This window comes from Scyliorhinus canicula, chromosome 3 (genome assembly GCF_902713615.1).
Source record: "Scyliorhinus canicula chromosome 3, sScyCan1.1, whole genome shotgun sequence".
Classification (NCBI taxonomy): Eukaryota; Metazoa; Chordata; class Chondrichthyes; order Carcharhiniformes; family Scyliorhinidae; genus Scyliorhinus; species Scyliorhinus canicula.
Genome location: NC_052148.1, coordinates 172,554,264 through 173,707,696, shown reverse-complemented (window position 1 = coordinate 173,707,696; position 1,153,433 = coordinate 172,554,264). Strand labels below are relative to the sequence as shown.

General features: G+C 45.8%; 4 protein-coding genes across 8 annotated transcripts in view; 3 read left to right on the top strand and 1 right to left on the bottom strand.

Moving 5' to 3' along the window:
* Positions 1–219,799: 219,799 nt before the first annotated feature.
* tmem175 (transmembrane protein 175) lies at positions 219,800–252,125 on the top strand. Of its 2 annotated transcripts, XM_038791777.1 has the most exons (10): positions 219,800–220,056; positions 225,554–225,592; positions 227,121–227,218; positions 227,488–227,539; positions 229,988–230,023; positions 234,993–235,076; positions 239,444–239,608; positions 244,011–244,089; positions 244,765–244,894; positions 250,244–252,125. In XM_038791777.1, exons 1-10 carry the CDS (start codon positions 219,835–219,837, stop codon positions 250,908–250,910), a joined length of 1,572 nt encoding a protein of 523 aa, XP_038647705.1. In that variant the 5' UTR covers positions 219,800–219,834; the 3' UTR covers positions 250,911–252,125. The 2 variants fall into 2 exon arrangements, with proteins under 2 accessions (XP_038647705.1, XP_038647706.1); XM_038791778.1 differs by lacking the exon at positions 239,444–239,608.
* Positions 252,126–322,693: 70,568 nt separating this feature from the next.
* On the top strand, positions 322,694–453,683 carry cds1 (CDP-diacylglycerol synthase (phosphatidate cytidylyltransferase) 1). 3 transcript variants are annotated; one of them, XM_038791774.1, is made up of 13 exons: positions 322,694–323,108; positions 367,487–367,629; positions 383,803–383,899; positions 385,774–385,871; positions 389,991–390,130; positions 400,848–400,906; positions 419,322–419,404; positions 426,330–426,417; positions 430,057–430,125; positions 433,097–433,249; positions 439,492–439,611; positions 440,808–440,911; positions 450,474–453,683. In XM_038791774.1, the coding sequence occupies exons 1-13, from the start codon at positions 323,052–323,054 to the stop codon at positions 450,604–450,606; spliced, it is 1,344 nt and encodes a 447-aa protein (XP_038647702.1). In that variant the 5' UTR covers positions 322,694–323,051; the 3' UTR covers positions 450,607–453,683. The 3 variants fall into 3 exon arrangements, with proteins under 3 accessions (XP_038647702.1, XP_038647704.1, XP_038647703.1); XM_038791775.1 differs by lacking the exon at positions 322,694–323,108 and adding an exon at positions 375,178–375,314 and having other exon boundaries at positions 367,493–367,629; XM_038791776.1 differs by lacking the exon at positions 367,487–367,629 and having other exon boundaries at positions 322,697–323,108.
* A 31,584-nt stretch (positions 453,684–485,267) lies between these two features.
* On the bottom strand, positions 485,268–976,141 carry wdfy3 (WD repeat and FYVE domain containing 3). 2 transcript variants are annotated; one of them, XM_038791772.1, is made up of 65 exons: positions 975,971–976,141; positions 866,210–866,420; positions 835,886–836,009; positions 826,320–826,429; positions 817,130–817,291; positions 814,007–814,199; positions 800,631–800,817; positions 797,346–797,512; positions 795,873–796,340; positions 784,876–784,977; positions 770,362–770,555; positions 769,521–769,975; positions 760,851–760,934; positions 738,652–738,829; positions 732,488–732,702; positions 728,066–728,178; positions 725,206–725,440; positions 722,889–722,992; positions 718,622–718,840; positions 697,455–697,636; positions 690,821–691,052; positions 683,612–683,775; positions 681,034–681,145; positions 679,215–679,405; positions 677,924–678,076; positions 675,861–675,934; positions 675,612–675,773; positions 673,490–673,581; positions 668,010–668,130; positions 666,842–667,059; positions 664,470–664,660; positions 655,484–655,618; positions 653,504–653,683; positions 649,850–650,083; positions 647,930–648,029; positions 643,162–643,322; positions 627,642–627,871; positions 620,677–620,786; positions 616,976–617,158; positions 604,429–604,589; positions 602,291–602,368; positions 596,391–596,621; positions 588,737–588,905; positions 587,173–587,336; positions 573,228–573,376; positions 562,677–562,797; positions 562,503–562,588; positions 545,990–546,070; positions 541,766–541,820; positions 533,857–533,976; positions 532,366–532,483; positions 531,956–532,062; positions 531,663–531,816; positions 528,987–529,078; positions 528,432–528,644; positions 522,564–522,711; positions 521,870–522,024; positions 519,912–520,070; positions 517,961–518,140; positions 514,251–514,433; positions 510,184–510,286; positions 505,737–506,084; positions 498,429–498,540; positions 491,891–492,088; positions 485,268–488,153 (listed from the first exon to the last, which is right to left on the bottom strand). In XM_038791772.1, exons 2-65 carry the CDS (start codon positions 866,387–866,389, stop codon positions 488,033–488,035), a joined length of 10,521 nt encoding a protein of 3,506 aa, XP_038647700.1. In that variant the 5' UTR covers positions 866,390–866,420; positions 975,971–976,141; the 3' UTR covers positions 485,268–488,032. The 2 variants fall into 2 exon arrangements, with proteins under 2 accessions (XP_038647700.1, XP_038647701.1); XM_038791773.1 differs by lacking the exon at positions 760,851–760,934.
* A 169,062-nt stretch (positions 976,142–1,145,203) lies between these two features.
* arhgap24 (Rho GTPase activating protein 24) overlaps positions 1,145,204–1,153,433 on the top strand; it is a 1,044,996-nt gene continuing 1,036,766 nt past the window's right edge. Inside the window, exon 1 of the mRNA XM_038791764.1 lies at positions 1,145,204–1,145,381. Coding sequence (XP_038647692.1) covers positions 1,145,297–1,145,381 — 85 coding nt within the window. The 5' untranslated portion in view covers positions 1,145,204–1,145,296. The remainder of the gene's footprint in view (positions 1,145,382–1,153,433) is intronic.

Here is a 1,153,433-nt window from a genome sequence, read left to right as displayed (position 1 = left end):
CCAGGGACTCCATCAGGACCCGTTGCTTTCCGAGAGTTCACTTTCAAGAAGGACGATCTGACTTCAGAGGCTGTGACGGTTGGTTTGGGTGTGTCCGAGGCTGCTGGAGCAGTTGACAATGATTTGATGGTTTGCTTCTCGAACCACGCATAGAATGCATTGAGCCCGTTATGTTTTGTAAGTCTTGCCACAACCAACAGCGTCCATTTTGTTTATCTGGGACTCTAGCTTAGTCTGGTATTGTCTATTAGCGCCCCTGATGGCTTTACGGAGGTCGTACCTGGATTTCATGTATAGGTCAGGGTCACCTGTCTTGAACGCCTCAGACCTGGCCTTCAGTAGTGTCCAGTGTTGTATATGTCACTCTGTGGGACATGGCTGAACCTGCAGGCTCAGCTGGCCATCCTTCCTGTGCATTGTAAAGGAAATGGGGTGGAAATTTAGGACCCGGCCAGCAAGCCACTCAAAAGTCCACTGACTTTGATGGAACTGGAAAATTCCACTGGCGGGAGGGGCGGTAAAATTCTGCCCATTGCCATTCTCAGTGGGAATAATTGGAATGTTGCAGGTAAACTCAAAGCCCTGTAAGGACTCTGCCAGCCACCACCCTTGAGATTAACCCACGTTTGGGTAATACTCACATTGCCCTTATGAAATGAAATGAAATGAAAATCGCTTATTGTCACGAGTAGGCTTCAATGAAGTTACTGTGAAAAGCCCCTAGTAGCCACATTCCGGCGCCTGTTCGGGGAGGCTGGTACGGGAATCGAACTGTGCTGCTGGCCTGCCTTGGTCTGCTTTAAAAGCCAGCGATTTAGCCCAGTGTGCTAAACCAGCCCCTTAGACTCCTCGCTTTCTTAACTTTACTGACCGTTCCCACCATTCCCACCCCAACCATGACCAGCATGTTAGGTTCTTCCCACTTCACCTTCCATGCCACAAACCTCACTCCACAGCCCCCCTCCAACCCACCATACCCCGATGACTAACTCACCCATGCCAGTGCTGAGATACCATTCAAGCTGCCATTCTCCTGCTTCCCTTGTGCCGTAGAGTTGAACAAGGAAAATCGCTGAGCTTTATACACAGCTACACGGAGCATGCCTCCTCTTTTGAACAAATGTGAACCGGACGCCACAAGATACTTGGTTTTTTTTTCTGTTCAAGGGCTGTGGGCTTAACTGGCTAGGCCAGCATTCATTGCCCACCCCTAATTGCCATGAGCAGGTGGTGATGAGCTGCCTTTTTGAACAGCTGCAGTCCATGTGGTGTAGGTATATCCACAGTGCTGTTAGGGAGGGTATTCCAGGATATTGACCCGGTGACAGTGCAGGAACGAAGATATATTTCCAAGTCAGGATGGCGATTAACTTGGTGGGGAACTTCCAGGTTGCGGTGTTCCCATATATCTGCGGCCTTTGTCCTTCTAAATAGTAGCGGTCAAGGGTTGGAAGATGCTGTATAAGAAGTGAGTTCTTCTAGATGGTACACCTGGCTGCCACTGTTCGCCAGTGGTGGGGGAGTGAATGTTTGTGAAAGGGGTGCCAATCAAGCGGGCTGATTTGTCCTGGATGATGTCAAGTTTCTTGAGAGTTGTAGGAGATGCACTCATCCAGGCAAGTGGAGAAACTCTATCATACTTCTGCGTTGTGCCTTGTAGGTGGATGGACAGGTTTTGGGGAGTCAGGAGATGAGTTACTCGCCGCAGGATTCCTAGTCACTTTGTTCTATGGCATCACGGACAATTACAGTTAATCTCTTATGGAATTTAGTCCAACATAATCCATTATAATACAGTATGAACAGACCGCGGGTCGGCGCGAGGCTCAACACGCAGCAAACATGCCACTGGCTTTATCTCTATTTCAATCCAGTCAGGAAATTGAGATTTTTGCATCCTGCCAATTTATCCCTGTTTCCCATTCTTGAAAGCTCCGTAAAATTCCCCCTTACAGGTTTCTATCCCAATTTCTGGTTTCACCTTGCCCAATGCAGGTCAAAAATAATCAAAGAAATAAGGGAACCTCTAACTTGATGGGTCCAGCCTGTTTTAAGTGAATTCAGTACTGCATGAGCAGTTACCATCCACCCGCAGCAGTAGTTGATTGTGTTTGTCCTATTGTTCAATGCAAGAGGTGACCATAATTCTACATCTGTGCATCTTTGTTGAGCACATATATGTGTGATGCAAAGGTAGTGAGCTTTATACATAAATGTTTTAATGGGCATTCCTAAATGAAAATAACAAGAACAGTAAAATGTTATTTATGTCATTGATGAGGTAAGAGTGTTCATATTCATCTTAACCATGTGTTCTTAATCTTGTTGCAATGTGATTCAGTGCATTCCCATGGTTTGCTCTGAAGTAAAATGTAGTTTTGCTATCGGCATCCGCAAATCAATGGAATACGTTTCTTTTTATTTAATTAACAGCCATATGGTGATGCATGTAGGATACTTATGCATTTTAATCTGTGATTGACCTGCCTGTTTCTGCTCTTTGCAGAGGAGCAAACATCAGCTTGCAGATGTGTGATAAACACTGGGCATCTGCCATACATTCCAACAAAGCATCATCAGCTCCAGCAGCATTTGAACAATAAGATGAAAATAATCATGGATCAATAGGCTTGACATGAGCTGTCCCAACAATCCTACCCCCTGAGGTCTACTTTGCATCATGGGCCCAGATGGCCTTCTGGTTCTATGACCTTCTTGCGTAACAGCTGCTCACTATGAAACTAAGAGAAACAAAAGTTCAACGACAGGGGATTCAATGTTTATAAGGTAAATGCAACAGTATTTGTGGAAGTCATGTGATCAAATGTCACATGACCAGATGATCAAAATTCCAGGATTACCTCCAACCATTGTTCCCTGTATCTCATGTGTGCTCTGTGTGGTGGGTTTGCTGCATGGCAAGGTTCCTTTAAGATTAGTATGTGTTTCTGCATCTTTGCATATGATAAAGAACACTGCATGCGTGCAACCAGTTTATTTCCTGCACAGAACAGTCCCAATTGCTGAGCGGTTGTGCACCTGCACAGCTTAGAGGGAACATTGGAAATTTCAAAGGAAACAACAATTTATACTACATGAGAAGTCGACTCTGATTACTTGTGTCATTGCCATGGAGGATGCACCAGGGAACTATTGTCTCCCCCAATTTGTTTAATTCAAAAATGCACAATGCCTGAATGTGTTTATTTTGCCTGCAGAGGACAGGTCTCTGGGTATGAATATATGTAGCATCTGGCAAACGTAAATGAGCCCTATTGTGAGTCCAGCTGGTAATCGTAAATTGGATTTTAGTGTCATTCGTAGCACATTCAGGATTGTTCAGGAAATGCTGTCCAATTATTTAAAATTTTTCATTCTTGCCTATGCCTTGATGGATACAAGACAAAAAACTTCAACAGCATGTTTCCTTTTTCAGTGATATTTATTTAACTAGAGGGACATGCATGTGCAGCGCCAGAGGAAATGTTGTTACTGTTGCATTGCCAACTAAATTAAGGCCCTCACTTCACTGTGGCTCATTTGGTTGCACTCTTGCCTCTGAGTCAGCAATCCTGGAATTTTGATCATCTGGTCATGTGACATTTGATCACATGACTTCCACAAATACTGTTGCATTTACCTTATAAACATTGAATCTCCTGTCGTTGAATTTTTGATTCTCTTAGTTTCATAGTGAGCAGTTGTTACACAAGAAGGTCAAAGAACCAGAAGGCCATGTGGGTTCCAGTTGCACTCCAGAATTGTATTGTTACTCTAGTCGAGGTGCTGTCTTTCAGGTGAAACTTTGAACTGAGGCCTTGTGTGCTCTCTCAGTTAAACAAAGGCGGCAATTTTGAGCTTGCATTAGCCGTCAGCGAGAATGATGACATGGTTGGAAAATTCGGCGAGAATCGGAACATGCGATACTCTCCGGCGAGATTTTCAATTTTCAAACCCCCCTCGCCAGTGGAGTAATGCACATCATGCCATGGGTGGCCGGGAATCTCATTTTAATTCGCATGTCAATAGTGTGCCTTCACTCCGGATATTTTCCCTTTCCCACTGAATATGCAGCAAGCATCAGAGTGGGGCAGCACGGTAGCATGGTGGTTAGCATAAATGCTTCACAGCTCCAGGGTCCCAGGTTCGGTTCCCGGCTGGGTCACTGTCTGTGCGGCGTCTGCACGTCCTCCCCGTGTGTGCGTGGGTTTCCTCCGGGTGCCCCGGTTTCCTCCCACAGTCCAAAGATGTGCGGGTTAGGTGGATTGGCCATGCTAAATTGCCCGTAGTGTCCTAGGAAGTAAGGTTGGGGGGGGGGTTATTGAGTTACGGGTATAGGGTGGCTACGTGGGTTTGAGTAGGGTGATCATGGCTCGGCACAACATTGAGGGCCGAAGGGCCTGTTCTGTGCTGTACTGTTCCATGTTCTATGTCACGCCAGCACCATTTACAATAGGTTTATAGAAACGTGAAAGTGGCGGCCACACTTCCGAGGGAGGTTTTGGAAGTGAGCTGTCAGTCAGCCATGAATTTCCAGTGTCTTCAATTCCCAGGGGGCACTGAAGAGTATGCCGGGGACACTGAGTCTCTCTATCGCACTCGCAAGCCTCCTCTTTCCATTCATTTCAGGGTGTCCCTTGTTTTAAGGGGGTTTAAAGGCTGGTATGCTGGCATCGCTTCCCGTCTGCTCCTTGCTGGACTTGTGCCCAAATCGCCGCTGAATGAGTGCCCATCCTTAATGGGAGTTGGAAAATGGGAGGCAGGAGGTGAATACAGAGAGTCAGCACTGGGGGCGACTGTGAGGTACCAGGGCGAGGTTCCATGAGAGGCTTGGCTGTAAGAGCAGTGTGGGGGACTCGGGAAAGGGTTGCATTCCTGCTTCTTGAGGCATGAAGACACACTCACAGGGTGAAGGACGACTGCAGTGTGAGTTGAATCCCACACTCAGGCAGCACTGTGAGGATAAAGGTGTTCAGCTGCATGGAAGTTTAAACCCACTTGCTAGGGAATTTTGACTGTCAGGAGTTAGTGTTGGGGTAGATTGCTGGGGTTATGGAAGGCTTGGCGACTCTGCATTCCTTGTGATCTGGAGAATGAGGGTACCCTCTAGGGATGTGCTTCTCATGCTAATTGCATTAGAACATAGAACATAGAACATAGAACACTACAGCGCAGTACGGGCCCTTCGGCCCTCAATGTTGCGCCGACCTGTGAAACCATCTGAAGCCTATCTGACCTACACTATTCCATTTTCATCCATATGTCTATCCAGTGACCACTTAAATGCCCTTAAAGTTGGCGAGTCTACTACTGTTGCAGGCAGGGCGTTCCACACCCCTACTACTCTCTGAGTAAAGAAACTGCCTCTGACATCTGTCCTATATCTCTCTCCCCTCAATTTAAAGCTATGTCCCCTCGTGTTGGTCATCACCATCCGAGGAAAAAGACTCTCACTGTCCACCCTATCTAACCCTCTGACTATCTTATATGTCTCTATTAAGTCACCTCTCAGCCTTCTCCTCTCTAACGAAAACAACCTCAATTCCCTGAGCCTTTCCTCGTAAGACCTTCCCTCCATACCAGGCAACATCCTAGTAAATCTCCTCTGAACCCTTTCCAAAGCTTCCACATCCTTCCTATAATGTGGTGACCAGAACTGCACGCAGTACTCCAGGTGTGGCCGCACCAGAGTTATGTACAGCTGCAGCATGACCCTGTGGTTCCGAAACTCAATCCCCCTGCTTATAAAGGCTAGCACACCATATGCCTTCTTAACAGCCCTATTAACCTGGGTGGCAACTTTCAAGGATTTATGTACCTGGATGCCGAGATCTCTCTGTTCATCTACACTACCAAGAATCTTGCCATTAGCCCAGTACTCTGCATTCCTGTTACTCCTTCCAAAGTGAACCACCTCACACTTTTCCGCATTAAACTCCATCTGCCACCTCTCAGCCCAGCTCTGCAGCTTATCTATGTCCCTCTGTATCCTATAACATCCTTCAGCACTATCCACAACTCCACCGACCTTCGTGTCATCTGCAAATTTACTAACCCATCCTTCTACACCCTCTTCCAGGTCATTTATAAAAATGACAAACAGCAGTGGCCCCAAAACAGATCCTTGCGGTACACCACTAGTAACTGAACTCCAGGATGAACATTTGCCATCAACCACCACCCTCTGTCTTCTTTCAGCTAGCCAATTACTGATCCAAACCGCTAAATCACCTTCAATTCCATACTTCCTTATTTTCTGCAATAGCCTACCGTGGGGAACCTTATCAAACGCCTTACTGAAATCCATATACACCACATCAACAGCTTTACCCTGATCCACCTGTTTGGTCACCTTCTCAAAAAACTCAATAAGGTTTGTGAGACATGACCTACCCTTCACAAAACCGTGTTGAGTATCGCTAATCAACTTGTTCTTTTCAAGATGATTATAAACCCTATCTCTTATAACCTTTTCCAACATTTTACCCACAACCGAAGTAAGGCTCACAGGTCTATAATTACCAGGGTTGTCTCTACTTCCCTTCTTGAACAAGGGGACAACATTCTTCACTTGAACCGCCTGCCACAAGAAACAGTCAGTTGCCTGAAATGATACTTCACCCTATCGTGAGAGGTCTATTGAGCCAATGAATTCTGCAGCATTAAACATCTGTGCCACTGTGCCACTGATTACAGCCCAGCTCTTAACCCTTTGGAAATGTTGGACCCAAGCACTGAATTCTCACGCAAGCACTAACATTACTCAGATGACACTGATGTGTACCCCTGTGCAAGACACGCTGATGATGATGGAGGTCATGAGCTGAGCCATGTGGCGGATATCCCCCATTATGGATTGCACCTCCTGCACCAAGGTCTCCACTGCGGATGGCTCCCTCGCAGTGTTGTCCTCATTGCATAGGAGTGACAACATAATCTCATTGGACAGAAGGCGATGGGACTCCTTGCACTCCGAGGAGAGACACTTTCATTCCTTCCTGATGCTCACGATGCTGCCTTTGCAGTTCCAGCAGCTCTGGGATGACTGGATTCATCGGCATGTCATTGGCCAAGGGCTGGGCAGAGTCCTGGGCTCCAGATCACTGGGACATCTCTGCCTCCGCCTGCTGTGCATCTTCAATTGTGAGGTGCTCACCAGTGAGTCTGCCTACTGGGTAATCCCACAGGGGTGTGAGTATCTGCGCAGATCGAGGCTGCAGGTGACAGCTGTGATGCCTCTTCAATGGTGGTGTCTGAGAAGTCTTCCTCAGAGCTGCTCATATATGTGGTGTCCTGAGGGTGCGAGGATGGTCCGGGCTGGTCAACTGATTATGGGAGATAAGTGATATGACAATGTTTACTCATGTCAGGCTTGAGGAATGACTGTATCCTGAGGTTTCTCAGTTTTATTTGTGGACGCCACTTCGCCCTCTGCACAGGTTCATGGAGAGTACCGTGCCAATTTGCTGCAGGTGGGAAACCCGTGAGGTAGCTAGGTGAGAGATCCCCTTGGAGCTGAAAAGGGTGTGTGAGGGAATGCAGAGAGAGACTGAAGGTGGCAGACCTATCCTGGCCATTCATCTTCTTGAGGCACTGCTGCCCTGTCTGCCTCTGCAGTGAGCTGGCACTGACTAAGTCAGCTATTGTCTCCCAGGCCGGGTGGTGACCTTGCTGGAAGCATGTCTGCAGAACCATGGATAGAGGACATCCCGCCTCTGCTGCACACCATCCGAGAGTTTAGTCAGAGCTCCCTCTGAGAATCCTGGGATTCCTGGCAGCCAACCATCCCCCCACTGGATCTGGAACAAATTCCAGGGAGTGCTGTGGAGGCATTTATTTGGAGCTCCCTGCTGATTGCAGAATTAATTTGCCCTGGGGAGAGCGAATCAATGGCCCTGGGACGACCAAATCACCAGAACCAAATCTTTTGGTAAGATTTTGCCTATAAACTATCCCAAGGCACCATGTGCAGGAGCAGGAGAGTTAACCCGTGTTCTGGCAAATATTGATCCCTCAATCAACACCTCAAAAATAGGTTCTCTATTCAATATCACTTCGTATGCAGAAGTACGCTCAGTGAAAATTGGCTGACGCATTCCCGACAATACAGTGATCATATGTGACTATAGTTCAAAAGTACTGTTCTTGAAAATACAGAAAAATGTGTCATTTGAAACATGGAAGTCTGGCAATATCTGGTCTGAGAGAAACATGAGAAGATACAAGGAAAGATCCCACAAAAGGTTAATAGCAGCTGCAAAGAGCAGGATTATAAAATGCAGATTCTTTCTCACAAGCAGGCTTAGCAAACACACAGGATCCATGTATTAAGCTAAAACAATGGCTCACACCTTTATTGAAAGTAAATATCTTAGGAAGCATCTGGAAAAGCATGGATGAGAGTTTCAATTGAATTAAGTGACAAATGCTTAAAACAGACAGGTCTTTCAAGTCATAACCAAGTTAAATTTTAGCATACAGCTAAAAGCAAAGTTACACACCTTAATTGAAATGAACTCTCTTAGTAAACAGCTGGAAAGGATGGATGATGCTCAGTCGAATTTGGTGTCAATTCTAAGTGTGAAATTCTACTAACATCAAGTCAATTAAAAGAAAATTGGAGACGACCTGTCCACAAGAAACATAATTTAAAGTCAAAATCAAAGGCAAAGTTATGAGCTGGGGACAATTGGAAAATTAAATGATTAAAAATCACAGAAATAAAAGTAACACCTATTGAAACCAAAGCATTTTTTAATCAGATCTGAGAGGTGACGTTATGCCCAAAATGAATAATTAGTTGTATTAACATGTTTACATCAAAGATACTTTTTAACAATCAAAGTGAAACAAGCTCATTTACAATAAAGTCGTTAAAACTTAATAATTCTTCGAAAGAGAATATAAACCCGAAGAAAGGGGACAGCCAGCAGAGCCAGAGCCAGCTCTCACAGCTCGGTACATGGAAAGGGTAGGACACAGCAACCGAGTTCACCAGCGAATACATCTCAAGAAGACCAGACTTTAAAGAAGATTGATTGTCAAGGTGGGCCTGAAGGTCCCTTCAACCAACAGGAAGGATCCAGAAGCAAGATCTTTTTACCTTTCTGTAAAGAAAGTGTTTGCAGCTTTTTAAAAAAATTATAATAATAAACTAACTTAAAAGTTTTAACCTGAAACAGTAGTTATTAGCTTACTTTACTTACTTAACAATGCAGAACCCAGGACATCGATGCTACTAAGGGGTAAGTAGGTAAAATTCTTCGGTGAAGGTATGGGTTATACCGGGGGATAACTTGAAAATATAGTTTGACCTGAATAGCACCCACCGAAGCCTGCATCGGAGTCAGGGAGTGAGAATCCCTGTTCACCATTTAGAATATCGACCCTTTTTGGTATAGGGGGAATTCTAAGAATAGTGGTGAGTTTTAACTTCAGTACTTAATGACTTTGGGACATCATGGGCTGGATTCTCTGATTCTGGGGCTATGTCGCCATGCCGGCGTGGGAACGGTGGCTTTTTACGCCAGAAAAAATGGCTCAAAATGGCCACCGATACCCCATTTTGCTGGGGGCTAGCAGGACGGCAGCATAGAGCACCCAGCTGCTGCCAAAACGCCCGGAGAATTGCCGGGTCCATGGTCGCGCATGCGCCTGGTGGCGGTTCGCCATGCTACATGCCGCCAACCGCTCGTGGACCCGGCTCGCAAAATAGTCCCCCCATCGACTCGCGTACCCCGGACCACCGACCCCACAGTGCCCCCAGCCCCAAATAATGTCCCCCCTGCCTATGGATCAGCCCTCCCTGACTGTGGTGGCGCTGGACTGAGCCCACAGCCGCCACACTGAGTTCCCGACGGGTGAGACCACACGTGCCCCACGGCGTTGGGAACTTGGCCGGTCATGGGCAGGGCATCGGGAGGCGAGCCTCAGGCAAAGTCCTGAGGCCGTCAATAAACGGTGTGGCACATTCCTAGAGTACACCGCTTTGGAGGGGCGGAGCATCGTGAAAGCGACACCACCCCCGATTTGGTCGGGAACTCAGATTCTTCGGCCGGGCGCCAAACTCAATTTCGGAGTCAGCGACCGGAGAATCCAGCCCCATGTGTTTATGAAAGGCACTATATAAATGCAGGTCTATCTTTCTGCTGAAATTAAGGAGCAACATGTTCTTATGATGACGATTTCCTCTGTACATGAGAAGTAGCAAAGTCATATATTTATTATTATGTATGTTTATAATTCTTCTTGAGCTAGCACATAAACCAAATCTTTTTAATGAGTCTTAACATGCTTTTTCCCTCTTCTCTATCACAACATTCAAAGCTTTTGTTGGCTGAAAAGAAGCGATTAACAAAGTTACTCATTACCCTCAATTTTAGCGTCATACATGAAGTGAGCTGCAGCAGACTATCATTCTTTTTCAATCCTCATATAAAGAAATCAGTGTGTATCAGTGCCATAATAATAATTAAAGCACAGTAGGTTCAAGGCAACAAAATGAATTCAGCTGCTGGTATTTAAGGCAAAGACCACATTACATTAGGTTTTCCAACCCTAGTTTCAACCTAGTTGCTATATTTATACCTTTCCCTTTTGTAGTGTTTGCCATGACTAACTGAGAGCATCAAGCTGAGCAAAAGGGTTAACAGATCAATAGCTTTATCATCCATACTACTGGATAATTAACAGGTAGATGGCACTGTACTTGCTTGCAATAGGTAGGGCAGCATGGTGGCACTGTGGTTAGCACTGCTGCCTCACAGCGCTAGAGACCCGGGTTCAATTCTGGCCTTGGGTGACTGTGTGGAGTTTGCATTTTCTCCCTATGTCTGCATGGGTTTCCTCTGGGTGCTCCGGTTTCCTCCCACAGTTACAAAGATGTGCAGGTTAGGTTAATTGGCCATGATAAGTTACTCTTAGTGTCCAAAGATGTGTAGGTTAGGTTGTGGGGTTACCGGGATAGAATCATAGAATTTACAATGCAGAAGGAGGCCATTCGGCCCATCGAGTCTGCACCAGCTCTTGGAACGAGCACCCTACCCAAGCCCCAAGCCCACACCCCCACTCTATCCCCATAACCCAGTAACCCCACCCAACACTAAGGGCAATTTTGGACACTAAGGGCAATTTATCATGGCCAATCCACCTAACCTGCACATCATTGGACTGTGGGAGGAAACCAGAGCACCCGGAGGAAACCCACACACACACGGGGAGAACGTGCAGACTCCGCACAGACAGTGGCCCAAGCAATTGTGCTAACCACTATGCTACTGTGCTGCCCTGGCGGGGTGGGCAGGGAAGGGGACATGGGTAGAGTGCTCATTCGAAGGGCTGGTGCAGACCCGATAGGCCGAATGACCTTCTTGCGCACTGCAGGGATTCTATGAATATAATTCCTGAAGTTCCCTGAGCTAACAGCAGTTAATGATACACCTAGAACAATTGATTTTGAAATGTATCGTCATGTATCCCCTCAGTTTTTAGTTAGATCTTCAGTATATCTTCAATGCTGTCAACGTTTCCTTAAAGTACACTCTTTCCCCAAATGTGCACTGTTAGAATACTGATTATTGATTGCCCTGTAATAAGTGTTTATAATGTAATAGTCTCAGTTAGTGATTTACTTTCTGCGTTATTCCTTAATTTTCTGATTTCAATACCTAAGCTAATTCACACCATCACACACTTGGTGAGCAACAATGATCACCATGATTCTTGAACCTACAGACGTGCAGTTTATTTATGATCAATCATCAACTGGGAAAAATGAAAGTGCTTGCTTGTTTACACAATGAGAAAATAAATTAGATACTCTTTTCAAATATACTTGTTGTTTGGATCATACATAGGGTGCTAACTCTCTATTAGCATATTCTTTACATGCTGCGATAATTAGGATAAGAGTGAGCACTTACACCAACTTAGCCCAGACAACCTGGTGGCGTTTATGCAACCCAGTACCATCGGTTTATACTTAGCTCCAGTCGTCGAAGGAAAAGTCATCTCTATGTAAGGCTATCCATGTATTTAAAGGCACATTGATTTTTAGAAATGCACACTTTATCCAACCTGCCAGTTACATCCTCAAATGACTCGAATAAATATGTCAAACCTGATTTCCCTTCCATAAAATCATGTCGACTCTGCTTGATTGTATTGTGATTTTCTATAGGGTATCACATTTGCAGTTTTTCAACCTGTTTCACCGTTTCCAGGATCTAGAGAGTTTTGGGTGATTATAATTATTATATCCACTATCTCTGGAGCCATAATGGTAACAGAAACTGTCGGTAATAGTCAGCCGAACTGGCACCATCCGTGGAGAGAGAAACAAAGTTAACATTTCAGGTCTGTGATCTTTCATCAGAAGGGGGAAAAGTAGAGATGTATTGGTTTTGAGCAAGAAGGAATATGTGAAGAATGAAAGAAAAGGTCTACGGTAGGGGTGGGGGGTAGGACAGGTTAAATAGCAAAAGGATTCAAGGCCAAATAAAGTGTAGGACAAAGAAAGAAACAAAAGATGTGTCTAGAGGAGGTGTAAATGGCAGAAAAGCTGTCGTCTAAATGTAAAGTAATGGAAGTAAGAGAAATGAAATGAAATTCACTTATTGTCACAAGTAGGTTTCAAATGAAGTTACTGTGAAAAGCCCCTAGTCGCTACATTCCGGCGCCTGTTCAGGGAGGCTGGTACGGGAATTGAACCTGGCACATCTCATTGGCAGCGGTCAGAACAGGCTGACACGTTGTCACCTGTGACACCCAAAAGTTGGCCAAGCCTATCCAGACCCAGGCCCTCAAGAGGATCCCCAGCAAGGGCATTACAGGGCAGAGGGCGAGACAAGCAGCAGGCCAGCACTTGCGATGAGCTATTCGGGGTAACACCTAGAAGGGATAGGCCACGAAAGAGTAGAAAGCTCGATGACACTTAAGTCGAAACGGGTGTGGTATAGAGTAGATAGTAAGAGCGAAGGGAACATGCATTGTAAATACTCACCATTGAACTCTTTTGCACTACCAGTTCGATCTGCCTCTAACCTCTGTCTCATGGTTGTGAAGGATCGGCGGGGGAGGGTTGCGAGGCGGGCACCCATAACACGTGAACATCCCACATGGTTACACGCTCACCAAGAAGAGGCAGTATTGTCAGTGCGCCATGAATGATAGCACCACCAGTGAGTGAGCCCTAACCATTCACCATCTCCCACAATCCTGCCCCCATCTCACAGCGAGTTGTCATTATCCTCCGTCCCATGGACAAAGTCCACTGATACTACCAACCCTGGGCCAATACCCTGTGGTGATGCTGGTATGACCTTTGGAGGTGGGGGGAGAGCTGTGGTTGTGGGAAAGGGTGGAAGGGCTAAAGGAGAAGGAAGGAATGAGAGGACTAAGGGACAGGGGATGTCTGAGAGATGAAGGGGAAGGTGGAATCTGTTTGGGGTAGGGGGAGTGTTGCAGTAGGTGGGGGGGGAGGGAAGAAGTGGGACAGGGCGGTGAGGCTGCTAATTGCCTTCCCTCCTATCTTGGGATGCCCCACCAGAGCTGTCCAGGCATCGGAAGGGCATCTTGAGCGCAGATCGATGACGCTCCTGGTTGCTGCTTGAGCATCGTTATAATGATCCTCTTCCTCGGTCTAGGACCTCTGCATTGGCGTCATTAGCCAGAATCAGCAGGGTAGCCCTTGTCACCCACTCTTACTGCCTGCCATGGGTGTGTTGGAAGGATTTGAAGGTTGACTGTTGGCCGCATTTTGAACACACCTTCCTTGGTTACCAAGTCCTGGGGTGGGACTTGAATCTGGAGTTTTTCGCTCAGAGGCAGGAATGCTATCTACTACACCACGACATCCATTCTCGTAAATGTTGCAAGGATCTAAACTGTTTCCAATCTTTTGGCCTATAATAGAATCCCTACAGTGCAGAAGGAGCCATTCAGCGCATTGTGTCTGCACCTAACCTCCAAAAGAGCATCCTACCTGGGCCCACTCCCCAACCCTATCCCCATGATACCCCACCCCCCTAACCTTTTGAACACTGAGGGGCAATTTAGCATGGCCAATTCACCTAACCTGCACATTTTTGGACTGTGTGAGGAAAGTGGAGCACCAAAAGGAAACCCAAGCAGACACGGGGAGAACGTGCAGACTCCTACCACTAATATTCGCAAAATTGTTTGACTTTTCATTCAATTTATTACTAACCTTAATACCCTTCATTTGCCACAGATTCTTTATCCGTCTCAGAGAGTTTTATTTCTGAATAAAATAGATTTGGCATTGCTATGTAATAGGGAAGTTTAGAAAGAGTGTGGGCATGAATTCAGATCAGGTCGATTCAAATATCTTCTTTCCATTTAACTTTTGATGGTGCTGGAAAGAAGGACAGAGTTGTGAAGCATTAAAACATGAATTTCAATGTGGTCATTAAACTGTAAATCCTTTGAGATTAATCTGCTTTACACCTTTCAAAATGTATACATTTTACGGGGTTTGTAACATCTATGGAAATGAATTTTTCTGCCTGGTAACGTACATCATAAAAATCAGATTTGGCAAAATGTGGAGAATCCTAGAACATTTTATTTGGAGCGTCCCATGAATAATTTAAAAACAAACACTAACCTTGTTTTATTTTGTGCCCCAGTGCTGTGAATTTCCATTAATGGATCGGAGCCTTTCATGCACAAAATTGCTGTAAACTCTTAAGGGTGAAGCAATTTACTCAGAGGAATGAGCAATACTTAAAACACAATAAGCAGTATTACACTGACACAATCTTTGTCCTTATGCTTTTTCTGTAATTTTATATTATCATGAAGTATGTGGTGGAACAAACAAATTACCTTCTAATTCGAGGTGACATGTAATATACTGACAGCACCAAAAAGCCAATGCTAACGCTTTTAAGATTGTGTTTTCCATCAACTCCTTCAAAGGAGATCAGTTCAATGTAAGTGTGTGGAAATCGATGGAATCAGACACAGTGCCAGTTTTTGCACCATACCCAATATTACCTTCCGCAGATTCACTTGAGAGTAAAATTGGATCGGGCGTAAAACCAAATTTTTCGGTGATCCATTCGTTTCCTCACAGGTCAGAGGGGTTCAAATTTGCCTAGGTGTCAATATTTACTATGTATCATCACAGAATAAGTTAGCCGATGTAAATTGATTCCAAGGAGATGCACGCTAATGCCCCTCTCTATTTGTGGTCGGCCTCTTAATGTCCACTATTGAATCGACATCTACCACCCTGTCATTCAATGCACTCCAAATTCTAACAACTTTATCTAAAAAAAAAAAATCCTCATTGTCACCTCTGATTCTTTTGCCAGGTACCTTCATTTGACTCTTCAACCACTGGAAACCGTTCCACTTTATTAATCTGTATAAACCTTTCATGATTTTAAATAGCTCCATCAAATTTCCTCTTCATAATCTTTATAATCTTTATTGTCACAAGTAGGCTTACATTAACACTGCAATGAAGTTACTGTGAAAAGTTACTGTGTTTGTTATTTTTACAATGAAAAGCAAATAATATAGTTTTCATATTGCTGAAAATAGAGACATGTTGCCAAAGCTTTTCATCTTTCACTCATTGGGACAAAAAGCTAGCCTGCACTTGCAAAGCCATAAACAGAATATCTATTGTCAGTTGTGATTCCACAAATGGGCAGCACTTGCTGAACAATCCTGAGTGCACTAATAGCTACACTAACAACCAATTTTTAAATGATCAGTCGCGCTTGTAACATGGCTTATTAATGCTTGGTAGAAGTATGACATGAAAATTGCTTATTGTCACAAGTAGGCTTCAAATGAAGTTACTGTGAAAAGGCCCTAGTCACCACATTCCGGCGCCTGTTTGGGAAGACTGGTGCGGGAATTGAACCGTGCTGCTGGCTTGCCTTTGTCTGCTTTCAAAGCCAGCAATTTAGCCATGTGCTAAACCAGTCCCCCCTTCCTTTGTAAATAAAAGGAATATGCTCAAGCCTTGAACCTTTTTTGAACTATCTGTAAGCTTGAGAAGCCCATGGTTCCCCTTTGTTTTCTCATGGCAATGCCTTGGCTGGAGTCAACTTTCCAACCAGCACCTGTGGTATAAATTGCTGTGATCATTAAAACTTGGAATTCTTGCATTTGTCCTGATGTATACAAGATGAAAAGCTTCAGCAGCATGTCTCTCTTTTCAGCAATATAGGTTTTATCCAGATATGCATCACTGTGCCGGTGAGATTGGTACCTCTGGAGGGCATTGCTCAGCTGAATGAACCATATGCAATAAAACAACAGCAATAAAGACTTGCATGACATTGGTTAATGAGGCCATAAATATAGCAAACAAAATCAATGGAGGGATAGAATTGAAAAGCAGACAAGTTATGTTAAAACAGTGTAGGATCTTGGTTTTACCATCCTTGCAGTGCTGTCAATAGTCTGGTCTCTGTATTATAAAAAGATATGGAGGCACTGGAAGCATGCAAAAAAGATTTGCTTAGAATGATACTAAAACTGAGAGATTGAACAAGCTAAAGCATTTCTCTCTCTGAGCAGTTTGAATGGTGACATCAAGAAGTCTTGAAGATTATGAAAGATTTTGATAGGGTAGCCCATAACTATGAGGCATACATATGAGACCGCCGCTGCTAAATCCTTTAGGAAATTCAGGGGAAGCATTTTTAACCAGCGTGTCGTTAAAATATGGAATTCGCAACCGTAAGGAGTATAAATACTCACTGAGCTAAATCGCTGGCTTTTAAAGCAGACCAAGCAGGCCAGCAGCACGGTTCGATTCCCGTACCAGCCTCCCCGGACAGGCGCCGGAATGTGGCGACTAGGGGCTTTTCACAGTAACTTCATTGAAGCCTACTCGTGCCAATAAGCGATTTTCATTTTTTCATTTTCAAATACATTTAAAGATAAGCCAGATAATCACATGCGGGATGAAGGAATAGAAGGATGTGTTGATTGGATAAGATGACAAAGAGGGATATAGACACCAGCAGGGTCCTATTGGGCTGCTTGGCCTGTTTCGCTGCTGTGCACAGTGGCTGCCATCTAATACTATGTAATATAAGACCTTTAAAGTACCCAAGGTGCTTCACAGGAACGATGATCAATTTGACACCAAGCTGCATAAGAGTCTATTTGGACAAGGTTATAAAAGATCTGGTTCAGTCCCAGTCCATGGTCTAAGAGAGGGATGGAGTCGGTGACTCGGGGCTGCAGTTATTGGCGGGAACTGAAGACAATGGCTTCCGTCCTCCATATATTTTCCTGGCGGAAATGTCATCTCTTCCAATCCTGCATGTTGGACAAGCAGCAAGACAAATCAAAGATGCGGCTGACTGAATTATACCTGGGTATCCTGAATGTCATGGAGTCATACAAAAAGAGGCCATTCAGCCCATCATGCTTCTGTTGGCCATCAAGCACCTATTGATTCAAATCCCACATTCAATGTGGTATCTAATGGACCCTACTAGCAAGAGAACTGTATGCATGAGTGGCTGTGTACAAGTGCAGCTCTCTGCTCTCCAGCGACTAACCTTTGGTTATGACATGGCAGGAAGGCACAGGTCTTCTGTCAAAACATTCAAACAATTTCATGAAAATCGCTGACTTTTTGAGCACTTTTAAAATTTGGCTTCTTGTCGGGCAGGAGTTACTTTGCATCCATTATGGGATTTTAAATGGTCCAAATTAAAGTACTACAGGTGGTCTTGCAAGAGCTGCCGTGCACTCGGAAATCAGACACACACTTAACTCTCAGGTTTCTGTTGGGAAGTTGTTGGTTACAGATCGGTATGTCTTAAAGAAGAGTCTGCAGTCTTCTTGAGGTTGACAGTAAATCTTTATGAATGGCTAGAACTATTTGCACATGTACAGTGAAGGGTACAGGCTAGGAGCTGCCTCCATGCTTAGGTACATGGTGCACGCGTTTCTTGCAATGGATGAAGATTTGGGTACATTTTCCAGTCCCGCCCAGTGCAGGACTCGTCACAGGCGGGACCGTCAATTTGACAGACCATTTAAATGTCCATTAACCTGTGGCAGGAATTTCCAGTCTCAGCAGGTGGGGGGCAGTCAGCATCAGTGGAAGATCCTTCCCATTGTGTTTGTTTCCTTGTCAACATTGGTGCCCAACGTAGGGCATCAACTGAAGACACATACAAATTGAATACTCATTGCCAGCTGAATTAATACAACTTTATTATTCAACTCAAACTTTAGCAATGTGTTTATTTAAATAGTTACATAAGTTTCAAGACACACAACTTGAACAAAAAAATTACCCACTGGAGAAAACATGGCCAGGCTCGCTGTGGACGGCGTGCGCTGTGAGCTTCCAAACTCAGGTCTGTCTTGTGAATGTTGATCCTGGAGTTATCTCCCACTGAAATCTTAAAGTTACTGCTTTTTATAAAGTTTAAGTTAAACAACCCTGTCATTCGACCTTGAGAGCACCTTGTTCTCGATGTTCCAAAACAAAGTGTTATCAGTGAAATGTCCAGTTGCAAGCTGCCATTCTGTCTGTTCCCATGATGTACTTTCTGCAGAGGAGCAGTTTTCCACACAGACAAATCTGTTGTCCTCTTTTACCATCATGCCTCACAGCACAATGTTAGCCATCTTTCCTACTCAGCATCCCTTTTTTCATTTTTTCCATTGTCGTATGGGTCCTCTTGATGTCCCCTGTGGTTGAGGAGGGGTGATCCTGCAGTGAGAAGAATGTTTAGTGGTACGCTTACCTCAGCTTTTCATTGTCAGCTGTTGACTCCTGCTACTAGGGTCCAGCATCTTTTGTGACATTGGCATGCTGTTTATGAGTTGCAGAATAAGCACAGCGGTTACAGTCTTGATCTGCAGGACCATCGACAGGTTGAAGGTAGAGGCTTCTCAAACTGGTCATCACATTCTTTCACCACTTCCACTGGAGGCATCCTGGTTGCCCTACTGGGTGGTTGGCTACTCTAAGAGTTTTTTGGGACCTGTAACGAGAATGGACAAAGTTGCTCTGCAAAGAGACATGATGTGGAGATGCCGGTGTTGGACTGGGGTGAGCACAGTAAGAAGTCCTGAAACACCAGGTTAAAGCCCAACTTTAAGACTTCTTACTGTGCAAAGAGACAGAAGACAGTTCAGAACTGAACTCCCAGTGCTTGGAAATGTTCTCTTCTGTTTGGTTAGTGTCAGTGTTTATCTTGATAAAATCTGCCACCTTGAGGAGATCCAAGGCTACGCAGGCATCCCTGCTCAGGAGGCAGAAATACTGGTTATGGCTGACATACATTATAAAATCTGGAATTAAAAGTCTAACAATGACCAGGTACCATTGCCAATTGTTGTTAAAAACCCATCTGGTTCACCAATGTCTTTTAGAGAAGAATATCTGTCATCCTTACCTGGTCTGAGCTATATGCGACTCCAGATCTGTGGCAACATAGTTGACTCTTAAGTATTCTAAGGGATGGGGCAATAAATGCTGGCCTAGCCAGTGAAGCCCACATTCCATGAATGAATAAATAAAACATTAACTTGAAGATCTATTTCCACCTTCCCTCAATGGTTCCAAGATCATATCAATGACTGAAAGTTGGATTCCTCCAGTCCTATAAAGAGGTATATCCATTGTTCAATGCCAGGCATCTTTTAGCCATGGTTCTTTGTCCAACAGTAGTGTCACGCCGGCTCCTTTATCTCATTCAAAATGTGTTAGATGGCCACTGACAGAAATATCTGCATTCCAAAATGAGAAGCCAAGGTTTTTGATCTCACCCAAGAAGCATGGCTGTGTCTCATCTGGGTTTGCAGTCTTGATCTTGTGGATCACCTTTGGGTCAGAGTTTTTATCTTGCACAGTTTACCATGGTGTTCAATCCTGCTACATTGGAACCATTGGGCTGCACTTGCATGTTTCATGTGAGGGCACTTTGCTTCACAGCATTGGGGTGGCTACTCCACTGGCCTGTTCCGTTATTTCTTTTCATGACTTGGAGGGTCCTCCTGTGTCTTTGTTGCTGAACTTTCTAGACTGAGGGTTTGCCTCCACATCATGTTTTATTCTTTCCTCTTAAGATTGTCCTGTGCTGCTCACGGAGTTCTGACTATCTGGATGGCCTTTTCCAGGTTAGATCTTCCTTCGCTTTTAGCAGGTCAGAGAGGGCTTTGCCCGTTACTCCCACCACTATTCTGTCTTTGATAAGTTGAGGCTTTCAATCTCCATATTCACAACCTTCTGTTATTCTGTCCAGATAATCGATGAACGAATTGACAGGCTCCCCTGGCAGTTGGACTCTCTTTCCCTGCTATCTGGAAGGTATTTGTCTTTCTTTCTGTACTGGTGTTACTGTTGCCAATACTTAATTCGATACTTTGACATTCTTTCCCTGCATGCTGACGTCTCTTTTCAGGGTTGGGTGATGGAGCAGATGACAGTTATTCTGCAAACTCTGAATTTATGCAACACTTGATGAACCCATTCATGTGAAATGCTGCTTCAAGATATTAATAATATGTTTAATAATTCTGATTAGAGCGCTAACTTATTGTACTTGGCGTTCCACTCATGGGTGCCATGGGCCATAACGTCCGAACAGTCTTGGTTTCCCTGGAGACATCCCTCTAATTTAAATTATCCTTCAAATAAGGGTGACACATTTGATCACTTTCTAATGAAGGCATTGACGCCGTTTCCCTGGGAGCAAGCATGTCTTTGCATCATTCAATGTCGGTGGTCATGAGATTATCTGGAGCCCAAATTGTAACATGGGTGTTGTTGATAACTTTTGGGACTCTGGGAAAGCTAGCTGACTTCTGTTGCCTCCTCATGGTGTTACTGTAAAATTATTAAGTTGTAGGTCTTGGTAAATAATACCTCTGCAACTTTCTTGGGACAATTTGACTGATGCCGCAGCTGTCCTCAGTGTTAACCTGGAAGCAGTCCAGTGCATGAAAATGAGTACTTCATTAACCAAACTGTCATTATATGCAAACATGCAGCTAATGAACACATAGAATAGGACACGACCAATGAGCAGTCAGGACACTCAGGGGTGGTATCTCACTATAAAAGGGATGAGGCACTCACACCCCACCTCTTTCCACAGACCAACATCTACAGAGTGAGGCAGTGTGTATCCTCAGCATCACACCCCAGCACGTGGCTTAGAGCAATACTGGTTCAGTTAGACTGAGTTACAACATTTAGATTAGCAGAGAGTCGAACTCATTGAGAACTGTGCTAATAGTTCAATAAAACACGTTGAACTCACTTCAAAGTCTGGAGCATCTTTTACTCAAAACTGCATCAAGTGGCAGCTTGTGTTATTCCAAATTACATAACACAACACAAACACTGTAAAATGTAATATGCTGTGCAGAGGTCTTTCTGAAAGATACAGCACAACTCTGCCAATGTTTCACTGCTAAACCCCAGTCTGCTTTGCCATATTTCGACTTTCAGTTATTTATTATCTAGGTAACTGTGTCTTCTACCTATCACCTGTTGTATAGCTCAACAACAGGGGGGTGGATAATAGCATTGCGATCTGAACGATGCAGGTAGCTCTTTCCCGCGCTGTTGGGTTTACTTTTCCAAATCCAACATTAGTGCAGCATTGAGGAAAATTTGAGATGTGCTGTAAATGTAGAATTCTCTTGTCAGGACCACAGAGAGGGGTAACTTCCCGATTCGATGAACCTGATCTTTAGAAATATCGTGTCCCGTTCCCCCCCCCCCCCCCCCCCCCCTCCCGAAAATGGGGGGGGGGGGCTGGTTGCGGGCTCAAGCTGGAATCGATTGGGGCGAGCAAGCCCAGAACAAATCTGCAAGCTGCCAGCTGCGGAGGTGGGCTAGGTGCTAAGTCTGACTCTGTACACCAGCGCTGTGTTTAAATAAAGAGCAGTAAAGCAAAAAACATCCCTCCAGACCTTACCAGTCATCTCCCTTACCCCCAACATACTCCCTATTCCTAATCCATGGCAACATATGGCAACCTATGCTACCACACAGCCTCTCCCATGGTTCCCAAATCCCTATGCCAATGCAATACCCCTATGCCCATCCTCATTGCGCCTAAATCCCCAATGCCAACTTGGTGCAAACTGTTAACCCATCACGCTTTGCCCTTAACCCTTCCATCCAAACTCACCCAGTATCCTTGGGCAGTTCCTTGCCAGTTTTGACATTTCCTGGATAACAGATTTGCATACCTCCTTAACATTTCCTTTGCAGCTCGACATCTCCTTGACAGCAGTGCAGTTCCTGGGAAGCTGGACCTCTCCTGGACTGCTGGACATCTCCTGGAAGCTGGCCAACTCTTTTACAGCTTGACACTTCCAGAACATGCTGAGGTCATGAAAGATACTACAGTACATGAGTGCAATCTCTTTTCTTTTAAATTAAAAAAACACAGAATTGCTGGAATTGCCTCACCAGGCTAGACAGCACCTGTGGAAATGACCAAACTAAAATGTTAACACTGATCCTCTCTCCATCAATATTGCCTGTGTGAAACCAGCATTTTCTGCTTTTATTTCAAATAACCTCGGATTTATTTTGAGCAACAAATTGAAGCGAATGTAAATTGTAAGTTGACAGTGTGGAGGGGGTGGAGGTGGGTACTGGATTGATGTGCAGTCGCTGACTTGGGGGCGCTGGCCTATGCCCAGTTCGAACATGTGCCCATCAATGCCCCCCCCCCAGTGATTCCTCTGCAGCCCAGCACAGCCCATCCCATCGCTCACTCCCTCTGACTGAGCACTTTTGTGAACAAGTGTTTATTGTGGGTTTCTACAGGTCTGGGCCCTAGAACCTATGGCTATTGTGTGCTGCACCCGTGCCAACTTTAAAAACAATAAATTTAGAGGACCCAATTATTTTTTCCAATTAATGGACAATTTAGCGTGGCCAATCCACCTACCCTGCACGTCTTTGGGTTGTGGGTGTGAAACCCACGCAGTCACGAGGAGAATGTTCAAACTCCACAGAGACAGTGACCCCGGGCCGGGATTCGAACTCGGGTCATCAGCGCCGTAGGCAGCAATGCTAACCTCTGTGCCACTGTGCTGCCCGCACCCATGCCAACTTAATTGGCGTCTAACCTTCTGGCCTTACTGGCCCAAATGCTGTCATTGGTTTCCTCAGTTGGTACATCAGTAGTGGAAGCTGCCTGTTGCGATTCCCATCCTGCGGCCTGGGTCCCCTTTGGCGACCGTCCTCTGGAGTGACCGGATCTGGATGGGCCTGGTGGTCTCTCGGGTGTCCCAGGAGGCATGGTGCCACTCTGCTCTGCCCGCTACCCATCGGGTGAGCCAGGGGGGAGTCTGAGGCTCTGTGGTGTTCTGGCATCTTCCCTGCTGGGATAAATATGGCAAATTTTGCAGTCCTTGGACAAATGAGGGATATTGTAGGCCTTGTCAAAAAGAAAAAGGAGGTATTTGTCAGGGCTAGAAGGCTGGGGACAGACGAAGCCTCTGTGGAATATAAGCAAAGTAGGAAGGAATTTAAGCAAGGAGTCAGGAGACCTAAAAGGGGTCACGAAAAGTCATTGGCAAATAGAGTTAAGGAAAATCCCAAGGCTTTTTACACATACATAAAAAGCAAGAGGGTAGCCAGGGAAAGGGTTGGCCCATTGAAGGACAGGGGAGGGAATCTATGTGTGGAGCCAGAGGAAATGGGCAGGTGCTAAATGAATACTTTGCATCAGTATTCACCAAAGAGAAGGAATTGGTGGATGTTGAGTCTGGCGAAGGGTGTGTAGATAGCCTGGGTCACATTGAGATTGAAAAAGATGAGGGACGGGATTCTCCGACCCCCCTGGTCCTTACCAGCGGGACCTGGCTCCACAGGCAGCCTGCAGAGTCCTCGGGGGGGGGGGGGGGCGCGGGGAATCTGGCCCCAAGGGGTGGCCCCCCACGGTGGCCTGGCCTGCGACCGGGGCCCACCAATCCGCGGGCTGGGCCGTGCCATAGGGGCACTCTTTCCCCTCCGCACCGGCTGCTGTCAACCTCCACAATGGCCGGTGCGGAGAAGAATCCCCCAGCGCATGCGCTGGGATGACTCCAGCACATGCTGGCCCTCCCGCGCATGCGCCAACACACGCCAGCCGGAAGAGGCCCTTCGGCACCGGTTGGCGTGGCACCAAGCCCTTCCATGCCGGCTGGCATGGCGCCAAACACTCCGGCGCCGGCCTACTCCCTAAAGGTGCGGAGGATTCTGCACCTTTGGGGCAGCCCGACGCCGGAGTGGTTCACGCCACTCCTCGGCTCCGGAGTGACCCGCCCCGCTGGTCCACGGAGAATCCCGCCCGAGGAGTTGGGCGTCTTGAAAAATATTAAGGTGGATAAGTCCCCAGGGCCTGATGGGATCTACCCCAGAACACTGAAGAAGGCAAGAGAGGAAATTGCTGAGGCCTTGACAAAAATCTTTGGATCCTCACTGTCTTCAGATGATGTCCAGAAGGACTGGAAAATAGCCAATGTTGTTCCTTTGTTTAGGAAGAGTAGCAAGGATAATCCAGGGAACTACAGGCCGGTGAACCTTTCGTCAGTGGTAGGGAAATTACTGGAGTGAATTCTTCGAGACAGGATCTACTCCCATTTGGAAGCAAATGGACGAATTAGTGAGAGGCAGCAAGGTTTTGTGAAGGGGAGGTCGTGTCTCACTAACTTGATAGAGTTTTTCGAGGAGGTTACAAAGATGATTGATGCAGGTAGGGCAGTGGATGCTGGCTTTATGGACTTCAGTAAGGCCTTTGATAAGGTCCCTCATGGCAGACTGGTACAAAAGGTGAAGTCACATGGGATCAGAGGTGAGCTGGCAAGATGGATACAGAACTGGCTAGGTCATAGAAGGCAGAGAGTAGCAATGGAAGGGTGCTTTTCTGATTGGTGGGCTGCGACTAGTGGTATTCCGCAGGGATCAGTGCTGGGACCTTTGCTGTTCATAGTATACATAAATGATTTGGAGGAAAATGTAACTGGTCTGATTAGTAAGTTTGCAGACGACACAAGGGTTGGTGGAATTGCGGATAGCGACGAGAACTGTCAGAGGATACAGCAGGATTTAGATTGTTTGGAGACTTGGGTGGAGAGATGGCCGGTGGATTTTAATTCAGACAAATGTGAAGTGATGCATTTTGGAAGGTCTAATACAGGTAGGGAATATACAGTGAATGGTAGAACCCGCAAGAGTATTGACAGTCAGAGAGATCTTGTTGTACAGGTCCACAGGTTACTGAAAGGGGAAACACAGGTGGAGAAGGTAGTCAAGAAGGCATATGTCATGCTTCCCTTCATTGGCCGGGGCATTGAGTATAAAAATTGGCAAGTCATGTTGCAGCTGTATAGAACCTTAGTTCGGCCACACTTGGAGTATGGTGGCTCGTCCCTGGGGTTGGGCCGCCCTCCAACCGTCCGCACCCTTGGGGGTTCCTACCTCTACCTGGTATACCACTGTTCATGTGTGGTGCGCACCAGATAGTGCCCCTGGAACCTCTTCATTATAATGCCAGCCAAGGTGAGCGTCTCTGGGATGGTGAAGGGTGTTGGAGCCAGTTGTGATGGAAAGTCAGTGTCACCCCCAGGCTGGTGCTCTCAGGTGTCACGGGCTAGCATTTGGGGGCTCGCATTTCTGTCAGGTCCTGCCTCTTCGCTCAATGTGTCCTGGGGTTGAGGCCGGGGTCAGGGGGCACCAGAAGTGCCCGCCTTGTCGCCAGGTGATACTGCAAGATATGATGCATGGTTGGAACGCAGGGGGTGCTGTTGGACAGATGGTGTGGATGTGGTGGGGTGCTGGGGTGGGGTGGAGAAGGTTGAGGTGGTGGGGTGCTGAAGTGACGAGGTGGTAGGGTGGTATGGGATTTTCGGGTGGGGGATGTTGTGAGGGTGGTGTGATGGTGTGGGGTGGTGCCACGCAACTCAGCGGGGGCTCACTTTGTTCCCCGCTGCCGAACTCAACCTCGCCAACTGCCCTCTTCCCGGGCCCACCGACCGGGTCCAGTGCCCGATGCTCTGCGACAGTGAGGGTCCGCAAGTCTGGCGGTCCCCCTCCAGTCTGCTCTCTCACTCTGTGGTTGTGTGCCGCCTTCTCCTGGGGTTGGACAGAAAATGCACAGTGTGAGGCAGTCGGATGCGGTCAGGACAGTGAGCGGGCAGCTAGTGGCCTGCGTATGAAGGGCACCCGACCATGGCGAACGGTATGGGTGATGGCATGTGGTGTAGGGTGGGATACAAGCAGACTGCCGGCACACGGGGTTCGGTCGTCCTGTGGGTGGAGGGGCGCGGGGAGGGTTGCGGTACGGGTGTGTGAGATGGGGTTTGGTGGCAAGGGCACGGTGCTGGTTACTCACCTTGGCCACCCTGATCGCCACGCAGCTATTCCCGATACTACTGGCTGTTCCTGGCGGTGGGGTCCTTGGCACTCACGGGCCTCTGCCACCTGTGCCCGGGCCCGGTGTACGGCGGTGGGTGGCAGCCTCCTTCTCACCCCGAGAAAGAGGATATCCCTCCTCTCCTCCACGGTATCCAGCAGGGTCTCGTACTCAGTATCGGCGAAATGGGGTCACGTGCTTACATGTGGCTGCAGTTTGTCAGCTTCTCAAGTGCTAATCGGAACCCTGGTGAATCATGCATTGGAATTACATTATTTCCACGTGGTGCCGGTGCTAGTCCATTAGCGGATTCTAAATTGCTCCGGGACTGGGGCCGCTTTCAGGCTCGCAGAGCACCACCAATTCAGTCACACCGTCACCATGTAGTCTCTGAAACAGAGAATTCCGCCTCTCATATTTATAAGTTTGCAAGAGAAGATGTTTAAAGCCTTGTTCAAATGTATTTCCATTCATGTGTATTTAGGGTTCAGAGGAGCAAATCTGTAAAGTCATTGCTGACTTATTTTTGACACTTCTTTATTGGTTTAATTAGTGATGTTCTGCTTGAGTATTGATGCACAACACCTGTAATTAATTACATGTAAAATTCAGCTCAACTGACCACCAATTATTGCAGATGTGCCAATTCCACATTTTGGAAATGTAACCATAATATAGACGGACTGGATTACAGTGAAATAATTAGTAGAGATTATAGTTCAAAAAATTTTCATTGATTAGATTGCAGTTGGGAATCCTTCAACATAGGTATCATCAAACATCGATGCCAAATCGGGCCCAGGCCTAGTTGCGTATTGTGATTAGCACTGCTGGGTCACAGTGCCAGGGAACCAGGGGCTGAATTCTCCGATCGGTAACGGCAAAATCGCGTACAGCCAGAGAATCCCCGTTTACTCTGGAATCGGGGGCAACGCCGCTTTGGCTATGCTCCGCCCCTCAAAAATGGCATACTCGGGGAGTAAGTCGCACGCTGTATGGACAGCCTCAGGACATTACCTGAGGTCCTCCCCCGATGCTCCGCCCCCAATGGGCCGACTTCCCGACGGCGTGAGACACGTGTGCTCATACTGTTCGGGGACCTTGAGTGGCGGCTGCGGACTGAGTCCATGGCGGGGGGCGGAGAGTTCCGCTGGTAGGGGGGGCTTCGACGGGGGCTGGGGGGAACTGGTGGGGGTGGTCCGGGGATGGCGAGTCTGGTTACAGGGGATCGGACTTTGGCAGGCTGGGTCCGCGGCAGCCAGCGCCATGGTGCACGGCGCAGCTGCCGCAAGCCGCCACCGTGCACATGTGCGGCCACGAACCCGGCCATTCTCCGGCCATATTCGCGGGTAAAGCCGGGGGGAGGGGGGGGGGCTTTACGCTGCGCGACTGTTAGACAGAAGATCGGTGCGGGGGGGGCGCCGACTTTCTGGTCGTAAAACCAAACGGATCCTGTAGACATAGCCGCAGGATCGGAGAATCCAGCCCCAGGTGTCTGTGTCCGTGTCTATGTGGGCGGGTAGAATTCTCTGGTGGGTAAGCGGGGGAATTCTGTGGTGGGGGGGAATTCTGTGGTTGGGGGGGGGGGGGTCCCTCATTCTATTTTTATCTTTCTCACATCTGGGGGCAGCAGGGTAGCATGGTGGTTAGCATAAATGCTTCACAGCTCCAGGGTCCCAGGTTCGATTCCCGGCTGGGTCACTGTCTGTGTGGAGTCTGCACGTCCTCCCCCTGTGTGCGTGGGTTTCCTCCAGTTGCTCCGGTTTCCTCCCACAGTCCAAAGATGTGCGGGTTAGGTGGATTGGCCATGCTAAATTGCCCGTAGTGTAAAGTAAGGTTAAGGGGGGGGGGGTTGTTGGGTTACGGGTATAGGGTAGATACGTGGGTTTGAGTAGGGTGATCATGGCTCGGCACAACATTGAGGGCCGAAGGGCCGGTTCTGTGCTGTACTGTTCTATGGACGCCCTTTAGTCAAGAGTCGAGGTTGCTGGGGGAACCGGTTCATTCAGGACCCGCCCTGCCAGTGTGACATCATGGGACCCACCTCCTTGAATTTTTTTGCACGAGTGCCAGCCAGCTGGCTTTTCCTGCCTGAGTTGACACTTAGTCAAAAAAAAGGAAACTTTGCTGGATATATTCTGAACAGAATGTGGGAGAAAGATACAGCATATATAATGCCATTCAAATAGGTTAGATGGTGTGTGGGGTGAAAGAGGAGGGAGAGAGTGTGGATACCACAGATAGCATATCAGAAGTTTGGAGTTAAGAAATGTTTAACTCTAATTTGATGCTTTAGCATGTAAGAAAGCCAGACTTACTATGCAGAATTATTTGGAGAGAGATTTAGAAGGAATAAATTCAGAAAATGTTGCTTACAGTTTTCTGACTATTGAAATGACAACTATGTTAATCAGATCTCAACAATACAGTTGAAATTAAAATACACTAAATCTTGCAGTCTTTTTATAGATATTCCTCCAATTAGAATTTCTGAAAAGTATAATTACAAATGTATAGTCAAATAGCCAGGATTATTACCCGAATAATTGCTATACTGATAATTAAACATTGGCCTAACCTTACAGTCAGTAGCTATCAAATGGATTGAAGAATATTGCACTGTCAAGCAATACTGCAAATCTTAATTCATTATACTAGACAGATTGGATAAGTGTTTATCAATTTTATTCAGTAATGTATGAACTGTTCAGAATTGCTTAGCACCAATGAATACTAGAGGAAACTATTAATCTCAGGCAGATTAAGGTAGCATTTGAGGTTAAGAAAAAATCCAGTAGTAATTTACTCTGGTAACACAATTTATTGACAAGTGGCGAAAAAGTTTAAAAGAATATTTTTGCATATGCATTCAGGTAATAAAAGGGAAAGAGCAGAGAATTTCAGATTTGCAACCAAAGATGTACATGTTAGGTGGATTGGCCATGCTAAAATTGCCCTTTAGTGTCCAAAGATGTGTGGGCTGGGTAGGGTTGGGGATAAGGCGGGGAAGTGGGTAGGGTGCTCTTTCAGAGGGTCAGTGCAGACTCGGTGGGCTGAATGGCTTCCTTCTGCTCAAAGAGGTTCTATGGGAGGAATTCTCCATTTTGAGGTGGAGTGTTGCAGCAGGCAGGAAAAGTGACGCAGAAGACATTGGTCCCAACAGCAGCTTTCTCCACTATATTGGCAGCAACCTAGAACAATAAAATCCATTGGATGGGTCCCACAATGCCATACAGGCATGACAGATTCTGATTGAGATGGGGACAATTGCAACGGAACTTCCCACAATGTATAACACGATTTGGGCCTTGGATTGTGATGCACGATCAATTGCACAAAGACTCAGATTGGGTATAACTGTAGCTTTATTGCAGTCAGATGTGTGGCCTCCTACTGCAGCTGGCGAAATGGCAGATCAATGGAGGACACGCATATTTATACAGCTCCTAGTGGGCGGAGCCAGCCGGCAGGGGCTACCGGCGAACCTGTAGTATAGGTCCTACCTTACATCCCCTAATACAGGTGTACACAGTGGTTCACCACAGATTGCATTCATCCTCTGACCCCAACCACTCTCCTATTGCACTTGCTGTTGCCTGCAGCCAGCCATTCAAGACTGCTGCTTAGACCGAGGTGGTGCAGTCCAAAGCGGGGTCTTCTTTGTGGTCAACCCGCAAGACGGTGTGCAGTCTCCTCCATTGAAAGTCAGCAGACTTACACCAGCTATGCTCCAGTCACTGGGGCAGTACTGTGTAGGAGCATTAGGACAGGCAACGATACAAGGAATATGGATGCTGAGGGAATGCACAAGGGTTATTGTTTGCGGGTTGTAGGCAATATGGCACGGTATGATTTATAAATTTGGTTTAGCATCTTTAATTTGTCAAAGCTTTTATTTTAGCACTGTGACCAAGCCAGTAAAAGCGGGAGGGGAAAGCATAGGACTGTTGCTGAATGGATAATTGGAGCTTTGTTCACTGGACTGACAGTAAAGGCTGACCTGTGGAATGATGCTGTCTGCCTAAATTCTGTCAACTCCATTGATGTGTCCCCCAGCGCAGTATATATTCACAGAAAGCAGATGCAATTGCTTGCCAGGATCTGGCCATTGTGAAAGTGGGGTCACCAATAATTTAAAACGGTGGTTTGCTAACATGTAAATAGCAGATGCCATTCCACATCAGAACCAACAATCGGGACAAACATAACTCGGAGGAATCTTAATTTGAGTCCATGAGGAGCGACATAATGTAAAAAAAAAAGCTGCAAGCATGCCATAGTTACACCCAGGACGTCTGCCATACTGAAATGGATATAGTGGCCCTGATGATAGGGAACTGTGTGAAATAAAGAAAGAAAACGTGCCTAATCCCTTAGAGAGGTAGCGAGTGGAAACAATTCAGCAGTCAGATGTTTTGTCGTGCTCTAGGTATAGATTCTCTTGCATTCCACATTGTAGCAGATAGTCAGCGGTGCATTAGCACGTCAATCAGTCATCTTTGTAGTTTGTGTTGGTTTATAATTTGTAAAAAGATTATTTTTAATTAGAGTAACGCTCATTCAGCTGCATCTGTTTCAAATGTTCCGTTATTCATGGCCTGCCACACAGATGGGGCATCTGATTGATCGCATACTCAATTCAACCAGAAGTTCAAACTTAACCATAAATTAATTTCAAAACCTGGGGAATTCTTAAAATTTATTGGGGGGGGTGGGGGGGGGGGCGCGGTTGATGCTCAAATCCACAAATTACTTCCATTTCTTTGTGGCACAGCGCAGTTTTTCTCTTCAAATAAAATGCGTAAAATTGTGTTCAATTTTTGAAACTGATAATCATAGAATCATAGAATTTTCAGTGCAGAAGGAGGCCATTCGGCCCATCGAGTTTGCACTGGCTTTTGGAAAGAGCACCCTACTCAAGCCCACGCCTCCACCCTATCCCCACAACCCAGTAACCCCACCTCACCATTTTCTTTTGGACACTAAGGGCCATTTAGCATGGCCAATCCACCTAACCCACACATCTTTGGACTGTGGGAGGAAACCGGAGCACCCGGAGAAAACCCACACAGACACGGGGAGAACGTGCAGACTCCGCACGCGCAGACAGTGATACAAGCCAGGAATCGAACCTGGGACCCTGGAGCTGTGAAGAAACTGTGCTAACCAGTTTGCTACCGTGCTGCCCATAATGATGTGATTTGCTGACTAAATTTCTTCCAGTGGGTTTAGTGTAGGTTGGTAGACAGCAGGGAGTGCACTCGCAACTCAGTATTTAATTATTGATAAAAGAGAGCAGAAGAATGACACCATAACTAAGAACTAAATTGCTGTGTCAAACGTTGCTTATTCCAAAGGTGCAGTTCAGATACTGACTCTACTTGGATGAGCTATCCTATGAGGCTGCTATATTTTTCTTGCAAGCCTTAAAACAACCTGAAATTCTGACATCAGGGTTGGGTATTACTGTCATATTAAAATTCCCACCTCCCCCCCCCCCCCCCCACCCCCCCCCCCCACCCCACCCCCACTTGAGTATTGCCTTCCATTCCAACATACTTCCCTGTGCTCTTATAGAATGGTATGCCACACAGGTATGTCTCAAAGGCAATTAGGGATAGGCACTAGATGCTAGCCTTGCCAGCAACATCAACATCTCATGAAATTATTTTTAAAAAGGAAATCGGACTGAGATGGAAAGCTAACCACACTTATAATTACGTTCCAGAACTTGTGTCGCAGCTTATTTTGTACAGTGCCATCAGCCAGTCTCAGAGTTTTCATTTAAATCCATTGGCCTATTATCATGTGTCTAACTTACAAATGTTTTCATTCATTTTCGATTGTTGCTGAATGTTGAAATGATAGACAAAAAATTATAGATGCTTTCATATTCTTAAAGAAAGCGCAACTAGTTCCCTGAATGTCAACAGGGGGGCTGTTTTCCTACCGCATTGCACATGCCGCTGATCAGGCCATGCCAGGAGCATTGTGGGGGAGGCTGAAACCTCACACAGGTCACCTGACTCATGGCACCCACCACAATCTGGATCATGACCTCACTCGGCGTGATACAGATAATCATATATAATAGCACATTTAAATATGCACGGTCTATTTGAGGCCACATTCTCCCGGCATCTGGGAGCCACCAGCTGCACCAGGGAGGCCTCACCCTGGCACCGATTAGTACTGGTCAACACAGCCAGAGACCAGATGTGATGGCCGCTCCAGAATCTCATAGGCCATTAGAACCCCCCAGGTGGTTGGGGACAGGGGGCAGTACCTTGGCACTTCCCCGGCACCCGGGAAATCCGGCAGTGCCAAACTGGCATTGCCAGAGTGGGTGGTTGGCACTATAAGGATGCAAAGTACATTGCCCAGGTGCCATTATGTCAGTGTCAAGGTGTCCATTTGCTAGATTGGCACTGCCAATGGTCAGGGCCTGAGAGGGGCCATGCCCATAAAGGGGAGATGAGGGAGATATGAAGGTTGGGGGGCTAATGGAGGGGTATGAGGGGGCTTCACAAATGTTGGGGTGTGAAGTGGGGGGGCCTGAAAGTGAGGAGGCCCAGAAAGGGGGGGGGGGGGTTGGGTGGCTTGAAAGGCAGTGGCGCGGGGCGTCCGTGACCCCAAAGCGGAGTGTCCTCACTTCGGGGTGGGGGGGAGGGGGGAGTGATGCCATGTCTGCGGGGTGTGGCATGGTCCATGCATGAGGGGTGCGTGGGTCCCTCAAGCTCACTTAGGAGTGGGTCTCGCCAGCAAGTTCTGTTCCCCACTGCTAAAACATTTTGAATTGTGGGCTGGACCAGAAAGAAACTCTCCAAGTCCCAAACAATTGATGAAGTGTGGGTGAAAGCAGGTCTGGATCGAACGCAAAAGCCAGCGGAAAACACCCCCCATACCCGCCCTAAATTACACATAGAAATGTTTGGGGAGAATTGCACCGAAGATTTTAATCAAAATTATTTTAATAGTGCCTTTGTTGGCTCAGAATTCCATAAAATCTGAAGTAACTGCAATAAGCAATACTTCTTTAACAAAAAACTGCAGAGTTAATTATATCCTTATCAAATCTGTTGCAATCATAGCCTAATGGACCAATTCAAGATTCATTGTATATTCTCACTGACATGATATGGAATATTATTATTATTTTAAATAAATTTAGAGTACCCAATTGTTTTTTTTTCCAATTAAGGGGCAATTCAGCGTGGCCAATCCACCTACCCGGCACATCTTAGGGTTGTGGGGGTGAAACCCACGCAAACAAGGGGAGAATGTGCAAACTCCACACTGATAGTGACCCAGGGTCAGGAGTCGAGCCCAGGTCCTCAGCCAAGTTGGCAGAAATGCTAACCACTGTGCCACATGCTGCCCTTTATACGGAATATTATGATAATGGTGGATATGTCCAATGGTTAAATTCATCTGAGTAATACTACATAAAATATAATTTCAACAATAACACACGCAACAGCAATGATTTCCCAAATGTTCCTCTTTTTAAAAACGTTATTATAGGCAAACATCGACTGAGATCAATCAGATCAAATAAACATCATCAGGAGTGCTTCTGCAACACCCTTCCCCCATTAACTGCTAAGCTGAAACATATTTTAATTTTATGTATTCCTCCACACACAATGGCCATCAGCTGGAATACCCCAGTGTGTCAGGAATCTCCAGCATTATTGTGGTAATTTAATGACTGCATTTTCCTCAGCTCTTTTGGAACTAGACCTTTGGCCTCCCCATATGGCGGTGATGGCTTAACATAAATTACGAAGCACATATCATCAGAGTATTGACAGTAGCTGCCGGCTCCTGAAAAACAGCATTTAAGAAGATCCTTTACTTGCCACTGCACTGTGTAGCAATCAGTAAAAGGCAATATGGATTAATTAGAGGTTATTTACAATAGATACTTAATTTGATCTTTGATTACTTTTTGAATATTTACCAAACCTTCTACATTATTAGATGAGATTTAGATTTATTGTCATGTATACCGAGGTACAGTGCAATGCCTTGTTCTGGTAACATTCCAAGCAGGTCATCCCATACATTAAAACATAGAACATATGATAAATACTTGAGGATAAATAATGAAATACATAAGCAAGAGGATGAAGTATACGATATAGTATTACAAGTGTAGAGAAGATGCGTAAGAAGGTCAATTCAGTCCATAAGATCAGTTTAGACCCTAAGAGGGCCATTCAGGAGTCTGGTAACAATGGGGAAGAAGCTGTTTTTGAATCTATTAGTGTGTGTTCTCAAACTTTTGTAACTCCTGTCCGATGGAAGAGAGAATAGCCCGGGTGGGAGGGGTCTTTGCTTATGCTGCCCACTTTCCCACGGCAGCGGGATGTGTACACAGAGTCAATGGATGGGAGGTAGGCTCATGTGATAAGACTGGGTGGTGTTCACAACTCTGTATTTTCTTGCTCAGTTTTGGACCGAGCAGTGACAAACCAGGTTGTGATGCAGCCAGATTGGATGCTTTCTATGATACATCTATAGAAATTGGTAAAAGTTGCTGTGGATATGCCAGATTCCCTTAGTTTCCTGAGGAAGTATTGGCGCTGTTGTTCTTTCTTAGTCATAGCATCGACGTGGGTGGATCAGGATAGATTTTTGGTGATGTGCACACCTAGGAATTTGAAGCTGTCAACCATCTCCACCTCGGCACTATTAATATAGGCAGAGGCTTATAATAAATCTAAATGTACGACACTTCGCTTCCTGAAGTCAATGACCAGCTCCTTAGTTTTGCTGACATTGAGGGAGAGATTGTTGTCAGTACACCACTCCACTAGGTTCTCTATCTCCCTCCTGTACTCTGACTTGTGGTGTTTGAGATATGACCCACTACAGTTGTGTCATCAGCAAACTTGTAGGTGGAGTTGGAGCCAAATTTTGCCACACATGGTGCTATATTTATCTGGTTCTAAACATAGCGGTCAATATGGTAGCCTTCGTTAATCCTAATTAATTTTGCACTAGAGTCGCCAGGTATTTCTCGATACCGCCACAAGGTTCAATCCCGAATACTGATCAAAGAACCAATGCACCAGTTAGTTAGTTCAAAGTCAATACTATTTATTCACACACACAGTAATATCTACTCATGCACAAAATACTACAAACTAAACTATCTCTAACGCTAACGCCTATACTTAACTTCGGGTGCCCACTCAGTCAGAGGAACAATGGCCGTTGTTCGGATCTGAGGCTGTTGGGTTCGAAGATGTAACAGGAGAACAGCTAAGGTAGTCCGTCTGACGGCGAGCGTTGACCTTAGACTTACTTGCTTCTGGTGCAGCTGGTGGACGGGTCTCTCCGCTTCGAGAGCCGAGTCCAAGAGAGCGATTCTCTCTCGGGGGCTTCTTCCTATACCTGAAGGGGCTTCGCGCGCTTTTGGGCGGGCCTTGAACTTGGCCCCGCTTAATTGGGCCGCATCTTGATCACTGGTATTGATCTTGACCAATAAAGGGGTGGGTGCCTTGATGGCTGGGCGTGTCCTAGGTGACCGTTGGCCTTGCTTTCTTTATGCTTTTGGTTTGGAGAGCTGGCACCGGGGTGTCTGGAGCTAGATCGGTTGCTTGAGTGTCTTTCCTTTGTTCCCGGAGATGGGCCATCAATATGCCAATTGACCTACAGTTTTAGTCTTGTCTGGGAGCTGCCTTCTCAATACGCATACAGGCTCTGTGCCTGCTTGTTTTCTTAGCATTGTCCATATTTCCCTACAGTCATTGCGATCATCCATTTTGTATTCTGGAAGTGGCCTTCCCAGATGGCTACACACAGTAATAGGGAATATAGTTGTGGGCTGAGTGCGCAGCCTTGCAGGACTCCCGTTTTGAGACTATCATGGAGGAGATGTTTTTATCCTTACTGATTGCAGTCTGTGGTTCAGGAAATCGAGGAGCCGAGGGAGGAGCCGAGAATTAGGTTTTGGAGTTTGGATATGGGCTTGGCTGGGATCATGGTGTTGAAGGCGGAGCTGTAGTCAATGAATAGGAGTCTGACATAGGAGTCCTTGTTGTTGAGGTGCTCCAGGGATGTGTGGACCGATTGCGGCGGTATACAAATTGCAGCTGATCAAGTTAACCTTAAAGGTTGGAGTTGATGTGTCTCATGACATCTCTCGAAGGACTTCATAATGATAGGTGTCAAGACCACCAGTCGCTAGTCATTGAGGCACATTGTCAAGGTATCGGTATGATATTATGGTCCAAATATTTTCATTTCAAAGGTTTGCTTAAAGCGCAGCTATGAATATTTTGTGATTATTTAAATCTCAAATATTTAATCTGAGTTTATTACTTTATGCCTCAATTTAGATGTGATTCAATGATAGTATTGTGCCATATAAATCAGAATGTGATGGATTCTGCATCAAGCGATGTCGGAATCGTGAAGCACGATCAGGCAGAGAATCACGCGTCAGCCGAAAATCGAGGCCGACGCCGGGCGCCCAATGAAATTACATGCTCCGGTGTGAATGCATTCTACGCCACATGTACAGTAAACACCATTGGCAAATTATTAACGGGTCCATCCCGATATTCTACAGGCCTCCCTTTACCAGGAGGAATTACCAATGGCAAAGTTCACTTGTAGTATTTGAAATCAGGAACCAAGCGCCATGGCTGCTGAGGGAGAGAAGGGAAGTAGGACAAGTCCCCAAAGGTGCAGCCATGGGCTGCTGGTCCTGCCACTGGCAGGGTTGGCTGGCAGGGTGGTGGGAAGGAGGTGTCGCATTAGGCCTCGTGGCAAGGTCTGTACTTCGAGGACCTGCCAGATGAGCATGTCATCAAAGAGCATCTCATCCGGCTGAGCAGAGACCGTATGCCATATCTTTTTTTTATAAATGTTTTTTATTCAGTTTTCATGTTTTATATTGAACAAATTACAAATTGTTAGAGAGTGAAAAAAAAACACGCAAAAATTAACATATATATTTACAGGTGAGCATCTTCGTAGTAATAACTGTGGCCTCCCCCTCTTTGCCGGCATACATATTTTACATTCCTCAACATGTTTATTGGCATTTATTTAGTTTGGTTTTGGGCCTTAGCTAGCCATCAAACCCCCGTATCGAGCCCGTAGCCCCCCCCCTCCCCGCCGGCTACCTTCCCCCGACTATTCTTCCTCTTGTACGTTGGCCACAAACAGGTCCCGGAACAATTGCATGAATGGCTCCCACGTTCTGTGGAAGCCGTCGTCCGACCCTCGGATGGCGAATTTGATTTTCTCCATTTGGAGAGAATCCGAGAGGTCGGACAGCCAGTCTGCAGCTCTGGGCGGTGCTGCTGACCGCCAGCCAAACAGGATTCTGCGGCGGGCGATCAGGGAGGCAAAGGCAAGGGCGTCCGCCCTCCTCCCCAGGAATAGATCTGGCTGGTCTGAAACCACGAAGACCGTCACTATCGGGCATGGCTCCACCCTCACCCCCACCACTTTGGACATAGCCTCGAAGAAGGCTGTCCAGTACTCCACAAGTCTGGGGCAAGACCAGAACATGTGGGCGTGGTTGGCCGGGCCTCTTTGGCACCGCTCACATCTGTCCTCCACCTCCGGGAAGAACCTACTCATACGGTTTCTCGTTAAGTGGGCTCTATGTACCACTTTTAGTTGCGTCAGGCTGAGCCTTGCGCACGTGGAGGTGGAGTTGACCCTATGCAGTGCTTCGCTCCAGAGTCCCCACCCTATCTCCATCCCCAGGTCGTCCTCCCATTTCCTTCTTGTTGCGTCCAGTACGGTGTCGTCCCTATCTAACAGTCGGCCATACATGTCACTACAGTTCCCTTTCTCTAGGATACTTGCGTCCAGTAGGTCTTCCAGTAGTGTCTGTCGTGGCGGTTGTGGGTACGTCCTTGTCTCCTTTCGTAGGAAGTTTTTGAGCTGCAGGTACCGGAGCTCGTTCCCCCCAGCTAGCTGAAATTTCTCTGTCAGTTCGTCCAGTGTTGCGATCCTGTCGTCCGTGTATAGGTCCCTGACTGTCAGTGTCCCCCCGTCCTGTCTCCACCTTTTGAAGGTGGCGTCAGTCAGTGCTGGTTTGAACCTATGGTTGTTGCAGATGGGAGCCTTGTCCGACATTTTGTTCAGGCCAAATTGCTGCCGCAGTTGGTTCCAGGATTGGAGGGTGGCTGTCACCACTGGGCTGCTGGAGTGTTTTTTGGGTGGGGATGGGAGTGCTGCCGTGGCGAGGGCCCGGAGGGAGGTCCCCATGCAGGAGGCCTCCTCCGCACGCACCCACTCGGCTTATGGCTCCTGGATCCATCCCCTTACTCGCTCGGCTGTTGCCGCCCAGTGGTAGAATTGTAGATTCGGGAGGGCTAGCCCCCCCCTGGATTTTGTTTTCTGTAGGACCTTCTTTGGGATCCTAGCATTTTTACCCCCCCATACGAACGCCATGATAAGTTTGTCCAGCGCTATGAAGAAGGCCTTGGGGATGTAGATCGGAGTGGATCTAAACAGGAAGAGGAACCTGGGCAATACGTTCATTTTGATCGTCTGGACTCTTCCTGCGAGGGAGAGTGGGAGTGTGTTCCATCTTTGCAGGTCCTTTTTTACTTCCTCCGCCAGGCTGGTGAGGTTCCATTTGTGGATCCCTTTCCAGTCATGGGCTATTTGGATCCCCAGGTAGCGGAATTTATGTCGGGCTTGTTTGAACGGCAGCCCCTTTAGTGCTCCCCCCCCCCCCCCCCCCCCCCCCCCCCCTTGCTGGTGTACTGGGAAGATCTCGCTTTTGCTCATGTTGAGTTTGTAGCCCGAGAAGGCTCCAAACTCTTTCAGGAGCGCGATGATTCCGTCCATGCTGCTTTGTGGGTCCGAGATGTAGAGGAGCAGATCGTCTGCATAGAGTGAGACTCTGTGCTCTCTGCCTCCCCTTCGGATCCCCCTCCAATTTTTTGCTGCCCTGAGCGCAATTGCTAGCGGTTCGATTGCTAGTGCGAACAGCAGTGGGGACAGTGGGCATCCTTGTCTGGTGCCCCTGTGCAGCTGCAAGTATTGGGAGTTGGTATTGTTGGTCCGTACACTCGCCATGGGGGCGTTGTATAGGAGTTTTACCCACGCGGTGAACCCTGTTCCAAGCCCGAACCGCTCCAGTACCTCTATGAGGTATTTCCATTCGACTCTGTCGAAGGCCTTTTCTGCGTCCAGGGAGACGATCACCTCTTGTGTTCTCTCCCCGGAGGGGGTCATTATCACGTTCAACAGGCGCCTGATGTTCGAGGTGAGCTGTCTACCTTTGACGAAGCCCGTCTGGTCCTCTGTGACCACCTCAGGTACACAGTCTTCTAGCCTTTTGGCTAGGATTTTGGCCAGTATTTTGGCGTCTGCGTTCAGCAGAGATATGGGTCTGTATGACCCACATTCCGTTAGGTCTTTGTCTTTCTTAGGTATCAGCGAGATTGAGGCCTGTGCTAACGTGGGTGGCAGTGTGCCCCTAGCTAGCGAGTCTGTGAACATCTCCCGCAGGTGCGGGGCCAGCGCTGTCGCAAATTTTTTGTAGAAGTCCGCCGGGAATCCGTCCGGTCCCGGCGCCTTCCCCGTCTGCATGGAGCTGATACTGTCCATGATCTCTCCCAGTGCTAGTGGTGCTTCCAGGTCCCGTTTCCTTCCCTCTCCCACGACTGGTATGACCAGTCCATCAAGGAACCGGTTCATCCCAGCCTTCCCCGTTGGGGGCTCTGAGGTGTACAGCTCTTGGTAGAAGGCCTTGAAGGTTTTGTTAATCCTCTCTGGTTCTGTTTCCAACATGCCTCTGGTACCCCTGATTTGGCCAATTTCTTTGGTGGCTGCCTGCTTTCTCAGCTGGTGTGCCAACAGGCGGCTGGCTTTGTCTCCGTGTTCGTACAGGGCCCCGCGTGCCTGGCGGAGTTGGTGCACTGCTTTCCTGGTGGAGAGCAGGTCAAAGTTCCTTTGTAGTTCTTTTCTCTCCGCCAGGAGCTCTACGGTCGGGGCCTCGGAGTATTTACGGTCTACCTCCAGTATGGAGTCGACCAGCTTCTGCCCAGCCACCCTTTCCTCCCTATCTCTTTGCGCTTTGAAGGCAATGATTTCCCCTCTTATTACGGCCTTAAGCGCTTCCCAGAACGTGGAGGATGATACCTCCCCGTTTTGGTTGTTCTCTGTGTACTCCACTATGGCCCGCGCTATCCTTTCTATGAAGGCCTTGTCAGCTAGTAAGGCACCGTCCAACCTCCATGTGGGGCGCTGAGCCCTTCCCGTCTCCAGCCGCACGTCCATGTAGTGTGGGGCGTGGTCTGATATCACAATTGCGGAGTATTCCACCTTGTCTATCCCTGGAAGCACCGTTTTCCCCACCACAAAGAAGTCAATTCTGGAGAACACGTTGTGTACTGGGGAGAAGAAGGAGAATTCTTTCTCCCCCGGGTGGGCGAACCTCCAGGGGTCCACAGCTCCCATCTGCTCCATAAAGTGACCGAGTTCCCTTGCCATGTTTGAGGTTTTCCCCGTTTTGGGGTTTGATCTGTCCGTCTTTGGGTCCTGTACACAGTTGAAGTCCCCCCCCCATGATTAGTTGATGCGTCGCTATGTCCGGGATTTCTGCCATGGTCTTTTGGATGAAGCTCGTGTCGTCCCAGTTGGGCGCGTACACGTTGACTAGGACTACCGGCGCCCCATCCAGGGCCCCGCTGACCATGACATATCGCCCCCCTGGGTCTGTAACCGTCTTTGTCGCCCTAAACATTGTCCTCTTGCCGATCAGTATCGCCACCCCCTGGCCCTTGTCCCATAGCAGGAATGGTAGGTTTGTCCCACCCAGCCCTTTCTTACCCGCAGTTGGTCCTGCTCCCTCAGATGCGTCTCTTGGAGGAAGACTATGTCGGCCCTCATATTTCTGAGGTGGGTGAGGACTCTGGATCTCTTCACTGGGCCGTTAAGTCCCCTTACGTTCCAGGTGATTATCCTGGTGGAGGGCTTCTGCCCCCTCGTTCCTGTGGGATTAACCATGTTTGTCTGGTGGACAAGCCCATGCCCTCTGGGGTTTCACTTTGTTAGGGGGCCGTCCAGGATGGCCGCTACCACTGCTCTCCCCATGCGGTCGGGTCTCTGCGCTCCGGGGTTTCCCCTTGTCTTGGGGGCACCCGCCATGGCCGTCCACTGTGTGTCCGCCACGCGGGTAGTCCCCTGCACTCTGGGGGGCCCCTTTGCCCACAGACCGTACTGGGTGGGTGCTTGCAGCGGTTCCTTGTTCCGAGCCCTTGGTTGTGGTACTTTGTAGCCCTGTTCCTTTTCTGGCCTCGTTTGTTCCTTTGACCCTACCTTTCCCCTCCCTGTGTGCCCCCCCCCTGGTCTCTCCCTCTACCCTCCTCCCCTGTATACCCCTCCTTTGCTCCTCTATACCCTATTCCTGTCCCCGTTTGCTCTCCCGACTTTGGTGGGTGATCTCCCCCTCCCCTGCCTAGCGCCTTCCCCCCTGTTGGGGGTGCGCAGCGGCCCTGCTTTGTTGTGTGCCCCCGGCACTAGCTTTCCTGCTATTACGGTGGCTCCCCTCTCGGAGGTTGTTGTCTCGCTTCTCCTCTACCTGGCCTCTACGGTTTTATGCCTGCTCTTCCCCCATCCTACCCATTGGCGTGTCGTTGCTCCTTGCCAGGGGCCTCTCGTCCCAACCCCCCCTGCTGTTCTTCCAGCCCGTGCTCCTCGACGAATCTATTCGCCTCAGCAGGGGCTGTAAAGAAATATTCCTTGTTTTGGTATGTGACCCAGAGTTTCGCTGGGTACAGCATACCAAAACGCACTTTGTTCCTGTAGAGAGCCGCTTTCGCTCTGTTAAACTCAGCCCGTTTCTTAGATATATCCACTCCAAGGTCTTCATATATTCGGATGGTGTGCCCGTCCCATTTGCTGGCTCTATTTTCCTTGGCCCAGCGCAGGATTGCCTCCCTATCCCGGTACCGGTGCAGTTTGGCTATGACTGCTCTCGGTTGATCCCCTTCCTTGGGCTTCGGGCGCAGCGACCGATGTGCTCTGTCCAGATCCGGTGGGGTGGGGAAAGCTTTCCTGCCCACTAAGTTGCCCAGCATTGCAGCCACGTATTTTGTGGGGTTTCTACCCTCGGTCCCCTCTGGCAGGCCCACTATCCTAACATTTTGCCTTCTCGAGCTGTTTTTTTGGTCGTCTACCCTGCCCTTCAGGCTCCCCTGCGTTGCGCCCAGACTCGCCACTTCCCTTTCTAGGGCCGTGACCCGGTCGCTCATGTCGGTCGCTGCTTTCTCTAGCTCCTTAATGGTTGCCCCATGGGCTTCCAGTTTCCCCCCTTGAGCTTCCAGTTTCTTCCCTTGAGCTTCCACTTTCTCCTCCAATCTGGTCAGAGCCTGCTGCACCCCTGACATGGCCCTGGCCACTGCTGCCTGTGCTGCGGCCTCTGCGTCTGCTTTCAACTCTGCCTTGATTGCCTGCAGCTGCTCCCTCACCACCTCAGTAAAGGCTTCCTTCCAATTCATGCCCCCCTCTAACCCCAGGGGAGAGGGCACCTGTCTGTCCGGCTCTTTTTGATGCGGCGGTACATCCGTCCCGCTGCTTCGTGTGCTAATCCGCTCGCGTGAGCTGGCTTGCCTTTTGTCCAGCCTGCTTTTGGTGCCCCCTTTCCCTTGGCTCCCTTCTGGCGTTTTTTTCTCCCCCTTCCCCTTCATCTTTTCTTCTCCCCTTGTTTTTCTGTTCCCCCTTTTTCGATGCCCGATTTTTATTTTATTTATTTGTTTATTAATTATTTTCTCCCACCTCCTTTTATGCAACTCCCCTCAGGTGGGCTTGCTTTGATGGGAGTGGGTGTAGAGAAAGAGAAAATAATATATATCCCTCCCCCTTTCTCTTTAACAGTGTACTTTTTTAAAAATAAAAGTCCTCTTTTTTTTTTCTCCCCCCCTCACATTTCCCCTACCTCTCTCACGCAGGAGAGAGAGAGAGAGAGAGTGAGAGGAGTCTGTCCAGTTCTTTGTTCTTGCCACGTGGTGGCTGCTGCCGGTTTTTTTTTTGGGGGGGGGGGGGGGGGGGGGGGGGTGTATGTGGAGACTCCGCTCCGGGCCTGCTGGGGGGGGGGAGATGCCGCTCCGGGCCTGTTTGGGGGGGGGGAAGAGACTCCGCTCCGGCCCTGGGGGGGGGGGGGGGGGGGGGGTAGACGCCGCTCCGCTCCTTGGGGGGGGGGGTAGACTCCGCTCCGGCCCTTGGGGGGGGGGGAGACGCCGCTCCGGCCCTTGGGGGGGGGGAGGTGGACGCCGCTCCGGCCCTTGGGGGGGGGGGGTATGGACGCCGCTCCGCTCCGGCCCTTGAGAGGGAGGGGGGAGGGTAGACTCCGCTCCGGTCCTTGGGGGGGGGGTTATGGACTCCGCTCCGCTCCTTGGGGGGGGGGGGGGTATGGACGCCGCTCCGCTCCTTGGGGGGGGGTATGGACGCCGCTTCGCTCCGCTCCTTGGGGGGGGGGGTCTGGGCGCTGCTCCGCTCCGACCGCTGGGGGGGGGGGGGATGTAGACGCCGCTCCGCTCTGCCGCCGCCCGGGCCTCTCCTGCCGCTGCTCCTGCTGCCGCCGCCGCCGCCGCCGCCGGGGCCTCTCTCGCCGCTGCTGCCGCCGCCGCCGCCGCTTGGGCCTCTCCCGCTCCCGCTGCCGCTGCCGCCGCCGCCGCCGAGGATCCCTCGGTGACCGGTTTGTTTTGTGGGGGGGGGGGGGGGGTGTGTGCGCGTCCTTTCCCTTCCCTTCCCTGTTCTCCACCGCTACGGGAGCCCCTCACCTTGCGACCGCTCCGCTTGCTGACCGGAAGTCTTCCCCGTATGCCATATCTGCCGGATCATGGCGCACCTGGAACCGACGGTATGGAGGAGAACCATCACTCCGAGTGGCTGTCAAGATAACGGTCGCCCTCAACCTTTTCGCCACGGGGTCCTACCAGATGCAGAATGTGGACCTGTCTGGGATCTCACAGACCTCGGTGCACAGCTGCATCCGTGCCATCACAGAGGCCCTATATACCCTGTTGGCACAATATATCAGTTTCAATGTGGACCGAGCCCACCAGATTGATGAGCAGCAGGGTTCACCACCATCGCCGGGATGCTCCAGGTCCAGGGGGTGATCAACGGGATGCATGTCACTCTCCGGGCGCTGGCACATGAGGCTTTCACAAACCGAAAGGGGTTCCACTCGATGAATGGGCAGCTGGTGTGTGACCAGGAATTGCATAGCATGCACATCTGTGCCCAATACCCAGGCAGTGTGCACAATGCCTTCACCTTGGAAGACTTGATGGTTCCCGACACCTTCGAGGTGCACTACTGGGTGAGGGGTTGGCTCTTCAGCTACAGGGGTTATCTGCTGCGGTCATGGCTGATGACGCCTATCCACAAGGTAGGCTCCTAGGGCGTGTATCGGGGCAATGTGCAGTCGCTGACCTGGGGGCCCTGGCCCGTGCCCACCTCCAACGCCTGTCCATCTCCCCCCTACAACACCCCCTCTGCAACCAGCCCAGCCCATCCCTCACACCTTTCTGACAGAGCACTGAGGTAGGTTGGAACGTTTGTGAACTGCACCTGTGCCAACTTTACTGGTGTCTAACTTTCTCTCCTTATGGGCCCTAATGTTCCATCCAGGTGGTTCCCCGGGTGGTACATTTGGGGTGGAGGTGGCCTGCTGCGATTCCCACCCTGTGAACCTGGGTCCCATTGGTGACCGTCCTCTAGGGTGACCGGGCCCGGCAGTGCCTTGTGTGTCCCAGGTGGTGTGGTGGCACCCTGTTCTGCCCATTGCACATCGGATATGCCCATCGGAAGGGAGCAGTCTGAGGCGCTGGGGTATTCCCACACCTCCCCTGCAGGGGTCACTGGCACGGGCCCCATCACCTTCTCTTCCCTCAGGGTGCCTGATTGCCTTCTACCCACTCCTTGGGACAGGGATGCTACCGGGGTGAGCTCCAGGGTCTCCTCTACCCCTTGGCGCTGCCACTCCTGGAGGCCATCTCTCATCTCAACCAGGGTCTTAATGCTCGTGGCCATGGAGGACAGGAACTGGCCATCTCCCTCTGGAACTGGCTCAGGTCTGCCAGCGCCCGGGCAATGCCATCGACGCCCACAGCTATGACCCTCTGTGACTGGGCGAAGCTCTGGATCATCGCTGCAATGTCCAGGTGGCCCTAGTACATGGCTGCCTGTTATAGGGCCAGCCTGTCCTCCCCGAACAGGCGCCGGAATGTGGCGACTGGGGGCTTTTCACAGTAACTTCATTTGAAGCCTACTTGTGAAAATAAGCGATTTTCATTTCATTTTTTAATTTCATCTCAGCCATCACCCACACAGAGTGTCCCAGGCCTTGGATATCTTGACCCATGTCACCTCCCAAGGCCTCCACCACCTGTGCCACACGTTCATTGTTGGCCTGGGTAGCACACCTGCAGGTGCTGAATGGTTGCTGACATCCCCTCGTGTAGTCCCCGGCTCTGTGCATTCATTTCCAGCATCAAAGAGACCACCCTTCCCAGAAGCCCTGAGACCCATCTGGATGGCAGCTGGGCTGGGCTGCCCTCCGACTGTCCATCCCCTCGTGGTCCCTATATCCACAGGGTGTACCACTGTACATGTGTGTGATGTGCACCACATAGTGCCCCAGGAACCTCTTCACTAAAGTGCCCGACCGAGGTGAGTGTCTCTGGGATGTTAGAGGGTTTTGGACACAGTTGTGACGGAAAGTCAGTGTCGTCCCCGGACTGGTGCTCCGGGGTGTAGCAGGCTGGCGTTTGGGGGCTCGCGACACTGTCTGCTCCCACATCTTCACACGTTGTGTCCTGGGATTGTGGCCGGGGGCAAGGGCACCAGAAAGGGTTGCCCCATCACCAGATGATCCTGCAAGACACAAGACATGACACATGGTTGGATCATGGTTGGGGAGATGGAGGGATGGTGTGGAGGTTGTGGGGGGAGGCAGGGTGGTGGGGGCTGGTATAGAGGGTTGTGCTGGAATGGGGTGCGGTGGGTGTCGTGAGGATGGTGAGGTGGTATGGGGGTGATTCCATGCATGTCATTGTGACACAGCAACTCAACGGGGGCTCACTTGGTTCCCCAATGCCAACCTCCGCCTTGGTGACTGCCTGCTCTTCGGGCCCAATGACCAGCTCCAATTCCTGTCACTTTGCGGCGGTGAAGGTCCATAGGTCTGGCGGGCGTCCTCCAGCCTGCTCTCTCCCTGTGGTTGTGCGCCACTTTCTCCTAGAGGGGGGATAGAAAATACATGGTGTGAGGCAGTCGGATGCGGGCAGCACAGGGAGTGGGCAGCTAGTGGCCTGTGTGTGTAGGGTATCTGGCCATGGCAGGCGGTATGGATATTGGCATGTGGTGAAGGATGGTATGCGAACAGACTGTGTCGGGTGCGGTTCATTCGCCCTCTGGATGGGGAAGTTACGGGCAAGTGGGACGAGGGGCAAGGTGCTGGTTGCTCAGCCTGGCCGACCTGAGGAGGTTGTGCAGCTTTTTACAGCAACGCTGGCCTTGCCTGGTAGTGGGGCAGCGGTACTCAAGGCCTCTGCCACCTGCGCCCAGGCCTGGTGTACGGCAGCAGGTAGCAGTCTCCTTCCCACTCCAGCAGACAGGATGCTTCGCCTCTCCTCCACGGCATCCAGCAGGGTCTCAAGCCCGGCATCAGCGAAACAGGGTCCCGCTTTTCGGGGTGCCACCTTCTAAGGCCGGAATGAGTGTGAGTGGGGAGTGGAGTGCTTATATGTGGTTGCAACTTGGCAGCCTCTCGGGTGCCAATCCTGACAAACCGGACACTGTTTTAGCTTTGCAACTGCACTAGTTCAACGTGGCACCAGTACTCGTTCATTAATGGATCCTGAAAGGTCCAGAAGCCTCATCTTCAATCCTGGAAGCCCCCCATTTTCTGCACCATGGTATTGACACCCTGAGCAATGCTCCTCAGTGACTGTGCCACGTTCTGGAGTGCCTCAGCAATGTCCATCTGCATGTGCAACATGTCCCTCATCGACTGGGACATGATGTCAAGGTCCTCAGCTATTGCCGTCACAGACTGAGCAATGCTTTGGACACCACCAGTTATGGTTCGGACATCATGCTCCAGGTTTTCCACTGCGGTAATCACTCTTGCAGTGTTGGCCTCGGTGCCACGCATTGCTGGCACCATCTTCTGCACCTGGAGGATTTGGGATGCCTCCAATCGGCCTTGCAGTCACTGGAATGTCGCGGACATTCCCTCCTGAATCTCACGGCTGTGTCCTATCATCTACATCAGCTCTGGGAGAACCTTGTTGGGGGCTCTGCATCTGGCTGAGAGCCAGCTGAATCCTCAGACCTCCGACTGCTGACTCTCTCAGATGTTCCTGCCTCCACCTCATGTGCAACAACAGATGTGTGGTGCTCACCAGATAGTGTCCCAGACGCCTGTCCACTAATTTCACTCACTGAGGTGTCTCTGCAATGGTGGAAGGTACGAGTGATAGCTGTGACGCAGTGTCGGTGTTCTCCTCGGAGCTCTCCTCCGAGGTGTTCTCCGGGTGGCAGTGGGGGTACGACTCTGAATGGCCTGGCCCCATCCGATGGTGGTCCTGCAAAGCAATGGGTTCAGTGAAAGGGAAGGATAATTGGCTGGGACATCGACAACTCACTTGAGACAGGCTAACTGGATGAACATACAGTGGATCCTCACTACTCTGGCGCATGCCAACCTCTCTGTTGGTCACTGCTCTCTCCTCGGGCAACCCCACGATCTCTAGCGCCCTTTCCTCATATGGGGTGAGGACTCTGGAAATCCACCCCCATCTTTGCCCTTTCTCTTATTATGGACTATTTTCTCCTCCGGGACCAAAGAGAGGAAATTGTGAGTTGCACGCTTGATGAGAAAGGGGAGGTCTATAGCAGATGGCATGTGTGGGCACTGCGCCTAGACATGAAGGGATTGTGATGGTGAGTGCCAGCGGATTCACAGGAGCAAGCTTGGAGGTCGGATGTTGGGAGGGTGCAAGGTATCAACCAGGGTATTGGTGGGGGAGGGGATTTAGTGAATTGAAGGTTTGCAAGATTAATTGATACCTGGTAACGTATCCTTGCAGCACGTAGAGAGTCATTGTATTCTTCCTACATTGGACACGGTCGACCTGGTCATGGTCCCCGCACTCACTGCAGCTGCCACTGCCATACCAGGCAGCATTGCTCACCATACTACTGCTGGTCCTTTGACCCCCCCCCCCCCCCCCCCCCCTTCAGGGTACAGGGTGCCCCATCTCTCATCAACATCGTCGAGAAGCCTGGCCAGGTCGGCATCCCCAAAGCGAGGAGCAGGTCTGGGCATTGACATTCACGTGCCTTGACTGGGAGTGAATACTGAGTAAGTGTTTGAAAGTAGCTCCCCCTGAGTTAACTGTGAGCAACTGAGGTGCGAGTCGGGCGAATAAGATGGTGAGGCTGTCAGGCAAGTCTCATTTTTTGCACAAAGTGCAGGCTGAATACAGGTCCCGATCGCGCCATTAAAGCCAGCACAAAACAACCCGCCAAAGCCGCCCAAAATAACACTCTCATTTTTGGGATCAATCGCGCCCAATGCATCATATCAGCTGAAATGGCTTTTGATGTCATGACAACACCAGTTGCCAGGTTTTCTGACACATGACCACCGAGCATGGGGTGTAGCAAGGGCTGTTCTGGAAAAGTTTGGAGATGCAGCACAGCCCTGGAGGTCTTCATGTTTCCATAGTCTGCAAGCAATACACAGTGGGCAGCACTGTTGCTTCACAGCTCCAGGGTCCCAGGTTCAATTCCCAGCTTGGATTACTGTCTGTGCGGATCCCCATTTCTGTGTGGGTTTCCTCCAGGTACTCTGGTTTCTCCCACAAGTCCCGTAAGACATAGGACTGCATTCTCTGCACCCTCGCGTCAAAGCCGCGGCCGGCGTAAGGGTGGGGAATTGATTTTCCTGCAAGAAATAAGGCGCCGGCGCTGGCTCACCGATTCGGCTGGCCCCAAAAAGCAGCATGCCACCTGGGACCAGGGCCACCTGGGCCACCTGCCAGAGGTCCTCTCCTACATCCTCCCCCCCCCCCCCCCACTTGTCGAAGTACCGAAGGCGTGGAACTAATGTGCTCCAGCCTGTCAGGATACTCGCGTGGCGTCTGCGGGCTCAGATTGCGGCCACCCTGGTCAGGGACGGGTGAATCGGAGGCCGGGGGGAGTCCAGGGGCAGCACGGTAGCATTGTGGATAGCACAATCGCTTCACAGCTCCAGGGACCCAGGTTCGATTCCGGCTTGGGTCACTGTCTGTGCGGAGTCTGCACATCCTCCCCGTGTGTGCGTGGGTTTCCTCCAGGTGCTCCGGTTTCCTCCCACAGTCCAAAGATGTGCAGGTTAGGTGGATTGGCCATGATAAATTGCCCTTACTGTCCAAAATTGTCCTTAGTGTTGGGTGGGGTTACTGGGTTATGGGGATAGGGTGGAGGTGTTGACCTTGGGAGGGTGCTCTTTCCAAGAGCCGGTGCAGACTCGATGGGCCGAATGGCCTCCTTCTGCACTGTAAATTCTATGAAAATATAGGCAGCCGGGGAATGTTCGTGTGGGGATTGAGGGTCAGGTGTGCGGCCGATCAGAGGGTCTCTTTCATGGGTCTGGCTTCGTGGTCCGAGTCCGCCATGGAGCACGGCGCGGCCACTGGAAGCCGCCACCGTGCGCATGTGCGGCCTCTGACCTGGAAGTGCAGGGCCCTGTATCTGCAGCAAAAGCTGTGGGATTTACTCCTGGTTCCAGCTAGCCCCTGCAGGGCTGGGAATGCGTGTCCTTTTGATCCAGAATTTTCAGGAGTACATCTCTACCATTTTTATGCCGGCGTGGGGGCAGTCCCAATAATGGAGAATCCAGCCTGTGCTGACAGGTAATTTGGACATTCTGAATTCTCCCTCCGTGTACCCGAACATGCGCCGGAATGTGGCGACTAGGGGCTTTTCACAGTAACTTCATTGCAGTGTTAATGTAAGCCTACTTGTGACAATAAAGATTATTATATTATTAAGGATCAGAATTTCAGACCCATACTTTCCACTAATCCATTTGAGTGAAATTAATGCATCCAACAGGCGATGCATTATTGCTGCAATTTTGGATGTTTCATTATTAAGCACCTAATCATGTAGTTTAATTGGTTTACCGTATGACAGAGTTCATTATGCTCACATTACAATTTCTGTAAGCTATTTCAAACTGTCCTCAAAGTTCAGTATTTTACACGATGTGAGCATCGTTGAGAAAGCAGCAATTGTTGCCGTTCCCTAATTGTCCTTGAGAAGGTGGTGGCGAGCTTCCTGCATCATATTCCTCACATGGCTGGTCACTATCACACATTTGCTACCAGAGTTAGGCTTCATTTCAACAATAATATTTTGCATGGAAATCTTTTTCACTCGACTGCTTTTTAGTGAATTATGAAATTTGACGGAATTGATGTCTTTCACGGTCTGTGGGCAGATCAGATCAGATATGTCAGACGTGGACCAGGTGGAAAACTTATAACTATATTATGGGCACTGGAATGTGGAATGTATTTCAATAGTTGTTAGTAGTGACTTCTTACTGCATTTCAATTTCCATTTATTTGATTGCACAGAATTGATACTCCATAAGTTGCAGTCACGTGGGAGAGATCCTGCTGCAGTTATCTGTTTTACACACAATCTTACTGGCATGCGCAAGATGCAAAATGGTCCTTAAGTTCTCTAGGGTCCTTTTTCAAACCCAGATCGAAAATAATTTTTTTTTTTAAGTTTACAATGTCCAATTAATTTCTTCCAATTAAGGGGCAATTTAGCGTGGCCAATCCACCTACCCTGCACATCTTTGGGTTGTGGGGGCGAAACCCATGCAAACACAGGGAGAACGTGCAAACTCCACACGGACAGTGACCCAGAGCCGGGATTGAACCTGGGACCTTGGCGCCGTGAGGCACCATGCTGCTGCTAGATAGAAAATAATAAAAGGAAAGTCCAAAGATGTGCTGGTTAGATGGATTGGTCATGCTAAGATTGCCCCTTAGTGTCCAAAGATGGTAGGTGGTTCTGGGAATAGGACAGGGGAGTGGGCCTAGATAGTGTGCTCTTTCAGAGGGTCGGTGCAGACTTGATAGGCCGAATGGCCTCCTTCTGCACTGTACAGCAGATCAAAATGAAACATTTGTCATTTATGTAAATTTGGTATTGGCCAAACACGTCTTCACAAGCTGGATCCCTTTTAAACAGACACCATGGACTGGATTCTCCGTCGACGGGATCCTCCATTTCACCGGCAGCGCACTCACTCCCACGGATTTCTCGATGGCATGCGGATGTCCACAATGGAAACTCCATTGGCTGGCTGTCGGGACGGAGAATCCCGTTGCCGGTGGGGGTGCGCCGCACCAGAAAATGGGTGCGGAGCGATGGAGAATCCCGCTCCGTAGGTTAGATTTCTCTGCCTGCATTGGTCCCTGCTAGTGTGACATTTATTCCCAAAAGTGATAAGAGTTGGTGAATACATAATAATAATAATAATCACTTATTGTCACACGTAGACTTCAGTGAAGTTGCAGGGAAAAGCCCCTAGTTGCCACATTCTGGCACCTGTTCGGGGAGGAGATAGAAGTTGGTTATGACCAATTTTCGGGTTTACAGACAGCACAACCAGGAAAGCCATTCCAGAGATTGAGTTTCAAGTGGCTAGCCTCGCCAGCCATAGTCTCCGAGGGGGCCAATTTCCATCAGGGAACTGCCTTTGAGAATGCTGTTAAGCTGGGCGAGTTCACTGCAGCTCCTTCTGTCCCTCACAAGAAACTCTTTCAAAAAGTACTTTATGCTGACAGCTGCTACTAAACTGTTGTGAACGAAGACAGGCTCGGCAGCTGCATTCGGAGCGCTGGCCAATTTAGCAGGTGAGGTCTAAAATATGCTTTAGGCTTCTCATTTGCATATGTAAGGTGCCAAACACCTGTTCTCAATGACTTTAAAACATTGCCCAAGACAATATGGAATCAGGCACATTTCAGGCATAACCAGGGATGGGATATTACCTCCCAGAAATTGAAACTTTTTGCAACTGTTTTCCTCTTGGAAAACAGACATAACAAGGATTTATTTTCTTCCCCACTTTCACTTACACAACAGCAGCACTGCAATAAGAATGAGTTGGAGGTATTTCATCAAATTTGAAATGTCCGGCAACCTTTGTGGAATTATTAGCTCGGCGATGGGTTACACTCAACAAATTTAAAATTTAGGGAAAAAAAATCAAGTTAATTCAAGGCAAGCTCTCCCTTTCCAACCATACTGTGCTGCTGCAGGCACCTGAGGCTACCTGCTTCCCACACCCTCCAACGGCAAGTTTCACAGTTCGGCTGGAACTACATCTCAAACTCCTGTGCTAACTTGGAACTTGGATAGGTTAAGTGAATGGGCTAGGGTCTGGCAGATGGAATACAATGTTGACAAATGTGAGGTTATCCATTTTGGTAGGAATAACAGCAAACGGGATTATTATTTAAACGATAAAATATTAAAGCATGCCGCTGTGCAGAGAGACCTGGGTGTGCTAGTGCATGAGTCACAGAAAGTTGGTTTACAGGTGCAACAGGTGATTAAGAAGGCAAATGGAATTTTGTCCTTCATTGCTAGAGGGATGAAGTTTAAGACTAAGGAGGTTATGTTGCAATTGTATAAGTTGTTAGTGAGGCCACAGCTGGAATATTGTGTTCAGTTTTGGTCTCCTTACTTGAGAAAGGACATACTGGCACTGGAGGGTGTGTAAAGGAGATTCACTAGGTTAATTCCAGAACTGAAGGGGTTGGATTATGAGGAGAGGTTGAGTAGACTGGGACTGTACTCGTTGGAATTTAGAAGGATGAGGGGGGATCTTATAGAAACATTTAAAATTATGAAGGGAATAGATAGGATAGATGCGGGCAGGTTGTTTCCACTGGCGGGTGACAGCAGAACTAGGGGACATAGCCTCAAAATAAGGGGAAGTAGATTTAGGACTGAGTTTAGGAGGAACTTCTTCACCCAAAGGGTTGTGAATCTATGGAATTCCTTGCCCAGTGAAGCAGTTGAGGCTCCTTCATTAAATGTTTTTAAGGTAAAGATAGATAGTTTTTTGACGAATAAAGGGATTAAGGGTTATGGTGTTCGGGCCGGAAAGTGGAGCTGAGTCCACAAAAGATCAGCCATGATCTAATTGAATGGCGGAGCAGGCTCGAGGGGCCAGATGGCCTACTCCTGCTCCTAGTTCTTATGTTCTTATGTCTAATACTTAAATCGTTGGAAACTACAATTCTGGGGTATTACTGTTGAAGAAGAAAATCCAAGACCAAAGGGCTGGATTCTCTGATCCCCCAGCCATCTGTTTTATCGGAGATGTGCCGTTCGCTGGCGCTGGGAATTCCCATTGAAGCCACCCCAGCGCCGCCGGGACGGGGGTGCGCTGCCGGCAGGAAAAGAGAATTCCAATGGCCAGAGAATTCCCGCCCAAATTTCCCCATTTCTGGCTTTCTTGGATTGGTAACATTTTATTTCAAATGTCCCATGTATAGACAACTTCGATGTCTTTCATTCTCCGTTTTGTTAAATCTTCATCTAAAATAATGATATTAAAATTATAAATAAAATGGCAGTCATTTCACAAACCAGTTAACAAACTCATTGGCTTAATTACCAATGATAACAATGGAAACTGGTATGCAAATGTTCTTTATTCACGACTTTCTGTATTTTCCAACAATGCAATTGCAAATTTCTTGGATGAATTTTTGATGAAACAAGTCAACTTATCTGCTCAGTGACAGATAGGTTATTGTTTAGAATAGGGGTGGAAGGAAATAAAGTTCCCTCAAAACTTTATTGAAAGTGTCAGTGGCGTTATCAATCCACCTGAGTTGTTATACTGAGGTCACACCACCAATACCACCGGGGTATTGTATTGGGCGGCACGGTAGCACAGTTGGTAGCACAGTTGCTTTACAGCTCCAGGGTCTCTGAGCGGGTGCCGTTTCGCACTAATTTCCACAAACGTGGGCCAGAATTACCGGCACTTGGGGGGGGGGGGGGGGGGGGGGGGCTTCCCTGGTGATCAGAGGCTCCTGGGTGGTTGGGCTCTAGGTAGGGTGGTACTCTGGCACCCACAATACCACCTGGCGCTCAGGCAGTGCCACCTGGATGCCACTTGGGTGTCACTGCCAGGGTGTCCAGGTGGCATCATGCCTGTGCTGGGCATTGGGCCCGGAGGTGCCATTATGACATGAGGTGCAGGTGGCCCAATGACCCTCTTATAGATGAGTTTGGGCGATCTGGAGGCCGCGGTGAGGTTGGGGGGGGGGGGGGGTGTCTAGAGATAGGAGTGCCATTTTAAAATGGGAAATGAGACTAAGTGCGGCCTCGGCGAGGCGTTCCCCACCGAGGCCCCGAAATGAAGCAGAGACCCGTTTAATAGCTGGATCATTCTGCCATCACTGGGAAACACCCGGCCCAACAGAACTCTGTTTCATTTCTGTTAAGTTGCACCATAGAGTCATAGAGGTCTACAGCACAGAATAGGCACTCCAACCCATCGTACCTGTGCCAATCACAAACAGCCGCCTAAGTAGTGCATCTGTGTGAATTTGGAATCCATGTTCATCAGAACATGTTTTATTGGAAGATATGATGAAATCATTATTCATTACGCTGACTGATGGAAGTAGTGGTTTCAGTTCGCAAAACAGAAAAATACAAAATTTAACTTTTGCACAGACTAGCAGACATGCACAGTAGCACAGTGGTTAGCACTGTTGCTTCACAGCACCAGGGACCCAGGTTTGATTCCTGCTTGGGTCACTGTCTGTGAGAAGTTTGCAGGTGAACACTGCAATGAAGTTACTGTAAATAGCCCCTAGTCGCCACACTCCGTCGCCTGTTCGGGTACACAGAGGGAGAATTCAGAATGTCCAAATTACCTAACAGCACGTCTTTTGGGACTTGTGGGAGGAAACCGGAGTACCCAGAGGAAACCCACACAGGCACAAGGAGAACGTGAAGACTCTACATAGACATTGACCCTAGCCAGGAATCGAACCTGGAACCCTGGTGCTGTGAAGCAACAGTGCTAATCACTATGGTACCATGCATTCCCGTACCATCTGAGGTTATTCATGAAGGCCCTGCCTTCTAAATCTTGCCCCTTGCCTGAGGTGTGGCAATCCTCAGGTTTAACCACCACCACTCAGCTCTCTCCTATAAAGGGGAAAGCAGCCTGTAGTCATCTGGGACTATGACAACTTTTGCTTACTTTACCTTTTACGTGCATTTACTGGAGGCGTGTTTCCTCCAACAAATAACCCTGTAACTTCACCACTTCTAAGATCTCCTCCAATGCCACCCTCTTCCCATGATCTACCATCTGTGACTTTCCTTCTTGATCTGTAATATTCCCCAACTCCATTGATCATCAGCCCCCACACCATGATTGAATACCCCCCTCACAATCACTCCCACCCCCAACCACTCACTACCCACTGCACAATCTTTTCTCCTATGAGCACCAAACCTGCCCATCCTTGGTTGCAGCCCTGTACCATAGCCTTCCCCATTTTCCAAACCTGTCAATCAGGCTGATTGGAAAAAGAACATTTCAAACATCCCTGGACTTAAAGAGTCAAAGAAACGTGCATTTTCATGATTCATGTGCATAACTCCTTCCTCTCGCCTCACCAGACCCTCAGCAGCCCCCCCCCTCCCCTCCCCCGCAACAATCATGGCTCCCAAAGCATGCCCCTGTAAATAGGGGCATGGTTACTATGGCTACTGCAATGCAAAGATGAATGAGTAATCAAAATGAGAACTTGAGCCAAACAAACCCTTTTAGAATGATTTGGAATGACCCACTTTGTTTCAATGGTACTAATTTTGAGTAATGGTCCAAAAAAAAAAATTCATTTCAGATACATATTTTGCTTTCATCATTATTCTTTAGTGAAAATAGAAAAGTTGCAGATTTCTGCCAAAAACACATCCTCAAATGAGAAAGTTGTGTCATAATTTTTTTTTAAAGGAGTATTTCCATTCTTTGGCTGTCATATTTAAACTCTGCTGGACCCCTGGGTATTCATAGTTGAATTACACCTATGGAGAGAAGGCCAGCAGAATGCTTGCTCAGCAGCTTAGAAAGAGGGAGGCAGCCAGGGAGATAGGGAAAGTAAAGGACGGAGATGGGAACCTGGTTGGAGATTCAGCAGAGGTGAATAAGGCGTTTAGGGATTTCTACAGTAGGCTGTATAGGTCGGAACCCCCTATGGGGTCGGAGGGGATGAGGCACTTCTTGGGGGGCTGAATTTCCCAAAGGTGGACGGGAGAGCTGGTAGAAGGGCTGGGGGCCCCGATCGGGTTGGAAGAGATAGTGGAGGGCTTGAAGGCCATGCAGTCGGGTAAAGCCCCAGGGCCGGACGGGTACTCAGTGGAGTTTTATAAAAAGTTCTCTGGGATATTGGGGCCGGTGTTGATGAGGATGTTCAATGAGGCAAGGGAAAGAGGGGTGCTGCCCTGACGATGTCACAGGCCACGATCTCGCTGATTCTGAAGCGGGACAAGAACCCTGAGCTGTGCGGGTCCTACAGGCCAATATCCCTGTTAAATATGGACGCCAAACTGCTGGCCAAAATTCTGTCCTCCAGGATTGAGGATTGTGTTCCGGATGTTATTGGGGATGACCAGACGGGGTTTGTTAAGGGTAGGCTGTTGGTGGGCAATGTAAGAAGGTTGTTAAATGTGACCATGATGCCCCCAGAAGGTAGGGAGGTGGTGATCACAATGGATGTAGAAAAGGCTTTTGATCGGGTAGAATAGGATTATCTGTGGGAGGTATTTGGACGGGGCTGTATTGACTGGGGCAGGTTGCTGTATCAGGCTCCTGTGGCAAGTGTATGGATGAATAGGACAACATCGGACTATTTTAGACTTCACCAGGGATGAGACAGGGATGCCCCCTTTCCCCACTGTTGTTCGCGCTAGGAAGAGACATTGGCAATTGCTCTGAGAGCCTCAAAGGGCTGGAAGGGGATGGTCCGGGGGGAGGGGGGTGGAGCACAAGTCTCGCTCTATTCAGAAGACCTGCTTCTATATGTATCGGACCCATTAGAGGGGATGGAAGAAATCATGAGGATTCTAGGGGAATTTGGCTGGTTTTCGGATTATAAGCTAAATATGGGGAAAAGTGAGATGTTTGCGGTCCAGGCAAGGGGACAGGAGAGGCGATTGGGGGAGCTGACGTTTAGATGAGTCGGGGGAAAGCTTTAGGTACCTAGCCATTCAAGTGGCGCGGGAATGGGATCGGCTGCATAAATTAAATCTGGCCCAGCTAGTAGACCAACTGAAGGACGATTTTCAGAGATGGGACGCGTTCCCGTTGTCTTTAGTTGGGAGGGTGCAGACGGTGAAGATGACGGTCCTCCCGAGATTCCTCTTCGTGTCTCAATGTCTCCCCATCTTTATTCCGCGGTCCTTTTTTAAACGGGTCAACAAAGTGATCTCTGGCTTTGTTTGGGCGGACAAGACCTTGCGGGTAAGGAAGGTAATGCTTGAGCAGAGTCGGGGAGAGGGCAGGCTGGCGCTGCCAAATTTTAGTAACTATTACTGGGCGGTGAATATAGCCATGATCAGGAAGTGGGTCATGGGCTAGGGGTCGGCATGGGAGCGTATGGAGGAGGCTTCACGCAAGGGCACCAGTCTGGGGGCGTTGGTAACTGTGCCTCTGCCATTCCCACCGGCACGGTACTCCACCAGCCCCATGGTTGTGGCGGCCCTGAGAGTCTGGGGGCAATGGAGGAGACATGTGGGAGCTGAGGGAGCATCGGTCTGGTCCCCAATCTGTAATAATCACCAGTTTGCCCTGGGAAGTATGGATGGGGGGTTCCGGATGTGGCAGAGAGCAGGGATTGAGAGGGTGGGGGCTATGCTTTCCAAGTATGAGGGCGCTTGAGTAGAAGTTTGGGTTGGCGAGGGGAAACAATTTCAGGGATCTGCAGGTGCGGAACTTCCTACGTAAACAGGTGTCAACCTTCCCGCTCCTACCGCCAAGGGGGATTCAGGACAGGGGTAGTTTCCAGAGGGTAGGTAGGAGAGGGGAGCGTCTCAGACATTTATAAGGAGTTTATGGGGTCGGAGCAGTCGCAGACCGAGGAGCTGAAGCGCAAGTGGGAGGAGGAGCTGGGAGGGCTTTAGGAGGGCTTGTACAGACTCGATGGGCCAAATGTCCTCGGTCTGCACTGTAGGTACTTATAAAACATAGAATGAAGTTTTATTTAATTCAACGGCAGCACGGTGGCGCAGTGGGTAGCACTGCAGCCTCACGGCACCGAGGTCCCAGGTTCAATCCTGGCTCTGGGTCACTGTCCGTGAGGAGTTTGCACATTCTCCCCGTGTTTGTTTGTGTTTCACCCTCACAACCCAAAGATGTGCCGGGCAGGTGGATTGGCCATGCAAAATTGCCCCTTAATTGGAAAAAAATGAATTGGGTACTCTATAAAATTTATTTTAAAAAATAAAAAAAATAAAAAGTTTTATTTAATTCTTATTTAATAAAGTTTGTTTTTTTTTTTCAAATGAAGGGCTGGATTGTTCCTCCAGTGACGCTGCAACTGCAAAACGCGATTGGGCAGAGAATCACACATGAGCCAAAAATCGAGGCCGGGCGCCCAACGGAATGCCATGCACTTGTGTCTCAACAGCAGCGTGACTGTATTCCACATCATACGCTGGCATGGGCATGCAAATTGTACAGCAAACGCCATTGGCGTATCATTAATGGGCCCAATCCGGCATTCTCTGGGCCTCCCACGAGGATCCCCTCCAATAGGCGGAAGTACCGACGGCGTGGTTCACTTGTGGAATCTAAGATCAGGAAACAGGCGCCGTGGTTGATGAGGGTGAGAGAGGAGTTAAGACGAGACACAGTTGTGGCCAGCTAATCTTGCCGCTGGCTGAGGCGGGGCACCTACATCGGCAGGGAGGAGTAGTGGGATGCAACCGGGGATGGGCCTTGGGTCAGAGTGTCCCCCCCCCGGGATCAAGGTGTCCAGGCACGACCGCCATTGCTGTGGCCTGCAAGGCAGCCATCCGGCTGCGCACCCCACTGACCGGCCACCACCCCATGGTGGCGCAGAGCATCACCGCCAACCCCCACAACCAGGTGGATGCTCAGAGTAGACCCCAGACGAACGCGCAGGCGAGTGGCAGCTGAGCATACAACTGGCGTGGTTGTGCCAGCCTCCGGTACCTCTGCCGGCAGGGCTGGATGCCGGAGACAGAGGCCCCCTTGGTGGCAGGCACTGATGGGGCCAGAGATGTGGTGTGGGAGACAAAACGTCAGTGGGAATGGTGGGAGGGGGGGAAGAGGATGTACATGCAGGGACAGGGCCTGCAGGCTGGGGCCACCATGTAGCCCGCCAGATCTGGTTGGGCACAGGGGTAACCACCATGCTAACGTGTCTGACCTTTACCCCCTGCAGAGAATGGATTTCTGCATCCAACCAGAAATGGCTGCATCTGCTCACCCGCCACAGCCTGGTGGACGCTGTGAGGCTGTGCGACCAGGAGTTGTTCCAGGATGGCCGTGCAGCAGCCGAGCCTACTCCAGGGGAACAGGAGACAACCAGTGAGGATGGAGTGCCGGCCGCCCAACTGGCCGAGGAGGAGGTGGGAAATTGGCGCTGCAACAGGCAGCATCTGACATTCAAGGACCTGCCAAACCCAGAATCCTTCACAACATGGCGCAGCAGAGAGGCGGTATGCAGGAGGAGGAGGATGAACGTCAGGCCTTGCCCGACAAGGAGGATGGGGAGTCGGGCCAGGATTGGCAGGACATTGGGCCCGGGCAGCCACAGGAGGCCGCACAATGTGTGCATCAGGGCCCGTGTGCACGGAACAACCTAAACGCCACCAGATTTGCCAACTAGGGGGTCTGGCCTGGCCAGGCTGTTTGAACCTGCCGCCCCCGACAACCCTGCAACAACCTCTATGCTTCCTACCTTCTTTGCTTTGCTGCAGCGTGGTGATGGTGGGTTGGCAGTATCAGCGGCTCTGGTCCATGGGATGGAGGATGATGATGACCAACTCCATGATGAGCTCTGGTGCTCCACATCGTTTGAAGAGGTCTTTATTAGCGGCACGAGTAGGCTTACATTAATACTGCAATGAAGTTACTGTGAAAAGCTCCCAGTCGCCACATTCCGGCGCCTGTTCGGGTACACAGAGGGTGAATTCAGAATGTCCAAATTTCCTAAAAGCATATCTTTCGGGACTTGTGAGAGGAAACCAGAGGCAACCCACGCACACACGGGGAGAATGTGCAGACTCCGCACAGAAGTTGAACATACAGTGCAGAAGGAGGCCATTCGGCCCATCGGGTCTGCACCGACCCAATTAAGCCCTCACTTCCACCCTATCCCCGAAACCCAATAACCCTCATAACAGGGGTTAGACAGTGACCCAAGCCGGGAATCGAACCTGGGACCCTGGCACTGTGAAGCAATAGTGCTAGCCACTGTGCTACCGTGCCCTCGGGAGTACCTTCTATCGTTCGCCCGGGTAACACCTGCATGCGTGCTGGCCATTTCATATCACGGTCCCATCGAACCCCTGGGGTAGCTGAGGTTGAGGGATGGGGACAGGAACAGGGTTGGGTATCTTGGAGGTGTCCAGTGGTGGGTCACTCACTTGGTAGCCCCTTCCACATGGCGGCCCAACATATCAGCCCCGTCCCCTGCCGACCCCGGGGTCGACATCGGGGGTGGCTCACGGCTGCCCTAGATGCCCTGGCCCATGCCCAACTCCAACACCCACACCCCACACCAGCAGCCTCCTCCTCTCTCCTCTCTCTGCTCCTGCCCCCCCACCACCACTCTGTACACCCTCTGCACCCGGCCCAGTCCATCCCTCACAGCCTTCAGACAAAGCACCAAAGCAGTTTGGAACATTGGTAAACAGGTATTTATTGTGATATGTACAAGTATTGTGCCCAATCCCCTAATGCCAATCTATATGCTTCACCCGTGCAACCTATCTGGTGTCTAACGTCCTAGCCTTATGGTCCAAATGCTCCGTCTAGGTGTTTTCCCAGGTGGTACATTAGAATCGCCTTCTGCGATTCCCGCCCTTTGATAGCGGTCTTCTGGAGTAATAGGCCCACTAATCTTTCGGATGTCAAAGGTGGCATGGATTGGACTGTATTGGATTATATTGGATTGGATTTGTTTTATTATCACATGTACCGAGGTACAGTGAAAAGTATTGTTCTGCGTACAGTCCAGACAGATTATTCCATGTATGAAAAGAATAGGCATACATAAATACACAATGTAAATATATAGACACAGGCATCGGGTGAGCATATGGAGTGTTGTACTACTGAGTAGCGAAGACGTGTGAAGAGATCAGATCAGTCCATACGAGGGTAGTTTAAGAGTCTGGTAACAGCGGGGAAAAAACTGTTTTCTCAGCGTGTTCTCAGACTTTTGCATCTCCTGCCCGATGGAACAGGTTGGAAGAATGAGTAACCCAGGTGGGAGGTGTCTTTGATTATGCTGCCCACTTTCCCAAGGCAGCGGGAGGCGTAGTTAGTCAATGGATGGGAGGTGGGTTCGTATGGTGGACTGGGCTGTGTTCATGACTCTGTGAAGTTTCTTACGGTCTTGGGCCGAGCAGTTTCCATACAAGGCTGTGATGCAGCCAGATAGGATGCTTTCTGTGGTGCATCTGTAAAAGTTGGTAAGAGTTAATGTGGACATGCCGAATTTCCTTAGTTTCCTGAGAAACTTTGCGTTCCCCTGAACGCAAAAATTGCGTTCCCCTGAACCCTCAGTCAGTGCAGAAACAAGGGCCTCAGTGGGAGCTAGATCTTGTGTAGGCTCTGGTTCGTAATGATTATTTATTTTTTCTTAAACATTTCGAGTACCCAATTAGTTTTTTTCCAATTAAGGGGAAATTTAGCGTGGCCAATCCACCTTTTTGGGTTGTGGGGGAAAAACCCACGCAAACACGGGGAGAATGTGCAAATTCAACACGGAAAGTGACCCAGAGCCGGGATCGAACCTGGGAGCTCGGCGTCGTGAGGCAGCAGTGCTAACCCACTGTGCCACCATGCTGCCCTCTGGCTCGCAATGATGATCACTTCATAGATACAAGGGTCCAGAGCTGGCGGAGGCAGTGACAGCCAAAGGCTCTGACACTCGGAGGACTGCTCGAGGCCCGATCACTACAGAGTCTGAGTCCGATGATGAGCCTCTGGAATCAGTAGAGGGAGATGTTGGAGATCCAAAGTCAGGCAGGGGAACATCAGACAGAGTTTTTCGAAGCTGTCCTCAGACTGGATCGAAAGGTGGAGGGATCCATCTACGTTCTGTCTGATGTCATGGCTCCAGCAAGCGAGCGTATTGAAGTCTCCATGGGAAGGGGTTCTCACAGGAGTTCACTCATTGTTTTGACTTTTCACTTCTGTAAATATATGTCACATTAATCCTTCTCCAAGTCTGATGGATTTTTTCAATTTGCTTCAATGTCTTGTCGGCATCCAATACATAGCTGCCCAATGATATCCCTTCTGTATCTTTAGTTGCATAAATCCTCACACAATCTCACCACCATGAGTAACCTTTATTTCCACAACTGTGCGATCAGGAAATGCACTCTGACACTGATGGCGGCTCAATACACCTGACCTGTTGCACTCCGCTCCTCCAGGGAAAATGAAACTTCTACTCACTGCAAACTCACTCGCTCATCAGGGCTTGAGGCAGTCTAAGGGTTAGAGTTCATAGGGATGTTTCACACAACCAGCAGGTGGGGCTTCACACTGAATGTCTGCCAGCCACTTTAAGGTGTCAGCCTTAACTCTCAGGCAGACAGACTTTGAGCTCTGGAGAAGTGGTCAGTAAAGTTGGTAATTATCCTGCTGCCGTTGCACTGATATCTGTTGTTTATGGATGGTACAAGAAGTGGTTGCGACAAATGTTGTATTTTGCTTCTCCAATGCACAGCTGGCAATTGTGCTGAGAGTTCTTGAGAACAGTGTATTGAACTTTGGCTTCCATGTCACTCTCCGAATGGATGACGTGGCTGCGGTTAAGGCTGAACGTTATTTTGCGCTGATTTCCTGCTCTCCCCACACATGATGCTGAACAGTAAGTGAGGATTGATTGGGAAATTACAAATGTCTGCAGGAGAGATACAAGTGTGTGATATCAGAGGTGTGTGGTCCTCTTGATGAAGATGTCTCCTTACCTGCAATGATCCTACAATGGAACTGGATAGCTGCTCAGTGCTGTTTTACATTCTCCTTGTGTAAAAACACAGCACAAAACCCCATCTGGAATTCATTGTAGGAAAGTACTGAGGCGATATGGAAAGGAATGGGCTTTGTAAGCTGACAATGTCATGCTCTGAGAGCGATGCATTTGCAAATCTCCTAAGACCTCAGCAGGGTCTATGAAGGGAAGATGTTGATTGGCTGCTGTGTCCTGGTTTCACCCTTGTGCAAAGCTCATCCAGGACAGAAACTTGGCCGTTTTCCAATGATTATAGAGTCCTGAGTGTTTGCTCCTCATCAAACTGTTGTCCTGAAGACACATTCTCTGTGAGGACATTGAAAACAAACCTTGCAGCTCTGCTGTTTGATATAGAGTTAAAGGTCGATGTGTCTTGATTTGCGAAGGGCGATTGGGGGGCAGTAGCAAGATGATGCCTCAGTGTTCTGCACTGCATTGATGAGAGCTGACGATGGGACAATTGAAGCTCTCCGGATGTTGCTCCCTGTTGAGATGTCCAAGCGCAAAGAATTAAAGAATGGTGTGTGTTTAAGCCACCTTATTGAACTGGTGTCGTACTGACATGAGTGAACCCCTGAGTAATTTGGAAAGCAGCTATCACACTGACTTTGTGAGGCAATGGGTGAAAGGACTGTACAATGTGGAGCTGCTGAAGGATGTGGGCTAAAGGAGTGCTGATCACATTCCACAGCAGCCACATAGAAATTAAATCATAGAATCCCTACAGTGCAGAAGGAGGCCATTCGGCCCATCAGGTTTGCACTGTAACCCCTGAAAAAGCACTCCACACTATCCCAACAACCCCCAAATCTAACCTGTACATCTCTGGACACTAAGGGGCAATTTATCATGTCCATCGTTGCACATCTTTGGACTGTGGGAGGAAACCGGAGCACCCGAAGAAAACCCACACAGACACGGGGAGAACGTACAAACCCCACACAGACAGTCACCTGAAGCCGGAATTAAACCCGAGTTCCTCGTGCTGTGATGCAGCAGTGCTAACCACTGGGCCAACCTGCCGCCCCAGGCTACTGTTCCTTCCAAGGATAATCTCGTCATTAGGGCATACAGCGACTAATGATATTTCCAAATTCGTTGTGAGGTATTTGCCCTTTTGTGAAATGTTCAGTCTGAGAATGAAGGTGGTGAAGAATCCCATGCATCAAAGGCTGAAAGAATCATTGATTGTGAGAATCTGTTATCACCATATTCCTCCTGGAATTTTGTAGCTATCAGGTTGACATGGGCACATCTGTCACATCATTCACGTGTAATAGCATCCTCATGTGGCTCATCTAAATCCTCACCCTCCTTCAGAGCCATTCCCTTCAAAGTCATCCTTATCTGAGGGAACATTAGCTCCTCAATGTCTTCCTCAGTCAGTACATCACCTCTTTGTAGTGCAAGATTGCACAGGGCACAAAAACAATGATGATGCAGGACACTGTATTGAGTATTGGAGAGCCCTGTCTGACCAGTCCAAACATCAGAAACGCATCTTCAGGGCAGCATAGTGGCGCAGTAGTTAGCACTGCCGCCTCACGGTGCCAAGGTCCCAGGTTCAATCCCGGCTCTGGGTCACTGTCCGTGTGGAGTTTGCACATTCTCCCCATGTTTGCGTGGGTTTCGCCCTCCACAATCCAAAGATATGCAGGCTAGGTGGATTGGCCACGCTAAATTGCCCCTTAATTGGAAAAAATTCATTGGGTTCATTTTTTAAAAATAAACGCATCTTCAGGAGGCCAATCATTTGCTCTATCAAGGAGTTTGTGGTGGAATGTGCTGCATTGTATCTGTCCTCAGCTGCAGTATGTGGCTGGCGAATGGATGTTGTTAGCCAGGTCATCTGGGGGTATCCTTTGTCCCTGAGGAGCCAACTCTCTAAGTGCTGAGGTCCTCCAGATTTGGGGCACCTACAAATGAGTCAAGATGTAAGGGTTGTGAGAGCTCCCGAGGTACCTCGTGCAATCATACAGGATCTGCGATCTGTGACCACAAATTAGCTGGATGTTCGGAATGTGAAATTCTTTTCTATTTATAAATTTCACTGGCTGTTGCCATGGAGCTCTCAAGGTCATATGTGTGCAGTCGATGACACCCTGCACTGACGGAAAACCTGAGATTGCAGTGAATCCCACATCTCTTGCAACCTGGCTTGAGTTATCTGTGAAGAACTGGATGTAATGTTGAGTTCTATTGAAAAGAGCATCTCTCATCTCCCTTACACATTGAAACGTCACTGATTGTGAGGTTCAGCAAAGGTCTCAGTGGAACCCCGGAAGGACCCGCTGGCATATAAATTCAGTGCGGCGGTCACCTTCAAAGCAACCAACCTCATAGAAGATTTGTTTCTTGGAGGTCGGTTTGCATGATTGAAGGAGCTGGGAGCGAAGTATAGATATATGCAGGTTCAAGATTTTGCCAGGAAGGAGTTACAGAGCTTCCCAGTGGAGCCGGTCTCCACATTACTGGAGGAGGTGCTGACGACAACCACATTCATATGTTTTGGTCCTGTCCAAAGCTGGAGGATTACTGGAAGGAGGTTTTTAGGGTAATCTCTAAAGTGGTGCATGTGAAAGTGGACCCGGGCATTTGGGAGGCCATATTCGGGGTGTCGGATCAGCCCAGGGTTAGAAACGGGTGGCAGATGTTGTAGCCTTCACTTCGTTGATCACCTTGTCATAATATCCACTCATGTATATAAAGAGATGCAGACAGGCAGTGATTGACACACAGGATGACCAATGAACACACAACACAGAACAACCAATCACTAGACAGGACACCACCACTATAAAGCTCACAGGGCATTAAGACTCTCTCTCTCAGGATCCAGCTACTGAGACAGTCAGAGTGCACAAGTTAGTGAGTGTTATCACCATGCGGTAGCTAGTAAGTCTGGTCAAGCCAGTAAGAGGTCATCAGTTAGATTAGTAGAGTATCAACCCACAGCTGAACATGTACAGCAGTCCACTAGTTAAATAAAATAGTGTTGGATCATCTCCTGTGTCAGACATCTGTTTCTAGCTTCACTGCATCCAGTTGCAGTCAACGTCGAACCAACCTGCCTAACACATCACGCCTGAAGGAAGATCCTGTTGGGATGGAGATCAATCTCTCCACCCTGTGCCCTGGCGTGGCGGAGGGGTCTGTTGGAATTCTTGACTCTTGAGAAAGTTAAGTTTGAACTGAGGGGAAGGATGGAGAGGTTCTACAATTCATGGGCGTTATTCATTATGCACTTTCAAGAATTGGATAACATCGATCGTTAGTGGGGGGGGGGGGGTAGGGGGGGCGTGGGGAGACCAGAGGGTTGGAGGGAGGGGTACTGTATGTGTTAATGGTGACTATGGGTGATTCCTGATTCCTTTTCGTTATTTGTTTATGTTAACATGCGGGCAGTTGTTTGAGGGTTGGTGGGAGGATGGGATTGTTGTTGTTGATGTGGGTATTGACATTATATTCGTTACTGCTTATTGTTTATTATTGGTGGGTGTATTAAATTTTTGAGAAAATGTGACAAAGGAGAATAAAAATGTTTTTTATAAAAAGCAACCAGCATGGGATGTCCTCCAAGTTCTTGTGGTACGACTTCCTTATGATGAAAGTGGGAAATAGAAGTTACCAAATCCCAAGACAAGCAAAAGCACCTGAGGCACTGTCGTTCGCTCATCTCCATGTATAAGCTACATCTTCCACATACTCTTGGTATCACCACACATCTTTGTGGATTTTGCCCTTACTTGGGAGTATCTGAGACTTCCTGGGATCCTGCAGCCTCTTGCTGTTCAGGGTGATGCTCCTCCAAGGCCTGTATCAATCAGTGACAGGCCCTTGTTCGCCTCCTTCGAATCACAGCTATCAACAAGGCAGTGTTACCCACAGCATGCGTTCCCCACTTCTCATATCTGTGTACTTTCATTGTTAATTCCCCTTGAATGGTCTCCCTCCATCTCCAAGCCACAAATCCAGTCTCAAGCCCCTGGTCCATCCCCAGTCGAGGGATTGCATTGGCAGGCAGCCCCTTGCAGGCTAATGTTACCCTGAAGGTTCACAAGTGGCTAAGCATTCCCCTCATTCACAATGATTGATTAGGGTGCATATACCCACGTGCTACAACATTCATATTGCCAGCTCACTCCAGCAGCCTAGACACTAACTGTCAATAGTCTAGACTTTGTCATGAGAATGTCACTTTAAGAAATGTTTATCTGCTCATGTTACTGCAGTGATGTCAGAGTGTGGGTGGAACTGAACTCTGGCTCTGCTTTTTAGTTTCACTTTGAGAAAAGCTTGGGTGTGTCTTTTTGGTTTTGTTTTAGTGTTGGAGCTGAAGCCAGACAAAGCAGGTGTACTGTTGTTCTCTCTGCAATGAAAAGACTATCTCTTGATCATTTGGTGAATTCAGAATTATAACTGTTTGCAGTAGTGAATTTAAACCTGATGTGCTTCTGATAAAAGGTGTTCCTTTTATCTTCTGGATGTTGTTTGGGAATTTATTAAGGATTTTTTAGTGTTGTATTCTTTGGGGGTTGTATTTGAATTAAGGGTTGTTAAGATGTTCACTCTATGTTTTAAAAAGGTTAACTTGAGTTCATAGAATAAATATTGTTTTGCTGTAAAAAATACTTTTCGATTTCTGCTGTACCACACCTGTAGAGTGGGCCATGTGTTCCCCATACCACAATCTAGTAAAAGTTGTGGGTCAGGTGTACTCCATGATACACTTTGGGGTTCTCTAAATGCTGGCCCATAACAACTTGTACTAATGGCATGACTGTAAGCATTGTGCCTTGGAAGTTGGTACAATGGGAATTTGAGGCCTGTAGTGTGCATGTAGGTTCTGTCCAGCAGCCATGCCTCTTGACCTTTCACAGACCTCTGTCAGGAACAGATTAAAATCAGCTTCACTGCGACACCAAAACTGAATAGATTACATAGACATAGGACATAGAATTGGGAGGCGAACTGGCCCGGTTTCTATTCGGCTACTGGACCATGATGTGGCAGCAGCAGAGATACTGCTGGGATGTCGCCTCCAGACCTGCCTCAGTCCGGACATCGGTGCTCTGGTCTGCCAGTGGCAGGATTGTTCCAAGATGGACACAAGTCGACGCTCGCAGCAACACGAGTTCAAACCGGGAGACTCAGTATTATGCGCAATTCTGGCGCCGGCAGGACATGGTCGCGGGCATGGTCCTCTGGGCCACGGGTCCAGTTTCTTACTCGGTCCGGGCACAGGGACATAAAGCAAGCCATCAACTGGACCTTATCTGTCGCAGTGTGCGGAAGCCCCAGAACAGACTCCGGATGTGGCAGTCCAGGTCCGCCGGCACTCCCCATCGCCGCCTAGAGTGGCACGCCAGTAACCGCCATCTCTGCCCGTTAAAACCCGAGAAGCTGAGGTGCCTCACTGGAAGATTCCAAATCCGATTCGGGTATGGACATCGGCTCACCCACTGAGGTCATCCAGCCGCTTGAAGCACCGACATCATTGCTGGCCATGCCACCCCCACCTTGACGATCCACTTGCAAACTTCCCAGAGCCGCCCTGTCAACACTGGACCACCATCCAATCCCAAGCAAACAAGAGAGCCTCAGTCCAAGGAGGGCGGGGGAGGAGGAGGTGTTATAACCCCCTTGGGGGCCAAGGAGTGTGCTCCATTCATTTCCCCCCTCACACAACTGAGTATGAACTCCCCTGGTAATTGGGATGGGACTTCCCCTTAACAAGGGAAATTAAGGGCAGCACGGTGGCGCAGTGGTTAGCACTGCTGCCTCACGGCGCCGAGTTCCCAGGTTCGATCTCGGCCCTGGGTCACTGTCTGTGTGGAGTTTGCATTTTCCCTGTTCTGCGTGGGTTTCGCCCCACAACCCAAAGATGTGCAGAGTAGGTAGATTGGCCACGCTAAATTGCCCCTTAATTGGAAAAAAATTATTGGGTACTCTAAATTTATTTTAAAAAACAAGGGAAATTCACTCAGTATAAAAACCCTGCACCCTGGGTGCAGGTCAGGGAGGGTAGCCCTTCGGGGAGAGGTGTTATGACTATTTTGTAGTTTTGTATACAGCGTAATAAACCTGTTGTTCAGTTCTACCCGACCGTGTTCCTGTTGTCTCTTCCGTTCGGGCTCTACAAAAACCATACCTCAAGAAATCAGCTTTGTGCTGCTTTGTTCCCAAATTAACCTTCGTAGGCTGTTAACCAGAGGCCCCAGAGCTGTGTGCAGAGTGAACACTAACACTGCTCTGTCCTACCCAGGACTCTCCTGAGAAGCGCTCTTCAGCAGGTTCTGGAGTGAGATCCTGCCCAACAGGTAAACTGCCTATTTGAGTCTCTGACCATTTCTTACTTTTACTTCACATTTCACTTGCCTTGCTTGCCAGCAGTTGGAAAATGGAATTAACACTGCTCTGTGATTTGGTGCCAACAGTCCATACCTGGAGGGTGTTTAAGGTCAAGTGTGCGTGCAGGGCACATGGCCTGCTCTCTGCTGCCGCTTCTTTCTGAAAATATTCACACAGCCTAATTTATTTTCAATTAAAAGGAGACAGCAGCTGCATGCTCTTTTTCTTTTTGTTTGCAATAAGTATTTTATTTTGGACACATAGGCACCAGACATCCAATAACCTATAGTAAAGAGCATTATTTCACCTGGTATCACAATCAAGCTTTAAAATTCCATTATTTTTCCAGAATGCAATTTCATTATAATTCACGTCAAAAAGCAAAAATGTTAAATTTCTTCAAGATAGTAATTCCGAGTTGTGACACTGAAGTTTAATTCTCGAGAAGGTACAACACTGAAGTCTGCAGTCTCCAAACAGTATGCTCTCCTGCGTGAAACTGTGAACTTTTCAGGGTTCATGTTGCTTTACACCAAAGTTCAGTTGATGTCACAAGATGAGAGTCATTCTCAATAGAGACAGGGACTAATTTTAAAAATGTGACCTCAGATACCAAAATAAAATGTAAAATGTCATGGACACAACTCCTGAGAATTACCAAGCAGCACACCGAGCCTTGGGCGTAGGTGAACCGGAATCGGATCAAAATATTCACATGGGAGATCTTCCTCCCGACCTTGGGGACGGAATGGCCTCACCTCTCCCTCAATCACTGGGTCTAACTCACCTTGAGTGCCTGGCACAAAAGCTCCCCGAAATTAGCCAACACTTGGCTGTCTCCACACAAACCAGGAGTGAGCACCGAGCCATGGACATTTACGTTTCTCTCTCCACCCCGCTGATCCATCCCCTATTGCTGACTATCGCCCTCTGTGCCGGAGCTGTGGGCATTTTCACACTTTGAAATGAAAAATGAAATGAAAATCGCTTATTGTCACAAGTAGGCTTCAAATGATGTTACTTTGAAAAGCCCCCAGTCGCCACATTCTGTCGCCTGTTCGGAGAGGCTGGTACTGGAATTGAACCGTGCTGCTGTCCTGCTTTGGTCTGCTTTAAAAGCCAGCAATTTAGCCCTGTGCTAAACCAGACCCTTTGCCGCCATTCTCAAAGTAAAACACGGGCGCTCCTACCACGATCGGGACCACCACTGGAATGGTCGCGTCTCTCCTGACGCCCGCCCGCGATCCACCAGTGAGTCACGACCCTGATTTTGTAAAACCCTGCTCTACGTCAGCCCAATGTGCGGCTTATACATTCACTAAAACTACCAACTTGTCTTCCAATGTTCCCATAAAAGAAAAATATCTCCTTGGTCTATTATCACTTTATCCTTATGGAACCAAACCTTTTTTTATCAATAACTATTGCCACTTCTCGGGCTCTGCTATCAAAGCCAGAGTGAAATATCTGATTAATCCAACTCTTCTGAAGTCTAATTTGGTCTCTTACCCGGACGGGGTCTCCTGCAACAGCACCACATTGGCCCTTAAACTTTTTAGGTGAGAGAAAACCCTTGCATGTTTAACTGGGCCTCCCAAACCTCTTACATTCCACGTAACAATCAAATTGGTGCTTTTTCACCTTGCCTTCTCCTCAGTCAACCATTTATACCATCAGGGCTCATCCTTTTTGTCCACCAAATTTCTGAAATTAGATTATATCTTAAACATTTCATTATTCTGTTATATAAGCGCAATAGTTTCTTGATCACCGTCATTGCCGACACTTTATCCCCCCATCTCATCTGTCCCTTTATCCCAAAAATCTCCCATCCATTTGCTCTTGAAATATTACCTCTCACCCCAAACCCCATTCCCTTACCATTCAAACTTTCTAGGCTGCACATAACCATCTTGTACAGGTTCCATAAGCTGCAGCGTTTCCCCCTACCTCGCTCCTGTATACGAGCCATTTAAATAAGCTAGTAAAATAGCTTCCCTGCCAGAGCATATTTTATTTGAAAGAAATAACAAAGACAAAAACTAAAAATTATTCAATATTCTTAATCCCTTCCCCTTAAAATATCCCCTATGTGTATTAAGAGCAGTATAAGCTTTTAAGAAAATGACAAAAGGATTTTTAAAAACTCCAAATTAATGAACAAATTAATTCTATAAAAAAAGGGGGAAAGAACAATGAACATAGAAAGAAAAATATAAAACATTTGTAACAAAAACATCTCAACACAGACACATTTCAGCTACCAATTAAGTCTCATATAAGTCTTCAAAGTTTACTCCAATTCCTTCAGTTTATATAAACGCTTCTGTTTCTTCTGCTGTTTCGAAAAAATAAGTTTGGGTATTGTATGTAACCCTCAATTTTGCCAGGTATACAATACAAAACCATACTCCGCTGCGATAAAGAGCCGATTTTGCTGTTGAAGGTTGCTCTCATTTTTGCCAATTCCGCGGCAACACCTTGATGAATACAAATATTGGTACCTTCCCATCGCACCTCTCAATTTTTTGCCCATTTTAGGACTCGCTCTTTAGATTGAAAGCTATGAAAACATGTTAGCACAGCACACGGTTGTTCATTTTTTCCTGGTTTTGCCCGAAGCGACCGATGGGCTCGATCAAGTACACTAGAGGTTCCTTGTTTCTCCTCTCCTATTAATTTCTTCAGTGTTGCCTCAAAATATTAAGTCGATTTTGGACTCTCTATTCCTTCAGGAAGTGCCACGATCCATTGGTTATTCCATCTTGATCTATTTTCTAGGTCATTAACCATTGCTTTTAGGCCTTTATTTTGCTCTTCCATTTTTTGTAATTCAGTATTTAGCGAGGCTATATGGTTACTGTGCTGTGACAGTGCTTACTCCATCTCCCTCAAAACCTTGCCATGTTGCCAGACTCTCGTTTATGTTTTATCCACAGCTTTTTTTGTAGGTGCTAGGGCCTCATAAACTGATTTTTTGAGGGTTTCCATCATTTCCCTCTCATGTCGTGTAAAATGTTTACCAAATTGTTTGTCAAATATGATAGCCATCATCTCAACCAATTTATCGATTTTAATTTGAATGGTTTCATCTGAAGTACTTGCTTCCGCCATTTAAATTTTTTCTGGACTGTCTACCTCACCTAATTCTTTTGATGGATTGCTATTTCTATCTTTTTTTGTTAAGCTTTTTTTGGTGCCCTTTGACATTTTTAACTATTAAACTCTTGATCAAGTTGGGTCTGTTCACCAAATACTCCTAACAAAAATAATCCTCCCAGAAAATCTCTGACTCTGGAGGACCTTTCTTCCGAACGGCCGTTCTCTACATTGCACCAAAAAAAGGCCACCTGCATCAGGGATACGCCCCCAGCGACTTGGACATGCTGTCGAGGTGCTCAGCCATGGCTGCTACTGACTGAGCAACGCCTTGGACACTACCACTCATGGTGCAGACGTTGTACTTTCCACCGGCTTTCCACTGTTGTCGCCACCCTAGCAGTGTTTGCCTCAGTGCCACACATTGCCGGCGCCATCTCCTACACCCGTAGCATTAGGGACTTGTCCAATCGGCTAACGACCCGCTGAAGTGTCACTGCCACCTCTCTCTGAATCACAATGCTGCACCCGAACATCTGCATCAGCTCCAGGATAACCTTGTCCAGAGTCCAGAGGCTTGGCATTGGGCTGGGACCCAGCTGGCTCCTTAGTTCCAGCATACCTCCGACTGCTGTCCTTCCTGGATGTTCCTGCCTCCTCCTGATGTGCTCACCAGATTGTGCCACAGAAGCCTGTCCACTACTTTCATTGCACTGGTGAAAGGTGAGGATGATAGCTATGACACCTCAATGGTGGCATCCTCGTAGCTCTCCTCTGAGGTATTCTCTTGGAAGGCGGAGGGGTGAGGCACCCCAAATGGACAGGCACCATCAGATGAAGTTCCTGTGGGAGAATGGGCATGTGGTCCATGACAGGAAAGGATTATTTGTCTAGCATGCACAACGTGTTCTTGTTTTTTGTCTGTGACATACAGGATTCACCCCGAATGAATGAATACAGCACTTATGCAAAGACATGCCTGAAGGATCATGTTGCATTAATCCCTAAATGTTGTTGCAACCATGAATGAAGGTGGTAAACATTGTTTAGAAAAACACTACTGTCCTAGTTTAACATCTGCAATTCAGATGAAGGTTAGAAGAGAAATCTGCAGGTAAACAATTCACCTTTGATGTCTCCGCGCATAATGTTTATTTTTAGCTACGTGCTTTGGGAATCAATGAGTCAGCCAGTGTAATGAAAGAGATCAATATTGCACAATTCATGCCTATCATCTTCAGGCACACTTCCAGAGAATATGAGCTGCTAGAGATAAGGATCACAACATTTTTACAAGATCAATAGAAAAAAATAGAACCAGAAGGTACACAAGTTAGTTTCAACATTGTACTGAAACATCTTCAAATGCCACAAATTCACCCATCTCAAACATATGAGGGGTGGGCTTTGCTGGTAATGTGCAACCCAGCAGCTCCTCAAGAAAAGCTTATTAAGAGTCTGAACACAAGGCAATGGCCTTCACTTTGACAAGACATTCCCTTTTAGAATGCCACTAAATTCCTTAGTTTCTGTAATCAAGTCGACATACCTGTAAACTAGAACCTGATCAATAGCTTAGGTACTGAACTGCTAAAACACCCAAGTTCCCAGTGGCTGAATAGCTAGTCAGACAGAATAAATCACCAGAACAGCCCTTCCCTTTGATGTCTATTTCCAGTCCTTCCTGCTCAATGTCACTCTTTCTATCGAAAAGTGAAGGAACCTCTAAGGTGGTGCAGTGAGGGACGCTTTTGAATCCTGTTGTGCACTATGGGCGGCACGGTAGCACAATGGTTAGCACATTTGCTTCACTGCTCCAGGGTCCCAGGTTCGATTCCTGGCTTGGGTCACTGTCTGTGCAGAGTCTGCACGTTCTCCCCGTGTCTGCGTGGGCTTCCTCCGGCTGCTCTGGTTTCCTCCCACAGTCCAAAAATGTGCAGATTAGGTGGATTGGCCATGCTAAATTGCCCTTAGTGCCCAAAAAGGTTGGGTGGGATTACTGGGTTACCGGGATAGGGTGGAGGTGTGGGCTTGGGTAGGGTGCTCTTTCCAAGGGCCAGTGTAGACTCGATGAGCCGAATGGCCTCCTTCTGCACTGTAATCTCTATGATTCTATGAAAAGCAGTTAATTTTACAATTCAGAATCTATGAAAAGTTAGATACTATTCCACTTTTCCCGTATTGCTGTAATTATGATGCTTCTGATTTTTAAACATTGTAAAAGGCACATCCCTGAATTTAAGGCTTCTGCCTGTTCCTTGGAAAAAATCTACCAAAATGCATCAGGGCCCCAGATGGAGCAAGGTCCTTGCCATTTCTGGGAGTTTAGCCTTGTAAGATAAAAAAAAAAACAATGATATAAAGAGCTGTCCGGGAGGCAAGAACTCCCAACTCTCATATTCACATTTTTCTTCGCCAGTTCCAGTTTGGAGACCAGTACAGAGACATAAAGCATGCTGGACTAAGGCATGCTGGACTAAGGCATGCTGGACTGTAGTTAGGTGCAAGTACGCAAATAGGTCTTTACAGAGACTCCAAGTCCAGTATGAGCCAGAATCCCCGAAAACTGGATAAACTTAATTAAACAGGGGGCTAGTCTGGGTCAGAGGCAATGCAGACATTCCCCCAATATGGACTGGAGCCAAATCCTTTGGCTGCATGAGGCAATGAAATATCTGAGATGTGCTTATAATGTAGGTGTGGCCAGTGCAGGGGATGTGAACACCAGGATTAGAATGCATGGATTTTTGGGGCCAATAAATTTGTTTATTTCATACTTCCATGTAAATATTCATTAATTAAGTATGTTATTGTTCCCTAAACTAATTTGCACAATTTTTCTTATGGCATAGAGAATCTGTAGTTTGGTAGAGCGCAACAGTACTGTTTGAAAATTAGATTGTGGACTATTTAGTAATGCAGGCAGTGGCGGACTGGCCAGGGTGTCAGCTTGCCCAATGGCAAGTGGGCCCCTGATGAAGTGGGCCCCCTATATCAAATAAAAATGCAATAAAGAAACAAACACAGACAACTGTTTTAGTAATAAAAAGGAATAAGAAAAAAAAGAGAACAGGACACAAATAACCAGTGCATGAATAGGAACGAAGCAGGGGAGGTAATGGAAGGATGTGGAATAGGGAGGCCCGGGTCGGGCATAATTAAGGAAATTCCATGTTTTCAGCAAGAGTGTGTGAATTTAAAGATAAAGTTACAATTCGTGATTTGAGATGGTCGGCAACTTCAAAGGATATCAAGCAGTAGTCTTGGTTCAGCCGGTACATCGGTCCGGGGCCCGGAGAGCCAAGAAGGGGCCCGTGAATCACTGAAGGGCCCTTAAAAATTATAATTAATTAGATAAATAAATCTCCAACTTCTTTCCTAAGATTTGTATTCTAACTTAATAAAATATAATTGTTTTTAAAAAGAGCAATACCAAATAAAAATGCAATAAAGAAACAAACAAATAATCACTCAGTGTATGAAGGAACGAAGCAGTGTTAAACGGATGTGAAAAGGAGTGGGGGGGGGAGGGGGGCTGGTTCACCTGGGTCAGACATAGTTGGAAATCCACGTTTTCAGCAAGAGTGTGTGAATTTAAAGATAAAGTTACAGTTCGTGATTTGAGATGGTCGGCAACTTGAAAGGATATCAAGCAGTACATAGGGTCGTGAGGTCACCGAAAAGGAGAAGCGGTACCTTTGACCGTGAATCATGAGGTCAAAGATATTGAAGTGATAAGCCATGATCGGTAAACTCAAAGGGTTGCGACTTGTAACACTACACTGGTATCAAACTGGACATGTTAACTTTGGTCGTGGGGCCATTCTTAATGTCTTACTATAGTCTGACCAAACTTCTAAGTTTTAACAGTTGTCTCAGTTGCTTGCTGGTGTGAACACTGCACAGTGGATTGTCTCCTCTTCTGAAACTGCATAGGCCACAGTAGAATTGACTAATGAACGTAGCCTATTGAAGTGTAAGTAAGTTATTTTATATTTTTTATCAAGTAGGGGTTTATCTGGCGTTCCTTCAAATTATTCTTGCAATCATCAATATTCATTTTTCCCAATGTGGGCTATTTTTAATTAAGTTTTTATTTCAGGAATATTACCCCTACCAGCATGGAAAAGAAAAAGCATAAATCTGGGTCATTAAAACGCAAAGAACAAAAAGAAGCAGAAAGGAAGGAATCAGCCAAGCGATACAAGCCTATTACAGAGTTTATAATACCACAAGCACAATCCACATCAATATCCAGTTCTGCAACAAATAATCAAGAAGCAAGAAACAATGCTCATGGTGATGATGTAATGACATGCGAGTTACAAGAACAGAGAAGAGCTACTTTGAATGTAGAGACAAATACAAGTGCATCCATTACTAATCAACCCAGGCCCAATATTTTTTCTGGCTTCCTTGTTCCGGTATCTGTACTGCCTGTAGTTGCAACATCTGAACACATAGCTTCAACTAGTGACAGGGAATCAGATAGTCCTTCAAGCATAAATGACTTGGTTTCTGAAGCACATCCTGTAAATGAACCTACGCAAGAAAATGAAAGATCAATTACTGGAATCTTCCAATATCCATCACGAGCAAAGCTAAAACAGTTTTTTGCTGAACATCCACTTCAGCCATTTGATGATCTGCCATTTGATGCTCGTTTGTATGAGAGGAAAATTATGAATGACTCAGTCCCAAGAAAATGGCTAACATATAACAAAGAAAATAGATGCTTATATTGTTCATACTGCTTAGCCTTTGAGTTTCCCAACACTTGTAATCCATCACCCTTTGTACGTGGCTTTAGTGACTACCAGAGCTTGACTTTACATGAATCGACAACAACACATGTCAGAAATGCTCAGCAATATATCAGTGTGGTTAATGATGGCACCTTAGATAAATTTTTTGCAGCATCACTAATTAAAAGGAAAGAAGAAGTATTGAAGCAGAGAGGTATTGTCATGCGGATTATAGACATCATAAAGATGTTAGGCAAGCAAGCACTTCCTTTTCGAGGTCACAGAAATGAATCGGCCTACACTCTAGATAATGTGGTTCTGAATCATGGCAATTTTTTTAACTACAGTGCAGTTGATGGCAAAATATGACCCCATTATGGCAGCTCACGTTTCTGCAGTGCAAAACAAGTCAAAACAAAGATTCAAACGATTAGAGCAACAAGGAAAGGCTCAAAGTAAAGGCCGTGGTGGACTTGTTACATACCTGAGTAAAACAACTATAAACATGTTAATCAAAATTATGAAGAATATGATACAAGAAAGAATTAGTCATGAAGTTTCTCAAGCAAAATATTATTCTATTCAGGTTGATTCAACACAAGATAATTCATCCATCGATCAGTTTAGCATTATTATTCGGTATGTGCTTAAAGGTATTATCTGTGAGCGACTACTTTCAGTTGTGCCAAGTAATGATGGTACAGGACAGGGACTTTTTGATCTATTGATTGAAACATTACAGCATCTTAAAATTGACCCCCAAAAATGTTTATCTGATAGCACAGATGGCGCTGCAAGCTACCATGGCCAGTATAATGGTTTACAAAGTAAAATTGCTGATGTGGCTGATCAACATGTTCATATACGGTGCTATGCCCATGTCTTGAATTTGGTGATAACGGAAACAACAAAATGTTGTGTGCCTGCAGTTTATTTTTTCAATTTGTTCCAGAATACAGCAACTTTTGTGAAAGCATCATACAAGAGAATGGCTGTTTGGATAGAAGTTGTTGGAAAACATCTAGGACAAGAAAAAATGAAATGATTAAAGCTAATTGGTGAGACCAGATGGTCAGGAAAATCCAATGCAGCAACAACTATATTTGGACGTTTTGATGATGCCGCTGCCAGTACTTTTGTAAATCTATTGACATGCTTATCAATGATAAAAGATTCAGAAAAGTTTGATGCAAAAACAAAACATGAAGCAAATGTTTTACTTCAAAGTCTTCTAAAGTTTGAAACCATATTGACAGCATTTACTTACTTGTATATATTTGAAACTACAACCCCGTTATCAAGTTATCTACAGACAAGTGGGCAGCAGGGTAGCATGGTGGTTAGCATAAATGCTTCACAGCTCCAGGGTCCCAGGTACGATTCCCGGCTGGGTCACTGTCTGTGTGGAGTCTGCACGTCCTCCCCCTGTGTGCGTGGGTTTCCTCCGGGTGCTCCAGTTTCCTCCCACAGTCCAAAGATGTGCGGGTTAGGTGGATTGGCCATGCTAAATTGCCCGTAGTGTCCTAAAATGTAAGGTTAAGGGGGGGTTGTTGGGTTACGGGTATAGGGTGGATACGTGGGTTTGAGTAGGGTGATCATGGCTCGGCACAACATTGAGGGCCGAAGGGCCTGTTCTGTGCTGTACTGTTCTATGTTCTATGTTCTATATGTTTACTGCATGGAGGTTGGTAGATTCAGCTACAACAAAGTTGAAAGAACAGACGAGAACATTTGATATCGTTCACAGCAAGGCTTTGGAATTTGTAAATAAATGTAATGACAGGATTTCACAGATGAATATGGATAAAAATCAAACATTGGAAATTGATGCATTGGAAACAGCATTGCCATTTAAGAGGCAGAGGAAGAAGAAAAGAATGGCAGATGAGCTTATTGATGATGAAAGAAATCCCTCAGATTCTCTAGCTGATTTTCGAGTAAATGTGTTTAACCTAATAATGGATCGCATTGTCCAGTCACTAGAATCACGCTTTGTACAACACAAACAGTTGTATAAAGATTTGTCCTGCTTGGACCCAGCAAAGTTTAAAACTATTGCAGAGAAGGGCCTTGAAGATGAAGCATTGGAAGGTATTATTAAGCTGTTTCCACAAATCAGCAAAGATCAAGTAATATTGGAATTGTTTTCTTTTGCTTCAAACTTTGATGTATTAAAGCTATTGCTTGATGATGGTGAGAATATGGATTCCAGTTGCAACAATTGTAAAATTTGCAGCACTTGCCCATCGTGTGTACTAAAAATTCTGGCATCCAACAGACTTCATGACAAGGCATATGATAACCTTTATGAACTTTATAAAGTCATCTGCACACTATCATTTACTCAAGTCCAATGTGAGAGGACATTTTCAAAGCTAAAGATCATAAAGACAAGGTTAAGAAATTCGCTGTCTCAGGAGAATTTGGAATCATACATGTTTCTATCCATTGAAAAGGAATTGTTAGATGAATTGGATGCAGAAGCAATTATTGGCAGATTCGCACAATCATCTAGTGAACACAAACGATTGCTCTTAATATAGTGGACTGCATGCAATGCTCTATTGTGCTTTTGAACTTTCTGTTAATGTGTAAATTGTGCAGTAAACTATTTAAAAATATCAACCAATTACTTAAAATTAAAAAATAAAAATTAAAAATTCAATTATAACATTCTGTATATACATTTGGTATCTACTGCCAGTAATATGTACAATACTGTACACTGTAATTACTAAGAAATACACATTTTTTCCACAAAAATTTTAATTGTACCCTTTTTTCCATATGTATTTTTTTAAAAATGTATTTATTCGTTATGAAAATTAAATGATAGCATTGTAGTTGTGGATGGGCCCCCTTTGTCTCCTGGCAACCAATATTTTTAGACCCAGTCCGCCACTGAATGCAGGTTATCTTGCAAACAATCTATAATTTCTCTGATATCGATCAGTAGCGAATGACAAGTCAAATATTGTTTCTCCAATGTTTTGTATCACATTCAAGGGAAGGAATGCCTGAGGATTAATGAAATGAAAGCCACACTCTGTTAGCTCTCCAAGTTTGAGTTCTGTTCTTTGGGAAGTCAGGGAGCTTGTTCCGGCCATTTGGGTGGGATTCTCCGTCCATTCAATACAGCGGGATTCTCTGGTCACGCAGCAGGGAATGTGAGATTTGGCTGAGCGTCATATTCTCCATCCTTGCTAGCAATGGTAGAGAGGGCGGGACTCGCAACGGAGAATCCCGGCCTTGTTCCTCTTTCTAGCTTTCAGTATCGTCAGCCCTGTGCATACACAAAACAATGAAATACAGCTCAAGGGAAATTTTCTCTTGTCACCATGTATTAGCAACATTACAAATATTGCAGGAAGGTTTCCTACATCAGCTAGTTCTACTAAAATTATAAATAATGTAAGTTCTCTTGGGGCGGCACGGTGGCACAGTGGTTAGCACTGCTGCCTCACAGCACCAGCGGCTCGGGTTCAATTCCGGCCTGTGTGGAGTTTGCACTTTCCCGCATGTCTGCATGTGCTTCCTTCGGATGCTCTGGTTTCCTCCCACAGTCCAACGATGTGCAGGTTAGGTGGTTTGGCCACGCTAAATTGTCCCTTAGTGTCCAAAAGATGTGCAGGTTAGGTGGTGTTATGAGGATATAGGTTGGGAGAAGTGGGCCCATGGACCATACCCGCTGTTACTGCCAAACCTGAGCCCGCAGCCCGTAAAGAGCTCTTTTGGAGGGCTGGTGCAGACCTGATGAGCAAAATGGCCTTCTTGTCACTGTAAAGATCCTATGGCTCTAAATAGATAGCAGAAAAAAATCTTGTTGCTATAGTTATGATACTGTTAACAGATGGCAGCTAAAGTAAACCATCTCCCATATCTACTAATATAAAATATTGACTGAAACTTTGTAAAGTGCTTTTAAAACTCATCAATTTATTCCATCATCATTGCTTCCATCTCACCCACTCTGCAGGCACTAAAGCTTCTTGGGATCATGTTCAAAGGCAAATCTGGTAAGTCTGTACCGTGCACTTCAGCAGTGGCTACTCGACAGTGACCCTGACTGATTTTCAGCTTCCAAACATAGTGCTGCTGAGGCTAATTGTTTTCCCCCTTTTGTCACCTTAGCGGAGATCAGCTAATGAAGCACAAATTGAACCTAGGCACTTCTGGTATCACATGAAACAAAATAATTATCCAGTAAATCACTAGGGAAACTGTTATACTGTCAACAATATGAAATCATCTTGATGTTGACACTGAAGCAAACAGAGGAAAAATTCCCTCATGGAACAGCATTTGAAGCAATTTCAGAGGAAAGACACCAGGCTGAATAATTATGAGCACCATGTTAAATAACGATAAACAATTACAGTACATGTTGAACTAATTCATGAGTTTCTACTGAGAAAGAGAAAATGAGTAGAGGACTGAACCAATTGAATCTGGGGCAGTAATTGAAGCACTGCACTTAGTCTTATCATCCCTGGGTTAAGGAAGAAAAGGTGGGATTCTCCGTCGGCCGACGTGAAAATCGGGAAAGGTGATTCGGCGGAGATTCGGTTTTGATGCTGAAATCGCGCCGGCCGCCAAAATGAACGTCAGTCCTCGTTCGATGAGGAGGATGCGGGGTAGGGGGGAGGATGGGCAGGACATAGGGTCCGGTCAGGCATGGGAGGAAGTACAACGTGTGCACCAGGTCCGACACTGACCGGGGTGGAGGGGGCTGGCCAGGGGCCTCCAGCCCGCCCTCCCCTCAATGGTACCTACCTGCCACACTATGGGCTGTGGGCTCAGGTTTGGCAGTAACAGCGGGTATGGTCCATGGGATGGTAGATGATGAAAACCTGCTCTGGGATGGGCTGCAGTGCTCCGCATCATTACACCTGCCCACGGTAGCACTTCCCACCACCCAGCTGTGTGATCCCTTGCATACGAGCTGGCCATTCAATCACATGGTCCCATCGATTCCCTGAGATGGCAGAGGTGGGGCAGTGTCGGGGGGAGTGGGGAGGCACCGGAGCAGTGAACGCTGGCTGAATCAGGTGTCTGGGCCAAGCCCACCTCCAATGTCCGCCCATTCCTCCCATCTCCTCCCTGCTACCCCTCTGCTTTTTTAAAAAATAAATTTAGAGTACCAATTCTTATTTTTTCCAATTGAGGGGCAATTTAGTGTGGCCAATCCACCTAACCAGCACATCTTTGGATTGTGGGGGTGAAACCCACGCAGATACGGGGAGAATGTGTAAACTCCACATGGCCAATGACTCGGGGCCGGGATCTGAACCCGGGTCCTCAACGCCATAATCCCAGTGCTAACCACTGCGCCAAGTGCCGCCCCCTTTTTTTAGAGCATGTAATTATTTTAATTTTTCTTCTTTTTTCTTTTTTTTTCTGGAACTGCTGGCCGGTCCAGATGGTGTTGCCCACGGCGCCAACCACCTCTGCTACCTGTGTCCAGGCCTAGCGAATGGCGGCAGCTGGCAGCCTCTTTCCCACCTCTCCTCAATGGCATCCAGCAAGGTCTTCAGTCCGCATTGGTGAACATTGGAGCTGCTCTCCTCGCTGCCATCTTGTTGGATGGGATGGTGTGTGTGGGGAGTGCAATGTGCATATGTGGCTGCAGCTTGTCAGCCTTCTGAGTGTCTATGCCAGAACCAGCGAATCCTGCACCATTTCTCATTGAAATCGATTGTGTTCCATGTGGCGCAGTGCTAGCCCTTCAACGGTCATTGAATCGGCCCAGGTGTAGCGCCAGTTTTGCTGTTGTAGAACTCCTTGAATCCTGCCCCGGTGTCAAAATTTAGGGCGGGATTCTCCAATAATGGGGCTGTGTTTTACAATAGCCTCATCTGGCCGCTAGGAGCAGCGATCCCCCAACACACAGGGGGCCAACACGGCATTGGGGCACTTCACGCAGCTCCAGCTGCCGATACAGGCCCCAGCACGGGCGGCGCGGGTCCGCGCATGTCGTGGGTTGCCGTCTCCATGCCGGCCCCCGTGCAACATGGCAGAGCCCTACAGGGGCCCGGCGCGGAGGAACGTAGGCCCCACCGGAATTAGCCCGCCCACTAATAGGTAGCCCCCGATTCGTCGGATCCCCCCTCCCTCCCACCAGGACGGCCCCCGCAGCCAGAACACCGAGGTCTCGCCATGTACGACCACACGCGAATGACGCTAACCCTAACACTCTGCACGTCGAGCGCGGAGAATCGGTGGGGGCCGCGTTCACCGACCGATCCGGCGCAATGCCGTCGATTCTCTGGTCGCCGGAGAATCGGCGACCTGGCGTTGGAGCGGCGTCATGGGATTCGCGCCCCCCCCCCACCGGCGATTCCCCAATCCGGCGCGGGATCAGAGAATCCCGCCCTTAGTCTCAGGAACAGAGAATCCGGCCGCTAGCGTTCCCAGATTGCTAAGCAGTAACCCTGCTGGCAGAATGTCAGATAATGGTACGATCAAGGTTGTCTGTGATGGGCTTTGTGTGGGGGGGGCAATTCCCCACGGATGAGGAGGGTAATGCTTGAGCGGAGTCGGGGAAAGGGCGGGCTGCCATTGCCGAACTTTAGCAATTATTACTGGGCGGCTAACATAGCCATGATTTGGAAGTGGGTGGTGGGCGAAGGTTGGCATGGAGGCGGCGTCATGCAAGGGCACAAGTCTGGGGGCGTTGGTAACTGTGCCTCTGCCGTTCCCGCCGGCGCAGTACTCCACCAGCCCCGTCGTGGTGGTGGCCCTGAGAGTCTGGGGGAAATGGAGGAGATATGTGGGAGCAATGGGAGCATCGGTCTGGTCCCCAATCTACGATAATCACAGGTTTGCCCCGGGGAGTATGGATGGGGGGTTCCAAATAAGGCGGAGAGCAGGGATTGAGAGGATGGGGGACTTGTTTATAGAGGGGAGCTTTCCAAGTATGAGGGCACTGGAGGAGAAGTTTGCATTTGTGAGGGGAAACAAATTTCGATATCTGCAGGTGCGGGACTTTCTGCGTAGACAGGTATCAACCTTCCAGCTCCTACCGCTAAGGGGGATTGATGCACTATCAATTACGACGAGACGAGAGTAGAGAGTAATCAAGGCTTTATTACACAGAGATGTGGAGCCTCCAGCAGCTGCTGCCGAAATGGCAGCAACTTGTGCCACGCTCAGCCTGATTCAATTCAAGGTAATTTATCGGGCTCACATGACAGTGGCCCGGATGAGCAGATTCTTTCGGGTGGAAGACAGGTGTGCAAAATGTGCGGGAGGACCAGTGAACCATGTCCACATGTTCTGGACATGTCCGAAACTTAGTTGGATTTTGGCAGGGGTTTGCTGATGTCATGTCCAAGGTATTAAATACAAGAGTGGCATTGAGTCCAGAGGTGGCAATTTTCGGGGTGTCACAGGATCCGGGAAGAGGCAGACGTTCTGGCCTTTGCTTCCCTGGTAGCCCGGAGATGGATACTATTACCTTGGAGGGACTCAAAGCCCCCGAAGTCGGAGACCTGGCTATCGGACATGGCTAGCTTTCTCTGTTTGGAGAAAATCAAGTTCGCTCTGAGAGGGTCACTGTTAGGGTTCGCCGGGAGGTGGTAACCATTCATCGACTTCTTCGCGGAGAATTAATTGTCAGCAGGGGGGGCTAGGTTAGCATAGATTAGGGGGTCAATTAATGGTGCGACCTGTGGGGGAGGGAGTTGGTATTTGCACTATGTTTATATTCTCATGTACATTGTTGATACTGCTGCTGTTACAATGCCAAAAAAAAACCTCAATAAAATGTTTATTAAAAAAAAGGTTGTCTGTGATGACCTCCATTGATAAAGAGCCTGGTAAGACTCATTGTTTTTTTTTAATTCATTTACGGGATGTGGGCAGCACTAGTTAGGCCAGCATTTATTGCCCATCCCCAGTTGCCCTTCAGAAGGTGGTGGTGAGTTGCCTTCTTGAACCGCTGCAGTCCCTGAGGTGTAGTATACCCTCAGTGCTGTTAGGGAGGGAATTCCAGGATTTTGACCTAGCGACAGTGAAGGAACAGCGATATATTTCCATGTTAGGATGGTGAGTGACTTGGAGGGCAGCCTCCAGGGTGTGGGATTTCTAGGTATCTGCTGCTCTTGTCTATCTGTTGCCTTATTACGTATTTTGTTGCCCTATTATGTATTTTGTTGCCCTATTATGTATTTTGTTGCCTATTATGTATTTTGTTGCCCTATTATGTATTTTCTTTTATTCCCTTTTCTTCCCATGTACTTAATGATCTGTTGAGCTGCTCGCAGAAAAATACTTTTCACTGTACCTCTGTACACGTGACAATAAACAAATCCTATCCAATCCAATCCAATCTAGATGGAAGTGGTCGTTGGTTTGGAAATGCTGCCTAAGGAACTTTGGGGAGTTACTGCAGTGCATCTTGTAGATGGTATACACGGCTTTCACTGTTTGTCGATGGTGGAGGGTTTGAATGTTTGTGGAAGGGGTAACAATCAAGTGGGTTACTTTGTCCTGGACGGTGTCGGGTTTCTTGAGTGTTGTTGGAGCTGCACTCATCCAGGCAAGTGGAGAGTATTCCATTACATCCTGGGGGATTACCATTACACTCCTGACTTGTGCCTTGTAGATGGTGGACAGACTGGGGGGGGAGGAGGGGGGGTCAGGAGGTGAGTTACTTGTCGTAGGATTCCTAGCCTTTGAGCTGCTCTGATAGCCACAGTATTAATGTCGCTAGTCCAGTTCAGTTTCTGATCAGGATGTTGATTGTGGGGGATTCAGCAATGGTAATGTCATTGAATGTCAAGGGGCGATGGCTGGATCCTTTCTTGTTGGAGAAGACCATTGCCTGACACTTGTGTGGCACGTATGTAACTTGCCACTTGTCAGCCCAAGCCTAGATATTGTCCAGGTCTTGCTGAATTTGGACATGGACTGCTTCATTATCTGAGGAGTTGTGAATGGTGCTGAACATTGTGCAGTCAGCTGCAAACATCCCCACTTCTGAACTTATGATGGAACGGAGGTCATTGATGAAGCAGCTGAAGATGGTTGGGCCTAGGACACTACCCTGAGGAACTCCTACAGTGATGTCCTGGAGCTGAGATGATTGACCTCCAACCACCACAACCATCTTCCTTTGTGCTGGGTGTGACTCCAACCAGCGGAGAGTTTCCCCCGATTCCCATTGATTCCAGTTTAGCCAGGGTTCCTTGATGCCGTACGCTATCAAATGCTGCCTTGATGTCAAGGGCAGTCACTCTCACCTCACCTCTGGCACACAGCTGTTTTGTTCATGTTTGAACCAAGGCTGTAATAAGGTCAGGAGCTGAGTGATCCTGGTGGAACCCAAACTGAGTATCTGTGAGCAGGTTACTGCTGAGTAATTGTCATTTGATAGCCCTGTAATTACTCCTTCCATCACTTTGCTGATGGAAAGTAGCCTGAAAGGGTGATAATTGGCCTGGTTGGATTTGTCCTGTTTCTTGTGTACAGGCCACACCTGGGCAATTTTTCACATTGCTGGATAGATGCCAGTGTTGTAGCTGTACTGGAACAGCTTGGCTAGGGGTGCGGCAAATTCACAAATCTTCATTACTATTGCTAATATATTGTCAGGGCCCAGAGCCTTTGCAGTATCCAGTGCCTTCAGCCATTTCTTGATTTCATGTGGAGTGAATTGTATTGGCTGAAGACTGACATCTGTGATGCTGGGCACACCAGAGGAGACCGAGATGGATCATCCACTTGGCACTTCTGGCTGAAGGTTGTTGTCAATGACTCAGCCTTGTCTTTTGCACAGATGTGCTGGGCTCCTCCGTCATTGAGCATGGGGATATTTATGGAGGCTCATCCCCCAGTGAGTTGTTTAATTGTCCACCACCATTCATGGCTGGATGTGGCAGGACTGCAGAGCTTAAATCTGATCAGATGGTTGTGGAATTGCTCTCTATTGCCTGCCACTTGGCATACAAGTAGTCCTGAATTGTAGCTTCACCAGGTTGACATTTCATTTTTAGGTACGCCTGGTGTTGCTGCTGGCATGCTCTCCTTCATTCTTCATTGAACCAGGGTTGATCCCCTGGCTTAGTGTAATGGTAGAGTGGGGGATATACCCCCAGCCGTGCTACAACCCAGTCACCCCATCCCTGTCCAACCCTTGCTGCATACCACTGCCGTGCACACCCCTCCGTGCTTCATACCTGCTTCACTACAGGGTGCCGGCCCTGGGTTGGCAATATCAGCGGGTCTGGTCAATGGGATGGAGGATGATGATGACTCGCTCCACGATGAGCTCTGGTGCTCTGCATCGTTTGACAAAGTTAGACTCCTGCCCTCGGTAGCACTTTCCACCGGCCACTAGGGTGATCCTTCCATGCATGATGGGGGTGGTGTTGGGTATCGTGGCAGTGTGTGATAGAACATAGAACATAGAACAGTACAGCACAGAACAGGCCCTTCGGCCCTCGATGTTGTGCCGAGCAATGATCACCCTACTTAAACCCACGTAACCCGTATACCCGTAACCCAACAATCCCCCCATTAACCTTACACTACGGGCAATTTAGCATGGCCAATCCACCTAACCCCGCACATCTTTTGGACTGTGGGAGGAAACCGGAGCACCCGGAGGAAACCCACACACACACGGGGAGGACGTGCAGACTCCACACAGACAGTGACCCAGCCGGGAATCGAACCTGGGACCCTGGAGCTGTTAAGCATTGATGCTAACCACCATGCTACCGTGAGGCCCCTTGATGGTGGTGGGTCACTCACCAGGTAGGCCCTGTCACATTGCGCCCCCACATATCTGGCCCCATCCCTGCCGCCCCGGGGTTGGCCCCCAACTAACCTTGGGGCCCTGGCCCGTGCCCACCTTCAACGCTTATTCCCCACTCCAGCGACCTCCCACCCCACCCCCCCAGCACACCCTCAATGTCCAGCCTATCAGTCACACCCTTCTGACAGAGGACCAACGCAGGTCGGGATGTTGGTGCATGACCCGTCCCAACCTTTCTAGCCTTACGTACCCTAACACTCCATCTAAGCTGAGTCAGCCTGCTGCGATCCCTCTCCCGTGACCTGGGTCCCCTTTGGTGGCCGTCCTCTGGATTGACCGGGCCCCCTACCAGGTGTCACAGGCGGCGTGGTGCGACCTTGCCCATCGAATGTACCAGGGACAGGTGGGGGATTCAGAGGCGCCGACGTGTTCCATAACCTCCCCTGCAAGAGTCAACAGCATGGGCCCCATCACCTCCTCCTCCCTTGGGGTGCCTGTTGGCCCCTGGGCTAAACCTTGGGATGGGGGCGCAGCAAGAGCGAGCTCCCCTACCAATTGAAGCTGCCAGTCGTGGAGGCCCACTCTCGTCTTGACCAGGGTCTCCATTCGCATGACCATGGACTGTGCCACTTCACTCAGTGTCCGTGCCACATCACTCAGGAACAGTGCAAACCAGATAGTGCCCCAGGAGCATCTTCACTAACATGACCAACCAAGGTATGTATCTCTGGGATAGTGGAGAGTGTTGGTGACAGCAGTGCTGAGAACTGGGCATTGCAATGAAAGGGAAAATGAGGGAAAATCTCAGCAAGTCTGGCAGCATCTGTAGGGAGAGAAAAGAGCTAACGTTCCGAGTCCGATGACTCTTGGTCAAAGAGGTGGGCATTGTCCCTGGACGTGTACTCAGGGTGTTGCAGGGTTGCGGCTGGGGGTGCGGTTCACCAGCAAGTCCTGCCTCATCGCCGGATGGGATGCAGGGGTTCGGCTGATAGAATGGATACCACGTGGACCGGCCTCATCGCCAGATGATCCTGCATGACAGAAAACCAGACGCACGGTTAGATTGCAGGTGGGGGTGGTGGGAGGGTGGCACACCATAGGCTCATCGCTATGTATTGCAAACTCACTTGGATTTCCAATGCTGACCTCCGCCTCAGTGACTGCATGCTCTCTGGCCCCACAGGCCAGGCTCTGTGCCAGTGAGGGGCCGCATGTTCATTGGGCCCCCTCCGGTCTTCTCCCGTTCCCGGTGGATGTGGGCCACCTTTTCCTTGGGGGACAGGAAATGCAGCGTGACGCACTCAGATGCAGGCAACACACAAGGCCTGCATCTAGTGGCCTGTGTGTGCAGGGTAACCGGTCATGACGGGCGGCAGGGCTTTTGGCAGGTGGTGCAGGGTGGGGTCCGTGCGGACTGCCAACGGGTGGGGTTCAATTGCCCTTTTGGTTGGGGGTCCTCCTTCCCACCTGGGGAACAGGGTGTTTCGCCTCTCCTCCACGGCATCCAGCTCGGCATCAGCAAACCTCGGTGCCGCTCTTCACGGTGGCATCCTCTTTGCTGGAATGAGAGTGAGTGGGGTGTGGCGTGCTTATATGCGGCTGCAGCTTGTCAGGCTCTCGAGTGGCAATCCGAGCCCAGTGACTCACAAGCCAGCGTTCGTTGTAATTGCACTTCTTCCACATGATGCCCGTGCTAGCCCATTAGGATGTCCTGAATCGCTCCAGGACCAGCATCACTTTCACAGCCTAGAACTCTCGCGATTCAGTCCCAGCGTCAACACTTAGTCTCTGGAACAGAGAATCCTGCCCAAAGTGTCTAAATTCAATGTTCTTCTCCAGGTTCAAGGAAGCTTCAAAGCCTGTAAAGCACTGCAGTATATATTTGGGCAAGGTATTAATTATCTCCAGGTTCTCCCGCGTCTCATTTAGGTGGTACCCCTATGATACACTGGGATTCCCTCTAGGAAGTTCCCATGTAAGGGTTTAGCCGGCAATTTCTCAGAAGTTCTAACTTCATCTGGACAATTGCCCTGGCTGGGAACCATCCAACAGAAGCAATACAAATCACTAACTTCAAATGGTTCTGTCATTTTACCCTGACTGTCACTCTGAAAGAGTTAGAAAGGAAAACAAAAACTACTAACTCTAGAATGACTATTTAAACCCCAAACCCAGACCCAACCTCGTACAGGCCACCCTGTAGAAATGCAACCCTCCCAGGGGACCCACATCACCTCCACACCTGACCCAAAGCACCATCCCCGACTCCCCCCCTGGTCTGAACCCTTTGGCCCAATTTGGTACAATTTCAAAATGAACACTCCCAGTTTCCTGCCCAAGTAATTATTCTTCACATTTGATCCTCAATTGTGGCAGTTAAAATAATCCACCCAACTTCACCTTCATTTATACACATGCAAGTATCACACATTCATAATCAAGGGCAGAAGGATGGCATGGTAGCATAGTGGTTAGCACTGTTGCTTCACAGCTCCAGGGTCCCAGGTTTGATTCCCGGCATGGGCCACTGTCTGTGCGGAGTCTGTACGTTCTTCCTGTTGCTGTGTGGGTTTCCTCCGGGTGCTCCGGTTTCCTCCCACAGTCCAAACATGTTCATGTTAGGTGGATTGTCCATGCTAAGAGAAAAATAAAAATAAAAAAAATAAACATAATCAAGGGCAGAAACTCTGGCAGATTTCTCTTCCAAAGTGAAATGAAGATTCAGGAGACACCCAAAATGAGACTTAAGTCTTTCACACCTGACAACTAAAATGCTTGGCCATGCAGAGCATTTACCCGCTGAGTCGCTGACGTAGACTCAGCGACAAGTCTTTTTGATTATACTATTCAAGAGATGACAGAAGCAGACTACAAAATGCATCTATCCATGATTTAAGTGACATGTTTTTTCAACCATTGACCTCCTGTAGCCAAACTGTTGAACAATAAATAGTACTTAAAAGCGAAGTTGTGGGTTCCAGTACATCTGGTTGGGGGTGGGGAATGGGGGGTGGGGCGGCGGAGGAGAAGCCATACACCTTGAAATGCTAAAGCTAAAATATATTTTATCAGTATGAAACTCAGTCACCAGTCTGATGATGATATGCTAGAATCTTCCCAATTGAAACACCTTCATATGTTAATGGACTATTCATGAGCACAGGATCTGGGAGTGTTACAAGAATATACAATCAAAAGCAGGAGCGTGTTATGGCAATAATTGTCACAGATATGAATTTTAATAAGGAAAATGTTTACCAGCATCAGCAGCAACTTGCAAGGTTAACCACTGGCATGATGGATCATCTGCACACATGAAATAAACTCCACAAAGTACATTTTTCAACAGGGTGTGTACAGTTTGGAAATTGTATATTTGTAAATATGGATTTAATTTGAAGGGAGTAAGGTACTGGTGTTTGTAGGGTACTCGTGGCACAATAAACTGTTAAAAGAATACAGTGTTAATTCAGATAAATGCATATTATAGAAGAAAGAATCCAATGCTAGTCTTTATCTTATTCAGGTTTAGTTTCAAACCCGCTGAGCAGATAGACAAACTCTCCTCCAACACACCAGGCAGCCAGTACTGGCTGACTCATCCTTTTGTACAATTGACTATAATTAACAAATCAATGTCCTGTTCACCTTGTTACTTTCAAATACTGGTCATTTAACATTCATTGAATAGAACCTATTATATTCGAACAGATTCCCCACTTTTCTTTAAAAGTCAATTCATATGCAAAAACAATCTTTATACAAAAGAATTAAAGTACATGTTACCTTATTATACAATCAGCATTTGACATTATCCAAGTCCCCCTTCTTCTTAAATAAATTAATACGGTTATATAACATGAAAACTTCCATTTTGTCACAATCCAATATAATACCTGGCTTCCCCTTCGAGGTTATTCATCAATTTCCTAGGGCAAACAGTTCTCTTTGTAAAGCAATCAGGTAACTGGTGACTTGCGTCAAGCCATTTAACCTTGGGAATTTCCTTCCTTTCTAACGCTTTCACAAAATCAATCCTCAACCTCTTTACCATGATGCATTTTGTTGAATGGATATGGTCCTGGATTGAACAATTATCTATGTACCACTCCAGAGGCACATTTTCCCTCGATCATCCATATATATAGGAGTTCCTTTAAAATACTCGATAAACATATAACCATATCTGTTGCCTCTGGGGCTGTTTAGCACACAGCTAAATCGCTGGCTTTGAAAGCAGACCAAACAAACCAGCAGCACGGTTCGATTCCTGTAACAGCCTCCCCGAATAGGTGCCGGAATGTGGCGACTAGGGGCTTTTCACAGTAACTTCATTTGAAGCCTACTCGTGACAATAAGCGATTTTCATTTCATTTCATTTCACCAACGCAAGTGTCTCCACAGTTAAGGTGTTTTTAACTATTCTTTTTATCTTCTTTGATATCCATGGGAATGGGCAACCTGCGTCATTTCTCCCCATTAGAAATATGTACTTGAATAACAATTGGGCCGTTTAGCACATGCTTTGTCACGAGAATCCTGTTAACATTCTCCAGGTAAGATTGTTGAGTCAAGGTTATTCCCAACTTAGTCTGCCTAATACTCAATCCTATGGGCTGGATTCTCCACTTGGGAGACTAAGTTCCCACGCCAGCGTGAAAACGGCCACCGATTCCCTGCTCCGGGAGGGACCAGCAGCCAGGCAGCGTAGGGCTCCCAGCTCGAGCTGCTGATATGGCCCAAAGCATTGCCGGGTCCGTGGCCGCGCACGCGCACAGCGGTGGCCTGCAGCGGCCACGCCATGCTTCATGGTGGACGCAGCCCGCGTACTGCAAAAATAGTCCCGACATTCGGCTGGCTTGTGTGCTTCGGACAGCCCCCTCCCCACAGTGTCCCCAGCCCCAAATAAACCCCCCCCCCCTGCCCGTGGATTGGCCCTCCCCCGTCTGAGGCGACGCTGGACTGAGTCCGCAGCCGCCATGCTGAGTTCCGATGGGTGAGACCATGAGAGTTCCACGCCATCAGGAACTCAGCCAATCAGGGACGGAGCATCGTGGGGCGGGCCTCAGACAATGGTCTGAGGTCGTGGATGTGGCATGCGCTGTACTCCTAGAGTACGCTGCTTTTCAGGGAGCAGAGCATCGTGAAAGCAGCGGCGCCCCTGATTTTGTCGTCATCAGGGATTCTCCGCCCCGTCGCCCAACCCGATTTCAGCGTCGGAATTGGAGAATCCAGCCCCATGTACTTAAATGCTCTAGAGGCCCGACTTCCAATTATGAATTCCTTCATAATTTTATCCATTACAACTTTCTCAAATGCTGCAGACTCCAGCCCCGCCTGCAGCCCTCCAAATCTACAAACATTTTTTAAAATGCCTGCTAGTTTTCTTTTCTAGTATGCACAACACATTGCTGGATTTACTTTTAGCTGAATACAACCAGCTTTGAATAGGATGGACCTAACTGAGAAATACCAAACCCGAGGGGCATCGTTTAGCCCGTAAGCACACTTATTCAATCTCCATAATCTCCCCTTCATGTCTCCAGATTGGTTTTGAGCATCAAAACACTTCGCTTTGGATTTGCTCCACTTGCAAAAATGCTGCTTTGATGCCAATGGATTTACATTCCCAAGAATATATGGCGAGAAGTGCTAGGAAAATCCTAAAACATACTTTTCTTGCTATTGAGGAGTCTGCTGAAACCTTCTGGTCAACCAGTTGTTCGTAGAATTCAGAATCCACCAGTCAACCCGTAGATTTATATGTCCTATCTGGAAGTACTTTTCTGTACATGTAATAATCTAATAATCTATAATAATCTTTATTATTGTCACAAGTAGGTTTACATTAACACTGCAATGAAGTTACTGTGAAATCCCCTAGTCGCCACACTATAGCGCCCGTTCGGGTACACTGAGGGAGAATTCAGAATGTCCAATTCACCGAACAAGCACGTCTTTCAGGACCTGTGGGAGGAAACTGGAACACTCGGAGGAAACCCACGCAGACACGGGGAGAACATGCAGACTTAGCGCAGATAGTGGCCCAAGCCGGGAATCAAACCTGGGACCCTGGCGCTGTGAAACAACAGTGCTAACCACTGTGCTACCGTGCCGCCTATATCCATCTATGGGACAATAAAAGCAAATTACTGCGGATGCTGGAATCTGAAACAAAAACAAAAAATATTGGACAATCTCAGCACGTCTGACAGTATCTGTGGAGAGAAGAGAGCTAAAGTTTTGAATCTGGATGACTCTTTGTCAAAACTGGAAAGAACTGGAAATAATGTCAGTGTTATCTATGGGACAACGCTGGTTGCTCTATGCCTGGACGCCTCCTCGTAAATGCAAAAATCTCTCCAAATGTCACGTTCTTTTTGTTTTGCCTCATTAATTTGTCATCTAACCTGTTAGTAACCACTAGATTCTCTCTGACATAGGGGCCCCTATTTCATAGAATTTACAGTACAGAAGGAGGCCATTTGGCCCATCAAGTCTGCACCCCACTTAATTTGCCTACATTCACCCTATCCAGTAACCCCACCCAACACTAACGGCAATTTTGAACACTAAGGGCAATTTAGCATGGCCAATCCACCAAACCTGCACATCTTTGGACTGTGGGAGGAAACCGGAGCACCCGGAGGAAACCCACGCACACACGGGGAGAACGTGCAGACTCCACACAGACAGTGGCCCAAGCTGGGAATCGAACCTGGGACCCTGGAGCTGTGAAGCAATTGTGCTAAGCACTATGTTACCGTGCTACTCCTCACCTGTTCCGTGGCCCTTGCTCTATACTGCATCCACTATTATATCTCCTGTTTCTTTCTGGAACTTGCACAAAGGAAAAGGACAAAAATATGTGTGACAGCCACAAGGGAATCTTGCAGCTTGTGATAAAATTCGAGCAAAAGTTCTACTCAAATTTGAATGCTGCATATTTCCTCCCTTAGGATACCATTTATTATGTGAGCACAGTAAGAAGTCTTACAACACCAGGTTAAAGTCCAACAGGTTTGTTTCAAACACGAGCTTTCGGAGCACGGCTCCTTCTTCAGGTGAATGGAAAGGCTTGTTCCAGAAATGTTTATATAGACACAGTCAGAGATGCCCCGGACTCTGACTGTGTCTATATAAACATTTCTGGAACAAGCCTTTCCATTCACCTGAAGAAGGAGCCGTGCTCCGAAAGCTCGTGTTTGAAACAAACCTGTTGGACTTTAACCTGGTGTTGTAAGACTTCTTACTGTGCTCACCCCAGTCCAACGCCGGCATCTCCACATCATTTATTATGTGGCCATTTGTTACTAAGCTGAGAGAAAGCGAACACTGTGCAGGGGTTGAGGAGCTCTGAGATCACGGTGAGGCGCGTGAATTAGAGGCTGCCCACCAGCAATGTGGCGTGATCTCCGTGGAAGAATATGCATTGATGTCTGAAGTACATGATGTGGCGTGAAAGCCTGCTATTGAGGCTGGCTGGTTTTCACACCACTCTTCATAGCAACAGCACTTTACTTTTTTCAGGGAGAAGCCAGCTAAATTCAGGAAAGATTGAGGGACTTGTGATGTGATCTTCAATCTTCAGCAAAGATACTATGAGCAGTCAGCAGTCTCAACAGCCAGGAGCCTGTAAGCTGCAGTGATTAGGTGGGTTTTAATGAATTTATGCAGTAAAGGGGGACTCAACCAGGGCACCCCAATCCCGAGGGGGACACTCCGAGTACACGCACTTGCTACCAAGTCGTTTCCTGCTACCCCTGAGGTCTAGGCTTACACCCCCCCAGCAGGCTTAAAAAGTTAAAAAAGTTTGCTTACCTCCTTGTTCCCTCTCAATGGCCATGGCGCCTGGACCCTGCTTGTAAATACTTGTACCAAATCACGCCCATGGGACTCCCATATCATGGCTGATAATTTTCTCATCCCCATTCTCCATCTTGACCCAATAACCCATGATCTCCTTATTAACCAATAGATCCCCTTATTAATCAAGATAATGGAGATGGAGAATCCATCCCCATGTCTACAGGGGGTATAAGCATGGATAATGCTATCTACTGATATGTACAATAATTTAATATTCACACTAATAAATGTCCCTGTCAAACCTTTAACAGGGGACCAGGAACAGCCAAACACTCCATTCATGTGCAGTTTCACATGGTACTAATGGCATTTTCTTCAAGTATAAAGGAATTTTAAAGTTTTCAGACAGCACCACTGAACATTAATACGTGTATTAGATCATGGGTTTGTCATTAAGCTGTAAGACTCAAGAATTAAAAAAATAAAGATATAAAAATCATATTTAAGTACTTGGCCCTGATAACAAAGAGGATCTGTATGACGTTTGTGCTGATTATTAATCTGAATAGGAGGAATAGCTATCAGTCACTGACACATTTGACTACCCCTTTTATCAAGGCAGTGATGAGACGGAGAGAATCCATTGTAGTTTGCTTTTAAATATTCAGCTGGCTCTCCTCAGCTCTGTTTTGTGATTTGAAATAATAGATTAAAAAAAATTACAGCATACACTGTGCAGATTGTATTCAGGGAATGGCGTATAATCCATTGAATGAAACTTAATTCATTTAATTTGTATGAATATGAGCATTAAATTATATTGCTGAACAAAACAATGTGTGTCAGTTAATGAAGACTGAACAAGAACAGTATCTGACATATCAGTTCATTCTCTAGATTCTACAGCAACGTCACCCAATAGGATTTTGATGCCACACAATAACTGTTGTGCTGAAGCTGCAGCAGTGGATATGAGAATCACTCATTAATTTTTAAAACATTGAATTACACCTACAAAATTGGTCACACCCACAGTGTGAGCAGAATCTTGTGGCACTGGGGATCTTTCCTGCCATTTCCTGTCTCTTTTTAGGAAGTACTGTTAAACCACATGCCAATCCAGCAATCACAGCACCACCAGGGGCCTCCTCCTGGAATCAAGGCCCTAGGCGTAGAAGTCCTACCTGGCGAGAACTGCTGATCAATCAGAGGCCGGCAATTCTTGCTCTCAACAGTGCCATTGATGAGACTGTGGCTGTTGTGGATGAAAACCACCCCAAAGTCTGAGGATCACAGAGGACCCATGCTCCAGATAACTAATCAGTCACAGGGTAGGGGGGGTTGGAAGCAAGGGCAGGGTGAGGCTGTCAGCAGGCCCTCCTGATCAGGCACTAATTCCTTTGATCAAGAGCCAGTGGTCTGCTCATGTTCATCTGTCAGGCATGCCAAATGACAACAGGCCCACCCGTCACTGGGCTAATATTAGTGATGATAGGATGATGCCCCAAAGGAGTCAATAATTGGCTAATTAAGGGCATTTACTGGCCACCTTAGATGGCTACATTACCCTCCCCACATCCGATCTTCAAACTTGTTCCTCAGCACCCCTGGCACCCACCAGCACAACCCCTGCATTTCCAGGTGTGGTGCCCACACATGCCACCTGCTACAGACTCTCCTGACCCATCAAGCATGTGGCTCACAATGTCCCTTCTTTGTCCCCACAGGAGAAGATAGCCATTAATAAGCGGGAAAGGGCCAAGACGGGGGAGAGGAACCCATGAGATTCAAGTCCTCATCACCAATGAGGAACACGTTCTGGAAATCACAGGCCTGCCCGAGTACACAGTAGTCATCGACAGCGAGGTTGGTCTGGAACAGAGAGGTGAGTACCCACTGCCCCTTCACCCAGATGACCTGTCTCAAGTGAGTAGTTCATGTCAGACAAAATGACCATTCCCTCTCACTAACCACATGTCTCACAGGATCTCCAGCTGATGAGGCCGGGCCATCTGGTGTTGTACCCCCTCCGACACCTAAGAGACCACCTCGGATGAGAGCTCCAAGGAGATCACCATTGAGGCATCACAGCTACCACCCCCACTTTCCACCAGCACAGAGACACACACCTCGGTGGATGACATTAATGGACAGGCTTCTGGGGCACAATCTGGCAAGCACCACACAGTAGCTGATGCACATCATGTGGAGGCAGGAACATCCGAGGGAGACAGCAGTCAGAGATCAGCTGGTTCCCAGGATGCAGCTGGGCCCCAATCAGATGCTGAACCTCTGGACAAGGTTCTTCCAGAGCTGATGCAAAGGAAGTGCTGAAGGCCAACCTAGGCCAACCTAGGCCAACCTAGGCCTATGGTGTTCTCCACTTCTTCTGAATCCGCACCCCGCCCCCCTCCCCCACTCCTGTCACCGATGCATCTCCAGAACAGTGGACAGAACTGGGTTGCATGGGATGTAGTGATATGCCTGTCGATGGTGTTGGTGGTGTGACCTCCAACCAGCAGGCGGCGGTACAGACCCACTATGCAGTCTTGACATAGTGGTCATGTGACAAGGCACTCAGCCATAAGTCAGAGCAGATCCGGTGATCCGGGGAAGGTTGTAAGACGTACATGAATACAGTCGTGCATAGGAGTAGTTCCAGGGGAGTATAAAAATAACTTGCTCTGTAAGGCAGCACAAGTGGATAGCACTGTGGCTTCACAGCGCCAGGGTCCCAGGTTTGACTCCCCGCTGGGTCACTGTCTGTGCAAAGTCTGCACGTTCTTCTCGTGTCTGCGTGGGTTTCCTCCGGGTGCTCCGGTTTCCTCCCACAGTCCAAAGACGTGCAGATTAGGTGGATTGGCAATGATAAATTGCCCTTAGTGACCAAAAAAGTTAGGTGGGGTTATTGGGTTACGGGGATAGGGTGGAAGCGAGGGCTTAAGTGGGTCGGTGCAGACCCGATGGGCCGAATGGCCTCCTTCTGCACTGGATGTTCTATGTATCTGATCATTACCTTACCATGTGTGCTTTAACATAGATACTGTTTTGGATAAGCCACCAGCAGTTCTGTGGATTCCTTACTAGACAACGAACACCAAACACAACATGGGGGACATCTGTGACACCGATAAGTCGGCCAGAGCCCTCGGCTCCAGACCCTCCAGAGGACATCTGACAAGGGCATCAAAGACCACAGGATGCGGAAAGCAACAGGCTGCTGTTATGGGCCAACGTTTAACAACTCCAAAGTATATTATGGAGTCCACTTGACCTGCAACCGTTTATTAATTTTGGTTACGATGAGCACAAGAGCCTGCCTTTCAGATGTTATTCAAGAGTTCTTAGACATTTCTAATCAAAAAACAAGCTTTATTCCACAAATGTAGCTAACATTTGTATAAACACACACAGTAAGAATTATTATCAATTACAAACATAAAGACCCTACACAGCTACAGTAATATATGTATAACCCTTGATAAATTCCCCCTTAACTGTTCCAATTCAATAACAAGATCCTATAACCAAAAAAAAACCCTTTTTACCAAAACAGTAGGTAACTATAATAATTGGGTTTCTTCCTTGGAATAACTCTTTAAAATTGAAAATAGAGACCGGCCAAAATACTTCTCTGTCTGAGTCTACAGCAGCCAAATGTGAAAAACGAAAGTAAAAACACAGAGCCACAAATCAGCTCCAAACCCAAAGCAAAAGTAAAACCAATCCCAGAGCCACAGCCCGCACAATTACATCACTGAAGCCATGTGATAAGACAAAAACATTTCTTAAAGGGACACTCACATGACACTGCCTCCACCTCCACTCCCCGGGAACAGTGGTGCAGAATCTCAAGCCCCCAATGCAGACCTCGTTAAGAGAATGGGTGTGAGTGCGCTAGAAGGAGTCAGACTTTAGCAGAAACTGAGGAGCACCAGAGCTTTCTTCACAGCAAGTAATCATCACTCCCCTGCCTTGTGTAAAGCCCGCTGACAGTGCCGACACAGGCCCATCACCCTGGAGTGACGTTACACAAAACCTCGGACAGGGTAATAGGACATTCAGGGAGGGGGCAGTGTTAAGGGTGGGGGGAATGAGAGCAAGGACAGAAATAGAGGGGATGGAGATTGGGGGGGGGTTTGGGGGATCTTGAGCTGACAGACACAACATCGTCCATGGAGAATCTGGAGACGATTTGGGACTCCCTGGTCCTCCTCGCATGCTGGACCCTCACCACAGCCTGCCCTCCACCTTCCAGCTCCTCCTCAGGCTTGTCCTCCAGCCCCTCAAGATCCACCTCCTCCTCAGGCAAGGACACATGTCCCTCCACATATTCCTCCTCCTGTATGTCGCCCTGCTGCTGTGCCAGATTATGGAGGGCACAACTGATCACCGCAAAGTGGGAGACCCTCTGGGGTGTACTGCAGGGCACTGTCAGAATGATCAAGGCATAAGAACAACATTTTCAGCAGCCCGATGCACTGCTCAATGACAGCATGGGTGGCAACATGGGCCTTGTTGTGTCAGGTCTTCTCCTCAGTCTCAGGCCTCCACACCAGCATCATCAGCCATGTCCTCAGCAGGTAATGCTTGTTCCCCATGAGCAAACCCATCATCCTGGAATGGTCCTCGAAGACACCGGGGATCTCCAGGTGCCCCAGGAGTTAGCTCACATGCACGCTCCCAGAGTAGCGGACATACATGTACGTGACGCTGAGGTGGTGGTTGCTCATGATATAAACATTCAAGGAGTGTTAATAAAGGGCACTCCCAGAAGCCGGGTGCTCGCAGGGCAATATGGTGCCATTGATGACCCTCAGGTCCTAGGGCATCTCAGCGATGGCAACAAATCCTGCAGCCGGGCATTTTGTTGGGCCTGGTCCAGGTTCAAGGTGATATAGTCTGATACCCGGGCATACACAGCATCTGTCACATCCCAGATGCAGCTGTGCGCAGAAGATTGGGATATGCCACTCAAGTCCCCGCTTGAGCCCTGGAATGACTCAGTGGCATAGAAACTTAGGGCTGTGGTGAACTTCACGGGCACCAGGGGTGGATGTCCCCCTCCTCCATGGGATGTCATGTCCATGATGAGGTGGCACAGGTGCCGCACTGTCTCTCTGCTGAGACCCACTCACCTGTGGCACACGGTGTCCGTCAGCTCATGGAATGACCAATGACATCTGCAAACCTTGGGCTGTCGCTAGCCTCCCCCTCTGGCCCCCTCCTCAAGCTGCTGGGTGGATAGGGCGTCAGGGTATGTGGCAGCCCCATGCACATGTTGTGCCAGCTCCAGTCTCTGTTGCCATTGTTGCTGTCTACAGCAACTGTCTGCCTTGGCCGCCACAAGCAATGCAAGGGCTGCCTCCGCGGGATCCACACCAGCAAACACATTTTATTCGGAAGGAACTGGGGAAAGTGAGAGGCTGCCAATCAGTAAGGGCTTCCATCCCGGAACCCTCAAATCCCCCAGGCCATCCCCACTTACCATGACTGCCCCGCCTGCTCTCATGGTACCATCCAGTGAGCCAGTTGTGCTAGGGCAGATTTTGCTCTGCGCATTTCTTCCTGGCCACATCAGGAACCCCGAGATCCAAGACCCCAGACTTCTGCCGGCAACATTAAGGGAGCTATGCTCAGCTACCCTGTGATCATCCAGATACTTACCCCTTTGGCTGCGAGAGGATCCTCAGTGGCGAAGTCCTGCTCTTTAGTGTTTGATTTTTGGCAGCTGCCTCTATGGTGCTGATGCTCCGAGAGTTCAGACACACTGTTCAGGCATCAAAGTTTGCTGGGCACCCAGTCCACTCATCATTCTCTGAGACATCGCATGTGTGTCTTCAAGGAGGCTCTTGAGAGTTCAAGGTGAAGAGCTATCACAACAACAAGGATAATTCCTCATTTGAAATAGCCTCACGGTAGCATGGTGGTTAGCATCAATGCTTCACAGCTCCAGGGTCCCAGGTTCGATTCCCGGCTGGGTCACTGTCTGTGTGGAGTCTGCACGTCCTCCCCGTGTGTGCGTGGGTTTCCTCCGGGTGCTCCGGTTTCCTCCCACAGTCCAAAGATGTGCGGGTTAGGTGGATTGGCCATGCTAAATTGCCCGTAGTGTAAGGTTAATGGGGGGATTGTTGGGTTACGGGTATACGGGTTACGTGGGTTTAAATAGGGTGATCATTGCTCGGCACAACATCGAGGGCCGAAGGGCCTGTTCTGTGCTGTACTGTTCTATAAGTTCTATAAGCCTTCAGCTGTGAAGCTAGAGGCTGCTCACGGTCAAAGGGAGTGATATTGACTTTCAGAAGTGAAGCCGCAGCAGGGCTCTGTCCTGGGAGAGTTTGGTAGAACAGAAAGGCTGCAGCTGTGGTTTCCCCTGCTATGGGTCTCTACAATATTTAAATATAGCTTGAACGCGTCACAGACACAAAGCACCTCACCCCCCAGGAACAGGGTGAACCCCCAACCTGAAACGCTCCAGCCCCCCCGACCAAACCCAAACCACCTGATGGGTGTGTGTGTGTGAGGGATCCGGGTATCAAGGCAGCAGCCCATGAGCTGCATGCCAAAAAATGGAAATGTCAACTCACCTCCTCACTTCGTCTCAGTAGCCATCGCGCCAGCTTCACATTTTTGAAAAAGAGTACCAAACAATACCCGCGTGACTTCCCGCTGGGCAGTCGGATAATTGCCGGCAGGCCGCTGCATTCAACTTCAATCTCGTTAATGAGATTGCAGTGAACGCAAATTTGTTAATGACATCTTTCTTTTAATTTAGAGAACCCAATTCATTTTTTCCAATAAGGGGCAATTTAGCGTGGCCAATCCACCTAGCCTGCACACCTTTGGGTTGCGGGGGCAAAACTCGCGCAAACACGGGGAGAATGTGCAAACTCCACATGGACAGTGACCCAGAGCCGGGACCGAACCTGGGACCTCGGCGCCGTGAGGCAGCACTGTGCCCCCGTGCTACCCAAGTGAATGGTATTCGTTTATGTAGGTGATAATGCCCAGCATTTTGATTTGTTGATTTTTTTGCAATGAAAGCAGATGTAGAGGTTTAAAACAATACTTTGTTTCAATTTAATTCTGATGTAGTCAGAGGCCCCCAGCCTTCAGAACCAGTGCAAAGCTTAAACATCTGCGGCTCCCTTCAATCTTTAGCCAATTATCACTGGGAGAGGGATTTTGGCAGTACATTCTCACTTTGATGAAATATCCATTGACCCTCTGCTATGAAGCCAATATGATGTGCCACAGCCAACTGGTTTTGAGAAAAATGTTATCTATATAAAACATATTAATCTATTCTAAATGTCACAATGGTTTGGTAGAACTGCTGCATCAAGAAAACTGCTCAATATTAACTGTGCTTGGTCTGCGCGAAGTGTTTCGTTTCTGTCTGTCTCTCTCCGTTTCTCTCTCTCCCTCCCTCTCACACACACCATCTGATTGTGTAATGCAGCTTCCTTAGGAAAATGGATTGTCAGCACATCAGCTACTTTGAGCTGCCTAAATGTTCAATTATTTTAATGGCTATGTTTAGTTCTATGGTGAATTGTGTTACTGGGTATCATTACAGTAATAAATTGCTTTTATTTGGGATGTTACCACATCCAGACTTGAGGGTCAGGAAATATAACAGTAAATTTCGATGCTATATACATTTTGTAATTTGATTTGAATTTTGCTATTATTTTGCTCTGAAGCACAATGGTAATAGAGTTATTCTGAAGCATTATTATTTACTTTTGATTTGTCAGATGATTTCTGTTTAAAGACATGAGCGCGAAATTCGTGTGATAAATGAGGGTGTTGAATGGGGACTAATGCGATTTGATTTGAGTTTTATTACAAGGCAGAATAACAGGGAGGGAACAGGGAACAATAACAGCAACAATTTACATTTCCATAGCGCTCTTCAAATAGAGAAAAAATATTGCTAAACAAAGTCTAAAAAAGATGGGCATCGAGTAGAAAAGGGAAAAAGAAAGAAATGCCTATAGCAGGAGTTTGATAGTTATTAAACGTGCAATATGAGCTTGAGAATTTGTACTGAGGAGCCAATGACTATTACTTATTCCTTTATAGGGAAAACCTGACCTCAAAATTTGAACGTGGAAAAACCACTTTTTTGGAGCTATGGGTGCTGTCTACTGTCCAAATGGCGTCTATGCCATGCACACGTACAAAGAACAAAGACAAATACAGCACAGGAACAAGCTCTTCGGCCCTCCAAACCTGTGTCGATCATGATGTCTGAACTAAAACAAAACCTTCTGCCTTTACTCGGTACGTATCCCTCTATTTCCTCCCTATTCATGTATCCATCCAGGGGCCTCTTAAATGTGCCTCCATCCTGGTGGCAGCGGGTTCCAGGCACCCACTATTCTCTGTGTGCAAAACTTGTTCCGCAGATCTCCCTTAAACTTTCCATCTCTCACCTCGAACCTGTGCCCCCTTATAATTGACACTTCCACCCTTGGAAAAAGCCTCTGACTATCCATCCTGTCTATGCCTCTCATAATTTTGTCGACTTCTATCAGGCCTCCACTCAGCCTCCGTCTTTCAACCGTTCCTCATTGCCAATACCCCTGAGACCAGACAACATCCTGGTGAAGCTTCTGGTGTGAAGTGCTCCGGAGGGTGAACGCCTCCACCTCGTGTGCATGGTTGGGGCTGATACAGCTGAAGGTGGTGTAAAGAGCGCACCTTACAAGGGCGAGGATGAGCCGGCTCTTTGAGGGGGTAGACGAGGTGTGTGAACGTTGCGGGAGAGGCCCCGCAAACCACGTTCATATGTTTTGGTCCTGTCTAAAGCTGGAGGATTACTGGAGGAAGGTGTTTAGGGTAATCTCTGAAGTGGTGCACGTGAAACTGGACCCGGGCCTTCAGGAGGCCATATTCGGGGTATCGGATCAGCCAGGGTTGGAAACGAGCATGGAGGCAGCTGTTGTCGCCTTCGCCTCATTGATCGCCCGAAGGCGGATCCTGTTAGGATGGAGATCACCCTCTTCACCCTGTGCCCTGGCCTGGTGGGGGACCTTCTGGAATTCTTGATGCTTGAATAGTTCAAATTTGAACTGAGGGGAAGGATGGAGGGATTCTACAATTCATGGGCGTTATTCATTATGCACTTTCGAGAATTGGATCACATCGAACATTAGTGGGGGGGGTGGGCTGGGAGGATTGGGGGGAGAAGGACTGTCTGCTAATGGTGACTGTGGGTGATTCCTGATTCCTTTTTGTCATTTGTTTGTGTGAACATGCGGGCTAATGTCTGGGGTGTGGTGGGAGGATGGGATTGTTGTTATTGATATGGGGATTGGCATTACATTCGTTACTGATTATTGTTTATTGTTGGGTGTAAATTTGGGAGAAAATGTGAAAAAGGAGGAGAATAAAAAATATTTATTGGTGAAGCTTCTTTGCACACTCTCCAAAGCTTTCTGATAATGCGGTGACCAGAACTGCCGCAATACTCCAAATGCGGCCTACACAAGGTTTTATTTGGCTGCAACATGATATCCCAACTCCTGTGCTCAATGCCCTGACTGATGAAGGCAAGCATCCCATATGTCTTCTTTATCACCTTGGCCACCTGTGTTGCCACTTTTAGGGAACTGTGGACCTGCACGCCCAGATGTCTCTGTATGTTAATGTTCCTAAGGGTTCTGCCATTTACAGTATAATTCATACCTAGATTTGATCCTCTAAAATGTATCACCTCGCATTTAGAACATAGAACATAGAACACTACAGCGCAGTACGGGCCCTTCGGCCCTCGATGTTGCGCCGACCTGTGAAACCATCTGAAGCCTATCTGACCTACACTATTCCATTTTCATCCATATGTCTATCCAGTGACCACTTAAATGCCCTTAAAGTTGTCGAGTCTACTACTGTTGCAGGCAGGGCGTTCCACACGCCTACTACTCTCTGAGTAAAGAAACTGCCTCTGACATCTGTCCTATATCTACCACCCCTCAATTTAAAGCTATGTCCCCTCGTGTTGGTCATCACCATCCGAGGAAAAAGACTCTCACTGTCCACCCTATCTAACCCTCTGACTATCTTATATGTCTCTATTAAGTCACCTCTCAGCCTTCTCCTCTCTAACGAAAACAACCTCAATTCCCTGAGCCTTTCCTCGTAAGACCTTCCCTCCATACCAGGCAACATCCTAGTAAATCTCCTCTGAACCCTTTCCAAAGCTTCCACATCCTTCCTATAATGTGGTGACCAGAACTGCACGCAGTACTCCAGGTGCGGCCGCACCAGAGTTATGTACAGCTGCAGCATGACCTTGTGGTTCCGAAACTCAATCCCCCTGCTTATAAAGGCTAGCACACCATATGCCTTCTTAACAGCCTTATTAACCTGGGTGGCAACTTTCAGGGATTTATGTACCTGGATGCCGAGATCTCTCTGTTCATCTACACTACCAAGAATCTTGCCATTAGCCCAGTACTCTGCATTCCTGTTATTCCTTCCAAAGTGAACCACCTCACACTTGTCCGCATTAAAATCCATCTGCCACCTCTCAGCCCAGCTCTGCAGCTTATCTATGTCCCTCTGTATCCTATAACATCCTTCAGCACTATCCACAACTCCACTGACCTTCATGTCATCTGCAAATTTACTAACCCATCCTTCTACACCCTCTTCCAGGTCATTTATAAAAATGACAAACAGCAGTGGCCCCAAAACAGATCCTTGCGGTATACCACTAGTAACTGAACTCCAGGATGAACATTTGCCATCAACCACCACCCTCTGTCTTCTTTCAGCTAGCCAATTACTGATCCAAACCGCTAAATCACCTTCAATTCCATACTTCCTTATTTTCTGCAATAGCCTACCGTGGGGAACCTTATCAAACGCCTTACTGAAATCCATATACACCACATCCACAGCTTTACCCTGATCCACCTGTTTGGTCACCTTCTCAAAAAACTCAATAAGGTTTGTTAGGCATGACCTACCCTTCACAAAACTCTGTCAGGATTAAACTCCATCTGCCATTTCTGTGTCCAAGTCTCCAATCTATCTATATCTTGTTGTATCCTCTGACAATCCTTGGCACTATCAGCAACTCCGCCAATCTTTGTGTCATCCGCAAACTTACTAATCAGACCACCCACATTTTCCTCCAGAACATTTATTTTTACTGCAAACAACAGAGGTCCTAGCACTGACCCCTGCAGAATATCACTAGCTACAGATCTCCATTGTGAAAAACACCCTTCCACAGCTACTCTCTGTCTTCCATCGCCAAGCCTGTTCTGTATCCATCTAGCCAATCCACCTCGGATCCCATGTGATTATAGTTTTTATCAGTCTGCCATTTGGGCCCTTGTCAAACGCCTTATGAACGTCCATATAAACTACATTCACAGCATTTTCCTCATCAATTTACTTTGTCACCTCTTCAAAAACCTCAATCAAATTGGTGAGACATGACCTTCCCATACAAAACCATGCTGCCTGTCACTAACTAGTCCATTTTCCTCCAAATATGTATATCCTGTCCTTCAGTATCTTTTCCAAAAGCTTCCCCACCACTGATGTCAGGCTCAGTGGCCTATAATTTGCTGCATTATCCTTGTTTCCTTTCTTAAACAAGGGAACAGCGTTGGCTATTCTACATCTTGTGTGGCCCATGCCGAAAGCCATTTTGGGTAGGTTGTTAGCAGCATCTGTGCGCTGGAAGTTAGCAGATTGTCAGGGCAGTCAGCTTGTAATGCTGATTTGAGGTTAGCCGAGCCATTTTTAACCTCGATGTGGAGATTCCGGCGTTGGACTGGGGTGAGCAATGTAAGACGTCTTACAACAACAGGTTAAAGCCCAACAGGTTTGTTTCGACTCACTAGCTTTCGGAGCACAGCTCCTTCCTCAGGTGAATGAAGTGGTGGGTTCCAGAAACATATATACAGACAAAGTCAATGATGCAAGACGGTAATTAAGCCTTTATAGGTCCAGACGGAACAACTGGAGAGAGGGATAATCACAGGTTAAAGAGGTGTGAATTGTCTCAAGCCAGGACAGTTGGATTTTGCAATCCCAGGCCAGATGGTGGGGGGGGGGGGGTGAATGTAATGCGACATGAATCCAAGGTCTCGGTTGAGGCTGTACTCATGTGTGCGGAACTTGGGTATAAGTTGTGCTCGACGATTCTGTGTTGTCGGGCGTCCTGAAGGCCGCCTTGGAAAACGCTTACCAGAAGATCAGAGGGTGAATGCCCTTGACTGCTGAAGTGTTCCCCGACTGGAAGGGAACGTTCATCTGTAGTCGCAGTGTCTGCATGGTCTTGCCAATGCACCACGCTTCGGGACATTCTTTCCTGCAGCGTGTGAGGTAGACAATGCTGTCCGAGTCGCATGAGTATGTACCACGTACCTTTTGGGTGGTGTTCTCACGTGTAATGGTGGTACCCATGTCGATGATCTGGCATGGCAGAGTTGTGTGGTGTCATGGTCGCTGATCTGAAGGCTGGGTAGTTTGCTGCAAACAATGGTCTGTTTGAGGTTGCATAGTTGTTTGAAAGCAAGTAGTGGGGGTGTGGGGCTGACCTTGGCAATATGTTCATCTTCATCGATGACGTGTTGAAGGCTGCGAAGAAGATGCCGTAATTTCTCCGCTCCGGGCAATTACTGGACGACGAAGGGTACTCTGTCGGTTGTGTCCCGTGTTTCTCTTCTGAGGAGGTTGGTGTGTTTTTTTGCTGTGGTGCACTGGAACTGTCGATCGATGAGTCAAGCGCCGGGACCTTGGATTCATGTATCATTACATTCACCCCCCACCATCTGGCCTGGGCTTGCAAAATCCGACCAACTGTCCTGGCCTGAGACAATTCACACCTCTTTAACCTGTGATTATCCCTCTCTCCAGTTGCTCCGTCTGGACCTGTAAAGACTTAATTCCCTACGAAGACTTGCATTCAAAGTGTCATATTGCATCATTGACTTTGTCTATATATATGTTTCTGGAACCCACCTCTTCATTCACCTGAGGAAGGAGCTGTGCTCCGAAAGCTGGCGATTCAAAACAAACCTGTTGGACTTTAACCTGGTGTTGTAAGACTTCTTACTCATTTTTAATCTCGTCGCAGCAGCTCATGACCCTACTACCTCTGTGATAACTCCGATGGGGAAACCGTAATTTATCTCCCGTGGGGTTTGTGGAATACGAACTTCCCCGCTAGTGGGAAGTGGCCCACACAGCTGGGGCTCGGAAGATCGTGCATAAAAGCCGTCCTGAGCAGGGACCGACATGTTGATTGTCCCAACGGGACTGTGTAGTGTAAATACTTCTCTGCTGTGAGCAGACTTTATGCTACCTTGATTGAATTCTATGTTTTTCCAACCGCTGGGTTCCTGGTCATTAAAACCTCCAACAGCTAATTATGTGTTCAGCAGCAGAAAGGACACCACCCCCCCCCCCCCCCCCCCCCCCCCACCCCGCCACACACACATACACCAAAATGCTATTTAAAATGATCATCAGCCAACTTCAGTTTAGTTGCTGGTTGATTTCAACTGGCAATCGCTGGGTTATTGCAGCACTTAGAAGTTTTACTTAAAGGTCCTGAAATCTACAGAGAATGGTTTAACACGTGATGAAGGCTGTGGTTCTGATAAGGATTCTGCAGAGACCACATAAATATATTCCTTGGCTTGCAGCATGAATAAGCAGAAATGACACAGAATAGGACAAACTATGTAAAGAGGGAGGAGGGAGATAAGGGAACTTAATAGCAGTGCACCTAATAAATAAAATAACCTTTATTGTCACAAGTAGGCTTACATTAACACTGCAATGAAGTTACTGTGAAAAGCCCCTAGTCGCCACATTCCGGCACCTGTTCGGGTACACAGAGGGAGAATTCAGAATTCTCAGCTGGTACAGGAATTAAACCCACGCTGCTGGCCTTGCTGCATCGCAAATCAGCTGTCTAGCCCACTGAGCTAAACCAGCCCTCTCGCCCAAGGTCTTCAGGGTGTGTGTTGTACCATCAACGTTGAACTATCATGAGAGAGCAGTGAATGGCAATTGGACCTTTGCTTCGTATTGTGCTATAGTCCAGTGCTATAATCCAGTGGCTACATTATGGCTGTCAGAAGGCTGTTAGTTTTCAGTGGGGGAGATGAATTTGGAAGCTGGCCTGATGCAGCTCTGGACATAGAAGCTTTAGACCGCACCCACCCTAGTATGGGCCGTAGCAGTGTAGATTGACAGGAAATAGCAAGGTGACTGACAGAGTAACAGTAGTGGGAGGATGACTGATCTCATCCTGAGAGAACACAGCAGCTTCGTGCTCCACAGCAATCCTGGTAAACCGGCTGGAGCATAGATTGCTGGACTGTCATGAGACACTAAAAGCCCATTCAACACTTGCACCTGCAGCCATGATGATTGTTTGAATTGCAGCAGTAAGACATTGTATGGCTGTTGATTGCGTTGTAATAGAAACAGGCATCAGCCACTAGACACTGCAGCATGGTTAGCTCTGCAAGTGTGCTCATGGTATTGGCCACTATCTGTTGGAAAGGATGAGTTTCAAGCTCCAGTAAAACCATGTTCAAGGTTGGAGGGGACTCCTCCATGCTCCTTGACAGGGACAGTAGGTTTTCTGGGAGACCTGCCAATATACCAAGTATTTCAGTGTGTATGCCCATCAGCATTTTTCTGTACACCGGCTCAAACAAGTCCTCACCTGAGTCTTTCATAGGAGAACCTCTGTATGACCTCACCCTCTGGGGGCCTTGCACCTGCTATACTTTCCTCCTGCCTAGGTTCAGTTTCAAACTACATGTAGATTACACATAGTGTAAATAGCTGAACTGGCGGCTACATGTTTCAGAATAAGTGACCTTGGGCTGGATACTCCAATTGTGAGGCTATGGCCGGAGCATGTGGCTAGTCTTACGATGGAAAAGTTAGCGATGCCCCCGTACCGATGCTCCACCCGGTGGGGGGGCTAGCAACCGCGCCATGTAAAACCCCCGGCGTTCCCGACAGAAATGTCCAGAGAATTAAGGGTCTGTGGCCGCGCATGCACATGGTGGCGACCTGCAGCGGTCATGCCGTACAATATGGCGCCGGCCCCGTGCAGACACAGCCTTCCAGACAGTGCCCCCCTGTGACCCCCCTCGCCACCCCGGACCACACCCCACCAGTCCCTCCAGCCCCCGCCGAAGTCCCCCTGGCCAGCAGAATGGCTCCCCTCCTCTCCCGCTTTCGCCGTCAAAAAGGGTTCTCCGCCCAACCACCGAATGCGATTTTGGAGTCAGCAATTGGTGAATCCCACCCCTTAACTCTTCTTCCTCCATCACTTCTTGCTCATGCACCACTGCCTGGCCAGGTTGCAGTTCTTGGGTATCTAAAAGTAGAAAGGCACAAGAATTAGGTTGCAGTGAGCCGAGTAAGAGAGTGGGGTTGGGGGTGTTGGGTTGGGGAATGGAGCCAAGAGTTGCTTCTTTAAATCATCAGAAGAGTATGAGCTGAGGGGACAGTGACATATAAGGAGGAGGATTAGGTGTGGACATACCATCAGCTTCAATGGTTTCAGCCTGTTGCTGGGCACACCTTCAGTCATGGCTACGCAGGATGGCAAGCACTGTCTCTTCCATTGGTAAGGTATCGCTGCCTCTGACTGTGTTCCATCTTATGCTTCAAGAGAGAGAGAAGTATATGATGCCATGTGTTTGGCTAATCTGGCTGTCATGGTTGAAAGCTGGAAGCAAATCTAAGCTGTGACATTTGATCGAAAGCTGGCAGTCCTAAATATTTGAGGGTGAGGTGCAGTTATCAGCATGAGATATAAGTCATCATTGGTAATTATTTGTGGAGTAGGTCAGTGAAAGAGGTATGGTGAAATGAATAGTGTGGCTCCCAGATAACTTGCACGGATATAACATTTGAGGCTGAATTCACTCATGTGAGGGTATTAAACTTCTTCCTGCACAGTATTAAGGCCCTTAGGTCTAGACTGCTTTCATTGACAGTGCTGGCTATCAGATCTCACTGCCTTTCCAAGGTTATTCTGGAGGGCCTCCTGGATGGAGGCGAATATTGAACATTCATTTATTTTTAATATGCACAAAGTTCACTTGATGATAGAATGTATTTTCTTTATGTGATGTGGATATCTTTTTAAGTTGTCAGTATATACTAGAAACAAAAATATCCAAATACAGTTCTATATATTTGTTTTGATTTGTATGGTTTGAAGTGAGAATCAAAATTAAAAATGCAGTCCGCCTAGGCCTAATTATTCTTTCATCACTGCTTCATTAACTCAAGGTATCCATCTGTAATAAATAGAGTATTCCTTCAAAAATATTGCCTAGTGCATAAATAAATTTAGATACGGCTTTAGAGGCCTCAGCTTGCATAGTAATTTGAAGACACAGAGTATTGGAGTGTTTTCTCTGCCGATTAGACCTATAACGTTGCTATTATGGCTGTCTTCCATCACTTGCCACTTTCAATTGCTTCCATTATATATATATTCTGGAATAATGCTTTATATGTAACGCTCAATTTAAATTAATGTCAGGGTCTGTATTGTGCTCCGATACATGCAAATGTGGTTAATCCGGGTGCATTGACAGAGGTAGAATGAGGGATATCAACCATTATTTATGCTGCCCTCCTGGCTTTGAAGGGAAAGGATGTTTGAGTAGTTATTCATGTGCACTATACAGGGAAATCCACTTCACCATGAAGTCAGGAAAACATGACACCTCGTTTACAAGATTACGTAGCACAAAAGGAGGACAGAAGCTTTCGTTACGTGGTTCTAGGATAACAGTCAGGTTATATTATCGATGAGAAGCGAAGGGAACGGTCTCTTGAAGTAACTTAGTAGTGAAGAGGGAAGTAGTGGAGAGACCCAAGTTGGGCGCCATTATTTTGAGGCGGCAGGGTGGCACAGTGGTTAGCACTGCTGCCTCACAGTACCAGAGACCTGGGTTCAATTCTGGCCTTCGGTGTCTGTCTGTGTGGAGTTTGCACGTTCTCCATGTCTGTGTGGGTTTCCTCTGGGTGTTCTGATTTCCTACGCAATCCAATAGGGTGTGTAAGTTAGGTGGATTGGCCATGACAAATTGACCCTTGGTGTGTAGGGATGATAGTGACGTTTCAGGGGCATCTTGACAAATACATGAATAGGGATACGGACCCCGGAAGTGTAGACGATTTTAGTTTAGGCAGCATGGTCGGCGCAGGCTTGGAGGGCCGAAAGGCCTGTTCCTGTGCTGTACTTTTCTTTGTTCTTTCAGGGTCCGTGCAGACTCAAAGAGCTGAATGGCGTCCTTGTGCACTGTAGGGATCTATGACGTCTACGACACCGGGCCCCAGAAAGATCCCAGACTCACCTTACATCCTGGTTCCAATCGCAGCATGCTTTTCACAGGGACTATTGTAGTCCCAGCAGTGGTTATAGTTTCAGGTAGCGCTGCTGGGACAAAAGAGCCATTTGATTGGCCAGCAGCTCTGAGGTTGGACTCCCTCCCTAGTGGAGGAAGAAGTCCCTGGCAAAGAGGGCCTATAGGGTCAGCAATGAAATATGTTGGCAGTAGTAATATGGAGGGGTCCTCTATTAGTTCAGTGTGCTCAAACTGGAGGGACCCTCTGCTGGCTTCTCCCCCGATGTTACCTAGATCCCCTTCCGCCATTGGTACAATAGCAGCAGGAACAGGAGGAGGTCCTTAAGTGGCCAACTGATGGTCACTTAAGAATCTCAATTGATCCAAGTTGAGGAGAACTTGAAGAGGGTCACATCTTCCCAGGCAAACTTTCTTCCCTGCCACCACTGTCCACTCTTGCTTAATTGCACAGTGTGAGTCACCAGGTGAAAACCCAACCATCAGTCTAACCGGTCTCACAGAAGCCCAAGTATATTCAATAATGAGTCCTGTGATGATGTGCCCTCAAAATAAATCAGTTTCTCTGAGGATTTGCCATCCACCAACTGTTACTGCATGTGAAACTCGGTCGGAGCAAATGCAGTCTCGTATCCTGATGGCTAAGTCTTCTCCTGCACATGTGCAATCTTTGCTGGGTTCCAATTCCCTGAGGAGGTAATTGAACAGAGTCTGCGATACCTGTGCTAGCAAATGCATGGAGGACACAGACTGGATCTAATCATCTACCGCCAGGGACGAAGGGATATCTGGCCAGAGGCTTTGCCCACAGTATGAATAAATAAATGAATAAATGTTGCCTCTTTTACCATCTCACACCACATTTCCTGTCAGGGCAGGAATAAAAGGATCCTTGGTGTCTGACTTAAAGTGTGAACATTTGCTCAGTGTACATAGAAGCAAACAGTAGCCAGAGACAATAAGAACCAACCCAAGTGACCCACTTACGGCTCCTTGTGACCTGGTGACCACCTCCTAGAACATAGAACATACAGTGCAGAAGGAGGAGATTCGGCCCATCAAGTCTGCACCAACCCACTTAAGCCCTCACTTCCACCCTATCCGCGTAACCCAATAACTCCTCCTAACCTTTTTTTTTAGACACTAAGGGCAATTTAGCATGGCCAATCCACCTAACCTGCACATCTTTGGACTGTGGGAGGAAACCGGAGCACCCGGAGGAAACCCACGCAGACATGGGGAGAACCTGCAGACTCCGCACAGACAGTGACCCAGCGGGGAATCGAACCTGGGACCCTGGCGCTGTGATATCCTTCAGGAAGGGTATCTCCCTCACGGCCTCTAACGATAGATCCATGTCAAGCATTGCTGAAGCGAGACCCTGCCTCACCCTGGGTGACAGGTCTCCAGTTCTCTTGTGACATTGTGATTCCCTCTTTTGCTGAGGAATACTTTGGCACAATCAGCAGATCTATCCCTTGGGACAACCAACAACCTCAGTGGTAGCAAACAGCCAGGAGGAAGATCTAAATCAGTTCCTCTGACCTATCTCGAATCCCTCTCCCATTGATACAACTGGACAGGGAACCCATCTCCATATGAATCAAAAGCTCACTCCCATGAAAATCAGTACCTCACTCAATTTTCCACAGGAGGCGGGGTTCCTGACCTGAAAACAAGCTAGGTTCCTTTTTCTGCCTTCATGGCAAAAATTTAGTGCGGAGAAAATAATTAAATAAGAAGAGGGCGGCCGAGATTTTATGGGGGAATGGATGCACACTGCTCGCCAACACCCTACCCCCACTCTGACTAAAAGGTTGGTAAGAAACTTACTGATGAAAATATTGTCCAGACTCTGGGAAAAATATGCTGCAGGCGACAACGCAAGGAAAGTGTGGGATTGACCAACCCACCCTCCGGAGGTAACACCATCATTCCTGATGATATAAAGGGTGGGGGGTGGTTGTGGTGTGGAGGGTCTGATGGTGTCTGGTGCATTATACGTACAATTCTGTGAGTATGACTATGTCAGGGCTGTTGCTTGACTAGTCTGTGAGACAGCTCTCCTAATTTAGGCACAAGCCCCCAGATGTTAGTCAGGTGGACTTTGCAGGGTCGACAGGACTGAGTTTGCCATTGTCCTTCCCATTGCCTAGGTCGATGCCAGGTGGTACATCCGGTTTCATTCCTTTTAGAATGGGCACAGGTTTACTGTGATTTGCAAAAGAAGCAAAAAACTAAGTAATACTGTTTGTTTGGAAGGTGGATGCAGACACGATGGGCCAATTGGCATCCTTCAGTGCCATAACAATTTTGCGATCTTAGCAGTTTGATTCAACTGAGTGACTTGCTAGGCCACTTCAGAAGACATTTAAGGGTCAGCCACATTACTGAGTCAAGAGCCACATGCAGGCCAGACCAGGTAAGGGCAGCAGATTTCCAGGTGGGTTTTACCACATGGTTTCACATCATCATTAGACTTCTATTTCCAGTCCAGTTTACACGTTCAATGACAAAAACACTATGCCACTGGATCCTCCTCCCATATATCAGCAATGATTGTTATAAACAAAGGATGCAATTTTGTAGCCACGTTGCACTTTAAGGAAAAGCAGGGCTGGGGATGCCCCTTGAACAGGAGCACAATTTTGCGACGAGGTCGTTCAATTGGGGGAAAGGCCAAAATCAAGAACTGCAGCAAACGGCGATTGGTTTGCGATCTAACCAACCCGCTCCCATTGGCAAAATCAGGATCTCACCGTAGCGTGGCAAGAAACCAATTATCACCACTTAAGCCCAATCTCCATACAATTAACAAGGGCGACTCCCAATCGAATAGCCTCCCGTGATTGAACCACCTTCCCAGCGAGTGGTCACATGGGTGCCATTTGTACTCCTTTTTAAAAATGTGAACCTGGTGGAAGGGTTGCTACAGGGACCTGAAGAGGTAAGCACAGGGCCCGGGGACACTGGTGCTGCTACCCCGATGCTCAGAGGAAGGCTGGGGAGCCCCTGGGGTGACCATCATCGGGGGGGAGTGAGATGGATGCCCCTGTTCTCGCAGGTCTGCCATGCTGATGCCTTGACCTTGCGCTCCTGTTCCAGGGGCAACCCCAGCCTCTGCCCGCCTGCCCCACCGACCATCCATAACCCCCATTGACCACGCAGGACTCTGGCCACACAGCTTAAGGCTATTGCCAATTGGAAATTGGCAATCGTAGTTAAGTGAGCACCTACCTCCCAAGTGAACTCTCGTGGGTAGTTGTGCCAGTTAGCATGTGGGGGTTATTGCCTAGCAACCCAAACAGTCTGTGATGCCTGGACACTGCGCCCAAACACTGCGGGAGGCTACACCATGGATGCAACTAACAGAATGCGACCACCCAGGGGCTGGGCTCCAGCACTGGGAACAGACCGCAGACAAAGGGCGGGTGCGTACACCGAGAGCGGTCCAGTCCCCAGTCCAGATAGCGTTATGTGCGGGTGTCTGGGGTACAGGGTCTGAAGTTCTGTCAAACCTCATCCTCTCCCAATTCTTTACAGATATTACACGGGATAGGCAATATCATGGACCCCGCCGAACTTGGCCTCGTGGTGCTGACCTGGCTGGTCAGGTGGCTGGACAGCGGAAAACGCGGTAGCAGCAGCATTGACAGAGGTTCGAGGCTACAGCCCTGTTTAGGGTCTCGCCCCACACCCTGAAGACCCGGCCACCTAACAGGGCAGGGTGGGACCCGGAGGGGGAGGCCGGCAATGGCCCAAGGTGTACAGGTGTCGCTGGCCTTTTGAGCAGATGATGGACAGCATGTGGCCGCAGGAGGCTCCGCCTCAACAAGGAGATGGTGCGGCACCTGTCCTATGTCCATGCGGACTTGGCACCATGTGTAGGAAGAGGGCACCCACTCCGGGTGGGCGTCAAGGTTACCACAGCCCTTAACTTTTATGCCTTGGGAGTATTCCGGCGTTCGAGCGGGGACCTGTGTGGAATCTCACAAGCTGCAGCCCACAAATACATCCGTGAAGTCATGGATGCCCTGTTTGCCCAGGCAGAGAACTATATAAACTTCGACCTGGACCAAGCCTAACAAGATGCCCGTGCAGCAGGATTCTCTGCCATCGCCAGGATGTCTCTGATCCAGGGGTTAATAGTTGGCACACATGTCGCCTTGCGCTCACTGGACTATCAGGGAGTTCCCTTCATTGACAGGAACGGGTTCCACTCCCTGAACATCCAGCTCATGTGCGACCCACTACATGAAGATCATGGACATGTGTGCACACTTCCCAGGGAGTGTCCACAGCAGCTACATCCTGGGGCAGTTGGTCAACCCCCACCTCTTTGAGGACCACCCCAGGATGGGCGATTGGCACTTGGCTGATATGGGGTACCCGCCACGAACCTGGCTCATAACGCCAGTACAGAGGCCAGAGATCGGTGTGGACACCCGATATAACAAGGCCCATGTGGCCACCTGGGCTATCATTGAGCGGTCACTTGGATTCCTCAAAATGCGGTTCTGATGTCTCAACCGCCCTGGTGGTGCACTGCAGTACAGCCCCTCAGAAGGTCACCCGCTTTGTGGTGGTCTGCTGTGCCGTCCACAACCTGGCACAGCAGAGGGGCGATGTGCTGGAGGTGGAGGAACATGTGGCCACCTCCGATGAGGAGGTGCCAGACCAGGAGGGGCTGGAGGAGGGCCTGGTAGGACCGGCAGGGCCAGCAAGAGGACAGGCGATAGGCGGGAGCGGCAAGGGTGCGGCAAGCTAAGAGAGCCAGAGCTCACATCCTCGCCCACTTCACATAGAACATGGCCCCGTCCATCATTCCCTTCCCGCCCCCCTCTCCCCATCCCTCAGCCTATCCCCTCTCCCCCACCCCATCCCAGGGGGCTGGGACAGTGTCGGCACCGTCAGCTGGTCACTGTCGAGGGCAGGGGGGTGGTGATAACCCGCAGAGAGAGCTGAGCGCTGGTGCTCCTCATTCAATGTCATAGTCTGACCCCTGCCTGTCTGCTGAGTACTCACTCACACCCATTACCTGCACATGGCGTGCCGGGGAGGAAGCTGACTGGGGGAGGGTGTCACGAGGGGGGTTGGTGGCCATCGTTGCCACCCCATAGGGTGGCTCCAGGTTGGCATCCAGCTCCCCCTCCGCCCGGTCAGTGCCCATAGGGTATCAGAACAGTGGGTCAGCTGGATCGAGCTCCAGCTGCCCCTGCATCATCTGGCTCGACCAGCCCTGGTGGCTCCCCAATGTCTGCACCATGGTGTCAACACCCTCGGTGATGCTCCTCAGTGACTGGGACTCATCCCCCAGTGACTGGCACAGGCTCTGGAGCGTCCCGGCAAAGCCCACCTGAGACTGGGAGACCTCCCCTAGCAACCCGGACATACTGTCATCATGGCTTGGACTCCACCTCTCATGCTGCTGATGTCATTCACCAGGCTCTCCACTACGGTCGCAACCCTAGCAGTGTTGGACTCAGTGTCACGCACTGCCAGCGCCATCCCCTGAACCCATAGTCTCTGGAGCTCCTTCAATCGGCTATGGACCTGCTGGAGTGTCGTTGACACCCCCTTCTGAATCTCACAGCCACATCCTGCCATCTGCATCAGCTCCGGGTAAACCTGGTCAGGGGCTAAGCATCAGGCTGGGACCCAGAGACTGTTGTCTCATCTGGGCTTTACTGCCTCCACCTGATATGTATCGGCAACTGTGTGGTGCTCACCAGAATGTGCCCCAGAGGTCTGACCACTGTCGCCCACCGAGGGTGTGTCTCTGCGCTGGTGGAGAGTGGGGGTGACAGCTGTGACGCAAACTCGGTAGTGTCCTCGGAGCTCTCCCACAAGGTGTTCGCTTGGGAGGCAGGGTGGTTGCCACCTCAGTTGGCCCAGCACCGTTGACTGCACGCCCTGTGGCATGTGCATGTGGTCAGTGGGAAGAATGAGTCAGTCTGTGTGGCAATAACTATTCACGTGTGACAGGTCATCTGGGTGGGGGCCTGTGGATCCTCACCTCTGCGCCTCAAACCGACCGTACGGTGGTCACCACTCTGTCCTCGGCCAACCCCGCTACCTCCATGGCTCATTCCTCATAGAAGGTGAGGGCACATATATCCGGCACCCTGCCGCCCATCTGGGCCCTCTCCATGCAGTTGTGGGCCAACCTCTCCTGCGGAGACACAGAGGAGGTATCGTTAGCCACACTTTTGGTTACCCACTTGGGGAGAGGGGCGCGCGGTGGGTCTTGGGTATTGTGAGATGGGTCATATGTGGGGGGGGGGGAGGGATCAAGAACATGGTGGGAAGGGGGTATGGTTGCCAGTCCTCCTGGTTATGCTCCCTAAGCTGATGGCCGCTGCCACATCCTCCCAGGTGACGGTGGCTCTTCAATGGCTGACCCTTTGGACCCTCAGGGGAACAGGACATCCCTCCTGGCCTCCACCGCGTCCAGCAGTGTGCCCAGGTCGCCTTCTCCAAATTGGGGTGCTGGTCTCTCTGTGCCATGGTTACAAGCGGAGTCGGCTGAGGAGCAGCGGTTTAAGTGATACTGTCACTTGTTAGTGGGGGACTGACGAGCGCAAAATCGGGGGAATTAGCCAGTGAAGCATGATTTGCAGCATGAATCCCGTGTAGCCTTGTTAAGTGGACCAATTAACTTTTGATAGTGGTGCCGGCCTCTCCCGACGGAGCGTTGGAAAGCTTGCGGCAGTTCCCACTCTCTACCACACTTAAAAACGTTTTCATTAAATCACGCCCATAAACTTTCAACTGCCATCTTGTAACAGCATCGATAGGACGACAACCTAACCTCAGCCTGCCGCTCATTTTCCACAACATTACTGGCTCTGAAAAAGCACCGGATTCTAGATGCCTATCAGGGTCAAAAGCAACCAGTCGCCCAAACAGGAACAATGCGAACCAACTGTACCATAGGGAGGTGGCTCAGCTGGAAAGGTTGCATGTCGACAGCTCCAGTTTTACCCTTGTCGCCAGTTTAATAAGGCATGGTGAGTCCACAGCGATATTAAAAATAAAAACATTTATTTACCAGCAGTTCATACATGAGGTCTGGTCAACCTCACCGGGTACTCTCTGTCTTTTTTGTTGGTTATATCGGTACAAATAAGCTACCCCGCCACTAACTGGGGAGCCTGTATTCCCCGAGGAACATGGGGAAACAATCATCCCCACAATGTCCCTTGCTGATTATTACACCCACAATATTATGAAACCCTATTACATTAGTTACAAGCACGTAACAGGATTTAACTGAAGTACATTAGTTTACAAATCGTTTCTACTTATACTGGCCATCCTCTTATTTTAAGTACAAAATGGGTGAAAAAGGTTATGCAGCCAACTCATTTGACTCAGATTATTGTTAAGCAAATTTAATTTAGATGGTGATATATCAAGCAGAAATTATTGAGAATAGGATCTCAATCCCCCAAAATGTGAAAACTTCGATGTGTTTACAGATATCGAGGGGGCAAGGCCATGAAAGGGGGGGGGAGGTTTGGCGGTGAAGCATGAAGGAGGGCCTGAAGGGGGGATATCCCAAAGCAGGGAGTCTGTCACTTGGGGGAGGAGTGCTGGTACCAGGGGTGCCTTATGTCTAACACTGCCTCCTGCCATAAGTGAAAGAGATGATGGTGGATATCAATGGCAAACAAAGAGCGTATGGGTTTTTGGTGAGGGCCTTGGTGAGGCTACCCCTGGAATATTGTGTGTAGTTTTGGTCTCTTTATCTGAGGAAGGATGTTCATGCTATAGAGGGAGTGCAGTGAAGGTTCACCGGACGTATTCTTGCGATGGCAGAGCTGACCAATGAGGAGTGACTGAGTCGGTTAGGATTATATTCGCTGGAGTTCAGAAGAATGAGGGGGGTCTCATAGAAACAAAGAAAATTCTAAAAGGACTAGGCAGGGTAGATGCAGGGAGGATGTTCCCGATGGTGGGTGTGTCCAGAACCAGGCATCATAGTAAGTATACATGGCAAACCTTTGAGGACTGAGAGAAGGAGAAATGCCTTCACCCAGAGAGTAGTAACCTTGTGGAATTCGCAACCACAGGAAGAAGTCAAGGCTGAAACATGTATGTTTTCAAGGAGTTAGATATAGCTCTTGGGGCTAAAGGAATCAAAGGATATGGGCGGAAAGCGGGAACAAGTTACTGAGTTGAATGGTCAGCCAAGGTAATCTTTTGGAAGAATTCCGACCAATGTTTTAATTCTTTTAAACAGCTTCTGATGCCTATAAAAATGCCCTCCCCTTTATAAAATAGCAGCATAGAGTACCCAGGCTTGCAAATCAGTACCTATTTTAGTATGGCCACGTACTTAACAAGTTTCAGAACTGAGGAGCAAACATATTCAGGTACGGGAAAATTGCACCATAGGCATTACTAAAAAAGAACATCAGCATTTCACTAATCCTGGTAATAATAGACATACATTATCTTGAGCTACAGACTGAGACATTTAATTAAATGCTACAGAATACACACTCTCCTTTTAAGTAGATTTTTTAAGTAGAGTCCTTCTTTCTTTAAAAGTAGAAAATGATTTTGTGCCTCAAATTGATTTAAATGAAAAGGTTTAACGAAACACACAGAATTTTGCACTTGAATCTCTAGAGGAAAGTACAATACTTCATGTTATCTCATTATTCATGAACTTTAAAACTTGTTAGATACATGGCCATATTAAAAACATGATTTTGGAATTCTATTTTATGCTTACAGAGAGAGAAATGTCATTCCATCTGTTTGAGTTGGATCCTAGCCCAGAAACCTGGCTAGAAAGGGTTGTGTTTTATTGCGATGTACCACGGTCAGTTATTTTGTAGTGTAAGGGCCCATCCTGTTGATTCCCTTACTTCCCATTTCTTTATTTTTGCTGTTATCATGTTGATCCATGGATGCTTAATAGACATAGAACAGTACAGCACAGAACAGGCCCTTCGGCCCTCGATGTTGTGCCGAACAATGATCACCCCACTTAAACCCACGTAACCCGTATACCCGTAACCCAACAATCCCCCCATTAACCTTACACTACGGGCAATTTAGCATGGCCAATCCACCTAACCCGCACATCTTTGGACTGTGGGAGGAAACCGGAGCACCCGGAGAAAACCCACGCGCACACGGGGAGGACGTGCAGACTCCACACAGACAGTGACCCAGCCGGGAATCGAACCTGGGACCCTGGAGCTGTGAAGCATTGATGCTAACCACCATGCTACCGTGAGGCCCCAAAAGACATATATCTTTAAGTCGAGCAGAGGAAGTGGTGATTTCAAAAGTTACAATGTAGTAAACTGTGCTAGCCTTCGGACATCAGATCACGTGGCACCCGAGAGATTGGTGGGACTTGGTTCGTTTGGTTGGTTGGTGGTCAAAGAATTGGCCAAAACGCCACATTCTGCCCAGTAACAAGTGGTGATTGGATCCTACTCAAGTGAGCTGCTTTTCAGAAAACCGAGGAAAGATCAGGCGGGTCTTGAGTACTCAGAGGAAAGGAACAGCTCTCTCTCTCTCTCTCTCACTCCCTTTTTCTCCAGAAAAGCTACCTTGCTTCTGTATTTCTGAAACTGCAGAGACCTGAATGAAGCTACAGTGAAAATCATTACAAACTGAAGGCAGAAACTTCAAACTGAAAGCCAAATTGAAGGACGATGTGCTGGAAGCCAACCATCTGAAAAAAATATTCTTATCCTTTTTAACCAAAGAGAAAATGCTGGAAAATCTCAGCCGGTCTGGCATGTAAGAGTCAACCACATTGCTGTGGATCTGGAGCCACATGTAGGCCAGATCAGGTAAGGACAGCAGATTTTCTTCCTAAAGGACCATTAGTGAACTAGATGGGTTTTTACAAAAATCGACAATGGTTTCATGATTATCATTAGAATATTAATTCCAGATTTTTACTGAATTCAAATTTCTCCATCTGGCATTTGAACCAGGTCCCCAAAGCATTATACCCTGGGTCTCTGGATACAAGTGTAGTGCCTCCCTTTGCCACGCACACAATTGACCACATACAAGCCCAGGGTTTTGCTACAGTAGCTATCAGAAAATTTGTTCCCCAGCAAATATTATTTTTAATTTGATTCAGGAGAACAGTTTGGAATAAGATACTCAATATGAATATCTGGTATCATAATAGTCAACAAGAAATTGTTGGAGAAGGAAAGGTACTTTCTATGTTCATCTTACAATGAACTGCAGTAATTTTCCCTTTGAAGAAAAAAAACCATATTAGCTATGTAACAGCTGTAACTGCAGTTTAAAACTTAACTAGTGTTTTTAAAATCTTTGAATTAGGACATGATAAGATGTTTAGATGCAAGTTCTTTCTTGATTTAATTATAAGAGTAATGTCCAAAATTACCAAGGTTCAGTTTGTCTGCCTCACAGTTTATTCCCAATTACCCTGTGATGACCTCCAATTCTGGATGATGAAAGGATTTATTATTGTATTCACTCTTGATTAACTCATCTCTGATCTGGATATATAGCTCTTCATTTTTGATGATGAGATAAATTGTATTTCTCTGCTCAAAGACTCTTGGAGTTGCTGAAATCTTCGAAGAAAGGGGAAATAAGGAAACTGATTCTTTCATGTATTGAGTTGGTAAGTGAATGTTTCACATCACATTCCTTCTAAACTGCTGCTTTTATCCAGAAGTGTAGATTCCGCTAAAGCAGCACACATGGATCAGCCAGGTAGAAAACAAAGATTCTATTTATTCACAGATTATACTCTCCACTCCCCGAAGGACCTCCTCCCTGACCTGCTCCTAGGCCGGGGTTTTTATACTAGAGACCTGAGCTCTCAGTTAAAGGGGAAAACCCCGCCCGTTGCTACCGGGGGACTCATATTCAGAGGAGGTCGCCTGGAACCTAATTGTCCTTATCTTGTGACTTCCCTGAGGGTTATAACATCCCTACCCGCTCCTTCCCCCCAAGTCTGGAGATAAGTCCAAATCCAAGTCTGCGACTTGTACTACTGGCTCCTTAGGCGTCCTAGCCCGGAAATGGTGACGAGGGCTGAACGTGTAGCAGCTGGTGGCGTGTACCGGACTGGGGAGTGTCACCTTTGCGTGGAGCATCTCGTCGGGATCATAGGCACTGTGGTGGCCGGGATCATGCCCACTGCTGGCTCAGGTGGTGGCAATATGTTTATGTCGACTTCGGAATCAATGTCCAGTGGATCATAGTCTGGCATTTTGGCGTCCTCTACGTCTGAGACTGGTTTCTTTGCGGTAGGTGCATCCAAGGCAAATGGCGGTGACTGAGGTGGAGGTGTCAGCTCTAGCTGGCCGCGGTTTTGGCCTGAAACCTCCGAAATCAGATCCAGCTTCTCTTAGATGCATCCTCGGAGGTGGTCCACGTGCCGGTTCGATTTGCATCCTTGTGCCCGCACTCAATATGAGACTGGTCCCGTCTGGGCCAATATGATGCCTGGTGGTCACGTGGCTCCTTCCCCAAAATTCCGGAGGTACATTGAGTCTCCTACCACAAAGGTGCATAAGGGCAAATGTCATCCATGTCAGCCTCAGCTTGATTCTGTTCCCGGCGGATTTTCCCATCAACGTCCGGGAGGACTAAACGTAAATGTGTTCGCAGGCGACGGCCCATCAATAATTTGGCCGGAGTGATCCTCATCGTGGCATGTGCTGTCATCCTGTAACAGAAAAGAAATTGTGCGAGCCATGTCTCTCAGAACCCCAAGGTCTGCTTCTTCATTCCGATTTTAAAGTTTTACAGCACGTTCCGCCTATCCATTCAAAGCGGGTTGGTACGAGGCGGTGTGTACATGTCGTATCCCATCGGCGGACATAAACACCCCAAACTCTGCACTTGTAAATGCTGTCCCATTATCCGAGACCAGCACCTCGGGTATCCCGTGCATGCTGAACAATTGCCCCAGTTTGTCTATGGTGGCTCGAGCAGTCCTGCTCTACATTTTATAGACCTCCATCCATGTGGAGTGGGCATCTACGATGATGAGGAACGTCACTCCCTGGAATGGTCCCGCGAAATCGATGTGGAGACGGGATCAAGGAAGGCACGGCCAATTCCATCCTCGTCGCCAGTGTAGAATCCGCTAAAACAGCACACATGGACCAGTCAGGTAGAAAACAAATATTCTATTTATTCCCGATATTACACTCTCCACTCCCTGAAGGGCCTCCTTCCCTACCTGTTCCCACGCCGGGGTTTTTATACCAGAGAGCTAATCTCTCAGTTAAGGGGTAAACCCTGCCCCCTTATTTCTCGGTAATTCATATTCACAGGAGGTCACCTGGAATCTAATTATCCTGATCTTGTCACCTCCTTGAGGGTTATAACATTGGGGGGGGGGGGGGGGGGGGGGTTAAATTATTTTAGCGAAAGCCTACACCTTCAGACATACAGTTCAAGATTCTGTATTGTTGTGTAAAAGCAGAATAGCGCTGGCAGTAATAATCACATTTTTATTTTCCACTCTTTGAACACCGTGAGCTGCAGTAATTCAGAAACCAAGCTCACGTGACAAATTTATTTTATATTTTGGGTTGAATTTTCATCTGGCTATGCATGTGTGTTTCAATACATGAAAGGCCAACCTTAGAATTTATTTGGACGAAATCATGGGCGGAATTCTCCGTCAGCCGACAACGAAATCAGGAAAGGCAATTGGACGGAGAATTGGTTTTGACCCCAAAATCGTGGCGGACACAGGGGGCCATGCCACGCCACAGTCCTGATGCCGGGGTGAAAACCGGAGTGTTTCACTCCGGCTTCGGAGGCCGCTCCCAGCCCCCTATTCTCCCACCCCTGGGGGGCTAGGAGCGGTGCCCGGTCATTTACGGGCGTCGGGCCTTGACGCTGCGTAAAAGTGGCGGCGCGTAAATTACGTCACCCACGCATGCGCAGGTTGGCCAGCGCCAACCCGCGCATGCGCGGTTGCCGTTCTCCCTGCGTCCGCCCCGCAAGAAGGTGTCGGATGTATCTTGCGGGGCGGCGGAGGAATGGAGGTCCTCCTTCAGAGACGCTGGCCCGCCGATCGGTGGGCACCGATCGCGGGCCAGACCCCTTTTGAGGTCCCCCCTTGTGCAAGAACCCCCTTCCCCCTCCCACAGGCCACCCTCCCAACGTTCCCGCCTTGTTCCCGCCGGCAGCGACCAGGTGTGGACGGAGCCGGCGGGAACCTGTCATGTTGGGCAGGCTGCTCGGCCCATCCGGGCCGGAGAATCGGCGCTCGCCTGTTACAAATGGCGAGCAGCGATTCTCCCAGCGGCCAGCCATGAATCTCGCCGCGCCAGTTTGGGGTGGGTGGGAGAATCACGTGCGCATGCCGGGGCGGCGTGGCGGGACTTGCTCGGCGCCATGGCGATTCTCCCACCCGGCGTGGGCGGTGGTGGGGGGGGGGGGGAGAATTCCGCCAGGGTTCATGCCAAATCACAATTCTCTGGTGCCTCAACAGCAGTGTCAATGCTCTACTCTACACATATAGGAAAAGCCATTTGCATATCATTAGTGGGCCTGACCCAGTAGTCTCTGGGGTCTCTGTGATTCTCAGCTTCCACTGGGAGGAATTCCTGACATCGAGGTTCACATGTGCTTTTAAAAATTGGAAAACAGGAGGCTGATGAGGGAAAGAGAGGAGGTAGGACATGGAGAGGCTCGACTGTGGGCTGCTGGTCCTGACATTACCCAGGCTGTCTGAGAGGGGGGTTGATGGGAGGCTGGGATGCCCCCCATGATACCGGGGTGTCCAGGTACGGACCGCCATTGCAGGGGCCTGTAAGGCAGCCATCTTGCTGCATACCCCACTGACCACCCATCTTGGCCCTTGGTTCTGCAGAGTGCCACCAGCTGTATGGGTGCTCCAAATGCTGCACCCCAACCCCTCATAGAATTTACAGTGCAGAAGGAGGCCATTCAACCCATCGAGTCTGCACCGGCCGTTGGAAAGAGCACCCTATTTAAGCCCACACCTCGGTCTTATCTCCTTAACCCAGTAACCCCACCTAACCTTTTTGGACACTGAGTTGCAATTTAGCACGGTCAATTCACCTAACCTGCACATCTTTGGACTGAGGGAGGAAACCGGAGCACCTGGAGGAAAGCCACAGGCATGGGACGAATGAGCAGACTCCGCATAGTCAGTGAAGCATTCCGTCACACAGTCCTATCAATTCCCTGGGGCGCCAGAGGTGGGGACGGTGGCAGGAGAGCGGGTGGCGGAGACCAGAGCGGTGAACGCTGGCTGAAACACAGTCCCTGGGCCAAGCCCACCCTCAACGTCCATCCATCTCTGGAATTGAACCCGGGTCCATGCCGCTGTGAGGTAAAATGCTAATCACTGAACCCTCGTGCATCTTTGTGGTACCCCAAAACCCTACACTGGGCAGCTAGGATGTTATGACCCAACATACACCTCCTGGTAAATTGTGTAACTCATCATTGATCCTTCCCACCCCCCAACCCCATCAAAACCACCTTCAAATGATTACCTTTAAATAAGATAGGACTAATGTTACAGAATAACTTTTGTGAGGGTCAGGAAGAATCCATCAGAGGTTTATAGGATCTCATCTCCTGGACAGTTGTAGGCTCTTTGGCGGCTTTGATTGCAGCTGTTCTGTCCTGGGTAAATTCTCTTTTGCCTTTAGATATTTTCTGACCTAAGTAGACCTAAGTCTTGGGAAATTTGTGCTCTGGCGAGGCTGGCTTTGTGTCCATTGTAGCTAACGTGGTCTAAACGGACACGTAAGTCTCTTTCATGGTCTTCTTCATCAATGGAGGCCACCAGGATGTCATCTACATACTGGATAATGGTGGAGGGCATATCAGGTAGTTCCCTCAGGTGGTCCTGTAGAGTCATGTGAAAAACAGTAGGGCTGTTGTGAAACCCTTGTGGTATTCTGGTCCATGTGTATTGTTGTTTGATGGTGAAAGCAAACCATGGTTGCACCTCCTCTGCCAGTGGTACAGACCAAAAGCCATTGGCCATATCTATAACTGAAAACCATTGAAGATCTGGTCTTAACACATTAAAGATGGTGGAAGGATCGGCTACCAAAGGAGCTTTTCTGACAATGCATTTGTTGGCCCTTCTATAATCAATAGTCAGGTGCCATGTGCCATTAGCCTTCTTGACAGGCCACACTGGACTGTTTGACAAACTATGAACTCGCACTACTACTCCTCTGTCTTCCAATTGCCTCTACACGTAGTATTCCCTCAATTGAGGAAGGGTTAATGGGGTACTGTTAGGTACATGGTGGTGCTCCAGTGAAAGATGCTGGTTCCATGTTTAATAGGCCAGTCATTTTTGTCCTTGGCCTAAATTGGGTGGTGCTCCTGTTGGCTTTTTTTGAGGTGTCTGATGGACCATGTGACTTTTCCATTCTCAAAATTAAGAGAAGAATTTACTTGGGCTAGTAAATCCATGCCCAGAAGGGCCTGGGTTACTGGACGTATCCAGATGGAGGCCATCAAAATAACAAACAGGAAGTAAGCGGGGGTCCTCTCTCCTGCCTGAAGTTACATTCCGGAATGCTCCTTCCAAGCTGTTCTAAACCTTTCCTCATAGTCTGCGAGATCCTCCAAATGCTTTTGAACACAGGATGTTATTTTTCCCCTCTCAGTTTTAGGTGGGTTGAATCTTAGTAGCCACTCTTTAATTGCCTGCCATCCCGCTTCCAGATTTTATAAATCGTTGCCTAGGGCTAACCGAACTTCCGTCGAGAGTATTTGACTATCGCGGGCATTAACCATCACAGACAGATCCTGTAAACAATCTAACATATGGAGACCGTAAATATTCTGTATGCGCTGTAGCTGTTCCCAGGTGGCTAACCCCCCTACTCAGGGTGCGGGAGTTCTTTGGACCATTGGTCAACTTTATCGGGGTCTGCCGGATCATGGACCCAATGTCGGGCGTATTGAGATTTAGTGATTGTTACATCGTTTTCGGTTGTTTTGGTCGCTTCAACCTTAACCCTTTTGGTGCGTAATGGGGCGAGTGGTAATGTTCCAGTCCTGCCACTCAGTTCATTTTTTGCGTCACTGCCATTGTCCGAACTAACTGGTTCCCTTTGTTCAGCGCCTTGTGTGGTGATAACAATCTCGGAGCCTGCTGAAGCTGTCTCGGGAGGCCCTTGAACCAGGGTTATCTGGGTGTTTTGGCTGACCGCACTCGCATTGCAGGTGGGTGTGAGGAGTAGCTGAGGTTGAGCGCTTGTGGGGGCAAGGGCCATTGAACCCGGCACGGACATGGGGTTTTGTTGGCCGGACCACACCTGTGGAGTCTGTGTCAGAGGATTCATAGTCGCCATGGCAGCAGCAACTGGCGCCAGTGCCGGAGCTGATGACGGTGGCATTGCCACCAAAATTAATTTGGTCAGCATGGGCGGACTAGGTTTAAGTACAGTCGGGGTCTGAATTAATCCTGAATTGTTTGGGCTGGAGAATTGAGAAATAGCTGAGGGTTTTCCGGCTTCAGAACCGACAGATTTTCTCTCAGCAATCTGTTATGACTCATCATGTCGTCCACTTCAATTTCCAGAGTAAACTTTTCTTTAAGTAACTGGGTATTTTCCTTTTGTATACCAGCATTTTGGGAATGCAATTCATCAATTTGTGATAGTAATTGATGAAGTCTGGAGTCTGAGTCGGTTAATGAAGTTTTAGTCTTTTCGTGTTCGTCCAATAGGGTTTCTAATTGTTCAAGCTTAGGTTTTGATTTTTGCAATCGCTCACAGACTGCCTGGACTTGATCTTTGGCAGTTTTAAGTTTGCGATCGTGGTTTGCGTTGGCGATTGTTCCCTGTCGCCCACGGAGCTGTGCCATTACCACAAGACACCATCTAAAATGCTCCCTATCCTTCATTCAGTAGTTTTCCCCAAAACTCTTTTTATATCTTCAAGGGACCCTTGGCCCTTGGGGATGTTATATTTTAATTAAATTTCCGTTTTCGTGTCGGACAATTCAAAGTGTCGATTAATACAAGATTTAAGATCTCCAAACATATCATCAGTGGACACGTCTGGTGGAGCTCGGCCACCCTTCGAGGTTGTGGGAAGCTCTGCCCCACCCTTGGAAGCAGTGGGGACATCTGATTTGGCACGCTCACATGTAGGAGAAGTACTCCGGTCGCACTTTGGAGAAGTATTGAACAAGTCCTCTTCCCCCATTACTCCTCCGAATAGGTTTCTGACCCGGGCCGCAAATCGAGGACTCTGTGAGTCATAGGTCGTAATTCATATACCTGTACCGCCGTACCATATACCAAATTACACCAATATAAGACGTCTGATAATAGATTTGCACAATCATCAATTTCACAGTCTTTTCTTTTAAGGTTCTTTTATTGGTAAGAGGAAATTTTGCGAGCCATTGTGCCTTCAGACTTTAATGAGGTAAAGGTGATTTCTTACCTCAGTCCCGCCGATCTTTGGATCAAAGTCAAAGTTCGGTCTTTCGGTCGGCGATTCTGTTTTCGGGCATCGTCGTTAACCATTCGGTCGTCAACGGCATGGTCTTCGGTCCATTTCTCTCTCCTTTCGTCTCGCAGAGCCAGTTGGCGTGGTCGGCTACTCGCAGCACCTGTTGATGGATCTCTGCGTCTATTCGGAACCCTGGATATCTGTTATCCCTTCTTAGTTCCCAAATAACAGAGATCATGTCAGTGCTTATTGGGAAAGCTCAGTTGAGCTTTATTTGTCAGCTTGTGGTGCCGACTGGTAACTTTATTTTCAATACAATATTAAGAGAATTCCGACAAGCCCTTTAGCAAGCTAGTCAGATTGATTGTCTTTAGCGAATACAGTTGTTGAGTTTAAATACAAATGGTGGTAATTCTTCAAATCATAATACACAGTATAAAAAGATTGAGTGATTTAAACAAAAGAAAGATGGCAATTTAGCAACAGCAAGCCAAGAAAATAGGTTTCAGAAAGAGATAGATTGATTCCGGAATGGATTTTTACATCCCGACAAGTGATTCTTAAGAATATCTTAAGGTTTTGCCTTCTTTACAGCTGTGATTGGCTTTAGCTAATTTATAATTCACTCAATTCGGCCGAAGTGTCTGTCCATCAATTTAAGAGAGATATGTATTTAAATATATTGGTGTGAATTTCCCATACCATCACTTGCCAATTTCCCAAATTATCGACACCTGCAACTCAACATAGACTGGCTGTTACTACCCTGTTACTATCCTCAGTTCCACCCTATCCCCGTAACCCAATAACACCTCCTAACCTTTTTGGTTACTAAGGGGCAATTTAGCATGGCCAATCCAGCTAACCTGCACATCCTTGGACTGTGGGAGGAAATCGGAGCACCCGGAGGAAACCCACGCAGACACGGGGAGAACGGGCAGACTCCGCACAAACAGTGACCCAGTGGGGAATCGAACCTGAGACCCCGACGCTGTGAAGCCAGAGTGCTATCCACTTGTGCTACCGTGCTGCCCATATTAAAATTTACATCTTCTCATCTGAATACTGTTAAACAAGAGGAAGGAGGAGTAGAGATTTAATCATTTTTCACCTCCAATTTTTCAGTTTCATCAATCAGGAACACAAAGCAATTTTTCTGCCTTTGTGACGAAAGGCAATAAAACCAACCTATGTTCATTTTTATGAGCAGAGTAGGCGGTTAGAGCAGTTGGTTATTTGGACACATGATTGATCTTTCTGGTGGTGTCTTTAATCTTTACGTTAAATAGACAGTGTGCGGGATTTGCCATTGGCTGACGCTGAAATCGGGAAACGTGATTGGGTGGAAAATCGAGGCGGGCACCAATTTAACGCCAAATCGCAATTCTCTATCATCTCGACAGCGGTGTCAATGCGTCCAGAACACATGCACAGTAAACACCGTTTGCATATCATTAGCGGGCCTAACCCAGTATTCTCCGGAGGCTCTGCGATTCTCTGCCTCCAATGGGCTGAGTTCCCAAAGGCACGGTTCACATGTGTTTTAAAATTGTGAAACCAGCGTCATGGCTGCTGAGGGAGAGGGAGGGGGTACAGAAAGTGTCAAACATTGCCATAGTTTGCTGACAGTTGTGCCGCTGGCTTCTACTAGAGCCGAGGAGGAGTAGTGGGGGTGGCCAGGAGGTGGGCTATGAGGTCGGGGTGGACGGGCACAGAACACCATTGCCATAGCCAGAAAGGCAGCCATGCAGCTGCACACGCCGCTGACAGCCCACTGTGAACTTCGGGCCACGAGTCGTATAGGTGCCCCCCAGGGCACTCCTCTAGGTACCTTCTGGCACCAACCGACCCATCAGCGGGAGGGGCGCACTCCAGCGCAACCAGTGGACACCTTGTTGGCTGGGATGGTGTGTGTGGAAATTGTAATGTGTATATGCGGCTGCGGCTTGTCAGCCTCCCAAGTGTCAATCATGGATCCGGCGAATCCCGCTCCGTTTTTCTTTGGAATCAATTGCTGACACCATTAATGCTGTGTCACAGCAAAGAAAAAGGGTACAGTGGCTGGTGGCCATTTTGAAAGTGACATCACGAGCGTGATCACGTGCACATGCTGTGGACATGCCCACAGTCAAAACATTGTCCAGCAAAAGGCAAACAATGTTCCAATTGTTGCAAGATGAACCACTTTGCAGCATTGTGTCGTTTCTCAGCAACGTCTCCAGTAACCAAACTTAAAAATCCTACAGTGGTTTCAGACGGGTCCAAAATGTTAAGAGTGAAGATAAAAAATCCAATAGCTTTACTGATAGAGAGGATTGTTGAACATACATTCTAAAGGACTATTTCATGATCAAATGGCCTCCTTATGCATTGTAGGACTTCTATTCTATCTAAATACTTTAGAGAGGGTCAGAAAAGATGTAGGGGTGAATTCTCTGCCTCCTCAGCTGCGTATTTCTAAGCGCCATGCCATCAGTGACAACAGGATTCTCTGTTCTCGCCACTGGCCAATGGGATTCCCCATTGTAGCCACTCGGCGCTGCCGGGAAACCCACGGGCGGGGGAGGGGAGCGCTGCCGGCGGAGCGGAGAATCCCACCGGCAGAGAATTCACCCTGTGAACCAATTGGTTCCAGGAATGGGGGACATCAGTTATGAGGATGGAATGGAGACATTAAGATTGTTCTCCTTCTAGAAGGGAAGGTTGAAAAGAGACTTGTAGGGATGTTTAAATTCATGAGCGGTCTAAAGAGTAAACAGAGAGAACTGTTCCCATTGCTGAAAGGATAGCAAATAATAGGACATCTATGTAAAGTGAATAGCGAAACAACCAGCAGCTCTGTACTAGTGAGGATTGTCGTCCTGAGTCAAAGAACATTTTGATTCTGTATAAAATACTCAATTCTAATAATGCAAAAGGTGATTATCTTTTGTTTGATCAATAACCGAGCAAAAATGTACAGGATCACTGCATCAATGAATCAATTAATGAATTTCAGACCTGATGACAGTGGTAGACAGTAATTATTTTCTGCAACAGAAAATACATTTGCTGGCTTTTGCATTGATTCCTTTTTATTAGTGAAGCTAATAGCTTTATGCAAATGAGCCAAGCTGGTTGCCGACCCCATCTCATGGCCTTTAAAGGAGGAAGGAACTGAATCTAATGACTGTGCCAGCTTTCCCATATTGTCAGCAAAAAGTCACTTAATTTCCTTATTGTTTCAGAAACCTGATTACACTCCCATCCAGTGTTTCTCAAAGCTGATAACACTTATATATAGTCTGTGATTAGATTTACTGTATAATAACCTTCTAAAATATAAAGAAATTGAATATTGAATATCGTAGGAATACCTCCCTCCCTCCTTCTCTCTCTCTCTTATGAAGAAATCTTCCTGGGTTGACAAATATAGGACAGTGAAGGGTATTGTCTCTGCCAACTACTAAACCTGTAAGCCAACTATCTGAGTAAAGGTTGAACAGCATGTCCAAGAAGCGACAGACCATGAGAAGACTTCTAGGACTTCCAACGGAAATAGAAGGGATTAACCTTGAACATCTGTCCCTTGCTAATGGACAATTAAATCGTGATTGGAGTAAGACTCTCAGAAATGAGGCATTTAAAGGTGATTTTGAGAAAGAAAAATCACTTCAGACAGGAAAGAGTGGCCAGGCCACCGTGGGGGCACCCCCCGGGGTCAGATCGCCCCGCACCCCCCCCCCCCCCCCTCCCCAGGACCCCGGGGCCCGCTCGTGCCGCCTGCTCCCGCCGGCACCAGAGGTGATTTAAACTACGTCGGCGGGAGAGGCCTGACAGCGGCGGGACTTCAGCCCATCGCGGGCCGGAGAATCGCCGCGGGGGGCCCGCCAACCGGCACGGGGGGCCCGCCGACCGGCATGGCGCTATTCCCGCCCCCGCCAAGGTGAATACCGGCCACAGTGGGGGCGGGATTTACGCTGGCCCCTGTTCCTGTTACAGACCATATGATCTTTCTGCCTATTTTGTTCATGTCTCATATCTAAACTGTTACTTTTTAATAAACTGCTTTAAAATCACCTATGACTTTAGCCCCCCTTTTTTGGGTAACCTGTGACTCCCATACTAAAATCCCAAATCTGTCAGTAAAATACTTAAATAAATATAGGTACAGTTTCTCAAATCCAGCTGTCCAAAAACCAGAGTTCCCTGAAAACTGGACATTTTCGGATTATGGCTTGCATCAATTTTAATTAACTAAAATACAGAAAGATTACCTGGACAATTTAATTAGGGGCTGCATTGATATGGCATATCACTGGAGTAGTTATCTGCTTTGCCACTACTCGCTGGTCTATTCCTGCACTCCAAGTAACCCTTGATCCCACTTGGCCTGGCTTGGCCTGTACTACCCATGCCCAAAGAACCCGACCAGAAATCTGTTAGGATCCCGAATTCTTCATGGCCTCGATTCCAAGATTGCAGGTTTTGAGACCCCCTCTGGTGGCAATGTCCATAGCAGCAGAGGAGGGGAATATGGAAAAAATTGGGGGTGGGATTCTCCGGTCCCCCAGCTGCATGTTTTTCGGTGGTGCACCATTTGCTGGCAGTGGGATTCTCTCTTCCCACCACTTGTCAATGGGATTTCCCATTGAAGCATCCCCATGCCGCCGGAAACCCGCGGTGGTGGGGAGGGGGGGCAGTGGTGCGATACCAGCGGGAACAGATAATCCCAACAGCCGGAGAATTCCGGCCTGGATTGACAATGGCAAGAAATTACAACAGGAACTTGCGGCCACAAGTATCACGGCGAGTCGCCTTTCCCACTGAAGCTCATCAGGAACAGAATTTGCACGCTATGATGCCGATTAAAACAGCAGCAGGCCACAATCACCCCCCTAAACATATCTTGCATTCTGAGATGACAAGGGAGGTGTTGGAAGACATTGGCAGGTGACATCTCTGCGGACACACGGAAGAATTGCAATTTGGCGTGAATCTGCCATCCACCGCGAATTCAGGCATCAAAACCAATTCTCCGCCCATAAATCGACGCCTTTCCCGATTTTGGCGTTGGCTGACAGAGAATTCCACCCATGGGGCGCGATTCTCCGCCCCCCACACCGGGTGGGAGAAGAGCGGGAGGACCTCCCGACATTTTTCACGCCTTCCCGCTATTCTCCCCCCCCCACGCCCGACCCACGCCACGAATCGCCGTTTTTTACGGCGAGCGGCGATTCTCCGAGGCCGATGGGCCGAGCCGCCGGGCCTTCACGGCCGTTTCAACACGGCAGCAAACACACCTGCTCGCTGCCATCGTTAAACGGGCGGCAGATGCCCATTTTGGGCATCCGGGGGCCCGATTGGCACGGCAGTACCACGGCCGTGCCAAGGGGGACATTTGCCCGCGATCGGTGCCCACCAATCGCGGGCCATGCGTCTGTAACGGACGCACTCTTTTCCCTCCACCGCCCCGCAAGATCAAGCCGCCACGTCTTACGGGGCGGCTGAGGGAAAAGACGGCAACTGCGCATGCGCGGGTTGGCGTTGTCCAACCTGCGCATGCGTGGCTGACGTTATCGGCCGCGTCAGCCGGCGTGACGCTTGACGTGCGGCCTTGATGTCCGTCGTCAAGGCCGCGCCGCCGTGACGCACGGGGCCGCGCTCCTAGCCCCGCCCGGGGAGGAGAATAGGCCCCGGAAGTGGGCGTGAAGGCTGCCGTGGGTCACGGCCTGCCCCACAGCAGCCTTTACGATTCTCCCCATTTGCGGAGAATCTCGCCCATGGTATCAGCAGTATCCGCAGGTTTCTCTCTATTCTAACATTGGAATTCTTCAATTTTGAGGCTATGTCTGGAGGAAATGTTGAGATTTACGATGAAAAAGTTGCCATTGCCCCCGGACTGATGCTCCACCTGGTGGGGGGCTAGCAACCACGTAAAACTCCCGGCGTTCCCGACAGAACCGCCGGAGAATTGCCGGGTCCGTGGCCGCGAATGCGCACGGCGACGACCTGCAGTGGTCGTGCCATACAACATGGCGCCTGCCACGTGCTGACCCGGCTGCCAGATAGTACCCCCCTGTAAGCCCCCTCACCACCCCCCGACCACCTTCCACCAGTCCCCCAAACCCCCGCCGAAGCTCCCTCAGCCAGCAGAAAGGCTCCTCCCCCCTCCGAATGTGGCGGCGCTGGACATAGTCCACAGAGGACAGCTCTGGTTCCGCTGGAGCACACCCGTCCCATTGATGGGTCAGCTGGAGCCAGAGGGTATTAAGGGGGATGGTGTGGGGAGGCACCCATACAACCCATGGCACTAAGTTCCCAGTGGCCTGTCAGCGACATGCGCAGCCGGATGGCTGTCTTGTGCCCAGACACCCCAAACCCACATCTGGCCACGCCCGCTACTCCCAACAGCCCCGGCAGTCACCCCCCCCCCACCCAGCCAACAACACAACTGTCAGCACACAATCGTGATGTTGGACACTATTCGTACTCTCCCTCTCTCGTTCAGCAACCATGGTGCCCGATTGCCGATTTTCAATACCATAAGTGAACCTCGCCATCGGTATTTCCACCTGGCGGGGCGGAGCATCGGGGGAGGCCCGGAGAATGTCAGGTCGAGCCCATTAATGATATGCCAATGGCTTTTATTGTACAATTTGGATACACATAACGGTGTGTGGCGTGGAACGCAGTCACGCCGCTGTCAAAGCACTGGAGCATGACATTCCGTTGGGCACCCGGCGCCGGCCTTGATTTTCAGCTGACACGTGATTCTCCATCTCATCACGTTTTGTGATTCCGGCGTCGCTGGACAGAGAATCCCGTCCATTTTCTCTACATCTCCCTGATCAAAATCTTTCATTATCTTAAAGGCCTCTGTGGGATCAACCTCCGGACTTCTCTTTTCTAGAGAAATAAGCCTCAGCACTTGTTTAGTCTTTCAAGGTAGTTGCAACCTCTCAGTTTTCGAACTTAAGAATATTTTTTGCATTTTCTACAATTCCGCTATGTAGTTTTTTAAATAAGAATATAAGGACCAAGAACATAAGAACGAGGAGCAGGATTAGGCCCAGATGCCCCGCTGGCACTGCCAAGGTGCCAGGGCACTTTCTGGGTGCCAGGTTGACACTGCCAAGGGTCAGGGCCTGAGAGGAGGCCATGCCCATGAGAGAGGGGGTATGAAGGGTGGGGACTGAAGTGGGGGTATGAAGCAGCCACATAAAGATTGGCAGGGTGAAATGGGAGGCTTTGAAAGGGGGGCAAAATGAGGGGTGGAGAGGCCTGAAAAGGCGGGACACTAAGCGACTCCATAACTGGGTGTGCTCACATAGGGGTGATGGGTATTGCACGTGCTTGCTGGGGATGACAGTGCCTGTGTTAGGGGGTGTGGGGTAGCCTCAAGCACACTTCGAGTTTGGGGCACCCTTTCAAAATGGAGCCTTTATCTCTGAGGAGCCGGTCTCACCAGCGAATTCAGCTCCCCACTACTGAAAACATTTCTAAGGGCGCGATTCATCGGACTTCAAACTAAGTCCATTGTCAGGCAGGGTGTTTCTCGGCAGTTGAAGTTCTGTGAAACACACCGCTGTTCAACGGCACTTTGCCATTTTCTTTGGCCTCGGGGAGTTTCTCTCCACCCCGAGGCTGCACTTTGATGTGATTTCCTGGATCTTGCCGTCCCAACCTTGTGGAGGTTCGTGGGAATCCCCCCTCACCTCCCCCCCTCCCCCATCAAAGTGGGAAGGCAATGCCCCTGGGCCCAACCCCTGGGTATGTCAACCTAGCACCCTGCCAGTGCCCCTGGCATCCTGGGGCAGTGCCAGAGTGCTAGGCTTGAAGTGCCAAGGTGCCCAGGTGCCAGGGCAAGTGCAAGGATATCACCCTGCCCTGTCTCTGACCACCCATGGGTTTCCAATGGCCTGAAAGACCCTCCCCTGATGTTATTACGACTGGTCCAAATTTGTGTGGACCAGTGCTAAACGATGCCCTGGTGAGCTCGCCCAGGCACGGCCATTGGGTACCAGGCACCAGGAAAATATAGTGTCCGGTCATTAGTCTCATTTAAATATTCAAATCTTGATCTCGCCCAGCTGAACCATGCCCTAAGTGTGGACTAGACGAGAGAGAAACTCCCCAAGGTCCAAACGTTGACAATGGGCACGATTTACCGGTCACATTCCGCCAGAATCGAGATTGGTCACAGATAGATCCCCGGAGAGGCCTCTCCCAAGATTCAAGACAGTGGTAACACCTCACGAGATGTAACAAGATTCTGTGAGACATCGCACTCTGGATCGCGCCCACAATAGGCGGGGTCCAGACTCGCATAGTTAAGTGAGTTTACCCTGGGGCAGCACGGTAGCATGGTAGTTAGCATAAATGCTTCACAGCTCCAGGGTCCCAGGTTCGATTCCCGGCTGGGTCACTGTCTGTGTGGAGTCTGCACGTCCTCCCCCTGTGTGCGTGGGTTTCCTCCGGGTGCTCCGGTTTCCTCCCACAGTCCAAAGATGTGCGGGTTAGGTGGATTGGCCATGCTAAATTTCTCGTAGTGTCCTAATAAAAGTAAGGTTAAGGGGGGGTTGTTGGGTTATGGGTATAGGGTGGATATGTGGGTTTGAGTAAGGTGATCATGGCTCAGCACAACATTGAGGGCCGAAGGGTCTGTTCTGTGCTGTACTGTTCTATGTTCTATGTTCTATGTCTGTGCTGGATCGAACGGCCACCTGATATCTACAGGTCTTGCCACGGAGACCTCAGCCAGGTGGTGTTTAGCACTGTTCCCCACAAACAGGGACAAGGAGGAACAGCACTCACAGGGGTCTCCCAAGCAATGGGAGACCTCCGGATGGTCGGCCTCTGGCCAGACTAGCACCCTGGCACTGCTGGTTCCATCCAGCAACTGGGCGCTGCCAGCCAGATACCCTGGCAGTGCCATCTGGGCACCCTGGGAGTGTCACCCAGATGCCATCCTGTCACTGCCAGGGTGCCACGGTGGCACTGCTAGGCTGGCAGGCTGGTAGTGCCAAGGTGCCAGGCTGTCATTTTGCCCTCACCGGGGATCAGACCCGACGTTGCCCTGCCTGTGTGAGGTGGGGTGTGGGGGAACCCGAGCACTCCCTTACAGGTGAATGGGGCATTGGGAGGGTCCAGGGGTCACATGGGGGAGGGGGGCAAGAGATGTGGGTTGCATTTTCCTTCCTGCGCTCAGGAGCTCCTGCAAGAAATGCAGCTAAGTGCGGCCTCAGCAGATCATTCCCCGCAGGGGGCCGAAATAACAACCAAGTGCCGTTAGATAGCGGGGTTGTTAGTACCAGGAATGACTACCCAGAACGGATTCTGATTTTTAAAAATTAAATCGTACCCTAAGTGTGGGTGAATACTGGTCTGGATCTCATCCAAAAAGCTGGCAGAAGCACCTGCAAAACTCGCCCATTATTAGTCTCCAAAAAAGCTGTTCCAATACATGCAATTGGAAACAGTTCAGTGTTGTTTCCTCTTTTTTCCCTCTTTCATAAAATAACCTCCATTTAGTGCTACTCACTTGTACAGCTTGTAAATTAATCATGTACAGAGCACTGATTTTCCTCTGCCTTCACTCAAATGCACCCTGAAAAATGCAGCACAAAGCAAAAACAGGTGGCATTACTCTGCTCCCCTTTTGTGTTCAGCATCAATTCCGAACTTGGGTGACTGTGTGCAATTTGCACTTTCTCCCCATGTCTGTGTGGGTTTCCTCCAGGTGCTCCGGATTCCTCCCACAGTCCAAATATGTGCAGGTTAGGTGGATTGATCTTGATAAATTGCCCCTTATTGTTCAAAAGATGTGCACGTTAGATGGGTTATGTGGAAAGGGAGGGGGAGTGGGCCAAGGTAGGGTGCTCTTTCAGGGGTTGGTGCAGACTCAATGGCTGAATGACCTCCTTCTACACTATAGGAATTCTATGATTCTATGTTCCATCCAGTACAAAGCAACCCCCACTTGACTGAAACCAGATCCACCATCTTCAACATTCACTCCCTCCACCACCAATGTACAGTGGCAGCAGTTGGTATCATTTACAAGATTCACTGCATCAACTCATCAAGGCTCCTTTAACAGCACCTTCTAAACCCACAATCTCTCCCACCTTGCAGGACAAGAACAGCAGTGCATATGAACACCACCACTTGCAAATTCCTCTCTAAGCCACACATCATCCTGACTTGGAACTATATAGAACAGTGCAGCACAGAACAGGCCCTTCGGCACTCGATGTTGTGCCGAGCAATGATCCCCCTACTCAAGCCAACGTATCCACCCTATACCAGTAACCCCTGCCCCATTAACCTTATTTTTTTAGGACACTAAGGGCAATTTAGCATGGCCAATCCACCTAACCCGCACATCTTTGGACTGTGGGAGAAAACCGGAGTACCCGGAGGAAACCCACGCACACACGGGGAAGACATGCAGACTCCGCACAGACAGTGACCCAGCCGGGAACTGAACCTGGGACCCTGGAGCTGTGAAGCATTTATGCTAACCACCATGCTACCGTGCTTCCCTATATCGCCGTTTCTTCACTGTCACTCAGTCAAATTTCTGGAACTCCCTTCCAAACAACACACTGAGTGCATCCACACCACGTGAACAGCCACAATTCAAGAAGGCTCCTTCTCAAGGGCAACTAGCGATGCACCATTGATGCTTGCCCAGTCAGCAATGCCCACATCCTATGATATATTTTTTAAAAATCATGCCAAGCTAATGATGCACTCCACACAAGGCAAACACATATGCTGACTGACCCGGATACTTCATCTATGCCAATACTGGAATGTGACAGCAATCCAGCAGCCAGGAGATCCAGGGCTCTTCAGTTCCACAATTCTGGACCAGGACATTGCCATACTCTTGCAGCTGGTTCACGACAGGAGGGATATCCTTTTCCCAGTGGTGCATACTGTTCCTGGTGTTGCACGTTTTACTTGAGTGTATTACGCGTTTATTGGAGTGTATTAACACGCCTCCGTTTGAAGGCTGTGTGTTTAACACTACTACAGCTCTGTGTATGTAATTTCAGCTCGGAGTCGCCAGGTGCCGTATTTAGACACCTCACAAATATATCAAGGTCAGGTTCAAAGTAATAAAACTGTACACCGATTAGTAAGTTCAAACGATTAATATTTATTATAACCAATATAATAAATACGCATGCATACGCTAAAGACTAATACTTATTTCTACTATTAAACGACTAAATAATTATCTAAGTAGGAACCAGCAAAGTCAGGGGACAAGGCCTTTGTTCCTTTCTGGACTGCACCTTCTGTCCTCTAATAGTCGGCTAGAGTATAAGCAATGCCGGGGTCACGTAGCGAGCGTCGTTTTGGCACTTACTGAACGATGGCTGGTGCTCAACGGCCGGTGATGAAAGACAGGATCTGGAGGCTGGAGTCGGAGTCAGAAGCGGAGCCGGAGCAAAAACAGCAGATCTGGGCCGGAGTCAACAGACAGAACCATGTGCGGGGTCTACCTTTATAGGTCCCCCAAAGTCCGTGCCTCTTCGGGGCGGGCCTTTACCTGCCATGTATCGATTGGGTCATTTCCCAATCGATATCTTACAAATCCCCCAATCTGAGGGTTTCTTCTCGATGGGTGGGGCGGTCTCTATGGGTCTCTGTGATGGATACTTATGGTTCCGTTTTGTCTGGGCCTCTCTCAAAAGTATCTATTCATATCTAAATGTATCTATTGTGCTGGCCTGGATCTTGATCGCCTCATTACTATGCAAAGCGTTGTTGCCATTTACACCTTTGGTTGAGATCTTGCACCTGGCCATAAACTGGTTTCGATACGTGCAGAATGCTAATTAGCCTTCTGCAAACTGCTTGTCCTGGCTAAGACTGTTTTCTCCCTGCAGCCTTAGCAGTTCTCCATTTTGGTAGCCCAGTGTCCATCTTAGGTGGCTACACTGGCCCTTACCAAGAGGGCATTGGTCTAAAATGCTGAGGTGATGAGTGCCTCGTGGGAGCACCGCCAGACATGGAACACCTACATTCTGGAAATGTGATTGAGATATCGAAGTCAGTGTTTTTAACTTGGCTCACAGTCTGCATCATGCACGGCAGCTGGGGGACACAGGATGAATGTTGCTCCTCAAAATTGGAGAAGTGTGCCCCAGGATATTAATATATCATCTAGAATTTATGGTTTCTGCCGCCAATGAATAACGGCTGCCTCAAACCTGTCAAACCCTGGCCCATAACAAACCTAGTGGAGGAACTGCCCTTCTCCATGTAGAAGTCTACTGCCTTAAATCCCTCTCCCTCTTGCAGGATAAATGGACACAACACTTTTGAATGGCACATACTGCAGATGGGATGCCACTGTCGAGAGCTACAACAGAGGAGAAGGCTATGGACATTGCCAGGGTCCCTTTGGAAGATTGTGTTGATGACAGCAAATGCCCCATTTCAGGCAGGGAGAGAAATCATGGGCCGACCCAAGCGCCTTTTCTGTTTCCAGGCCCCTTAATAAACCACCCCCGCCCTCACCCCTTCCCAACATTCCCCATCTTCAACCCCTCGCCCCTTTAAGCCTTCCCTCATATCTTTCAGTTGTCCGAAATTGGAACCCATAATTAAAATGAGATCAAAGTATTTCATAAAAGTTTAGCAAAACCTCATGGTATTCATACGATATGGTTCTATTTCTAAAATCCATCGAAAGCTCAGACTCCTGCAAGCCACACTTTATAACTGTGGCTTTCTGAGGCAATCACAGATAACTTAGTTGTTCAGATCATGCATCCAATTCCGCTTCTATGAACCTTTCCCAATGCAATATCAGGTTTGGTACAGGACTGTAGAATGGGACAGGAAGATAATTTAACATAAATTGTACATAAATGAAGGAAAGAAAAATAAAATATGAAATTAAAATTTCTTTATCTGAATGTATGAAGCATCTGCTATAAGATAGATGAAATAGCAGCACAAAGAGGTAAACGATTGCTAATTGGTATTACAAAGACTTGGCAACAGGATAATCCAAATTGGGAAATATATATTCCAGGGTACACATATTTCAGAAAGACAGATAAATTGGCAAAGGAGGTGTTGCTCGTTGTGCTTTCTCTTTAATTGCTCTGTTTTAGTAACCTTTGCTCTAGAGTCGCCAGGTATCTTTCTGATACCACCATGAGGTTCAAAGTCAAGTACTGATCAATAACTCAATACACCAGTTAGTAAGTTTTAAATCAATATACATTTATTATACACACAGTCAATCACTACTCATGCATAAACTCTAATTGCTAAACTATCACTACTACTAAAAGCCTATACTTAGCTTCGAATGGCCCACCAGGTCAGAGGAACAATGGCCTTTGTCCGGTTCTGATTCTGCTGGCTTCGAACTGGTACAGAATAGTAGCTAGGAGCGTCTATCTCGTAGCGTGCGTTGATCTGAGACTTACTTGGCTGATACAGCTGCTAGGCAGGTCTCTCCTCGTGACAGCCAAGGCCGAGAAGAATTAACTGAACTTGGGGACGCTATCTTATAGGTCCCAGGAGTTTCGCGCCCTTTTGGGAGGACCCCGGACTTGGTCCCAATTAATTGGACCATGTCCCAATCGTTCTTATCGATTTCTCCAATACCGGAGGTGTTCCCTGATCGTTGGGCGGGCCCTATGTGTCCGTTGGCCTGCCTTTGTCTTAGCTCCCGCTGGTGCCGGGGAGTCTGGCTTGGTCTCGATTGTTTTAATGTTGCTTTTTGTCCCTGGAGATAGCTCATTAATACGTTAATGGCTATTGGTTTCAGTTCTGTCTGGGTTCTGCAAATCTTGATACATAGGAAACCTTGCACCTGCTTGTGTTCTCTGTAGTTGTCCAATTTTCCCTACACTCCTTATGAGCATCCATTTTGAAATCGTGACGTGGCCACCCCAGGTGGCTACAGAGGAGAGGAAGTCCTGATAGTAAAGGATGGTGTCAGGACATTAGTGAGAAAGGATCTGGGGTGAAATTCTCCGCGGACCGTCGTGACGCCGATTTCTGGCGAGCAAAAGCAGTGCAGATGACTCCGGCGTCGGGGCCTTCTTTTAGGCCGCTAATCTCCGTTCCCGGAGGGACCAGCATCGGACCGACGCGATACGCGTCATTTTAATGCGCTGCAGAAGTGGCGCGTTGAGAGAGAGAGGACGGGTACCGGCGTGGGGAGAGGAGGAGAGGGAGGGGGGAGGAGGAGAGGGAGGGGGGAAGAGGAGGGGGAGGGGGAGGAGGAGAGGGAGGGGGAGGAGGAGAGGGAGGGGGGAGGAGGAGGAGGGAGAGAGGGGGGAGGAGGAGGAGGGAGGGAGGGGAGGAGGAGGAGGGAGGGAGGGGGAGGAGGAGGAGGGAGGGAGGGGGAGGAGGAGGAGGGAGGGAGGGAGGAGGAGAGGGAGGGAGGGAGGGAGGGGGAGGAGAGGGAGGGAGGGAGGGGGAGGAGAGGGAGGGAGGGAGGGGGGAGGAGAGGGAGGGAGGGAGAGGAGAGGGAGGGAGGGGGGAGGAGAGGGGAGGAGAGGGGGGAGGGGAGGAGAGGGGGAAGGGGAGGAGGGGGGAGGGGAGGAGAGGGGGAGGGGAGGAGAGGGGGGAGGGGAGGAGAGTGGGGGAGAGGAGGAGACAGGGGGAGAGGAGGAGAGAGGGGGAGAGGAGGAGAGAGGGGGAAGAGGAGGAGAGAGAGGGGGAGAGGAGGAGAGGGCGGAGAGGAGGAGAGAGGGGGGAGAGGAGGAGAGAGGGGGGTGTGTGTGTGTACCGGCCTTCAGAGGGAGCGGGAGGGGGTTAGGTACTTTTTGGCGCAGCCATTTGGGCGCGGCCGTTTTGGCGCCAAAATAACATTTCTTTATTATTAGCCTCAGGTGAGTTGGCTGGTGCGGGTGCGTTGAGTTGGGTGCTGGTGCGTTCTATCACCATCTGTTTATATATTGGCGTTATATATTGGCATTATTGACGTTTTGGCACCAAAATAACATTTCTTTATTTGTGAATTAGCCTCAGTTGAGTTGGCTGCTGGTGCGGGTGCGTTGAGTTGGGTGCTAGTGCGTTCTATCACCATCTTTTTATATATTTTGTAACTAAACCAATTCGCATACCCATATGATGGCTGAGGCAGTATCAACGAAACGTGGTAAAGAAAAATTTGTTCATAACGGATTCCTTTACGTCTTTGACAAAACAAGCAAAGGTGACAGCGAAGTGAAATTTTGGCGTTGTGAGCAAAAAAACCGGTGCAAAGCACGGCTCCATACTAAAGCTGCAAACGTGGTGAGGCAGCTGAACAGCCATTCGCATGATGCTTCTGCTGCACAAGTAGAGGTTGCACTCGTGAAAACTAAAATAAAAAAGAGAGCACAGGAAACCCTTGAGGCACCGACTGTAGTTGTTAATGAATGTTTGACAGACATATCCCAAGCTAGTCTACCAGCCATTCCTAATATATCTGCTTTGAGGAGAATGATAAGCAGAAAGCGTAATTATGTATTGAATGCCCCCACCAATCCAAGTGATTTACAACAATTGATTGTGCCAGAATGCTACAGGATATATGTCCCTCAACCAGGAGTGGAAGAAAAATTTTTACTTTGTGATAGCGGACCAGGTCACGACCGGATATTAATCTTCGGAAGACAGAGCTGGCTACAGCACTTATTGACATCTGATATGTGGTTTGCAGATGGCACATTCAGTATTGCTCCCAGCCTCTTTTCTCAGATATATGTAATTATGGTAAAAAAACACGGAGGAGTTACTCCTACGGTTTATGCTCTTTTGCCCAACAAGCAACGCACCACATATACGAGAATGTTCGCATTATTGAAAGAAATCGAACCCAACTTGAAACCCAGTTCAATCGTCTGTGATTATGAACAAGCTGCGCACAGTGCTATGAAAGACATATTCCCTGATGTTCAAATAAAAGGATGTTTCTTTCATTTAGCTCAAAATATGCAAAAACATCTAGCTAGTATGGGGTTCCGTAGTTTGTATAACACTGATCCAGATTTCGCGTTAAAAGCTAAAATGATTATTGCCATTGGCTTTGTCCCTTTGAACAAAATCGATGAATATCTGGATGCTTTAGCGACCCAACTGCCGCAAGAACTTCAAGATTTACTCAACTGGTTTGAAGATACATATGTTGGTCGCCTGAACAGACGAGGAAATGGTAGACGAACACCTTTATTTCGCCCTGAGATTTGGAACTTTTATCAGAGAACATTAAACGGGGAAGACCGCACAAACAATAATGCGGAGGCAGCCCACCGTCGATTGAAATATGAACTTGGCATGCATCATCCCACCATATGGAAACTAATTGATGGCCTGCGTAAAGTATAGAAAGGTAGAGGTGCATATTATGAAAGGTTACTAGCCGGCCATGAACCGCCACAAAAACTAAAAAAGTATAGAGATGCAGATAAAAAAATACATGAAACTGTTCTTAAATTTGAAAACATGGATGCTATCGAATACTTGAGGAGCCTTGCTCATAATTACCAAATGAACTAAACTAAAGGTTTTTTAACTTTAGTTTTTAACTAAATGAACTAATTTAAGGTTTTTAACTAAATGAACTAATTTAAGGTTTTTAATTTACAATAAAGATAAAAGAATACATGAAAGTGTTCTTAAATTTGAAAATTTGAGTACTTGAGGAGCCTTGCTCATAATCACCAAATGAACTAAACTAAATGAACTAATTTAAGGTTTTCTGTCGTCTGCGCCCAAACGGCCGCGCCAAATTGGCTGCGCCCAATTGTCCCATGGCGCCCAAACGGCTGCGTCCAAACGGCCGCGCCAAAACGGCCGCGCCCAATTGTCCCATCCCCAGCGGGAGGGGGGTGTGGGTACCGGCCTTCAGAGGGAGGGGGAGGGGGGTGTGTGTACCGGCGTTGAGAGAGAGGGGGGGCGGCGTTGGAGGGGGGTAGGGGTGGTGGTGAGGGGGGTAGAGGTGGTGGTGAGGGGGGTAGGGGTGGTGGTGAGGGGGGTAGTGGTGGTGGGGAGGGGGGTAGGGGTGGTGGGGAGGGGGGTAGGGGAGGAAAAACCCGGCGGGAGCGGGAATAACGCCGCCGCCGGCCGATTCTCCGACCCTGTGTGGGGTCGGAGAATTTCGCCCCTGGTTTCAGAAGGTTATGAAGTAGAATCAGTATAGGTAAGGAAAAACTGATCGGAGTAATTTATAGGCCTCTTAAAAGTAATTGTGCCATTAGATGGAGCATTAAACAGGAAATCATTGGAGCTTATAAAAAAGTCAATGTAATAATTGTGGGAGATATTAATCCAGATGTAGCCTGGGACAATCAAATTGGATAGAGTGGTCTAGGAGATGATGTTGTAGAATGTTTTTGTGAGTTTCTTGTAATAATGTGTTGTGGAACTGGCTAGGGATAAAGTTGTCTTAGATCTTGTATTCATAGAATCCCTACAGTGCAGAAGGAGGCCATTCAGGCCATCGAGTCTATACCAACCCTCTGAAAGAGCACCCTAACTTGGCTCACTCCCCCACTCTATCCCTGCAACCCCACCTAACCTGCACATTTCTGGACACTAAGGAGGAAAATAATAATAATAATCTTTATTGTTACAAGTAGGCTTACATTGACACTGCAATTAAGTTACTGTGAAAAGCCCATGTCGCCACATTCCGGTGCCTGCTCGGGTACACAGAGGGAGAATTAAGACTCCATATTACCAAACAGCATGTCTTTCGGGACTTGTGGGAGGAAATCAGAGCACCCAGAAGAAACCCATGCAGGCACAGGGAGAACGTGCAGACTCCGCACAGACAATGACCCAAGCCGGGAATCGAACCTGGGACCTTGGAACTGTGAAGCAACAGTGCTACCCAAATGGCCAATCCACCTAATCTGCACACCTTTGGACTGTGGGAGGAAACCGGAGCTACCAGTGGAAACCCACGCAGACATGGAGCGAAGGTGCAAATTCCACACAGTCACACAAGGCTGCAGTTGAACCCAATCCCTGGCGCTGTGAGGCAGCAGTGCTAACCACTGTGCCACTGTACCGTCCTACTGTATAATGAAGAAGGGTTCATTAGCAATGCCACAGTAAAAGATCCATGGAAAATAGTAAGCATAATAACATTGAATTCCATGTTAAATTAATAAGTGATATACTCCAATCACAAACAAGAATCTTAAAAACTTACACAAAGCAAATCGCATACTGTATAAATTAGGAGGGGAAAACTGGCCACAGTAAATTTGGTAAATATACTGAGGGGAATGACTCTAACGGAACAGTGGGAAACACTTGAAGAGATTATTCAAAATGTCCAACAAAAATACAGGGCAGGATTCTTGGTCGGCCAACGCCACAATCGGGAAACGGGATTTTTGCGGAGAATCGGTTTTGATGCCAAAATTGTGGCGGGTGCAGGTTTCATGCCAAATCGCAATTCTCCAGTGCCTCAACAGTGGCGTCATGTGTTCCACTCCCCACATACAGTAAACGCCATTGACATATCATTAGCGGGCCTGACCCGGTATTCGGCAAGGTCTTCATGATTCTCCGCCTCCACTGGGGCGAATTCCCGACGGCGAGGTTCACTTGCGCGTTTGAAAATCGAGAAACAGATGCTGTGGCTAATGAGGGAGAGAGAGGAGGCAGGACACGGAGAGGCGTGTCCGTGGGCTGCCAGTCCTGACACTGTCCACTGGTTGGCTGAGGGGGAGGGGTTGGCTGTGGGGCCAGGGCACAGACTGCTGTTGCCACAGCCTGCAAGTCAGCCATCTTGCTGCGCCCCCCCCACTGACCACCCAGTAGCCCCTGATTCTGCAGAGGGACACCGGCTGTATGGGTGCCCCCACCCCACTACCCTCGCACCACAGCTCCCACCCTCCAACCCACCCTTAGCCATACCACACACCCCCAACCAGTGGACATATCTGCCAGATCATGGCACACCTGGCACCGCGGGGAATGGGGGAGGACACCTGCTCCTGGTGGCCGTCAGGGGACGGTCGCCATGAACATCTACGTCACAGGGTCCTTCCAATCGTCGAGTGGGGACTTCTCCAGGATTTCACAGAGCTCGGTGCACATAAGCATCCACCCTGTCACGGAACCCCTCTATGCCCAGTCAGTACAATACATCCATTTCAATGTGGATCGAACCCACCAGGATGCCCAGGGTTTGCTGCCATCGCCCAGATGCTCCAAATCCAGGGGGTGATCGACGGGATGCATGTCGCCCTACGAGCACCTGCAGATCACAGGCCACTCTGCACAAACTGAAAGGGGTTCCACTCAATGAATGTGTAACTGGTATGGGACCATCTGATGCACATTATGCACATCTGTGCCCAATACCCGGGCAGTATGTAAAATGCCTTCATCCTGGACTACTTACCCCCCAGCTAGGCATTGGCAACAGGGCTATCCGCTGCGGTCGTGGCTAATGACGCCTATCCGGAGGCCAAAGACCGATGCAGAGACCAATGCGGAGACCCGCTTCAACGTTGCCCATGCAGCGACCAGGGGCGTGATCGAGCAGTGCTTTGGCACCCTGAAGATGCAGCTCAGGTGCCTGGACTGCTCTGGAGATGCCCTCCAGAATGATGCTGGGAAAGTCCCCCACATCGTGGAGGCCTGCGGCATCCTTCACAACATCAGGCAACAGAGGGGCTACGTTCTGGAGGAAGAGGATGAACGCCAGTCCTCTTCTGATGAGGAGGACGCAAGGGAGAGGGAGGTTGGGCAGGATATGGAGCCCGGGCAGCCACAGGAGGCCGCACATCGTGTGTGACAGGGCCAACGCACATGGGATGCTGTGAATGCCTCCAGGTTAACCGACTAGGGGTGGAACTGGCCAGGGCCACGGACACCCCACATTCACTCCCCCCTCCCCCCACCATCACCACCTGCGACCCTTCCGTGATACATACCCGCTGCACTACAGCGTGTGGGTCCTGGGTTGGCAGTAACAGTGAGTCTGGTCAACAGGACAGAGGATGATGATAATCCGCTCTGCAATGAGCTCTGGTGCTCCGCATCATTTAACAATGTCTGACTCCTGCCCACGGTAATACTTTCCACCGTCCATCTGGGTGATCCCTGCAAGCATGCCCAGCGCCTGGTCATTGCTGCCGAAGCTCTCAGGCATGGCTCGCTGTGACTAGGCCACGCTCAGGAGTGCTGCAATGTCCAGGTGGCTCTGGCACATGACTGCATGTTAGAGGGCCCGCTGCTCTGCTGTGGTGAGGGTCGCAGGTCCGGAGGTCCCCCTCCAGCCTTCTTCCACTCCCGGAAGTTATGGTCAGCCTTGTCCTGGGGTGGGAAATTATGCACAGTGACAGACAGTCCGAAGCATTCAGCACAGGGGATGGGTATCTGGTGGCTTCAAATGGCCAGAGAATCCGGCCTTGGTAACCGGTATGGGGGTTCAGCCACCCTTCGGGTGGGGGAGAGGGTAGGGTTGCGGATGTATGGGACGGGTATTGGTGCCAGGAGCACAGTGCTGCCTACTCGCCCTGGCCGCCCTGAGGAGGTTGTGCAAGTTTCCTCTGGCATTGCTGGCCGGTCCGGATTACCCATGGTGTTACCCATGGTGCTGACAGCCTCTGCCATCTGCGCCCAGGCACGACGAAAGGTGGCATCTGACAGCTTCCTTCCCTGGCTGGGGTATAGGGTCATCCACCTCTCCTCCATGGCGTCCAGCAGGGTCTCAAGGTTGGTATCCGTAAAATGGGGTACTGCTCTCCTCGCTGCCACCTTGTTGGCTGGGGTGGTGTGTTTGGGGAGTGAAGTGTGTATATGCAGCTGTAGCTTGTCAGCCTCCTGAGTGTCAATCACGAATCCGGCGAATCCTGCACCGTCTCTCATTGGAATCGATTGTGTTCCACGTGGCAACGGTGTTAGCCCCTTAACGGTCGTTGAATCGGTCCAGGTGCAGCGCCAGTTTTGCTGTTGTAGAACTCCGTGAATCCTGTCCTGGCGTCCACACTTGGAATGAAGAATTCCGCCAAAATTCTATCAATAACATAAACTCAGCAAGAAAGATTCATCTGTGGCACATAAAGGAAGTTAGGGATAGTATTAGATTTAAAAAAGAAGCTTACAATGTTACAAAAATGGGAATACGTCTGAGGATTGGGAATGTTTTAGAAACCCGCAAAGTGTCTCCATATTGAACAAAAGGTTTACTTGCATTGTCGGTGGTACAGTCAAGAATCACTGAATAGGTCCCTGGATATGGCGGTTGTGCTAAGATCAGAGGCTGAGAAAATTAGGTACTCTGAAGTCATAAGAATGAGAGGGGATCTAATTGAAAAGTTCGATATTTTGAAGGAGTTCTGTAGGATAGATGCTGAGAGATCCAAATCTCTGAGAGATCGGGAAATCTGAAATTCTGGGGCACAATCTCAGGATAATGGATTTAGCATTCAGATAAGGAGAAATTACTTCACTCAGAGAGTTCTGAATCTTTGAAATTCTCTGTCCCAGAGGATCCTTTAATATTGAATAGATTTAAGGTTGTGATAGACATACTTTTTGTCTCTTGGGGAATCAAAGGATATGGGGAACAGGTAAGAATGTGGAGTTGAAGCCACGATTGTATTGAATGGCTTCACGGGTTCCATGGGTCATACAGTCTACTCTTACTCCAATTTAATTTGTTCTTGTGTTAATTAGAATATCTGCCTGCATACTTAAACAGGTGTTATGCTGCATTTGCAGTAAGGTTACAACAGCAGAGTGGGAACAGTTCCAAAGAATAGTATTACATGAAGCTGAGCAATGGAGTGTGAAACAGGAGATCTGAATTGTATGCTACGGCACAGTCTGTCCTAAAGTTGTTTGGATTAGTTGAGTGTCTTTTATTAGTTTTAGTAAGGCCTTGAGATGAAGATCTCTATGAGAGTGTTAGGAATACAAAGGTAGTTTTAAGAGATTTATATTTTATTGGCAAACATTAGAAATAAGGTATGTTTTAAGTGAGTTTAATTTACTGTTTCTGTGGGCAGATGGGTAAAACCTATAGTCAAATAGGTGTTTGTATGTGTGGGGGTTGGTTAAGTTCCAATTGTGTTTCTATTCTGCTTAGCAAGGCTACGGCGTTAAGAGTAAATAAACCAGCAGAAGTATGCGGGTGTTGCTTCACAACTGGAGGCCCTTTTAAGGTAGGAAGGTTTTTTGTTCTTAGCCTAGCGATGGCCGGCGTGGAGAAAAAACACCCTGTGCATGCGCAGGAAACACTCCGGCGGTTCTGCGCATGCGCCAGAACATGCCGCTGGTTCTGCGCATGCACCAACTCGCGTCGGCCCTCGGCAGCCCTTTGGTGCCGGTTGGCACGGCGCCAACCCCTCCGCTGCCAGCCTAGCCCCTGGAAGTGTGGAGGATTCCTCAACTTCCGGGTGGCCCGACACTGGAGTGGTTCGCGTCGCTCTTGGAGCCAACGTCGGGCCGTCCCGCCAATTGCGGGAGATTCCAGGCCAATATCTCTCAACTCTGCCAGAAGAAAGACCGGACAGGACATGTGTTGCAAAGAAACAGGTTTCCTAAAGTGCAAGTTACAATCCAGATAAGCAGGGAATTGGGATCGAAAGAATGTCTTTTAAGTCAAGGGAACAGAGACTAAGTAGCATTTATGGAAAAGTAAACAAAGTGTTTTGAGTTAAGGAGACAATTGCAGTAACTAAATTTAAAGTGGGAAAGCAAATTTCAGAAGTAAATTAAACATCTGGTGCCATTTTAATAGAGCCTGGGAATTGAGAGTTAAACCAATTGTAAACAGTTTGTAATGCAGTCAAGACAAAGAAATGCCAAAGGGATGATGTAAACCCTGGAAATTGGATTCATTGTTAAAAATGGAGCAGGAGCTGTGTTTAAAAGAGTCATTTGAAAAACCTGGACTGGATTTTGGAATGCAAACCGCTAATGGAAAGCATTATCGTGAAAGAAGAAATTAAGACATGCTTTTGGGAGTGGAGTTTGGAAACTCTCATGTGGCAATCATCTGGGGGGATTCTGAGGAGAAAGCCACAGACATTAACTTGGCTTCAGAGTGGAGTGTGTGCATTTGATCACAGCCAACCCATGTGCTTAAAGGGACTTTGTGTTAAAGAGACCATTGTACTTTGTAATCCATGTTAATCTTAAAATCTGTGTGCATTTGTTAATGGGGAGTAAAGGAGTATTGCATAATAATCCATTTTTCATGTCTAATAAATGTTTTTTTCTTGTTGTTAAAACTAATTATCGGTCCCGTGACTCTGTTGCACCAAGGTTTTCTTTTAAGCAAAAGTTGAACCAGGGTTCCATTGTGGGATCTCCCCACCCAGTTATAACACCAACTGGGATCCTATCAAGATGGAGACCTTCATTCTAAGTGAGACACGATTTGGCAGAACATTCTGAATCTTCTGAAGATAAAGTACAAAACAAATTTTATATAGAAAGCTTTGACAACAAATTCATAAATCAAATACAATCTGACAAATATCTGCACAAATAAAGTAACAGGCTATATTCATTTTATAAAACTGAATTGGAACCAACCCGTCAATTTAATTCCCAAGGTGTAAACTGAATTTGAAAATCTGCCCTTTAAGCGTGTGTCGATATCACAGAGATTTAATATTTCACAGTGCACAGGTCCAACTCAATTATTTGAAATGCAGATTAGATTTCATCCCATGGGATCTGTAAAGGATTTGAGATATAATTGTGTTCCTTGAGCTAACCTCTGCACATGCTAGCAGTATCCCATTTTGGACAGTGTATTCACAATGGGAAAGGTACAAATATCCAAGAATATTAATAACCCTACAAATATTGTGTAATTGTATTAAAGTGTGCTTTAATTTCATTTCCAAATCTATTACAAATTACTTAGGCTGAAATTCTTATTTCTTCTACTGGTTTAATATTTACATGAAATTTTCTGAGTGTTATTCTTGTAAATAGCCTCATTTAAAAATGCAATAACAACATGATTGAAATAGTACACACAGGAATTTGCTGCAACCATATTAACCAGTGGATTAAAAATAATGCAGAAAAATGTTAATCTTTTAATGTCAAGAAAATGGAGTTACCATGTTGATAATTCATTAAAATACAAATAATTTAGGGAACTGCCTGCTACAAGTATTTTCAGAAATGTAAAGGCTCCTGTGAAGTATTGAATATGTCAATTGTGAAAGAGGTGTGCATTATCAGTTTGTGTTGATCTTTCAAAGAAAGAAAAATGTGACAAATATTTTTCTTATCTCATTTTCTTTTTCCATGAAGCACAGTTAAGGCTTATTTGTCAAATAATTAAGTGTTAGAAGTCCAATTGTATAAAAAGCTTTGTATTTAAGAATCAATATCATTTCATGCATCCTGTCAGAGGCACCATCTGCTGCTGTAAAATATTAACACCTGTCAACAGCAAAGATGTCTCAAAAGATAGTCTTTTATCTGCCAGTCAGCATAAACATATTTCAGCTTTCATAAAAATGCTATGCCGTCTTTATCTCATTGTGCATGGCAGCCCCATCTATAGTCGAAAAGATCAAAGAAATTGAACCTATTTCATTTAGGGTGGATATAGCATTTGTTTGGTATAGCAGATTGAAGCAGGTCAGCCTCCATTGCTTTGTCTGGTGGAAAGTCAGGTTTACTAAGAACTTAACCAATCTCAGTTCTCCAATACGTTGTAGAACAGGTGTAAACAGAGCATAATATTTTAGAGCAAATACTGTACTGGAGACAATTAAATTTAAATGTATTTTTTGAAAAACTTTGTGGGATTATCTCACTGATAATGAAGGGATAATGTTTTCACATGTGAAATCCCTGAAGGGAATCAGGAATTCCTCTATGGAAAACAGAAAATTTAAAACCAAAGTCACTGTTCAGCATTGTCTAACTCAAGAGTGGTAATTGCAGAAGTTTGATAATAGGTCTGTAGCTACCCAAAAATAAAGGGAAGAAACTTACTAAAAGACTGCAAATAAAAGAATGACAGAAAAATTCACATTTGGCATTAATGTAATACAATGAAATCAGATAAAGAGGTAGCTGTGGTTACTATCTTCCAAGAATTAGAAGAGAATTGCAAGAGAAGAAAGGAAATTCCAGCTGTATCTTGAGATTTTTTCTTGGCCAATTTCCTGCCTTCTCTCCTGAAAGCATTGATTCCTTGGTTAGAGCTCAGTGGGTTAGACAGCAGGTTCACGATGCAGAGAGACACTAATAGCATGGTTCAATTCCGGTACCGGCTGAGGTTACCAGAAAGGTTACCTTCTCAACTTTGTCCCTCGCCTGAGGTGTGGTGACCCTCAGGTTAAATCACCACCAGTCAGCTCTCTCTCAAAGGGGTGAGCAGTCTATGGTCCTCAGGAACTATGGCAACTTTCATTTCACAAGTCCATGACTGTGAGGCACCTTCCATCCTCTCCTCAAAGTACCCATTATTAACATGAAAACCAGCAGAATTTCCACACTATTTGACTACAATTCTGCCACAGCTAAGGCCAAACTCATCATCACTCAGCATCCACATATTCTGCATGAGCTGAAGGTTAATGATTTGCAGTCTGCAGATCATTCTGTCTCTTACCTAGAGAGAAAAGAATCAATTGAAGTGCCCATTGCCTCTCCTGTCATTGCTTATATCAGTTTAACTCAGCTCAAACATCCAGTACAAAATGGTGCTTTCCGGGCTCAAACACATTTCACTCCATTCTTTAGATGGAAGGAAATGCTTGGAAAGTGGTAGATATTAGTATAATACATCTCTTGAAAAGAAATAGGCTCCTGAAACTATAAACTGACAATTTATTTTAAATGTATGTAAACTCAAGCAGAAGGGCCAGTTGGCTAGATGGCGAGTGCTTAGTTCAGAACAGCACGATCAGTGCAGGTTGAATTCCCATTCTGGCTGAGGTAGACTTGGGATCTGCCTCTTCGCACTGTCCCCGAGAGTGGAAGGCCATAGCAAACCACCACAGACAAAATCCGCCAAGAAAACAGCTCGGCAGACAATGAGCCAAGGACTTGCCTACAGACAGAGCACATATATCAACGACAATTAAATTAAAGCATAGTAATCCTATTCTACAGATAAAACCTACACATTCCCTGGTCTCCCCAATATATTTACAAAAGAGGTATTTATTGCTTTACACCCAAGATAATCCATCATTTTAAGTTTTCTGCCTCTTGGGGCTCCAGACCTTCAGTATCTCTTTTAATAAAAAAACTGCTGAAGATTATTTAGAAAATCTAAAAGGCACTGTAAGGCGAATTACCTGTGGGAGGCGCTGGGAAGGTTTTGGTTTGGTGAGGGCTTTATTGACCGGGTGCGGTTGCTCTATCAGGCACCAGTGCCGAGTGTGCGTACGAACCGGCTGAGGTCGGGGTATTTTGAACTACACCGAGGGACGAGGCATGGGTGGCCCCTCTCCCCTTTACTGTTTGCTCTGGCCATAGAGCCATTGGCCATGGCGTTAAGAGCCTCGAGGAACTGGAAAGGGCTGGTTTGGGGTGGGGTTTGAGCACCAGGTCTCTCCTTACGCAGATGACCTGCTCTTGTACATTTCGGACCCATTGGAGGGAATGAAAGAAGTAATGCAAATCTTGGGGGAATTTGGCAATTTTTCGGGGTATATATTGAACATGGGGAAAAGCGAGATGTTTGCGATCCAGGCAAGAGGGCAGGAGAAGAGACTGGGAGAGCTGCCGCTTAGAATGGTAGGGAAGAGCTTTTGATATCTGGGAATCCAGGTGGCCTGGGAATGGGAAAACCTATCCCGGCTGGTAGAACAAATGGAAGGGGACTTTAAGAGATGGGACATGCTCCCGCTGTCACTGGCGGGGAGGGTACAGGCCGTGAAAATGACGGTCCTCCCCAGATTTCGGTTTGTCTTTCAGTGCCTCCCCATCTTCATCCCTAAGGCCTTTTTCAAGCAAGTGAATAAGATTATTTTGGGCTTTGTATGGGCGCGTAAAACCCTGCAAGTGAAGGAAGTGTTGCTGGAGCTCAGTCAGGGGGAGGGTGGGTTGGCGCTGCCGAACTTCTGCTATTACTACTGGGTGGCTAATATAGCCATGATTAAGAAGTGGCTAGTGGGGGAGGGGTCGGCATGGGAGCAGATGGAGGCTGCGTCATGTAAAGAAGCCAGTCTGGGAGCATTGGTAGCAGCACCTCTGCCGTTCTCGCCGGCCCGATACTCCACAAGTCCGGTGGTAGTGGCGGCTCTGAGGATCTGGGGGCAGTGGAGGAGATATAAGAGAATGGAGGGAGCATCGATTTGGACCCCGATTTATAACAACCACAGGTTTGTACCAGGTAGGCTAAATGGCGGGTTCCGCAGTTGGCAGAGGGCAGGAATTAGAAGGATGGGGGATCTAATTATAGATGGGAGCTTTCCCAGCTTGAAAGCTTTGGATGAGCAAGTTTTTCAGCGTAGAGGATAGGTGTGCGAGGTGCGCGGGAAGCCCAGCAAATCATGTCCACATGTTTTGGGCATCCCCAAAGCTTAGAGGGTTTTGGCAGGGTTTTTCTAAGGCAATGTGCATGATGCTAAAAACACGGGTGGTGCCGAGTCCAGGGGTAGCGACCTTTGGAGTGTCAGAAGATCTGGGAGAACAGGGGGCGAAAGAGGCTGACGTCCTGACCTTTGCCTCCCTGGTAGCCTGGAGACGGATCTTATTAATGTGGAGGGACTCGAAGTCCCCGAGTGTAGAGACCTGGGTTAGTAACATGGCTGGGTTTCTCAGTCTTGAGAAAATAAAGTTTGCCTTAAGCAGGTCAATGTTAGGGTTCTCCCGGAGGCGGCAGCCGTTCGTCGACTTTCTCGGGGGAAATTCAAAATGTCAGCAGATGCAGTATTCCAAGGGGCGGGGGGGGGGGGGGGGGGGGGGGGGGGGGGAGATTGCTGTTGTATGGTTGAGGTGTGTAAAGATTGGGCTGGGGGCGGGAATGTTTATTTTACCATGTTGATGTCATTGATTTTGTTACTGTTATAAAAAATTTCAAATACCTTAATCAAATATATTTTTTTTAAATGCACTGTAAGGCTTCCAAAGGGAATAAAGACATCAGTTTTAACAGATGTGTATTTTTCTCATGGTTCTTGAGGGGACATCCATCCTCAGGAGGTCACTGTCAGCTCTTGCTACCTTATCACTATTATTATGTTTCCAATCCAGGTACAATCATGAAGCGATCATGTATATCAATGATTCCCAAACTACTTATTGCAAACTCCTGCAAAATCTACCAGTGATCTGCATGATCCTGCCCTTATTCCGCTCTAATATATTAATGCTTTTAATGTCCAAATATTGTACAAAATCTACAAATTATAATACACATATCCAACTTTTAAAAATGGCTTAATAGTTCTACTCAACAGTGGTGAAGTTGTTTGTTTGAGCATAGACATATAATGCTTGGCATGATAGATAGTAGTTTGAGTTGTTATTTGTTTTCTACATGTTGGGCAGGATGTTTTGGCCGTTCACATTGGCGGGATCTTACTGTCCCTTTGATGGCGCACCTCCACTGCTGGTTTTGTGATGGCAAGGGGTGCGTTCAACGGGAAACCCCATTGACAACTGGGGGGGCGGGGTACCAGAAGCTCACATCCCAGCCACTGGCAAGCTGCTCTCCACTATTGCAGAACACGCCGTGGAGGGAAAGGAAAATTCTGCCCATTGACTACATTGCCCCCCTAATCTCCTCTGCAAATATAGATATAGATACAGATATAGAACATACACTGCAGAAGGAGGCCCTTCTCAAAGTCTTCTCAAAAGCCATCTTTCTGGCCAGGTAAAGCCATCCCCTACAAGTTCATCCCTCCATGGTGCACATCCCTTTCATCTTGAACTTGTGGAGTCCTCTGGAATGTTTACAAGCAAATTATTGTGGATGCTGGAATCTGAAACGAAAGGGAAAATGCTGAAAAATCTCAGCAAGTCTGGCAGCATCTGTAGGGAGAGAAAAGAGCTAACGTTTCGAGTACGATGACTCTTTGTCCAAGCTCAGCTTTGACAAAGAGTCATCGGACACGAAACGTTAGCTCTTTTCTCTCCCTACAGATGCTGCCAGACTTGCTGAGATTTTCCAGCATTTTCCCTTTCGTTTCCTCTGGAATGTTTATTCACAACAAAGGTCCTATATGAATGAAACCTCTTATTTGAATCTGCCATTCAGGATACAGAGTTGTATCTCACACAAATCGATTGAACTTTTTCATTAAGTCAATGCCCCTGAAATGTTAAAACCTTCATGCACTCGTTTATATGAAATGTAACATATATTTGGTTCATGGAAGATTAGATAATATATATCTAGGGCAGGATAAAAGTCAAATAGAATTTTGGCAAGGTGAGTAGGTATGTGTTTGATGTGAGTTGGTTTATAGAAAGTTTGTTGCATTTCTTCTGTATTTTGGAGCACACTGACTTCTCAGCATTTACAGAGGTTGTTTCAGTGCACAATCCTGTGCAGGCAGGAGATACAAAAGTCTGAGAATACTCACTGACAGATTCAAAAACGGCTTCTTCCCCACTGTTACCAGACTTTTAAATGACCCTTTTATGGACTGATCCGGGCCGGGATGCTCCCCTACCCGGCTGGGCGGGGGGGTCCCGGCGTGTTGGAGTGCGTGAACCACTCCGGCGTCGGGCCGCCCCAAAGATGCGTAAGTCTCCGCACCTTTAGGGGCCAAGCCCTCACATTGAGGGGCGAGGCCCACGACGGAGTGGTTCCCACTCCGCCGGCTGGCGTGAACGGCCTTTGGCGCCACGCCAGCCGGGGCCGAAAGGACTTCGCCGGCCGGCGTACGTCCGCGCATGCGCCAGAGCGTCAGCGGCTGCTGACATCATACCGGTGCATGCGCAGGGGAGGGGGTCTCTTCCGCCTCCGCCATGGTGAAGACCATGGCAAAGGCGGAAGAAAAAGAGTGCCCCCACGGCACAGGCCCACCCTCCAATCGGTGGGCCCTGATCACGGCCAGGCCACCGTGGGGGCACCCCCCGGGGTCAGATCGCCCCGTGCCCCCCCCCCAAGGACCCTGGTTTCCGCCTGTGCCGCCAATCCCGCCAGTAAGAGAGGTGGTTTAACCCACACTAGCGGGAGAGGCTAGTCAGCGGCGGGACTTCGGCCCATCGCGGGCCGGAGAATCGCCGCGGGGGGCCCGCCGACCGGCACGGGGGGCCCGCTGACCGGCACGGGGGGCCCGCCGACCGGCGTGGCCCGATTCCCGCCTCCGCCGAATCTCGGGGGGTGGAGAATTCAGGACACGGCGGGGGCGGGCTTGACGCCGGCCCCGGGCGATTCTCCGATCCGACAGGGGGGTCGGAGAATCCCGCCCCGATCTCTTCACATATCCAAAGGATCCTTATGGGAAGCAGTGAGACCGGACCTTGATTCACCGGACTTTCAGCTAGTCATGTAAGGCATGGATTGAAAGTGAGAACAAGGGTAATGCCACCCATTGCCAAGGTTCCCTGATTAGGCCATCCTGTCCCCCCCACCCCTTAAGTCAAACTACAAATTCTGAAATAATGGGCAGGATCTTCCATGCTCTCCCCCCAGCAGCCTGCTGCTGTATATGGGGTTTCCCACTCAATGCTCCCTCCCCCACAACAATGGGAAACCTGCAGCGGAGGTTCACCGATTGCAGGACCAAAGATCCTGCCAGCAAGGACGGCTGTAAAATTCCATCCAATGTTAGCAACCGTTCCCCTGTTACACGCACTTCCAGGCCCACCACCTCTGAAATTCATGAAGCACATTCAGGCCATTGCACATAATGAAAAATGTATCTGCTGGTACAAAAAAAGAAATTAAACAGACCATACATTTCAACGAATTACATGACCCGTGAAAACGCCTCCTGTGCTCAAAGTGACTTAAACATTTATTTGCTAATGCTGCATCTTGAGGACATTGTAGCCATCTAAGATGGACACTGGGCTACAAAATGGAGAACTGCTAAGGCTGCAGGGAAAAAACAGTCTTAGCAAGGACAAGCAGTTTGCAGAAGACTAATTAGCATTCTGCACGCACAGAAACCAGTTTTTGGCCAGGTGCAGAGTTTCAGCCAAAGGTGTAAATGGCAACAGATCTACATAGTAATGAGGTGATCCAGATCCAGACCCCGCACAATAGAAACATTTAAGTATCAATGGATACTTTTGCGTAGACGCCCAGACAGAATGGCGCCACAGTAACCAACACAAAGAGCCGTAGGGACCGCCCCACCCATCGAGGAACGACCCTCAGATTGGGGGGTTTAGAAGATATCGATTGGGAAAGGCCCAATCGATACATGGCAGGTAAAAGGACCGCCCCAAGGGGGCACGGACTTCTGGGACCTATAAGAATAGACCCCGCACATGGTTCGGTCTGCTTTTGCTCCGGCTCCGCTTTGCTGCTACATCACATCCTGACTCCAGTTCCATCACCAGCCGTTGAGCCATCAGCCATCGAACTGTAAGTGCCAATACAACGATCGCTACGTGATCCAGACCTTGCTAGATCCTGACAACTTTAAGTACCTGAGAGTTGCAGACCAAGAACGGGACGAAGGCCTTGTCCCCTGACCTTGCCTGTTCCTGTCTAGATAAGTATTTTAGTTGTTTAGTATTAGAAGTAAGTTAGTCTCTTTAGCGTATGCATGTGTATTTATTATATTTGTCATAATAAATATCAATCGTTTGGACTTACTAATCGGTGTACAGATTTATTACTTTGAACCTGACCTTGATATACTTGTGACGGTGTCTAAATACGGCACCTGGCGACTCCTGAGCATAATTACATACACAGAGCCATAGTAGTGTTAAGCACACGGCCTTTAAACGGAGGCGTGTTAATACACTCCAGTAAAACGAGCAACAACATGCACTCCGGTTGCTTGTCAAAATGGACAACTGCCTCAGTGAGGCTTTGTGAATGGATGAGCAACAAGGATTATTGGTTTAAATATCTTATTCCTAATGATGAATCAGGTGGCTTGGATAACGAGAGAGTTCGGCATCAGGGTGGGCATTGGGACAGTAATGGGTGTAGGCTCAGAGGGGAGAGATGGCATATGGAGTGTGACAGTTATAGGCTCAAGGCTACTGGAAGGGAGGTTCAAGGGTGACAGAGAGGAGAAAGGAATGGTTATACTGGGTGGGTCAAATGTGATGGGAGGGAAGTGGTGGGTGGCAGGAGAAAGGCAAAAGGTGGTTGACTGTGTCAGGAAAGATCCATGAACCATTTTTTCAAGAGTCTTCTTCATAACACAGTTACTCCAGATGTGTGGACCCTCAAAATGCGAGAAGGATCAAAATGACCGATGGAATATTGAGAGCATGAAGTGGCTAGCACACATTCAGAACACATGTCCCAAAGTATGCGGAATTCTGCAACCCTGACACTTGTCTGACATCTCTGCACTCACACAATTACACTGCCATATGAGTGTCAATGAGTAAACGGTGCCATTTAACCTGACGGAGTGTGGCAGGTCATTCATCCTATTTCTTTATTGCTGCAAAGTTCTCCTGTGGGATCCAGGAGTGATGACCTTTGCTGTGATGTCCGCCCAGACTGTCATGGTCAGACATATGGGATCAGCAACTCCTGGAAGGCCTGGAAGAGAACTTGCAGGTAGGCTTTGCTAAACTGTGGGGCCGCATGTCCTCTTTACGACATACTGACTGTGATCTGGAAAGCATGCAGTTCCTGGCTTGTAGTGAGTGAATAGCTGTCCTGGTGCACTTTAAATATGGTGCCAGACCCTTCAACCCCTTGAAGGCTGGGACGGTGACTTTCTGCTTGCCTGTGCTGCGGATTAGGCATGCTCTTCCCAGATGCATATGAAATGACTAGTACAAGATCGCATGTTGCAGGGCATCCCATCTCCCAGCGGAAATCATTCTAATTTCCACTCCTGGCACTGAACCTGGACTCCAGAATGGAAGATTCCAACCTTGTATTTTCTGTATTTGTATGGCAGGAATCCAATCAGGAACCTAGCAAGCACATTAAATGACCTCCAAACGAGGAAATGGGTCAAGGTCAGAAAAGATTCAGTATGGCAATCTATAGTCCTAACCCACTGGAAATGTGCCCTGATGAGGAGAATCCACTCCAATGTGCATACATTCACAAATGTACTTGTTTATACATTTTACATTTTGTAATACTGATATAGAAATAGAATGATTTATCAAATTTGTTTTTAGAATAAGGAATTCCTCTTTATTTGAAAGGTTAGTGCACCATCCATCCATATTTTTATGAGAGAAAGAGAGACATTGAAATGGATTCATGATTCAGAGGCCTTAAATCTGCTGTGGCGTTTAACATTTACCTAATATAGGTAGGCTCAGCATATTCACCTTATTAATCAGCTACTGAAAGCTTCAGTTGTTAATACATATAAGAGTATCAATTTTCTTTAATATCTTGTGATTGATCGAAGACTAATGGTTGAATAGTTTAATGCCACCCTTTGCAATATAGCCAGTGCTGTTGAAAAATTAGACTGTGATTTAAATGATTGTTTGTTTAGTTTTCTACTGCCCTTCCATTATACTTAGTCCGCTGTACTGGAGTAGGATCAGTCACATCCATGAAATGCAGCTCACAAGGTTCATGTGCACCATCTGGTGGCACAATATCACATTTGTCTCGCTGCTGAGGTGTATTAAATTCTTAAATTCAAAACATGGGTCAGAAGCCCCCTTCTGACTAGGGATGCCCTCTCCTTAAGGCCCGGAGGTTACCCCACATGTTGCCCCGCACACCCCTAGTGTGCGTGCGGTCGATGCGGCGCCAGTTGGGGGCCATTGAAAGAGGCCGCCGCAACGATTCTCCGCCGACAATTGGGCGAGTTCCTGCCGACGTGGTTCACTCATGGTTCCACCCGACAGGATCTCGGAGTGGCGGCTGCAGTCTCAGTCCGCGGCCGCCCTGGTGGGGGCAGGGGGATCCATCTCGGGGCGGGGGTCCACAAGATGGCCAGGCTCACAATCGGGGGCCACCGATCAGCGGGCACACGCGATCTGGGGGGGCCTATATTGTCAGGCCGGCCCGCTGTGTGGGTCCGCCACGTTCCGCAGGGGCTGCCACCACGAGCTTACGTGGACCCACGGCTGGAAGTGCAGGGCCCCGTATTGGCAGCCAGAGCTGCGAGGACTACTCCGGAGCCCTGAAAGCCCCCTGTAAAACGGAGAATCACACTGGACTTTCTCCAGGACAATCCAGAGTGATTCACGCCCGTTTTCTCGCGGGCGTGGGGACATAGCCCCATTATCAGAGAATTCCGCCTGAGGTTTTCCAGCAAAACTGGCTCACTGGATGGCACTATGAGAGAAAGCGGGAGACGTAAGGGTGGGGAGGCTCGGGGGAATTGAAGGTTCTCGGGTGGAAGCTGCAGTATCCCTCACGGGACTTATGGGGTGGGAATGATTGTCTTCCCCATGCTCCTTGCAGAGTATGAGCTCCCCAGCTAGGGGCGGGTTACCTCAATTATCCAGAGTATATAAGGGTGGCCAGTAAGGCACTGACAGGAGAAGCCTGGTAGGGGCCTACCAGGTAGTGCTTGACACAGTGACTCTTTTGGCCAATTATATTGTGGTGGTTTATGGGTGCCAGTCAGTGCGCCTTCCCTTCATTGTTGTGCAAGGGACACGACTGGCAGCACCAGCTGCAGTTGGAACAGCAGTATATCCTCCAAGTGGGGTAGGCGGGTTGTGCACAGTACTGAGCAAATTCCCTGGGTTTTCCAGCCTGGTTTGGGTATCATTAAAGGAGCCATGGCTAAAATCCAGGTGGACCCAGAAACCCAACCCTGATATTTCTGTGCGCGCCTGGTTCCATACGCTATAGTGGAGAAGGCTGAGACTGAGCTTCGACATTTAGAAAGTTTCGGGATCATTTGGCCTGTGAGCTGATTGGGCGGCACCGGCGGTCCCATCGTGAAGCCGGTTAAGACAGTCCACCTCTATGGAGTTGATAGGGGATTTTCACAGTAACTTCATTGCAGTGTGAATGTAAGCCTACTTGTGACAATAATAAAGATTATTATTATTGAATTAGCAGTCAACACGGCATCGAGATTGGACCGTTACCCCTGACCGCGCATCGTAGATTTGTATGCAATATTGACCGGTGGCTGTACATTCACAAAATTGGACATGAGCAACGCTTATCCACAATGGTGCTCAGTGAATCTTCATGGAAGTATGTCACAATCAATACGTACAAGAGACTCTATGAGTACTCCCGGCTTCCGTTCGGAGTATCCTCGGCGTGCGCAGTCTTCCAGCACGTAATGGAGAACATCCTGTGTGGATTGCACGTGTTGTGGCTTACCTAGATAACGTGTTAGTCACATGGGCCACGGAACAAGAACATTTTCAGAACCTCAAAGTAGTACTGAAACAGTTTTCCGAACATGTGGTCTGCCTGGGCTGCACGAACTGTGTGTTTCACACGAAATAAGTGGTATATTTGGGATATTGGATGGACAGAGGTTGCCTACACCCAGTCATCGCGAAGGAACTGGTGATCAAAATGGCTCCCGCTCCGCGGGACACCACAGAACTTTGCTGTTTTCTTGGATCTGGCTACCGTCCTTGTATGCCCCCCCCCCCCCCCCCCCGCCCCCGCCCCCCCCCCCGCCCCCCCGCTTGCTTTTGAAGAAGTGCCAGCATTGGGCTTGGGGCAAGGCCCAGGGTATGCCATTTAACAAGATGATGCGCCGATTGTATTCTTCAGGGCTGTTGACACATTTTGACTCCTCAAAATGATCGTACATATTGTGTGATGCTTCACCATATGGCATTGGGACAGTTTTGTCACGGGGGTGAGGGTGGTGTAGGGGTGAAGGTGGTGTGGGGGGTTTGACACACGTGTCATGGGGGATCACAACTCAGCAGGGTCCCACCGGCCTTTCCTCGGGCCCACCGACCACATCTAGGGGTGGCTGCTCTGCCGCGGTCCCCCTCCAGTCTTCTCCCACTCCCTGCAGTTATGAGCAGTCTTTTCTGGAGTTGGGAGAGAGAATGTATAGTTTTAGACAGTCCGACGCATGCAGCCCAGGGGCTGGATAGTTAGTGGCTTCAGTGACAGGGTACCCAGCCATGGTGGCCGGTATGGGTGTCAGCATGTGATGCAGGATGGGGGCTCGGACATTCTCCGGGTTGTGTGGGGGATAACGGATATGTGGGACGGGTGTTGGTGCCAAGGGCACAGTGCTGCCTACTCACCCTGGCCGCCCTGAGGAGGTCACGCAGTTTTTACGGCACTGCTGGTCGGTGTTATTCATGGTGTTGACAGCCTCTGCCACCTGCGCCCAGGCAGGGTGAATGGCAGTGGATGGGAGCCTCCTTCCTAGGTCGGGGTACAAGGTCGCCCGCCTCTCCTCCATGGCAACCAGGAGGGTCTCAAGCTCGGCGTCAATGAATCTTGCGGCCGCTTTCCTTGATGCCATCTTGTAGGCTGGGATGGTGTGTGGGGGGAGTGAAGTGTGTTTATGCAGCTGCAGCTTGTCAGCTTTCTGAGTGTCAATCGCAAATCCAGCGAATCCTGCATCGTTTCTCATTGGAATTGATTGTATTCCACGTGGGGCCAGTGCTAGCCCCTTAACAGTCGCAGAAACTGTCCAGACGAATCTTGCCCCGGCGTCAACGCTTAGCCTAAGGAATGGAGAATTCCGCCAATGACATTCAAGAAAAATAGGAAGCTAGGTAAAGGTGGAGGGGTAACACTGCTGATCACAGATAGCATTGTTGCAATAATTAAGAGATGAAATAATTCAGGAAACCAGGATGTTGAATTGGTTTGGGTGGAGATGAGAAATAGTAGGATAAAGAAGGGAATGGTCTACAGGCCTCCTAACATTAACCACAAGATAGGAAAAGGTACAGAAGAAGAAAAATTGGGTGCTTGTGATAAAAGAAAAGCAATAATCATGGATGATTTTAATCTACATATGAACTGGAAAATTTAGATTAGCAGATGACGAGTTCATAAAATGCTGTTAAATCAGTTTCTTATAGCAGGGACCAACCATAGAGTAGGTTCTATTCGACATGGTATTGTGTAATGTGACAGGATTAATTAATAACCTTCAAGTAAAGGCACTCCTAGGCGGCATGGTGCAAAGTGGTTTGCACTGCTGCCTCACAGCGCAAGGAACCCAGATTCAATTACAGCCTTGGGTGACCGTCTGTGTGGAGTTTACACATTCTCCCCGTGTCTGCGTGGGTTAGGTTGATTGGGTATGTTACAAATTGCCTGTTCGTGCCCAAAGATCTGGAGGTTGAGTGGGATTACGGGGATAGGGCGAGAGAGTGGCCCTAAATAGGGTGCTCTTTCAGAGGGTTAGTGTAGACTCAATGGGCCGAATGGCCTCCTTCTGTAATGTAGGGATTCTATGAATCCAGAAATAAAAATAGCCACAATATGATTCAATTTAACATCCAGTTTTAAAGGGAAAAGAGTGAGTCTAAGACCAGTATTTTAAAACTTAAATAAGGGCAACTATGTGGGTATGAACGCTGAGCAAACTAAAGTGAACAGCGATACTAGGTTAGGGAATACATCAATAGAGAAGCAGTGGCAAATATTTAAGGGGATATTTCAGAATACTCAAACTTAGCATATTCCTACTTTAAAGAAAAATTAAGTGCAGGGCCCCTCATCCGTGGTTAATTAAAGAATTTAAGGAAAGCATCAAATGTAAGGAAAAAGCATACAACTGCGCAAGGATAAGTGGCAGAATGTAAAGAACTGCAGAGAATGACTAAAATGTTAATCAGGAGAAAGAGATTAGAGTACGAGAGGAAACTAAAAAAGAAATGTAAAAATGATAGCAAGTGTTTGTGGTAGTCGGTATTAGGGGTATTACGGTACCCAGGTTGAGGCTGTAAGACCATTGGTGTGGGAGGTACCTGAGACAGCAAGATCATTGGTGAAGCCTGCCTGCTGGTTCCGCCCAGTAAGGCGGAGTATAGGAGTCTGTGTGTCCCCAGCTGCTGCATTCTGTACCTGCGCTGCTAGGGGAAACATCTCGTCCAATAAAGCCTTCAATTGTACTCCAATCTCGCTTCGAGAGTTATTGATCGTGCATCAATTTATTGGAATAGATTTTAAAGAATGGAGCTCCGAATCAAGCTGGAGTGTCTGCAACTTAGCCCCCACGCGGCAAACTCAGCGGCAACTTTCAAACACTGACTGGCATGCTTCAACGGGTACCTCAAGACAGCCACGACTACACCCATGGAGACCAGAAGATGTAAGTTCTCCAATCGAGGGTGAGCCCAGAGATCTACACCCTCATCGAGGATGCGGACAATTTCGAGGCCGCGATGGCCCTGTTGAAAGGACACTATATTCACCCAGTAAACCAGGTCTACGCCCGACATCTGCGAGCGACAAGGCGACAAATCCCGGGGGAATCGCTGGATGAATTCTCCCGTGCGCTTCTGGTACTAGGTAGGAACTGTGATTGCCGGCAAGTTTCAGCCAGCGACCACACAGAACTTTTAATCCGGGACGCATTCGTTGCAGGTATGCTGTCCTCCCAAATCCGTCAGCGGCTGCTAGAGAAAGAGACACAAGGCCTCAAGGAGGCACGGGCCCTTGCTAGCTCCCTGGATGTGGCCTCCCGAAATGCATGCGCAGATGTTCCCGACCGCGCGGCAGTGTGGAACCTGCTCGCGGCCGACCCAAATGCATCACCCATCCCCCCACAAGCTTGTGCCACGCGGCTACCAGGCAACCCTGGGGGGCCCCGCTGTTATTTCTGCGGGAAGCCAAGCACCCCCGGCAGCGCTGCCCGGCCCGCTCCTCCATCTGCAAAGGGCGAGGCAAAAAGGGCCATTTTGTGGCGGTATGCCAGGCCCGGGCGGTCGTCGCCATCTCCGGGGGCGAATCACAACTCCCTTCACGGGCCACGTGCGGGCAGGGTTCCCCAGGGACCATGTGCGATGCGTGGGCGCCGCCATCTTGCACACCCCCAGCCATGTGCGACCCGTGGGCGCCGCCATCTTGGCTGGAGTCTCAGGACCCCGATTCGTATGACCACACACCACCCGAGGAAAATCTTCAACTTTTACCACGACCGTGCTCATCAACGGACACAAAACATCCTGCCTGATCGACTCCGGGAGCACAGAGAGCTTCATACACCCCACAGTAAGGCGCTGTTCTCTTCCCATACACCCAGATAACCAAAGAATCTCCCTGGCCTCCGGGTCTCATTCTGTAGAGATCAAGGGGTTCTGCGTAGCTAACCTCACGGTCCGGGGAAGAGAATTAAAAAATTTCCAACTCTATGTCCTTCCCCACCTCTGCGCTGCCACGCTCCTAGGGTTAGACTTCCAATGCAACCTCCAGCGCTTAACTTTTAAATTCGGCGGCCCTATACCCCTCTCACTGTCTGCAGCCTCGCGACCCTCAAGATCGACCCGCCTTCCCTTTTTGTGAACCTCACCCCAGATTGCAAACCCGTCGCCACCAGGAGCAGACGGTACAGTGCCCAGGACCGGACCTTCATTAGGTCGGAAGTCCAACAGCGACTGAAAGAAGGTATTATCGAGGCTAGCAACATCCCCTGGAGAGCTCAAGTAGTGGTTGTAAAGACCGGGGAGAAGCACAGTATGGTCATCAATTATAGTCAGACCATCAACAGGTATACGCAGCTCGACGCGTACCCTCTCCCCGCATATCTGATTTGGTCAATCAGATTGCACAATACAAGGTCTTTTCCACGGTGGACCTCCCCATCCGCCTGGATGACCGCAAATACACTGCATTCGAAGCAGATGGGCGGCTCTACCACTTCCTGAGGGTTCCCTTCGGTGTCACAAATGGAGTCTCGGTCTTCCAACGGGAGATGGACCGAATGGTTGACCGGTACGGTTTGCGGGCCACGTTTCCGTACCTCGACAATGTCACCATCTGCGGCCATGACCAGCAGGACCACGTCATCAACCTCCGAAAATTCCTCCATACCACAAAAATCCTTAATCTCACCTCCAACAAGGACAGATGCGTGTTTAGCACCGACCATCTAGCCATCCTCGGCAACCTAGTACATGATGGAATTATAGGCCCAGATCCCGAACGCATGCGCCCCCTCATGGAGTTTCCCTTCCCCCACTGCTCCAAGGCCCTGAAACACTGCCTGGGATTTTTTTCATATTACTCCCAGTGGGTCCCCAATTATGCGGACAAGGCCTGCCAACTAATCCAATCTAACCCGCCAGGCCTTCAGCCGCATAAAAGCGGACATTGCAAAGGCCACGATGCATGCAATCGACGAATCCCTTCCCTTCCAAGTCAAGAGCGTCGCGCCCGACGTAGCTCTGGTGGCCACCCTCATCCAAGCGGGCAGGCCCGTGGCCTTCTTCTCACGCACCCTCCATGCTTCAGAAATCTGCCATTCCTCTGTTGAAAAGGAGGCCCAGGCCATAGTAGAAGCTGTGCGGCACTGGAGGCATTACCTGGCCGGCAGGAGATTCACGTTCCTCACTGACGAACGGTCGGTTGCTTTCATGTTCGATAATGCACAGCGGGGCAAGATATAGAACGATAAGATCTTACGGTGGAGGATCGAGCTCTCCACCTACAACTATGAGATCTTGTATCGTCCCGGGAAGCTAAATGAGCCTCCTGATGCCCTATCCCGCGATACATGTGCCAACGCACAAGTGGACCGACTCCGGACCCTCCATGAGGACCTCTGCCACCCGGGGGGTCACTCTATTCTTCCATTTTATCAAGACTCGCAACCTGCCCTACTCCATCAAGAAGGTCAGGACCGCCACCAGGAACTGCCAAATCTGCACCGAGTGCAAGCCGCACTTCTACAGGCCAGAAAAAGCGCACCTGGCAAAGGCTTCCCGTCCCTTTGAGCGCCTCAGTATGGACTTCAAGGGGCCCCTCCCATCCACTGACCGCAACACGTACTTCCTGAACGTGATTGACGAGTACTCCCGGTCCCCATTCGCCATCCCCTGCCCCAACATGACTGCAGCCACCGTCATAAAAGTCCTTCACAGTATCTTTACACTATTCGGTTTCCCCGCCTACATACACAGTGATCGGGTGTTCTCCTTCATGAGCGACGAACTGCGTCAATTCCTGCTCAGCAAGGGCATTGCCTCGAGCAGGACAACCAGTTATAACCCCCGGGGAAACGGACAGGTAGAGAGGGAGAACGGAACGGTCTGGAAGACCGTCCTACTGGCCCTGCTGTCCAGAAATCCCCCAGTCTCCCGCTGGTAGAAGGTCTTCCCTGATGCACTCCACACCATCCGATCACTGCTGTGTACCACGACAAATGAAACACCTCATGAACGTCTCCTTGTCTTCCCTCGGAAGTCCTCCTCCGGGACCTCGCTCCCAACCTGCCTGGCTGGCAGACCCTGGATCCATCCTGCTCCGCAAACACGTGCGGGCACACAAGTCGGACCCATTGGTCCAGAGGGTCCACCTCCTTCATGCTAACCCTCAGTACACCGACAGGATACGGTCACCCTACGGGACCTGGCGCCCGCTGTATCCCCACCCACACCACCCCCACCTACCCCACCCTCCCTCCCGCCGGCGCACCCCACAGTCGCCCCCTTCCCAGGTGGATCAGTTCTTCCACTGGTCCCATCTAGGAGTGATGAAGCTATTGAAGAAACCAAAGTCACGCACCCGGAGTCACGGATGCCCGAGCCGGCACCTGCATCACCGCCGCAACTGCGATGTTCACAGAGGACGACCAGGGCCCCCGATCGACTAATTGCTTCATTTTGATATGTGCATGTAAATAAATACTGTAAATAGTTGTGACATGTAACAAGGCAAAACACTGTACCACCGACGGGTACCACCATAATCTCAACCTCTACCACTGTATAACACAAGACCACCATCCCCACCGGACTCTTTTTTTAAACAGGGGGTGAATGTGGTAGTCGGTATTAGGGGTATTACGGTACCCAGGCTGAGGCTGTAAGACCATTGGTGTGGGAGGTACCTGAGACAGCAAGATCATTGGTGAAGTCTGCCTGCTGGTTCCGCCCAGTAAGGCGGAGTATAAGAGTCTGTGTCTCCCCAGCTGCTGCATTCTGTACCTGCGCTGCTGGGGGAAACATCTAGTCCAATAGAGCCTTCAACTGTACTCCAATCTCGCTTTGAGAGTTATTGATCGTGCATCAGTGTTTCTGCAGGCATTTAAAAAGGAAAAGAGGATGTAAGGTGGGTGTTGTTCCTCTAGAACAGTGTCAAAACGTTTTTCCAGACACCCATTTTTACCAATGGGCTGACTTTCGTGACCCAAGCCAGCCGACCTTCATGACCCATGCCATCCAAATCTTCACGTACCATGCCGGCCAACCTTCGGGATCCACACTGGCTGACCTTCGCACCTCACACCGTCCAAACGTCGCGACACACGCCACACGAACCTCACGACCCATGCCGCCCGAACTTCACCACCCACTATCTTTACTTAGCTGTAATGCTACAGACGAGTCTGCTTGGTCCTCACAATCTCACTTGCTTTGTCATTCAATGTTATATTTCTGAATGGATTGTTAATAAGAAGTCCTGGAGCTCACAGCAGCACTGCTTTGTCCTGCCATGGACACTACTGTGGAGCTCTCTACAGCAGATTTAGTTGTGAGATCCTGGCCTATTTGTATCTCTGGCCCTCTCTTCCTTATTCCAAAAAGATCCATCTTCAGTTCTTCACACAGTCCTGTTTCTTGCTTTTTTGGCAGCTACAAAATGGCAGAAGCGCTTCTCAGTAATTGTGTGCCCAAAGTATGTGACATCAGTGTACCGGGTGCACAACCTGCTCTCTGCTGCCGCTTCTGGCGGGAAGACTTTTATCGATTAAAACAAAAATCTGCTCCTGGGACATTGCATTGACGTAGGGAGGAGGTGGCCTGTACCACTGGGCTCCGGGCCACTGCTCCATCCGGCTGAGGAAGCACGCATGGGTGGGACGACCAGCCCATGACCGACCCACGGAGCGAGACCCTGAGTTTGAAAAGACTGCTGTAGAGAGTGACAATGGTGAGTTAATAGCAGACAATAAGGAAATGGCAGGTGAACTGAACAAATATTTTGCTTCTGTCTTCTCTATAGAAGATTCAAAATACATTTTAGTAATATCCGTATGTCAATAGGTTGAAGGGAGAGGGGAACCTGGTGAAATTACAATTGGTAGGGAAGCGATGCTGAGCAAACTGGTGGAGCCGCAGGCTGACAGGTATTCTGGGTCCTGATGGATTTTATCCCAGATGGCTAATGAGTTAGTTGGTGTTGATTTTCCAAAATTTGCTACATTCTGGAAAGGTTCCATCAGACTGGAAAGTAGCAAATCTAACCTCACTATTCAAGAAGGGAGGGAGGCAGAAAAACTATGGTTCTGTTAGCTTGATGTCTGTCGCGGGAAGGGTATTAGAATCAATCTTTAAGGAGGTGATGACTGGACACTTTGGGGAACTCAAGGTAATTGGGAAGAGTCAACATGATTTTAACCAGTTTGGTGGAGTTCTTTTAAGGAGTAACATAGAACATAGAACAGTACAGCACAGAACAGGCCCTTCGGCCCTCGATGTTGTGCCGAGCAATGATCACCCTACTCAAACCCACGTATCCACCCTATACCCATAACCCAACAACCCCCCCCCCCTTAACCTTACTTTTTAGGACACTAAGGGCAATTTAGCATGGCCAATCCACCTAACCCGCACATCTTTGGACTGTGGGAGGAAACCGGAGCACCCGGAGGAAACCCACGCACACACGGGGAGGACGTGCAGACTCCGCACAGACAGTGACCCAGCCGGGAATCGAACCTGGGACCACTGCAGCTGTGAAGCATTTATGCTAACCACCATGCTACCGTGCTGCCCTAAACGTGCTGTTGATAAGGATGTACTGTACTTGGAGTTCCTGGGGCATTTGATAAGGTACTGCATCCAAGGTTATTGGGCAAATAAAAGCTTACAGAACCCCTACAGTGCAGAAGGAGGTCATTCGGCCATTGAGTCTACATCAATCCTTCGAAACACCTAACGGGGCCACGACAGGGCTGGTAGATGCCAGGAGAGATCTCTCCCGGGATTTACTTGCCTCGGCACGCATCACGAGACCTAACGGGAGCATGCGAGACGTCGCAATCTGGATCCCGCCTTTTGTGGATGGGATCAGTACTTGGCAAATCTGCATATTAGAGTGAATAACTAGTCTCACTCGGTGTCACCCTGGCACTGCCAAGGTGCTCAGGTGACACTTCCAGGATGGCATTTTCCTGTGCCGGGGATCGGGCCTGGGGGTGACCTGTCCATGTGAGGTGGAGTGTGGAGGATCCCTTCATAAATAAAAGATTGGGACTTTTGGGAGGTCTGGGGGCCACATCTGGGGGATGAGTGTCAAAAGATTTGGACGCCATTTTAAAATGCCAGCCCAATTTCCTCCTGCACTGAGGTGTTCTGGCGAGGGGAGCTCCTCAGTGCAGAAAACGGGATAGGTGCGGCCTTGGCGGGACATACAGCGCTGAGACCCCAGATTGCAACAAAATCCCGTTAGATAGCATGGTGTTTCTCATCGCTGCGAGCCCGGGAAATACCCGGCTAAACACACTCAACACGGGACTCTGTTGCAATTCGGTTATTTCGAGCCCAAAGTTCCAGACTGAGTATTAATTATTCCCCGCTGTTTCTTACAGCGGCTGGCTTTCTTCCAGCTATCAAAATCCACTCAATATCAGCGGCACACCCCTGGCACCATGTGCAATGCGGTGGGTAAATTATTTCTGCCTGAATCCTTTATTCACAAAGAAATTACATCAGAGGTTACATGACTCAGCGGTCACACAATGTGCCAAGTCAATATGGAACAAGCAATCGTGCACAAAATCATTTCTCTGAACAATATCAATTTACCTTTTTATTTGTAATATCATTTGTCTGCTAATGCATGTGTAATTTGTTCTGCTTTTGATTTGTGTTAAAGTAAAGACTACCAAAAGTGGAATCTCATTGGGAATGTTTTCATTAGTTGGCTATTTTTCAAATTCAGTTCTTCTGGTTTACAGTCCTCCCACAGGGATGATAACACAGCAAAGTTTAGAATGACCTTAAGTTTACAGAAAATAGAATATGGGAGGCTGGCCAGAGGTTTGTTGTAATAATAAAGTCTAGAGGTTATAAAGGCATAGTTGAAATTTCAACTTCAGATGAGCTGAGGCAGGGGCAGAGATGGGTGATATTACGGAGCTGGAAATAGGCTGTCTCAGTAATGGGTCGGATGCATGGGAAGAAGCTCACTTCGGGTCAAATATTGCAAACAAAATTAGCCTGAGACATTGCCAAAGAGAGTGGTCAAGTTGATGGCAAGGAAACAGAGTTTGTAACGAGGACCAAAGACAATTATTTCTTTCTTCCAACATTTAATTGCCCTCTTCCACCTGCTGTGTCTCCCCCATCTCTTTCTTCCCATCAAACTATGTATTGCCATTGTTTTATCATATGCACTTTGACATCTGATTTAATAAGCTAGAGTAAGGACCCACCTGCATGAAGCTGGTGGTGTGTGTTCCACAGATAGAAGTACTGCTGAGCCTGTTTTATTGGAGGAGTGAACTCTGCTCATGTAGATCAGACATTCATGGACAGTACAAATGCTAAATTTCTAAAGTTAATGCTCCTGTGAGGTGTTATGTGGATAAAAGATAATAGTTCCAAAAAACTACGCCTTAAAGTAGCCTTCCTGAGGCTGGTGTATAGCATTCAGTTTGAGCTATGAGTACACTCAATTTTGGAGCTCAACAGTTTGCTGATTAGCGCCATGATAATTTCTATATCCACCCAAACAAGTTGCTGGAGCCTCCATTTAATGTCTCAGCTGAAAGATGATGTCTTGGATAATGCAGCACCTTTTTGTGCTACACTCAGTACATAGAACATAGAACATAGAGGGCTTGTATTTAATTCCCCGTACCATCAAACACCTATGGTTAAGATTGGGTGGATCAACTATTCTTAGGCCTCTGCCAAAGCTAGAGTGAACTGACCTAAAAGAGATAAACAATAAAAATCTGAGTACGCCCAGCAGTTTGTGCTTCTATTTCAGATTTTCTACATCCACTGTTTTTTCGCTTTTGTATAAAAATCTGAGAATCGTTCTAATGTTCCTCTCCAAATAAGGAGTTTTCTTTATTGTGTAGCCGACAATATATGTATAGAAAATGTTGTCTTTGTTATTATTGGTGTGCACTAAATTTTAAGGCATACTTACTGCTGCTTTGTGCATGAATACATCCAATGCTAGCTGTATCCCAAAATTAGATTTAATTACAGTGCCAATGCATCAACAAATGCGTTTACCCCACAAGGACCTTTCACACTGCTAAATTCTTGTGAATCACAACAAGATTATTAACCTTTCCTGTAGGTTTTAGCCATGCTTGGTTGTACCAGATTAATTTCTACTTGAATTATATTGAACTGCAAACATATTTAATGGTTTGAAAAACACAAAATATTAGAACAATTTTTTTTAATGTTCATTAAATTAAGTTGGCTTTCCGGGCAGCACGGTGGCACAGTGGTTAGCATTGCTGCCTACGGCGCTCAGGACCCGGGTTCGAATCCCGGCCCTGGGTCACTGTCCGTGTGGAGTTTGCACATTCTCCCCGTGTCTGCGTGGGTTTCGCCCCCACAACCCAAAGATGTGCAGGTTAGGTGGATTGGCCACTCTAAATAGCCCCTTAATTGGAAAAAAATAATTGGGTACTCTAAATTTAAAAAAAAAGTTGGCTTTCGAATACAGATTATGCAAGCAATGCCCTCAAGATTATTGAATGCTGTATTATTAAATAGAGTGCTTTATTAAAACGAGATTTGCATCACTGAAGGTGACAAATGTTGACCCGACCTCACTCATGTTTCTGAAGTTGAAATTATCTCCTCGGGATATTACAGGGGTAAGAATTGAACAAAATCTCATTTTGCAGTTAATACCTTCAATAGTTATACAGTCTAGAAATCAAAACACTTTTCTTTAACTGTGCTTTATCAAGAAGGTAAAAAAATCTATATGAAACAGTTCTGCCATATTACAACATTAATTAAATTAATTTGCACCTAATTTTTCTAAAACCCGAGGGAGGGGTTAGTGAGGGAGGGAGGGGAGTCAGTGAGAGAGGAGCGGCTCAGTGGAGGAGTGAGGGAGGTCAATCCAGGAGGGGGGGGTCGTCAGGTGTGGGGGTGCTGGATCCTCTGGAGGATTATGTTTGTGCGGGATGTCCCATGCCAGGTTGGGTCTGGGTTTTTTAATAATTACTCTGGAGTTAAGTTTTTTTCCCATCTAAATCTTTCAGAGTAATTATCAGGGTAAAACTGGCAAAACCATGTCAGATGGCTCCCAGTGCAGCACAATTGTCCAGAGGTACCCTCTAAATGCGACGCTAGGGAACTCAGAAGCTATGGGTCATTTTCTCAGAAATGAGTTGACATGGTGCAATTTTGGTTTTGTTCTATTGATGTAACAATAACAACAATTCTGGAGGCGAGGAGGTAAAGCCAAGACGCATGGGCTTTATTGTAGGGTACGATGTTCTAAGTGGCGTAGCGGGCACTACTTCGTGGGTGCTTCCCGACCACCCACCCAGCAAGGCCGCAGCCGTATCTAACAGCAATTAGGGTCAGAAATATCCCCCATGGGCTTCACAGCTGAATTAGCTGACCCACCAGTGGATTTGCCTGGCCAATATGGAGCGGCTCATAAACCGCTCGCTCCGAACAAACTCATCAGCACACAGCCATGCCTCCACGTCCACATGTTTTGGGCATTCCCGGAGCTTAGAGAGTTCTGGCAAGGGTTCGCAAGGGCAATGTCCAAGGTGCTTAACACACGGGTGGTGCCGAGTCCAGAGATAGCGATCTTTGGAATGTCAGAAGACCCGTGATGTTCGGGGGGGAAAGAGGCCGACGTCTTGGCCTTTGCCTCCCTAGTAGCCCGGAGACGGATTTTATTAATGTGGAGGGACCCGAAGGCCTCGAGTGTAGAGACTTGGGTTAACAACATGGCTGGGTTTCTCAGCCTCGAAAAAATAAAGTTTGCCTTCAGAGGGTCTACGCTAGGGTTCTCTCGGAGGTGGCAGCCGTTCATCGACTTTCTCGGGGAAAATTAAAATGTCAGCAGCAGCAGCAATCCGCAGTGGGGGAGGGGGGGGTGAGTGCTTCATTGGGATGGTGTGGGAAGACTGGGTCGCGTGGGGTAATGTCTGTTTAATTGTTATTGTATATTCTCTTTTTACACTATATTAATGTTCACTCTAGTTTGTTTTGTCATTATTGTTACTACTGTTTTATTATGAAAAATTCTGCAAAACCTTAATAAAAATACTTTTTTTTTAAAAGCCATGACACCACTTAGACATGCTCTACGCTTCGGGGCTGCCAACCTGGCCAGGCTGCTGGACGCCATGGAGGTGCACCAGGGCACCCTGTTCCCCCAAGGGTGGGTCGGAGGATCAGCCACAGGGCCGCCAATGCCATCTGGGAGGCAGTGGCAGCAGCTGCCGGTTCAGGCAGTGTGATCAGGAGATCTCCGCCCAGTGCAGCAAGGGAACCAATGACCTACACCGGTATGGACTGCGGACCACATTTCCGTACTCAGACAATGTCACCATCTGCGGCTACGACCAGCAGGACCATGACGCCAACCTTGCTGAATTTCTCCACACCGCATCTCTCCTCAACCTCACTTATAACAAGGAGAAGTGCATGTTCAGCACAAACTGCTTAGCCACCCTTGGCTACATAGTCCACAACGGACTACTGGGGCCCGATCCCGACCGCATGCGCCCCCTCATGGAGCTTCCCCTCCCCCACTGCCCCAAGGCTCTCAAACGATGCCTGGGGTTCTTTTCTTACTACGCCCAGTGGGTCCCACAATACGCGGACAAGGCCCGCCCACTGATCCAGTCCACACAATTTCCTCTCACGGCCGAGGCACAACAGGCCTTCGCTCGTATTCGATCAGACATAGCCAAGGCCGGGATGCACGCAGTAGACGAGACACTGCCCTTCCAAGTAGAGAGCGACGCTTCAGATGTCGCCCTTGCCGCCACTCTCAACCGGGCAGGCAGACCCGTGGCATTCTTTTCCCACACCCTCCATGCCTCTGAAATCCGACATTCCTCTGTCGAAAAGGAGGCCCAGGCAATCGTTGAAGCGGTGCGGCACTGGAGGCATTACCTGGCCGGCAGGAGATTCACTCTCCTCACTGACCAACGGTCGGTAGCCTTCATGTTTAACAACACGCAGCGGGGCAAGATCAAAAATGATAAAATCTTGCGGTGGAGAATCGAGCTCTCCACCTATAATTACGAGATCTTGTATCGCCCCGGCAAGCTCAACGAGCCCCCAGACTCCCTCCCCCGAGGTACATGTGCCAGCGCACAGGTGAACCAGCTCCGTGCCTTGCACGACAGCCTTTGCCATCCGGGGGTCACCCGCTTGTACCATCTGATCAAAGCCCGCAATCTGCCCTACTCCGTCGAGGAAGTAAGGACAGTCACCAGAGATTGCCAGGAGTGCAAGGCGCACTTCTACCGGCCAGACCGCGCGCTCCTGGTGAAAGCGTCCCGCCCCTTTGAACGCCTCAGCGTGGATTTCAAAGGGCCTCTCCCCTCCACCGACCGCAACACCTGCATCCTTAGTGTGGTCGATGAATTCTCTAGGTTCCACTTCACCATCCCATGCCCGGATATGACGTCTGCCACCGTCATCAAGGCCCTTGATTCCATATTCGCTCTGTTCGGTTTCCCCGACTATATCCACAGTGACAGGGGATCCTCGTTCATAGATTTACATAGAATTTACAGTGCAGAAGGAGGCCATTCAGCCCATCGAGTCTGCACCGGCTCTTGGAAAGAGCATCCTACCCAAGGTCAACACCTCCACCCTATCCCCACAACCCAGTAACCCCACCCAACACTAAGGGCAATTTTGGACACTAAGGGCAATTTATCATAGCCAATCCACCTAACCTGCACATCTTTGGACTGTGGGAGGAAACCGGAGCACCCAGAGGAAACCCATGCACACACGGGGAGGATGTGCAGACTCCACACAGACAGTGACCCAAGCCGGAATTGAACCTGGGACCCTGGAGCTGTGAAGCGATTGTGCTATCCACAATGCTACCCGTGCTGCCCGTAACATGAGTGATGAGCTGCGTCAGTTCCTGCTCAGCAGGGGTATTGCCTCCAGCAGGACGACCAGCTACAACCCCAGGGGAAACGGGCAGGTAGAATGGGACGGTATGGAGGGCCGTCCAGCTGGCCCTACGGTCCAGGAACCTCCCAGCCGCTCGCTGGCAGCAGGTCCTCCCTGATGCGCTCCATTCCATTCGGTCACTGCTGTGCACCGCGACTAACAACACACCCCATGAACGTGTTTTTGCCTTCCCTAGGAAGTCTACATCCTGGGTGTCGCTCCCGACTTGGCTCGCAGCTCCAGGGCCAGTCCTTCTTCGTAGGCATGTCAGGCTCCACAAGGCAGACCCTCTGGTGGACAAGTACGCCTGCTCCACGCAAACCCCCAATATGCCTACGTGGAGTTCCCCGATAGCCGCCAGGATACAGTCTTGCTCAGGGACCTGGCTCCCTCGGGTGCCGATCCCATGCCCGCACTCCTTCCTATCCACGCGCCACCCTCCTTTTCCCGGGCGCCCCCGACTTCAGCCCCACCAGGTCCGTCCCTCGTTCCCCTGCCCACACTAGAGGACATGGAAGATTTCGGCACGCTCCCGGAGTCATCCAGCCACTGGCCAGCACCAACACCGCCAGCACCTACGCCGTCAACGCCGACACCGCCTGTGCAGGCGTCGCCACCACTGCTGCGTCGCTCACAACGGAACGTCCGACCGCCGGTCCAACGCAACCTGTGACGGGCACCGGGTTGCCCGATGGACATTTGGTTCCTTTTCCCCCCTTCTGTAAATAGATCACATTCATGTATTATAGTTTCACATCACCCCCGCCGGACTGATTTTTTACAGGGGGTGAATGTGGTGATCTACCAATGTATATATATGTGTGTGCTTGCATTAGGGGATGTACGACAGTACCTGTATTACAGGTTTTCCGGTAAGCCCCTGCCGGCTAGCACCGCCCTCAGGGAGCAGTATAAATATTCATAAGTTTCCCTGAGATGCCATTCTACAGCTGCAGCCGAAGGAATAGCATCTCACTGTAATAACGCCTCTCTTGTACCGAATCAAGTCTTTGTGTGCAATTGTTAGCACCACACTGAGCACGCCCATGGTGCTCGATTCTCCCTCCGCCCCCCACAGGCCCCACACTCACCTGTCACGTACTGTTCACGCCGTCAGCGACCAGGTGTGGTTGGCGCCGGCGTGAACCGGTCGGGTTCGGCAGGCCGCTTGGCCCATCCGGGCCGGAGAATCGCCGGTCGCTGTGAGAAACGGCGAGCGGTGATTCTCCGAGCGGTGTGTCGAAAAACGCGACATGCCATTTTTTGGGGGGGGTGGGAGAATCGCGGGGGGTGCCAGGGCAGCATGGCGTGATTCGCCCGGCCCTTCCGCGATTCTCACACCCGGCCGAGAATGGGGAGCGGAGAATCGCGCCCGTGAAGCTTCGGTCACGTTATTCGCCGGATCGCATCCTCAACCCCTGCCCCCCCCTCCCCCCCGTTCATCCCTGCTCAGCAACCCCCCCCACCTGCTCATCCCTGCCCAGCCCCATCCCCTTCCCACACACAGTGTCCTCAATGGGTTGGTACCTAGGACTTCGATGTGGTGGCCATTTCAGAGACATGGATAGGGCAGGGACAGGAATGGTTGTTGCAGGTTCCGGGGTTCAGGTGTTTTAGTAAGGTCAGAGAAGGGGGCAAAAGAGGGGGAGGTGTGGCGCTGCTAGTCAAGGACAGTATTACGGTGGCAGAAAGGATGCAAGATGGGGACTCTTCTTCCGAGGTAGTATGGGCTGAGGTTAGAAACAGGAAAGGAGAGGTCACCCTGCTGGGAGTTTTCTATAGGCCACCTAATAGTTCTAGAGATGTAGAGGAAAGGATGGCGAAGATGATTCTGGAAAAGAGCGAAAGTAACAGGGTAGTTGTTATGGGAGACTTTAACTTTCCAAATATTGACTGGAAAAGATGTAGTTCGAGTACATTAGATGGGTCGTTCTTTGTACAATGTGTGCAGGAGGGTTTCCTGACACAATATGTTGACAGGCCAACAAGAGGCGAGGCCACATTGGATTTGGTTTTGGGTAATGAACCAGGCCAGGTGTTAGATCTGGAGGTAGGTGAACACTTTGGAGACAGTGACCACAATTCAGTGACCTTTACATTAGTGATGGAAAGGGATAAGTATACCCCGCAGGGCAAGAGTTATAGCTGGGGGAAGGGCAATTATGATGCCATTAGACATGACTTAGGATGTGTAGGTTGGAGAAGTAGGCTGCAAGGGTTGGGCACACTGGATATGTGGAGCTTGTTCAAGGAACAGCTATTGCGTGTTCTTGATCAGTACGTTCCAGTCAGGCAGGGAGGAAGGGATCGAGCGAGGGAACCGTGGTTTACCAAAGAAGTGGAATCTCTTGTTAAGAGGAAAAAGGAGGCCTATGTGAAGATGAAGCGTGAAGTTTCAGTTGCGGCGCTTGATAGTTACAGGGAAGCGAGGAAGGATCTAAAGAGAGAGCTAAGACGAGCAAGGAGGGGACATGAGAAGTCTTTGGCAGGTAGGATCAAGGAAAACCCAAAGCTTTCTATAGGTATGTCAGGAATAAAAGAATGACTAGGGTAAGAGTAGGGCCAGTCAAGGACAGTGGTGGGAAGTTGTGTGTGGAGGCTGAGGAGATAAGCGAGATACTAAATGAATACTTTTCGTCAGTATTCACTCAGGAAAAAGATAATGTTGTGGAGGAGAATGCTGAGACCCAGGCTATTAGAATAGATGGCATTGAGGTGCGTAGGGAAGAAGTGTTGGCAATTCTGGACAAGGTGAAAATAGATAAGTCCCCGGGGCCTGATCGGATTTATCCTAGGATTCTCTGGGAAGCCAGGGAAGAGATTGCAGAGCCTTTGGCTTTGATTTTTATGTCATCATTGGCTACAGGATTAGTGCCAGAGGACTGGAGGATAGCAAATGTGGTCCCTTTGTTCAAGAAGGGGAGTAGAGATAACCCCGGTAACTATAGGCCGGTGAGCCTAACGTCTGTTGTGGGTAAAGTCTTGGAGAGGATTATAAAAGATACGATTTATAATCATCTAGATAGGAATAATATGATTAGGGATAGTCAGCATGGTTTTGTGAAGGGTAGGTCATGCCTCACAAACCTTATCGAGTTCTTTGAGAAGGTGACTGAACAGGTAGACGAGGGTAGAGCAGTTGATGTTGTGTGTATGGATTTCAGTAAAGCGTTTGATAAGGTTCCCCACAGTCGGCTATTGCAGAAAATACAGAGGCTGGGGATTGAGGGTGATTTAGAGATGTGGATCAGAAATTGGCTAGTTGAAAGAAGACAGAGAGTGGTGGTTGATGGGAAATGTTCAGAATGGAGTTCAGTTACGAGTGGCGTACCACAAGGATCTGTTCTGGGGCCGTTGCTGTTTGTCATTTTTATAAATGACCTAGAGGAGGGCGCAGAAGGATGGGTGAGTAAATTTGCAGACGACACTAAAGTCGGTGGAGTTGTAGACAGTGCGGAAGGATGTTGCAGGTTACAGAGGGACATAGATAAGCTGCAGAGCTGGGCTGAGAGGTGGCAAATGGAGTTTAATGTGGAGAAGTGTGAGGTGATTCACTTTGGAAATAATAACAGGAATGCGGAATATTTGGCTAATGGTAAAAGTCTTGGTAGTGTGGATGAGCAGAGGGATCTCGGTGTCTATGTACATAGATCCCTGAAAGTTGCCACCCAGGTTGATAGGGTTGTGAAGAAGGCCTATGGTGTGTTGGCCTTTATTGGTAGAGGGATTGAGTTCCGGAGCCATGGGGTCATGTTGCAGTTGTACAAAACTCTAGTACGGCCGCATTTGGAGTATTGCGTACAGTTCTGGTCGCCTCATTATAGGAAGGACGTGGAAGCTTTGGAACGGGTGCAGAGGAGATTTACCAGGATATTGCCTGGTATGGAGGGAAAATCTTATGAGGAAAGGCTGATGGACTTGAGGTTGTTTTCGTTAGAGAGAAGAAGGTTAAGAGGTGACTTAATAGAGGCATACAAAATGATCAGAGGGTTAGATAGGGTGGACAGTGAGAACCTTCTCCCGTGGATGGAGGTGGCTAGCACGAGGGGACATAGCCTTAAATTGAGGGGTAATAGATATAGGACAGAGGTCAGAGGTGGGTTTTTTACACAAAGAGTGGTGAGGCCGTGGAATGCCCTACCTGCAACTGTAGTGAACTCGCCAACATTGAGGGCATTTAAAAGTTTATTGGATAAGCATATGGATGATAATGGGATAGTGTAGGTTAGATGGCCTTTAGTTTTTGGACTTCCCATGTCGGTGCAACATCGAGGGCCGAAGGGCCTGTACTGCGTTGTATCGTTCTATGTTCTATGTCTATGTTCTAATCAGGAGCCTGTAATGCACATCATGTATGCCTGGGAAACTGACTACGTAAACTTCGAGCTGGACCTAGTCCACCAAGATGCCTGGGCTGAAGATTGCCTGCCATCTTTGGATGTCCCAGGTCCGTTGGGTAAGAGATGGCATGCATGTCGCCTTTCCCGCACCGGGGGGGGGGGGGGGGGGGGGGGGGGGGGGGGCACAACAGGGAGCACCTTTCATGAACAGGAAGGGGTTCCACTCCCTGAATGTCCAACTCGTGTGCGACCACCACCTCCAGATCATGCACATGTGTGCACGCTTCCCAGCTATATCCTGGGACACAGTGGGGGGGGGGGGGGGGGTGCATTTCCAGTGCCCTTGGGCTGCATGCACAATTTTGAAGATGGCTACTCACCTCATCCAATTCCCACAGCAGCCATTGCTCTAGGTTCCCCGTTTTTAATGCTAAAGGTCGTCTGCATGATCCCTCGCTGGAGAGCCAGTTAGATCCCGGGAGACCATCTGATAAGGCGTCCATCTTGTCAATGGGATGGAAATTACCCTTAATTGGTGGCAATTAATGTCTTGCCATGTTTGGCAGGATCCGGAAACTGCCAACAGGAGCAGGCTGGTTAGATCTCAAACTCATCAGCGCCTGGCGCAGATCCCGATTTCAGTTTCCACCACGGTCTAATCAGAGGGCACGGATCCGCGCCGAGCTCAGTGTAGCCGTGAAATCGCACCCATGTTATTTGTGCAGCTACACATGACATTTCTTTCACTCGTGCTTGAATTAGATGTGCTCTCAACACAATTTAATTAACACTAGACCTAGTCTTGTTCACAAAAAACACATAGTGCAATCATTTCCATCAATTACTTTCCTCTTGAGTTCAGGTAGAATGCATGCCTTGTTATTAACTTACAAAACAAATGGAATTTCTATGTTGCCGACCTTGCAGTTGATTTAGCTGCAGCTAATGTCGTATTTTTTGCTGTAATAATTTGTGACGATTTCCTTTGTAGTTTCTATACGAACCTATTAAAGACATAAATGGAATTGGTAGAAACATTCACAACATTCTTGTTGAATTGAGGGACATGCTTTCATGCATCTCAAACAGTATTATCCAGTTAGAATTGCTGACAAGCCAGAAGCATGGCTGCGACAATGCAGCTTTGGCCATATCACTTGTTTAAGCAGTAAGGGTACATGAATTTGTATATTTACCATCATTCTGTAGTCAGTAATGTAAAGCACTCTCACAAACTCAAACTTCTTATAAACCAAATGCAAAATGCGGTTGATGTTGAAAATCTGAAATAAAGAAAGAAAACGTTGGAAATACGAAGCAAGTCAGACAGCATCACTGGAGAGTTAATATTCCTGGCCAATGACCTCTCATCAAAATGCACCCTCCACAAATGCTGCTAAGACCTGCTGAGTCCTGGCAAAAATGTCACGGCTCTTGTGGTGGTATGATTTGCATAGCTGTCTGCCATTGGTGCAGAACACCGGCTTACCATTGGCCCTGGTCGGTCATGTGCCTCTCGACCAATTGGTTGAGACCAGTCATGTGACGACTCTCCGATTGGTCAAGAGGCTGAGTTAACCACGCCTCCATACTGAGGTATAAATAGTCAGAACGCCCGGCGGTCGTCTGTTTTATTGTAGTCGACCGCAGGGCTAAGTTCTAGCTTATTAAAGCCTAACGTTTGTACAGCAACTCGTCTCTCGTGCAATTGATGGCTCATCAGCTCTAAAGCAGAGGAGCATGAGGGGCTGGTTTAGCTCACTCGGCTAAATCGCTGGCTTTTACAGCAGAGCAAGCAGGCCAGCAGCACGGTTCGATTCCCATACCAGCCTCCCCGGACAGGCTCCAGAATGTGGCGACTAGGGGCTTTTCACAGTAACTTCATTGAAGACTACTAGTGACAATAAGCGATTTTCATTCTTTTCATGTTGGATAAAAATAAACAAAATCGGTCAGGAACAGGGAAAGTAACAAAAGGTGATAGGCATGGGAATGTGGAGAAGACATCAGGGAAAGAAAAAAGGCAAAAGATAAAGGAACTTGGGCGGGATTCTCCTGTACCCGGCGAGACGGAGTGGCGTGAACCACTCCGGCATCGGGCCATCCCAAAGGTGCAGAATCCTCCGCACCTTCAGGGGCTAGGACCGCCCCGGAGTGGTTGGTGCCTGCCGGCCGGTGGAATAGGGGCCTGACGCCATGCCAACTGGCGCCGAAGGGCCTCCGCCGGCCGGCGCGAGTCGACACATGCGCGGGAGCGACAGCGCGTGCTGGCGTCATCCCTGCACATGCGCAGAGGGAATCGCTTCCGCACCAGGAATGGCGGAGGACAACAGCCTCTCGTGCGAAACAATAGTGTGCCCCACGGCACAGGCCTACCCACCGATCGGTGGGCCCCGACCACGGGGCAGGCCACCACGGGGGCACCTCCGGGGGCCAGATCCCGCTGCTACCCCCCAGGAAGCCCGGAGCCCGCCAGGTCCTGCAGGTAAGGGACCTACTCTAATTTACGCCGGCGGAACCGGCTACAGACAGGCAGGACTTCGGCCCATCGCGGGCCGGAGAATTCGGGCAGCCCCGGCGCCCATTAAGTTGCGCCGGACCCAGTCATCCTCCGAGACGGGCGGCGTGACTCACGCCGGGTCGGTTTTTGGGGGACAGGAGAATTGGAAGGACAGCGGGGGCGGATTCACGCCGACCCCCAGCGATTCTCTCACCCAGCGGAGGTTCGGAGAATCCAGCCCCTTATGTCTGAATGCAGGAAGCATTCTCAAGAAATTAGATGAATTAGTGGCACAGATAGAAATTAGTAGGTTTGACCTAATAGCTATTATGGAGATGTGGTAACACAATGACAAATATAGGAATAAATATTCCAGGATACTTAACTGTTAGAAGTGACAGGCAAAATAGAAAGGGAGGAGGAGTTGGATTGTTATAAAGATAGTAGAGAGAAAGGATCTTAAATCAAAAAATCAAATATTAGAGTCAGTTAGGGTGGAGCTAAGAAACAGCAAATTGTAATGTAGGAGAGTTTAACTCTGGAAATTAGAAGTGCATATAACAAGGGTAATACAGCAATCACAAGGAACTTTGATCTTCACATGAACCAGCCGAATTTGCAGTAATAGTGTGGAGGATGATGAGGTCATAGAATTTACAGAAGATAGTTTTAGTATGTTAGTGTGCCAAGGAACCAACAACTAACAGCCTGTTTTGGATTTAGTATTGTGCACTGAGAAAGGGTTAATCAATAACATTGTTGTAAAGGGGCTGAGAGAGAGGAATGACCACAACATTTCAAAATTATGGCCGTACCTTCCTGCCTTCCCAGCGTTGGATTTGGGAGGGGTATCCTAAAGATGTGCTGTGGAATCCCTCTTGAAAGTTCCCAAATACGCGTTTACATGGCAATTGTTCAGAATAGCTAACTCCCTTGGGCAATTGTGCTGGACTGGGAACCATCCGACAAAACAATTCAAATTGCTATCTTCTAACTTTTGCATAACTATTATAAATCCCCAGACCGATCTCTGCAAGGGATACCTCCACACCGCTGATCCCTCAGGCGACTCTCTTAACGCCCCCAAATAATCACCCCACACATGGTATTCTCTGCCTTCCAACCCTCCCCCGACCCTCACCCACATGGGAGTCACACCGCCCCGGCCCAATACCCAAAATGACTTGACCCCTCCAGCGAACCCTCGGGACACCCCTGACACAGGCTCCCGATCCTTGCCCCGACCCGACTCAACCAACCCGCACTCCCCAACCCGGCCGATTCCACCCCAACCCGAGCTCCAGACCCGACCTGACACCCCCCTGACCCAATCTGCCCCCCACCCCAACCCGAACCTCCCCAACCCCCAGCCCCAACCCAACCCAACACCCCAGGTCCGAACCCATGTACCCTCTCACCACTCCCCAATGTCCGAACTCTGCCTGCCATCTGACCCTCTTATCCCCTGCGATTTCCACCCTCCCCACCCCTGACCTCTCACACCCCAACCCTCTGATCTCTGAGCCCCCAAACCCATGCATGACCTCTGCCCCCCCACATGACCTCTGAATTCCCAACCCTCCCCATCCCACTGACCGCCAATCTCCCAATCCCCCCGACCTCCAACCCTCCTGAAGGGCAGTAATTTGGCCTAATTGAAATAATTCAATATTGAGATTGGTATTAAGATGAGCATTAACAGCTTAGAAGTAGACAAATGTAGTTATGAACATTAACAGGTTTTAAACTAGACAAGGATAGTTATTAGAGATCTTTCTCAGCACGGTGGGAAATACAGAGAACGTAAAGGCATGTTGGGTATAATACTGAGGAAATCGAAACAGCAATCGCATGTCATACAATATATTCAGCTTCAGCCACTAATTGGCAGACACAACTAGATTGTTTAGCTGTGTTTTTTTCCTTACACAATCTTGGGGTAGGAGAATTTTTCTGAGCCCAACATCCTTTGATAATCTGGCCCTTCTTGCCACAGTTCTTGCATATATTTGTTTTACTCCAGCATTCCCCTGCTGAGTGTCCAACATGTGTACAATAGTGACATGGTTGCACCTTTGCAGTCGTTTCTTGAGGTATCCATTTTGTAGACCTTCGCTCCAGCCCCTATCTGTTTTTTTCATTGCTAGCTCCATAGATGTGGCAACTTCCATACAGCTTTTAGAGTTAAATCACTTACAGTCAGCAGCTTCCTCTGAATAACTTCACTGCAGAGTCCACAAGCCAGCCTGTTATGAAGAGTATCATCAAATGTTGCACCAAATTTACAATATTTTGCTCAGCTTCTTAAAGGCACTATGAATTGTGAAATGCTTTCAGCGTCTTCCCGACTACTGCAGTGGATCCAACACTTTTCTGCAATCAATAGCAGTTTAGGAGAAAAGTGCCCCTCTAAGATTTTATTTAATTCACTGTTGGACTTACCTCCTGGTTTTGTTGGGTGAACTAGACTTTGCAGCAGTATAAACGTTTTACACCCTACTGAGCTGAGAAATGTTGTGATCTTTAGGTCCTCCAGTGTTTGATTTGCTATGAGAAATAATTGGAATCTTTTCTTATTTTTCATGCTTGATAATTCTCATCAAAAGTATCCATGGTGGCCATTTCCCCTCCACTTTTGGATCCAGGCTGCTAGGGTCTATACATCCGCCCTTCCAATTTTTATTGGCATACGTGGCACAAATGATCCCCTTTATTACAAGCAACTAGGAATTCTTTTCCATTTGCCTGACTGTAGTTTGGCTTTTTTCCTGTGCAGAGGTGGCAGAATCCCCATTCCCCGCAGCTCGTGTAGCTTCGCCAGGTGCAAGGTCCCTGCAGCCCAGACCTCACTCACTTGAACGCAAACAATTGGTCCCATGCAATCTATATAGAATTGTATCTGCTTAGATCAAGCTGTAATCCATGGAAGAAATAAAGAATAATTAATAAAACTTGTATTTACAAAATTCTTTACTGACCTTTAGGCATGTGGAAGTTCTTCACAACCAATTAACTACTTTTGAAGTTGAGTCCTTGTTGTTTCAAAGGCAAAGACAGCAACTCATCTGCACATAACAAGATCCTAAAAACAGCAATCAGATAAATGACAAGTTAACTATTTTCTGTTGGTTTTGGTTCAAGATACATGAGGATTAGGATATTTAAACATCCTTCTCAGGATTCACTACTGCATTCTCAATTACCCGTAATGGTATATATTACAAAACTATCGGCGTGATTCTCCGGAAAGCTTTCTAAGTATTGTAGCGAGCAGGAATTGCCGTGAGCTTCCCGGTGCTTGGCCCAACAAGGCCAGCAACGCTATTCAACGTTAATTGGTCCACATAACGAGGCCTCACTGGCTTTTCGCTGCAAATTAAGGCTTTCATAGAATTTACAGTGCCGAAGGAAGCCATTGTGTCCATCGAGTCTGAACCGGCCCTTGGAAAGAGCACCCTTCTTAAGCCCACACCTCCACCCTATCCCCATAACCCAGTAATCCTACCTAACTATTTTGGACACTAAGGGCAATTTAGCATGGCCAATCCACTCTGGACTGTGGGAGGAAACCGGAGCACCCGGAGGAAACCCATGCAGACACGGGGAGAACGTGCAGACACCGCACAGATAGTGACCCAAGCCGGGAATCATACCTGGGACCCTGGAGCTGTGAAGCAACTGTGCTAACCACTGTGCTACCGTGCCAGCTGATTCACCAAGACCATGCTCATCAGCCCCCCCCCCCCCTCCCCCACCCGCTAACAAGGCCAAGCAGCACTTAAGCTGCACTTGCTGAGCCAGCCCCAGCCAGCTCGTTACAATGTCACCGAGGAGATCATACCCAAGTTTCGGGGATGCAGACCTGGAGAGGCTGCAAGACGCTGTGGAGGAATGTCCTGTTCCCCGATGGTCCAGAAGGGTCAGCCATAGGGCAGCCAGTGCTGCCTGGGACGAGGTGTCGGCGGCAGTGAGCTTGGGGAGTGTGACCAGGAGGATTGATCTCCAGTGCAAGAAGAAGGTCCATGACGTACTCCGGACACAACGAGTGAGTAGACATCAATCCCCCCCTCCAAACACCTCTGAGACCTACCCTGCCCCCCTATAGGAGCGTCCACCCCCCTCCCCTTCAACCCCCCAACCATTCTTCCACACCCCTCCAACCAATGTGGACAACGCATGTGGCTAAAGATGCCCTTTCTGTGTCTCCTCAGGAAAAGCCCACCGACAATCGCCGGGAGAGGGCCCAGTATGGGGGTGGTATGCCAGACATTACGATCCTCACCTCCTTCGAGGAGCATGCTCTGGAGGTGACCGATGTGGCCAAGGACAAGGCAGCCACCAACGCGGAGACTGCCAGATGCCACAGAGGTGAGGAACCACCGGGGCCCACCCAGATGACCTGTCAAATGTGAGTTGTTATTGCCTTACTGACTGTCCCTTCCCTCCCACTGGGCACATGTCCATTCTCCCGCAGGTCCTCCAGCCGACGGCACCAGCCCTTTCTGGGTGGCACCCTCGCCAGCCTCCCAGAAGACCACCTCTGGGGAAGGCTCTGAGGATGCCACAATACAAGCCGCGTCACAACTGTCATCCCCACTCTCCACCAGTGCAGATACACTCACCTCGGTGGGAAATGTTAGTGGTCAGGCTTCTGGGGCACAATCTGGTGAGCACCGCACTGATGCTGATGTACATCAGGTGGAGGCAGGAATCCCCAGGTGACACAGCAGTCGGAGGTCTGCTGGATCCTAGCCTGATGCTGAACATGTGGAAGAGGTCATCCTGGAACTGATGGAGACGTTAGGGTGCAGTCTGGACGTTCAGAGGGAGATTTCAGCTACACTCCAGCAGACTCATAGACGTTTGGAGGAGTCGTAGCAGTTATGAGCGCAGGAGATGTCGCCAGTATTGCATGGCACCGAGGCCAACTCATGCAAGGGTGGTGACCGCAGTAGCGAGCCTGGTGCACGACGTCGGCACCATGAGTGAAAGTGTCCAAAGAGTCACGCTGTCGGTGACTGCCATGGCTGAGGGGCTCGGCAGTACGTCCGCCTTGCTGGGGGTTATCACCCAGTACCAGCTTGACCTTGGTGAGGTTCTGCGGAACATGTCCCGCATAGCTGAGGCACTGCGTAGCTTGTCACAGTCGCAGGCGGGCATTGCCAAGGCACTAAAGAACATGTCCCAGTCACTGAGGAGCATCGCTGAGGGCGTCAACACCATAGTCTCGACCATGGGGAACCGCCAGTGTGGGCAAAGGCAGACGATGCAGGAGCAGCCAGGGATCATACCAGCTGCCCCTCCATCTCAAATTGAAGCCCTGGGCCCGATAGGCACTGACTGAGAGAAAGGGAGCTGGGCGTCAGCCTGGACACGTCCCATGGATGAGGCCGCATCTCACAGCCAGCACGTGGGACAGGGTGGCCAACAAGTGAGGCGGGGCCCTCCGGCCTCACAGCCCCCAAAGGACTCCTGCCAGGAGCTTCGAAGGACACGGGACATGGTGTTGCCTCCACCTCAGATGTGCATCCTGGGGACACACCTAGATATAGAACTAGGAGAGCAAAGCAAATCGAGGATCACTAAGGGCACTGGGGAGGGGGTGGGGGGAGTAGAACATAGAACATAGAAAATACAGCACAGAACAGGCCCTTCGGCCCACGATGTTGTGCCGAACCTTTGTCCGAGATTAATCATAGATTATCATAGAATTTACAGTGCAGGAGGAGGCCATTCGGCCCATCGAGTCTGCGCCGGCTCTTGGAAAGAGCACCCTAACCAAGGTCAACACCTCATCCCTATCCCCATAACCCAGTAATCCCGCCCAACACTAAGGGCAATTTTGGACACTAAGGGCAATTTATCAGGTAGGGGGTGAGGGGGTTGGTGGTGGGGGATTGTCAAACACAATAAACACCTTTGTGCATAACTAGTATGATGCCTGTGTCATCTTTTTCCGCAATGCGGGCTGACCTCAGAACCCTTGGCCCACCTCTTCAGGCATCTCCCCTTGTCCGTGGCACTCACCCACCCTCCGACCATGGATATGTCCCCAGAGCTGATTCCCATCCCCTGGGTGTTCGACTGCTGCGTGCATGGTGTGCAATGTTCGAGCACATTGTCCATGCATGAGGGTGTGATTGGGATTCTAGGTAATGACTCCCACATGCTACATGGTCCACCCACTCACTGAAATCCACTTAGGTTGTATGATGCGCTTACTTAACCACGATTGCCAATTCCCTATTAGAGATAGCCTTCAGCCGTACGGCCAGAGGCCTCAGCAGTCGGTGACGGTTACGGGGTGGTCGGTGGGGCAGACAACAGGGACAGGAGTTGCCCCAGGAACGGGTACACATGATGTCAGGGGTTGGCATGGTGGTACTGTGCACAGTTGCCACCTGGCTGCCCCTCCCCCCCAGCACCCTCCCCACCCTCCCATGGCGGCCCACCCCTGCAGAGGGTCCCGCATCCCCAGCCAAGGATCCCACCCCCCACTGCGCACTGGGGTGGCACGTCCAGCAACCCCTGGGCTCTTTGCCTGTGAGCAAAGATGGCTGATCATCTCCTCGACTCCCCACAGAAGCCCTTCCGCCAGGTTTTTCAGAAGTAGTGCTAACAGGCACAGGCGTGACCACTTGCAGGGGAGGCGGATGAATGACGGGAGGCCGTTGGATATGGGGTGGCTCTTGTTAATTGTATGGAAATGGGGCTTAAGTGGTGATAATTGGTTTATCGCCACGCTACGGCGAGATCTCAATTTTGCCTAGGGAGCAGGCTGGTTGTGTCGCAAACTGTTTGGCACCTGGCGCAGTTCTTGTTTTCGGCCTCTCCCATTATTCACCGGCCTCGTTTCGCTTGGGTGAGAGCATAACGAGGTCGGAGAATCGCGCCCTATATTTGCATTTATGAAATGAAAATGAAATGAAAATCGCTTATTGTCACGAGTAGGCTTCAATGAAGTTACTGTGAAAAGCCCCTAGTCACCACATTCCGGCGCCTGTCCGGGGAGGCTGGTACGTTTTATAACTTTTATCCAAATGTCTCAAACAGTACCTCACAGCCATTTACTTATTTTTTTAAAGAACGCAATGACAGCTGTGAGCAAATGTGGCAGCCATTTTACATACAGCAAATTATACAAATAACAAGAACCAACAAATCTTTTTATAGTGCTGACTGAAAGAGGATTGATGACACTTGAATGACTCCGTGCTGTTCTGTGAAATACCATGGGACCATTAATGGCCTTCTGGAGCAAACAGACAGGCATTTTGAGATGTTACCGAAAGATTGGCATTTCAAACAAGGCAGTGGCCCCTCAGCAACATGCTATGGTGTCAGTCTAAATTAGGAGTTCAAATACTGATATTTTATCAAAGCTTAACATTTCTAACTTTTCATGTAAATGTTTTTTCTCTATAAACCCAACCATATTTTCTTCTGTTTATATCTTAGTAATGGGTGATCACTTCTCCTTTCTTCATCTATTTGCTTTCTAATTTAATTGACTTTCCCTCAGGTCCTGACATTGACTATAGCGGCTATCTGAAATCAATGTTGCACTATTAATATTGTCATTCAATCGGTCCTCACGTACTGATCCAAATATTGGAGTGCCTTTTTCCCACATTAATAGCATAATATTGATTTCAGACCAGAATACTTGTTAGCAATTTTTCACTGAAGAATCAGCTGGCAAAGTGCTGAGACAACACTGCTGCACTACACAGCCAGAGGTTTGAAGTTTGCTATTTGTCTCTTGTTCATTGGGCCACATCTTACTTGAGTGATGCACCATGAAATCAGCATCACACAGCTGGACAGCTCAACAGGTTTTTTGCACCATAACTTCCTGGAAATGCAAGCCTACCTTCCCGCCACCTCCCTCTCCCTAGAACCCAGTCTTTGCTGTCCCTCATATTGTGGATTGTTGCGGCCACTAAGATAGCACTGCACAAAGTGCTGAGGATGGATTGCATTTCAGGGATCTCATAGCATTGCATTATTTATGATGAAGGATGAAGGCGAGTTCATGAGCAGAGAACAGAATTTTCAATCCCATCATATTTCAGGATTTCTTTTCATCTTTCCATGGAAGGCTTTTGGTCCGATTTGTATTTTAAGTTAAATTTAGCTCACATGGTTTTACAACTTCCATAGACTGGAAAATGTGAGCAGATGTTAAGCCAGGCAGACCATAATGCAAAACATCAATGCATGCACACTCCTTCAGCTTGTCAAAATGAAGGCAATTTTGCCTGCCCCAGATTTATAATAACAGTGATTTTCTTTTTTCTTTTTTTCACCAGGTGAAACTCCTGAGTGATTCTCCCATCTGCAGGGAGCTGGTAGGGTCCCAGAGTGCTTCTCGCAGCTCTGGCTGTGGATACGGGGCCCCACACTTTTGGTCGGCAGTCCGCGCATGCACGTGGTGACGACCTGGGGCAGCCGCCCCGTGCGACGTGTTCAGCAGTCCATGCATGCACACGGTGACGACCTGGGGCAGCCGCCCCATGCGACGTGGCGGACTCGCACCGTGGACCGTGATGGAAGAAGTAGGTGTCCCCGAGATCGCGCACGCCCCGCGGATCAGTGCCGCCCAATCGCTTGCCTGGCTGTCCATGAGGACCCCCACCCCCCCGCTGAACAATCCCCCCACCTCCCCTCCCCCAACCAGGGCGGCCGTGGACCAAGTCTGCAGCCGGCACCCGACATTCCCGATGGCTGATAGGTGGTTAGAACCATGCTGTCGGAAACTTGGCCAGTTGTGCGCGGAGAACCGAGCGGGTGGGGGGGGGGGGGGGGCCTCTGTCAATGGCGTAGTTCGCGTGCGCAATTCTCGAACGATTCTCCAGGGACCAGAGAATCGCGGGAGCGGCGCCAGTCCGAATTTCCAGGTTGACGACCATTCTCTGCATCCCCCCCCTCCCCCACTGCGCCAAACACAATTTCCTTGGACTGAGATGATTGACCTCCAACAACAACAACCACCTTCCTTTGTTCTAGGTATGACCCCAACCAGTGGAGAGCTTTCACTGGATCTTCATTGACTCCAATTTTGCCAGGGCTTCTTGATGTCACATGCGGTCAAATGCTACTTTAATGTCAAGGTCAGTCACTCTTGTCTCACCACTTGAATTCAGCTGTTTTGTTCATGTTTGAACCAAAGCTGTAATGAAATCAGGAGTTAAGTTGGCCCCGGCAGAACCCAATCTGAGCATCAATGAGCAGTTTATCGCTGAGTAAGTGCTGTTTCATAGCACTGTCAAAGACAATTTCAATCACTTTACTGATGACCGCTAGTCGGCTGGTGCGGTATAATTGACCAGGTTTCGTGCAGTTTAACAACTGGAAGCTCCCAATGCTGTTGGCGGTGGCGGGGTGGGGGGGGGGGGGGGGGGAGGGGAAGAGAGTCCCTGATGCTTGTGGGAGGAGGGGTGGAGTGGGCTGTGTCCCATATTCTTGCAAGGGGAGGGAGGTTTATTTCCTGTGCTGATTATGTCGCCCTTTTTGAATAGCTCAAAATCTGCACTAAAAAAGTGGCTGTGCAGCTGAAGAGCTACATGTTGGGTTTCAGTCAGAGCCAGACACTGAATCAATATGGGAAAATTCCACCCTTCATATCCAGTGACATTCAATTACTTGGAACAGCAACAAGATATAGGAACTTGCAGGATTACTAAAAAAGGGGGAGAGGAGATGCGAACTGTATTAAATTCATAAGAATGACAATACTGAAGAGGTGTGGGAGAATAACAACATCTGTGTAAAATTTGACAGGTGAGAAGAGCACCATTGTGAAAGTTTTTCTTTTTTTTTTTAAATTTAGATTACCCAATTATTTTTTTCTATTATGGGGCAATTTAGCGTGGCCAATCCACCTACTCTGCACATTTTTGGGTTGTGGGGGCGAAACCCACGCAGACACGGGGAGAATGTGCAAACTCCACACGGACAGTGACCCAGAGCCGGGATCGAACCTGGGACCTCAGCGCCGTGAGGCGGTTGTGCTAACCACTAGGCCACCGTGCTGCCCCTCCATTGTGAAAGTTGATGAGGAGTCAAGAGTGCCAACTTGCAGAGGTTTTGTGGGGAGCAGAGATGGTGGAAGGAATAAGAGCGCCAACATAAACTGCAGGAGGAGGAAAATGCCTGCTCAAACTTGGCAGAGGGAAAAGGCGTTTAACTTTTTAGAACTAGAATGAGAGAGAGGACAGGAACACACAGTAGGATAGGAATTAACAACAGGTTTATTACGGTGTACACAAAACTACAAAAGACTATAATTCCTCTCCGAAAGGGCACCTCCCCTGACCTGCACCCTCATCAGGGTTTGTATATAGAGTTGTTTCTGCTTGTTAAGGGGAAACCCCCACCCGGCCCCAATTACCAGGGGAGTTCATACTCAGCTGTGTAAGGCGGAAAACGAATGGAGCACAGTCCTTGGCCCCCAAGGGGGTTATAACAACTTTGATCTGGAGAATGGGAAGAAAGGTACCAACAGCTGAAAAGTGAACACAGCTTTTTATCTGCAGTCCGAGTGTTTTTAAGATAAGATATTCAGTGATACACAAAGAGGAACAATTTGAACATCTATGCTCAGCCTTTTTATGTTCACTATTCTTACCAAGTGTCTCCTGCTTTTGCATAAATAATTCTTTTGAATATTATTCCCAAATGCGCCTTTCACTTGTTTGAACCAAGTCACCTTGTCCTACTATTATTCTAATTTACTTTGAAGCAATGCTACAATCTTAACTTTTCTACATAGATTAATAACTTATGTACTTCTAAAAAGACTCCCCTCAGTTTCCTTCCTTTAAAGTTAAAGAACTTAATTATCTCTAGTCTTCCTTCAAAGTACAGTCCGCTGACAGTGAAGGATGCTCTCATGCTCTGGAGCACTGAGTAGTTCTTTTCATTCTTTGTGACCAAAATTGGACTCTGTGTGTCAGTTTCAATATAGCTTCCTCTCTCACATTCATCAACACACTTCATCTTTCTGTTCCTTTTCTTTGATTGCTCCTCCACAGTGACTTAACACATTTTCAGCAACCCTGCGCCAGATCGGAGAATCCTCGGGGGAAGGCAGGAATCCCATCCCACCGCCCGGGCTCGGCTTCCCTATTCCCCGGCGCCGTTTTTTGGGGGCGGGCTGGATTCCTGCCACGCCGGTCAGGGGCCGTTGACAGTGGCCCCTCCGGCGATTCTCCGGGCCCCGATAAGCCTAGTGGCCGTCAAGTTTTGCCCAGTCCCGCCGGCGTGGATTACTCACCTCACACACGGCAGTACCTGGCAGGTAAATGTGCGGGGGCCATCCTAGGGCGGGGGGTGATCTGACCCCGGGGGAGGGGGCGCCCCCACGGAAGCCACGCCCGCGATCAGGGTCTACCGATCTGCGGGCGGGCTGATTTTGTGGGGACCTTCATTCCTCCGCACCTGGCCCCTGTAGGGCTCCTCCATATTGCCTGGGGATCGGCACGGAGAAGGGAACACCCGCGCATGCGCGGAAATACGCCGGCCATTCCCCATGGCCCATCACACCCTCCATGCCAACCCAGCATAATGTCAAATCATTTAAACCCATGCACCACCACCCTTTGCCCATACACCCACCATGCCAGCTCACAGAGGATCGGCCATGAATGGCAGAGCAGGCTCAAAGGGCTGACTGGCCTACTCCTAGTTTGTATGTTTCACCCAGTATCCACCATGGGAAGGACGAATGCTGAGATTAAATAAAGTCTTTAAGTGTGTATTGATTAGAACATAGAAAATAGAACAGTACAGCACAGAACAGGCCCTTCGGCCCTCGATGTTGTGCCGAGCAATGATCACCCTACTCAAACCCACGTATCCACCCTATACCCGTAACCCAACAACCCCCCCTTAACCTTACATTTTAGGACACTACGGGCAATTTAGCATAGCCAATCCACCTAACCCGCACATCTTTGGACTGTGGGAGGAAACCGGAGCACCCGGAGGAAACCCACGCACACATGGGGAGGACGTGCATACTCCACACAGACAGTGACCCAGCCGGGAATCGAACCTGGGACCCTGGAGCTGTGAAGCATTTATGCTAACCACCATGCTACCGTGCTGCCCCGAACTGCGATTAATTCACCATTTTTTAAAAAACTCATTGATAAAAACACATTCGCTACATTTAACTTCCTACAATCCATTATAAAAACAAGCGTTTTTGAAAATTAACCTTATTTAAAAATATTTTTTATTCTCCTCCTTTTTCACATTTTCTCCCAAATTTACACCCAACAATAAAAAATAATCTGTAACAAATATGTCAATCCCCATATCAATAACAACGATCCCATCCTGCCACCAAACTCCAAACAACTGCCTGCATGTTCACATAAACAAATGACAAAAAGGAATCAGGAATCACCCACAGTCACCATTAACACACACCGCCCCCCTCCCCCCAACCCTCCCACCCACCAATTCCCCCAACTAATGTTCATTGTCATCCAGTTCTTGAATGTGCAGAATGAATAATACCCATGAATTGTAGAACCCTTCCATCCTTCCCCTCAGTTCAAACTTAACCTTCTCAAGTGTCAAGAATTCCAACAACTCTCCCTGCCACGCCAGGGCACAGGGTGAAGAGGCTACTCTTCATCCCAGCAGGATCCGCCTTCGGGCGATCAACGAGACGATCATCGGCCTCCGCATCCGTTTCCAACCCTGGCTGGTCCGACACCCCGAATATGGCCTCCCGAGGGCTCGGGTCCAGTTTCACATGCACCACTTCAGAAATTCCCCTAAAAACCTCCTTCCAGTAATCCTCTAACTTTAGACAGAACCAAAACATATGGACATGCTTAGCGCCCCCACCACCACCGCCCCCCCCCCCCCCCCCCCTGCAATGTTCACACACATCTTCTACTCCTTGAAGGAATCGGCTCATCCTCGTCCTCGTGAGGTGTTGAAAATTAACTTATGGGTGTCACTGATTAAGCCGCCATTTATTGCCCATCCCTAGTTGCCCTTTCAGAAGGTGGTGGTGAGCTGCCTTCTTGAACTGCAGTGCCTGAAGTGTAGGTCCACCCACAGTGCTGCTAGGGAGGGAGTTCCAGGATTTTGACCCAGCAACAGTAAAGCAACGACGATATATTTCCAAGTTGGGATGGTGGGTGACTTGGAGGGAAACCACAAGATGGTGGGATTCCCAGGTATCTGCTGCTCTTGTCCTTCTAGATGGTAGTGGCCATGGGGTTTTGAAGGTGCTGCCTAAGGCAACTTGGCAAGTTTCTGCAGTGCATCTTGCAGATGATACACACGGCTGCCGTGTTTATCAGTGGTGGAGGGTTTGAAAGTATGTGGAAGGGGTGCAATCAAGCGGGCTGGCTTGTCCTGGATGGTGTCGAGCTTTTGGAGCGTTGTTGGTGCTACACTCATCCAGGCAAGTGGAGAGTATTCCACTACACTCCTGACTTCCTCTGGTAGCCACAGGATTAATATTCCTTTTTTAAAAAAAAACTTATTTTAATACAAATATATATCGAAACAGGTTACAACAAAAATACACTCCGAGAAACATACTTCCCAGCAATCAACTATACAGTCTGTACAATTTTGATCCCCTTCTTCACCCCCACCTCCCCACCCCCTGCGAGGAACAGCTCCTCAAACAGGGCCACAAAACACCCCCACCTTTTCTCAAACCCCTCTGCCGAGCCCCTTAACTCAGACTTTCTCTTCTTCTCCGCAGAAAGTGGTATAGTTCACCCAACCAAGCCGTTGCCCCCGGTGGTGATGCCGACCGCCACTCCAGTAAAATTCGGCGCCATGCAACCAGAGAGGCGAAGGCCATTACATCGGCCTTCCTCCTCGCCATGAGCTCCGGCTTCTCTGAAATCCCAAATATCGTCACCAAAGGGTCCGGGTCCACCTCCTCCTCCACTATCCTGGGTAAGACCAGGAACCTTCCCAATTTTTCACAACCCCAAAACATGTGCGCCTGTTTCACTGGCCTCTGCCACACCTCACACACTCATCTGCTACCCCCTGGGCGAACCCACTCATTCTCGCCCGGGTCATATGCACCCTGTGCACCACCTTAAACTGTATCAAACTCAAACTTGCACAGGAGGATGTCCCATTTACCCTACGCAGTGCCTCACTCCATTCTCCCCAATTGATCTCCCTTCCCAACTCCCCATCCCATCTCTCCTTGATTTCACCACCCGCTCGCCTCCCTGCTCCCCCAGCCACTTGTATGTATCCCAAATTATTCCCCCCCCTTTCCACATCCAGAAGCAGCAGTCACTCCAGCAGGGTGTATCCCGACAACCTATGGGAAGCCCCTCCAGACCAGCAAAGTCCCTAACCTGCAGACACCTGAACGCATTCCCCCTCGGCAGCTCTACTCTCTCCCTTAGCTCCTCCAGACTGGCGAACCCTTCCTTCAAATACAGGTCCCTCACCTTGAACAGCCCCACTTCCCTCCACCTCCTGGATACACTATCCAACATCCCCCCCCCACCTCCCGCTCAAACCCATGATTCTTGCACAAGGGTGTTAATACCAACATCCCTTCCACCCTAAAATGTCTCAACTGATTCCATATCTTCAGTTTAAGGTGGTGCATCACCATAGCCCTCAAACTAGATCCCTTACAAGATTCCTCCTCCATCTTAACGCACTCTACCTTTCTCCTTCCCACCATCGCCACACCTTATCCACATTCGCCGCCCAATAATAATGAAACAGATTTGGGAATGCAAACCCCCCGCCCCTGCTGCCTCTGCCTCTGTAGCAGGGTTCTCCCCACTTTTGGCAGCTTCCCCACCTATACAAAATCCAAAATGATCACGTCCAATTTCCAGAAAAATAAATAAGAACTCGGCAGAATATTCATTTTCACCACTTGGACCCTCCACGCCAATGTCAACTGCAGTGTATCCCATCTCCTGAGATCCTACCTGGCTTCCTTTGTTAAGTTCCACTTATGGACCCCTGGCCATTCCCTCGCTATCTGAATCCCCAAATACCTAAACCTATCCCTCGCCATCGTAAATGGCATCCCTCCTAAATTAGCCCACTGTCCCAGCTCATTCACCGGGAAAACCTCACTTTTCCCTCCATTCAGTTTGTACACCGAGAACCCTCCAAACCTCCCCAGCAGGCCTATAAAGCTTCCCATACTCTACAGTGGATCCGAAACATACAGCAAGACGTCATCGGCATAGAGCGACACTCTGTAATCCCCTGCCACTCCGCCGGCCCCATAAGAGCCATCGCTAATGGCTGTATGGCCAGCGCAAATAGCAATGGTGACAGCGGGCACCCCTGCCTTGTACCCCTGTGTAAGTCAAAGCTTTGCAAACTCATATTATTCGTCCTCACACTCGCTCTTGATGCCACATTCAGCAACTGCACCCATGCCACAAATCTCAGCCCAAATCCAAACTTTCCCAAAACATCGAATTAAAAGTCTCAATGATGACCACAAAATAATTCTCAATTGTCATAAAAATCCATCTAGTTCATTAATGCCCTTAGGGAAGGAAATCTGCCATCCTTACCTGGTCTGGCCAATATGTGACTCCAGATCCACAGCAATGTGGCTGACTCTTAAGTTTCCTCTTAATGGATAATTAATGCTGGCCCAGCCAGCGACACCCACACTCTAAATCCCATGAATGAATTTTTTTTAAACTCCTGGACCTCCAAGTTGGTGACCTTGATCTGCCAATTAAGAGATGTTGAGGAAATGTCTGAGACAGCCAAAGTGGAAACAGTTCACCTGTCTAGCACATGTTGTCCAGCTGTTACCAATGTAGAGGTGTGCACTGAGGATGCAGTTTGGTTAGATTCAGTATTCTCAATCAGGTTCCATGTTCCATGTTCTCTTGTAGGGGCTGTTTAGCACACTGGGCTAAATCGCTGGCTTTGAAAGCAAACCAAGGCAGGCCAGCAGCATGGTTCGATTCCCATAACAGCCTCCCTGAACAGGCGCCAGAATGTGGCGACTAGGGGCTTTTCACAGTAACTTCACTGAAGTCTACTTTTGACAATAAGCGATTTTCATTTTTCATTTTTTTCATTACTCAGTTTGGTATCTGTGGCAAATTTGACCAGTTGGCATTATGACTGAGCTTAAACCATTGCTATTGTTATATATGTGGGTTGTTATTGTTGAGTTGTTGCATTGTCACGTTAAGAGTTTAGTCACATGATAGTCTGTGACGTCATCAGCAACTTTGCTCAGCATCAGTCTAGACTAAGCCTTTGTAGTTCACAACCATCTTATAAACCTGTTGATTCTTGCATTTAATCCACATGCTTTAGCATTTCCATTCTTTTATCCTACAAGTACAATACACAACAGGAGAAAAAGAAAACTGGCAATGAGGAACAAATCAGAAGAAAAATTATTTTGCGAAGGGAAAAAGAAAATCAAAGTTTTTGACGGTTGACATTTAGGCAGATCAACAACAGGTCAGCAATCACACTCCAAAACTGGCATTGGACTGTTGGGCTAAGGACATTGGCACAAATTAAAAGGGAAAGGTCCTTACTTTAAAGTTAATCTGGCACCTCAAGGAGTTCAGGCTGCAGAGTTCACCACATGCTGTAGAGTAAGACGTGGAGGTAGAGGGAGCAGAGAGAGAGAAAATTCTGGCATCACAAGCTGCTACAATTGGCTTACTTACCATTATTAACTAGACCATTAATATAAGGGAAGTTGTGAGAGCATTCCGATGGGCCCGGTATAGCTCAGTTGGCTGAACAACTGGTTTGTGAAGCAAGGCCAACAGCATGAGTTCAATTTCTATACCAGCTAAGGTAATTCCCTGCCTTCTCAACCTTGCCCTGCACCCTGTGGCGACGCTCAGGTTAAATCACCACCAGTCAGCTCTCCCCCTCAAAGGGGAAAGCACCCTATGATCATCTGGGACTATGGCAACTTTACTACACCGCTGAAAAGTAGCAGGAAAACAGTCAAAGTAGAGTTAAGTGGACAAACTGCAGAGGTGCCACTCCATGTTATCCAAGAAAGATTTCCAGCTCTCTTTGGCCACTCTTGGCTAGAAAAGATCAAATTGAACTGGAGGATATGAACAGTTTAGTTGATTCAAAGACAGCTTTACAGACCATCCTAGAAAAATACAGCAGTGTATTTAAGGACACACTAGCGTCCATGAAAGGAGTACAAGTGTCATTAAAAATCAAGCAATATTAAAGCGAGATAAGGACCCGGAACAATGCTGGTTCTACAAGCCAATCTCCCTTCTAAATTTAGACACCAAGCTACTGGCCAAATTCTTGATCTCGAGAATAGAGGATTGTGTGTCAGGGGTGATGGGGGAGGACTAGATAGGGTTTGTGAAGGGGAGGCATTTAACGGCGAACATTAGAAGGCTGCTAAATGTGATTATGATGCCCTTCGAGGGGAGGTGGAGTTGGTAGTTGCTATGGATGCGGAGAAGGCCTTCGATCGGGTGGAGTGGGAGTACCTGTGATAGGTCCGTGGGCGGTTTGGGTTTGGGCAGGGTTTTGTGGACTGGGTCCGGTTGCTGTACCAGGCACCGATGGCGAACGTGTGGACGAACCAAGAGAGCTTGGATTATTTTAAGATGCACCAGGGGCGAGGCAGGGATATCCACTCTCCTCACTGTTGTTTGCCTTGACCATAGAGCCATTGGCGATGGTCCTGAGAGCATCGATGGACTGGCAGGGAATAGTATGGGGGGTGTGGAGCATAGGGTCTCGCTTTATGCAGACAACCTGCTTTTGTATATTTCTGACCCGCTTGGGGGATTAGAGAGATTATGGGGATCCGAGGCAAATTCGGCCGGTTTTCAGGGCACAATTGAATATGGGCAAGAGCAAGGTCTTCGCGATTCAGGCGAGTGGACAAGAGAGGAGATATGGGGGGAGTGCCGTTCAAGGTGGTGGGAGGGAGCTTTCGGCATTTGGGTATCCAGGTGGCACGGGAGTGGGAGCAGCTATACAAGCTGAATTTGGCTTGGTTGGTGCAGCAGATGAAGGGGGACTTCATAAGATGGGATATGCTACCGTCGTCACTGGCGGGGAGAGTGCAGACTGTAAAGATGATGACAGTTCTCTCAAGGTTTTTGTTCACATTTCAGTGGCCTGCCTATTTTTATCCCGAAGGCTTTCTTTAAGAGGGTGATATGGTGACCTGGGTTTGTGTTGGCAGATAAAGATGCTGCTGGAACGCGGTCGAGGGGAGGGGGGCTGCTGGCCCAACCGAATTTTAGGAACTACTACTGGGCGGTGAATGTAGCAATGGGCAGGAAGTAGGTAGTGGGGGTGGGGTCGGTATGGGAGCAGGTTGAGGCGGCCTCATGTAGGGGCACAGGTTTAGGAGCACTGGTAACGGCACCTCTGCCATTCTCGCCGGCTCGGTACTCCACAGGTAGTAGCGGCCTTGAGGACATGGAGACAGTGGTGCAAGCACATAGGAGTGGAGGGGGCGTTGGTATGGACACCTATTTGTGGCAACCACCGGTTTGCACCGGAGGGGCTGGATGGGAGATTTCGGAGGTGGCAGCGAGTGGGATCGTGCGATTTGGGGACCTGTTTATTGATGGCAGCTTTCCGTACTTGGAGGATTTGGAGGAGGAGTTTCAGATGCCCGGGGGGGAATGGAAGGGAGCCCTGATAGGGGAACTGAAGCAAAAGCGGGAAGAATAATTGGGCAAGGAGTTAGAGGCGGGGTTGTGTGAGGATGCCCTGAGTAGAGTCAACGCATCCTTGTCATGTGCCAGGCTTAGCATGATACAATTCAAATTGGTCCACAGGGCGCACATGACTTCCTTGAAGGGGTGGAGGATAAATGTGGGCGGTGTGCGGGAGGACCCGCAAATCATTTCCACATGTTTTGAGCATGTCCGAGGCTCAGGGGATTTTGACAGAGTTTTGCCGATGTCATGTCAACAGTATTGAAGGCACGGGTGGTTCTGAGTCCTGAGGTGGCAGTTTTTGGTGTGTCGGAAGACCCGGGAGTCCAGGGGGGTGTGAGAGGCTGATGTTTTAGTCTTTCCCTCCCTGGTAGCCCGGAGACGGATCTTATGGGTGTGGAGGGTCCCGAGACCCCCGGAATTGGGGGTATGGTTCAGTGACATGGCCAGGTTACTCAGGCTTCAGAAGATCAAGCTCGCCCTGTGAGGATCAATGCTAGGGTTTACCTGGAGGTGGCAGCCGTTTAACAACTTCTTTGGGGAATATTAAGCTCTCAGCAAATATAAAGGGGTGTGGGGTAAAGGGTAAGAGGTAGGCATGGGGGCTAGTTGAGGTGGGAAATAGTTAGTGGGAAAGGGGGACTGGGTAATTGTGTTTGTAAGCCACGTTGGCTGGCTTTGGTTGTTGGTTGGGTGGGTGTTGCTGTTCTGTTGTTTTTCCTCTTGAAAATTGTTTAAATTATATATGCCTTAATAAAATATTTTCCAAAAAAAATCAAGCAATATAGCCAGTCTAAGAGTCAAGCCTACACCATACATCCCAAGGTAGAATATGAACTAATGAGACTTGTAGATGCAGGAGTCTTAGAACCCATCACTACTAGTGACTGGGTAACCCCTATTGTGCTTGTAATGAAGCAGAATCAAACTATTCACATCTGCAGAGATTTCAAAACAACCATCAATCCAGTTCTTTGTGCGGATCAATATCAATATCATTAATTGAGGATTTGTTTAGGCCATGCGATTAATAGTAAGGGTTTACATTAGGTACCTAAGATGATGGAGGCTATAATGGAGGCTCCATGACCAACACAGTTAAGATTATTCCCAGAGTCAATGAACTACTATGGGAAACTCACCACGAATCTGGCAACCCCACGTAAACCGTTACATAGGCTATTTTGCATGAAACCAGCACGACAATGGACACCAGAATACAAAAAAGCATATCAGTTCGCTAAACAAGCACTGAAGAAATCAGGAGTGCTGGTACATTTCAATCCAAAGTTACCATTACAACTCACCTGTGATGCTTCACTGTACGGAGTAGGGGTGTCACACATACTATCTTCAGAGCAAGATAGACCAATAGCTTTTACCTCGCGTACCTTAACAAGTGCTGAATCAAACTATGCTTAGCTGGAGAAAGAGGCACTGAGTATTATTTTTGGCGCAAGACAATTTCATCGATACCTATATTGTTGTCATTTCATGTTGTTGACGGTCCAAAGGCCCTTAACTGCCATTTTTGAGCTACATAAAGGTATTCCTTCATTGGCAGAAAGTAGACTCAAATGATGGTCTTTAATATTATCTGCATAGAACATAGAACAGTACAGCACAGAACAGGCCCTTCGGCCCTCGATGTTGTGCCGAGCAATGATCACCCTACTCAAACCCACATATCCACCCTATACCCGTAACCTAACAAGCCCCCCCTTAACCTTACTTTTTAGGACACTACGGGCAATTTAGCATGGCCAATCCACCTAACCCGCACATCTTTGGACTGTGGGAAGAAACCCGAGCACCCGGAGGAAACCCACGCACACATGGGGAGGACGTGCAGACTCCGCACAGACAGTGACCCAGCCGGGAATCGAACCTGGGACCCTGGAGCTGTGAAGCATTTATGCTAACCACCATGCTACCGTGCTGCCCAAATTCCTGCATATTCCTGCAAGATCAAATATCGTCAGTCAGAGAGCCATCCCAATGCATTGTATTGTTTGCATTTGCCTGCTGGTCAGATACCACGCAGTAGTGAAAATATCTTCTCTTTTTTAAAAAATAATTTTTATTCAAACTTTTCACATAATATGAATAACAGAAAGGAAAAATAGAAAACCCCCCCTGCCCCTTTACACAAATAATAAAACAAAAAGAACAAAAGTGTATAGATAAACAAATAAACATTAACGAGTAAACAAAAGTAAATCTACAACCAAACACGAACATCCCCCCCCCCCCCCCCCCCCCCCCCCCCCCCGGGTTGCTGCTGCTGCTGACCATCTCCTAACGCTCCATCAGGAAGTCTAGGAACAGCTGCCACTGCCTGAAGAACCCTTGCACAGATCCCTGATGTGTTGGATGCTGTGGATCCGTGAAACACATACAGGCCACCTACACTTAAAATAGTACTATTTTATTAAACGATAAACTGCTGAACATACTATTACTGTGGGTTACACAATGTTAGATTAACTAAAGACCTGTGCCTGTCCTAACCAGTCGAATCACTCAGCACGTGGTGAGAATCTGTGCTGTAGACTATAAGCTCTTGTGCTTCTGAAAGGCTGCATCCCGAATGAGTGGGAAAAGTGATGCCCTCTGTCTTTATAGTGAGTGTGCTCTAACTGGTGATTGGCTGCGGTGTTATGCATGTTGATTGATCCTATTGTATGTCCATCAGTGTGTGTGTCTGCACCATGATATACTGGTGTATATTATGACAATCTCCTTAAGGCAAATTTCACCCACTCCAATTTAATAAACACTGCCATGTCGTTAATCCAGGCCTCCACGCTTGGGGGCCTTTCATCCTTGCACTGAAGCAGAATCCTTCGCCGGGCTACCAGGGACACAAAGGCCAGAATCTTTCGCCTCCTGCACTCCCGGCTCATCTGACACCCCAAATATTGCGAGCCCCCAGCTTGGCTTAACCCTGGAATTCATTACCCTTGACACCGTCCTCACTACGCCCCTCCAGAACTCCTCCAACGCTGGGCATGCCCAGAACATGTGGGTGTGGTTTGCTGGACTCCCCGAACACCTCACACATCTGTCCTCACTCCCATAAAACCGGCTCAGACTTGCCCCGGTCATGTGCAGCACCTTAAATTGTATCAGGCTGAGCCTCGCGCAAGAGGAGGAAGAGTTCACCCTTCCCAGGGCATCTGCCCACATACCCTCATTCTTCTCCTCCCCAACCCCTCCTCCCACTTACCTTTTAACTCCTCCGCCGAGGCCTCCTCCTCCTCTTGCATCACCTGATAAGTTGCTGAGATCCTACGCTCTCCAACCCACACCCCCGAAAGCACCCTGTCCTGGACCCTGCATGCCAGCAGCAGTGGAAACTCCACCACCTGACGCCTAACGAACGCCCTTACCTGCATGTATCTGAAGCCCGAATTTCTCCTCCAGCTCCCCAAGGCTCGCAAACTTCCCGTCAATGAACAGGTCCCCCATCCTCCTAATACCTGCCCTGTACCAGCTCCGGAACCCCCCCATCCATTTTCCCCGGGACAAACCGATGGTTCTCATGTATCGGGGACCCCACCTCCCCCCTGTGGCGTCTCCATTGCCCCCAGATTTTGAGAGTCGCCGCCACCACCGGGCTTGTAGTGTACCTTGTCGGAGGGAGTGGCATCGGTGCCGTCACCAGCGCCCCCAGGCTCGTGCCCACACAGGACGCCATCTCCAACACCTTCCGTGCCACTCCCTCCCCCTCCATTACCCACTTGCGTACTATCGCCATGTTGGCAGCCCAATAGTACCCGCAGAGGTTAGGCCACGCCAGCCCCCCCCCCCCCCCCCCCCCTCCGTCACTGCTCTGCTCCAGAAACACCCTTCTCACCCTCGAGGTCTTCTTCGCCCACACGAACCCCATAATACTCCTGTTAACCCACTTAAAGAAGGCCTTAGGATCAGGATGGGGAGGCACTGAAACAAAAACCAAAACCTCGGGAGCACCGTCATTTTAACCGACTGCACCGTACCCGCCAGGGAGAGCGGCAGCATATCCCACCTTTTGAACTCCTCCTCCATTTACTCCACCAGCCTCGTTAAGTTGAGCTTATGCAGAGCCCCTCAGCTTCTAGCCACCTGAGCCCCCAGGTATCTAAAACTCCTTTCTGCCCTTTTTAGTGGAAGTTCACCAATCCCCCTCTCCTGGTCTCCCCGGTGCACCACGAACAGCTCACTCTTCCCCATGTTGAGCTTATACCTGGAGAAACCCCCAAACTCCCTAAGGATCCTCATCACCTCCGGCATTCCCCCCACCGGGTCCGTCACACACAATAGCAGATCATCCGCATACAACGATACCTGGTGTTCCTCCACCCGCCCCGCACCAACCCCCTCCAGTTCCTAGACTCCCTCAAAGCCATGGCCAGGGGCTCAATCGCCAGCGCAAAGAGCAAAGGGGATAGAGGACACCCCTGTCTCGTTCCTCGATATAGCCGGAAATATTCCGACCTCCAGCTGTTCGTGGCCACAATCGCCACCGGGGCCTCACCCAGCTGACGAACCCCTCCCCGAACCCAAATCTCCTCCACACCTCCCATAGGTACCCCCACTCCACCCTATCAAAGGCCTTCTCCGCGTCCATAGCCACCACTATCTCCGCCTCCCCCTCCACCGCCGGCATCATAATTACATTCAAGAGCCTACGTACGTTGGTATTCAACTGCCTCCCTTTCACAAAACCCATCTGATCCTCGTGTATGACCCCCGGAACACAGTCCTCGATCCTCATGGCCAATATCTTTTCCAGTAGTTTCGCATCTACATTAAGGGGTGAAATCTGCCTATACGACCCACACTGTAAGGGGTCCTTGTCCCGCTTCAGAATGAGAGAAATCAGTGCCCTAGACATCGTCGGGGGCAGGACATCCCCCTCCCTTGTATCGTTGAAAGTCCTTACCAGAAGCGGGCCCAACAGGTCCACGTACTTCCTATAGAATTCCACCGGGAACCCATCTGGCCCCGGTGCCTTCCCCGCCTGCATACTCCCTAGTCCTTTGACCAGTTCCTCCAACCCAACCGGCGCCCCCAACCCCGCCACCTGCCCCTCCTCTACCGGTCCAGAAAGCAACCCATCCCCCCTCACTCACTCGCCCAATCTCCCTCGCTGCCTCCCGCTTGCGAAGCTGGTGTGCCAGCATCCGGCTAGCCTTTTCTCCGTACTCGTACACCGCCCTTGCGCCTTCCTCCACTGCACCTCTGCCTTCCTGGTGGTCAACAGGTCAAACTCGGCCTGGAGGCTGCGCCGCTCCTTAAGTAATCCCTCCTCAGGGGCCTCTGTGTACCTCCTATCCACCCTTACCATCTCCCCCACTAGCCTCTCCTCTCTCTCCTCTCCTTCCCCTCTTTGTGGGCCCTGATGGAGATCAGCTCTCCCTGACCACCGCCTTCAGCGGTGCGCCTCCAGACCACCCCTACCTGCACCTCCCCTTTATCATTGGCTTCCAGGTAGCTCTCTATACACCCCCGGACCCGCCCGCTCACCTCCTCGTCCGCCAACATCCCCACCTCCAAGCGCCACAGTGGGCACTGGTCCCTCGCCTCCCCCAGCTCGAGGTCCACCCGATGCAGGGCATGGTCAGAGATGGCTATCGCCGAATACTCCGTGTCCTCCACCCTCGGAATCAGCACGCTACTCATTACAAAAAAGTCAATCCGAGAGTAGGCCTTATGAACATGGGAGAAGAACGAGAATTCCCTGGCCCGCCGGCCTCGCAAACCTCCACGGATCCACTCCTCCCATCAGCACCTTGGCCGCCGCCGGCCTCCTGCCCGTCCTAGACCCAGAGCGATCCAATGCCGGATCCAGCACCGTGTTGAAGTCCCCCTCCATTATCAAGCCCCTGTTTCCAAGTCCGGGATCCGGCCCAACATGCACGGCATGAACCCCACATCGTCCCAATTCGGAGAATATACATTTACCAAGACCACCCGCAGCCTCTGCAGCTTACCACTCACCATCACATACCTACCTCCATTGTCTGCCATGGTGCTCAACGCCTCAAACGACACCCGCCACCCCCCGATTTTTGCATCCAGCCCCGAATGGAACACCTGCCCTACCCACCCCTTTCTCAGCCTTACCTGATCTGCCACCCGCAGATGCGTTTCCTGGAGCATGACCACATCTGCCTTCAGCCCCTTCAGGTGTGCGAACACACGGGTCCGTTTAACCGGCCCGTTCAGGCCTCTTCGTTCCAGGTTATCAGCCGGATCAGGGGGCTGCCAGTGCCCCGCCCCCCCCCCTCCCCCCCGCCGACTAGCCATAACCCTTTCTAGGCCAGCCACGTGCCCACACCCCCGCACTTCGCATTCCCCCCAGCGGCAGACCCCCGCCCGACCTCCTTTACAGACTCCAGCTCCCCCTTGGCCATTCCAGCAGCAGCCCGGTCCCCCCACCCACCCAGCTAGGTCTCCCCCTAGCTGCAGTCAGCCTACTCCTGCTGACCCCAGCCACTCCCGCCGCTCCATCGACCCCCCCAGTGTGGGAATCTCCTCTCTCCCCCTCCTACCCATCAACGGGTTCTCCCAACCCCACCGACCCCACCCCCTTCCACTCTCAGCGCGGGAAAAAGCCCAAGCTTTCCAGCACCAGCCCCGCCCCTTTCCACCCTTAGCACAGGAAAAAGCCCTCGCTTTCCACCCACCCGACCCCGCCCCCTCTGGCATAGCTCCCTTTCCAGGCCCAGTCCCAATTCCCCCGGCTCGGGCCTCCCCCCCCCTCCCCCCCCTCCCCCCCCTCCTCCCCCCCCCTCTCCCCCCCTCCCCGGGATGCCATCCCCATTTCCAGCCACCGACGCCCGCAGGCTTTTACCTGCCCCCCCCCCCCCCCCCCACGAACCCACCTGACAGATAGAGAAGAAACATTGCCCAAACTAACCACAAAATCCCCCCAAAACACAACACAACAGTCCCAACCATCCCCCCTCAGCGTCCCCTTGTCCCCGGCCCTCAATCCAAGTCCAGCTTTTTGGCCTGAATAAAGGTCCACGCCTCCTCCGGCGTCTCGAAATAATGGTGACAGTCCCTGTAGGTGACCCACAGTCGCGCCGGCTGCAACATGCCAAACATCACCCCTCTCCGGTGCAGCTCCGCCTTAGCCCGATTGTACCCGGCCCGCTTCTTAGCCACCTCTGCGCTGATAAATCCGGACCTCAGCGTTCTCCCACCTGCTGCTCCGCTCGTTCTTGGCCCACCTTAACACACATTCTATGTCCGCGAACCGGTGGAACCGCACCAGCACCGCCCGCGGCAGCTCGCTGGGCTTGGGCCTCCTCGCTAGCACTTGATGGGCCCCCTCCAGCTCCAGGGGCCCCTGGAAGGCCCCCGCGCCCACAGCGTGTTTAACATGGTGACCACGTAGGCACCCACATCCGATCCTTCCAGCCCCTCCGGGAGACCCAGAATCCGCAGATTCTTTCTTCTCGACTGGTTCTCCATGTCCTCGAACTTTACCTGCCATTTTTTATGGAGCGCCTCGTGCGCCTCCACCTTCACCACCAGGCCCAAGATCACGTCCTCATTCTCCGAGACCTTTTGCCGGACCTCCCGGATCGCTGCCCCTTGGGCCATCTGGGTCTCAAACAGCTTGTCAATTGACGTCTTCATCGACTCCAGCAGCTCTGCCTTCAGCTCCGTGAAGCAGCGCTGGAGAAACTCCTGCTGCTCCTGTGACCACTGCGCCCACGCTGCCTGGTCTCCACCCGCCGCCATCTTGGTCTTCCTCCCTCACACCTTTCTCTGCTCCATTTCCACTTTTTTCACCGCTCCACTCCTGGTCCAATCCATACAGTGCCGGGGGAATATTGCTGTCCCCCTCCCACACTGGGACTCGTCGAAAAAGTACCGTTGGGGGCCCTAAAAAGAGCCCAAAAGTTTGTTTCTAGCGGGAGCTGCCGCACATGCGACTTAGCTCTGCATAGCCGCAACCTGAAGTCGTGAAAATATCTTCTACTAGAACATGTTCCAGTGGCTGCAGCTCAGGTCCAACGACATACCAGAAATGACCCCATGATGGGGAAGGTACTGGAAATGGTATTAAAGGGTAGGATAGCGGAAAGCATCTTCAATTAAAGTTATATGTTTCCAGGAAACTGGAGTTGACAGTACAAGGCCAATGCTGTTGTGGGGGATGGGAGCCATAATTCCTTCACTTTTGCAAAAAAGTTCAAATGACGGAACTCGCATGGAGCTACTTTTCGTGGCCAGGAATCGATGTCTAGATAGAGGTAAAAGTAGGACTTTGACGATCATGTGCGCTGGTAAGAAATTTCATAGAATCATAAAATCACTACAGTTCAGGAGGCCATTCGGCGATTGAAAGGAGGCCATTCGTACCTTTACGGCCCTCCAAAAAAGCACCCGACCAGGGCTCGCACCCCATCGCATCGCCGCGACCCAATTACCCCACCTAACCTAATCTTTTGGACAATAAGGGCCTCACGGTAGCATGGTGGTTAGCATCAATGCTTCACAGCTCCAGGGTCCCAGGTTCGATTCCCGGCTGGGTCACTGTCTGTGTGGAGTCTGCACGTCCTCCCCGTGTGTGCGTGGGTTTCCTCCGGGTGCTCCGGTTTCCTCCCACAGTCCAAAGATGTGCGGGTTAGGTGGATTGGCCATGCTAAATTGCCCGTAGTGTAAGGTTAATGGGGGGATTGTTGGGTTACGGGTATACGGGTTACGTGGGTTTAAGTAGGGTGATCATTGCTCGGCATAACATCGAGGGCCGAAGGGCCTGTTCTGTGCTGTACTGTTCTATGTTCTATGTTCTATAAAGGGCAATTTAGCACTGGTAAGGAAGGCACTGCTGTTGTCCCCATTGAATCCATGGGAGTGGCTTAAAATCAAAAATTCCTTGGCAATGCCTACACATTAACCTTTCTGGACTATATGGGAGCACATGTTCATGGTCATAGTAGAAGCACACTCCAAGTGGCCTGAGGAGGGGCAGCACAGAGGTTAGGACTGCTGCCTCACAGCCCCAGGGACCCGGGTTCAATTCTGGCCTTGAGTGACTGTCAGTGTGGCGTTTGCACTTTCTCCCCGTGTCGGCGTGGGTTTCCTCCGGATGCCCTGGTTTCCTCCCACAGTCCAAAGATGTGAAGGTTAGGTAGATTGATCGTGCTAAATTGCCCTTTCGTGTCCAAAAGGTTAGGTTAGGTGGGGTTATTGGGTTGCAGCGATGGGGTGGGGTGTGAGCCCTGGTTGGGTGCTTTTTCAGAGGGTCGTAGCGGTACGAATGGCCTCCTTTCAGTGGCCGAATAGCCTCCTTCTGCACTGTAGTGATTCCATGATTCTATGATGTATTATAGAGCTCTTCATCTATGGTCCTGATGAAGCTAACATCCGTGGAACGAACCATCGAAGAGCTCGATGAGATTTTCGCCAGATTTGGCAAATCAGAACAATTGTGAATGGCAATGGTCTACAGTTCACAGCTCAGGAATTCAAGGACTATTTAAAGATAAGTGGTATCCAATACATAAAATCAGCACCTTATCACCCATCCACAAAAAGTTTAGTCGAAAGGTTTGTCCAGTCCTTGAAGCATGCACTAAAAGCTTCCAAGGACCAAGGTTCATTACATTGGCGCTTAAACAATTTCTTGGTGACGTATCACAGCACCAGACATGCAACTACACAGAGTTCCCCAGCTTTACTACTTGTGAAGAGGAAGCTGAGAAATACACTGATTTACTCTTAGCGCAGGAAATTTCGGAGATAGTAGAACTCAGTCAACAGTCGCAGAATCTGAGAAGAGAAATTTGAGAAAATGCTAGTTAAACCAAGGACAGCACGTGTTGCCGTGCAGCTATACCACGAGTGAGAAGTGGGTCCCTGCAACTGCATTGACTCAAAGTGGCTCAATCTCCTATACAGTACAAACTGAAGAGGAGTTAGTGCAGGGATGACACGCATTTCAGTTATCTACGTGTATCGATGTGACAATACCATGTACGCCAGAACTTCCTCAAGAGAAAACATCATCCAACCAGTTTGTGTGGCTGCGACTTCTAGTCAATCCGCTGAACCAGAGATTGTAGACGAATTCCTTGCTGCTACTAGTCTCTGCTGCAAAAGAGACTGTGGTACCTTCCAGGGTAGAGGCATCAGCAGAAGAACCTGAAGTACCTCGAAGGTCAACCAAATCTCTGCAGTGCGCAGGTAACCAGTGCAGAATTGACACCTACCAGATTGTCTTTCTTATTGACTGTGTAATAATTTAATGCCTGAGCTTGTATATTTTCTTTTATAAATAAGAAATTTTATAAAAACATTTTTCCAATTAAGGGACAATTTAGCATGATCAATCCACCTACTACTCTGCACATATTTGGGCTGTAGGGATGAGACCCATACAGGCACAGGGAGAATATGCAAACTCCACACGGATAGTGATCTGGGACCGGGATTGAACCCGGGACCTCGCCGCCATGAGGCAGCAGTGCTAACTGATCTGTTAGGCAGCACACCACTCGTCGTCTGGATCCACACTGAGGATCGAGAGGCGTTGCGCAGGTGTGGTGGAGCCAGCTCATGTGTGGTTATGATGCCCACCCGATATGGAGACTTGAGGCAGTCAGCATCAGGATCCGTTGGACTGTTGGGATCGGAATTGGCATGCCTTGCTGTATTGAGAGGACACTTCTGCGCCGCAGCTGGGATCGCTGGCTGCTGAGCAGTGGAGCAGATATGCAAAGCTCTGCGTAGTGGCCAAGCTTGCCACACTGGAGACATCGGCGTCCTTTTGCCGGACATTGCCGCTTTAAGTGGGCGGAGCCACAATTCAGACACATCATGATGCAGCATCAGCGCGTTCCGTGCGCCATCGCGCAATGCAGTCGGTCGACGTACGCACCTGCGCAGTCGGTCTCGTCGTCCACTCAGTCGTGGCACGCATGCGCAGGGATCCGGGAAAAGCGTGCGAAACAGCCACTCTCCTCGATGCTCAGGCCCTGCATCTGTGCAATGGCCTGCACCCTTTCTGCCTCGTGGGTGGCCAGCTTTGCAGTTTCTGCCGCCCTGATGTGGGAGTAACGATTCTTGGCATGCTCAAGGACCAGCACGTCTCAATAGCGACAGAGAGGATCAACTGTTTGATTTTAAGGAGCTGCTGCCGCAGGGAGTCGGAGTGGACCCCAAAAACGATCTGATCCCGGATCATGGAATCAGCCGGTGAGTCATAGTTACATGACTGCGCTAGGATGCGGAGATGGGTCAAGAAGGAGTGAAAAGGTTCATCCTTACCCTGAAGCCTCTGCTGGAAGATGTACCGTTCAAAGCTCTCATTCACCTCAATGTCGCAGTGGCTGTCGAACTTAGCAGGACTGTTTTGAATTTTGTTTTGTCTTCGCCGTCGGCGAACGTAAGGGAGTTGTAGATATGGATGGCGTGAACCCCCGCAGTGGAGAGAAATAGCGCGATCTTCCTGGCATCCGATGCTGCCTCGAGGTCGGTGGCCTCGATGTAGAAGAGGAACTTTTGCTTGAAGGTTTTCCAGTTGGCGCCGAGGTTGCCGGAGATGCGGAGTTGCGGAGGAGGCTATTGTTTTCCATTTCGCTGGATGACTGCTTGCTGGTCAATGCTGATTTACTCGAGGTAGGTCTGTCAAGATCAGTATGACTCTGGTACCATGATGTGTTCGGCAGGTTGGTTCGATGTGGACTGCACTTGATGCAGGGAAGTTAGAAACAGACGTCTAACACTGGAGAAGATCCAACACTGTTTTATTCAACTATAGAACTGCTATACATATTCAGCTGTGGGTCGACACTACACTGATCTGACTGGTGACCTTGTAGTAGCCTGGCCAGACTTACTAGCTACCGCATGGTGTTTACACTTGCTAGCGCGTAGACTCTGACTGTCTCAGTAGCTGGGTCCCAAGAGGGAAACCTAGTGCCCTCTGGCTTTATAGTGGCAGAGTCCTGTCTGGTGATTGGCTGTACTTACTGGTCATCATATGTGTCAATCACGGCCTGTCTGCATCTCATTATATACATGAGTGGATATTATGACACTAACCACTGCACCCTCTTGTATATATGTTTTAAGAGTTTAGTCATGTATTAGTGCATGGTGTCATTGGCTACTTAAAGGGCTCTGAGTCGGTCAGCACCAAGCCTTTGGCCAGTTAACAACCATCCAATACACCTCTGTTGCGTTCACCCCATGTGCTTCAGCATTTCCATTCTTTTATCCTGTACAATTCACAACAGCTTTTGAGGTTAGACAGGAGGAACTAACAAAATGACCAAACTTATTTCTACCTTTGAATTATCAACAGGGAACAGGAATATAAAAAAGCTCGCAGCCTCAATCAACCAAAGCCCAAAGCTCGCGCCCAACAGTCAAATGCACGGCGCGTGCGCGCACCTCTAACAGCCGCTCGTGCCCGCGGAGGACGAGGACAACGTGAGGAGAAGGGGCGGGGCGGTGAGGAGGAGGGGGCGGGGTCCGGAGGTGGCCGGGCGGTGAGGAGGAGGGGGCGGGGCCAGGAGGAGGTGACGGGGTGGTGAGGAGGAGGGGGCGGGGCCAGGAGGAGGAGATGGGGCGGTGAGGAGGAGGGGGCGGGGCCAGCAGTAGGTGACGGGGCGGTGAGGAGGAGGGGACGGGGCCGCGAGGAAGAGAGCGGTGCAGCAGTGAGGAGTGGGGGCGGGGCAGTGAGGAGTGGGGGCGGGGCAGTGAGGTGGAGGGACCAGAAGAAGCTGATATGATGTCGGTGTCGCCGCCGGGGCGCGGGGAGGGCATTGAGGAAGAGGCGAGTCCCCTGGGCCCGGCTGTAGATGGAGCCGAGTCTCTGTGCTTCAGCCCAAGGCCGAGTCCGTCCAGGGAGGTTACGGAGGGGCACCCCGGCCACCATGGCAGCGAGCAGTCATCACACAGGCTGCTGGCTTACAGTGACGCACTCATCTCTATCATAGCCACAGTCATGGTAAGAGGGGCAGTGACAAGCAGCAAGGGGAGGTGGGTTTAAATTCTGATTCAAAATCTCATTCCTGCCAAAGCAGAAAGAGGTGGCCTGAATCTCCTTCACAAACCAACTTCCGCATAAATCAGTTTGAAAATTTAGCAAGGAGAATCTGGAACATATATAGGCCACAGCCTATCTTTATCATAGCAGATGCAATCCTTATAATAAAACATGTGCAGTCTCATAAACTTCGGCCAGTGCTGCCACAGCCAACATTTCATGCAGCTCTGTTCTTTCAAGCACTGACTGATTTATTGCAGCATTTAAAACCACTTAATTGGATTGTTAAGGTGTATTAAAAGGATAATTGAAAGTTTGAAGTGGGAGGTTTATTCCTCAGCTTGTGGGTAGCAAAAACTGATTCTTGTAATGCTGCGCAAACCTTAACTCAGGAATACATAACTCACCACATGAGCGAGCCTTTTAGCTAAAGTTGCTAAAATGAAATTTAGCTGAAGTAATATCACTGCAGATGCTGAGAATCAGATTTTTTAAAAAGAAGGAATGGTGGGTGTCAATGGCAAAGCCAGCAAGAGGGCAAGGCAGTGGAGGAATTTAAACACTTGAAAATTTTAGAATCAAGAGATTGCTTAACTGATGTAGGTCAGGGAACACAAGGTTGATAGACAAACAGAACCTGCTGTCAGTTTGGATGACCAAGTCTACAGAGAGTATTATGTGGAGGACCAGTCAAGCGGAGGGGATAGACTAATGTGATCACAGAATAAACCAACTCTGCTAAATTTTCAGGTCAGCTTTCTTCAAATCATCAGTAAATGATGGAAGGAGTCATCACTACTAACCAACATAATCTCAGTAGTCAAAAATAAATTGCATTACACTAGAACCACTCACCTTCAGACATGAATGGAAGCGTTAAAAGTAAGAACAAATGAGATTAGTTGTACCTTGATAGTAATGCTGCATCTGAACAGTTTGACATCAAAAATATCCTAACAAAACTGGTCAATGGGATAATGGTTAAGTGGCTGGCATCCCACGAGAAGAAAAGATAATGGTTGCTGCTGCTGGTGGCAGTCATTTGCAGTGTATCACTTGGAATTTCTCAGGTAAACATCCTCTGCCTAACCATCATGGTCATCTTGCTGATGATTCCACAGTGTTTAACTTCGCTAATAATGAAGCAGCTCAAGTCCGCCTGCAGAAGGGCCTGTACCGCTGTGCAAAAAAGCCAGGTAATTACCACCACAATCGAGGGCAAAGCCAGTCATCTCCTTTTGGTCATTGACATGCTATCATTCCTAAATCCTCCATTAATATCCTGGTGATCATTATTAGCCAGCTGAATTGGACCATGGCTACAACAAGGCAGAGACTGATTAACAGCTGATGGATCTATATAATATTTATGTGTCGCCGCACGATATATCAGTCTTACAAAACTCGAGACTGAGGTTCTTGGGTGAAGTCAAGTATATCTTTATTTATGTCAGTTTCAAAGTCTATTGATCAAATCACATTTTATACGAATACAGAATCTAAAAAGTTGTTTGTCCGACGCAAATACAGATGGTTGAGTTGAATTCAAGATATAATTCAGTTCGGGGTAATTTCTTCAGATCAAAATGCAGAATACAAAAACGAAACAAAAGTAAATAGCTGTTTGCAAAGCAAAGTACAAATAGGTTTCAACGGTGAGGTGAAAGATGAATTCAGAGTGCGCGCAAAAGTTTTCTCCCTGGTCTCTTAAAGAAATCCTAATCTTTTTAGGCTCTGTCCCCTTTCTGACTGTGATTGGGTTAAAATAATTATTATTCATCTAATTGACCGAAATGTCTGTCTATCAAATTTTAAGAGATGGCATAGGAGAATGTCTCTCTGTTTCTATAATATGGTGTGATCGGACCACCTGTTTCCCACCATATTCTCCAGAACTGGGATGTTTGCCCAGTAATGATAACAATGAGTCTATTCTGCACCGTGGATAGTCAGTTTGAATACTGACCTCCTTATCAGATCTTTTCCCAAGCTTTCAACATTTTATGCTGTCATTGCTTAATATATGATTTTTAATAGTATAATGTCACTAAATCATTTCTTCCCTTAAACCTTTATTACCTATAATAAAGTAGGTTTCCATCACAGCTTACTTGCTGATGACCAAGTTCCTCTGCCTCATCTAAAAGTTCCTCTGCCTCATCTAAAAGACTCAAATCAGAAATTCAGCCTATTTTCCACCACCGGCACCCTGGCTGCAGCAAGCACTATCTACAGTGTGTGCGCTGCAACAGTTCAATAAGGTTACTGCAACTCCCTCCATTGTGACCACAGCCACAAAGGACAGCATTATTGTGGGAGCACCACCACCAAATTCCTCACCAAGTCATGAACTATCCTCACTTGGACAAATGTCGTAGATTTTCCATTGTTGCTAAGCCATAATCTTGCATTTCCCTACTCATACATCTGAGGGAGCATCACCATCATCAAAAATCCTGCAACACAGTAGGAAAGCCAGACCGCCACAATTTTTTCAGGACAATTATTCATGAGCTGGGTTCAAATGTGACTCAACAAAAATCATCTACATTCTATAAAGTAATTTATCTTTTGAAAATTCCCGTAGTCCCTAATCCAGTGCCAAGTATTCAACAGTTTCATATTGACCAATTTGAGAATGTGGTACCTCAAAAGCGTTTCATATGGCAAGATTTCTCTCTAAAAACAGCTCCTTACATTATGCATACAATATTGTTTATTTTAATTAACTTCAACTATGATAGATGCATTCATTCAGAAGACCTTTCCTGCTATTATATTGGTAAAACCACCGTTGGTGGTAAATTTGTCATATCATAGTCACAACTCCGAGGAAGGGAAAGAGGTACCAAATCTCTATTGGCCACTTCCTATAGCTGCTACTGGCTAGTCAAAGTGCCGTTAACAGTAATGTTGTAAAGGCCATCAGTGTGAAAGACAAGTGCCTAGTACAACTAGCAAGAAGAGAAAGTGCAGGGAGGAAAAAATGTTAATCCTCTCCTTAGTAATAATATCCAACCTCTCTTGGAAAAATAACTTTTTATGATGCATTTTTAGATATGCCCATCAGTAACTTGAGTAAGTACAGAAGTAATAATTCTTACATGCCTACTTGGAGTATAGGGAAGATTCCAATCCAGAGATTTTAGTAAGCATCTTACCATGGTGCTGTTGTTAGAGTATGATTTTTATTTTTTAATCAAACTGTCTTTCATAGGTTTGTTATAAAAGTTTTTGAGAAGTTTAGTTACTTTGCACACAATATATTTATAGATTATGTTGCTGTATATTTAAAGGACAAGAAAATAATTTCTCAGTTGTGGACGTATACAATGCAGAGAGAATTGTTTGAGTTTGCTTTCATTGTTATTTTGAACATAGCAATCAGTGAAAATTTCCTGCGGACACAGATTGATTCACCCATTAACAACATTTCATAATTGATTCATTCATTGTGTTTGATTGGAAATTATGTTTAAATATCCTGCTGCCTTCCCCCAGAGTTGTAATTTTAACCTGCTTTTTTGAGCAGGCAAGTGGGAAGGTCTCAAATTGGGGATTGGGTGTCTTTCTTTAAATTATGCAAAATGGAATTTTGATATCATCAGGTTTTGTTGCAATTTAACCCAGTTCTCATGTGGAGCAGCCTTTCTGGATAACATAAGAACTAGGAGCAGGAGTAGACCATCTGACCCCTCGAGTATGCTCCGCCTTTCAATAAGATCATGGCTGATCTTTTTGTGGACTCAGCTCCACTTACCTGCCGGCTCACCATAACTCTCCATTCCTTTACTGTTCAAAAATCTATCTATCTTTGCCTTAAAAACATTCAACGATGTAGCCTCAACTGCTTCACTAGGCAGGGAATTCCAGAGATTCACAACCATTTGGTTGAAGAAGTTCCCCCTCAACGCAATCCTAAATTTGCTCCCCCTTTATTTTGAGGCTATGCCTCCTAGTTCTAGTTTCACCTGCCAGTGGAAACAACCTCCCTGCTTCTATCTTATCTATTCCCTTCATAATTTTTCTTCTATTCCATTCATAACCTGGCAGCAAATAGGAGCAGTGCTCAGAAAGATATGTTAGTTTGAATTTTCTTTTGGGTCCAAAAAGAACAGGATGATCCTCCTGATTCCATGAAAAAAATATTGGGTTTCCTATGCCATGGGATTCCCTATAGATCTCACAGTAATTATGCCCTCCTACGTACCCCAACAACTTAGCTGAGTGTGGGACCCTTTCTTCACTTCCTCAGTGACATCTTGCTGCTCAAAATTATACTCCGCTCACTAGTTAGGTAGCTCTTCCCATGGGTTCAAACAGAGAAATGGTAGAGGATCTATGCAGATGAGATACAGAATTTAAAATTTCCCAGACCCCTCAATGTGGAGGAACAGGCTGTTTTCCATCTGATTTAGCCCCGGATTTCAAATTGGGGTTGGGTATTTTGAATGCAGCATTTGAAAGATATAGATTTAGATATAGATGGATATAATGAACACTGATTGGAAAGCCTAGGTTGTGATCTGTTTAATATTCTACTTTGAATTTCCAATCAGTTCAGACTGGAAAGAGTTAAAATGTAGTATAACAAATATACTTTTATATCGGGTATATTTACAGCACGCAGTTTACCTCTCCAGCTCCATCTTGCTCCCAGGTCTAGAATGAGAGAGAATGGCTAGCCTCCCTATTATTGTTAGGAACTCCGGAGATTTCACATTAATTGCCCATTGAACTCGCCAGAGAAAGTTTAACCTAGTAATTAAGATCATTTTAATGATATAATAATGATGCAGTCAATCTCTAGAATAGATAGGGAACCATTTAAATGCTTCAACTTCATTCCTGCATGTAATCAATCATTGTTAGAGGTAAAAATTGGTGAAATTAAAATGTTTACTATTTTCTTTGTTTTTGTCTCTTTCCTCTTCTGTCTCTCTTAATCCAGTATTTATTTACCTCTTTTTTTGTTCTCTTTCTGTGCCTGACTGGGCTAATTCTCACTACCGCTCCATCCTTCCACTGTTTCGCTCAGTCTTTACACCCATTATTCCAAACGCCTTGTTGCTCGTGCCGTGTATTATCTGAACACACTTCCAGCAAATTATGACACAAAACGTTTTGAGCTGGATGGGTGCTGAAAAAAGTATTAACTGATGGCCAACTCCACTAGCTCAGTCATTTGTGAGCATACTACACCATGGTGTGACTAGGAAATGGGATCAGGCAGCAGTGGGGGGAACCAGCATTTTATCCACATAATAACCAATAGCTGTGATAGAGTACCAGGAAAGCTACTGTGCCTGTAGTTAATTAAATTATTTGTTGGTGGTAGCATTAATTTTGCTGCCCTCTAAATAACAACATAACTGGAGTTTTTAAGTACAAGATTTTAAAAATCTTGGACCAAAGCATTAATAGACTTTTAACTCTGTTGTATTGTTCTTGCTTCTAGATTTTGCCTGTATGTCACACAAAAATTAGAGCTGATCAGGTATTGTACCTCTTTAAAACTTAAATATAATTTTCAAAAGATAACATTGTTGTTATTTCATGTAATGTTATGCATGTGTGCACGAATAGAAGGAATTTAGACTTGTCTAATGTTGTGTATTAAAACTATAGAACAGAATATCAGTAATGGGATATTAGAGTTTCTCTACATTTCTTTTTAATTTTTCCAATTAAGCGGCAATTTCGCGTGACCAATCCACCTAACCTGTGCATCTTTGGGTTGTGGGGATGAGACCCATGCAGACATGGGGGAATGTGCAGCTCCACATGGACAGTGAGCAGGGCCGGGATCGAACCCACGTCTTCAAGCGCCGTGAGCCAGCAGTGCTAACCACCGTGTTGCCCTGAGTTTCTCTCCATTTCTAATAAAGCAGGATCTCTCTGAGTTAGAAAACCAGGAGTTTAAGCCCCATTCCAGAATTTAAGCATAAAATCTAGGTAACTCTTCAGTGTAATACTGAGGGAGCACTGCGCTGTGCTACGTGGTGTCCTTTGTTGAAAATTTTAAAGGAGGCACTCTCTGCCTTCTTAGGTTCCCATAAACATTCCCATTGTACTGTTCAAAAAACAAAGACTTTTCCCAAGTGCTCCACAACTAACACTATCAAAAATGGATTAACTGCTTATTCATTACATTGTTTTTTGTGGGTCCTTGCTGTGTGGAAATTAGTTATTTACCAACAAAGCAATAGTGACTTCACATCAAAACTAATTGATTAGCTGTAAAATAGTTCTAATGTTTTTCTATTGAAAGGTCATTATTTCATGATGAGTGATAAGCAGTTGGTATTTGCACATAGAATCTTTAAAGTTCAGAAGTCAGCCATTCAGCCCATCGAGTCTGCGCCAATCCTCTGAAAGAGCACCTTACCTAGGCCATTCCACTGTCCTATCCCCATAACCCCACCTAACCTGCATATCTTTGGACACCAAGGGGCAATTTAGCATGGTTAATCCACCTAACCTGCACATCTTCGAATTGTGGGAGGAAACCAGAGCACCCGAAGGAAACCCACTCAGGCAGGGGGAGAACCTGCAAATTACACAGATACAGTCACCAAAGGCTGGAATCGAACCCGGGTCCCTGATGCTGTGAGACAGCAGTGCTAACCATTGTGGCACTGTGCCACCTTGATGCTTATTCACCAGTGCAGGTCAACCCAAGTCATAGTGGAGTATTAAACACAAAAAACAAGGTTATATGGGCAACATACAAGTGCTCCAGTTTCCTGGCAGCATAAGCCTGTTCAAGATTTGCTGCAGGTTTCTGAGAGCCAGAGATACAATTCCCATACAGACAGGAAAAAGAAAATGTATATGCTAGTTTTAAATAAATTAAATAACTTGTGGTTTATGTTTAAAAATGAAGCTAATTTCAGTTTAATTATAATCCGAATGTAAATTTTGTAATTTATAGTACATTTAGCAGCCGCCATATAGATACACCACATAGTTGAGTATTTTTTGATGAAATCCATTGCTAGATAACATTTTATTTTCTGAACCAGGAACTGGAAGAAAGCCTGCAGCAGCTTCTCACAACCAAGATTGCTGTGTACATTATGACGTTTTTAATAGTGACTGTAGCTTGGGCTTCACATATCAGGTAAGTGCTATTTTTAACAATTGCAGTGCAGTTTTAGTAAAGATACAGGTACTGTGCTCAGCAGAGAGAAATGATAGATGTTTGTAATGCCTCTTTTTTTTCTGTAAAATGTGTGAAGAGATGTCGCACTAATTTCAGGCAGATCAGCAGTTGTTTTGTATGAATATGATCTTACCTTGTATTCCCACTGAAAAAAATCCAATTTTTCAGTTTTTGTTTGTATTACTTATGAACTTCAATTTTGATGAGAACTGCAATGTTTTTAATAGATTATTCCAAGTGATTGAACGAATAGATGATGTTCTTGCTCTTCTCAACTTGGTGAGTGTACAATCTGCTCAGAATATCACAATAACTAAAAGCACAAACCGTGTTCACTATTACGAAATAGTTCTTGTAACTCTGTCATTAGTTAGATGTTACCTTTTGTAGGTTGCACATTGAAATTGTTTCTGGTGCTATGATTGTATTTGTGTATCTTTTACATTGCATTCTGTACAAGTCATAGTGTAATGTTACCATTTCTTCCTGCCCTCTAATGACAGAAAATAGTTGTGCCACAACGCCCAGAAAGGTTCCAAGTCAATCCTCTATCTATCTATGTTGAGTTAGCTGATCTTGAACTAAAGTAATACGGTAGAGGAACTACAGTTAGCACCAGGGTCCTAGGGTTAGGCAGAGGAAAATCAGTTGGGTTACTGTGTGTGTAGATTTTGGATCTTGCTCAACTGCAGTGTTCTTTATGTTGTTATCCATTGCTACTTACTTTCATACCATTTAATCAGCTAATAGAGGTAAATTGGCCACTGTGGAACCAAACTCAATGAGGTAGAGAGGAAAAATCGGTTGAGATTAAATATAAATAAAACAATTAAACTTTTTAAAAAGTGGTTGAAAATGCCACTCTTGCATTACATGGCTTATAAAAATATATTGCTGGAAAAAGACAGCAACTGTCAAAGCTTTTCGGCATCAGGACAGATGCAAGAATACCAAATTTCAAAGCAGCAACAATTTGTACTGGAAGAAAAAGGGTGATTATTTTTTTTTTTAGTTATTCTTTCATTGGATGTGGACATCGCCAGCAAAGCCTGCATCTGTTGCCCATTCCTAATTGCCCTTGAACTGAATTGCATGCTCGGCCATTTTAATGAATCGTTAAGAGTCAACAACATTACTGTCGGTCTTGAGTCACATGTAAGTCAGACCGGGTAAGGACATCAGATTCCCTTCCCTAAAGGGCACTTGTGAACTATACTAGTTTTTGGGACAATGGACAACAGTCTCACCATAACAATGCCTTGACCAATCGGAGTTGACTGCATCTTTTCCTATGCAGTATAAATTTTGTGTTTGAAATTTGTCCTGATGAGTGCAAGACAATAAGCCAGATATCAGCATATCTTTTTTTCCAGCAACCCTCAAGTTCTATATTACCAAGTGACTGTTTATACAAATGTATTCAAGGTGTAAGCATTAAGCACACACCAGCAGAACTCCTAGGTCATATTCTCTCCTTAAGAGTGTACAGAATTCCGAAAGGAATTGCAAAAGGAGGCCCATCGAGTCTGCACCGACCATCTGAAAGAGCACCCGACCTAGGCCCACTCCCCAACCCGATCCCCGTAACCCCATTATAACCTGCACATCTTTAGACTATGGGAGGAAATCGGAGCACGCAGGGGAAACTTACACCGACATGGGGAGAATGTGCTCATGCATTTGCTTTGTTTGGCCCTTGTTCAGCACTGTAACCAATCACTATTTGTCGACGCACTTTGTCAATAATTATTTTTTATCTACTGTGTACGTTCCCTTGGCCACAGAAAAATACTTTTCTCTGTACTTTAGTACATGTGACAATAAATCAATCAATCAATCAAACTCCACACACCAAGGCCAGAATTGAACTCGGGTCCCTGGCGCTGTGAGGCAGAAATGCTAACCACTGTGCCACCCACAAATAAATTATAGTCTGTGCTGCCTGTATGCATCGATCAGAAAACAGCACTGATATTGTAGGAGTATACAGCACTGAAGACAGTAATATCAGTGAAATTCTTTAAAAATGGCAAATATTTTTCCAAAACCTGCATAAAATAAGCTGACAACGTGTAAGCTGCATCACACTTCCAAATCTCAATGCCTTCATGATGAGTCAGAGTAGCTGCAGAGAAGAAAATAAAAATATCCAAATCCTGCACTCTGCATCTTACTACACTGTGGAATGTCGTGCCCACTCTACCCAAAGATGTGCAGGTCAAGAATTTGCCTGCTCAGTCACAGGAAGACCCATGGCAAAAACCCCCGACCCTGAGAACATGTCAGGTGTGATTCCCCGAAAAATTTCTGTATCTGGTTTCAGGCACGTTTGATGCCAAGTGAGTTCAGGCCTCCTTTGTGGTTAATTACTAATGTTGGGAGAGTCAGAGCAGGTACATCATTTACTCTTCTTCAGACTTCAAGCTATGTTTGGGAAGTCAATTTTTAAAAAGTATATTTTACATAAGCTAAAGGTGTACTGCACCTGATGTGAAGCCAAAGTGATGCAAAACTGTCCAGTAGAGGGGGTTTAGCAAATCATATTTCAAGATTCAGATTGAGAGCTCATGCTGCAATTACCCTGCCATTTTTCATCAATACAAATTTTACACCACTTTCTATTGAAGTTAAAATAATTACAAAAGCAACCTTATTTGGTATCGGTGTCATACATTGCATCCTCAGTCTGTATTGGTATCTAAAGTGGTCTAATATTTCTTTTTTTAGGCTTGTATGATGCTCATAACCTTCCTGCCTTATACGGTAAGTAATTGTATACAATAAGTTGATATACTATAGAAGTTGCAACATCTACAGTATGTATGAATAGCACATGCCACCATGTTTTAAAGCAGTAATTGTGTTTTTAATATATTCCTTTTGAGAAAATGTGCCGTGCTTTGATGTCATGAACTCTGAAAAAGATGATTTTGCATGGTAAACCTTTTTTTAAATTATTAAATACAACCCTGTTAAGGTATTTCACATTTACTTTTATTTGGTGGGAGTTGGAATTATAGACACCTTACTTAATTCACAGTGCAAAGCACTCTGAGGGAGGAAGATTGTTAGCCAACAGCTGTGTCCATATTGGCACCAACAACATAGGTAGATGGAGAGACGAGGTCCTGCAGGCAGAATTTACGGAACTAGGAAATAAACTAGCAAGCAAGATCTCAAAGGTAATCATCTCCAAATAACTCCTGGTGCCATGTACAAATGGGTAGAGCAAATTAATGTGTGACTGAAGAGCTGGTGAAGGAGAGAGGGCTTTAGATTCCTGGGACATTGGAACCACTGGCGAAGATGGGACCTGTAGAAGGCAGGTGGGTTGCACATGACCAGAGCCAGGACGCCTTGCAAGGCGATTTTCTGGTGCTATGCAGAAAGGTTTAAACTAACTTGGCAGTGAACCAATATTGAACAGAAAAAACAAGGTGTACCGAGAATTAGGAGAAACAGATTGCACTGGAGTAGGTTGTGGTCGGGGTAAAGTGAATGTGATACGGTCTGAATAGGTTTACTGTGCATGTATGTGAAGTGTGGTAAATAAGATTGATGAGTAACAAGTGTACATAGCCCCATGGAAATATGATATGGCAATACTGAGGACTGCATTAAAAAAAGGCAGGCTTGCATACAAGTTGTGCAGAAAATATAGGGAAGAAAAGATCAGAGGTGGAGTTGCCATATTGATTAAGGAGAATATTATAGCACTCAGGAGAGAGGATGTCCTGAAGAGGTAAAGGACTGAATGTATTTGGTTAGAGCTTAAAAAAAAATTTGAGGTACCATTACACGCCTGGGTGTATTCTCTGGCCACCATCCAGTGTGAATGATACGCACATTTTTAAGGAAACTATCAGAGAGATACAAGAGCCAAAGTGTTGTTATAATAGAGACTTTATCTTAATATAAACTGGAATAGTGATGGTGTAAAGCTCAAAGAGGAGGAAGATTTTCTTGAGTGGGTACAGGAGAATTTTCTGCATCAGTATGTTTCCGGTCCAACCAGTAAGGAGGCATTACTGTATCTGGTTCCAGGGATGAGGTGGCCAAAGTGGATCAAATGGCAATAGGGAATATTTGGGGACAAACATTATAGTATTACAAGGTTTAAGTTGACTACAGAAAAGGATAAGGGATAAGGGACAATCCAGAGTAAAAATAATTAATTGGGCAAACATACATTAGAACTATAAGCAGGAATTAGCAATTCAGCTCCGTCATTAAATACTATCACGGCTGATTTCCCCTCGGCCTCGACTCCACTTTCTTGTCCATTCTCCATAACCCTTCAATCCATTACTAATTAAAAATCTTGTCTATCTCCACTGCATTCATTGGGCAGCATGGTAGCATAGAGGTTAGCACAGTTGCTTCACAGCTCCAGGGTCCCAGGTTCAAATTCTGGCTTGGGTCACTGTCTGTGTGGAGTCTGCATGTTCTCCCCGTGTGTGCGTGGGTTTTCTCCAGGTGCTCCGGTTTCCAACCCACTGTCCAAAGATGTGCAGGTTAGATGAATTGGCCATTCTAAATTGCCCTTAGTATCCAAAAAGGTTAGGTTGGGTTAAGGGGATAGGGTAGAGTTGTGGGGCTTGGGTAGGGTGCTCTTTTCAAGGGGCGCTGCAGACTCGATGGGCTGAATGGCCTCCTTCTGCATTGTAAATTCTATGATGATTCTAGGGTAGTGAATTCCACAGATTCACGGCTCTTTGAGAAAAGTAATTTATCCTCATCTTTGTTTTAAATCTGCTGCCCCTTATCCTAAAACTATGATTGCCCCACAAGAGGAAGCATCCTCTCTATGTCTACTTTTATCATATATACCTCAATTATATCTCCTCTCATTATTCTGAACTCGAGAGACTATAGGCCTAACCTGCTCAATCTCACTTCAGAAGACAAACCCTACATCTATGGAATCAATCCAGTGAATCTCTTCTGCACTGCCTCCAATGAAACTACATCCCTCCTCAATTAAGGGGACCAAACCTGTACACACCAATGCCTTGTACAGTTGCAGCAACACTTCCCTACTTTTAAACTCTATCTCTTTAGTTATAAAAGCCAAAATTCTATTTGCCTTCCTTGTTACCTGCTGTACCTGCATACTAGTTTTCTGAGATTGATGCACAAGGGCACACAAATCCCTCTGTACTGAAGCACTGAAGTTTCTTTCCAACCAAAATGGTAACCTCCCCGTTAAACCCCATCTGCCACATTTTGGGCCACTCCCCTAACCTATCTATATATACAATTGTAAATTTCTTATTTCCTCATTGCAACTTACTATCCCACCTGTTTTAGTGTCATCTGCACATTTGGATGTTGATACTTCTATTCCTACATCCAAGTCATGTATATATATATTGTAAATATTTCTGGTCTGAGGACTGAATCCTGTGGCACCCCACTAATTACATGTTGCAAACCAAAAAGAGACCCATTTTTCCCAACTCTTCTGTCAGCTATCCAGTCTTCTATCCACTTCAATGGGGTGAGAACGGAGCTTTCTCTTTATATAACAATGATATTTCTTATTGATTTAGATACCCTTGGAAGTTTCCTTTCATTTTTCCTTTTAAGCTGCTTTGTGACCCTTGCTAGTCTGTATCTAACCCATTCGTCTGGATCTATGCTTTGTTTGCATTTTGGAAAGCCCTTTTAGCTTTATGCTGTCCCTAACCTCTTTAGTTGGCAATGGCTTTTTTTTTTGTGAAGCAGAGCCTTTTCGTAGGTGTATATATTCCCTCTATATCTTGTCAAATCTTTCTTTAAGTATTCTCCACTGATCTTCAGTCGTTTGACCCATTAACAGATCTTCCCAGTTTTCCGTGGACAGTCCCATTAAAATAAGCCTTACCCAAGTCTAAAATCCTAGTGCTGTATTCTCTGCAGCCCTGCGCCGAAATTGCGTTCGGTGCAGGGGAGGAGAATCCAATTTCATGCTGAAATCGGGCCCGGCGATTCTCCGGGACCCGAGAATCGGTGTGAACGCGGAGTACGCCGCGCAGCTGGGGGCCAATTGACAGAGGACAACCCAGAGATCCTCCGTTCTCAACCAGCCGAGTTCCAGGTGCTATGGAACTAACCGGGTATTGCCGGTCGGGATGCTGGCGTGGGCTCAGTCTACAGCCGCCCTGGTTGGGGGGGGGGGGGGGGGGGGGGGGGGGCTTTATAGGTGGCCGGGGTTAAGATCCACGCGATCAGATCCTCGGGCGCACGGCCGATCATGGGGGCGAGGGGGTCTAATTTTTTTAGTCTGCCTCCGTGGTCTGAGTCCACCTTGGCGCTCCACCGTGCGCACGTGCAAACCCAAAACTGGAAGGGCACGGGCCCGTATCTGCAGCTAAAGCTGCTTGAATTACTCCAGGGCCCTTTGGCCCCCTGCAGGCTTTGAATTAGCTGTATTTTGCAGGAATCTCTAGAGTAAAACACCAGCGTTTGTACGGCGGCATGGGGGACATAGTCCCATTTTGGGAGAATCCAGCCCCTAGTATCCGAATCGTGCTTTCAATTTCAAATGTTGCATTGAATTTAATCATGTGTGATTTGTTATTTGCTATATGTTCGCACACAGTCCACCACTTCTATTGTGCAAAGTTCCTCACCATATATCTAAATTTACTCCCCTTCAGGAACTCAAACCTCTCCCACAACTCATCGAGGGCTGTAAACCTCCTTTCCAAGTGCAGGTCCCTCACCCTCACTAGCCCCGCCTCCCTCCACTTTCCATACATCCCATCCATCTCCCCCGGCTATAACCTGTGGTTCCCGCATAGTGGTGTCAACACCGACATCCCCTACAACTTAGTGTCTCCGAAGCTGATTCGACACCCTGACCTTTGACTGTATCAGCTGGCTCCCCATATACTTCCCCGGAGCTAGTGACAGCATAGCCATCACCATAACCCTCAGCCCTCCTGTAAACTTTGTAGCCAGATATATTTAATTCCCAGTCCTGATCCTGCAGCCATGTCTCCATCATAGCTACAGTAATGATATCATGGTTGTGTTATAATTCACTGACTGGCCACTAGGAGTCTCATTAGTATATAAATTAATGTTAGAGTCAGGTGACCTCAGACTGATGGAGAGCTGGAAGAGAGAGGTTGCTTGTGCATGATCATACTGTTATTCATCTGTTATTTTGTATAGATGACCCACAGTTAATGTTAATAAATTGTTTATAGCTTTAGCTACAAGTGTTCTTGTAATATAAATCAGGCAATCCAATAAGAACAAGGATACAGATTTAAGGTCACTATCGGATAAGCCATGATCTTATTAAATGGCAGAGCAGGCTCAATGAACCGCATAGCCTACCCCTGCTCCTTGTTCGAATGTTTGTATTTAAAGTAATTGGTAAAAGGAGCAATGGTGACATGAGATAACACTTTTTTATACAGCCAGTGGTTAAGGCCTGAAATGTACTGCCAGAGTGTGGTGGAAGGAAATTCAATTGAGGATATTAAAAAGAGAGTTGGATCGTCAGCTGAAGAACAAAAACATGTGCCGGGCTACATGGAACAGATGGGGAAGTGCGATTATCTGAGTTTCTCTTGCAAAGAGACAGCATGGACATGACAGGCTGAATGGCATTCTTCTGTGCTGCAACCATTTTATAATTCTACAAATGTTCTTAGTAACCTTATTGGACTTTGAAATATATTCCAAACTGTGAAGGCTGATGTATCTACAAACCGCTGAAATGCTCTTTCCTTTTCAGTTTTCCCTGATGGCCTCGTTTCCAGATAACACACTTGGAATTCTATCATTTTGTGTTTGTGCAATCATCATTGGATTAATTCAGGTATGGATTAAATTATGTGGTTTGTGGCAATCTGGCTGCAAGGGATTAGCACGTGAGGGGAATATTTTGAAAGGTTAAGCCAACAGTGCAGGATGACGATATAAGTCATGATAACCAGAGTTTGACAGGAAGGGACAGAACGTGCAAACATAAGAGTGCTTCATTAAGTCATGTCAGAATAGGGACAAATGGTAAAAATATATCATTAAAGGCTCTTTTTCTGAATGGACAAAACATTTGTAACAAGATAGATGAATTGATAGCACAAGTGAAAATAAATGAGTAGCCTTTCAGAGCCTTTCTCCAAAGTGCTGTTAATACATAGGTATATAGAAGATAGGTGCAGGAGGAGGCCTTTTGGCCCTTCGAGCCTTCTTCGCCATTCATCACGATCATGGCTGATCATCCAACTCAATAGCCTAATCCTATAGATTAAGGAGGGAGTTCCAGGAATTTGACCCAGGGACAACAAAGGAATGATGATATAGTTGCAAGTCAGGATGGCGCATGACTTGCTGGGAAATTTGCAGGTGGTAGTGTTCCCATGAGTCAACTATCCTTTTAGGTGGTTGAGGTCACAGATTTGGAAAGAGCCATCAAGGAATCCTTGACAGGTTTCTACAATGCATCTTGTAAATAGCTTGCTTCATCTTGGATAGTGTTGTTGGAGCTGCATTCATCCAGATAAGTGAAGACTATTCCATCACACTCCTGACTTGTGCTTTGAAGCTGGTGGGGCAGGCTTTGGGAGTCAGGTGATGACTACTTACTGCAGAATTCAAAGCCTCTGACCTGTTCTTGTCACAGCATTGCTTGCAGTTTAGTTTCTGGCCAATGGTAAGTCCTCGGATGTTGTTGGTTTCGGATTCATTGATGGTAATGCCCTGAACCCCAAATAGCGATGATTATATTTCACTTGTTGGAGATGACCATTGCCTGGCACTTATGTGGCGTGAATTTTATTTGCTGCTTTTCAGGCCAAGCCTGAATGTTGCCTAGGTGTTGCTGGATATGGGCATGAACTGTTTTATTATCTGAAGAGTTGCAAATGGAACCGAACACTGCAATCATTGTTGTTGAACTGCCCTGTGGAACTCCTTAATTCCTAGTGACTTCAATTTATCTAGCACTCTTATACCCTTCTTGGTAAATACTGCATTCATATCAAGGGCAGTTGAACATAGAACAGTACAGCACAGAACAGGCCCTTCGGCCCTCAATGTTGTGCCGAGCCATGATCACCCTACTCAAACCCACGTATCCACCCTATACCCGTAACCCAACAACCCCCCCTAACCTTACTTTTATTAGGACACTACGGGCAATTTAGCATGGCCAATCCACCTAACCCGCACATCTTTGGACTGTGGGAGGAAACCGGAGCACCCGGAGGAAACCCACGCACACAGGGGGAGGACGTGCAGACTGCACACAGACAGTGACCCAGCCGGGAATCGAACCTGGGACCCTGGAGCTGTGAAGCATTTATGCTAACCACCATGCTACCCTTGCTCTCACCTCATCTGTGGAATGCAACTCTTTTGTTTGGACTAAGGCTATAATGAAGTCTGGAAATGAGTGACTCTCGTGCAATCTGTGTTGACTCAGTGAACCACCCAGGTTTACAATTTTGCCATGTTTTCTTGTCTGCAGTATTTGTTTAAACCGTATCTTATGACAAATAATCATATTGATTTCAAAATTACAAAACGCTTTGTTTGCCTTGTTCAAGACGGTATTTCTAGTCATGCTTAGAACTTTGTAATCCTTGATGGCTCAATGGTAAATGCACCACATTGTAATGTACTGATGTCATTATAGGGAGATATTAGAAATTTGGGTTCAAAAATGAAGCAGACAATTTAAAAGGTTTAAACAGATTGAAGGATAAATGCTGCTAGCCCAAACTCAAAGGGCTGCACCCATACCTGGCTGAGTCACATGCTTCCATTCAGACATTCCTGCATGAGAGCCATTATCCCATTAACAGAGTTTGATGACTTAATAGTCTATCAATGGAAGGTAGTTGCATATGAATGGCATAGCTCTACCTTTTGTATAAACGGGAATGGGCTATCAGCCAAATAACGAGAATAGATTCAAGTTTTTTTTTTTATAAATGTTTTTATTCAGTTTTCATATTTTATATTGAACAAATTACAAATTGTTAGGAGAGAAAAAAAAAACACGCAAAAATTAACATACATATTTACAGGTAAGCATCTTCGTAGTAGTAACTGCGCCCCCCCCCCCCCCCCCCCCCCCCCCCTCAACATGTTTATTTAGTTTGGTTTTGGGCCTTAGCTAGCCATCGAACCCCCGTACCGAACCTGTAGCCCCCCCCCCTCCCGCTACCTTCCCCCGAATATTCTTCCTCTTGTACATTGGCCACAAATAGGTCCCGGAACAGTTGCATGAATGGCTCCCACGTTCTGTGGAAGCCGTCGTCCGACCCTCGGATGGCAAATTTGATTTTCTCCATTTGGAGAGATTCCGAGAGGTCGGACAGCCAGTCCGCAGCTCTGGGCGGTGCTGCTGACCGCCAGCCAAACAGGATTCTACGGCGGGCGATCAGGGAGGCAAAGGCAAGGGCGTCCGCCCTCCTCCCCAGGAATAGATCTGGCTGTTCTGAAACCCCGAAGACCGCCACTATCGGGCATGGCTCCACCCTCACTCCCACCACTTTGGACATAGCCTCGAAGAAGGCTGTCCAGTACTCCACAAGTCTGGGGCAAGACCAGAACATGTGGGCGTGGTTGGCCGGGCCTCTCTGGCACCGCTCACATTTGTCCTCCACCTCCGGGAAGAACCTACTCATACGGTTTCTCGTTAAGTGGGCTCTATGTACCACTTTTAGTTGCGTCAGGCTGAGCCTTGCGCACGTGGAGGTGGAGTTGACCCTATGCAGTGCTTCGCTCCAGAGTCCCCACCCTATCTCCATCCCCAGGTCGTCCTCCCATTTCCTTCTTGTTGCGTCCAGTACGGTGTCGTCCCTATCTACCAGTCGGTCATACATGTCACTACAGTTCCCTTTCTGTAGGATACTTGCGTCCAGTAGGTCTTCCAGTAGTGTCCGTCGTGGCGGTTGTGGGTATGTCCTTATCTCCTTTCGTAGGAAGTTTTTGAGCTGCAGGTACCGTAGCTCAAAAACTTCCTACGAAAGGAGACAAGGACATACCCACAACTGCCACGACGGACACTACTGGAAGACCTACTGGACGAATAGATTCAAGTTTGACCATTTCGGGGGAGAACCAATGTTCAGGGCTGGATGGACCTTGGAGAGAGAGAGAGAAATCCTTTTGGGATCAAAGGCAGAAACAGATGGGTAGCAAGGAGACAGGTCTGGAAACCTGGAAGCAGAATGCTGTAGAGCTTAAAAATGTTCACCTGAGGAAGGAGCAGTGCTCTGAAAGCTAGTGTTTGTAACAAACCTGGTGAACTTTAACCTGGTGTTGTAAGACTTCGTACTTAAAAATGTAAGCAGCCAAGGAGCAGGTCATGGGAACTGCCACAGAGTGACTAAGTTTTGAAAAAGGATTCTGAAAAAGATGTCCTAACAGAAGAAAGATTGCTTCCTAATAAGTGCTGCTTTTGCCTGGATGTGTAAGTGGAACGGGAGCTTTATTTTAATGCCAAGTGTTGTTTAATGGGACCTTGTGTGTTAAAGTTAAGAAACTGCTCATAATCTTTTAATGTTAGAACTGTGAAGTTTGAAAGTTTAAATATTATTTTGTTTTCTTTTGTTTTAATAAAGTTTTGTTCATAAAATAACAAAGCCCAATTTATTATATTATCACCCCGGAACGAATCTTGTCTTTTCTGCAAAGTCTTAAAACATTACACGTCTTGTTCAGTATCTTAACCTTTGTTGAGGGCTGACTCGGCATCCGTAACACTAAACCACACAGAATTTTAAAATTCTGAGTTTTGATCCGGAATTTATGCTGAATTATTTGATTTTTAATTGCAACACCAAAGGGTGTACAGTTACCCAGTGTCCAAGATTGAGGGAGGGAGAAAATAAATCAACCACCATTCTTGTTTCCTAATCTCGGTTCATTGACTAGCACTTTTAAAATATGCTTATGTGAATATTAAGGAAAGACAGGCTCAACATTGTGGGAAGACAGGCTCAAGTTCACCTGTTCTCCCCAGGGATAAGAGGCATGCTGTATCCATTTGTGTGGGTTACTAACTAGTGCTGCTGCCACCCTGGAAATGTAGACCTACATGAGACATTGAGAAAGGAGGAAAATGTGTACTTTTGGATGACCTATAACTAGCATGCACAAATGAATATAGAGTATTCTGTAAATGAAGAAACTTCATACAACTAACTTCTCACCTTTCTAATTTGATAACAGGCTGTGATTGTGATTTACGGATTCCATCGACCTTACTTATTGAATGCTCATATATGTGCTTCAGAAGATAAAATTTCTTATAAGTACCAAATTTTAAAGATGATTTTACGAGCTCCAGCTCTCTTCCTTTTAGCAGGGATCTTGTCTTTTATCTATTGTCCAGTGGTAAGTTTCTTTTCCCTATGCTCAGTTTTAAAGCGCTCGGTAGATTTGTTTGTACATGTTTGGCACCTTCAACAACCATGGGCGGGATTCTCCGGTAGCAGACCCCGAAATCGGGAAATGCAATTCGGCGGAGAATAGCTTCCAACACCAAAATCGCGGCAGGCACCGATTTGACTCCAAGTCGCGATTCTTTGTAACCTCAAACGGTGTACAGCAGGCACCGTTTGCATGTCATCAGCGGGCCTGACCCGGTTACATTCCAGGGCCTCCGCAATTCTCTGCCTCTGACGGCCCGAGGTCCCGACAGCATGGTTCACTTGTGCTTTTAAAAATTGTGAAACCGGCGTGGCGGCTGCTGAGGGCGAGAGAGGGGGTACAAAAGTGTTCAACATGGCCATAGTGTGCTGACAATTGTGTCACTGGCCAAGGGGCTTCTGCTAGGGCTGGTGGGAGTAGGAGGGGGGTTGCCAGGAGATGGGCTGTGGGGTCAGGATGGACGGACTCAGGGCACCATTGCCACAGCCTGCAAGGCAGCCATGCAGCTGCACACGCCTCTTAATAGCCTGCTTTGAACCTGGCACCACGGATCATATAGGTGTCCCCCTGGGTGCTCTCTGGCCCCAGGTGCCCCATCAACTGTATGGGCACATTCCAGCATAACAGTGCCATCTTTCTGGCTGGGATACATGTGTATAGGGAGTGTAATGTGTATGCTTGTCAGCCTCCCGAGTCTCAATCATGGACCTGCCGTACCCAGCACCATTTTTCAGTGGAATCGATTGTGTTCCATGCAGCACCGGTGCTAGCCCCTCAACGGTAGCAGAATTGGTCCAGGTGCGTCGCCGGTTTTTCTGCTGTAAAAGTCCACAGATTCTCCGTTGGCATCAACACCCGAAATGACATCCCGCCCCATTTCTGCAAAATGTTATATGAAGTAAAAGGTTTGCAACTAAAAGATTCAGGAATGTGTAGCAACTCAAATTTGTTGAATAAATTCAGCACCTAGAAGCATGATGTCCTAAAAGCTGCTAATTTTGATGGTGAAAATGCTTTGCTTCAGACGTAGGAACCAAGTATTTAGCTGTCTCATGTATTTTAATTATGACTTCAACTACTATAGCCCTATGTGAGTAGAAAACTGTAACAATTGCGCACACTGAAAAAAATAGTTTCCAAATGCTATTGACCACATTGTACTGTGAATCATGGCAAAATAATAGAAAGCAAAGTGAACAAAACAATTTTGCAACATCAGAGTAGGTAGGATCCTGTCATGTTGCAAATTTGATTTTTTTAAAAATTGATCAAACTTGAGATGCACCCCATCTGTAATCCAGAAATTTAATAATTTTAACATGATTTGGAACATCAGACCTCAAAAGTTTCAAGAACCTTTATTAAAAATGCAATATTCAGGTTTCATTGAGAAGCTTGTCTCTTGTAAAGTGCATGGTAGCACAGTGGTTAGCACAATTGCTTCACAGCTCCAGGGTCCCAGGTTCGATAGCCGGTTTGGGTCACTGTCTGCAGAGCCTGCACGTTCTCCCCGTGTGTGCGTGGGTTTCCTCTGGGTGCTCCAGTTTCCTCCACAGTCCAAAGATGTGCAGGTTAGGTGGATTGGCCAGACTAAATTGCCCTTAGTGCCCAAAGTTGCCCTTAGTGTTGGGTGGGGTTACTGGGTTATGGGAATAGGGTGGAGTTGTGGGCTTTGGTAGGGTGCTCTTACCAAGAGTTGGTGCAGACTTGATGCGCTGAATGGCCTCCTTTTGTACTGTTGATTCTATGAACATATTTAGTGATCTGCTGAACCAAATATATATCTTCCACAGATGACAGCAATGCTACGTCATGATAAGTAGATCACACAGTCTTATTATTGAAATACTGTGGATCCCTCAAAAATGTGCCGGAACTGTCTCTTGTCTTCGTGTATGATTTACCCTTCATAGGAAGTTCTCTCTGAGTGTAATCACCTGACAAACTACTTCTACTCTGCAATGCACTTCACTGTTGACCATAATTGGTTGAATTACAATTACTGGAGACTACATTAGGCTATAAAAAAAAATCTTGTCTTGTCTGTTGGCCGCTTACTGCGATGAACTGAAATATTCTGTAAATTTGCACCCAAACAAATGTCTTAATTGGCAAGTGAACATTTTCAGCACAGAAGGTTTTAAAAAAAATAAATGTAAGTGACCAACTTACCAAAACACTGCCAAAATGTCCTTGAACCTTTGTGCCGGTTCTTCCAAATCTCTGCCCGTTGCTCATTCACATATCTCTACCCCACCCAAAAGACTTGCAATTGCACTGTTTCAAAATGGATGAAACTTTAAGCCCAAAGTTTTGCTCACAAGACCCAAAGTTATATTTCTGGTATGTTACAGTTTTCAGAGTTTGTTTTAGATTAAATATATTTCTCTTTACTCTGATCTACACTATATTTTCAATATTTGTTATGGTGTCAAAATAAGGCACGTTAAAATCTGTGAAACTTCCTTGATTGCATTTTCTTAAATATAATAATGTGTCTTCAAATATGATTGTTCATACTTAAAGAAAGAACATATGGTGCAGGTTTCACACACTCCTTGGACATTCAATTGTTTTGCACTCCTTTTAACATTCCAACGTATGCATTGAGATAGGCAAGAAATTGTGACTGCAGAATAGGCTTGAATTTTGGCTGTCAAGTTGAGCAAGTTTTTTTTAATAACTATTGAGGTAGGGTTTGTGTAATATCTGTTTTTGTTAATATTGTCTCCAGTTGAGGTAGGGTTCGTGTAATATCTGTTTTTGTTAATATTGTCTCCAGTTGAGGTAGGGTTCGTGTAATATCTGTTTTTGTTAATATTGTCTCCAGTTGCATTATATATTTTTTCCACCTATTAACTAAAAGAAAACCTGAAGCCAATATTGGTCTCCACCAGTGGCCAGTTGATTATACCTGTGAAGCCCAATTCGGGGAACATCATGCTACGTGTGGCTGCATAAAACATATTGTTGGTTTTGCTAGGAACAAGTTATGTTTTCCCGCTTCCATGTTTTTTGAGTAAGCTCCAGCCACTAAAGTATGTTAATTTACATTTTTGGCAACTCTCACAGCATGTGAAATTCTAGATTACATCTGGACTATTTTTAAAATGTGGATGTTGATGCTTCGGACATAGGTCCATGCAATAATCTGCAAGTGATACAACATTATGGTCTTGGATCAGTAAAAAGGCTCAAAGTCTCCTGGACGGGATTCTCTAATCCCGCGGCAGAGTGTCCATACCGTCGTAAACGGCGTGGCGTCTTATGACGGCGTGAATGGGCCAAGCCGAGGACTAATTCTGGCACCTATAGGGGGCTAACACAGAACTGTTCACGCCGCTCCAGCTGCCGATCCCGGAGCGAACTGCGCGCCGCGGGATCCGCGCATGCGCAGTGGCGCCAACTCGCCTATGTGCAGTAGCCTCCCTTCAATGCACCGGCCCAGACGCAACATGGCGCAGGGTTACAGGGGCCGGCGTGTAGGAAAGGAGGCCCCCAGCCAGAGAGGCTGGCTCGCCGATTGGTGGGCTCTGACCCCGGGCCAGACCACATCACCCTCCCAACCCTTTAACGCTGAGTTCCCGCCAGCTGAGAGCAGGTGTGTCAGCGCCGGCAGGACTCGCCGTTTTTACGACGGCCGCTCGGTCCATCCCGGGCCGAGAATCGGCGGGCCAGCCACGTAGAGCGCCCCCCCAACCGATGCCGCGCCAACCACGCCAGCGGCGTGGCGCGAGTCGTGCTGGTCACGGGGATTCCCGGCCCCGGGCTGAGAGAATCCCGCCCCCTATATTTCCAAATAATAATCATGAAGTTCGTGAGGTTTATAGTTTAATTTTGCTCTTGGCAGTACCTGTATTAGTTGGGATATTGAATATTTTTTACATTCGCATGCAGTTATTGATTCTGCTTGTGTTGAATAGATATAGTGATTTCAATAATAGGACTCCAGTGGAGTGCAGAACTCGCAGGGAGTGAGTGCATTGCAGGAAATCCCTGGTGTACAGGCTAATGAAGTGATAATCATGGGCTGTGCGCATATAATTTCTTGCCCTGTGTTCTCTGCTGGAAGTTCAGAATTGATGCCAGTATAATTTAGTATTCATCCACGATACATTCAAGTTGCAGTGACACCCCAATACATTTTCTCCTGTTTCTTTATACAGTAGTACAGTTACAGACTATATCATTATTGCATAATATATGAATCAAGGTAGTACCATAGGCACAAGGGACTGACTGGTTTCCTTTTCTGCTGACTATTGTATTTTCATGTAAATATGTTAACCAACAGTATTGCATTTTATGCTATATCAAGGTATGATTTCAAATTGCTTTTCATGATTGCCGACTTTCCTTTTCACAGGCATATGCAGTACTTGCACTTGTCATCTTTCTACCATACATTACGCAGTGTGCACAATGGTGTAGAAACGAAATAAAAGGTGAGTGTATGAAATGAGCCACTTGCTTTATGGTTATTTACCCACTTAGAAATTTTAATTCTTAGGAAGGGTAGTTACTATTTTGAACAACCAAGATATCATTCCCTGTCCCACCTCCCACCATTATCACAGTGATTGTGGAAAGGTAATTAAGCTCCAGCTTTTCTCTTGAGGAATGAGGAACCATGTTGGAAAGTGGTGAGGATAATTCATACATAGAATTCCTACAGTGCAGAAGGAGGCTATTTGGCCCATCGAGTCTGCACAGACCCTCCGCAAGAGCACCCTAACCAGGCCCACCCTCTCCCACACCATACCCGTAATCTAACCTGTACATCCCTGGACACTAAGGGACAATTTAGCATTGCCAATGCACCTAACCACACTGTTCGATGTGGGAGGAAACTGGAGCACCCAAAGGAAACCTACGCAGACATGGGGAGAAAGTGCAAACTCCACTTCGTCAGTCACCCAAAACTGGAATTGAACCTGGTTCTCTGGTGCTCTGAGACAGCAATGCTAACCACTGTGCCACCCCATAATCTAAAGGAGTACAAATTTTACACTTGTTTTCATAGCAATTCTATGGTTTTCCTGCTTTAAATTGAAATATATACAAGTTGAGTGTGGAAGAGGGGAAAAAAAACTATTTACATACTTTATGTTCCATGTAAGGTCCAAAAGAACTTCGGAGAGTGCCATTTTATTCATTTCACCCAAATGAACCACTGAGCAAGGAGCGTGTGGAGGCTTTTAGCGATGGGGTGTTTGCTATTGTTGCAACGCTTCTTATTTTAGATATATGGTAAGTGTTTTTTGCGTAACAGTTACATCATTAAGCTTTTTAATAACAATTTTGATTGTCACATGTAGGCTTCCATTAAAGCTGCAATTAAGTTACTGTGAAAAGCCCGTAGTCGCCATACTGCTTGCCATGTTTTACACCGTTAACTAATTTTGTTTGTTTTTTTTGATACAAGTAATGTGAGGTACATCAGTAGAAACAACTAATGGACTATTCACCCATAGTTAGCACTGAACTGTGGATTCTTAACCTCACCAAAATTTGCTTAGTAAGGATTGTCAAGAAGGATGCAGTCTTTTGTCCATTAGCATCTTTTACCCATGCGACAGCCAGATTTGAAAAGTATGTTTTTAACTTACTTTTACACCTGGAATTGACTTAAGTGGTGAGTTTTTAAACTTCAACTATCTTCACATAAGAAAATAATTCAGGGTCTTTTGGTCACGTTATGGCAGGCCATAGATCCTTGGCAATATGTTTATAATTGAGATGGGTGTTGTGAAAATGTTTAATTTTATGATTCATATATTGTAAGAAAATAATTTAATTTGGGGGAAATTGAATTTTTAAATTTATGCAAAGTGGGGGAAAAAGCACAGGTTTGAAAAACTGGTAATACACATCCTAAAGATAATTACCACTCAAAGGATAGTTCATGTTTATTTAAAGGAGATACAGGTGTGAAAAAAATAAACACTATGTGGCCCCATTGAGTGTTGGCAGAGATGAGATGCTACAGTTATCTTCACGAGGGGTTTAAATTACTCATGCGGGTCCCAGATCAAACAAAGATTTGGAAGCCGTACGTAAATAAAGGAAGTTCTTCAGCACCCACATATGTTTCAGATCACAGGACAGGTTTGGAAAGTATGACCTGAATTTTGCATTTATAAGGCGCGGGCATTTGGCGGGCCCAGAAGCAGGTATGGAATCTGCTCCTGGGCGATATTGCATTGCCAGCGCTATTTAACACTGGATGGCCAATAAAGGCCCACTCAGCATCGAACGTTTCCTCTGGTTGGGCTGATGGTCCTGGCAGGGGCAAAAGCTAGTCAGACACTGGGTCCAATGCAGATCTGGTGGAGAAATTAAAAACTGCAGAGCTAGGTCCCTGATGACTGCATCCCTGAAAGTTCCTGACATCTGCCTTCACATCCTCCCCCTGTGCCTGCCCAGGCTCCTCATTAGACCCATCAGTAGATTCATCTTGTGACATCTAGAGCTGCCTCATGATCCTTGGCCTTCAGTCGTTCTCCCTTTGCCATAGCCAGATTGTGCAGAGCACAGCAGGCAACAACTATAAGGGACACGCGTTCTGGAAATACTGCAATACTCCCCCGATCGGTCCAGGTATCTGAACCGCATCTTCAGCAGCCCAATGGTTCTCTCTGCCACTGCCCTTGTGGAGGAGTATCTCCTGCTATACATCTGCTCCGCCTCTTTGCTGCTGGAGTGTTGTCCTGAATCGCCCATTTGAGAGATAGCCCTAATCACCCAGGAGCCATCCATCCAAACGAGCAGGAGCGATGAACAGCTTTTGTACCTGTGAGTGTCACAGATTGTAAGCATCATGTGAGCTGCCAGGGTAACGGGCACAGACTTGAATGATTTGTGTCTTGTGGTTGCAGACGATCTGCACATTCATTGAACCCCGTAAGGTTCACGGAGGCTCCCGGCTCACCTGCAGGTGCCTTAATGAGTGGAAGCCTGCAATCGGTGCAAAGTCTCTGCTCTCTTAGCTTGGCTGACCTCATCCACACAGTAATGGATGAATGTTATCACCCATCTGAACAGAGTGTCAGTGACGAGTATAAATTATTGTTTTGCCCTTATATCGGTATTCTTGCAAAGTGTCATGATGAGTGCAAGATGAAAAGCTTTGACATGTCTCCTTTTCAGCAATACTCAAGTTATGTACTATCAAAATACTATTAAAATACATTGTCTTGTGTACCCATGTGATTTACATTCTGTACACTCCTATTTGTCCAAAGCTCTGTTGTACATGTCATGCATTGCTTCTCACTCATCACTCCCACTTTGTAAAGTTTTGGAGATCCCTTTCAAATCCTCACCACCTACAAATTCCTCCATGTTCTCTGCACCTGCCTTCATCCCTACATCCATCCCCAAATACTAACTCTAACCTTATCTGCTTTTCTCCTCTTCCACTGCTGGTGGATTGTTTAGCTGCCTCAACTTTCTCTCTCAAGTTCACTCTTAGATTCCGCTACCATTTTACCTCACACTCCATCTTTATTCCCTAAGCCTTCTTTCAACTTTTCTAATCTCTTCATGACAAAGCATCTGTTTAGCTTAATTACGTTTATTTGTGAGATATCTGGGATGTTTTTATGGTAAATTAGAATTAGAACATTACAGCGCAGTACAGGCCCTTCAGCCCTCGATGTTGCGCCGACCGGTGAAACCACTCTAAAGCCCATCTACACTATTCCATTATCATCCATATGTTTATCCAATGACCATTTAAATGCCCTTAATGTTGGCGAGTCCACTACTGTTGCAGGCAGGGCATTCCACGCCCTTAAATTTAAAGCTATGTCCCCTTGTGCTAGCCATCACCATCCGAGGAAAAAGGCTCTCACTATCCACCCTATCTAATCCTCTGATCATCTTGTATGCCTCAATTAAATCACCTCTTCATCTTCTCTCTAACGAAAACAGCCTCAAGTCCCTCAGCCTTTCCTCATAAGATCTTCTCTCCATACCAGGCAACATCCTGGTAAATCTCCTTTGCGCCCTTTCCAATGCTTCCACATCCTTCCTATAATGTAGCGACCAGAACTGCACGCAATACTCCAAATGCGGCCACACCAGAGTTTTGTACAGCTGCAACATGACCTCATGGCTCCGAAACTCAATCCCTCTACCAATAAAAGCTAACACACCTTACGCCTTCTTAACAACCCTATCAACCTGGGTGGCAACTTTCCGGGATCTATGGACATGGACACCGAGATCTCTCTGCTCATCCACACTACCAAGAATCTTACCATTAGCCCAGTACTCTGTCTTCCTGTTACTCCTTCCAAAATGAATCACCTCACACTTTTCTGCATTAACTCCATTTGCCACCTCTCAGCCCAGCTCTGCAGTTTATCTATGTCCCTCTGTAACCTTCAACATCCTTCCGCACTGTCAACAACTCCACCGACTTTAATGTCATAGAGAACATAGAGAAATACAGCACAGAACAGACCCTTCGGCCCACGATGTTGTGCCGAACTTTTGTCATAGTTTAATCATAGTGTCCAAAATTCTATGATAATCTAAGGGCAATTTATCATGGCCAATCCACCCAACCTGCACATCTTTGGACTGTGGGAGGAAACCGGAGCACCCGGAGGAAACCCACGCAAACACGGGGAGGATGTGCAGACTCCACACAGACAGTGACCCAAGCCGGAATTGAACCTGGGACCCTGGAGCTGTGAAGCAATTGTGCTATTCACAATGCTACCGTGCTGCCCTTAAAATCTGCAAATTTACTCACCCATCCTTCGACGCCATCCTCCAGGTCATTTACAAAAATGACAAACAGCAGTGGCCCCAAAACAAATCCTTGTGGTACACCACTAGTAACTGAACTCCAGCCTGAACATTTCCCATCAACCACCACCGTCTGTCTCCTTACAGCGAGCCAATTTCTGATCCAAACTGCTAAACCACCCTGAATCCCATGCCTCCGTATTTTCTGCAATAGCCTACCGTGGGGAACCTTATGAAACGCTTTACTGAAATCCATATACACCACATCAACTGCTTTACCCTCGTCCACCTGTTTGGTCACCTTCTCAAAGAACTCAATAAGGTTTGTGAGGCACGATCTACCCTTCACAAAACCGTGTTGACTATCCCTAATCAAATTATTCATTTCTAGATGATTAGGAAACGGGTAATGGAGGAGGGGGCGGCTGGAGGCGGGGTCATGCAAAGGCACCAGCCTAGGGCACTGATAACGGCACCGCTGCCATTCTCGCCGGCATGATACACCACAAGCCCATTGGTGACGGCGGCACTGAGGGTTCTGGGATCAGTGGAGAAGGCACAGGAAGGAGGAGGGGGGCCTCAGTTTGGACTCCAATACGGAATAATCATAGATTTGTCCCGGGCAAGATGGATGGAGGGTTTCAAAGTTGGTATAGGGCAGGCACCAAAAGGATCGGGTACCTGTTCATAGATGGGACTTTCCCTGGCTTGAAGGAGCTGGAGGAGAAATACAGTCTGCCCCCTAGAAATGCTTTCAGATGCCTCCAAGTCCGCGCCTTTCTCAAAAAAACAGGTGGGACATTTCCGTTGCTACCCCCTCGCAGGATACAGGACAGGGTGGTTTCTGGCATCTGGGTAAGGGAGGGGAAGGTGTCGGGCATCTACCGAACTGCAGGAGGCGGAGGAGGCCCCAGTGGAGGAACTGAAGGGCAAGTGGGAGGAGGAGCTGGGCGTGGAGCTGGATGAGGGCCTGTGAGCTGATGCCCTCGGCAGGGTGAATTCCTCCTCATCGTGTGCCAGGCTCAGTTTAATTCACTTTAAGGTTGTACATCGGGCACACATGACGACGACGAGAATGAGCAAGCTCTTTGGGGTTGAGGAAAGATGTTCAGGAAGCCCAACAAACCATGCCCACATGTTCTGGGCATGCCTGGCCCTTAAAGAATTCTGGCAGGGCTTTGCAAAGGCTATGTCCAAGGTCTTGGACGCTCGGGTAAAGCCGAGACCGGAGATAGCGATATTTGGGCTGTCGGAAGATCCGGAAGTGCAGGAAGCGAAGGAGGCCGACGTCCTGGCCTTTGTCTCCCTGGTAGCCCAGAGACGGATCTTGTTAATGTGGAGAGACGCAAAACCCCCGAGTGTGGAGACCTGGGTTAGTGACATGGCTGGGTTTCTTAGTCTTGAGAGAATAAAGTTTGCCTTGAGAGGGTCCTTGCTCGGGTTCGCCCAGCGGTGGCAACCGTTCCTTGACTTTCTAGGTGAGCGTTAAAATGTCAGCAACAGCAGCAATCCGGGTGAGGTGGGGAACTGCTCATTTAATTTATATTCTCTTTGTGTATAATGAAAATAGCCACCTTGTTTTGTTAATTATTCTTTTTTTCACTGGTTATGTAAAAATTCTGTTTGAGAAAAACTTTAATAAAAACAAATTTGAAAAAAATGAAAATCAATTGACTGTGGTAGACTGTGATATTATGGACTGTATTCTGCTATTGTTTCATGTGTTTGGAAGAAAATACCTTTTTAAAAGAAAAATCAATAGTTGTATAACATAGTCATGAAGTGAAATAATGTCTTTATTTATGTTCGTAAAACGTTGTTGGCATATTCTTGTTACAGTGAAGACAATGTTCCTGAAAGTAAAGAAGTTGCAGAGAAATTCAATGGCAAACTTATCGAAGCACTTAGTGAGTACGGTCCGGAATTTTTGGCTTATTTTGGTTCATTTGTGACTGTTGGCCTTCTCTGGTTTGTTCACCATTCACTTTTCCTGTACATCACTAAGTCAACAAGACTGATGGGGCTCCTGAACACATTATCACTGGCTTTTGTTGGTGGTCTTCCATTGGCCTTTCGGCTCACCCACGAATTTGCCGCCAACTCACGTAATGAACTTGAGGCCATTCAAATCAGTTGTGTTATAATTTTTCTTGCAAGTCTCTTTCAGTTTGCAATATGGGTTGCAGCACTTTACAATGAAAAGGAAACCTTACATCACCATATTCGATATGGAGGCAAAGAACATGCACTAATGTTTGCCAAGCTTTCACTTTACCCTTCTGTGGCATTTGTTACATTCTGTCTTACGTATGTTTTAAGTAAATTCAGTACTGAAATTTTCCATTTGATGCAAATTATTGTTCCTTTTGCATTTGTGCTTTTACGAATCATTGTCCAAATTGTTCTGGCTATTCTGGCGTGGTTATTCAGTCGATTAAAACCCAGGACTTCACTATTAATAGAAGAAGAAGAATCTGTGATCTCTGTAAGTCAGGTTGCATCGTAACAGTTCACTTTCTGTTCCAGAGTAACCAGATTCAGAGGAGCACATAGTTTAAAACATTCACATACAAGTCTGTTTGTACTCATTTGCCCCATTTCCACAATTACCATGTTTGTGTCGCACTTTAACACCACAAAGCCCATCAAAAGTAACTGCTGGATAGAAATAAGATATGCTATTGTAAAATTTTGTTCTGTGCCAACATATACCAAGAAAATGGTAGAAAGTGATCAATATAATGTTACATATTTTGTTCCTAATTCTTTTTTACATTTTGGTGTTTTTAAAGGTTGAATAAAACCGTGTAGTTTCACGTTTATACTAGAAATATGGTTCAGTTAAATTTTCAGAAATGATTTCTACATTATGAAAAGTTTCTGTTTTGTCCCTTTGTTTTACTGAAAACAGTATTTGATTTTTAATTACTTCTCTTCATTATTATGCCTTTCTAAAAGTAAATTGTACACAATATTATCTCTTAACCCAGAATGTCAAATTGTGTAGAAGTCCGTTACCAAGAGTGTTTAGTTGTTTGTTGCATTCCTTAAGGACCAAACACTTCTAAAATGAAATTCAAGTTAACCTGATGAAAATAGCAATTCTTTAGCAAACTAATAATCTGAAACATTGGGCTGGATTCTCCGGTTCCCCAGCCGCGTGTTTCTCGGAAGTGCACCATTTGTTAGCAGCGAGACTCTCTACCCCCACCACTTGTCAATGTTATTTCCCATTGAAACTACCCCATATCACCGAGAAACCCGTGGGCTGTTTTGGGGGAAGCGGAAAGCAGAGAATCTCAAAGGCCAGAGAATTCTGACCAGTATATCTGTATTTCACAGATTTGTCTATCACTCCTAATGCCTGTTTTATTATGTCATTATTTGAATGACTGTTCATTGTCGCTTAAATGATGTTGTTGCAGCTGTAAAACTAAGTAATCTGGAAAGATATGGAAATAAATGCAGGATAAACTGTGTTTAATAGCATTTTTCAAGTAAACATGAAATTAAAAATTTTACACTACAGAATTATGTAAAATGCTACAGTAGCTCTTGAACAAACTTCAAACTCTTGAAATTAAGCTATTGTTAAAATGTCACTTTTTTGAACTTTTAAAATACTTGGTCATTCTGAAAGCTGTTAAAATTTAAGCCGACAATTTGTTACTGATAAAATACAGTTGTGACATCTTCAAATAAATTCAATTTGCTTATGTTATATGGGATTGTTTTCCTTTCCTAGAAAAGAAAATGTATGAAAATCTTTTCTTCTTGAGATTTTCATTGGTAAAGAGGGCTCACTCATTTAAGAAGTCTTACAACACCAGGTTAAAGTCCAACAGGTTTGTGATTCGAAGTCCAAAGCTAGTGATTCGAAACAAACCTGTTGGACTTTAACCTGGTGATGTAAGACTTCTTATTGTGCTCACCCCAGTCCAATGCCGGCACCTCTACATCATCACTCATTTAAGACCGAGATCAGGAGAATTATTTTCTGAGGTTCGTGCGTCTTTGCAACTCTGCTCCTCAAGAAGCAGTAGAATCTTTGAATATTTTTAAGAGCTAGTTGGATTCTGGATTAACACGGGTGAAAGATTATCAAGGTAGGCAGAAATCTGGGGGTGAGGTTCCAATCAGATCAGCCAAGATCTAATCGAATGGTGGAGCAGGCTCGAGGGGCCAAGTAGCCTACCTCTGCTCCTAATTCGCTTGTTCGCTTGTAAGTAGTGTTTTACAGCTGGCATGTTTTGCAATAACCAACCAGACCACATGATCTGAATACTTAAGGTATCAATTACAAACCAAAATTTATATCGTTTTTTTCCAATTTAATTATTAACCTTTGCAAGGCGCATCTTTGTAGAGATTGGACAAGAAAGGAATGTTAAATGATCTGTTTCATTATTTGAATGTTGTTCAATCTCCCTTCTGATCTTCAAGTTCTTTCTCTGCCGGCTTTGAATGAGTCACAAGCTGGGGAGACCAAGGAGGCCTTGTAAAATTTAAGTCAATGGGGAGCAGGTGAAAACTGCCCACTGGTTGCAGTCATACCTCGCACAAAGGAAGATGGCTGTTGTTGGAGACAGCAAGTTTAACATAATTTCCCTGCTTTTGTAATCAGTGCCCTTATTAATAAACACTAGGATGTTCTATGCTTTATTACTTACCCTCTCAACTTGTCCTACCATCTTCAATGATTTATGTGCATATACATGCAAATCCCTATATTCCTGCACCCCCTTTAGAATTGTACCCTTTATTTTGTATTGAGTCTGCATTTTCCCTAATGAAATCAATCATGTCACACTTCTTTGCATTAAATGCCATTCGCCACTTGTCTGTCCATTTCACTATGTCCTTTTAAGGTTTTACACTTATCTTCCTCAATTCACAGTATTTCAAGTCTTGTATCTTCTGCAAATTTTGAAATTGTGCCATGTACACCAAGGTCTAGGTCATTAATACATATCAGGAAGAGTAGGGATTATAAAACCAACCACAGGAGAACTCTACTATAAATCTTCCTCTTGCCCAAGAAAGATCTATTAACCACTACGCTCTGTTTCTTATCACTCAGTCAGTTTCATATTGATGTTGCAACTGTCCCTTGTATTTTCATGAGCTCTAACTTTGTTCACAATTTTGTTGTGCAACACTGTATCAAATGCTTTTTAATAATAATAATCTTTATTATTGTCACAATTAGAAGTTACTGTGAAAATCCCCATGCCACCACACTCCGGTGCCTGTTCGGGTACACTGAGAGAGAATTTAGAATGTCCAATTCACCTAACAGCGCGTCTTTCGGGACTTGTGGGAGAAAATCGGAGCACCGGAAACCCACGCAGACACAGGGAGAATGTACAGATTCTGCACAGACAGTGACCCAAGCCGGGAATCAAACCCGGGTTCCTTTGGACATCTACATCAAAAATATTACCTTAATCAACCTTCTCGGTACCCTCATTTAAAAAAACTCAAGCAAGCTAGTCAAACACGATTTGCCCGTAACAAATCCATGCTGTCTTTCCTTAATTAATCTACATTTCCCCAAGTAAATATAAATTTTGTCCTAAATTATTGTTTTTAGAAGCTTCCTCATCACCGAGGTTAAACTGACTGGCCTGTAGTTATTAGGTTTATCTTTGCATCATTTGCGAACAAAGGTGCAACATTTGCAATCATCTGGTATCCCCAAAGTCTAAGGAAGATTGGAAAATTATGACTATTGCCACAGTAACTTCCACTCTCACTCTATGCATTCACACAGAATCACACTTCATGCATTCACACACATGTTAAATGATCAAATTCATTATTTGAATGTTGTTCAATCTCCGTTCTGATCTTCAATTCTTCCTGTGCCAACTTTGAATGAATCACAGACTGGGGAGATTATGTGGTTTGCATGGCCAAATTGAGGGTATTATTTAATTTAGACTTATTACTTTTTCCATTACTCTGTACCGAGCTAATAACTTACTATTCTTACTGTATTATGTCTTTCCCAGTGTCCTGTGCACATTATTATTTCACCCTTGATAATACCTCCTGGTTTCCACACCCAGCCAAGTTAATTAAATACTCCCCAATAGCACTAGCAAATCCCCCTGCAAGCATATTGGACCCAGATCTGTTTAGATGCAACTTGTCCAGTCCGTTCAGTCCCATTTTCTTGACTAGAACATCCACTGAAGCAATCAAGGCTTCTTCAACATCACCTTTGAAACCCATGATCTATGGGTTGCAAAGAAAGGCGGCAGCTGCATGTGACTACCACAACCTGAAGGTCCCCCTCCAAAGTCACACATCATCATGATTTGGAACTCTTCAACTTCGCTGGCTCAAAATCCTGGAACTTCCTACCTAAGAGTACTGTGGAAGCACCTTCACCACACACATTTCAGAAGGAACCACTAAGGCAATGAATGCTGGCCTTCACAGCATTGCCAAGCTCTCCTCAATTTGGCCAGTAAAATGCTGTCTTGATGTCGAGAGCAGTCATTCACTCCACCTTTTGAATCCACCTTTTTTATCCATGTTTGGGTCAAGGCTGGAATGAGGTCAGGGCCAAGTGGCCCTGACGTAACCCAAATTGAACATCAATAAATAGGTGCTTGATTAATATGTAACACTTTATAGCATTACCTGAAACATTACACTTTGCAGGGCAATGAAACATAGGGCACGATTTAACGGTAACATTCCTAAGTGGCATTTTGGTCGCGGTTGGTGGGGTGTTTCTTGACAGCCATGTTGGCGCGATCGCGGCCTGTATTTAACGGCACTTAAGGCCAAAAATGAGCCCCCATGAGCGTCTCAACATTGTAGGGTCCCTGGTCGTCTGATTCACCAAACTTGCACATCAGCATCTTGTTGCTAACAAGGGGAAGCTGCTTTTAAGTACACCCAGACAACACACAAGCATGTCAGTGCACAGAGCAGCTCCTCGCTTTGGGGATGCCAAGCTAGCCAGCTTTCTCAATGCTGTGACTGAGAGACTAAGCATCCTATTCCCCCGAGGGGATTTGAGGGCCGCCAGTACCGCCTGGGAGGCAGTGGCATCTAACACTTGGAGGCAATCGATCATGGCCAATCCACCCAACCAGCATATCTGGACTGTGGGAGGAAACTGGAGCACCAGGAGGAAACCCATGCAGACAACGGGAGAATGTGCAAACACCACACAGTCACCCAAGGATGCACTTGTGGGCTTAGCATGTGAAATCCCGCTCGAACCCTGGAGTGAACCAATGGCATAGGCATTCAGGCCTGCGGTGACCTTCACGGTAACCGGGAGCAGGGGCCCTCCTCCATGGGCACGGACATGGCACAGATGCCGCGCTGTCTCTTTGTTTAGCTGGAATCTCCTGCGGCACATGCTATCCATCATCTCCTCAAAACAGCAATGCCTGTACACATTGGGCCATCGCTGGCGTCTCCCTCTGGGCTCCTCCTCGGCCTGATGGGCAGGTAGGTCTTCAGGGTTTGCGGCAGCCCCCTCACATGGGGTGTCGCCTCCAGCCTGCATTGAGGCTGCTGTCTTCGCCGACGTCTGGCCGCCAAGGCTGCCACCGGTATCACAAGGGCATCTTCTGTGGGACTGACACAACCACCACCCCCATTTTGGTATCTAAGGGATTGGGAGAAGGAGAGACTGACAATCAGTTTGGGATTCCACCCTGGGTCCCTCAAATCCCCCAAGCCCCCCCCCCGTTTACGTGTCCCGCCTTCTCTCAGAGTGTCATCCAGCGAGTCAGTTGTGTTGGAGAACCTCGCTCTGCAATCCCGGCCACATCAGGAGCCCCTAGACCCCAGAACCATTCCGGGAACATTCGGTGAAACTGCTCAGTTGCCCTCCCCTGATTCACACACTCGCCCTTTGGTCGCAAGGATATCCCCAGTGCTGAAGCTCAGCTCTTGAGTGTTTGTTGACTTCTGCTTCTGTGGTGCTGACGCTTCTCGAGGTCAAGCAAGCAGTTCAGGCTTCAAAGTTTGATTGAAATGCAATGTAATAATCATATGAGACATGGCACGTGTACCCACGAGAATCCACTTGAGTAATATTTTATTGGCAAAAACAGCCAACAGTAACAAAGTTTTGAAAATCAACTACATAACAGTCAACATGTCACACTAACCCATGAAATAACAAGGAAATGTTGCTGTTCCATATTTGTACCAATACAAAGCTATATCAGCTAATTTTCCCCAAAATAACACAAGGTATCACCCCTCGTAGGTTCCTCAACAGAAACAGGATAAGCCTGAGAATGTTTTTTTATATACAATTTTATTAAGGTATTTTTGGCATATAAAACAATGACATTGTATAGTACTTTACAAAAGGAGAAGCACATCATGCATCGTGCAAACCACGACTCCATTCTCGCAAGGCCATGCCTGAACCACCCCTACTCTACACTACCCAAGCCCCCCCCCCCCCCCGCCCTGCTGACGATGAATTCTCCGTGAAGAAGTCAATGAATGGCTGCCACCTCCGGGCAAACCCTGATTGTGAACCTTTCAAGGCGAACTTAACCTTTTCTAGCCCAAGAAAACTTGCCATGTCCGATAGCCATGCTTTGGTCTCCGGGGGTTTTGAGTCCCTCCATGCCAACAGTATTCGTCGCCGGGCTACCAGGGAAGCAAAGGCCAAGACGTCGGCCTCCTTCTCCTCCTGACTCCCGGGTCCTCCGACACCCCAAAGATTGTCACCTCAGGAATCATTACGACCCCAGTTTTCAAAACCCGGGACATGATGTCCGCGAATCCCTGCCAATACCCCCTGAGTCTAGAGCACGACCAGAACATGTGCACGTGATTAGCCGGCACATCTGGCACACTTGGCCTCCAGCCCAAAGAATTTACTCATCCAGGCCACCGTTATGTGGGCCCAGTGCACGACCTTAAACTGGATCAGACTTAGCCTGGCACATGTTGCGGTCGTGTTTACTCTGCCCAGAGCTTCTGCCCAAATACCGTCCTCCTTCTCCAAGCCTGAGAATGTTTTAGCATATCCAGAACTTTGTTGTAGAAATTACCTGTTCAGCAATGCTTTACTTGTTGGTTGTTCCGTGTATCAGTGTCAGCCACGTATCTCCATCCAGGAGCTGCAGCTATGCAGTCCCTCCCACACGGTCCAATCTCATCGGAAACAAATCTGAGCACCTACATATTCTACTGGTACTCAAGGTACAGTTGAACATCCTCGACTTCCAGCGTGTTTCACCCGTGGTGACATGTTAGTTACGTGCAGCACTCGCCACACCAGCAACAAAAGTATCAGCAATCTTCAAAAGCATTTCTTCAGCATCATCATCAGCTTGCTCATTCAGATCAATGTCGCACACCAGGTCCCGCAGTGTCTTCTTGCTTCAAACCTGATTGCCTTCTGGACTCATACATTTCCCTGAGCCGGTGTTCCAGGTATCTTAGAAAAAAAATCATCCTTTCAGACCACAGAAAAGAAGGAAACCGCAGCAGCAGCAGCCTCCAAGCTTTTGCAGCAGCAAACACAACCTGCAGCACCACTTGAGAATATTTTTATGAACTGTCAACAATACCTTTATACAAAAGGATAAAAACAAACAACTTAATAACAGTCCGCATATCACATTAACCATGAACTGAAAAGAAAAAGTCACCGTGCCATACCTCTTCACTACAAAATAGAAGTCATAGAATCCTACAGTGTAGGAGGCCATTCAGTCCATCGAATCTGAACGGACTCTCCAAAAGGACACCCCACCTAGGGCCACATAGTCTATCCCCCTAACCCTACCTAACCTTTTAGACTGAGGGGCAATTTAGCATGACCAATCCACCGAACCTGCACATTTTAGGACTGATGGGGAAACCGGAGCACCCGGAGGAAACCCAGGCAGACACTGGGAGAAAGTGCAAACTTCACACACGCAGTCACCCAATGCTGGAATTGAACTTGGGTCCCTGGTGCTGTGAGGGGACAGTGCTAACCACTGTGCCACCGTACAACAGCAAAGTCACAATAGTGTAGCTACAAAAGAAACTAAATACACTTTAAACATGAAGCAGTCAACACTACAAAGAAGTTACCAGTATCCAAATCAACCGACCGCTCCCTCCCCCTCCTGAAGCTCCCAGCAGCAGACTAACTGGACTGTCACACTGATGCGGAAGAGCAAGAAATCACCCCTTTCTGGACCCCCGCAACAGACAGAAGGGCTGAAGCAGACAATAACACGACCTCCAGATATTAAATAACAAACAAAGAAAAATTACTGCATAGGAACTGGCCCTTGGGCCCTCCCAGCCTGCGCCGGTCCAGATCCTCTATCTAGGTTAGGTGGATTGGCCATGCTAAATTGCCCGTAGTGTAAGGTTAATGGGGGGATTGTTGGGTTACGGGTAGAGGGTGGATACGTGGGTTTGAGTAGGGTGATCATTGCTCGGCACAACATCGAGGGCCGAAGGGCCTGTTCTGTGCTGTACTGTTCTATGTTCTATGTAAAGCTGTCGCTTATTTTCTAAGGATCTGTATCCCTCTGCTCCCTGCCCATTCATGTATCTGTCTAGATACATCTTAAATGACGCTATCGTGCCCACCTCCACCGGCAATGCGTTCCAGGCACCCACTACCCTCTGTGTAAAGAACTTTCCACGCGTATCTCCCTTAAACTTTTCCCCTCTCACCTTGAACTCATGACCCCTAGTAATTGAGTCCCTCACTCTGGGAAAAAGCTTCTTGCTATCCACCCTGTCTATACCTCTCATGATTTTGTAGACCTCAATGAGGTTCCTCCTCAACCTCTGTCTTTCTAATGAAAATAATCCTAATCTACTCAACCTCTCTTCAGGCAACATCACAATGAAGTTCCCAGCATCCGAATCAACCAGCTGCTCTCTCCCCCTCCCGCAGCTCCCAGCAGCTGGTTTGCATTAGTGGAAAGTGGCTTGGGGGTAGCGCAACAACGCATTAGAAAGTTGCACTGATGCAGAAAATGGCAGAAGAACGAGAGAGCCCCCCTTTTTTCTCCTGCCGTAGACAAAAGGGACTGCAGCTGACAAACACACGGTCTCCAGGCATTAAATAACAAACAGGCAATAGTACAGTGAAGTTACCAGCATCCAAATCAATCCGTCACTCTCTCCCCTCCCACAGCTCCAAGCAGCAGACTCACATCAGTGGAAAATCACCTGGAGCCAAAGCAACAATACACCGAAAACCACATTGGTACAGAGCTTGGTGGAGGAGTGAGAGAGCATCCTTTTCTGCACTCCCACCACTGGCAAAAGCAGCTACAGCAGACTAACATGGGATGCAGACATCAAACAGTAAACAGTCAACAGTAAAATAACTTTCCCCCCCCCCCCCCCCCCCCCCACAAACTGCTCCAGCAGTAGGCCTGCATTAGTAGAAAGCTGCTATGGAATGAGCGAAATAATACACAGGAAAAGTCACACTCACACAGAGCATGGCTGAAGAGCGAGAGAGCACATCCTCCCCCTCTCCGGCGCTGGCAGTGGTTCTGGACTCCAGGCCACAGAAGCAAAAGGGGTCGCAGCAAACAAGCCCACAGCTTCCAGGCATTAAACACTAAACTGCAATAGTACAACAACAAGCATATGGCTCTTGAACATAAAACATAAACAAGCAACAGTACAAAAAGGCACTGGCAATTTGCAACGCTTCTGAACCTAAAACAGTAAACAGTCACCAGCACAATAAAACCATCAACAATCTTCAAATGCAGTTCTTCATGCACTCAAGATGCTCAATTGAAGCGAGTTGCCACTCTTTCCCTCTAGTACCGGCATCTGGTCGCCAACTCCACCCAGTCCTTAGTTCAGGCCACAGAAGCAAAAGAGGTGGCAGCAAGCAAATACACACAAGCATGAAACAGTCAGTAGCACAACAAAAGCACCAGCAAATTGCAAGAGCAAGTCTCCATACCTTCAACAAGTTCCTTAGTCGAATTGAGCAGCCACCTTTCCACTCCTGTAGCACTAGCTACTGGTCACCAACTACACCCAGTTCTTGGTCCAAGCCACAGAAGTAAAAGGGGCAGTAGCAAACAAACATGTTGGGCAGAATTTCTCCGTTGCCCAACTCCAAAATCGGGAATGGTGATTAGGCGGAGAATGGCTCCTGACGGCCAAATCACGGCAGGCACCAGTTTGACGGCAGGTGTGATCTGCATCATCGTGACGTGCACCGAACACAGTTGCAACCCCATTTGAATGTCATTATCACGCCCAGCCGTGATGCTCCGCCTCCGATGGGCCGAGTTCCCGACAGCGCGGACAACGTGTGGTCATGAGCCTGGCATGGGACCTGCATATAGAGAGAGAGGTTGTGCAGACATTGTCCAGCACTGCCATGCTACTGGCAGGGGGGGGGCTCTGCCAGAGTTGGGGGGTGGCCAGGAGGTGGGCTGTGGGGTCGGGTTGGACTGGTACGTGGACCGGCACAATCGGCACCATCTTTTCTGGCAAACAGGAGCGCATCTCACTCCAAAAGTCCCCCTCATCCCACCTCACTCTTACCCATATTCAATTTGTATCCCGAAAACCAGCCGAATTCCTCTAATATCCCCATAATCCCTCCAATTTCACCAGCGGATCTGATATGTACAGAAGCAGATCATCTGCGTAGAGAGAGACCATGTGTTCCCACTCCCCCCCCCGTACTATCACCTGCCAGACCTTTAACGCTCTTAATGCCAATGGCTCTATAGCCAAGGCAAACAACAGTGGACAACCCTGCCTCATCCCCTGGTACAACCTGAAGTAGTCTGATCTCACGCGATTCGTTCGCACACTCGTCACTGGTGGGTGCCAGGTATAGCAACCAAATCCAGAAATCCCTGCCCAATCCGAAACCGCCCCAGGACCTCCCATAAACATTCCCACTCCACCCGATCAAAGGTCTTCTCTGCGTCCATGGCCACCACCACCTCAACCTCATGCCCCTCTGGAGGCATCATAATTACATTAAGCAACCTCCTAACGTTGGTCGCCAAGTCCGCTCCTTAACAAACCCCGTCTGCTCCTCCCGTATTACCCCTGGGATGCAGACGGGGTTCGTTAAGGAGCAGACTTGGCGACCAACGTTAGGAGGTTGCTTAATGTAATTATGATGCCTCCAGAGGGGCATGAGGTTGAGTGTCCTTGTGGCCAGGACCTTCACCAACAATGTGGCATCCACATTTAACAGGGAGATCGGCCTATACGGCCTCCAATTTTCTGGATCCTTATCCCATTTTAAAATGAGGGAGATCGACACCTGTGACAATGTTGGGAGGGAGCACTCCCAACTCCTTTGCTTCATTTTAGACCCTTACCAACAGTAGTCCCATCAACACCGAGAACCTCTTATAAAATTCCACTGGGTACCCGTCCAGTCCCGGGGTCTTACCCGTTTGCATTGCCTCCAACCCCTCTACTACTTCTACAAGCCCAAGGCTCTCCACCAGCTTCTCATCAACCTTCGGGAACTAAAAGCCTCCCAGAAACCACCTCATCCCCTCCTCCCCAGCTGGGGGTTCCAACTTATACAATTTGCTATAAAACTCCCTAAACACCCCATTTACGCCCGCCGGGTCCAAGACCGTGTTCCCTCCTGTGTCCTTCACTTTCTCAATCTCTCTCGCCGCCTCCTGCTTCCGCAACTGGTGTGCTAAGATCCTGCTCGCTTTTTCCCCCATACTCATATACCGTCCTTCTCACCCTTAGCAACTGCCCTACCACCTTACCTGTGTTTAACAACCCAAATTCCATTTTCAGCCTTTGGCCAACCTTTAACAGCCCTTCTTCCGGGGTCTCTGCATATCTCCTGTCCAGGATTTCCTCCACTCGCCTTTCTATCTCCACCCGTTCCGCCTTCTCCCTGTGTGCCCGAATCAAAATAAACTCTCCCTGATCACTGCTTTCAGTGCCTTCCAGACCATACCTGACAAAACCTATGCCGTGTCTCAACATATCCCTGAATGGCCTTCCTCACCCACTCACTCCTTCCTCCGCTAACAGTCCCACATCCAGCCTCCATTGTGGGTGCTGGCCCCCCTCCTTGCTCACTCGTAAATCCACCCAGTGCGAGGCATGGTCCGACACCACAATTGCCGAATATTCGACATCCATCACCCCAGCCAACAACGTCTTATCCACCACTAAAAAATCTATTCGGGAGTACACTTTGTGTACATGGGAGTAAAACAAAAATTCTTTCGCCCTCGGCCTCCCAAATCTCCACGGACCCATCCCCCCCACCTCCCATGTGCTCCATGAACCCCCAAAGCTCCTTGGTTGTTGCCGACACACTCCCTGACCTCGAGCTTGACCAGTCCAGTCTCGGATCCAGAACCGTATTAAAGTCCACCCGCCATAATCAACCGCTGAGAGTCTAGGTCTGGAATCTTCCCCAGCACCCGCCTCATAAATTCCACGTCATCCCAGTTCGGGACATAGATGTTGACTAACACCACCGACATCCCCTCCAATTTTCCGCTTACAAAAACGTACCTCCCCACAAAGTCCGCCACTATATTCCCCACCTCGAATGCCACGTGCTTATTGACCAAAATCGCCACCCTGCTCTTTTTAGAATCCAACCCTGAATGGAACATTTGCCCAACCTATCCCTTCTCAACCTAATCTGGTCCCCCACTTTCAGGTGCGTCTCTTGTAGCATGGCCACATCTGCCTTCAATCGCTTTAAGTGTGCAAACACACGGGCTCTCTTGACTGGCCCATTCAATCCTTGCACATTCCACCTGACCAGCCGGTTCAGGGGGCACCCTGCCGATCAACTATAGCCCCTCTTGGGTCAGCCTCCAGCCAGTGTCCCGCACCTCCCCAGGCCAGTCTTCGGGAGCCCACCATCATCGATCCTCCTCCCCTTACACTTTAAAAGCCCTCCCCCTGTCAGTAGTAAGTCCCCCCTCACCCACCACCCCCCCCTCACCCCCCCAGAGATCCCAGCAACAACCCCTACCCCCATCTACCCACTGACCTTCCACTCACATTGCGCTTCCGTGAACTAGCCCACCCAGCTAGCCTGGCGGCCCCCACTCATGGCGCTTAGCTCATTCCCCTCCCCCCACTCGAATATTAGTGCAAATAAACCAAAACCAACCCCTCCCTAAACCCAAACAAAGAGACCAACCTCCCATCCCTTAACAAAGGACCAAAAAAACCTGAAGCAGAAAAATAAATATAACATTTTTAAAAATTAAATAAAAATAAATTGCCCCAAACATAAGTTAACTGCAACATCATAACAACATCTCCACCAAATGCTTCCTCCGTCGATCTAAAGTACAATTCCCGGCGTTCCTAGGTCACCCACTGACATGCCGGGTACAGTAGCCCAAACCTCACACCCTTCTTGTAGAGGGCTGCCATGACCTTGTTGAAACTCACTCTCCTCTTGGCCAACTCTGCACCCAGGTCCTGGTACAGTCGGAATTCACTGCCCTCCCAGGTGCAGCGCCTCATCTGCCTAGCCCACCTTATAATTTGCTCCTTGTCCAGGAACCGGAGCAGCCGCACCACCATTGCCCTCAGCAGCTTCCTGCCCTGGGGCTTCCTCATTTGCGCTCTGTGCACTCGATCTATCTCCAACGGCCGGGCAAACCTGCCCTCTCCGAGCAGCTTCTCCAGCATCCTTCCCACGTATGCACCAGCATCAGCTCCTTCACTCCCCTCCGGCAGGCCCACAAACTTTGTATTCTGCCTGCATGATCGGTTCTCTCGGTCATCGACCTTCTCCTGTAGCCGCTTCTGTTGATCGTGCATCAGCCCCATCTCCGTTACCATCGAGGCAAACTGCTCCTCGTGTTACCCTGCCACCTCCTCCAACCTCTGGAACGGCTGACCCTGGGCTGCCAGTTTCGTTTCCACGCAGTCGACCACCACCCTGATCGAATCCACCGCCTGGGCCAGGTCCTCCAGACTCTCCTTCCACTGCTGGGTGAGCTTCTTGCTCAGGAAGCTCACCAGCTGCTCCATCAACCACTGAGTCAGCAGGGCCACTCCCTGCCCATCTGCCATCTCCATGTGCGTCGCAGGCACCGCGCCAGCTACAAGCAACTGACTCCCTCTTTTTCGACCACTTCCGGCCCTCAGTTCCATACAACAGAGGATAAATCTTCTCCCCTCACTCTCCTGCGCCTTTCTTTCCACCTCACATCCATCTATTAGCCGGGGAAAAGGTCCGAAAAAAGCGCCACGAGCGGGAGCCACCAAATGTGCGACCACTCACTCCATGGTGGCTTCCGGAAGTCGCAAACATACAATTCTTAAGCGTTTAACATAAACTGGCAACAATTAGAGCAGCATTGATGGTTCAGTGGTAGAAATCTCACCTGCCACGCGGGAGGCCCGGGTTCGATTCCCAGAAAAAGCAAAGCCTGCCGGTGTTTCATTGTTATTTCTCTTCTTTACACTGCATCTCTGTGCTGGTTTACTTTGGCTGATACTCATCAACATCTGTTAGGACAGCACGGTAGCACAGTGGTTAGCACAGTTGCTTCACAGCCCCAGGTTCCCAGATTCGATTACCGGCTTGGGTCACTGCCTGTGCGGAGTGTGCACGTTCTCCCCGTGTCTGCGTGGGTTTCCTCCGGGTGCTCCGGTTTCCTCCCACAGTCCAAAGATGTGCAGGTTAGGTGGATTGGCCATGCTAAATTGCCCTTAGTGTCCAAAAAGTATTAAATCGGGGCTACTGGGTTACGGGGATAGGGTAGATACATGGGCTTCAGTCGGAAGCTCTTTGTGAGGGCAGGTGCAGACTCGATGGGCCAAATGGCCTCCTTCTGCACTGTAAATTCTATGAATATTTTAAAAAGCACCAGCAATTTGTATAGCTTTTAAACAGGAAACCAGCACGAAAAAGCCACCAGCTGTTCACAAATAATAATAATAATAATCTTTATTAGTGTCACAAGTAGGCTTACAATAACATTGAAATGAAGTTACTGTGAGAATCCCCTATTCGCCACATTCCAGCGCCTGTTCGGGTACACTGAGGGAGAATTCAGAATATCCAATTCTCTTAGCAAGCACTTTTGGGACTTGTGGGAGGAAACCGGAGCACCCGGAGGAGACCCATGCAGACACAGGCTGAACGTGCAGACTCTGACAGACAGTGACCCAAGCCGGGAATCAAACCTGGGTCCCTGTCACGGGGAAGTAACAGTGCTAACCACTGTGCTACCGTGCCACCCAACCGTAATGTTGCTCAGTGGAATCTGGCCGCCACCCTGCCAATCCTGTAGTATCAACATCTGGTCACCTGACGCCACCCAATCCTTAATCCAGGCCACAGAAGGAAGAGAGGCAGCAGCAAGCAACCCCACAGCTTCCAAACATTGAACTTGGAACAGGCAACAGTACAACAAAAAGCACAAGCAAGCTGCAAATCAGTTCTTCATACCTTCAGCAAGGTGCTTCGTTAAATCGGGCAGCCATTCTTCCCTTTCATTAGCACTGGCAGTAGTTGCATCTCACTCTCTCCCTTTCCTCACTTCAGGCAAATTAGATGGCAGTCAAGCAGACACACAGCTTCCAAGTAGCATCAACAGCATTCCGGCCACTCCACCTCTCACTCCCCCACTGGCAGCATCCTATCAGCAAACTCTCAAGGCAGGAACAATTATTCCCTGTGGTGACTGTGATTCACAACGGACTATAACCTGTATATACATGTGTCTATATTGTAAGTGCAGTTGCACTATCTGACCTCCAGGGGGAGTAGCTCTGGGAATGCTCGAGAGTTGTACGGGACTTCTCCCTTGGCTCCGCCCAGGACTCCTCCCCCGGGGGCTGCTGCATAAAGTTCAGTGCCACAGGGTCAGCCGGCCAGTTCACCGAAAGTTCAACAGCTAACAGGCTGGCTCTGTTGTAAGTATATTAAAACCGCTATTCTAATCCTACAAGCACGTGTCCGTAGAATTGTTGGTTCCAACAAATTAATATACTTAGGAAACAGTCGAAGAAATCATGGAAGCAGCCCTCAAGCCCGGATGCCTAGAACTTGACCCACAGGATGCAGAGGCTAAGGAAATTTTTTCCCACTTGCTGAGATGTTTTAAAGCCTACCTGGCAGAAGCCAGCACCGCCGGAACAACGGAGGAACAAAAACTCAGCCTACTGCATGCCAGGGTAAGCCACAGAATCTCCACACAGCTGAATCCGGCCGGTTCTTACACCGCAGCGCTGGCAATATTGGACAAAATGTACGTTAGGCCCATTATCGAGGTTTATGCACGCCACGTGTTTACGACTCGCCGTCAACGGCCTACAGAAACGCTTGCCGAGTTTGTAAGGGAATTGAACAATCTTTTCAATGACTGTAATTATCAAGCCATTACCGCGGCTGAACATAGGGAGCTTGCCGTGCGGGACGTTTTCGTAGCGGGCCTTAGGTCTAACTATGTGCACCAAAGACTGCTAGAAAAGGGGGTCCAGGACTTAGACACTGCTGTGGAGGCTGCTACCACTATGGAAGTTTCCTTCCGCAGCCTCACGTCGTTTCCCGCGGACCCCGCGACCTCATCGTGGACCCCCGACCAACAGTCCCCCCAAGCCTGTGCCGCATGGCTCCCCAGCTACCGCGCTGCCAAAGCCAGCTACTCAGCTGCCCCAGCCTGCCATTTCTGTGGCCAAAGCCAGCACCCGCGGCAGCACTGCCCAGCCCGATCCGCGACCTGCAGCAGCTGCAGGAAGAAAGGCCACTATGCCAGAGTGTGCCTCGCGAAAAGGGCCCCAGTTTTTAACTCCCCTGCAGAGAGAACAAATCGCTCCCAACACCAGCGGGCCCGCGGGGCCCGAAACGCTGCGGCCTACGCCCCGATTCCGCCCCCTCCTGCCACGTGTGATCCATGGGGGCCGCCATCTTGGCAAACCCCCACCATGCGGGCGGCCACGTGCGACTCATGGGGGCCGCCATCTTCCTCGCCGCTCACCACGTGCGATCCACGTGCCCCATCTGCATCGGCATGCTCAGAAAGCTCATCTGAAGAATACGACTTCCCCGGGCACTCACCACGCGGCCCGCAACTTAACGCGGTCACCCTGGATCAATCCCGCCCCAAGCACCTACGAAGGTCGATAGCGGAGGTCCAGATCAACGGGTACAGCACGCCATGCCTTTTTGACTCCGGGAGCACCGAGAGCTTTATACATCCAGAACTGGTAAGACGCTGTTCGCTTTCTATTTTTCCGGTGAGCCAAACTATCGCCCTCGCTTCGGGCTCCCACTCAGTCCAAATCCAAGGACGCACCGTCGCTACGCTCACAATTCGAGGCGCTAGTTATTCTAAATTTAAACTTTATGTCCTGCCCGACCTCTGCGCGCCACTCTTATTAGGCCTGGATTTCCAGTGCAACCTCAAGAGCCTCACCCTCAGCTTCGGCAGGCCCCTGCCCCCACTCACTACCTGCAGCCTAGCCACGCTGCGCATCTCCCCCCCCCTCCTCTCTTCGCCAATCTCACTCAAGATTGCAAGCCAGTAGCTACTCGCAGCAGGCGATACAGCCTACAAGATAGGGTCTTTATCCGATCGGAGGTCCGACGGCTGCTCAGTGAGGGGATCATAGAGGCCAGTAATAGTCCCTGGAGAGCTCAGGTGGTGGTCGTCAAGACCGGGGAAAAAGTTTGCATGGTCTTCGACTATAGCCAGACCATAAATCGCTTTACGCTCCTAGACGCGTATCCCCTCCCCAGGATTGCAGACATGGTTAATCAGATCGCCCAATATCGGCTATTTTCCACGGTGGATCTGAAGTCTGCATACCACCAGCTCCCAATCCGCCCGGAGGACCGCCACTACACGCCGTTCGAGGCCGATGGCCGCCTCTTCCACTTCTCCGGGTTCCCTTTGGCGTCACTAACGGGATTTCGGTGTTCCAACGAGCAATGGACCGAATGGTAGACCAGTACGGGCTGCGGGCCACGTTTCCGTATCTGGACAATGTTACCATCTGCGGCTATGACCAGCAGGACCACGACGCCAAACTCCACCGTTTTCTCCAAACAGCACAGAAATTAAATCTCACTTATAACAAGGAGAAATGCGTTTTCCACACAAACAGACTGGCCATCCTTGGCTACGTTTTGGAGAACGGAGTTCTGGGCCCAGACCCGGACCGGGTCCCCCTCCCTCATTGCCCCAAGGCCCTCAAACGGTGCTTGGGGTTCTTTTCATACTATGCCCAGTGGGTCCCTCAATATGCGGACAAAGCCTGCCCACTCTTTAAGGCCACACAATTTCCCCTGTCTGCTGAGGCGCGCCAGGCCTTCAGCTGCATCAAGGAGGACATCGTCAAAGCAGCCATGCGGGCGGTGGATGAATCCACTTCCTTTCAGGTTGAGAGCGACGCCCCAGAGGTAGCTCTAGCAGCCACTTTAAATCAGGCAGGGAGGCCCATTGCATTTTTCTCCCGTACCCTATCCGCTTCAGAACTCCGACACTCCTCAGTCGAGAAGGAAGCGCAAGCCATCGTGGAGGCTGTTCATCACTGGAGGCACTACCTCGCAGGTAGGAGGTTCACCCTCATCACCGACCAATGGTCGGTTGCCTTTATGTTTGACAACTCGCAAAGGGGCAAAATAAAAAATAAAAGCCTTCAGTGGAGGATCGAACGCTCCACCTATAGTTACGATATTAAATATCGACCGGGGAAGCTCAACGAGCCCTCGGATGCCCTATCCCGCGGGACATGCGCCAGCGCGCAGATCAGCCATCTGAAAGCCATCCACGTGGACCTATGCCATCCAGGGATCACCCGGCTCGCCCACTACATCAGAGCCCGAAACCTGCCTTTCTCCAACGAGGAGGTAAAAGCGGTCACCAGGGACTGCCCGATCTGTGCGGAGTGCAAACCGCATTTCTATAGACCAGACAGGGCCCACCTGGTCAAAGCTTCTAGGCCCTTTGAACGCCTCGCGATTGATTTCAAAGGGCCACTCCTCTCCACTAACCAGAACATCTATTTCCTCAACATCATCGACGAGTTCTCCCGATTCCCTTTTGCCATTCCATGCCCTGATATGACCTCCCACACAGTCATTAGGGCCCTGCATAGTGTCTTCACCCTGTTCGGTTTCCCCAGCTACGTGCACAGCGACCGGGGTTCGTCCTTTATGAGCGACGAGCTGCGTCAGTACCTGCTCGACAAGGGCATCGCCTCGAGCAGGACTACCAGCTACAACCCCAGGGGGAACGGGCAGGTGGAGAGGGAGAACGTGACGGTCTGGAAGACCGTCCTGCTGACCCTCCGGTCTAGAAAACTCCAAGTCTCCCAATGGCAAGAAGTCCTCCCAGACGCGCTCCACGCAATCAGATCCCTCCTCTGTACAGCTACAAATCAAACCACTCACGCGCGGCTCTTCATTTTTCCTAGAGGCACTACCACGTGAGTCTCACTTCCGGCGTGGCTGAAGTCACCAGGCCCAGTCCTCCTGAGGAAGCATGTCAGGGGGCACAAAACTGACCTCCTTGTTGAAAAGGTGCGCCTCCTCCATCCCAACCCCCAGTACCCATTCATATTGCAGTTGTATTTAACCCTGTTATGGGTATCCACAATATTTAAAGATTGACGGCCTCACAGGCGAAAAAACCCCAGCCACCCCCCACCTCCACCATCCCTGGCCCAGGGGTGACCCCTGACCTGGAACGCTTCAGCACCCCCCCCCCCCCCCCCCGACTAAGCCCAACCCTCCTGAGGGTACTTCCCCCCCCCCCCCCCCTAGTGCTCTTGAACTGTGTACCCAAAAATGGAAATGGCTACACAGCTCCTCAGTTCCAATCAGCAGCCATTGGGCCAGCTTCACGTTTTTAAAAAGGAGTGCCAATGACACACGAGTGATTTCCTGCTGGTGGGCCGGTCAATTCCCTGGATGCCGTTACATTTGACTTCAATCTCACTAATGAGATGGAAATTAATGCAAATTGGAGTTAAAGATATGCTCGCCATATTTGGGCGACATCCGGAACTCCCTATCAGGAGCGGGTGGTGTAGATAGCAAACTGTTTTGCACCCTGCATGAATCTCAATTTTGGCCTTTCCTGCTATTTGACCAGAGTGCCCAGATCTGCACCAAGCGCAACACAGTGTCTGCTCCAATGTAGTTTAACTCCAAGCCTTTAACCTCAGATTTTCTCAAGTAAGGTTAGCTTCCCAGGGTGGTTCAATTTAGGAAAATCAGGAGAGGCCTTTAACAGGTGACTGAGCTTATCTCAAGAATTTTACACTATCATCCAAAGTGCATAATTATTTAGCCCAACAAAAGGGCATAGCAAACCACTGGCATTCATTCATGCTCAGTAGATCCCATTTTCTTTCTTCACAGCCACACCACAACCCTATGTGGAACAAGCCAGCCCACTGGGACAACAAGCCTCAGTCCAGTGTCACCAACAATGGCTAGAAGCAAGCACCAGTTCTGGTGTACGCGATTTAAATGTGAGATAGAAAAGCAGCACAATATGAGAGTGCGGACGTTATAACTGAAGAAGGGTTGGTTATTGTTGGATAAAGGCTTAAAATGGTCATCAGCCTTGCTGAATAATAGTACAATTCCAAATTCATGGAAAAAAAAGAAAAAACTCATATTTTGCAAGCAGAAACATTATGCCAGTCATTCGTTACCTTGCAAAACATGTGGAAAGCTTATCAGTAGCTGGGGGGGCATTGGCATTGCCAAACTTGCTTCATTATTATTGGGTGGCAAATGTGGACAAGGTGCGGTGATGGTGGGAAGGAGAAGGGGTAGAGTGGGTTAGGATGGAGGAGGAATCTTGTAAGGGGTCTAGTTTGAGGGCTATAGTGACGGCAGCATTGCCAATGGCTCCGAGTAGGTATTCAGGGAGCCCAGTGGTGCAGTCCATGGTGAAGATATGGAACAGCTGAGGAGGTATTTTAGGGTGGAAGGGATGTCAGGGGCTAATGCCGCTGTGCAAGAATCATGGGTTTGAGCCGGGGGGATGGATAGTGTAGACAGGAGATGGAGGGAAGTGGGGCTGGTCAATGTCATAATATACACCACTATACCATGGTGCAGACACACACACTGATTGACACACAGCAAGACCAATCAACACACACAACACCGCAGCCAATCACCAGTTAGAGCACACTCACGATAAAGACAGAGGACATCAGTTTTCCCGCTCATTCGGGATGCAGCCTCTCAGAAGGACAGATCTCACAGCTTACAGCACAGATCTTCACCATGTGCTGAGTGCATAGACTGGTTAGGATTGGCATAGGTCTTTAGTTTAATCTAACATAGTGTCGACCCACAGTGCAAGTTTGTTCAAAAGTTTCTAGCTTAATAAAATAGTGTTGTACTATTTAAAGTGTTGGTAGCCTGCATGTGTTACTGCTGAGGTAAACGCAGTCTCCACGGATCCAGAGTACCCAACACATCATGGTACCAGTAGTTGATGTAGAACTTCTTAGACCTACCTGCAAGTGATCTTCCTTCCAGCAGCATACAGCCATCCTGCAAAATGGACAGCGTCCGCCTGATACCGCCGCTCCGCATCACCAGTAACCTAGGGGCCAACTGGAAGATCTTCAAACAGCGCTTCCAGCTTTACCTTGAAGCCACAGACCTGGAAGCTGCTTCAGACGCCAGGAAGATCGCTCTCTTCCTCTCCACGGCCGGGGGTCACGCCATCCACATCTTCAATTCTCTCACCTTTGCTGATGGTGAAGACAAATCAAAATTCAAGACTGTCCTCTTCAAATTTGACAGTCACTGCGACATCAAGGTGAATGAAAGTTTGGAACGCTATGTCTTCCAAAAGCGTTTGCAGGGTAAGGATGAACCTTTCCATCCTTTCTCACTCACCTCCGCATCCTTGCGCAGTCCTGTAATTGTGGGTCCACCTCTGACTCCATGATACGCAACCAGATCGTTTTCGGTGTTCAGTCGGACCCCCTACGCCAGCAGCTCCTCAAGGTTAAACAACTCACCCTTGCGATTGTCATCGAGACCTGCGTGCTGCATGAACACGTCACTACTCGGTATTCCCACATCCAAGCGGCTGAAACAGCGCGGCAAGGTCCCCAGGAGGCAGAACGGGTCCAAGCAACCAAGCAACACCAGGGCCTCAGCCTGGATGAGGGCGGCCATTTTGCGTGCTTTTCACGGTCTCCCGCTTGTGCGCACCGAACGAGGGGATGGCGACGTTGACGAACGTACTGCGCAAGTGCGCACCATGTACAACCGCACGGGGATTTAAAACCGAAGACATAATGAAAATTAGCTGAAACACAATTTGCATCTTACTCAGAAAAATCATCAGGGAGGCTTTTAGAAACGTTGGTAACCCCCTGCTAGTGCAGATGAGGTACCTGAAGGATTTGGCCTTTAACTGTTCCACAGAAACAACAAAATAGCTTTGAATCTGTATCTAGTACTTTACCATCAAGTGCTTCTGTACTAGGGAAGCATGGTGGCGCAGTGGCTAGCACAGCTGCCTCACAGCGCCAAAGACCCGGGTTCGGTCCCGGCCCAGGTGGAGTTTGCACATTCTCCCCATGTTTGCGTGGGTCTCACCCCCACAACCCAAAGACATGTAGGGTAAGTGCATTGGCAATGCTAAATTGCCCCTTAATTGAACAAAAATTGGGTACTCTGAATTTATTTTTTAAGAAGTGCTTCTGGACTTATATATGGTGCTCTTTCAAGGACCGGTGTAGACTTGATGGGCTGAATGGCTTCCTTCTGCACTGTAAATTCTATGATTCTGATAATTGCCGCCAAATCTAATAGATGTAAGCGCAACCGATATCTAGAACAAAATAACCCCTCCTGGCAGTTGCATTAATGGCATCTTTAATGTAAATAGTGCAGCCATCTGGGATGGTCTCTTCCAGAATACAAAATGGATGATCGCAATGACTAGGGAAATATGGACAATGTTAAGAAAGCAAGCAGGCACAGAGCCTGCATGCATATTGGAGAAGGCAGCTCCCAGACGAGACTGAAACTGTAGGTCAATTAACATATTGATGGCCCATCTCCGGGAACAAAGGAAAGACACTCAAGCAACCGATCTAGCTCCAGACAGCCCGGCGCCAGTTCCCCAAACCAAAAGCGTAAACAAAGCAAGGCCAACGACCACCTAGGACACACCCAACCATCAGGCACCCACCCTTTTATTGGTCAAAATCAATACCAGTGATGAAGATATGGCCCAATTAATCGGGGCCAAGTTCAAGGCCCGACCAAAAGCGCGCAAAGCCCCTTCAGGTATAAGAAAAAACCCCCGAGAGAGAATCGCTCTCTTGAACTTGGCTCTCAAAGCGGAGAGACCCATCCACCAGCTGCACCAGAAGCAAGTAAGTCCAAGGTCAACCCTCGATATCAGACGGATGACCTTAGCTGTTCTCCTGTTACCTCTTCGTACCCAACAGCCTCAGATCCGAACAATGGCCATTGTTCCTCTGACTGAGTGGGCACCTGAAGTTAAGTACAGGCGTTAGCGTTAGAGATAGTTTAGTTTGTCGTATTTTGTGCATGAGTAGATATTATTGTGTGTGTAAATAAATAGTATTGACTTTGAACTAACTAACTGCCGCATTGGTTCTTTGATCAGTATTCGGGTTTGAACCTTGTGGCGGTATTGAAAGATACCTGGCGACTCTAGAGCAAACATAATTAGGATTAAGGAAGGTGACCATATTGACCGCCATATTTATAACCAGATAAATATAGCAACATTAGCATCCCTAGATATTTCGCCAGTGGTGAGCACATGTAAAACTACAGAATAACAGTTTAGGGGGCTACCTGAAGGCTTGAGCAAAAAGGTGGGTCTTTTCAAAGTGAAGATCTGTAGGGGTTTAAGGAGGGATTTCTAGGAGGTTAATCCAAGATGGGTGGAAACTCTGGCAGATGATCTGGAGAGAGCAGGAGCACACAAAAGGCTAGAGTCATTGGAGTCTATCACACATGGAGGTAGATAATATATGACATCCGCTCAGGAGTTTTTCACAGCATCCAAAAAGTACACTTAATAGAAATATACCAGAAATACCATTTGCACTAGTTCATGTTTTCCTAAATGGCAATAGTGCGACATCCATTTAAACAGCCGACTTATCGCTACCTTCTCAAGGGCAGTTTGTGATGGGCAATCAATGCTGGCCTAGCCCGAGACATCCAGACCCCATGAAAGAATAAAATAAAACACAGTCAATACTATTCAATAATAAAAACAGAAAATATTGGAAACACTCTTCTCTTCTGATGAAGGGTTATTAACCTGAAACCTTAACCCTATTTCTGTCTGCTATTGCTGCCTGACCTGCGGAGTACCTCGATCATTTACTGTTATTTCAGATTAGCAGCAGCTATTGTATTTTGCCATATTATTCAGTGTTATTCCACAAAGTTTATCAAGGCAGAGATAGATGGCTCTTTTTAAATTGCTGTTCTTGTACAAAAATGACAGGAATGAGGAATGTTTTTAAACAGGAATTAAAATGCGCATGAAACAAAACAAATAGATATTTGAGTTCATAGCATTATTCCAGGGAATTGTGCACTCTCAAGGGAAAAACTCTTCAACCAAAGTTGCTACCCAAAAGGTGCTATTCGGCTTAAGGTGCTTTTTTTGTTGATTTTTGTCAATGCCAGTTATTCAGGATCATGTGTAAGCCTCTTTGAAGCGCATCCATGATGAAGCTCAAACATCAAAACTATTGTTTAAGTAGTTTCAACGTGTGAACTTTACATTTCCGATCTCTCAAGTGTTCCTCATTTGATGCTACTTGATGTGGCATATTGGAGTTGTGTAATGGTGTCACAAGTCTTGTTTCGAGCAGGTAACACATATCTCTAAGGAGCTAACCATTCAAACAGCTGTCATGGAAAAGTTGTAGAAGCTATGGTTCTCTTGGGATTTGTGTGTTTAGATGCTGCTTGGAAAACAGGTATAATCCATTGCTTGTGAGTGCTCCATTTCAGAACTCGGGGTGTTTATCTATTTCTGCTAATGAGCTCCATGGGATTTCTCACTATTGCTTGAAACCAAGTGGGTGCAATTGATGATGTCCCATACCTATGAATGTGTTACTTTTTAAGAGAACTGTGCTTGCCCCTCCATCTCCTTCTGCATCGATACAATGGTGTCATGTTAAGACATCTCTGGAGAAATAACACAATGCTTGAATGGTGTTGTGGTAAAGCATAGCCTGTCAACATATAGCTTCCCTGTGAAGTTAAGGTTTTTCACTTGTTTATGCAAGGCATGATGTTTGGGGTAGAGGGTAGTTCTCTTGGTCTTCCTATGGAATACAACCTCTCTGGCCCTCCTACCTCATCCTCCTCTTCTAGCATGTTGACCAAAGCAGTGTTTGTGCTGTACAAATACTGATGCATGTCCATTAGAACTAATCAATGTGTAACTACACAGTGGCCAAGATATTTAGGATGGTGGGATTTCCCTTCCCACTATCTGAAGAGTCAGTGGGGAACACATCCCCACCGATGCTGCTTGCTCCCCACCAGTAATTTTGCTCTCTAATGAGCTTGCATTGCCTGGAGATGGGACTTCTGCCCCTCACCCGCAAATAAATCCTGCCTTAGCTACTGGTAAATCTGATTGGCCAACTGGGACTTTAAGAAGTCCCCAGATTCTCAGTTCCAAGACCAGGTAGGTTTTGGGGCCTCAGGGCGGGAAAATGGGGGAGGTCTGATGGGAAGACAGAGCAGGATTGTCATGTTGATAGAGAAGCTGGGGGAGGAAGGAGGTCTTTTGGTTACCAGACCTTAGTTGGGGGGTTGGAGGGGGGTCGAGGGTGTCCAATGTTAAAAGGAGGATGTTGATGGAAGATAGGATATTGTTATGATTGATGGAGATTCGCTGAAGCGTTAATTTATGAGTGTTGCATTTAGTCCTAGCTAGCAGATCATGTGACATCTATGGGCAGCATGGTAGCATAGTGGTTAGCACTGTAGCTTCACAGCGCCAGGGTCCCAGGTTCGATTCCCAGCTTGGGTCACTGTCTTTGCGGAGTCTGCACTTTCTCCCCGTGTCTGTGTGGGTTTCCTCCAGGTTTTTCGGTTTCCTCCCACAAGTCGCGAAAGACGTGCTGTTAGATAATTTGGACATTCTGAATTCTCCCTCTGTGTACCCGAACAGGCGCCAGAATGTGGCGACTAGGGACTATTCACAGTAACTTCATTGCAGTGTTAATGTAAGCCTACTTGTGACAATACAGATTATTATAAAGATTATTATATTATTAGTGCGATATAGATGATGTAATTAATAGGAGGAGCCAGGTCTATCTATAGTTTTACAGTTTGCGTCTGACAAGACAGAGTGATTTTCAGTTGAACAGCAGTTTTGCCAAACGGTGTTAGGTTGAGCAGAAGTGCACTGGTTCTACAAGAGTTCTACTGGTACTGCAAGAGTTTCTTTCTCCTAAAGTCTCTACACAACTAAGAGAGTAATCTGCTTGTTAACTTTATTTTTAAGTGACATTTGAACTGTATTGGGTTGCTTAATTGGAGTTTGTCACAGGTATAAATTTAAGTTTTTCCTTGTGTTTCAGAACTGTTTAGCTGATAACTATAAAGCTATTTTCTTTGATATTAATGTGGTTCATTCTGTGTTAAATTAAAGTTTGTTTGAACATAAAAGATATCTATCCTCCTGGGGTAAAGTATCCTTTCCTCACAGTTTTACAAATATAACAAAATGATTTTGGGGCTCTTGTCCAATATCTTAACAAATGAAACGTACATATTGACAGATCACCATAAGACCATAAGACAAAGGGGCAGAATTAGGCCACTCAGCCCATCGAGCCTGCTCTGCCATTCAATCATGGTTGATATTTTTCACATCCCCATTCTCCTGCCTTCTCCCCATAACCCCTGATCCCCATATTAATCAGGAACCTATCTATCTCTGTCTTAATGACACTCAGTGGTTTTGCCTCCACAGCCTTCTGGGGCAAAGAGTTCCACAGATTCACCACCTTCTAGCTGAAGAAATTCCTCCTCATCTCTGTTTTAAAGGATCGTTTCTTCAGTCTGAGGTTGTGTCCTCGGGTTCTAGTTTTTCTGACTAGTGGAAACATCCTCTCCATGCCCACTCTATCCAGGCCTCGCAGTATTTTGTAAGTTTCAATAAGATCCCCCTCATCCTTCTAAACTCCAAGTACAGACCCAGAGTCCTCATACAACAAGCTCTTCATTCCAGGGACCATTCTTGTGAACCCCCTCTGGACCCTTTCCAAGCCCACAACTGCTCACAATATTCTAAATGGGGTCTGACCAGAGCCATATACAGCCTCAGAAGTACATCCCTGATCTCATATTCTAACCCTCTTGACATGAATGCTAACATTGCATTTGCCTTCCTAACTGCCGACTGAACCTACACGTTACCTTAAGAGAATCGTGAACAAGGACTCCTAAGTCCCTTTGTGCTTCTGATTTCTTAAGCATTTCCCCATTTAGAAAATCGCCTATGCCTCCATTCCTCCTTCCAAAATGCATAACCTCACATTTTTCCACATTGTATTCCATCTGCCACTTCTTTGCCCACTCTCCTAGCCTGTCCAAGTCCTTCTGCAGCTCCCCTGCTTCCTCAATACTACCTGTTCCTCTGTATATCTTTGCATCATCTGCAAACCTAGCAACAGTGTCATCAGTTTCTTCTTCCAGATTGTTAATGTATACTGTGAAAAGTTGTGGTGCCTACGCCGACTCCTGAGGCACACCATTAGTCACCGGTTGCCATTCTGAAAAAGACCCCTTTATCCCTATTCTCTGCCTTCTGCGAGTCAACCAATCCTTTATTCATGTCAGTATCTTACCCTTAACACCATGGGCTCTTAACTTATTTAACAGCCTCCTATGCGGCACCTTGTCAAAGGCCTTCTGTAAATCTAAATACATCATGTCCACTGGTTCTCCTTTGTCTAACTTCCTTGTTACCTCCTCAAAGAACTCTTAACAGATTTGTCAGACATGACCTCCCTTTGACAAAGCCGTGCTGACTCAATCCTATTTTATCATGCACTTCCAAGTACTCCACAATCTCATCTTTAATAATGATCTTTAATATCTTACCAAAGACCGATGTCAGGCTAACCAGCCTGTAATTTCCCATGTTCTGTCACTATCCCTTCCATTTTTTAATAGAAATTTAGAGTATCCAATTCATTTTTTCCAATTAAGGGGCAATTTAGCGTGGCCAATCCACCGACCTTGCACATCTTTGCGTTGTGGGGGAGAAACCCACGCAAACACGGGGAGAATGTGCAAACTCCACATGGACAGTGACCCGGACCTGGGACCTTGGCGCCATGAGGCAGCAATGCTAACCACTGCGCCACCGTGCTGCCCTCACCCTCCCTTCTTAAACAGGGGTGTTACTTTAGCCATTTTCCAGCCCTCTGGGGCTGTCCCTGCCTCCAGTGATTTCTGAAATATCACCACCAATGCCTCCATAATCTCCTCAGCTATCTCCTTCAGAACTCTGGGGTGTAGTCCATCCGATGCAGGTTATTTACCCATCTTGAGACCTTTCAGCTTCCCCAGCACTTTCTCCTTAATGATGGCCACCACACTCACCTCTGCCCCCTGATGTTCTGATATCCCACGTGTTTTCCACCGTGAAAGTAACTATTCAGTTCGTCTGCCATTTCTTTGTTTCCTATTACTATTTCTCCAGCCTCATTTTCCAGTGGTCCAATGCCTATTTGTGCCTCTCTCTTACCTTTTATATTTTGAAAAATAGTTTTCCTATCTTCTTTTATATGACTAGCTAGCTTGCACTCATATTTCATCTTCTCCCACCCCCCCCTTACTGCTTTTTAGTTGTCCTCTGCTCACTTTTAAAGGTGACTGACTTCCCACTAATTCTCGCCACTTTGTATGCTTTTTTGTTTGCTTTTACGCTGTCTTTGACTTCCCTCATCAGCCATGGATGCCTTGTCCTCCCCTTGTTTCCTCCTCATTGGGATGAATTTTTGTTCTGCCTCCGAATAACCCCCATAAACACCTGCCATTGCTTTTCAACTGTCTTTCCTGCTAGGCTCCTTTTCCAATCAACCCTGGCCAGCCCCTCCCTCAAGCCTTTGTAGTTAGCTAGCTAGCGTAGAGCAGGAAGCTCCATGCCAACTTTCCCAGGGGGTGATGGGGGACTTAGGAGCCATCTGCCCCCCTACCCCCTCTTTTAAAGTGCACTGACAGTTGGTGTATTGGAAAGTAAATGTAGCCAAGATAATAGGGACCCCAACAATCCACAGAGCGTTTGTCTCAGTGTATGTGTAAGTATGCACCTGCCAATAACCCCTGTTGTTGATCCCTAACAAAATGTGCAGAACCAATAAATTAACTAAAGGCTACATTTCATATGCCCCTGCGGTCCATCTTTGGTAGGGGTGCACCACCTTCCAACCCACCCCCATAATACGGGGTAGGGGGGGGGGGGGGGGCTGAAATTGGCAGCCCACTCACCATATTGCAATAGATAATCAAGGGTCTTGTTGCCAAACCAATTGACCCTAATGATATACCATAAAATGTTTGGAAGCCGGCCAGGAGTTGGCAGGCTGATTTTTAAAAATAATCTCTTCAAAGGGCAGCAAGAAAGGGAGGGTTGTTTCTTGAGGGGCTGCCCTTTGCATACGAGGCAGCAGGCCCCCTAAATACAATCCCTCCCCCTTCATATCTGCCCACTTCCTTAAACCCACCCACACCCCCAACCCTCTCCCTGACCTGCCCAAACCCTCCTCACTCAATACGCCACGCTTACCTGTTTCCAAGAATGTATGGGCCTTTTTCCACTTTCCCTTGCAGTCCTGGCACTGCCCACTAATGTGCTCTTGGAGCTGCTGGGATTGATGAAGCTTCCAGCCAATCTGATAGGCCGTCAGCTCCCGAGGGTGGGACATCATCCCCAGTGAGTGGTGGGAGTCCCGGTGGACCCTTGCGTAGCTTTCCCTCTGAATGCTTTGACTGTGGGACGGCTAGCATGGAGCAGGCAGTTCCATGCCAACTTTGCCTCTGGGGTGGTGGGGGGATTTGCAAGCCATCTGCTCCCCGCACCCCCCCCCCCCCCCCCCAAAATCTGGCCCTCCTTTCCCCTGCCCCCCACCCCCAATTTGTAATATTCAGCCCTAAGTCGAGCAATTCTCATGCTCCAATTAAAGCCTATTGTATGAAATTGGAATTGTTCGACCAAGGTCTACCTGGTTTGCCTTTCACCATCCTGGCAGTTGGATGAAACAATAATGTAATTAGTTATTGACTAATAATAGCTATCAATCTTTATTAATTAATTTTCAACAATCTCAGAAATGACACAAGAGAACACCCAGTGCTAGAGAACTTTGGGAACAATGAGAAAGATCATGACTTTGTGCAATAATATACACCGGCCGATAGTGAGTCAGTTGCTGCTGATTTCTCATCACTCCCAAGATTTATTTTCATTAACTTCAGGAGAATTCAAAATGGGCTGTTTTATTGCACAAGGTCAAATCTACCCCCACTGGTCCAAATTACATTTTTTCTCCTAAGTATGCCACACCTACTGAATGTGTTGTCTCAATTTGCCCAAAATGTTCCTTTCTAAAAGAAATCTATTCAATTTGCTGACAATATTAACTATCTTCACAGTCTTTTTTATAGACTTACTAGTGGCTCACAAAAATATTGTTTCCACTGAAGGGAAAGGACCAGCATTTCAGAGTCTTAGACCTAATTTCTAGCCATTCCCATATATTGCTGCCAGATTAATGGCATGAACACCGTAAAGGGGCTGCGGATCTTATGGCTACTGATTTTTTTTAAATGTTTAATCACTTTTCTATGCAGTTTTCAGGAAATCTGAAGTCAAGCCTTCCTGATTTAAAAAAAATATTCTTTCATAGCATCTGAGCGTTGTCCCCCACAAGGCCTGCATTTGTTGCCCATCTCTAATTTCCTTCTCAGGACAAGTAAGGATGGAGAACAAATGTTGGCCTTGCAGCAACACTCACATTCCATGAAAGGATAATTTAGCAAACTAAGTTAGCTATTATTTATTGCTTCATACTGCAACACAAAATACATCCACTCAGGTGGATGTCTCTCTTCTATCTGGGGTAGAATTTCACCAGGCAATTGGAGGTGGAATTGGTGTTGGGTGAGCTGACAAAATCACAGAAATGGATGATGGGCTGGGAACCCAACATCTTCTTGCCTCCCACAGTTTTCTTGGGATGAGGTTGACAGTGCAGTTAGAAACCCCCATGGCGGAAATGCACAGCCATTTCAGGCAACTCAATCCCCAATAAAGAGTCATTTTATGGCTATAATGGCTCTTTCCCAAAGGCACATATGTTGCACATGGTGTCAGTGACACCCTTCCCAAAGTAAGGGAGGCAAGGGCACAGTGGAAAATCATGGACACGTCAAGCCACCATTATCGCAGCACTACAAAAGAGGAATGCGACATTAAATGGGCCAACCACCGTGAGGGCAAATGCTGGTTGCAGCAGCTCCTTGATGCAGTTATTTTGTATATTTTGAAGGAATTCAGAGCAATGAGATAGACAATGTCACATCCCAGGAAGCAACACGACATGGGTCTGTTTGAAATAAAGGCTTATTTGAAATAATGGCAACCTGTGTGCCTTTGGGAAAGAGCCACTTTACCCAACAATAACATAAGTAACGTCAACACTAACGTAAGAAGCCGCACCTAAGTGAATAAATTTGAGCAACTTTTGACTTTTTTGACAGCTTGTTTTGCTTCTATATGGTGCTTTCCCTTTTGTTGCAACTGAGCTGGAGGAAGCCTGCTTCACCTGCCCATGCCTCCTAATTGTTCGCCAAACCTGAACACGCCCGTTATTTGGCTGGTTGCTCCAAAATTCACCCAGCAGAGCTGCTACTCACAGGGTCAGGTTGGCAACCTGGATTTGGTCCAAAAATTCTGTCAGACTCTAAGGGCATAAAATTCCATCACAGTATTACTGCTGGTTTTAATACTTAAGCGTTTTTATGTGCTCAATCTCAATAAATGTCTGTTGTTTGTTTTATGTAACAAATACCAAGATTTAGCTGTTTAATTAAATTAGCCTATATGAACTGTTCGCTCAACTGTGAAGTCTATAATACTTATATGATAATTGAGCCAAAGGGTCACAATATTTTATATTGTATTTTATCCCCAATAGAAAATGCATTGGACAATGCAGATGAATGAATTTTGATCCATATATTCCTCTTTTTGCTTTCAGTATTTCTGAATACAAACCAATTGTTAGTAATGGTGCAAAATTTGTGTCTTGTGGACCTTTTTTCATGCAACATTAAAACGGGTTGAAAGAATGCTTTGATTATGCAAGCAGTATTTTAAAAGCAGCTGAGACCAGACTAATTTGATAAAACCTTGCCCATTCATTATATTTCTCAAATAAATTTGTAACTATTTGCCTTCAGTGATTCGTCTCTACGAGATCTTGTATTGTCCCGGGAAGCTAAACGAGCCTACTGATGCTCTATCCCGCGGCACATGTGCCAACGCACAAGTGGACCGACTCCGGGCCCTCCATGAGGACCTCTGCCACCTAGGGGTCACTCGATTCTTCCATTTTATCAAGACCCGCAACCTGCCCTACTCCATCGAGGAGGTCAGGACTGCCACCGGGAACTGCCAGATCTGCGCGGAGTGCAAGCCGCACTTCTACAGGCCAGAGAAAGCGCACTTGGTAAAGGCTTCTCGTGCCTTTGAACGCCTCAGTATGGACTTCAAAGGGCCCATCCCTCCACCGACCGCAACACGTACTTCCTGAACGTGATTGACGAGTATTCCCGGTTCCCATTCGCCATCCCCTGCCCGACATGACCGCAGCCACCGTCATAAAAGCCCTCCACAGTGTCTTTACCCTGTTCGGTTTCCCCGCCTACATACACAGCGATAGGGGGTCCTCCTTCATGAGCGACAAACTGCGTCAATTCCTGCTCAGCAAGAGCATTGCCTCGAGCAGGACGACCCCCAGTTATAACCCCCGGGAAAACGGACAGGTAGGGAGAACGGAACGGTCTGGAAGACCGTCCTACTGGCCCTACGGTCCAGGAGGTCCTTCCCGATGCACTCCACTCCATTCGATCACTGCTGTATACCATGACCAACAAAACACCTCATGAACGTCTCCTTGTCATCCCTAGGAAGTCCTCCTCCGGGACCTCGCTCCCAACCTGGCTGGCAACTCCTGGACCCATTCTGCTCCGCAAACACATGCGGGCGCACAAGTCGGACACATTGGTCAAAAGGGTCCACCTCCTTCACGCTAACCCTCAGTACACCTACGTGGCATACCCCGACGGCCGGCAGGATACGATCTCCCTACGAGACCTGGCGCCCGCTGGATCCCCACCCACACCCCGCACACCAACACCACCCTCCCTCCCACCGGCGCACCCCACGGCTGCCCCCTTCCTAGGTGGATCGGTTCTTCCACTGGTCCCACCCAGGGGTGATGAAGCTACCGAAGAAGCCAAAGTCACGCTCCCGGAGTCACGGTTGCCCGAGCCGGCGCCTGCATCACCGCCGAAACTGCGACGATCACAGAGGACGACCAGGGCCCCCGATCGACTAATTGCTTCATTTTGATATGTGCATGTAAATGAATACTCAAAATAGTTATGACATGTAATAAGGTAAAACACTGTACCACCGACGGGTACCACCATAATCTCAACCTCTACCACTGTACAACGCAAGACCACCACCCCCACCGGACTCTTTTTTTTAACAGGGGGTGAACGTGGTAGTCGGAATTAGAGGTATTATGGTACCGAGGATGATGCTGTAAGATCATTGGTGAAGCCTGCCTGCTGGTTCTGCCCAGTGAGGCGGAGTATAAGAGTCTGTGTCTCCCTAGCATCTGCATTCTGTACCTGCGCTGCTGGGGGAAACATCTAGTCCAATAAAGCCTTCAATTGTACTCCAATCTCGCTTCAAGAGTTATTGATCGTGCATCATCCTGGAGCTGTGAAGCATCTGTGCTAACCATGTTGTGCTAACCACTGTGTTACCGTGCTGACAATGGAGGAAGAGTATCACCATTTACTGAGAGGGAGTAGGAAGAAGTTAGATTGCTAGTCTGACAGGGCAAAGACTGTCAGCATGAACTCTGTAGAGAAATGGAAGAGTACAAACCCGATAGCGGGAAAGTAGGTGGTATGGTAGCACAGTGGTTAGCACTGCTTCCTCACAGTGCTAGGGACCCGGGTTCAATTCCAGCCTTGGGTGGCTGTCTGTGCTTCCTCCAGGTGCACTGCTTTCCTCCCACAGTCCAAGGGTTTGCAGGTTAGGTGAATTGGCTATGATAAATTTGCCCCTTCGTGTCCAAAGGATAGATGGGTTTATAGGGTTATGGGGATGGGGCTGGAGAGTGAGCCCTGGTAAGATCGGTGCAGACGCTATCTCCACCATCTGTTGAAAAATTGTGCATGCAGACGATATTCCAAAAGGCAATCTTGTATTGTGGAAAAGTAATTTGTGTGTGTTTATTGTTGCATATTTCTTCGAGCCTTTGTCCAGTTCAAGTTGCAGGTAAGCATGAGCATGTGTATGTGAGAAACCACACCACCCAGCCCCTCCCTCCTCGCCACCTTTGCGTAAAGATCTTCTATCCGAGTGTGGTAGGCTATATTAGGGATATCGCGGTACCTAGGTGGGATGTACCTTATACTGCAGTATGAGTGGTAGAACCTGCCTGCTGGTTCCACCCAGCAGGTGGAGCATAAGAGTCTGTGTTTCACCTACAGCAGTCATTCTGCACCGGAGCTGCTGGGGTAATTACTTGATCATTAAAGCCTTCAATTGGACTAGAATCTCACTTCAGTAGTGATTGATCATGCATCAATTTAATGAACAAAATTGAAGAATGGCTGCTCTCCGCAACAAGCCAGAGTGTCTACAAATCATTGTAGACAAATACATTGACTGGCATGTTTCAACGGGTACATCAGGACAGCCCCGACTACCCCCAGGAAGGAACAGATAATGCAAGTCCTCCACTCAAGGGTGAGCCCAGAAATCTACACGCTTATCGAAGACGCGGACAGTTTTGAGGATGCAATGACTTATTTAAAAGAGCACTACGTCCACACTGAATCAGGTTAACGCTCGGCATCTTATAGCTACCAGACGGCAGATCCCAGGGGAATCACTGGACGATTTTTACCGCGCATTGTTAGTGTTAGGTAGAAACTGTAACTGTCCACAAGTCTCAGCCAATGACCACACAGAATTCTTAATACAGGATGCTTATGTTGCGGGCTTGCTGTCCTTTAAAATCCGCCAGCGACTGCTGGAAAACGACATGTTACAGCTTAAAGAGGCCTCATTAGAGGTCGCTTTTCAAAGTTTAAACTCGTTCCCAGCCGACAGCGCGACCCCATCGTGGACCCCCGACCAGAGACTACCCCAGGCCTGCGCCGCGTGGCCACCCGCCCACCACGGAGGGCTATCGAGCCATTTGTGCGGCCAGCCCCAACACCCCCGGCAGCACTGCCCGGCCCGCAACGCGATCTGCAGCAGCTGCGGGCTGAAAGGACACTTTGCAAAGGTATGCCTGGCTAAAACTAAAAATGCTAACCAGAACAATTGCCCCTCCAACTCACAGGCCCGCAGACCCCGCAATGTGGCAGCGTGTCTGCCGACTCCGCCTCCGCACGACATGTGCGACTCATGGGGGCCGCCATCTTGGCAACCCTCCCCCACGCGGCCCGCCACGTGCGATCAAAGGGGGCCGCCATCTTGGCCATCAGCCGAGAGGCCACTCGACGACTACCACCTCCACGGACAGTCATCACGGGGCCGCTCCAGCACCGCTGACCACGCCACCGACTAACCGCAGCTCAGTGCAGTCACTTTGGACCAGTACCTCAGAAAGTACCTCAGAAGCTCCATGATGTCTGTTCACGTCAACGGATATAAGACACCGCGCCTCTTCAACTCCGGGAGCACTGAGAGCTTCGTTCACCCAGACCTGGTAAGATGCTGCTTGCTCTCAATATTTCCAACACAGCAAACTATCTCCCTCGCCTCGGGGTCGCACTCTGTCCAGATACAAGGGCACACTATTGCAACACTAACGACACAGGGCGCCAACTCCTCCAACTTCCAATTGTATGTACTCCCAGACCTCAGCGCCGCTCTCCTACTCAGACTGGATTTCCAGTGTAACCTCAGGAGCCTAACACTCAGCTTCGGCGGACCCCTTCCCCCTCTCACTATATGCAGTTTAGCAACACTAAAATCGACCCCCCTCCACTCTTTGCTAATCTCACCGCTAACTGCAAACCGGTGGCCACTCGCAGCAGGAGGTATAGTCTGCAGGACAGGGTATTCATTAGAGCCAAAGTCCAGCGGTTCTTACATGAGGGAGTCATAGAGGCCAGTAATAGCCCCTGGAGAGCTCAGGTGGTGGTCGTCAAGACCGGGGAAAAGTTCCGGATGGTGGTTGATTACAGCCAGACCATTAACCGGTTCACGCACCTCAATGCGTACCCTCTCTCCCGGATTGCAGACATGGTAAATCAAATCGCCCAGTACCGCATCTTCTCCACGGTGGATCTGAAGTCTGCATACCACCAGCTCCCAATCCGCCCGGAGGACCGCCACTACACGGCGTTCAAGGCAGACGGCTGCCTCTTCCATTTCCTCCGGGTTCCCTTTGGCGTCACGAATGGGGTCTCAGTGTTCCAACGAGCAATGGACTGAATGGTGGACCAGTACGGGCTGCGGGCCACGTTTCCGTACCTGGATAACGTCACCATCTCAACCATGACCAGCAGGACCACGACGCCAACCTCCACCGATTTCTCCAAACCACCCAAAAACTCAACCTCACATACAATAAGGAGAAATGCATTTTCCGCACAACCAAACTAACCATCCTCGGCTACGTCGTGGAAAACGGGGTCCTAGGACCCGACTCTGACCATATGAGCCCCCTCTTACAACTCCCTCTCCCCCACTTTTCCAGGGCCCTTAAGAGGTACCTAGGATTTTTCTCCTACTACGCCCAGTGGGTTCCCCAGTATGCGGACAAAGCCCGCCCACTATTTAAGACTACACTCTTCCCACTGTCAGCAGAAGCCCACCAGGCCTTCAACTGCATTTTTTTTTTCTTTTTTTATATAGGTTTAGAATATCCAATTCATTTTTTCCAATTAAGGGGCAATTTAACGTGGCCAATCCACCTAACCTGCACATCTTTGGGTTGTGGGGGTGAAACCAATGCAGACGCGGGGAGAATGTGCAAACTCCTCACAGACAGTGACCCAGGGCCGGGATTCGATCCCGGGTCCTCAGCGCCGTAGGCAGCAATGCTAACCACAGTGCCGCCCTGGCCTTCAACTGCATTAAGGAGGACATTGCCAAAGCTGCCATGCGGGCAGTGGATGAATCCGTCCCATTTCAGGTGGAGAGCGATGCCTCAGAGGTCGCTCTCGCTGCCACTCTGAATCAGGCAGGTAGGCCAGTAGCATTCTTTTCCCGAACCCTCTCCGCTTCGGAACTTCGACACTCCTCAGTTGAAAAGGAAGCCCAACCCATTGTGGAAGCCGTACGGCACTGGAGGCACTACCTCGCAGATAGGAGGTTTACCCTCATCACCGACCAGAGATCGGTTGCCTTTATGTTCGATAACTCGCAGCGGGGCAAAAATAAAAATGACAAAATCTTGAGGTGGAGGATCGAACTCTCCACCTATAATTATGATATCGTATACCGTCCGGGGATGCTCAACGAGCCCCCAGGTGCCCTGTCCCACGGCACATGCGCCAGCGCACAAGACGACCGATTACAGGCTATCCACAATGACCTCTGCCACTGGGGGTCACCCGGCCCGCCCACTACATCAAGGTCCGCAATCTGCCTTTCTCCACTGAGGAGGTTAAAGCTGTCACCAGGAATTGCCCGATCTGCGCGGAGTGTAAACCACACTTCTATAGACCAGACAAGGCCCACCTGGTAAAGGCATCCCGGCCTTTTGAAGACTGAGTATTGATTTCAAAGGGCCCCTCCCCATGACCAACTGTAATCTTTATTTTCTTAATATCATAGATGAATTATTTTGCTTCCCGTTTGCCACCCCGTGCCCCGATATGACCTCCCATACAGTCATCAGAGCCCTGCACAGTGTCTTCACCCTGTTCGGTTTCCCCAGCTACGTCCACAGTGACAGGGATTCGTCCTTCATGAGCGACGAGCTGCGTCAGTACCTGCTCGACAAGGGCATCGCCTCGAGCAGGACTACCAGCTATAACCCCAGGGGGAACGGGCAGGTGGAGAGGGAGAACGCGACGGTCTGGAAGACCGTCCTACTAACCCTATGGTCCAGGAATCTCCCGACCTCCCACTGGCAGGAGGTCCTCCCCAACGTGCGCCTGTGTACGGCCACAAATAAGACTCCTCACGAGCGATTATTTGTTTTCCCTAGGGGCACTACCACGGGGGCCTCGATTCCATCCTGGTTGAGGACAACGGGCCTGTCCTCCTTCGGAAGCACGTCGGGACACATAAAACAGACCCGCTGGTAGAGAGGGTCCTACTCCTGCATTCAAACCCCCACTACGCATTTATCGAGCACCCCGACGGCCGACAGGACACTGTTTCCCTCCGGGACCTGGCACCTGCAGGATCTACAACTACTACTACCACTACCGCCGAGGTACCCCTCACACCACACCCCACCCAACCCCCCCCCCATGCCCAGCGCCCCAGCACCTACAGGTTTCCTGCGCTCCCTTTCACCCATCACATCGGTCAGGAACGAAGCTCTGGAAGGACCACCCCCAGAGTCCACCCTCAGATTCACACCGAGCATCTGCACACAGCCATCCGAAGCGGCTGCAACTCCGGTGCTCCGCCAGTCCCAGCGAACGATTCAAGCACCGGACCGACTAAACTTATAGACCTGTCACCCCCGCCGGACTTCATTTTTTTAACAGGGGGTGAATGTGGTGAATGTATAATATTAATTCACACTGTTTCTCACTGTGTCCCTGTGGGCTCCATCTATGAGCCGTTGCGCGGCTCTGCCTACAGGGGGAGATGAGGAGCATGTACAGGGCTCCGCCCTTGGCTCCGCCTATGGCTCCGCACAAGGCTCTGTCCACATCCGGAAGTATAAAGTGCTGCGGTCTTGCGAGCCTGCCTTCAGTTCAGCTAGTCGCAGGCAGGCTCAGTTGTAAGTCGATTAAAGCCACAGTTTACTTCTACTCGTGTCTTTGAGTGAATTGATGGTCGCATCAATCCTGCTTGATCGACTCTGGGAGCACGGAGAGCTTCATCCATCCCAATAAGGTAAGACACTGCTCCCTCGCTGTACACCCGATTAAGCAAAAGATCTCCCTGGCCTCTGGGTCCCACTCTGTGGAGATCCGGGGGTACTGCATAGCCAACCTCACGGTCCAGGGTGTGGAGTTCAATAACTTCCGACTCTACGTCCTCCCCCATCTCTGCGCTGCCAAACTCCTGGGACTGGACTTCCAGTGTAACCTGCAAAGTGTAACGTTCAAATTCGGCGGCCCCATACCCCTTCACTGTCTGCGACCTCGCGACCCTCAAGGTCGACACGCCTTCCCTGTTTGCAAACCTTACCCCGAATGCAAACCCGTCACCACCAAGAGCAGACGGTACCCAGTGCCGTGCCCAGACAGTGCCCAGGACCGGACCTTCATTAGGTCCGAAGTCCAACGGTTACTAAAGGAAGGCATTATCGAGTCCAGCAACAGTCCCTGGAGAGCTTAAGTGGTGGCTGTAAAGACCGGGGAGAAACATAGGATGGTCATAGACTACAGTCAGACCATCAACAGGTATACGCAGCTCGGCACGTACCCTCTCCCCCGCATATCTGTAATGGTCAATCAGATAGCGCAATACAAGGTTTTCTCCACAGTAGACCTTAAATCAGCCTACCACCAGCTCCCCATTCGCCCGGTCGACCGAACGTACACTGCATTCGAAGCAGATAGGCAGCTCTACCACTTTCTAAGGGTTCCCTTTGGTGTCACAAATGGGGTCTCGGTCTTCCAACGGGAGATGGACCGAATGGTTGACCGGTACGGTCTGCGGGCCACGTTCCCGTACCTCGACAATGTCACCATCTGTGGTCGCGACCAGCAGGCCCACGACACCAACCTCCGCAAATTCCTCCATACCGCAAAAATCCTTAACTTAACCTATAACAAGGACAAATGTGTGTTTAGCACCGATCGCTTTTCCATCCTCGACTACGTAGTGCATGATGGAGTTATAGGCCCAGATCCCGAACGCACGCGCCCCCTCATGGAGTTTCCGCTCCCCCACTGCCCCAAGGCCCTGAAACGTTGCCTGGGCTTCTTTTCTTATTACGCTCAGTGGGTCCCCAATTATGCGGACAAGGCCTGCCCACTAATCCAGTCCATGGTTTTTCCATTATCGGCAGAGACCCGCCAGGCTTTCAGTCGCATCAAAGCAGACATCACCAGGGCGACGATGAACGCAATCGATGAGTCCCTCCCCTTCCAGGTCGAGAGTGACGCATCAGATGTAGCTCTGGCGGCCACCCTCAATCAGGCGGGCAGACCCGTGCCCTTCTTTTCGCGCACACGCCACGCCTCAGAAATCTGCCATTCCTCCGTCGAGAAGGAGGCCCAAGCCACCGTCGTAGCTGTGCGGCATTGGAGGCATTACCTGGCCGGCAGAAGATTCACTCTCCTCACTGACCAACGGTCGGTAGCCTTCATGTTTGACAATGCACAGCGGGGCAAAATTAAGAATGATAAGATCTTACGGTGGAGGATCGAGCTCTCCACCTATAATTACGAGATCTTGTATCGTCCCGGGAAGCTCAACGAGCCTCCTGATGCCCTGTCCCGTGGCACTTGTGCCAGTGTATAAGTAGACCGACTCCGGACCCTCCACGACAACCTCTGCCACCCGGGGGTCACCCGGTTCTTCCACTTTGTTAAAACCCGCAATCTGCCATACTCCATCGAGCAGGTCAGGGCCGTAACCAGAAACTGCCAACTCTGCGCGGAGTGCAAGCTGCACTTCTACAGGCCAGAGAAAGCGCACCTGGTGAAGGCTTCCCGCCCTTTGAACGCCTCAGCGTGGATTTCAAAGGGCCCCTTCCCTCCACCGACCGCAGCACGTATTTCTTAAACGTGATTGATGAATACTCCCGGTTCCCTTTTGCCATCCCCTGTCCTGACATGACGGCTGCCACCGTCATTAAAGACCTCCACAGCATCTTTGCCCTGTTTGGTTTCCCCCACCTACATCCATAGTGACAAGCTGCGTCAATTCCTGCTCAGCAAGGGCATTGCCTCCAGCAGGACGACCAGTTACAACCTCTGGGGAAACGGGCAGGTAGAGAGGGAGAACGGGATGGTCTGGAAGGCCGTCCTACTGGCCCTACGGTCCAAGAATCTCCCAGTATCCCAATGGCAGGAGGTCCTCCCCGATGAACTTCACTCCATCCGATCACTACTGTGCACTACTACCAACGAAACACCTCATGAACGTCTCCTTGCCTTCCTTAGGAAGTGCTCCTCGGGGACCTCACTCCCAACATGGCTGGCAGGCTCCGGACCCGTCCTACTCCACAAAGACGTACGGGCCCACAAGTCAGAACCACTGGTTGAGAGGGTACATCTTCTCCATGCTAACCCCCAGTACGCCTATGTGGCGCACCCCAACGGCCGACAAGACACGGTCTCCCTCTGGGATCTGGCCCCCTCTGGATCCCCACACTCATCCCCCCACCAACCCCAACCATTTTTTCACCGGCGCACACCACCGCAGCCCCCTTCCCAGGAGGAACCGTCCTCCCACTGGCCCCATCCAGATGCGATGAAGCTGAAGACGACACGCTCCCAGAGCCACGGATGCCCAACTGACGCCAGCATCGCCGCCGGGACTGCGACGATCGCAGAGGATGACCAGGGCCCCCGACCAGCTGATAGTCTCATTGTAAAATGAACTTGGAAATAATTGTCTGTAAATATGTGTATTGCATGTAAAGGCACCGAAGGGTACCGCTATAATCTCTACCACTGTAAAAGTAAGGCCACCACCCCGCCGGGCTCTTTTTTAAACAGGGGGTGAATGTGGTAGGCTATATTAGGGGTTTCGCGGTACCTAGGTGGGATGTACTTCATACTGTAGTATGAGTGGTAGAACCTGCCTGCTGATTCTGCCCAGCAGGCGGAGCATAAGAGTCTGTTTCACCCACAGCATTCATTCTGTACCAGAGCTGCTGGGGTAACTATTTGTTCATTAAAGCCTTCAATTGGACTACAATCTCGCTTCAGTAGTGATTGATTGTGCATCACCGAGTAATCGGATACTCGTCGACCTGAGCTGATGATTTATGGTGATTATGTAATTGCCACAGATCCTGACAGTGCGGTTAGGTTTTAGGACAGGAACAATAGAAGCTGCCTACTTGCAGAACTGTATCGGTCTTATGATCCCTAATTCCCCCAAATATGTCAACTCGGCCTCAACTTTATGTTGTAAAGCTTCTGGGATGGGCTGAGCTCTGAAACATTTTGCTGTGGAATCGGAGTTCATGCATGACATAAAATGCAGAGGCAACTAAGCCAATTACAAACTAAGCAGTAATCCACAAATTGTGGCCACAAATTGCTGGCATAAAATGCAGAAATGGCATGCCAATCAGGAGTCACACCTCAGGATTACTAAACCAGTGGGGAACAAAGGGGGCTGGGGTGTTACCAAAGACATGCATGTTTAAGAAAGCTTAACCTTCAGTGCACTGTAGGTTTTTTCTTTGTTCCTTTGTTTCTTTTTTATATCTGACTTTGTACCAACTACGTTTTGCAATAAACTCAATCGAAACCAACCACTGGACTTTGACTCTTATTAGAAAATAAGAGATCTACTGTACCTAATATCTTTAGGGTTTCCCCCTATAAGTTACTAACTTAGCAGCTGTGCTGCTTAGTTCCAGAGGTTGTACTCCTCCTCACAGCTACAGGTCTGTTTACCCTCCACCATGGCCAAAGCACCTGTGTCAACCTCCATACTCAATGGTTGCCTGTTCACCATAAGTACTATCTCAGTCAGAGCCGTCTTGTTCACTTTAACCATGTTCAACTTATAAGTTTTGGATTCTTCCTCAGCATTTATTTCTACCTTATGTATTAGAGTCAAGGGGCAGCACGGTGGCGCAGTGGTTAGCACTGCTGCCTCACGGCGCCGAGGTCCCAGGTTCGATCCCGGCTCTGGGTCACTGTCTGTGTGGAGTTTGCACATTCTCCCCGTGTTTGCGTGGGTTTCGACCCACAACCCAAAGATGTGCAGGGTAGGTGGATTGCCCATGCTAAATTGCCCCTTAATTGGAAAAAATGAATTGGGTTGTCTAAATTTTTTCAAATGTATTAGAGTCGAGGTGTATTTTTTTTAAAGTGGGTGCGCCCTTCCTGGCGACAACATGCTTGAATGTGGCCCTTCCTTATTTAGACATTGCAAGCAAATCGTTGCAATGGCACATCTCTTGAGAGTGGTCTCCTCCACATCTGTAACACTCATCAAAATTCCTGGGCAGATGGCCCGTTTTCCTTCTTTGCTTCTTCACGATCCTGCTCCTGGGACTGCAGTTCAACCTCCCCTCTGCCCACCACTCAGAGTCCATGTCTCGCAACCGTTCGACTTCAAAGTTGATTCATCCTCGCCTTCCTGCATGCACTGTAGCTCAGAATAGCCCTTTTTGGCACACTCGGTGGTTTGCTTTAAGGATATTTTTGTTTTGACTAATAGTTTCCTTTGGACGTGAGATTGTTAACGCCACAAACAAGACGATCATGTAACATGTCACATAATGAAGAGCCAATTTTGCAGTGTTCAGCCATTTGACAAAGCCTGGCTACAGATGCAGAAGTTGTCTCCACGGGTCCCGGAATGCCAAATTAAATTTATACTGTTGCACTATGATGTTTGGGATTGTATTCTTCCCCAATGTGACTAACTGATCAAACAACTTGGTATCTGGGGCCTCTGGGGATTTTAAATTCCTAATGAGATTCTGGGCGGGATTCTCCGACCTACCCACCGGGTTGGAGAATCAGCGGGGGTCGGCATGAATCCCGCCCCCGCCGTCCTCCTAATTCTCCAGCGCCCCCAAAAATTTGCGCGCCGTAAGTTGCGCCGCCCGCCTCGGAGAATGGCGGGGTCCGGCACGACTCAATGGGTGCCGGGGCTGCCCAAATTCACCCAGGATGGGCCGAAGTCCCGCCCGTCTTTTGCCAGTCCCGCCGGCGTAAATTATAGTAGGTCCCTTACCGGCGGGACTTGGCGGCGCGGGCAGTCTCCAGGGTTCGTGGTGAGGCGCAGGGGATCTGGCCCAGGGAGGTGCCGCCATGGTGGCCTGATCCGTGATCGGGGCCCATCGATCCGCAGGCGGGCCTGTGCCATGGGGGCATTCTATCCTTCCGCACCGTGCGGAAACGAAGCCCTCTGTGCATGCGCGGGGATGACGCCAGCACGCGCTGGCGCTCCAGCACATGCGGCAACGCGCGCCGACCGCCGGAGGTCCTTCGGCGCCGGTTAGCCAAGCCCCTTTCCCGACGGCCAGCAGGGCGCAAACCACTCCGGGGCGGGCCTAGCCCCTGAAGTTGCGGAGCATTTTGCAGCTTTGGGGCGGCCCGACGCCAGAGTAGTTCACGCCACTCCGTCCCGCCAGGACCCCCCACCCCGCTGGGTAGGAGAGAATCCCGCTCTCTAAGTCTGGGGCCTGCATACTGTCAGCAAAATGACCTTTGTTTGTCTTCCCCAGTAATCCCATTAGCTGTGATAAAGTACCGAAGCCTCTCAGTGTACTGGCCCCAGTCTTCGCTCGCCTCGTCAAAAGAATCAAGTTTTCCTATTACAGGCATTATTTCTAACTCACTGTTACTGTAGAGACCACAGGTGGGACTTTCAGTCGGCCGACGCCTAAATTGGGAAACACAACTGTGCGGAAAATCGATTCCGACACCAAAATTGTGGCGGGCGCCGGTTTCGCCAAATCGCAATTCTCTGTTTCAACAGGGAACATCATTGCCGCAGCTGGCAAGACAGCCATGTGGCTGCGCATGCCGCTGACTGCTCACTGTGAACCTAGGGCCACGAGTCGTATGGGTCCCCCCCCAGGGAACCCCACCGAGGTGCCCTCTGGCCCCAGCTGATCCATAAGCGGGATGGGCATGTTCCAGTGCAACCAGTGCCATTTCATTGGCTGGGATGGTGTGTGTGGGGAGTGAAGTGTTGTATGCGGCTGCAGCTTGTCAGCCTCATGAGTGTCAATCACGGACCCGGTGAATCCTGCACCGTTTCTCATTGGAATCAATTGTATTCCACGTGGAGCCAGTGGCTAGCCCCTCAACGGTCGCTGAATCGGTCCAGGTGCATATCCAGTTTTACTGTTGTGGAAGTCCACAAATCCTGCCCCGGCGTCAACACTTCGTCTCGGGATCGGAGAATCCAACCGCACTTCTCTTCTCCTGAGGTGTCTTATGGCCAACCCTTCCCCCTTGGAATTTTGAAGCTCGTGACGGTTGTCGATTTACTCTTGTCGCCAATGTAATAGTCGCCAATGTCAACAAGGAAGCTTCTTAATTAACAAAGTGATTTATTGGAACAAACAAAAAGGTTAAAGTATGTACTGTCATGATATGCAGACATGCAGATAATGATATACAGACAGGCAGCTAATGAACACAGAGAACAGGACATGACCAATGAGCAGGCAGGCCGCTCAGGGATGGTATCTCACTATAAAAGGCACGAGGCGCTCACACTCCACCTCTTTCCAATGATGAACATCTACAGAGTGAGTCAGGGTGTATGTACAGTTTCACACCTCCAACACGTGGCTAAGAGCTAGTCTGGTTCAGTCAGACAGAATAACCACACTTAGGTTAGCAGAGAGTCGAACTCATAGAGAACTGTGCTAACTGTGCTATTGGTTCAATAAATCAGATTGAACTAACTTCAAGGTCTGGAGTATCTTTTGGTCAAAGCTGCATCCAGTTGCAGCCTGTGTTATCCCAGAGTACATAACATATCATGTACAGGAAGAGCAGTTGAAATACAGCTCTTTACTCCTTGACGTTTCGGTGCACACTCCCTGGACCCCTGCTCTCCAGACCACACGGTTTTGTCCTATTGGCCAGGGTTTGCGCACTCCCATGTGATAAGCTCTGGGTGGGTCACATGACCAGCGAGCGATCACCCCTTATTGGGGCCTTACTAGCACACCCACAGTTCTACATTACAGAACCAATGCCACTACTTGTTTCCACATATTAGGTTCAGTCTCAAAATGTCTGCTTTTTGGAGGCTATTGAATAGCTTTCACTAATTTTCTAAACTGACATTAATGCCATCATATGATAAAATCTTTGCATTACAATGTGATTTATTTTTGTCTGGAATGCTGACATTTAATTCTTTTTTCAATTCAGCAGTTTTCTTTCTTTTCTAGCATTTATAATGCCACCAGTTTTCCATGTTTGGCAGGCAGGGAAATGTAACTATTCCAACTCTTCAAAAATAAGTTGCTGCTTCTTAATTTGGGCAAAAGCATTCCACCGTCTGCAAAGCAACTGGTAACTTCTTGGTAAATTTGCAATGAGGAAGTAATTGCACTTCTTTATGCAGGTGCATTTCATGTGCAGAGGGACAGAAATTCAGGGACAGGGGCCTTGCAGTGAAAATTGACAGTGCTTTGCCTGGGGTTTTCCATCTGTACAGTACGAGAGAAGCAGGAGATTGACACTGCAGCATGCAGATTATGACAATTCCAAAAATATGCAAATAAGGAAAGTGCTTTCCTAGCCTAGCATTCCTTTGAGTTTGTGTTGTGTGGTGAACCACGTTCCACTGTTACTCATTGCTGTATATATATATTCACTGTTACTGTTTGTTCCATTGTTACTGTTGCTGCTTCTGTTGGCTCCGCCTGTGGCTCTGCCCCTTGGGCTTTATATATAGTTGGCTGATCTGTGGCCCTGCCCCCAGTGAGGGATCAGCAGCAGGCAGGCACACATCTCAGTGTATTAAAGCCACAATTTAGTTCTTTAACTCGCTTTGTATGTTTATTGATGGTCCATCATGTTGATAGTACATTGTCACAGTTCCCTTCAAAGCAGGTGTCCAGACAATAGGAAATGCACCACATACATTGCTGTAAATTGGTAAGAGTGTTTTGGATGTGTGTGGGGGTGAGGTAGTAGTAATCACTTTTTAATCTTCAATTTGTTGCATTTGATTAAGTGAATTTTGATTTTTTTTTGTGGCCTTGCACTTTCATTTACATTTTCTTTTTCTTTTGCTGTTACCACAATCAGCCAAGCTTCATTGTGATATTAAATAGCTGCTAATCTGGGAATTCCTTTTGAAAAACCCTTTTCCCCAAAGAAGCACACCCAATCCCCTCTTTGAACCTGAGAGCACGTTCCCCCTGTGTCTGTGTGGGTTTCCTCCGATTGCCTTGGGAGTTTTCTCCCACAGTCCAAAGGTGTGCAAGTTAAGTGAGGTTACAGGGATAGGGCGGAAGAGTGGGCCCAGATGCGGTGTTCTTTCAGAGGATTGGTGCAGACTCGATCGGCCGAGTGGCCTCTTTCTGCACTGTAGGAATTCTATGGTTCCATGGTTCTAAGTTAAATGAAAGTAAGGGTTCATAGAGGGTTCTTCATATGAGCTAGTGGGCAAAGGCCCATCATTAATCCTGTGGATGTGTTCACAGAACACCCGGACATATCATTGCAGATATGCCTTTGCCACCTGTATTTGCACTGGATTGTGTCCTCAAGGTGACATCTAGTTTGACCACCGGAAAGGTCACCTAGAAGTTGGAGGTGCACATGCAGTGACAGATGTATACAAACTGCACATCAAGCTGCATGCCAGTATGTGACTGTACACCGTGCAGCTAGATTGTTGTAACATTGTAACTTTTGTCACCTTAAAATATATGTAAATGAACGTGGCATGGTTTTCAGTTCTCCTTTGCATCTTAAAGATATGCTTGCCTAAGGCATGGGTGTGCATTGAATTCAAAATGAGAAATGTATGTAGTAAAAGGTTAGTACAAGTGAGGAGTGCATGTGGAATGGGTAATACTTTGCAGCAAGCACTTTTTAAACCACCCCAACATACATTGTATAGTTGGATATTCTATCGTTGGCAGATTACTTTAAGTCTGTCCTCTTCTGTATCTGTTCCTAAGTAGTGTACGCAGCATCCAGCCTACTTACTGAAGTGTTGGCTAGTGTAGACTTGAGAGATGAACAGACACTACCAGCACTGATGAAGGTTCAACTCAATTTTATTAACTAACTTCCAACTAACACACGATGACTGCGGGTCTAAATGATGCTAACTTAAATTAGAGACCTAAGCCTTGTCTGAACCAGTTGATTCTCTCAGCACGTGGTGTGAGTCTGTGCTGGGCTGGATGAGTTCTTGTTACACTGAGAGGCAGCACCCAGAATGAGCGGGAACCGTGGTGCCCTCTGCCTTTATAGTGTTGTGTATTCTAACTGGTGACTGGCTGCGGTGTTTGTACATGTTGATTGGTCCCTCTGTGTGTCCATCAGTGTGTGTCTGCACCATGATATACTGGTGTATATTATGACACTTACCATCTTGTGCCATGTATGATACACTGGTATCCTGCGAAGAGGGTGCCTTAAAGTCTCAAATTGGGTAACAAGCCCAGTGCCCATTCAGCTGCACATCCATTTAACTGTGCCTCAAACGTCAGATTGGGTGCTGTGTAACTCTGTCACTGACCACAGTACCTGTTTTGTGTCTCCCAATTGGTAATTCATTTATCATGAACAACACTCCCCCCACCAAGCCATGTTCAAGGCTCAAAGTATATTTTTAATTAACTTTCAAACTCGAGAAAAGCTGAAATTATTTTGCCCACATTTTAATTCACTTACATTTAAGTTCCTTTTGTTTTGTATCCACTGACATAATTTCTGCATTGAGCTTGATCCCTGTGCATGGACATAGTTGCATTGACAACTATGCATAATTATTCAAATTTGCAGAAAGATCAAGACCATCAGTGCACTGCCTTGCTGGTTCAGGTGTGCCATCAGTGTAGCTCTCAATTGCACAGATTCTAGAATTCCACCCCTTGTGTTGAGTGTAATATGTATTGCATTTCCCCACAGCAGACAGCATGGGCGTGATTCTCTCAGCCCGGGGCCGGGCCGGAGAATCCCCGGCTCAAATCGTGCCACGCTGCCCCGACGCCCGCACGCGATTCTCCACAGAGCGGAGAATTGGCACCATTGGCGCGGAGCAGGTCGGGGGCTGCTCTACGCAGCCGGCTTGTCAATTCACGGCCCGGGATGGGCCAAGCAGCCATCATTAAAACGCCGAGTCCCGGCGACGCCGTGCACACCTGCTCTCAGCCGGCGTGACCTCGGCGTGGAAGGGTCAGGGGGCGGCCTGTGGGGGCAGGGGGTGGGGGGGAGAAGGCCCGACCCCGGGGGGGCCCTCCTATGTGGCCTGGCCCGCGATCGAGGCCCACCAATCGGCGGGCGGGCCTCTCTGGCTGGTGGCCTCCTTTCTTCCGCGCTGGCCCCTGTAGTCCTGCGCCATGTTGCATCGGGGCCAGCACACTGACGGAAGCCACTGCGCATGCACGCGTTGGTGCCGGTGCCACTGCGCATGTGCACGTTGGCACCGGTGCGCAGCGCCCAGTTCACACCGGGATCAGCAGCTGGAGTGCCGTGAACTGCTCCAGTGCTGTGCTGGCTCCCTGTAGGGGCCAGAGTTGCTGATCCTGAGGCCGTGTTGACGCCCTCGAGAAAGGCAACGGCGTTTCCAACGACATCAACACTTAGCCTCAGGATCACAGTATCCCGCCCCACATTTTGAATTTTATAAGGAATATGTGTGAAATTAACTGAAATGCCATTGATTTCACAATAGCAAATAAGCATCTTGTAGCAACACATGTGAAGTTGAGAAAATCATTTGGTTCAAACATTATTTGATGATCATAGAAATGCTGACGAAAAGTGCAGTTTTGGCTGAAACTGACATTTATCCCTGCATATCAGAGATACAGAGAGACTTTTCTTTACCTTTGTGGTTTTGGGACCAAGTCTATGGCCGGAATTCTTTGGGGAATAGTGGGTGAAAGTGGCACCGGCTGAAAAGTCAGGGTGCACCTGCTTCCATCGGCACAGGAGCCAATACTGGATTTGACGGTTGTCAGTTTGGACCCAGTCATCACTAACTATGTGACACATGATGGAGCTTCCAAGATTACCCAAGTTCTCAGGCAGATTAGGTGTGTTAATGAGAGTTTGTATGTTAATGAATCTCCCATTTGTTGGAGGTCCGTGTGTAGTCGTTAAATTAATGGATCACACAGAAATACATGGGGTGGGATTCTTCAGTTGGCAAAGCTGAAATCGTGTTCACAATCGGCCAGAGAATCAACATTCTTGCCGAAATCAGGGGTTTTCGTGTTGCTCCATCCCCTCCTAAGGGGCATACGCCGCACGTCATATCGACTGCCTCACCTTTCGGATGCTCCGCCCCCGACTGGCCAAGTTCCTGACGACGTGGGTCTCTAATGCTATTATTTGTTGGGAACTCGACGTGGCGGCTGCGGAATCAGTCCAGCGCCGCCACATACGAGGCAGAGCCGATCTGCGGGCAGAGGGGACTTTAGCAGGGGCTGGGGGCACTGTTGGGGGGGTGGTCCAGTGGTCGTGAGCCAGCCAAATGGGGGGCACTACGGGTGCTCAACGCTGTCTGTCTGCTATCCCCCCACCAAACGGAGGATGGGTGACCGTTTTTGTGCCGGATTTTCAGTTGTAAAACGCCACCAATCCCACACCGACGTCAGGACATAGCCTGAAAATCGGAGAATCCAGCCCATGGTGTCAGGACTGGCAGAATGACAAAGGGGAGGGATTTTAATCCCGCGTTAACTATCAGCGAGAACAGCGACATGGGTGGAAAACCCCACGAGAATCAGAAAAATGTTATTCCCACTGGTGAAATTGTGTTTTCCGATTTTTCACGCCCCTCATCTTGATATAATGGGCTTCACGATCAGAAAGTGCGGGAGCCTCATTTAAATACATCTTAATACAATTACCGAGCCTCTCCCCACCACTACCCCCCACCCCCACCCCCACCACAAGACTCCCCCCCTCACTAACTATTCATACCATGTCGACAAGATTTATCTGAATCAGTTGAGGAAATTTGAAGAGGTATGCTCCCCACTTAAAAATATAATTTTGAACTGTCACATATTCCATTCTACTAAAAAGAAACTGTTTGAATCAATCCAGTCCTATGTGGACATTTGCAGAAGAATGTATAGAACATACAGTGCAGAAGGAGGCCATTCGGCCCATCGAGTCTGTACCGACCCACTTAAGCCCTCACTTCCATCCTATCCCCATAACCCCTCCTAACCTTTTTTTTGTACACTAAGAGCAATTTTGCATGGCCAATCCACCTGATCTGCACGGGCGCGATTCTCCGCACATCGACGGTGCGGAGAATAGCGTGGCTCGTAAAATTTTACGGCCATGCTGTTCCGACGCCCTCCCACTATTCTCCCCCCCCCCCCCCCCCACGCCCGACTCCCGATACGAATCGCTGCCGCGTTTTTTTACAGCCGGCAGCGATTCTCAGCTGATCGATGGGCCGAGTTCCCAGCCCTTTACGGCTGTTTTTACGAACGGCAAACATACCTGGTCTGGCCGTTCGTAAAAACGGCCGTAAACTCTCGATTTTTAAAACCATGGCACCGATTGGCACGGCAGTACCACGGCCGTGCCAAGGGTGCCATGGGCCCGCGATCGGTGGGCACCGATTGCGGGCAGCGGGCCCGATGCCCACGCACTCTTTGTCCTTCCGCCGCCCCGCAGTATCCATTCACGGGGCGGCTGAGGGGCATCCCGGCCCGCAAATGCGCGGGTTTCGCGCAAATGCGCGATGACGTCATCCGCGTATGCGTGGGTTGGAGTCTTCCAATCCGTGCATGCGCGGCTGACGTCATATGACGCGTCAGCCGGCGCTAACTCTGGCAAGTGGGCTTAACAAAATTCGTTAAGCCCGCGATGCCGGAGTTTACGGCGTCGGGCTGCTAGCCCCGACCGGGGACCAGAATCTTTGGACTGTGGGAGGAAATCGGAGCACCCAGAGGGAACCCACGTAGACACGGGGAGAACGTGCAGACTCCGCACAGACAGTGACCAGAGGGGAATCGAACTTGGGACCCAGGCGCTGTGAATCCACATTGCTAACCACTTGCGCTACCGTGCTACCCACGTTTACTGACAAATCTATTAGAGATCAGCTGGTAGGGGTCATGGGAAATTATGTACTCCAAAAACAGCTATTGAAACAGAAGGACCTGTAGCCACCTGGGGTGACCACTGCCCAAACACAAAATGGAAGATTGCAAGGAAAGCAGGGAAAATTGGACAGGTTGTAAAAAGCAAGCAGCTTGCAGAGTGCTTGTATATTTGGACTGCTGCAGAAACCAGTTTGGCTGTTGCTGAAACCAGACAACGCTATGAAAAGAAACAGTTAGCATATTAACGAGGCGATACCAGGCGATCCCCAGGCACAAAAGAAACAAGTTAACACTAACCGATACATTAAATGGAAGGCCAGACTTTTTGGCGCCAAAGAAGCCCAAAACAATAAATCCCAAGAACCGCCCCAGTGATCGAGATACTGTCCCGTTATTGGGGAATTCAAATCAATCAATTGGGAAGAGACCCAATCGATTACAAGAGTATAAAGGGCCCGCCCAGGTGGGCGCAAGACCCTGAGAGGTGTATAAAACAGAGACCCCGACCCCAGCTCACTCTGTCAGCCTCTCCTTGACCAGCTAGCCCTCCCAGCAGAACGCCATTGCAGCAGAAGAACTTTGTGCAGGAGAGGTCTGGACAGAAGCCGCCAGCGAGTAAGTCACAACGCACGCTACGGGAATAGACACTCCTGACCACTTTAGACCATAACCACTGGAAGCCTGCGGACCCAGGACAAAGCTAGAAGCCGTTGTTCCCTGATCCAGCAATTCCCTTATCCAGATAAGTATTTGGCCTAGTAGTGGTAGGGTTAGCCTAGTCTTATAGTTTATATGCATGATTAGTAGTACTGTAATATAATAAACGTGTCTTGTTTGAACTTACTAATTGGTGTATGGTTTTATTGCTTTGAACTTGACCTTGAAACTTGTAGCGGTATCTTAACGATACCTGGCGACTCCAAAGCTAAGTAACGAAACAGAGCCAAATTGAGTATTAAGCCCACTCACCCAGAACGAGCAACAGACCTGACTTTAGAGTCTACTTTAGAAATGTCCATTTTTTAAAAAATGTTTTTATTGGGTTTTGTACATGATATAAATACAGATATATACATAGAAAAGCAAAACGCAAAGGAACTTGAAAACACATAACAGGAAAGGATGTCTTCCCCCCCCTTTCTTCTATTTTCTTTTTCTTTTTACAAAACAGCAAACTAGGGTGGTGCCCCTAATACTATTTACATTTTTCAGTTCAGATGCCCTGGCCGCGACCCTTGTTCATTTCTTCTTCCCGTTCTTTATTACTTTCTCTCGCCCTGATGTGGATGTTATGTGCTATGGAGGATAAAGTTGAATCCATTTGGGTGGAAATCAGGAATAGTAAGGTGAAAAAGTCACTGATAGGAGTAGTCTATAGGCCACCAAATAGTAACGTTATGGTGGGGCAGGCAATAAACAAAGAAATAACTGATGCATGTAGAAATGGTACAGCAGTTATCATGGGGGATTTTAATCTACATGTCGATTGGTTTAACCAGGTCGGTCAGGGCAGCCTTGAGGAGGAGTTTATAGAATGTATCCGCGATAGTTTCCTAGAACAGTATGTAATGGAACCTACGAGGGAACATATGTAATGAAACCTACGAGGGAACAAGCGGTCCTAGATCTTGTCCTGTGTAATGAGACAGGATTGATTCATGATCTCATAGTTAGGGATTCTCTCGGAAGGAGCGATCACAATATGGTGGAATTTAAAATACAGATGGAGGGTGAGAAGGTAAAATCAAATACTAGTGTTTTGTGCTCACACAAAAGAGATTACAATGGGATGAGAGAAGAACTAGCTCAGGTAGACTTGGAACAAAGACTTTATGGTGGAACAGTTGAGGAACAGTGGAGAACCTTCCAAACGATTTTTCACAGTGCTCAGCAAAGGTTTATACTAACAGAAAGGAAGGACAGTAGAAAGAGGCAAAATCGACCGTGGATATCTAAGGAAATAAGGGAGAGTATCAAATTGAAGGAAAAAGCATACAAAGTGGCAAAGATTGGTGGGAGACTAGAGGACTGGGAAATCTTTAGGGGGCAACAGAAAGCTACTAAAAAAGCTATAAAGAACAGTAAGATAGATTATGAAAGTAAACTTGCTCAGAATATAAAAACAGACAGTAAACGTTTCTACAAAAATATAAAACAAAAAAGAGTGGCTAAAGTAAATATTGGTCCTTTCGAGGATGAGAAGGGAGTTTTAATAATGGGAGATGAGGAAATGGCTGAGGAACTGAACAGGTTTTTTGGGTCAGTCTTCACAGTGAAAGACATAAATAACATGCCAGTAACGGATAGAAATGAGGCTAAGACAGGTGAGGATCTTGAGAGGATTGTTATCACTAAGGAGGTAGTGATGGGCAAGCTAATGGGGTTAAAAGTGGACAAGTCTCCTGGCCCTGATGGAATGCATCCCAGAGTGCTAAAAGAGATGGCTAGGGAAATTGCAAATGCACTAGTGATAATTTACCAAAATTCATTAGACTCTGGGGTGGTCCCGGTGGATTGGAAATTAGCAAACATGACACCACTGTTTAAAAAAGGAGGTAGGCACAGAGCGGGTAATTATAGGACAATGAGCTTAACTTCAGTAGTAGGGAAGATACTGGAATCTATCATCAAGGAAGAAATAGCGAGGCATCTGGATAGAAATTGTCCCATTGGGCAGACGCAGCATGGGTTCATAAAGGGCAGGTCATGCCTAACTAATTTAGTGGAATTTTTTGAGGACATTGCCAGTGCAGCAGATAACGGGGAGCCGATGGATGTGGTATATCTGGATTTCCAGAAAGCCTTTGACAAGGTGCCACACAAAAGGTTGCTGCATGAGATGAAGATGCATGGCATTACGGGTAAAGTAGTAGCATGGATAGAGGATTGGTTAGTTAATAGAAAGCAAAGAGTGGGGATTAATGGGTGTTTCTCTGGTTGGCAATCGGTAGCTAGTGGTGTCCCTCAGGGATCTGTGTTGGGCCCACAATTGTTCACAATTTACATAGATGATTTGGAGTTGGGGACCAAGGGCAATGTGTCCAAATCTGCAGATGACACTAAGATGAGTGGTAAAGTGAAAAGTACAGAGGATACTGGAAGTCTGCAGGGGGATTTGGATAGGTTAAGTGAATGGACTAGTGTCTGGCAGATGGAATACAATGTTGACAAATGTGAGGTTATCCATTTTGGTAGGAATAACAGCAAACGGGATTATTATTTAAATGATAAAATATTAAAGCATGCTGCTGTGCAGAGAGACCTGGGTGTGCTAGTGCATGAGTCACAGAAAGTTGTTTTACAGGTGCAACAGGTGATTAAGAAGGCGAATGGAATTTTGTCCTTCCTTGCTAGAGGGATGGAGTTTAAGACTAGGGAGGTTATGCTGCAATTGTATAAGGTGTTAGTGAGGCCACACCTGGAGTATTGTGTTCAGTTTTGGTCTCCTTACTTGAGAAAGGACGTACTGGCACTGGAGGGTGTGCCGAGGAGATTCACTAGGTTAATCCCAGAGCTGAAGGGGTTGGATTACGAGGAGAGGTTGAGTAGACTGGGACTGTACTCGTTGGAATTTAGAAGGATGCGGGGGGGGGATCTTATAGAAACATATAAAATTATGAAGGGAATAGATAGGATAGATGCGGGCAGGTTGTTTCCACTGGCGGGTGAAAGCAGAACTAGGGGGCATAGCCTCAAAATAAGGGGAAGTAGATTTAGGACTGAGTTTAGGAGGAACTTCTTCACCCAAAGGGTTGTGAATCTATGGAATTCCTTGCCCAGTGAAGCAGTTGAGGCTCCTTCATTAAATGTTTTTAAGATAAAGATAGATCGTTTTTTGAAGAATAAAGAGATTAACGGTTATGGTGTTCGGGCCGGAAAGTGGAGCTGAGTCCACAAAAGATCAGCCATGATCTCATTGAATGGTGGAGCAAGCTCGAGGGGCCAGATGGCCTACTCCTGCTCCTAGTTCTTATGTTGTGACCATTGTCTTTCCCTGTGCTCTCCACCCCGTTTGTGTTCCCTTATCTTTTCCCCCTTCTGTCTCCCCTCTATCATTCTCCCGACCCCGACCCCGCCTCCCTCCCTCCTTTATTCTCTGCTACACCCCTTTCTTTCCTGCTGGGTTTGGCTACCTCATCTTGCTTCCACCCGCAGGGTCGTCCCTCCCTTCTATCATGTCCTGGCTACTTTCTCCTGGCTCTTGACTACTTGTTTATTTGTTTTTTGGCCACAAACAGGTCCAGGAACAGTCGGGTGAATGGCTCCCATGTTATGAGGGAGCCTCTTCCGACCCACGAATGGTGAATTTGATTTTCTCCATTTGGAGAAATTCCGATAGGCTGGACAGCCAGTCTGCAGCTTTAGGTGGTGCAGCTGACCACCAGCCCTCCCCTGGATTTTGTTTTCTGTAGGACCTTTTTTTTGGATCCCAGCATTCTTCCCCCTCTTATAAATGCCACGATTAATTTGTCCAGAGAGTTCAAAAAAGCCTTGGGGATATGTTTCTTACTTAGATCCATTCCGATCTATATCCCCAAGGCCTTTTTTAATTCACTGGACAAATGAGAAATTCCATTTTAATGAGCAGTCCGAGAGATCGATCAGAGAATTCAGGTGGGAAACAGTGCGGTCTAGGTTGGAAATGTGCAGCACAGGGGGCGCTCTGCTTCAACCACCATCATCCTGTGTGCACAATTGATTAACAATCTAAAACATTGCATAAAGATTTTCAGCAGGAAACGGCACCATTTTGGCGGGATACTGAAGTAGTTTCAGTTCACGGGGCACCCTGTACTGACTGCAATAGCCAGCACCCTCCAAACAGCACGATGTTTCACCTTCGGGGAAAAAGTGTCAGCACTGTGGCAAGTGGAATGCTGCAGAACCAAACAACAGCGGTCTTTCTTCTATGCCAGCAGAACCCCTACTTGTCACTTTCCCAGGGATAGATGTGTAACTAGGATCAGTGAATTGCAGCGTCATCTGACTGAAATAACCAAGGCACCATCAAGGCAATCATCCATGCTATATTGCAAAAGTGTGGAATCGGCCACTCAAAAAGGAGGAATATTCACGACATTACAGATAATCTCAACCAATGCCAAGTTAAAATTAGAATCAACACAGGGGCAAAGTGCAATGTTCTATTCCAGAGAAATGGATCTGAAGGCAACACTGGATCCCAATCAATAGTGCTCCCTCGTGGCTTCGAGTGGACTGACAATCATTACCAGGGGCGTGGCCACATTTTACTGGGTATAGGGAGACTTTGGGCCACATTGTGGTCCAATTTCTCAAGCCACTACTAGGACCCCGGGGCAGCATTTCATTAGGGGTCATCCGACTTGGCCCAGAAGTCCACGCTGTGCCACTTCAAGCCCCAGCATACTGCAACCCTGCCACTAGTAAAATACTAAAAATGGCAGGAAGAGGCCTTTAAATGGCCCTCAATTAGACAAAGGGCATATGCTGCCATTGGTAAAATCCCAGTGGAGGCAGGTAAGCGATTGACTCAGCACCTTCCCACCCACCCATCCTGATTTAATGCCCCATCCCCCACCGCGCTTTCATTGCCTCAGTTGCACCACCTTCACTAGATGGCAGCCTTTATCATAGATAAACAGCTTTAAACTGAAAGTGATTGTTCCCAAAAGCATTTGTTCTTGTCATGTATGCATTACATAAATTGCTAAATTTATTATCTATCTCAACTTGTCCAGTGGGCATTAAATGTCAATCATGTGGTGTGGGACAGGAATTACACAAAAGCTGGGTCGGATGGGGAATGTAGGTCACTTCATAAACTAAATTAATGAATTAGTTGTATTTAAACACCTATGAACTATTGCAGTAGGGAAGAGCTTGTTTATAAATGTGGAAGACTATTCCGCGAGTTTGAAAACATTCGCTTGCCTTGTCAGGGAAGAACAAAAATTGGATTGCACCTGACCCATTCTACTGATGAATAGTAAGTGTTTAGAGAGATGTTTCAAATCAGGGCCGGGATTCTCCGAGCCTGCGCCGGCTCGGAGAAACGCCGTTCACGCCGAGACGGCCCTCGATGCCATCCCGACAACGGGACACGAACCTCCGAACCAGGTAAACCGCGCGAACGTGGCAGGTGCCGCACGACCCGGAGAATTGCGAGAGGTGGCCTAACATGCGATACTCTGGGCCCCCAAAGACACTGCGGCCCAGATGGGCATGGTTCTAACATGGTTTAAAAAAGCATCAGCCAGCACGACTGCGGCCGGAGGAGGTAGGGGTCGGTATGGGGGACTGCAGGATGGCAAGACGGCACAGCAGCGGCAGCCGGGAACGGCCCGCCATGACAGGGTGGTGCCAACGCCACGGACGACATGACGGCGGCCACGCAGATGGGCACCCATCCCGGGCGCTGGCTCAGCCCAGGCCTCCCGGCCGTCCTTTGTGTGCCAGCACCCCCCCGCCACTCGACCGGCGGCACCCACTGGCGGGCAGATCTAGGGCCGCACCCACGGCAGCCCCAAGTGAGGGCAGTGCCATCAAATGGTGGCACTGGCAGGAGGGACGGGCAACAGGAGTCAGGGCACCTGGGGGCAGGCGGGGGTGGGTGCATGCGTGGTTGGGGCGTGAGCTGCCAACCGGGGCAACCATGTAGCCCATGGCACCTGGTTGTGGAGGGGGTTATGCACCATAATGAAACTTTGTCTACCTCCACCCCCTGCAGATCATAATGTTTGGGCATCTTCCAGCGTTGTTGGCCACCATGGCGGGGGCTGCTGCCCTGCATGCAGCCCTGTGGGAGCTGGAGCAGGGGCGTGACAGGGAGGCGGCGGAGATTGCAGCAGAGGAGCGTGCCGCAATGGGTCAGGTGCCAGCCGCTCAGGCTGGAGAGCCGTCCGCCCGACAGGCGCTGGAGGAGAAGAAGGACCACGATGAGGGAGAGCCACAGGACAAGGATGCCAGTGAGGAGGAGGAGGACAGGGGAGAGGAGGAGGCGGTGCCACTGCCACGGAGGTGCCCAATGAGGCCTCGTGTGTACCGGCGTTGCATGTCCTTCCAGGACCTCGTGGACAGGGCATGCAGGAGGAGACTCCGGATGAGCTGTGAAACCGTCGCCATACCTGCCACCCGACGGTGCACCTGGTACCGCATGAGACTGGGGTGGGACACCCTCTCCCAGTGGCCGTCAAGGTGACGGTCGCTCTGAACTTCTGCGCCATGGGCTCGTTCCAGGCGCTGAGTGGGGACCTGTATGCCATCTCTCAAGCATCGGTGCACAGGTGCATCCGTGCAGTGACCGATGCCCTATATCACATCACGGACCACTACATTCAGTTCCCCGTGGACCGTGCACACCAGGATGCCCGGGAAGCAGGGTTCGCCACAGTCGCCAGGATACCCCTGGTCCAGGAGGCGATCGATGGGGTGCACACGCCATGCGGCCACCATTGGATAACAGGGTAGGAATAGGAAGGGGTATTTTTATTCCACAAATGTTCAACAGCTTTACAATTCACAACAACCCCACAAAACCCCCCAACCCACCAAACCCCCCCCCCCCCCAACAGTCAATGGTAACTAACTCCCGAAAATGCATGAAAAACAAACCCGAGCAATCATAGAACCCATCACTCGCTCCACTTAGAGTAAATTTCACCTTTTCCAGGGTCAAAAACACCAGCAGGTCCCACCTCCACACCGAGGCACAAGGTGGAGAAGCTAACCTCTGCCCCAACAAGACCCACCTATGAGTAATCAGTGAGACAAAGGCTAAAACATCTGCCCCCACCTGCGGCTCCAACCTGTCCGACGGTCCAAATATGCCTTCTAGGGAACCGGACTCCACGTCCACATGCAACACCCCCGGATAGTGCTGAACACCCACCTTCAAAACCTTTCCAATTTCAGGCAGGACCAAAACATATGTACTTGGTTTGCAGGACCCTCCCACATTACTCACAGACATCATCCACACCTTTGAATAGTTGGCTCATCCAAACTTTGTCAGGTGCGCCCTGTACACTACCTTCAACTGTATCAGCCCCAGCCTCACGCACAAAGTCGAGGTATTTACCCTTTGCAACACTTTGCACCACAGTCCCTTTTCCAGTGCTACCCCCACTTCCTCCCACTTTGCCTTAACCTCCTCCACAGACACCCCATCCCTCTCTAAAATCCTCCTGTAAATCGCTGAGATGGCCCCCCCCTCTCCAACCCATTTAAAGACAGCACCGCCTCCAGCAACGAGGAGGCAGGTGCTATCGGGAAGGTCGGAAAGATTTTCCCCACAATGTCCCGCACCTGCATATACCTGAAACATTCACCCCGCGTCAGCCCAAACTTCTCACCCAGCTCCTCCAAACTCACAAATCGCCCTCCTAGAAACAGATCTTTCATTTCCTTAATTCCCCCTCTCTTCCCATCCCCGGAACCTTGCGTCCATCCTTCCCTGCTCGAACTCATGATTCTCCCTAATCGACACACCTCCCTGACCCAGCACCCAACCTAAAATGCTTCCAGATCTTCAAAGTGGCAACCACCACCAGACTCACTGTATACGTCCCTGGGCCATCAGGAGCAACGGTATTGCCAGCGCCCGTCAACCCCGACCCCCTGCAAGAGCCCACCTCCAACCTCACCCACAAAGCATTCCCCCTCCCTGCTCTATCCCCGAGCCTTCTCTGCATTTGCTGCCCAATAATAGTACATCAAATTTGGGAGGCCTAACCCCCCCAACCCCACTGCCGCTACCCCCCCCCCCCCCCCCCCCCCCCCCCCCCCCAGCCTGCCGTCTCCTCTGCAATATCACCTTCCTAATCCTAACTATCTTCCCCGCCAAACAAACAAGAAGATCAGCCCGTCTAACCCCCTAAAAAGTGCCTTGGGCAAAAAGACCGGCAGGCATTGAAACAAGAACAAGAACCGGGCTTTACTGCCTGCACCCGGCCCGTCAACGACAGAGGGAGATTGTCCCACCTCAGCAAATCCGCCTTCACCCTCCCCACCAAGCTAGTGAAATTAAACTTCCGAAGCCCTGCCCAATCCTGGGCATATCCCAAGTGTATTAAACTTTTTAAGTACATTTTTCATGAAATGCCTATTTTGTTAAATTCTAAAGTCACTCTCCTGGCCAATCAGCATTTATCTTTATTTTCTGTTTACTAATAAGCTAAATTTATTGGAGCCCAATTTTGTCCTAGATATAATTTCAGTTCACTCACATGTGTCCTTTTATCAAACTACATGAGGGGCTTTTCACAATAACTTCATTGAAGCTTACTCGTGACAATAAGTGCTTATTACTATTAGTATGCAGCACTTAAAGAGATGCCAACTTAAGACTTTCTTCACATTGTATCCCAAAATTCACAATTTGTACGAATCATACATACAAAGTAAGACTTTTCTTCACATAGCTTATGTTGGGTACAATTAGATAATGTAAACATTATTAATTACACAAATGTGCCATGAGATGAAATTTAACGCCCTAATTGAACAGGGAACTGGCCGATCCAGTTTCTCTTATTTCTTGCTTGTTCTTTCATTGAATGTGACATCACTGGCAAAGCCGGCATTTATTGCCCATCCCTAATTGCTCTTGAACTGAATATTTCAGAGAATTGTTAAAAGTCAACCACATTGCTGTGGATCTGGAGTCACATGTAGTCCAGACCAGGTAAGGATGTCAGATGTCCATTCCTAAAGGACATTTGTGAACCAGATGGGTCTTTGTCACAATTGATGATAATTCTTGATCACCGTTACTTAGGCTAGCTTTACAATTAGAACCACTAATAATGATAATCTATATTGTCACAAATAGGCTGACATGAACACTGCAATGACGTTACTGTGAAAAGCCCCTAGTCACCATATTCTGGCACCTGTTCGGGTGCAATGGAAGGATGCAACTGTTATTAGTAGAGCAGGGAAGGCCACTGGAAAGTATAAACATTGGTTGAATGTACAGCATTTAGGGGAGGAAGTTAAGACAATGGATTGGGAAAACAAAGTTCAAAAATGGAGGGCACAGATACGCTGTGCTAGTTCAGATAGTACATCGGATAGTGAACAGGTTCGCAGGAAAAGGTTGAGAACTATTGAAAGGACACCCCGCTACAGAAGAGAAAGATCAAGCAGTAGCAGTACAGAACGAGATACCAGGCAGGAAAGGGGACGTAGTTTATCAAGATCTCGGACCAGGAGTAAGACTACGAATACTAATAGAAGTAGAAGCCCACATGCACGTGAGATTTTGGTGGCTTCAAATAAATTAGATGAAAAATTTATCAAAGATGCTAAACAGCAAGAATTGCATAGTTGGAGTGAATTTGGGGTATACACGGAAGTACCGGATAGGGGACAAAAAGCTCTATCCCACAGATGGATTTGTACAGAAAAGGTTCTTCCAGATGGAACTTATAAGGCAAAGGCCAGGCTTGTGGCAAGGGGATTTGAAGAAAACGTAGATGATCAGGACTTAAGGGTAGATTCACCTACAGCAAGAAAGGTTATTTTAAAGATCTTCTTGGCTCTATTAGCCACAAAGGCACGGGACTGAAAATCTATAGATATAAAAGCTGCCTTTTTTCAGGGGCATCAGCTCCAGAGAGACATTTTTCTCCGTCCTCCTAAAGAAGCAGCTAACACAGAAGGGGTACTCTTTGAAGTTGAATAAATGTGTATATGGATTAAATGATGCATCTAGAGTGTGGTACTTTTCGGTAAGGTCAGTCTTGTTAAAGTTAGGCTGTTACCAGTTGAAAGCAGATCCTGCAATGTTTTACTGGCACTATAAAGGAAATCTTGCTGGCATCTTCATGATGCATGTCGATCATTTTTTGTGGGGTGGGACTAGTGATTTTGAAGCTATTGTAATCTCTGGTTTGAGGAAAGAATTCAGGGTTGGAAATCAGGCTTCCGGTGCATTTAAATATGTTGGTTTGGAAATCGGACAGACTCAGTTAGGGGCAACTTTACGTCAGCAATCTTACTTGGAAAGCATCAGTCCAATAGCAATTAGTCGTGGCCGGGTTTCACGAAAAGACGCAATGGTTTTGAAGATAGAAAAAGGGCAACTGCGAAGTTCAATTGGGCAACTGAACTGGTTAGGAAGACAGACTAGACCGGACATGAGTTTTGATGTTTTAGAGTTGAGTACAAAGGTGAATGATCCCAAAGTGGAAGACATAATAAGAGCAAATAAAGTGTTGGCCAAACTTAAAATGCAGGAATGTGTTTTAAAGTTCCCTGTTTTAGGTGATCCTAGGCAGCACGGTAGCATTATGGATAGCACAATCGCTTCACAGCTCCAGGGTCCCAGGTTCGATTCCGGCTTGGGTCACTGTCTGTGCGGAGTCTGCACATCCTCCCCGTGTGTGCGTGGGTTTCCTCCGGGTGCTCCGGTTTCCTCCCACAGTCACAAAGATGTGCAGGTTAGGGGATTGGTCATGATAAATTGCCCTTAGTGTTGGGTGGGGTCACTGGGTTACGGGGATAGGGATGAGGTGTTGACCTTGGGTAGGGTGCTCTTTCCAAGAGCCGGTGCAGACTCGATGGGCCGAATGGCCTCCTTCTGCACTGTAAATTCTATGATTTGAAACTCATAGTTTATAGTGATGCGTCCTATGCAAATTTATGTGATGGAGTTTCAACCGCAGGTTTTATAATTTTTCTTTTGGGGAACAATGGTGAATGTTGCCCTCTTGTGTGGGAAACAAAGAAAATAAGGAGAGTGGTCAAAAGCACTTTGGCTGCTGAGACATTAAGCTTAGTGGAAGCGGTGGATATGGCCTTTTATATAAGTCAGATATTGACAGAAATTTTGGGATTAGAGGATTTAGGTAATATTCCTATTGACTGTCACATTGACAATAAATCTCTGTGGGAAAATGTGCACTCTACAAAAAGTGTTAATGAAAAGAGGTTACGGATAGACATCGCAAGTTTAAAGCAGACGTTGGACAGAGGGAAAATAACAAAAATTAAATGGGTTGACAGTAGCTATCAACTGTCAGACTGTTTCACGAAAAGAGGGGCTAGTTCACAGAAAACTTTAGATATCGTGAATGAAGGGCGCCTGTTTCTGTGAATGTTTTTTTTTTCTACTTAAAAAAAAGGGGGGGAATCAGGTGTGTGTTTTAGTTTCTTGAAATTTTAGTTTCTTAAAATTTTATTTTTACCTAATTGTTTTTTCTCTCCAAGGAAGGGGAGACTGTTAAGTAATGGGTTAAGAGACATTGCAATTAGTTGTCTCATTTATGTTAAGTGTTCAATGATTGTCTCATCTATGTTGTGTTCAGTGATTGACACTGATATGAAAAGGGGCTTCAGGTGGACTCTGCAGCTTGTGATGATTTGTAGAGTTCTGTGCAGAGTGAGTTTGAACCATTAAAGGTGTGTTGGTGAAAAAGGAGCTGAACTCTTGCCTCTTCATACCACAGCATCTAGTACATGTTAACAATTAGAAGGGAGCTGATCGCGATACGGGCCCACAGGGATAAGGCAGACAGAGCAGAGACGGAGCGACTGGTAAAGGAGATACTGCAGGTCGACAGGAGGTATGTGGAGACCCCAGTTGCAGGGCTTTTAAGGGAACGGCGGAGGCGACAGGCGGAGTTTGGCTTGTTAACCACAGGGAGGCGGTAGAGCAGCTGAGAAAGGTGAGGGAGTGATTTATGAGCATGGAGAGAAGGCCAGTAGAATGTTTGCAGCTCAGAAAGAGGGAGGCAGCCACGGAGATAGGGAAAGTAAAGGATGGAGATGGGAACCTGGTGGGAGACTCAGCGGGGTTGAATAAGGCATTTAAGGAGTTTTATAGTAGGCTGTATGGGTCAGAAACCCCACCTGGGCTGGAGGGGTTGAGGCACTTCCTAGGGGGGCTGAATTTCCCGAAGGTGGACGGGGAGCTGGTAGAAAGGCTGGGGGCCCCGATCGGGATCGAAGAGATAGCGGAGGGGCTGAAGGCCATGCAGTCGGGTAAAGCCTCTGTGCCAGACGGAGTGGAGTTCTGTAAAAAGTTCTCTGGGATATTGGGGCCGCTGTTGATGATGACGTTCAATGAGGCAAGGGAGAGAGGGGTGCTTCCCTCTACGATGTCACAGGCCACAATCCTGAAGCGGGTCAAGGATCCGGAGCTGTGTGGGTCCTGCAGATCGATATCCCTATTGAATGTGGACGCCAAACTGCTGGCAAAAATGTTGTCGTCTAGGATTGAAGACTGTGTTCCGGATGTGATTGGGGAGGACCAGACGGGGTTTGTTAAGGGGAGGCAGTTGGTGGCCAATGTAAAAAGGTTGTTAAATGCAATCATGATGCCCCCAGAAGGTAGGGAAGAGGAGGTAGTGGTTGCAATGGACGCAGAAAAAGCTTTTGATTGGGTAGAATGGGAATATCTGTGGGAGGTATTGCAACAGTTCAGATTTGGCCTTTATTGACTGGGTCGGGTTGCTCCTCTTACATGAGCTATGTACATCCCACTTTCTCTCTGTAGGGAAATTTCTCCCAAATTGTTAATTTGAATTGTTAGACTGTATACATGTTCCTTTGTTTTGCTCTCACCCAGAGAACTGTTCCCTGATGTGTTGGGTAAGCTGGGTCTACGAGGACTGTGTTTACTGCAGCAGTGACAGAGACAGGCTTCCAACACTTGAAGAAATGCAACTCGATTTTATTGAACTCTTAACTATCATACATACTTAAACTGTGCATTGACACTATGCTGAGTTGACTGGAGACCTGAGGCTAACCTGACCAGACTATCTTACTACCACATGGTGTATGTTCTAGCTGTTGCACACGGGCTCTGACTGTCTCAGAGGCTGGATCCCAAGAGATCGGGAAAACTAGTGCCCTCGGGCTTTATAGTGGTTGTGTCCTGTCTGGTGATTGGCTGCTGTGTTCTGTGTGTTCATTGGTCATCCTGTGTGTCAATCAATGCCTGTCTGTGCACTATCATACACTTGTGTGTATATTATGACATCGCCCCTTTTGTTTTACTTTAAAAAAAATGTATAGGTCAATAAATTATGAGTGTTTGTAGGAGCCTGACTATATACAAAGTATGTGAACGTATATACATGGGAAGGTGTCTAGTGCAGATAGAGGGCATACAACAAATTAGGAAGAAACAATATGTACAGATGTGTAAATGGATCACAAGGTAATGCAACATTCGGTCTATAAATTCAGTCTCTGTGGCGGGCGACGAATTCGGGTTGACCGCCTCAAGGATGAGTCAGGGGCCACCTGCACTGGAACGGGTGGAGCTGCCTCCAATGTAGAAGGCGGTAAAAGAACAGGTAGATCGGTGGCCTCGTGGAAGGGCACGTTCTGAGGAACCAGCAGGCAAGGCGGGACATCGCGTTCAGGTGGCGAGTGTGGAAGTAGCCGCAGTGCCCGCCTATTACGCCGAAGAAAGGAGCAATCATGCATGTGAACGAGGACCACTCGGTCAAGCAAGTGGGGCCACTTGCTTGACCACCACAGCTGTGGCAGACCAGCCACCGTCAGGTAGCTGAACACGAACCCGGTCAGCAGGGACCAGAGCAGGGAGATCTGTGGCGTGGGCGTCATATGCCGACTTGCATTGAGCCTGAGACTGTTGCACCCTTTGCAGGACCGGAAAATTGTCACGGTCCGGGATGTGGATAGCCGGCACCATTGTCCGTATTGTATGGTTCATCAGCAGCTGTGCTGGGGACACGCCAGCGGACAAAGGAGTCGCCCTGCAGGCTAGCAGTGCCAGGTTAAAAGCTGAACCCAAATCAGCAGCTTTGCACAAGTCTTTTAACAATGTGGACCCCCTTCTCAGCTTTCCCATTCGACTGGGGATATAGGGGGCTTGAAGTGACGTGCGTAAAATTGTACTGCCGGGCAAAGTCCGTCCACTCCTGACTGAAGAAGCACAGGCCATTATCAGTCATGACTGTAAGTGGAATGCCATGATGGGCGAAGGTCTCTTTGCATGCCTTGATGACTGTTGCTGATGTGAAGTCAGTCAATCTGACTACCTCGGGGTAGTTAGAAAAATAGTCCATGAAGAGGACATAGTCTCGGCCCTTTGCATGAAAGAGGTCAATACCAACTTTGGTCCATGACGAGGACACCAGTTCAAGCGGCTGCAAAGTCTCTTTCGGCTGAGCCGGCTGGAACCGTTGGCACGTTGGGCAATTGAGGACAGTGTTGGCGATATCCTGACTGATGCCTGGCCAATATACTGCCTCTCGGGCTCGACGGTGACATTTTTCGACCCCCAGGTGACCTTCGTGGATTTGGCTGAGGACCAGCTCTCGCATGCTCTGTGGGATTACTATCCTGGCTAGTTTCATTAGTATGCCGTCCACTACCGCCAGATCGTCTTTAATATTATAGAACTGGGGCAGCACGGTGGCACAGTGGTTAGCATTGCTGCCTACGGCGCTGAGGACCCGGGTTCGAATCCCGGCCCTGGGTCACTGTCCGTGTGGAGTTTGCACATTCTCCCCGTGTCTGCGTGGGTTTCGCCCCCACAACCCAAAGATGTGTAGGGTAGGTGGATTGGCCACATTAAATTGCCCCTTAATTGGAAAAAAAAATAATTGGGTACTCTAAATTAAAAAAAAAAATATTATAGAACTGTGGGCACTGCCCCTTTTGCCAACCATCTGTGAGATGGCGCATGACCCGCTGGAGTAAAGGATCCCTGGCTGTCTCCTGATGAATCTGCACGACCCTTTCATCAGTGGCCGGAATGTTGGATGCACAAAACTTCACATGAGCGTCGATCTGACAGACGAAGTCCAACTGCTCACACAGTGTGGTGATGGATCTAGAGAGTGCATCGGCCACAATTAGCTCCTTGCCCAGGGTGTACACCAGGTCGAAAGCATAGCGGCGGAGTTTGAGGAGGATACGTTGTAGGCGTGGTGTCATATCATTGAGGTCTTTCTGGATGATGTAAACCAATGGCCTGTGGTCCGTCTCGACCGTGAATTTGGGGAGTCCATACACGTAATCATGGAATTTGTCAATCCCTGTGAGGAGGCCCAGGCATTGTTTTTCAATCTGAGCATATCGTTGCTCAAAAGGTGTCATGGCTCTGGATGCCAATGCGACTGGGGCCCAGGAGGAGGATTCGTCCCGCTGGAGTACTGCCCCAATGCCAGTCTGGCTTGCGTCGGTGGAGATCTTCGTCTCCTTGGCAGGGTCAAAAAACGCCAGTACCGGGGCCTTGGTGAGTTTCGCCCTGAGCTCACGCCAATCTCGCTCATGAGCAAGGAGCCACTGGAAGTCGGTAGTCTTTTTAACAAGATGGCGGAGAGCTGTGATGTGTGATGCAAGGTTGGGGATAAACTTCCCAAGGAAGTTGACCATCCCTAGGAAGCGGAGGACCGCCTTCTTGTCCCCCGGGGTCTTCATGGCGTTGATCGCCGACACCTTGTCTGCATACCAAACTGCGAAATATGGTCGCCGAGGAACTTTATTTCTGCTTGACTGAACGAGCATTTGGCTCTGTTGAGTCGGAGGCCATGCTCGTGGATCCTATGGAACACTCGTTTGAGGCGATCGATGTGCTCCTGAGGAGTTGTGAACGAGACAATGATATCATCGACATACACTCGCACCTCCATCATTTGCTCCATTATTCGGTGGAACACCTCCGAGGCGGAGGTGATGCCAAAGGGCATCCGGTTGTAACAGCAACTACCAACCAAGGTGTTAAATGTGCATAGCTTTCGACTGGACGCGTCCAGCTGTATTTGCCATAACCCCTTGGAGGCATCCAGCTTAGTGAAAAACTTGGTATGAGCCATTTCGCTGGTGAGCTAATCTCGTTTAGGTATAGGGTGGTGTTCCCTCATGATGTTACGGTTCAAATCTTTGGGGTCAATACAAATGCGAAGTTCCCCTGACGGATTTTGACACAAACCATGGAGCTAACCCAGTCCGTGGGTTCCGTGACCTTAGAAATGATGCCCTGGTCCTGGAGGTCTTGCAGTTGCTTCTTGAGGCGGTCCTTAAGGGGTGCCGGCACCCGACGCGGTGCATGAACCACAGGTATGGCATTCGGTTTCAGAAGTATCTTGTATCGGTAGGGGAGTGTGCCCATACCTTTGAAGACGCTGTGGTATTGTGCGATGATGTCATCTAATTTGGTTTGGAAGTTGACGTCTGGTGAGGCTGATGCCTCAGCGGATGACATGGTGTGAACCTGCTGCACAAGATTCAATATTTTGCGGGCCTGAGCACTGAGCAAGGAAGCTCTGTTGGATCCTACAATTTCAAAAGGTAGGGTTGCTTTTGAAGAACGATGGGATACCGCAAGCTGGCATGAGCCACTGGCAGCAATGGCATTGCCATTGTAGTCGAGAAGCTGGCAGGCCAGTGGAAGAATGCTCGGCTTGATGCGGATGATATCAAGGTCAGACTTTGAAATGAGGTTCGCTGAAGCGCCGGTGTCCAGCCTGAAGCGTATGCGAGCCTTGTTGACCGTAAGGGTGGCACACCACTCGTCATCCAGATGACTGCTCATCACTGGGAGCTGTTTTACCATCTTTGCTGAAGGCAGCGTATGCTTGGTGATGATGTCCACCCGGAATGTGGATGTGAGGCCCTCGGTGTCGGGATCTGGAACCATGTCAGAGTCAGAGTCTGCAACGGGTTGCTGTACTGACCGGACGTTCCTGCACTGCGGCTGGGATTGCTGTGTGTTGGGCAGTTGAGCAGACCTGCACAGGGCTGCGTAGTGGCCAAGCTTGCCATACTGGAGACAGCGTCGAGATTTTGCGGGACATTGCCGCTTTAAGTGGGCAGAGCCACAGTTGTTGCACGTCATGGCGCCGACGTCAGGACGCTCCGTGCGCCACCGCGCATGCACGGTGCAATCGAACGATGTGCACACCTGCGCAGTTCGGTCGTCGGCTTCGCCGTCCCCTTGGTCGTTGCGCGCATGCGCAGGAGCCCTGGAAAAGCGGGCGAAATGGCCACCCTCATCCAGACTCAGGCCCTGGAGCTGTCCCACGGCCTGCACTCTCTCCGCATCGTGGGGGCCCCGCCGCACCGTCTCTGCCGCCCTGATATGGGAGTACCGGTTATTAGCGTGCACATGTAGGACCCAGGTCTCGATGGCGATGGTAAGGGCGAGCCTCTTAACCTTAAGGAGCTGCTGGCGAAGGGGATCGGAGTGGACCCCGAAAACGATCTGGTCGCGGATCATGGAGTCGGAAGTGGAGCCGTAGCTGCACAACTGCGCGAGGATACGGAGATGGGTTAAGAAGGACTGAAAAGGTTCACCCTTACCCTGAAGCCTCTGCTGGAACACATAGCGTTCAAAGCTCTCATTGACGTCGATGGCACAGTGTCTGTCAAACTTCAGCAGGACTGTTTTAAACTTCGTCTTGTCCTCGCCTTCAGCAAAAGTGAGGGAGTTAAAGATGTGGATAGCATGGTCCCCGGCTGTAGCGAGGAAGAGAACAATCTTCCTGTCATCCGTGCGGCTTCGAGGTCGGTGGCTTCAAGATACAGCTGAAACTTCTGCTTGAAAATCTTCCAGTTTGCACCGAGGTTGCCGGCGATGCGGAGCGGCGGCAGAGGGTGGACGCTGTCCATGTTACCGGATGGCTGATCAAAGGCAGACTACCTCAAGGTAGGTCCGTCAAACTCGAACATGACCCCACACCTGGTACCATGATGTGTTGGGTAAGCTGGGTCTGCGAGGAATGCGTTTACTGCAGCAGTGAGAGAGACAGCTTTCAACACTTGAAGAAATGCAACTCTATTTTATTGAACTCTTAACTATCATACATACTTAAACTGTGGGTTGACACTATGCTGAGTTGACTGGAGACCTGAGGCTAATCTGACCAGACTATTTTACTACCACATGGTGTGTGTTCTAGCTGTTGCTCAGAGGGTCTCAAAGGCTGGATCCCAAGCGAGCTGGAAAACTAGTGCCCTCTGGCTTTATAGTGGCTGTGTCCTGTCTGGTGATTGGCTGCAGTGTTCTGTGTGTTCATTGGTCATCCTGTGTGTCAATCAATGCCTGTCTGTGCACCATCATATACATATGTGTATATTATGACATTCCCCACATCCTATTAAACATCTTCACAGTTTTAAAGACTGTTTTCAGGTCACCTCTTTTCTCTCTCTTTTGTCCTAACTCAGCTTGTCCTAACTTTAAAATAGAACTTGCATTATTTATGTAGCACCTTTCACAACCTCAGAGTGTCCCATAACATGTTCCGATGTTTTTGAAGTCTCGTCAACATTAGGAAAATGCCGCAGTTCATTTACACATTACAAACCCCACAACCATCAATTGGATAAATAGCCAGTTTATTTTCGCAGAGATAAGCGTTAGTCTGCTGTTCCTCTGCTCTTCTGAATAGTACCATGGAATCTTTAGTGACATCTCGCCCTAAAGATAGCGTCTCGAAGAGGCCAACATTCCCTCAGTTCTGGATTAGTCTTGAGCCCGTCCTCACGTCTGGCATGGGGCTTCCGTATAAAATCTGATTCACGGATGGTTGCGAATAGAATCAGCAGTTTTCAATGCGGTGTAACTACAATCGTATTTTTACACAATGTCAAATGGGTCGCAATCATGAAAGAAGGCATATGAAACGAGTTCGAATTCCAGATGAGAGAAGTGCATTTTTAAATAAAAGTTTTGCACACAAAATAATTTTTAATTAACAAAAAATCACCAAACTGAAAGCTCGTGCAAAACAAAAATCCTGATTGATGGATGTGAAGCACATTTGCTGAATCAACGAAGTAACATGGGAGAAGACCATTACTTCATCCGATTATGCTGCCTTTTCTTTGCTGCAGGAGACTGTACAAAGTTTTATAAATCAATGCATGCTGCCGTACAGCTTCAGTAGTTTGCTGCCGGGACTGGGAGGGGAAACGCGCGCGCCCCCGCCAGCGAAGCTCAGCCGCTCGAGCTCTGCCCGGCCGCGGTTACCAGACGATTTACAATCTGCGTCAGCACGGGAGCGGCGTCAGTGTGAGCTCGAGCCCTGAGCCGCCGCGGTCCTGAACCTGATCCGGCCCAGAGCAAGGCCCCGCCCCAGCCCCAGCCGAGCCCAGCGGCTTTTTCCCCCCCATTCCCTGTACTTTTACTGCGAGTTCGCAGATGACATCGAGGCAGCGGGAGATCGGTGGGTCCGAGTGAGAAGGCAGAGCGGGAGAGGCGAGGGGGACAAACCGGCTACCGGGAGAGGCGAGGGGGACAAACCGGTTACCGTGTGGGGGAGGGGGCCAACCGGCTACCGGGAGAGGGAGAGACACTTGAGAGATGACGGAACCGAGGAGGAGAAAAACAGAGAAGGAGCTGGAGAACCTGAACGACAAGGTAAGGAATTACCTGTCTCGTCGATAGGAATGTCTGTATGCAACCAGGTAGGAAACCTGGTGCAGTTCTTGGTTTAACCTGCTAAATGTAAGGAGTTACTGAGGAAATGTATTTGAAGCAGATCTGTAACCTTAATGTAGTTACCGAGGTAGAACAACTACAAGTGAACGAGCGTGTTTAACGCAAGAGGGAACCTGACAACACTTTTTGCTGTGTATATTCAATGCTGAGAAAATGTCTGTAAAATCACTGTTTAAACCATTGAGCATAATTAAACAGGAATTCAGCCAATTGTGTCAGTATTGTGTGTAAAAAGAAAAGAATACCAGCCTATTCTTATAAATCACTAAGCAATCCAAAAATAAACAATCTTAGTTGAGCTACACATTTTGACAATAGCAAGACCGAAAGATAATACAGGGTTCTAGTCCTCTGCACTTAGCAACTACCAGGGTCAGATTTCACGAGACATCTGTATTCATTACACTGATTGTCAACTGCATTTCTAACATATACAAGCCATATAACTTAAAGTACTGCAAGTGAGAATGAATTTTAGAATGTTCAAGTATTATGTCAAACTTGAGTAGAAAAATAACCAAAGTATTCCCTACAAATTTTCTGATCATCTGCAATAAACTTGCAGTGATTATGGTGTAGTCTTCAAATTTCCTCATGAATGTCACCCTGGAGCATCTTTTACTGTTCATGTCGATCTTAAAGCTTGTTACCAATGCCTTGAGTGAAAACAAATGATTAATGATTATTTGAGAGTAGGACTGGGCTGTAATATTATTGCTAGATGTGAGTGCCAATAAAAAAAACTATTTGCGATACATTTTTGTTTTGGCTATCATTTGGTTATCAACAAAAGTTACTGCCTTGCAACATTCTTTCCTGACTATTGTAGTTATGATAAATACTGATGAGGCAGTAATATTAGTGATATGGCTTATGTTACCACTGAGCTATCGCATTGGAGTGGACTTTAACTGAAGTTATTAAATGATCATAAAACTTGAGTGATTTGTTTGAGTTCTTGAAATACTATTTTCACTGGACTGACTCCATCCGTGTGTGGGTTTGTGGTCCTACAAACTGTTGGTTAGTATTTTGCTATTTTACTGTTGTTGTGCTGCCTGATTGATATCAAATTGTGGATGAGGCTGAACTTTCCGCAACTTGCCATTGCAAGACCGAAATAAAAGCAAAATATTGTGAATGCTAGAGATCTGAAGTTAAACCAGGAAGTGCTGGAAAAACTGAGCAGGTCTGTGGAGAAAGAAAAATAGTTAATGTTTTGACTTCTAATTAATTAATAATTAAAAAAATATAAATCTAGAATACCCAATTCATTTTTTTCCAATTAAGGGGCAATTTAGTGTGGCCAATCGACCTACCCTGCACATTCCACACGGACAGTGAGTGACCCAGAGCCGAGATCGAACCTGGGACCTCGGCACCGTGAGGCCACAGTGCTAACCACTGCACCACCATGCTGCCCCTAATTAATTAATAATAATCTTTATTGTCACAAGTAGGCTTACATTAACACTGCAATGAAATTACTGTGAAAACCCGCTAGTCGCCACGTGCTGGTGCCTGTTTGGGTACACAGGGGGAATTCAGAATGTGCAAATTACTTAATAGCACATCTTTCGGGACTTGTGGGAGGAAACCGGAGCACCCGGAGGAAACCCACACAGACATTGGGAGAACGTGCAGACTCCGCACAGACAGTGACACAAGCCGGGGATCGAACCTGGGACCTTGGAGCTGTGAAGCAACTATGCTAACCACTGTGCTATTGTGCTGCCCACATTCTTTAGATGAATAAAAGTAATGTTCGACATAGAACATTAACTCTGTTTCTTTCTCTGCCAATGTTGCTAGACATACTGAGCATTTCTGATATTTTCTGATCCGGAAGCATGTCTTCCTGTAAGATAGGGTGCTGCTAACAGCTTTGTCAGAAAGAAACAAGTGATAAAATAACTTGTGATATCCAGATTTTAGTGAGATTATAATGAGTATAATAGCAATGGGTTGTGAAGGGCATTAGAAAAATTGAGTATGAAGTTGATAAAATTACAAATTAATGTTGTAATGGTTGGGGTTGAGGTAGGGATGGAGACAATCAAGATGTTAGGGGTGACAATGGTCAATTTTAGAGAAAGATTGGAACATTGGATTTGAAACTTGACACAGTTGAGCATGCCTCTCCGTGCATTCAGTTAAACCATGAACAAGGATGAATTTGAGATAAATCTGAGAGCTTCAGTGAAGGACCAGCCAACTTCAGTCTTGCAATAAAATCAGGAAGTCCCTGAAAAACTCAGGGCAAGGGTTTGAATGTGGGAAGATGTGGCACATCAAAGTGTAGGAGACAAGAGCCTGGCATTTTAAAAAAAAAATATTTCTTTATTCTCCTTTTTCACATTTTCTCCCAAATTTACACCCACCAACAATAAACAATAATTCGTCACAAATATGTCTGGAGAGAGAACTGGGAAAGATGTTCCGCATAAACTGTATGAGGAACTAGATACTAAATTAGAAAAGTAGAACCTTAAAAGGTTTAATCTCTGGATAAGACTATAGAGACTTGTGCGATTCTAACAGGACTGACAGGGTAGATGCAGGGAAGATGTTCCCAATGATGGGTGTGTCCAGAACCAGGGGTCACAGTCTGACAGAGATGAGGAGACATTTCTTCACCCAAAGAGTGGTGAGCCTGTGGAATTCATTACCACAGGAAGTAGCTGGTGCTAAAACATTTAATATATTAAAACGGCGGCTAGATATAGCACCTGGGGAGAATGGGATCAAAGGCTATGGGGAGAAAGCAGGATTAGACTATTGAGTTGGATGATCAGCCATGATTGTGATAAATGACAGAGCAGGCTCGAAAGGCCAAAAGGTCTCCTCCTGCTCCTATCTTCTATATACCTATGTATTACCTAAACCACATGCAAATTAGCATAGGGTGCGTAAAATTAGAGAGATTAAACATGGCTCAAAGATTGGTGTGGGAGAAATGTGTTCTGGTTTGTGAAGCACTGGCAAAAGTCCTGGGAAAAGTGGGGACTGTACCTTTTGGGATGGTCCACACCTGCATCTTACTGGGACAGTGTTCTTGTGAACCGCATAACTAGGGGAGTAGCAAAGATTTTAAACTAAATAGTGGGGCAAGAGCTCGCATGTGGGAAGATGTGGCACATCAAAGTGTAGGAGACAAGAGAACAGAGCCTGGCATTTAAAAAAAAAAATTTCTTTATTCTCCTCCTTTTTCACATTTTCTTCCAAATTTACACCCACCAACAATAAACAATAATCAGTACTAAATATGTCAATCCCCATATCAATAACAACAATCCCATCCTCCCACCAAACCCCAAACATTAGCCCGCATGTTCACATAAACAAACGACGAAAAGGAATCAGGAATCACCCATAGTCACCATCAACACACACCACCCAACCCCCACCCCCCCCCCCCCCCAAACTAATGTTCGATGTTATCTAATTCTTTTTTTAAAATAATTTTTATTCAAAATTTTCATAACATATCAACAACAAAAAGTAAACATTTTTTACAAAGAACAGAAAAAACAGTACCCCCCCCCCCCCCCCCCCCACGCATACACAAAGGAAGAGGTAAATTAACACCTGCCATTCGCACAAAACACGCGCCCGCCCCCACGACAAACACGTGTATACGTAGAGAAATAAATAAATCCACGCCCGCCATTAGCATAGAGCAACTATACCCGTCCCTCTGTGTTATCCAATTCTTGAAAGTGAATGATGAATAATGCCCATGAATTGTAGAACCCCTCCATCCTTCCCCTCAGTTCAAACTTAACCTTCTCAAGAGTCAAGAATTCCAACAAGTTCCCCCGCCACGCCTGGGCACAGGGTGGAGAGGTTGCTCTCCATCCCATCAGGATCCGCCTTCGGGCGATCACCGAGGCGAAGGCTACAACATCTGCCTCCGCATCCGTTTCCAACCCTGGCTGGTCCGACACCACTAATATGGCCACCCGGGGGCCCGGGTCCAATTTCACGTGCATCACTTTAGAAATTACCCAAAAATCCTCCTTCCAGTAATCCTCTAGCTTTGGACAGGACCAAAACATATGAACGTGATGACCGCAACACCCACACACATCCTCCACTCACTCAAAGAATCGGCTCAGCCTCACCCTCGCGAGGCACGCCCTGCACACCACCTTCAGCTGTATAACTGTATAAGCCCCAACCTTGCGCACAAGGTGGAGGCACCCATCCTCAGAGCACCTCACACCAGAACCCTTCCTCCACATCCTCTCCCAACTCTTCCTCCCACTTTGCTTTGATCCCTTCCAGTGGTGCCTTCTCCTCTTCCAAAATAGCTCCGTAAACTGCTGACACTACCCCCTTCCCCAGTACCTCCTCCAGCAATGCGGAGATCGGCTCCTCCGGGATGCTCCGCATCTCCTCTTCGGCAATACCCCGAATGCACGTATCTAAACAATTCCCTCTGCTCCAGCCCACACCCCGCCTCCAGCTCCCCCAATCCTGCAAACCGATCCCTAAGAAACAAATCTTTACCCTGCCCCCCAACCCGAAGTGTTGGCGAAACTGAATCCAAATTCTCAATGAAGCTATTATTACCGGACTCCGAGTACTTCTCCGGGGCCATCGGGAGCGGCATTGTTGCTAGTGCTTTCAATCCCGACCCCCTGCACAAACTCTCCTCCACTCTGACCCACCGGGAATCAACCCCTCCCACCCAGCTCCGCACCCCCTCCACATTTGCCGCCCAGTAGTAATACATCAGCTTCGGAAGACCTAAGCCCCCTGCCTGCCCTCCCCTCTGTAGTAGCACCTCTCCAACTCTGGCCACCTTCCCTCCCCATATGAACGACGCAAGCCCTCCCTCAATCTCTCTGAAAAAAGCCTTTGGCAGGAAAATCGGCAGGCATTGAAAAATAAATAGAAATCGCAGCAACACATTCATTTTAACCGCCTGTACCCAACCCGTCCATGACAGAGGGAGACTGTCGCACCCTGTCAGACCAGCCCCCATTCTCCCCACCAAACTAGAAATGTTGTACCTAAGGAGGCCCCCCCCCACCCCCACCCCCACACTCTTCCGGGCAACCTGCACCCCCACGCACCTAAAGTGAGTCCCTGCCCTATGGAATGGCAGTCCCCCCCCCACCCCACCAGTGCCCCCACCCCCGGCTGAGACACCACCAAATACTCACTCTTGTCTCGATTTAGGTTGTATCCCGAGAAAGACCCAAACACTCAAAGCAGCTCCAATATTCCCCCTATCGACACACTCAGTTCTGACACGTATAACAGCAAGTAATCGGCATACAGAGATACCCTATGCTCTATATTCTCCCCCCCCCCCCCCCCCGCCCGCACTATTCCTTTCCATACCCCCGAACCTCTTAATGCGATGGCCAATGACTCAATCGTGAGTGCAAACAGCAGGGCGGGGGGAATAGGACATCGCTGCCTAGTCCCACGGTGGAGAGAAAAGTATCTTGAGCTGATGTTGTTTGTGTGGACACTCGCCCTCGGCTCCTTGTATAGTAGCTTCACCCAGTTCGCAAATCTTGGTCCAATCCCAAACCGCTCCAGAACTGCCATCAAGCACCCCTATTCTACCCGGTCGAATGCCTTCTCAGCATCCAATGCCACAACCACCTTTGTTTCCTTCCCCTCTGCCGGTGCCATAACAACGTTCTAATGTTTAAAAAGAGATGCCTCCCTCTCAATAACCCTGTCTGATCTTCACCTATCACCTTCGGGAGGCACTCCCCCAGCCTACCCGCCAGTACCTTCGCCAATACTTTTACGACCACATTCAGAAGTGATATGGGCCTATACGACCCATACTCCTTCGGATCCTTATCTTTTTTTAGCAACAGGGAAATCGATGCCTGCCCCAAGGTTTGTGGCAACACCCCCTTCCCTATTGCCTCTTCAAACATCCCCACCATCAGGGGTGCCAGCTTATCCTTGAATTTTTTATAGTAACCACCGGAAACCCATGCGGCCCTGCCACCTTCCCCGAGGTGGCTCTGACCTGTACAACCTCTCATAAAATTCCTCAAAAACCTTGTTAATCAGATCCAAAGACATCACCAACTTCCCTACCCTATCCCTCACCTGCACAATTTCCCTTGCCGCTGCTCTCTCCGGAGCTGACCTGCTAACAAATGCCTCCATGTTCGTAAACTGCACCCCTTGCTCGTCTCAGTTGGCGCGCCGCCTTCCTGGTAGATAGTCGGTCAAAGTTCGCCTGTAGTTCCTTCCTCTTTTCCAGCTTTGCTGGGTCCCCATCCTCTGCATAACTCCTATCTACCTCCAACATCTCATCTATTACCCTCTGCCGCTCCAACCTCTCCTCTTTGTCCACCCTGGCCTTAAACAAAATCACCTCCCCCATCACCACAGCCTTGAGAGTCTCCCAGACGACCGCCTTCGACACCTTACCCATACAGTTGAAACGTACATATTCTTTAATTGCCTTTTCAATTTTGTCACAGAATACTTAGTCCCCCAAAAGTCCCACATCTAATTTCCACCCGGCCTCTGCGCTACCCCCTTCTCCAGCACCATATCCACCCAATGCGGAGCATGATCTGACATTGCAATTGCCGAGTATTCCGACCCCTTAACTCCAGCCAGCAAAGCCTTCCCCATCACGAAAAAGTCGGTCTGCGAATATACTTCTGAGAAAAACGGGTACTCCCGCTCCCTCGGGTGCCCCACGATCAGTTCGCGTGTGCCCAAGTCGGGGATGGCCCCAAACACCTTCTTTGCGAATCCCACATCATCCCAACTGAGGCCGTATACATTTAACAGCGGCACTAACCTCCCCTCCAGTGCCCCTGTCACAATCACATATCTACCCCCCCTGATCTGCCACCACCTTCTCCATCTGGAAGCGTACTCTTTTGCTGACCATTACCGCTACCCCTCGAGCCCTTCCGTCAAGTCCAGAGTGAAACACCTGACTAACCCAGCCCTTTTTAGTCTCACCTGGTCATTCACCCTCAAGTGAGTCTCCTGCTGCATTGCTACATCGGGTTTCAAACTTTTAAGATGCGCAAGCACCTTTGACCTCTTGACCAGACCTCCTAACCCCCCTCGCGTTCCATGTTACTATCCTAACTGGGGGTCTCTCTCACTCCCCCCCCCCCCCCCCCCCCCCCCCCAAATCCACCATCATCATACCCCCCGGGCCCTGCCCCATGAGCCTGACCCGCCCCTATCCATTCTTAAAATCAACCCCCCCCCCCCCCCCCCGCCAACCCCACCCCCCACATTTCCTCTCGAAAAAAACATCTCCCAGCATCAATCACCCCCCCCCCCCCCCCCCCAAACACCCTGCTCGCCTCGTAGGCCAATCGAAACCTGCTAACCAGACTCCAATGTCCGCAGCCTTCCTCTCACCTCACCTCCGTTCACTCACCAACTTTAGTTAGCTAGTGCGGGTGGCTCCCCCCGCCAAGATATACCGTCCCCTCAAACCCAGTCCCAGAGAAAGAAAAAACAAAAACAACAATCAAACCCATACAATTCACTAAAATAAGATATAACCGTCGCAACACAGAATGCCAATCAACCCAAACAATAACTTGAACACTGTAACAATGTGAAGAGAAGTAAATTACAATAAACGTCAGTAAAAAGAAAGTTATGACATTTGTACATTTTCCAGCTCTCCAATCACAGTCTACAGTCTCTGTTCCAGCTCCACTCCTCATATCTGTCTTAAGCCCTCACGAACGCCTCAGCCACCTCCACTGTCTCAAAATAAAAGTCTTTGGCATTATACGTTACCCTCGGCTTCGCCGGGTGCACCATACCAAATTGCACCCCCTTTTTGTACAGTGTCGCCTTCACTTGCCCGAACGCAGCTCGTCTTTTTGCCAACTCCACCGCCAAGTCCTGATAGAGTCGAACTCCAGCACCATCCCACTGTACCTCGCGCTTCTGCTTCGCCCAGCTTACTACCACCTCCTTCATGCAGTACTTATGGAAGCAGATAATTACTGCTCCTGGTGGCTCATTCACCTTGGGCTTCAGCCTTAATGACCGATGAGCTCGGTCCAGCTTGTACCGGGAGGGGTTCTCACCCTCCCCCCTCAGCTCCGCCAACGTCTTAGAGAAGTACTCTGTTGGCCTTGGGCCCTCTGTCCCTTCAGGCAAGTTACAATTCTCAAATTGTGCCGTCTCGAGCAGTTCTCCAAGTCCTCGAGCTTTGCTTGGAGTCCTCTGTTGACCTCCACCACTCTCCGCAGCTCGTCCCCCATCGAGGTGAACTGGTCGGTGTGCTGCGACACAGCCTCCTCCACTTCCTCCATCTTCTCGCCCTGCTCTTTCACCTCGGCCGATCTCTTTGCCACAGCTACCTTCACTGGAGCGATTGCCTCCTCCACAATGATTTCAACGCGACCGCCGTCTCCTCATGCCTCACAAACTGCTTTTCCAGCTCCACCGCCATCACCTCGGTCACCTTTTCCACCGTAAGTAGTGCGGCCCCACCTTACGGTCTGGCATTCCCATCTTGTCAGCGCTTTTGCTGGCCTTCTCATTCAACGGCGAACCCGGGTTTTCTTCCTTCTTAGCTGCTTTTCGCATCGTCTAACGTCTTATTATTTTTTCTTTCTTTCTTTCTTCAATCTGAAAATAAATAAATAATTATTTTCAAATTTTTTTTCCAAGAATTCCAAAATCAAAAAATCTCTTCCCCCGGGGACGGGACTTCAAACTCCTCAAAAATCCATTTTCAGTGGGAGCCACCCAATGTGCTCTACTCCCCCTCTACATCGCGTTCTGGACTCGAGCCTGCCATCTCGATTGCCTCGCCTCATGTCAAGCTCCGCCCACGCATCTGACCTCTGGACTGGTGCCCCCCCCCCCCCGCTCTGGCCGCCGGACACTCCCACGGGGCTCCTCACTGGCTCCAAACTGGACCGACCCGACGCCCGTCCCTCAGGCCCCAAAGGCCGAAGAAACTCAGGAACAAAGAACAACAGGGAAAACCCCAAAAAAGTCCAAAATATCGCGGACCGGCGGGAGCCTCTTCCCGATGCAGCCACTCTGCTCGCGAGTGCCACCGGAATTCGAACAGAGGCTGGCATTAATATGAGAAATGATAAATGGACCAGGACAGGGAGTACAATTCAACAGATAACGCTAAAGGTTACAAAAATAACAAGGACACAAATTAAGGCTCTATATCTGAATGACGTAACATTTGAAACCAAACAGATGAACTAATAGTGCAAGTAGAGATGAATAAGTATAATCTAATAGGCATTACCAAGGCATGGCTGCAAGAAGGCATAGATTGGGAAAATATCAACGGTTATGTAATTTGTAGGATAGGAGGTTTGGAAAAGGTGAAGGTGTGATTCTGTTTTTTTTTAATATAAATTTAGAGCACCCAATTTTTTTTTCCAATTAAGGAGCAATTTAGCATGGCCAATCCACCTACCCTACACCTTTTTGTGTTGTGGAAGTGAGACCTACACAGACATGGGGAGAATGTGGTGATTCTGTTAATAAAAGACAACAGAGAAGGATGACCTAACTTCGAAAACAAAGATATAGAAGAAGTTTGGTTAGAGATTAGGTTTAATGGAAGCAAGAAGTAATTTGTTGGAGTCGTCTACGGGCCCCCTCATAGTCATCATTCGGTAGAGCGGGTATCAATAAAGAAATGGTGGGAGCTGTCAGTGAAGGTCTGGCGATTATCATGGGGGATTTTAACCTGCATGTAGACTGAAATAACCAGATGGACAAAAGTAATGTCAATGCCAAATTCATAGAATGTTTTCGGGATAATTTCTTAACACGTTCTGGAGCCAATCAGACAGCTGGTTATATTAGACCTTGTATTGTGCAAAGAGATGGGGTTAATTGATGACCTCCTAGTGAAGGCACTCCTAGGTAGCAGTGATCATAAATGTGATTTCATTTTACATTCCGTTTGAGGGAGAGTGTGACTTAGCCTATTATTTTAAACATGGGTGGCAGGTCAGAAGATTGGACAGACTATATAAAAAAAGTAAAGAATAGCTAAAAGATTAATAAGGAGGAGAATAAAGAGTACGAGAGAAAGCTAGCTAAAAATAAAAAGGCAGATAGTGAGAGTTTCTATAGATATTTTAAAGAGAAATAATTAATAGAGTGAGCATTGCCATAGAAACTTGCCATAGAAACTGAGTCTGGGGAGTTAATCATGGAAAATAAAGAGATGGCAGATCATATTCCTACAGTACAGAAGGAGGCAATTCAGCCCATCGAGTCTACACTAAGCCTCTGAAAGAACACTCTACCTAGGCCCACTGCCCCGCCCTATCCCTGTAACCCAATAACCACACCGAACCTTCGGACACTAAGGATCAATTCAGCATGGTCAATCCACCTAATCTGCACTTCTTTGGACTGTGGAAGGAAACCGGAGCACCCAGAGGAAACCCACGCAGTCACGGGAAGAACAGTTACCCAATGCCTGAATGAACCCGGGTCTCTGGCGCTGTGAGGCAGCAGTGCTAACCACTGTGCCACTGTGTTGCCCTGCATTGGTATTCTGCATTGGTCTTCACTGCAGAGGATATAAGTAACATCCCAGAAATAGCTCAGGAATTGAGCAGCACGGTAGCTTGTGGGCAGCACGGTAGCAAAAGTGAATTGCACTGTAGCTTCACAGCGCCAGGGTCCCAGGTTCGATTCCCCGCTGGGTCACTGTCTGTGCGGAGTCTGCACGTTCTCCCCGTGTCTGCGTGGGTTTCCTCTGGGTGCTCCGGTTTCCTCCCACAGTCCAAAGACGTGAAGGTAATGTGGATTGGCCATGGTAAATTGCCCTTTAGTGACCAAAAAAAGGTTAGGAGGGGTTATTGGGTTACTAGGATAGGGTGGAAGTGAGGGCTTAAGTGGGTCGGTGCAGACTTGATGGGCCGAATGGCCTCTTCCTGCATTGTATATTCTAAAAAAGAATTGGAAGGAAGTGAGTACCACAAGAAATTTAAAATCACCAGGAAAGTGGTGCTTAGCAAATTGTTGGACATGCGGGTGACAAAGTCCCTGCGTCCTGATGGATTTCACCCTAGTGTCTTTAAAGAAGTGGCTAGTGAGATACGTTGATGCGTTGGTTTTAATTTTCCAAAATTTACTAGATTTTGGGCAAGTTCCATTAGATTGGAAAATACCTAATGAAACTCCTTTTATTCAAAAAGATAGGGAGACAGAAAGCCGGAAATTCTAGGCCAGTTAACTAGACATCTGTTACGGAAAATGGTGGAAGCTATTATTAAAGATGGCACTCAAATTCAAGGTAATGAGATGGAATCAATATGGTTTTGTGAAAGCAAAATTATGTTTAACCAATTTATTCAAGTTCTTTCAAGAAGTAGCAGGTGCTGTGGATAAAGAGGAACTGGTGGGTGTACTATACTTGGATTTCCAGAAGGCATTTGATAACGTGCGACTTCAAAGGTTATTGCAGAAAATAAAAGTTCATGCTTTAGGGGGTTATATATTTTGGCATGGATGAAAGATTGGCTAGCTATCAGAAAGCAGAGTCTAGGCAAAACCTGGGTTATTCTCTTGTTGGCAGGATATGACGAGTGTTGTGCCACAGGAATCTGTACTGGGATCTTGACCTTTTTTACAATTTCAATAAATGATTTGGATGAAGTGACTGATAGTGCTGTTACTAAATTTATTGATGACAAAGATAGTTAGGAAAGTAAGTTATGAAAAGAAATATGGATATAGAAAGGTTAGGTGAATGAGTGAAGATCTGGCAGTTGGTCTATAAGGTGGGAAAATAGGTCATCTGTTTTGGCAGGATGATAATAAAGAAGCATATTATCTAAATGGTGAGCAGTTGCAGAGGGATCTGGGTGTCCTAGTGCATGAATCACAAAAGATTAGTATGCATGTACAGCAAGTAATTGGCAAAGCTAATTGGTTTAGCACAGTTGGCTAAGACAGCTAGCTTGTAATGCAGAACAAGACCAGCAGCGCGGGTTCAATTCCCGTTCCAGCCTCCCCATCAGGCGCCGGAATGTGGCGACTAGGGGCTTTTCACAGTAACTTAATTGAAGCCTACTTGTGACATTAAGTGATTATTATTGCATTATTATTACTATAATATTATTATACTTGTTTAATACCTGGAATGGGGAGCTGTCTTTTGAGAAAAGGCTGAGTAGGCTAGGCTTGTATGCACTGATATTTAGAAGGACATGAGTTGACTTGATTGAAACATCTATTACCCCAAGAGGACTTAACGGGGTGAATGTGGAAAGGATGTTTCTTGTGGGAGAATCTAGAATTAGAGGCCATTGTTTAAAAAACAGAGGTTAAAACAAAGGTGAGGGGAGAAAAAAAATTCTGAGGATTGAAAGACTTTGGAATTCTCTTCCTCTAAAGGGAGCTGAGGCAGAATGTTTACCTATTCAAGATTTTTGATAACCTTTCACCACCTTGCTGATTGGGGGTAGGTAAGAATGTGAAGTTGAGATTAAAATTAAATGAACCATGATCTAATTGAATGGCCCGAGGGGCTGAGTGGCCTACTCCTCCTCATTTGTATGCTTATATCTAAAATGTGAATAATTTCATAGCATAGTATGCTGCTGTTTATGTTTACTGCATATGCTTGTTCAAAGATCATTAGGGATCGGTGTAGTTAATTATAAATGAGAGAGAGGAAAGGGCAAAAATAGTTGTGGGTGAATTTTATAGACCATTTAACTGATGACTCAGCAGAGGAAAATATATAATATATATGTATATATGTATGTTATGTAATATGTGTGTTTAAATCACCCTTGCATGATCTCCAATCACTGTTGCAAGCCTCGCACCAACAACTCCAGCTCTGTAAATACCGGCAGCAATTTAACCATGACAGCCACAGACAGTGTATTGTGCATTGACCTTTACTGAAATTGGGATAAGAGAATTACTGTCTGAATATTTTTCTTACATCTGGCTCTCCTGTCAATGCCCTTCTCTGTCCCTTTCCCATCCTCTTCTAGCAGCTTGACCTGCTCTGGGTGGCCTTCCTTCATCCTGTCAGTCGTGTTTAATTCCCAGGGAGCTCTACTAGAACATTCATTACTGGAAGCAACTAATTTTAGTACAAGAAAATAACCAAATAATTATTTCATGACCTGCCGGATAACACCTGTAACCTATTCAAACTTTAGACCGGCATAAGATATCTCCCAAAGCATGTGCGATTGCACCAGCAGCCGGAAGAAATTAATCCAGCAACTAACCTGGAAGTAGTTCATGATCCCTGTAAATATTGCTGGAGGATGTACTTTGTTCTGTCTAATGTAATAGTCATTTGCGCGAGGTTAAGACAGGTTGTTGGTTGGATTATGAAGTTTGAAAGTGGTAATGCTGAAGTACAATCAGCATTGCGCACTGCTCATCATGTAGATGCCGATTGTTAGGCTTGCACGTACAAGCAAATCCCTTTACCAAGGCAGCATACTGCCCACTTCCATCAGAAGTGTGCATAAGTTTCTTGGATCCCATTTTTGATTCTCATATGGTCATGTAGCAGCACCTTTTTAAAAAAAAATAAAAAAAATAATAGGAATTACGCAGCCCAATTATGTGCCCAATCTTTTTTGAAAGCTTAAAGTAGTTAAGAGAATTGTTAGGTGAATTGCGAAAGACTCTTCCCTCTGGTAAGAGAATGTAAAATATGGGAGGGAGATACGCCCTTTAGATTTATGTGCTGGTTTTGTATTGTACTGAAAGATTCAATGGAAACTTCCTATTATTTGTTGCTGATCGATCCTGCTCTCATCTGCTAAAAATGCTCACTATTCTAGGAACATCCTGAAAGGATAGGTAAAAAAGTAAGTTATGAAGAGGACATAGGAATCTGCAAAGGAACATAGTTTAAATGGTTGATAGATGTTTAAATGGTTGATGGATGTATAATGTGGGAAAATGTGAACTTGTGAACTTTGGGAGGAAGAATATAAAAACAGCATATTATTTAAATGGAGACAGATGACAGAACTCTTTGAGGTACAAAGGAATCTGGGTGTCGTGGTACATGAACCAGGAAAAGTTACTATGCAGATACAACAAGTGATTATGAAGGCAAGTGGAATGTTGGTGTTCATTCCAACGGGAATGGAGTACAAAAGTAGGGAAGTTTTGCTCCATTTGCACAGGGCATTGAGGAGACCACATTTGATGTACTATATACAGTTTTGGTCTTATTTAAGAAAGGATATAAATGCATGAGATGTCGTTCAGCAAAGGTTCACTCAACTGATATCTGGAATGGGGTGGGGGATCTTATCTTTTGAGGAAAGGTTGGGCCTGTATTAAATTGGAGTTTAGAAGAATGAGGGGTGACCTTATTGAAACATACGAGAGGGGACTTGACTGGGTGGATCCTGAAATGATGTTTCCCCTCATGGGAGAGACTATAACTGTGGGAATTCGTTTACAAATAAGGGGTCTCCCATTTAAGATGGAGATAAGATTTTTTTCTCTGTCCGAGTATCATAAGTCTCTGGAACTCTGATCTCTAGAGAGAGGTGGAGGCAGGGCTGTTGAATATTTTTAAGGCAGAGAGGTAGATAGGTTTTTTGGGGTAGGTGAAATGTGGAGTTGAGGGCGCAGTCATATCAACTATGATATTATTGAATGGTGGAGCAGGCTCAAGGGGCTAAATTGCCTCCTTCCCATTTGTATGCTTGTGTGAATGGAAAAATGTCCCCAACATTTTTTTCTCTACTGCAAACCACCTTCTTCTTTCTCTGTCTCTCCCACCCTTGCCTCCAACGATGTGAGTAGCTCCTGGAATACTGTGAAAAGTTGTGGTCACATTATCTATGGAAAGATACACTGGCTTTGGAGGCATTGCAAAGAAGGTTTACCAGGTTAATCCCATGTATGGAGGGATTTTCTTATGAAGAGAAGTTGGACCTGTCCTCATTGGAGTTTAGAAGAATGAGAGGCGACCTTCTTAAGATATAGGATTGTCAGTGGGCTTGACCGGGTAGATGCTGAGAGGATATTTCCCCTTGTGGGAGAGTCTAGAACGGAGGACATAATCCCAGAGTAAGGGGTTTCTCTTTTAAGACAGAGATGAGAAGGAAGTTCTTCTCTGAGGACAGTGAATCTGTGCAGTTCTTTACTGCAGAGACTGTAAAGGCAGGGTCGTTAAGTATGTTCCAGGTTTAGATAGATATATTTTGAATCAGTAATAGATACAAGAGTTATGGGCATAAGGAGGGAAAGTAGAGTTGAGGATTATATCAGATCAGCCATGATCTCATTGAATGGCGGAGCAGACTTAATGGGCTGAATGGCCTATCCCTGCTGCTATGTCTTATGGTCCATTTCTTTGTCAGTAAGATTAAGATCAAGTTATCAGCTGCCTCTGTTGTATCCCTCCCCAACTCCTATTTCTCAAACTCTCCATGGTCTTTGACATGGGTTGACCACACCACCCTTCTCCAACATGCCTCCACTGTCATCTGGCTTCGAGGGAATGTTTTCACCTGGCTTCATTTTTTTTCTAATTGTAGCCAGAGTATCACTTGCAATGGCTTCCTGCTCCTGTGTCATTACCTCTTGTGTCCTGAAAAGAGTTAGGCCTCTTTCTATTTCTCATCTACATGTTGTTCCTCAGTGGCATCATCTGAAAGCACAGCAGTAGTTTTCACATGCACGCTGAAGCCACCTGCCTCTACCTCAGTACTCTCCCCACAACTGCTTCACTTGCTAAATTATCATAATTCTTCTCTGACATCCAATACTAGGGAAGCAAAATTTCCTCCTATTAAACATTGGGAAGCCTGAAACCATTTTTTACAGTTCTTACTCCAAACTCTATTCCACGGCTATCAACTCCAGCCCTCTCCCGAGAAACTGTCAGAAACTAAGACAGACTGCAACCTTGAGATGAGCTTCAGACCACATACTCGCGCCATCAGTAAAACTACCTAATTCCATCTTCATAATGTTGCCTGGCCTCTGCTCATCTGCTGTTGAAGCCTTCATTAGGCCTTTGTTACCTCTAGACTTCACTTTTTCAACACATTCCTGGCTGATCTCCCCTACCTGCTGCGGCCGTTGTCCCTGAATTCACGTGATCGGGAACACTGCGATGGATGGCTCCGCGACCCGACACCCGCCCGCGGGTCGCGACCCCCACTTTGAAAATGCCTGTTCTACATAGTTCCCTATGCCTATTCAGCCTGGCTGAAGTCCTTTCTTTCCATAATTGTAACAGTGTGTGATGTGTCATTACTGCTGCTGCTCCTAATTTGAGTTTCCCAATTTCCCTGCGCTTTCTGGATTGTTTAGCACTCTATGAAGCCCAACTTGTTGTTGGGCATCTGGGATGGACAATACATCATTTCCTTTCTGCCAAATTTGTGCTTCAGGTTCATTAATATCTTCTATTCATGAATGTAACACCTTTTTTGGGTAATTCACCCCTTGCACAAATGCCCCAATAGTGTATTTTCCAAACTTTTTGACCAATCATTTATTTGATTGTATTTGCTTGTACATTGTTTTACAGGCATTGTAATATTTTTTATTTTTCTTCACACTTTTAACAGGTATTTTGTTACTTCCAACACATTTTCTGTTCCAAAGCATAGATTTTAGCTCCTTTCGTACCCTGGTCTATGTTCTTACTCTAAAGATAAAAAAGGGTTATTTTTTTCCACCCAGACTGATGGAACCATCAATTCACGAGACACGTGCTTTAAGATATGAACAGTGGTTTTAATCTACTTACTACAGAGCCAGCCTGTTACCCGTTGAACTCTCGATGAACTGCAGGGTGGCTCTGGACAAGGTTATTTATACAGCAGTCTAGGGGGAGGAGTCGTGGGCGGAGCCGAGGGTGGAGCCCTGTACAAACTCCTGAACATTCCCAGAGCTACTCCCCCTAGTGGTCGGATAACGCTACTGCGCTTACAATGGTATTGGTCACAGTGTGAATTACTAAGTTACGTTCACCCCCTGCAAAAAAATCAAGTCCGGCGGGGGTGGTGGTCTACAAAGCAAGTCTGTCCGGTGGTCGAACTGTCTGCTGTGATCTGCGGAGCACTGGGGTTTCAGCCTCTTGCGGTGATTGGATGGGTGTTGTGTGCTGGGGTACAATGGCGGACTCCAGGGAGGGTTGTGTCTGAGCTTCATACTCTTCTGGTTCGACTGGGGGCTGGTGGAGCGAGCTCGTGGGCTCGGGAGCGCGAGGGGGCGGCAGCATGGGGTGTAGGGTGAGGGGTCCTTCTGTGGGGGTAGAGGGGACGCTGGATCCGCCGGGTGTCAGATCCCGGAGGGATACTGTGTCCTGGCGGCTGTCAGGGAACTCGACAAAGGCGTACTGGGGGTTGGAGTGGAGCAGGCGCACCTTCGCAACCAGGGGGTCGGTTTTGTGTGCCCTGACTTGTTTCCTCAGGAGTACCGGGCCCGGTGTCCTCAGCCATGCTGGAAGTGAGACCCCCATGGTAGTGCCCCTGGAAAAAATGAAGAGCCTCTCATGAGGGGTCTGATTGGTCGCTGTGCATGAGAGGGACCTAATAGCGTGGAGCGCGTCTGGGAGGACTTCCTGCCACTGGGAGACTTGGAGCTTTCTAGACCGGAGGGTCAGTAGGACGGTCTTCCAGACCGTCGCGTTCTCCCTCTCCACCTGCTCGTTCCCCTGGGGTTGTAGCTGGTAGTCCTGCTCGAGGCAATGCCCTTGTCGAGCAGGTACTGACGCAGCTCGTTGCTCATGAAGGACGAACCCCGGTCGCTGTGTACGTAGCTGGGAAACGAAACAGGGTGAAGATACTATGCAGGGCCCTAATGACTGTGTGGGAGGTCATGTCGGGGCACGGGATAGCAAATGGGAAACGGGAGAACTCATCTACGGCGTTTAGAAAGTAAACGTTCTTGTTAGTTGAGGGGAGTGGCCCTTTGAAATCAATCGCGAGGCGTTCAAAGGGCCTGGAAGCCTTGACCAGGTGGGTCCTGTTTGGTCTATAGAAGTGCGGTTTGCACTCCGCACAGATCGGGCAGCCCCTGGTGATCGCTTTTACCTCCTCGTTGGAGAAAGGCAGATTTCGGGCTCTGATGTAGTGGGCGAGCCGGGTGACCCCCGGGTGGCAGAGGTCGTTGTGGATGACTTTCAGTTGGTCAATCTGCGCGCTGGCGCATGCCCCGCGGGATAGGGCATCCGGAGGCTCGTTGAGCTTCCCGGGTCGATACTTAATATCATAATTATAGGTGGAGAGTTCGATCCTCCACCGAAGAATTTTATCATTTTTTTATTTTGCCCCTTTGCGAGTTATCAAACATAAAGGCAACCGATCTTTGGTCGGTGATGAGGGTGGACCTCCTACCTGCGAGGTAGTGCCTCCAGTAACGAATAGCCTCCACAATGGCTTGTGCTTCTTTCTCGACTGAGGAGTGTCGGAGTTCTGAAGCGGAGAGGGTACGGGAGAAAAATGCGACTGGCCTCCCTGCCTGATTTAGTGTGGCTGCTAGAGCTACCTCTGAGGCGTCGCTCTCAACCTGGAATGGAGTGGATTCATCCACTGCCCGCATGGCCGCCTTTGGCGATGTCCTCCTTGATGTAGTTGAAGGCCTGGCGTGCCTCAGCTGACAGAGGAAATTGTGTGGCCTTAAAGAGTGGGCGGGCTTTGTCCGTATATTGAGGGACCCACTGGGCGTAGTAGGAGAAGAAGCCAAAGCACAGTTTGAGGGCCTTGGGGCAATGGGGAGTTCTAAGAGGGGGCGCATACGGTCCGGGTCTGGGCCCAGGACTCCGTTTTCCACGACGTAGCCGAGGATGGCCAGTCTGTTTGTGTGGAAAACGCATTTCTCTTTGTTGTAGGTGATGTTTAATTTCTGTGCCGTCTGGAAAAAACGGTGGAGGTTGGCGTCGTGGTCCTGCTGGTCATGGCCGAGATGGTGACGTTATCCAGGTACGGAAACGTGGCCCGCAGCCCATACTGGTCCACCATTCGGTCCATTGCTCGTTGGAACACTGAGACCCCATTAGTGATGCCGAAGGGGACCCTTCGAAGGAGCAAATGGAAGAGGCGGCCATCGGCCTTGAATGCCGTGTAGTGGCGGTCCTCCGGACGGATTGGGAGCTGGTGGTATGCAGACTTTAGATCCACCGTGGAAAAGAGCTGATACTGGGCGATCTGATTTACCATGTCTGCAATCCTGGGGAGGGGATACGCGTCGAGGAGCGTAAATCTATTTATGGTCTGACTATAGTCGACAACCATGTGGAATTTTTGGAATTCCAGAGCCTTTGGACCTCTGATTTGATAAATACCCTATCCTGCAGGCTGTATCGCCTGCTACGAGTGGCTACGGGTTTACAGTCCTTTGTGAGTTTGGTGGAGAGGAAGGGGGGGGAGATTCGCAGCGTAGCAAGGCTGCAGATAGTGAGTGGGGGCAGGGGCCCGCCGAAGCTGAGGGTGAGGCTCTTAAGGTTACACTGAAAATCTAGGCCTAATAAGAGTGGCGCACAGAGGTCGGGCAAAACGTAGAGTTGAAATTTTGAGTAGCTAGCGCCTCGGATTGCGAGTGTCGCGGCGGTGCGCCCCTGGATCTGGACAGAATGGGAGCCTGAAGCGAGCGAGATAGTTTGCCGTACGGGGAAAATGGGGAGAGAATAGCGTCTGTGTGTATGAAGCTCTCCGTGCTCCCGGTGTCGAAAAGGCATGGCGTGTTGTACCCGTTGATTTGGACCTCTGCCATCGAATTCCGCAGATGCTTCGGGCGTGATTGATCCAGGCTGACTGCGCTGAGTTGCGGGCCGCGTGACGAGTGCCCGGGGAGGTCGTACTCTTCCGATCAGTTGTCCGAGCGTGGAGATGCAGGTCGGGCCTGTGGATCGCACGTGGCGGGCGGCGAGGAAGATGGCGGCCCCCATGAGTTGCACGTGGCCGGCCGCTTGGTGGAGGTTTGCCAAGATGGCGGCCCCCATGGATCGCACGTGGCGGAAGGGGGCAGGGTCGGGGCATAGGCCGCAGCGTTTCGGGCCCCGTGAGCCTGTGGATGTGGGGAGCGATTACTTTGTGCGCTGGGGAGTTGGAAGCTGGGGCCCTTTTTGCAAGGCACACTCTGGCGTAGTGGCCTTTCCGCCCGCAGCTGCTGCAGGTCGCGCTGCGGGCCGGGCAGTGCTGCCGCGGGTGCTGATTCTGGCCGCAGAAATGGCAGGCTGGAGCAGCATAGTGGCTGGCTGGAGCAGCATAGTGGCTGGCTGGAGCAGCATAGTAGCTGGCTGGGGCAGCATGGTGGTTGGGCAGCCGCGTGGCACAGGCCTGGGGGAGTCGCTGGTTGGGGGCCCATGATTGGGTCGCTGGGTCCGCGGGGAACAAGGTGAGGCTGTGGAAGGAGACCTCCATCGTGGTAGCAATTTCCGCAGTTGTTTCTAAGTCTTGGGGCCCCCTTTTCCAGCAGTCGTTGGCGCACATAATTAGACCTGAGGCCCGCTACAAAATCATCGCGTCCAGCAAGTTCTCTATGTTCAGCTGCGGTAACCGCTTGATAGTTACAGTCATTCGATAGATTATTGAGCTCTCTTAAAAATTCAGCGAGTGATTCTGTAGGCCGCTGGCGGCGTGTCGTGAACACATGGCGTGCGTAAACTTCATTAAAGGGCCTTACATACATCTTATCGAGTATCGCGAGCGCTGCAGTATATGAACCGGCCGAGTTTAGTTGCGTAGTGATTCTGTGGCTCACCCTCACGTGCAGTAGACTTAACTTCTGTTCCTCTGTTGATTCGGCTGTGCACGCTTCTGCCAGGTAGGCCTTAGAGCATCGCAGCCAGTGGGAGAAGATTTCTTTTACCTCTGCATCCTGTGGGTCGAGTTCCAGGCGTCCAGGCTTGAGGGCTGATTCCATGATCGATCCTGACTGTTCTTGAGTAGATTATATTGATGGAACCATCAATTCACGAGACACGTGCTTTAAGATATGAACAGTGGTTTTAATCTACTTACTACAGAGCCAGCCTGTTACCCGTTGAACTCTCGATGAACTGCAGGCTGGCTCTGGACACGGTTATTTATACAACAGTCTAGGGGGAGGAGTCATGGGCGGAGCCAAGGGTGGAGCCCTGTACAAACTCCTGAGCATTCCCAGAGCTATTCCCCCTAGTGGTCGGATAACGCTACTGCGCTTACAATGGTATTGGTAACAGTGTGAATTACTAAGTTACATTCACCACACAGACTATGTTATATTCTCTCTCCCCCCCCCCCCCCCCAAACATTTTCGGGTTTATTGTGTTTTTCTACAATGCTCTTTATCATTTTATTTAGGACCTCAGCCCCTGATTGTTTAGAGAGTGGCGTCTCCCATTACTGGTGCCAGTTTCCATTTTAAAAAAAACTTAAAACAAATTCCACTTTGAACATCAATCAACCAGGATTACTTTCTTTATCTGTTTATCCCTTCACCAATTAGCATGCAGTCTGGTAATTAATTGCCATTATCAAGGTTCTGCTTTTTCATTTAATCACTAGCTTTGATATTCCCTTAGCAGTAGCTCCTCCCATGTCCTTTCCTATGATATTTGATTCTCCTATAAATTTCAAAAATTGGCTTTCCTCCTTCCCTTTCAAAATTCCTTTCCTGATGATTTGATATATCCCTTGGCATGGAACAGCATAGACAACATACCCTTCTTGACACTCAATGGTGATTGCAGAGGATATCCTCATTATTATATCTCCTAAAATGGCAATCTTTCTTTAATGCTGTCTCTTGCCCTCCTGGACTGCTTCGTGCAGAAAATACAGAGGCATGGGATTGAGTTGATTTAGTGGTTTGGATCAGAAATTGGCTCGCTGAAATAAGGCAGAGGGTGGTGGTTGATGGGAAATGTTCAGCTTGGAGTTCAGTTACTAGTGGTGTAAAGATGGGTGAGTAAATTTCCGGATCACACTAAAGTCGGTGGAGTTGTAGACAGTGCGGAAGGATGTTGCAGGTTACAGAGGGACATAGATAAGCTGCTGAGCTGGGCTGACGGGTGGCAAATGGAGTTTAATGCAGAAAAGTGTGAGGTGTTTCATTTTGGAAGGAGTAACAGGAAGACAGAGTACTGGGCTAATGGTAAGATTCTTGGTCGTGTGCATGAGTAGAGAGATCTCGGTGTCCATGTACATAGATCCCTGAAAGTTGCCACCCAAGTTCATAGGGTTGTTGAGAAGGCGTATGGTGTGTTAGCTTTTATTGGGAGAGGGATTGAGTTTCGGAGCCATGAGGTAACGTTGCAGCTGTACAAAACTCTGGTGCGGCCGCATTTGGGGTATTGCGTGCAGTTCTGGTCGCTGCATTGTAGGAAGGATGTGGAAGCATTGGAAAGGGCGGCGAGGAGATTTACCAGGATGTTGCCTGGTATGGAGGGAAGATCTTATGAGGATAGGCTGAGGGACTTGAGGCTGTTTTCGTTAGAGAGAAGAAGGTTAAGAGGTGACTTAATAGAGGCTTACCAAGATGATCAGAGGATTAGATAGGGTGGACGGTGAGAGCCTTTTTCCTCGGATGGTGATGGCTAGCACGAGGGGACATAGCTTTAAATTGAGGGGAGATAGATATAGGACAAATGTCAGAGGTAGGTTCTTTACTCAGAGAGTAGTAAGGGCGTGGAATGCCCTGCCTGCAACAGTAGTGGACTCACCAACATTAAGGGCAATTAAATGGTCATTGGATAAACATGTGGATGATAATGGAATAGTGTACATGGGCTTTAGATTGGTTTCACAGGTCGGCGTAACATCAAGGGCTGAAACGCCTGTACTGCGCCGTAATGTTCTATGCTCTATAATCTCTTGGTTAGCATTCTGACCATCCTCCTCCCATCTTTTTTCTTTATCCCCACAGGTACCAAATACATTGTGGTTTCTCATTTCTTGACCCACTTAAGTTTTCCTTATCCTATTGACTAAGCCCCAATCATTCCTGTAGCTATATCATTGTGGTGTGCCTGTATTCTGTAGTTATTATCCAGACATTGTTCCCTCTTTCCTTATATGTTGGAGTATCCCTATTTTGCATTCAAACTCTGACTGAGCTGGAGTCACTCAAGTCATAGGCATTTTCCTCAGCTATGGTTATCTAGGATAGCCTTTCCATCTGCGAGTTCTGAAGCCCTGACACACTACTTATACTGCCATTATCTATCCATATATTCAATTAATTACATCAGTGTTGATTTGCTTTTGTACTAATTATAATTATTAGATGGATTTAACGACTTCTATCTGTTGCTGGCATTGTTCAGTTTGGAATACAAGGCTAATACATCTATTAACTTAAACAATATGTAAGAGGCAAGCACAAAAAACATTTTATCAGCTTTAAGCAAAGTAATTCCTTAAGCTATTATATGGTTAAATATTAAAGCATGAATGAATAATTGAATACTTGGCTTTTATTCCTTGGGCACCGCCACTGCTTCCTTCACTTTTCAGGTTCTTTATTTTGTCGCAGTGCTGCCACTACTACTTTCCTCGCACACGGTTTTAAAATGCTCTTTCCAAGTATCGATCACTCCTTGTGTGAAGAAAGCTGAATGCAACCCTTAATAGAAGAGTTCGCTGCCCATCAGGAACAGCGGGAGGATAGTTTGGCCTGGTCCAGAAATCTGAAGTTTTGTAGCGGAAAATGGAATAACCCAGCGAAGGGGGCAATGAATGGGAAGGAAGGGGTTGAGGGAAGGAGACAGTGGCTAGAAAGGTGAAATATTTTGTGGCTGGACTTGTAGGAAAGGAAGAACAAAGGGAGAGTGAACTGAGGGAGTCTGAGATTTTGACAAATGTTGCAACTTGAATCAGTGGCAGGTGGATGTTAGAGTGCGCTGAGGGTGTGTTGGGGGTTGGTGTTTTGTCATGTTGAATGGAAGAGGTCAGAGGTTGAAGACTGCTGGCCTGAACTGGGAGGTTGGCGTAGGAGCCAAGGAATTGGGTGAAGAATTTCTCTGGGTGTACTTGGGTGTGCATAGAGTGGGATTGTCACTTGAGAAATTATAGTTTTGGGTTGTGTTTTTTAAAAATCTGAATATTACTGTTTTACATGATGTGCCAAATTAAAAATATCAATCATGAAGTGTAAAAGTGTTTAGAATTAACAACATGTCCGTAGCTCTCCATCATGACTAATTTTTTGCTTGCATCAATTGGATTTCACTTGTCATTCATTCATTTTTTTTTTCTCTCCACTCAATGTTGAGCAAATCTACAGTTAATAAGCTACAAAATATGCGTAGCAATGTACTTGTGTCAAAGCAGCTGATCAGGTTTTTCTTGGTTTCCAGGTTATATATATTTCTGTGATTGTTGATTTCGAAATTGGGAAGAGAGATTTTCTTCCTCATCCCCTGGGCGAGCACTATGGTGCTGAATTGAACCTGCAGGTTCAAATAATGGTTGGGTTTAGTTTCCTTCACAGCAAGCAGGTATTCTCTTACAGAAGACTTTGGGCGGGATTCTCTCAGCCCAGGCCAGGCTGGAGAATCGGCAGGCCGGGCACGAATCACGTGACGCCGCCCGACACCAGTCCGCCGATTCTCTGGAGAGCGGAGAATCGCCGCCATTGGCATCAATGCGGTCGGCATCAATGCGGTCGGCACGGCGCTGGTCGAGGGCCGCTCTACGGTATGGGGCACCCCCCCCGGCGATTCTCGGCCCGGGATGGGCCAAGTGGCCGTACAAAAAAAAAACGCGTCCTGCCGGTGCCGTTCACAGCTGGTCTTACCCGGCGGGACCTCGGCGTGAATGGATCCGGGGGTGGCCTGGTGGGGGGTCCGACCCTGGGGGGAGGGGGGGGCTCCGCTGTGGCCTGGCCCGCGATTAGGGCCTACCGATGGGCGGGCCGGCCGGCCTCTCGGGCTGGGGGCCTCTTTTTGTTCCGCGCTGTCCCCTGTAGCCCTACGCCATGTTGTGTCAGGGCCGCCACGGTAAAGGGAGCCACCATGCATGTGCGGCAATCGGCCGGTCCCACTGCGCATGTGTGCGTTGCGCCGGCCCCACTGCGCATGCGCTGACCCGCGCTGCCTATCTGATGCCGGGATCGGCAGCTAGAGCGTCGTGGGTCACTCCAGTGCCGTGCTGGCCCCCTGTAGGGGTCAGAATCGCTGCTCCTGAGGCCATGTTGACGCCGTTGAGAAACGCGACGGCGTTTACGACAAGTCAACACTTAGCCTCAGGATCAGCGAATACCGCCCCTAATTTATATAGCGCTTTTCATGACCACTGGACATTTGAAAATACTTTGCAGCCAATTCAGGACTTTCTGAAGTGTAGTTGTCACTATTGTAATGCAGTAAATGTGACAGCCAATGTGAGCACAGCAAACTCTCAGAAACAATATGATAATAACCAGATAATCTGTTTTATGTGATGTTGATTGAGGGATAAATATTGACCAGTATACTGGGGGTATCTTCCCTGCTCCTCTTCAAAATAGTAACATGGGATCTTTTGCATCCACCAGAGCAGGCAGATAGGGCCTGGTTTAATATCTCATCCAAAGACGATCCCTTGGACATTGCAACATGCCCTGAGTACTGCACTGGAGTATCAGCATTGATTTTGTGCTCAAGACCTAGAGTAGGACTTGAACCTGAGGTGAGATTCCTCCCAACTGAGCTCTACATGTGCAGTTTAAAGTATACTTCTCACTGTCACTATAGAATGTAATATGTGCTGTTGCAAAATATACCTAATGAAGTGTCCGAACGGAGAATTTTTTGGGAGTGAGGTACATTATTTTGTTTGCTATAGTGTAAGGTACATTAACTGCTTAAGAAGTTTCAATAGCCAGCACTAGAGATTGTATGAAAAGTTTAGCTACCTAGAGCCAGTTTACTATATGACCTGTGTGTGGATGATGAGCAATATTCTTGCATTGAAAAGGCAGCAACCACGTTCAACAGATTGACTGAGCATATGTAGAATAATGGGAAATTACCATTGAACACTAAGGTACACCTAGAGAAAATGATGGTGGACTATTTAATAACTCTTCACAAACATTGCTGCTTCCAAGGTTGAGTCATCTATGTCAGAAGGAAAATGAGTATACTCCAAAGGAAGTATTGTATGGAGAATTTGTGGGTGCTTCAAAGCCACTGGGAAGACATGAGCTCAGTTTCAAAGGCATTTGTAGGAGGAACTCAAAACCAAATCTATCTAATTTATGACTAACAACTAGTTACTTCTGTAGCATTGTTTTGCATCAGGGAATTGAAGAGAAGTGGATGAGAGACTTACCATCTGACTTATACCTGCACCATCGGTAGCAAGGACTATCGCTTGAGATATGATTCTCAGCTGCTCACATTGTAGCATGACAAAGTAACTGAACTGCTTGGCATATAGATCAAAACTGATGCCTGCCATACATCCCGGATGGGTTGTTTATTTTTATTCTGAGATAAATCTAACAATGTTTATATTGCATCTGCTAATATAATACCAGCAGCATTTGATTAACAAGGTTTTCCAAACTTCACTTTTGCTTCTTGCTTGCATTATTGGTGGAGTGGGGGCTGGTGACAGATCTCTTGCATGTTCCCTCAAATGTCTCCAGTTTTACAGTTTTAAAAAAATTAAGTTAATTCGGCTGTCAAATTTGTTGAATTGTCATGGGTAAACCGAAAGTACTGGACTTCAGTTTTCCTCACTTCGTTTTTCTGAAGGCATCTTGGGGTCCATTTCCACAAATGGCAGCATTCCTCCACTAACTTGAACTCAAGTATTCTAAAATGTTGGGACTGTAAAGTATAAAATGAAATGTTGGCTAGGAATTGATGGTTTTCTGTTAATACAAAAGAGCAATAAAGGCGAAAGGCTTGAAGAATATAGATAAATAGCTCTTATCTACCTAATAATTCGACCTATGTGAAGCAATTAATTGTTAATGGTACTATGGCATAACTATCTTGCTAGGTAAGGAATACCATAGATTGCAGTGTCTGTCGACTTGGTGGATAAGATGGCTTTTATGAGAAGGTAAATTATTAGGTTTACTAACAGAATCTATTGGGGCAAACAACAATTATTTTGAATTTATATAGTGTCATAGAGTATACTAAAGCAGTAGAGGACAATTTTACCAAGACGTAAGCTAAAAGCTGATGTGGCACCATCTGCAGTAGTCAGAATAAGAGTGAAGGAAGATGTTTCGAATTTAACTGGTTTTAGTGATCGTAACAGCTTGTTCTTATGACAGTCTACAAGTAGTCAGGATAAAGGTTTCCTAACTCTACTGAAGGACCACAGACATCTATTGGTCTAACACCAAGAAAGGAGGTAGGGGAGGAATCTATGGAAAGATGAAGGGTAGATAAAAGTAGATAACACTTACTCTGACTGGGTGCACACATGCATCTTGTTTAACGTAAATTTTGAACCAGATAATGCTCAAATGTAAACTATCTATGCTTGCATAACCTGCACTGTAAATGTTAGTTGATTTCATGTGTTGGGCAGAGTCAGGTACAGAGGCCGTTTGTGGAAAAGAGAAAAAACGCAGCAATGACCCAATTTTCCTAGCCCCAAAAAACATGTTTTTGCATTTATTCAGCAGATATATTCAACCCACCTTTTTAAATACAATATGCTATGCTTGCATTAGTAGGCAGCCTCAATTTCTCATGCCACAAATGGATATTTTACTTATCATTTCCTTATAACTGAGTGCAAGTGATCAGGCAGGTGATATGGGCAGTTTTGCGAAGGTGCACAGGAATTAAGACCGAGTGGCCCCTGCGTGGTGAATGACAACGATGGCAACCACACACACCTATGCCAGCAGTTCACTTTTATACTTGTGTGTATAAGTCGACTGCTGTTTTGGGAGTTTTTTCGAGGTTATAAAGGTTGTCTTGTATGCTGACATTCATGGTGTCTGTTTAGTGTAAGAAGGTATCGAAACGTAATCTACTGCAGGTCGAGTAACCTTTATCCATAAATCCGAATACCAAAACCACTTTTTTAGAACCTGATTGATTTGATTTGATTTGATTTATTGTCACATGTACTGAAGTACAGTGAAATGTATTTTTCTGCTGCTGAGGGAACGTACACCGTACGTACTTAGTAGACAAAAGAATAATCAACAGAGAAGATTGACAAATGGTACATCGACAAACAGTAATTCATTACAGTGCGGAACAAGGGGTCAAACAAAGCAAATACATGAGCAAGAACAGCATAGGGCGTCGTGAATAGTGTTCTTTCAGGGAACAGATCAGTCCGAGGGGGAGTCGTTGACTGTGGGGAAGAAGCTGTTCCTATGTCTGAATGTGCGAGTCTTCAGACTTCTGTACCGTCTGCCTGATGGATGGGTCTGGAAGAAGGCTATGCGTGGATGGGAGGGGTCTCTGATAATGCTGTCTGCCTTCCTGAGGCAGCGGGAAGTGTATACAGAATCAATGTGGGGGTGGCAAGCGAGTGATGCATTGGGCTGAGTTCACCACGCTCTGCAGTTTCTTGCGATCTTGGACCGAGCAGTTGCCATACCAGGCTGTGGTGCAGCCGGATAGGATGCTCTCTATCGTACATCTGTAGAAGTTTAAGAGAGTCGATGCAGACGTGCCAAATTTCTTTAGCTTCTGTAGGAAGTAGTGACGTTGTTGGGCGTTCTTGACTGTTGCATCAACGTGAGTGGACCAGGACAGGTTGTTGGTGATCAACCATCTCCACTTCGGAGCCTTTGATGCAGACGGGAGTGTGTGTGTCATGCTATGCTTCCTGAAGTCGATGATCAGTTCCCTGGTCTTTCCAACATTTAGAGAGAGGTTGTTTTCGGTACACCATGCAACCAAATGATTTATCTCCCTCCTGTAGTCTAATTTGTTGTTTTTTGAGATACGGCCCACCACAGTTGTATCATCTGCAAATTTATAAATTGAGTTGGAGTTAAATCTTGCCAATCATCGACCTTTAGTGTGGGGAAAGTTTAATAGTTTGACTTTCACTGTTTACCATGCATTTTTTATGGCGAACATGTAAAGAAACTTATCACAGGTACTCTTCATTTATTATTCAGTGATTCATTTTAACTTTTCTAGTCATTCTACTTACTTCAGACTGTAGCTAGCCTAGGCTTGGGCTATTATAATGCAAGTTTATATGCTCTATCCAAAAAACTAAATTGTCTGAAATATGCATTGCATTTAGCTCAGAGAGTTTTGGATAAAGGATACTCTACCTGCATTGTAGTTTTTTTCTTACAGAATCCAATGGTTGTAGTTTACATTAAAATTTGTGCAACTTAACTTCTGTGGTTTAGTGATAGTTTACTGAGTTTTAGAGACCATGAAGATAACATGGCAAGACTCAGTGGGTAGCTCTTTTGCCTGAGTGTTATAATGTTGTGGGCTCAACTCCCACTCTTGAGACACGAGCACAAAAATCTAGTAAATATCAGTGCATGGTGGGGAGTGTTGCATTGTTAGAGGTACTGTCTTTTGGATGAGCTGTTAAATTGAGGTCCATTTGCTCTGTCAGGTGGATGTAAAATCTTCCATGACACTATTTCAAAGAAGAAATTGTCTTGGTCAATATTTATCCCTCATTAACAAATCTGTGGGGGTTGGATTTGGTACTGTATAAAATATCAGATTTGAGGAATACTTCATGTTGAAATTGGAACTTGAATGGTTGTTTCCCAGTTGAATATATTTACTACTTTATATTCAACCAATCACGGGTCTTTACCCTTGAAGAGGTATGATGTGCCCTCTCATGAAAGGAGCACCAATCTTAACAAAAAAACTAAGCTTTAAAGGAAAGTTAAATCAAATTAAAATACCATTCTCTGATGCAATGATCCATTCCAGAAACAAGAGAGTTGGGTATGTCATGAAGGGGCAGGTTGGCCTCTTTTTATTTAGCCAGACGTTTTGTAAATTAAACATTCTACAAATAGTAATTATGGGGCAGCACGGTGGCGCAGTGGTTAGCACTGCTGCCTCATGGCACCGAGGACCCAGATTCGATCCCGGCCCCAGATCACTGTCCGTGTGGTGTTTGCACATTCTCCCCATTTCTTTGTGGGTCTCACCCCTACAAACCAAAGATGTGCAGGATAGGTGGATTAGCCACGCTAAATTGCCCCTTGATTGGGGAAAAAAAAGAATTGGGCTCTTTAAATTAAAAAAAATAGTAATTACAAATAAATATTCCCAGAGAGCAGGCAGTAGGACTATCAATCGTGCTCCTTTTATTTCTCCAATGTTCTGCTATCTAGCCTGATTTTTGCTGCTGGTGCCCCTAGATTTTCTTTTTTCTCTGTCGCTCTTCCTTCTTGGAGGGTAAATGCCAATATGGTTGGGCCAAATGTATTCTTTCCTTGCTCTGCTGTGTTTTTGTGTCACTAGTATTTCTCACTCTTGTCTCCTGGGCTGCATTATTAAATTGTCCGTTTACTACATGCTTTAAAATTATATTTCCATGTTTTTGAATTTATTGTTTTGAAATTTCCAAACCTGGTGAATTAGAAAAGGACACTAGTTTTTCCTGAGTGAAGTGTTAACTTGTTAACTTTAGGAAGTTCAAAAAGGCAAACCTGATTACTGATATATTGAAACAAGACAAATTGGGCCATAACTCCCTGGTTCCCCAGTTGCATTTAGGGGGTACCCCAGTGATATGCTGGGGAACCCATCTTGGAAGTTCCCATGTAAGGGTTACTGGGCAGATGTCCAGAAGGGCTAACTTCTAGACAATTGCACAGGACTGGGAACCATTACAAGTGATACAATTGGCTAATTTTGGATAGCTCTGCTAGTTTTACCCCCATAGTTACTGTGAAAGAGTTAGAAGGAAAAAAAGCACTTCAGTGTAACTTTTAAACACCTTGACCGAGCCCCGGATGGGGTGCATCCTAACCTCCGCATCCACCTGCCCCCTCCACCGAGGACCCCCTTGCTCCTCCCGGTCCGCGTGCGAATCTCGCCCCCCCTCCTTGCTCAGCTAGTGAAAAGTTGAATTTGCAACATACTGATGCAACCAGGGGCGTGCTTCTCTGTTCCTGTCTCCTCTGGCCTGAGTGAGGAAGGTCGGGCAAGACAGGGTCTTCGGAATTTTAACAAAGGCAAGCCCCTCTGGAATGGCAATCTACTAATGATTGCCAGTCTGATGAAGTTATGGGCCAGTGTCCATTTAAATTAGGACCTTATGGACCTTCTCCCAAAACAGATTTAGACTGTGGGCTGTAGTTTGACCATAATATTTCATAAAAGAATGCAGAGAACTTTTTCTTTTAGAAATTTAACTGTTAAATCTTGGAGATGAGTCAATTACAGCTTGTTGGTGAAAACTAGATTTACATTTATAGTTGGGCAAAAGCTTCATCCATGTTACACCTTATACATTGGTTGTTGCATAGTAATTGAGTTATTATTGAATTCAAGTTGCAGAATGGCTAATTCAGACAAGTGCTGTGTCTGTATTTTTTACTAAAGTGAAGTAGCGGAATACACGTCCGCTCATTGTTGGGCCTTGGAGTTCTGTAAATTCTCATCTGGCAGTGAAGTTTATGCTAAGCTATTCAATTGGGATTAGATCTAAATAAAGGTTTAATTGAGACTAATGCAGAGCAACTTAATTAAGACTAACTGGAATTCATCAAGGAAGAAAAAAATTATGTACAAATTTTTTGTTCAACATTGATTTTAAAAGATTGGTTCTAAGGATGAAATATTGCATTCGCCAAGTTACACATTGATTTGCAATATTTTGATGTAGATTCGTTTATGTAGAACATAGTTGTTTGAGGGAGGTGAACCATGTGGTAGAACTAATTAGACTGTGTTTGTTAATACCTTTGAATATAGTATTGTAACTATTTTCACTGCTTGCGAATCAAAATGGAAATGAATTTGTTGAGCGATTCAACAGGAAGATGAAAAAAACCCAATTAAGGTAGTATAAGATGATGATTCATTCGTACAGTCACTACGTGACAACTTTGAGTGCATCAATTTATATCTATACTGCGTGTAATTTTTGATTGAGGCAGAATGGAGGAAACGAGGGGTTGGATTCTCCAGGCGCCGAGTCTGAAATCGCGTGCGGCGATCGGCCGGAGAATCCCCTTTTCTGACCAAATCGGGGGTGACGTTGCTTTCGCGATGCCTGCCCTTCCAAACCGGCATACTCGCAGAGTACGCTGGGTGACGTATATCGACGGCCTCAGGACATTGCCTGAGGCCCACCACCCCCCGATGCTCCGCCCCCGACCGGCCGAGTTCCCGACGGCGTAGGGGTCTCATGGTCTTGCCTGTCTGGAACTCGACGTGGCGCTGCGGACTCAGTCCAGCGCCGCCACGGTCGGGGGAGGGCCGATCACCGGGCAGGGGGTACTCTGTCAGTGGCTGGGGGCACTGCTGGGGTGTGGTCCGGGTCTCGTGATACGGCCAAAGGGGGGGGGGGGGCACGATTTAGCAGACTGGGTCCGCGCGCAGCTGCTGCTCTGTTGCACAGCGTGGCTGCTGTAGGCCGCCGCCGTCCGCATGGGCGGCCACGGGCCCTGCAGTTCTCAGGGCTGTATCGGCAGCTAGAGCCGGGTGCTCTACGCTGCCTTGATGCTAGCCCCAGCCAAACGGAGGATCGATCGATGACCATTTTTCACCAATGTCCGGGCATAAAACACCGACGTTAGGACATAGCCTCACAATTGGAGAATCCATCCCAAGGTGTCTGAAACAGGAACGTGTTAACTCCAGTTCAAATATTATTAACCTCGATGAGTCCTTTCCTAACGAAAATCACCCCCAAAAAGTGAATATCATATCCAAATGCCTAATTATATATCCCACAACTATCTAAGATTACAGAAGTAGAATATCCATATGATATTTCTATGAATATATATTTGGGTTCTCTTGTGCAGTATTTCAGTGTAATTCTCATGTCTTTATGTTTTGGTTACTGTAATCTGCAATTGTGAATTTGTGTAAGTACTTTTCATGTATGCTATCGAGAGCAGGGTTGTTATTTGATTAGCAAATACGTTTGGGAATCCAGATGCAGCTAAAGGCATTTTGGATCAAGTGAGCATGAGACACTTTTGGGTACATGATCTCAGTACTGATTCACTTAGTGTATGCATATGTAGTTAGCATTTTATCAACTAGTGTATAAAATGTGAAGCAGAACGTCCAAGAGTGGGAATATTAGCACTGTATGGAGAGGCGAGGTGATGTGGTCAGGTTGAATGATTGGATTGACTCCACCTGGCCAGCAGAAGAAAGCTAACCCAGTCAGTATCCAGCAGCTTCAATTGTGTATGTAGTAGGGAAGGATAAGATCTATTACGATCCCAGACTAGACCCTCAACAGTGGCTAGAATACTGGACCGAAACCCCAATATTTTAGTTTATTTTAAGACTGTACATAAGGAAGTATTCGTTACAGGAGTGATTGCATGAAATAATAAAGCTTTTGTATTTCTAAAACAAAAGTTTATTATGAATACAATATTAAACTTTTGACTTCACACCTGAAAAGAACAGCTTACAGTAACCCCTTAACACAACTGTACAATTTCCCATTAAACAACAGGAAAAGAAACGTACAGTTCTTAACCCATCTTAAAATTAGCAGAGCATAGAGTAATACTTGCTTTATAAAACAGATTTAGCTTCAGTTGGAACCCCTTCAGACTGTGGGTGAATATCTTCAACTATCTGCTTCAACTGAGTTGTTTCAGCCTCTTCCTTATCTTCAGAAAATACTGCTCTGCTTTAAAATATTACATTTTTTAACTATCCCACTTGGAAAAAATTGGTGATACCCAGTCAGGCAGATCAGAACTCAGACCCTCGCTCTCACAGCTTCTCCAAAGTTTCTGACTTTCTTGGCTCCACTCAGCAATGACCTCATCTCCCCAAGCTAACAATCAAATTATCTCTGCAGGTTGCAAAGCACATTAACTCCCCAGGGAACTCACCAAACAAACCACTATGCATCATTAGCCCAGGCTGAAAAACAGATTCCTTTGCCAATTTCACCTGCTGGCTGCTAAAACCACCGGGGCCCTGCGGAACAGAATTCTTTTCAAACAAATAATTAAATTATTGAATAAATATACACATTAGGTCAATTGCATGCAGTAATACGCATAATTAAGCTTTAATGACTAATTGCTATCATGATGGAGCATTTCGACATTTATGCAGTTTACTACCAAAGTGTGTCCCAAAGTGATCACAGTTAATGATGGATTTTCCAAGTGTAGTCACTATTGCAATGTAGGAAAATATAGCAGCCAGTGTATGCACGGCAAGATCCCACAAACATCAGTGATATCAATTATATATTTTTTTACTGCACTGTGTACTTAGTGGCTGTTAACCAGATACTTCCTGCTGCTTTTTAAACCAAATGAACTTCATTGAACTGAGAATCCAGGAAATTCACTTTGTTTCTGATTATTCAACATCCTGGAATGAAGAAAAGAACAGGATCGAACCCATAACTGGATATATTTATATTTTTTTGCTGCAGTTTTTCAATTTCTATTTACTTATCCTGATATTATTTTTTTATTTAATTGAAGAATGTTTATGTTTTATTTATCGTGCAAAGGCTTGTACTAATATAACTTTGTTAAAAAAGCAGAATCTTCAGGTACTGTTTATCTAATTCTGCTTTCTTCCAGAAGAGTGTTGAGAATTCTTGTGATAATTGTTTTTCATTTGTAAAGTATTTGGTATATAATTAATTTAGCTATACATAGAGCAAATGGGTCTACTGTTTTATCGCAAATTACATGGAAGTATCTGATTGCGCTGTCTGTTATCTTATTCCACCTCTGGGTATGTGAGTGTCCTCGAATAACACATGACCCCATTCACTGAGTAACCTGTAGAAATGTCAGGATTCGGATTTTAAAATAAAAAGAATTGCATCCACGATGAGCATGAGCAGAGCCCCTGGTGTTACAATCCCTGTGAAGCACGTGAAGCCAAATAACCAGATTTGCCAAAAGACCCGAAATGAAGAGCTCATCAACAAGTGGCAGGATTAAAGTGTTGATGCCGGGACTGAATCAAGAGCGGTTCCCGTTCCTGTTGGGGGTGCTATTCAGTAAGAGAGTCAGGACATGAAAATGGACCAGCACTCTGCTGGTGTGAATTGAGAGCAATTCCTGGTCCAGCGGGCATCCTAACTGCTGGGGCAGGAGTTAGCGCTAAAGAGCCTGGCAGCTGGAGCTGTTTTTAAGCGCACCACTTAACACACACTCACTGCAGTAACCAAGGTGGCTCAAGTGGACCACAGCACCATGCCTGTGAGGAACGGAGGGTCACCCTCTTCCCCAGGGTCGAACACTGCTCTCCTGAACACTGCCTGGGATGTGGTGACAGAGACAGTCAGTTCTGCAGCCTCACCAGGAGGAGACAGGTGGTTATCCAGAGCGGTGGGGATCACTGCTGAGGCCTCTGCCCTGAGAGGGGCAGAGAACCAGGGGAGGCTCCAAAGGCCACAGTGCAGGTGTCGTCTGGTTGGGATGAGCTCTGGGGACCAAGTGTAATATGTCAAAGTTTGCAGATGACGCCAAGATGAATGGAAGAGCCAGTGTGAAGAGGACACTGAAAGTCTGCAGAGGGATATAAATAGTTAAAGGGGCTGGTTTAGCTCAATAGGCTAAATCGCTGGCTTTTAAAGCAGACCAAGCAGGCCAGCAGCACGGTTCGATTCCCGTACCAGCCTCCCCGGACAGGCGCCGGAATGTGGCGACTAGGGGCTTTTCACAGTAACTTAATTGAAGCCTACTCGTGACAATAAGCAATTTTCATTTCATTTCATTTCAAGTGAGTGGCAAGGGTCTAGCAGATGGAGTACAGGAGTACAATATTGGTAAATGTGAGGTCATCCATTTTGGTAGGAATAACAGCACAAAGGACTATTCTTTAAATCGTAAAAACGTTCAGCATGCTGCTGTGCAGAGTCACCTGGGTGTCCTTGTGCATGAATCACAAAATGTTAGTTTGCATGTGCAGCAGGTAATTAAGGCAAATTGAATTTTGCCCTTCATTGCTGTTGTGTTATGCTGCTTTGTGTAGCATAAGCTGCTTCCTTGTTGTATGCTTTGACAAAGGAAGCTCCAGACTATGAAATGAGTTCAACTTGTTTATTGAACTATTAACACAGTTCTTAAATGAGTTTGACTCTCTGCTAATCGAGCTGTAGTAACTCAGTCTATCTTTACTAGCCTGCTGTAAGCTGGGTGTGATGCTGTTGATCAACCCTGATGTACTCTCTAGATGTCTGTCTGTGCAAAGAGGCAGAGCATGTATGCCCTGTCCTTTTATTTGGGTTGTGAAGTGGCCCCTTGTGGAAATGCCACCTCTGGGCGTCCTGATTACCCATTGGTTGTGTCCTGTTGTAATGACCCATTAGCTGTATGTCTGCATGTCATGACATCTCGGGGTGCTCCCTCTAGTGGTTACTTAGTTGTAGTGTATTTACATTAACCCCTTGTGTATATACAGTGATGCATATCACCACAATTGCTAGAGGGATGAAGTTTAAAAGCAGGAAGTTATGTTGCAGCTGTATTGGCTTGTGAGGTCACACCTGGAGTACTGTGTACAGTTTTGGTCGTCTTATTTGGCACTGGAGAGGTTGCAGAGGAGATTCACTAGGTTGATTCCGGAGATGAGAGGATTAGTTTATGAGGAGAGACTGAGTAGACTGGCTATACTCATTGGAATTTAGAAGATTGAAGGGAGATCTTATGGAACATATAAAATAATGAAGGGAATAGATAGGATAGAAGCAGGGAGGCTGTTTCCACTAGCGGGTGCAACTAGAACTAGGGGACATAGCCTCAAAATAAGGGGGAGCAGATTTAGGACTGAGTTGAGGAAGAACTTCTTCACCCAAAGGATTGTGAATCTGTGGAATTCCCTGCCCAGTGAAGCAGTTGAGGCTACCTCGTTGAGTTTTTTTAAGGCAAAGATAGATAGATTTTTGAACAGTAAAGGAATGAAGGGTGATGTGTTAGGCAGGTTGGTTCGATGTGGACTGCACTCGATGCAGGGAAGTTAGAAACAGACGTCTAACATTGGAGAAGATCCAACACTGTTTTATTCAACTATAGAACTGCTATACATATTCAGCTGTGGGTCGACAGTATACTGATCTGACTGGTGACCTTGTAGTAAGCCTGACCATACTTACTAGCTACCGCATGGTGTTTGCACTTGCTAGCTCGTGGACTCTGACTGTCTCAGTAGCTGGGTCCCCAGAGAGCGGGAAACCTAGTGCCCTCTGGCTTTATAGTGGCAGTGCCCTGTCTGGTGATTGGCTGTACTGTGTTGTATGCTTACTGGTCATCCTATGTGTCAATCACTGCCTGTCTGCATCTCATTATATACATGAGTGGATATTATGACAAAGGGTTATGGTGAGCCAGTGGATAAGTGGAGCTGAGTCCACAAAAAGATCAGCCATGATCTTATTAAATGGCAAAGCAAGCTCAAGGGGCCAGGTGGCCTATCCTTGCTCCTAGTTTTTATGTTCTTATGATCACCTTCCTTCGCAGTGGGGCAGCGCTTCTGAGGAGTGCCAACACCTGCTGGACCCCAGAATAAGCTTGGCCACGCTCATCCCCTTGATGAGCGTAACCAAGCTCATTCAGGGGCCCTCGGGTATTAGGGTGTTGTTAGACTCGAAAGAGTGGACAAGGATCAAGTGTTGTATTTCGTTCAGATGATTTATTAAAGATTGTAAAATGGCCAGGAGAGGTCTGCCTTAACCCTCACATAACAACAGATCAGAAAGCACTCATTTCGGCTTGCAGATGCGAGGGCACAATTTATATACATTTTTAGACAGTCTTATCACTCCTCTTTGCTCCTCCCACTATTCTGTAGCCTTGCACTTCCCTAACAAGTAATGTTTATTCAAGACCCTCAAAATCTCCATGGTGACGGGTCTCCCGTGACCTTTGGAATTGGTAATAGGTCCTGCTTCTAGATATTTGCTAGCCGGAAACTCCTTCATCCTGTAGGTGAGGAATCTATGGCTTCCAATTCCTCTCCTCCAATACCAGCTAATGCCAGCAACTTGGATTCTTACAAAAACAAAGAGTCGGTCTCTCTTATCTGAGGCCCCAACTAATTTCTTACTGTGAACCTAAAAGCTGCCATGAACCATTTTACTTATAATACAAAGGATATAATATGATCAGCACTCCTAATTCACAGAATATTTTATAATGCTTGGTGTATTAGATTATAATACAAATTATACTTGAGATTAAATAAGGTGTGTCCTTAATACAAGTGTGTATCCATGATTACCATTTATAAAGGTTATACAGAGTGAATTCATAACATAAATGTATGGCATTAATCACAGTTTATAATATGGCCTTCTACACGTCTGCTGACATGTTTTAGTTAATACATAGTGTCAAAATAATAATGACAGCTAAAATTTGTGTCATTACAAATTAACCATATACTGTTACAGAGTCCAATAGAATCGAAAGTAATTGCTTCTTTGTACCAAGTAGGTGTAGGTCTCTGATATCACAAGTCCTCACTAATTATTGTTTCAGCTGATCGCAAAAGCGGACAGTCAAGTTGCATTGACGGATTAACACTCCTGTCATAATTGTCTCAGGCCTTGAATCAATGGGTATCATAAGCAGCCTTTTGATTTAATGACAGTCTCATTCGGCTAGGCCATTCAGATAACGCGTATCCCGCAAACGCTGGGCAGGCTGCTCTGTTTTTCGGGGGTTTCCTGGCGGCGTGGGGCTACCCCACATTGACCAGCCGGCGTAACGGAGCATCTTACTGGCGTGGTGAGGCAGGAATGTGGCATGGTGGGGTGGAGCATCCCGCCCGTTGTCTCTAGTGGAGATCCTTGTCTGTTGCCTCTGAGTTATCTCCATTAGCCAACCAGACAGATGTGGCTGAGGCAAAAATTAATGAAGTTTCTTTCAGAAAACCATAAGTTATTTCTAAAGGCAAACAGAACAACAACTGTTCATGAGCAGTAATGTCAGATGGCCATGAGCTACTCCTGAGAGTGAACATAGCAGATAAGTGGGGCCAGCCTCCTTAGGTTATGTTTGCTGTGCATGTTTTGTCCAAAATGAAGTTGAGCTGAATAAACAGACAATCTGTTCTAACCAATGCAAAAATGGAGGAGCAATCCAAAATGGAGGAAAATTCAAATATTTCCATGTCCAGAGGGGCAGCCTGGGTGGGATTCCAGATGACCAGAGGCCTTCTGAGCATTCAAAGAATACAAACTGCACTCGGCAGCGTGAGCCAGAAGCCTGTAAAAAGCACCGAAGAGGTGCGTTTAAAATACATACTGCTGCAATGACATCCTGATCCTGGGCGGGGGGTGGGGGGGGAGGGTGTGTGTGTAAATGGGGGAGAAGAGAAATACTACGAGTCCATGGACTCAGCACTGACATCCCGATCGGGGGTGGGGGGGGGGGGGTGTGCGCGTAAATGGGGGAGAAGAGAAATACTACGAGTCCATGGACTCAGCACTAAGTCACTGGCCTGGGCAGCCACCCCCAGCAAGCCTGACAGTTTTCAATGGTTTTTCAGTGTTTTTTTAGCCACCCGCTCACACTCTGCACCCAGTCCCTGTTTGTAAATACTTGTAATTTGTGCCTGCGTGACGTCCACCTGAGAGGGGCAGAACATTGCAGAAGGCAGGAGCATACTGGGTCCAACCGGGTAAGTACATTTAAATGAGAGGCGGGAAGAGTTGGAATTCACATTGGGCCCTGAGGAAAGGAAATGTATCGGGTTGATGCAGGCGGTAAATTTCCTGGCCCTGATGGTTTCCCCATTGAGTTGTATAAGAGGTTTGCGCAATAGTTAGTCCCTCTAGTTTTAGACATATTTAACGACTACTTGTCCCGGGGTTTGTTGCCATTACACTTACGCGGGCCTCTATTACCCTTATCCTTAAGAAAGACAATGAACCTACTGAATGTTGATCAGGCCGACCGATTTCGCTTTTAAATGAGGAAGCTAAGTTGCTTGCAAAGATGCTGGCACAGCAGTTGGAGTCCTGCCTTCCAGAGGTGATTTATTGGCCAAAAGACGCTGGTTGTTCTCTTCCCTTCTTCAATGCCAGAGGTGATTGTTACCCTGGATACTGAAAAGGCATTTCATAGGGTGGAGTAGGGATATATTTTTGAGATTCTTGGGAGGTTTGGATTTGGACAAACGTTTATATCCCGGATTCGTCTATTGTACAGGATCCCTAATGCTGTGATGTTGGGTTTTTTATCGTTGAATAGGGGCACAAGGCAGGGATGTCCATTGCCTCCGCTTCAGTACTTAGATCTTCCAGTTAGTAGAGGGGGATAAATCGGGGAGGGGTGGAACATAGGGTGTCATTGTGTGCGGATGACCTTCTTTATATTATGGAACCGGTATTCACTATGGATGATGTAATGAAGCTGCTTGGGAACTTTTGCTCCTTCTCTGGAAATAGGTTGAATTGAATAACAGTGAAATACTTTCCAGTTAAACTCCCGAGGAAGGGAGTCCATCTGGGATGTTGCCGTTTCGCTTTGCCAGTTCTAGCTTTCATTATCTGGAATCCAAGTGGCCCACGATTGGGCCTCCTTCCATAAATTAAACTATACTAGTCTGGTTAATGGGATTAAGTCTGACTTGCAGAAGTGGGATAATTTCCCTCTGTCCCTGGCAGGCAGAGTCAAAGATGAATGTGTGCCTGAGATTTTGATTTATTTTACAATGTCTCCCCTTTATTCTCCCCAAGTCCTTTTCTGTCAAGATTAATAAATTAGTGCCTTTTTTTATTTGGGTGTGTAAGATCCAAGGATGGATAGGGCGTTTGTCCAGAGATAGGCAATCAGGAGATTTGGCTTTACCCAATTTATTTATTATTTGGCAACCAAATTGAGAAGGTACCTGATGAAGGAGTTGTGTTCCGAAAGCTAGTGATTCGAAACAAACCTGTTGGACTTTAACCTGATGTTGTAAGACTTCTTACTGTGCCCACCCCAGTCCAATGCCGGCATCTCCACATCAAGTACTGTGGATGGTTTAGTGTTTTTATTCATTCATGGGATGTGGGCGTTGAAGGCTGAGCCAGCATTTATTGTCCATGAGGGCATTTAAATGTCAACTACATTGCTGTGGATATGAAGTCACATGTAGGCCAGACCAACTAAGGAGATTTAGATGGGTTTTTATGACAATTGACAATGGGTTCATGTTCATCTTTCGACTTTCAATTCCAGATTTTTATTGAATTCAAATTTCACCATCTGTCATGGCGGGATTTGAACCAAGGTTCCCAAAGCATGACTCTGGGTCTCTGGATTACTAGTCCAGCGATAATATCACTACGCCACTGCCTCCCCGAAGTGACCCGGGATTAAATGGGGGCAAGTGGAGGTGAGTTTCTGTAAGGGTTCTAAGTCTTGGTGCATTAGTAAACGGCATCGTAGTCATTCTCTCCAACAAGATTTTCCTCCAGTGGTGGTGTCCATTCTGAGAATCTGGAAGCAGTTCAACAGCATTTTAAACTTTAGTTCCATGTCTATGTTGACCCCCTAATAATCACTTTTTACCAGCGTGTTTGAGTCTATCTTTAGGTCATGGGAGGGGAAGGGTTTGGAGAGGTTTTGGGGACTTGTTTGAGGAGGAAGGTTTGCCAGCTTTAAGGAGCTTTCGAAGAAATTTCAACTCCCTTGTTCAAACCAGATTCGTAATTTTCCACGTAAGGCTTTCTCTCTTTCCCCTTGGCACCACCCTCCTCCCTATTGAAGATGCTTTTGTCTTTAGTTGGAGAATTCCAGTTTTTCGATAGCTGGGTGGGATTCTCCATTGCACAATGCCGAAATCGTATTCGGTGATTGGGTGGAGAATCCCCGTTTGCAATACGAATCGGGGCCGGTGCCATTTTCGGATGCTCCACCCCCTCCAAATTGGCATCATCGAGGCGCATGCTGTTGCGATGGCGCCAGCGCATCGATTTGAGGCCCTCCCCGATGCTCTGCTCACGATGGGCCGTGTTCCTGATCGTGCGGGTCGTGTGTGGGCGGCTGTGGACTGTTTAGTGCCGCCACATTCAGGTGGAAGCCGTCCTGCTGGCAGGGGTGTTCGGCAAGGACTGGGGGGGGGGGTCAGGTGGGGGGGAGGGGGGGTCAGGTTGGGGGGGGAGGTGGCGAGGGGGTGTCCAGGGGGACACTATTTGACCGCCCCTGTCTGTGCGCGGCCGACACCATGTTGTACGATGCAACTGCTGCAGGTCGTCGCCGTGTGCATGCGCGGCCACGGAATCGGCAATTCTCCGGCTGTTAATGTCGGGAATGCCGGGAGTTTGACGTGGCGTGGCTGCTAGCCCCCAACTGGGCGGAGCATCGGTGTGACGGTGCCGGCAACGTTTTCATTGTAAAACTAGACATTTTCTCAGGTCATAGCCCTGTATCTCCACAATGTTTTCCTTTCCAATATTGTCCCCACTCTTAGGATTCATGAGCTTTTTAATTTCTTGTCCAGTATCCTGTATAATTGTGCTATATTTCTACAACAATTCCTCTGGTCTTCAAGTTGGATTTTTATTAACAACTAAGTAATTGGAAGCTTTCAACATGTAGTGTATTATGTGACTGACCATGTGTTGGGAGATTTTTCTGCTCCTGTGTTCAATTAAATCTACAAGTTGTTTGTTTTCCATATCAGCCAATGGAGCACACCCTTGAGTGAAGCTGAGAATTTGTTAGTGTTTTGATAGTAGCCATCAGGGAACTGAAGTTGGAATTTGCCAGAGCCCTTTCACAATTGACCTTTTCAGTCATAGAGTAAAACTTATGTTTTCAAGCTCGGGTCCCAGAACTGAAAAGCTTCCCCATTACTGTGTTTACTAATCTACTGTGTCACATAGTACTGGAACTGTGGAACATAGTATTCTCTTGGACCATGCATTACAAATGTTAATATCACCCAATATTATTGGCTTGTTCTTGCACATTTCCCTAAATTGTCTGTAGATTCCATATGTCTATTTGTTGACTTGTAATGCATGGCACATTATTGTACCATTTCCTAAATTGTATGCAGTTGGATTCTGTATTAATTCAGCTCTCCTTTACTTTACTTTAATGCTGGATGAGTGCTCCTTCCTTAACTCTTTTGATATCCTCTGTTGTTTCAGTGGCATCTTTAATGTTAACTACTTCATGGTATCTTCTTTTCCCTTTAGTTTATTTTCTCTTGCTTTCTGCTTCTATTTCAATAACAATGTTAATTAAGCACTCCTCTAGTCTCAACATTTTACCACCCTTTGCCATGTTAACTTAATCTTCCTACACTGTTCAGTTTGGCCTCTTCACCAGGACATGGTGCTTTTATGTTCAGGAGAAAGCCATGCCTTTACAATAACTGTACATTATTACACATTTCACTTTCAAGAATATGTGCCCGTGCATCATCAGTTCTAATCTTGATCTCTTTAAACATGTGCTTTGCTCACAGACCATTATCCATAGAATCCCTACAGTGCAGAAGATGATGTGCAGATTAGGTGGGGTTACGGTGGTAGGACGAGGGAGTGGGCCTAGGGAGGGTGCTCTTTCAGAGGGTCAGTGCAGACTCGATGGCCAGAAAGGAATGCATTTTCATAAACTCTTGAAATGTAGTCACTGTGTTGTAATACACTGCAGCCCATATGCACACAACTAAACTCACCAAACAGCAATATGTTAATGACCAGACAATCTGTTTTTGTGATAATTAAGGAGTACATATTGGCCAGGTAATTGGGGATTACTCCATACTTCTATAAATAATACTGTACATGGATTCTTTTATATCTACCTGAGTAGGCAAACAGGGCTTGTGATTAATATCTCTTCCAAAAGGTGATATTTTATGCAGTGCAGCACCACCTCAATTCTGTACTAGACAATCAGCCTTCATTTTTGTGCGCAAGCTTCTGAGTAATCTTGAACTCTGACCTTGTGATCCTTTTTAAAATTTAGAGTACCCAATTAATTATTTTTCCAATTAAGGGGCAATTTAGCGTGGCCAATCAACCTACACAGCACATCTTTGGGTCATGGGGGTGAGTCCCACGTAAACACGGGGAGAATGTGCAAACTCCACACGGACAGTGAAACCGAGCCGGGATCGACCCACAGTGCCGCCATGCTGCCCCGGACCTTGTGATACCTGAAGCAGAAGTATTGCCAACTGAGTCACGTCTGACACAGTCTCCAAGATTTGAGAAATTTTGAGTTGTTCTAAAAATAAAACTTTTGATTATTTAAACAATACATTGCCAATGTATTTATTTGGTTTTGCAATCTAGGAGGTTGATGTTGATGATAAAGCTGGACTGGAAGTTGATGGCGATCTAGATTTGAAATATGATTCGGATATTCCTGATGTTCCAGCCTCAAATGACAGCACTCCAGAAGTATTCAATAAGGCCCTATCAGGGTTATCTTCAAGGTACTATTTTAGTTTGGTGTGTGTGAAATGTATTAATATGTATTTAAAACCCTCTTTTGTTGAAAACCACCAAACCTAATTGCCTCCTCTTAACAATGTGGCAGAAACCCAGAAATTCAAAGAGTGAGGAATAGATGATCCCAAAACTATTCCACAAGGTGAGTCTGTAATCATCTCCTTTGGATTTGTCACAACTAGGCGATTCCATTTTTTCTCCATTGATACACAGAGCAAGTCACTCTAAACCTATATGTACCTCCTAGTGGCAGAAGTAATTTGCCTGTCACCCTGTCTGTCCCCACCAGCACCACCCCATTCCACCTCTAGTTATAGAATTGTTGTGTGATGTAAGGAAGCTAAAAGAGGGAGTATAGGGGATACAATGATAAAAAGTGGATTTCATAGTGCAGCGATTTAGCATAATATTCTTTCATCAGCTGTTTCCATGAAAGTCATTTTGGTCATTGGAATTCTGAAAATTCTAAGCAGAATCCTTTTTCATCTATTTTGACATCTCTGTATCCTTTAACCTCCATATTAAAGCTACTTACAAATGTTTGTGGTAAACATTTCTATTATCCCCAGCTGTTCCTAAAGTCAAAGGTCATCCAGAATTTTAAATCTGCCATGTCTTGGAAAGCCCTTCTAAAATGATCTGTTTTGAATCCTGGACAGGAACCAAAAAAGCGTGTTGCCTGATGGCCAATCCCTCTCTCCTCTGTTTCTCCATCCAAACTTTCTTGATATCAATATGTTAAATTCTTCTCTAAATTTAACCTTCCCCTCCCTTGTAAATTGCTGTGGATGTACTTCCCTACAAGTGTGTGTAAAATTCTGAGCTTTGTTTTCAAATCCCTCCACAGTTTGGCCTTTCTTTATCTCCACAATCTCCTCCAGTCTGCCAGTTCTCTGATATAGCTGTGCTCCTTTATTTCTGGCCTCTTTTTAAATCCTTTAATTGATGACAGTAAGACGTCTAACAACACCAGGTTAAAGACCAACAGGTTTGTTTCAAACACTAGCTTTCGGAGCACTGCTCCTTCCTCAGGTGAATGAAGAGGTATATTCCAGAAACATATATATAGACAAATTCAAAGATGCAAGAGATAGGGGTAACCCCAGGTTAAAGAGGTGTGAATTGTCTCAAGCCAGGACAGTTGGTAGGATTTCGCAAGCCCAGGCCAGATGGTGGGGGATGAATGTAATGCGACATGAATCTCAGGTCCCGGTTAAGGCCGCACTCATGTGTGTGGAACTTGGCTATAAGTTTCTGCTCGGCGATTCTGCGTTGTTGCGTGTCCTGAAGGCCACCTTGGAGAATGCTTACCCGGAGATCAGAGACTGAACGCCCTTGACTGCTGTAGTGTTCACCGACTGGAAGGGAACATTCCTGCCTGGTGATTGTCGCGTGATGTCTGTTCATTCGTTGTCGCAGCGTCTGCATGGTCTCGCCAATGCACCACGCTTCGGGACATCCTTTCCTGCAGCGTATGAGGTAGATGACGTTGGCCGAGTCGCACGAGTATGTACCGCGTACCTGGTGGGTGGTGTTCTCACGTGTAATGGTCGTTTCCATGTCGATGATCTGGCACGTCTTGCAGAGATTGCCATGGCAGGGTTGTGTGGTATTGTGGTTGCTATTCTGAAGGCTGGGTAGTTTGCTGCAAACAATGGTTTGAGGTTGCACGGTTGTTTGAAGGCAAGTAGTGGTCATCTTCATTGATGATGTGTTGAAAGCTGCAAAGAAGATGTCGTAGTTTCTCCGCTCCGGGAAAGTACTAGACGACGAAGGGTACTCTGTCGGTTGTGACCTGTGTTTGTCTTCTGAGGAGGTCGGTGCGGTTGTTTGCTGTGGCGCGTTGGAACTGTTGATCGATGAGTAAAGCGCCATATCCCATTCATACGAGGGCATCTTTCAGCGTCTGTAGATGTCTGTTACGCTCCTCCTCGTCTGAGCAGATCCTGTGTTTTCGGAGGGCTTGTCCATAGGGGATGGCTTCTTTAATGTGTTTAGGGTGGAAGCTGCAGAAGTGGTGCATCGTAACGGCAGAGTCTCTCCGTGTAGTCTGTGTTGTAGGTCGACTTGAGTGGGCTTGTGATCACAAATAGATCACAAACCCACTCAAGTCGACCTACAACACAGACTACGCTGAGAGACTCTGCCGTCGCACCTCTCGCACACTCCTCAACCACCTCGTATGCCAGCTGTACAGCAGTTGACACAACCTGGGAACCAAGATAGAGGCCATATTCTCAACTTGCGCTCAGGACGCAGCAGACCAGCTGCGGAACACTGCCAAACAGATGAGACAACGATACTATGCCACCTATATGCACACCAAGAACAGGAAGCTTGAGAAACTCAGCATCACCACCAACAGCAACCAAGCCTCCTCCGGTACCACAGTAGAAAACAATACAGGGAAATCTATTGTCAACTTGTCAGACTACACCCTTTAACCAGACGAAATCGAAGTCCTCAGCAGAGGGCTCAATTTCTGCACCACCACCAAAATGGACCCCATCAGTCTCGCGGCAGACACGGAGGAATTCATCAGGCGAATGAGGCTCCGGGAATTCTTCCACAGACCCCAAGAGGCCGACAGCGAACCCAAGGAGACTACCAATGAACTGGAACAGCAGACCGAGAGATCTGCGGTGCGGCAACCAAAGAGGAAAGAGTCGAATTGGACCCCTCCGGAAGGCCGATGCCCTAGACTCGACATGTATGCTCAAGCCGTCAGGAGTCGCGTCAATGCCAGATTAATCAGTCGCATTCACAAGACAGCCCCGAACATCACCCAAGCACAACGCAATGCCATCCGCGCTCTCAAGACTAACCGCAACATCGTCATCAAGCCAGCAGACAAAGGAGGGGCCACCGTCATACTGAACAGAACGGAGTACTGCAAAGAAGTATACCGACAACTCAACAACCAGGAAGACTACAGACAGTTACCCGCAGATCCGACCAAGGAACACATCCGCCACTCAACAGACTGATCAAGACCTTGGATCCAGACCTTGAGAGCACCCTATGTGCTCTCATCCCACGTTCTCTCCGCATTGGGGATCTCTACTGCCTCCCGAAAATACACAAGGCCAACACACCAGGCCGTCCTATTGTTTCAGGCAATGGGACCCTGTGTGAGAACCACTCTCGCTACATCGAGGTACAAGGTATACCCAGCTTCTGTCGCGACACGACGGACTTCCTACAGAAACTCAGCACCATGGACCAATTGAACCAGGAACATTCCTCGTCACAATGGACGTCTCTGCACTTTACACAGGATCCCCCATGACGACGGCATTGCTGCAACAGCCTCAGTACTCAACACCGACAACTGCCAATCTCCAGACCCAATTCTGCAACTCATCCGCTTCATTCTAGATCACAACGTCTTCACCATCGACAACAAGTTCTTCATCCAGACGCATGGAACAGCCATGGGGACCAAATTTGCACCTCAATATGCCAACATCTTCATGCACAAGTTTGAATAAGTCCTCCTCACTGCACAGAACCTTCAACCAAGGTTATACACCAGATACATCGATGACATTTTTTCCTTTGGACCCACGGCGAAGAATCACTGAAACGACTACATGATGACATCAATAAAGTCCATCCCACCATCAGACTCACCATGGACTACTCTCCAAAATCAGTTGCATTCTTGGACACACTCGTCTCCATCAAGGATGGTCACCTCAGCCCACGGATAACCTCACGATGCTCCACTTCTCCAGCTTCCACCCTAAACACATTAAAGAAGCCATCCCCTGTGGACAAGCCCTCCGTATACACAGGATCTGCTCAGACGAGGAGGAATGTAACAGATATCTACAGATGCTGAAAGATGCCCTCATACGAACGGGATATGGCGCTTGACTCAGCGATTGACAGTTCCAACGTGCCACAGCAAAAAAATCGCACCGACCTCCTCAGAAGACAAACGCAGGACACAACTGACAGTGTACCCTTCGTCGTCCAGTACTTTCCCGGAGCGGAGAAACTACGACATCTTCTTCGCAGCCTTCAACACGTCATCGATGAATGTGAACATCTTGCCAAGGTCATCCCCACACCCCCACTACTTGCCTTCAAACAACCGCGCAACCTCAAACAAACCATTGTTTGCAGCAAACTACCCAGCCTTCAGAACAGCGATCACAACTCCGCACAACCCTGGCATGGCAATCTGCAAGACACGCCAGATCATCGACATGGATACCACCATTACACGTGAGAACACCACCCACCAGGTACGCGGTACATACTCGTGCGACTCGGCCAACGTTGTCTACCTCATACGCTGCAGGTGTTTGAAACAAACCTGTTGGACTTTAACCTGGTGTTGTAAGACTTCTTACTGTGCTGACCCTAGTCCAACACCGGCATCTCCACATCATCTTTAATTGATGGCCATACTTCAGCTGCCTAGGCCCTGTTTTGGAATATCTTCCCTTGATCTCTCCTCCTCTCTATCTTTAAAGGCACTCCTTAGCATCCAGCTTTTGATCATCTGCCCTAACATCACCTAATGTGACTTGGTGTCATACTTTTGTTTCATAATGCCTCTGTGAAGTGCTTTGGAATGTCTTATTATGTTAAGGCACTATATATGCTGTGTAGGCAACAACATTAATTTCACAATATCCTACTCTAACTGATTCTTTACTGGACTTGTTACTTCCACTCATAATTGTCAGTCTTTTAAAACTGTAGTTTGATATAACCTCATTCCTGTTTCCTAATTTAGCCTCTGCGGTAGGTGTTTAGAAATATGGCATTACCTCTTGCCTGTTCATATTAATGTACTCAAATTTTAAAAAAGAATAGTAGTTGCAACCTATGTTCCAAAAGAACTGCTTGTAAGCTACTAAGACTTTAGAGCCAACCACAAGTTTGGTGGGCATGGGAAAATAGATTTTTTTTTTCTGGTGCAATTAGAGATCCTCTTCTGAGATTTCAGTCAATTAATGCTGTTCAGACAAAGTTGAGGGGCCCTTGATCAACAAGGCATTGCTACACTGAGTGCTTAATGCCGATAATAGTGGTGTTTCACAATTTCAATTGAAAGCCCCGCCTGCTGAGAATCTCGATTGCTAATTCAAGGGTGTATGATTTTTACGACCATTTGATCAAGAGATTATGTGCAACATGTACTTTGCATTATAGATTGTGCATCCGCTGATGAAACTCCTTGCCAATAATGCAGTGTTGGGAAATAAATAACAACTTAATTGTCCAAAGTGGAAGTTCCGTTGTTTGCACTGACATCTTTCACCTTAAGCACAAAGATTTTAACAGAGAAGAAAAATGTTGCAATTTCAATTTGTCTTAATGGGTGGCACAGTTCACCAATTTAAATCCTAGGACAAGAATTTAAATTCTTAATCCACTTTTAATTGGCCAACCATAAACACCGTGGTTGATGTGACAGTTGCTTGAATATGGTAGAGCAAAGGTTCACAGAGTTTATTTAATCATATCCCCTTCCAGACCTACCAGTTGCCTGTGTATCCCTACCACCTTAGAGGTTTAATATTTTATTCCTTCAGACATGGACGTAGAATTTACAGTGCAGAAGGGGGCCATTCGGCCCATCTCGTCTGCACCGGCCCTTGGAAAGAGCACCCGAGTTAAACCCGCACCTCCGCCCCATGCCTGCAATCCAGCAACCCCACCCAACCCCTTTGGCCACTAAGGGCAATTTAGCATGGCTAATCCACCTAACCTGCATGTCTTGGACTATGGGAGGAAACCAGAACTCTTGGAGGAAGCCCACGTGGACATGAGGAGGATGTGCAGACTCGCACAGACAGTGACCCAAGCCGGGAATTGATCCTGGGACCCTGAAGCTGTGAAGCGACAGTGCTGACCACTGTGCTACCGTGCCTTTAATGTCCAAACATTTTATGAAACTTACAAATTGTAGTATATATGTACAACATGAGCAATGTCTTGATAGTGATGTGAGATTTTTTAGTTTGAAAATAAGCACATGTTTAGAGTAATAGTTTGAGTCCTTGTTTCTCAGTAAATTGGACACGGAAGTTTTGGACAGTATTTTAGCCCCTGGATAGGGGTGAGCACAGGGCTGTGAAAATACTCTAGGCAAGCTTTGAAGTCCTGCCTGGCCACAGCTGCACGCTGCCCCTTCGTACTCTTGTCCCAGCTGCTGATGGGATTTTTTCAATTAAAGATTTCAGAAGTTGGAAAGCTGGTGCCTCAAGATAGAGGCTCTCTTCCCTTACCTTACCTTTCTGTCCTTCAGTGCTAATGGGCCTTCTATTTGCATACCTGCTGTCCTTAATTTGTAGACGAGCCTGTTCTCTGGCCAGTAATTAGTCAATTCAAGGCAAATCATTGTCGGGTGACTGTTCCCCACACATACATGATTGTGACCCCCAATTCAACCCTGATTTGTCCTCCCCATCCAAAATTCTGCCCTTAATGGCAAACCTTTGTGCACTCTACAGTTGGATAAACCAAAATCACTTTTTCCATTGAAATATTATGTATTCTTTGTTGGCGAAAGCACAGTTATTCCAATCCCTTACTCCACAAACTCCCATTTGTCCAGAGCCCAAAGTTAGCAGTTGAGATCAGTGAGTTGGAACCGTTGAGGTTCCTGCTCCTTCGGATATAATAAAAACCATCCCCGCTGGAGTGTCCTGTTTTTAGGAGACTGCCAGCAGTCTCCTAAATAAGCCAAGCAAGTGTGGGTGATAGTCTTGTCCTGGAAAGTGCATTGCTCCAGGTTGTTCGGAAAGACAGAGCCCTCTGTGGAGGTCTCCAATCTGCCTCAGAAGCTCAGTGTAAGCTGAGGGATCACTGACGACCAAGTGGCCTTTTCCCTTGGGCAAACTCTGTTATATGACCTTGCATTCGGGGAAAATAGAAAAGGCAGAGTAAACATCCATTGGGAAGCATCCTTTTTTTTGCTACACACATGCAATAGAAAAGCTGTGGGGAAAATAATAGTTAAATTTGCCATTAGATAATTTATCTTGCACAGCTCTAGAGAAGTCTTGTGTACCCTCTCCCATGCTTGAAGCTGAGTTAAGAAATGTTTTAAAATTGAGAGAGCTTTATTTTGCATGTAATTTGTCTTGTACTTAGTTTGGTGTTGGCTGTATTTAATACACCACCCATTATCATTAAAAAGATTTTATATTGATATCACCAGGAAATGACGGGACGATGATCACCCAGCACTTTTCATGGAAATTGTAATTTGACTTTGTCAAGCTGCATCCAAGTTACCCTACATGTTTTTGTGTAATTTCATCAAATCATTGTGAGGCAAGGCCTAATGCCAACACTCCTGAGTTCAACTAGTGCACATTGCTAGTGTTTCTGGATTCCAATAACAAACTGTGCTAATGGTCTTGAGTTTAGGTAGCAATTCTATATTGGCTCTTGGATCCATAATTAGTTTCCTAACTGCAGCGAGAGGCCTGATAAATTAGGAATTGTGCATGGTTGTCCGAGAACTTCTGGCATTTAACTATATTATTTCAATCTGCTTCCATTAGGTTCATCACCAACTACACATCTATAAGCTCTTCCAAAGTCATTGCTGGTGTGAAAACATCCAAATAAGCCAATCACATTCATGTCTCATATGTTGCAACCATCATGACCGTGTTCATTTTGCATGAAATAATATCAGGTGAAGGCCATTAGCCTCTCGTGCCGATCCTACTGTCATTATTGAGATCATGGCTGAATGTGACCTAACTTCCTATATCTGGCTTTGTTCCCCCATCCTTTAATATGCTTAGGTAACAAAAAGCTGTCAATCTCAGATTTAAAATTAGCAAATGATCTAGCAACAATTGCTGTTTGCAAAAGAAGATTCAGACTATCGTTGTATGTAGAAGTGTTTCCTAATGTTGTAATATTAGGCTGTTCGGAATTTGAGGGTTAACGTGGAACGGTGGGAAAAAAATTAACGCCTGCATTTTGATGTGAACAGTCATATGAGAGTAGTAGAGTGTCGTAGTTAGTCTGGTAGAAGTCAGCACCTAGTAAGAACTGCATCCTGTATATACACATATAGTTTGTGTTAGTTGAACCATACAAGCCTCTAAACCTCTTCATGAGACAGCATACAACTTTTCAACAAACATCACTTCTGAAGAGTCTGCTGGCTCTAAATTTTAATGATGCCCTCCAGTTCTAGACTTACCAACAGGCAGAGATAGTTTGTGTGTCTATCTATTCCCCGTAATGTTTTTTGAAAATTTCTGTCAAATCAACCCCCCCCCCCCCCAAAAACCCTACCTTTAACGTTCTAAATTCCAGAGAATACAATTCTAGTTTATATGTCTTCTCATACCCTTGGTATCCATGGATCATTCAAGTGATTCTACATAGAACTCCCTCCAAGGCCAATATATCCTTCTTGAGGTGGTCATGGAAAGGGTAAATGTTTCTTCTCTAATTATGGTGAAGATCATTCTCACTTCAGGTGATGGCCACAGTTGACTCTGCTTCCAGACAGTATCTTCAGGTCCTAAATACTTGCTTGTTTTTTAAAAAAATGTTTTTCTTCATGTCACCTTTAGTTTGTCACCCTAAACCTGTGTTCTCTGTTTCTGCCAATAGGATTGATTACTTTTCATCTGCTCTGTTTAAACCCTTCATGGTTTTGAACAGTTTTATTAAATCTTATTATATTACCTTGTGTAATATATGTTACTCATTTGCTTCTTACCAAGATGATCCTTTACTCGATGTTCATTAACACTCAAAGTCTTCCAATTAAAGCAAATTATTTATTGAGTAACATTAACAAATAAACTGAGTTTGTTCCCTCTTCAACAACTAAACTAGAGATTAAATAAACAAGATTAAATATATATTAACTATGATTAAGAACACCTGCACTCTGAGCTATCTCTCTACCTCTGGTTACTAGTCACTACACACACGAGTCTGTCTTTTATACCCATCTCTAGTGCTGCCAATCTAGTGATTACTTAGCTGTTACATCTGTACGTTAACCCCTTATATATATGCAGATCACGACAAATGTTATCTCCACCTTCTTTTCTCAAGCTTCTGCAATCTGTCCACATGAGTCCTTCTTGTAAATCTTTTCTGCAAAAGTCTTCACATCTTTCCTAAAGTGTGGTGTCTAGAATTGGACATAGTACTCTATGTCCTCTACCAAGCTAAACCAGTGTTCTATAAAGGCTCATCAAAACTTCCTTGTTTTTATTCTCTATGCCTCTATTTAGAAAACTCCCGGATTCCATATATCTTTTTAACCATTTTCTTGATCTGTCCTGTCACCTTCAATAATTTGTCATATAACTCTGTTTCTGCACCCTTTTTAGAGTTGTATCCTTTATTTTCTATTGTCTTTCTTCATTCTTCCAACCACAATATACTTCTTTGCACTGCTGTGCATTAAGTTTGATGTGCTCTTTGTCCACCCATTCCACTGTATTTGCCCTGTTGTAGTCTATCACTATCCTCCTCAATGATCCCAACATATTGAAATTTTGTGTCATCTGCGAATTTTGAAAGTCCGAACATTAACATATCAGGAAAAGGAGAGGTCCTAGTAATATTTCCTGTGGAAATCCACGACATAACTTCCCCCCACTCTTGCGAAACAACTGTCACCACTACTGTCTGTTTCCTGTTCTTTACTCAATTTTGTATTAGTGTTGCCACTGCCCTTTTCATACCATGGGTGTCAAATTTGTTGCTAACTTTATGATGTGGCACTTAAACCTTTTGGAAATCCACATTGACCACATTACCTTCATCAGCCTTTTCTGTTCCCTCATCAAGAAACTAAAGTCAAGTTAATTGATCATGGTTGCTTTTAACAAATCAATGCTGGTTATCCTTAATTAACCCACATATTTCCAATTGATTGAATTTTGTTCCAGATTATGATTTCTAAAAGCTTTCCCACACTGCCATTACATTGACTGACCTGTAGTTGCAGGATTTATATTTCTTTTTAAATTTAGAGTGCCCAATTCATTTTTTTCCAATTAAGGGGCAATTTAGTGTTATCAATCCATCTACCCTACACATCTTTGGGTGGGGGCGAAACCCACGCAAACACTGGAGAATGTGCAAACTCCACACGGACAGTCACCCAGAGCCGGGATCACACCTGAGACCTTGGCGGGTGAGGCAGCAGTGCTAACTATTGTGCCACCGTGCTGTCCTGCAGGATTTATCTTTACATCCTTTTTGAACAAGATCTTTTAGCCATGACTTTATCAGAAAGAAAGGTCTTGGCCTGTTCAGACTTTCGGGTTTAAAACTAAGACTCGCATTTTCTAACAATAACAATTTGTATTGACACAGCACTTGCCCATCTCCCCAATATTCCAAAGTGGTTCGCAAGAATGCCACAAAACAAAATTTGACACTGAGCCACACAACAAAACATGAGGATGGAATACCAAAATTCAGGTCAATGAGGCTATTTAATATAAAAAGTGAAAGCTGATTGAATTTTACGGTTTACAATAGGAAGCATAGAAATGCATAGAATAGCCACATGGTCCTGATGAGCAGCTATGTAACACAAGGGGCTGGATTCTCCGCACCCCGGCGCGAAATCGTGATTGGTGCCAGGCTGGAGAATCCATTTCCCCGCATGGAATCGCGACCGGTGCCAGTTCCCTGCTTCTCCAGGCCCCAGAAAAGCGACGTACCCACGAAGTACGCCGCACCGCATATCTCCTATCTGCGGCCATTGCTGGAGGCCTACCCCGCTATTCTCTACCCACGACAAGCCGAAGCACCGAAGATGTGGATCTAACATGGTCCTGCCGGTTGGGATACTAGCCTTGCGGCTGCGGACTGAGTCTGCAGCTGCCCTGGTCTTGGGAGGGCCGATCGGAGAGCAAGGGGGGGGGGGGCCTTGTACGCGGTGGGCGATCAAGTAGATCTAACCCTGTTTTCTCTCCCCATCCCCCGAGCCCTGGCCTGCCAGGTCAGCCCTGCGCTGCTGATCGGGGGCACTATGTTTAGGGTCCAGCTCCGCGGACTGAGTCTGTTATGGAGCATGGCGCGGCTGCTGGTGTGCGGGGTCCCATATCTGCAGCAAAAGCTGCAAGTTTTACGCTGGTTCACTGCTAGCCCCCTGCAGGGCTAAGAATATGTGACTCTTTCACGGCAGTTTTTCTCGCATGAAAGTCCACAGTTTTTACGACGGCGTGGGGACATAGTCCCAAAAACAGAGAATCCAGCCCAAGATTTCAGTTAACAGTACTGTGAGTAGTATTAGGCTTTACAGTGTAGGAGTGCACACATTCACCAGGTATAACAAAATACAGATCATGGATCCTTCTCATTAGAACAATGGCCTTTAAGGGATGATGGCTGTTTTAAATTACAAGATAATGGGACACAGTAGACAGAAGCAGACGGTTTTTATTTATTTTATTTTATTTTTTTTGGGGTTTTTTTATTTAACACAAATTTGTAACAGTTACAGAGAGAAATATGGCCCTGTGCAAAGAGCCTTAACATAGTGAAAACGAACAGTGGGAAAGAATAAACATGTTAATAAGGCACTTCCCCTGCCAGCTCTGTTTGCCCATGCCACACGTGTTCACTAAACTAACGTGGCCCTAACCCTCTCTCTCTTCTCTTCTCCCCCCCCCCCCCCCCCCACCGGCCTCCCCTGCCCGCCACACAAAAGCTCTGAGAGCCCACACCTAATCAGAGCAAATTAGGTTAACAGACCACCGCCACTGTACAGCACTGAAAGAACCAAGTGCCCATTAGTTCAAGTCCAGTTTCTTATCTTTAATAAAGGTCCAAACCTGTTCTGGTGTCTCAAAGTAGTAGTGGAGTTCTTCAAACGTAACCCAGAGCTTTGCAGGATACAGCATTCCTCCAAACCTCACCTTTTTGTAGAGGGCTACCTTTACCTTGATGAATCCTGCACGCCTCTTGGCCAGCTCCGTTCCCAAGTCCTGGTAAATGCGCACCTCGCAGTTCTCCCATCTGCTGCTCCTCTCCGCCTTGGCCCATCGCAGCACACGTTCCCCGTCAGCAAACCGGTGAAAGCGGACCACCAAGGCCCTCGGTCACCCGTCCTGGGCTTCCTTGCGGGGGCTCCATGTGCCCCATCCAACTCCAGGGGTTGAGGGAAGGCCTCCGGTCCCATCAGCGCCTCAAGCATACCCGTCACGTATGCGCCCACATCTGACCCCTCGCAGCCCTCGGGGAGGCCAAGGATCCTTAAATTCTGCCTCCTGGCTCTGTTCCCCAGTTCTTCAAGCTGCTCCTGCATCCTCCTCTGACAGGCGTTCAGCTCCTCCACCTCGTGCTCCAGCTCCGTTACCGTGTCCGCCTGGCTGGAGAGCTTCGCCTCGACCTCCCTGAGCGTCTTCCCTTGGACTGCCTGTGTCTCGACCATTCGGTCCATCACGCTCTCATCGGGTCCAGCGTGTCCCTCCTCAGCTCGGCGAAGCAGTTCTTGAAGAACTCCATCTGCTCCTCCCTTGGCCAGTGAGTCCCCGGTCCCCGCCGTCCGCCATGCTTGGCCGCCCGGTCTGGGGTCCCCGCTGCTCCTGCTTCGATCCTTGCCGCTCCACTCGACCACTTCTAGTCCAGCTGCCCATACCCCGGAAAGGAAGCCTCTTCCCTATCGTCTCCTCCACCGATGCAGGCCGCCAGGTCCCAAAAAAGTCTGTTAAAAAAGGTCCGTTTGCCCATCGCGGGCGGGAGCGATCCGACCTGCGACCTGTCTCCTCGAGGGCGCCACCGGAAGTCAGAAGCTGACGGTTTACAGTAGCCCTCACTACTATGTTAAATATAGGGGATATTAAAAAAAACCCTGAGTTGAGAGTCTGGGATTCACTTCATGATTAGTGATTGAGACAGAAACTGCCAGAATTCAAAATTCAATTAGATGTATGGGTGAAGGAAAAGGTCTTGAAAGGATTTGGGAACATGTTAAGTAAATTAATGAAAACTAGGGTAAATACTGATCTGAAGATGTTGTCTGGGTTATTGGTTTATGTTGTAACATCTATACATCTTTGATCCAGTTGCTGAAAATCTAGCTGATACTGAAAGAATGCATACTTTGCTGTGTTGTTTTCCCAAGGAATGTTTCTCAAATAAAACAGAAAATTCTGGAAACAGTAGGTTAAGTAGCAAATGTGGAGAAGTTAAGAAATTCGACATGTCCACATTGAATCTTACCAACTTTTACAGATGCACTATAGAAAGCATCCTATCTGGCTGCATGACAGCCTGGTATGGCAACTGCTCAGGCCAAGAACGTAAGAAACTACAGAGAGTTGTGAACATCTCCCAGTCCGACACATGAACCCGCCTCCCATCCATTGACTCTGCCTCCTGCTGCCTTGGGAAAGCGGGTAGCATAATCAAAGACCCCTCCCACCCGGTTTATTCACTCTTCCAACTTCTTCCATTGGGCAGGCGATAGACAAGTCTGAGAACACGCACTAACAGATTCAACAACAGCTTCTTCTCTGCTATTAGCAGAATCCTAAACGACCCTCTTATGGGCTGATCTGATCTCTCCACATATCTTCTCTACTGAGTACTACTACACTCCTGTTTGCTTCACCCGATGCCTGTGCCTATGTATTTACATTGTGCTACCGTGCCCGTATAAAATACACAATGTGTAGATACACAGTAGCACAGTGGTTAGCACAGTTGCTTCACAGCTCCAGGGTCCCAGGTTCGATTCCCGGCTTGGGTTACTCTCTGTGCGGAGTTTGCATTTTCTCCCTGTGTCTGCGTGGGTTTCCTCCGTGTGCTCAGGTTTCCTCCCACAGACCAAAAAGGTGCAGGGTAGGTGGATTGGCCATGCTAAATTGCCCTTGATGTCCAAAAATGTTTGGTTGGGTGGAGTTACTGGGTTACGGGGATAGGGTGGGGGTGTGCGCTTAGATAGGGTGCTCTTTCCTAGGGCTGGTGCAGACTTGATGAGCCGAATGGCCACCTTCTGCACTGTTAATTCTATGTTTACCCTAGGTATTTTCTTTTCATGTATGGAATGATCTGTCTGAACTGTACGTAGAATAATACTTTTCACTGTACCTCGGTATATGTGATAATAAACAATTCCAGAATTCAATCAAGCTGATGACCTTTTGTCAAAACTGGAAAAGTTAAAGATGTATTAAGTTTTAACTAAGTACAGAGGTGGTTGAGACGGGGAAGCGCAAAAGGGAAGGTCTGTAACAGAATGGGAGGCAGGAAAGATTAAATCACTAAGATGATACTGATGCAGGACAAAACAAAATAGTAATGAGACAGGTTAAAAAACAAGATTAATGTAGAGGAAATGTAAGTGGGAATAATCGAATCAACACTAAATGCTGTAATCCACAGAATGAAAGCAAAGGTTATGATATGAATTCTTGAATTCGGCTTTGAGCCTTGAAGACTATAATGTACTAAAAGATGATGTATTGTTCCTCCAGCTTGTGCTGACTTCATTGCAACAGATGCCAAAGGTACATGTGGGAGTGGGGTGGAGAATTAAAATTACATGTCAGGGTCACTTTTCCAGATTGAAGAGGTCCAGTGTAGTGGAGATCAAATTATAAGGAATGAATCAGTACATTAAATTGAAGAAAGTTCACCTGCATGGAGGCCTTCTCGTGGAGAGAGGGTTCAAAAGACAGGTCATGAACTTCCCGAGATCACATGAGAATGTGTCAAGGGAAAGGGACGGGTGTGTTAATGATTGAGAAGTGGACTAGGCTGTTGCTGGGGGTACTCAATGGGAAGCCCTTGCTAACAGTGGTTAGCAATGCTGCCTCACAGCGCCAGGGACCCGAGTTCAGTTCTGCCCTTGCCTGACTGTATGTGTAGAATTTGCACTTTCTCCCCGTGTCCGCATGGGTTTTCTTTGGATGCTCTGGTTTCCTCCACAGCCCAAAGATGTGCAGTTAGGTGGATTTGCCATGCTAAATTGCCCCTTGGTGTCCAAGGATGTGTAAATTAGCTGGGGTTACAGAGATGGGGGAGGGGAGTGGGACTAGGTAGAGTGTTCTTTCAGACGATTGGTGCAAACTCTGGGCTAAATGGCCTCCTTCTGCACTGCAGGGATTCTGTGGTTCTATGGAAGGAGAGCAAGAGATAGTCAAAACTGATGAATGGTCATAGACCTGAAATATGTTGAGTTTTTCCAGCATCTGCAGTATTTGGCTTTTGTCTTTCCTTTCTTCCTTGATTTCACTGTCTCCATTTATGGAGATAGCTATTGACCAGTGTCTTCTGTAAAGCCCACTGACTCCCAGTTACCTTGACTGCACTTTCTCCCACCCCACTTTTTTCCAAGAACCCTATTTCATTCTCCCAGTTTCTTTGCCTCTGTCACTTCTGTTCTGATTATGCCACATTCCCTTGCATCATTGTTGGCGGGCCCATTGACTATTTTCTGCAGTTCTTTCATCTTTTGCATTCCCTCCCAGATAATAGTGTTTCCCTTATTTACCCTCCTACCAGCCTCTACCATGTGCCATTTCCCACCTCCAATGTGATGTCACCACAAACACATTTTTCCTTCTCCTTCATCACTCTTCAATCTAACACCCTTCCCACAGGGCTTTGCCATGCAAGCGCAAGAATCCAAGTGAAAAAGTGATTCAGTTGTATATGCAATTTAGCATATTGTATTCACTGTGGACTCCTGTACATTGGAGGGACCAAACACAGATGGGATGACCATTTTGCTACAACTGGAGTGTAACAGAGAGCTTTCGAATCCGGAATCATTTTAATTCTCTGCACCACTCCCGGACTTAAATCTTTGTCCGCGGCTTCCTGTTGCAATGAAGCTTACAAGCCTTTGGAACAGCATCTTGTCTTCTGACTTGGCACTTTAAATCCTATGTTTTTACTTATTTTGAGATTGTATCGGAGATTATTTAAAATTTCCTTTCAGATTTTTGTTGCAAATTCAAAGCCCCCATTTTCATTTTGTTTATTTTGTGATACTAATGATTACTTGGTATAGCTGAAATAGTTAACGGTTTAGGTAAGGTTTGTAGATTTTGTACAGAGGGTTTACTGTAAAGTGGGAACTTCTAAGAAGATTGAATTTATTTTTTGCCTGTGATTTAACTTGGATTTTTCAATTCACTTAGTGAAAAATGTCATTTTAATTATGCTTTGTTTTGCAGATGGAAGAACTGGTGGATTCGAGGGATCTTGTCACTCGCTATGATTTCATTTTTTTTTCTAATCATTTACCTGGGACCCATTGTACTCATGCTTGTGGTTAGTACACTAATTTAGTGGAAATAGTTTATTTTTCTAACTTAATAAAATTTAATTTATTAAAAATATTTCACTTGCAGCAAGGCATTAATCCCCTGCAATACAAGCCTAAATTTGAATAGCAGTTTTGATTATTGCTAAAACTCACCTGCTATCAGTAGATTAGATTAATTTTGCAGTTCTCAGCCAGATGAATAGAGCCAGATGAAGAGAGCATAAGTTGTTATATAGAAACAATTTTACCAAAACAGGAGGAACCAAAATAAATTGTCTCTGGTGATACTTGCTTGAAAGGCTTAATGTGACAATTGGGATTGCATTAGATGTTAAGCATTGCGATGGGGTGAAAAGAAATGCAAATAATTGGCGATTTAAAAAAAAATTAAAAATAATTTAAATGCTTTTTTTCTGGAAATATTACTTTTAATTGAATATCAGTTCCAAATTTTCAGGAACAGTGCTTATATTTATCTGTTATCCTTCATCTTGTTTATTTTAATGTTCCACTGTTACTCCCATAACTCTTTTCATCCACCTTTAGGGGTGGGTGATTCAGTTATGTTTGCAATTTAGTATATTGTATTCACTGTAGTTATTCCCCAGTTTTATCTCAAAGCTCCAAATATTATTTCCACCTTTTTATGACCCATCTATTGTAGTTGGTTCTCCTAACTATTCTTCACCTGGATACCTGGAATGAGCAAGATGTCTTATAAGAAAAGGTTGGACAGAATGGGCCTCTCTAGCATTTTAATGTGAAAGTTCTTATTCAGAACCAAGCTGCTGTACGACCATCTTCTCAATCCTCTTTCCCTCATTTCCTTGATTCTCACTTATAAAATCAAGTGCATTTAAGTTTATGTTTTTGTCTTTCTCAAGATCATGACTGCACTTATCTCCCCCATTCTTCCTGATTTTGATCTTTTCCTGCATCTTTCTGACTTTTATCGCCGTCTGCATCTTCCTCCTTCCTTTGCCTCATGGTGGTGGCATTATCAGTGACTTTGGCTCCATTCTCTGGAGCTTGCTCATTAGCCTCCTTACCTTTTCAGCACTTGCTCTATTGGTAACATTTATAATCCACTGCTTCCAGTTCTCCCACCATAGCTTGGCATTCTTGTATTTAAAATGTTCCCTCTAAATTGTGATTTTTTTTCTGTGTTTTTGACTGTCAGATGTCTTTGGAGATCATCATTAGTTAAAGATAGCATAATGGAAAAATAGTGTCCATGTGCCAACTTTCTGTTTATGTTCCTAAAACCATGGTCTGCAATTCTACCATTGAGAAATAAGAAGCCACTTTTAACTGTGGTGGATGTGGTTTTTGGGGATGTTCACTGATGCAGAGAAATTGATTTCCCATGACTTGCACCAAATAATTGCAAGTAAGAAAATAATCCATATGTGAGGCATTTAATTTGGCTGTACGTAGCAAGATGTTATTTATTAGTGCAAGCCTGCAACCTGAAGGTGACCGCCTGATAAAGTCTATTTGTTAAATAACTTTGTGATATGGAACTTTCTGGATCATTATGTTGACTCTGCCTGTTGTATTCCAAATTCCCTGCTCCTCTGGGCTTTGTTGCAACGCAATATGGTGTTGCTTCCAAATAGAATGGTTTCTTTGGTATATAGTTTGTTTGACGATGTTGCAAATTCAGCACCAAACTGACAGCATAATAGCGGCAACAGGCAAGTGTTTCTAATGTCAATTGGTCAATCATTGCCCTGCCCAGTTGAAGGTTAAGATTTTCCGATTGAAAGCGGGGATTTGATGCCTGTTTTGTGTTGCAAATTTCTTTTTGGAACAGCAGAGACTGGTTGTTTTGGAATCTATTTTAGGTTGTAAACTAATTCCTTATATTCTCTTTTAGGTTCTCTATGTTCAAATCAAGTGTTTTCATGAGATCATCACTATCGGCTACAGAGTGTATCATTCTTATGAACTGCCTTGGTTCAGAACCTTGAGCTGGTGAGTGTGGTTGAACAAATGAAGTGCTTTTTAAAAATTAATTGTGGAGGCGCAGGAGACCGATAATGGGAAACATCTTTATTAAGCATTCGGTGTAAACTATAAGAGGAAAGCATATCTTAATTGATTCTATGGAAGCCATGAACATAGCATCCAAATGAAAATATCATTACAGATGACAATGCATTTTGTGTCACAGCAGCTGCTGTTGAATTGGGATAAATCCTCAGTCTGTCCATAACAGAAGGTTAAATTAGAAAGAAATAGTAATAATCCGTGTAACCAGCCGTAATTTCTAAAATGGTCCAGTCTGAATTCTCATCCTTTTCAAGCTTTCTTTTCAAGATTTGGAACCTTGTTTGATGAATCTTTAGAACATGCATAGAAAAATAATCATGTCTTTATTAAGGTGTGCATAAAAATAAAATTTGGGTTCATGCATAATATTTATAAACCGATCACATGTTTCTCGGGTAGCTAGCTATCAACAAACCACGAGAAGGAAAAGTACTGGTACCTGTTACACCTTGGCTTTTCAGCCTACTCCGAGAAATTCTACATATGGCACAAAACCAAATACAAATATTCCTTTAAGGAAATGAATGAACAACTGACAAAGTAATAAGTGCTATAGAAAGTAGTTATTTTTTTAAAAGGCTGTCATTTTACTACTGCAGTGATAATGCGGGTCGGAGTAGACCCACTGCCACTTTTCAATGAGTCTCCTTGGAAACACAAATAGATTTTTTTCCTAGATGCAAGGGTAACGGGATTCACTTAATATGTTTATCTGAGAAAATGCATTGATTTCTAATGTCTGAGTTTGAAATATACTTGTCTTCATATATGAAGCGTAATCACATTTCCGGTAGAGAATGGATGAAGGTCATGAGTCTCTTAATAACTCCATTCATACTTTGATTCAGTTAGAGTCATCTTTTGTGCAGCAGAGGGGATCACTGCAACTCCCTTTGTGTTAATCTAAAAAGTTTCCCTGAGTATTATACAGATCAATGGGGAAAAACGATCTGGAAGGATGTGATTGCACTGGAGGGGGTGCAGAAGAGATTTACCAGGATGTTGCCTGGAATGGATCATTAAGCTATCAAGAGAGCTAGGGTAGGCTCAGGTTGTTTTCAATGGAGCAGAGAAGACTGAGGTTTGACCTGATCGAAGTGTACAAAATTATGAGGGGCACAGACGGTAGATAGGGAGCAGCTGTTCCTGTTAGTTAAAGGTCAGTCACAAGGGGACACAAGTTCAAGGTGAGGGGCAGGTGTTTGGGGGGGGAGAAATGTGAGAGAAAATCCTTTTTACCAAAGGATGGTGACAGTATGGAATGCACTGCCTGGAAGGGTGGTAGAGGCGGGTTGTCTCACATCCTTTAAAAAATATAGAATCACTACACTACAGTTTAGCAGCCCTTCGAGTCTGCACCAACCCTCCCAAAGAATACCCTACCTAGGTCCTCAACCCATCCTATTCCCATTACCCAATAACCTGACCTAACCTTTTGAACACTTGAGGGGTAATTTATCATAGCCAACCCACCTAACCTGCACATCTTTGGACTGTGGGAGAAAACTGGAGCACCCGGAGGAAACCCATGCAGACATGGGGAGAACGTACAAACTCCATACAGACAGTGACCCATGGCGGGAATTGAACCCGGGTCCCTGGCACTGTGAGGCAGCAGTGCTAACCACTGGATGAGACCTTGGCATGCCATAACATTCACGGCTATGGGCCAAGTGCTGGCAAATGGGATTAGGTAGGTAGGTCTGGTGTTTTTCATATGTCAGTGCAGACTCAATTGGCCAAATGGTCTCTTCAGCATTGTATTTTCTGTGAGATTCTGTGATTCTTTTTAGAGAGAGGAACATGATAATCTGAACTGCCTAACAGTACTTCACGGTTCAAAATTTAGAAGGTGTAATATAATCTGTCCACTTACCATTTTACATTGGAGCCTTTGCACCTTCCGGTACTGGCTCGGAGCCAGTACCGGAAGCCAAGTGGCAGGTGTAATTTTGGTGAGCACTTTTCATCATGAACTGAAGACGTGGCCCTTATGGTCTGTCTTCAGTTCACTGACTTTCACTCTTTTCAGATGGAACTATCACCCCAACACTCACGATCGCGTCACCTTCCAACAATGCTCTGCCAGTTCTCTCCCTGACGATGCTCACCCTCGTCCCACTCACCCTCAGCATGAATCTAACTGTGGTTTTACCCTTTCAGGCACAGGAACATTAAATTAAACATTTAAAACTATACATTATTTCTGATGTTTACCAATACAAATATAAACTCTGTGAAATAGTTTTTTCTCAACTAAAATTTCATCGAACATACAGCTTAGATATCGGCCATTTGGCAAACTAGTCTATGGTGGTTTGTATGCTCCACACAAGTCTCCTCTCATTCCATCTGCTTCATCTCAACCTTTTACCTTATTTTTCTATTCCAATTTCTTTCTGTTTCCTTTTGAAAACCCCTAATCTATTTGCCTCAACAATTGTCTGGGGGAGCATTTTCCAGATCCTAACCACTCAGGGGAGTAAAGAAACTTGCCCTTATTCCCCTAATGGAGTTGTTGGTAATCACTTTGTATTTATGGCCTCTAGTTTTGGATTCTGTCACAAAATGAAACATTCGCTCAACGTCTACCCTGTACAACCTATTCATAGTTTTAAAGACCTTCATTAACACGCCTCGCAGTCATCTATTTTCTAAAGGGAAAAAAATGCCTGCTCAATATTTTCCAGTATCTCTCAGTTCTAGCACCATACATCTTTGTGCTTCTGTGTCCTTTTAGACCATATGGAGACCAGAACTGTGTAGAGTGCAGCCTGACCAGTGTCTGGTATAAATTTAATATAACTTTTTCTGTACCCCTATAAATAAATTCCAAAGCTTTGTTAGCATTTTTAATTGTGTTGTTTGCCTGCAATGCTCTTTGAATAATTTTCACCTCTATCCTAAGATCTCTTTGTATTTGTTATGCGTGCAACTACTGTAGCTACAAGGCTCCAGAGGCAACAGTGAGATACATGACCAGATAAATGTTGGCTGGGATATTAGAGGATCTCCTCTGCTCTTTGAATAATGCTATGGGGATTTAAGCTGGCCTAAATAGGGACAGGGTCTACCGTTTAATGTCCATACCCAACATGGCATGTGCAGTATTGTGGATGTGTCACACTGATGTGTAACAGCAGTTAGATTATTTTGTTAAGTACTCTGTTCAATTTCATTACAAAATACCACGTTAAATGTAACCAGAACAAGTATATGATGGTAGTATTGAAAAAGGTTAATAGAATACACAGGCCATAGAAATGTGGAAAATTGGTAACAAATGTTGAAGAGGCAGCAATCAAAGGGGTGCACCAACAATTTGTATATGGCACAAAGAAATGCTCAGAAATTATAGTTCTGTCATGGTTGAAAATTAACACAATAATTAAACATATGCCACAATCATTGTTTGCTTATTCAAATTTTAGGTATGATTTTTGTTTTCTCCCTACCCACTGTCTAATCAAACTGCCCAAAAAGGGACAAGGCACAACTTGGTAGGAATGTGTGGGTGTGATTCTAATATATAAAATATCCAAAGGACGTACATTAAATTTTAATTTCCCTTTAGTAAAATCGAGGGGTGTGTGTCATCTTAAATGATGCTCGTGGACTGTACCACACAGTGACAGGATACAGATTCCTGGTCATAATTCCCTTCTGTAAATTGCTGTTAGGATGGCAGATCAGATCCTTTCTCAAGGGGATAGAGAGAAAATTGGAGGGCAGTGTGCTGAAGAGTGACATTGTAATTACCCACTTACCCAACAAATTATGTTGAGACTGGAAAAGGAGAAAAACTTTTATCTTTTTTCATGGATTTGTATTGGATGTGAGGTTGTCAGCCCAAAATGCAACCCGTGTCAATCTGATGAGAGTCATAAAATATATTTAGTTTAATTTTTTTCACGATGTATAAAATTATAAAAAAATTCAGGCTGAAATCTTAAGATAACTGAATAGCAAACGTTAAAATCGTGAAACATCATAAATGAAGCATGCTTACAAATTTATTTTCCAATTAAATTTTTTTGGTAGGTACTTTCTTCTCTGTGTAAATTATTTCTTTTATGGAGAAACAGTTGCTGATTATTTTGGTGGTCTGGTGCGAAGGAAGATGCCACTTCAGTTCCTGGTCCGCTATCATCGCTTCATCTCCTTTGCTATGTATCTTGCAGGTGAGTAAAAGTTTAGTATACCTGTATCTTCAAAGTGTTGTACGTCTTTGAATTACTTAAAATGTTTTTGCTGCATGCATGCGATAAATCCAACTGGAATAAAATGTTCTTTTAAAAAATACAGCATTTGTCACTAGAAAATCTGGTCTGTAACTCGAGAGTTTCCAGTGGCATTTCCTCTGAACCAATACATTGGGTTTCATTATGTCTGCTTATTTTTGGAACAAGTCAACAATTTATTCAACATTGAGTAAAAGCATTCAACAGAAATTGAAGTTGATCTAACCTCCAAGCCTTTCATTTGTGTGCATGGGCACACATGTTAATCTGTTTAATTATTCAGTGTTATATTTTAGTAATCTATTGTGGTTAAAAACAAATCTGAGCCTAACCTTTCATTTGCTTTAAAAAAAAGTATGCTGATTAGAACTTTATGAGAATAATTAGTACAAACCAGAACAAAGGAATGCTAAAAAAACAGGAGCAAATATGAAAGTTTTTTTAAAAACACAACACATAATTAACTTAACTAAAACTAACCTAAACCCTGATGGCGACTAAATCCTTAAAAAAGGAAATAAAGGGGCAGCACGGTGGCGAAGTGAATAGCACTGCAGCCTCACTGCGCCGAGGTCCCAGCTTCAGTCCCGGCTCTGGGTCACTGTCCATGCCGAGTTTGCACATTCTCCCCATGTCTGAGTGGGTTTTGCCCCCACAACACAAAGATGTGCAGGGTAGGTGAATTTGCCACGCTAAATTGGCCCTTAATTGGAAAAATGAATTGAGTACTCTAAATTTAAAAAAAAGAAAATAAAGGGACTTCTGGTGGTGGCCATGAGCTGAGGGGTCTCACAAAAGGTGGCTCTCATCTAAGAAATTTGGTTAAAACCCTTTAACCCCAACAAACAGGTGCCAAAAGGACAGAAAATCCCTAAACCAACTCCCATCAACTGCAGTGCCAACCAGCATACTGAGGAACCAGCAACCAGCACAGAAAAGCAGCAAAAATGTGGCAAATTCCCATCGTGCGGCTAAGTGCCAACGGCAGAGTAAAAAGGGGAGTGTTTTACTCCAATGCCGGCGCCTATTCCAGCTGCCGATCCTGGCCTGAAGCCGGCGCTGCGGGGTCCGCGCATGCGCAGTTGGGCCAGCGCATGTGCAGTTGACTTTTTCGCCAAATAGGGCAGGGCTATCGGAGCTGGCGCGGAGGAAAGGAAGCCGGGGGGCAGAGAGGCCGGCCCGCCGATTGGTGGGCCCCGATTGCGGGCCAGGCCTCTACGGAGGCCCCCCCCCCGGCCGCCCTTGGTCCCTTCAATGCCGAGATCCCGCCGGCTCAGAGGATGTTGGAACGGCGGCGGCGGGACTCGACTGTTTGATGACGCGCCCATTCGGGCCGGATAACCGGCGTGCCGGCCCAGGCCAGAGAGTCTGCACATACCCCGACCAGCGCCACGCGACCATGCCGGCGCCGATGGTGCCAATTCTCCGCACCGCATAGAATTGCTTGGGGGCGGTATGGTGTGATTCAAGCGGCGCCTCGCCAATTCACTGACCCAGCAGGGGGTCGGAAAATTCCGCCTGTGGAGAGAGAAATCTTCGCCTTGGAGCAGGGAAGCCCGCATGGCGATACGGAATCAGCGACGGCTGACCTCAAGGAAATTTCCAGCGCAGACCCTGGCGCTGATGGAAAAAATTGAGTTTCATCATATTTGAGTTCCAGAAACACAGGGGAGCTATGAAGAAGGATCTCCTAGCAGCTGTGGGAATAGCAGTAGAAGCTATGACTGCCCCCACGAAGGAGGTTATGGGCAAAATGGAGCAAAGGCTGAAGGAACAAGAGGTAATAGTGTGAGTTCTTGAGAAAGCTGTCATGGATCAAGGTGATTGGATTGTGGCACTCGAAGCCGAGTTGGTTGAGCTGGTCAGGACTCCAAAAGAGCTGAGGGAAAAAGTTGACGACAAGGGAAATGAATCACATCGACAAAACCTGCGGATCGTGCGGCTACCGGAGGGCAAGGAGGGGAGGAACCCCATGGAATGTGTTGCAGTGATGCTTGGGAAGCTGGTCAGCAAGAAATGCTTCGCCAAGCCCCTGGAGGTAAACGGCATCCACAGGTTGCTCTGGCAACGGCCAAAGGCTGGGGAACCATCATGGGAGATGATTGTGAGGCTCCACAGGTACCAGGATAAGGAGTGGATCCTGAGGTCAGCGAAAAGCGCGAAAGTGTGCAAGTTGGTAATACAGTCCATCCGCTTATACAAGGATATTGGAGCAGATCTGGCCAAGTGCCAGGCAGAATGTAACGACGCCAAATCCGTGCTGTATATAAGCAAGGTGCGGTTGGTATGCTCTACCCCGCCAATCTATGGGTCACCTATCAGGGCAAGGAGTACTACTTTGCCCTGGAGGAGACCAACAAGTTCATGCAGAAAAATGAACTGGAGAAACAGCAGTAGCAGACAGCGTAGGGTGGGCTTTAGGGACTCGAGGAACAGGGTCGACCACATATGGGGATGGAAGGGGGAAAGACGGGGCTAAATTGCGGATTTCAGTTGTTATGGGGAGCTGCTATATTAGCGAACAGGCTGGTGCACAGAGGTACAGCTTAGGAGGAGGTTGTGGCACCCCTTCCAGAAAGGGGTGCCTGTCAGGAGGGAGGGGAAAAACACATGTTTAGGAGAAACAAAGAGCAAGAATGGAGGGAACGAGGGGTGGTGTAGGGGTGTAGAGCCAAAGGAGCCTGGAGCAGGGAGACGAGGAGGGGTGAAGCACAATTTGGCGGGACCGGGAGGGGCGCGCGGGCGAACACAGTGACGGACTTGGTGGTGGCGGGGGTTTGTTGTGGTTAGCGGGGCCCTGGAAGAGACTCCAGTAGTTCTGGTAAATATATACGGCCTAAACTGAGACCATGTGTAGTTTGTCAAGAAAACTATGCCGGAATCACTGACTTCAACACCCACCAACCTTTCATGGGGAGGGAGGGGAGTCTAGGGACATGTTTCCTCCCTGTTCATGTACCCATCCAGATGCCTCTTAAATGTTGCTAATGTGCCTGCTTCCACAACATCCTCTGGCAACACGTTCCAGACACCCACCATTCTCTGCATGATAAACCTACCCGGCACATCTCCCTTAAATTTTCCCCCTTGAACCTGTGCCCCTTTGTAATTGACATTGCACCCTTGGAAAACGCCTCTGACTATCCACCCTGTCTCATCCTCTCATATTTTGTAGACCTCAATTTGGGGCAGCATGGTAGCACAGTGGTTAGCACAGTTGCTTCACAGCTCCAGGGTCCCATGTTCGATTCCGGCTTGTCACTGTCTGTGCGGAGTCTGCACGTTCTCCCCGTGTCTGCAAGGGTTTCCTCCGTGTGCTCCGGTTTCCTTCCACAGTCCAAAGATGTGCGGGTTAGGTGGATTGGCCATGATAAATTTCCCTTGGTGTCCAAAAAAGGTTACCTGGGGTTACGGGGATAGGGCGGAAGCATGGGCGTAAGTAGGGTGCTCTTTCCCAGAGCCGGTGCAGACTCTATGGGCCGAAGGCCTCCTTCCGCACTGTAAATTCTATGAAGTCTATGAGGTCTCCCTTCATCCTCCGTCTTTCCAGTGAAATCAATCCTAGTTTATTCAACCGCTCCTCATAGCCAATTCCCTTGACACCAGGAAACATCCTGGTGAAGCTTCCTTGCACTCTCTCCAAAGCTTCCACATCCTTCTGATAATGTGGTGGCCATAACTGCACACAATACTCCAAATGCGGCCTAACCAATATTTTATACAGTTGCAACATGATTTCCCAACTTCTGTACTCAATGCCCTGGCTGAAGAAGGAGAGTGTGCCATATGCCTTTTTATTCTTCTTTGCCACCTGTGGACTTGCACGCCCAGATGCATGCCCAGATCCCTCTGTATGCTAATGTTGCTAAGGGTTCTGCCATTTACAGTATAATTCATACCTCGATTTGATCCTCCAAAATGCATCACCACGCATTTGTCCGGATTAAACTCCATCTGCCATTTCTGTTCCCAAGTCTCCAGTGTATCTCTATCCTGTTGTATCCTCGGCACTATCAGCAACTTCGCCAGTCTTCGTGTCATCCACAAACTTACAAATCAGTCCACGCATATTTTCCTCCAGATCATTTATATATGTGACAAACAACAGAGGTCCCAGCACCAGTCTCTGCGGAACACCACTAGCTACAGATCTCCAATTTGAAAAACACCTATCCACCACTACTCTGTCTTCTATGACCAAGCCAGTTCTGTATCCATCTAGCCCGGACCTGCAGGAGATGTTCAACAATTCACCCTCACAATCAAGCAGCTGACAATCGTCCTTAGATCGGCGGAGTGGTGGACCGGCATTCGGAGAGGGAGCAGGGAGCAGTGTCTCACGCTATGCAGATGACCAGCTCCTCTAGGCTTCGAACCCCCTGGCCAGCATTGGAAAGATAACTAGACTCCGTAGAGCGTTTGGTGCCTTCTCGGGTTACAAACCTAACCTAGGAAAGAGCAAAATCTTCTTGGTGAACTCCCGAGGGGGAGGAGCGGAGCCAGAGGAACTACCGTTTCAAGATGGCTCAAACCAAGTTCAGGTACTTGGGAATGCAGGTGGCTCACAACTGGACAAGACTCCACAAATGGAACCTCTCCAGCCTGGTGGAGCAGGTGAAGAGGGACCCACAAAGATGGGACTCACTTCCTCTCTTGCTAGCGGGAAGGGTACAGACGATTAAAATAAATGTGCTGCCCAGGTTCCTCTTCATATTCAGATTACTCCCGATCTACATCCTCAAATCCTTCTTCACTGAGGTTGATAAGCTAATCGTAGCCTTTGAGGGGGAAAGATCCCCAGGGTACGATAAGCTATCTTGCAGAGAGGGCAACAAGTGGGAGGCCTGGCACTGCCAAACCTCCTATTCTACCACTGGGCGGCAAACGCAGAGTGGGTGAAGGGGTGGCTGAAGGAACAGGACGTGGACTGGGCCCAAATTGAAGAGGCCTCTTACATGGGGACATCTCTCCGGGTGCTAGCCACAGCCCCACTCCTGGCCCTCTCGCACGCATACTTTTAGGAGACCGGTGGTAGTAGCCACATTAAAGATCTGGAACCAGTTCAGGTATGTCAATAGAGGCCCCCATCTGCAATAACCATAAGTTCACACCGGCTAGTATTGACGTCACGATTAGGATATGGAAGGACAGAAGCGCCCTGAGGGTGAAGGACCTGTATGTGGACGGTACAGTAGCGAGCCTGAGGGAACAATCGGAGAAACTCCAGTTCCCACAGGGGAATGATCTTCGGTACTTGCAGCTGCGTGACTTTCTCTGCAAAGAGACAAAGATGTTCCCCCAGTGACCAGGACACACACTTTTGGACTGGCTAGGAGGAGACAAATGAGGCGACATATATACGGACGACTCAAAGAAAAGATTAGGACCCCATTAGATGAAACGTGACGGAAATAGGGGGAGGAGCTGGGCGCGGAGATATAGGGAGGACTCTGGATAGAGGCGGTACACGGGGTCCGCTCCACCTCCTCATACACAGGACAAACCCTGGTGCAGCTTAAGGTGATGTGCAGAGAGTATCTAACTAAGAAAAGGATTAGCGGATTCTTCTCAGAGGTGGAGGACAAGTGCGAACGGTATCGGGGGGGGGCCCGGCCAATCACACGCACATGTTCTTGTCCTGCCCCAGGCTCATTGGGTTCTGGACAGCCTTCTTCAAAGCCATGTCCATGTTGTGGGGGTTAAGGTGGAGCCATCCCTACTTGTGGTGGTCTTCGGGGTGTCGGAGCATCTAGAGCTCTTCACAAGGATTGATTGGAAAAGGAGCCTAGCAGGGAAGACAGTGGAAAAGCAATGGCACGAGTTTTTGGGGGTTGTTAGGGAGGCACAACAGAAATTCATCCCAAGGAGGAGGAAACATGCTCAGGGGAGGACAAGGCATCCATGGTTGACTGGGGATGTCAAGGACAGCATAAAGGCTAAAGAAAAAGCCTACAAAGTGGTGAGGATTAATGGGAAACCAGAGGATTGGGAAGCCTTTAAAAGCGAGCAGATGACAACCAAAAAAGCATTGGGGGGGGGGGGGGGGGGGGGGTGGTGAGAAGATGAAATAGGAGTACAAGCTAGCTAGTAATATAAAGGAAGATCGGCAGATTTTTTTCAATTTATTTATAAGAGAGAGGCAAAGATAGACATTGGACCACTAGAAAATGTGGCTGGAGAAGTAATAATAGGAAACAAAGAAATGGCAGAAGAACTGAATGAATAGTTACTTTGCATCAGTCTTCACGGTGGAAGACACCAGTGGGATGCCAGAGCTCCAGGAGAACCAGGGGGCAGAGGTGAATGCAATGACCATTACTGAGGAGAAGGTTCTGGGGAAACTGAAAGGTCTGAATGTGGATAAATCACCTGGACCGAATGGACTACGTCCCAGGGTCCTAAAAGAGTTAGGAAATTGTGGAGGCATTAGTGATGATCTTTCAGGAATCACTGGAGGCAGGAAGGGTCCCAGAATCTCAAATAAATACTGCCATTCCACTGTCAACTGCCTTTTCAGCATCCAAAGATACTATCATCTTCGGTTCAGGTACTAGGGAGGGGGAAAAGATGACATTTAGCAGGCAACATATATTGGCCGACAATTGTCGTCCTTTCAGGAAGCCTGTTTGATCCTCAAAAATCATATTTGGGAGGCAAGGCTCCAACTGGAGAGCCAACACCTTAGCAAGCAGCATGATGTCCACATTCAAAGCCAGATAGGACGGTATGAACCACACTATGTCAGGCCCTTGTTCCTTTTAAGGAGCAGGGAAATAGAGGCTTAAGGGTTGGAGGCAACAACACCCGGGATAGGGAATCATGTCTAATAATAAAAATACACTCTGCTCCAAGAACTTTTATAAAATTCAATCGGCAAGCCATCCGGATCAGGGGTCTTGCCAGACTGCATCAGCCCAATACATTTTAAAATCTCGTTGGGATATAACGGGGAGTCCAACTCTCTGCTCTTATCCACCTCGACCATTGGGATGGGTAGACTGTCCAGAAAGTCGGGAATAACCGATTTATCTGAAGAGGGCTCTGATCCATAAAGATCACGGTTAAAGGATTTAAAAGTCCAAGTGACCTGGGGCGGGACAGAAACGAGGCTGCAATCCGATTTGAGTATCTGAGTGATCTTGACATTTGAGTTGGTGAGCCAGAAAATGACTAGCCTTCTCCCTGTACTCCTAAAAGGTGCCCTTGGTGCGTTGTAACTGGTGTTTCGCCCTGCTAGTAGACAATAGCTTGAACTGGGTTTGTAATTTGTTTCCTACTTGCCAATCGCTCCAGAGTAGAATCAAGCAAGTATCGATGATCCATCACTAGATGGAATCCACCAGCCTCATTCTCTTTAACATATGCACTGTAAAAGATAACTTTTTTAAAATATAAATTTTGAGTGCCCAATTATATATTTTTCCAATTAAGGGGCAATTTAGCGTGGCCAATCCATATAACCTGCACATCTTTGGGTTGTGAGGGTGAAACCCACGCAGACATGGGGAGAGGTGTGCAAACTCCACACGGACAGTGATCCAGGGCCGGGATTTGAACCGAAGTCCTCAGCGCCACAGTCCCAGTGCTCACCACTGCGCCACATGCCGCCCTTAAAAGATAACTCTTTCTCCCCCTCCAGGACTGGCTTAAGAGCCTCCCACAGCGTGGAAGGTGAAATTGAATCAGACCTGTTCTAAAATCATCTATGGAGGTGGGCACACACTTCAAGGTTTATTTTTTCAGCTGAAAATGTTATATCTAATCTCCAAGGTGGACATTGGGTGGGGCCAGACTCTAGCAACAAATCAATAAGTGTGGGACATGGCCTGAAATAACAACTGCTGATTACTCACCACTGAAGGGAGGGGAACCCTATCCAAAACAAAAAAAAATTAATATAGGAATATGCATGGTGGACATGTGGGGGGGAAAAACAAGAAATCATTCAGGCACAAAATGCGGGAGGGATCACCCCCCCGCCCCGGTCCACCTGCGTATAAAAGAAGACAAAGCCCTGGCCATCCCAGATGAATCAAGAGATTCAGGTTTGGAACGATCAAATCTAGGATCCAAAATACCGTTCACGTCCCCACCCAAAGTATGCTGATGTGTGTCAAGGTTGGAGATGAAGGCCAGCGGAGAGTTAATAAAATTCGTGTCATCCCAGTTGGGAGCATAAAAGTTGGCAATCACTACCAGGGTGTTTAACATGGAGCCACAAATAATAACATTTCGGCCATTGGGGTCGCCTGTTGAGAGGAGGAAAACGGAACTCTTATTATGAATTAAAATTTCCAAACCCCAGGCCCTGCCATTTAAACAGGAATGAAAAACCTGACCAACCCACCTCTTGCGCAGCCTGGTTTGATCCCTGACACAAGTGGGTCTCCTGCAAGAAACCAACATTGAGTTTAAGCTCTTGAGGTAGGCAAATGCCCTCGGTCTTTTCAGTGGGCCATTCAAACCTCTAACTTTCCAGGTGACCAAATGGATTGATGGTCTCCCACCACTCCTTAATCCGGAGTCAGCCATTCCCATCAAGAGAGATCAACCAAGGGACACTGAAAAGATAAAGAAAAAAGATCCAGCCAAGATGGCCACCGAACCAAGTCAGAAAACTGAACAAAAGAAAACTAACAGACCTAACCTTTCATTTGTATTGGAGCTAGTGTACATACAAATTACATTTAGAAGGTTGGTTTGGAACTTGAACCCTAAGGTGTCAAAAGTTTGAGTTGCAGTGTGAATTAACGCCCTCTAAAAGAACATTGAACATAGAATTTAGAACATAGAATTTGCAGTGCAGAAGGAGGCCAATTGGCCCATCGCGTCTGCACCGACTCTTGGAAAGACCACCCCACTTAAGCCCACACTTCCACCCTATCCTCGTAAACTACTAACCCCTCCTAACCTTTTTGGACACTAAGGGCAATCTAACATGGCCAATGCACCTGATATGCACATCATTGGACTGTGGGAGGAAATCGGAGCACCCGGAGGAAATCCAAGCAGACTCCGCACAGACAGTGACCCAAGCCGGAAATCGAACCTAGGACCCTGGAGCTGTGAAGCCACAGTGCTAACCACTGCTACAGTGCCACCCAATAAATCAAAAAGCTTTGATTGAATGGACTTTAGTTGACTTCTGTACATCATGTAGAAGTATTTAAGTTCTAGAGCAAAATCCCTCAAGTCAAGGGTTCACAAACTGAATTCCACAGAGGTCTGGGGTTCTGCAAGAGGCCTCCATGGGTTCTGCAGATACCCAGGCTGGCACATGACCATGAGTCGCACATGAAACTGCAGAGCAACGTTTCAAAATTAAATGGACCTAGCGGAGTAGATACATTGGTGCTTTATAGTTTGTCTCTTTTCTTCTTTCCTTCCTCCTTCACCATAAAGAAAACACAGGTCCCTCATGAGCATCTTCACCTGAAAGCACAACTGAGATTGCAGATTTGCTGTTGTAAAGTTGCACCTGAACTCAAAATTCCATTGCACAAAATATTGGTGTCTAAATGGGTTTATTAAATTAAGTTTTGGTTCTATTTGTATCTATTGTGGTCACATTGCTGAACAAACAATATATGATGTAATTGCTGAATTTATATAATAGAACTTGATCTTAGAATTTTCTCGGAGTGCAAAGAGAGATTTCCATTGCAATTTATGATCACAATGGTCGACATCAATAACTATCTTCCCCATAATCATTCTGAGGGGATCAGTATATTTTATCCTGCTATGTTTTATAAAGTAAATAATGTTATTAAAATTTTAATTACTAAATTAACTTTTCCAATAAAGGTTTTTTAGACAGTGAGCTGTTTTATTACAGTTGGGTATTAGGTTAAGACTGACCACTAATCTCAAGTGATTGTGGCCCGGATGACGGGTGTGGGCGACGTGGGGGAACTCCTGCGAATCATGTACGCATGTTCTGGGCGTGGCCGAGACTGAGGGGCTTTTGGCAGGGATTCGCGGACATCATGTCAGAGGTCCTGCAAGGGACGGTGGTGCCGAGTCCAGAGGTGGCAATCTTTGGAGTGTCGGAAGACCCGGGATCCCAGGGGGTGAGAAAGGCTGATGTTTTGGCCTTTGCTTCCCAGGTGGCCCGGCAATGGATTTTACTGGGTTGGAGGGACTCAGGGTTAGCGACACGTCGGGGTTTTTTTAGGCTTGAGAAAATTAAATTCGCCTTGAGTGGTTCATTACAGCCATTCATCGACTTCTTCGAGAAAAATTAGACTGTCAGCAGAGGGGGAGGGGAGGGGGTGGTTGATAGGGGAGGCATGGAAGTGATGAGTAAGGGTAGGAAAACCAATGGTGGGATGGCCGGGAAGGGCCTGTGGTGTGACATTATAAGCCATGTTGGTTGGGGTTTGTGTTTGGGGTAGTTGATCGTTATTTTCATTATGGGTTCTATTGGATGTTATTGTCGAGAAGTGTTAAAATTATAAATGCCTCAATTAAATATATTCTTTAAAAAAAATGATTGACCACTAATAATGAGATAATGAGTAGTAAATTTATAAAATTTGCCTGAAAGAGTTGCATGAGATGCTGTATTAGAATAGCATTCACCATAATTCGGTTGTGTATTTTTTTTTTGTTGAATATTGAAACGGCTAATATATTTCTTGCTGTCACTTTTCAGGCTTCTGCATGTTTGTACTGAGTTTAGTGAAGAAACATTACCGACTGCAGTTTTACATGGTGTGTATGCAATATTTATTTTGTAGTCATTAAGTAGGAAAATGCTACACGTTTAAAAATGTTTTCTTCAATAAATGACCAACTGCATTTAGATAATTGAATTGGGAGCTACTCTGGGACCTTAGTTTAAGATTAGCACAGAAAAGTATTTTTCTGCCAACACCAAGAATTCAAGATTCAGCACAAAAGTACTGGCAATTTGATTAATTCTAAAATTGGCAGCCTTAGTCAGAGGTCATAAGAATTATGTGGAAAGTGGACAAGTTCACCTTGGTGTAGTGCTGTCAGGATGCTATTATGAGGTTGAAGCTAACACATTGTTGAAGAAAACCAAGACAATGTTGTATGTGCAGTGGTTACTACCTGTTCCGATTTAGACCTGATAAATGAGACATTTCTAAAATTTCTATCAGACAGCAGAAGTCTATTATTAAAGAGAACTCTGTTCTATTTTTCTATCCTTTATAATATGAAAGCGATAGTTATTAATTAAATATGACAACAAAGGAAACATGAGAATTCAAATTATGATACCACCTCATAAACCACTTTTATCCTGTCCTTGCCGTTTGTCAAATGGCAAAACATTATGACCTGCCCTGCGGAAATGCTTCAATCTGGCCCTCGATCCAATTTGAAAGGGTTTCATTTTACACTACTGACTTCCTTGGTCCCACTGAACACAGAAATTAGCAAAGTAACTTTAGCAATTAGTCCTCTGTATAATAACAAATAATTGTTTTTAGAAATCAAATTGTTAGGAGTTCAGTCTTTGTATATCTGTTCTAGATTGGTGGGCGGAGTTCAGTCTTTGTATATCTGTTCTAGATTGGTGGGCGGAGTTCAGTCCTTGTATATCTGTCTGCTATTGTGAAGATGAGTGGTAAACAACTAGATCATTAAAATTACCAAATGCGTACTTGTTCTTGGGTTTAACAGCCAATACAGCGGAAATTGTCTAGTCAGTTTATGACCCAATTTATCAATGACAGCTTGCCCCATATTTTTCAGTAGTTTACCAGGGTCTTAATGCATGTGAACTATTGTAAAGTATGAAAACCCATCCACTTATAATCAAGGGATATTGTGAGCTGGCTCGCCATTTGAGATATATGTACCACTTTAACTGCGGAGCGTCAATGTGAGGGCTTTATTGTGAGGACATAGTCCATTGAGTAAAAATTGTGTGCAGCTGAGTCTTCCGTACTTTCATTGGCAGCAGACTGAAGCTCTGGACCCCCTTCATTTTCTATTTCCACATCCCCGTCCTCCTAATCAGATGTAGCTTGTGCCTCCACTTCTTCCTTCAGGTGGATGTTCTTGCCCCTTTGCATTGCCAGGTTATGTAGTGCACAGCACATGGTGATGATCTGTGAATTACTCGCTGGGTCATATTGCAGACCTTGATCAGTCTGAGCATGCTATCAGAAGCACATCTTAGAAAACTGATAACCTTTTCTATTGTGGCCCTTGTTTTGCTGATTACAATTATACCTCTTTTCTGCATCACCCGTGCTTTCAGTAACCCACCCAGTGAAAGTAGTTACATACTCTTTGTACATTGAATGAATAGAAATTCTTCCTGATTTTTAAAAAATAAATTTAGATTACCCAATTCATTTTTTCCAATTAAGGGGCAATTTAGCGTGGTCAATCCACCTACCCTGCACATCTTTGGGTTGTGGGTGCGAAACCCACACAAACACAGGGAGATTGTCCAAACTCCACACTGACAGTGACCCAGAACCGGGATCGAACCTGGGACCTCGGCATCGTGAGGCAGCAGTGCTAACCACTGCACCACTGTGCTGCCTTAAATTCTTCCTAATACAAAAGCCGCTGGCTGTTCTAATGGTACTTTTGAGATAGTCAATTATGCCTTGAACATGCAGAAAGTTCGCCATGCAGCAAATTCCATTAGGGCTGCCCTCATCTGTCCATTATCTGATGTACTTTGCAGCTCCTTGAACAGTATGTTGGTGATCTCCTTTATGCTGCAGTGAGTGGCTGCCTCAGAGATCCCACATGATAGCAACTTAAAAATTGCCAGCATTCACTGGGTGGGCTACTGAGGGCCAGTGTGACTTCCATTAAATTCAAGAAGCAGTGTTAAATCCTGGAGAATTGCATGCTAATTAGATTTAAGTGGGCCATTAACTATTTTAATTAAGTTATCGCTGCTAACGGGCGAGCTCCTTGCGTTGGGTCCTTGCTGCCGCACAGTTAATGCTGTTGGGAGTCAGATGTGCAGCCTCCTGTGCGATTCTTTGGGCCTATCCATCATCACTCCACAGAGCTGCACGAAGTTCAGCCCAATGATGGCTTCAAATCTTGTCCAGGTGATTTCTCCCTTTCCAACACAATTACACGTCTGAAGACGTGTTGGCACCTGCTGTTCTAAAATAAGCTGCAGCTTGAATTTTGGCCAATACTGATTATAGGGAAATAATTGTTGACAAATGTATACAGTATTGTTATTTTTTCATTATATGCAACAGAAATCCAGCATTTATAATCAATACCATGTGCCCATGTCCATTTTAAACTTCTAAAATAAATCGAGGCATTTAGCAGTCTCTGCTCAATGGAAAAAGCATAAAATGGAGTACTGAATCACATTGTACTTTGGATGCACTATTTCAGCCTCATCACATGGTGATTGTCAGATGCTAGAATAATACTGTTTTGGATAAAGTGGAATCCTATGTGCACAGTAAACCCATGCTATTGTAACAGCTTGGTGACAATGAATAAAGCAAATCAAATGTTGAGATATATTAAAAGGTTATTTTTGAGCTAAAATATTGAGGTAAGCCTGTCATTTGCCAAATCATTTGTGCCATTACATTTTGAAAATGTTCTGATCACGAATACAAGAATATTTCAGCTGTTGTAAAGATGTAAAATATTCTAAAACTAGAATGATTGAATGATATTATTAGGAGTGATTATATATTGAGCAGATTCGTGCTTGAAAATAAAAGGTTGAGAGGTGATGGGATTTCTGTTTTTAGGAACTAAATGAATTAGATAATGTAGACTATGGTGAGATGTTTAACCATATTCAGGACAGTAGAACAAGTGGAAATGGTGAATGCACAAAGGCAAATAAATTCAAAACTAATGGATTGGATTGGATTAGATTTGTTTATTGTCACGTGTACCGAGGTACAGTGAAAAGTATTTTTCTGCAAGCAGCTCAATAGATCATTCAGTACATGGGAAGAAAAGGGATTTAAACAAAATTCAAGAAAATACATAAGAGGGCAACACAAGATATACAATGTAACTATATAAACATTGGCATCGGATGAAGCATACAGGGTGTAGTGTTAATGAGGTCAGTCAATAAGAGTGATTTAGGAGTCTGGTGAAAGTGGGGAAGAAGCTGTTCTCAGACTTCTGTATCTCCTGCCCGATGGAAGAAGTTGGGAAAGTGAATAAGCCAGGTGGGAGGGATCCTTGATTATGCTGCCCGCTTTCCCCAGAAAGCGGAAGGTGTAGATGGAGTCCATGGATGGGAGGCAGGTTTGTGTGATGGACTGGGCGGTATTCATGACTCTCTGAAGTTCCTTGCGGTCCTGGGCCGAGCAGTTGCCATACCAGGCTGTGATGCAGCCCGATAGGATGCTTTCTATGGTGCATCTGTAAAAGTTGGTAAGGGTTAATGTGGACATGCCAAATTTCCTTAGTTTCCTGAGGAAGTATAGGCGCTGTTGTGCTTTCTTGGTCATAGCGTCAAAATATTGGGCATGATTCAGCGGAAGAGAGTTAAAGTCCGCTGAATGCCGCATTTAGCGAGATGTTTCTTGGCAGCCGTTTTATTTGTCCTCGGGGAGCCTGCACATAAAAGAATTTCAGCTTGCCAGCAGGCTATTCACAGATCGGGACGCCATTTTAGAAGGCTACAACCCCCCCCATACCCGTCTTTTTCCAGGCTCCCACCAGGCCCAATGTATGGCAGTGCCAAACTGGCACCCTGGCAGTGCCATGGTGCCCAGGTGCCATGCGGAGTGCCAGGGTACTACCCTTCGCTGTCCTGACTATCCATGGGTCTCCAATGGCCTGGGACCAGTACTAAATGATGCCTTGGTGAGGTCTTCCAGGCGCATAAGGCTCACTTAAGTATGCGCACCTGGATCTCGTCTAGTGAGAGCGAGATCCAGATCACAATGCCGTGCAAGATTCCGTTGAATCTCGTACGACATTTTGAGCGGCGCAAATCACGTGATAGGCCTCGAGATGTTTAGTGGCCTCGTCCTGACACCAAGTTGAGCACGACCAGGCTGCTGAATCGTGCCCATTATTTCAGTGTTAGTGAAAAATCTAGGGAATAGTTTTTTAGGGAGATGAAGGAAGCAAATCCTATTAATTCATTCAAATTTATTATGATCCCAGACCAACAATGGCTAGGATACTGGACCAAAACCCCAATATTTTAGTTTATTTTGGAAGACTGTGCGGAAAGAATTATTCGCTCTAGGAGTGATTGCACAAAGAAATGGGGATTTGATATTTTTAGAACAAAACTGTATTATGAATACTATGAATATTAAACTCTTTAACTTCACAACCGAAAATAATAGCTTAAAATTACCCCATAAACAATCCTACTCAATTCTCCATTAAATAGCAAGAAAAGAAACATGCAGCTCTCCATCCAGCTTAAAATCAGCATGGTGTAGAGTAATACTTGCTTTACAGAACAGATTTTGGCTCTTGTTCGAACCACTTCAGACTCTGGTTGAATATTTTCAGATAGGTGTTTTAGCTGGGTTGTTTCAGCCTCTTCCTTGTCTTCAGATAAGACTGCTCTGCTTTGACTATTATTACTCTTTTTTTAACCTATCCTACTGGGAGGGAAAACTGCCTTTACTTATGGTCAAAAGAAGGGTTGCCAGATCAGACTTCAACTCTTCTCCAAAGCTTTCTGAAAATGTCTCTGAATTCCTTAGCTCCACTGACATCATCTTCCCAAGTTGGAAAAACAACATAACTCGCCAGGGACCTCTCTTATCAAACCACAGTGCATTCGCCCAGACTGTAAAACACATTCCTCTGGTGAATTTAATCTTCTAGTTCCTAAAAGCTCGCAGGCCCTGCAAAACAGAGTTTTAAAAAAAAACATGACCACACACTCTTCACCCCAGGCTTTTTACCCTTTAATTGCCCAATACATATAATCCTCAAATCCTCTATTTGTCACAAATACCAATTCCTTTTCAGTCAGAAAATAATATTCTGGGGAGACGGTGTGTATGAGTAATTTAAATAACACATGATTGAAGCATACTAGGGAGGTACAGGTGGTTTGCACTTAAGGCTCTCACAACTTTTCAAAACTGGGGTGTTTGCTTGCCTCATCCCATTGTCTGTTATAGCCTAATTGACATCAATTACCAGGATTAGTGAACAGCCCCCTTAGTGTGTCATTGCAGTTATCTGCATGGTAAAAGATGAACTGAAAGGAATTGCAAAATGAATAAAGATCAAAATTCCTATGTTACTAAAGGAATAAACAAAACAAAAGTCTTGCATTATTAAGCACATTCCATAGCCTCAGAAGGTCCCAAAGCATTTTAAAGTCAATAGTACTTGCGAAACAATTATTGATGTAATATAGGATATGTGGCAAGCAATGTATGCACAACAAGCTCCCACAATGTGGTAATGACCAGATAATCTGCTTTAAGTGATGCTGAATCGAAGATAACTCTCTTGCTGTTTTTCAAAATAGAGCCATGGAATCTTTTACATTCACCTGAGAGAGCAAATTGGGCCTCAGTTTCATGTTTCATTTGAAAGATGACACCGTTAGAGTACAGCACTTCCTATTAAAATAATTGGGTACTCTACATTTAAAAAAAAAGAATCGCTAGCATGGTGCTAAAGAAGGAGACCCAAAAGCTTACTAGCTTGTTTCATGACCAGAACATATGGGTGTGATTAGCCAGCCCTCGAGTACACCATTCATACTTACCTCCTACCTCGGAAAGAAACTTAGTTAGGTGAGCCCTATGTACGACCTTAAGCTAGCTCACGCTGAGCTGTGTACAGGAGAACGTGGATTTACCCTGTGAAAGGCTTCACTCCACATTTCATCATCCAAAATATGTCCCAGTTCCCCCTCCCATTTCACCTTCACCCCATCCACCAGGGTCGAATCCACTGGCGTGATCGGCACAAAGATACCTGAAATACTCCCCCCTCCAGATTCTGCTAAAGATCGAATTCTCCTCAGCAGAGACGTGGGTGGTGCCATGGGAGTCGAAACTTTGTCGACAGCTCCTCCAGACTTGCAAACAGTCCCTCCACGAATAGATCTCCAAATCTCTCAAGACTCTTCTCCCTCCCCAACAACCTGAATGTCGAGTGTAAGCTGAACGGCAGAAATAGATGGTTATCACTGTTATGGGCCAGTGACAACATGGATCTAAGCCCAAATTGCTTCTATATCCTGACAGAGGATACAACCATCGATTCGGAGAATACTTCACCAAAGACAACGGCAGCAAGACCGTCACAAGCGCACCCAGACTAGAGCCCCGGCACAAACTCTCCTCCATTCCCTCCCAAATGGCAGTTGGACCACTGAACCAAGCCAAAGCCTTCTCAATATTGGCCGTCCAATAACAAAATAGCAAATTAGGCAACATTAGACCCTCCAACTGTCTGTCCATTTGAAGAAATATCCTACGAATCCTTGGGGTCTTATCCACCCATATAAAGGAAGCTATCAACATATTGATGCTAACAAAAGAGGATTTGGGGAGAAAAGCGGGGCGACACTGAAAAATAAATAAAAATCTTGGGAGGATATTCAAATCTGATAGTCTGGACTCTGCCCTTTAAGGACAGGGGAAGACCATCCCACTTTTGCAAGTCGGACTTACTCATCAGACTGGTGTAGTTCAATTTATGGAGCAGGGCCCAGTTGTGGGTCACCCGGATACCCTAATATCAGAAGCTAGACCTGGCAGGACAAACAGATTGACTCTCTTCACCGGGGGATTAACTGGAAAGTACTCACTCTTCTCCAGATTCAACTTTTACGCCAAGATCAGTAGCTTCATTATTTCATCCATGGTGGAGACTATTATAAAGTAGCAGGCTGTCTGTGTAAGCAGACACCCCCGTCCCCCGTCCACCTTATCCCCCTCCACTGACCGGAAGATTTAAACGCAATGGCCAAAGGCCCAATTACTAAAGCAAACGACTGGAGACAATGGACACCTGTCTCGTACCCCTGTTCAACAAAAAATACTCTGAACTCAAGGCATTAGAATGGGCACTAGCTGTGGGGGCCATACAATAGCCAAACACACAAGATGAATCTTTGCCCCAAACCGAACCTCCCAAAAAGGTACCCCCACTCTACCTTATCAAACACCTTCTCAGCATTCAAGTATAAACTCACCTCTGGCTCGGGCATGGGAGAGGGGAAAGAACAATATTCAACATCCATTGAATATTGGCCAACAACTGCCGACCCTTATCGAAGCCTGTCTGGTCTTCTGCAATTACCTCAAAGAGACAGGGCTCCAGTCGCAAAGACAACACCTTGGCCAATAGTTTGGCACCTCATTTAATAGCGAGGTGGGTCAATCTGACCCAGATACCGTGGGGTCCATATCCTTCTTCAGTAAAAGAGAGACAGAAGCCTGCGATAGCATTGGGGCAATGAAGCCCGGGATAAGGAATCATTGAACATAAAAGCAAATTACTGCAGATACTGGAATCTGAAAAAAAAAATGAAACGACTGGACAATCTCAGCAGGTCTAACAGCATCTGTGGACATAAAAGGAAGCTAACATTTTGAGTCTTGATATCTCTTTGTCAAAGCTTTGATACCCATCTAGGAAAAGGAAAAAAAGTCTGTAAACACTGTCCAAATCCCTTCCAAATGCACATATTGATCTCAAAACTGAACAGTACCCTGTCCCAGCCAACCCCAACAAAACAAAACAAAAAGCTCATTAAAGGCATTTGTGTCCTCCGGCCCATCAAAATACTGGTCTTTCGACTTGTAGGTCACAGCGCCTCGCCTGGTACATTAACCTAAACCGAACCCCCTATTGTATATGGTGGCTTTGGCCTTGTTAAAGGCTGCCTGCTTCCTCGCCAGCTCAGCTCCAATGTTTTGGTATATCCTGAGGCAGTTACCTTCCCATTTCCAGACCCTGTTCCTTGTCCACTTTAGTACCCGTTCCTTCTCCTTAAAGCTGTGAAACCGAATGATGACTGTGCAAGGTGGTTCTTTTAGTCGGGTCTTCTGCTGGAATGTTCTTGAGCACTGTCCAGCTGCAGAGGGGACTCATGTCCGCCCTCCCCCATCATCTTCCCAAACATCTGGAAAAAATATGCTGTGGGAGTCGGGTCTTCCACACCCTCCGGCAACACCATGAGGTTCGGCCTCCCCGATCGGTTCTCAAGGTCATTGACTTTAGCCCTCAGCACCTTATCCTCACTGCCACAATGGTGATATAAGCCTTCAACGAGGAAATTTGCTCACTGTGCCTTGTCGCCGTCTTCACCACTCCCACTAACACCTCACCGTGGTCCTTTACTGTCTCTGAGGTCTTCTCCAATTTCGATCGGATCGAACCCAGCGCTGTCTAGATCGACTTTCGGAGACCCTCCTACAATGCTCGCCATTGTTTGTCAAATTACTTATCAACAGCACGTAGGCAAGCATGTCCGTTGTTGTCGCAGCCACCGCAATCACTGGAGCAGCCTCTGCCAGTGTTTCTACAGAAGAGCCTCGCAAAGACATCCGGTGACGACTATGAGCAGCGGGTGCACAAAAGGTGGCTCTCTCCTAGAATTGGACCTTTTTAACCTGTCAAACATAACTCTGCTCACTACCCAACCGACCGAGATGCCAGCTAAGCAGCAGCTAGGCTGGAAGGCCAGCAAGAGCATAGGTAGACCCCAAACCCAGAGCAGGAGGACCCACTTGGAGACCCCAACCTGAACATGGCAGACCCAGCAGGATCGCCACCACTGGCCTAATCATTGACCATGAACTGATGGAATTTATCTCTGCTGAGTTCCAAAAACACAGATGATAAAAAAGGACCTCATGTCTACTCCTTGCTTCAGTGAAAACAGCCTTAATCAGGACTAGTTTTAGTTACCTGGGAATACGGGTGGTTCATGACTCGGCCTCGTTACAGAAGTTGAAAGTGGCCCGTCTGGTAGAGGTGGTGAAGGTGGACTTGAAGAGGTGGGATACTCTCCCGTTGTCCTTGGCGGGAAGGATTCAGATGGTTATGATGAACATTCTTCCAAGTTTCTTGTTTGCATTTCAATGTCTCCCGGTATTTCTTCCTAAACCTTTCTTTAGTTGGGTCAACAAGTTAATTTTGACTTTTGTTTGGGCAGGTAAGATCCCCCAGGTTCGAAGTACTTTCTTGCTGAGCGATAGACAGTTGCGGGGGTTGGCACTACCTAATTTGATGTATTATTACTGTGTTGCAAACATTGAGAAAGTGTGGGGCTGGTTTAAAGATCTGTGGTCGGTATAGGGGCAGATGGAGGAGGCTTCTTGAATAAGTTTGAGCTCCTCTTCTTTTTTTTTTTTGTTTTTTTAATAAATTTAGTGTACCCAATCATTTTTTTTCCAATTAAGGGGCAATTTAGCGTGGCCAATCCACCTAGCTTGCACGTTTTTGGGTTGTGGGGGTGAAACCCACGCAGACACGGGGAGAATGTGCAAACTCCACACGGACAGTGACCCGGAGCCGGGATCGAACCTGGGACCTCAGCGCCGTGAGGCGGTTATGCTAACCACTAGGCCACCGTGCTGCCCTGAGCTCCTCTTCTGTTCTCTTTGCCTAGGTTCTCTTCGAGCCCAATGGTAATAGCCCCCTTGAGAATATGGAATCAATTTTGTGCTGTGAAGCGAGGTTCTGCATAGCGTCAATTTTACCTCCTCGTGTGCAAGGCCGAGTTCGATATAGTTTAACATGGTACATGGGTCAGGGGGTCGGGATTGAAAGCACTAGCAACAGCGCTGCTCCCGATGGCCCCGGGGAAATACTCAGGGAGTCCGGTAATAATAGCTTCATTGAGAATTTGGAAGCAGTTTCGCCAACACTTCGGGTTGGGGCAGGGTCAAAGGAAATGCCAATTCGGGGGAACCACAGGTTTGAGCCAGGGAAGTGGGATAGAAATTTTCGGAAATGGAAGGAGAAGGGGATTAAGACACTAAAGGTTTGTTTCTTAGGAGTTGGTTTGCAGATTGAATGAGCTGGAAGCGAAGTATGAGCTGGAGCAAGGGGAAATGTTTTGATACGTGCACGTTCGAGATTTTGCCAGAAACTAGATACAGAGCTTCCCGGTGGAGCCTGATGTGTTGGGTAAGCTGGGTCATTTACTGCAGTGGTGAGAGAGACAGGCTTCCAACACTTGAAGAAATGCAACTCGATTTTATTGAACTCTTAACTATCATACATGCTTTAACTGTGGGTTGACACTATGCTGACTTGACTGGAGACCTGAGGCTAACCTGACCAGACTATCTTACTACCACATGGTGTTTGTTCTAGATGCTGCTCACGAGCTCTGACTGTCTCAGATGCTGGATCCCGAGAGAGCAGGAAAACTAGTGCCCTCTGGCTTTATAGTGGTCATGTCCTGTCTGGTGATTGGCTGCTGTATTCTGTGTGTTCACTGGTCATGCTGTGTGTCGATCACTGTCTGTCTGTGCACCATCATATACCTGGATGTATATTATGACAGAGCCGGCCTCCACATTGCTGGGGGAGATGCTGATGACAGGGGGACTGGAGAAGGAGGTAGTGTCGGTGGCTAACGGAGCTATTTTGGAAGAGGAGAAGGCACCACTGGAAGGGATCAAAGCAAAGTGTGAGGAAGAGTTGGGAGAGGATATGGAGGAGAGATTCTGGTGTGAGGTGCCTCAAAGAGTGAATGTCTCCACCTCGTGTGCGAGGTTGGGGCTGATACAGCTGAAAGTGGTATACAGAGCACACCTCACGAGGGCGAGGATGAGCCGATCCTTTGAGGAGTAGAAGATGTGTGTAAGCGTTGCCCGGGGGGGGGGAGGGGTCCTGCTAATCACGTTCATATGTTTTGGTCCTGTCCAAAGCTACAGGATTACTGGAAGGAGGTTTTTAGGGTAATTTCTAAAGTGGTGCACGTGAAACTGGACCCGGGCCATATTCGTGGTGTCGGACCAGCCAGGGTTGGAAACGGGTGCGGAGACAGATGTTGTAGCCTTCGCCTTGTTGATCGCCCGAAGGCGGATCCTGATAGGTTGGAGAGTAACCTCTCCATCCTGTGCCCTGGCGTGGTGGGGGGACCTGTTGGAATTCTTGACTCTTGAGAAGGTTAAGTTTGAACTGAGGGGAAGGATGGAGGGGTTCTACAATTCATGGGCATTATTCATTATGCACTTTCAAGAACTAGAGAACATCGCACATTAGTTGGGGCGGGTGAGTGGGAGGAGGGGGGCTGTGTATGTTAATGGCGACTGTGGGTGATCCCTAATTCCTCTTTGTCATTTATTTGTGTGAACATGCGGACTAATGTTTGGTGGGAGAATGGGGTCGTTGTTATTGATATGGGAATTGACATAGTTGTTGCTGTTTATTGTAAATTTGGGAGAAAATGTGAAAAAGGAGGAGAATAAAAAATATTTTTTTAAAAAAACATGGTACAAGGGCGCACTTGACCAAGGTACGTATGAGTGGGTTCTTCCTGGCTTTAGGGAATGGATGTGAGCGTTGTTCCCGGGGCGTGGCGAATCACTTGCATATGTTTTAGTCTTGCCCTAAGACTACCCAAGACTACACATCAGCCTTCTTCCCCTCCAGTGCTTGCCCGGTTGGTTAGCATAGTGGTTAGCACAATTACTTCACAGCTCCACTGTCTGTCCGGAGTCTGCACGTTCGCTCCGTGTGTGCATGGGTTTCCTCTGGGTGCTCTGGTTTCCTCCCACAGTCCAAAGATGTGCAGGTTAGGTGGATCGTTCATGCTAAATTGCCCTGAGTGTCCAAAATTGCCCTTAGTGTTGGGTCGGGTTACTGGGTTATGGGGATAAGCTGGAGGTGTGAGCTTGGGTGGGGTGCTCTTTCAGAGGGCCAGTGTAGACTCGATGGGCCGACTGGCCTCCTTCTGCACTGTAAATTCTATGAAATGAAATAAGCTGATTAAGTCCTGGGCCTCTTTCTTCGAAAGAAGGTTGGAGATTTTGGGACTTAGAGTGGAGCCATGCCCAATGGTGGCAATCTTTGGAGTGTCGGACTTGCTGGGGCTCCTGGAGGGGAAGAAGGCTGATGTGTAATCTTGGCCTTTGCCTCTTTAATAGCCCCAAGGTGAGTTTTGCTTGGATGGAGGGCAACAGCATGCCACCTAAGGCTTTGGCGTGGTTGGGGGATTAGACGGAATTTCTGCATTTGGCAAAAATAAAGTATGCCATAAGGGGATCGGAGGAGGGATTTTACTCAAGGTGGCTGCCATTCATTACCTTCTTTAAAGAGCTGGTTGTCATCAGCAATTAGGGGGGAATGGTTAGGAGGTGGGGTGGAGGAGGGGCTGGATGGAGGGGGAAGGTTCTGGGTAAATCCGTGCTCGGTGGGGCTGGGTTGTGGGGATATTTTTATAAAAATTGTATAAATGTGTTTGACCATTTTGTATGTTAGAATTGAAAATTTACTGAATAAATTGTTTATCAAAGGAAGTATGGATTTTTTTCACCTAAACTCCCCCTGAAATCAGGCATAAAGGGCCAAGTGCCCTGGTGGGAGTTACCTTGTACACATCTCCTTGCATGCCGCCACCGGAAGCACCTTTTCAGTTACCCACCAGCTAAAAGTGGTTTTACTTCTAACTTTTTCCTGCATAACTATTGCTGTATCACTATCTGAGACATCCAAAGTTTGTGATTTAAATCGTATTATTGGACTGTTCCCTGTGTAGGGCACTTTCTCAAAGAAAGTGTGAACACCCTGGGCAATTGCCCTGTATTCCTTACCTGGGAATCTCCGGAGAGGGTTCCCCAGCTCATCTTTGGGGCTCACTGGCACACACTTTGTCTACCCGCAGGTACACTGCAACAGAGTTCAGAGGTTATGGGCCACTCATTTATTATCTACTGCAACAAGCCCTTTCATCACTTTGGACATTTCTGTAGAATTTTCACTCTCACTCCATGCTTCAGTGAAAACAGCCCTGTTTTTTCTAATCTCTCATTAGAATTCTATTTACTCAACCTTTCTGTCATTCTTTTGATTCTTCATTTCTTAGACCAACAATTCAAATGGAGGAGACTGGAGACATGAAAAAGTGCAATGTGCAGATTTGGTTATGACTACTGTATTTCTATTCAATGTTTTGCTTTTTACACATCCAAAGCTGCTTCTAGAAACCTGATCATTTGCACACATGAGAACTTCTATTCCTTCATTGAGAGTTTTATAGTTTGGGGTAGCTGTGTTGAAATGTTTGTCTTTTATGGGTTGTGTATTTGTTTACAACTTGCAAAATTGGCGAGCAGGAAAAGGCTAGCTGATCCATTGAACCTGCTCCATTGAATTTGCCGCATAAAGTCATGTTGCAGTTGAATGCCTTGAGCTTCAAAGCTGCAAACCATCATGACTTGGCAGTTGGAAAAAAAACAATATCTTTCAGGGATACGATATCTGGCAAATTCCTGCATGCAACCCCACCCCATAACCTGCTGAATGTGACAAAATGGCTCAAGAGAGCATAATGGCTCTTGGGCAAGTCGCTTAGCAATACACAAGGTTTGAATACATGGTGGTATGTGTCAGTCAGAAACTTGTCCTGCTTCCTTTTCAGTGTTTGCTGAAAATCTGCACTCACTGCACAGACCAGCAACTTGTTTGAGGTCACTGTGCCATAACTATTTTAAATATCTCAATCAAGTCTATGCTTTTCAGGAGCCAATTAACCTAACTCCCTCAAAATTGTTGGGATAACTTTTAAACTGATATCAATTTTGTGACCCTGCTCTAAACCCTTTCCAGGGCTTTTATGCTTTTTTAAAAAAAAATGTATTTTATTCCAAACATGTGTAAAATAAAACAGTAATACGTACAACAACATACTCCACAACCTCACAGTCTGTAGTGAGTGCAATTTTTCCCCTTTTTTAGCCCCTACCCTTCCCATCCCCCATAACAAACAGTTCCACAAACATTGACATGTACAACCCTCACTGTGTCTCAAAGCGCTCAACTCAAATTTGATCTTTTCAAACCGGAGAAAGCCATACAGGTCCCCCAGCCAGGATGTGCCCCCCACCCCCGGCGGCACATCCGACCTCCAATTCAGCAAGATCCTTTGCCAGGCAATTAGAGAGGCAAAGACTACAACATTGACGCCCACCCCTCCAGCAACTCCTGCATTTCCAATACCCTAAAGATCACTACCATTGGGTCTGACCTGACATCCACCCCAACAATTTTAGATAACGTCCCAAACACCGCTTTCCAATATCTCTCCAGCTTCTCGCAATCCCATAACGTGTGTGCATGATTCGCCTGTCCTCGCCCACACATCTCGCTCTCATCGGCCACCCCTTGAAAGAACCTACTCATCCTCGCCCAGGTCATATGTACCCTATATGTCCAATGACATGCAGGTTGGGTGGATTGGCCATGCTAAATTGCTCTTAGTGTCCAAAAAGGTTAGGTGGGGTTATTGGGTTAGGGGGATAGGGTGGAAGTGAGGGCTTAAGTGGGTTGGTGCAGGTTGATGGACCAAATGGCCTCTTTCTGCACTGTATGTTCTATATGACACCTTAAACTGCTGGCTCAAAGTGGAGAGGATCTCCAGAAAGATTGCGCATATAGACACTGACATTAAGTTTCTACAAAGATGCAAGAAAGCAGACAAGATCCCGAAAGGGCTACAGATCACAAACCCACTCAAGTCGACCCACAACACAGACTATGCAAAATCCTACCAACTGTCCTGGCTTGAGACAATTCGCACCTCTTTAACCTGGGATTACCCCTATCTCTGGATCTGTAAAGATTTGATTACCCGCAAATGCTCGCATTCCAAGCATTGTCTGGCATCTTTGACTTTGTCTATATATATATGTTTCTGGAACATATTTCTTCATTCACCTGAGGAAGGAGCAGTGCTCCGAAAGCTCGTATTTGAAACAAACCTGTTGGACTTTAACCTGGTGTTGTAAGACTTCTTACTGGGCTCACCCCAGTCCAACGCCGGCATCTCCACATCATTCAGAGTCTGGCTTCTCCTTGGCCTAATGTAGAATCTTTCCTTCTCAACAAATTTGTGCAACTACGCAATCGCATCCCGCGGCAGTTCCCCTGCTCCCGACCTCTGCCTTAAAGACCTGTGGGGTCTGTCCACCTCTGGGACCTTTGTCAGCACCCCCTCCTCCACCAGCCTGGCCAGCATCTTCGGCACATATTTTGTGGTGCTCATTTCTTCCACACTTGCAGCCCCACAGACCCCAGGTTCTGCTGCCTGAACCTATTTTCCAGCACCTCCATCTTCACCCTTAATGATTTGCACAGGACCCCCACCTCCATCTCCAAGGACATGATCCGATCACTGTTCAGACACAGTGCCTCAAGGCACTTCTCTACTAAGTCCATCGGTCCTCACAGAGGTACTACTGCTCCCTCAGTGGCCTTCGACCAGCCACCATGCATCTCCTTCCTTTGCGAAATTCGTCTTTGATGAAGACCATTAACTGTTCCATCTGTGCCTTTCCCACTGGCAACGACCCTTCCCCCCCCCCCCCCCTCCACCATTTTTGCAATTGTTGCTGTGCCACAGGTCCCCTCCAATTCATCAGACAGGTCTTCAACAGTTTTTGGTCGGGTCTGGTAACCAACAGACATGCCAATCTTGGGAAGAACCTCTCCCTCTACACCTTCTGCACCACTTGCCTGCTGGAGCTACCCCACTAATGGGTATAAAGTGCCCAAACCAACACCTCAGAGCCAGTGCTGCCCTGTACCACGCTCTCCATGGCTGCCACCGGAAGTCCCAGGGCTTGTCTGCTTTCCATCATGTGGGAGAGCCAGAAGTACAATTGGTGTTCAAGATGAGGTCTAACAAAAAACCATGTGCAGATATCATGGTACTATTTGTTTTATATTGGATCATCCTTACAAAATATCAGAGTATTACTAGCAGCCTTTTGAGACTTGCATGTAAAGTTTAAATTAATGATACAGGCAAAAGGGCCTTGAAATTTGACTAAATAGGTACTTCTTTTGAAGAGGCATTCTATCCTGAATTGCCTTCTCAGGAGCATAGGTATGTATAGGATGGGAAAACACCAACTACTTGTATTTATGTAGTGCCTTTACTTTTGAGGCATACTTCATGGTACTTCATGGGAGAGTAAGGCTGGCAAGCTAAAGAAGTGTTTGTGATTTAGGGTGAATTCCAGAGAGTGGGTGCAAGGCAGCTGAAGACACAGCCACCCATGGTTGAGTAAAATACAAAGGTATTGCATGAGGCGGGAATACACTGAATGGACCGTTTTTTGGGAAAGGTTGTATTACTGAAGAAAGATGAGAAGGAGGGAGGTGAAGGAAAAATTTAGACAAGCCATTTAAATTTGAGGCATTGAAGGACCAAGTCCCAAAGTGGGTCAGTCAGGACATGAGTCGGTTAATGATGGATATAGGCTAGGAAATGAGCAGCAGAGTTTTGGGAGAGCTACAGTTGAGGAGGGTAATGCATGGAAGACCAGCATTGAGAATATTGGAACATTTTTGTGTGGAGTTGACAGAAAAATCTGGTTTCATCAGCAAAGTAAGGATGGTGATCTGTGTATTGCTGAGATAAAAGTTAATGGTCTTTGTGATGAAGTGGATGCGAAGTTGGTAGCTCCGCTCAGGATCAAACAGAGCATTGAGGTTGTAAATTAATTGATTCAACTTGAAACAGTGGCTAGGAAGAGAAATTGAATTAGTGTCAAGTATGAAGTTTGTAGTAGGGCGGGGGGGATACTCAAAAATGATAGCTTCATCTTTCCCAAGTTTTAGCTGGAGGAAATTTCAAGTCTATTTTCGTTCTCTGTTCTTTTTCCTAAAATATATGATTTTCTATTGATCTACAGCTGGCCACTCTCGGCTGGTTTAGCACAGGGCTAAATAGCTGGCTTTTAGAGCAGACCAAGGCAGGCCAGCAGCCCGGTTCAATTCCCGTACCAGCCTGCTCGGAATGTGGCGACAGGGGGCTTTTCACAGTAATTTCATTTGAAGCCTACTTGTGACAATAAGCGATTTTCATTTCATTTTCTAACCAAGCATTTTCCAAACTACTTTCTTATTTGAAACATTTCGAAAATTATAATGACCCAAGTAAGCCAACAAAACAAAACAATAATAGATCAATATCGTAACATTCATGTATAATTATTGAAGTTTTCTCATTATTGATAACCCTAGAAATACATCATAAATATTAAAATCAATTCTTAATCTTCTTTGTAACAATCTTATTCATGTAGGTTTTAATAAAGCTCTCCATATTCCCCAGTGACACCATATTCGGTGAAGGCCCTCTGTTTCTGCTTCCAGAGCTAGGATGGCTGGTTATGCACTTTGTCCTCTATGAAGATGGTGGCCATGCAAAAACCCTGGTTGAATCCTTATGAAGACAGTGGCTGTGCAAACATTTTGCAGCACATTTCCCACTGTAAATATGGCGGGCACACATGTGCATTGCTGCACATTGTCCCCCATGCAGATGTTGACTGTTAACCTGTGCCTGCCAGTGGGAGAGGCCCCACAGCTACCTTTTTCTTTCCCCCTTCCCCAGTGAAAAAGCAGATCCAATAGCAGCATCTTCAGGGTTTGCAGCCTATGTTAGATGTTTATGAAGCTCCTCTGCCTGCTTGCAGGTCCTTCGCTCTCTTCTGCCATGCCTGAAACAGAGAGCAAGAGAGGGGCAGGGCCAGATGCCACTTGGGCCTCAGTGCTGGTGCGGGGTGGTGGGGTGGGCACCAACCCATTCGCTGTTTCTGTCACAGTTTGGGAGCTACTGCCCTAACCTAACTATATTCTCCAAAAGTCTTCTGCATTCTTCAGTTTTCCATACTGTCTTAATTTAATATCACTCACAATTTGGGTTATATTCCTTAGATATTTAGTTCCAAATAATATATGCATGTAGAATGAAAGGCACATCACAGCCCTTAGGGAATCAAAAACAAAAAGGTGAAAGTAAGTGCAAGACAGGTTCATTCGAGATATAGCTTCCTAAAATACGAACTAAAATATTCCTAGATTGAATTGACTTGGGGGTTGTTTTGCTTTGTATTTGAATCTGCTAAATCAATAGGATGATAATGTGAAATGTAGAGGATTATGCTTTAATCACAAATTAGAATTTAGAAAACAAGTCATTCTGGTTTGATTGTGATTACAGTTTGGCTGGACTCATGTAACACTGCTAATTATCGTTACTCAATCTCATCTGGTGATCCAAAATCTATTTGAAGGCATGATCTGGTAAGTGAATTGTGATTATTCTACTGGCACTTTTTGTCACCCTACATAAGGATGCAGTATTTTTTATCTTGCTTTCTGTTTTCAACTTGTTTCTTGCCCCATTCATTTTACTTCTAGGTGGTATCCTGTATTCACCCTGTTGTGTTACAGGATAGCCTGATGCAATTGTACTATTTTATTTCCTCCCAAGTCTTGATCAGTCTCTCAGATTGTATTATTTTTTTATAAACATTTTATTGAGGTATTTACAGTTTTACACCAAAATAAACAATAAGCATGAATTTATAAACATAGTGCAAAAGTTGTCTTCCTCCTTTACTAACCCCCTACTCTAAACTAAGCTAACCCCCAGCCCCCCCCCCACCACACGGATAATTTTTCGCAAAGAAGTCGATGAACGGCTGCCACCTTCGGGCGAACCCCAACATTGACCCTCTCAAGGCGAAATTGATTTTCTCCAAACAGAGAAAGCTAGCCATGTCAGATAGCCAGGTCTCTGACTTTGCCGGCTTTGAGTCCCTCCAAGCTAATAATATCTGTCTCCGGGCTACCAGCGAAGCAAAGGCCAGAATGTCTGCCTCTTTCTCCTCCTGGATTCCCGGGTTTTCTGACACACCGAAAATCGCCACCTCTGGACTCGGTGCCACCCTTGTTTTTAACACGTGGACATGACATCCGCAAACCCCTGCCAGAATCCCCTAAGCTTTGGGCATGCCCCAAAACATATGGACATGGTTCGCCGGCCTCGCACACACCTTGGACAGCTATCTTCTACCCCAAAGAAGTTGCTCATTTGGGCCAATGTCATGTGGGCCTGGTGAACGACCTTGAATTGTATCCGGCTGAGCCTGGCACATGTTGTGGACGCGTTGGCTCTACTCAACACATCTGCCCAGAGACCATCCTGTATCTCTCCTCCCAACTCCTCTTCCCACTAGCGCTTCAGCTCCTCAGTCTGAGTCTTCTCTGACCCCACAAGTTCCTTGTAAATGTCAGAGATCCTCCCTTCTCCACCCACACTCTGGAAACTACCCTGTCCAGTATCCCCCTTGGTGGTAGGAGCAGGAAGGTTGAAACCTGCCTGCGTAGGAAGTCCCCCACCTGCAGGTACCTAAATTAATTTCCCCTCGCCAATCCAAATTTCTCCTCCAGCTCCCTCAGGCAAGGAAAGCTCCCCTCTATAAACATATTCCCCATCCTCCCAATCCCTACTCTCTGCCATCTCCAAAACCCTCCATCTAACCCTCGGGGCAAACTGGTGGTTATTACAGATTGGAGACCACACCGATGCTTCTTCCGCTCCCACATACTTCCTCCATTTCCCCAGACCCTCAGGGCCGCCACCACCACGGGCTGGTGGAGTACTGTGCCAGCGGGAATGGCAGAGGCGCTGTTATCTATGCTCTCAAGCTGGAGCCCTTGCATGAAGCCACCTCCACATGCTTCCATACCAGCCCTCGCCCCACCACCCACTTCCTGATCATGGCTATATTCGCTGCCTAATAATAATTACTGAAGTTCAGCAGCGCCCGCCAGCCCGCCCTCTCCCCGGCTCCGCTCAAGCATGCCCTTTTTTACTCATGGGGCCTTAACCGCCCATAAAGCCAGTGATTACCTTATTGACCCGTTTAAAAAAGGACCATGCAATAAAGATGGGGAGACACTGAAACACAAACAGGAATCTCGGGAGGACCGTCGTTTGCACTGCACAGCTAGCGACAACGGGAGCACGTCCCACCTCCGAAAATCGGCCTTCATTTGGTCTACTAATCAGGCAAAATTTAACTCGTGCAGCCGTTCCCATTCCCGTGCCACCTGAATGCCGAAGTACCGAAAGCTTCTCCCTACCACCCGAAACAGCAGTTCCCCCAATCGCCTCACCTGCCCCCTTGCCTGGACCGCAAACATCTCACTTTTCCCCATATTTAGTTTATACCCCGAAAACCGGCCAAATTCCCCCAGAATCCTCATAATTTCTTCCATCCCCTCCAATGGGTCCAATGCATACAGGAGCAGGTCGTCTGCGTAAAGCGAGACTCCGTGTTCCACTCGCTCCCTCCGGACCAGCCTCTTGAGGCTCTCAGCGCAATCGCCAGCGACTCTATGGCTAACGTGAACAACAGTGAGGAGAGGGGGCATCCCTGTCTCGTCCCCCGATGCAGCCTAAAATAGTCTGATGCTGTTCTATTCATCTGTACGCTTGCAACAGGAGCCTGATACAACAACCTGACCCCGTCAATAAAGCCCTGCCCAAATCCGAACCGTCCCAGTACCTCCCACAGATATTCCCATTCTACTCGATCAAAAGCTTTGTCTGCATCCATTGCGACCACTACTTCCACCTCCCTACCTTCCGGGGCATCATAATCACATTAAACAACCTTCTTACATTGGCCACCAACTGCCTTCCCTTAACAAACCCCGTCTGGTCCTCCCCAATAACATCCGGAACAGAATCTTCAATCCTAGAGGACAAGATTTTGGCCAGCAGTTTGGTGTCCACATTTAGTAGGGATATTGGCCTATAGGACCCGCATAGCTCCGGGTCCTTGTCCCACTTCAGGATCAATGAGATCGTGGCCTGTGACGTTTTCGGGGGAAGCACCCCATGCTCCCTTGCCTCGTTGAACATCCTCATCAACAGCGGCCCCAACATTCCAGAGAACTTTTTCTAGAACTCCACTGGGTACTCGTCCGGCCCCGGGGCTTTACCCCACTGCATGGCCTTCAGACCCTCCGCTATCTCTTCCAACCCGATTGGGGCCCCCAGCTCTTCTACCAACCCCCCCCCCCGTCTACCTTCGGGAAATTCAGCACCCCTAAGAAGTGCCTCATGTCCTACGGCCCAGCTGCGGGTTCCGACCCATACAGCCTACTGTAAAACTCCTTGAACGCCTTATTCACCCCTGCTGTGAGTCCAACCAGGCTCCCGTCCCCATCCTTTACTTTCCCTATCTCCCTGGCTGCCTCCCTCTTTCTAAACTGCTGGGAAAGCTTTCTGCTGGCCTTCTCTCCATGCTCATAGATCGCCCCCCTCGCCTTTCTTAGCGGCTGTACCACCCTCCCTGTAGTTAACAAGCCAAACTCCGCCTGTAGCCTCCGTGTTTCCCTTAAAAGACCTGCCTCTGGGGTCTCCGCATACCTCCTGTCAACCTGCAATATCTCCTTTATCAGTCGGTCTGTCTCTGCTCTGTCTGCCTTCTCCCAGTGGGCCTGTATCGAGATCAGCTCCCCTCTAACAACCGCCTTCAATGCCTACCAGACCACCCCTGCCGAAACTTCACCCGTGTCGTTGACTTCCAGGTATTTCTGAATACATTTCCTCAGCCGCCCGCACACCTCTTCGTCAGCTAAAAGTCCCACGTCCAGCCTCCAGTGCGGGCGCTGGCTACTCTCCTTGCTACCCTGTAGGTCAACCCAGTGTGGAGCATGGTCTTAGATTGTGATCGCCGAGTACCCCGTGTCCACTACCCCATCAATAGAGCCCTGCTCAAAATTTAAAAATTCAATCCGGTAGTGCACTTTATGCACGTGTGAGTAGAAGGAGAACTCCTTCACTCTCGGCTGCCCAAATCACCATGGGTCCACACTGCCCATCTGCTCCAGGAACCCCTTTAGCTCCTTTGCCATTCTGGCATCCTGCCCATCTTTGAACTCGACCGGTCTAACCCAGGGTCAAAGCTGTGTTAAAGTCCCCTCCCATGACCAACTTATGCGAATCCAGGTCCGAGATCTTCCCCAGCATCCCCTTTATGAAATCCACATCATCCCAATTTGGCGCATATACATTTACTAATACCACCTGCACCCCCTCTAGTTTCCCACTGACCATGATGTACCGGCCTTCCACATCCATAACTAATCTTCCCGCCTCAAACACCACTCGCTTATTAATCAGGATCGCGGCCCCTCTAGTCTTCAAGTCCATCCCCGAGTGAAAAACCTGTCTGACCCATCCCTTCCTTAATCTGATCAGCTACTCTAAGGTGTGTCTCTTGTAGCATTACCACGTCCGCCTTCAGTCCTCTCAGATGCGTGCCCCCTTAACCAGCCCATTTAGCCCTCTGACATTCCATGTGATCAGCCTAGTTGCCCCCCCCCCTCTTCACCGATCAGCCATCACCTTTCTTGGGCCAGTTTCCAGCCCGCGCCCAATGCCTCCACCGGTCCGCCCCCGCCCCAAACCTCCTCTCTGTCCCACAGGAAAAGTCCCTCACCCGTCAGCAGAACATTCCCCCCCCCCCCCCCCCCCCCCACCCCCAGCAACAGCACTGTGTAAACCGACCTCTTTGACAAGCAATAACATCTGCTCACCCCCCCCCCCCCCCCCCCCCTGCGCTTCCGTGAGCTAGCCCGCCCAGCTAGCTTGGTGACCCCTGTCCATTGCGCCAGACATTCACCCATCTATTGTTCCCTCCCCACTCTTCCCTTCCCTGCTCGGACACACATATTCAAACGAAAACCAGTCCCAACACAATTGCCCTAGAAAAAAACCGATAAGCAAAGGAAAGATCAAACGGAAGATCCAGCATCTAACAAACACACCTCCAGCCCCATCAGTGCAAATGTAAACTTTAACTCACTCAGCTCTGCAACTTGCCCCAAATCAATTCAGAAGGCATTACAAATAACGCCCGAAAAAGGAAAAACAAGAAACTTTTTTAACGTGAACGCTGCAGCAAAGTTCAAAGTCCTCAGTCCGCCACCAGTCCTTCCCTTCTCGCGAAATCCATCGCTTCCTCAGGCGACTCAAAATAAAAATATTGCTCCTGATATGTGACCCAGTGACGGGCCAGATAGAGCAGTCCAAACTTCACCTTTTTCTTAAAAAGGGTCGACTTTTATCTGATTGAACCCCGCTCTTCTCCTGGCCACCTCTGCACTCAAGATCCTGATAAATCCGCAGGATACTGCTCTCCCATTTACAACTCTGTGTCTACCTGGCCCACTGTAAAATATGCTCCTTGTCCAAGTACCTGTGGAATCTCACCACCATTGCCCTCAGGGAGTCCCTCACACGCAGCTTCCTCGCGAGCGCTCTGTGAGCCTTGTCCACCTCCAAGGGTCAGGAGAACGTCCCATCCCCCAGCAGCTTCTCGAACATGCCCATTATGTATGCCCCAGCGTCCGATCCTTTGCACCCCTCCGGGAGACCGATGATCCTCACGTTCTGCCGGCAGGACCTATTCTCTAGGTCCTCCACCTTCTCCAGGAGCCTTTTCTGCTCCAACTCCACCCGCCTTCTCTACTTTCTGGATCGCCCGATCTTGGGCATCCAATCTGAGCTCCAGCCGCGCAATAGATTTTTTAATCGGGTCCAAGCATTCCTGCTTTTGCTTGGCGAAGCCCTCCTGAATAAATTGCAGCAGCTGCTCCGTTGACCACTGGGTCGACAAGCCAGGACTCCGGTCATCCGCCATGTTTTCTCCCGCTGCAGCTTCAGCCCAAGCCTTCTCTGTTCGTCTGTTTCTTCCTTTGCGAGCACTTCTAGTCCGCCTTTCCATGCACCGATGTGGGAATCCACTCAACAATTGCCGCCTCCATCAATTTTCCAAATCAAGTCCGATTTTAAAAAATCGGGGGAAAAGGTCTGACCCGAGCGGGAGTCTCCAAATGTGCAACCTACTCCTTCATAGCCGCCACCGGAAGTCTCCTCTCAGATCAGGGCAGCACGGTAGCATTGTGGATAGCACAATCGCTTCACAGCTCCAGGGTCCCAGGTTCGATTCCGGCTTGGGTCACTGTCTGTGTGGAGTCTGCATGTCCTCCCCGTGTGTGCGTGGGTTTCCTCCAGGTGCTCCGGTTTCCTCCCACAGTCCAAAGATGTGCAGGTTAGGTTGATAGGCCATGATAAATTGCCCATGGTGTCCAAAATTGCCCTTAGTGTTGAGTGGGGTTACTGGGTTATGGGGATAGGGTGGAGATGTTAACCTTGGGTAGGGTGCTCTTTCCAGGAGCCGGTACAGACTCGATGGGCCGAATGGCCTCCTTCTGTACTGTAAATTCTATGAAATTATAGTTGATCATTTTTGAAATTACAGTTTTTGCTATGTGAATGTGGAAATCTGGCAGGGTCAAACTCCAGTTATGATCTCCGTAGAGACCAACAACTTAATAAAAATAAATCCTTGGTATTTATTAAAATAAATTCTTGGTATTTACTAAAAGAATAAAGTCACACGATTCCACCGAGTCATCAAAGCAATCATTAAATACTATCTATCCTACACTCTAACATTCGGAATTAACATGAATTAGCAGCAAATTGTAGTTGTATATAAACTATGAATGAGACAATAAATGGCAGATATAATTAAGGCAGATCTTGCAAATTGGCTCAGCAGTCCACTCAGACTTTACTGATCACATTTACTCCGGAGGAATTTCAGCTTCTTTCCTTCCAGGAATTAGTCTTATCTCAAGCTAACAGCAGAACACAGGTGACCTGAGTTCCATGGGCACGGTCTTCAGTATAAAATGGCGAGTTGTCTGCAAAACCTGTTCTACATAAACAGCTACAGCAACTTGTTCTCAGCTTATGTATCCAGACTCTACCATCAAAACTGGCCAGTTCTGCACCACAGGACTAATCAACTACTACTGCACTGCTTGTACTATCTTTGTCTGCATATATTTTTGAACCTGAGTTAATTTGCCCAGAAGTTTTGGTTTCAAACCTCAAGTTTGTTTTTGTTTCTTTAGAACCCGGTGGGTCAGTTTCCATTCTATATTCCCCTGTTCCATTTCGTTTTTTGTTCCCATTTTAGTTCCATTCCCGTTTTAGTTAGGATATGCCTCAAAAAATACAAATTGAATTCACAGATTCCCTTGCACTCGCATATCATAGCAAACTCCTTTGTTTATGGTACATGCCAAGCTGCTTTGTATTCAATGACTGAACCCAGTTTCTCATATTTTATTCCAGGTTTATTGTTCCAATCTCAATTGTAATTTGCAATGATATAATGGCATATCTATTTGGTTTCTTCTTTGGAAGAACTCCATTGATTAAGGTAAGTCATCCTGTGGAAAATGGTGCATCAGTGTTGCAGTTGAAACATATAATTTTTTATTAATTCATGGGATATGTTCTGAGGTCAATGCTGGACAGTCTATCCAGTTTTATTTTTACGTATTGAATTCCCATCTTGGATTAAAAGTAATTTAAAACCTTATGCAAGTCCATATGATTCAAACAGCTTATACTCTTTCTTTGGTGGGGTAGCTAGGGGTGGGGGTGGGGTAGCTAGGGGTGGGGGAGAAGTTCTAATAGTTGGATAAAAAATAACATCAAACTTTTTTGAAATAGTGTTTGAGGTCAAATGTATATACTATGAAAAGACTTTGCAATTCATTTGATTCTATGGATAATCTATTTAGATTATATTTGTATGGAGCACTTCATTAAAAAATGATTACACAATGGGTTGACTTAAATTTGACACTTAAGACTATATCCAGTGCAGTGGGTGTGTCGCACTTCTGGCAGTGCTGCCTTTTGTCTATGCAGTTGAATCAAGGTCCTGTTTTCTCTCTAAGGTGGACATTAAAGATCCAATGGCATTATTTTGAAGAACAGGGGAGTTATCGCTCATGTCCTTGTCAATCTTTCTCAACTAAATTGGCAGTAATTATACTTCAAAAATAATTAATTAGCTGTAAGGTACTTTGGGATGTCCTAAGACCATGAAAAATTTGATTTTTGGGCCAGGGAGGATCTTAAGAGGTGGGATACATTGCACTTAACGTTGGCGGGGAGAATCCAAGTGGTTAAAATGAATATTCTGCCGATCTTTCAGGCTCTGTGGACACAATCATCTCTGACTTCGTATGGGCGGGGAAGGTGCCGAGAGTGGGGAGGACCCTGCTGCCGGGGGGGGGGGGGGGTTGGCGTTGCCAAACTGCTTCATTATTATTGGGTGGCGAATGTGGACAAGGTGCGGTGGTGATGGGAAGGAGAAGGGTTAGAGTGGGTTAGGACGGAAGAGGAATCTTGCAAGGGGTCTAGTTTGAGGCCTATGGTGACGGCAGCATTGTCAATGGCTCCGAGTAGGTATTCAGGGAGCCCAGGGGTGCAGTCCATGGTGAAGATATGGAATTGGCTGAGGAGGCAGTTTAAGGTGGAAGGAATGTCGGTGCTAACACCGCTGTGCGAGAATCATGGGTTTGAGCCAGGGGGGGAGGGGTGGACAGTGTATACAGGAGGTGGAGGGAAGTGGGGCTGGTCAAGGTGAGGGGTTTGTATTTGGAGGAAGGGTTCGCCAGTCTGGAGGAGCTAAGGGAGAGGGTAGAGCTGCCGAGGGGTAGTGAGTTCAGGTATCTACAGGGTGGGGACTTTGCACAAAAGGTCTGGAAGGGGTTCCCTAGATTGCTGGGATACACCCTGCTGGAGTGACTGATGCTTCCAGATGTGGAAGATGAGGAAAGAGCTGGGGATATATATAAGTGGCTGGGGGAGCAGTGTGGTGAAGATCAAGGAGAAATGGGAAGCGGAGTTGGGAATGGAGATCAATTGGGGGCTATGGAGTGAGCCACTGTGAAGGGTAAACGGGACCTGCTCTTATGCAAGGATCAGCCTGATACAGTTTAAGGTGGTGCACAGGGTGCATATGACTCGGGCGGAAACGAGTGGGTTCTTTCAGGGGGTAGCAGATGAGTGTGAGAGATGTGGGCGGGGGCCAGCGAATCATGCGCGCATGTTTTGGGGTTGTGAAAAATTCGGAAGATTCTGGGCGGGAGTGTTCGCGGTCTTGGCCAGGATAATAGAGGAGGGAGTGGACCCGGACCCTTTGGTGGCGATATTTGGGGTTTCAGAGAAGCCGGAGCTCATGGATGGATGGATTTGTTTATTGTCACGTGTACCGAGGTACAGTGAAAAGTATTTTTCTGAAAGCAGCTCAACAGATCATTCAGTACATGGAAGAAAAGGGAATTAAACAAAATTCAAGAAAATACATGAAAATACATAATAGGGCAACACAAGATATACAGTGTAACTACATAAGCATTGGCATCGGATGAAGCATACAGGGTGTAGTGTTAATGAGGTCAGTCAATAAGAGGGTCATTTAGGAGTCAGGTGACTCGTCGTTATTCGAGATCCGGCCCACTATGGTCGTATCGTCAGCAAACTTGTAGATGGAGTTGGAACCAAGTTTTGCCACGCAGTCGTGTGTGTACAGGGAGTAGAGTAGGGGGCTAAGTACGCAGCCTTGCGGGCTCCGGTATTGAGGACTATTGTGGAGGAGGTGTTGGTGTTCATTCTTACTGATTGTGGTCTGTTGGTCAGAAAATTAAGGATCCAGTTGCAGAGTGGAGAGCCAAGTCCTAGGTTTTGGAGCTTTGATATGAGCTTGGCTGGGATTATAGTGTTGAAGGCGGAGCGGTAGTCAATATATAGGAGTGTGATGTAGGAGTCCTTGTTTTCGAGATGCTCTAGGGATGAGTGTAGGGCCAGGGAAATGGCGTCTGATGTGACCGGTTGCGACGGTATGCGAATTGAAGTGGGTCAAGGCGTTCCGGGAGTATGGAGGTGATGCGCTTCATCATCAGCCTCTGGAAGCACTTCATTACAACTGACGTCAGGGCCCGGGCGGTAGTCATTGAGGCACGTTGCCTGGTTCTTCTTTGGTACCGGTATGATGGAGAGGAGGAAGGCCGATGTCTTCGCCTTCGCCTCTCTGATTGCACGGTAACGAATTTTGCTGGAGTGGGGGTTGGCATTGCCACTGGGGGTAGCAGCATGGTTGGGTGACCTGTATGGCTTCCTGCGGTTAGAGAAGATAAAGTATGAGTTAGGGGGCTCAGCAGGGAAGTTTGAGAAAAGGTGGGGGATGTTTGTGACTGTGTTTGAGGAGCTGTTCGTCGCAGGGGGGTGGGAGGGCTGGGTGATGGGGAGGGGGTTGCAAAAGGAGAAAAATCTGTACAAACTGTATCATTGATTGTTGGGAAGAATGTTTCCTGGGGTGTTTATTTGCTGTTACCTACTTTGATACAAGTTTTTTAAAAATGTGTTTTTAAAAAAAAAAGAAAAATGTAAAAAAAAAAGAAAAATGTGATATAAATGCAAGTCTGTCTGTTTTTATCACTTGCAGTTTATTGCATCAAATTTAATTATTTATGTCAATACTCAGCAGGGTAGCATGGTGGTTAGCATAAATGCTTCACAGCTCCAGGGTCCCAGGTTCGATTCCCGGCTGGGTCACTGTCTGTGTGGAGTCTGCACGTCCTCCCCCTGTGTGCGTGGGTTTCCTCCAGGTGCTCCGGTTTCCTCCCACAGTCCAAAGATGTGCGGGTTAGGTGGATTGGCCATGCTAAATTGCCCGTAGTGTCCTAATAAAAGTAAGGTTAAGGGGGGGGTTGTTGGGTTACGGGTATAGGGTGGATACGTGGGTTTGAGTAGGGTGATCATGGCTCGGCACAACATTGAGGGCTGAAGGGTCTGTTCTGTGCTGTACTGTTCTATGTTCTATGTTCTATACTCGGGCAACAGGTACTGCTAAACTCTGAGGAACAGTAAATAGTAAACAAGAAATGCTGGAAGTGATAGCAGCAATTAAATCAACATTATGTCTGCTTTGCAGGAACTTTAAATGAAATGCTACATTTATAGCAGGTGGCCTAACCTGTAAATAATCTATGCTGTTTTACAGTTGTCTCCAAAGAAGACTTGGGAAGGTTTCATTGGTGGTTTCTTTGCAACTGTTGTGTTTGGATTTCTGGTATGCCTATTGCCTTTATTTTAATCTTTGTAGCAAGTGAGAGATTGGGATATCACATTACAATCATCTGACCAACAGGCACCCTCTTTGTTTTGTAGTGCACAAGCCCTTTAATTTTCTTTTGCATAGTTTTGCATGCCCGGTAACTTAAGAGGTCAACTTGCACATGGCCAGGACAGGAACATTTAATTGCTGCATGGCCATTTGGCTGTGCATCTTCGAGAGAACATATCAGGTCATCTGTCTATGAGCACGAGCTTGTAGCTTTACTAAATCTCAAACACAAATGTCCCCACAGAGCCCCATTAACTTGATCCAAGTCCATGATCTTGAACAAAGGCATCAGCCTTCTCCGAATTATGGAAATAATAGTCCTTTGACTGATAGGTAACCCACAGGCTTGCCAGATACACCACTCCACTCCAAACCGTACTCCGTTCTTGTACATTGCGTCGGTAGCCATATTAAAGGATGTCCGCCTCCTCTCAAGCTCCGCTCTGCTACCTTGATAAATTCTAATGAGATTCCCTTTCCACCTCAAATCACTGTGCTGCTTGGCCTACTTCAGGACCCGCTCCTTCTGGAACCTATAAAATCTTACAATGACTGCCCATGGGGGTTCATTCGCTCTAGGCTTCTGCCGGAGTGTTCGATGGACCCTGTCCAGCTCTGGGGGGGACGCGAGTTCACCCTCCCTCATCATCATGGGGCAGCATGGTAGCATAGTGGTTAGCACTACGGCTTCACAGCTCCAGGGTCCCAGGTTCGATTCCCGCTTTGGTCGCTGTCTGTGTGAAGTCTGCACGTTAGACCATCAAACATAGAACATACAGTGCAGAAGGAAGCCATTCGTCCCATCGAGTCTGCACTGACCCACTTAAGCCCCCACTTCCACCCCATCCCCATAACCCCTCCTATCCTTTTTGGTCACTAAGGGCAATTTATCATGGCCAATCCACCTAACCTGCACGTCTTTAGACTGTGGGAGGAAAACGGAGCACCCGGAGGAAACTCGCGCAGACACGGGGAGAACGGTGTCTGCAACAGTGCTATCCACTTGTACTATCGTGCTGCCCCCCACGTTCTCCCTGTGTCTGCGTGGGATTCCTCCAGGTGCTCCTGTTTCCTCCCACAGTCCAAAGATGTGCAGATTAGGTGGATTGGCCATGCTAAATTGTCCTCAAATTAGGTGGGGTTGCTTGGTTACGGGGATAGAGCCGGTGCAGACTCGATAGGCCGAATGGCCTCCTTCACTGTAAATTTTATGATTCCCAAACAGAGACGCAGTAGGATTCAGACCCTCCAAATGCTGACTGAGGTTTTGTCTCCTCGACCAATTCTCAACGTCGCCCACCTTCGCCCTCAGACTTTTATTTTTCTCTGTCATCAACGTGATCCACCCCCCCCCAGAAATGATAGCCCCATCCAGAAGCCCCACGCACAAAAGAGGCTGCGTCAGGACACCCACCCCCATGCCCTCCGAAAGGAGAACCCTGTCAGAAACCTCACCCCCAGGAAAGAGACTTCTGTCAGGAAGCCCACAGAAAAGAGACCGTTGTCAAAAATCCCCTCCGAATAGAGACCGCTGTCAAGAAGCACACCACGCAGAAAAGAGACCCCTGTCAGGAAGCCCCCAGAAAAGAGACCCCCCCTTCTGAAGCCCCCCGCCCTCCAGAAAAGAAGCCCCTGTCAGTAAACCCCCATCACCTTCCAGAAAAGAGACACTTGTCAGGAAGCCTCCTCCTTCCGGAGCCCTATCAGGATGCTGTGCCTCCCACCCTCAAAAAAGAATCCCCCCCCCCTGTCCGGAAGCCCCCCAGAAAAGAGGCCCCTCTCGGGAAGCACTCCCAAAAAAAACAACCCTGTCAGGAAGAGACCCCAGAAAAGAGACCTCTGCCTGGAAGCCCCCGCCCCTGCAGAAAGATCCCTGTCAGGAAGACGCCACTCCACCCCCAAAAAGAGAGCCCTGATGAAAGCACATGCCAGAAAAGTGACCCCTGTCGGGAAACCCCCCCCCCCTCCCCCCCAGAAAAGTGACCTCTGCCAGGAACCCCCCCCAGAAAAGTGATGTCTGCCAGTGTGGTGAATGTAACTTGGTAATTCACACTGTATCTTCGTAAGCGCAGTAGCGTTATCCGATCACTAGGGGGAGTAGCTCTGGGAATGCTCAGGAGTTTGTACGGGGCTCCACCCTTGGCTCCGCCCACGACTCCTCCCCCTTGTGCTGCTGTATAAATACCCTTGTCCAGAGTCAGCCTGCAGTTCACCGAGAGTTCATCAACGGGTAACAGGCTGGCTCTGTAGTAAGTAGATTAAAACCACTGTTCATATCGGAAAGCACGTGTCTGGTGAATTGATGGTTCCATCAGCCAGGAATCCCAGCCCCCCCCAGAAAAGTGATCCCTGTCAGGAGGCCCCCCTCCCCAGAAAAGTGACCCCTGTCAGGAGGCCTCTCTCCCCAGAAAAGTGACCCCTGTCAGGAGGCCTCCCTCCCCAGAAGTGACCCCTGTCAGGAAGTCTTCCCAGGAAAATGACCCCTGTCAGGAACCCCCCCCCCCCACCCCCACCCCCAGAAAAGTGACCCCTGTCAGGAAGCCCCCCCTCGAAAAGAGACGCCCGTCATGAAGCGTTCCCCTCCCTTGCCATGATGTCCCGATAATAAGTTGAAATCTCTTATCTCCCAAATATTCCCTTTGTTTGCAGAAACCATATGAATAATTTGAGCCCCTTATGAAGACAGCTGTCTTATGTTTAAATTTCAATCTCCAAATTATTAATACTTATTACAACATTTTCACAAAAAGTGAATGCTTTCATAAATCTTTACATGTATGACAAAAATAAATTTGAATGATATCCACATTTTTTTTTAGAAGAAAGTGATTTTTGTACAATTTTTAATGAGTAGTAGGTCTTCATGAAAAATATTCGGATCAGTTTTATTTATTAATTCTCATTTATCTTTTTCCAGTTTGCCTACACATTATCAAGCTACAATTACTTTGTGTGTCCAGTGGATTACAACAGTGAAACCAACAGCTTTATTGTTGACTGTGAGCCTTCACTCTTGTTCCACCTACAGGAATACATGCTTCCATCTGTGCTGCAATCTGCCCTTGGATGGGTGAGGCCTGCATTTTTCATTAATCTTTATATCTGTGACTAGCAACACTAAATTTTTACAGTTCTCTCCATAAAAAAATACCCGAGTGCTTTATATGGCAGAGAAATGAATACCATGCATCGAGGGCATAATTAAGACAGCATTGATCAAGGTAGGGGTGAGCATGTGCAATGTTTGAAAGCACGCATAGATACAAAGCTAATCTTGGGGTTAAACAATTTGTTGTCTTTATGCTGCTACTAAATTTATCATGAACATGAAATCGGGAAGTTTGATGGAATGGAACCGAAAGGCATATGGAGACGGTAACCAAGCCAAGAAATTTTATTTTATTGACATTGAACAGGAATACAATTTAACTTTTCCAAAATTTCATGTTGACAAGCCACTGGATTTTTACAGCAGTAACTTTGCATTCTTTGGTAATGTAGAAGCACAGGGTTGGATGCTCCTACAATATATGTGGAACCTGACTGTGTTTGCGATTTATCTCCGAAAGGAGGTACCATGGCAAATATGAATAAAGGGAATCTGGAGCACTGTGAATGACAGTGCCACAGGAGGAAAATATATTTTGAGGTGTATAGTGGTTATTTTGGAAAAGATAAGGAATAGAACAGTGAGAGAACCGTGTGCAGAGATGGACTACGGAGAAGAATGGAATATTCGTTCTTGTCACAGGAGGTAGACGTGATGAGGAGACATGGTGGGCTGTTGGTCACAGTGAAAACTAATTATCATTGACACTCATTGTTTTGGATGGATCAGGTCAGCGCTGGCATCTATCCAACAATGGAAAATGGCCCAGGAATGACCTGTTCACAAATAAGCTGGACATATCCAACCCAACCAATTACTGTTTCGCCTTTCTACTCTCAATCATCAGCAAAGTGATGGAAGGTGTCATCAACCGTGCTAACAAGCAGCACTTGCACAACATTAACTTGCTCAGTTTGGGTTCTACCAGAGGAACTTGGCTCCAGATTTCATTACAGCCTTGGTCCAAACATGGACGAAGAGCTGAATTCCAGAGTTGACTGTCCTTGACAACAAGGCAGCATTTGACTGAATGTATCATTAAGAAGTCTTAGCAAAATTGAAGTTATTGAGAATAAGGGGGACGATTTGCCAGTGGTTGGAGTCATACCAAGTGCAAAGGAAGATGACTGTGGTTGTTTGAGCTCAATCAACTCAGGCCCAAAAGATCACTGTAGGAGTTCCTCACTGCAGTGCCTGAGTAGGCCCAACCATTTTCAGCTGATTCCCTCCATCATAAGGACAGGTGGTGTTGCTTGCTGATGAATGCATAGTGGTCAGTTCCATTTGTGACTCCTCAAATGTTGAAGTAGCCTTTGCCTGAAGATGCAACACCTGGACAATATTCAGGCTTGGACTTGTAAGGAGCAAGTAACATTCATGCCAGACAATGACCATCTCTAAAGAGGAAAAAACTAACCATCTCCTTTGACGTTCAGAGGCATTTTAAGATACACCATTGAATGTTCAATTTTCTTTTTTTTTTTAAATAATTTTTATTCAAATTTTTCAACAACAAATTTTCTCCCAACAATAAAATAAACAAGGCATAGAGAAAACAGAAAGAAAAGCCCCTCCCCCAATACAAAGCAATACATTAATAACAAAAAAGAAAGTAACAAACAAGTAGTTGCAAAAACAAACCCCCTTAACAGACCCATAATCTACCCCCCCCCCCCCCCCCCCCGGTTGCTGCTGAAAATTGACCACCCCCTAACACTCCGCCAGGAAATCAAGAAAAAGCTGCCACTGCCGGAAGAACCCCTGCACCGACCCCCTCAGGGCAAACTTGACCCTCTCCAGTTTGATGAACCCAGCCATGTCGTTAATCCAGGATTCCGGGCTCGGGGGCTTCACGTCCCTCCACTGTAAAAGAATCCTTCGCCGGGCTACTAGAGACGCAAAGGCCAGAATACCGGCCTCTCTCCCCTCCTGCACTCCCGGCTCCGATGCTACCCCAAAGATAGCGAGCCCCCAGCCCGGTTCCACCCTGGAACCGACCACCTTGGACAAGGACCCCCGTACAGAACCCCATCAACGCCGGACACGCCCAGAACATGTGGGTGTGATTCGCCGGGCCTCCCGAACACCTCCCACACCTGTCCTCACCCCCAAAGAACCGGCTCAGCCTGGCCCCAGTCATATGCACCCTATGCAGCACCTTCAGCTGAAATAAGCTGAGCCGTGCACAAGAAGAGGACGAATTCACCCTCCCCAGGGTGTCCGCCCACGTCCCCTCGTCGATCTCCTCCCCTAGCTCCTCCTCCCACTTCACTTTCAGCTCCTCCACCGAGGCCTCCTCCCCCTCCTGCATCACCTGATAAATTGCCGAGATCCTACCCTCACCGACCCACGTCCCCAAGAGCACCCTATTCTGCACCCCCTTGGCGGCAATAGCGGAAACACCGCCACCTGCTGCTTAACAAACGCCCTAATCTGCATATACCTAAAAGTATTCCCGGGGGGAGACCCCACTTCCCCTCCAACTCCTCTAAAGTCGCAAACTTCCTGTCGAGGAAAAGGTCCCCATCCGCCTGATGCCTGCCCTCTGCCAACTCAATAACCCCCCCCCCCCCCATGCCGCCTCCACTGCCCCCAGATACGTTGCGGGGGGTAGTGGGAGCGGGGCCCTCACCAATGCCTCCAAACTCGTACCCACACAGGACGCCACCTCCAACCTCTTCATGCGGCACCCCCCCCCCCCCCCCCCCCCCCCTCCATCACCAAAGTCACCTACCTCCCTGCCTCGCTCCAGGAATACCATCCTTACTCTCTGGGTCTTCCATGCCCACATGAACCCCAGAATACTCTTATTAACCCTCCTAAAGAAAGCCTTCGGAATCAAGATGGGGAGACACTGGAAGAGAAACCAAAACCTCGGGAGCACCGTCATCTTAACCGACTGGACCCTGCCTGCTAAGGAGAGTGGCAGCGAATCCCACCTCGTAAACTCCTCCTCCATCTGTTCCACCAGCCTCGAAAAGTTTAGCCTATGTAGGGCCCCCCCAGCTCCTAGCTATCTGGACGGCAAGATATCTAAAGCTCCTCTCCGCCCTCTTCAACGGGAGCTCCTCTATCTCCCTCTCCTGGTCCCCCAAGTGCAGCACAAACAGCTCACTCTTCCCCACGTTGAGCTTATAGTCCGAAAAGTCCCCAAGTATCTTCAACACCTCTGGCATCATTCCCCCCCCCCCGCCGGATCCGCGATGTACAACAGTAAATCATCACTCTCAACAGTAAATCCCCCCCCCCCCCCCCCCCCCCCCCCCAGCACAAGCCCCCTGCAGTTCTTCGAATCCCTCAGCGCCATGGCCAGGGGTTCAATCGCTAACGCGAAGAGCAGGGGAGACGAGGGGCACCCCTGCCTCGTCCCCCGGGACAACCGAAAGTCCTCCGACCTCCTCCCATTCGTCACCACGCTCGACACCGGGACACTATACAGCAGCCTCACCCAGCTAATGAATCCCTCACCAAACCCAAATCTCCTCAACACCTCCCACAGGTAGCTCCACTCCACCCTATTGAAGGCTTTCTCCGCATCCATCGATGCTACTATTTCCGCCTCCCCATCCGCCGCCGACATCATCATGACATTAAGAAGCCGCCGCACGTTGACATTCAGCTGCCTCCCCTTCAAACCCCATTTGGTCCTCATGGATAACCAGCGGGACCACATCTTCCACCCTCCTGGACAGTATCTGAGCCAGCAACTTTGCGTCCACGTTGAGGAGCGAGATCGGCCTGTAAGACCCACACTGGAGGGGGTCCTTATCCCGCTTCAGAATCAGTGAAATTATTGCTCTAGACATCTCCACCCACTCCTCCTCCACTCTTGGGAACCCCAGCTTATCCAGAAAGCGGTCCATCCCGCCCACCTCCCTAGAGGGCACCGACCGGTACAGCTCCTCGTAGAAGGACATGAACACCCCATTAATGTCCCTAGTACTCTGCACCAGGTTCCCTCCTGCATCTGTGACTCCCCCAATCTCTCTCGCTGCCTCCCGCTTCTGGAGCTGGTGGGCCAACATCCGACTTGCCTTCTCCCCATACTCGTATACCGCCCCCTGCGCTCTCCTCCATTGCGCCTCCACCTTCCGGTTGGTCAGTATATCGAACTCCGCATGGAGACTGCGACGCTTCCTCAAAAGCCCCTCTTCCGGGACATCCGCATACCTCCTATCCGCCCTTACCATTTCTTCCACCAACCTAACCTTCTCCCCCCTCTCCCTGTGCGCCCGAATAGATATCAGCTCCCCTCTAACCACCGCCTTGAATGTTGAATTTTCAATCATTAGTATCCTGGAGGTTACCTGTGGCCATACGTTTATTTGGACCAGCCATATAAATACTGTGCCTAAAGTGCAGGTTGGAGGCTGGGAATTCTGCGGCACCTCCTTACTCCCGAAAGCTTATCCACCATCTTCAAGCCACAAGTCAGGGGTATGATGAATACAATCCACTTGCGAGGCGGAAGATGCATGGAAATGGCACCACCTGCAAATGCCCTGGCCAGACCCCATCCTGACCGGAATCTATATCGCTGTCCTTTCTCAAACATTGCATCAAAATCCTGGAACTCCCTACCTAACAACACTGTGCATACCGCATGTACTACAGTACTTATATAAAGTTGGTTCCCCACCACCTTCTCAAGGACCATTAGGGATGGGCAATAAAAGCTGGCTTCACCAGGGACATTTGCCCCCTGGGAATGAGTTTTAAAAGCAGGAATCAAATTGAATAAACTCCCAAGATTAGTGAGTGAGAGAAATATAAGTATATAGTTGCATAATGGTGAAGTATTTATTGACCTTGAAAGGACTAATTAGTAAGACATGAGACTGTATTTTTAACAAATGTGATGCAAATATAGACTTTTTAATAAGATGAGTGTTACTAGTTGTCAGTTGGCTGAGAACAATGATTGATGAGAGAGAGAGAGAGACTGACAGCATTGGCAAGTATGTTTGGCAATTGAGTGAGTTTCAGAAGAATTTGAGATATAGGGATATATGCAATGAGACTAGAAACTGAATTGCGCTTTCTAGGATGGATTTGTGAATTTAATATTGACGAAAAAGATATATGCTGAATGGAAGGAGGTTCAAAGGGTGGAAATTTGTAAAAGTTCGTTTGAGGTTGCTCAATGCTCTTGAGGAATGACCCTGGAATAATAAGAGGATTTTACAGCAGCGAAGGAGTGTTGTTGCCTGAGGTGATTAAGCTACTTCTCGCAATATGCATTCAGGCCTATAATGCATCTAGAGTACTATAATCTGTGGCTCACAGGATTAAGTCTGGAGATTACTGCTGTACTGGGAGAATGGTGTATTTTAAAAGAGCATGGACATCGATGACTCAGAACAAAGCTACATTAGAAAATGTGGAGAAATGTATTTATAATCAGCTATGTTGATCGATATCTTCCTACCTTTCCCCATTTTATGTAAAAGTTTATATTTTGCAACAATAGTTGATGCACACAATTTGCCAATTAGTGCAAATGTCATTGCTCCTTGTGATTCATGAATTAAACAACCAGCTTTGAATTTTTTAAAAGCCTGGACAAAGATGACTGGTGCAGTGGATTTTAAAATCTAAAATTTGAAAATCTTTCAAAATATTTTTCAAACTTCCATGTTTGTCTAACCAATGAATTATGTTTGTACAAATCTGTTGTTTTATTATGCATAAGAATTTAGTTTGACATTAGTTGGGGTTAAATGTAAAATCTTACTTCCAGGGTATTTGCTTCATACCTCGGATACATTGAAGATTCAGGCTCCTATGAATCATGGCATCATAATTGGAATATTGACTCCATTATATACGCATTGCCAATGTAATGGTACAAGTTAATTTATATTGCTTAATTTGGGTTGGGAAACAATTAAAATTTAGGATATACTAGAGCATAGAATTAGAGGTCTATTTTGAGTGAATGATTTTAGCACCTGTGCCATTTGCCTCCACAAATGGAATCACAGTGGACCGGAGATGCAACATAATTTTGATCATTATCAAAGCATGCCCAGAAATCCAAGACTAAAGGAAATAAGAGTTTTAAGGTGTAGGCCCACGCATTCTGATGTGACCTTTTATAAATCCAGCACAGGCAAACCTGCAATTCAGTGGTCATTTTAAATCTGAGACATTTTATTTTTCTAATTATTTGGTCTGATATTTTGTTTCCTTCACTCACTCAGGAAACAGTGCACCTCTACCCGTTTCAGATACACAGCATCGCTCTTTCTACATTTGCATCCTTAATTGGGCCTTTCGGAGGCTTTTTCGCCAGTGGTTTCAAACGAGCTTTCAAAATCAAAGCAAGTATCATGATTAGATTAGTTATGTTATTTGTAGCCGAATATAACATACAATGTTTTTTAGACTATTGCTTTATAGGAGGAGCATACTTAAAACGATCAACTGTCCTATGTTATTGTACACTCATTCAAGACATTTCAAATGGTTGTACTGTTATGAAAGCATTTGTGCTTATTTTGAAATCAGGAAGATGATTATAAACTATTATTGCCTAAAGATTCATTGTTTCATTTCAACAGTTTGCAGCATCAGATTTGATAACTATGTGGCTGCCAGCATAAAACCTTTCCTGGTTAAACTCCTTGATCTGCCTGTGTTGGTTCTCTAAAGTAGAATTAAGCCATATCTGTAGATGAATGATCTGAGTGAGGTGTCTTTGTTTTTCTAATTTTTATTTTTGTGATTTGTTCATGTTTAATATATATTTGCAAATTCCTTGTTAGATTCACATATTCAAGTGGGATGTACTTTTGTTATCATTGGCGGGGAGGGTGCAGACGGTGAAGGTGACGGTTCTCCCGAGGTTTCTATTTGTATTTCAGAGCCTCCCTATTTTCATCCCCAAGGCTTTTTTTAAGAGGGTGAATGCTGTGATTTCTGGGTTTGTGTGGGTGGGTAAAGAAGGTGCGACTGGAGCGGGGTCGAGGTGGGGGGGTGGGAGCTGCCCCTACTGAATTTTCTAAACTACTATTGGGCATCGAACATACCAATGTTCAGGAAGTGGATAGTGGGGGAGGGGTCGGTGTGTGGAGCAGGTGGAGGCCGCACCTTGTAGGGGCACGTGTTTTGGGGCACTTTTTAATTTAATTTTTTAAATTTAGAGTACCCAATTATTTTCTTTTCCAATTAAAGGGCAATTTAGCATGGCCAATCCACCTATCCTGCACATCTTTTGGGTTGTGGGGGCGAAATCCACGCAGACACTGGGAAAATGTGCAAACTCCACACCGACAGTGACCCAGGGCCTGGATTCAAACCCGGATCCTCAGCGTCGTAGGCAGCAGTTCTAACCACTATGCCACTGTGCTGCCCCGTTTTGGGGCACTGTTAACGACGCCTCTGCCTTTCTCACCGGCTCGGTACTCTACAATAATGATAGTGTCCTGATGATGGATTTTATTTATGTAACAGTGAGCACAGAATTAAAACTGTGAACAATTTTCTATTTGGTAAGTTTGACTTGTGTTTTCACTAGGATTTTGCTGACACTATTCCAGGGCATGGTGGGATTATGGACCGCTTTGATTGTCAATATCTGATGGCTACCTTTGTTCATGTTTACATCACTAGTTTTATCAGGTAAATCAGTTTCCCTTCCACTCTTTTGTGCAGTTGCCTATATACGTACACAAAATGTGTTCTTCTCATTTAGAAGATTCATGAATAGAAGTATATATAAACGCCCATGTAGGTTTTTAGGGTAATCTCTAAAGTGGTGCAGGTGAAACTGGACTCGGTCCCTCGGGTGTCGGACCAGCCGGGGTTGGAAACGGGCGTGGAGGCAGATGTTGTAGCCTTTGCCTCGTTAATCGCCCGAAAGCGGATCATGTTAGGGTGGAGATCAACCTCTCTACCCTGTGCCCTGCCGTGGCAGGGCGACCTGCTAGAATTCTTGACGCTTGAAAAGGTCAAATTTGAACTGAGGGGAAGGATGGAGGGGTTGTAAAATTCATGGGCGTTATTCATTATGCACTTTCGAGAATTGGATCACATAGAACATTAGGGGGGGGGTTGGGGGGACTATATGTGTTAATGGTGACTATGGGTGATTCCTGATTTCTTTTTGTCATTTGTTTATGTTAACATGCGGGCTAATGTCTGGGGTTTGATGGGAGGATAGGATTGTTGTTTTGGATGTGGGGATTGACATTACAATCGTTATTGATTATTGTTTATTGTTGGATGTAAATTTGGCAGAAAATGTGAAAAAGGAGAATTAAAAATATAATTTAAAAAAAATAAAAATAAACGCCTATGTACCATTCTTCTGTTTAGTTATTCAATTGTACATTAAAAACACCTGCATCAGTTTAGCACTGCCTCAACACTGCATTGAACTGTCAAGTTGGATTTTTTTCCTTTCATGGGATGTAAGCATCCCTGACGAGGCCAACATTTGTTGCCATCCCTAATTTCCCTTGAACTGAGTGGCTTGCTAGGCCATTTCCGGGGGCAATTAAGAGTCAACTGCAGTGCTGTGGATCTGGAGTCACATGTATGCCAGACCAGGTAAGCTTAGCAGATTTCCTTCCCTATAGGACATGGTGAACCAGATAGGTTTTTATGGCACGCGGTGAGTTTCATGGTCACCATTGTAGTGATCTCTGTATGTAGTAATACATGATCAGACTATGTTAAGCTGGAACACTAGATGGCCACACTGCGTCCGATCACAAACTTCAACAGATACGTGATGAGACACAGAAGGATGCCACTTTGACCAGAGTAATCCATCACTTGCTGAATGGATGTCCAAAAGGTCACTGTCCACACTACCAGAGTATGCAGTCTGAACAAATGGTATTAGATGGTATTCTACTGAGACATGACAGAATCGTCATTCCAGAGAGTTTGAAGTCAGAGGTGCTAAGCAAACTTCACGAAGGTCATCTAGGCATCGAGAAATGTAAACGAAGAGCGAGGCAAGCTATTTATTGGCCAGGTATTAATCAAGACGTCACAGACATGATTATGTCCTGTTCTACTTGCCAAAAACACCAAAGTCAACAGTGCAAAGAAAAATTGCAGCAGCATGACATCACCTTGTCACCATGGGTGAAAGTAGGTATCAACCTTTTTCATTCATATGGTAAAGATTACATTTTGGTCATCAAAATTTTCAAATTTTCCAGAAGTCATGGAACTGAATGATCTCACGTACACAACTATTATTAAAGCATGCAAAGACATCTTTGCAAGACATGGAATACCTCAACCCATAATGTCTGAAAATGGTTCGTGTTTTACCAGCTGCGAATGGACAGAATTTGCAATGACATACAATTTCAGACATATCACCTCAAGCTCTCATTTCCCACGGAAAGGTTGAGAAAGGCATTCATATTATCATGCAGTTATTAAGTAAAGCCAGAGACTCGCAATCTGACTTCTACTTAGCCTTGTTAACTTACAGATCATCACCTTTGACCACAGGATTATCCCCATATTGTTTAAAAGAAACAGTAGGACAACATTACCTCAACTGCATTTTACTAATCCTGATCAACATGATGTTGTACAAAAACTTAATGGCCAATGTCAGAAACAGTAGTATGATCAACATGCCAAGAATCTGAAACCTCTTGAAGTTGATGCTGTTCGCATCAGGCTTCCTGAAGGAGGTTGGTCAGATACTATCACTTAGATCAAATCTGGTAAAAACATCAGATGATGTACTAATCCGAAGAAATCGTCGTGATCTTCTACAAGTTAAGGTTCACACCAGTTTTTCCTGATCTTGATTTACATCAATCTGTTTCAAGACATGTTGAACAACAACATTCTACTCCATCACCGAGCAAGAATATTAAAACTTCTACCTCACCGTTGAAATAAAGAAGATCCACAAGAAGTAGAAGAAAACCAAATAGACTCAGTCTCTGAACTTTGAAATGATTCTAGTTTAAACCACTGCATTTCTTATGTAAATTTTCTTTTGTGTATACAAGAAAATATTTTTTAAAAGGAGGATGTAGTGATCTCTGTATGTAGTAATACATGATCAGACTGTTAAGCTAGTACAGGCAACTGAACACTAGATGGCCATACTGTCAGGACCTATAAAAAGGTTTCCCCGTTGTTTCCTAGTGGGGAGTGTGTCTGGAGTGCAGAGAGTATAGAAGAGAGATGGCTAGAGAGAAGAAGTTAATAGATATCAGTATTTCACATTATCCTATTTAATAGTTTAATCTACAGTTACTTGTTTGTTTACTAGTTTAGTATTAAGTAAAAAGAACACACAAGATTATTTTATATTACTCATTAAATTACTTTATCATCACTGGACAACTATGTCTATATTTCAACAACTCGGCTAGACAAAAAGAGGAATATATATATATTATAATATCCAAACAACAACCATCACTGTGACAAGCTTTCAGTTTTAGATTTTGTTATTGACTAAATTTAAATTCCAGCTGCCTTGATTACATTTGAACCCACGAGCCAGAGCATTAGTTTGGGATTTTGGATTACGAGTCCAGTACCACAAGGCCAGGATCTCCCATGTACTCAAACCTTCAGTGATGTGGAGATGCCGGAGACCGCAGACCATAGGGGATGGCTTCTTTAATGTGTTTCGGGTGAAAGCTGGAGAAGTGGAGCATCGTGAGGTTATCTGTGGGCTTGCGGTAAAGCAAAGTGCTGAGGTGACCGTCCTTGATGGAGATTAGTGTGTCCAAGAATGCAACTGAATTTGGAGAATAGTCCATGGTGGGATGGAACTTATTGATCTCATCGTGTAGTCGTTTCGGTGATTCTTCGCTGTGGGTCCAAAGGAAGAAATGTCATCGATGTATCTGGTGTATAACGTCGGTTGAAGGTCCTGTGCGGTGAGGAAGTCTTGTTCAAACTTGTGCATGAAGATGTTGGCATATTGAGGTGCAAATTTGGTCCCCATGGCTGTTCCGTGCGTCTGGATGAAGAATTTGTTGTCGAAGGTGAAGACGTTGTGATCTAGAATGAAGCGGATGAGTTGCAGAATTGCGTCTGGAGATTGGCAGTTGTCGGTGTTGAGGACTGAGGCTGTTGCAGCAATGCCGTCGTCACAGGGGATGCTGGTGTAGAGTGCCGAGACATCCATTGTGACGAGGAATGTTCCTGGTTCAACTGGTCCATGGGTGCTGAGTTTCTGTAGGAAGTCCGTCGTGTCGCGACAGAAGCTGGGTGTACCTTGTACGATGGGTTTCAAGATGCCCTCAATGTGGCCAGAGAGGTTCTCTCACAGGGTCCCATTGCCTGAAACGATAGGATGACCTGGTGTGTTGGCCTTGTGTATTTTTGGGAGACAGTAGAGATCTCCAATGCGGGGATTACGTGGGATGAGAGTTCGTAGGGTGCTCTGAAGGTCTGGATCAGTCCATTGAGTTGGCAGATGTGTTCCTTGGTTGGATCTGCGGGTAACTGTCTGTTGTGTACCTGGTTGTTGAGTTGTTGGTATACTTCTTTGCAGTAGTCCGTTCTGTTCAGTATGACGGTGGCCCCTCCTTTGTCTGCTGGTTTGATGACGATGTTGCGGTTGGTCTTGAGAGCGTGGATGGCGTTGCGTTGTGCTTGGGTGACGTTCAGGGCTGCCTTGTGAAAGCGACTGATGAATCTGGCATTGACACGACTCCTGACGGCTTGAGCATAAATGTCGAGTCTTCCGGAGGAGTCTTCCGGAGGGGCCTTCCGGAGGGGTCCAATTTGACTCTTACCTTTTTGGTTGCTGCACGCATACAGGATACTCCGTATACACAGGATCTGCTCAGACGAGGAGGAGCGTAACAGACACCTACAGATGCTGAAAGATGCCCTCGTACGAACGGGATATGGCGCTCGACTCATCGATCGACAGTTCCAACGCGCCACAGCAAAAAACCGCATCGACCTCCTCAGAAGACAAACATGGGACACAACTGACAGAGTACCCTTCGTCATCCAGTACTTTCCTGGGGCGGAGAAACTACGACATCTTCTTCGCAGCCTTCAACACATCATGAATGAAGATGAACATCTTGCCAAGGTCATCCCCACACCCCCACTACTTGCCTTCAAACAACTGCGCAACCTCAAACAAACCATTGTTTGCAGCAAATTAGCCAGCCTTCAGAGCAGCGACCACGACACCACACAACCCTGCCAGGGCAATCTCTGCAAGACATGCCAGATCATCGACATGGATACCACCATTACACGTGGAAACACCACCCACCAGGTACATACTCGTGTGACTCGACCAATGTAGTCTACCTCATACGCAGCAGGAATGGATGTCCCGAAGCGTGGTACATTGGCGTGACCATGCAGACATTGCGACAACGAATGAATGGGCATCGTGCGACAATCACCAGGCAGGAATGTCGGGGAACACTTCGCAGTCAAGGGCATTCAGCCTCTGATCTCCGGGTAAGCATTCTCCAAGGTGGTCTTCAGGACACGCGACAACGCAGAATAGCGAAGTTCCGCACGCATGAGTGCGGCCTCAAAAGAGGAGCTGGTAGAGGGGCTGGGGGCGCCGATAGAGTTGGAGGAGCTAGTCAGGGGGATTGGACAAATGCAGTCAGGTAAGGCGCCGGGGCCGGACGGGTTCCCGGTGGAATTTTATAAAAAGTATGCGGATCTGGTGGGCCCCCTGTTGGTGCGAGCCTTCAATGAGGCATGGGAGGGGGGGGCTTTGCCCCCGACGATGTCGCGGGCACTGATCTCTCTGATCCTGAAGCGGGATAAGGACCCCTTGCAGTGTGGATCATACAGGCCTATCTCGCTCCTCAATGTTGACGCTAAGTTGCTGGTGAAGATCCTGGCCACCAGGATAGAGAACTGTGTGCCAGGGGTGATACACGAGGATCAGACAGGATTTGTCAAGGGACGGCAGCTCAACACGAATGTGCGGGGACTGCTAAATGTTATTATGATGCCGGCAGTGGAGGGGTGGCGGAGATAGTGGTGGCGCTGGATGCGGAGAAAGCGTTTGATAGAGTTGAGTGGGGTACCTGTGGGAGGTGCTGGAGCGGTTCGGATTCGGGGAGGGATTCATCAAATGGGTGAGGCTGCTCTACGCGGCTCCGATGGCAAGTGTAGTTACCAATGGAAGGAGATCGGAGTACTTTAGGCTCTACCGTGGGACCAGGCAGGGGTGCCCCCTGTCCCCCTTGCTCTTTGCACTGGTGATTGAACCTTTGGCTATGGCGTTGGAGTCAGGGAGATGGAGGGGTCTGGTGCGGGGTGGGGAGGAACATCGTGTATCGCTGTATGCTGACGACCTGCTGTTGTATGTGGTGGATCCAGAAGGGGGAATGCCGGGGGTGACGGAGCTGTTAGCGGAATTTGGGGGCTTCTCGGGCTATAAGTTAAATTTAGGCAAGAGTGAGGCATTTGTAGTACACCCGGGTGATCAGGAGGAGGGAATTGGGAGACTCCCATTTAAGAGGGCAGTGAAGAGTTTCAGATACCTGGGGGTGCAGGTGGCCAGGAGTTGGGGGACTCTCCGTAAGCTTAATTTTACCAGGCTGGTGGAGCAGATGGAGGAGGAATTTAAAAGGTGGGACATGGTGCCGCTATCGTTGGCGGGTAGAGTGCAGTCCATCAAAATGACAGTTTTCCCGACGTTCTTGTTCCTTTTTCAGTGTTTGCCCATCTTTATCCCTCGGGCCTTTTTTAGAAGGGTGACTAGCAGCATCATGAGCTTTGTTTGGGCGCATGGGACCCCGAGGGTGAAGAGGGTCTTCTTGGAGCGGGGTAGAGATGGGGGGGGGGGGGGGGGGTACTGGCGTTACCCAATCTCTCGGGGTATTATTGGGCGGCCAATGTGTCGATAGTGCGCAAGTGGGTAATGGAGGGGGAGGGGGCAGCATGGAAACGGATAGAGAGGGCGTCCTGTGGAGATACAAGCCTGGGGGCCCTGGTAACGGCGCCGTTGCCGCTCCCTCCTACGAGGTATACCACGAGTCCGGTGGTGGCTGCTACCCTCAAGATTTGGGGGCAGTGGAGGCAACATAGGGGAGAAGTGGGAGGCTCGATGGAGGCTCCGTTAAGGGGAAACCATAGGTTCGTCCCGGGGAACATTGATGGGGGATTTCAGGGTTGGCACAGAGCGGGCATCAGACAGCTGAGGGACCTGTTTATTGATGGGAGGTTTGCGAGCCTGGGGGAGTTGGAGGAGAAATTTGGGCTCCCCCCGGGGAACATGTTCAGGTATCTGCAGGTAAAGGCATTTGCTAGGCGGCAGGTGGAGGGATTCCCTTCGCTTCCCGCGACGGGGGTGAGCGACAGGGTGCTTTCGGGGGTCTGGGTCGGAGAGGGGAAGATATCTGATATCTACAAGGTTATGGAGGAGGCGTCAGTAGAGGAGCTGAAAGCTAAGTGGGTGGGGGAACTGGGGGAACAGATCGAAGACGGGACATGGGCTGATGCCCTGGAGAGGGTTAATTCTTCCTCCTCGTGTGCGTGGCTTAGCCTCATCCAATTCAAGGTGCTGCACCGGGCTCACATGACGGGGACGAGGATGAGTAGGTTCTTTGGGGGTGAAGACAGGTGTGTCAGGTGCTCGGGGAGTCCAGCGAACCATGCCCATATGTTCTGGGCATGCCCGGCACTGGAGGAGTTCTGGAAGGGGGTGGCGAGGACGGTGTCGAGGGTGGTGGGATCCAGGGTCAAGCCAGGATGGGGACTCGCGATTTTTGGGGTTGGGGTGGAGCCGGGAGTGCAGGAGGCGAAAGAGGCCGGTGTGCTGGCCTTTGCGTCCCTAGTAGCCCGGCGAAGGATCTTGCTGCAATGGAAGGATGCGAGGCCCCCAAGCGTGGAGACCTGGATCAATGACATGGCGGGTTTCATTAAGCTACAGAAGGTCATATTCGCCCTGAGAGGGTCGGTACAAGGGTTCTTTAGGCGGTGGCAACCTTTTCTCGACTTTCTGGCTCAACGATAGGGTACGGGGACAGTAGCAGCAGCAACCCGGGGGGGGAGGGAAAAGGGGGGGGGGAGGGGAAAAGGGAGGGGGGGGGGGAGGGGAAAAGGGAGGGGGGGGGGAGGGGAAAAGGGAGGGGGGGGGAGGGGAAAAGGGAGGGGGGGGGGGGAGGGGAAAAGGGAGGGGGGGGGGGAGGGGAAAAGGGAGGGGGGGGGGAGGGGAAAAGGGAGGGGGGGGGGAGGGGAAAAGGGAGGGGGGGGGGAGGGGAAAGGGAGGGGGGGGGAGGGAAAAGGGGGGGGGGGAGGGGAAAAGGGGGGGGGAGGGGAAAAGGGGGGGGGGAGGGGGAAAACGGGGGGGGGGGCCGACGATGACTATGTTTGTTTATTTAATTTAAATTTATTTTAAAGTTCTTTTGTTGTTCATTGGGGTTGGGGGGGGGGGGGGGGGATGTGATACATGCGTCGATACGGCCTGGGGGTGTTAGAGTTATTATGGGTTATTTTGTTGAATTTCATTGTTTGTCGTTGTGTTTTATATTTTCTGTAAAAGATTCCAATAAAAATTATATTTTTAAAAAATGAGTGCGGCCTCAACCGGGATCTTGGATTCATGTTGCATTACATTCACCCCCCCCCCCCCCCCCCCCCCCCCCCCCCCCACCATCTGGCCTGGACTTGCAAAATCCTACCAACTGTCCTGGCTTGAGACAATTCACACCTCTTTAACCTGGGGTTACCCCTATCTCTGGATCTGTAATGATTTGATTACCCGCAAATGCTCGCATTCCAAGCATTGTCTGGCATCTCTGACTTTGTCTATATAAATGTTTCTGGAACATACCTCTCCATTCACCTCAAAACTTCAGTGACATGAATGTAACCTGGCAATTGTCAGTCCATACTTGAATATTTATCGAAGTCCTGCAGTAAATTGATATAGATTGCCTCATTACTGAAACAATTGTAAATGCAGCTGAGTAGGATAAAATAACGAGAAAACAATCCCACTTAAAATGGAAGGTAGGTTATTGATAAAACAGCTGACAATGGTTGAGCCACGATATTTTCTTGAGGAATTCCTGCATTAATATCAACAGCATATAATGCCTAGTCTCCGACAGCTACATTGTCTTTCTGTCAGAACACAATAACACAAGAATTTGAAGCAGCAGTTGGCATTTTGTCCCCTCAAGCTTACTTTACTGTGGATTTTGTGCAGTTATTTTTACAATAGGTGTGCAAAACCTTATTTTAGTTTGCTTCTTAATATGATTATGATACTGTAATTTATCTTTTTGATATCAGAAAGAAATGAGTGAAACAATTTAATGGGCCATAACTTCCTGGTTCTCCAGCATAGGATTTGGAAGGTAGCACAAAATGCACTGGTAAATCCCTCTTGTAAGTTCCCACGTAAGGGTTTGCCTGGCAATTGACCAGAAGAGCTAATTTTCCCAGGACAATTGCACAGGGCTGGGAACAATCTGACAAAGCGATTCAAATCGCTAACTTCGGATGGTTCTGCCAGTTTTACACTCATAGTTACTCTGAGTTAGAAGAAAAAAAATCACTTTTGACTTAAAAGTAATTATTATTTTAAAGACCCAGACATCCGATCGTGAGACATATGACCTGATTTGAGATCAACCCCACGCCAGTATGTGCCAACCCCCGCCCATGTCCCAGGCCAATCCGACCCCCCCCCCCCCCCCCCCCCTCACCCCCACATACATCCCATTCACTTGCCTTTGAAGCTTCCCTTTTATTGGCCACATTAAACTCACCTACTTTACAGCTAGTGCTATAAAACGGGAGCGTGGCCTCCTTTGCTCTATTCCTTTTACACTTTGCTGCTGGAGCTCCTGAGCTGCTTCACTTCTTCGGTCTCACCCAGTCTGAGTTGGAAAGGCCCCATGAGACAAGCACTTTGGATTTCAAGCAAAGCTAAGTCACTATACGATAGCAATCCACTCCAAGGAAGTCATGGGCTAAATATTCAGGAATTCGTAACAGCCCAGATTTATATCTGAAATCCCTGCTAGTGGAAAAAAAAGCTACATTGTACAAACACCTAACTATATTTCATCCTCGCGCAGAGATGTACAGAAAGGGAATAGATCACAAACCCTCGCTCTACTTTGCTCCTCTCTCCTGAGCATTCCAAATTTGCAGTTTGAAAATGAAATTTGAATGCAATTATAAATATAATAGTGTCTGCAACTAATATTCTTCTTTTCATTCTCGTCTTTTGCAGAGGACCAAATCCCAGCAAAGTCTTACAGCAGCTGTTAGTACTTCAACCAGAACAGCAGTTGCATATCTACAATGTTCTGAAATCTCATTTAGTAGAGAAAGGAGCACTTCAGCCAGCAATAAGTGAACAATAGCATTTGGGCATCTTTTCTTCATCAGTGCTGAAATCTGCATGAGTTCCAAGTCGGGAATCGTTTGGAATTTCTGAAGCACCCAGTTTAAGGTTGTTCATGCTAGTCACAATGCCTAACGCTTCTGTGACTGAGACTTACTTACACTCTTTAACTGTAATGCTTTAACCTCCTTGTAGAAATGCAGATTCAGAGTCATATGATTGGCAGTCTTTAGTTTGAAATATACTCAGTAATGTAATCTCAATGAAATATCCTGCAATTAATTTTAATATCTTGGATCCAAACCAAATTCTTCAAACATTAAGGTTTATATCCTTTCAATTTTGACAGTTGGGGTTGAACTTGAATGTATTATATACAAATAGTTTCATTACTTTCGAGCATGAACTCTAATGGAAATATTATAGACACTTCTATGGATTTAGTCATGTAACTGCATCAGAATTTATGCTTGTAGCAATGGTGTTAATATCGGGTAACTTTAGAAGGTAAATTAATTTTAATGGCTACAAATAGAGTACTGGTTGACCTCTAGTCTGTTTTGCAAAATGTTGGGGAATTCACCTGCAGTTTATGTTTTGGATTGAGATTTATGGTACAACTTTTATTTTAAAAAAAGTAACTTGAGTTTTTGCAAGAGTGACCTGATTAAAGCCAATGTTCTGTGAGGATTAACCTTGTGGCAGATGGCATGGCACTGAGTGTATATAATCTGTAAGTATATATGAATATAGATGCAAGTATGTAACTATTTGTAACCATTTATGAACTTGAATGTATTTAAGAAAAAGAAAACAATTTAAGTTTGGATTGTGCTGCAAAGCTGAGAGGAATTTTAATTTTACATAGCATGTATAAATTTGCCAAGTGATAGATGCAGGTGCATATTCACAAAGTGAAATTGGAATGCGCAAAATAAGGAATGATTCTCCAATCCAGCGATTCCAAGGGAGAAACACTGCTTATGGGGTCCACTTGTTGCGGATAGGGCTACAATGTTTATAGCCCTAATTCTCTGACCTGCAACTCCTCGCTGGTAGCATAGAACCATGGATCATCCTTTTGTGAACTACTGCAGTAGCGTGCCTTTAGAAAACAAAGATTTTGTTGATTATTAAAATGTATTGTAAAATAGCTTGTGAAATGTACATTTGGACCATATTTGGACCACCATTGACAGGTTTATAATACTTCGGCAAGGCAGTACACCTTTCATTGATCTATGTAGGCTGCATTCTAAAAGTATTCATAATTTTTACTGCATAATGCATCTCTGTTAAACTCTGTTAATTACTGATCCGGTTTGAATTATGAAGGAAGTTCTGATGGTTCAAATATTTTTGGAAGTTCCCTTTCATAGTTTTATTAGTTTTATCATTGCAGGATTTCTCAATTGTTTGGCTCTGTGAAGTATGTTCTCATTATGCAGGTTTTAAATCCTAAGTGCACAAGAATAAGGTGATGTACTGCTGCAAAAAGAACAATAAATTGATGTAATTTAGAAGGCATTTAGCTTCAACCTCACTACATGTCTGTGATGAGGCTGGAATGCACTGATCTCTTGATTTTCCAAAAAATCAGTTATTGTTGTACAGATAGTTTATGTAATTGTCCTAAATAATTTAAGAAATTTTGCAAGTTGTCTTTGAAAATTTGAAAACTTTAAACCCGGGTTGGAAGACTTTGCTTGATGAGGATGATCTAACAAGTAAGATGAGCATTTCCACCAGGATGGATTAGCGGGTGACAGTTTTATTTTTTGCAAGGTATACCACTTAGCCACGTGATCCTGTTCCACTATTCATTTAGATCAAGGCTGGTGTCTATCTCCAATTGCCTTGATATCATACCCTTAATATGCATGTCTGATAAAACTCTACCCTCAACAGTTTTTTGTAGGAAAAAGTTCCAGATTTCCATAATCTCTTGCTTGAAGAAATGATTTCTGGCTTCACCCCCTGAATGGCCCAGCTCTAATTTTTAAGGCTTTGTCCCCATGCTTGGACATCACCCACCAGAGTAAATAGTTTCTACCCCGGCAACTCCTTTCATAATCTTAAGCACCAAAACTAGATCTTCCTTTCATCTTCTATATTCAAGGGAAATGAAGAATGAAAGCAATGTAAGTAAGTAAGTAAAGAGCAATGAAGGATATAACGTTTTGTAATGGAAAAGCAAAATACTACAGATGCTGGAGATCTGAAATTTAAAACAAAAATATGCTGAAAGTACTGTGGTCAAACAGCACCTGTGGAGGGAAGCTGTGTTTAAGTTTCAGGTCATGATAACCCTTCATCAGAATGGCCATTTTGTAATGGTTAGGGCACGGAACTACAGGTTTATTGCCTGCCGACTTTTATTTTTTTTTAAATAGTCTGCAATATTTTTTGGTTGGTTTGTGTTTCCATGTTAGTTTTGGAACATTTTCTTAAAAACCTGTTTTCTCTTCCAAAGGCTTGAGACTTGCAAAAGTTCCTGAGTATTTTGTCTACTTCTGGAACTTGATGTTTTTTCTTCTGAAGATTTAAGTATTTTTTAACTTCTTTTAAAATTACCTTGTGTGAATACTCGTAAACCAAAGTTTATCTTTAATTTTTGATTCTTTTTAAATTAAACAGAGAGAAACTTGCAATTTGATATACACTCATCTATCCGGGTAGTTTCAGTATAGCATAAATGAAGTCAGTTAACAATGATTGTGACTTTTGAGGTGAAAAGGAAAATCAACAAATGGAATTCTGAAGTTAAAATAGGAAATTATAGCTGATGAGGTAGTTCACATTTATCTTTTGGATGAGATGTAAACCCAAGTCTGCCTGTGAAAATGGATGCAAAAGAGCAGGGGACTTTTTCAGGTATCTTCGCTAACATTTATTTCTTAACCAACCCTACTAGAACAGATTATCTGGCTATCTATCTTGATTTTTGTGCTATTTTGTTCTGCACAATTGACTATGAAGAACTTTGGGACATATTGAGGGTGAAATGGTGCTGTGTATAAAAAAAATGTTCAATGCAATTTCTTCAATGCAATGTTTGAAATAGCTGTTATAAAACCATGTAAAACATTTTTGAAATTGAGTTTTCAAGACCATTATTTAGTGCAGTTACTTCTGGCAAAGTGTGACTGGAGAAATATTAGTAAATATGGCAGGTGTAATTGTCTGATATCCTAATAAGGAGTTTTATCTGGTGGGAGCACACATTGGAAATTAGGTTGTATACAATGCATAAGTGCCAGTGAGTGAAGTTTCACAGCAAAGTTGGAACTTAATCTGATTTGTTCAAGAACCATCTTCTCAGACTTTGGCATAAAGCAACTCCATCTTAATGGCTTAGAAAATGTTCTACTTCCATCAATATCTCTGTACAGAGACTTGTGAATTGAGACCTGTAGCAATATGCTTGAGGATTGCAGACAAGGAGAGTCAATAAAAAAAATTACTAGTAGCTGATTAATCATTTAAAAATTGAAACATTACACCAAATACACAGTAAATATTTTGCTCTTCATGTGAAATATAAATTTTGCATAGTGCATAAATTAGCATAATCTTAATTTACTAAATAAAATACAATGTGTCACTAGTGCAAAATTTGCACTCATTAAAACCTGTGTTACAGATTGGTGTACCTGCATTTAAATTTTATTTCCTGCTTTTGTGTTGCATGTTTAGAATTTTTTTTAAAATTCAATTTAAAACTACTTGTGAAAATCACTCTCTGCATACATTTTACTTGTTTCTTTTGGCACAGAATTGCGTGTGCTTATTAAGTTTTAAATGTTTTGGTATATCAGTTTATGATCCTTGGCCAGACCCTAGGTCATGGAAGGTGGTGATGGTGATGGAGGAGATTTGGTTATGGAACAACAAAGTTTTTTGTTTAAAGTAAGTGAAGTTTGAAATTCAGGATGCTTACTAAGTGAAGAAAACCACAAGATTCCACCAGTTTTGAACAAACAAAAATAAACTTTACTACATAAGTTTAGAAAAACAATTTACAATATCTATCTTATACTCGAGCATTCAGTGTAAGTTTGAGGTACATGTGAATTAACTAATGAACTGTCGTCGGATGCACCATGACAGATGCAACCACCCAGATGTTTGTCACACTGCAACACAATCTCGCTGAAGCTTTGTCTTTCTTTCAAGGGCTTCCAATCTCCATATTTGAAGATCTTGCCTTGAAATTCTTTCCAAATTCTTTCCACTCCCACTCAGACGGCTTCAACCACAACCCACATTGCAGGGTTTTACTCTCGCCTCCTGAAATTCTTATTAAAAAATGTTTCCAATGTGGCGTGGCCAATTCACGTACCCTGTACATCTTTGGGTTGTGGGGGGGTTAAGACCATCGCAAACACGGGGCCGGATCAAACCCGAGTCCTCGGCGCTGTGAGGCAGCAGTGCTAACCACTGTGCCCCCCCCCCACCCCCCTTCTGAAATTCTCCCCTAGATATCTGAGTACACTCGAGCTTCACTTTCCAAGCACTCTCTCAGATTTTTGGCCCATGCCAAGTAGAAAACCACTGCTCCAAAGTAGTACCTTAGTACCTTTGTCCAACAGCCTGCAACACAGAGCCACAAATCTTCAGCTGCCTTCTCTCATGTCAACTTTGGTTAAAATCTGCTCCCTGCAGCTCTTTCATTAATTAGGAACCTATTTCTCTGCTCTTTCCTTTTAACTTAACTTAGTTGGACCTATTTCTGTCCCGTTTTTGTCCCTTACCTGGGCCTTCCTTTCGGGGACTCTCCTTGCACTCCCTCCCATGACCTGTTCCCTGGGGCACCTCTCACAATGGTGGTGCATTCCATGTCATCTGACTTTCCTTTTTACATCATCCTTCAACGCAGGCACACAGGCCCACTCATTGGTCGAAGAATGAAAAATACCCAGACTGTGCATGTGCGGCCAGTTTCTGGCTGGCACACGTGTGGAGCGGCCGAGGTTCATTGGAAATCGAAGTTCCGGACCTCCAAAGTGCAGGTTTCTTAACGTTTAAATTCCATTCGAATCTGTGTGTAGTTCATTGGACTTTTTCTACTCTAACAAAACCCTATTGTAACAAAATGCTGATTTTAGACATGGAACTCTGTACTGTTCAGACACTTGATTATCTAGTTAGAGAGTGCATTTGAGCAGAATCAGACTCAGCTGTGAAAACTCTCATCATTGAGCTATTACAATTCATAGAATTGTGCAGAAATTACAGCACAGAAACAAGGCATTTCCACTCTGCTTCATCTGACCCTTCGAACATAACATTTGTTCCTTTCTCACTCATGTGTCTCTAACTTTCTCTCCTACGCAATTCACCTTAACTACTCCCTGGAGAAGCGAGTTTTGGATCCTAACCATACTTCTGGGTTTAAAAAGAAAATCTCCTGAATTATTTATTGTACTTGTCTACAACTGTAAACATCTTCTCATTGTCCACAAATCCCTTCATAATTTTGTTAGGAACTTGTTAATTTCTTGTCTTTTGTGTTTCTCTTTTTAACCCCGGTCCCTGCAACATTGCAGTTTTGCTTTAAAACCTGCAGACTCTGGTTAAACTGAAAACACCTCTAGTCTAATTACTTGCCCAGCTCACCCCATGTTGCTCCGTGGCATAGAATGTGATGTCATTTTGATGGACTTGGCAAGCAGTCAATGGGTGCCTCTGAGACTGGGACATATTCTGTTCTCGTTTGGGATTGGACAAGCTTGTCAAGGAGTTGCTGGAAGATTCTGGAAAATCCGGGCCAGCTCCATTTTGTTCTTGTTCTATGAAATACTAGGAAGCAGCACACAGCCAGCTTGGGGAAGTAACTTCTGCCTTGGATGTCTCCAACCAGGTTGGCAAAAGTGCCAACTCTAGTTGCTTATGGCCTGGTGATTTGAATGCTTCCTGCTAGCCTGTGAAAGTGCCTTTGAGAAAAACTGTGGGAAGTAGACATTTCTATCCTCATTAAGATCTGTGAAGTCAGTGTTCAAAATCATCTCTCCTTTGTTAGATTCTTCCTGAGAGTTCAGAACAAGGAGGGGCTGTTTAAAAACCCACTTTAAAACCTAATGCTAAGAAGTGTAGTTTTAACTCAGTGAAACTGATAGCCCATCTAGTGGACGCAGGCTGGAATTGCACAGACTTCGGAGGTTGAATTCTCAATGTGAAGACCTCGATTGTTAAAAGTGAAAGTGACTTACCAGAGAGCATTCTACAGCCTGCAGGTTCTGGTTGAAGACCAACATTAGAAGATTGCTGGCTACAAAGACTGCTACCTCAGCAGCGAAGATCTGCAAATCTCTCATACCCTTCTAATCCTTGTTTTTTTTTTTAAACCTTTCCTGCTCCCACTGTGTCTGGGGAGGGTGTTGTGGGAATAGTTGGAATAGTAGATCATTGTTCCATTATTTCCAATATTTGTTCATCTTTTACTCTTGTTATAAATAAACGTTTTCATGTTTTACTTATAAATCTGGTGCCTGTAACTCATTGGAGCAGTCAAGGATTAAAGATCTCAGGCATATACACAAATTATTGGTTATTTCACTTATTGTGGGACTCCAGGGTCTGTGGGGCTGGAATTGACCGCACCCTCGTCCAGGGTGTCATAACAAGTTAATAATCTGCATTCGGTCACCCGTTAGTCTGTTTTTCAGAGAAAATAAACCCATTTTTAAAATCAATTATTACCTCTTGGGTATTTTTTTGTGCTTTCTCCATTTCCCCTCTATCCACTTTCTTTTATTCGCTCATGAGATGTGGGCATCATTGGCTGGGCCAGCATTTATTGCTCCATCCCTGAGGGAATTTAAGAGTCAACCACATTGCTGTGGATCTGGAGCAACATATTGGCCAAGCCAGGTAAAGATGGAAGATTTCATTAGTGAACCAGGTGGATTTTTATGATCATTAGACTTTTAATTCCAGAATTTTATTGAATTTGAATTTCAGTATCTACCATGGGATTCGAACCTGGGTCCCCAGCGCATTACCCTGGGTCTCTGGATTGTTAGTCCAGCGGCAATACCACTACACCACTGTCTTCCCCTTTGTAATAAGGATTTCAAAGTTCTGCACATGGCTCCGAGTGTGGTGTAACCAAAGTTCTGTATAAGTTTAACATCTCTTCTCTGCTTTTCAATCTTATTCCTCTTGTTTTCAGTGCCTTACGAGAATTATGAAGGCTTCTTCTTTAATGTTTTCTGTTCACACTGTTTTCATTGTGGAATATTGATCCTTTCCATGAACCAGGGCAATGTAGCTAGGGACCAATAAGATACCTAAATTATATCTTGCATCATTTTGATTTCACGATTTTTGTGACCAAAATTTTAGAATCGAGCTTTATTGTCTACGCAAAAGTGGAAATTTGTCTTTGGCTTCATCTCCAGTATAACATACAGTCCTTAATTAAAAACAGTAAATATTTCATGTATGCCTGGATTCATACATTTGTGCACCAATAACACACATCCATACCATACAAATATTGGCTCTGCCATTAAAATACTTCAGTTAAAATAAATAAAAACAGCAAAAGCTGTTTAAAATTTATTGCAGGTTCTTATCTGCCGTATATGTATGCCCACGGGTAAAATTTAGGACCTCTAATCTTGGCTACAGCTTATCCGTTTCCATACAGCGCAATTCCCCGCCCCCACCAAGTGCCTTAGCATTCTGGACTCCAGGAGCCACCTAGCCCAGTCTACCCTCGCAACTTCACGGTCTCCACTTGGGCAACTGATTGTCAATGCTATTAAGATTCGACACCTGCCTGCCGGTCTCCAATATGAAAGAGTATGTTCTCTAAAGTCATGAAAGTTCTAATACATGCACAACAGTAGAGACTGTTTTCTACAAATGGCAGCCTTCAAGTGTGTATTCACAGGAGTGAATCTGCAGCAAATGAACTTTTGATCTTATTACTGACACACAGTCACAGTATCTAATTTCACTAGTTCTCAGCTCCAGCCTTTGTCCTTGCTGCTTCTCAATTCCCAAGTAGGTCTGACACATGCTTCACCCTTTCCTAAACAGCAGTATATTACAGTCATAATTATGTAGGTAAAAGTCCATCCTACCACTGATAAAATAGAATTATGAAATGAAGCATAACAGTATGTAGTAAGTCAAACTGATGTACAATAAATATAACACACAACATGAATCAGAGCTGAATCCTATGCTTTTTTCCTTCAGTCTCTTTTCTGGTGCCCTGTGGAATGCCATATTTGCTGTAACATCGATTGGCCATAATGGGTTATTTCAGTCAGTGTTTGAGTTTATCTTTCATGTGAGCGGTAGTCACAATACCACCAGCCTGCCCTATTCTCATATCCTTTACTCCCCTGTTTTAGTGGTTAGCACAAATGCTTCACAGCTCCAGGGTCCCAGGTTCGAATCCCGGCTTGGGTCACTGTCTGTGTGGAGTCTGCACGTTCTCCCCATGGTGCGTGGGTTTCCTCCGGGTGTTCCGGTTTCCTCCCACAGTCCAAAGATGTGCAGGTTAGGTGAATTGGCCAGACTAAATTGCCCTCAGGGCCCAAATTGCCCTTAGTATTAGGTGGGGTTATGGGGATAGGGTGGAGGTATGGGCTTGGGTAGGGTGCTCTTTCCAAGAGCCGGTGCAGAGTCGATGGGCCAAATGGCCTCCTTCTGCACTGTAAATTCTATGAAAAAATCACCAATCTAACCAATGGCTACACAGTACCACTGTGTAGCCCTGATCCTCAGCTGCTTTGTACAAATGTAGCCGATAACACCACTGTCAAAGTAGGTCATCTCTTTTGTTCTCAGAGCTTTAGAGCTCTGAGTCTGCCTCCAGATCTCTGGTGATTGAGCAGACGAACAGTTTGAGACATGCAGGAAAAACAGACAGGTAGCAGTGGTGAGAGAAAGTTTGTGGAGCACCTGCAGCAAGCAGAGCAGAGACCAGAAAAACTAAAAGCAAGGAGAGAATGAAACAAAGGCTAATGGAGATGCAAATAATTATGGGGTAGATGAGTGGCAATGGTTAAAAGGGATAATTAAAAATATTTATTTTCACAAACATATCAAAAACAAAAAATCTATTGTGGCAAACTCCAAAGAAATTGTGTGAGATAGACAGTTTTTTAATCCCTTGGGGAAGCCAGGGATATGGAGAGCAGGAAGGAAGTGGAATAAAGCCAGAATCAGGCATGACCTTATTAAATGGCAAAGCAGGTTTGAGAGGTTGAATGGTCTACTCCTCGTCCTATTTCCTATGTTCTTATAAGATACTAGAGGCTTTAGCTGCCAACCTTAGCTTAATTGTGGCCCTCTTATGTCTGCATCAGATGATTGTGGGTTCAAGTTCCACTCCAGAGAATGAGCAGATAATATAGGCTGACACTTCAGAGCAGTACTGAACAAATATTACACTGTTAAATGTTCTGTCTTTTGAATGCGATATTAAATCAAATTCCCCATCTGCCCTTTCAGGTGAACTCCTTCCCAAAGAACAAAGAAAAGTACAGCACAGGAACAGGCCCTTCAGCCCACCAAGCCTGTGCCGACCATGCTGCCTGTTTAAACTAAAATCTTCTGCACTCCTGGGGTCCGTATCCCTCTATTCCCATCCTATTCATGTATTTGTTAAGATGCCCCTTAAATGTCACTATCGTCCCTAATTGGCAAGTCATGTTGCAGCTGTATAGAACCTTAGTTAGGCCACACTTGGAGTTGTTCAATTCTGATCACCACACTACCACTACCTAACTGGGTGCACCTACAGTGCAAGGACTGCAGAAGTTCAACAAGGTGACTAACTCCCAGTTCCAGGACAATTAGGGTTGGACACTGGATGCTGGCCTTGCCAGCAATGCTCTGAGCCCACGGACAAATTTTTTAAAAGTAGTTTTTCGAATGTTAACTGCAGCATGCTTGAGAAGTTACTTCATAGGTTTTTGTCATTTGAAATTAAAATGAAAATCGCTTATTGTCACGAGTAGGCTTCAATGAAGTTACTGTGAAAAGCCCCTAGTTGCCACATTCCGGCGCCTGTCCGGGGAGGCTGGTACGGGTATTTGATTGTATTGAATGCAAAATGATCTACAAACTTATTACATTTATTTTATGATCTAGTATATGATCTAGTATCCAAGGCGGCACGGTAACATAGCGGTTAGCACTGTAGCTTCACAGCGCCAGAGATCTGGCATCAATTCCCAGCTTGGGTCACTCTTTACAGAGTCTGCACGCTCTCCCCATGTCTGCGTGGGTTTTCTCCGGGTGCTCCGTTTTCCTCCCACAGTCCAAAAATGTGCGGATCAGGTGGATTGGCCATGTTAAATTTCCATTGTGTGTCCAAAAAGATTTTGTGGGGTTGCGGAGATAGGGTGGAGGTGTGGGCTTAAGTAGGGTGCAGCATCGATGGGCCGAATGGCCTCCTGCATTGTAAATTCTATGATTCTATATATTTAACCTCAGACGTAAGATGCATAAGACATCACAAGTCTCACCTACCAGCTTCACTAACAGCTGGCTCAGCTGCTGCTTTCTGACTTGTAGAAAATCATGGAGGTGCAAGCAGTCTGAATTTCATGTCAATTATTTTCGTTAGTTTAGGGCAAAGAAGCATGGACGATTAATCAGCCGAATAATAAAGGCAAAATTTGTAATCAATTCAGAAATGTAAAACAAAACTACGCAGAACAGACATCGAGTTGAATCAATGATGAGAATCTTGTTTGTGAAAAGGAAAGTTGTGACAAGCCATCTCATTTGTTTATAGCACAGAATGCACAGTGTTCTCAAGATTGTGTTTGGCATAAGATCATAGATCATAGAATTTACAGTGCAGAAGGAGGCCATTCAACCCATCGAGTCTGCACCGGCTCTTGGAAAGAGCATCCTACCCAAGGTCAACATCTCCACCCTATCCCCATAACCCAGTAACCCCACCCAACACTAAGGGCAATTTTGGACAGTAAGGTCAATACATCATGGCCAATCCACTTAACCTGCACATCTTTGGACTGTGGGAGGAAACCGGAGCACCCGGAGGAAACCCACGCAGGCACGGGGAGAACGTGCAAACTCCGCACAGACAGTGACCCAGCGGGGAATCGAACCCGAGACCCTGGTGCTGTGAAGCCACAGTGCTATCCACTTGTGCTACCGTGCTGCCCTTAATTAGATGGCTGCTCTTCCTGAATCGAAGTCTTGGAGGGGGTTTCTTTCAAAATACGAAAGGAAAATTGTGCCCTTGCTTTAATTTAATTGAATCACTAGGCCTGGCTGTTCTCTGAGTAACTTGTGTAATAATGGGCTATAATGACACTTGAATGTAATAGAACTGGGTCATTGAATGTACTTTGAACCAAAAGCAGGCATGCAGGAAGAAGCACTTCTGTTCTTTCAAGGAGCCAGTGTCGGCATGACTGGTCAAATGACCTCCGTGCTGCAAGTTTCTATGATTCTGTTTTGCAATAAGTGTTTTTCACTTTAGGACTGTCCTGTTAGGAATGCTTGGAAGTACTGCAGCAACAGTAATAAGCAATATTTATGCTGAATGATATCTCCAGGGATTAGCTAAACCTCGGATGGATTACATCAGTAGTATCCAGGAATGAGGATGACTGTCTAAAATGTTATCCTATCTATTTTTAGAATTCGTCATCTGCCTTTCTAAGCCCTTAGTGTTGAATACACTTCAGCTATGCAGTAAAAAAAGCTTTTGCCTATACAATTGTCAACACATTTCTTATTGTATATTGGTGATGTAAATTGCATTTTTCATACCTATCAATAGTTGAGAGGAAGTGGACAGTCCGTGCACAACAAACCCCATCATTCTACATTTTCCACATTGTAGAATAAATTTCAAAAATATATTTAATTTTGTCAAAGTATGTTAATTTAAAATGTAAGTCCTAAATGCACTACATTATAATTTTTATTGTAGTGGTGCAAGTTCTTGGCATCTCTCCCCCCCCCCCCCCCCAAAACAAAATCCAATCCCATTTCACCATCAAAAAATATATCTTCATTTGAATGTACATATGGCCTTGGCATTGACAGTTTCTGCCTAGTGTGCTTACCATGCCAACAGGCTGAACAGAATGCAAGATGACATGCCTTGGGTGACATAGCAAAGTGTCCTGTAAATTGCTGCTGTAGCTTGTTTATGTTATGTTGATAGGGTGAGCTGGAAGAAGATTCCTATTGAACATAAACACCAGTATAGACCTGCTGGCCAAATGGCTTGTTTCTCTGTGCATGTAAATCCAATGTAACCTTTGCCTTGGACCTTCACTGGTTGCTGCTTCAGTTTTGTGATAGTCCAATGTTCTTCAGGGAATGTGCAGGATATTCAAAATATCAAATTTCTGGCCACTTTAGATTTCATTGCATTTTCCACAACATTTTCAGTAGCCAAGCAGAAATGCCTGTACCTTGGCCAGGAGCATGCAAAGGAATCATTTAAAAGTTTCATCATATACACCTATTTCATGTCACTTCTCTTTCATAGGGCAGCACGGTAGCATTGTGGATAGCACAATCGCTTCACAGCTCCAGGGTCCCAGGTTCGATTCCGGCTTGGGTCACTGTGCAGAGTCTGCACATCCTCCCCGTGTGTGCGTGGGTTTCCTCCGGTTTCCTCCCACAGTCACAAAGATGTGCAGGTTAGGTGGATTGGCCATGATAAATTGCCCTTGGTGTTGGGTGGGGTTACTGGGTTATGGGGATAGGGTGGAGGTGTTGACCTTGGGTAGGGTGCTCTTTGCAAGAGCCGGTGCAGACTCGATGGGCCGAATGGCCTCCTTCTGCACTGTAAATTCTATGATATTGCTGCCAATATAATAGGCATCCAGGGTTTAAAGAGCCTCAATTCAACATTAGAAACTGCAGTTACTTCTGAGTCATGATTTTTTTTTACTGTTGCTAACTATTTTTTCATTTCGCTTGGTGCCACTAGCTTGAGGGGCCTACACTGTCTCACTTGCCCTCCCCTTGTACAGATAGAACACAATACTTTTCCTTTGAGAATTCTTGTGAGCTTAGCTTCCAGTGATGCCAGGCAAATGTGGCTCTCCTCTGGGGACATTGCAACATCAGTGAATCAAAGCACAGATGTGCTAAGCATGCATGGATGCATTATTCTCTGGAACTAACTTCATCATCTCAATTCGCAGCTAGTAATGTGACAAGGCATCATATGCAGTCTTAAGGAGAAGATTCTTCAATATCCATGGAGCTTTAGCTTGCACCAACATGATGCTATGTACTCCTTTCTCAGCATTGATATCGCCATCAACCGAAAAGGATTCAATTTTCTTAATATGTGGCTTGTTAGTGAACGGTGTTGTGTCATGATGCAAGTGAACACTTCCTTCTCTGGGAGCAGCTGCAATACTTTCATTTTACAATAGAAATCATTGGGTTACTTCCAGTAAATCAAGACTTGGTGACCTTGGGAGTGTACATTTCTCGTACACCAGCTGAACACTGATTATATCACCATGCCTTCACTGTCGCTGGGTCACAATCCTGCGACTCTAACAGCATTGTGGGTGTACCTACACCACCTGGACTACAGTGGTTCAAGAAGGTAGCTCACCAACAAATTCTCAAGCACACTTGAGGGTGAACAACGAATGCAATACCCACATCCTGCGAAAGAAAATAGATGAAGTCCATTCATGTACCATGCAGATTGTAATGGTGTATAAATACACAGCCTTACATAAAGGCCTCTTTTATAGAGGGCCAGGTGAACTGAAACTAATAAGCGGCAAGGGAACTGGAGAGAGGAGAGGCAGCCCGAGTGGTACATTATCGAAGTTTCTGCCTGAAAGACACATTTCTGCCTTATGATATAGCACACCTTGTCTTGACTACTATATCTGACCACTAAATTATTAGTCCTGCATACATCTTTCTCCTTCTCTTCACGTATGTGCTATTGACTGCAGCCCCATCTCAGAATTCTTACTGATATTTTTTCCAATTCTGAAAATTAAATCAGTTTTTATTAAAAATCCATACCTTCTGTGAGCCTAGTGTTATTCTTCTGCACATCCATTTAGTATGTGTGTGTAATTTTATGAATTTTGGGTTTAGTTCTGAGTTTCCAACATGTGGGGCTGGATTCTCACAAAATGGGACTATGTCCCCACGCCAGCGTAAAAATGCTGGTGTTTCACTCTCAAGATTCCTGTGAAAAAGATGAGCTAATTCACTGGCCTGCAGGGGGCTAGAGTGATTTACGCAGATTTAGCTGCTGATACAGGCCCCCGCACTTCCGGTTTTGAGTCTGCATGCGCACGGCGGCGGCCTCCAGTGGACGTGCCGAGCGCCATGACGGACTCCGACCACGGAGGCAATGAAGAATGTCGGCCCCCTGATCGGCTGCTCCAATCTGTCCCCTGGCCACCTATAACCCCCCCCCCCCGTGTGTCCGCAACCGCCACGCAAGCTTCCCAAATGGTGATAGGTGGTTAGAATCATGCCATCGGGAACGGAGGATCGCTGGGCGGACCTTTGGCAATGGCCCCCCAGCCGTGTGGAGTACTCCGCAAACACGCTGATTCTCAGGTCCCGGAGGATCGCCGGGCCTGATGTCAGCATGAAATTGGATTCTCCGCCCCCGTGCCAAACGTGGGTTTAGCACGGGGCTGCAGAGAATCCAGCCCGTGATCTGTGGCTGGTGCATATGAGTAGTTTACTGCTTTGTGCCAGTAGGAGTGCTAGAGAGTGAGCAAGACTGAGGTAGCCAAGCATTGGCTTGTCCTGTTCTGCAATATTTTGTTTCTAGCGAAAAGAACTGTGGAAGGCAACTGGCTATAGGGTGCTTATGTGCTGTGATCCTGAGATGGAGGTATCATCCTGATTGTTAGTTTGTTTCCATGTGACTAATACGAGGCATATTTTCCAAGTGGTCTGTGGGTAAGTAGACTTCATGGTTCCCATGAGATCAGTGAAGCCTTGTATGAAACACATACAACCAGCACCAATCCGGCACCTAAGTCTTCATGATAGCAGTCTGAGCATCCATGGAACAGAAATAAACTGCCCTTGGACTTCTCTAATGGAGACTTACGCTGCACTTTTCCTTGAATCTACCACAAGCAGTGCTGGAGTTGATTGCATGCTGCAAAATCAGTCAGTCTAGTGGATACAAGTGTAGATATTGGTTTGCTGCACCGTCTGCCATTGCAGCATGTTCTTTGATATGGCCTTCAGTGTTCTACAAGTATTTGTTTGAATCTCGGCGCTTGGATCTCTATTGCAGGCAATTTATCCATTTCGTATGGGTTGAGTCATCCCACCCCTTAGGACAGCAATATCTTCCTCCACCCAACTACTTATGTCCAGTTTGTGTACTCCCCTCTGGACCATGCTAGAATTCTCTGCATGAGGGCCACTGGACTACCTAAGGGGAGGAAATGATGGTGTGTGTTTGTAAATGTTGGCAGGCTAGATGGGCTACTTGCACTGTTACCAGGTTCAACCTTTCACTGACATCACCAAAGCTTTAAATAGCTAAGAAGGTGAACAGAAATGTAGGGAGTGTAAAATGAGGAGAGAGTAGTCATAAAGCTTCAGCCAGCATCTGTTCTCTAAATTCCAGCTGCCACCCCCCCCCCCCCTCCTCTTTGACATTTTATTGCCTCTCTCTGCCCAGTGGAGTTTCTTCCTGTTAGTGGGAGGAAGGAGGCAGCAGTTCTCTCTGTTATAGGTTGTCTTCTTTTCAAAAAAGAATGGAGTAAGAAATACCTTGATTACCATGACCGATAAAACCCCGATGTGGGCATGTAGCCCATATGATTAAGGGTTATGGTGTTCGAGCCGAAAAGTGGAACTGAGTCCACAAAAGATCAGCCATGATCTCATTGAATGGCGGAGCAGGCTCGAGGGGCCAGATGGCCTACTCCTGCTCCTAGTTCTTATGTGTGTTATGACATTGTGATGTTTTTAAATCAACAAATACTGTGATTAGGCTGGGAGTATCGGAGCGTCTAGAACTAGGCAGTTAAAACACCTGTGTGACGGGAACCATTCTAACTGGCTGATTTTATTTAGTACAATTCATTGGTTCTGTTTCGACTTACTTAGGCTGGGCTTAATTTTGTTTCCTGTACTTTGCCTCTTGCAATGACTTGGTCCTTCCTTGATCATCTTGAGCTGCTGTACCTGAAGTCTTTGGCATTCTGCCAAACCAAGCCTGATTTCACCCAGCAACATTTGCAATCCTGCAAAGCTGAATTACATTATTTTTCAACATATCTTTCTCCTCTGCTACAAACCTGTTTATTGTGAATAACTGCTCCTTAAAGCTGCAGAGGGTCATTTAAGTCCTATTGGCGCATGCCAGTTTCCTGCCCCCATCAATAGAAATCCTGAAGCTTGCTATAATTATTTAAATAAGGCTGACCCCCAAACGCTACGGCAGGGTCAGCCCACTTCTTCTCAGACTGACGCACTTTGTACAATGCTGTACTCCTAGATAAAGGGCAGCACGGTAGCATTGTGGATAGCACAATTGCTTCACAGCTCCAGGGTCCCAGGTTCGATTCCAGCTTGGGTCACTTTCTGTGCGGAGTCTGCACATCCTCCGTGTGTGCGTGGGTTTCCTCTGGATGCTCCGGTTTCCTCCCACAGTCCAAAGATGTGCAGGTTAGGTGGATTGGCCATGATAAATTGCCCTTAGTGTCCAAAATTGCACTTAGTGTTGGGTGGAGTTACTGGGTTATGGGGATAGGGTGGAGGTGTTGACCTTGGGTAGGGTGCTCTTTCCAAGAGCCGGTGCAGACTCGATGGGCCGAATGGCCTCCTTCTGCACTGTAACTTCTATGATCTATGATAAAATTTTGCCCAATTCAGTGCCCACGTCATACTAAAGAAAATCACACTAAATAGTACCGCAGATAACAACTAAAGCTTTTTTGCTTCATATATTTATTGTAATTTTAGTAATATCAGTTTCTTCAAAAATATGTCAAATAAAACTGATGAGAAGTAATGTTTGACAATGTGGCTTTCTCTCTTTGTGATGTGTGTCTCGGGAGAGTATTTTAATGTGATGAACCAAAATGTGAAACATCATACTGTGTGGATGTTGAAAAAGTTTCCACTGGATTATCACATAAGCACCTTCAAAAATAGTTTCAAATGAAATTTAAAGCACCACACAGTAGCAATAATGAGCTTGAATATGAAGCGATTTAAGGATTTTGGTGTGGATTTACTGATTTTCATGTGTTAACACTGTTTCATATATAAAGGTGAACACAAACATTTGTTCAAATGAAAGTTTGAAATGACATCAAATGGATTTCCATCTGAATAAAATTATGAAATATTGTGCACGTTATTAATGTTCCCTCTGAGATCATTGACTTACATTTGCTGCACATCTCATCGGGGGCCCAAAATAGTGAGAGGCTAGCATCAGTTAAAACTAGATAAAAGGGAGGGGCATTGTGGCACCACAGGTGCTGGGAGTCATTCTGTAACTGATTCTGACTTAGAGAATGACAGAAGAATAAGCAATATTGGAGAAAGCATTCTGCAAGATTTTGACATTGTGGAAGTGTTGGTTGAAAAGGTGCAAAGGAGGAAAAATGTGCTTTACCCAGATGAGGCCCTCCAGGCAAATGTCCAGAAGGTAGTGGGATCAGATAGACATGGTGGTCAATGCTCAGGTCAAACCCCAAGGGCCTGATTGCAGTGCAGCGAAAAGGTCAATAACACTACAAGTGGTATAGGTCAGTGAATGCATCTTGAAATAATCTATGCCAACAACTGCATCACTAGACTACGGCACTGTTAAATGTACCACATGTCCTATTACTTGCTGACCAACAATCTCTAGGGCACAATTAATATTCAAAACTTCACCGTCACGCACCAGTACTTGCATCTCTCAGTTTTCACACACTATTCAATCATGTGACTCATAACAATCTGCCCTCTCTTGCAGATTGAAATGGTAAAAGCCAGAGGTAGCAATTGCTAAGCGGATGGGTACGAGACGATCCGTGCCCTTAATCTCGTGGTGGAAGACGGTTCTCAACACCATTGGAGCAACCATTTCTGAGATAGCTGATATAGAACATAGAACATTACAGCGCAGTACGGGCCCTTCGGCCCTTGATGTTGCGCCGACCTGTGAAACCATCTGAAGCCTATCTGACCTACACTCTTCCATTTTCATCCATATGTCTACCAGCGACCACTTAAATGCCCTTAAAGTTGGCGAGTCTACTACTGTTGCAGGCAGGGTGTTCCACACCCCTACTACTCTCTGAGTAAAGAAACTGCCTCTGACATCTGTCCTATATCTACCACCCCTCAATTTAAAGCTATGTCCCCTCGTGTTGGTCATCACCATCCGAGGAAAGAGACTCTCACTGTCCACCCTATCTAACCCTCTGACTATCTTATATGTCTCTATTAAGTCACCTCTCAGCCTTCTCCTCTCTAACAAAAACAACCTCAAGTCCCTGAGCCTTTCCTCGTAAGACCTTCCCTCCATACCAGGCAACATCCTAGTAAATCTCCTCTGAACCCTTTCCAAAGCTTCCACATCCTTCCTATAATGTGGTGACCAGAACTGCACGCAGTACTCCAGGAGCGGCCACACCAGAGTTATGTACAGCTGCAGCATGACCTTATGGCTCCGAAACTCAATCCCCCTACTGATAAAGGCTAGCACACCATATGCCTTCTTAACAGCCCTATTAACCTGGGTGGCAACTTTCAGGGATTTATGTACCTGGATGCCGAGATCTCTCTGTTCATCTACACTACCAAGAATCTTGCCACTAGCCCAGTACTCTGCATTCCTGTTACTCCTTCCAAAGTGAACCACCTCACACTTTTCCTCATTAAACTCCATCTACCACCTCTCAGCCAAGCTCTGCAGCTTATCTATGTCCCTCTGTATCCTATAACATCCTTCAGCACTATCCACAACTCCACCGACCTTCGTGTCATCTGCAAATTTACTAACCCATCCTTCTACACCCTCTTCCAAGTCATTTATAAAAATGACAAACAGCAGTGGCCCCAAAACAGATCCTTGCGGTACACCACTAGTAACTGAACTCCAGGATGAACATTTGCCATCAACCACCACCCTCTGTCTTCTTTCAGCTAGCCAATTACTGATCCAAACCGCTAAATCACCTACAATCCCATACTTCCGTATTTTCTGCAATAGCCTACCGTGGGGAACCTTATCAAACGCCTTACTGAAATCCATATACACCACATCAACCGCTTTACCCTCATCCACCTGTTTGGTCACCTTCTCAAAAAACTCAATAAGGTTTGTGAGGCATGACCTACCCTTCACAAAACCGTATTGACTATCACTAATCAACTCGTTCTTTTCAAGATGATTATAAACCCTATCTCTTATAACCTTTTCCAACATTTTACCCACAACCAAAGTAAGGCTCACAGGTCTATAATTACCAGGGTTGTCTCTACTCCCCTTCTTGAACAAGGGGACAACATTTGCTATCCTCCAGTCTTCCGGCACTATGCCTGTCGACAAAGACGACATAAAGATAAAGGACAAAGGCTCTGCAATCTCCTCCCTGGCTTCCCAGAGAATCCTAGGATAAATCCCATCTGGCCCAGGGGACTTATCTATTTTTACACTTTCCAAAATTGCTAACACCTTCTCCTTGTGAACCTCAATTCCATCTAGCCTGGCCGACTGAACCTGAGTATTCTCCTCGACAACATTGTCTTTCTCCAGTGTAAACACTGACGAAAAATATCCATTTAACGCTTCCCCTATCTCCTCTGATTCCACACACAACTTTCCACTACTATCCTTGATTGGCCCTAATCTTACTCTAGTCATTCTTGTGTTCCTGATATACCTATAGAAAGCCTTAGGGTTTTCCTTGATCCTATCCACCAACGACTTTTTGTGTCCTCTCCTCGCTCTTCTTAACTCTCCCTTTAGGTCCTTCCTGGCTAACTTGTAACTCTCAAGTGCCCTAACTGAGCCTTCATGTCTCATCCTAACATAAGCCTTCTTCTTCCTCTTGACAAGTGCTTCAACTTCCTTAGTAAACCACGGTTCCCTTGCTCCTTTCAACAGTCTCCTATGATTAGATACTACAGGTGATCTAAGCATGCACCTCTTACCTTTCCCCTGCTGATCACCTAGCACTGTTCCTTTCTCCTTTCAGATAAGCAGGAAGATGATGGAGTACTGTAACTTGTTCTCACAATTGCAGCCACCTACTTGGAAACTGACACTACACCTTATTTGGAGGGTGGTTTAGCACATGAAAGGCTTGCAGGCAGTGGAGGGGGCAAGGGTAATACAGATACAAGCTCGCTGGAGGGCCAGATGGCACGTGAATTGTATGACAAGGGACTCGGGTGAGCATTTCAATGAGCAGACTACAGAATCATTTTTGTTACATTTATGCGGATAGATTGAAGAAGCTGGAGTTGATTTCCTTGGAGAAAAGAAGTTTTTAAAAATAAATCGAGTACCCAGTTTTTTCTTTCAAATAAGGGCCAATTCAGTGTGGCCAATCCACCTACCCTGTGCATTTTTTGGACTGTCGGCGTGAGACCCACAGAGAAGTGGGAAGAATGTGCAAACCCCACACGGACAGTGACCGGGGACTGGGATCGAACCTGGGTCCTCTGAGCCCAGCTGCCCCTATGAGAAAAGAAGTTTGAAAGGAAATTTGATGGAGGTATTAAAAATCATGAAATGTCTCAACAGATACCAAGCATTCCCTCTAGCAGAAGCATCAAGAAGCAGAGGACATCGCTTTAAGGTGGCTGACAGAAAAACCAACAGCAGCATGAGGAAAAGCCTTTCACCCAGGGAGTGATAAGGATCTGGAATGCACTTTTCAAAGAGTGCGGTGGAGGCGGATGTAATCCGAAGAGCACCTGAAGAGACAAAACAATAATGCAGCACTGCGAATAATGGGAAGGTGACTGGGATTAGCTGAGTTGATCTTGCAGCGAGCCTACATCGACACAATGGGCTGAACAGCCTGCTTTTGCACTGCAACCTTTCTATGATTCATTTACAGGCGTGCCACAGAGCCTGTAAACATGGAGGCACCAATTTTGCAAGTGTGAGCCTATCCATTCTAACATGCAAGTGGCGATAATTCAAATACAATGCAGAGTCTGATGGCAGAATGCCTGGTTCCATTACACCATAAGCCAAAGCCCTCCAGTGTCTGCTTGTTGTAGTAGATCCACAACTTAGACTTCTGTCATGCAAAATCAGTTTACTGCCTGACAAACTCACGCCACTGCCATCACGACTGCAGATACAAATGTTCAAAGATGCTAATCGGGTGTACACAGCAGTCCAGTAATCTGCCCTGCAACAGGTTACTAGGATTGCCGAGACAGCACAGCCATGGAGTGCAAGAGACTGTATTCGGGCCTGGTGTCCTATCTCAGAATGACAACATCCAAATGCGCCCCCCCCCCCCAACCGTACCGCACCAGTTCCCTCGCTGTGGTGGATAGCCAGTTAATTAACCTTCCAGCCCCAGAATGAGGGCACTCTGAAAGACTAACTTCAGACTCTTCCAGCAAATGTTAGCAGCCTTCCAACAGCCATATTGCAACCACTGACATAGTACTGCAGTCACACATGGGGACAGGCAGAGGCATGGGGGAAGACAGGTACTAATGGAAAGCACAAAGATAATCAGTTAACATTTGTATGCAGTATGGCATACTTTCAATTATAAATTTGGTTTAGAATGTTTATTTTTCTGTCTTTTATTTCTGCACACCAGATCCATGTGGTCAGTAGATTGGCCTTGTTCCCCAGTAGCCACCCTTGTGCTGGCATGGTGGCTGAAATGTAGATTTGACAGCAGGCTGCTACAGAATGAAAGCATCATGACTGCTGCCAGGATACTGCACATTGGCCTGTATGATTCGCTGCACATGTCACATAGCAGCAGAAAATTGAGGGAGTGGAATCCTTTTTGATTGCAGCACTCACAAAGCAATACATGTCCATGGCACTCTGGACCATTGGAAACTTATAAGGGGCGATTCTCCAAAATGGAGACGAAGTGTTTGCGTCATTGTGAACGTCGTCGTGTTTCACGATGGCGCGAACAGGGCCCGGGCAACTGTGGGGGGCAGCACGGCGCTGGAGCAGTTCACGCCACTCCAGCGTCCTTACGCGGTGCCAAATGGGTGCTGCGCCAACCCACGCATGCGCAGTTGGGGCAGCTCAATCCTGCACATGCGCAGTTGGGACCGCGCCACCCTGTGCATACACAGGGAACGTCTTACGCGCGCCGGCCCCGACACAATATGGCGTGGGCATTCAGGGGCCGGCCGCAGCGGAATGTAGGCCCGGGGAGCTGGCCCGCCAATTGGTGGGCCCCGATCGCGGGCCAGACCCCTTCAGAGGCCCCCGGCCCCCCCCCCCCCCCCCGGTGAAGGAGCCCCCCTCCTTCACCCCCCCCCCCCGAGCATTCCTGCAGAGTTCCCGCTGGCAGCAACCGGAGTGGACGGCGCCAGCGGGATCCTGTCATGTCGGAGCAGCCGCTCGGGCCATCCGGGCCGGAGAATTGCTGCTCACCGTTTGCGGCGATTCTCCGAGCGACCCGCCGCGATTCACGCGGTGCTGGTTTCGGGGGGGGGGGGGGGGGGGGCCGGGTTGGCGTGGCGCAATTCGCGCAGCCCCCCTGCGATTCTCCCACCCGGCTGGGGGGGGGGGGGGGGGATACCGCCCATACTTCTACACATTCACTTGCAATATTGTTTTGCCCTGATTCAAGGTTGCAGTTGTGGCTGTAATAGTTGGCAGATTTCAGTGAAGGTATCCTAATAAAACACAGACATCTCACACTCTGCATCTTGCTGAGGTTCAGAGAGGAGAATTGCTCCCTGCAACACCCTGGCTGAATATAGCTTCCTACCCCTCCTTCACCCTCATTGTGCAGCTTGCTCATTTCCCCAGTCATGCTGTATTCGAAGGGGAATGCTTACCACGACACCAACATTTGGGAGAATTTGTTTGTGCAGAAGTCTTAAAGTCAGGATCAACTAATTCCGCACCTGCCACAAGTTGCCAAAATCTACAAAAGCACCAAATATTTGTGCAACAGAGTAACAGCCAGTAAACATAGAACAGTACAGCACAGAACAGGCCCTTTGGCCCTCGATGTTGTGCCGAGCTTTGTCCGAAACCAAGACCAAGCCATCCCACTCCCGGTCATTCTGGTGTGCTCCATGTGCCTATCCAATAACCGCTTGAAAGTTCCTAAAGTGTCCGACTCCACTATCACAGCAGGCAGTCCATTCCACACCGTAACCACTCTCTGAGTAAAGAACCTACCTCGGACATCCCTCCTATAACTCTCACCCTGAATCTTATAGTTATGCCCCCTTGTAACAGCTACATCCACCCGAGGAAATAGTCTCTGAACGTCCACTCTATCCCCCTCATCATCTTATAAACCTCTATTAAGTCGCCTCTCATCCTCCTCCGTTCCAAAGAGAAAAGCCCTAGCTCCCTCAACCTTTCCTCATAAGACCTACCCTCCAAACCAGGCAGCATCCTGGTAAATCTCCTTTGCACCCTTTCCAATGCTTCCACATCTTCCTATAGTGAGGTGACCAGAACTGCACACAATACTTTAAATGTGGTCTCACCAGGGTCATGTATAGTTGCAGCATAATCCCGCGGCTCTTAAACTCAAGCCCTGTTAATAAACGCTAACACACTATATGCCTTCTTCACGGCTCTATCCACTTGAGTGGCAACCTTCAGAGATCTGTGGACATGAACCCCAAGATCTCTTTGTTCCTCCACATTCCTCAGAACCCTGCCGTTGACCCTGTAATCCGCCATCAAATTTTTCCTAACAAAATTAATCACCTCGCACTTATCAGGGTTAAACTCCATCTGCCATTTTTCGGCCCAGCTCTGCATCCTATCAATGTCTCTTTGCAGTCTACAACAGCCCTCCACCTCATCCACTACTCCACCAATCTTGGTGTCATCAACAAATTTACTGACCCACCCTTCAGCCCCATCCTCCAGGTCATTGATAAAAATCACAAATAGCAGAGGACCCAGCACTGATCCCTGTGGTACACCGCTGGTAACTGGTCTCCAGTCTGAAAATTTTCCATCCACCACCACCCTCTGTCTTCTATGTGATAGCCAGTTACTTATCCAATTGGCCAAATTTCCCTCTATCCCACACCTCCTTACTTTCTTCATGAGCCGCCCATGGGGAACCTTATCAAACGCCTTACTAAAATCCATGTATACGACATCAACTGCTCTACCTTCATCTACACACTTAGTTACCTCCTCAAAGAATTCAATCAAATTTGTGAGGCAAGACTTACCCTTCACGAATCCATGTTGACTATCCCGGATTAAGCTGCGTCTTTCCAAATGGTCATAAATCCTATCCTTCAGGACCTTTTCCATTAACTTACTGACCACTGAAGTAAGACTAACCGTCCTATAATTACCAGGGTAATTATTCTGACATCAATCAGCGACTTAGCTAAATATTGTTTCATTAAATTTAGAGTACCCAGTTATTTTTTTCAAATTAAGGGTCAATTTAGTGTGGCCAATCCACCTATCCTGCACATCTTTGGGTTGTGGGGATGGAACCCATGCAGACACTGGGAGAATGTGCAAACTCTACACGGAACAATGACCTGGGGTCGGGATCGAACCTGCCGTGAGGCAGTGGTGCTAACCACCACCACCATGCCACCCAACGTAGCTAAATAGTTGATGATCCTTTTAAATAGCATTGGTGGGGAGGGGATTCTTCCAGCTGCTGATGTGTTCAGTGGTTTTGATTTAGCGATTGTGTTCATTGGAGCATTGATCTCCAAAATGGCAGTGATGGCAATAAGTCAAACTTACAAGCTAATCTATCTGCCTTCTGCATACGTCTGGTGCATGCTATCAGCGCCATGGTCTCTGGCCTGACTGGCACATGGACAACATTATGAACCTGTAAGGCCACACATTACCCCCCAAAAAACAGTTGGTACATTTTGAAATTTGTGCAGATGGATTCTTGCAATAGCGAACACCTAATGTGATCTACCTTGGTTAATCAGACCAGCCAAAAATGGAGATGCTTCTAGGCAAACAGAACTTGCAAAATTTCTCACGTTGTATTCCGATTCAATGTCAAAGTCGCAGCATTATTTATTATTATGATCGTACTAAACAAACTTCAGTATTTTATATCAAAACAGAAAAGTTTTCAATCCTATTAAGTGCTGGTATATTTATAAATTAGTGGAATATCAGCTTTATTCATTTGCTCCAGGTCCTAGTGTTTGTAGATGGTGAAAATAACAAAAAAAGTTAATGTAACACAATAGAAGGAAAAACTCAACTGGTCAGAGCGCATTTGTTGAATGAGAAATGGTACTTTGGAACTAGGAGCAGCAGCAGGCCATTCAACCCATCGAGCCCGCTCTCCATCCATTGCCCTTTTCCCACACTATCCCCAAATACCTTTACACCACTGGTATTTAGAAATCTTATCAATCTGTACCTTAAACATACACAATGACCGAGCTTCCAAATGTTAGAACAAAGAACAAAGAAAAGTACAGCACAGGAACAGGCCCTTCGGCCCTCCAAGCCCATGTCGACCATGCTGCCTGACTACACTACAATCTTCTACACTTCCTGGGTCCGTATCCCTCTATTCCCATCCTATTCATGTATGTCAAGATGCCCCTTAAATGTCACTATCGTCCCGGCTTCCACCACCTCCTCTGGCAGCGAGTTCCAGGCACCCACTACCCTCTGTGTAAAAAAAACTTGCCTCGTACATCTACTCTAAACCTTGCCCCTCGCACCTTAAACCAATGCCTCCTAGTAATTGACCCCTCTATCCTGGGGAAAAGCCTCTGACTATCCACTCTGTCTATGCCCTCATAATTTTGTAGACCTCTATCAGGTCGCCCCTCAACCTCCGTCGTTCCAGTGAGAACAAATTGAGTTTATTCAACCGCTCCTCATAGCTAATACCCTCCATACCAGGCAACATCCTGGTAAATCTCTTCTGCACCCTTTCTAAAGCCTCCACATCCTTCTGGTTGTGTGGCGACCAGAATTGAACACTATACTCCAAGTGTGGCCTAACTAAGGTTCTATACAGCTGCAACAAGACTTGCCAATTCTTATACTCAATGCCCCAGCAAATGAAGGCAAGCATGCCGTATGCCTTCTTGACTAACTTCTCCACCCGTGTTGCCCTTTCAGTGACCTGTGGACCTGTACACCTAGATCTCTCTGACTTTGAATACTCTTGAGGGTTCTACCATTCACTGTATATTCCCTGCCTGCATTAGATCTTCCAAAATGCATTACCTCACATTTGTCCGGATTAAACTTCATCTGCCATCTCTCCGCCCAATTCTCCAATCTAAATCCTGCTGTATCCTCTGACAGTCCTCATCGCTATCCGCAATTCCACCAACCTTTGTGTCGTCTGCAAACTTACTAAGCAGACCAGTTACATTTTCCTACAAACGATTTATATATACTACGAACCGCAAATGTCCCAGCACTGATCCCTGCGGAACACCACTAGTCACAGCCCTCCAATTAGAAAAGCCCCCTTCCATTGCTACTCTCTGCCTTCTATGACCTAGCCAGTTCTGTATCCACCTTGCCAGCTCACCCCTGATCCCGTGTGACTTCACCTTTTGTACCATGAGGGACCTTGTCAAAGGCCTTACTGAAGTCCATATAAACAATATCCACTGCCCTACCTGCATCAATCATCTTTGTGACCTCCTCAAAAAGCTCTTATCAAGTTAGTGAGACACAACCTCTCCTTCAGAAAACCGTGATGCCTCTCGCTAATACATCCATTTGCTTCCAAATGGGAGTAGATCCTGTCTCAAAGAATTCTTTCCAGTAATTTCCCTACCACTGACGTAAGGCTCACCGGCCTGTAGTTCCCTGGATTATCCTTGCTACCCTTCTTAAACAAAGGAACAACATTGGCTATTCCCCAGTCCTCCAGGACATCACCTGAAGAACCACTATGAACCACATTTAACATCAGTTTGTTTTGTAACACAAATTGGGGCTCTTAGCTGGGATTTTAAGAAGCATAATTTCTTGGTATGTTTAAATCCCTAAACCCGAGAGTGTGGAATGGGAGTAGACAATATAACCGTGGAAAGTTTGAAAAGTGTACCTAAAAATAAATTGATGGAATTGGTGAATATATTGCAATTAGGATTAATTACAGAGATCAAGAAACATGAGGTAGTTGAAGAAATAGCAACGCATTTAAATGTACAAGAGTCGTCAGACCGACAAAATATTTCAAAAAGTGAGAGAATTGAACTATCTAAAATTCAAGAACAATTAGATATGAAAAAACTTGAAGTTGAAATGCAGTAAAAGCAAAATGAAAGAGAAGACAGAGAAAAGGAGATCTTTTCAAAGGAGATTGGAAATGGAGAAATTAGCAATGACAGGGAAAAGGACAGGGAGAGAGAGAATTTCAACTTTAAACGCTCTTTGTCAGAGGAAAGGACTGGAGTATGATACAGTGAAGAACATAGAATTTACAGTGCAGAAGGAGGCCATTCAGCCCATCGAGCCTGCACCGGCCCTTGGAAAGAGCACCCCATTTAAGCCCAGAACTCTGCCCATACCCGTAACCCAGCAACCCCACCCCTTTGGACACGAAGGGCAATTTATTATGGCCAATCCACCTAACCTGCACGCCTTCGGACTGTGGGAGGAAACTGGAGCAGCCGGAGGAAACCCACGCAGACACGGGGAGAACGTGCAGACTCTGCACAGTGACCCAAGCCGGGAATCAAACCTGGGACCCTGGAGCTGTGAAGCAACGGTGGTAACCACTGTGCTACCGTGCCACCAAGAAAGCTATATTGAGTGCTTAGGAGTTAATAATAATAATCTTTTTTGTCACAAGTATGATGTTACTGTGAAAAGCCTCTAGTCGCCACATTCCGGCGTCTGTTTGGGTAAGCCGAGTACAGAGTGATAAATTAAGTCACACCAAATCATCAAGCTGGAGGTTAAACGGAAAACCGGTTGGAGTTATAAATCTTAAGAAAAGAACTAATAAGTCCAAGACTGGGGAATAAGATAAGTCAATAGGGTTTATACACAGAAGACCAAACAATAGGGGTGAAAATGTGCACACAACTTGTACAGAGGTAGACTGACCAGCAAGTGGCTGATGTGTTTAGAAATGCTGTACATGAAAGGAAAGTCTTTCCACGTGTAAGAAATGGCATGGCGAAATAAATTAAACTTTTAAGAGAAACAGGAGTGAGTCAATCCCTCATGTTGTGGGATAAGGATATTCGGTGTCCAAAGGAAGAGGTTCTGGTTAGCAGTATTCTTGGCGAAACAAGAAAAATTCCTTTGGTGAAAGTGAACTTTAGGAGTAGCTTGAAGACTGAAGAAGTTAGTAGTAGAAACGTTGCCCATTGCAAGTATTCAATTCACTCTCAGGAATGGTATAGCTGGAACACAGATTTGTGATGCCCACTGTGGTGGAACAGCTGGTAGAAAATCCAGATACAGAAAAATTGTAAACGGGCCACCCCAGGGTGTTTCTGATTGTGCAGTAACAAGGTCACAGGCACAAAAGAGAAGACAAAGAGGCGGAGGAATGAAGGAGTTAAAGAGCACAGGATGAGAAAAGAGAGATATCCGACACGATTTTTAATAAGCACAGAATGAAGATGGAACAAATGAAGGGAAATAAACTGATGTGTTTGGTTCAAAGTGATTGATAGAATGACAGTAGAGTGATTCCAAATTAAAACAAATTTTCCCTGAATTGGAGGTTCAGTGTATTCCTGAATATTATTACGTAAAGGATTATATGCTTATCAGAAAATGGCATCCCACAGAGGCGGGCTGGCGCTGCCCAACCTTTTGGGGTACTATTGGGCGGCCAATGTGTCAATGGTGCGTAAATGGGTGATGGAGGGGGGAGGGGCGGCGTGGAAAAGAATGGAGATGGCGTCATATAGAGGTACGAGCCTGGGTGCCCTGGTAACGGCGCCGTTGCCGCTCTCTCCTAAGAGGTATACCACGAGCCCGGTGATGGCGGCGACCTTAAGACTCTGTGGGACAGTGGAGACGGCATAGGGGGGAAACAGGGGGCTCGATGGAGGCTCCATTGGGTGGAAATCATCGGTTCATCCCGGGGAACAATGATGGGAGATTTAGGGGGTGGCAAAGGGTGGGCATCAGTAAATTGAGGGACCTGTTTATTGGCGGGAGGTTTGCGGGCCTGGGGGAACTGGAAGATAAATTTGGTCTCCCCCAAGGGAACATGTTCAGATACTTGCAGGTAAAGGCGTTTGCTAGGCGACAGGTAGAGGAGTTCCCTTTGCTGCTCTCGCGGGGGGGGGGGGGGGGGGGGGGGCGATGGACAGAGTGCTTTCGGGGGTGTGGGTCGGAGAGGGGAAGGTGTCTGACATCTATAAGGTAATGCAGGAGGTGGAGGAGTCGTCAGTGGAGGAGCTGAAGGCTAAATGGGAGGGGGAACTAGGGGAGCAGATAGAGGATGGGACTTGGGCGGATGCCTTGGAGAGAGTCAACTCTTCCTCCTCATGTGCGAGGCTTAGTCTCATCCAATTTAAGGTGCTGCACCGGGCCCACATGTCCGGGACTAGAATGAGTAGGTTCTTTGGGGGTGAGGACAGGTGCACCAGATGTTCGGGGAGTCCAGCGAATCATGCCCATATATTCTGGTCATGCCCGGCACTGGAAGTATTCTGAAAGGGGGTGGCGGGGACGGTGTCGAGGGTGGTTGGATCCAGGGTCAAACCAGGGTGGGGACTTGCGATTTTCGGAGTTGCGGTGGAGTCGGGAGTGCAGGAGGCGAAAGAGGCCGGTGTTCTGGCCTTTGCGACCCTAGTAGCCCGGCGGAGGATCTTGCTGTAGAGGAAGGATGCGAGGCCCCCAAGTGTGGAGACCTGGATCAGTGACATGGCGGGATTTATAAAATTGGAAAGGGTCAAATTTGCCCTGAGAGGATCAATACAAGGGTTCTATAAACGGTGGCAGCCTTTTCTGGACTTCCTGGCTCAGAGATAGGTATCTTGGTCAATCGCAGCAGCAACCCGGGGGGGGGGGTTCCTTATTATAGTTTCTATTTTTTTTTCTGCGGTTATGTAACTTAACATTGTGTTAATTTAAGTTGTTGTTAATATGTTGTGTTGTTCATTGAGGAGGGGCGAATGTTTATGATTGCTATCATTATTGTTACTGTTGGTATTTTATTATGGTTCGATGCTGTTGTACAAATTCAAAATTTTTCAATAAAAATTATTTAAAAAAAAAGAAAATGGCATCCCACACATGTTAATGCAGATGACAAATGGGCAAAAATACATCAAATCGTATTTCCCCGACTATAGGAAAGAAATTCTGAGGGTAGCTCACAAACTTCCATGAGGGGAATATCTAGGAATAAAGAAAACCCAAGCAAAGACACAGACAGTTTTACTGGCCAGGACTACATGAAGATGTAGTTAAATTTAGTCAAACATGTCACACATGTAAAGTAATAGGGAAATCACATGCTGCAATAAAGGGATCCATATTCCAGTTTTCAAAGAACCTTTTACAAGAGTTCTCATTGACTGTGTAGGACCATTGTCGAACATGCAAACTGGAAATCATTACTTGTTAACTATTATGGATATATTCACTAGATTTCCTGAAGCCATACTGTAAAGAACGATTACAGCCAAGAGTGGTAGAGGATTAACCAAGTTCTTTAAAAGAAAAGACTTACTAAAAGGAATAGAGGAAAAGAGTCAGAGGTTTAAGGAGAGAATTACAGGGGTGAGGATGCCTGAATTTGATGATCACAGCTATCTCAGAATGTTCTGGGGCTAGAGGAGATTACAGAGATAGGAAGGGGCAAGTCCATGGAAGGATTTGAAAATTAGGATGAGAATTATAAAATGTTTGGTCAGGAACCAAAGTAGATAGTAGACAGAGGTGAGATAGGTGAACGCGTCTTGGTGCGAGTAAGGGCAGCAGTATTTTGAATGAACTCAAGCTTAAAGAGAGTGGAACACGGGAGACCAGCCCAAATTTCACTGGAAGAGTCAAGTCTAGGGTAAAAAAGACAGGAATGCGAGTTTCAGTAGCAGATGAGCTTAAAAGGGCATGATTGGTGATGTTATGGAGGTGGAAATAAGTGGTGCAAGCTGGTCTCGGGATCAAATATGACACTAAGGTTGCGGCCAGTCTGTTCGAATCTCAGGTAACATCTTTAGTTTTCCCATTATTTTGTTGGAGGAAATTTCTGCTCATTCAGACCTGGATGTTGGGTGGCAGACTCAATTTAGTAATAGTGGGGGTGTTGAGAGCAGTGGTGATGAGATAGAGTTGAATGTTGGTCTTTGTGTGAAAAGTAATGCAGTTCCTTTTGAATGATGTTGCAACAAGCAGATGAGAAGTAAGAATGGGGCCAAGGACAGATCCTTGGGGATGACAGAGATGGTGCAGGAGTGGGAAGAAAGTCCCTTGAAAGCGATACTTTGCAATTAGAACGGTTAGGTAAGTACAATCCCACCCAGCTGGTTGACAGTGGGAAGGCTTCGGAGGAGCATGGTGTGGTCAACCATGTCAAAGGCTGCAGCCAAGACAAGATGGAGGATGAGACAAGTTAATGTTTCAGGTCTTATCCCTTCAACAGAATATTTTATTCTTGCCTGTTTACCATGTCAGTGCTGGCTGGTGTTCTCTAGGTCAAGTCTTATATAATACATGTCAGTTTAACTTGGGCAAAAAGAAAAAGGTCTGATGATGAACATTGGAGTTACAAGGAAAGATATTGGGTTTCCAGCTGAAAAATATTTTGAAGAACCAATCCACTCTTTTCTAAAATAGCAGGCCTGATAACGAATGAAAGAACCGATTTAAAAATCCAGGGAATTGTTCCTGACAATTATGGAAATTGTGCAGCAAGTGAGTCACCTCCTGGTTCCTCTAAGCCTGTCCACCATTTACCATATTTCAGGCAACTCAAAGAATCAATTCAAACAAACTGAGGGACAAATTAAAAAGCCAGCCCCATAAACTTAAAACACCAAGGCAAAACGTGATAAAGAGGTTCAATAAGGCACCCTAATTCCTGCGGTGCCCACTGGGCACAGAGCACCTTGACGTGCCAGTGGACCCCCTGCTGTGAATCCAGCCACGGTGGAGGGCCACACAGTTGGTTCAAACAATCCCCTTACTTGCCTGCTTCCTGCACCGGTTAATTGCAAGTTTGGTCACGCCCAGCAGCAGGTTCACAGGGGACAAGATCATCACAAAACTGCAGTACAACGTTTTTTAAATAACTGAAAAGGGAGTGTAGTTGATAGCAACCGATATGTGCATGGACCATGAACTCCACAAAGCTTCAAAAAAGGTAGGCTTCCTGGGCGTCCATGAACCGAGGCAACCTACCATTATATGAGATGTCTATGTGCAACCCCTCCACCCCAAGTCCCTATTGTTAAGGGGAAGGAGTCCTCCGACGTGAGACTTCCACCACTCTGGTGGAAGTGGCAGGGAGGCACACCAAGGGGTGTCCTGACAATGGGTCAGGATAAGGAAGTGAAAGGTGTGCACCAATAATCAATACAGAAAACTCTGAAAGGGCACAGAAGACATTTCCCCGAGGATTTTGAGGTTTGTGGGGGTGGGGAAGGTTCTGTGGGTGAGGAGTATTTGTTGGAGAGGGAGTGACATGGTTTGCCATGGTGTGGCCATGCTTGTTGCATTACTATAGGGCGACAAATATTGCGATGGTTAGGAAGTGGTCGTTGGAGCAGCGGTCGGTTTGGGGGTGGATGGAGGCGGCCTCGTGTAGGGGAACCAGTTTGAGGACACTGTTGTTGGCACCACTTCTGTTCTCGCCAGTTACTCTACGGGTTTGGTGGTGGTATCAGCACTGAGGGTTTGGAACCAGTGTCAGCAGCACTTTGCATTGGAAGGTGGGTTGTTGTGGTAATCACAGGTTTGCACTGGCCGATGTGAGGTTCCAGGGGTGGTGGCAGGTGGAGATAGACTGCTTTATGGATTCATTCGTGGGAGGGAAATTTGCAGACCTGGTGGTGCTGGAGGGGACATATCAGTTACCAAGGGGGAATAGGTTCAAGTATCTGCACATCAAGGACTTTATTAGGATGGAAGTGTCTTCGTTTCCGATCCTGCCGTCCTCGGTGCTGGAGAAGCTCTTGTCCGACGATGAAATTGGGGAGGGCAAAGTTGTGGACATGTATGGGGAGCTGATGGAGAGGTGCTCATGTGAAGGAGGTCAGGCTCAAATGGGAGAAGTTGGGGGTGTGCTGAAGTGTGGAGGGAAGCGCTGCGGGAGAGTGAATGCATCCTCATTGTGTGCCAAATTAAGTCTTACTCAATTTAATTTAGCAAGTGGTCGTTGGAGGAGTGGCCGGTTTTGGGGTGGATGGAGGTGGCATAGAGCCCAAATGACAGTGTCCAGGATGAGTTGGTGCTTTAAGGGAGTGGAGGATAGGTGTGGGGAGCAGCGAACCACATGTTCTGGTCATGTTCAAAGTTGAGGAGGCTTTGGAAGAGATTTTCGGATGTAATGTTAAAGATTTTAGGGGTGGAGGTCGTTTCCAGTCTGGAGGTGCCAATATTTGGAGTGTCTGAGGATCCGGGAGTACAGGTGGGCAGAGACCAACGTCTTGGCCTTTGCCGGAGGCAAGATGAAATCAAACAGATGATTAGCATCTTCACAGTGAAAGAAAGGACGAATATCCTTGAACATAATCTTTCGACCAATATTCATTTTCTCTGTGGGGACTTACCCTAGCCTCAATGTTCCATCTCAGAATAGAAACAGCATCGTAGGAAGGAATGGGACAACTCACTAAAGCCTACTAATTGCATCATTTGCAAAAAATTAAAAAAAAGAATGGGTCTAAATGAACATTTCAGACAAGCTACAAATTCAGTTGGTGGTGGATAAAAGATAATAGCAGGAAATTATCAAATTAGCAACAAAACAGAACATGTACAAAACATACCAAAACCCCACCCAAAAGAAACTCCTTTATTGACAAAGCATTCAAAATATCTATGGGTAAACTGACCTGGTAATACTGCATATTCATCATACACCTATTATTATACCAGATTGGCCTTTGATTAATTTAAGACAGTAATCCAATCTTGAACTGTTTCTTGCAGTTTCACATCTGAAGCCACATCATAGGTATTCAGAACCCTCTCCAGATAAATGTCTAGTAACTGTGAAATTCCTTAAGTTACACATAATGTTTGTTTTGATGAGCTTACAGTCCTCAGTATTTACTGCAAAATTCTTACACTTGTGTATTGTGTATTCTTGGACATTCTTTTTTCTTTATGTTACGCACGATTAAAAGAAAACGTGAACAGAACATGTTACATGTGCTTCGATTGACACGCTTCATTTTAAAAATACAGCATTGCTCTGCTGTTATACCTGAAGTAGATTGCCTAACAATCAGACAAAAATATTAGAATTTTGGTAAGTTATGCCACAGATAAAAACGTTTCTGAATGCATCTCACATTCATGTAAGTAAAAATAACAACCAACCAATTAATAAACTAACATTTGCTAAAGTGATCTTAAAGTAGGAAACAACATTTGGTGGTAAATAGCAGGTATTTATTTAAATGAAAAAGTTTAGTACCAGAATTTGTCTCTATTGCATTAGTTACATATGCATTTGTGTGACTGCAGTTCTTTTGCATTAAAGACAAATATACAATGAACATTCAGATACCACAGTTTACACACTAATATAATGCATCAGTCTAGCACAGGAACCACCAAAACAAGGATTTCAGTTCTCATATATAGTACAAAAATCCCACTCCAGTTCAGCCAGTTTTCTTCATTTCAGATTCATTACTGTACAATTAATTGTCATCTGGGGAGGGAGGGGTGCAAGTAATTGATTAATATATTAAACACAACAAAAAAAGTGGAAAACAATATACATTTTACTGACACAAAAAGTCAGCTGTGTTAATCATGCAACAAGTAACAAAACTTGCTGAAATTAAAAATACTTCAAAAACAGTATAATTGCATAAATATTATACAGTTCATTTACTGTAAAGAAATGCTGTCTTTAAAATGATTGAGGAAATGTAATGATAAAATGATTTCTACCAGTTTTATACACAATAGCAAGGTGCAAAATCATTGTAACTTTTAGTATCGATGTAGACAAGTGTTGCCCTTTAGCAGCAGGTTCTACTATTTTAAGCATGACAGTACAAAATGCACAATACATTATACAGATAAGTACACATGAATAATGTGTTTTACAAGGGGAAAAGGGAAGATGAATGCTAGTTACACACAAAGAGTACATTTGCTACAACATGGATTGTTCCAAATGTTTTCTACAGATTATGATATAGTACATGTTGATATGCCCATCACAACTTTAACACAAAAAAAGTCAATTTTAAATATACATGAAGATCAGTTACCCTCCTAAGAGGTGATCCTTGCATTGGTAGCAGCATTTAACGTGAAAAGGAACGTTTACTGCCCACAGTACCACTGCAATAGGGCAAGTGGCCTTTAACAGCCAATGAATCTACAACCTAGTCTGATTCCCAGAGACCCTCATTATACTTAACACACCAACAACTACCAGTAGTTGCTTCATTGCCCCAGTCAATGTGCTTACAGACACTGGCTGTTATTTAACAGCAACATTTTTGACAGCTAATACAAAATACTGAGGTTCATTATAAATGTGCTCTGTAAATGGAAGTAACTGTAGTATTTTCCATTTTTCATGTGTTTTTGCAGAAATTACTACCTGGAGCATTACACCAGCTGTCAGAGTCCATAAACACTGAACTGACTGGTACAATATAACATTTCTCAACAATTTGATCAACAGAACATGTGGAAACCATTTTCTGAAATAATTTGCTGTTAAAAGTGAGCTGGACAAACAAAATCACTTAATTGCTTTGACTCGTGGTGCTGTAATTTTAATAAGTTTGAAAGACCTAAGAACTGAAAAGGGTGTACACTGCAGTGAAGATTCTATCTCAGGGTTCATTTAACAACTGCAGCCTAACATGGCTCCTTGCTTTACCACCATATGACACTGGATACATTCTAAAATAACATTGTTTTAAATGATGTTGCTTGACTGTATTATGAATTAATATGCCATATATTGGTGTACAGAGAAAATACTGCTTTTATACTTGCTGGTCTAGAATACATTAACATCTTGTAAACAGCTTGGATAAGGTAGAAATGCAGCTACTCAAATTACAACGATATGACTTTTAATGTATTTCAATTTTCACTTTACCCTAATTGCAATGTACTGAGCTTGGTCGAACAGAATTTAATGGTAAGGAAGTCACCAGATTTATTTTTTCACTTCCCTACCCACCTGTCTTATTCCAGCTACACCCCCTCCGCATTGGTTCCCTACACACCTCAAAGCACACATGCAAAAACAAAGTCTTGCATCGTATAGTGCAATGCTGAAAGTACTACTTGCATTTCAAGCACTGCAAGTGTTCTATTGCTCCTAAGCAGGATAGGGTTAAATAAATGTATGTTAGAACACAGATGCTGTATTGCTATAGCACGTGAATATCCCCAGATAAATTTTAGTATTTTCAAGAAAGCATGAACACCAAGGAAGCTGTTATTCTGAAAATAGATGGGTACAATGACTGGTGTAAAACTGCTGCATGCCCCTTTTTCTTCGATACTGTGAACTGACGTAATGGAGTAAACAAATTAACTCACAAATCCATTATTGTTTGAATCAAACAATAATTAAAATTGAAAAAAAACAATGCAAGGTATTAATGCAATAATGATTAGCGTTTGCACATTTTCATTAACTCCTAAAATAGTTACTGAGTGATGCTGGACACAACTATTGATTTCTTAAATCACACAATTAGTGGTTATAGTAGGACATCTTGTAACAGGCAATTCAGAAGTTCCTCTTGTTAAAAAGGCCATTACAACTATTTACACTATAAACAAATAGGATTCTTGCAAAGGTGGCAGATTTACATCTAAAATCTTACAAGCCACTAGTTCCATGAATATGGGCGATATTATCAAGATGTTTGAAGGATGGTTTAAGTCCAGAACTACCAAAATCATACTCTCAGCACATTCCAGAACATTCAAACCATCTGAGTATAATAGTGAGATGAGCACATTAACTGCAAGGCAAGTGATCCCTTTCTATTCAGTATATTACAGTGCTTCAACACAGTACAAAGAAATTTATGTAAACTCTTTTTTTTCCTCCCCACAAGACTTCCTTTTGCATAAAATCATTTGAAATAGCTGGGAGTAATAATGATTCTGCTTGTCTGGTCACTGAGAAATCAATGACCTGCTAGTTCCTGGAGCTCTCCTCAGACCCCTTCTCCTGCTGCAGGTTGTAATAACAATTCTGACAGACACGGACTGGTGAGGAGATTTTCAAGCGTCTGATCTCAGACTGAAATCGACTGCACCTGTAAAATAAAGTAGAGTCTGTAACTATTGCAACCAGTGTATTTTTTGCAAAGTTGTCCCAAAACTTGATTTACAAACATTCAAAGATAAACCTTTAGGGTAGGCAGAGCAAAAGGTGGATCTGAATAAATATTGGACTGCTTCATGAAACGTGGATTTGAAAATCAAGCATTGCATTCTTTTTTTTTCTTTAAAATTTAGATTACCCAATTATTTTTTCCAATTAAGGGGCAATTTAGTGTGGCCAATCCACCTACTCGGCACATTTTTGGGTTGTGGTGGCAAAACCCACGCAGACACGGGGAGAATGTGCAAACTCCACACGGACAGTGACCCAGAGCCGGGATCGAACCTGGGACCTCAGCGCCGTGAGGCGGTTGTGCTAACCACTAGGCCACCGTGCTGCCCTAGCATTGCATTCTTGACAAAAGACAAAAGCTACTTGTCAATGAACTCTTTTACTGACAGTAACCAATGTTAGATTGCCAATTAAAACTAGTTTTTCATATATTTTGGGCACAGTCAACTCACATACACTAAATGAACACCTCTTCATGCAACAGAAGGATCATTAACAGTTAACTATTTCAGATAGTTTTTCGAATTTCCTTTTTATAAAAGGTCCGAATTGAATTACATTTCAAGTCTTCCCCGAGAAGAGAAAATGGGATCAAATAATGTGAGAATGCAACATTCCAGGTTAAGAGGTGTATCAGAAAACTCCAAGTTTTGTCGAGCTGGGAGAAAACAGAGAAGCAGGAAGGAGGGAATTGTATACATGATGGTTGAATGAAGAACCACAGAAATATTAGTGTGAGAGGGAGTTATTTGCCTTCTTGCCGTGTAAGTGCTAGAAAATTATGCCTAGGAGAAATAAACTTGTAGTCCGCTCATTTTATTCAATCTCCATTTATATTTATATTGGTAAACATGAGAAATAAGGTATAGTTTTAAGTGGGTTTAGTTTAATTTTGCTGTACCTGGAAGGATAAAACCTATAGTTAGATTCATGCTGGACAAAGATGTTTGTAAAAATGAAAGCAAATTACTGTGGATGCTGGAATCGGAAACAAAAACAAAATACCGGATAATCTCAGTAGGTCGAACAGCATTTATGGAGAGAGACGGGAGCTAACATTTTGAGTCTGGATGACTCTTTGTCAAAGCTGATACAAAGATGTTTGTATGTGTGGGTTTGGTTCAGTTCCAATTGTGTTTCAACAGAAGGCCACTTTCTAGAGGAAAGGATTTTCCTCTGTCCTTAGTTTTAATTGGAAGCCAGAGCAGTTGAAGATAGGACCTCGAGGCGTGAACATCTCTCAACTCAGCCAGAAGAAAGGCTCGACAGGATGGGAGTTGCAAAGAAGCAGGCTTCCCAAAGTGCAGACAACCAGGGCATTGGGACAGAAAGAATGTTTAAGACAACTGGAGTTAAGTGAACAGAGACCCAGGTATTATTCAAAAGAATTCAAGGAAGAGTAAACAAAGTGTTCTGAATTGAAGAGACAATTAAGTAACCAGATTTAAAGTGGGACAGCAGCCGTCAAAAGGTAAATCAACCATCTGATGCCATTTTAATATCGTCTGGGAGTCAAAAGTTAAAGCAATTCTGAGCAGTTTGCACAGCAGTCAAGCCAAAGAAAACCCTACAGGGGTTGGTGTAGAATCCTGGACTGGATTCACTGTTAAAGGGAGAGTGGAAGTTTTGTTTAAAATTGTCATTCGGAAAACCTGGTCTGGATTTTGGAATGCAAACCGCTTAGGGAAAGCGTAATAATGAGAGAAGATTTTAAAGTGAGTTTTTGGCAGCGGAGTTTGGAAACTCAATTATCTGCGGGGACTCTGAGGAGACACACACAAACATTCACTTGGGGTTCAGCGCGGAGAATGTATTTTCCCACAGTCATCTTGTGTACTCAAAAGGGACTGTGGTAATGAGACCATTTGTAGATTAAGATATACTTTGTAATACGTTAACCCTAAAACCTGCGTGTAATTGTTAAGCTAAGGTTGGGTGGGGGGGAAGGAGGAAATTAAAGGCCTATTGTATAATTTTTCATGTTTAATAAATGTTTTTTTCTTGTTATAACTAATTAGCGGTCCTATGACTCTGTTCCTCCACATTTTATTTGAAAAGGTTAGTCTTTTGAGTCAGGGTTCCATTCTGGGATCTTCCCATCCAGTTATAACATCAACTGGGATCACAGCAAAGGTAACGTGAATCATCTTGAATGCTAGGCACTTCTACAAGTGACATGCTTTAAATTACTCCATTAAACTCACAACAGCTTTCTCAAACTTGGAATTGCAGTCTACACATGCAATAACATTACAGGATCTTACAGCTTGAGCAATTTCTCGAAGGAGTGTTAAATTGTTGAGACAGGCCTTGCATCCCCAAGTGTCCTTGCAGCTCTCTTGTCCCAGCAGTTCCACCGGCATGGGGGAGCGGTGGCCACTCAATCCCAAGGAGGAAGAACCAGGAACTGGACGACATGTAGGTTGTGGGGGTTCAGGATAGGAAGTCCCTGGGGAAGTCAGTAAGCAGACATTGGGAGGGGGAGGGGCTGTGAAGGAGGCACCCACCCCTCCATTTTCCCACCTGTGATTCTAAAGGGCTTACCTGCCAGGATTTCTGCTCACTGCCAACCTCCTCCTACAGCTGAAAAATTGCAGCTGAATGGGAAGTAGCCATTAATTGGCCACTTAAAAACCTTAATTGGTGCGTGGGCAGGCAGGCCACCAATTAAATCACAGCCAGGTCAGGGCCGGGTGTGTCGGTGATGAGAAAGATAGCCACAGAATTTTAAGGACAGTTTCCCTCCCCCTCTCCCCCCAGCAAACCTACTCACAAGGAACCATAAAACTCGGTATTAGTGCATGGATTAAATATGAACAGAACTTCTAAAAATTTAGAAGGAAATTGGATCATCCAATATGTATAATCTATTTATTGTGGTTAACGTAACTAAATATAAATACCAATACAAGTCTACTGGCCTGGTTGCATTGTAGGCCCAAAGACTGCCTTGGGAAGCAGGTAGAAGGAAAATTGCCTTTAAGATGCATCCTGATAGTTTGTCATCAGTCATTTGGCTCCCCCGGAATCTGCTAAGATCCTCTGACCTGGACCAATCTTGGCATCAGGTTTCTATAGATAGTCCTACATTGGGATGTCCGTAATGGAAAGGTGACGTAGGAAACCAGAAACAGTCCTTTCTGCCTCATTAAAATAACACCGGGCTTGGTTTAACTTCAACCATAGACCAAGTACTGCCAAACAGGTACACTGAGGAACTGTGAGCATGATGCAATGGGGACAAAGTTCCAATGTGACGAGTTCCTGCCCAATTTTCCTTTGCACGTCTCCTACCAAGCACAGTGCAAAGAAAAACCTCACTACCCATATTAAAAAACTGTACAGGATACAATAAATAACCCAAGACATTTCATATATTTTTGCAATTACACTCATTAATGTGAATTTAGCTCATAAATGTGTTTTATGTTGCTATCTCACAAAATTATCAGTAACATTGAGTATTCTATTACTGAATTAGCACACAGCCATCTAAAATCAGATCTAATATCGAGATGTTAATGCTGATAAGGTAACATAATAAAGTTGAACTGCAACTGTATTTCACTGTATTGATTTAAATACAGTAAATAGGTCATTATGGAATACATGTCAAATGGAATATCCCAAATTCATGCAGAACTTATTATCTCTTACTTTTGACAGAAGAGCTGGCCACAGTTTCTGCAGTGATGCCGTCTCTCAGTCAAGGAGAAGCGCACTGAACATCCTAAACAGCAGTCGCCTCCATCATCTTTGATCCAGTGGTCAGCAGCTGCCCTCCCTGGCTGATCACTCACTGACCAGCTAAAGACCCGACCTCGTGCATCACCTATCAGAATTTTACTGTGATCCCTGCAGGAAAGGAAACAAAATAGAATGACCAAAATGACTGGATTAACAGAGTTATTAGTCCATTTAAGATGCTTCGTTATGAAAAGTGCTTTGAAAACCTGTAACGTAGACTAAGCATATTTTCAAAGGGCATTTTAACCTATTAAGTAACATTTTTCATGCAACAGTAGATTGTAATTGCAAATAATATGAAAATGAACTGAAAGCTGCATGCATTATGTGAGATTTTGGTGGGAATTCTTTATCTGATTTTTTTTTACCACTGCTCCTTGTCCCAACTACAACCAAGGCTCAATAGCAAATTAAGAATAATATTATGGAGCACAACTTTTATTTAAAAAATTACCACAAAGTAAATGCAAATTGTTTTAAAATCTCTTCTCACCTATTTTTTTTCCATCTATTCTTAATTATTCTAATTATTTCTCCCCTTGACTTTAGTACTCTGCCTATTATTTTCTGGTCAATTTTGGGCTGGTTGGTAATGATGCTGTTTCCTTTTCCACAATCAGAAAATGGATCAGTAAAATTTCACTTGATCATATCATTCGAGTGACAGGTTGGATGTATTAGGGGTAACTCAGCGAGTCCCATGAAATTTAAAAAAAGGCGGGCGAGTTAACGCAACGGAAGGAACTACCTAGAGCTGCAAACAGGGATTGGACTTTTGAGGATAGAAACGATTTCACTACAAAAACAAAATTAGTACTTGAAATTTCCAAATGGAATCCAATATCCTATGGAAGAAAGTTACTTTTAAACTTCAGATATTTAGCTAATGTCAGCCTTGATGGCAATAAATTGGTACAGGCATGGTAGTTCAAAACAGAACTGTAAAGTCACGTTTGATAAATCTGGTCATTTGTATGCTGCTCTAGGAGAAACATGATTGATAGCTGCTGGATCATTGTAAAACCTAACTGGGACTGTCATGATATGCATATTGACTAGGATGTAAAGGGTTAACAAGTTAATCATAATGATTCATACCACGAGAGGGAACCTCAGAACAGTCATATATATATATATCATGGACTTGGGGATTCTGGGAAGATGACTAGAAGAGGATAAGATGATTAGATAGTGAGGTGTGAGAGAGAGCAGTTGTATACTTGAGAGTTCTGTTGCCTTGCCCCACAGTGGAGAGAAAAGTATTCCGAGCTGACGTTATTTGTGCAGACACTCGCCCTAGGCTCCTCACACAGTAACTTTACCCAGTCCACAAATTGTGGTCCAATCCCAAACCGCTCCAGAACTGCCATCAAGTACCCGCTTTCTCGGCATCCAATGCCACAACCATCTCTGTTTTATTCCCCTCCGCAGGTGCGATAACCATGTTCAATACCATAATATAGTTTTGTTTGTTAACAATGCTTTGTGTTCTTTATTCAACACGATGAATCCGAGCCATCCAGGTAAAGCAGAATACAGAATACAACAGGAACAGAGCCTGCTACACCTGGCCCTGGTGTGGACTACAAGTAACTCCAACCCACAACATGTAGTTGTCTCTAAAGTGACCAATTGGAAAAACAATCATTGCAGAATGGCAACGATCATTATCCGAAAACAAGAGATGTGCCATAGATGTCACACTGACCATATATTGAGTGCACAAAAAAAATTAGCCATGAGTGGCCTCAGAAAAGGAATCCAAGCAATCAGGGCTCCGAGTCCTGATCATGATTCAGTAATCTGATAGAAGGAAGTATGGATTTTGGGCTTGGGATAATGAATGTAGCATTTTGCATTCTTTCTAAATTCATATGCAATAAATGATCATTTGGCAAAGCCAATGGAGGGTCTCCATGACCTTTACAGTGCTTTCAGATGAAAAAAATTGGAAAGAAAGAAATATTTAACATAAAAACTTCAGTTCTTAGGATGATTGAACATACAAACAAATTCATACAACTCCTTGTGCGTCCACTGTGTCAAGATGCATGATTTCTGCATTATATTTTTGTGCGAGTTTACACAGAGACAGTGTTTTAAAAATTAGCTTCAGCCAATTGCAATTTTAGGGGAAGCCAAGTGTACTTGTAGCGCAAGGACTGCAGCTAGGCTATCTGGATGATGCTCTGATAGACTTTGAAGTCAAGCTCATCAAATTCCTGATCCTCTGAAGGTTAAAAAATCTGATCCTACTCCGTTTGCAACTCCAGCAAGCCCGGCATCCCGAATATGGCCCCCAGGGGACTGGGCACCAAATCCACATGCAGGATTGCCGACATGGTGCTGCAAAATTACCTCCAGAATTTCTCCAGCTTTGGGCAGGACCAGAACATATGTACGTGATTGGCTGGACCCCTTAAAAAATATCCTCCATCGCATCAAACAGCCGGCTCATCCTCAAAATGTCAGGTGCGCTCTGTACCACCTTCAGCTGTATCTCCCCCAGCCTCGCACACAAGGTTGAGACATGCACCCTCCCCAACACCTCGCACCAATACCCCATCTCCAGCCCCACCCACAACTCTTCCTCCCACTTGGCCTTAACCCCCTCCAAAGGCACCATATCCTTCTCCAAATCCCATAGATCGCCGAGATGGCCCCCACCCTCTCCCTCCAGCACCACCCCGACATTACTCTCTCCAACGAGGAGGAGGGTGGTGCCACCGGAAAAGTCGGGAAAACCTTCTTTGCAAAATCCCAGACCTGCATTTACCTAAAGGCTCCCCCCCGTTCCACTCCCATAAAAACGCTTTTGGCAAAAAGACCAGCAGGCACTGAAATAAAAATAAAAACCGTGGCAAGATATTCATCATTGCCACCTGCATCAGCCCCCCCTCCCCGTAGGAGATGTGCAACAACAAATCGTGATAAAAAGACACCCTGTGCTCCACAGGCCCCCCCATACTATCCCATTCTACTTACGGAGTCTCTCAGCGCAATGGTCAAGGACTCTATCACCAGCACAAACAGGAGGCGGGACATGGGACACAGTCAACCAGCTACCCCTCCCCTTCCCAGAACTTCCCCCAGCCACTTCCTCTCAAACCACTTCTCTCTGCATAATCCTCATCCAGCCACCGTTCACATCTCCCAGGACCATCGAAACCTATCCACACAGGCTCAGACATCCATAGCCCCTCCCCTCCATCTCATTCCTGTTCACTAGCTAACCTGCGTTTGCGAGCAAGGATGCCCCTGTCAGAGGCCCCTTCTCCCCCCAAATACCCTACACTGAAAAATCAACATAAAAGCCCACCCACACCCAATCCTTCCAAGCAACCCAAAATAATAGACCCCCAAAGAAAGGGAAACAAACCCCAACATATTACCCCAATGTCCCCAAAGCCATTCCCTCCCAACCACAACATGAAAGAAAACAAAGTCCAAAGTCAGTTCAGTCCCAGTCCTTTAGGCTTCACGAATGCCTCTCGCTCCCCGCTGTCTCAAAGTAATGGCCCTTGGTGTTATATGTAACTCGGTGTTATATGTAACTTCGCCAGGCAGACTGACCCAAACCACATGTTACTCTTGTATAAAGCTGTCTTCGCCCAGTTGAGGGCCGCCTGTCGTCTTGCCAGCTCAACCGTGAGGTCTTGGTATATTCGAATACCTTCCAACGTCACCTCTCTATTCTGCTTCCCCATCTCAGCACCTTTTCCATCACCTGATAGCTGTGAAAGCAGACTATCACAGCTCTTGGTGGCTCAATCGCTTTTGGCTTCGGCTGGAATGATCGGTAAGCCCTGTCCTGCTCAAAGAGGGAGGTGCTCTCCTCCTCCCCCAAAAACTTAGCAAACATCTCCGCAAAGTACTCCGTCGGCCTCCGGTCCTCTAGCCCCTCAGGCAGTGCCACAATCCGCAGATTCTGCTGCGTGACCTGTTCTCCGGGTCCTCCAATTTGGCTCTCAGCGCTTTGTCGCTCTCCTCCACACCCCGCAGCTCCTTTTCATCAAGGTGAACTAGTCACTGTGCAGCGACAATACCTCCACCACCCGCTTCAACACCTCCCAACTTGCTCCCGCACTGCCAATGTTTTTCCAAGAGCCTCCTTTATCCGGGGCAGTGTGTCATCCACCAACTATTTGACTGAGGCATCATCACCTTCCCATTCCACTCAATGTCTGACAAACTGCCGCTCAAACTCCACCACCATCGCCTTTAATAATAATCTAATAATAATCTTTATTGTCACAAGTAGGCTTATATTAACACTGCAATGAAGTCACTGTGAAAATCAGCCAGCGTATCCACCTTAATGGGCGTAGCCCTACCTGGCGAGCTTGCTCCCGTTAACTTTCCACCAACTGAACTCTCAGATGGATTATCGCTCGCTTTTTAAAAAATCCTGTATTTTTTTGTTGGGCTTTTGACATCCTTTAGTTGCCACAACTTTTCTGGAGATGAATCGTATGAAATTTCCCCCCACATCTGGGTGAAAAGAACCAAAAAAAATGATAGTTCTACCAGGAGCCACACAATGCATGGCCTCCACCTCCAAAGTGTCACAAAACTTGGGAGTATTGTGAGCTGTGAGGACAATAGTAATAGTCTTCAAGAGGACATACAGATTGGTTGAATGGGCAGATTCATCTAATGCAAAGAAGTGTGAAATTACAAATTTTGCTAGGAAGAATGAGACGTGGCCGTATGAAATAAAGGAAAAAGTCTAATGGTGGAGCAGGAACAGAGACCTGGGGCCATATGTGCACAAAGTTTTGAAAGTGGCATAGCAAGTTGAGAAAGAAGTTAGAAAAGGGATCCTGGGTTTTATAAATAGAGGCAGAGTGTACAAAAGTATGCGGGTTATGATGAATCTATATAAAAGACATGGCCTATCTATTGTGTCAATTATTTGGAGAGGATGCAGAAAAACACTATGGGAATAGTTCCAGGGATGAGGGGCTTCAGTTGAGTGGAGATTTTGGAGCAACTGGGGCTTTTCTCTTCATAGAAGATTGAGAGGAGATTTGATAAAGGTGTTCAAAATCATAAGGGTGTTCATAATCATAGACAGAGTATATAGAGAGCAACTGCTCCAATTGGCAAGAGGGTCGAGAACCACAGGACACGGATTTAAAGTGAATGGCAAAAGAACCAGCAGCAAAATGAGAAAAATCATTTTTACGTAGCAAGTAGTTAGAATTTCAAATGCACTGGATGACCCTGTGGTGGAGACAGATTTAACTGCGCTTTTCAAAAGGGAACTGGATATTGATTGGCAGGGGCTAGGAAATGAGACTAGCTGATTTGATCTTGAAGAGAGCTGGCACAGAGGCGATGAGTTGAATGGCTTCTTCCCGTACTGCAAGCATTCTATGACTCTATGTAGACCATCAGACACCCAGGGATTACGGTTCATAAGCTTATCTGTTCAAGCGTTCAAAAAAGCTAACATCTTGCTCGCTTAACCATTGAGAAGAAATCATTTCAGCAGCAATTTGATCTGTACCTAAATAAAGGCATTAAAATAATGGATGAACTGCCTCAGTGTCTCTAGTTCCTTAGTTAATATTGTCTGAACCATGAAGTAGCTTTGCTTGAGAGCCGTCTTCCATCAGAGACCCAGAAAATAATGGAATGAACTACACAAAGAACTGGCCAATGGGCAGATTGTGTCACACTAAAAATCCTCTACAGGAGACATAAATACTGCTCACAAATGAGAAAATGTAAATACTGGAACTCTAAAAATAAAAATTAGCAGCTGGTCAATCAGTATCTGCACAATATTTGTATGGAATAGCGGCTGCTCCTTTCAGTCCTATGAAAAGGTGAGATTTTCCAGCATTTTCTCTCCTATTAGTTCCGATACTTAAACCTGAAATATTAAGCTATCCTTCCCTTAGAGATGCTGACTGGTCTTTTAATAATACACTTTATTGTCACAAGTAGGCTTACATTAACACCACAATGAAGTTACTGTGAAAAGCCCCTAGTCACTACATTCCGGCACCTGTTTGGTACACCGAGGGAGAATTCAGAATATCCAATTCACCTAACAGCACGTCTTTTGGGACTTGTGGGAGGAAACTGGAGCACCCGGAGGAAACCCACGCAAACACAGGGAGGACATGCAGATTCCGCACAGACAGTGACTCAGCTGGGAATCGAACCTGGGACCCTGGAGTGTGAAGCCACAGTGTTAACCACTGTGCTACCCACTGTTTCTCAAGTTTCTGTATGTGCTGTCTATCTTGCCACAATATAAGTTCACCATCCATCAAGAGACACTACTGGCAGAGGCTGAGGAAATATCCACAGTTCCAGATTAAGTGACTGGAACCAGAAGGGAAATTTCTCATTAGAAGATCTGAAGTAGTGGACCAAACATTGATATTTTTAAAAAACTTGCTTCAAATGAATTTGATTTGCTAACAACACTCACTTTGAAATGCCTAATGCAGTGATTTCGGCAGGGTGACCATTGTCTTTTCGATCAAACGCAGTGTGCATAGTTAACTTGCTTCGGAACACCAACTGCCGTTCCCATCTGTATCCTGAAACCAAAAAGAAAACCACTTGTAGTCATTGATTCACAATGGAAATATAACCTGTTAAAGGTAGCTCAGAGTATAAACAGCTTTTATGATGATAAAAATTTGTCGCAGTTAAGCTCATTTAAATACTCTAGTTCACTTAACTGTAAGTTATAACACTCCTATTTATAGTCAAAACCTAAGGTTTAAGATGATAGAAATTTACAGTACAGGAGGCCACCCATTTGGCCCATTGTGGCTGCCCTGGTTCCGCGAAAGATGTGTCCAACTTATTCCCACACCCCATTTTCCCCCCATAACTCTATACTTTAGTCTTCTTCGGTACATGTCCAATTGCCTTTTGAAAGTTCTTTGGAATTTGCTTCCATCACTCATTCAGGTACTGTGATCCAGTTCTTAACAATTCTCTGTATGAAAAAAATGTCCACTTTGCCAAAGATTTTAAATCTCAGGTTACTGACCTATTTGCCAAGAGAAATAGTTTCTCCCCATTTGCTCCATCAAAATTCTTATTGAATATCTCTATTAAATCTCCCCTAACTTTCTCTGCTCTGACAAAAATAATCCCAAGTTCTCCCCTTAACTTAACATAAATGCCATGCTTAGCTCCTATAAATAGTGGAAATGTGCATACAGATGCATAGGAACGTGTGCTTACATTCAGAAACAGCTAATTTCAGTATTGAACAATTCTTTTTATTTATTCATTTACAAGATGGGATGTGGACGTCGCTGGCCAACATTTATTGCCCATCCTTAGTTGCCTTTCAGAAGGTGATGGTGAGTTGCCTTCTTGAACCATTGCAGTACTTGAGGTGTAGGTACACCCACTGTGCTCTTAGTGAGGACGTTCCAGAATGTTGGCCCAACGACAGTGAAGGAAAAGCAATATATTTCCAAGTCAGGATGGTGAGTGACTTGGAGGGGAACCTCCAGGTGGTGGGCTTCCCAGGTATCTGCTGTTCTTGTCCTTTTTGATGGTAGTGGTCGTGGGTTTGGAAGGTGTTGTCTAAGGAACCTTGGTGAGTTACTGCAATGCATCTTGTAGATGGTACAAACAGTTGTCACTGTTCGCCGTGGTGGAAGGTTTGAATGTTTGTAGAAGTGGGAGCAATCAAGCGGGCTGCTTTGTCCTGTCGAGTTTCTGGAGTGTTGTTGGAGCTGCACTCATCCAGTGTAGCCATCTGGGATGGCCATTTCCAGAATACAAAATGGATGATCGCAATGACTGTAGGGTAATATGGACAATGTTAAGAAAGCAAGCAGGCACAGAGCCTGTATGCGTATTGAGAAGGCAGCTCCCAGACAAGACTGAAATTGTAGGTCAATTAACATATTGATGGCCCATCTCCGGGAACAAAGGAAAGACATTCAAGCAACCGATCTAGCTCCAGACAGCCCGGCACCAGTTCCCCAAACCGAAAGCGTAAACAAAGCAAGGCCAACGGCCACCTAGGACACGCCCAGCCATCAGGCACCCACCCTTTTATTGGTCAAGATCGATAACAGTGATCAAGATGCGGCCCAATTAATTGGGGCCAAGTTTAAGGCCCGCCCAAAAGCACGTGAAGCCCCTTCGGGTATAAGAAGAACCCCCCCCCCCCCTCAGAGAGAGAATCGCTCTCTTGGAATTGGCTCTCAAAGCGGAGAGATCCAGCTGCACCAGAAGCAAGTAAGTTCAAGGTCAACGCTCGCTACAAGACAGACGAATTTAGCTGTTCTCCTGTACCTCTTCGAACCCAACAACCTCAGATCCGAACAACGGCCATTGTTCCTCTGACTGAGTGGGCACCTGAAGTTAAGTATCGGCCTTAGCGTTAGAGATAGTTTAGTTTGTAGTACTTTGTGGATGAGTAGATATTATTGTGTGTATAAATAAATAGTATCGACTTTGAACTAACTAACTGGTGTATTGGCTCTTTGATCAGTATTCGGGTTTGAACCTTGTGGTGGTATCGAGAGATACCTGGCGACTCTAAGTGTAAACATAATTAGGATTAAGGAAGGCGACCATATTGACTGCCATGTTTATAACCAAATAAATATAGCAACACCAAGCAAGTGGAGAGTATTTCATTACACTCCTGACTTGTATCTTGTAGATGGTGGGGGGTGAGGAGGTGAATTACTTGCCATAGGATTCCTAGCCTTTGACCTGTCCTGGTAGCCAGAGTATTAATGTGGCTCGTCCAGTTCAATTTCTGATCAATGGTAACCCCCAGGATGTTGGTTGTGGGGGATTCAGTGATGGTAATGTCATTGAATGTTATGGGGCGATGGTTAGATCCTCCTTTTAGGAGATGGTCATTGCCTGGCACTTGTGTGACATGAATGTAACTTGCCACTTGTCAGTCCAAGCCTGGATATTGCCCAGGTCTTGCTGCATTTGGACATGGACTGCTTCATTATCGGGGGAGTCGTGAATGTCCTGAACATTGTGCAGTCATCCGCAAACATCCCCACCATTGACTTTATGGTGGAAGGTGGTCACTGATGAAGCTCCAATTGAAGATTAGAATTCATAGGTGCAAGGGGAAAAAACTTAAAAGATGGTAAAGTAGTTATCTTGCTAAAGGAAACAATGAACTCTAAAAGAGTCAACGCATTTGTGGAACTGATGCACCAACCAGAGCTATTAATTTTCCATCAAGGTTATTTCAGAAATTTAAGAGAAATGTTTGTCATTTTCATGTTGAAACTCGATATTGTTCATAAATTCCTCTCTGAATGCCCAGTCTCTCAATTTCTTGCTGTAATAGCTATATCACCCCCTTCTTCAATCTCTTAATTTCTTCTACCATCTCTGGTTTCATTAACACAATCCCCACCCTCCCCACTCAAATGTTGAATTCTTTTCTTCCCAGCCCAAGTCGGTCTGCAGTTGTAGTCTCGTACAGCCTTTGTCTGGCCTCTTCCACAACACCCTTTACCAAATCCTGAGTTTACCTTTTCTTTGAACGAGAGTTGTTTTTCTCCCATGCACAGCACTGCACATTTCCAAACTGTCACATTTGCCATTGACCTCAAAACAGCTTTATTCAAACCAGAAAACAGCACCAAACCCAGCCGTTGCAGGTTGTAAAATCGTGTCACTTCGTAATACGAACCTGCTGCTGTATACATTAGCCATAGTATGGCAGGATTAAATGTTTGAGTCATCTCCCTTCAACACAAAACTAGGGCTAATTCTAATTTGGAGGGAAAACCGACACAAAATAAACATCTGCACGCAACCAGTCTCTAACTGGAATATAAATGCTCCCTCCACAGTTCATTCAAAGTTTGTAATGTTCCAGCTTGGTCAGTAATACTGCTACTGAGTCATTCTTGTTGAGATTGAAGTCCCCCATTCAGAGTAATTTACATAGATTTACATGGAATTTACAGCGCAGAAGGAGGCCATTCGGCCCATCAAGTCTGCACCAGCCTTTGGAAAGAGCACCCCACTTAAGCCCCATACCTCCACCCTATCCCCGTAACCTGTTTTAGTTCAGTGGACTAAACAGCTGGTTTGTGATGCAGCCCAAGGCCAGCAGTGTGGGTTCAATTCCCGTACCAGGTTACCCGAACAGGAATGTGGCTTTTCACAGTAACTTCATACTTGAGACAATAAAAGGTTATTATTACTATTATTAACCCAGTAACCCCACTTAACCTTATTGGACACTAAGGGCAATTTTAGCGTGGCCAATCCACCTAGCCGTTGGACTGTGGGAGGAAACCGGAACCCATGCAGGCATGGGGAGAACTTGCAGACTCCGCACAGACAGTGACCCAAGCTGGGAATCGAACCTGGAACCCTGGCACTGTGAAACAACCGTGCTAACCACTGTGCTACCGTGCTGCCCCTGTGTCTTTGCTACCCTCAGTGCTTCTTACAAGTGATATTCAACTTGGAGGAATGCTGATACATCAGGTGACAAAAGGCAGTAGATGGTAATCAACAGGAGGTCTCCTTGCCCATGACTGAGTTGATGCTATGAGAATTCATGGGGTCCAAAGGTAATGTTGAGGACTCTCAGGGTGAGTCCCACCCATAAACAACAGTGCTGCCACCTCAGAGACAGGACATAACCAGGGATGGTGAGAGAGGAATCTAAGATATTGGCTGTTGCTTGACTAGTCCGTAGGCCAATTCACCCAACTTTGGTACAAGTCCCCAGATGTTACTGAGGAGTACTATACAGGGTTAACTGTTGATTCTGCTGTCTAGAGGGCCTGTTTAGCTCACTTGGCTAAATCGCTGGCTTTTAAAGCAGACCGAGCAGGCCAGCAGCACGGTTTGATTCCCGTACCAGCCTCCCCGGACAGGCGCCGGAATGTGGCGACTAGGGGCTTTTCACAGTAACTTCATTGAAGCCTACTCGTGACAATAAGCGATTTTCATTTCATAGATTGATGCCAGGTGTCCCTTCCAGTTTTATTCCAATTTAATTTTTCTGCAGCAGTTTCATATAACGGAGTGGCTTGCTGGGCCATTTCAGAAAGCAGTTAAGCGTTAACCACATTGTTGTGGATCTGAAGTCACATATAGGCCCGACTGGTCCAGTCCTTCCCTGAAGGACATTGGTGAACTAGATGGGTGTTTGACATTTGGTAGTATCATGATGCCAGTTCCTGAGACCAGCTTTATTATCCTACATTTTATTTATTAATTAAATTTAAATTCTAGCAGCTGCCATGGTGGGATTTGAACTTGTGAAGTATTAGTCCTGGCCTTTGGACTAAAAGCCTAGTAACATCACCACCATGCTACCGTTTTTGATTTCTAGCAATAAAGTTTGAAGCATGCATAAACAATGGGCGGAATTCTCCCAAAGGGAGACAAACAGCCGACGCCGGAGTGAAACTCGGAGTGTTTCACTCAGGTGTCGGAGGCTGCTCCTCGCCCCCTATTCTCCCCCCCTCCCTGGGGGGCTAGGAGCGGCAGCGCGTGAATTTCACGCCCTGGGCCTTGACGCTTGCGTCAAAGCAGCACGGCCGGAATGACGCGTCCGGCGGCGCCTAGGTGATGTCACCCGCGCATACGCAGGTTGGCCGGCGCCAACCCGCGCATGCGCGGTTGCCGTCTTCCCCTCCGCTGCCCCGCAAGACATGGCGGCTTGATCTTGCGGGGCGGCAGAGGGAAAAGAGTGCGTCTTTTAGAGACGCCGGCCCGACGATCGGGGGCCAGACACCTCCTGAGCACACCCCTGGTGCTCGATCCTCCCTCCGCCCCCCACAGGCCCCACATGCAGCAGTCGCGCAATGTTCACGCCGGCAGCGACCAGGTGTGGTTGGCGCCGGCGTGAACCGGTCGGGGTCGGCAGGCCGCTCGGCCCATCCGGGCTGGAGAATCGCCAGTCGCCGTTGGAAACGGCGAGCAGCGATTCTCCGAGTGGCCTGTCGCAAAACAGGACACACCATTTGGGGGGGCGGGGAGAATCGTGTGGGGGTGCCAGGGTGGCATGGCGTGATTCGCCCGGCACTCCCGCGATTCTCCCTCCCAGCGTGGGGGTCGGAGAATCGCGCCCAATAACTTTCCTCTTGTCAATCGCCAGGCCTTGCTACAAACTTCAAACATCAGTTCTCTGCAGCTTTGAGGATAGAAGCTTGCTGCATAATGGATTCAATGGAAGTTGTAGACAGTCTTAGGGCTTTGACAAAGAACCACCTAATTACCAAGAATTACCACAATTTAAGAATTAAAGATAAATCTGCAGCTCATTAAACATTTCTTGCTGAATCATTTTCGATTATGGAATCTTAAAATTACAAGTAATCGGAGTCAATTACACTGCTATATCATCATAAATGAACATCTTTCACAAAAAGGGGTAAGAAACTTAGTCTATGCTGAAGAATGATAAACGTCTCAACTGAAGGCAGATTAACATAAAACCATAGGAATTAGGAGCAGAAGTAGGCAGTTCAGCCCTTTGAGCCTGCTCCACCATTCAATCAGGTCATGGCTGATCTCTTCCTGGTCTCAAATCCAAGCTAAATTAGTGTGCTGAATGATGTTTTCTTGACTCATGTTTTGTGTACTTATGGCAGCGATTCTATGAAGTAGTAAAAAAGATATAAACTCTTGGCTTTGAATATTCATCTGAGAACTAGTGTTGAGAATCCATTCATGAGGATGGGCATTTTCCTATAACAAGTTAGAGCAAGGTGCAGTATTACTTACTGGATAACCATTTGATGGAACAATGAAGAATCTTTTGGAAAACAGTGCCATTTGTTTACTCAAGTTGAACATGGCAACATGTTGTCTATTTAAAGAACCGTTTTGTCTCAGAGAAAATGCAGTTAGCAGCTCTAAGAAATTTATATGGCCACTGCTTCATTTGTTGATCTGGACAATTCTGACTTCTTAAAACAGTTTTAAAATTATACATTAATAGTCTCAGAGCAGCAAATGCCAGTATATTATTAATAGTTAACTGCAAAGACAAACATTTGAAATTATGAAAGCAATCTCTATTTATTTTATAATTTAACGTTACAATTAAACTGTCCCTTATTTTACATTGTATTTGAATATTAATACCATATATTGTATTTGTACTCTTTAAGCACACAATACTTTCAGCTTGCTATATTAATACACTGAGTACAAGAACAAAATACATCGTTATACAATTTTTCATTTTGGGCGAATCACTCAAAGGGAAAGAAAAAATAACATTGATATTTAGAAAAAGAAAGAAAGAAAATCGCTTATTGTCACGAGTAGGCTTCAATGAAGTTACTGTGAAAAGCCCCTAGTCGCCACATTCCGGCGCCTGTCCGGGGAGGCTGGTACGGGAATCGAACCGTGCTGCTGGCCTGCTTTAAAAGCCAGCGATTTAGCCCAGTGAGCTAAACCAGCCCCATATTGTCTCATTAACGCATTGTCACAACCAAAGGAAAATTTGAAGACAAATGTTGCAGTGCTCTTGTAGCCTTGACAGACATTTGTTGAGGGAAACAGGAAGGAAATATATCAAAAACTAACTGCTTTAAATGTAGAAACACAAGTTTATCAACTTACTTTGCATATGTTAAAGGTCATTTATACTAATACTCAATAAATAGAGCTTGAATTAAAAACTACACTCAAGATATCCTATCTTTAGCAGAACAGGTCATAAAATGAAGCAAAAATTATGACGAGCTGCTCCTTACTGAAATAAGCTACTGAGTGGAGTACAATGTACAAGTAGTTTGTTTACCTTGTCTTAGCTGGTGATGCCGTTTAATTTCATTCTGCATTGATTGTTGATGGAGTTGGTGATGTTGAATATGACTTTGAACTTGAGGCTGCTGTTGTGTTTGTGACTGCAGTTTAGGCTGGCCTTCTGAGTAATTTACAAAAACAAACCCATCCTTCTCATCCAGGCTGAGTTGATCTGCCCAGCGTTTTGATTCATCCCCATCAACAAACCATGCTGCTCGCCCTGATATGGCCTTTGCTTTATTTGTTGCAGAGCCAGATAGAACTTGCTTGGGTTTTGGATCCTGGATGCTGCTCTGATCCTCCAGGTCCGAATCACTGCTTTCCTCATCCTGGGCATCCCCATCTAAAAGTACAAATATAAATTAAATATTCAATACCGACAGAATTACAGCAACAGGGAAACAACAATCAGAATCCAAACTGTTCTATGGGATTTGTAAGCATATCCAATTTGCCAACAGCTGCAATTTATTTTAATATTACTTCCATACTACAATTTTGATCGACATGGTATTGCACTTTTCAAATACATTTAGAACAGTTTTAACCGACAAGGGGCTTTGATTTTATCAACAGCCAAAAGTGGGAATCTAGAGTTGTCATTTTTGCTGCCTGTTGAAGTTGCCTGTTAAATATTGAGGTCCACAGCTTTGACTGAAACCATCAATCTTTCATAATTACAAAATAGCATTGTGCAACTTTGCATTATGTAAGTAAATGGCAATATTTTGTCAGACGATGACGAGACCAAAATTACAACAGGGTTACCAATTTATTTAGATTTCCAGAAGGCCTTTGACAAGGTGCCGCATAGGAGACTGTTAAATAAGTTAAGAGCCAATGGTGTTCAGGGTAAGATCCTGGCATGGATAGAGGATTGGCTGACTGTCAGAAGGCAGAGAGTGGGGATAAAGGGGTCTTTTTCAGGATGGCAGCGGTGACTGGTGGTGTGTCTCAGGGGTTGGTGCTGGGACCACAGTTTTTCACAATATACGTTAATGATGTGGAAGAAGGAACTGAAGGCACTGTTGCCAAGTTTCCAGATGATACAAAGATCTGTAGAGGGACAGGTAGTTTTGAGGAAGCCGGGGGTCTGCAGAAGGACTTAGACAGGCTAGGAGAGTGGGCAAAGAAGCGTCAAATGGGATACAATGTGGAAAAGTGTCAGGTTATGCACTTTGGAAGGAGGAATGGAGACATGGACTATTTTCTAAATGGGGAAATGCTTAGGAAATCAGAAGCACAAAGGGACTTGGGAGTCCTTGTTCAAGATTCTCTTCAGGTTAACGTGCAGGTTGAGTCGCCAGTTAGGAAGGCAAATGCAATTTGTTATGGGCCAGGGTTTAGAGAACCCAAAGTGTATCATTCAGTTCACCAGACCCACAACTTTTGATAGATTGTGGTATGGGAGCACACAGTCCACTCTGCAGGTGTGGTACAGCAGAAACCGAAAAGTATTTTTTAAGCAAAACAATGTTTATTCTATGAACTCAAGTTAACCTTTTTAAAACATAGTGAACATCTTAGCAACCATTAATTCATATACAACCCCCAAAGAATACAACACTAAGTAATCCTTAATAAATTCCCAAACAACATCCAGAAGACAAAAGAAACACCTTTTAACAGAAGCACATCAGGTTTAAATTCACTACTGAGAACATTTATAATTTTGAATTCACCAAATGATCAAGAGACAGTCTTTTCATGGCAGAGAGAAGAACAGTACACCTGCTTTGTCTGGTTTCAACTCCAACACTGACAACGAAACCAAAAAGACACAGATACACCCAAGCTTTTCTCAAAGTGAAGCTAAAAAGCAGAGCCAGAGCTCAGCTACACCCAGACTCTGACATCACTGCATTAACATGAGCAGCCAAACATTTCTTAAGGTGACATTCTCATGACAAATGCTAACATTCATGTGGAGAAGGCTAGAATACAATACCAGGGATGTACTCTGAGGCTGTATAAGGCTCTGGTCAGACCCCATTTGAAGTATTGTAAGCAGTTTTGGGCCGTATCTAAGAATGCATGTGCTGGCCTTGGAAAGGGTCCAGAGGAGGTTCACAAGAACGATCCCACGATGAAGAGCTTGTCGTAAGAGGGACGGTTGAGGACTCTGGGTTTGTACTTGTTCGAGTTTAGAAGGATGAGGGGGAGATCCTATTGAAATTCTCAGGATACTGCGAAGCCTGGATAGAGTGGACGTGGAGAGGATGTTTCCACTTGTAGGAAAAACCAGAAGCAGAGGACACCATCTCAGATTGAGGGGGCGATCCTTCAAAACAGAGATGAGTAGGAATTTCGTCAGACAGAGGGTAGTGAATCTGTGGAACACTTTGCCACATAAGGCTGTGGAGGCCAAATCACTCAGTGTTTTTAAAACAGAGATAGATAGGTTCTTGATTAAGGGGTCAGGGGTTATGGGGAGAAAACAGGAGAATGGGGATGCGAAACATATCAGCCATGATTGAATGGCGGAGCAGACTCGATGGGCCAAGTGGCCTAATTATGTTCCTGTCTTGTGGCCTTATGGAAAGATAAGGGGCTGGATTATTCCAAAATGGGGTTACGTTCCTGGCGTAAAAACACAGGCATTGCACTCCCGAGTTTCCAGAAACAAATACCAGGATTCACTTACGTTCAGGGGGCTAACGGGGACCCAGAGTGATTCATGCAGCTTCGGCGGTGGATACGGCCCCACGCACTTCCAGTTTCGGGGTCCGTGCATGTGCAGTGACGGTCACGCCGGGCGCCATGGCCGGCTCGGAAAGCGGACCCACACAAAGCAACTAGGCCCCCCGATCGGCCACGCACCCCTGCATCGGACCAGCCTGATCTGTGCCCTGGCTGCCCATAAGGCCCCCCCCGGTGCCCGATCCCCCCGCCCCCCCCCCACCAGACTGAGTCCGCAGCTGCCACACGAGTGTCCCGACCAGCCATACCATGTTAGTTCCACGCCGTCGGGAACTCGGCCAGCCGGTAGCGGAGTATTGCTGGGCGGGCCTCTAGCAATAGTCCCCCAGCCGCACGGCATAATTCGCGGATATTCGGTGCCCGGAGAATCGCCGGAGCGGCCCGATTCCGTCACGAAAGTTGATTCTCAGCCCCCGTGCCTAATGTGATTTTGGCGCGGGTCTGCGGAGATGCCAGCCCAAGGATTTTACTCAATAACTACTCAAGTTAAAGGCAATGCATTCCTGCATGCAAGTTTTGAAAGCATTCAAGTTTGAAGATTCCTGAAATAGAACGTTCAAGTCCAGAAAGCCTGGAACAAAGTTTCCCATCAATTCATAAAAATGCACTATGGCGTAGATATTTGGTTCATCTTACATCGTTAACAGAAAAGTGCAAGTTCTTCTTGCACTGAGTTCTTACGATCAAACATACAAAAACATATGCTAATTGCACTAACACTTCATTAGAACACTTTAATTCACAGGCACTGAGACCTTTGACCTCATACCCTGGTGGGCTTTCCAGGGTCAGGCAGAAACTCTCTCAATTACCTGCAAATAAGGAGCACTCGTACTAATATCTGGAGCAGTCACCATAGAACCAAGCCAGGCACTGGGAATAAGGGCTGGGCCTGGCATATCACTGCAGGTCATGGACAAGACCTTGGACCGGAGGTGGTTCTCATGTCCCTTTCTGAGTTAGCTTGCACCTGTTAGACATACCCAAGTCAACTGTATGTTGAGCCTCTTTGTGGTTGTGGAAACTCCCTGTTGCAGGGAGTTCCTGTGTCTGCCTCCACAAGGCTGTTCAGGAAAAGTTGTCACGCAGGTACGGTGGAAGCACACTGAAACAGCTAAGGATTTTTCAGCACTTAAGTACACAAACTTTCAGTTTCCAATTCAATCAGCAAATTAGACATATCAACTTTACCTGGTCTGGTCTACATGTGACTCCAGACCTACAGCAATGTGGCTGACTCTTAAAAGCCCTCTGAAATGGCCTAGCAAGCCACTCAGTTGTACTCAATGGCTACATTAGTGTAACAAATTTCTTGCACAGCTTTCTGGAAATTCATGTCAATGACATCCACCATATCTCCTACCTTTGCCAGCACCGTCATCCTCTTCGAATCTCAAAGTACTTTTCTTGTGCATACCTATAGCAGTTAAGGCTGCTCCTGATGATGGGAGTATTGGAACCAAGTGCGAACGGGAGGTCACGTAACTAAAACAGCAGCATGATGCTATTTTTTACCCCTCCTGTGTAACCCTTGATTGCCCGTGGATGTTGAATAAATCAGGACGAATACATGCATCATTCTTCAGTAACTAATCTGTAATTTCTTCCGCAGTTCAAAAAGTCTAAAGGTAAGCCATGAAAAATGAAGCCAGGATTTCCAGTAATGTTATATATTTCATTCTGCTCCTAGGGTAAAATATCAAAGCAAATCTCCCTACAGCTCGGTACCACACGTTTCTCACCTATTTGTGCATCTGCAGAAGATTCATGAATGTTTTCTGGAAGTTTGATAGGCTCTTCTGGAACTGGGGTTTCTGGTACCTGCAGAAACTCCATTCTCCAAAACTACAGAAAGAAGAATATGTAGATTAACAAAGACCAATAAGAAAACAAAACAGCAGTAAACAATTCATTAAGAAGCCTTCATAATGGGCAGCATGGTAGCGTTGTGGATAGCATAATTGCTTCACAGCTCCAGGGTCCCAGGTTCAATTCCGGCTTGGGTCACTGTCTGTGCGGAGTCTGCACATCCTCCCCGTGTGTGCGTGGGTTTCATCCGGGTGCTCCGGTTTCCTCCCACAGTCCAAAGATGTGCAGGTTAGGTGGATTGGCCATGATAAATTGCCCTTAGTGTCCAAAATTGCCCTTACTGTTGGGTTGGGTTACTGGGTTATGGGGATAGGGTGGAGGTGTTAACCTTGGGTAGGGTGCTCTTTCCAGGAGCCGGTGCAGACTCGATGGGTCAAATGGCCTCCTTCTGCAATGTAAATTCTATGATTCTATGTGCCTTTATTCCCCCCCACCCCAAGAGTTAAAAGTCTAAAATAAAGGGGAAACCAAAAAATATCTTGAGCAAATGCCTGCAAAGAGTTTCTAAATATATTCAATGCACTGCAAAAATAAGGAATCTGCAATTCTCATAGAGAACAATTTAAATCACTGCCTCAGACGCAGTAAAATCTCATATTTTGCATGATCTGGCAGGTAGGAGTAGAAGCAAAAATATGTATTCAAAATGCAGCTCAATATTATTGAGGGAGAATTGGGATCCTAGATGGTGGAGGTTTAATGGGTCACATGGCCATTTATTGTCATTGATTTTTATCAAAACCCATGAATAGATTTGCAGAGAAAAGGAAATCACGGTCAAAGGGACCTTGATTATTTGCTACAATGCATCTTTTAGATTGTACCTACTGCAAGACGATTTGGCCGATGGCACTCCTCAGGAATCTGTGTTGGTACATCTCGTTTTCCATATACATATTAATAATATGGACAGAGAGGAATTGTCAAGATTTCCTTATGAAATACGGCAAATTGTGAGTAAGAATCCAAGAGATGGCAGGATTTGCACACGTTAGTGCAGTGAGCAGATATATAGCATAAGCAATTTAACTGGTAAATGTGAAATACAATGCTTAAGAAAAGGGGGCTGAAACTGGAAAGATAACTTGTATAGTAATATTGTCCATGGAGTGGAAGAAGAGAGAATTAGGGAACAGGCAGACATATTGTTAGAAGAATTTTTTTTTGGAGATTGGGGGGGGGGGGGGGGAAGAAACATTTTATCCTCTTAAATGGTTGCATTCTTGGACACGCGCATCTCTATCAAGGATGGACACCTTAGTACTTCACTCCACTGCAAGCCCACGGATAACCTCACAATGTTTCACATCTCCAGATTCCAATCTAAACACGTTAAAGAAGCCATCTCCTGCGGACAAGCCTTCTGTATGCAGAGGATCTGCTCGGACGAGAAGTACTGCGACAGACACCTTCAGAAGCTGAAAGACGCCCTCGTAAGAACGGGAAATAGCGCTCGACTCATTGATCAACAGTTCCGACGTGCCACAGCGAAAAACTGCACCAACCTCCTCAAAAGACGAACACAGGATACGACCGAAAGAATACCCTTTGTTGGCTGGTACTTCCCCGGAGCGGAGAAACGACAACATCTTCTTCAACACGTCATCAATGCCGACGAACATCTCACCAAGGCCATCCCACACCTCCACTACTTGCCTTCAACAACCGCGTAACATCAAACAGACCATTGTTCGCAGCAAACGACCTAGCCTTCAGAACAGCGACCACAACACCACACAATGCTGCCATGGCAAGCCCTGTAAACATGCCGGATCATTGACATGGACACTACCACCACACGAGAACACCACCCACCAGGTACACGGTACATATTCATGCAACTTGGCCAACGTCTACCTGATACACTGTCCAGTCGGAAAACACTTCAGCAGTCAAGGATATTCAGCCTCCGTCCTTCAGGTAAACATTCTCCAAAGTGGCTTTCAAGGCACACGACAACGCAGAATCGCCGAGCAGAAACTGGTAGCCAAGTTTCGCACACATGAGGACAGCCTCAACCGGGATCTCGGGTTCATGTCATATTGCATGTAACCCCCACCATACTGTCTGGGTTTGCAGAATCCTACAAACTGTCCTGGCTTGAGTGAATTTACACCTCTATTACCTGTGATTATCACTCACACTGCTTGTTCGTGTAAAGACTCACATGCCAACCATTCTTCACATTCCAATCTGTAATTATCTTGCAATTGCATCTCTCCTCATACCCTACAGTGCAGGAGGCCATTTGGCCCATTAAGTCTGCTCCGGCCCTTGGAAAGAGTATCTTTCTTAAGCCAACACCCCACCCTATCCCCTTAACCCAGTAACCATACCTAACCTTTGGACACGAAGGGACAATTTAGCATGGCCAATCCAACTATCCTGCGCATCTTTGGACTATGGGAGGAAACCAGAGCACCCGAAGGAAACCCATGCAGACATGGGAAAACGAGCAAACTGCACCACAGACAGTCACCCGAGGCCAGAATTGAACCCGGGTCCCTGGCGATGATAGGCAGCAATGCTAAGCACTCTGCCGCCATGCAGCCCTATATATGCTGGAATTATAAACCTGCCTCCACTTCACCTGATGAAGGAACAGTGCTCTGAAAGTTTGTGATGTCAAATTAACCTGTTGGACTTTAATCTGGTGTTGTAAGACTTCTTACTGTGCCAACCCAAGTCCAATGCTGCATCTCCACATAATGGCCCCTTAAATGGAATTGCAGAGCCTGGAGGTTCCTCCAGCAATGCAGCACTCCCTCAGTACTGCAGTGGAGCAGAATAGATTTTTGTGTTCACGTTTCTGGAATGTGATTTGAACCCAGAAGCTTTTGACTCAGAGAGTTATCCACTATACCAATAAACAATTGTGTAAACTGCATGTCATCCAGCACAAGATAAAGATAGTTGAGGGCAGCCAGTCGGTTCTCTCATTATGTCACTTACCTGGATAGTGAAAATGAAAACATTCGCAGTTCTAAGTTTGAGGTTTATTATATTTACGAAGTGCCTGATCAGCACATCATTACAATCACTCTTTGTCTGAAGATATTCCTATTTCATCTGTCCGATATTGTTCTTTTTCCAATTTTAACTATGTCACCTTGTTCCAGAATCTGGCACGCCATGAAATAGTATCTGGAATTACCCTGCTCATTAAATGCCCATTCTTTTAGAAGATCCCTCCTTGGTCACCTATTTTCAAGCCCGAAAAGCCCCAGATTATCTAGCCTTTTCCTGTGGCTCTATCCTTTGACCACTCCCACCCAGAGATTGACCTGAGGATCTTCACTGCACTGGCTCTAGGATTTTCATGTTCACCTTATGACAAAACCTGATCACTTTGCTCGAAGTTAGTTTGACCATGAAAGGACAGTTTTAGCATGGCATTTCCAAATTTACACAAAACTGATTTCATTGTCCCTTAACCTTCAATATTCCAGTTTGTGTACTCAAGCTTTTGCTAATTGCTTAATTTTATACTATAATGTCCCTGTGAAACACCTTGAGACTTTTATTGTGTTAAAGGACTATATGCTATTGTTGTATTGTAACCTTTGGAGTCCAGCTATCATTCTGGTAAATTTATGTTGCAATCCTTCCAAGGTCAATATATCCTTCCTAAATTGCAGTGCTCAAGTCTAAATATAGTATGTGTGGTCTAACTAAGGGTTCAGATAATTGTAAGCATGAGTTCTACCCCTATGTATCCTAATCCTCTAAAATATAAAGGCCAACATTCTATTAGCCTTTTTTATTTTAGATAGGAACTAAAATACTAAACATTACAGAACATACTTTAGATATAGGACAGAAATAAATGTAAAGCTTTGTAAGTTTCCATGTGCCCTCTCTCCAAGATATTCATGTAAGACAGATAGAATGATTATCAATAATCTTTCTGCTCTGGAGCAAAGGAGAATACAGTACTTACCCTGACGACACCATCTGAATGCCCTGTGACTATAACATTCTGTGTGTCCCACTCGTTCATCTCAGATACACAACAGCACAGGATCTGTTGACTGCGTCCCGTAAATGTATTTACATTCACCACTGGGTTTCCATTGATGTTCCAAACATGAATATACGTGCCAGCACAAGATACAATGTCCCCCTGTTGAAAATTGTGTGAAATCGACAAGACTTTAGTAAACATGGAGAGACATATTACATTACCAGGCATTGGGACCAGTTCTGGGGGAGGTAGGGCCAGTGCAAACTGGATGGGTTACACCTGGGCAGGACCAGGACTGATGCCCTTGGGGAGGGGGTATTTGTTGGAGCATTGGGAGAGATTTTAAACTAATATGGCAGGAGGATAGGGACCTTTGTAAGGATTCAGAGCAGATGGAATCAAGAACAAAAAAAAAGGCAGCAAGGAGAATAAGAAAAGTGATAGGCAGAGAAATCAAGGGCCAGAATCAGATAAGGACACAGTAAAAAATAGTAGGGACGGGACAAGGAACAAGGAAGGGGCATCATGGTAGCAGAGTGGTTAGCACAGTTGCTTCAGAGTTACAGGGTCCCAAGGTTTGATTCTCGCTTGGGTCACTGTCTATGAGGAGCCTGCATGTTCTCCCCATGTCTGCATGAGATTCCTCCGGGTGCTCCGGTTTCCTCCCAGAAGTCCTGAAAGACGTGCTATTAGGTGAATTGGACATTCTGAATTCTCCCAGTATACCTGAACAGGCGCCGGAATGTGGCGACTAGGGGCTTTTCACAGTAACTTCATTTCAGTGTTAATGTAAGCCTACTTGTGACAATAAAGATTATTATATTGTATTAAAAGGACTAGCTTTAAAGTTTTGCACCCAAATCATAAAACCCATGCAGAGCAGGAGGAGGCCATTTGGCCCATCGAGTCTGCACCGACTCTCCGAAAAAGTACGCAGCCTAGGCCCACTCCCCCACCCCATCCCCATAATCCCACCTAACTACTGGACACTAAGAGTCCAGAATTTATCATGGTCAACCCACCTAACCTGCACATCTTTAGACTGTGGGAGGAAAACGGAGCACCCGGAGGAAACCCACGCACACACGGGGAGGATGTGCAGACTCCGCACAAACAGTGACCCAAGCCGGAATCGAACCTGGGACCCTGGAGCTGTGAAGCAATTGTGCTATCCACAATGCTACCGTGCTGCCCCATTAAAACTGACTGTAAAAGTTTCTGACTGTAGGTGTGGAAAAAGATTGACAAAAACATATGTAGGCCTCTTGCAGTCAGAAGTGGGGGAATTCATAATGGGGAAAGAAATGGCTGAGGAACTACATTTGTACTTGCTTCTGTCTTCACAAAGGAATACATGAATAGTGGATTGGAAGTTCTGAGAAATACAAGTTTTAGCGAGGAGCTGAAGAACTCAGTATTAGTAGAGAAATCTTTGGGGAAATCAATAGGATTGAAGACGGATAAATCTCCAGGATTTGATAAAGCTTCATCCCAGAGAAATTAAGGAAGTGGCCCTAGAAATAATAGATTTATTCATTAGTGGTCATTTCCCAAAATTCTTTGGACTCTGGAATGTCCAGGGCAGCACGGTAACACAGTGCTTAGCACTGTGGCTTCACAGCACCAGGGTTCTGGGTTTGATTCCTGCTTGAGTCACTGTCTGTGAGGAGCCTGCATGTTCACCCCGTGTCTGCGTGGGTTTCCTCTGGGTGCTCTGGTTTCCTCCCACAAGTCCCAAAAAAGACATGCATGTTAGGTGAATTGGACATTCAGTAACTTCATTGCAGTGTTAATGTAAGCCTACTTGTGATAATAAAATATTTTTAAAAATGATTCCCACAGATTGGAGGATGGCTAATATAAGCCCGCTATTCAAAAAGGGAGGTAGAGAAAACAGGAAACTATAGGCCAGTGAGCCTAACGTCGGTCGTAGGGATGTTGCTAGAGTCCATTATCAAGGATTTCATAGAACAGTACTTGGAAAGCAGTGGGAGAATCAGATAACGTCAGCCGGGATTTACAAAAGGGAAATCATGCTTGACAAATCTACTAGAATTCTTTGAACATGTAACTGATAGAGTTGACCAGGGAGAACCGGTGGATGTGGTTTCTTTAGAATTTCAGAAGGCATTCTAAAAGGTCTCACATAGCAGATTACTATGTAAAGTAAAAAAGCATGGGATTGCGGGTAGTGTCTGGAGATAGATAGAAAGCTGGTTAGCAGACAGGAAGTAAAGTATTGGAATACATGGATCTTCTTTCCATTGGCAGGCAGTGACTAGTGGGATTTGTGCCAGGGCCCCAACTGCTCACTTTCCATATTAATGATTTGGACGAGGGAACTAAATGTATTATTTGCAAATTTTCAGATTATACAAAGTTGGGTGGGAGGATGCAGAGATGCAGGAGGATGCAGAGATACTTCAGTTTGATTTGAGTGAGAGGGTATATGCATAGCAGACGCAGTATAATGTGGATAAATGTGAGGTTATCCACTTTGTTGAAAAAAATAGAATGGCATATCATTATTTGAATGGGTGTAAATTAAGAGTTGGATGCTTGCTGTCCTTCTGCATCAGTCACTGAAAGTAAGAGCGCAGGCACATCAGGCAGTAAAGATGGCAAATGGCATGTTCGCCTTGATAGCGAGAGGATTTGAGTACAGGATTACTGCAGTTGTATAGGGCGGTGGTGACGCCACACCTGGAGTATTGTGTGCAATTTTGATGTCCTTATCTAAGGAAGGATGTTCTTGCCATAGAGGGAGTTTAGCAAAGGTTTACCAGGCTGATTCCTGGGATGACGGGACTGTCATACGAGGAGAGCCTAAATCAGTTAGGATTATATTCATTGGAGTTTAGAAGAGTGAGAAGGGACCTCACAGAAACTTCTAACAGGATTAGACAGGGGCGACTTAAAAGGAATGTTCCCCTAGATAGGGGAGTCCAGAACTAGGGGAGTCCAGAACTAGGGGACATAATTTGAGGATAAGGGGTAAACCTGAGGTGAGGAGAAATTTCTTCACCGAGAGAGTGATGGAACTTTGGAATTCTACCAGAGGAAGCCGTTGAGGCCAAAACATTGTGATTTCAAGAAGGAATTAGATCTAGCTCTTGGGGCTGAAAAGGGTCAAGGGATATGGAGAAGGCGGGGGGGGCGACAAGATCAGGATATTGAATTTGATCATCAGCCATGATCACAATGAATAGTGGAGTGGGCTTGAAGGCTGAATGGCCTCTTCCTGCTTCTATTTTCTACACATGTATTTTAACTAGAAAATAGAAATGGATTCAAATGCTCTAAATAACACTAACCATTCATTATTTGTTACATAATATTTTCAAAGCTAACTCAGGCTAGTCAATAAACGTTGGCAATATCAATAATGCAATATCCTCAGAATGAAATAAAAAAAACTTCACAAAATAGGAGACAAACTTCCTTCACTGAGACCAGTGTTATGAATATTTTTCATTCATGCAGACAAATCTCTAAATTTTGAATTATCAGATGTGAATTTAACGATCTTCTTTACCGTAGCCAAATTCGAATTTAAGGTTTTTATTTCATTATGCAATCAGAAAGCATTGCACAAGGACATCTAATATACATTAAACTTGAAGTTCCTTATTGCCAACCACAACTTGTAGTATTCAAAGGACGTTGAGATGAAATCCAGTACTTACTGTTAACTCGTTAATGCACAAAGCAGACACTGGTGCTCTGTGGCCTCGAAGTTGTGTGACAAAAGATAGTTTATTCAAATCCCAAATAATACATGTCCGATCTCGTGACCCACTAACAATTATGTGATAGGCTGATGAAGCAGTCAAACAAGTGACTGCGTCTGTATGCCCATGGAGTGCCTAAAATAGAGAAAAATTGGACATAATTGGTATTATTTAAACTTACTATAACTGAATTCTAAAGGTTTGCAACAAAAACGAAATACAACAAATGCTGGAAATTTTAAATTAAAAAGTGAAAATGCTGGAATAATTCAGCAGTTTAGGCTGCATTGGTGGAGAGAAACAACTATGTTTCAGGTTGTCAGCCTTTCATCAGTACTCAGTTCTGATTAAATGTAGTTGTAATTTTTGTAAAACTCACAAATAAAGAAGTTAGGGCATTGTCCGTGATGCAGTGACATAGGATGAGAGTTCGAAAGCAGGAGTTGCAACCTCTGCTTCTGATGCCCACTCTACTATGTTAGAAAAATTCCACAGACCCCCCCCCATAACCAACGTATTTCTTTCTGTATAAAAAATATACTAAGTTTGAGGAAACATTTTGACACATTGCTGTTTAGGGCCAGATTAACTTAAGGTAGCAGGCAATTTCGGACATAACCAACATAATGCATGGTGTTGGGGCATTCAACAAGTTCTTTCCAGAATGTGAACATTTCAGAATGATTGCAATATTTAGAAACATATTTTTGAAAGAGTAAAACTATCCTTAATATTTATAAAGTTGCTAAATCTATTTATTGCACAGATGATTTTAAATCTAATCATGCTAACTCAACCTCCTTATTCAATGTCTAGAAATTAAATACAATTTTATTTTTCTCCTACCATCAAGTGCCTATGACCTGAACCAAGCACTAAACTCCAGAATTAATAGCCCCCACTGAACTGAGGGGGAAAAGCAGAAATTGTCCTTTGGTGACTCTATTGTTACTGTTGGTTATTTATTATTCACTGACTGCTGCTCCTTACTCAGTTCAGAGAATCTGGTATCCTTTTGATTGTGGTGGTGATAACCTCAAGATAATTCCTGTAGGCCCAGCCCTGGTATTTTCTTTCTCTCTGCATGAATACCTTGCTCCATTTTGTTTAAAGCACAAGGCACATTGAGGGGGCAAGATGCAGGCGGTGAGGTGCCCGGGTGCAGAAGGCAGAGGGTCCGGGTGCGAGAAGCAGAGGGTGGGGGATGAGGCAGAAGGTTGGCGGACAGTTGGAGGGGAAGTCAAGAGTGTCGGTGTTGTGCTTTTTGGTTTGTGGTGGAGGGGAAAATTCAAAGAATTGGCGGAGAGAATGTGTCGGTGTCAGGGAATGAGTGGGGAATCGGGGCTGCAGATGTATAGTTACCCAGGAATGAGGCGTGGTTTTTCTGTAACATTTCCTGGTAGCGATCCAGGTAAGCAAGTTGGAACTTTCCAAACTCTGACTGACTCAGAGTTACGGATTCCGGATGCAGAAGAATTGCCCTGCAGGTGCTGAAATTTCTAGGGTAATTCCCATGGAGTACTTGTGTTGTGATTTGAGGGGCCCAGTAGTGCATCTTCCAGGATATATCTGGAGATCCAGGGCCACCTGAGACCAGAAGATCTGGGCATCCACCTTTTTAAGACTCCAGATTTTCCTTTCAGTTCCCAGTGAGCAGTTACTAATAATCATTGGACACGGATTAACAAATCAGCACAAACTATCGTTACCCCATGTTGTGTCCAGAGACTGTAAAAAACAACCCAATTACCCATGCACAGAATATACTGGAAAGAATTCTCCCAAAGTAACACACCACTTTCACACATCATAGACACAGGAAATGACAGACATTTCCTCTATGGTAGTGACTTATTTACTTCACTTTTACAAGACAAAACACACAATACTTGATGAACTGAGTCACCTGCTTTAGGGTCAGAGCTTTAGCTTTTTCCTTGGAGATACCCATCTCCCAAACACAGATTGTCGTACTTGTTCCTCCAGAAACAACCAATTTAGGATTGGGACAAATTGTGCAGAAAATTTGTCCCCATTCACTCAGGCATTCATATACTATCAAGGCCTATAAAGAAAATAGGAATTATACAACTTTAGGTAAAAGCACATCATTCCATATTTTAAACACAAATGCAAATCTCAAATTAAAACATAGCGATGTCTACTGTTGAAAAAACCTCTCAATCCGCAATATCATTAAACACAGAACAGGAAGCATCCTTGGTTCAGTGACAGCACTCTCACCCGAGTCCTGAAGTTATGACTTTAAGCCCCACTTCGGAACTTGAGCACATAGGCCAAGCTGATATTTCAGTGAGGGAATGCTGCATTATGGAGGTATGGTTGAGGGCTTCTCTGCCCCCCAAAGTGTCCCATGGTACTTTTTAAAGAATAGACAGTGTCCCTCCCAGTGTCCTAGCCAGCCTTTCTCCCTCATTTAACATCACTAAAGCATAGGAACATTGGAACAGATGTTCATGGCTGATCTGGTTCTGGTCTCGACTCCACTTTCCTGTCTGCTCCCCATAACTCTTGATTGTCAAATCAAAAATCTGTCGAACTCAACCTTGAATAAATTTAAAGACCTAGAGCGGGATTCCCTAATCCCGCGGCAGTGTCCACGCCGTCGTAAACGCCGTCACGTTTTACAACGGTGTGAACAGGCCGTCCCACGACTAATTCTGGCCCCGTGTCCGCATGGGTTCCTTCCGGGTGCTCTGGTTTCCTCCCACATTCCAAAGAAATGCAGGTTAGGTGAATTGGCCATGATAAATTGCCTCTTAAGTGTCCAAAAATGTGTAGGTTAGGTGGGGCTCTGGAGGGGGGGGGGAGAGAATTAGGGTGCTGTATCAGAGGATCGGTGCAGATTTGATGGGCCGAATGGCCTCCTGCACTGCAGCAATTTTAATTCGCTTTAGGTAAATCACTTCATCCAAGATCCAAAGAGTTTGAACTTTGGGGCGACAATCATTATCTTGAATAGCAGTTGAATTTTCTGTGAAGTCATTGGTGGCACAGTGGTTAGCACTGTTACATCACAGCACCAAGGACATGGGGTTTGATTCCCGGCTTGGGTCACTGTCGGTCCCGAGTCTGCACGTTCCCCCAGTGTCTGCGTGGGTTTCCTCCGGGTGCTCCTGTTTCTTCCTCCAAGTCCCAAAAGGCGTATTTGTTAGGTGAATTGGACATTCTGATTTCCCCCACTGTGTTCGCGACAGGCGCTGGAGTGTGGAGAATAGGGTATTTTTGCAGTTACTTGATTGCAATGTTAATGTAAGCCTACTTTGGGCAGCACGGTAACAAAAGTGGATAGCACTGTGGCTTCACAGCGCCAGGGTCCCAGGTTCGATTCCCTGCTGGGTCACTGTCTGTGCGGAGTTTGCACGTTCTCCCCGTCTGCGTGGGTTTCCTCCGGGTGCTCCGGTTTCCTCCCACAGTCCAAAGACGTGCAGGTTAGGTGGATTGGCCGTGCTAAATTTCCCTTCGTGTCCAAAAAGGTTAGGAGGGGTTATTGGGTTACAGGGATAGGGTGGAGGTGAGGGCTTAACGTGGGTTTGTGCAGACTCGATGGGCCGAATGGCCTCCTTCTGCACTGTATGTTCTATGTACTCTATGTACTTGTGATGCTAATAAAGATTATTATTGTTTGTGGCATGATCACAACTGTTTATTTTCTGTAGATTTCAAAATACAGAAATATGCATCAAAGAAATTGGGAATCTTTAAAGAACTCAGATTGAAAAGACAACAGGTCCAAAACACTTGGAAAAGAATAATCCATTTCACAAAGGTTTTGTCCAACACAACTATATTTTCCATATCCTGGAGAATAATGCTGCGTTTAATAAAATCCTGGTTACATACCTTATCGGATTCGTAATTTGCAACTCTGCAACTGAGATCCGCATATCCCCATGCAAATGTTTTGTTCCAATTGGGAGGAATCAGCACTTTGTTTTGTTCTACTCCTAGAACACCTTTATCTGTGAAAATGATCTGTCCCACTGGTTCCTTGAGCTCTGTGGAAAAAAATGTTTATTAGGAGAGTTTTTTTAAGCTTGTCAGCATAATGTATTACTGCTTGGCATTAGACATGGAGAAAGATCTGGGACCTGAAGGGTTAACGGAGTACAGTACCATCCAGACAGTGAAGAAGCACATGACCTAGAGTAAGGCCAGTCTAGAGATGGGTAGCAACATATAAGGACCCAGTATGAGGTACTCTCCATACTGTTACCCTCCATTGTAAATATGTTCATAGTTCCATAAAGACTTCTTTGTAACGTCAAAAGGCTGCTTCATATGTCCAAGCAGAACACATTCTGAGTAGTGATAACAGAATCAGTACTGATGCCATTGGGCTCAGGCATTTAAAAATAAATTGGAAACTTTGCAAAGGACAATGCTAGACGACAGCTCATCAGTGATCATATCTAAAATACAATTAGAGTTTCTTTCAACAGAAATACACAACTAGCTATAATAAAAACAGAAAATGCTGGATAAACGCAACACTACTGCTGGCTACTCTTAACAAACAATTTCTAGCAGCTGTCACCTTTAACAGGTGTCAAAGATGGCCTGAGATTATCCAAATGATGGAAGAAGATCTTGTCAGTGGCACAGCTCAGAGAAATTGGTACACCCGAAGATTCTCCATTGTTCCGGCTACGGGTTCGTTTTGGTGGATGAGGCTTTTTAAATAGCTGTAAGAAATGACCAGAAATGTATTTAAATACAAAAAAAAACATTTTATTTAATCAATGCAATGTTCTATGCCTTTTTTGCATTTCTAGCTGCGGATTATTTTGGGGCTCAAATATTTAGAAGACTCTCAGGGGTGATTTCCAATTTCCAGAATTTGAGAATGTACATGCTGGTCAAAATCCAGGAAAGCTTTTGGTAATGTGCCCATGTTAACAGAACAGGAAACCCCTTCTATTAATTATTTTTAAATACTTGAATTTATCGCTCTTCAAAAGCAGGCAAGCATATCAGACTTTTTATTTACCATTTGTTACGGACGCCTAGTCAGCTCTTAACAATGGCCAAGATACTTTTTTTTTTTTAAATAATTTTTATTGAAATTTTTCGATACAAACATTTACCCCTACTACATTTTAAATTATAGCACAACAAATCCCCCCTGGAAAATCCTCCCCACGCCCTCCCCCGCGCGCACCCCCCCACCCTCCCCCCCGCGCTACCAGTCTAGCAACCAAACCGTTTTCCCCTTTCTGCCGATGGCCTCGGGCAGTCATTGCCCGCGACCCCCCGCTGACGTGCTCCCTTCGTTGCTATCCCCCCCCCCCCCCCCCTCCCTTCCCCCCCCCCCCTTTCTCCCCGGGTTGCTGCTGTTTCGGCCTCCAGTTCCTATCTCTGATCCAGAAAGTCAAGGAAGGGCTGCCACCGCCGGAAGAACCCCTGTACCGACCCTCTCAGGGCGAATTTGATTCTTTCCAATTGGATGAAGCTTGCCATGTCGTTTAACCAGGTGTTAACACTTGGTGACCTTGTGTCCCTCCACTGAATCAAGATCCTTCTCCGAGCTACCAAGGACGCAAAGGCCAATATTCCGGCCTCCCCTGCCTCCTGTACTCCTGGCTCCACCCCAACCCCAAAAATCGCTAGCCCCCACCCTGGTTTGACCCTGGTTCCCACCACTCTCGATACCGTCCCCGCCACCCCCTCCCAGAACTCTTCCAGTGCCGGGCACATCCAGAACATATGTACATGGTTCGCAGGGCTTCCCGAACACCTAACACACCTGTCCTCACCCCCGAAGAACCGACTCATCCTAGTCCCCGTCATATGGGCTCTGTGCAGCACCTTAAATTGGATGAGGCCCAACCTTGCGCACGACGACGACGAATTGACCCTCTCTAGGGCATCCGCCCATGTCCCATCTTCTATCTGCTCTCCCAGCTCCGCTTCCCACTTGTCTTTCAGCTCCTCTATCGATACCTCCTCCACCTCCTGCATTATTTTGTAGATGTCCGAGACCTTCCCTTCTCCGACCCAGACCCCTGACAGCACCCTATCACTCACCCCTCTATCGGGAAGCAAGGGAAATCCTTCCACCTGTCGTCTGGCAAATGCCTTCACCTGCAGGTATCTAAACGTGTTCCCCGGGGGGAGCTCAAATTTCTCCTCCAGCTCTCCCAGGCTCGCAAACCTCCCCTCTATTAACATGTCCCTCAGTTGCCTGATGCCCGCCCTGTGCCAGCTCTGGAATCCCCCGCCAGTGTTCCCCGGGACAAATCTGTGGTTCCCTCTCAGTGGCGCCGCCATCAGACCCCCCACCTCCCCCCTGTGTCGCCTCCACTGCCCCCAGATTTTAAGGGTGGCCGCCACTACCGGACTCGTGGTATACCTTGTGGGGGGGAGCGGCCATGGTGCCGTTACTAGCGCCCCCAGGCTTGTATTGCCGCAGGACGCCCTCTCCATACGTTTCCAAGCTGCCCCCTCCCCCTCCATCACCCACTTGCGCACCATCGATGCGTTCGCCGCCCAGTAGTATCCGGAAAGATTGGGTAGCGCTAATCCTCCACTGTCCCTACTCCGTTCCAAGAAAATCCTTCTCACTCTAGGGGTGCCATGTGCCCACACATAGCCCATAATGCTGCTAGTTACCTTCTTGAAGAAGGCCCTGGGGAGAAAGATGGGCAAGCACTGGAACAGAAACAAGAACCTCGGGAGGACCGTCATTTTGACTGACTGCACCCTCCCTGCTAGCGACAGCGGTACCATGTCCCACCTCTTGAACTCCTCCTCCATCTGCTCCACCAGCCTTGAAAAGTTCAGCTTGTGGAGGGTCCCCCAGTTCCTTGCCACCTGCACCCCCAAGTACCTGAAGCTCTTTACTGCTCTCTTAAAGGGGAGCCGCCCAATTCCCTCCCCCTGATCTCCCGGGTGTATCACAAAGACCTCACTTTTACCCACATTTATGGCCAAGATACTTAACCGACGCCTAACGCTTTTAAGTTTTAATCTGGTGCGGAAAGATTGATTTGTTCCAGGTGTGATAACCCAAGAAATAGGCGACGGTTATTTTATAAACAAATTTTATTAAAATGAAAGAAAAGAAAACAAGATTTAAACTTTTACTTCAATTATAACACTAGACCATAAGACATAGGAGCGGAAGTAAGGCCATTCGGCCCATCGAGTCCACTCCACCATTCAATCATGGTTGATTTCAACTCCATTTACCCGCTCTCTCCCCATAGCCCTTAATTCCTCGAGATAAGACCATATCACTAAGATTTCATGCAGTTTCTTAACCGTAACATATTAGTTAGCATTAAACTACATATCCAATAAACATACAGCTCTCATTCAATTTACATAGAGAGGCAAAGATAATGCTTGTATCTATGAAGCAATTCTCTGCTGCAAGTCAAGTTCCTTTAGAACCCTTTTTGAAAGTCTGTAATTTGGAGCAGCTCCCTTCATGACCTCTCTGGATGATCTCCACAGCCTTATCCTTGTAACTGTTTAAAACAGCATTTCCTGTCTCTCTAAGCTCTGTCCGGCTCTTCAGACAAAGATTATCCCCGGAGATGGTCAGACTTGAATCTATTCCCATTATCTTGGATGATTGCCTACTCCCGTTTATACACAAGAATAGAGTTATGCCATTTATATGGAACTAATCTTCCATTGACGGACATACAAGTCATCAGATTCTGTTGTGGGCTGATGGCTGGTCAAACAAGGCTGTCCTGAATGACAATGGATCGTGAGTGGATCATCCTGGATAATTGCATCCTGTGAGGTTAACTCTGAATGGGACAAGGTAACTCAGGTTGCGGGTATTTCCCTCTAACTCTCCTGCTAGCGGTCTTTTTAATCTCTAAATTGCCTGCTACGCCCTGGACACCATTTCTGGACCCTATATCTCCCTATCATGACACTTTTTAAAAATCCCAACTAGTAAATAAATTAACTAAGTTTAAATTAGAAAATATGCTGGGAGGAAAAACAAACAAAAAAGCGAGAATCGTAAAGCAAAACCATTTCTCTATTCGTAGATAATATATGCCGAGTTCTTTTCTTGTAATTTCTTTCTGGCAAGGGCAACTTGTAAGTCTATGACAATTTCAATCAGTTTGGCTATCTTTCATGAGTTTTTTATATTTTTCAATTGGTTACATTGATTAAAAAATAATTGCAGACCATGTTTGTTCAACATTATTCCATTCTTTCCTTCAGTTCTAAAGATGAGAAGCACTTTGGAAAATTTGCAAGGTCAGTTCAATTATCTAAACTAGCATGTGTATGCAGCTGGTGTTAAACTCCTTTAATGTTATCCCTGGATCTACTAGAACAGCCACTAAGCCAAACAAAAAAAATGTATGGGTCAAACAATGCTTGGCTGTTGTAGTAAATTTATACTATTACTCCATGGAATTACCACAAATTCCACTGCATCCTAGATTAGTGCCAGTTTCCAACATTGTTTGGAGATACTGCCAAGGGCCAAGACTACCTCCAATGAAAGCCCCATGCTTTTGACTTCAAAGAATTCAGCATAGGTTTGGAGATTGTGAGGTAATGTACACTGGCCTCACGTAGAGTTCCAGTCCAGTGAATGCCAACGAAAAAGACGTTATTTAAAAAAAAACTAACATTTGTAGCTGGTCTTGCTGTAAATGTAAAGTAAATGAATCAAAGTAACAACATTACATTTATTTGGTGCCTTTAACATAAATAAATATGCCAAACACTTCAAAGAAGCAAAATCAGACAAACATTGACACCGAGCCATGGAAGGTGCTATTAGGAGAGGTGAATTAAAGCTAGATGAAAGACATAGGATAGGATTTTTAGGATGGCAGGGATTCCCTTCTTGCCACCCAAAAAGTTGGTGGCCAATGCATTGCCACCAATACTGGCTGCCCGCAGATATTTAGAAGCGTTGCATGGTTGGAGGAGGGACCTCTGCCCCAGTCTTTAGAAAATCCCCCCCTCCCTCAAAGCCGCCAATCTTGCCAGACTGCAAGCAGTCCCAGTCCAGGTCCTGGGAGCCTCAGGGAAGGAAGGGGAGGGGAGGCCTGGGGAGAGTTAGTGAAAAGACTGTTGTGAGAAGGGAGTACCCACAGAGGCCAGACCTTGTGAGTGAGACACCAATGTCAAAAGGGGGGCCAATGATGGAGGTGACTCCTCTCCCCTTTCCTGCCCTGAGCAGGGTCACGTTTTGGGCTTCCCCTCATCTACAAACTCCTCCCACCAGCCTGAAAATTGAAGTTGAGTGAGAAATGGCCCTGAAATGTCAGATTAAGTGGCAATGTAATGGCCTCAACTGGGGCAAAGGCAAACAAGTAGGCTTAGGCTTTGCCATCCCACTGTAGAATCGCAGAGGTTGGGACAGGTGGGAGTTCTTGGAGAAGTTTTACGGAACAAACCCCTCCTACAAACCCACCAGCGGGGAAATATAAAATATTGCCCATATGTTTTATGGAGGACCTTTAAAGAGGAGAGAGACAAATGTGGTGGTTTAATGTGGGAATTCCAACAGCTTTGGACCGGGATGTTTGAAGGTATGGTCGTCAATGATGGAATGAAGGGAAGGTGGCATGCACAAGAGGTGAAAGAACACAATTTCTCAGAGGGATGTAGAAGGTTACAAAGATAGAGAGCGCAAGGTCAAAAAGGGATTTGACCATAACAATGAGAATTTTTAAATCAAGTGTTGTGAGACATAGACCCAATGTAGGCCAGCAAGGAAAAATTACGGAACTTGACTTGATGCAGGTTAGGACGTTGACAGCACAGTTTTAAATGACTCATGTTTATGGAGGGTGGAAGATAGGAGGCTGGCCAGGATAGCATTGGAACAATCAAGCTCGGAAGTAACAAAACACATCAATGAGGGTCAGAGTTGTGTGTTATACAATTGATCCCCTGTAACATGGGTGCTCGATTATGTGGTGCCAGTTGGCACATGCCTACATTCAGTATATTGAACTACTGATCTCAGGTTGCTAATGCGGTGAAGGGCCCAAATTTTACCACATAGGGGAGGAAGCACGTAATAAAGGTTGGTTCTTGAAAATACCACCGAGGAAGAGGGAGCGAGAGAATATATGGAAAAAAAATCAGAGGCACATAACCTCATAAAAAAGTAATAAAAATCTCAACCTGTGTGCTTTAACATAGAATAGAAGAGGGGCTGGTTTAGCACAGGGCTAAATTGCTGGCTTTGAAAGCAGACCAAGGCAGGCCAGCAGCACGGTTCAATTCCCGTACCAGCCTCCCTGAACAGGCGCCAGAATGTGGCAATGTGGGGCTTTTCACAGTAACTTAATTTGAAGTCTACTTGTGACAATGAGCGATTTTCTTTCTTTCTTTATCTGCAATGCATAAAGCAATATAATGTATAAACAGAATGCATGTACTGTACAGAATGCAGGAAATTTCTGACCTGTTTTGGAATTTGTCCAAAATTGTTGATGAAGCCAATAGTTGCAGTTTCCTTGAGTGGATCATTGATATTATAAATGTCCACCTGCCCTTCGTAAAAGAGATGATGGAAGACATTGACTGCGTCTATCGCAGGTCCACCTTGCTGTTTGTAACCAAAGATCAAGTCGATCCATTCATGTAAATGAGAACTGACATAGTCACATTCCAGTGCCTGAAATTAAGACATAAATTAAAATAACAGCAAAATTATAACTGGTCAAATAAGGTGATGTAAAATTAACATTTATTCAAAATGTTAACATCTGTCTTTGTTTATATTTAGGAATTTAAAACTTTCACTTAACACCAAAGGCAATGAGTGTATTCAAAGCACAAATTTACAAATATACAAATTTGATCATTGTTGTTTAAAATAGAGTATTGAACACCATTCTGAACTCAAACATTTAAAATTAATTTAAGATAAATGCATAAAAATACTTTGACCCAAGAATCTCTCTGCTAAATAGTACACAACATAGTCAAAGAAAAATGACTGCCACTAATATATTACCTTACGATGAACTCTGATGAATTCTCTTGGGTCCCCTTTAGCCCATGGTGGTAACAATACATCACCCAATTTTGTACCATTTTGCTTATAACCTAGGGATAGAAGATTATTGAATTTGTAAAACACAATTAAAAACATATCCAATTTTACATCCACTGTGTTTGTTCATCCAGACAGAGAACCATCTGTCATAATCAAAGGCTCCAGTAAGGAGTTGGTCTGTGCGCACATGTGAAATCCTGGGCACTTGGCTAAACATTTCATGAAAATTAAAACTGGAAATTTATAGGTTGCGCACCTTCAATTATCTGACATGATCCTTGCAAGCACAGCTCCTCACTGGGAGCAATGGTATTTTGACATTAACTCTGAAAGACTGTTCTGGCTGAGGTGAAATGCAAATAATGCTGGCACTCAACATTATCAACACCAATATGCCTGAGAATTTTACTCTAGCACACCAACTTCAATATTGTGCAAAATCCCTTTCATGAGAAATCTAAACTTATCATTTTAAAATGCTCCCATCACAATCAACAGCTCCTCCATGAGGGTCACGAGGTTGACAATTCAGTGAAAACTGATGTGGTTCCATGACCCTTACTATGCTGTACAGCTGTGTAGAAATTTGTATCTTGTCCTACATATTCCTCACATGATCCGTCTTTTGCTGTCTAGTTATTCTTCAGGTTCCCAAAGCATCAGGTATGCATGTGACAAAGTTCAAAGAGACACTTAATATCACCAATAACAGTTAGATGCCTTGCTAGTTTCCTTTCCTTTCAATTTTTTTTGGAAGGGGCAATTTTAGTGTGGCCGATCCACCTACTCTGCACAAATCTTTGGGTTGTGAGGGTGAAACTCACGCAGACATGGGGAGAATGTGCAAACTTCACACGGACAGTGACCCAGGGCCGGGACTGAACCTGGTCCTCAGCGCTGAGAGATAGCAGTGCTAACCACTGCACCATCCTTCCATTCCTTTCTTAAGAGGTAAAAACTACAACTGCACTGTGCATTGGATAACTAAGGGCAGTGGTGGGGGTTGGGTATTGGTGGCAGTTGAGGTGCTGTGTTGCCTGTACTTTGGACAGATGCTCTTTTGCCAGCTTCAAATAAGTAGTTTCAACATGCGTTGTTGATTTGTTTTGAATCTGCTCCCACTCTCCTGCCAGTGAGTTTTTATAACTTCAGCTAAATATTTACATGGCTGCTGTTTCATAATCAGCTAGGTGCCAAGGTATGGCATTAATTTCCACCAAATTGGTTAATTTAAGGCCTGAAATCAGTGTTGACCAGCTGTTTTTTTTCCACCTCAATGCAAATAAATCGTTTCCACGCAAGATGTGGCTGAACCACAAAGTGCTATTGGGCACGGTTCTATCGGACCTGCAAAAACTGCTCACTACTCTAGGATCACCCAAGAATGCAACGGTAAATCCTGGCTTCTTTTCTCTACAAACTCCCATCTTAAATTCCTCTTTTCCTTGTCTCCTCCAACAAAAGTGAGGAGCTCATGTATTGCTTTGTCACCAAGATTTAAATCATCCAATCAGCTTTTATGCCATTGCCCTCCCTTCTCCTAGCACAACAGGCCAAACTTCCTTTCATCTCCCCTCTGCACTAGTCCTGAACTTATATCTTTCTCTTGTTTCTCTTCCATTGCTTATTGTTTCCTCTGAGTTAATCTTGTCCATGAGATTCACCTCCTGCTTTTGACACCACTTGATCATCCAACATCCCCTCCTGGCTAATTGCGACATGTTAGTTGATATTATTAACCATTCTTTATCCTCGGGTACTGTTCCCCATCTCTTTCAAATCTGCCATCATCACTCATCTACTAAAATACCAACCAGATTCCTCCATTTTGTAAACAGTCATCTAATTTCCAACTTCCTTTCCTGTCCCAAGACCGTGAGCAACTGGTAACCTCCAAAACTTGAGCCCTGCTTTCTCAGAATTATATGTTTGAAACCATCCAATCACAATTAAGAGAAATGTACTCTCTAGAGGAATTTGCCATAACTCAAAGGTACACGTATTCCACTTTGGGAATGACTGATTTAGATTATTGTTAACTTAATTGAGTGCCCCTGTGGATGAACGCAACCTACATTGATACACCAACATGACTTCCCAATTCAGAAAAGTTTTCCACCATCTTTCAGGGACGTTGAATCATTTCAGCTTAGACATTAAACCGTGACCCCAACTGTCGACCCAGGTGGATGTAAATATTTCATATCATTATGCTATAAAGGGTCCTGGTGTCCTTTTCAATATTTATTTCTCAACCAACAGCATTAAAACAAATTATATGGACAGTACTTCTTGCCGAGTACAAACTGATTGCCACATATACCTGTATGGCAACAGTGTCCATTTCAAAAACACTTTAATGGCTGTCGAGCTCTCTGGGCTCGGAAGGGCTTTATATAAATGCAATTTTTTTTCTTTTATTAAGTGATACAAATAAAAATTTATAAATGGTAAATTCATAATCCTACATTTCTTGTAAGGAATGTTGCTCAAATAGACGAGTACCTGAAAGATTAGATGTAATATATAGCAGCACTATTTCTGACCCAAGGCCCCTTCAAGTACAGCTTACTGTTGGTGGTATGAGTCAGTGAATCTCCTCTATAATCTCAATGCTCACATGCACAATCATACCTAGATCAAAGTTGTTGGAGTTTAGGAGAAACTCTGGAAGGTAAAAGAATTCTGGGATGAGTTCTTTTACGTCAGCCATGTTGTGTTTGGATGCTGAGTACCAGGCTTCTCGTACACTGTGAAACATACGATCAGCTAGATCAAAGTGGCCACCCTGAGAAAGGAGAATGACACCAGCAAATTACATGAAAAGTTCAGCAATGAAAAAATGGTCTTTCCAAGAATTTAAAACGAGATGCATTGCTTGAAGTTGGTGCTATAATAACTTATACATTGAATTGCACATTAGTTACCTGGAGTCGGAGAAATATTTGAGTGAATGGCTCCATTCTTACTAAGTAGGAGGCGACAATCATGGCAGAAGAATAGTGTGTACCATAATGATATGCTGGTGTTTCACCTAGAAATCAAATCCAGGACACAAATTACCCACAATCAAATTACACTGTTTACCAAATAAATAGTTTATTCCTAAACAAATGCATGCAGCGCTATTTAAAAAAATTATACAATTTAAAGAATTATTTAATCCAGTTTGGTATTTCTTTTCCTATATCAAAATTTGTAACAGAAGTGCTCAAGAAACTTTGTGAGACAGGAATCAGAAAAACTGCAAGCACACACAAACATTTCTGCAACTAGAAAACATTATCTATATAGCATGCAAGTAGGATTATACTTTCATCTCTGTAAATGTCTTTACCATTTGGATCTTCCCAGTCCTTGTAACGTTTCTTATACTGAGCTAATCTCTCATCAGTCTGAGCTCCCATTGGTTTAGCCAGGTTCCTAAATGTTTTGGGATTTGTCAGATCAAGTTCCTATAAAAAGAAAAGTAATTACACACAAACATTTCTTTTGGATTTTTAGCAAATAAAGCAGTAAAATGATTGTCTTGGTGGGTAAAATGAAAAAGGAATTAATGAAGTTTTAAAATATGACAATATTTGGCAGTTTAGTCTTCTAATTCAATCTCACATACTCGTTGCTCATGAAGTCTAGATCTGACTAACTTTTAACTAATATACTAGTGCTGCTCGCTAAGGGCTGCATTTAAATTATATCCCCAAATGGACATGAAATGATGAGATTCAGGAAAGTTAGAAAATATTTCTAAATATTCCTAATATTCTCAGGGCTCGGTAATGATTACACTGAACTGTTAAGCCAGAGAACCTGAGTTCAAGCCATCATGGCAGTTTGAGAATAAGAATCAATTTTAAAAAGAAAATTAAAAAAGGAAATTAAAAAAGTGGTATCAACAAAAGATAGGTTGTAAAAAGCTGGTCCATTACAACAATAGTTTAGGGCAGCACGGTGTCACAGTGGTTAGCACTGTGGCTTCACAGCGCCAAGATTCCAGGTTCAATTCCCAACTTGGGTCAGTCTGTGCGGAGTCTGCATGTTCTCCCCATGTTTGTGTGGCTTTCCTTCGGGTGCTCCACTTTCCTCCCACAAGTCCCGAAAGACGCGCTGTTTGGTAATTTGGACATTCTGAATTCTCTGTGTGCCCGAAGAGGCGCCGGAATGTGGCGACTCGGGGCTTTTCACAGTAACTTCATTGCAGTGTTAATGTAAGCTTGCTTGTGACAATAAAGATTATTAATTATTATTATTACATTTATATAGCGCCTGTAACATAGCTTGAAGTTTCAAGGCATTTCAAACAACATTTAATTCAGAGGCAGGTAGACATTAAGACAGATGGCAAAACCAAGTTAAAGAAGTAGGTTTTAAAAAATATCTTAAAGGAGGTAAAGTTGAAGAGTTTGAGGGAGGGAATTTCAGAGCTTAGGACCTTAGCTGATGAAGCCAATGCTGACAATTGTGGAGGTTAAAATCAAGGATGCACAAGAGGCCACAATTAGAGAAATGCAGCTATCTCGGTGGATTCTAGGATATTATAGATATAGGGATGGACAGGGCTATGGAGGAGAATTTGAAATCATCAAGGAATGAAACCTGCCTTCCAATGAGATTGACACTTAACTATCTTCGATGTGATCTCGAAAGCAACTCAGCTGTATCAAAAATGCTGAGCAACTAGGGATGGATCTTGTCAGAGAAGCCCACATCTCCAAAATGAAACTAAATTACAATGTAGCTGCACACATTTTTAATAAAACTCAATAAGGTACAAATCAATTTTTCTTCTTAGATACATTTACAATATTGATTTCAAAAGCTTTCATACCTCAGAATCATAGTCTGCAAGGATCCATGGGAATACTGGATACTGCATCAAGTCATTATAGGATCTGCCTGCTAATGTGTTTAGATGCATGAGATATTGGAAATTACTGATCTCTCCTCTCTAAAGGAAAGACAATAAAGAATGCAATGATTTTGTTTCTTTTATTACAAATACAAAACAGCAAAGTTAAAATAATTTTATTCAGATGCATTAGATAGATCAAGGATGTCTAACTTTTTGGATCATATATTCTGCATGTCAAAACTAGTCAGCACGTTAAATACAAGACCCTCCCTCCATACACAGACAATGTGAGGCTCACCTCATCTCAAAATGTGACTTTTAAACTCCACATAGAGAAAATCATGAAGTGTCCCTTTCTACTGTCTTGTACTAAAATGAAAGGGGTCTTGATTTAATTAAAGTATAACCATGGGTTTAATCATTTGTACAAAGAAACCTTGTAGGATGAATGGTAAGAGGAGATAGTTAAGTTTGAATTAATAGAAGCCAAGGTTTGGTGTTCAGTGGTCAGATAAAAGGATGGTGTGCAGAAAGACTCATGTGGGAAGGAGGTGTTCCATTTCATGGAACTCTTACACTATTACTGAGTCTGGAAGGCACTGTACTGCTGTGATGTACTCCACCTAAACAGGAGTGGGAGCAGTGTACTAGCAGAAAGGTTCAACAGCGTTGTCAAAAGAGCTTTACAATGGCAAGATAGTAGTGGAGGACAGCTGTAATACAAAAGGACTGTTAAAAATATTTAAAAAATAAATGGAACTACTAAATACAAACTTAGTAAAACTTAGCAGGTCTTCCATCGGAAACCCTTTTTAAAAAATCCCATATCTATACTGTCTCAATGTAAAAACCCTCCATCCCCCCACCCTTGCATACCAGGCCACCTGCCTCATGTTCTCAAGGTTGCTACATCTTGTTGCAATCTCTCACAGCTAACATATTTTTCCCTCTCCTTAGTTCTGATGAAGAGTGTCAGGAAACCAAAGGTAGTTTTAAGGGATTTATATTTGTATTGATGAACATTAGTCACAAGGTCTAGTTTTCGGTGGGGTTACTTTAATGTTTTTGTGCCTGAAAGATGGATTTCATGCTGAACAAAGATTTTTGTATATTGGGAGTTAGTTTCAATTCCAGCTCGGATTCTATTGTGTTTAGAGAGCTGCGGTATGAGAAGTAAATATAGTTGCTTAGCAACTAGGGGCCCTTTTAAGGTAAAGCAAAAGGTGTTCTTTGTTTTTCAGTTTTTAGCTCAGGCAGTTGCAGACAGGTCACGGAGTAGTGACTAGATCTCGCTCAACTTTTAGAAGAGAAGCAGGAGAGATATTAGCTCTTTCACCTTTGCTAAAAGAAAAGCTGTATAATGGGAGTAATATGCATGAAAGCAAGTTCCAGAGGAATTAAGGGATTGTTGGGGCTGGAAACCTAGAAATAGAACAGGATTCTATTTCAGACAATGCTGAGGAGGAATTGGTTGGCGAGAATAATGGAGAAAGGTTTTGAAAGTAATCCTGAAGTTCGGAATGTCTTACTGCCATCTGTGAATAAGAAAGTATTGGCAGGATATCAAAATTTGTGTGATAGTGAAAGGCAAGCAATAAAAACGTAATGGGGTTGGTACATAATCCTGGAATGGACTCACTATTAAAAGTTCTTAAAACTGATTAGCGGTCCTGTTACTCTGTTCCTCCATGTTTAAAAAAAACTATAAGTTACGGTCTTTTGAGCTGGGGTTCCATTTTGGAATCTTCCCATCCAGTTATCTCATCAATCACAACAAGAGCCAAATGGTCTTGAAAGGTTAACTCTGTTTCTCTCCCTACAGATGCTGCCAAACCTGAATTTTTACAGCATCCTCTGTTATTGTATATAGGGGCTGGTTTGGCACAGGGCTAAATCGCTGGCTTTGAAAGCAGACCAAGGCAGGCCAGCAGCACGGTTCATTTCACGCACCAGCCTCCCCGAGCAGGCATCGGAATGTGGCCACTAGGGGCTTTTCACAGTAACTTCATTTGAAGCCTACAAGTAACAATAAGCGATTTTCATTTCATTTTCATTATGTTTTATCATTTGTATTCCACAAATGCCGATTACTTTCATCTTCAGACATTACTTTCACCAGATCTTTCTCCTCCCAACTGTGCTCCATTACCATCTTACTTGTGTAAAATTATATCAACATTCAAATAAAACAGATGAACTGGAGGCAATAACCCATAATGAGGAACCAGATACAGTAGGAAGAAAAGAAATAGGGCCGGCAACTAAATTTTGTAGATTATAACAATCAGAGAGGATAGGGAAGGGGGTGGGGTAGCTCTACTAAATAGAAACTATGTCAAAATACAGGAATACATTAATAAACTTGCAGAATGGGTATGTAATTGACAAATTAATTTAAACATACATCAGGTGGTTCATTTTGATAGGAAAATTAAGGGGTTATATATTTCATTGAAAATAAATATCTAATTAAGACAGAGGAGCAGAGGGATCTAAGGTTACAGGGATATAGCTCACTAGAAGTAGGGGCAGATTAATACGACCAAAAAACAAAGAACTGTGTTTCATTTCTGGAGGGATATAATTGGAAAGCAGAGAAATTACGGCCTCCGTTGTGACGAAAATCCCAGAAATCGTTGGAAATCCTAGGTCCCACTGCCAAATACAGCACCCATTTTTGCAGAGGTAGGAGTTTGTACATATGCCAGAGTTTGTACATAGGCAATTTCAGAGGCAGCTGGCCATTTAAGTCACTAATTGCCTCCACTGAAGTGGGATTTTGGAGGATAGGAGTGTGAAACCTAGAGTGAGCAGGTTAGATCAAGTCAGAGTAGGCCTGAAACTGGTGGATTCATTTGGATAGTCAGCGCACCCCTCTGGCGGGGTAAGGTACCTTTTTGGATCTGGTCCCTAGGCACTTTTTGGAGAGGTAAGACACTCTTTGGGATTGTTAAAAGTAAACATGAATATGCATTGTGTAAAGAGTGCATAAACTGAATGCAACTGTCAAGCAGCCAAAGAACAGGTCATTTGTCAAGGAACTACCAAGCTACCAATTAGCTGTCAAAGAAAAAAAGTGGGGATAAGGGCAAAGCATGGTGGGTTAGGGGTATGGGATGGCATAGGGGATGAGGGGTCACGGGGGTAGGTAGGTAGCTTGAGGTTGCAAAAATTGGCATGGGTGGGGTATGGGAAGTGCAGGTGGCAGTGAAGGCTTTAAAAAACAAAATATTTAATAGACGGTTCTGTGGCAGCGAAACAGATTCACGGATGGTATGTTGCCTCCCGGGTGCCAGGGTCCGTGACTTCTCTGACCATATTTTCAGAATCCTTAAGGGGGAGGGGGAAACAGTCACAAGTCGTGGTACACATCGGTACCAACGACATAGGTAAGTGAAGGGACGGGAATTTAAAACAGGAATTTAGGGAGCTAGGGTGGAAGCTGAGAGCCAGGACAAACCATATTGTCATCTCTAGTCTGTTGCCAGTGCCACGTGCTAGTGAGGTGATCAACAGGTAGAGTGCGCAGATAAACACGTGGTTGCAGGGATGGTGTAGGAGGGAGGGTTTCAGTTATGTGGATAATTGGAGCACATTCTGGGGAAGGTGGGACCTGTACAGACAGGACGGTTTGCACCTGAACCAGAGGGGCACCAATATCCTGGGAGGGAAATTTGCTACAGCTCTTCGGGGGGATTTAAAGTAATTTGTCAGGAGGCTGGGAAAACGAGCTGTAGTCCAGAAGCCAGTGTTGAGAGTAGTGAGGTACTGAGGAGGGTATCAAGGTCGCAGGAGTGTACCGGCAGACAGAAAGGTGGGTTGAAGTGTGTCTACTTCAATGCAAGGAGCATCCGGAATAAGGTAGGTGAACTCGGAGCGTGGATTGGTACTTGGGACTACGGTGTTGTGGCCATTATGGAGACATGGTTAGAACAGGGACAGGAATGGTTGTTGGAAGTTCCAGGGTATAGATGTTTCAGTAAGAGTAGGGAAGGTGGTAAAAGAGGTGGAGGAGTAGCATTGTTAATCAAGGATAGTTTAACGGTTGCAGAAAGGCAGTTCGAAGGGGATCTGCCTACTGAGGTATTATGGGCCGAAGTTAGAAATAGGAAAGGAGCGGTCACATTGTTAGGAGTTTTCTATAGGCCCCCAAATAGTAATAGAGATGTGGAGGAAGAAATTGCAAAACAGATTATGGATAGGTGTGGCGGTCTCAGGGTAGTTGTCATGGGTGACTTTAACTTTCCAAATATTGATTGGAACCTCTATAAGTCAAACAGTTTGGATGGGGCAGTTTTTGTACAGTGTATGCAGGGAAGTTTCCTGACACAATATGTGGATAGGCCGACAAGAGGGGCCACATTGGATTTGGTATTGGGTAATGAACCGGGCCAAGTGTTAGATTTGTTTGTGGGAGAGCTCTTTGGAGATAGTGACCACAATTCGGTGTCTTTCACTATTACAATGGAGAGGGATAGGGCCATACGGCAGGGCAAGGTTTATAATTGGAGGAGGGGTAATTATGATGCGATTAGGCAAGAATTAGGGAGCATAAGACGGGAACAGAAACTGTCAGGGAAAGGCACAAATGAAAAGTGGAGCATGTTCAAGGAACAAATACTGCATGTCCTTGATAAGTATGTTCCTGTCAGGCAGGGAGGAAATGGCCGTGTGAGGGAACCATGGTTCACAAAAGAGGTTGAATGTCTTGTCAAGAGGAAAAAGGAAGAGTATGTAAGGGTGAGAAAACACGGTTCAGTCGGGTCACTTGAGGGTTACAAGGTAGCAAGGAATGAACTAAAAAAAAAGGGCTTAGGAGGGGGCATGAGAAGTCCTTGGCGGGTCGGATTAAGATAAACCCCAAGGCTTTTTACTCTTGTGAGAAATAAAAGAATGACCAGGGTGAGGGTAGGGCCGGTCAAGGACAGTAGTGGGAACTTGTGCATGGAGTCAGAAGAAATAGGAGGCGTTGAATTAATATTTTTCTTCAGTGTTCACCAAGGAGAGGGGCCATGTTTTTGAGGATGAGAGTGTGATACAGGCGGGTAGGCTGGAGGAGGTAGATGTTCTGAGGAAGGATGTATTAGCAATTTTGAAAAACCTGAGGGTCGACAAGTCCCCTGGGCCAGATGGGATATATCCAAGGATTCTTTGGGAGGCAAGGGATGAGATTGCAGAGCCTTTGGCTTTGATCTTTGGGTCCTCACTGTCCACGGGGATAATGCCAGAGGACGGGAGAGTGGCGAATGTTGTTCCTTTATTCAAGAAAGGGAATAGGAATGACCCTGGTAATTATAGGCCAGTTAGTCTTACTTTGGTGGTCGATAAGTTAATGGAAAAGGTCCTGAAGAATAGGATTTATGACCATTTGGAAAGATGCAGCTTAATCCGGGATAGTCAACACGGATTCGTGAAGGGTAAGTCTTGCCTCACAAATTTGACTGAATTCTTTGAGGAGGTAACTAAGTGTGCAGATGAAGGTAGAGCAGTTGATGTCGTATACATGGATTTTAGTAAGGCTTTTGATAAGGTTCCCCATGGGATAGAGGGAAATTTGACCAATTGGATAAGTAACTGGCTATCACATAGAAGACAGAGGGTGGTGGTGGATGGAAAATTTTCAGACTGGAGACCAGTTACCAGTGGTGCACCACAGGGATCAGTGCTGGGTCCTCTGCTATTTGTGATTTTTATCAATGACTTGGAGGAGGGGGCTGAAGGGTGGGTCAGCAAATTTGCTGATGACACAAAGATTGGTGGAGTAGTGGATGAGGTGGAGGGCTGTTGTAGACTGCAAAGAGACATTGATAGGATGCAGAGCTGGGCTGGAAAATGGCAGATGGAGTTTAACCCTGATAAGTGTGAAGTGGTTCATTTTGGTAGAAAAAAAATTGAATGCGGATTACAGGGTCAACGGCAGGGTTCTGAGGAATGTTGAGGAACAGAGCGATCTTGGGTCCCACAGATCTCTGAAGGTTGCCAGTCAAGTGGATAGAGCCGTGAAGAAGGTTTATAGTGTATTAGCGCTTATTAACAGGGGGCTTGAGTTGAAGAGCCATGGGGGTATGCTGCAACTGTATAGGACCCAGGTGAGACCACATTTAAAGTATTGTGTGCAGTTCTGGTCACCTCATTATGGGAAGGATGTGGAAGCATTGGAAAAGGTGCAAAGGAGATTTACCAGGATGCTGCCTGGTCTTATGAGGAAAGGTTGAGGGAGCTAGGGATTTTCTCTTTGGAGCGGAGGAGGATGAGAGGCCACTTAATAGAGGTTTATAAGATGACGAGTGGGATAGATAGAGTGGACGTTCAGAGACTATTTCCTCGGGTGGATGTAGCTGTTACAAGGGGGCATAACTATAAGATTCAGGGTGGGAGATATAGGAGGTATGTCCGAGGTAGGTTCTTTACTCAGACAGTGGTAAGGGTGTGGAATGGACTGCCTGCTGTGATAGTGGAGTCGGACACTTTAGGAACTCTCAAGCGGTTATTGGATAGGCACATGGAGCACACACCAGAATGACAGGAGTGGGATAGCTTGATCTTGGTTTCGGACAATGCTCGGCACAACGTCGAGGGCCGATGTTCTGTGCTGTACTGTTCTATGTTAATTCAACACAGTGCCGGGGCATAGAGATTGGCCTCAGCCGCCCCTCTCAGTCCACCTCTACACTGGAATCCTCCACAGTTGTTCCGGGCGGCAGGCCCAACTTGCAACCTAGCCTGAGCCCTCAGAAAGAAACTCTGACCAGTAGGCAGCCTTTTTAAAGGTTTTCAGGGCCGCAAATTCACCCACCCCAGGAACGAAAATCTGAGCCTATATTAACTTGTACAGAATTTTGATTCTGCCCACAATTGGAATATTGGGAGCAATTCTGTTCACCATATTAAGCGGGATACAAGTCATGTCCCTCATCAAAAACACGAGGCAAATAATCAAAACCATAAACTAGGTCTAATCTGTAATTTAGATGTTAATTAACGTGACTGCAGATACAGCGATGCTTCCTAAAATGACACTGATTGAATGATGGCATTGTGAAACTTTTACTGAATGTTCTGTTGTTATATTTACATGCAAACTGGGAGAGGCAATGGGATCAGTAGAGGCAGTTCAGAAAATTTGAGTTGAAGAAATATAGGTGAAATTTAATAGAGACAAATACCACATGCCACATCAGAAGGAAAAAAAGCGAAACACGTACACCGGGAATGGTGTTGAAGTAGCTAAGCACAGAACTGATGACCTTGGAGTCTTAGTAGATTTGACTCTTAAAAACAATCCAAGCAATGAGGGACAATGGACATGCAAGGAATATCAAACTCCATAAATGAAACAGCAGAATACTAGTAAGAATTCAGTCAAATTGTTCAGACGAGACCGGTCAGATGACACCTTGTGTACTTTGTCCAGCTCTGGTCACTGAAACACAAAAGAAAAATTCTAGTGCTGGAGATTGTGCCAAAAAGTGTCATGGAGTTAACCCTAGTGTTAAGGGTCAGACTAGAGAAACTTGGGTTTTTCAGACTGCAATTGAGGTGGTAGAGGTGTGTACAAGATAATAAAAGTAAATCAATACATTTTACATTAAGTTAAATTATGAGTGTAGGCCAAGAGGACAGAAGTTCAAACCAGTAAAAAATCAGTAAAAAATTAATTCACATAAAGAGTGATCAACATGTACTATAGGCTTTCAGATAGGCAGTGAGGCAGAGCTTTGAAAATATTTAAGCAACAATATGATGCTGCAATAGGGAGATACTAAGTTTCATATCAATGAATTAAGATTATCTTGTATATGTATTCCACATTATGAACACCGTGACATATGTTAGACTATCTTGTTTAGCTTTCTGCTCTGTCATCCATTTCATTTTTACTTGCCTCCCATCTTTGTGTTACAGACCTCTCTCCAACCAATGTACTAAGCAAACCGGATCTGGGAACAGATAGTACACAATGTGTACTTAGAATCATTAAAAAAATACAAATACACAAATCAAAATCCTACAATTTTTACATTACTTGTTTCCTGCATGAAAAAATTCAGTGACTTAATTTAGCGCTTGTAACATTCTTTCCCATACTTTTAGCACAATACGATAGCAACAAGAATTCATACTTAATATTTTATTCTGTTGTTGGTTACCTGAATGCATGAAAGTCACTTAATCTGGTGTCTAATTTTGTGATAAAAGGTATACATATACTGAACAGATATGCAAAGATGGCAGAGTGCCGAAACTGAGAGTCCCTTTGATCCATCATGTCTGCTCTACCCATCAAGTCCCTATCTATTCTAATCCTATTTTCCAGCACTTCAGATTCCTATGACCCTCTGGGTGAAAATGTTTGTCGACAAATCCCCTTTAAATCTCCGGTCTCTTAATTTAAATCTATGCCACCTGATTATTGACCCCTTGACTAAGGGGAAAGGTTTCTTCCTGTCTACTCTATCTAGGTCCCTCATTGTTTTATATACCTCAATCAGTGAAAAGGATAAGAAATCTAAGAAAGCAGTAGTAATAAACAGCTTTTTATAAGGAACATGAGGCTCCACGATAATTGAATGGCCCAACAAAATAGATTTTGGCACCTCTACTCTAAACCACTAATGATGTCTCCTCGTTGCCTCTCTGAAGACCTCGTAGGCTCGCACCCCGATGTTAGGTCAGCAACTTTACTTCTGCCTCAGGCTGCCTGCCAGAACAAATGCCCGAAACCTAGCCGCTGCTTTGCACCTTTACTCAATAAAAGTTCAGAAACTTCACACCAATTCAGGAGATCAATGTCAAACTGCTCTAAGTCTTCACCACCTCTCAACATTTAGTAAACGGTTTCCTGTTCTTTTTTTTAAAAAATGTTTTTATTCTCCATTTTCACATCCCACCAAGCAGCAGTAAACGGTAACAAATACAAAGTCAATACCCTTAACATTAACAACGATCCCATCCTCCCACCACCCCAACCAACGGCCCACCTGTCAATATATGCATCAAATAAAACAAACCCTCCCACGGTGGGAAAAAAAACAAAGGAGAAAAAGAGAAAGGAGTCCGGAATCGCCCATGGTCGCCATTAGCCTATAGAGTCCCCCTGCCCCCCCCAACGACACTCAATGCCATCCAACCTCCGAAAGAGTACGGTAAATGACACCCAAGAGTTGTAAACCTCACCCCCCTCCCCAACTCCTCCCCTCCATTTCCTCTTGTAAAACTCCTCCCCCCAACCTCGGTTCCTTCCCCCCAACTTTCCACCCAGGCTTGACCCCTCGGACCCTGTTCTGCCAGGCTCCGATGGCCGCATCCCCTCCCCCCACCTCACCCCTGTTCACTGGCCGGCTTAAACCAGCCAGCGTGGAGGCCCCCGCCCTGGTCTCTTTCCCCCTTGCCTGGCCCCAGGAAAAACCCAGAAGTCCCCTTTAGCACACATACCCCGCACATACACCCACACCCCAAAGAACCCTCATTCCGACTGAAAGTCCCATTTCTTTCCTTGTCCAAATATATACAACGTTGGCTCCTATAACCCATACACCAGCACTCAGTGAAACAAAAAAGAAAAAATACAGTCATGAGCCTACATCGGTACATGACGATTTCTCAATTCTGCCACAGTCCTTCTGCCTTCGCAAACTCCTCCGCTGCTTCCGCCGTCCCAAAATAAAAGTCCTTGAACTTGTCGGTCACTCTCATCTTCGCTGGATATACAATGCTGCATTGCACCCTGCTAACGTACAGTGCCCTCTTCACCCGGTTGAAAGCAGCCTGCCTCCTCGCCAGCTCCACCGTAAAGCCCTGGTATATGCGTATACCAGCTCCAGCCCACTGCACCACCCGCTTCTGCTTAGCCCAGCACAGGACTTTCTCCTTTACACTGTACCTACGGAAGCACAGAGTCACTACTCTTGGCGGCTCGCTCACCTTTGGTACAGGCCTCCACGACTGATGAGCCCGATCCAGTTCATATCGGGAGGGATCCTCCCCCTCCCCCAATAGTTTTGCCAGCATCGCGGCAAAATACTCAGTCGGCCTCGGTCCTTGCACTCCTTCGGGCAGCCCCACAATCCTCAAATTCTGTTGCCTGGATCTGTTTTCCAGGTCTTCCATTTTGCCTCGCAGATCCTTATTGATCTCTATCACCTTCCGCATCTCCTTCCCCATCAAGATAAGTTGATCACTGTGCTGCAGTAATGTCTCTTCCACTTCCTTCAGCGCCTCGCCTTGCTCCCGCACCTCCGCCACTGCGCTCACCACCGCCGTCCTCACCGGGGTAATCGCCTCCTCCACCAGCACTTTCAAAACCACCCCCATCTCCTTCCTCATTTCGAATCCCACGGCCAGCACCGTAGTTATTTCTTCATCCGTAAGCAATGCGGCCTCCCCTGGTGCTCCAGCCTCCATTTTCTTTACTGACCCCGCGGTGACGTTTCCACTCTGCGACGGACTTTCAGCTGCTTTTTTCACGGCCGTTTTTTTGCTGGTCTTCAACATTTCCCTTCCCTGTGCTGTCTCCCGACCTTTTCTGCCTCCGCTGCCCTTAGGACTGGGCATTAACCCCCGACAATGCCGTTCCCGAACGGGAGCCCTCCAACGCGCGGCTGCCTCCCGCCCGTTGTCACCGGAAGTCTTCCTGTTCTTTTTAAAAAAATATTTTTATTCTCCTCCTTTTTCATATTTTCTCCGAAATTTACACCCACCAACAATAAACAACAATCAGCAACTAATATGTCAATCCCCACAATGATCCCATCTCCAACCAACCCGCAAACATTAGTCCGCATGTTTACATAAGTAAATGACAAAAAGGAATCAGGGATTACCCAGTCACCCTTAATACACACAGCCCCCCTCCCCCCACCCATCCCCCCCAACTAATGTTCAATGTTACCCAGTTCTTGAAAGTGCATAATGAATAATGCCCATGACTTGTAGAATCCCACCGTTCTTCCCCTCAGTTCAAACTTTACCTTCTCTAGAGACGGTTTCCTGTTCTAAAGGGGAGTCCACCAATCAAGAGCCCGATGTTCTGCATTGCGAGCCAAAAGCAAGTTTAGCGGCATCAAAGCTCTAATGGGTATTTCCACCAAACAGTCACCTCTTCGTATGGGGTTCCCTCGTGGGCCGAGGCTCTGTGCTGCAGCGCTATGTGTTTCACTGAAAGTCTGCCTCTGATCCCTTTGTTACTGATTCAATAGCCAGCACAAATATTTATTATCTTAAATAACCATCCACTGTTTACTCCCCTCAATCCTATTTTGCAATTTGGATACTTTTAGTAAATTTTCCCTTAATCTCTGCTTTAGAAATGTTCTCGTTATTCAGCCTGGCAATATTACTAAGGGGCTAATTTACTGATTTTGTACTCACAACACAGTGCAGCATTTCATTGAACTTTGCGTGCAGATAGCTCTGCACCCTCTTTGCAGCTGGCTAGCTCTTTCATGCATTCATTTACATGTATTAGGACTACAAAAGTGGAAAATTTACCCTTGTAAGTTTACAGTGCATCTCTTTCCAAGGTTGCAATATCTTCTCTAAACGAAATTGTACAAGGTATACCAGCAACAACATAACCACCCAAATGATCCAAGATAGGAGAGCAAACATTCTTTACAAAAAGGGAAGCCCGATAGTGTTGTGCTTTGGAGTAATAGCAAGATGTTTAAATTCTCAACCGTATGGAATTTTCAAAGAGTGTGATAAACTAAATTTAAATTATAACGGTGAAAATAATCTAAATAGGGAGAAGAGTATGGGGTGAATGGGCAAAGAGATGTAAAAATATGGTTTCTCCCTATGACAACAAATCCAGTTGCCACCATTGTAATTTCTACATGTACCTTCTTCCCTGTTCCAAACCAGTGGAAAGTGTAAGCTAGTCAACACACTGAATTTTTAAAGAGTTATGCTCCAAAAGCACCCAACAATTCTAAACTTTCAACAGTAGCAGAGGAAAATCAGGCAACAGATTTCATATCTTCATGTAAACATAACCAAACAAACAATTTCTATCCTATTAGTTTACAGCTCATTCTCATAAAACATTAGATAAACAACCAGTAAAAGCTACAGAAAATCCCAGGATACTACGGGTGGCTTTACTTACCCTTGTTCCACACTTGTATTGGGCCGTTGTCCAGAAACAGACTCAGAACTGTCAGTCAAAGAGGGAACCACAGCTAAAAATCTGAAAAACAAATTCAATAAATTCAAGTGATTATTTTTGCACAATAATTAGCCTCAAATAATCAAGTCACTGAGCTTTACTGAAAAATATAATGGTAAATTAATGGAAGGGATGCAAGAAAGGAAAATTAAAGTGAAAAAATAAATTGTCATATAATAATTTGTTATTCTTATTGTAGTAACACATGGAACTGAATCTTATTCTTGTTTCCTGTCACAGCAAGACTTAAAAAAATCAGTTTGAAGAGGGCTATTTGGGCAGCATTAAGTGATAGATATTACACTGAAACCATTTCAAACCTTTAGTTCCATTATACTGGGAGAAGGTACAGAGTTACACAGTTAAAAACAAACTGCTAAGTGTAATAATACAAGGACATGATTCGTCTCTGAAGAGGCCAGTTCCAGGGGCGGAATTTGCAAGTGTTAGGTCTCAAGGTTTGTTGTTTAGTGTGGGACACTGTAGCATTTGCTGTGGCTCCAACCTGTCTGCTGATAACAGCGGGGATGATAGATGGACAGCATCCATGCCTTGGCAGGAGCCAGTAAAACGGTAGGGGGAGGGGATGACCCACACCCTAAATGTCAGACCACCGATATCACAAATTGCAAACCAACATACATGCCTTTGTAATGATTGGATAGTTTAAGTAAGCATGCGGACCTTAATGTGATTGGTTCATTATTCTCATATACTATGCATGATGTAACCTTAATCGATAATCCTGATTGGACATAGATAACTAGTAACAAATGATTGGATGCGCTAATTTCTTGTAATCAAATTTTGAAGTATAATTGTCTGTACTATCATTAAATCTGAACTTTTCTAGTGTCCCACTTGGGATGCCAGAGGCCTCAGCTATAGCTTAAATAAACTGGATCCTTTCCTCCAAGAGTCTTCGTCTGGTTTCTCATGAGTGATGAGTGAAGTACACTAAAGTCAAATCGCTGTACTTTTCTCCGCAACAAGTTCATGAAGCAAGTCTCTGTTGAGCAACCACTTTAATTTCATGGCCTGCACAGATATATAAACAGCTAGTAAGTTTAGGTTAGTGTTTTGATGTTAATTTGGAAAATAGGAGGAGGTCATTCACCCCTCTGAGTCTGCTCCACCATTCAATACGATCATGGCTGATTCTATATCTCAAGGCCATACACGCGCTCTCTCCTCATACAGTTTGACGCATTTGGAGTCCAGGACTCGATTTAATGGCCTTGTCATGCCTGACTTGGTGATGCGAAGAGGCCACTGTAACTCCAGGAGCGGCCTCTTGCGAAATTCGCGACACTCGAAACGCTTCGCAAGATTAAACAAAATCTCCCAGATGTCATGATCAGACTCATTTAAATACGTCTACACCGGATTCTCTCAGGGCCTGGGAACCAATGCCTTGCCCGAGAGACCTTGCCATCGTGCCATTTAGCACTGATTTCCACAAACGTGGACCAGATGTAACAGCACCTGACTGTGTGTTACATTAGAGCCATTAGAGACCCCGGTCCGGCTCTTGGTAGGGTGGTATCCTTGCACTCCCACGCGGATACCTTGGCACTACCAGCCTGGGCACCCTGGCTGTGCCATCACAGCATTACCAAGGTGCCCGTGTGGCATGGCCATGCTGCCAGGGGCACTGTCAAGGTGCCTGGCTCCCAGGCTGCCTCTGCCAGGGATCGGGCCCAGGGGTGCCTTGCCCTTAAGTGGTGGGGTGAGGGGGGGGGGGGGGGGGGGGGGGGGGGGGGGGGGGCGGGGACGCGGACCCTGTAAGAGGTAATGTGGATGCAATTGGTGGTGGGTGTGGGGGAGGGATCCAAAGATGGGGATGCTGTGGGGGTCGAAAGATCAGTGGGTATTTAAAAATGGCAACCTGATCCACAAATACTTTTCCTGCACTGGCGAGCTGAGCAGGAAATTATGTAAGTGCGGCCTTGGCACCTTTAAGTAGCAGTGCCGCTTTTCGCGCTGCAGATGCCGAGAACCACCCTGCTAAATGCGCCCACAATGGAACTCTCGTTTCTGTCCCATTAAATCACACCCTAGAAATAGATTACCTTCTTACGTATATTCAAGGACTTGGCCTCCACAGACTTCTGTGGCAGAGATGTCCACAGGTTCACCACCCTCTGAGTGAAGAAATTTCTTCTCAACTCAATCCGAAACAGCCTACCCCATATATTGCTAACCAGTTCTCAGTCCATGCCAATATATTACGCCCAATCCCATGTGCTTTAATTTTTCCCACTAACTTCTGATGTGGAACTTTATCAAAAGCTATCTGAAAATTCAAATACACCACATCCACTAGTTCTCCCTTACTTATACTGCTAGTTAACGCCTCAAAAATCTCCAGTAGATTTCCCTTAAATAAATTCAGGTTGACTTCATCTAATAGAACATAGAACATGGAACGGTACAGCGCAGTACAGGCCCTTCGGCCCTCGATGTTGCACCGACATGGAAAAAAACTAAAGGCCATCTAACCTACACTATGCCCTTATCATCCATATGCTTATCCAATAAACTTTTAAATGCCCTCAATGTTGGCGAGTTCAGGTAGGGTATTCCACGGCCTCACCACTCTTTGCGTAAAAAAACCACCTCTGACCTCTGTCCTATATCTATTACCCCTCAATTTAAGGCTATGTCCCCTTGTGCTAGCCACCTCCATCCGCGGGAGGAGGCTCTCGCTGTCCACCCTATCTAACCCTCTGATCATTTTGTATGCCTCTATTAAGTCACCTCTTAACCTTCTTCTCTCTAACGAAAACAACCTCAAGTCCATCAGCCTTTCCTCATAAGATTTTCCCTCCATACCAGGCAACATCCTGGTAAATCTCCTCTGCACCCGTTCCAAAGCTTCCACGTCCTTCCTATAATGAGGCGACCAGAACTGTACGCAATACTCCAAATGCGGCCGTACTAGAGTTTTGTACAACTGCAACATGACCTCATGGCTCCGGAACTCAATCCCTCTACCAATAAAGGCCAACACACCATAGGCCTTCTTCACAACCCTATCATCCTGGGTGGCAACTTTCAGGGATCTATGTACATGGACACCGAGATCCCTCTGCTCATCCACACTACCAAGAATTTTACCATTAGCCAAATATTCCGCATTCCTGTTATTCTTTCCAAAGTGAATCACCTCACACTTCTCCACATTAAACTCCATTTGCCACCTCTCAGCCCAGCTCTGCAGCTTATCTATGTCCCTCTGTAACCTGCAACATCCTTCCGCACTGTCTACAACTCCACCGACTTTAGTGTCGTCTGCAAATTTACTCACCCATCCTTCTGCGCCCTCCTCTAGGTCATTTATAAAAATGACAAACAGCAACGGCCCCAGAACAGATCCTTGTGGTACGCCACTCGTAACTGAACTCCATTCTGAACATTTCCCATCAACTACCACTCTCTGTCTTCTTTCAACTAGCCAATTTCTGATCCACATCTCTAAATCACCCTCAATCCCCAGCCTCTGTATTTTCTGCAATAGCTGACCGTGGGGAACCTTATCAAACGCTTTACTGAAATCCATATACACCACATCAACTGCTCTACCCTCGTCTACCTGTTCAGTCACCTTCTCAAAGAACTCGATAAGGTTTGTGAGGCATGACCTACCCTTCACAAAACCATGCTGACTATCCCTAATCATATTATTCCTATCTAGATGATTATAAATCGTATCTTTTATAATCCTCTCCAAGACTTTACCCACCACAGACGTTAGGCTCACCGGCCTATAGTTATCTCTACTCCCCTTCTTGAACAAAGGGGCCACATTTGCTATCCTCCAGTCCTCTGGCACTATTCCTGTAGCCAATGATGACCTAAAAATCAAAGCCAAAGGCTCAGCAATCTCTTCCCTGGCTTCCCAGAGAATCCTAGGATAGCTCCCATCAGGCCCCGGGGACTTATCTATTTTCACCTTGTCTAGAATTGCCAACACTTCTTCCCTACGCACCTCAATGCCATCTATTCTAATAGCCTGAGTCTCAGCATTCTACTCCACAATATTATATTTTTCCTGAGTGAATACTGACGAAAAGTATTCATTTAGTATCTCGCTTATCTCCTCAGCCTCCACACACAACTTCCCACCACTGTCCTTGACTGGCCCTACTCTTACCCTAGTCATTCTTTTATTCCTGACATACCTATAGAAAGCTTTTGGGTTTTCCTTGATCCTACCTGCCAAAGACTTCTCATGTCCCCTCCTTGCTCGTTTTAGCTCTCTCTTCCTCGCTTCCTTGTAACTATCAAGCGCCCCAACTGAAACTTCACGCCTCATCTTCACATAGGCCTCCTTCTTCCTCTTAACAAGAGATTCCACTTCTTTGGTAAACCACGGTTCCCTCGCTCGACCACTTCCTCCCTGCCTGACTGGTACGTACTTATCAAGAACATGCAATAGCTGTTCCTTGAACAAGCTCCACATATCCAGTGTGCCCAACCCTTGCAGCCTACTTCTCCAACCTACACATCCTAAGTCATGTCTAATGGCATCATAATTGCCCTTCCCCCAGCTATAACTCTTGCCCTGCGGGGTATACTTATCCCTTTCCATCACTAATGTAAAGGTCACCGAATTGTGGTCACTGTTTCCAAAGTGCTCACCTACCTCCAGATCTAACACCTGGCTTGGTTCATTACCCAAAACCAAATCCAATGTGGCCTCGCCTCTTGTTGGCCTGTCAACATATTGTGTCAGGAAACCCTCCTGCACACATTGTACAAAGAACGACCCATCTAATGTACTCGAACTATATCTTTTCCAGTCAACATTTGGAAAGTTAAAGTCTCCCATAACAACTACCCTGTTACTTTCGCTCTTTTCCAGAATCATCTTCGCCATCCTTTCCTCTACATCCCTAGAACTATTAGGTGGCCTATAGAAAACTCCCAACAGGGTGCCTCTCCTTTCCTGTTTCTAACCTCAGCCCATACTACCTCGGAAGAAGAGTCCCCATCTAGCATCCTTTCCGCCACCGTAATACTGTCCTTGACTAGCAGCGCCACACCTCCCCCTCTTTTGCCCCCTTCTCTGACCTTACTAAAACACCTAAACCCCGGAACCTGCAACAACCATTCCTGTCCCTGCTCTATCCATGTCTCTGAAATGGCCGCAACATCGAAGTCCCAGGTACCAACCCATGCTGCCAGTTCCCCTACCTTATTTCGTATACTCCTGGCATTGAAGTAGACACACTTCAAACCACCTAGCTGAACACTGGCATCCTCCTGCGAAGTCAAATCTGTGCTCCTGACCTCTATACTCTCAATCTCCCGTACCCCAAAACTACAATCCAGGTTCCCATGCCGTTGATATATTTTAAGTGTCGTGTTATCACATTCTTTATAATAAACTAGCATTTTCCCCTACTGATGTTATGCTAAACGGTCTACAATTCCCTATTTATTCCCCCCCCTCCTTGTTTAAATAGCGGGGTTACATTTGCCACTCTCAAATCTGCTGGGACTGTACCAGAATCTCCAGAATTTTAGAAGATGACAACCAACGCATCACTATTTCCACGGCCACTTCCTTTAATGCCTTGAGATGTAGATTATCAGGCTCTGAGGGTTTATTGGTTTTCAGTCCCACTAATTTCTCCAACATTTCTTTTTAGTAATATTAATTTCCTTCAATACTTTCGCCTCATGAGATCCTTGGTTCCCTAGCATTTAAGGCAAATTGACAAAAAAAATCTGACTTCGTACTTTGTATGACTGTTCGCCTTATGCTCTGCAGCTGTTGCTGCACCCAAATAAAATATAATGTTAAACTTGCTACACTTTGAACACATATGAAAAGCTTTTAATGTAGTAAAATGTCACAAGGTACTTTACAGGAGCATTATCAACCAAATTATGAGACCAAATCAAACAAGCAGGTATCAGGGCAATGCACCGAAAGCTTACACAAGGAAGTAGACTTTAAGGAGAGTCTTAAAAGAAGAAAGAGAGGTAGCGGCGTGCAGAAACTTAGACGGAGATTTTGACAGCTTTGGACGAAACGCTTTGCTTCCAATGATGGCGTGATTAAAATTGTGGATGTTCAGGAAACCAGAACTGAAAGAGCACAGATATCCCAGAGGGCTGCAGGAAATTACAGCAAGGGTGGGGGGGGGGGAAGAGATGGGAAACTTGAAAACGAAGATGGGAATTTTAAAATCAAGGCATTGCAAGACTCGGAACCAATGTAGGTCAGCAAGGATAGGGTGATGAGTGAGACGGGTTTAGTGCAAGTTAATTTTTTAATATTAATTAATAGGATGTGAGCATTGTTGGCAAGGCTAGAATTTATTGTTCATCCCTAACAGTCCTCGAGTAGGTGTCAAGAATGGATTTTCAGGATTGTGACCCACTGAGAATGAAGGAAAGGTGATATAATTCCAAGTTAGTGTGTGGCTTGGAGAGGACCTTTCAGGTGATGGTGATTCCATGTATCTGCTGCCGTTGGGCTTTCAGGTGATAGAGGTTGTGGGTTTGGGATATGCTGTCAAAATTTTTTGCCGTTGTTGCAGTCCATCTTGTTGATGGTATACATTGTGTCATGCGTGAGTACCTTTAAGAAATGGGGGTTTATACAACAGCTGTAGTGGATGTACCGTTAAGAAATGGGTTTTTATCAGTGATGTCAGAGTGTTGGTGGCTGTATGTCTGCTTTTACTTTTGCTTTGGGCTATCTGCCACAGGCTGTGTTTAGTTTTGTTTCAGATTTGGAGAAGCTGCAGTCACAGCAAGATGTGTATCAATCTCTGAAAGCTAATGAATGTCCATTTGGTGATTTCAAAGTGGTAACTATTCTCAGTAGAGAAGTTAAACCTGATGTCTTTCTGTAAATAGGGTTATTTTTTGTCTTTTGGATGTTGCAAGGAAAGATTAAGAGTTACTTATAGCGTACTGTATTCTTTGGGGGATTTATTGGTGTTAAGACGTTTACTGTGGGTTTATAAAGTGTTAACTGGTTTCATAAATAAACATTGTTTTAATTTAAAAGTACTGTAGATCTCTGTTGCATCACACTTGCAGAGTAGGCCTGTGTGCTCCCCATAACCACAATCTATTAAAAGTTGTGGGTCAGGTGAACTCCATGATACACTTTGGGGTTCTCTAAACACTGACCCATAACAATTGCCACCCCTGTGCCCTGTTTGTGGAGTGAGTGAGTGTTTATGGTGATGAATAGGGTGCCAATCAAGTGGAGTGCTTTGCCCTGAATGGTGTTGAGCTTCTTGAATATGCAAATGAGCTGCATCATCCAATCATGTGGATAGTATTTCATTACACTCCTAATTTTTATACTGTAGATGGTTGACAGGCATTGGGGAAGTCACGAGGTAAGCTACTTGCAGAATTCCCAGACTAACCTGCTCATGTAGCCACAGTATGTATCGTGGTTGATCCAGTTAAGCTTCTGGTCAATGGAAACTTCCCCAGGATGTTGATATTGGGGGATTCAGTGATTGTAATATCATTGGTCATCAAGGGAAGCTGGCCAGATGCTGATATTAATTGCCTGGTACTTGTGTGACATGGTTACTTGCAACTTAGCAGCCCAAGCACAAACGTTGTCCAGGTCTTGCTGCATGCTGTCATGACTTCTTCAGTTTCTGTGTAATTGTAAATGGTACTGAACACTGCAATCATCAGAAAACATCCCCACTTCTGATCCTATGATGAAGAGAAGTTCATTCATGGTGCAGCTGAAGATGGCCAGGCCCAAGACACTCCTCTGAGGAATATCCTGCAACATTATCCTGCGGTTGAGCTAATTAGCTGTCAACAACCAGAATCACCTTCCCTTCACGTAGGATATACAACACAGAAATAGCCCATTCAGTTCAATGAGTCCATGTTTCTGTTCCACTAGAGTCTGTTTCTATCTTCCTCATCGAAATTTATCAATGCAATCCTCTATTATCTTCTCCCTCAGCCTCCCCTTAAAAGTAGCTATGCTGTTCCTGTTTCCATGGTTGGCTTTCGGCCTTCTTGGTTATGTCTATATTGACAGTGCCTTCAATAAAATGTTTTTCAATAAAAAAGTAGCTATGCTGTTCACTTCAGCTACTTAGGGACAGTTTAGCACAGTGGGCTAAATAGCTGGTTTGCAATGCAGAACAATGCCAGCAGCGCGGGTTCAATTCTCGTACCGGCCTCACCGAACAGGCGCCGGAAGTGGCGACTAGGGGCTTTTCACAGTAACTTCATTGAAGCCTACTTGCAACAATAAGCATAGAACATAGAACAGTACAGCACAGAACAGGCCCTTCGGCCCTCAATGTTGTGCCGAGCCATGATCACCCTACTCAAACCCACGTATCCACCCTATACCCGTAACCCAACAACCCCCCCCCTTAACCTTACCTTACTTTTTTATTAGGACACTACGGGCAATTTATCATGGCCAATCCACCTAACCCGCACATCTTTGGACTGTGGGAGGAAACCGGAGCACCCGGAGGAAACCCACGCACACAGGGGGAGGACGTGCAGACTCCACACAGACAGCAATTATTTTTATTTCCTTGTGGTAGCGAGTTCCGCAATCTCACCGCTCTTGGGTAAAGAAGTTTCTTCTGAATTTCTGATTGGATTTCTTGGTGACTATGTGGTGTTGATGCTCTCCAGTTATGTTCTTCCCCATAAGGAAAACAATTCTCTCTGTGTATTCCAGTTCTCTTCCTGCAACCAGTAGTGCACTAAGGCAGACTCGTCTATTTCCATAGCTCAAAATTCCTGGAACAGGTTGTTAGACTGCCACCAGCGGCTTAAAGCTGGGGGGGGGGGGGGGGGGGGGGGGGGGGGGGGGTGGGGAATGCTGGCTCGGGGACTCTCCGTTCTTACTGCCAACCATTGGTGTGTTTGGAAGGACTTGCAGGTTGACACACTCAATCTGAAACGCACCTTCCTTGGACATCAAGTCCTGGGGTGGAATTTGAACCGGGACCCTCTGGCTCAGAGGCAGGGATGTTACCCACTGCGCCACAAAACCTTTTATCTATGTATCCACACTATCAAATTCTTTCATAAATTTAAAGATCTCTATCAGGTTATCTCACAAACTTTATTTTTCAAGAGAAAAGTGACCAAACCTGTTGATCCTTTTCAGATAGGTATACCCACACATTTCCAGTATAATCCTTGCAAACGTTTCTCCACACCCCTTCCAGGGATTCAATGATTCTTCTAAAAAATATGGTGATCAGAACTGCACACAGCATTTGAAGCGAGTTCTTACCAAGGGTTGTTACAGGTTTAGTGTAACATTCTTCCTTTTTAATTATATCCTTTGCATGCTAGATTTCACCTTTTAAGATCTTGATAACCTCTAACGCAACTTTTAGTGATTGATGTATTTTTACTCTATGATTCCTTTGTTCTGCTGCCCCACTTCGAGTCACATCTTCCAAGTAAAAAGTGCTTTCCCTATTCTTCCTAACAAAATTTACTAACTTACATTTATTTGTGTTGAATTTCATTTGCCAGTTATTTGCTCATTCTGCAAATTTATTTAAAAAAAATATATTTTATTGGAGGTGTTTTCAAATATATACAGAACAGAAACTGGTAAACAACAACAGCAACAATTAACCATGTACAATTGCCCCATTCCCCTGTACCACCGCCTCCTTTTACACCCAGCCCCCACCCCCCAATCAGAACACACAAAAAAAACCTCCCCCTGACGTGATACAGTCCCTTAAAGTAGTCAATGAACAGCCTCCACTTCATGGAGAACCATTTCTCTTCCCCTCTTATGGCTCACTTCCATACCATGGCTATGCTCGCTGCCCAATAATAATTCTGAAGATTGGGCAGCATTGGCCCCCCTGCCCGCCTATCCCTTTCCAGAAAGGCCCTCCTGGCCCGAGGAACCTCGGTATCATCTTATTCACCCTACTAAAAAAAAACGTGAACACTATAAACGGGAAATTCTGAAACACGAAACAAAACTTAGGCATCACCGTCATCTTTACCGTCTGGACCCTTCAGCCAGTGACAAAGGCAACACATCCCACCTCCTAAAGTTCTCCTTCAGTTTTGTCAGATTCAACTTGTGCAGCTGGGCCAGCTCTGCGCCACTTGCATCCCAAAATTCCAAAAGCCCCGCCCCTACCAACCAAAACGGCAACCTCCTCAAACTACACCCCTGTCCCCGGGCGTTGATTGGGAATACCTCACTTTACCACATGGTGAGCTTATACCCTGAAAAATGACAAAACTGCCCCAAGATCCCCATAATCATGTCAAGCTTTCAACCGGGTTATCAACACATAACACGAGGTCATCAGTGTATAAAGAGACTCGGTACCCCCCCGCCTTCCGTTAAAGCGCTAAGTGCCATTTCGAACGGTTAAATCGCTCGGGCAAAGTGGAGAGTGGACATCCCTTCCTCGTCCCCCGATGCAGCCCAAAGTACTCCGAATTAACACTACTGGCCTACACACTCACTTTAGGAGACCTATACAGCAGTCACACCCAGTCGACAACAAACTCCTGCCAAAACCCGAACCACCCCAACACTTGGAATAAATATGGGTGCTCCACACGGTCAAACACCTTATCCGCATCCATAGACAGCACCAACTCCACCTCCTTGCTCGTCGAGGGCAGCATCATCACATTCAATAACCTTCGAACATTGGCCGATAGCTGCCGCCCCTTCTGGAACCTTGTCTGGTTCCCCCCAATTACCCCCCGCACGCAATTCTCTATCTGCACCGCCACCACTTTCGGCAGGAGCTTTGCATCCACATTTAACAACATCGGGTAGTACAATCCACACTGCTCCGGGTCCTTATTTTTCTTTAAAATGGACAAGATAAATGCTTGATACAGCATGGAGGGGGGGGGGGGGGGGCACTCGCCTGTCCCTATCGATTCATTGTACATCTCCACTGACAGGGCCCCCAGCTCTTTCCCAAACCTCTTATAAAACACCGCAGGGAACCCACCCTGGACCAACGCCTTTCTCAACTGCATCAACCCCACACATTCCTGAAGCTCCCAAAGACCAATCGGGACCCCCAGCCCCTGTACACGTGCCTCATCTGACCATGCCCCCCTAGGGCCTCCCCAAGATGTCTGCGCCATCACCCCCTAAGCAACTGCGCCGCACCAATTCCGTCCATGTCAGCATCCCACTCTCCCCCCTTCCCCCCACCATTCCCACAGTACAGCACAGGAACAGGCCCTTTGGCCCACCAAGCCTGCGCCAACCATGCTGCCCGTATAAACGAAAATCTTCTACAGTTCCGGGGTCCGTATCCCTCTATTCCCAAACTATTCATATATTTGTCAAGATGCCCCTTAAACGTCACTATCGTCCCTGCTTCCACCACCCAAATGGGAGTAGATCCTGCCTCGAAGAATTCTCTCCAGTAATTTCCCTACCACTGACCTAAGGCTCATCGGCCTGTAGTTCCCTGGATTATCCTTGCTACCCTTCTTAAATAAAGGAACAACATTGGCTATTCTCCAGTCCTCCGGGACATCACCCTAAGACAGTAAAAGAAAACAAAAACAACCCTCTCAACAGATCTAGCCTCCACTTCACTCCCGTTAACTAGCCTATCTGCTAGCTAGCATGGTGGCCACCACTCGAGACAACTGCTTCCCCCAACCCCCCCTACTCCCTTGCACCTCTCCTCCACCTTCCCCCTCATGCCCACAACTCCAATTACCCACATAATATACAACATGATACAAAATTCAACCCAACTAAAAAAATTCTAACACCCCCCCCACTGGTATCTTCACAGTCCAAAGTCCTTACAAGTCCCCAAGTCTATTGTCTTGCAAAAACCTGTTCGCCTCCTCCGCATGTCCATGTAGAACTCCTGGCGCTGGTACATGGCACACAACCGGGCTTGGTATAACACCCAAAACTTCATTCCTTCCTTGAACAGGACCGCTTTGACCCTGTTAAATCCAATCCTGCACTTCGCCAATGTCGCCCCCAAACCGTGGTAGATCTGAATTGAAGCCCTTTTGAAATCAGTGGGGAAGCAGTGGTATTGTCATTGGACTGGTGATCCAGAGAAGCAGGGTGATACTCTGGTAACCCAGGTTGGAATCCCACCACAGCAGATTGCAGAACTTGAATCAAATAAATATCTGGAATTAAAAATCTAATGATGACTATAAAACCATTGTTGGTTGTCGTAAAAACTCCAGCTGGTTCACTAATGTCCTTTAGGGAAGGAAATCTGCCATCCTCACCTGGTCTGGCCTACATGTGACTTCAGATCCACAGCAATGTGGTTGACTCTTAAATGGCCTCTGAAATAGCCTAGCAAACCACTGATGCTAGTTGTATCAAACTGTTACAAAGTCAATAAAAAGGAAAGAAACCGATCGGATCACCCTGCGTCGACCTGGCTCTGTAGACCCTGCAAAGTCCTCCTTGCTAACATCTGGGGGCCGGTGTAAAATTGTAAGTGCAGTCTCACAGACTAGCCACGCAACAGCCTGCTATAGTCATATTCACAGAATCATACCTTCCAGATAACGTTCCAGACACCACTATCATCATCCAGAGGTGGCAGCACAGTAGTATATAGTCGGCAGGGAGTTGCCCTATAAGTCCTCAGCATCGATTCTTGAGCCCATGAAGTCTCATGGATTCAGGTCAAACATGGACAAGGAAACCTCCTGTTGATCACCGTATACCATCTACCCTCAGCTGATGAATCATGCTAAACACCACTTGAAGGAAGCACTGAGGGTGGCAAGGGCACAGAATATACTCTGGGTGGGGAACTTCGATGTCCAGCACCTGGTGCTCCTGAGCTGGCTGAGTTCTAAAGGACATAATTGCTGGACTGGGTCTGCGACAGGTGGTGAGGGAACCAAGAGGAAAAACATACTTGACCTCATCCTCACCAACCTACCTGCTGTAGATGTATCTGTCCTTTATGGTATCAGTAGGAGTAACCACCACACAGTCCTCGTGGAGTCGAAATCTTGTCGTCACATTGAGGATGCCGTGATGCCATTGTGTGGCACTACCATTGTGCTAAATGGGATAGATTCAGAACAGATCCAGCAACTCAAGACTGAGTCATCAGCAGCAGCAGAATTTTACTCAGCCATAATCTGTAACCTCATGTCCCGGCACATTCCCCACTCTACCTTTACCACCACGCCAGGGGATCAACCCTGGTTCAACAAAGTGTGCAGGTGGACATGCCAGGAGCAGCACCAGGCATACCAAAAAATGAGGTGTCAACCTGGTGAAGCTATAACACAGAACTACAAGCATGCCAATCAATATAATTAGCAAATGATAGCCAGAGCTAAGCGACCCCACAACCAACAGATCAGATCCAAGCTCTGCAATCCTGTCACATCCAGGCATGAATGGCGATGGACAATTAAACAACTTACTGGGGGAGGCGGCTCCACAAGTATCCCCTCCTCAATGATGAGGAGCCTAGCGCTTGTGCAAAAGACAAGGCTGAAGCCTTCGTAATAATCTCAGCCAGATGTGCCGACTGGATGATCCATCTCAGTCTCCTCCAGAGGGCCCCAGCATCACAGATGCCAGTCTTCAGCCGATTTGATTCACCCCCTGTGATATCAAGAAACGGCCGATGGCACTGGGTACTGCAAAGGCTATGGGCCCTGACAATATTGCAGCAATAGTACTGAAGACTTTTGCCCCAGAACTTGCTGTGCCCCTAGCCAAGTTGTTTCATTACAGCTACAACACTGGCATCTACCTAATAATGTGGAAAATTGCCCAGGTATGTCCTGTAAACACAAAGCAGGAAAAATCAAACCCGGCCAATTACCGGTCAGATGTGGGGATGTTCGCTTATGATTGCATAATGTTCAGCACCATTTGGGACCCTTCAGACACTGAAGTGGTCCACGTGCAATGCAGCAAGGCTTGGACAATGTCCAGGCTTACTTGTCAACTGACATTTGCGCCACACAAGTGCCAGGCAATGACCATCTCCAGTAAGGGAGAATCAAAAAATCACCACTTGACATTCAATGGAATTATTTTCACTGATTCCCAGAGTGTCTATCCTGGGGTAATCGTTGATCACAAACTGAACTGGACGAACCATATAAATACGGTGGCTGCAAGAGCAGGTCAAAGGCTAGGAATCTTGTCGTGAGCAACTTGCTTCCTGACTCCTCAAAGCCTATACGCCATCTACAAGGCACAAGTCAGGAATGTGATGGACTACACCCCACTTGCCTGAATGAGTGCAATTGCAACACTCAAGAAGCTCGACACCATCCAGGACAAAGCAGCCCACTTAATTGGCACCCTCTGCAAGCATTCAACTCCCTCCACCACCAGCTCACAGCAGTGTGAACCATCTAGAAGATGCACAGATGCACTGCAGGAACTCAGCAAGGCTCTTAGGCAGCACAGTCCAAACCTACAACCATTGCCATCTAAAAGGACAAGGGCAGCAAATACATGGGAACACCACCACCTGGAGGTTTCCTCCAAGTTACTCACCATCCTAACTTGGAAATATAGCGCTTTTTCCTTCACTGTCGCTGGGTCAAAATCCTGAACTCCATCCTTAATAGCACAGTGGGGGCACCTAAACCACATCGGCTACAGCAGTACAAGAAAGCAGCTCACCAACACCGTCTCAAGGGCAATTAGATAATAAGCATACGTGTGGAAACTGACACTTATCAGATAAATGGCAGCAAAGAGATGAGAAATAATAGGAGGCCAATGGTGCTGGAAAAGGAAGAGCAACCGTTATGGGTTATTTTCTCTGGCTCCGACCTGATAGATGTGAATGGACCCAGGAAAGAGCAGTCCTACCCAGCTGAATGATGGAGGACAGCTCTTGGCAGAGGATGGTGTGGTCAATTATGTCAAAGGCTGCAGAAGAAAGAAAGAGGAAGGGGGAATAATTTACCATTATCACTGTCACATAGGATGGCATCTGTGACCTTAATAAGAGCTGTGTTGGTACATGAGCAGAAACCTGATTGGAGGCCACTGGGAAAGGTGATTGTGAATTTTGAAGGCAACAGTATGCTCAAAGAGACTGGAGACAAAAGAGAGGTGTGATGGGTATATGTAGTCTGCAAGAACAGAGGGGTCAAGGATTGCCTTTTTAAGGAGAGGTTCAATTATGGCAGATTTGACGGGGAAGGGAACAGTATCCGAGGAGAAGGGAACAGCATCAGCCAACATGGGATTCAGTAAAGAAAATTGGCTGGTTAGTGGGAATAGGGACAATGCAGCAGGAGATAGTTGTCATTGACAAGGTTAGTTCTGAATGGGAATGAGGAAATCATAAGACATAGGAGTAGAATTAGGTCATTCAGCCCAGTGAGTCTGCCCACCATTCAATCATGGTTGTTAAGATTTCTCATCCCCATTCTCCCACCTTCTCCCCATAACCCTGGATTCCCTTATTAATCAAGAACCTATCTACCTCTGTCTTAAAGGCACTCAGTGACTTGGCCTCCATAGCCTTCTGCAGCATTGAGTTCCACAGATTCATCACCCTATGGGTGAGGAAATTCCTCCTCGTCTCTGTTTTAAAGGATTGTCCCTTCAGTCAGAGGCTGTGGCCTCGGCTTCTAGTTTTTCCTACTAGTGGAAACATCCTCTTCACATCCACTCTATCTAGGCCTCTCAGCATCTTGTAAGTTTCAATAAGATCCCCCTCATCCTTATCAACTCCAACAAGTACAGACCCAGAGTCCTCAACCGCTCCTCATATGACAAGCTCTTCATTCTAGGGATCATTCTTGTAAACCTCCTCTGAACCCTTTCCAAGGCCAGAACATTCTTCCTTAGATTCAGGGCCGAAAACTGCTCACAGTACTCCAAATGGGGTCTGTCCAGTGCCTTATACAGCCTTAGGAGTACATCCCTGCTCTTGTATTCTAGCCCTTTCGACATGGATGCCAACATCGCATTTGTCTTCTTGAGAGAGAAAGATGCAAATTTAAGGCGAGAGAAGAAAAGACCCAAAAGAAAATTTGGGCCAATGTGCTAGGGAAAGGGAGGGAAGTTAGAAAGGCAGCTGATTTTCCTTAAGATTGAGATCATCCAAAAAAGTTCAAGAGTTGTTCACATTTGTTGAGTATAATGAGTCTGTGGCCTTGCAGTTTCATTAATTATACTCTTCATCATGTTTTCTGTGATGGTAAAATGGAAACTATACCCATCTGAAAAGGTATGGACATTCAGCACCAAGGCAAAGAAACAAAATTCATTTAATTATTAATTTAAAGATGACAAAATATTGCAGAATATTAGATCAAAAGACAAAGAAATAAGCCTCTAAATATCAAGTGTTGTATACTCATACTAAATTGGACTTGCCCTGAATCAACTTGTCAAACACTGCATGGCTTAAACTCTTACTACTTGGGTTTTTAAAATAACAGTGCAGAAGAAAAGCAAAATAGTTTTTCCTACCTTTGATACACTTTATTTCGAACACCTTTTTGGAAGGCCAGGAGATAGTTTCGCCCATCACCAGAGAAAACTTCAACTGCAATAGGCTGAAGGAGGGATTCATTTGTAAGACAGTAGAACAACTTATCTAAATAAGCAAATAATAGATTAATCAAAAGACAACATGATTCCAACCTGTAATAGATAACGTCTCTTATGCACTTCTTTGATGTCCTCGTAGGCAAATTTACTGCAAGTCCGCTTCAGCTGACTTTGTCCTTGCCGTGCTCCTCTGGGTATAATAGGCTCATACAAGCTAGAAAAGTCAGAACAGAGTAAACTAAAGCTGGGTGTGACAGAGTTTGCATCTCCTTAAACCAGACCTGCTGAATTAAAAAAATCACATACCTCTTTCCTCCTTCAGAAGCGATGGTGACACCAGTAAAAATTCCATTTGTAATACTTCACAAACAGAATGCTTCACTGTGGTGCAAATAATGATTCATGAAGACATTGTTTTATTAATTCATTTAAATTAGTTAAATACTTCACTAGCTGCACTTGGTAACTCAACCAAATCTCAGTCTCTGTTGAGTTACTGATTGCAATAGAGGACATTATAATTAGGCTGGCTTATAAAGCAGAAAAGCAACTAGTGTTCCTGTTCCAGTTTTTATCCAGTAAGTCCTACTGGAAATTGTGAGTGAACTACAAGAATTTCAGCAAGGCTTTTGACAGGGTTTCACATGGTAGACTGCTCAGAAAGAGTCCATGGGATCCCGGAACAAATGGATTCAAAATTAGCTCATGGACAGGAAGCAAAACATAATGGTTAGCTTTGGGACTGCAAGGCTGTTTCTAGTAGCATTGCACCAAGTTTAGTGCTAGGAGGGCAGCACGGTGGCCTAGTGGTTAGCACAGCTGCCTCACGGCGCTGAGGTCCCAGGTTCGATCCCGGCTCTGGGTCACTGTCCGTGCGGAGTTTGCACATTCTCCCCGTGTCTGCGTGGGTTTCGCCCCCACAACCCAAAAATGTGCAGGTTAGGTGGATTGGATACGCTAAATTGCCCCCTTAATTGGAAAAAATAATTGGGTAATCTAAATTTATTAAAAAAAAAAAAAAAAAAAAAAAAAAAGTTTAGTGCTAGGTACAGGAAAATCTCTTGTCTAGCATGCTCCAGAAATGAGAGGTGCCAGCTCATTAAATATGCCGGTTACCGGTTACCAATGAGAAAACTCCAGAATGATCCCAAAGGGTCTGAGGTTTCACAAGTGCTGTGGGAGTGCACAAATAGAGTGAGCGATGCAGAGGGGCGATGGCGCTGCAGAGCAGTGGGAGGCCGAGACTGGTGCTAGGACAGGCTGCCAAGACTATTCCAGGCTCAGCTGTGTTAATTCCCCTTTGGTTAAATAACCTGATAACATTCACTAGCTAAGTTCTCACAGAAAAGCTGGCAATATTGGCAAATCATTATTCGGCAGCTGGGGCACAGAAGACCATATCCTAATCTGAATTAATGCCTGCAGAAAAAATAAACCAAATAACGAATAAACTACACTCTAGATTCAAAAAAACATCTGAGCATACGCCGTGAATTCATGTCAATTCACTGTGAACATTAATACCAAATGTGGGAAGAAATACTAACAACAATAGATTAAAACTAGATGAATTCCAGAAGATGGGGGCCACGTGACGTATAAATAAGGTAGTGCAAACTTGCATATTACTTTTTAAATTCAGAATCTCATCTCAGACATGCTGTTCAAGGAAACCTGCAAAATTGACTGACTGTTTGAGAACAACCGCAGCCTCCATAAAACTGACAACCCAATAACAGCCCTGATAAAAGCCTGTGACATGTAAAAACAAATTTTGTTGCAGGATTTTTAAGTTAAAGTAGGAGCAGTATTGACAGAAGATGGACTTCTTCAGTCTGCTCACAGCCTGGCTACGAGCAGGGCTGAGCTCCGAAGGGATAGACTTTGTTGAATTTTGTCAGTAAACATTACAACACTGACGTCAAAACATTTGTCAATGTCTTATCTATTAAATTTTTAAGGTTTGTGAATGTCAATTCCATTTTTAAGGGAAATAGGTGATGGGTATTTAAAGACCTATAAACAGGGGATGTCTGGGACATGGGTTATGTGTGAAGTGTTGACGCTGAATAAAGTCAATAAATGTGCTAGCAATTCTGTGTCCTTTAGTTTTGACTTTACCATCTGATGTGGACCCAGTTAACATCAAATTCAGCATGAAATGTTGATGATTGACCTGTGCGCATGGACTTTTGGAAATCATCAACTCCATAAAGGAATCTTCCCTATAGTTATGCTCATCATTTATTGATAAGTATTAATAATAATTGCTTATTGTCACAAGTAGGCTTCAATGAAGTTACTGTGAAAAGCCCACGGGTCGCCACATTCCAGCGCCTGTTCAGGGAGGCCGGTATGGGAATTGAACCAGCGCTGCTAGCATTGTTCTGCATTACAAGCCAGCTGTTTAGCCCACTGTGCTAAACCAGACGCTGGCTGCATTGAAATTGGACTTCTTAATTAAAAAAACTAGATGTGGAGATGCCGGCATTGGACTGGGGTGAGCACAGTAACAATTCTTACAACACCAGGTTAAAGTCCAACAGATTTGTTTCAAATCACTAGTTTACGGAGCACTGCTCCTTCCTTAGGTGAATGAAAGGTATGTTCCAGAAACATATATATATTATATATATATATATATATATATAGACAAAGTCAAATATGCAAGACAATGTTTTGAATGCAAGCATTTGCAGATACGCAAGTCTTTACAGATCCAGAGATAGGGATAACCCCAGGTTAAAGAGGTGTGAATTGTCTCAAGCCAGGACAGTTGGTAGGATTTTGCAAGCCCGGGCCAGATGGTGGGGGATGAATGTAATGCGACATGAATCCAAGGTCCCGGTTGAGGCCGCACTCATGTGTGCGGAACCTGGTTATAAGTTTCTGCTCGGTGATTTTGCGTTATCGTACGCCCTGTAGGCCGCCTTGGAGAACGCTTATCCGGAGATCAGAGGTTGGATGCCCTTGACTGCAAAAGTGTTCCCTAACTCGAAAGGAGCTTGAGACAATTCACACCTCTTTTACCTGGGGTTACCCCTATCTCTGGATCTGTAAAGACTTAAGTACCTGCAAATGCTCGCATTCAAAACATTGTCTTGCATCTTTGACTTTGTCTATATATATGTTTCTGGAACATACCTCTTCATTCACCTGAGGAAGGAGCAGTGCTCCGAAAGCTAGTGATTTGAAACAAACCTGTTGGACTTTAACCTGGTGTTGTAAGACTTCTTACTGTCATCAATTAAAGGATTTAAAAAGAGGCCAGAAGTACAGAAGCACAGTGGTCAGCACTGTTGCTTCACAGCGCCAGGGTCCCAGGTTTGATTCCCAGCTTGGGTCACTGTCTGTGCGGAATCTGCACGTTCTCCCTGTGTCTGCATGGGTTTCCTCCGGGTGCTCCGGTTTCCTCCCACAAGTCCTGAAAGACGTGCTGTTAGGTTAATTGGACATTCTGAATTCTCCCTCTGTTTATCCGAACAGGTGCTGACATGTGGTGACTAGGGGCTTTTCACAGTAACTTCATTGCAGTGTTAATGTAAGCCTATTTGTGACAATAGAGATTCTTATTATTTTCCAGGTATAATTAATATCCCAGACACTGCTACAAAAAACAGGCAAAAAAGCCATTAAGGCATTAAAGCTGTGTGCTTTCTTTCAGTCTATTAGTAAAAAATATTGGAGATGTTAAAAGCTGCAAGACTGTGTGGGGCAGTTAACAGTCTTATGATAAAATCTCCAGAAATATACCCAATCAAAGCTGACAATCCGAGTGAATGGTTACTCTGAAACCTACAACAGCTTTTTAGGTCATTAGAGACATCTCATGTTCATGCTGTTGTGTGTGAGGTTTTTCAGATGGCTATATTTTAAACCATCTCTTCTGATTCAATGTAAAATGGAGCATGTGGCCTGCAATTAGTTCTGCCCAGTGATAAGGCGATGTCGCCCTGATTGTCATGGGCCAGGAGGCCCTATTTCAACAAGGCCTCCTTTGACAATAGACTCTATTGAAACCTAAGTGCCAGAATTCATTCCCAAATACAAAGGGAAAGGCAGCTATTCTGGCTTGACTGGGAGGAGACGCTGGAGAGGACAGCGCTGCTGGAAGTCAGGTCAAGGATTCTCAGAAGGCCAAGAGAAATGGCTTTCGACAGGCAATGGACGTTTTGACCGCAAAACAGCGAACAGAGATTTAATGGAAGCTGAGAGTAAATTTGAATTGGCTTCTGTATAGGCTACTTGCTGAGTAATGTATAAACACGGCATGAAGTTGCCAGTTGTGAAAAGAAACTAAAAATACCTGTTTGCAATTTAGAGAATTAGTTGCTTACGTAATGTTTAATTGTGTGGATTTCAATTTGTATATTACAGCAAAAGTCTTATAACTTGAAAGCTTGTTCAGTTCGATTAAACTGGCCACTGGGAATTCAAACCTCTTTTTCAACGTTATTAGCTTCTACAGGATCATAGAATTGTGACAGCGCAGGAGGAGGCCATTTGACTCATCGTGTGTGCATCAGCTCTCCAAACAACCACAGGACTTAGTGCCAATTCCCTGCTTTTTCCTTGTACCCCTGGACATTATTTCTATCACATAATCATCTAATGCTTTTTTGAATGCCTTGATTGAACCTACCTCCACCACATTTCCAGGCAGTGCATTCCAGACCCAAACAGTGCTGTGTGAAAAAGCTTTTTCTCACATTGCCTCTGCTCTTTTGCAAATCACTAAATCTGTGCCCTCTTGTTCTTGATCCTTTTACGAGTAGGAACACTTCCCCCCCTGTCAACTTTGTTCAGCCCTCTCATGATTTTGAACATCTCTATTAAATCTCTTATGAGCCTTCTTCTCTGATAGGAGAACAGTGCGAATCTCACCAATCTACTCTCATAACTGAAGTTTATCATCACTGGAACCATTGTTGTAAATCTCTCCTGCACTCTCTGCAGTGTGTTCACCTCCTTCCTATAGTGTGGCACCCAGCACTGTACACAATACTCCTGCTGAGGTCTAATTACTGTCTTTTATAAGTCAGCATAACTTCCTTGCTCTTGTACTGTATTCCCCTATTAAGGAAGCCCAGAATACTCTTTGCCTTTTTTATCTGCTCTCTCCACCTGTTCTTTCACCTTCAATGATTTATGCATATTTACATCCAGGTCCCTCTGTTCCTGCACCCCTTTAAGAATTTTACCCTTTATTTTACGTTGCCTCTGCATGTTTTCCCAGCAAAATGCATCACCTCACACTTCATCTGCCAACTCCACCAACCTGTCTAGGTCCTTTTGAAATTCTGCACTGTCCTCTTCACGGTTTATAATACTTCCAAATTTGTGTCACCCACAAACTTTGAAATTGTCCCTGCATACCAAGAGCTAGATTATTTCCACATCATAGATTATTAATATATATCAGAAAAAGCAAGGGTCCCAATACCAGCCCCTGGGGATACCATGATAAACCTTCCTCCAGCCCTAAAAATATCCATTGACCGTTATTCTCTGCTTCCTTTTATTCAGCCAATTTCCTATCCACATCGCTACTGTCACTTTTATTCCATGAGCTATAACCTTTCTCACAAGGGGCAGCACGGTAGCATGGTGGTTAGCATAAATGCTTCACAGCTCCAGGGTCCCAGGTTCGATTCCCGGCTGGGTCACTGTCTGTGTGGAGTCTGCACGTCCTCCCCGTGTGTGCGTGGGTTTCCTCCGGGTGCTCCGGTTTCCTCCCACAGTCCAAAGATGTGCAGGTTAGGTGGATTGGCCATGCTAAATTGCCCGTAGTGTCCTAATAGTAAGGTTAAGGGGGGGAGTTGTTGGGTTACGGGTATAGGGTGGATACGTGGGTTTGAGTAGGGTGATCATTGCTCGGCACAACATCGAGGGCCGAAGGGCCTGTTCTGTGCTGTACTGTTCTATGTTCTAAGTGTGTTGGGTGGGCCTGTATCCATTACCTTCTGAAAGTCCAAGTACACCACAAAAACAGCATTACTCATATTGACCCTTTATGTTACCCCATGAAAAACTCCAGGAAGCCAGTTAAACAGAAATTTCCCTTTAGAAATCCATGCTGGCTCTTCATAATCAACCTAGTAAGGGCATAACAATTGCAATTCTCCAGTCCTTTGGCACCTCCCCAAGTCTAGAGTAAACTGGAGGACTATGGCCAGCGTGCCCACCCTCCCAATTTCCAATGCCACTTTCTTCAATAGCCTTGGATGCGCCTCATCCAACTTTCAGTAGTCTATTCAAAATTTTTTCCTTATCAATTTTGAACTCTTCTAGGGACAGTTTCCTTTATGTCATCATGTTCTGGGTAGCATCTACCTCCTTGGTAAATACGGATGTAAAGTATTAATTTAATACCTCAGCCATACTCCCAGCAGCGATGTGTAAATTCCCCTTTAGGACCCCAATTGGCCCTCCTCAACTCTTTACCGCCCGTTCACTATTTATATGCCTGCAGGGGACTTTGGGATTCCCCTTTATGTTGGCTGCCAGTCTTTTCTCTTTATCCGTCTTCACTTCTCTAACGTACTTGGATTGGATTGGATTTGTTTATTGTCACGTGTACTGAACTATAGTGAAAAGTATTTTTCTGCGAGCAGTTCAATAGATCATTTAAGTACATGAAAAGAAAAGGAAAAAAAGGAAAATACAAAATAGGGCAACACAAGGTACACAATGTGACTACGTAAGCACCGGCACGGATGAAGGATACAGGGGTGTAGTGTTAATCAGGTCAGTCCATAAGAGGGTCGTTTAGGAGTCTGGTAACAGCGGGGAAGAAGCTGTTTTTGAGTCTGTTCGTGCGTGTTTTCAGACTTCTGTATCTCCTGTCCGATGGAAGAAGTTGGAAGAGTGAATAAGCTGGGTGGGAGGGGTCTTTGATTATGCTGCCCGCTTTCCCCAGGCAGCGGGAAGAGTAGATGGAGTCAATGGACGGGAGGCAGGTTTGTGTGATGGACTGGGCTTTGTTCACGACTCTCTGAAGTTTCTTGCGGTCCTGGGCCGAGCAGTCGCCATACCAGGCTGTGATGCAGCCAGATAGGATGTTTTCTATGGTGCACATGTAAAAGTTGGTAAGAGTTAATGTGGACATGCCGAATTTCCTTAGTTTCCTGAGGAAGTATAGGCGCTGTTGTGGTTTCTTGTTGGAGCGTCGACGTGGGTGGACCAGGACAGATTTTTGGTGATGTGTACCCCATAGAATTTGAAACTGCTAACCATCTCCACCTCGGACCCTTTGATGTTGACAGGGGTGTGTACTGTACTTTGCTTCCTGAAGTCAATGACCAGCTCTTTAGTTTTGCTGGCATTGAGGGAGAGATTGTTGTCGCTGCACCACTCCACTAGGTTCTCTATCTCCCTCCTGTATTCTGACTCGTCGTTATTCGAGATCCGGCCCACTATGGTCGTATCGTCAGCAAGCTTGCAGATGGAGTTGGAACCAAATTTTGCCACGCAGTCGTGTGTGTACAGGGAGTAGAGTAAGGGGCTAAGTACGCAAACTTGCGGGGCCCCGGTATTGAGGACTATTGTGGAGGAGGTGTTTTTTATTCTTACTGATTGTGGTCTGTGGGTCAGAAAGTCGAGGATCCAGTTGCAGAGTGAGGAGCCAAGTTCTAGGTTTTGGAGCTTTGATATGAGCTTGGCTGGGATTCTGGTGTTGAAGGCGGAGCTGTAGTCAATAAATAGGAGTCTGATGTAGGAGTCCTTGTTGTCAAGATGCTCTAGGGATGCATGTAGGGCCAGGGAAATGGCGTCTGCTGTTGCGGCGGTACGCGAATTTCAGTGGATCAAGGCGTTCTGAGAGTATGGAGGTGATGCGCTTCATGACCATCCTCTCAAAGCACTTCATCACGACTGAAGTCAGGGCCACCGGACGGTAGTCATTGTTTGAGGCACGTTGCCTGGTTCTTCTTTGGCACCGGAAGCAGCTGGGGACCTTGGAGTGGAGTAGGGACAGGTTAAAGATGTCGGCGAACACATCTGCCAGCTGGTCCGCACAGGCTCTGAGTGCACGATCAGGGATTCTGTCCGGGCCCGTCGCCTTCCGGGGGCAAAAACCCTGATTGTGTCCGGACCATTTATTTTGAAGATAGCCTATTGCTCAGCTACTGTTTTTCCTACCAACCTTTCATTACAATCTAATTAGCTTAGCTCTGTTCTTGCCCAGTTAATTATTTTTACTCTGGATTGCCTATTATTCTTTTATATCATCATTCAAAACTTAAATGTTCCCCCACTGACATTTCATTTCCAATACCAGGTCCAACAGTGCATCCTTTCTTGTTGGACTGGACACATACTCCTGTGGAAATTTTCGTGAACACAATCAAGGAACCTTGTCAGTCCTCCCAAAATGCATCACCTCACACTTTTCAGGGTTAAATTCCATTTGCCACTGTTCTGCCCATCCAGTCTAAAACCTCACTTTCCTCCTTGCTATTTAACACAACCAATTTTTGTGTCATCTATGAACCTAGTGATTATTCCCCTCCTCCCCCATGCCCAAAGTTGACATTTAGATCATTAATGTACACTACGACCAGCAAGGGGTCCAGCACTGATCCCTGTAGTACACCACCAGACACCGGCTTCAAGTCACAAAAACAACCTTTGACCATCATCCTCTGCTTCCTGCCACTGAGCCAATTTTGGATCCAATTTACCAAATTGCCCTGGATCCCATCTCTCTGGTCTCTTCAACAAGCATAAAATTCCACAAACTGTGACTGGTCACTCTCAATCTTGCTTTTTGACTCGATCAGTCTCCCTTGTGGGACCTTGTAAAAAGCCTTACTAAGTCCACATCAACTGCAATGCCCTCATCTATACACCTAGTCACCTCCTTGAAAAATTCTATCAAATTTATTCAACTGATTTCCCCCTGACGAAGTCATGCTGACAATCTTGATTACTACTTGCCTCTCGAAGTGGAGATTAATTCTGTCCCTCATTTTTTTTCTTCCAATTATTTCCCTACCTCTGATGTTAGACTCACTGACCTGTAATTACCTGGTTTTCCCCTACTTCCCATCTTGAATAACCACATTAGCTGACCTCCAGTCCTCTGGCACTTCTGTTGTCGGAGAGGATTTGCAAATTAGCGGCAGAACCCTGCAATCTCCTCCCTTGCCTCACACAGCAGCCTAGGATGCTTCTCATCTGGGAGAGGGGATTTATCCATCTTTAAGCCTTCTAAAACCGTTAACACTTCCTCCCTCTTAATGCTAATCTGCTCAATTATATCACAGTTCCCCTTGCTGCTTTCTATACCTAGATCATCCTTCTCCAAAGAGAACACAGATGCAAAATACTCATTTAACACCTTACCGGTCTGTCAGTTCCTAATGGGCCCTACCCTTTCCCTGGTTATCCTCTTGCCCTTCATATACTGATAAAACACTTTGGGATTTTCCTTTATTTTGCCTGTCAGTGTTTTTTCATGACCCCTCGTCTCTCTCCTAATTTCTTTTTTAAATACCCCTCTGCACTTTCAATACTCCTTCAGGCCCCTGAATCTGCCATAATCCATTTTTTTTTCTATTTCCAATGCTGTATACTCCTTCACAGCCAAGGTTCTCTGGATTTGTAGGCCCCAACTTTTACCTTTACGGGAACATGTTGGCATTACACTCTCTACATTTCTTTTTTGAATGACTCCCACTGCTCAGATATGGATCTTCCTACAAGTAGCTGTACCGAGTCCGCCTTGGCCAAGTCCTATCTTATCCTCTTAAAAAAATCGTCCTTCCCCAATTCAGAAACCTGATTTCCGACCTATCTTGGTCCTTTTCCAGAATTACCGTAAACCTTACAGGATTATGGTCACTATCATCAAAATGCTCCCCAACTGACACCTCTACTACCTAGCTGGTTTCATTCCCCAAATATAGATCAAGTTGCACCCCCTCTCTTGTCAGACTGCCTACTTGCTGTCTTAAAACGTCCTCCTGGATGCACTTTAAGAATTCAACCCTCTCTAAGCCTTTCACTTTGCGTATCCCAGCTAATATTTTGGATTGCCTGTTTGTCTTACTATATTGGCTCTAACTTTGCCTTATTCCAGAAGCTAGTTTTGCACATATTGGCCCTTACACCTTACCGGCCAATCAGCTCACCAGTTCCCTACATTATGGTTGTTATTTTTCCCACTGCTGTCCCACAACAGCAGAAATACTCACCAAACAACTAGCTTTGTCTCCTGCAGCAGGGCAAGACCACTTTCTGAATGGTGAAAAAGTTAGAAAGCAAAAAGAAAAGAGCACCTCTTTACCCTATGGACTGAATTCCCACTTGGATCCAAATTCCCAAATATACTCACTTGGTCTGGGTCTCACTCAGGATGAAGTCTCCCTCACTGCCCGTGCACCATCTACTGATCATGACAATGAGCTCAAACTCGTAACAACAGGCCAGTAACACAAATTACAGATAAAAGACACTATAAATGTTAGCTACTTAATCCAATAAATGAGTGAAAACTATGTAGGCCGTGTCCTTTTAATAAGCATATCCACAATTAGAAGATGGATAAAATTGTTCATTATAAAGTATTCAATAAATATACAACTTGGGGATTACAGCAAACATTTATTCAACAATACAGCCAAATAAAAGAAATATACTCACTTCAGAGGTAGAGTCTCAATGTCACGGATCTCCCTAGTGGCAGTCATTGTGAAGCCATCTATCACATAGAAATGCTCTTTTCCAAACAAGAGGAGTCCTTCATTTGTGTCCAGCCCCTGGACTCTAGCACATCTGTACATGTGTTGAATCTATAACAGGTCAGACACATGTTAGTGTACTTAATTATCTGACAGCAATAGGTCATTCCATAAGTTTGCAATTAAACACAAGCACCAGTCACCATAGTGCATCATTATTACATAAAAGCTTTTAAAATCAATATTTAACCAAATGCAATATTTTCTTCTTTCTACAAATGCTGCCTGATTTTCTGCTTAATTCCAATATTTTCTTTTTATTTCTAACAAAATATAGTGCTTCCCACAAATAAGCAGGAAAAGTTCATGTTCTCAGGGTATATAGATATTTACGTAGCTAAAATTTCCATTAATGAAATTGATAAATTAGTTGATAAATCATCGTTATAGATGCTGGCATATTTGAGTAACAAACAACTCGCTAAATTCTGCTAAAATTACAAGACGTACTCCAGATCACGATTATGGTGAATGTTTTACTACTGGCTGAATCTACCCATCCATTTTATGCACATATGCACTTTGGAAATGGCTACACAGAAGACCAAGATTTTCATCCATTTTTAGCAAGGGCTGGTAGGGGCTGGTTTAGCTCACTGGGCTAAATTGCTGGCTTTTAGAGCAGACCAAGCAGGCCAGCAGCACGGTTCGATTCCCGTACCAGCCTCCCCGAACAGGCACTGGAATGTGGCGACTGGGGGCTTTTCACAGTAACTTCATTAAAGCCTACTCGTGACAATAAGCGATTTTCTATTTCTATTTTCTATTTCTAAGTAGGGTTTCGCATTTGGGGCTCAAATTGGAAAATTTAACCTCATGACTTTGATAATTTATGATTGGAAATTTGATAAGAGTTGTAAAGATGTTAAGAGGAGATATTGTTCTCACTCAGCTATCCTTTATTACCCTGTTTTCTGCTTTACTGCTAGATAGTTTGAAAGATTTTTTGTTCCTATACTTTATACTTGCTGCATTGCAAAATCCATTTCATACATAAATAAACTCTATATTCAGCTACCGTAGGTGGCATACCTTTACTTTTGACCACCAGCGTTACTTTTCCATTCTGTGTTGTTCAGTTCTCGCTGGACAATAAATGTTCTGATGACAAGTAGTCACTTAAACGTATTTCCCTTTCATATGCTACTTATGTTGTATAATTTCAACATTTTTTCTTTTCACTTTACATTTTCTATTTTCCCTAATTTGTTTAAAACTTCCCTTATGTAAAATTATACCATTCGCAGTAGTATTCACAAATGAGTACAGCTGCACACAATCCACGACTTGTATCAGATCAATTGCAAATAAAAGAAAGCACTTAAAGATGAAAATTAAAATGCTGGAGGTGAAACTATTGGAGAAAGTGATAAATAAATCAAATCAATTTGTAATGATAGATCAACATTATTCATATTGGCACACTTAGAGCAATATATGCTTACTTTGACTTGCTGATCCATTTTCCACTAAAACAATTCTGTCAATTAGAACTTAATGAAATACAGTATTAAAAAGTTAAGAATCTTGATAATGAAAATCCTGCTACTGGGACTGCTCATACTTTTGTATGTCATTTCTGTTTACCCGACTCATGCAACGTGATAGGAAATTGAAAGTTAAAAGGCTAGTGATAACAAATCATCTAATGCTTGTTTCCGTCCTGAAAAAGGTGACAGGAAATAAACACCCTGATTTTGTTTTGTGTAAAGTATGCAGAGTGTGTTCAAAGCAGTAACACAGTTCCTTGGATCTAAAGGAACCAAAATACCACCCAAACCTTGATCCTGAGTTGATCGTATAGTGATTGCATTACATCTTTCTTAATAATCGCATTATAAAATTATAGAATCTGCAGCTTTCACTTTGTGGTCTCTCGTGCCAGATAACTTACATAATAACCTTGTAAGAAACTATTTGGATTTTTAAAAAAAATGTATTTTATTACAAACATGTGAACAGATTACATAAACACCCCAGGAAACATATTTCCCAGCAATCAACTGTACAGTCTGTACAAATCCAATTTGGATATTGGACCATGACCTTCCAATTGTCTGTTAATGCTATGAGTCTGCAATTAAGCCTCTCTCAACTCACAGTTTCTCCGGGTTTCTCTTAGCATTCTTTCAACGGTCCACAGAGGCACTCAACTCTGCTTCCTTAATCAATAACAACTGTTCCATCCTGCCCTTTCACCAATCTTCCCACCCTGCAGTTTGTTTGGTGGTGGTGTGGGAAGAGGGTGGGTCAGCTAATCTTTAAAAAATTTTTTAGAGTGCCCAATTATTTTTTCTCCAATTAAGGGGCAATTTAGCATGGCTAATCCACCTAACCTGCACATAAGAACATAAGAACTAGGAACAGGAGAAGGCTTTCTGGCCCCTCGAGCCTGCTCCACCATTCAATGACATCATGGCTGATCTTTTGTGGACTCAGCTCCACTTTCCGGCCTGAACACCATAACCCTTAATCCCTTTATTCTTCAAAAAACTATCTGTATTTATCTTAAAAACATTTAATGAAGGAGCCTCAACTGCTTCACTGGGCAAGGAATTCCATAGATTCACAACCCTTTGGATGAAGAAGTTCCTCCTGAACTCAGTCCTAAATCTACTTCCCCTTATTTTGAGGCTATACCCCCTAGTTCTGCTTTCACCCGCCAGTGGAAACAACCTGCCCGCATCTATACTATCTATTCGCTTCATAATTTTATATGTTTCTATAAGATCCCCCTCATCCTTCTAAATTCCAACGAGTACAGTCCCAGTCTACTCAACCTCTCCTCATAATCCAACCCCTTCAGCTCTGAGATTAACCTAGTGAATCTCCTCTGCACACCCTCCAGTGCCAGTACGTCCTTTCTCAGGTAAGGAGACGAAAACTGAACATAATATTCCAGGTGTGGCCTCACTAACACCTGATACAGTCGCAGCATAACCTCTCTAGTCTTAAACTCCATCCCTCTAGCAATGGAGGACAAAATTCCATTTGCCTTCTTATTCATCTGTTGCACCTGTAAACCAACTTTTTGCGACTCATGCACGAGCACACCCAGGTCTTTCTGCACAGCAGCATGTTTTAATATTTTATCATTTAAATAATAATCCTGTTTGCTGTTATTCCTACCAAAATGGGATAACCTCACATTTGTCAACATCGTATTCCATCTGCCAGACCCCAGCCCACTCACTTAACCTATCCAAATCCCTCTGCAGACTTCCAGTATCCTCTGCATTTTTTGCTTTACCACTCATCTTAGAGTCGTCTGCAAACTTGGCGAAGTCCTCAGCAGAGGGCTCAACTTGGCGAAATCGAAGTCCTCAGCAGAGGGCTCAATTTCTGCACCACCACCAAAATGGACCCCATCAGTCTCGCGGCAGACACGGAGGAATTCATCAGGCGAATGAGGCTCCGGGAATTCTTCCACAGACCCCAAGAGGCCGACAGCGAACCCAAGGAGACGACCAATGAACCGGAACAGCAGACCGCGAGATCTGCGGTGCAGCAAACGAAAAGGAAAGTGTTGAATTGGACCCCTCCGGAAGGCCGCTGCCCTAGACTCGACATGTATGCTGAAGCCGTCAGAAGTCGTGTCAATGCCAGATTCATCAGTCGCATTCACAAGGCAGCCCCGAACGTCACCCAAGTACAACGCAATGCCATCCGCGCTCTCAAAACCAACCGCAACATCGTCATCAAACCAGCAGACAAAGGAGGGGCCACCGTCATACTGAATAGAACGGACTACTGCAAAGAAGTATACCGACAACTCAACAACCAGGAACACTACAGACAGTTTACCCACAGACCCAACCAAGGAACACATCCGCCAACTCAACAGACTGATCAGGACCTTGGATCCAGACTTTCAGAGCACCCTACGTGCTCTCATCCCACGTAATCCCCGCATTGGAGGTCTCTACTGCCTCCCGAAAATACACAAGGCCAACACACCAGGCCGTCCTATCGTTTCAGGCAATGGGACCCTGTGTGAGAACCTCTCTGGCCACATCGAGGGCATCTTGAAACCCATCGTACAAGGTACACCCAGCTTCTGTCGCGACACGACGGACTTCCTACAGAAACTCAGCACCCATGGACCAGTTGAACCAGGAACATTCCTCGTCACAATGGACGTCTCGGCACTCTACACCAGCATCCCCCATGACGACGGCATTGCTGTGACAGCCTCAGTCCTCAACACCGACAACTGCCAATCTCCAGACGCAATTCTGCAACTCATCCGCTTCATTCTAGATCACAACGTCTTCACCTTTGACAACAAATTCTTCACCCAGATGCATGGAACAGCCATGGGGACCAAATTTGCACCTCAATATGCCAACATCTTCATGCACAAGTTTGAACAAGACTTCCTCACCACACAGGACCTGCAACCGATGTTATACACCAGATACATCGATGACAATTTTTTCCTTTGGACCCACAGCGAAGAATCACTGAAACGACTACACGATGAGATCAATAAATTCCATCCCACCATCAGACTCACCATGGACTATTCGCCAAATTCTTTTGCATTCTTGGACACACTCATCTCCATCAAGGACGGTCACCTTAGCACTTCGCTTTACCGCAAGCCCACAGACAACCTCACGATGCTCCACTTCTCCAGCTTTCACCCAAAACACATTAAAGAAGCCATGCCCTATGGACAAGCCCTCCGTATACACAGGATCTGCTCAGACGAGGAGGAGCGTAACAGACACCTACAGATGCTGAAAGATGCTCTCGTACGAACGGGATATGGCGCTCGACTCATCGATCGACAGTTCCAACGCGCCACAGCAAAAAACCGCACCGACCTCCTCAGAAGACACACACGGGACACCACTGACAGAGTACCCTTCGTCGTCCAGTACTTTCCTGGGGCAGAGAAACTACGACATCTTCTTCGCAGCCTTCAACACGTCATCAATGAAGATGAACATCTTGCCAAGGTCATCCCCACACCCCCACTACTGGCCTTCAAACAACTGCGCAACCTCAAACAAACCATTGTTTGCAGCAAATTACCCAGCCTTCAGAACAGCGACCACGACACCACACAACCCTGCCAGGGCAATCTCTGCAAGACATGCCAGATCATCGACTCGGATACCACCATCACACGTGGTAACACCACCCACCAGGTACGCGGCACATACTCGTGTGACTCAACCAATGTAGTCTACCTCTTACGCTGCAGGAAAGGGTGTCCCGAAGCGTGGTACACTGGCGAGACCATGCAGACACTGCGACAACGAATGAACGGGCATCGTGCAACAATCACCAGTCAGGAATGTTCCCTTCCAGTCGGGGAACACTTCAGCAGTCAAGGGCATTCAGCCTCTGATCTCCGGGTAAGCGTTCTCCAAGGTGGTCTTCAGGACACGCGACAACGCAGAATTGCCGAGCAAAAACTTATAGCTAAGTTCCGCACACATGAGTGCGGCCTCAACAGGGATTTTGGATTCATGTCGCATTACATCCACCCCCGACCATCAGGCCTGGACTTGCAAAATCCTACCAACTGTTCGGGCTTGAGACAATTTACACCTCTTTAACCTGTGATTATCCCTCTCCCTGGATCTGTAATGATTTGATTACCTGCAAATGCCTGCATTCCAAGCATTGTCCAGCATCTCTGACTTTGTCTATATAAATGTTTCTGGAACATACCTATCCATTCACCTGAGAAAGGAGCTGCGCTCCGAAAGCTCGTGTTTGAATCAAACCTGTTGGACTTTAACCTGGTGTTGTAAGACTTCTTACTGTGCAAACTTGGACACATTGCCCGTAGTCCCCAACTCCAAATCATCTATGTAAATTGTGAACAATTGTGGGCCCAACACGGATCCCTGAGGGACACCACTAGCTACTGATTGCCAACCAGAGAAACACCCATTAATCCCCACTCTTTGCTTTCTATTAATTAACCAATCCTCTATCCATCCTACTACTTTACCCTTAATGCCATGCATCTTTACCTTATGCAGCAACTTTTTGTGTGGCACCCTGTCAAAGGCTTTTTGGAAATCCAGATATACCACATCCATTGGCTCCCTGTCATCTACCGCACTGGTAATGTCCTCAAATAATTCCACTAAATTAGTTGGGCACGACCTGCCCTTTATGAACCCATGCTGCATCTGCCCAATGGGACAATTTCCATCCAGATACCTCGCTATTTCTTCCTTGATGATAGATTCCAGCATCTTCCCTACTACTGAAGTTAAGCTCACTGGCCTATAATTACCCGCTTTCTGCCTACCTCCTTTTTTAAACAGTGGTGTCACATTTGCTAATTTCCAATCCGTCGGGACCACCTCAGAGTCTACTGAATTTTGGTAAATTATCACTAGTGCATTTGCAATTTCCCTAGCCATCTCTTTTAGCACTCTGGGATGCATTCCATCAGGGCCAGAAGACTTGTCTAACTTTAGCCCCATTAGCTTGCCCATCACTACCTCCTTAGTGATAACAATCATCTCAAGGTCCTCACAAGTCATAGCCTAATTTCTATCAGTCACTGGCATGTTATTTGTGTCTTCCACTGTGAAGACCGACCCAAAAACCGGTTCAGTTCCTCAGCCATTTCCTCATCTCCCATTATTAAAACTCCCTTCTCATCCTCTAAAGGACCAATATTTACCTTAGCCACTCTTTTTTGTTTTATATATTTGTAGAAACTTTTACAATCTGTTTTTATACTCTGAGCAAGTTTACCCTCATAAATCTATCTTTCTCTTCTTTATAGCTTTTTTTTAGCTTTCTGTTGCCCCCTAAAGATGTCCCAGTCCTCTAGTCTCCCACTAATCTTTGCCACTTTGTATGCTTTTTCCTTCAATTTGATACTCTCCCTTATTTCCTTAGATATCCACGGTTGATTTTCCCTCTTTCTATCGTCCTTCCTTTTTGTTGGTATAAACCTTTGCTGAGCACTGTGAAAAATCGCTTGGAAGGTTCTCCACTGTTTCTCAACTGTTTCGCCATAAAGTCTTTGCTCTCAGTCTACATTCTCTCATCGCATTGTAATCTCCTTTGTTTAAGCACAAAACACTAGTGTTTGATTTTACCTTCTCACCCTCCATCTGTATTTTAAATTCCACCGTATTGTGATCGCTCCTTCCGAGAGGATCCCTAATTATGAGATCATTAATCAATCCTATCTCATTACACAGGACCAGATCTAGGACCGCTTGTTCCCTCTTAGGTTCCATTACATACTGTTCGAGGAAATTATTGCGGATACATTCTATAAATTCCTCCTCAAGGCTGCCTTGACCAACCCGGTTAAACCAATCGACATGTAGATTAAAATCCCTCATGATAACTGCTGTACCATTTCTACATGCATCAATTATTTCTCTGGTTATTGCCTGCCCCACCATAACGATACTATTTGGTGGCCTATTGACTACTCCTATCAGTGACTTTTTTGCCTTACTATTCCCGATTTCCACCCAAATAGATTCAACCTTATCCTCCGTAGCACCAATGTCATCCCTTACTATTGCCCGAATATCATCCTTAAATAACAGAGCTACACCACCTCCCTTACCATCCATTCTGTCTTTCCGAATAGTTTGATGCCCTTGGATATTTAACTCCCAGTCGTGACCATCCTTTAACCATGTTTCAGTAATGGCCACTAAATCAGTCATTCACGATGATTTGTGCCATCAACTTATTCCGAATACTACGAGCATTCAGGTAAAGTACACTTATGCTGGCTTTTGTACCTCTGTTTTCAATCTTAACACCTCGATCAGTAACCTCTCCTAAGTTATATTTCCTCTTAACTTTTCTCCTAATTTCCCTTGTCGTTGAACCCATATCTTCATGTAACAACCTGCCCCGTCGCTTACTATTCATGTTTTTACTTCCCGTTTTATTCCTTTTAGTATTACTGGGCCTATTCACCGAGCTCCCCTCAGTCACTCTACCTTGTACTGTCTCCCTTTTTGATTATGCCTTACACTTTCCCCCTTTTGTTTCTGTCCCTGTTTTACTACCTTCCGACTTCCTGCATCAGTTCCCATCCCCCTGCCACATTAGTTTAAACCCTCCCCAACAGTTCTAGCAAACACCCCCCCCCCACCACGGACATCGGTTCCAGACCTGCCCACGTGCAGACCGTCCGGTTTGTACTTGTCCCACCTTCCCCAGAACCGGTTCCAATGCCGCAGGAATTTGAATCCCTCCCTCTTGCACCACCTCTCGAGCCACGCATTCATCCCATCCATCCTGACATTCCTACTCTGACTAGCTCATGGCACTGGTAGCAATCCTGAGATTGCTACCTTTGAGGTCCTGCTTTTTAGTTCAATTCCTAACTCCCTGAATTCAGCTTGTAGGACCTCGTCCCATTTTTTAACCTATATCGTCGGTGCCTATGTGCACCACGACAGCTGGCTGTTCACCCTCCCCGCTCCAGAATGTCCTGCAGCCGCTCCGAGACATCCTTGATCCTTGGACCAGGGAGGCAACATACCATCCTTGAGTCTTGATTGCATCCGCAGAACCGCCTGTCTATTCCCCTTACGATCGAGTCCCCTATCACTATAGCCCTGCCATTCTTCTTCCTGCCCTGCTGCGCAGCAGAGCCAGCCACTGTGCCATGAACCTGGCTGCTGGTGCCTTCCCCTGGTGACCCATCTCCCTCAACAGTATCCAAAGCGGCATATCTGTTTTGCAAGGAGATGACCGCAGGGACACCTGCACTGCCTTCCTACTCTTGCTCTGTCTTTTGGTCACCCATTTTCTATCTCCCTCAGTAACTTTCACTTGCGGTGTGACCAACTCGCTAAACGTGCTATTCACGACATCCTCAGCATCGCGGATGCTCCAAAGTGAGTCCATGCGGAGCTCCAGAGCCGTCAAGCGGTTTAACAGGAGCTGCAACTGGACACACTTGTTGCACGTGAAGGGGCCAGGGACAGTGGACTTGTCCCTGAGCTCCCACATCGCACACGAGGAGCATGACACGGGTCTGGGATCTCCTGCCATGTCTTAAACCTTAGGTTAACTTATACAACTACAATTCCAAAAAAAGAAAGAAAAAAGAATAAATTAGACAATGAAAAGAAAACCTACTTACCAGAGTTTAAAAAGCAGCTCCTCCTCACCTAGCTTCAAATTCCAAAACTCACTCTTTGCCACTGGGAGAACACACTGGGAGTGAGTTACAAGTTGCTCTTTTCAATTGGCCCGAGTTGCTGTCTCACTATGGCTCACTGGGAGAACTCTCTGGGAGTGAGTTACAACTTGCTCTTTCAAATTAGCCTGAGTTAACTCCCCCCTAACTGCCATCTTTGGGTTGGGGGGGTGAAACCCACGCAGACACGGGGAGAATGTGCCAACTCCACATGGACAGTGACCCAGGGCCGGGATTCAAACCCGGGTCCTCAGCACTGCAGTCCCGGTGCTAACCACTGTGTCAATGCCGCCCTAAGAGCAGCTAACCTTGATGACATCCTTCCTGTCCTACTAACTCTCCAACATTCTATGTGGACTCTGACAGAGGATCAATAATTACTGCCTCTTCTTGCATTTCCCTCCAAAATGTTTGTTCACTTGAGGATGAGATCTTTGCCATTCATGTCCTTACTGTGGAAGATTGCATTATCATGGTGGAAACTTGGCTCACTGGTGATTATACTATGTCCCTTGCTGAAGTTATTTCACCAGGCTAGATCTTTGTGTGACCTGCCCCAAATGTAGCCCTCATCACCTAAACTCCTCTTGATCTGTCTCCTTGCTCCTCTGGCACTTTTCCATTCTGCATCCTTCTATCACCCAGCTAAGCCCTGTGCTATTTCTCACCAAGATATCCTCACTACCTCCTTCCTGCAGCACCAAGCAACTTTTCTGTTGTGATTTATAACTCCACCTGAATGCATTTTTCCTCCTTCCTCTCCCTACGGCAAGGAGAAGGGTGTGGCAGAACCAACGCTCTCCCTAGTGGAAGGGAAGGGCTCCCAACCCCAATTTTAACTTTTTTTTATTTAGTTTATCTTCGATCTCTTCATATGCTTCAGGCTCATCTTTCTAACCTTTTGCTCCCTTGAAACTTTTACCCACTAAACTGACCACCCAGCTAACCTCCTGGTCCTCATGATATTGTAAACAGTTAGGAACACCAGGAGCAGGTGGAGTAGGCCTTTCAACCTTCAACTCCACTCTACTGTTCAATTAGATCATATCTGATCTGCATCAAATAAATATTCCCACCTTTCTTCATTTCTTGAGCCCTTGATATTTTACCAAATAGAAGTCTATTCAGCTCTGACCTGTAACCTCCTATTCTTTTTGGGGAAGGGCTCAGATTTACTACAGTGCAAAAGAAGTGCTTCTTGATTTTGCCTTTGAATACCTAACTTCAAATGAAAAGATTATGTTTCCTTGTTTTCAATTTTCCATCCAGAGGAATAATTTTTCCATATCTACCCAATGAGCTGCTGAACACCTCACTCAGATTAGCCCTTAATCTCTTCTACTAAAGGGAATACAAAATAAGCTTATTTTATCTGTGCTGGTAATTTAACCCTCTAAGTTTTGGTATCAATTTGCTCTTCTCAGTATTGTCGCCCTCCCATTCAAATCTCCTCTACAAAAACATCCTTGACTCCACTTTTCTTGCAAATTATAGCCTCATCTTCAAACTCCCTTTTCTCTCCAAAGTTCTTGAAAGCATCATCTCATCCCAATGCCATAGTTCTTGTAACTATGTTTAGCCTCCCTAATCAGGTTCCGTGGACAGCATAAGAACTCTCTTTATTGCTCTGTTGGCATTTCTTCACAGATAAAGGTTTTTTGGTAGGTTGTATTTTTCTTCTCATCAGTCGTAGGCCCATGGCTAGACAGGCCTACCGTGAATGGCAGATTCAGCACAAAGCAGCCCTAATCAAAATCAGAAATGAGAGCCTCCGTGACTGTGACCATTTTGCAGGATCCTTCCTTACCCTTCTCAACATGTCTGTGTTCTTTGACCACATCAGAGAACATCCTGTAATGATTTCTCTCCTTGCACTGTTATTTCTGGTGCCCATAAGGAACCTCTCTTTATACTTCTCCTAATACTCACTAGTATTCTGCTCTCGGCAACATCATTGAACATTTGATAACAGTTTTAACATGTGTGCTGATAGCACCTAGCTGTACCTCAGCCCCTCCACTGCCTCTGTGATGTTAGATGAGTCCTGGATGCGCTGCAATTTACATCAATTAAACATTAGGAAGACCAAAGCCATTACTTTTGGCTCTGACACAAACTCTATTTATTCCCTAGCCACCAATCCCGTCTGTGCCAGTGCCTCAGGTTGAAAAATACTGTTTGAAACTTTAGTGTTCTATTTGAAACTGAGTATAGCTTCAGACTCTATAATCTGTCCAACAAAAACACTGGCTATTTGCACTTCCGTAACAATGCCCGATTTCATCCCTATCTCATTCCATCTGCTGAAACCTCATCTATGGTACACCAATGATCCTCTTATACATGAGCTCCTCCAAAGTTCTGCTGCCAGTATGCCAAATGCAACAAGTACAAGTACTGTTCATCCATCACCCGTTGCTCAAGTCCCCTGATCGGTCAATGCTCAAGTTTAAAATCATTCTTTATGTCCAAATTACTCAAGCTCTTGCTCCTCCCTTTTGCTGTTACTTCCTCCAACCCTCCAAGAACTCTGCATTTCTCAAAGGCAGGCTTCTTCTGCATCCCCCAATTCCCTTCACCACACCAATGGTGGTTAAGTTCTGCCATTTCCTTACTATACCTCTCTGCTCCTCCATCTCTATTGTACTTTAAGATGGTGCTTACAACTCTATCTCTTTAATCAAGTATTTGGTCATCTTTCCTAATCTCTCTTCTTTTGCTTAGTAACAATTTCTGCTGATTCTGCTTCTGCAAAGTAACTTATGAACTTTCCCTACATTAATAGCGATGTTTAAATGCAAGTTGTTGTTGCTGTTTCCAGAATGTCAAGGGTGCATCTATTGTCCGCAATGTTTCAACATACATTTTAAGATCAGGGCTGGTTTTTCTTAATTGTGCTGCTCATGCTTTCTCCACCCTTGCCTTTTGCATATAAACAGGGTGACTGTCAATTTTGAACTTTTCAACAGGAAACTGCATTTCAAAGGATAGTTCAAGTGAAATAAATAAAACAAACAACTAGATCATATCTTAAAATAATAATTAAAATACTGTATTTTAAAACACTCCATAGCATGTAATACCTTCCACATAACTAATCAACACTACCGGTGATCTGCTCTAGACAATTCCAGATTGGACTAGGGCTCTAAAACAGGCCAATGTAGTCAATCGGATCTTTCAACTAGTTTAGGAATTTAAATTTGATTCATGGTTAGGTGAATTGGACATTCTGAATTCTCCCTCAGTGTAATCGAACAGGCATCATAATGTGGCGACTAGGGGATTTTCACAGCAACTTCATTGCAATGTCACTGTAAGCCTACTTGTGACACTAATAAAGATTATTATCCCACCAATTCATTTTCAATAATAAAAATTAGTTGGCCAGGGTGCACTGAAAAAACATCCATACGAGGATTCATTTCAGAACCTTCTGGTTCGTGTGGCCAGAGAACAGGCCATCGCTAACAGTGCTAATTCGATTTGCGAGTTGCAGACTGCTATCTGTCGTATAACTACATCCCTAAGCAACACACCAGAGCAAATTTAACTACACTGAATAATCTTTTCAAGTTGAGTGCTTTAGTAGCTGATGTGGTAGTATACTGATATGGAGTCAGAAAAGATTGGGAATTCAAGGAACCCAGAGAATACAATGCTAAAAGTGAAACTTGAGACGGCTGAGCAAGACAACATCCAGGAGAGTCAAGAAATAACACCACTTCATGTGAAAAAATATAGTGGATATATCGAGGTACGCTCAAAAAGGTCAATAATCTTCCCTAGATAAACTGAAGATGCACATTATTTTTAATATATTAAATTTGGGCAAAACCGATTCCATTATGCCTACTGTGCAGACAAAGTGCATTTGTTATGAGTGGATCACAGATATGTCTGAGTTCATATCCCATGGGCAAAGCAATCGCATCTTTGCTCATGGGATATGAACTCAGACAAGGCCAACATTTATTGCCCATCCATAACTTCCTTTGAAAGGTGGTGGTGGACTGCCTTCTTGAGCTGTGATGAAAGTAATGTAAGGAGGGAGCACCAACATTTTGACTCCCGTGACAGTGAAAGATTGATGATAAATGTCCAACTCAGGATTGTGTGCGACTTGGAGGGGAACTTGTAGGTGGCGATGTTCCCATGCGTTTGCTGCTCTTAATCTTCGAGTTGTGGTTTGGAAAGTTCTGCAATGCATCGTGTGCATGTACATACTGCATGGTACACAGGTGGCTCAATGAATGAATGCTTAATGTGATGAGGTGTCAATTAAGAAAGCTACTTTTTCCTAGATGATGGTGTTGAACTTCTTGCAACATGTTGGAGCTGCAGGAAAATGAGTGTATTCCATTACATTTCTGACTTCTGCCTTGTAGGTAGTGGATAGGCTTGGAGAAATATTTGCTTATACGAAACAAGATATTGCTTTTTAAAAAATATTTTCCATACTGTCCTGCTGATTTGATTACAATTTAACTCAAAGTTAGAGGAGGTTATTTTCATTGACGTCAACAGAAAGGAGAACCTTGTGGTGTGCAATGGATGGCTGATTCTTTATTATGTGCTTTACAACCACCAAAAGTGAGAGTTACCCCCTTTAGAGTGTTGTAAATATTTAACAAAATAATTTAATCAGCGTAGTTTATAAGATAAATGGGTCAAGCCACTGTACCTTTTCCCCCTCCTCCAGTAATCGGAGAAGAGTTTGGTTGTCTGTCTTCTCTTCTTCATCCATTGAACTTCCTTCAGAGATCTGGTCAAGGAAAGGTTCTGTGTTGTCTTCATCACCACCATCAGGGGCAGAACGTGACCGCTTCAGTGGAGGCTTCACAATTCCTAAACAATTATATTTTATATTAATCTACAAATTTAAAGAAAATGCACTTGAATAGGCAATCTCTGAAAATGTCACAAATCCAATTTTACTTCTAAATAACTTATCTTTGCTAAACATACTTAGTACATTGCTGTAAAAAACATTTAGTACTGCAGTGCAGATCACATGAACACCCTCATGTATTTGGTTATTAATTTAATTTTTTTGCCTAATTTAATTGTTTTTTTTTATATTTTGCCTTAAACTTCCCTAGGACATTTTCACAATTGTAGGTAGGTCCTTGTTAATCAACTATGTACTATCATCTTCATAAATCTACTCTGATTGCTATAGAAGTGCATTAACTGCATCGGTTTCATGGACCTGTTCCTGTCAGTTGAGTGGATAGACGCCATGCAAGTTTCATTCTATAAACACATTTAGGTAGTCTGATGCCTTTAGTTTCAGAGTGACTGATGAGAATTACCCGTTTAAGATTTAGACTAATTTAGAGTATCAGAACATTTTATACCTTAGGTTTAAACTATTAAATCAATGGCAAGTTGTATAAACTTGGTTTGCATCCACTTGAGTTTAGAAGGTTGAGGGTGACCTAAGAAAGGTCTTTAAAATGATGAGAAGATTTGATAGAGCTAATAAAGTGAAACCATTTCGTCAATAGGGAAATCCAGAACAAGGAGCAATAATATTAAAATTAGAGCTAGGCCATTTAAGAATGCACCTTTTCACAATGTTATTGAAAATCTTAAACTCTTCCCCCCCACTAAAAGACCATCTGAAATTTAAGACTGAGATCAATACTTTAAATACGCAAGGATATCAAAGAATATGAAACAAAGGTGATTAAACTTCATTGCAGTGTTAATGTAAGTCTAGTTGTGACAATAATAAAGATTATTATTTTTATTATTACACTTAGTTGAATGGCACAACAGGCTCAAGGGTATAAGTGACCTGTTCCTGTTACCATTTTATTAGCAAATTCCAAATTGATCATATTTTCTGACAACTCATTGTATATTTTAACTATATAATTAACATAATCAATTACTGTAGAACACTTTCTATGGATTTATTAATATTTCCATTACGGTAAATGGAATACTTGTATTTATCAAGCATTGTGTCACTGGGATGTCTTAAGATGTTTCACAGGATTGCTTTGGAGTGTGGTTACATATTTATAGTAATGTCCTAGACCAATTTGAGATGGTGGGATAGTTCACAAGAAAAAACACATTCATCACTGAGTTATATCACAAAAAATACAGAGCATCCGTTTTCTAAAATTACAGCAATGTTATTCTTATGTTATGTGATGGCTGGAACATAGGCCCAGTCCTGTTGCTTAAAGGAGGTATATACATATTTTAGATTACAGATAATATAATGGATTAACCTTTGACTCTTGCAATTGTATCTTCTCCATGCTCTGGTTCATGCTGGGTAGTTTCACCCTCTGAGCTCTCTTCAATTGTATCTGGATACATGGTAGGATTTCCAGCAGACAGCCGCATGTAGTATTCTTTACTGTCATAGCTTATAGCTCTACGGTAGCGAGCAGGTTTCTATAAAACCAAAATACATATGTGCAAGATCTGATTTTATTGTTTTTTAAAATCCTAACATTGCTAACGAGATTTTGCTACACATCATATGACAGACATAAAAGGTGTTTGCAGGAGCCAGCTAAAGGCTTATGATGTGGGAGGAAGACAATCAACTGCCAAAACACATGAATATTCACAAGTGCTTTATGCTGAATACTACTTTGGTAACATGCTTTAGCAAATTTTGTGCTTTTCTTTGTGAGACAATAATTAAAACTGAAGGGATATAATATAAAAATTGCTTAACATTGCGTAGAAGTTCGAAAATGCAGTTGTATTTTATCATTTTTGTAGAGGGATAGGGTGAAAAAGATGATAAAAAAGGGCTGACTCAACTCAGACATTACATATTTCTGCTGACACTTGGTTTGAAACAATGCAGCTTGAATCACGAGGCCACACAGATAGCAATTATGTTATTCCAAGTGCTCAGGTGAGTCTCCAGCCCAAGAAAGCCTGTTAGTGTGCAGTGTAAAACAGTCTACAAGATCTATTTTGGTGACAAGTGCAAAGAGATAACAAATCCTGTCGTGAAGAGTGAATCATCACCTTATAGCTCAAAAAGATACGTCAGGAGAAGCCAATCATAAAGCTATGTTACAATGCCCATCATGCAGGTTCATTCACTTTCATTTCTTAATGGGCATAGCAACCACTGCTCTTGATACTTTTTTCTTGTTTACCTTCTCAGAAACCATATTGTCATCATCAAACCAAGGCACCCCAGGTAGTTTACTAGCGGTGACCGACTAAAATAAGGCATTGAGAATAATATGGGAAATACTCATCAGATTTTCAGCACAGTGAAGTAACTATATTAAGTATAGATACACACAGTAAACATTACAAGTAGATGGCAGTGCAGTTTAGAAATTACTCTTGAAAATGTATTGTGTCACCTCAAAGATAAGCAGGTTTGACAAGAAGCACAGTATATGAAGACACATGCAAACATTTGCCACTTGCAAAATTCTGAGCTACACAAGGTCAAATTCTAATCGTTATTACATTTCATCAACAACATTGAACTTGCCCAAAGTAAACACGAAAATCATAACCAACTTCAACTGCAAAGGAGTTTAATTCTAACATATTGCTCAAACATTGCTGTCTCAATAGCAGTGAATAATGGCGCCACATTTAGGGGCCAGAGGAGGAGCTGCAAGTAAAACTACATACCAAAGGTCTACAGATGGACAATTAGTACAGAGGCTGTCATTGATCTGAAGACAGACCTCAAGAAGTGTCTTCAGCTTGTGACATTCCCAATGCCACGCCGCTCAGCCTCTCCAGTTCATTCATTTCATAGAACAGAATCCCTACAGTCAGAAGGTGACCATTCGGCCCATTGAGTCTGCACCAACCCATTGAGTCTGCATCAACCCATTGAAAGGGCAGTTTACCCATGTCCACTCTGCCCTATCACCATAACCTAAACTGCATATCCCTGGACACTAAGGGACAATTTCTCACTGCCAATCCACCTAACCTGCACATCTTTGGACTGTGGGAGGAAACTCGAGCACCCAGAGGAAATCCACACAGACATGGGGAGAACGTACAAACTCCACACAAAAGTAGCCCAAGGTCAGAATTGAACCTGGATCCCTGGATCTGTGAGGAGCAGCACTAACCACTGTGCAGCCAATATTCACTGATGGATCAATCCTACAGCTGGGTGAGCAAACGGTAAGCATGTTTGAGTTTTAGATTTTATTTCAGTAGGATTTAGTTTTCCTTTTGAACTTGACAATTTTGTACTGACACAATGGATGCGATTTTCCCCCAAAATTTCTAAGTTAATTTATGGTGGGTTTCTCGTGAAGTTTCACGCTGGCTCTGCCAGCGAGTTCTCCACCACTATTCAATGACACTTAGTCATTTTTTCTGGGCCCTGGGGAGTTTCTCACTGGTTTAGACCACACTAGAATTTTTTTTAGCACTGGGGAGCTGAACTCCGAGGTCGGGCCGCCATCTTGAAAAGTAGCCCCGATCTCAAAGTGAGTTTGTGGGTCCCACCCACTCATGGGCAATGTCACCCCCCACACACATGGATACTACAACACCCCATCATCCCAATTGAGGACACCCTGCTGCGGGGTTCCTGGGGGGGGGGGGGGGTCACCGCTCTTCAGGCACCCCAAACCCCCTTACAGCACCCCCTCCCTTATAGGACCCCCACCCATCACCCACCCAATCTCCCAGAGGCCCCTATTACCTGCCCTGCACTCCCCACCCTTCAAGCCCCCCCCTCCACCCTCATTTCATGGGCTTGGCTCCCTTCACCCCCTGGTCCTTGCACTCAGACACCCTTGCATCCGGGCAGTGTTCCTGCCAGCTTGGCAGAGCCATCTGGGCACCTTGGCTGTGCCAGGGTGAAAGTGCCAATGTGCCCACGTTATAGGGGGAGGGCCAGGGTGCCACTCTGCATTATCCTGACCACCCAGGGGTCACAAATGACCCGAGAGACCCCCCCGGGGTGCTGTTCCGCCTGGTCCACGTTTGTGTGGACCAGCATGATCGGCGCCTGTCTGCAGCTTCCCTGGGAAGGCCGGTGGATCCTGGGCAGGTAGGTCGTAAGTAGGTTTAAGACATACTTCCGCGAGCGTCATTTGGTCCCGCCCATTTGGGGCAGAGTTCTGACTCCGATATCTCACGGAACTTAGGAGAATCTCGTTGCAGGCCTCTACTGGCATTCTCCGGCCGTGTTGTGGCCTCACTTGAGTGCAATGCGGCCGGAGAATCGCACCCTTTATCCACAGTCCATTATTAAAAATTAGATTGCGGAGTACTTGGAAGCGCATGATAAAATAGGATAGAGTCAGCACGGCTTTGTCAAGGGGAGGTCATGTCTGACAAAATCTATTAGAATTCTTTGAGGAGGTAACAAGGAAGTTATACAAAGGAGAACCAGTGGACATGATCTATTCACATTTCCAGATGCTGTATAGGAGGTTGTTATATAAGTTAAGAGCCCATGGTGTTAAGGGCATGGATAGAGGATTGGCTGCCTGGCAGAAGAGAGTGGGGATAAAGATGTCTTTTTCAGGATGGCAGGTTTCTTCCCTAAAGGACATTAATGATAGAGATGGGTTTTTACGACAATCAACAATGGTTTCATGATCATTCGACTTTTAATTTCAGATTTTTATTGAATTCAAATTACACCATCTGCTGTGGCGGGATTTGAACCTGGGTCCCCAGAGAATTACCCTGGGTTTCTAGTTTACTAGCCCAGTGCCACTCCACTGCCTCCCTCTGTGCTAAGTTTGCAGAGGATACAAAGATATGCAGAGGGACAGGTAGTATTGAGGAATCAGAGTAGCTGCAGAAGGACTAGGACAGGCTGGAACAGTGGGCAAAGAAGTGACAGGTGGACTACAATGTGGAAAAGTGAGTGTTTATTCACTTTGTAGTAATAATAATAATCTTTATTAGTGGCACAAGTAGGGTTTACATTAACACTGCAATAAAGTTACTGTGAAAATTTCTTTTTCACACTCCGGCGCCTGTTCAGGTACATGGAGGGAGAATTCAGAATGCTCAATTCACTGGACAAGCACGCCTTTCCGGATTTGTGGGTGAAAACCAGAGCACCTGGAGGAAACCCACAGAGACACGGGGAGAAGGTGCAGACTCTGCACAGATAGTGACCCAAGCCGGGAATCGAACCTGGGTCCCTGGCGCTGTGAAGCAACTTTGGTAGGAAGAATGGAGGCAAAGACTATTTTCTAAATGGGAAAAGGCTTACAAAATCAGAAACACAAAGGGACTTAAGAATCCTAGTTCAAGATTCTCTTAAGGTTAATGCGCAGGTTCAGTTGACAGTTAGGAAGGCATATGCAATGTTAGCATTCATGTTGAGAAGGCTAGAATACAAGAGCAAGGATGTACTTCTGTGGCAAAGCATTCCACGGATTCACCACCAAGTACTTCTGAGGACGTATAAGGCTCTGGTCAGACCCTATTTGGAGTATTGTGAGCAGTTTTGAGCCCCAAATCCATGGAAGGACGTGCTGGCCTTGGAAAAGGTCCGGATGAGGTTCACAAAACGATCCCTCGAATGAAGAGCTTGTCATGTGAGGAGTGGTTGAGGACTCTGGAAGGATGAGGGGTATCTTATTGAAACTTACAGGATACGTAGAGGCCTAGATAGAGTGGATATGGAGAGGATGTTTCCACTAGTAGGAAAAGCCAGAACCAAAGGGCACAGCCTCAGACTGAAGGGACGATCCTTTAAAACAGAGATGAGGAAGAATCACTTGAGCCAGGGGGTGGTGAATCTGTGGAATCCTTTGCCGCAGAAGGCTGTGGAGGCCAAATCACTGAGTGTCTTTAAGACAGAGATAGATAGGTTCTTGATTAATAAGGGGATCAGGGGTTATGGGGAGAAGGCAGGAGAATGGGATGAGAAAAATATCAGCCATGATCGAATTGCGGAACAGACTCAATGGGCCAAGTAGCCTAATTCTGCTCCTATGTCTTCTGGTCTCAAAGAAGCCATTTTGTGATTGAAAGGCGGAGCAGACTCGATGGGCCGAGAGTCTAATTCTATTCTAATGTCTTATGCCTTATGGACTAAAAGAAGCCATTTTGTGATTGAAAGGCGGAGCAGACTCGATGGGCCCAGAGTCTAATTCTATTCCAATGTCTTATGCCTTATGGACTAAAAGAAGCCATTTTGTGATTGAAAGGCGGAGCAGACTCGATGGGCCGAGAGTCTAATTCTATTCCAATGTCTTATGCCTTATGGACTAAAAGAAGCCATTTTGTGATTTGAAAAGTTGTTGCCAAACGGTGCAACATTTTAGTACACTAACCACTAGTATTGTAAAGTAGCAACTGACCAATAACAGATGCTTAGAAATAGCACCTCAATTACTCTGTAATTGAATAAATAATTATCAGGTATTTAATGTGAATTGGATTCTATTCATTTCTGTATTTTTAACCAACATTCCTAGCTGTACTTTAAACATGAGAGCATGTGGGAAGCAACTACGTTAATCCAGCAAGGCTCCTAGAGGAACATATCATCTCTGACTATTCTAGCACCAGGCCTGTGAGTCTGTCTAATATTGAGATGAGGAACACATACTGAAGTACGTCATTGTTTTCACGTATAAGGCAAGTGCGCAAATGAACAGATCCAAAGGAATTAACCCGCACATTATTGACTGATTTGTTGTTAATAACAAGATGGGGGGGGTGATGCCAGAATTAGGCAAAAGAGGTTTCAGTTACCATCTTATTTGTATACACCAGGTAAAGGGACCCTATACTGTGTGCAGTCTGCACGTCCTCCCCCTGTGTGCGTGGGTTTCCTCCGGGTGCTCCGGTTTCCTCCCACAGTCCAAAGATGTGCGGGTTAGGTGGATTGGCCATGCTAAAATTGCCCGTAGTGTCCTAATAAAAGTAAGGTTAAGGAGGGGGGGGGGTTGTTGGGTTACGGGTATAGGGTGGATACGTGGGTTTGAGTAGGGTGATCATGGCTCGGCACAACATTGAGGGCCGAAGGGCCTGTTCTGTGCTGTACTGTTCTATGTTCTATATTGCGTTTTGGAGTTTAGAAGAATGAAAGGTGATCTTATTGAAACATACAATATGGAGGGGGTGGGGGGGCGTGTGAAGGGGTAAGGGAGGAACAGATGGCAAAGTGAAGTTGAGACCACAATCAGCCACAATCTCACTGAATGGGGGAAGCAGACTCACTGGGTTATCGTGCTCCTAATTCCTATGTTCTCTTCGGGAAAGAGGTAGAATATCTGTTGGCGCCAGAATAAGTCATATAACACTGGGCCCAGGAACAGAGGTAGAATTCCCAGTGGATACCACATAGTGCAATTTCTTTCCAAAGCAGAATTCCTGTCAGTGAGAAGGGTTGAGGTTGTTTTCCACTTCTTCTGGATTGGTCATCCATTTGAAGTAAGGAAGTCTGCAGAGTATTAATGATGAGTATATATTTTTTGTCTTTTGCTTCTTTAGTTAATTAACACGTGTATTGTTGTTTTAATTTATCCTTTATTCAATTAACTTTGGTATTATTTGCTTATTCAAGTCTGTGTCTTTGCCTGATGGTTATATCTCTATCAAACTAAAAAAGTTTAAAGGGCTAGTTAGAATCCAGGAATTAGGCAGCATTCCACTTTGCTGCTGACAGCAAAATCAGGTCCAAAATGTTTCAAGATGCAACATTAAATAATTGTGCTTACCTTGTTCACGTAAATAAAATAAAAGATTTTCATAAAATTGTTACCAAGATCATGAAGACCTGATTGAATTGATTAGTTAGCCAGATCTAAACCAATGATCAAAATCAATTACACACCCTGGTGTTATGTATTAAATTGCAATGTGAGCTACAAGATGCAGAGAACTGGAAAAGTGCTTCCATCATAGGGTGAAGAAAAAAAATGGAAGATTGGAACCATTCCATCCAGATATAACTATCATAGACCTCTACTCTCGTGCCATAACCATATAACTAGAACCCACAGCCAAAGAGCAGATCCAAACATTATTTGTATATGCATGCATTGCTCTTGACCATAGCAATGGTAAAATAAAACATACAACCTTAAAAATTACTTGTGATTTAAAAAGTAACTGACAGTTAAACATCATCAACTGTGATACAGCCTCAAGAAATGAGAAAAAAAGTCAGTTGCAGGCACCATATCTTGAATTCTGATATTTTAACAAAGCAATAAGTAAAATTTGAGTTATAATATTGTTGGGAAACTAGAATTGTTACTGACATACACAAGAATGGGAAATGCTGTATTTTAATTAATTTGACATAATGCTTTATGTAAAGATGCATAGTTGAAGATTTAACCTATGCAAGGTCTTCATTATCCCACTCATGAAAATTATATTTGGAAAGTATTCTAAGATTTGCAGTTGATGTTGCTCTTGAATAGACCAGACTTCCACTTTCATGCTGGGCAGGATTCTCCGGTCCCCCGGCCGCAAGTTTCTCAGCAGCACACCTTTCGCTGGTGGCGGGATTCTCCCTTCCTGCCGCTTGTCAATGGGTTTTCCCATTGAAGCCACCCCATGCCATCAGGAAACCCAGGGGTGGGAGTGCGCTGCCAGTGAGAAAAGAGATTCCTGATGGCCAGAGAATTCTGGCCACTGTCTGAGAGACTGGCTTTGTGTTTGGCATATTAAAATAATTTAGCAAGTTAATTTCAGAAGAATAAACCACTTCAGATGAGTCTTACATAAAGTTTCTCAATATCTTACATTTCAAAATTGACAAACAAAACATGTCAATTAATGCTCAATTGTCACTGATCAAAAAGTGTTCAACTCCATTGTCTAGGAAATATATATTTCAGTGATAATTGACAGCTATGGTATACAGGATGTTTTTAAATAATTTTTTGAAGCCATGCATAAAATATTTGTTCTGTTTCAGCAGCAGCTTTCAAGACTCACCAGCAGACTGGTAGACTCCTGCTCATTGTCTGGCACATAGGGATAATGTATATAAAACATGTCATTTCGCACCATCTTCTTTCTCATTCGGCACGGTCCCTCTGGCATTTCCAACATCCATTTATCAAGATGTGATCCAATCGGAGGCCCCCACAAGCCTCTCTCTCGCAATAACTCATACTCTATCTGAGCCCATTCTTCAGTTACGTATTTTAGGGCATTTTGCTGACGCTGCAAATGAGAAAATTAATTGTTAACTACAACGAAGAGGGGAAGAAAAATTACTATAAACCGGGTGTGTCAACAATACATATTCATATTTTACCATATTGATACATTAATGCATAAAGCAGTGATATAAAATTTCAACTCAATAGTAATTATTTTTCAAAAAAGTCCCATCTGTGATGGAGGCGTGGCAGCACAATTCTATAAACTCCATTCAAAATAAAAATCATGAGGTCTGCAAATGGCTATCAAACTTAAAGAAAGAATCGATCATAATCAATTTCTATTAACTCAATCAAAGGGAAAATTAAAAGCTTATGCAGCTGCTAAGACCGAATTGTTGCTTAAAGGTCAACTGTTTCAATCACTTATCAATATGCAATACAATGAATATTTTTAATCAGGTCACTGGCTCGTATTTTCATTGTGTAATAAACTGCTAACTCACGATGACACAAAATACTCTGTATTTCCTTTTCTGACAGATTTCTTCCTACTGTTCCTCTCAAAAATGTTATTTGAATGTTGTAGCAGGATTTTACAGCTAATTATTACCCTTTGGTATCACTCACAAATAACTTTATTTGAGTGCCAATATTAACAGAGTGTTGGCAGATAATCCAATTGCGGGGAGGGCATCATAACCAAATTCCTCCCAGCATCCTCAAATTGTTGTTGATATTGCTCTCAAATAGACTAGGTTTTCACTATCATAACAACTGAGAGGTGACTTGATATCATTGAGGTGCCCTGGCAGATTTTTCATTTCTTACCCATTGGTACTAATTTAAAAAAACTTCATTCATATGAAATGGGTGACAGCATTTAATGCCCAACCCTAACGGGGCTTGAACTGAGTGACTTGCTCGGCCATTTCAGAAGACATTTAAGAGCCAACCACATTGCTGTAGATTTGGAGTCGCAGGTAGGCCAGACTAGGTAAAGTTGGCAGATTCCTTCCCTGAAGGACATTAGTGAATGAAATGGGCTTTTACAACAATAGACAATGATTTTATGGTCATCATTTGGCTTTAAATTCCAGATTTGTTGAATTCAAATTTCACTATATGCCCTAGTGGGATTCAACTCCAGGTCCCCAGAATATTACCCTGGGTCTCTGGATTATTAATCCAATGACAATACCACTACACCACTGCCTCCCCTCATGTCAATATTAATGCTCCTCCTGTTTCATAGCTAAGCTAGTTAACTCATGCCAGATCTATATCCCTCTTTATTGAAAAGGGAAATGTAAAGTGTAATGCCAGTAATATTAAAGGCAAATACTTGGATCAGATGTCAGTCATTGATGTTAATGCAATTAGTCTTTTCGCTACTGCCAAACCCCCCCCACATACACACAAGGATCTTACTGGCAAAAGAAATTCTGTTTAATAGAATCTAGAGTTAAGTATTCTGCTACCATGTTCTCTGGGACCAAAACATAGGGAGCACGGTAGCACAGTTGTTAGCACAGTTGCTTCACAGCTCCAGAGTCCCAGGTTCGATTTCCAGCTTGGGTCACTGTGCAGAGTCTGCATGTTCTCCCTGTGTTTGCGTGGGTTTCCTCTGGGTGCTCCGGTTTCCTCCCACAGTCCAAAGATGTGCATGTTAGGTGGATTGGCCATGATGAATTGCCCTTGGTGTCCAAAAAGGTTTGGTGCGGTTACTGGGTTAGGGTGAAGCGCGGGCTTAAGTAGGGTGCTCTTTCCAAGAGCCAGCACAGACTCGATGGGCCTAATGGCCTCCTTCTGCACTGTAAATTCTATGGTAAGCACTGCCACAGGTATAACATATGCAGTGTTACGATCCTAGTTGATGTTATAACTGGACGGTAAACTCCCAGAATGGAGCCTTGGCTCAAAAGATCCTAACTTTAACTTAAAACAAAATAAAACATGAAGGAACAGAGGCATAGGACCACTAATTAGTTTTAACAAGGAAAAACATTAAATATGAAAGATTGGATTATTATACAATACGCCCTTACGCCTTACGTAAAGGTAAAGTCACCATCGTCTAGGCTGCTTTCCTCTTTGAGGGAGAGAGCTGACTGGTGGTGATTTAACCTGAGGATCATCACACCTCAGGTGAGGGGCAAGGTTGAGAAGGGAGGGTCTCCATGAATAACCTCAGCTGGTACAGGAATTGAAACCAAGCTGCTAGTCCCGCTCTACATCACAAACTAGCTGTCCAGCCTAGTGAGCTAAACTGTCCCTCTTACTGCCCCCCCCCCCCCCTTAGATAAACAATTATGCATAGATTTTAAGGTTAACATGGATTACAAAGTACATCTTAGGCTACAATGGTCTCATCAACACAAAGTCCCTTTAAGCACACAGATTGGCTGTGGTCGAAAACACACTCAGTTCTAAACCCAAGTTCATGTCTGTGGATTTCTCCTCAGAATCCCCCCCCCCAGATGATTGTCAAGTCAGAATTTCCAAACTCGCCTCCCAAAAACATGCTTCTAAATCTTCTCTCAAAATTATGCTTTCCCTTAGCGGTTTCTATTCCAAATCCAGATCAGGTTTTCCAAATGACACTTTTAAACCAAGCTTCAGCTCCACTTTTAGCAGCAAATCCAGACCAGGATTTTACACCAATCCTTCAGGATGTATCTGGCTTGACTACTGTATGAACTGCTCACAATTGCTTTAACTCTTGATTCACAGACTGTATTGAAATGGCATCAGGTATTTGATTTACCTTTGAAGACTGCTGTCCCACTTTAAATCTGGTTCTGTAATTGCCTCTTTAACTCAGAATGCTTTATTTACTCTTCATTAAATTCTTCCGAACAATACCTTGGTCTCTATTCACTTAACTCCAGTTGTTTTAAACATTCTAACTTCCCCAATTGCCTGGTTATCAAGACTGTAACTTGTACTGAAGGTAGCCTGCTTTTTTGAGCTCCCGTCCTGTCTGGTCTTTTGTCTGGCAGTATTGAGAGGTGTTGACCCCCTGAAGTTCTGTCTCCAACTGCCAACAAATTCAACTAAAACGTAAAAGCTTTTTTTTAACCTTACAAGGGCCTTCAGTTTCTAAGCAACCCTTGCTAGTTCTATTTATTCTTCACGCCGTAACCCTCTTTAAGCACAATAGCATTGCAGTGGAATTGAAACCAACTCCCACACATACAAACACTTTTGTCCAGCATGACTCTAACTGTAGGTTTTACCTTTCCAGACAGAGAAACATTAAATTAAAGCCACTTAAAACTATACCTTATTTCTCTTGTTTATCAATACAAATATAAATCTCTGAAAATTACCTTTATTTTCCTTATGGTGGAGAACTAAACTGAAAATGCAACAGGCACAAAGTGATGGAAAACAGACAGAGAACATGCAGTGCAGAAGGAGGCCATTTGGCCCATCGGGCACAAATCCCTGTAACCCAATAACCCCTCCTAACCTTAAAACATACCTTCAACACAAGAATTATGCTGCACGGTGAAGATATTTTTCACATTTGTGTAGCAAAGCTAAATACATTTGGAGGGACTATCCATGATGGGCATGTACTATACTAAACATTTTCTCATATAACATAAAAGCAAATGACTGTGGATGCTGTAATGTGAAACAAAAACTGAAAATGCTGGAAAATCTCAGCAGGTCTAAGAGCATCTGCAGGGAGAAAACAGAGCTATCATTTCCTTTGACTTTTTATCCATGACACTTTTGCGATCTGTGTCTAGCCGCCATCTATCGCTAATCCTCTCTCCAGCCTTTACTACCCCACTCTCCCCACAACAGTATAAATCTCATCCCATTTCCAGTTCTCTCTAGCTCTGACAAAGAGCCATCCAGACTGTTCTCTCTCTGCAAATGCGGTCAGACCTGCTGAGATTTTCCAAAATTTTCTGTTGTTGAGGCATTCTCCCATCATTGGGTTATTATACTGAAACAGCAAGCAGGACAGAGCACACCGATCCGACAAGCAAGGGTCAAATCAAAGCTCTGCAGTCCTGCCACATCCAGTCATGAATGGTGGTGGACAATTAAACAATCAATGGGAGGAGGAGATTCCACAAACATCACAATCCACAACGATGGGGAAGTCCTGCATATCCCGGCCTTCTCCTGCGATCCCCAGCATCACAGATGCCAGTCTTCAGCCAATTCAATTCACTCTACACAAAACGACTGAAGGCACTGGATACTGCAAAGGCTATCGGTCCTGGGAACATTCCAGCAATAGTGCTGAAGACCTATGCTCCAGAACTAGTACAATTCCCAAGCCAAGCTGCTTCAGTGTGAATGTAGACCATAACAGCACCTCTGTGCTGTGATCATGGAATCTGCAACAAAACATCTACAACACTGATACCTACCCGATAACATGGAAAAAAGAGCTCTGGGAGGTGAGAGAGTGACTGCTCTGGACAGCAAAGCTGCATTTGACTGAGTGCAGAATCAAGGAGCCCTCACAAATCTGAAGTCAATGGGAAAATTCTTCAGCAATTGGAATCATTTCCAGCACAAAAGGAAGATGCTTGCGGCTATTGCAGTTCAATCATCCCTGCCCTGGACATTGCTGCAGGAGTTCTGGAGGGTGGTGTTCTTGGTCCAACCATCTTCAGCTGCTTCATCAATGACCTTCCCTCCATCAAAAGGTCAAAAATGGGGATTTTACTGATAATTACAGTGTTCAGTAGCTTTCGCTACTCTTCAGACACTAAAGCAGTTCCCGTCAACATGCAGTAAGACATGGACAACATTCAGACTTGGGGTGATGAGTGGCAAGTAACATTCATACCACACAAGTGCCAAGCAATGACTATCTCCAAAAAAAGAGAATCCAACCCTCTCCCCTTGACATTCAAAGGAATTGCCATTGCTGAACCAACACTATCAACGCCCCAGGAGTTGGCATTGAACAGAAACTGAACTAGCTGCATAAATATCACAAGAGATGGACAGTAGCAGGAAATTCTGCAGCAAGTAATCTACCTCCCTACACCTGAAAGCTTATTCACATCTACAAGGCACAATTCAGGAGTGTGATGGAATACGCTCCACTTGCCTGGATGAATGCAGCTCCAACAACGCTCAAGCAGCTGACAAAACACACAAGGAAAAGCAGCCAACTTAATTGGCACCCCATTAACCACTTTAAATATTCACTGCCTTCACTACTAATACACAATGGCAGCAATATGTACCATATACGAGATGCACTGCAGTAACTCACCAAAGCTCCTTCGTCAGCACCTCCCAAACCCATGATCTATATCACTTAGAAGAACAAGGTTAGCAGGTGGATGAGAACACCACCAACTTCATGTTCCCCTCCAAGCCACACATCATTCTGATCTGGAACTATATTGTCATTCCTTCATTGGCATTGGGTTAAAATTCTGGTACTCCCTTCTTAATAGCATTACGGATGTACCGATACCACATGGATTGCAGCAGTTCAAGAAGGCGACTCACCACCGCCTTCAAGGTAATTGAGGTTGGGTGACAAATTCAGGCCTGGCAGTCAGACTCACATTCCATGAAAGAATAAAAAAAGCAAAGTTTTGAATAATCTCTTAAATTAAGCACGATAAATAACTAAATGTTTGAATACCTAGATCGTGAAAGGCATCAGATTCTAACTCCTTAGGTCATCAGATTAAAAAATTAAGAATCTAGCTTTTCAAAAATATAGAGCATTTTTACCTCCTGATATTCTTTATATTGCATATCCACTAAATCCCGCACAACAGCAATATGAGTGAACATCCACTGGGAGATTTCCTTCAGGGAAGAAAAACAAATCAATAGCTGTGATTATGGAACAAATGCCAAAATTTTATAAGGCTACAGAAATAAAATGCTCCTAAAAGTAGTGTCTGATTTATGAAGGGAAAATCATGCTTGACAAATCTGTTGGAATTATTTGAAGATGTAACCAGTACAGTTGACAAGGGGAAGCCAATCACTATGGTATATTTAGACTTTCAGAAGGCGTTTGACAAAGTCCCACATAAGAGATTATTGTGCAAAATAAAAGCGCATGGGATTGGGGGAAATGTATTGAGGTGGATAGAAAACTGGTTGGCAAAGAGGAAACAAAGAGTAGGGATTAATGGGTCCTTTTCAAATCGGCAGGCAGTAACTAGTGGGGTACCACAGGGATCAGTGCTGGGACCCCTACTATTCACAATATATATTATTGATTTGGATGAGGGAACAAAATGTAACATCTCAAATTTTGCAGATGATACCAAGTTAGGTGGGAGGGTGATTGTGATGAGGATGCAGGGATCCTACAACATTATCTGGACAGGTTGGGCGAGTGGGCAAATCAATGGAGGATGCAGTATAATTTGGATACGTGTAAGGTTATTCACTTTGGAAGCAAAAATAGGAAGGCAGATTACTACCCGAATGGTTGTAAATTGGGTGCAGCAGGCCTTGTGCACCAGTCGCTGAAGGTAAGCATGCAGGTGCAGCAGGCAGTAAAGAAGGCTAATGGTATATTGGCCTTCATTGCGAGAGGTTTTTAATATAGAAGCAGGGATGTGTTGCTGTAATTATACAGGGCCTTGGTGAGGCCACACCTGAAGTACTGTGTGCAGTTTTGGTCTCCTTCTCTGAGGAAGGATGTTCTTGCTCTCGAGGGAGCGCAGTGAAGGTTTGCCAGACTGATTCCAGGGATGGCGGGACTGTCATATGAGGAGAGATTGACTAGGTTGGGATAGGTCTCGCTTGAGTTCAGAGGAATGAGGGGGGATCTCATAGAGACTTATAAAATTTTAATGGGACTAGAAAGGGTAGATCCAGGCAAGATGTCCCAGAACCAGGGGTCACAGTCTGAGGATTTAGGGTGAACCATTTCAGACAGAGATGAGGAGATATTTCTTCACACAAAGAGTGGTGAACCTGTGGAATTAATTCCTACAGGAAATAGTTGATGCTAAAACTTTGAAAAGGATATCAACCCTTGTATAGCGGCTGGTTTAACACAGAGGGGCTGTTTAGCACAGGGCTAAAGAGCTGGCTTTTAAAGCAGTCGAAGGCAGGCCAGCAGCATGGTTCCCGTACCAGTCTCCCACAACAGGTGCCGAAATGTGGCGACTAGGGGCTTTTCACAGTAACTTCATTGAAGCCTACTTGTGACAATAAGCGATTTTCATTTCATTTCATATGCATTCAGGCCATCTTCCAGAATAAACAAAAACACTATATTGTAAATCACAAATAGGTACACTTATTTAATCTAGTATTATCATGATAATTTCACAATGTAGATATATTAAATCTATAAAGTTAACATGTTATATTGGAAAGCCACTTTGTGTGAATGTATCTCAGCATGTGCAAATGTACTTTTTTTTTAAATCAATTGAATGGGTAACAGTGGATGAAGTATGTGTGGCAAGATGATGACTTTTATAGTCCACTGCCAGGTAATACTGGTATGCACCTGAATCAGAACCAATCCCCTGGAGTATATCTACTCTACACCGTCACACTTCAGGATTACATAAGCTTAAATAGAATGTGTCTGAAGTTTCATTCTGCCCGAGTTCATACTTATTTCGACCTTTAAAACACAAAATAGCTTGAGGCTACAGGATTGCCAGGCAAGATTCCTTGAAAGTTTCCTCTTTTTCCTTTGAGCATTATTCCTGCTGATACTAAGTGGAAGTTGGATACTATTGGACAGAGGCTGTGTTCTTATTTTCTTTATTATTCTTCTGGTTTTCTCAGTTCACCAAATTGTACCAAAAATTGGCAACAGATTACAGCCATTATCTCAATGACAGACGTACGAGTACAGACTAAAATTAAGTTAAAGGAATTAAGTCTACCTGTGAAGTAAGGTTATTTTTACAGATTCCAGTTTCTTTTCTATTTCGCCTGGATCCAGTCAACTTTGACAGGCCAAACCCACTGCTCACACGTGACAGTTTTGACTGTGTTACAGGGGCCATGGTTGCTTCTCCTCTACTAATATACTTCTTTTCATGGGCTATCAAAGAAAGAAACAAAGCAAACACATTACATTTCCAAACAGTTTTCCAGGATTTTCAACAGTACGTAAACATACAATAGCGTTCCATTAACCATTGAAAAGCAATAGCATAAAAGTCAAATAAATGTAGAAATAAGAACACAAAATCTATAAATATCAAGCCATGTCATTTTAATAATAGTTCCTATCATCACAGGAGTCAGAACAAAACAATATTTACAGATCATCCAATAGCAAACAATTTATGTACAAAATATGGCAGAATCTAAGTAAAGATGAACAAGCAAAAGACTTTGAATTCTGAAATAAAAACTGAAAATGCCGCAAATACTCAACAAGGCAGGCAACGTCTGTGGAAAGAATCACAGTTAATGTTTCAGATCAACAACTATATATCAGAACTAGGTTCCACTGTATGCAAGAGCCTCATCATCAAATTACTTTGAACAGCTCTAGTTGGCAATAGTCAACAGTATAAAACTGCACGTGCTGTGGCAATTTCACCCAGAAGCCTCAAGAGGGTTGGCATGCGAACAAGAACTGTTACACCAGAGCAGTAGTGATATAGTTCACTTTTAAGGTTGATATATTCCTGGTAAAAGGTGAGGCACACAGGATTGCCAAAGAAGTTTTCTTGAAAATTTCCCTTAAAAGCTGTGCTCAAATAAAAATATCTTGGGCTGGATTCTCCGCCCCGCCACATTTCTATTTCACCCCGCTGGTGGGATGCTCCGTTATGCCGGCTGGTCAATGGGGTTTCCCATTGTGAGGCAGCCCCACGCTGTCGGGAAATCCCCGGGCTGCCGGCAAAACAGAGAATCATGCCGGCAGAGAATCCAGCTCCTGAAATCTAGGAATGGGTGTACCATCCACTGCTCCACTGGCTGGAGTTATACCAGGCACAAAGAAAGATCATCTGAGCCCAGAACATCTTTGGAATAGTGATTAGGCTTCCTCCCCACAGCCCCTCCCTACCCAACTATACAATTAAAAGTGGGAAGTTCACTGATAACTACAGTGATCAGCTCCATTTGCAAATTCTCTGACAATGGATCAGTCCATGATCGCATCCAAGAAGGTCTGAAAAACATTTAAGCTTGGGCTTATAAGTGGTAAGCGACACCCAAGTGCTGGACAATCACTATCTCCAACATGAGGGAATCTAATCATTTCCATTTGGCATTCAACGGCATCAGCAACACTGAAGACGGCCCCCCCCCCCCCCCCCCCCCCCCAAAAAAAAAAATCAGCATTTGGGATGGGGGGTGGGTTGACCATTGATTAGGAAAACTGGAGCAGCTATATAAATAGACCGGGAAGGAGGCTGGGAGGGGGTTTGGACTGGAGGAGGGGGAAGGGATTAGATTGCACCAGGAAGTTGGGAGAGGTGTGGGAGAGTCGGACTGGAGTGGGATCGGGTCAGGGTAGTGTGGGGGATCCGCTGGGAAGTGGCATGTGTGTGGGAAGCCCTGTGTGAGGCTAGGTGTTCTAACAGTTACTCTGGAGTTAGAAGTGATTTTTTTTTCCCCTTCTAAGTCTTTCAGTGTAACTATCAGGATAAAACCAGCAGAACCATCCTAAGTTAGCTATTTAAATCACTTCTGTCGGATGGTTCCCAGCCCTTGTCCAGGGAAAGTTAGCACTTCTGGGCTATTGTCGGGTAAACCCTTAAATGGGAACTTCTTAGAGGGATTCCACAGTGCATCATTGGGTTACCCTTAAATGTGACGATGGGGAATCAGGAAGTTATGGGCCAATATCTTTACATAATTTGCTTAGGTTTCACGCAAAATTCAATTGCATCCCTCAGTCTCCATTAACAAGGCAATACATCAGCTACAGCAGAGTACTTTTTGCCAGACTGGGAGCAGCTGTTGTGAATGCTCATTCTGTTGCCAATGAGGCCTCCAACCTACAACACTTCTCTTTTCTGGCTTGGACTTGCTGGTGAATCAGATGGAAGAGAACTATTCAACAATACTTCATGAATTAAATGAATAGCTCCTCTATGAAATCCTGATGTAATACTCTTCCTGACTGCAAAGCTCTTTTCTGCAAGGTCATGGTCAGTGTCATTCTCTGCCCCACCCTCATCCCAACTTATTAACATTGGGCTAATTATTTTCCGATAGCCACAGACAGTTGTGCCTGGGATTAGAAATATAGTTGTGGATAACGGTTAGAACAATCCAAAGCATTCTTAGCATTGCTTCATCCATGCTCTTCTCGGATCTCCAAGAAAGATTAAGGAGTCTTGAATGCTAGATCGAATTTGATATTTTTCACATTTAAAAAAGTATTTCCTGTAAAGATTGAACGTAACTGATCTTTAAATTCATCCTCTCAGGAAACTATACATCTCTTTCTAAGTCTGAGATTGCAAGTGTCAATTTGGCTACCTTCAATTGGCTATCTTAAATGCCTCCTTTAGAAAATTATTACATGTGAAAGGAACAAGGAGCTTGCAAAAGTGCCACGTTCGTTATTTCTAATGTATGTGTACCTGGATCATACTCAAAGGATTCTCTACCATATTATATCTCTGTATTTAAAAATTACAGTATAGCTTTTAGAAGACAAGTGACATAGTACAATATTTCAAAAAGTTTAGTGAAACCAATATAAAACAGTTCCAACCCCACTATGATTATGATTCCCAATTCTGGGTACCTAAAGATGTGTGTGTGTGTGTGTGTGTGTGTGTGCGTGCGTGCGTGCGTGCGTGCATGCGTGCGTGTGGGTGGGGGGAGGAATAGATAATGGACCCAGAAACAGGAAAAGCACCATAATTTCTCTCCTTGGGCCTGGGCTCGACATGTGTCGTAGTACTTCCTACTCCTGACTGCTACTTCTAGTTTCATGTTGGGTTGTTTGTTCCCTTCTTAAGCATTATTAATATGGACATTCCCATCCAAGCCTCCCCGAACAGGTGCCGGAACGTGGCGACTAGGGGCTTTTCACAGTAACTTCATTTGAAGCCTACTTGTGACAATAAGCGATTTTCATTTTCATTTCATTAAGTAGAAGAGTAATAAGGTCATATTTACGCCTCATCTGGAGTATTGTGTCCAGTTCTGGGGGGCATACTTGAAGGATATGAAGGCATTGGAGAGAGTACAGAGCAGATTCACAAGAAGGATTCCAGGCATAAAGAACTGTAGCTATGAGGATAAATTGGAGAGGTCTGTTTTCCTTGGAGAAAAGTAGGCTGCGAGGAGATTTGGTAGAGCTAATCAAGATTTTGAGGGGTTGGACAGGGTAATTTGTGAGAAACCCCGACTAGAGAGAGCATCAAGAACTAGAGGGCATAGATTCAAAATAATTGGCAAAAGGAATTTGAGGAAAATAATTTTCGGCCACAGGGTGATTGAAGTTTGGAATGGACTACTTGGTAGAGGTAGGTTTAATTGAGGTATTCAAAAGGGAATTGGATTGCTATCTGAAAAGAAAGTATGTGTAAGGTTACAGGGATAAGGCAGAGGAGTGGGACTAGATAGAATGTTCTTTCAGAGAGCCAGTGCAGACTCGGTGGGCTGAATGTCCTCCTTCTGTACAGTAAAGATTCAGCGATTTTTTCCCCCCCAATCCTGGCTACTTTCTTCCTTCTGGTTGTTCTGTTGGCTACCTCTGCTGTTTTCATTACAAAATTTACTTCTAGTCTTGTCTTCCACTGACATCACCCAGTGATTCTCAGCTTGTGCTACTGTCCTACGGGTGCTGAAAGAAATCATCTTAATTTGTGCACGATCAATTGGTCTGTTTTTGCCTTCAAATGTTCCCACTTTTCTCACCTTCCATCTTTTCTGCTTTCCTAGCTTACTTTTCATGCTCAACTCATTCTTACACATGGATGAAGATTTGCAGCATGAATGCAGCTGCCATTTTGAAGAGTGGATAGAAAAATTTGAATCAAGAATATTAATTTCTACTAAAAATTGCTGAATAGGCAACAATAAACATTAAATACACAGGACCATAATTTATCAAGAGTGTAGCCAAGAGCATGATCAGTAATAGCCATAAAGACTGACAATAGGCAATTAAAATTTTACTGCCAAAAATATAATTTAAAACATTATGGTGTAATTAAAAAAATACTATCCAACAAGGCTACTGGAATTCATTTCGCAAACTTGCATTTTTTAATTTTAGTGTAATTTTACTGAATAGTGTACGTAAATCATTTAATTTTAAACTTCTCTGAAGATAAGACTGATGGATAAAATTGTGTGAGAAGTTTAACTCATTTCAATTTTATTGTATTTTTGAGTAGCAAGTACTTTACTGAATGCTAAGTGTCAATCTATTGCCTATTCAGCAATTTTGTCTTCACATCAACAAATGGAAGACAAATCCCATAATTGTCCAAAATGTAATTTTACATCTCCTTAACTATAATCTTCCAGTTGGAATAAGACAGATTAAGCTTCCCACTTTTCGGACAAGGTTATCGCAGCCTAATTAAAAAGCCATTACTGTATCATATTATTTGAATGGGAAATAATGAATATTGTCAGTAGACCCAACAACAATGAAATAACTTTTTATGAAGTATGGTACTAAATACCCCCAGCAGAAGTGTGGAAAAGTCAATGCCCACCATCATGTACTGATCATGTTGAAAAATCTCATAATATATGTTAATACTGGTGAATGAAGCATTCTGATTTTGAGCACTGAATCATCCTAATCACGACAGCCAATTCTTAGAGCACCTCAGTTTTCAATTAATTACTTGAGTAGTTTTTGCTCAAGGTCTCTGGAAGATGCTTAAGAACTGGAATATGTGTTCTGTAAAATGTTCATAGCCTGAAAATAGGTTTTATCTTGCGAGTCTGGATGGGATTCAAAACAAGTTCTCTATAATGCTACTGATGATTTTATTCTTTTGTCTCCAGGCAAGTCTAGATGCATCACTCATCCACCAGTTAAGATTTTGAACTGTAGTTTTAATACCTCCACACGGTAGCATTGTGAATAGCACAATTGCTTCACAGCTCCAGGGTCCCAGGTTCGATTCCGGCTTGGGTCACTGTCTATGCGGAGTCTGCACATCCTCCCGTGTGTGCGTGGGTTTCCTCCGGGTGCTCCGGTTTCCTCCCACAGTCCAAAGATGTGCAGGTTAGGTGGATTGGCCATGATAAATTGCCCTTAGTGTCCAAAATTGCCCTTAGTGTTGGGTGGGGTTACTGGGTTATGGGGATAGGGTGGAGGTGTTGACCTTGGGTAGGGTGCTCTTTCCAAGAGCAGGTGCAAACTCGATGGGCCGAATGGCCTCCTTCTGCACTGTAAATTCTATGATAATTATACAGCAATTGAACTTATTGTGCCAATAATGCTGTGAAACGGTGGTCCAATTAGTCCCACTCTCCTTCTATTTTGTCATAGCCTACAAGTGTTTCCTTTTCAAGTACATAAGCAATTCCATTTTTAAAGTTGTTACTGAATCTGTCACCATTACCCTTTCAGGCAGTTCATTCTAGATCATCACAACTCATTGTTTTTTACTCATTATCTTTAATCGGTGTCCTTTGGTTACCAATGCACCCAGTGATGAGATACCCTTCTCCTTATTACCCCATCAATACCCATTATAATACTGAATGTCTCTATTAAATTTCCCCTTAATCTTCTCTGCTTGAAGAACAATCCTAGCATCTGTGTTTTTTTAACATTACTGAAAACCCTGCTATCAGTCTGGTAAATCTCAGAATTGGACACAATACTCTAGCTGAGGCCTGATCAGGGATTTATAAAAGTTTAGCAGTGATTTACAAAGTTTTAACATGAATTCCTTGCTTTTGTACTCATTCCTGCTATTTTTAAAGCCAATGATCTAAATAAGTTTTTTTTTGTTTAAGCTTGATTATCAACTTGCCCATCATGAACCCATATGTGGTAATAATAATAATCACTTATTGTCACAAGTAGGCTTCAATGAAGTTATTGTGAAAAGCCCTTAGTCGCCACATTCTGACACCAGTTCGGGGAGGCCGGTACGGGAATTGAATTCGCTTTGTGCAGAAACTGTAGATCACTCTGCCCAGGTTTCAGGCAGGAAATGTACCCATATTTTCATTTTAAGTTGCAATAACAGGATTAAGTATGCTCCAAATGATTCAGTAGTCATATATTTTTTCAATGAAACTATATTTCAGCTGTGCTACAGCTAATATACGAGTAGTGTTGAATTTTTCAGATGGAGGGGTTTCTGCCCTGCCATGGGTGGGGAGGCTGCATGACCAGCTGCCCTGCAGCCATTTAATTGGCTGGAGGTGGGATTTCCACTCCACGCTTGGAAGTTCTCCTTCAGAGAACTGCCAGCTAATTTGACTGGCTGGCAACTCTAGACCCAGTCACACCGGTGGAAGTGATGGCTTCAGCTGGGACGAGAAGCAGTCCCACCAGTCTAAGTGTTGCAGCCCACAGGACAGGTAGGTGAAGGTCCTTGCAGCAGGAATGGGATGAGAAAGCAAGGAGTGAGGGTTGTAATGGTAAAGTCACATGGAGAGGGAATGCCCGATCTGGAAAGAGGGTGCCCCACCACTCCCATTTCTCAATCAAGGCCTGAGCAGAGTGTCCTAGCTTGCCTCGTTGTCTAACTTGAGGTGTAACTGCTGCAATATAGGAAACACAGCCAAATTGCACACAATAAGCTCCCCCAAATGGCAAAGCAATAATGACCAATTTGTTTCTTGAGAATATTGAGTGATAAACATAGGCCAGAACTCAGGCGATAACTCCTCCTTTCCTTTTTCTTTGAAATAGTTCCATGGGATCTTTAATATTCACCTGAGAAGGTAGATGGGTGTTCTGTACTGGACCCTTTACCAGGCCGCAGTTGGAATCAAAGAATATGCAACTTACGGAGCTCTATAACTCAACAGATAGGTTCTATTATTTTATGCTGTGCGCTGGGCAGCACGGTAGCATGGTGGTTAGCATAAATGCTTCACAGCTCCAGGGTCCCAGGTTCAGTTCCCGGCTGGGTCACTGTCTGTGCGGAGTCTGCACGTCCTCCCCGTGTGTGCGTGGGTTCCCTCCGGATGCTCCAGTTTCCTCCCACAGTCCAAAGATGTGCGGGTTAGGTGGATTGGCCATGCTAAATTGCCCCTAGTGTCCTAAAAAGTGGGGTGGGGTGGGGTGGGGGGGGGGGGGGGGTTTGTTGGGTTACGGGTATAGGGTGGGTTTGAGTAGGGTGATCATTGCTCGGCACAACATCGAGGGCCGAAGGGCCTGTTCTGTGCTGTACTATGTTCCCACTCTTACAGGCTTAAATACAAGAATGAGGCAAAAGCCTGTGCACCTGACTGATGTTGACATCATTGCTCATGTGACTCACCACTTAAAGGGACAGTGCCCCCACAAAGTATACGTTACAGATGGGGTCTCATTTAATCATCTCATCCAAAGTACAGTTGTTTAAGTTATGGTGAATTTTGATAGAATAAATAGTGAAAATCTATTTGCTTTTATTAAACTCTGTAAACTGAATAGCTTCTATCTGTAGTGTAGACCTCTGTGGTTCTCTGGTTGAAATTTTGGCATCCAAACTCTCCTGCCTGTGCCTGGACTTGCACCAAATACTGTCACCCATCACTCATGTGTTGTTGACCTACATTAGCCCTTGGTTGAACAAAGAACAGTACAGCACAGTACAGGCCCTTCGGCCCACAATGTTGTGCCGACCATTTATCCTAATCTAAATTCAACCTAACCCACACCCCTTCAATTTACTGCTGTCCATGTGCCTGTCCAAGAGTCGCTTAAATGTCCCGAACGACTCTGACTCCACCACCTCTGCTGGCAGTGCATTCCACACTCTCATCACTCTCTGTATAAAGAACCTACCTCTGACATCTCCCCTATACCTTCCTCCCAACACCTTAAAATTATGTCCCCTCGAGACAGCCATTTCCACCCTGGGAAAAAGTCTCTGGCTATCCACTCTATCCATGCCTCGCATCACCTTGTACATCTCTATCAAGTCACCTCTCTTCCTTCTTCGCTCCAGTGAGAAAAGCCCTAGCTCCCTCAATGTTTCTTCATCAGACATGCCCTCCAGTCCAAGCAGCATCCTGGTAAATCTCCTCTGCACAGTCTCCAAAGGATCCACTTTCTTCCTATAATGAGGCGACCAGAACTGGACACAATATTCCAAGTGTGGTCTAAACCAGGGTTTTATAAAGCTGCAGCAAAATCTCGCAACTCTTAAACTCAATACCCGTTAATGAAAGCCAACACACCATACGCCTTCTTAACAACCTTATCAACCTGGGTGGCAACTTTGAGGGATCTATGTACGTGGACCCCAAGATCCCTCTGTTCCTCCACACTTCCAAGAATCCTGCCTTTAACCCTGTATTCAGCATTCAAATTCGACCTTCCAAAATGAATAATTTCACATTTATCAAGGTTGAACTCCATCTGCCACTTCTCAGTCCAGCTCTGTATCCCGTCAATATCCTGTTGTAACCTGCAACAGCCCTCAACACTATCGACAACTCTACCAACCTTCGTGTCATTGGCAAACTTACTAACCCACCCTTTCCACTTCCTCACCCAAGTCATTAAAAAAAATACAGAGCAGAGGTCCCAGAACAGATCCCTGCGGGACACCACTAGTCACCGACTTCCAAGCGGAATACTTTCCATCCACTACCACTTGCTGTCTTCTTTCAGCCAGCCAACTCTGTATCCAGTCAGCCAAATTTCCCTATATCCCATGCCCCCTAACTTTCTGAATGAGCCTACCTTGGGGAACTTTATCAAATGCCTTACTGAAATCCATATACACCACATCCACTGCCCAACCTTCATCAACGTGTCTTGTCAGATCCTCAAAGAATTCAATGAGGCTTGTGAGGCATGGCCTCTCCCTCACAAAGCCATGCTGACTATCTTTAATCAAACTATGTTTTTATAAATAATCATAAATCCTATCTCTCAGAATCCTTTCCAATATTTTGCTCACCATAGGCGTAAGACTGATGGGTCTGTAATTCCCAGGGATTTCCCTATTCCCTTTCTTGAAGAGGGGAACAACATTCACCTCCCTCCAATCATCCGATACTACTCCAGTGAAGAGTGAGGATGCAAAGATCATCGTCAATGGCGCGGCAATCTCCTCCCTCGCTTCCCGTAGTAACCTTGGGTATATCCCGTCAGGCCCAAGGGACTTATCTATCCTGATGCTTTTCAAAATTTCCAGCACATCCACCTTCTTAATATAAATCTGTTTGAGTCTATTAATCTGGTTCACGCTATTCTCCCGAGCAACAAGGTCCCTCTCTCTAGTGAATACTGAAGCAAAATATTCATTTAGGGCCTCCCCTATCTCCTCAGACTCCAGCCACAAGTTCCCTCCACTATCCCTGATCGACCCTACTCTCACTCAGATCATCCTCTTATTTCTCACATAAGTGTAGAACACCTCTCATCTCTCACACCTTGGGGTTTTCCCTAATCCTTCCCGAGTGCTTTTTCATGCCCCCTTCGAGCTCTCCTAAGTCCATTTTTGAGTTCATTCCTGGGTACCTTGTAACCCTCTAGAGCCATGCCAGATCCTTGCTTCCTCAACCTTGTGTAAGCTTCCTTCTTCCTCTTGACTAGAAGCTCCACTTCTCTTGTCATCCAGAGGCTCCTTCACCTCACGATTCCTTCCTCGTCTCTGTGGGACAAAACTACCGAGCACGCGCAGCAAGTACTCCTTAAACAACCCTCACATTACTGTTGTGCATTTCCCCCGAGAACAACTGTTCCCACTTCATGCTCCTCAGCTCCTGTCTAATAGCAGTATAATTTCCCCATCCCCACTTAAAAACCTTCCCATACTGTTGTGGTCACTGTCACTGAAATGCTCTCCCACCGAGACAGCTGATACCTGGCCTGGTTCGTTGCCAGCACCAAATCCAATATGGCCTCCCCCCTAGTCGGCCTATCTACATATTGAGTCAGGAATCCTTCCTGTACACACCTGAGGAAATCTGCTCCATCCAAACCATTTGCACTAAGGAGGTTCCAGTCAATATTAGGGAAGTTGAAGTCATGAATGACAACAACTCTGTTTCAAAGAACAAAGAACAAAGAAAATTACAGCACAGGAACAGGCCCTTCGGCCCTCCCAGCCTGCGCCGATCCAGATCCTTTATCTAAACCTGTTGCCTATTTTCCAAGGTCTACTTCTCTCTGTTCCCCACCCGTTCATATATCTGTCCAGATACATCTTAAATGATGCTATCGTGCCTGCCTCTACCACCTCTGCTGGCAAAGCATTCCAGGCACCCACCACCCTCTGTGTAAAAACTTTCCACGCACATCTCCCTTAAACTTTCCCCCTCTCACCTTGAAATCGTGACCCCTTGTAATTGACACCCCCACTCTTGGAAAAAGCTTGTTGCTATCCACCCTGTCCATACCTCTCATAATTTTGTAGGCCTCAATCAGGTCTCCCCTCAACCTCCGTCTTTCCAATGAAAACAATCCTAATCTACTCAACCTTTCTTCATAGCTAGCACCCTCCATACCAGGCAACATCCTGGTGAACCTCCTCTGCACCCTCTCTAAAGCATCCACATCCTTCTGGTAATGTGGCGACCAGAACTGCACGCAGTATTCCAAATGTGGCCTAACCAAAGTCCGATACATGACCTGCCGACTCTTGTACTCAATACCCCGTCCGATGAAGGCAAGCATGCTGTATGCCTTCTTGACCACTCTATCGACCTGCGTTGACACCTTCAGGGTACACTGGACCTGAACTCCCAGATCTCTCTGTACATCAATTTTCCCCAAGACCCTTCCATTGACTATATAGTCCGCTCTTGAATTGGATCTTCCAAAATGCATCACCTCGCATTTGCCTGGACTGAACTCCATCTGCCATTTCTCTGCCCAACTCTCCAATCTATCTATATTTTGCTGTATTCTCTGACAGTTCGCCTCGCTATCTGCAACTCCACCAATCTTAGTATCATCTGTAAACTTGATACTAGTTGATAGTTTCTTCTGCACCCTTCCAACATCTGCCACCCAATCTGTTCCTCCATCTCTCTGCTGCTATTGGGGGGGTCTATAGAAAACTCCCAATAAAGTGACTGCTCCTTTCTTGTTTCTGACTTCCACCCATACTGACTCAGTAGATAGACCCTCCTCGACTGCCTCCTTTTCTGCAGCTGTGATGCACGTCCTAATTAACAGTGTCACTCCGCTTCCTCTTTTACCTCCCTCCCTATTTCTCTTAAAACATCTAAACCCCGGAACATCTAACAATCATTCCTGACCCTGTGAAATCCATGTCTCTGTAATGGCCACAATATTGTAGTTCCAAGTACTGATCCATGCTCCAAGTTAATCTCCCTTATTTCTGACACTCCTTGCATTGAAACAGACACACTTTAACCCATTCGACTAAGTGCAACTTTGCCCTAAAAGTTGGGTTGGGGAATACTTTTGATTTAAAAATTCTCTTCCTTGCACATTCTCTCCGTGTCTGCATGGGTCTCACCCGCATAACCCAAAGATGTGTAGGATAGATGGATTGGCCATGTTAAATTGCCCCTTAATCGGGGAAAAATAAATAATTGGGTAGTCTTGAAAAAAATTCTCTTCCTTGTTTACTATTCCTCCATAGCCCCGCCCTCCAGATTACGATAATATCAAATCTAACAACATTCATTAGATATCTGCGGTCCTATAATTCTGGCTTCCTGAGAATTTGATTTTAATTCCTCCACCAATTATGGCTATGCCTTCAGACCAAAGTTGAAGAATCCATCCCTCAACATTTATACCTCTCTGCCTCACTTAACTCCTTAAAGACACTCCTTAAAACCCTGCACTTTTGGCCAACTGTCTTAATGTCTCCCTATCTGGCTTTGTGGCATATTTTGTTTTATAATGCCCCTGTGATGTCCCTTTAAATATTTTATTGCATTAAATGTCCTACATAAATAGTTATTTTGAAATAGTCTATTCAATTCCGACTGCCTGTTTCTAATGTTAATAGCACTATATAGATACAAGTTGTTTTTGCTGTTCCTCTCCATCAACAGATAAAATGCTGAAGTTATTTTGAAAACTCATGCAATTAAAAATATTGTTTTGAAACTGGCAATACTTTTTAATCCCCTTACTCAGCAACTTGCCAATTCCAAACAGGATCAGATTAGTTAGAAATATGTTAATATTGATGCCATTCTGTTATCGCTATTTCGAGCAATCCTCCTTATAACTAAATATAAAGACTTATCTAAAAGATTTCACCAATTGTTGATCATAACTGTGGCTACTTATTTCACTTTAACACTATATTTTTTTAAACTGTAACAGATCATATAATTCCCATAATACATTCCAATTAAAACTATGCAGTAGTTCCTTACCCATATGGTTTTGCCAGCATTTTGAAGCAGCATCCTCAATGAATGACCGTGTAGTTGACAAATCCACCAGTCCACGTTCATTTGTAGGTAGCATTACTTTGAAAATCTCCTCCAAAGCTTGTTTTTTGTTGACGATTAATTCAGTCCAAACCCGATTCACAGCTTTGAGGAGAAGTTGTCGACCTAAAGATGTAAGTCCCAAGTTTAAAGTGGTTAAACAATTACTCTCAAATGTTTATATTTTCTGAAATACTATATATGTAAAACAAAATGAGCTGAAATACAAGTTTGTCTCTTACAAAAATAATGTTAATTCATTCATTTTCCTCAGACATTATGCCCCTATGCCTATTCATTTGCATAAGTCAGATGTCAACAAAATAGATGAAAGCATTGATTTCAACGAATGAAAATTAGATTTAAAACCAGAATTTTATTTTCTACCCAAAAGGTGATACTTTCTTGGAATAATTTGTTCTACCAGTTAAGGGGGCTAGTAAAAGATGGAAATTCAAATTGGAACTAGTTACTGATTTGGAAGTAGAGAAGTACTAAATTCCAGGAATTTCTCACTTCATCTGTTCTCTTCTGGAAGCACCAATCAAAAGTAACAGCAGGATTCCATCTACTATTTATCATGGACTGTTATTTCCTCCCTTCTTGAACACAACAACTCCCTGTGTTGTACAGTTTATAGTTGGTGGTTAGCATATTGTATCTTTCCCAATTAATATGTGAAGCTCAACAGTGCTTCACAGTTATTTGACTATGGAGCTATAACAACCAAGTTTGGTTCATCAGATGCAGAATTCTAGCTGTAATTGAAGGGTAGCATGCATAAGTAGGATCTCTGATTAATTTCCTTCTCTTTTCTTGGTGTGCATAGCTTAGCTATTTACTCGAACATCCAGAAAGTTTCTAATAAAGCTCCCACATTGTGATCCTGACCTAATGTTACTTGAAGATTGAAACTAAAAATAAGAGTTCATACTTGTATACCTCCAGGAACTGACATACGTTTGCCACTTTTGTATATATTACATCCATAGATAGATTTAATTTAAAAAGTGGCAAACCTTGTGCAGATCCACGATGTATGCTTGACATCCATGGCTGTCGCGAGGAGACATAATTTTAAGGTGATTGGAGAAAGGTATAGGGGCGATGACCTGCTACTGTATGTGGCGGACCCGGTGGGAGGGATGCTGGGGGTGATGGAGCTGCTAGCTGAGTTTGGGACCTTTTCAGGCTATAAACTAAATCTAGGCAAGAGTGAGGTGTTTGTGGTGCACCCTGGGGACCAGGAGGAGGGAATTGGTAGGCTCCCGCTTAGGAGGGCAGGGGAGAGTTTTAGGTACCTGGGGGTGCAGGTGGCCAGGGACTTGGGGACTCTTCACAAACATAATTTCACCAGGCTTGTGGATCAGATGGAGGAGGAGTTCAAGAGGTGGGACATGCTGCCATTGTCGTTGGCGGGGAGGGTGCTTCCGAGGTTCTTGTTCCTCTTTCAGTGCCTGCCCATCTTCATCCCCAGGGCCTTCTTTAGGAGGCTGACTAGCAGTATTTTGAGCTTTGTGTGGGCACATGGGACTCTGAGAGTGAGAGGTTTTCCTGGAGCGAGGGAGGGATAGAGGCGGGCTGGCGCTGCCCAACCTTTTGGGGTACTATTGGGCGGCCAATGTGTCAGTGGTGCGTAAATGGGTGATGGAGGGGGGCGGCGTGGAAAAGAATGGAGATGGCGTCTTGTAGAGGTACGAGCCTGGGTGCCCTGGTAACGGCGCAGTTGCCGCTCTCTCCTAAGAGGTATACCACGAGCCTGGTGGAGGCGGCAACCCTAAGAATCTGGGGACAGTGGAGACGGCATGGGGAGAAACAGGGGGCTCGATGGAGGCTCCATTGGGTGGAAATCATCGATTCATCCCGGGGAACACTGATGGGGGATTTAGGGGGTGGCACAGGGTGGACATCAGTAAATTGAGGGACCTGTTTATTGGCGGGAAGTTTGCGGGCCTGGGGGAACAGGAAGATAAATTTGGGCTCCCCCAAGGGAACATGTTCAGATACTTGCAGGTAAAGGCGTTTGCTAGGCGACAGGTGGAGGAATTTCCTTTGCTGCCCTCGCGGGGGGGCGATGGACAGAGTGCTTTCGGGGGTGTGGGTCGGAGAGGGGAAGGTGTCTGACATCTATAAGGTAATGCAGGAGGTGGAGGAGTCGTCAGTGGAGGAGCTGAAGGCTCCCCGAACACCTGGTGCACCTGTCCTCACCCCCAAAGAACCTACTTATCCGAGTCACAGACATATGGGCTCGATGCAGCACCTTAAATTGAATGAGGCTAAGCCTCACACATGAAGAGGAAGAGTTGACCCTCTCCAAGGCATCCGCCCAAGTCCCATCCTCTATCTGCTCCCCTAGTTCCCCCTCCCATTTAGCCTTCAGCTCCTCCACTGACGACTCCTCCACCTCCTGCATTACCTTATAGATGTCAGACACCTTCCCCTCTCCGACCCACACCCCCGAAAGCACTCTGTCCATCGCCCCCCCGTGAGGGCAGCAAAGGAAATTCCTCCACCTGGCATGCCCGGCACTGGAAGAATTCTGGAAGGGGGTGGCAGGGACGGTGTCGAGGGTGGTTGGATCCAGGGTCAAACCGGGTTGGGGACTCGCGATTTTTGGAGTTGCGGCAGAGCTGGGAGTGCAGGAGGCGAAAGAGGCCGCTGTTTTGGCCTTTGCGTACCTAGTAGCCCGGCGGAGGATCTTGATGCAGTGGAAAGATGTGAGGCCCCCGAGTGTGGAGACCTGGATCAGTGACATGGCGGGATTTATAAAATTGGAGAGAGTCAAATTTGCCCTGAGAGGATCAGTACAAGGATTCTATAAACGGTGGCAGCCTTTTCTGGACTTTCTGGCTCAAAGATAGCTATCTTGGTCAATAGCAGCAGCAACCCCAGGGGGGTTCTTTATTATTGTTTCTATTTTTTCTATGGTTATTTAACTTAATATTGTGTTAATTTAAGTTGTTGTTAATATGTTTTGTTGTTCATTGAGGATGGGCGAATGTTTCTGACTGTTATCATTATTGTTATTGTTGGTATTTTATTGCGGTTTGTTGTTATATAAATACAACATTTTTCAATAAAAATTATTTTAAAGTAAAATTGTATATATATATATAAAAAGTTTAGATTGTGTCCTTCCGAAACTGGGGCATCACGCTTTGGATAAATATAAAAAAGATAACTGAATAATCATACATTTGGAGAGGAAAGCTGTGATGGAGTGTTGGGGCAAAGAGAGAGAAATATTGGAGAGTGGGGGACAGAATGGGGGAGACAAGGTGCAGGACAAAAGGGGACACTGGGATGGCTGGAGTGATTCACAGAGAGGAAACAGAGGAGGAAGAAACTTGATTCCCCCAGTAACTAATAGTAACTCAATTCAATCGCATTCGTAACCAATAGTAAAATGGTAACAAATTGGGCTCCCCTCATAACCAATAATACATCACCGATAATAAAAGCAAATTACTGCAGATGCTGGAATCTGAAACAAAAACAGAAAATACAGAATGCCCTTTTTGTCTAATATTTAAAAACTACCTTGCTGAGGAGGAGTCTCATCCTCTTGGTTACACAAAACAATGGGGTCAGTCAAAAAGTAAGATACACTTGAATTAAATGATCACTTCTGTAATATATTTTACCTTCACTAATATCTTGACTATGAGTTCCATCTGGTTCAAGATCAGAAGGTATCATGATGTGCCATGTTGTCATTCTGGCTTCTGCTTCCAGGCCAAACCCTTCAAGGTTACTGTGTCAAAACATATGCATAATAGAAATGTTGCCATGTGAAATGTGGAAATAAAAGACAAGTTTTGACAAGTTTTTTAAAAAATGTAGATGCATACATAAAACATCAATCTGTCTATAATCTTAAACAATTGAGTAAACTGTGGTGAGGCCAAAAGATGTGTATGAGTAGTTTTTTTTGCAATCTTATCTAATTAATGCAGTTAGCTAAAACTCTTCGAGAAACAGTGGGCTGGATTTTACTCGTCTTATGCGGATGTTCAGGGGGCCAATAATATGGTGGCATGACCTTCAACTTCTTGCTGTCATGGCATCTTGTCAGCAGTGGGTGGCACTCCCACCCAGAGGCCAATTCAGCCAATCAAGGTGGAAAATAAGGGCTTCTGCCATGTAGGGAATCTGCCAAGTAAACTCTGCCAACCTTTTGGGTTGGGTGGGGGGCAAGAATAGACACATTCTTATTTGGACACAAGGCATTCTTTGTCACAAGGAGGGCCCCCAGCAGCAATGGCCACCTTCCATGGCGCCACCTGAACTCACCAACCCCTCCCCACTGCTACAGCCTGTTCAACAAGCTCTGGTACTCCCAAGACCTCACATATCTGATTGTGAGGGTGCATTTCCAACGTCCATCCTATTCCAGATGTAGCCCCAGCAATTGCTACTACTCCCAGGTGCACTGCTGAGTTACAGCCGTCAGATTGGCTGGTACGTCTTTGGGAGGAGGGGGGGTGCATGAGCAGTTTTCCTTGCTGCCATGGTGGCAGCCAATTAAGATACAGCCCCAGGTTCTGCTGACTGCCAAAGCATGGTTGGCCATTTTCATGTCTGTCGGTGGGACTCCCACTGCCCCCATCAAAACTCTGGCAGTAATTTTCATCACCGTAGTCTGACTAACTTACTATTAAACATGTGAATGACACGCAGCAACGTGCATTTAAATTGTACTTTTAACACAGTAAAATGGCCCAAAGCACTTCACAAAAGTGATATCAAACTAAAGTTAACATCGAGCCACATAAGGGGACACAGGACAGGACTAAAGGCTTGATTAAAGTGGTAGGTTTTATATAATTTCCTAAAATCAGAGAGATAGAGGGGTTTAGAAAGGGAATTTCACAGCTTAGGACCGAGGCAGTTGAAGTTACAGCCATCAATGGTGGAACAATGAAAAATTGGATTTGTAAAACCGACCAGGTTTGGAGAAGCGCAGATCTTTGAAGGTTATATAAGGTTGGAGGAAGTTACCAAGGTAGGAAAGATGAATGACTGGTAAAAAATGTATATCACCATTTATTTCCTGTACATAGACAAAGTTATTTCAAAATGGGATGCACATTTTGAGATTGTCTTTGAACACTTCATAAGGTAGAAAAATATAAAAACCATGTTTTGGCCAGAATATTAATACGTTACACTTATATCTGCATTGCTGTTCTTAGCTCATTTATTCCATGTAGTTACAACTTCCAATAAAGACCTAAATAGAATGAATGATTACAGTTCTGGAAGTACATGTGGTTTTCGAAAAAAATATTTCTATTCAAATTTTTGATATTTCAACATAGCAAAGAAAAAACAACAGAAACCACCCCCTCCACTAACCCTCACCAAGCACCCTACTGCCCCCTCCCCCCACAAACAGCTGACGGTAATCAGCTCCTTAAAATGTAGTACAAACAAACCCCATCTTTTATAGGTCCCCTCACTCGACCCCTCAAAGCAAATTCACCTTTTCCAGATACAAAAACTCGGACGAGATTCCCCAGCCGCACGGGTGGAGCAACTGAGCTCCACCCCAACAGGACCTGCCTGCGAGTGATCAGCGAGGCGAAGGCTAAAACCCGCTCCCGCCTGCAGCTTGGGCAAGTCTGACACTCCAAATATGGCCCCCAGGGGACTGAGCTTCAACTCCACGTGCAAGACCTCTGACAGGGTGAAGAATGACCTCCAAAATTTCTGCAACTTGGGGCAGGACCAGAACATATGCGTGTGATTGGCTGGGCCCATCCCACACTGCTCACAAGTATCCTCCATGCCTTCAAACAACTGGCTTATCCTCAATTTTCAGATGCGCTCTATGTACTACATTTAGTTCCATCAACCCCAGCCTCGCAAACTAGGTTGAGGCATTCATCCTCCGCAGCACATGAGATTGAGGCATTCATCCTCTGCAGCACCATAATCCCTCTACCAGCAGCTCTTTTCCCACTTGACTTTAACCCCCTCCAGAGACACCATATCCTCCTCCAAAATCGCCGGGATGACACCCCACCAGCCCCATCAGCGACAGCACCCCCCCGTCCAACAGCGAGGAGGGTGGTACCACCGGAAAAGTTGGAAAGAGATTTTCCGTGAAGTCCCCTGCCTGCATATGCTTGAAAATCACCCCCTGCGGGATCCCAAACTTCTCCTCCAAGTGCTCCAAACTCACAAACTGCCCTTCTAGAAATAGGTCCTTCATTTTTATTACGCCTTGCTCCTCCCATCCCCGAAACCTAGCATCCACCCTCACTGGCTCCCTCGGATCGGCAACAACCTTGACTCCGCCTCTAACCTAAAGTGCTGCCAAAATTGCCTCTAATATTTTTATAAATAATTTTTATTCACGTTTTCACAAATTAACAACAAAAACACAAAGAAATAAGAACAAAACACTCCTCCCTATTGCACAAGTAATAAATTTACAGAAATAATCAACATATAGGCAAATATACACGCCCAATCAAGAAAAACAAATGAACCTTCACACAAGCCGCCCCACCCATCCCAAACTCCCCCCCCCCCCCCCCCCCCCCCCCGGTTGCTGCTGTTGCTGACCATCACCTAACGCTCCGCCAGGAAGTCTAGAAACGGTTGCCACCGCCTGAAGAACCCTTGTACCGATCCCCTGAAGGCAAATTTGCCAATCCCCTTAAGGCAAATTCGACCTGCCTCTAATATTTTTAATGTGGCCACCACCACTGGACTCCTGAATATTTCCCCGAGGAAAACGGGTTGCCAGGGCCTGCAGCCCTGACCCATTACGAGAGGCCTGCCTCCATCCTCACCCACAAAGCCTCCGGCTCCCTGCTCTAACCCCACACCTTCTCCACTTTCGCTGCCTAATAATTACACATCAGGTTTGGAAGGGCCAGGCCACCAGGCTGTCGCCCACACAAACGACACCCCCATGAAAAACGTCCTTGGCAAGACTGGTAGGCGCTAAAATAAAAATAAAAAACGCAGCAAAATATTAATCTTAACCGGCTGCGCCAGCCTGCCAATGATAGAGGAAGGCTTCCTCACCTCAATAAATCCACCTTGACTTTACACCCATCAGGCTCGCAAAATTCAACTTATGAAGCCGGGCCCAATCGTGAGCCACCAGAACTCCCCCCTCACTAGCCCCTCCATTTATTCGAGTACCTCAGTACTATGCCTAAGGGCTCTATTGCCAGTACATGTAGGAGGGGGTACATGGGGCACACCTGCCTCATTCCCCTATGTACTGCAAAGTACCCCAAGTTCACCTCATTCGTGCGAACACTTGCCTTCGATTCCTTATACAACAATTTAAACCACACCACAAACTTGGTCCCAATCCCAAATCTCTCCAATACTGCAGACAAATAGCTCCGCTCCAAACAATCAAACACCTTCTCCACATCCAACGCCACGTCCACCTCCCTCCCTTCTGCCAGAGAAAGAACTACATTCAACAGATGCCGAACGTTCAATGACAACTGCCTGTACTTTACAAACACCGTCTGATCCTCCCCATCGCCTTCGGGAGACGCACCAAAATCTTTGCATCCACATTCAGCAGATATTGGCCTGTACGACACACACTGCACCGAGTCCTTATCCTTTTTTAACAGCAATGAAATGGATGCCTATTCTTTGTCTCTGGCAACGCTCACTTAGTCACCGCATCCTCAAACATCTCCACCAACAAAGCGCCAGCTTATCCAAAAGCTTTTTACAAACCTCCACTGGGAAATCATCTAGCCCCGGTGCTTTCCCAGCCTGCATCCTCCCTATTGCCACCCGCATCTCTTCCATCCCCACTGGCTCTTCTAACCTTGCCCTCGCCTCCTCTCCTGCTTTAGGACACCCCAACCGGCCCAAAAGCTCCCTAATGTCTGACTCATCCTTCAGAGGCTCTGACCTATACAACTTTTTATAAAACTCGTCGAATGCCTTACTCACCTGCCACCACCAACTCCCCTGCCCTATCCCAAACTCGAAAAATCTCACTCTCAGCCACCTGCTTCAGAGCTGGCTCACCAGCAAATGGCTAGCCTTCTCCCCATACTCGTACACTGCCCTCTTTGGTTGCCTCAACTGCTGAACCAGCTTTACTGTGGACAGAAGGTGAAACCTTGCATGTAATTCCTTTCTCCTCGCCAGTAGATCCAGAGGAGGATCCTCCGCATACTTTCCATCCACCTCCAAAATTTCCTCTACCAGCCACTGCCACTCTTCTCTTGCCTCCCTGTCCACTGGAACCTTAAACCAGATGATCTCACCCCTTAACACTGCCTTCAACGCTTCCCACACAGAACACATCAGCCTTCCAGTTACCATTTTGCAGCCAATGGGGAGTACCAGGAAAGGCTCAGGCATACAGAAGACAGGAACTAGGAGTGTCCACAAGTGTGAATATTTGACTTTTGTATGGAATATTGGATATCTGATCTAAAAAGTTAATTTGGAATATTTGTTTTGTGGTGGCTTTTATTTCAGTATTGTGGCCAAGAAATCCCTGTGCTGGTTAGTAACAGAGGAAAGCTAAATTGTTGGATTTTTGGTGAATGGAGAATTGGAGTTGCTTTCATTGGTACTTCACTCAATCAAGCCAATAACAGTAAGCCAGAAATCTTTGATTGTAACTTCTGCTCCCATTTTCTTTCTGTTCTTGACTTGTGACTTTTTTTGTTTTTGGATGGCAGCTGTTCATGATTCTGCCATTCACACCTGCTCTAGATAGATCTTTATTGACATATTACAACTTGCTTTCGCCTTGTACGACCAATCATTTTATTGTTTAATCTCTCCTGCTTTCCACCCCACGAGAGATCTCTTCTTTTCACTGTTTCTGTAAGAATTAAAAACCAATTACATCTCTACATTTCCCATATTCTGAGATTTTAACCTGGTTTCTCTCTCCATTAGGTTGCTGGACCTTAATATTCCCAGCATTTTCTGTTTTTGTTTCAGAAAACAGATACTTTCAGAAAAGGGGAGGTGGTATTGTTAATGGACGAGTAATCCAGAGACCTGGGTTCAAATCCCACCACGGCAGATGAAGAAATTTGAATTTAATAAAAAATCTGGAATTAAAAGATTGTGGTAAAAACCCATCTGGTTCATGAATGTCCTTTAGGGAAAGAAATTTTCCACATGCTGGCCTAGCCAGCGAATCCCACATCCCTTGAACGAACATAATTTTTTTTTTCCCCAACTGCTTGTCATTTCCTGGTGACACGGGCTGTTGTCATTGTGATGGTGAAGTAGTGCAGGATGAGCAGACCACCTCAAATTGGAAGACAGGTTCTGGTGGGTACTGCAAGGCTCTTTCAGAGGGGTCTGGGCAGTGAAAGCACTTTTTAAGCACCCCAATGGTCTGCTCAATCATGTCTTCTGTGGCAGCATGGCTTCATTGTAACCATTTTGACCCTTGTGGGCGCTTTGCACATTGGAATCATGAGCCAAGTGGTTAGTGATTAGCCTTCATTACCCTGATTTGTCAGAGTGGCTCAAATGCTGAAATGTAAATCCACACATCTCTTTTTTGATCCAGCTCCCCCTTTAAAATTGTACTACTTAGTTTATATTGCTTCTCCTCCATTTCACCACTGTCGGCATCCTCTTGAAGATTGCTGGTATCCTCCTCACTGTTTTCTATACTTCCAACCTTTATGTTATCAGCAAATTGTGCCCCATTACCAGAGCCCAGGTTAGAAAGAACAGTGATTCTAATACTGACATCTGGGGAATACTACGACACACATTCTCCCAGTTTGATAATGAACACTGAACCACGTGAGCGACCTGACAGAATCCCTGAAGTTGGAAAAGGTTAAGTTCACTCTGCGGGGATCGGTAGATGGGTTCATCCGGAGGTGGAAACTGTTCAGCAATTTCTTAAAGGAGAATCGAGGGGTCGGGGGGGGGGGGGGAGAGGTCGGGGGGGGGGGGGGAGAGGTCGGGGGGGGGAGAGGTCGGGGGGGGGGGAGAGGTCGGGGGGGGGGAGGGGTCAGGGGGGGGGGAGAGAAGAGAAGGAGGACATTAAAATGGAGAAGGAAGGGCGAGTAAGGGGGTGGGGGGAATGGTTGGTGTCAGGGGGCTAGAGGGTTGCAGTTTTTTATTGGCTTGATATATTGTTCTTCTGATATTCTGTGTATATTTGTTAAATGCCCTTGCATAAAATATGAAAAAATTAAACAGCTTACCACTACACTCTCCAATTTCATACCAATGCTACCACTACATTATCCCTTTAATTCCATAGGCTTCAAAATAATGGGCTCTCTAGCAATGGAAGTAGTTAATTCGCCAGAAATGTATTTTAAAACCAACCGCTTTCACGACTGAGAACTATCATGTATAAATAATTGAACAAAACAAAAGTCCTACCATAATAAATTATGGTTTTGGTTTGATGACATTCATGCATCGTGTACTATAGCAGCAAAAAATAAACTACAAGCCTAACAGAAATAAAGATATAAGAAACAGAAATATTATGAACGATTAAAATAAGTTTTTGTGCAATACCCCTGCATTGTTAAGAGGACAATATTATATTGGCTAATTTGACATAGCTACCATATAGTGGAAAGGTTTTCAAAAATTATTTCTTCAGACTTACCTTCCAACATAGAGACAAATTAAACAATGGGCCAGGCAGCCAATAAATTCTTGATCATGATTGCCAGGTCCAAGTATAAGCGTGCGGTTGACTGTCAGGATCCGTAAAGAGTCTAAAAGGGCAACTTGTTGGGGGACAGTCTTATGTGGTCTCGATAACTGGTACAGTATTGTCCGATTCAGGCAATGGTAAATCGGATCCAGAGACAGTCCTTGGGACCTCCGTTTAGACTAGACGAAAAAAAGAGACTAACATGAATGATTAAAGATCTTTTAAACTTTAGAGTATTTCAGCATTTCATTCTTACTTTGCCATAGCTATAAAAAAATTGAAGTTAGAAATCATTAGTATGCTAGCATACTGCTGATTCTGCTTGAAACATGGCTCTACAAAATTGAAACCAATTAAGAAAAGGTCAGTAAATGCTCATTTCTGTTCCAAATTTGAGTATCCAATGGATGTTATCTGTGCATATATATCTTATATATTCTATTAAACTTTGTGTAATATACAAGGCACAAATTCCAGCCCATGGAGTTATAAAACTACATATTTACAACATAGAAATGAGCCGTTCAGCTCAATTAATCCAAATGGATATTTACACTCCAAGTGAGCAAATAGTTGTAGTCTCGTCCCTACTTTCTTTTCATACCCCTCTGATTATTTTTCCTTCATCCAACTATTCAATCTAACCTGTTGACATAGTTTTTGCTTCACTAGCAACCTTGAGCATAGCCTCGACGTTTCTGTGAAGAAATTTCTCCTACACTCTGTTCCAAATCTCTTGCATTCTATCCCGAAGTTGTATCTCCAGCCCCTTGTGCTTGAACCCTCAACAATCTACTATTTATACAGAGGCAAAATACTATGGATACTGGAAAATATGAAATACAAAACAAAAATTGCTGGAAATACTCAAAGTCAGGTAGCATCTGTGGAGAGAAACAGATCAATGACCTTTCATCAGAACATACTACTTCTATCTAAACTGTGCCAGCTTCTAAATTAAAAAAACTTCTGTCATATTGCTCCTATTGTAGAAAGTTCCCACTTTTCAAATCTTTCTTCTAATGTGTATTTTTTCATTGCAAGCAGCATCCTAATTAATCACATTGTAGCCTCCCCAAGTCCCCAATATCCCTCCTAGCGTGTGTGGTGATATGCATCACTGTAGATACACAAGGGGTTAATGTAAGTACACATAGACTAGCTAGACACTAGAGGGAGCACCAGAGACATGACACACAGACATTCATCCAATAGGTCAGTAAGATAGAACACGACCAATGGGCATTCACGATACACACAGAGGTGACACTACCACAGGGGGGCATTACACCAACCCATATATAAAGGACACAGCACACATGATCTTCCTCTTTCCAGTGGAGACACTCAGTGAGTATAGACACAGGGTTGATTCAATATCACACCCACCATGTGGATTGTAGCAGACTAGTTCAAGGAACCTTTTATCCTTCCTGATGTTATGACGCAGGAGGCCATTTGGCCCGTTGTGTCTGCACCAGCTCTTGGAATGAGCATCTTATTCTCTCATCTAATCATATAACTTTGCAGTTTCCTTTCTTCCCTTAAAGACTTAACAATATTTCTGAATTTTTATCACCTGTGAATTTCAGCATTACTTCTGCTAGACCTATACCCAGTTCATTAGTATGTATGGTGAACAGAAGTAACCCCAGAACTGAACCAATATAAATATAAATGTAGATATACAAACATATAAAAATGGCCCTCAATTCCTACTCTGTCAATTTTTCCTCTGAATCAAATTTTCATAGTTTGCTATCCTCTCCAATTCTACATCTATTGGTTTTTTCTGGTATTCTCCAACGTGCCGTACTAGTTTGTCAAAGGTTTTGCTGAAATCCACATTTAGAAATACTGTGGATGGTAGTGTGTCAACAGTGTCTGTTACCTCCTGGTGAAATGGGTATAGTGGTTGGCAATAATTCAACTAGGATATTCAGACTGCAATCTTGTTATATTTCTTTTCACATTCTCCCCATGTCTGCGTGGGTCTCACCCCCTACAACCCAAAAAGGTGAGCAGGATAAATGAATTGGCCATGCTAAATTGCCCCTTAATTGGAACAAATTAATTCGGTACTTACATTCATATTTAAAAAAAATCTTGTTCTAATATGTGACCTGCAAGTGAAATTGACGTGTTATAATTGCAGCCTTCATCAGCTGTGGGAGATGGAGGATATAGACAGGTCTGGTCAAGAGTTGAGGAGGAGACAGATGGAAAATGGGGAAGAAAAAGAGTGACAAATATTTAAAAAAAAAATAAAAAATTTAAAGTACCCAATTAATTTTTTCCAATTAAGGGGCAATTTAGCATGGCCAATCCACCTACCCTGCATATCTTTGGGTTGTGGCGGTGAAACCCACGCAAACACGGGGAGAATGTGCAAACTCCACCTGGTCAGTGACTCAGGGCCGGGATCGAACTGGGACCTCGGCGTGGTGAGACAGAAATGCTAACCACTGCACCACCGTGCTGCCCCAGTGACAGATATTTTTGAAGTACCATAGGATAACAGCTCAGACTCTTCAACTCAAATCATCTCTGCCAGCAGTTTAACAACTTAAAGCACGTAAATGAGTTTTAGTTGCGGACAGAGCCTCAGTACAGACTACAACTAGAGAAACAAGTCAGGGGCACAATAACAAAAGAAGTGCACATTATTACAAGGGTAAAAATTTTAGTAAAACAGCAGAATAATGCAGAAAAACTGGAGTGAGGACCATTGGGACAAAAATCGGCAAACAGCAGGAATAGGGGACAAAAATCGGCAAACAGCAGGAATAGCCAAGAGCAGAATGAGACTGGGAGGGAGCATGATAAAAATGAACAAAAACAATTCTAATTCACATTTTCTATTGAGATTTCAAATAAAAATTATATGAAATCAAAATTATATGTGCGTAGATTCAAGATAAATAATGCTTTTCAGGTTACTGCCAAAAGTAAAACAAGGCTGACTGCCCAAAGTCAAGTGGGTACATTGGCAAGAATTTGAAATAAAACTGCTGTGAAAAAAAAGCCAATTCCAAGCTCAAAAGACATGCTGGATCTTTTTTCCAGTATCTTTACAGTACTATTAATCAAACGTGTATTTTTGAACAATGGAAATACTCATAACAATTATCAACAGAAATATTTTATGCAAGTCCATAGTTCTCAGCTCTTTGCCATATGATTCCCTTTATTGGCTCACAATTATAACATCCCATTCCTACATCTATCTCTCGCTTATCCCATACTAAATTTATTGCAATTCCATTATTCAATAATGTTTCTTCATCCAGTGGAACAGTGCTTACTCACACTTCCATTACCTGTGGTCCTAATTATATCCAATTTAGATATATTAGGAAAAGATGCATATTTTTAAAAAAAGATTAAAAATGCAAGTGAATATTTTTAACTGACTTATCGAGATTTGTTCTTAATCAAGAAGTATAATTATCTGGAGCCCAGTACCACGTACAGGTTGCTATCCATTCAGATCTGAAAATTACCCTCAGAGGATGAGGCTAGTGGATATTTGAGGATTTTCATAGGAAAAAAAATAGTCCATTCCATCCTTTGAGCCTGACCTGCATTGAATTAGGGCACGGCAGCTATGCATCTGAACTATCCATCTGCCTTAACGTTATATCTTTTTATACACCTGCCTAGCAAGCCCCATTGATCTCAGATTTAAAATGTTTGAGGTTTACTGCTTTTTGTGGGTGGGAATTCCAACCTTTGTGTGAAGTACTGCTTTTTAACTTTTCTGCGAAGGGAGCGGGGCTGTAAAGAGCGAGACCTCGGCGAGGAGAGTGGGGCTGTAAAGAGCGAGACCTCAGTGAGGAGAGTGGGGCAGTAAAGAGCGAGACCTCAGCGAGGAGAGTGGGGCTGTAAAGAGCGAGACCTCAGCAAAGAGAGCACTGTGTAAAGAGCGAGACCTCAGCAAGGGGAGCGGTGTTCAAAGAGCGAGACCTCAGCAAGGAGAGCAATGTATAAAGAGAGAGACCTCCGCAAGGGGAGCGGTGTACAAAGAGTGAGACCTCAGCAAAGGGGAGCGGTGTACAAAGAGCGAGACCTCAGCAAAGAGCGCAATGTATAAAGAGAGAGACTTCAGCAAAGGGGAGCGGTGTACAAAGAGCGAGACCTCAGCAAAGAGCGCAATGTATAAAGAGAGAGACTTCAGCAAAGGGAAGCGGTGTACAAAGAGCGAGACCTCAGCAAGGAGAGCGATTTATAAAGAGTGAGACCTCAGCAAGGAGAGCGATGTACAAAGAGCGAGACCTCAGCAAAGAGTGCAATGTAGAAAGAGTGAGACTTCAGCAAGGAGAGCGATTTATAAAGAATGAGACCTCAGCAAGGAGAGCGATGTATAAAGAGTGAGACCTCAGCAAGGAGAGCGATGTACAAAGAGTGAGACCTCAGCAAGGAGAGCGATGTATAAAGAGCGAGACCTCAGCAAGGAGAGCGATTTATAAAGAGTGAGACCTCAGCAAGGAGAGCGATGTACAAAGAGCGAGACCTCAGCAAGGAGAGCGATTTATAAAGAGTGAGACCTCAGCAAGGAGAGCGATTTATAAAGAGTGAGACCTCAGCAAGGAGAGCGATTTATAAAGAGTGAGACCTCAGCAAGGAGAGCGATGTATAAAGAGCGAGACCTCAGCAAGGAGAGCGATGTATAAAGAACGAGACCTCAGCAAGGAGAGCGATTTATAAAGAGCGAGACCTCAGCAAGGAGAGCGATTTATAAAGAGTGAGACCTCAGCAAGGAGAGCGATGTACAAAGAGCGAGACCTCAGCAAGGAGAGCGATTTATAAAGAGTGAGACCTCAGCAAGGAGAGCGATTTATAAAGAGTGAGACCTCAGCAAGGAGAGCGATTTATAAAGAGTGAGACCTCAGCAAGGAGAGCGATGTATAAAGAGCGAGACCTCAGCAAGGAGAGCGATTTATAAAGAATGAGACCTCAGCAAGGAGAGCGATGTATAAAGAGTGAGACCTCAGCAAGGAGAGCGATGTATAAAGAGTGAAACTTCAGCGAGGAGAGCAGGCACCACTACACTTCATGAATTCCTGGCAGAGGTCCTTTGGGATGGAGAAAGAAGAACAGTAGGAGTTTGACTTTTATGCCCTAGGCCCATACAGCGTAGCCTGGTCGCCAGTTGTCTTGGACTCCCTTACCACTTGAACAAGACCGGCCCCTGTGGTAGCTGGTGTGCAACTTTCACCCCACATTATAGGAACTCGCACACTGAATCTTCCACACCTTTAAATGAAATTACAATATGTAGATGATGTTTGTGTCTGCATGCACTCTGATGCTGAACTCCAAGCCATTGTCAACACCTTCAGAGGTGTACGAGAACCTGGATGTGACACTAAACATCTGTAAAACAAAGGTCCTCAAACGTTAAATACTGCTTTTAGTGTGCCAGCGCAGCCGTTGGCTACCTGAGGAAATGTGTTTGAAGGCAAGAGCCTCCTATCCAGTACCAGGCTCATGGTCCACAGAACAGTAGTGATAACCACCCTCCTCTACGGCTCAGATGTGGACCATGCACAGAAGGCACCTCAAAACCGTGGAGAAATAGAACCAGCTTTGCCTCCACAAGAGCCTGAAAATCTAGTGGCAGGATAAGTGCAACAATGTCAGTGTTCTCGCTCAAGCCAACATCCCCAGTATCGACCATGCTCAATCAGCTCTGCTAGGCGGGCCACATCATCCACATGCCACACTCCTGAAACAAACTTCACACAGAGATTCAACATGGCAAGCGAGTCCCAGGAGGATAGAGGGAACGTCTCAAGGACACCCTCAAAACCTCCTTGAAAAAGTGCAACATTCCCACCACCGCTTTGGAATCCCTGGCCTAAGACCTCCCGAACAGAAGAAGATGCATCCGGAAAGGAGTTGAACACCTTGAGTTATGTCACCGAGTTCAAGCTGAAGCCAAGCATCGACAGCGAAAGGTGTTTGTGGCAACATGCTTGCCCCACCCATACGCTCCTCCAAACATGATCTGCCCCACCTGTGACAGAGACTGTAAGTCATGCATTGGACCCCTCAGTCACCTGAAAATTCATTTTTAATGTGGAAGCAAGTCATCCTTGAATCTCAGGGATTGCCTAAGAGGAGAAGTTTTCAAATTTCACTCCTGAATATCTTTTTTAAGATTTTAAAGATTAAGGTTTAAACGTTATGACCCCTCGTTGAGACTTCCCCACCAGAGGAAACAGATTCTACAGATTGACCAGCCACAGCGAGCCTGGAGTGACGAGTGGGACGGTTAGATGTGGGAGAGGCCGAAATCGGGAATCACGCTGGGCGCCAATCGGTTTCCAATCTAACTGGCCCACTTCCGATGACGGAAAACCAATAATCACTAATTAAGACCATTAACAGGAAGAATCCCTTATTGAACGGGCACCCATGATCTAACCAGCAACCCAGCGAGTGGTTATGTGGGTGCCATTTAATACACCTATTTAAAAACGTGAAGCTTGCGAACCCACTGCTGTGGGGATTTGAAGAGGTGAGTAGCCATTTTGGAAATAAGGCAGTCAGCCTGGGGTCACCGGGGCCACTCCCCCAGTGCTCGGGTGGGAGGTGAGCCCCTGTGGGGGAAGGGGAGAAACGGGCTCAGTCATGGGGGAGGGTGGTCGCCCGAGCTTTGGGGAGGGGGGGTGAGGCAGTGCAGCACCCGTGGGTCCGCTATGCCACCCCCCAGATCGTGTATACCTGTAACAGGGGCAGCTCCAGTCTGTCTGTCCCTCCGAACACCTACGTGACAGAGTCCCATCCGTGGTAATATGGTGAAGGTCAGTTCAGCCCTCACTGGCCGCGCAGCTGAAGGCTAGTGGGAATTGGCAATTTTAGTAATGTGATCACTTCACAACTCACAAATGGATTCCGGTGGGTAGACTTGCCATGAAGCAGGCGAGTGTTATTGTCTGGCATTCCAATCAGGCTGAGAGGCCTGAACACCGGAGGCATCAACACCACAGAGGCATTGACCAGCATCCAAACACCCATGATCTAGCCCGTAGCACCGGGAGACATCCTTGCGACCAGAAGGTGGGTATGTGGACTGGGGAGGGAACCAGTGACAGACGACGTTACCAGCGCCCACTGCCCATGAACCACTGTTGCGGCCAGGGTGCATAACAGGGTAGGTTGGATGTCATCCGGAGGGAATGCAGGAAATGTGAGGGTGGGGGAGGCATGGGAGACATGAGGGTACCGGGGTGGAAGCCATAGCTGATTGTCTGTCTCACTCTCTCCAATTCCTTACAGATATCACATCATGGACCCCGCAGAAGCTGCCCTCTCGGTGGCAGGCCCAGGCAGTCAGACGCCGGAGAAGGCGGCAGCAGCAGTTTCGATAGAGGCTCGAGGTAGCGGCCCATGCGCAGAGCCCCACCCCACAACCTGAGGAGCCGGCCACCCATGAGGCCGGATAGAGGCCCAGAGGGAGAGGCTAGCAACGGCCCAAGGTGTACAGGCGTCGCTGGTCCTTCGAACAGATCACAGACAGCATGTGCTGCAGGAGGTTCCTCCTCAATAAGGAGATGGTGTGGCACATGTGTTATGTTCTTGTGGACTTGGCACCACGTGGAGGAGCATACCCTCTCCTAGTTGCCATCAAGGTCACAGCAGTCCTGAACTTCTACACCGGAGGATCATTCCAGGGCTCGAGTGGGAACTTGTGCGGCATATCCCGACCAACAGCCCACAAGTGAAATCATGGGTGCGCTGTTTTCCTGGCAGCTGACTGCAAACATTGGTGGACCAAGCCCACCAAGATGCTCGGCCAGCAGGATTCTCTGCCATGTCGAAATGCCCCAAATACAGGCACACGCTGCCTTGTGAACACAGGGCTGTCCAGGAGCGCCCTTCATCAACGGGAAGGGGCTCCACTCCGTAAAGTTCAACATGTGTGTGACCACCACCTGAAGATCATGTATGCGTGTGCTCGTTTCCCTAGTGGGCACGACAGCTGTAGCCTGGGGCAGTTGGAGATCCGCAGCATAAGGGACCCCCCAGGGTGACCGGCTGGCTCTTGGGAAATAAAGGGCACTCGTTTACGATCTGGCTAATGACGCCATTAAGGAGGTTGGTGGCTGATGTGGAAACCAGATAAACTAAGCCCATGTGGCCACCTGTGCTGTCATTGAGCTGCACATCAGACTGCTTAAAATGTGGCTCCGATGCCTCGACCGCTCAGGTTGTGCACTGCAGTACAACCACCCCCCCCCCCCCCCCCCCCAAAGGGTCGCCTGCTTTGTGGCCCTGCACAACCTGCCACAGCAGCGGGGTGACATGTTGGAGGTGGGGGAGGAGGAACATGCGGCCAACTCCAAAGAGGATGAGGAGGAGCCAGATCAGGTGGGGCTGGAGGACGAGCTCGGGGATGACCTGTGGGACCAGCCGGAAGTTGGAAGGCAGGCAGAAGCAGCAAGAGTCTGGCACGCCCCGAGGACAAGCCTTCATCCTCACCCGCTTCTCATAAGGTGTGGCTTCGCCCATCACAAGGGATGGAGGTAGCATCTTGCTTACCACGTCCTGTGGTCTCTGATACCCCTGGAGGGCATCCTGTGGACTTGCCGGTGGCACATGCCTAACTGAGCCACCCTGTTAGGAACACTGACCTGAGTCGTGCCGTTTTCTGAGATCACCTCGGGATAGAGGGGCAGCTGGATTGAGCTTCGGATACCCCTGCATCATCTGGCTGGGCCAGCCCTGGCGGCTCACCAATGTCTGCACCATGATGTTGATGCCCTCAGCGATGCCCTCTGTGGGCAGGTCATGCTCTCAGTGGATCATTGATCATAGAATTTACAGTGCCATCGGGTCTACACCGGCTCTTGGAAAGAGCACTCTACCCAAGCCCACACCCTATCCCCATAACCCAGTAACCCCACCCAACACTAAGGGCAATTTTGGACAATAAAGGCAATCTATCATGGCCAATCCACCTTACCTGCACATCTTTGGACCGTGGGAGGAAACCGGAGCACCTGGAGGAAACCCACGCACACACAGCGGGAAAGTGAAGACTCCACACAGACAGTGACCCAAGCCAGGAATCGAACCTGGACCCTAGAGTTGTGAAGTAATTGTGCTAACCACTATGCCACCGTGCTGCCCAGTGCTTTGGCGATGTCCACCTACGTCTGGGACACAGTCCTCAGCCACCCGGACATGCACTGGAGTGTCTCAGCAATGCCCACCTGAGACTGGGACATGTACTTCAGAACCCCGGCAAGGGCACTGGCTGACCTGTGGCCGACCCTCCGAGCGCCTCGGGGGGAACGGGGTATCCCATTTGGGCTCGACCATGCCCATGAACCTGGCCAGGATGGCATTCCCGGATCGTGGAGATGGTCTGTGCAGTGGCACAGCTGCATGCTGTCTGGGGTTTGCTCTGCAGGATAGGTTTGAGTGCTGCTCCCCTCCTTATTGGTGAGCTGCCGGCCGCCGTCTGGGCGAATCAGCCAGCGGGACAGTCAGTTACAGCATGCAGCCCGTGGGTTTCGTGTCTGCGTAGGTTTCCTCCGGGTGCTCCAGTTTCCTCCCACTGTCCAAAGATGTGCAGGTAAGGTGGATTGGCCATGATAAATTGCCCTTATTGTCCAAAATTGCCCTTAGTGTTGGATGGGGTTACTGGGTTATGGGGATAAGTGGCCTAATTAACGTTAGATACTGGTGACGACCTCACCGGTTAACATCCAGCATTTCCTGCTCGCTACCACGCATAGAACTAATTTGGGTAGCTCACGCCCTACATAACTGCACCCTTTCGATCCCTTTCAAATTTCTAAAAATCTCAATTAAATCAACATCTAGAAGGCCAGCAGAATTTTGACCAGAAAGTTTCACAGTATATATTATATTTAATTTTTGAAATGGAATTACATAAATTTTATCTGCAGAGCCTTGGAATTTGATTAGATAATAAAATAAGAAACTCAAATCAGTTTCAAACCAAGCTCTCAATTTTACACCAACCTCCATTCTCCACCAGATGGTGCAGGAGCCAGGCATTCTCCTCTCCTGCATGGCTAACCCATTTTCCATTGTATTGAAAATTGTTATTTCAGAAAGACAACCAGGCAGGTATTTATTTCTGCACTCAAATCTAGTAATCCAAATGTAAACATGCACTGACCAGATTAAATGGATCACTAATTCAATCATCATTCTTATACAGAATAAGAAAATGTAAGTAAATGTTAGCCACATGTCAGAATAGGTAAATTAGGCAAAATGTTAAGTTTCGCGAGCAAAAAAGACATTTTCTGTTCATATTTCATAGTTCAGTAACGAACAAGAAAAAGCTGCTCCACAGTGCAGCGGGCATACAACGTCATGCCTGTTAATGACTAACCTCTGCCAAATAGTTTTGTATAGAGCAAAACATTTTCTATTAAATTGATAGTACCAATATGTCTAGTTTCCTTAGAACTGATTTTCTGATCTAATCATATTAGGTGTTATGGTTTTTCATATTTATGTATCATAATGGACTACTCTTGTACCCTTTTCCATGATTCTAACATAGAAACATTACATTTACAAACCTGATTTCTGTCTTCATCTTCAAATTAAGAATTTATATCAAAGAAATCCATGTTATACATGTTATGTTTCAAAATAGATTTTTTTTCAAATCTTTCATTTTATTTTCATTTCTCATACTTTTCTAAGTCTCATATTTATTCTTTATCCTTTACTCTCAGCGTCACTTAGACTACAGCCTTCTCTCGTTCACTGATCTTTAGTCTTCCAGTGAAATGCAAGGCTATATATGAGCCAACAATGCTTTATGGATTCTGCTATGCCCATCACACCCACAATTCACTGTATGCTTCCCTTCAATAGGTCTACCCTGCTCGTAACATCAAGACCACCTTGGACACAGTCATCGGCAATCTTCTCCTTGAATAGAGCGTGCCATCACTCCGTGACCTCTCTACATTGCTGAACGTGGTCAATCACCCCAATCCTTCAACACTGCCATTCCTTAATGCTTCAACTTTGCAAGACTTCCTTTTGGTCTTTTTACTAGGCTACATACTACCCCTAAATGCACCAAAAGACTTCTAACTACAGCGGAATTGGTAGTGTAGTATTTGATTATTCAATTGTTCGGTGTTTGACTTTGTGGGTCTGTTCCCATTGTGATATTACTTAAGCCTAGGTGTGGTTACCGAGGAACAGAAACCAAACTGAGACAAGAAGCTGTAAGCATTAGAGTTCAGGCATTTTAGAAGCACTTGTAAATAAAGTTATGGACAGGGGAGAGGTCGGATGATTCCTCCTTTTTCCCAGCTCTTCGCTGACAGAAGACAAATGTGTTTTATTAAAAAGAAAAAATGTTTCAATCCGATAAGTGGTGGAACTGTTAACAACATAAATGACAGTTTTTTTCCTTAAGTTTTCAAAAAGGATAAACTATTACTCAACACCCAAAAGGTATTTGCAACCACACCCACACACACTCATGATGGTGGTTCTAAAAACGGAAGCATGCACTTAGATCTCAGAAGTCTAAACATTCACTGTCACTTTCTTCTCCTGAGATGAAGACTTAAAATGCTGCACACCTCTGATTCCCTTTTGCTCTACTGAAGAAAGAGAGTCTGGAGGTGAAGACGTAATTGTAGTGGTTTACCACTTGCTTCACTTCATCACGGTGCAGTCGAAATCTTGCAGCTAAAAACCTGGTTTTATTCTTTACATAGATAAGTAAAGGCTAACACGTGAATTAGGAGCAGGAGCAGGCCATTCAACCCACCAAACCTGCTCCGCCATTTAACAAGATCACGGATGATCTGTTTGTAACCTCCTGCTTACTCCCGATAACTTTCAGCCCTTTGTTAATCAGAAATCAGTTTAGACATGCCTTAGAAACATTCAAAGAATCTGCTTCCACTGCCTTTTGAGGACACACTTTCCAAAGATTCACGACCCCGGGAGAAAAGGTTTCTCCTCATTTCTATCTTAAATAAGCGACCCCTTATTTTTAAATAGTGACCCTAGTTCTGGATCCTCCCACAAGAGGAAACATCCTCCCACACCAACCCTGACATGACTCCTCAGGATCTTAAAGCTTTCAATCCAGTCCAACATCATGGATGTCAGTCTTCAATCAATTTCATAGAATTTACAGTGCAGAAGGAGGCCATTCGGCCCGTTGAGTCTGCACCGGCTCTTGGAAAGAGCACCCTACCCAAGGTCAACACCTCCACCCTATCCCCATAACCCAGTAACCCCACCCAACACTAAGGGCAATTTTGGACACTAAGGGCAATTTATCATGGCCAATCCACCTAACCTGAACATCTTTGTGACTGTGGGAGGAAACCGGAGCACCCGGAGGAAACGCACGCACACACGGGGCGGATATGCAGACTCCGCACAGACAGTTACCCAAGCCGGAATTGAACCTGGGACCCTGGAGCTGTGAAGCGATTGTGCTATCCACAATGCTACCGTGCTGCCCATGTGATATCAAGAAATGGCTGCACTGGATACTGTAAGGGCTATGTGCTCCTACAATATTCCAGCAATAGTACTGAGGTCATGCGTGGCAGAAATTGCCATGCTCCTAGCCTTGCTGTTCCAGTACAATTGCAACACCAGCATCTACCCAGCAATGTGCAAAATTGCCCAGATATGCCTTGTCCAGAAAAAGTAGGATAAATCCAACCCTGTCTACTCTCGAACATCAGTAAAGTGAGAAGTCTTACAACACCAGGTTAAAGTCCAACAGGTTTGTTTCAATTACTAGTGATTGAAACAAACCTGTTGGACTTTAACATGGTGTTGTAAGACTTCTTAATGTGCTCATCCCAGTCCAACTCTGGCATCTCCACATCATCAGTAGAATGGTGGAAGGGGTCATCAACATCACAATCAAGCAGCACCTTCTTAGTAATAACCTGCTCACTGATGCACAATTTGTGTTCTGCCAGGGCCATTCAGCTCCTGACCTCATTATAGCCTTGATTCAAACATGGACAAAAGAGCTGAATTCCAGAGGCGAGGTGGGAGTGATATCAAGGTCTGTATTTGACCGACTGTGACATCAGGGAGCTCGAGCAAAATTGGAGTCAATGGGAAAAATCTCTGTGCTGGTTGCAGCCATACCTAGCATAGAAGGTAGATGGTTATGATTGTTGGACATCAGTGATCTCAGCCCTAAGGCATCATTGTAGGGGTTTCTCAGGCTAGTGTCTGTGGCCCAAACATTTTCAGCTGCTTCATTAATCAATTCCTTCCATCATCAGGTCTGAAGTGGGGATGTTCACTGATGATTGTACAATGTTCAGCACTATTCATGACTTCTCAGATACTGAAGCAGTCCATGTCTAAATGCAGAAAGACCTGGAAAATATCCAGGCTTGGGCTGGCAAGTGTCAAGTAACATTCAAGCCAGACAAGTGGCAGGCAATGACCATCTCCAACAAGAGAGAATCTAACCATCACCCCTGACATTCAATGGCATTACCATCGCTGAATCCCTCACTATCAACATCCTCAGGGATGACCAGAAACATAACTGGATTAGCCATATGAATGCAATTTAATTTTTTTCTCCCTGTGGAACATGACATATGGGCAGACAGTAGCATATGGCTAATGCCACTGGATAAGCAACAGAGGCGGAGGCTAATTTATTACCAAGGGAATGGAGTATAAAAATAAGAAAGTCCTTCTAAAACTATACAAGGCACTAGTTATACAACAGCTGAAACACTATGAACAGTTTTGGTCCGCTTATCTAAGGAAATATATATTGGCATTGGAGGAAGTCCAGCGAAGGTTGATCCTGGGTATGGAGCAACCTTCTTAAGTAGGTTGGGCCTGTACTCATTGGAGTTTAGAAGAATGAGAGGCGACCTCATTGAGACATCTAGGATTCTCAGGGAGCTTGATGAAGTAGATGCTGAAATGTTGTTCCTTCTTGAGGGAAAGTCTAGGAGCAGAGGTCATTATCTCAGAGTAAGGGGTCACCCATTTAAGACAGAGATAAGGAGTAATTTCTTCTCTCAAAGGTTAGTGAATCTGTGGAATTCTTTACCACATACAGCTGCAAAGGCCGGGTTGTTAAGTATGTTCAAGGCTGAGGTAGACAGATTTTTAACCAGCAAGGGAATCAAAGGTAATGGGAATAAGGACAAAGTAGAGTTGAGAATTATATCAGATCAGCCTCGATCTCATTGAATGGTGGAGCAGACTCGATGGGCTAAATGCCTTACTTCTGCTCTTACATCTCTTGGCCTCTTGTTCAGGAGCATGAGACCATGAGATGCAAGAGCAGAAGTAAGTTCAAATCCCACCATGGCATCTGGTGGAATGTAATTAATAAATCTAGAATAGAAGGCTGGTCCCAGTAATGGTGACTTTGTTGTAAAAAAACATCCACTAATATCCTTCAGAGAAGAAAATCTGCCATCCTTACAATAACCCCAGACCCACAGCTATGTGGCTGACTCTTAAACTGCTCTCTGAAAGTAGCAAGCCACTCAGTTATGGCCAAATAGGGATGGGCATCAAATGCTGGCCTTGAAAGAATAAAGAAAACAAATAAAGATATAAATTTGATAGATTTTGTACAGGGTTCAGATAATTGTTTTTAAATTCAGGGATCTAAGGTATATTGCTGTCTACACATATAAGCAATTCAAAACACAATGTTACTTGTGGAATCAGCATAGAGATTGTTAGCCTGAGGTGGCCACAGTGGAGCAGCGAACGGGTGAGGGCTGCTGGGGAATGAGGATGGGGAACCTGCAAATCATGAAGAAAACCCAAAAATGTTCTGTTATTCTGCAGAATGATGCATGACAGTCACAGAACAACACTGCGCAAGGATATACATGCATTCACTTCAACATAATTTCTATTCAAGATTTAAATGAACTTAGTATTGACGAGTACTCCTAGCCGGAATCCACAACAAATCAATTTAACAAATTAGTTTAATTACTTAAACACAGCACTTTAACAGCATCCTGGTTGCATGCGTAATGTGAAATGGGCAAAACGATTAATCATTTAATTGCTAAAGGTTTCAAAGTGAAAGGCCATTGGAACATAAAATACTCTATTAACAGGGTCCTCAAGCTGTTAGCAGACTACATTTTTGGGAGGTTTACAGTAAGGTCACACAAATCATTTTGTGAATTGAGGTAGTTTTCAACTTGTGGTGCATTTCTCTCTTGCCTCAAAGTGCTGGATTATTTTTTTTTAAAGCACACAAATAATGGCATGTACTTTGAACTTGTCATTATTTTGTCAACAAAATTTAGGACTGTTATCTCATCTCAATTGCTGACTGGCCTCCAATGAAATTCCAGCATTCTGTATTTCCCCTTTTTCATTTTCTACATTTAAATATAATTAGTTCCATTTTAGCATATTGGAACGTCGATTTAATGTTTCTTTAGACTCATTCATGATATCAACTTACCTGTCCTATCAATTGAATAATAAAGTCAACTACCAGTTTGGACTCCTTGCTAAATATGCCTTGCCAAAGTTTATCCACGAGTCTCTGTGTGAAGTAAAATACATTGTTCACTAATATGTTGTAACTTCCTCCACTGGTAATAGGTAATGTTGCATCTTCACCTGCAAACCATGAAGAAAACCCAAAAATGTTCTGTTATTCTGTAGAATGATGCATGACAGTCACAGAACAATACTGCACAAGGATATAGATGCATTCACTTCAATATCATTTCTATTCAAGATTTAAATTTTTAGTTACATAATTTGTTTTTCAATGTCAAGTTTTTAGACTATTGAGGTGAAGCATCAAAATTAAAAATTTCCTTCAATACCTTTCAAACACTAAGTTTACCTATTCGCCATGTTAAAATTTGCCTTGGTTAGCTGTTCATGATCAAAATATGAAGACCATGCTCATGGAATTTGGGTTGATTGGAATCAGCTGCAGGAAAATTAGTCTTTGAAGGAAAGGAGCTGGAATTCTATCTGGGAAGATTCAGAGCTGTGAAAGACCTTGACTGAAAACACTGCTGTATGTGCTAAGTGGACTGCCTTGTAAATCAGTAAGATCTATCTTTGTGTCTGCTATTTAATATGTAATTTGCACCTTACATTGACCGCAGTTTGGCTGTTAATTCATATTTAATCTATGTTGATTTTGGTTTGTTGAAGTAAAAGTTATAAAAGACGTAAAATTGAAATCTTATCCATCGATTGTTTAGTAAATTTGGTTCCTTTGTTGGTCTCCTCTGGAATCATTCATGAAATTTTCTGGCGGCCCAACTTTTCCAAATCATCTTGACCGTATACACTGATGGTTAAGACTCCAGTCATCGGTTTTGATCACACATTTGCGGGCAGCACAAGTGATTAGCACTGTGGCTTCACAGCGCCAGGGTGCCAGGTTTGCTTCCCTGCTGGGTCACTGTCTGTGCGGAGTCTGCACGTTCTCCTCGTGTCTGCGTGGGTTTCCTCCGGGTGCTTTGGTTTCCTCCCACAGTCCAAAGACGTGCAGGTTAGGTGGATTGGACATGATAAATTGCCCTTAGTGACCAAAAAAGGTTAGGAGGGATTATTGGGTTACGGGGTTAGGGTGGAAGTGTGGGCTTAAGTGGGTCGGTGTAGACTCGATGGGCCTCCTTCTGCACTGTATGTTCTATGTTCATAAGGACACAAAAAGGTAGTGGTAGTAGGGGATATTACATTGAGGAGAGTTGATACTGTTCTCAGTAGCAAGGAGTGAATGTCCAGACAGCTGTGTTACCTGTTAGGGTTTGGGACATCTGCTCAGGGCTGGAGAGGAATTTGCAATGAGATGTGGAGGATCCAGTGGTCGTGGTCCATAGAGGTACCAATAACATAAGCAGGATAAGGAAGGAGATTCTGCATAGTCAGTATGAAGAGCTAGCCACCAAATTAAGCAGAACCTCAAAGGTAATAATGGCTGGATTATTACCCGTCACATGAAAATTGGCATTGGAAAAGATAAGAGTAGGGAAATTAATGCATGGCTCAAAAACTGGTGTGGGAGAAGTGGGTTCCAGTTCATTGGACACTGGCATTAGTACTGGGGAAAGTGGGATCTGTACCGTTGGGACGGTCTACACCTGAGCTGTGCAGGGGCTGATGTTCTAGTGAGCCGTTTAACTAGGGAAGCAAGATCATTTTAACTGAATCATGTCGGGCAAGCTATCAAATTTGGAAAGGTGTAATAAACTAAAGAGCAGAGGCAAGGCAAGAGAGAAAGATACTAATATGGGAAATGATAAACAGATCATGACAGGAAGGGTCCGAGGGTACAAATCTAAGAGTAAATAAACAGATAAGGCTAATGCTACAGAAATAATAAAAGGACAAAACTAAAGGCTCTGTATCTAAATGCATGTATTATTCAAAAGAAAACAGATGAATTGATCGCATAAATAGAAATGAATAACTATGATCTGATGACCATTACAGAGACATGGCTACAGGATGACATAGACTGGGACCTGAATATTGGAGGGTGTGAGACATTGAGGAAGATATGAAGTTAGGAACAGGTGGAGAGGTGGCTCTGATAATTAATGATGGGACTAGCATATTAGAGAGGGATGACTTAATTTCAGGAAACTAGGATGTAGAAGCAGTTTGGGTTGAGATGAAAAATGATAAAGGCAAGAAGTCACTTGTGGGAATGGTGTTCAGGCTCCTATTTGGAACCACATGGTAGGACAGTGTACAGAATAAGAGATAATGGGAACTTGTCAGAAAAGTACAATGATACTCTTGAGGGATTTTAATCTTAAAATAGATTGGAAAAATCAGATGAGCAAAGGTAGCGTAGATGAGTTCATAGAATGCTTTGGCATAGTTTCTTCGAACAGCACATTCTGGAGCCAACCAGAGGGCAGTCTACACTTGACCTGGTATTGTGCATTCGGATGGGATTAATTGATAACCTCAGTGAAGGTACCTTAATACCTAGGTAGTAGCGATCATAATATACATTCAATTTGAGGGATAGAAGAGTGTGTCCAAGACTGGCATTTAAACTTAAATAAGGGCAATTATAAGGACATGAAAGCAGAACTAGCTAAAGTGAACTGACAAATGTGCTTCAGGGATAGAATGATAGAGGTTCAGCGGCTGGCATTTAAAGGGATATTTTAGATTATACAGAATAGATACATTCCAATGAGAAATAAAAATTCCAAGGGGAGGACCATTATCCATGGTTAACTAAAAAAGTTAAAGACATGAATAAACCTTGTGGAAAAAGCATATATTTGCGCAAAGATGGGTGGCAGGTCAGGTATAAAACACTGGTAAGGCCACAACTGGAATATTGTGTGCAGTTCTGGTCGCTACATTACAGGAAGGACGGTATTGCTCTGGAAAGAGTGCAGAGGAGGTTGACAAGAATGTTACCGTGGCAACATTCTTGTCAACCTCCTCTGCACTCTTTCCACAGGAACACCGTCTTTCCTGTAATGAGTCTCTTCTGTATATTCTAAAATATCCCTTTAAATGTTAGAAAAGTGTAGTCACGAGGGTTATTTTCCTTGGAATAAAGAAGGCTGAGGGGTAACTTAATTGAGGTATACAAAATTATGAGTGGAAGAGATAGAGTGCAGAGGATAAAATTGCTTCCCTTGGTGCAGAATCCTAGAACCTGGAGACGTAGATTCAAGATAAGTGACAAAAGTTGTAGAAGAGACAGAAGGAAGAACTTTCCTTTACGCAAAGGGTAGTGGAAATCTGGAATTTGCTGCCCGAGTTGGTGGTAGAGGCAATGACTCACAACCCTTTTTAAAAAGTACCTGGATCGGCATGTTAAGTGCTCTAAGCTACAGGGCTATGGACCAGGTGCAAGAAGGTGGAATTAGAAAGGACACCCGAGTGTCCTCGGGATGGCGTGGACAAGATGGGCTGAATGGTCTCTTTCTGTGCTGTAACTTTTGTATGATTTTATGAAATCAATAGTAAGAACATCTGGCAGAGGTAAACATTTGCATTGCTTCTTTTAGTCAATGGAGCAGAACTTTATAGTAGCTTCAGTAAAATATTTTGAATCTGAACATGATCACTGGACAACTAATATTAAGTAACTGGACTATAATATCCAGTTCAGATGTCCTAAATTCACTAACAAGGGACATTAAAAACCCAAGTGCACAAGATATTTTTGTCGCCGCAGTGACTCAGGAGCAAAAACAAAGTTCAAGACTGAATGCCATAAACTCAGCCACCAATTAATAAAAAAAATCCCGATCATAAAGAAATACCAGCAGCATTCAATCTTTCATGTCTTAACAAAATCTGGAATTTCAATTTTTAAAAATTCATTTTTTGGGATGTGGGCATTGCTGGCTAGGCCAGCATTTATTGGCCATCCCTAATTTCCCTGGAGAAGGTGGAGGTGAGCTGCCTTTTTGAACCGCTGCAATCCATTTAGTGTAAGTACATCCACAGTACTGTTAGGGAGGGAGTTCCAGGATTTTGACCAAGTGACAGTGGAGGAATTGCGATATATTTCAATGATGTGGGGCTTGATGGGGGAACTTGCAGGTGGTGACGTTCCCATGCATCTGCCTGCCCTTGAACATCATCTTGTGGAAAACAGAAGCTTCTACATTTACCAAACTTATCTCTAGCTATGGACTGAAACATGTTATTTTGCTTAAAAACATATGAGCAAATATTCTAAATTGTCAAAAAAGTGTCAGCATTTAAAAATCCATGTAAATTGAGCAAATGTCACTCACGTTAGTGACAATGGAAATCTATTTTTATATGTAGTCTTTAATTCAGCACTAGAATGTTTGTGATCACTAAACCTCAGATTCCCACATTTAAGCTGTGCATTCATATAAGGGCATAGTGTAGGTTAGATGGCCTTTAGTTTTTTTCCATGTCGGTGCAACATTGAGGGCCGAAGGGCCTGTACTGCGCTGTATCGTTCTATGTTCTATGTTCTAACTGCCGACTGACATCTATTGGTAGGCTTTGTATCGTTACTGGCGGTCAAAACCGTAGCCTTCTTTTGGCTAACAACCAAAAACATATCCAATGCAAACAACTCTATTTTATAACTAGTAAAGCCGATAAATCCCAAGATACAAAATAATCTGAAAACATAGATTCATACATATTTAGCACTTTCCATGAACAACATTTTGCTGCAATTCACGCAAATTAGACAGTTTGGCTTCAGCATTGGCTGAAGGAACTGTATTCAGACGCACCTAACAAAACATCTGCTGCTAGTAAGTGATCCATCACACTGTCCAAGATGCAAGTTTGAAATTCTTTTTGCTGAGCCCTTGTTGATCTATCAGGTGAAGCCTTGAAAACAAAAACAAAAATCACTATTACGCTTTTTATTGTCATTAAAACATATGCCACAGTTGTGATTGAGAATCTCTGGTTAATATTAGATAATGGAACATGTTTACTGGAGGAAAACCAAAAAAACGATGGAAAAATTCAGCACCGGCAGAGAAAGAACAGAATTAACATTTCAGGTCATGATCTTTCATCACAATGTGGAAAAGTTAGAACTGTAATAGTTTTTAAAGAGGTGCAATGAGGAATGTGGCAAAAAAGGGAAGGTCTGTGATTGGGTGAAAAGACGGGAGACATTATGTGACAAAAGAGTTGGTGGAAGCCAAAGGGAATGAAAATGGGACAATAAAGAAACAAACGATGGGTCCAGAGGAGGTATAAATCACGGAGCAATGAACAGGTGCCACCCAAATGCAAAAACAAGATTAAGAGCAAAAATTGCAAAGAAAAGGAGACAAAAAGGTAATGTGGGGGGTGGGGAGGAGCAGGGGTGGCATTATGTTCTAAAACTGCTGAACTGTGTTGAATCCAGAGGTTGCAAAGTGCCTAATTCAAAGAAGAGGCACTGTTTCTTAATCCGGTGTTGAAAGAAGTACATGCAATCTACTGCTTCACCTGAAGGAGTGATTGGCACCTTAGATGGTGAGGAGGTACAGGACAGGGCATTACATCACCTGCACTGACATCAAAAGGTGGTGGGCCGGTGTTGGAGATTTATTGAGGCATGGAACGCTGAGAGAGATGGGGAGATGATGTGTTTGGTGGATGACGATCTTTTGAATATGCAGCCTGTGGGGTTGAAGGCGAGGAGAAAGGGGAACCCTACAGTGGGTCTGGGAGGGAGCGGAAAGGGTGAGAGCAGAAGTGTTAGAAATGGATCTAACATAGTCCAGAGCCATGTAAATCAGGGTTGGGTGGGTGGTGGGGGAATCCTTGGTTGAGAAAAAAGCAGGACATATCAGAGACGCTGGTATGGAAGGTTGCATCTTCAGAACAGATGCAACAGAGACAGAAAAACTGGGAGAATGAAATGTATTCCTTAAACAGTGTGAGGCATCATTGAAAAATTCTGAATTTTTACTCTGAATTCCAAGATCCAAGACACTCATATATGTGAGAAATAATTACCAGTCTGGACAATGAACTTTGGGGAACACTACAGTCCACCATCCTCCAATTTGAAAAAAATGATGATTTATCATGGCTCTCTGTTTTCTATGCTTAAGCAAACATATTTTGAATCCAACCGTACACTGATCTTCCCATTTATATTTTAATTTTATTAACCAGATATCAATTTGTAAACTGGCAGAGGTTTTATCTTGATCAAGTGAGCTGATCTCTTATTTAAGCACCAAAGTCGATGGAGGTGAAAGAATGAGAAGATATCTAAAATGGTCAAGAAAATAGACATAGAACATAGAACAGTACAGCACAGAACAGGCCCTTCGGCCCTCGATGTTGTGCCGAGCGATGATCACCCTACTCAAACCCACGTATCCACCCTACACCCGTAACCCAACACCCCCCCCCCCCCCCCCCCCAACCTTACTTTTTAAGACACTACGGGCAATTTAGCATTGCCAATCCACCTAACCCGCACATCTTTGGACTGTGGGAGGAAACCGGAGCACCCAGAGGAAACCCACGCACACACGGGGAGGACGTGCAGACAGTGACCCAGCCGGGAATCGAACCTGGGACCCTGGAGCTGTGAAGCATTTATGCTAACCACCATGCTACCGTGCAGAATTGTACCGTGCATATTGAGATAGAAGATTTATTTATACATTCACTATTTCAGATTCATCAACACTTACCTCTAATAGCAGGTCTATGAGAGTCGTCTGTTTACTAGCAGGTGCAAGACACAGATTTTCTATCACAAGGACACGCATGAAGTCAAATACAAACTTCCTGGCAGGGTGGTTGGTGAGGAAAGTCTTCGCCCCCACATTGCAATATTCTGATTGACTCCTATTCATGCCAGTATCACCTGCAAATGCCTTGAATTCTTCAGCAGGAGAACCAACATCATCATCAAGATCACTCACCTGAAGAAAGACATCATACTATTTTACAACAACTCCTATTTATGCAGCACCTTTAATGTAATTAAATATACCAAGATTATAAAACCAAGTATGATACTGAATAACATAAGGCAATATTAGATCAGAAGAACAAAACTTGGTCCAAGAGGTAGGTTTTAACGAGTGTCTTAAGCAGAAAAGTGAGGTCGAAGTGTGGAGAGGTTTGAGAAGCATCATAGCATTTGAGGTCGAGGCAACAGCCATCAGTGGTGGAGCAATTAAAATTTGGTATGCACAAGAGGCCAGAATTAGAGTAGCAAAGATATTTGAGAGGGTTGTGGGACTAAAGGATACTACAGAGATATGGAGGAGTGAGACCATGCAGGGATTTGAAAACAAGGGTAAAAGTTTTAAAATCAAGGGGCGAATCTGATGGCGGAGTCATTTAATCAAGCTGAAAGATAGAAGTGGGAACCCCACCATCTTCCTTGACTAAGTCTGTGGCGGGAAGGCTTGCGCTCAGCTTTTCTACCCTGTCTTAATAAGGCCCTTAAGTGGGCATGGGGTACTCAGCATGTGATAAGCTGAAAAACAAATTCTTGCAGGCGTCAAGTCACTTAGTATCTGATTGATGGAGGGAGGGGGCCCAATGAGAGCAACACCTGCCCTTGCTGCCAACTCCCCCCCCCCCCCCCCCCCCCCCCCCGACCTGTGATCTCCACCAACCATCATTTGAACTTTAGCCTTGATGATCCTGGGCTTTAAGTGAGTACATTACCAGCACCAGTCACTGCTGTCGACAAGCACTGCCGAGCATCGAACAACTGCTGGCCTCTGCTCTTAGTAGATGGGACTTCTGCCCCCAAGGCGCTTAATCACAGGGAAGGCCTGCCACTGCTCAGTTAAGTGTGTTATTGGCACTTAATTTGCCTTCTCGACAAGAGGCAGTGCAGAGTTCTCACCTGCTCTCCAGAAATCGGGTGAAACCTACATACTCTACATTAAATTCCTTCCATAGTGTTGCTCTACTGGGAGCCAATGCAAGGTAGTGAGCATCACAGTTTTGACTGATTTCAAGTTAACATGTGTAGCATGTTGAAGGCCAGCCAGAACTGCGTTGGACAAGTCGAGTATAAATTATGGCATTAATGAGGGTTTCAGATGTTAAGTAATGGGTTAAGAGACATTCCAATTAGTTGTCTCATTTATGTTAAGCATCCAATAATTGACACTGATGTGTAAAGGGGCTTCAGGTGGACCTTGGGTCAGGTGATGTGATGTTAATAGTTTTATGTAAAGTCTGTTGTGGAAAAGCAGCAGAACCTTTGACTCTTTATACTAAAGCAGCTAAACGACTAACATCAGAAACAGTTGAGCTGAGACAGGGACAAAAGCGGGCGATGTTACAGCGGTGGAAATAGGCGCTCTTAGTAATGACATGAATAGCAGGTCGGATGCACATCTCAAGATCAAATGTGACACCAAGATTGCAAATATCTGGTTTAATCTCAGACTGTGGCCAGGGAGAGGGATGTAACTAGGGAACCAAGTTTAGGGTGGAGACTGAAAACATGCGTTTCAGACTTCCCAATATTTAAATCTCTGCTCATCCGGTATTGGATGTCAGATAATCGGCTTGATACTTAAAAGTTGAGGAGTTGAAGCTTGCAATAGCCAACACCTAGAAGGATAAGGTCAGCATATGCAACGGAAAACCACCACCTGCAGGTTACTCTCCAAGCCCCACACTATCCTGACTTGGAGCTATATCATCGTGGTGGGCACAGGGCATGCAGGGTGTAAGAAGACAGTCTGCAGTAGAGGAAAGAAGCCAAGGGTTTTCTTTGCATTCCAAAATGATACTGGAAGAGTGACCAGTTTAGGCAAGAGCAGTGTAGATAATGATATTATCTTAAGTGATCCAGCCAGAAGTAGTGGTGGATGGCTGTACCTTTCAAGGTAGCATACTTGATTTTGGAAGATGTAATTGAGGGATAGCTTTTCTAGGGATGGCTACAGGAGGTAGGGTTGGGTTGAGGAAGGGAGATATAGATGGTGAGTGATATAGAGAAGAGATAGCCCTATCAGTGATTTATACAAAGGAACTAACACGTCCACAGGAGATGACAAGGTCATGGGATGGTGATGAATATGGCTTGAAGAGTTTATATGGTTTAAAAAAAAAGAGGGCAGAGAACTCAGAGGAAAGAGAACATGATGAGATGGAGGCTGAAATCACAGAGATGTTGTGTCGTTTGGTATAGAGGCTGAGAAAGGCAGTTAAAATATCTTGACGTGAAAATTTTAGTTGTATATCTTACAGGTGTATAATAATATTAATTGGGTTTCTGCATTTATTCCCTCAAATGGTAAAAACAAAGTTGCAGCAAACTTAATTTAATTTCCGCTTGTCAAATATTTGGCTAACAAGTCCATGGGATATTTATTGCAACAATTACATGCAGGACCTGATTATAGGCAACCTACATTTTACATGGTCAGGCCAATAATGATTTACAAGCTGTCCCAGTTTGGACAAAGGTGTGATTAAGCATAAGGAGATTTTTCAAGTTGAAGTAACTGTAACTACATACCAATCAAATAATCAAACATTCAAAATTTATCATGGTGTCAGTTAAAAAAATCATGGATACCATAACGACAGCCAATATGCCCCTGCCTTTACCTAACCATCCTAAGTACTTTGTTTCAAGGAATCATCGGATGGGAGCGGCAGGGGAAGGTAATTATACAAGTATTGAATTTATGAACAGCACATTCAAAGATTTCACCTTGTGATGTTTTATAATGCGCTTTGAAACATATTCTCTCTTTTGGCTGCTTAATTAACAAACATCTTAATAGGAACTGTCACCCTGGTCCAAGGCAGCACGGTAGAACAGTGGCTTCACAGCGGCAGAGTCCCAGGTTCAATTCCCGGCTGGGTCACTGGATCTGTGTGGAGTCTGCATGTTCTCCCCGTGTCTGCGTGGGTTTCCTCCGGGTGCTCCAGTTTCCTCCCACAAATCCAGAAAGATGTGCTGTTAGGTAATTTGGACATTCTGAATTCTCCCTCCCTGTACCCGAACAGGCGCCGGAATGTGGCGACTAGGGGCTTTTCACAGTAACTTCATTGCAATGTAAGCCTACTTGTGACAATAAAGATTATTATAAGATTATTATTATAATACTATTTCCTCCTTGCAACATCTTTAATAACTGTGATTTTCCTCTAGCCAATCAGGTATCCTTATCCATATTTAGTTCCTCACCCATATATCTCACTAGCAGGACAAATGTGAGGGAGACAGAAATTAATTATGCAGCAATTCAAAAATTAAGAACGATGTACTGTTCACAGTGTCATTAGGTCTTCATTTCATTCACTTCTCAGAACTTTGCGACAATGATATAATCATTTAACATAAGTTAAACACGCACCATTTCCGAATAGGGCCTGATGTTAAAGGGAAAGACTGTTGCTGCAAAAGCACAAAGAAATTCTGGGTTTGTCCATAGAGGAGACAGATCTGGAACATTGTGATATAGGTAACGAAAAAACTGCATCAAAGTAACTGGGTATTCTCGAAGCCAAGAACCTTCTTCTTCAGACTGCCACGGCTGTAGAAAGAAATAACATATAAATACAAGGAAAATTAAGTCTCTAATATTTAATGTTTTATATAATTTAGCCCTCAATAATTCTCCTATCAAACTTGCCTAGATTTTTCAATTTTGATGGAAATTAGATTACATTGTTTGTTGTTAGACCAATTCAAGTTGTTTGCATCAATTCTATCTGGTTCTGGTGCACTCATCTGGTAGTGCCAATAGAGCAGAGTCTTCACAGGTTCAGAATCAGCAAAAGGTGCTGTTTGGATTCAATTTTCTGAGGTTAGCTTATATTTCTTTACTTAGGGTGCAGATCATAGCTCATACAGGAATGGTTGAATGGTACCAGGATTAAACAGAAATGTTAGAAGAGGGTTACAAAAATTCTGACAGCTTTAGAATACATTTAAATCTGCTAGCTGCTTTGACAACCGTGGTAGGCAAAACTGAATAAAAAGGAAACAGCAACTGCACACTAGTGACTTGGTTAAAATGCCAAATCAGTGTTCAATGGTTTCTTAAGTGGAAGTAGTGTTCGGTGGGGAAGGGTGTTTTTTGTGCAACTCCATGCAGCGTGCCTTAAATGGAGAAGTTGCAGATTGTAGTTGGCCTTTCTGTGGCAGCCTTGTGCATAATTGCAATTAGGCTTGTGGCTGTTAGCAAGGCTCTGTATCTGACCTTTCGCTGATTAAGATCTGATTAAGGGACCTCCTGCTTTGCATCACAGAAAAAGGGTGTTAATTGGGGCCTTAATCATCTCAACTGCCTGCCATCGACTTGTTGATTCCAGTGGCAGCCTTCTCCCGGAAACTCTTCCGGCGGCAAGACCATGTTCGGATAGTCCCCTATTTTTCTAGTCCCACTGCCTCAAATCCCACCTTAAAGGGGCCGGGAATTTTTTGGCCACCATCTCCCAAACTGCAGATGAGGGTGTGGTGAGCACAGGCCATCTTATATGTCACCAAATTTGCCTGTCATAGGTCGCTACATCATCTTCTTCGAAACACCACAGATTGAGGAAATTCCCATTGGAAAATTCACTGATTGCAAAAAAACCTAATTAACTTTTTTTTTTACAAAGGCTCATTATGACTCATGTCTGCAGGAAAAGAAACTTACAAGCAGTCAAGTAGGTGACTAAAGATTGAAATACATTTATCTGAACTCTTGAAATCAGGTGCTGTTACAGCCCAGACCCTATTAGTGAAGGATGCCGATTCAAATATAGTTAGAAATTATACCCTCGATATCTGATCAGCAGAGGGCACGCAGGACAGACACACTGCTAAATGAACATGTACACCAAGTTACTAAACCCTGTCCGCAAGAAATAAAGCTACAATGTAAAATGAATGAAGGATTGGTGTGAAATCAGCCACTCCCATTTTCAGGTAACCGTCACTTGATTTACACACTAAAATGGGGAGCAACATAAAATCTAGGCTAATGTTAACAGGCCAATATAAATTCTAGTCTCAATATTAGATTGAACAACAGTCAAAATCATATAATCATTTCAGAACGTAACTCAGTGAATATATGTTTCAATTAGATCTATGATAAAACTATTTTTGACGACAAAGTTTTAGATGTTTCCTAATGCAATTGCTTGAAACTAGAGTTTGATATCAATCAACAGAATTGAGGAAAACCAGTGCCAATGGATGAAATAAAGCAAGATTTGATATGGGTCGAGACAGATTAGGCTGAAGTAATGAGCACTACAAAATCACTAAGTTTTAAAGGTTTCACTATTTTATCCAAGTCTTTCTGTGATTAGCAAAGTCAATTTGGTTTTTCCATACTTACAAGATTGAGCATACTCCTCAGCATTCCCAACAATAAAAAAGCAGATTCTGAACATACAGTGTGAACAGATGCAACCACTGTCCCACTCGAAGCAGGAACACCAAAGATAAATGTCCAGATGGAATCCAGATCAAACTGTTTTAAGAAAGTAAATGGCAATATATTTAGCTAACATCTTGAGCGCATTTTTCTTAAATCTATGATTAAGTATGATGTTATTTAGCATTAAAAGTACGTCATTATTTTTCAAGTAAATGTAGTACACACAGGCTACTTTTTTCTCACGTTTCAATGATAGGAACTAACTTCATAGCACAGGAAATTGTAATTTTCGTATAGGTCAACTTATTTTATGCAGACATGCATACATTGTTTGATAGTTAAATCTAACTTAGATTATTCAAGCCATCTTATGCTATAGCTTTATATATTCACATTTTAAAATATATTTTTATTCAAACAAGCGCTCACAAACATATAAACATATAATCAAACCTCCATAATTTGAGTTTTTATCCCCATAAACCACCCCCACCCCATGGCAATGAACAGGTCCTCAAACAGGGATATGAACAGCCTCCATCTCACCCATAAACCCCCTTCTCAGCCCCAAAGGGCGAATTTAATCTTCTCCAGTTTACAGAATTCTGCGCAACAGCCCGAAATCACGGCGACACCTCGCTGGCTCGACTGAGCTCCACTCCAGCAGAATTTGCCATCAGGTGTTCAGCGTAGCAAAAATACTACTTCAGCCCCCCCCCCCCCCCCGCCTCCCCTCCAACAGCTCCAGCTATTCTGATACCCCAAAGATCGCCACCAGAAGGTCCGACGATATCGCTACCTCATGTTCGATAGAGTTTAAATATCAGGCCCCAGAACCTCTCCAAGAGCGGAAACACCAAACTGTGGACATAATTTGCTGGCCCCCCTCCACATCTCTCGCACTTATCCTCTACTTCTTCAAAGAACCAACTGATCCACACCCGCATCATGTGAGACCTATGCAGTACCTTGAACGGTACCAAGCTTAACCTGGCACAGGACACGTAGTATTGACCCAGTATAAAATCTCATTCCGCACCTTCATCCCAACTCGAAGACCAGTTCCTCCTCCCACTTCCACTTTACCCCCTCAATTTGCGCTTTCCTTGTGCCCACCAGCCATCTGTAGATGTCCGCAATCCTCCCATCCCCCAACTCATCGAGCGATAACAGCCTGTCCCAACAGTGTGCGTTCCGGCAACTCCTTCCACACAAAATCCCGTAACTGCATGCACCTGAACTACCCCCTGCAACTCCTATTTCTCTAGCAACTACCCAAGCTTGCAAACCTTCCTTCCATGAACAAGCCCCTCACCCATTCCACCCTTTCCCATTCCTGCTGGGGCAATCCGATGATAGGAGCCAGCACTGACACCTCCATGTAGATGCTAAAATATTGGCGAAGGTGTTGCCATTGAGGTTGAGGGAGTGCCTCCCGAAGGTGGTTGGGGAGGATCAGACGGGTTTCGTTAAGGGCAGGCAGCTGTCGTTGAATGTGCGGTGGCTGCTGAATGTGGTGCTTTTCCGGCAGAAGTAAAGGAGTAGGAGGTGGTGATGGCATTAGATGCGGAGAAAGCGTTTGACAGGGTGGAGTGGAGGTATCTGTTTGCGGTGCTGGAGAAGTTTGGGTTTGGGCCTAAGTTTGTGGCATGGATGAAATTCTGGTTGAAGGATACGATAGTGTGTACACGAAGGAATGAACAAACAAAATGAATTTGGGGTACTTTCCGTTATTTCGGTGAACAAGGCATGGATGCCCCACGTCTCCCCTTCTGTTCAAGCTGGTGATAAAGCCCTTGGCCATTGTGCTGAGGGGGTCAGACTTGTGGAAGGGAATAGTGAGGGCGGAGTGGAGCATAGGGTGTCTACATGGACGATCTGCTGTTGTACATTTTGGACCTCAGCCCTTCAGGAGGGATAAAATGGGATTGCTCAGGAGATTCAGGGAATTTCCGGGGTACAAATTGAATTGAGAGAAAAGTGAGTATTTTGTGGTGTCTTCTCCAGGCACAGAGGCAGGAGTTGGGGGGGGGTTGCCATTTTGGGTGGCGACAACTCAGTTTAGGTATCTGGAGGGATTAAGGCCAAGTGGGAGGAGAAATGGGGGATGGCATTGGAGGAGGGATTGTGGTGCGAGGTACTACAGAGGGTTAATGCCTCAACCTCATGCGCGAGGCTGGGGTTGATTCAATTAAAAGTAGTGCACAGGGCACACTTAATGAAGGAGAAGATGAGCCGGCTGTTTGAGGGGGTGGAGGTAGCACTGCATAGTTTGAAAAAATGATCATGCGAACAGTGCAGGAGGTACCGAGCTAATCATATTCACGTGTTCTGGTCCTGCCCGAAGTTGGAGAAATTTCGGGGGTCATTTTTTAGCACCAGGTGAGAGGTCCTACACGTAGATTTGGAGCTTGGCCCCCTGCAGGCTGGGTGCTGGATTCTCCACACCCCGACGGCAAAATCGCATCCCGCACCAGGGCGGAGAATCCACTTTCATGCATGGAATCGGGACCGCGCTGGTTCCCCAATTCTCTGGCCCCTAAAAAGAGGTTTAGCTCCATGGTCTGAGTCCGCAATGGAGCACGGCATGGCTGCTTGAGGCCTCCGCCCTGTGCATATGCGGCCTCTGACCCGGACGTGCGGAGGCCCGTATTTGCAGCTAAAGCTGCTAGATTCACGACGGGTCCCTGCTAGCTTCCTGCAGGGCTATGAATATGGGGCCTTTTGACACCAGTTTTTCTGGCGTGAGAGGCCAGTTTTTACCACGGCGTGGGGTCTTAGTCCCCGAAATGGAGAACCCAGCCCCATATTCAGAGTGCCACACCTTCCGAGTGGCAGATGGGTGAAGGGGCAGATGTCTCGCTTGCAAGTGGGTCCTGTTAGGATGGAGGTCAGCTTATCCGCGCTGTGCCTCGGCGTGGCTGGGGATCTGATTAAATTTGCTCTGAGAGGGGCAGGTGAGGGGTTCCACAAGAGGTGCAGTTTGTTTATCTTACACTTTGGCGGATCTGGTTGTCGTCAAGGGGTTGGGTCAGGGGTTTGTGATTAGTCTTTGTAAAATGTTAACATATTGAAAATTTTAATAAAAATTAAAAAACAATGTTCGGGAGTGCACCCACCCATCGCTTCCTTTGTAGAAACACCCGTCGAATCAGGGCCATCTTGCCAGCTCATATGAAAGCTGAGGTTAACCTGTTCACCCGATCAAGAAAGCCTTTGGCAGGAATATTGGGAGGGAATGAAACACAAAGAAATCTTGGCAAGACGTTCTGCTTGACGTCTACACCCGCCCAGCTAAAGAAATTGGGAGAGCATCCCATTTCTTTAGATCCCCTTTCACTCTCTCTACCAAGCCAGCAAGGTTCCATTTATACATCGTGGCCCAGTCATGTGCCACTTGAACTAGGTACCTGAACCTGCTCCTAGCTAGCTTAAATGGTAGAGCACTCAAATCTGCCCCATTCCTCAGGGCATTAACTGGAAACACTTCACTTTCGGAAGATCACCGCCTTGGGCCGATTAAAGCCAGCCACCGCTTGGCCAGGTAGACACCAATGTGCTGATATATCAGGATCTGCTGGCCCTCCCAAGTATAGTCTCTCGTGTCCTCGTCCACCTCAAGATCTGTTCTTTCACCTGGAATCAGTGCCCCCTCACTATCACCGCCCTGGAAGGCACCCCTGCCTTGGCCTCTGCCTTAGCGATCAATGTGCCTGATCCACCACCGGGACCTTTTCACAAACCCACTCATCCACCAGCTTCTTTGACACACAGGCCATGGTACTCATTCCTTTCAACCCCTCCAGTAGGCCTACAATGCGCTGATTCTGCTGCAAGTCCACCCTTGTTTTCAGTTCCTTGCAGGCCGCACCCAGCATCGCCACCTCTGCCTCCAACTCACAGTCCAATCAGTGTGGCTCATGACTGCCCTTCCCACCTCTTAGATCATCCGCCTTGTGACTCCAGGCCATCTCCCGCTCCATGGCACCGTGAAGAGGGGCAACCTCTTCAATCGCCTTCGATCAATTCTGCTGCATTTCTTGCTGATGCTGTCAAACTTCTCTGGATCGGCACGGTCGTACAGTGATTAGCACTACTGTCTCACAGCTCAGGCGACCAGGGTTCAATTCTGGTCTCAGATGACTGTCTGTATGGAGTTTGCACTTTCTCTCCATGTCTGCGTGGGTTTCCTCTGGGTACTCCGGTTTCCTCCCACAGTCCAAAGATGTGTAGGTTGAGTGGATTGGACATGATAAATTGTCCCTTAGTGTCCAAAAGATTAGGTGGGGTTACGGGGTTAGGGAAATAGGGTGGAGGCGTGGGCTTCGGTATGGTGCTCTTTCCAAGGGGCTGGTTTAGCACAGGGCTAAATCGCTGACTTTTAAAGTAGACCAAGGCAGGCCAGCAGCACGGTTCAGTTCCCGTACCAGCCTCCCCGAACAGGCGCCGGAATGTGGCGCCTAGGGGCTTTTCACAGTAACTTCACTTGAAGCCTACTTGTGACAATAAGCGATTTTCATTTTTCATTCATTTTCATTTCATTTTTTCAAGGGCCGGAGCAGAATCGATGGACTGAATGGCCTCCTACTGCACTGTAAATTCTATGATTATCATCCCTATCAATTGCTCCACTGGCAATGGTGTGGATGCCCCAGCCTCTGCCATGACTTTCGGAACTGCAACACGCAAACCCTCCACCTCCAACACCATCACATTTTTCAATTCTGCTGGATGCAGTAACCCGCTGACATTCCACCTCGGAGGAGAATTTACTCCCCACCACTTATTCCGCACATCCTCCGACCGAAGGGCCCATTAATCGGGCAGAAAGGGCCAAAATCATCAATCACAGCTACCCTGTCTGTGACTGAACAGCACACATGGCTGTTACCGAAAGTCATGTTCACATTTTTAATAATAAAAATACTATCCGTGTTGTTTTAAAAAGGGGACAAGTTGGTTCACCATGTTTTATTTGGGTAGACAAGCGATATTGGCAAAAGGGACTACACCAACTTCACTTATACAGCATCTTCAATGTAATGAAACATCCCAAGATGCTTCTCAGGAGCATTAAACAACAAAGTTTGACACTGAGCAACACGAGGAGATATCAAGTCAGATGAACAAAAACTTAGTCACAGGAGGTAATGAGTGCCTGGGAAAGTAAGGAGAGGCGGAGAGGTATAGCAAGGGTATTCCAGAGCGTGATGCCTTGGCAACTGAAGGCAGAGTCAACAATGATGGAGCAATTAAAATTGGGTGCACACAAGAGGCCAGAATTAGAGAAGCACAGATATTACAGAGGGTTATGGGATTGGAGGAGATTACAGAGATAGGGAGGGGCGAAGCCATGGAGGGATTTGAAAATAAGGATGATAAGGTGCTGCTTGGCTGGGAATCAATCTCAGTCAGCAAACAGTGGACTGATAGGGGAATAGGATTTGCTGCGAGTTCAGACAAGGTTAATAGAATTTTTGATGACCTCAAGTTTACATCGAGCAGAACGTGGAAGGCCAACCAGGAGCGCATTGGAATAGTCAAGTCTAGAAGAATACAAGACTATAGATAATTCTACCTAAACATAAAAAAATGCAGTAATACATTTACACTTAAAAGCGAAACAGATGGAGTAGAAAGTCACGCAATTTTCTGTGGCGGTGCTTGTTCAATCTAGTTATATCCGAACTACTTCCCAGATATCCAACAGCTTCTTCAAGAAATATGCCAACTTAATTTGAGTCCAAATAGTTCGGCATGACAGCAAAAGTTGACTGACACAATCCTGCTTTATCTTGACCATCTTTCAAACTGCCGGCCGCAACACACGGGTGGGTCACGAGCGGATGTCAGGAGGGTCACAGAACGATCGGTCGCGGCATTCCTGATCGCTGGCTTTTATGAATGCCGGCAGCTACTGGCTTTTAAGTTGAGAATGCCGGTCGCAACCAGCCTTTAAATATGAACGATGGAGTCTTCCCAGCAGAAGCGGCGGCAGAGAGCAGGTCACGAGCCTGGCACGTACTCTGATGTCACGCGCCCTGTACTTTGGATGAAAAATCACGGAGGAGAGATTCCCCAATTTTGTAGCTGCTAGCAAGCAAGCAAGCAACAAGACGGCGAGGAACTGAAGATGGATCGTTTTGTAATAAGGAAGAAAGGGCCAGAGACACAAATAGGCCAGGATCTCATAAATGAATCTGCTGGAGAGAGCTTCTCAGGAGAGTCGATGGCAGGTCAAAACAGTGTTGGTTTGAGCTTTATACAGAACTCCAGGGCCTCTGGTGCACAACCGATGAAGAAGAAACTGAAATTGGGAACAAAGCAGTAGAAAGATGATTTCTTGAGGTATGGCTTTATTAATTGTGCCAATGCAAATCAGGATGCAAAGCCCTTGTGTGTTATATGCAGGGAAATACTGGCAAATGAGACTTGGACGCTAACTATGTCTTAGCTTGCAAATATATTTTCAATTCTGAACAAATTGAACCTCAGATTGCAAGGGAAGAATGAGAATTGCTTTCGACATTGAAGAAATAGATGCTTTCCAAAAGTCACTGAATGTTGGCAAGGGAGTACAAAGCCAAAACTGTGTTCCCTACACCGCTATGACACATCAAAGAAAACAGTATTAGTAACTGTCAATAGACTGGCAAGCCTTATTCAGTTGCATCTGGCTGCACTGATCACCAACTTGTGTCGCTACTTTCCAGAGGAGAAGTTTCAGATTTTAAAAGAGAAGAGTTGGGTGCAAAACCTTTTTGCCTTTGAGACCCTAGTCAATTAAGTTATGGTGCAGACTCGATGGGTCGAATGGCCTCCTTCGGCACTGTAGGGGTTCTATGTCTATGAGTTTTATAGTACAGCTGACTCCAAATGAAGAGACTGAACCTTTGCACCTCACCTGGGACAGCACATTTAAAACACGCCACAAGTCCATGAGGCTGTCAGCATTCTGGAGTAGCATCTCCGAGGAGTATCCAGTGCTGAGTAAAACAAGTAAATTGTTGCTACTGTCCTTCACAATGACCTACATGTACGAGGTTGGATTTTCTGGCCTCACAAAGATGAAGAGAGCACAAAGGAACCGGCTGAACTTTGCACCTGATATGCACATTGTCTTCTCCTCCAGTGTACCTGATTGGACAGCGATCATGAGGTGCAAGCAGGCTCACCTATCACATTAAAGGTAAGTGTAAATGGTTATGTTGCAAAGGTCGGCCAGCATGGGTCGTAAAGTCGGCCTGCGTGGGTCACGAAGGTCAGCCGTTTAGTACAAGTGGGTCCTGGGAAGAGAAGTTTGAAAAACACTGGCCTACATGATTACAATAAAATGCACCTGGACTGTCTAAGGGTGACAGTACATTTATCTAATGACAAATTTTTAGTACTAACAAAACTTAAAAGAAATAAATGACTTTTCTTTGATTTGATTTCAAAAACATACTAACTACTCTGAAATTAACTTCTGTCTGGTGTCACGTTTCTCAATTCGCTCCACTCACTACCTCTGTGATGCTCTTTGCAGCCTGATCTCTGAAGCATATTTTTCTTTTTTTGGTTTCAAAGATTCAAACTTCCAAGACCAAGAGCATTCATTAAGGCTTCGCTGTAATTGGTGAAAATAAAAAGCGTGTTCATTCATCTAAATTCACCAACCAGAAAGAAGTTGGCTTTAATTTTCCAGATTCACCATGTTCAAAGTGCGCCAAACATAGCGGAAATTCTGGGCGGAATCCTGTGTCCTCCCCTATGGAGAGTTTGGTGACGTGGAGGTATTTAATTGGGTGGAAGTGTGGCACCCTCCTGCCTCCACTCTAGCGGTTGGGGTGCAACAAGGAAACACCAGCTTTTGTGTGGTTGCGTGGTTCTAGGAATTATTGCGGGTGGGTGGGTGGGGATGGGGTAGTGCGGTGTCCTTGTTCAAAGACACTCTGTTTTATTGAGGGACCCAGCATTGGCAAGGGTGCAGTCAAAGCCACCCTTGCTGTCCCTCTAGCCTGTAACCTCCTTTCTGCCATCACTCACCTGTGCCTGGTCCCTCCTTGATCAAAGGCCTTAGGTGTCCAAACAACCAGCTCCCCAATGGTACTGCTTTGTACAAAAGACCAAGAAGCAAAAAAAACAGCTCCAGTATTGTTGTTTCTTCGTTTTACTGGTGTTCCATTTTAAAGTATACAAGACTAGTATTCTTATTTCCCCATTTTACTTTTTTTTCCTTCTGGGGAGCTGCCAGCCAATCAAAGGCAGACTGGCCTTCCATCCCCGGATCCTTGGTGCTCCTTATTAAGTGCCTGAGTGGCACAGGATGCGATGGTCCTTCCCAAAAAAGAAGTCACAAGTGTCCCTGCCTCTCCAGTCAGCAGCTGAGACATCCATCACCTCCACGAGATTGAGTCTGTTTTTAGCAGAGCCGGTTGCAGCAGACATTAAACGTACAAACCTTAAAGCAATGACAGTCACTTGTGTTCCTGCAGGTTATAGGATAAAATGTCTCCTGACTATGTCATCCAAAGCAGATACCAGACAAAATTAGAATGTAATTGATGCTTCATTATAAATGAGACAAAAGAATTTCTATCTAGCCTTTAAAATTATGCAGGTAAATTATTAAAAGTAGTCACAGTTCAAAGCACTTAATTGTATTGGGTTGAAAATAATTTGACATTTCCTATTCCATTTGATTGCCGCATGAAATCATTTTCATCCTTTAAGCTCAACCCATTTGTTAAATATCTTGTCCCATAATTGCATAGATTTCAGAGCCCTCTCCATTTCATCATTTTCAAGGACAAGGTGGAATAGAAAACTCATATTATTGCATGTTAACTAGTTTACATGTTAACTAGCTCTTTAACAGTCATAGAACTGTAAATGGACAAAGAAAATGAGCCCAACTTTTAAAATAAAATGAATAATGATTAAAACTATATGAATTATATACCTGCAGGTTTTCTGGCAGTTCTGTAACTGGTTGCTGGAGGAAAAGAGCCATCAACAGAAAATATAGTTCAGGCACATTGGTATGTTTGGGTAAGAATGACTGGAGAATAAAGAAACCAGGGATGTGACAAGCATCGCGGTTTATTTCACGAACTGTTGATCTACCACCAGCAATTCTGCCAACATTGAAACCTGAAAATGACAAGTGACAGATATTTTTACATAAATAACAGAGGCTTTTTCTTTGCTACAAAGTATTTTCTAATACAAAATTATCTCCCTTCGTTTGAGGGAAGCATATGACTTCAGCTCAATACTTCATGACAGCATGCCATCAAACAGAAAATTTAAATTGTTGTAAATTACGGGGAAACATTTGAACCCAACATGGTATACATTCTTACCTGCATTCAGCCTGGAGCAAGATCGGTTTTGCAACAGTTTTGGACTGGGTTCATTACTTTTTGTAACCAGGACATCCATATCCCAACTTCAGTATTTAACTTTAAAAATATCAAAACTAATGGAGACTAATTTTCTTACACTTTTACAGTGCATTTCAATTGCTTGAGATGATTCTTATGTGATATAAGAAAAAACTTTTTCACACAAGCTTTAGGTCTGCATCGCACTGTCTGAAAGTGCGATTTAGGCAGGTTCAATTGAGGCATTCAAAAGGGCATTGGATGATTACTTGAATTGAAACAAGTTCGAGGAAAAGGTAGGGGAATAGCACTTAAGCCAGTGATTGTCAAACTCAGGGGCGCGACCCGCGGGTGCCGGGAGGGTTGCGGAGCCGTCCTTCGCGGCGGTCCCGATTGTGCAAATCCGCCGCAGCAGCCAGCTTTTAATGACGCCGGCTGCAAGCGGCCTTCAAAATGGCCGCGAACATGTAAAACAAAATGCGGCCGCATTGCGCATGCACGCCTGATGATCGGTGCAAAAGCGCATAACCGGTGATCGGGCACGCATGCGCAGTGCGGCCATTTTTTTTAATGGTCGCAGCGTTTTGTTTACAAGTTCGGGGGGGGGGGGGTTTATTCATTTATTTTACTAATTGAATTTTTATCTTTTTCATTTATTTAATTCGTTTTTTTTCTAAACAAGGTCGGGGGGGGGGTTTATTTGATAATATTTTACAGGAAAAATGCAGAACTTTAGACAGATGGAGGCTCCATACTTTACGACACTGGAAGACTTCACCTTCATCCAACAGGCTCCATTGGAGGAGTGTGTACAAGATCCAAACGGATCCAAAACCATTTCCTCCATTTCTGTCAGCAGCAAACAAGGTAAGAGAAAATGGTGGGTCGCGCAGGTCGGCCGGCATGGGTCGCGAAGGTCGGCCGGCATGGGTCGCAAAGGTCGGCTGGGTTGGGTCCCGAAGGTTGGCCGGTTGGTAAAAATGGGTCCCCGGAAAAAAAGTTTGAAGAACACTGCACTAAGCCATGATGGTCGTTAGGAGAGTTGATGAAGCCATAGGCCAAATTATCTCTTTCTGTGCTTAACAATTCAGTGACTGGGAGCACAGTGATATTCCCACAAATTAACAAAAAAACCTACACTGAGTTAAACCAGACTAATTTCTTTCTCTGGTCACATAGAGCTTCTAGAATTGCACTTCTGGACAATTACCAGGCAAGTGTTTATCTGTGAAGTTCCGCGAGGGATTTCCCAGCCCGACACTGGGATGCTTGGAAGTTACAGCCCATTATCTTGACTACTCATCGATGAACTATAGAGAAAACTCTTTGATCAAAACTAATCTGAGGTTGGAAAATAATTGCAAGGTATCCCACCCAACGAGTCAGAACATACTGCTGTACCTGTTGTGAATTTAAGCCAGTTTAGACACTGTTTTTGTAACAAACAGGGTTCTAAATATTCAGGAGTTATGTTCATAAAGCAGCAATCATTTATTTAATTTTTTACAATGCGAGGGTCACTGGCAAGGTCAGCTTATTTTGCTCATCTCTAGAGTTAACAAAACTGGTGTGGGACTGGAGTTACAGACACATCAGACCAAATAAGGATGAGAGTTTTCTTTCCCGAAAGAACATTAGTGAACCATTTGGGTTTTTACAATTTACAGAACTTCATAATCACTTTTAGTGATTGTCAATTTTTTTTCCATAAACAGAATTCAAATTCTTCAATGATCACAACAGGATTTAAACATCTGTTATCTGGATTAGTAGCAAGCCCTTTGGATTCCTCATGCAATATGCTAGCCAGTACACTATGGTACTCTAAATGTGATTCCTTTAAGAGAAGCTGTACAAAATCTAACACATCATATGTAATGCAGAAAGCAAACAGGCAATAGTCCACATGTACCAGCTACACTGTGCAATAGAAAGATTTCACACATACCTAATACAGTGCCAATTTTATTTGTGAGAACAGAGTCAGTCTGGTCGAGCCAGCCTCCTCCAGAAAGCCCTTCTTTAAACTTGGCAAGGATCGACTGATTGCTCAGCAGTACAACAAGAATTCGCATTGCTGCAGTGACAGTAGTGGGATGTAAATGCTCTTCCATGAACATCAGAAGCCAATCAAAACCCCAAATCTTCACCAATTCTTCACATGCTCTATGGTTTGAAGTTGTAGGTGTGTTTTGAAAAGAATAAAAGATGACTAAGTAAGTTCAAAATCTCTAGCTTGAAAAAATGCACAGAATGTGGGTAAAAATCTGATTTAACGAGAACAATAGAAATTTAGTTGTATGTACAGTATTTATACTTAAACAACACCAAAATTAGCAGCCATGAACCTTTGACACTGGTGAAGAATGATTCTGCAAACATAATAAAGCAGAGTTTTGCGATGTTAAGCTGGTTGTTGTTATTTACACATACCCAGGTGATAACATTTCTGCTGCTGCTGCACTTAACAGCCGAACCAAATAACAAGTTACCTGGCAAGATGACAAGTGAAAGTTAATGGGGTGAATCCTCTGCCTCCCCAGCAACGTGTTCCTCGGCAGTGCGCCGTTGCTGGTAACGGGATTCTCCGTTCCTGCCGCTGGCCAATGGGATTTCCCATTGTAGCCACCCCACGCTGCTAGCAAACCTGCGGGCGGAGGTGCACTGTCAGCGGAACAGAGAATCCTGCCGGAGGAGAATTCACCCCAATGTCTCAGCCACTGCTAATTAAGGTTTTCTGGAACACAAATACATCAAACCACTTATTTAATAAAGGAGTATAAGATCTATAATTTTATTCACTTTTGTTAAAATAATTAACCAGATAAACTATGATAGACCAGTAGAAATTTTGGAAAGATAATTTACAGTAAAAGTTGTCTTCAAATTTGAAATCCTTTCCTTGCTACTTAATTCCACCCACGGAGATCATGTAACTCTAAATGTGATTTGTTCTTAGCATGTAGTGCAATGGTAATAAAATTAGACAGTGAGTAGTGCATGCAATAGGGTTATAGAGCCACAGAGTCACATTATATATAATAGAGATACATAATATAAACAAGTAACTCAAAAATGACAGCACACAACTTTCAGGCACTTCAAGCAATACTTACTGCGGATTAACACAGTTTTTCTCTTTTGAATTATAAAGTAGCTTTAGCAAGATATCTAAAAGTCTGTTTCGCAGTAGAATGGTATTAGCTGAAACAAGGCCACCAGAATCATCATCGATACCTGTTAAACATGTGAAATATACACATCTTCAAAACTGACCTGTAAGGTGGGCTTTTAACAAACAATATTTTTACAGAGAGGCTTGAAAGGATCAATGAGCTAACTAACTACTAACTTGCAATAGTATCAAATAACATTCGCTGAGAACTCTTACCATAATGAATGGTCAAATTTGGGTGTTGATGTTATTGGTTCTTAGTCATTTAGAAAAGTTTAAAAATAAAGACACTGATAGGAGAGGCTTACAAAGGCAATATAATGGTGGAGGAGACTAGAGTAAGAGAAGCAGAAAGTAGGCAACAAACAAAGAACACAAGGTAAAAAAAGAGATTGAGGGATGTTAGAGTGAAAGGTAAGACAAGGGGTGAAGTTTGTTTCATTGCTGATGACTTAATCAAGGTGAGAGATCATAAGACTTGGGAACAGAACAATACATGTAGTAGTACGACCTGAAATTATGACAGCATGAGACAGAAAATAGCTTTCTCCACACACTCAAACATATGCCTTATCCAAACCTCAGTGGAACATGAGCCAATTTTTTTATTTTTCGAACTTAACATCCTTATGAATACCCTCAATGAAAATGTAAAATTTTTCTCAATTGTGAGCTGCCCATCTTGCCAATTCATAGTATCGGGTTAAATAGTGAGCCCTACATGGACTTTTGAAATGTCATTTTGGTCGCGATTGGCGGGGTATTTTTAATGCCCGTGTTGGCGAGATTCTGGCCCATATTTAACATTACTTAGTTCTTTAAATGAGCCCCCACGAGGTTTTCACCATTATTGGCTCTCTTGCCGGATTCTTGCCTCAGTGTCTCACCACTTAAAAAGGAGAGTTGCTTTTAAATGCTCCCTTGCCACTCACTCCCAGTCAACCCCACAAGCATGGCATCGTTCAGACCTGATCCTCGCTTTTGTGATGCTGATCTAACCAGGCTTCTCAATGCTGTGGATGCGAGACGGGACATCTTATTCGCCTGAGGGAGTCAGAGGACCAGCAGCAGGGTCACCAATACCATCTGGGAGGCAGTGTCAGCGGCTGTCAGTGCAGGCAGCATGACAAGAAGGACTACCGCCCAATGTAGGAAAAAGACCAATGACCTACATGAAGCTGGAAGGGTAAGATACCATCTCTCTCCTGGCATCAGTTCTGCCTGCCACCCCTCAAATTCCCAATACCCCCTACCCCTGTTCAGAGGATGGATGTGTGCACACGGTCAGCATAAAGACAGGAGTCAGACATGGGCATAAACTGAGGAGCACCAGAGCTAACCTCACAGTGAGTTATCATCACTCTCCTCCCTTTATATGGACCCACTAACAGTACTAACACTGACTGGGGTGATGTTAGACAGTTCCTTGGAGAATGGAACAGAGCAGTCAGGGAATTGAGGTGGGAAAGGGGGAGGGGTGAGGGATTGCGGAGGAGGGGTGAAGGATTGCGGAGGAGGGGTGAAGGATTGCGGAGGAGGGGTGAAGGATTGCGGAGGAGGGGTGAAGGATTGCGGAGGGGGGTGGAGAAGACAGGAGGTGAGCTGACTGACAAAGCCTCATCCTATGAGATCCGGGCGATAATGAGGGTCTCCTTAGTGCTGTTCCATATCCTCTGGTCCACCCCAGGGCTTGTCCTCCAGCCCTTGCTGGTCCTCTTCTTCAGACGAGGCCACATGGCTCTCCTCCTCTGTCAAGTCGCCCCGCTGGTTGTGAAGGGCGCAGCAGACCACCACAAAGTGGCAGGCGCTCTGGAGGGGGTGGGGGGTGTGGTGCCCCACCAGGATGGTCCACACATATTGAGCAGTCCGGTGCACCGATGCACAATGACAGCACGTGTGGCAACATGGGCCCTCCTTATATCAGGTCTCAGGTCTCCATGCTGGCATCAGCCAGGACCTCAGCAGGTACCCCTTATTACCCAAGAGCCAACCTGTCACCCTGGGGTGGTCCTCGAAGATACCAGGAATCTCCAAGTGTCCCAGGATGTAGCTGTGATGCACGATCCATGGGAAGAATGCACACATGTGCTTGACCCAGAGTGGACCCATTCCTGTTAATAAGGGCACTCCCTGATGCCCTGACAAGCGCAAGGTGACATGCATGCCATCTATTTCCCCTTGGACCTGGGCATCCTGGCGATGGCAGAGAATCCAGTAGCCCAGGCATTTTGGTGGGCCTGGTAAAGCTCAAAGCTGATATAGTCTGATGCCTGGCACACAGGACATTCATTACCTCACGGATGCATTTGTGGGCTGTAGCTTGGGAAATACCGTACAAGTCATTGCGAGCTCTGGAATTAACCAGTTGCATAGGTCAGGGCTGCTGTGACCTTCATGACCACTGGGTCCATGAGGTGACAGGTCTGCGAGGACATGGCGCAGGTGCTGCACTCTTCGTTCAGACGTTGTCCCCTGCGACACATGCATCTCCCTCTGGGTCGCTCCTTGGCCTAATGGGCGGCCAGGTCTTCTGGGTGTATGGCAGCCCCCTGCACATGGGGTGCCACCTTCAGCCTGCATTGCACTGCTGCTGCATTCTCCGGCATCTGGCCGCCTGGGTTGTCACCAGCACCACAAGGACAGCCTCTGCAGGACCGACACAACCATGCATATTTTGAATATCTGAATGCTGAAGCCCAGCTCGAGTGTTTTGATTGTTGCCTGCTGCTTTTATGATGATGAGTTTAGGCAAACTGTTCAGGCTTCAATGTTTGATTGAAAGGCGATGCGATAATCGTCTGAGACATGGCATGTGTACCCACTTGAGAATATTTTGTATATTAAATGATCAACAGTAACAAAGATTCAAAAATCAACTCCGTAACATTCCACATATCATACTAGCCATTAAACAAGAAGGAAACGCCACCGTTCCATGTTGGTACCAATACAAAGGTATATCAGTTCATTTTCACAAAACAAAACCACACAGATTCACCCCTCGCAGGTTCCTCAACAGAAACAGAGGATACGCCTGAGAACGTGCAATCATTTCCAGAACTTTGTTTTGGCAATGATCTGTCCATCAATGTGCGACTTGTTCCGCGTATCAGAGGAAACCAGAGCACCAGAGGAAACCCACGCAGCCACGGGGAGAAAGTGCAAAGTCCACATAGACAGTCACCCGAGCTGGAGTTGAAGCCGGATCCCTGGAGCCGTGAGGCAGCAGTGCTAACCACTGTGCCATATATTCCACTGGCACCCAAGATGAACATCTAGATTCCAGCTTGTTTAACATGTGGTGACGTGCCATTTACATGCAGCACTCACCACATCAGGAACAAAAGCATCTGCTATCTGTGAAAGCATTTTTTCAATAGCATGAGCAGGTGGCCCAGTTGGAACAATGTTGTGTACCAGGTCCCGCAGGGTCTTCTTGCTTCAAACTGGAATGCCTTCAAGTCTCGTACATCCACTGAGCCCGTGCTCCAGGACCAAGGTAGGAAAAAATGTCCTTCTTTCCGGCTACAGAAAAAGGAGAAAACAGCAGCAGCAGCCTACAAGTATCTGCAGCCACCAGCAGCAGACACAAATCCACACCCTCACACATAGCAGAAAAGGCTCACCAGCCCAGCCCACTGGAATAGGACACCAACACGGAGGAGATAGAGGAAACCATTCCACCCCCTGCAAGAGGGGCACAGTTCAGTCCAGAACAGGTCTGGAACATTATGAACAAAACCAAATACAGAGCAACCAAAAGGAAAACACAAAACAGGCAGGAAGGCAACGGAGACACCAGGCACACACCAAAGACAAAAACCAAAACCAATGAACAACAGCTGCCAAGGCAACGCACGCACCGCCCACCACACAGACGCCAGTATCAGACCTACAAAAGCGGGAGGGTGCTAAGAAGTGACTCAAACCACTGGAAAGGACACCGACACAGGTCCAGCAGAAGGGGGGGAAACACCCCACCCCTCACCGATAGTGTGCACCGAATGAAAACACAAAACAGGCAGGAATATAACAAGGACACCAGCTGCACACCAAAGGCAAATTGGGAACCCCCCATAGGCCTAGCAGCAGATCTGCATCGATAGAAAGGTGGCCAATAAATGTACAGGAAAGTATATGTGAATGTCAACTGATGTGTGTGCATATTGCAGAGAGTGTGCATGCATAAAATGTATAGGCGTGAATGACTGTGCGTGAGTGCCAGCTAGAGTGCGCGTGCGTGACAGCGAGCAGCACAGACCATCGGGAAAGGTCTCGTCGACACGGGGCATAGTGGAAGTAAGAGAACACCGCAGTCCTTCTCCAGCACTGCTAATTTGCCAGGGTCCCAGGCATTGAAGCAAGCGGGGTCACAGCAGACAAGCACACAGCACTAGCAAAAGAGCAATTCACTGCCAACGGTACAAAAACAACTCACCCTTGAGCTGCATGCTGGAAAATGGATTCTCACCTCTTCAGTTCCCCTCAGAAGTCACTGCGCCAGCTTCACGTTTTTAAAAAGGAGTACTAAATGACCCGCAGATGATTTCTCGCTGGCGAGCCAGTTAATTCCCAAGGGCCTTTGCAAATACTTCAATCTCACTAATGAAATGGAAATGCATGCAAATGAGAGTTTATGATATGCTCGCCATATCTGGGCATGGTCCGGAACTCGTCAATGGGAGGGGGCTAGTTAGAAAGCAAACTGAGTTGTGCCAACGTGGCGGTTAAATTTCGCCCTACGTCTCTCAAGCGTTTCTTTACTTCTCAGACTCCTGATTCCAGGGATAAAATTCATTGCTCTTTTCTGGACCACCTCCTGTGTTGTCCGTCTACCTTATGACTCAGTGACCAAAAGTGGATACAGTGCTGATGTGTGGTCTGACCAGAGTGCCATACAGTGTGATTGCAGGATTTATCGAATTTATAGGATTAATTGGGCCACATAATTTAGCACTCTTTAATAGTGTTCAGGCAAAAAAGTTTCCCGCATGCCATCTTCCACTTTTTATGTTGATTCACGGCTGCCACTCACATTCCATTGAAGTTGTATCTGTAGTGTAATTAAACTTGTATCAACTGATCTGAGCACAAACTAATTAAAAACAGTCGGTTCAATCTGAATTTAGAGACTACTGAACAGAACCTGAGCTGAGCATGATGCAGATTTAAGGATATAATTTTGCTGCTACGTGGTACAATTCTCAAATAATGTACCAGTGTGATTCTGGTGCTTGCAGTACAATTGCAGCATTAGTAATTGTGGGTTATTCTCGACATTTAGGGGTTTATTGCAATCCACTATGCAGTACACAGTTGATCCATAGTGTACCAAATAAAAGAGGCTAAGTTAATCAAATATTAAAGTATGTCATACAGTCAACATACAAAGAAGTTTTAAACTACAGATATATTGCTCACCTTCTTCCTTTTCCTCGCTATTGGCTTCCATGACAATAAACCTCTCACAGACTGCAAAAGTGGGTAATGTGGATGAAAGAAACTGACCAAACCTTGACACAAAGAAATAGGAAATTAGTAAATATTTATTTGTAGGAAATGAACATCACAGGCACTTCCCATTTACTCTGATTTGTTAATTGCCACCGCAGCCTTAGTGGGGTCATTGGCACTGTCTTGCTTCTTCTCTTTCTTCAAACCTCCCTCAGTCCATATCTCAATTTTATTCACTTATCCAAAATGTCTTCCTCCTCTTCTGTTTTTACTCTTATTTGTTCCTGCAATTGCACCCAGAACAATGCTATTAGGTCTTTATCTCCAATATCCAATCATAGCTGTCTAAATTTCACTCCATTCAGCTGATTCTGAGCATCCTTCACTGTACCAACTGTACCATAAGCAATTATCCCCCTCTAATTATCTTTTTTCAGAGTCCAAATCTTTCATCCATCGAGTGACTGTTATAGACATGTCTTCAGCTTCATGCTGATGTTCTTTTGACTTCTGAATGCTATTTAAATCACTGGTCAGGCCTCTTGCCGTAGCTAACCTAACCTGGATTCGATGCTTGAATGAGACTTTCTTACTATGATAAGGAAGAATCCTCCATTTACTAACATCCCAAAAATCAGGTTTCCACGTCTGTTTGCATATTTTTACACTGAGACTTTTAGACAAAGATAAAAGAAACAATCTTCTGCTCTCTCAGGTGGCGTATTTACTTTCCAGTGCCAAAATCTTGCTGTCACAGGGCAGCACGGTGGCGCAGTGGGTTAGCCCTGCTGCCTCATGGCGTCAAGGTCCCAGTTCGATCCCGGCTCTGGGTCACTGTCCGTGTGGAGTTTGCACATTCCCCCAGTGTTTGCGTGGGTTTCGCCCCCACAACCCAAAAGATGTGCAAGCTGGGTGGATTGGCCACGCTAAATTGCCCCTTAATTGGAAAAAATGAATTGGGTACCCTTAAATGTATTTTTTAAAAACTTGCTGTCACATGGATTTGTAAAAATACATGCTATAGGGTTCCATCGTATACCATCCTGAACAACAAAATAATGATACTCAGGCAGCTAAATAATTATTTTCTACTTTGACACCAAAGATTTCACCTACTGTAATACTGTCTCATAGGTGTTTTGGTAATACTTTGTCAGTAAATGTACAGAATTTTTGGATAGGGGTGAGGAAAATGAATTTCAGAGGAAATGAAAAATGAACAGCAATTTATATATTCTATGAAATGCAAAGTTTTCCCCCTATGGGGAATGTATAACATCGACTCAGCTGCGTTTTTCTTTCATTCAACTTAAAAATGAACTTAAGGGACTGTACAATTATCACATATATCCTAGTCTGGAAGATCCCAGCTGTAGATTTGAAATATGGGTTGTTATACATTAATTATCACAGGTTTGTCTGAAAAAATAGCAAAGTGCTATATATTTGACTGAAGTTGGATTTTAATCTTCCCTTGTTCTTGCTCAAGGAAATTCACTCTCATGAAGATAATCTTGATGATATCTCCAAAGATGCAACTCGAAATTCTAAAACAAATGAAGCAAATGACAGAAACACCCATTTCTTACCCTTCCATTAGGCTGAAATAATATAATCTTTATTAGTGTCACAAGTAGGCTACAATTAAGTTATTGTGAAAATCCCTGAGTCGCCACACTACAACGCCTGTTTGGGTACACAAAGGGAGAATTCAGAATCCCCAATTCACCTAACAAGCACGTCTTTCGGGACTTGTGGGAGGAAACCGGAGCACCTGGAGGAAACCCACGCAGGCACGGGGAGAACGTGCAGGCTCCGCACAGTGACCCAAGCCGGGAATCGAACCTGGGTCCCTGGCGCTGTGAAGCAACAGTGCTAACTACTATGCTACCACGCCGCCTGCTAATAATGCTGTACTTGTGCAACTTTCATAATTTTTCCAGTGACTAAGCTCTATTCAATAATTCCAGGCATTTTCAGATTACACCTTTAAATTTTTTTAAAGTTGTAATGCATACAGCGCTCAAATGGTTTGCTGTAACTAAATTCCTTGATTACTTCAACATTCTGTGCTCTGTTTAGACTCTACCTGAGCAGATCATTGCTGTTTGGAAAGCCTTGAAGCAAAAGGCTGAGCACATTACTGATAGCTGCAATGGTTGGCTGTGACAAGGATGAGTCTCTCAGAGTAAGCAGTAGCTTTGGTATCAACTGGAATTCCCTCATTAGCTTGGCATTTCTAGAAGCCTCACTGTAAAACAGAATCAAAGCAACCCTTTTATTTCTGTTAACTGAAGTACAAATATCTAAAAAGTATTTAGAAATAATTTAGTAATACCTTGATTCAGTCAGAAGTTCAGTAAAGTGTTCAAATAATGACAGATGAAGTTCATATGGTGCATTAAGCCAGACCTGTAAAAGTAAGGTTGTGCAAAAAATATATTAATTAAACTTAAGCAAACCTTAAAAACATGTGTTGCCCATTTTAAGTAACTTAAATATATATTACAGGTTAAACGTTCGGAATGGGGAGCTGTACTGTCAAAACTGTTGCCCACCTGGACCACTGCACAAACTTACCATAAGAAATATGAAGAATAGGCCATTCAGCCCCTCGAGCCTGCTTCGCCATTCAATAGGAATATGGCTGATCCGACATTCCTCACATTCACTTTTCTGCTCTTTCCCAATAATCCTTGATTCCCTTACTGATCGAGAATTCATCTATCTCAGCCTTAAATATACACATAAGAACGCTACCCCACAGCTCTCTGTGGCAAGGAGCTCCATTTTATTAGTTTTCCTGATTACCTGCTGCACTTGTGAACTAGCTTTTTATGTTTCGTGCACAAGCATCCCAAATCCTTTCGGGTTGTAGCTTTCTGCAGTTATTCCCCATTTAAATAATGGCTTTGTTCTCTCTTCCAAAATGAACAACCTAACACATTCTACCACAATATACTCTATTTACCAACATTTACCCCACATACTTAAACTATCAATATAACGTTGCAAACTGTTTGTACCCCTCTCGCAACTTACCGTTCTACCTATTTTTGTGTTGCCTGAAATTTGGCTGCAGTACATTTGCTTCCTTCCTTCAAGTCATTAATATATATCGTAAACAGTTGCGGTCCCAACATTGATCCCTCTGGAACCCCACTGGTTACAGGTCGCCAACCTGAAAAAGAATCCCTTATCCCCACTCGCTGTTTGCTGCCCATTAGCTAATTCTCTATCCATGCCAACATACTACCTCCAATACCATGGGCTCTTATCTTATGACTTAACCACTTGTGAGATATCTTGTCGAACACCTTCTGGAAGTCCAAATACAACGCATCTACTGGTTTGTCCTCTATTCACTTTGGTTGAGATTTCATTGAAACTCTTATTAGTCAGATATGATTTCCAGTCCAGGAAGGCATGCTGATTATGCCCGATTAGATTATGATTTTCCAAATGTGTTGCTATTACTTCCTTAATAACTGATTCAAACCTTTTTCCAACAATAGATGTTAGGCTAATTGGCATATAGTTACCAACTTTTTGTCCCCCTCCCATTTTGAATAGGGGTGTCAAACTGGCAGGTTTCCAATCCTCTGGTACTTCTCCAGAATCCAAGGATTTTTGGAAAATTACAACCAATGCACCCATAATCTTTGTAGCTACTTCTTTTAGGATCAGAGGATGAAAAACATCATGGCCAGGGGGCTTATCTGCCTTTAGCCCTATTAGTCTAATACTACTGGGTGATGGTATTTAATTCCTCCCCTGTGTTCTTTAGTATTAATGGGATTTTCAAAGTATCTTCCACCGTAAAGACTGATGCAAAATATCTATTTAACTCCTCACCTTATTCTCCATAACCATTTTCCCAGATTAATTTTCTAAAGGGCCTATGTTCACTTTGACCTCTCTCTTCCTTTTTATATATTTAAAGATTCCAGCAATGATCCAACCCAAATTTTTAGGAAAATTGTCATCTGCATTAAACACGTGCCACTTGCATCATTTGTTGAAAGTACAGGAATGCCAGAGCTGCATCTTGCCAAATATATTTCTTTCCTGAAGGTCGTCCTACTTTCCTCATGGATCTCTCAAGGAACAATTACTATTGGGATTCAGTATTTTAGGCCCCATCTGCAGATGCTACATGGCAAATGCACTGAAAAGAAGTTGGAGGGATGTTAAAGGGAGCCTGATATCCACCAGGTATTGTGACATTACATCTGGGGTAGATAGAAGAACCACCCCTTGCCCCTCATCGACCCTATCGGAATTCCAAGACGTGACTATTTTAATTGAGATCAAAAAATTTAAGAACAATTGGTAAGGCATGAATCTATGTTGTCTTCATATTTTAGGTTATTGTTGCACTAATTTTTACTCGTCTCTTACTTCAAAGTCACAAAGCAAATCCTGAAATCCATTAGAATTAGGAATGATACTGGTCTCATGGCCACTGTCAACAGTTCCCACTAATGAAAAAGTCAGATGGAGAATATGACTGTTCAAAAGAGTCCGTTTCTTCTTCAGCAGCATTGCCAAGAGCTAAAACAGAAAAAAAACACCATAACTGAAAATTCCATCAGTTATATTTGGAAACAGATACTGGTAATCTTGGAATGACAATCTAAAGAGAAGACAAATCAAGAGAAAGAAAAAACATTCACTTCAACAAAGATCGTCCCTCTGATATCCTAGCTCTTTTATTTGAGTATTCAACTACATTTGTATATCTCTTAATAACCACATCACTATTACCCTACTGGCAGATTTTTATTCAATTAATATAATGTGGCAAGGAGTTCTTTATAATATTCACTTACTATTCTCAAATTTAAATTAATGTCACCAATTCTACTCTCCTGGCTCAACAGAAGCAATTCCTAGCGTTCCAAGATTTTTTTTATGGGGTGGGATTTTCCGCATCCCCATGGTATGTGGTGGCAGGGGGTGGCCTGCCGTTGACCAACAGGAGGATATTCTGGTCCCGCCGCTGCTAATGGGATTTCCCATTGAATCCAAACTCCCCGCCAGTGGGTTCGTCCTCAGCAGGATGGGAAGATCCTGCCGGTACGAATGGCTGGAAAATCCCACCTCCCCCCATTAACTTTGGTTCGAATTAATCCTAAACAGGTTTCTTTCCAAACCTGCTTGGATTTCTCTAATTACCCAACACCTGTAGATATGGGATCAATGTAGTTCCTTTTCTCTGTACCCTCCCCAATATCTATATATGCCTTAGTTCCATGAGGAGAAGATTTGAACAGTATTCAAAATACGGCCTGACAGCAAAATTTAAAACTCCAGTATATCTAATAAAAACACATTCAAACATTACTCCTCCCATTTCACTCAGAGAAACTTATATTATCTTTTCATAACTTCCAATCAAAAAATCCACAAAAAAATCCAACTACATAAACACAAATGAACAGTGTCAACATTGCTGTCCAAATATTGAATTACAACAAATGAATAATCATTCAAATTTTCCAAGATTTGTTTTATTTATTACTTCATTCTATTGGTAAACTATCCCAAAAATGCCCATGTATCTGCTTTTTCTGTGCAGTTTTTTTATATCACATTAGCATAGGACAAAACCATTTACAAATCATTCTGCCCTAACCTACACAGATACTGTGGCTGTTCCCTTAATCAGAAGTTGCAGTGAAGCTCTTACTTGATAGCCCTTAATCCTCTCCATTTCTTTACTGGCCAGTGAATTACTTTTCACCACACAAACTAGGGCCTTCACAGCAGCATAGAGACCTTCGACATCTGATGCCATTGCAACCAAACCTAAAATAGCAGCTGCTCCACCGATGTATTGCAGAGTAGTGGCAACAGGCCTTGGAACAGAAGTTCTCACACCTGGCAAAAAAAAAACAATGTCACTTGAACAACATATTGCAAGAAAAAAAATCTTTGTTTTGCTCTTATCATACTTGATGCTGTGATGTTTTTAATAATGCAGTTGGGAAAATAGTGACTGAAGTGTAGCTAGAATCTGTGAAGTTAATATGGAAAAGGCATTATCATTTCATAACATTCTAATAAATTATACAGGCAGTGTCTAGTTTGGACTGATGGTGAATGCTAATTATTGCAGTTAAGGATGGTGTTCTTTTAAAATGCTAGTACCAGGAAAACAGAACTGGGTATTCAATTCAAAATGCAATTGATAAACTCTAAGTAGTCAAATTTTTCAAAGCACCCTCCAATGTTAGTTTACCATTCATGCAAGTCAAAGAAACGTAAGCCCCAATTTTAATTGCGGGCCTCAGGTAAGCTTGGGGCCATCATGGCAAGTGGCATATATGGGTCCATTTTAACTCCCAGGTATCATTTAAATACACCAGGATTCACACTCACTCTAACACTGTCAATGAAGCGAGGCCATTAGGAGGGTGTTAAATAGGCCGGTAGATCCTATAAGCAGAATATAAGGAGTTATAATAATAATCTTTATTAGTGTCACAAGTAGGCCTACATTAACACTGCAATGAAGTTACTGTGAAAATCCCCTAGTCGCCACACTACGGTGCCTGTCCGGGTACACTGAGGGAGAATTCAGAATTCCCAATTCGCCTAACAAGCACGTCTTTTGGGAGTTGCGGGAGGAAACGGAGTACCCAGGGGAAACCTAAGCAGACACAGGGAGAACACGCAGACTCCGCACAGACAGTGACCCAAGCCGAAAATCGAACCCAGGTCCCTGCCGCTGTGAAGCAACGGTGGTAACCTCTGTGCAGCTGTGCCACCCATTAGGAAGTTAATTAGTTAGGAAGAAAGTTGAAAATCAGTACAAACTGGACAGGTTACACCTGGGTAGGACTAGTATTGATGTCTGAGGGCCACCGCCGATGTGTAGTTTGTACGTTCTCACTGTGTCTGCATGGGTATCCTTCCTCCCATAGTGCAGGTTAGGTGGACTGGACTTTCTAAATTGCCCCATAGCGTCCAAAAGGTTAGGTTGGGCTATGGAGATAGGGTGGGGGTGTGGGCCTTCGTAGGGTTCTCTTTCAGAGGGCCGGTGCAGACTTGATGTGCCGAATGGCCTACTTCTGCACTGTAGTGATTCTATGATTCTATTTATGCAACCCTTGTACAAATCAAGGACAAGAACAAAAGACAGTAAGGGGAATAAGAAAAGTGATAGGCAGAGACATCAAGGGCCAGAATCAAACGGGACCTTAGTGGAAAAATAGTGGGAATGAGTCAAGGAATGTTAAAAAGACAAGCCTTAAAGCTTCATGCTTTAATACGCAGAGCATTCACAATAATGTGGATGATTTAATTGAGCAAATAGGTGTAAACGGGTATAATATAGTCGGGATTATGGAGACATGGCTGCAGGAACCAGGGATGGGAACTAAACATCCAGGGGCATTCAGTATTTAGGAAGGACGTTGTACAGCCATGAGTAAACCTTGATTTGAAATTTCCAACATTGGGCTAACATTTAAACAGAAGTGTAAGTCTTGTGATTAACACTCTACCTAGGTATCCTATAAGAGCTGCACCAATAGTTCGTGCTGGTCCATTTAAATGTCCTGCTGCATTATGCAACAGCTTTACTGGTGTAGCATTTTCATGCGAGGAAATGGCCATCTATACAATGCAAAAAAATGTTGAAATTAGTGGCCAAGAAATTCAAATTTTAATTATTTGCTTTAAACTTCCAAATATCATGAGCACAAAGATAGCAATCATTGTTATTGACCCAAAAAAGCATGAGGAAATCATTTGAGGGATTGACCATCCCACCATTCACAAAGCACCTTTATTTGTTCTATCAACTGTTTTTGCAGTGGACCCTCTTTTTCGAGGAAGGACAACTTTGAGCCCTAGTCACTCAGCTCCTGCCCTTATTACAGCCTTGGTTCAACCATGAACAAAATAGCCAAAATCCAGAGCGGAGGTGAGAATGGCTGCCCTTGACATCAAGGTGGCATGTGACCGAGTATGATGACATCAAGTTGGCATTAGCAAAACTGAAGTCAATGGGAATCAGGGGGAAAACACTCCAATGGTTGGAGTCATACCTGGCACAAAGGGTGATGGTTGTGCTGGTTGGAGGTCAATCATCTCAGCTCCAGAACATCACAGCAGGAGTTCCTCAGGGTCATGTCCCAGGCCCATCCACCTTCAGCTGCTTCACCAATGATCTTAGTATGGTCCTCAGAACCCCAGATATGCTCTAACCAGGGCTTTTTATAGCTATATCAGGTTTTCCTGTCTTTTATATTATAGCCTTCTAGTTAAAATGGCTAGCATTCAATCGGCCTTTTTGATGTTTTTGTATCCGAGTACCTCATTTTAGTGATCAATACACATGAGCCCATAAATTTCTTTGGGTCTCCGCTGTTTCTAGCTTTTCTCACCATTTCAATATTCTTTTTTGTTCCAAAATGGATGACCTCCCACACTGAAACCTACTGACAAAGTTTTTCTCACTCGTTAATCTGTCAATGTCTTTGTAATTTTAACATCCAGTCTACATTACTATACCGCCAATCTAGGTGTCATCTGTAAACTTGGACATATGCCGTTCTGTTGTGTTATTTTACTCATTAATAAAGATAGTAAATGCTTGAGGCTCTAGCACAAACCTTTATCATAGATTATCATGGAATTTACAGTGCAGGAGGCCATTCGGCCCATCGAGTCTACACCGGCTCTTTGAAAGAGCACCCTACCCAAGGTCAACACCTCCACCCTATCCCCATAACCCAGTAACCCCACCCAACACTAAGGGCAATTTTGGACACTAAGGGCAATTTTGGACACTAAGGGCAATTTATCATGGCCAGTCCACCTAACCTGCACATCTTTGGACTGTGGGAGGAAACCGGAGCACCCAGAGGAAACCCATGCACACACGGGGAGGATGTGCAGATTCCGCAGTTTATGGAACACTTCCTTCAATGGAGGTAAATGCCCATAATCTCTATATTCCACCACTTAACCAGATCAATAATTTGCCTTCAATTTATTTAGTTTTAATTTTAGCCAACAGTGTTTTAGATGCAACGTTCGTGAGTGCATTCTAGAAGTGCTGTCCTTTATGAATAAAAAAAGAAAGTGCTTTAAACACTCAGCTGGTCTGCCAGCACCTGGCGTGCATTTGTACAGCACTTTTCACGACTGCCAGACAGCTCTGTTTATTGTTAAATACTTTCAAAGTACAGTCACTGTTGTAATGTAGGAAATGTGGCAACCAATTAGCACACATTAACAAAAGTCTGTTTTCTTGTGGTGTTGATTGAGAGATAAAGATTGTCCAGAACACCAGGGAGAACCCCCTTTTCTCTTCTTTAAATAGTGTCATGACATCATTTACATCAGCTCAAGCGGCAGATGTGATCATGTGTCAATGTCTCATCACCTCTGACAATGCAATATCCCCTTAGCACGGTACTGGAGTCTCAGCCTAGGTTTTTTTTTTACCTAAGTCCTAGAATGGCACTTGAACCAAAAACCTTGTGATTCAAGGCAAGTGTGACACCAATTGGACCACAACTGACATTTCTGATGTAATATACTAAACTTGAAATACTAAATCTGTTACTCTCTCCATAGATGCTACCAAACCGACTGATTCATTTCAGCATTTTCTGTTTTCATTTCAGAGTTCCAGCATCCTGTATTTTCCTTTAGTACATTTTAAAAGTCCACGTTCATTCTCCCCAATCAATTCAAATTTCCTGGTAGTGCCCAGTCACTCTGGTCCTTAATTATAGATTCCAAAAGGTATTAGGCTAACTGATCTAGAATTTCCTGACTTCTTTCTTTTTCCTCTTTCTGAGAACCTATGGTTTTACTGTCCACTTAGTTATAATTTTTCCTAATTCTGGCCACTGTAAGCAACAGTTACATTTGTACAATTTTGTACCAGTGTCACAATTTTCTTTTGTTAATATGATACATATTTTACAGGTGACATAACTTCCAGTCTTCAGAATTTCATTCAGAACCCAAAATGTACTCGACATATTTTTAGTGAACGAAACATACAAATGGATTGCATACATATCAAATCACATTTATAATTTTAACCTTGTATTGACTGCTCACCTGTTTGGCTATGGTTTTACTGTCTACTTTGTTGTAATTTTTCCTAATTCTGGCCACTGTAAGTGAAGAGACCGACAGTGCATACAACCCAAAAGAAACTTTCTCCTCAGGAATCAGACTGATGGGAGATGAAATTACCATTTCAGATTTTGAATCTTTTGAATCTTTAAAAAGGAAGAAAACAGGTTCGCAATGTGTGAATTAGAAAAAATTATGAAGGAAATTGTCATCAATACCACATTTATACAGAGGCACTACTTTTAATAATTTTTTTAAATCACCATACCAAAGATACATTGGTACATCTGGTCAGTATTATTCATGTAAGTATGCCTACGAGAGCTTTAAAGTTCATCCTAAGTTGCCACTTATTTTTAAGTAATCACTTGACATAAATTACAAATTGATTTACACTGTAACACATGCTTACACATTCCAGACGTGATCTGAACGCAACTTCCCCACTGATCAAGAAGTAGCACATGAGCAGTGAGGGAGACTTAATTCTGAGTGAGACACAGCCCTCTAAGTGATCTTGTCCAGCTGCAGGAGGAGAGGCTAGTTATTGAAGAGCATATCAGTTGGTTTGAGGCAGCAGGGAAAAAAAGACAACTGGGACATTATAGGAAACTGCTAAGTTAATTGGCCTCAAGTGCTTAGTGTAAGGGAGATTGTGTGGAAAACCAGTGTGCAATAAGGGGAAGTTAGAACCAAATACACTTAATCCAAAATAGAACAGAATTAATGCAAGAGAAGTTAAGGACTGGTAGGGCAACTTAGTCGAGTGGAATGCTTAACATTCCTGTAACATTCCATGTGCAAAGTCATGGGCGCTACTGGTGTTCCAGACAACTATGCGCAGGAAGTGTTGGCACCTGCAGAAACTTGAGCTCTGGATTTCAGAGCTTCAGCAGCGGTGGGAGTCACTGTGGTGCATCCATGAGGTTGAGAGTTACGTTCAAGCACATTCAGAGAGGTGGTCACACTGCAGCTTAAGAATCTAGAGGCAGAGAGGGGACAGGTGACTACCAGGCAGTTGAAGAGAACTAGGCAGGTAGCACAGGAATGCCTCGATGGTTCGCTCGCAAATCGATTTTCAGTTCTGGAAGCTGGTGGTGGGGCTGGTTCCTCAGAGAAGAACAGTCAGAGCCAGGTCCATGACACCACGAGAGGCCCGGTTGTACATGAGGTGAGGAAGAAGGGAAGAGCAATATTGATAGGTGATTCATTAGTTAGGGGAAGAGACCGGCATCTGTGTGGTCAGAGACATGACTCCAGGATGGCACATTGCCTTCCTGGTGCCAGGGTCAAGGATATCAAGAGTGGCTATTGGATATTCTTTTGGGAATAGGGTGAACAGCCAGAGGTTGTGGAGCACATTGGTACCAATGACATAGGTAAGACGGGGGGGGGGGGGGGGGGGGGGGGGGGGGGGGGGGTTCTGCAATCAAATTATAGGGAGCTAGGTAGAACATGAACACGCAGGACCTCAAATTAAGTAATCTCTGGATTACTACTGGTGCCATATTAAAGTGAGTACAGAAATAGGAGAATAAGGCAGATGAATGTGAGGCTGGAAAGATGGTGCAGGAGGAAGGGCTCTAGACTCCTAGGTCACTGGGACTGACTATGGAGAAGATGGCCCCTTTACAAGCTGAACGGGTTGCACCTAAACAGAGCTGGGACTGAGTTCCTTGCGGGACATTTTGCTAGTGCTGTCAGGAGGGTTTTAAACCAATCTGACAGGGGTGTGGAAACCCAGAGGAAATATTAGAGAGGAACACTATTAGAGAGGAATACTGGGAGGGTTGGAAAGCACTAGTATAGAGAATAGTAAGTTAATATGTGAAGTCGGAGTAAGGGAGAAATTAATTACAAAATCAGGTTACTGTGCGTGTATGTGAATGCACCAAGTATAATAATTAAGATTGGGGAGTTACAAATGTAGATTGCGCAGTGGAAAATTATGTTATGGTGAAAACAGAGACCCAAGCTCAGGAAAGGGTAATACTGGGTGCTAAATGTTCCTGGTTACAAAGTATTCAGAAAATGTAGGAAAGGAAGTAAAGGGAAAGGGGTGGCAGTATTGGCTAGGGAGGGCACTGCAGTACTGGAGGAAGAAGATGTCCCAGAGGGTACAAGGACAGAATAAATGTGGCTAGAACTAAGGAACAAAAAGAGTGCAATTATATTGCTCGGTGTAGTAGACGATCAACTAGTGAGAAGGATGTAGAAGAACAAATTTGCAGGGAACTTACAAAGACATGCAAACATTGTACTGCAGTTTTAGTGGTGGACTTTAATTACTTGAATGTAGAATGGGACAGTGAGAGTCTAAAGAGGGTAAAAGTTCCTAGATTGTGTTCAGGAAAATTTTCTGCAGCAACATGTGTTCAGTCCAACAAGAAAGGATGCATTGTTAGACTTGGTTCTTTGAAATGGGGTGGGCCAAGTGGATCAAGTGTCAGTGGGGAATATTTCAGAGAATATATCAATAGTTATAAGGGTAGTCCCAGCAATTACAAGCCAGTCAGTTTAATATCAGTGGTAGGCAAGCTTCTACAAACAATTATTCAGGATAGAATTGGTAGTCACTGAGAAAAATGTGGGTTGATTTGGAAGAGGCAACATGGGAGTTTTTGTCAGAAAGGGTTGATGAGGGTAATGTTGTTGATGTGGTGCAAATGGGCTTTCAAAGGCATTCGATTCAGTGCCATGCAACAGACATGTGAGAAAAGCAACAGCTCATGGAATTAAAGTGGCAGTAGCAATGTCAATACAAAATTGGCTGAATAATAGGAATCAGAGATTAATCGTTAATGAATATTTTTTGGGCCGGAGGAAGGTTAGTCATGGTGCTCCCCATGTGTCTGTATTGCGACCCTAGCGTTTTCAGGTATATATTTTTATGGTCTAGATCTTGATGTTTAGGGGACAAATTTACAAGTTTGCGGATGACACAAAACTGGAAAGTATTGTAAACTGTGAAGAGGACAGTGAAGCACAAACTAATTGGTGGAGTGGGCAGATAGGTGGCAGATGAAGTTCATTGCGGAGAAGTGTGAGGTGATGCATTTTGCTGGAAGAACATGGAGAGGCAATGTAAAATAAGGGGTAAAATGCTTAAAGAGGTAACGGAGCAGATGTACCTGGTTGTAAGTTATGCGCTGACCCCCCTTGACCCAGCTCAGGGTCCACCGTGTCTGGGCCACGCTTGGGAAAACTTGCACCTATGCCCATCTGGTGGATTTCCCACTGTGGGGGTCAGAGCATAACAGTTTAATTGGGCATCCAGCCAGTTAGTTAAATTGAAATAGATGCAAATCACCTCCTGGGGGCACGGGGAAGGTAGCGGCTGAAGCTACTGGTGGGGGATCAGAGCATCGTAGCAGGTTTGCCACGCGGTACCAAATCCATTTTTTGAAGTACTCTCCATTCTCCGTCCGATCAGGAATCCTGATCGCGGCGTCAGGTAATGGAGAATCCACCCAACTAGTTAGACCTCAGCTGTAATATTGTGTACAGTTCTGAGCACCACATTATGGGAAAGATGAGAATGCATTGGAGAGAGTGCAGAAGAGTTGTACAAGAATGGTTCCAGGAATGAGGAATTTTAGTTAAGAAGATAAGATTGGATAGGTAGGAACTGTTCGCCTTCGAAAGAAGGAGGCTAAGAGTTGATAGAAATGGGGCCTGGACAAAATAGAGGGGGGAAAATATTCCCGCTCGTAAAAGGATTAAGAAAGAGAGGGCACAGATTTAAAATGATGTGGAAAAGAAGCAAATGTGATGAGAGAATATTTTGTTTTACACAAGTGGTTCAGCCCTGGAATGCACTGCCTGAAATGTGGTGGAGACAGGTTCAATCGAAGCAATTAGATGATTACTCGAATAGAAACAAGATACAGGGGTTCAGGGAAAACATAGGGGAATGGCACTAAATCATGATGGTCATTTGAAGAGCCGGTGCAGACAAGATGGACCAAATGGCCTCCTTCGGTGGCATAACAATTTTATGATTCTTTTCTTCTTAACCCTCTTCACTTTGAATGTGACTCATACTGTGCTCAGCAGGCACCAACAAACTGTTCCAAACGCTAATTTGTCATTTACCCAAAGTTTTGTCATCTAATATTCTCTAGCTGAGGAAAGCTGAAGCCATCTTTAATGGTTCTATCTTGGCTGACATTAATTAATTCAGCTAAGAGTAGGAATTGAAATAGAAGCTTTCTAAACTGTGGATCAATTTTACACACTGAATTTACTGAGGCATTGGCAAGTGTGACGCCGGTGCATCTCAAATTTATCCTGTTCTGTGTGCTACTTATTGTTGCAGATTTTTTTCAAGTGTGATAAACATGTTTTCTAACTTTCATAAGTTTTAAAATATTAATTTTAAATAAAATCATGGATTATTCCTATAAACATGTTGATGAGTACTCTGGTGTCAGGAAATAGTGACTACAACTACAATGTTAAAAATATATAATTTGCATTGTGTATTGTTGAAAAAAGACATTTGATTGAAGCTTTTCATCTTGCACTTATCAGGAAATCACAAGAATACCAATGTCAGAGGAAACAACAACTTTATGCTTTACGAGAACAGGGTGCTGATTGGTTGGTTAGTGGACTCTGATTGGTGGAGGCATTTCCAAGTTGATGTTGACTGACTGTTAACTGCCAAGAATTGTTTAACATTTAAACCAGGCAGCTTGATTCTGATTGGTCTTGGCATTGCCTGTGGATTGAACCAGTGAATGTCTATCACTTATTTTGTTTAGCTGAAACAGCGCAATGTCTGTACATGTTCTTTCAGTCTGCAAAGAACAGGGGCCTGTGTATTAATATAAGTAGCTTCCAGTACATGCAAATGCGCCACACTATGAGCCCGACTGACAATCTTAAATTGGTGGTCAGCATATGTTTTGTGTAATTTAGGAAAAAGTTAGCAAGTTCATTCGAAAAGAGAATAGTGCCAGAGACAGCTGACATAATTTCTAGAGTTAAAAATGGAATAAAACAATTATTTTAACGTAAAAATATAAATAGGAGTAGGTGAGACAAAAAAATTGATGAAGGTAGCCTTGGAGAGAAGTTCCAGAATATTTTTGAGGCAATTTTTTTTTTTTTTTAAGAACACCAGGGAACAGGGTATTTTAGATTTGATAATGTGTAATGGACTTGCCCAATATGCATAATATGAACATTGTGCGTAATGGACTCCTTTTGCTGGGGCATAGTTCCACAAGCACCAAATGTCCTCTTTTATTCCATCTAAGTGGCTATTACACATATGTCAGCCTTGACAGAGGCAGCAAATTATTTTGCAATTGGTGAAAATAAAATCACAGCTGTATTTGTTCCCAAGTACATTTGTTATCATGGCAACAAGTCACTGTTTAGCATTTAATGTGAACCTTGCTTTGCTTTTAAAGGAAGATGGGAAAAATGCAAGAAATTAGAATTAGAAAGCTGGAGTTGACATGGGTTAACAAAATGGTAGAGGAATTTTAGTAGATAAATAGACAATTTCTGTTGTTGTATTGCTAATCTTGACATTGTTGCCCAACCTAGAGGCACCAAGGCCAACTGTTGGAAAATAAAGGTAGTTTTAAGGGATTTATATTTGTAGGAGTAAACTTTAGAACTAAGGTATAGTTTTAAGTGGGTTTAATTTACTATTTCTGTGCCTGGAAGGGCAAAACCTGTAGTTAGACTCAAGCCGGACAAAGGTGTTTGTATGTGTGGGGGTTTGGTTTCAATTCCAACTGTGATTCTATTGTGCTGAGAGAGCTACGGGGTGAAGAGTAAATAAATCAGCAGTGGTTGCTGAGCAACTGGGGCCTTTTAAAGGAGAGCAGCTTTTAAGTTTTATTGCTAATTTGATTGCAGTTGGAAATTGGTAGCGAGAGGGAAAGCAGCTCTCATCGTTCTCCTAGAAGCAGTTGGTTTTAGAAAGCTGAAGAGGGAACAGCCTTGCTAGAAAAAACACCATACTAGGGAGTAATGATTCAGAAAACAGATGCTGAAAACCTAAAGTCCAGCAAGTTAAGGAAAATAGAGAAATTAGGCTTTTTCAAGAAGTCTGGAATTAACAGAACAGAGGAAACTGGGAACCAGAACTAATTACTATTCAGTAAAGCCACAGGGAAGTTGAAAGGGATTCAATTGTAAGAGGCCAGACAAATATCTGCTGTAATACTAACATTTGTGAGAAATTACTAGAGCTTGGGAAACATTATTTGAAACAATTGTGGAAATCGGTGGCTGAACCTTGGAGTTTGTGTAAAAGCCTTTAAGTCAAAGAAACTGGAAGGAAGAGGTGTAAAACCTGAGAGCAAAAACTTGATGGAAGCAGTGGAGATAAAGCATAATTTAAAAGAAGATTTGAAAATTGACTTTTGAAGTGGAAATTTAAATTACTCGCGTGGAAGCTGGAGTTCAGTGAGACAAGCTGGCTCACGGTGACAATTGTCTGGGGGATTCTGAGGATAAAGCCACAGACACTAACTTGGGTTCAGAGCAGGCTGTGTGTATTTGACCACAGTCATCTTGTGTGATTAAAGGGACCATTGTAGCTTAAGATGTACTTTGAAATCAGTGTTAATTTTAAAATCGGTGTAATTATTAAGCTAAGGGTGAGTAAAGGAGTATTGTACCATTATCCAATTTTTAAAAGTTGAATTAATTTTTTTTCTGGTTGTGAAAACTAAAAAGCAGTCCTGCGATTCTTCCTCTACGTTTTATTAAAAAAAATAAAGCGGTCTTTTGAATCAGGGTTCCATTCTGGGATCTTCCCGTCCAGTTATAACATTATCTGGGATTGTAACACAATCTTGGACTTTGAACCTTGAACTTTGCTATTTTGGATAATTCAGCTCCTGACTTAAGTTGTTGAGCCACAGGAAGAATTCTGTTCCATCATTTGTTAAACAATGCTAAAGAATGTTTTAGTCATAATCCAAACTGAAAAAGTAATGCCAAGGACAAGTGTTGGAACATCATGTTTAAATCAATGTGACAAAAACAAAAAAACAAAGTGAGAAGTATTTTTCAACAGATACACAAAAAGCTAGGGTAAATCTGTTATGTGTAGTAACACTGACACGTATTTTATCTCTAATTAACAAGCTCTTTCTTACTTACCAGAAATCCTATTCAGGTTAATTTTGAATTTTACAATTTGACATCAATAATATTACTTACATGGAACACACACAGCTTGGAAGCTACCGACATAGTTTGGTCCTAATTCATAGATGATATTGATACTTGAAGCAGGTAAAACTTCCTCCAAAAAATGAGTAGGTCCTAGACGCCATACTAATGATGAGATCTGGCGCTGAGCTGGAGGTGTTCCAATGTAGCCGTACACTGTGCTAACAACTGGCAGATTTGTTGATCCTGATCCACCAGGAGAGCTGTGGATATAGTGAAGCTGCAAAGACAAGCCAAATAAAAGAAGGTTGACCATCGTCTTTGACTGCCTGTTCTGCAAAAAATATAGTTTATTCATATAACAGTTAAATAAATATTTGCATTTTCCTGATGTCTCAACAAAGGTCGTTGGTGCAAATTAAAAGACAGAATTAGAGATCGAGCATTGTAATCATACAACGCACATATTTTAAACAATTACAATAGCTTCAGTGAAGGTAGTCTTTAAAACACTACATTGCCCCATTAGTGGGACTTTGGAAGCAAATTAATTGAAAGTGTCTATACTGAATGCAGTATAGCTTCATCACGTGAAACATGGACATTGTCAAAAGATTGGGACTGAAGTCCCCAAATGAATTAGTCAGTTACATTTCTTCAACAAAAAAGTCTCAATGATGGCATTAGTAAAGTCATTCAGTTATTGTCCATTCTACAAAAACTTTTCTGTTTTGAGGGAAAGAGAAAACAGATCAAGAACATTTTGAAAAGACAATTTGCATCCTTTCCATTATGGAACTTGATGCTAGGTTCAATTAATCAATCCTATTTAGATCATCAGAGTTTTGTCCAAACATGCTGACATCAGTAATGGGTACTGTGTTCCCTTGTAATTTCTTTGACCAGCTGGAGAAGCAGTCTATGAAGGCTGTCATTGTTTGAAAATAACACAAAATTTGCTACTGAAAAAGCCATAAAGTAGGGAAAATTACTGATCAGTTGAGGTTTATATGCTGGAAATCAGGAATGAGACTGATTCGCTTAACAGTAAGAAACTGTGTGAAATTAAATTAAATTATAATGAATTATATGTGTACTTGATACTCATATTAGTCTTTATAAAAATGAAAATTTAGAGGCAATTTAATTTATGTGGAATAAATACTATAACATTGACTGAGTTTGGCTGTTACACTGGGAGGTATCACACTTCTGTCATCGATCTCTCAATTAAAGGGCAACATCATGGACGACTCTTTAGTTCCAATGCATGATTAATCAGTTTTGAATTAATGTTTCCTGGAGAATTTAAAAAGAATGATTTGAACAAGCCATAGCAACTGCAAAATCAAATAGAATAGATTGTCCAAAAATATCTTAATTTAACTTGGTAAGCCCAACCACTTGCTCTTGGAAACATGGAAGTCTGAACAATTCTGAATGGAGTTTTTGTTCCCCATTTTTTAAAGCCTGTGTCACTAGCTTTCATCTCCATATTGTGTGGCAAGATGACTTCATCGCTCTGCACAGTGAGTGATGCAACTGAAAATAAAACATAATCTTGCATTTTATTAAGTACAATATAGAAACCGTAAACAATAAGGATCACTGCAGTAATATGGTATTTAATTGGTATTTTTGTAGTTAGTTTTTTTAATGAATACTGTTGATTAATTAAAAGATTATAGGGAAATGCAGTTGTGAGGGATTAATTGAGGCAGACAAATTAAGCCTCAAAGTGAATTGATTGTGTTGTATAAATTTAAAGTACTACCTCTTCATAATTATCTTTATTAGTGTGACAAGTAGGCATACATTAACACTGCAATGAAGTTACAGTGAAAAGCCCCTAGTTACCACATTCTGGCACCTGTTCGGGTACACAAGAGGGAGAATTCAGAACGTCCAAATTACCTAACAGCACGTGTTTCAGAACTTGTGGGAGGAAACTGGAGGGAACCCACGCAGGCACGGGGTTAACGTGCAGACTCCGCACAGACAGTGACCCAAGCTGGGAATCGAACCTGGGACCCTGGAGCTGTGAAGCAATAGTGCTAACCACTGTGCTACCATGCCACCCGATTCAAATATTCACTGATTCAAATATTCTTTAATGGATTACTGAATAATCAAAGCCTGGAATGTTTTTTTTTAAAAGTGAGGTAGCAGGTTCTCATTAACAAACTGCAAATAATTTATCAGCATGATTATCAGAAATAAATATTTAGTTTAAAATTAAATAAATCAAAAGAGCAGTAAAAATAAGCTCAACAGATAATAAATTAAAATTTATCCCCTCAAAGCCTTTGACCTTGATGCCTCCACTCTCAATAAAGGAAAATATGGCAAATTTTAATAACACTAAGCAATTGTAATTTGAATATTTCAGCCTTTCTAGTCTGCACTACCATCACAAGTTAAGGAGTCGCAGCTAAACCTGAGCATTCGTACCACATTGTCATTAGATAATCATTTGGGAAATCACATTTAAATTAGCTGCTAAAAGCAAAGGCTCTTCTGGAAATTGGTATCCACTGACCAACCAATCTGCTTTCTTGATTATGATTAGCTAAGTTATATCTGGCCAAAGATCTCCCACGTGATGTGTGAAGAGAAAAAACAAAAATAACCATCACACAAACCAATCTTGTTGACAGAGACCTGAAATTGTACTCCTTGAACAATGAAAAGGCCTAATTGATGCTGTGGTGATGCATTAATTTAAAGATAACGGCTGCCCATGAAGGGGTATGGTTGATCGGCAGGGGAGGGGCCAGGGTGCCCCCCAACCAAGTTGGTCACATGGAAAGTGAGAGGGCTGAATGGGCCGGTTACGTGGGTTCACGCACTTGAGAATTTGAACGTGGTCATGGCCTTTTTACAAGAAAAACACTTGAAGATCAGGGACCAGACTAGGCTAAGGGAAGGGTGGGTAGGGCAAGTCTTTCATTCGGGATCAGATGTGAAGACGTGGGGGTGGCGGTGCTGATAAACACGCGGGTGGCATTTGAGGGGGGCAATAGTGTGGCAGATTCGGGAGGGAAGTTCAGGATGGCGAGTGGGAAGCTGGAAGGGATGCCAGTGGTCTAGGTGAATGTCGATGCCAAAAACTGGAATGATGTAGAGTTCATGAGGCCGCTGCTGGGGAAGATACCGGTTGATCATGGCAGGGGATTTTAACATGGTCATTGAACTAGGTTTGGACCGGTCGAGCCTTTGAGGTTGGGGAGTATGTTGGCAGTGGCGAAGGAGCTGAAGGGGTTCATGGAGCGCATGCGGGGGGTGGATCCGTGGAGGTTTGAGAATCCAAGGACTAAGGAGTTCTCGTACATCTCCCATGTGCACAGGGCGTACTTGAGGATTCATTGTTTTGTGGTGGGCAAGGCGTTATTGGCAGGGGTCATCGCATCGGAGTACTCGGCGATCATGGGTTCAGACCACGCGCCGCACTAGGTGAACTTGCAAATGGACCGGGGGAAGGGGCAGTGCCATAGTGGAGACTGGATGTAGGGCTGTTAGCGGATGAGGAGGTGTGTGAGTGGGTGAGGGCCGCCATTCCGGCGTACATGGAACTGAATAATATGGGCGAGGTTTCAGCTGCCAAACTATGGGATGCGCTCAAGACAATGGTCCGGGGGGGGGGGGGGGGGGGGGGGGGGGAAGAGTTCATATCAATCTGGGCACGTGGGGAAAAGGTGGAACGAGCAGAGATGGCAAGGCTGCTGTATGAGATTCTGTGGGTGGGTAGGTGGCAATCGGAGGCCCGGAGGTGAGATTGCTGAAGGAGGCAGAAGCTCCAAATGGGAAGGCAGTAGGGAAGTTGTGGCGAGCCACAGGGGCAGTGTACGAGTACGGGGAGAAGGCGAGCAGGGTGTTGGCCCACCAACTTAGGAAGCAAGGAGGTGGCGAGGGTGATCAGAAGGGTGAAGGACTGGAAGGGAAGAGTGGCACCCGGTGGGGATCAATGGGGTTTTCAAGGAGTTTTATAAGAGGCTCTACGAATTGGAACCCCTGACCAGGGGGAGGGGGGTGGAATACAGTGATTCCTCGACAGGTTGAAGTTCCCCCAAGGTGAAGGAGGGACTGCGGGCCCCATTGGACCAGTGGAGGTGATGGAGGGCATGGGGGCTAGGCAGGCAGGGAAGGTCCCAGATGGGTTTCCTGTAGAATTTTATAAGTAGCTTATGGGGATTAGGAGTTGCTGCTGGTAAGGGCATATAATGAGGCGAGGGATAAGGGGGAGCTCCCCCTTACATTATCACAGGCGTCCATGTCCCTAATGTTAAGGAAATGTGGACCCCAAATTGTTGGCAAGATCTTGGCCTCTCGAATGGAGGACAATGTGCCGGGGGTGATAGGAGAGGACCAGACGGGGTTCATAAATAGGAGACAACTGTCGGCGAACGTCAGGAGATTACTGAATGTGTTGATGATGCCCCTGGAGGGACAGGATGTGGAGGTTGCAATGGATGCAGAGAAGGCGTTCGATCGGGTGGAATGGGAGTACTTGTGGGAAGTGTTGGACAGTTCGGGTAGGAGTTTGTGGACTGGGTGCGATTGTTGCATAGGGCGCCAGTAACGAGCCTATGGTCGAATCGGGTGTGCTTGCGGTGCTTAGTGTGACACGGTGGGAAAAGGCAGGGGTACCCACTCTTCCAGTTGCTTTTTGCCTTGACAATAAAGCCATTGGCCATGGCGCTTAGAGCTTCAAGACGTTGGAGATGGAGGGTCGATCACAGGGTCTCGCTTTCTGTGGACGACCCGTTGCTTTATATCTTGGACCCACTGGGAGGCATCGGTGGAGTAATGAGTATTTTAGAGGAATTTGGCTGGTTTTCTGGATACAAGCAAAACATGGGGAAGAGTGAGGTTTTCCCGATCGAAGCCAGGGAGCAGGAGAGGAGTTTGGGCGAGCTGCCATTTGAGGTGGTGGGGGCGAGTTTCAGGTATTTGGGCATCCAGGTGGCACAGGAATGGGAACAGCTGCAGAAATTGAATCTGGCGTGGTTAGGGGATTTCAAGAGGTGGGATGTGCTGCCGCTGTCACTGCCGGGACTGGGGCAGACAGCGAAAATGATGGTGCAGACAAGGCGTTTCTTTGTTTATCAGAACCTCCCAATCTTCATTCCAAAATCACTTCTGAGGAAAGTTAATGCTTTGATCTTGGGGTTTGTGTGGGCGGGGAAATCCTCATGGGTGGAGAAAGTGCTGTTGGAGCAGGGGTGTGGGTCAGCTGGACTTGCCAAACATGAATTATTATTCGTAGTGAATATTGTTATGGTGAGGAGGTGGGTAGTGGGGGAGGGGTGGGTTGCAGTTGGAATCTTGCAGGGGTACGGGTTTTGGGGCATTGTTGACGGCGCCTCTGCTGTTCTCACCAGCCAAATGCTCCACAAGCCCTGTGGTGGCGGCGGCCCTGCGGGTGTGGTGACAGTGACGGCAGCATTTGAGGTTGGAAGGTACCTCAGTATGGCACCGATTTGTGGTAATCATAGATTTGCACTGGGGGGGGGGGGGGGTTTGGCTGTGGGATTTCGGGGTGAAAATGGGCAGGGATCGAATGGTTTGGCGACCTGTTAGTGAGGGGGAACTTTTCAAGTTTAGAGGACCTGGAGGAGGAATATGAGCTGCCCAGTGGGAATGGGCTCTGTACTTACAGTTGCGGGATTATGTGAAGAAGCAGGTGTCGTGTCGAAGGACGGAGTGGGGGGAGGGCCAGGTGTCCGAGATTTACAAGGAGTTAATCGACCGGGAGGGAGCCCTGAAAGGAGAAGTCTGGCGGAAATGGGAGAAGGAACTGGGGAGGGAAATGGGGGCTGGGTTGTGGGAGGAGGCTCTGAGGAGGGCGAAGGCATCCTCGTCGTGCACAAGGCCTTATCCAGTTTAAGGTAGCTCATAGAGTGCATATGACAGTGGCCAGGATGAGCAGGTTCTTTGAGGGGGTGGAGGACAGGTGTGGGCGGTACGTGGGGAGGCCTACGAAGCATGTCCACATGTTTTGGGCATGTGCAAAACTGAAGTGGTTCTGCCAGGGGTTCGCAGACAGAATGTCCGAGGTGCCAAAGGTGAACATGGCCCCAAATCCAGAAGTGGCCATATTTGGTGTTAGAAGATCTGGGAGTCCAAGGGGCAAGAGAGGCCAATCTTTTGGCCTTTGCCTCCCTGGTAGACTGGAGCCGAGTTTTGCTGGAGTGGAGGGACCCGGAGCCGCTGAAGCTGGGGGCATGAGTGAACGCCGTGGTGAAGTTCCTAAGGTTGGAGAAAATTAAGCTCACCTTAAGGGGGTCAATTGATGGGTTTTCTTGGAGATGGAAGCCATTCATCCATTTTTTCAAGGAGAATTGAGGTGTCAGTGGGGTGGGGTGGGATGGGGGAGTTGAGAGATAAGGGGGTTAAAATGGGGAAGGCAGGATAGGCGGAGGGGAACGGCAGGGATAGTATGGATAGTTATTTATTTATTATGAGGTTTCTGATTGTTCTTACTTGTGTTGATTTATGTTTAATATGCATACAAAAGCCTCAATGAAAATATTTTTAAAAAATCAATTTAAAGATAACACAGATTGATCTTTAGTCGTAGATTATATGAACCAAAAACTGATGTTGGTTAAAAAAAATGCTTCTGCAATTAAATTGGTTTTGTAATTGCAATTTTAGTCATGAGATCCATAGAACACCATACCTTTACTGTGTTAACGTGCTGACCATCCACATATAGCGTAGCAGTGCTGTTCTTTAGCATGCCTTTACTCATCACAAGCACCAGGTGATGCCACTGTCCCTCATTAATCAGGTCATTGCAGCGAAATCGTGCACAGCAAGGAAGAATTTCATAAAAGGATGACTCCTCGTTGAAGTCATCAACTTAAAAAGAGGAAAAAGAATTCAGCCTAGTTTCACAGTTTGCTTTGCTGCACCTAATACCAGTACTATATCTTTCAGCATCAATGCTCTACAAACTACAATAATATTCCTTTAATGTGACAAAACCCAAGGCACTTCAAAGAGACATTATAAAACAAAATATAAAACCGAGTCACTTAAGGAAATATTAAGGTTGATGGCAAATCTTGGTAAGTTTTAAGGAATGTGTTAAAAGAGGAAAAAAAGGTAGAGACAGAGAGATATAGGATGGGAATTGCACAGTTTAGGGCCAGTGCAGCAAAAGGAGTGAGCACCAATTGTAGTGTGATTAAAATCAGCAATCCTCAAAAAGCTAGATTTAGAAGAGCACAGGTATTGGAGGGTTGTACTGCTGGAAGAGATTAGAGATAGGGAGAGACAGACAAAGCAGGGAGATTCAAAAGCAAGGATGCAAATTTTAAAATTAAGGTGTTGTATAACTGGGACCCAGCGTAAATCAACAAACATAGGGGTGATAGGTTAATGGGATCTAGAACGAGTTATGACACAGGTCACAGAGTTTCTAATCCAGTCAAGTTTATGGAGGGGAGAAAGTGAGAAAGCTAGAGTGCATACGAATAATCAAGCCTGGAGACAACAAAGATATGCATGCCTAATATCCAGGAAAGATATTAGAATTTATTGAGAGAATAGCAGTGCATTTGATCGAGCAGAGTTAGCAGGGTTTCATGAAGGGGAAAACGTGACTGACAAATTTACTAGAGTACTTTGGAGGAGATTCCAACTAGAGTAGATAAGTGGAGAACCAGTTGATGTTGTATGTTTGGATTTTCAAAAGGTATTTGAGAAGGTGCCATATAAAAGACTACTATGCAAGATAGGAGGTCATGGTGTTGGGGGGTAGAATTCTGGAATGGTTACTAGATTGTATAGCTAAAAGGAAGCAGCAAGTAGTGATAAAAAGGTCTTTCTTAGGTTGGAGAACAGTAAACAGTGGAGTGTCACAGGGGTCAGTGTTGGCACCTCAGCTCCTCACAATACATATTAATGATTTGGAGGAAGGAACAGAGTGTACTGTGGCCAGATTTGCGGATGATACAAAGATGGGAGAGAAAGTAAGCTGTAAGGAGGATATGATAGCTTCGAGAGATAATGACAGATTAAATGAATGGGCAGAAAATTGACAAATGGAATTCAATGTGGGAAAATGTGAGGTTGTTCATTTTGGAAGAAAGAATGAGAAGGTGGATCATTATCCAAATGAAGAGAGTCTGCAGAAAGCTGTATCACCAAGGGACTTGGGGGTCCTTGTTCATGAAATCCAGAGAGCGAGCATACAAGTTCAGAAGGTAAAAGGGAAGGCAAATGGAATGCTGACTTTTATTTCAAGGGGGATGAAGCATGAAAGTAAAGAGGTGTTTCTGCAGCTGTAGACGGTACTAATGAGGCCACATTTAGAATAGTGTACACCGTTTTGAATCATAGAATCTCTACAGTGCAGAAGGATGCCATTTGTCTCATCGAGTCTGCACCGACCCTCCGAAAGAGCACCCTACCTGGGCCCACACCCATCTCTGTAACCTCACCTAACCTTTTGGATACAGGGGAGCAATTTAGCATGGCTAGTCCACTTAACGTGCACATCTTTGGAATGTGGGAGGAAACTGGAGCACCAGGAGAAAAGCCACACAGACATGGGGAGAAAGTGCAAACTTCCCACACAGAGTGAGAAATGAATCGGGTCTCTGGCGCTGTGCTGCAACAGTGCTAACCACTGTGCCACCCTGCTGCCCTCTCCTATCATTGGAGGCAGTATAGAGGAGGTTTACAAGGATGATCCTAGGTATGGAAGGATTGTCACATGAGGAAAGATTAAACAGATTGGGTCTGTATTCCTTCGAGCTCAGAATGAGAGGTGATGTGATTGAAACATATATGATTCTGAAGAGGTTAAACAGTGTAAACGTTGGGAGAATGTTTCCACTCAAAGGAGAGTGTAGGACCAGAGGGCTTGTTCCAGAATAAGGGGTGCCCATTTAAGACAGATTTGAGGAAGAATTTCTTCTCTCAGAGTGGTGAACCTTTGCAATTCTTTACCCCAGGAAACTGTGGAGGCCAAGTCCTTGAACATTTGCAAAGCTGAGATTGATATATTTTTAATCATCATGTGGCGATACCGGCGTTGGACTGGGGTGAGCACAGTAAGAAGTCTTACAACACCAGGTTAAAGTCCAAAATGTTTGTTTCAAACACTTGCTTTCGGAGCACTGCTCCTTCCTCAGGTGAATGAAGAGGTATGTTCCAGAAACATATATATAGACAAATTCAAAGATGCCAGACAATGCTTAGAATGCGAGCATTCGCAGGTAATTGAATCTTTACAGATCCAGAGACAGGGGTAACCCCAGGTTAAAGAGGTGTGAATTGTCTCAAGCTAGGACAGTTGGTAGGATTTTGCAAGCCCAGGCCAGATGGTGGGGGATGAATGTAATGCAACATGAATCCCAGGGCCTGGTTAAGGCCACACTCATGTGTGCGGAACTTGGCTATAAGTTTCTGCTCGTACACATGAGCTTCCCACTTCCGCACACATGAGTGCGGCCTCAACCGAGACCTGGGATTCATGTCGCATTACATTCATCGCCCACCATCTGGCCTGGGCTTGCGAAATCCTACCATATGCCCTGGCTTGAGACAATTTATATCTCTTTAACCTGAGATTACCCCTATCTCTGGATCTGTAAAGATTCAATTACCTGCGAATGCTCACATTCTAAGCACTGTCTGGCATCTTTGAATTTGTCTATATACCTGGCTGGGTCACTGTCTGTGTGGAGTCTGCACGTCCTCCCCGTGTGTGCGTGGGTTTCCTCCGGGTGCTCCGGTTTCCTCCCACAGTCCAAAGATGTGCGGGTTAGGTGGATTGACCATGCTAAATTGCCCGTAGTGTTCTAAAAAGTAAGGTTAAGGGGGGGGTTGTTGGGTTACGGGTATAGGGTGGATACGTGGGTTTGAGTAGGGTGATCATGGCTCGGCACAACATCGAGGGCCGAAGGGCCTGTTCTGTGCTGTACTGTTCTATGTTCTATATCTCTTCATTCACCCGAGAAAGGAGCAGTGCTCCGAAAGCTAGTGTTTGAAACAAACATGTTGGACTTTAACCTGGTGTTGTAAGACTTCTTACCGATTTTAATCAGTAAGGGAATTAAAGGTTACAGAGAAAAGACAGGAAAGTGGACATGGTGATAGATTAGCCATGCTCTTATTAAATGACAGAGCAGGCTAGAAGGGCTGAATGGCCTACTCCTGTTCCCATTTCTTAAGTTCTTATGGGAAATGAATCGGTTGATGTTACAGAGTTAGAAACAGATAGTCTTAGTGACGGCGCAGATACATGGTTAAAAGCTCACTCAGTGGTCAAATGTGACACTAAAAATTTGAACAGCATGGTTCAGCTTTAGACAGTTATCTGGGAGAGGCATTGAGTATGAGGCTTGAGCGTGGAGTCGCTGGTGGGAAGCAAAGAAAATTTTGATTTTGTGTTCCTATTTATTAGTCAGAGGAAAGTTCTGCTGGTCCTGTGATGCGTGTCGGACAAACTCTTTGATAATTAATAGATCGTGGACAAGTTGAGATAGGTGGTGGTGAGGTAAAGCTGGGTGTCACCAGCAAACATGTGGGAAACAATACTGTGTTTACCAATGTCACCAGCATGTAGATGATAAATAGAAAGAGACCAAGAATAAATATGTGAAGTCGCAACGGGTAACTGCAGGGATGGGAAGAGAAACCAGTGATGGCCATTCTCTGGCTTTGAATAGATAGATAAGAATGGAACAAGCTAGATAATGGTGAGGTATGGAGGTGCAATCAACTGTATCACAGGTTGCAGACAGGTTGAGAAAGACAAGGGGAGATGGTCTGCATTTGTCACAGTGACTTAGTATGTTATTTGGACTTTGATAAGAGTTGTTTCAGTATACTGGTGTGATGCAAGTCTGATCGAGGGATTCGAACATGGAGTTTGAGAAAAGATGAGCATGAATTTGGAAAGCAACAGCACATTCAAGGACTTTGGAGAGGAAAGGGATGTTGGAGATGGGGTACAGGTTTACAACGACAGAGGGAATTAAAACTTTTTTTTTTGAAAAGGGTGATGACAGCAGATATGACGGAGAGGTAGAACCTGAGGAGAGAGAATCATGAACAATGTCAGCTAAAATACTTTACAAGTAAATGCGATAACATTTTAAAATTCAATTGTTTTATTACCGATATATACTTGGGGAAAAACTGCTTGAATCTATTGCAATCAATTCTTAAATTGGAAACTTGCAGTGCACCTGCCCAAGGGCAATTAGAGATAGACAACAATGCTCACATAACATTAAATAATTTTAAATAGATCAGAATAGTGCACTGGTGCATCATAGCATCGGAAAGAAATGGTGAATTTCAGAACTTGACTATTCTCCAAGATGCGCTGGTTAAGATAAGTGCTCAAAGTGAAGAGAGAATCAGCAATCAGAACTCTCATCTCAGGTGTAGTTTTTTTTAAAAATGCCTGTAACCTGTGAGCAGTCTACCGATCAAGATTTTCAGTTGCGGAAAGAGACTTTAAAGAGGCGACTAATTACTAAAATAAAAATAATGCAGAGCATCAGCTGATGTTAGTCTCTAAATGAAGTCTGACAGTATTTTTTCTTCAAGTTTACCTTGTTGCTGCCTTTCCCAACCAAAGAACAGCAAAAGATAATAATCTTTATTGGTGTCACAAGTAGGCTTACATTAACACTGCAATGAAGTTACTGTGAAATAGCCAGTCACCAGAATTCCAGGGTTACATTATAGGGCGACATTACGGAAAGCAGAGTTGTACACCGGACAATATAGAAGGTTATTTAATGGGTAATTGCAAATTGCAGTTTTGGGCATTTGAAAGGAATAGATAGGGTAGATAGAGAGAAAGTTTTTCAGCTGGTGAGGAGTCACAAGTAAATACAGGCTTAAAGTCAGCCTGGGCAATTTGAAGTTAGGAAAACACTTCAAACAAAGGGCGGTAGAAATGTGGAACTGTCACCCACAAAAACAGTGGTGCTCAATCAATTAAGAATTTTAAGCTGAAGATCGAGAGATTTTTGTTTGCCAATTAAAAGTTATGAAGTTAAGCAGTTCTGATACAATTGTATGGTTGATTTATATGGTGGAACAGGCTCAAGGGATTGGATGGGCTATTCAATTCTTTGTTCCTCTCTGAACAAGAGAAAATCAGAATGGCTGCAAGTTTTAAGACAATTTAATGTTACTGTAAAATGAATACCGATATACTAAACCGGGTGTAGTACCTAACCAGAATAAAGGGGAATTTTCACTTGAATAATGAACTCAGCTGTATTTCAACAGCGGTCTTACAGACGGAAGAACAATACCTAACTCAATGCTACACATTCACCTAAAAAATAACTCAATATTAAATAATTTGATGCAGCACTGAATTAGCGCATCATGTCCGTGCTGGTTCCTTGTAAGGTTATCCAATTAATCCCATTCCCCTGTCGTTTTCCCCAAAGCCCTGCAACTTAATCATTCTTCAAGAATTTATTGCATTCTCTTTTGAAAGCTATTACTGAAATTGATACCATAATCCTTCAAGACACTGCATTCCAGATCATAACAGCATGCTGCATAAAGAAAAATTAATATTCTCTGTGTCTGCGTTGGTTTCCTCCGGATGCCCTAGTTTCCTCCCACAAGTCCTGAATGACGTGTTTTCTGGGTGAATTGGACATTCTGAATTCTCCCTCAGTGTACCCGTACATATGACGTAGTGTGGCAATTAGGGGACTTTCACAGTTACTTCATTGCAGTGTTAATGTAAATCTACTTGTGACACTAATAAAGATTATTATTATTGTTCTTTTCCAACTAGCTTAAAGTCGTGCCCTTTTGGTTACCGATCTTTCTGCCAGTGGAAACAATTATTCCTTATTCCATGATTTTGTATGCATCTGTTAAGTCTTCTTTTTATTTCTTCTGCTTTAAGACGACCAGCTTCTCTGGTCCCTCCACATCATGAAATTCCATGGGCTGGATTCTCCAGTCGATGATGCCGAAATGGCGTTCGGCGATCGGCCGGAGAATCACAAGTTCCTGACCAAATTGGGGGTGGCTTCGCTTTTGCCCCCTCCAAAGCGGCATACTCGAAGAGTAAGGCGTGCCACGTATGGACAGCGCCAGGACATTCCCGGAGGCCCACCCCTGATGCTCTGCCCCCGACCAGCCAGGTTCCCGTCGGCGTCGGTCGCGTGTGGTCGCATCCGTTGGGAACTCGGTGTGGCGGCTGCAGACTCAGTTCAGCGCCGCCACAGTTGGGGGAGGGATGAACACGGGCAGGGATGACTTTATTAGGGGCTGGAGGCACTGTGGGTGGGAGGGGTCCAGGGGGCGAGCCACCCAAGGGGGAGGCACTATTTTGCGGGCCGGGTCTGTGAGCAGCTTCCGCCATGTAGCACGGCGCGGTCGCTGTAGGCCACCGCCGTGCACATTCGCAGCCAAGGACCTGGAAATTCTCCGGCCGTATCGGCAGCTAGAGCCGGGTGCTGTATGCTGCCGGCATGCTAGCCCACAGCAAAATGGGGAATTGGTGGCCGTTTTACGTCATGCCACCGTTCCCACGCCGGCATGGGGACATTGTCCCAGAATCAGAGAATCCAGCCCCATATCCTCAATACCATTTGACATGGTCCCCTTCTCTGTGCTGCCAAGAATTGGGTACAACAGCCACGATTTTGTAGCAAAATTTGAAGTTTGCAACCAACACAAAAATGTGGAAATGTAGTAAACAGTGAGGAGGATAGTGAAACTGAAGAGAAAATGCTGGAAAATCTAGCAGGTCTGGCAGCATCTGTAGGGAGAGAAAAGAGCTAACGTTTCGAGTACAGATGACGCTTTGTCAAAGTTTCCAGCATCCACAGCAAGTTGCTTTTATCCAGTGTGGAGGATAGCAACAGACTTCAAGGGGATAAAGACAGACACGTGGCAAATATAATTTAAAGACAGAAACAAAGCAGGCACAATTTATAATAAGTTATGCATTATGTGGAGAGGAAATACAAATCAATGTTAGAAGGGTAGAGGAACAAGGAAATCTAGGGATGCATGTATTCTAATCTTTGAAGGTGTCAGGACAAGTTGTGAATGCTGTTTAAAAAAATAACCTCAGAGGCAGAGAGCACAAAGACTAAGACATTTTTGTAACTCACTGCTGAGGTCCCAGCTCTTCCAAATGCATCACATCATGCTTCTCTGTGAAATTGCATCTGCCATGCGCTTGCCCATTTCACCAGACTGTTTTTGCGCTTCTGAAGTCTGTTTGCTACATTTCTGAATTTTGCCATCTACAAACTTTGAAGTTATGCTCTGTATATATCTAAGTACAGCTCACGTATATAATCAAAAACATATATATTTAAAAAATTAACTGCCTCGGTAGTAAATTACTAACTTTCCTTTCGAGATCAGACGGCATAATCGTTTTCTCAAGCCTTTGACACTTCATACCCATTTTTCAAATAATTGGTGGTCACATTTAAAATATAGAAGGGGCAGCATGGTGGCGCAGTGGGTTAGCCCTGTTGCCTCACGGTGCCGAGGTCCCAGGTTTGATCCCGGCTCTGGGTCACTGTCCATGTGGAGTTTGCACATTCTCCCCGTGTTTGCGTGGGTTTCGCCCCCACAACCCAAAGATGTGCAGGCTAGGTGGATTGGCCATGCTAAATTGCCCCTTAATTGGAAAAAATGAATTGGGTAATCTAAATTTATTTTTAAAAATAAATAAATAAAATAGAAGAATTTTCAATAAGTGCCAAGATCAACGTGTTATATTTATGTCTCATGATATATCTTTACACTGCAAAAATGAACCAAATTAACAGATGTCTCTGCTCTAGAGAAATGTAATACAAAAGGTGGGTGAACTTAAGGCATGGATCGGTACTTGGGACTACGATGTGGTGGCCATCACGGAAACTTGGATAGAAGAGGGGCAGAAATGGTTGTTGGAGGTCCCTGGTTATAGATGTTTCAACAAGATTAGGGAGGATGGTAAAAGAGGTGGTGGGGGGGGGGGGATTGCATTGTTAATTAGAGATAGTATAACAGCTGCAGAAAGGTAGTTCGAAGAGGATCTGCCTACTGAGGTAGTATGGGTTGAAGTCAGAAATAGGAAAGGAGCAGTCACCTTGTTGGGAGTTTTCTATAAGCCCCCTAATAGCAGCAGAGATGTGGAGGAACAGATTGGGAAACAGATTTTGGAAAGGTGCAGAAGTCACAGGGTAGTAGTCATGGGTGACTTCAACTTCCCAAACATTGAGTGGAAACTCTTTAGATCAAATAGTTTGGATGGGGTAGTGTTTGTGCAGTGTGTCCAGGAAGCTTTTCTAACACAGTATGTAGATTGTCCGACCAGAGGGGAGGCCATATTGGATTTAGTACTTGGTAACGAACCAGGGCAGTGATAAATTTGTTAGTGGGGGAGCATTTTGGAGGTAGTGACCACAATTCTGTGACTTTCACTTTAGTTATGGAGAGGGATAGGTGCGTGCAACAGGGCAAGGTTTATAATTGGGGGAAGGGTAAATACAATGCTGTCAGACAAGAATTGAAGTGCAGAAGTTAGGAACATAGGCTGTCAGGGAAGGACACAAGTGAAATGTGGAACTTATGTAAGGCTGAAGAAACAAGTTTCAGACAGGGCGCTGGAGGGATACAAGATAGCCAGGAGGGAACTGAAGAAAGGGATTAGGAGAGCTAAGAGAGGGCATGAAAAATCTTTGGCGGGTAGGATCAAGGAAAACCCCAAGGTCTTTTATACATGTGAGAAATATGAGAATGACTAGAGCGAGGGTAGGTCCGATTAAGGACAATAGCGGGAGATTGTGTATTGAGTCTGAAGAGATAGGAGAGGTCTTGAACAAGTATTTTCCTTCAGTATTTACAAACGAGAGGGGCCATATTGTTGGAGAGGACAGCGTGAAGCAGACTGATAAGCTTGAGGAGATACTTGTCAGGAAGGAAGATGTGTTGCGCGTTTTGAAAAACTTGAGGATAGACAAGTCCCCCGGGCCTGACGGGATATATCCAAGGATTCTATGGGAAGCAAGAAATGAAATTGCAGAGCCGTTGGCAATGATCTTTTCGTCCTCGCTGTCAACAGGGGTGGTACCAGAGGATTGGAGAGTGGCGAATGTCGTGCCCCTGTTCAAAAAAGGGAATAGGGATAACCCTGGGAATTACAGGCCAGTTAGTCTTACTTCGGTGGTAGGCAAAGTAATGGAAAGGGTACTGAGGGATAGGATTTCTGAGCATCTGGAAAGGCATTGCTTGATTAGGGATAGTCAGCACGGATTTGTGAGGGGTAGGTCTTGCCTTACAAGTCTTATTGACTTCTTTGAGGAGGTGACCAAGCATGTGGATGAAGGTAAAGCAGTGGATGTAGTGTACATGGATTTTAGTAACGCATTTGATAAGGTTCCCCATGGTAGGCTTATGCAGAAAGTAAGGAGGCATGGGATAGTGGGAAATTTGGCCAGTTGGATAACAAACTGGCTAACTGATAGAAGACAGAGAGTGGTGGTGGATGGCAAATATTCAGCCTGGAGCCCAGTTATCAGTGGCGTACCGCAGGGATCAGTTCTGGGTCCTCTGCTGTTTGTGATTTTCATTAACGACTTGGATGAGGGAGTTGAAGGGTGGGTCAGTAAATTTGCAGATGATACAAAGATTGGTGGAGTTGTGGATAGTGAGGAGGGCTGTTGTCGGCTTCAAAGAGACATAGATAGAATGCAGAGCTGGGCTGAGAAGTGGCAGATGGAGTTTAACCCTGACAAGTGTGAGGTTGTCCATTTTGGAAGGACAAATATGAATGCGGAATACAGGGTTAATGGTAGGGTTCTTGGCAATGTGGAGGAGCAGAGAGATCTTGGGGTCTATGTTCATAGATCTTTGAAAGTTGCCACTCAAGTGGATAGAGCTGTGAAGAAGGCCTATGGTGTGCTAGCATTCATTACCAGAGGGATTGAATTTAAGAGCCGTGAAGTGATGATGCAGCTGTACAAAACCTTGGTCAGGCCACATTTGGAGTACTGTGTGCAGTTCTGGTGACCTCATTTTAGGAAGGATGTGGAAGCTTTGGAAAAGGTGAAAAGGAGATTTACCAGGATGTTGCCTGGAATGGAGAGTAGGTCATACGAGGAAAGGTTGAGGGTGCTAGGCCTTTTCTCATTAGAACAGAGAAGGATGAGGGGCGACTTGATAGAGGTTTATAAGATGATCAGGGGAATAGCTAGAAAGTCAGAGACTTTTTCCCCGGGTGGAACACACCATTACAAGGGGACATAAATTTAAGATAAATGGTGGAAGATATAGAGGGGATGTCAGAGGTAGGTTCTTTACCCAGAGAGTAGTGGGGGCATGGAATGCACTGCCTGTGGAAGTAGTTGAGTCGGAAACGTTAGGGACCTTCAAGCGGCTATTGGATAGGTACATGGATTAGGGTAGAATAATGGAGTGTAGGTTAACTTCTTAATGAATGAAAATCGCTTATTGTCACGAGTAGGCTTCAAATGAAGTTACTGTGAAAAGCCCCTAGTCGCCACATTCCCGCGCCTGTTCGGGGAGGCTGTTACGGGAATCGAACCGTGCTGCTGGCCAGCTTTCAAAGCCAGCAATTTAGCCCAGTGTGCTAAACAGCCCCTGGGCAGGGCAGCACGGTAGCATTGTGGATAGCACAATTGCTTCACAGCTCCAGGGTCCCAAGTTCGATTTCGACTTGGGTTGCTGTCTGTGTGCAGTCTGCACATCCTCCCCGTGACTGCGTGGGTTTCCTCCGGGTACTCCGGTTTCCTCCCACAGTCCAAAGATGTGCAGGTTGGGTGGATTGGCCATGAAAAATTGTCCAAAATTCTATGATTAACCTAGGACAAAAGTTCGGCGCAACATCGTGGGCCGAAGGGCCTGTTCTGTGCTGCATTTCTCTATTTATTTAAAAGTGAGCAGACAGCTTTAACAACTGACGTTAGACCACCATTTTCCAGTAAAATGTTGCTCAGTATGAAAAGGTACATCATCCACAATGTTAACTTTTTAAAAAATTCCTTGGGAAACGTGGGCTTCGCTGGCTAGGCCAATGTATAATGCCCATCTCTGATTGCCCTCGAGAAGATGGTGGTGTGTTGCCTTCTTGCACCGTTGCAGTCCATGTGGTGTAGGTACACTAGCAGTACTATTAAGGAGGGAGTTCCAGGATTTTGATCTAGCGAAAGTAAAGAACAGTGATATCTTTCCAAGTCAGGATGGTGAGTGGCTTGGAGAGGAACTTCCAGGTGGTGTTCCCAGGTATCTACTACCCTTGTCCTCCCAGATGGTAGCGGTCATGGGTTTGGAAGGTGCTGATAAGGATCCTTGGCAAGTTTCTGCAGTGCAGCTTGTAGATGATACACACTGCTGTTGTGCATCAGTTGTGGAAGGAGTGAATGTTTGTGGAAGGGGTGCAAATCAAGTGGGACTTCTTTGTCCTGGATGGTTTTGAGCTTCTCGAGTGTTATTGGAACTGCACTCATCCAGGCAAATGGGGACTTTTCCATCATATGCTTGGCTTGTGCCTTATAGGTGGTGGGCAGGCTTTCGGGAGTCAGGTGATGAGTTACTCGCTGCAGGATTGCTAGCCTCTGACCTGCTCTTGTAGCCACAATATTTATATGTCTAATCCAGTTCGGTTTCTGGCCATTATTAACTCCCAGGATGTTTATACTGGGGATTCAGGGATGGTAATGCCATTGAATGTCATGGGGTGATGGTCTGTTTCTCTCTTATTGGAGATGGCAATTGCCTGGCACTTGCGTGGTGCATATTTTACTTGCGATTTGTGAGCCCAAGCCTGGATACTGTCCAGGTCTTGCTGCATTTTCACGTGAACTGCTTCATTAACTGAGGAGTTGTGAATGGTGCTGAACATCGTTTAACCATCAGCGAACATCCCCACATCTGACCTTATGTTGGAAAGAAGGTCATTGATGAAGCATCTGAAGCTGGTTTGACCTAGGACACTATCCTGAGGAACTTCTGTAGTGTTGTCCCGGGACAGAGTTGACTGACCTCGCACAACGATAATCATCTTCCTTTGTGCTGGGTATGACTCCAACCAGTGGAGTATTTTCCCTCTCATTTTCATTGGCTCCAGTTCTGCTCGGTCCTTGATGCCATACTCGATCAACTGCTGCCTTGATGTCAAGGGCAGTCACTCTCACCTCACCTCTGGAGTTCAGCTCTTATGTCCACGTTTGAACTAAGGCTGTAAGGAGGTCAGGAGCGGAGTGAGCCTGGTGTAATCCAAACTGAGCATCAGTGAGCAGGTTATTACAAATTAAGTGCTGCTTGAGAGCAGTGTTGATAAGCCCTTCCATCACTTTACTGATGATGGAGGGAAGACTGATAGGGTGGTAATTGGCATGATTGGATTTGTCCTGCTTTTTGAGTACAGGACATACCGGCGCAATTTTCCACATTGCCAGATAGATGCCAGTGTTCTAGCTGTACTGAAAAAACTTTGGTGCGGGGCACAGCAAGTTCTGGAGCACAAGTCAGAATATTGTCAGGGTTTGGAAGTATACAGTGCCTTCAGCTGTTTCGTGACATCATGTGGGGTGAATTGAATTGGCTGAAGGCTAGCATCTGTGATGCTGGGGAAATCTGGAGGAGACCACGATGGATCATCCACTCAGCACTTCTGGCTGAAGAAAATTACGAATGCTTCAGCCTTGTCTTTTGCACACATGTGCTGGGCTCCTCCATCACTGAGGATAGGGATATCTGTAAAGCCTTTTTCTCCATTGAGTTGTTCAATTGTCCACTAACATTCATAACTGGATGTAGCAAGGCTGCAGAGTTTAGATCTGATTCCATGGTTGTGCGATCGCTTAGCTCTGTCTTTCTCTTGCTGCTTATGTTGTTTGGCATGCAAGTAGCCCTGCATTGTAGCTTCACCAGGTTGATACCTAATTTTTCAGTGTTGCCTGGTGCTGTTCAAAGAACAAAACAGTACAGGAACAAGCCCTTCGGCTCTCCAAGCCTGTGCCGGTCATGATACCGCCCTTGGCCCTAGTGCCCTATCCCTCTATGTATTTGTCGAGATATTTGAACGCTGTTAATGTATCTGCTTCCAAAACCTCCCCTGGCAATGTATTCCAGATACTCACCACCCTCTGTGTAAAAAAACCTGCCTAGCACATCTCCTCTAAACTTTGCTCCCTGGGAAAGAGTGCATGCCCATCCACTCTATCCATGCCCCTCATAATCTTACAAACCTCTATCAGGTTGCTCCTTAACCTCCGTCATTCTAATGAATACAGTCCGAGTCTTTTCACCCTCGCCGCATAGCTAACATACTCCAGACCAGGAAACATCCTGGTAAACTTCCTCTGCACCCTCTCCAAAGCCTCCACATCCTTCTGGTAGTGTGGAAACCAGAATTGTGTGCAGTATTCCAAGTGCGGCCTTACCAAGGTTCTGTACAACTATAGCATGACTTGCCAGTTTTTATATTCAACGCCCCGTCGAATGAAGGCAAGTATTCCATATGCTTTCTTGACTATCTTGTCCACTTGTGTTGCCACTTTCAAAGACCTGTGTACCTGCACGCCCTGATCTCTGACTCTCTACATTCCTAAGAGTTTCACCATTTACTGTATATTTCCCCTCCACGTTAGACCTACCAAAATGCATTACCTCACATTTGTCCGGATTAAACTCCATCTGAAATTTCTCTGCCCAAGTCTCCAACCCATCTATGTCCTGCTATATCCTCTGACGATCCTCAACACTATCTGTCACTCTACCAACCTTGGTGTCATCCGCGATCTTACTAATCAGACCGGCTACATTTTCGTCCATATTGTTTATGTATACTACAAACAATAGAGGCCCCAGCACAGATCCCTGTGGAACACCACTAGTCACAACCTTCCATTCAGAAAAACATCCTTCTACTGCTACCCTCTGCCTTCTGTGACTGAGTCAGTTCTGTGTCCACCTTACCACCTCACCTCTGATCCAGTGTGATTTCATCTTTTGTACCAGTCTGCCATAAGGCACCTTGTCAAAGATTTTAATGAGATCTATGTAAACAACATCCACTGCCCTCCCCCCATCAATCATCTTTGTCACCTCCTCAAAAAACTCGATCAAGTTAGTGAGGCACGACCTCCACTTCACAAAATCATGTTATCTATCACTAATGAGTCCATTTGTTTCCAAATGGGTATAAATCCTGTCCCTGAGAATTCTCTCCAATAATTTACCGACTGCCAATGTGAGGTTCACTGGCGTATAGTTTCCTAGATTATCCCGGCTACCTTTCTTAAAAAGCGAGTCAAGCGAGTCTCCCTTCAAGAAATGTTTTTGTCTTATCGCATGACTTCAGTGATGTCATTGTATGGGTGGAACTGGGCTGTGGGTCTGGGAGTTGGTTTTACTTTCGCTTTGGTTTGCAGCTGGTTTGTGGCTCTCAGTTTTAAGTTTTCGTTTTCACAGTTAGAGTATTGTAATTGTGTAGTGTCTTTATGTTTGTAGTTGATAATAATTCTTACTGTGTGTTTATAAAGATGTTAACTAAATTTGTAGAATAAACTGTTTTTTTTTTAAATTAAAAACGTCTAAGACCACTATTGAATAACACCTGAAAGGCAGGCTCTTGTGCTCATCGTAACCAAAATCAACAAATAGTTGTAGGTCAGGTGAACTCCATGATATACTTTGGAGTTTTCTAAACCCTGGCCCATAAAAGTGGTACCACATTAGCTATTCTCTAGTACTCTGGAATCACACTTGTAGCCAATGAGGATACAAAGATGTCAGTCAAGACCCCAGAAATTTCCCTCCCTCGCTTCCCTCAGTATTCAGCAGTAAATCCATCTGGCCCAGGAGACGCATCTACCTTAATGTCTTTTAAAACACCCAAAACCACCTCCTTTTCGATGTCAACATGACACAGACTGTCCACACACCCTGCCCAAGAATCATCTTCCACAAAGTACTGTTCTTTGGTGAACATTGATGCAAAGTACTCATTTAGTACCTCGTCCATTTCCTCTGACACAACACACAAGATTTCCCCCCACTATCCTTAAATGCTCCGATCCTTACCCTGGCCCCCTCTTGCTTTTTACAGATGAATAAAAAACATTGGGATTCACCTTAATCCTACTTGCCAAGGACTTAATCAGCCCTTCTGATTTCTCGCTGAAGTACCTTCCTGCTTTCTTTATACTCAAGGGTTTTAACTGCCCCATCCTTTTAGACCGTACAAAAGTCTCCCTTTTCTTTTTGACGAGATTCACAGTATCCCTTGTCATCCAAGACTCCCTAAACTTCCCACACTTACCCTTCATTCTCTCAGGGACGTTACTTTCCTGAATCCTAATAAATTTAAGCTTGAAAAACTCCCAAATGTCTGATGTTGATTTACCCTTCAACAGCCGCACCCAATCCAAATTCTTCAATTCCTGTCTAATGTTATCGTAATTTGCCTTTCCCCACTTTAGCACCGTAACGTAAGGGTTACCCTCATCTCTATCCAAAAGTACCCTAAAATGTACGGAATTGTGGTCACTTCCATATTGAGTGGAAACACTTTAGTTCAAATAGTTTGGATGGGGTGGTGTTTGTGCCGTGTGTCCAGGAAGTTTTTCTAACGCAATGTGTAGATTGTCCGACCAAAGGGGAGGCCATATCGGATTTGGTACTTGGTAATGAACCAGGACATGTGATAGATTTGTTAGTGTGGAAGCATTTTGAAGACAGTGACCACAATTCTGTGACTTTCACTTTAGTAATGGAGAGGGATAGGTGCGTGCAACAGGGCAAGGTTTACAATTGGGGGAAGGGTAATGCTGTCAGACAAGAACTGAAGTGCATCAGTTGGGATCATAGGCTGTCAGGGAAGGACACAAGGAACAGATACTACGTGTCATAGAATTAATAGAATTTATAGTGCAGAAGGAGGCCATTCGGCCCATCGAGTCTGCACCGGCTCTTGGAAAGAGCACTCTACCCAAACCCACACCTCCACCCTATCCCCATAACCCAGTAACCCCATCCAACACTAAGGGCAATTTTGGACACGAAGGGCAATTTAGCATGACCAATCCACCTAACCTGCACATCTTTGGACTGTGGGAGGAAACCGGAGCACCCGGAGGAAACACACGCACACACGGGGACAATGTGCAGACTCCGCACAGACAGTGACCCAAGCCGGGAATCGAACCTGGGACCCTGGAGCTGTGAAGCAATTGTGCTAACCACCATGCTACCGTGCTGCCCTAATATGTACCGTGTCATTGATATGTATGTCCCTGTCAGGCAGGGAAGAGATGGTCGAGTGAGGGAACCATGGTTGACAAGAGAGGTTGAATGACTTGTTAAGAGGAAGAAGGGTACTTATGTAAGGCTGAGGAAGCAAGGTTCAGACAGGGCGCTGAAGGGATACAAGATAGCCAGGAGGGAACTGAAGAAAGGGATTAGGAGAGCTAAGAGAGGGCATGAAAAATCTTTGGCGGGTAGAATCAAGGAAAACCCCAAGGTCTTTTACACATATGTGAGAAATATGACAGTGACTAGAGCAAGGGTGGGTACGATCAAGGACAGTAGCAGGAGATTGTGTATTGAGTCTGAAGAGATAGGAGAGGTCTTGAACGAGTACTTTTCTTCAGTATTTACGAATGAGAGGGGCCATGTTGTTGGAGAGGACAGTGTGAAACAGATTGGTAAGCTCGAAGAGATGCTTGTTAGGAAGGAAGATGTGTTGGGCGTTTTGAAAAACTTGAGGATAGACAAGTCCCCCGGGCCTGGTGGGATATATCCAAGGATTCTATGGGAAGCAAGAGATGAAACAGTACAGCCGTTGGCAATGATCTTTTCGTCCTCACTGTCAACAGGGGTGGTACCAGGGGATTGGAGAGTGGCGAATGTCGTGCCCCTGCTCAAAAAATGGAATAGGGATAACCCTGTGAATTACAGGCCAGTTAGTCTTACTTCGGTGATAGGAAGAGTAATGGAAAGGTTACTGAGGGATAGGATTTCTGATCATCTGGAAAGACACTGCTTGATTAGGGATAGTCAGCACGGATTTGTGAGGACTAGGTTTTGCCTCACAAGTCTTATTGAATTCTTTGAGGAGGTGACCAAGCCCGTGGATGAAGGTAAAGCAGTGGATGTGGTGTACATGGATTTTAGTAAGGCATTTTATAAGGTTCCCCATGGTAGGCTTATGCAGAAAGTAAAGAGGCATGGGATAGTGGGAAATTTGGCCAGTTGGATAACGAACTGGCTAACCGATAGAAGTCAGAGAGTGGTGGAGGATGGCAAATATTCAGCCTGAAGCCCAGTTACCAGTGGCGTACCGCAGGGGATTAGTTCTGGTTCCTCTGCTGTTAGCGATTTTCATTAATGGCTTGGATGAGGGAATTGAAGGGTGGGTCAGTAAATTAGCAGACAATACGAAGATAGGTGGAGTTGTGGATTGGAGGGCTGTTGTCGGCTGCAAAGAGACATAGATAGGATGCAGAGCTGGGCTGAGAAGTGGCAGATGGAGTTTAACCCTGAAAAGTGTGAGGTTGGATTGGATTTGTTTATTGTCACGTGTACCGAGGTACAGTGAAAAGTATTTTTCTGTGAGCAGCTCAACAGATCATTAAGTACATGGGAAGAAAAGGGAATAAAAAAAAATACATAATAGGGCAACACAAGATATACAATGTAACTACATAAGCTCTGGCATCGGATGAAGCAAACAAGGTGTAGTGTTAATGAGGTCAGTCCATAAGAGGGTCATTTAGGAGTCTGGTAACAGTGGGGAAGAAGCTGTTTTTGAGTCTGTTCATACGTGTTCTCAGACTTCGGTATCTCCTGCCTGATGGAAGAAGTTGGAAGAGCGAGTAAGCCGGGTGGGAGGGGTCTTTGATTATGTTGCCCGCTTTCCCCAGGCAGAGGGAGGTGTAGATGGAGTCAATGGATGGGAGGCAGGTTCGTGTGATGGACTGGACGGTATTCACGACTCTCTGAAGTTCCTTGCGGTCCTGGGCTGAGCAGTTGCCATACCAGGCTGTGATGCAGCCCGATAGGATGCTTTCTATGATGCATCTGTAAAAGTTGGTAAGGGTTAATGTGGACATGCCGAATTTCCTTAGTTTCCTGAGGAAGTATAGGCGCTGTTGTGCTTTCTTGGTGGTAGCGTCGACATGGGTGGACCAGGACAGATTTTTGGAGATGTGCACCCCTAGGAATTTGAAACTGCTAACCATCTCCAACTTGGCCCTGTTGATGCTGACAGGGGTGTGTACAGTACTTTGCTTCCTGAAGTCAATGACCAGCTCTTTAGTTTTGCTGGCATTGAGGGAGAGATTGTTATCGCTACACCACTCCATTAGGTTCTCTATCTCCCTCCTGTATTCTGACTCGTCGTTATTCGAGATCCGGCCCACTATGGTCGTACCGTCAGCAAACTTGTAGATGGAGTTGGAACCAAGTTTTGTCACGCAGTCGTGTGTGTACAGGGAGTAGAGTAGGGGGCTAAGTACGCAGCCTTGCGGGACCCTGGTATTGAGGACTATTGTGGAGGAGGTGTTGGTGTTCATTCTTACTGATTGTGGTCTGTTGGTCAGAAAATCGAGGATCCAGTTGTAGAGTGGGGAGCCATATCCTACGTTTTGGAGTTTTGATATGACCTTGGCTGGGATTATGGTGTTGAAGGCGGAGCTGTAGTCAATAAATAGGAGTCTGATGTAGGAGTCCTTGTTTTCGAGATGCTCTAGGGATGAGTGTAGGGCCAGGGAAATGGCGTCTGATGTGGACCGGTTGCAACGGTATGTGAATTGCAGTGGGTTAAGGCGTTCTGGGAGTATGGAGGTGATGCGCTTCATGATCAATCTCTTTGTCCATTTTGGAAGGACAAATATGAACGCGGAATACAGGGTTAACGGTAGGGTTCTTGGCAATGTGGAGGAGCAGAGAGATCTTGGGATCTATGTTCATAGATCTTTGAAAGTTGTCACTCAAGTGGATAGAGCTGTGAAGAAGGCCTATGGTGTGCTAGCGTTCATTAGCAGAGGGATTGAAATTAAGTGCCGTGAGGTGATGATGCAGCTGTACAAAACCTTGGTAAGGCCACATTTGGAGTAGTGTGTGCAGCTCTAGTCGCCTCCTTTTAGGAAGGATGTGGAAGCTTTGGAAAAGGTGCAAAGGAGATTTACCAGGATGTTGCCTGGAATGGAGAGTAGGTCTTACAAGGATAGGTTGAGGGTGCTCGGCCTTTTCTCATTAGAACAGAGAAGGATAAGGGGGCAACTTGATAGAGGTTTATAAGATGATCAGGGGAATAGCTAGACAGTCAGAGACTTTTTCCCCGGGTGGAACAAACCATTACAAGGGGACATAAATTTAAGGTAAATGGTGGAAGATATAGGGGGGATGTCAGAGGTAGGTTCTTTACCCAGAGAGTAGTGGGGGCATGGAATGCACTGCCTGTGGAAGTAGTTGAGTCGGAAACGTTAGGGACCTTCAAGCGGCTATTAGATAGGTACATGGATTAGGGTAGAATAACGGAGTGTAGATTAATCTGTTCTTAATCTAGGACAAAAGTTCGGCACAACAGCGTGGGCCGAAGGGCCTGTTCTGTGCTGTATTTTTCTATGTTCTACTCCCAAAACGTTCCCCTACTGAAACCTCAACCATCTGTCTTGGGCTCATTCCCCAATATCAGGTCCAGTATTGCCCCTTCCCGAGTTGGGCTATCTATCTGGCATGGTCTCTGCACTCTTCATTGAACCAGGGTTGATCCCTGGCTTGGTGGTAATGGTAGAGTGGGGTACAGTAGATATGCCAAGCCATGAAGTTAGATTGTGGCTTGTGTAAATTCTATTGCTGCTGATGGCCCACAGGGCTTCATGGATTCCCAGTCTAGAATTGCTCTATCTTTTCTGAATCTATCCTATTTAGCACGTTTGTTGCGTCACACAGCATGATGGAGTGCATCCTCAATGTGAAGATTGGACTTCGTCTCCACAAGGACTGTGTGGTGGTCACGCCTACCGATACTATCATGGACAGATGCATCTACGGCAGGCAGGTTGGTGAGGATGAGATCCAGAATGTTTTCCCCTTTTGTTGGTTCTCTCACACCTGTCACAGACCCAGTCTAGCAGTTATGTCCTTTAGGACACGGCCAACTTGGTCAGTAGTTGTGCTACTGAGTCACTCTTGCGATGGACTTTGGAGTCCCCCATCCAGAGTACATTCTGTGCCCTTGCCACCTTGTACCTTCAGTGTTTTCTCCAAATGATGGTGGATGGTGCAAGGCAATCAGCAGGAGGTTTTGACCTGAAGCCATGAGACCTCGATGCTGAGGACTCCCAGGGCAACTCCCTGCCGACTGTGTACCACTTGCCGCTACCTCTGCTGGGTCTGTCCTGTTGGTGAGACAGGATTTACTCAGGGATGGTGATAGTGGTTAAAAGCAAATTACCGCGAAACCTGAAATCTGAAACAAAAACAGAAAATACTGGACAATCTCAGAAGCTTTGACAATATAATCATCGAAACATTAGCTCCCTTCTCTATCCACAGATGGTAATAGTGGTGACTGGGACGTTATCCGTAAGGTATGATTCTGTGAATATGTGAGGCTGTTGCTTGACTAGTCTGTGAAACCATTCTCCCAATTTTGGCTTAAGCCCCCAGATGTTAGTAAGGAGGACTTTGCAGGGTCGAGTTTCCATTGTTGTTTCCAGTGCCTTGGTCAACTTCAATGTCAGAAACATAAATGCACCTTTACATTTATCCTAAGTGTTATAGAAAATGTCATTTTTTAACTCCTGCATTTTACAACTATTACTTTCCAAACATGTTTAACAGCACTTTCGTGCAGTTACTCACCATAGTTTTGCAGCAATTCTTCCTTGGTTGAAACTAGCAAGGACTTGTCTTTCCCAGAAAACACAATGACAAGGCAAATTAAATGCTGGTCTGATGAGTTTGATCTCCGCACAAGGGTAAGAAGCCTAACTGGATGATTGCTCTGAGGAGTACTGAGCCTCTCAATACAAAACCAGGTTGAGTAAGTAAGCCCAGATGGTGGTGGAAAGAACCGTTCACCTGGAAAAAATGTAATATTTCAAAAGGATATACAAATAAATTCTCTGCCATGTTGACACCATAAATGCAAATAAAGAACCTGGTTTTCTGTTCACATACACATTGCAACATATAATGTACGTTATTGACATAATGCTGCAAGCTATAAACTACATTTAGACTTTCAAGTCTGGTGCATTGAATACACCTATTTTAATGATACTCAGCCAGTGCTACGACATTGAAGTAATTTCGCAAAAGTTTAAAACTGTTGTGAGAAGCCTTACAACATCAGGTGAAAGTCCGACAAGTTTGTTTCAAATAACTAGCTTTCCGATCTCCGTTCATCCGTTGTCGCAGCGTCTACATGGTCTCGCGCGACAATCACCAGGCAGGAATGTTCCCATCCAGTCAAGGGCATTCAGCCTCTGATCTCCAGGTAAGCGTTCTCCAAGGCGGCCTTCAGGACACGCGACAACGCAAAATCGTTGAGCAGAAACGTATAGCCAAGTTCCACAGACATGGGTGCGGCCTCAACGGGGACCTTGGATTCATGTCGCATTACATTCATCCCCCACCATCTGGCCTGGGCTTGCGAAATCCTACCAACTTTCCTGGCTTGAGACAATTCACACCTCTTTAACCTGGGGTTACCCCAATCTCTAGATCTGTAAAGACTTAATTAGTACGCATTAGTGCTCGCATTCAAAGCATTGTCTTGCGTCTTTGACTATGTCTATATATATATATATATATATATATATTATATATATGTTTTTGGAACATACCTCTTCATTCACCTGAGGAAGGAGCAGTGCTCCGAAAGCTAGTGATTTGAAACAAACCTGTTGGACTTTAACCTGGTGTTGTAAGACTTCTTACTGTGCTCACCCCAATCCAACGCCGGCATCTCCACATCATAAAAATCCTATGACAGTGATGCCCCACTGCAGTAAAGCAAAGTAGAATCTCTGCTCGTCACTTGCACCCATCGGAAATTAGATTCCAAATCCTGGGGTCAGGGTCATTTAGAAAGTGGGATAAATGTGAGCATCTATGCTGACTCAAAGGTGCTCATCATGCCGTCAGTGGAAACATAGAGCAGTACCTTTCTACTAAGAAGGCAAGGGCTAGTGCCAAGAGTGGGTTGAAAACAGGTTAAAAAAAATCTCAACTCTTCGGAGGGCATGCAAGTGCCCCTTGATAAATATAAATGATCATTGTGGATCAAATGCCAATGCCAGTGCGCTGTTGCGTTTTCAGTGGTTTAAAATGAGGCTGTTTTCTGCATTTAGTCGATACAGGTCTTGCTAGATAATCATGGGGTGTATCTCCCGGAATTTTCAGGCAAGACTTCCAGATTTCTGACATTGTCTGCAAGGGTGGACAGAATAGGTACCTAACCCTGCAAGTTTAGAATTTTCTGAGGACATTGTTTTGAACAGGTGGAAACTGCATGTATCCAAGTTCTGTCCCAAACTTCAATCCCTGCCACAACTTCACCCACTACAAAATATTGTTACGAGTCTGCAGGAAACAATGGATATTATCAGTCACCTCTGATGGAGCCTGCTGGTTATGGAAATGTGTACTACCTGTCACATAAATGTTGAGCAAACTAACCTCATCCAGAGGATAAGAAAGATCAGTGGGTTCAACAGTAAATATAAAAGCGAGAAATTTAAAATATGGTTTGTTAATCAGGCCTTCAGTGCTGCCAGCGATTTCATGCCTCAATAATTGATGCAGGAAATTAGAAGTGATGAAAACAGAGATATCATGGGGTGGATTTTACTGCTCCCTGTTGGGCATGTTTTCGGTGAGAGGCATGTTGGGTGGCTAACCTATTGCCTTCCTGCCCATCCCTCATCCAGTCCCTGTAATAGAGGGGGGCTGGGAAAGGTGCCCACTAGTCTTCCCTTACTTCCATTGAGGGTCTTAAATGGTCGATTATTGCCCTTTTGACCCTCAATCCACCTCCACTATATGACACATTGGCCAGTACCAGGTTGGCAAAGTTGGAAGTCTATTTTTCTTCATAACTTTGGTGAAAAGGTGGGAATGGAAGGTGTGGAGGGATACATCATTCAAGGGGTGTCCTCTGAACCCTCTCCCCTGGGTGCCCATTCCCTCCCTGTGCATAGAGAATGGGACTTTACTGGGTCTGGTTTAGGCCACCCGGAGTGCGCTATCATTGTGAGGCAGCCATGTTTAAAGTTGGTCAGTATGAAACCAACATTTTTGCTAGGGGCAAGTTGAGGTGATGAGCAGTACGCCCCCCTCCTCTCCCTACTTTGTGAAATACAGTCCTATCTGTCGAGGGGAAGGGCAGATATGAGAAAAAAATACCTTCATGACTATTTCTCCAAGTGGACATTGCATCAAATTTCATACATATATTCCTTCCTTTAATGCTCGCCCCTACCTGAATCCTGTCTTTCTCTACTATCTTCCCTCATGTCCTCTGAGCTCACCTTATCCATGAGACCCACCTCAGGTATCCTCAATCTAATTACTTCTAAACTGATCACCCAACCTTCTTCCCCAGTCCCCATTAGCAATTTTGTGAATGGTTCTCGTTCTTCAGGTGTTATCACACCCTTCTTTAAATCTGCTATCACCCCTCTCCTCGAAAACAAAATCTTACCCCCAAGGTCTCTTAAACCAACCCGAAACTCCACATCCTTGTAAATTACCATCTATCTCCATCACCCTTTCCTCTCCAATGTCTTTGAATTTGCTGTTGCCTTCCACATCCATGTCCAGCTTTCCCAGATCTCCATGCTTGAATATATTCAATCAGGTTTTCACTCCTACCACAGTACCGAAGGATGTCACAGAATGACATCCTAAATGACGGTGACAAAGGTTAACTTTCCCACCTCATCCTTCTCAGCCTTTGACACAGCCACATCACCTTCCTGCGCAGTCGTTCAGCTTAGTTGGGATTGCGCTCACCTGGATCCCTTCTTATCTAATGTAAGCCATGTGATCACTTGCAATGGCTTCTCTTTCTGCTCTCAATTATCTTGATGTTCCCCAAGGGTTGATCCTTGGCCACCTCCTGCTCCTCGGCGACATTATCCAAAGGCACTGTCAGCTTTCACATGGACGCTGATGACGGTACTCTGCTCTACTGACCAAAAACTTGATTCCTCCACTGTTGCTAAATCAGCCTGCTGGTCTAATATCCAGCACCGGATGAAAACAATTCCTTCCATTTAAATATTGGGAAGACTGAAGCCATTGATTATTTCCACCCCAAACTCCATCCCTCTCCTTGGCAACAGTCGGAAATTAAGCCAGTCTGCTCGCAACCTTGGTGCCACATTGGATCACAAGATGAGCTTCTGACCTCACATTCAAACCATCGCTAAGATCACCTATTTCCACCTCGATAAAGTCAACCTACATTGCCCCATCTTAGCTCATCTGTTGCTGAAACCCTTGGTTGGTTAACTGAACTTCTCGCTAGTCTCCCACTTTCCATCCACCATAAGCTTGGTCATCCAAAACCGAGGTTCGTATCTTATCTCATCACATGTCCCATTCTCCTATCGTCCATGGTTCAGACAAGCAGAAGTCCGATTTTAAAATTCTCATTTTGTTTCCAAATTCCTCCGTGGTCTTGCCACTCCCTATCTCTGTAATCTTCTCCAATCATCTAAGACATCTGCACTCTCCTAATTCTTGCCATCTGTCCACCCCCAATTTTAATCATTCCACGACTGGTGACCGGGGTTTCTTTGACTGGACCCCCAGGCTCTGAATACTTTCCCTAATCCTCTCAACATCTGTTTCCTTTTTAATGCATTCCTTAAAACCTAATGCATTGACCTGGATTTTGATCATTTTATTTTATTTTCTAACGCTCATGTGAAGCACCTTGACCGTTTCATTATGGTAAAATTATGGTAAAGGCACTACTTAAATAAAAGTTGTTATTGATGGTTGTTGTGTGCATTTGTGTCTGTTTTGCTTTTAAAAACCCGAATGAAGTACAGACACACATTAATTCAACCTCCTCCCACCATTAAATTATAACTCTTGATGCCAAACATTTTTTCACCTGTACCAAGTCCACTGGTAACAGCTCCATCATTAACACCTCCTGCAGTGTTAATAGCATTGTTGGGTGCATTGTGGGGAGCCAAACTAGGCAAGAACAGGCAGCTAATGAAGAGAAAACAAAACACCTATGAATGCACAGCAAGTAGAAATGACAACTTCTATAATGAATAACATCTGCTATTACAACTCAAAATAATGTTTTATTTTTATTTAGCTTTTACAGGAAGTAGATACTGTTTGCCGCCATGCGCCAGTTAAATGGACTTCAAATTATAGGGCTGTGCATGCGTTATCGCAGAAAAAAAAACAGGGACCTGAAGGAAAACCTGTCTTACCGCTGAGATGTCGGAGGTGGGAACGAACAATGCCCCCCCTGACAGCAATGCGGTAAGGTTAATCTGCGACCGCCTGTCAAGGACAACCAGCGACTGGGCAAACACTGGCGACTCGCGTGAGTGGACGGTCAGATACAACTCAAAATAATTAATTGGCTGCAAGTACTCTGGAATGTTCAATGGATACAAGATGTGCCTTTTTTTCCCCAATTTGTCCATGGGATTTGAGCATCGCTGGCAAGGTTAGCATTTATTTCCCATCATTATTTGCCCTTGAGCATGCGGTGGCAACATAAGTGGTAATGCCACTGAACTAGCAATCCAAAAGTCCAGGCTAATGTTCTGGGGACATGGGGTCAAATCTCACCACAGCAGCTAATGGAATTTTAATTCAATTGATAAATCTGGAATTAAAAGCTATTCCCAGTGATGGTGATCATGACAGCTATAATTGATTGTTGTAGAAATCCATCTGGTTCACAAATGATGAATGTTGTTGAAGCAGTAAGCATCTAGGCAAGTGTAGCACAATCCATCTGCAAGAGCCCTTCCTGTTGATTCTCTTATTTACCATTTCTTTATTTTTTTGCTGTTATTATTTTGATCCAGGGATGCTTCATGGTCATATATCTTTAAGGGAAGTGAGGAATTCAGAAGTTACAAAAGAGAATGCTGTGCTAGCCTTCGGACAGCAGAACTCAGACTTTTCAGCACCCAATAGATAGTTAGGACTTGGTTCGATTGGTTTTCTGGTGGCCAATGAATTGGCCAAAAAGTCATATTCTGCTCGTTAACAGGTGGTGATTGGATACTGCCCGAGTGGGATGAATTTTTCCAGAGAACCAATGAAGGACAGTCGGGTCCCTGGATGCTCCCTCTAGTTTTATCCAGAAAAGCCACATAGCTGTTGTATTTCTGAAACTGCAGTGTCCTGAATGAATCCACAGTGAAATCATTACCGATGGAAAGCAAAAACCTCAAACATAAAATCTAAATTTAAATAAGGGGTACTAGAGGACCACCATCTGAAACAAAAACTCTTCTGGTATTTCACATCCCTCTTTTCCCCTCTGTTTGTCTGTCTTGTGTGTGTGTATAGAGATGGGGTGGTTAGGAATTAGATAATAGTTAACCTGTAATAGTTGCTGCATATTTAATCCTATTTATTGTTACTAATAAAATTGTGTTTAAATTTGAAAATCTGGTAGCATTAGTTATTGGGAAGCCAAGTGCCAAAAACTTCAGATGTTTTTCTAAGAATTATTTATTAATTTCAATTGTGCTGTGGCACTGGGGCTGGAATTGACTGCACATTAGCCATGGGGTCGTAACAGATCACGGCTTGGTGATGGTGGACAAGCTTTGGGAAGTAGAAGACAAGTTACGTGCTGCAGAATTCCAAGCGTGACCAATCCACCGAGTCTGCACATCTTTGGGTTGTGGGGGCGAAACCCACGCAAACACGGGGAGAATGTGCAAACTCCACACGGACAATGATGCAGAGCTGGGATCGAACCTGGGACCTCGGCGCCGTGAGGCAACAGAGCTAACCCACTGCGCCACCGTGCTGCCTGTACTATTCTGCATTCATAATGTGAATGTCTACTTTTAACAGTTGTTTCATTAAAATTTCTGCTTACAATTCATACAAATTCAACATACAAAAACGCATTAACAGTGGCTGTGGAAAATTATGAGGGTTTATTCTGAATTCATGGACATAAAATTGAAAATATTAATACTTTACAGTATTTCCCAAGCTTATAAATTTAGTGCCTTTATTTGCGATACACAAATTTCTCAATTCAGGTAGTGAATTAAACTACCTGAAATCTTGATTCATATCAATTCTAAACATTTTTCTATAAAACTGATCCCTCATTCCTTATTTTAAATAAGTCATGATAAGATATAAAGCATCAAAAATCATGATCGGTAGATTGTAATAATGTCAAGTTTTACATGCAAGATATTACTCACCCAAAGCCTTCCAGGGCCGTATCGAACTCCACAAATGCTGGGGTGACCGATGACCCATGAAGTCTAATATCATGTGGTGTTGTCATGGAGACTAAGCACTTCACCCTGGTCAGAGGTACTGTGCTTCCTTCTGCCCCTTTGAGCAAGCTTTTGCTAATCCTGTAGTGAGTGTTATCTTCATTCAAGCTGAATACAATATCAGGACCAAATCCATCCAGAGACATGATCATACTCCCTGAGGTGCATCAGTACAATGTTTAAAAAAAAAACACAGGGACTAGTTAAGGATATTCAAATAGGGGATATAACCAGTTATTTTTTTCTTTGATGCCAATCCGCTCACACACATACACACACACACACACACACTCAAGCAACTATTGCAGAACCTGCCAGATTTAGTTCTATTAATTCCAACAGAACAAGAATTGAGCATGCTCTAAACAGGTTGGTGATCTGCTTCTGCCAACGTACCACATAGATAGTTGAAAATTACACTAGATGAATTATGGCCATAGTTTTCAGGCACAGTGGGATGAAAAAGTAGGGGATAAATGAATGATTGGGTCCCCAGTTTAAAGTCATATAGTAATTTTTATATAATACTTGGATTTCGTATTTTTACACATTACAAAAGTGAGGATAATTTTAGATGCAGGGAAGTTGTTGATTCAAGCATACGAGTTCCTCTGCTAAAGAGAAATTGTTGAGGTCTAATGGAAGATATAGGTGCTCAAAAAGGCAGCTGGAAATCAGATCTTTGAGGATGTGTGAATAATACGATGCAAATCATCTCAGAAAAGTGTTCTGATCACACGAACATCAGATATTGAGAGTGAACCTCTCGGATTTGGAGCTGGAAAACAGCATTGTTATGACAGTGAAGGAAGCGGAAACAATGGAGATTTTGGGTGGATTAAGGTTGATAAGAGAAACAAGGCAGAAACTCTCTGAAGCCACCCAAGAGATTAGATTAGCAGATATTAGCCTCTGGCTAGCCCTGAAAAGGTAATAATTCTCAGAAAAAATTAGAATTTAAAAAAATCAGAGGTTCAAAACTTATGAGCAGAAAAAAAAGAGCAAATATTTTGTAAACATACTTCCTCCAGATACTTACAAGGGAAGAAGTGGGCTACCTGCACTCCATCAAAACCAATGACTTTTATAAAGTAGATGAAAGTTACAGATGGGTTAAACTGGTTTAGCACACTGGGCTAAATCGCTGGCTTTTAAAGCAGACCAAGGCAGGCCAGCAGCACGGTTCAATTCCCGTACCAGCCTCCCCAAACAGGCGCCGGAATGTGGCGACTAGGGGCTTTTCACAGTAACTTCATTGAAGCCTACTCGTGACAATAAGCGATTTTCATTCATTCATAAAAAATATCCCAGGGATACCATTTATTCCAGAACAGAGAAACTGGGAAAGCAATTTGAACCATTGATAAGCATCATGAGGAAATCATTGAACACAGTGGAGGTACCAGACATAATACAACTTCAACAACAATGGAACAGTGTACTGATAATAGTAGTTTCCACTACAGAAATCAATGACTTTTATAACAGAAAACAAGAAAACAGTTGACATAAAAATGTGACAACAGGAAATAAGTTTTTATGGATATGAATCACACAGAGGCACTACTTATTTAAGAAAGAAATTATACAAGTAGGAAGGTATAAGCACCAACTTTCAAAATGCAGACTCCTGTGAGGTGATGGTCTGCTTCAGGAGTTCGACATTTGGAAAATCAGCCTGATAATGTTCACATTGCATCTTCCAAGATTAATTTATTCTGTCTAACTAGCATAGAGGTAAATATTATGATTAAGTGCTCAGCGCAGAGCTATACTGGATGGAAGTGCATAATGGGATATCAGGTATGGAAAACAGTACATTAATTTTTCGACCACATGATTTTCTGTACAAGAATTCAATGAACTGCGTTTACATAGAACATACAGTGCAGAAGGAGGCCATTCGGCCCATCAAGTCTGCACCGATCCACTTAAGCCCTCACTTCCACCCTATCCCCGTAACTAAATCATCCCACCTAACCTTTTTGGTCACTAAGGGCAATTTATCATGGCCAATCCACCTAACCTGCACGTCTTTGTACTGTGGGAGGAAACGGGAGCACCCGGAGGAAACCCAGGCAGAAACGGGGAGAACGTGCAGACTCCGCAGTGAACCCAGTGGGGAATCGAACCTGGGAACCTGGTGCTGTGAAGCCACAGTGCTATCCACTTGTGCTACTGTGCTGCCCTACAGATTTCTCCTGTTTCTTTAGGTGTACCTCTGTTGCAATATTGAAATAATGTAATAACTAATTCAGTGAAAGCAACATAGTGAAGAGTTGCAAGGCAAATATTTTCTATATTTCTAAAATATTTTAAAAAATGTAATTTTAACAATAAATAACTTTAGGTGCAATTTAATTGGGTTGTTAGCCCAGATGTTATGGCACTGGGCCATTAATCCAGGGATTCTGCTATCACAAATTGGGAAATTCAATGCAGTAAATTCTGATGAAATTACCACAGAAACTGCCAGAACATTACAAAATCTTAACTGGTTCACAAATGTACTTCAGAGAAGGAAATCTGCCACGCCTACCTGGTCTGGCTTACATGTAACTTTAATGTCACACTGACATGGTTGATTCTTAATGCCCTCAGAGCAATTATGGATAGGCAATAAATGTGGCCACAGGTGCCCACCATATCCAGAGAACAGATTGTAAATTAACATTTATTTTGAAGATATTATTCAAAGCAAATTTGAAAGTTATCAAGTTCTATTTAAACACTTTGCACAAAAGATATTACACAATGTGTAAGTGTGTATCTTATAGCATACCTCTCATATCTGATTCGCAACTTAAAGAGCTTGGTTTGTGGACCCTATACACACTTATCAACTTCTTATCCCAGGCCCCGCAATTCAATGGGTTACCAAGACGGAGAAACTCCCTGAAGACAATTAATGCAGATATAATCAATATCAACAGGACAAACAATAATATCTTTAAACATTTTAAATCAATTATTTAAGGAATACTGCATTTCCCTTCTTCATGTTATAGTATAGTTGTTTATCATTTAGGTTTATTTACAAATATACTGATCCCAGCAAACCAGTTTCATCATTTTTCATAAATTAAAAACAATTAAATACTACACTTTTTAAGTAACAAACCTGTCTGTTGTTGAACTATGTCCAGGCTAATTAGGACCAAAGGAAAATGTGACAGGCAACATGCTTCCACCAACATTGTTTTTGACAATTGGGTGAATGAAAAAGAACAGAATAACTGTCTCTTCAATTTTTCCTCAGCGTTCTGAGGAGTCACCAAGGTTTCGGTCACTATTTCCCCACAGCAAGAGGTCATTCACTTAAACGAATTGAAGAATTCCCTACCTCCTATAGCAAGAGCCGATTTTGAAGACCAGAGGGTAAAGAGTACAAGGCAGACAGCAATTATGGCTGACGATTATGAGCTAATCCATAAGTTTAAACCTTTGTTCCATCACCCTCATAAAAGGAAGGCTGGCAGCCACGGTAAGAAATGGATAGCTGGGAATGCTCTAAGGTCTACTAGTCAGGCCACGAAGGAAGGTTCTGAAGGTGGAGGTGAAACTTGGAAGCCAAGGTGTTACCATTGTTAACAAGGTGGCATATGTTTGTTCAGCATTTAGCTCCATGCAGACAGGGAAGGCGCCGGGACCGGGCGGAATTCTACAAAACATTTGCGACAGTGCTGGCCCCGCACTTGCGGGAGATGTTCACAGACTCGCTAGCTAGGGGCACACTGCCACCCACGTTAGCACAGGCCTCAATCTCGCTGATACCTAAAAAAGACAAAGGCCCAACGGAATGTGGGTCATACAGACCCATCTCACTGCTGAACACAGATGCCAAAATACTGGCCAAAATCCAGCCAAAAGGGTAGAAGACTGTGTACCCGAGGTGGTCACGGAGGACCAGACGGGCTTCATCAAAGGTAGACAGCTTACCTCGAACATCAGGCACCTGCTGAACGTGATAATGACCCCCTCTGGGGAGAGAACACAAGAGGTGATCGTCCCCCTGGACGCAGAAAAGGCCTTCGACAGAGTCGAATGGAAACATCTCATAGATGTACTGGAGCGGTTCGGGCTTGGAACAGGGTTCACCGCTTGGGTAAAGCTCCTATACAACGCTCCCATGGCGAGCGTACGGACCAACAATACCAATTCCCAATACTTCCAGCTGCACAGGGGCACCAGACAAGGATGCCCACTGTCCCCGCTGCTGTTCGCACTAGCAATCGAACCGCTAGCAATCGCGCTCAGGGCAGCAAAAAATTGGAGGGGGATCCGAAGGGGAGGCAGAGAGCACAGAGTCTCACTCTATGCAGATGACCTGCTCCTCTACATCTCGGAACCACAGAGCAGCATGGACGGAATCATTGCGCTCCTGAAAGAGTTTTGAGCCTTCTCAGGCTACAAACTCAACATGAGCAAAAGCGAGATCTTCCCAGTACACCCGGGTTGGGGGGGGGGGGGGGGGGGGGGGGGGTAGAAGAGAGGGAGGAGGAGGAGGCAGCACTAAAGGGGCTGCCGTTCAAACAAGCCCGACACAAATTCCGTTACCTGGGGATCCAAATAGCCCATGACTGGAAAGGGATCCACAAATGGAACCTCACCAGTTTGACGAGGAAGTAAAAAAGGACCTGCAAAGATGGAACACACTCCCACTCTCCCTCGCGGGGAGAGGCCAGACGATCAAAATGAAGGTACTGCCCAGGTTCCTCAGGGGGGGGGTTAAAATGCTAGGACCCCAAAGAAGGTCCTACAAAAAACAAAATCCAGGGGGGGGGGGCTAGCCCTCCCAAACCTACAATTCTACCACTGGTCGGCGATGGCTGAGCGAATAAGGCAGTGGATCAAGGAGCCAGAAGCCGAGTGGGTGTGCGCGGAAGAGGCCTCATGCATGGGACCTCCCTCCGGGCCCTCGCCACGGCAGCACTCCCATCCCCACCCAAAAAACACTCCAGCAGCCCAGTGGTGACAGCCACCCTCCAATCCTGGAACCAACTGCGGCAGCAATTTGGCCTGACCAAAATGTCGGACAAGGCTCCCATCTGCAACAACCATAGGTTCACACCAGCACTGACTGACGTCACCTTCAAAAGGTGGAGGCAGGACGGAGGGACACTGACAGTCAGGGACCTATACACGAACGGCAGGATCGCAACACTGGACGAACTGACAGAGAAATTTTGGCTAGCCAGGGGGAACGAGCTACGGTACCTGCAGCACAAAAACTTCTTACGAAAGGAGACAAGGACGTACCCACAACCGCCACGACAGACACTACTGGAAGACCTACTGGATGCAAGCATCCTCGATAAAGGGAACTGTATCGACATGTATGACCGACTGGTAGAAAGGGCCGACACCGTACTGGACGCAACAAGAAATGGGAGGACGACCTGGGGATTGAGATAGGGTGGGGACTCTGGAGAGAGACACTGCATAGGGTCAACTCCACCGCCACGTGCGCAAGGCTCAGCCTGACGCAACTAAAAGTGGTACATAGAGCCCACTTAACAAGAACCCGTATGAGTAGGTTCTTCCCGGAGGTGGAGGACAGATGTGAACGGTGCCAAAGAGGCCCGGCCAACCACGCCCAGATGTTCTGGTCTTGCCCCAGACTTGTGGAGTACTGGACAGCCTTCTTCGAGGCCATGTCCAAAGTGGTGGGGGTGAGGGTGGAGCCATGCCAGATAGTGGCGGTCTTCGGGGTTTCAGACCAGCCAGATCGATTCCTGGGGAGGGCGGCGGACACCCTTGCCTTTGCCTCCCTGATCGCCCACCGTAGAATCCTGTTTGGCTGGTGGTCAGCAGCACCACCCAGAGCTGTAGACTGGCTGTCCGACCTCTCGGAATCTCACCAAATGGAGAAAATCAAATTCGCCATCCGAGGGTCAGACGACGGCTTCCACAGAACGTGGGAGCCATTCATGCAACTGTTCCGGGACCTGTTTGTGGCCAACGAACAAGAGGAAGAATAGCCGGGTGGCCAAGAATCAGGGGAAAATGGTCGGGAGTCAGGAGAGGGTAGCCGGGGCATGGACAGGAGAGATGGACTGGGAGGGAGGGGGAAACGGCTAAACCTGAGGAGGGAGGGGTGAACCAACCACCGGGGGGCGGGGGGGGAAAGACAGCTAAACCTGGGGATAGGGAGGCGAACCGTGGAGGGGGGGGGCAGGGAAGTGGGAGCCGGAGGGAGGACACGGGATGCCAAAACGTGCATGACATCTCCAGGAGCGGGGAACGAGGAAATTGGAGATGGAGGACGGGAGGAGCAGCAGAAGCGGGGGCGAGCGTGGGACGGCAGCGAGACCCGTCCGGGAAGGGCGGGCGACAGCAGCACACAGCACAGCCAAATATCGCACGCTGTGATTTTCTCCCCGGCACCCAAAGGTGTGCTTACCCCCCCAGTCCCCGCCCCCCCGCAGGCAGTCGCCTACTTCTGTGGGGTGGGTAATTTTGCCAGATGTACAGAGATGCCGCTGTCGAGCTAGTGCACAAAACCCCACCAGTTATTCCACTGCATATGTTATTGTATTTTTTTTATGTTGGGGTGTGCCCTTCTCCTCTAAATGTGTGTGTGTGTATATATATATATATATGTGTGTGTGTTTCTTATTCTGTGTACATAACGGTAATTATACCTTGCTCAAAGAAAACCCAATAAAAACATTTATTAAAAAAAAAATGTTTGTTCAGCATGTTGGAAGTTGCAAGGAAAGCCTGTGGGACTTGCTGGAGTTCATAAAGAGGATTATGAAAAGGGAATAAAAGTGGAGAATACTACAGGGCAGACTGTAGCTTTGGCTGGACTTAGGAAATCAGAGGTAAACATTGCTGTGGGAGCAGGTACAACGAATGAGGTAGATGAGATATATGCCGAGTCTTTGTATAAGAGCTAAGCAGGATGATGGTGGGTGAGAAGCTGGTTTGCCTGTCCAGTAATGTTCGCTTAACATGAGTTTGAAACCCAAAGGATAGCTGCAATTTGATATTCCTGACAGTTCTGGAAGATAAAGGCTGTTGCTGATCTATCAGGTGGCTACTGTCTGAATATTGAGAACATTTAACTGAAGATTTTTCACTGGAATAAATCAAATCCAACTTTTCTAAAATTGCTGTGATAGATTTCAAATGGACACCAACAATTTAAACATCCTAGATTAATTACCAACTTTACAAGTGAAGTGTGCATACATCCTACCTAAGGACCATTGGTTCTAATGACTGCGAAGCCAATCTCTCAAACATTCTTTGGAGTGGCGGGTGCAGAGGATGGTCTTCATCAGACAGAGCAGAACTACATCTTTGTAGAAGCCGTGCATGAAGTCCTGCTTCACACATTACTTGTTGATTTCTTTCCGAATGAATGAGTGACTGCAAGATATTAGCCACTGCAAGCTGCAGATCTAATGCATGCTAAGAACGACAAGAAAGAAAGAGTTAGAAAAAAAATACAGGTTAGGAATCAACCAACTCCTCCGTGCTTTAGTACAATTTAACTTTAGGCCAAGGAGGATCAATCCAGTTGTTTTGGCTTTCAGTCAAGGTGGAAGCTGTGCAAGTGGCCCACTTGACAAAGGATTAAAATAAAGGATTTTTTTGTTGGAAGAATCCCTAATTATATTGACTAACCAGTTGTCCCAGAAAAGGCAGTATCAAATCCAATTGTAATAGTTCCCCTCTCCCTCACCACATGATATTTTAAAATATTGAAATAATCTTCAACAGGAATTAGTATAATTTTTTGCAGCACTTTACAATAATATTTAAATCTCCATATTTCTGGTCTACCTTTTCTTCACATTATTAAATAAACTCTTTCAGTACAGAATTCAGTTATGATGTTTAATTTGATTATTTCTGAAGCTCTGGCAAAATTTGTAAATGCATATATTTAACAATATTTTTTAAACTGCACACAATACTTCAGTTAACAGTTCTAAAACACTTGTTTCAAATTATTATTTTGTCAGAATGTCAGGTTAACTCTCTCTACTTTGTGAGCAAAGCTAACTATAGATTTCAATGTAAACTGACCAGGATTTACATTAAGACCTTAAGTACAAATAAAAAGATCATAAAATAACCAAAGGTGATTAACACTTCTGCAGTACAGACTTCAGGTCATCGTTGGCAATGCCACCTTTCAGATTAAACTGCCTACTCTTGTCAAACATGGCAGATTGGTCAAAAAAGTAAAGTCTGGACTTCCAGTTGCAGGGATGGGCTGAGCAGACACAGGAAAGGTGGCTCTCCTTTTGGAAACAAATGCTGGGTAAGTCGGTCAGGGACGAAAGCTACCCCAAACCCCCAGATGTGGACAGAGCCCACAGGTCACTCTGGTAGAGGCTAAAAACAGGAGAAACACCACAGGCCATCTTTGCCAAGCCGGGGGGGAGGGGGAGAGAGAGAGGGAGAGAGAGAGAGAGAGAGAGAGAGAGAGAGAGAGAGAGAGAGAGAGAGAGAGAGAGAGAGAGACACCACATTAGCAAGCAGGCTAGCACAGGGAAATAAGTGGAGAGGGGTGGCCACGGTACAGCTCCTGGAAGGGATAGAATGTCCAGCAGAAAGTGGGGTACAACACTAGTTTGGGTGAAGGTGGCAAGGGGAGGCGGGAGAGAATGGGAGGGATAGAAGGGCCCAGAAGTGAATCTGGAGGAAGGGGGGAGGGGAAGGGGAGGTAAGAGGGTAGAACGCTGGTTGCACAGGTTGCGCAACATGAACAAAGACATTGTAAATGGCCATTTGTAATGGCCCTGAAACATATGGCTGACCCTGCAGGAGCGGGGGGACAGTAAGCCCAATAGAAGAGTCATCTTGCACGTCTAGGGACTTAACAGCCCAGTGAAAAGATCCAGAGTCTTCGCCCATCCGGAAAACCTGAAGGCCGACGTAATCCTCCTCCAAGAGACACACCTGAGGGAGAAGGACCGCTGGGTGGGACAGACGTTTCAAGCGTGTTACAGGACAAGGACATGGGAGAGGGAGGCATACTTTTCAATAAGAGGACAGTCTTTACAGCAACGAAGACGGTCACGGACCTGGGGGAGGACGATATGTCATGGTTAGCGATGTCCTGGAAGGGGCACCAGTGGTGTTTTTGAAAGTGTATGGGATGACACAGACTCTGAAAAGAAAACCATGACATAGACTCCCATTGACTCATCATGGGGAGGGGGACAGGGAACTTCAACTGCGTACAGGGACCACAAATGAACAGATCCAGCCCCAAATTGGGGAAATAGTCGAACATGCTTTTATGGAACAGATGGGGCAGTGGACCCATGGAGGTTCACTCACCCAAGGGAGAGTGGGTTCTCTTTCTACACCAGGTCTACAGAGTTTACACCAGAATCGACTTCTTTGTAGTGGGGAAATCAGTGATTCCAAGGCTAGCAGGGGTGGAATACACCGCAATAGTAATCTCGGACCATGCTCCACACTACGTGGGTGAAGTTGGAGACAGGCCAGGCCCAGCAACCCCCACCTGCATGGAGGCTGGACACATCCCTCTCCGTCAACAAGGCGTTCTCTCAGAAAATATCACAAGCCATTTACCGGTATGCACAGAGAAGCGGGAGGTCATGCATTAAGTGAGGTCAAACAGTTATAGGGAGTACACAATAAATAGGAACATACTAAGAGGGGTAGGTAAAGTGAGAGATCTTGCCGTACAAGTACACAGGTTCCCAGAGGCAGCAGTTCAAGTAGACAAGGTTGAAGGAAAACATATGGAATGCTCTCCTTCATTGCAGAGGTTTAAATATAAAAGTAAGGATGTAATGTTGGAATTGTATAAAACACCGGTGAGACTACAACTGAAGTATTGTGTGCAGTTCTGGTCATCACGTTACAGGAAAGAGAGTGCAGAAGAGGTTTACAAGAATGTTACCAGGGCTAGAGAAGTGTAGCAATGAGGGGAGATTGGATAGATTGGGGTTATGTTCCTTGAAACAAAGAAGGCTGAAGGGTGACTTAATTGAGGTGTACAAAAGTATAAGGGGAGGAGATAAGAGTGGAAAGGATAAAATTGTTTCCCTTGGTAGAGAGTTCTAGAAATAGGAGACATAGATTCAAGATAAGTCGCAGTGAAGGTGTGGAAGGGATATGAGGAGGAACCTTTTTACGCAGAGGGAGTCTGGAATTAGGTGCCCTGATTGGTAGTGGAGGCAGAAATCCTAAATTATTTTTTAAAGTACCTGGATCTACACAAAGTGCTGTTAGCTACAGGGCTATGGACCAAGTGCAGGAAAGTGGGATTAGAAAGGCACCTTGGTGTCCTCGGGCTGGCATGGATAAGATGGGCCAAATGGCATCTTTCTGTGCTGTAACTGTTCTACGGTTCTTTCAAGCAGAGAAGAAATTAGCTGCTCTCCCAGTGGCCTGACCAACAATCACTCTCAAATAACATTACTCAATTAATTATCTGGTTTTGCAACTTACTGCTTTTTGTGGGATCTTGTGTACAAATTGGTTACTGCACATTTTAACAATGAATACGTCAAAATACTTAATTAGCTGTAAAGCAATTTGACACATACAGCAGCTGTGGAAAAGTGCTACAGAAATGGCAACTTTTTCTTTTCTCAATTATTCCCAATTCAGTGATCTCAAGAAAGAGTCAATCTGAGCCACTCATTCAAAAAATTGTTCATGAGGTAAAGCTAGACAAAGAGGACCTTCTTGTTTGCTCAATCATATAATAGCATAAAGAACATAGGATCAATAAATAATATAGAAAAGTATGGCAAGGGAACGTCAAGTTGCTAAAAACAATGGTCAGGTCTTTTGCATTCTCAAATCACCGCATGCACGGATGGCATTGATGAGCAGGAGTTAATCATCAGTTATATTACACATATTAAGGAGTATTCAAATCTGAAATTGTCAACATACACTTTTTGAAAAAACACATCAAAAGTCAAACAAGCGAATGTTTAATGCTGGAGATCAACTACTCCAGGTGATGGGTACAATGGAGTGCAAAGTTGCGTGTGTACTTTTGTATATTAAAGTCACAATTTGCAACTAAATCCACTTTGAAAGGTACCATGTTGGAATGATCCCAAATAGTGAACAAAATGTTTGGTGGCAAACTTTAATGGCATTTCTGTGCATGTACTAATGCAATTAGTCTCATTTGAACTTCCCAACCGATAATCAATGTTGAATGGATGCTACTTTGCAAAAGGAATTATTTCATCCAAAACACTGGAAATGTCTTTTATGCAACCTAATCCCATCCACACAACATAGTTGATTAGATAGCCATTTAACATTAAAATGTAGAGGTATCAAGTTCATGCAAATCAATTATAAATGGTAATATTTTCCACACCCAATAGATTTCCTTAATATGCATCATTTAAATGTGCCTAATAGGGTGAAATAAACTGGTTGTATGAAATTAATTTGTATTGTTATATCACATCTGAATAATGCTTTCAGATACTTAAATTAAGCACAATTTTGGTTCAAACACAGGATACAAATGACAAACAGGAATGAGAAATGGTGATCAAAAGCACTGGATGTTCTGACCCAGAAATTACATCAGTTCTGCTACTTCCCATTTTTATCAGGTGGATCACAACACAAGTAGCAGGGGTTCCCTGTTTCAGTTCATAAAGGTACTTTGGAGCAGGACTGAATCTCACTGATGTGAAGATGACAAGTTCTTTAACCTGAAGTCTGTGTTGATTTAGTTGTTCTCGGCCAGGAAGTGAATGAGATTCAACACTCTGGTGGTATGATTGGGAAAATGCAATAAATACATTTTGCTACAGAGTCATTCCCTACTAAAAAGTGTGTATGCATGTTCATGTTGCCTGGAATGGAGAGTAGGTGTTACGAGAAAAGGTTGAGGGTGCTAGGCCTTTTCTCATTAGAACAGAGAAGGATGAGGGGCGACTTGATAGAGGTTTATAAGATGATCAGGGGAATAGATAGAGTAGACAGTCAGAGACTTTTTCCCCGGGTGGAACAAACCATTACAAGGGGACATAAATTTAAGGTAAATGGTGGAAGATATAAGGGGGATGTCAGAGGTAGGTTCTTTACCCAGAGAGTAGTGGGGGCATGGAATGCACTGCCTGTGGAAGTAGTTGAGTCGGAAACGTTAGGGACCTTCAAGCGGCTATTGGATAGGTACATGGACTAGGGTAGAATAATGGAGTGTAGGTTAACTTCTTAATGAATGAAAATCGCTTATTGTCACGAGTAGGCTTCAAATGAAGTTACTGTGAAAAGCCCCTAGTCGCCACATTCCGGCGCCTGTTCAGGGAGGCTGTTACGGAATCGAACCGTGCTGCTGGCCTGCTTTCAAAGCCAGCAATTTAGCCCAGTGTGCTAAACAGCCCCTGGGCAGGGCAGCACGGTAGCATTGTGGATAGCACAATTGCTTCACAGCTCCAGGGTCCCAGGTTCGATTTCGGCTTGGGTCACTGTTTGTGTGGAGTCTGCACATCCTCCCCGTGTGTGCGTGGGTTTCCTCCGGGTGCTCCAGTTTCCTCCCACAGTCCAAAGATGTGCAGGTTGAGTGGATTGGCCATGATAAATTGCCCTTAGTGTCCAAAATTCTATGATCTATGATTAACCTAGCACAAAATTTCGGCACAACATCGTGGGCCGAAGGGCCTGTTCTGTGCTGTATTTCTCTATGTTAGATGAGCGGAGTATTGGATCTGACCACGGTGTAATCCCTTGATCATACTGTTGTGGAACTAATCTTTGCCCTTATAAGAGGGCAGAAAACAAAAATCACAGAAGGGGGAAATTAAAATGGTAAATCTGAATTAATTTTCTAATGTCTAATAAAATTACTTAGAAAAAAACTGGATGCCACTCAGCAGTTTTGTGATTTCTTAGCCAATATTTTACAACATTTCATCATCTGGCAAAAAGATCAAAAGTTAAAATTCATTTTAAAAAACTATTTTATCCTGCTATGCCTCTGATCATAACTGCTATAATGACAACAAGATGCAGGTGTGCTCATGCTAGCTTCAGGTGGGCAGCACAAGTGGTGCAGTCACTCAAGTCTGTTTCAGGCAGAATTGAAGATTCCCCCACAAGCAGTCATAAATGTATTATAAGCACATGTATAAAGCAGTGCTTAGAAGATTACTTTGTTCTCAAGCATAGAAAGGCTATTGAAGCAAAGTCAATCATAAAAATTAAGAGGGTAGTCAATGAAGATTTAGTGGAAAAATACTGAACATTGTGCAAGAGAGAAATAGAATTGACTTTTATTTCAATTATTTCTTTCAATCCCCCCCCCCCCCCATTTTTTACATATAACCATAGCAGAACTAAACTGATCAGAGGTAAAATAATTGTTCTCCTTTTGAATCCTATCCGATATACCTCAAATTGTTCGTTGGGACTAACTGAGGCCACGAGGTCTAACGTTGCAAGTACAGCTCCTGGATGTATTATGACGGGATCAGAAGAATGCAAGGAAGTCAGTGCATTTTGTAGCTTCACTTCTGTGACAGATTTGGCTGGAAACACAGCTGGAGCTGAAACGGTGTGATAGCCTGGCCTGCACAAAAAGTAAAATCATATGCATCACTGTATAGTCAAGTTAGAATAAACAGAAGCAAAGTAAGAAACTTCAAAAATCACATTTCTAGATTATTGAATGTATATAAAATTAAATCTAAAGATTTACATATTTCTATAACTTTACACTTGAACCACTGTGAAGTCAAAACGCAAGTTTTTTTTCTTTATACTCATCCTTCCCTGAAGAATAACATGCTGCATGGCAGCTGTAGCTTGCCACATAATAGCGCTAGTTTTAAAGATTATAAACAGTGAATATCTAAAGAGCAGTTTCTATGGCTTCAATTCTTCAAAAATAATGTCAGTTATATATCCATCCTCCTTATATGATTGAATTTCAGGAGAAAATTGTCCTTTAAATTTTTAAGTGATATTACTCAGTAAACAAGAATGCATTTTAATGCATCTATATTTAAATCACCAAATACATTTCATTGTCTAGTTACCAAATTAATATCAACATCAATTGTTTTAATAACATCTTACGACAACTATTGGAAATATAACTATATTTAAATGTTTACCCGGTTGTGATTTATCAATATTCAGAGATTTCAAAGTGCAAAAGGTGAGAATATTCATTAAAAAATGTACTTCTCATTCTTAAATGCCTAGTCATTTTTTTCTGCAGCATTAATGATGCCATACTTAGATATGTATTGGTTTCTAACCATCAATCTGAACATATCAACATTTGACTTGGTATGTCTAATTCTTCTGAGCTGCAATCAATTAAAATAAAAGGGGACTCTTCAACCAACAGCATCAAGACATGAAATGCTAAGAAATGAGTCCATTTATTCTTCACAGCATAAAGTAGTAGGTTCTTCACAAAATATAATATGCATTTCTATTGCCACATGTAACATAAGATGTGCAAATCATACACAAATCATACCCCTTGATTTATTTTGAAAAGGAGACAAATACGTTTCATTCTTACAATTCCTAAGTTCCAGATGCAAGCTCTTAAAATGTCAGGCATTTTATCGAGTGGAAATAGTACATAGGAATAAAAATTAGGAGCAAGAGGAGGCCATTCTCCACCTCGAACCTACTCCGCTATTTAATAAGAAAATGATGGAGCTGAGTTTGTCTTCATTTATTCATTCACTGGATGTGGACGTCACTGCCAGGTCAACATTTATTCAGCATTGATTATGACATCGAATGTCATGGGGAGATGGTTAAATGATCTCTTCTTGGAGATGCTGATTGCCTGGTACTTGTGTGATGCAAATGATTTTTTTACTTGCCATTTATCATAAGCACAAGCCTCAATCTTGTCCAGGTCTTGCTGCACATTGACAAAGTCTACTTAAGTACTTCAGGAGTCACAAATGGTGCCGAACATTGTGCAATCATCAGCAAACATCCCCACCATGACCTCATGTTAGAGGAAGGTCATTGATGAAGCAGCAGAAGATGGTTGGGCCTCAACTCGACTTTTCTGTCTGCCCGCTACACCTTTTGACTCCCTTACTAATCATGAACATACCCAATTCAACTTTTAAAATATTCAATGACTCGACAGCCGCTGCTCCCTAGGGGAAGAGAATTCCACAGACTGATGACCCATTCAGGAAAAAGAAAATTCTCCTTATCACCATGCTACATGTGAGAACCGTTATTTTTAAACATTACAAATAACTTCCTTACAGATAACATCCAGACACCACTATCACCATCCCTGGGTACGTCATATACCACCAACAGGACAGACCCAGCAGAGGTGGTGGGCACAGTGGTATACAGTCGAGAGGTTGTTTCCCTGGGAGTTCTCAACATCAACTCTGGACCTCATGAAGTCTCATGGCTGAAACCCCTGCTGCTTACCACATACTGTCCACTCTCAGTTGATGAATCATTACTCCTCCATGTTGAACATCACTCGGTGGAAGGAAGGACGGTCTCAAGGGCACAGAATGTACTCTGTGACTTTAATGTCCATCACCAAGAGTGATTCGATAACACAACTACTGATAAGCTGGCCAAGTCCTAAGGGACATAACTACCAGACTGGGTCTCTGACAACTGGTGAAGGAAGCAATAAGAGGGAAAAACATACTAGATCTCATCCTCACCAACCTGATGCACCTGTCCACCAGTAGGAGTGACCACCGCACAGTCCTTTTGGAGCTGAAGTCCTGTCTTCACATTGAGGATACCTTCCATCATGCCATTGTGTGGCACTGCCATCTTGCTAAATAGGATAGATTCAGGACAAATCAAGGGACTCAGGACTGGACATCCATGAGGCCCTGTGGGTCATCAGCAGCAGCAGAATTGTACCTGCCACAATCTGTTACCTCATGGCCAGGTATATCCCCCACTCCACCATTACCATCAATCTGGTGGATCAACCCTGGTTCAATGAAGTGTAGCAGAGGGCATTCCAGGAGCAGCACCAGGCATACCGAAAAATGAGCTGTCAACCTGGTGAAGCTGCAACACAGGACTACTTGCGTGCAAAACAACATAAGCACTAAGTGATAGACCAAGCAAAGCAATACCACAACCAATGGTTCAGATCCAAGTTTTGCAGTCCTGCCACATCAGCTGTGAATGGTGGTAGACAATTGAACTTACTGGAGGAGGCGGCTCCACAAATATCCGCATCCTCAATGATGGAGGAACCCAGCACATGTGTGCAAATGACAAGGCTGAAACATTCACAATGATCTTCAGCCGGAAGTGTTGAGTGGATGATCCATCTCAGTCTTCTCCAGAGTTCCTCTGCATCACAGATGCCAATCTTCAGCCAATTGGATTCACTCCACGTGATCTCAAGAAATAGCTGTCAAGCCCTGACAATATTCCGACAATAGTACTGAAGATTTGTGTTCCAGAACTTGCCGTGCCCATTGCCAAGCTGTTCCAGTACAGCTACAAAATTGACACCTACCCAGCAATGTGGCAAATTGCCTACGTATGTCCTGTACACAAAAAGCATGAAAATCCCAACCCGGCCAATTACCGTCCTATCAGTCTCCTCTGAATCATTAATGAAGTGATGGAAGGGATCATCAACAGTGCTATCAAGTAGCACTTACTCAGCAATAAACTGCTCACTAACACTCAGTTTGGGTTCTGCCAGGTTCACCCAGCTCCTGACCTCATTACAGCCTTGGTTCAAACATGGACAAAAGAGCTGAGCTCCAGAGGTGAACCGAGTATGACTGCCCTTGGCATCAAGGCAGCATTTTATCAAGTATGGTATCCAGTTGCAAAACTAGAGTCAATGGGAGTCAGGGGGAAATCCCTCCGTTGATTGGAGTCATAGGTTGCACAAGGGAAGATGGTTGCGGTTGTTGGTTGAAGTTGGTGGTTGTAGTCATCTCAGTCCCGGGACATCACTGCAGGAGTTCCTCAAGGTAGTGTCCTAGGTCCAACCATCTTCAATTGCTTCAATAATGACCTTCTTTCCAACATAAGATCAAATGTGGGCATATTCGCTGATGATTACATAATGTTCAGCACCATTCATGACTCCTCAGACAGTCGAGCAGTTCACTTGCAAATGTAGCAAGACCCGGACAATATCAAGACCTGGGCTGTCAAATTGCAAGTAACACCTGCGCCACACACGTGCCAGGCAATGACCATCTCCAAAAAGAGAGAATCAAACCATCGACCCTTGACATTCAATGGCATTTCCATCACTGAATCCTCCACTGCCAACATCCTCTGGGTTACAATTGACCGGAAACTGAACTGGACTAGCCATGTAAACACGGTGACTGCAAGAACAGGTCAGAGGCTTGGAATTCTGCAGCAAGTAACTCACCTCCCAACCCCCCCCCAAAGCCTGTCTAACCTGACAGGTCACAAGTCAGGAGGGTGATGGAATACTCCCCACTTGCCTGGCCGGGTGCAGCTCTAACAGCACTCAAGAAGCTCAACACCATCCAGGACAAAGCAGCCCACTTGATTAGCACCTATTGAACAAAGATTCATACCCTCGACCATGGATGCACAGTAACAGCAGTGTGTAACATCTACAAGATGCCCTGCAGGAACTCATGAAGGTTCATTAGGCAGCACCTTACAAACCCACAACCACCACCATCTATAAGGACAAGGGCAGCAGATACATGGGAACCCCACCACTTGGAAATATGCTTCCAAGTCACTCATCATCTTGACTTCCTTCCCTGTCGCTGGATCAAAATCCTGGAACTGCCTCCCTCATAGCACAATGGATGTACCTACACCACATGGACTGCAACGGTTCAAGAAGCAGCTCTGCGCCACCTTCTCAAGGGCAATTATGGATGGACAACAAATGCTAGCCTAGACAGCAAAGCCCACATCCAAAAAAATAATTTTAAAAAATCTGTTCCCCTAGTTCTAGTCCCTCCCTCAAAGGGAAATATGCTTTCAGCCTCCACTCTTTCAAGTCCCCTCAGTATCATGTGTTTCAATAACATCTCTCGCTCTTCTAAACACCAATGGACACAAACCCAACTTAGCCAACCTTTCTCTCCAACCCAAGAATCAGGTGAGTGAACCTTCTATGAACTACTTCTAAGGCTTGTGTCCTTAATGATGCCTTAGTACTCCAGATGTGGTCTCACCAATGTCCTGTACAACTGCAGCAAAACATATATATTCCATTCCCCTTGTAATGAAGGACATTAATTTGCCTTCCTAATCACTTGCTGTATCTCCAAACTAACCCTGATTATTCTGTATCACAGAGTTTTGCAATTTATTTCCATTTAAGTAACATGCAGCTTTCTTATTCTTCCTTTCAAAGTGGACAAGTTCATATTTTCTCTCATTATACTCCATCGGGAACTCAGTTAACCTGAAGAGAAAAGAGAGCCTTAGAACTACCTTAAAGGTTGGTGTGCGTTGGAGAGTGATGCCCGTATAGATTATATGCTAGACACCTTGACTGTCCTAAATTTCAAAATCTACAGTAATGTTCTCAGTATTGATATACTACAGCTAAGGGTCCTTGAACTGAAGTGTAAGTTAGAGACAGTCCTACACATAAGTTCACTGGACAAACCGATCAGGATGATGAGGAGAAGGCAGTGGCATCAGTGGATTAGTACTAATCCAGAGGTCTAGACTAATGCTCTGGGGACATGGCAGTTAGTAGAATATAAATTAAATTCATTCATCCAGAATTAAAAACTCGTCTCAGTAACGCTGACCAGGAAAGCATTATCGATTTTTGTAAGCAGCCATCTGGTTCACCAATGCTCTTTAGGGAAGGAACATTGCTGTCCTTACCTGGTCTGGTCTACATATGACTGCAGACCCACAGAAATGTGGTTGACTCTTTAAATGCCCTCTGAAAAAGCTTTGCAAGCCAGACGGTTGTAACAAACCACTAGAAGGTCGGAAATAAACAAAACTGACGGACCACATGGCATCAGCCAAGGCACCAAAAACAACAAAGGCAAACCCAGTCTTGTTGACCCTGTAAAGTCTTCCTGTTTAACATATGGAGACTTGTGCCAAAAGTGGGAGAACCATCCCACAGATTTATCAAGCAACAGTCTGACATATTCACCAAAGCATATTCAACAAATCAAACCTTACAACCTCCAAGTCACATCATCACTCTCCTGGGTATGTCCTATCCACCAGCAGGGCAAACCCACCAGAAGTGGTGGCACAGTATTATGCAGTTGGGAGGGAGTCCTCAACAATGACTCCAGTTGCGATGAAGTCACATGGCATCAGGTCAAACATAAGCAAGGAAAACACCTGCGGATTATTACCTACTGCCTCCCTAGGTTGATGAATTAGTACTCCTCCATGTTGAACACCAATTGGAAGCAGTGAAGGGGGGCAAGGGTACAGAATGTACGCTGAGTACTCTCACAAAGAGTAGATTGATAGCACCACTACTAATCAAGCTGGCCACGTCCTAAAGGATAGAGCTGCTAGGCTCGATCTGTAGCAGGTGATGAGGCAACCAACAAAAGAGAAAAACTTACTTTTAAAAAATTAATTCAAGCGATGTGGGCTTCGTTGGCTAGGCCAGCATTTAATGCCCATCCCTAATTGCCCAACAGGTGGTGGTAGTGAGCTTCTTTCTTGAACCGCTGAAGTCTATGTGTTGTGGATATACCCACTGTGCTTTTTGGGAGGGGTTCAGTGAAGGAACGGCACTCTATTTCCAAGTGAGAATAGAGTGTGGCTTGAAGTGGGACTTGCAGGTGGTGGTATTCCCATGGATCTGCTGCCCTTGTCCTTCTAGAGGGTAGTGGTTTGGGGCTTGAAAGGTGCTGTCTGAGGAGCCTTGGTGACTTCCTGCAGTGCATCTTATGGTTGTACACATCACTGCTACTGAGCATCGGTGGTGAAGGGAATTAATGTTTGTGGATGAGGTGCCAATCAAGCGGGCTGCTTTATCCTGGATGGTGTCAAGCTTCTTGACCTCATCCATGCCAATCAGGAGATCAGAATGTAGAATTGGTTCGAGTGGAGTTGAGGAATAGTAGGGGAAAGGAATCTCTTGTGAGAGTGGTCTACAGGCTATCTAAGTTTCGACGAAGTAGGACAAAATATACAAGAAGAAATATTGGGGGCCCGCGATAAAGGGACCGCAGTAACCATGGGCGATTTTAGGGGGAGGGGGGTCCTCATAGAACGCTGTGGAGACAAGTTGCTTAGAGCAGCATATTCTGGAACCAAAAATGAGAGTAGGTTATGTTCAACTTGTGTTGTACATGTGGCAGGATTAATTAATGACTTCAGAGTGAAGGCATCCCTAGGTAGTACCGTCCTCAATATGATTGAATTTTACATCCAGTTTGAAAGGGAGAATAGTGGATCGAAGACTAGTATTTCAAACTAAAATAAGGGCAACAATGTGGGCATGAAAGCTGAGCTTGCTTAAGTGAATTGGGACTCTACGCCAGGGGGTATATCAATAAAAGTAGTGGCACACAGTTAAGGGGATGTTTCAGAATATTCAGAATAAGTATATTCCTATTATAAAGAAACATACTAAGGGGAGGTCCCACCATCTGTGGTTAACTAAAGAATTTAAGAAAAGCATCAAATTTAAGGAAAAAGCATACAACTGAGCAAAGATGAGTGGCAGGTCAGATGATTGGTCAGAATATAAAGAATGGCAGAGAGTGACTAAAATGTTAATCAGGAGAAAGAAATTAAGAGTAGGAGAGGAAGCTAGCTAAAAACGTAAAAACGAAGAGCATGAGTTTCGACAGGTATTTAAGGAGGAAAAAAGTAGACAAAAGTTGGTACTCTAGGGAGTGACAATGGAGAGATAACTGTAGATAATTAGGAAACGGTGAATGAAATTAACAAATATGTTTCCTTCCTTCTTTACTGTGGAAGAAGCAAAAAACATTCCGTACCAGGTTCTCGATAATAGGTTCTTGATTATTAAGGGAATCGGGGCAATGGAGAGAAGTTCAGAACAATGGGGATTGAGAAACATATCAGCCATGATCGAATAACGGAGTAGATCTGATTTGCTGAATGGCCTAATTCTGCTCCTATATTTTATGGTCTAACAGTTATAAATGAAGAGGTGGAAGGGAGAGGAAAATTGTGTTTAACTAATTTACTGGAGTTCTTTGAAAGAATAGCATGCACTGTGGATAAAGGGAATCGTAGCTATACTTGGATTTCCAGAAGTCATTTGATAAGCTATCAAATCAAAGGTTATGGTGAAAAATAAAAGCTCATGGTGTAGGGTATAACATATTAACATGGATAGAAGATTGGCTGTTTGGCAAAAACAGAGTATATATAAATGGATCTTTTTCTGATTGGCAGGAAGTGACAAGTGAAGTCCTGCAGGGGTCTGTGCCGGGACGTAAACATTTAAAAATTTAGATCAATTAGATGATGAGAGCGAATGCATGGTAGCTAAATTTGCAGATGACGTAAAGATAGGCAGGAAAGTACGTTTTGAAGAGAAAATAAGGAGGCTGCAGGCAGATATAGATAGATTGAGTGAGTGGGCAAAATCTAGCAGACATATAATGCATAATGTGGGAAAATGAGGGGTTGTTCACTTTGGCAGGAAGAATTAAAAAAAACTTAAAGGGAGAATGACTGACGAATTCCGAGGTGCAGAGGGAGCTAGGTGTTATAGTGCAAGAGTCACAAAAAACATCTGCAGGAACATCAAATAATCAAGGCTGCTAATGGAATTCTATCCATTATTATGAGAGAAATTGAACATAAAAGGAAGGATGGCATGCTTCAGTTCTACAGGGCATTAATGAGACCAAATCTAGAACACTGCTGCAATTTTGGTCTCCTATTTAAGGAAGGATGTAAATGCATTGGAGGTGGTTCAGACGATATTTACTAAATTGATACCTGGAATGAGCAGGTTGTTTTATGAGGAACGTTTAGACAATCTGGGCTTGTTTTCATTGGAGTTTAGAAGACTGAAGGGCGACTTGATTGAAGGCTATAATATCATGGGCCACGGTTTAGAGAACACCAAAGTATATCATGGAGTTCAACTGATCCACAACATTTAATAGATTTTGGTTATGGGAAGCACAAGGGCCCACTTTACAGGTGTAATGCAACAGAGATCTAAAGTATTTTTAAAACTAAACAATGTTTATTCTATGAACCAGTTAACATTTTATAAACCCACAGTAAACATCTTGCCAACTACCAACACTGATACCCCCCCCAAAAAGATGCAGTACTCTATAGGTAACCCTTAGTCACTTTCCTAACAACATCCATAAGCCAAAACACTTAACAAAGAACTCTCCACAGAGAACAGTTATCACTTTTAAATTATCAAGCGATCTAAACACCTTGTTTAACATACAGAGAGAGACCAGTATACATCTGTTTGATTTGAATGAAGCTCTCCAACTGAAATGGAAACTAAAACACAGAGCTAAAAAGAGCTTCCAGGTCAAAACGAAAGTAAAAAGCAAAATCACATTCCAGCTCCACCCACACTACAGTGGGAAAAGACCAATTCTATGAGGAGCTTTTCACTGCCATGGAAAAATCCCGAAGACGAACATCTCTCCAAGACTGCAATATAAGATTGGACATGAACCTCGAGGCATGACCCTCCTGCCTTGGGTATCATGGTCAGGGAAAAATAAATGAGAACAGAAGCTAGTTGAGCTTTGCGACCGCCACGAGTTGTGAGAAAATAACAACTTCTTTCAAAATAAACCATGTCACAATGCATTCTGGAGAAATCCACGATCGGGACATTGATACATGTGCTACAATCCCAGTTGATATTATAACTGGACAGGAAAATCCCATGTGGAACTCTGGCTCAAAACGTTATAAAAAGCGGAGGAACAGAATCACAGGGCTGCTGATTACTTTTAAGAAGAAAAAAATACATTTATCAAACATGATAAAATTGGATTATAATGTAATACTCCTTTACTCCCCCTTAGCCCAACAATTGCACACAGGCTTTAGAATGAACATGGATTATAAAGTACATCTTAATCTACAAGCACATAAGATAATTGCAGGCAAATACATGCTCTACTCCAAAATCTAATGATTTTGCGGATGTTGTTACGGACGTCTGATCAGCTCTCAACAATGGCGAAGAGCCTGGACCAGACCCATTACTTTTTTAAGTTTTCAGACAGTGCGGAAAGATCGATTTGTTCCAGGAGTGACTATAATAGGGCTTGGTTATTTTATAAACAAACTTTATTAAAACAAAAGAAAGCAATATTTAAACTTTTAAATTTCAACCCTAAAAATAACAGGTTACATGAAGTTTCTTAACCTTAACACACTAGTTCCCATTAAACAGCACCTTAGATCAATATGCAGCTCTTGTTCCACTTACACAGGCGCATGAAGGAGACTTGCATTTACAAAGCAGTTTTCTTATTCTTAGGGATATTTTTCAGAACCCATTGCCAAAGCCTGCCCTGGTGGCAACTTTTGTGTCCTCTTTCAGTCGATTTCCAAAGCCTACTCCTATACCTGTTCAAAACAGCATTGTTTCCCTTTCTCTCTCTCTGAGTTCCGCTCAACCCTCAAACAAAGGTTCTCTGGGGTTTTCAGACTTGAACCTACCATCGTTATCGTGGCTGTTTGATGGCCCACTCCCATTTCTACAAAAGAACAGCCTATGCAATTAATATGCAACCAATCTCCCATTGATAGACAAAGAGACCATCAGACTGTGTAATGGGCTAATGTCCCAAAGAACAATGGATCTGAGGCATTCTCTGTATTCCCACTAACGAGTTTAAGTCTGACTGTGACAATTTAACTCAGCCAGGTGTGGGCGTATCTCTCGGACTCCGTGATAGTAGTTTTTTTCCCTCAGTCAGTTAATTCCTAAATTGCCTACTGCATCTGGGATCTCATTCTGAACCAAATTTCATATCTCCCTCGCATATCACCTCCCTTCCTAGAGAGAAAATGAACCATTAATATACACAGATGGCTTCATGTTATGAACCTAATTCAATTTTAAACATTTCTTAACATTCCATACGGTATATATTAATTTAACATTTTTAAACAAGCAAATACCATATGAATATAATCCATTGTAGTCTTTTCCAGTCATGATAGGGCATCAGCAATTATATTTTCTTTCAGGACACTTTTGCGTTAGTTCTGTCCAAGTAGTACTGGTATTATCGACCTAAAGGTGGTCTCGGTGACAGTCTCCATACTTTTACACAACAAAACATTATCAATAATTAAGTTACATGCAGTTGTCTGGCTTTACCAGCAGAGTCTTATACGCGATTGTACAAGAGATTATTGATTGCTGTTGCAACATTCATCATCAGTTTGTCTTATTTATAAATGGTTTTGTATCCTGCTTCTGTTGAGGATACCCAAAATAATTGGGAACAGCTGTTGCATTTGGACAGTGTCAAACACCAATCATTACATGTTCAAAAGTGGCCGACTATTCTGGCTACATTTGTACCCGCTCTTCAGCCACCAGAGTCCGTATTCCACCACAAACAATGTCCTCTGTGAAATATTGAGACAGCCGTAGTTCTTCATCTGTTCCTCCTGACCAGATCCTAGTGTCATCACTTCCTGTGTCACCATTACAAAAGGAATTTGATTGCCTTGGGAGCTCCACAGTTCCTGCAGTTTCTTTCATTGCAACCAGCTACATTGTGAGCAGCTCTCTCCCTTTTTGTGGTTGTTGCTGTTACTCTTGAAACTCAGGCAGACAATTTCTGATATACTGAAGTTCCTGTCCAATCTGATGCAAGATCTCAGCTTTCTTCCAAATCTGAATTTCCAGACTAGTTTACTCTTCTGTGTAACCATCATTGATGTCTGCTGCTGGATTAAGTTCCCATGCCAGCTTCTTTGTAGCTTTTTTCCATTCACTCTGTCAATGAGTTCTATTTTTTGTTTTTATTATATTAGTCATCTCTATTTGTACCTGTGCTGTTAGCAGATTGAGCTTGTATGGGTGTTGTTTATGGGAACATCATTTCTGATAGTCACATTTTGCATAATTACTTTTGTACGTCCCAAGTTATCCACTGCACCAACTCTGTGTGACTGTAGTGACTCTTTCAGGTCATTTTGATTTTCCTCCGGAAAGTAACTCAATAATTGATCCCAATTTTTGAACATTTCTTCATTGTCCAATTTAATTTGATAAATATCAAATTCAGAATGGTCTGGATTTATTTATTCTCCCCGAGTTCCAACGGCTAACACTTCCTCCTTCTTTCCTTTTCCTTCAAAATAACATTTTAGCATATTAACCTGGCACACTCTGGGAGTCCGCCTTCTGCCTGACTTTTTTATGAAATGATTCGCCTCACTCAGTTTCCTTCCGATTTGATAAGACCCAATAAATCTTGCTTTTAATGGTTCCTCGAATGTGGGGATGGGTACTAAAGGTGCTTGTTTGATTACCACCTGAGGTTTACATATTGCCTGACCTGTAAGGTGAAATTCACCTACATCCTTATGCAGCCCAGGCCAATAAAAATTTATTTGTATTTTTGCAAGCGTCTTCCTGACCCTTAAATGACCCCCGACTGGAATCTCATGCACTAAACCTCCTTTCTATAATCCATCTGTAATGCCATTTGATGAACTTCTACCCATTTCTCATCTGCTTAAGTATACAAAGGTCTCCATTTTCTCATTAATACATCATTTCTAATGTAATAACATTCCAGTATACACTCAGATTCCATTTCTATAAATGATTTTTGGTATAACTTCTTTATCTCTAAATTTCTGTTTTAATTCAACGAATTAAAACTTAAAAAAAATTTTTTTTTATAAAGAGTACCCAATTCATTTTTTCCAATTAAGGGACAATTTATCGTGGCCAATCCACCTACCCTGCACATCAGGCTCTGTAATGGGCTATTGGCTGGTCAGACAGGAGTGTCCTGAAGGACAATGGAGTGGAGGCATCCTGTGTATTCCCACTAACGAGTTTGAGTCTGATTGGGCAATGTTACTTGGCCAGGTGTGTGTAGCCCTCTGTCTCTAAACTGGCAGTATTTTCCCTCAGTCGGTTGAACCGCTAAAATGCCTGCTACATCTGGGATCTCATTTCTGGACCCAATTTCTAATATCTTCCTTGCGTAACAATGTCTCCTCAGAATCCCTCCCAAATTATTGTCATGTGCGAGCTTCCAAACGTACCTCACAAAACACACTAAAATCTTGTCTTTTAAGTATGTTTTCCCTTAGCAGTTTGCACTCTGAAATCCAGATCAGTTTTTCCAAATGACACTTTTAAACAAAGCTTCTGCTCCACTTTTAACAGAAAATCCAGTCCAGGATTCCACAATTCCCAGACTATTAAAACGGCATCAGGCATTTGTTTTACCTTTGAAGGCTGCTGTATGACTAATCTGGTTACTGCAACTGTCTCTTTAACTCGGAACACTTTGTTTACTCTTCTTTGAATTCTTCTGAACAATACCTTGGTCTGTCTTCTCTTAACTTCAGGTGTCTCAAATGTTTTTTCTGTCCAAATTCCTTGGTTATCTGGATTATATCTTGTTCCTTGGGAAGCTTACATCTTTGCAACTCCCTGGTCCTTTTCAGCTTCTCCTGGCAGAGTTGAGAGCTGTTCACACCCCAGTGTCCTGTCATAAAATGCAGCTAAAACTAATACTTAAAAGCTACTGTACCCTACAGGACCCCAGATACTGAGCAACACCCACATGCCTTGTGCAGGAGAATGGTGATAAGAAACATATCAGACATGATAGAATGGCGAAGCAGTCTCGATGGGCCGAATGACCTAATTCTGCTCCTATATCTTATGGTCTTATTCTTCAAATGGTAGCCCCCTCTAAGCACAATAGAAATATAGTTGGAACTTAACTAACCCCCACAAATACCTTCTCTAGCAAGAATCTAACTATAGTTCGACTCTTCCAGGGACAGAAACATCAAATTAAATCCACTTATAATACCTTATTTCTAATCTTTACCAATGCAAATATAAATCCTTTCAAACTACATTTATTTTCTGAATACTGGCTGGATGTGTTCATCACCAGATGTAACTCTCTGGACAAGATTCTCAACATGCACAGCTATGACAGCACTGACTGTGATACAGATCACTCCAGGGTGTGCCTGGATCAGGATACCACCATTGGAACTTTTTTAACTCAAAGTATAAATGCCATTCTCGCATCAACGTCAGCCATACTGCCTACCCAGCTAAAAACAAAACTCCTCGACTTGCTTGACGAGGTGCCCTTTGACATTCCCACACGAGAAGTGAAATGGAACATCTTTCAATACATCATCTACAATATCGTAGTCTCAACATATGGGAAGCAAGAGCAGGAAAATGCTGACTAGTTTTGAGGCTAACATCACTATGATGGAAGTTGTTATTGAAGCTGAGCAATCCTCTCACATTAAATACAAGAGAGATTTGTGCGGGAAAACTCTGAATGCACTAAGATTGGATTGGATTTGTTTATTGTCACGTGTACAGAGGTACAGTGAAAAGTATTTTTCTGCAAGCAGCTCAACAGATCATTCAGTACATGGAAGAAAAGGGAATTAAACAAAATTCAAGAAAATACATGAGAATACATAATAGGGCAACACAAGATATACAATGTAACTACATAAGCATTGGCATCGATTGAGGCATACAGGGTGTAGTGTTAATGATGTCAGTCAATAAGAGGGTCATTTAGGAGTCTGGTGACAGTTGGGAAGAAGCTGTTTTTGAGTCTGTTCGTGTGCGTCCTCAGACTTCTGTATCTCCTGCCCGATGGAAGAAGTTGGAAAAGTGAGTAAGCCGGGTTGGAGGGATCCTTGATTATGCTGCCCGCTTTCCCCCGGCAGCGGGAGGTGTAGATGGAGTCCATGGATGGGAGGCAGGTTCGTGTGATGGACTGGGCGGTATTCACGACTCTCTGAAGTTCCTTGCGGTCCTGGGCCGAGCAGTTGCCATACCAGGTTGTGATGCAGCCCGATAGGATGCTTTCTATAGTGCATCTGTAAAAGTTGGTAAGGGTTAATGTGGACATGCCGAATTTCCTTAGCTTCCTGAGGAAGAACCATTCAAAGTAAAATCCAACAGACACCTATGTGCCAATGACTGCTGGTTACAAGTTTGGCAGAATATCCAGATATCTTCCAACACTGGGGCACGTATGAAAGATGTAATAAGGCAACAGGTACATCAGCTCCACTGAAAACTGAAAACATTGCGCGACAATCACCAAGCAGGAACGTTCTCTTCCAGTCGGGGAACACTTCAGCCTTTGATCTCCGGGTAAGCGTTCTCCAGGGCAGCCTTCAGGATGCCCGACAACGCAGAATCGCTGAGCAGAAACCTATAGCCAAGTTCTGCACACGAGTGCGGCCTTAACCGGGACCTGGGATTCATGTTGCATTACATTCATCCCCCACCATCTGGCCTGGGCTTGCAAAATCCTACCAACTGTCCTGGCTTCAGACAATTCACACCTTTTTAACCTGGGGTTACCCATATCTCTGGATCTGTAAATATTTAATTACCTGCAAATGCTCGCATTCTATGCATTGTCTGGCATCTTTAAATTTGTCTATATATGTGTTTCTGGAACATACCTCTTCATTCACCTGAGGAAGGAGCAGTGCTCCAAAAGCTAGTGTTTTAATCAAACCTGTTGGACTTTAACCTGGTGTTGTAAGACTTCTTACTGAAAACAAAGGCGGGGAAACCATCATTGGCGGCAATAAACAGTTAAGAACTGGGTGAACTTGTACCTTGAATTATACTCTTGGACAGGGGTGGGCAAACTTTTCCATGCAAGGGCCACATTCAGAAATTCACAATTTTAAAGGGCCGCATAGTATATTAAGTGAAATAATTAATATTTTAAATAGCCAAAATAAAAGGTCTTTAAAGAAAAAAAAGCACATTTATTTGAAAAACAAAGTAACTCAGGAAGTAACAGAACAATGTCAATGAGAATGATGCATCTGACTGCAGTCATTTACCAGTTTGTTGAAATCAGGTGTCAAGTTGCTTGTGCTGATCCTTAACACTGACAGAAGCACAGCCTAGCCGAGTCAACGATAAAAACGCGCGTAGTGGGGTGGATGAGTGGGGCTGCCTTATTGGTCGGCTTAGTTGGGTGTGCGACCAATAGGAGTCCAGGTTACAAACAATAATAAGGCTTATTGTTTGTAACCTGGACTCCTATTGGTCGCATACCCAACTAAATCGACCAATGAGACAGCCCCACTCATCCACCCCACTACGCGCGTTTTTATGCGGCCCGCCAACGAGGTGCCCGGAATCATAACCGGCATTTTTGAAAAGCCGCCAGGGAAAAGCCGCTGAAGTAAATGCGCTTATAGCGCATTTACTTCAGCGGCTTTTCCCCGGCGGCTTTTCAAAAATGCCGGTTATGATTCCGGGCACCTCATTGGCGGGCCGCATAAAAACCATTGTCGGGCCGCATGCGGCCCGCGGGCCGTAGTTTGCCCACCCCTGCTCTAGGGTGAACACAGTCTCCGAGGAAGTTCCAGACACTATAAAAAGCTTGCCTGCCTTAGCAGAGCTAGGGATTGAACCCACAATGGAGGTGCTTAGCAAAGCTTTGACTCACTTGCTAGGAGTCAAGCTTCATATGCTGATGTTATGCCACTTGAAATCATCAAGTGAAGGAAATGGGCACTCCGACACCATCTGCCTCTGCTGGAGGGAGGAGGAAGTGCTCCAAGGTATGTGTGATGAAAAGATAATGACTGCTCAAAAACAAGGGCGACCACAGCAATTACAACTATCAACACATCTCCCGGCTGGGAAAAGTGAGAAAAGTATTTATCCATGTTGGCTTCATTAGACTACAGATCTTGGCTGAAATCTTCTACCCTTAATCTCAATGCAGTTTCAGATTGGAAGATCTACCATTGACATGGCCTTCTCAATCTGACATCTGCAAAAGAAAAGCCGTGAACAAAGGAGAATACGATATATCGTCTTTATTGATCTCACCAAGGCAATAGACCATGCAAGCAAAGAAGGTTGATTTAAACTTGGAGAAAATTGGCTGATTGCCATAGCTGCTCAATATGATTTATTTCCATGACAATATGATGGAGCAACATCGGATAAGCAACCCTTTGAGCTGTGTGGATGGTTTCCTTTTTTTTTACTTGATATGCTTTCAGATTACTTACAGACGGTGTTTACATAAATTCCACACTGATGGAAAGTTGTTCAGCTTTGTTCACCTAAGTTTTAAGACGTTGGTGCGCCCAAGTCCTCATCAGGTAGTTGGTTGACATTAATGCCGCACTAACACTTTATTTTTTTTAAGAGAGATATTTTATTCCAAACATAGTCAACATAACACAACCATCGAATAGAGTATACAGTTTGTACATTTTTTTCTCATTTATTACCCTCCCGGCCTCCACCATACCTCGTGCAAATTTGATTTTCTCTAACCTGAGAAACTCTTACAAGTCTCCCAACCATGCCGCAACCCCCGGTGGCATGGCCGACCTCCAATTCAAAAGTATCCACGCCAGGCAATCAGAGAGGGAAAGGCCATGACATTGGCCCCGTTCCCCTCCAGCAGCTCTGGCACCTCCGACTGTCCAACAATCGCCACCATAGGGTCTCGCTTCATCTCATCTCTTATAATCTTCGATGAGTTCCCGAACACCGCCTCTCAAAAGTTATCCAACTGCTCACACCCTCAGAACCTAGGGGCATGGCTCGCTAGCCCCACCCACACTTCTCACACCCGTCCACGACCTCCGGGAAAAAAAATTCATCTGAGCCCAAGTCATGTGGCCCCTTTGCACCATCTTAAATTGTACAAGACTCAACCTTGCACAGAAGGAGGTTGAATTCATTCGGTGCGTTACTTCACACTCAAGTCTCCATTCTATCTCCCTTCCCAACACCTACTTCCTCTTGATCCATTTCTCTAACACCATGCCTTAATCACACAACCACCCATTTATCCCAATCCTACTATCCACCCCCCTCATCCAGGAGCAACATTTTCTCCGAAAGCGTATACTCCGGAACCGGAAGGAACAAAGGCAGCTCCTTGCGAGCAAGTCCCACACCTGCCATATCCAAACTTATTCTCCCTTGGCAGCTCGAACCTCACCCGCAGATTCTCTAGCCCAGCAAACGTCCTCTCTGGGACGTTCCTGACCCACACTAATCCCTCTTCCCTCCATCTCCTCTTCATCCCATCCATCCCTCTCCCCCAGCGCAAACCTATGATTCCCACACAGTGGAGTCATCACTGACATTTGGCACAGTTAAAGTGCCTCTTCAGCTGATTCCAAATTTTTATAGACAACTCCACCACCAGACTCCTTGTATACTTCCTTAGAGCGAGAGGGAACAGGGCCGTCACCAGTGCCCTCTAACCTGATCCAATCTGCCCCCCTGCACCTGCCACCATCGTCCCACCTTCTCCATATAGACTGCCCAATAGTAATGCAACAAGTTCAGGAGCGCCAACCCCCTTCCCACCTCTGCCTTGCACAGAGCCCTCTTCACCCTCGGCACTTGCCCTGCCCACACAAATTCCAAGATTAACGCATCTACCTTCCGAAAAAAGGCCTTGGGGAGGAAAATCGGGAGGGGCTGAAACAAAAACAGAAATCTTTGCAGCATATTCATCATCACCACCGAAAACTTCCCTGCCCACGTCAGATGCAGCACATCACACCATTAACCTTCTCCACCTACCGCGTCAAATTTGATCTATGCATTGTGGCCCATTCACGGTTTACCTGAATCCTTAGGTACCGGAACAGCTCCCTTGCGACCTTAAATAGCAGTGATCCCAAATTCAACATCCCTTCTCCCCCCCCCCCCCACCCCCCCCCCCCCCCCCCCCCCCCACCCCCCCCCCCCCACCCCCCCCACCCCCCCCCCCCCACCCCCCCCCCCCCCCCCCCCCACCCCCCCCCCCACCCCCCCCCCTCTGGCCCCGCTACATTCACCAGAAGCGCCTCGCTTTTCTCTTTAACAATAATAATCTTTATTAGTGTCACAAGTAGGCTTACATTAACACGGCAATGAAGTTATTGTGAAAATCCCCATGTCGCCACATTACAGCATCTGTTTGGGTACATTGAGGGAGAATTCAGAATGTCCAGTTCACCTAACAAGCACGTCTTTCGGGACTTCCTTACATTCAATTTATAGCCCAAAAAGGCCCAAACCTCTCCAGTAAGCCCATAATTCTTCCCATGCTTTCTAATAGGTCCACCATGAACAGCAACAGGTCATCGGCATACAGTGACAACCGGTGCACCCTGCCCCCCCCCCCCTCCCACGCCACTCAGCCGAGGCCCAAAGTGCCATCGCCAATGCGAAACATAGCGGAGTCAGTGGACACCCCTGCCTCGAATCCACGTGCAGCCGAAAATACCCCAAGTTCATCCCATTCGTTTGTACACTTGCCATTGGGGATGCATACAACTGAACCCACACCACAAATCTCGGCCCAAAGCCAAATCTCCCCAGGATTTCAAACAAATACCTCCACTCCACCCAGTCAAAGGCCTTCTCTGCATCCATTGACACAATCACTTCTGGCAGTCACCCCCCCTCCCTGATGGGGTTATAGTACCTTTAACAACCGCCTAGTATTACTAGAGAGCTGCCTCCCCTTCACAAACCCCGTTTGATCCTCTGAGACCATCTCCGGCCACTTCAAACCTTCGCGCCAATACCTTTGCCAAGTCTTTTACGTCCGTATTCAGCGAGGTGGGCCTATAGCACCTGCACTCCATTGGATGCTTCCCCTTTATCAGGATCGGCGAATGTGGCCGGCAACTCCCCCTTTTCCACCGCTTCACTAAACATGCCCGAAAAGTGGGGGGCCTCACGAACTGCTTATAAAATTCTGTCAGGAAGCCAGCCGGCCCCGGTGCCTTACCTGACTGCATCATGTCAATGCACTCCATCATCTCCTTTAGCCCTAATGGCTCCTCCAGTGCCTGCCCTGCCTCTTCCCCTCCTCCAACTCCGGGAAGTCAAGCCCATCTAAAAAGCGATTCATAATCAACCCCCCGCCGCCCCCGCCCCAAGCTCAGCCCTATACAGCGCCATATAAAAGGCCTTGAACACCTAATTTACCCTCTCCAGAACCGACACCATGTTCCCCCCTCCCACCGCCTTCACATGAACATTTTAATCGCCACTGCTTGTTGTCACAGCTGGTGAGTCAGCATGCGACTCGCCTTCTCCCCATAATCATACTGCACCCACCCGCGCCCTCTGCAGCTGACCCACCGGCCTTCCTGTTGTCAATCGATCAAATTGCACCTGCAACTTTTCTTTCCACCAACAACTCCTTCTTGGGGGCCACAGAGTATCTCCCATCCATCTCATCCTCTTCGTCCAACTGGCGCCGATGCTCCTCCCTCCCCATCCTATCCCCCTCCTGGACCACCGCCTTCAAGGCCTCCCAAAACATGGCTGCCGATACTTCCCCATTCAGATTAAGCCCAACATCATTCTTGATCACCATTGCCACCTTCCCACAGAACTCCTTGTCGGCCAAAAGCCCCAAATCCAACCATACCTAAGCTTCTGTGCCTGACCCAAACAAAGTCTCACAGTTAGTCCCACATATTCCGCACCTTCTACCCCCATCAGCACTGCTCAGCTCACCACAAAAAGTCAATCTAGGAATATACCCTATCACATGCGAGGAGGAGGAGTACTCCCTCTCTCCCAAGTGCCCAATCCTCTACGGATCCACCTTCCTCTCCATAAAGCCTCAAGCCATTCTTAATCACCCTGTCAACTTGGGGCTCGACGTATTCATCTTCAGCTCCAACACACAATTAAAATCATGCCCAAGAATCAGCTGGTGAGAGTCCAAATCCGGGATCACCCCTAATAGCCTCTTCATGAATCCGGCATCATCTTGGTCAGGCGCATAACATTCACCAACGCCACCGGAATCCCCACGATCAACCTCCACCCACACCCCCCTGTTCCCGCAACCACCTCGCTCCCGCAATCCCCATTTTCTTGTTCAACAGTATGACAACGCCCCTCAAACCCCGAGTAGAACTGAGTCCGATCCACCCCTTCCTCAACCTCACCTGGAGGTGCGTCTCTTGCAGGAAAATCCCTTTTTCTCTCTCAAACGTTTCAAGTGTGCAAACACCCGAGACTGCTAAACCGTCCGATTTAGCCTACGTACATGCCATGTCACGACTCACCTCCCCCCTAGAGTCAGCCATCATCACCCCATATCACCACTCTGAATTGGGCCCACCCAAGATGGCCTTCCCGTCCATGACCAAACTCACCCTCCATAACTGCCACGTCATCCCCCCCAACTGGTTAACCACCGAAACCACCCACCATTTCAATTCCTAGCATTTCTCGATCGTGTGACGACTCCCATCTGAAGACCCTAACCCAAAAACCCACCCGTTGCTTCTTTCCAATAACAATTTAACTTCAATACAAAAATAAAATAAAAAAACCCCAAAAATAAAAAGGTGGCTGCAACCACCCCCATATCAATCTTTCCCAATTGGCAAACGGAAACAGATAACAAAATTCAACAGAGACAGAACCTCCCTTCTCCCTTCAGTCTCTCCCCCCCACCCCCCAAAGCTTATGTTCCTTAAGAAAATCATTGGCCTCCGCTGGTATTGCACTAATATGTCATAATGAGAAACACCTTCCATGCCTAATGAATAGATTCACTCACACATTTAAAGAATTTGGTATTACCATCAACATCAGGAGGTTAAATATCATGGTCCAGAATGTTGCCATACTGCTTTCTCGCAGCATTGATAATGTGACACTGGAGGTTGTTGACAGTTGCACTAATCTGCACTCCACAATCACCAACAATATATAATTTAATGCTTTGACAAGGGCTTTGACAAAGGATCATCTGGACTCGAAACATTAGCTCTTTTCTCTCCCTACAGATGCTGCCAGACCTGCTGAGATTTTCCAGCAATTTCTTTTTGGTTTCACCTTAAGAGATAGAAGGCTGTCACAGATTGGGCATTCTCTAATGTACACACTTCAATAAAGAAAGTTTGAATAAAATGATTTTGAGAAGGTTAAGTTGACCAGATCACATTCTCTAGGGTTAAAACACTGGACTGCATATATCAAGGATTTGCATCCCTACTTGAACTGACAATTACATTTCGATGCCCTCAAATGGCCAAGTTTTGTGGGGTTCATGATCAACCTGCTGGTCAGGTACCTTGCAGCCAGGTGACCATTCGCCAATGGCATATTATACTAATATAAAAATCCAGAGTACCTCACAAATATCATCTAATATGGAGAAGCTCTCAAGAAACCTGCAAGCCACATCATCTTGGCCAAGCTGGAAGGCAGTAGCATAGGAAAAAGCAAGGCAAAAAGTTAAGAAGAAAAATTAAGGATATATATTTATATATATTCATCACTGACCCACTTACAAAGAAAGATCTAAATGTGAAAGTTATATAATAACATTAGAGAACATTTTGAGGTGTATCAGTATAACAAAAACTAGGCTAAATTATTCCTACTGGGCCAGTACCTTTTTCTGGACAAAGCTGGAGTACCCCAAGGAGAGGGAAGGGTAGTCTCATGTGTCAAGTAAGGCGGAACTTGTTCAGCAAGACTATAGACAAAAAAAGCAAACGTTGTTGGACAAGGATTGTTAGGAAGAATAAGCACAAGTTTGTTAGTACAATTACAGCTAAGATCGCAAATTGGCTTAAGAAAACAACATGAAAAGCAGGACAAAAAGCAGCAGCTTATATCTATCACTGGTGGATGAAGAACCAATGGAAATAGAAAATAGATGCAAAGATAAGAAATAAACCAAGTTTCTAAGTAAATTGGCAAGATTTATAATTGTACTCACAGAAATATCTACATGTATATTACTATAATAAACATTTTTTTAAACATTGGTAATGGTTTTCAGTACATCAAGAAATTTATTTAATATAAACTTTTTTAATGATGTAACAGAAACATTTTTTTAGACAAACGCTTTGAATGGGAGCATAAAGTTCACTTTCTGCAGCAATCTTGTCTCAAAAACACAAGTTCACATTGTCTATCAAACACTCTTTATCTGCAATTAGTCATGTTCCAGTAGTAGCACACTCACCTCTGGGTCACAAGGCTTTGCGTTCAAGGCACTTTGAGACATCCAATGGCCATGAAAAGCCCTCTTTAAATGCAAGACTTTCATTTTTCGTTTTAGTTGAAACTAGGACAAGCATCCTTCAAAATCTTTATTCTTGAGCACAGTTGACTCCTAAATTAATAACATACTAACCATTGCCAACTTATATTCAGCCAATAAGAAGTCAAATGCATGTGTCACATTGGGCTTAAGTATTCCAAGGTCTATATCCCCCCAGAAAACTGGAAAAGCATGGCAGCAGGATTTACATCTCTGAATCTTCTAAATAAACACTTGGACTAACTGCCCAAATGATATGGGGATAGGCAAAATTATGCAGGTGCTTTGTGACATTTCATCAAGTCTTTCCACAATGATATCCTGGGGTTATGATGATTGGTCAGTAAACTAATTTCCATGAACGGGATGTCGAACCACTATAACATTCCCATTTTGAACGTCATTGATTTCAACGTTGCTGCCGCATACAATGCTGCTGGTTTCAGGAACTTACTTATTACCATAACTCTCACGTTGCATTGTATCTACACCCATGAAATGTTTTATTTATATTCTCACTGCTCCCTTCTATTCATTACAATACCTACCTTGGATGTCATTGGCATTCATCAGCCCACTGGCCCGCCCTATCCTGGTAAGGCATCAATTTGACATAGTCATATCTACATAATTAGATCTTTCAGCTAATGTGTCACTATAGCATCTCCATTCCTAGAACTGTCAAGTCCCATGGGCAGGACAGACTCACTGGAGATGATAGCCTACTGTTATACAATCAGGAGGGAGTGTTCCTGGAAGTCATGAACATTGATTCGGGACTCAGTGAAGTTTCTTAGCATCAGGTCAAACATAGACAAGCAAACTTATGGCTGATTACCACCTACGATCCTACTGCAGTTGATGAATCATTCAGGTTGAACACCCCTTCGAAGAGGCAACATGAACAGCAAGGCTCCAGAATGCACTCTCGACAGGACACTCCAATGTCCTTCCCCAAGAGTGTCTCAGTAGCACCACTAAAAATCAAGTTAAACAAGTCCTGAAGGCCATCTTTGCCAGACTAGGCCAGTGCCAGGGGTTAAAGAGCCAACATGAGGGAAAAAAACAACTTGATCTCATCCTCATTAATCTACTCTACTAATCTACTCATTTTGCCAAGGACAGATTCTTCTGTCCTTGGCAAAATTGACAGCAGTGGCCACGGGTGGTTCCTAAGCAGACTAAACCCTGTGTTCACACCGAGGATATCATCCACTATGTTAAACGGAATAGATTCAGAACAAATCTAGCAGCTGAAAACAAGTATTCATGAGACACTATGAGCCACCATCATCGACAGAATTGTATTTCACCATAATCTGTAATTCATGGCCTGACCACGACCATCTCCATTCACAATGATGGCAGAGATTAGCATGTCAAAGCAAAAGAGAAAATTGAAGGGTTTGCAACCCCTTTCAGCCATAGTTACCAAGCGGATAATCCATCTCGATCTCCTTCCATCATCATCATCGCCACCATTGTGGAAGCCAGCCTGGAGTCAATTCGATTCACTCTATGTGGTATCAGAGAACTGCTGAGAGCACTGGATACACCGAACGCTGGTGGGCCCTGACTACATCCTAGCTATAGCACTGAAGAATTGTGCTCCAGGACAAGTTGCACCCCTAACTAAGATGTTTTAATACAGCCACAACACCTGCATTTATCCAACAAAGTGGAAAATTGTCCAACTATATCCTATCTAAAAAAACAGGACAAATCCAAAATGAACGTCCACTACCCAATTAACCTACTCTTAAATCATCAGTGAAGTTTAGGAAGGTGTTGCTGACCATTCTATCATTATTATTATTCCATTATTCTCTATACTCAGCAATAACCTGCTCACTGATGCTCAGTTGAGGTCTGCTCTGACCATTGGGTTCCAGACCTCAATGTAGGCTTTGTCCAACTGCGGATAAAAGATCTGAATGCCAACTGCAGGTTGCATCTGGTTGAGTGTGGCATCAAGAAGCCCTAGTAAACTTGAAGTCAAAGGGAATCAGGTGGAAGATTATCCACTGGCTGGGCCACCCCTAGCAAAAAGGAAGATGGTTGTAGTTAGTTGGGCATTTATTATTTAAAGTCTGAACATCAATTCAGCAGTTCTTTAGGGCTCTGTTCTACCATCTTCACCTGCTTCATTAATGACCTTTCCTCCATTATATCGTCATAATTGGAAATTTTGTAGATGATTCTATAGTATTCAATTCAACAAAGTAGCATGAACTGATGGAGCACTAGGCAGAGTACTTAACTAGGGGATTTGAACAAGCATGATCAGAGAAAGGAGACAAGAGACCACAAAGTCTGCGAGCTGAGATCCAACGGTATTAATTGGGTGAGCAGATTGGTGATTGGCTGGGGAATTCTACAGTTTCCTTTTTCTATAAACTAGAACAGTTTAAACCGAGAGCGGAAAAGTAAAAATACGTATTAAATTTACAGCTTAACTAATTGAACTACTTGACACAATCACAAATAATTATTGAATAAATAATATACAGCGCACGTCTAAGACATGGAAGAGCAGGCTGTGTCTGGATTGTTGAATGAGAGAGTTTGTGGATAATGATATTATCCTGAGCAAACACATCCATGGGAAATTTCTTCATCTCGAATCTCTGACTCAAATTCATTGACCTGGAGCAAGAGTTGGAGACACACAAGGGAGGGGGAGGAGTTAGAAATATAGGAATACGCTAATCAGCCCATCGAGCCTATTCTGTCATTCAATTAGAACATGGCTGATCATCTATCTCTATATCTCTTGATGTTATTATTCTCCAGAAATCTACAGATTTCTACCTTGAACATGCTCAATGATCGAGTTTCCACAGCCCTCTGGGGTAGAGAATTTCAAAGATTCACCACCATCTGAGTGAAGAAATTCTTCCTCATCTCAGTATAAAACGGCCTACCCCTTATCCTGAGACTATGTTCACTGGTTTTAGATTCACAAGCCAGGGGAAACATCTTATCTACATTATGCCTGTCATTCCCTATAAGAATTTTGTACATTTCAATAAGGTCACCCCTCGTTCTTCAAAACTCTAGGGAATACAACCTAGTCTCCTCAATCTTTCCTCATAAAGCAATCCTGCCATCCCATGGATTAATCTGGTGAACCTCTGTTGCACTCCCTCCATGGGTAGTATACTCTTCCATAGATAAGGGGCCAAATCTGTGCATAATATTTCAGGTGAGGTTTCACCAAGACTCTATGTAACTGCAGCAAGACATCTAATTGCTTGCCACATTTGCATGTCAGTTTTTAGTGACTCATGAACAAGGACACCCCGATCTCTTTGAACACTCGCACTTCCCTGGATAGCATTATCCGGAATATAATCACAGCTGGTTTAGCACAGGGTCTGGTTTAGCACAATGGGCATTCCAAAGTAGACCAAGGCAGGTCACCAACGCGGGTTCAATTCCTGTACCAGCCTCCCCGAACAGGCGCTGGAATGTGGCGACTAGGGTCTTTTCACAGTAACTTCATTTGAAGCCTACTTATGACAATAAGCGATTTTCATTTTCATTCAGCCCACAGAAAAACAAATATTCAAGAAAGAGAGGGATTACTGGCAAGCAGGGTTAAGGAGGAGATCCTGTAGACACGGGCTCTGTGCAAAAGGTATGATGTACTTGTTACCTGTGAAAATGAGAAAGACTACAGGGATGCAAAGCTATAATTCAGAAAACAGCACCTTGACTCAAAATGTTGCCCTCATCGAGAGGGTGTGGAAAATGGAAGGGGGGGGGAGCAAAATAGAAATGTACTAGTAATGGGGGACTCTATAACAAGGTAGATAGATAGATTGTGTCCTCCACAGTCAAGAATGAGAATCTCAGAGGGTGTGTCACCTATTCAGTGTCCTAATGCAAGGGTACCAGGTGTTAGATCTAAATTAAAAAGGGGGAAACTCAAAAGGCAGTATTGTCCAAAGTATTGTCTGAACCGGGTGCAAACTGGCGTTGGACCTGACAGAACAAGAGAACTAACACTGAGCCAAAGAGCTGGAGTGAGAAAGGGGGGTATTCATAGAACACTGACACCAGTTCTGGGACATGATGGGATGGGTTCCAACTGAACTGGGATGAGGCCTGCGCCCTGGCAGAAAGGGCAAATAGGGTGGTGGGCAAAGGCTTTAAACTAGTAAAATGGGAGAGATCTAGAAGAAATATAAGCAGCCTAAATAGAAGCAAAACAGGGCAAAAGGACATAGGAAAGAATAAAGTATAGTGGGTCCTCACTATAAGTCATCCTCCTTTAAACCATTCTGCGTTAATGTTGTTTAGCCCCCAAACTTAAGACAGCGAAAAAGAAAAAGAGAGAGAGAGAGAGAGAGAGAAAAGAGAAAAGAGAAAAAAGAGAAAAAAGAAAGAGAGAAAGAGAGGGAGAAAAAGAGAGAAAGAGAAAAAGGAAGAGAAGGAGAAGGAGAAAGAGTGTGTGTGTGTGTGTGTGTGTGTGTGTGTGTGTGTGTGTGTGTGCGCGCGTGCGCGTGCGCGAGAAAGGAAGGAAACAGAATGGGAAAGGAGAGAGCCAACGTTGTATCCGTGCTGCCATTGTTCCTTTCATTCTATTCACTCCCTCCACTACCATGTACCTTCCTACCATGGCTGCAGTGTGTACCATCAATTACATGCACAGTGGTAACTTGCCAGGGCTTCTTCAATTCCACCTTATAAGCCAACAACATTTACAAACTAGAAATGCAACGAGAACAGGTGCATGGAACACCACTGCCTCCATATTCCCCTCAAAGTCACACATCATTCCAACTTGGAAACACATCATTGACCCCTGCTGTTGCTGCGTCAAAGACCTGGAACTACGTATCAAACAGTTCTATGGGAGCACTTTCATCACAGGGACTGCAGTAATTTAAAGTACTGACTTACCTCCATATTTCTCAAGGGCAATTAGGTATGGACAAGGTTGGCCTTACCAGCGATGCCCATATCCCATGAATTAAATTTTATTGTTTAATAATTCTCTGTAGCCCATTGTAATCATGATCTGATGTGCAAGTTTAAATTTATAGACACTAACATCCTACTACCATCAACTACTTGTTGACTCTTCCCAATGCCAATGCGGCTACATTCAAAAAAAGTCCTTGCTTTTTCTAGTTTAGGTAATTTTCAATCCACCATGCATCCTAATCCAAGTCTACCTTCCTTAAGTCTAATTGTTAATATGACACAATATCAAGGAATGCTAAAAGCTACTTACATCACATCCACAAAATTTACATGATTGATATGGTCTATTATTTCCTCAAAGCAAACTTATCAGGCAAGATCTCACTCTCAACTTGACCCTTTTATCATCTTATCTAAGTGTTTCACTACCTCAGAATGTCTTCTAACGCTATTTACAATGCATGTGAGATTTACTGATATGTAACTCATGGATCATTTCTATGCCTTTTTTAAATGATTGTCATCTCAGTTATTTTTCAAACCAGAAACATTCCTTCCATTTCTAATATATCCTCAAACATGGTTACAAGAATGTAGCCACTTATTTGATATCTTTGTACAGTGTCCATTTCAGGCCAGATATAAGTCTTCCTTTAGCTATGCCGTCCTAGAAATTGCTGGCCAATCTGAAGTTTCTATTATACTTCCGCTGCCTGCCCCCCCTGACTGACTGACTCTGCTAACATAAATTTAACTTCCATATTGGACCATCTGCCTATGCTCTTTAGAAGAAAGATGCTGTTCCTAGTCATTTGATAGTACATCATTTAGGTATTTCAATGGCTCCACCATTTTTCAATCATTTGCTGTGAATGTGTGTAAACAAAACGTTTCACATTTCTTTAATATTACTGGCTATCCACTTTCTAATTTGGCTCTTCCCATCAGTTTTTTAACTGTGTTTGTATTTGTTCAGTCCATTGTGCTACTTGCAGCTTTAGCTTTCATTTCTCAGATTATTTCCAGTGCTCCCCTCATCAGTCTCTTCTTTTTAACCCAAATTCCTTTGGGATATATACCTCCTCGGAATTCCTTGTGTAGAATTTCTTCAAATTTATCTACTTTTATTCCATGTCTTTCCTCTTACAGTGCACTTTTCACGGATAAATTCTTTGGCAGACCGCAAAAGCATCAATCTCATAGAATTTACAGTGCAGAAGGAGGCCATTCGGCCCATCGAGTCTGCAGCGGCTCTTGGAAAGAGCACCCCAGCCAAGGTCACCACCTCCACCCTACCCCCATAACCCAGTAACCCCACCCAACACTAAGGGCAATTTTGGACACAAAGGTCAATTTATCATGGCCAATCCACCTAACCTACACATCTTTGGACTGTGGGAGGAAACCAGAGCACCCGGAGGAAACCCACGCACACACGGGGAGGATGTGCAGACTCCGCACAGACAGTGACCCAAGCCAGAATTGAACCTGGGACCCTGGAGCTGTGAAGCAATTGTGCTATCCACAATGCTACCGTGCTGCCCTCAATCGTCCGAAAGAAATTTGCGGAGCTGTGTTTTTGTACCTGTAGGCACAGCAATGGGAGCGAATGTCTAGACGTAGCTGAATGCCAAACTTAAAAATCTTCTGAACTGTTAAGGAATGTAAAAATAAAAAATTTAAGTGACAAAAAATTCCGTCCCCTATCCAATCTGGATCACTATTTCCAGGTAAATGTTCAGAAAATAGAGATTTTTTTTAAAAAATGAAGTATCACCCGGAGGAAACTCACGCAGACAAGGGGAGAACGTGCAAACTCCACACAGCACCCAAGGCCAGAATCAAACCTGGGTCTGAGAGGCAGCAGTGCTAACCACTGTGCCACCCAGATGATCCTGCTGCCAGCCAATGGCGAGTCATCTCCGCTGCCACAAAACATGGATAGTCCTGCCCATTAGCTTTATGCTTGTTATGGAAAACTCCAAGTATGTCTGTGTTAAAATCAGGGTAAGTGTAAGGCAATCAGCCTAAGTCTCTGTGGTTCTGGCCATCTGATCCCACTATCATAGAAATTGCAGAGCAGACTGGCAGGGTCAAACCTGAAAGCAGAAGTTTAAACTTTCCAACTAAGAACCATGGGGATGTGCGTATATCAGGACTCTCAGGCCACTGACATGCATCAGTGGCATAAATTGTGTCAGAGGCCTCTTCCCATATTGAAAGATTTGGGCCCATAACAACTGTGTTTAGACAACTGTATTTTGTGTTACTCATGGTCAGAGAACAAGCTCTGCAGGTGACAGAGAATCTTGCAAGTTCTCTGTTAAAAAAAAAAGTCCAGCTCAACAATGTTTTGGAGAATCTTTGCGCAGAAAATTCAAGTAATTTAATTCTGCAAAATAAAGCCGTTACAAAGAAAGCAGCTATTTTTCTTCACAATTCTGATTCCAAGATGTGCATCATATTTGCCTTGGCCAATGCAATGAATTCCCAATAAACGAAAATCATTCAAACTTTCATTATTATTTTCTGCAGGATGAAATCACACAGAAAGGAAAATAAATTGAGAGAAATGAGTAGTTGATGAAAAATACTTCTTACAAATGACTAGAGTGCAAACCAGTAGATGGAAGGAAAATGTTAGATAAATTCTGGGCTGCTTCAATGCAGATATAAACAAAGGCAGATGATGTGCACATTAGGCTCCTCATGGCATAAATCTGTATGCATATGGAGGTCAGAATCCTAAGCATTATTATAGAATTTAAGTTGTTTTTAACAAGGTTTTCACTCCAAGAATGTAATATACTGTTTAGCAATTATCCCACTATTGTAATTGGAGTTATTTACAAGGAGATATTAGCATATCAATGAATGCTTTGTTTACTCAACTATAAACTAGAATACAAAAACAAAGAAATTATCAAAATATTTCAATTTAATCCACTCTAAAATGTGTAATCAAATGTAACCAACTAAACGGAAACATATGAATTTTCCCTTTAACATTGTTATCTGTACAGTGCGTTTACACTGAAAATTTAAAAATAGGTAAAGTCAAATTGATGAAGTTCCTACCTGTCAAAAGAGTCTGTGGCCATTTTGTAGAGACTAGAGAAAAGTTTACTACAATATTTCAGTGTAGGACAAACAGATTCCAACGATGATTCATCTTCAAGCATTCTCTGAAATGGTTGGACATTTGAAGGGCAGGAAATAACTGAACCTAATTGTCGTGCTTGTGAGAAGCATCCAAGCAAACGCACAGCATCTGCGAGTTTTTCGTACTGAATTTCAGTTTTGAAAAAATGGGAATTAGCAGGTTCATAACGCATTGCAGCAGTTAATGTACAAACGACTGTATGCGCCAGTTTGAAGACTTGGTCTGAGTTCACCTTTTCCCACACTCCCTTTGGTTCATAACTCAAGGAACGTTCCATGGCAACCAACAGTGATGTGACATAAACAAATCCCCCAACTTTTCGGAACACTGTTCGTGTGCGATGACTTTCCCTCAGCACAGTAAGGAGAGCCTGTGAAGACATACATTTGAACAAGATAAAAATGCAGATCATAGGTACTATTCAGTACTGTCAATTGAAATAAAAGTATTATGGTTAGGGTTCATAATAAAATAGATTTACTTAGACCTCATTTTTATTCCAAAATATGGGCAGCTAGCACTCACTAGCACTAGGGTCGGATGCTCACCTGAGGTGGTTTAAAGGCTAAATGCTACCTTTGGATGATATTCAAAGTGCCTGGTGCAGTCAGTTTTTATTTGGGTTGATAAGACGGTGAATTGAACCAAGGTTTGGCTGAAAAAAAGGCACTTGTGGTTTTCAGCAGTTGGGAGTGCGTTTAAAACCGAGAATAGTAGCGGAAAGCAGAACCTAAAGTAGGAGTACTATACACTTACCGTCAGAATATCAGTTTTGAGTTGCATTTCCGTAGATGAAGCTGTGTGCATCAGTCCTAATAATGTGCCCATATCATCTTCACCACTAGGGGATAAAATTAACTGCTGTATAATCATCAGTGCAGGTTCCCGACACTGTGGATATTTAACTATGTTATGCACACATCGTGCACCTCCAAACTCCCGGAAAACACCTGAAAAAAGATGTTGAACAAAATTACATAATCCCCGTTTCCAACATGCTTATTATTTTCTCTCAAAATTTTATTTAAAGAAAAATGTTGAAAACCATACACAACTCCTAGCAACTGGTTATAAATGGCCTATTTGTACACCTAGAACTTGGATTTGTCTGTCCTTTAGGCAGAGGTTTGAGATGGAGAATTTGAAACCTGAAAGAAACTACAAACATTTTTCAAAATTCAGAGGGGCAAGGCTATTTAGTGAGTAAACTATGTTTTAAAACAGTACTATCTTCATGTAACCATATTTGTTGGAAGGATATGAGCCAGAAGAGCTGTGTGTCTCATGTCGTGACGAGATACACACTTGATTAGTTATATTTCAACATGATTTATGGCACTGTAATATATGCTGGCAAATAATGAAAGTTCATGAAATACTTTCATGAAGATCATGCATCTTTAACACTTGCGTCTAAGATGCACATAGCTGCAATGTATCTTGTTTAGTAATCCCTTTGCACAATTTACACAAGTGCTTTTGCTCACTTTTAGGTTTGGTTTACAACAGTTGCAAACTCAACTGAAGCAAGCTCTATAATTTTGTTCATATCAATTGATATGACAAAACCATGCAAATGCATCTATTTAAAACCAATCAATAATCTTCAACTTTAATAATTCAATAATCAACTTTACAGCACAATGTCTTCATAAAAATGCTTCCTTCTATATGGACTGCTAATCATTTGCAAATTGAATTTTCCATACTTCCAAAAACATAAGTGTTGTGTTTTGTCACTAGCTTTACACTGTGATATTACTAGATAGTGAAAAATATTGATGTACCTGCAATACAATATAAATATTAAGTGTTTACCAAAAGGGCTTTACCGAAGTGATTGCAAACAAGGACATTCATGGAATACTGGATGAGGTAAAACCGGATGTAAAGGCGTTGGAAAGCCTGGCAGTATTTAGTGGGCAGCATTTAGTGGATAAGTCACTGTGTCCGGATGGGACACATTCTGGATTGTTCAGAAAAGTACAGATAGAAATTGTAACGGTGCTGATGACAATGTTCCAATTCTCCTTAGATAGAGTAGTATCGTCAGAGGACTGGAGGATTGCAAATGTTACACCCTTGTTCAAACTAGGGGAGAAAGATAAACCTGGCAATTACAAGTCAGTCAGTGGTAGGGAAGCTTTTAGAAATAATAATCCAGGACAAAATTAACAAAAATTTGGAGAAGCATGGTATAAAAAAGGAAAACCAGTGTGGATCTGTTGAGGGAAAATCCACATTTGACTAATTTTTTTTAAAAATGATGTGGGACCATTGACTGTAAATGAGCGCAGTGCAATTGATGCTCTGTAGATGAACTTTCAAAAGGCATTTGATAAAGAACCACATATTAGGCTTATTAGCAACATTAAAGTCCATGGGATAAAAGAGGCAGTTGAAGCACATATACAAAACTGGTTAGGGGATAGGAAAGAGAATTGTGGATGTGTTACAGGCTGGCATACAGTGGTGTTCCCAGGATTTAGTACATAAAGTACAATAAGTCAGAAAGTTATGCTAAAACGTATAAAACAATAGTTTGTCCCCAGCTAAAGTACAATGTCCAATTCAAGCACTGCACATTAGGAAGGACTAAAGGCTTTGGAGAGGGTGTGGAAGAGATTTACTGGAATGCCTCGAGGGATGAAAGATTTCAGTTATGTAGATGGCCTGAGGATGTTGGGGTAGCTTCTTAGGGCAGAGAAGACTAAGAAGAGATCTGAAATGTTTACAATCATGAAAGGTTTACCTGTGTATATTCATATTTAATTGCTGTTAGTTCTAATTCTATTCAGTTACTGCTACTTCAATGTTAACTAGCTGCTGCTGTTTTTGAGTCCATACTGTTTCTTTTAAATTTTGTTATTTTTATACATTAAAGATTAACCTTCCCAATGTCGTTTCAATTACCTTTTTGTGGTCAAGTTACCACATCATTTTGGCGACAAGAATTTCAAAAATCCAAGTTTCAGCCCGTTCAACATGAGGTTTTGCCAAGTTTATCAATGGAAGACAAATTAGCAGTACCATGGTTATGTTGGGTCTCTTGGTGAGTTTGTGTAAGAGAACGAGAACTGGATTGAATATATGGAAAGGTTGGAATACTTTTCAGGCAAATGGGATCGCAGAAGTCACAAGGAAGCACCCAATTCTCCCAAGTGTGTGTGGGACGAAGACTTACAAACTATTGAAAAAGTTAGCTACACCACGGAAACGGGGGGACATTTCATTTACAGATTTAGTTACACTATTACACAATATTTAAAATTCTATAGTCATTTTCGGAAGACAGGGCAGTCTGTAGTTAACTTTGTGGCTGAATTGCACCAGCTTTGGAACACACGCTTCAGGCCAGACTAGTTTGTGGCATTAGACTAGTTTGTGTCATTAATGAGGACAGCATTCTGCAGCATTTACTGGGAGAAGCCACATTTACTTTTTAAGAAGGTTCTATACACTTCTCAGAGAATGGAAATGGCTGCCAACAATGCAGGTGCACTGCGTCAAGCATAAAAGGAAGCTCCAAGTAAAAAGGTGAAAACAGTGGAGTGTTTTAGCTCTGGAGGATCACACTGTGCGAATCATTGTAAGTTTATGGACGCTTTTTGTCACCAGTGAAACAATTAGGGTCATTTCGTGAAGTGTCAAGGTGATAAGAGAATGTCAACGGCTGAGCAGGGAATATCTAATATAAGGAAGCGTCAGTTGACGGTGCATCGCTTGGAAAGATCAGACCGGCAGAGTAGCACTATTACACATGTTTAATATGAATGAGGAGCGTGTAGAGCCTATTTATGCCACAGTGGATGTCGAGGTAGGCACACGTGGCTCTGCATCGGTAATCAGTGAGGAGTCTTTCAGGAATATTTGGGGATCTAAGTAGGCACCAGCCCTTACTCAGGCAGGGATCAACCTTCAGACGTTGGCATGCACTGATCTACTGGGGCGTGACTGGCTCAAAAAATTCAATTGAATTGGAGTGAGATAAAGCACACAAAAGTGACAGAAGACGTCATTCAGAAATATCCTAAGGTTTTCAAAGACAAACTGGGTACATCGTGGTATACAACAGTTAAATTGTTCATAGATCCTCAGGCTACTCCTCACTTGTTCAAACCGAGAACAGTGCCCTATGCCATGAAAGGCAAAGTGGAAGAATTAGAGTGGCTGCAAAGACTCGGAACCATTAAGCACATTCAGTTTTCACGTTGGGCATCACCAATTGTCCCTGCTCTTAAAAGTGATGGTACTGTGCGCCTATGCATTAATTACAAACTTACCATTAATCAGGTTTTCAAGCTGGATGCTTATCCGTTGCTGAGGGCAGATCATGTTTTCAACCCTTGCAAGAGGCAAGATATTTTCAAAACTGAACACGAGATAGGCCTATCAAAAACTCTTCCTGCAGGACGATTCAAAGCAGTATGTGACCAGCAATATGCATAAATAGTTGTTATAGTATAATCATTTGGTGTTTGGCATATCCTCCAGTTTGGTGATCTTCCAAAGGGCGATTGACAACCTATTACAAGACATTCCTCATGTTGCAGTCTACGTAGATGCCATTTTAATTTTGGGCAAGACTGAGGAGCACCTCAGCAACCGGGATCAAGTTTTAAAAAGGTTTTCAAAAGCGGGGATGTGTCTGGAACAACAAGTGCATTTTTCTGGCATTGAGCATGGAGTATCTAGGCCACAGAATCACTGCACAAGGCTCATCTCCTGTGGAAGGTAAAGTTTGAGCGATTAAGGAAGTTCAAGAGCCCAGGTATGTGGCTGAGCTCAGGTTTGATAAACCACTATGTAAAGTTTTTGCCAGGCCTGTCTACTGTACCTACTTCTACACAAAGAAATAAACTGGAAGTGGGAGTCTTCACAGAAGAAGATTTTCAAAGATGTGAAAGCGCTGCTGCAATTGAAAAGTCTGCTAGTCAACTTTGATCTAGACACGGAACTTATTCTGTTGTGCAATGTTTTGCCCTACAGTGCGGGGCCGGTACTTTCCCAAGTAATGGAGGATGGGTCCAAAAACCCACTGGTTTTGCATCTAAAACGGTGACAAAGACTGAAAATGGGTAGTCACAGTTGGATAAAGAAGGTCTTAACTAAAATCAAATTACTGTGGATGCCGGAATCTGAAACAAAGAAAGAAAATACTGGGCAATCTCAGCAGGTCTGATAGCATCTGTGGCGAGAAGCGAGCTAGCGTTTTGAGTCTGAATGACTTTGTCACAGCTAGAGAGAACTGGGGGGGGGGAAGAGCCTGGAACAGCCCCCCTGGATAGAGGGTCAGCAATAGGTGGAGATTGACAAAAGATGCCATAGACAAAAAGACAAAGGGAATGTAAATGGTGGAGATAATGACTAAGAAGGATGCTGATAGTGGCACATTAAGAGATAAGAATGTGTTAATGGCAGAACAAAGATGAGCAGTGTGTCAAAGGGCAACCTGGAACCGGCAGGAGGTGGCCCAAGTGGGTGGGATGGGGGGCACAATGGTGAGGGGAAACAGATCGATGGAAGAAATTAAAATAAAGGTCTAGCTATCGGTTTCGCGGTAAAAAGATTCCATCAGAATCTAGCCAAGAGCATCAGCAGCGAGGCCATGATCATCCAAAGCCAACTCCGCTGGGTCTGCCATATGCTTAGGATGTCAAAGTTCTGACGCCGAAGCAAATCTTCTTTACCCAGCTCAAAGATGGGTCCTGAGCAAGAGGAAGACAAGTAAATGCTTCAAAGACACCCTGAAAGCTTACCTCAAGAAATGTAACATAGATGTCAATGCCTGGGAGACGTTTGCTCAGAAAAGACCTACTTGGAGGAATCCCCTGATTAAAGGGACACAATTCTTTGAGGACACCAACAGTAAGAGGAAGCCAGGAAAAGAAGCCTGAGAAAGTAATACCGGCGATCTAGAGTCCAAGGACCTGTCCCACCTCCCGGAAACACCTGACAAGGGTGCGATTAAAGATGTGTCACTAGGATCAGGCTCATCAGCCATACAAGGACCCAAAGAACCCATGACCAGTGAGAGTTCCTTAAGTGGACAATCATATTTGTTTGCATGTGATCACCGAAGGAGGTCATTCAGTCACCATATGTACCGACCACAAGCCATTGATGAGCCTTTTCAGGCACTCAAAATTATATTTTAATGGCCTCAGCAAGAATACAGCACTGGGCGCTTACATTGTCAGCTTATCAGTACAGCATTGTGTCCAAGGCAGGGAAGGGAAGGCCAATGCTAACACAGATGCGATAAGTGGTCAAACTTTACCAGATTTGCCAATCCAGGTATTGTGTCCTCTCGAGACGATTTTCTTCTGAGAGAAACTTGCCCAATCTCCAGTGAGTGCTAAACAAATAAAGCAGCGGGTGCACAGAGATGCTATTCTGACACAAGTTAATAGACTTTTGACGCAAGGATGGCCATCTATCATAGAAGATGGTGGATTGAAGCCTTATGAGGCACAAAGACAAGCTAAGTGCGGATGGTTGTATGCTGTGGGGGTCGAGGGTGGTTGTTCCACCTCCTGGTCGTTCATCAGTAATGGATGAAATTCACAAGGCTCATCCAGGTGCTTCGTGAATGAGGAGTCTAGCCAAGTCATGTTTTATGGCCTAATATGGACCAGAATTTGGAGGACAAAGTGAAATCCCTGTCCTGCATATCAATCTAACCAGAAAATGGAACTGCTATCTTTTACATTACATCCTTGGGAATGGCCTGGTGGTCCTTGGGTGAGAATTCATGTGGATCTTGTAGGTCCTTTCATTGTGGAGGCACATTCTAAGTGGTTAGAAGTATACACCATGAGAAACATTACAGCTCCCAATACCATAGAGAGGGTTCACCAAGTCTTTGAAATTCATGGGTTACTGTATTCTCTTGTTCAGATAGTGGTACAACATTTATGAGCGAGTTTTTCCAAGAGTTTATGCAAAGGAATGGAATATGTTATGTGCGTACTGCACCTTTTCATCCAGCTTCAACTGGTTTGGCAGAGCGAGCTGTTCAAACATTGAGGAAGGATTGAAGAAAATGGCATGTGACACTTTAGGGACCAATATCTCAATATCATAACACATCGCAAACAACTAGGGACTCTCACCCAGCTGTATTATTGATGCATAGAAGATCTAAGTCTCACCTGGATCTGATACATCGTAGTTGCATAGCTCCTGAAAGACTGATATATAATTAATGCATTAATTTCATACATATTTCATTGTATGCCTGTGTTTAAGGGGCATTAATATTTAAGGAGGGGTGAGAAGCATTAGAGTGTTATTACTGTGCATCTTCTTATTTAAATTCATTGCTGAAGTCATCAGTAATTGCTGTGGTGTCATTAGCTCTGGTTGTTACCTGTGTATATTCATATTTAACTGCTGTTAGTTCTAATTCTATTCAGTTACTGTTAATTTGATGTTTAACTAGCTGCTCCAGTTTTGAGTTTGTTTTTGAAGATCGTTATTTTTATATATTAAAGATGATTAACGTTCACCTCATCGTTTCAACTACTTTTTTATGGCCAAGTTAGCATAGGAAAGTAACGATACTGTTTAAAAAGGCATAAGATGATGCACTGCACGGTGTATTTGATAACAGGATCATGATAAAGAATCATGATAAATATATCAGATATATTTAAATGCCAGGGTTGGTATCCAAGCTCAATAAGGATAGACAGACACAGTGACTACCCAATTAGCCTTGTTCTTCAATTGCATAACAGCTTAGTGCAAAATATTCTCCAAAATACTACAAATAGAAAGGGAAGCACTTCACATACAGACTCAAATTAATGTTTTCCCGTTTAGGATACCGTTCAGTAGAGAGCACAATTATTTTTCAAATGTCACCTTCAAATAATTCATAATTCATTAGTGCGACAGTCATAAATGTCATCATAAACAGAAACTAAAATCTGTACTTCACGCGGAATGTTTTTTTCCATTCATGGGATGCGGATGTCTCTGCAAGGCCAGCATTTGTTGCCCACCTGTTTGCCATCAATGTGTGAGTCCTCTTTCGAGTGTAACTGAAAGGATTGCTCGACCATTTCAAAGAACATGAGTTATGATTTGTAGTGCTGGGTATTTCTGTGAAATCAATTCCTTTCTCCAGATTAGTGAACAATAGCATCTCACTGTTTGGGCAACCAGATGACCAATTTTGTCCAGTTTGCATACATTTGAAAGTCTTTAGATTGTAGATATCATGTATTTTTTAAGGGTGAAGGAGATGTTGAAAAGAAAAAAAAAATGCAAGTTTGACTTGTGGATCGGATGACAGAGTTTGAATCCCAATGGTTCATTTAGCTTAGCCCTCATCGAGAGTTAATAGCTCACTTGCTAAATGCAGGACCACATTTTCCCAAAGGTAAGGGAGTCTAAAACTAGACGGCATAGGTTTAAGGTGAAAGGGGAGAGATACAAAAGGGTCCAGAGGGGCAATTATTTCACACTGAGGGTAGCGAGCGTCTGGAACGAGTTGTCAGAGGCAGTAGTAGAGGCAGGTACAATTTTGTCTTTTAAAAAACATTTAGACAGTTAAATGGGCAAGTTGGGTATTAGAAGGTAATCGGCCAAATGCAGGCAATTGGGACGAGCATAGTGGTAAAACCTGGAAGGCATAGACAAGTTGGGCCGATGGCCCTGTTTTCATGCTGTAAACCTCTATGACTTTAACATTGAGGACTAGTCACAGTGTTGTACCCTTGAGTGGAGATGCCGGTGTTGGACTGGGATGGGCACAGTAAGAGGTCTTACAACACCAGGTTAGTCCAATAGGTTTGTTTCGAATAACTAGCTTTCGGAGTGCAGCTCCTTCATCGGGCGAGTGAAGAGATGGGTTCCACACCACACATATAGACAAAGTCAATGATGCAATATGATACTTTGAATGAGAGTCTTCGCAGGTAATTAAGTGTTTACAGGTCCAGACGGAGTGACTGGAGAGAGAGGAAATCACAGGTTAAAGAGGCGTGAATTGTGGGAGCAATCAGGGATTCATTGCCTCATAATATCATAGTTTCCTTTAGTTAGATTCAGGATCTTCGGCTCAGAGTTAACTTCATCACTCTCCATGTTGATCAGGAATTTCATCATATTATGGTTGGTCGTCCCCTAGGTTCATTTACATTCCTCAGTTCAACTAATTCTTCTGTAGAAAGTTTCTCTTGATGAGACGGAAGCATTTCATCCACTTCAGCTGTGGTTATATCTTCAAATCCCTCTCCTATAACGAGATTTGACAAATCAACAATCCTAGCCACTCAGCATTCACATTGGGGAACCCTGTGAAATTCACAGCCTCACGCCAAACCTTTTCCAGCAGACATTTAAGGTTTAAGCTCTAGCTTCATTCCATGAGTCCTTAATTATGCCTATTGCTACGAGGATGTTGAATTGTTTTCAGAACATGAAGGATGCGGCTGGCTCAAACTTCGTCAGATGTATCAAGCCTGGAAGTATTCATAATAACCTAAAGCCCGAAGTACCTTGTTGGTGATCCATCGCTGTCTCCTCCAGAGGTCCCCCGCAACAGATGCAAGATTTCAGCCAGTACGATTCACTCCACATGAAATTAAGAAATGGTTGAAAGCACAGGATACTGCAAAGGCTATGGGCCCTGACAATATTCCAGCAATAGTACTGAAGACTTGTGTTCCAGAACTTGCTGCACCCGGAGCCAAGTTGTTCCAGCACAGCTACAATACTGGCATCTATTCAGGAATGTGGAAAATTATCTAGGTGTCCTGTACACAAGAAACAGGGCAAATCCAACCCAGCCAATTACCCCCCTATGTCTACTCTCCATGATCAGCAAAGGAATGAAGGGGTCATCAACAGTGCTATCAAGCGGCATTCAGCAATTACCTGCTCATGGACACTCAGTTTGGGTTCTGCCACAGCTCCTGACTTCATTACAGCCTTGGTTCAAACATGGACAAAAGAGCTGAATGCCAGGGGTGAGGTGGGAGTGACATCAAGGTGACATCCCTTGACATCAAGGCAGAATTTGACAGAGTATAGCATCAAGGAGCACTAGCTAAACTGGAGTCGATGAGAATCAGGGGGAAACTCTCCGCTGGTTAGAGTCATACTTGGCACAAAGGAAGCTGGTTGCGGTGGTTGGAGATAATCATCTCAGCTCCAGGATATCACTGCAGGAGTTCCACAGGGTAGCGTCCTAGGCCTTACCATCTTCAGCTGTTTCATCATTGACCTCCCTTCCATCATAAGGTCAGAAGTGGGGATGCTCGCAGCTGACTACACAATGTTCAGCACCATTCGCAACTCCTCAGATAATGAAGCAGACCATGTCCAAATGCAGCAAGACCTGGACAATATCCAGCTTGGGCTGACAAGTGGCAAGTAACATTCACGCCACACAAGTGCCAGGCAATGACCCTCTCCCTCAAGAGGAAATCTAACCATTACCCTTGGCATTCAATGGCATTCCCCATCACTGAATCCCCCACAATCAACATCCTGGGGTTACCATTGATCAGAAACTGAACTTGATTAGCCATGTTAATACTGTGGCTCCCAGGGAAGGTCAAAAGTTAGGAATCCTACAGTAAAGCGAAGCCCACCTGGTCCATTGAAACAGTATTTGGGGGTAAAACCAAAACGCCACCATTTGAACTGTTCTTTAGGAGTGTGTGGATTCACAGATTAATTACAAGGATTAGTAGGATCTTGAAAGGCAAGCTTTTTTCCCCTCAAATAAGGTTGGACCTCTGGCAGAAAGCAATTGGCGTACCAGTCTTCAAATATAATTGCTGCAAATCAGGCATTGCTATTGGTCTTCTAAAAGACTGGCAGGCGAGATTGATATTTACCTTTGAAAGCTCCAGGTTTTCTGATCTATAAACTAGTATAGGTTTACATTTAAAGCTAGTCACACTGCACATAGCAGAAGTGTCAGCTTGTGCTTTGCTGCATTACAATCAGGAGCAATTTGTTTTTCAAAATGTAGGTCCTATTTGGCATCTTCCTCTGGAACAGGCGGTTTCATCTGAGTTGACGATCTGCTTTGCCTGGTAGCTTCTCTCCTTAATGTATCCCTGCAGCACCTTGGGTAACTCTCCTGCAACTGCATGGCCAGCTATAGCAGCTTCCCTCACCAAGTTTACATTATGTAGTCGATATTTTCACATTTTCAAAACAATGATACCATCTTGTGCTGGCTATGGATCCTTGGGAAGTCGAAAGAGAGGGAAGTCGAAATAGAGGCACCATCATCACCAGTGACACCAGCACTACCCTGTTAACCACTCTATATGTTGATACAATTCAAGTGCTTTGCTTTGAATGATTGGACCATGACCTGGGGTCCTCATTTGATGCTGCTGCTCTATCCACATGTTCAGCAACTTTTCCATTTTCTCCAAGTGTGGATCTCTCCTGTTCACAAAGGTTAACTTAGCAGTACAACTACCAGAAATATCAACACTGGACGTTATTTTTTTCTTCAGACTGCCTAATGTTAATTGTGGATTCATTCACAGAGTATTCCCTGGCCAACACTTGCACTATTTTTCATTCTAAAGATTGTGACTTCCTGTTCAAGTGTCATCTTTTCCTTGGCTTGGCTCTGACTCACTCAGAGCTATACTGTATTTATACTGCAAAATACTGGTTGGGTGTTACTGCATCCTGGATTGCTAGTCCAGTACATAATCAATAAGCACCATGTCCCAAAATTATTTAGGAACATCTGTATGCTCCTCCGGACTCGGGAAGCATACACGGAAGAACAAATCTGAACCTCGAGAGTGTTACTCTATTGCTCAATGCCAAGTTAAAATAACATTCTTTGGGACGGCACGGCGGCGCAGTGAGTAGCACTGTAGTCTCATGGCGCTGAGGTCCCAGGTTCGATCCCGGCTCTGGGTCACTGACCGTGTGGAATTTGCACATTCGCCCCGTCTTTGTGCGGGTTTCGCCCCCACAACCCAAAAAAATGTGCAAGGTACGTGGATTGGACATGCTAAATTGCCCCTTAATTGGAAAATATGAATTGGGTACTCTAAATTTATAAACAAAAACATAACATTCATTAGCAGTGTTTACAAACCCACCAGAATTTAGTGGTGCCTCAGGGATTTACCACAACTTCCTAGTGGAGGGTTTAACTCAGTGCGTGATGGAGGTACCAAGTATCAGAAATTGGGGGGGGGCCTAACCCTGGACTGGGCCATAGAGCAATACCAGCCGGCAAAAGCCACTGCTTGCTGTGGCGCAGCGAGTAATTGAGAGCCTTTGGCCTGTGATTGGCTGGCAGCTCCCAGGGTCAGGAGCTCCAGCGCACCAGGGGGCTTGATTGTGCGGAAGGCCCAATGCTGCCAGTTCAGAGGCTGGAGGCACTAAAATAGCAGCAGGTCTCCCACCATGCAAGTGGCGCAGGGCTTCTACCTGTTCTCCAAATGTTTGTTTTGGGGAGGGGAGAGGGGGGAAATCATCGTTAATATTGAATCCCGAACATGATGTGTGTGCTTTGATCATGTTTTTACAGCATTTAGGAAAGATTACAATTTAAATCAATTCATTATAGCAAGAAAATTAGGCACGGTCATGCGCCTCCCTGTCAATCACAGATCTATTCTGTTATGGGCCAAGGCTAAGAGAACCCCAAAGTGATAGATTGTGGTATGGGAGCACACTGCCCACTCTACAGATGCGGTACAGCAAAAATGGAAAAGTATTTTTTAAAGCAAAAACAATGTTTATTCTATGAATTCAAGTTAATCTTTTTAAAACATACAGTGAACATCTTAGCAACCATTAATTCAAATACAACCCCCAAAGCATACAACACTATGCAATGCATATGCTGTCCTTTTAACATCCAGAAGACTTACAAAAAACATAACCTTTAACAGAAGCATATCAGGTTAAAGTCACTACTCAGAACATTTATAATTCTGAATTCACCAAATGATCAAGAGATAGTCTTTTCATGACAGAGTGAACAGCAGTACAGCTGCTTTGTCTGACTTCAGCTCCAACACTGAAAACAAAACCAAAAAAGACACAGACACACCAAAGCTTTTCTCAAAGTGAAACTAAAAAGCAGAACCAGAGATCAGCTCCACCCACACTCTGACATCACTGCAGTAACATGAGCAGACAAACATTTCTTAAAGCGACATTCTCATGACAATTCCAAGTTAGGCAATTTCAACTTTGGCCTCTGTTTTCAGAGAAGGGCATGGAGTGGATAGTCAATCAGCATTCTTGATCTGTGATCTTCCTCAAGTGTAAATATGGCCTTGGCCTCAAATGTCTTGTCAGGATGCAACTTCAAATTTGCACCCAAAATGACGCTCATTCCCACACATTGAAATTGGATTGACACAATGGAAGATGATTATGATTCTTGGGGACTAATCAGCTCAGCCTCATAACAGCACAAGGGTTTCCTCATGGAGCCTTTCTAAATCCCAACAATCAATGATTTCTCTCAATTAACAGATCAGAAATGGAATCATGTGCTGTCGATTGCAGTGTTCACAATTTTTTCCCCACAATAATGAAGCAGTCATGCGTGCAATCAGGAGTGGGCTGATGAGTGACAAGTAACATTCATGCTACAGCAACTAAGATCTAAGAGAGGCAATTATTTTCTTTTGATATTCAACATCATTTTCATTACAAAGACACCACAGTCAACATGCTGGAGATCACCACTGAACTGAAGCTCAGCTACATTAGCTACAGAAATGATGCGACTACGAAGAGGATAGGTATTCTATGCCAAGTGGCTCCCTCCTGATTCTCCAAAGCCTTTCCATTAATGACAAATCAGGTAGGTGATGAAATACTCAACATTTTACAGGATGGGTGCAGTTTCAACACTCACAACCCAATGGCCAATCCACAATGGTCTGCCTGACCAGACCCTCATCCACTAGAACACTGCAGCTACAGCATGTACTATCTATCTGGACGGCTGAACAGCAGCAACTCACCAGCAATTTTTCAGCAACGTTTCCTAACCCATGACTCCCACCAAACAGAAGAGCAAGGGCATAAAGTCAGCGCTGCCAACCAGCATGGATGTTCTCTATGTTGAATACGGCAATACGATTTATCGCATTGAAATACACAATCCACTGCAACCCTCGGTCAAATCCAACCTGACAGTGCACTGAAGGAGAGTATTTAAGCGATGGGAGTTTTTTTTGGGAGGGAAGAAAAAATATTAAGAGGCATCTCCCTGTAAAGGGCTGGCTGGCTTTGTGGAGTGGGGAGGCTGGGGGTGGACGAGGAGCTGACTGGCAAGCCACGGTGAATGCATTCCTCCCGAAATGCTTCGATTGGTTTCCTTGGCGACGGCTGCTGAAGACAGGCCCCTGTGCAGAGGCCCCGCCCCCTCTCATCTCCGCCCTACACACTCAACAGTGCATGCGTATCATGTGATCCGTCGTGCGGTCTTACAGTGAGGTGCCTGTATGGAAAAGCATTAGATTTGCATTTTCCATTTGTGTTTTAGATATGTGCAATAAAGGTGTAAATCTGTACTTCAGACTGGTGCGCATTGTTTTTTGAAATGAAAACACCAATTTTAATGCAAAAATACTGTTTTTTGGTATCTGGAGTACTGATTTCTGTTGTGAAAGGTTGGCAGCTCTGTAAAGTGCATGGGAACAGCATATGTCGTAATCCCTTCATCATCTGTGGGCCAAAATCTAAGGCTTTGCTACCTTACCAATACTGTGGGAGATCCTTTACCTCATGACTGTAAAGAACATTCAATGGCATCTTTGAGATTTTTTGGGATGGATAGACAATACACGCCTTACCACCGATGCCCACAACCCAAACATGAAGAGTAAAGAAAGTAGAGAATTTGGAGCTCGAGTACATTCACAAGTCTAATCCTTATTTCCTGTTTGGGGATCATTTTTCTCCTTTTATGAAACCATTTTCTTCATCAATAGCTAAAGCATGGTAGGAAGGTTTCCAACCTTAAGAGCACAGTCTCCTGCTATTAAAGAACTTCCTAAAAAGTTATCTTTTGAATAAAATTCTGTCATGTTTAAATTAAAAACTTCACCACACTGTTCTGCAGAAGAGTTGCTCGAATGGACTGGCATGGATCAGCTAATTGAATGAAATCTTGTACCACTGTTATATAGTGTGCCAACATCTCTGTGCTGGCAGCGACGTGAATATTTCCTTCAAAAATTAGAATTTGCGCACTTCTATTTATGCATATTAGGTGGAACTTATAACAGATCCTCTAATTACCTGCATTTGTGTTGGATCCTTGCAGCAGCACTGTCAGAGTCTCCATCACTAACAGGGCAAGCTGTTTTCGGTCCTCCAATGAACAATTTGCTTTAGATTCCACTTTCCAAAAAGAAAACAACAAATTTTATAGTTAAAAATCATTTCAAGTCTATAAAATTACAGTTATTAAAATGGGGCTGTTGCTGCAATGCTGACATGTGCACTTAAGAGTACTACTGCATGCAGTTCTGGTAACCATAGAGACAGTGGAGAGGGAGCAGGTAAGATTTAACATAAGAAGAAGTGATAGGTAATTTGGCCCCTCAAGCCCACCCTACCATTCAATACGATCATGGCTAATTCCACAGATCTGCGACCCTTGAGAGAAGTAATTTCTCCTCATCATTGCTATTCCCCAACCTGAAACTATGACCTTTCGTTTTAGATTGCCCCACAAGAATAATCATCCACTCTATGACTACTTTGTCAATACCTTTTATCATCTTATATAAATCAATTAGATCTCCACTCATTCTTCTAAACTCGAGAGAGCATAGAACTCAACTACTCAACCTCGCGTCACATCTCAAACACCTCATCTCTGGAATCAATCGAGTGAACCACCTCTGCACTGCCTCTAATGCAACTACATCCCTTAAGGGATTAAACTGTACACAGTACTCCAGATGCGGTCTCACCATTTCCATGCACTCCGGGTAAGGTAGGTGAGATACAAAACCTTACCTCGGGGATTGCAGACTTCCTTTTTTTGGTGCGGTGCTGAGCGTAGCGAGCCGAGAGCAGTCTGGGTAAGGTAGGTGAGGTGAGATATAACAATCAGGGACCCTCAAGAGGGCATTGGGGAGGGAACGAGGGGGTGAGGGACTGAAAAGTGCCGTCACAAGAATGCATTGATCAGATTGGCTAAGAGGGAATCTGCTAAATTTTAATCTGCGTGTGTGTTAAATTTGAATCAGTGTTAAATTACTGGTTATAAGTTAATGGTTAGTCATTTACTTAATTAGAGCGAGAAATGTGGATAAGTGGGATGCAGTGCTTCAATTGCCAGATGTGGGAGAGCCGTGAATCCGCAGGCATTCTCTTCAACTGCATCTGCAAGAAGTGCACCCAACGGCAGCTCCTCGGTTCAATTGGAGCAGCAGTTGGATGCACTTAGGAGCATGGCGGAAGGTATCACAGATAGGAGTTATGGAGATGTGGTCACACCCAAGGTACAAGCAAACAGATGGATGACCGCTAGAAAGGTCAGGCAGGCAGTGCAGGAATCCCCTGTGCCTATCCCCCTCTCTAACAGGTATTCTGTTTTGGGCACTTTTGGGGGGGGATAGCCTATCAGGGGAAAACAACAACAGCAGCCACACAGTGGCACCACAACTAGCTCTGCAAGGGAGGGCAAAGTGCAAAAGAGCGATAGTTATAGGGAACTCTATAGTAAGGGGCACAGATAGGCGCTTCCGTGGACGGGAAAGGGACTCCTGGATGGTATGTTGCCTCCCTGGTGCCAGGGTCAAGGATGTCTCTGAACAAACACAGGACATCCTGAAGAGGGAGGGTGCAGAAGGAGGCCATTTGGCCCATCGAATCTGCACCGGCCCCTAGAAAGAGCACCCATTCCAAGCCCATAACTCCATCTCATCCCTTTATCTCCACCCTATCCCTGTAACCCAACCTAACCTTTTTTTGGACACTCTGGGCAATTTAGCACAGCAAATCCACTTAAACTGCACATCTTTGGACTGTGGGAGGAAACGGGAGCACATGGAGGAAGCCCACGCAGACATGGGGAGAATGTGCAGACTCCACACAGTGAGACAGGTGGGAATCGAACCTGGGACCCTGGAGCTCTGAAGCAACTGTGCTAACCACTGTGCTACCATGCTGCCCCTGGAGGTCAGGATTACTCCCTGTGCCACATGCCAGTGAGACTAGAAATAGGAGGATAGTGCAGCCAAAGATGTAGCTAAACTGATGGTGGAGGAGGGAGGGTTTCAGATTTCAGGACTACTGGGATCTCCTCCGATGCAAGTGTGACCTGTACAAGAAGGACGGGTTGCATCTAAACTGGAGGGGCACCAATATCCTGGGCTGGGAGGTTTCTTCGACTCACTCTGGAGGATTTAAACTAGTATGGGTGGGGGCTGAAAAGTCCTTTGCAAGTAGGATTAAGGTGAATCCCAAAGCTTTGTATTCATATATAAAAAGCAAGAGGGTGGCCAGGGAAAGGATTGGACCACTTGAGGACAGTGGAGGGAATCTGTGTTGAGCCAGAGGAAATGGGCAAGGTACTAAATGAGTACGTTGCATCAGTGTTCATCCAAAGAAAGGGACTTTGTGGAAGATGATTCTTGGGTAGGGTGTGTGGACAGTCTAGATCATGTTAGCATTGAAAAAGGAGGAGTGGGCCAGTGAGTCTCACGTTGGTAGTAGGTAAATTATTGGAGAGAAATCTCAAGGACCGGATTTAAACCCATTTGCAAACAAATGTACTCATTAGCGATAGACAGCATAGCTTTGTGAAGGAGACGTCGTGCCTCACTAACTCGATCGAGTTGTTTTGAGGAGGTGAGAAAGATGATTGATGAGGGAAGGGCGTGGATGTTGTTTACATGACTTCAGTAAAGCCTTTGACAAGGTGCCTCATGGCTGACTGGTACAAAACGTGATATCACACGGGATCAGAGGTGAGGTGGTAAGATGGATACAGAACTGGCTCGGTCACAGAGGCAGAGGGTAGCAGTAGAAGGATGTTTTTCTGAATGGAAGGTTGTGACTAATGGTGTTCCACAGGGATCTGTGCTTGGGCCTCTGGTGTTTGTAGTATACATAAACAATTTGGGGGAAATGTAGCCGGTCTAATGGAGGGTGTCAGCTATGTGGAGGGGCTGAATATACTCGGACTGTTTTCATTAGAAAGACAGAGGTTGAGGGGTGACCTGATAGAGGTCTACAAGATTATGAGGGGCATGGATAGAGTGGATGGGCAGGTACCCTTTCCCAGGGCGAAGGAGTCAGTCACCACGGGGCATAGGTTTAAGGTTCATGCGGCAAAGGTCAGAGATGTGGAAGGCAGGTTTTTTTACGCAGAGGGTGGTGAATACCTGGAACGCGTTGCCAGGGGAGGTTGCGGAGGCAGATACATTAACGGCATCTTGACAAACACATGGATAAGATAGGTATAGAGGGATACAGCACAAGGAAGAGCTGAGGGTTTTGGCAAAGGTTGGTATCATGACCGGTACAGGCTTGGAGGAGCGAAGGTCCTGTTCCTGTGCTGTATTGTTCTTTGCTCTATCTGGACTCTGGGGGGAAACCCGAGCACACGGAGGAAACCTATTCAGACACAGGGAAAACGTGCAGACTCTGCACAGACAGTGACCCAAGCCGGGAATCGAACCCGAGACCCTGGAGCTGTGAAGCAACAGTGCTAACCATTGCAGTACCGTGCAGCCCCGTGCCGTGGGGGCACAGAGGGCAGAACCGCGATGGAAACATTGCACAGCTGCTTGGAACGCTGAAAGCTGTTTGGGGGGGGTCAATGAAAAAACAGCTGAGCGCAGAAGGAGCTGAGCGCAGAGGGGAGAGCCACCACACTGGAGAATAGCTAGTGTATGGAAGTAAGAGGGGAGGGAGGTGCGGTGCAGCTCCCGAGAGGGAGGGAGCAGCTGGCAGAAAGGTCGCTAACGTATCTGTCTCAACCACCTCACTTGGCAGTGCATTCCAGGCCACCACCACACTCTTGCGTAAAAAAAACTTCCCCCGCACATCGCCACTTAACTTATCCCCCCTCACCTTGAACTTCCCCCCCCCCCCATGTAATTTTCAATTCCGCCCTGGAAAAAAGCCTCCAACTGCTCACCCTATTTATACCCCTCATCATTTTATAAACTTCTATCAGGTCATCCCTCAGTCTCCGTCTCTCTAGAGCAGGCATTTTCAAAGTGGGGGTCACGACCCGTGGTTGGGTCGTGGGCAGGTCGCGGAGCCAGCCATCGTGGTGTTCCCGATCATGGGAATTCACGCACAACAGCCTCAGAAGCCTGCTTTTAACAATGCTGGCTGCAAGTGGCTTTTAAAATGGCGGCCACGACAAGCTAAAATGTTGCGGGCGCACTGTGCATGCATGTCCGCTCATCAGTGCGTATGCGGCCCACGAGTGTTGGGACCTGAACCCGGCGTCAAAGTGCGATTGCGGCATGGTTACGACTGACTGCGTGATGGTCACCAATGATGAACAAAGCTATGACCTTGATCTGTTTTGTATTCCTAGACATTACTGTAATTATCTGGAGAGAGTATATATCCCTCATGATTTAATCATGGACAGAACTGAACGTTTGGCAAGGGATTTAATGAAAGCCATGAGAAATCGTCACATCATCGCCCTCGGTGTACTGAAGGGTGGCTATAGGTTTTTTGCTATTCTTTTAAACAAAATGAAAGCATTGAAACAAATTCATGATGGTGGACTTCATCCGCTTGAAGAGTTACTGTAATGATCTGTCAACAGGGGTGCCACTCAGAGTTTACCAACTGAGGTACGAAATCCACGCTCTCCTCCAGTGAACCTGATTGGAGTGAGAACATGAGGACCAAGCAGGCTCACCTCTCACATTAAAGGTAAGAGAAAATGGTGGGTCGCGAAGGTGAGCCGGCGTGAGTCCCGAAAGTTGGCCAGTTGGAAAAATGGATCCCCGGAAAGTGTGGTGTGAATGATGGAGAGAGGAAGTGGGTAGGGGACTGGAGGGGTAGAATGCAGACGGTGACTGGGGTTTGGTTCTTTGTCCCATCTGGTGGTGGGGCTGGCTGCCATCTTGGGTGGGCTCTGGTTTCAGGACCATGGGAGATGGAGGGGATAATCCTTTGCAATGGAAATAGCCTTGGCTGACTTGAGGGGGGGGGGGGGGGGGGGGGGGGGTGATAGACCCCCGATTGGTTATGTGGAATGTGCGGGGTTTGGGGGGGCCAGTGAAATGGGTGAGAATTTTCTCGCATTTGAAGAGTTTGAGGGTTGGTGTGGTGCTTTTGCGGGAGACCCACCTGCAACTGAGGGACCAGTTTAGGCTCCATAAGGGTTGGGTTAGCCACGTGTTTCACTCAGGCTTTGACTGCAGGGCCCGAGGGCTGGCGATTCTAATTAACAAAATAATCCAGTTTCAGGTGAGAAAGGTGGTCGTGGACCAGGGCGGTCGACATGTCATAGTCACAGGAAGGTTGGTGGTTTTACTGAGCGCGTATGCTCCAAATTGAGAGGGTGTGGAGTTTATGAACAGGATGTTGGCGGTCATACCAGACATGGACACACAGGAGTTGATTTTGGGGGGTTATTCTAATTGAGTTCTGAATCCCAAGTTGGATCGGTCCAAGCTGAAGTCATTGGCCCCTTCAGGGATGCAAAGATATTTGCAAAATTTCTGCAGGAGATCGGTGGGGCAGTCCGTGATGTTTTTGCACCCTGGGGGAGGGGATTTCTCCTTTTTCTATCCGGTGCATAACGTGTATTCGTGTATTGATATTTTTTGTGGTGGGGAAGTCTCTGCTGCCAGGGCTGAGGAAAGCAGAATATTCTGCAATAGTCATTTCAGGTCATGCTCCGCATTTGGTGGATCCGGTTTTGGAGAGGTGGAGTTTGGATGTGGGGTTGTTAGCGGATTTGGGATTTTGTGTGAAGATGGCTAGTGTGATTGATGACTATGTGGGGTTCAATAGAATGGAGCAGTGTCGTAGTCGGTATTGTGGGAGGCCCTGAAGACAGGGGGGTGAGGGGGGAAATAATCTTGCACAAAGGCGCAGGTGGATCAAAAGGAGAGGGAGGAGCGCCAACGGTTAGTGGATGAGATTTTGGAGGTAGATGGGAGGTATTCAAATGACCCGACTCAGAGCTCCTGGCGTGTAGAAAGAAGCTGCAGACGCAGTTTGATCTATTTTATCTACTGTTAAAGTGGTGCGCCAGTACAGCGCTCGATGAGGGTAATGTATGAATATGAGGAAAAGACTAATTGTCTTTTGCCTGGTCAGTTGAGGTGAAAGGTGGCCTCCCGAGAATTGTTCTGGTTCCGGGGACGAGAGGTTAATTGATGTCTGCACTGGATAAGATTAATGGGGTGTTTGTGGCATTCTATAAGAATCCATACAGGTTGGAGTCGGATATGGTGGAGTCTCTGGAGGGGTTGGAGTGTCCCATGGTGTAGGAGGAGGATCGGGAAGCTGTTGGGAGTAGAGAACATTCAGACAGCTATACGGAGAATGCACGCGGGGAACGCCTCAGGGATTGATGGACTCCTGGTGGAATTTTATTAAAAGTTTTCAGATTGATTGGTGCCATTATTGGTGGATATGTTTGCGGATTAGGTAATGTGGTGGTCTCTTCCAGAGATTATGAGGCAAGCATTGATTTCGCTCTTGCTCAAGAAGAATAAGGACCCGGTAGAGTGTGGGTCGTATCACCCGATTTCCATATTGAATGTGGATGCCAAGATCTTGGTCAAGGTTACTGCGTTGTGATTGGAGGAATGTCTCCCTCAGGTCATTAGGAAGGATCAGATGGGGTTTGTGAAGGGTCGATGTTGGTCGTCTAATGTGAGGCTGCTTTTAAATGTGCTCTGATGGAGAAGGTTCTGTTGCGAGTAGGGATTGAGGAGGGGGAGTACCTTGGGGATTTATGGAAGGATTATGGCGGGGGACGTAGTGTCGGTGGAAGGGGTCAAGGCCAGTTGAGAGGAAAATTGAAGCTGAAATTGGAGGGTGGGGGGTGTGAGGCTCTGCGGAGGATGAATGCAACTTCATGTGCAAGATTAGCATTGATACAGCAGAAGGTAGTGCATAGAGCCCATTTTACCAAATCCAGGATGAGTAGGTTGTTTGCGGGAGTGGAGGATGAGTGCAAGCGTTGTGGGAGGAGCTTGGCGAATCATGTGCACATGTTTTGGCCGTGCCCTAAGCTCACAGGGTACTGGGTCTCTTTCTTTAGTTCCACATCAGTGACTCTACAAATTGAACTGAAGACCTGTCCTTTAGGGGCCATAGACCTGCGATAACCATGAGATGGGGCAATTGTGGAGCTCTACCAGAGATGGCAGCCGTTTATTTTGTACTTTAAAGAGCTAGTCACCATTAGCTGTTAGTGGGGGGAGGGGGGACTTTCTGTTGGGGGTCATTTTGGTTGGGGGGTTTGGCGAGCTTGTTATTGCTTTATTTTGATGCATAAAATTGAAAAAGCTGAATAAAACTATATTTTTTAAATGGAGGAGAAAGATCACAGTTTAAAGTTTTGAACTCAACATTTAATCCTGATGGCTGCATGTAGGTGTACTTCAAACAGGGATAATTGGATAGTGATCAATACTGGGACCGGAGATAAATTCGAAAAAAACGAAGCCCACTGAAGCTCTGCTGGGACTGAAATATGCTAGCTTAAACTTACTACCTTCCTCATTCTGTATGGACTGTGCTGTGGTCACTCCAACCACTACTGTCATGGACAGATAGAGTCACCTGTGGCAAGTAGGATGTGGTGAGGATGAGGTCAACTATGTCAATGTGGTAATGATGAGGTCAACTATGTCTATATTTCTTGTTGGTTCCCTCATCACCTACCACGGATCCAGGATAGCAGCCATGTCCTTCAGCACTCAGCCAATTCAGATAATGGTGGTATTAATGAGCCACTCTTGGTGGTGGACATTGAAGTCTCCCATCCAGAGTACATTCTGTGCCCTTGCCACCCCTGGTGCATCCTTCATTCAACTGGTGCCTGCCCAACATGCAGGAGTACAGAATCAGCAACTGAGGTAGCGCAATACATAGTAATCAGCAGGAAGTTTCCTTGTCCATATTTGACCTGATGAGACCTCATGGGGCCCCGAGTCAATTTTGAGGACTCCCACCCTCCTTACTGTATATCACTGCCGTGTGCCACCTCTGCTGGGAAGGTGATGGTGGTGTCTGGGACAAGATCTTTACGGTATGATTCTGAGAGTATGACTAGGTCAGGCTGCTGCTCAACTAGTTTGAGACATCTCTCCCAATTTTGGCGAAAGTCTCCGGATGTTAGAAGGACGGCTTTGTAGGGTCAATAGGCCTCTGCTTGTCGTTGTCATTTACAGTACCTAGGTCAACGCCGGGCGGTCTGTCCGATTTCGTTCCTTCTTATTGACTTTTTAGTGATTTGATACAACTGAGTGGCTTGCTTGGCCATTCAGTAGGTTGTTACAAGTCAACTACATCATGGAAGATCTGGAGTCACATGTATGCCCAAAGCACATTAGAGACCCAGATGGGTTTTTACAACAATTGATAATGGTTTCATGGTCATCATCAGACTTTTAATTCTAGATTTTTATTTAATCTAAATTCCACCATATGACACGGTTGGATTCAAACCCTGGTCCTCACAGGATTACCCTAGGTCTTTGGATTACCAGTCCAGTAACAATACCTCTAAAGCCATTGCCTCCCTGTGCAGGTATTTCTAATGGCAACTTGCATGCACTGTCTCGCTATTACAACGAATTCACCTCCCATAATTACAACTGAAATATGGGGAGCAATTCTCCCATCGGGAGACTACGTCCCGACGCCGGAGTGAAAACCAGAGTGTTTCACTCCGGCGTCGGAGGCCGCTCACAGCCCCCTATTCTCCCGCCCCCTGGGGGGGCGCTAGGAGCGGCGCCGGGCCTTGGTGCCGCGTAAAAGCGGCGCCACGTAAATGACGCAGCCGGCGCCGCGTAAATGACGCGGCGACGTCATCCACGCATGTGTGGTTGCCGTCCTCCCCGTGGCCACTCCGCAAGATGTCTGATGCATCTTGCGCGGCGGCGGAGGAAAGGAGGTCCTCCTTCAGAGAAGCCGGCCTGCCGATCGGTGGGCACCGATCGCGGGCCAGACCCCTTTTGAGGCCCTCCCAGGCAAGAGCCCTCCCCCCCCAAACAGGCCACCCCCCCCAGCGTTCCTGCGCTGTTCCCGCCGGCAGTGACCAGGTGTGGATGGCGCCGGCGGGAACATGTCGTGTTGGGCAAGCCACTCGGCCCATCCCGTTACAAACGGCGAGCGGCGATTCTCCCAGCGGCCAGCCGTGAATCCCGCCGCGCCAGTTTGGGGGGGGTGCCGGGGCGGCGTGGCGGGACTCGCTCGGTGCCCCGGCGTTGGGGGGGGGGGGGGGTGAAATTATCACAAAATACTCATTGTAGTCTAATGAAGTGTAAATTAACATTTACAGCAGTGCCACTAAAGAATGCTTCACATTCAAGTGTTCTGACAAAACAAATAGTCTAATTTTATGGCAAAGATTGGCAGCTGAAATATAGTTAAGTAATTTCTTGAATTTTGCATGTCACTACAAGAGATAACTTTGAAATAGAAAATAATGTATTTAGCTTTTATTTGCACAAATCAGTACAACTTACCAGATCTTTAAAACCACACAAAAAGAGAACACTCATCTTTTTTTTTACTTCACCAAAAACTTCAATTGGAAGTGAGCAGAATGGGAACTCAGCACTTAAAATATATTCCCTACCACTATCAATCTAACAACATTCAATGGATTCTCAAAACCTGGCAAAGCTGCTTACTGATCTACTCCTGCAACCGCACCCACACCCTGAAATCTCGGTTCTTCTGACTCTGTCCTCTTATGAAATCCCACCAGTGTCCCTACCTGCTGCCCCTCTCCACATTTTTGTTCATAATTGCTGGCCATGCCTTTTGCTAGTTCGGACCAAGGAATTGCTTTCCTAAATCTCTATGTCATTTAACTTTCCTGTCCTTTTAAGACTGTCCTTAAACCACACAGCCTCTCTCCTCATGGTGGCCAGGTTTTTTCTCACATCCTTAAAACCTCCTCCTTTGGCTCAGTGATCATGTTTCTTCATGCCTCTGAAACACCTTGGGACACGAGGTGCATGCTCAAGATCAGGGGTGCCTTAGCACAAATGTGATTTGGTGTTGTTGATACAAATTACATTTTATATTAGTTTCAACTGGAATTAATTGAAATAGGTACAGAAGTAGAAAATTTATTTTTCAAAACATTGGTAAAATCCCATGGAATTAAAATGGAATTTGAGTGATTTAGTTGTCATGATTTTAAGAACCGCAGTGATCGTGTCTGCTGAATCACTTTCGCAAATTCATCTACATTGGCAATTAATGGAAATATCAAACAAAAGTTGGGCAACTATTGGTGACAAGTGAAATTGGGCATGCAATAGTCCCAAACTCTTGCTTACATTCACATGAGTGTGGGACCAAATTCCAAACATGTCATTTTTGCAAAGGGGTTAATTCAGTATGAACCATCTTTTTATTTTATTTTTTAAAACTTTTAAAATAAATTTGGTGTGCCCAATTTATTTTTTTCAATTAACGGGCAATTTAGCGTGGCCAATCTACCTAGCCTGCACATCTTTTGGGTTGTGGGGGCGAAACCCATGCAGACACGGGGAGAATGTGCAAACTCCACACGGATAGTGACCCAGAGCCGGGATTGAACCTGGGACCTCGGCGCCACGAGGCAACAGTGCCAACCCACTGTGCCACAGTGCTACCCCAGTAAGAACCATCTTTATTGCATTTTGAAGGGATAGTCTTCATTCTAAAAACATATTAGTTGAAGTGTAGGATCATGCACTAGATTATTTTCATATGGATTCTCTAATATTGAAGGAGTAATTTAAAAAATGCTTGTCAAATTTGAAGTTATATTAATGAGTGTTCGACGCTTGTGCAAAGCATGAACATATGAAATTTATGGGCAGCCAATGACAAGCTGATCCATTAAGTGAGGCCCACACCTTGATGGCTGTTGGGTCATGACTAGATACTGCCTACTCCCCAGCAGTCACAATCGCCTGGGAGAAGCAAGAAAACAGAAAAGTAACCCAAAGCCACAAAAAGAACTTGGACAACAACATACATGACAAATAATGGCCACCTCAATATGGAACTTCAATTTTTAAAGGGATCATTCACATTAATATAGATAAATAAATAGTTACCTGGTTCATTAAAACTCTGAATCGGCTCTTTTAATAGAGCAGCATACTTGTGCAGAAGATTCACCATCAATTCCAGCAATCCAACCTCTCGATATACATCCCTAAAAATAGGATCGTGGCGAGCAAATTTCAAAAGGGTCTTCATTGCAGTGATGCTACATTGGTAAGAGGTGCTGGACTTTAACAAGATGCTGATACTTATTAGTTCTTTACATGGAATATAGTTCAAGCTGAAGATAATAAACTCCAACATTTCAAAGTACTTGGACTGCACTTCAGCTGCTTTGGAAATCTTCTCAGCAAACTGTGAAAGTGTGTGCTGAGACTCTAGGATGAAATAATTAGCATTATCTGCGATGTAGAGGTCTGAAATGGCATCGAGGATGATTCTGGCAAGATGGCTTGATTTTGCTTTTAAAAAGGTAATCTGAAGAACAGAGAATGCTTGAATATTTTTTACTGTGCGACCTAGTTTAAGAAAAGAGTAACAATATTCAATACACTATTTAAATAACTTCATCCCAAATCCAGAAAATGCATTTAACATATCCAAAATATATGCTACCAAGTAACTTTAAAAAGTGAACTGAATTTCAAATAGACAACAGCACATTTTCACCATATTACTAAATAACAAATGAACTCCCAGTGGAATTTAATTTTCTAATGAGCAACACGTCACCAATTTCCTTCCAAATACTGGCTCCCGAGTCCGACATGCTATCTTCAATTTGGAATTATTTTCCAAAATTTAGTACCTCTGAGCTTTTTCTCCTAATGCCCATTTTTAAATGTGCAGTTAGTTCTCTGGCTTTATTACTACATTTTTGTCTACTACTGCTAGCTGCTCCAGTTTTCCCTTTTGATATTGCATAGCAAACAGAAAAGGAAAATTCCCAATTTTGACTTCTATAATTAATTCTAACATTTACCACATCTTACTTTGGCAGCTTTTTATGCCAATTATTGCATTTAGCGGTAACAGCTCAGCTGTCCCCAAATACAATTGCCTAATTACATGCATGCAGTTTATTCATTTGGCTTCATATAGAGGAGGAATACAATCTACACCAGTTTAGAGCTCGCCATTATGTAAATTCAATTCTGATAATGTTTCCAGGCGCCTAATATAAACGGCAAACACGAATAAACATGAACCATGCATTTTTCTCTCAAAGTATTTTATCAAAAAACTATTTTTCTATAAAGCATATTTAATCATCATAACTCAATTACATTTTGTGAAAGAAATTACCTAATTTAAAGGCAGACACTCTGCATTAATAAAATGATAAGCAAACTTGCTTGCTGATAAATAATAAAAATATAAATTTTCATAATTGTATGGCATGCAACGTAATGTGGTTGACATGAATAAAGGTCATAGTGTCACAATTTCAAAATAATGGAAAAAATTGTTTATTAAAGATATTACTCTTTGAATAAATACTGAGAATCAACTGATAACATCACCTTTGCCAGAAGGTTGTGGCACTGCAAATCCTGGCAGAAGAAAAGGTGCTCCACTAGTTATGCCAGTACATCTCAATTCATTGATCCCATATACTGTCAATGAGGTCACCAACTGAACCAAATCTTTCAGGGCCTCTTTGGCATCAGGCTCTTGTGCTTGCTCCAATCTAAAATGCACATGTACATAACCATTAGTTTCTACTGGCAACTCACGTATAAAATGATAAGAAGAGGATGGGGACTGCTGACAAAGGAAAATAAAAGGCCAACTTTTGTCAGAATGTTCCTTAAATCTCTCAAAAATAAAAAAGGCCACAATATGGCCCTTGGCATTCGTGGAGCTCAGTATTTTTGATAACTGGGCTTCTCTTAAATGTAGTTGCCAAATTGTCCACATGGTTAGATTGCTGACAGGTTGCCAGTTACTATGAGAGAGCAAGAAATCCAGCATGGCATCCATTCAGCATGGACCTCAGCAATTTCAGGGGCTAAAGACTTTGTAAAAGTTGCACAGAGAGAAATCCAATTAAATGTGAAAGTTTGAAACTGCCAAATCAATATATATTTTTTAACATTTTCGGACATGCTTCAAACTATGCTTTAAACGTACACTGGACCCAACAATTTCCGAAGCAGTACAGCCCATATCACTGAACATCTTTCTGGTAATTATAAAAATGACACTGGGATCTTGAGGGCATTATTGGAAACCTACTGGCATGAATAATGAGGACATACAGCAGCAAACCTAAATGCGGAAACCGAGGTCCACTTGAAAACTACACTGGGAAGAAACTCTGATTTTTGAGATTTTCTCCACACTACCAATTCCCCCACATTGAAAATAATTGATGGTTGGGAAACAAAAATAACCCACAATATTCCCCAAGATAAAAGCAAATTTATCCATGGATGCTGGAATCTGGAGCAAAATCAGAAAATACCGGACAATCGCAGCAGGTCTGACAGCATCTGTGGAGAGAGAGGTGGGGGGGAGAATGTTTTGAGTCTGGATGACAAAGCATCACACAGACTCGAAAAGTTAGTTCCCTTCTCTCTCCACAGCTGCTGTCAGACCTGCTCCGACTGTCCTCAATATTTCATGCTATTACAACAACTGTATAGAAGGCTTTTCCTGCCAAGAAACATCCCAAAGCGCTTCACAGGAGCATTACAAATAAAATAAAGCATGACGCCAGAAGGAGATATTCAGTCAAGTGACTAAAGGTATGGTCAAGAGTTAGGTTCTAAAGAATGTTTTAAAGGAAAGTGAGGCGAACAGGTTTGGGGATGGGAGGCTTCTGTGCTGCCGATTCGACATTTCCGACACTTTGTAAGAGTAGAATATTGGTCAACAAAATTTGATTATTTGCAGACTCAATAAAGTGCAACGGCCAATTATACCAATCAAGATAGAATTGCTCAAAGGAATCTAGACAGGTTAGACCAATGGATAAAGACCTGGTAGCTACAGCGCCACACAGGTTAGCATAAAGTCACAGGTTAAGCAGCAGCTGGAACATGAAACACATTAAATTATATTATAATAATTTATTAAATAGTTAATTATAACAGAGCATGAAAATCATATGGATAAGTCATTAAAACCCTTGATGGAGACTTCACAGCAAACCAGCAAACCAAATAGAATGCTACAATGTATAATGTAGAGCGGTGATGTTGATGTAATACCTGGGCTTTGGTGAGGCTATATCTGGAATACTGTGTTCACTTTTTATTTCAATATTACATAAAAGATCATGTATTACAGGAGCAAATTCAGAGGAGAGCTATTCAGTCTTTCCTGTATTTATGGAGGATGGATTTTGATGCACCACTGTCTCTTCTATGACTTTATTCCCAAGAACAGGAAGACTTGAAAGGGGTCTTACAAAATAAGGGAAAATACAATCCAAGAAAGTTCTTGTGTTTGGCGGAAAACTTCAGCCCAAAACTGTTAATCAATCGTTTAATTTCTTATAAATCTGATATCAGACAATCAGATTTTGAAGATGCCCATGAGATGAATGAGTGGTGGCTGTATTACTAAATTAATTATTCGCGAGAAGTTAATGTGAATATTCATTATTTTATTTCACCATCACTAGCCAAATTCACCATCACTAGCCAAGAGTAGAGAAATGTCATTCCCAGCACCATAACATCATGTAGCGGGCTATTCTTATTTAACAAAATTAGAAAGGGAGAAGTAGCTCATGATAACCTTAAACAGGATTTATTAACATCTGTATAAACTTTAGCAATATATTATGCTAACACCCTACTCAGAGGCCTTGCTGAGATAATTTGATAATACTAAAAAAACAGCTTTAGCAAAAGCAAAGTGCAGGATGGATTTCTGCCAACAGGTATCACTCTTGTTCTTCAATGAGGCTGATTATTCTACAGTTCAACCAGATCAATTGTACTGCAATGACAGCGCTGCATCAGTCTCAAAGAATGATTTTAAATTACTTTGGAGCGATGTAAGCTCCTCCATCATGTCTGAAGTACTTTTACCATTCAACATCCTCCAATTCTGTAGCTTCATGAGGTAGTACAATCCATTTTAGTTTTAATTTGCCAAGACATTTGGTCTTATTTTAACCATAAGAAAAGATTAAATGAATGGTTGTAAGGTTGTTTGACGCCCCACTAAGAGATCTAAAGGCCTGTATAAAAAAAAGACCATTTATTGGCAACTCATAATTATACACATCACCAAGGTACAGCCTGCATGGGTGCTGTCTTCCATACTGGCTCCTTCCACATTCTAATCTACCCACAATCTACTATCATATGACTGCCTACATCATGCCATTGGAAGTAGTGTTCTCCAGTCTATTATGGGCCAGGGTTTAGAGAACACCAAAGTCTATCATGCAGCTCATCTGACCCACAACTTTGAATAGATTTTGGTTATGGGGAGCACAAGGGCCCATTTTACAGGTGTGATGCAAAAGAGAACTAAAAGTATTTTTAAATAAAAACAATCTTTATTTTATGAATCCAGTTAACATTCTATAAACATACAGCAAACAGTTCTCAGAAAGGAACCTGGGCTTGCAGCAAATCCTTAAAATTGAATTTTGGGTCAAATTTATTTACTCTCCCATGCAAAAAAAAAGCTGGTTATACTTGTTACACTATATGATCTTAAACGTCACTAGGTCACAGTACTCATTTACAGAGTTAACCATCGGCAGTGATCTGAAAAAACTATGGTGTTATCACAACTGATGACAATGCAAGAGCAAAAAAACAATAATTATTCCTTGAATGTACCTGAGCAGAAGATCGCAGAGGAATTGGTAACCTTGGCAGGACCTAAAATCATCCAAGAGAACCTGTGATATATCACTGGAGTCTTTCAAGAAGCAGGACAGCCCAGCAAACATTTCAACAATTTCCAGGGGTAAAAGATCTTCCAATTGCTGCATGTTCTGGATACAAGTGGCAACACATTCTTTTTCTGTAAGTAGATCAGCATAAACAGCATGGAAAATTGTGATTGTGCATTCCCCTATTCTTTTTGAACAGTGATAAGGGAAAAATATGTAATCCTAAACAATTATTTTTAAATTTCAGGTAGGCTCTTCAAGCAGCATTAATCTAATTCTAATTAAAATACAATTATTAGAATGAGAAAACAGATTGACATTTTCTGGACCGTTATTTAATGCAGATAATCCTGAAAAATCTTTTAGATAGGCAACTGATTTAAAAGTATTTAAAAGGGCTGTATTTAGAAGTTACCACCAGTGTTGTTTGTAACCCAATAGATGTTGGCATTTCCCTCCAGTAAAGGGTTTTTAAAAAATATGTTTTCAATCATACTTAACTGCAAATAGTAAAATCAATTTTTAACAAGACAAGATATTCTTTTTGCCGAATGGTCAGAAAAATTAGTCACCGCCCTCCATTACAAATTCAATTCAGTAATATTTTCCAATTTATAAATAACTAAGTTAAGGTCACAAAAGTATCTTTGAAGTCTCGTTATGACAAGAGCATGTGGATTACTAAATTGCTTATTAAATGTTGTACATGTTGTTTAGCAACGGTGCTTTCTGTATGGTAGAACTCATATTAAACTCGTTACTGAAGTTACAGGGAAGACTTGTAGATATTTTCAGCATTTATTTATTAGTTTTCAAAATGCTCCACGACAAGGTAGCACAATAATTTGAATGTAGAATGTCCAAATGATCAACTGTACATTATGTTTGGATAATCTGTAGCAGTGACATTGCAGCGATTAATCTGATCCTTTGGCGGCAAGGTGGCATAGTGCTCTTTCCAAGGGCCGGTGCAGATTCAATGGGCCGAATGGTTTCCTTCTGCACTGTAAATTGTATCTGCTCAATAACATACGAAAAGGATGCTCATCAAGTTTCTGCCCATGTAAAAATTAGGAAACGTGTGACAGCGTGAAGAAAAGATTTAGATGTATGTTAGCAGGAATGAGGGACTTCAGTTACATGGATACATAGGAGAAATTGGGGTCGTTCTCCTTTAAAATGAAAGATTAAGAAGAAATTTGTTTGAAATTTTCAAAGTCATGAACCCAAGTCGGTCGAGAGAAACTGTTCTCATTGGCAGAAGGTATAAGAATCACAGAATGGGACTTCCAGTGGCGGCCATGGAGTAAACGGTCGGTCACACATTCAGCAGCTCTCGGCCTTAGTGGTTTTTTAGCAATGGTATTTAAGCCGGATTTTTCAGGAAATTTCTCAACATACGTTGATCGAATGGAGAGGAAAAGATGACCTTAAATTTATGCAATCGTGTCCAAATAAGCGTCGAAAAAGAGGAAACCAAAAGATGAGTGAAAGCAAGGCTCATTGGTCATCGAGCTCAATGGTAACGAGACAAAGCATGTCCACGCCAGCTCGCTGATCGATGGAGCAATGGGTCGAGTACCTGGATGAGAAGGGAACAGATGCGTGTACGTATGTGGGAAAGATGTTGCAGGAGATGGTCGGGGCCGATGTGTTTGACAAGCCACTGGAGGTGGACTGGGTGCATAGGGTGCTCGTACGTAAGCCCTAGGTTCGTGAGCCCCTGAGGGCCATGGTGGTGATGCTACATCAATTCCTCGACAAGGAGCGTATCATAAAGTGGGCCAGGCAGATGAGACAGTACATGTGGGAAGAACCAGAGATCCAGGTGTACCAAGACTGGGGACCAGAACTCGCAAAGAGGAGAGCAAGTTTCTACAAAGTTAAGGCGGCCCTGTTTGCAAAGGATATTAAATTTGGACTGCTATACCCGGCTCGCCTTTGGGTGACCTACGAGAACTAGGAGCTGTACTTTAACTCTCCAGAAGAGGTGGCTACTTTTATGAAAGATAATAATCTGTCTTAAGGACTTTTAAATTCTAACTGTAGTGGACTGAGTTTGGGGAAAGGGATATAAAGTTGGGGGGGAGAAGAGGGCGAGTAGAGAAAAATAGTTCTATGTTTTGTTTTGTCTTGTTTAAAATTTCAGTCTTTTAATTTTGTGAGTTAAGTTGCGATGTTCGGGAAGAAAAGGTTTTTTTTCTCTCTTTATGTACTGGATTACAGAGGAAAGAACTTTTAAATTGCGAAGGTTTTCTTTTCTGTAAGAAAGATGGTCGACTTTTGCATGCATAATTTTGCTTAAGCTGCTTGAAGCTTCTATTGTGTTTAATTCTGTTTGAAGGTGATGGGACTGATATGAATCGGTTAAAGGGGGAGGGATAGAATCTGGCAATCTGGTTTAAGGACATTTAAATTCAAACTGCGGTGGACGGAGTTTGGATGAGGGGATAAAGTGGGGGGAGGGGAGAGAAAAATGTTTTCGTGTTTTGTTTTCTCTTGTTTAAAGTCAGTCTTTTTAATTCTGTGAGTTAAATCTCGATGTTCGGGAAGAAAAGGGTGTTTTTGTGTTAAATTGTGAAAATTACAAATGCTTCAAAATATTTTCCAAAGAAAAGGAATCACAGAAAGCCAATATAAGGTGACTGGCAAAAGAATCAATGGCAATATCAGGAAAAATAACTTTAACGTGGCAACTGGTAATACACTGAAGAGCATTGGGAAGTAGATATAATCATGGCATTCCAAAGGAAATGAAATAATCACCTGAAAGGGAAGAAAGTTCTTTGGTTACTGAGACAGGACTGGGAAGTACAGGAAGTTAATTTGCCTTGATAAAGAGCCAGCATGGAAATTACACGCTAAATGGTGGCCTCCTGTGCAGCAGAGACAGACTTGGGGCTGTATGTGCATAAGCCTTTGAAAACGGCAAGGCAAGTTTTTACTTTTTACTTCATTCACAGAATGTGGGTATCAATGGCAAGGCCAGAATTCATAGCTCATCTGTAACTTCTCTTGAGAAGGTAATGGTGATCTGCCTCAGCATCCCAGTGGCGTGCAAGGCCACTTCACAGGGCAGTTAAAAGTCAAATACATTGCTGAGGATCTAGAGTCAAAATAGGCCAGACCAGGCAAGACAGCAAATCCCCTTCCATATAAGACATTAGTGAACGAGATTGGAAATTTACAGGAAGCCAGTAGTTACATGGTCACCATTACTGACACCAACTCTTAAACCAGGTTTAAATTTCCCACATCCATGCTAGATTTGAACTCATGTCTCTGGATTCTTCATCTAGGTTTCTGCATTATTAATCCTGGAACATAAGCATTATGCTACTGTTTCCAATGACAAAATGGTACATGAGATACTTGGCTTTATAAATGGAAGCATCAATAGCAAAGCAAGGAAGTTACACAGAGCCTTTATAAATCACTAGTTAGACTATAGCTGGAGTAAATTGGCCAATAACGTGCACCACACTAAGAAGGGATGTTAAACCGTACACATGGTGCAGAGGAAATTTACTAGAATAGCACCAGTTAAGTCTTCAGTTATGTGGGAGACGAGATAAATTGAATTTTTTCTCCTTAGAGCAAAGAAAGTGAAAAGGAGATTTGGCAGAGCTGCTCAAAATTTTGAAAATATTTTGATAGAATAAAGGAGGAATGGCTTGCACTACAGAAGCATTATTAGCAAGGAGACACAGATTTAAGATAACTGGCCAAAGAACCAGAGCCAAAATGGGAATGTCTTTTTCTGTATCGAATTATGATCTCAAATGCACTGAGAGTGGTGGAAACAAAGAACAAAGAAAAGTACAGCACAGGAACAGGCCCTTCGGCCCTCCAAGCCTGTGCAGACCATGCTGCCCGTCTAAACTAAAGTCTTCTGCACTTCCGGGGTCCGTATCCCTCTATTCCCATCCTCTTCATGTATTTGTCAAGATGTCTCTTAAATGTCATTATTGTCCCTGCTTCCACCACATCTTCCGGCAATGAGTTCCAGGCACCCACTACCCTCTGTGTAAAAAAACTTGCCTCGTACATCTCCTCTAAACCTTGCCCCTCGCACCTTAAATCTATGCCCCCTAGTAATTGACCCCTCTACCCTGGGAAAAAGTCACTGACTATCCACTCTGTCTATGCCCCTCAATGTTGTAGACCTCTATCAGGTCGCCCCTCAACCTCAGTCATTCCAGTGAGAACAAACCAAGTTTATTCAACCTCTCCTCATAGCTAATGCCCTCCATACCAGGCAACAGCCTGGTAAATCTCTTCTGCACCCTCTCTAAAGCCTCCACATCCTTCTGGTAGTGTGGCGACCAGAATTGAACACTATACTCCAAGTGTGGCCTAACTAAGGTTCTATACAACTGCAACATGACTTGCCAATTTTTATACTCAATGCCCCGGCCAACGAAGGAAAGCATGCTGTATGCCTTCTTGACTACCCTCTCCACCTGTGTTGCCCCTTTCAGTGACCTGTGGACCTGTACACGTAGATCTCTCCAACTGTCAATACTCTTGAGGGTTCTACCATTCACTGTATATTCCCTACCTGCATTAGACGTTCCAAAATGCTTAACCTCACATTTGTCCGGATTAAATTCCATCTGCCATCTCTCCGCCCAAGTCTCCAAATGATCTAAACCCTGCTGTATCCTCCGACAGTCCTCATCGCTATCCGCAATTCCACCAAACTTTGTGTTGTCTGCAAACTTACTGTTCAGACTAGTTGCATTTTCCTCCAGATCATTTATATATACTACGAACAGCAACGGTCCCAGTACTGATCCCTGCAGAACACCACTCGTCACAGCCCTCCAATCAGAAAAGCACCCTTCCATTGCTACTCTCTGCCTGCTATAATCTCGCCAGTTCTGTATCCACCTTGCCAGCTCACCCCTGATCCCATGTGACTTCACCTTTTGTACCAGTCTGCCATGAGGGACCTTGTCAAAGGCCTTAGTGAAGTCCATATAGAAAACATCCACTGCCCTACCTGCAATCATCTTTGTGACCTCCTCGAAAATTTCTTCAAGTTAGCGAGGCACGACTTCCCCTTCACAAAACCATACTGCCTCTCGCTAATACGTCCATTTGCTTCCAAATGGGAGTAGATGCTGTCTCGAAGAATTCTCTCCAGTTATTTCCCTAGCACTGACGTAAGGCTCACCAGCCTGTAGTTCCCTGGATTATCCTTGCTACCCTTCCTAAACAAAGGAACAACATTGGCTATTCCCCAGTCCTCCGGGACATCATCTGAAGACAGTGAGTATCCAAAGATTTCTGTCAAGGCCTCAGCAATTTCCTCTCTAGCCTCCTTCAATATTCTGGGGTAGATTCCATCAGGCCCTGGGGACTTATCTACCTTAATATTTTTCAAGACGCTCAACACCTCGTCTTTTTGGATCTCAATGTGACCCAGGCTATCTACATGCCCTTCTCCAGACTCAACATCCAATTCCTTCTCTTTGGTGAAGTGTGATGCAAAGTATTCATTTAGTACCTCGCCCATTTCCTCTGGCTCCACACATAGATTCCCTCGCTTGTCCTTCAGTGGGCCCACCCTTTCCCTGGCTACCCTCTTGCTTTTTATGTATGTGTAAAAAGCCTTGGGATTTTCCTTACCCCTATTCGCCAATGACTTTTCGTGACCCCTTTTAACCCTCCTGACTCCTTGCTTAAGTTCCTTCCTACTTTCCTTATATTCCACACAGACTTTGTCTGTTCTCAGCGTTCTAGACTTGACAAATGCCTCCTTCTTCTTTTTGACGAGGCCTACCATATCTCTCGTTATCCAAGGTTCCCGAAATTTGCCGTATTTATCCTTCTTCCGCACAGGAACATGCCAGTCCGGAATTCCTTTCAACTGACATTTGAAAGCCTCCCACATGTCAGATGTTGATTTACCCTCAAACATCCGCCCCAATCTATGTTCTTCAGTTCCTGCCGAACATTATTATAATTAGCCTTCCCCCAATTTAGCACATTCACCCTAGGACCACTCTTATCCTTGTCGACCAGCACTTTAAAACTTACAGAATTGTGGTCACTGTTCCCAAAATGCTCCCCTACTGAAACTTCTACCACCTGGCTGCCTCATTCCCCCATACCAGGTCCAGTATAGCCCCTTCTCTAGTTGGACTATCTACATATTGTTTTAAGAAGCCCTCCTGGATTCTCCTTACAAACTCTACCCGTCCAGGCCCCTAGCACTAAGTGACTCCCAGTCAATATTGGGGAAGTTAAAGTCTCCCATCACAACAACCCTGATGCTTTTAAAGTTGAAAACAAAGTTGATAATAACTTTTGCAAGGAAATTGGATAAACGTGGCGCTACACTCATCCCTAGAGCATCTCGAAAACAAGGACTCCTACATCAGACTCCTATTTATTGACTACAGCTCCGCCTTCAACACCATAATCCCAGCCAAGCTCATATCAAAGCTCCAAAACCTAGGACTTGGCTCTCCACTCTGCAACTGGATCCGTGACTTTCTGACCAACAGACCACAATCAGTAAGAATGAACACCAACACCTCCTCCACAATAGTCCTCAATACAGGTGCCCCGCAAGGCTGCGTACTTAGCCCCCTACTCTACTCCCTGTACACACACGACTGCGTGGCAAAACTTGGTTCCAACTCCATCTACAAGTTTGCTGACAATACGACCATAGTGGGCTGGATCTCGAATAATGACGAGTCCGAATACAGGAGGGAGATGGAGAACCTAGTGGAGTGGTTTAACGACAACAATCTCTCCCTCAATGCCAGCAAAACTAAAGAGCTGGTCATCGACTTCAGGAAGCAAAGTACTGTACACACCCCTGTCAGCATCAACGGGGCCGAGGTGGGGATGGTTAGCAGTTTCAAATTCCTAGGGGTGCACATCACCAAAAATCTATCCTGGTCCACCCATGTCGACGCTACCACCAAGTAAGCACAACAGCGCCTATACTTCCTCAGGAAACTAAGGAAATTCGGCATGTCCACATTAACACTTACCAACTTTTACAGATGTACTAAAGAAAGCATCCTATCGGGCTGCATCACAGCCTGGTATGGCAACTGCTCGGGCCAGGACCGCAAGGAACTTCAGAGAGTCGTGAATACCACCCAGTCCATCACACAAACCTGCCTCCCATCCATGGACTCCATCTACACCTCGCGCTGCCGGGGGAAAGTGGGCAGCATAATCAAGGATCCCTCCCACCCGGCTTACTCACTTTTCCAACTTCTTCCATTGGGCAGGAGATACAGAAGTCTGAGAACACGTATGAACAGACTCAAAAACAGCTTCTTCCCCACTGTCACCAGACTCCTAAATGACCCTCTTATTGACTGACCTCATTAACACTACACCCTGTATGCTTCATCCGATGCCAATGCTTATGTAGTTACATTGTATATCTAGTGTTGCCCTATTATGTATTTTTATGTATTTTCTTGAATTTTGTTTAATTCCCTTTTCTTCCATGTACTGAATGATCTGTTGAGTTGCTTGCAGAAAAATACTTTTCACTGTACCTCGGTACACGTGACAAAAACAAATCCAATCCAATCTGCTGGGATATGAGGCAAGGGCAGGTGAGCTGGACTAATTTAAAAGCTCTTTCTATACAGGGATGGTAGGTCAAATGCATTATAATTAGATCTGATGATAAATGTAACCAGCAATATTTGAAGACAAGTCTCTAATTCAGTTCCTAATATCTGTCAGGAGTGATACAAAAACAATTTTTATGTTAAGTAAAAGCTATCTCGACTACAGCTCCTCACACCCCGCTTCCTGTAAGGGCTCCATTCCAATCTCCCAGTTTCTCCACCTCCGTCGCATCTGTTCCGATGATGCTATCTTCCAAAAAGACGCTTCTGGCATGCCTTCCATTTTCAGGAAGCAAATGTTCCCCCTGACTGTGGTTGACAGGGCACTCAATCGTGTCTGACCCATCATCCACACCACTGCCCTCACCCCTTCCAAAACCACGTTAGGGCCCTCACCTTTCACTCCATCAGTAAGATGGTTAGTTGAAATTGCAAACAACAGGAAGGTTTGGTTCATGCTTGCAGACTGAGCAATGGTGTTCCGCAAAGCTATGATTGTTTCTGTGTTTAATCTCCCCATTGTAGAGGAGACTACATGAGGAGCAGTGAATAGAGTTGACCAAACTGAAAGAGGTGCAAGTGAAACACTGCTTCACCTGAAAAGAATGATTGGGCCTTGGACAGCGAAGAGGGAGGAGGTAAAGGGGCAGGTGTTGCACTTTCTGTGATTTCACTCTATCAGTCCCCGCATTCAAAGGATCATCCTCCGCCATTTCCACCAATTCCAACATGATTCCACCAAGAAACATATCTTCTCCTCAATCCCCCTGTCAGAATTCGGCAGGGACTGCTCCCTACATGATACCTGGTCCACTCCTCCATCACCCCCTCATCACCTTCTCATGACAACACAGAAAGTGCAACACCTGCCCCTTTACCCTCTGCCCCTGTTCACTGCCCAAGGCCCAATCAGGGACCCAGGTTTGATTTTGATCTTGGATTGTTGTCTATGTGGGGTTTGCACATTCTTTTAGTGTCTGCATGAATTTCCTGTGGCTGCTCCGGTTTCCTCATACAGTCCAAAAACATACAGGTTAGGTGGCTTGTCCATGCTAAATTGCCCCTACCCCTGAGTTACGGGGATAGGGTGGGGGATTGGGCCTAGGTTAGGTTCTTTTACAGAGCTCAGTGCAGACTCAATGGGCAAAATGGCCTCCTTCTGCACTATAGGGATTTAGGATTCTATAATATCCAATGCGTTTTTCCCTCTCTTTAGCTCTAAACATTGATTCAAAGCATTAACTCTGCTCATCTCTCCACAGATCCTGCCAGACCTGCTGAGATAATCCAGCATTTTCGTTTTTATTTGTAATCTTTTATGTTAAGTAACTAAATATTCAACATTTATTGGAGCAAAGAGGGGATCTAACAGTAAGTGTGATTGGGAACAGGGAGAATTAGTACTTGAAGCATCGAGAAAGTTAAAAGACTTTTATGCCAAGGGTCATCCATATGTGCATGTGATAACTGTTGGGAAAACAAAGGTCGTTTTAAGGGAATTATATTTGCATTGGTAAACATTAGAAATAAAATATAGTTTTAAGTGGGTTTAATTTAATGCTTCTGTGCCTGGAAGGGTAAAACGTATAGCTAGATTCATGCTGGGCAAAGATGTTTGTATGCGAGTGGGGGGCTAGTTTCAATTCCCACTGTGATTGTATAGAGAGGACGTGAAGAATAAATAGAACTAGCAGGGGTTGCTTAGCAACTGGAGGCCATGTAAGGATAAAAAATGCTTTTAATGTTTTAGTTTAAAAGCTGAATTTGTTGGCAGTTGTGGACATGACATCAGGGAGTGAACATCTTTCAACTCTGCCAGAAAACTGGACAGGAAGGGAGCTTCTTAAGTACAAATTATAGTCTAGATATCCAAGGAATTGGGACAGAAATAATTTCTCACGGTGACTGAAGTTAAGTGAACAGAGACCATGGTATTGTTCAGAACAATTCAAGGAAGAGTAAGGAAGAGAGTTCTGAATTAAAGAGGCAATTGCACTAACCATATTTAAAGTGGGACAGCAGACTTCAGAGTTAAATTAAACGTTTGATGCCATTTTAATAAGAGCCTGGGAATCGAAAGTTGCAATTTTGAACATTCTGTACAGCAGACAAAACAAAAAATCCTAAAAGTGGTTGGTGTAAAATACTGGACTGGATTACTGTTAAAAATGGTACGAAAATTTTATTTAAAGAGTGGATTTAAAAGCATGTTTATTGCAGTGGAGATTGGAACATCCCACGTGACAATCATTGTGTTGGGGGGGGGTTGAGAAATCCAGACACAAGCTTGAGTTCAGAGCAGACTGTATTTGACAACAGCCAATCTGGTTGCTTAAGGGGACTTGGTGTTTGATAAGTTTGTTGAGGGGGGTTGGGACTGTTGTGCTGCTAATAAGGGGGGGGGGGGGGCAAAGGAACTAAAGGGGTTCATGGAGCAGATAGGCGGGGGGGGGGGGTAGCCCCATGGAAGTTCGGACAGCCAAGAGTGAAGGGGTTTTCTTTCTTTTTCCATGTGCACAACATATACTCCCAGATTTTTTAAAATCTTGACCGGGGGGTGTTGATACCATATATTCGGCGATTGCTGTGTCAGACTATGCCCAACATTGGGTGGATTTACGGGTGAGCAAGGAGGGTGGTGGTCAGCACCCACAATGGAGATTGGACGTAGGACTGCTGGCGGACGAGGGGGTGTGCGGGCATGTGAGGGAGTCCATCCAGAACTATCTGGAAATAAATGACACGGGGGAAGTGGTTAGGGGGAAGCTAATATTGATACAGGCCCATCAGGAGATGGTGGAGCGAGCAGAGATAGATAGGTTGGTTGGGGAAATACTCCAGGTAGACAGGAGATATTCAAAGGCCCCAGAGGCAGGGTTATTGAAGGAGTGACAGGAGCTACAGATGGAGTTTGGTCTGTTATCTACAGGGAAGGCGGTGGAGCAGATGAGGAAGGTGGGGGGGGGGGATATAAGAGTATGGAGAGAAGGCTAGTAGGATGCTTGCACAACAGCTAAGGAAAAGGGAGGCGGCCAGGGAGATAGGAAGAGTGAAGGACAGAGGAGGGAATAAGGTCTTGACCCAGAACGGGTGTTTCAGGAGTTTTATAGTTGGTTATATGAGTCGGAACCCCCAGCTGGGGTGGAGGGGATGAGGCAGTCTTTGGGAGAGTTGAAGTTTCTGAAGGTGGAGGAAGGGTTGGTGGAGGGGTTGGGAGTCCCGATCGAGATTGAAGAAATAGCAGAGGGGCTGGAGGCCATGCAGTCGGGTAAGGCCCCAGGACCGGACGGCTACCTAGTGGAAATTTACAAAAAGTTCTCTGAGATGCTGGGCCCGCTGCTGGTGAGAGTATTTAATGAGGCACGGGAGAGGGGTGTTCTACCCCCAATAATGTCACAGGCCTCGATCTCACTGATCCTGAAGCAGGAGAAGGACCCAGAGCTATGCTGGTCATACAGGCCAACCTCCCTATTGAATGTCAATGCCAAACTGTTGGCTACAATCTTGGCCTCAAGGATAGAAGATTGTGTCCCAGAGGTGATAGGGGAAGACCAGAGGGGTTTATTAAGGGCAAGCAGCTAACAGCCAACGTTAAACGGCTCTTAAATGTGATCACGATGCCCTCAGAGAGAAGGTAGGTGGAGGTAGTGGTCGCAATGAATGCAGAAAAGGCCTTTGACCGGGTTGCGTGGAATTATTTGTGGAAGGTGTTAGGGCAGTTCGGGTTTGGGCGAGGCATCATTGATTGGGTTTGGTTGTTGTACCAGGCACCAGTGGCAAGTGTACGAACGAATTGGCTGACGTTGGGCTATTTTAAACTGCATCGAGGGACAAGGCAAGGATGTCCCCTCTCCCCACTGCTGTTTGCTGTGGATATAGAGCTACTGGCGATGGCACTAAGAGCATCAAGGGACTGGAAAGGGTTTCTTCCCGGGGGGGGGGGGGGGGGGGGGGGGCATATAGTCTCGCTATACGCCGACGACCGACTCCTGTATATTTCCGACCCGTTAGGGAAGATGGGGGAGATTATGCAGATCTTGGGGGAAGTTGGCCGGTTTTCAGGTTAAAAATTGAATATGGGGAAAAGTGAGATGTTTTCGATCCAGGCAAGGAGAGGAGACTGGGAGAGCTGCCTTTCAGAGTGGTGGGAGTAGCTTCCGTTATTTGGGAATCCAGGTGGCAAGGGAATGGGAGCTGTTACATAAACTAAATTTGACCCGGCTAGTGGAACAAATGAAGGAGGACCTTCGAAGGTATGACATGCTCCCGTTGTCACTGGCGGGGAGGGTACAGACCGTGAAAATGACGGTCGTCCCGAGATTTCTGGGTTTTTCTCCAGTGCCTCTCCAAGCCAAGAGTGAAGGGGTTTTCTTTCTTTTTCCATGTGCACAACATATACTCCCGGATTTTTTAAAATCTTGAACGGGGGGGGGGGGGGGGGGGGGGGTGAAGTTTGGGATAGAGGACAGGTGTGAGGGATATTCGGGAGGGCCAGCAAACCATGTCCTTTTGTTTTGGGCATATCCGAAGCTTAGGGGCTTCTGGCAGGGATTTGCAGAGGTCATGTCCATGGTGCTAAAAACAAGTGTGGTGCCGAGTCCAGAGGTGGTGATTTTTGGAGTGTCGGAAGATCCAAGAGGCGAGAGAGGCCGACGTCTTGGCCTCCTTGGTAGCCCGGAGACAGATATTGTTAGCGTGGAGGGACTCAAAACCCACAAAATCAGAGATCTAGGTTAGTGACATGGAGGGGTTTCTCAGACTTGAGAAAATTAAGTTTGCCTTCAGAGGGTCAATGCTAGGGTTCGTCCGTCCGGAGGTGGCAGCCGTTTGTCGACTTCTTCGGGGAAAACTGTCAACAGAGGCAATAGGAAAATGGAAGGTGGTCTGTTTAGGGTAGGTGGGATTTGTTAGGGATGGAGATGGTTTATGCACTACGTTTATATTTGAAATGAAATGAAAATCGCTTATTGTCACGAGTAGGCTTCAATGAAGTTACTGTGAAAAGCCCCTAGTCGCCACATTCCGGCGCCTGTCCGGGGAGGCTGGTACGGGAATCGAACCGTGCTGCTGGCCTGCTTGGTCTGCTTTAAAAGCCAGCGATTTAGCTCAGTGAGCCAAACCAGCCCCTTTTACTGTACTGTTTTGTACTGTTTACTGTTATGATTATAAAATTATAAATACTTAATAAGATGTTTACAAAAAAAAGGGGACTTGGTGTTAATGAGATAATTGTAGCTTAAATGTACTTTGTAACCCATGTTCATTCTAAAACCTGCATGCAATTGTTAAGACAAGGGGAGGGAAGTAAAGGAGCATTGTATGAATAAATTATTTTTTTTCTTGTTATTAAAACTGATTAGCGGTCCTGGGATTCTGCTCCTCCACGTTTTATAGAATAAAAAGAAAAAGTTACGTTCATTTGAGCCAGGGTTCCATTCTGGGATATTTCTGTTCAGTTTTAAGAACTGAGATCATAACATAACTAAAACTAAGTCAATGATGACATCTTTTTTAAAGTTAAAACTTCAAGAAAAATAGCTCAGGAAGAAAACACAATGAAATACAATTAATGCAAATAACTCTGATATGGAGGTGGCACTAGCTTGTTTGAATGGCCTTCTGCTGTGCTGACCATTTTAAAATTATTAAAGTCTGCTGCCAGTAGAAAAATAGATGCAATAGACACAAGGATGTTGCAGGTACCAACCATGAATGTACTTGACGACATTGAGACTGAGTCCATGCCGAGAAATGGTCATCAGTACCTCTCCTGAACTCTTTCGCCAAAGGATATTGTGGGGAGGACACCAAGAAGTTATTGCACTGAACAGAAGCTGGAGATCATCTTTCTGGGCTAGCTCTTCTGCTGGTGACACATATTTGCAGAGTTTAACCAAGATCTAAAAATAAAACAAGAATCATGAACTAAAACGCAATATCAGTGGTTATATTTATTTTCTATAATGTTGGTGGAGTTTATCAGCCTTCAAACAACTTAAGTTAATATTTAGGAACAAGTGGTTTATGAATGCCGCCAAAAAGCCGAGCAATCCTACAGTCAGAAAATATCATTCATAATCGTGGTATTGTTTTTGAATTAATGTTTTATTGAAAATATACAATTGCAAATAAAACACAATTTGTTAATTGTTTCTATGATTGCACCATTCATTTTGGACATACGATTCAGATTAGCCCTGTGGTGTGGCAGTGTTGAATCTACGGACTTGACTAAAACAGAAACAAATTGATTAAATAAGATCTGAGAATAAATCAAGCCAGCAGTACCAAATATTTGCCATAATTGTTCCCTGAAGATCTTTTAAGTTACAAATAGATCCAATATCTGGCAGATTCTTTTAGCTCCCAATGCAAAAATTGGTCTGTTAAATACAAAAAAAATGCTGTTTTTGAATTGTTTTGCATGGGAGAAACTAAATCTAATGTGATATTCTTAAGTTCAAATATATCACCATCCAGGCAGAATCATATGATCACATACTGATGAATCCAAGTTCTGCAGAACTTGCCTAAGGAAAATAGTTGCATCTAAATTTCATTCCAGATATAAAGTCCACATAAACTACATTGTAATTTCTACCATCAAATTTACAGAAAGTATGTTCCCCTGAAAACATGAACCAACAGTCCTTAAGATATACACTTTTTGGTCATTTTTGAAGGATAGGAATCCTATTTACCTCCAGTTCTCTGGCTCTGAATGTGCACAACCCAGGTAAAGAACATGTTTGCAATATTCCTCCAATGTCATTCTGAGCTGTTTCTAAATGAGGCATGCAAGGCTGACCTGACATGACTCTTCATTCAATTTGAACTTCACAAGGGTTGGCACCTGGGAATCCATCAACACGGGGATCAATCGCACATCAATGCATGGTTTAAGTTGCTGAGGATAGTAGGGAAGCATTAAAAATCACAGGTCCAAACTGGAAGGGGGGGGGGGTCAATTCTAAATCAGGCTGATGGTATAAAAGCTTAATCTGTGTCAATGTAGATTGAACATCAAATTTTGAAATATTTTCTGCAGTGTTGGCTGACAGCCTTGGTTTCACAAATTGTTTTTACACATCTTAGAAATAGAGCGAAGACCATTTGTATATTAAAAGCTGAAATAAGGGAAAATGTTAAGTTAAGATACCAGAATCCCTACAATTATTATATTTTTATATATTTGATTTATGTCGATACATGTTTGCAATATTATAGCCACATTATAATAGTCAGAAAAGGGAGGGCATAAGAAGTGACTGATTTTGACATTAAAATACATTTTTAAATCAGCAAATTATGTGGCGATAATTATTGGCATCACAGACAAACAGGCTAACAAACCGTGGCGAAGGTAATTACTAACTGATCCAAGTTAACAGTGGTCCTGAATTAGTGGTTGTATTTACATTCTTGTGTTACCCTATTATGTATTTTCTTTTTATTTTATTTTATGTACTTAATGATCTGTTCAAGCTGCTTGCAGGAAAATATGTTTCACTGTACCTCGGTATACGTGACAATAAACAAATCTAATCCAATCCAATCCTACAAGAACAACTTCTGTTTCAAGAGCGTCTATAATGTCATGGCACAATCCAATACGCTTTATTGAAATATTATAATGCACGAGGAAAGATTAGATAGAATTTTTAAGATGACAACATTTCCTGCCTCGCCACCAGAGAAGTCAACGGGGAACACAGGGGCTGGTTTAGCACAGGGCTAAATCGCTGGCTTTGAAAGCAGACCAAGGCAGGCCAGCAGCACGGTTCAATTCCCGTACCAGCCTCCCCGAACAGGCACCGGAATGTGGCGACTAGGGGCTTTTCACAGTAGCTTTCTTTGAAGCCCACTTGTGACAATAAGCGATTTTAATTTCATTTTCGTTTATCCAACGTTTAGGGCTGCCTTACAGCCATTTAATGCTCTGAGGAATGTAAATGGCTGGAGGCGAGACATCTGCCTCCACCAATCCCACCCCCCAATCCACCACCAACAACCACCCATCCCTGAGGTGAGGGTGAGGGCAGCAGGAAGGACTGTGGGGAACCTCCCTTGTGCCCATTCATCAGTGTTGGGATCCCAAAAGAGAACCCAACTATTTTCAATTTATAAAACTGCGAGGAAATGTTACTGCACCACAGGAGTGATGACTTGACCAATAGTTATCTTTTATGTTAAAAAAAACTTTAATTTAATCACAGAATTAACCACAGCCACAAAGAAATAGATTTACAGTTAACAGTTATACCAGTTCTTAAATAAAAAAGAAACTTTAACTTAATTCCTTATTCCATATTCCAATTAAGTCAACCAATATGTATTAAATAACACTCATGAATAAGGCTAACAACTAAGATTTTGATTGCTTTTCTCTGTGCATAGTCTTTGGAGAAAGAACCTGTCTGGTCGAAACTGAAACACCTTTATTCAGGTTAGAGTTCTAGGGCCTACTAGCTGTGGTGGAATGTGTCACAGCTATCGAAATATATGCAGAGATTTTAGAGCAGATCATTGGATGTGGATCGACCTGAAGTCTCCTCAGTGAGATGAACACTTTTAATTAAAAATATTTCTCTTTTCAGCTTTGCAGATACAGATCATCAACCAAGGTAGGGAAACACCTTAAGGAATAGCTGCATAATGGTAATAAGATGGAGTTCACAGTGTGGTAAAGTTGTGTGCTCGGACTGTCTTCTTACTGAATACTGAACACTGTCAGTAGACAGCTGGCTATAGGTGAAGCCATCATATTGAAAATGTAATTAATGAATCTTTGAATTAATGCCGCATAGATTCAAACACAACAGTACTTCACCTGGACAAACACCTTCTGCAATAGTGCCCGTCGTTCACTAAGTGGTAGATCTGACTGAGCGCCCCCAGGGACATCAGGCACATGTGGAAGATCGAAGAATAGATAGAGGCATTTAACCAGCGTCGAAGGCAAAGACATTGTAGTCATATAGTCCACAGTTTTCTGTTTAAAAAGAAAAGTTAAGTCAGAACCATTTTTTTCAACATTTAAATGACATGATCTTCCATCTGGCATTTTCAATCCCAGAAATTCAAGCACCTTAAAACCAACCTCAGCAGGTAGCACAAGCAATACAGCCAGCGCCACCTAGCCAATTCACAGGTCTGAGGTCTCATCCATGTAATTTACTCAGTGAAATCTCATTATTCCTCAATTACCATTTACCAACAACACTCCATAAGCTCGACACCATCTAGGACAAAACAGTCTGATCGATTGACACCCCATTCATAAACATTCACCTCCTCCATCACCGTCACACGGTGGTATCAGTGTGTACCATCTACAAGATGTGCTGCAGCAACTCACCAAGGCTTCTTCAGCAGAACCTCACAAATTCTATGACCACTACCATCTAGAAGGACAAGGGCATCAAATGCATGGGAACACCACCACCTGCAAGTTCCCCTCCAAACCACTCACCATCCCAACTTGGAAATATATCACTGTTCCTTCACTGTCGCTGCTTCAAAATCGTAGAACACCCTCCCATACAGCTGTGTGGGTGTACCTACACCACATGGACTGCAGAAGTTCAAGAAGACGGCTTGCCACCACTTTCGAGGGCAGTTAGGGTTGGGTAATAAATGCTGGTCTAGCCAGTGATTTCTGCAGCCCATGAATGATTTTTTTAAAAACTTCTCAAATGCAGGAATTAAAAACAAAATTAAAGCTCATATTTTCTAATGTTTGGCATCTGTATCAGAAATTCCACCTATGCTTCCTTTCTAAAGTTAATTGCTGAAAACAGAATGTAAGTGCTCAATTTGGCCTCCTAAAATCCACCTTCTTGCTATTAAGGCAACTTTATTACACATTTATTCCTTCCCCCAAATATGCTCCAGATTCCATATGTTGACTAACTTAAAGTTGGACAGAAAAACTTCCGACGTAAATACAACCCCTGGACCTGATATGCATTAAGTGAACAAGTAACATGACTAGTCCTTAGTTTTCTCTTCTGTTCAGGAAGCAGTCTCCCCCAGGCAAGCAGTTCGTATTGAAATAAACATAACACAAAGAAATAATTCAAACAAAATTCCAATTTTTCCCTACTCCAACACATTCCTTGATTTTCTCAATGTAGTTTGTGATATTCAAAGTAATAATGGGTGGCACGGTGGTACAGTGGTTAGGGCTGTTGCCTCACAGCGGCAGGGACCTGGGTTCAATTCCAACCTTGAGTGACTGTATGGACTTTGTATGTTCGCCCCGTGTCTGTACAAGTTTCCTCCAGGTGCTCTGGTCTCCTCTCACAGTCCAAAAATGTGCAGGTTAGATGGATTGGCTATGCTAAATTGTCTTTGGTGTCCAAAAAGGTTAAGTGGGGTTTTAGGCCCATTTGGAGGGTTGGTGCAGACTCAATGGACCAAATAGCCTCCTTATGCACTTTATGGATTCTATGAATTACATAAATAGAGGGATGGCCAAGGGAAAGGAAAAAAATTAGCAGTTAAATGTATGTTTTATATAATTGGCACAGGATGACTAGTTCTGTGCAGCAGGACGTGGTGTTAACGGTTTGTTTTCAAAACCTTGATCCAAATTTCCTCTCCTCCCTCACCCTTATTTTTTTTTAATATATTTTACACACAAAACCCAGAATCATAGTTGCATTCCTATGCCCATTTTCATTTTTAAGGACCAATGCATCTGCACTCCTTGATATCTCTGTACCTCCACTTCATTAGGAGTTTAATCACTACGGGTATATTTCCTTCCACTCCTCTTGAACCAAAATAGTCTATCATTCACCTTGGTTAATCCGTTACTTGAGAATACTGTGGACAGCTCTGGTCTCCATATTATAAAAAGGATGTGAAGGCACTGGAGAAGGTGCAAAAGAACTTGACAAAGTTGAAAAGAGTAGAATCTCTGCTCTTGGTTGTAGGAGAGGGTGCAAAAAAGTATTTGAACATAACACAAGTAGGAGAAGGAATAGGCCATTGAATCCCTTGAGCCTGCTTTGACATTCACTAAGATCATTGCTGATCTACCCAGCTAATCCTTCTCACATTCTCTTTATTCCCTTAGTATCCAAAACCTGTTTCTCTGATTTGAATATGCAACCACAGTTCTCTTGGATAGTGAATTCTAAAGGTTCACAATCCTGGAGTAAACATTTTTTTCCCCCACATCTCAGTCCTAAAAGGCCAAATGCTTATTCTGAATTCCTAGTTTTATATTCCCCAGCTAGGAGAAATGTCCACCCAGCACCTACACTGTCAAGCTCCTTAAGAATTTTAGATGTTTTAATTAGATCATCCCGCTTTCATTTTTATACCTAGTTAACTCGATCTCTCTTTCTAGAACGATCCCTACCATCTACCACCCAGTCTGGTGAACCTTCATTGCGCTTTCTCAAACCTTCCTTAGATAAAGATACCAAAACTGCACACACTTTAAGTCAAGTGAACTACGAAGCATGCTCATTTTGTCTTTATCACTGCGCATAATGAGAATAAAGCAGCATAATAAATTAAAATCTAACTCTTGATAATTTGGCCTACCACTAGAGGGACTGAAGACACATACATGTGTAAGACACAAATATCATAATATCACAAGGGGAAACATTGGTACGTACATTTTTGCAAGATAATTGTAATTGCTGTTTTTGTTGTAAAATGGCAAGTGGAAAGCACAATCTTAAATATTAATTATTTTTATTGTAGCAAAGCCAAATAAGAGGAGTGTTTTGTATTGGGAAACCATCCACGTTGTTAAAAAAAACATGCTTGCATCACTCCTTAGCCAACTTTGGACCCACCACTGGTAATTGTTGGCCAACTTTGGACCAATACAGAATCGTAAAATGGCACAGAAGGCATATAATGTCCATGCTGGCAAGGGCAACTTGACTATTCCCACACACCCAACTTTTCCACATTGCCCCGCAAACCTTTTCTATTGAGATCATCAAAAAAATGATTTTTTTTTTTTAAAAACCATTCTCGAATATACTTCTGGAACATTGTCGAGCTATACATTCCAGATTTTAACCGCTTGCTGGTTAATAACGCTTTTTGCCACATTGCCATTGCTTTTTTGTCAAGCACCTCAAATGGGTGTCCTATGGTTCTTGACATACTGCCAGCAGGAAATGTTTCTCCCAATCCATTCTGTCATCCTCATGATTGCAAATACCTATATCAAACTTCCACTAATTCTTCACCTGTCTAAGGAGAACACCCAGCTTCTCCCATCAATCCACAAAATGACCCTCATCCCTGGAACTATCGTATCTTTTATGCACTTTCTCCAGTAGAAACAATGAGTTTATCTAACCTCTCCTCAAAGCGAATACTCTCCAGACCAGACAACATCCTGGTAAATCTCTTTTGTACCCTATCCAAAGCCTCCACATCCTTCTGGTACTGTGGCAAACCAGAATTGTATGCAATATACCAAGTGTGGCCTAACTAAGGTTCAGTACAACTGCAGCATAATTTGTTAATTTGTATACGCAATACCCCAACCGATGAAGGCAAGCATGCCATATGCCTTGATTACCTTATCCACCTGTGTTGCCACTTTCAGCAATCTGTGGACTCCCAGATCTCTCTGCCTGTCAATACTCCTAAGGGTTCTGCCATTTACTGCATAATTCCCACCTGCATTAGACCTTCCAAAATGCATTACCTCACATTTATTCGGATTAAACTCGATCTGCCATTTCCCCGCCCAAACCTCCAACCGATCTATACTCTGACAATCCTGATCACTATCCGCAACTCCTCCAACCTGTGTGTCATCCACAAACTTACTGATCAGACCAGCTGATCAGATCAGCTACATTTTCCTCCAAATCATTTATGTATACAACGAACAGCAAAGCACTGATCCCTGCGGAACACCACTACTCACAACCTTCCATTCAGAAAAGCACCTTTCCACTGCTACCGTCTGTCTTATATGATTGAGCCAGTTCTGTATCCATCTTGCCAGCTCACCTTTGATCCCGTGTGACTTCACATTTTGTACCAGTCTGCCATGAAGGACCTTGTCAAAGGCTTTCCTGCCCTTCCTTCATCAATCTTGGATACTTCCTCAAATAACGCGATCAAGTTAGTGAGACATGACCTCCCCTTCACAAAACCATGATGCCTATCGCTAATAAGTCAATTTGTTTCGAAATGCGAGTAAATCCTGTCACTAAGAATCCTCTCCAATATTTCCCTATCACTGACATAAGGCTCACCAGCCTATAACTTCCTGAATTATCCCTGCTACCCTTCTTAAACAAAGGAACAACATTGGTTATTCTCCAGTCCACTGGGACCTCACCTGTAGCGAATGAGGAAACAAAGATTTCTGTCAAGGCCCCAGCAATTTCCTTCCTTGCCTCCCTCAGTCTTCTGGGGTAGATCCCATCAGGCCCTGGGGACTGATCTACCTGAATGCTGCAAGAAGTCTTCCAACACCAGGTTAAAGTCCAACAGGTTTGTTTCAAAACACTAGCTTTCGGAACACTGCTCCTTCCTCAGATGAATGAAGAGGTATGTTCCAGAAACATATATATATATAGACAAAGTCAAAGATGCAAGTCAATGCTTTGAATGCAAGCATTTGCAGGTAATTAAGTCTTTAAAAATCCAGAGATTGGGGTAACCCCAGGTTAAAGAGGTGTGAATTGTCTCAAGCCAGGACAGTTGGTAGGATTTTGCAAGCCCAGGCCAGATGGTGGGGGATGAATGCAATGTGACATGAATCCAAGGTCCCGGTTGAGGCCGTACTCATGTGTGCGGAACTTGGCTATAAGTTTTTGCTCGGCAATTTTGCGTTGTTGTGCGTCCTGAAGGCAGACTTGGAGAAAGCTTACCCGGAGATCAGAGGCTGAATGCCCTTGACTGCTGAAGTGTCCCCTGACTGGAAGGGAACATTCCTGCCTGGCGATTGTTGCGCGATGTCCGTTCATCCATTGTCGCAACGTCTGCATGGTCTCGCCAATGTACCACGCTTCAGGACATCCTTTCCTGCAGCCTATGAGGTAGACAACATTGGCCGAGTCGCACAAGTATGTACGGTGTACCTGGTGGGTGGTGAAAACACCACCCACCAGGCACACGGTAGTGAAAACACCACCAGGGAGGCAACATACCATCCTGGAGTCTCTTTCACATCCACAGAAGGGCTATCTGTGCCCCAGACTATAGAGTCCCCAATAGCTATTGCTCTTCTGCGCTTTGACCCTCCCTGAACAACAGACCACAACAGTGGTGCCACTGCTCTGGCTGCTGCTATTGTTGTTTTCCCCTGATAGGCCGCTCCCCTCTCCAACAGTATCCAAAACACTATACCAGTTAGAGAGGAGGACTGTCACAGGGGATTCCTGTACTGACTGCCTGTCCGTTTTAGCGGTCACCCATCTATCTGCCTGCACCTTGGGTGTAACCATGTCTCTAAAACTCCTGTCTATGACGCTTTCCACCACCCGGAGGACTCTATGGGCTGTTCCCAGAGATGCAGGCCAAGACAAACATCAGCTGTTGCTGGAGGATCGCCAACTCAGTAAACAACGCTCTTTGGTCTGCCCAAAACCCATTGGTCTTCCAGTGCAAAGAGTTGGCTCTGATCGAGTGGCACAATCCAAAGGCCAGGGCAACATGCTGATGGATAATCTAAAGCTTGCGGCAGCTGCCACAGAGGCACAATGGGGAAAGGTCACTATCTTAAGACCGTTCAGCCATCATGAACTGAGGGAAGTGAAATTGTATAGAATCCCCTCTGGCCAAATGACTTGCATTGAATGTATACAATGAATATTACATGTATCACAATTGCATTGCAAAACATCAGAGCGGAACTTGAGTGATGTAGAAAACAAATACCTTTGCACCATTTGTAATGACCATTTTGAAGTGTCTGTTATGTTTCTTTGACTCTATTGAAGCAAAATAGAGTGCAACATAACATATGGAGCAGCCCGAATATTATTGCACTGTGTGTGATGGCCTTTTAGAAATGTTTGCAATGTTCTTCAGATATTTTACGAATAAAATATACTTTTACAAAAAAAAGGGGGGGAACTTGGAGGTATCATGCATTTACTGCCCTTGTCCTTTTAGCTTGTAGAGGCAGCAGTTTTGGAAGGTGCTGTGGAAAGAGCCTTGGTGGGGCATCACAGTGGTGCAGTGGTTAGCATTGCTGCCTCACGGCGCCGTGTTCCCAGGTTCGATCCCGGCTCTGGGTCACTGTCAGTGTGGAGTTTGCACATTCTCCCCGTGTTTGCCTGGGTTTCATTCCCACAACCCAAAGATGTGCAAGGTAGGTGGATTGATCACGCTAAAATTGCCCCTTAATTGGAAAATATGAATCGGTTACTCTAAATTTGTAAAAAATATAAAGAGCCTTGGTGAACTACTGCACTGTATGATGCATACACACTGCTGCCAACATTGGTGGTGAAGGGAGTAAATGTTTACGGTGAAGTAAGGGGTGAAAATCATACTTTCACAAAGAATCATCCAAAGAATCATCCAGACTCTCATAACTTTGACAAAGTCATCGAGACGTGAAATGTTAGATCCCTTCTCTCTCCACAGAGCTGTCAGATCTGCTAAGATTGTCCAGTATTTTCTGTTTTTGTTTCGGTGTGGAAATCATGCTGGCTGCTTTGTCTTGTGGGAGCTTATTGAATGTTAGTGGTTAGCACAGTTGCTTCACATTCCAGGGTCCCAAATTCAATTCCTGGCTTGGGTCACTGTCTGTGCGTAGTCTGCACGTTCTCCCCGTGTCTGCGTGGGTTTCCTCCGGGTGCTCCGGTTTCATCCCACAGTCCAAAGATGTGCAGGCTAGGTGGATAGGCCATGCTAAATTGCCCTTTGTGTCCAAGAAGGTTAAGTGGCGGTTACAAGGATAGGGTAGAGACGTGGGCTTGAGTAGGATGCTCTTTGTAAGGGCTGGTGCAGACTCGATGGGCCTCCTTCTGCTGCAGTGTAAATTCTATGAAGTGGAGAGTTTTCCGCAGCATCCCGGACTCGTGCCTCAGTGAAGAATGGTTCCACTCACCCCCTATTCGCTCTAACTTCCATTTTGCTTGGGTTATTTGATGCCATACTCGGTCAAATACTGCTATAATGGCCAGGCCAGCCACTCTCACATCAACAAATCTGATGGGCAAGATTTTCATGTTAGAGGCAGGTAGAGGGAGCTAAATGCTGAATTTGGGCCTGGCATTACCAAAAACGGGAAGTGGTGGCATTGTGGGGACCTGGGTTGAAATGCCGCCACAACAGATGGTGAAATTTGGATTCAATAAAAATATGGAATTAAAAAGTCTAAATGATGACCATGAAATCATTGCCGATTGTCATAAAAACCCATCTGGTTCACTAATGTCCTTTAGAGACGGAAATCTGTCATCCCTACCTGGTCTGGCCTACATGTAATAACAATAATAATAATCTTTATTGTCACAAATAGGCTTACATTAACACTGCAATGAAGTTACTGTGAAAAGCCCCGAGTCGCCACATTCCGGCGCCTGTTCGGGTACACAGAGGGAGAATTCAGAATGTCCAAATTACTTAACAGCACGTCTTTGGAGCTTGTGGGAGGAAACCGGAGCATCCGGAGGAAACCCACGCAGACACGGGGAGAACATGTAGACTCCACACAGACAGTGACCCAAGCCGGGAACCGAACCTGGGACCCTGGCTCTGCGAAGCAACAGTGAAAACCACTGTGCTACCATGCCTCCCAGACCCACAGCAATGTGGTTGACCCTTAACTGCCCTCTCAAGGGCAATTAGGGATGGGCAATAAATGCTGGCCCACGTCCCATGAACAAATAAAAAAAACAGTTCAGCTGTGGCACAGGGGCTGCAGAGTGCCATGACATACTGATTAAAAGGCCCACCTCAGTTCTCTGGGACTTCATCCCAACTCTTTTATTTATGGTTAGATCCTCTAGCCCTCACCACTCATTCTCCATACCAACCCATCTCAACCCATAACCCCCACCCACCCCCAGATGTTCCCTATGCCACCACATAGTTCCACCCATACCGAATAGCCCCTCAGACCCTCTATGTCAATCCATACTCCTCTACCCACCTCCATTTAGCCCCATGCACGCTCCATGCCAACTCATAGAACTTCCATGCCAATTCACCCAGTGTATGCTCTGTACAGAATAAACCCTGCAGTAACAATGGCATGTGTGAAAAAACTTCCTTTAGAAAACATTAGTGTTGTGATATCAGAAATATGAATCAACCAGGCCTTTAAAGTACCGATAGCATAAAATACAAGCACTTGACACCTATTTCTCTTTTGTAAATAAACACTGAACCATTGACAAAATAGAACAAAGAGAAAATGCTGTCAATCCGACAACACAACCTCTTGTGTGCACCTTTTTCAATAGACTAATGAATGACTGGGTTGTGCAACTATCAGCATAAAAAACATATATTGACTAAAATAACAAAAAATTAACAGGTTCCACAACATAAAATGCCATGTCATAACTCAGCTTCACATAGAATTGCAACCATCAACCAACCATGAACACAGTACACATATATGATTCAGCAAACTTTGAAGACAATTTTGCAAGATTTATACTTACTGGAACAACTTTGAATAGGTCCAGTCATAAATGTGAATAATCCAACTCTGTTTAGAATTGGGTTTCACAGAATTCCCACAGTGCAGGAGGAGACTCTTCAGACTATAGAGTCTGCATTTACCCTGTGAAAGAGCACCCAACCTAGGCCCACTCCCCCACCATAACCCCGCCTAACCCGCAAACATCCCTGGACAATAAGGGACAATTTTAACAAGGCCAATCCACCTAATCTACACATCATTAAACTGTTGGAGGAAACCGGAGCACACGCAGACACAGGGAGAGCATGCACACTCCAGACAGTCACCCAAGGCCGGAATTGAACCCAGGTCCCCGACGCTGTGAAGCAGCAGTGCTAACCATTGTTGCTTTCAACTAAATTTAGGTTCAACTAACCTGTCCAGAAGATGCCAGCAAGTTGAGTGTAGTGAGGAGCATCCAGCCTCTACCTGATTCTTCAATTTGATTAATCTCCAGAAATTGGACAATGGCACGACTAGCTGCCTCTATTGACAGAAAAGGAATCATAAATAGACAGAAATAACCACTGTAACAATAACAAGTTTGCTCAAGGGGCATCTGGAGTTTTGTATGAGAACTGCACGAAGGATGGTCCATCGATTGACAATCATAATAAAATACTTAACACAAAAAAGAAATGCTAATGTCACAAACTAACTCAATTGCATATTTGAGAAATAAACTGACCCATCCAAGCAATTTACTATACATAACATTCGGCATAAATTAGGCAAATAACTACTGTACAAGATTTTAAAGTAACATAGGAATAAAAATGTTCAGCCTTCATGGGAAAGAACAAATATGAAGATTTTTTCTGTTGTTATATTACAGCGTTGAACGACCAACGCGACCAGCTGTGCTCAGCAGATTCAATGAGGTTACATTTTTCTAAAAATCACAATCCCATCCATTTGTCCACATGCTTGGTGTTATGAGGTTAGGACAAAGTAAAAGGCAGATCTGAAACATTGCTCTTTTCCCTATTCCAACATGAAACATTTAAATGAAATGTCAAGAGCTAAATGACATGATGCACTGATCTGCATCAATGTGCGCGAGGGGATATGCGCGAGGGGATGTGCGCAAGGGCATGTGCGCGAGTGGTGTGTGGGGGGGCCTGTGTGTGCGCGTGGTGTGTGGGGACGCTGTGTATGGGGGGGGGGTGGGTTTGAAGGGTGGGGGACTGCAGGGCGGGTAAGTAGAGGCCTCCGGGACATTCGGTGGGTGATGGTTGGGGGTCCTAGAAGGAGGTGCTAAAAGGGGGCTTGTAGGGGCCTGAAGAGGGGGGCCCCTTAGCGGGATGTACTCATTTGGGGGGTGTGGGGTAGTGTCCATGTGTGTGACTTTGTCCCTGGGTGGGGTCTGTGTTGGACCCACAGCTCACTTAGAAATCGAGGCACTCTTTCAAAATAGCAGCCTGAAATCGGAGTTCAGCTCCCCAGTGCTAAAGAAAAATGTGGCCTAAACCAGTGGGAAACTCCCCAGGGCCCAAAATAGTGACTGAGTGTCATTGAAAAGTGGTGGGGAACTCGCCGGTAGAGCCGGCGGGAAACTCCCTGAAAAGCAAGCCGCAAACCTTTTGGGAGAATCTGGCGCTAGGTCTTGTCTAAATGTGCATGTCGAAAACATGATGGGACTTTTAAAAATATTTTTGGCATTTAGATAGTAATTTTTCAACTAACTTTAAAATACAACAGTTAATGGAAGTTTCAACAAAAGAAAAATATTCCCAAGTGCTTCACAGTATCATTATTTAAAAAACTGACACCAAGCCACAGATGGAGGTATCAGGAAAGATAGCCAAAACCTTGGTCAAAAAGGTAGATTTAATGGAGTGACTCAAAGGAGGAAAGAGCAAAAGAGGGAAACTTAAGGAAGACATTTCAGAGCTTAGGGCTTTGCCAGTTGAAGGGAGGGCATCAATAATGACGGAATTAAAGTGGAGATGTTCAAAAAACTAGATTTGGAAGGGCACCGAGATCTTGGAGGATTCTAAAGGTGGAACAGGTTACAGAGATAGGGAAAGGAATTAGATCATTTGAAAACAAGGTTGAGAATTTCAAAATTGAGGCAATTGTAGGCCAGAACCATGTCAGTCAGTGAACAGAAGGGAGATGAGTGAATAATCATTATGTACCAAGATAGTGGCCTGGTGGAAACATCTAGTTCTTGCAGAGTTCATTCTTGCAATCAGAATGACTTTTCAGTATGCAGAACTGTCCAATCATGATCTGCTATACACAATGTGCTGAAATCATACAGGACATTAAAAATAACTTTTGTTCATTCTTACAAATTCTACTGCATAATTGACCAGTACCAATAGTCTTAATAATAATAATATTTATGAATAATAATAATCTTTTTTGTCACAACTAGGCTTACATGAACACTGCAATGAAGTTACTGAGAAAAGCCCCTGGTCGCCACATTCCGATGCCTGTTCGTGTACAGGGACGGAGGGAGAATTCAGAATGTCCAAATTACCAAACATCATGTCTTTCGGAACATGTGAGAGGAAACCGGAGCACCCGGAGGAAATCCACGCAGACACAGGGAGAATGTTCAGATTCCATACAGACAGTAACCCAAGCCAGGAATCAAATATGGAACCCTGGTTGCTGGGAAGCAACAGTGCTAACCACTGTGCTACCGTGCTGCCTGAATTTAGCATGAAGTACAGAATGTTCCTCATCTATGAATACAGCAAACTTCTGAAATGTCTTGCAAAATTCTCCTAATATGCAATGCCTTATTTATCTCAGGGATTAACAACTATCATTATGTTGAGGTACTTCATGTGTAAGTGAGAATCAGGTGAAAGAAAAATAACTATGAGGGAGTAAAAAGAGAGAAATTGAAAATTGTGTGTGTATTGATGAACAGGGTGTTCCAAGCTAAGGCTTATTAGAATTTTGGCATGAAAGAGAAAATATAAAAAAGCTATTTAGTAGTTCAGGGTATTACTAATGTGAACTTGGCTTCGAGAAAGTTTTCAGCACAGTTGGAGGAGCAAAAGTATCAACTTGACATACAGCATTTGATGCACAGCTTCTTGCTCCTTTGTAGAGCTCTTTAATGTACAGTGTTCCATATACCAAATCATGCTAAAAAAACAATAAACTTTTTAACGTCTTCAGTTCCAGGCCTGGGCGAAGGAGGATTTCTCAGCATGTTTATGCATATTTGACATGCCAGTCTGCTGTGGCTTGCCAGGCTATGACCCAGGAAACATTCAGCCTGGAAGTCTACTCCATTGGCATGACTGTAGGTATTACCAATATCTCAGTCTAATTCTGCTCCACTTCAACATGAGATGCAGCGGGACTATTAGATTGTCAACCCAGGAACAATTAAAATAGGTTGAATGCAAGTACCTGTGTTGTGCATGGCACATTAAAACGGATTAGCAATTAAGTTATACATTGTAGGTATTATATTAGTTCAGGAAATAGTTAAGAATTCAGTGCATGTATAAGTTCGGAAGATTTGAAACATTAGCATTTTACTGCAGATGAGTTAATGAATTACTGAAGCCGATACTTGCGGTTACGTGAGATCTAATTAGTGTTCCTTTCCAACCAATATAAAATATTGGTATGTTACCTTCCATCCATCTAGAAGGTGAGAAGTGGGGATGCTTGCTGATGATTAGAGTCATAGATGTTTACAGCATGGTAACAGGCCCCCAGGCTCTATACCCATATCCCCCTATACCCACCCTGCCCATGTAACTGTCTAATTGTTTTTTAAAGGAAACAATTGTACCTGCCTCTGCCACTGTCTCTAGCAGCCCGTTCCGGATGCTCACAACCCTCTGTGTGAAGAAATTTCCCCTCTGGTCTCTCTTGTATCTCTCCCCTCTCACCTTAAACCTATGCCCTGTAATTCTAGACTCGTCTACCTTTGGAAAACCCAGCTATGTAATGAAAGTTTTTTGGGGCTTCGAATCCCTCCACGCTAATAAGATCCGTCTCCGGGCTACCAAGGAGGCAAAGATCAAAACGTCAGCCTCTCTTGCCCCCTGGACTCCCGGATCTTCGGACACTCCCAAAATCACCACCTCTGGACTCGGAGCCACCCTCATTTTGAGCACCATGGACATGACATCCGCAATTCCCTGCCAGTATTCCCAAAGCTTTGGACATGCCCAAAACATATGGACATGGTTTGCTGGCCCTCCCGCACACCTCACACACTTGTCCTCTATCCCAAAAAACTTGCTCATCCAGGCCACCGTCATGTGTGCCCGGTGAACCAGGTATTGAATTGTATCAGGCTGAGCCTGGCACATGATGAGGATGTGTTGACTCTGTTCAGAGCATCCTCCAACAGACCCGCCTCTACTGCGCTCCCAGCTCATCTTCCTATTTACGCTTTAGATCACCTATCTGAGTTTCCTCCCACTCTACGAGTTCTTTATACATATCAGAAACCTTCCCCTCCCCCACCCCCGTTTTAGAAACTACCTTGTCTTGTATCCCCTGTGATGGTAGAAGCGGAAAGGTCACAACCTGTCTTCGCACAAAATCCCTTATCTGCAGATATCGAAACCCATTCCCTCCCGGCAATTCAAACACCTCCTCCAAATCCTCTAAACATGGAAAGCCCCCATCAATAAATAGATTCCCCAGCCTCCTCCTACCCCCGGCTTCGCTCCAGCAGCACTTTATTTACTCACAGGGTTTTACCCGCCCACACAAAACCAAAGATCACCCTATTCATCCACTTAAAAAAGGCCTTTGGTATGAAAATAGGGAGGCACAGGAAAACAAACAGAAACCTCGGGAGGACCGTCATTTTTACAGTTTGTACCCTCCCCACCAGTGACAGCAGGAGCATGTGTCACCTCCGACAATCCCTTCCTTTGCTCAACTAGCTGGGTCAAATGTAATTGATGTAACTGCTCCCATCCCCGTGCCACCTGAATTCCCAAATAACAGAAGCTTCCTCCCACCACTTTAAATGGCAGATCTCCCAGTCCCCTCTCCTGTCCCCTTGCCTGGATCACAAAAAACTCACTTTTATTCATATTCAATTTGTAGCCCGAGAACCAGCCAAATTCCCCTAAGATCCGCATAATCTCCGCCATTCCCCTTAACGGGTCAGAAATGTAGGAGTAGGTCGTCTGCGTATAATGAGACCGTGTTCCATCCCACCCGGACTAGCTTCTATCAGTCCTTTGATGCTCTCAGCACCATCGCCAATGGCTCTATGGCCAAGGTAAACAACAGTGGGGAGAAAGGGCATCCTTGCCTTGTCCCTCGGTGCAATTTAAAGTAGTCCGAACTCAGCCTATTCGTCCGCACACTCGCCACCGGTGCCTAGTATAGCAACCAAACCCAGTCAATAAAGCCCTGCCCAAACGCAAATCATCCCAGGACCTCCCACAGATAATTTCATTCCACCCAGTCGAAGGCCTTTTCTGCATCCATAGCGACCACTACCTCCGCCTCCCACCCTCGCAGGGCATCATGATCAGATTTAGGAACCTTCTAATGTTGGCCATTAGCTGCCTGCCTTTAACAAACCCCATCTGGTTCCCCTATCACCTCGGGACACAGTCCTCTATCCTTGAGTCCAGAATTTTGGCCAGCAATTTGACATCGACAATCAGTAGGGAGATTGATTTGTATGACCCACATTGCTCTGGGTTCAATGACCGTATTGAAGCTCACCATGATATACCAAGACTCTGAGTCAGCCCACTATATTCCCTACCACAAATGACACCAGCTTATTGACCAGGATCGCAATCCACCCTAGTTTTAGAGTCTAGCCCGAGTGAAATACCTGCCCGACCCACCTCTTCCTCAGCCTAGTCAGATCCACTATCCTCAGGTGTGTCTCTTGTAGCATTGCCTTCAACATCCTCAAATGTGCGAACATGTGCACCTCTTGACCGGCCCATTCAGCGCTCTCACGTTCCATGTGATCAGCCTAGGCTGAGAGGGGGGGGGGGGGAAGACCCCCCCCCCCCCCCTCCTTTTGATCAGCCAACACCCTTCTTAGGCCAGCCTCCAGCTCGCATCCCGCACTTCCTCAGGCCCACCCTTGGGCGCCCACCGTCCTCAACCTCCCATTTATCTCCCAATGCTAGTCCCTCCTGTCAGCAGAACAAATACCCCCCCCCCCCCCCCCCCAACCTCACTAACAAAACAACAATCGCAACCCCCGATATCAAACTAGTCACCTGCTCGCCCCCCACTGTGCTTCTGTGAGCTAGGCCGCCCAGCTAGTCTGGTAGCCCCCGCCCATGGTGCCAAGCATCCTACCCCCTAATGTTCTCCCTCCCCCCCCGTTCGCACATACATGTGCAAAACATCACAATCCCCAACAGACACAAAGAAGAAACTACCACCCACCATCCCCCCACAAGAACAAAGTTAACCCGCACACAAAACTGAGTAACTTCCAAAAATATTTGGTACAAAAACACTACATAAACAGCTCAAAAAGAAAATAAATTCAGCAGCACAGGCACAGAATTACTCGCCCCCAAGTACAATGTCCTCAATCACCTGCCAGTCTCCTGTCCTTGACAAAGTTCATCACCTCATTCGGCGATCCAAAATAATGTTCTTGGCCCTCGTACGTTACCCACAAACGAGCTGGGTACTGCATGCCGAACTTCACCCCCTTCTTGAAGAGGGCCGATTTAACCTTGTTAAAGCTCGCTCTTCTTTTGGCCAGTTCCAGACCCAAGACCTGGTAAATATGCAGCTCGCTGTCCTCCCATTTGCAGCTCCTCGTCTGCCTGTCCCACCTCAAGATTCCTTATCCAGGAACCGGTGCATTCGCACCACCATCGCCCTTGGTGACTCATTAATCCGCGGCTTCCTCACAAGCGCTCTATGCACTCTGTCCACTCCCAGGGGTCGAGGAAACGCGCCTTCGCTAAACAGCTTCTCAAACATATGCGCCACGTATGCCCCTGTGTCCGATCCCTCGGTGCTCTCCGGGAGCCCAACGATCCTCAAATTCTGCCTGTGCGACTTGTTCTCCAATCCTCCACCTTCTCCTGCAGCCTTTTCATCAGATCCATCTCCATTGCCATCGCGGTCAGCTGGTCCTTGTGCTCAGCCACCTTCTGAATCGCCAGTCCCTGGGATTCCAACCATTGCTCCGCCCTATCAATCCCGTCTTAAATCCGGTCCAGGTACTCCTGTCTTTGCTTGACGAAGCTCTCCTGAAGAATTTCAACAGCTGCTCCCTTAACTACTGGGCTGGCTATTCCAGCTCCTGAGCCTCCGCCATGTTTTCCTGTGCTACAGGATTCACTTTCCTCTTTTCCCAACAATCTCTTCTTTGCAGACCACCTCTGGTCCACGACTCCATAAATTGGTGGGGGATTCCTCTTCTCTGCCTCACCAGTCTCCAATTTTACCGGTGGTCAAATCTCCCATAAATCGGGGAGAAAAAGTCCCAAAAGTCCACTACGAGCGGGAGCTACCAATTAAGCAACCTCTCACTCCATGGCCGCCACCGGAAGTAGAAATTTGTCTATCTTGATGTGCTTTAATACCTCCAGCACCTCCTTCTCTGGAATATGTACACTCCTCAAGGCATCACTTTTTATTTCCCCAATTTCCCTAACATTCATGCCTTTCTCAACAGTAAATACTAATGAGAAATATTCATCCCATCCCTTATGGACCCGCACATAGATGACCCTGTTTATACTTAAGATGCTTTACCCTCTCCCTAGTCACTCTTTTGCCCTTTATGTATCATTAAAAGCTCTTTGTATTTTCCTTTGCCTTATCTGCCAAGACTATCCCATGTCCCCTTTTTGCCCTCCTGACTTCTCTCTGACTCTACTCCGACAGCCCTATAACTCTTTAAGGGATCCACTTGATCCAAGCCTCCTTCTTCCTTATGACCATGGCCTCAATATCCTGGGTCATCCAAGGTTCCCTACTTCTATCAGCCTTGCCCTTCACTCTAAGAGGAATATGCTCACTCTGAACCCTAATTATCACCTTTTTGAAAGACTCTCACTTACCAGCTGTCCCTTTGCCTATAAACAGGCTCCACCATTCAACTTCTCAAAGTTCCCGCCTAATACCATCAAAATTGGCCTTGCCCCAATTTAGAATTTTAACTTTTGGGTGAGAACTATCATTCTCCATAGCTTTCTTAAATCTAATGGAATTTTGGTCATTGGTCCTAGAGTGATCCCTCACTAACACTTCCGTCACCTTATTCCCCAAGAGGTCAAGTTTTGCCCGCTCTCTAGTTGGGCCATCCACATATTGAATGAGAAATTCTTCCCGAATACACTCAACAAATTTCTCTCCATCCAAACCCCTAGTGCTATGGCTGTCCCAGTTAATGTTGGGAAAGTTAAAGCCCCCTACTATTACCACCCTATTTTTCCGGCAGCTATCTGTAATCTCCTTACATATTTGCTTCTCGATTTCCCGCTGACTGTTTGGGTGCCTATAGTACAGTCCTGTCAAAGTGTTCTCACCCTTCTTATTTTTTAGCTCTACCCATATAGACTCAAGTGGGCGAACCCTTGGATATATCCTCTCTCTGTACTGCTGTGAAATTGTCCCGAATCAAAAACCCAACTCCCCCTCCTCTCCTAGTCTATCTTTCCTATAGCATCTATACCACGGAACATTGAGCTGCCAGCCCTGCTCCATCTATAACCATGTTTCAGTAATAGCTATAATATCCCAGTCCCATGCACCTATCCATGCCCCGAGTTCATCTGCCTTGCCCGTTAGGTCTCTTGCATTGAAATAAAAGCAGTTCTCTGCCTTCCAGTTTTCTCCTTACTGGCTTTTGTTTCTATCCCTTGTTTCTATGCACCATGTTGAGCAACATTCGTGACTCCTCAGATCCATGTCCAAATGCAACAAGACCTGAGCAATATCCGGGCTTGGGCTGACAAATAGCAAGTAACATTCATGCCATAAGTGCGCGGCAATGACCATCTCCAACAAGAGAGAATCTAACCATCACATTACCGTTCAATGGTATTATCATTGCTGAATTCCCCACTATTAACATCTAAACATAAAAATGGTGTGGCTACAAGAGCAGATCAGAGGCTAGAAATCCCACAGCAAGTAGCCCACCTCCTAACTCTCCAAAGCCTGTCTACAAACTACAAGGCACAGTCACAGTGTGATGGAATACACGCCACTTGCCTGGATGAATGCAACTCCAACAGCATCACGGGTGGCACAGTAGCACAGTGGTTAGTACTGTTGCTTCACAGCTGCAGGGTCCCAGTTTTGATTCCCCGGCTTGAGTCACTGTCTGTGTGGAGTCTGCACATTCTCCGTGTCTGTGAGAGTTTCCTCCGGGTGCTCCGGTTTCCTCCCACACGTGCCGAAAGATGTGCTGTTAGGTAATGTGGACATTCTGAATTCTCCCTCTGTGTACTTGAACAGGCGCCGGAATTTGGCGACTCAGGACATTTCACAGTAACTTCATTGCAGTGTTAACGCAAGCCTACTTGCGACACTAATAAAGATTATTATTCCTATTATTATTAAGCTTGAGTGGACAAAGGAGCCTGCTTGATTGGCATCACCTCCACAAACATTCACTCCGTCCATCACTGACACTTAGTAGGAACAGTGTTTGCCCTTTACAAGATGCACTGCAGGATCTCACCAAAGCTCTTTAGTCAACACCTCTGAACCCATGACTACTACTATGTTAAAGGACAAGGGCAGCACACAAGGCATTCCAAGCCGTTCATCATCTTGACTTGGAAATATATTGTTGTTCCTGCACTGTTGCTAGGTCATAATCCTGGAACTCCTTCTGCACTGTGGTATATCACATGTGCATAGTGGTTAAAGAAGGCAGCTCACCACCATCTCTTCAAGGGCAATTAGAGATGGGAAATATCTGCCGTCGAGACAGCGAAGCCCGCATCCATTGACTTAATAAAAGAAAATCCAAATATCCCATACCTGTGGATTTGTTTGAGGCTCTTCTCCTGATTTCAGTCACCATTAAACGTGATACTTGGGCAGCAAACTGCAAGAGATCTGAAAATTTTTCCGTCATGGTGCCAGGAGGAGCATTTCCAAATACCTGAAAGGTGAACAGAAATGGAACAAATTTTACAGATAAAAACATAAAGCAGTTTCACAATGTGCAAGAATTGGCAAGATCAATTTTTCTGTGGTTACCCCTAGTTTAATTCAACGTGTATTCGTATTTCTGCCCGGATATCATTCAGCAAAACCACAATTTACCTACTGTGTGGCTTATGTGCTTGCAAACGACAATACCTTTTCTTAAAATTACATTAAAGACATGAAACACCTGCACTTTTTAAAGTCCTTCTTAAATTTTTGTGTAGCAGTTTCTGCATCAATTTCTTGTCTCATGCCAATAGCCTTGTGTGGCCTCACTCCTTGGTATTTCACCATTCATTCAGAGTCGCTTATCATTCATTCACCCTGCTCATATGCAAGCCTGCAATTCCAGTGGAACAGATAAAAAAAAGAAATCAACATAAATCATTACTAAACACTAATAGGGGCTGGTTTATCACAGGGCTAAATAGCGGGCTTTTAAAGCAGACCAAGGCAGGCCAGCAGCACGGTTCAATTCCCATACCAGCCTCCCTGAATAAGCGCCGGAATATGGCCACCAGGGGCTTTTCACAGTAACTTCATTTGAAGCCTACTTGTGACAATAAGCAATTTTCATTTCACTTCATTTCTTGCACCTGCGCGTGTTTGTAAGCATGGGCAATGAGACATCATGCTGCTTCCTTTGAATTCCTTATGGATAGTCTTTTTAAAAAGCCTCTTTAAAGGTCATTGACCTGAAATGTTAGCTATTTTTCTCCACAGATGCTGCATGACCCCTGTATTTCCAGCTTTCTTTGTTTTTATTTCAGTCTTTTTAGTAGCTTATTTGAGTAACTTGCAACTGAAATATTTACTTAACTTTACATTAAATCTTAACGTTAGCTCATAATTTGAATTACCCACCCCTTCCCCTGTAATTTTGTCCCCTCTACTTCAAAAGAAGGTGATTTATCCTCAATTATAGTTCCACGATCAACAGACCTCTGTGATCTAGTTATCCTTGGCAGCATCAATGGAATTTCTGAACAGGCTAATAACAAATAAATCCAGAGGGAAAGAGCGTGTTTCTCCCAGAATTATGTGGAAGACTAAAGAGTTTTGCGTAGTATTAACAACAACTATTAGGGAGTCACAGGTCCCTGGGAAGCTCCACGTGCAAGTACAGACCAATTGATCTTAATTCCAAGTAAAATATCAGGAGGAAAAGGAGGGTTAGTAACCTAATAAATCTTGAGAATAACCTAGAACCATTATAGGTGGCAGGCCCAGAACATAGGAACATGGTTTGCTGGTCCTCCCGCACACCTTGCACACCTGTCTTCTATCCCAAAGAACCTGCTCATCTGGGCCACTGTCATGTGTGCCCAGTGAACGACCTTAAATTGTACTCTACTCCATGCATCCGTCCAGAGACCATTTTTTTTTCCCTCCTAACTCCGCTTCTCATTTGTGTTTCAGCTCCTCGGTCTGCATTTCCTCGGACCCCATGAGTTCTTTATAGATGTCCAAAACCTTCAACTACCCTGTCCTGTATCCCCCTTGGTGGTAGGAGCAGGAAGGTTGAACGGTCTGCCTGCGTAGGAAGTCCCGTGCCTGCAGGTACCTAAACTCATTACCTCCCGTCAATTCAAAATTTTCCTCCAACTCCCTCAGGCTGGGAAAGCTCCCCTCTTTGAACAGATCTCCCACCCTCTCGATCCCTGCTCTTTGCCATCTCCGAAAACCTCCACCCAGCTTTCCTGGGGCAAACCGATGATTATTACAGATTGGAGACCGGCTGCCATCTTCGGATGAACCCTGACTTTGACCCTGTCAGGACGAACTTGATTTTCTCCAAACAGAGAAAGCTAACCATGTCAGTGAGCCAGGTCTCTGACTTCGGAGGCTTTGACTCCCTCTAAGCTAATAATATCCGTCTCCGGGTTACGAGGGAGGCAAGGCCAGAACGTCTGCCTCTTTCCCCTCCTGGATTCCCAGATCTTCCAACACTCCAACACTTCCGCCATATCTGGACTCGGTGCCACCCTTGTTTTTAACACCTTGAACATGACACCCGCAAACCCCTGCCAGAATGCCCTAAGCTTCGGGCATGCCCAAAACACATGAACGTGGTTTGCTGGTCACCTTGCACACCTGTCTTCTATCCCAAAGAACCTGCTCGTCCGGGCCACTATCATGTGTGCCCAGTGAACGACCTTAAATTGCATCAGGCTCAGCCTGGCACATACTGTAGATGCGTTGACTCTACTCAGCGCGTCCGCCCAGAGACCATCCTCTATCTCTCCTCCTAAATCCTCTTCCCATTTGTGTTTCAGCTCCTCGGTTTCCTCTGACCCCATGAGCCTCTTATAAATGTCCGAAACCCTCCATTCTCCCACCCATACTCTGGAAACTACCCTGTCCTGTATCCCCCTTGGTGATAGGAGCGGGAAGGTTGAGACCTGCCTTCGTAGGAAGTCCCATGCCTGCAGGTACCTAAACTCATTACCTCCCGTCAATTCAAATTTTTCCTCCGACTCCCTCAGGCTGGGAAATCTCCCCTCTATGAACAGATCTCGTGCCCTCTCGATCCCTGCCATCTCCGAAAACCTCCATCCAGCTTTCCCGGGGCAAACCGATGATTATTGCAGATTGGAGACCAAACCGATGCTCCCTCTGCTCCCACTTGTTTCCTGCATTGCCCCCAGACTCTCAGGGCTGCCACCACCACGGGGCTGGTGGAGTACTGTGCCAGCAGGAAAGGCAGAGGCACCATTACCAATGCCCCCAAACTTGTGCCCTTACATGATGCCGCCTCTACTTGCTCCCACACACCACACCCCCCCAAACTTCCTAATCATGGCTATATTTGCTGCCCAATAGTAATGCTAAAGTTCAGCAGCGCCAACCACACCCCCCCCCCCCCCCCCACCCCCCCGGGCCGGGCTATGCTCTATGCTCTTTTTTATTCGCAGGGTGTTGCCCATACAAAGCCAGAGATCACCTTGTTTACCTGTTTAAAAAAGGCCAGTGGAATGAAGATGGGAAGCCACTGGAAAACAAACAGGAATCTCAGGAGGACCGTCATTTTAACCACCTGTACCCTCCCAGCCAGTGATAGCGGGAGCATGTCCCACCTTCGGAAGTCTACCTTCATTTGATCCACCAGTCGGGTCAAATTTAGCTCATCATAGAATTTACAGTGCAGAAGGAGGCCATTCGGCCCATCGAGTCTGCACTGTCTCTTGGAAAGAGCACCCTACCCAAGGTCAACACCTCCACCCTATCCCCATAACGCAGTAACCCCACCCAACACTTAAGGGCAATTTTGGACACCAAGGGCAATTTATCATGGCCAATCCACCCAACCTGCACATCTTTGGACTGTGGGAGGAAACCGGAGCACCCGGAGGAAACCCACACACACATGGGGAGGACGTGCAGACTCTGCACAGACAGTGACCCAAGCCGGAATCGAACCTGGCCTGGAGTTGTGAAGCAATTATGCTATCCACAATGCTATCGTGCTGCGCCTTATTGCCGTTCCCATTCCCGTGCCACCTGGATGCCTAGATACCGAAACCTTCCCCCTACCACCCTAAACAGCAACTGCCCCAGTCGCCTCTCCTGCCCCCTTGCCTGGATTGCGAACATCTCACTTTTCCCCATGTTCAATTTATATCCTGAAAACCGGCCAAACTCCCCCAGAATCCTCAATTTCTCCTATCCCCTCTAGTGAGTCAGAAACCTATAGGAGGTCATCTGCGTATAGCGAGACTCTGTTTTCCACTCCTCCCTGTACCAGCCCCTTCCAGTCCCTTGAGGCTCTCAGCGCAATTGCCAGCTGCTCTATGGCCAGTGCAAACAGCAGTGGGGAGAGGGGGCAGCCCTGCCTTAATCACCTGTGCAGCCTAAAATAGCCCAATGTCAACATGTTCGTCCGTTCACTAGCCACAGGCACCCGAAACAGCAGCCTAACTCAGTCGATGAAGCCCCATCCAAACCCAAACCGCCTCAGCACCTCCCACAGATACGTCTATTCCACCCGGTCAAAGGCCTTCTCTGGGTCCATTGCGACCACTACCTCTACGTCCCTACCCTCTGGGGGCATCATGATCATATTCAACAGTCTTCTAACGTTGGCCGTCAACTGCCTGCCCTTAACAAATCCCGTCTGGTCCTCCCCAATCACACCTGGAACGCAGTCTTCGATCCTTGAGGACAGGATTTTGGCCCACAGTTTGACGTCCACATTTAAAAAGGAGATTGGTCTGTAGGACCCGCATAACTCCGGGTCCTTGTCCCACTTCAGGATCAATGAGATCGTGGCCTGTGACACAGTCGGGGGAAGCACCCTTCACTCCCTTGTCTCATTAAATGTCCTCATCAGCAGCGACCCCAGCATCGCAGAGATCTTTTTATAGAACTCCATGAGGTACCCATCTGGTCCCAAGGCTTTACCCGACTGCATGGCCTTCAGCCCTTCTGCTATTTCTTCAATCCCTATCGGGGCCCCCAGCCCTTCTACCAGCCCTTCCTCCACCTTCGGGAACCTCAGCCCCCCAATGAATTGCCTCATCCCCTCTGGCCCATCGGAGGGTTCCGACTCATATAGCTTGCTATAAAACTCCTTGAACGCCCTGTTCACCCTGCGGAATCCCCGACCAGGTCCCCTCTCTGTCCATCACTTTGCCAATCTCCCTGGCTGAGTATCTCTTACTGAGCTGCTGCGCAAGCATTCTGCCGGTCTCCACTCCATACTCAAACATCACCCCCCCCCCCGTGCCTTCCTCAGCTGCTCCACCGCCTTCCCTGTAGTTAGCAAGCCAAACTCCACCTGTAGCCTCCATCATTTCCTTAAAAGCCTTGCCTCGGAGGTCTCTGCATATCTCCTGTCCACCTGAAGTATTTTCCCTATCAGTCGTTCCGTCTCTGCTCTATCCACCTTCTCCCTGTGGACCCATATCAAAATCAACTCCTCTCTGACCACTGTCTCCCAGACTATTGCTACCGAGACTTCGCCCAGATAGTTATGGATGCATTTCCTCACCCTCCCGCACACCTCCTCATCCGCTAACAGTCCGACATCCAATTTCAAATGCGGGCGCTGGCCACACTGGCTGGCTCCCCCCATCTGCTCGATAAACCCCTTTAGCTCCTTTGCCATTGCTGGCACCCTGCCTGCCCTTGAGCTCGACCGATCTAGCCTTGGGTCAATGACTGTGTTGAAGTGTCCCCACCCCCGACATGACCAGCTTGTGAGTCCAGGTCCGGGATCTTCCCCAACACCCTCCTTATAAACTCCACATCATCCCAGTTTGGTGCATAGACATTCACGAGTACCACCGGCAGCCCTTCCAGCTTCCCACTAACCCCCCCCCCCCCAGTAACATGAACACTGCAGCAAAGTTCAAACACCTCAGTCCCCTGCCAGCTCTTTCCTTCTGGCAAAGCCCATCGCTTCCTCGGGCGACTCAAAATAGAAGTGTTGCTCCTCATAGGTGACCCAAAGACGGGCCAGATACAGCAGTCCAAACTTCACCTTCTTCTTGAAAAGGGTCGACTTTACTTGGTTGAATCCCACTCTTCTCCTGGCTACGTCCACGCTCAGGTCTTGGTAAATGTGCAAGATACTATTCTCCCACTTACAACTCCGTGTCTGACTGGCCCACTGTAAAATACGCTCCTTGTCCAGGTACCTGTGCAATCTCACCACCATCGCCCTCAGGGGAGGTCACCTACATGCGGCTTCATCACGAGTGCTCTGTGCGCCCTGTCCATCTCCAGGGGTCGGGCGAACGTCCCATCCCCCCATTAGCTTCTCAAGCATACCCGCTTAATATGCCCCTGCATCCACTCCTTCGGACCCCTCTGGAGACCAACGATCCTCAAGTTCTGCCGGCGGGAATTATACTCTAGATCTTCCACCTCCACCTTCTCCTAGAGCCTTTTCTGCTGGTCTCTCAGCATCCCCACCTCCAACTCCACTGCTGTTTGGTGTTCCTCCTGCTCAGTCAGTGCCTTCTCCACTTTCTGGATCGCCCGATCTTGAGCATCTAATCTCTGTTCCAGCCGAGCAGTCGATTCCGTAATCGGGTCCAAGCATTCCTGTTTCTGCTTGGCGAAGCCCTCTTGGATAAACTTCATCAACTGCTCCGTCGACCGCTGGGTCGTCTAGCCAGAACTCTGCTCATCCTCCATGCTTTTTTCCGCTGCAGCTTCAACACAGGCCTTCTCTGTTCGCCTATTTATTCCTTTGCGAGCACTCCTGGTCCGCCTACCCATGGCCTGGTGTGGGACTCCTCCTTACGGTCACGTCCACTATCGAATTTCAAGTAAAATCCAAGAGAAAAAAAATCGGGGGAAACGTCCAAAGGTCCATCCCGAGCAGGAGCCACCAAATGTGCGATCTACACCTTCATGGCCACCACCGGAAATCCCCAACAACTACTGTTTCTAATCTACATCAATTACTTCAATTTAAAATCTAAATGTAAATGCAGAAAAATTACAGATAGGTGCTGCATTTGAATTAGAGACAGCTTAGAAATGGTGCAATGCGTTGGCCAAACCATAGTTGCATTTGCTCTGCCAATGTATAAAATCTAATGCGGACAAGTGCAAAGTACTGTACATTGTACTGAGAAATGGACAATTCTGAAAGGTGCAAATTTAGCTACAGGTAAGACAGAGGAAACCATGACGTTTATGCAAACACAATAGTCAGTCGATCCAACCAATGTCATGAGCATTCAAACATCCATCAACAAAGTTAAAAGAATGCTGAATGACATTACCAAAAGATTAGAATTCTAGTCAGAAGAGGTTCTGATCAATGTATTGCTCTACTCAGCCAACACCATACATCAGTTCTGATGAAAGGTTAGTGACCTGAAACATTATTTATCTCTCTACAGATGCTGCCTGACTGAGTATTTACAGTATTTTGTTGTTATTTCAGATTTCTAGCATCCATGGTATTTTCATAGAATTATTACATTGCAGGAGGCGGCCATTTGGCCCATCGTGTCTGCACCAACCCTTTGAAAGAGCATCCTACCTAGGTCCACCCTCCCACCCTATCCCCATAACCCAATAACCCCACCTAATCGTTTGGACACAAAGGGGCAATTTAGAATGGTTAATCCACCTAACCTGCACATCTTTGGAATGTGGGAGGAAAACAGGGCACCCAGAGGAAACCCATGCAGACATGGGGAGAACGTGCAAACCACACACAGGCAATGACCAAGGTTGGAATTTAACCCAGGTCCCTGGCTCTGTGGGGAGCAGGGTTAACCATTGTGCCTCTCTGGCATCATGAATGATGTGTCCAGTACTGGTTTCCAAAACACAAATTAAACAATAAACCATTGGCAACAGTGTCGGAAAGAATAGCTGATTTAGAGTGTTAAAAGAATCAAAAAGTTAGATGGAAATACTGGAGGAACTTAGAAGTATCGTGTCGAAGTGTCTGTTCTTAATGTGTGATTGAGTTAAGTGCTAGTCAGTTATTTCACCAAGGTATTATGATCCTGACTGCACACATGCACATTCCAATAGGAATATGGGATATTGGTCATAGAATGCTACAGCATAGAAACAGACCATCAGGTGGCAGTGTTGTCACCACTTCAGAAATCTAGCTTAATTCCACTTTACTGTATGCAGTCTATAATCTTCAACCTTCTCCTTTTTCAAACAATTTAAATACTCTGTATATTCTGCTTTTTTAAATATTGTATGGACTCTGCTTTAAAAATGATTTGTGCAGCAGAATTCTACAATGTAATCACCTACATTTTAAAGGTTATATTTTCACAGCCAGAACTGGATAATTCAGTTGTTTGTTCTCACTTCCGTTCCAACCAGTGAAAACAAATATATCATAATTCTTCGTAATCTCAAAGACTGTGAGAGCACTGTGTAACCTTCTCTGTTCCAAATAAAATGTCTCAACATCAAAGGTTTCTCTTCCTAATTGTACCATTTTTCATTGCTTTTATATTCTGTCTTTATAGAAAATTATACACAAGGCTCCACCTTTCTTTTTTGTATTCTACTGTTTGTAGCCTTGCCACAAAACCTTCAATCATCTGTGCATTTTAACACCAAAGTCTCTCTATTCTAGATGCCTCATAATTTAAAGCATACATTTATTTCCTCTATTTATACTCCAAATAGATTTCCGTTTTTTTTTTACATTGAACTCTATATACCCAAACTATTACTTATGTTCTCTTTCAACATTTACCCTACATCAAATTTGGAAAAATATTGTTCCTTTGATTCCAAAGTTAAAATAATTTCTGTATATTGTAAATAAGAGTAGTTTCAATATAGAAACCACAAGTCATATCTTCCATTATGCAAAACTTTCTTTTGCCTCACATCCATCTCTTTATCCATTTGTCCACAATATCCTCAAGGGGAATATCACATTATACTGAATTGCGTTTCGGTGGTACCTTATCAATTTTCAGAGGGCATTAGTTTTGAAACACATCCACTGAACTCTTTTTCTGTGCTATTTTATGTAATTGCACCAACTCATTTCTCCATTTTCCTCACTGCAATAAATACAGGCGGGATTCTCCAGCCTCCCAGCCATGTGTTTCTCAGCGGTGGGTGGCGGTGTGTGTTCACTGGTGACGGGATTCCCTCCTCCCACTGCTGTCGATGGAATTTCCCACTGAAGCTACCCCACACCATAAGACCATAAGACCATAAGACATAGGAGTGGAAGTAAGGCCATTCGGCCCATCGAGTCCACTCCACCATTCAATCATGGTTGATTTCAACTCCATTTACCCGCTCTCTCCCCATAGCCCTTAATTCCTCGAGAAATCAAGAATTTATCAATTTCTGTCTTAAAGACACTCAATGTCCCGGCCTCCACCGCCCTCTGTGGCAATGAATTCCACAGACCTACCACTCTCTGGCTGAAGACATTTCTCCTCATCTCTGTTCTAAAGTGACTCCCTTTTATTCTAAGGCTGTGCCCCCGCGTCCTAGTCTCCCCTGCTAATGGAAACAACTTCCCTACGTCCATCCTATCCAAGCCATTCATTATCTTGTAAGTTTCTATTAGATCTCCCCTCAACCTCCTAAACTCTAATGAATATAATCCCACGATCCTCAGACGTTCATCGTATGTTAGGCCTACCATTCCTGGGATCATCCGTGTGAATCTCCGCTGGACCCGCTCCAGTGCCAGTATGTCCTTCCTGAGGTGTGGGGCCCAAAACTGCTCACAGTATTCTAAATGGGGCCTAACTAGTGCTTTATAAAGCCTCAGAAGTACATCCCTGCTTTTATATTCCAAGCCTCTTGAGATAAATGACAACATTACATTTGCTTTCTTAATTATGGACTCAACCTGCAAGTTTACCTTTAGAGAATCTTGGACTAGGACTCCCAAGTCCCTTTGCACTTTAGCATTATGAATTTTGTCACCGTTTAGAAAATAGTCCATGCCTCTATTCTTTTTTCCAAAGTGCAAGACCTCGCACTTGCCCACGTTGAATTTCATCAGCCACTTCTTGGACCATTCTCCTAAACTGTCTAAATCTTTCTGCAGCCTCCCCACCTCCTCAATACTACCTGCCCCTCCACCTATCTTTGTATCATCGGCAAACTTGGCCAGAATGCCCCCAGTCCCGTCATCTAGATCGTTAATATATAAAGAGAACAGCTGTGGCCCCAACACTGAACCCTGCGGGACACCACTTGTCACCGGTTGCCATTCCGAAAAAGAACCTTTTATCCCAACTCTCTGCCTTCTGTCTGACAGCCAATCGTCAATCCATGTTAGTACCTTGCCTCGAATACCATGGGCCCTTATTTTACTCAGCAGTCTCCCATGAGGCACCTTGTCAAAGGCCTTTTGGAAGTCAAGATAGATAACATCCATTGGCTCTCCTTGGTCTAACCTATTTGTTATCTCTTCAAAGAACTCTAACAGGTTTGTCAGGCACGACCTCCCCTTACTAAATCCATGCTGACTTGTCCTAATCCGACCCTGCACTTCCAAGAATTTAGAAATCTCATCCTTAACGATGGATTCTAGAATTTTGCCAACAACCGAGGTTAGGCTAATTGGCCTATAATTTTCCATCTTTTTTCTTGTTCCCTTCTTGAACAGGGGGGTTACAACAGCGATTTTCCAATCCTCTGGGACTTTCCCTGATTCCAGTGACTTTTGAAAGATCATAACTAACGCCTCCACTATTTCTTCAGCTATCTCCTTTAGAACTCTAGGATGTAGCCCATCTGGGCCCGGAGATTTATCAATTTTCAGACCTTTTAGTTTCTCTAGCACCTTCTCCTTTGTGATGGCAACCATATTCAACTCTGCCCCCTGACTTTCCTGAATTGTTGGGATATTACTCATGTCTTCTACTGTGAAGACTGACGCAAAGTACTTATTAAGTTCCTCAGCTATTTCCTTGTCTCCCATCACTAGATTACCAGCGTCATTTTGGAGCGGCCCAATGTCTACTTTTGCCTCCCGTTTGTTTTTAATGTATTTAAAGAAACTTTTACTATCATTCCTAATGTTACTGGCTAGCCTACCTTCATATTTGATCCTCTCCTTCCTTATTTCTCTCTTTGTTATCCTCTGTTTGTTTTTGTAGCCTTCCCAATCTTCTGACTTCCCACTACTCTTTGCCACATTATAGGCTCTCTCTTTTGCCTTGATGCATTCCCTGACTTCCTTTGTCAGCCATGGCTGCCTAATCCTCCCTCTGATAACCTTTCTTTTCTTTGGGATGAACCTCTGCACTGTGTCCTCAATTACTCCCAGAAACTCCTGCCATTGCTGTTCTACTGTCTTTCCCACTAGGCTCTGCTTCCAGTCGATTTTTGTCAGTTCCTCCCTCATGCACCTGTAATTACCTTTATTTAACTGTAAAACCTTTACATCTGATTCTACCTTCTTGGGAACACCGTTGGGAAACAAGCGATGCTTGGGGGTGTGCTGCCGACAGGACCAGAGAAGCCCGCCAACAGCAAATGGCCAGGTGATTCTAGCCTACACCTCATCTCCAGTAAATTACCCACAGGTGTGGAGATAATCTACAGAACAGATGGAAAACTATTCAACCTAAATCGCTCCAACCTCAATCCAGAGGTTCAGTATGCAGATAATACTTGTGTCAAAGCACCGAGAAGTACCACCTGAAGTGCCTTCACTAAATCAGATTGCAAGAAAGGCAGTCCCACAGCAACATCCTTTTCTATGCTAATATGCACAGCACCAAGGCATTAGTCATTCAAAATGAGCTCCGCACATGCGTGACACCAGACTCCTGGAACAACTGCTCTACTCCGATTTCGGTCGCAGTAAACCTCTCAACATCTCTGAAGAGATCAAACATCCCAACCAATCCACACTCATGACCAACCAAAATGGACAAGGTTTATTCAGGAAGGCACCAAACACATCAAGAGACTTCATTCGGAGCACAGAAGCAAAGACATGATGTCAGAGGCAGCAGACAGAGCTCCAAACGCCCCATCTACCCAACCTTTCAAACATCAGGTGTCCTGCATGTGGCAGAGTCTGCAGATCGCACATTGGACCTAACAGCAATCTCAGAATGTATCTAACTAGAGGAACTACCCAAGAAGGAGAAAAGGAACTCCTGCTTCTCCAAGCATTTGTAAATTCAGTGCATATATATACCGGATATTCTAAAAGATTCCACAAATGAGAAATATTTTTTCATAATGTATTACGCTTGATTAAGACATTGCACAAAAATGCACCACCTACACTCACCCTTCTCAACTAAATTCACCTCCAAAGCCAGGAACTGGTTGCTATCTTCTGAGTTAATTGCAATAGTGTGAAAAACCTTTTAAATCAAAATATTATATTGTTTGGGCACGCTCAATACGAATATGGTGCTTAATAAGAACAAGACTAATCTGGCCACTGACTTTCCACCTGGACTTCATTCAATACTTGGGTCTATAGCTTCCAAACTACAGGGCAAGATATCTGGAGGTTTCCTTAAAGGTGCGCTGGAGGGACACCCCCTCCCCCCAAACCATACCTCATTCCCAACTCCCCCCCCCCCCCCACCCCGCTTCCCCGGAAGGTCGGTAGAGGCAGGAGCAGTTGGATTTCAAGCTTCGTAATTGCAAGTGAAGTAACAATCCGACTCGAGTGCCACTCCACTGGAAGTTTTTTTTAAAATTAATTTACGAGATGTAGGTGTCGCTGGTTAGACCAGCTTTTATTGCCCATCACTAGTTGCCCTTCAGAAGGTGGTGGTGAGTTGCTTCTTGAACTGCTAAGTCAGGGTGGTGAGTGACTTGGAGAAGAACTTCCAAGTGGTGAGGTTCCCAGGTATCTGCTGCTCTTGTCCTTCTAGATGGTAGTGGTCACAGGTTTGGAATGTGTTGACTGAGGAACCTCGGTGAGTTCCTACTAGGGATGTACAAGATGCACACACGGCTGCCCCTGTGCGTCAGTGGTGGAGGGTTTGAACGTCTGTGAAAGGGGGAGCAATCAAGCAGGATGCTTTGTCCTGGTTTATGTCGAGCGTCTTGAGTGTTGTTGGAGCTGCATTTATCCAGGCAAATGGAGAGCATTCCATTGCACTCCTGACTTGTGCCTTGTAGATGGAGTACAGGATTTTTTTTACTCACCGTAGGATTCCTTGCCTTTGACACCTGCCCTGGCAGCCACTGTCCAGTTCAGTTTCTCTTTTTTTTTTAATTTAGAGTGCCCAATTGATTTTTTTTCCCAATTAAGGGGCAAATTTTGATGATTGATCAATCAATCAATCAATCATTTTCGCTTGGCCAATCCACCTTGCACATCTTACACAGGGTAATGGGGGCATGGAATGCACTGCCTGTGGAAGTAGTTGAGTCGGAAACATTAGGGACCTTCAAGCGGCTATTGGATAGGTACATGGATTATGGTAGAATTATGGGGTATAGATTAATCTGTTCTTAATCTAGGACAAAGTTAGGCACAACATCGTGGGCCAAAGGGGCTGTTCTGTGCTGTATTTTTCTCTGTTCTATCTTTGGGTTGTGGGGGAGAAACCCACGCAAACACAGGGAGAATGTGCAAACTCCACACGGACAGTGACCAAGAGTCCAGATCAAACCTGGGACCTGGGCACCGTCAGGAAACAAAAGCATACAAAAGGGAAATCTCAATCTTTGATAGAATAATTTATAACACACGAGAAGAAAATAATACTAGAATCATACAGCACTAAAGGAAGCTATTTGGTCCATTTAGCCTGTATTGGTTCTTTAAAAGAGATAGCATATCAGCCTCACTCCCCTGTTCATTCCCCACAACACTGATTGTTTAATAAAGTTGTTTCCACCGCCTCTTCAAGGAGTGTATTCCAGATCATAACTGCTGCAAAAGGATTATACCCCCCAAAGTAAAATAATTATTTCCACTTTGAAAAGAAAATTTGCTCAATAATTAAAACCTGATAGAATCAAACGACACCCTTGATTTTCAGTGCCAGGGAGGTTGTTGGGTAGCAAATAAGAATCACTGTGCTATCAAAACATTTACTATACTGGAATAGACAAACACCACCTTCCTGCGCATCGGGTGCGAGTCATCTTCTTTAACCTACTGCAGCCCAAATTCTCAAAGTACTCCTACAGAGCTGTTTGGGAGGAGTTATAAGGTTACGATACAGCAACTACGCGAAATAGCGAGATATATCCAAATTAAGATGGTGTATGATTTGGAGGGGTACATAGAAGTGGTGATGTTCCCATGTGCCTGCTACACTTGTCCCTCTAAGTGTCAACGGTTAGTTTTGAGATGCTGTTGAAGAAACGTTGGAAAATTGCTAGTGTATCTTGTGCACCAGTGATGGAGGGAGGTAATGTTTAAGATGTGATATAGAGTTCCTGGAGTTTTTATTGGGCAGCCATCACATAAGTACAGCAACTTCCTGCCTTTCCATGTATTTTAATGCAAAGTCCCTCAGCAAAATACAAAGCAGCATCTGGAGAAACAGTATCACGGACAGCAACTTCCTGATTTCCACATTTAACCATGGCAAGTGTGATCACTGAAGGCTGTTGTCCAACTTACTCTAATTGCATTGATCACTACTTTTACCACAACATTCAGGGAAATATACCAGCAGAGCCCTAATCAGTGATTTATACAGGTTTAGCATAAATTATTTGCTTTTGAACCCGATGCCTCTATTTATAAAGCCCAAGATTTGATATGTTTGTTTCAGAGCGTTATCAACTTCTCCTGCAATTTTCACAGATCTGATAATGTGAACCTCAGATTTCTCTGTTCCTGCATCCCTGGTTAAGTTTATACCTCTTCTCACTTTTTCTTCAAAATGAATCACTTCACACTTTCTCTGCATTAAATTTCATCTGCTATGTGTCAATTTTACGAGTCTAGGTATCCTGAAGTCTGCTATTATCTTCATCATTGTTTACTACATTTTCAAGTTTTGCGCCAAACTGAAATTTTGCCTTCTATAGCCATCAAAAGTAGAGGTGGCCAAAATACAAAGTCTCGGGGGAAACTACTGTGCATTTACCCCAGTCTGATGAACAATCATTCATTACTACTCTTCTCCCAGTCTCTTTGCCAAATTCATAACCTCACATCCATTAAATTCCATTGGCTTTCATTTGCTAATATCAATTATGTAACTTTAGTAAATATGCTTAGAAAGTCCATAACATCCAACATTAATTGCACTACCTTTAACACCTTCTAGAACTCAATTAATTCATCAGACATAAAATTATTAGTCTTGTGTGCTTCCAAGTGACAGTTAATTGTATTAGGCTGACTGGTCTACAGTTTCTGGGTTTATCTCTCTCCCCTTTTTGAACCGGTGTGCTACACTTGCAACCCTACCGTCCTTTGGTACCACTTCGATATTCAAATAGGATTTAAAGAATGTAGCTAGAGCCTCTGTTATTCCAACCCTTGCATCCGTTGGAAACTTAAGATGCGTCCTGTCTAGAATAGGTGACTTTTCTACTTTAATCACCAACAAACTTTTAAATATCTCCCATTATCTTCACTACTCCTGTACATAACATTGCAATCATGTTCATTTAGAAAAACAGTAAGAGGGGATCTCATTGAACCTTATAAACGTCGAACAGGGTGGATTCAGAAAGAATGTCCCTGTTGGTGGGGGGAGGGGGGGGGGGGGGGCAGAATCCAGACTAAGGGGTCATAGTTTGAGGATAAGGGATAAACCATTTAGGACTGAGGTGAGGAGAACATTCTTCACCCAGAGTGGTGAATCTTTGGAATTTGCTACAACAGAAAGTAGCTGAGGCCAAAGTGCTGTGTGATTTCAAGAAGGAATTGGAAATAGTTCTTGGGGCTAAAGGGACCAAGGGATATAGGAAGAGGGAAGGCGGGATCAGGGAACTGAATTTGATGATTACACCACTGCTTTCCCAATGTTGTACAGTGAAATCCTTGATAATGGACCCTAACAATTTCCCTACTACAGACGTTGGGCTCAGTCTATAGTTTCCTATTTTCTCTCTACCTCCATTTTTGAATAGCAGCCTTACATCAGCTACCCTCCAAAATGTAGGAGCCGTTCCAGAGTCCAAAGAATTTTGGAAAATAACCACTAATGGATCTACTATTTCTAGGACCACTTCAGTACGTACTCTAGGATGATGATTACCAGGCACCTGGAGATTTATCCGCCTTCAATCCCATTAATGTTCCCAAAACCATTTCTCTACTAACACTGATTTCCTTCAGCTCGTCACTGAAACTGGAGTTCCTCAGAACTTCTGATACATTGCTTCTGTCTTGTGAAGACCAAAGCAAAGTATAAATTTAGTTCCTCAGCCATTTCTTTGTCCCGTTATGAATCCCCCTGCCACTTTGACTGTAAGGGGCCTACATCTGCTTTTGTCAATCTTTTTCTCTTTACCTACCTTAAGAAACGTTGTCAGTATTTTATGTTCCCCATTAGCTTTCTTTCAGGCTCTATTTTCCCTTTCTTAATCTTTTTCTCTTTACATACCTTTAGAAACGTTGTCAGTTTTTTATGTTCCCCACTGGCTTTCTTTCAGGCTCTATTTTCCCTTTCTTAATCAATTCCTTTGGTCCTCCTTTGCTGAATTTTAAACTATTCCCGATCCCCAAGTCTATTTTGTGATCAGCCACGATCATAATGAATGGCAGAGCAGGCACGAATTATTTTTGATTTCTAAATTTCCCAACTTTCCTGTGCTTATTCCTTTAAACAAGTAATGATTATTGGTTATGTATCCTTTTCAAATGATTGATTGTTTACTAACAGCACAGAATAGTCAAGAATTTACTTTTCAATACTTCTTTAATTTTACCAACAGAAATAATTAACAACTGTTAAAAATAACCATCCAGGAAATATTTTTGCAACAGAGGGCGTAGTGAGGCCTTTACCAGCCGTGACGATGGTGGAGAAAGCATCAGGAAAGTGGACTGGTCAGCCCTTTTGCAAGTGTGTGTGCAGGAAGCAGCATCTTTTGTTTTTTTAATTTAGAGCACCCAATTCATTTTTTCCAATTCAGGGGCAATTTAGCGTGACCAATCCACCTACCCTGCACATCTTTGAGTTGTGGGGGCAAAACTCACACAAACACGGGGAGAATGTCCAAACTCCGCACGGACAGTGACCGAGAGCCGGGGTCGAACCTTGTACCTCGGTACCATGAGGCAGCAGTGCTAACCACTGCGCCACCGGGCTGCCCTGGAAGCAGCATCTTTGACAGTTTGGGGCGGGTAGGCAAAAAGATAAAGAGAGCCAGGTGCCTTTAGGAGAGGGAGCTGCAGCGGGAGCAGAAACAGAAGACCAGGATTTGAGTTATAGCGTGGTAACAGCCACGAAGGCAAGGCAGCCTGAAGCCTCCGACAGTGATTGAGAACCGGAAAGGGGAAGTAGGGTAGGTTTACAGCTGTTTGAGACCTAGGCCGACGACCTGGGCGGTACCGAATCCAGGAAGCTACGAGAGCACAAAGATTCCCTTCATGTCTGCAAAACAAAATAATGTGGTTCATGTAATCATTAGTAACTGTTACGATCCCAGTTGATGTTATAACTAAGCAGAAAGATCTCACAATAAAACCCTATCTCAAAAGACTAACTTTTATTTTATTTTTTATAAAACGAGGAGGAACATAGTCACAGGACAGCTCGTTAGATCATAAAGTGCAGAAGGAGGCCATTCGGCCCATCAAGTCTGCACGGACCCACCCAAGCCCTCACATCCACCTGATTCCCGTAACCCAATAACCCCTCCTAACCTTTTTTTGGTCATTAAGGGCAATTTATCATGGCCAATCCACCTAACCTGCACATCTTTGGACTGTGGGAGGAAACCGGAGCACCCGGAGGAAACCCACGCAGACACGGAGAGAATGTGCAGACTCCGCACAGTCAGTGACCCAGTGAAGAATCACACCTGGGACCTGGTGCTGTGAAGCCACAGTGCTATCCACTTGTGCTACTGTGCAGCCCTCGGAATTTTTCCACAATCGTGCTTGTGCTGGGCGAAGGATGCTTTATGTTTTCTTAGGACCTGTCTAATCGTCTTATCTGTACTAATGGCTTGCGGATCAAACCAGTAGTCGCCTACTGAGCAGATTCTTTGTTCGTAGTCTCCTACTGTGAGCGTGGCGGGGGTTCTTGCTGTTCTGGCCATTTTCCATACACACTTATTCACGGGATCAAAGGAAAGGTTGTGTGAGCTCATAAAGTCGATTCCTAAAATGTGCTCAGCTGATTGTGGCAAGTCCACCAAACAACGGGGTGCTTGGTGTTTATGATGCTGATTTGAATATCTACAGGGGGCATAATGTATCCCTGCTGTACATGTCCTGTAAATCCACTGAGAGTGATGGTGTCTGTGGTGGGCCATTTGCCACGCTGAAACATTGTGGAGGAGTTTAAAGTGGTGCGGGATCCTCCTGTGTCCCAAAGGAACTCTACTGGGTGTCCCAGGACTGTGCCTGTGACTACTGGTCTGCCTGATTTGTCCCAGAGTGTGTCGCAGACCCAAGTTGGGGAGCCCTAACACCGTCAATCTGTGCTATTGGTCGCTGCATTATCTGATTGGGCGCTAATGCTACGTATGGGCCTAACATTGTTCCTAGGTGGGGCTTCGATTGCTGGTTCCGTTGCTGGTTTGGGGAGGGTCTGCATTCGCGGTCATAATGTCCCTTTTGTCCACAATTATAGCAACCTCGTGGTGCCTGTGATCTGGGGGGCTGACCTTCATTTCTGCCCTCATTTACCCATGCGGGGTCCTGAGTAGTCCTGACTGGGTTCATATTCGCTTCTCCTTTCTCCTGATCTGCCTTTCTATGTAGGGATTGTTCCCAAGCGCTGGAGAGTCTCTTTAAAACCCAAACTTCATTATGTGTGGCGTTTGCGGGGTCATAATTTACACAGGCTTTTTGATCTGCTTCTGTGGCGTGGGAGACTAAAGTACGACCCCATTTAGTTGTGTTGTTGTTATCTAAGTTTGTGCAGTTCAATTCCCCAAATACCGCTTTAAAGTTTATCCAAAGACATCCTGCCAAATGCAGTCAGATGCTCTCCCTTCTTTTGTCTACATCTGTTTAGACCTTCTACAGGGTCTCCTCTGTTGTATCCAATCGCGTCTAAAATAGCTGCTTTCATCTCCTGGATGCTTCCTCCTCCTATATTCTGGTGTTCTGGTAAAGCTGAGCTAACGGACGGGTCAAGGCTCATGACTATAAGCTTAACTTCCTCCGGTTCGTCCAGACCGTTCATAACTGTTTGTTGTTGTACTCTCTCAAAGAAATTATCGGGATTGCTGTGGGTTCAAATGGTTCAATTTTGGCGCAGGCATCTCTCAATTGGGTGATGATTAGTGGGGTGGTGTAAACTAAATCGGGCTCCTCCTGATCCTGTGAGGTGGCTGGATTCATGGGCGTGTGTGCTGCCTGTGCAATCGGTGGTGCGGGCGCTTTCCTTTTCGGGGCCTGGGGGGCTCTATTCTGATTTTCTGTATCCTCCACATATCGATGGGCGGTTTCATTTAGTTCTTGCCAACTGGGGCCATTCTCCTGATCTAAATTCGGTCCAAAGGTATCTCTGAAGCCGTTTTGCACTGAAATCAGTGACTGTAACTTTGCTATTTGTTGCCTACATTTGGCGTGATCTACTGTACTCTGTCTTTGTTCCGTTGTGCAACCACGGAGCGCTCGTAAAGCTGCCTTTAAATCTGCTCATTGTTTCTTTAGCTGTTCGACCTGCTGTTCCATCTCTTCTCGTACCAAAATTGTGCGCTGTGTACCTTGGTAGGCCTCATCGTACTGGATCTGAAAGCTGTTAAGCTGAACTAAACAGGATTGGTGTGCCCGTTTGACATCAGCCATCTCTTTATCTTTAGCTGCCAACTGTTCCCGGAGTTGCTCATTAATTTTCTCACATTCACTAAAGTTTCCCTCATTCTTCTCCTCTTTCTCAACTAGCTGTCTGCGGAGCGTCCTCACGACCTCCTCTGTGCCTCGCAATTGTGCCAAACAGGACATGATTGCCATCGGCTTACGAACTTTCACTGCATTCTTTTTATGTACCTCGGTTAGGTTGTCCCACCAGGTTTGTCCCATGCTTTCTGGACCTGACTTCATTTGAACAAAATTCGGACCAAAGGGACCATCCTTTCCCCTTCAAATACTTACTCAATTCCTGTTCCCATGTGGGGCACTGCTCTGCTCTACTGGTCACTGTGACCTCAGGTTCCTGCCTGTTCATTAGGCATTCCATTGCCTTTGCTGCCATTGCTTCTATTATCTCTTTTCCTACCGTTCATTTGGGTCAGGGGGAATAAGGCGACAATTCGAACAGCGGGTATGGCCTAGGCTATTTTCCGGTTCACAATACTCCCGATAGTTTTACATAACAAAATCTAACGAGTTTACCTTATATCACTGTTAGGACGCATGCAAGTTAATACACACTCCCGAATCTTGGAGATTTGATCGATACGGACCTTACACTTGTGGTTTCTTTCACTTTTCTCAATTGGGTTTCTAATGCAAAATTTTGTGGGTTCTCGCGGAGTGACAAAATCTCTTCTAGGTCGAGTCCAGTCAGATGGCGCCAATAATGTTGCTCTTTTTAACTGGATATTTATATGACAGTTATTAATGATGATATTGCTTTTCAGAGTCGCCAGGTATCAAATGATACCACCACAAGGTTTTACCGGATATCGATCAAAGACCGAACAACCAGTTAGTTAGTTCAAGTTCAATGATAGTTTATTTACACACAAGAATTACTTCAACATGCAACATAAAACACTACAAGCTAAATTACACCCAACACTATAACAACCGGTACTTAACTTCAGGCACCCGGCTTTATGCAGAGGAGCAAGGCCTTTGATCGGATCTTGCGTAGCTGGGTATGGAGAAGTGACTTCGTTTCTGCTGGGCTCATCCGTCTGGTAGCGATCGTTGGTCTTGAACTTGTCTTCTGGTCGTAATGCTACACTTGGTTCTAGGTGTAGGTCAGGGCCAAGAGAGACCGAGCGTCGGGGCCAATAGAGACTGAACACATGGCAGTGTCTCTCTTTATCCTTCTGGGGTGTTGCCCTCTTTTGGCCGGTCCTTAGCTTTGGACCCAATCATTCGGCAGGCTTCAATTACTGCCTTCGATTTTGGCCAATAAAGGGGCGGGTGCCTTGGTGGCGGGGCGTGTCCTGAGCGCCATTGACCTTGGCTTTTCAGGCTCCCTGAGCAAAGGAAGTAGTGCCGATGAGTCTGTTTCTGTATCTGTTACCCGAGTACAGGTCTTTTATTCTGGGGAAATGGGCCATTAGAATGCAAAGCAGCTGGGGGTTTCGATAGCGTCTAGTTATCCGAGTTGCCAATATACATAAGCTCTGAGTGCCTGAGTTGACCACATTTCCCATGGTCCTTTGCAGGTGGCCATATTTCCCAGGATCCTTTGTAAGTGGCCATCCCAGATGGCTACAGGAGCATAGTTTACCAGAGACATTTAGTTCAATTAACAATTTTAAATCTGAGATCGACAGATTAGTGAGGCACGAGTTTAAAAAGAAAAGGAGTCAGGCGAGTGGATGGAGTTAAGATCAGTGGATGGTGGAACAGGCTTGACGGACTGAATGATCGCCTTCTGCTTCTACATTACTATCATTCCTGCAGCCATCTGTTACAAATCAGGAATGGTGAATCTCAGTGAGATTGTCCAAACAGTGTGACAATGGAAATTTCAGTGCAAACACAATTTTGCTTGTTGTACACAAACGTCTGGAATAATATGGCGAACACTATCAACAATAATGTTCCCTCTGCATGGCCTAATTTAACCTGGAGCCTTATTCAAACTTCTGCCAGATTACAAACTGCAGCCCTGACAACCATTAAATTAGATAGCCACAAGTACACATGAGGTAACTGTACAAAACCACCTGTCCAGGCTCATTCCCCAATACCAGGTCCAGTAGTGCCCCTTCCCTAGTTGGACTACCTACATATTGCATCAAGACACCTTCCTGGATACACCTTACAAACTCTGCCCTAACCAAGCCCTGAAGTGAGTCCCAGTCAATGTAGGGGAAGTTAAAATCCCCTACCACAACAACCCTGTTACTTTTGCACCTATCCAAATTCTCTACCCATCTGCTCCTCTATCTCTTGCTGGCAGTTGGAGAGCTTGTAATAAACCCCAACATTGTGATTGCTCCCTTCATGTTCTTGAGCTCTACAAAGATTGCCTTATTGTACAAGCCCTCTGAGGTGTCCTCCCGCAATACAGCTATAATATTTTTGTTAACCAGTAACGCTACTCTTCCCCCCCTCTTTCTCTCCCCCCTCCCGCTTTTACATCCCCATTTATCTCTCCTGAAGCTTCTATATGTACAATGTGGAAAAGTGTGAGATTATGCACTTTGGAAGGAGGAATTTAGGCATAGACTATATTCAAATTGGGGAAATGCTTAGGAAATCAGAAGCACAAAGAGACTTGGGAGTCCTTGTTCATGATTCTCTTAAGGTTAACGTGCAGGTTCAGTCGGCAGTTAAGAAGGCAAATGCAATGTTAGCTTTCAGGTCAAGAGGGCTAGAATACAAGATCATGGAGGTACTTCTGTAGAAGGCTCAGGTCAGACCCCATTTGGAGTATTGTGAGCAGTTTTGGGCCCCGTATCTAAGGAAGGATTTGCTGGCCTTGAAAAGGGTCTAGAGGAGGTTCACAAGAATGATCCCTGGAATGAAGAACTTGTCGTATGAGGAACGGTTGAGGACTCTGGGTCTGTACTCGGAGTTTAGAAGGATGAGAGGGGGGATCCTATTGAAACTTACAGGATACTGCGAGGCCTGGATAGAGTGGACGTGGAGAGGATGTTTCCAATTGTAGGAGAAACTAGAACCAGAGGACACCATCTCAGACTAAAGGGACGATCCTTGAAAACGGAGATGAGGAGGAATTTCTTCAGCCAGATGGTGGTGAATCTATGGAACTCTTTGCCGCAGAAGGCTGTGGAGGCCAAATCACTGAGTGTCTTTAAGACAGAGATAGATAGGTTCTTGATTAATAAGGGGATCGGGGTTATGGGGAGAAGGCAGGAGAATGGAGATGAGAAACATATGAGCCATGATTGAATGGCGGAGCAGACTCGATGGGCTAAGTGGCTTAATTCTGCTCTTATATCTTATTAAGAATTCTTACAACACCCGGTTACAGTCCAACAGGTATGTTTCAAACACTAGCTTTCGGAGCACTGCTCCTTCCTCAGGTGAATGAAGAGGTATGTTCCAGAAACATCTATATAGACAAATTCAAAGATGCCAGAAAATGCTTAGAATGCGAGCATTAGCAGGTGATTAAGTCGTTACAGATTCAGAGATAGGGGTAACCCCGGGTTAAAGAGGTGTGAATTGTCTCAAGCCAGGACAGTTGGTAGGATTTTGCAAGCCCAGGCCAGATGGTGGGGGATGAATGTAATGCGACGTGAATCCAAGATCCCGGTTGAGGCCGCACTCATGTGAATATGATTTTCGTTTTATTGTAACCATAGAAAACGTACAGCTGCTAATTCATTCCAATCGTTGCAAAGTGTCAAACTGATAATAGGTCAAGGGTTCCTCAAAGGTTGCCTCATTGTACAAGCCCTCCGAGGTGTCCTCCCGCAATACGGCTATAATATTTTCGTTAACCAGTAATGCTACTCCCCCCCCCCACTTTTGTTACATCCCCATTTATCTCTCCTGAAGCTTCTATAGGGGGGGGTGATGATGAAAGATTTCAAGGAGAGTGTTAACATCCAAGAGAAGAGAACCAATCAGCAATAATCGGCCAACACAGGGACTAGGAGAAGCAGTTTAGTGGAAATAAGGTCAAGTGAGCAGGAAGTAGTTCTCTATTCACAGTAAACGTGTATCAAAACCAGCTAGGTTTTCTTATAGCATCAGGTTATCAGATGTGCAGACCTTGACATCATATAGCAAAAAAAAAATCACACACATTTTGATATTACAAGTTCTAATCTATATAGATCAACAAAAAAGTTTTTAAAAATGCATGCTTTCCCTATTTTGGAAAAATGCAATTATTTACATGACTGAGATGTGAAGGACAAAGACAGTACTATTTCAGTCCTACATAAGTACTACTTACCATCCCTGCAGTAATTAAAAATGCTAAAATACAGTAATTAAAAGAGGCTGATAGTTACAGACAATTAATGTTTACCCAACCCTCATATTAAGGCACAGGAATTACACCTCAAGCTTTAAACAAGGCAGAAGACCCCCCCCCCCCCCCCCCAATTCTCCTTGCTGGTAAATCTTAATCAATATTATAGAACTGATTAGAAAAGGAAATTAGCTGATCATAAAAATATCCTTCACCAATATCCGTTTCCAGCTTGTTCCAGTTTTTTGACCACATTTGGCAATGTTGCAGTCATAAAGGGCTATTATTCCATGGAATCGCAGAGAGATGCTCACAGAACAGAAAGAACATTGCCTTTGGTGACTCCAGAATCCATGTATACACCGAACATGTATATGGTGCATCCTTACCTCGGTCACATTTGGAAAGGAGCTAACTGGTGAATCAACGTAGGGAGCCCAAGTGGTGTGCATCAACATGAAAATGCAAGGCAAGTGTCTGATTGCAAATTTAAATGAAGAACTTGATGACATGTGAAGCTACAGCACCCAGAAATCCAGGAACTGATTTTTTTCCATGGTGAACTCGCCACGCAGGAAGAGGAGCTGAACTATAATTAGAATGTTTAATTAGTGTACAATGAATCTAAGTGAGTTCTGGATACTCACAATAACACCTGCAGTTGTACGGTAGCACATGCAGGGGCACAGTAGCACAGTGGTTAACACAGTTGCTTCACAGCTCCAGGGCCCTTAGTGTCCAAAAAGGTTGGGTTGGGTGGGGTTACTGGGATAGGGTGGTGGTGGTTTGGGGGGGTGGGGTGCTTAGATAGGGTACTTGTTCGAAGGGCCGGTGCAGACCCGATGGGCTGAATGGCCTCCTTCTGCATGTGATACCTCTATGATGTGCATTTGAGGTGTTGTATGGACAAGGCAACCTCAAATTGTAATTATCCTCCTACTTGTCCAAGTCCAATTTTCAGTCACATATTCCAAAGCAGTCCATGAATTTTTACTTCAGATGAAGGAGAAACCTTAATGATTCCACCAAGTTATTAACAATTTTATTTAAGAAGCAAATCAGGTATGTCATGCACTCTTTGGCTCCATGGCCTATTGTCAAGGGAATGGTGTTAAATTAGCCACTATTTCTTGGAGTCATTTTCCCCAGAGAAGCATCTGTAATATAACACAAAATGTTGCAGATGGAGACTGTAACTATGCAGGTGGAAGTAGTTTACCAATTATCTCACAGGAATGGGCGAGTAACATAAAGCTGTATTTGTTTTGGCCCAGAACATCCGTTCACTGGGAGAGGGTAAACACCCCAACATCCCAGATGTTCCCAGGCAAAGGCTGCAAGGGAATTGCCCAGAAAGTTTAAACATCGGATGAGCAATTTACCCTGCGCCCGGAAGCATCTGAAACTCCAATTTAAATCAGAAATTTCAAATGGTTTCAACTCTCTCTGCAGGAAAAGTTTAGAGGAAATAAAACAACTTCTCACTCCTGGATAAGTATGGTACTGACCTTGCCCACCCCTAACACCCTGCCCCCAGACTAAGTCCCTCTCGACTATCTTCCCAAATCCTGCCCCCACAACTACCCACCGACTCACTCCTATTGACTACACCTCCAATCTCCCACTACCCCATTCCCTAGATGACCTCCCCACCACCCTGACAAACCCCCACCCCGACTCTCCCATCCCCCAACAAACCCCCATCCTGACCCCCCCCCCCCCCCAGCCACGACAGACCCCCATACGGACTCCCCCATCCCCAATTCTGACTCTTTACCCTTGATAAACCCTGATCCCCACTCTCCCCCACCACACGACAAACCCCCATACTGACTCTCCCCCACCCTGCAAGACCCCCATCTGACTCCCCACCCCAACCCCACTGAAACAAACCCCCATCCTGACACACACCCCATCCTGATTCTCTTCCTTCTCCTCTGACAAAATCCCCACCCCACCTTGAGACCCCGGCTCCCGCTTTCATGATCACACCACCCTCCGCACCCAGACTCCCTCCACCAACCCAGTATGCAGATTAGGCAGCATGTGAAGAAGACACTTTCAGATGACGACCTTTCATCGGAACTGTAAAAATCTAGCGATGCAATGGGTTTAAAGTATAGGAAAAGAAAAGAGGTGGGAAATGAACAAAAGGGAATGATCGAGTGGAAGGCAGGAGAGATGATGCTGCAATGTAAAAAGGGGTGGGAATGGGACAAAACACAAAAGATGGGTCTAAACTGAGAAAACACAGACTTATTACCAACAGCCGCACACTGAACAAATGTGGGCAGAAATTATGACCTAAAATTGCTGTACTGGAGTGGTATCTCTGAAGTGCCTCATCCAAAGTTGACGTGCTGTTCCTCAAGCTTACTTGGAGCTTCAGTGGAACAATAATGATGGTCAAGGTCAGAGTGGGGACAACGCAGAGAATTAAAATGACAGGTGAGCAGAAGTATCAGGTCACCTGCGTTTGTGCTCCCCAGTATAGAGGTGACCAAATATAGCGTACTAAATCAAAATTACAAGCAAATCATTTTCACCTTCAAGTATTGTTTCTCTATTGGGTGTAAGATTATTTCAGAAAATCTGAATACTAACTTCCTGTCCAAGACTGATATGAAATGCCACATTAATTTTCCATGTAGTGCATGCATACACTGAACATGCCCCAAGGTTGCCTGCCACGTCGATTAATGTGGGTTGACAAGAAAAATGTTGAATGCTTGAAAACATCCTTTGGAAAAATTAACATCCTAGAAAAGTATTTTTATTAAGAGATTGTGTTCATCCCTATTCTCATAAACCTTAATGTCTTCCATTGAATTTTAAAGCAATTGCTCAATAGTTTCTCCTTTATACTGTACCTCTAAAATGCATATTTCTTTTGTTTTGAATAGTAATATTTTCATATTTCCAAGCCGATCTCCCATGGTGTTATAAATAAGCAGTTGTGTCAAAATGTAATCTTTTGGTGGAAGAGTTTGAGGGTAAAGGTGGGGGTAGGAAAAGTGGGCGTGAGGAAGAACAGTGGGAAGATAAGGAACTGTGGGTAGAGTCATTACTGCACTGGAGCCCTTCATTCAGCACATCAAATCTAAGCCAGCTCTGTGCAGAACAATTCAGTGAGTTCCATTGCCCAGCTCAATCCCTGTAAACCCGGCAAGAACATTTCTTAAGTCATTCATTGGTCTCAGGTTCCAAAAGGCAGCGAGTTCAAGATCACCACTCATTACATTAAAAAGTTCCCCCTTACATTCCCCGCATCTCTTGCCCAAAACGTTACCAGTGTTATCTTGTTCATGTGTCATCAGCTAATAGGAACACATCTTTTGTCTACCCGATGTAAGTAATGATAAACTCCTCTGAGGAGTTCAGGAAGTGTGATGCAACTATGTTAAGTCACCCATTACTATGTGGGGGGGAAAGAAAGAGAGAAACGTAGTGGGAGAAATGGGCAGATTAACTATACGAAGTTCTATTAATTGTTCAGTACAGTTAGTGAGGAGGAGGTGGGCCTATTTTACTAAGTTGTGTAGAGAGAAGATTTGAATTGTACAAGATCCCATTTTAGTACTCATGGGAACATAGGAAATGGGAGCAGAAGTAAACCACGAGGCCCATTGAGCCTACTCTGCCATTCAAACAGATTACAGCTAGTCCTCTGCTTCTACGCCATTTTTCTCCACTATCTCCATACCACTTGATAGCAACAATATCCAAAAATCTATTAATTTCGGTTTTGAACATGCTGATATCCTCTGGGGTAGAGAATCCGAAAGATGCACCATCCTCTGAGTGAAGAAATTCCTCCTCATCTCAGTTTTAAATTACCTGCCCCTTATTCTGAACTGTGTTCCCTGGCCCCAAACAGGGGAAACATCCTACCCACATCTACCCTATCATGTCCTGTAGGAATTTTATAAAAATTCTAGAGAATACAGGCCCAGTTTACTCGATCTATGATTCTGTGATCTCTCTTTGCAAGACAACATGTGATTATATGAGGATAGGGAGTGTATCAGTGGAGAATTAGTGATTTCTCTGCTAGGTGACATTTTGATGCTCATTGGAGGGTGGCTGATGTATACTAGGTCTCAGCTGGCATGAGCTGTACCAGTTTAGACTGCTGCTTAGCTGGATGAATTAAACTGATAAAATTTCAGTGTAAAATTGAAAGCTGTTGCTGACTTTCGAATGTCTTTATTATTCCTCCTGATGCAAATTGTGTTGGTGAAGTTTGACGTAAAGAAGCAGACTGCTATCACGGCTTCAAAGCTCAGAACAATCATGGCAACTTTTTAAATAAGCACATCGCTGTTGTATTCTAATTAGTATTAGTTTAAAAGAGCGATCACAATGTTGCAATTTTTGAGAGGAGTTAAGGGTAGAATTGACACGACCATTGAGGAAGATGCCCAATGTTGAACTCAGAATGAAAAACCTTACAACTGTGTGGGAGAAAATGAATTATCCAACCATTAAGTTTTAAGGGAGTAATATTTTTGTTTAAAAAAAAATATAGGAATCTTCAGGACAAAACTGTGAGTCTGTCTGTCATATATTAGTTGAATCTTGGCATCATTAATGAGCTACAAAATGTAACCCTAACAGTGTCAGCTACAGGGAAAAGACCCAAGCGATGTTGCAACCACTCACCATTTTTAATATACAATTTTAGATATCAAATCGGCTCTTTGGACAATTCAAAAATGTACTTTGTTGTAAACACACCATTCTAAAATGTGCAAAATATTGTTTTGCCGGCAAAATAATTTATCTAGCCCTAAGAAAAAACAGCTTTCGATTTTCAAGAATAGACATAGACATATTATAATCCAAAGGTTCTTCTTTACATTACATACTTTGATAATTGGAAAATAACTTCCACAAAAAATAATTTATCACCATAACAGTTATTTGAACTCGTCCAGCTACTGGTCATATACAGTTCATTGATGTTCAAAAGTCCTATTTTTATGTTTCAAAAACTACAAATACATAATCACCGATAAAAAACATTCACAACAATTTAAAATGCTTGCAGTGGATTTTCAAGCTCCCCAAGTTGATAATGTAGATATGAATGAGTAAGGTCCTGCATCTGCTCATCATTTACCCACACAGAGAAAAAAAGTCTTGAGTTTACTTCTGTCAGATTTGTTTCGCTTCTACTTACCCACAGAAAAATACTGATCACTATTTGCAAGAACTCTGATTTATATCCTAAATTAGTATTTTGAAAATTTGAACATCATAGCCCCTGCCATAATTTAACTTAGGACTATTTGAATTATGTCAGAATCACAAAATTGTTACGCCAAGAAGCGGCCAAACAAGCATCATAACTTAGTGCAATTCCTGTCTTTTCCCCGTACCCCTGCTAATTGTTTCTGTTCAAATAACTATCCAAAGCCCACTTGAATGCCTCAATTGAACCTGCCTCTTCAACACTTCCTGGGAATGCAGAGAACCGAACCAAAAGAGAAAATGCTGGAAAATCTCAGCAAGTCTGGCAGCATCTGTAGGGAGAGAAAAGAGCTAACGTTTCGAGTCCGATGACTCTTTGTCAAAGCTAACAGACAGAGAAAGTGGGAAATATTTATACTGTGGAGTGAGAATGAAAGATGAGCCATAGCCACAGAATCCCAGGGAAACCGGGTGCTAATGGTCACAGAAACTAAGGGGAAAGAGTGTTAATGGCAGACCCCAGAGAGGACAAAAGATGTGAAAGGGCAAACAGCTTTTATCCAGAGAACCGAACCACTCATGTGAAAAACTTTCTTCTCACATCACATTTACTTCTTTTAGAAATCACTTTAAATCTGTGCCCTCTCATTCTTGATGCTTTTGAGTGGGAGCAGTTTCTCCCCATCTACTTTGTCCAGCCCCTCATAATTTTGAAGATCTCTTAACAAATCTCTTATATACCCTCTCTTATATACCCTCCATGTTCTTCTCCCCAAGGAGAACAGTCGCAACCTCTCCATTTATCCCCATAACTGAAGTTTCTCATCTCTGGAACCATTCCTATCAACCACTTCTGCATTCTCCCCAAAACATTCACACCCTTCACACAGTGTGCACCCAGAACTACTCCATCTGAGGTCTAACTAATGTTTTGTTCAAGTTCAGCATAACCTCCTTGTTCCTGTACATCTATGCCCCTATTAATAAAGCCCAGAAAACTACATGCTGTATTAACTGCTCTCTCCATCTGTCACACCACTTTTAATGTCTTATGCACATATACACCTAGATCCCTCTGCACCTCCTGAAGAATGTTACCCCTTATTTTATATACCCTCCATGTTCTTTCTACCAAAGAGCATCACCTCACACTTCTCCGTATTTTGCTTGTTTAACAACATAAAATTCCCTAGTTATTAATCTTTCTTTCACTTCTGCCCACTTATAATTGATGAAGACGAAGTTGCTTTAGCCTAAAGGTCAAGGTTTTCTTATCGGACCAGCAGCTACCACAATTTCCCTCTACCAGTGCTAACTGGACACCTGAACTCACCCGGTTGAAAACTGGCAACATCATGTAGAGCTTTTCCTCTTGTTCTTTCTGTGTCATGTGCCGTGGTGAATGACACAGTTCCATGAAGAGGCGACGCAAGTGCATAAGGCCAAGTGCATTATCCTGAGGACTACATTCTTCCTGCCGTGGACGGCCCATGATCCTCTTCACCATGTTCATTTTTCCCTGCTTCCTGAAAACACGACCAAGCCTGTTAAACAACAGTTTTAGTGTTAGTGTAGCTAATTTGAGGTGAAGACATTTGTACATCTCTACTTACATAGTAAACAGTTTGCCAACAGAATTTACTTTAGCTATTTGACACAAACACTCTCTCAACTTTCCAGAAATTTCCGAAATAAATTTTTCTGTACAGGAATTTCAAGATGCTTCTGAACTTACAGTATTAAATATTAAAAGATAACTGATTACATTTTTTATTTTTGAATGTTACAGCATTCTTGGGGAAAACAAAATAATTACTTCAAGATCAATGCACACCACAGACCATTAAGGCTTGAATATTGGATTTCAATGGGGTAGATGTGTCGATGAACCATTTTGACTCCAGGTCTAGAGGACATTTTAATAAGGCGTCAGCAGTTGATTATGACATTTGCTTGGAGGTAGTCACCATATGGTACCAAATAAATATGGCTTATTTCAAAATATTAAACTCTCAAAATCAAATTTAGCAAACGTGGCTGCCTCTCTCCATTCTACTCTCCCCCAACACCCAACTACAATAACAGCACATTTATATCCATAAATAACAAATACTTTAATGATATAAGTGTGGTTTGCAACAGAAAAAGCATAACACTTTCATAGTTTTATAATGTAATAAAAAGGTTTGTGAAAGCTTACTCAAAATGTTATTTAAATTAAAAATTTACCTTGCAACATGCTCATTAAACTTCCCCCTCCCCACTCAAAATATACTCAAAATAATCAATTAAAATATGTATTCAACAAGATATTGCGTATATGTGCCATCTTCATTATTCTGTCCCAGTTCCCACCAAATAGTCGATCAAAAATCTTAAATTCCAGCCTCCCAAGTGAATGAATATTAATAGTTCTCCTTTATCAGGTACGTCCCTTTCCTATTCAAATCTGTTGTCACCTTCCCCCTTCCATCCCACCACCCCAACAAAATATACATGCTTGAGCCCTTTTCTTTTTGTTTTTTTATGGTATATTAAAACAAACTTTATGTTTAACACAATATTAAAAATATCTTTAATATAACACAAGTAAATAGCTTGTAATTATCCGTTGAACAGTGCTAATAAATACAGTGACCCAATAACCCTGAAGTGCTATCTTTATTTCTTTTTTAAAAAATGTAATTATTTATTTTTTTTTAAAAAGAGTACCCAACTATTTTTTTTTCCAGTTATGGGGCAATTTAGCATGGGCCATCTATCTACTCTGCACATCTTTGGGTTGTGGGGGTGAGACCCACGCAGACACAGGGTGAATGTGCAAACTCCACACAGACAGTGACCCGGGACCGGGATTGAACCTCTGTCCTCAATGCCATAGGCGGCAGTGCTAGCCACTGCACCGCCGTGATGCCCAACTGTTATCTTTATTTCTATTCCAACAGATGGCACTCAGGCATACTTGCTTAACAGATGTTCTTTGAGACTGTTTTCAGAGACAGACCTGAATCCTATCGGAACAATGCAGGATCTCTAGCTGAAGTCTTCAGAAATTATGTTCATAGTTTGACTTCCCCCTCTCTCTCTCTTCCTTGTCGCTGTTGGCCTCGAACAGGTCTTGGAACAGGTTGATGAATGGCTCCCACACTTTGTGGAAGTCCTTGTCCGACACTCGGATGGTGCACTTGATCTTCTCCAGGTGGAGAAATTCCGACAGGTTTTCCAGCCAGTCTACAGCTGTGGGTGGTGCTGCTGATCGCCAGCCGAGCAGGATTCTCCAATGTGTGATTAGGGAAGCAAAAGCAAGACCGTACTGGAGTCCTCTTAACAAATTACCGTTCCCATCTCCAATTGCTCATTCCTCTCCAAAGTTCATCTTGCGGCAACCATCCACATCCATGCTCATCTTCCCAGTAACAATGTTTGAACTCCACCAATCAGGCCTCGATCCCTGTCACAACACTGAAACAGTCCGTAGAAGGGATAGATTCAGAACAGAGACAGCAACTAAAGACTGGGCATCTATGAGCTGTGGGCCATCAGCAGGATTGTACTCCGCCACAATCCTGTAACCTCATGACCAGCATATTGGGGCTGGTTTAACACAGTGGGCTAAACAGATGGCTTGTAATGCAGAACAATGCCAGCAGCGCGGGTTCAATTCCCGCACCGGCCTCCCTGAACAAGCGCCGGAATGTGGTGACCAGTGGCTATTCACAGTAACTTCATTGAAGCCTACTTGTGACAATAAGCAATTATTATTATTATATCTCCCACTCTACCATTACCACCAAGCCAGGCGATCACCCCTTGTTCAATGAAGAGTGCAGGAGGGCATGCCAGATGCAGCACCAGGCATAGCGAAAATGAGGTGACAACCTGGTGAAGCTACACACAGGACTATTTGCATGCCAAACAACGTAAACAGCAAGTGATATACAGAACTAAGCAAATCCACAACCATCAGATCAGATCTAAGCTCTGCAGTCCTGCCGCATCCAGTCGTGAATGGTAGTGGACAATTAAACAACTTACTGGAGGAGGAGGCTCCACAAAAGACAAGGCTGAAGCATTCGCAATAATCTTCAACCAAAAGCGCAGAGTGGATGATTCATTTGGTATTCTCCAATGGTGACCAGCATCACAGATGCCAGTCTTCAGACAATTTTATTAACCTCACATGATATCATGAAATGGCTGAAGGCCCTGCATACTCCAAAGGCTATGAGCCCTGACAATGTTCCAGCAATAGTACTGAAGACTTGTGCTCCTGCCCTTGTCACGTCCCAAGGCAAGCTGTTCCAGTACAATTACAACACTGGCAGCTACCCAGCAATTTGGAAAATTGCCCAGGTATGTCCTGTACTCAAAAAGCAGGACCAGTACAACCTAGCCAATTACTGCCCTATCAGCCTACTCTTAACCATCGGTAAAGTGATGGAAGGGGTTATCAACAGTGCTATCAAATAGCACTTACTTAACAATGAACTGCTCACGGACACTCAAGTTTGGATTCCACCAGGATCACTCAGCACCTGACCTCATTCCAGCCTTGGTTCAAAAATGGACAAAAGAGCTGAGCTCCAGAGGTGAGGTGAGAGTGACTGCCCTTGACATCAAGGCAACATTTGATAGCCATGGCATCAACGAGCCAGAGCAAAACTGGAGTCAATGAGAATCAGAGATAAAACTCTCCACTGAGTGGAGTCATACCTAGCACAAAGGAATTTGGCTGTGGTGGTTGGAGGTCAGTCATCTCAGTCCCGGAACAGCACTGCAGGAGTTCCTCAGGCTAGTGTCCTAGGCCCAATCATCTTCAGCTGTTTCATCAATGACCTTCCTTCCAACATAACATCAGATGTGGGGATGTTCACTGATGATTGCATAATGGTCAGCACCATTCGCAACTCCTCAGATACTCAAGCAATCCACATGAAAATGCAGCAAGATCTGGACAATATCCAGACTTGGGCCGACAAGTTGCAAGTAATACTTGTGCCACATCCAAGTGCCAGGCAATGACCATCTCCAATAAGAAAATGAAAATGAAATGAAAATCGCTTATTGTCACAAGTGGGCTTCAATGAAGTTACTGTGAAAAGCCCCCAGTCGCCACATTCCGGCACCTGTCCGGGGAGGCTGGTACGGGAATCGAACCGTGCTGCTGGCCTGCTTGGTCTGCTTTAAAAGCCAGCGATTTAGCTCAGTAAGCTAAACCAGAGAGAATCAACCAATCACCACTTGACATTCAATGGCATGACCATCACTGAATCCCTCACTAACATCATCCTGGGGATTACAAACTGAACTGGACTAACCATATAAATACTGTGGCTACAAAAGCAGGTCAGAGGCTAGGAATGTGTGGTGAGTAATTTCCCTCTTGAATCCCTAAAGCCTGCCCACTACCTGCAAGGCACAAGTCAGGAGTGTGATGGACCCACTTGCCTGGATGAGTGCAGTTCGAACAACACATGAAGTTCAACACCATCCAATACAAGCCCAATCTAGAACTTGGGTGGTCTTTTAAAATTCTGTCAACTATTTCAAATAACAATTATGATTTTGCTGAGAAAGCTGAAATGACCTTACTGGCACCCAAACTTCAAATATTTGCTTCACTGGATACCATTGCACATTGAAACGGAATTGGCAGCAGCATTGCATTCTTTTCTAGGGGCTGGTTTAGCACACTGGGCTAAATAGCTGGCATTAACCAAGGCAGGCCAGCAGCACGGTTCAATTCCCGTACCAGCCTCCCGAACAGGTGCCAGAATGTGGCGACTAGGGGCTTTTCACAGTAACTTCATTAGAAGCCTACTTGTGACACAAAAAAAGCGATTTTCCCTCTCTCTCCTCCTTTAAGATGCTCCTTAAAACTGACCACGCTGGTTAAGCTTTTGGTCACTTCTCTGAATATCTTTGTGTGGCTCAGTGTCAAGCTTTGCTTGGTGAAGCACCCAAGAACATTTTACCCTGTGAGACAATACATAAAGGCAAGTTACTATTATAAATACTGGGAAGACCAAAGTCTTCCAAATTCCAGTGAATACAGGCCCAGTCATCCAATCTCTCCTCATATGGCAATCCTGCCATCCCAGGATTCAGTCTGGAGAACCTTTGCTACACTCCCTCTACGTCAAGTACATCCTTTCTTAGATAAAGAGACCAAAACTGCACACAATACTACCACCAGAATTCTCATTTGTTACCTTTATATTTGATTTAGCCCTCATCTTGCAGAAGCTTGAGGTTTGAATTTAAAAAAAAATAATATTGTATTGAACATTTCATATTTAACAAACACAAACTGAACTACAACACAACAGCGAAAATGATTCAAACTTGGTACAATTGTCACATTAACATAATAAATCAGAGATATAGAAAAATACATAACAAAAGCCATATCCAAATCTCCCCACCCCCCCCCCCCCCCCCCGTATCCCCCCTAATCTCACCCAAAACCCTACCTTCCCCATCAACTGATGGTAATTAACTCTTTGAATGAGATAAATGGCTTTCATCTCAGGCAGAATCCCTCTGCTGATCTCCTGACTGAGTACTTGACCTTTTTCCAGGCATAAGAAGTCTATAAGGTCACCCAACCAGACTAAGACACCTGGCAGAGCTGATGCTCTCCATCCCAGCAGAATTTGCCTTTGGGCTACCAGTGAGGCTAAGGCGAGTGGCATCTGCCCTCACCCCAGTCCGCAGTCCCGGTGAGTCCAACACACCGAAAATGGCCACCAACAGACAAGCTCCACATCAACATTAAAACCACTGACATGGTGTTAAAGGAGACCCAGAAGATCACCACCTTTGGACATACTGGGGCTGTTTTAGCACAGTGGCTAAACAGCTGCCTTGTAATGCAGAGCCAGGCTAGCAGCGCAGGTTCAATTCCTGTACCGGCCTCCCCGAACAGGCGCCGGAATGTAGCGACTAGGGGCTTTTCACAGTAACTTCATTGAAGCCTACTTGTGACAATAAGCTATTATTATTATTATTATTATTATTATTATTAAGACCAGAACATGTGCATATGATGGGTGGGTGTAAGAGAACACCGCTTGCGCCCATCCTCCACTTCAAAGAACCCATGTATCCTACTTTTGGTTAGATGAACTTTATGAACCACTGAGTTGGATGAGACTGAGTCGCATGCAGGATGAGGTGAAATTTACTCTACAAAGGGCCTCATTCCACATTTACTCATCCAAGATGGATCCAAACTACTCCTCCCATTTCGCCATCATCCAATCAAGCGACATAGATTCCAATTAGATTGTCTGCTCATAGATCTTCACGATCCTCCCCCGCCTCCAGTCCTTGCCAACTGTATGATTTCCTCCAACAGGGAAAGCTGTGACGCTAAGGGGAACGCAAGTCAAACCTCACGGACTAAGTCGCACAATTGAAAATATCAAAATTGCTGTGACCCTGATATTTGAAATTTCACCGAGAACTGTTCCCAACTGGTGATCCGTCCATCTATGAGCAGGTCTCTAAAGCATTCTCGCCCTTTCCCTTCCCATGCCTTAAAAGCCGAAAACCAACCTGATGGCGGAAACAAATGGTTACCATTTATAGGAGCCAATAATGACATGGCACTCAGCTTGTAATGTTGTCTGAGCTGCCTCCGTATCTTCAAGGTGAAGATCACCACTGGGTTTGAGGTATATCACATTGGCGAGAGTGGGGTGGTGCCAGTACTAGGGTCCAGAGGCTCGACCCTGTACACAAACCTGCTTCCATCATCCCCCACATGGTGTCTGATTCACTGTACCACCTCAACACCTTGTCCACATTGGTCACCCAGTAATACATGAGGAAATTGGGTAGTGCTAGAACCCCCAACTGTCGGCACCTCTGGAGGTATACCCCGCGAATTCTCGATGCCCTACCTGCCCACAGAAAGGAATTCCCCAACTTGTTCACCGTAGCAAAGAACATATTAGCAAGAAAAATAGGACTGCATTGGAACATAAATAGAAACGCCAGCAGATTGTTAATTTTGATGTTTTGAACTCTGCCCACTAGGGACGACAAAAGGCAAATGGAGTCTCACCTTATCGAACAAATTTATAAAGTTTAACTTATGAAGCCTATGCCAGGGCAGCACGGTGGCGCAGTGGGTTAGCCCTGCTGCCTCACAGCGCCGAGGTCCCAGGTTCGATCCCGGCTCTGGGTCACTGTCCGTGTGGATTTTGCACATTCTCCCCGTGTCTGCGTGGGTTTCGCCCCGACAACCCAAAAGATGTGCAGGTTAGGTAGATTGGCCATGTTAAATTGCCCTTAAAAAAAAATGTTTTTTTGTAAACGAAGCCTATGTCAATCATATATCACTGGGATGCCCAGATACCAGGAGCTACCTCTGGCCGGTGGAAGGGTAATGCCCCCAGATTGGTTCCCCTACCTGGGGGTTAACCGCAAAGTACTCAATTTTCCCCAGATTTAACCTTTAGCCCGAGAAGGAGCCAAAGCCACTCAGCAGTCCCACAATCTTGCCTATAGATGCAACCGGATATGTGACATACTGGAGCAGGTCATCAGCATAAGCAACATCTCATGTTCCCTTCCTCCCCCCCCCCCCCCCCCCCCCCACCCCCCCCCCCCCCCCCCCCCTCTCAAAGATGCACTCAGTGTCATTGCCAGAGCTCAGAGGAAAGTATCCCAATCTTATTACATTGGTAAGAACGTGAGGCATGAGGTCTGTGTGCAGCAGCTGCATCCATGAAATAAATTTATGCCCAAACACAAATCTCCCAAGTAGCTCAATGAGGTGCTTCCATTCCACTTTATCAAATGTGTCCTCTACATCCATAGCTATAATCACCTCTGGCTCGGGGGCCAAGGGAGGCGAGAGGACAACATTCAGAACCTAGAGGACAACTGCCCAACCTTCACAAATCCAGTCTGGTCTTCTACCACCATATCTGGGACACATGGCTCTAACAGTAAAGTTCTCATAGCTATCCTCCCTCTACCAAATGTTTCCCATACTATTTTCTAATGTGACTCATTTCGACATTTGTAAAATAATGCAAAGCCTGCGGCCAACAAAAATAAAACAACAATAAAGCAGCATTCAGTATATAACTATTAACGTTGACACATTAGGTCAACATATGAAAATCCTCAGTCTTTGGCAATCAGTGCACAAACTCCTCTCTCTCAAACAACCCAATGACCCCCCAAAAGAACATTGCCACTGGTGGCACCACTAATGCCAACTCATGACCACTCACCACCAAAAGCCCCACAGAGAAACCTTGGGGAACATGATCAATCCAATGAGGCACCTCAACCGATGCAACCCAAAGCCAACACACCCACTTCCCCTGTCAATCGAAAATCACTCCTCATACAACTCCCTGTGCCTTAATTATATTTACCTGCATTTGTTTCCAAACCTTTTCTGCTCACACATAAATAAACGTGGATCAACTGTTTCCAAATTAGACAATGCCTTATAAATTACTAACACCATACATTAACGTAATGTCATGTCCAGTACAGGCATGTCATATTATGAACTTTGTCAATATTCTTTTTTAAACTGGACACAAAAGTTGCTAAGTGACTGCTGCAAATGTGACTTTTGGCATTTGGACAACAGTGTCAAGTTTCTGGTAATTAAATATACACACAGGTGAGGGTATCTCACAGCCATTTGTGAAAATCTCACATCCCATTGTTGATGGATGCAGCAATACTGAAAGACTGGAATTTCCAGGCTGTCTCCATATTTCGTACTGGGCAAAAAGGGAAGATCGAAACTCAATGTCCGATATCAACTTCGCATTGTACCAGGATGGCGTCCCCCCATTCAAACTAGACTGGGTGGGCCTCAGAACCTGCCTGTCATGGGGCTCAAGCTGGTTTAGGGTCTGAACCTAGATTAGCCCAGGACCCCGCACAGCCATCAGAACCAAATCGACATGCAGTCCGAGAAACAGAATTTGAAACTAGCTACAAGACATCCAGCAGCCAAAGAACTTAGCCTGTTTCAGTTTCAAAGTTCACCTAAGAGCTAACCTCCTAGATACCTGACCATAAGAAACTTTGCAACCTGCTTTGAACCATTCACTTTACAAGATCCTTACTTCCAATCCATTCAAGAAATCACAGAGCTGCTACAAGGGAGAAATCACAAATCAGAGACTGGATTAACTGTAATTTGTAGAAGTGAACCACCTTCATCTGTATGCTAAAGTTGTATTCGTGTGTGAGTGCGCACGAGACCAAGTCTGTGATGTTGCGTTAATTCAGGCTAGGTGTGTGGGAATAAATATAATTTATTTTAAACTCAAAAGCTTCAAGCTGAATTAATAGGAATACACTCAGACACCTCATTCCAATCAAAACATACCCATAGCTTCCTGGCTCCCCAGCATCGGATTTGGAGTACCGTCAAGATGTGTTGGGGAATCCCTCGTGGACGTTTCTCAAGTAAGGGTTTGCTGGCAATTGTCCAGAAGTGCTAACTTCCTCTGGGCAACTGAGAACCATCCAACAAAACAATTTAAACCACTAATTTCAGGTGGTTCAACCAGCAATACACTAGCAGTTACTCTGAAAGAGTTAGAAGAAAAAAGTACTTCTAATTTCAGCGCCACCGTAGCAGTGGCTAGCACTGTTGCTTCATGGCTCCAGGGTCGCAGCTCGGGTTACTGTCTGTGCGGACCGGGCTGCACATTCTCCCAGTGCCTGCGTGGGTTTCCTCTGGGTGCTTCCACAGTCCAAAGATGTGTAAGTTAGGTGGATTGGCCATGCTAAATTGTCCTTCGCGTCCAAAAAAGGTTGGATGGGGTTGCTGGGTTACGGGGCTGAGGTGGAGGTGTCGGCTTGGGTGGGGTGCTCTTTCCAGGGGCCGGAGTAGACTCAATGGACCAAATGGCCTTCTTCTGCACTGCAAATTCTATGAACTATTCTAAATACCTAGACTGAGCCAAGCATGGGATACCTCCTACACCTCCAACCCCTCCTGAGGATTTTCCCACACACCCCCACAACTAGGCAACCCACCCACACGAGATTTATAACACTCGATCTCAACCCCCGGCCCGACCCTCACTGGACACGTATAATGGGCCTAATGGTCTCCTTTTGTGCCTCAAGTTTCTATGATTTTCTCAAAAGACTTTCTCTAATGAAACAAGTAATATCGGTATCTATAGACACAACAATATTCAATATAGAAGTGACATATACACTGGGCACAGTCCATCATCTCCCAAGACAGACGGATGCCAACAACCAACAACAGTACATCACACTATTTTAATACAAACTTCCTATAGATTGCGAAACCTAAAATATAAAGATACCTGCTAGAGAAAGAATCATTTATTGATTTTCAGACCTAGTGCTCAATCTGATTGGTGATTCTAGCGAAGGATATCACCCGAAACACATTCTTCTCTTTCAGACCCATTGTTCGCCCCTATCCTTGGTCAACCACTACATTCCTTTGCTCTTCCATACCCCCCAGTCTCCATTCTTCCACTGATATGTTTCCCCTGACTCTATTAGCAAGTACAGTGTAGTAATCCACAGGAGGCAGGAGTTCCGTCACCACACCAATATTTATTTACAATAACGATATTACAGGAGCAGCTACAAACAGTGCTGCTAGCAGTCCAGTCAACTTAAGACTGGATCACAAAGCCTACACAGGTGATTATGTAGGCCCCCTCAATGAGCTATCTTTGAGGGAGCTCCTACTCCAATTGGCCAACCAATAAAGCCAATTGGAGTTCATTACATACAGTTTAGCTTGAACAAGTTAACTGAGATTAAACCACCAGTAATCATGCCAAATACGCCTTTTCTTTGTTTCTGAGTGAGCTCTGGATCTTCTCAAATTTGGCTTTCAAATTCCTGGTCTTCTTTGAACCACACTGTTGCATTGGACCAGAGGTTTGCAAAATCAAAAGGGAAAAATGATTCCCACAGGTGGAACCATGAAGAACTGAAGAAAGATTTAGGATAACTGGCAAAAGAAGCAATGGCAACACGAGTAAAAAAATTGCTCATGCAGCAAGTGGCTAGAATCTGCAATTCACTGCCTGGGATTGCGGTGGAGGCGAGTTGAATCAAGGCATTCAAGAGGAAATTGCATTATTATCTGAAAAGGAAGAATGTGCAAAGCTACGGGGAGAAGTCAGGGGATTGGAAATGGGCGCATTGTTCATTTGGACAGCCTGCACAGATATGGCAAGCCAAATGGCCTCCTTCTGTGCTGCAACAAATCTGTGATTCTGTGAAATCCGTGATATCACATGGAGTAAATCGAAAGGGCTGAAAACTGACAACTATGAAGCTGGGGACCATAGCAGGTGCCCAAGATCAATCATCCACTCCGCTCTTTTGGTTGAAGGTGGCTGCAAAAGCTTTAGGCTTCTCTTTTATACAGTTCTCTGCCATTACCATCTTCCAGTTAGTTTTTTTTTAAATATAAATTTAGAGTACCCAATTCTTTTTCCCAATTAAGGGGCAATTTTGCGTGGCCAATCCACCTACCCTGCACTTCTTTTAGGTTGTGGGGGCGAAACCCACGTAAACACAGGGAGAATATGCAAACTCCACACGGACAGCAACCCAGAGCCGGGATCAAACCTGGGACCTTGGCACGGTGAGGCTGCAGCGCTACCCACTGCACCACCGTGCTGCCCTATCTTCCAGTTAGTTTTTTTAATTTTCTACCACTGGATGTGATAGAACTGCAGTTTTGATCTGATGCATTGGTTGTGGGATCACTTTGCTCTATCGCATGCTGCTTCCACTGTTTTAACATGCATGACCCCTGTTGTAACTTCAGCAGATTATCTTATTTTTAGGTATGCCTGATGCTGCCTTGAAATGCTCTACCATACTCTTCACTGAACCAGGGCTGATCCCTTGGCATGGTAGCAGTGGTAATAAGGAATATGCCATGGTTACAGACTTTGGTTGAACACAATTCTATTGCTGATGGCGTACAGAACCTCATGGACAATCAGTTTTGAGCCGCTCGATCTGACTTGAATCTATCCCATTTAGCACAGTGGTGGTGCCACACAGCATGATGGAGGGTGTCCTCAATGTGAACTGAAGGCTACTTCTCCACAAGGAGTGTGCGGTGGTCATTTCTGCCAATACTGACATGGATGGATGCATCTACAACAGGAAGATTGGTGAGGATGTGGTCTTGATGGTTCCCTCATCATCTGCCACAGACCCAGTGTGGCAGACAGGTCTTAGCTGTGGTATTATTGAATCAGTTTTGGTGACAGACACTGAAGTGCCCCACCCAGAGTACATTGTGTCCTTGCTACCTTCAGTACTCCTGCAAAAAGGTCAAAATAGCTGAGCATTGATTCATCAGCATACGGTGGGCCAAAGGTGGCAATCAACTGGCAGTTTTCTTTCCCCCGTTTGATCTAATGCTGTTGCTTGACCAGTTTGTGGAAGACCGCCAATGTTGGCACATCTCCAGATGCTTGTGAGACACACCAAGCACACTCAACAGCGCAGGGTGTGCCTTTGCCTTTCCAATGCCTAAGTCAACATCAGGCTTCATTCTCATTCAACTGTTCTGAAGTGGTTTCATACAACTGAGGGTTTACTAAGCCATTTCAAAAGATACTTAAGAGCCAACCACATTGCTCTGAGTTTGGAGTCATATATAAGCCAGACTGGGTAAAGACATTAGTGAATCAAATGGGTTTTTACAGTAGTTTCAAGATAATTCCTGAAACTAGTTTTCTATTGCAGAATAAATTCATTAATTTAATTTAAATTCCCGAGATGCTTTGATGGGAGCCAAATTCATTTTCAGCACACTAGTCCAGCCATCTGGATTACTTATTCAGTAACATTACTGCTATGCTATTGTCCTAATAATTCAATTAGACTTTTTTCCCCACATCTGTATAACCACGTTACTATACAGATGATTTCAAATATTTCTTCTAAAGTAGGTCAACAGGTGATTAATGATGTGGTACAAAAGTACAATCTGACTTCAGTGCATCAAGTAGTTTCTTATTATTAATTTCTTTAAATATCAGTGAAATGAAGGTTAAAAAATACTCCAACGACCAAATGCGCTTACTAACAGAACTTTCTCATATTAAATAACCTTTAGCAAAACACAGAAAGTAACACTTTGAATCTGGGAGTATGTACTGAAGAGGTAGATGTTTTGAAACATGAATAATTGCATAACAAATTACAGAAATACACATTGCTCATACATTTTCTTTCAATGCACAAAAAGTGATCAGTGTCACAAAGTTCCCAAATTACTGAATCAAGTCAGAACGGTTCAGATGAAAAGTCATAGACCTAAAACATCAACTCCGTTTCTCTCTTCACAGGGCACTCACTGCCAGACCCGCTAAGCTTTGCCAGCATTTTTTGCTTTATTTCAACAATCTTGCAGTTTGGCTGAGTGCTATAAAAGCAGGTTGTTACTGTTCTACTTCACAAAATACAGGGTTCTCAGTGGGTTTAAAGTTTTTTTTCATGTAAATTTAGAGTACCCAATTATTTTTTTCCAATTAAGGGGCAATTTAACATGGCCAATGCACCTACCCTACACATCTTTGGGGCATGGGGGTTAAACCCACGCAGACACGGGAGGATGTGCAAACTCCACACGGACAGTGACCCAGGGCCGGGATTCAAACCTGGGTCCTCAGCGCTGTAGGCTGCAGTGCTAACCACTGTGCCACGTGCCGTCCCAGCTTAAAGTTAATTTTGACTGTAACAACCGAACCTTCATTTCTCATGATCAAGGAGCATCTTCATTTTTAAAAACCATCACGTGCACCAAATACATAGGCGGAGTACACTACAATGCTGACTAACTGCATTTCTTTGAATGTTAATGTACAACAAAAAGCATGCTTTAGGAGACAAGGCAGGATCTGGTAAAATTTTACCCTTAAAAAGGCAATGAATACAAGTTGCACATCTGAAGAGAGTACACACATCTACATAAGCTATTTATTCATATATTTTTAAAAACATATCGAACTCTAGGATAAATAAGTTTATATTTATGCAAAGAATCATCATGCCCAACAACATTGGCTTCCATTTTGTAGTTGGTGGCAAAACAAATGCACTACCGATAACCTCAGAGAAAACTGCTGGTAAGATCTAGCAATTGCAGCGCAGATTTCATTTTTCCCCAAAGTGTAAATTCAACACCAAGTCAAAGGTCAGGCATCCAGCAAGTAATCTCATTTAGCAGAGTAATCACAGCAACCAGGAAGCAAATGTGCCAACTCACCATCACTTTTTAGAAACCTTGACAGAAAGTAAAATAAAGATTGGGACACACTCATTAGCAGCTGGAATATCTTTTTTTTTTTATAAATGGTATTTAAAATGATGGAATTATGTTGGAAAACTTTGACACTACACAAATATAAAAATAATGTAATAGGGCCAATAGTAATTATGATTTAGTACGAATTAAAATCACATTCACAGCTCATTAACAAAGTGTAATTTTATCCAGGGGTCTTTAACAGTGTACATAGATAGCTTTCAACTTTCTCTTTCGTTCTCTGAAGACTGCAGTTTGCGGGACTTCAATACAGTAGTACACCCTATGGAGAAGCAGGGAATCATCGATGGCAACTTCTGGTACTTCCACATTTAACACCAGAAGTTGCTGTCAGTTTCACAGGGTGATGATGAATGCTGATAAATACAACTATGTATTTTTTTTAAAGCATACTTTGCTTTACGTCAGTGCCAAGACAGCACTCGAGTAGTCGGTGATCGAACTTAACCACAAAGCATATTTGCGAACAAGAGTGTAAAATTAACCCCAGTTAAAACAGTTCCCCTTCACAGCATGAATTTCAGTGTTTATTTTTACGTGAGGGAATAAGAAAAATATTTGTTGTATTTATAGCTATAATTCTGAGCCACACCTTAAGAACCAGGACACTTATCAGTGATGACTTGTGTTTTCAGCGATAAGCAAGCAATTCTTCTACACAGCCAAACAGATGAGCGATTTGAAAATTAATTTTCATTACTACATAGAAGATCAAAATGGATTTACATAGCATCTTTAATGTCAAAAATTGCCCCAATCCCTTTCATAAGCATAATCAAAAACAAGACTGAATACTAAGTAGCACATTACATTAGGGATGGGCAACAAATGTTAACTTTGTCAGCAAAGCTTACACATCCCATAAAAGAACACAAAAAATACAGTCTGGTCAGGTGCCTGCAGCATTACAGTGTGTGGAATCTGACAGTATACAGTATTCATGCTGTGAAGGGGAACTGTTTTAACTGGAGTTAATTTTACACTCTTGTTCGTAATCAAAAGACAAATACTTCTTGGAGAATAAAATACTGGGTGGCCATGGTGGTACAGTGGCTGGCACTGCTGCCTCAACACCAGGGACCCGGGTTTGATTCCGACCTTGAGTGACTGTGTGGAGTTAACACATTCACCCGTGTCTGCATGGGTTTCCTCTGGGTGCTTCGGTTTCCTCCCACAGTCCGAAGATGTGCAGATTAGGTGGATTGGCCTTGCTCAATTGCCCCAGAGTGTCCAAAGATGTGCAGGTTAGGTGGGGTTACATGACTAGGATGGGAGGGTGGGCCGCTCTTTCGAGGGTTGGTGCAGACTCGATGAGCCGAATGCCCTCCTTCTGCACTACATGAATTCTATGGAAAATTTTCAGATTTGAGAATCAGCCAACATTTATAAAATCATTATAAATGCATCAAAGTTACACTTTGTTAATATAATTCCAACCCTCCAACTCCACCCTTCCATGAATCCAGTAACAAAATTTGTTGCATCCTCATCCTGGACTGCCCCAGATGTCCCAACATTGTCAGCTGAGAAAGGCAGATATAGATGCAGCTCCAAAACAACATGGCCAAGGAGTTCTAATCTGTCTTAAGTTCTTTCCCAAATCAACTCTTGCAGAGTTTTCATCCTTCAAGAAACAGAAACTAGTTTGATACATTTTAATCGCAATGCTTTCTGGGAACCCAGAGTTTTACTCTAATACTTTCACACAAATATTTAAAACAGAGCCTTGTGCAAGAGTTCCTGTGTGCCAATATGATACTCAAAATAACCACCCACCATTCCACTCCTGCCCAAGAATGTGTTAATTTAAAAAGTTCTCTAAAGTAGTCCCTTGCACTTCCATATTTTTGTTTTTTTACGTGAAAACAGATAACATAACATGATAGAGTAATCAGTTGATTATATAAACCAGAACAATGGGAGATTGTAAAATTATTGTGATTTTCTTTTTAAAATCATTTTCTGTGCTGGTCTCTAAAGGATGGCAGCAGTGGAATGCACTTCAATAAAATGCTCACTTCTCCATTGGCAGGAAAGATTAAAATTCAGGATTGGTGTTAAAGATCAGCAGTAAGTCTCAAGAATTTTAAAATACTGTGGTAGGTATGTGCAAATCCCTTGGGATCCAGTAACAAACTACCCGAGGTTGCATGTGCTGGGGAGCTCCTCTCTCTAGATCTAGGTGACAAACTGCCCGAGTTGCATATGCCAACGAGCTCCTCCCTCTATCCACATCCTCTCTTCACACACACACCTCCCCCCCGCCCCTACCCCCCAGATAACAAGTATTGCACAGCAATCATCTGGAAGTGTAAAGTTCCAGTAGGCAATTCCCCTGCACTGGGAATCATCCAAAAATGTGACTTTGGATGGTTCCGATAGTGACGATCGGGTTACACTAAAAGTGACACAGAGAAAGTTAAAACTACATATAACACCCCCTCCCCCTCACCCCTATTTTCCAGCTATCGAACGTCCTACCACGGCACCTACCCATGCAATAGCAGAAAGTGTAACACCTGCCACTTTACCTCCTCCCTGCTCTCAATCCCTGGGCTTCAACACTCTTTTCAAGTGAGGCAGCACTTCACATGCACCTCCTTCAATCTGGTCTACTGCATTTGCTGCTTCCAATGCGTGTACTCTACATTGGAAAGACTAAATGCAGACTGAGTACCCACTTTGCAGAACACCTTCAATCCATCTCAAGCAGGACCCAGACCATCCTGCCACTTGCCATTTCAACTCACCATCCTGCTCTCACCTCCACATGTCCATCATTGGCCTGCCACAATGTTCCCGTGAAGCCTGGTGCAAACTGGAGGAACAGCATCTCGTCTTCCAATGCGGCATGTTACAGCCTTCCAGACTTAACATTGAGTTCAACAACTTCAGACTGTGAACTTTCCCCACCGCATTCACCCCATTTTTATTTCTATCAATTTATTTTCATTTCTTCCATCGATCTGTTTTTCCTTCACCATTGTCCCGTCCCTCTCCTCCCACCCCACCTGGGCCATCTGTTCCCTGTTCCAAGTTGCACTTTTACACACTGCGCAAATTTGTTCTGCCATTCACACATTCTAATCTCTTTAGGTGCCATTGTAAGCACCCTTCTAAGCCTTAGTTACTCCCATTTACTCTCCTTCTGTCTTTCTGTCCAGGACATGTTTGTCTATCTCCACCTATAGTTGGCCCTCTATCTAGCCCCACTGCTCCATGCCCGCCAACACAGTATAAATTTGACCCTATCCCCAGTTCTCTCCAGCATTGACAGTCATCCAGACTCAGGGGGATCTTATAGAAACATACAAAATTATGAAGGGAATAGATAAGATAGAACCAGGGAGATTGTTTCCACTGGTGGGTGAAACAACTAAGGGACACAGCCTCAAAATAAGGGGGAGCAGATTTATGACTGAGTTGTGGAAGAACTTCTTCACTAAAAGGTTTGTGGAATCTGTGGAATTCCCTGCCCAGTGAAGCAGTTGAGGCTACCTTGTTGAATTTTTTTAAGACAAAGATAGATAGATTTTTAAACAGTAAAGGAGTGAAGCGTTATGGTGAGCAGGCGGATAAGTGGAGCTGAGTCCATAAAAAGATCACCCATGATTTTACTGAATGGTGGAACAAGCTTGAGGGGCCAGATGGCCTACTCCAGCTCCTAGTTCTTACGTTCTTATGAAACGTTAGCTCCCTTCTCTCTCCACATTTGCTGTCAGACCTGCTGTGATTCTTCAGTATTTTCTGTTTTTGTTCTTTATGTGCTTACAATCTCCCCGACTTGTCAAAACCTCAAAACCAGGTACGTTTAAAGGACCAGCCAGCTTTAACAGCAGCAAGTGCTGTAAAAAGGCAGCATGGATAATTTACCTGCAACTTGAACTGCCTTCAATGTTAGTTCTCAGAAGCTAGCCGCACTACACAGATCTCACCCAGCCTGAGTAAGAAGGTTGGGCAAGATAAGATTGCATGGATTTCTCGGTATGTAGTTTCCAGTAGTGGCAATCCAACTCTATTTTCATGATATCGGAAATTACAGTCTATTATGTTTTTATATCAGCAACATACATGTATACAATTTTTAATGCAATGGAAATGATACATTTTGGGGCCATGCATCAATTATGAACTTGTTGAGTGGTCAAATGCATTTCAGTGACAATATTGTTGACCATTGAGCTAGCAGATTTTGAAACTTGAGCTGGAATAATGAGGTAAAATTTCCACTTTGTGCGTCCATCATGATAATTTACTGCCCCTAGAATGTCTTTCAAACTCATTTGTATATCAAGAAAAATCTGCACTAAATCAGGGACAGTATTTTAAAACACAATTTTAAAATAATAATATTGCTTTAAATATATATTTAATGTATAGTATATTTAATGTATAGTATATTCAAGAGCAGCAACTTATTGCAGTTTGTTTAACACAGCCAAACATGCCATTATCATAAAATAGTAAGTATTTTAATCAGTGTCAAGCAAGGGTATCCCAAATTCTCAAGTTCAAATGCATTCAGAATATAGAACAACATAAAATAAATATAAAATAAAACAATATAGAACTACAAGTTCAGTGCAAATCAAGTGGAACAATACCATTTTATTTCAAATTATCTTATTTTATCATAGTGTAACATTCACCAGTTGACCTCTACCCCCATAATAAAAGTTGAACAAGGTACAAAACATTCCACCTCTAAGTGAACATTCATTTGTATATATTGCACTGAACAGATCTTCAAATTCCAAGAAATAAAAACCAAATTGCTGGAAAATTGCAGCAGGTCTGGCAGCATCCGTGGAGAGAGAAACATAGTTAACGGGGGCGATTCTCCAAAATGGAGCCCAAGTGTTCACGCCGTCGTGAACACCGTTACATTTCATGACGGCGCAAAACGGGCACGGGGGGCCAGCACGGCGCTGGAGCGGTTCACAGCTTCCATTCCTGGTGCCAAATGGGCGCCGCACCAACCCGTGCATGCACAGTTGGGCCGCGCCAACCTGTGCATGCGTGGGGGACTTCTTCAGCGTGCCGGCCCCAACTCAGCATGGCTTCGGTGTTCAGGGGCCCGCCGTGCAAGAAAGTAGGCTGGGGGGGGGGGGGGGGGGGGGGGGGGGGGGAGAGAGAAGAGATCAGTGGGCCCCGATTGCGGGCTAGACCCCATTGGAGGCCCCCCGGGGACATAGCCAGCCCCCCCCCCGACCGTTCACACAGAGTTCCCGCCGGCAGCGACCATGGGTGAACGGCGCCGGCAGGACTCTGTCGTATCCACGTGGCCACTCGGGCCAAAGAATTCCAGCGGCCTATGGCCGCGTCAGACGCGCCGCTGCAAATGGCGCCGATTCTCCACACCTCAGAGAATCGCACGCCGCCGTCAGGGCGTCGTGGCGCGGTTGCGGCAATTCTCCGGCCTGGCACGGGGCTCGGAGAATCGCCCCAGTATTTCAAGTCCAATATGACTCTTTTTTCGAACTGTTCAGTTTATTCAGAGTTCTAAAGAACAGTCACATTGGACTCAAAACATAACTCATTTCCTCTGTCCACAGATGCTGCCGGACCGGTTTCTCTATCTTTTTGTTTTTATTTCAGGTCTTCAACAACCGCAATATTTTGCTTTTATTTTGTGTCAAATTCCAAGACGCTTGCTTGGTTTATATCGCCCCTTGAAAATAGCAGTCAAATTAAATGTTGCATTATTTAGCAACAATTTTCTATTATTCAGGAATATTTTCTATACATTATGACTTATCTTTGGACCAAAATTCTCGATAGGGTTGAATGAATAGCTATCAGAATGCAAGATGTAACTTCTTTCCTTTTAGTTATTAACCTACTAATAATCAAAACTTCAATCTGAGAAGAGGTTCATTCATTACTAATACTATCAGTAGAGCTATTATTTCTTGTCAGGTTTCAAAAATATTGGCCAAATCGTTTTGGAAGTGCACTATAACCTTGTTTACTTTGTGAAGCTTTTGGTAAACTTTGAACATTTCACAGGTTCAAAGGACAGATATTGGATTTATTTCTGCTTTGGGAATAAAGATTATTTGTTTACATAATATTACCAAAAATTACAAACACAGGGGCAGAGATAAGCACCAAAACAGTCAGTTGGAAGCATCTTCCCAAGCAAAGTTTTTTTTTGCAAGACTTTGACATTTATTTTTAAAAAGTCAGTTTCAAGTTAATAAACTCAAATCTTATGCAATCTGACATAACCTTGCCACATAAATGTTCAATGTTACAGTGTTGTGCATAAAGCTTTAAGACTAAATATTTTTGTAAAACTCAGCTTTAAACAAAAGTGTCGCTGCCTTTATTTAACTTCAGTACTCGTGTACACAGTGCTTATGTAGCGATTGTGCACAAGATTAGTGTCGTTTATATAAAAAAGATTCAAGACTACAAAATGGTGATATTTGAGGAAGTACTGACCTTGAGTCAGAAATTGGGAACTTAGAATATCCACAGCAGAACCAAAAATTCAGAGATTTCTTTCTCGAAACGGACCAACAAAATCACAAAGATTCCATAGGATAGTAGAGAGCGTTTTTCAGGAGACAACAGTTTCCTCCAAATAAGAGAAAATTGCTTAGAAGGAGAATGTCCTGTTGCGAACAATTCATAGTTTTGCAATCTCTTCATTCATGGACTGAAAAGCAATAATGGAGTGGGATTTTTCAGCTATATTACAATATAAATGAGATAATTTTGTCAGAAAATCTTTCCTGGTCATGAAAAAATTCCAGTTGGAAAATCAGATCGAAATGGAACTTACTTTAACATTTTACATTTTAGAATATAATGAAAAATGAAATGAAAATCGCTTATTGTCATGAGTAGGCTTCAATTAAATTACTGTGAAAAGCCCCTAGTCGTCACATTCCGGCGCCTGTTCGGGGAGGCTGTTACAGGAATCGAACCGTGCTGCTGGCCTGCCTTGGTCTGCTTTCAAAGCCAGCGATTTAGCCTAGTGTGCTAAACAGCCCCAGCACCCCTGTTTCCAACTTCCTAAGAACTTTAAAATCTGTTGCGCAAACTGGGATGACTTTCCATTAGTCACAAAAACACAAAAGAATTTGTTAACATCACTTCTGTTGTCCTGTGCCGTGCAGTTATGCAGCTGAGACACCAGGAAGTTGACTTGCTCTCGTCACTGACAACATTGCTGCATGTTTGGCGTGACACACTGCTTGAGCAAAGCTTGGGAGAGGGGTTTCCTTTTTACTTTTCCTCCCAATGGGAAGCTCCAAGCTGCACTCAGCATTACTCCATGACAATATAGCTGCAACCAAAAATCACTGTGCTATCAGAACCACAAACCAGCATACTGCCTCTTTGTGGCAACATATGCTGCTGCTTCGTATGTTGCTGTTTCACATTAATAATAATCATCTTTATTAGCGTCACAAGTAGGCTTACATTAACACTGCAATGAAGTTACTGTGAAAATCCCCTAGTCACCACACTCTGGCGCCTGTTCGGGTACAGTGAAGGAGAATTCAGAATGTCCAATTCACCTAACAAGCACGTCTTTTGGCACTCATGGGAGGAAACCGGAGTGCCCAAAGTAAACCCATGCAGACACAGGGAGAACGGCAGACTTCTACTGCCTTCCAGTTCCCCGTCACCTGTAAGTTACACTGGTGTTTATTACACTGCATTTTGTTTGAACAAAACAGCTTGTGTAGTTTGTACATGAAGTTGGCAAAATCATTGTAACTTCTTCGAAACATGGAAAATAGGAGTAGGTAATTTGGCTCCGCCATTCATTATGATCCTGGCTAATCCTCTATATTAACACCGTACTCCTGCACTCGCCCCATGATCCTTAACGACTTTAGAATCTACTAATATCTTTGTTTCCTACTTAAATATATTCAGCAACTTGGCCTCCACGACCTTCTTGAAGAATTCCACAGGTTCACTACCCTCCAGGAGTGAAGAAATTTCTCCTTACCTCAGTTCAAATAGCCTACCTCATATCCTGAACTGTAACCGCTTGTTCTAGACCCCCACCAGCGCGGGGAAATATCATTCATGCATTCAGTCTGCCCAGCCTGTCAGAATGTTAGACATTTCAATTAGATGCCCTCTCATTCTTCTAAATTCCACTGAATACAGGCTTAGTCGACCCAATCTCTCCTATTACAATATTCCTGCCATGCCAGGAATCAGTATGGTGAACCTTCAGTGCACTCTTTCTATGGCAAGTATATCCTTTCTTAGATAAGGAGACCAAAACATGACATAATACTCGAGGTGCGGTCTCAACAAGGCCTGTGCAGCTGCAGAAAGATAACCTTGCTCCAGTACTTAAGTCCTATTGCAATTAAGGCCAACATACCATTTGCCTTCTTTACTGCTTGCTGTACCCGCATGCTTGCTTTAAATGACTTGTGTACAAGGACACCCAAGACCCTTTGTACATCAACATTACCTAATCTATCACTATTTTAATAATACTCTGCCATTCTGTTTTTCCTACTGAAGTGGATTCCCTGACAGACAAGTTCAAGGTTGATTGAGATGTGACAACAACAGTTGTAAACAGTATGATTTATCATAAACTAGAGAAGCAAAAACTCAAATAAAAACCGAATTAATCTGCAGTCACAAGACTTCTGTACAATCAATATTGGTGTATATTTCAATAAAGCCAATTACTTCATTGCCTTTTCTTAGCAAAACATTATTTTGCTAATAAGACATTTTGCTTACATCATACAAAATACTTTAATCATGCATACAAACTGATAAAACAAGCACCAAATATCAAAAGGAATCTTAACAGTGCCCTAAAAGCCTAAAATGTTTGAATACCAAATATATTGTCTATAGCATCTTTTATTAATATAAAATTACCCTGATAATATATGCACCAAGCTCAGATCAGAAGATATAACACTGAGTCATAGTTAACAGCATCTAGTTTGTGCTGCCAGACTATAAATGTACGTTTTCCGCCAGAAAAGTCTCTGCACTTACAAGAACGTGCAGAACTTCATGCCTTACTGATACATTTAAATATAACAGGAGTACGGTTGGGCATATCATTTACCGTCTAAGTTAATAAAACAGGCTGGAGGCTCATGAAACTTCAAACATTTATTATAATTAAGCTCAACATAACACTCCATGTAATGAAGCCAAAGCAATTTGACATCGCCTCTCCTAGAGGGTTTTAAGTCACTCCAGAGTCAAGTCAGGACCTGCTTTGCAGCAACATAAAAGTGCCGATACTCTCTACACCTTAAAAATTCTATATGGATAGCATTCCTCACTACAACCCAACTTTGCATATGGCATAAGAGAAAAAACAGTTTGCTAGATTTCAGTGCAGTTGGTCTGGAAAGAACGTGAACCTTTGCTTGAGATGGAGGTAAAAGATTTCTAGGAAGATGTACCATTCTAAACAGATGCACTGAGGAGAGGTCTGGTGAAAGGGATCAGGTACCTCAGTGAGGGCTGAGAAACAGACTTAACCAGGTGTCTCCAGAAATGGAGCATGAACTTGCAGCAGGATTTTTTGATGGTGGGGTTCCCTATCCCACCATCTGAAATCAGAGAGGAACACATCACCACCAATGTTGGCTGTCCTACAACTATTTATTGGCTGGAGACAGGACTTCCACCACTCACTGGGGAAGATGACCACCTCAGAGATCTGTTGGCCATCTGATTGGCTGGCAGATCTATAAACACAGAAACTAGGAATAGGCTATTCAGCCCTTCGAGCCTGCTCCGGCACTCAGTATCATAGTTTATCCTCTATCTCAAACCATGGGCAGCCCGGTAGCACAGTGGGTAGCACTGTTGCTTCACAGCTCCAGGGTCTCAGGTTCAATTCCTGGCTTGGGTCACTGTCTGTGTGGATTTTGCACGTTCTCCCTGTGTCTGCGTGGGTTTCCTTTGGGTGCTCCAGCTTCCTCCCACAAGTCCCAAAAGACGTGCTGTTAGGTAATTTGGACATTCTGAATTCTCCCTCTGTGTACCCGAACAGGCGCCAGAATGTGGCGACCAGGGGCTTTTCGCAGTAGCTTTTCACAGTAACTTCGTTGTAACGTGTCACAGTAACATCATTGCAAGCCTACTTGTGACAATAAAGATTATATAAAATATTTCTACTTTCTCCCCGTACCCCTTGATGTTGAAGGCGGCAGCTTGGGCATCTCTCGATATTACGTAGCAATCAGTTTAAAAAAACTCTAGTTCCATTATTTACTGGAGAAGTTAAAATCTTTGTTCTAACCACTTGTATAGATTCTAACGTGAGATACAAGTTGCCAATTTGTAAAAAGACACCACAAGGGCAATCTGTTAGTTGGGCAGGCAGCTTCCAGGCAGAAACCTCCACAGGTGTTAAAACTCAAGGTCTGTATAACAATGTGGAACAGTTGCTCTGGCTCCAGGGTGTCTGCTGTTAATGATTGGGAGGGTGATGGATAGCATCCATTGCTCGAGAAGAGCCATGGAACAGCAGGGAGGAAGGCGATTGATAGCTGCACTCCAGATATGGGACCACCAATATCACTAATTGCCAGACAGCATACGTGCCTTTGCAGTGATTGGATACTTTATTTAAGCATGCAGACCTTGAATGTGATTACTTAATTATTTGAATTTACTATGTATGATGTAACCTTAATCAATAGTCATGAGTGGACATAGATAACTAGTAATAAATGATTGGCATATGCTAATGGCTTGTAAACAAATCTCAAAGTATATCTGTCTGTACTATTCTTGAATCTGTGCTCTCTGCCATCCCAATTTGGAATTCCAATAGCCCCTGCTATAGATTGTAATAAAGGACAATTTTTTTCACTGTAAGAGTCTTCATCTGGTTTCTCGTGAGTGGAAGAGTAAAGTACACTAGGGTGGAATAGCTGTACTTTTTTCCGCAACAATGCCATTGAAATTGAAGAAAAATTAGAAATTTAGTTCCCACACCCAGGTCATTCATATGTATAGTGAACAGCCAGGGCTCCAAATATTGATCCCTGCGGTACCCCACTGCCTGCCACTTGGGAAAAAACTCATTTAATCCTACTCTCTATAACCTGTCCCAGACTGCTCAATAAGCAGTCCGGCCAGTCTAAGTGCCGACGCCCACCAGACCAGATAGGCTCAGAGTCTCAACAGTGGGGACAGGGAGGGAGGCCAGGGGGGTGAGGGGAGAGGCATGTGGGTAATGATAAGGTCAGGTGGGGAGGAAGCACACTGCCTTCAAAAACTATCAACAGGGTCCATAAAACTCCACGTATGGAATTTGAAAGTGGAAAGAATGGAGAGAATTGATCTCAAAATTGAAATCAATTTTTAATTCAAGAAGCATAAGAAGAAACCTTTGCATTTTTGGCCTCAATGCAGAACAAGGGTATTAGATCAAAATAGCATGATTTGGAGTAATTGGGCAGAAAGATAGTAGTGATCGTTATTCTTGTGATGGTTATTATTTTTTTTAATTTAGTGTATCAAATTCATTTTTTCCAATTAAGGAGCAATTTAGCATGACCAATCCACCTACCCTGCACATCTTTGGGTTGTGGGGGCAAAACACGCGCAAACATGGGGAGAATGTGCAAACTCCACATGGACAGTGACCCAGAGCCGGGATCGAACCTGGGGCCTCGGCGTCGTGAGGAAGCAGTGCTAACCGTGATGGTTACTCTTAATGATTATAGTTGATGTTTCAGATCTGCTAAAGTTAGACAGTGCTCAAAAATTCAATCTTGTTACCATGAACACTCACTCAAAGACCTAGAAACCTTGATTGGCAAATCTAAAGCTTTAAAAAAAAATAGCTTTGATCACAATCCTCTCATGTACTTGGCAGCAGATGTGAAGTCCGAGTTTGCAACTATTAATTAATGTCTTGTGCAGCAACAAATGAGTCACTATTTTCCATCTTGTTATAGGCGGAACACCAAAACTTTGTTAAAAATCCTATTACAGCTGAAAGTAGCAGTGTGCAATAAGAACTAACAAAGTGCAGTAAAATCTTTATTATCTGGCAAGCATGGGGAATGGGTGGTGCCAATCAAAAATAACGGTTAACAGTGTTCCATTTACCAATAGAATACAGTACAATGTCAGCATGAACTAATATGCAACTACTAGGGGGGTAAAGAACAGTATTCTTTTTACTTCTCACCTTTAAGAGTACTTTCAAACATAAATTATAATATAAACAAAGACCAAAGACAATTACAGCACAGTAACAGGCTCTTCAGCCCTCCAAGCCTGCACCGACCATGCTGCCTGTCTGAACCTTCTGGGGACCATAATCCCGCTATTCCCATCCTATTCATGTATTTGTCAAGATCCCCCCTTAAAAGTCACTATTGTATCAGCTTCCACAGTCACTATCATATCTGCTTCCATTACCTACCCGGGAGCGAGTTCCAGGCTCCCACCACCCTCTGTATAAAAAAAAAACTGCCTCGTACATCTCCTTCAAACCTTGCCCCACGCACCTTAAACCTATGCCCCCCAGTAATTGACTCTTCCACCCTGGGAAAAATCTTCTGACCATCACCTCTGTCCATGTCTCTCATAATCCTGTAGACTTCCATCAGGTCTCCCCTCCCTCCGACGTTCCAGTCAGAACAAACCAAGTTTCTCCAACCTCTTTGCATTGCTGATACCCTCCAAACAAGGCAACATCCTGACAAAACTTTTCGGTACCCTCTCCAAGGCCTCCACATCCTTCTGATAGTGCACACGTCCAAGACTGCACACACTCAAGACTGTGTATATGTTGTGGCCATTTCAGAGACATGGATAGAGCAGGGACAGGAATGGTTGTTGCAGGTTCCGGGGTTTAGGTGCTTTAGTAAGGTCAGAGAAGGGGGCAAAAGAGGGGGAGGTGTGGCGCTGCTAGTCAAGGACAGTATTACGGTGGTAGAAAGGATGCAAGATGGGGACTCTTCTTCCGAGGTAGTATGGGCTGAGGTTAGAAACAGGAAAGGAGAGGTCACCCTGTTGGGAGTTTTATATAGGCCACCTAATAGTTCTAGAGATGTAGAGGAAAGGATGGCGAAGATGATTCTGGAAAAGAGCGAAAGTAACAGGGTAGTTGTTATGGGAGACTTTAACTTTCCTAATATTGACTGGAAAAGATATAGTTCGAGTACATTGGATGGGTCGTTCTTTGTACAATGTGTGCAGGAGGGTTTTCTGACACAATATGTTGACAGGCCAACAAGAGGTGAGGCCACTTTGGATTTGGTTTTGGGTAATGAACCAGGCCAGGTGTTAGATCTGGAGGTAGGTGAACACTTTGGAGACAGTGACCACAATTCGGTGACCTTTACGTTAGTGATGGAAAGGGATAAGTATACCCCGCAGAGCAAGAGTTATAGCTGGGGGAAGGGCAATTATGATGCCATTAGACATGACTTAGGATGTGTTGGTTGGAGAAGTAGGCTGCAAGGGTTGGGCACACTGGATATGTGGAGCTTGTTCAAGGAACAGCTATTGCATGTTCTTGATAAGTACGTACCAGTCAGGCAGGGAGGAAGGGGTCGAGCGAGGGAACCGTGGTTTACCAAAGAGGTGGAATCTCTTGTTAAGAGGAAGAAGGAGGCCTATGTGAAGATGAGGCGTGAAGTTTCAGTTGGGGCGCTTGATAGTTACAAGGAAGCGAGGAAGGATCTAAAGAGAGAGCTGAGACGAGCAAGGAGGGGACATGAGAAGTCTTTGGCAGGTAGGATCAAGGAAAACCCAAAAGCTTTCTATAGGTATGTCAGGAATAAAAGAATGACTAGGGTAAGAGTAGGGCCAGTCAAGGACAGTGGTGGGAAGTTGTGTGTGGAGGCTGAGGAGATAAGCGAGATACTAAATGAATACTTTTCGTCAGTATTCACTCAAGAAAAGATAATATTGTGGAGGAGAATGCTGAGACCCAGGCTATTAGAATAGATGGCATTGAGGTGCGTAGGGAAGAAGTGTTGGCAATTCTGGAAAAGGTGAAAATAGATAAGTCCCCGGGGCCGGATGGGATTTATCCTAGGATTCTCTGGGAAGCCAGGGAAGAGATTGCTGAGCCTTTGGCTTTGATTTTTAGGTCATCATTGGCTACAGGAATAGTGCCAGAGGACTGGAGGATAGCAAATGTGGTCCCTTTGTTCAAGAAGGGGAGTAGAGATAACCCCGGTAACTATAGGCCGGTGAGCCTAACGTCTGTGGTGGGTAAAGTCTTGGAGAGGATTATAAAAGATACGATTTATAATCATCTAGATAGGAATAATATGATTAGGGATAGTCAGCATGGTTTTGTGAAGGGTAGGTCATGCCTCACAAACCTTATCGAGTTCTTTGAGAAGGTGACTGAACAGGTAGACGAGGGTAGAGCAGTTGATGTGGTGTATATGGATTTCAGTAAAGCGTTTGATAAGGTTCCCCACGGTCGGCTATTGCAGAAAATACGGAGGCTGGGGATTGAGGGTGATTTAGAGATGTGGATCAGAAATTGGCTAGTTGAAAGAAGACAGAGAGTGGTAGTTGATGGGAAATGTTCAGAATGGAGTTCAGTTACGAGTGGCGTACCACAAGGATCTGTTCTGGGGCCGTTGCTGTTTGTCATTTTTATAAATGACCTAGAGGAGGGCGCAGAAGGATGGGTGAGTAAATTTGCAGACGACACTAAAGTCGGTGGAGTTGTAGACAGTGCGGAAGGATGTTGCAGGTTACAGAGGGACATAGATAAGCTGCAGAGCTGGGCTGAGAGGTGGCAAATGGAGTTTAATGTGGAGAAGTGTGAGGTGATTCACTTTGGAAAGAATAACAGGAATGCGGAATATTTGGCTAATGGTAAAATTCTTGGTAGTGTGGATGAGCAGAGGGATCTCGGTGTCCATGTACATAGATCCCTGAAAGTTGCCACCCAGGTTAATAGGGTTGTGAAGAAGGCCTATGGTGTGTTGGCCTTTATTGGTAGAGGGATTGAGTTCCGGAGCCATGAGGTCATGATGCAGCTGTACCAAACTCTGGTACGGCCGCATTTGGAGTATTGCGTACAGTTCTGGTCGCCTCATTATAGGAAGGACGTGGAAGCTTTGGAACGGGTGCAGAGGAGATTTACCAGGATGTTGCCTGGTATGGAGGGAAAATCTTATGAGGAAAGGCTGATGGACTTGAGGTTGTTTTCGTTAGAGAGAAGAAGGTTAAGAGGTGACTTAATAGAGGCATACAAAATGATCAGAGGGTTAGATAGGGTGGGCAGCGAGAGCCTTCTCTCGCGGATGGAGGTGGTTAGCACGAGGGGACAGAGCCTTAAATGAGGGGTAATAGATTTAGGACAGAGTTCAGAGGTGGGGTTTTTACGGAAAGAGTGGTGAGGCCGTGGAATGCCTTAGCTGCAACAGTAGTGAACTCACCAACATTGAGGGCATTAAAAAATTTATTGGATAAGCATATGGATGATAAGGGCATAGTGTAGGTTAGATGGCCTTTAGTTTTTTTTTCCATGTCGGTGCAACATCGAGGGCCGAAGGGCCTGTACTGCGCTGTATCGTTCTATGTTCTATGTTCTAAGACTGTGCATGTGTAAGACTGTACATAATTAAGTCTGTACATATCTAATACTGCACATATTTAAGCTCCTTTCATAGGTAACTTCCACCTGAGCTTTGGAACTGAAATTCTTGTTGAAATGAGGCCACAACATTTCCAGCCAGTATCAGGGGCTGCAGATTAACATATCTATCAGGAACATTGGGCGTGAGCTAACCGAAAAAGAAAATCAGAGTCCATTCTGGGCAGGATTAGCAAGGTCGTTCCCGGTGCTTGTAGCGCTGGGAAAAACCCCGCTATCTAATGTGCACTGTACCCATTTGTGGGGACCAGTACTCAATCAGAAATCGCTGGGATCTACTCAGCAAAGCTGATAGGTGCTGGGTGGCCATTCGATCTGGCGTCAGCACAGCGAAGTAGGTTCGAACCTCAATAATCGTGTCCTTACAATGTATCAAGCAAACTTTAAAGCAATTACTTAAGAATATCAAGAGTAAATAAGCATGCAAAAAAATTATAATCTAAGTAATTTAACCAGTCTTTGCCGATAATATAAAATAATCAACACAGTATGCTTTCTCATCTTCCTGTGGTTCCACTCGTTGTGAACTTTCCTCGCTAGTGTTAGGTGCATGAGCACTGAGGAACTGAAGTACTCCATTGGTGGGGCCAGTTTAGGGCTTACCAGGTGAGGAGTATGAGAAGCAAGAGGCAGCAGCATGGGCGAGAGTTTATTTGAGGTGCGACACAGGAAAAGAAGGCGGAGGGTGCTGGGGAGCTGTTGCTGCCCAATGGTCTACTGAGCAACTTGTGGAATGCTTGAGCGCAAAGTTTCAGCAGCAGAGGCAGGAGGCCTCAAAGGATCTGAAAGGTGGTGGAGCCGCTTAGGGCAGCTATCGAATTAGTGGAGCAGAGGATGTAGGTGCCGTATGCCCAATCCGGATCGTGGGGCTGCCTGATGGGATCGAGGAAAAGTATGTGGTGAGTCTGTTGGATAAATCGATGGGAGTAGTTTTTTTTATGCTAACGCTCCCCCCCCCCCCCCCCCCCCCCCACCCCCACATCCATCAAACAACATTTGACCCATGCTACTATATCTCATATGCCACATGTCTGAATTTCTTTAATAGGCCTCCCGAGATATTAGTTTAGCCTGGTGCAGAGCTTTAATGAAGAATTGCCATGGAATCTTCCACCCAAGCTTTGAGATTTTTACTGAGACTCCTGAACATTTCAGAATGTATCTTTCAGAAATTAACTGAAAATACCATGGTTCTTGGAAAACTGGTGACGATCATGATTGTACATAATTAAGATGTGGAGATGCCGGTGTTGGACTGGGGTGAGCACAGTAAGAAGTCTTACAACACCAGGTTAAAGTCCAACAGGTTTGTTTCAAACAGTAGCTTTCGGAGCACTGCTCCTTCCTCAGGTGACCTCTTAAAATTTAAAATATTTGAATTAGCCTAATAATGGCAGAAGAGATTCATGTATTTTTCATTTTATTAGAATTACTATTGTAGCTTTTACCACGTTTTTTTTATACAAGTGGCAAAGATTTAAATTACTGCAATCACTACGTGAAACCAAACTTGTATCAATGTTATTCAAGTGCACCGCATGCACCTCACATCTGTAAACAATTCGTCACATATGAAGAGAATAATGGAAGACAGCGCCCTGCTTTGCAACAAAGGCATGTAAGATTTCTTTCCTCTACCAGGCACCAGCCACTGATTTAAGAAAAGAGTCTGCTCTCACATCCTGTTCCAATAGCAGGAAAAACTCTGCACTTTACACTGTGGGGAGATGCTGAATAGCCACCAATCTGTCTGGCTTATAGTCAGGACACAGCTGATTCATTAGTCATCAGTGAAAGGTTTGCTCTGTCACACCAGAGGAAGGAAGAAACCATTTGCAGTTGAAACAGGGCGAGCCATCGCAGCTGAGACTTTACTATGTGAATAGAATCTATTTAACCTCTTCATTAATCATTTTCTGTTCAGCTATTAGCCAATACTTCTTCTGCCTCCTTCAGGATGTTTCAAATTCACTTCCCTACTAATGCATTAAAACCAAAATTAGTAGTACTGTTGTGCCATTTTTAAACTGGAATTTTTAAATAATCAAACAGCAAATGGATTACAATTATTTCACAATCCAGACTAGTGTTTAAACCTGTACTGGACCTTTAATTTATATTTATTAAATGTACACTGTTTTCATTTCTATTTATCTCATACAGAACACTGAAAGCAACAAATCAGAATGATAGAAAACAAAAAAAACTTTCGTAAAATGCGTTGATTCAGCGTCAATAGAAATGATTTTAAAAGCAAGCAAAATTAATTTGAGACAATTAAACAGATTTGAACATTTGATGAACTAAAAAAAGCAAATTATTTGTTCAACGAAAACACCGGTCCTAACATTCCCAAAACAGTCACCGTTTACTCCATTTGAAGTATTTGAAGGCGGAGGATGGTGACGAATTTCTGTGAGCAGCCACATTTGAAGAGGACGCTCCACAATCCATGCTGTTCCACAGCGGCAAAGTACTCTTGGCACAAATATATGACCTCTTCACCCTCATCTGGAAGTGAGGGGAGCATGCCGGGGATCACGGATATGCCACAATGGTGACCATCTTCAAAAAAAGAGAAAGAAGGGCAGCACGCTAGCGCAGAGGGTTAGCCCTGCAGCCTCACGGCGACAAAGTCCCAGATTCGATCCCGGCTCTGGGTTACTGTCTGTGTGTAGTTTGCACATTCTCCCCGTGTTTGCGTGGGTTTCGCCCTCACAACCCAAAGATGTGCAGGCTAGGTGGATTGGCCCCACTAAAAAATGAATTAGGAACTCTAAATGTTTTTTTTTTTTAAATACAGCGGCAACTAGGGAGAAAGCTCTGCTGTCTGCCACAAGGAAGGTCACTGCCAGAGTCTTTCTCAATCATCTTCTCCCCATAGCTGAAGAGCTCCTACTGGAGACACAATACAGATTCCGTCCATCAAGAAGCAAGATAAGTCACTGCAAGACAAGTCTAAGAAAAATGCAGGGAGCTGCAGAAACCACTATTCACGGCCTTCTTTGACCTCAAAAGTCTTTGAATTTTTGAGAGAGAAAGATTGTTCAGTATCCTCAAATTTGGCCTTAAAACTGCATTTATTAACCAGGCCCTTGGACACAACCAATACTCATGCTACTATACAAATGATAGCAGTGCCTGTTGTGACAACAAAATAGAGTTCAACAACAAAGGGTGCTATCCCCACCCTAACATGCAAACCCGCCCAACTACTCCCCACACCATCGTCATGTTGACAGAGCAGCACAAAAAGCCACAAGCTGCTACTTTGCTCTGGCCAACTTGACTAGTCAGATATTAACTGTTGTTACAATTTTGGAGAGATCAATAACTTTTGAAACAAAATTCAACTTCCAGTTAATAGCTGAAAGGATGGTACAATAAGATTTCACGTTTTAAGATATTTGCCATGAGAACAGACCAAAAAGCACCATTGGCTAAACACTATTTGCGTGGGCAACTTATACTTTAATCTACAGACCAGAACTTTTAAGAAAAAAACAAACCATTGGAGATAAGATACACCAGGGTTTTTCAAAATGCAGTCGCAACCCACGGACAGGGGGAGATTAGGCACGCCGTTCCCCCGGTAGTCCTGATCGCAGAAGTGCCCAGTGGCCGCTACCGGCTTTTACACTCAGAATGGCAGCCACTGCCATTTAAATGAAAATAAATGAGGCAGTGTGATGTTGCCGGCCAGAAGAGGCAGAAGAGAGCAGGTCACATGCCTAGTACATATATACCTGATGTCAAGCACCCTCCAAGAATGTGCTTTTGGCGCCAAATCATGGAGCAAAGTTGTTTCCATTTTCCATCTGCTGGCAAGAAGACTGTGAAAATGGATCATTTTCTTAAAAGTAAGAGGTAGCCAATCACTCAAATAGGCAGTGCACATACTGGACAGGATTTCACAACTGAACCTGCTGGAGAGAGCTGCTCAAGAGAATCCAGTACAGGACAGAACAGTGCTAGTGTTAGCTTTGCGCAGAGCTCCAGGGTCTGGTTAACAGTCCACAAAGAAGAAACTTATCTCTGTAAAAATATGGATATTGTATGGGAGATAAAGGGTTAACAATTTTATGTAAATACATCTTACCACCAGTTGGTGATCAAGAGCAGTCACATATATATCATGTGACAACTCTTGATTCGAGGTGGTGGTGTTTAGGCATGAGAGAGATTAGTTGTGTATTTGAGAGTTCTGTAGTTAGAGATATAGCATAGTTTATTTAGCAAATATCAACTTAGGAATATGCGCAAATCTAGTTTAAAGTAGTGTCAATAAATCAGCTTTGTTAATTAACATCACTTAATGTTCTTTGTTAAACACTACACATTCAAGACATCCAAACAAAGAAAACAGAGAACATCACATGGGACTGGGAGTGGTTCCCAAGGTATACTAGAAAGGTTTAGTGAGAAAGAAAAAATCTCTGTACGAAACAAACTTGCGAAGAAAGAAGGGGGAAAAAACTCAACCAGGCTCCCATCGCAACAACCTTGTGGAAGCCAGTAGCGTCAAATAAACTGCCCAGTCAAAGCTTCATGAAGGATTTTCAGACTCCAGAGCAATTCAGGACATCGGATAAAGTTTGAATTATATATCTCGGCCTTCAACTTCGAAGCAACCAGTGATCAGCGAAAAATAGCAATTTTCCTCACAACTGCAGGACGCAAGTTTTAGAAATATTTAACTCATTTCGTTTTGAGAATGAGGATGAAAAGAAAATTGCAAAGTTATCAAAATGTTCGACAGGCATTGTGAGCTTCAGATAAATGAAATGTTTGAACAAATATATTCTGGAAGAGTCCAGAAACCAGGTGAAACACTTGACTTTATCACAGATTGACTTGACTTTATCACAGATCTCAGGCTTAAAGCACAGACCTCTAATTTTTCATTATTAGACTCCCTTCTGCTTGATCAAATTGTATTTGGTGTTAAAAATGAAAAGCTGCATAAAAGATTGCTCAGACAACCGAAATTATCATTAGAAGATGTAATTAGTATGTGTCGTGCAAGCGAACTTGCTAAAAAAAAAATCAATATTCCGAAATGCTGGTCCATGAAAGTGCCGCGAAAACGAACAATGCGGCTGACACCATTGATGCTGTGTCGCACTTGAAACAGCTTGCTCCAGACGGTGATGTCACGAATGTCATGACATGCAAACGTTGTGGCCATGCCCAAGTAAAAAAAATGCCCAGCCTTCGGTAAAATGGGGCTCGTTTATGGGGCTGGTGTAGCACAGCGGGCTAAACAGCTGGCTTGTAATGCAGAACAAGGCAGCAGCGTGGGTTCAATTCCCGTACCGGCCTCCCCAAACAGGTGCCGGAATGTGGCGACTAGGGGCTTTTCACAGTAACTTCATTGAAGCCTACTTGTGACAATAAGCGATTATTATTATATTATAAAACCTGTGCAAAGCGTCACAGACTCAATCATTTTGCTTTGCAGTGTTGAATGGGCATCCCAGCAATTTAAGAAGAAGAGTACAGTTACTAAATAGAGATCTGTAAAAATAAAGCAAGTAAACCCAACACGTCCAAGATGAATAGGACTTGGAAGACTCTTTCTTTGTCGGTATTGTTGAAAAAATAAATAGAATTCCACAGGCGATTTCCAAAGCAGAATTTAAAAACAATCTCAATTGTTCACAATCCAGATGAGTGGACAATTCCATGAAACATTAATGGAACCAATATTTCAATTAAAGTGGATTCCGGTGCTCAAGCAAATGTGATCAATCAATTGGACTTGGCCAAATTAAAAACAAAGCTTCAAATTGATGACAATGATTGTCAGTTATGAGACGACAGTAGCAATGTCATTATTACGATGAGAACATGCTATCTCACAGTCCAAGTCAAAGGCATGAAGGTGCCTATCAAGGTTGTGATTGTGGGACCAAAGCATTCTTCATTGTTAGGTATACTGGCATACGGGCTACTGCAGCTGGTGAAGCGAATTCACAGCTCAGACAAAATCACAGCCAATGCAAAAGATCGAATTGATGCCATAATTGACAAGTTTCCACATGTGTTTCATGGAACGGGTACGTTACCATTCACACACAAAATTCAGCTTAAGGAGAATGCCAAGCCAGTTATTCATCCACCAAAGAGGGTCCCTGTTCCCTTAAGGGAGCGCTTGAAACTGGAACTCAGCCGTATGCAGCAGCTGGGAATCACGACAAAAGTGATAGAGCCCATCGACTGGGTTAGTTCAATGGTATGCGTCAAGAAACCAAATGGCGACCTACGAATCTGCATTGATCCGAAGTATCTCAACCAAAATATAAAGAGGGAACATTACCCTATTCCCAAACGTGCAGAGATCACAAGTGAAATGGCACATGCCAGAATCTTTACGAAACTAGATGCCTCTAGGTTTTGGCAACTGAGAGCTGTCCCACAGACTAGTTAAGAAACAACCTGATATAGTCATACTCACCAAATCATATCTTACAATGTTCCACACACCATTACCACCAGTTCCCCGGTATCTCCTGTCACACTGACAGGGCAGACACACCAGAGGTGTTAAAACTGTCATACACATGAAGTCGGGACTTGCCCTGGGAGTCCTCAACATGGACTACTGACCCTATGAAGTTTTGATGCCATTCGGCACCAGACACGCCAATAATGTTGCCAAATTGACTAGACAATATGACAATTATTAATGATGATATTGCTTTTCAGAGTCACCAGGTATCAAATGATACCACCACAAGGTTTTACCGGATATCGATCAAAGACCGAACAACCAGTTAGTTAGTTCAAGTTCAATGATAGTTTATTTACACACGAGAATTACTTCGACATGCAACATAAAACACTACAAGCTAAATTACACCTAACACTACAACAACCTGTACTTAGCTTCAGACACCCGGCTTTATACAGAGGAACAAGGCCCTTGTTCGGATCTTGCATGGCTGGGTCTGGAGAAGTGACTTCGTTTCTGCTGGGCTCATGTGTCTGGTAGCGATCGTTGGTCTTGAACTTGCTTCTGGTCGTGATGCTGCAATTGGTTTTAGGCGCAAGCTGGGGCCAAGAGAGACTGAACACATGGCAGTGATCCTTTTTATCCTTCGGGGGTTTTGCGCTCTTTCGGGTGGTCCTTAGATTTGGACCCAATAATTCGGCAGGCTTCGATTACTGCCTTCGATTGTAGCCAATGGGGCGGGTGCCTTGATGGCTGGGTGTGCCCTGAGCGGTCATTGACCTTGGCTGTTTGGGCCGCCTGGGTGAAGGGAGGGGCGCCGATGAGTCGGTATCTGTATCTGATACCTGAGTACAAATCTTTTGTTCTGGGGAAATGGGCCATTAGAATGCAAATTGGTTGGGAGTTTCGATTGTGCCTGGTTATATAATGGCAAATGTACACTTAAGCTCTGAGTTCGTCTGGATCCTGCATTGGCCATATTTCCTGTGATTCTTTGCAAGCGGCCATATTTCCCTTTGTATGTGGCCATCCCAGATGGCTACATCCCGTGCTTTTGATCCTGAACGCGAAGCGTGGTGGATCACACTATTGATCCTCATCCGTCTTTGGTGTGCCGGTTACCCTTGGTCAAGGACAGGTTCAACACTACTCTGTCCTATGTTTTTGAAGCATTTACCTAATTTTTTAATACATCACATATTCATAAATTCTAAGGGGCCACTATAAACATTTAATCATACTTTAACTTATTTACACAAGGGAACCTCTAACTGTCATTACCTAAGCTACACTCATGCTGCTGGCAAATATCAAACGGAACTTATGTACAATACAAAATTTTAAACAACAGCAGCATCACATCTCTACTTAATCCATTACAATCATAGAAAAATACAATCTTTATTTAGTCAGAAAAAAGGTTTAAAAGGTATGTGGGGTTTGTTGGATTCCAAGGAAAGGGGCTCGGAGTGTATATATCGGGGAGCGGGAGGCTCTCCTTCGCCATTTGCAGAGTCTAAGTGTCTGAACGACACTGTAGAGTATTGCTATTACAAAAAGGGCTTCTACTGTATAGGAAAGGGAATACCATTTTACAATGTTTTCACATCATCTGAGGGTATCAGTGCGTATCTCTATGTGTGGTGTGGTGTCTGGGCTAGGGGTATCATGTTGTGTGGTCATGTTCGGGGCTGGTGTGGTGTATGGTACAAAATCTTGTAACGCGCGTAGTTGCAGGAGTCCAGCGATGATCATAATGGGGGTCATCAGTTCTGTTTTTATTGTTTCGTTTTGTTCTTTGTTCTTCGTATATTCCTGAGGGTGCAAGCACAGTATATGTTACTATCTTTGGTGAACATCTCATTTTGTTTTTCTTTCTCTCTTTAACTTCACTTACTGTGTCTTGATCCTGACTTGGCCTTTAAGATACCGGGTGGGGAGGAACGATGATGGCTTCTGACTTTGATTATGCCATATCTGCGGTCTTTTGCTGTCTCAAGAGTATGCTTCAATAATGGGGCTGAGGGTCGGGGTTTACCATCAGCGGATATGAAGCCTCTAGATTCCCACAGGGGCAGGAATTGTCAAATTATTACAGACATATAAACGGTCCGAATATATATCTGCAGGGGTCGGGAAAGAATCTGGGTGCTGCACTACATATGCAATTGTGGCTAATTCGGCTGCCTGCGATCCAAAGTGACCTGGCAATTTGAAAGATATTTCCTCTAATGCGCGTCCCTGCATGTCTTCCACATAAATACTGCATCCTGTTATTCTTTTTCCATTGTCAATGGTGGAGGAACCATCTACATAAATTTTTTAAGAGTTATCCGTGGTCGAGGAATTCTGAGCTTTACTGCCTACACGTGGGTGTAGCAATTTTGGAATAAAGGATCCTGTGTGGTGTTTGGTGGCAATGATCTGGCACTCCGGAGGGAGTGTGGGGGTCTGGAACTTGCAAAGCGGGAGCTGTACCTAGGGCGCGTTTTAATTCATCGATGGCGTCCATGTGCTGAGGAAGCCATTCCCATGGGGAGTTCTTTTTAAGGAGGTCGGTAAGTGGGGCTGCCTTTGTGGCAAAACCATCTATATGGTTCCTACAATACCCAACTAATCCTAAAAATGACCGGCGTGCAGTGACATTGTGAGGCAAGGACAATTTAACTATTTATTCAATCTGTTTCTGTTCCATCTTTCTTTTTCAGTGTGTGATAATGGTGCCTAAGTAAAGGACCTTTTCCTTCAGGATCTGGGCTTTTTCGGGTTAACTTTACATCCAATTGATTGTGGGAGACCTAGTAATTCGGAAAGAAGCTTAACGTGCTCTTCCTTTGTGTCAGTTTGTAGGAATAAATCGTCCACGTACTGAATGAGGCATTCGGGTCGGGAGAATTTGGATAGTCCATTGGCCAATTGTCGGTGAAAAATGGAGGGGGAGTTGTGGAAACCTTGTGGGAGGCACGTCCATGTATACTGCTGTCCTTGGAACGCGAATGCATATCTACAGGAATGGACCAAAAGCCATTGCTAATGTCCAGCACAGTGAAGTACTTAGCATGTACTCCCTGCTTTATCATTGTTTCGGGACTCGTGGCAATGGTGGGGGCTGCAAATGGAGTTACTTTATTGAGTTCTCGGTAATCAATGGTTAATCTCCATGAACCGTCTGGTTTCTTTACGGGCCAAAATGGGGCATGGTTTGTTGAGACTACAGGCGGAATTACGCCTTGATCTAGCAAGCTTTGTATTACTTTTGCAATCACGCCCTTGGCTTGCTGTGGGAAACCGTCTTGCTTCTGGGGCTTGGGGTCAGGACCTGTAATTGTGACTGTTCCCGGAATTTTTCCACAATCGTGCTTGTGCTGGGCAAAGGATGTTTTAAGATTCCTTAGGACCTCTCTAATCGTCTTATCTGTGATAATCGCTTGTGGGTGAAACCAATAATCTCCCACTAAGCATATTCTGTGTTCGTAGTCTCCTACTGTGAGCATGGCGGAGCTCTTGCTGTTCTGGCCATTTTTCAAACACACTTATTCACGGGGTCAAAGGAAAGGTTGTGTGAGCTCTTAAAGTCGATTCCTAAAATGTGCTTGACTGTTTGGGGCAAGTCGACTAAAATAACGGGGTGCTTGGTGTTTATGTTGCCGATTTGAATATCCATGGAGGCCGTAATGTATCCCTGCTGTACATCTCCTGTAAATCCACTAAGAGTGATGGTGTCTGTGGTGGGCCATTTGTCGCGCTGAAACATTCGCGGAGGAGTGTAAAGTGGTGTGGGACCCTCCTGTGTCCCAAAGGAACTCTACTGGGTGTCCCCAGACTGTGCCTGTGACTACTGGTCTGCCTGATTTGCCCCAGAGTGTGTCGCAGACCCAAGTCAGGGAGTCAATCTGTGCTATTGGTCGCTGCATTATCTGATCAGGCGCTAATGCTATGTATGGGCCTAACATTGTTCCTAGGTGGGGCGTCTGATTGCTGGTTCGGGGGACGTTGCATTCGCGGGCATAATGTCCCTTTGTCCACAATTATCGCAACCTCGTGGTGCCTGTGATCTGGGGGGCTGACCTTCATTTCTGCCCTCATTTACCCATGCGGGGTCCTGAGCAGTCCTGACTGGGTTCATATTCGCTTTTGCCTTCTCCTGATCTGCCTTTCTATGTAGGGATTGTTCCCAAGCGCTGGAGAGTCTCTTAAAACCCAAACTTCATTATGTGTGGCGTCTGCGGGGTTGTAATTTACACAGGCTTTTTGATCTGCTTCTGTGGCGTGGGAGACTAAAGTGCGGGCCCATTTGGTTGTGTGGTCGTTAAGTGTGCACGGACTAAATCCCCAAAGACCGCTTTAAAATGGATCCAAAGGCGTCCTGCGTATGCAGTCGGATGCTCTCCCTTCTTTTGTCTACATCGGTTTAGACCTTCCATGGGGTCTCCTCTGTTGTATCCAATCGCGTCTAAAATAGCTACCGGCATCTCCTGGATGCTTCCTCCTCCTACATTCTCGGGTTCTGGTAAAGCTGAGCTAACGGACGGGTCAAGGCTCATGACCATAAGCTTAACTTCCTCCGGTTCTTTCAGACCGTTCATAACTGTTTGCTGTCGTACTCTCTCAAAGAAATTATGCGGGTCTGCTGTGGGTTCAAATGGTTCAATTTTGGTGCAGGCATCACTCAATTGGGTGATGGTTAGTGGGGTGGTGTAACCGAAATCGCGCTCCTCGCGATCCTGTGACGTGCGCTGTGTGGTGACTGGATTCTTGGGCGTGTGTGCTGCCTGTGTAGTCGGTGGTGCAGGTGCTTTCCTTTTCAGGGCCTGGGGGGCTCTATTCTGATTCTCAGTGTCTTCTACATATCTATGGGTGGTTTCCTTGAGTTCTTGCCAATCGGGGCCATTCTCCTGATCTAAATTCGGTCCAAAGGTGTCTCTGAATCCGTTTTGCACTGAAAGCAGTGACTGTAACCTTGATATTTGTTGCCTACATTTGGCGTGATCTTCTGTACTCTGTCCTTTGTGGAACTATGGAGTGCTCGTAAAGCTGCCTTCCAATCTGCGCATTGTTTCTTAGATCTTCTACCTGCTGTTCCGTCTCTTCTGGTACCAAAATTGCGCACTGTGTATCTTGGTAGGCCTTATCGTACTGGGTCTGAAAGCTGCTAAGCTGGCAACTGTTCCCGTAGTTGCTCATTAATTTTCTCACATTCACTAAAGTTTCCCTCATTCTTCTCCTCTTTCTCAATTAGCTGTCAGCGGAGACTCCTTACGATCTCCTCTGTGCCTCGCAATTGTGCCAGACAGGACACGACTGCCATCAGCTTATGAACTTTCCCGGCGTTCTGTTTATGTACCTCGATTAGATTGTCCCACCAGGTCCCACCAAACGGGGGCAGCAGGGTAGCATGGTGGTTAGCATAAATGCTTCACAGCTCCAGGGTCCCAGGTTCGATTCCCGGCTGGGTCACTGTCTGTGTGGAGTCTGCACGTCCTCCCCCTGTGTGCGTGGGTTTCCTCCGGGTGCTCCGGTTTCCTCCCACAGTCCAAAGATGTGCGGGTTAGGTGGATTGGCCATGCTAAATTGCCCGTAGTGTCCTAATGAAAGTAAGGTTAAGGGGAGTGTTGTTGGGTTACGGGTATAGGGTGGATACGTGGGTTTGAGTAGGGTGATCATGGCTCGGCACAACATTGAGGGCCAAAGGGCCTGTTCTGTGCTGTACTGTTCTATGTTCTATGTTCTATGTTTGTCCTATGCTTCCTGGACCTGACTCTTCATTTGAACAAAACTCAGGCCAAAGGGACCATCCTTTCCCCTTCAAATACTTCCGTAATTCCTCTTCCCATATGGGGCACTGCTCTGCTCTACTGGTCGCTGCGACCTCGGGTTCCTGCTGGTTCATTCGGCGTTCCACTGCCTTTGCTGCCATTGCTACTAGTATCTCTTTTCCTACCGTAATCTCTGTTTCTCTACCGTCAATTTGGGTCAGGGTGAATAAGGCGGCGATTCGAACAGCGGGTATGTCCTAAGCTATTTTCCGATTCACAATATTCCCAATAGTTTAATCGACCCCTACGGTCCTATGGTCCGGACCAGGAGTGGGGTGAGGAGAAAAACGGAGAAAGCACCCCTGGAAAAACGTGGGAGGAAAGACAAAATGGCGGCTGGCGGAGGCCCGGAGGATTGGAGGCAGTGGGCGCAGAAGCAGCAGGCGACTCTGCTGCGCTGCTTCCAGGAGCTTAAGGTGGAGCTGCTGGAGTCATTGAAGGTAACCACCAGGGAGCTGATGGAGACCCAGACAGCCCAGGGGGCTGCGATCCGGAAGCTGCAGAAGTAGGCCTCCGAAAGGGAGGATGAGGCTGTGGCCGTCGCGAGGAAGGTGGAGATGCACGAGGCGCTCCATAAAAGATGGTAGGAGCGGTTTGAGGAGCTGGACAACCGGTCGAGGCGCAAGAATTTGCGGATCCTGGGCCTCACGGAGGGGCTGGAGGGGTCGGACCTGGCGGCCTATGTGGTTGTTATGATAAACTTGCTGATGGGGGCTGGGTCCTTCCGGGGCCCCTGGAGTTAGAGGGGGCCCACAGAATTCTGGCTAGGAGGCTCAAGCCGAACAAGCCGCCGCGGGCGGTGTTGGTGCGGTTTCATCGGTTCGTGGATCGTGAGTGTGTGCACTGGTGGGCCAAGAAGGAGCGGAGCAGCAAGTGGGAGAACACGGAGGTGCGGATCTTCCAGGACTGGAGGTGGAGGTGGCGAAGCGGAGGGCTGGGTTTAACCGGACAAAGGCGGTGCTCCACAGACGGAGTGTGAAGTTCGGCATGTTGCAGCCGACGCGTCTGTGGGTCACCGAAAAGGATCGGCACCATTATTTTAAGTCCCCGGAGGAGGCATGGGCCTTTGTGCAGGCCGAGTAATTGGACTCAAACTGAGGGTCTAAGATGGGGGATGCTGTATAACACTGTACTTTTGTATTTGCGTGGTTTCATGTAAGATGTGGGTTGGCCTTAGGGTGGGTGGGGTGATGTCGATAGGTCTTTTCTGTATGGGTTTTTCTGTAGGAGTCTGGTGGATGGATTCGGGCAGGGGGGTAAACGGGGAGTTCGGGGAGCTGGTGTGGGGGACTGACAATGGGAGTTGCCCCAGAGGAGGCGGGGCTGGGCAGGGCAAAAGCGCGGGCTTTTTTCAGGTTTCAGGCGCTGGGAGATGGTGGGGGTGGAGTCAGGGCTGAGAAGCGCGGGCCGTTGCTGGCTGTTTTCTTTTCCCGCGGGCACGGTGAAGGAGGGGTAGTCCCACGTGGGGAGGAGTCGGAGGTAGGGTGGGAGTCGCCGGGGTCAGCAGAAGTTAGCTGGCTCACGGGAGTGCTTTGGAGGGAGGGGCGCGGCTAGGAGAGGTCCTAGCCTGGGGGGAGGGTGGGGGGGGGTGTACCGGGTTGCTGCTGAAACGGTCAGGAAGGAGCTGGAGGATGCAGGGGGTGCTGGAGGAAGGGGGGGGGGGGGGGAGTTGCCGCCGTGGGGAACTGGCAGAGCGGGGGACGCTGGCCGGTGGTGGGCAAGGGATGGGTTATGGCTAATCGGTAGGGAGGGGGAGCAGGGAGCCCTCTGATCCGGCTGATAGCCTGGAATGCGAGGGGGCTGAATGGGCCGGTCAAATGGGCCCGGGTGTTTGCGCACCTGAAGGCGGATGTGGCCATGCTCCAGGAGACACACCTGAGAGTGGTGGACCAGGTTCAGCTGAGGAAGGGATGGGTGGGCCAAGTATTTCACTCAGGGCTGGATGAGAAGAGTAGGGGGGGGGGGTGGCGATCTTGGTGGGGAAGAAGGTGTCGTTTGAGGCGTTAAATGTGGTGGCTGACAGTGGCGGGAGATGTGTGATGGTGAGTGGTAAGCTGCAGGGGGAGCGGGTGGTGTTGGTGAATGTCTATGCCCCAAATTGGGACGATCCCCCATTGGATCGATCCAAGTCCCGGACGGGTAGGAGGCCGGCGGTGGCTAAGGTGTTGAGGGGATTTATGGACCAGATGGGGGGGTGGATCCCTGGAGGTTTGCGAGGCCAAGGGCCGGGGGTACACTGTTTAAAAAAGGAGGTAGGCAGAAAGCAGGAAATTATAGGCCAGTGAGCTTAACTTCGGTAGTAGGGAAGATGCTGGAATCTATCATCAAGGAAGAAATTGTGAGGCATCTGGATAGAAATTGTCCCATTGGGCAGACGCATCATGGGTTCGTAAAGGGCAGGTCATGTCTAACTAATTTAGTGGAATTTTGTGAGGACATTACCAGTACAGTAGATAACGGGGAGCCAATGGATGTGGTATATCTGGATTTCCAGAAAGCCTTTGACAAGGTGCCACACAAAAGGTTGCTGCATAAGATAAAGATGCATGGCATTAAGGGTAAAGTAGTAGCATGGATAGAGGATTGGTTAATTAATAGAAATCAAAGAGTTGGGATTAATGGGTGTTTCTCTGGTTGGCAATCAGTAGCTAGTGGTGTCCCTCAGTGATCCGTGTTGGGCCCACAATTGTTCACAATTTACATAGATGATTTGGAGTTGGGGACCAAGGGCAATGTGTCCAAGTTTGCAGATGACACTAAGATGAGTGGTAAAGCGAAAAGTGCAGAGGATACTGGAAGTCTGCAGAGGGATTTGGATAGGTTAAGTGAATGGGCTAGGGTCTGGCAGATGGAATACAATGTTGACAAATGTGAGGTTATCCATTTTGGTAGGAATAACAGCAAACGGGATTATTATTTAAACGATAAAATATTAAAGCATGCCGCTGTTCAGAGAGACTTGGGTGTGCTAGTGCATGAGTCACAGAAGGTTGGTTTACAAGTGCAACAGGTGATTAAGAAGGCAAATGGAATTTTGTCCTTCATTGCTAGAGGGATGGAGTTTAAGACTAGGGAGGTTATGTTGCAATTGTATAAGGTGTTAGTGCGGCCACACCTGGAGTATTGTGTTCAGTTTTGGTCTCCTTACTTGAGAAAGGACGTACTGGCGCTGGATGGTGTGCAGAGGAGATTCACTAGGTTAATCCCAGAGCTGAAGGGGTTGGATTATGAGGAGAGGTTGAGTAGACTGGGACTGTACTCGTTGGAATTTAGAAGGATGAGGGGGGATCTGAGAGAAACATTTAAAATTATGAAGGGAATAGATAGGATAGATGCGGGCAGGTTGTTTCCACTGGCGGGTGACAGCAGAACTAGGGGACATAGCCTCAAAATAAGGGGAAGTAGACTTAGGACTGAGTTTAGGAGGAACCTCTTCACCCAAAGGGTTGTGAATCTATGGAATTCCTTGCCCAGTGAAGCAGTTGAGGCTCCTTCATTACATGTTTTTAAGGTAAAGATAGATAGTTTTTTGAAGAATAAAGGGATTAAGGGTTATGGTGTTCGGGCTGGAAAGTGGAGCTGAGTCCACAAAAGATCAGCCATGATCTAATTGAATGGCGGAGCAGGCTCGAGGGGCCAGATGGCCTACTCCTGCTCCTAGTTCTTATGTTCTTATGTTCTTATGTTCTCCCACATACATTGATTTATTTGTCCTGAGCAGGGGGCTGGTTTCGAGGGTGGAGGATGTGGAATACTCCGCCATTGCCATTTCAGATCATGCCCCGCACTGGGTGGACCTCGGGCTGGGGGAAGAGAGGGACCAACGTCTCCTCTGGCGCTTGGAGGTGGGGCTGCTGGCAGACGAGGAGGTGGCCGAGAGGGTTCGGGGGTGTATCGAAAGGTACCTTGAGGCCAACAACAACGGGGAGGTCCGAGTGGGGATGGTCTGGGAGGCATTGAAGGCGGTGACTAGAGGGGAATTGATCTCCATCCGAACCCATAGGGAGAGGTGAGCAGAGGGAGAGGGAGACTGATAGGGGAGATGGTGAGGGTGGATAGGAGATATGCGGAGGCTCCAGAGGAGGGATTGCTGGGGGAGAGGCGTAGCCTTCAGGCCAGGTTCTACCTATTGACTACCAGAAAGGCGGAAGCTCAGTGGAGGAAAGCACAGGGGGCAGTGTAGGAGTATGGGGAGAAGGCGAGCAGGATGCTGGCACACCAGCTCCGAAAGCGGGACGCGGCAGGGAGATTATGGGGAGTGACGGATAAAGCTGGGAAGGTGGTGCGGAGGGGGGTAGATGTTAATGGGGTCTTCAGAGACTTCTATGGGGAACTGTACCGGTTGGAACCTCCGGTGGAGGGGGGTGGAATGGGGCGCTTCATGGACAAGCTGCGATTCCCGAGCGTGGAGGAGGAGCAGGTGGAAGGACTGGGGGCGCCGATCGAGCTGGAGGAGGTGGTTAAAGGGATAGGGAGCATGCAATCGGGGAAGGCGCCGGAGCCGAATGGGTTTCCGGCGGAATTTTATAAAAGATATGTGGACCTGTTGGGCTCCCTGTTGGTCCGGACCTTTAACGAGGCAAGGGAGGGGGGGGGCTTTGCCCCCAACTATGTCACAGGCGCTGATTTCCTTGATCCTGAAGCGAGACAAGGACCCTCTGCAGTGCGGGTCATATAGGCCGATTTCGCTGTTAAATGCTGACGCTAAGCTGCTGGCAAAGATCCTAGCCACAAGAATAGAGGATTGCGTGCCGGGGTCATTCATGAGGACCAGACGGGGTTTGTGAAGGGAAGGCAATTGAATACAAACGTGCGAAGGCTCCTCAACGTCATTATGATGCCGGCTGTGGAAGGGGAGGCGGAGATAGTGGTGGCATTGGATGCGGAGAAGGCCTTTGATAGGGTTGAGTGGGGGTACTTGTAGGAGGTGCTGGAAAGGTTTGGGTTCGGGGAGGGGTTTGTCAGTTGGGTGAGGCTGTTATATGAGACCCCGATGGCGAGCGTAGCCACAAATAGGAGGAGGTCGGAGTACTTTCGGCTGTACCGGGGGACGAGACGGGGTGCCCCCTGTCCCCCTTCCTCTTCGCGTTAGCGATTGAGCCCCTGGCCATGGCGTTGAGGGAGTCAGGGAACTGGAGGGGCCTGGTGCGGGGTGGGGAGGAGCATCGAGTGTCGCTTTATGCGGACGACCTGTTGCTGTATGTGGCGGACCCGGTGGGGGGGATGCCGGAGGTGATGAGGATTCTTAGTGAATTCGGGGGTTTCTCTGGGTATAAGTTGAACCTGGGCAAGAGTGAGTTGTTTGTGGTGCATCCGAGGGATCAGGAGGAGGGGATTGGTAGGCTCCTACTGAAGCAGACAGGGAAGAGCTTCAGGTACCTAGGTGTCCAGGTGGGAGTTGGGGGTCCCTGCACAAGCTCAACCTCACAAGGTTGGTGGAGCAGATGGAGGAGTTTAAGAGGTGGGATATGTTATCGCTGTCACTGGCGGGGAGGGTGCAGTCCGTTAAGATGACGGTGCTGCCGAGGTTTTTGTTCCTGTTCCAGTGCCTCCCCATCCTTATCCCGAAGGCCTTTTTTAGGAGGGTCAACAGGAGTATCACGGGATTTGTGTGGGCACATGGGACTCCGAGGGTGAGAAGAGTGTTCCTGGAACGGGGCAGGGATAGGGGGGGCTGGCGTTGCCCAACCTCTGTGGGTACTATTGGGCTGCCAACGCAGTGATGGTGCGTAAGTGGGTAATGGACGAGGAAGGGGCAGCATGGAAGAGGATGGAGGTGGCGTCATGTGTGGGCCCGAGCCTGGAGGCGCTGGTAACGGCGCCGTTGCCGCTCCCTCCAACGAGGTATACTACGAGCCCGGTGGTGGCGGCTACCCTCAAAATTTGGGGGCAATGGAGACGGCATAGGGGAGAAGTGGGGGGCTCGATGGAGGCCCCATTACGGGGGAACCATCGGTTTGTCCCAGGGAGCATTGATGGCGGATTTCTGGGCTGACAAAGGGTAGGGGTTAGGAGGTTGAGGGACCTGTTTGTGGAGGGGAGGTTCGCGAGCTTGGGGGAGTTGGAGGGGAAGTTTGGGCTCCCCCCGGGGGAACATGTTTAGGTACATGCAGGTGAGGGCGTTTTCCAGGGGGCAGGTGGAGGGGTTCCCCTTGCTGCCCCCACGTGGGGTGCAGGACAGGGTGCTCTCGGGGGGGTGGGTTGGAGGAGGGAGGATTTCGGACATATACTGGGTGATGCAGGAGGTAGACGAGGCCTCGGTGGAGGAACTAAAGGGTAAATGGGAAGAGGAGCTGGGTGAGGAGATTGAGGAGGGGACGTGGGCGGATGTCCTGGAGAGAGTGAATTCCTCCTCTTCCTGTGCGAGGCTTAGCCTCATACAGTTCAAGGTGCTGCATAGGGCCCACATGACTGGGACGAGGATGAGTAGGTTTTTCGAGGGCGAAGACAGGTGTGCTAGGTGCTCGGGGGGTCCAGCGTACCACGCCCATATGTTTTGGGCGTGCCCAGCGCTGGGGGAGTTTTGGAAGGGGGTAGCAAGGACGGTGTCGAGGGTGGTGGGATCCAGGGTCAAGCCAGGCTGGGGACTCGCTATTTTTGGGGTGGCAGTGGAGCCGGGAGTGCAGGAGGCGAAAGAGACCGGTGTTCTGGCCTTTGCGTCCCTAGTAGCCCAGCGGAGGATCTTGCTCCAGTTGAAGGATGCGAGGCCCCCAAGCGTGGAGGCCTGGATCAATGATATGGCGGGGTTCATCAAATTGGAGAAGGTGAAATTTGCCCTGAGAGGATCAGTACATGGGTTCTTTAGGAGGTGGCAGCCTTTCCTGGACTTCCTGGCGGAACGGTAGGGAAATAGGCGGTAGCAGCAGCAGCCCGGGCGGGGGGGGGGGGGGGGTTTGGTTCGGTGGGAGCGAGAACTGTGTACATGGATTTGTGGGAGGTGGTGGGTGTTATTTCTTTCCCTTTTGTTGTTTGGGTGTTCTTTTGTTTTTTCTTTTGTTTGTAGTTGCGTTTGAAGATGGGTGGGTGTTGTTCTTGGGTTGTTACCGCGGGTGTTTTGTTAATATAGTTGTGATGTTTATATTTTGTAACAATTTCAATAAAAAAAAATTTTTTTTTAAAAATACTCCCAATAGTTTTACACAACAAAATCTAACAAGGTTCCCTTATATCCCTATAAGTACACATGCAAGTTAATACACGTTTCCGAATCTTGGTGATTTGATTGATACGGACCTTACACTTGTGGTTTCTTTCACTTTTCTCAATTAGGTTTCTAATGCAAAGTTTTGTGGGTTCTCGCAGAGTGACAAAATCACTTCTAGGTCGAGGTCCCAGCGGAGTCGACAATAATGTTGCCAATCGGCACCGGAGATGCCAATAATGTTGCCAAATTAACTAGATACTGATATGACAGTTATTAATGATGATATTGCTTTTCAGAGTCACCAGGTATCAAATGATGCCACCACAAGGTTTTACCGGATATCGATCAAACACTAAACAACCAGTTAGTTAGTTCAAGTTCAATGATAGTTTATTTACACACGAGAATTACTTCGGCATGCAACATACAACACTACAAGCTAAATTACACCCAACACTATAACAACTGGTACTTAACTTCAGGCTCCCGGCTTTATGCAGAGGAACAAGGCCTTTGTTCGGATCTTGCATGGCTGGGTCTGGAGAAGTGACTTTGTTTCTGCTGGACTCATCTGTCTGGTAGCGATCGTTGGTCTTGAACTTGCTTTGTGATGTTGCAATTGGTTTTGGGCGCAAACTGGGGCCAAGAGAGACTGAACACATGGCAGTGTCTCTTTTTATCCTTCGGGGGTTTTGCGCTCTTTTGGGTGGTCCTTAGCTTTGCACCCAATAATTCGGCAGTCTTCGATTAATGCCTTCGATTTTAGCCAATAAAGCGGCGGGTGCCTTGATGGCTGGGCGTGTCCTGAGCAGTCATTGACTTGGCTGTTTGGGCTGCCTGGGTGAAGGGAGTGGCGCCGATGAGTACGGTATCTGTATCTGAAACCTGAGTAAAGTCTTTTGATCTGGGGAATGGGCCATTAGAATGCGAATTGGCTGGGGGTTTTGATCGTGTCTGGTTATCTAATGGCAAATATACACTGAAGTTCAGAATCATCTGGGTCCTGCATTGGCCATATTTCCCGTGATTCTTTGTAAATGGCCATCCCAGGTGGCTACAGTTTCATGGTAGGTCAAAATTGGACACAGTAACCTCCTGCTGATTACCACCTAATACCCTCACCAGCCTACACCCACCCCTTCCACTGATGAGTCAGTACTCCTCCATGTTGAACATCAATCGGAAGAAGTCCGGAGGGTAGCAAGAGTGCAGGATGCACTCTATGTGGGTGTTTCAATACTCATCACCAAGAGTAAATTGGTACCACCAATACCGGCGACTTTGGCTGAGTCCGAAGGACATAACTGCTAAACTGGGTCTACGTCAGGTGATGAGGGAACCAACACGAGAGAAAAGCCGACTTGACCTCGTCCTCACAAATCTACTAATCACAGATTCAACTGTCCATGACAGTATTGGTAGGAGTGACCACCACAGTCCTTGTGGAGATGAAATTCCATCTTCACATTAAGGATACACTCCATCATGTTTTGCAACACTATCACAGTGCTAAATAGGATAGATTTCAAAGAGATCTAGCAACTCAAAACTCACCATCCATGAGGCATGGTGGGCCATCAGCAACAGCAGAGCTGCATTCAACCACAATCTGTAACGCCTTGACCCGGCATATCCCCCACTCCATCATTACCACTAAGCCGGGGCATCAACCCTAGTTCAATGAAGTGTGCAGGAGGACTTACCAGGAGCAGCACCAGGTATACCTAAAAATGAAGTGACAACCTGGTGAAGCTACAACAAAGGACTGCTAGCATATCAAACAGCAGAAGAAGCATGTGAGTGACAGAGCTAAGTGGTCCCACAACCAATTGGTCAGATCTACGAGCTGCAGTCCTGCCACATCCAGTGGTGAATGTTGGTGGACAATTAAACAATTCACCTGAGGAGGCGGCTCCACAAAGATCCCCACTTCAAATGATGGGGGAGCCCTGCACATAGTGCAAAAGGTAAGGCAAATGCATTTTCAATCTACAGTCAGAAGTGCTGAGCGTATGATCCATCTCACTCTCCATCAAAGTCCCCAGCATCACAGATGTCAGTTTCAAACAATTCAATTCATTCCACGTGGTACTAAGAAATAGCTGAAGGCACTGGATACTGCAAAGACCATGAGCCCTGAAAGCATTCAAGCAATAGTACTGAAGTCTTGTGCTTCGGAACAAGCCATGGCCCAAACCAAGCTGTTCAAGTACAGCTAAACAGTGACATCTATCCAGCAATGAGGAAAATTGCCCAGGTATGTCCGGTCCACAAAAAGCTGAATAAATCCAACCAATCAATTACAGCCCAATGAGCCTGGTCTCAGTCATCAGTAAAGTGATGTATAGGGTCAACCAGGGTGCTATTCACAGTAATAACCTGCTCATTGACGGTAAATTTAGGTTCTGCTTGAGCCATGAAGCTCCCGACCGGATTACATCTATGGTCCAGATATTGGCAAAAGAACTGAACTCGGTAAGTAGGGAAAGAGTGCCTACCCTTTGCATTAAGGTAGCATTTGTCCAAGGGGCCCTAGTAAAATAGAAGTCGACGTGAAACAGGAGGAAGTCTTCCGCTGTTTGGAATAACATCTACACAAAGGTAGGTGGTTTTTGGAAGTCAATCATCTCAGCCCCAGTGTATCACTGCAAGAGTCCCTCAGAACAGGGACCTAGACCCAACCATCTTTAACAGTTTCATCAGTGACCTTCCCTCCATCACAAGATCAGAGCTGGAGATATTTGCTGGTCATTGCACAACAATCAGCCCTATTCACGACTCCTCCGATAAGCAATTCATGTACATATGCAGCAAGACTCGGACAACATTCAGGCTTGGGCTGATAAGTGACAAGTAACATTCACACCACACAAGAGTGAATTCTACTCAAGTAACTCAATTCCTCACTCCCCAAAGCTTGCCCATCATCCACAAAGTATAAGTCAGGACTGTGATGGAATACTTGCCAATCGCTTGGATGAATGCAGCTCGAACAATATTCAAGAGGTTTGACACCATCCAAAATAATGCAGATCCCTTGATTGGCACATTATCCACCACTTTAAACATTCACTCTCTCCGCTATCAATGTATAGTGGCAGCAATGTGTGCCATCTACAAGATGCACTGTGGCAACTCAGCATAGTTCCTTTGGCAGCACTTTCCAAACTTGAGACCCATTCCACATATAAGAACACGGGGATGGGACAATTGGGCGCGGCCGTTTTGGCGCGGCCGTTTGGACGCAGCCGTTTGGACGCCATGGGACAATTGGGCGCAGCCAATTTGGCGCGGCCGTTTGGGCGCAGACGACAGAAATTCTTGTATTCAGAAAACTATTGTATTTGTTGTTGAAACATTCAATTTACTATTTTGAACTGTCAGTTGTACCCCCCTCGGCAGTGTCAATTTCAGCGGCCGGCTCACTTTGATCCGGAGAGGGAAGCTGCTCTCTCACTGAAGCAATCAGCCGGCCGCTGAAATTGACACTGCCGGCTGCTCTCTCCCTCCAATCAGAAACATTAAAACTTAAAAGTTGGATTGGAGGGAGAGAGCAGCCGGCAGTGTCAATTTCAGCGGCCGGCTGATTTCAGTGAGAGCAGCTTCCCTCTCCGGATCAAAGTGAGCCGGCCGCTGAAATTTTAATTGGATCCACGATGGGGGTTTAAAATTTATTTAAAAATCTATGCTAGCGCTTCCCATTGTGAGTCTACAGGGGTCTGACCTCTCCCCCCGCCCCCCCGTAGACTCACAATGGGAAGCGCTAGCATAGATTTTTTAATAAATTTAAAACCCCCATCATGGATATCCGCGGCTGGGATACAACACGGGTGGCTGTCTTGGACCCCAACACCCGCGTTATAAAGGGGGACTACTGTATCATGTATGAGTAAGAACACTGGTTTTTAAACAAAATGTAACAAAGTTTGTGCGACTACTAAATTTGATGAACACACCTCCCTCATGTTGACGCCAAAACGTCCGGCGCCAAAACAGCCGGCGCCAAAACGGTTGGCGCCAAAACGGCCGCGCCAAAACATACCTAACCCTAAGAACACAGGCTGCAGGTACATGGAAATACCATTACCTGAACGTTGCCCTCCAAGGACACACCTCCTGGCTTGGAACTACTTTTACAATCGCTGGGTCAAGAGCTTGAAACTCCCTTCCTAACAGTAGTGTGGCTATATCTACACCACATAGACCAGAGCGGTTTAAGATGCTCAAATGCAATTTGGGATGGGCCACAAATGCTAGCCTAGCCAGCTACGTCCACATCCCATGTCTGAATTAAAAGTGACTCACCTTCCAGCTCAACAAAGCTTCTCTACCACTTATAAAGCACAAGTCTGATGGAATACTCACCTTCTTTGTTGGGCTGAAGTTAAAAACCACGCAGGACAAAGTGTTACGCTAGAAATGCTGCATTGCAAATGCATTACAGTATTCAGTTAAATAAAAAATTATTTTTCATCTTCATTGCTCAGAGTCAGCATGGCTTCATTAAGGGGAAATGATGCCTGACAAATTTATTAGAATTTGTTGAGGTAGTAACAAGCAGGATAGATGAAGGGAAGCTAGTAGATGTATTATACTTGAATTTCCAAGAAGCATTCAATAAGGTACCACACAAAAGGCTGCATAATAAGATAAGAGCCCATGATGTTGGGGATAGCATAATAGCATGGGGAGAGGATTGGCTAACTAATAGAAGACAGAGAGTTAGGATAAGAGGGGCATATTCAGGGTGGAAATCTGTAACTAGTGGACTGCCACATGGATCAGTGCTGGGGCTACAATTATTTACAATATATATTAATGACTGGGACAAAGGAATTGAATGCATTATTGCCAAGTTTGCAGATGACACAAAAAATAGGTGGGAAGGCAAGTGGTGAAGATAACACAGAATCTATGGAGGGATATAGACAGGTTAGATGAATGGGCAAGAAGAATAAAGGAGCTGAATATTATTTATTTGGAGAATGGCTGCAGAAAACTGCAGTACAGAGGGATTTGGGGGCTCTTGTGCGCAAGTCACAAAAGGCTAGCATGCAAGTTCAGTATGTAATTGGGAAAGCAAATGGAACATTGGTCTTTATTTCAAAGGGAATGCTAAGTCCTGCTAAACTATACAAGTCACGTGTTCGCCTACACCTTGTGAACAGTTTTGGTCCCCTTATTAAGGAAAGTCATGCTGGCATTGGAGGCAGTCCAGAGTAGGTTTTCTCGGTTGATCCTGGGTATGGAGGGCTTTTCTCATGAGGAGAAGTTAAGTAGGCTGCGCCTGTACTCACTGGAGTTTAGAAGAACGGGAGGTGACCTGATTAAGACATACAAAATTCTCAGGTTGCTTGAAATGGTAAATGCTGAGAGGTTGTTTCCCCTTGTGGGAGAGTCTGGAACCAGAGGCCACAATCCCAGTGTAATGGCTTGTCCATTTAAGACAGAGCTAAAGAGAAATTTCTTCTCTTAGAGGGTAGCAAATCTGTGGAGTTCTTTACTGAAGGGAGCTGCAGAGGCTGGGTTAAGTATGTTCAAGGCTGAGATAGATGGATTTTTAATCAGTAAGGAAATCAAGTGTTATTGGGATAAGATAGGCAAATGGGGTTGACGATTATATTAGATTGGACATGATCTCACGGAGTGGCAGAGCAGACCCAATGGATTGAATGGCCTATCTCAGTTCCTAAGTATCATGGTCTTTGTTGAGAAAAACACAGCTATGTAATCTTAAAAAACAAGATGCAAGTTGGCCATTTACCTTTGAAAATCTATTGAGCAGAAATCTGATCCATTTAAAATAGCCATGCCTTCAAAAAAGCTTTGCAAAGACTGCATTGTTTGATTACTTGAAACTCAATTCTCATGAACTTCATTATTACGTACATTCACTCTGTTCAGTCTGAAGTTTCAGTTATCCAGAACAGACACTCTTTACAATTTAACTCAGTATTAACGCAGCCCTTACAGTTTAGAAAACAAATGGCTTAAGTAAAAGATCTTAACAGATTGAAAGTTAAGTATACATAACTTGTTCTTCAGCTCAACGTCAGATGTTTGACTGATTACACCTCTTTGAAGTTTGTTAGTTTATTACTAGAATGAAACTTAATATAGACATATCAGGAATTTGCAAAACCTGTTTCCAGGCTGCTTCTACTCCAAAATTTCAATAAAACATTAGGAATGGACAGATATCAATGAATTAGATTTTATAGTTAGCGACAACTCAACGGTCCTCCCCGCCAGCCTCAAAGTAGAATGCCAACAAAGTAACAAAGATCTCGGGATCTCTGTGGTGCAGACTTCCCCTTTCCCAAAGGCAGTGAAAATTGACACAAAGTCAAGAGGATCCCCAGGTGTGGAAGAATAGTGATGTCAATAGGTAACTAATCACACTGGGAAATTAAAAGCACTTTATCCTTCACTTAGAATTTTAAATTTCAGATAGCAAAATAAATGATTATGTTTTGATGATTAAGGTAGAAGTTGAAATATCAGTATAAACAAACATTAATTTTAAAATGATAACATTTGACATTCCTTCAATATAATTTCAGGGCCAGTTAAGGGTGTTTAGTAGTAATTATTAAATTAGTGCAAGTTAAAAACCTAGTTACACCTTATTCAGTCAATCTTAAGTAATGGCCAATGTTTGATTGATGAATCATCCTCTAAGTAACAGGCATCCATTTGAACAAACCAGGAGGTCTCAGCTGAGGATCAGAAGCCACGGGGCGTCAGGGCCATGACTCTACGTACAGAGAGCCGCATAGAAAAGCGTATGGGCCCTACCCAGTGGAACCGTACAGGTAGCCTTACAGGCCCTGCCCACTGTCACCGCCCAGAGAAATGTTATTACCGAGAGCCGTATAGAGAGATGTATACGCTTCAACCCCACCCACCGTCACCATACAGAGTCCGCATACAGGCTTGATGAGGAGCCTGGTAATGGATGCGTTCAGGAAATTGTAACCACAGCGTCAGACTACACTGAGCGAGTTGTCAAAAATCTAGGAAAGCCCACCCTCGGTCTCACTGTCCCTGCCTCTCTTCACGCCTTGATTGACAACAGGAGGGATTGATTGTACATATTGTTAAGGGTGGGCGGTAAAGAAATAGATTGTCTTTTTGATACAGGAGCAGAGTTAACATGCTTTCGTCTTGTGTGTGCAAAATTGTTTCCTTTGGATTACAAAGTGATTGTAGCCCATGATGTAGGGGGTGATGCACTGATTATTAAAATAACTCAGCCCATGCTAATAAAATTTGGCCCACATTAATTGATTTCTCCAGTCTGGATAGGCCCAGTGGACAAGGCCACTATGGGTCTGGATGTTCTAGCCCAATTAAATTCTTCTTTAATCTTTGAGGATGGAAAAGTAACATGGTCAATTAGAGCCTTCAGGAAGGATCTGCTTAACGAACATCCAATTTGGGCCAAGGATAAGAATGATTGTGGCTACTACACATGGAACTGGCATCATTTACGGGAATTGCCCCACCATGCACCAAACAATTTCCCATCAACCTGTCCTCCATTGAGGGAATGTTACCTATAGTAAAGCAACTAGAGGAAAGGGGTGTATTGATTAAAACACACAGCTCATCGAATAGCCGAGTTTGTTCTGTGAAAAAAGCAAATGACACATAGTGCCTCACCATTGACTACAGGAAGGTAAACCAGTGTACTGAAAAGGAAGCTCCTTTGGTGGTTGACCCTTCCACCATTTTTAATGACCTAACACCAGAACTGGAGTGCTTTTCAGTTATAGACATGGCCAATGGCTTTTGGTCGGTACCGCTAGCACAGGAGGTGCATCCATGGCTTGTCTTTACATTCAACAGCAACAACATACATGGGCAAGACGACTACAGGGTTTTCATAATAGCCCACTGTGTTTCACATGGCCGTACAAAACATTTAAGGGAAATGCCCGAGTTTCCCTCCATCATTATCCAGAATGTCAATGACACTCTGTTGGCCATCATTGAAGAGGATTGTGAGAAAGACTGGTGTTCTTCTGGACCATCTCAGCCAGAGGACATAAAGCCAGCATGGCCAAAGCATAAATTGCCCAACACGAGATTGTCTACTTAGGCCATAGGATTTCGAAATGCAAAAGAGAACTTACCCAAGATAGAACAGAGGCAATTTGGGCTGCCAAAGAGATCACTACTGTCCAAGAACTGAGGTCTTTTTTGGGTTTGTGTAACTTCAACAGAAATTGGATTGCTTCATACACACAGATAGCACAACCATTGAATAACCTTTTGAGGGGAAATCAGAAATCAAAAGTGGTTATCCTTACAACAGAACAAGAAGCCTTTGTGAATCTGAAGCCAGCCTTGTGCTCAGCACCAGCTCTAAGAATTCCAAATAACGGGATACCATTCACCTTATTCGTCCATGAGAAGGATACATGACCGCAATCCTAGCCCATGAACATGGGGATCAACAGAGACCAATCGGGTACTATTCGGAAAAACTGGACACAGTAGCCCTTAGTGAGGAAGTTGCCTGAGGGCCGTGGAGGCCACATGTAAGGCTATAATGGTTACTGCAAGCATTGTCCTAGACTAGAAACTGACCATTAAATGCCCTCATATAGTTTATGTGTTACTTTCAATGAATAGAGTCACACAAGTCACCTCAGCCAGATGGTCAATAGCTTTAGTCACTGATGTGCTTTTTGATCCAACAGATCCACTCATAGGGACACCTAGCTCCTCAACAGATGTTGGCTCGATTCCAGAGAAGCTGGTGGAGTCGAGGATTCAAGAAACATTCCCAGGTGGGGGCAGACCGTTGAGTCACCTGTCAGGAGAACAATTCAGGACATATAACATCAATGTCTCAGTTAAAAGGTCCTGCTCCTGCAGGACCATTCCAGCATATACAGGTCAATTACATTACTCTTCTGCCATGTCAGGGGTACAGTGACGTCTTGGTAATAATGGACAAGTTCTCCTTCTCCAGATGGGTGGATGCCGTCCCAGCCAGAAGAGCTACAGCTAATCACAATGCTAAGGTTTTACGCAAAGACTACATTTCCAGATGGGGTGTACCAAACAGTATAGACTCAGACATCAGACCCCACTTTACAGGTGCTGTTTGCAAAGATGTTTGTAGGCTGAATATCCAAGGGACTTACATTGCCCTTATCGCCCACAATTCTCAGGACAAGTGGAACCGATGAACCAGACTTCGAAAGAACGATATCAAAGTAGCACCAAGAGGTAATGCCATGGCCTCAAGTCTTACCACTAGTCCTGTGCAGTATCAGAGCAACACTAAACGGAATCATGGGCTTCAGTCCATTTGACGTAATTACTGGCAGGCTCATGTCCTTGCCAGGGTCTATTGATTTATGAAAAGCTGATTGTCATTTGATGAGTGATGCATTACTTAAATATTGTCAGAATCTAACAAATGCCGTCAGTTCTGCTTCCTTACAGGTATTGGCAACATGGGGGGGGGGGGGGCTTCTGAAAGTGGGCACGACCTCATGCCAGGAGTTGAAGTCTATGTGAAAAAAGTTGCAGAAGGAGCTATTGGGGTCCAAGTGGGAGGGACCCTGTCAGGTGCTGCTCACATCCCAAGCAGCAACGTCCAAGGAAAGAAGTCCTGGATCCATGCCTCATGTTAAAAGAGCTCATTATGATTAAAGCTCATTTCTGTGAAATGTTTGCCACCATTTTGATTGTCTTTTCAGCTTAACAGACCATGGCCAACCTACAAAGACTCACAAGGAGTTAAATGATAACACTTTGCTTTATATGTGTATTCCAAAAATTTCAATGTTTCCAAGTGTTGGGTATGTATCATGATTCCCACCCACTCAGGGGAAGGTATTCCCTTTTTAGCTATTCCTTTTAGTATTTATGAGACAGCAGAATGGTACATTTTTCAAAGCATTGGCCGTTTTCCCCAAGCTCATGAGGGAGCCGACGTATGTAGGGGAACCAGATCCCGTGTCTTCCTGAGAAATAGGGCTCAGTTGTGGAGGTCTGCAGGTTATCCGCTGACTACCTTTTCAAGGTGGTACCAACCCAATTACAACGGGGACCAGAATCCGCTGCATATAAACCTCCCAATCATCATCCTTCAGGAGGGATCAGTATGATTGACAACTCATCACCCTAAGGGACTGAAAATGGGATATAGTAATTGCACTATCTAAATGCATGAAGGGCTTACAAATGTACTCCCAACGTTAATAGAGGCCGCTCTTAGTTCCTCCCCACTGACAGGTCTATACAATTCTACTGGCAGTGGGAATTTCTCAGACCACTGGTATCCAGAAGATGTTGCTCACTTTACTTCCGATAATCATACTTATTTTGTTTTGTTTGTGAGCAGAGCCTATCCTTGGCTTTCACATTTTTGGTCAGGATCATGTTATCTGGGCTATGTGATACCCGATATTCGTCATGCCCCTTCTTTATCAGAAGTAAAGGACAAGAAGCAAATGTGCCATTACTGCATGTGACAGGTATCTCACCCATTTTATTCCCTTTTGAGGGGATTTCAAGTTAGGTGGAGAGTTTAATAAAATGCAGTCCTCATAGAAAAGATAGCTCATGGTACCTTCAAAGTCCTGTTCAAAGACCTGCTGAAATGCTAGCTATCCGTACTATGGCCTTGCAAAATTGAATGACTCTTGGTTATATTCTCGCCGACAAAGTTGGGCCATGTGCCCTGATTGGGTCAGAATGTTGTACTTATATTCCAGATATTATCATCCATATGCTTATCCAATAAATTTTTTAATGCCCTCAATGTTGGCGAGTTCACTACTGTTGCAGGTAGGGCATTCCACGGCCTCACCACTCTTTGCGTAAAAAACCCACCTCTGACCTCTGTCCTATATCTATTACCCCTCAATTTAAGGCTATGTCCCCTCGTGCTCGCCACCTCCATCCGCGGGAGAAGGCTCTCGCTGTCCACCCTATCTAACCCTCTGATCATTTTGTATGCCTCTATTAAGTCACCTCTTAACCTTCTTCTCTCTAACGAAAACAACCTCAAGTCCATCAGCCTTTCCTCATAAGATTTTCCCTCCATACCAGGCAACATCCTGGTAAATCTCCTCTGCACCCGTTCCAAAGCTTCCACGTCCTTCCTATAATGAGGCGACCAGAACTGTACGCAATACTCCAAATGCAGCCGTACTAGAGTTTTGTACAACTGCAACATGACCTCATGGCTCCGGACTCCAAAGAGATCACTAATTTGGCAAAACACATCCAGAAGGAGGTTGAAAAACTCAAACAACCAAAGTCCAGCACCCTTTGGGGTAGGGCTACTGGGTGGCTAGGGTCCTTGGGGTCCTCATCGAGATCTCACTTCTTCCATCGGGCAGGAGATACAGAAGTCTGAAAACACGCACGAACAGACTCAAAAACAGCTTCTTCCCCGCTGTTACCAGACTCCTAAATGACCCTCTTACAGACTGACTTCATTAACACTACACCCCTGTATGTTTCATCCGATGCCGGTGCTTATGTAGTTATATTGTATACCTTGTGTTGTCCTATTATGTATTTTCTTTTATTCCCTTTTCTTTCTGTGTACTTAATGATCTGTTGAGCTGCTCGCAGAAAAATACTTTCACGTACCTCGGTACACGTGACAATAAACAAATCCAATCCAATTCAGTGGTGCAAGGTTTGGTCATGGTCTTTGCAGTCATTTTTACTATGTATATTTTGTTTCTGACAACTAAATGGATCTGCAAGAGAATGTCAAGAAGCCCTAAAATGGTGCCTATGTATTCACTTAGACAAATACTGCTACAGGGTATGAGCGTTTCTTACTATTAGCTTAAAATACTTGTAACTCTTTCAAGGATTGCCCATTCCAGTGTTGAAGGTTGTTCCTAAACAAGGGGTCATCAAAGACAACTGTGAATATGTTCCTTTTAGCTTTTATTTCTTTTATATTATTTTTCTTTTTGCTTTACTTTAATTGTGATTCATTCTATTGCGTTTATAAGAATCAAATGGGGGAATTGTTAGATTATTGATTTATTCAGGGTTTTAGGTGCCAATTGAATGCATAGCTAAAAAGTGAAATTATTAAGTGTCTAGATTGTTTCAGATATGTATTAACTATTGAATTGCAGTGCCTCGAATGTGGAAATTTAGACATTCTTTCAGTGAATTTTTCATGTAATGAATTGACTTGTATTTCAGTTTATTCAGCAATAAGCATTTATAAACTAATTAGTTACAGCAAGGTCTATGGCCAGCAGTTGTGTGAGAAACCCATTTTCATGAGACCGTGCACATAGACGCTGAGCAAACTTTGACGGACACCTGTCAATCTTAAGTAATGGCCAAAGTTTGAATAATAAATCATCCTCTAAGTAACAGACATTCATTTGAACAAACCAAGGGGTCTCAGCTGAGAATCAGAAACCAATGAGAGTAAATGAGGGATTAGACTAGAGATAAGGATTCGCTTAAAAGTAGGACCTCGTGGTCGAGGTCTCGTTCCTGAATTTCTGCCTTCCTGAATTCTTGAATCATCTATCCATTTGTTTTAAAGTGATTTTGTTACGCTGTTATGTTTAGTGCTTTTTGCTATGTATTTGACCCGTTTATGTACTGTTTGATATTTTGTTTCTAAGTCTTGATTCAGTTCTTATGCGAGGGTATTAAAGCAAATAATGCGCAATAAAGTTGTATTTTTGACACCTCCAATCAACCGGAAAATCAACTCTTATTAGAAGGTAAAACAAGAGTGCCAGCAAAGTTAAAAACCTAGTTACATATTATTCAACTATTCAAACAACGTGCAACTTATTCCAAGTGTTTTTACAGCACGATTAACAGTGTAAAGGAGGTGGTTTCATCAAGTCATTAGCTGCTTCAGGATAGCACAGGGATGGGGTGGGGGGCTTGATGGTGCACCCTCTGGAGAAACACAGAATCACTGACGGTTACTATCATATTACAACATTGTTCTGCATGTGTGGGCACCTGATGTTGTCAGGTTTAGTAGAGTAATGATAGCAAATGCTGACAGTTGCAGCATCATTACTACTACAAAATCCATGCTGATAATTCTGCAGTATATCTTTTTATATGATTTAACATTATGTATCAACATAATCACATGCATTTCCTCAGAGGTATTTAGAGTTTCATATAGGATACAAATATAGTCTGCCATTAATTTTTAAAGGTTTTTTTTTTAAACCATGATGTTCTTCCAGGAAAAACTACAAGGAATGCCAACTTCAATAAAAACATATTTATTTATAGCTCTAACACATATTTTGTGTATTCCTTCTTAACTTTGCCTGAGGCTCCGATATTCAACTTCACTTTTTAAATCTGGGTTCAGCGTGGCAGACACTGGAATCAACATTCAAGATTTTGTCTCTTAGTAAAATTGGGAGCGAGATGTGGTAAGAACTACAAGCAGCCATTAATGCAGTTGTACCTGTACATTCTGGGATTAGCATAGCATCCTAGGTCCTTAATTCAATTTTTGCCAAAAAACCATAATGCAGAAACTCAATGAACTTCAATCAACCTGTATATCTAAACATCTTTTAATTCATACCAGTAGCAATCTCAATTTATATTCCTTGTAAATGACACTGGCATGCAAAGCCTTTGATATGACAGAATCTGGTCAGGTGTCATTAGTTTCTGTGCGGCATTTCCGCTTGGTTGCTGTACTTTCTTGATTGCATTATTTGCAGATGAAAATGAAATGAAATGAAAATTGCTTATTGTCACGAGTAGGCTTCAATGAAGTTACTGTGAAAAGCCCCTAGTCGCCACATTCCGGCGCCTGTCCGGGGAGGCTGGTACGGGAATCGAACCGTGCTGCTGACCTGCTTGGTCTGCTATAAAAGCCAGCGATTTAGCTGTGTGAGCTAAACCAGCCCCATATGATATATTATTAAAAATATTTATATGGCATATAAATTTTGAAGTGTTTCTGCTGAAGTATTTTGTCAGCATGTTGCCAAAAATATTCAGTACCTCTATAAATGCACATTTGCTGAAGATGTAGAACACATCACCCATTGCTTATTTAAATGCACCATTACATGCACTTCTCAACAGCTAACCTACCTAAATTGGTCTGTCCTAACTAAGGCAAGGTCTGGTCCAGTTCAATTGCCAAATTCAAATGCATCTGTTTTCATCTCATGCAAGGTTCTTTGGTGTCGACATGGCTGATTAACTTGGCTAATAACCTGTATATCATGACTAATGACACATTGTACAATCAGCTTCAGATCTGACTTATGAATACAAATTCTAAGTTTGCTTTATGACTGAAAATGTAACACTTTTGCAAAGCAGTTTGTACTCTGCAACAACACTAAAGTTACAGCATGGTTAAGAGTCAGAACTCAAGCTGACTTAAAAAAAAGAAACTGATAGTCCTTTGAGGAGGTGGTTTCAAATATTGATACCACCGCATGCAACTCCAATGTGACAGGAAACAGAGGTAATTTTAAGTAATCTATCTTTATATTGTTGGATATTAGGAATAAGGAATACATTTAAATAAATGTAATTTAGTGCTTCTATGTCAGAAAGGGTTAAAACTATTCTCAGTAATGGTGACCATTGAATGACATGAAAACCCATTTGGTTCACAATGTCCTTTAGGGAAGGAAATCTGCCATCCTTACATGTTTTGTCCTACAAGTGACTCTGAATCAACAGTAATATGGTTGATTCTGTACTGCCCTCTGAAAAGACCTAGCAAACCACTCTGGTTGGGTAATTGGGGGTGCACAACAAATGCTGGTCTTCCCAGCGATGCTCACATCCCATAAGAAAAATAAACTGAGCCAAAAAAATGCTGGCTTCTAATTACTCAGCACACTCATGTAGCAGCACCACACGGTCATCATGACACGGCTACAGTCTCTGCACAGCAGTTCTGGGGACATAATGGCTGAATAAGACCAGAACTTTAGAGCTGAAATTCCAGAAATAAAGTCAGCAAAAGTTGTTAAAACAATTGTTATGATGTTTCTTCCTCTTCTACTGAGTAATATTTGTACAGCATGTCATAATCAATCTGACAACATCCCACTGATATGCCGAGCAAAACAGCAAGGTCAAAGACATATAAATACAGTTATTTATTAAGATCATTTAGATTTAGCATCAACTTCACCTAGCCAGCATCTTCTATAGTGAATACAGTATTAATTGCAATATTAGCACCCATTTCTCTATTCGAATAAAAAAAGATACATTCCCCTTCCATTCAGAAATACAACATATACATCAGCACTGAAGTCTCACAGAGACAGGGACCTGGATTCAATTCAGGGAGGGGGCGGGGAGGAGCCAACATGGTCGGGCGGGGAGGAGCCAACATGGCCGGGCGAGGAGGAGCCAACATGGCCGGGGAGGGGGCGGGAGGAGCCAACATGGCCGTGGGGAGGGAGAGCAGCCAACATGGCTGGGGGGGGGGGGGGGGGGGGGGGGGGGGGGGAATAAGAGCAGCCAACATGGCTGGGGGAGGAGCCAACATGCCCATGGAGGAGGAGCCAACATGCCGGGGGGCGGAACCAACATGGCCGGTGGAGGGTTGGGGGGGGGGGGGGGGGACGACACCAGTACAACCTGGGGAGGAACACGATGGGGGAGGAGCCGACACAGCAGGGGAGCGAGGCTCCGATACTGCCGGTTGACAGACATTTTAGGTATGGACATCGGAGATATTGTTGGGTGTGGTTTTCGCTCATTAGGTGGAGAGGGTTGAGGGTATTGGACATCTGGGTGGGGGGAGTCACCCATTGGAGGGTGAGGGTTGGGCGAACGTAGGGTTGGGTCTCAAATGGGCGAGTCCAGGAGTTTGTACCACAGGGGACGGGGAATCCCATGCAGGTGAAGGGTCAAGTATGAGGAATACCGTAGAGGGGTAGGAGAGTCCTTTGGAAGTATGGAGATCGGGTATGGATCGTTAAAATACTTACGCTGAAGAGACAAATGCTTTTATTTCTTCTCCCTCTTTCAGAGTAACTATTAGTACCAGGTGGCACTGTAGCACAGTGGTTAGTATAGTTGCTTCACAGCTCCAGGGTCCCAGGTTCAATTCCTGGCTTGGGTCACTGTCTGTGCGGAGTCTGCACGTTCTCTCCGTGACTGCGTGGGTTTCCTCCAGGTGCTCCGGTTTAGGTGGGGTTACTGGGCTACGGGGATAGGTTGGAAGTGCGGGTTTACTTTCCAAGGGCCAGTGTAGACTCGATGGGCCGAATGGCCTCTACTGCACTGTAAATTATATGATAGTGTAATACTGGTAGGACCATCCATAATTAGCATTTTAAATAGCTTTATTAGATGGTTCCCAGTACAGCATAATTGTCCAGGGGAAGCCGGAAGCCAGTTGCCACATAAAACCTTACCTGGGAGCTTCCATGAAGAATTCCCCAGTAGATCTTTGGGGAGCCCACAAATCCAACACTGGGTGAACAAGTAATTACGGGTCATTTTCTGAACACGAGTTTAACAAATATTATGAAGATGAAACACTAGGAATTGGAATGGAATTCAGTGTCTCAAGGTGAAAAGGGTACAGACTCAATTTTCCCACTCTATTGAGTGACAGTTGCACTGTTAAGGGATGGTTCAAAGCAGTATATTGGGGAAAGAGATCAGGTATATCCTACTGAGTGAGGATTAAATGAAGAGCAAAATTTTCAGATGTCTAGTTTAAAATGGAAAGTGTACAAATTGCTGAGTGCGCACAGGGCAGAATAAAGGGATTTCAAAATCATTTAAATAACTTGCAAGAGCCCCTCCTGAGCAACATCCTGCCAGCAAGGTTATTGAAATATATACATTGTTGCTACGACTTGCTCACTCCACCATAGACAGGATACAAGAATTTAAAGTGGCTTGCAATTAAAATTGTTTCTAAATATATAAACCGTTTTCCTTTTCCTGTTCCAAATAAAGAAATGGAAAATGAGAGGTTTGCCAATATTTAGCTGTACAGAAAAAAAACAAACGTCATGCTCCACCCACGAAACTTATACGAACGCAAGAGCCTAAAGTTAGATTTTCTCTTGCTTTGACAGGTTCAAAGCAACTGGTCCGATTAAGAGACCAGTATTGCCAGACTTGAACGATTTTCAGTGTTTTTAATAAAATGCTGTGCGTGAAATATGATGAAAATTTATATATGGACATATTTTCCAACGCTTTCCCATTATTTTATTTACATCACATGCAATTTGTGTTAATTTTGTGAATGACGTTTATGGAGATTTATGGTCTCTGTGAAATTGCATCAGTTTTCTTATTAAAAAGATATCCAATCTAATCGATCGATCCAATTGCCTCTCCTTCATGTCTCAAATGATTATATAAAATAATGCACAACTTATAATGCAAAAGAAAAATATTTTTTTCCAATTAGCTTTTAATTATCCAAACTCCCATGGACCCCAGTTAGTTTTACAATCCAATTTCAAAATTTACTTTGAAAAGATTACCTGAAACCTGTTTAGCACAAGGCTAAATCGCTGGCTTTGAAAGCAGACCAAGCAGGCCAGCAGCACGGTTCGATTCCCGTAACAGCCTCCCCGAACAGGCGCCGGAATGTACGACTAGGGGCTTTTCACAGTAACTTCATTTGAAGCCTACTCGTGACCATAAGCGATTTTCATTTCATCTCCCCGACTGCGAACATGAATAGTTCACTTTACCAGGTGATAATAGTGTGAAGGTGGAGTGAATAAGATAAGGAGAGAAGTGGCAATAGTGGTGAATGAGAGCAAATATGCTAGATTCACACAAAACAGGGAAGACAAAATCAAATTGGTTGGACAGCAAAGTTAAAAAACTAAATACTCGAACTGACAGAGTTTCAACTGCAGACCCCAAATGAAAAGTAAAAGCAAATTGAAAAGGACAGATCAGGGAAAAGAGTGCTCCCAGATATTGGAGCAATTGGAAACGGGGAACAATATTCCTTAGATTTGTGAGACATTCCTTCCACAAACTGTAGGTTTGAATGCCTGTAAGGGGATCAAGTCATGAATAATGAAACAGATCAGGTAAATGAATTCTGTCTGGGCAAGCAGTCACCATACGATATTAATATCCTAACAGAAAAGATAATGTCGTTTTTTTTTTAAAGGCTTTAGATTGGATTTGAGCCAATTTCAGAAAGACGAGGAGCAGGGTGGCCAAGGTGGGATGAAAAAAGCAATTCATCAACGAATGGGAGGAAGTGGCTCCATAAACATCCCCATCCTGATGATGAGAGCTCAACACGTCAGTGCAAGAAACAAGGCTGAATCGCTTACATCCAGCCACCTTGAGACAGAGGTGCCGAGTGGATGATCTATCTCAGCCTTCTCCCAAGGTCCTCAACATTATAGTCAATTTAATTCACTCCATGTGATAAACAAACAGATGAATGCACAAAGGCTATGGGCCCCAAAAACATTCTGGCTGCATGCTAAAGACTTGTTCTTCAGAACAAACCACTTCTCTAGTCAAACTGTTCTCGTATAGTTACAATCCTGGCACCTAAAGAACAATGTAGAAAATGTTCAATTATGCCCCGTCCAAAAAGAGGATAAATCCATCAGGTCATTTCCCATTCCATCTCAGGCTACTCTCAAAACTGATGCAAGGCATCGTTGACACTGTAGGTGCACTACATCACATGACCACAACAGTTCAAGAATGCAACTCAGCACCATCTTCTCAAGGACAATTAGGAATGGGCAATAAATCCTGGCTTCATCAAGTGATGCCCACATCCCACAATCAGCAACAACCTGATCATTGATGCACAGTTTGGATTCCACCAGGACCACTAGGTTCCAGACCTCATTACAGCAGTGGTCCAAACATGGAGAAAAAAGCTAAATTCTGGAGGCGAGAGGAGAGTGATTTCTCTTGCCACAAAACCATAAGATGCAAGAGCAGAAGCAAGGCACCCAGACCATCAGGTCTGCTTCACCATTCAAGGAGACCATGGCTGATCTGATATAATCCAAGCTCCACTTTTCACCTTATCCCCATAACCCTTGATTCCTTTACTGATTAAATACCTGTCAGGGGCAGCATGGTGGTGCAGTGGTTAGCACTGCTGCCTCATGGCGCCAAGGCCTGGGTTCAATCCCGGCCCCGGGTAACTGTCCTTGTGTCTGCGTTGTTCTCACCCCCACAGCCCATAAAATGTGCAGGGTAAATAGATTGGCCACACTAAATTGCCCCTTAGTTCAGGGAAAAAGGTTTTTAGAAGATTAAATATATATCTCGACATCTTCAGCCAAACAGGTGCCCCGCATGTGGTGACGAGGGGATGTTCACAGTAGCTTCATTGCAGTGTTAATGTAAGCCTACTTGAGACACGAATTTAAAAAAGCAAGGAAAAAGATCTCTGGTAGAATTCCACAGATTCACCAGCCGCAGAAAAAAATCCTCCTCATCTCTGTTTAAATGGGTGGCCCTTTACTCTGAGATTATGGCTTCTGGTCCTAGACTTTCCCACAAAGGGAGACACCCTCTCAGCATCTACCCGGTCAAGCACCCAGAGAATCTTGTATGTCTCAATCAGGTTGCCTCTTGTTCTTCTAAACTCCAATAAGTATCAGCACAGCCTACTTAACCTCTCATCAAAAAAATCCCTCATACCCAGGATCAACCTAGCGAACCTTCGTTAGACTACCTCCAATGCCAGAATATCTTTTCTTAGATAGGGGACTTAAAACTACACTATTCCAGGTGAGGTCTAACTAGTGCCTTGTATAGTTTTAGCAGGACTTCCCTATTTTTATACTCAGCTCCTTTGAAATAAAGGCCAACATTCCATTTGTCATCCCCATTACCTGCTGAACTTGCATGCTAGCTTTTTGTAATTTATGCAAGAGGACCTCCAAATTCCTCTGTGTTGAAGTTTTCTACAGTCTTTCTCCGTTTAATTAATATTCAGCTCCTTTATTCTTCCTATCAAAGTCCATAACTTCACATTTTCTTTTATTGCATTCCATCTGCTAAGTTTCTGCCCACTCATTTAACCTGTCTACATCCCCCTTCATGAGCTACTATTTTATCCCAACTCTTGTCTTCTTATTAGTTAGCTAATCCTCTAAATATCCCCTAACATCCTGGGCTATTATCTTATTAAGCAGCCTTTTGGGCGGCACCTTATCGAACGAAAAGTACAGAAGGAATAGGAGAGAAGGTTAACAAATATTTATAAAAAAGTGAAGTACTCAACAAACACAAGAGTAAAATGAGAATTAACAAATGTGAAATGGCATTGCTGAAAGGAAAGGATAGTAACAGATACACTGAACTTGGTTGAGATACTTAACATATACTTCGTATCAGTTTACAAAAGAGGATATTGGGAAACCCTCAATGGATTAATGAAAATAAAAAATGATAAATATATATTTTTTAAGCATTAAATAAATTTGTTAAAATAAAGGAGGACAAAATATCCAACATAATGCATCAGAGAAATTGAAGGGATACTGGGGAAAAATTAGCAGAGGCCAGAAAATTATGAGGGTATAGTTACCAGCATGTGGCTCAGGCCATTTTATCTCCTGGTTCTTGTTTGAATAAAGCAGGACACTCTCCTAACTAAAATGTGTGGGAATGACAATCGGGGCATAGACAGAAGCAACATCTGGTCAGGAGCTGAAGAGGGGAGGGATTAGTACATGATACCAGCCTGGGAGGGACAGGCAAAGTTAGGGCTGAGAAAATCAAAGGAATCCAGCAGGGCTCAGGGAAGCACTCATGCTCACAGACATGGCATGCCAACTCTCATGAATCCAGCAGCCAAGACCTTATCCCTCTCAATCAAATTAGGCCCCATTATGATCATGTAAGGAGAATTCTTAAGTTCTTGAACTCTCCTTTCTCCAGTGTGCAACATGATCGGTCACGTTGTGCATGAATCTGACTCCAGAATGTCAAATGACGAGGAAAGCAGAAGTGAGGACCTACGGGGGCACATTGCTTTGCTGAGCCTGGAGTGACTGACAAGGAGGTATTTAGTGCTACATGCTAATGTTTTTTCAAAGTTACAGGATGACGTTGTACATGGCCCCAAAGTTATCTTGGAGCTGGCAAGAAAGGGTTTGTTAGTGAACCTCAGGACATTCATATCCATTGCATGGAATCTCCTACGAGTCCTCAAGGAGCAGGGATTCAGAATCCAGGCTTGTTCAAACAAAGAGCCAGGCATCTGGTACCAAGCAGCCATGTGCCACTCCTTGAGCTTTGGAATTTTGCTGGGAGACAGGGTAGAAAAGCCACGGGGCTCCCATTGGAAGGGTGGAGAGAAGAAGTCTATGGCGTCTTCATCAGAAACTTCCCATGGACTCCCACTGAAGGAAGACCCAAGTGAAGAGGTCGAGCCATGAAAGAGTAGCCCTCATTGGTATAAGTAAGTCTAACTTCTGGACAGACTATTTTGTCACCCATGGGGTTCTAAATCAGGTCTTATACCAATTATTAGTCTATTTAGGGTGCCCAATGAAGATCCTAGGCAGCTACTATGGACCTATGCAAAACGGTCTCACTCAATCCTTGGTCGAACATTCATGCATCCTTGGCGTGCTATTTGTTGGTCTCTTTACATCCAAGCAAGGGTAATATACTTTTTGTGAAGAGCTTTGATCTGTTGAGATTAAATAAGTCACCAATGCGATTCATAATGTGATTCTGTATTTGATTATTTTTGAAAAAATAGCAACTTTTTTAAAAAAAATCAAATTCCATGATTTTTAAGAATTTATCTCCTGATTTATGAATGGTGTTGATATTACTTTGCTTGTCCCAACCAGTGTGATCCATGGCAACCACATTTGCAGCAAGTGTCTTCAGCTCCTGGAATTTCAGCTCAGAATTGACGAGTTAAGAGTCCGAGTTGCAAATACAGTGATGCATTTGGGAGGGGTAAAGTTGCCGGGACTATTTGTCCCATGAGGCAGTGACACCCCTTTGGCCAGATACTTCACATATGATCCGTGGACAGATGAGTGTGACTATGAGTGAGGCAGCAATCCTGAACGTAACAATGGAAGAGTATAAGCCATCGCAATCGTGCAACAGGTTTGTGGTTCTTGTAAATTAAGTGAATGAGAGCAGGGTCTGCAGGAAAGATAAGGAAACTGGTCACAGCAACATGATGCAAACAGTCATTCAAATGGGCTGAGTTAAAAAAGTATGATGGGGACAGTATAGGGCAAAAGATAATGTTCTCTGCAGGTGAGAGCATGAGTACCAAAAACAGTGTTACCTACTCGGTGCCAGGTTTCAGGACATCTGCTCAGAGCTGGAGATGAACTTTCAGTGGGAGGGAAAGATTCAGTTGTCATAGTACATGTGGGTACCAGTGACATAGGAAAGATGATCTGCTGAGGGAGTATGAACACCTAGGGACTAAATTGAAAAGCAGAACCACAAAGGCAATGGGTGCAATTCAGGCGATGCATTTCGCGAGGTGTTTCCCAGTGGCTGCAGCGCCAAGTTTCACCCCGTTATACACTAGCACTCTGCCGGCTTTTTGGGCCTCAGGGAGTTTCTCCTCACCAAGGCCACACTTTGGCAGCCAGCAGGCCAGGCGCCTCGCAGATTGGGCCGCCATTTTGGAAGGTTGCCCTGGTCTGTAAGACCCCCTTTCAATAACCCACCCCGGAAGGGTATCAATCTACAGGTGCCAGGAGACCATTCTGCCCTGTCGCTGACCACCCAGGGTCTCTAGTGGCCTGCAGGGCCTCTAGTGGCCACCCCATTCCCACCAAGGTGCCATCATGCCTGGCCCACTTTTGAGAAAACCAGTGCAAAACGGCACCTGGCGAGGTCTCGAAAGCACAGGCATCGACTCCTGGGTCTCCGGGTAGTTATGGCTCATTTAAATATACAGATCTGGATCTCGCCCAGCAAGGGCAAGATCCAGATTGCGCCGGTGAAGCAAGTTTGGGTGACTTGTGATCAGCCTGACCCGGAGCCCGATTTTGGGCTCTTGTGCAATTCACCTGTAGCGTCTGGATCTGCACCAAGCACAACGAAATCGCTAAATTGTGCCCAATATTAATACTCTGTAGATTACTACCTGAGACATGAGAAAATTGGCACAGAGTAAATAAGATTAGAGTTGAATACTAGTCTCAAAGTACTGGTGTGGGAGAAATGGGTTTCCAGTTATGGGTCACTGGCACCAGTACTTGGGAAAGAAGGAGCTGCAGTATTAGGATGGCCTTCATCTGAACTGCACTAGGTCCAGTATACTGACATATCGTGTAACTGGGGTTCTAAATGAAATTTTGGGGGGGGGGGGCACACATGAAGGGACTTTTGGAAAGTGAAAAAGGACCAAAGCAGTAACATCCTTCCCAAGGGAAGGGGACCAAACTGCACACAGTGCTGCAGGTGCAGGCAAGCAAGGCTTTGCCCCTCCTCCACTCCAATGGACTTTTGATAAAGGCCAGAAAACCATTCATTAGCCATCCTAATTTCCTACTGCACCTGCAAGTCAGCCTTCAGTGACTTATTTATAAGGGCACCCAGAACATTTTGTATATATCCACCTTCTAATTTCTTACCATTTAAGAAATACACCACGCATCTGCTCCTCTCCTACAAAAGTGAATAACCATATTTTTCCACATTATATTCCACCTGCCACATTCTTGCCATCTCTCCAAGTCTGTCCAAATCCTCTTGAAGCCACTTTGCATCTTCCTCACAACACACATTCCCAGCTGGCTTTGTGTCATTCATGAACTTGGAAAAATTACATTTGGTCCCCACATCAAAATCATTGATATTGTAAAAAGCTGGCCCGCAGCCCACACACCCCACCGAATACTGATTTGGGTACGTCATGATAGCACAGTGGTTAGTACTGTTGCTTCACAGCGCCAGGTTCCCATGATTCGATTCCCGGCTTGGGTCACTGTCTGTGTGGAGTCTGCAGGTTCTCCGTGTCTGCGTGGTTCTTCTCCGGGTGCTCCGGTTTCCTCCCACAAGTCCCAAAAGACGTGCTGTTAGGTGAATTAAATATTCTGAACTGTCCCTCCGTGTACCAGAACAGGCGCCGGAGTGTGGCAACTAGGGGATTTTCACAGTAACTTCATCGCAGTGTTAATGTGTGCCTACTTGTGACAATAAAGATAAGATTATTAGCCACAGCCTGCCAATGTGAGAATGACCCATTTATGCCTACTGTTTTCTGTTAACCAATCCTTAGTCAATCCTTCGGGGCAGCAGGGTAGCATGGTGGTTAGCATAAATGCTTCACAGCTCCAGGGTCCCAGGTTCGATTCCCGGCTGGGTCACTGTCTGTGTGGAGTCTGCACGTCCTCCCCCTGTGTGCGTGGGTTTCCTCCGGGTGCTCCGGTTTCCTCCCACAGTCCAAAGATGTGCGGGCTAGGTGGATTGGCCATGCTAAATTGCCCGTAGTGTCCTAATAAAAGTAAGGTTAAGGGGGGGGGGTTGTTGGGTTACGGGTATAGGGTGGATACGTGGGTTTGAGTAGGGTGATCATGGCTCGGCACAACATTGAGGGCCGAAGGGCCTGTTCTGTGCTGTACTGTTCTATGTTCTATGTAGTCCATATCAGTATATTACCTCCTATGCCACGTGCTTTCATTTTGCTAACCGCCCTCTTGTGGGGTCTTTATCAAAAGCCTTCTGAAAATCCAAAACCTCTTTAAATTCTGTTCGTAATATTCTGAAAAAACTCCGAAAGATTCATGAAACATATTTCCCATTCATAAATTCATGTTGACTATGCCCAACCAGATTGTCCATTGATCACATTCCTGATAACACATTCTAGCATTTTCCCTACTACTGATGCGAAGCTAACAGGCCTGTAGTTCCTTGTTTTCTCTCTCCCTCCCTTTTAAACAGTGGTGTGATATTTTCTACCTTTCAATCTGTAGTAAACATTCCAGAATCTATAGAACTTTGGAAGCTGAACACCAATGCATCCACAATTTCCATAGCTACCTTTTTCAACATGATGCAGATCATCATGCCCTGGGGACTTATCAACCTGCAGTCTCATTAATTTCTCCAATACAATCTTATGAATACAAATTTACTTTAACTCCTCATTCTACCTATTCCCTTAGATGTCTAATTCTGGGAGATTTCTGACAAACAAGGAGCAAGAGTAGGCCATTCTGTCCCTTGAGCCTGCTCCACCATTTAATAAGATCATGGCTGATCTGATAGCAACATCAAATCTGCATCCCACCTACCCTCAAAAACCTATTGCCTTCTTGTACCTTCCTCAGTGAAGACAGACAAAAAGTAATCATTTAGCTTCTCAACCATTTCTCTATTTCCATTATAAATTCTCCCTATTCTGCCTGTAATGGACTCACATTTGTCTTCACCAAACGCTTCCTTTTTACGTACATATAGAAGTGTTTAGTCTGTTTTTATATTTTTTGCTAGTTTACATTCATGTCATATTCTCCCTTTATCAGTTTCTTGGTCCTCCTTTGCTGTGTTCTAAAATGCTCGCAAATCTTAGGTTTACTATTTCTGCCAACTTAGATAGCATTTACAGTGCAGAAGGCGGCCATTCGGCCCATCGAGTCTGCACTGGCCCTTGGAAGGAGCACCCCACCCAATCCCAAGCCCACACCTCCACCCTATCCCCGTAACCTAGCAACCCCACCAAAATTTTTGAACACCAAGGACAAATTTATCATGGCCAATCCACCTAACCTGTACATCTGTGGACTGTGGGAGGAAACCGGAACACATGGAGGAAACCCACACAGACACGGGGAGAACGTACAAACTCTGCACAGACAGTGACCCAAGCCGCAAATCGAACCTGGGATCCTGGAGCTGTGAAACAACTGTGCTAACCATGTGCTACCATGCTCCTTACCCAATCCTTTACTTCCTTTGATTGCCACAATTGACTAATTTTTATTTTTGGATTTTTATGTCTTAAAGGAATGTATAATTTCTGTAAACTCTAATAATTCTTTAAAGATTGTCAATTGCATATATACAGTCATACCTTGAAATGCATTTTCCCAATCCACCTCAGCCAATTTGCCCTCATACTTTCATAATTTCCTTTGTTCAAAATTAACACCCATGACTTTAGATTGAAACACCTTACTTTCAAACATTATGTAAAATTCTATCATATTGCAGCCACTCATCCATAAATGGTTCTTTTACAACAAAATTAATTAGCCCTTTTTATTACATAATACTAGGATCACAAATAGACTGTTCTCCAGTCGGTTCCTCAACATACTGCTCTAGAAAACCATCCATAAAACACTCCAGAAACACGTTTTCCACAGCTTTAGCACTCATTAGGTTTACATGGTCCATATGCAGATTGAAGTCACTCATGATTACTATATTACCCATGCTACAGTCTTCTCTAATCTCCTGATTGATACCATGCCCCACACTATCACTATTGTTTGTTGATCTATAAACAACTCCTGCCAATGTTTGCTACCCTTGCTGCTTCTTAGCTCCAGCGAAACAGATTCCACATTTTGTTTTTCTGATCTGAGGTCTTCCCTTAGAAATGTATAGTCCCCATTCCTTACTACCAGCACAACTCCCCCTCCTTTCCCTTTCTGCCCGTTCTTCCTAAATGCCGAATAACCTCGAATATCCAGATGCCAGTCTTGGTCACCCTGCAGCCATATTTCCATAATGGGAATTAGATCATACTTCTTATTCCTATTTACTTCTATTTGTGCCTTTCCATCATCACAGTGGTTAGCACAGGTACTTCACAGCTCCAGGGTCCCAGGTTCGATTCCCGGCTTGGGTCACTCTCTGTGCGGAGTTTGCATATTCTCCCAGTGGGTGCGTGGGTTTCCTCCGGGTGCTCCAGTTTCCTCCCACAGTCCAAAGATGTGCAGGTTAGGTGGATTGGCCATGATAAATTGCCCATAGTGTCCAAAATTGCCCTTAGTGTTGGGTGGGGTTACCGGGTTATGGGGATAGGGCGGAGGTGTTGACCTTGGGTAGGGTGCTCTTTCCAAGAGCCGGTGCAGACTCGGTGGGCCGAATGGCCTCCTTCTGCACTGTATATTCTAAGATAAAACAGCAGTTAAAACAGCCCCCTTCAACAAGCATAACATCTGCTCACCCCCACTGCTCTTCCATGAGCCAGCCCACCCAGCTAGCTTGGTAGCACCCGCCCATGGCACCAAACATTTTCTCATCTGTTGTTTCCCCCCTCCCCCGCTCGGACAGACATATGCAAAAGGAAACTTTCTCAGCCCAGTTGACCGAAAGAAACAAAAAGAAAACAAAGACCCCACATCGAAAATTCACACCTCCATCCCCCACCAGTACAAATGCAAACTTTTAACTTACACAAATACGCAGCAGCCCCAGGCTCAATACAGAAGGCATTACAAATATAGTGCAAAAACAAAAGTATTTTTAACGTGAACACTGCAGCAAAGTTCAAACACCTCAGTCCACTGCCAGCCCTTACCTTCTGGCGAAGTCCATCGCTTCCTCGGGCGACTCAAAATAGAAATGCTGTTCCTCATAGGTGACCCAAAGATGGGCCAGGTGCAGCAGTCCAAACTTCACCTTCTTCTTGAAAAGGATCGATTTTACTTGCTTGAACGCCGCTCTTCTCCTGGCTACGTCCGCGCTCAGGTCTTGGTAAATGCGCAGGATGCTATTCTCCCACTTACAGCTCCGTGTCTGCCTGGCCCACCGTAAAATACGCTCCTTGTCAAAGTACCTGTGGAATTTCGCCACCATCACCCTTTTGGGGGGGGGGGGGGGGCACCTACACGCAGCTTCTTCGCTAGTGCTCTGTGAGCCCTGTCCACCTCCAAGGGTCCCATCCCCCATTAGCTTCTCCAACATACCCGCTATATATGCTCCTGCACCCGGTCCTTCGGATCCCTCCGAGAGACCAACAATCCTCAAGTTCTGCTGGCCGGACCTATTCTCTAGATCCTCCACCTCCTCCTGGAGCATTTTCTGCTGGTCTCTCAGCATCCCCATCTCCAACTCCACTGCTGTTTGGTGTTCCTCCTGCTCAGTCGGTGCCTTCTCCACTTTCGGAATCGCCCGATCCTGAGCATACAGTCTAAGTTCCAGCCGCACAATCGATTCCTTAATCGGGTCCAAGCATTCCTGTTTCTGCTTGGCAAAGCCCTCTTGTATAAATTCATCAACTGCTCCGTCGACCGCTGGGTCATTGAGCCAGGACTCCGGTCATCCGGTATGCTTTTTCCTGCTGCAGCTTCTCTGTTCACCTATTTCTTCCTTTGCGAGCACTCCAGGTCCGCCTCTCCATGCACTGGTGTGGGACTCCTCCTCACAGTCACGTACACTATCAATTTTCCAAGTAAAATCAGAGAAAAAAAATCGGGGAAAAGGTCCAAAGGTCCGACCCGAGTGGGAGCCACCAAATGTGCGACCTATTCCTTCATGGCCGCCACCAGAAGTGCTATCTCCCTTTTTAAATAGTGGAGTTACATTAACTGCACTCCAATCTGCAGGAACTGTTCCAGAGTCTATAGAATCCTGGAAGCTGACCATCAATGCATCCACTATTTCTAGAGCCACTTCCTCAAGTACTCTGGGATGTAGATCAAGCCCTGGGATTTATCAGCCTTCAATCACATCAATTTCCCCAACACCATTTCTCTACTAATACCAATCTCCTTCAGCTCCTCCCTCTCACCAAACCCTGCATTCTCCAACATTTATGTTATGTGATTTGTGTGCCCATTTGTGAAAACTGAACCAAAGAAGGTGTGTTTAGTTGTGTTTGCAGGGAACAGTACAGAAACAGGTTGAGAGAGAAAAATGTCTAACTGTTGCACACAGATCAACGAAGGTTCACGACCAATGCAGAGAAACTGTAGCTAAACTAGTAGGTTATAGGACAAACAATTCTGGGTCAGAATGCATCCTCATGTCCAGTTTAGTTTATCCACAAGGTGAGTAATGTAGCAGAATTGAAAAAGATCCAGAGGAGAGGTAAAAAGAGTGATTGCCAGCTAAACTAACCCGGGTTACTTAGAGGCTTTGGTCTATTTACTTCAGAGCATCATAGACATATGCAGGTAGTTGAATTGATAGAGATCTATGAAACTATGAAATGTCTGGATGACACGCCGGTTGAGAGATTTCTCCAGTTTCCAGGATGGGGAGGACCAGGGGGCATAAGTTTAAGATATGCAAGAAGAGGAACATACTGGATGTTATGTTCTTTCCCCATTGTCAGTGTCAGGCTCTCATTGAAAACCACAGTGTTTCTCACCAGAAACACAGCCGAGTTTTCAGACCCGATTTTCTGGTGCTTTGTGCACAGAAAATCTGGGAGCATGGTTTACGCCGTCACTCTGGCATGGTGGAGCCTGAACGAGTGGGCAAGGTCGGTTCCACTGAGATTGGGGTGCGATCTTTGAAGGGCGCTTCGATCTGCATTTAAAATGTAGTTTCCCCAACTACCCCATGGACATGGAGAATCACCCCCAGATGTATCGGGGTGGCCCCCCCACCACGGAAGTATCGGAGACATTCTTCCCTCTTCTTCCACCCCCTCCCCACCCTTCATCACTAAAGGTATTAGGGGCACTCCTCCCCTTCACAGCCATCGCCCCCCACCCCTTGCGGGCATCAGAGCTCCCGCCATCCCCCACCCACCAGCACCACACATAAGGGGAACTCACTCTCCATGCCCCCCCCCCCCCAAACTGGATAGAGCCCACCTGATAGTATCTCCTACATGTGTCCCCCTGGCAGTGCTTAGGGGCAATGCCTAGACTTGCCTCACAACCCAGAGGGCCTCCAAGCATCTCCGCGCCCTTGGCATGGTCAACACGACTGGTTTTGACATTTGTAAACCAGTAGTGATCTTAGTGATCTATGTGGGTGTGACATTACGCTGCCAGGTGGCACGGGTACATCATGGGCGGATGCTGTAAATCCCTTTAATTATATTAAAATTTATTTAAATGCATGGAAATCAGGTTCAGCCCCTAGCTGGACGTTATGCTGGTCACATCAATGGCGGGTAAGATCTCAAACCAAAATCTCGCAAATTCTGCTTTGGCCCACTCACGCGATTTAGCAGCTCAAACAAGATTTGTCGTGGCAAACAGGACTGACAAATCATGCCCATTGCAATTTGGGTATGGTGGATGTTGATTCTGCTTTCCACATGAGAGAGTTTGACCATTTTTTTTTTTACTATTATCGAGATCACATCCTAAATGAGTCTTTATAAATTACACTTGTTTGATGTGATCTCCTGGATCAGTTTTAATCACCTCAGGTGACAGGGGAGAAATTTTCCAGAGTATTCTTTCCCTTATCAGCTGTGCTTCTTTCACTGTTCTCTTCGGTCAAGTGCAAGGAGAGAACATATCATTGGTGCATTCTAGTGATGCTCCAACTATCTTGGGGAGTGAGTCAGGTTTTCCTACTGATCAATATTGTAGGTTCCTGGAGAGAAAAATAATACTGAAGTACAGTTGAAGTACAAATTACAATTGAAAAAAGAAAAGAAAATTTAATATGGCTTTTTTGATCTGGAGTACTGCATGCAGACTTAGACTCCTTATTTAAAAAGTAAAGCTTATTGGAAGGAAGGCAAATGGTAAATTGACTTGCCTGAACTATTTTGATCTTGAAAAACTTAATTGCAGTGTTATGTAAGCCTACTTGTGACACTAATAAAGATTATTCTTATTAAAAATGTCAGGGATGATTTGATCATAAGTTATATGAAGACGGTGGAAGCGTGACGTGAAGTTGTTTGGATATAGATTAAGTTTTATTACTGTGCAAGAAGTTGCAGACATAGTTGCAAAAGAACATGGGGGAGATCAAGACACCTCTACAGTGAAGTTATTCAGCAGAACATGAGCAAGGATGACAGAAGAAGAAATGACAGGGGTCAAAAAACATGAAATCCTACAGCAGATTAGGTGGGGAGGTTGAATTGGTTGCTACCTTTGCCTTTCAAAAAATATAAAAATATCTTATACCCAATTATCTATAGCACATATAGAACAAGTTTGAAAAATGGATACACTTCTGTGGTCATTTGAAATGGGGTACTTGGATCATTCATACAGGGCTATTTTTAACAAAGGAGTCTCATCATGCAGCTTCTTCTGGGTCTTCCAAATATTGGATGTTGTCATCAGGTTTGGGGTGACAAATTAAGACATGTAATATACCTGTTTAATGACAAAATTACTACAATACCCTTAAAAGAAAAATCATTCAAAGACATTGAATGTAGAGCAAGGCTGTCATTTTCAGAGAAGAAGATAGAAAATGTTCCATTACATTGCATCGACTATTCTGCACCTGAACTCAATTTCCAGGGCAATCTATAATAGAAGTAGTATACAACTGTGTTACAATCCAAAGCTTTAAAATGTTATTCTAGGTTCATTATTAGAATTAGCAAATTGTTAAAATGTTGCATTAAATATTTATTAATTTTACATCTGAGGAAGCGAAAGTTACAAGCTTTACAATTAAGCACAATCTGCCAGTATTATTTTCCCTACTATTTAAAATCTACATTTAATAACCTAATTACGGAAATAAAAACAAAATACTTCAAAATTCACAGTATGTTGATTTTCATATTTGAATGAGAAAAGACGCTTTATGATGATTGCATCCTTCATCTTTATTTCAGATTTCTGGTATTGACAGTTTTCCTTTTTATATCGCAGTCCGATTCACATGACCTGATAGCACACATATTCTTCTGCAATTTAAAAACCAGAAGCTGTCTTCACCCAAGAGAATGAGGAGGTAGATATAGAACTGGGAAGACTGTGTGAGGTTCTTGAGCAAATTGTCACAGGGAATAACAAGGTATAGGAAGTGTTGGCAGGCTTAAAAGTGGACAAATCTCTGGGTCCAGATGAGTTGTGCACCAGGGTGCTGTGGGAAGTGAGAGAGGAGATTTCAGGGGCTCCAACCCAATTTTTAATTCCTCTCTGGCCTTGGGTGAGGTGCCAGAGGACTGGAGAACAGATTATGAGGTTCCACTATTTAAGATAGGTTGTAGAGATAAGCCAGGGAACTACAGACCAGTGACTCTCACGTCAGTGGTAGGGAAACTATTGGACAAAATTCTGAAGGAGAGAATCTATCTCCACTTGGACAGGCAAGGTTTGGGAGAGGCAAGGTTTGATCAGGAATAGTTAGCTTGGCTTTGTCAGAGAGAGATCATGCCAAACACATTTGATTGAATATTTTCTTCATGTGACCAGGTGTGTAGTTGATGTAGTTTACATGGATTTTAGCAAAGCCTTTGACAAGGTCCACAGGGAGACTTATAAAGAAGGCAAATGCACATGGGTTATAGGGTAACTTGAGAAGGTGGATTCAAAATTGGCTTTGCTGTAGGCGAGAGAGGGTGATGACAGACAGCTGCTTTAGTGACTCGAAGCCAGTGTCCAACTACAGGGACCTCTGCTGGGTCCTCGAATGTTTGTCATTTATATAAGTGACATAGATGACCATGTGGGGGTAGGATCAGACAGTTTACGGATGAGAATAACATTGGCCGGGTGGTTAATAGTGAGGCTGAGTCTTGGTTTACAGGAAGATATAGATGGGATGGTCAAATGCGCTGAATAGTGGCAGATGGAATTTAACCCTGGAAGGAGTAATGTAACAAGGAATTATTCAATGAATGCCCTCACACTGGGAAGTTCCGAGGAATAAAGGGACATTGGAATGTTTGCCCATAGATCTCCGAAGGCAGAAGGGAAGGTTAATAGGGTGGTGAAAAAGGCATATTGGACACTTGCCTTTATCAATTGAGGCACAGATTACAAAAGCAGGGAGATGATGTTGGAGTTGTATAAAACTTTGGGGAGGCCACAGCTGGAGTACTGCGTGCAATTTTGGTCACCACATTATAAGAAGGATGTGATTGCGCTGGATGGGGTGCAGAGGTGATTCACAGGAAGTTACAAAAAGAGGTTGGATAGGTTTAGGTTATTTTCATTGGATCAGAGATGACTGAGGGGCGACCTGATCGAGGTGTACAAGATTATGAGGGCATGGACAGGGTGGATAGGGAACAGCTGTTGCCCTTAGTTGAAGGGTCAGTTAAGAGGCGACACGAGTTCAAGGTGAGGGGCAGGAGGTTTAGGGGGAATATGAGGAAAGACTTTTTACCCAGGGGATGGTGATGGTCTGGAATGCATGCATGAGAGGATGGTCGAGATGGGTTGCCTCAAATCCTTTAAAAAGTATCTGGATGAGAACTTGGCATGTCATAACATTCAAGGCCATGGGCCAAGTGCTGGCAAATGGGATTATGTAGGCAGGTCAGGTGTTTCTCATGCATCGGTGCAGACTCGATGGGCCAAAGGGGCTCTTCTGTACTGTATTATTCTGTGAGAAGCTTTGGGACTCAGGTTAGCTACAGCAGCAGGAGTTTCTGACTTTAGGATTTGTTCTACTAGATGTGAGGATCCTATTGTTATTAATACTCTTAAGGGCATGGAGAATGGCCTGTCAACGAGAAGGAAGACCTGAACTATCTTCCCCTCTTTCTCCCATCTAGGACAGTCTGGACTTCTCACGAGGTCTTACATGGATAGATATTTGGAGAGATAGAGGAATTTGTAGGCTGGGAAATGTATTCAGTGGTACTTCCTCGTCATTCTTTGAACAGCTATGTCAATAATTTGACGTCCCGAGACACTTCTTTTTAAAATAGCTGTACCTTAGAGACTTTATCCTTAGTTAATCCCAGAGTTGAAGGAGTTGGATTATGAGGAGTGGTTGAGTAGACTAGAACTGAGCTCATAGGAATTTAGAAGGATGAGGGGGGATCTTATAGAAACATATAAAATTATGAAGGGAATAGATAGGATAGATGCAGGCAGGTTGTTTCCACTGGCGGGTGAAAGCAGAACGAGGGGCCATAGCCTCAAAATAAGGGGAAGTAGTTTTAGTACTGAGTTAAGGAGGAACTTCTTCACCCAAAGGGTTGTGAATCTATGGAATTCCTTGCCCAGTGAAGCAGATGAGGCTCCTTCATTAAATGTTTTAAAGATAAAGATAGATAGCTTTTTGAAGAATAAAGGGATTAAGGATTGTGGTGTTCGGGCCGGAAAGTGGAGCTGAGTCCACAAAAGATCAGCCATGATCTCATTGAATGGTGGAGCAGGCTCGAGGGACCAGATGGCCTACTCCTGCTCCTAGTTCTTATGTAACAAGACAATTTTGCATCTTGACTCTTCTATTTCCCCAATGGAAATAAATCCTGATATCTGCGAAGCCTAGACAGTTAATTAAAAGTTTTATGATACCTTGTGTTCTAGATCCTGTGTTAATACATTGGATACTTTGCAGTCTTGGGAAAGAGACTTGGCATTTAATATTAATAAGGAGACATTGGGTAGTATATGGGATTATGCCAATAAAACTTCGGTATGCAATAGAATGAAGGAGACTCAGTTAAAGATACTGCACTGCTTGCATATCACAGTTTGAGACGCAGGTTTGATCCTGCTACATCCTCGACGTGCCTAAAGTGTCTGGTAGTCAAGAATGATTATATACACTGCATATTAACTTGAGTCAAGATTCAATCCTATTGGTCTGGTGTAGTTAAGGTGCTCGAGAGGATATTTGACAGGGCCTTAGCATTTAATCATTTGTTCCTAATACTGGGTCTTCCAGATAGGAGAATTATTGACGTTAATGAAAAAGGCTGTATAACATTCTAACCTTTGCTGGTCGCAAAAATATCCTCAGCTCATGGATGAGAGACAAGTGCCCTTCAATTCCAAACTAGCATAAAATAGTCATGAATGTTCTCTATGGAATTCCTGACATCTATGATCCGTTCTAAGTCTGATACAGTCTGCAAAGTGTGGGAGCCCCTACCTCAAATTTATAGGCTCTGCTTTGACCTACTCTGCAAGGTTCCCCATGGGCCATATTGCAAGTCGTGATCTCGCTATACATAAAGATGAGCATTGTGATAAAATATCCTATCATGTGTATTTGGCCTTCTCCTCCCCTTCACCTCCTCACCCCATTTTGTGACTGATCAGGTCTATAAATAGAGGCATTAGTTCTTTTGTTCTGAATTTTGCCTGCCTTTTTCTGTTCTTACATCTGCTGAAATATTTGATCGGCACGGTACCAATTGTGTTTTGAAAATTTGTTGCTCTTTCTGTAAAAAATCATAAATCGCTAATAAAAATACATTTAAATAAAAGAGGTTTCTGTCTCATTTTTGGGCAATTACATTAGCAGATAGTATGTAAAGTCACACTCAAGAGTTCAGCGCAAGAGAGCTGGCATAAGATGCGATATGTGATGCAAACAAAACTATCTGTTAACGCCCTAAAAATACATTGGCTGCATTTTCAATTTTCCCACTTCTGACTTCTTCTTGAATAATTTTCTTTATATCTCTTTTATTTTGGGTGTAGTTTTTAGAATAGTAAGAGAGTAATATTATTTGTCTTACTGCCTGTTGAACGCAAAAAACAGCCACCCCCTTCCCCACCCCAAAGAACAGAGAAAAACCACACACTGGGCGCTTCGACCACCATTTGCTGCTCCTCAGCTGTCACTTTCAACTTCCAGTAACACATTCCACGCAGCTTTAACAGAGGAAATAGCCTATGCAAAAGGAAAATGGTTCAGTACCATGTAGAGTACTAAATATCAGATAAGCAGTCTGATAATTTAGCAATAATGCAGGAATCAAGAGAGCTGGGGACGAGGTAGAACTGGGTGCCGTTGGAGTACACTTAGAAACTAACCCTGTGCTCTCAGAAGATATTACTGAGGAGCAGTATGTAGATGAGAAATAGGAAGAACGCCAAGGATTGATCTTTGGGAAATATCAAATATAATAGTGCAGGAGGAAGAGAACCCATTGCAAGGCGATACTCCAGCTACAATTAGATAGATAAGAAAGGAAGAGGCGATAACAGTATCACCCAGCTGAACGAATGGAGGGGTATTGGTGGATGATAATGTGGTCAACTGTGTTGAAGGCTGCAGACAGGTCAAGAGGTTGAAGAGGAATAGTGTGTATTTGTTAGTGACATGGATGCCATGTATGATTTTAAGAGGTGTTTTGATACTGTAACAGGAACCGAAAACATTAGAGGGATTCAAATACAGAACTCCAAGAAAGATGGACATGGACTTGGAAGATGACAATCGCTCGAGGACTTTGGAAAGGAAAGGAAGGTTGGAAATGGGGCAGTTGTTTTGCAAGGACAATGGGTTCAAGGGTTTTTTTGAGGGGGAGGTTGCTGACATGCATGTGGTTGGTGTGGCACAGTTGGGAAGAGATTGATGACGATGGACATCCGAGGGTGGGCCTGGAGGATCGCGTGATGTGGGCCGGGGGATGTCTCAAAAATGATATGATGGATTGGCAGGGGAAGGGGGAGCCCCCCTCCACCCAGCTGGTCACATGGAAAGGGGGGGTTGAATGTGTCAGTTAAACGGTCACTTGTGTTCATGCACCCGAGAAGATTGAAGGCGGACGTGACTATTTTGCAGGAGACTCACTTGAAGTTGGGGGACCAGGCGCGATTGAGAGAGGGATGGGTGGGGCAGGTGCTTCACTCGGGGCTTGATATGAAGACAAGTGGGGTGGCAGTGTTGGTTAATAAGCGGGTTGCGTTTGAGATGGGGCGTTTTGTGGCCGATCCAGAGGGGGGAGAATTTAGATGGTTAGTGGAAAGTTGGAGGGGATGCCGGTGGTTCTGGTAAACGTCTATGCCCGAATGGGGATTATGTGGATTTTATGAGGCGGGTGTTAGGGAAGATCCTGGACTTGGACTTGGATATTGGCCGCCTCTGTATTTGGCGATTGTGATTTCTGCCCACGCGCCGCACTAGGTGGATTGCGTGTGGCCCAGGGTAGGGAGGGCAGAACCCACAGTGGAGGCTGGATGTGGAGCTGTTGGCAAATTAGGTAGTGTGTGAGCAGATGAGGGCAGCCATTCAGGGCTACGTGGAGCTAAACGATAGCGGGAGGTCACGGTCACGCATTATGCGAGGTACTCGAGGCAGTAGTCAGGGGAAATTTATATTGATCCGGGCACATAGGGTGAAAATGTAGTCGGAGGAGAGAGCTAGATTGGTGGAAGAGATTTGGAGGGTGGTCAAGAGATACTTGGAAGCAGGACGGTTGAAGGAGGCAGAGGCCCCAGAGTTTGGGCTAGTTTCGACAGGGAAGGAGGCAGCTGAGGAGGGCCAGAGGGGCAGTGTTCAGTATGGGGAGAAGGTGAGTAGGATGTCGGCCCATCAATTGAGAAAGGAAGAGGCGGCGAGAAACCAAGAGGCGGCGAGGGTGACCGACAAAGTTCGGGATGATAAGAGCAAGGTGACAATGGACCCGGAGGGGTGAATGGGGTGTTGGAGGTGTTTTATAGAAGACATGACGAGTTAGAGCCGCCAGCTGGGGAGGAGGGGATGTGACTGTTCCTGGATGGGCTAGAGTTTCCCAAAGTAGAGGAGGGGCTGGTTCAGAGACTGGGGGCCCGAACTGGGCTGAGGGAGGTGATGTGGTGTATGGAAACATGCAGGCAGGGAAGGTACAGGGTCCGGACGGGTTCCCGGTAGAGTCCTTTAAAATGATTGGGGCGGACCTGGGGCCACTGCTGGTGAGAGTGATTAATGACATCCCGGAGGACGCTACAGGAGGCGATGGAGAAAGGGAAGGCCCCCGGGCCTGATGTTTTCCCGGTTGACTTTTAGAAACGTTTTGCCGCCGAATTGACCCCTGGAGATGTTTTCCGACTCACTGGCACAGGGGGGAGCCTCCAGCCACACTGGCTCAGGCGTCGACTTTGTTAATCCCCAAGGAAGGATAAGGGCCAGGTGGAGTGCGGGCTGTATAGGCCCATCTCCTTATTAAACACTGACTAAACTAAGGTGCGAGAGGTGGTGTTGGAGGATCAGACGGGTTTTATGAAGGAGATGGAGCTGTCGAGTAATATTAGACGTTTATTGAAAGTGATTATGACGCCGTCTACGGGCAGGGTGCCGGAGATCGTTGTAGCTATAGATGCGGAGAATGCATTTGATAGGATAGAATGGAGGTATTTGTTTGAGGTTTTGGGGAGGAGGCACATGTCTATCTCATGGGTGAGGTTGTCTATGTGGCCCCCACGGTTAGTGTCACGACGAATCTGATTAGCTATGAAGATTTCCGGCTAAAGGGGGGTACAAGGCAGGGGTGCCCGTTATCCATACTTCGTTGGCTACGAGCCCTTGGCTATTGCATTCCAAGCATCAAGGGAGTGGTCGGATATTGTAAGGGGAGGCAGGGAGCATAGTCTCACTGTAAGTAGATAACTTGTTGCTGTATATTTCCGATCCGTTGGAACGTCTGGATAAGATAATGGGCATTTTGGAGAGGTTTTGTGCTTTTTCGGGCTACAAATTGAACATGACAAAAAGTGAGAGGGGGGCAGATTTGACTGCTTGACCATTTAAGCTGGCCAGGAGTAAGTTCAGATATTTGAGTTTCCAGGTAGCTCATGTTGGGCCACGATGTGCAAATGGGATCTAGCTGACTTAGTGGAGGGAATGAAAGGGGATCTGAAGTGGGGGGATGCCCTCCCACTTTTGTTTGCAGGGTGGGTGCAGACGGTCAAGATGAACGTCCTGCCGAGATTTCTGTTTGTGTTTCAGTCCCTCCCGATACTCCTGCCAAAGGCATTCTTTTTTAAGGTGGATATGCTAATTCTCAGCTTTCGTATGGACTCTCAAGACGCCGTGGATTCGACTGGTATTTTTGCAAAGGAAGTGGCGGGTGGAGGGGGTGCTTGCGCTCCCAAACCGCTCTGCGAATGCAGAGAAAGTCTGGCAGTGATATGGGAAGGAAAGGGCAGAATGGGTGCAGTTGGAGGAGGCGGCGCAAGTTTGAGGACTCTGACTGCGGTCATGCTTCTGTTTGCCTCAGGGAAATATACGGTGAAAGAGATGAAGGTTGTTCTTGTCTGTTCGTTGCTAGCAGGCGGGGGGGGGGGGGGGGGGGGGGGAAGAGAAGAGAGAGAGATTGTGGTATGTTTTTGAATGATTGTGTATTCATGTTTATGTATGCCCTGGTTTGAATAAAAAAAAAAATTTTTAAATTAGGGTTGATGCTCATGAGCCAGTGCCACATGACAGAAGCTCATCGAAGGATATCAAGAGAGGCACAGAAAGCTGTAGTTTTACCCAAGATGGAGTCAATGGCAAGATAGCCAGACGGTCAACAAGTACCGAGGGGTTCCATAGGGAATTGGGAGCACAGAATATGGAGAAGGATAGTGTTCCAAAAGGCAAAACGATAGAAGACAGAGGTCTAAGAGGAGTAAAAAAAAAAGGAAAAATAAAAACCCGATAACAAGCCAGAAACAGGAAATAGATAGGAGATAATAAGGAGTCCAGAGTTAAAGCTGCAGGGTGACATTGATAAAGTAGGATGGAGTCAACATGTAGTGTCAGGAAACTGCTGTCTGAATTCGAGACAAATGAAACAAGTCAAGTTCATTATGAGTAGTAACCCCACATTTGACCTATCTGCCCTACATGCCAGCTGGGGAATAATTTGGCCAATCTCCTTCCAATCAAGCTCAGTAGTTATTTGAGGGTGGATTATCAGAAGGTGCACAGAGGGAAATATTTTCATAGGAATTGGGATTCAGGAGGTGCACAGAGTCAGGTCCAGGATCAGAAAAGGCTACAGAGATTTTTCTGAAAAACCAGTGGCCAACCACAGATTCAGGAGATGGATATTTATATATTTAAATGAGATTTCTCCTGTAATCACCCTTTTAATCTTCCATTATATTGTCATCCCCGCTTTAGAATAGAAATCAATTTTGTTGCTATTGTCTGAGCCCACATATTTTTGTGTATGAACTCCAAAATGGACATCTCAGCATAATCTCTGAAGATTTATGCTCCACTAAAAATACCAGAGCCTCAGGAATCCACATGCTAAAAGACAATGCCAGCCATCATGCAGGAAAATGTTTTGTTTGCATAAAGTAACAGATATAATGGTCTGGCTTTTGCAGTTAGCAAAGCTACAGCACTGGGTATTCATTGCGCTAAAACAGTTCACAGACTTTGTGTGCCTTTGATCTGCAACATGCTGTTACTGGGTGACTGATAGAAGCATGACACCATATTCAGGCGATCTATAGAGTGAGAACAGGGAAAGCAACAACGGATCCCTTCAACCAGATTGAAAGGCCCTAACGGGGACAGAGTCTAAAACAGGAAATATAAATTAGAATGCGCCTTGGGTCAATGCCAAATTATGTATAGAAATAAAATATAGAGGGAAAGAAAGATGGGGATTAAGAAAGATTTTTAAAATGTTTTAAATATCAAACAATAATCAAAATCTCATTGTGTCATAGATGTTTACAGCATGGAAACTGAACCCTTCGGCCCAGCTTGTCCATGCCACCCAGTTTTTATCACTAAGCTAGTCCCACTTGCCCGCATTTGGCCCATATCCCTCTATACCCACCCTGCCCATGTAACTGTCTAACTGCTTTTTAAAGGAAACAATTGTACCTGCCTCTACCACAGCCTCTGGCAGCCCGTTCCAGATGCTCACCATCCTGTGTGTGTGAAAGAATTTCCCCTCTGGTCTCTTTTGTATCTCTCCCCTCTCACCGTAAACCTATGCCCTCTGGTTCTAGACTCCTCTACCTTTGGGAAAAGATGTCGACTATCTACCTTATCTGTGCTCCTCATTATTTTATAGACCTCTAGATCACTTCTAAGCCTTCTATGCTCCAGGGAAAAAAGTCCCAGCCTATCCAGCTTCTCCTTATAACTCAGACCATCAACTCATGGTAGCATCCTCGTAAATCTCTTCTGCACTCTTTCTAGTTGAACAACATCCTTCCTATAATAGGGTGACCAGAACTGAACACAATATTCCATGTGTGATCTTACCAATGTCATGTGAGAGTACCTTTAAGAAATGGGTGTTTAAGAAATGTATCTTTAAGAAATGAGTGTGTCAGTGATTTCAGAGTGAGGGTGGAGCTGGGCTGTCCGTCAGCCTCAGCTTCAACAAGACGGCCCGCCTCCTGTATTCAATATTCTGACCAATAAAACCAAGCATGCCAAATGCCTTCTTCACCACCCGTCCACCTGTGACTCCACCTTCAAGGAGCTATCAACCTGTACCCCTAGATCTCTTTGTTCTGTAACTCTTCCCAACTCCCTGCCATTAACTGAGTAGGTCCTGCCCTGATATGATCTACCAAAATGCATCACCACATTTATCCAAATTAAACTCCATATGGGACATTTATCAGTCCTTGAGACTGGATTCTGGATTTGTTTATTGCCACGTGTACCGAGGTACAGTGAAAAGTATTGTTCTGAGTACAGTTCAGACAGATCATTCCATGCACAAAAAGAAAATACATAGGGCAAACACAAAATACACAATGTAAATACATAAGACAGGCATCGGGTGAAGCATACAGGAGCATACTACTACTCAGTGGAGAAAGTGTGTGACGAGATCAGTTCAGTCCATAAGAGGGTCATTCAGGATTCTGGCAACAGCGGAGAAGAAGCTGTTTTTGAACCTGTTAGTGTGTGTTCTCAGACTTTTGTGTCTCATGCCCGATGGAAGAAGTTGGAAGGGTGAATAAGCCGGGTGGGAGAGGTCGTTGATTATGCTGCCGGCTTTCCCAAACAGCGGGAGGTGTCGACAGAGTCAATGGATGGGAAGTGGGTTTGTGAGATCAACTGGGCGGTGTTGACAACTGTTGTTTCTCATGGTCTGTCTGTGATGCAGCCAGATAGGATGCTTTCTATGGTGCATCTGTAAAAGCTGGTAAGAGTCAAAGCGGACATGCCGAATATCCTTTGTTTCCTGAGAAGATACAGGCGCGTTTGTGCATTCTTATCACATCATTACAACGACACTTGCACCCGAATGCACGTCTTACCATTATCCGGTATGTTTAGTCTGCCTCCACACACACACACACAACATTGAATGCTAACAGCCTCACTGTAATCTAGCCAAATTTGGAATGAATATTGTTATGTGAACATACCTTTAAGAAATGGGTGTTATTCTGTGATGTCAGAGTGAGTGTGGAGCTGGGCTGTCTGTCAGCTTTTCACTTTCGTTTTAGGCTGTTTGCTGCAGGATGTGTTTTAGTATCGTTTTCAGTGTTGGAGCTGAAGCCAGACAAAGCAGGTGTAGTGTTGTTCTCTCTGCCATGAAAAGACTGTCTCTTGATCATTTGGTGAATTCAGAATGATAAATGTTTTCAGTAGTGAATGTAAACCTGATGTGCTTCCGTTAAAAAGTGTTTCGTTTGTTTTCTGGGTGTTGTTTGGGATTACTTAGTGTTGTATTCTTTGGGGGTTGTATTTGAATTAATGGTTGCTAAGTTGTTCACTGTATGTTTTAAAAAGATTAACTTGAGTTCATAGAATAAACATTGTTTTGCTTTGAAAAATACTTTTCCATTTCTGCTCTACCACACCTGTAGAGTAGGCCGTGTGCTCCCCATACCACATCTATTAAACGGTGTGGGTCAGGTGAATTCCATGATGCACTTTGGGGTTATCTAAACCCTGGCCCATAACAAATTGGGGGCAAGAGGGGAATAAAAGTCTATCTATTGGATTGGCTTAGTGAACTTAAAGACAGTGAGGGGTGAGCCTATTGTGGTTTTCAGATGTGGTATTCTAGTTTAAATGGGGAGTGTGTTGTGGACAATGGCTCTTTCAGAGGCTCTGAAGTTTTTGGGGGTGGAGACGGTCACACGCAGTACCTTATGGACAGAGACTAAAAGCAGACTGTTCGATTTGGCAAAAACATTGCAGTTACCTGACAAAATGCGAAAAGATGAGGTAATTATGGCGGTCGCTAAGCATTTGAAGTTGCCCGAGATACAATTTGACTCACTGGAAATGGCAAAAATCAGTTACAAATTAAACAAATGGAACATGAGAAAGAATTAAAGCAGCTTGAATACGAAAGAAATATAGAGGAAAAAGAGAAAGGAAAAATAAAGAGAAAGGGAGATACAGATCAGGGAAAAAGATAAAGAAAGGGAGTTTGAACTTCAGAAAATGGCCATGAAACATGACAAGCCAGTTAAAATTGGCAGGCGTAAAGGGAAATGTACAGTTGGATGATAGGGATCAGGATAGTGAGAAAGAGCGTCATAATCGAAGGCTTGGTGCGGATCTATTTAAATATGTCCAAGCAGTACCAAGGTTTGACGAGAAGGAGGTAGAAGCCTTTTTCATTTCATTTGAGAAGGTAGCTAAACAAATGAAATGGCCACAGGAGATGTGGGTATTACTGATTCAAACAAAGCTGGTAGGTAGGGCTAGTGAAGTGTTTGCATCACTATCAGAAGAGGTATCTGAGTCGTATGAGGAGGTGAAAAAATCCATCTGAGGTGCATATGAACTGGTGCCTGAAGCCTCCAGGCAAAGTTGTAGAAATTTAAGCAAAGAATTTGTTCAAACATACATTGATAGGCTCAAACAGAGTAATTTTGTTTGGTGGATAAAGGCTTTGAAAATAGACCAAACGTATGAAGCTCTCAGAGAAATTATACTTTTGGAGGTGTTTAAAAATTCAATTCCTGATGCAGTGAGAACTCATGTGGAAGAGCAGAGGATTAAAACTGCGAGATTAGCAGCAGAAATGGCAGATGATTATGAATTAGTTCATAAATCAAAGCTTGGTTTCCAACATCAGTTTCAGCCTGTGATGGATAGAAACTGGGGACATGAGAAATACTCAAGTGGTAAAGGTAAAGGTGATCTGATAGGAGATAATAAGGAGAGTGTACCTAAGATTAAAAAATAAATCCAGGAGAGTGGAAAATAAATGAAAAGTTTCAAATGTTTTCACTGTAATAAACGAGGCCATGGAAAGTCAGTGTTTGTGGTTGAAGAAAAGCATTGGGAAGGCTGATGTGGTAAAACAGGATAAGACAGTGGGGTTTGTTAAAGTGGTAAAGGAAAGCCCAAGTGAAGCCAAGGAGGTGCAAAAGATTGTACAGCCTGATTAAGGGGTGAATGATAAGAAGGTGCCAGATCTCTTTTAAAGATTTTACTTGTGTGGGTAAAGTTTACTCATGTGTATCAGGAGGAACAGGTAAAGTCGTCACAATTCTAAGAGCTAGTCAATCTTTAATGGTAAGAGGAGTTATGTAGTTTGGGAAGAATATTGCCAGATAAGGTGGTAATATGTGGAATTCAGGGTGAGAGGAGTAGTGTTTCATTATATAAGGTGAGGTTGGAAAGTCCAATGAAGAGTGGTGAAGTGGTTGTAGGAGTAATAGAGAAACTATCTTGTCCGGGAATACAGTTTATCTTGGGTAATCATATAGCTGGATCGCAGGTGGGAGTGATGCCTACTGTGGTTGATAAGCACAGTGGAAAATCAGACAACTGAAGCGTTGAAGGACGAATATACTGGGATTTTTCGGATTGTGTAGTGACAAGGTCGCAAAGTCACAGGTTAAGACAAGAGGCGAAATCAAAGAGTGAAATGAAGTTGAAGTGCAATTATCAGAAACTATTTTTGATCAGATGGTTGAAAAAGAACAGGAACAGGTGGAGGATGAGGCGGATATTTTTAGTTCAGGAAAATTGGTGGAGTTACAAAAGAAAGATGTAGAAATAAAATGGATGTATCAGAAAGCATACACGGAAGAGGAATCTGAGTGCATACCAGAGTGTTATTACCGTAAAAGTGATGTCTTGATGAGAAAATGGGGACCTTTACATATGCAGGCGGATGAAAAGTGGGCAGAAGTTCATCAAGTTGTATTGCTGGGAGGGTATAGAAAGGAGGTGTTGCGAGTTGCACATGAGGTACCAGTGGGAGGTCGATGTAGTTAGATTTTGTCAATTATGTCACACATGTCAAGTGATAGGGAAACCTCAAGCAGTGATAAAACCAGCGCCCTTAATACCCATTCCAGCATTTGAGGAACCTTTTACAAGGGTCCCAATTGATTGCGTAGGACCGCTTCCTAAAACAAAAAGTGGGATTCAATATCTTTTGACTATAATGGATGTGTCTACTAGATTTCCAGAGGCCATTCAATACATAATATTACAGCTAAAAAGATTGTGCAGGAGTTACTTAAATTCTTTACTGGATATGGACTACCCACAGAAATACAATCGGATCAAGGATCACATTTTACCTCTGAGGTTATTCAAAGAAGTTATGGATAGCTTAGGAATAAAACAATTTAAATCAACTGCGTGCCATCCAGAATCGCAGGGAGCATTAGAAAGGGGGCATCAGACATCAAAGACAATGTTGAGGGCTTATAGTCAAGATTATCCAGAGGATTGGGATAAAGGAATTCCATTCATACTGTTTGCAATTAGGGATGCACCTAATGAGTCAACCAAATTCAGTCCTTTTGAACTAATCTTTGGTCATGAGGTAACAGGACCACTTAAATTGATTGAGGAAAAATTGGTGAGTGAGAAATCAGAAATTACATTATTGGATTACCTGCCAAATTTTAGGGAACGATTAAATAGAGCAGGTGAATTGGCTAGACAACATTTAAAAGTTGCACAAAATGTGATGAAACGGGTAGCAGACAAGAAATCCAAAGTTTGTAGTTTTGCCAGTGGAGATAAAGTTTTAGTGTTGTTACCAGTGGTAGGTGAACCTTTAAAAGCAAGGTTTTGTGGACCTTATCAGATTGAAAGGAAATTAGTGAGTTGAATTAGGTGGTTAAAAACACCAGATAGAAGAAAGACTCACCGAGTGTGTCATGTGAATATGCTTAAACGGTACTTTGAAAGGGAAGGAGAGAAAAATGAGGATGTTTCAATGATTGTAACTCAAAGTGACGAACCAAATCTAGATGACTGTAAATTTGACATACCTCAAATTAAATTGGAAAATGGGGATGTTCTTAAAACTTGGGATAAATTGTTGAGTTACCTTCCAGTGGAAAAACCGACTGACCTGAAAGAGTTATTGATATCATATGGGCAAGTTTGTGGAGATAAATTGGGAAGTACTAAAATGGCTATACATGATGTAGATGTGGGAAATGCTGTTCCAATCAAACAACATCCACACAGGCTTAACCCTTTAAAATTGGCACAGGTCAACAAAGAGATTGAGAGTATGCTGAAAAATGGCATAATTGAAGTGTGCTGCAGCAAATGGAGCTCACCCATAGTGGTGGTACCAAAACCGAACGGTACCCAACGGTTATATGTGGACTATAGAAAGGTTAATGCAGTTACAAGAACCAACACTTATCCTATTCCACGTTTGAAGGATTGCATTGAGAAAGTGGGACAATCAGCTTTTATTTCTAAACTGGATTTACTAAAAAGGTTACTGGCAGGTACCTTTATCCGAAAGGGCGAAGGAGATTTCAACTTTTGTGACTCCAGATGGTATGTACCAATTCAAAGTTATGCCATTTGACATGAAAAACGCACAAGCCACATTTCAACGGTTAACTAACAAAGTTTGTGAGATGTACATCGGCTATCTGGTAATTTTCAGCCAGACATGGAAAGAACATTTAAAACATTTGATGGAGTTAGTCGATCGACTTCAAGAGGCGGGTTTGGTGATAAACCTAGCCAAAAGTGAATTTGGAAAAGCCCAAGTCACTTTCCTTGAGGAGTTTCTGATACCCTCAACACAAAGGGAAATAATGTGATTTCTCGGCGTGAGTGCTCAAACATTGGTGAAACGTTTTTGTAGCGTGGTTGCTCCACTGATTGCTGAAGAAACGCGGAAATTTCAGTGGACAGTGGACTTGCAACAGGCATTTGACTGTCTGAAAGCTGTGATAACCAATGCTCCCGTGTTGGAGAATTACAAGGACCTCTGTGATCAGATTTAACTAAAGTATCTGACTTTCAAGAGAAATGGATGGATCGTGCAAATGCCTTCTTGTTCAAAGAGATGTCAATTGAGAAGGTTTCCAGTTGGAGGAAGAAGAAAAAAAAATGGACTATATTATTATACCTGTTCGCATGTTGTGTTTTTTGAAACAAAAATGTATATTTACTGTGTGTATTTCTTAAAGCAGTGTTCTTCAAAGTCGGGACACGACCCGCGGGTGTGTCGCGGGAAGATGTCGGAAGGGTCGTGGAGCCGGTGTCTGCGGCGCTCCTGATCGCGCAAATCCCCGCGCAGCAGCCGGCTTTTCATAACGCCGGCTGCAAGCTGCCGTGCCCATGTTAAAAAAAAATTTGGCTGCATTGCGCATGATGATCGGCACGCGTGCGTGTTCCGCGAACGTGTAAAAAATTTTTAGCCGCATTGCGCATCGATAATCGGGCACGCATGCGCAGTGCGGCCGCTATTTTTTTTTTTAAAAACAGTTGCAGCTTTTTGATTCACAAGTTCTGTAGTTGTTTTTATTCATTTATTTTTTTCATTTTATTTTTTTTTTCATTTATTTTATTCATTTTATTTGTTTTACAAGTTCGGGGGGGTTTATTCATTTTTTTCATTTTTTTTTACAGGTTCGGGGAAATTTATTCATTTTTTTCATTTATTTTACTCATTTTTTTTTACAGGTTCGGGGCGGGGGTTTATTTGATTAAACTTTACAGGAAAAAAAAATCAGAACTTTGGACAGATGGAAACTCCATACTTCCAACACAGGAAGGCTTCACCTTCATCCAACAGGTTCCATTGGAGGAGCGTGTACGAGGGCCAAAGGGACCCAAAACCATTTCCTCAATTTTTGGCAGCAGCAAACAAGGTAAGAGAAAATGTGGGTCGCGCAGGTCGGCCGGCCTGGGTCCCGAAGGTTGGCCGGTTGATAAAAATGAGTCCCCGGGAAAAAAGTTTGAAGAACGCCGTCTTAAAGGATAGTGAATAGGTGAAAAATTAAACCATCTTGAAGTTGAAGGTTTATTTTTTTTCTTGGGAGGAGGCGTCATGTGAGAGTACCTTTAAGAAATTAGTGTTTAAGAAATATACCTTTAAGAAATGCGTGTTATTCAGTGATGTCAAAGTGTGGGTGGAGCTGGGCTGTCTGTCAGCTTTATACTTTCGTTTTAGGCTGTTTGCTGCAGGGTGTGTTTTAGTTTTGTTTTCAGTGTTGGAGCTGAAGCCAGACAAAGCAGGTGTACTGTTGTTCTCTCTGCCATGACCATTTGGTGAATTCAGAATTATAAATGTTTTCAGTAGTGAATGTAAACCTGATGTGCTTCTGTTAAAAGGCGTTTCTTTTGTTTTCTGGATGTTGTTTGGGACGTTATTAAGGATTACTTAGTGTTGTATTCTTTGGGGATTGTATTTGAATTGATGGTTGCCAAGATGTTCACTGTATGTTTTAAAAAGGTTAACTTGAGTTCATAGAATAAACATTGTTTTGCTTTGAAAAATACTTTTCCATTTCTGCTGCACCACACCTGTAGGGTGGGCCATGTGCTCCCATACCACAATCTATTAAAAGTTGTGGATCAGGTGAACTCCATGATACACTTTGGGGTTCTCTAAACTCTGGCCCAGAACAATATCTATAGAATCATTTACAGTGCAGAAGGAGGCCATTCAGCCCATCAGGTCTGCATCGGCCCTTGAAAAGAGCGCCCTACTTATGCCCACACCTCCACCCTACCCCCGTAACCCCACCTTACCTTTGGGACACTAAGGGGCAATTTATCACGACCAATCTACCTAACCTGAACATCTTTGGACTGTGGGAGGAAACCGGAGCACCCAGAGGAAACCCACGCAGACACGGGGAGAAAGTGCAAACTCCACATAGTCACCCAAGGCTGGAATTGAACCCTGGACCCTGGAGCTGTGAGGCAGCAGTGCTAACCACTGTGCCGCCCCACTAGTTGCTCACTAAATACACCTAATTCTGCACCCCATGGATTTGAAGTGAAGATGAGGGTCACACCAGAGTTAAATGACCAGTATGGGAGAGGGAAAGTGTTCTGAACAGCAGGGAAAAGATGAAACAGAGAAAGTGTTTGAGATTGCCAGCTGCAAAAATATCTTGTGGAGTAAAGGCCAAAAGCTATGCAGTTGCAAGCTTAAAAGTGCAATTGTAAGTGACTTGGTTGCACAGATTTTTTTTTCTCGGGATAGACGAATAAGGAAATAGATTTGAATGAGGGCACAGGGACATTTGTGGTTAAGGAGACATGAAAGCTGCCAGTGGTGGTGTAATCTGTGATAGAGATCACAGAAGTAGGAAAGATGGTATGGGCAAGAATGTTTCTGTGAGTCACACTACTTCAGTGGATGAAGATGCTTCAAGAGGACAGGGGTAGTGAAATTAGAAAAGGAAAGGCAAAGCGAGGACAGTGAAATCAAAGGCTAGAGCATAAACGAAGCTGTATGAGACCTGACAGTGATCGACAGTAATACTAGGTAATCAAAAGTGTTCTATTCTTCAACGTGACTATATTCGGCTTGATAAAAAAAAACTCTAATCTGAAGTGTGTACCCTTCACAAAACACCTAAAGTAAGAAAACTATTCTCCCCAGTCTTAAATACTGGTCCATTGCCACAGGAAGCTCTATTGGTGTAATCCCAACAGCCAAAGCGAACATCACTTTGGTGGAAAAATCTATTTTGTCCTTCAACAACTCTTGACTGCCTATGAAACATCAAATCCAAGACAGTTCCAGTGCCTTTCCCACAGCTGTACATTTCAGCAAACTTGAATGTTTTGGCACCTAAGCAAAGTTTCATCCCTACTATTGTTGCCCTGTAAGGTAAGATTCCGGTCCTGCATATAATATCGGAGAAGAAAGGATTTGGGAGGGGGGAGGGGAGAGGGGGGGTGTTTAAAGATTCAGGCATGTAATTCTGGAACTTAGGGCCTGGACAGCTGAAGCCACCAGTGGAAAGATGTGAAGGAATTTGGAGATGTACAAGATGCCAGGATTGGAGGAACACCAAGGTCTGAGGGTTGTAGAGCTGAGGGAGGTTACAGAGAAAGGGATGGACAAAGCAATAGGCGGATTTGAAAACAAAAATTGAAAATTAAAAATGGGCATTGTTGAACCAGTAGCCAATGCAGCTCAGACAACACTGGAATGATGGGTGAACAGAACTTGTTCCAAGTCAAGATACAGGCATTGGAGAATTGGATGAGTTGAAGTTGACAATGGGTGAAAGTTGGTCACGAGGCATTGGAATAGTATTGTATGACGGGGTACGATTTCCCTGTTAAAATTATAAGAATAGCGATTTTCTTTAGACCAGTTTATAACTTTATTGTTGAAAATGCCTTTTCTTCATATTTCTAACGCTTGCAAATTCTTCAACAAATCAAATAGCCCAACTAGTGTTCCACATGCAATGCCCATTTATATTTTTGGACTGTACGCGAGATGGGGGGAAAAAAATTATCTTTGAAAAAATTTTTTTTTTTAAAAATAAATTTCAAGTGTCCAATTATTTTTTTCCCACTTAAGGAGCAATTTAGAATGGCCAATCCACCTACCTTGCACATGTTTGGGATTGCAGGGGCGAGACCTACCAGACACAGGGAGAACGTGAAAACTCCACACGGACAGTGACCCAGGGCCAGATCGAACCTGGGACCTTGGCGCCGTGAAGCAGCAGTGCTAACCACTGCGCCACCAACCACCCAGCTTTGAAAAAATATTTGATGCAGATTTCTACTTTAAAATATTTCTCAGCTTCATGTATTTTAATTTAGTGTTTTTCTAACTTTTTTCATAATTGATTAATGTTTCCAATATTCTAAGTATGAATTGCAAATGTAGTCCTTTGCAGTCTTGGCTACATCTTGGATATATTTGGCGAATCAAATCCATATTCACCTTTTGCACAACATTCACACACATTGAAACATTTGATCAGATGTACTTCCTCTCACGTCCATCTTTAGATTGAGATTATACTTTTGTAAAATGTCAGATGTAGTGGATGATCATTGACACAATGTTGGGGACCTGTGCTCACTTTCTGATTTAATACAAAGGGATTACTACCATCCCCAATGTGGGGTTCAACAGCTTTCCCTTTTTAATTGTTTGTGAATGCTTGTGAAGCCAAGTCATACGAGTGCATACTTTACTTCCAATATTTGCCAACTAAGTGTTACAGTACCAGACCAGATCCCCAATTTATATTAGGAAACCAGACATGAAACCCCAACAATTTTTCAATTTGTAAACTTTGACGAAAGGATACTTCACCCCCAGGAGCGATTCCACTGACAAATAGGTATTTTTAAAATTTAACTGTGATGATATGCGTAAAGCAATTCTGTCCATAATATTATTCATGACCTCCGACCACTAGGTGGCAGTGTAAACCCACCACGTGACCTGATGTCTGGGGAGTTAGGAGTAATTTGGTTGGTGGATAAACGTATTTTGCAGTGGCTCTATAATAGTTAGTGCTGGTAGTTTATTTTATTTATTCTAGTTATCTTTACCATGCAGTTGTTTCAAAATAAATTATTTAAACTATATGTTCTGTAGTGCATCATTCATATCGGCCAGAACTTGACACTAACTTTATTAACACAAAATTTACACCATTAACATTCAAGGAAAAAAACGGCTTTTCAATTAATAGTTAAACAGTTCTTTAAAAAAAATAAAGTCGTCTTTGAGCTTACTTTCCCTTCTACTTCTAAACTTTCAATGATGCAAAATCCACACACAGATCAAATGACCAAGTTAACACTTAGTTGCTTACAAATTTATTCACAAAGTCCTTGGAGACAAGCTTTCAGAAATCAGTCTGATTGGGGTGGCATGTGGCACAGTGATTAGCACTGGGACTGCGGCGCTGAGGACCCGGGTTCGAATCGCAGCCCTAGGTCACTGTCCGTGTGGAGTTTGCACGTTCTCCCCATGTCTGCGTGGGTTTCACCCCCACTACACAAAGATGTGCAGGTTAGGTGGATTGGCCACACTAAATTGCCCCTTAATTGGAGGAAAAAAATAATTGGGTACTCCAAATCTATTTTTTTTTTTATTTTAAAAAAGAAATCAGTCTGAAAAACACTCCGTCCCTCAAAACCCACAGTGGAATTCTAAAATGAAACTAAAAAAAGACACAGGGCAGGGCTAAAAAACAAAACTAAAAACAGACCCAGTCACTCCCGTGACATCACAGCCTGCCTAGCTGTTAACCTCTTAATCACAGTATTAGCAACATATAATCTGGAGATCTTAACCCAAGTTCTTTTAATAACATTACTGCAACAGACACATAATACAATATATTTAAAAGTTCCCGACATTCATCACACTAAGTCCCATGAACAAAGATAGAATAAAGTACATTTATCTAAAGTTCTTTATTCTAAAGTTTTATCAAGTATACTAGTGATGTATTGATACCCAACAGTGTTATAATATGTGCAAATGTTGTACAAAAACAGTTATGATTGACCAGACAGCCTAGAGGTGAATATGTATGATATTTCATTTACCAAATATATCCAAAACTATAGACAAGATTGCAAAAAAAACCACATTATAAATTAATACTTAGAAATAATGCCAGAATCACAGCACACTTGCATTAAAGTTGAGTTTGATGGCAGTTGGAAATTGTTGTAAAATAAATTATAAGAGCCAACCCTGGAGTTTATACTGTAAGAAATCAGATTGTAAATAAAATGAGTAACCACTTATCTGTTGGGTTGGATTAGCAGTTACCACACCACAGCAAATGCAGCATGGTAATTATACTCATTCAACAACACAAAAATACATTCACCAGCTCAGAGAAATCACACAGTGCCAAGTCATTATTCCTACTTGTATTTATCCCGTCATTAAAATGTTTCATAAACAATAAATTACTTTTCTGGAGCACAATGTCCACTGTTATGTCGGCAAACAGGACAACTATTATCATTATTACACTGAACTATCAGCCTGGATTATGACTTTAGGTTGTTGTTCAGCGCAAACCCACAATCTACCAGTCCAAAGATCTACCAGTGACAATTCAAAACACGAATTGTTTAAAAGACAAGTGGTCACATTAAAATAAAATATACCCCATACATAACAGCTTTTTCCACTTTCTTGAAAACATGAGTCGCCTGGTACATTTATAGTTCTGATTCCCCATTCTCAAAAGGTTTTGACCTAAAATTCAAGCTAAATTTAAGAAAACAAATGTGTTGGTGGGACATGCTCCCGTTGTCATTGGCGGGGAGGGTACAGACCGTAAAGATGACGGTTCTCCCGAGATTTTTGCTCGTCTTCCAGTGTCTCCCTATTTTTATACCAAAGGCCTTTTTTTTATTTTTATAAATTTAGAGTACCCAATTATATATTTTTTCCAATTAAGGGGCAATTTTGCGTGGCCAATCCACCTAATTGAAATGAAACCCATGCAGACATGGGGAGAAAGTGCAAACTCCACATGGACAGGACCCAGGGCCGGGATTCGAACCCGGGTCCTAAGCACTGCAGTCCCAGTGCTATCCACTGCGCCACATGCCGCCCTTCAAAGGCCTTTTTTAAGCAGGTTAATGCGGTGATCTCTGGGCTTGTTTGGGCAGCTAAAACCCCGCGAGCCAGGAATGTGCTGTTGGAGCAAAACCGAGAGGGGGGTTTGGCCCTGCCGAACTTTAGGAATTAGTACTGGGCAGCAAACATAGCCATGATCAGGAAATGAGTAGTAGGGCATGGGTCGGTGTGGGAGCAGGTGGAGGCTGCATCATGTAGGGGCACAAGCTTCGGGCCACTGGTAACTCTGCCGTTCTCACCGGCTCGGTACTCTACAAGCCCGGTGGTGGTGGCGGCTCAGAGTTTGGGGACAGTGGCGGAAGCATTTGGGAGTGGAGGGAGCGTCGGTGTGGGCTCCAATTTGTGGCATCACCAGTTTGACCTGAGGAGGATGGATGGGGGTTTCAGAGGTGGAGAGCAGGTATTGAGAGACTGGGAGATCTGTTATTGATGGGAGCTCTGCCTGTTTAGAGGATTTGGAAGAGGAGTTTGAATTGCCGAGTGGGAATGGGTTTCGTTATCAGCAGGTGAGAGACTTTGTACGAAGGCAGGTTTTGACCTTTCCACTTCTACTGCCACAGGGGATACAGGATAAGGTGGTTTCAAAAACTGGGGTGGGGAGGGGAAGGTCTTGGATATTTATAAGGAACTCATGGAGTGGGAGGGAGCCCAGATAGGCGAGATAAAGCACAAGTGGGAAGGTGAGCTGGGAAAGGAGCTAGAGGCAGGTCTGTGGGATGATGCTCTGAGTAAAGTCAACACGGCCTCATCATGTGCCAGGCTCAGCCTGATTCAATTCAAGGTGGTTCACCGGGCACACAGGACGGTGGCCTGGATAAGCAGTTTTTTTGGGGTGGAGGACAGGTGTGTGACATTTGCAGGAGAGCCCGCAAATCTTGTCCACATGTTTTGGGCATGTCTGAAGCTCAGGGGATTCTGGCAGGGATTTGCGAATGTCATGCCCATGGTGCTAAAAACGAGGATGGCGCCGAGTCCAGCAGTGGCGATCTTTGGAGTATCGGAAGACCCGGGAGTCCAGGGGCGAGAGAGGCTGACGTTTTAGCCTTTGCCTCCTTGGTAGCCCGGAGACGGATCCTATTATCATGGAGGGACTCGGAGGCCCCAAAATCGGGGGTATGGGTTTTTTTTTTTAAGAACATAGAACATACAGTGCAGAAGGAGGCCATTCGGCCCATTGAGTCTGCACCAACCCACTTAAGCCCTCACTTCCACCCTATCCCTGTAACTCAATAACCCCTCCTAAACTTTTTGATCACTAAGGGCAATTTATCACGGCCAATCCAACTAATCTGCACGTCTTTGGACTGTGGGAGGAAACTGGAGCACCTGGAGGAAACCCACGCAGACACGGGGAGAACATGCAGATTCCGCACAGACAGTGACCCAGCGGGGAATCGAACCTGGGACCCTGGAGCTGTGAAGCCACCGTGCTATCCACTTGTGCTACCGTGCTGGGTTAGCGACATGGCTAGGTTTCTCAGGCTTGAGAAAATCAAGTTCGCCCTGAGAGGATCAATGTTAGGGTTAGATGGCAGCCGTTTATCGACTTCTTCAGGGAAAACTAAAACTGTTAGTAGATACAGTGGAGGGGGGGGGGCGGGGGGAGAGGGAGAGTTAGTTTAGTTTAGGCAGCATCAGCAGGAGGAGATAAGAGGGGCTTGGGATTTGTGTGTATAAGCCATGTTGGCTGGGTATGGCTGTTGGTTGGGGCGGGGGGGTGTTACATACTGAACAATGTTTACATTTGTATTTGAATATTTGTTATAAAATCATAAATGCCTTAATAAAATGTTTATTAAAAAAGGAAAACAAATGTGCAGTGCAATTATAGTAACATTCAAAGTATTCACTAAAATATGAGGGAGCCACAGAAAAGTTTGATGCAACGTTTTCAAAAATACATTGAAATCTTCAAAGAAATTAGTAACTTGTTATGACAAATGCAAAATAAATATCTTCATACACCTGTTCAATGAAATAAAACATTAAAAAGTGCAAAATATGCAAAATAGTACATAAAATATTTTTTTTCTTTTCTGTCAATATTTACCACTGTAAATTACAATGTTAACATTTCCCTTTTAATTATGTAACACAAACCATACAGCCATGGACTCTGGCCTTGAGGCCATTCTGTGCACGAAGTGCAGTATGTTAGCATATAAATATTAGTTATTCGGTAGGGTAAGAACAAAGAGTTCAATTTAAAAGGAGAAGCAACAGTAGGGAGTTACAAAGACGATCCGATCATTAAATTGGGGGACATCAGTTCAATGGGTTAATGGCCACCTGGGGTTAAAGGTAATTTGTATAGTTAGGCAAATGAATTCCAAATTGATGAAGTTGGCAGACAGAAGCTTACTGATGATATTCAGAGACAGTGCTCGCCAAAAGACAATATGCTCACACTAATTTATCCAGAAATTAATCTAGTTCTTTTAATACCTCTCAAGCTCAGGGTATTTTCGGGCCGATTCCTGAAAAATTCATTACTGAGCAAAGCAGCAACATTCAAGTCAAAATCACTTCCTGGAGGATTAATTGCTATGAGTTTTTTAATCCATTTTTATCAAGTTACACAGGCCAGACACCTTTCAGTTGAACAGTATTATAGACCTCACTGGAATAAACTTCAATAATTAGCCTCATATTACATGAAGTAAAGAGCATTTTAAGAGGAAAATAAAAATGAGGGCCATTCAACTGTAACTAGTACAAATAGGAGTGAGGAAGATAATAATGGGAACAATTCCCACACTGTGTTCCAATCTCAAAAGAAATGTCAAATGAAAGAATGATAGCAACAAACCCACAGAGTTTCATTCTCGACTGGTCTTGCATACCCTCTTATGCACTTCAAAAATCTTCAGGAGGTTGTTCTGAAATAATACCTCAGCACATCACTGCTATTCTATCTGCCATATTTATATTACACAGCAGATTTTATTGCAGCTAGAAAAGAAAAACAATTGCTCAATCTTGGCTGGGGAGAGCTTTGTGCATGCTAGTGAGCACAAAATGGACCTGCCAACTTATTTTAGTAAGTGTCGTCACACACCTCCTGGCAGACAGTAAACATGACTGGTCCCACCTCTAATAACCCAGAGTCTGCTTACGTTGCCATTGAGGGCAGTGCCATCTCCAGATACACCTATAGATGCCATCTCTTTTGGTTATTCTCAGAGCCTCCAGAGACCACACCATCATACTGTATTTGCTTTGTTACATGCTGTCAATAAACATTAAACGTGGAACTAACTGCCAACTTCAAAGCAACATTGTCAAACATATGGAAGCAGATTGCCTGCCCTCTCAACGCAAGGAGAAAAAAAATCCCTAAATAATTAATTTGATGCTCACACAAACTTCTTGTGAACTCATCTGAAGTGATCATCTTTTTAAAAACACAACTATTATGATTCAATGCACTTCAGCAGAAAACTGCCAAAATGTGCATCTTAAGTGGTGTGGCATCTTGATTTGTCTGGACCAAATAGTCAAGTTGCTGTTGAATCTTCCTCACCTAATAGCACTATGTTGACCCTAACATTTATTTTAATAGGAATCTGCAACCAGCATAATATCAAATAAAATACATTTGAAGATGTAACAGTGTGTTCAAAGGCCATTCCCAGCACTACTTCTAATTCAGGACATCACAGAATACCTTGCGGAAATAAGCTTAAGACAAATCTAAACATATAAAAATCAACACAGTCAAATACATTAGGAAAAATGACTAACAAATGTGGTCAGAGATAGCTTTTAAGAAAGGTCTTAAAAGAGGAGAGAATTGAAAAGAAGATGGAAAGACAGAGGTTTAAGAAGAAAGCTTGGTGCTGAGGCACTTGAAATCACAGACAGCAACAATGGGGCAAAGTAATAGCCAGGTAAATACAGATTAAAGAGGTTATTCAGCCCATCTAATTTATTCTTCCATGGAAATTTATAAACCACCATCACACTACTTTTTAAATTCTTCTAGATGTTTTGCATTCATATCTTTCCAGGTTACCAGCTGAATCATTTGACTGTTACACATTTGCAAGGACAATCTAAATCAATCTATGTATTCCGGCTTTGTGTTAAACAGACTGAGTCAAAGAAAATGCAATGATCTGATTGTTCAGTCCAGTAGGATTTCTTCATCTATTTTGGATACTCTTCATTTGGACAGGACTTACTTAACCCACCAAAAATACTTTCAGAATCGAGTGATAAATTCTGAAAGATCATTAACATGCCATCTAAATCTCAGTTTCTCCCCTTCATCTCCTAATGGTTAAGTAGTTTCACTATACAAATCAAGACCCAAACTTCAAACTATGATCATTTATCTGATTTCAGCCAATTTTATGACATGTTCAACTGAATTTCTTCCCTGTCAAATAACATGCTGATATACATCAAAGGTTACATATGAATAGTCACCTAACTGAGGTACAATACTCCAACCACAAGGGGGAAGAAAATTAGAGAATCCAAAAACTAGAGTTCATTTTTTTTTAAATGGTCCCCATGGGCAATGCATTTAGTCCATATTTCACAAAACAAATAACTTCATTAACATGTGGTATGCGTGTTTAAATAAATTTCAAGTCCACCTTCTATTTTTCACAAGTAATGAGAATATCTTACCTATAAAATAATTATTGGACAAGAAGGAATTTTCTCAGTCTGCACTTGCGCCATTAATTTAAGGTCTAACCTGCCCCACTCAGCTCTATCAGTGAAGCTTTGGGATATTCAATAATAGCATTTGCCAAAGACCACATCACAAGAAAGAATGAGTTTCCAGACAACTGCAGCAATCTATGTTTTATTAATAATTATCTTTATTGTCACAAGTAGGCTTACATTAGTACTGCAATGAAGTTGCTGTGATAAGCCCCGAGTCGCCACATTCCGGCGCCTGTACACAGAGGGAGAATTCAGAACATCCAAATGACCCAACAGCACACCTTTCGGGACTTGTGGGAGGAAACTGGAGCACCCGGAAGAAACCCACGCAGACACAGGGAGAACATGCAGACACAGCACAGACAGTGACCCAAGCCGGGAATCGATCCGGTGCCCCTGGAGCTGTGAAGCAACAGTGCTAACCATTGTGCTACCGTGCATTTCCCACAGAAGTATGCATTAGCAAGTTGTAAAGTAGAGTTTGCACATCTTGGGGCTCCAAGGGGATGCCTTTGTCAGTTTAAAAGTCAAGTGAACATGTGCGTTAGATCCAAGTCCAATGATTCCCCAAACAAACAAGAGGCTAGCTAACAACAAAGTTACAATTTTGCAATCAGCACTAGATGACACTATTTGACAGGAACAGATTTCCTCAGATTGCTCCAAATCTCAAATAATGAATACACCAATTGATATAAATGTGATATGCAGCATGCAACTGACAATGGCATTACACAATCCTAAAACGGAAATGCACAAATGCAAAAGATTAATTTGCAACATTTCTGGCATTTTCAACTATGATCGGTCAACAATGGGTGCATGTAAATGTATATTTGGATGCAATGTTGCCTTTTATCATCAACATTCAAGATTTCTCACTCAAGATCACCCTTAGACTTAAGTTTATAACATAAATGACTACTAAATCCTCTTCTTCCCAAGAACGGCAGAACAATAACTTTTTACATTTTTTGACAAGCTGGTCACAGAAATTACCAGATGGCTTGAAAAATGAATTAATATTTCAACTTACTTCCAAAGACAAAACAAAAGCATTCCACTAAAGCAGCTCATGTATTCAGCCTATGTCCAATCAGGTAACTGGAAGAATTATCATCTAGAAAGCCATCCCCTTATAAACAATTGCTGGCTGAATTTCAAAAAATTAAAAGAAGCTAGTCTTTTCTAGGACAGTCATGTCATCAGCTTTATAATGCCACAAATACAGTCCAATTATTTTAACATCCCAATCACATAAGTCAACATAAGATTATAGAACCAGTAACAAAAGGAACAGAATAGTTTCAACAGAATGGTATTCCTCATTTTCCAAATGATATGTTTTATCCAACATTGACCTCAGCCACATCTCAGTTCTGTTATTGTTTGTGCTACTGTCTTTTGAAAGGGAATTAGAAGAAGGGATTCTATGAACTCTGCCAGGAAAAAAATATGATATGGAGAAAATTTAGATGGCTGCAGGAATGTGGGTTACAGCATTAGAAAAGAGGAAAACACAAAAGTTGACAACTAAGGCAATTGAGAAACTGAGTTCCCATTTGGTTCAATACTACCAACCCAAGATTTGATTTCAATATGGTGCAGGTTAAATCTAATGATGTGCCAGAATTATGTATTGATCCTACTTCCAGAAGTATGCAGATGCATTTGAGCACAAACAATGGAAAATACACTTTGCTGCATAATTGGTTTTCCTTCAGTAATTTATGGGGAACAGCAGAATTTGTTAGGATGTATCAAGGCCTGCTTTCTAGCATTTACCTCTTTCATTTGATTTTATTTACTGACACATAAATCTTGAAGGGCCAACCAACATCTGCAATTTCATACGTTGGCACCTATTGTACGACAGATACTCCACAGTGGATGAATAATCAGGGGTTCATACGCCACCCCACCATCCACAGTGGTCACAACAATATTGAATTTGACGAAAAAAATTACATAACCTGTGAAGCAAACTGGTGGGGACATTTTAACGATTCCAACCCTGCGGCCAAGATTGCAACGCAGCTTTACCAGCAGGATGGTGCTAAAGCGGACATTTCGCCAAATCGATAATGTTACATGAAGTTGGTACAGTTGCCGCTTCCCCGAAAACAGGGCAGCTTTCCCGTAACCCGTTTGAACCCCGAAGGGGAATAAATCGGTTCTTGCTTCTGCCGAAATGTCTTCTTGCAATGAGGTCGGGATTGATTCCAGTGGGGAGAGTGAGAGCGGCCTAAAGCCGGAGGCAGGCGTGGGGCAAAATAAAAGGGTGGGGTGTGGTGGGCAGGTGCCCGTCCCCCGGGGACGAGCGGCGCGGGGGCCGTTAGCCACCCGAATGCCGGCTCCTTTTAAACCCCAGGGCCGGAAATCCACCCCGCCGGAAAGAGGCAGCAACCGGCCAGGGGGAAGGGAAAGGAAAATAAATACAGCTGGATAAATCTCAGCTCAGCATCAAAACAGGCACATCCCCCCTCTCGCCACTTTCAACGCAGGGTTTATTTCATTTGAAGAAGTTAAATTAGACCAACTCACCAGGGGGGAAAAAAATATCTCGAGCGGACGAAGGAGAGATGAAGGTTGGTGATTTTTTTTTTCCTCCCCTCCTCCTCTTATTATTGAAATTTATCCTGTGAAGCGCCGCAAGACGATGGCGGAAGGGGATGACAGGGCAGTCGGGAGGGTTGCGCCGCTGCTGCTCTTTCTCCTGGTGGCCATTTTCACCCGAGGCTGAACTGGAGAACCCTGAGAGTGACAGTGGGGAACATCGCTGGGGTTCGTCTCCGCTCTCCTCTCCGCTCCCTCCTCACAGGCGCCGGGGCTCCCCGCTGCCGGGATCGATTTACAGCGCCCCCTCCGCCAGCGACAGCGCACTGCAATTCCCGTCCCTCCGCCCGCCCAAGAGCAGCCACTGCGCGGGCGCACTCGGCCCTCGCTGGGGGGGGGGGGGGGAATGGCCCCGCCCCTCCGCCAGCGAGCCCTGGGCCCAGGTGTGAACTTTGCGCCTGCGCGCTTTCACAAACTGGAGGGGGCAGAAGCACATGCCATCTGCTGGAAGGCCAAAGCTTTAAGCGGGACAGCAATAAGAATTACGATTATAACGTCTATTTTTGGGAATTGCAGGGCGTGATTTTCAAAGCTATATGCAATTAACATTTTCTGAATTTCAGATTCGTTTTACATGCGAGCTTGGAACCTCTACCTGTCGTGTTAGGTACACTGGTCTAACACTGGCTGCAACAGGATGCAGCTTGGATCAGAAAAATACTCCAGACCTTGAAGCTAGTTCAATCAGGTTTATTGAATTAATAGCACAGTTAGCACAGTTCTCTGTAAGTTCGACTCTTAAGTGTGGTTACTCTGACTGAACCAGACTAGCTCTTAGCCACCTGGTGGAGGTGTGAGACTGACTCTCTATAGATGTTCATCAGTGGAAAGAGGCAGAGTGTGAGTGCCTCGTGTCTTTTATAGTCAGATCCCACCCCTGAGTGTCCTGCCTGCTTATTGATCATGTCCTTTTCTCTTCTGTGCCCATGAGCTGCTTATCCGTATATCATTATGTGTTGTGTGTGCCTGCATATCATGACATCTCCCCTTTTTTTCATGCTTGGATGACTAGTGAGAATATTTACAAGAATAGGCCAATATTAACATATATACATGCAGTGGATGTGAACATATGTACATGTGAAAACACTGTCTAATGCGAGAACACAGAACATAACAAACAGAACAAATGTTCATAAATCCAGTCTCTGATTTGCGTCTGATCCTGGTCGACCGCTGGAGGTGGTGGTGGGGATGACAGCACCTTGATGGGTGGGATTCAAGCCTGACTGGTGGCCTCATGAGTCGAGGTATCAGGAGGTGGCAAAACAACAGAAGGCAATGGAGAAGAATGTGGTTGTGGGCAGGCAACCTTGCGCAGTGCCCGTCTGTTTCATCGCACAACAGAACCATCAGCCAGACGCACAACATACGAACAGGGGGCAGCCGGTTGAACAGCAAAAGCTGGAGCTGACCATCCTCCATCAGGGATCTTGACCCGAACAGTGTCTGCCGGGGATAACACGAGCAAATCGGTGGCATGAGCATCATAGCCCTGTTTTTGCCAGTCTCGGAGTTGCTGCACCTTCTGCAGCACTGGGAGGTTATCCAGGTCGGGCACGTGTATGATTGGAAGTGTCATTCGCAGGTCTCTGTTCATCAGGAGTTGAGCCGGCGACATGCCAGTGGACAGTGGGGTCACCCTGCACGCAAGCAGCGCAAGGTGAATGTCAGACGCAGAATCCCCCTTTCTCAACATTTCCGTTTGCGGATAGTGTGGGCTGGAAGTGGCGTGTTTGAACTGATACAACTGGGCAAACAGAGACCATTAATGGCTGCTGAAGCACGGGCCATTGTCACTCATGACAGTGAGTGGGATACCACACCTGGAGAACGTCTCCTTACAGGTCTTGGTGACGGTCCGAGATGTGAGGTCTGAGACCTTCACAACTTCAGGGTAATTGGAAAAGTAATCAATGATTAACACGTAATTACGACCATTTGCATGAAAGGGGTCGATGCCAACCTTGGACCATGGAAAGGTTTTGATTTCATGCTGCTGAAGTGTCTCCTTACTCTGCGCTGGCTGGAAGTGTTGACAGGTTGTACAGTTAAGGACCATGTTCGCGATGTCCTGGCTGATCCCAGTCAGACAGCCTGTCTGACTCTGTGTCTGCACTTTTCCACACCCAGGTGGCCCTCATGGATTTGACGGAGTACCAAGCTCTGGAGGCTGTGTGGAATCACAATCTGGTCCAGTTTGAGGAGGATACCATCAACCACTGTCAGGTCGTCCTTTACATTGAAAAATTGAGGGCACTGCCCTTTTTGCCAGCCATTGGCTAGGTGTTGCATAACATGCTGCAAGAGGGGTCTTTGGCTGTCTCCTCACGGACACGAACCACCTTCTCATCAGATGCCAGGAGGGTTTTAGCACAGAGCTGCGCCTGTGACTCAACCTGTGACTCAATTTGCCGGATGACGTTCAGTGGTTCACTAGGCACGGTGATGGAGCGGGACAGTATATCAGCAATGATGAACTCCTTGCCAGGCATGTAGACCAGGTCAAAGTCGTACATTCTGAGTTTGAGGAGGATGCGCTGCAACCGAGGCGTCATGTTATTCAGGTCCTTGTGGATGATGTGGACCAGAGGCCTGTGATCCGTCTCAACTGTGAATGTTGGCAGGCTGTAGACATAGTCGTGAAACTTGAGAATGCCAGTGAGAAGGCCCAGGCATTCCTTCTCGATTTGTGCATAACTTTGTTCGGTGGGCGTCATTGCCCTTGATGCGTCGCCAACCCAGGACGAAGTGTCATCACGTTGCAGCAGGACCGCACCGTTGCCATCCTGGCTCACATCTGTCGAGATTTTCGTTTCCCTGTCTGGGTCGAAAAATGTGAATACAGGTGTAGTGGTGAGCTTGGCTTTCAGCTCCAACCACTCTGCCTGATGGGCCGCGTTCCACTCTAAGGCAGTTGACTTCTTCACTAGGTTTCGTAGGGTCGTGGTGTGTGAGGCCATGTTTGGGATGAACTTGCCCAGAAAATTGACCATGCCCAGGAAGCGCAATACCACCTTCTTGTCTTCCGGGACCTTCATGGCTTTGATGGCCTTGACCTTGCCTGTGTCCAGGCGCACGCCCTGCTGAGAGATCTGGTCTCCTAGGAACTTGAGTGTCGACATGCCAAAGCAACATTTGGCCCTGTTCAGCTTCAGGCCATTGGCATGGACACGGCAGAATACCTGCTGGAGATGGGAAACATGCTCCTCAGGGGTCGTGGACCATATGATGACATCATCCACGTACACCCGAACCCCTTCGATGCTCTCCAGCATCTGCTCCATGATGCAATGAAATATCTCTGATGCTGAGACGATGCCGAATGGCATACGGTTATAGCAGTATCTGCCAAATGGTGTGTTGAAGGTGCAGAGCCTTCTGCTGGACTCATCCAGCTGGATTTGCCAGAATCCATGTGACGCATCTAACTTCATGAAAAACTGAGCATGTGCCATCTCACTGGTGAGTTCCTCCCGCTTCGGGATGAGGTAGTGTTCATGCATTATATTCTGGTTGAGATCCTTGGGATCAATGCAGATGCGCAGGTCTCCAGAGGGTTTTTTAACCACCAACATCGAACTGACCCAATCAGTCAGTTCGGTTACCCTGGAAATGATCCCCTGCTGCTGCAGCTCCTTGAGCTGTTCTTTCAGCAGCTCCTTCAGCGGAGCCGGGACCCGGTGTGGTGCATGGACCACTGGCTTGGCATCAGGTGGCAGTAGGATCTTTTACCGATATGGCAAAGTGCCCATCCCGTCAAACACATCTGGATACTGAGCGAGGATGTTGTCAATGCCAGCTTGAAGTTCCACATTGGAGGATGTCGTTGAATAAACCCGCTGCACCAGGTTTAGCTGTTTGCAGGCATGCGCACCCAGTAGGGGTTCCCTGCCTGGCTTGACAATTTCAAACCTTAGCCGTGCATGGGTACTCCGGTTGGAGACGAGTAGATGGCAGGACCTTAGTGCCGTGGTGGCATTAACGTTATAGTCCAGGAGCTGGCAGGCTGCTGGAAGGACCTTGGGGGGCGTCTTGATGCGTTTGAAGTCTGCCTGTGAGAGGAGGTTGGCAGAAGCACCTGTGTCCAGCTTGAACTGGATGGAGCAGCGGTTGACGTGCATCATCGCACGGCACTCGTCCTCCGAATCCACAGTGAGGATGGACTGAATGCGAGATGAGTTAGGTGTGGCATGTTCACGTTTGGTAATGATGCCCACTCATTAGGCAGACTCCAGGCACTCGTCCTCTGGATCCATTGTCCTGCCAGGATCAGAATCCTGTAATCAGCGTTGCACATTCTGGACGCGCCGTCGTCGGAATTGGGAGCGCTGGCTTCTGACTGGTGGTGTAGACCTGCACAAGACTGCATAGTGTCCAGGCTTCCCGCAGTTTAAACATCGCCTGCCTCTTGCAGGGCAGTGTCCCTTTAAGTGGGCGTTGCCACAATTCGGGCACGTCATGACATCGGCGTCGTGACGCGGTGTATGTCGTTGCATATGCACAGTGTGGTCGTCAAACATCTGCACCTGCGCAGTGTGGGTGTCAGCCACTTCGTTATCCAGTTCACATTGCGCATGCATGGGGCTCTGGGAAAAGCACGCGAGATAGCCACTGTCTTCAATGCTGAGGTACTGCATCAGGGAGATGGCCTGCACAATCACTGCCTCGTGGGAGGCAATTTTCTCATTTTCAGCCGATTTGTATTGGGAATACCGATTTTTTTTTTTTGCGTGCTCGTGCACTGTACATGTTTCAATCGCGACTGGCAGGGTTATATACTTGATTTTTAAAAGCTGCTCTCTCAGAGGTACAGAGTGAACTCCAAACACAATTTGGTCTCTGATCATGGAGTCAGCAAAATCACCAAAGTTGCAGGACAAGGCTAGCAGGCGGAGGCTAGTTAAGAAGGCATCGAAAGATTCATCTTTACCTTGAAGACGTTGTTTGAATATGTAGCGCTCGAAGATTTCAATGGTGTCCACTTGACAGTGACTATCGAACTTGTCCAGGATGGTCTGAAACTTTGTCTTGTCCTGGCCTTCGGTGAAGTTAAACGAGTTGAAGAGTTTGATGGCTTGATCACCCGCTGTTGAGAGGAGAAGCGCGATCTCTCTTGCATCAAATGCATCCTCGAGGTCTACGCTTCGATGTACAGCAGAAACTTTTGCTTGAATATCCGCCAGTTGGCACTGAGATTGCCGGAGGTCCTGAGATGGTGAAGAGCCTGAATCATCTCCATGGTACCGGGCTACATTTGCTGGTCATCACGGACTGAGGTAAGCCACCTTAAATTAGTAGTCTCCTGGTATCATGTCATGTTAGGTACACTGGTCTAACACTGGCTGCAACTGGATGCAGCTTAGATCAGAAAGATACTCCAGACCTTGCAGTTAGTTCAATCAAGTTTATTACCGTGGGCAGCACGGAAGCATTGTGGTTAGCACAATTGCTTCACAGCTCCAGGGTCCCAGGTTCAATTCCCGGCTTGGGTCACTGTCTGTACGAAGTCTGCACATTCTCCCCATGTGTGCGTGGGTTTCCTCCAGGTGCTCTGGTTTCCTCCCACAGTCCAAAGATGTGCAGGGTAGGTGGAGTGGCCATGATAAATTGCCCTGAGTGTCCAAAATTGCCCTTAGTGTTGGGTGGGGTTACTGTGTTATGGGGACAGGGTGGAGGTGTGGACCTTGGGTAGGGTGCTCTTTCCAAGAGCTGGTGCAGACACGATGGGCCGAATGGCCTTCTTCTGCACTGTAAATTCTATGATTATTGAACTAATAGCACAGTTAGCACAGCTCTCTGTGAGTTTGACTCTCTACTAACCTAAGTGTGGTTACTCTGTCTGACTGAACCAGACTAGCTCTTAGCCACCTGGGGGAGGTGTGAGATTGTAATAACACCCTTGACTGACTCTCTATATGTTCATCAGTGGAAAGAACAGAGAGTGAGTGTCTCGTGTCTTTTATAGTCAGAACCCACCCCTGAGTGTCCTGTCTGCTTATTGGTTATGTCCTGTTCTCTGTGTCCATTAGCTGCTTGTCCATATATCATTATGTGTGTGTGTGTGTTGTGTGTGTATGTGCCTGCATATCATGACACTACCCTTTACAACAGTCAACTTTGTTTGTATACAATAACCCCACCACCTCATAAATCTGAAGACAATCATTTCTCAAATATCAAGAAATTTGGTACAAAAATAAATAAGAAAACATAAGTATAGATTGATAGTTGGATTAGAAATCTCATTAGAGCCTTATTTAATCTCCTAACAGATCAAAGATGTTTACAAAAACGCTCACCTGATGAAGAAGCTGCGCTCCGAAAGCTAGTTACTCCAAACAAACCTCTTAGACTTTAACCTGGTGTTGCAAGACTTCTTACTGTGCCCACATCATTATACAACTATGTTACTGTCTCATTTTCTGAGTAACCAGGACAAATTTCAGGGAACGATATTTTGTGCCCGAATATTAAACCTGAGATTATTAGGCAATTTTCAGGTGTCCAGACTAGCTGGTTAAGAAAGACAGTTGACTGCTTGCAAAGACAAATGATGGGCATAATGCCAGATTGAAGACCTCCATGGAAATTGGTATGTCAGACGGTCAGCCCTGCTATGGGTTTCTCTGTTGGAAGTTTGAGTATCCCTATTCCTTGTCCACTGAGAGTCTATGAGTCAGGGTCCAAGTGAGGATTTGCAAGACGGGATCTCCCTCACCTACCATCGGGGCAGAATTTTTCATTCTTCGACAGGTGGGTTGGTAGGCGGGATGGGTCCGTAACATTCTTTGAATGGCCTTCCCAATGGGTACCCACCCACCCCAGTCTCTCTGCAAATTTACAAGGGGCAGGCTGGCCCACACATCCTTGCCCCAGTTGAGACCCTTAATGACAATGAATGATTACCTAAGGGTTGTTTCCGAACCAATGTCCATTTTCAGGCTGAGACAGGAGCTCAAGGTTATGGGGGAAGTTGGAAAGTGACCTATTGAAGCCTTGGGCAGGAGGGGATGGCACCTCCCTCAATAGCCTCCTTTCAACTTCTGGTGCCTCGCCAAAAAGTCTGACTCCTCCAGGTGCTCCCTGCCTCCGGTCCCTCCACCAAACCCCTACACCCACTGTGCCCACCACTCCACCGCACCCCCACCCTAGTTCTCACTTTCCCTGAGAGCCCCATTCTTTCCTGGTCCTGGAATCCCAGGACTTAGACTCTGGGGACTATTTGGAGTACCAGTTCTGTCCTCTGCAATTTCAATCGGATTATCCAGTAGCTCCCTGAGGCAGGTCTTCCTGCTGACTGAGGAGCAGAAGCCCCACTTCCAGCCAATTAACACTCCATGAAAGCTTTAAAATGGCAGTGATGTACTGGCCACCTACATTTAGGGTAGCAGAAAGCGAAACTTCACCATCTGAAACAACCTGGCCTTGGTCTCTCGTCCACATCCTTACAAACTGCCACTGTGACCCCAATCCCCACACCAACAATTCCAGGCCTTTCAAATAGAGGTTGCCAATTAGTGCTGGACTAAAGATAGTTTTGCACTGTAGACTTATGCCCACAACAAAGTGCATATTAACTGCCTAAAGTCATCTCTCATTGGACCCTGACAGATGAGTTTTTTTGTTTTCTTGTCTGGTCTAGATTTTAATCTTGGTTGCTGAGGTGAAAGGACAAGTAACAGTCAGTTCCACCATAATTTATTGCTGTCATAAATTTGTATTTTGCTGTCTATCTATTTGGTCTATTTAAGCTATGTCATCTTCTGGTATTCTTATTGGTCCGTGGCAATGATGTGACCATCTATAAAAGACTTGCATTTATAGAGTGACTTTCATTATCACAGTAAGAAGTCTTACAACACCAGGTTAAAGTCCAACAGGTTTGTTTCAAACACGAGCTTTCGGAGCACGGCTCCTTCTTCAGGTGAATGGAAAGGCTTGTTCCAGAAATGTTTATATAGACACAGTCAGAGATGCCCCGGAATGCGAGCACCTGCAGGCAATCAAATCATCAAAGATGCAGAGAGAGAGGTAACTCCAGGTTAAAGAGGTGTGAATTGTCCCAAGCCAGTTCAGTCGGTAGGCCTCTGCAAGTCCAGGCTTGTTGGTGGGGGCCGAATGTAATGCGACATGAATCCCAGATCCCGGTTGAGTCCGCATTCATGCGTGCGGGACTTAGCTATAAGTTTTTGCTCAGCAATTTTGCGTTGTCGCGTCTCCTGAAGGCCTCCTTGTAGAATGCTGACCCGGAGATCAGAGGCTGAATGTCCTTGACTGCTGAAGTGTTCCCCAACTGGAAGGGAACAGTCCTGCCTGTTGATAGTCGCACGATGCCCGTTTATTCGTTGTCGCAGTGTCTGCATGGTCTCGCCAATGTACCACGCTTCGGGACATCCTTTCCTGCAGCGTATGAGGTAGACTACATTGGTCGAGTCGCACGAGTATGCGCCGCGTACCTGGTGGGTGGTGTTTCCACGTGTAATGGTGGTGTCCATGTCGATGATCTGGCATGTCTTGCAGAGATTACCCTGGCAGGGTTTTGTGGTGTTGTGGTTGCTGTTCTGAAGGCTGGGTAATTTGCTGCAAACAATGGTTTGTTTGAGGTTGCGCGGTTGTTTGAAGGCCAGTAGTGGGGGTGTGGGGATGACCTTGGCAAGATGTCCATCCTCGCTGATGATGTGTTGGAGGCTGCGAAGAAGATGTCGTAGTTTCTCCGCCCCAGGAAAGTACTGGACGACGAAGGGTACTCTGTCAGTGGTGTCCCGTGTTTGTCTTCTGAGGAGGTCGGTGCGGTTTTTTGCTGTGGCGCGGTGGAACTGTCGATCAATGAGTCGAGCGCCATATCCCGTTCGTACGAGGGCATCTTTCAGCATCTGTAGGTGTCTGTTGCGCTCCTCCTTGTCTGAGCAGATCCTGTGTATACGGAGGGCTTGTCCATAGGGGATGGCTTCTTTAATGTGTTTCGGGTGAAAGCTGGAGAAGTGGAGCATCGTGAGATTATCTGTGGCGCAGGTGAGCGATTGCAGAAGGGAGATCGGAGGACGCGGATTGTGAGTCGAGGGGAGTTGGCAGCACGGGCAAAGGGGTGGCTCTCAGTGGAACTCCCATTTACTAATGCCAGGTCCCTTGATCAGGGATGCAGTGCCAGGTCCCTTGATCAGGGATGCAGCGCCTTTGAATGAGGAACTTCCAGGGAGCCCACAAGCAAATATACCAAGGTTTGTTTGTTGTGCTCCCTACATGGTGAGCCCCAACTCCCCACCCACCCACTGCTGGGTTAATACCAGTGGCAGTGGGATGGAACATTAAGTGGGCCTCAATTGGTGATGGGGCGGGAAGGTCATCTATAGCCTTCTTCCGAGGCCTTAATTGGCAGCAGGAAGGTGGCAGGGTCCCCACATGCCACTGTCTTGCATGACCAAACTCGCCATGGGGAAGGGCACAAGAGTCCACCCTTTGAGCTTCTAGTTTGTGTCGGGTAGTTGAGTGGGTCAGAATAAATATATAATGAACATCAGCTGTATAACAAGACATCCAGACTACTGACTCACACAGTGTTTTCTGCACAAAGACAGCTGCAGTGCAAGCTCTTATCTTCTTTGAATTACAAAACAGGTGTCATATCAGACACCAGACTCATAATATTCAGATCTGTTTGGTTGCTGAAAATAGCAGTGATGGCGATACTATAAAAGCATACACTGTATGTAAGTTTTTATTAATTCTGCTGATTAAAAATTCACAAACATGAAACATTTATTTTCTCATGCCATTTGCTTGTTGCTTTATCTTTAACTTCTAATTGTCTAATTCACATCAGTTTTCCTCTCTCCCTCCCTTTCCTTCACTTCAGTTTTTCTCTTTCCCTCCTCACTTCACCACTGGTGTTCTTTGCCCTTTCTTTTCATACCTCAATACCCTCACCTAACAAAAGATCCATCAATTTTGGGTGTGGTAGCATAGTGGTTCTGTTTGTGGACTTGTTATGGGCCAGGTTGTAGAGAACCCCAAAGTGTATCATGGAGTTCACCTGACCCACAACTTTTAATAGATTGTGGTATGGGGAGCACACGGCCCACTCGACAGCAGAAATGGAAAAGTATTTATTAAAGCAAAACAATGTTTATTCTATTAACTCAAGTTAACCTTTTAAAACAAACAGTGAACATCTTAGCAACCATCAATTCAAATACAATCCCCAAAGAATACAACACTAAGTAATGCGTACGCAGTCCTTTTAACATCCAGAAGACTTACAAAAAAACTTTAACAGAAGCAAATCAAGTTAAAGTCACTACTCAGAACATTTAGAATTCTGAATTCACCAAATGATCAAGAGACAGTCTTTTCATGGCAGAGAGAACAGCAGTACAGCTGCTTTGTCTGGCTTCAGCTCCAACACTGAAAACGAAACTAAAACGCACCCTGCAGCAAACCGCCTAAAACAAATGTAAAAAGGTGACAGACAGCGCAGCTCCACCCACTCTCTGACATCACTGCAGTAGTAAACACCCATTTTTAAAAGGTACTTTCACTACAGATATTTATATACACACCCATTTATAAACACCCATTTCTTAAAGGTACTCTCACTTGATACCTCCCCCCAAGAAAAAAAAACCCATCAACTTCAAGATGGTTTCATTTTTCACCTTTTCACTATCCTGTAAGAAATGCACAGTAAATATACTTTTTCATTTCAAAAACAACACACGCAAACAGGTATAATAATATAGTCCATTTTTTTTCGTTCATCTTCCTCCAACTGAAATCATTCCTGATTGACAGTCTCTTTGAACAAGAAGGTCTCTGCACGATCCGTCCATTTCTCTATGCCGTGGCATTTCTCTTTAAAGTCAGATACTTTAGTTCAATCTCATCGCAGAGTTCCTTGTAATTCTCCAACACAGGAGCATTGGTTATCACAACTTTCAGGCCGTCAAATGCCTGTTGAAAGTCCGCTGTCCACTGAAATTTTCGACGTTTCTTCAGCAAGTCCATCAGTGGAGCAACGACGCTACAAAATGTTTGCACAAATGTCCGATCAAATCCACTCATGCCAAGAAATCGCATTATTTCCCTTCGTCTTGAGAGTATCGGAAACTCCTCAAGGAAAGTGACTTGGGCGTTTCCAAATACACTTTTGGCTAGGTTTATCACCAAACCCGCCTCCTGAAGTCGATCGAATAACTCCATCAAATATTTCAAATGTTCTGTCCATGTCCGGCTGAAAATTACCAGATCGTCGATGTATACCACACAATTGGGTAATCCTGAAACAACTTTGTTAGTTAACCGTTGAAATGTGGCTGGGGCGTTTTTCATGCCAAATGGCATAACTTTGAATTGCTACATACCATCTGGAGTCACAATAGCTGAAATCCCCTTCATCATTTCAGATAAAACTAGCTGCCAGTAACCTTTTAGTAAATCCAGTTTAGAAATAAAAGCTGATTGTCCCACTTTCTCAATGCAATCCTCCAAACGTGGAATAGGATAAGAGTCGGTTCTTGTAACTGCATTAACATTTCTATAGTCCACATACAACCATTGAGTACCATCTGGCTTTGGTACCATCACTATGGGTGAGCTCCATTGGCTTCAACCCACTTCAATTATGTCATTTTTAAGCATACTCTTAATCTTTTTGTTGACCTGTGCCAATTTAAAAGTGTTCAGCCTATATGGATGCTGTTTGATTGGAACAGCATTTCCCACATCTACATCATGTATAGCCATTTTAGTACTTCCCAATTTATCTCCACAAACTTGCCCATGTGCTATCAATAACTCTTTCAGGTCAGTTGGTTTTTCCTCTGGAAGGTACCACAACAATTTATCCCAATTTTTAAGAACATCCTCGTTTTCCAATTTAATTTGAGGTATATCAAATTCACAGTCATCTGGATTTGACTCGTCACTTTGAATTACAATCATTAAAACCTCTGCATTTTTCTCTCCTTCCCTTTCAAAGTACCTTTTAAGCATATTCACATGACACACTCGGTGAGTTTTCCTTCTATCCGGCGTTTTTAACCACATAATTCACCTCACTTAATTTCCTTTCAATCTGTTAAGGTCCACAAAACCTTGCTTTTAAAGGTTCACCTACCACTGGTAACAACACTAAAACTTTATCTCCACTGGCAAAACTACAAACTTTGGATTTCTTGTCTGCTACCCGTTTCATCACATTTTGTGATACTTTTAAATGTTGTCCAGCCAATTCGCCTGCTCTTTCTAATCGTTCCCTAAAATTTGACAGGTAATCCAATAATGTAATTTCCGATTACTGACTCACCAATTTTTCCTCAATCAATTTCAGTGGTCCTCTTACCTCATGAACAAAAATTAGTTCAAAAGGACTGAATCTGGTTGACTCATTAGGTGCATCCCTAATTGCAAACAGTACGAATGGAATTCCTTTTTCCCAATCCTCTGGATAATCTTGACAATAAGCCCTCAACATTGTCTTTGATGTCTGATGCCCCCTTTCTAACGCTCCCTGTGATTCTGGATGGTATGCAGTTGATTTAAATTGTTTTATTCCTAAGCTATCCATAACTTCTTTGAATAACCTGAAGGTAAAAATCGATCCTTGATCCGATCGTATTTCTGTGGATAGCCCATATCTAGTAAAGAATTGAAGTAACTCCTCCACAATCTTTTTAGCTGTAATATTACGTACTGGACTGGCCTCTGGAAACCTAGTAGACACATCCATTATAGTCAAAAGATATTGATTCCTACTTTTCGTTTTAGGTCCTACGTAATCAATTAGGACCCTTGTAAAAGGTTCCTCAAATGCTAGAATGGGTATTAAGGGTGCTGGTTTTATCACTGCTTGAGGTTTCCCTATCACTTGACATGTGAGACATGATTGACAAAATTTAACTACATCTTTTTTGTAGTCCAGGCCAATAAAAATGTTTCTGGGTTTAAGTTTGAGTTTTCCTTATTCCCAAATGACCTCCCACTGGTACCTCATGTGCAACTCGCAACACCTCCTTTCTATACCCTACCGGCAATACTACTTGATGAACTTCTGCCCACGTTTCATCCTCCTGCATATGTACAGGTCTCCATTTTCTCATCAAGACATCACTGTGACTTTGCGACCTTGTTACTACACAATCTGGAAAAATACCAGGATATTCGTCCTTCAACACTTCAGTTGTCTGATTTTCCACTGGCTTATCAACCACAGTAGGCATCACTCCCACCTGCGATACAGCTATATCATTACCCAAGATAAACTGTATACCTGGACAAGATCGTTTCTCTATTACTCCTACTACCACTTCACCACTCTTCACTGGACTTTCCAACCTTACCTTATAAAATTGAACACTACTCCTCTCACCCTGAATTCCACATATTACCACCTTTTCTGGCAACATTCTTCCCAGACTACATAACTCCTCATCTCTTACCATTAAAGATTGACTAGCCCCCGTATCTCTTAAAATTATGACTTCTTTACCTGCTCCTCCTGATACACATGAGTAAACTTTACCACCCAAGTAAATTCTTTAAAGAGATTTGGCACCTTCTTATCAATCACCTTTTGATCAGGCTGTACAATCTTTTGCATCTCCTTCACTTCACTTGGGCTTTCCTTTACCACTTCAACAAACCCCACTATCTTATCCTGTTTTACCACATCATTCCTCCCAGTGCTTTCCTTCAAGACTGTGACTTTACATGGCCTAGTTTATTACAGTGAAAAAATGTGAAACTTTTCATTTATTTTCCACCCTCCTGGATTTCTTTTTTAACCTGAGGTAGACTCTCCTTATTATCTCCCAGCAGATCACCTTTACCTTTGCCATTTGAGAATTTCTCATGTCCCCAGTTACTATCCATCACAGGCTGAAACTGATGTCAGAAACCAAGCTTTGATTTATGAATTAATTCATAATCATCTGCCATTTCTGCTGCTAATCTCGCAGTTTTAACCCTCTGTTCTTCCACATGAGTTCATCAGGGATTGAATTTTTAAACTCCCCCAAAAGCATAATTTCTCTGAAGGCTTCATACATTTGGTCTATTTTCAAAGCCCTTATTCACCTATCAAAATTACTCTGAGCCTTTCAAACTCCATGTATGTTTGACCAAATGATTTCCTTAAATTTCTAAACCTTTGTCTGTAAGCTTCAGGCACTAGTTCAGGGGTGGGCAAACTTTTCCGTGCAAGGGCCGCATTCAGAAATTCACAATTCACAAAGGGTCGCATAGTATATTAAGTAAAATAATTACTTCACCCGGTTATGATTCTGGGCGCCTCATATAGAACATAGAACAGTACAGCACAGAACAGGCCCTTCGGCCCTCGACGTTGTGCCAAGCAATGATCACCCTACTCAAGTCAACGTATCCACCCTATACCAGTAAGTAACCCAACAGCCCCCCCCCCACCCATTAACCTTTTAAAAAAAAAAATTAAAAAAAAAAAAAAAATTTTTAAAAAAATTTTTTTTTTTTTTTTTAATGACTTGGTGGGCCGCAGAAATACCTTTGGCGGGCCGCATGCGGCCCGCGGGCCGTAGTTTGCCCACCCCTGCACTAGTTCATATGCACCGAAGATGGATTTTTTCACCTCCTCATATGTCTCAGATACCTCCTCCGGTAGTGATGCAAGCACTTCACTCGCCTTACCTACCAGCTTTGTTTGAATCAGTAATACCCACATATCCTGTGATCATTTCATTTGTTCATCCACCTTCTCAAATGAACTGAAAAAGGCTTCTACCTCCTTCTCGTCAAACCTTGGCAATGCTTGGACATATTTATATAAATTCCCACCAAGCCTTTGACTTTGACGCTCTTTCTCACTATCCTCTTCACTATCATCCAACTGTACGTTTCCCTTTAGGTCTGCCAATTTTAACAGACTATCATGTTTCATGGCCATTTTCTGAAGTTCAAACTCTCTCTCTTTATCTTTTTCCCTGATCTGTATATCCCTTTCTTTTTCTTTTTGTTCTGCTAGGACATTCTTTCTGTTTTCCTTTCTTCTCTCCCATTTTCCTCTCTCTCTCTCGCTTTCATATTCAAGCTGCTTTAATTCTTTCTGATGTTCCATTTGTTTAATTTGTAATTGAATTTTTGTCATTTCCAATGAATCAGAGTGTCTGTCGGGAAACTTTAAATGCTTAGCCACCGCCATAATTACCTAATCTTTTCGCATTTTGTCAGGTAACTGCAATGTTTTTGCCAAATCTAACAGTCTGCTTTTAGTCTCTGTCCGTAAGGTACTGCGTGTGACCGTCTCCACCCCCAAAAACTTCAGAGCCTCTGAAAGAGCCACTGTACACAACACACTTAAACTGAAATACCACACCTGAAAAGCACTCACAATATGCTCACCTCTCACTGTCTTTAAGTTCACAAAGCCAATCCAATAGATAGACTTTTATCACGTCGAGCCCCCAACTTGTTATTGGCCAGGGTGTAGAGAAGCCCAAAGTGTATCATGATGTTCACCTGACCCACAACGTTTAGTACACTGTGGTATGGGGAGCACACGGCCCACTCGACAGGTGTGGTACAGCAGAAATGGAAAAGTATTTTTTAAAGCAAAACATTGTTTATTCTATTAACTCAAGTTAACCTTTTAAAGCAAACAGTAAACATCTTAGCAACCATCAATTCAAATACAACCCCCAAAGAATACAACACTTAAAGGTACTCTCCTACAGATATTTATATACACACCCATTTATAAACACTCATTTCTTAAAGGTACTCTCACATGATAAACTCATAATCCAGAGGGAACTAATAACCTGGAGTTGTGAGTTTGAATTCCACCACAGAGGTTGAGGAATTAAAATTCAGTTAATTAAATAAATTTGGAATAAAGAACTAGTATCAGTAATGGTGGTAATGTAACTATGGGCGGGATTTTCTGCACAATCTGCCGCTTGTTTCGTGGAAGTGGCCCACCATTGGCCAGCGGTGGGAACTTTTGGCCCTGCCGTTGTCAATGGGGCTTCCCGTTGCTGCCCCTGTTTCCACCACCATTGTCAATGACATTTCCCATTGCTACCCCCATTTCCACCACCATTGTCAATGGCGTTTCCCATTGCTTACCCCGTTCCCACCGCCATTGTCAATGGGGTTTCCCATTGCTTCCCCCATTCCCACCACCATTGTCAATGACATTTCCTGTTACTGCTCCCTGTTCCCACTGCCATTGTCAATGGCATTTCCTGTTACTGCTCCCCGTTCCCACTGCCATTGTTAATTGGGTTTCCCATTGCTTCCCCCGTTCCCACCACCATTGTCAATGGGGTTTCCGTTGCTTCCCACGTTCCCACCACCATTGTCAATGGGGTTTCCTGATGCTGCCCCTGTTCCCACCACCTTTGTCAATGGGGTTTCCCAATGCTGCCCCCTGTTCCCACCGCTATTGATAATGGAGTTTCCCGTTACTGCCCCGTTCTCCTCACTGCTGTAAAACCCGTGCCTTCTACGCTGTCGACAGGACCGGGTGTACTGGCCAATGGGATTATTGTAAAAATCCAACTAGTTCGATAACGTCCTATAGCAAAGGAAATCTGGCATTCTCACCCCCTCTTGCCTGCCTGTGACATCAAATCCATGCTACTGTTGGTGATTCTTAACCACCTCTGAAATGGACCAGCAAGAACCTCAGTTGTATCCAAAGCTACCACAATGGACTGTGGTTGTTAAGGAGGTGGCTCATCTCTTTCACAAGGGCATTTAGGGATGGACAAAACACTGGCCTCTTCAGTGACATACCACGATGAATAACTATAAAGATAGTCAAATTTTCCAAAAATTTCAGTTGGCTCAGCATCCATAGACACAGAGGGGGAATGTTCCAGATTTCCACTATCTTTGCGAAAAAGTGCTTCTTGATTTCACTATTCTATGGTAATTCCCTAATTTTAATGTTATGGTCTCTTGTTCTGGATTACCCCACCAAAGGAAATACTTTGTATGTATCTGCACTATTGAATATCTTAATCACAGCACGATGGTACAGTGGTTCGCACTGCTGCTTCACAGTGCCAGAGAGGCGGGTTCAATTTCAACCTTAGGTGACTGTCTGCGTCAGGCTTGCACATTTCCCCCATGTCTGCGGGGTTTCTTCTGCGTGTTCTTGTTTCCTCCCACAGTCCAAAGACGTGTAGGTTAGGTAGATTGACCGTGCTAAATTGCCCCTTAGCGTCCAAAGGTTGGGTGGGGTTGCTGGGATAGGGCAGAGGGGTGGGCCGAGGTAGGGTTCTCTTTCGGAGGGTCGATGCAGACTCAATGCCTTCCTTTTGCACTGTAGAGATTCGATGATTTTATTTTTTAAATATCTCAATGAGACCACCCTTGACCATCTAAAGCCAAGAAAATACCAGCTACATCCATGCAAATGTCCTTATAACTTAGCTCTATCAACCCTAGTGAAGCTTGAGCTGTGTCCCCATCTAAGTCAATTTATATTTCCTGTTAAAAATCTGTTCTATTCAGCTTCCATTCCTATCTGATTCTGGCCAAGATCTCATGTGGTAGATTCCTATTTCCCTTGCTAATGATGCTTAAAAATGAGATGAACTCCTCTTGCCAAAAACATTCACTTCCTTGTGAAAATGAAGCCATAATTGTTACCTGTGTGAATCCGAGTGTGAAGAAATAATCAATTGTTTTCCGCTTCGTACAGGCCAGCAGATGATAAAATTCCCAAACGGAAGGAAAATATATTGCAAAAAAAATCTACCTACTCTGTCCTGGAGGTTTTCACTTCTGCTGGAATGTGGTTCCATGGAAACAATGCAGCATTTCTCAATTGATAATTTTTCATTAATAAACCCAGATAGTGTGTCTAAGCAGGGTTTTTGGTCATGCACTTACATGTGCTTTCCTGTAGAGGTCTTTGATGAAGCAGTGTGAAGCACAGACTCCAAAGCAATCTTTGCCCGTATGCAGCAGGACCCGGACAATATCCAGGCTTGGGTTTATAGATGGCAAGTAACATTCGTGCCACACAAGTGCAAGGCAATGCTCATCTCCAACAGAAGAGAATCCAACTATCACCCCATGACATTCCATGGCATTACAATTTGGTTATATCCTGGGGGTTACTATTGACCAAAATCTGATCTGGATCAGCCATATAAATACAAGAGCAGGTCAGAGACTGAGAATTCGGCAGAGAGTAACTCACCTCCTGACTCCACAAAGACTGCCCACTATCTACAAGTCAGGTATGTGATGGAATATTCACCACTTGTCTGGATGGGTGCTTGACACCATCTAAGACAAATCAGCCCAATTGATTGGTGCCCCATACCACCACCTTCAACATCCACCCCCTTCAACACTGACACATTGTACAGCCGTGTACACCATCTACAATATGCACTGCAGCAGCTGACCAAGGCTCCTCAGGCAGCACCTTCCAAACCTGCGAGCTCTACAACCTATGAGGACAAGAGTAACAGATACATGGGAACATCACAACTTACAAATTCCCCTCCAAGCCACCATCCTGACTTGGAAATATATCACCGTTCCTTCACTGTCACTCGGTCAAAATTCTGGAACTCCTTCCCTAACAGCACTGTGGATGTACCTGCAATGCATGGACTGCAGCTGTTCAAGAAGGCAGCTCATCACCAGCTTCTCAAGGGCAATTAGGGATGAGCAATAAATGCTGATTATACCCGTAGCCCGTGCAGGAATTTTAAAAGAACAATCAAGAGTGTCAGTCCAGCTCAACATCTCTCACTATCCCAGCGAGGCAAATTTAGTACAGTACCACTAACTCAACAATGACTGATATCAAACTTAACTCCTTCTCATCCATATGGCTCAAGTAAATGCTACCTTTATCAAGTAAGATTTTTTTAAACTCATTTACAGGACGTGGATGTCGATGGCTAGGCCAGGTTTTATTACCTATCACAGAGTGTAGGCTAGATGCATATTTGAGGTTACTATCAGATCCACCACGATCTTATTAAATGGCGGAGAAGGATGAAGGGCAGAATGGCCTCCCCTGTTTCTTGTTCATATGTTCTAGTGTGATACATCAACACTGTACACTATGAAGAAATGTAGATTCACTGACTTTAAATGTCTGGATTTCCATGTTTAACTGTGTATGTCTGGACTCCAGAAACTGCTGTCAGTTTCAATGCAGTAACAACAGTAAACGCTGACAGTTTTGTCACCATTACTGCTGAAAAATCAGTGCTATTAATAGCTTGAGGATCACAGAAGGAAAATTTGAACATGCACAAGGATGTATGAAAAATAATTTACAAAATACAGACTAGATTTTACCGCGGAAATTATTGCAGCTCAGCTCTGAATGTATAAATCAGAACAATGGCATAATGCTGTGCAAGTGCTACCTATTAAAACAGGAGCTCCTGCAGCTCAATGATTCATATGAAATGATCAAATATTCAAATGTTCAAAGTAAGCACAGAAGAATATTATACAGATAGTTTAAATTTGTGAGAAAGCACAAGCCTATGTCTAAAGAAGGCAATAATATTCTAATTATTGTTTCAAGTTGCATTTACATAGTAATTTTAAAAAGAAAATTAATAAATGACTATTAAATTTGGAAGCCATGGGTCCAGTAGATTGATGTTAGATCTTACAAGGATTTAAGTGAATCAAGTATCATTCTCCACATCAGCATAGAGAGCTGAATCTGTACTTGTTTGATCTTGATTTACTGGTCGGCAAGGTGGTTAGCACTGTTGCCCCACAGCTCCAGGGACCCGGGTTCAATTCCGGCCTTGGGTCACTCAGAGGGTGGATGCAGACTCGATGGGCTGAATGGCCTCCTTCTGCACTGTAGTGATTCTATTAATATCTTTTTTAGATTTTATTACTATTGTCCTTGTTTTAACAAAAAAACAACCTTTGTACATGGGTGGCCTTCCTGTCAGTGCCCTAGCCACCTATCCCTAACTTGAGCTCAATTTATGTTGAAGGCAGACAAAGTCTAGGTTTGCACTCATCCACTTGGGGCCCTAAAGTAGCCAATGGCCATCTAAGAGCCTCTGCCCACCTGGCCTCAATTGTATGACAGCAATAGGTCAGGAATGGGGATGTAACACGACAAGTCACCCTGCCCAAGATTAAAGATGTGGGGGATACCTCCCTTACTGGCCCCTTTCCATAATGAGCACCTGCTCCCAAGACCTCATCATCAAAACTCTTCTCCCCGGTGGTGTTGCTGGGACTACACTGCTGCCGGCAAATGAGTGAGTAGCGGAAATCTCGCTTCTAGCTAATCAAGGCTCCTTGGCGTATCAAAATGCTGCAGGGGTGCTGGCATCAGCAGCGATGAGTTCCCCCCAACTCTTTGGGTGGAATGATAGACTGAATTATACATACTCAATCTGAGACAATCCTTTCCTTTCACATATAATTCAATAGACTGAGGGGTAAGCTGACTTTAAATAATAACTGCAATCACTGTAAAATATACACTGTAAAATGTGTGCGTCACATTTTCCGGCATGTTTACAAATGACCAAATATTGCAAAAAAAACTGTGCTCTGGCTTGAAATATACATTAGATTTTATGTAGCTTCTCATGCACAGTAGTTAGCACAGTTGCTTCCCAGTGCCAGGGTCCCTGGTTCGATTCCCGCTTGCGTGACTGTCTGTGCAGAGTCTGCACATTCTCCCCATGTCTGAGTGGGTTTCCTCCGGGTGCTCAGGTTTCCACCCACAAGTCCCAAAATACGTGCTTGTTAGGTGATTTGAACAGTTGGCATTCTCCCTCAGTGTACCCAAACAGGTGCCGGAGTGACGCGACTAAGGGATTTTCACAGTAACTTCATTGCAGGGTTAATGTAAGCCAACTTGTGACATTAATAGTTAGTATCAAGTTCAGACACAAATATTTTAAGGCAACAATGGTGCATATGTCATTTAAGACAAATACAAAGGCATTTTTGTAGCAGCAATGCTGCGATTCTGATGGTGAATTTGCCATCAGCATTATGAAATTTGGCACATTGCCTTAATAAAACCTATGACATGTACATTAACGTCAGCTAGTTGCTACACTCCCAATTGGTATTATGGTCCTTAAATCAAAATAAGATTGATTTATTTCAGCGTTTTTGCAAACATTTTCAAATCTACAATACTTGCGCCCTATTTAGCTGAAATTATGCAGACCTTCCAATGAAATTGGTTCCAGGTGCATCCATCTTATTTCTAAGTGGTTTAATGTACACTCCTGAAAGCAGCTTCTGTTTTCACGTCATCTTATATTTTACACTTTGATATGACTTCAAAACATTTTTCTTTTGAATAATATTGTCAAAGAAAAGGATGAAACCTGTACTATTTGGTGCCAGCTTTGCTGCAGGAGTAGCCAGAAAGCTACCTGATCGATGACAGATTACAGCCTGTGGGACTGCGCTCCAGATATTGTGTCAGGATTTACTCCCTTGGCTTTCATTTTTCCTGAGACACCCACAAGGCAGTGAGGCTAATTAACCATAGCTGGGGATCTGGCCCATCAGCACAATGGCATACCACAGATCAGTGGACCTGCCTGCTACAAAAGTGGGCACCAGGCCCCCTCTGAGTCTCCTGCAGTGGGACAGTGGAGTGCCCAGTTTATGTATGCTGCCATGGGGGAGGCACGATATCGGGATTGATGAAGGAGAGGTTATATACTGGCAGGATTTTTTCCCAATAGTTACATTGCTAACAAACAGTGAGAGCTGAAAGCAAGACGTGGCAAGCAGACTAGCCACTATGTACCAAGCCATGCCAAAATGCTTGACCTGGAGACATGCATTGGGCATAAACTATTCACTATATCTATTACATTCTTGGGTTATGGGCCACAAATGAGTAAAAACAACAGGGTTGTTGTGATGGGAGACTTCAACTTCCCCAATATTGACTGGGATTCACTTAGTGCTAGGGGCTTAGACGGGGCAGAGTTTGTAAGGAGCATCCAGGAGGGCTTCTTAAAACAATATGTAAACAGTCCGACTAGGGAAGGGGCTGTACTGGACCTGGTATTGGGGAATGAGCCCGGCCAGGTGGTAGAAGTTTCAGTAGGGGAGCATTTCGGGAACAGTGACCACAATTCAGTCAGTTTTAAAGTGCTGGTGGACAAGGATAAGAGTGGTCCTAAGTTGAATGTGCTAAATTGGGGGAAGGCTAATTATAACAATATTCGGCGGGAACTGAAGAACCTAGATTGGGGGTGGATGTTTGTGGGTAAATCAACATCTGACATGTGGGAGGCTTTCAAATGTCAGCTGAAAGGAATTCAGGACCGGCATGTTCCTGTGCGGAAGAAGGATAAATACGGCAAATTTCGGGAACCTTGGATAACGAGAGATATTGTAGGCCTCGTCAAAAAGAAAAAGGAGGCATTTGTCAGGGCTAGAAGGCTGGGAACAGACGAAACCTGTGTGGAATATAAGGAAAGTAGGAAGGAACTTAAGCAAGGAGTCAGGAGGGCTAGAAGGGGGTCACGAAAAGTCATTGGCAAATAGGGTTAAGGAAAATCCCAAGGCCTTTTACACGTACATAAATAGAAAGAGGGTAGCCAGGGAAAGGGTTGGCCCACTGAAGGATAGGCAAGGGAATCTATGTGTGGAGCCAGAGGAAATGGGCGAGGTACAAAATGAATACTTTGGATCAGTGTTTACCAAAGAGAAGGAATTGGTGGATGTTGAGTCTGAAGAAAGGTGTGTAGATAGCCTGGGTCACATTGAGATCCAAAAAGACGAGGTGTTGGACGTTTTGAAAAATATTCGTGTAGATAAGTCCCCAGAGCCTGATGGGATCTACCCCAGAATACTGATGGAGGCTAGAGAGGAAATTGCTGAGGCCTTGACAGAAATCTTTGGATCCTCACTGTCTTCAGGTGATGTCCTGGAGGACTGGAGAATAGCCAATGTTGTTCCTTTGTTCAAGAAGGGTAGCAAGGATAATCCAGGGAACTACAGGCTGGTGAGCCTTACGTCAGTGCTAGGGAAATAACTGGAGAGAATTCTTCGAGAGCATCTACTCCCATCTGGAAGCAAATGGATGTATTAGTGAGAGGCAGCATGGTTTTGTGAAGGGGAGGAATTGTCTCATTAACTTGATAGAGTTTTCGAAGAGGTCACAAAGATGATTGATGCAGGTAGGGCAGTGGATGTTGTCTATATGAACTTCAGTAAGTCCTTTGACAAGGTCCCTCATGGTAGATTGGTACAAAAGGTGAAGTCACACGGGATTAGGGGTGAGCTGGCAAGGTGGATACAGAACTGGCTAGGTCATAGAAGGATAGAGTAGCAATGGAAGGGTGCTTTTCGAATTGGAGGGCTGTGACTAGTGGTGTTCCGCAGGGATCAGTGCTGGGACCTTTGCTGTTCGTAGTATATATAAATGATTTGGAGGAAAATGTAACTGGTCTGATTAGTAAGTTTGCAGACGAGACTAAGTTTGGTGGAATTGCAGATAGCGATGAGGACTGTCAGAGGATACAGCAGGATTTAGATCATTTGGAGACTTGGTCGGAGAGATGGCAGATGGAGTTTAATCTGGACAAATGTGAGGTAATGCATTTTGGAAGGTCTAATGCAGGTAGGGAATATACAGTGAGTGTACAGGGGAACCCTCAAGAGTATTGAAAGTCATAGAAATCTAGGTGTACAGGTCCACAGGTCACTGAAAGGGGCAACACAGTTGGAGAAGGTAGTCAAGAAGACATACGGCATGCTTGCCTTCATTGGCCGGGGCATTGTGGATAAGAATTGGCAAGTCATGTTGCAACTGTATAGACCTTAGTTCGGCCACACTTGGAGTATAGAGTTCAATTCTGGTCGCCACACTACCAGAAGGATGTGGAGGCTTTAGAGAGGATACAGGAGAGATTTACCAGGATGTTGCCTGGTATGGAGGGCATTAGCTATGAGGAGCAGTTGAATAAACTCTGTTTGTTCTCACTGGAACGACGGAGGTTGAGGGGCGACCTGATAGAGGTCTACAAAATTATGAGAGGCAGAGACAGAGTGGATACTCAGGGGCTTTTCCCTAGGGTAGAGAGGTCAATTACTCGGGTGCATAGGTTTAAGGTGCGAGGGGCAAGGTTTCGAGGAGATGTACGAGGCAGGTTTTTTACACAGAGGGTAGTGGGTGCCTGGAACTCGCTGCCGGAGGAGATGGTGGAAGCAGGGACGATAGTGATATTTAAGGACGAATACATGAATAGGATGGGAATAGAGGGATACGGACCCAGGAAGTGTAGAAGATTTCAGTTTAGACGGGCTTGGAGGGCCGAAGGGCCTGTTCCTGTGCTGTACTTTTCTTTGTTCTTTATATCCAAATTGGCCAATGTCATAAAATGGATGGCATTATAAGTCGCGTGGATAGAATATAGAATTACAGAAGGACATTGGACGAGACCTTCTGGCTGTTCACGCTGGCGGTGCACCCCCATTTTGGGTTTCCCAGTGGAGTGAGGTGGATTCAATGGGCAATACCATTGACAACCGCGGGACATGAAGTTCCAGCTGTTGGCCAGTGGCAGGCCACCTGACGTTGCTGAGAAGCACGCTGCGGGGAGGCCAGAGAATCTCGCCCATTTGACGCTTCACCAAGTCCCCAGCTTTTTGTTAAAATTTGGCTGAACAAGAAACATTTAGGTTAAAGTAGACAAAGTTTGAGATTCAAGACACCTGCTAAGAGAATGAAGCCACAAGATTCCATGGGTTTTGAGCAAACAAAAATAAACGTTACCATACAAGGTCAGAAAGATAAAATAACTTACAGTATCTATCTTACACTCTAGCATTCAGGGTAAATATGAAATACATGTGAATTATCAGGCAAGCTGTGGTTGAACACATTACACTGCGCACAATATACGGCAGATGTGACCATTGCACAGTCCACGGATTTCTCAACAATGCACCCAGAGGGGTTTTTCACAGTAACTTCATTGCAGTGTTAATGTATGCCTACTTGTGACAATAATAAAGATTATTATTATTACTATTATTATTATAGATGTCAGTAATATTGTTGAGTCAACCAATCCCGCTGAAAATCTAGGCAAGATATTTTCAGCTCAGCCTGCTGCCGGAATTTTTGACTTGACTGGCAAGTCTCCAGCTGCAAGTCCTGCCACAACAGGATGGTAAAATCCCGGCTTCATAAGGGATTCCAGTTTTCACCTTCGAAGATTTCACCACACAACTCTCATCAAAAGTCGAGCCAACTCAGAGGGCCTCAACAATAGCCTACCTTGCAGGGATTCAGTCTCATCCCCTGGGATTCCATTTCCCTGGATTCTTAAGTATACACTAAAGCAGCAACTCACAATCACAACTTCAGCTCTTTGGCTGTGCCAAGCAGAACAATGCTGCTCCAAAGATGTAGCTTCACCCCAATGGGCTGTCGTATGGAGTCATCTATCTTCTGCTACTCTCACGATTGCCAGGGATATTCCTGAGCCCTGTTCACTTCAAGTCTGTTAACCGCCGCTCTTTTCATGATTGGAGTTGCTTTCCCTGCTGCTCTCTTTTCAACTTAACTGGAACCTCTTCCTGTCTCTGTCCCCTGCCTGCGACTTCTCTTTGGGTCCCGTTCCCTGTCTCCTGCCCGGGAATTCTTGCCTGCAATGGCACTCGATTCCCAGTTAGATGATCTGGGTTTTTGCATCGTTTTTCCCTTTCTGCACAGGAGCGCTGGGTCTGGCCTCTGCCCGAAGAATTAAACTGCTGAATTGCACATACTCAGCCTGCTCCTGGCCTGAGATTGTGTGCAAATGACAAGGTCTGCTGGGACTTGGAGTTCCCGACCCCCATTCCTTAATGTAGGTCTGGCTTTCATAAATATCGGTAACACTATGGATTGCCAAGCAAATGTGAGGTATCTAGTTGGAGCTTGAAGAGTTCCAGAGGTCTACCCAAAAGACTGCCTCATCTGCTCCACACCAGCTTTAACCTGTCATGAAAGTGGAAGCCACTAACTTAATTGCAATGGTGGCATTTCATCACAGAAACATTTTGTTAATTAGTTCTCGTTGCATGCAAAGCCATTACAATTAACTTCTTACTGTGTGTCATTGGGACTGCTGGACCACTTTCAACCCTGATGTGACCATCAATTCACTCGGAACACGATTGGAAGTAAACTGTGGTTTTAATAGTCTTACAACTGAGCCTGCCTGCAACCAGAAGAACTGAGGGTAGGCTCACGGCTGCAGCACTTTATACTTCCAGTAGTGGGATGGGCCATGGGCAGAGCCAAGGGTGGAGCCCTGTACAAGCTCCTCATCTCCCCCTATGGGCAGAGCCACGCAACGGCTCACAGACAGAGCCCACAAGGACATAATAGTATGCAATACAATACAGTGTGAATTACAATACAGTATGAATTCACCACAAACCCACAGAGAGGAATGGCAGGTTTGCAGGCAGAGAGGTAGCCGTGGAATTTCTCAGATGGCCTTCCCTCTGCCCTCCTTCCTGTCTTGACCTATCGCACAATTTTACAGTGGGAGGGGTGAGGCCTCAGTTGGCCCGGCCACCCTTTGCTAATTGAAACGCTTAATTTGGAAATTAAATGACCACTTAAGGGCCATTTCACACCTGACCTTGAATAACTGTGTATCCTGGGTGTTGTGTACAGAATTGGAACCATGAGAGCTATCTGGGAACTGAGCACAGAAAATATGTCTCCCTCAGACATTAATGGAGTGGATTGCTTTTATGTTTATGAACGTTGAAGGCTCGCCCCAAGGAGGTCTGATCAAGACATACATGCAACCAATAACCCCCTGCACCCGTGGAAAACTCATGGAGCACACTCATCTTGCGGACCGACTCTCTGGATCCATACTGAATATTCAAACTCTCTGGCCCATTTAAACAATATAAGTGACTTTTCTGGTGCAGTGATCTGTGCCAGTGAAACGGATGCCATGCATGGAGTCTGAAAGGAGCCCCGGCATAGAAATTCAATGCCACAGTGACTTTTAAAGCCACCGGCATTGTACTCCTTCCTGGCCCAAGGGGCCACAGATCTTCCAGGAGTAGAGCACACAGGCCAATGAATGTCTCTCTAGGCACGCTTAGTCATTATTGGCATTGCCTCTCAATAATTTGCAGGTAAAGCAGGAACTGTAGATTTTAGGACACTCCATTAATTGCTCATCGTTGTACTGGCCCCTGGCTGCTTTCATCCTGGCTGGCTTCAGTGTCTGGTGCCGCCCTTCTTGGCCTTCTAAACACTGTTGTACAGGACCCAATGCCATTCTTCCACTGCGCCATTCCTCCTCTGCCCAAGACTTCACAAATACTGGATGGACACATCCCGTTTTACATCCAGAAGTTGAACTGAGTAGAAACCAGGAAATGCTGTGTTCGCCACTGGTGACCTGGCCTTCAACCAAAACCTTGCACCTATGGACAAATGGCCTCTTTGAGTATGCCCTAGTGTTCTTAGAGCACACTCTCTGGACTTGCTCTAAATGACCCAAGACCTCCACTCAATATCCCTTGACCTTCCCTCTATCCTGCCGCAGTGACCCTCAGAACATTCCTCGGTCACCTTCGGATCTTCTCTTGATCACCCTCGACCTTCCTTTGATCACCATCGACTTGTCTTGCGAGCCTTCTCAGCCTCCTCTCTCCTTGTCCAGCAAATTCTCCTAGTAATGACAGAGAGCTCCAACTGGCTCACTTTGCACCTTGAAGACTGCCTCATTTGTTCCATGCCAGCTTTAAACAGTTGTGAAAGTGGAATCCTGTGTTTCCCATGCTCCTCAAACCTAATCGCAAAGATAGGTAGCATTTAATCGCAAAAACCTGTGTTCTAATGAGTACTAATTAGCATTCCCCTGTGTACCATTGTCACTGACGTCCCATTTCCAACCCACCACAGCGAGAATTTGGCATTTCTATCCTGAATTTGGGAATTTGAAACTTTGCTTCCTGCCCTATTCAATGCCCCAAGCACCTTGTTCCTTGCTCCCTTGGCCAGTATTAAATTACACCCAATGTTTCAAAACTATATATAACAGTCTTGACATTCATTATCAAATATGCAAGTATTTGTATTGTGAGTTTTTGTGGTAAGAATGAAGAAAGATAATCTTACATCTTTTGTTTTTATCACTTTTTTCTACCTTCGCATGAGTATAATTAAACAAGTAACATGCGGGGATTCCTTTCCCAACCATTCTCCAAACAGAAATAACATTGCAATTCTTCCAAATTATCATATTTATTTGTACCTTCAGCTCTCTCAGCAATGACAATGCAGCTGTTTCAGGCCCAAACATGTAGGGCGCGATTCTCCAAGCCCCGCGCTGGGCTGGAGAATCGGCGCAACCGTGCCACGTCGCCCCGACGCAGGCGCGCGATTCTCCGAGGTGCGGAGAATCGGCGCCGTTTGTGCAGCGCGGTCGCGGACCGCGGCCGGGCCACCGATTCTCCGGCGCGGATGGGACGAGAGGCCGCGTGGAAACGGCAGAGTACCGTCGGCGCCATTCACCTCTGGTCGCTGCCGGTGGGAACTCTGCGCGAAGGGTCGGGGCGGCATATGTGGGGGAAGGGGGGCTCCGTCCCAGGGGGGCCTCCGATAGGGTCTGGCCCGCGATCAGGGCCCACCGATCGGCGGGCCAGCCTCTCCCCCCCGGGTCTACATTGTTGCGCGGCCGGCCCCTGAACCCTCACACCATGTTGCGTAGGAACCGGCGCGCTGAAGAAGTCCCCCGCACATGGGCAGGTTGGCGCGGCGCCGATTTGGCGCTGGTAAGGGAGGCTGGAGCGGCGTGAACCACGTGGGGTTGTCCCTGCACCCGTTTCGCCCGGCGTTGTGAAATGCAACAGGGTTCACGACGGCGCGAACACTTAGGGGGGATTCTCCGAGCCCCGGGCTGGAGAACCGGCGCAACCACGCCGCAACGCCCCGATGCCGGCGCGCTATTCTCTGAGGTGCGGAGAATCGATGCCATTTGTGCCGGCGCGTTTGGCGCAGCGCTGGCCGCGTGCCGCTGGAATCGGCGGTGCCGCCGATTCTCCGACCCGGATGGGCCGAGCGGACACGCCGATATGACAGAGTCCCGCCGGCGCCGTTCACCCCGGTTGCTGCCGGAGGGAACTCTGCGGGAGTGGTCGGGGGGGGGGGGGGGGGGGGGGCGGCCTGTGGGGGGGGGGGTGGTCTTTCACCGGGGGGGCCTCGATGGGGTGTGGCCCGCGGTCGGGGCCCACCGATCGTCGGGCTGGCCTCTTCCCCCACGCCCCCCCCCCCCCCCTCCCGGGCCTACTTCCTGGCGCGGCCGCCCCCTGAACACCGACTCCATTTTGAGTCGGGGCCGGCACGCTAAAGAAGTCCCCCGCGCATGCGTAGGTTGGCGTGGTGTCCATTTGGCACCGCGTGAGGAGGCTGGAGTGGCGTGAACCACTCCAGCACCGTGCTGGCCCCCTGTGGTGGCCAGAATCGGTCGTACCCGGGCCCAGTTTGCGCCATCGTGAAACGCACCGGCGTTCACAACGGCGCTAACATTTGGGCTCCATATCGGAGAATCGCCCCCTTAGTCTCCATTTTGGAGAATCGTGCCCGTAATTTCAAGAAGGAGTTAGATAAAGCTCTTGGGGCTAAGGGGATCAAGGGGGGAAGGCTGGATCAGGGTATTGAACTTGATGATCAGCCATGATCAGAATGAATGGCAGAGCAGAATTGAAGGGCTCAATGGCCTCGTCCTGCTTCTATTTTCTACGTATGTTTTTAAAAAATTAATCTTTATTGTCACAAGTAGGCTTACATTAACACTGCAATGACGTTACTGTGAAAAGCCCCTAGTCGCCACAGTCCGGCGCCTGTTCGGGTACACAGAGGGAGATTTCAGACTGTCCAATGCATGTCTTTGGGGACTTGTGGGAGGAAACCGGAGCACCCAGATTCTATGTAAACCATTCAAAAATATTGAAAGGTCAGCATTGTTTAATTGTTATATATTTTAGGAAGTACAACGTTTCCCATGCAGCATTTTAAAAAAATCAAACAACCACTTGAATGTAACAACTTCCTGTGAAAGTTACTAAAGGTTATGACTCCATAAATGCTGCTAATGGACTTCTCTACAAATGCAACCAGGCGTTGCAGATATTTCCAAATTACTGAGCAGACAATTTAAGTTCATGGAAAAAATCCTAAGGGCACCACTTCATGCATATAATCCTTTCGGCCTGGATTTTCCTTAAACATTAGAAGAGGAAAATCTACTCCATTGCATGTGATTTTCAATTTGATGACATGAAGAACCAGAAGAAGAGTAGCTTGGTGGTAATGTTCTTGAACTAGTCATCCATAGACCTGGACTAATATTCCGGAGACATGAGTTCAAATGCCACCATGGCAACTGGGGGAATTTGAATTCAATTAATTAATCAGGAATAAAAAGCTAATCTCATTGATAATGATCATGAAACTAGTGAATTATCATAAAAACTCATCTGGTTCTCTAATCTACCATCCTTACCAGCTCTGGCTACATGACTCCAGACCCGCAACAATGTGGTTGATGCTCATGTCACAATGATGGAGAAGAAAACCCAGAATTATGTATGAGAATATTGGAACTTTAAATAAGACCGGAGATTTTAAAAATGGATATACAAGCCAAAGATAACTGAGGATGTAAAGTCAGTCACTGGCTGAAATGCTGCAGGGGGATTCTCCTAGAGACAATGGAAACCCTCACCGTTTCCAGACAAGGTATTTCTAAAGCATCCACAAACTGATTACCATCTCTAGTAGAGACAAAAGGACATAAAAGCTATCTCTTCTCAAGAGATTCTATGAGTAATGCCAAGACGGAATTGTGGATTTGTCTTCCTGGATGGAATATACAAAGAATGGATTTAAAGCCAGCTGAAAAGTTGCCTCAGCACCTGTCTGTGATCTGTGAGACCAAGTGCTGGAAGTTGAACAAAAGAAAAAGCCATCAAGCATGCACAGTGCGCCTGCAAAATAGTTATTTTTGTGGGGATCTCTCTTTCGCACTCTCTCTCTGACTGTGGAATTCAGCTCGAGTCACCAAATGGATCTCAGCTGAAAAGAGACTGGGACCCTTCACTGGAATCAAAAAAACTATTAACCTTCTTAAATCAACTCTACTGGAACCTTGAAACTGACTATTTGCCTACTGAAGTCAATTCCACTGGAATCAAATCGTAGCAGCTCCACACTTCATCATCTACTCATCGTGAGTCAAGGACTGTTCTGTTTGCCCTTTCTTTATATTTACTTACTTTGGACTCAATTCTCACTTCCAATCTATGCAATGAATGTCTATGCAAGTGTTTTACCATTTTGTCTTTGCAGTTCGTAGTTATTAAACTCACCCTATCTTCAATTCAAGAAAGCTTGGTTAAACTGGCTCCTTTTAAAACATTAATACTGGGTCTGGAAAAAGATATCTGTGCAAAGGAATCCTTTTTAAATTAAGTCTTGTTGCTACCAACAGAGGAGATTGAATAACGACAGGGAGCCAGATCATCCCGCCTCATCCAGAATTTGTAACAATGTGGGGGTATCCCAGGCAGATGGTGATAATGGGGTCACACAATGATCAATAACTTGGGGGGAAGTTCATCTGGGGGCTGATCGTAACACTTAACTGTCCCCCAAAATGGTGCAGCAAACCACTCAATTGTCTCAAACGGCTACAGAAACTAGCACTGGAATGCACCTACATCATATTGACTGCAGCAGTTCAAGAAGGCTTCTCGAGAGCAATTAGAAGTGGACAGTAAATAATAATAAAAATCCTTATTTTCACAAGTGGGCTTACATAAACACTGCAATGAAGTTACTGTGAAAAGCTCCTAGTTGCCACGTTCCGGCGCCTGTTCGGGTACACAGAGGGAGAATTCAGAATGTCCAAATTATCTAACAGCATGTCTTTCGGGACTTGTGGGAGGAAACCGGAATACCCGGAGGAAACCCACGCAGACCCGGGGAGAACATGCAGGCTCCACACAGACAGTGATCCATGCTGGGAATCGAACCTGGGACCTGGAGCTGTGGAGCAACAGTGCTAACCACTGTGCTACCGTGCTGCCCACAAACGTTGGCTTAATCAGTGGTGCTCATTTCCCAAGAAAGATGTTTTAAAAATCTGCTGCCCATTTTACAGTGAACTCAAATAGCAACAAATGGATTTTGCACTAATGCAAGTTTGCAGAGGCCAGCTGGTTAGCATAGTTATACATATTTTCATGTGACGATCTGGATAGGTAAATGGTAGCATTGTGGAAGGCGCAATGGAAAAGTGCTCCGAAGTGCAATTTAAAGTGTTGCAGACAATTAAATGAAGGCTACACATTGCGATACCAAATTGGAAATGATTGGGTAACTTCCTCTGAAATAACTAATTTATATCAGGCAACTGCCCACACTCTCCACTTTGATTTTTGGGCGGCACAGTAGTACAGTGGTTAGCACTGTTTAACAGCGCAAGGGACCTGGGTTCAATTCCAGCCCCTGGTCACTGCCTGTGTAGATTTTGCACTTTCTCCCCGTGTCTGCGTGAGTTTCCTTTGGGTGTTCCAGTTTCCTCCCACAGTCCAAAGATGTGCAGGTTAGGTAGATTGGCCATGCTAAATTGCCCCTTAGTGTCCAAAAGGGTTAGGTGGGGTTACCGAGTTATGGGGATAGGGTGGAGGTGAGGGCTTGAGTGGGGTGCTCTTTCCAAGGGCCGGTGCAGACCCGATAGGCTGAATGGTCTCCTTCTGCACTGTAAATTCTATGGTTCTATAAACTGTCCTTCAATCCCTGCATTTAGATGAAATAATAATTCTATTATATTGGGATGGGGGCTGTTATAACCCGCATGGGCATGCAGAATACGAGCTCCCCCGATCAGGAGGTAGGGGACCCTTAACACAGTTCATATGCTTTTGTATGAATAGAATCGGCCTGTCAGGCACTGATTGACTACAGAAGAGCCAGTAGGAAGCTACTGGAGCTGTACAAATAGTTAACGTGTTAAATAAAATCATTTTTGTTTTTCTCTGCAACTCGGTGTGAACTCCTTTTGTTGCCCCTTACAAAACGGGGAGGGGGGGGGGGGGGGGGTTCCTTGTTGTAATTTCTGTTATGAGTTCAGAGATTGTAAATGAAAACCACACGTCCTGGCCCAACCCCAACTCATTGGTTCACACAGTGTCAATATCCATATTAAAATAATGTGTCAGAGTAGGGGACTAAAATGTTGAAAATGTTTGGAAGAAAAACATCTCAGCTCATGAGAAGGATACAGTCACAAGTCTGTCACTGTCAATTGAGCAATCCAGATTGTGAAATATCTGGTTTCTGAGGTAAAGCTGAAAGAAGCAAATTTCCTGTCAGTGGAATGAAGCTAAAAAAAACTACTTTGAACTTTCCTTTTTTAAAAAAATATTTTATTCATGCATTTGCGGAAACAAATATCAAACCAAGCAAATGAAAGCAGAAGTAAAGTTATACAACGTAATAAATAACCAACACCCAATCCTCCCCCCCACCCCCCCCCCCCCCCCCCCCCCCCCCCCGCCTTACCCCCTCCTCTTGTCCTGCCTTCTCCATTTTAGCCCTCTTAAGTCCGTCTCCGGGCTATCAGGGGGGCAAAGACCAAAACATCGGCCTCTCTCACCCTCAGACCTTCTGACATCCTAAATATCGCTACCTCTGGACCTTTACCCCCAACACCTCGGACATTACATCCGCAAGCCCCTGCCAGAATCCCTTCTGCTTCGGACATGCCCAAAACATATGGACACGATTCGCGGGCCTTCCTGCGCCCCACCCATACCTATCCTCCACTTCCTCAAAGAACTGACTCATCCTCGCTACCGTCATATGTGCCCTGTGAATTACTTTAAACTGAATAAGACAGAGCATTCACCCTCTGCAGGGCCTCCTCCCACGTCCAAGCCTCCACTTCCGCCCCTTCCACACAGGTCCTCCTGCAACTTCAGCTTAATGTCCCCCACCAGGACCAGCTCACAAACCATCAGCTCCTTGTAGACCTCGGACATCTTCTCCACTCCACCCCCTCCCTCGACAAGACCTTGTCCTGCAACACTAAGGGCGGCAAACCAGGAAAGGACGGCACCTCCCTCCTCAGGAAATCCCGGACCTGCAAGTACCTGAAACCATTGCCCCTGGGCAGCTCATACTCTTCCTCCAGGTTTTCTAATTTTGCAAAGCTGCCCCCTATGAACAGGTCCCCGAATCGCTCAATCCCTGCCATCCACCACCCCAGAAACCTCGCAAACCTATGATTATCACAGATCAATGCTCAACGCCGAGGCACCCTCCGAATCAAATGCTGCCTCCACTGCCTCCCACACCCTTTAGGTCAACACCACCACTGGTTCACGGAGTACCTGGGCAGCGAGAACGGCAGAGGCCCCGTTAGCAATACCCTCAAGCTCGTTCCCCGACAAGAAGCCGCCTCCATCCACCCGCATACCAACCACATACCCCCAATCCCTGCACCAACTCTTTGTCCACCCTGGGAAACTACAACCCATCCAAGAATCGCTACAATCCCTCCCCCCTGGCCGGGGGCTCCGATTCATACAACCACCTGTAAAATTCCTCAAACACCCCATTCACCCCCACCGGGTCCAGCACACCCATCCCGTCCCATCCCTCACTCTACCCATCTTCCTTGCTGCCTCCTGTTTCCTCAGCTGGTGGGCCAACATCTTGCTCACCTTCTCCCCATACTCGTATCTTGCCCCCTGGCCCTCCACAACTGCCCGACCGCCTTCCCCGTGGACTCCAATTCAAACTCCATCTGGAGCCTCTGCCTCCCCTCAACAACCCTGCTTCCGGTGCCTCCGAATACCTCCAGTCCATCCTCAGAATCTCTTCCACCAGGCTTGCCATCTCTGTTCTTTCCACCTTTTCCCTATGTACGTGACTCAAAATGAACTGTCCCCGAACCACTGCCTTGAGTGCAGCCTACAGTATGGCAGCCATGACCTCCCCTGTTGTTCAGCTCCATGTACCCCGAATGGTGGCCATCATCCGTTCGCACACCTCCTCATCTGTCAACAGGCCTACATTCAGCATCCACTCAGCCTCCCAAACCTCCATAACCCCCCCACAAACAAGCCTCCCCCCCACCACCACCACACACTCCATAAACCCCTTCAGTTCCTTCGCCAGTGCCAACACCTATGCTGACCTCGGGTTTGACCGGTCAAACTTGACTAAATGACCGTGTTAAACCCCACCCCCCCTCCCCATGATCAACCGGTACGAGTCCCAGTCCGGAATCTTACCCATCACCCACCTCATAAAAACCACATCATCCCAATTAGGGGCATAAACATTTACCAGGACCACCGGCATCCCCTCCAGCTTCCCACTAACCATCACAAACCTCCATCCTAAACTGCTACAATGTTCCCCACCTCGAACGCCACCCGTTTATTCACCAGCACAGCCACCCCCTTCGTCTCCATGCCTAGTCCCGAGTGGAACACCTGCCCCACCCATCCGTTCCTCAACCTTGTCTGATCCCCTATCTTATTTTTAATAAACATTTTATTGAGATATTTATGGTTTTATAACAGTAACAGAAGAAACAATGTACAGACAAATATAAACACAGTGCAAAAGCCGTCTTCCTCCCTTAGAGGTCCAACCTTTTCTAACCCCCTACTCTAAACTAAACTAAATCCCAGCCCCTTCCCCCCTCTCTGCGGATGGTTAATTTTCCACAAAGAAGTCGATGAACGGCTGCCACCTCCGGGCGAACCCTAACATTGACCATCTCAGGGCGAACTTTATTTTCTCCAGACAGAGAAAGCCAGCCATCTCAGTTAGTCAGGTCTCCGACTTTGGGGGCTTTGAATCCCTCCCTCCTCCTGGATTCCCGGGTCTTCCAACACTCCGAAAATCGCCACCTCTGGACTCGGTTCCACCCTTGTTTTCAACACCTTGGACATGACATCCGCAAACCCCTGCCAGAATCCTCTAAGCTTCGGGCATGCTCAGAACATAGGAACATGGTTCGCTGGTCCTCGCGCACACCTTGCGCACCTATCTTCTACCCCAAAGAACCTGCTCATCTGGGCCTCTGTCATGTGGGCCCGGTGAATGACCTTAAACTGTATCAGGCTGAGCCTGGCACATGTTGTGGACGCGTTGACTATACTAGTGGAGTACCGTGTCTGCGGGAACGACAGAGGCGCCGTTACCAATGCCCCCAAACTAGTACCCTTGCATGATGCCGCCTCTACTCGCTCCCACACCGACCCCTCCCCCCACCACCCACTTCCTAATCATGGCTATATTCGCCTCCCAATAATAATTACTAAAGTTCGGCAGCACCAGCCCGCCCTCCCCCCCGGCTCTGCTCCAGCATCCCCTTTTTTACTCGCGGGGTCTTACCCGCCCATACATAGCCAGTGATCACCTTATTGACCCGTCTAAAGAAGGACCGCGGAATAAAGATGGGGACATACTGAAACACAAGCAGGAACCTCGGGAGGACTGTCATTTTCACTGTCTGTATCCTCCCAGCCAGTGACAACGGGAGCACATCCCACCTTCGGAAATCTTCCTTCATTTGGTCTACTAGTTGGGCCAGATTTAACTTGTGTAGCCATTCCCATTCCCGCGCAACCTGGATGCCTAGGTACCGAAAGCTTTCCCCTACCACCCTAAACGGCAACTCCCCCAGTCGCCTCTCCTGCCCCCTTGTCTGGATTGCAAACATCTCACTTTTCCCGATGTTCAATTTATCACCCGAAAACAGACCAAATTCCCCCAAAATCCTCATAATTTCTTCCATCCCTTCTAGTGGGCCCGAAACATATAGGAGCAGGTCTTCTGCGTATAGCTAGACTCTGTGTTCCACCCCCCCCCCCCCCCACCCCAGCCCAGCCCCTTGAGGCTCTCAACGCAATTGCCAGCGGCTCTATGGCCAACGCAAACAGCAGTGGGGAGATGGGGCCTCCCTTTCTCGTCCCCCGGTGCAGCCTGAAATAGCCCAATGTCAACATGTTCGTCCGTATACTCTCCACGGGAGCCTGATACTGCAGTCTGACCCAATGGGTGAAGCCCCGTCCAAACCAGTCCAGTACCTCCCACAGATAGGTCCATTCCACCCAATCGAATGCCTTCTCTGCGTCCATTGCGACCACTACCTCTACGTCCCTACCCTCTGAGGGCATCATGATCACATTCAGCAACCTTCTGACGTTGGCCGCCAACTGGTCTGGTCCTCCCTAATTACATCCGGAAAGCAGTCTTCAATCCTAGAGGACAAGATTCTGGCCAACAGTTTGGTGTCTACATTTAGTAGGGAGATTGGCCTGTAGGACCCGCATAGCTCCGGGTCCTTATCCCGCTTCAGGATCAATGAGATAGTGGCCTGTGACATCATAGAGGGAAGCACCCCTCTCTCCCTTGCCTCATTGAATGTCCTCATCAAAGTGACCCCAATATCCCAGAGAACGTTTTATAAAACTCCACTGGGTACCCGTCCGGCCCCAGGGCTTTACCCGACTGCATGGCCTTCAGATGCTATTTCTTCCATCCCGATCAGGGCCCCCAGCCCTTCTACCAGCCCTTCCTCCACCTTTGGGAACCTCAGCCCCCCTAGGAATTGCCTCATCCCCTCCGGCCTAGCTGGGGGTTCCGACTCATACAACCTGCTATAAAACTCCTTCAACGCCCTAATAACCCCTGCTGAATCTCCAAATAAGTTCCCGTTCCTGTCCCTTTACTTTCCCAATCTCCCAGTCTGCCTCCCTCTTTCTGCGTCCTTCTCACCATATTCATAAATCGCCCCCTCGCCGCCTTCAGCTGCTCCACCGCCTTCCCTGTAGTTAATTTTTCATAGAATTTACAGCGCAGAAGGAGGCCATTCGGCCCATCGAGTCTGCACCGGCTCTTGGAAAGATCATCCTACCCAAGGTCAACACCTCCACCCTATCCCCATAACCCAGTAACCCCACCCAACACTAAGGGCAATTTTGGACACTAAGGGCAATTTAGCATGACCAATCCACCTAACCTGCACATCTTTGGACTGTGGGAGGAAACCGGAGTACCTGGAGGAAACCCACACACACACAGGGAGGATGTGCAGACTCCGCACAGGCAGTGACCCAAGCCGGAATCGAACCTGGGACCCTGGAGCTGTGAAGCGATTGTGCTATCCACAATGCTACCGTGCTGCCCTAACAAGCCAAACTCTGCCTATAGCTTCCGTCGTTCCATTTAAAGCCCTGCCTCTGGGGTCTCCACATACCTCCTGTTGACCTGTAGTATTTCCCTTATCAATCGGTCAGTTTCTGCTCTGTCTACCTTCTTCCTGTGGGCCCGTATCGAGATCAGCTCCCCTCTAACCACCACCTTCAGCACCTCCCAGACCATTGCTGCCGAGACTTTCCCCGTGTCATTAACTTCCAGATAGTTCTGGATACATTTCCTCACCCGCCCGCACACCTCCTCATCTGCTAACAGTCCGACATCTAATCTCCAGTGCGGGCATTGGCCACCCTCCTAGCTCACCTGTAGGTCAACCCAGTCCGGGGCATGATCCAAGATCGTGATTGCTGAATACCCAGTGTCCACTGCCCCCATCAGCAAAGCCCTATTCAGGATGAAAAATTTGATCGGGGAGTACACTTTATGCACATGTGTCCGCCTTCAGTCCCCTCAAACCCGTGGACCCGTGTGCCCTCTTAACCGGCTCATTTAGCCCTCTTACATTTCATGTGATCAGCCTGGTTGGGGGGCTTCTCCCCCCTCCCCCTGCCACCCCCGCTGATCAGCCATCGTCTTTCTTGGGCCAGTCTCAAGCCGAGCCCCACGCATCCGCAGGCCCGCCCCCAGGCAGCCTCCGCCCCCAACCTTCGTTTTGTCCCACAGCAAAATCCCTCCCCCATTAACAGAACATTTCCCCCCCAGTAACAGCACTATGCGAACCACCCCCTTCAACAGGCATAACGTCTGCCCACCCCCCACTGCACTTCCGTGAGCTAGCCCGCCCAGCAAGCTTAGTAGCACCCGCCCATGGCGCCAGACATTTTCCCAGCTATTGTTCCCCCCCCCTCCCCCCCAGCTCGGACACTCATATGCAAAAGAAAAACAATCCCAACCCAATTTCCTGAAAGAAACACAAAGAAAATCAAACAGAAGATCCAACATCTAACATTCACGCCTACATCCCCCATCAGTGCAAATGCAAACTTTAACCCACACAGCTCTACAGCAGGCCCCAAATCAATACAGAAGGCATTACAGATCACATCCAAAAACCAAAAACGTTTTGAACATGAGTGCTGCAGCAAAGTTCAAAGACCTCAGTTTGCTACCAGCCCTTTCCTTCGAGCGAAGTCCATCGCTTCCTCGGGCGACTCAAAGTAAAAATGTTGCTCCTCATAAGTGACCTAAAGACGGCAGTCCAAACTTAATCTTCTTCTTGAAAAGGATCGACTTTATCTGGTTGAACCCCGCTCTTCTCCTGGCTACCTCCGCACTCAGATCCTGATAGATCCGCAGGATGCTATTCTCCCATTTACAGCTCCGTGTCTGCCTGGCCCACCGTAAAATACTCTCCTTATCCAGGTACCTGTGGAATCTCACCACCATTGCTCTCAGGGGGTCCCCCACACGCGGCTTCCTCGCGAGCATACTGTGAGCCCTGTCACCTCCCAGGGTCGGGAAAACGTCCCATCCCCCATTAGCTTCTCGAACATGCCCGCCATGTACGCCCCTGCGTCCGTTCCTTCGGATCCCTCCGGGAGACCAACGATCCTAAAGTTCTGCCGGCGGGACCTATTCTCTAGATCCTCCACCTTCTCCTGGAGCATTTTCTGCTGGTCTCTCAGCATCCCCATCTCCAACTCCACTGCTGTTTGGTGTTCCTCATGCTCAGTCGGTGCCTTCTCCACTTTCTGAAACGCCCGATCCTGAGCATCCAGCCTAATTTCCAGCCGCACAATCGATTCCTTAATCGGGTCCAAGCATTCCTGTTTCTGCTTGGCAAAGCCCTCTTGTATAAACTTCATCAACTGCTCCGTCGACCGCTGGGTCATCGAGTCAGGACCCTGGTCGTCCGCCATGCTTTCTCCCGCTGTAGCTTCAACACAGGCCTTCTCTGTTTGCCTATTTCTTCCTTTGCGATCACTTCTGGTGCGCCTCTCCATGCACTGATGTGGGATTCCTCTTCACACTTGCAGCCACCATCAATTTTCCAAATCAAATCCGACATAAAAACGGCGAAAAAAGTCCAAATGTCCGACCCGAGCGGGAGCCACCAAATGTGCGACCTATTCCTTCATAGCCGCCACTGGAAGTTCTGATTCCCTATCTTTAAATGCATCTGTTGTAGAAAAACCACGTCTGCCTTCAGACTCCTCAGCTGTGCTATCACACTTGACCGTTTGACCGGCCCATTCAGCCCCCACAAGTTTCACGTGACCAGCCTTGTATGGGGGCTCCCCCCCCCCCACTCCCTTGCTGATTAACGATATCCCTTTTTGGGCCAGCTCCCAGCCCCTGCCATGTGACCCTTCAGGCCCACCCTCGGATGTTCACCGTCATCACTTTCTTTCCAACTGCACCACAACAAATAAGCCCTTGTCAGAAACTCCCCCCCAAACAAAACAACAGCCTCATTCCCTTAGCCTACCTCCTGACCACCCTTCACTGTGCTCCTGTTAACTAACCCGCCCAGCTAGCATGGCCGCCCCCGCCCAAGGCCTCCAACCCCCCAATTTCCCTCCATCCCATCTACACTCCCTCAAGAAACAGAAAAAAAAGGTGCACTTATTCCTTGATGCACCCCAAACACCCCACCACCAAACCCAACAAAACATTTCAAAGGGAAGAATGTTTTCCAAGAGCAACAAGTAGAAACAGCTCCTCACACCTCCAAAGTTCAATGTCATCCTTCTCCTGCCAGTCCATTGTCCCTCAAAAACTGCATTGCCTCCTCTGGCGTACCAAAATAATATTCTTGATTCTGGAAAGTCACCCAGAGGCGGGCCGGGTACAGCACTTCAAATATCACCCGCTTCTTAAAGAATGCTGCTTTGACTTGGTTAAAGCCTGCCCTCCTCTTCGCCAGTTCTGCAGCCAGGTCCTGGTACACCTGCAGCTCATTCCCTTTCCAGGTGCCTCGCCCACTGAAAAATCTTCTCTTTGTCCGAGAAGCGGTATAACCGCACCACCATCGCCCTTGGCAGCTCGCCCGCCTGTGGCCTCCTCATCAGCGCCCTGTGCGCTCGGTCGACGTCTAGGGACCAGTCGAAGTCTCCCTCCCCCATCAGCTTCTCCAACATTTGGGCCACATATGGAGACTTTTGGTGGCGGCCATGGTGTGAATGGTCGCACACAGAGCAGCTCCTGCTTGAAGGCATAGAAAAGAGCTCTTTTTACCCAAAATTGGGTGCAACTTCGACAGAAAAATGTAGCTGAAAGTCGGCGAAGATCCCCCCGGGAGTAGTATGTCTGCTAGTTGAGCAGTTAATGTCATATACATGAATTTTAGTAAGGTGTTTGATAAGGTGCCCCATGGTCAGCTCATGCAGAAAGTAAGGAGGCGTGGCATAGAGGGAAATTTGGCTGATTGGATCAGTAACTGGCAATCACATAGAAGACAGAGGGTGGTGGTGGATGGTAAATTTTCATCCTGGAGCCCAGTCACCAGCGGTGTACCACAGGGATCAGTGCTGGGTCCTCTGCTATTTGTGACTTTTATCCATGACTTGGATGATGGAGTTGAAGGTTGTATTAATAAATTTGCTGATGACACCAAGATTGGTGGAGTAGTGGATAATGTGGAGGGCTGTTGTAGGCTGCAAAGAGACATTGATAGGATGCAGAGCTGGGCCGAAAAGTGGCAGGTGGAGTTTAACCATGATAAGTGTGAGGTGATTCATTTTGGTAGGACTGGTTAATGGTAGGGTTCTGAAGAATGTGGAGGAGCAGAGAGATCTCGGAGTTCATGTCTATAGATCTCTGAAAGTTGCCACCCAAATGGATAGAGCCGTGAAGAAAGTCTGTAGTGTGTTAGCATTTATTAACAGGGGGATTGAGTTTAAGAGCTGTGAGGTTATGCTGCGATTGTACAAGACCTTGGTTAGACCACATTTGGAGTATTGTGTGCAGTTCTGATCACCTCATTATAGAAAGGATGTGGAAGCATTGGAAAGGGCACAAAGGAAATTTACCAGGGTGCTGCCTGGATTGGTGGGTGAGTCTTATGAGGAAAGGTTGAGGGAGCTAGGGCTTTTCTCATTGGAGTGAAGGAGGATGAAAGGTGACTTAATTGAGGTGTATAAGATGATGAGAGGGATAGATAGCGTGGACGTCCAGCGACTTTTTCCTTGGGTGGATGCAGCTGTTACAAGAGGGCATAACTATAAGGTTCATGGTGGAAGATATAGGAGGGATGTCAGAGGTAGATTCTTTACTCAGAGAGTGGTTGGGGCGTGGAACGCACTCCCAGCTATGGTAGTGGAGTTGGACACTTTAGGAACTTTCAAGCGGTTGTTGGATAGGCATATGGAGTGCACTACAATGATTGGGAGTAGGTTGATTTGATCTTAGTTTCAGACTAGTTCGGCACAACATCGTGGGCCGAAGGGCCTGTACTGTGCTGTACAGTTCTATGTTCGATGGTTATCAAACTCGGCAGACGAAGGTGAAAGACCTGGCCAAGGAGTTGGAAGAGACCTGTGGCCCAGCAGCCAGTGGAAAGATGGCAGAGGAGGAAGGGCTCGTGCAAGTAGCAAAGCCTCAGATGGCCTTCACCTTGACCTATACAAGAAATCCAGGTACGACCTCCGCAAAGCCATCCGAGATGCCAAGAGAGAATATCAAATCAAGCTAGAGTCACAGACAGACTCGCTGCGGTTGTGGCAAGGACTAAACAACATAACGGGCTACAAAGCGAAGCCGAGCAGTATCTCTGGCAGCAGCACACCCCTCCCCAATGAACTCAATGCATTCTATGCTTGGTTCAAGCAGGAAACCAACACTCCTCTGTTGAGTGCCCCAGCAGCCCATAACTCACCCATACCCACTGTAGCCATCTGGGGTGGCCACTTCCAGAATACAATATGGATGTTTGTAAAGACTATAGAGAAACACGGACAGTGCTAACAAAGCAGGCAGGCACAGAGCCTGTATGCATATTGAGAAAGCAACTCCCAGACGAGACTGAAACTGTAGGGCAATTAGCATATTGATGGCCCATCTCCGGGATCAAAGGAATGACATTCAAGTAACCGATACTGAGGCAGACACCCCAGCGCCAGAAAGACACAAACAAAGAAAGGCCAACGGCCACCAAAGACACACCCAGCCATCAGGGCACCCACTCCTTTATTGGTCAAGATCAATACGACTGATCAAGATGCGGCCCAATTAATTGGGGCCAAGTTCAAGACCCACCCAAAAGCGCGCAAAGCCCCTTCAGGTATAAGAAGAAGCCCCCGAGAGAGAATCGCTCTCTTGGATTCGGCTCTCGAAGCAGAGAGACCCGTCCACCAGCTGCACCAGAAGCAAGTAAGTCCAAGGTCAACGCTCGCCATCAGATCGACGACCTTAGCTGTTCTCCTGTGACACCTTCGCACCCAACGGCCTCAGATCCGAACAACGGCCATTGTTCCTCTGACTGAGTGGGCACCCTAAGTTAAGTATAGGCGTTAGCGTTAGAGATAGTTTAGTTTGTAGTATTTTGTGCATGAGTAGATATTACTGTGTGTGTAAATAAATAGTATTGACTTTAAACTAACTAACTGGTGCATTGGTTCTTTGATCAGTATTCGGGTGTGTCCATTGTCTCTGGAATCGTTCCATTAACATGCTAATTATCCCGGTGATTGCCTCATTAGTATGTTCGTTTTGGTGCTGTCTGCTTTCTTAGCAGACAGAATCCACACCTGCTAGGTGCAGCCTGCTGGCGCTGCAAACATTGTCCATTTTGTCCTATATGCTTTGCGTTCCTCCATTTTGTATTCAGGGAATGGCCAACTTTGGTGGCTACAGTGGCAACTAGTCCCTGTGGTTGAGCCGCCCTCTGACCGTTCGTCCCCTCGCGTGGTCCTACCTCCACCTGGTGTATCACTGCACGTGTGTGGTGCACACCAGAAAGTGCCCCAGGAGCCTCTTCACTATAATGCCAACCGAGGTGAGTGTCTCTGGGATGGTGAAGGGTGTTGGAGTCAGCTGTGATGGAAAGTCAATGTTGTCCCCAGACTGGTGCTCTGGGGTATCGCAGGCTGGCTGTTTTGGGGTTTGCGTCGTTGTCCGGTCCCACCTCGACACTTAGCGTGTCCTCTGGTGCCGGGGGCCACCAGAAGGCCCTGTCTCATCGCCAGGTAATCCTGCAAGACACAAGACATAACACATGGGTGGATCGCAGCTTAGGTGGTGGAGGGGTGATGTGGAGATGCTGAGGTGCTGCGGTGGGGAGGTCGAGGGCTGGGTGGTGAGGAGATGGCAGTGTCCTGGTGTTGCGGTGGTGGAGGGGCAGTGTAGAGTTGGTGGGTGCTGGGGTGGGTGGTGTTGGGTGGTTTGGGTGTGGTGCCACACGTGCCACAGTGCCGTAGGGGCACTGCGACTCAGTGTGGCCGACCTCTGCCTCGGTGACTTTCCAGGCCCACCGACCAGGTCCAAGGCCTGTCGATCTGTGATGGTGAGGGGCCGCATGTCCAGTGGACCCCCTCCTGTCTTCTCGCTCTCCTTGCGGTTGTGCGCTGCCTTCTCATGAGGTAGAGACAGAAAATGCACGATGTTAGGCAGGTGGACTCAGGCAGCACAGGGGGTTGGGAAGCTAGTGGCGTGTCTGGGTAGGTCACCAGGCCATGGCAGGTGCTATGGATGTTGGCATGTGGTGCAGGTGGGGTGTGAGCAGACTGCCAGCATGTGGGGTTCGGTCGCTCTCTTGGGGTGGGTGTGTGGGACGGTGCAAGGGGCGCGGTGATGGCTACTCATCCTGGCTGCCCTGAGGCGGTCATGCAGCTTTTTCCAGCACTGCTGACCGGCCCTGACGATTGGGCCCAAGGTGCTCACGCCCTCTGCCACCTGCTCCCAGGTATAGCAGCGGGTGGCAAACTCCCTCTCATCCCGGGGAACAAAGTGCCCCACCTCTCCTCCATGGAATCAAATATGATCCCGAGCTCCCCATCTTCAAAATGGGGTGCCACAATTCAGGGTGCCACCTTGTTGGCTGGAATGAGTGTGTGTGAGGAGTGGGGTGCTTATATGCATCTGCAGCTTGTCAGCCTCTTGAGTGCCAATCCCAGGCGAATCGGATGCCGTTTTGCATTGGAATTGCATTAGTTCCACGTGGCGCCGGGAAGAGCCCATTAACAGATCCTGAATTACTCCAGGACCGGCACCACTTTTGTGGTTGTAGAGCTCCACCGATTCAGTCCCGGCGTCAGCACTTACTCTCTAAAACGGAGAATCTCGCCCCAGGAGTCTGTAGTCATGGAGACCTAAAATACTGTTCAAAAGCAATCAAGTTTGGCATTGTTTTGGAACAATGAAATGGTCAACTTGGAATGAATGACAGAGAAAGGAAAATGAAATTTGTGCTTTTTGCATCAAACGACACTTGGAGCAGAGACCTATTTCAGCTTTAACCTTTCCATCAGGATGGACCTTTACACAGATAAAGGCCCCAATATTAGCTCAAAGCCTGGATCTGAGCAGGGTTTGAGGTGCGCAATAGGGTGTTGTGAAACTCGGAAGATTGTGGAACATGTAGGGGAATGTCCAAACATAAGGGGTTGCCTCATTATAATTTTATTTCTTGTTTCTTCATTTCACATGAGTGAACCCACGTGATGCAATTCACCACTGCACAAATACCATTTGGAGAAGTTTGGTTCATATTCTGAAGTCAGGTGGAAGTAGGAATTAAATCAGGGAAGGTGAAAGGCTGTGTCCCAATTTGATGTGTGCCCCTTGAAATAGTGTTGGGGTAGGAAAGGCTAGGAAGGAGATACTGTTCTCTAGTATTGGTGAAAAGGTGGGCATCAGAAGGATGGTGATGTTGATGTGGATCTAGTGCAGAAAGCATTCTAGTAACCTAACCAGATCAGTAAATATGAGCAAAGTTGTACATTTACCAAGGTCCTGTAATGTACCACCTCAGCCCCTGCCCCTTACACTGCCTTGTCTAGCATGCTCCATACATCATTCTTCACATCCACTTACGTTTCGACAGAACCCATTGTTCCCCTGATCCTTTCAGCCACCATCGCCACTTACCTCAACCCTTAATTAATATGATCCCATATTAGTCAGCTCTCCCAATATTCAGCACATGTCCTCATATGGCACTCCAGAACACATTTCCCAAATGTCCGCCTGTACCACTCATGATGCGTCTTCACCCTCACCGAAAGCACTACATCCAGATGCAGACAAACTTTACGGACACACAGAGGTGCGTTGTGCCCCTTACAGGAGAAAAGTGCTAAAGATAAGAAGAAGAGGACTGGACTTGGACCACTGCAGATTGTGGAGTTTATATCCTGCCGCGTTCAACACTTGGTCTGTCAGGTACAGCCAGAAATATTGTCACACGGGCAGGTCCAAACAGTTGAGGGCCTGTCAGAAGAAGATTATTATCGATGATATGCTGATGCGCGATGAAGGTAAAAATTGAAAAAACATTACCCGTGACCACAACAGAAAACCTTGCATGGAGATATATCTCAGTGATTGTTGGTCTTTGAATGAATGGATATTAGACGCACCAAATGGAATTGGTCCTCCATCCATCACCAAACAATTTAACCAACTCCAGCAGTTGGCACACATCATTATGTACAACAATCTGGTAGGAATAGTTAGCTGTATGTGTTAGCACTGCAGGTCACCTGGGGACACATTGAAGAAACATCCCAGTGCGATATACTTGAGAGTTTCCATCAGTTTTTAAAAAAATTTTAGAGTACCCAATTATTTGTTCCAATTAAGGGGCAATTTAGCGTGGCCAATCCACCTACCCTGCACCATCTTTTGGGTTGTGGGGGCAAAACCCACGCAAACACGGGGAGAATGTGCAAACTCCACACGGACAGTGACTCAGGGCCGGGTTTCGAACCCAGGTCCTCAGCGCCGTAGGCAGCAATGCTAACCATTGTGCCACCGTGCCGCCCTGAGAGTTTCCCTCATGATAGATCAGTGACTATCTTTGTGTCATCAGCACATTTATAAACCGTGGGCTGGATTGTCCGTCGGCAGGATCCTCCGTTTCGCCAGCAATACATTCACGCCCGCGGATTTCCCAATGGCGTGGGGGTGCCCACAATGGGAAACCCCATTGGCCGGCTGCCAGGACAGAGGATCCTGCTGGCGGCGGGGGCACGCCGCATCAGAAATATGTGTATGGCGGGACGGAGAATCCCGCCCCATATGTTTTTTAAATTCTTTCATGGGATGTGAGTGTTGTTGGCTAAGGCAGCATTTTCACAGTAACTTCATCGCAGTGTTAATGTCAGCCTACTTGTGACAATAAAGATTATTATTATTTGTTGCTGATGGACTTGCTAGGCTATTTCAGAGTCAACCACATCTCTGTGGGTCTGAACTCGTATATAAGCCAGACTGGGTAAGGACAGCAGATTTCCTTCCTTGAAGGACGTTAGCAAACCAGATGGGTTTTTACCACGATGAATGTATCATGGTCTTTGAATTCCAAATATTTATTAATTGAATTTAAATTTCACCAGCTGTCATGGTGGGATTTGATACCTTGTCCCCAGAGCGATAGCCTGGGCCACTGGATTACTAGTTAGATGACATTACCACTGTGCACTGTCTTCCCAGTTCTTTAATCCAAGTCATTTATATAAATTGTAAATGGTTGAGGCCCCAGCACTGATGAAAATGAAATTAATATGAAATGAAATGAAAAGAGAAATGGTCTCGGTGGCACTCCACTGGCTACATCTTGCCAACTTGAAAATGACCCATCCATCCCTATTCTCAGCTTCCTGTCAGCTAACCAATCCTCTATCCATGCTAATATGTTACCCCGTAGACAATGAGTTCTTAACTTGTGTAATAACCCATAATATGCACGTTGTCAAATGTATTTTAGAAATCTAAGTATACCACATCTATAGGTTCCCCATTATCCACATTGCTTGTTGTTTGCTCAAAGGACTCCAATAAGTTAATCAAACATGATTTCCCTTTCACAAAACCTAATTGTCTGTAGCTGATTGATTTAAGATTTTCTAAGTACCCTGCGATAACCTCTTTAATAATAAATTCTAGAGTTTTCCCTATCACAGATGTTAGGCTCACTGGCCTGTAGTTTCCTAATGTCTGTCTTCCTCCTTTTTTGAATAGAGGAGTTAGATACATTATTTTCCAATCTGCTGGGACCTTTTGAAGAATCTAGGGAAGTTTGTGCAATTAAAACCAATGCATCGACTATCTCAGCAATCACTTATTTTAAGACCCGAGGATGATATCCATCAGAATCTTGGGACTTGTCAGCCTTTTGTTCTCATAATTTTCCTAGTACCACAGGACAGGTGCTGTGTCACATCTGTAGTATGTAGGAGCTCCTGGATGCCAGTGTGATCCAGAGGAAACATGTTTGCAAGATGTTTTTGCAGCCCTAGGAATTTGGATTAGTCATTGAGCCAGAGGCTGAGTTGCAGGGACTGTGACACATCAGGAAGGGGGAAGTTACCTGGATGTTTTGTACCAGGAGACAATCACACCACTTATGACCAGGGTCTTCTAATTTGGTCAGTGAGGCAGGTAAGGAGACCCAGAGGGCAGGAGTGCGAGCCTTTGCATTTGTTCAATAGGATTGAGGGTCTCTCAGCTTGTTTGGATGAGAATCGAGGCTGCAGGGTGGATGAGCAAGCTGACCATTGGTATAAGAAACCATTCAAGTGGGGGCAGCAAAAAGCAATATAGTCGTAGTTGGGGTCAGTAAAGTGAGGAGAATGGACTGTTCTTTGCAGCAGAGAATGAGAGTCCAGACAGCTATGTTGCCTGCCCAGTGCCAGAGTTCAGGGCATCTATTCAGGGCTGGTAGATATCAATGATATAGCTGGGACAAGAAGGAGCAACAAATTAAGAAGCAAAACTTCAAAGGTTATAATCTCTGGATTGTAACCTGAGCCCCAAGCAAATTGGCGTAGGGTATATATAATTAGAGAGATGAATGCGTGGTTCAAAGACTGGTGTGCGAGAAGCTGGTTCAGATCTGTGGAGCATTGATGCCAGTACTGGGGAAAGTAGGGGATGTACCATTGGGATGGTTTCCATCTGAACTGTACTAGGTCTTTCTGAACCATATAACTAGCAAAGTAGAGAGGGCTATAAATTAAATGTGGGCACATGGGATCAAATGATGTGGTATATCAAAGAGTAGAGGCAAGGGCGCCCAAACAGTTCATCCAAACAAATTCAATGCGTCCTTTTGGGTAAAGGTGGCGCGGCATTTCGCATTTGCTGCAATGATGAGATCATGGTCTGTATTTACCCACACCTAGCTCAAAAAATAAGCCACCACGTGAATCTCGACATGCCTGGTTTCCTTGCTGTCAGATTGGTCTGACTTGCGGCTCAGCTGCTCGCCGCTAACAAGGGGGAGCTGCTTTTGAATGCTCCCTCAGCGCTCACTCACAGTCAAGAATCGAGGAAGGCAGCGTGGAGACCGGCCTTTCACTTTGGAGATGCTGTCCTGGCCAGGCTTCTTGACGCTGTTGATGAGAAGTGGACACCCTGTCCTCCGAGGGATCCAGCAGCAGGTTCAGCTACCTGGGAGGCAGTGGCAACTGCAGTGAGTGCGGCTGCATGACCAGGGCGGGCCGGAAGAATACGAATGACCTCCAATGAGCTGAAAGGGTGAGTTACCACCTCTCTCCTGACAGGTCCGCCTGCCACTCCTCCAATTCCCCAGCCCCCATCCTCCAATCCACTGGCTGACCCTAACACCCTTCCAACACCCGATCTTCAAGCTTGTTCCTCGGAACCCCTGGAAACCGCCAGCACAACCTCTTCATGTCTAGCTGCCGTGCCCAAATCTGTCACCAGCTATAGACCGCCCCCCCCCCCCCCCCCCCCCCCCCCCCGGACCCATCAACTATGTGGCTCACAATGTCCTCTCTTTTTCCCTGAAGGAGAACATAATAAGAGGGAAAGGGCCACGGCGGGCAGAAGAGTCCCGGAGACCCAAGTCCTCACCACCTATGAGGAATGGGCCCTGGAGATCGCGTGGGTTCCTGGGGAAAGAGCAGTGACCAACAGCGAGGTCGGCCTGATCCACTGTTCATTCATCCAAATGACCTTTCTCAAGTGAGTTGTTGAGGCCCCACAAAATTACCCTTCCCTCTCACTGACCAGGTCTCCATTGTCTCGCAGGATCCCCATCTGATGAGGCCGGACCATCCGGAACCGTACCACCCCCACCATCCAGGAGACCACTTCGAAGAAGAGCTCCAAGGAGAACCCCGGCAATGCATCACAGCTGTCACCCGTACTTTCCACCAGCACAGAGACACACACCTCGGTGGGCGATTTTAGTGGACAGGCTTCGGGCGCACAATCTGGTGAGCACCACAAGCTTACTGATGCCCATCGGATGGGGCAGGAACATCCAAGGTAGTCAGCTGTCAGAGGTCTGTTGGATCCGAGGTCAAAAGTTCTTCCAGAGCAGATGCAGATGATAGGACACAGCCATGACATTCAGGAGCGGGTTTCAGCGACGTTCCAGTGACTGCAAAGCTGATTGGGAGTAGTCCCAAAGCCTTCAGGCGCAAGAGATGGTGCTGGCAATGTGTGGCACCCAGGCCAATACTGCCAGGTTTGCGACTGCAGTGGAAAACCTGGAGCATGACATCCCGACCTTGAGTAGTGGTGTCCAAGGCATGGCTCAGTCTATGATAACCATGGGCTGAGGGCCTTGTCATCATATCCCAGTTGCTGAGGGACATGTCCCATATGCAGTGGACATTGCCGACACACTCCAAAGCGTGGCCCAGTCACTGAGGAGCATCACTGAGGCCATCAACACCACAGTATAGAAAATAGGGCGTCTCCAGGACCTGCAGTGCCAGATGACTCAGAGACTTCTGGAGCTCCCTCCTGGTGCCCCTCTGTCCCATGGAGCCACCCAGGGCCCTATGGGTACTGTTGAGGCGGAGGAAGGCCTACCACCTGGGGCCTACCACCAAGGAGACTAAGATGGTCTCCAGTTCTTCTGAATCTCCCTTCCTGACACTGGTGCATCTCTAGGGCAAGTGGCAGAACAGGGTGGCACGGCAATGCCTGTGACACCGGTAAGTTGGCCGGTGCCCTCTGACTCCAGGCCCTCCAGTGGACCTCTGTCAAGGGCATCACCACTGATGTATATCCTGTGAATACACATAGACGTAGCACTCAACCACAGAGGATCAGGAAGAGTGAGGACTGGGGATGTTTTGTTATGCTCTTGACGTAGCATAAGCTGCTTCCTTGATGTGCACTCTGACAAAGGAAGGTTCAGACTTGGAGATAGCTTAACACATTTATTAAACTGTTAACGATTCTCCTACTTGGATTCGACTCTCCTGTTAATCCTGCTATAGCTACTCAGACTATCTAACCAGTCTGCTACAATCCACGTGGTGGGTGTGATGTGTTTCAATCAACCCTGTGTACTCACTAAGTGTCTCCACTGGAAAGAGGAAGATCATGTGTGCTGTGTCCTTATATATGGGTTGGTGTAATGCCCCCCTGTGGTAGTGTCACCTCTGTGTGTGTCTTGAATGCCCATTGGTCGTGTCCTATCTTACTGACCTATTGGTTGACTGTCTTTGTGTCATGATGTCTCTGGTGCTCCCTCCCGTGTCTAGCTAGGTGTAGTGTGTTCACATTAACCCCTGGTGTATTTACAGTGTCCTAGTGTATCTACATTAACCCCTTGTGTATTTACAGTGATGCATATCACCACATCCCACTGTTTTTCGTGTTACATATTTTCTGTACAGTGTTAAAGAAAATTGAACAAACTAGGTAGATAAGTGATGATATGCACAAATCATGATAACAGTGATCATTAAACAATAAGTCCAAATCATATGTATGAGTCCAAAGTTCATTAATTAACATGGTCAAGTGGCTTTCTTGTCTTGTTGGTGAGGTGGTGATGTTGATAGTGGCATGTCCTTGTGAATTCTGTCAGTGTCCCTGTGCTTAAGGAACCAAGAAATGGTCAAATCACTTTGTTGTCTGATTTGGACTCTTGTTTTCTTTCGATGCTTGTGGTGGCGATGTATGCAATCTGTGTCGTCCTGCCATGGTATGTCATTGTACTGAGCTGAGCAGTAACAGTGTCCCGCCTGGGCAGAGTTGTACCATGTCGTACCAGGCGTAGTACCATTGGTGTTGTTTTTGTCATGCCTGTTGGCGACGTTATTGCCTTTGGTACGCTTTTTGTTATTGTCTTTGATGTTGCTGTTTTGTTGGTTGGTTTTGTTGTCGTGTTTGTTGCGCTCAAGGACCACACTCTGTGGATAACATGAGTCCTTCGCACAGTTACTCGTGTCAGCGTGCTTTGTGGCATCTGCTGTTTCCTTGAGCAGCCATCACTGAGACCGCGGCGCTGCCCGTCTGGAGTCAAGTCCGGCTTACTTGGATCAGCTTTGGCTTGTCGATGCTCCCCATCTGGAGCCCTTTCTGGTTCACCTGAATCAGCTTTGGTTTCTTGACGCTTCCCATCCGGAGTCATTGCAGGTTCACTTGAGTTAGCTGAGGTTTATTGATGCTCCCCGTCCGGAGTCAAAACATTCAGGAAGGCATTTGCTTGTGGAGAGGCTCGAGCGGATGAGGATTGAATGAACGTGGTGTCACCGGAGTCGCCAGTGGTCTCACTGTGATCGTCGAGTGCCTCTGTACACACTAGCTAAGGTCTGTCACATTGCACATCTGGTATGGGAAGTGGGATGCCATCGCCACTTGTCACACATACAGTGGGTGGAGCTTCAGTGTCCTCTTATCGTTCACTTCAGCTGGGTAGACTGTCAGAGTCTTCTTCTGGTGGCTCAAACAATGTGGGTGGACTGTCAGAGTCACTTTGTCGTTCACTTGAGCATGGCAGACTTTCATAGTATTTCTGTTGTTCACTTGAGCGTGGCAGACTTGCATTGTCTGCTGCTGGTTGCTCAGAGGAGGTTGCTAGACCCTCATGGTCTTGTTCATGCAAGGACTGCGCTTTGGAGTCTTGCATTGCTTCTATCGTGGAGGCTGTCCACGAGCTCGCTGTGGAGGCTTGTGTCACTCCCTCTGTGGAGTCTTACAGCGTTCCCTGTGTGGAATCGTGCTTTGGTCTCGCTGTGGAGATTGTCATCACTTCTTGTTCATGCAAGAACTGCGCTCGGGAGTCTTGCGTTGCTGCTATCGTGGAGGCTGTCCACGAGCTCGCTGTGGAGGCTTTCATCGTTATCTGTGTGGAGGCTCAGACCCTTCGGCAGCCCGGTGTCACGGGATTCGTGACCCCCCCCCCCACCGATTCTCCGAATTGATGCGGGATCGGAGAATCCGCCCGTGGTCTCTGGTGGGAAACCGATGAATCGTGCGATGCCGTTCCGACACTGGACTGCCGATTTTTTGGGAGAATTGCACCCTCTGGCTGGGATTCTCCGCCAGCCAACACTGAAATCAGGAAAAGCGATTGGACGGGCTGCGACGGGTGATGGGGAGTGACCAGGGAATGGGATGAGGGTTTGGGGTGAACCCCCATGGAGCCCACTCCATCCCCCATCCACCACCTGACCAACTCCCCACCCCCCCAATAGGCTGCCACACGCCGGCGGGGTAGCACGCGGCCCACCCAAGGGTAACGGCCACAGTAGCCCCTACAGGAGGGCACTGGATAGGGGCTACAAAGCATACACTGCCATGAGTAGTGTCAGCCAATGGTAGCAGGGATGGGTGCTGGAGCCAGAGGCCCCAAGATGCCAGTCACCGATGGAGCCAGGGGTACAGACAGCAGAATGCCAGGGGAACAGCTGGGGTTGGGTGTGGGGATGGGAGAATAGGGAGGGAGGGGGGGGGGGGGGGGGGGGGGATGGGGAAATGCGGGGGGCAGGCTTGGCCACCGTATAGTCTGTTGGACCTGGTTGGGCACGGGGTAAATACCATGCTAACATGTCTGACTTTCCCCCCTGCAGACAATGGACTTCAGAACCCAACCAGGAAAGGTGGCCTTCAGCCCAGTCTCCGCAGCCGGCTGCCCAACAGGCTGAGGAGGAAGTGGGAAGGGGCGATGCATCGGGCCTTGTGTGGACCGGCAGCTCCGGTCATTCAAGGACCTGCCGGACTGGACATTCCGTTGAAGACTCTGGCTGAGCAGGGAGACAGTGCGGCATATCTCCCAAATCATGGTGCACCTGACACCGCGGAGATATGGTGATATGGTGAGGACACCCCCTCCCGGTGGCTGACAACGTGATGGCTGCCCTGAACCTTTACAGAACCGGGCCTTCCAAACTTCGAGGTGACATGTCTGGGATCTCACAGACCTTGGTGCACAGGTGCATCCATGCTATATCCGGTCGGTAAAATACATTAAACTCAATGTGGACCAAACCAACCAGGAACTCGGCAGTGGGGTTCGCCGCCATTGCTGAGATGCCCCAGGTTCAGGGGATGGTCGGCGGGATTCATGTCCTGCTACGAGCACCAACACATGGTGGGCTAGTCTTCATAACCGAATGGGGTTCCACTCGATGCATGTGCAGCTGGTGTGTGACCATAAGATGCACATCATGCACGTCTGCACCCGATACCTGGGCAGTGTGCACATTCTGGCATACTTGATGGTTCCTGACCTCTTCGAGGTGCACCCCTGGCTGGGGGGGTTGGCTCCTGGGTGACCAGGGTTATCTGGCAGCACGGTAGCCTTGTGGATAGCACAATCGCTTCACAGCTCCAGGGTCCCAGGTTCGATTCCGGCTTGGGTCACTGTCTGTGCGGAGTCTGCACATCCTCCCCGTGTGCGCGTGGGTTTCCTCCGGGTGCTCCGGTTTCCTCCCACAGTCCAAAGATGTGCGGGTTAGGTGGATTGGCCATGATAAAATTGCCCTTAGTGTCCAAAATTGCCCTTAGTGTTGGGTGGGGTTACTGGGTAATGGGGATAGGGTGGAGGTGTTGACCTTGGATAGGGTGCTCTTTCCAAGAGCCGGTGCAGACTCGATGGGCCGAATGGCCTCCTTCTGCACTGTAAATTCTATGTAAATCTATGTAAATCTGCTGCAGTCGTGCCTGATGACGCCTATTCGGATGCGACTAACTGATGCAGAGACCAGCTACAATGCTGTCCATACAGCAACCAGGGGTCTGTGTGCTCCAGCGGTGCTTCGTCATCCGGAAGATGCGATTCAGGTGCCTGGACCGCTATAGATGGGTCCTCCAGTATAGTGCTGGGAGGATCTCCAACATCGTGGTGGCCTGTTGCATCCTCCACAACATCGCTCAGAGTGGGGCTTGGGGGCCTGGGCAGGCACAGAAGGCCGGACAACATGTGCGGCAGGGCCGACTGGCATGGAATGCTTTAATCACCTCCAGGTTCACTGACTCAGGGGCCTGGGCAGCGGCACACACATCCCATCCCAGCCCTCCACCCCTACCCCCCTCCCCCCCACTGACCATCCACTTGCATGAACACCCTCCATGTGCCATCCACCCCCCACCCCTTGCAACCTCCTTTGTGAATCCTACCAGCCTCACTACTGGGTGGGGGCCCTGGGTTGGCAGTAACAGTGGGTTTGATTCACGTGATGGAGGATGATGACAACCCGCCCTCCCGTGAGCTCTGGTGCTCTGCACCATTTGACAACATCTGACTCCTGCCCACGGTTGCACATTCCACCGTCCATCTGGGTGATCCCTGCATGCGAGCTGGCCATTCCATCACACGGTCTATCCAAACTCTTGAGGCAGTGGAGGTGGGGACGGTGGAGGGTGAGGTGGGGGCTGTGGGGGTTGGTGATGGGGGGATATGGAGGGGAGAGGGATATGAGGTGGGGCACCGGAGTGGTGAGTGCTGGCTGAACTGTGGTCCCTGCCCCACCTCCACAGTTCCTACCTCCAAACAACCCCGCCCCCCCCCTCACCATCCACCCATCTCTCGCCCCGTCCACAGCGCTCCCTCTGTAGCCAGCCTTGCCCATCCTCACACCTGTGTGACAGAGCACAGAGGCTGGTTGAAACATTGTGAACAGGTGTTTAATGTCCAACGGTTAACATATGTAAACAGGGTTGTGCCCTAGCCCCTATCATAATCCTGTGTGCTGCAGCCGTGCCAACTTAACTGGTGTCTATCTTCCTGGCCTTACGTGCCCTAATGCTCTGGCTCGGTGGATCCCCAGGTGGTACATCAGGAGTGGAGGCCGCCTGCTGCAATTCCCGCCCTGTGACCTGAGTCCCTTTGGCGGCCATCGTTTGGGGTGACTGGGCCTGATGGGCCTGGCTCCTGCTCAGGTGTCGCAGATGGCGTGGTGCCGCCCTGTTCTGCCGGCGTTCCATTAGATCAGGGGTGGGCAAACTTTTCCGTGCAAGGGCCGCATTCAGAAATTCACAATTCACAAAGGGCCGCATAGCATATTAAGTAAAATAATTACTTCACCCGGTTATGATTGTGGGCGCCTCATATAGAACATAGAACAGTACAGCACAGAACAGGCCCTTCGGCCCTCGACGTTGTGCCAAGCAATGATCACCCTACTCAAGTCAACGTATCCACCCTATACCAGTAAGTAACCCAACAGCCCCCCCACCCATTAACCTTTAAAAAAAAATTTAAAAAAAAAAAAAAATATTAAAAAAAAAAATTTTTTTTTTTTTTTTTTTAATGACTTGGTGGGCCGCAGAAATACCTTTGGCGGGCCGCATGCGGCCCGCGGGCCGTAGTTTGCCCACCCCTGCATTAGATGCACTAGCGACAGGAAGGGGGAGTTCGAGGTGCTGCGTTGTTCTGGAACCTCCCCTGTGCGAGTCACTGGCACGGGCTCCATCACCTCCTCCTCCCTCGGGGTTCTTGATGGCCCCCGGAATACTCCTTGGCCGATACCGTTACCTCCAAGGCCTCCACAGCGGACGCCACCTGCGCGATGTTGCCCAGGGTGGCATACATGGTCAGCACTATCTTCTCTCCTGCAGGCAGTTGGATTCTGTCGACAGGAAATGCATGCAGCACAAGGGGTGGGTGTCAGGGTGGCCTTCGTGACAAGGGCAGCATGGTGGCCAGTATGGGTGCTGGCAAGTGATGCAGGGTGGGGGGTTTGGCCGCCGTCCGGGTGGGGACAGGGGTGATGGATGTGTAGGATGGGGGTTGGTACACTGCTGCCTACTCACCCTGGCTGCCCTGAGGAGGTTGTGCAGTTTTTCCGGTCCTGGGGGTGGGGCCCACGTCGTTCACGACCTCTGCCACCTGCCCCCAGGCCCGATGGATGGTGGCAGGTGGCAACCTCCTTCCCACCCCTGGGTGCAGATTAGCGTGCCTCTCCTACACGGTGTCTAGCAGCATCTCCAGTTCAGCATCGGTAAATCACAGGGCCATGACTCTTGCTGCCATTTTGTTGGCTGGGATGGTGAGTCTGGGGAGTGAAGTGTGTATATGCTGCTGCAGCTTGTCAGCCTCATGAGTGTCAATCCTGAGCCATGTAGGTTTCTCATTGGAATCGATCATGTTTCATGTGGCGTCGGTGCTAGCCCATTAACAGTTGATGAAATGGTCCAGGAGTGACGGCAATTTTGCTGCCGTAGAAGCCCACCGATTCAGTCCCGGCGTCAACACTTGCTGCCAGATTCTCCATTCCTGAGTGTTGACGAAAGGTGGGCGACCCTGTACCCCAGTGTGGGAAGGAGGCTGCCAGCTGCCGCCATTCGCCGGGCCTGGGCACAGGTGGCAGAGATTGTCAGTACTGTGGTTAATAGCATCCAGACCAGCCAGCAGTGCTGGAAAAAAACTGCACAATCCCTTCAGGGCAGCCAGCGTGAGTAGGCAGGACTGTGCCCTTGGCACCACCCCCATCCCATACACCCGTAAACCCTTCCCCACCAGGAGGGCATCCGAAACACCACCCTGCACCATATGCCGGCAACCATAACGGCGCCATGATCGGTTGTTCTGGCCACTGAAGCCACCAGCCACCTCCCTCTGCAAACGGCCCGCAGAGTGCAACACATTGACGCTGCTGTCAAAGCACCGGAGAATTGCGATTTGGCGTGAACCCGGCGCCCGCCATGATTTTGGCACTGCGACTGATTCTTCTCTGCCCAACCGCATTTTCACAATTCTGGCATCGGCCGAAAGAGAATCCCGCTCTGAAATGGAGAATCCTGCCCTGGGGAAAAGTCCCTGGCTATCCACTCTATCCATGCCTCTCATCACCTTGTACACCTCTATCAAGTCACCTCTCTGCCTTATTCGCTCCAGTGAGAAAAGCCCTAGCTCCCTCAACCTTTCTTCATAAGACATGCCCTCCAGTCCAGGCAGCATTCTGGTAAATCTCCTCTGCACCCTCTCCAAAGCATCCACATACTTCCTATAATGAGGCGACCAGAACTGGACACAATATTCCAAGTGTGGTCTAAGTAGAGTTTTATAAAGCTGCAGCAAAACCTCGCGGCTCTTAAACTCAATCCCCCTGTTAATGCAAGCCAACACACCATACGTCTTCTTAACAACCCTATCAACATGGGTGGCAACTTTGAGGGATCTATGTACGTGGACCCCAAGATCCCTCTGTTCCTCCACACTTCCAAGAATCCTGCCTTTAACCGTCTATTCAGCATTCAAATTCGACCTTCCAAAATGAATCACTTCACATTTATCAAGTTTGAACTCCATCTGCCACTTCTCAGCCCAGTTCTGCATCCTGTCAATGTCCTGTTGTAACCTGCAACAACCCTCAACGCTATCTACAACTCCACCAATCTTTATGACATCGGCAAACTTACTAACCCACCCTTCCACTTTCTCATCCAAGTCATTGATAAAAACCACAAAGAGCAGAGGTCCCACAACAGATCCTTGTAGGACACCACTGGTCACTGACCTCCAGGCGTAATACTTTCCATCCACTACCACTCGCTGTCTTCTTTCGGCCAGCCAATTCTGTATCCAGACAGCCAAATTTCCCTGGATCCCATGCCCCCTAACTTTCTGAATGAGCCTCCCATGGGGAACCTTATCAAATGCCTTACTGAAATCCATATACACCACATCCACTGCCCGACCTTCATCAATGTGTCTCGTCACATCCTCAAAGAATTCAATGAGGCTTGTGAGGCATGACCTGCCCCTCACAAAGCCATGCTGACTATCTTTAATCAAACTATGCTTTTCTAAATAATCATAAATCCTATCTCTCAGAATCCTTCCCAATATTTTGCTAACCACAGACATAAGACTGATGGGTCTGTAATTCCCAGGGATTTCCCTATTCCCTTTCTTGAATAGGGGAACAACATTCGCCTCCCTCCAATCATCCGGTACTACCCCAGTGGAGAGTGAGGATGCAAAGATCATCGCCAATGGTGTGGCAATCCCCTCCCTCGCTTCCCGTAGTAACTTTGGGTATATCCCGTCAGGCCCAGGGGACTTATCTATCCTGATGCTTTTCAAAATTTCCAACACATCCTCCTTCTTAATACCAACTTGTTCGAGTCTATTAACCTGGTTCACACTGTTCTCGTGGGAAACAAGGTCCCTCTCTCTAGTGAATACTGAAGCAAAGTATTTATTTAGGGCCTCCCCCATCTCTTCAGACTCTAGGCACAAGTTCCCTCCACTATCCCTGATCTGCCCTATTCTCACTCTGATCATCCTCTTATTTCTCACATGTGTAGAACACCTTGGGGTTTTCCCTAATCCTTCCTGCCAGGGCTTTTCCATGCCCCCTTCTAGCTCTCCTCAGTCCATTTTTGAGTTCCTTCCTGGCTACCTTGTAACCCTCTAGAGCTGAGTCAGACACTCGCTTCCTCAACCTTACGTAAGCTTCCTCCTTCCTCTTGACTAGAAACTCCAATTCTCTTGTCATCCAAGGCTCCTTCACCTTACCATTCCTTCCTCATCTCAGTGGGACAAAACAATTCAGCATTCGCAGCAAGTGCTCCTTAAACAATCCCCACATTACTGTTGTGCATTTCCCCAAGAACAATTGTTCCCACTTTATGCTCCTCAGCTCCTGTCTAATAGCAGTATAATTTACCCTCCCCCAATTAAATACCTTCCCATACTGTGTGTTCCTATCCCTCTCCATGACTATGGTAAAGGTCAAGGGGTTGTGGTCACTGTCACCAAAATGCTCTTCCACCGAGACATCTGACACCTGGCCTGGTTCGTTGCCGAGCACCAAGTCCAATATGGCCTCCCCCCTAGTTGGCCTATCTACATATTGAGTCAAGAATCCTTCCTGTACACACCTGACAACATCTGCTCCATCCAAACCTTATGAAACATCTTCTTAAATGTCTTCTCTGCCTTTACTGGCCTACCCCTTAACCAGTTCACTTTAGCCAGCTCTATCCTCTTATAATTAATTAATTAAATTCAACACACTTGCCTCAGAACCACTTTTCTCTCCCTCACATTGGCTGTGGGTGCTTGTGTTCCTTATCTCTATGTGAATGTCTGGATATGGATTTATTTGAATCTCTTATGTTATTCTGTGATTATATGCGCCCTTCAGCTTGACGTTATTTTGCCGAGGAACATTGCCCACTTCTGTTCAATGGCCATGGTGATATTAAGTTGAGGGAACTCAGCTACAGGAATCTTCTATTGATCAGCACTTCCCATGTCTCATGGACATTCTCCTCCTTGACTACCTGCTATTGCTCACCCTCCTCTTCTTCTGACTCCTTACAAGCGGAATGGGCTGCCTCCTTCAATTCCTCCCTCTTACAGGACTTCGCCTCTCTGGACAGCTGGGTTATGTACAGCAGACTACCATGAGTGGGACCCTGGCTCATGGCTATGATCTCTTCAATGGTGGACCTTGTTGTTGGGTGGCTTTCATTGTAAAAATATACAAGCTCCATCCTTCAAACTGGAGTCATAGAATCATAGAATGTACGTGCAGAAGGAGGCCATTTGGCCCATTGAGTCTGTTTTAGCCCTTGCAAAGAGGACCCTACTTAAGGTCACACCTGCACCCTATCCCCATAACCCAGTAACCCCACCTAACCTTTTTGAACACGAAGGGCCATTTAGCATGGCCAATCCACTTAACCTGCACATCTTTGGACTGTGGGAGGAAACCGGAGCACCCGGAGGAAAACAATGTAGACACGGGGAGAACGTGCAGACTCCGCACAGATAGTGACCCAAGCTGGGAATCGAATCTGGGACCCTGGAGCTGTAAAGCAACAGTGCTAACCACTGTGTTACCGTACTGCCCATCAGCCATTTCTGCAGGGCTTCAACTAGCCAACCATCCAAAACATCCAGGGTTGTAAATATCCCTGGCCTTGGGGTGTACGAGGATATATGATTCATGGTTGTTCTGGGGATACCTTGCAAAAAACCTTAGATTGTGGTTACACACAATCTGCACATTCATGGAGTAGTATTGTGTGCAGTTGCTGAAAGCCCTTTGTTGGCCTTTTGGTACTTTGCTGCTACATAGTATAATCAGTGACCCCCTTCAATCTGTGGGAAACCAGCCATGTTTGCAAAGCCTCTCCTCCTTACTGTTGTTTCCTGTAGTAGAGAAAATATATTGCTGTGCATGTTGAAACATGTTTTCAGTGGAGAACTTTATGCAGTGATGTGCTGCAGACTGGGTGATCCCACAGATCTGTAAGGCAGCCTGGAATGAGCTAAGGGTGGGGGGGGGGGGGGGAAGAAGTTCAAGGCCACTGTGATTTGTAAACATTGAGTGGCCACCCACATAATTGGAGGCTATGATAACTGCCAGCATCTTGCATAGGAGTGTGACGGTGTCCAGTGAAAGGTCAAGTTGCTGGAGATACTGTCGCTCCGTCATCTGTAGGTAAGACATTTAGATCCTGTAAACTCGATTGCACAGATGTGGCCTCTGGCTGTGTCTGTCTTGCCTGTTGCTGCCTCCCCTCTGTTCTCTATTGCTCCTCAGCAGCTTGTCCATCTTTCTGCAATGCATGGCCGCGGCTGGCCCTGGATAGCTGGCCTCCTCTTTCTCCTTCCCGTCCACCTCCTCTCCTCCTCACTGGAGGAGGCGCCTCCCAAGGTGACACTGTTTCATACCACACATGATGCAGTGCTTTAAGACGGCTGGAGCACCAATGTTTCTGGACCCTCCCTTGGCAAATAGCCCTGAATCTGACCAGTGGTGCACAAACAGCAAAGATTTCACAAATAACCAACTCTGAGCAGCCTCTCCTGTTGAAAGTCTGCTATTGGCCCACCTCCATACTTGGGTCCCTGCTTTTTCATCCGTCACTGATAAAAATGTGCTTCCCTCAGGCCATGCTTCCTGTGCACCAATCTTATTATAGCAAGCACAACATTCTATGGCAATCAGTTGGGCTGTTGGGCACCTTAATCAACATTTAAGTACGTATTTATAAATAAGCACCCACTAATTCAGTCATGTAGATCAATGTACTTTTGTCTGCATGCTTTGATTTAGAATTGAAGATTCTGGCTTCACTCATAAATAACAGGAAGACAGACTTAAGGGAATAGGATGCAAGGAGAAGGACAAATAGACAGAATCATTGAAGGTTTACAGTGCAAAAAGAGGCCACTTGGCCCTCGTAAATAGAATTCTATTAGATCCTTTCCATGATGAGGTGACAAGAACTGCCCATGGTACTCAAGTTGTAGCCTAACTAATGTTTTTATAGTTCCAGCATAACTACCCTGCTCTTATATTCCATGCTTGGCAAATAAATGAAAGGATTCCATATGCAGCATGATGACATAGTGGTTAGCACTGCTGCCTCACAGCTCCAGTGTCCTGGGTTCAATTCTGGCTTCAGGTGACTGTGTGGAGTCTGCACGTCCTCCCCCTTGTGCGTGGGTTTCCTCTGGGTGCTCCAGTTTCCTCCCACAGTCCAAAGATGTGCAGGTTAGGTGGATTGGCCACACTAAAATTGCCCTTAGTGTCCAAAAGATTAGGTGGGGTTACTGGGTTGCGGGGATAGGGTGGAGATGTGAGCTTAAGCAGGGTCCTCTTTCCTAGGGCCGCTGCAGATTCAATGGGCCAAATGGTCTCCTTCTGCACTCTAAATTCTATGATTTGATGTCTTCTTAAGACCACCTTATCAACCTATCCTGCTACCTTCAGGGATATGAAATGAAATGAAATGAAAATCGCTTATTGTCACAAGTAGGCTTCAAATGAAGTTACTGTGAAAAGCCCCTAGTCGCCACATTCCGGCACCTGTTTGGGGACGCTGGTACAGGAATTGAACCGTGCTGCTGGCCTTGTTCTGCATTACAAGCCAGCTACTTAGCCCACTGTGCTAAACCAGCCCCTAAGCAAAGACCAGCAAATACCACCGCCAGGCCCTCCTTCTCGATCTGCGCGTACTTCTTTTCTGCTGCAGTCAATGTGCGGGAGGCGAAAGCTATCGGCCGCTCGGCCCCATTCTCCATCTTGTGGGACAGGACGGCCCCAATACCATACGGGGATGCATCACACGTGATGAGTAAAGGCTTTCCAGGATCATAGTGGGTTAGTAACCCAGACGATGACAATTGTTTTACCCACCGGAAAGCAGTTTATTGCGGCTGACCCCAACCCAGGTGTGATTCTTCTTTCGCAGAAGGTGCAACGGGGCCAGCGTAGTTGCCAGATTGGGGAGGAACTTTCCATAATAGTTTACGAGGCCGAGAAAAGAACGTAGATGTGAAGAGTCAGTCGGGGCGGGGGGCTGTTGAATTGCGTGCACTTTCGCTGTGACGGGGTGCAAACCTTCGCGGTCCACCCAATAACCCAGGTAGACTACTTCCTTCGCCTGAACGACGCACTTTGAACGACATAAACGGACTCCAGCCTCCGAAAAGCGTTTAAGGACAGCCTCCAAATTTTCCAAATATTCCTGCTCTGATGTCCCTGTAATCAAAACGTTGTCGAAGTAGACACGCGGTAAACCTCTCAAGATGCCCTCCATGACGCGTTGAAAGATAGCGCAGGCAGAAGGTACCCCAAAGGGCAACCGTGTATATTCATACAGGCCCTGGTGTGTATTAATCGTTACATATAGCCGGGAGGCAGGAACAGCTCCAACTGTAGGTAGGCGTGACTCATCTAATTTCGTGAACGAGAGTCCGCTTGCAAGCTTCGTGTAGAGATCTTCAATGCGACGCATTGGATACCGGTCGAGCCGGGAAGCCGTATTCACTGTAAGTTTATAGTGGCCGCACAAGAGAACTGTGGTATCTGGCTTCATTACAGGTACAATTGGCGCTGCCCAGTCAGCGAAACGGACGGGCCTGATAATACCCAAGGACTCCAAACGAGTGAGCTCCCCTTCTACCTTCTCAAGCAAGGCGTAAGGCACCGGGCGCGCCCGGAAATAGCGCAGCGTGGCTCCTGGTTCGACTTGGATACGGGCTACAGCCCCTTTTATTTTCCCCAAACCGAGCTGGAATACATCTGGGTACCGTTCTAGTACCTCAGTCAGCCCTCCAGAAACTGTTTGGAGGATGTGCTGCCACTGCAACCGCGAATGGCGCAACCAGTCCCGACCCAACAGGCTGGGCCCATGGCCGCACACCACGATAAGTGGGAAACGCCCCTCCTGGCGTCCATAAACAACAGGGGTCATCGTAGTTTCTGCAATGTCCAATAGTTCCCTCGTATAGGTGGCCAACCTGGCCTGTATGTCAGTTAATGTAAGGGTCTGTATACCCTGCTTGATGCGGTCGAATGTCCTCTGGGCAATCACAGAGACCGCTGCGCCAGTGTCCAACTCCATCTCAAGCGGGTAACCATTGACCCGTAATGTCACGTTAATGGGGGCCGCACGGGGAGCTGCCTCACAATGCAGCTGCAGGCAGTCGTCCTCTGTCTCCACGTCCTCGGGAGTAGTCGCCGCAGGTTCATCCAAATGGAACTGAGCTGGCACCTATTTCTGTCGGAACAACGGCGCCTCTGGTGCCCCCAGGACCGGCATCCACGACGGGGTCGGCACCTACAAGTCTGACACGGACATGGCTCCTCATACATCGGTTCTGGAGAAGGCTCCCTTCGGGGAGGAACGTCCGGCGGACACTGGTGTCGATCCGGACGCTGCCCCACCCAAGGTACCGCAGGGGTGCAGGGAGATGCTTTTAGACGGAAGGGGTTGCGCCCCAAGGCATGCACCTCCATTCCCTGTAGCTCCTGCACTCCTCGTTCTGCGCTTTCTCGAGACAATACCATTTGAATGGCCTGTTGAAAAGTCAATGTTGGCTCAAAAGAGGGACCAAATAGAGCAGTGGGGGGAGGGGCTTGGAGGGGAGGGGCTGGGGGAGAGAGGGGCTGGGGGAGGGGCTGGAGGGAGGGGGAGGGAAGGGGGAGAGGGAGGGAGGTGCTGGGGGGGAGGGAGGGGCTGTGGGGATGGGGCTGGGGTGGAGGGAGGGGCTGGAGGGTAGGTGGTGGCGAGGACGAGGGTGCGTGATGAAGTGGGTGCGCGATGGAGAGGGTGCGTGCCGGGGAGGAGGCGCGGGACGGGGAGGGAGAGTGATGGAGAGGGTGCATGCCAGGGAGGAGAGGGGGGGCTGGGGAGGGTGACTGATGGAGAGGGTGTGTGTCGGGTAGGAGAGGGGGGGGGGGGGGTGGGGGGGGGTGCGTGCCGGGGAGGAGAGGGGGGAGGTTTGGAGACAGTGCATGCCGGGGATGGGGGGGGGCGGTGTTCGCCTGGCCATGTGCCAGCTGGCAACAGACGCGACCATGCAGCCCTTGGCACCTGGCTGCGGGGGGGGGTTTATGGGCAATGGTGACATGTCGTCTAACCCCCCCCACCCCACCTGTGGGCCGTTATGTTTGGTAATCACCCAGCGATGTTGGCCACTATGGTGGGAGCTGCACTTCTACATGTTGGCCTGGGGGAGCTGGAGCAAGAGCATCCCGCAGGGAGGCAGGTGGCAGCTGCCCAGGCTGGAGGGTCGCCCGCACGACAGGACGACAAGGAGGAGGAAGTGGTGGTGGTGCCACGGCGGCGGAGACGCCTGATGAGGCCTCGTGTGTACTGGCCCCGCTCGTCGTACAGGCGATATGGGGGAAGGGGGATATGGGGGAAGGAGGGATTTGGGGAAGGGGGATATGGGGGAAGGGGGGATATGGGGGAAGGGGGGGATATGGTGGGATATGGAGTATGGGGGATATGGGGGAAGGGGGATATGGGGAAGGGGGATATGGGGGAAGGGGGATGGGGAAGGGGAAAGTGGATGAGGCAGTGGGGGGGGGTCTCACGTGGCGCTGCGCGGCGGGCGGCCATTTTACCGGGTCTCCGGGAGGGCGTGGTGTCTTTTGTGCAGTGACGCTGCGCGCGCCCGTGACGCCGTCGCAAATTGTGTCAGACCGCTACTAGCACATTCGGGGCCGGAGAATTCGCAACATTTTTGGCGCCGGGTTCGGGCCATCGCGCCCATTCACGGAGAATCCCGCCCCACATCTTTTGCCTCCTGCACCAAATTCTCAGGTGAACCAAATTTCCAACTCCACACTCAGTCTACGTCCCACACTGATGTAATCACAAATCTTTTCGCGCATCCATTAGGGTGACATGATCTGATAACATGATAATTTGATTACTGGACGTTTGGGTTAAAGTGGCTTTAATAATAAATCCAAACTTTTACCCCAAAATTGATGTGTTTACTGCAGCTTATTGAAAAATGGCGAGCGGGGTACAATCTATTTTATTGCGACTGGTGTGATGGTGTTAGAGACGTGACCTGACATCCGCACGCTGGCCTTTATGCTTTTGTGGGACTATAGCAGTCCCACTTTGGCCACATAAAATTCGGCCCCTGGCGTTAGTCTGACACAATTCAGTCAGTAATTATTTGCACGGAAGTGATACCCATGAATTGTGACTTGCCATTAGTTGCTTTGCAAAAATGGCATCTCACACTTAACCATCACCTGGGTTTCTGTTCCTGCATTTGAACCTTAAAAATCTATTACACACACCAGAAAAAACATATCTTCTAGTTAACAATTTAAGTACCTTTTTATGACATAATAATTGTTAATGACGGCCAATCCACCTCTCTAGCCAAGAAAATAAAAAGTTCTAAATGTGGAAACTCATTCTTTCAGGTTATAAATTCTTTTCGGTGATTTAGGACATTTAACATTTTATATTCCTCTTTGTTTTCCTTACATTTTCATTCTGATCTTTTTCTCTCTTTCTTGATCCAATCATTCTTTCCCTCTCTTTATTTTGTGTCCTATACCTGGTTTGACACTGAATTTACCCACTTTAATTCACCTTACTTCTCAGTCCTTCTGTTCATTTGTCCTTCCTTAAATCTCATTGCTTAAGGAAATATATTAGTTGTCCCATTTTTCACCAAGGTCCTCTATGTTCTTTTGCCCTCATTGTTATAGAACATAGAATTTACAGTGCAGAAGGAGGCCATTCAGCCCATCAAGTCTACACCGGCTCTTGCAAAGAGCATCCGACTAAGCCCCCTACCCTATCCCCGTAACCCAGTAACCCCACCTAACTTTTTTTTGGACACTAAGGGCAATTTAGCATGGCCAATCCACCTAACCTGCACATCTTTGGACTGTGGGAGGAAACCGGAGCACCCGGGGGAAACCTACACAGACACGAGGAGAACGTGCAGACTCCGCACAGACAGTGACCCAAGTCGGCTCAGTTTTATTGCAACTTCGTGGACAAGAAATGTTAAAACCTAAAAACAGTTAAGAGCAACTGTAACTGATGAGGCAGGACATTCTGGGCAAGTCTGGCCCAATATAGTTGCACGACAAATGAAGATAAACAAATTGAATGAAGAACAACATGATTTCTTGTGCTTTGGTGATGTTCCAAACCTCTGAGGCTCTGCCAATTGTTTTCTCCTCTCTACCGGAATCACTTGAGGTTGTGCACCAGATGGACCAGAAAATGGGTTTTCAACCTTCTCCAATAACTTCAGTAAATGATGCCCTGAATTAGTTCCTTGGAGGTAAGCCATAAATACCTGACAGAGTTAGTCTGTGATGTGCCATCTCACAAGTTTCTTTCCTTGATTGCAACTTCCAAAAAACTGTTTGATTTAAATCTACAAAAGCATTTTAAATTACACTTTAGAGTGTATAATAACAGAATAATGCCATACCATCTCATCATTGAGAACAAACTGGGAATCTGGATTTTAGGTCATTTTGCTTTTAATGCAGGTTTTCAATATTAATTTTGTAAACAACCAAAATTAAGCTGGTGCCTTGTAATTTGAAGAAATATGTAACAACTTCAGGTGTGCAGCATTTTTCTATTCTACATCACATTAAACTGTTATTTGGTAAGTCAACCACCCAATCATTGGCATTATATTATCACAGCAAGTGCACTCAATTGTGAAAATGTTTCATTATATATTAATGGAGGCTGTACAAAATTAGTCCAATAAATATCATGGCATGCATTTGAAAGTTTAAGTTCTCCAAATATGGTCTTATGGTCTAAAAATCAGCAAGTGTTGAAGTCTTACATCTCATAGGAGGATGGTTTGATTGATGGTGGTGAACTCTGTGTAAAGCATTGCCTGGTGTGGCTGGGAACTGCATTCTGACATGGCAGTCTCTGATGTATTTGCTGTAGACAAGGACAGTGGGCCTAGAAGGTACACGATTCACTGGCCTCGGTTTACACTGGGCAATTTTCTTGGTGAGTTGAGCTCTCTTGTTTATGCTATTCACTTCCAAACAGTCAGCCTCCAGAGGTCACTGCCACCAGGGACTGTCTTTCAGTTTTCAGTGTCAATTTCCACCATCTCCACATCTGGCTTGCAGTGAAGCCTTCTGGACATTCAGGAGATCATGACCCAATGGTCAATTTACTCTGAGTTGACACAGAGGGCGAAATTCTCCGCACCCGCGGAAAGTCGGCAAACGGTCGTAAAAATCGGGACCGTTTTACGACGGTCGCGAAGGCTTCATTTCCCGACCGATTCACTTCCTGGAAATGGGCTAGCAGCGCGGCCGCGTCAATTACGTGCGTGATGACGACGGAACGCGACGACGACACGAACCCGCCCATGTGACGCCGCCCGACGCCGTAAAAAGGCGCGGGCGACCACAGAATCTGTCGGGCAGGATGTCGGAGCCGAGGAGAGCTGCTCCTCGCTTTATTGATGTAGACGTCGAGGCGCTGCTCGATGCCGTGGAGCAGAGGAGGGGCATCATTCGCCCGCGGAGAGGGCATCGCCAACCTGCCAGCACGGTACGCCAGGCCTGGCGTGACGTGGCTGCTGCCGTCAGTGCTGTGGGGCAGACCCCTCGCTCAGCAGAGCAGTGCCGAAAGAAGCTACATGACCTCACCAGGTCTGCCAGGGTAAGTGCCATGAGGGTGCCCCCTAGTCACAACCATCCCTCCCCCTTAACTGCCCGGGGGGGGGGGGGGGGGGGGAGAGGGATTGGGGCAGAGTTATTTGAGGGTGGTTCACAAAGTTGTCACAGACCCAGCGCTCTGGCCCCGAGGAGAGATGCAATCATCTGATGACAACTTGCCCCCCCCCCAAACTGTGCCAGTATCAGAACGGACTTCTGAGACCTACCGTTTTGTAATGATCTACCTATGTTTCCTCCCCCAACAGGCCAAGGCCGGTCATAACCACCGTGAGCGGCACAAGACTGGAGGGGGTTCGCCCAACATGCACCCCCTCAGCACCTTTGAGCAGAGGGCACTGGACCTTGTTGGGAGGTCTGCCACCCGCGATATCGCGCAATGCGAGGTTGGCGGAACTGCAGCAAGTGAGACAACCCTCCCTGACAAACACTCACCCCTCACCCATCCTCTGTCCCTTCACACACCCTGCCCACTGGGACACCTCCCCATCCTCTGTCCCTTCACACACCCTGCCCACTGGGACCGTCCAGCGGCCTGCCGAGCAAATCGAAATAACCCGTCTCATTCTCTTCCCTAGGACGTGATGCCGAACGACCAGGGCCGTCTGGCTGCAGACGGAGACACGAATCTGCCGCCACCTCACCCGGGGCCTCACAACAGAGGGTGCCCGATCAGCGGGCAGCCCTATCTGCCCCAACCCAATCTGCGGACCAGGACGCACAGAGGGTTCGAGGTCCACCACCACCACCAGAAATGGCCAGGGACAACCCTCCTGTCGCTGAGCGGCCCCACACCCTGGACGAGGACCTAACCATTGAGAGCGTCGGGCTTGCGGCACTGCTTTCTCCCACCACTTCCATCATCCCAGAGATACACACCCCGGCGGGCCTATTTAGTGATGAGTCTCCTGGGGCACAGTCTGGTTGGCACATCACAGATGAGCAGGTACAGCAGGTGGAGGTCGGAGCAACAGAGGGCCCGGACTCGCGGAGGCCAGACCAGGCCCAGGATGCAGCTGGCTCCCAGACGTTTTCGGAGTTCCTGGAGTTTCTCAACCCACCCGCACAGCCGATGCCTCAGGAAACCCAGGGAAACAATGACGGGATGAGGGCTTCCTTCCAGACTCTGCAGACGCTGTTAGAGGAGTCGATCCGCGTCCAAGAGCAGGGAGTGGTGCCGCTCATGGCAGAGACCCAGTCCGACACCGCACGGGTGGCATCCGCGGTGGAGGCAATGGGTCAGGTTATGCAAGACGTTGGGATTAATGTGCACGCGTCATCCTCGGCCCTGGACAGGGTTGCCCTCTCACAGGCAGCAATGTGCCAGAGCCAAACCGACATTGCCGGCGCCCTGCGGGCCATGGCCGAGTCTCAGCAGGTCATTGGCCAGTCGCAGCAGTCAGTCGCCGAGAGCATCAACCGCCTGACACATGTGCTGGATGGCGTCGTGCACAATCAGGTTGAGATCGCACAGTCCCTGGCGGGAATGTCTAACTCCCTGGACTCCGTCTCTGCAAACCTTCGGATCCTGGTGGATACCGTTGCAGGCCTCCAGGACTGGCAGCGCCAGGTGTCGGTGGTGCGACGGGGAACCTCCCCGCTCGCACCTCTGTCCCAAAGTGAGGCCCGGGGGCCACCGGGCTCCCCGAGGGAGGAGGAGGTTTCGGGGCCCGTCCCATTAACTCCATCACGGGACGTCCCGGAATTCTCGGCCTCCCCCCGTCCCATCCCTGGTGCATCGGGTGGGCAGCAGGCAGAGCAGGGTGGCACAATGTCACCCGAGACGCCCGCAGAGCAGCCTGGCCCATCAAGGCCGGGTCGCCCCAGGAAACGCTTGGCCAAGGAGAAACGAGTCGAGGGGGGCGATTCGCAGCAATCCTCCTCCACTCCTGCTGTATCATCTGGGGATTCACTTAGACGTAGTGGTAGGGCCCGTAAGGCAACTAAGATAGACACTGAGTAAGTTGGCACGGGTGAAGGGCACAGTTTAGTTGTAGGGGCTAGGGCACCTGTAAATAATTGTTAATATTAAACACACTGTTCCACCTTACTTGTAATACCGTGTGATTGTTCCACAGCCACAGGAATCGTGATGGTGACCGAGTGTCGCTGGGGGTGGCGGGTGGTGAAACCTCGGTGCCGGGTGTGCAGTCCCTGCCCCTACCCCCCTCCCACAGCTAGCCCACGCGGGCACGTGATGGAGTGTCAGTGACGAACTCAGCGGCCACCAAGGTGGATGGTTCAGCTATTGCCATGGGTCAGACTCTCTCTAACGATTCTGAGCTCACAGCTCTTCGCAGAGCGGGCTGTCATCATTCCACATGGCACTGATCACACCCGCTGACACAGCCATCAATGTTGTGCCATTCCGTCTGGACCCAGTGATAAGCGTCATGTCGAAGTGGAGCAGTGTACACTGAGGGGGGGGGGGGGGGGGGGTTTGGTGGTGGCAGTTGTGTGGTGACCCTCTGCATGACTAGCGATGCAGGTGGTGGTTTGGTGTTCATCGGGGACGTCACATGCGATGCGTGAACCGTGCTGCCACCATGGCGTTGCGTGCCCGCCGTCCTTGCCGGGTCCGTCGTGCCGCCTCCTGGACATCACCAGCACCTGGGTCGTGTCTGCGTGCTGCGCCCGCCACTCCGCCAGCGTCCTCCTCCTCCTCCTCCTCCTCCTCCTCCTCCTCCTCCTCCTCCTCCTCCTCTGTGCTGGCACCACTGCCACTAGCTTCTCCCTCCGCCTCCTGCAACAGGTCATCTCCCCTCTGCATCGCGATGTTGTGCAGCGCACAGCAGACCACTACAATGCGAGCGACCCTGTCAGCCTGGTACTGCAGGGCCCCTCCGGAGCGGTCCAGGCACCTGAATCTCATCTTCAGGAGGCCAAGGCAGCGCTCCACCACACCCCTGGTTGCTGCATGGGCCTCGTTGTATCGTGTTTCCGCATTGGTCTGAGGCCTCCGTATCGGCGTCATCAGCCAAGACCTCAGCGGATAACCCCTGTCACCTAGCAACCAGCCCCTCAGCCGGGGGGGACGTCCCTCAAACATCGCAGGGATGAACGACTGCGCTAGTATGTAGGAGTCATGCACACTCCCTGGGAACCTTGCACAGACGTTCATGAACCTCATGTGGGGGTCGCATACCACCTGGACATTAATGGAGTATGTCCCCCTCCTGTTTGTGAACACGTCCCTGTCCACAGCAGGCGGGCGCATGGGGACGTGAACACAGTCGATTGACCCCTGAACCCTCGGTATCCCGGCCACACTGGCAAATCCACGGGCTCGTGAGTCTTGACTTGCTCGGTCCTCGGGAAAGGTGATGTAGCGATCGGCGATGGCATAGAGGGCGTCGGTCACATCCCGGATGCACCTGTGCACCGATGACTGGGAGATCCCAGAGACGTCCCCGCTCGGAGACTGGAAGGAGCCGGTAGCATAGAAGTTCAGAGCGACCGTCACCTTGATGGCTACCGGGATCGCGTGTCCTCCCCCCGTTCCACGTGGGGCGAGGTGCGACAGGAGTTCGCAGATATGTATCACCGTCTGCCTACTCAGCCGGAGTCTTCTCCTGCAGGTGATGTCCGGCATTGTTAGGAAAGAGACCCGGACACGGTACACCCTCGGCTTTGGTCGTCGCCTCTGACGCCGTGGCTGCACCCTCACTCTCTCCTCTTCCTCTTCCTCCTCCTCCTCCTCCTCCCCCCCCCATGCTGCTCGACGACTGGCAACTCCTCGGCCCTTCCCTCTGCTGCTGCAGCTGGCCCTGCAGCCACTGCGGGTTGTGGGTGTGGATGCTGCTGCATCTCCAAATCCAGTAGAGCGGCCCCAACCACTGCGCAGAACATAGCCGTTCTGTTCCCATACATCGTGCTAACCTACAGAAGGGTGGTGGGGGACGGAGAAACGGGACATGTTAGACGGACGTTAGTCGACACCTCGGCAGCCGCCAGCCATGGGATACCAGTGTGTCCCGGTGGCCTGGTCGCGCTGCTGACACGCGGTCAGCCTAACCCCTGGTCACTTCCTGCATCCAACGGCCAGTAAACTATGTCCTCCTCACGGGTGCGTCAGTGGCCTGTGGCCGGAAGCCACAGGGGAACCAGCGGCCGTGTCCTCGTCACCTGCACACCATGGCATGGTGGCAGACATTTTGTTACGGGGTTGGACGGCTCACTCTCTACCTAACCCCCCCCTCCGTCGCCCCCCACTGCTCCCTCCGTCTCCCCCACTGCCCCCTCCGTCTCCCCCACTGCCCCCTCCGTCTCCCCCACTGACCCCTCCGTCTCCCCCACTGCCCCCTCCGTCTCCCCCACTGCCCCCTCCGTCTCCCCCACTGCCCCCTCCGTCCCCCCCACCGCCCCCGTTCTGGACCCCCTCCCGTTCCCAGGGATGCCTTCCCCGTTGTGGCCAGACTCGAGCGGTGCGCTGAGCGGTGCGCTGAGCGGTGCGCAGAGTGGTGCCCTGACCTCCTCCAAGCAGTCGTCAGCCAGGCCGACTGGTTGACGAATTTAAAAAGCAGGTGTGTTTCACGACGTCCAAACAGGGCGCCATGACGTCGGGACTTTGGCCCATCCGGGCCGGTGAATAGCGGGGGGGCTCTCAGTGGCGATTCTGGTCGTGTCAGGGGCGGGAAGGAGGCGTTTGTCGGGAAACGCGACTCCGACAATTTGCGGGGTTCGGAGAATAGCGGGAGGGCGTCGGAACAGCGTCGCCGTAAAAATTTCCGACGCCCGCTATTCTCCGACCCGTCGTGAGTCCGGAGAATCTCGCCCAGAATTTCCATTTCCCAGGGGGTCATATCCCATAGGTAATCAAGAGGATCCGCTGGGAGAAATCCTAAAAGTCCCGTGGCAGGGTCTGCACAGGAATTTCCCAGAAACCTCCTGTCATAATATCCACTCATATATATAATGGGATGCAGACAGGCAGTGATTGACGCACAGGATGACCAGTAAGCACACAGCACAGTGCAGCCAATCACCAGACAGGACAATGCCATTATAAAGCCAGAGGGCACTAGGTTTCCCGTTCTCTCGGGACCCAGCCTCTGAGACAGTCAGAGTCCATGAGCTAGCAAGTGCAAACACCATGCGGTAGCTAGTAAGTCTGGTCAGGCTAGTACTAGGTCTCCAGTCAGTTCAGTATAGTGTCGACCCACAGCTGAGCATGTATATTAGTTCTATCGTTGAATAAAATCGTGTTGGATCTTCTCCAGTGTTAGACGTCTGTTTCTAGCCTTACTGCATCAAGTGCAATCCACAGTGCAGCCTGACACATCACCTCCAATGTGTAATTACCCTGCATTTATAACTATCCAGTCCTTAGATTTAAATCAGAAACCTCAGATAGTTCTGACTCTCTTAGCAGAATAGTTACACAGGAAAAGTTAGAATGTTGAAAACTTCTAACTCCTGGGTAACCATCGTACTGTGACACCTCCAATCCACCACTGGATCCCCGACTACCCTGAAACTACCTTCCCATTCCCCAACTACCCTCATGATTCCCCGACCACGTCTAACCCTCCAATTAACCCCAATCCTCCATGGCTACCCTCCCGATTCCCTGACCACCCAAACCCCCTTTGAACACCTGACCCCCTAACTACCCCCAACCATCTGCCATCCTCCAACCAGCAGGCCACCCAACTACTGACGTCCCCCCCCCCCCCCCCCGACTGTTTGCCCACTCCCTTGACCACCGAACTCTCCTCTGACCATCCAACTTCCCCCAATCACCCGACCACCGCCCCAAACAATTGACTCACCTTGACCACCTGACCCATGCCCCTCCAAATTACCTGACCCTAGCCCCCGACCACCCTATCCCCTCATCCCCCCCTATCTTACACACATGCCCTATCCTTGGCTTCTCTAACTGACTTGGGCCTCTTAAATCTACCACTTTAAGGCAGCTAGTGCTCTAAAAGGAGCCATGGCTTCACTTCTCCTTCAGCTGCTGGCCTCAGCGAAAGGGTTTTTAGTTGCTGTGCTGCACATTGCTCACTTGGCCAGAACAGAAAATTGCATAAGAAATGTACAGCTACATAGGTAAGTGGATTTCCATTCCACAAAAGTTCTGGACCATTGTCAATGCTGATAGATGACAGTATGGTAGCATCCTGGGCCATGACATTTGCCTCTCTGATACTGATCAAAACAATCTCTATATCGGAGTCAACGAGTCTGCCCATTTCTGCTGAAGGTGTTTCTCAGTATGGAATGTGAGTTTGGCATTGTCAGCTCCAATGACAACTCGGCACATCTTTGCCTTGGATATCTGGTGAGTAAGGCTAAACACCTCTTTGTCAGTTCTGGTATTCAAGTAGCACCTTCTGTTGATGACCTGAAGACATATAACAGCAGCAAAGACAACGATATGCCAAAGAACGCCATTGTCAGAACACAACCCTGTTTGACCCCACTAAGGAACTCAAAAGATCCCGATTTTGCCCTGTCATTTCTGACCTTATATATCTTCTTGTCCTCGGAAGAGGAGATCACATTGAGCAACTTTAGGGGTCAGCCACTTTTCTCCAGCAGCTTAAATAGCCTGCCACTGCCCATATGGTCGAAGCCTTGGTGAGATCGATGAAGGCAATATATAGCGGTCTCTTTTGTTCACTGCATTTCTCTTGCAGTTGCCAGAGTGAGAAGATGGTGTCAATTAATAATAATAATAATCTTTATTGTCACAAAATAGGCTTACATTAACACTGTGATGAAGTTACTATGAAAAGCCCCTAGTCGCAACAATCCGGCGCCTGTTCAGGTACACAGAGGGAGAACTCAGAATGTACAAATTACCTAACAGCACGTCTTTTGGGACTGTGGGAGGAAACCGGTGCACCCGGAGGAAACCAACGCAGCCACAGGGAGAAAGTGCAGACTCTGCACAGACAGTGACCAAAGCCGGGAATCGAACCTGGGACTTTAGCGCTGTGAAGCAACAGTGCTGCCCAATTGTAGGACCTCCAGTTCTGAAACCATTCTGGAATTCAGGAAAGATGCGTTCAGCCAGGATCTGCAGCCCGACGAGGCAAGTAACTGCCCTACAATGCTCAGCAGGGCAATACCTCAATAGTTGTTGAAATTGCTAGTTACCCTTGCTCTTTTTGCAGGCTCACAATCTTTGTATCGCTCATATCATGGGACACTGCCCCCTCCCTTCAGCAGAGACAGAGAGGATCATGCAGACGCTGCAGGAGTTCCAGTTTCCTGCATTTAATTTGCACAGGCAGCCTTGTTTCTGCACCTGGAGCTTTGTCCATGACAAGTGAATTAATAGCTTTGTGAAGCCATTGACTCACTTCCTCACCTTCTGAAGCACAATATCTGCACCCAATTTGCGATTGGTCAAAGATCAAAGGATGTCCAGCAGAAACGTTTCAAAAATACGCTGAAGAAGGTAGGCTTTGACCTCAGTAGCTGTGAATGGGGTGCACTGAACCGTCCACAATGGCAGGCTCTGTTTCGCCAAGTTTTAGCTGGCTTTGAAACAAGGCAGAAGACTATAGATGTTAGAATGTGAAGAAAACTTAAGGAGCCATGCCATCTCTCATTGACCGCGTATTGACCAATTAACTAATGACAGTCAGTCGATATGGAATTCTTTTTTGCCTCTTAATGCTATTTCTCGCCTACCTTTTCACCTTCCCTTTTCTATCTCTTTAACCTTGCACCCCTATCTCTCACAGCCTCTCTCTCCTTCTCTCCCTCTATCTTTCTTTCTCTCTCTTGGGCTCCATAGCAAAGGTCCTCCTCAATTCAAGGGATAGTCTTAAGTTAGTAAGTAAATTAATTAATTTATAAATATAATTTATTCTTGAGTGTGTTGGAGAAGACCTATTTAATTATTCATGAGAGATGTAAATAAAATATGTTCAGATTGCTCCTTCACTATCACCACCTTCCATGCACTATATGTTCCATCTGGAGGTTGTGTTCTGACTGGGGTTTCCAGTGATTATTGATTATGAATTAATTTTAAGAAAAACTTTTTAGTCTTTGTGGTTCTCTGCTCTGTCACTCTATTTTTAAAAAAAAATTCATTCATGGGATTATTGCCCATCCTATTGTCTTTGAACGGAGTGGGACATCTCAGAGAGCATTTATGAGTCAACCACATCGCTGTGAATCTACAGTAAGCAGCGACAGGCAACTGAAGCTAGTAAGTGGGCCACATGAGTGGCCCTTCTACATCTCAGTGGGCCACAAGATTGACATTGGGCTTGTTAACTATCAGTGACCTTATCAATAAGGTTGAATAAATTTAATACACGCCAAACATTTCATAATGTGAAATGGAAAGTGTTTAATCATTCATATTTTAATGAAACTGACATCAACTTCAAATTGTAAAAACAAAAGAACTGATTACGCTTTAGATGCAGAGGGAATGCATGGCTCTCACAGTCAATGTAATAATATTAATCTTTATTAGTGTCATAAGTAGGCTTACATAACACTGCAATGAAGTTACTGTGAAAAGCCTCTAGTCGCCACACTCTGGCACCTGTTCGGGTACACAGAGGGAGAATTCAGAATGTCCACATTACCTAACAGCACGTCTTTCAGGACTTGTGGGAGGAAACCGGAGCACCCAGAAGAATCCACGCAGACACAGGGTGAACGTGCAGACTCTGCACAGACAGTGACCCACGACAGGAATCATACCTGGAACCCTGGTGCTCTGAACAATAGTGCTAACCACTGTGCTACCACGCTGCCCGTAGTGTTCAATTAGCATGTACCTCACTCCACTTGCTCTTGCTTTACGTGCTTATCACTTCAGTCATACTGGTAGGAAACAAACTACATGGATGGAAATCAGTTGGATGTGGCAACCCTCCTCGTGGTCAACAGCCAACAAAATGTCTCGTGGGCTGCACTCTGAACCCTGATGTGCAGCATTTTGTCCCTGGTTGCCCACCATTGATCTGGAGTCACATGTAGATTTCCTGCCCTAAAGGAATAAGCCTTTGTGTGTTTATGTTGACAAATGTTCTAGACTCTCAAGCTGCTGGTCCTAGATCCAATTTAGTTACCTGAGGCCTCCTTTCAATGTTTGGGTCGAGGTCCTCTATCCTAGGAATAGGATATCTATCTACTTTAGCAGACTTGTTCAGAGTGTAATCGCTGCAAATCCTTATTGTACAGTCTGGCTTTAACACTGGGAATATTGGTGATGCTCATTCCGAGAAGTGTACTGCAGTAATATCCCACGTCTTCCAGACATCTCAGCTCCACTTCCACGTTTTGGTGCAGAGCACAAGATTCTGGTCGGGCTCGAAAAGATTTTGGCGCAACCTTAGGCTCGATGTAGATTTTGGCCTTCACCCCTTTATCTCCCCAGCTCTCTCTGGAAAACTTTGTGGTGCTTCCACACAAGTTCCGAGAAAATTAGTGCCGAGGACCCAGGCTCAATCCCGGCCGTGTCGAGTTTTTCATATTCTGCCCGTCTATACGTGCGTCTCAACCTCACAACCCAAAAAGATGTGCAGGGTAGGTGAATTGACCACGCAAAATTGCCCGTTAATTGGGGAAAAAAAGAATAGGGCACTCTAAATTTAAAAAAAAAGAAGTTCCTGGATAACCCCGTCCATGATGCTGAATATCTCCAACCAATTTAGACTGTTTCTCTTCAGCCAATCTTGCCGCATGAGGCTTGGCATTTGTTCTTTTACTACAATTAATGGCAGCTTGGGGAACTGGTATTGGGACAATATTGGTGTTGATGTCATGCCCATTATCTTCAGGCTCTCCCCTGTTTAGGTGGCTAAAGTGACGGATGTACTGCTGAGATTCAAGGGCTGCAGACCTCCCTGTAGACACTCAAATGTTTGCTTTCCGACCACATCACAGCAGACCCTGTATCGACTTCCATATTTAACAGACAGCTGTTAAGCAGAAGGACAATTTCAATGGGGGATGTATTACATAACTCCACCATATTGAGCTTATAGACTTCGGACTTCTCCTTTGGGTCTTCCTCAAGCTTATTCACTGGAGTCGCTGACATTTGTTTGGGAACTAGGTGTAATGTATATGACCTTTACTATTGCATCTGAAACAAATTAACTCTTTACATCTACTTCTGTGTTTTTTTAAATATAAATTTAGTGTACCAAATTCATTTTCTTTTCCAATTAAGGGGCAATTTAGTATGGCCAATCCACCTAGGCTGCACATCTTTGGGTTGTGGGGGTGAAACCCACGCAAACACAGGGCAAATGTACAAACTCCACACGTACAGTGACCCAGAGCCGGGATCGAACCTGGGACCTCAGCGCCGTGAGGCTGCAGGGCTAACCCACTGCGCCACCGTGCTGCCCAATTTGCATTTGTCTTGGGGATGGTGTCCCCACAATGATAACAGGCCTCTACACCTGTGACTGATAGTTACTCTTCCTCCTTTCAGGCTCTGCTGCACCCTCACGATGGGTACTTCGAGCAGCAGCCATTTCCCACCATAATGGATTTACCTTGCTTTGCATGCCTTACAGTTCAAAAGTGCTTTGTTCCGCACTTTCAGTCGCTTAAGCCCATTCAACCGCTTTGTCTAAGGAAATTCTGGTTTCTGTCAGAGACTTCTTCCGAATATTCAAGCTATTGATACCGCAGACCAGTTTAGCTCACTTGGCCAGCTGGTTCTTGATGCAGAGCAAGGCCAGCAGTGCGGGTTCAATTCCTGTACTGGCTGAAGTTACTCATGAAGTTATTCCGCCTTCTCAACCTTGCCCCTCACCTGAGGTGTGGTGAAAACTATGAAAGTTTGCCACCTCTTGTAGAATCCCACGACCGAACCCCTCAGGGTGTACTGGATCTTCTCCAGGTATAAGGACTCCATCAAATATCCCAACCATACTGAGGTGCTGGGTGGAGATGCAGACCTCCACCCTGGAGGCAAAACCACTTTCAGGAAATCAACGAGGCGAAGGCCAGACATCTGCCCCGCACCGTCTGCAGCCCTGGCAGGTCCGACACCTCAAATATAGCAACTAATGGACAGGGTTTCAGTTCAATATTAAAATTGCCGACACGGTGCTAAAGAGTGTGACCCAAAAGCTCCCAAGCTTGGGACAAGACCAGAACATATGTGAGTGGTTGTCCGGACCTCCGGAACAACGCTCGTACCTGTCAGCCATCTCCGAAAAGAAACAACTCATTCTGGATTTGCTCATGGGCATTCTATATACCACTTTAAGCTGGATCAAACCCAGCTTCGCACAGGAAGACGTGGAGTTCCCACTGTGAAGGGCCTCACTCCACACCTCATTATCTGTTATGGACCCCAATTCCTCCACCCATCTAGCCTTTATCCCGTCAAATGAAATCTTCTGCCAAACTCCGCCCATAAATGCCAGATGTTCTCCTATTCCACAAGCGAAAGGACCCTTTCCCTCAGAGATACTGGTGGTACCATGGGGAATGTCAGGAAGGTCCATTGTATAACGTTCCGAACCTGGAGATATCTGAACAAATCCGAGCCCCAGACTTCACCACCACAAGTGACTCTCTTGTGAAAGCACCACATCAGACCTTAAATTCTCCATATTCGTAAATAACCTCCGCTGCAGCTGGTGCACCGCGTTACCCATTGACAACAGATCAAACTGCGTCTGCAACTTCCTGCTGGCCAGAAGATCCTGGGTTGGATCTTCGGAGTACCAACCATCCACCTCCATAATCTAGTCCACTAGCTTCTGGCGCTCCTCTCTAGGCTTCCTATCCAGCTGTGTTTATACAATATAACCTTCCCTCTAATCATCGCCTCCAGGGCCTCCCACAAAATGGAGGGTGATACCCACCCATTCCCATGAACACCTACGTACTCATCTATAGCTTTCGATATATGCCCACATAACCCCATGTCCGTCAATAATCCCACATTCAGCCTCCATGCCGGGTGCTGAGCCGGGCCGACGTTCAATATCAAGTCCACAGAATGCTGAGCCATGGTCTGAAATGACTATGCCTTAATACTCTGCTTTCTTTACCCTCGGAAGAAGGGACCGCCCCACCACAAAAATATCTACCTTAGAATATACCTTGTGAACTGGGTAAAATAATGAGAATTCTTTACTCGCAGGGTACATGAACCCCCACGGATCTGCCCCCCTGGCCTCCTCCATAAATGCCAATAGTACCTTTGCCATCCCTTAAGAGGCCAACAAAAATAGGTTTTAGACAGTCAAGTCTTGGGACTAACACACAATTTAAATCTCACCAAAAATCAGCCGATATGTGTCCAAGTCAGTATTGAAGCCAACAACTTCCTTTTAAATGCTGCATCATCCCAATTTGGGCATATATATTTACCAATATCACTAGCCACTGCCAGTGAGAATCACATGCCGACTACCCTGACCTGCCATCAATTTGTCCGCCAGAAAACGGACCCTTTTGTTAACTAAAATTGTAACCCCCCCCCCCGCCCCAAGCCCTACTATAAATGCGCAAATGAAATACTTGACTCATCCACCCCCTCCAGAGCCTGGTCTGGTCCTTCACCCACAAGTGAGTCTCTTGTGAAAGCACCACATCAGACCTTAAATTCTTCAGCTAAGAGTTTCACCGGACCCCCCAAACCCCTTACAATCCAAGTGTCAAGTATAATTGTGGGCCTCTCACCCCCCTCAACACCGAGTCAGCCATTTCCACCATGAAGGAATATCCAGTTCTTACGCCAAATACCTAGGCTGAAGGCCCATCCAAGATGGCCACCAACCCCACCCATAAGGCGAGACACAGAAAAACCTATGATCACTGTCAGATCTCTACTCCTCTCACCCCGCACCCCTTCCCCCTCTTGTACAGTGCTGACTTTGCCTTATTAAAGGCTGCTTCGTCAACTCTACTCTGATGTCTTGGTATATCTGGATGGTACTTCCTTCTCACCTTGAGGCCTGATTCTCTTTGGCCCATTGCAGGACCCGCCCCTTCCCCTGGAAGCTGTGGAATCTAATAATCACCACCTGTGGTAGCTTGTTTGCCCGAGGCTTCTGCAAGAATGTTCGATAGGCCCTATCCAACTCTAGAGGCAACATTCCCCCCCCCCCCTCCCGCCAGCTTAGCAAACATCTGAGAAAAGTACTCAGTCGGCCTCAGACCCTCCACCCCCTCCGGCAACCCAAAGATTCTGAGGTTCTGTCTCCTCGACCTGTTCTCCAGGTCATCCACCTTTGCCTTCAGGTTCTTGTTCCTCTCCATCACTAGCTGTATCGCAGCTTCCAACAAGATGATTTGATTGCTATGCCATGAAAAAGCCATCTCTACACCCTTCAGCACCTCGCCATGATCCTTCACAGCCTCTGAGATTTTTCCCAGCTTCTCTCAAATTGAGCCAAGTGCCTCCTCAACTGACTTTTTGAGGCTCTCCATTACCACGTTTGCTTGCTTATCCAAATGTTTGCATTGCTTTTCAACCTCTTGCGTCAACACCACAATCAGCATTTCCACTGTAACAGGAGCGGCCACGCCCACCAAGGCTGTCTCCACCATCTTCCCTCCTAATGAGCCTCATGAATTCTCTGACTCCGTTGAAGAATTGCCACCCATAAGACCGTAAGACAGAGGAGCAGAATTAGGCCATTCGGCCCATCAAATCTGCGCTGCCATTCAATCATATGTCATGGGAGTGTCCCTTTAAGAAAGATTTTTGGCAGCACGGTGGCACTGTGGTTAATATTGCTGCCTCAAGGTGGTGAAGTCCCAAGCTCGATCCCGGCTCTGGGTCACTGCCCATGTGGAGTTTGTGCGTTCTCCCCGGGTTTGCATGAGTTTCACCCCCACAACCCAAAGATGTGCAGGGTAGGTGGATTGGCCACACTAAATTGCCCCTTAATTGGAAAAATGAATTGGGTAGTCTAAATTTTAAAAAAAAGAAAGACTTTTGTCTTATCACATGGCTTCAGTGGTGTCATTGTGGTGGGTCGAGCTGGGCTGTGGCTCTGTGAGCTGTTTTTGGTTTTGCTTTCATATTTGACTTCTGTGGACTCAGACAGGAGAAAGAAGTGTTTTGGCCTGACTCCTCTATTTTCATTTTAAATATCTGTTCCAGTAAAAAAAACCATTGATTATAGCTACCTGCTGTTTTGGTAACTTAAAAGATATAGTTTGCTTTCCGGAAGGGTGTAAACCTACTGATGAGACGGGGTCAGAGTCTCAGGGAAAGCCAGTATGATTCAAGTGAGAATGCAGAGTGCTGGGCCACGCCCTTGAAAAGGGGTTTTGATATAGTGGATTTTGTTTTTGAATTGGAACAGTTAAGGAGGAATTCATTAAGTGTTATACATAGATTAATGCAGCTGTGGGGTGCCTTTATGTTTGTAATTGATAAAAACTCTTGCTGTGTGTTTATATAAATGTTAACTAAGTTCTTAGAATAAAGCTTATTTTGATTAAAGTGTCTGGGAAGACTGTTGAATTATACCTGAAGGGAAGGTCTTGTGCTCATCCTAGCCAAATTCAACAAAACGTTATAGGTCAGGTTAACTCCATAATATATTTTGGAGTTTCTAAACCCTGGCCCATTACACATGTCTGATATGTTTCTCATCCCTATTCTCCTGCATTCCGGGTGCTCCAGTTTCCTCCCACAATCCAAAGATGTGCAGGTCAGGTGGATTGGCCACGCTAAATTGCCCATTAGTGTCCAAAAGGTTAGGTCGGGTTACTGGGTTACGGGGATAGGGTGGAAACCTGGGCTTGAGTAGGATGCTCTTTCCAAGGGCTTGTGCAGACTCAATGGGCTGAATGGCCTCCTTCTGTACTGTAAATTCTATGATTTTCCCCATAACCCATTTTAATCAAGAACCTATCCATCTCCGTCTGAAAGATACTCAGTGTCTTGCCCTCCACAGCCTTCTGCGGTAAAGAGTTCCACAGATTCACCACCCTCTGGCTGAGGAAATTCCTCCTCATCTCAGTTTTAAAGTATCGTCCCTTCAGACTGAGGCTGTGCCCTCGGGTTCTAGTGTTTCCACTCGGAGCCTTCTTGCCGCCAACTGTTTTTGTAACTTTCGACAGATGCCGAATACAGTGAGATGGGCCGGGTTTGATTACCAAAATCCCCTGGGAACCAGACAAAAAGGCCAAAAAACAAGAACCCTGCGGAGCTACCTTATGTGCAACCTTCTCCTGCATGCCGCCACTGGAAATCCAGTGTCATTTCATTTTTGACCCTGAGATGAATTTCCGACTATATATTCATGCAGTCACTAAGACCACCTGACATGTTCCTCTATACTCCTCATTGAACCAGAGTTGATTCCTTGTTTAATAGTAATGAACGTGAGGGATATCCTTGGCCTGAGGTAACAGATTTTTATTATCACAGATACACCATAGAAAGCATCCTATCTGGCTGCATCACAGCCAGGTATGGAAACTGTTCGGCCCAAGACCATAAGAAACTACAGAGAGTTGTGAATACAGCCAAGTCCATCACATGAACCCACCTCACATCCATTGAATCTGTCTACACCTCCTGCTGCCTGGGGAAGTGGGCAGCATAATCAAAGACCCCTCTCTCCTAGGTTATTCTCTCTCCCAACCTCTTCCATCGGGCAGAAGGTACAAAAGTCTGAGAACACGCACTAACAGGTTTAAAAACAGCTTCTTCCCCGCCGTTACCAGATTCCTTAATGACCCTCTTATGGACTGATCTGATCCCTTCACACATCTTCTCTATTGAGTAATACTACACTCCGTATGCTTCACCCGATGCCTGTGTCTATGTATTTACATTGTGTGTTTATCGTATGTACTATGCTGTTCATTTATGGAATAATCTGCCTGGGCTGTACGCAGAACAATACTTTTCAGTGTACCTTGGTACGCGTGACAATAAATCTAAATCTAATGTACAGGTGTGCTGGAATGCAACTCTGAGTTGCTGAATTTTTTTTTACATAAAATTTACAGTGCAGAAGAAGGCCATTCGGCCCATCGAGTCTGCACCGGCTCTTGGTGCACCCTACCCCCTACCCAAGGTCCACAGAACCTCATGGATGTCCAGATTTGAGCTGTCAGATCCGGATGAAAATACCCCTTTTAGCATAGTGGTATCCTTAGTGTGAAGATAGGACCTGCCCTCCAAAAGGACTGCATGAAGATCATTCTTACCAATAGCGTCATGGACAATTTCATCTACGACAGTCAGCTTGGTAAAGATGAGATCATGTTGATTTTATTGTTCTGTTGGTTCTCTCACCACTTACCACATACCCAGTCTTGTAGATAATTAAGGACTCCACCAGCTTGGTCTGCAGTGGCGCTACCAAATCATTCTTGGTGATGGGCATTGAAGTGCCCCATCCACAGTAGATTCTTTGACTTTGTGGATCTCAGTGAATCTTCAAAGTGGTGTTCAACATGGAGAAATATTGAGTCATCAGTTGAGGGAGGGCGGTTGATGGTAATCAGCAGGAGGTTTCCTTGCCAGTCTTTGATCAGATGCCATGAGGCATCATGGGGTCCAGGGTCAATGTGAGGATCCCCAGGGCCACTTTCTCCTGACAGCATAACAATATGTTGCTACCTCAGGTGGCTCTATCCTGATTGGTGGGACAGGGCATTCTCAGGGATGGTGATGGAGGTGTCTGGAACCATGGGCGAAATTCTCCCCTACCCGGCGGGGCGGGGGGTCCCAGCGTAGCGGAGTGGCACCAACCACTCCGGCGTCGGGCCTCCCCAAAGGTGCGGAACTCTCCGCACCTTTAGGGGCTAGGCCCGCGCCAGAGTGGCTCCCGCTACGCCGACTGGCGCCAACGGCCTTTGGCGCTATGCCGTCCGGCGCGGGGCTGGCCGAAAGTACTTTGCCGGTCGGCGTGTGTCCGCTCATGCACCAGAGGAACATCACCACCGGCGCATGCGCGGTGGAGGGTGTCTCTTCCGCCTCCGCCATGGTGGAGGCCGTGGCGGCGGTGGAAGAAAAAGAGTGCCCCCACGGCACAGGCCCGCCTCCCGATCGGTGGGCCCTGATCGCGGGCCAGGCCACCGTGGGGTCAGCCCCCGGGGTCCGATCGCCCTGTGACCCCCCCCCAGGACCCGGGGCCCACTCGCGTTGCCTGCTCCCGCTGGCACAGAGATGGTTTAAACCACGTCGGCGGGAGAGGCCTGACAGAGGTGGGACTTCGGCCCATCGGGGGCTGGAGAATCGCCGCGGGGGGCCCGCCGACTGGTGGGGCACAATTCCCGCCCCCGCCGATTCCCGGGTGGCGGAGAATACCGGCCACGGCGGGGGCGGGATTTACGCCGGCTTCCGGCGATTCCCCGACCCTGCGGGGGGGGTTGGAGAATTCCGTCCCATATCTGTACGGTATGATTCCGTGATTGTGATAATTCAGGCTGTTACTTGACCCGTCTGGGGACAGCTCTCGCAAATTCACAAGTCCCAGATATCAGAGAGAAGGACTTTACAGGATTGACTGGGCGAGGTGTATCTTTGTTTTAACCAGATTTTGTGCCTAGATAGATGCCTGTTGGTTCATCTGATTTTATTCTTATTGTAATTTTTGTAGCCATCTGGTACAATTGAGTACCTTGATAGCTCATTTAAGAGTCAATCACGTTACCATGCATCTGAAGTCACACTTTAGAGTGGGCCGCACCCCCTGTTTCCATCCTCAAACCTAATAAATTAGTCCGCCTCCGTGGAGCTTATAAACTCAGTCAACTGGTTCTCAAAATTGGGCAGGTACCTTCGACACCTCACCCGTGCAGTTAAAACCTACATATTCCTCGATTACTTTTTCAATTTTGTCACAGAACCTTCGGTCCCCCAACAGTCTCACATCTAATTTCCACCCTGGTCTCTGTACTATCTCCTTTTCCAGTACCATATCTACCCAATGCGGAGCATGATCTGATATTGCAATTGCCTAGTACTCCGACACCTTAACCCCAGCCAGCAAAGCCTTCCCCACCACAAAAAAGTCGACCCGCGAGTATACCTCATAGACCGCTAAGAAAAACGAGTACTCCCACTCCCTCGCGTGCAGAAACCTCCAAGGGTCCACCCCTCCCAATTCCACCATTAGCCCAGCCAATGCCTTTGCTTCCCCACCCCCCCCCCCCCCTTGATGGGACCAGCGAGCGTGGCTGTGACCTGCCTAACCTTGGTTCTTGCACCAAGTTCTAGTCCCACCCACTATCAGTTTGTGTGTGTCCAAGTCGGGGATGGCCCCAAACATGATGGCCCCGACAGCATGCGCCCCCTCATGGAACTCACCCCCCCCCCCCCCCCCCCACTGCCCCAAGGCCCTCAAATGATACCTGGGGTTCTTCTCGTACTACGCCCAGTGGGTCCCTAACTATGCGGACAATGCCCGCCTACTCATTCACTCCACCGTTTTCCCACTAATGGCCAAGGCTCACCAGGCCTTCAACTATGTTAAGGCCGACATCGGCAAGGCCGCGATGCACGTGGTCGACGAGATGCTACACTTCCAAGTCGAGAGCGATGCATCAGACGTCGCTCTGGCCGCCGCCCTCAACCAGGCAGGCAGGCCCGTGGCATTCTTTTCCCGCACCCTCCATGCCTCTGAAATTCAGCACTCCTCCATCGAGAAGGAAGCGCCAAACCATCGTAGAAGCTGTGCGACATTGGAGGCATTAACTGGCCGGCAGAAGATTCACTCTCCTCACTGACCAACGGTCGGTTGCCTTCATGTTCAACAACACACAGCGGGGTAAGATCAAAAATGATAAAATCTTGAGGTGGAGGATCGAGCTCTCCACCTACAATTATGAGATTTTGTATCACCTCGGTAAGCTCAACGAACCCCCTGATGCCCTATCCCGAGGTACATGTGCCTGCGCACAACTGGACCGACTCCGCACCCTGCACGACGATCTCTGTCAATCAGGGGCCACCTGCTTTTATCACTTCATAAAGGCCTGCAATCTTCCCTACTCCATCGAGGAAGTCAGTGCCATCACCAGGGACTGCCAGGTCTGCGCGGAGTGTAAACTGCACTTTTACCGGCCAGACTGAGCGCACCTGGTGAAGGCCTCCCGCCCCTTTGAACGCCTCGGTGTGGACTTCAAAGGGATCCTCCCCTCCACCGACCACAACACATACGTTCTCAATGTGGTCGACGAGTACTCAAGATTCCCCTTTGCTGTCCCGTGCCCCGACATGATGTCTGCCACCGTCATCAAAGCCCTCAACACCATCTTCCCTCTGTTCGGTTTCCCTGCCTACGTCCACAGCGACCGGGGAATCCTCATTTATGAGCAATGATCTGCGCCAGTTCCTGCTCAACAGGGGCATTGCCTCGAGCAGGACGACCAGCTACAACGCCAGGGGAAACGGGCTGGTGGAGAGGGAGACTGGGACGGTCTGGAAGGCCGTCCAGCTGCCCCTACGGTCCAGAAATGTCCCGATCTCCCGCTGGCAGGAGGTCTTCCCCGACGCACTTCACTCCATTCGGTCGCTCCTGTGCACTGCGACTAACGAAACTCCCATGAACGTCTCTTTGTCTTCCCTAGGAAGTCCACCTCCGGGGTTTCGCTCCCAACATGGCTGGCAGCTCCAGGACCCATTCTCCTCCGCACGCACGTGCGGCTCCACAAGGCGGAACCATTGGTTGAGAGGGTACAGCTATTCCACGTGAACCCACAGTACGCATACATAGCGTACCCCGACGGCCGCCAAGACAGTTTCCCTCCGGGACCTGGCACCAGCTGAGTCCCCACACACCCCACCTCTGCCCTGGCGCCACCCTCCCTCCCCCCGGCGCACCCTACCACAGCCCCCGCTCCAGGACGATCCGCCCTCCACTTGGTCCCACCCGTGGATGAAGATGAGGTCAACACGCTCCCGGAGTCACCGACGACCGAACCAACGCCTGAATCGCCACCATAACTGCGGCGCTCGCAATGCCGTATCAAGGCGCCCGACCGTCTAAACTTGGAACCTTTCTTAAATTTTAAACAACCTGTATGTAAATAGTTTCCACCACCCCCGCTGGAGGGTGAATGTGGTCTTCACCACTTTTGTATTGTGTATACTGCATACGAGGGTATTATGGTAAGGCCCCTGTACTACAGGAACGGGGGTAGATCCCTGCCTGCTGGCACTGCCCAGTAGACGGAGTATAAATGTGTGTGCTCACCGAGCTGAAGCCATTTCGGCAGCAGCTGCGGGAGGCTCCACATCTCTGTGTAATAAAGCCTCGATTACTCTCTACTCTCGTCTCGTCGTAATTGAAAGTGCATCAATAATATTTATACATTTCCAGCCCTCTAATCACAGTCCATGACCTCTTTTCCAGCTCCACTCCTGACTTTTGTCCCAAGCCTTCTGCCTTCATGAACGCCTCAGCCGCCTCCACCGTTTCAAAATAAAAATCTTTGGTGTTGTACGTCACCCTTAGCTTTGTCGGGTATCATAGAATCATAGAATTTACAGTGCAGAAGGAGGCCATTAGGCCCATCGTATCTGCACCTTGGAAACAGCATCCTATTCATGTATTTGTCAAGATGCCCCTTAAACGTCACTATCGTCCCTGCCTCCACCCTATCCCCGTAACCCAGGACCCCACCTAACCTTTTGAACACTTGAGGGGTAATTTATCATGGCCAATCCACCTAACCTGCACATCTTTGGACTGTGCGAGGAAACCCACGCAGACACGGGGAGAACGTGCAGACTCCGCACAGACAGTGACCCAAGCCGGGAATCGAACCTGGGACCTGGGAGCCTGGAGCTGGGAAGCAACTGTACTAACCACTTAAAACAATATGTAGATAGTCCAACTAGGGAAGGGGCTATACTGGACCTGGTATTGGGGAATGAGCCCGGCCAGGAGGTAGAAATTTCTGTTTGGGAACATTTTGGGAACAGTGACCACAATTCAGTAAGTTTTAAAGTGCTGGTGGACAAGGATAAAAGTGGTCCTTGGGTGAATATGCTATATTGGGGGAAGGCTAATTATAACAATATTAGGTGGGAACTGAAGAACCTAGATTGGGGGTGAATGTTTGAGGATAAATCAACATCTGACAATTACTAGGGGGCATAGGTTTAAGGTGCGAGGGGCAAGGTTTAGAGGAGATGTACGAGGCAAGTTTTTTAAACAGAGGGGAATGGGTACCTGGAACTCGCTGCCGGAGGAGGTGGTGGAAGCAGGGACGATAGTGACCTGTAAGGGGCGTCTTGACAAATACATGAATAGGATGGGAATAGAGGGATACAGATCCCGGAAGTGTAGAAGATTTTAGTTTGGACAGGCAACATGGTCGGCGCAGGTTTGGAGGGCCGAAGGGCCTGTTCCTGCGCTGTACTTTTCTTTGTTCTTTGTTCACTGTGCTACTGTGCTGCCATACCAAATTGCACCCCCTGTTGTACAGTGCCGCCTTCACTCGGCTGAACTTTGCTCGTCTCTTTGCCACTTCCACCATCAAGTCCTGGTAAATCCGAACTTTAGCAGCAGCCCACTGCACCTCCAGCTTCTGCTTCGCCCAGCTTAACACCTTCTCCTTCACGTGGTATTTATGAAAGCAGATCCTCATTTACTTTGGGTTTCTGCCTTAAAGCGATGAGTTCAGTCCAGTCAATTCCGGGAGGGGTTCTCACCCTCCCCCATCAACTCAGCCAGCATCTTAGCGAAGTACTCTATTGGCCTCGAGCCCTCTGCCCTTCGGGCAAGCCCACAATCCTCAGATTGTGCCGCCTCGATCGGTTCGATCTTTACTCGGAGCTCTCTGTTGACCATCACTACCCTCCGCAGCTCGTCTCCCATCGAGGTGAGCTGGTCGCTGTGCTGCGACATGGCCTCCTCCCACTTCTTTCATTTTTTCACCCTGTTCTCTCACCTCGGCCGATGTCTTTGCCACATCCACCCTCACCGGGGCGATTGCCTCCTCCACCAATGATTTCAATGCGACCACCATCTTCTTCCTCAACGCCTCCATGTGCTTTGCAAATTACCTCTCCAGCTCCACAGCCATCACCGCAGTCATCCTTTCCACCGTAAGTAGTGCGGCCCCACCACGCGGTCCGGCATCCGCCATCTTGTCAGCGCTTTTATTGGTCCTCTCACTCAATGGCGAACCCGCATTTCCTCCCTTCTTCACAGCTGTTTTTGGCATCATTTAACGACTTATTATTTTCCCCCTACTTTCTTCAATCTTAAAATAAATAAATAATAAAGAAACAAAAAGGAAAAACCCCCAAAAAATTAATTTTTTTCCCTCCAAAAATCAAAAAATCTCTACCCCCGGGACCAGACTTCGAACATCTCAAACATCCATTTTCAGCGGGTGCCACCCGATGTGCTGTGCTTCCCCTTTACATCGCATCCTGGATTCGGGCCTCGTCTCGTGTCAAGCTCCGCCCCTGCCGCTCACATCCAGATGAAGGGGCTGATTTATCTCACTCGGCTAAATCGCTGGCTTTTAAAGCAGACCAAGCAGGCCAGCAGCACGGTTCGATTCCCATACCAGCCTCCCCGGACAGGCGCCAGAATGTGGCAACTAGGGGCTTTTCACAGTAACTTCATTGAAGCCTACTCGTGGCAATAAGCGATTTTCATTTCATTTTTCATTTCACATCGGGCTCAATGCCCCCGGCTCCTACGACCGCCAGACGCTCCCTTGGGCCTCTTCACCGGCTCCAAACCGGCCCGTCTGGCGCCCGTCCCTCAGGCCCCAACAGCCGAAGAAATTTGATTTTAAACGGGAAAACCCCCGAAAAGGACCAGGATATCGCAGACTGGCAGGAACCTCTTATTAACGCTGTCGGTCTGCTGGTGAGCGCCACTGGAAGTCCTTGGAATTAAGTTTTTTATGTTTTATACAAAAGTTACAAAAGACATAAACAAACACTTTTTACAAAATACCAACCCCAACCCCCCCCTTCCCTGAGTCCCACCCCAAACCTACAGAACTACTCCCCCACCAGGCGAACAGCCCCCCCAACAGCTAATAGTGACCAATTCTCTAAAGTGCAATATTAATAGTCGCCATCTTCGCTAGAACCTCTCAATTGACCCCCTCACAGCGTATTTGATCTTTTCGAGTGGCAAAAACTCAATGAAGTCCCCTGCCACACTGAAGCACTCAGCAGGTCGCCAACCTGTGGCCCAACAGAATCCGCCTCCGTGCCACCAACGAAGTAAAGGCCAAGACATCTGCCCCCGCCCCCTTCCGCAGTTCCAGCACATCGGAAACCCCAAACATCGCCACCAGTGGGCAGGGTTCCAACTCTATATTCTGGATCGTCGACGTGGTCTCAAGAAAGGACCTCCCGAAACCCAGCAGGTTGGGACAAAACCAGAACATGTGTGGGTGGCGCATGAGCCCCCTCAAGCATCGCTCGCACCTGCCCTCCGTCCCTTCAAAAAAACAGCTCATCCTCGTTTTAGTGAGGTGGTCTCAAAATATTTCCTTCAACTGAATGAGTCCCAGTCTTGTGCAAGACAATGTTGCGCTCACCCTCCTCAGTGTCTTGAATAGGTGATTGGCACAAATAGGAGTCAGCTGTGAGGCTGCCCCCAACATGGCGGAGCTGCCTCCAGATTTGTAACGTGGCCACCACCACTGGGCTTGTTGTATATTTCACCGGTGCCACCAAAAGTAATGCTGTTACTAATACACCCTTGCTTGTTGCCTTAACTGATCCCGACTTCATCTGGACCCAAAGTACTCCTGGACCCCTGCACCACCCCAGCATCTTCTCCGCATTAGCCACCCAATAATAATAAAACAAAGCTGGCACCGCCAGACCCCTTGCCTGCCTCTCCCTCTAAGCACCCCCCCCTCCGAATCCTCGGGACCTTTCCCACCCAAATAAACCCAGTGATAAGCCGGTCAACCTGTTGAAAAAACAACTTGGGCAAAAAAACCGGGAGGCACTGGAATTAAAATAGGAATCTCGTCATGACATTCATTTTAACCGACTGGACTCGACCTGCCACCAACAACGAGAGACTATCCCACTTTGGAAAGTCTGCCTTTACCTTCCCCACCAGCCTCGTAAAATTCAGCTTCCGAAGCCGCCCCTAATCCACCACTACGTGTACCCCCAAGTACCGGAAACTAATCCCTGCCAATCAAAACAGATTCCCCGTAATACTCCCAACAGGCGCTTCCAGGTCACTAATGTATGCTAACAAGTCTTCAGTATATAACAATGCCCTGTGTTCCACTCCACTTCCAACAATCCCATACCATTCCTTCGAGGCCCTCAACACCATGGCCAATGGCATAAAGCAACCGCGCCCAGGACACAAACCCCAGACGCAACCCGGATTTGTCCAATACGCCAATCTACCCGGCCAAATGCCTTATCCACGTCCAGAGATACAATGACTTCCGGTACCTGACCGACCACGGGAGTAAGCACCACATTAAGCACCTGGCTGGCATCATTTTTATTTGATTACAGACCGTGACTGGAATCGGCCAGTGGAATTATTGACAGATTTGCACCAGGTTAAGCTTGTTGTTTCTGAATTTGGCGGGGAGGGTAGAGTCCCAGCAGGAAAATCAAAAAAGAAATCACAACGCCGTAAGATCTGAGAGAGTGTTTAAGACTGGTGATGCAGTCAACCTACAGAATTTTGGGCTGGCTCCAGTTGGATCTCTGGAATATTATTAGAATAATCAGGGCCTGTACCCTTGGAGGTGAAAGTCCAAGACAAAGTTTTGAGGCAATACCAGAGCTACCAAAGAAGAAGAGACCTCGCCTCCCACCCCAGCGGCAGGCATCGCTTGTGCAGAACTAGCACCAGTAGAGGACACTGTGCCCGTCTCTCCTGATTGTGAAGACTCGGATTCATATATGGAGGTCGAGGAATTGGGGGTTTCCCCGATAGCCAACACTGAATAAGAACCAACGTCAGTGACCCATAAGTGCTCCCTGTGGCTGTGAAGATCGCTGATCAGCTTCACACCTCCTAATCTGGCTCCACCTGCCACAGACGCAACGTCGAGTGCGAAGAGGTGGAGGAGACCTCCTTGCTAAGGAAGCATCGAGGGTGAAATGGACTTGAGGGGGAGGGATGTTATGACAATCACGGGGCCATGGGGGATCATCAACAGATCTCCCTGTGGGGTTTGTGGAATACGAGTTCCCTTATTGAGCGGGCAGAGGCTCGCCCAACAGGAACTATTCAGCAGGGGTTTAAAACCTGCAGCCCAGACCCGGTCCGGTATTGCCGATGGACTCTAGGCTGGAATATAAGCTTTGGACACCATGGCTGTGGCTCTTTTCCTTGACCAAATAAACTAGAGTTTGTATGACGCCGGCCTTGGTGTAGTTATTACAGTCACCGTTAATGAGATTAATTTTGTATTCCAGATTTATGAAATTAACTGAACACAAGTTCCCTAACCTCCATGTTAATAATAATTTTAACATGTTTGCCAGAATTGAAGCGCATGGTGCTGAACTTGCTCACTCTGTACAGTAGGGGGCTTCACAGGATCACGCTTCATGACAACTACAGCATGTAGGTTTCATATTATAGGCACATTTTGATTGCAGAATGCTCGGTGGATATAATGAGAAAGGTGTTGTCAACCATTGAAGAAGCAACATTTCAAATGTCAGCTGACTGTTAATAAAAGACCAGTCGAGATCCAACAATCAGTTTGTAATGTTGCACCTGATTGTTTCTCTCCTTTCAAAGTGGCAATCATTGATCAGTGTTTTGAAATTGTGCTTTTCACTGTTCTAGCTTGTGAAATCTATGAGAGGTCTCAGATTATTTGTGGCTTTTATTAGACTAAACCCCATTTTTATACCAACTGTTGGCCTTTTTGACACTGCAACCTATTGGAATAATTGTATTTTTTTGTGTATTCAAAGATACAAGTTCATACAATTCCTGCATTGCAGAAGGAGGCCGTTCAGCCCATCAAGTCTGCACAAACCCTTTGAAAGAGCACCCTACCAGGGCCCACTCCCCCGCTCTATCCCCATAACACCATCTAACCTGCACATCTTTGGACACTAAGGGGCAATTTAGTATGGCCAATCCACCTAACCTACTTTGGACTGTGGGAGGAAACCAGAGCACCTGGAGGATACCCACGCCAACACAGGGAGAAAATGCAAACACCACACAGACACCCAAGGTCAGAATTGAACCAGGGTCCTGGCACTGTGAGGCAGCAGTAATAATCACTGTGCCACAAGTTCATTCTCCTATTATGTTTCTGCTTTCTTTTTATAAATGTTTTTTTATTGGGTTTTTGAACAAAGTATATTTACCGTTATGTACACAGAATAAGAAGTATATATATACATACATATATAGAAGAGACGGGCACACCCAAACATAACAAAAAAAAGTAATAATAAAAAATAAAATAAAAAATGAAATAGAATAACTGGGAGGGTATTGTGCACCAGCTCAACAGCAGCAACTCTGTACAACTGGCAAAATTATTTACAACACATAAGTAGGCGACTGTTTGTGGGGGGGAGGGGGGGTGGAGACTGGGGAGGTAAATATACATTTGGGTGCCGGAGAAACAATTCCAGTGGGCAATACTCGAATGGGTTTGGTGCTGGTGTTGTCACTTGCTTCTCCCGCATGGATCTCGCTGCCGTTGTTGTGGCGCGCTCACGTCTGCTTCAGCCGTTCCTCCTGTCTTTCGCCTGTATTCTCCTTGTTCTCGGTTCCTGGAGATGCCAAGTTTGTTATTGTATCCCGTGCCCTCCTTCCGGCCATTTCCCTGCTCTCCCCCCCACCTCCTTGGTTCTCCTCTCTTGTTCCCTGTCCCTTCCCTCTCTCTCTCTCTCTCTCCCCCCCACCCCCCCCCCCCCCCCACCCCCCACCACCTCCTGTGGTTTGCCTTTCTTTCCTCTTAGGTTTAGCTGTCCCCCCCCCCCCCCCCCCCCCTCCCCCTCTCTCCTGGTCTATCTCTCCCTCTCCTGCTTTGGCTACTTCCCCCTGATTGTTGGCTACCTGGCTATTCTTCTGCTTGTCCGTGGCCACAAACAGGTCCTGGAACAATTGCATGAATGGCTCCCACGTTCTGTGGAAGGCGTCGTCTGACCTTCAGATGGCGAATTTGATTTTCTCCATTTGGGGAGATTCCGATAGGTTGGACAGCCAATCTGCAGCTTTGGGCGGTGCTGCTGACCGCCAACCAAACTCGATTCTACGGCGGGCGATCAGGGAGGCAAAGGCAAGGGCGTCAGCCTTCATCCCCAGGAATAGATCTGGCTGGTCCGAAACCCCGAAGACCGCCACTTTTGGGCATGGCTCCACCCTCATCCTCACCACTTTGGACATAGCCTCGAAGAAGGCTGTCCAGTACTCCACAAGTCTGGGGCAAGACCAGAACATGTGGGTATGGTTGGCCGGGCCTCCTTGGCACCGTTCATATCTATCCTCCACCTCCGTGAAGAGCCTACTCATACAGGTTCTTGTTAAGTGGGCTCTATGTACCACTTTTAGTTGCGTCAGGCTGAGCCTTGCACACGTGGAGGTGGAGTTGACCCTATGCAGTGCTTCGCTCCAGAGTCCCCACCCTACCTCAATCCCCAGTCTTCCTCCCATTTCTTTCTTGTTGCGTCCAGTACGGTGTCAGCCCTTTCTACCAGTTGGTCATACACGTCACTACAGTTTCCTTTATCTAGTATGCTTGCATCTAGTAACACTTCCAGTAATGTCTGTCGTAGCGGTTGTGGGTACGTCATTGTCTCGTTTGGAAGGAAGTTTTTGAGTTGTAGATACCGTAGCTCGTTCCTCCTGGCTAGCTAGAATTTCTCTGTCAGTTCGTCCAGTGTTGCGATCCTACTGTCCGTGTATATGTCCCTGACTGTCAGTGTCCCTCCATTCTACCTTTTGAACGTGGCATCAGTCAGCGCTGGTATGAACATATGGTTGTTGCAGAACTTGCAGATGGGAGCTTTGTCCGACATTTTGGTCAGGCCAAATTGCTGCCGTAGTTGGTTCCAGGATTGGAGGGTGGCTATCACCACCGGGCTGCTGGAGTGTTTTTTGGGTGGGGATGGGAGTGCTGCCGTGGCGAGGGCCCGGAGGGAGGTCCCCATGCAGGAAGCCTCTTCCACGCGCACCCACTCGGCTTCTGGCTCTTTGATCCATTGTCTTATTCGCTCGGCCGTCGCCGCCCAGTGGTAGAATTGTAGGTTTGGGAGGGCTAACGACCCCCTGGATTTTGTTTTTTGTCGGACCTTCTTTGGGATCCCCCCCCCCCCCCCCCCCCCCCCCCCCACATACGAACGGCATGATGAGTTTGTCCAGCGCTTTGAAAAAGGCCTTTGGGATGTAGATCAGAATGGATCTAAGTAGGAAGAGGTACCTGGGCAGTAGGTTCATTTTGATCGTCTGGACTCTCCCCGCGAGGGAGAGTGGGAGTCTTATCAATCTTTGCAGGTCCTTTTTAACTTCCTCCGTCAGGCTGGTGAGGTTCCATTTGTGGATCCCTTTCCAGTCATGGGCTATTTTGATCCCCAGATAGCGGAATTTGTGTCGGGCTTGTTTAAACGGCAGTCCCGTTAGTGCTGCCCCCCCCTACTTGTGGGTGTACTGGGAAGATCTTGCTTTTGCTCATGTTGAGTTTGTAGCCCGAGACGGCGGCAAACTCTTTCAGGAGCGCGATGATTCCGTCCATGCTGCTCTGTGGGTCCGAAATGTAGAGGAGCAGATCATCTGCATAGAGTGAGACTCTGTGCTCTCTGCCGCCCCTTCGGATCCCCCTCCAGCCTTTTGCTGCCCTGAGCGCGATTGCTAGTGGTTCGATCGCTAGAGCGAACAGCAGCGGGGACAGTAGGCATCCTTGTCTGGTGCCCCTGTGCAGCTGGATGTATCGGGAGCGTTGTATAGGAGTTTTACCCAAGCGGTGAACCCTGTTCCAAGCCCGAACCGCTCCAGTACCTCTATGAGGTATTTCCATTCGACTCTGTCGAATGCCTTTTCTGCGTCCAGGGAGACGATCACCTCTGGTGTTCTCTCCCCGGAGGGGGTCATTATAACGTTCAGCAGGCGCCTGATGTTCGAGGTAAGCTGTCTACCTTTGACAAAGCCTGTCTGGTCCTCTGTGACCACCTCTGGTACATAGTCTTCCCAGCCTTTTGGCTAGGATTTTGGTCAATATTTTGGCATCTGTGTTCAGCAGTGAGATGGGTCTGTATGACCCACATTCCGTTGGGTCTTTGGCTTTCTTAGGTATAAGCGAGATTTAGGCCTGTATTAGCATTGGTGGCAGTGTGCCCCTAGCTAGCGAGTTTGTGAACATCTCCCACAGGTGCGGGGCCAGTGCTTACGCAAATTTTTCTCGAAGTCTGCTGGGAACCCGGCTGGTCCCGGCGCCTTCCCCGTCTGCATGGAGCTAATGCTGTCCATGATCTCTTCCAGTGCTAGTGGTGCTTCTAGGCCCCGTTTTCTGCCCTCCCCCATGACTGGTATGTCCAGTCCATCAAGGAACCGTTTCATCCTGGACTCCCCCATTGGGATCTCTGAGGTGTACAGCCCTTGGTAGAAGACCTTGAAGGTTTTGTTGATCTTTTCTGGTTCTGTTTCTAATGTGCCTCAGGTATCCCTGATTTGTGCAATTTCTCTGGTGGCTGCCTGCTTTCTCAGCTGGTGTGCCAACAGGCTTTGTCTCCATGTTCGCATAGGGTCCCACGTGGCGGAGTTGGTGCACTGCTTTCCTGGTGGAGAGCAGATCAAAGTTCCTTTGTAGCTCTTTCCTCTCCACCAGGAGCTCTACAGATGAGGCCTCGGAGTATTTATGGTCTACCTCCAGTATGGAGTTGACCAGCTGCTGGCTGGCTGCCCTTTCCTCCCTATCTCTTTGCGGTTTTAAAGCAATGATTAGTACGGCCTTTGGCACTTCCCAGAACATGGAGGGTGAGACCTCCGTGTTCTGGTTGTTCTCCGTGTACTCCGCTATGGCCCGCGCTATCCTTTCGTTGAAGGCCTTGTCAGCTAGTAAGGCAACGTCCAACCTCCATGTGGGGCATTGGGCCCTGCCCGTCTCCAGCCTCACGTCCATGTAATGTGGAGCGTGGTCTGATATCACAATTGCGGAGTATTCCACCTTTTCTATCCCCCGGAACCTCCAGGGGTCCACCACTCCCATCTGCTCCATAAAGTGACTGAGTTCCCTTGCCATGCTTGAGGCTTTCCCCGTTTTGGGGTTTGATCTGTCTGTCTTTGGACCCTGTACACAGTTGAAGTCGGTGCGTCGCTATGTTAGGGATTTCTGTCATTGTCTTCTTGATGAAGCTCGTGTCGTCCCAGTTGGGTGCTTACACGTTAACTAGTATTACCGGTGCCCCATCCGGGGGTCCGCTGACCATGACATACCGTTCCCCTGGGTCCGTAACTGTCTTTGTCGCCTTAAACATCATCCTCTTGCCGATCAGTATCTCCACCCACCTGGCCACCCCATAGCAGGAAAGGAAGGTTTGTCCCACCCAGCCCTTTCTTACCCGCAGTCGGTCCTGCTCCCTCAGGTGCGTCTCTTGGAGGAAGAATATGTCGGCTCTCATATTTCTGAGGTGGGTGAGGACTCTGGATCTCTTCACTGGGCCGTTAAGTCCCCTTACGTTCCAGGTGACTATCCTGGTAGGGGGCTTCTGCCCCCTCGTTCCTGTGGGATTAACCATATTTATTTGGTGGTCGCGCCCCTGCCCTCCGGGGTTTCCCTTTGTTAGGGGGCCGTCCAGGATCGCCGCTGTCGCTGCTCTCTCCACGCGGTCGGGTCCCTGCCCTCCGGGGTTTCCCTCTGTTAAGGGGCCGTCCAGGATGGCTGCTGTCGCTGCTCTCTCCATGCGGTCGGGTCCCTGCGCTCCGGGGTTTCCCTTTGTCCAGGGGGCACACGACATGGCCGCCCGCTGTGCGACTGCCACACGGGTAGTCCCCTGCACTCTGGGGTCTCCCTTCGCCCAGAGACCGTACTGGGTGGGTGCTGGCAGCGGTTCCTTGTTTCGAGCCCTTGGTTGTGGCACTTTGTAGCCCTATTCCTTCTCTAGCCTTGTTTGTCCCTCCTTCCCTGTGTCCCGTCGCCCCCGGTCTCTCCCTACCTGTTCCCCCCCCCCCAGTCTCTCCATTTCCCCCCCTTTTTCTCCCCTCTCCCGCATACCCCTCATTTGTCCCTCTTTCCCCTGTTCCTATCCCCGTTTGCTCTCCCGCCTCTGTTGAGTGGTTCCCCCACCCCCTGCCTGGCGCCTCCCTCCCCTGTTGGGGGCGCGCTGCGGCCCTGCTTTGTTGCATGCCCCCGGCGCTAGCTTTTCCGCTAATGCGGTGGCTCCCCTCTCGGGGGTTACTGTCTCGCTTCTCCCTTGCCTGGCCTCTGTGGTTTTCTGCCCGCTCTTCCCCCATCCTACCCTGCACTCCTCTCGCTTGCTCTCCCTTCTCCGCTACTCTCATTCCCTCGTGCTGGTGCCTGATCTCCCATCTGAAGCGGTCCCTTGGGCAGTGGTTTGCTTTTTGTTCAGGGTGCGCTTGCCATGGCGGCGGTGGGGGCGGGGGTGGGGTGTTGTTGCCGCTTGCCAGGGTCCCCTTATTTCTACCCTAGCTGTTAGTTTTCCAGCCTGTGTTCCTCAACAAACTTGTTTGCTTCGGCGGGGGCTGTGAAGAAGTATTCTCTTTCTTGGTATGTGACCCAGAGTTTCGCTGGGTACAGCATACCAAAATGCACGTTGCTCTTGTGAAGAGCTGCTTTCGTTCTATTGAATTCAGCCCGTCACCTGGCGAGGTCTCTGTTGGAACCAACAATTCTACGGACACGTGCTTGTAGGATTAGAATAGCGGTTTTAATATACTCACAACAGAGCCAGCCTATTAGCCATTGAACTTTTGGTGAACTGGCCGGCTGACCATGTGGCACTGATCTTTATACAGCAGCTTCCGGGGGGGAGGAGTCCTGGGCAGAGCCAAGGGAGAAGCCCCATACAACTCGAGCATTCCCAGAGCTACTCCCCTGGAGGACAGGTAGTGCAACTGCACTTACAATACAGACACATGTATATACAGATTATAATACGGTGTGAATCATATTCACCACAGTCTGCCCCAATGTCCTCGTAAATTCTAATGAAGTGTCCTTCCCATTTGCAGGTTATGTTTTTCCTGGCCCAGCGCAGGATTGTTTTACCTGTCTTGGTGCAGTTTAGCTATAACTGCTCTCGGGTGGTCCCCTGCCTTGGGTTTCGGGCGCAGCGACCGATGTGCTCTGCCCATTTCTGGTGGGTTGGGAAAGGTTTTCCACCCCACTAAGTTGCCCAGCATCTCGGCCACGTATGCCGTGGAGTTTCTACCCTCAATCCCCTCTGGTCGGCCCACTATCCTGACATTTTGCCTTCTCAGTTTTCCTGATCGTCCACTTTGCCCTTCAGGCTCCCCTGTGTTGTGCCCAGTCTTTCCACCTCCCTCTCCAGGGCTGGGATCCTGTCGCTCATGTCAGTTGCGGCTTTCTCCAGCTCCTCAATGGTTGCCTCTTGGGCTTCCAGTTTCTCCTCTTGGGCTTCCAGTTTCTCCTCTGCTCTGCCCAGGGTGAGCTGCACCTCCGCCAGGGCCTTGGCCATTGCTGACCGCTCTGCGGCCTCTATGTCCGCTCTAGCCTCTGCCTTGTTTTCCTGCTGATGTTCCCTCAGCGCCTCGGCAAAGGCTGCCTTCCAGTTCCAGTTCCCCCCTGGCCCAGAGGGAAAATGCTCCTGTCTGCCCAGTTCTTTTTGATGCGGCGAACCTTCAGTTCCGCCGCTTCGTGCGCTGATTAGCTCGTTTCCCCACTCCTTTTTCTTTTCCCCTCCCTTCTCTCCTTTACCACTTTTTTTTATAAAATTCTTTTCAAGAGAATTTGTTTTTTTAAAAGAAAAGGTAAAAAAAAAGTGAAAACATTTCTTTCCCTTTAAAAGTTTTCTTTTCAAAGTTTTGTTTTTGAAAAAGGGGAAGTTCTTTTTTCTTTTCCCTCACTTACCCAGGGTCGAGAGAGAGAGTAAGAGAGAGAGAGGCTTCTGGCCGGGAGTCCCTCTTTGTTCCTGCCTCGTGGTGGTCGCCGCCAGGGCCGGCCCAAGGTACCGGCAACTCGGGCAGTCGCCCGGGGCGCCATGTGCGAGGGGGCGCCAGAGACTCGGGTCCCGCACATGCGCAGTTGGGCCGGTGCCAACCAGCGCATGCGCGGTGGCCGCCCTCCCCCAGGGCGGCCCATCCGCCCCCCCCTCCGACCTCCGTCCGCCGCCCCCCCCGCCCCCCCCCCCCCCCCCCCCATCGCCCCCCCCCCCTCGGCCCCGCCCCCCCTTCGGCCTCGGGCCCGCCCCCCTCGGCCCCGGGGTCGGCCCCCCCCTCGGCCCCGGGCTCGGCCCCCCCCCCTCGGCCCCGGGCTCGGCCCCCCCCTCGGCCCCCCCGCCCCGCCCCCCCCCTCGGCCCCCCCCTCGGGGCACCGAAGTTCAGCTTGCCCGGGGCGCCAGCAACCCTAGGGCCGGCGCTGGTCGCCGCCGGGGGGTGGGGCGGCGGGGGGGGGGGAGGGGAGGGTGGGGTGGGGTAGGGTCCTCGCTGCCGGCTCGGTCGCCGCTTTGGTCCCTGCCTTGGTGCGGGCCGCCGCTCGTCCTGCCCTGCGTTCTCCTGCAGGGGGGGGGAGGGCGGGTCGTCGTTGGTCGTTCCTGCTGGCTCGGTCCCTGCTTCGGTCCGGGCCGCCGCTCGTCCTGCCCTGCCCGTGCATGGGGGGGGGGGTGCCGCCGGATTGCTCCACTCCCGAGTGCCCAGTTCTCCCGCTCGAGTAAGCTTTGGAGTCCGGGTTTTTCTTCGTCCCCACTCTCTTGTTGCGGGGGTCCGAATGGGTGAATTTGCGCGCTTGGCTGCAAGTTCTTGGCGAGGAGCGGGACGCAACTCTGTTCCCCCGCAGGAGCTCCTCCAGCCACGACCGCTCTCTTCCCCTGCCGGAAGCCGAAAATCCCGCCTCCTATTATGTTTCTTCTTAACAGTTGTTGCACCAGGCAAGTTAAAGGATATCACGATTGAGATTTTGCTGAAATAGGGCATCTAATGGTGTTTACTATTAGTTAGACATCGCCATGCAAGTTCAGACTATAAATAATTAGCATCAAATGTTTCTGGAAGTGCATGTTGATAATTGTGCCGTTGGGGAATCAAAGTTATGAAGAGTTTGGATAGGCTTGGGTTGTTTACACTGGAGCAGAGAAGATTGAGGGGCGACCTGATTGAGGTGAACAAGATCATGACGGGCATGGACAGGATGGATAGGGAGAAGCTGTTCCCCTTAGTTGAAGGGTCAGTTATGAGGGGGGACAAGTTCAGGGTCAGAGGCAGGAGGTTTAGGGGGGATTTGAGGAAAAACAATTTTTTCCAGATGGTGGTGACAGCCTGGAATGTGCTGCCTGGGAGGGAGTTAGGGACGGGTTGCTTCACATCCTTTAAAAAGTACCTGGATGAGCACTTGGCACCTCATAATGTCGAAAGGCTATGGGCCAAGTGCTGGAAAATGGGATTAGGTAGGCAGGTCAGGTGTTTTTCATGTGTTGGTGCAGACTCGATGGGCTGAAGGACCTCATATGTGCTGTATTATTCTGTGATTCTGTGATCTGGTTCAGCCTCTTAACCTCGGTTGAGTGCTGACCAGGTGTCCATGACACGGGCCAATTATGAGCCAGCCGGTGTGAAATGCATGTTCTGAAAGTCCGAGCGCTGCTGGGGAGCACAGGAACCGAGAGAAGTGATGGTGCAGGCAGATGTTTCCAATGAGCTCACTGAAGGCTGACAGCTACCTCAGGGAGCTGCAGCTTTGTTCCCGATGGCATTTTCACCATCCCAGACATTTCATCCCACTTTGGATTGAGAATGGTGAAGAAACGTGAACACCATCTGGCCAAATGGCCCATACACCAAGTATAAAAGCCCAAGGTTCTTTTCACAGTAACTTCATTGAAGCCGACTTGTGACAATAAGCGATTATTATAATTATTATAAAAGCACACAGGCCCCGTAAATCAATTGCATGTTTAATGGGCTTAATGAATCTTTCAACGGTCAATGGGTAAGCTTGCAACTCTCACATGCACCTGACGACCATAATATTGGGCGCCACGACATCGAGATGTGCGCCTGGACTCTTCTCACGCGAATGCAGGCCAGGCGCACACTCGTTCAAGCTTCATAAAATCCTGGCCATGATAACTAAATTCCTCTGCAATATGCAGCCAGCTAGGCGCTTTAAGGACTGTTTTACCAAATCTGAGCAGAAATCGGAAGGATATACTTGAAAGGCTACAAGAGCCATGTCTCTTTCTCTCTCTCTGGGAAATATTGTGAATGGATATTGCAAGGTTCGGGTTCCTAAGAAAAGAAACCTACTGCAAATTAAGGTCTTTTGGGAATAAAACGTGTAAATCTACTCTGCACAGCTCTGCCTTGGAAGGCAACTGAAAACAATTATCACAACAGGGAAAAACTGCATTGAGACCAGTTAAAGGATTGGTGGGATCCCAATGCCAGTTGCCCTCAAAGTTACAATGGTGAGCACGTTCCATGCCAGCAGTAATTTCCAGAGCGTGAAAGGTGATCTATATGACATCCCACAGGCTGCTGAACAGAGGTGCGTAAAGGATTGAGGCACTATTTAGTTTTTAATAATGCCAATGAATATGGCCACTTCACCACCAATAAAGACAGCCAGGAGGCAAGGTCAGCTGCTTTGGGTGTCATCACTGGGTTTCCTTGAGTGCACGGTGTCATTGACTGTACTCATGTGGCCATAAAAGTTCCCTGGAAACAGCCAGCTGTATTTGTAAATCATAAAGAATTTCACTCCATGAACGTGCAACTGGTGTGTGACCACAGAAGAAGAATAATGTGACTGTGCTTGTTTCTCAGGGAGATGTCATGAACTCACGGCTCCCAGAGCATTTTGAAGCCGATCCCAGTTTAATGGATGGATCCTCAGTGACAAGTGCTATCTCCCATGTACGTGGAAGTTGATGCCAGTGAGTGATGCAGATGAGCGCCATTATTAAGCTCATGTCTCCACCAGACCATCATAGATCACACCATTGGGCCTCTTAAAATGCACTTCCGCTGCCTTGACCCATCTGGAGGGGCTCTGCAATGGACATCCCAGAAGGTGTCCTGAATTGTAGTGGTCTGACGTGCACTGCACAACCTGGTGCTGCAATGTGGACAGGTAGTACAAAGAAAAGAGCATAAGGAAGATTGTTGTTCCCTGTGTGATTTGGTACTCTGTCCTGATGAGTGCAAGATGAAAAACTTTGGTAGCAGGTTTCTTTTGCAGCAATACTTAAGTTCTACACTATCAAGCGACATTTTATTCTCCTCAGTGAATCTCCCTTTAGAGTGGTAGGTAGCTGCAATTCACCGGCTTCACTTCAACATTAGGAGAAATCAGCAGTGAGGACAAGCTTTTTATACTGACCCAGAAATATACAGTGGCTCATTTAATCTCTGTTTAAACCCAACACTTATCAGGATTATGTATATACTACTGAATACCTTATTAAACACAAATAAAGATAATGAATTGGTAATGAATTCCAGTGCTTTCTTAGTCATCCTTTGAATATAAATGTGAATGACTAATACTTGTAGAATCCAGCTGGTTTGCCTCGCAAGTTCTTGTAAATATCTTTGCTGATTATGGATCATTTAACACTAATGCCCAGTTCAATCCAAAACACCCTGCATCATCAGCAATGTATCCCCTGCAGTGACCATCTCTGCTGGTCTGTTAGATTATATTACATACATTGGCTACATAGTCACAACCAACTAAAATCAATAACTATATTCACAAATGTGGTATGTCCAATTTGCAAACCAATAAGACGAACAAAAACTTGCATAACGCCTTTAACTTAATAAACATATCAAACAGCTTCGTTATTAAGCAGGATAAAGAAACATTAGGGCAGATGACCAAGGGCGGGATTGTCCGTTGCCCGGCGCCGGAATTGGGAAAGGCGATTGGGCGGAGAATCAGGTTTGTTGCGGGTGCCGGATTCACGCCAAATCGCAATTCTTGGTCGCCTCAACAGCGGCGTCAATGCGTTTCACTCCGCACTTACAGTAAACGCTGTTGGAATATCATTAGCGGGCCTGACCCGGTATTCGCCAAGGTCTCCATGATTCTCCACCTCCACTGGGGCGAATTCCCGACGGCGAGGTTCACTGGTGGAGGGGGTTGGGTATGGGGTGCTATGGGCTTGGGGGTGGGGGGGGGGGGAAGTGGGTATGGGCCATAGGCCGAGGTGGCTTCCCATGGGACTGGGGCGGTGTCCTGCCATGGACTGCCATGGCGCAGCCTGAAAGACAGCCATCTTGCTGCGTAGCTCACTAACCAATCACCTTGGCCCCTGGTTCTGCAGAGTGACATCAGCCATATGGGTGCCCTCAGCACCTCCACACCCTATACCCCGCCAACTGGCCGTCACCCACCAGCGGGGCATCACACAGGCCATCCAAGGGCAACGCCCACAGTAGCCCCCAAAGTGGGGCGCCGGAAGGGGGCCACGGAGCATACTGCTGACAAGGGCAGCACCAGCCGATGGTAACCCTGGCAGCAGGGATGGGCAGCAGGGCCAGAGGCCCCCAATGATGGTCGCCCTGAGCTTCTATGCCACAGGGCCCTTCCAGGCGCTGAGTGGGGGCCTGTCCTGAATCTCACAGAGCACGGTGCACAGGTGCATCCGCACCATCATAGAGGCCCTATATGCCCAGTCGGCACAATACTGTTATGTTTGTGTATTGTGATAATAAATGAATCAGTGTACGACAGAACATCTAGTTCAAGACTAGTTATTTAATGTTGAAGAAACTGTGGGTAGACTAAACTATTGTTAATCGAACTGTGGAGCTTCTAACCATGCTACTAACAGATTCTGTAACTCTGACCAAGACTGGTTTTGTCACCCTATGAGCACCTGCAGATGACAGCCGCTCTACACAAACAAAAAGGGGTTGCACTCGATGAACAGGCAGCTTATATGTGACGTCTGCGCCTGATAACAGGGCATCATTTTGTAATGCATTTTGGCAGGTCTAACACAGAGGGGAAATATAACGTAAACGGCAAAATTCTTAGGAATATAGAAAGTCAGAGAAATCTGTGCGGGCAGGTCCACAGATCTTTGAAAGTGGCAACACAAGTGGACAAAGTAGTCGAGAAAGCATACAGAATTCTTGCCTTCATTGGCTGGGGTATCGAGTATAAAAACTGGCAAGTCATGCTACAGTTGTAAAGAACCTTGGTAAGGCCGCACTTGGAATATTGCACACAATTCTGGTCACCACACTACCAGAAGGATGTGGAGGCTTTGGAGAGGAGGTTTACCAGGATGTTGTCTGATCTGGAGGGTGTGAGCTATAAGGAGAGGCTGAACAGACTTGGACTGATTCCATTAGAAAGGCGGAGGTTGAAAGGAGACCTGATAGAGATCTACAAGATTATGAGGGGCATGGATAGAGTGGATGGGCATGCATTCTTTCCCAGGGTGGAGGGGTCAGTCACCAGAGGGCATAGGTTTATTGTCCGTGGGGCAAAGTTTGGAGGTGATGTGCGAGGCAGGTTTTTCACACAGAGGATGGTGAGTGCCTGGACTGTGGGAGAAAACTGGAGCACCCGGAGGAAACCCACACAGACACGGGGAGAACGTGCAGACTTCGCACAGTGACCCAAGGCAGGAATCAAACCCGCGTCCCTGGTGCTGTGAGGCAACAGTGCTGACCACTGTGCCACCATGCCACTCCAAGTGACCAGAAGCCATCCTACTAGTAAATCCCACTGAGGCGTGAGTATCTGCAGTGGTGCGGGTGACAGCTGTGACACCTCTTCAATTGTTATGTCGCGAACTCCCCCTCTGAGCTGCTCGGGGATGTGGTTTTCGAGGGGGCACAAGGAAGTTCCGGGCTGCTCTCTTGATTCTCCTGCAAGGGAAGGGAGATAGTATTAGTACATCACGAGGAATAAATGATGCAAGATGGTTACTCACATGAGGCTTGAGGAATGACTGTTTGTCCTTTTGCTCGCTGCCCCCACTTTGCCATTTGCACAAGTTCAGTTCTGCTGCTCCCTGGCCATGGAGGGGTGAGGGTGCGGAGCTCCCGCTGTGCTCTCTCGCACTGGTTCTGCTCGATTTTGTCCTTCGGGGATACAGATGGGGAGAGTGTAGGTGGTAGTCCTGCCGGTTCAGATGGCAGGAGTGGCATGCCTAGGACTGGAATGGGAGCAGCGATGAAATGAAATGAAAAACGCTTATTGTCATGAGTAGGCTTCAATGAACTTACTGTGAAAAGCCCCTAGTCACCACATTCCGGCGCCTGTTCGGGGAGGCTGGTACGGGAATCGCAACGTGCTGCTGGCCTGCTTGGTCTGCTTTAAAAGCCAGCGATTTAGCCAAGATGAGACTTGGGGGGGGGGGGGGGGGGGGGGGGGGGGGGCAACCCACATGGTGACTGGGTGAGAGATCATCTTGCTGGTGGGCCGCTTCCTGAAGTGCAGATACATGACATCCGATCTCAGCTGCATTCCATCCAGAAGTCTGGTTAGGCCTCCCTCAGAGAATCACAGTGCTGGCTTCCTGGCAGCGAGACCTGTCTAAATGGGGCTCCCCAGTGATTAAGTTTCCCCAGGGTGAGTGAATCAACGGGATTCACATGGGCATAAAACTTTTCATTAAGAGGCTCAAAATTACGTGTTGACAGAATTTGTACCGTTTTTCTCACCGGAACTGACACTTTGCCATTGTTTGGTAAGAGATATCTCTGCGCCTGAATTTTCCAGATCTCCTAACAGGATAATAAACTCAGCAATGGATGGATAAAAGGCTAACCTGGGCTCAGGTTGGGAGGATAAAGGTAAGATTATCAATATGGTTTTCTAAAAACATAATCAGATTAGTCTGTGTATTTTTAGAGATGCTCTCAAATTAATATTGGCTGGAATAGCATGAGCTTTAGATAGAAATAATCACCAGCTGTTCGCACAGTGGGCTAAACAGCTGGCTTGTAATGCGGAACAAGGCCAGCAGCGCGGGTTCAATTCCCGTACCGGCCTCCCCAAACAGGCGCCAGAATATGGCGTCTAGGGGCTTTTCACAGTAACTTCATTGAAGCCTACTTGTGACAATAAGCGATTATTATTCGAACTTGAGTAGAATGATGGAAAATAGCTTGCAAAGTATAAAATATTTTTTTAGCTCAGCATCGACATTATTCTATTATGTTCTAGCTTGATTGGACTTAGACATAGACATAGAATTTACAGTGTAGAAGGAGGCCATTCGCCCATCCAGTCTGCACCGGCTCTTTGAAAGAGCACCCTACCCAAGCCCACACCTCCACTCTATCCCCATAACCCAGTAACCCCACCCAACATTAAGGGAAATTTTGAACACTAAGGACAATTTAGCATAGCCAATCCACCTAACCTGATAAGCAGAATAACCTGAAGACCCAGCAAGCTTTCCTTACAACGAAACAACTGGTGATTGTACAACTTTTATTTCCACCGGAAGGTTCCTATGTTTTCTTATAACTGATATTTTAGCACCTTATGGAGCAAATGTAATGTCTCGAGCATAGTCTTTTCCACTGGCTACCATTTGTGTTGCGAATGCTATTTTGCAGCTTGCAAACTAAATTCCCCCCATTAGGAGTAATGAAGGATTTTCATGCTGCCTCTCCAAGAAGTCGATGAATTCAGGCATTAGAATAATTCTACTATGTTCAGGGACTCTGTGGTTATCGAGACAACATTCATGATAAGGGTAGGCAGGGCCATATCTCCACAGGCCGACAAGTTCTTAGTTACTTTTGCGTTCATTTTAATTCATAAACCTTCTGACCCAAACAGGATGGGTTGCCAAATATAACTGTAAATGTCAGGGATAGAGTTGAGGAATAAATAATTGCAGCTCCATATCCACTCAATAGCAGAGGATGATACCTGCCCTTAAATGTTGCTGGCAAAGGGAAGATATTTTCCTAATAAGCTGTGTGAGATATAAAGGGTAAAAGTACTCTGTCCTTCTCCTTTAACATTGAAAGCCCAGTCCCAACTCACACAGCATCACATATGAGGCTACAATAGCAAACGTCTTAAGTCATCTTCGAAGGAGAAAGAAAGTTGTTGTTAACAATGGAAATCATTCTGGAAAGCAGTCAGCAAAGATGATCAATAGATCATGATCCATCAGGTCCATGATCCAATTGATTGGTGGAAGAGGTTTGAAGGGCTGAATGCCCAACTCCTATTCCCCTGTTCCTATCTTGGGTCCAGCAGAGGTGCCTCAGATATTGTCAGTATAACCAGTAGATGAGGACGAAGCAGTGAAAATGAAACTCAGGAACCAAGATCAGTGAAGATGAGGATCCAGGGGAGTGATGTATAAATCCAAGACACCAATGTAGAAGAGAAAGGTGGCCCAAAGGAGCATTTATAGGGCCACGAAAACAAGCAAGATCAAAGGCTGGAGGAACTGCTCCAATTCATTATCTTTATCTTCATGTCTTTTAAAAATGCCGTGCCATCTGATCAGGAGACACGATCATTTGCATAATTTCCACCACAAAGCTCTATAATTATTGCAACAGCAGAGTATCATAAATGAAAATACACAACACGCTATCCACTAAAAGAACCTCAGTGACTCCAATGCATTTACAATGGATGTTAAACTTCTGGTGGGCTTACTTTTGGAAATAGGCAGTATATTAGGAACTTATGCAAACTAATTTACTTGAAATGTAATGGAGAATCACCAATGGGGGGAAATTAGAATATTAATATGCTGAACATGCACAGTTTCATCAAAAGCCCAAAGGATTCTCAAATAGTCAGACAAAATGCTGACAGGAGGTTCTGCCTTTTAGGAATGACAGTGCCTCTAGTCATTTAAATGTTTTGCATCCTTGTAGCTCAGCAAACAATGATACAAATAAAACATGATACGCATAGAAAAGAAGTAATGTCCATGTTTTTTGAAAAGTATTTTTATTGACATATTTCAATTTTATACATAAACCACAAAACAGTTTCCACCCCCCCCCCCCCCCCCCCCCCCACACTGAGCCTCCTCCAATGCAAATTGACTCACCACCTCCCCCCACCTAATAGCTAACGATGATTAGCTCTTTAAAGTACAGAATAAATGGCTACCATCTCCGGTAGAACCCCTTAAATGTCCCCCTCATTGTGTACTTAACTTTCTCGAGATATAAGAACTCCATAAGATCCCCCAGCCATACTGAGGCACTGGGTGAAGAAGCTGTGATCTCTGTTGTGTTCTGTATTATGGCCGTAGTACAGATGCACACAGAACATCCAGTTCTTTGACTAGTAAGATAATTTATCAACAAGATTAACACTTGGAAAGATATCTGACGAATTGAGATACAGACAATAATGAATAAACAAATTCAGTGAATTCCCCTCGAGCTACTTCTAGTGTGACTATCCTCTTATACGACTTACCACCAACTGCCAGTTATCTTGAGTCGCATGGTAGATCTCTATTGCCACCAGCTCGTTGGAGGTCGCATCTATAACTATATACATTGAAGGACAACTATATACAAAACTGTGCACAGGCATATCACCACACACCCCTTCCTTTGGAAGTGTTAACATTTACATACAAATGTAACTGTGCTTTACACAACATGATCTGCATAATAATTTTAAACAGGTCACATATACAAATGTAACTGTGCCTGATCATTTTAAGTATGTCTATTGTGCACAGCTTATTTCACATTCTAAATGAATCATCCCATTGGTCTTCTGAATCTTGACCGGATACTCGATTTTGCTTCAACTTTCGGAAGACTGGTTTTCAGGCTGGTCTTTTTTGCATCACCAACTTTTTGAACCTTTTGAAGTGATGCTTCCTTCTCTGTCTCCTTGTATATCGGCTGATGCCAGTGTCTTCACTGTCGTGGGTGCTACCCGGTCGACCACCTGTGCGCTCAACTCTTCCCCTTTATTCTCATTTGAATGATCCGCTGATTTGAGCCTCTTTTTCTTTTTGACTCTAATGGCATCCTTCTTGCTGCTGGACTCTGCCATGGGATTAGCCGGTTCCAGATCCCTTCTTGCAATGACTGCTTATGGATCTTTTACTAGATTGAGGAGCCTTGGTTGATCTATGGTGCTTGCGCTCAAATACTGTGCTGCATGTGCGTCAACTGGTGAGGCATCCACTTTCGGCAACCTTTTGGACGCTTTCACAGTTGCAGGCAAGTCTGTGACTTCAAGAATGATGTGCCCACCCTCGCATTCCGGTTTCTTGGTTGGATCAATGTCCTCAACACTAAGCGAGGCTTCTTCATTTTGCTTTTTTGCCTCAATTAGCAGCTCATCTTCATTTGATATGATGATATATGATTCATCTTTCATTGGAGAACTGATTGGTGTTTCACTTCATCTACTATCACGATACACGCTTCGTCTTTCGTGGGGAACTGGATGAAGATGTGTTCTTCCTACAAGTCTTTTGGTGGGCTGGCCTCAAGTATTGGGGAATCCACTGTAGGAACCATTCCATGGGCATGGGATGATTCATCGCACTGGTCTGGAACCAATTTCTCTGAAATGGGGATTATATTTTCAGTTACCAGTCTGTTCGCAGTGATTTGCTGTCATCTGATTCATCTGCTGTTGAAATCTCACTCTCAGCCTCTGCACACGCCATTGTAGAGCTCTCACACTTATCGTTGCCCTGGACAGATTGGGTGCCCCTTGCGATCACCTCATGACTACCGCCAAACCAACTGAGTAGCGTTTCTCAGCTTTCCTCGTCTGACTCATCATCTGAGTCTTCACTTTCCTCATTGTAATCATGGTCGTCATAATTATCATCATCATCTTAATCATTATCATCTGCAATGGCTTCTCCTGTAAAATATGACATTGCACGTGGACTTATGTGTTCATACAAGAAATGACCAATTTCAAAGTCGGCAGCGAGCCTTGCTGTCGAACCTTCATCCAGCTCTCCATGCTCTGGGACATCAGGAGGACTGAAGAAATTGAAGAAAGAGTCATTGGGTATAATTTTCATAACTGTTCTCCAGTGCCCCGACCCTTATGCTTCTGCTTCGTTTTAATGGTTTTCAGTGTGACGTTTTTTCCGTTCTTCCAGTCGATCTGGAACCCTGTGCATCCCATGATTTCTGGTTCGTCAAAGAAAAGAACGTCCATCTGGTATGTTTTTGCGAGTATCTCATTTGTGAAATACTCATCCGGCTCGAACCTAAACTCCAGAATGAAGCTCATTGGCTGTCCAGGCTCTGAATGTTGAACGTTTACACATGACAGATGCAGATGGATTTTGTGATGATGTTTTGGGTAACACCCTGCAGTTCCTTCTTGTGTGATTTCCCCTTTAAGACCCAAGTGAGACTGGGGAGTATTCTGAGAGGTGGCACCAAGAAAGGCCCATGTGACAAAAGTAAGCAGGAAACTAATTGCAGTGGTGCCAGCTCCCAGCCTGCTTTGATGGGAGGCAGTTCACAACACGGAGTTTGAGTGAGAGGGAACACGCAGTGTTCTACAAATTGGTCCATTTTCTATTTGGCAGTCCAGAACAGATCCTTGAGTTGAAACAGGGTTCTGAGAATAGAGCAGGGATGTTGTTACCATGTGTGCCAAATAGCTGGAAAGGACAGAGAGCTGTTGACAGGGAGAACAGGGGACTGTGGATTGGAGAAGACCCACTTCTGCTGTTTCTGTCTTTCCAGAATCAATCAGCCTGTTTAAAAGAATCAGACAAGGGAGTCTCTGGGTATTCTGTGCCAGCAAGACTGCTGTGATTCAAATGAGAGATTTCATAGATTTCATACAATTTACGGTGCAGAAGGAGGCCATTCGGCCCATTGAGTCTGCATCAGCCCTTGGAAAGAGCACCATACCTCGGCCCACGCCTCATAGAACATAGAACAGTACAGCACAGAACAGGCCCTTCGGCCCTCGATGTTGTGCCGAGGATTGTCCAAAACCAAGATCAAGCTATCCCACTCCCTGTCATTCTGGTGTTCTCCATGTGCCTATCCAATAACCGCTTGAAAGTTCCTAACGTTTCCGACTCCACTATCACAACAGGCAGTCTATTCCACACCCTAACCACTCTCTGAGTAAAGAACCTACCTCGGACATCCCTCCTATATCTCCCACCCTGAACCTTATAGTTATGCCTCCTTGTAACAGCTACATCCACCTGAGGAAATAGTCTCTGAACGTCCACTCTATCTATCCCCCTCAACGTCTTATAAACCTCTATTAAGTCGCCTCTCATCCTCCTCCGCTCCAAAGAGAAAAGCCCAAGCTCCCTCAACCTTTCCTCATAAGACCTATCCTGCAAACCAGGCAGCATCCTGGTAAATCTCCTTTGCCCCCTTTCCAATGCTTCCACATCCTTCCTATAGTGAGGTGACCAGAACTGCACACAATACTCTAAATGTTGTCTCACCTAAGTCATGTACAGTTGCAGCATAACCCCGCGGCTCGTAAACTCAAGCCCCCTGTTAATAAACGCTACCTCCACCCTATCCCTGTAATTCAGTAACCCCGCCTAACCTTTTTTGGACACTAAGGGAAATTTAGCATGGCCAATCCACGTAACCTGCACATCTTTGGACTGTGGGAGGAAACCGGAGCACCCGGAGGAAACCCACGCAGACACGGGGAGAACGTGCAGACTCCACACAGACAGTGACCCAAGCTGGGAATCGAACCTGGGACCCTGGAGCTGTGAAGCAATAGTGCTAACCACTGTGCTAACGTGCTGCCCTAGAGTGGGGGTGTGCAGGTTAAGAAGGGGATCCTGAGTTAGGGGAGGTGCAGTTCAGATGAAGGGCACAATGAGTGGGCGAGGGGGTGCAGTTGGAGAAGAGGACTGTGGCATCGGGTAGGGTGGAGGCTGTGTGGAGGGGGGTGGGGGCTGTTAACGGGTGGACGGTAGAAGATATTGGAGCAAGGTTCAACGGACATGTGGACCATGGCAGCTGTGAATTGTTGACCGGGACCCTCGATCCAGTTAATTGACAAAACACCTTTAACTTTGAACCAAATCACTTCTTTATTATACACAATTTAAAAATCCTAATTATGGTTCTATCATACAATGTATCAAAAGCACACAAATTATTTTACCTTCCAGTACTACCACTATAAGTTCACTAGCATAGCTTAAGCTGTTAATAATTATCTCATAACTTTTCTTGGACCTATGGACGCATCTCCACCCAATCGCACTGGCCAGGCATAAGCGGGTATCGGACTCCGTATTCAAGCTGGAGATTTGAGGTCCTCTTCTGCGATTGTTCTTCCTCAAGGTTTCGCATACCTTGGTCACTTCTGCATTGATATTTATATCTTTCTTAGGACTGTGTGCCCAATTTCTTATATGCATTCCGACAAGTAACTGATGACCACCTCCCTTTTCATCAGATAGACCACAGCAAATGACAATGTTTATGGCCTGCTATATTTCACATCCCCTTATCTCTCATCCTTCCTCTTCCTGGGTGATCATTCCCAGACCAAGGACGCGATTCAACAGACCAAAGTTAAACTCCGGTTTAGGATGCGTTTGACAGGGTGCTTTACGACGGCCACGTTGCCGAGATCACAGTCCGTGTTGAATGGCACTTAATGCCAAAAATAAGGCCCCACAAGATTCTAAACATTATTGGCTTCCTCGCCATCTGATTCACCCGACCCGCGTCTCAGCAGCTCCCTGCTGACAAGGGGAACTGCTTTTAAACGCTCCTTGAACACTCACTCCCAGTCAACACACAAACAAGGCACCTGCTCCTCGCTTTGGGGATGGCAACTTCACAAGGATTCTCGATGCAGTGGATGAGAGGCGGGCCACCCTGTTCCCCTGAAATGATGTGGAGATGCCGGCGTTGGACTGGGGTCAGCACAGTAAGAAGTCTTACAACACCAGGTTAAAGTCCAACAGGTTTGTTTCAAACACTAGCTTTCGGAGCACTGCTCCTTTCTCGCCTGAGGAAGGAGCAGTGCTCCGAAAGCTAGTGTTTGAAACAAACATGTTGGACTTTAACCTGGTGATGTAACAGCCCTGAGGTGGTCAGAGGACTAGTAGCAGGGTCAGCAATGCCATCTGGGAGGCAGTGACAGTGGCTGTCTGTATGGGCAGCATGAGAAAGAAGACCGCTGTCCAATTTCAGAAGAAGACCAACGATCTCCAACGAGCTGCACGGGTAAGTTACCATCTCGCACCTGGCATCAGTTCCACTTGCCACCGCTCAGGTTCCAAAACATTTCATATTTTCTATGTAAAAAACCCCCACCAATTCACTGGCTGACACCTTTCACCCTCCCTACATCTGATCTTCAAGCATGGTCCTCAGAAACCCCGGCACGCACCAGGCACAACTCCTTCATGTCCAAGTGCCAGGCCCACACATGTCATCTGCTATAGACACCCCGACCCATCAAGCATGCAGCTCACACTGTCTTCTCATTGTCCCTGCAGGAGAAGATAGCCCATAATAAATGGGAAATGGCCAAGACAGGGAGAGGAATCACGGAGATTTGAATCCTCACCCCCGATGAGGAACCAGCCCTGGATAACACGGGGTTATCCGAGGAGAGAGTAGTCACCAACAGCGAGATCGGCTTGCACCACAGGAGGTGAGGATCCACTTCCAGATGACCTTATCCCAAATGACCTGTTTCAAGTGAGTTGTCATGTCAGACAAAATGATCCTTCCCTCTCACTTACCACATGTCCTTTGCTTTGCAGCATCCCATCTGTTGAGGATGACTCCCTGGGCCATCCAGAATCAGATCCATCCACCCACACCCCACCCCCCTCTCCTCCTGCCACCCAGGACAACACCTTGGAGTGGAGCTCCGAGGGCACCACCGTGATGCGTCACTGTTGTCACCCGCACCTTCCACCAGCGCAGAGACACACACCTCGGTGGGCGACATTAGTGGACAGGCTTCTGGGGCACAATCGGATGAGAATCACAGAGTTGCTGATGCACATCAGGTGGAGGCAGGAACATCCAAGGGAGACGGGAGTTAGAGGTCTGCTGGATCCCAGAACGCAGCTAGGTCCCAGCCAGATGCCGAGTCTCTTGTCAAGGTTCTCTCAGAGCTGATTCAGATGATAGGACACAGCCGTGAGACGCAGGAGAGGGTGTCAGCAACATTCAAGTGACTGCAAGGAAAATTGGAGGAGTCCCAAAGGCTTCAGGGACAGGAGATGTGCTGACAAGGTGTGGCGCTGAGGTCAATGCAGCTGGGGTGGCTACCACAGTGGCAAACCTGGTGCATGACGTCTGCATGAGTTGAGGTGTCCTAGGCATGGCTCAGTCTATGATGACTATGGCTGAGGGCCTCAATGTCATATCCTAGTTGCTGAGGGGCCTGTCCCAGATGCAGGTGAACATTGTCGAGGCACTGCAGAGCATGGCCTAGTCACTGAGGACCATCGCTGAGGGCGTCAACACCATGGTGCAAACAATGGGAAGCTCCAGGGCTGGCAGCACCAGGTGACTCAGAGGTTTCTGGAGCTCACTCCAGCTGTCCCTTCATCCCATGGAGTCCCCCAGGATCCTATGGGCACTGTCCCGGAGGGGGAAGCGGTGGACACCAACCTGGGGCCTTCCACCCATGAAATAACAGCGGTCTCCAGTTCTTCCCGAATCTCCACCTCCTCACACTGGTGCATCTCAAGGACAACGGGCAGAACAGATAGCATGGCAACGTCAGCAACACCAACACGTCGGCCAGGACCTCTGTCTCCAGGCCCTCCAGAAGACATCCACCAACGGCATCAAAAGCCACAGGTCGCGGAAAGCAGCAGGTTGCCATCACCTCTGATATGCATCCTGGGAACACACCTAAACGTAGCACTGGATCACGAAAGATCAAGAAGAATGAACAGTACTGAGTGGGCACTGGTAGGGTCATTATTTGTAGCTAGGGGGAATGGAAATCTGTCACAGTAAAATATTCGTTATTAACACATCTCACACCTCATACATGTGAAGCTTCCGTCACGTTAATCTTCTCAATGGGCCTGCCTGCACCCCACCACTTGTACCTCTCCGCTCCCCCCACCCCCTCCTGGGCACAGTGGTCTAAGGTCAAAAGCCAAGGTGCAGACCACTTTCAAAGGAAGGGTATGAGCGCGCTGTCAATAGAAATACAGAGTCAGCCTTCATCAGAAAATGAGGAGCACCAGAGCTTTCCTCACAGCGAGTGATCATCACTCTCCTGCCTTGTATATTGAGGCGGTGTTTGAGGGGGTAGTGATGGAGGGAGCCGGGGAGGGAAATGGCAGGGGTTGAGATTGGTGGAGGGGAAGGGGATTGGGGGAAGGGTTTTTTTTGGTGGTAAAGAAATGGAGGGGGCGGGGGTTGTTGAGCTGATGAATGCAGTCTCATCCGAGGAGAATCTGGAGATGGTTTGGGCCTCCCTGGCCCTCCTTGCATGACGGACCCTCGCCGCAGCCTGTCCTCCATCCTCTGTCTCATCCTCCAGTCCCTTCCGGTCTGCCTCCTACTCCTCAGCTGAGGCCATATGTCCCTCTGCCTGGTCCTCCACCTCCAGTATGTCGCCCCGCTGCTGTGCCAGGGGGCATAGGAGACCACCACAAAGCAGAAGATATTATGGGGTGTGTACTGCAGGGCATCGCCAGAGCGGTAAAAGCATTGGATCCGCACTTTCAGCAGGCCGATGCACCGCTCAACAACAGCACGGGTGGCAACGTGGGCCTCATTGTAACGGGTCTCCACCTTGGCCTCAGGCCTCCGTACCAGTGTTATCAGCCATGTCCTCAGCGGGTAATGCTTGTTCCCCACGAGCCAACCCGTCATCCTGGGAAGGTCGTCGAAGACACCGGGAGTCTCCGAGTGCCCAAGGATGCAGCTGTCATGCACAGTCCCAGGGTAGCAGGCATACGTGCCTGATTGGTGGTTGCCACACACGGACTGAACATTCAGGGAGTGGAAACCTTTCCGGTTAATGTAGAGCACTCTCGATGCCCCCGTGCTTGCAGGACAAAATGCGCGCCACAGATGGCCCCCTGGACCTGGGGCACCCTGGCAATGGCGGTGAATCCTGCAGCCCGGGCACCTTGGTGGATCTGGTCCAGGTTGAAGGTGATATAGTTGGATGCTTGTACGTACAGAACATCCGTCATCTCCTGGATGCACCTCTGGACGGAAGATTGGGATATGCCACACAGGTCCCTGCTCGAGCCCAGGAGTGACCCAGTGGCGTAGAGGTTGAGGGCTGTGGTGACCTTCACGGCCATTGGGAGCAGATGTCCCTCTCCTCCACGGGATGCCATGTCCGTGAGGGCGTGGCACAGGTGCCGCACTGTCTCTCTGCTGAGACCAGTCAACTGCAACACATGGTGTCCGGCAGCTCATGGAATGACCACCGACGTCTGAACACCTTGGGCTGTTGCTGGCCTCCTTCTGGTTCCCTCCTCAGACTGATGGGTGGCCAGGTCTTCAGGGTGTGCGGCAGTCCTCTGCAGTTGTGGTGCTCCCTCCAGTCTGTGTTGTCACTGCTGCCCTCTACGGCGTCTGCCCGTCTTGGCTGCCATATGCACAGTGAGGGGATCCACATGGGATCCACACCAGCAAACATAAATTTATCTGGAAGGAACTAAAGAAGGAGAGAGACCGACAAATTACTTGGGCTACCATCCCGGGACCCTCAAATCCCCCAATCCTCTCCCATCCTTACTGTGATTATTCTGCCTTCTCTCAGAGTTCTGTCCAGCGAGCAAGTTGTACTGACAAACCTTGCTCTGCACACGAAACCCCGGCCACATCAGGAGCCCCTGGACCCCAGACTTCTGTTGGGTACATTCGGGAGGCTGTGCTCAGCTGCCCTCCACTCATCCAGGCTCTTACCCATCAACCACGAGGGATCCTCAGTGGCGAAGTCCTGCTCTTTAGTGTTTGATTGTTGGCAGCTGCCTCTATGGTGCTGATACTCCCAGAGTTCAGGCACACTGTTCAGGCATCAAAGTTTGCTGGACATGCGGTGAACTAATCTTCGTCTGAGACATGACACCTGTGCCTTTGAGGAGGCAATTGAGAGTTGAGGAGCTTGAAGTGCTCTCACAACTAACAAGGCTAATTCCTCATTTGAAATAGCCTTCAGCTGTGAAGCTAGAGGCTGCCTACAGTCGAAGGGAGTGAAATTGAATTTCAGGAGAGAAGCTGCAGCAGGGCTCTGTCCTGGGAGAGTTTGGGAGGACAGACAGGCTGAAGGTGTTGCCCCTGTTATGGGTCTTCACAGTATTTAAAGATGTCTTGAAGGCCTCACAGACAAGAAGCCCCTCAACCCCCCCCTGGCCCAGATGCGACCCTCAACCTGAAACACTTCAGCACCAAACCAAGCCCAACCCCACTGAAGGGTGCCACCAGCCCCCCCCCCCCCCCCCCCAGTAATTCCTGGGAGGCCACTGCATTCGACTTTGATTTTGTTAATGAGATCAAAATGAATGCAAATTACGGTTAATGATATTCTCGGCACCTCTGGTCGAGATCCGGAACTCGTCATCGGGAGCAGGCTGGGTGAATTACAAAATAGTTTGTGCTCCGCGTGAAGCTCGGTTTTTCCCTCTCCCGCTATTCACCCAGCGCAGCCGGATCTGTGCTGGGCACAATGTGGTCGCTGAATCACGCCTATAAGACAAAATAAAAAGAAAAATGAAAATCGCTTATTGTCACGAGTAGGCTTCAATGAAGTTACTGTGAAAAGCCCCCAGTCGCCACATTCTGGCGCCTGTCCGGGGAGGCTGGTACGGGAATCGAACCGTGCTGCTGGCCTGCTTGGTCTGCTTTAAAAGCCAGCTATTTAGCCGAGTGAGCTAAACCAGCCCCTTTTTAAAAATAATAATTGCTTATTGTCACAAGTAGGCTTCAACGAAGTCACTGTGAAAAGCCCCTAGTCGCCACATTCCGGCGCCTGTTCGGGGAGGCTGGTACGGGAATTGAACCCGCGCTGCTGCCTTGCTCTGCATTACAAGCCAGCTGTTTAGCCCACTGTGCTAAACCAGCCCATGGACAGCAAAGAAAACAAAATAGGGGGCGACAGAGTTTACAGTCTGAAATCACTGAACTCAAGAGTTAAATCCGGAAGGCTTTAAAGTACCTAATTGAAAGATGAGGTATTGTCCCTTGAGGTTATGTTGAGCAACGCTGGAACAATACAACAGGCCAAGGACAGAGATGTTAGAGTTAAGTGGAGAATTGAAATGATAGGCCACTGGAAGTTTGATATCATAGTTGTGGACTGAACAGATGTATTCTGCAAAATGGTCACTCAATCTGTGTTTAGTCTCCCCAGTGTAGAGAAGAGCACACTGCGAGCAGTGAATACAGGACACTAAATTGAAAGAAGTGCTTGACAATCGCTGCTGCACCAGGAGGGAGTATTTTAGGCCTTCGATGTTGAGGCAAGAGGAGATAAAACGGCAGGTGTTGCATCTCCTGTATTTGCATGGAAAGAGGTATTAGGAAAGGCACAGAGTATAAGGGGAGATTGAGGAGTGAACCAGGTTTTTGTAGAGGGAACGGTCCCTTTGAAATGATGAAAGAGGAGGGGAGGGGAAGATGTATTTGGAGGTGGCACATGCTGAGGTAGTGGAAATGACAGAAAGCCATCTGTTGAATACTGTAATAACCCCTATGAGATCCACAGGGATAACCCGATTGACCTCCCCATGGGGCTCGTGGTTTACGAGCTGCCCGCTGAGGGCGGAGGCCTAAATGCGGTTCTCGTTGAATCGGACAGATAAAAGCCGCCCAGGATTGGAACCAGCATCTTCGGATGGTCCCAGCTGGACCTGGATGTACTGCCTGCTGCGTGGTTGCCTTGCTTTTCTTTAACTGAACAAACCTATGAGTTTAAGCCTTCTTGGGACTCCTGAGAATATTATAAATATGGAAGAGTTGAGATGGGAGGGAAGGGCAAGGGGAAACCTATTTTGGTTCTGGGAAGGAGGGAAAGGGGGAGAGCAGAAGTACAGGAAATGTTGCAGACATAGTTGAGGGTCCTGTCAATCTCCATGGCTGCAGGGACGCCTCGATTGAGGATAAAAGAAGATATTTCAGAAGATCCATTGAGGAAGGTTGCAACATTGTAACAGATGTGAGGAGATGGAGAAATTGGGAAAATAAATTGGAATTCCTACAGGGTGTGGCATATGAGGAAGTCTACTGCAGGTAACCATGGGAGTCAGTGTTCTTATGACGAATATGAGCTGATATCCTACAATCAGCAATGGAGACAGAGAAGTCATGGAAAGGAACGGAAGATTCCGAGAAGGCTCTAATCAACTAATATTCTTTGTAAGGAACAAGGTGCCATTTGCAACAAACACTGCAGATCATCAACTCAGATGGGAACATACTTCCTTGAGTGATTGTCAGCGTGGTTGTGGTAGTCACCATTGTTGTATTATATTGTATATACTGCACTGCATACAAGGGTATTACGGTAAGGCTCCTGTACTACAGGTATGGGGCTAGATCCCTGCCTGCTGGCTCCGCCCAGTAGGCAGAGTATAAATGTGTGTGCTCTCCGAACAGCAGCCATTTCGGCGGCAGCTGTAGGAGGCCACACATCTCTGTGTAATAAAGCCTCGATTACATTCTACTCTCATCTCGTCATAATTGATAGTGCATCAGTGAGTATGGTTCAAACATTAAGGAGAGTGAAAGGGAACAGCACTTGTGGGCATTGATTGAAAATGAAGGAAACAGAATACTGATATATTATCAATCGTGCAATAAACAGATAAAAGAAGATTGAGTTGTACTGAGTTGTGATTTGTGACCATTTTATCCCCATCTGTTCAGATTCAGGTTGGACTCTGGAATTAGAGTGTATGAGGGAAGATATGGGTTCACCTACCTGCAAATTTAGTGGTAATCACAGTGGGATCTAACGAGGGAAGAAAGAAAGAGGGGATGGAGCAGTATTGGGATAAGAAATGACCTTTGAGAGTTATCATGGCTGCGTCAAACCCTCTAAAAGAAGCTAAGGAATGGGACGGAACTTGCACGGCCAAGTGAAAGACAGAATGGGTACACCATCTGTAGCTGTTGGCACATGTGGAAAACACAACAGTCAGTTCAGGAACACTGGCGATGTGAAGAAAGATTGCAGGAGAAGAACGCAAGGCTGTTGGAAGAGGATGTGGTGGCAGTGGGATTGATTAAAGAATTGTCATTGGCTAAACAGGAGAGAAAAGAAGAAAGAAAAAAAATGAAGACAAGGTGCAGCTACCTCAAAGTACAGGCAGTTAACGTGCAGCAGCAGCGTTGCCAACTGCGGGACATGGATAGTGAACAGGAAGAAAATGAGTAAGGTGTCTCGGGGACTAGTTACTTAAAGGTGGTATTTCGGGTGCAGCAAGGGCATTTACTCTAGTAATTATGTAACTCCTGATAACTCATATCTTCCTTCAAAGCAGTCAGACCTTCTTCTGATCATTTGCTCCATCTCTTCCGTCTCATTAAGGAAGGCCATACGCAGAGATGTCGTGGTAAGGTTAGCATCACAGACCTCATTATTAAGTGCTCTTAAATTTAAAACCTGAAATGACAATGACAGCAAATGCTCTCCTAATATAAACGTTCTTCCAACAAGAAATTAAAATATCACCTTGCTGGAATGAAAGTTTAATTTTAGCATTTTTCAACAACCTTGACTAAAATCTCTATCCTGACACCTGGGCCCATATATTCCAAACTGTCCGGCCTTATCAGCAGCATGTGGCAGGTCCAGGCAATTAGAAATCTCTTGTCATCCCACTCTCATTTTTAAACAAGCACTAAGTTTGTGGCAAACCTTAGCAGCATATTCTATCATCAGCAGATAGAGAACCTGGTGGATAAATGCAGGGCTGTAGTTTGGATGGAATCAATTTGGACCCATGCTCACAGCTTGTGCACTCGTATTTGGCAAGAATCCAGACCTTCATTCAGGCTTCAGTTTTCCTTTTTAAAATTGAAAACAAGGAAAAGGGTACTTCTATATTTTAAAAAAGTGCAAAATTGGTCAAAGGTTCTAAAATCCCAGGCTGTTGATCAAGCTCATTTACATGGATGGGACACGAGTGTAATCCTGGTCTGTTCAATGCTGGGGGTGTTCAATTCAGAAAGGGAAGGAGCAGGGGCACAAATTCATCATTTAAAGGTGCAGTGACCTATCCGGCCTAATTTTGAGCCCGATTAAAATTGGATATCCTAAATTTAAAAATTGGACACTTTAAATTAAACGGCCGTCAGCTCCAGCAAATAGCCTGCTGGGATTTGAACAGGCTGCCTGGGCATGTCTGGACCTGCCCTGTCAATTGCACATCAAGAGATCATCACACTCTATTGATATGCACTGGTCTATTGTCCGCAGCCTAGACTGAGCCAGGTGCCCGGGCGCCCAGAGTTCCTGCCGTTACCTTGTGTGGTGAATGTAATTCACACTATATTGTATTGTATGGTATTGTGTCCTTGTGGGCCCTGTCTGTGAGCCGTTGCGCGGCTCTGCCCCTAGGGGGAGATGAGGAGCGTGTTCCGAGTGAATTGATGGTCACATCACCTTGTTTGGTGAGGGAGTACATGCAGACCATATGACCGGAGGTGGACACCTGGGGCGGGCCCATGTGTCCTGTCAACAGGTCATCAACTAGGTCATTGGGTGCTGAGACCCTCTCCTGAGGTCCGATTGGCAGGAGGCCAGAGGAAGTGGCAAAAGGGCGCGAAAGAAAGGGGGTTAAAAATAAAGACCCGGGGTGCATCGGCAGTGAAGACTCGACGTGGGAGGTGACCTTGACCATCCGATGACTGACCAGAGAAGGAAGGAAGGAAGAAGAAGCTGCCAGCGAGACCCACCATCCTGATGACGGACCAGAGGGACTGAGGAATCATATCCGCCGTTTAATAAAGCCATCTTTACGGGTAGAATAACCGAATCTTGGGTGTTTCTAGTATATATATTTTGGGTTAACCTACGGGTTAAATTTGTGTGTTTAATAAAGATTGTTGAATTTATACTTGTGTCTGTCCTTTCTTCTCCTCACTATTAAAAGACACCTGATAAACCCTTTGAGTGAGTACACTGTTCGGAAGTATTTGAGTCGAACAGATACAACAAAGGGTCCGGCTAATTTAAAGGGTGAGGAAGGTCTCATCAAACAAATGCAATGACAACTGAAAGAACAGAAAGGGGAAAACATTGAATTTTTCTCAGGTTGCTGCCTTGCTTTCAGAAATCAGATAGAGGGATAGGCTTGTTCATCGGATTAAATAAATAAACGCAGAACTATAACCTCCCGTCAATCAGGTCAGGTCTCCTGCATTCTGTAATGCATGCTAGCTCACCATAGGACACTGTTCCCTTCCATTTGCTATTGTCAGCATGGCTTCTGGCAGGATGTGGAGACTGCAGCAGCCAATTAATACATTTCTCCTGTATGAAAAGACAGCCCAAGGATATCACCTCTCACCCACTGGTTATAATGGTGGCTTCATTGCTGTTTATGGTTTGAAGGATGATGTCTCATTACCAATGCCATTAAATCCAGAACACACGCTCACTTTCACTTAGTTTTGCTGAGGTCATGTCTTAAGTCGATGTAATTGGATGATGGTCTTTGAGGGCTGGAGGAACGTAATGTCTGTCATTTTTGGTACATTATTGTTGCTGACATTGGTCTCTTCTGCTGAACAGGAAGAACAAGCGGCGGAATTCTCCATTCCTGACTCTGAGTGTTGACGCCTGGACAGGATTCGCGGAGTTCTGCAACAGCAAAACTGGCGCCGCACCTGGACTAATTCCGCTATTGTTAAGGGGCTACCACCAGCGCCACGTGGAACACAATCGATTCCAATGGGAAATGGTGCCGGATACGCCAGATTCCCGATTGACACTCAAGGACGCTGACAAGCTGCAGCCGCATATACACACTTCACTCCCCACACACACCAGCCAACAAGATGGTAGCGAGGAGAGCGCCACCCCGTTTTATGCATGCAGAGCTTGAGATCCTGCTGGATGTCGGGGAGGAGAAGCTGGCGAGCCTGTACACTGGCCCGGGATGGAGTATGCCAGCCGCCACTGTTCGCAGTGGTGCCTGGGCACAGGTGGCAGAGGCTGTAAGTGACACGAGCAACACCATTCAGACTGACAAGCAGTGGCAGAAGAAACTGCATGAACTCCTCAGAGTGGCCAAGGTGAATTGGCAGTACTGTGCTCCTGGCACCAATCCCCATTCCACACAACTGTAACTTCACCCCACCCCCACCCTGCACCACATGCCAGAACCCTATACCAGCTGCCAAGGCCGGGTGCCCCGGGCACAAAAGCACAAAAGCTACCCATCCCTGGGCTGCATGCGTCATCGGACTGTGCATTTTCTGCTTCCCCCTCCGCCCCTCCAGGACAAGTGGGGAACAACTGGAGGGAGACCGCCGGACCTGCGGCCCCACACCGCGGCAGAGCAGAGGGCTCTGGACCTGGTCAGTGGGCCCAAGGAAAGGGCAATCGCCAGGATGGAAATCGGCGTTGGGCAAGGAAACGAGACCCCGCCAAGTTGCGGCTCCCCGTGACACAAGTATCAACCCCCAGCCAACACCACCCTCAGGCCCACACCACCCTCACCCCCACACCACCCACACCCCCACACCACCCACACCCCCACACCACCCACACCACCTTCACCCCCACCCCTCACACATCGCCCTCACCCCCACACCACCCTCACCCCCACACCACCTTCACCCCCATGCCACCCTCACCCCCACACATCGCCCTCACCCCCACACCACCCTCACCCCCACAACACCCACACCCCTACACCACCCTAGCCCCCACACCACTCCAACTCCCACAACATCCCCATACCCCAACTCGGCCCATGGTCTAATCATACTTCTTGTCTTGTGTCTTGCAAGAGTTGATGGTGATGGGGCGGGCCATTCTGGTATCTTCTGACGCCAGCCACAAGCACAGCCAGAGCCCCAGTTGATGAGCAGTGACGAGGGCAGGGATTCTCCCCTACCCGGCAGGACGGGGGGTCCCGGCGTAGCGGAGTGGCGCCAAGCATCCGGCGTCCGGCCTCCCCAAAGGTGCAGAATTCTCCGCAACTTTGGGGGCTAGGCCTGCGGCGGAATGGTTGGTGCCACGCTGAATGGCGCCAAACCTGGCGCCAACGGCCTTTGACGCCGGCCAGCTGGCCGGCGTTGGGGTTGGCTGAAAGGCCTTCGCCGGATCGCGCATGCGCCGGTGCGTCAGCTGCCGCTGACGTCACCACCGGCGCATGCACGGTAGGGGGGTTCTCTTCCGCCTCTGCCATGGTGGTGGCCGTAGCGGAAGAAAAAGAGTGCCCCCACGGCACTGGCCCCCCCGCCGATTGGTGGGCCCCGATTGCGGGCCTGGGGGGGGGGGGGGCGCGGGGCGATCGGACCCCGGGGGCCCGCTCACGCCGCCAATCCCATCGCCACCAGAGGTGGTTGAAACCACGTCAGCGGAATTGGCCTCTCAGCGGCGGGACTTCGGCCCATCGCGGGCCGGAGAATTGCCGCGGGGGCTTGTCGATCGGCGTGGAGGGCACGCTGATCGGCGCGGCGCAATTCCCGCCCCTGCCATTTCCCGGGTGGCGGAGAATTCCGGCCACGGCGGGGGTGGGATTTTTGCCGGCCCCAGCCGATTCTCAGACCCTGCGGGGGAGCGGAGAATTTCGCCCCAGGTCACAGACACAGAAGGGAGCCATGTACCTGAGACCCAGGACACCCCGGAGCTGGAGTCCGATGATGACACTGACGTCCCGTCACAGCAGACAACCCGTCAACACCCTCCACCATCCCAGAGACTCTCACCTCGGTTGATTACTTAAGTGAAGAGGCTCCTGGGATACTATCTGATACTCACCACACACATGCTCTGGTACAGCAGGTGGAGGTAGGAACTCCTGAGGGGGCAGACAGTCGGAGGGTGGCTCGACCCCAGGGACTAGCTGCGTCCAGACGGGTATTGGGCTTCTGGAAGGACAGTCCCATCGATTGTGGAGGTTCAGTCAGAGAGCCAGGGACTACATAAGGGGTTGTCAGCGAGCAGCAAGCACCTGCAGGCGCAGTTGGAGAAGACCAACCGCGTGTAGGAGCTGGTGCCGACCATGTGTGCCACCCAGGCCAACACTGCACGGATGGCGTCCGCGGTGGAGACCTTGAGGGTGAGGGTTTCGGCTATGGATCAGCATGTCCAAGGTCTGGGGAAATCTGTGCAGGTGGTGGCTAAGGCCCAGGTCAGGGCTGTCCCATCGCATGCAGCCATGTGCCAGATCCACCTGGACTTTGCAGTGTTACTCCGGAGCGTGGCCCAGTCAGAGGGGAGGGGGGGAGATTCGCAGCGTGGTGAGGCTGCAGATAGTGAGTGGGGGCAGTGGCCTGCCGAAGCTGAGGGTGAGGCTCTTAATGTTACATTGAAAATCTAGGCCTAATAAGAGTGGCGCGCAGAGGTCGGGCAAGACGTAGAGTTGAAATTTTGCATAGCTAGCGCCTCGGATTGTGAGTGTCGCGGCAGTGCGCCCCTGGATCTGGACAGAGTGGGAGCCTGAAGTGAGAGAGATAGTTTGCCGCACGGGGAAAACGGGGAACGAACAGCGTCTTACCAGGTCTGGGTGTATGAAGCTCTCAGTACTCCCAGAGTAGAAAAGGCATGGCGTGCTGTACCCGTTGATTTGGACCTCTGTCATCGAGTTTCGCAGATGCTTCGGGCGCAATTGGTCCAGAGTGACTGAGCTGAGTTGCGGGTAGTCGGCGGCTCGATCAGCTGTGCTGGAGTGGCCCCGTGATGACTGCCCTCTGAGTTCGTAGTCGTCGAGGTGAGTTTCAGAGTTTGAAGGGGATGGATCCCAAGATGTCCGCCCCCATGAGTCGCACATGGCCGGCCGCATGGAGGATTGCCAAGATGGCCGCCCCCATGAGTCGCACATGTCGGGTGGGGGTGGAGTCGGCATACAGGCTGCAGCATTTTGGGGCCTGCGGGCCTGTGAATTCAGGGAACGAGTGCTTTGAGCCGTGGGAGGGTTAGAGGCTGGGGCTTTCTTCGCCAGACACACTCTGGCATAGTGTCCTTTTCGCCCGCAGCTGCTGCAGGTCGCGTTGCGGGCTGGGCAGTGCTGCCGCGAGTGCTGATTCTGGCCGCAAAAGTGGCAGGCTGGGGCAGCATTGTGGCTGGGTTGCCGCATGGCGCAGGTCTGGGGGAGTCGCTGGTCGGTGGCCCTTGACGGGGTCGCGGGGTCCGCGGGGAACGAGGTGAGGCTGCGGAAGGAGACCTCCATAGTGGTAGCAAGTTCAACAGTCGCTTCAAGATTTAGGGCCCCCTTTTCCAGCAGTCACTGGCGCACGTACCGCCCATACTATCTTCCACGTGAGTTCACTTCAGCCATTATCACAGCGGTCTACATCCCACCCCAGGCAGAAGTGAGGAAGGCGCTGGATGAACTGTACACAGTCATAAACAACCATGAAACAGAACACCCGGAGGCCCTGTTCATTGTGGCCGGAGACTTCAACAAAGCCAACCTCAAGAGTGTACTGCCAAAATTCCACCAGCACATCTCCTGTACCACCCGGGGCGACAACACTCTTGACCACTGCTACTCAAAAATCAAGGGCGCCTACCGTTCCATCCCCCGACCGCACTTTGGGAAATCAGACCATAAGACTGTGCTCCTTCTCCCGGCTTACAAGCAGAAACTCAAGCGGGAGAATCCAGCTAAGAAGGTTGTGCAGTGTTGGTCTGAGGAGACAGAAGAGCTCTTACGTGACTGCTTGGAGACAGTGGACTGGTCCATATTTAAGAACTCAGCGACTAACTTAAATGAGTATGTCACCACCGTCACAGACTTCATCAGCAAATGTGTGGACGACTGCGTGCCAAAAAAAGCAGTACGTACGTTCCCCAACTGGAAACCATGGCTCAACCGCGAGATTGACTCCCTACTGAAGGACAGATCTGAGGCGTTCAAGGCAGACGACCCTGTCCTATACAAGAAATCCAGGTACGACCTCCGCAAAGCCATCCGAGATGCCAAGAGAGAATATCAAACTAAGCTAGAGTCACAGACAGACGCTCGGCGGTTGTGGCAAGGACTAAGCAACATAACGGGCTACAAAGCGAAGCCGAGCAGTATCTCTGGCAGCAGTGCACCCCTCCCCGATGAACTTAACGCATTCTATGCTCGGTTTGAGCAGGTAACCAACAACCCGCTATCGAGTGCCCCAGCAACCCATAATTCACCCATACCCACCATCACAGTTTCCGAAGTCAGATCGGCCTTCCTGAAAGTGAACCCACGGAAGGCGATGGGCCCGGACGGGATCCCTGGTCGTGCACTCAGAACCTGCGCGGACCAGCTGGCAGAGGTTTTCACAGACATCTTTAACCTATCCCTACTCCACTCCGAGGTCCCCACCTGCTTCAAGAAGACCACCATCATACCGGTACCAAAGAAGAACCAGGCAACGTGCCTCAATGACTACCGCCCGGTGGCCCTGACGTCAGTTGTAATGAAGTGCTTTGAGAGACTGATCATGAAGCGCATCACCTCCATACTCCCGGAACGCCTTGACCCACTTCAATTCGCATACCGTCGCAACCGGTCCACATCAGACGCCATTTCCCTGGCCCTACACTCATCCCTAGAGCATCTCGAAAACAAGGACTCCTACATCAGACTCTTATTTATTGACTACAGCTCCGCCTTCAACACCATAATCCCAGCCAAGCTCATATCAAAGCTCCAAAACCTAGGACTTGGCTCTCCACTCTGCAACTGGATCCTTGACTTTCTGACCAACAGACCACAGTAAGTAAGAATGAACACCAACACCTCCTCCACAATAGTCCTCAACACCGGTGCCCCGCAAGGCTGCGTACTTAGCCCCCTACTCTACTCCCTGTACACACACGACTGCATGGCAACACTTGGTTCCAACTCCATCTACAAGTTTGCTGACGATACGACCATAGTGGGCCGGATCTCGAACAACAACGAGTCTGAATACAGGAGGGAGATAGAGAACTTAGTGGAGTGGTGCAACGACAACTATCTCTCCCTTAATGCCAGCAAAACTAAAGAGCTGGTCATCGACTTCAGGAAGCGTAGTACTGTACACACCCCTGTCAGCATCAACGGAGCCGAGGTAGAGATGGTGAGCAGTTTCAAATTCCTAGGGGTGCACATCACCAAAAATCTATCCTGGTCCACTCATGTCGATGCTATCACCAAGAAAGCACAACAGCGCCTTTACTTCCTCAGAAAACTAAGGAAATTTGGCATGTCCACATTAACCCATACCAACTTTTACAGATGCACTATAGAGAGCATCCTCTCGGGCTGCATCACAGCCTGGTATGGCAACTGCACGGCCCAGGACCGCAAGGAACTTCAGAGAGTCGTGAATACCGCCCAGTCCATCACACGAACCTGCCTCCCATCCATTGATTCCATCTACACCTCCCGCTGCCGGGGGAAAGCAGGCAGCATAATCAAGGATCCCTCCCACCCGGCTTACTCACTTTTCCAACTTCTTCCATCGGGCAGGAGATTCAGAAGTCTGAGAACACGGACGAACAGACTCAAAAACAGCTTCTTCCCCACTGTCACCAGACTCCTAAATGACCCTTTTATGGACTGTCCTCATTAACACTACACCCTGTCTGCTTCATCCGATGCCAATGCTTATGTAGTACATTGTATATATTGTGTTGCCCTATTATGTATTCTCATGTATTTTCTTGAATTCTGTTCAATTCCCTTTCTTCCCATGTACTGAATGATCTGTTGAGCTGCTTGCAGAAAAATACTTTTCACTGTACCTCGGTACACGTGACAATAAACAAATCCAATCCAATCCAATCCAATCCAACGTAATTTGACCTAAGGCCCGCAACAAAGGCATTGCGTACAGCAAGTTCTCTATGTTCTGCCGCAGTAACCGCCTGGTAATTACAGTCACTGGATAAAGTTTTAAGCTCTCTCAGGAATTCTGTGAGCGATTCCGTAGGCCGCTGGCGGCGAATAGTGAACACGTGTCGTGCATAGATTTCATTAACAGGCCTCACATACATTTTGTCGAGTAGCGCTAGGGCTTCAGTATACGAACCGGCACAGTTTAGTTGAGTAGAGATTCTGTGGCTCACCCTCACGTGCAGTAGGCTCAGTTTCTGCTCCTCCGTTGTTTCGGCTGTGCTTGCTTCCGCCAGGTAGGCTTTAAAACACCGCAGCCAATGAGAAAAAATTTATTTTGCCTCTGCATCCTGCGGGTCGGGTTCCAGTCGCACAGGCTTGAGGGCTGATTCCATGATTGATCCTGACTGTTGCTTAAGTAGATTAAATTGATGGAACCATCAATTCACTAGACACATGCTTTAAGATATGAACAGTGGTTTTAATCTACTTACAACAGAGCCAGCCTGTTCCGCGTTGAACTCTCGATGAACTGACCGACTGGCTCTGAGCATTGGTATTTATACAGCAGTCCAGGGGGAGGAGTCATGGGCGGAGCCAAGAGAGGAGCCCTGTACAAACTCCTAAGCATTCCCAGCGCTACTCCCCCTAGTGGTCGGGCAACGCAACTGCGCTTACAAATGCATGGTCTCATGTACAATACAGTGTGAATTACAGAGTTACATTCACCACAGTGGCCTTGGGCTGCAGAAAGATCTAGCCAAAGAAGTCTTTACTCCCGGTGGTGCTTTTGTCCATTCAGGCTGTGGCGTAATGAAAATTGCATTGTGAATTTTGTGCACGTAAGACTACCATACACATTACCAGCTGAGGGAGTCTAGAACAAGGAAAAAGGAATCCTTGTTTCAAGAGAATATGTAGTTCTGATTCTGAATGTTTCTCGAATCTTTCTGTTTCTTTTCAAGAATCCCATAATAGCGACAAAAGCCTGAAAGGACTTTGTCTATTTTCTGCAGACAACATTTTGAGTTGTAGATTTAGGGAACATGTTGAGGTTTGAATCAAAAAGCAGAATACTGCAGATGCTTGAAATCTGAGATAAAAGCAGAAAATGCCATAAAAATGCCGCAGGTTAGGCAGGATCTGTGTAGAAAGAAACAGAATTAACATTTCAGACCTGTGATCTTTCATCAGAACTTGGAGAAGTTAGAGATGTAATAGGTATTGAGCAAGGGACAGGTGGGGTAGGACAAAAACTAGGTCTGTGATAGGGTGGTAGACAGGGACGATTAGTTCTACAGAATCCCTACAATGGAGAAGGAGGCCATTCGGCACATCAAGTCGGCACTGACCCTCTGAATGAGCACACTACCTTGGCCCATCACCCGCCCTATCCCAATAGCCCCACCTAACCTGTGCATCTTTGGACACTGAGGGGTAAGTTAGCATGGCCAATCCACCTAACATGGACATCATTGGACTGTGGCAAGGAACTGGAGCATCCAGGGAGAAAGTACAAACTCCACACAGACAGTCACCCAAGGCCGGAATTGAAGCCGGGTCCCTGGTGCTGTGGGGCAGGAGTGCTAACCGAATTTATCTCACGGGGCCAAAGGAAATGGTGATGGGGCAAGAAAAGAAATGAAAGATGTGCCTCAAGCAGGGATGTTGCTGGCTAGAAGACGAAAGCTGAAACAGGCAAAGGAAAGGAAGCACAATCAGGATCGCACTTGCAGACTGTGATGAATGTTATCAGTAGCTGATATACTGGTACCTTACCTTTAATGCATTGGCCCTTTAAGACCGGGCTTGGAACCCTGGGGGAGTCCGCCTCTGACCCCGCCCCCAGGAAACGGTATATAAGATAAGGCTCACTCAGGCAACATGTGATGAGCGCACTTCTTGGCTGCTGTACAGTTCTCAGATGATTAAAGTCTTTGAATCATCTATCTTCTCTCCTGTGTCGTGATTGAGGGTATCTCAATTTAATCATCTGACACATCAAGATGGACAGCGCTCTAAAGCCGGAGAAACTCAACCTGGACGCTCGGTCTCCGGAAGCCCCGGAAATGTTAAAATATTGGCTGCGGTGTTTTGAGGACTATATCGACTCCTCAGCGACTGATGTCGATGGCGCTCGCAAGCTGAAGGGGACAGGATGTTGGGGTGACTGAGGGGCATACTAGGGAATCACAGAGGGATTTGTCCCTTTGAAATGCTGGAAGGGGAGGGGAGGGAAGATGTGTTTGGTGGTGGTATCATACTGAAGGTGTTGGAAAATGATGCATTGAAAACCGAGAGGTAAATGGGGTGGAAGGAGAAGTGGAAACCTATTGGGGTGTGGTGGGGGAGGAAGCAGAAGTGCAGGAAATGTGGCAGGCATAGCTGAGAGAACAAAATCAGTCAGTGTTTACCACGTCAAGCAACAACCATGTCAAACCGTTGTGATCCTCTCAAGTGTTTGACTACCTATAGGACAATGGATTGAGTTTAGTGCTGATTTTGCAGACTTGACCGCTGGTGAACCCGTTGTCACTGATGAATAAAGCAGATTCCCAGCGTTAGAAATAGTTGCATCTACTTCCAAGTTTGATGAGATTTTCAAGTTGGTTGGAGTCCCTCAAATGGTAGGAAATGACAATTGAACTCCCATTCATCAGCAATAATTTAGTAAATTTGTGAACATAGAACATAGAGAAATACAGCACAGAACAGGCCCTTCGGCCACGATGTTGTGCCGAACTTTTGTCCTAGGTTAATCATAGATCATACAATTTTGGACACTAAGGGCAATTTATCATGGCCAATCCACCCAACCTGCACATCTTTGGACTGTGGGAGGAAACCGGAGCACCCGGAGGAAACCCACGCACACACGGGGAGGATGTGCAGACTCCACAAAGACAGTGACTATCCACAATGTGCTATCCACAATGCTACCGTGCTGCCGTTAAGAACAAATTAATCTACACTCCATTATTCTACCATAATCCATGTACCTATCCAATAGCCGCTTGAAGGTCCCTAACGCTTTCGACTCACCTATTTCCACAGGCAGTGCATTCCATGCCCCCACTACTCTCTGGGTAAAGAACCTACCTCTGACATCCCCCTTATATCTTCCACCATTTACCTTAAATTTATGTCCCCTTGTAATGGTTTGTTCCACCCGGGAAAAAAGTCTTTGACTGTCTACTCTATCTATTCCCCTGATCATCTTATAAACCTCTATCAAGTCTCCCCTCATCCTTCTCCGTTCTAATGAGAAAAGGCCTAGCACCCTCAACCTTTCTGTGTGTTGTGAACTGCCTGGATGTCACTCGTTGAAATATTACACCCCATTCGCCAAAATCTAATGGAGAAATCGAGTGATTTACGCATACTTTAAAACAATTGAAACGTACAGCTACTGCTGAGAGCAAAGTCATGTCAGTATGAGATGCAACACTTCCTTCTCAATTACAGAGTGACTCTTCACTCTACTGGAAAGCCTTCAGCTACATTCATTTTTCCACATCATCCATGCACGCATTTTCCTGAGCTACCCGGCGGAGCTAATGAGCAACATATACGGGAATGCCATCGAGAACAGAATGAAAGTAGGTGACTGCAGAGATAAACAGGAAATTTAGAGCTACACCAGTAAAGGCCAGGAGATGAAGTGAAATATGATGGTCATGTTGGAAAATAAGCAACCTCTTGTGACATCCAGCCATATGCTGTGACCTACACAAAAGGATTAATGATTACTGATAAGTATGGTCAACAAATCACCACACAAAAGGTGTCATTCTTGAAAGCACTGAAAACATAATTTGTAAGCATTGAATCCAATTCTGACATCAGCGTCTCAGATGAAGAACATGAATTAAATGAGATCACCCATGTCAGACGATTTCCTACTCGTGTGAGAAGATGGCCACCATACTCAAGTGATTGGGTTATGCAATGACCGGTTTTCAGTTGTTGACCTAATTGTTTATCTTATTGTATATGACTGAGTGCATTGTTAAATTAATAAAAAAAGGTTTGAATCTACAATGTTACTCATGAAATTGTATGTTCAAGTCAAGCTTAAGTTTTTGTTCATATTTTTGGAAACAATGCATTGAGACAGGCTATGAATCACATTACTTTTTTTTCATAAATTTAAGTACCCTATTACTTTTTTCCCAATTAAGGGGCAATTTAGCGTGGCCAATCCACCTATGCTGCACATCTTTAGGTTGTGGGAGTGAGACCACACCGACATGGGGAGGATGTGCAAACTCCACACGGACAGTGACTCGGGGTTGGGATCGAACCTGGGGCCTCGGCGCTGTGAGTCAGCAGTGCTAATCATTACGCTACCGTGCTGCCCAAAGCCTCTCATTTACTTTATAAAAAATAAATTTAGAGTATCCAATTCTTATTTTTTCCAATTAAGGGGCAATTTAGCGTGGTCAATCCACCTACCCTGCACACATCTTTGGGTTGTTGGGGTGAGACTCTCACAGACACGGGGAGAATGTGCAAACTCCATATGCACAGTGACCCGGGGCTAGGATTGAAACTGGGTCCTCGCCGCCCTGAGGCAGAAGTGCTAACCATTGCACCACCGTGCCACCCCGCCTCTCATTTACTAAGAGGGAGAAGAATGCAACATATTTAAAACTGCGTTGTGCATCTTATCCACTTCAGGGTATCATACACTAGCTGGCGGAGTCTAGAGGGAGAATAAAATAAATCCATGTTTCAACAGCATGTGTGGTTCTGATTCTGAATCCTCCTTGCTCAATCTTACCGTTTCTTCCCAACAATTTCAGACAGGCTATCAACCCTCTCTGGCCCTATATACCTCGACCTCCAAGGTAAAGCTGAAGTTAGACAATAGATTTTCAAAGGAGTGAAAGCTGAACAAGACAAAAAAACCTTCGAACACTGATTTTAATGCTTTATCCGAACAAACTGAATCAAAAATTCCACGGATCCTTTCTTGCCTAACAACTATGGCACATGAGTGCATAAGAAAGGTTATCAGTATACTTGTCACAAGCTGACTGAAAGGCACATGTTCAGCTTATCACAGTGAGCATGTGGAGGACCCAGTAATCCTGGAACAGTCTCACCCAGTATACAGCAATACTGGAAAGGTCATTCCATCTTTAAAGAAAGAGAATACTATTACACTTGCAAAACCACACACAAGTCTCATCAATTCCAGTACCTTTGGAAATGTCTTTCACAGAGAAGCATTCAAAATGTATAATTTTCAGGAATTCTATATGCAATTTCTTTTTTGTTTCAAGAATTAAGAAGAGCGTAGGGTCAAAATATTAGCCAGTGACCTTTTCGATACTGTGTTTATTATTGATGTTTCAACTACACGTCCCCGGAAAGGTTCTGTTTTAAGATATGGTCAATATATAGAACAATGTTATGTGTGCAGAAATTGTGAAGCTGTAAGCGGTTAATGCACCAATAATGTAAATGCATGGGGTCAGACTCTCTGTCCCACCACACCCGTTTTCTGGTGCGGCACGTCCCTGCCGGCGGCGGGATTCTCCGTCTTGCCAGTCGCCCAATGGGGCTCCCCATTGCGGGTAGCGCCATGCCATCGGGAAATCCCCAGGCGTGGGTGCAGTATCCAGCCCATGGCATTTTTGGGATAGTCTCGATGTTATTTAGTTCATCATAGAAAATGTTTTAGGATGGCTTTCACCGGCTTTCAAAGATATATAGGACAGAATTGAAAGTTCACCCTGAGGAAAGTTCGGAAATGTTTGATTGGGCAGGAAGGTATAAGGTGGAGACCCAGCAGCCTTCCCAACTCCCCCACGATAAAGCTCAGAGCAAGAAGTTTTGAGGGTGGTCTTTTTGCCCGGAAGCCAATTGAAGCCCTTAGGTACCCACTTAGAGCCACTTCAGGGCCTTATATCACCACCACTGTTATCAACCTCACGGTGGGTTTAGACTCGCCTTGCAGTGATGGCAGTAACGTATGGGGGAGGGGGGCCTTTTTCACAGGCACTTACTGTTACATTTCTTTACGTAATATATATATTACACTTTGAACCAGCTGAGTTGATGAAATAAACAATAGTCTTCTTTGAAAGATTAATTAATTTAATGAGTAATATAAATAATATTCTGTGAGTCTTTTGTACTTAATACTCAACTAGTAAAAGAAATAAAATGCAGTAAAGATAACCAACTAACTATACAATGTAATCATGAAATAACTTATAACTTCTCTCTATAACAAATATAGGTCTTGTCTGTTCACTCTCCTGAAGCACGCTCTTCAGAAAGAGCGGTAAAGTTGTTCTTACACCATCTGATAGTGAGACGTCTAGTGTTGAAATTACTGTACTACATTTACATACATTGATCATGTATATTCATATACAGAGATCCCTACACTATCGAGGAACATGGCAGAGAGAGAGGGGGCATCCACTGAAAACATTGCCCTTGCTTCCAACCCTTCTCCCCCGGCACCCTCACCAGCAATCCTTTTCCTGCGACTTGTACCCTTCCCACATTCACCTCTATCTGGAGATCCATGACAGTTCTTGCCTGCAGGCCGGAATGCAGTACCAACAGGAGCCACTGTACCCGGTGGTGCTGCCCGTACTGGAGAGCTGCCAACCTCTGATTGTCTGACAGCTCTCAGGGACCAGTTGTCCATCTACCTGGGGTTAATTCCACAGGAGATCCAGGAGAGTTCCCGATTTCCTCCTAACTGCATTGGGCCTCCTGGAGAAAGGTGACGCCATTCCCCATCCATGGACAAGGTCCCTATCTCACTTGTTCTAACTTCAAGAATTGGCTTCACCACCAGTTAACTTATGAAACACAATTTATTACAACTATAAACTACTATTTACAGAGTGCCAAAAACAGTCTTTCCATACTCAAGCTCCAGTCTCCAACTGCTGGGACAAGTCCCAACATGTCCCAATGAATTCCCAACTTTTGTCCCTGATTGGTCTGGCAGGCCACATGACTCCTCCCTCAGAGAACATCCCTTAAAAGGGGCTCACTACTTAAAGGGGCTAGCTACTACATCCTTCCCCCTTTAAGTCCCTTTTTACACATTGGAATAATTAAATTACATAATTGCCAAAAGAGTAATGATAACAAACCTTTTTACACCTATCAATAGCTCGTCTGTCCGGTGACTTGTTCTTTCTTGTGCAGCGACATAGCTCCAGTCACTGAGGGTCTTTTATTGAGATAGTTACTGTTGGCCTTATCCACAAGGACTTTCTCCTTGTTCTGACATTTCACCTTCCTCTGTTTCCACTGTTTCCTGGGGAGTAACACTCTGGCCTATTACTCGCTGATCCGAGAGTTCATGCATCGGGCAACCCACAATGCTTCCTGTTGGCCCTTGGGCCAGCCCTTTCCCATGCAAATGGTCCACATGCTCCTTTACAATCTTGTCCTGTACTTAAACCTCAGATTGGTGTGGTGATTGTGTATCAGTGTAGATGCAATACAACTCAGCAAGCACTAGAGGGAGCACGGGAGAGCTATAAATACAGAGGAACAGGAAGTGAGGACACACTTCACAGAAGGGAGAACTGGTAGCAAGACACAGGCAGAGAGCATTGAGGTGGCTGTAAGTTGAGCTCTGAAGACAGAACAAACTCACAATGAAGCATCTTCTCCACCTTTGAGACTACGAGCTTTATTAAGACACAAGGAACAACACATGGTACCCAGGAATGGCTTCAGATGATTACTACAAGATTACTCAGCTGCAGACACCGAAAGACCAAAATGGCAAGAAAAACTCCTACCGGGCATTCGACTTGGGAAGACCTCGCTTATTCGATGATGTGGGTTGGAATCCCACCTCAGCTGGACATAACCGGTAATGTAAGTAATGTCTGGAAAAGATTTAAACAAGTGTTCGATATATATATCATAGCTAATGATTTAGCAGCAGCCTCAGACAAAATGAAAATAGCACTGCTCATTGCAGGACTAGAAGCTAGAAAAGTATATAATGGATTTAAATATTCTAAAGCTGAAGACAGCAACAACTTACAAATAATACGAAAAAATTTGAAGAGTACTGTATGGAATTTGAACAGCACTGTATGCTCAGAGGCCAAACTGCGCAGGGACTGAGCAAAACTCAAACAATCACTATCAGAACAGAAAGGGTTCAGTCTAGAAATCGCGAGTGAAAAGTACAGATCAAAAGGAAACAGTAACTTGAACTTCTCACATAGACAAAATGCTGAAATCCAGTTGAGATCAAAAGGAAGAAGTAACTTGAATTTTTCACAAAGACAAAACGCTGAAATCCAGTTTCCAGTTTCCACCCTCAAAACTTCTTGCTCTGAGCTTTATCGTGGGGGAGTTGGGAAGGCTGCTGGGTCTCCACCTTATACCTTCCTGCCCAATCAAACATTTCCGAGCTTGCCTCAGGGTGAACTTTCAATTCTGTCCTATATATCTTTGAAAGCCGGTGAAAGCCATCCTAAAACATTTTCTATGATGAACTAAATAACATCGAGACTATCCCAAAAATGCCATGGGCTGGATACTGCACCCACGCCTGGGGATTTCCCGATGGCATGGCGCTACCCGCAATGGGGAGCCCCATTGGGCGACTGGCAAGACGGAGAATCCCGCCGCCGGCAGGGACGTGCCGCACCAGAAAACGGGTGTGGTGGGACAGAGAGTCTGACCCCATGCATTTACATTATCGGTGCATTAACCGCTTACAGCTTCACAATTTCTGCACACATAACATTGTTCTATATATTGACCATATCTTAAAACAGAACCTTTCCGGGGACGTGTAGTTGAAACATCAATAATAAACACAGTATCGAAAAGGTCACTGGCTAATATTTTGACCCTACGCTCTTCTTAATTCTTGAAACAAAAAAGAAATTGCATATAGAATTCCTGAAAATTATACATTTTGAATGCTTCTCTGTGAAAGACATTTCCAAAGGTACTGGAATTGATGAGACTTGTGTGTGGTTTTGCAAGTGTAATAGTATTCTCTTTCTTTAAAGATGGAATGACCTTTCCAGTATTGCTGTATACTGGGTGAGACTGTTCCAGGATTACTGGGTCCTCCACATGCTCACTGTGATAAGCTGAACATGTGCCTTTCAGTCAGCTTGTGACAAGTATACTGATAACCTTTCTTATGCACTCATGTGCCATAGTTGTTAGGCAAGAAAGGATCCGTGGAATTTTTGATTCAGTTTATTCGGATAAAGCATTAAAATCAGTGTTCGAAGGTGTTTTTGTCTTGTTCAGCTTTCACTCCTTTGAAAATCTATTGTCTAACTTCAGCTTTACCTTGGAGGTCGAGGTATATAGGGCTAGAGAGGGTTGATAGCCTGTCTGAAATTGTTGGGAAGAAACAGTAATATTGAGCAAGGAGGATTCAGAATCAGAACCACACATGCTGTTGAAACATGGATTTATTTTATTCTCCCTCTAGACTCCGCCAGCTAGTGTATGATAGCCTGAAGTGGATAAGATGCACAACGCAGTTTTAAATATGTTGCATTCTTCTCCCTCTTAGTAAATGAGAGGCGGGGTGGCACGGTGGTGCAATGGTTAGCACTTCTGCCTCAGGGCGGCGAGGACCCAGTTTCAATCCTAGCCCCGGGTCACTGTGCATATGGAGTTTGCACATTCTCCCCGTGTCTGTGAGAGTCTCACCCCAACAACCCAAAGATGTGTGCAGGGTAGGTGGATTGACCACGCTAAATTGCCCCTTAATTGGAAAAAATAAGAATTGGATACTCTAAATTTATTTTTTTTAAAGTAAATGAGAGGCTTTGGGCAGCACGGTAGCGTAATGATTAGCACTGCTGACTCACAGCGCCGAGGCCCCAGGTTCGATCCCAACCCCGAGTCACTGTCCATGTGGAGTTTGCACATTCTCCCCATGTCGGTGTGGGTCTCACTCCCACAACCTAAAGATGTGCAGCATAGGTGGATTGGCCACGCTAAATTGCCCCTTAATTGGGAAAAAATTAATAGGGTACTTAAATTTATGAAAAAAAAGTAATGTGATTCATAGCCTGTCTCAATGCATTGTTTCCAAAAATATGAACAAAAACTTAAGCTTGACTTGAACATACAATTTCATGAGTAACATTGTAGATTCAATCCTTTTTTTATTAATTTAACAATGCACTCAGTCATATACAATAAGATAAACAATTAGGTTAACAACTGAAAACCGGTCATTTCGTAACCCAATCACTTGAGTATGGTGGCCATCTTCTCACACGAGTAGGAAATCGTCTGACATGGGTGATCTCATTTAATTCATGTTCTTCATCTGAGACGCTGATGTCAGAATTGGATTCAATGCTTACAAATTATGTTTTCAGTGCTTTCAAGAATGACACCTTTTGTGTGGTGATTTGTTGACCATACTTAGCAGTAATCATTAATCCTTTTGTGTAGGTCACAGCATATGGCTGGATGTCACAAGAGGTTGCTTATTTTCCAACATGACCATCATATTTCACTTCATCTCCTGGCCTTTACTGGTGTAGCTCTAAATTTCCTGTTTATCTCTGCATTCACCTACTTTCATTCTGTTCTCGATGGCATTCCCGTATATGTTGCTCATTAGCTCCGCTGGGTAGCTCAGGAAAATGCGTGCATGGATGATGTGGAAAAATGAATGTAGCTGAAGGCTTTCCAGTAGAGTGAAGAGTCACTCTGTAATTGAGAAGGAAGTGTTGCATCTCATACTGACATGACTTTGCTCTCAGCAGTAGCTGTACGTTTCAATTGTTTTAAAGTATGCGTAAATCACTCAATTTTTCCGTTAGTTTTTGGCCAATGGGGTGTGATATTTCAATGAGTGACATCCAGGCAATTCACAAATTTACTAAATTATTGCTGATGAATGGGAGTTCAATTGTCATTTCCTACCATTTGAGGGACTCCAAACAACGTGAAAATGTCATCAAACTTAGAAGTAGATGCAACTATTTCTAACACTGGGAATCTGCTTTATTTATCAGTGGCAACGAGTTCACCAGCGGGCAAGTCTGCAAAATCAGCACTAAACTCAATCCATTGTCCTGGAGGTAGTCGAACACCTTGAGAAGATCACAATGGTTTGACATGGTTGTTGCTTGACGTGGTAAACACTGACTGATTTTGTTCTCTCAGATATGTCAGCCACATTTCCTGCACTTCTGCTTCCTCCCCCACCACACCCCAATCGGTTTCCACTTCTCCTTCCACCCTATTTACCCCTCGGTTTTCAACGCATCATTTTCCAACACCTTCAGTATGATACCACCACCAAACACATCTTCCCTCCCCTTCCAGCATTTCAAAGGGACAAATCCCTCTGTGATTCCCTAGTATGCCCCTCAGTCACCCCAACATCCCGTCCCCTTCACGCGACACCATCCCATCCTGTTTTGATGTGGTTTCACTTACTGGGTTACTGGGAGATAATCAGTATTTAGTTGTTCTTAAACTATTTATTTAAACTATTTACAAAGGCCTCACGGTGAGTACATTGTTCTCTGGACACAGGCTGTTCTGTGTCTGCCCTCTTGGAGCCTCTTGGTCATTTGACTCTTGATGTCATGCTTACCTTACATCATCATTAACTTCATTTTCTAATTAAATCACCATTAAGCCAAATACAGGACACATGACAATTGCCCACTCACCACTTCTCACCTTCCAACACCCCAAAACCTCCTCCCAGGTGAAGCAGAAATTCAGGTGTATTTCTTTCAATCTAGTTTACTATATTTCCGGCATACAACATGGTCTCCTTTACACTGGGAAGACCAAACACAGTTTGGGTGACCACTTTGCGGAACACCTCTTTGCGTGTTTCAGCTTTTGTCTTCTAGCCAGCAACACCCGTGCTTGAGGCACATCTTTTGTTTCTTTTCTTGCCCCATCACCATTTCCTTTGGCCCCATAAGACAAACAATTCTGTCATTCGGTTAGCACTCCTGCCCCACAGCACCAGGGACCCGGCTTCAATTCCGGCCTTGGGTGACTGTCTATGTGGAGTTTGTACTTTCTCCCTGGATGCTCCAGTTCCTTGCCACAGTCCAATGATGTCCATGTTAGGTGGATTGGCCATGCTAACCTACCCCTCAGTGTCCAAAGATGTACAGGTTAGGTGGGGTTATTGGGATAGGGCGGGTGATGGGCCGAGGTAGTGTGCTCATTCAGAGGGTCAGTGCCGACTTGATGTGCCGAATGGCCTCCTTCTCCATTGTAGGGATTCTGTGGAACTAATCGCCCCTGTCTACCACCCTATCACAGACCTAGTTTTTGTCCTACCCCACCTGTGCCTTGCTCAATACCTATTACATCTCTAACTTCTCCAAGTTCTGATGAAAGATCACAGGTCTGAAATGTTAATTCTGTTTCTTTCTACACAGATCCTGCCTAACCTGCGGCATTTTTATGGCATTTTCTGCTTTTATCTCAGCTTGTGATCTACATAAATGACCTGGAGGAAGGTATAGGTGGTCTGATTAGCAAGTTTGCAGATGATACTAAGATTGGTGGAGTTGCAGATAGCGAGGAGAATACAACAAAATATCGATAGATTGGAGAGTTGGGCAGAGAAATGGCAGATGGAGTTCAATCCAGGCAAATGCGAGGTGATGCATTTTGGAAGATCCAATTCAAGAGCGGACTATATAGTCAATGGAAGGGTCTTGGGGAAAATTGATGGACAGAGAGATCTGGGAGTTCAGGTCCATTGTACCCTGAAGGTGGCAACGCAGGTTGATAGAGTGGTCAAGAAGGCAGACAGCATGCTTGCCTTCAACGGACGGGGTATTGAGTACAAGAGTTGGCAGGTCATGTTACAGTTGTATAGGACTTTGGTTCGGCCACATTTGGAATACTGCGTGCAGTTTTGGTCGCCACATTACCAGAAGGATGTGGATGCTTTGGAGAGGGTGCAGAGGAGGTTCACCAGGATGTTGCCTGGTATGGAGGGTGCTAGCTATGAAGAAAGGTTGAGTAGATTAGGATTGTTTTCGTTGGAAAGACGGAGGTTGAGGGGGGACCTGATTGAGGTCTACAAAATTATGAGAGGTATGGACAGGGTGGATAGCAAAAATCTTTTCCCAAGAGTGGGGGTGTCAGTTACAAGGGGTCACGATTTCAAGGTGAGAGGGGGAAAGTTTAAGGGAGATGTGCGTGGAAAGATTTTTACGCAGAGGGTGGTGGGTGCCTGGAACGCATTGCCAGCGTAGGTGGTAGAGGCGGGCACGATAGCATAATATAAGAGATATCTAGACAGGTATATGAACGGGCGGGAACAGAGGGAAGTAGACCTTGGAAAATAGGAGACAGGTTTAGATAAAGGATCTGGATCGGCGCAGGCTGGGAGGGCCGAAGGGCCCGTTCCTGTGCTGGAATTTTCTTTGTTCTTCAAGCATCTGCAGTATTCTGCTTTTTGGTTAAAACCTCAACATGCTCCGTAAATCTACAACTCAAAATGTTGTCTGCAGAAAATAGACAAAGACCTTTCAGGCTTTTGTCGCTATTATGGGCTTCTTGAAAAGAAACAGAAAGATTTGAGAAACATTCAGAATCAGAACTACATATTCTCTTGAAACATGGATTCCTTTTTCCTTTTTCTAGACTCCCTCAGCTGGTATATGTGTATGGTAGTCTTACGTGGACAAAATTCACAATGCAATTTTCATTACGCCACAGCCTAAATGGACAAAAGCACCACTGGGAGTAAATACTTCTTTGGCTAGATCTTTCTGCAGCCCAAAATGTTCCAAGGCCACTCCACCTTCCAGCAGAGAGAACAACTGAAGCATCCTAAAAGCTGCAATGCAAGGCCTAGCCTTACAAATGATTGCATTCAATGATTTGGGATGAGGTCTGTGGTTTCAGACCAGGTTGATCAGTGTTTTAATTAACTGCTACTGAACAGACCCCACAAATTTCAGGCCTAATTGGGTCAACAGGCAAATTAAAAATGGCCTAAAAACAATCATACTTTTTAACGGATTCACATAACCACTCTAGATGGAGTCAAGCATGCCGGATCAATGCAATGAAAACATGTAGGACCAATTATAAATCAACAAGCCACACAGCAAACCAATGACAATACTTGCATGTCTTTAGATTTTTTGATAGCCATATAGTCTTTCTCATGTAAAGCTAAATAAAATATTTTTTAAATACCAAGTGGGTAATAATAATTCACAAGAAAATCTTCAAATTTACAAGTGTTCTCTTTAAAATTCATCCAACAAACTTTGCCAAAAGGTTTCATGGGGGCGTGAGCTTTTCCCATTCCTGGAGTTTGATTTCTTCTGCTCGGTCTTCCATGTTCTTTCTGGGGGCTCTCCATGTATGTCTGACCTTAGTGCACTGCTACACCTGGCTAATATGGCTTTGAAACATCAATGCGGTATAACCAATGGTCCAGCTGTTAACTCCGGGCATGTTTTGTACAGATAGATGACAAGGTAAGTTTAAAAACTGACCCACCGTCCCAGAGAAAGGCCTGGCCTATTTTAACTCCTGGGTCTCAATTAGATGTTTCTGCCCACTTCCTACCCAGAATGATTTACAGTCCCTGGAAAATCAGGCAACTACCGTACACTCTCATTGTGAGAATGGGGGGTTTGAGGAGTTCCGTAGTTTGAATAAGGGGCAGAGTATGAGCGAGGGAGGCTTAAATTATTCACACAAGGATGGGAGGAATATGCTGGCTCCTCCAGGTATTATAATTAAAGAGCAAAATGTACTTTTTGTTATCTATTCCTCCTGCAGGCAAGTGTTGACTGGGATAATTGGATACAACCTGCACCTTTAATAAAGGAACCTCAACTCCATGAGCACATAGCATAGCCTCCATCCAGAAGCCTGAATGGATATCATACTTGACTGAACATGGGAGTGTTTACAGGTAAGTAACCCGGGTTATTTTAATTGCCAACCCACCTTGCTTCTTCGCCCCATATATCTCAGACATTTTGCGAATCAAGAGCTGGATTCTCTGATTCTGGGGCTATGTCGCCATGCCGACGTGGGAACGGTGGCATGCGCATGCGCAGTGGACACAAACCCGCACGGTAAAGGAAGACCGATTTGCGCATGCGCAACTGATTCCTAAGCATGACGTCACGGGCGTCATGACGTCTGAGGATCCGGACCATGCCCACTTAAAAGGGAAATGCCCAAAAATTAAAAACAAGATACTTAAAGCTGTAAAACACAATTTTCTTACCTCAAAAGATAGAAAAACGCCTGAACTTACACCAGCAGTTGAAAATAACTCTCACAACACCCTGGAACAAGCAGTCTGCACCACCCAAAGTGAAGAGAACAAAAACAATCACAAAACAAAAAAAGATGATTTGTTTTTTGAACAATATTACTCAGACATGGCTGAGTTATTCGGATATGCTGATCACAGCATCAGCAACACGGTCGCAAAGCTCAACACGACTCTACTCGTGGTAGATGAATCCAACACCATGGTGCCATGGCAGATTGTTGATACATTGGATGACAGCAATACCCAAGATGAAGACGACGCCACACAGAGAGCCCAGAAAGACTCCACAGAAAGAGCGATGACAGGCTCCACAGAGAGAGTGATGAAAGACTCCACAAAGAGAGTGATGCGAGCCTCCACAGACAGCTCGTTGAAAGACTCCAAAATGGAAGCAAGCAAACACTCCATAGCGAACACCATGCATGAACAAGACCATGAAGGTCAACCCGCCGTATCTGAGCAACCGCAAGCAGACTATGAAAGTCTACCAAGCTCACATAATCAAGAAGAAGACAATGTAAATCTACCCACTGCATGCGAAAACAGTGACAAGGTGATCACACTCGACATACAGGAGGTGCAGGATCACAGCGAGACTGACAGTTCTCAGCTCGTCTGTACAGAAGCACAGAGTAGGGCCACCCAAGAGTCCAGTGAGATGTCAATAGAAACCATTAAAATTTTGACTCCAGAAGAGGAGCACCAAATGTCCAGAGAGACCACGTCAATTGAAATCTTGAAGATTTTGACTCCAGAAGAGGAGCATCAAGAAAGCAAAGCAGAGGAATTAAAACCACCACAAATGACTCCAGAAGAGGAGTACAAAGGAAACAAAGAAGAGGAAGCAAATCCACCACAAATGATTGATGTCACCAGCATCAATGGAACATCAGATCATTCTCACCATTCTCTAGACGAAACGTTCAATGTAACAGATTCCACAAAGGGCACTCGCACCGATAACTGTGACAATGACTCAAATTATCCACATGGGACACTCATTGAGCACAACAAGAAAAACAAAAACCACAAGAAGCAGAGCAGAAACAAGAACAATCACAGCAGGAACAAAAGCTACATGAAGCGCGATAAGAACAACAAAAATCGCAAGAAGCACTGCAGAAACAAGAACAACAGCAACAACAAAAACTACAAGCACAACAACAAAAACTACAAGAAGAAGAACAAAGACAACAAGAAGCATAACAAAGACAACAACAAGCACGACAAGAACCAAGACAGAAACGACAAAAACAGCAACAAGAACGACAACAAAAACAACAAAGACAGAAACAACAACAATGAAACTACGACTTGTACAAAATGGTACAACTCTGCACATGAAGGACAATGCCACAGCACACTGCAAAACAATGACAAGACTACAAACATGCCATGGGATGACAACGAATCTCGTAAACTCACATCTGCGCCAGAACAAGCAAGCACACCAGCTTTCAGGGCAGATGACATACTAAATCGATACCACAAGCACAGAAAAAAGTCCATGTCAGTTAACATCAGTGGTACGACCATGCAAACACCTCAGGATGACGTATTGGTTACTTAAAATAACAAGAACACCGACAACATTCACAATGGAGTTGCAATGTCAATAGCACCACGTCAACAACAAAAAAGAAAAAACTCAACGAACAAATTCATCAAGTTTGGACTCATAAATGTTTTCATGAAGATTGGAGCCATAAATATAAATTGGCTTTGTAAAATATGCAATAGAACCATCACTTGTATAGATACACATATCGTAAGTAATCTAACTGTTTTGTACAATTTTTTTAACAATGTACAGAAAATATATAAAGAAAAAAGGGGGATGTGGTGATTGTGTATCAGTGTAGATGCAATACAACTGAGCAAGCACTAGAGGGAGGACGGGAGAGCTATAAATACAGAGGAACAGGAAGTGAGGACACACTTCACAGAAGGGAGAACTGGTAGCAAGACACAGGCAGAGAGCATTGAGGTGGCTGTAAGTTGAGCTTTGAAGACAGAACAAACTCACAATAAAGCATCTACTCCACCTTTGAGACTACGAGCTTTATTAAGACACAAGGAACAACACAATTGGATTATAGAATCCATAGAATCCCTACAGTGCAGAAGGAGGCCATTCGGCCTATTGCGTCTGCACTGACCCTCTGAAAGAGCACCCTACCTCACCTATTTCCCCCCACCCTAACCTCGTAACCCCCCCTAACCTACACATCTTGGACAGTAAGGGGCAATTCTAGCATGGCCAATCCACACTAACCTGCACATCTTTGGATATCTGCACATCCATCTCAGGTGCTCTTGCACTTTAAAATTTTTTTTAAAGTATCCAATTTATTTTTTCCAATTAAGGGGTAATTTAGTCTGGCCAATACACCTAGCCTGCACATCTTTGGGCTGTGGGGGCAAAACCCACGCAAACACAGGGAGAATGTGCAAACTCCACATGGACAGTGACCCAGAGCCAGGATCGAACCTGGGACCTCGGCGCCGTGAGGCAGCAATGCTAACCACTGCTCCACTGTGCTGCCCTAGCTCTTGCACTTTTAAAATAATTTTTGTTTGTCTTCTGGTTCTTCTGGCTTGTCTTCGCCCTTCCCACTAAATTTGGGAACACCTGGCTTAACCTAGTTCTTAATCAACGCAGGTCAGTTGGAGAGACTCCAGTAGTCGTTTGCGGGATGATCCTATACAATAGCAGGAACCTAGTCAACTTGGTGTTTAGAGATGCGGGCGGTTGCTTCTTCAAGCCAGCCTTGAAAGCCTGCACTATCATCTTGGCCAATCCATTGGATGAAGGATTGTACGGTGCTGTTCGATATGTTTGATTTTATTAAATGTAATAAACGTCTGAAACGTGGCACCATTAAAAACCTTTCCATTGACCTAAAGGAGGACCTCTGGTATCCTGTGAATTGTAAAACTCTGGCACAGCTTCTCAACTGTGGCATAAGCAGTTATGGATCTCATCTCAAACACCCCCAGCCACTTTGAATGGCTATTCACTAACAACATAAACATCATGTCTCAAACAATCCCACATAGTCGACGTGGACCCTAAACCATGGTTGACCAGGCTACTCCCATTGATGTAGTGGAGCTGCGGCAGGTAACCTCTGCTGACATTGCCACTGATGTGGAGATGCCGGCGTTGGACTGGGGTGAGCACAGTAAGAAGTCTTACAACACCAGGTTAAAGTCCAACAGGTTTGTTTCAAACACGAGCTTTCGGAGCACGGCTCCTTCTTCAGGTGAATGTAGTCTACCTCATACGCTGCAGGAAAGGATGTCCCGAAGCGTGGTACATTGGCGAGACCATGCAGACACTGCGACAACGAATAAACGGGCATCGTGCGACTATCAACAGGCAGGACTGTTCCCTTCCAGTTGGGGAACACTTCAGCAGTCAAGGACATTCAGCCTCTGATCTCCGGGTCAGCATTCTACAAGGAGGCCTTCAGGAGACGCGACAACGCAAAATTGCTGAGCAAAAACTTATAGCTAAGTTCCGCACGCATGAATGCGGACTCAACCGGGATCTGGGATTCATGTCGCATTACATTCGGCCCCCACCAACAAGCCTGGACTTGCAGAGGCCTACCGACTGAACTGGCTTGGGACAATTCACACCTCTTTAACCTGGAGTTACCTCTCTCTCTGCATCTTTGATGATTTGATTGCCTGCAGGTGCTCGCATTCCGGGGCATCTCTGACTGTGTCTATATAAACATTTCTGGAACAAGCCTTTCCATTCACCTGAAGAAGGAGCCGTGCTCCGAAAGCTCGTGTTTGAAACAAACCTGTTGGACTTTAACCTGGTGTTGTAAGACTTCTTACTGGACATTGCCACTGACCTCAGTGCTTTACCACTCTTTCAACTACAGCGTTGATGCCAGGCCACCACAAGTAGCTTCTCACTAGCATCTTCATTTTAGACATGCCTGAATGGACACTATGTAATGGCCACTCTTGACCCCCAGAGGACAATACCATCCTCACAGCAAAGCTTGTCTTTCTTGATTTGCAAGACTTCATTTCCTTTGATGTTCTTGCGTTCTGCCATCCGCACAATATCATCTGTTCTACTTTCGACAATACTGGGTTTCTGTTTCTCCCGTATTAATCCATTGACCAACACTGGCAATGTGTCTAGAAAATTCATGGCCATTCTTATCTCTTCTGGTAGTGTTGGAGGGTGCACCCAATGCCATTGGGGATGCATTGGATGTTAATATTATCTTCTTACATGATGGTGAAGTGGTTAGCACAACTGCCTCACGGCGTTGAGGTCCCAGATTCGATCCCAACTCTGGGTCACTGTCCATGTGGAGTCTGCACATTCTCCCCGTGTCTGTGTGGGTTTCGCCCCCACAACCCAAAGATATGCAGGGTAGGTGGATTGGCCATACTAAATTGCCCCTTAATTGGAAAAAGTAAATTGGGTACTCTAAATTTATTTTTTTAAAGTATTAACTTCTTGGTGGGTTGAAGTGCACCAGTAAACACGCCGATTGCAACAACTGCTTGACCGGGTTAAATGTCTCTTTTTTTGTGGTGCCTTCCAGACCCATCTCTAGCGTTTCTATAACAACACATAATAACATCCCCAGAAAGGACAGGAGTTCTGAGGTATCCTTAGGGGCCAGTGCCTTCTTGATTTCTTCCACCTTGTCCTCCAGAGGGGGGTAACCCCTATGCGTTTGCCCGATAATCTATGTAAATCACTCATCAGCTTGGAAGGTGCACTTATCTCACAATGCACACTCTTGCTTCCTGGAATCTCCTTCATACTTCTTCCAAATTCAACAAATGTCCTTCTTCTGTACGTCCTGTTAGTGGTAAATCATCCAAGGGCACCATGACACCCAGAAAGCCTTGCAGGATACCTTCCATGGATCTTTGTAATATAGCACAGGCTGATGAAACTCCAAAGGGCAAGCTTGTGTACTGGTACGACCAATTATGTGTGTTCTTGGTCACATATTCCTCAAGGCATTGCCCAGCTCCAGCTGCTGGTACGCATGGTTCATGTCTAACTTCCTAAATGTTTGACCTTCAACCAGTTTCACATATAGATCTTTGATTTTGGGAACGGGGTACTGTTTTGCTGCCGAGTTCACCGTCAGCTTGTAATCCCCCCAGATGTGAATGGTTTTATCCAGTTTCACGGCAGACACAATGAGTGTCTGCCCATTCTGCAAACCGCAGTAGGTGACTGATGCCCCAGTCTTCCAGCCTTTTCAGCTCGGCTTCCCCAATAATGCACAGGGCACAGGTCTAGCCCTGAAATATCTTGGGGTGACTTCCAGGTTCACATGAATTCTCGCTTTGAATTCTTTTATTTTTCACAGTTCTTCCTGGGAAAAATCTTGGTACTTGCTGATGATTTTCAGAGGGCCCCCTTCTTTGATGCTAAAAATCTCTAGCCAATTTAATTTGTTCTCCTGGAGCGAGTCACACCCCATTCAGCTCGGTCCCTGACTAGCCACCATGACTAAAGGCAGCTGAGCGGACTGCTGTTGAGAGGTCACTGGGGTCATTGTTGTGCCTATTATCTTTATGGCCTCCCCCGCAAATTCTGTCAGTCTAGTCCCAGTGTTCTTCAGCCTCAGGGGCTGGATCCCTTCTTGAAGATACCGGTCGGTCTTCTGCCCCACCATGGCGGCTGGAGCCCCAGTGCCTACTTTCTCCACTGTGATTGGGGTCACTTTTCCCGCTTTTATGTTATTGCCAGACATAACATTCCACCCTGCCTCAGGATCATCTTCCATACGGCATCATAGATTATCATAGATTATCGTAGAATTTACAGTGCAGAAGGAGGCCATTCGGCCCATCGAGTCTGCACCGGCTCTTGGAAAGAGCACCCTACCCAAGGTCAACACCTCCACCCTATCCCCATAACCCAGTAACCCCAACCAACACCAAGGGCAATTTTGGACACTAAGGGCAATTTATCATGGCCAATCCACCTAACCTGCACATCTTTGGACTGTGGGAAGAAACCGGAGCACCCGGAGGAAACCCACACACACACGGGGAGGATGTGCAGACTCTGCACAGACAGTGACCCAAGCCGGAATCGAACCTGGGACCCTGGAGCTGTGAAGCAATTGCGCTATCCACAATGCTACCGTGCTGCCCTGGTATACTGATGCCATACTCTCTGATCTATTAGTATCAGGCAGTCTCTGCTTATACTTGCACTTATGTTTCAAATATCCTTTTCTCCTGCACCCGAAGCATTCGGGTTCCCTAAATCTGCATATGGATGGTGGCTCCCCCCACATCCATAACACTCTGCGCACTCTGGGTCTATCCTAGGCTGTGAGTTTAATCTTCCAAACCGCCTGGCTTTTCCAGTTCCTATATTAATTTCCTTGCTTGGACCAGTGCCTTCATTCCTGGCGCCCCTGCTGCTTGCGGTTTCCCACCCTAACTGGTGGACTGCGCTGCTCACAGGGCTTCTCCACACTCTCCATGGCTAAAACAATCTCCAGCCCCTTTTAAAAATCTTAGTACGATTCTACCAAAAGCTTCTTTTGTATGGCTTCATCAATAATTCCACATACTAAACGACCTCATAGCATCTCAATCAATGCAGTCCCAAAATCACAATGCTCTCCAATCCTCTTGAGCCCCACCACAAAGGCTGTAATGGTTTCCCCTAGGGCTCCCCGGTTGAATTAAACTTGGAATGCTGTAAAATGACTCGGGGATTGGGGTGGTAGTGCCCTTTTAGTAACTCTATGATTGCTGTGAGTATTTTGGTATCGGGAGCATACGGGGATATTAAACTTTTAATCAGACTGTATGTCTGTGCCCGACACACAGTTAACAAAATTACTCTCTGCTTTTCCTCCCACTCTATTTCATCCTCATGGAAAAATAATTTTAAGCGTTCCACATACTGACCCCAATCTTCTGTAGCTGGATCAAACAGCTCTTTTAAAGGGGCATTTTGACTGTTCTCTTCCTTTCAGGCTGGACTTGTCTGGACTTTACCTGAAAGACTTGCAATTGGTCTTTTTTTTTCACAAATTCTTACAATCTGTGTTGCTGGTCTTCACCTCATCGTCAACATAATAGCTTCAAGAATTGGCTTCATCAGTGAACTTATAAAACACAATGATTCATTCCAATTCTAAACAGCTATTTATAGACTGCTCAGAATTGTCTTTCCATATTGTGCTCTGGGGTCCAACTACTGGGACAAGTCCCAACATGTCGCACTGAAATCCCAACTCTGCCCCTGATTGGACTAACAGGTCCCATGACTCCTCCCTCATAGAATGTCCATAAGGGGGCTAGCGATTATAGCACTCATTAAATTCCAACCATATTTCACAACATTCTAAAAATATATGTTTTATTTGATAGCATTTTAGAATCAAAACAATATAATCTGGGAAACATTTGACTTAACTTCCACTTTGGCATTAATTCTTTCTATTGAAATTTGCAGGCATTTTTATGTATTGATTATTGGATGTAAAGAAACATTTTACAAACCATTAGTACCTTCAAAATGCTTCTTCTATCCTGGTTTAACTGGTCAGCAGTATAAACAATTTATTACATTATCAAATTGTAGTAAATGGCAAAAGATATTAGGCTGCTTATTAGCTTAGAGACAGGACAGTAGTTGTGCGGGGGTGGGGAAGATCGTTAAAATTACTCCAGCTTTGACACGTACAGGCGATAATTCTGAAATAAAAATAAATGTTTGATATTTTCACATTGTCAATCGTCCATGCACATGTTAGCTCATGAAAATGAGCAATAAACGCTGAGATGGAGTGGACTATTTTACATTGCATTAATAACAAAAGGCTATGGTTCTTTTAACGGGGCTATGGGGCATACATGGGATTGATGATGCAGGAAGCAGAAGCAAAAAGGTTCAACAGTGCAATGATATTGGTTGCAACAGGCACGTCTGTATAGTCCTTGCAGCAGGAGATGGCACATCTGTGTGAGAGCCTCCCCAGAGAAATGCAATCTCCTTGTGCGGTGCCCCGCAAGGTATGCAGCAGGTATGTTGCTCTGAGCCTCAACACTGTTAGGAGATTAGCGATTGTTATGAGCACCACCTTTTACTTGCTCTATCATGCTGCTGCAACCAAGACAGGCCTGGATGTCCTTCATATTTCCAATGAATGAATTAAGACCTCTGTACTGTAAATCCTCGGCAGTTCCTATCGATTAGCTGTTGTTGCATTTGGTGATTTTCACAGGAAATAAATTAACTTTGATAGTTCAGCAGTCATACTCCCCAGGGTAGAGAATTCACCACCTTACCACTGAGGCTTTGATGGCAGCAGTTCAATTAGTTTCAGGACATTTAAAAAAAGAATTATCTTCGGGGTGTATTTTTTAATCAGAACTAATGACTGCGTTGTGAATCTTCCTCAGGTATATAAAAACACAAAATTATGTGAAATGGGAATAATCATAATGCTTGTGGAATTTCAACTGCCTGACAAAACATAATATTGAAGCTGCTGCAGGAGAATTGCTTAATTACTCCAAAATAAAATTGATACATTTAGTACATTGGTAAAATACTTGTCGTAGGCTTCTATCTGCGTAATAGTGTTCGTAGATTAAAGGTAATTTAGCAGCTCTGGTCAAAATTATGAAGGGGTGGGACAGAGTAGAAGCAGACCAGTATTTAAGGGGTTTGTACTGCAGGATGTAAATATAAGATTAAAGGTAAGATGTGCTCTCATTACAGAGGACGATGCTGTGAACGTGTATATATCATAGAATTTACAGTGCAGAAGGAGGCCATTCGGCCCATCGAGTCTGCACCGGCTCTTGGAAAGAGCACCCTACCCAAGGTCAACACCTCCACCCTATCCCCATAACCCAGTAACCCCACCCAACACTAAGGGCAATTTTGGATACTAAGGGCAATTTATCATGGCCAATCCACCTAACCTGCACATCTTTGTGCAGTAGTGATATTGGATAGGATAAAAATGGATATTGAGGAATTTTTGAGGACATAATTGATTTTCCTTCCAGGGTCAGGGAATGAATGTCGTGCATTGTTTCCAGGTTCTGATCCCACCTGGGGAGGGAAAAATGAGGCACAAGCCCTGATTTTTACAGGACAGCCTGTTAATTGGCTGGAGGTGGTTGTGCTGTCAGTTGGCAGCTATGGAGGGCGGGAATGGAGGTGGGATTGAGTGAGGGTGGGCCTGATTTATACAGACAACAGAAACATCCACATCCACCCTCTCAAGACTCCTCAGGATGAGCTGTTGACACTTGTGTTGTAGAGGCTAGCACTGACTTATCTCCCTCTCTCTAATGGTCTTGCAGGAAAAAACAGCACACAGTTCATAGAGGAAGGAGCTATCAGAATTGACAGTGTAGCCCCCCCCCCACCCCACCCCGGAACCGGTTAGGCAGGGGGAAATAGCCCTTCCTGGAGGGGGTGAAAAGATATCGGGCGGGATACTCCATTTCAGAAACTAAGTGTTGATGCTGGGACTGAATCGGTGGACTTCTGCAACAACTAAATTGCTGCCGGTCCTGCATCAATTCATTATCCATTAATGGGCTAACACTGGCGCCACGTCGAACTCGATCAATTTGAATGAAAAACGGTGTCCGACTCACCTTTCTCGGGATTGTCACTCGAGAGGCTGACAAGCTGTAGCCATATATAAGCACTTCACTCCCCACACACACTCATCCCAGCCAACAAGATGGCAGCACGAAGAGCGGCACCCCGGTTTGCGAAGCCGAGATTGAGACCCTGCTGGATGCCGTGGGGGAGGGCCGGGCTATACTGTACCCCAGGTTGGGAAGGCGGCTGCCACTCACTGCTGTACACCGGGCCTGTGCCCAGGTAGCAGAGGCTGTGAGGGTTGTGGGCCCCACCGCCAAGACCAGTCAGCAGTGCAGAAATAAGCTACAGGACCTCCTCAGGGCGGCCAGGGTGAGTGGGCAGCAGTGTGTCCCTGGCACGAACCCCCCATCCCAAACACCCATAACCGCCCACTCACTCGCCGGCAGTGTACACGCTCCCCACCCTGCACCACATGCCAGCACCCATTCCGACTGGCATGGCCAGTGCCCTGGCCACAAAGACTGCCAGCTACCCACCCCCTGTGCGGCCCACGTCTGACAGTCTAACACTGTGCGCTTTTTGTCTCCCCCCTGCTCCCCCCCACCTAGGAGAAGGCGGCACATAACTGGAGAGAGAGCGAAGAAGGAAGGGGGATCATTGGATCTACGGCACCTCAGTGTCACGGAACAGCGGACACTGGACCCGGTCAGTGGGCCTGGAGAGAGGAGGTCGACATCGGGCAACCAAGCGAGACCGCGTTGCATTGCGGTTTCCCATGGCATGCGTGGCACGGCCCCCACCCCACTGCCCCACCCCATCAACACACCGCCCACTCACCACCCCCAACCCACCCCCACACCACTCCAGCTCACGATCCAATAATGTGCCATGTCTTGCAGGATCACCTGACGACGAGGCAAGCCCTTCTGGCATCCCCCAACCCCAAGCAGATTCCAGCGACGAGGAGGCAACAGACAGTGACATCATGAGCCCTCAAATGCCAGCCTGAGACAACCAGGAGCATCAGGCCGGGGACGATACTGACTTCTCCTTATAACTCAGACCATCAAGTCCTGGTAGCATCCTCGTAAATCTCTTAAAGAGAGCAGAAGAGATTTACGAGGATGCTAACAGGACTTGATGGTCTGAGTTATAAGGCGAGGCTGGGACTTTTTTCCCTGAAGCTTAGGAGACTTAGGGGTGATCTTATAGAGGACTATAAAATAATGAGGGGCATAGATCAGGTAGATAGGTGACATATTTTCCCAAATGTAGCGGAGTCTAGAACTAGAGGGCATAGGTTTAAGGTTAGAGGAGAGAGATACAAAAGAGACCAGAGGGGAAATTATTTCACACAGAGGGTGGTGAGCATCTGGAACGGGCTGCCAGAGGCTGTGGTGGAGGCGGGTACAATGTTTTCCTTTAAAAAGCAGTTAGACAGTTACATGGACAGGGTGGGTAGAGAGGGATATGGGCCAAATGCGGGCAAGTGGGACTAGCTTAGTGATAGAAACTGGGCGGCATGGACCAGCTGGGCCGAAGGGCCTGTTTCCATGCTGTAAACATCTATGACTCTATCTATGACTTCCCATCACAGCTGTCTCCAACACCCTCCACCATCCCAGAGACACGTTGGTTGGGCATTTTGGATACTCCTGGGGCATGATCTCGTGCACACCACACGCATGCTGCAGTGCATCAGGTGGAGATAGGAGCCCCCGAGATGTCGGACGGTTGGAGTGCGGCCTGACCCCAGGGACTAGCTGCCGGTTGGGTCTCGGGCTTCTGGAAAGGGTGGTTCCATCAATAATGGAGATGGAGACACAAAGCTAGGGTCTACATGGAGGGTTGTCAGCAACCATCCAGCGCCTGGAGGTGCAATTGGAGGCATCCAACCACCTGCAGGAGCAGGAGGTGGTGCTGACCATGCCAGCCACACAGGCCAACACTGAAAGGGTGACATCCATAGTGGAGGCCTTGGGGGCGAAGGGGTCAGCATGTCCAAGGCCTCGGGCAATCTGTGTGGGCAGTCACCAAGGCACGGGAGAGGGCTGCCCTGTTGCAGGTAGCTATGTACCAGGGCCACCTGGACATTGCAGCGGTGCTCCAGATCTTGGACACTCACAACGGGTTATGGCTGAGGGTGTTGCTGACAGTGCCCGGTTGCTGGCTGGTGTGTGTCAGTCCCAGAGGGAGCTAGCACAGTCACTGAGTGATGTGGCACAGACCCAGATGGAGGTGTTCCATGAGTGCGAGCATTAAGACTCTATGTCGAGACGAGAGCGGAAGTCCAGGACTGGCAGTGTCAGGTGGCAGGGGAGCCCCAGGAGTTTGCTCCGGTCGCATTCCTGTCCCACGGAAAAGCCCAGGGGGCCATCGGCCACGCTAAGGGAGGTGGAGATGGTGGGGCCCGTGCCAGTGACTCCCACAGGGGAGGTGCCAGAACACCATTGCGCCTCGGATTCCCCCCTACCTGCCCCTGGTGTATCCGATGAGCAGCTGGCAGAACAGGTTGGCACCACGCCACTTGGGATCCCGAGCAACTGTCAGGCCCATCCAGGCCAGGGCACTCCAGAGGACGGCCGCCAAAGAGGACCCATGTCACAGCATGCTTTTCGCAGCAGGCCATCTCTACTCCTGATGTACTGTCTGGGGATTCACATAGGTGTAGCGTGAGGGTCCATAAGGCCAGAGGGGTAGACCTCAGTTAAGTTGGCACGGGTGCAGCACATAGGATAGCATAAGGGACGAGGACACAAGTCTTACGGTGATATTCACATATTATTTGCGAAATGAACACCTGTGCACAAAAATTTCAATGTGTCTCAGTGCTCTTTCAGAAGGGTCTGAGGGGTGGGCTGGGCTGGCTGCAGAGGGGGTTCTGGGAGTGGGGCGAGGGTGTGGTAGGAGTTGCGCAGACAGTGAGGGTGGTCACAGACTGGGGCCCCCAATTGAAGCCCTCACATCGGCCCTCCACACCCTGGTCCCAGGGGATTGTAACATGACCCATCACCTTGTCACCCCCTGACATCCGCCCCTGCTACTCCCCCCACCGCCCCCAAGTCAGTCCAGCGGCAGGACCAGCAGCCCACGGTCACGCCTCTGTGAACATGTCCAACCTCCTCTCTCTCCCTCAGCAGGTATGGCATCCATTTCCCGACGTTTAAAACCAGAAGTGAAACTCGCCGTTGGTAATTCCTCCTGGTGGAGGCGGAGCATCGTGGAGACCCTGGAGAATACCAGTTCAGGCCCGCTAATGATATGCCAACGGCGTTTATTGTACATGCGGAGTAGAAACCATTGACCCCGTTGTCGAAGCACCGAACATTGCATTCCATTGGGTACTTGGCGCCGGCCACCATTTTCACCTCCCCATGATTTTCTCCCAATCACATTTCCGGTGTCGTGAGACAGAGAACCCTGCCCATCATACTCCTTAAATGGCCCCGCAGGCAACTGCATTACAAAAGGTTCAGATGCATTAGGAAATCTCAGCACTGCAGATGTCTCTACTTTCTAAGACTCAATCTCATGATTTCTTCCTTTGTCTGCTACAGGTCCAGATGTTGGGGAGGTGAGGGGGAAGGACAGGTTTGTGTGTTTGCACCGGGACAAGCACTGCTAACAGGTACATTGCCACATCTTAGAAGTACACCTCCCACCAACGTAGATGCAATCAACTCAGTAGGTTCTTGGAAATGCTTAGATAGGGAGATAGGGTGGTATTATCAGATCAGTCATGATCTCATTGAATGATGGAATAGACTTTATGGGTTGAATGACCAAATTCTACTCCTATGTCTTATAGTCTTATGCTTTTGAGTGGAGAGCACGTCTCAAGTGTGCAGGAAGAAGTAAGAGAGGCACAGGCAGCTGTCAGCAGACCCGCTCCCCTGTGAGGATGGAGGGCAGACACAACCCTGCCCAGCTGGGCAAAGGTGCAAGGCTTTAGGAGTCACAAGAAAAGAAGCTCCACTGAGGTCAGCAGCAAAAGACCTGCTCGCACATGTTAGAGTTCCCTGCGGTACTGCAGGATCATTGGCTGAGATTGGAGAAGTTCATTCATCTCATGTGTGCCACTATGGTTCAGGGTTTTGCGTACATGATCTGCAGCTATGAGATACCATTCTTGATTTTGTGTGAATAAATTGGCTCAGGAATGCCACAGCCTCGGTGGTACTTCTCTGTATTTCTATACTTCTGATATACGCTGCATGTAGGTACCATTCATTCGATGGCTTTGTAGATGCCTATCCAATATAGTTGATCTGACTCTGAGCCTACACTTCTCCATTCCCATGTGGCATTCATGTAGCTTCGGGAGAAGTTCTTCCTGCCTTGTTCTGGATCTGGCTAGAAGGACATGATCTTCTCGTGAGGTGTCATCTGTGCTGGACCAGTATGACCGTATTGCTGGCTGTGTTTGCTGCATCTTGTCAAGCCATCCCTGGATCACTTGCTGAGAGAGAGTCTATAATGCTTCATCTTTGCTGGTTTCGTCTCTGATTTGCCTCAGTTTTGGTGGCATTACATTCACTATGTGATGGATCTTTATGCATAGATCTTTTATCTCATGTTTTTCCTGTATCAACACCCGAAATAGGACATCTGCCGGAACCATTGCTCTTCCTGGCTTGTATTTCAGAGTGAAATTGTAACTCTGAATCCTCAAGAGTAATCTCTGCAGTCTTGCCGCTGCTCTACACATCTCTTTCTTGTAGATCAGCTCCAGTGGACAATGATCACTCTCCACTATCAACTTTCTCCCATAGAGAGATATATGGAATTTCTCACAAACATACATGCCTTTCAAAAGCTCCCTTTCTATGTTGACATTTCTGGCCTGAGCTGATGTTGGAGCTTTGGATGCAAACGCTATTGGTCTTCCCCCTTTTATCAGGACTGCTCCCTGTCCTTTTGCAATAGCATTTATTTTCAAAGTGACAGGATTCATGAAGGCCTTGTCTCCAGACTCCTTTGAAATTGTTGAAACTCTGACCTGAAATTGTTGAAACTCTCGACATGTATACTCAAGCCGTCAGGAGTCGCGTCAATGCCAGATTCATCAGTTGCATTCACAAGCCCCGAACGTCACCAAGCACAACTCAACGCCATCCGCGCTCTCAAGTCCAACCGCAACATCATCATCAAACCAGCAGATAAAGGAGGGGCCACCGTCATACCGAACAGAACGGAGTACTGCAAAGAAGTGTACCGACAACTCAACAACCAGGAACACTACAGACAGTTACCCGCAGATCCGACCAAGAAACGCACCCGCCAACTCAACAGACTGATCAAGACCTTGGTTCCAGACCTTCAGAGCACCCTACGTGCTCTCTTCCCACGTACTCCCCACGTTGGAGATCTCTACTGCCTCCCGAAAATACATGAGGTCAACACACCAGCCGTCCTATCGTATCAGGCAATGGGACCCTGTGTGAGAACCTCTCCGGCTACATCGAGGGCATCTTGAAACTCATCGTACAAGGAACGCCCCGCTTCTGTTGCGATACGACGGACTTCTTACAGAACCTCAGCACCCATGGACCAGTTGAACCAGGAACATTCCTTGTTACAATGGACATCTCGGCACTTGACACCAGCATCCCCATGACGACAGCATTGCTGCAACAGCCTCAGTACTCAACACCGACAACTGCCAATCTCCAGACCCAATTCTGCAACTCATCCGCTTCATTCTGGATCACAACGTCTTCACCTTCGACAACAAGTTCTTCATCCAGACATACGGAACAGCCATGGGGACCATATCTGCTCCTCATTATGCCAACATCTTCATGCACAAGTTTGAACAAGATCTCATCACCACATAGGACCTTCAACCGACATTATACACCAGATACATCGATGATTTTTTTTCCTTTGGACCCACGGCGAAGAATCACTGAAACGACTACATGATGACATCAATAAGTTCCATCCCACCATCAGACTCACCATGGACTACTCTCCAGAATCAGTTGAATTCTTGGAGACACTCGTCTCCATCAAGGACGGTCACCTCAGCACTTCGCTTTACCGCAAGCCCACGGATAATCTCACAATGTTCCACTTCTCCAGTTTCCACCCTAAACACAAAACACATTAAAGAAGCCATCCCCTATGGACAGGCCCTCCGTACACACAGGATCTGCTCAGACGAGGAGGAACATAACAGGCATTTACAGACGCTGAAAGATGCCCTCGTACGAATGGGATATGACGCTTGACTCATCGATCGACAGTTCCAACGCGCCACAGCAAAAAACTGCACCGACCTCCTCGGAAGACAAACACGGGACACAACCGAGGGAGTACCCTTCGTTGTCCAGTACTTCCTCGGAGTGGAGAAACTACAACATCTTCTTCGCAGCCTTCAACACGTCGTCAATGAAGGTGAACATCTTGCCAAGGTCATCTCCACACCCCCACTACTTTCCATCAAACAACCGCGCAACCTCAAACAGACCATTGTTTGCAGCAAATTACCCAGCCTTCAGAACAGTGACCCCGACACCACACAACCCTGCCATGACAATCTCTGCATGACATGCCAGATCATCAACATGGGTACCACCATTACGAGTGAGAACACCCCCACCAGTTATGTGTTATATACTCGTGCGACTCGGCCAACATTGTCTATCTCATACGCTGCAGGAAAGGATGTCCCGAAGCATGGTACATTGGCGAGACCATGCAGGCGCTGCGACAACGGCTGAACGGACATCACGCGACAATCACCAGGCAGGAATGTTCCCTTCCAGTCAGGGAACACTGCAGCAGTCAAGAGCATTCAGCCTCTGATCTTCGGGTAAGTCTTCTCCAAGGCGGCCTTCTGGACGCGCGGCATCACAGAATAGCCGAGCAGAAACTTATACCCAAGTTCCGCACACATGAGTGCGGCCTCAACCGGGACCTTGCATTCATGTCACATTACATTCATCCCCCACCATCTGGCCCGGGCTTGCAAAATCCTACCAACTGTCCTGGCTTGTGACAATTGACGCCTCTTTAACCTGTGATTATCCCTCTCTCCAGTTTCTCCGTCTGGACCTGTAAAGACTTGATTACCTGCAAAGACTTGCATTCAAGGTATCGTCTTGCATCATTGACTTTGTCTATATATATGTTTCTGGAACCCAGCTCTTCATTCACCTGAGGAAGGAGCTGTGCTCCGAAAGCTAGTGATTCGAAACAAACCTGTTGGACTTTAACCTGGTGTTGTTAAAATTTGGGGTCACCCTATTAGGATAGGGGAGGAGAATTTATTTCTCTTACAGGGCTGTGTGACTTTGGAACTCTCTGCCTCACAAGGTCGTGGAAGCAGCATCATTGAATATTTTTAAGGCAAGGGTAGATAGATTCTTATGAACATAAGAACATACAAAATAGGAACAGAGGTTGGCCAGAAAAAGATGTCGCTGACCTTGTCCTCTGCACGGTACCTTTTAACAAGCTACTGAATGTCAATCTGCAACTTTTGTTTCAACTTCGACAACATCTTCAGCCTCACAATTCATCAATAGCTGGAGCTGTGCATTCATTGCTGCCTCAGCCTTTCCATTATCTCAAGATTCAATCAGTTTCGCTCTCTTGTTTTAGTACTAATTTCAGTTGACTTTTCAATTTAGTTTAGCAATTAATTTTTCAAAATGTTTGGGATTTTGCTTACAGGTACCGGCTGCCACCAGTTGTGCCTTTTGGTCCCCAGTATTCGAAATAATCACACTTTTAGACTCAAAATGGTGGACCTTCGATCAGTGTGTTTCTCACAGGGCTCCAAGTGGGCTGGTGGACTGCTACATTGTTCTCGGCACCTGACTGTAGTGCAGCCATAAAAGGTGGCATCCCAGATGTACATTCTCATCACAATTAGTTCCTATTTCTTTACAAGTAACATAATTATATAACACCAATGTTTAAAAATAGATTAACTAGATGGTTCAAGGAAAGCCGGGGAAAGGAATCTAGAAACAAAAGGAATACCCCTCTTAGGGGTTATAATTACCTCTCATGTGAAGGATAAACATGAACATGCACTGCTTAGGCCAAACAATAATGGTTTGTATGTAATTTACCTGTAAAATATTAAAAATAAGCCATAGCATGGAATGTAAATCGGTAATTGACAATGAATAATGATTTTCTTTCTCTAATCAAAACTGAAGTTCTGCTGCATGTTATGAAAGTATGTCTGTATATTGGTGCAGAGCTTGTGAATAGTCAGGTCAGGTATATTTTGGTAAACCGCCTTCTCCTTGACAATATTTTTTAATTGTGCGCGTTGTACAGTATCTTCTTTTTTCTTCTCCCATTGGGCGATTTATATATTTAATCTACTTTAGTTCCTGCTGCTGCTTTGTCGCTGTTTTGATTTTTGTCCTGCATATTTGTCGTTGATAATTGCAGTTGTTTGTAACTTTTTGTTTAAATTACAGTGAGGAATGATAATGCCAAGGATTGAAATGCAGTTAATTTCTTTCCTAAGCAGCAAGTTTTCTGATTTTATGCTTAAGGGTAGATCATTTCAAATACAAAGATCACAATTTTGCAACCATTCATTTTAATGGGTAGAAAGTCACAGGCTGAATGTGCCTGATTTCCCAAGATATGCTCCCTTTGACTATTGTTCCACGCTTGGAGAATATTTGTCTCCGAACTGAGCTACTGATCAAATATCACGAAGATCACCTACTTCCACCACCATCACACTGCCTTGACTTCACTCATACCTCAGCCTATCTGTTGTGGAGACCCTCATCCTGCCTTTGTTACCTCCTGACTTGACAATTCTAATGTTCTCCTGGTCAGCTTCCACATTACACTTAAACTGAAGCTCATCCAAAACTCTGCTGCTTGTATCCTAATTCATACCAAGTTCTCTTCACTCATCACCCCTGTGCTTACTGATCTGCAGTGGCTTCAGGGTGTGCAATACCTTAATTTTAAAATTCTCCTGCATGTTTTCAAATCCTTCCATGCCTTCTCCTCCGCCTATTTTGTAACCTTACTCCAGGCCAAAAACGTTCTGAGATATCTGTGCCCTTCCAATTGGGGCCTCTTGAGAATCTCTGATTGAATTGCCCCACCGTTGGTGGCTCCATCTTGAGGGCCTATGCTCCGGAATTCCTTTCCTTGGCCTGCATCTCTTTGCAGGATGATATCATCAACTCAGAGGTCCTGGTGCATGCTAATTCCATCAGCATTCACTCATTGCTCAGCTAACAATATCTGTGCTGGCTCAAACACATTGTCAGATGGATGGTAGCTGTTTAGCCAAAGACCTTCTGTTCAGTGAACTGGCCAATGGGTCACGACCTCCTGAGCGTCAATACCACCACGACAAGGTCACCTGCAAGTGAGATATGAAGATTACGGATATTAAAACTGACAACTGGGAGGTGGCAGCCATGACCTCTGGAGGTGAACTGTTTGGGGAACAATAATCAATATCAAAAAGTTTAGCTGGATGAAACAAGGACCCAGAGAAAACAGAGGCCAGTGAATCAGCCCACTGCCTTCCTCTGAAGCAAATGTGGCCAAAGCTGCTATGCCAGAGTGGCCTCCTGAATCAAACCAGGGGATGCTTAACACAGAGTTGACCACCAAGGCACAAACCACCTTTGTATGAAATGGAAGGCTGTCAAAGAATCCTTTCCTAAATCTCGCCACCTCTTTATCTCTCCCTCCGAAACTGATTTCTTTGACCATGATTCTGGTCATCTGCCAAAGCATTCCTGTGAAGTGCCTTGGGACATTTACCATTTTAAAAGAGCTATATGAATAAATGGTGGCTGTTTTTGTTGTCAAGTTTCAACAGCTTCAATGCCACAGGACCCTTTCAGGGTTTGGGGCCTTATTTGGGAGAGTGAGGGATGCAGTTGGAGGGTGGAGATTGGAGGACAGAAGGAAAATCTGAAACAAGAGGGATGATTATAGGTCCGACAAAAGAATGGATGCTGGAGATCAATGGAGATCAGAGGTATTATCAGGGAGATCAGAAGATTCCAGGGGAAGGCCAAAAGAGGTGGAGGAGGTTGGAAGGGTCAGGACAGTATCTAATCATTATACTGGGAAAGGGAGTTTGGTGACGCAGGTAAACAGGATCAAGCAGATACGTGAAAGGACATTTATCTTCTAGACATAGAACATAGAACACACAGTGCAAAAGGAGGCCATTCGGCCCATCGAGTCTGCACCGACCCACTTAAGCCCTCACTTCCACCCTATCCCCATAGCCCAATAACCCCTCCTAACCTTTTTTGGACACTAAGGGCAATTTATCATGGCCAATCCATCTAACCTGCACGTATTTGGACTGTGGGAGGAAACTGGGAGCACCCGGAGGAAACCCACGCAGACACGGGGAGAAGGTGCAGACTCTGCACAGACAGTGACCCAACGGGGAATCGAACCTGGGACCATAGCGCTGTGAAGCCACAGTGCTAACCACTGTGCTACCATTCTGCCCTAAGCTTGGCTTCCCTGCAGTTCAGAGAACTTGGAAAGCCAGGGATAAGTTGAAAATAATGGTTAAATACGAGATGCAGCCTCATTATAACATTTAAATTGTCAAGTGCTTCCTGGGAACAGGTTGGGTGACCTCCGCCATCCTGTCTCCTTTACCTGCGCGTATACCTACACCACATGCAACAGATCGAGAAGGTGTCTTGCAGACTTGCAGTCTGTGTCAGCGCCAGAAAAATGCAGACAGAGGCATAACATGGTCCTGAATAGTTCAATTAATCACTTTAATTGCTCGCTCACCTTCAGTCAGTATGAGCCCCTGGCATTCCCACCTCTCACAATATGCCATGGTGGCAGAAAAATGCCAGGCTTTCCTTGCAATGCATTTTGCCACTATTTTGTCTGCCCTCTCGGAGGGTTGGCATCTCAGAGGGGTGGTAAATCCCAGCCACTGGAATGTGTTACCCAACGATTATGGAACCTCCCAATATTTATTTCCATGAATATTATTATTGGATGGTTTGTATAAGTGGGAAAATCTCCCTATCAAAATTACATACACTTCTATATGTTTATTCACAATTATATTTGCGAATGTATAAATATACATTTATTTTAGCATCCTTGATGTTTCCCCATTCTATACATGGGGCCATTGACCCGCCAATAATGAACACAGTGCAGTTCAGCCAATCATTGCATCGCTCCACCACACGTCGCTTTTTTTCTCAGCTCAGGGACAAGTATATATTTTGCTGGCTGTTGTAAAACAATTTACAGGAAAAGCGCACGTTAGCATTTCTGAAGAACTAAACGATGTTCGCGGCTTAAAAATAAACAATTTGCAATGAATCGTCCGTTTAATTTCACTCAGAACCCGATTGCACAGTTTTGCAATCCAATCTTGCTCTTTTATTTATCGCGGATTTCTGTGAAGCTTCCCTCCAAGAGAATGGGACTTAAATGAGAAAGCCGGCATTGAGGTGGAGGCTTTGCTGTCTGTGTGTGGGTGGGTGGAGACAGACTGGCATTATTGACAGAGCCTGGCACCACAAGGCAGAGGGCACTTTAACCCACTGTAAGCTGGAGTTGAGCTTGGCTCATGGTAACAACTCAGAAACTCTGTCAATCTTTCTCAATTCTGGGCTGGTGGGGACAGGGGAAGGAGTTGCAGTGGGAGTCATTATCCTGTGCAAATGTCTTTTTTGCAAATGTCCCTGATGTGGTCTGGAAAACGGATCAGTTAATTAAAACATGAAATACTTGGGTGGCGCTGGGCGATGGGCAGAGGAGCTGCTGCGGTTTAAAAGGCAGATCAGACCAAACCTCAGCATCAGCAACAGCCAGGAGACTGCATGCACTCCGGGTTGTCTCTTATTTGTAAACACATGATAAAGGTTATTATTATTTATTTTTAAGCGCGGGTTCTCAGCAATGCACACTCTCCCATCAGCGTTGAAAGAAACTCTCCTGCCGGGATTGCTGGCAACAACAGTCTCGCAAGCAACCCCCGATTTCAGTGAGTATGGGCTATTTTGAAAGTGCAAACACGGTGGGATGCATTGTTCTAAAAAATGTTGAATGTAGATTGGATTGAAAATTAACGTGTCTCATGACTCCACATTCAATGGGTATGCTTCAGTGATATGATTCAAGTGTTAAATTGACAGGTGTAAAATCATTCTAATTCCACAGAGATGACAATCTTTTCCTGAATAATGTGATGCTGCTCAGAATACTCCACTCAGTCTTCAAGTTGCTTTATAAATGTTGGTCGGTGGAGTTCTAAGGAGTTTAATATACCGTTTGTTCTGGTGGAGAGTAGGGTTGGTGGGCAAGGTGGAGTTATACTATTTGGCTTCTGCCAAGACAGTGACAGTGGCTGGCAGCAGTTCCCCCACGAACACAGGTACACTTTGGACACGCAAGGCAGGAATTGATGGGCTGGAGTGGAAGTATTCTCTCCAAAAAGAAGCCAAAAATAACCTTTTTAAACACCGCCTGCATCTTGCCCTGGAGGCGGCACGGTGGTGCAGTGGTTAGCACTGCTGCCTCACAGCCCCAGGAACCCAGGTTCATTTCCGGCCTTGGGTTACTGACTGTGGAGTTTGCACGTTCTCCCCGTGTGTGCGTGGGTTTCGTCCAGGTGCTCCGGTTTCCTCCTACAGTCCAAAGGTTGGGTGGATTGGCCATGCTAAATTGCCTCTTAGTGTCCACAAAAGATAGGCGTTATTGGGATCGTACGGGGAGTGAGTTTGGATGAGTACTCTTTCAGAGGGTCAGTGTAGACTTGATGGGCAGAATGGCCTCCTTCTGCATTGTAGGGATTATATGATTCTATGTGTGGGTAGATTGATTGGATCTGTGTGGCTGGCCATGCCACATCACAGTCAATGTGCATTAACAACAATTGGAGACCTATTCCTCTGTGTAATCTCACACTACTAAAAATAACAGGATACAATCCTGGTTTTGGTAAGGATACACTGCACTGATACAACATATTTTATTTGCGTGTCATGCTTTGCAACTGTTTAACACCAGCACAAGATATACCATTTAAAATAACAATATTTCAGAATAAACCAGTAACCTATGGAAACTAATCATAAAAATGCTTTGGACTTGGCTCAGATAGGTTTGATAACTTATACATTGTTCAATATTTATGTACTTCGTGTTAATTTTTTGATTCTTTTATCTAGATAATCTTTCAGAATGGCCAAAGAATTCACTGGTTTTACAATACTTCTGAAAGTAAAAATAAACATGAGTGAAGCATTGCAACTTCTGGTTGGACCTGTCAGCATACTGAAATAGTCTAGAACCATTAGCTATCTTGAGTTTTCGCCAGAGGAATTTAGTTTACTGTTCAAACGGGGGCATTGCGCGAAGCAGTCGATTTAGATATTGCCATTTCACTTCTGGAACATGGCCTCAAATCCTGTCCAAAATGATTGAGTAGAATTTTCTTTGATTTGCTTTCTCTAAGGATCCAAAAAATAAATGAGGACATGTTCTATGATCCTATTCTATTTGGCATGGCTATTTATCACAGGACTCCTTACTTGGTGCAATTGACTCAAGATTCCAGCTTCAGGGGTGGCTAATCTGGAAAGTAGAAAGCCACTATACATTGTCCAATATGATTCTGGTTTCTGATAAACCTCTAATCATTTCACGAGCCAATTTTTCAAGTACCCTTTCACAAAGTCACCTCGTACTTTGTCATCCTTAAACTTCTTCAATTTCGTAGTGGCCGATTTGATGGTAATTTCTTATTGTATTTCCTCAAATCCGCTATCAGAAATGCAACTTCAGTGCACGAGAGCCTGTCCATGATTTTGGCCCTGGATACAGAGAAGAAAAATAAATTGAGGACCTTTGCTGTCCCTCTGTCATTTGTTATCTGTCAGGAATTTGCAGTCATCAGTGAAATGATGGTTCTTACCACTGACCTTGAAGAAAGCTGCGTACAAAGATCCAGTGAACTCTGTGGCATGGATTTTCCCTTTCTCAATTTAAGTTTGGATCTGGAGCCAAGTAAAGGGAATCTCCAGGCATCCAGCAACAATAATGTCATCAAGCATTGTAAACAACCAATCACAATGAACTATTTTCACTGACAGAAAACCAAGAAGTAAAATGCACTGATTAACTACATTTCATGGAGAATGAAATAAATGGTTGTGACATATACATAATAATAATCTTTATTATGGGATTGTTGGATGAAAATATTCACAAGTAGACCTTAATGTGAGCAAAAGAAGCAATTTATTATTGCAGAGCTCTGAGAGAATGTCCTGGACCACTTGGTCTTGCCGGTACACTTTCTCACTGAGCTGCGGTTTAAACTGGGTTAATATACTTTTTCAAAAGCAGAATTAGTCTGCATTCTCATTTACATACAGCCAATCAATTCTCTGAGTATTGCAGTTCATTCCATATATAGTTATCAATTCTTTACTCAGTATGTTATATTCGCCCAATTAATATGTTGCGTGCGTGATTACATAAGGTCATAAGGTCATGAGTTGTCAGTCCGAGATGTGGATTTAGAGATCACCCTTCCTCTTGCAGCTGTCTTGATAGTTTAGAATAACAGCTTCCGCAGTCCGTGGAGCACTGGTCCTCACTTGACCCATTGTCTTTGGAGGACATATCTGTTAGAGTCACTCTTCGTCCAAAGTTCACTGTCTCAGCAGAAAATTTACACCAACAGGATTAATGTCGAAGCTTAAGAAACATAAACAAACTTTTAAAAAAAGTTGTGGATTTTTTTTAACCACAGCGTAAAAATCTGGCATCCCACAAAAGTTTGCCATCTCTTTAATGTTTCCTGCTACCCCAATTCAATTTTAAATTAGTATAACTCTCCTAGGCAGTTCCTCATTTCCTTTATTCCCATATGTACAATTGTCTTGACTTTTTCTGCTCCCCCTAAAATTATGCTATTGCCAATTTAACATCTTGTCCTTTTGCCTCATATTACATCTACTGTTGCCCTAATCAGTCTTCTCCCTCTGTATTTGTTGTTATTGTTCTTCCCCAGAATACAGTATTTATAAACACAATTCACCGCCCTTCCATGAATTTGTCATCCAACAGTGTTGTTCAGTTTATTTTCCTGAGCTTCCTCCCAATCTCTCAAAATCTGCCTTTCTGAGGTGCAGTGTTTCAATTATGCTCATTCCCTTTTGCACAGGAGATGGTTTTGTGAGAATGGAATCCATTAACATCTGCATACTTAAAAGTGTATTTTCCATCATGCCATAGCACCAGCATTTCATTTGTGCTAATGACAGAAAGACAATAATCATACAATGTTTTATTTCTTTGATTCTCAATCTCTCCTGGGTGTGATGAATTTCAGACTCGTTTAATTGTCATTTGGAGAGCTGGTGCCATAACAATTCTGTGATTCTGTGATACTTCAACAAAGTGGTCATCCTTCATGCAAACCTGAAAACTCAACCAGTGTTGTTCAATAGAAAGTGCTCGCCCCACAGCTCTGGTAACAGCATTTTGGTCAGATGCACTATTTTTTCTTATTTATGGGATGTGAGCATCGCTGGTTAGGCCAGAATTTATTGACCATCCCTAATTGCCCTTTAGAAGGTAGTAGCTGCAGTCCCTGAGGTGTAGGTACACCAACAGTGCTGTTAGGGAGGGTGTTCCTGGATTTTGCCCCAGCAACAGCGAAGGAACGGCGATATCTTTCCAAGTCAGGATGGTGAGTAATTTGGAGGGCAACCTCCAGAGGGTGGTATCTTCTGCTCTTGTCCTTCTAGATGGTAGTGGTTGTGAGTTTGGAAGGTGCTGTCGAAGGAACCATGGTAAGTTACTGCAGTGCATCTTGTAGGTGGCACACATGGCTGCTACTGTTTGTTGGCTAGTGCAGTTCAGTTTCTGATCAATGGTAACCCCTAGGATGTTGATTGTGGGGAATTCAGTGATGGTAATGCCATTGAATGTCAAGGGGCGATGTTAGATCCTCTCTTGTAGGAGATGGTCATTGCCGGGCACTTGAGTGGCCCAAATGTAACTTGCCACTTGTCAGTCCAAGCCTGGATATTGCCCAGGTCTTGCTGCTTTTGGACATGGACTGCTTCATTATCTGAGGAGGCGCGAATGATGCTGAACATTGTGCAGTCATCAGCGAACGTCCCTACTTCTGACCTTATGATGGAAGGGAGCTCATTGATGAAGCAGCTAAAGGTGGTTGGGCTGAGGACACTACCCTGAGGAACTCCTGCAGTGCTGACCTGGAGCTGAGATGATTGACCCCCAATCACCACAACTGTCTTCCTTTGTGCCAGGTATGACTCCAACCAGCGGAGTGTTTTCCCCCTGATTCTTAGAGTAGAAGCATCTAATATACGCTTGCATAATGCAGGTACATGGATTTCACATGCATATTTATTGAACACATAGAACACAGACCAGTACAGCACAGTAAAGGCCCTTCGGCCCACGGTGTTGTGCCGACCATTTATCCTAATCTGAGATCAACCTAACCTACACCCCTTTAATTTACTGCTGTCCATGTGCCTGTCCAAGAGTCGCTTAGATGTCCCTAATGACTCTGACTCCACCACCTCTGCTAGCAGTGCATTCCATGCAGTCACCACTCTCGGTGTAAAGAATCTATCTCTGATATCTCTCCTATACCTTTCTCCAAACACCTTAAAATTATGTCCCCTTCATGACAGCCATTTCCACACTGGGGAAAAGTCTCTGGCTATCCACTCTATCCATGCCTCTCATCACCTTGTACACCTCTATCAAGTCACCTCTCTTCCTTCTTCGCTCTAGTGAGAAAAGCCCTAGCTCCCTCAACCTTTCTTCATAAGACATGCCCTCCAGTCCAGGCAGCATCCTGGTAAATCTCCTCTGCACCCTCTCCAAAGCATCCACATCCTTCCGATAATGAGGCGACCAGAACTGGACACACTATTCCAAGTGTGGTCTACTACCAGTCAGTAGAATAGGAAGCAATACTGGAAGTAATCAAAAGAACTTCGCACACTGCTTTTTGTCATATATTTTCACCAATAAATTCAGAAAAAGATTGTAGTATACTTGCACGATCTGTGTGGATATGAGTATCAAGAACAATGCCCAAGGTAGGTGAGTAAATTTATGAATCAGGGATGCAAATACCACATCTGGATTGGCAATTCACCACATGTGGCTAATGTTTTGGACAACACTGATTTAGACAGTATCAATTAGCAGGCTACATGAACTTGGAGGATTATCACAATCAAGGATTTATCCCATCCATACCAACATTCACATACAATGACTTAGAATCCAGTCTTTTCAGCTAAGGGAACTTCATAGCATTTTCAGAAACTTTGCATGATTTGCTTGTCCCCAGCTTGAGGGTATGAAATTAATTGTGGTCTAATGGCTGAAATTATCAGTTCCATATTAGGAACCCAGAAGTGGCTGTCGTGGGACGTTGGTTGCAATTTTCCTAAAGGTGGTCAATTAAAAAGCTATCTCTGAGAGCTGCAGCCAATTAAGGATGGCAGGGAGATCAGGGAACCCACAAGCCCTATCAGAAAGCTCATGGCAATTCCTGTCCGGCAGCCCCACCAGTGTTGGTGGGGGTGTTGCCAGTGGAGCTAGGTGAACATGAGAGTTTAACATGAGCGTGGAGTCCTCTGAAGAATTACGCAAGTGTAAAAAAGATAAGTAAGGCCACAGGGGGCCCCTCTTGAACCTGCAGCTCCATGGTGGGAGAAATGTTGACCCCCCCCCCCCCCCCCCCCCCCCCCCCCCCCGGCTTACTGGAAGGAGGCTGCCTCCAGGCACTCGTGTAGCCAGCCATCACTGAGTGGACCTGTCCTAATGACGTCACATGTTTGCCCTGAGTGGGCACAAAATAGTTTGCTACCGGAGATGTCTGGTGAGTAGCTGGTGCTGGTCAGACCCTGTCTTTGGCACGATCACTCAGAGGAGATTTTTGTTCTTACTCCAAACACATCTCTGTGGCATGGGGAGCACTTAGTCCATCACTTCCTATTTTGGATAAATCAAATAACCAATTAAACTAAATCATGGGGTGGGGTTCTCTGTTAGCAAACGCCAACATTGGGTAGTGCGATTGGGCGGAGAAAAGCTTCCGACGCCAAAATCGCGGCAGGTGCTAGTTTGAAATCGGGATTTTCGTTCACCTCGGAAACGGCGCCAATACATTTTGCCCCACAGGCACTTTAAACACCGTTTACATTTCATTAGTGGGCCCATTCATGATTCTCCGCTTCCAATGGGCCGAGTTCCCGAAGGCGCGGTTCACTTACGCTGAGAGAGAGAGGGCGTATGGACAGTGTCCAACATCACCATACTTGGCCAGCCCAGTCTATATACAGGCAAACCAACTGTGCCGTCAAAAATTGTCGTTTTCCTCATAAAAATAAATGTGAATTCTGGCCATAAAGGAAGCAATGTAAGTTATGGTGCAAGGCAATAGAATTCTTGTGGAATTTTGTGGCCTTAGCAGCACGGCACTGCCGTTCACAGTGTGAAGGACATGGGTTCAATTCCGGCATTTGGTGACTGTATGGAGTTTACATCTTTTCCTTGGGTCTGCGTGGATTTCTTTCGGGAGCTTCAGTTTACTCCCACAGTCCAAAGATGTGGGGCGCGATTCTCCGCCCCCCACGCCGGTTGGGAGAATAGTGGGAGGGCCTCCCGACATTTTTCATGCCCTCCCGCTATTCTCCCCCCCCCCACACCCGACCCACGCCACGAATCGCCGCTTGCCGTTTTTTACGGCGAGCGGCGATTCTCCGAGGCCGATGGGCCGAGCGGCCGGGCCTTCACGCCCGTTTCTACACGGCAGCAAACACACCTGCTCGCTGCCATCGTGAAACGGGTGTCAGATGCCCGTTTGGGGCATCTGGGGGCCCGATTGGCACAGCAGTACCACGGCCGTCCCAAGGGGGGTATAGGCCCGTGATCGGTGCCCGCCGATTGCGGGCCATGCATCCGTAACGGACGCACTCTTTTCCCTCCGCCGTCCCGCAAGATCAAGCCGCCACGTCTTGCGGGGCGGCGGAGGGAAAAGACGCCAACTTTGCATGCGCGGGTTGGTGTTGTCCAACCTCGCATGCGCGGCCGCCGTCATCGGCCGCGTCAGCCGGCGTGACGCTTGACGTACGGCCTTGACGCCCGTGCAGTTTATATGGATTGGCCATGCTAAATTGCCCCTTGGTGTCCAGGGACATGCAGGTTAGGTGGGGTTACGACGATTAGGTGGGGGTATGCTCTTTCAGAGGGTCGGTACAGAATCCATGGGTCAAATGGACTCCTTCTGTACTGTAGGGATTCTATGGTTTTATGAAGTACAGATCTAAAACACATAAGTATGAAATTACCAAGCATTAAATGACACTTAAGATTAGAATGGACTATTTTTCTCTCACAGATCTATGGACACGTGGAAATGATACTGAACCAAGAATTATGTTGAGTAAACCCTTTAAAAAAACATCTGTGGAAGATTGAAATAAAATCAAACACTGTGTGAAATGTGATAATGTGGAAGCAACTTGAGACATGAATTATGCTGCAAAAGAGAGCTGGTGGGAGGTGTCTAGTGCAGGATGTAAGATCAATGAGTTTTCTTCGGAGATTTGCTTTACCTATCTTTGTGAGGTAGGGAGAAAATGTTCAAAACATTTTCTCAGCAGGTAAATGGGGTGGGTAATTCCACAATAGATTTCAATTTTATGTAGAAATAAGCAGTGGATGCAGAATGTTGAATACAAGCAACTTGGCAGTTTAAATGTCAAGGAATGTAAAGTCTTTCACCTGCTATGAATATGGGCCTACCTATTGAGTGGTTTATCCTTTCGATATTTTTTGTTACTTTGATGTTCCTTGTTTTGATATCAAACAAATTGCATGTCAGGCTCATGGAAGAGTCTAAGATTACAAAATGATATTTTACAAATGGAACTTCATTTGAAGTTTCATGTTTAATCCTGTAACATGTCCTACAGTTAAACACGCTCTGTTAGTGCGGCAGTTATCTTTTCATGCATTCTAACATCAA

Excerpts from the sequence above, each read along its gene's own strand:
- cds1 (XM_038791774.1), top strand. The coding sequence starts at position 323,052 with ATGACGGAACCGAGGAGGAGAAAAACAGAGAAGGAGCTGGAGAACCTG. Across the intron at positions 385,872-389,990 it reads TGGTTCAGAACCTTGAGCTG|GTACTTTCTTCTCTGTGTAA; the intron begins GTGAGTGTGGTT and ends TTTTTTTGGTAG. Across the intron at positions 433,250-439,491 it reads TGCAATCTGCCCTTGGATGG|GAAACAGTGCACCTCTACCC; the intron begins GTGAGGCCTGCA and ends TCACTCACTCAG.
- tmem175 (XM_038791777.1), top strand. The coding sequence starts at position 219,835 with ATGATGTCGGTGTCGCCGCCGGGGCGCGGGGAGGGCATTGAGGAAGAG. Across the intron at positions 227,219-227,487 it reads GCTTGGGCTTCACATATCAG|ATTATTCCAAGTGATTGAAC; the intron begins GTAAGTGCTATT and ends TGTTTTTAATAG. Across the intron at positions 244,895-250,243 it reads CTTCTTATTTTAGATATATG|TGAAGACAATGTTCCTGAAA; the intron begins GTAAGTGTTTTT and ends TTCTTGTTACAG.
- wdfy3 (XM_038791772.1), bottom strand. The coding sequence starts at position 866,389 with ATGAACATGGTGAAGAGGATCATGGGCCGTCCACGGCAGGAAGAATGT. Across the intron at positions 760,935-769,520 it reads GCCACAGACTCTTTTGACAG|TCTTGCTGAACAAGTTCCGC; the intron begins GTAGGAACTTCA and ends TTTTGTCTATAG. Across the intron at positions 588,906-596,390 it reads AGGAGTCTACCAGTCTGCTG|AAACCTGCTCGCTACCGTAG; the intron begins GTGAGTCTTGAA and ends TTGGTTTTATAG.